The sequence below is a fragment of the Manduca sexta genome, chromosome 27 (assembly GCF_014839805.1).
Source record: "Manduca sexta isolate Smith_Timp_Sample1 chromosome 27, JHU_Msex_v1.0, whole genome shotgun sequence".
NCBI lineage: Eukaryota > Metazoa > Arthropoda > Insecta > Lepidoptera > Sphingidae > Manduca > Manduca sexta.
In genome coordinates, this window is record NC_051141.1 from 7,850,881 (window position 1) to 8,874,455 (window position 1,023,575).

At 33.9% G+C, this 1,023,575-nt stretch overlaps 32 protein-coding genes across 80 annotated transcripts in view; 21 read left to right on the top strand and 11 right to left on the bottom strand.

Annotated features, from left to right (window-relative positions):
- Positions 1-5,633: 5,633 nt before the first annotated feature.
- On the top strand, positions 5,634-92,272 carry LOC115441144 (potassium channel subfamily T member 2). Of its 5 annotated transcripts, XM_037443931.1 has the most exons (24): positions 5,634-6,619; positions 65,299-65,378; positions 69,546-69,645; positions 72,719-72,917; positions 73,002-73,076; positions 74,227-74,310; positions 74,409-74,503; positions 74,902-75,085; positions 75,383-75,610; positions 75,713-75,870; positions 76,429-76,626; positions 76,704-76,853; positions 76,940-77,346; positions 80,244-80,390; positions 80,930-81,083; positions 85,891-86,241; positions 86,336-86,470; positions 86,653-86,764; positions 86,855-87,040; positions 87,528-87,737; positions 89,112-89,204; positions 90,268-90,473; positions 90,964-91,097; positions 91,346-92,272. In XM_037443931.1, exons 1-24 carry the CDS (start codon positions 6,420-6,422, stop codon positions 91,612-91,614), a joined length of 4,155 nt encoding a protein of 1,384 aa, XP_037299828.1. In that variant the 5' UTR covers positions 5,634-6,419; the 3' UTR covers positions 91,615-92,272. The 5 variants fall into 5 exon arrangements, with proteins under 5 accessions (XP_037299828.1, XP_037299827.1, XP_030021637.1 ...); XM_037443930.1 differs by having other exon boundaries at positions 76,940-77,214; positions 90,964-92,272; XM_030165777.2 differs by having other exon boundaries at positions 5,635-6,619; positions 90,964-92,272.
- Positions 92,273-96,126: 3,854 nt separating this feature from the next.
- On the top strand, positions 96,127-103,722 carry LOC115441146. Its single transcript, XM_037444140.1, has 13 exons — positions 96,127-96,424; positions 96,682-96,708; positions 96,960-96,986; positions 97,205-97,231; positions 97,421-97,453; positions 98,883-98,909; positions 99,174-99,200; positions 99,843-99,869; positions 100,266-100,292; positions 100,362-100,388; positions 100,505-100,531; positions 102,478-102,504; positions 103,687-103,722. Exons 1-13 carry the CDS (start codon positions 96,410-96,412, stop codon positions 103,720-103,722), a joined length of 354 nt encoding a protein of 117 aa, XP_037300037.1. The 5' UTR covers positions 96,127-96,409.
- A 12,897-nt stretch (positions 103,723-116,619) lies between these two features.
- LOC115441143 (zinc finger protein 260) lies at positions 116,620-129,883 on the bottom strand. Its single transcript, XM_030165773.1, has 15 exons — positions 129,615-129,883; positions 126,548-126,715; positions 126,342-126,462; positions 126,094-126,213; positions 125,863-126,011; positions 125,208-125,340; positions 124,937-125,040; positions 124,746-124,844; positions 119,714-119,839; positions 118,578-118,810; positions 118,305-118,406; positions 117,918-118,078; positions 117,369-117,452; positions 117,037-117,215; positions 116,620-116,824 (listed from the first exon to the last, which is right to left on the bottom strand). Exons 1-15 carry the CDS (start codon positions 129,762-129,764, stop codon positions 116,702-116,704), a joined length of 2,052 nt encoding a protein of 683 aa, XP_030021633.1. The 5' UTR covers positions 129,765-129,883; the 3' UTR covers positions 116,620-116,701.
- A 452-nt stretch (positions 129,884-130,335) lies between these two features.
- Positions 130,336-161,551, top strand: LOC115441142 (tetratricopeptide repeat protein 39B). The gene is made up of 14 exons (XM_030165772.2): positions 130,336-130,610; positions 139,031-139,119; positions 139,234-139,268; positions 139,652-139,759; positions 145,611-145,794; positions 146,102-146,259; positions 146,783-146,948; positions 151,480-151,641; positions 152,038-152,201; positions 153,294-153,455; positions 153,689-153,875; positions 154,949-155,106; positions 156,096-156,215; positions 156,992-161,551. The coding sequence occupies exons 2-14, from the start codon at positions 139,036-139,038 to the stop codon at positions 157,245-157,247; spliced, it is 1,944 nt and encodes a 647-aa protein (XP_030021632.1). The 5' UTR covers positions 130,336-130,610; positions 139,031-139,035; the 3' UTR covers positions 157,248-161,551.
- A 5,066-nt stretch (positions 161,552-166,617) lies between these two features.
- Positions 166,618-258,963, top strand: LOC115441152 (insulin-like growth factor 2 mRNA-binding protein 1). 6 transcript variants are annotated; one of them, XM_030165794.2, is made up of 9 exons: positions 166,618-166,933; positions 170,141-170,198; positions 174,860-174,940; positions 244,569-244,955; positions 245,052-245,295; positions 247,907-248,062; positions 249,299-249,499; positions 249,614-249,874; positions 253,750-258,963. In XM_030165794.2, the coding sequence occupies exons 1-9, from the start codon at positions 166,729-166,731 to the stop codon at positions 253,837-253,839; spliced, it is 1,683 nt and encodes a 560-aa protein (XP_030021654.1). In that variant the 5' UTR covers positions 166,618-166,728; the 3' UTR covers positions 253,840-258,963. The 6 variants fall into 6 exon arrangements, with proteins under 6 accessions (XP_030021654.1, XP_030021656.1, XP_030021655.1 ...); XM_030165796.2 differs by lacking the exons at positions 166,618-166,933; positions 170,141-170,198; positions 174,860-174,940 and adding exons at positions 189,071-189,305; positions 244,046-244,216 and having other exon boundaries at positions 253,750-253,839; XM_030165795.2 differs by lacking the exons at positions 166,618-166,933; positions 170,141-170,198; positions 174,860-174,940 and adding exons at positions 226,787-227,470; positions 244,046-244,216 and having other exon boundaries at positions 253,750-253,839.
- A 1,724-nt stretch (positions 258,964-260,687) lies between these two features.
- On the bottom strand, positions 260,688-276,143 carry LOC115441174. Its single transcript, XM_037444165.1, has 7 exons — positions 275,984-276,143; positions 275,093-275,200; positions 273,126-273,272; positions 264,852-264,905; positions 264,014-264,076; positions 262,355-262,444; positions 260,688-261,267 (listed from the first exon to the last, which is right to left on the bottom strand). The coding sequence occupies exons 1-7, from the start codon at positions 276,126-276,128 to the stop codon at positions 261,209-261,211; spliced, it is 666 nt and encodes a 221-aa protein (XP_037300062.1). The 5' UTR covers positions 276,129-276,143; the 3' UTR covers positions 260,688-261,208.
- Positions 276,144-276,212: 69 nt separating this feature from the next.
- LOC115441175 lies at positions 276,213-279,342 on the bottom strand. 3 transcript variants are annotated; one of them, XM_037444166.1, is made up of 7 exons: positions 278,855-279,341; positions 278,049-278,325; positions 277,846-277,957; positions 277,517-277,647; positions 277,333-277,446; positions 277,147-277,236; positions 276,213-276,859 (listed from the first exon to the last, which is right to left on the bottom strand). In XM_037444166.1, the coding sequence occupies exons 3-7, from the start codon at positions 277,895-277,897 to the stop codon at positions 276,761-276,763; spliced, it is 486 nt and encodes a 161-aa protein (XP_037300063.1). In that variant the 5' UTR covers positions 277,898-277,957; positions 278,049-278,325; positions 278,855-279,341; the 3' UTR covers positions 276,213-276,760. The 3 variants fall into 3 exon arrangements, with proteins under 3 accessions (XP_037300063.1, XP_030021693.2, XP_030021691.1); XM_030165833.2 differs by lacking the exon at positions 278,049-278,325 and having other exon boundaries at positions 278,855-279,342; XM_030165831.2 differs by lacking the exons at positions 277,846-277,957; positions 278,049-278,325; positions 278,855-279,341 and adding an exon at positions 277,734-277,838.
- A 3,490-nt stretch (positions 279,343-282,832) lies between these two features.
- LOC115441148 (MAGUK p55 subfamily member 7) lies at positions 282,833-301,430 on the bottom strand. Of its 4 annotated transcripts, none has more exons than XM_030165788.2 (11): positions 301,088-301,430; positions 297,080-297,351; positions 295,527-295,658; positions 295,125-295,154; positions 294,080-294,247; positions 290,904-291,100; positions 290,620-290,735; positions 290,186-290,362; positions 289,942-290,112; positions 289,646-289,818; positions 282,833-289,451 (listed from the first exon to the last, which is right to left on the bottom strand). In XM_030165788.2, exons 1-11 carry the CDS (start codon positions 301,116-301,118, stop codon positions 289,275-289,277), a joined length of 1,644 nt encoding a protein of 547 aa, XP_030021648.1. In that variant the 5' UTR covers positions 301,119-301,430; the 3' UTR covers positions 282,833-289,274. The 4 variants fall into 4 exon arrangements, with proteins under 4 accessions (XP_030021648.1, XP_030021646.1, XP_030021647.1 ...); XM_030165786.2 differs by having other exon boundaries at positions 290,186-290,503; XM_030165787.2 differs by lacking the exon at positions 295,125-295,154 and having other exon boundaries at positions 290,186-290,503.
- A 1,378-nt stretch (positions 301,431-302,808) lies between these two features.
- LOC115441179 (microtubule-associated protein futsch) lies at positions 302,809-323,741 on the top strand. 7 transcript variants are annotated; one of them, XM_030165841.2, is made up of 10 exons: positions 302,809-303,201; positions 309,411-309,542; positions 311,234-311,407; positions 311,482-314,609; positions 314,687-314,855; positions 315,026-315,097; positions 315,233-315,410; positions 315,614-315,851; positions 316,200-317,345; positions 318,007-323,741. In XM_030165841.2, exons 2-10 carry the CDS (start codon positions 309,427-309,429, stop codon positions 318,453-318,455), a joined length of 5,670 nt encoding a protein of 1,889 aa, XP_030021701.2. In that variant the 5' UTR covers positions 302,809-303,201; positions 309,411-309,426; the 3' UTR covers positions 318,456-323,741. The 7 variants fall into 7 exon arrangements, with proteins under 7 accessions (XP_030021701.2, XP_030021706.2, XP_037299849.1 ...); XM_030165842.2 differs by lacking the exon at positions 302,809-303,201 and adding an exon at positions 303,261-303,454; XM_030165844.2 differs by lacking the exon at positions 302,809-303,201 and adding an exon at positions 303,435-303,554.
- Positions 323,742-327,166: 3,425 nt separating this feature from the next.
- Positions 327,167-344,565, bottom strand: LOC115441141 (vesicle-associated membrane protein-associated protein B). Of its 4 annotated transcripts, none has more exons than XM_030165768.2 (8): positions 344,347-344,565; positions 340,123-340,287; positions 339,933-340,036; positions 339,770-339,850; positions 335,091-335,171; positions 334,650-334,730; positions 333,540-333,656; positions 327,167-330,590 (listed from the first exon to the last, which is right to left on the bottom strand). In XM_030165768.2, the coding sequence occupies exons 1-8, from the start codon at positions 344,396-344,398 to the stop codon at positions 330,426-330,428; spliced, it is 846 nt and encodes a 281-aa protein (XP_030021628.1). In that variant the 5' UTR covers positions 344,399-344,565; the 3' UTR covers positions 327,167-330,425. The 4 variants fall into 4 exon arrangements, with proteins under 4 accessions (XP_030021628.1, XP_030021629.1, XP_030021630.1 ...); XM_030165769.2 differs by having other exon boundaries at positions 340,123-340,275; positions 344,347-344,516; XM_030165770.2 differs by lacking the exon at positions 334,650-334,730.
- A 2,166-nt stretch (positions 344,566-346,731) lies between these two features.
- On the top strand, positions 346,732-353,654 carry LOC115442893 (pyruvate dehydrogenase [acetyl-transferring]-phosphatase 1, mitochondrial). Its single transcript, XM_030168091.2, has 4 exons — positions 346,732-347,180; positions 350,632-350,770; positions 351,166-351,332; positions 352,054-353,654. Exons 1-4 carry the CDS (start codon positions 346,962-346,964, stop codon positions 353,038-353,040), a joined length of 1,512 nt encoding a protein of 503 aa, XP_030023951.1. The 5' UTR covers positions 346,732-346,961; the 3' UTR covers positions 353,041-353,654.
- Positions 353,655-363,423: 9,769 nt separating this feature from the next.
- On the bottom strand, positions 363,424-556,324 carry LOC115442884 (frequenin-1). Of its 4 annotated transcripts, XM_030168071.2 has the most exons (8): positions 556,095-556,324; positions 462,148-462,271; positions 460,531-460,704; positions 366,834-366,907; positions 366,521-366,610; positions 365,205-365,283; positions 364,633-364,721; positions 363,761-364,089 (listed from the first exon to the last, which is right to left on the bottom strand). In XM_030168071.2, the coding sequence occupies exons 3-8, from the start codon at positions 460,592-460,594 to the stop codon at positions 363,922-363,924; spliced, it is 564 nt and encodes a 187-aa protein (XP_030023931.1). In that variant the 5' UTR covers positions 460,595-460,704; positions 462,148-462,271; positions 556,095-556,324; the 3' UTR covers positions 363,761-363,921. The 4 variants fall into 4 exon arrangements, with proteins under 4 accessions (XP_030023930.1, XP_030023931.1, XP_030023934.1 ...); XM_030168074.2 differs by lacking the exons at positions 462,148-462,271; positions 556,095-556,324 and adding an exon at positions 514,509-514,686; XM_030168073.2 differs by lacking the exon at positions 556,095-556,324 and having other exon boundaries at positions 462,148-462,452.
- Positions 383,358-384,253, top strand: LOC115442883. The gene is made up of 2 exons (XM_030168069.2): positions 383,358-383,503; positions 383,574-384,253. The coding sequence occupies exons 1-2, from the start codon at positions 383,495-383,497 to the stop codon at positions 384,225-384,227; spliced, it is 663 nt and encodes a 220-aa protein (XP_030023929.2). The 5' UTR covers positions 383,358-383,494; the 3' UTR covers positions 384,228-384,253.
- LOC115442882 (keratin, type I cytoskeletal 10) lies at positions 416,349-419,543 on the top strand. Its single transcript, XM_030168068.1, has 2 exons — positions 416,349-416,512; positions 418,170-419,543. Exons 1-2 carry the CDS (start codon positions 416,498-416,500, stop codon positions 419,151-419,153), a joined length of 999 nt encoding a protein of 332 aa, XP_030023928.1. The 5' UTR covers positions 416,349-416,497; the 3' UTR covers positions 419,154-419,543.
- A 13,438-nt stretch (positions 556,325-569,762) lies between the features above and the next one.
- Positions 569,763-588,202, bottom strand: LOC115442879. Its single transcript, XM_030168064.2, has 11 exons — positions 588,010-588,202; positions 587,676-587,804; positions 579,642-579,840; positions 579,170-579,282; positions 578,926-579,088; positions 578,161-578,232; positions 577,967-578,079; positions 577,122-577,259; positions 576,052-576,159; positions 572,673-572,759; positions 569,763-571,983 (listed from the first exon to the last, which is right to left on the bottom strand). The coding sequence occupies exons 1-11, from the start codon at positions 588,076-588,078 to the stop codon at positions 571,825-571,827; spliced, it is 1,350 nt and encodes a 449-aa protein (XP_030023924.1). The 5' UTR covers positions 588,079-588,202; the 3' UTR covers positions 569,763-571,824.
- Positions 588,203-590,552: 2,350 nt separating this feature from the next.
- On the top strand, positions 590,553-596,302 carry LOC115442880. The gene is made up of 6 exons (XM_030168066.2): positions 590,553-590,752; positions 592,749-592,886; positions 593,153-593,301; positions 594,168-594,271; positions 595,166-595,326; positions 596,187-596,302. The coding sequence occupies exons 1-6, from the start codon at positions 590,682-590,684 to the stop codon at positions 596,281-596,283; spliced, it is 720 nt and encodes a 239-aa protein (XP_030023926.2). The 5' UTR covers positions 590,553-590,681; the 3' UTR covers positions 596,284-596,302.
- A 3,272-nt stretch (positions 596,303-599,574) lies between these two features.
- On the top strand, positions 599,575-605,192 carry LOC115442881. Its single transcript, XM_030168067.2, has 3 exons — positions 599,575-600,452; positions 600,534-600,665; positions 602,511-605,192. The coding sequence occupies exons 1-3, from the start codon at positions 599,726-599,728 to the stop codon at positions 604,376-604,378; spliced, it is 2,727 nt and encodes a 908-aa protein (XP_030023927.2). The 5' UTR covers positions 599,575-599,725; the 3' UTR covers positions 604,379-605,192.
- A 644-nt stretch (positions 605,193-605,836) lies between these two features.
- LOC115442908 lies at positions 605,837-606,999 on the top strand. The gene is made up of 2 exons (XM_030168112.2): positions 605,837-606,134; positions 606,696-606,999. The coding sequence occupies exons 1-2, from the start codon at positions 605,964-605,966 to the stop codon at positions 606,864-606,866; spliced, it is 342 nt and encodes a 113-aa protein (XP_030023972.2). The 5' UTR covers positions 605,837-605,963; the 3' UTR covers positions 606,867-606,999.
- Positions 607,000-607,093: 94 nt separating this feature from the next.
- Positions 607,094-609,236, top strand: LOC115442889. The gene is made up of 4 exons (XM_030168085.2): positions 607,094-607,312; positions 607,439-607,606; positions 608,205-608,432; positions 608,888-609,236. Exons 1-4 carry the CDS (start codon positions 607,238-607,240, stop codon positions 609,053-609,055), a joined length of 639 nt encoding a protein of 212 aa, XP_030023945.2. The 5' UTR covers positions 607,094-607,237; the 3' UTR covers positions 609,056-609,236.
- Positions 609,237-622,177: 12,941 nt separating this feature from the next.
- LOC115442878 (proton-coupled amino acid transporter-like protein pathetic) lies at positions 622,178-655,748 on the top strand. Of its 3 annotated transcripts, none has more exons than XM_030168062.2 (9): positions 622,178-622,652; positions 646,586-646,636; positions 648,612-648,697; positions 649,013-649,087; positions 650,135-650,285; positions 651,469-651,590; positions 652,276-652,360; positions 652,516-652,988; positions 653,463-655,748. In XM_030168062.2, exons 2-9 carry the CDS (start codon positions 646,628-646,630, stop codon positions 653,875-653,877), a joined length of 1,416 nt encoding a protein of 471 aa, XP_030023922.1. In that variant the 5' UTR covers positions 622,178-622,652; positions 646,586-646,627; the 3' UTR covers positions 653,878-655,748. The 3 variants fall into 3 exon arrangements, with proteins under 3 accessions (XP_030023922.1, XP_030023921.1, XP_030023923.1); XM_030168061.2 differs by lacking the exon at positions 622,178-622,652 and adding an exon at positions 641,084-641,188; XM_030168063.2 differs by lacking the exons at positions 622,178-622,652; positions 646,586-646,636; positions 648,612-648,697 and adding an exon at positions 648,824-648,878.
- A 1,223-nt stretch (positions 655,749-656,971) lies between these two features.
- On the bottom strand, positions 656,972-684,480 carry LOC115442887 (USP6 N-terminal-like protein). 5 transcript variants are annotated; one of them, XM_030168079.2, is made up of 6 exons: positions 684,338-684,480; positions 678,329-679,157; positions 678,009-678,244; positions 677,303-677,364; positions 673,321-673,504; positions 656,972-670,198 (listed from the first exon to the last, which is right to left on the bottom strand). In XM_030168079.2, the coding sequence occupies exons 1-6, from the start codon at positions 684,478-684,480 to the stop codon at positions 669,820-669,822; spliced, it is 1,833 nt and encodes a 610-aa protein (XP_030023939.2). In that variant the 3' UTR covers positions 656,972-669,819. The 5 variants fall into 5 exon arrangements, with proteins under 5 accessions (XP_030023939.2, XP_030023938.2, XP_030023940.2 ...); XM_030168078.2 differs by having other exon boundaries at positions 673,312-673,504; XM_030168080.2 differs by lacking the exon at positions 684,338-684,480 and adding an exon at positions 683,505-683,625 and having other exon boundaries at positions 673,312-673,504.
- A 2,052-nt stretch (positions 684,481-686,532) lies between these two features.
- LOC115442888 (probable medium-chain specific acyl-CoA dehydrogenase, mitochondrial) lies at positions 686,533-704,257 on the top strand. 3 transcript variants are annotated; one of them, XM_037443749.1, is made up of 10 exons: positions 686,533-686,810; positions 687,884-687,977; positions 688,882-689,049; positions 689,133-689,233; positions 700,489-700,569; positions 700,671-700,801; positions 700,999-701,107; positions 701,419-701,559; positions 702,214-702,403; positions 703,489-704,257. In XM_037443749.1, the coding sequence occupies exons 1-10, from the start codon at positions 686,793-686,795 to the stop codon at positions 703,719-703,721; spliced, it is 1,266 nt and encodes a 421-aa protein (XP_037299646.1). In that variant the 5' UTR covers positions 686,533-686,792; the 3' UTR covers positions 703,722-704,257. The 3 variants fall into 3 exon arrangements, with proteins under 3 accessions (XP_037299646.1, XP_030023944.1, XP_030023943.1); XM_030168084.2 differs by lacking the exon at positions 689,133-689,233 and adding an exon at positions 697,909-698,009; XM_030168083.2 differs by lacking the exon at positions 689,133-689,233 and adding an exon at positions 693,176-693,279 and having other exon boundaries at positions 686,534-686,810.
- A 6,600-nt stretch (positions 704,258-710,857) lies between these two features.
- On the top strand, positions 710,858-813,223 carry LOC115442904 (nuclear hormone receptor FTZ-F1). Of its 5 annotated transcripts, XM_030168105.2 has the most exons (9): positions 710,858-711,262; positions 773,319-773,612; positions 789,812-790,428; positions 793,989-794,247; positions 794,456-794,556; positions 794,816-794,958; positions 795,240-795,299; positions 801,084-801,133; positions 804,970-813,223. In XM_030168105.2, the coding sequence occupies exons 1-8, from the start codon at positions 711,082-711,084 to the stop codon at positions 801,130-801,132; spliced, it is 1,704 nt and encodes a 567-aa protein (XP_030023965.1). In that variant the 5' UTR covers positions 710,858-711,081; the 3' UTR covers position 801,133; positions 804,970-813,223. The 5 variants fall into 5 exon arrangements, with proteins under 5 accessions (XP_030023965.1, XP_030023964.1, XP_030023966.1 ...); XM_030168104.2 differs by lacking the exon at positions 710,858-711,262 and having other exon boundaries at positions 772,720-773,612; XM_030168106.2 differs by lacking the exons at positions 710,858-711,262; positions 801,084-801,133 and having other exon boundaries at positions 772,720-773,612.
- Positions 813,224-814,213: 990 nt separating this feature from the next.
- LOC115442905 (3-hydroxyacyl-CoA dehydrogenase type-2) lies at positions 814,214-819,132 on the bottom strand. Its single transcript, XM_030168109.2, has 6 exons — positions 818,950-819,132; positions 817,905-818,069; positions 817,083-817,247; positions 816,172-816,300; positions 815,438-815,546; positions 814,214-814,512 (listed from the first exon to the last, which is right to left on the bottom strand). Exons 1-6 carry the CDS (start codon positions 818,956-818,958, stop codon positions 814,322-814,324), a joined length of 768 nt encoding a protein of 255 aa, XP_030023969.1. The 5' UTR covers positions 818,959-819,132; the 3' UTR covers positions 814,214-814,321.
- A 1,957-nt stretch (positions 819,133-821,089) lies between these two features.
- Positions 821,090-824,179, top strand: LOC115442906 (Y-box factor homolog). The gene is made up of 4 exons (XM_030168110.2): positions 821,090-821,320; positions 822,461-822,524; positions 822,937-823,152; positions 823,233-824,179. The coding sequence occupies exons 1-4, from the start codon at positions 821,203-821,205 to the stop codon at positions 823,645-823,647; spliced, it is 813 nt and encodes a 270-aa protein (XP_030023970.1). The 5' UTR covers positions 821,090-821,202; the 3' UTR covers positions 823,648-824,179.
- A 5,697-nt stretch (positions 824,180-829,876) lies between these two features.
- LOC115442890 (facilitated trehalose transporter Tret1) lies at positions 829,877-857,765 on the top strand. Its single transcript, XM_030168086.2, has 14 exons — positions 829,877-830,000; positions 845,305-845,413; positions 846,289-846,393; positions 850,063-850,265; positions 850,638-850,793; positions 851,025-851,108; positions 851,729-851,816; positions 852,357-852,487; positions 852,963-853,172; positions 853,798-853,881; positions 855,725-855,823; positions 856,569-856,714; positions 857,144-857,264; positions 857,490-857,765. Exons 2-14 carry the CDS (start codon positions 845,305-845,307, stop codon positions 857,574-857,576), a joined length of 1,623 nt encoding a protein of 540 aa, XP_030023946.1. The 5' UTR covers positions 829,877-830,000; the 3' UTR covers positions 857,577-857,765.
- LOC115442892 lies at positions 833,518-848,717 on the bottom strand. Of its 7 annotated transcripts, none has more exons than XM_037444059.1 (7): positions 848,573-848,717; positions 842,441-842,556; positions 842,076-842,215; positions 841,417-841,574; positions 839,796-840,054; positions 836,057-836,161; positions 833,518-834,081 (listed from the first exon to the last, which is right to left on the bottom strand). In XM_037444059.1, the coding sequence occupies exons 2-7, from the start codon at positions 842,508-842,510 to the stop codon at positions 833,911-833,913; spliced, it is 903 nt and encodes a 300-aa protein (XP_037299956.1). In that variant the 5' UTR covers positions 842,511-842,556; positions 848,573-848,717; the 3' UTR covers positions 833,518-833,910. The 7 variants fall into 7 exon arrangements, with proteins under 7 accessions (XP_037299956.1, XP_037299953.1, XP_037299955.1 ...); XM_037444056.1 differs by having other exon boundaries at positions 842,076-842,357; positions 848,573-848,716; XM_037444058.1 differs by lacking the exon at positions 848,573-848,717 and adding an exon at positions 842,911-843,426.
- A 7,903-nt stretch (positions 857,766-865,668) lies between the features above and the next one.
- On the bottom strand, positions 865,669-869,331 carry LOC115451553. The gene is made up of 2 exons (XM_030179902.2): positions 868,876-869,331; positions 865,669-867,798 (listed from the first exon to the last, which is right to left on the bottom strand). Exons 1-2 carry the CDS (start codon positions 869,127-869,129, stop codon positions 866,091-866,093), a joined length of 1,962 nt encoding a protein of 653 aa, XP_030035762.2. The 5' UTR covers positions 869,130-869,331; the 3' UTR covers positions 865,669-866,090.
- Positions 869,332-869,347: 16 nt separating this feature from the next.
- On the top strand, positions 869,348-927,437 carry LOC115442894 (eukaryotic translation initiation factor 4 gamma 3). 4 transcript variants are annotated; one of them, XM_030168094.2, is made up of 31 exons: positions 869,348-869,905; positions 882,700-882,725; positions 882,821-882,984; positions 892,944-893,053; positions 895,871-895,990; positions 897,535-897,599; positions 897,714-897,746; positions 900,397-900,573; positions 901,284-901,346; positions 903,288-903,367; positions 903,459-904,170; positions 911,228-911,626; positions 912,371-912,673; positions 912,755-912,885; positions 912,961-913,114; positions 913,180-913,346; positions 913,423-913,626; positions 913,711-913,857; positions 914,702-914,786; positions 915,577-915,799; positions 915,874-916,000; positions 916,083-916,256; positions 919,110-919,275; positions 919,817-919,897; positions 921,672-921,969; positions 922,055-922,241; positions 922,790-922,966; positions 924,044-924,205; positions 924,657-924,888; positions 924,977-925,078; positions 925,160-927,437. In XM_030168094.2, exons 1-31 carry the CDS (start codon positions 869,850-869,852, stop codon positions 925,234-925,236), a joined length of 5,202 nt encoding a protein of 1,733 aa, XP_030023954.2. In that variant the 5' UTR covers positions 869,348-869,849; the 3' UTR covers positions 925,237-927,437. The 4 variants fall into 4 exon arrangements, with proteins under 4 accessions (XP_030023954.2, XP_030023955.2, XP_030023952.2 ...); XM_030168095.2 differs by lacking the exon at positions 897,714-897,746; XM_030168092.2 differs by lacking the exons at positions 869,348-869,905; positions 882,700-882,725 and adding an exon at positions 881,824-882,490.
- A 2,280-nt stretch (positions 927,438-929,717) lies between these two features.
- Positions 929,718-941,955, top strand: LOC115442899. 2 transcript variants are annotated; one of them, XR_005113258.1, is made up of 10 exons: positions 929,718-929,942; positions 930,500-930,680; positions 931,050-931,263; positions 931,520-931,641; positions 932,112-932,290; positions 938,790-938,962; positions 940,050-940,182; positions 940,710-940,874; positions 940,988-941,470; positions 941,767-941,855. XR_005113258.1 is itself a non-coding variant. In XM_030168100.2 (10 exons), exons 1-10 carry the CDS (start codon positions 929,927-929,929, stop codon positions 941,910-941,912), a joined length of 1,488 nt encoding a protein of 495 aa, XP_030023960.2. In that variant the 5' UTR covers positions 929,718-929,926; the 3' UTR covers positions 941,913-941,955. The 2 variants fall into 2 exon arrangements, 1 of the variants encoding a protein (XP_030023960.2); XM_030168100.2 differs by having other exon boundaries at positions 940,988-941,146; positions 941,767-941,955.
- Positions 934,858-938,204, top strand: LOC115442900. The gene is made up of 2 exons (XM_030168101.2): positions 934,858-935,415; positions 937,745-938,204. Exons 1-2 carry the CDS (start codon positions 935,174-935,176, stop codon positions 938,094-938,096), a joined length of 594 nt encoding a protein of 197 aa, XP_030023961.1. The 5' UTR covers positions 934,858-935,173; the 3' UTR covers positions 938,097-938,204.
- Positions 941,956-947,265: 5,310 nt separating the features above from the next.
- Positions 947,266-1,023,575, top strand: part of LOC115442895 (dual 3',5'-cyclic-AMP and -GMP phosphodiesterase 11) — a gene marked incomplete in the record, with an annotated part of 100,153 nt that continues 23,843 nt past the window's right edge. Inside the window, 7 exon segments of the mRNA XM_037443818.1 lie at positions 947,266-947,853; positions 965,456-965,501; positions 988,760-988,950; positions 990,817-990,880; positions 993,282-993,478; positions 1,006,835-1,006,966; positions 1,011,282-1,011,452. Coding sequence (XP_037299715.1) covers positions 947,734-947,853; positions 965,456-965,501; positions 988,760-988,950; positions 990,817-990,880; positions 993,282-993,478; positions 1,006,835-1,006,966; positions 1,011,282-1,011,452 — 921 coding nt within the window.

Sequence of the window (1,023,575 nt, forward strand, 5' to 3'; positions counted from 1 at the left end):
TCACACAAATAGAAGGTGTAGATTACCATGAAACCTTTTCACCGGTTATACGCAACTCATCACTGCGAACCCTACTAGCTTTAGCAGTGCAGGAAGGGTACAAAGTTCGGCATATGGATGTCGACACAGCCTTCTTAAATGGTGACTTGGAAGAGGAAGTATATATGACACAACCTGAAGGTTTTGTTCGTAGAGGTGATGAGAATAAAGTCTGTTTATTAAGAAAATCTTTGTATGGTCTGAAACAGGCACCAAGAGCCTGGAATACAAAGTTAAAACAAACTTTGTTAGCTATTGGATTTATTCAAACTCCTTCTGAACCTTGTGTTTTTACCAAAAAGATCTCGAATAAAAACTGTTTAATACTGGCAGTTTATGTAGATGACATTGTTGTTATTTATAAAGACAATGTGACGTTTGAGAAGTTCAAATGTGATTTTGGAAAATATTTTACAACAAAAGATTTAGGTATAATTAATTTCTTCAGGGGAATAAATATATGTTCGCAAGAAAATTCTATAAAATTATATCAAAGAACATATATAGAAAAGTTGTTGAAGAAATATGATATGCAAGATTGCAAAGGTATTTCAACACCACTTGCATTGAAGAAATTAGAACCTGGTACACCTGTACCTGTAGACTCACCTGAGTCTAATGATTCATATCAAGCTCTAATTGGATCTCTCATGTTTTTGGCTGTTAACACGAGACCAGATATAGCTTATACAGTAAGTTATTTGAGCCAATTTAATACAAACAACGATCAGAGTCACTGGCGTGCTGCTAAGCGGTGTCTTCGCTATTTGAGTGCCACTAAAGATGTTGGTATAACTTATAGGAAAGTGGAAGATTTTAAACTACAAGCTTATGCAGATGCAGATTGGGCAAATTGTCCATTTGATCGACGTTCATACACTGGATTTTATTTCGAGTTCGCATGTGGTCCAATATCTTGGGAATCACGGAAGCAGCCTACTATTGCTTTATCTTCGGCAGAAGCCGAATACATGGCTTTAACTTCAGCCACTAAAGAGGCATGTTTTATAAAACGTTTTGTCACTGAAGTAACTGGTAAATCACCAAATGTTGTTATTTTCTCTGATAGTCAAAGTGCGCAAAAACTTGCATTGAATCCAGTCCATCACAATAGGACTAAGCACATTGATGTAAAGTTTCATTTTGTTAGGGAAAAAGTTAATGACAAGGTTGTAGAATTAATGTATATGCCTACAGATGAGCTACCTGCAGATTTGTTGACAAAACCGTTAGGTCCAATAAAGCATATCAAATGCATGAAAGGCATGGGTATGAGTTAATACATAGTTATGTATTAGTTTTATAAGAAACTGTATTTACCTATGTTGTTATTTTATGTTTTTAATTTATTAAGGGAGGATATGTTGTAGAACCTCTTGTTCTAATATAATTTAAAAATTAAAAACATAGATGTCTTATGTCAACTCGTATAAAACAAGTGGTCAATGATAATAAAACATTCTCTGAATTTATCCGTATTTTTCATTTCACGTATAGTATTTCATTATGTCCTTGTTAATTTGCAGAAGTGCGAGTGTAATAGTTGCAGCACCTAGTCTGCCATCAGAATTGGATGCCAAATACCTCCCGTCAGTATTTTTCTGATGGACGGAAACTAACCCTAAGAGAAGTCACGACTAAAGTGGTCTCCACCCGCAGTGCCGCCACGGATTAGTGCCATACCAGGCTATCTCTAGCCTCTATTTTCAAGCCCAAATGCGATCTTAAGTACCGTAGCGTCAGTGCGAACTGTCTTTTTAAGCTGACTCGATAGGCGCCGCGGTGCGCCGACATTCCATCTAACATAGGTGCTGATGAATTTACATGAAGACTAGAGAAAAAATTGTTCACAATTTCAAATCAAATCAGAAAGTGACAAAGAATTGCAGGCATGGACATTCAAAGAGGTAAAAGACCACGAAACATGGATTTATTGTTACGAATCGGCAAAAAAGTCAGACCAGTGAATGTGATAGCGAAGTTGCGACAGACTAAGAGCTTGAAAAAACGACAACCGCGAGTATTTTTTATCTAAACCGGACCATATCTGCACTTTGCCGCTGCAAGAACTAAAACACTTAATGCATGGTGGCACATGACTGTTTGGACGACTTTGACTGTTGGGACGGAAAGTCGCGGCTTTTACAGCAATATTTTTTTTCAAATAAACGAATAAAGCACATGAGTTATGACCCTTTTGCTCAAATTATATTCTTTATGAAAGGGAATGTACGAGACTGCAGATCAAATAAGCAGAAAATAACATTGTGCTATTTTTAGAGAGGATATTTTTAAGAAGTAATGCGTATATGAAGTAAGTATACAATATTACTATTTGTTTTATTTAAATCATTTATTTAATCAATAACAGTGTCTTGGAACATTTAAATTTTGGTACTATTGTCGAATAAGTTTAACAAAAAAATACTTTGATGGTGAATTAAACTTGACAATAATATGAGGACTATTCCTTATACTGTTTGCCTGTGTTATCAGAATAGCATGACTATTAGAAAGCAAGGGACGACGACGAAACGAGTTTAGGATTGCGTTTCAGAAGCCGAAGAAGAAGCAATGTTTACTTTGCTTGTCGTGTTAAAACGCTTTTGGCGAAGATAAGTTAGAATTAATGCACAATTACAACAAACATTTAGAAGTAAAAGATTTGTCCAGATAATAAAAAAAGAGATATAATCATTTAAGCATGACGTTGCTCAAAAAAATGTTGCTATGACATGTAATGTGTTCATTAGACACAATGCCGAAAGAATTCTTTATTTTTCTATAATAAAAGATTAAATGTGTACTGGGTGCAGTTGTACACATTTCACATTTTTATAGATAATTATATATAATACAGTGTATGATGTATCTAAAGCTGGAATACTACCTATGGAATGTGTCTCCAGGAAGTTAATATTACGGCGAAGACGGCATGTGCATCTATACATTACTGAAAAATGATTGTACCAGAGAATACGTCCTATTGTCACTGACAATCGGTCCGCATAAAACAATAACGAATATAATAGGAACCACACCCAACCATAAAATTAGATGTTAAAATGTGAGAAATATAAAAATGCATCTTCGTAATAAGTTTCACGAGCAAAGAAAAATTATAATATAGGGGTTTGAAAAAAAAAGGTTCCTTTTTGCGTCTTCAATGTGCTTCCAGAAGTTTATTATGACTTATTTAAGTTTGGAGGCTGCTAACAACCACGTGGAACATGTAGAGCATAATGAAAACTACCTTAAATCTGCATATTATTATCTATATGTATAAAAATGTATCCCCTATTTCGCTTGGTCACGCCATCACGCGTGAACAGCTGGACCGATTTCACTATTATTTAATTTTTGTGTTTGTTATTGTCAGAAGAAGGTTCTTATGAAAGAAAAAATCCAAAAAATTGCTCGGAAAATCTGTAATAGGTATTACATAATTGCATATTTAATACATTACCTATCCTTTCAAAAGTACTAACATCTTTAAACTTTATTTGCTCAAAGCATCACATATAGAAATGTTCCAATAATGGATTAATAATTTTGACGGACGATATTTTCGTACCAAAAGATACATAATATCTTACTTTCATATTAACTGATTCTGGTGAACTTAATCAAATCCAATAATTCGGTCCAGCTGAACACAGCACTTTAAGGCAAAGAACGGGATAGGTTTATGATCATAATTCTTGAGTTCTTAGATTATTAATTCCTGAGACGCCTGCAACTACTTTAAAATAGGTGAAATGAAAATTAAACTTCCCAGTTTAACCAATGTATACATCCATATAACTTTCTTATCAAGAGAAATAAATAACAGCAGATCTTTTAGAAAAGGGGATCATAAGGCGATCCCAGTGAGGGTCGGATTATTAAAGCGGGATAAGACCGATAGGTTTTGTGTTGAGTTTCGAACTTTGAACAAAATAACTGTGTTGCAGTTATAATATTTAATATCAGTCTTTAGAAAAGAGCCTTACTGGCTGCGTTGTAATCTAACAAAAACTCCACCTAAAGAACGTTAGGCGGTTAAGACAATTCTTAGGTCTCGCTGGATATTTCCGTTGTTGCTACAAAGATTATACAACTATGTCAAGATCCCTCGTTGATTCGACCAAAAAGAATGTTTCTTTTTGCTGGGGAAAGAAAGAGGAGAACGTACGTAACAACCTCATTCGATTTTTACTAGCGAATCAATCTAGTTATTATTAAACCTTACCTATCTACTGACATGTACGGACGTATAAAACACCACTCTTGTAAATTCCACAATATTATGGCCTTAACTCTTAACGTGACAAATACTGTTTTAACGCCATCAAGTGATTTTTGTTCGTACTACCTGAAAAATTATAGTGAGACTGTTGGAGAAAATTAAACAATTACAAATGAATTGATCTAATCTCGTGTATGAAATAAAACTGTCTTCGTTAATTTCAAACACATTTTCTATCCTATTAAAATTATAAAATCATACTGATAACTATTTAAATTGGCTTAAATCGACTTTAATATCAAGTTCCATTCAATAAAGTTTTCAGAGATTCTAATATCGATACCTTACTCATGAAAATACTGTTTGTTTTACGAAAGACGAGGGTATGTCTTAATAATTCCTATGAAATGAATATACATTTTCTGACATTTTATCAGTATTTCAATTCAACCTTTAGATACATAAAATAAGTAAGAAGGTATTCAGGGTTATAAAATTATAAAAAATTGGTGTGAACCACTAACCTATTTGTATATAACTTTGTAAAACATTTCTTGACGGTTAGAGATTATCAACATTTTAATATTAATAATCAGCCTAAGTTCTAATTTCCGTGATGTTGATTATTAAGTATATAACATCGAATTAGTTCCCTAACAACTATGACTGATTACACAGTTCTACCTCACCGAAGAAGAATGTGCATTTTAAATAATCGAAAAACCTTATTGTGAAATCAGGTTAGTTTTTAAATTAATTCCAACCTATGTGCTATTATGGCGATTTTCTTCACTGGAGTTGTTTGTTTTGCACCTACAAACAATAAAATGAAGGTAAATAAAACAGTTATTACACATACAATATCGAATGCTCGTGCCAATATTTAATAATCTATTTAGCACCTGCATCAAGTGAAGAAGTACCTAATAAGTACGTGTGATAATTACATCTGTACCGATAGCCTAAAGAGGGCTTGTACAAAACCAATAATTTACTGGCTATCTGTGACATAGAAAGGAACTTCCATTATCAATGGAATTCCCTTTTGGATTACAGTATCCAAATTTACGATGTCTTGAGTTCAAATTAGTTCCATTCGCCTTCAGACCATGCAGAATATCACGACGAGTATTAATACAATTGTATAATAATTATTGACAACCTATACTATAAAACGTTACCTATTTTTGACGCCAACAGGCATGGTGATAATGGGTAATATATTATTTATGATTGAGGGAGACAAAAGCGCTACGGTGGCAGGGATTTGAACTACAAAAGACGCCGTAACAGTCGCATCGATCTGCCCCGCCCGACTACTACTTGGGCGCACTTCACTTCGCAGGTTTTATGCTTCGCTCACTTCACGCTTGCCACCTTATGTATGAAACATAGTATCTATACGTTCTCATTGTTTTCTATTCCCATTAACAAAACTTGGTACTGTTTCGCGGCATAAAGGGCAGCAGTTGGAGAACGAAGACACTTCTACAATCAGGCTGGCACCATCGAACCACCATTTGAAAATAGTTATTCTCATATTTGGATTATAAAAGCTTTGTGCCATAATAACAAGTGGATAGTAAACCACAAGCGCGTGTCAAAATATTATAAAACTGGTGAATTATAGTATCTGCATGGTTTGAAGTGGATGTTTGTTATTGTGGATTGTCAGATGCGTACAATTAAAGCGTCAGTTCACGTTAACGTAACAGTGATGAGGTTATAAAAGGTAGTCGTTATTTTGCAGTGCGGTGAAGTGTTATTGATAGTTCTAGTGGCAGAATACATTGAGAGCTAACGAAGTACGAGTGCCTTACTGTCTACGAGTACGTATCTAGCGATATTACATTTTTAGACGAAGACGGTCAGCACCACGTTCCGCCACAGCAAATTACGTTATTCGAATCATTTTCCTACGCGGAGTTCGCCATTGAACATCCGAGGTCAGTCGGTAAAAGCAGCGTCATTGAGTCGAATCGAGGCATCGCCGAGACTGGCTTCAGGAGCGGAGTGTGGCCGCGGCGGGGGAGGCGTGGCCGCCGGCGGCGGCGGTGGCGCCCGCCCTGGCTACGGATATGAAGCGCTCTCTGCGGCGAGCGACGGCAGCGAGGGCGAGCCCGACGACGCACCCGAGTACGCAGCCTTCGAGATGGAACTCTCCGGTGGAGGCGAATCCGCCGAAGGGCCCTCCTCTCGGGGTTCCACCAAAGTCAATTTCCCACCGGAAGTAGAGCTGGAGCGGCGGCCAACGGCCACCGCGGGAGCCGCCATGGCGTACCACCGCGGCCGCGGGAGATCCATGAGTGCTTGGAGTGATATCAGTCGATCTAGCATACGTTTTGAAGAAAGGTCAGTAGCATGCATAATTACGTAGTCGCTTAGTGTAGCTCAATTTTGGATATTTTTGTAGGTACACTGGTGCCTAGATAGTTTTCGAGGTTACATGCGAAATAAAAGGGGCGTTGAAGTGGTGCGTATAGATTTGTGTGCTGGATAGAGGAACATTAATTCATGCCATTAGAGGGCACTCATTGAGAGGAATACATTCAAAATAAGGGATTCTACCTCCACTCACCAATTTTCATGTTACAACAAAACCAACGCCATTCGTATCAGAAATCCTTGTCGCAATCCGTCGTGTTCGGCAGCATCTCGGCATGCGCATTTCGAACCACGTTATACTGCAAGTTTATAAGCAAAAGGTCTTTTAATAAAAGTAAGGAAAAATGAACTCTACATCTCTACTCGTGTGATACACATCAGCTAAATTAAGTATAGATAAAGATATCTGCTTACTGGTGTTTTATATTTATAACTTAGACCATAATAATATTCATTATTACATCTGACGACCATCTAATATGCTAACCCAATTTAATGTGCTAACCCAATTTAATATGCTAACCTAATTTCGAAATATAAACTCAGTAGATCATGCAAATAAAACATTAAAAACGTGTTTCCAAATGCGGTAAAACCTCCATACGTATATTAAATAATTGTTTATATTGATTTTTAACGGCAACATTCATTCATTAATTGACATTAATGTTTAATAAGGGACATAAAGGCCAATATGATTGCGTGGCCAGGCGATATACAATGTGACCTGACGTAGCTGAAGCTGGGCCCTTATTCTGTATGATAGTGTAAACGCGTAACGCGGCCGTGTCATGTTATCTTCGAGAAATGTGCGTGGAATAGTATTCTGTAAGCCAAATTTCTATAGTCCTAAACATGATGCGTTGTGTTACGTGCTTGTTACGCACTGTCAAAATAACGTGCGGGATAGAGAATAAGGCCCCTGGTGTTGACAAAATGACACGCGCTGTTGTGGAACGTAACGCTATAAGAAATGTATCATTAGTATGCTGCGCTTCAATTATTGCGTAATGTATAAATACATCGCATAATAATATTATAAACTCCTGACTATAGGGAAACTAAGGAAAATAGAAGAACTCAAATGGACTAAAGTCAGAAATTATAATATTATTAATACGTAGTAATAATAAGTATTGACGTTTTATCATATAAAATGCTTCATTGTACTTTCTACCGGTTTAATATTTTTTTGCAATTTCTTAGTTGTATATATAACGTTAAAATGTTGTTTGCTTTTTTCTCAGTTTCGTGCCATAAGTTACCAACTACAAAATAAATAAATAAAACTTATGTAAAAATCCGGCCATAGATTTTAATTTGATCGTTATGATGATAAAAATAAAAGTAAAAGGTAAAAATATAATGTCTGCTGTGTACCCTAATGTGAGTCGTGAGAGGATCAAAGTTATTAACTTTGTTTTACTTATGCAAATGTTTTCGAATGTACTGCGCTTCGACTTTGCTTCGAGTGATTTCATTTTATCATTAATACGTTGAGGAAATTTAGCCTGATCTTAATACTAGCCTTTACTCGGAACTTGGCTCGTGTAAAATTATATATTGTAATTGTGTATTCCAGCGGGATAAAAATGTCATTTTCCAGCGATAAACTATCTCTACAAACTATAACTAACTAACTCTACAAATATGTTTCCGATTTTTATTATCACTTCCCAAGAAGCAAATAATTATCAGTAAAGTATTAACAAGAATCCTGAATCGTACAGTTCGCGACTTAGTTGCAGCGCTTATAGAACTGCAAATAAAATATTCTCGTATGTCACTATGATACAACTTTTACACGCATAAAACTCGGTTAGTTATGAAAATGGCTATACATAGAAGAAAAATATTGTAGAGCGCATAAAAGCATTGCAACTTAAGCTTCCATTGGGTCGGAAATATCGGACAAGTATCGATAACGAATTCACTTCCGTACTCAACACAGCAAACGCTGTGATTCCAGTCTCATGCTTCAAGAAGTTACCGTCCTAGTTAGCGTAACAAGTCTTTTTCATGTTTCTTCGTTTACATAACACATCAACAGTTTTATATTTTTTTACAAACAATTGAGTTAATTATATTCTATTACTCTAATATTAAATTTACTATGATAAATGCTAATTAAGACAAAATATAGGTAGTACACACTAAAAGTTCATGATGATAAAAATATCGTTTATACAATGTTGAACACAAAATGAAAACGAGATTCGTAGCGGTGGATTTGAAATATGGGGAACTCAGTTAATCCCATTAAAATAATCATGCATATCTCAAACGGCTAGTGGTTTACAAAATAAAAAAAAAAATAAAGCTACATATTAATTCAATAGTATCAATGGCTGCTGTTTTTGGCTAAAATGGAGTGGAAAGGTCATAAAAGACTGCAATATATTGCTGACGAAAGACAATATAACAGCAAACTGTTGCATATTGAATAGGTTACGATGGCTTCCTTATTTATCGTCGCAAAATTAATGAACACATTAGGCAGCGGCGTGAATCACGACAATATTATGATAGATTGTGGCATCTTACATCAAAACAAAATACAATATAATAAGAGATTTTGAAATTAGAAAATAATGACTTCAGAAAAAAGTGCATCACAAATTGGAAATTCCACCTTTATTGTTACGGTATTGGTTTTGTACCTTTCATCAGTCCGGTATGTATTTCCTCAGTTTTCTGTTACTTAGAACATTCGCCTAGACAAATCATGCGTTGAAGTAGTTACGTATTAGATTACTCAATCAACGTTTCCTATAAACCTGTTGATTTCTGATTCCATCATATTCCAACCATCTGAACACCTAATTATTTTAAATAATTCCAGATGAACATATACAATTCACCAAATAATAATTGATAGATCAAGTATGATCAGGGCATTGCCCTGATCATATAAAGCATCGAGTATAATTAAACCACCATTTGAAACAATAAACGCCACTTTAAACTAAATGATGTTTTCGCCAAATACATTTTTTTGTTTCAGTCAAAATGTATAAACTAATTTCATTAAAAACGAGACAGCAACAACAATAATTCTTTAGTAGAGTGTGAGTTTACAGTGTCAAACCAAAAAATCACATCAGCGTTAACATAAATGAAAACATGCAACAATCATTAAAATAGATAAAGAAAAAAACTACACTAGTACAACGAAGTGCAATAGTAATTATTGTCAATATTAATAATTACATAAAATGTTTAAATACCTGGGTATTAGTGAGTTTTCACCACAACAATGACAAAACAATTACAGGGCGAACAATGCACTCACGCGCTCCAATAATACAGCGGCCTGCATAGCTTCCGGTATTACTTCACACTATGCTTGGCACAATAGACCCTCTTAAGTGAATATAATCCAATTAATATCTCCCGTAATAACTTACCAAAACAAATTTATATTATATTTACGGATATTAAACTGAAGTCTGCTACTTTGCGTTGTTTCTTAGATTCCTTTAGGTAAAATAAAGCAAAACATGATTAATTTATTATACTAAGGTACCTACCTCAAACTTCTTTATTCTTTTAAATACAATGTAGTGATAAAACCCTCTTTAAATAAAATTAAAGATTAAAAAAAAATACAATGTACATTTCAATATATTTTGAAATATCTTAATGCATTATAATCATCTATTAAAAGTAAATGCTGTCACGAACCATATTTTAAAATTAAAAAGAAGAATGTCAATATATAAACGGGAAGTTGGTTGTCACGCGGTAACAGAATCGGTTGGAAGAAAAAGGCTCTCGGGAGCAATTGGCGAGAAAGCATTACAATGATGCGGAAAAAAAGGGTTGCACAAAATATTCAGTTCCAATACAATGAATTATTTTTGGGGTGAGTCAATTTATTTAATTTTACGTATTTTTAAACGCAGACATGATCGAAATGTCCGCACAGCGGCTGAAATCTACAAAAATAAAACTATTAACATTACAGATTTCACCCATATATCTGTATGATTGAAATAATTTTATGACGTGGTACCTAATTAACTCATATTTTTATTATTAAAATATACGTCATCAAAAATCGAGTATAATACAGTAACGCAATATCAAAATAACCCTGTATAATGAATAATCAAAGATATATTATAGTTAATCTCTAAAACTTTATGGTATGTACGCATAAAATAATATAAAGATACGAAATACCTGAGACCGTAGCCAAGATGAATTTCAAAATATTTGACGCTAATAAAAGACATGTTTGGATGTGACATAATATCTTGCCGATAGGTCTAAACGCATAGATATGAAATGTCCTTAGAATATAAGCGCTACAACAAGGAATAAGGATCACTTTAAAGGAACATTTGCCCTTGTTTAACGTTTTCAAAATACTTTTTCCTATTTACAAAATCACACATTTGGTGCTCCGAAAACTTAAAGCCTTTTCTGATACTATGAGCGCATATACATCGAAATCATTACCTTCTACATATAATTATTTCACATACTATCATGTGTCTTCGGACTTCGGTTTTTTGTACTTATACCTTAATGATTTGTGAAATATTCAGCTTCATTTGGAACGGGGTTGAGACTATCGTTCCTGGTTCCCGAGATTGAAACGATTTGGTATTTTACTATGAAAGAAACACAAGTCTATTTAATCAGTGAGTGGCAAGATTTCATAATTTATATTTAAACCGAAGTCAATTTGTAGAAGACTCAACGCCATGCGATATTATTTGATTGTTAGGGAATAGGTCTGTTGTACATTTGGTTAATATAAAAACAATAAGTACATTTATTTATATTAATCATGTCGTGCGTGATGTCAAGGATGTTTTTATTTGAAATCGCAAGAACAATAATAGAAAATGATTGTAATTAAACGTAGGCTTAAAAATTCTAGTTCGATATCTATCGTACATTTTTCGAAAAAAAAGACAAATATTTGTCTTTGATATTTTGCTTTTAAATAATATGTTATTATTGTACCTATGTTTGGTAATTTTTTTAAAATGTTGCTCTGCACCATTATATTACATAACTTATTTTTTAGGCCAATATCTAAGTATAATTAATAATATTTTTTTAATATACCGTATATACATAATAATTACATCAACTCTATATTATACACTGCCCACCACTGAGTACGAGCCCCGTCTACTACCGAGAGGGATATCTTATATTTATAATGAATTTGTAAAATATTTTTTCATAATAACTTTTAACTTACGTGTCAAAAGCTATTGACGTACGCGGTAACATTCAACAGAGGTAATAAATCGTCGCGTTGAAATGAAAATTGTAGCCTTGAGGCTTTATTGACAGAAACACGAATTAAATTGTTTCGAACTTATTTAATAGATTGATTGTGCGGAGTGTAGCTACAGTTTGTTGTGTGAATAATTTAGGTATTACAGAAAATAATATATTACTCACGTACTTCAATACAACTTTGGAATACTTTTCTTAATTTACTTAACTATAACCAATTACCGAAAACATGTAAATATATACGAGGTAGAAAACAAACAAGGCTTTGAAGTTATTCAATAGACTTCCTTTATCATTTATGTTATATTGCCTTAATTCGCTTGTACCTAATTTCATTTTACCGTAAATATCAGAGGATTTCTAATAAACTGTACAACCCGAAACTATTGTACTCACAATATTTTTTTATTTTTCATGTAAATATAAATATACTAACAAGTAACTTTACTATTAAAGGGTCCAGACAATAGTTTCTATAAACCTTTCTAGTCTAAGGTATTGGCACGGTTGGAATACTCGACACAATTAAATCGTAGAAGACCAATGCAATTTGCGTATCCGTTGCAGATGCAAAGATATAAAGAAAGAATAGATACCACTTGTTTACTAAGTACTTTGTATGTAAATCAGACGTGTAATTTTTTACATACCTTCTATTATGCCACGGGAATCCAACTTTAATGTTGTGCACAACGTAAACAAAATCTTTTCTATATGAGAAACATTAGTGTCCAGTCATTTTGTAATCATTGTCCTTTTAAAAGCATTTTTTGATATTGGCATATCTTTTAAAGTGTCTGTCACAACATGTTTAGTTATTGCCAGCTGAGCTAACACGACGATCAATTTAAATTAAGCACCGACTCCTAACAAATATGAAAGATGTTTTTCTTTTGTTGAAAGTTTTTAAGTTCTCTACACGAGAGTATTAACTGTAAATGTCAAGTGAATGTTAAAGTTGTCATAATTTTCGTTAATTCACAGTATTCCCTGATCTAATAATAATAATAATTCTCCAGTATTAACTATTGTAGGGTTAATAAAACAGGTTGTAAGTGGTTCAGTTCATTATTAAATCATTGCCTTTTTAATGAGTAAAGAAAAACGCTCAGATTCTATCCTTATTAGTTTATCACTGAATTAAGTATAGAACCCTGTCACCCATATTGAAAAGATTACCTTATATGAGTCATTAACACTGATTTCAAACAACCCTTGAGTGCAGACTCTGCTTGCTACGATTTTTGATACGTTTGACTGTACTGCTTCTATCTGTTTTTAGGTAATACTTCTATATGAGCCACGACAACCCAAGTTCTATATTCACGCTGGACATCGATGTTCAGTTATGGAGAATCATCATCATTATCATCATGATCATCAAGGATGGCCCCTGTTCAACATGGCCTCCCTCTATAATTATGCATACACCGAACTGTTTGTTACAACGATTCTGCTCTTTTTAACTTTTAATTCTTTATATCGAAATGTGTTATCCATCGACTAGACTTCGTTTTATATCTTTTCGGCTGACGTTGACAGTTCAATATTTTATGTTTTATTCATTTATTTGTTTGTTATGGGTATTTTAATGTGATGTTTTTTCATTGTAACTGCAATTTCCGTAATTATTGGAGATATTAAAAATAAATAAATTAATTAATATTTAATGTATTTTTATCTATAATAGAACGAAATCTCAAAATTAACATATTATTATGAATCTTATGGAGAAAATTCTAGTCTTTACTTTCAGTTGCTTCTAACCACTTTACTTTAGAAATTGAACAGGCTAGAATACAAAAAAAATACGTTCAAGATTATTCCTAAATTTATTCCCATGTTTTTAATAATTAATATAGCTTAGTTCCATAAAATTGATCATATCGATATAAAAAGTACCAAATTATACGGATTAAAATGGTAGACCTATATTAGACACTTGCAGTCTTCATTTAAACCTTATTAAGAGGCAAGATGGCAGGTTTCGACCGAGTAAATTTGTGTTTTAACTAAACATAGCTTTGCTAATTTTTTATAAGTAAGACTGATATTGTGTATAGTCTTATCGTGCAGATTAGACCGGAATAAAATGATGCCTAGCAGATGTTAAATATTTCGGCTCTCAAGGAATACCCCCTTGACAACTGAGTTACGACATTTACGATCTAAAATCCGAGTACAATCAACAAAATCATAATAAAATTCTTTTTACCGCTTTAAATGTTTCCATTGTGGGCCATGGAACCTCTTTCTCCTTTGCTATAATAATAATAGTTTAAGGGCGCTTATTTTCACACCTACTGATAAAAATCCTAGTCATTTTGTGCACAACACAATGTGCAACACGATATAATATTAATGCTAAAAAAAGTAGGTAAAACTTGTGAAATTAATGAATATTTTTTTTTTCATTATGTAGTCTAAACATACCCAATCTTGTCAGACACATACATATAAAGCCCTTCAATCTTTCAAATGTATTTTGATTTGAGTTTATTAATAATTATAATCAATAGATCCATAATATTATTAAATAATATATTATCTCCGCACATCTGGTAGTCGCTATTATTACTGTCAACCGCAAGTTTACGGAGTTAACAAGATTTGGTACCAGCGTGATAGAAGACAGAATAAATTTCGACGCTTGAAAGGCGAATATCTAAGCAACAAATATAGCGAAAATAAATTATATATTGAAATTAAACTAATTTTCGGATTCTATCGCGGTATTGATGTTTTATTTTGAAACGTCGGGAGAAAATAAAACACCAATACCGCGATAGAATCCGAAAATTAGTTTAATTTCAATGTCTAACATTCGCGTAAACATAAGAAATCATTATAAATTATATAAATATTTTAAATCGCCATTTTTTTCTGCGCTATTTGATCTAAGTTTTGTAGGTCGAGGACAATTTTAATGTCTTTATAAAATAAACAGTTGAATTGTTATTGTTGGAGATTGTAACCTTCGTCGTGACTTATTATTTTTTATATGTTCTATTTTTAGAACTAATTGTATTTTGTTTGCCATAGTTACTTCTCTTTAGTCCGAAATAAACACTCATGTCAATAACATCTTTTTACTAACTTTATTTAATTACTAAGAACATATACCATATTTACAACACGTTATCAGCACGAACGCTTAGTTCTTAGATTTTTCACGTTTTTGGTAAAATAAAGTTGAATATATTTTTGTGTGACTAGGAAATAGTAATAGTCTGAAAATGTCACATGAATCTGGAGATGTTTCGAGTGTGAAAAATTCCCTGCGTCGATCACATCTTTTCCATTTCCTTGTTTGAGGATAAAAGATGGATATCCAACTTGGAAGTTCAAGATGCGAAATTACCTTATCCATGAGGATTTATGGGAAACAATCGGTGGATACCCAAATGGAGACACAACCCATGCCTCTACAAAGGTACGCAAAGACGCAAAGGCATTAGCAAAGATATGCTTATCAGTAGAAGGTGCAGCGATAACCCATATAAGATGTGCGAAAACTGCATCTGAGGCATGGACTTGTTTGCAAAAAGCCTTTGAAGATAAGGAATAGGACGAAGATTATTTTTGGAGCGTAGACTGTACAGGTTGAGTCTATCAGAGTTCAAAAATATTGAACTATATATTAACGCAGTTATGTCAACCGCACAGGATCTTGCGGATATTGATGTAGTCATAGAGGACAAGTCTATTGCTGCAATACTTTTGGGAGGTCTAACTCCAAGGTATGAACCTCTCATTATGGCTTTAGAAAATTGCAATGTAGACGTGACTACAGAGTTGGTGAAAACAAAACTGCTTAATGAAATGTCCAAAGATGTGGCTACGTCATTAGACTCTGTTTTTCATGCGAAGAAGAAGCCTAAGTCAATGAAGAAGAATATAGTTTGTTATGAGTGCAAGACACCTGGACATAAGAGACCAGACTGTCCACTGAGAAATAAGAAGGAGAAAGGCAATGCGGTAAATACCAATGATACGATATTTACAAGTCTTAATACTTCTGGAAACCCAAGAAAGGACATAATTTATGTAGATTCAGGTTGTACTAGACACATGACTTCTAGACGGGACTGGTTTCAGAATATCTCGATACAAAATCAAGGTACTGTTACTGTCGCAAATGGAGAACAGATTAAGTGCTGCGGAATTGGAAATATTTCAATAAACACGCCCGAGAACGTGGTCAACAATATTAGTGATGTTGCTTATATACCATAAAAGGTTAGGACATTTGTGTCGTATAGGCATGAACCAACTGAAAAATCACAAGGTAGGTATAAAGTATACAGGAGTAGATAAAACTAGTTGTATCGCTTGCGTGGAAGGTAAACAAGCAAGAAAACCTTTCAAAAGGTTAGCGTTTAATAGGGCTACTTCCCTTTGGAACTGATCCATATGGATTTGATGGGACCGGTGTCTACAACTTCTTTTCAAGGAAATAGATATATGTTGACAATAGTAGACGATTATACGCGAAAAGTGTTTGCTTATTTTATTTCTTCTAAAACAGAAGTCAAAGATATATTTTGTGTGTTTCAATGTTTTGTTGAAAATCAGTTAGATAAAACAATTAAAGCAATTAGGACTGATGGAGGTAAGGAGTTCGTGAATAAAGAGTTTGTTGATTATCTTGCTTCAAAAGGTATTGAACATCAAACAACGACGCCTTATAGTCCTCAGCAAGTTGGAGTAGCGGAACGCACCCATCGTTCGGTTACAGAAAAGGCAAGAACGTTGCTAGCTGAAAGTTCACTACCGAAAGCATTCTGGGAAGATGCATTCCAAGTTGCCATTTACCTTAAGAATAGGTCTCCTCATCGAGCCTTAGGTGGACAAATTCCTTATGACAAATGGTATGGACGAAAAGGTGATCTTAGCCATCTAAAAGTGTTTGGTTGTAGAGCTCTAGTCCATATACCTTCGTGTCACAGGAAGAAATTAGATGTCAAGGCACAGGAAGCAATTTTCGTCGGTTATTCTGAAAATCCAGGCACTTATATTTTTAGGGACCCTGCTAACCCACGAAAAGTTATTATATCCAGAGATGCAACCTTTTTTGAAAATTGCTTTACAGCGCTAAAGCAGAAGCAATCTGAGTCTGTCGCAGAGTCAGAATCTATATTGTTATTTGATGAGCAAAAAGAGATTGAGTCTGAGTTTGATCATGACTGTCAATTCTATGACTGTGATGAGAATATCAGCCCGGCGGCTGAAGCAACTTTACCAGTAAATCTAGAAAGTACAAAAGAGTCAGTGACTCTGGAACAGCGAGAGTCTCTCAGTGACTTAAGGCTGCCTAGTGTGGAAGAAGTGACAGCGAATTTGGAACAGGAATCGCACCCTGAGCGCAGATACCCTTCCAGAGACAGAAAAACAACAAATTTTTATAAAGCTTACAATACGTCAATGGTAGATTCTAATGAACCTACGACATATTACGAAGCTACTCATGCCGATGATGCTGATAAGTGGCAACATGCTATGGTTGATGAGTATAGTTCCTTAAGGAAACTCCATACATGGAATTTAGTAGATAGACCTAACAAAAGGTTATACCATGTAAATGGATTTACAAAATTAAAGGGATGCTTATGGTAATATTACCAAGTATAAAGCGAGACTCGTCGTCAAAGGTTTTCATCAAGTTGAAAGTGTAGACTACAAGGAGACGTTCGCACCAGTGATTCGTCATTCTTCCCTCCGCACGTTGTTTGCGATAGCTGCAGATATGAAGTTGAGAATGAAGCACTTAGATGTCGATACAGCTTTCCTTAACGGAGATTTAGAAGAAGAAGTTTTCATGGAGCAACCTCTTGGTTTTATTCAAAAGGGTAAAGAAAACAAAGTTTGTTTATTGAAGAAATCTCTTTACGGTCTTAAACAGGCACCGCGAGCTTGGAATAAAAAGTTAAAATGAAACGCTTTCTAAAATAGGTTTCATAGGAACTCCTTCCGAACCTTGTGTGTATACTAAACTTTTGGTAAAGAACTTGTAATATTAGGAATCTTTGTTGATGACATAATAGTCTTCTTTAATTCTGATTTGACATTTGACACTGTCAAGAATGATTTGTCGAAATATTTTTCATTAAAAGATCTCGGAATACTGAAATGTTATTTGGGACTACAAGTTGAAAGTGATTCCGAGAGTATAAGGTTGAACCAGCGAAATTATATTCTTTCTATATTAGAAAAATTGAATATGAAGGATTGTAAGGCCGTGGATACTCCATTAATTAAAAAGAATATGGAAAATAGAATGGATGGTCAAGTCGGTGAGTCTTATCCTTATCAAAACTTAATAGGATGCCTCATGTATCTAGCGGTAAACACACGACCAGACATCGCTTACGCCACGAGCTATTTAAGTCAATTTAATACGTGTTTTACTAAAGAACACTGGAATGCTGCTAAAAGGATTCTGCAATACCTAAAAGGTACCCTAAACTATTCATTGGTTTACAGGAAGAATAGAGAAACCTTTAAAAGGGTTTTTTTGTGACGCAGACTGGGCAAACTGTCCAATCGACAGAAGGTCATACACCGGTTATGTTTACAAGTTAAGTGGAGGTCCAGTATCATGGGAATCCAAGAAGCAACCTACTGTTGCGTTAAGTTCGGCCGAGTCAGAATATATGGCATTAGCGTCTGCCACGAAGGAAGCGTGTTACTTACGTCGGTTTATATACGAGATAACAGGTATACTTTGTTCAGTTAACTTAGCTTCTGACAGCCAAAGTGCCATTAATCTTGTTCGAAATCCTGTACACCACAGCAGGACGAAGCATATAGATACTAGGTTTCACTTTATTAGGGAAAAGGTATCTAATAATATTGTTAAGTTAGAATATATAAAAGTAACGATATGCCTGCTGATGTACTAACGAAGGCCCTCGGACCTCTAGCACACAAACGATGTGTAGTTAACTTAGGTTTAGAAACTTAATTATTTTATTTGTTTTGTTTCTGTCACAACTGCGATTAAGGGCGGCTGTTGGAGATTGTAACCTTCGTCGTGACTTATTATTTTTATATGTTCTATTTTTAGAACTAATTGTATTTTGTTTGCCATAGTTACTTCTCTTTAGTCCGAAATAAACACTCATGTCAATAACATCTTTTTACTAACTTTATTTAATTACTAAGAACATATACCATATTTACAACAGTTATGAATCATATTAAAATTGGCCGCTATTACGACCATGCTGGAATAAAAAAGCTTAGTCAATTTAGTCAAGTATATAGCCTACTCAACAGCCGTGAACAGGTGTAATTATAGAATTGTCAATACGGACTGTTAAATTTGTCTGGTAACTGGTAATATGTATCTACCTAAATTTCTTATCAAATTGATAGTGATCAGAGTTTAATGGTCATTTTATTACTATATTATCAAACTGAAGAGCTTTGTAACGGACTAATCTCTGAAATTTGTAGTCTCAATCTGAAAATTATTTTCGTAATAGGCAATTGCTGCCTGCCTTCCAATCTTTATATACTCTATTTATTAGGGCAGGAGCTTGACCCGGGCGAAGGCAAAATTAAAATAAAACGTTTCCCACTAGATGTAAGTATTAATTGATCATTTGCCAATAAAATCAATAATCTTATAATGTAAACGGTTTAGGGGCTCAGGATAGAAATCCTCAATTATGCAACAACTGGTCACCGTAAAATAGGTTTGTAAATAAAAGTGTATTAAGATCCAGTAATGTCATGGAATCACGGTCAAAACCATTCAAAAAAGATCACGGAAACTCATGAACATTTTAGTAAAATTCAGAGAAAACAAAAGGAGAAATATGTTTGAATATTTTTCAAGTTTCACGATGGTGTGAATTAAAAAGGTTAATTCAATGATTCCCGCACTTCACAAAATCCAAATAAAAAAAAAATGACAAAATTCTTAATATTGTAGAAGTAAAGAAATTACATAAAAATCTTTTCGCTTCTCACAGATAACATTTAAATTTAGGTTGAAGAACAGATTTTTCTCTAATATATTTTCTCAATCATAAAACTTTTCAGCTCTTCTGTTGGAAGATTATCTTTTTAATTTATCTACCAAGGTTATTTTCAAACATGCTCTAAGAGATTAAATTTAAGGATATATGCTGACCATGATTCTTCTTCTCCATACGCATTAAGTCCTTCTTCTTTTTGTTTTAGTGTTAATTGCCTCTTGTTGAACTTTATATAACTTAGTTTTTACCTCAGAAAATATCGCAATATGATTATTTTAGCTTTCTACTAGCAATAAGTATTGCCCTAAGCAATGTTTCTTTTTTGTAAAGTTACCCGTGCGTTTACTCCCTAGTTTGGTGGTATTTCTTACTACTGCGGTAAATATCAGGATTAAGAACCCGTCATGTTTGAGCCACAAATTGAAGAAAAATTAATACAAGTTCAACTACTGAGATTTAAATTACCCTGGGCTCTGCTATTATTACTTTAATTATCAATTCATGTTAACGTAACATAGGGGCAATAAATGTTTGATAGTAAAATTAAAAGCAGGACCGAAATATCCAAAAATTGGAAACCTTTCCTACGATATTTCGATTTCATTAAATTAGGACCTATTCGGAAAAACTCAAATGAAACTCCTTAATAAATTAACAGACAAAATCTTTGAGTTTTTCGACTTCCATACACCGGAATAGACAGCAAGTACCTCACATTAAAAAAAATATATTTCAGCTTTTTATTACACTAAAATTTACAATGGAATATATTTTACATAAATACATAAGAGCATTTTGTACAAAATGTAGGTGGACAAAAGGTTAGTTAATTCTCTAAAAGTGAAGAGTGTAAGCTACATATTTTGCAAAAAGGAACCCTCTGAAGTTATAATAAGACGACAATTTCTTTGCAGCTTTACCCCATGATAAATAACTTCCATTCAAAAAGGATTTTACAAGATTATTTTTTGCAAGACATGAATAGATCAAGTAATCTATAATGTAATGAGTTTCCCTTTAAATCTTTTAATACGAACATGCGTTAAGTTTTCTATTACAATAAAGTAGAATGCCTTATGGAAAAAATTAAACAAGATATTTGGAAACCCAACACCAACTACACGCATTGTAAAGTAATTTAACATTACCTGTATGTGAAATAATTGGGTAACAATTCATATTATGTTATTAAAAAATAAACGAGGCTTTTACATATTAGTACTATATTAATGTATGAACATTATAAATTCAAAAAGAAGTAATTTGTAACAACATCACAAATGGGTGATAGTGTAGTTGGGACTGAAAGAGACTTTCGAAACGAATGTCCAAAGGTTCGAAACCCAAGGCACACATCACGGACATTTCAAAATTATCTGTGTTTGCTATAACAGTAAAAGAAAATATCGTGAGGAAATCTACATGGCTACCGTAGAATTCACCCCAAAAATTAAAAAAGTATATGAAGTCTGCTAACCCGCACTAAGCCATCATAGAATACTAAGGCCGAAACCAGAGATACACAAACATTTTTTCCTCACTAACCGCTTTCAAAATTTTGCTGGTTCCGGTGGACTGTTATTTTTTTGGTTACGTAGGAAAAGTGCATTACAACTACCGCCCAGTCATCACGGGGGGCACCTGGCCAATTACATTCGGGTCACCGTGCCTCTTACAATCCCTATCATTATTATCTGCCTACATTGATAGGTAACATTTTAGTACTTTACTATCAAACCAGATATTTTTTTGTGGATCCCCGCTTACGAATTGTGGACCTCCATTTTTTTGTCACGCCCACGTAGGCATTTCAATGTATAATATTCGCGCTAAACATAAAAAAATATGATTATATTAAGTTTTTATTTTTAATCTTTGGATTTATTACTTACTTGATGAACATTTGGTATTAATTGCATTCCTGAGCTATAACACCATAATTTAAGATCTTATTACTGGACTTACAGCTAACTATTACTACTTTCCCGTTCAACCATCTAATATCAATCCAAAACTTAAATAATACTTTATTACTATAAACGTATATATAGCGCTTTATAGTAATATAATTATTACTACAAACCGCTTAAATTCCACGTAGGATATCTCTTTTACATTTCATCTCAGAATGTCCAGTTCGTAGAACACACTTGATTAGTTTGCCTCAAAGAAAACCACACGAGAAGCTTATTGCTCAATGACCACAATATGCCCAAATAATATAGAATTAGTGGAGGATTAAGCATGAATATAGTTTCCCTTTAGCGATGAAGATCTTTGAAACCACGTTTACATTGTTATTGCTTTGAAATTTACACATCACATGAATAATTAAAGAAGCGACGCTGAGGCGACGCTACTATTATTTCAAACAGAGCGCGGTTGTATTTATTGTGTTGGAAAACATTTAATAAAAATATTGACTGAAGGATAAAAAAATGTGAATCATTTATATTATGTATTTTTCTAGACGTTTATTTCGCGTTTCCGTTCGTTTGTACTGGAGTGTGAGAGTAGGTATGAATAAGCTTTTGTATACCTCGCCTTTCCAGTCTGTAATATAAAAATGAATCGCTGAATATCTTGCTAAGCGCAAGTCTCGAGAGCAGCTGAACCGATTTCGCTAATTTTTTATAATATTCCTTGAAGTACGAGGATGGTTCTTACGAAAGAAAAAATGTAAAAATTGCTTTAAAAAATCTAATAACAACACTTCTATATTCCCATACAAAAGATTCGTCATAATACTTAAAAGTCAATTTGATTTTTTAATATCATACCAAAAAGTTTAGGTGTTAGTGGAGGGGTTCCGGGAAGGCAAAAAAACAATTGAGTGACGTCAGTGTCGTATAAACATTAATTTCAATATTCCCCATTTAAGTGTTTTATAATTTTTATTTTTTGACAATGTAATTGTTGAGTTATCAACTTTCTTTTTTTTTTACTGTTACGTGGTTCGCCGGGTCAGCTAATTTTAAATATATATCAAAATTTGTCATATGTGTACATATATGCACTGCGCAGAGAAGATTACTATTAAAACGACGATGGGTATGCAAAATAGTTTTAACATCTTATATGACAGTATTGAATTGTAAGGGCCTTAGAAAACTTTAAGCTTTTGTGTAAGTAAGGGTCTACATTAAACTGAGGTGGATGACATCCTTTTCTCTTCGAATGATAATGCGACTGTGCGATAATAGGTACGCCATATATTTTACATAAACATATACACGTATGACCGATGGTATTCTTTATTCGATCCCCCGACAGATAGGTAAAGCTAATGGTCGAGTGTTCTTATCTATCTTAGTGTATAGAAACACAGATAACCACCAAAAGCAAGCATGTCAACTGGTTGCCACCTAACAGGAAGTGAAATTAGAAATTTTTAAGTTTTTTTATAGTTAAAAGTGCATAATATAAAACCGTTTATTAGTGTGCACATTTAATTAAAATCGGTAATCCTGGCTTTCTATTACGATAAGCTAATAGTAGAGTTCGCCATGGTAGTATATCCTCAGTAGGGCAGGCACACGACGTAGGTACAGGGATATGGGCACATGGGGCGCGGGAGGGCGGCGGCGTGGCGCGGCGAGGCACGGCGGCGGCGGGACGAGGCTGGTCGACTCGCGGAGGGCAGTATCTCGTGGGCGAAGCGAGCTCAAATCACATTTAGTGTTACAGACGGTGTGAAACACACGCCTAACGTCACGGTCGCGTGTTCGTGTCGCTCGTCCGCGCGTCTCCGCGTCCTCGCCGGCGCGTGTAAACACCGTCTAGTATTACGTTCGCGTCGACTAGTGAATTAGTGCAGCTAAACCTATTAGAATATGAATTTATATTTAACCTTAACATGAGAAATAAAAAGTAATCAGAAAATATAAAAACCTAACAAAATAAAAAAACTTGATTAAATAAATTTACTTTAAAATTTTATTTTAATAAGTTTTGTTATTCGCGGATATCCGATATGGAATTAGGAGACGATATATTTTTTATTTATGGACGACATCGGTTTGTATTCTTTAAAGTGAAATTATAAATCACAATATAATATGCACACCTACACGAGAAAAGAAATGTATGCGATCTTATGCTCGTTGCACTCATTATGTTTTGATATTTCTTGCCCTAGAGTCGATATGAACTTCGCTATTTATATATTATAAAAACTGCGGACATAATTGCATGAGTTTGTTATGATCATAAAAGCATTTGTTGCTAAAATTACAATCATCCATAAATCTACATTTGTGTAAAATGATAAGCATGTCTCTTTCATTGTTTATTTACGGTTATCAAAATACATCGCGCATGCGAATATCCTGAGGTCAACAATACCAAAACAATAGTCGGCTATAAAAATAGACTGTTGTAGAGCGACAGAGCACTCAAGGCGTCCGTTTTCTCCCTGCTTGTAGCTCACGACAACGCTGTAGCGCAGACACAGCCTTTGACTAATTTTATTCCATTACTTAAATAGCCCATTGCGTTTATCTAAGGTAATGTCTCAGTATATTGTTTTGTGGCGCTGGTTTACAAGATCTTACGAAGGGAGGGAATCTTAAGAAGTAAACAATTGTCACGTAGACATATTTTTGAAATATAAATATTATATATGCATGAAGAAATACTTATTTAATGGTTTTATATATATTATAGGGCCATGGTGAATTTTTGCTAGACATCTCTAAAAGCCTGTCTTAACAAATAATAATTTATTAGAATAAGAATATTGTAATTGACTTATATTAAATAACGAAAGTTTCTAAAACAACAATATTGTTAATTTTTTTTGGTTACCTTACTAAGAATACGTAACTTTCAGAGTCGCTATGTTTCAAATATTATAACATTACAGCACAGACGACCATGCGGCTAGGTGAGAGATAGTGTTTCGCTGTAGACGGGTTTCTTGACATGTGGATAGGTCGGCACGACCGAGTTAGTAACACCGTCTTACAGTAAATCAACTTTGATTTTGTGTCACATTATTGATAGTACAAAAAAAAGTACTATCGCTTATTTTTTTCCTTAATATTTGGTGCTACATTTATAAAGGAGTTTCTTTTTTACTTTAGAATATTTCACTAACATTTGTAGGGCACCATAGAACACCATTGTTATCGTTCAGTACATAGATGTTGATATATCATTCAAAAAAACAAAAAAAAACTGTATTTGTCACGGGCTTTTTATTCAAAAGTCACTCATGCCTGCCTATAAACGGTAAATCAGTGTATTGAAGAGTATGAACAAGCAGGCCACTGACATCATCACTCTGCGACATCAGATCTTAATTCCCACATCGCCGTGGAATCGATATGGATTCAATTTCCTTTAAACCGGAACACAACGTTACTTGCTCAGTCCTGTTTTGCGGCAAAGTTAAATAAATCTTATTATATTTCAGACCGATTGAGAGACGAAAGCCCCTAACCAGTTAGTAATCCATCTCCGTGATTAAACGACATGTCAAATTAAAAATTGAAACTAGTCTATAGAAATGTTTTGTAATAGAAGGGCATGAAATGCTTATTTAAATACAAGAACAACATTGTCATCCTATTTAAACTATAATCTGTATACTACCCCTTAAATATGAAGATTAAAAATCCAAACGAGAAAAAAACAAATGATATATTTGGGTATTTATAAATTGTAGACAGTAACCCAATTTCTGTGCGGCCAAGCCGCTGGATTAATTTTCTCTAAAATAATTGAAGATTAGAAAAACTAGTTAATTATGATATTTGTAGAGCCAATAAACTCATTGCGGATTATCCATAGGGTGACGGCGTCTAATGCTGCGTCCAGATATCATACTTTTCGGCGAAGTGTCTGAGAATGACTAATAACACCTTTGTGTGCATACGTGCGTGTGTGTGTGTGCGTGTGTGAGTGTGTGTGTGTGAGTGAGTGTGTGTTTGTGGGTGCACGCGCGCATGCGTGGGTGTGTGTGTGCGTGTGTGTGTGTATGTGTGCGTGTGTGTGTGTGTGTGTGTTTATTCGTGCGTGCGTCCATGTGTGTGTGTGAGTGTCTGTGTGTGTGTTAGTGTGTGAGGGTGTACATATGTATATCCAGTGTTGCTCCCGTCCACATTGAGCGTGTACGCAGTGATACTTGGGTCCGCTACGGTTTAGAAGTTCCATGTCTAAACTCAGCATAATCCAAGCATAAGAACACTGGACTAATGGACTCAACTCTTCAAAATGAAAGGAAGACAAATATATTTTACCATATTTTTAATTGGCAAGATAAATTCGCATAACTTATAAGCTTCAATATATGAAAATTACATAAACAGAATAGACACATAAATTAAATTCATTATTAACAATAAAATACCCGTCAGCGAAACTTTTATAGGTGTAAATATCGTCAGTTCATTTGTCAAAATAACTGCACTAAACGCGCTGCATGTTTATGACGCTGACGGACGAGTTTATACACGTCATAAATAAAGCTCACTATTTTCTTTATTATTCGAAAAATATGAAAACTTCGCGGCATAAATTTGATGAAGCAAAATTGCCAAATGAAAGTGATATAATATAATATTATGCTTCTCATCCTTACACTTGTGTTTAATTCCTTTTCATTGATTGATTATAAGAATAATGTACAAATTTCTTTTGTAATTCCTCTACACCGCTATGAAAATATACGTAAAATTCTACCAGTGATTCAAATGTAGGTACTGAGTCCACATGTATGAATAATAATTGATTTATTACTATAATTATAATTGTTAGTCGTTACGAGTTGACCTATATAAATGGTATGTTAGTGCAACGATTATTAGACTTTTGGTAAATGTATAATGGATCTAATGTAATTTTTACTCAGATAGTTAGTATTTAGTACTCTGGCGTCTACTCCGGAACATTCTGTAGCCTGGTATCATTCAAAGTGGTTTATTGGCTCATTCCATGTAATTGGTACTTCAAATGGGACCCTTTTTCGTCCCCTTTAGCTCTAATATCGAAGAGACTTTATCCAAGTTTTTCAAACTTTGTGCGTCGCTCAATACCTGTCTGGTTTATAAGTTTTAACCAAAAAACCGTTTATTCATGAGAAAAAAATATTTTCAAACGGTACCTGGTAAAAAATCTAAAAATGTTAACATGTTTGCCAAACACGCGATATAAATACAGGCAGTGATTCATGCACCTCCAACAATTCATACCTTGCCTGTACACATCTGGACTTTCACATAACTTTATTCTCTGGGACAGTTATTACACGTACAAATAAACAGTATAGACATTGCACCGACCCTTCACAACAGTCGACATTGCTCTTATCGCATTTAACTGTCAATTTGCGTTTGTATAGCTGACCTTGAAGTGTAGCATTTTGTACCTACTTTATAAAGTTAGGTGTGTATTTATTTTCTATATATTGTTCTTTATATAATGTTATTTATCGGATAATTATTTTTATCCCGAATAAATAAACTATTTAAAGGATTAAATTAAAATTCAATACTATAAAATAACTAACATGGTAAAGTGGGTGATAATTTTCTTTTATCTGCTACCAAATAAAATTGATATGTACAATATACATATAGAAAATAGATTTTTACTTCCTGGTCATAAAATAATAACCTAATAAGAATTATTTGCAATTTATTCTATAACTTCGTTTAGAATTCTTGTACGCAAATGGATTAATACGCTTGCGTAGCTGTGGCCAGATAACTATATTTATTAAATAAGTCAATAAATTAGCGATCGCAATGAAACGAATAGGTTTTATTTCACATTTAAGAAAGCTCATATGTCTAATAGACTGTCTGAGCAGTGACGGGTTTAATTAAATAGGGCAGTATCAATTTACTGAAACAGAATGAACATACTAAATTGACAACATACATAGTAACTATGTATAACGAAATAATGCAGCTTAGACTATCAAAAAATTAATTAAGCCATAAGATCTACGAGATTTGACTTCATGACAACATAAGTAAACATTTTCTTTCTCAATCCCTTTAATCAGAATATTAATACATGATACAAAGTTAGCAATGGTTGGGCCTGTTACATGCGGCGGACGCGTATCTTAGCACTCGTACTTACCTATCGATTTCCTTTGAGCTCACATATAGCTCGTATTATGCCGTGTTTGTGTAGCTACCCCTTAAAAGCTTTATCCACCGCCGCGTCGCCACCGTGTTTGGTTTTTACACAAACCAAATGACATGATCTATAAAGCACACATCCTTTTCTTATTCCAAATGTTATTAAAGTAAGTAGTTTTTCATCTTACACAGAGGCGTACATGAAAGAAATCTGTGTGTGGGGTGCGGTAACTCTGTTTTAATTTCCATTGTTATTTTTTTTTAATATATATCTTTCGATATGGTTTATATTTTATTGAGTTTAAACAAGGTATCCTATTTTCATGTTGAAGCAGCCTGTAACTGAAATTAAATTGATAGACACCGAAAAAATAAACATGTTTGTTGATAACGTCCTTTCATAGGATTCATATGGTCAAAATTAACTCCTATTCTACGTCCAGATATATAGAACGACATTGTCATAACATATAACAAAGGTCCTTAAATTGGGATAAAAAAAATATCATACTCTACTAAACTATTTTTCGCAATAATACTGTGCTGTTACATGTAACGTTTGTCACACGGACCCGCGTAAGTCAGTCTTAGCTCGTCTTACATTATAAGAAAACATAGTGTTTCCTATAAGCCTATTTATATATTATGTGTACAATGTTACAGAAGGCTTAGACTTTAGAAAACTCCTCCATTCCATTTGAGTTTTAACTTATAACTTATGCATGGAGTTAAGGAGTTCAACTCCCGATGAACGAGAATAACTAGGCCAGAATTTCGTTAAATTTAGTTTTACTTGGAGTACAAAAAGAAATTCAATATTGTAATCCCTAGTTCCAGCTCCGAGTCCCCGGATTCAGTCTAAAAATACTATTGTAGCGAATTTTGTAAAACGAAATCTTCAAAGGTTTACTGACCCGTAAATCATCAATAGAATAGAGTCATAGAGTGATAGTCTCGGAAACAATCCAATAAAGCGTAATAAAAGCCATTCCGTATAACTTTGATATTTTATTTCTAAGAGAGTAGCAACGCAGTCAATGTGCCGTTAGCTACAAATACTATACTCACTAATTATTATTAACTTGTTATATATTACAAATAGTTAGCGTAGGGGTGTTAGAAGTTGATCTAAAGAATTCCGCCAGTGTATCCCGTGCCTGTCGTAAGAGGCGACTAATTGGGGCTTAGAGAGAGTCGCGGGGCGAGCAGTGGGAGCCTTCTCGGTCGACTACAGCGACTCTAGAGGGGAAAGACAATGCGGGTAGTAGGTCTTCCGATGTTGTAGACTCCAAAAGAGTCATTTAGCATGTGGGGGCATCTTAGTCCCTTCAATTAGAGAGGTGTCGCAATGCGGTATCACGCAGGTACCACAGGAAATTTACTTACAGTTTTAAAATCAAATTAAACTAAATGATTATCACCTCGTTGGTTTCGTGACGGCGAATTAAAGTATAGACTGCGAGGTCTTGGGTTCCAAGCCCTGGTATGTCAAAACTTTATGTATCTACTGCCTAGACAAATAATATCCCTGGACAGGATTCCATGGACGATGGGAAACTCACACGTTTTAATAAAGTCACTCATTCGACTATTTCATTATTAAGACGCAGTTGACGTCCTTGTATAGAAATTAAATCATAGTAATGTTGATCAACAAAAGAAAATTGAAATATACAAGTAGCTTAATTTGCCGTCTTATCGCTCGATTCAATATCTTACAAACAACCATAACATAGCGATAAGAAAATAAAAACAAAGGGGCAGTAAATGGCGCTGAAATTATAGATTTAATCAAATAATTACACCTAAACAGAAACGTAACACTATGTGTTTGTATTCCGCATTTTCTATAAAAAACTTCCCTAAACAATAATCTGAAGGTAATCAAGTTCAATGCTTAACGTTATTATTTATCACCAAAACGAGACGAGAACGTTATGCAGTGATGCATACATTTTTAGCGCTCTTTTCCCCTTGGGTACAACATACAAACCGCACCAGCATCTTGAGCAAATTGAGCAAAGATCCTCACGGGCCAAAATGTCGACAACACAAAACGACTGTACTTTTCGACTACAACCGAGATATCCATCGACGGAATACAGATTATGAAGCAAACTGAATGACGAAAATATTGAGATCGGTCGTGATAAAGAAGCTGTCGCCCTCACGTCTTTCCAAACTTGGTCCGAATTGCGAAATAACTTCGTTTCACAGCGACCCCGGCGGTGGACAAACGCTCTAATACTAAATACGTACAGTTTGAGACATGAAATCTTCAGGAATAAGCTCTAGTTGAATGTAAACTTTATTTAATATCGACTAGGATTGCTAATTGCAGTAGGTACATATACAGTCTTACTTATAAACTTGTTTTAGCGTTAAGAGGTGTTTAAGAATTGCTTAAATTGCTGTTAAAAACATCACCGGTTCCTAGTTTAAACCTAATTAAAAGGCGGGTTTTGCAAGTCTTTCAACCTTTGTGTAACTAATTGTGGCTTTGCGAAATTTCTATAAGTAAGATTGATAATAGCTATGTATATTATTCTGAACCTATACTTAGGTGTATGATTGCTTTTTTTTGTTGGAATCCAAAATATATATGTTCTTCCGTTCTAGTAAATATACCTTTAATTAACTATTGGTTGGGATATAATATTTTTTTAAGTATTGATTACGATATGTAGTAGTGATACATTATAATAGGTATAGGATGCGAGATGGTAATTTCCTTATTTTAAAGAATGATGAATCTAAAAGTTTGGTTGTATGGAGATCACATTTTAACTTTATTTCTTACTTTGTGGTATATTTAGAGCATTCATTACTTTTTGATGATGGCCTATGTTCTTCTCAATTCATTGACAGAGTCACAAACTATAAGGTTTGGTCAAATTTGTCGAACATTTCTGCGTCGATTAGCAAACAATAACGCCATCCACGTCGGTTGTCTGTAAGACTACTCTGGTCGAGCCAGCCCTTCAATAGAAAAACTCATTACGGCGTAATGCAATCATACTATATTAATGATATATAATATTATATTTTATCATTTAATATTTGAATCCAAGCTACCGCAATCATTACGGCTGTAAATTTTAATACTCGCAGATGACCTATATTGGCAACTTTTACTCAACCGCATGACGGGTGCGGACTCGATCAGCGGAAATTATATATTAAATATGTAACTGTAGCTACAAAAAAATGATTTGCAAAATACTATGAAATTTATACGCTAATAGATGAAATAGCTACGTGAATTTATAGACAAATAATGGACCATTAAGTGGGAACAAGGAATTTAATTTCTCTAACGACATGATTCTATTGATTTATTGTCATATTCTCTTTTATTATATTCATGTAGCTTGATTATTGAAAAAACAAATAAACACAAGGGTTGGTGGCGATTAATATTTATCATCAGATGATTTATTTAACCGCCCCCTGAAATGTAAATATTTCATTGCTTCTGGGCTCCACCGAATGTTTTTTTACTTTAAATAGCACTTGAACTTCTTCATAATTAATCCTCAAATTGTTGAAAGTGCTTTATTAAAATAGGTAAATACGAAAATGTTTTCACAGTGTCAACTACATAAGAATATTACTTGACTTTAGAGGAAAACTATTATTAGGGTAACTGTGAAGCACAAGAACTCAAAAAAAATCCATTTTGCATATTTTGATTAAAATTGAGTTAAATAAAAAACGATGCGGTGCGGTAGTCAGCTTGAGAAACCCGTTTATGAGGTATACTTAATACGCGCGAAGTTTTATGTATCATGCGATGCCTCATATCAAAAGGATTTGGTCATAACCTACATAATATATATTCATATAATAAACAACATGTAGATAGGCTTGCTTGTTAGTCTTCAAATATGTAGTAGAAAATTTATTAATGTGTGCATTTACAAAAGAAAAATAAGATTTAATTTTTAATTAATTAGCCTCTAATTACACTAAATATATATGATTGTATAAGCAGTTACGTATTTTAAATATGTATTTCACAAATACTACCTACATTGAAGGCTACCATAAAATAGATACTACTAAGCAATTTAAAAAAGCAACTCAGTTACCAAAGGAATGTCGCATAAATATTCAACATATACCTACATACTTGAATTAATCGCATTAAAGTATACATAAAATACGCAATTTTCGGAAGTCGTCGGGAAACCTAAATTTGTTTTTATTTCCATTCTCGTTTTATATATTTTAAAATTAAATTTCAAGTTTAAAGTGGGGATATACTGATAATATAATATGTTTTTCATACAATACCCTTATTCTTTTCTCAACCCAGATTCCCTTCAATAACCAAATTAAGTAGGCAACAGTTTACATTTAAAAAAGCACATTGTGTTCTTATACCAAAATTAATTGCGAACCTCAGTTAACATCGAAAAAATAGAGAAAGAAAGCTATGAAAACAAGAAATGTACAAGAAAAAATCGCATTTGAGTATAACTGGAGAAAGGTGAAAGATACGTGATTTCTTGTGCTTAGTGATTTGTGATAAAATACGTTTCATTTAAACAAACTAATCCTTGGATAGAACAGCAATAGTTCTTTTTTAATTCATACATGAAGTCAATTCGAAAGTTCACATCTAGCTTCCCTCCAACGCAACTAATTTAAATTGAAAAAAGGTCATCTGAGAGAGGCTGTTCCAACGAGTATTCTTAGACCAAAACGAACTATGGACCTCAATTACAACTGGAGATATGTAAAAAAAAAACTACGAAAACGCAAAAAATTTAGAGGAGCGAATCGCGTTTAAGTGAAACCTGAGAAGGGAAAATGTTAGGCAATTTGTAATACTTGATAATAAACATCTATATCAAGGTGTATGTATTATTTAAAAAAAAAAACCAAATCGGTTGGATAGAATAGCCGTACGGACTCCTAGATATTTGGTTTTGTTAATAATATAGGTATTGAAGTAATTCCACGCTTCAAAAGGTTTCTTATTTTTAAATAATACAAAAAACGGCCTTATAAAAAAATCGGAACTGTTCTTGAGTACTAACGACTAATATGCTTCACTGACTGCACTTAATAGTCAAATGTCCACTGTACTCAATATATCCTTGAAGATCTTAATATAGGGCGATCTGTACCTGCTGCGTGGTCAAACAATGCGATGTAATTACCTAAAGCCGCAGTCAAGTGTAGTCTAGTATACGGATAACGCCAAACACATACACAGGTCGTTGAGTTAAACTCGCAACAGAGCACACTTGAAAAATAATGCGATGAATTGTGATGGCGACGACAGCAACAACCACTACCTTCACGTCACAGGTTATAACATGCGGGGTAGTCCCTCGTATGCCGGCGTGCTTGACCTCTTTTCCAGACTACAGAATAATAAATGTGGCTACTCACAAGCGACAAAATAAAAAAAAAACGGTTGGAGAACTTGGCGAAACTTGACGCTAATGAGAATTCGGATGGAGTACCGTGATTTATATTACACACAGAGATCTTTTGTCATAAGAGCAAGCAACGGCCTTAGGTGAATATAAAATCAATTTGGTTGGCAAACGGCAAGATTATATCAATATGGCTTTGGAGGTAATATGTGCCTATAACAATCAATAAACAAAAACATAAATCATCGAAAAAAATAACGGAGTTGTACTCACAATTCTATTATTATAATTAATAGTAATAATAAGAACATTACATCAAAAGTATGGTGTAAGTAGAAGCGTTAGCTAAAGAATGAAACGAATGACAAGGCGAGCAAGGAATGACCATTTCCCAATATTTAAGTCAACTATCACTTAACGTACTATTAACACAAATATTTACTTTATAGTTTCGATAGTGTACATTTTTGTATGGAAATTTAAATAGCGCCTCGCGACTGTATTTGGAACTAAAATACGTCAGCATGAACATTATTACGCTGTGCGCATGTGTAAACTTGGAATCTAAGAAATCATGTAGCCTGAGATCAGTTTGTGCAAAATGTGTGTGAATTGGCGGTACAAAGCCTTTTTTTGACTTACAGTATCAAGGGTTTAATACTGGAAAATCCCGGAGCCAAATTAAAATTCCAGAAATGAGTAAGTTGATTCACGCTCCTTTCTGTATTTTCGGGGTTCGATATCGCCATTAAGGAAATGTTTACAATGCGGTTGGATATCAATTTTACACTTAATTTCACGCATCTCGCAATCCCAGTGTGTCGTGTATAAAAAACAAATTATACGATACTAATAAGTTAACTTACTCCAGGTGTCGTTAACGCGATACTGTATTACTTATTTTAGGGTTACAGGTCATTATGGATAGCTAACGTATCATGGAAGTAAAACCAGAAAAAGGTACTCTCCTTTGAAGTCAGTTAATAAAATGATGTTAATTAATTTACCTCTGTTAATTAATTTACTGCTAAACAAGAGTCGCGGCTGAAACCTTTCATTTATGTGCCACTAAAAATATATTTTAGTACAAAGGTAGTCAGTCATACCCCTTATCCTATAGTGGCAGCTTATATTGGCTGTGGACCGAAGGTCCTGGGTTCAATTCGTGTGAGTTTTGCCAACACGACTAACCTGAGATTGGTCCTCTTTGAATTATAATCTGTCAAATTCACATGTTCCTCAGAAAATTGATTATATTAATTTGTAACATCAGCTCTCCCTTTACTCCAAGCAATTAAATCTTGGAATAGACAATTAAAAATAATATTATACAAATGGGAATTTAAAATAAATAATACAGTTTGTATATTACATCTATATAGATCCCAATTCCACTTGACGAACATATTTTCATGATTACGTTATCTTTTTATGAGATAATTCAGCGAGGAATCAATGCTAAAAGGCGGACCAGAACTATAACGCTTCTGAGTTAAACTGTTACCATTTATAACAATGGTCTATACTATAGACCATTGTTATAATATAGACTCTATAGCGAAACAAATATAAAACATATCTGCGGTTTCGTATAAAATGAAACTATTACATGTTAATTCAATTCAAACTTAATTTAAACAAAACATTTAAATATGAAATCCAAAAACAAAGAGTTAATAACATTCGTATGTTTTACATACATGCAGAAATGTCTATTGTGTTATGTATTTCATTGTTCGAGCGCGAGCTTACGTAGTGATGGCTTTACAACGGACACGTGTCTGCGTCTGGGAACGGATCAAAATCATAAAATATGTACTGCGAGTAGCCGTTCCCGAATGAAATGTAGGTCACGAACTTCGTGAAGTTGGAATAATCAATTTACTTTTAACGTTTTTCCTATTGGACTAGCATAATACTAGAATATATTATGCATATACATATACAAAACACATCCGTGTAAAACAATAGTACTTATTAAAACATTTTTAATCACAAATCAATCTTATTCTAGTAAATAATAAATTAAAAAAACCTATAGTCAGATCATACAAAATGTGCACGAGTGAATTTTATAGTGGCATAAAACCTAATTTAATAAATTCATAGGATCGGCAACAATATCGAGATACGGATAATTCTCGGCTCAAATGTTCCGTGCTACTAAACGTGAACTATAATGTCGATGTTCTTCTTCCGTTTCCACAATTTGCGACGTGCCGAGGAGAAGCGCATGAAGGAACACAGAAAGCCGAAGCCTAGAGGCAACATGAATTCAGACACGTTCACAGCACCGTCACGGCTGCTCGAGCGGCCGCTCAGCGAGCCTGTCGACAGCCTCGATGAAATCGCACTCCAGATACCCAGGTTCATTACATTTTTATTAACGGCATTTTGCTTTGCTTCATGTCATCCTTATTGTTTAGCTTGCATTGTTTATGCCAATGTCATTTTCCTGGTGCCTGTTGTGCTTATCTTTTCTTTTATGTCAGGTTATCCAAAAAACAAAATATTCATTAAACCCATTTTTAATGGGAAACGAATTTATTTTTTAATACCTGTATTAAATAGTTTAATGTACGAAATAGGAATGTGCCAATACAAACAACAAATCACTGTTAAGGTTTTTAAAAACAACTTAATTCTCATTAATACCTTATCGTTTTAGAATTTTCCCGCCATCGTAGTGCCGCTAAATATCAATACCGGTACAAGAATTCAGCACAGTTCGTTATAAAATCTAGCACACTGTTATTATTTCAAGAAGAAGACGATTTCCTTACATTAAACAAACTAATCGGTCACCATATTTAAAATGAAAGCAACCACCCACAAACATCCAAAATTACAGAAATCACGAGCTAACGCTTGACATAAAGATATTGGGATCGAGAGGATAGAGGAGTGGGTTTCAGGTTTCTGGCGTTTTCTCACTTAAATGCTTAAATAAATTATCGTGAGACATATCACATAGAAAGTTAAGATTGACACCTATTTGAAGAAAGGATGAGCCTAAAATCACATCAACGACGCACCTATTAAAAAAGGTCACAGATTTCGTTCTACATTTCATTAAAAATTAATTATTAATAAAATCACATTAAAGTAAAACGGATATGGAATTACGCTTGTGGTTGAGGGTAACGTATCTATCTGAACCAGATGTATCGCTCGGCCATTTATCTACAAAGGATGCAATACCACGTACCTACATCACATAAATTATGTGTTACGACCTGAATGAACCATGTAGGTACCCATGTGCTTTTAAAACTAAGTTTAGTTGTTCGACATACACAAATGTTGTTTAAATTATATATTTTTGGTAAATTATGCGATGTTCCAATAATTGTATGATAATAGTACTTATTGACAATTCGCTAGTTTATAATCTTATTTTTTGCTCTTACTAACATTATAAATGCAAAAATATGTGAAAATGTTGAGACGTTTGGATGTTTGGATGCTGGAATTTTGGTTCGAAGTAAACGCCGAATCAGCTGAACGGATTTGGATTAAATTTGGCGCGCAGATAAACTTGTTCTGTATCTACAAATTAATGAGCTGACAAATTTTGTCAATCAGTAATCACAAATGGCGCCGCATGATTACTTAGATATAATATTACAAACTTATAAATATAGGTGGTGCTACTAGATTCTTTTAATTAACATAGATGGCGCTACTCCATCCCCATACTTTGTCAGTATCAACAAAATAATATAATACGGTAATGACACATTTTTGTAAAGTTGCTACTTTTTTAATAAAACTTATCAACACATCACCTCTTTATCTCCGTAGAAGAAAGCAGAGGTGTGAGCGTATCCACTTTTCATCAAATGTGTTGCATCCTATGATGTTGGTGATAGAGGCCAGCCTATCGCCATAACGGGCGCAAATATAAACGCTGGGTTGATACTGAGCAGAAACACCCATTATCTGTTTACTCGACTCGGAATTTTATCCTGAGACCTCAGAGCCGTGTCGAACCGTGCATGCAATACAACTGATCCATCGATGCAGTCATTTTAATAAAATACTTTTATATGCCATATGTTTTAATTTTTATATGCCATACAACTGTGCAACCTTACACTCATCCTGCAGTACCTGCTCATACGTTTGCACGTGTACGTATACTCAGCGCAACATGGTTTTGCAAATGGGAATTTTTAATCGCAACATCATAAAGTTTTACCTTTCTTTGAAAATAGATTACTCAGCGGACGAATAAATAAATCACATGAGATACATTATTTTAATTAAGGTATAAATATCTAGAAAGAGAAAAAATACCCTTGTGTGGTATGGGATACGACTTTTACAAAACAGCTGTATAAAATAGTCCTGCCAAAAATTCACCAATTATAAAGAAAGAACAAAGAACAGCATATCTTAAAATAATCTCAAATAATCTTTAGCCTTGTCACTTATGATATAACTAGGTGATTTCAAATTTGTAACTTAACGAATTCCGAGGTAGATTTCTCCTTTCTCCAAAATACATTAAATGTCCAACTAAAAAACTTTATTAAAGAAACAAAATGATCAACACCTTACAGCATAGACATGTTTATTATAAAGCATATTGTTATATTAAAAATAAAAGATAGAAAATACACAACACTATATTATTAATTCTTTTGTGGGCAGATTTTTCAATCATCACATAAACGTTACCCAAGAAATAAATTATATTTTGACTAAATAGATTTTAAGAATCAATAACATGCAATTAAAAAAAATGAACTTAGTCTTAAAAATGTAATGTAATGATGTACACTATGTACATCAGACAAAAGACATCTCATTTTTAAGAAAATAATAAACTAAAAGTGATTATTTAAATATGTAGCATACAAAAAGGCTGAGATGAATTATTTTGGTAACATTCGCTTAAAATTAGTCCAAATAGAATGAGCATTCATTTAATGATTTTGCATTTTATCCAATACATTACTTTAATCTGATGACGATTGAGAAATGGTCTAAAAAATACATTTTCCTTGGCACCAATATTATTACAAGACCAAAACCTCGAGAAAAAAATAATTCGCAATCTTTAAAAGAGGCCTTTCATGCATTCAATAACTGCAAGCTAGTCCGGGCGCGGTCTTTCCTAGACTAGGCTAATCCGGCACGGCCCGGCTTGCTTGTGACTATATAGCCCGAATCAATTCAGCATGAATTATAATGTTAAGGCTAGTCGCACTGAGTACGTGTATTGTATGTGAAAGGTTATTTCTTGGTACTTAGATTAGTCACTAGTCACAGAATATATAAGGATGCATCTATCTATTGAAGAATAGGTGAATCATGCGCATCCTCACTTATGGTAGCTTTATCAAGCTGCGTTAGCCAAAAAAAGTAATAGTTTTAATTATACAATTTATGAAAACTTATGCGATAATGTCGAAGAATGTGGCAAAAACATTAAACCATCTACTCGCAGGATGTCCAATTCCACTGCAGAACATTGTTCTCCCCCAAATATTTTTAAATGAACTTTAGAATAGACACGTAACAGAAATGAATTCCAAAGCTCTGTGCAAATCAGGTTGATGGAAATTAAAGTTTATTTAATCCGACATTAAAACCCCTTTTATTTAGTTTCTTTATCCGATATTTAGTGTTTACCTACATTCTATAAGGGAAAAGATATTAATTTCATTCTTATTATAATTTCCCAGCAGCTAACATGTTTTTGTTTCCATTTAGGTTAGAAATATACGCATATTTTTAATACATAAGATGCGCGCTGAAGATTTGGTTAATAAAAACCCTACATTTTGAAGATATTATAATTAACAAACAACCGAAGATATTTTTTGATCACGTATAAAGCGAAGGGTATGTATGAAGCTAACTCAAGGCATGAAGAATATTTTTGAATACATTTTGCATTGACTCGCGCTACAACACTTACTTCACCGGGTTCCTTTAGAAGTCAGCATTTTAGTTTATGAATATTTTCTCACACCTACGCATTATTCGGCTAAAAATACAAGATATTTTATTGTAAATAAGCCTTTTTCTGCTTTCAACCAGGATAGTATTTGACTTTGCTTTGTTAGCTTTAGAACTACAGCTTCAAAGTTTAAGCACCGTTGTAATTGGCAGTTTAGGAAATCTATATATCAAAAACTTCTGTAAAATTCAAAACTCTTTATGCATATGCTAGGGCATCTTTAGCTTTAACTTCTAAAGCAGATGCTTTAGATGTTAAAGCTAAAGATGTGAAATCCTATGTTTAGATAAACATAGGATTCAAAACATCATCAATAGACAGCTCTAATAAATAGGGTAAAGACCTGTTGGATATGATGTCGTCTATAATTCTGTAATGCCATTAAGTATTTCGTTTGTACCGAGCGACGTGGCGACTGAACGTGTTTAACACATTCACAAATGTAACCAGTGCTACAGGCAAATTCCACGAGTTTCATTTTTATTATGTACATACTTTTATAAATAAAACATTATATTAATTTAAAATGAATTTCAATTGATTTACAAATACCGAAAACTGAGTCGCAGAGTTTTCAAACTGTTATATTTGTTTTCATGATACTCGTGAATCATAACTAGATTGAATCGATAACATTTCGTGCTACTTCGAAATTGTTCCCCGTATATGGGTCTGAATAGTTAATTAGTAATGAATGAATGAGTGAGATTTGCTATATATGGGTGTTACACTCTAACGAATGACACGACTAACCTAGAAATGTACCAAAGTTCCTATGCCGAGAGACTCACGCTTTCTTATTAATTCCACGACAGCACTTTGCATAATTAGCATCTATTCGGTGATGTCAAATGGGGACAGCTTTCAGTGACGCCAATTTGATTGCCGTAATGCGCTTCAATATGATGCTTGAATATTTGTACAATCACAAAGAGATTTGATAAAAAAAAAACATTTGTATAAATATCCCTAAGCTGTATGTACTCGATAATTATAATTATAATTAAAAAGAAATACAATTAAAGTGAAATAATGTTTAGAAAGTAACCTGTTAAATAAATATCTTTAAGATTTATTTAACAACTAACCCTCTATGATGACGTCATGAACACAGGAATTACACATGCAGCCTTGGACAACAGTTGGATTTTTATTTGAGCTACGTCATACGTACAATTGATTAAAACAGCAATCGATATGTAGGTCTAGGTCTATAGGTAACTAGCAGCACACTTTGTTTTCGCAAATAAATATTTTTTAAGTATGGATGTAACAAAGTTGCCACAAAATTTTATTAAATAAATCGAATCACTTCAAACTGACCTTGTTATAACGAATTAAATTAGAATAAATGATTGTTACCTGATATGAAGCGAATAAAATTACTTTTAATAATTCCTTAACATACATGGCGTTCACGGAAACAAAAATGAAAGTAAACATGGATATTTTATTATGCTACCGAAAGTCGAGATCACGCGTTATGCCGCGCTTAAGCGTCATTCATAGCTGGACATAAACAGCAGCAACACCACCTTAATTTTCAATTACAAAGCCGTCTTCTATTTTACGTCATTGGAGATGAATTTTAAAAATCCTTTCATAGCCCGATATTTAATAAAATCTATCGTCTGACTGAATGAGCGAACTCCGACAAGTATTGTACACAAGCGGTGCTTTTTAAGAGTTTTTAATATTATTCTTTAAGGTTCCACGACCACGGTTTATTTTAATAATTTTTTGCAAAACCCAATATACTTTACTTTAAAATAAATTATTATTATATGTTCTATTACCTCTCATGTTCGGTTAATTAGGCTGATAGTTTTAGACATATTATGTCTCACGAAACCAAATATATGATTCAGGACGAACGATTTAAGGATCATGGAAAATTTATATTTCCATATTATGTATAATTTTCTATCAACGGTAACAACATCCAAAAAAGGTTTTTAGATTTAGAAAGTCAGCTACGAAGCAACCAATGCTCCAAATTGTTTGTAATCAGCATCAAATACACACAATTTTGTGTGAAATGGAAAAATGGCCGTAATGTGTCATCAGAATAAAATATTATTAGACATAAACATAAAACACAAGGGGATATGAATTGGGTAGAGCCGTGCGAATTTATAAATAAGCTCTTGTATAAAAAATTAAACAACAAAAGTAATAGGTGTGTTTAACGTGGCAATCCATTTAGTTAGGCGTGAGGTATGCCAGATGCAACGGATTAGATCGTCCCACTATTTGTATCCACATTCACCTCACGGTGTCCGAGCATTTTCCGTCGCAGGAAGCGGGACACGTGTACAAAACCAACAGCACTTGCCACGGGAGTAGATGCCTTGTGCAATGAATTTTACCACTGTTGTCTCGATTTAATGTCTTAACAAACTCTCCGGATTTTCATCCAGAATCACGCCCGTCACCTTTACAGGTGGACAAAATATTGTTACGAACTGAGGTTAGAACGGGAATAAACTTAACCCGGACAAACTATCTATGTGTCCAAGCCTAAAGATTATGGTGCATGGCGCCTTCGATGTCATCTATTCAACACATATCGAAGCTTTTAGTAGCGTCGCGAAATAACTGGGGTGCTCTAGACGTCCTTTCCACTGGGCCTTTGGGATTTTATAAAGTGGGATCTATACGTTTCCATTTCCCGTGACGCCACTCACATGCCTCTACCTACCGCCGTCTTACATGGCTAAGGCGGCAACGTAAGGTCATTGGCTTCAAATAATGGTTTTGGATATTGGCATATTAATGAAGAATATAAGTTTTTGAACCTTTAAAATCGCGATATCTCGAGAACGGTGATTCGTACGAAAAAAAGAACAATTATTCTCGAGAATTGTATGACCTACAATTTCTGTCTGACCTATTTTTACGAAAATACCTCCGGTTCAGAGAAAAAGGGGAAACACCGGATTTTTTTACATTTGACCTTGAATAAATTTTTTTGCACATATAGGATCGATGGGGACTTTGACATTTTATTGGTAATGAGATATTTACGTTTATACCCATTTTCAGCTCTATGTGAATTTTTCCTAACTTAAATGTTAATTTGACTGGATTAAATGTTTTTTTGACTCCCAGTATTAAAGTAATATGTCTAAGCATATGTCGATATTATTTACATAAAGAAGAAACGCGCACTTAAAAATAGATTGAAATATTATAATAATTGGGTTTAGGAATATTTCATTGACGAAGCGTAGATGTTCTAAATGTCAAATACAGTGGTTGGTATTCACTACATACGGGTGCACAACATCCAATGTGCGCCTCGCTTGTCTGTGAAAGCTCCGATGTCATGACAATATCCAATTCATTAATCAACGTCCACTGATGGATCCTCAATTATCCTAGTCCGACGTGTACTATGTCGGAGTTGACGTCGGGTGTTACATTTCAGGTATATTCATAGCGACATCGCTATTGCATTATATTTCAATGTCACACCCGCTTGCATAAATCACATCAAAACTATTTTCCAATACAGGGGCGATGGATCGGCGTTCGGTCACATATAAATCAATGTTTACTATCATTACTACAGAGTACGGTTGTAAAGTAACCACAACGGTAATAAAACTTTTAAGACACAAGATATTAAAAAATGTTGTGAATTGTATAAATATACGTGGGAATAGTTTAGACCCAAAAGTTTCCATTCTGTAAGTTGCTATAATTGAATGATAAATTGAATTCGGACGTACGACCTTTGTAAGTTATGTGCTGATTAACAATAAAATTATGATAAAAAAATCAGCAATATTGAACAAACCGCATAATAATTATCATACGAACAGACATGTACCTAAAAACCAAAAGTTAGTTCAGAAAGACGAGAATGTTTAGGGCTCCAATTTCAAACAAACGTGGTGTTTTTAACATTAGCCATTCCGATTTACTGTAGTACGTATATATGTAGTTAATAATATGACCAGTGGCTGGAAAAAGTACATCATCATACGTAAAATCTTTAAGGTAACGAAACTGTTCAAGAATCTTTGTTTAATTTTAATTTTAAAATCAAAAGTACAATTAAGCTTTCTTCGCGGCGATGTGAATCGATATTTAACAGGAAGAATTACCATCAAATATTTTTATGATATCATTAAAATAATTATTCTCATAAAAATAGGCTACCTTAATAGAAATAAACTTGAAAAAATAAGAACGTGATATAGTTAAAAGACACAGGACTCTACATAAAATATAATATTTCTTTATATAATAGGTATGTAACTGCGGGCTGTGCCCACAATTTCGTTTACAACAACAATCTCAGCCTGTTATAAATTCTCCTGATACATCTCCCCATCATACAGAATACGCGCCAGGCGTGTGACCCGTCTAGATCCCCGCAAATCCATCTGTCCCCTACTTTTTAGCCATTAGTTTTACACTCCAATAATTGATTTTGGCAAGTTACGGAAACGGACATTTAAGCAAGTAGACAATCTAACGAACAGATAAACAGTAAATTTTGTTTTACGTTGTTTATCCAAAGCAGACCATTTTATCGTTTATTATTCATATTCAGAAAAAGTAAAAACTAAACGCTTACAGTGAATGTTTTTTTAAATAATACTTTTAAACAAAATAATAGGACCTGTCAATTACCTCTAATTGATAAAAGCAAATTAAAGGTGGTTAGACATTTCTTACTCTATTTTTCCTTGCCACGATGTGGTGAAATTAGTCAAAATTGTGAGAATAATAAAACATGCAATCAGACGACGTAACTTGGCGTAATTTTATGGCCTATAAATTTTTTCTTTACTTTACTTACTCACTAGAGCCGATATGAATTTTCACAGCGTGTGTTATTATTTATAATTTTTATATATTTAAAACAAAAAACGTTTAGTAATCGATATTAATTCAATTTTCCTCCTTAATTATTTTTTTGCTAATAAGCTGAAGTACACCTGTCGAATGTGATAGTTTATGGTTTTTATTAATTTTGTGATTTCAAGTATTTGGCTTTTAATTTGTATAAGGAAAATAATATCGCTCAAGCCAAACATTACAAGATATATCGATTGCATTAAAATCAAAACTTCGCTTACGCCCTACCAAAGAAAAAATACATGTACAAAGCATTAATTTGTCATGTGAGAGACCCCAAGTACATTCTATTATACGTCAACGTCCCCCTAAAATTCTTTACAAATAAGAGGCTCTACAGGATCAGTAGCTCTTACAACATAATCACCACTTCTTTGTAGACACCGAAGTATGCCGAATTTTGTTAGCGAAATTTTATTCAAAACGCATATTCTAACAATAAATAGTCCGAGAAAAGACCGACGTCGAAAGCTTTATCGACAAAAGCCTGCAACAATGTTGCCCTGATTAACTATTACCTATACTTTCTTGTACAATTTCTGCAGCCTGGATTATGTCTGAATTCATGGTTTGCTTATTTATTTATTTATTTGGGCAACAAAACAGATTACAATCAATATATTCTAAGATACATGTACATATATTAGGGCTTATTCTAGATTGCTGTCATATGTTGACACATCGTTGATACTTAGTTACTGAATAATTATAATATACTATCTAAGGTAAGGCCGGCGATGTCGCATTTCTATCTGACTTAAGTGTTGTGGATAATAATATTATGTATTTTACCGAGTGTCGGAAAGTACTATACCTTCAAGTGCGAATACAAGTGCCAAATGTTTTATAAATAGTTCATTATATAGGCGGCACATTCTGGTATTAGAGTATTATACTAAGATGTGTTATTTTTTCAAACCTGTAAGTAAAACTTTCCTCATATCATACGCAGAATATACTTGGTGTTTAAATTTACTAAGTCTAATAAGTATGATTAACCAAATTTGTTATGGAGTATTTTATATAACTGCAATAGATCTTGTAGCTTGCGACGTATTTCGAGTGGGGTTACCACGAATTTATTAACCTGTCATTGTAATTAAGGTGTTCCCGACCAAAACCACTTTTGTAGCTCAGAATTTTGACACTACTTTTCGATTCTTTCAATATTTTCAGAATGGACAATATAAGACGGTGACCAAATAACAACGGCATATTATAGCTTACTACTATACTAAATATAATGTAAGAAAGCTTTTCGGTGTTTTTAAACCCTTGACTCCTAATTATGAATCCAAATGATTAGTAGTATCCTTTGCTCATTACATGTACGTAATGATCACGAAATGTAAGTTTCTGGTCAAATAGAACTCCAAGATCCCTTACAAAATTTTTTATTGAAGTATAGCCTTGTAACATATAGATGTGTTTATACAATGGATTTAGATTTTAGATAATTGACTACTTATTAGTGAATGCTGATAACTATTTTATCTATTCTAAGTGAACCGTTACACGAGGAACCTGACATCGGTCTGAGCGGCCGCTTGTAGTTAGTAGTAGCATGCTATCGTAAGGGAGATAGAAATAGATTGTCAATTTGATAAAAAACAGAATTTAAATAACGAAAACGTGCCTTGCCAAAGAGAGAAAATAATAATAATGACGAGAGACACAGAGAGCAAAAACTTTTTCTTTCATACAGTAAGTACTCCATTTACTATTCCATAACTGTATATTATCGTAATTTTACAATTTGGGATGGTATTTTAAGATAGGCAATTATGGTAGCCAACGTAATATTTCAACTTCTGCGCAACTACTTAGTTGTAAGAATAGTGTTGAAAATATATAACGTGGCGTTATAGTTGTTTGCTCCACATAATGTGAAAGTAACGTAACGTTTGCGAACGTGTGGGTAACCCTTTTATTCATAGCATTGTATAATCAATACTGAAAACATCAATGAATTTGGAATTAGTTTCAGATTAGTTTTGCATTCTAAAGTAGTTATGCAATTTTCAAAGGATAGGATTTTATATTTCATGAAACTAGATGATATGTGGTCAAAACAATATTTATATATATAATAGTCAGTCATTCGGACGGCCCAAGATGATCGACGAGTTATTTTTTGTGGACACCTATTATATGGGTATCAGGTGAAAATATTTTCTGAGAAGAATACAAAAAATAAATAACTTTAATCTAAATCCAATATAACAAGCAGGCTGCTCAAGATGGCGTACTGGTTTTAAAGAATTTGCTGAGAAAAAATATGAGATAAAAAATATTTAAAAAGCATGTTTTGTATTTAAATACTCTAAAAAAATACTTTTAAATTTGATAAATTTATATGCTATACTATGTAGAGATAAAAGCTTTTCGCAAGATCTACTAGTGTGGATAACATAATAATAATAATTACTGTAGTTGTACTGTAGTTTTAATTTCATTAACAGTAAAATTACGTAGAAAAATATATTAACGACTACTGACATAATAAACACATGTAAAACTTTATGTAATAAAACATATTACGGTAATGTTCAATAAACTTATAACTCTGATATTTGATTTAAGAATTGTCACGAAAATTCGTCATTTGTCTCTTAAGTGTTTGCAATAATAATAATATTTAATGTTATATCGAGTTTATGATATCTATGAGTATACTATATGCACCGCGTACCCCAGCTTAGCAGCCGTCAGTCATTCAAACTGAAAACACATAGTGCTGCATTGCTCACGTAAATGTAATAAAGTGTTGTCCAAAAATTGTCACCAAAAACATCATTCGTATTTTAAGTAATATCTCTTTAATGTGGAATATTATTATTTTTCAGTTATGTCCCCTACATAGACCGGTAGATTTGTAGCAATATTAGTAAAAAAGTGGGCCTCTTATTTTTAAACTAAACGTATTTGACAAGCTTAGACTCGTATTCGTCATTATTAGTCACGTGATTCTTTACAACATTTTAAGATTTTTATTGTATATTCGAAGTAAAGGGTCCAACAACAATGAAATTTATATGGGACCACACGGAAATTACCAGCTTTTAAATAAAATAAGAATCATCGAAAAGTTCTCAGTTCTCAGAAAAATCAGTTAAAAGTTCTGAGGTAATAAATATAAAAAAAGAATACGAATTAAGAACTTTCTTCTTTTTTTAAATCGGTTAAAAAGGCACTTGTTTTGCTGGAAAAACATCAGGAACTTAACGCGAGCAACGTAGAAGATAGAAGTAGAAATCTAAAAGATTTCGGCAAAGAAGAAAACAGTGATTGGCAGAGAGAGCAAAAAGCGAGTTGGACATTGATCTCTTGACCAACCACAATCAAACAACATTGGCATTCGAGTCGTGTTTCATGTCACATTCTAGAAAGGCTGGTGACTTTCTGTCACTTGAGACCTGATTATTGATTCACGTCTACTTTGTACCAAAATACGATATTTATATTTTAAATTTCGAGATAATTATTAATTTTTTATTTCATTGAGCAATGTTGTTAATTCTTATAATAACTCTTGAATAAAAATTGTATTATTACATTAAAATTACTTTTATTTGAATATTACGCATGTTATGGTTGCCTTTAGTTTGAGTTACAATTGGTTTTATTTTTAGAATTTATTATTATATTAGTATTATAGTAAACTTTGTCGGCAATCCTCAAATAAATAAAATAAGAAAAAATCTAAATCGTCATTGTAATGACAGAACGTCATTACAAACTTGGAGATAATCATTCTGAGTAACTGCTATGATTATCCTCGATATAATTTATTTTCAATTGCTAATATTTTACAAATATCAGTTGAGAAAGCCAAAACCTTATTATTTGTTTTTTTTCTTAAAACTGTATAAAACTGATAAAAATTACATTTTTTGAAGAAGCACCCACGTACGATGGCATATAGTCTTAGGGATTCGGACTGTCGCCCGGCGTTTTCCACTTATCCGGTGGGCTCAACGCCGGATCGTAAAGTCCAAGAACCTACCATTACCACTCAGTCGCCCCCCTGAAGGCTGAACGCAAATACTACACTTCTTCCGCGAAACAAAAAAAATCGAATAAACGATAACATTTGTAGGTTATTCAGGAAAACTGCAGTGGAAACCTGTAACGTAAACAATGTTGCTTGAAGATCGCAATTTGATCAATATTTATTAGCCTTTCTTTTTCATATATCGTATTTACATTAAGGGCAATAATTTATAATATATATATACATATATTGCATACGTATACACCCTCGTTTTCAAAGAGCACAATTTGTTTTATGGATAAGGAATAACTTTAACTATAGTCCAATTGATAACAGATACCAAGATCTAATGGTGCATACGGCCACAATTCACCACCTGGTATTACGCAAATTAATATTACGAATCTAATTGATAAGGATGTAAAAAAAACTGCGTCGGCATAGCAAACAAGGATATAGAAATAAAAGAAAAACAAGGGTATCACTAGGGCCTTAATGTTATTAGGAAATAGGTTCGTTGGAAGCACAGTGGTCAGTAGCGAGGCGTGGGGCGGGCACACCACAGAGCTTCGATATACACCGCCGCATAGCCAGTCGAGAGCCGTGCCTCCGAGCGACGCCCGCTTCGTCGCTCCCTCGCGAATATATACACAAACTCTATACAATAATAGCGAACATAAAGCAACTTCGATGTTGTTATCATTTTACCATTTCGCATAAGAACGTGCTATTTTTTTAAACCTAGCTTTGGGTTAACGCCGTCTTTGTTTTGTGAAAACACCTGTTCAATGATATGATGCCCTTATGGCCAAGTTTACACCTCGATAATTTATTAATTAGTGTTAATAGTGTTGTTTGATGAGTAGACAAAGGGATCTCGTAACTTACCACTTGTGTTTATAGTTGTATCATCGCTTCTGTCGTCGTTTGGTATTGTAATATGATACTACAGAGACATAAACATACATACAATTTATAAAAAGTTGATACAATATCTACCCTTAAAATTATCTTCATGTAGTATAATGATGTTAATTGACGTATTTTTCACCGCCATAGCTAAGTTTGAATAGTTTAAACAGAGATGGGCGGTTTAAGACAAAGTGTTCTATTTCCATCAAACAACAAAAAAACTTATGATTTTATTTGATAATTAATAGCGTCATAAATCGCATTAATTTTCATAAAAGCTTTTAAGAAAATTAGTATATAATTGAATACGGGTAAATTAACTCGATGAACAAACATGCGATTATCTCATACGTCAACAAAAACCTATAGAGTTGATAATGAAAACAATTTACTAATAAACCATCCTAATTCAAGATTTAATAGCTGTAGTGAGAAATATTGTAGAGCGCGGAATGTCAACTTTATTGTAATGTTACTATGAAGAAATAATCTTTTTTTCACAATCGAACAGAATGTAACAAGTATTTATGTGTTTAAGTGACGTTATAGTTCTCTAAATCAAGCACGCGGTTATCGCACCTTTAACTATGAATGTATTCGCCAGAATTTGGCGTTTGTCACAACTTCCGCCCGTTGCCTAATTTAAATACCATAAATAAATAACCGCTATATGCATAATTAAGTGAAATGTAGGTCGGACGAGTACCGAGAATAAATTTAGCCTTTCTAGACTCCCTTTAAAATGGTCGACACATTATCAAACCATTACAAAAGTATAACAATGAGGGTATTTACAACACATAATTACGCAATATTTGTTTGATTAATTAGCTATGTTCCTTTTAGGATTATTAACTGTGTCTTCATTTTTATTATAATATTATTGTATCCAATTGTTGATGGTGGAAATTAATAAGTAAATATACTATTAAAGGCACGAAAAAGCGAGCGTACCATATCAAGACATATTCACCTAGATCTCAACCATATTTCCGGTGCACAGCGGCGGATGGTAAAATGAGTGTTTCGCTTGTCATTGCAACTAAAATGTAATCAACAACTGAAAACGAAGACAGTATGGCAGCCGTTAGTAGATACAGTTCTTACAATTGCCTAACCGGCTGGGATAGTTACGATAAGATACCCAGGTAAAGCCTACTTCGAAATTTTTAACACTATCATATTAAGAATCTACAATCTGCGACCTTAAAATCAACTGGTAAATTGACGTTACACATTCTATACTTACAAAGAAAATTGTTAACATTCATCAGTTGATTGCAAGGTTAAAGAACTAATGTTTTCATACACATTCCAAAGTCACAAATTTTAACAATTAAATTGTGTACAAAATTATTACTTTTACTGATATTATGAAACAGCTTTAGGACATATTTTTATAACCCCTTAAGTGATAACTTAATAAACTGATACAAAGAATTAACATTCTAAAGTACTTAAGTCTCTATTTTAATTAGTTTTTTAATACAGAGAAAATTTTCTTTTCAAACCAGGTATGAATAAAGTATGAGATAAATTTAAAATATCTTCTTTCAAAGTTCTTTTGAAGAATGCTTTAGTCAGATATATTGTACTTAGAACAAAAGTGGCATAATATTGTTTATTACGCGCTTAAAAGTGTAAAATACTTTCTTAAAACTTACGGAAATTAGTTGTAATTTTTAAAAAAAGAAACCTTAATGAAAGCAACTGATTTGGACAATTTTTATGTTTGCTAGAGATTTTCTCAGTATGTGTTGGACTACATCCTGTTGACTCAATCACTTCCTATTTGTGGCCTTTTTTGGTTCATTACCCGACTACTGCAGATATTTTTTTTTAGTATATTACTAACATATATAATATATATGTTTATAAATATATTTATAGAATAGCAGCCTTATATCTGAATATAGCGTGTACAAATTATAAATTCAAATTAACAACAATTAGTTCGTCATGACGATCGTGAACTCGTCATGGAACGCGTTCCCCGGGGACGGATTTACGGACGTAACAGCTAGGTATATATGTATATACCGAGGTAGGAGGCACGCAAGCCCTTTTAAAGCCACTTTAATGTCATCACTTATCCAACGCAATACCATAAAACAAATGTTTTACTCGTATAACGTATATTTTATTGTACGCAATAACTTATTTACAATAGTTTCGAAGCATTCATGATATCGATAATTAGGCATGTCGTGAAATCAGGAGCGTTACTATATGGTACATGACGGCAAAATGCTACAGGTCTCCACTTGATGGTTATATCAAACTGACACATCCCGAAACCAAAATAAGTACGTAACTGTTATTGTTGTAGTGAACATGTTCACAATGTTCTTTTAGATTCGCTTCATCATTATTATTTGGTTATCAATCGAGTAATGGGGGCTACTCACGTTTCCTTTACCCGAATGAGTTAAGATAATAAGAAAATGCAAAATGTGCAACGAAGAGATTCTCCACAACCTTTTTTATTTTGTTTAGGTTCCTGTTAGGGGATTAAAATAATAACTCTTGTTTAATTTTATTTATTATTTTGTGATGGCTCTCATTAAACATATGGAAGATTTTTGGCTCTCATTACCTGATGTGCGGTGTAATGGGAGCGTAAGTTACAATATCGTACAACGAGATTTTAACTAACTACATGTATAAATTTTGATTTTTGTTTGTAAGTATTGAAAGAAATAGAACTCAAGAACTGATAAGTTTCTAAAAAAGTAAATTATTGTAATCTAAAGTGGTATTTTTTAAACTTTATCTTACGTGGTACCAATTGCCCTACTCTTCCCTATCTCTAAAATGTCGGACAATTTTACTAATGAAATGTATACAAATAATAAATTTAATTGAACGCATCAAAACCCCTGGTTTCGTAATTCATACAAATTCCGAATTTAGCTAATAAGCTGTATATTTTTAAAAACTAACCCCCTTATTCATAGACGTTTTTTATCTAATGACCGAGTAAGGCTGTGATAACAAGTCTGTTTCTCAGTACTGACGGCATGGCAGTCTTCGCAGTGCGTAGACGTAGGGCCGTTGTGATTGGCTAATAATACAACAATAATAACCAAATAAATATGAAATACAACAATAATAACCAATCACAATGGCCCTATGTCTATTTCTCAGTACCGTTGGGCACTGAGAAACAGGCTTGTTATCACAGCTTTACTTCGTCCTTAGATAAAAAACGTTTATGAATAAGGGGGAAAGAATTTATTTATGCACGAGAATAAAATTTCAAATTTTACCATCTGCCTAATTTTATATTATACTTATGTATATATATTTATAAAAACACATCTACTAGCTTACGTATTCTCCAACTTCTTTCGAAAGGCAGGCCACTTGAGCAATGCTCGAAGAAACAATTAAGCAAGCCGGCAGGTATAATTATGATTACTGCCAAGAGGCATTGCTCATGCCTCTATTTTGTAGAAGGTATTTTTTAATGCATCGTACCATCTGTTGCAATAATATGACTTTCAAACATTGGCTTTTATATTTCCGAATTATGAAGGGAAATATTTTGGCTTTATGTAATATACAGGGTGTTCTAGAAACTAGTGACAAGCGGAGGTCCAGAGATAGAGCACTCCTTGAGGAATTCGAATCACCCCCATGTATGTTCCGCGATTATTCATAGTTTTCGAGTTATGAATATTTTTCTGATTTTTTGAGAATTTTCGAGTTGAACAATTAAATGTTTTCTTTTTAAACAAGTAGAAGACCTATTCGAGATTGTTTTTTTGCAACTATATTTTCATTAGTTGTACTTTTTTGCTAAAGACAATCAACTTTGTAGCTTTAATGAAAATTATGAAAATGTTGATGTAAAGTGAAAAACTTATGTTCTATGAATTATGACTTAAATTTTCTTCTTTAAATTAAAGATCTAAACAGGTGACCTCTTGGTTCTAAGGTAGATCAAAAACTTCTCCAGACTCTCAACTTATATATTCATTAAAAAAAAACACATAGTCCTTTTATAGGGCCTATTTTGGCTAAAATCAGCCTCAAAACACAGCGAGGTGGAAAATTCTTAAAATTTGCCATCAGATTACAATTATTTTTTGTGACGTCTCATTATTCCTAAGGTTAATTAGTTTGTTAACTAACCAAAGTTCAATTAATGTTGCAGGATTAGTTCTCGTGGTTTAAGGGTTGTAAAAGTGGGTTCAACTCTTTTACATGCAATTACAATGGGCCGAGGGGATTCTAGATCGAATTATTGCTTGACACTATTGTCTGAGGTATCCTGTATATATCATTGAAGGTCGAAATAAGTATATTATGACATTGATTTCCTATATTATTGTGTGATTATTTATTTACGCACGGTATCTTTATTTTTATAATTGAATGAATTAGTTAGATTCGTTTTTCAATGCAGGTAAGTACAAATAATAGTATATTTTTTTTATAACAGCTTGGCCACACTGGTTAGGTACTTTAAACCCCATTACCGTACCAACTACCTTAAAAATGCATTTATATTTAGAGCTCTTAATAAACATATTATTATTTATTCACAAAAAAATATACTTCATGCTAAACAATTTATTTGTTCACGTAACATTTACGCCTTCAAACAAGAGATAGATAAATAAAAACGTTCTATTCAAAAATTAAAATGACGCACGACAAACGGATAATAGAATACCACCACAGTTCTCGACTCGATAAGAGGCTGAATAGGTACGGATTGTGTCAGAATCCGTTTGTATCGTGCAAACTGTAACGAATGGGTACAAATAGCATTCTTTTCTGTTCCACCTTTCCAAACAATGCATCTACTGCTCTTGATCACACAGGGTTCGAGAAACTATTGTAAAAACGAGACTAACCCTCACATCGTTGCTTGTTAATCATTTCTATATTTTTTTTTGTATAAGCATACGATGGATTTCAATTTTCTTTCATACCATAAAGATATCACAATAGGTAACGTCATTTTATTGAAACAAGATCAAGTACTTTATTTGCTGAAGCGCTAATAGGAAAATGTAACGCCGAAACCACATAAATTAAGGCGGAAAGTCTACCAAATTAAGTGACATAATATTTGAGTCACTGTTTGTAGAATATTTTTCTAAATATGAATACATTTATTATTTGTAATGTATTACACTAAAACTTATAGTTTTGTCACTCTGTACGGACGTTTTTTAGAAGGATTCTATTAATTTTGACGACGGTTAGAATGCTTAATGGCCATTAATAATATGATATTTAACTTTTTGGTAAATCTTTTGTCTCACCCGGGTGGAGGATAAGGAAATCTTCAGTCTTTACACGGTGAGGAAAGAACTTTCGAATAAATGAATTGCGATAAAGACATATTATCAAAAAATCAATAAACCTGGTCCAATGTAGCATTAAATTTTTAAATAGGGCCTTAGCAATAGCAATATAGGTAACTACATGCAAAATCGCTTACACTTTACACTCACAATCCATTTATGAATCAATATGATAAAACTTACATTATAGAGTGAAAAGTAAGCTGTCCCTTCTATTACAATCTAATAAAACATTTACGATATTAACACCAATTTGGATCAGTTCAGGAAATCTTCAGTCTTTACACGGTGAGGAAAGAACTTTCGAATAAATGAATTGCGATAAAGACATATTATCAAAAAATCAATAAACCTGGTCCAATGTAGCATTAAATTTTTAAATAGGGCCTTAGCAATAGCAATATAGGTAACTACATGCAAAATCACTTACACTTTACACTCACAATCCATTTATGAATCAATATGATAAAACTTACATTATAGAGTGAAAAGTAAGCTGTCCCTTCTATTACAATCTAATAAAACATTTACGATATTAACACCAATTTGGATCAGTTGTGTAGTATATAAAACAATAAACAAAAGCTCAATAACCACTTAACAATTGTATGCTTTATTTACCAATATGAAACATCAAGAAATATATTTGCAAACGTGGTAAACAATTACTATAATAATATTATTAAGAGTACTTAATGCTCTTTCGCTACACTGTAAAAGTGTACGGTACATTAATTAATTATAATTAACTCGTCTTTTCCATCCATCATTATAGCATATAAACATATTCCAAAAGCAGAAAGCAAATTGGTCAGTGACCTAAAAAAAATAGTAATCGGCACATAGTCGTTGCAGGTTGCAGAGTGCAGTCAGGTCAACCATGTCAGGTCCACAACAAAGCCCCATTTAATCACCAATGCAATATTGCTATAAAACTGGTACACGTAACATGTACGTTTGTTGAGACCATGAAAAAGGAAACATAAATACGAAGCAACCTAAGAATCAACACTTACAATATTTGGTACGGAAATAGCGTTTATGAATGGAAAATTATTTTATTTCGAGGGATATAAAAGAGGTTGAACGAAGTCATAGCTGAACCACATGATCAGCAATGATTGAGTGGGTTTAGCGAAAACCCTAATTGTTTGAACCCAAAATGGACTCACGGATGATGTAACGATATGTAATCATTAAATGAAGATTAAAAGCGTTAGCCAATAGCAGAATAACGGATACGGTATCTTGATGTCTCACGGACCACCTCAAGAACAGAGTGGAATTAAGTGCCTCATCCGAATTCTTATAAATCTCTTTTGCTCAGAATTCTTAAGAAACACTGATCAAAAAAATCAAACCACCTCCAAAAACCACTAAGATGTTTTTTATTTTGTGAAACGTCATCGACTACGAGATATAAAATAATTTAACATTATATACGGGTTACTAAGCGGCGATAGCCTAGTTGGGTGTGGAACGGACTGCCGAGACGAATGTCCGCAGGTTCAAATCCCAAGGGCACACACCTCTGACTTTTCTTAAAAAATCATGTGTGTATTCTTTGTGAATTTATCGTTCGCTTTAACGGTGAAGAAAAACATCGTGAGGAAACCTGCACATCTGAAAAGTTCTCTATAGGAATTTCGAAGGTGTGTGAAGTCTACCAATCCGCACTAGGCCAGCGTGGTGGACTAAGGCCTAATCGCTCTCAGTAGTAGAGGAGGCCCGTGCTCAGCAGTCGACAAGTATATAATGCAGGGCTGATATTATTATACGGGTTACTAATTTTGGAATCACTATCTAATTGAACATTGTTCATACATGGGCAAAATTATATACGAGCTAAGCTAGCTTAGCTTAGCTTAAATTAGTAACCCGTATACAAATTAAAATATGTTTTCTTTATTTTTAGTAGTTTTGTAAGCGGATTAATTGTTAGCTTTCTGCGCTTTTGTAACACAATAAGAAATAAAGTATAAGCAAATGCGCAATTGCGTTTACATGGGCGACATATTTACTTATTCCATTTACTTTGATTTAAAAACAAATTCCTATACCGATTTGGATGAAAAGTCTGTGGAACCAATCTGAAAAAGCTTTGGAATAAAATATTTTAAAATCGGTTATTAAATTAGGAAGATCCGAGGTAACAAAAATTCCCAATGGATCGAGTACCTTTTCCTTTTTTTGAAATTACAGACGAATTAGATTTTACTCCGTTTTCTTAAATTCTGTTAAAAACCTATCACGAGCAGACCAAAGTTGCTACAGGGGTTACCTGGCTGTTCCTTCAAATGAAATAAATTATCGTGGAACAAACTTTTAGCGAACTGTAGTTTTACGTTGTTTTCGAACAGTTTATTTGTGTCTAAGTTTGAGTCTATCCGTAGTTTGATTGGCCATATCTTGTGAACTATTTAACTTTACTAAAGCACGTTATTTTTTAAAGTAATTTCAGTCTATGATATTATGTTATTTAACTTTTCCCAGCTCATATTAAAATGTTTATTTCGAATAGTAGTGACTTATTAGACTCAAACAGTGACGAATATATATATTTTAAACTATTTGGTCAAAATCTGAACTAAAATATCAACCAAAACGTCACTGTTACAATCTATTCATTCATTTGAACAACAAATAATTTTACTTATTTCACTAATATGTTTTGTTCAGATTCAAGTTTGCACTTAGACTAGCGTTTTTATATTATACTAGCTGACCCGGCAGACTTCATACTACCTCATGGATAAATAAAAGACTTAATCTTTTGTATAAAATGATTTTAAAACAAACAAATCGAATCCGTATTTAATAAAAAAAGCATTTATTGAATAAATAATTTAGCCTATCTCCTACATTGTCACTCACTAAAGAACGCAATTCTGACATAGCAATACGACTATTTTCTTGATTTGTCTGTCTCTGGTCATCAGTGCGGTTAGCACGTGAGGTAGCTCTTCGCACATTTGATTGACTACGACGACCTAAGTCAGGTCGTCTTCTCCTCGGCATCGTAAATTGTAATTAATCAAAGTGAGAAAATTTCCCGCTCATTTAGCAGTAAAGTGTCACTATCACAAAAAGGGCACATTACTTGGAATGTCACTATCACAAAGGATCACCAAAGTAAAGAAAGTTCTCGCGCACGTAACCACAAAGATAGATATAATATCGTAATAATACTTTTTCCGTGCTCTGAAATGCGACAGGATGGATTGACATATTAGTTGGTTGTCAAATCTAATGTCAAATATTATGATTGCGTTCAGAAATTTAACTTAAGATTCATAATTTAATTTGTGACAAAACTTAAGATTTATCTTTCGATTTCTATATAGTCTTATTAAAAAAAATAATCGGACAGATTAACAACTGAAGTTAGCTAAAATTGAGTTTCTCGAAGCGGACCACTATTTATGTACTATGTATTTTGAGACTATGCAATTTTGTCGCGTTCGCGATTCACTTTCACTTTTGTTGAGTTTCAGAACGCGATATTAGATCCTCCAACGCGCACGCGAATTTGAACTTTATGCAGCGGTAATAAATTACAAATTGACTCTACGTATTAGTTAGAAAACGTTTGTATGGGAAATAGAAAAATGCTGTTTTGAGGATTTTCCCGGCAATTATTCGAATTTTTCTCACCTTTTAAATCTTCCCTAGACCTCCACGAATAATTCAAGACCAAGATAAGATAAATTCGTTCAGCCGTTCTCGAGTTTTAGCGAGACTAACGAACAGCAATTGATTTTTATATATATAGATGAGCGCCACTCCGTACACAGCCACAAGAATCAATATTGACACCATACTAAAATCAGTTTAAATGGATAACAGTTCAATTCAGTTAAACGCAGTGATTGTTCGGAACGCCAAATGTAGTGCGTAGTACATACGTATACATATATCGATCGACTCAGTGCTATACCATGTATAATAGTTGACTTGAAATAGATTATTTGAAAAAACTCCGTCTATATGTTAAAATGGCTGACACAATTTCGTTATAGTTTGTAATTGCCACTTCAACTACACTTGAGTATGAAAATGTTATGCCGTACTGTAATTATAACGGTTTCAATTATTATAATTTATAAGTATGAAATGTACTAGTTGATCCGCGTATTTATTTAATAACTCGGTGTTTTGCAAGCTGCATTAAAGCTGTCGGTTCCACAATACTTATACCAGTGGCTTCACCCGCGTCAAAAAGTTTTTTAGGGTTAAATATATTCTCGGGGTAAAAAGTAACCTATAGATCTTAGGGGTAATGTAACTTCGCTATTAGTGAAAAAAAATCTTAATCGATTTAGTAGTTTCCGAGATGAGAGCGTCCAAGCAAGCAAACTATTAAGCTTTATAAATTATAATTATAGATTATAAATACTATTAACAATATATTATTTATGGTAAAGAAGTGGAAATAAAAAAAATCTCGCCAAAAGACGCTTGATATTAAACATAAATAAAATCATGAAAATAAATTAAACTTACGAGAGCAAACATAAAATGATCTGCTTATCCTTATCCTTAACAGAAAACGGGCGTGAAGTGGCAGCTTTGTAGGGTTTCGTACGGTCAAAGTGTAGCAGCTCCGACAAATCACCCTCTTCAATCCTCATACTTTCTCCTTAAGTTAACAATGCATTCGCAGTTTCTTTGGAATTTAGGATTGGTAGTGTTTTCCTAAACTACAATTATATATAGAAGAGTAACAACCATGTTTAAATTACAATATATATTATTTACTTATAAACTAAAATTTATTCTTCAATTAATTCTACAATAGTGGACGTCGAATTAAGAAAATACTGAATTTATGAAAGCGCTTAACAATAGACCAATTGAAGCTTTACTACGCTCTGCTCTATATCAACTAGGTACACAAAGCTTTCACGAATCGCAATGCCCAATGCACTTTGTAAATTAAATGTGAAACGAAGCTCTATTTGATGAAAACAGCATAGCAATTTGTGCTTGTAAATTTTCGTTCCAAAATGTTAAAACCTGGCTCAGGTTTTAGCACTTCAATTTTATTATGAAAACGCTCGTCCGGCTGTTTATCTTAAAGGAGATGGATACTCTTTTATACAGGGTTGGGCTTGAATGTAGAATGATGGAATTGGTGTCAATCAAAAGCCACAATTTTATGAAACCAATACTGAACGTTCTGCAAATTTTGCTAAACTGAGAGCCGAGATAATATAAAGTACAGTTATGTAATATATTATATTATATATAGCAGAGGAGTTTGTTTGCGATCTCTTTTGAAATCTCTAGAACTACTGGCTCTAATAGAAAAAATCTGTTAGTGGTAGGTAATGGATAGCCCATTTATTGAGAAAGGCTAAATACTGTATAACTGTATGATATAGCCAATAAAACCGGAGTATCAACGAAAAACGTTTCAAAAACGGGGAAAGAACATTCCTTTTGAGAGCTTAAGTCGCGTGAACAACGTAAAAGTTACGCAACAATAATTAATGACGTTTGCTCTTAAAATTATCTAAAAAATATAGTTTAGTAAGAAAGTTCCCCACTGCATTTGCCAATAACCGCAAAAGCACTATTTAATTATGAGAACTAATTATATTAATTGACTATTATTTAATAGATATTATATCAAATAATTTTAAGATTTTTCAAATTGTTAATTGTGTTTACATTTCACAATGTCACAGAAAATCACTTTTTTTTTAACTATACCTCATATTATTACATTCAGGCACAAAACTTCTCCTACTCCACTATAACTGTTATACGACATGAACGTACATACGTACGAACGCACACACCACGCATTTGTAAATATGAATGCTGTGCATTTTATAAACATGGTTTTTGTGGAGAGTGATTCACCAAAAATGGAAATAGGTTCACAAAGTCCAAACAAAACCTTTATATTGGATGAGCATTAGATATCACGCGACGGCACGCTGTGATTCGTATCTAGTACAATAAACAAAAAAAATTGGTAAAATGCACGATTTTGTGATAACATAGAGAATTTATGGCCGAGTTAAATTATTGCCGTCAAGAAATCCATTGGATCAAGTAGAGTTGGACTGGGAAACGCCTTTCATATTCCAGGGAATTATAATCTACTACACTACAAACAACTTGGTGATTAGGAACACAACTGCAATTTAAACATGAAAGCAGTTATGAAAATTGTTAAAAATGCTCGATAAAATACATTTTATTTTCTTTTCCATACTCTTTAGATTTAAAATTCAATTTTAATATATTATTCTCGTACATTTTCGCAAAGCGGATTGGCTTTGTTAATAAATTAACCAAATGTAAAGATTTACTCTTAATTTTTTTCATCGTTGTTTTTGTATAAATCTCCCATCTATACTATTATATAAAGCTGAAGAGTTTGTTTGTTTGTTTGTTTGAACGCGCTAATCTCAGGAACTACCGGTCCAAACCGAAAAATTCTTTTTGCGTTGGATAGCCCTTTGATCGTGGAGTGCTATAGCCTATATATCATCACGCTATACCCAATAGGAGCGGAGCAGTAATGGCTAATCTCAGGAACTACCAGTCCAAACTGAAAAATTCTTTTTGCGTTGGATAGCCCTTTGTTCGTGGTGTACTATAGGCTATATATCATCACGCTATACCCAATAGGAGCGGAGCAGTAATGGCTAATCTCAGGAACTACCGGTCCAAACTGAAAAATTCTTTTTGCGTTAGATAGCCCTTTGTTCGTGGAGTGCTATAGGCTATATATCATCACGCTATACCCAATAGGAGCGGAGCTACTGCTCCGGCTAATCTCAGGAACTACCGGTCCAAACTGAAAAAATCTTTTTGCGTTGGATAGCCCTTTGTTCGTGGAGTGCTTTAGGCTATATATCATCACGCTATATTCAATAGGAGCGGAGCAGTAATGGCTAATCTCAGGAACTACCGATTCAAACCGAAAAATTCTTTTTGTGTTGAATAGTCCTTTGTTTGTGGAGTTTTCAAAGTTATATATCAACACGCTATGACTAATAGGAGCGAAGCAGTAATGGCTAATCTCAGGAACTACCGGTTTGAACTGAAAAAATCTTTTTGTTTTGGATAGCCCTTTGTTCCTGGAGTGCTATAGGCTATATATCATCACGCTATGACCAATAGGAGCGGAGCAGTAATGAAACATGTTGCATAAACGGGGTAAATTATTAGTTTTGAGAGCTTCCGTTGCCTGCGCTGCGTAAACGGTTAAAGTTATGCAACAATGATGTATGACGGGATTGTTCCACTTAAAAAGTTCTAAAAAATATATTGTAAAACAAAGTCCCCCGCTGCATCTGTCTGTCTGAACGTGTTAAACTAAAAAATTACCCAATGTATTAAGATTAAATTTGGTATGGAGACAGTTTGAGACCCTGAGAAGAACATAGGCTCCCGGGAAACTACTACTTTTATAACGGAAAACTTTAGCCTGAAAAACTTTATAACGCGGGCGGAGCCGCGGGCAAAAGCTAGTACACGATAATCTGACCGCACAGTTACCACAGCAAAATTCTTACTTTTTAACATTTGATCCATATTAACAACATTATTATAAATACGTAAGTCCAACATATAACAATATATAACAGAGTTCAATTTACGCGTAGGAAACTAAATTTCCAAAAATGTTATCGATTTAACCTATGATACCAAATGATGAAATTTATACGCAAATACTCACCGCCGAAGACACTATCTGTACATATATCTATACTTATTATATAAAGCTGAAGAGTTTGTTTGTTTGAACGCGCTAATCTCAGGAACTACCGGTCCAAACTGAAAAATTCTTTTTGTGTTGGATAGCCCTTTGTTTCTGGAGTGCTATAGGCTATATATCATCACGCTATACCCAATAGGAGCGGAGCAGTAATGGCTAATCTCAAGAATTACCGGTTCAAACTGAAAAAATCTTTTTGTGTTGGATAGCCCTTTGTTCGTGGAGTGCTATAGGCTATATATCATCACGCTATACCCAATAGGAGCAGAGCAGTAATGGCTAATCTCAGGAACTACCGGTTCGAACTGAAAAATTCTTTTTGTATTGGATAGCTCTTTGTTCGTGGAGTGATATAGGCTATATATCACCACGCTATGACCAATAGGAGCAGAGCAGTAATGGCTAATCTTAGAAACTAGGAGTTTGAACTGAATAATTCTTTTTGTGTTGGATAGCCCTTTGTTCCTGGAGTGCTATAGGTTATATATCGTCACGCTATGACCAATAGGAGCGGAGCAGTAATGAAACATGTTGCAAAAACGGGGAAAATTTATTAGTTTTGAGAGCTTCTGTTGCGTGCGCTGCGTAAACGGTTAAACTTATGCAACAACAATGTATGATGGGATTGTTCCTCTTAAAAAGTTCTACAAAAATATATAAAACAAAGTCCCCCGCTGCATCGGTCTGCCCGAACATGTTAAACTCAAAAACTACCCTACGTATTAGAATAAAATTTGGTATGGAGACAGTTTGAGACCCTGGGAAGAACATAGGCTCCCAGGAAAATATATAGCGTGACTTTTATAACGGAAAACTTTAGCCCGAAAAACTTTATAACGCGGGCGGAGCCGCGGGCAAAAGCTAGTCGCATAGCATAGCTAGATATGTAATACATTTCTGTTTATTTATTAACTAGCTTTTGCCCGCGGCTCCGCCCGCGTTATAAAGTTTTTCAGGCTAAAGTTTTCCGTTATAAAAGTAGTAGTTTCCCGGGAGCCTCTCAAACTGTCTCCATACCAAATTTCATCTTAATACGTTGGGTAGTTTTTGAGTTTAACACGTTCAGGCAGACAGATGCAGCGGGGACTTTGTTTTATAATATATTTTTAGTACTTTTAAAGAGGAATAATCCCGTCATACATCATTGTTGCATAACTTTAATCGTTTACGCAGCGCACGCAACGGAAGCTCTCAAAACTAATAATTTTTCCCCGTTTTTGCAACATGTTTCATTACTGCTCCGCTCCGATTGGTCATAGCGTGATGATATATAGCCTATAGCACTCCAGGAACAAAGGGCTATCCAACACAAAAAGATATTTCAGTTCAAACACGGTAGTTCCTGAGATTAGCCATTACTGCTCCGCTCCTATTAGTCATAGCGTGATGATATATAGCCTATAGCACTCCAGGAACAAAGTGCTATCTAACACAAAAATATTTTTTTCAGTTTGATCTGATAGTTCCTGAGATTAGCCATTACTGCTCCGCTCCTATTGGTCATAGCGTGATGATATATACCCCATAGTACTCCACGAACAAAGAACTATCCAACACAAAAATATTTTTTCAGTTTGAACCGGTAGTTCCTGAGATTAGCCATTACTGCTTCGCTCCTATTAGTTATAGCGTGATGATATATAGCCTATAGCACTACACTAATAAAGAGCTATCCAACACAAAAAGAATTTTTCAGTTCGAACCGGTAGTTCCTGAGATTAGTCATTACTGCTCCGCTCCTATTGGTCATAGCGTGATGATATATAGCCTATAGCACTACACTAATAAAGAGCTATCCAACACAAAAAGAATTTTTCAGTTCGAACCGGTAGTTCCTGAGATTAGTCATTACTGTTCCGCTCCTATTGGTCATAGCGTGATGATATATAGCCTATAGCACTCCACGAACAAAGGGCTATCCAACACAAAAAGAATTTTTCAGTTTGGACCGGTAGTTCCTAAGATTAGCCATTACTGCCCCGCTCCTATTGGGTATAGCGTGATGATATATAGCCTATAGCACTCCACGAACAAAGGGCTATCCAACACAAAAATAATTTTTCAGTTTGGACCGGTAGTTCCTGAGATTAGCCATTACTGCCCCGCTCCTATTGGGTATAGCGTGATGATATATAGCCTATAGCACTCCACGAACAAAGGGCTATCCAACGCAAAAAGAATTTTTCAATTTGGACTGGTAGTTCCTGAGATTAGCGCGTTCAAACAAACAAACAAACAAACAAACAAACAAACAAACAAACAAACAAACAAACAAACAAACAAACAAACTCTTCAGCTTTATATAATAGTATAGATAACGATATAAAATCATATATAATTTTGTCTTACAACACACAATAACAAAAATATTATATTTTATAGCCTTACGTCTAATTTGTCAAAATTCTGAGAGCGCAGAGGATTATCAGATAACTAATCATTTTAACGTATTAAGACACTATACGCCAGTTTATTATTTCAATTTATTTGTACATGGTTTTCGAGATAAATCTCTAACAGCACTCTACTAATAAGAAAAACCAGGAGATAACGCGCGACCACACACCGTCATTATAAAATGAAAAAGCAATAAAGCTGCACACGAGACTTTATAAATGCAGTTAACAGGGACCAAATTTAAAACAGTTTGAACATGGATAATATAACTGTTTACACTGAATATAACTTATGTTTGTGTTTCAATTTCGCTACATACTATGTAGAGCATCATTGGCCAATCTGAGAAAATTAAGACAAATGGAAATTTGGAAAATCAAGACTAATCGAAATTTTGCTCAGGCATTACAAGCAGTTTTACCATTGTAATGTAAGATAGTGTGGTATTTGGCTCTGAGCCTCAGAGCAATGTAGATTATCGTATTAACGGGGAATGGAGTAGATACATTGTCGCATCTAAACGCATACATTTGTATTTTACGCCTTGTTTGGGCATAAATAATTTGATATCTACTCAACAGCCTGATCAATACCGTGGATGAATTCTTTCGTAAATAACAAGGAATGTGTCTTACGTTGTTAATAAGTAATTAGGTGACCATGTGATCAGTAACAACTCATATTTTAATATTAATTTGATTTTTGTTTCAGAGTTCGAGTGGAGTACTATGTAAATGAGAACACATTTAAAGAAAGACTGCAACTATATTTTATAAAGAATCAGCGTTCGAGTGAGTATACAGATACCAGTATTAAAATTATTTGTGTAGATATATCATTATAGGCATAGATACGTTTTGATTTAACTCTTGCTTTGAACGAGCGTCATTAAACTGCGTAAGGCCTACGCGATATAAAATCTACAAACGTGAATGCGAGTACTTAATTGTTTCGAATTACACATTGTAGGCATTTTTTGCAATAATAATTGGGCGGGTTTAAATCGCTGAGTAAATGCAATGGCCTACTCCAACCGTCTGATTATCTACCATTAGTTGAAAAACACCATTTTAATCGCAGCCTTTACTAAATTCATTTCGAACACGTATGACCACGCTATAATTATAATGTATTGTTGATTAGGACGCGATATACCTCACATTATTATGTAAAATAGTAGCCATTTTTATACTTTGTCTAATGTGTGTGTATGATATATAATTTGTGTGACATAGACATTAAACAAAGTACATGAAGATCATTAAAGCATAATTAATGATCATCAAACCACTGTTGTTAGTTTACACTAACTACGACCACGACCGAACTACGACCCTTTTACTTTTGCCTTATCGATACGTGTTTTTTTTATTAATATATTGAATTTCGACTACAAGAGAGACTTTATAGATCACTAAAGGTCAGGTTAATCTCCATTAAGCAGTAAAAAAATAATTAAACTACGTACGCGAAAGCAATCCGCGAATGGCGGAATATGTATGTTCTGATTATTATTTTTTTTCATTAAACAAATATAATAATATCGGTTTAATGAAAAGCATAAATATTTATATATCACTATTGGAAACAATCGTGCCGCCCATGACACACATGAATTACCGACTCAATCAAATGACTACTATTCCTGCAAACTTAACAAATTCAGATTTTGGCCATAGACGATGTTGGCTTAGATACAAACGGTCCAACATTTATAGTGTGGAATAGTCTCACTGTAGAATAACTGTCACGTAACACTGCAATTTATACCTAACATGATAAGTTAAATTAAATCAATTTAAATATCTATGACGTCCGTCTTAGTGCCGCCGCACATTGTTAGAAAATGATTTCTGTAACTCTATTGTTTTGCAAAAACTGATTTTAAAGGATTTGTATTGGAGACGTTTTCCACAATAAAAATGTTGTCTTTATCGGTTTACACACTATAGTGGAGTGCCTGGAGCATTCAAAACCGTAAAACCTCGGATTAGAGTTATAGTGAATGAATTAATACGATCGATGTGGGATATTGTTTTTTAAACTATAAATTGCAATGTTTACCCAAAATTTTTCTGTGCACTCCATTTTTAATTGTTAAAAAAAAAATATTATAAAAAATTAATGTTTGACCAAATATGTTCACTTTAAACAGTATTTTTTTTTATTTATATGTTAAATCTTACCTGAGTAGACATATAGGAACATTTTTCAAAGATACCTGTGTATAAAAATAGCAGTAGGGATCTCGAACAGGTAGAAAAACGTGGAAGGAGAGCGGAGCGAAAGCTGCTATGTACAATGGAATTTCTCGGCCAGTTTAATTATAAATGAAACGCACTCTAATGTGTACATTTAAAAAATAAGGTAATTAATTACGACTAATGAAAAGAAAAAAAAAATTAGTACAAAATCTGTTTATTTAAATATATTACATTGTTGTCTACATCAAATATTTTCTTCTACTTCATCTATCTGTATAATAGGTGAAGTATTGGAACAACTATTTCCGCTGCCCTGTAAACATGCTACACTGCAGTATAAACTTTTTTTGCATCCACACGCAGCTCCACATCCCTTTTTGCAATTACAAAATAACATTTGCAATAAATTATCCGGAGCAGGTAATTGATTCATTGTTATTGGGATGTACATGTTATTGGAATACTTCCATCCCCAATTTTCAATAACTACGTCATTTCCTAGCCATATCTGAATTTGTAGGTACACTCTTTTAAGGTGCTCAAACGCTGCATCAGTTGTTGTGATGACAAAAGAACACTCGTATTTTTGGATGTTGCTTTTATGAAAGAATTAAACCTTAATGTATTTAAATCATGAGTTTTAGACGGAGCGCCATATAAACTCAAAATACATGCTACACCTGCTTGCAATATATTATTGGGGTCTTCATTGATATTTTTAAATACTTTTACTGAGTAGTGACGCTTGACATACGCTTGACGTACTCATTTTAAAGAGCTTCAATACGGATTTGGCTTATGTTATAGCAGTCAACAACTTTTGTTTGGATGATTTTTTATTATTTTTCTAAAATATTCATTGCCGTGTCCAGGTTCTGTGTTAACTCTTGCCCGCAAATCACGTAGTCGAATAGAACTCTAAATCAATCGAACTCTGTTTCTAATATCCATCCGGACTCTTCCGATACATAGTTTACATAAGTGTGTACGACTAGAGACTAACTCTGAAGTTGGTTGCGTTTAAAACATACTTGAATAAATTCAACCATTTTGTTTTTTCGTTTATAAGCAATACGTAAGTTTAATGTACATAAGTAAAATGCATATCTATCTCTCTATCGTTCCATATTTTGTGCAACAATCAATTTAACAATGGTAGCGACCAACCGCAACTTTTATCAATAAATATTTGATATCTCAGAATAATTGGACTTCGAATATAAGTAAAGGTTTTTTTTTAAGATTTCGATATTACGTTCAACTAATGAATTATTTACATGTCCCAATTTCTAGAAATTTCAAAATAAAAATAACATTTCTGTGAATTGTAACAGCGCATATAATGACGTGAAACAATGTGAAAAAGAACACATGCTACGAACTATAACAGTTGCAAACGTCCTAACGCTTTAATGTTCTTTCAAATGATACAATTCTCTCTGTATTGAAGTTATTACTATTAAATATTAATTGCAAAGGAGTAACATAACAAGTAAACAATTACATTTTATTAAGAGCATAGACGATGTCTATAGTTTTTGTTGAAATTGGAACAAAAGAGATTGTTAATCGGTACATATAATACTTTTTTTGTTACATACGACGCTCAACTTCTTTATTTGAAATAATTTAGAACCATTTAAATTCAACTATAAATACAACCAGTTTCGAGTAACAAAAGAGCTCGCTAATATAATAGTACTCACTTGTTACAAATAAATCAGTTTAATTCGATGTTTATACGGACCGATAATGATAGCAAACCGATAAATGTATTTTTATATTGTATGGGTTATTTTAGTCAATAGTTCTTTCATATCATAAAGACCAAAAAAGAAAAACACACCATAAAGACCAGTGCGTTAATATAGCAAAGGCGATGCAACCAAAAACTCACGTAATCCTTGTTCTTTCAAAAATTACACAATTTTTTTAAATTTAAAAAATCCTTGTATATATTCCTGTTCTGTAGACAGAAAATATTTGTTAAACAATTATATTTGAAACAATTTCGCGAACCAAAAATAAAAAATGTAATTTAGCTCTCATAGTGAATACGACTTCGACTTTATGCACGCTTATAACATTGATGTTTTGATATTTATTTTCATACGTGAAGAAATAACTTTACACCCCTTTTTAAATACATTTTGCGCACAGAGAAGTATGAGATACTACATGAATAAACGTTATATAAAAGAGTGCAAAAAATAAATATGTGTTACAAATATAATAAATTGGACGGTCGCATTTCGACCACTGGACGACCACTAGTTATTATCATTGTCATTTGCAATGACGTCATCTAAATTTACTAGAATGATATTAATGAATTCATACAATTATACATATAATAACCGCTATAAAATTCCAAACTAAACAGATGCTCCTAAGAATCTAAGATCCCATGAAGACAAGACCCTCGCTTATCGAGTTTATTAATGAAAATAATTTGTTTTTGCACTATAATGAATAATTTTTTCAAATGTACTAGGTTTGTCACCCCAACTCTGTATATAGATTTTTATAAAAATATTATTTATTAATTTCGATAAATAAAATGTAAGTAACGTATGTAAGTAATGTAACCACATGTCAAAAACAAAGAAATGTTGTCCAAAGACTATAGATAGCGTGTATTGTGTGTTAAGGAGGCTCAATTCCCTCTCTTCGTTCACCATATTATAACCTGGTGATACCCATTATAATTAAATATTCACCAACGAGTAAATACGTATTATTCTATTGTTTCAGGTTTACGCATTAGAATAGCGAACTTATTTTTCAAACTTTTGACTTGCGTTTTGTATATATGCCGCGTTTGTGCTGATGGGGAACCCATTTCTGCGTCCTGGTAAGTCTGAATAAGATCCTATTATAAATATATCACTCATTTTAGAAGTAAATTTTTTACTAATGCATAAATTTAACAATAAACTCGGCCAGGCGACAAAAATGAAAAATTTCAACAAATACGTAAAAATAAAATAAAAAGCTTTACTCTTCCAATATGAAAATGAACCTTCCCAATTAAAAAAAAAGTGAACAATAAGGCTGTTTTAAAATAGTTACGGTATTTAAATTATAAAATAATGCATATTATGTGTGAGTTGAGAATCAGGCAATCGTGGTAAATGTTGTTGAATATTGTTGTTTTTCGAACATACAAGTTTTTCTTATTTAGTTATAATTTGGCATGATGTCAAACACAAATTACAATTAACACGTTATTAATAATTATTTATGACACATGTTATATCAGTTGCCTAGTGGCATATGCCGACTAAACGTAGAATAAATTTCATTATGTATGTACTGAGTCAACAATTTACTTTAAGAGTCAATAGGTACAGCTTAATTTCCTTTTACCATCTGATAATTTTATGAAACTGTATAGTTACTCATTCGCTTACATGATATTAAACATAATCTGACTACTTAATAATATATTTTTATATGCCTCGGATACATTAAATATGTTAGGATGATTTAATGTAAAATAACCCTCAATCTTGTAGGAAATTAAATTAGCCTTCACTCATCAGAGATACAACTGTGAGCTTGTGTATGTTGTTTATTCATCTTAAATTTCGTCATATTAAATTTTAAAGGCCGAAATATCCATGATTATTAATTATTTTTACGTTTTTCTTTCAACTGCGAGAACTAATCACTAACTAGACGTGTATTTAAATTCTTTACTTGCCAATACTTGTTTAGTTACCCAGATTAAAGGTGAAACAAAATGTATGAAAATGGACCTTGAGGTATCGCCTTAATATGAATTTATAATAAAAAAAAAAACATAAAGAATAGGAATATTGGGTATTTATTTATATTAGAAATATATCACTAACAAGTACTAAAAATATTAAAGTGCACTATTTTTTTATATAATATTATGTAATGGCCATTGTGAACGTCACAAACGGCTATAAAGCCATCATTACGATTGAGGCAAGGTGACAGTTGATTACCGTAAGATACAGCGACATGCAATGCTATTACGTAAGTGGGACACATAAAATATTTAACAGGCCTAGCTAAGTTTTGTCCTTGTGATATATGCAATCGAGAATCTAAACGAAAATCAATTTAATTGTATTTTAGTCGTCGTCATTATGAATGCTAACGTAAATATTTCATCTTAGAAATTTATATAATCAAACCAAATGCAGCTAGACTAGACATTATATTTATTCCTGAAGATAAAATAAATATAAATTAAATAAATGATTACAAGATAAATTCGGTCTTTAGAAAATAAGGTTACATTGCTGAACTTGCCAAAATAGAGCAAACAAGTAACACTAACAAAAAAGGCCGTTTACACGTTCTAATTATTATGAAATAAAATTTATTACTCCAAGTTATATAAGAGAAAAACTTTAATGCAAAACTCTTGGAGCAGATAAATGTTTTTAAGCTCTAAATATATAAAAAAATAATAATAATAATATGATCACCATATATATACATATCACAGAAAAAAAAATGGTAGACATACAATGGACCGTTTCGGAATTATTGTCAATTTGATTTCTTTATAGGTGAATTATTGCCATCCAACTTAAAATTTAGGGCACGTTTAGCCACAATACCTTACGTATCTGAGTTATAAATTAAAACATGCTCCAAATATACGCTTTGCATCGAACGCGGGCGAAATAGCGCACAAAATGGGTTCTATTTCACTTCATTGTATTATATCAGCTCAACTGTGATACAATTTTCGGGATAACCAAAAATACACAACATAAAATATTTCGTTCCTTTATTTAAATTCACACATTAATAAATTCGATCCGGCACGGAATGTATGAAAAAATATTTTTTTCGATTACTAACCACGTAGGTGCTCGAACCTCAGATCGTCGCATAGTCTTTTAATCACTACAAACAACAGAATCGATTGGAAACAAAAAAAGGGTTATAAGCAAGTTTAATTTACGTTTTATTGTTTAAAGTATTATGAATGCAATACAAAAATAAACATCCTCATCTTATTTCATTTAAAGAAATTCCCTGCTGTTTCTTCGCAGTTTAAGGTCAAACATTGATATTTGATTTTGAGGAATTCGACTCTGCATCTTCCAAGTTCAAGGTCATAAACCTATATATACATAATATATAATTAAATCAAAATAAAATAATTCCGAAGCTATACGAAATGGAACTGAAAAAGAATCGATTAAAAGGACCATGGGGCAAAAAATTATCGCTAAGCATAAAAAATAAATTACAACGAAAACTTAATAAACCTTGCCCTATTAGAGTTGTTTTAAAAACAACGCCCTTCACGCACGGTCACTTCTTTCCGGTATGGTATTATCAAGAAAAAATAGCATATATTATACTATATGTCAACATGTGAAAACAACATGAAAATACGTTCCGTAGTTTAGGAGATGTGTCATAACAAAAAATTCTAAACATCGCAAATTATGTTATATTATTCTTCTTTAGCCTCCTTCTTTTTTATTACAACTGTTTTAATGTTAAGATATAGGAGGATCTGCTGTTTTATTGTATTATGTGTAGAATATGGTACATAGATCAGTAAATGCAGATCATATCGATGTTTGAAAGGCTGATTGACTTAAACGACATTTTTTTTCAAAATTCAAAACATTTTAACTAGGTTAAGAAACATCGATGAAAGTGCTAATTTTAAATATGTATGAAACTTAGTGTCGCCAAATAATGTCGCTTGAGTCAATTAGCCTTTCACCCGTCGATATGTTATCAAACACAATAAAGACACTCCTGAGAACGTGCTCTAGAATCTACAGCGATCAATATCTCTACTACACAAAACGACGTATACCGCACGTTACTGCCTCAAAAATTTACCTATGTGTTAAACTAGGGCTACAAAAAATAGCAAACACTTTTACGAAAAAAGTATCAAATTTTTTCTTTTTCAGTTATGGCTGCAAGCCGGGAAATAAGACTGAATTTGAATATTCGGCTAACTTAACAGAAGAGGAATTTCAAGAACACCCGATAATCAATTGGGACGGGATAATATGGGTCAACAGACCTTTATATTTATGGATTGTACAAGTGATACTGGCCATGATATCTTTTACGGAAGCTATACTTCTAGCCTATCTAGGCTATAAGGTGTTAAATAACAGCATTTTTATTTAGTTTAGATTAACTTATTTAAAAAGTAGAAAATTCACATAAATGGTCTCTTTATTTCAGGGAAATATATGGCAGCAAGTTTTGTCTTTCCACTTTGTACTGGAAATGGTGAATACAATCCCATTTGCCTTGACTGTAAGTAAAAATAATTCTTAATTTATATTTTATCACGGTGGGTACGACGAGAGTAAAATAATTATTTTATTTAGAATTTTTTATGTAATTTATCAATCAAATGCCAGCCAAATAAGGTAAACAGACGTGGACAATATTAAAATTGATTTCGTCATATTTTTAAAATACAAAATAAATATTTTGTATATATTATATCGTACACTATTTATTAACGTAATAAATATACTACGAAACAATATAATACAAATTAATATATAAACTATTAGGCGTGTAATTTTATTGTGTAAGTTTGTTTATGAACAGATTTGACTTTATAATATTATATTTCGAAATGGGTTTACCTTTGTTCATCCTACCGGCATCCCGACGCTACGAGAGCTATCAATCAATTATTTATAATACGTTATAATTACAATTCCTGAGATGATGTTAAATAACAAACAAAACTGAAAAGATGTTATCCGTAATTTTCATCTCAATCTGTAGCACATGCTTTGTGTTTTCAATTCTCGTAGCAGGGCTACAATTTCATAACGAGTCATGTCACTAGCACAAACTCACAACAAGCAACCTCGTAGCGTATGGCTAATGAATCCGTCCATCAATTTAAACAAGTATGCTACTGAACTAGTAACATGTGATGGCATTATACAGATAAGCTGTAAGCACACAAATGTGTTCACGTAAAAATACAAACACACTTGTTACAAAAAAGTAAATATCATAACTAGACATAATATTAAACCATTCCAATTTATGTTGGAATTAAGATTACGGAGTTTATTGTTTGACATATGAAACACAAAACTAAATTTATATGTAAAAATAAAACCTAGATATTATACATTATTATTTCAGTTTTATTTTTACTTAGAAAATATAAATCAAAAAGAAAATAAACTGAATAAACTAAATAATGCAAAATGCTGAATATATAACGTCACACAATAAGTATATCGGTAATTATTTAAGATAATATTTACCTATAATAATAACTATTAGGGTAATTCAAAAATATTTTGGTTTACTTATTCATTAATTTGACGACTTTTCTTTATTAAAACTTTAGTAATCATATTAGGTACTTTCGATAATTCTAGTATTGATGTTTTGAAATAATGATAATAATAAATTTCTATTATATTTACAGTTGCCATTTCCACCTCTACGAAATCTATTTATACCGGTATTCCTGAATTGTTGGTTGGCCAAAAGATCCCTGGAGAACATGTTTGTAAGTAATATAATGCCAATATTAGACAGCCAACTGACTCGTGGACAAATATTTTAGTTTAAAGGTAATGGAATAATAAGTATCACGTTTATTTTCAGAATGACCTTCACCGCGCCATGCAGAAGTCTCAATCGGCTCTGTCACAGCAACTAATGATATTGTGCGTTACGTTACTTTGTCTCGTCTTCACCAGGTTAACATTTTATCCATTATAGTTTAATATAGTGCAACTAAATTATAAAGTGCAAATCGTATGTCAGCTTTTAGAATCTACATCAAACTCTGATATTACCTGCATTTCTTTTCCGCCGGTTTCATCATGGGCCTGTTTCTTTTATTTACTTCATCAGTAGTTCTATTCACTATTTTTTGTAAATTCTATTGTCATAAGGGATTCCTTATTAGTTCTCTCTAAGAATTAATCTATATTGTATTTTGTCATAGTATTTTCTAATGCGTTCATTGGTACTTACTTGTCACTATAACTACGCACCTTTAATGCTCCTGGCAATCCCAATACACCATATCCATATAAAAAATAAATATTTTGACCTAATGAACGAGAAAAATCTTAAATAATTTTTTTTTTAGTGTGTGCGGCATACAACACTTCCAACGAGCTGGCCACAGACACCTCAATCTTTTCCAAGCGACTTATTTCGTCGTGGTGACATTTTCAACAGTAGGTTACGGAGATTTCGTTCCGGACATATGGCCATCGCAACTTTTTATGGTGATAATGATAGGAGTTGCGCTTGTTGTGTTACCTACGCAGGTATTTACGTCACAACATGTGACATTTAAATCAATTAAGTTATTAAAACGCCACTCAGGGCCATAAATTGTAACGTACCCCCCATCACTTTTCTTTCTATGAAGTCTATTAATGTGATTTGATCCAACATAATATTTAAAGGATAATGAAAAATATCTATAGTATACCCGGTATTTTCAGTTTCCATCCAGTGAACGACAAGACAGGCAGTCCCTTGATGACACATCCATCACGCCCTAACATAAATATAATTTACTCAATACTGCGTGTTAAAATCGGGTGTTTTATTTTATTCAGTTTGAACAGCTGGCATTTACTTGGATGGAAAGGCAGAAACTGGGTGGTTCTTATTCCTCACATCGTGCACAATCCGAAAAGCATGTTGTAGTTTGTTCAACAACACTCCATGCCGACACGATTATGGATTTCCTGAATGAATTTTACGCTCACCCTTTGCTGCAAGATTATTACGTTGTACTTCTGTCGCCAATGGAACTTGATACAACAATGAGAATGATTTTACAGGTGGGGGAAATAATAATTAACAGCTTACATATTTTGTTAAAGTACCTATTCTTGAATCCAACACGTTTAGTTTAACCCAATAACGATGTTTTCCATTTAAAGGTACCAATATGGGCTCAGAGAGTTATCTATATCCAAGGGTCGTGCTTAAAAGACACTGATTTAATCAGGGCTCGAATGAATGAAGCAGAAGCATGTTTTATACTAGCTGCCAGGAACTATGCTGATAAAACCGCTGCCGACGAGCATACCATTTTAAGGTAACTATAAGAAGTCAAGAGCGTAACACAAGAACGAGGTAGCATAATAGATTACGCCTATAAATAAAATAACACAGCAGGAGGTATGAATGCCGTTACATTTTAAAAAAACACATAATAAAGGCCTGCAAAACGTTTGAAGTATACATTAATTGTATCAAATTCATATTTCAATCGAGCTTATGTGCTGAACCTGTAAATCATTTTTTTTTTATTATAACCGTGGTCAGTTACAAGTACATAACAATAGGTAAATTTTTTAGTAAAAAATAACTGTGACTATTAACAGTCTGAGTAGACATTTTAGAATACTTAGGAAATCAGAGTTAAGCAGAGTTTTAGTTTTCCATCGTAATATCGAAAAAGCTTAGACAAAGTTCAAACACCCAAACAGGTTTTAAATTTTAATTTATGGAAAAATACTACGTTTTAGGTATATATTGTATTTTTTCATTTGAAACTAAATCCATATTGGTACAAAATAATCAAATAAAAATGAAAAACAGAAGCAAGCTCCCCTTGTAACCAATAATCCACAAATAATAATTTTACAAACAGGTCATGGGCTGTGAAAGATTTTGCACCAGCTGTGCCACAATATGTCCAAATATTTAGACCCGAAAATAAGCTGCATGTGAAATTTGCTGAATTCGTGGTCTGTGAAGACGAATTTAAATATGCATTGTTAGCAAATAACTGCACCTGCCCCGGCGCATCGACACTGGTGACTTTACTTCTACATACCAGTCGCGGACAGTAAGTGAATTGTTGTCATTAAAAAATTAATAATATATACTTATGAATGTTTTTTTTGACATTTCTAATCACTTTAGGGAGGGACAACAATCACCCGAAGAATGGCACCGCCTATACGGAAAGTGCTCGGGAAACGAAATATATCACATCGTTCTAGGCGACAGTCGTTTCTTTGGGGAGTACGAAGGCAAAAGCTTTACTTATGCAAGTTTCCATTCCCACAGAAAGTAAGAATTCTCGAAAAATATTTTATTTCTTTCTACAATTATATATATAGAAATATTTCAATAGCTGTTTAACGTCATTTTAAAAGGTACGGAGTGGCATTAGTTGGTGTGCGTCCAGCCGAATTACCCGAATTTTACGAGGAAACAATCCTCCTGAATCCTGGGCCCAGGCATATCATGAAAAACAGCGACACATGTTATTATATGAGCATAACCAAAGAAGAAAACTCGGCTTTTGTCGTTTCCGAGAAACAAACTGAGCACAAGCCGACAATACCAAAGGATCAAACAGCATGTAGTCTTTTGTCGAATGAGAAGAAAACAGGTGACGCGGAGGAGGGGCAGCAAAAAAAAACAGACGGTAGTAGCGTCGCTCAATACGATCTTCCACAAGTGATTCTCCAAGCTCCCGCGAGTTCCACACCAAACGCATCGCCATTACGCATCAACCAAGCTAATACCGTTTCATCCGCTAATTTTACTGTCGCCTGCTGTGAGTGCCACAGTTGGATTTACACTAAAAGTAGACCGAATACATGCTGCTCCTTGTTATTTAGATAAATAACGTGAATTCAGTCTACTTTTTAATATTTAATCACTTAAATTCTCATTGTTTTATGAATATTCAAAGCTACCAGAATTACATAGCAAATAAATAATGGAATGTTCAAAAGACCTGCAATGAGATTTACTCATCTCAATGAAGACAAATACTCCGCCGTAACGATCATATTGTATACACGTGTGACCTTACATTCTTAATTTCGGGCGTTTTTGTCTTCCTTGTAGTTATACATAATATTTTTGGACATCGGTGTCCAAAAAACAGTTTGCCTTGAGTGTGCTTCTTACGAATTAAAATTTCACAAAGGTAATTTAATATTTGTTACGATATAAAAAAAGAAAATTAACAATAAATCCGTATTTTTGCATGTTTATTATGTCGAGCTCATGGTTTTGGTAGATTTTACATCTGAGTAGTCCGTGACATGATTCGTATAAGCCATAGAAAACCTATTAAGACTATAAGCGTGCAAGGGCGATAACGTATAAATAATTTAAATAACTATACAAGAAGAAAATATATGTAATATATTTTAATGTTTCTGGAATGTCATGCCGCGTGAGATGTAAATCTTAATAAATAAAACGGGACGGAAATTATTTGTATGCTTTCTGTTGCTCACGTGCGGAGGCTCTTTCTTTCAAAATCGAGAATGGCTTGTGGTATTATTTAGAAGTACTGTCGAGTAAATAATAGTAATGTAAAGAATAGATTTTGATTTCGTACTTTTTGTTATTCAGAGGAAAGTTTCCAGTACATTTGAATAATTAAAGTATCAAAATAAACACTATAAATAATGACACTAAAACGCGTGTACGAACAAACAAACTAAGCCCAAATAATAAAATATAGAATTAATATCCCGAATCGAAATCATAGCTTGAAATAAGTATCTATAATATAGTCTTTGGTATAGGTATACATATACGTGATCAATTGGAATTTGATAATACGCACACTTTTAAAGGCGGTCGCAAAACTGCCTTTTAAAGGTGTGCGTATGTGAAAACAAGAATAAAAGAACATCTTCGATTATCCTCAAAATGACCAATATAGACACCCGAATACAAAAACAAATCAATGAGCGAACGAACAAAGCGCAAGAACGCATAGTCGCGGCTATTATATACTTTTCTTTGGCTTTGTTTATCTCACAACCTACTGAAGTAAAGCTGTACATGTAAATTTTAACCGACAACAGCGCCCCTATGGGTAGTCACTGCGATGCCTGACATGTCGAAAGCACTGAGAAACAGACTAATAATTATCAGAGTATTGATCCGTACTTAGCCGATTTGTGCCTACGAGACTAATTCTATATCACCTCAAAAGGATATTTCAATAACGTAAAATAAAATCATTATGATATACGCACCCCAAAAATTTATTTGATATTCAAATTTCAATTAATAATATTATGAAATGATAAACTTTCTGAGTTTGTTTGAATAGGGTTATCGCTAGTCCTGAAACTACTGAACGGATTTTTATGATAGAATGTTAGGCGAGTTTGCATAGTGATAGTAATTCCATGGTTACACGACACAGGCACATGATGATGCTATTATAACAATAATATAGATACTTCATTTTGATTATATTTGTCAAACATAATTGTAGTTATATTTATATTATTATACCGAATGGTACGAACATAATAATATGTTCCACTGATCTAAAACCTTAATAGGCGAGTAGGGAATTCTTGTGGCCTTGAAAAAAACAATCTGCAAACCAATCGATACAAATCCTTTAGAGACAATAAAGTATATCGTGCGAATGTCTGTGAACAGCGAAATAGAGGTTTGTCCCTTAGATATATATAAAAATAAATTATATACTGTACGCACCGTATGGGAAACAAGTGATATATCGAATAACCATAATTATAATTAGTCATTTAGCTTAGTCACAATTAAAAACATAAATATTATTTTTCATTGTTCAATAATAAAAAAAAATTATTGAAATTAAACATTTACATTCTTAGTTGTAACTTGAGCTTTCTACTTACAATATGAGTAACATTCATGCAGAGGGGTAACGAAAACCTCTTTGTTAATTCCTGTTTCACTTAGGTTTCAGCAACATACTAATAAAACCTGTTAAAAACTTCGTTTCTGATGGGTTTCTGATGACAAAAGCAAAATCTAAACCAAAAATGCGTAACGAGATTTAAAAAGTTATCATAATACGCAAAAACAATAGACACCAGTGGATGACTTCCTCCTCTTACATACCTTGTCATCCTTGCATATTACATATAATCCACACAATCTTATTAATGAGTTGCAAAAATGTTAGCGTATCACGGACTACCTAATAATTTGACATTATTTAAATAGAAAAATATATAATATATAAATTACTACTTGGCGCATCGTACCATTTTTTTTTTTGTATTAACATAATTATTTGATTTTGTAAACGCCTATCCGTACTTAGTACTGCTATTCATTCACTATGAATTACCCAACGTTGCGCCACGTACCTACCCCAAACTCGTTATTGGTGTGTATTTGAAACATGTTTTTGAATGTTATAGATTGTGTGTGCCGGTAATGAGAAATTATATAGCATAATTATTTTCTGCAACCACGGTAGATATTGAGACATCATCAATAGTTTTATTACATTCACATAGGTAATGTAAAATGAACATGACATGCTATACGCATTAGTGATTATTCAACAACGAGCTTTAGAACATCGTAGTAAAGAGGCTTAGCAAAAGAGATAAATTTCATAAATAAAATATTAATAAAAATTTAATGATTATAATTAAGACTCTTAACTGTCCTTACAAGTTTTTTTTCTTTACACAGCAAAATACGGCGAAGGTACATCGTCAGATTCCAGGATTTGTCTAAAAGATTCACCGGGCACAGACAGTGCAACTGATAGCCATTTGTTGTTACCGAAACCTGACCACACCAATTTCCTCAGCCCGGATGCTTTAAACTATCGACGAGGTATTTAACAATGACAACAGTGAAAATAAATAAAACGTCGCACTAATCGATGAAATATAAAAATGATGTGGCTCTGTAATAACAAAACAAGACAACAACAACTTTCAAGACATTTCGCTCCTATGTCAAAATTTTCATTAATTGCATCCAAATTAAATAATATACCGCGTGTCCCATAACTTAACATCCAAATAGAACTAAGCTATAAAGTTCCACTAGAGGGACCGTAATCAGAACTCCCATGTTACGAGTTCCGCGATTTTTAGTACATAATATTTATTAATTATTACTTGTTTATATTAAACTCTTCCTCTATTAGAATTTCTTATTTTTTCGAAATATATTGAACTAATATTCAAGAACTCACGAGACGCAGAGATCAATATAAAAAGAAAAATACGGAACTTAATAAAAATCAAAGATCATACACATGGGTGATGGGTCCCTCTAGAACAGCTCTACAATTAATAGGTATCTACAAAAAAAAACACTTATGAAACACTTGTATAGATATAAAATAGTGGAATTTATGGCTTTAGGAAGCCGGCGACCTTCCATTCTTCCTGTTCCTGACATGGTAACTAGTAGCCTTAATATAACTCCTGAGAATCAAGACGAAGAGGGGGAACCCGATGAAAGCGAAGATGAATTAGAAGACGATGTGCCATGGAGGTCTCCTTCAGAAAAAATAGCGTAAGCATAGATTTATACACCACACCGATTATAATCAACTGCATCTACATGCACGCATATAATTTATTATTATTAATAAATCAGTTTTAATAAAATGAAAAGAATAATGTTGACAATTTCTGTTAAACATATTTTTTTTTTATTAAAACTTTTTTATTCTTCACTTTTAGTTTCTTTTTTATTAATTATACACATATTTGTTTTTTTAAATTCTTTTATATGCTGTTAAAAGGACGTTTACAGACTTATTCTCGTATATATTGACAGAATTGTCTGTGAACGACGACAGCGCGTTTTTTCTCATTGTTTTAGCGTGTGTATTCAGTCCTGTAGGTAGCAGACCCGGATCACGCAATCTGCATGAATACCGCACAATATGTACGTCATTGTTTCATGTAAGTGGCCTAACTCTTTACTTTTGCGTAGCTTTTTTTTACTTTTACCAAAAAATACAATTGTTAAATTGATTCGCATGATTTAACCCTATTAAAACCCAGCAATTAATGCGATCAATATTCAAAACCGTAACTTACAAACGACCATAACAAACATCGCCAACATGAATCGTAGCGAAGCTTGATCTAATCATCGTCTTAAAATCCATACGTCAGTCATCGAAGGCGTTAAGAGCTTAATCTTTAGATACAGTAATCCTGCAGTGCCGTACAGAATAAGACGTGAACGGGACTCGCACTTGAAGTGCTTTGAAACAACAACATTGTGTAGTTATAAAGCCGCCTCAATCGTTTTAAATACTCTTTTGATCAACATTAATACAGATTATAGCTTCACTCTATGAATTTATACACTCTGATATGAGGCGGTTGGGCAGTACGATCCGGAATAATAACTTAAAACATGATTACAAGCTTACCCGAAAAGAATACTAAAACGGATTTAAATTTATTATAGTCCTTATAAATTTTATTTTTGGCACAATCAGGTTCACCGTCATAATGTATTTTTTTTAAATATTCTTACATATATCTAAATATAATCGAGTTAACTCATAGTATATTTTAGAGTTGTAAGCCTGCTTATGAAAATATTCCAATTGTACTCTTCTACGTGATCACCGCCATCCTTAAACACACTCTATACCAAAGAACCAAAAAACTATGAAAGATAACATAGAGGTGATTTCGCTCTAGATATTTTGATATCGTAACAAAGACAGTCAACGTGTAAACAATACAGTCTCATTTAAAAACTGTTTTATGAATTAGATACGTACAATCCCATAAGATATACCATGTGATTCATTCGAAACACATCATGCACGTGGAACAGTGACTAAAAACAAACTTCGTATGCAGCATGAGTTTCATTGCCAAGTAGAGGTTAACAAAATTTTATTTATTTATATTTTCATGATTATCACTATTGTGACATTACTTTACCTAAAGCTTCGAACCTATTTTAACATAACATTTGATATTACATGATTATTCCTATGCAATTGTGTGCATTTTGTACCTATCTCTAAATACCCTGAACGTAAATCCCAATCGCACGGCCCGTCCCCTGCCCCCAGTGATGACGTCACCACCAGCAGCTTCTCGTCCCTGGCAGGCAGTGACATCGCCCACAGCGCCTGGCGAAATGATTTTACCAGGTGAGCCAATGATATTAAAATCGCCAACTCCACCACGAGTCACAAAAAAAAATTTATATACCGAGATACATTTGTTGATTAAATATGAAATCAACAGTGAAATGAAGTATGATAAGAATTTGACTTTTAACATGTTATCCTTATACAGGATGTCCCAGAAAATAATAACAAGGGATAGTCCATTGTGGCTATGTTGAAAACCAAAATGAAGTTTGAAAAAATATATGGACTCTAATGTGGACTAGCTAGCACAGTAAAATTGACTGTATAAAAATATACTAGTACTTAGATATGTCCCAAGGAAAGAAGTGTACCTACTCACAATTTTTTTTTAAAGTTCAGTTTTTTTAAGTTTCCAATATAAATAATAATTATAATAATCACCATGGTTCGGTATACAGTAATCAATGTTTATGCTTGTGCTACTAGATTATTAGCTATTCGTGTAAGTTAGAAGAAACATGCATTTACTCTGTTAATAACGTCGCTGTAGCCAAGAACAACAACACTAACACTATGGTTAAGTACAACAAGAGAACGAAAACGAAAAAAATCATTTAGGATTTTGACAGATACATTAAATGAAAATAGATGTGACAAAAAAGTTAGTACCACCAATTCGGGGAATCGCAGCATATAAGTACTGCGCTTTCCCGAATTGGTTCTACAAGGTGGCTTGCGCTCGGAGGAAAATGAAACTGTCCGTCTAAATTCACGATTTAAATTTATTTTGTCACAATTGTTTACGTTTATTGTCATTTAAAGTTATCACTAGCCATGCCAATGTGTCAACACGTTCGGATGATTAGTGCGTAGTTTTATGTCCTGCTATCTTAAAATATGGTATTTAATAAATTTAATATATTTTCAAAGGTATATTGAGGTGAAAGTAATAAATTTATCGTAATATAAAATATCACCATAGTTAAAAGTTGATGATATTTAAGTTTAGATAAACCATCATTATCTATTTATTATATTTTACCAAATGGACTACAATAAATGGGTCAACCTGTATATTACAGATTTCTTAATATTTAAATTGAAATATAACTTAGGTAGGTTCCCGTAGTATCTTTAATTCTAATGATATTTTTAAGAAACTATTGTATGTTTTCATTATACCCCTTTTAATCAAAGTATTAAAAATCAAAATGGTTACTATTAAAATACCGATTTCATATTTATAACGGGCGATAATTTAGGTTCTGGTAAAATTCATTGGGGATAATTAGTGGAGTGCTTACACAGTTTAACCTCGGCATCCAATTACGATGAATAAATTAATTGACGACCTTCAAGATGTACATGATGCCATATTTTTATTGATTTTCAAAGTTTTTTGTAATTTCATACCCGTATTTGTCTATAATGTAACGAGAACAGCGTGGTCACGGGAAAAGTACAACCAACCGCATGTTTTACTTGAAGGAATATGTAGGCGATATTTTATTCTAGTAGGATGTATCTACATAAATATATATATATATATATATATATATATATATATATATATATATACCCACTTTAGCTAAAATTTCTCTACTTCAATATTATCGTATTTCTACAATTTTTGAGCCGCTTGTTAAAATGAGTTAAATTCATGCAATAATAAAAATCTTGCTGTCTCCTTGATTGTTTTATCTCGATTTAAAAGTACCTTTGATGAAAATTAGTGATAGCTTAATCTACTTGGAACTTGCCTAACGTATCCTCTGTGAAAACATTTTACAACAGAAGTCACAAGTAACGCGTTAAATTAAAGAGAGTGGAACAGCTAAGTATAGCCAACTGTCTATTTGGTCAATTTATAAGACATGAAAAACATTGAAACTGCTACTAAGAAAACATAACTGTTTTATAACTTAATCAGTGGCGCAGTGTAGGTTCTCTAATTTTTGATACCTGTCACACATTATAATTTCTTATTGTGGAAATTTCACAACCAATGGAGTAAACTCAACCCAATTTATTATTATTAAGCAACCGCTTAAAATTTACTGTTTCTGACTACTGTATAGATAATAATTTTTAAAATTATTGCTGCAATATTTTCTACAGCTTTTTTAAGTATCTACTATTTTAAGAGTTCCGTAACCCACCAGGCCCTCTTACTTATGGGGTCACTTTGTTGGGCGTTTAAACGTTTGTTTGTCCGTCAAGGGTTAAGAACCTCCTTAGGAACGCGTAGATGTATCAAGTTGAAATTTACATCAAATAATCGGCTCTTCGGTCTCTAAGCCGTGACAAAGATTGTGTAGCAAACTTATAAATCAACGCGATCAATAGATATAGGGTTATGTCGCATATATTTTAGCGATTTCACATGGGCATCAGAAACTATATAGCACTTCCCGTCCATCTTGAATCTTGAAATTTTGCAAATAACACATCTAAAGGAAAAAATGTGATCGAATGAGGAATTGAGCCATTACGCTCCATCTGCTATTTCAGTAAATAATTTCATTATTATTTTATAGTTAAAAAAATCATATTAGGATAACTTGTACACGTATGTAAAAGATGGTAGATACCGTATTTATTTACAATTTAGGCCGCATTATTAATCCAATATATTTACGACATATCGGTCATTCTTTTGTATGCGGACATTTTTGTAGTAAATTTCAAGACTAATTAAAAAAATATTGGGCAGTGGCTAAATAATGGAAGTAATAAATATGCAGTGCGATGTAATGGTACTATGATCTTGTTCTAAATTCACAATGAAGCTGCTTGCTTTAAAAATACCTATAAAAATCTGATTTAATAAAAAAATATGTACTTATATTTAAAAATGTCCAGATTAACTCGATGTTATTATGTTGTAAAACTTCTATATGCTGAGGTATTGCTGGCTGACTTATATCCCCGTGCACATGCCCCCAACGTTTATAAAAGCATGTAAATTTACAATTGATGTTTTTTGAATGTTAGAATATTAAATAGCACAAATATAGAGATGATATAAACCTTTCATTACACTCGTATTGTTTCACTTTTTTTTAAATATGAATAATATTTAGAAAAGGTTTTATATTCATGTAAGTACGTATTTTCCAGAATTTATTTTGACTAAATCTCTCTTTTGTATCAATAGCTTTGCTTTTGCCTTTTTTTATCTTTTTTTGTTGTATATTAATACATTGTTTGTAAAGTAATGCCTTTAATAATTAAATGGAGAATTTTCAGAATTGTGAAGGGTTTTCCACCAGTGTCGCCCTTCATCGGAGTCAGTCCGACGTTATGCTACTTACTCAAGGAAAAGAAGCCATTATGCTGTCTACAACTAGCTCAGGTCTGCGAACATTGCGCCTACAGGAATGCCAAAGAATACCAATGGCAAAATAAAACCATAATTCTCGCTGCCGACTACGCATCTAATGGAATTTACAATTTCATCATACCCTTGAGAGCCCATTTTAGATCTAAGACCTCTCTCAATCCTATTATATTGCTACTGGAGCGGCGGCCGGATATTGCATTTTTAGATGCCATATCGTATTTCCCACTAGTATACTGGATGTTGGGAACTATTGACTGGTAAGTAACTTTACAGTGACGTTGATAATTGTACCGTTTTTGTTATAAGACAAATCTATTAACCTATGAATAAAATTTTAACTTATTTTTACAGCCTAGATGATCTATTGAGGGCTGGAATAACTTTAGCCGAAAACGTAGTTGTGGTAAATAAAGAACTCTCAAACTCTGCTGAAGAAGACAGCCTTGCTGATTGCAATACTATAGTCGCTGTACAAACTATGTTCAAGTAATTTATTTGAATTTTACTTTAATACTTTATGTCGATTTTCACATTAACAATAGTGCTCATGCAATGGCGAAATTTTAATAACGAATGCCAGCGAATTTTATATAGATGAAACTTTATGGATTCTTTTACGTGTGTAAAAATACGTTTTAAAATTACAAAGTTATCGAAATCTTTTACAGGTTCTTTCCATCAATCAAGTCCATAACTGAACTATCGCAATCATCCAACATGCGTTTTATGCAATTTCGGGCGCACGACAAATATGCGTTACATCTTTCAAAAATGGAAAAGGTAATTTAGATTCTTGAATAAATTGTGTATCTAATTATGATATATGCAACTGTGTCATGTCATGTTAAGTTTAAAATATTTGTTTCACAGCGTGAAAAGGAACGCGGGTCTCACATATCATACATGTTTCGGCTGCCGTTTGCAGCTGGCTCTGTGTTCTCGGCTTCAATGCTGGACACGTTGCTTTACCAGGCGTTTGTGAAAGATTACGTCATAACATTTGTGCGTTTGTTACTGGGAGTGGATCAAGCTCCTGGATCAGGATTTTTAACATCGGTGCGTATGAGTCGTCATTCTCACTGCAGCGACATTCAATCGACTATAATAACGTGCCCTGCAATAATACGAAGGAGAATGGCCTTTAATCATCAGTAATATAACTCATCTGTGTGCCCAAAGAATGCAATTTGAAAGCTGGTTTTTCATTAGCAGAAAGCGGTTATTATCTTTGGTTTTCGATGAGAATATACTTTGTTGTATAGAGAATATACTTTGTTGAATAAGAGTGGATACTTACAATTTTGAATATTATAACCACAGGATAAAGTTTATTACTGATTGATAAATGGTTATAGAGATTTAGATTTATATTACAATTATGCTTGCGAATATTGTGTTCTTCATATCATCATTGATCATTTTGATTTTATATTTTGCTGGATAATCAGAGCGAATGACATTTATACTTAATTATTGTAAGCGCAAAAGTGTACTAACAGCCAGAGTTTTAATTTATATGTTAACTAAAAATTGGAATTGACAGATGAAAATAACTAAAGAAGACATGTGGATCCGTACTTACGGTCGTCTGTATCAAAAATTATGTTCAACCACTTGCGAAATTCCGATCGGAATTTATCGCACTCAGGATACGACCCTTGCCGACGCATCTCACCACGTGAGTATGTCGCCAAGGAACCCGTCAAAATGGTTTTGGTCACGCCTCGCGAGAATGCGACCATCGCGTGCATCGGTGAGTCGGTCAACTCCTACAAACAACATTTATCTCCTTAAATACAGTCCTTTGATGCTATCTACGAATGAATGCCATTAAGCTATTGCACGTAATTGACTTTATTTTTATAAACAGATTATTGTTTATCGTTTAATTTTTGTAGGCCGTATATTTGGACTGTATTTCGGGTACTTGAAATTTTTTGACTATCTCGCGTTACCGCCACACTGTCTCTTGTCTATTATTACTTATTTGTATCTTACATCTTGAGCCTAACACTTGTGGCGTGTCTGTAATTAGTTAATAGCATACTTTATGACTCTATATCTCACGCGTAACTTTGTTTTGTCTTTATAATATTCACGTGCTTTAATTTCATGATCTATCGCAAAATGCTAGAGCCAAAGAGATAGGTGTACTTGCTTGTGCGCAGACACTTAATGTTACTGAAATACATTTTACAGAATACGTTAATATTAGTTGAACGGCGAAATAACATAATTCGTCTACCGGTACATGACTCGATGATCGCAGTCCCGCCTCTATGTTACCTATATTTGTAGTGTGTGTTTGCATGCCTTATATAATATGTATGAACTATGTATAGTGTTACAAAATACGATAATTTATGGATTTAATAGAGTATAGCGAGGATAATCGATGTCGCATTAATGCTAAAATAGAATAATAGCTATAAGTTGTCTCAAACCATAAACCGTTCATAAGCAACAATGCATGGATCCAGTAGAGAAATACCTACGAAATAACATGATACCAATATTTGTGACGAAAGGACAGTATCCAAATCCTTCACTTCAATAGCAGTCACGAGTAAAGAAACGAGAGTACAACTCCGCATTTGCTTTAGCTTTATGCATGTGATTACCGTAGTCAAGTGGCGTAGCGTAGTCTGGGGGGACGGGAGGAGGGAGGGGAGGTATTGGGGCAAAATGCGTCAAACATGAGTTTATTGTTTTTCTACTTTTCGCGTGTAATACTTGTGGGTATACATTTTCATTCCCTTTTTTGCACATGGCCGTTTTAGGCGGCAAGAAGCCACGCTACGCCACTGCCGTAGTCTTTATAGTAAACTTCACATTTACGTTTAGATAAACTACATCTGTTTATGTTTATTTTATTTCTATAAAAAAACTATGATTGTATCACTATAGTAAAATCTATTAAATAAACTAAAAGAAATCATCATTTTGGAATTCTGATAAATATTGTAATTTCATAAATCGTTAATAGAATCGATACAAATAAATAATTTCAAATATTACATACTACTCAGTAAAGCAATAAAATTAATTAGTAATAATATAAAGGCCTACACTGTCACTCAACAATTAGGAAAAATGTTGGAAAAAATCTGTAACATAATAGTTGCAGCAGGAGGAAGGCGAAGGCGGAGAATTTCCGGCGTGCGGGCGCCGGGAGGCTACCAGCTGCCTTGGTGGCTGCTACGGAGAACGCACGCCGGCGGTAAGGTCACCACCAGAGGCCTTTCACAAGGATTCTAACTGAATATGGCCCCAATAAAAAGCTTTTCAATTACTTCTTTACATTGTGTTTATGAAATTATCCTGGGACGTGAATATTATTTTGAACCGTACACCAAATTCGACTCTAAACTTTTATACATGATATAGAGTCATTCATATGTAATTAAGGCCAATAAACAAAATCTGTATTACTAACAATTAGTATTGCACAGAAAAAAACACGGCCCGAATCCTAAAGGCTCAAAATATTCCTATTGTCATATACTTTTCTTATGATAAAACTATGTATATTTTTATAGTTCCGAGATGGCCGTTCAAAACAGGCCTTATGATAAAAAAATATATACGCATAAATTTATATTATGTATGTATAATATCTATTGCTAATTTTATTAATCAACGTGAAATGGTATGAAACAGGCAGTCACCGAATATGAAACGAATTATTTCAAGAAACAAATCGGTATTTCATATTTGCATGAAAAAACAAATACAGATGTATTAAGAACTATAACCATCTATCCATTTATTGTACACATTATAATACTTATATGATAATTATTAATAAACTCTTTCCCTTACATAAATAAATGAGTAGGAGACATACACATGTATATCCAGTTAATAAGACTAACTTGCATATTGTGAGCTCTAGATATTAGTTTTAGTTGTAGTTTTAGGTAAAGCCCGTTTTACACTCACTGTCACGCTGCAAAACGGATTTTTTTTATAGTTGGTAGATACGACAAATATTAAGGACAAATAAAAAAATCATTTTTCGCGTAATAATCACTCATGCGCCCTGTAATGGACCTGCGAGAAAACATGCATGTAGTTTTTTTCAATCTAGTACAGCAACAATAAGCTGAACATAGAAGCGTGAACATTTAGCCTGCACATTGTTTTTACCTGTACATACTGTAGAATACTATAACTCCATCATATTTAACATTAAACAGATTATTGTTGCTGTCACAGCAATAATACGTCATACTGTTTACATCAATTTAAAAAATAATAAATCTGTAACATTCAATTCACAGTATTCCACAAGTCTCGCAGACGAAGCGCGGGATAACCACGCACAACAAATTGAGCGAGCAGAAATTGCTAATTTGGTTCGTTCACGGATGGAATCATTAAATCTCACCGGTGTTGATTATGACGACGTAAGCGAAAAGCGCAATAGCCTGTCTTATGTAATTATAAATCCCAGTTGCGATCTTAATTTGCAAGAAGGCGACATAATGTAAGTTTTCCAAGTTTATCAAATTCTAGTATTTTTATTTCCAATGGAATAATTCTAATCATCAATCAATTTATCACGTGGAAATGACCACACAGGCCGGATGCAGAATCTAGATCGACGAAGCTGCCATGTAAACAAGAGTAGGATTTTCTATAGGTTCAATAAATTATAAGAACAGATGGGAATACATTACTGATTAAAGTGTATAATCCTACGTGTAAGCTTTTTAGTACCAAATATGAATATTACCCACAATAAAGACTACTTTCAATTACATAGAAAAAACACTAAATAAATAAAGTACATGCAAAATATAGGGAGATATTCGTTAGACGAAAAAACTTCCAATAAATCTATATTTTCATTTTTATTTCATTTGTAATTGTAATTTATTATCAAATAATAAGTAGTTTTATGTAATATCAGCCGAAGCAGGGTAAAGTTGTTTTTATGATTTTATTTTAACTTTCGACAATTATTTAAATTTCAGATATCTCGTCCGACCATCACCATTCTCCGCACAAAAAACCTTCGAGCGTCATAACAGCCGGCGTAAATCAAATATTAGTTTCTGCTCTCAAGCTTTGATACAAGCTCAAAGTGTGGCCAGTAGGAGGGGATCAGGTATCGGACCGAGCTTTTCACAACCGCGTGCACCTCTCTCTACTACTAAAGCCAATTCGTTATCTTTACCCGACAGTCCAACCATCATTACAGACTTCAGAGGCCGATCAAATTCACTCCGCGTCGTCGATGACATTCTGTTACGACGTTCAAATTCTTTACGTCAGGGTCTCAGCGGCGTTGGTTCTCGACGACGAAAAAGCAGCCTCGAAGAGATAGGCATATCACATTTCAATTCTTTGCTGCAGCACCAACAACAACAGCAACAGCAAGATGCTATAAAGATAGCTCTCAATGGCAGCATCGGTTTGGAAGTGACACCGCCGGAGGAAATGACAGACCGTATGCTAGGTTCGAGCATGCAACTGGGCGGGTATCAAGACGTCGCAGCTGCTCTGCCTTCCACGTCGATGGGGTCTTCCCTGACTGCGCCGCCAACCCCGGACCCGCAGCAATTACAAGGAACCATCGTATGATACCATCTTATGTGGGGACGACGACTCAGTTCCGTTATTAGAAACAAGTGGACTTAGAATTTTAGACTGGAGAGTTTATTCCTTCATTAAAATATTTAATATTAGCTACGTCCACTTTATATCGGAACTCGTTACTATCTTGTAGCGTCTCTACTTGTTACGTAGTAGTATACGTGCAACTTTTATGAACTTAAAAACTGTATTAACTAAATGGTGGTGTGTAACTGTACGGAAAAAAGAGCTGTGTAATTTAAGCGGGATCAATTAGTTCATAGTTAAGGGGGGTATAATAATAAAGTCGGCGTAACTTAGGATGTAAATATCAAAATTTTAACTACACAACTATGTATATGGGTCTGTATATATCAACAATTGAATAAATAACGTTTACACATACCTATATAAAATGTATATAACTATACATATATTAGAAATTAATTCAAATAAAACATTATATATACATTAGTTAATATATAAAAAGTAAATATTATAGTAGGTATCTATCTTACAACTGATTACTCTAGATTTTATTGACCAAAATTACATATAATATGTATAGCGTTTTTAACTAAAGATTTGAGTCCGTATAAAAAACGAAATAGAAAATACTTATCTATTGTTAGACACGTTCATAATTTGTAAACTTTAACTCATATAGTATCAAAACCTCGATATTAAATCGTATAGTCAACAACAAAATCTTGCCTTTTATTTTTTGTTAAATCCTTTGCGTAAACTTACGACTAAAACAAGGTAAACCGAGTCTTGAGTGCTTCTAACCCAATACAAAAATAAATACAAATGAAAGATTTTCTTCGTTGCGAAAGCAGTTCTACGAACTGCAAAGTTCGCCAATAGGCCATTGTGTCTATGTTTGATTTTGTACATCATCCGATATGTAACAGCAAATAGTACAAAAAAGATTTCCACCTGTAAAAACTGCATTTAAATTTATTATAATTAAATGAGGTAGTCATTCATATTTCAAATATTGTAATGTGCAGAAGAGAAGTAAAAAAACAACGGAATGGGTAGACCCTGAGAACCACACGCATCACTGCTAAAATTAAATTTTCTTGATCGCGCTCGATACCTTGATCATGAGACATGTGTGGTACAATCTGATATGAACTGGTCATGCTATCGACATAAATTTTCAAAACCGTTCTCACACTCCTCGCGAACTCGCGAAGAGGAGTGAATTCGTGTTTAATCTTACCACTTTATTTAGGACGAGTAGTATTCTAACTACTACTGCCGCGCGGCGAAATCAAATGACTCGAAGTATCGCGATGTTCGACATCAACGTTTCACTGCGCTATTGGTCTAGGTACCCTAGTCATCTGATACTAGTTGTAGGTAGACATTGTTGAAAAACCGGAGCAAAATTAACATAACAAATATAAGTAGTTTATTTTACTTATACAAAAATCTATTGGGTTTCTGGCACTAATAAACATTAGCCGTTATAAGTATGTTCTCACAAAACTCTCGAAGGAGTCTAATTTTAGAAGTAAGATAAGACGGTCGTAAAATACGTTTGACACGATAGAGTCTTGAAAATTTAGTTCAGGTATTGCTATTCAGTCGCAGTTTGCAACGCAATGAATTTTCCTTTGAATCTAGTGATATTCATTTCGGAATTATTTATCATGGTAAATATAATTTTAAAATTTAAGAATCGCGGTGTGGTGATGTGTTCAAACAAAGACTTAATGAGTTTTCGTTAAAAAATCTGTTTATATATTGTTATAGGTAACGTCAAAAAATTGTTCGGCCAAGGTAAAGATTATTCTCTTGTTTTTACTCATCAAATTTAGGGAAACGCAATAAAAATTCAGAAAAATATTAAACATTTGGATGTGTTTTTCGCTTTCGATTGAGTCACTCAAACAGCGAGTTTCCAACTCTAACATTTTCTGCTTTCGGGCAACTTTTTTACTCTTTGCTTTGCGTTGCTTGGAATATGACCGTGAGTGCATTAAAAAAACCTTCTACAATGAATAATTATTTCAATCAAACAATGGTTACGTTACTACCGGAACGCTATGACTATTTTAGTAATACTATAGATGTGAAACATTATGAAATAAAATAAATAAAAATATTTCTTAGAAGAAGCTCATAAACTATTTGATAAACATGCACAGCCTTACCGTGATTGCCGTAAAAGAACACAGTGGCATTTATATACCAGAAGACAACATCATACATGAACACCTAGTATCCTATTATGAAACATCATTATTATTTTTTTCAGTGCAAAGGAAACGACTGCCATGCAAATGTAAGACATTATTTAATAAATAATAATGACTTATTATCACTGGTTGTTAACTTGATCGTTACACCGCATGCGAGGTGCCTCGAACACGGGATAATAACTAATGAAAATGGTTTCCGCATTCTCATGGATCGATTTAACAATTTACTAATGCTTTAACTGTTAGGAATGTATCAAGACTAGGGAATTCAATCTCGTTCTCGGCCATATTTTATGAGATTGAGTCTCGTACATTTTTTTTTTTACTACACCTCGCGAGATTGCGAGATTGAGCGGAGCAACATATTGTCAGCATATTGGCTGTCAGATGAAATACTAGGGGTAGGTCTCTCTCATGTGAGAGTTCGCCTGGTTAGATACCACCGCAATGTCTATTTCTGCCAAGCAGCAGTGTGTAGTCAGTTGTGTTCCGGTTAGAAGGACATTGTAGCCAGGGTAACAATACTTTGTAATTCAAGGTGTTGAATGGTGTTTCTGCTGTATATGGGTGGTCATATTGCTTACCATCAGGCAAACGGCAAGCTCGTCTCGTCATTCAAAGCAATAAAAAAAACCCTTGATATGGTGTGTTTTTTGAGAAGCCATTTTCAAAAATAACTTTTTCGATTTCAAACACGGCATGACAAAAGTTTCATCTGACTAAGGAATTTAAACCTTCTATTTATTTAATTAGGTACTAAAACAATGCTTATTATTTTTAATTATGTACTACATTTAAATGTTTTATATTTTTCAAGAAGTTGAGGATTTCAATTTTAAGTTTATTAATTGCTATTACTTATATACTAAACATTATTACTAATTCTTAAAACTAATTATCGCTGCGAAAGGCTGACTTAACTAGGTTACCTAAAGAACGTGGTTATAATTTAACAAGACTGAATTGATTAACTAATTATAAGAAAGAAAATTATAATGTGATAGTAAATTATATAGCTAAATGGTTTTTATTCCGAAATAAGACGGATAGTACAAATTACGTGCATGTTTTATTTTTATCTTATATGTTGATAATTAGTAAATGGATTTAATAGCTTTTTCATAGGTTTTCCGTAAAATATACTCAATCTCGTAAAGCACGAGATCTCGTGAGACTGGATTCATGGTCGGTCTCGCGAGATCAGGGTTAGGTGTAAAATTTCGCGAGATTGCATTCCCTAATAGATTAGGAGACTACCAATGTTCACGTGTCACAGGTAATTTATTTAAAAAATAAAATGCAAGAGAAATTCGTACACAGGAAATTTAGAAAAGCCAATTGATTATTCCGGGTCTCTAGATCAAAGATATACCAAAAAATCCTGCAAATCATGTATCATAACGCATGCGGGCTCTATAGCATACTCAAACAGAAATACTACCGCGCGGCGTCCCGAATGAGGATTCCAACGATCAATGAGAGCCCTAACCTTTTTATCACTTTAATAAAATCCATTAAACAAAACAATCTATAACTACGTCAGCTAACACAATGACCTAAAATATTTTCTCATTATGACAGGTTCTCAAAAACAAGTAAAATAGAAAATTGATTAAAAATCGTGCAGCATGGCAAATGTGAGTCAGAAATTAAACAAGAGTCTACCTCCAAAATAAGAACTCAAATCGGCGTAGAAATCTCTGAGCAACCGATGAGAATTAACCTTCTCCTTAGAAGTTTGATAAAATAGTGTCGCTTATTACGATTTTGAAATTCAGCGCTATGTGATTAAATTCGCATAGCTTTTTGTGCATATCGAATGGGTTTGTGTTTCTATATAATCACTGATTCCACGTTATTGTCAGCATTATACTCGTTGGAAACAGTTTTTTATCTATGACGACAGATAATTATTAATTGGCGTATAAAGATAGATTGATTTTTGAGATGAGGCAGTAACCGCAATGTCTATAAGAAAACTGTCTTAGGACACTGCATTAATTCCGAAGAAAATATTACGAAGATCTCCGTTTATATATTTTTAAAAAGTTACTATAGCCAACAAAGTAAGCAATTAACAAATCAAAAGGCAAGAATCAAGAGACTCTGTAGGTACATCCAAGTTTTGAGTACTTATAAAGGGCCGAAATCGTAAAAACTTTTTCCATACATTTTGTAGAAAACCAGTTTCCCACTTTGCTTTTAAACATAATTGGTGTATAAAATAAACATAATTTTAAATGTTGTAGTTTTAAATGCAAAAGCTTTGCCACGCCGCACCGCGGCAGATATACATATGGAAAGGTATAAAACATGGTAGGAAAACATGAATCACGTCTAAAAGTACAACTAATTAATGCTCCATGATATGATTGGATATTTTTCAGCCCCGTATGTCGAATGAATCAAGGGTGATTTGCAAAAATAATAACTAAAAAGGACTACATTCCAAAACCAAGCGTCGGCGTAAACGATATACATATTTAAAATGTATCCAGAAAACAAAGCTGATTCAAATGCTAAACTTTAATATATTGCTGACGACTCATAAAAAAATAACATTTTAGAAAGGAACTCGTATGAAACTTCATATGGCAATGCTCTTATTTATTGTTTTCAGTGTTCAGGATCCATGTCTTTTGCTTCGGTAGGTATAAAAATTTTACACATAATAAACAAAGGTTTTAGCATGGATAAACGTAGCTTAGGTTTTTATAGGAGAATTCCTTTAATGTCAAAAAATTGCAAAAAGGTTTTGAATGTGAAATTATTAAAAAAGAATTTCTAAAATCTTATGCAGGTTTTATAAGTCTTATAAGTCGTCTGCATAGGCCCTATCATACTTTGGACTTCTCCGCAAAAATAAGTTACAAACACTTATGCAATAATAAATTTTTATTACAGGCTATTGGATTCAATACGACGGCAATGGTTCGAAATGCACAAAATAAAATCTCCGTTAAACATGATCCAATAAATTTCATTTTTTCGACTCGACTATATGATGGAACAAATGTTTCACTCCCTCTTTTATTAAATCAATATTAAGAAGCATTCATTTTGACGCAATTGCTATATTGTAAATATTAATAAATATTTTTTACACTAAAATATTTTTAGTTAGTTGTTAAATTTATAAATTTGAGTGTAATGTGGGTCTTAACTAATTGTTTAATTCGCAGACGTACGGCGATTTGTCAACTGTTGAGGTAACGTTTTTAATCTGTTGATAACAACATTTAATTTTGACGTATGTATTCAATTGTTTTTGGGTTTTTTACTTGGATACTATTGAGGTATAGGGTACTAAGGAATAAAATAACCCTTTTATTCCTACTCCAGTTATTACGTGGGGTCGCTAAACATTTAAAACTTAGTCTTAATAAGTCGTTCTACGATGTTCATATATTTTGTTTATTTTATACAGTGCTTCGGACCATTTTGTAAAGCAATAGTAAGTATAGTAGATTTTATTATACCTATATTTAATATTTTAGATCCACTGCCCTAAATTTTAAGCATATAATCGATATAATAGTAGGAACTTATTATAGATAGTTATTATATAATAGAAAATGGTATTTTCATTATGATGTCTATGCTAATTTTTTTAAAGGTCAATAATATTATATTTTGTTCATAGTGCGATGGTGTTATGAACGTCTGCATGGCAAAAGTAAGTTGTTTTGTTAACTACTAGCGGACCCGGCGAACTTCGTAACAATCGACATATTGACATTAATATTTATTCGATGCTAACATCACTCAATTGTTTTACCTTTCCGTAACCCCTCCACTAACACGTAAACTTAATGGTATGATATTAAAGTCCAAATTGACTTTTAAACGTTTTAAGACGTTTCCAGGCATTTTTTTAAATTTTTCTCTGTAAGAACCATCCTCGTACTTCAAGGAATATTGTAAAAAAAGAATTAGCGAAATCGGTTCAGCTGCTCTGGAGGTTTGCGCTTAGCAACACATGCAGCGCTTAATTTTTATGTTATATATAATATTAATATTTTTCGCAAATCGCATACAATTATAAAAACAACCTTTGAATGGTAGTCAAACAGTTTGTTACAAACTTTTAAAATGTAAAATGCTTACGAGCAACCCTGCCTAAGGTAAATTAATTAAATGAAAAAAATAAGTTTGACCTTTACGTATATTATAAGTACTTAGATATACTGTAACCTAGACGTCGTCGCGTGGGAGGATAACTAAAGTAATTTAATCCCTCCGGTCCGGTACAGTTATTCTGCTGTAAGTTACCAAGTAGTTGGATATCCCACAGACTACACGACGCTGGAGCATCAAGCTAAGGTTATATCTAAGAAAAACAATACAACATACGAAATTTCACATCAATTGGACCTGAGAAAGTAGGAAAAGAGCTGATAATCTTCAAATGCATAAAAAACAGCATCGTAAATTATAATTAGAGACCTTCTAAATAGAACACATCAGTTTTCAGACAAAAAAATAAAGTATTCAAATGGGTTCATTCATTTAGGAACTACGATGTCACAGCGGCACAGATACCAGATACACACCTTAAACTTATAACAATCCTCTTTTTGGTCTAAAAAATAATGCAAAGGAAGACATCGACACGTCGACATCGTGTGCTTTACGTAAAAAATCCAGTGAAAATCTGAGACATGTTTTACAAACATCGAAACATCAAATGACATGAAAAATGCAACAGAATAACAAACTTCAAACTTAGAAATGTTCCCCAAACTTCTCAAACTATTTTGAAAAAAACCAAAATCTGCGTGTTCGAAATGTATAAACGTCGAGCTTTGTCATTAGACGATGATGAAACCAGAAGGAAGGATAGGCACTTCGTAATAAAATAAATAAGCTAGCTATGTTTGGGCTTCACTGGACTGTTATAAGCAATGCATTCTATGTCGTTTCATCCTATCTAATAAGAATAAGCAAAAAATAAAAACATTTAACAAAAAATTCAACTACCTTCAAACTGCATTCTTTAACTGTGCCCTAACTAGTTGGAAGTTAGATTGGAAAGGAAAACAGAACCTATTATATTACATATTATTCAAAAACGTCAATGCTATTTAGATGAAACTAATTTTCAGGCAGCAGGCCGTGGTTGTGAAGCTTTGGTAAGAAAATAATATTATACAGAAAGTCTGATAAATGGTAAAGCTTAAGACATATATGTAGCTTGAAGTATGCTCCACCAGACAAAAAAAAATACTTCTATAAAAGGGTCGCTATTTTCGGGATCGAGGTTTCATTGAGTAATGATCTGAACTATTTCGAAATACTTGTTATCATCCCTCCAAAATTCACATGAAAAATAAACGTACATAACATTATATTTATTAAATAATTTCCGTGCTTTAATATAATTAATATGATTACAGTGTCGTTCAGCATCCTGTTTAACCCATGTAAGAAACATTATAAATACAGATTTTATGGTAAAGTTTATTACTTTTCAAAACGGAACAACCACGAAAACATTGATTTAGCTACAACTTTTGAATAATTATAAATGATGAAATGTTTTATTGCCAGCATTTTCAAAATCTAACGACTTCCGAAATACGAACACTGCCTATCACACAGTAACTTGTTCCTCAGCGAGCTCAACACGGTGTCCTAAACTTCATTATTATAAGCAATAGACGAATTGGGTAAAATCTAGCTTTAAATAACAACCATCAGCAACCACTGCACTAAATAAAAGTAAACAAAACGCATTCGTCAAGTTATTAAAAAATATTAACGGCTTAGATAAGCATAACTAGGCTACTAAACCCATAACAATACTTTTAATAACCTTTATATCTCATAAAATCGTATCGATTAGGTTATGTAGTTACGATAAATGTCTAAGTATTGCGATGCTAACAAACCAATTTCAAGTGACACTCAAGACCGTTACAATATCGACATTCAATTGCCAGTTAACGCCTTTCAAAAATGTTTCTTTTGAAAAGCATGGGTTAGGACTTGGGCAATATTAAGTTGCTTAGTTTATAGCAATCAACATGACCTTCTCGGCAAATATTTTATTTCCATATACACAGGCCGATGGGACTTCATCTTCTTCTAGTGTGAGTATTATATTATTCGCTATGGTATGAAATACCAAATATAAAATACAAACACATTAATGAACACAAACCCAAGCTTAATATAGAGAAAAAAAACCTCGCTTAACTTTTTATATTTTTTGTAATAATTGTTAGTATTAGATTTAAAAAATATATATACACTAGTGTCAAGACCGAATAATAAAATTTGTGTTAATTATTAGTTTATTACCACTTTGTTGTCCGTCTACCCCCGTTTGTCTTATCTGTTGTGCTATTTTCCATAAAAACAAAAACAAATGTATTTGTACCTAAAAATAATCCAAAACACAATGGAACTTGTGAGGCGCACTGACGAAGTGATGAGTCACGAGACATCTTTAATTAACGATAGCCTGATTGTTAATTATTTTACAGTGTCTAGGCCACAAGTGTTTTTCAAATGTAAGTCTGCGTTAAAATAGGATTCTTATATTTCTAGTTGAACTATTAAACATAACAGTATTTTTTTAGTGTACCGGAGAACTTTGCAGATCATCGGTAAATGATATTTGTACTACTCGCTTATTTATTCTTTTATAATGCAAATAAAAAAGGGCTATTGTGTACTAATTTGCCATACTATAATCACATACTTCCACGATTTCCAATTTCAGTGTGAAGGGACCGGTTGCAGAGCAGAGGTAAACAAAAGTAGTTATGTAATATGGACCTCATACGAAAAATACATTTTGACTAGAGATACAAACTCCAACAATTTGACAGATACCTATTCTTACACTTAAAATGCAATGGTAAAATAAAAACTTTTCAACTTAAACTTATATCAGGTCCTTACCTACATATGAAATTAGCGTTTTGTCGTACTGGTCACTTTGATCTGAAATATCTCCTCTTTAGTTAACAATTCCAAATTCAAATTTATGAATGCAACTGGTATGTATAGTCGAGTGTCGAAAACAGTCATTTATTTGTTTTTTCCTTATTCGTTTTTTCTTTAGCGTCTTTCATATCGCACAATGGAAAACATAAAATTGTGCTATATTTACGAGTATGAGTTCCACCGTGTCACCAGTGCTGCAGAAACACCTCGAAAGATAAACGATGTGTATGTTGGTGCCGCAAAAGAAAACACATAACATACATTTTTAGCTCCAACGATTTCGTTCTGTAAATTCGACATTCAGAACAAGCCCCGTGGATTGGCGGAGACTAAGAGGTATTATAACTAATTAACGGCTATTGTGGAAGCGGATCCATCGCAAACCACATCAGAGTTAGCTGAAGGCTTCGGTGCGAGTGATAAAACTATTTTAATCCACATGAAGCAAAACAAATAAATAAAAAAGCTTGAGGAGTGGATAACTCATGAATTGTATGACTCAAACCAGAAAACACGCGTCGAATGCTACGTTACATTGCCTAACCGACACAATAATGAAAAGATTTCAAATGGAATTAATAAGATAATATAATATAGATAATCGGAAGAGCTCGTCGCAATGGCTGAATCTTGTTGAACCAGCCAAATCCTGTCACAAGCGAAAATTGACTCAAAAAAAAAGTTGTGTTTGGTGTAGTACTAGTGTAATAGCACTGTCGTTCACTACAGCTTTCTAAAATCTGGCTAAAAGATGACGGCAGATATCTATTGTCAGCAACTGCAAACCGTGTCGGAGGAACTAACTACTATACAACCCAGGCTGGTCCATCGCTTAAGGCCTATGGCTGCTGCTGCTTCAGAACAACACTAGACCACACTGCACTACAGACGGCCACTAAATTAGAGGACCTGCAAATGGAATGTCTGCGACATCCACCGTGCTCCCCATCTTGCTCCAACAGATTACCACTTTTTCCGTAATTTGGATAACTGTTTACAAGGAGAAAAAACGATTCCAATGTAGCAGTATAAACCGCTCTTTCGCCCACGTGCTTTCTTTTAGGAAAGGGATCAATGAATTCCCTATGAGATGGCAGAAGTGTATAGATAACGATAGTGCATACTTTGATTGGTTACTTAATTCAATTTTGCAAAACAAATCGACTGTATTCCTCACAAACAAAACGCCAATTTCTTATATGAGGACCTACTAATTAAAGAGTGCAATTTTCTCAATTGGGTGAGTCGTAGACAAATCTATACCATTATATAAAGCTGAAGAGTTTGTTTGTATGTTTATTTGAATCTCAAGAACTACTTACTCGATCGAATTATACACTTGTTTTAGTTTTGGTTTTGCCATTTATCGAGGAAGGCTATCGGCTATTTATTTTATTTATTTATATTATAAATAAGTCAGGGTTCAATATAGTTAGCTGTCACCTCTCCGAACGCATTGTTTTGCACACTGTGTAAAAAATCTAAATATATTTTTTTTTTATATTCGATTATTTCATATTAATTGTAGTTGTAATTTCGTATCTTTTATTTCGATTTAAAAGTATAAAGTAAATATATACATATGTACATTTATATTCAATATTACACATTCCGGCAATTCTATCCAATAATTTCACTAAATTGCAATCAAACCAATAAAAGAAAGCCAATGGGAAATAATATTTCGAATATTTTTTTCAGTGAAATCAATTTACCGTCACTTAACAATCCCTTTATTCATTACAGTGTCACAATAGGAAATGCCATTCACATGTAAGGTTTATAATAGATATTTATAAATGTTTTAATAAGGGCAATTTTTGCATTTTAATAGTTATTAATAATTAGTGAAACAGTGTAATGCAAAAGGATACACCCACACAATTCTGTTTCCATTTAAATCATCCACGCCCTTCCTTTGTATAATAAAAAATAGAAGTCCTTGTGTTTCGATTAAATTAAATTAAATCCTTCTGGAACAGTATGTAATATAGGGCTGATGATGAAATGCCGTAATAACTGTTATAATCATATTCATACGCCACAAGAACATTTCATCTCATATATTGATACATTGATTTAATGACAATAAATCTTCAATGATATTAACATTTACAACAGTGTTCCGGTGCAGGTTGCGAATCAATAGTAAGTAAAAAAATACAATATACGTCAACATCGATTTAAAAATATTTATCGAATTTTTAAAAGACTTCGAAAGGAATTGAAATGAAAATTGTAATATAAAAACCTGATATAAATGCGTATTATATGTTATGTCTAATATTTACGTAAACATAAAAAAAATCGTGATATACACAATCTGCAATCTGAAACTAATAGTTAAATTCCTGTTAATAAACAAAATGGTTTTAGCAAAGAAGCTAATCACTATCTCCTTTATAATGCTGTAACACCTTGAAAAAAACAAACCAATTAGGTATCAATCGCAATGAAAAGGAAAAGGTCAAGATACCAATAATACATACTTTCAAACCAAAAAGTGACAAACGCTCTTTTTTAAAAAACACCAACAACATGAGTTAACAAGTGCTTTGACTATTCTAGTCATATAACGTCGTTCACCCACGAATTTGCGACACAGCTTGATTAGTGAAATGATAAAGAATAATGAAGTGACAAATAATTGTGGTGGATAGAATCATTGCTCAAAACTCCAATTGAGAAATGTTTGTTAAGAGCTTATTTACAAAATTTCCACGTCTTGGGATAGCATTAATTGAATCAGGAGTCACAACTCACAGCTGTGAAAAGATCTTAGTATAGAATTAAAGATAAACATTTGTCTTATGCACTCCTTAAGACTGGTATATTCCCATAATTAATAATCACATAAAAATATTTTTTGTTCTTACAAAATGTTCCTTTCTTGGTTGCTAATTATTTTAAATGTTTCGGTGAAATATAGTCATGAATAAAATTAACAAAAACCAGATATGGATACCAGAGCAGAAAGCCAAAGAAAACTAAATAATTTCAAAATGTCTCGAGATCAACGATAAGTAATTGAAAGGAGCCCTATTTTACAGAATGCAACAAGCCCGGTCTGGCTAGAGACCAAAAAGTAACTTTTAACAGCGTCCTGGTTTGCCTCAAGTTGCAAACGGTCTGTACACGCCAATTAAGGTCCCCTGGTAAAACTAATCCTTTTTTAAAAACGTCATAAGTAATTTTCGTTCCATTAGACATCTCTGTGACAATTAGAAAAGTGTTTATTAATAGAATTACAATATAAATATTGAATGTAGCTTACATATTGATAAAGAATTTACGGTTTTGGGTGCTACTCCAGATAGAAAATGTAAATATGGAATCGTACTCGTAATCGTACATCGTACAGGCTGGTGTCTAAAGACCGTATTAAATAAAATTAGTTATAATAGACGCCCGGCATCTTTATAATCAACGAAACGACCGAGTGGTACTATCAAATTCAGGGGCAACTATATTTTCACAAAACGGCCGCCTCAAATACTGGCCTTGATCATCGTGCTTACTAGTAAAAAATAGCTTAGTTTGCTCCGGTGGAAGCTGTAACTGCTCAACCTTTCAAAGAAGTGAGGCACTTGGGAGGTATGTTGGCAATGCTCTTTAACGAACATATCAACAGCACATCAACTTTACACAGCATTGCTTTTCAAAGCCCGCGCCCTTAGGAAGGCGTGAAAACGTATCAAAGGAGACTTTAATATAAATTATGTACATCAATACCTTTTTTCTTGCATTCTTTACGCAAAAAAACAAAAATAATGTGGTAAATCATAATAACACTAACTGCACCTTTACATATGTCTTCAACAACATAATTGTTACTTCTTTCTTATCTATACTATTATATAAAGCTGAAGAGTTTGTTTGTTTGTTTGTTTGTTTGTTTGTTTGAACGCGCTAATCTCAGGAACTACCGGTCCAAACTGAAAAATTCTTTTTGCGTTGGATAGCCCTTTGTTCGTGAAGTGCTATAGGCTATATATCATCACGCTATACCCAATAGGAGCGGAGCAGTAATGGCTAATCTCAGAAACTACCGATTCGAACTGAAAAAATATTTTTGTGTTGAATAGTCCTTTGTTTGTGGAGTGCTCAAAGTTATATATCATCACGCTATGACCAATAGGAGCGGAGCAGTAATGGCTAATCTCAGGAACTACCGGTTTCAACTGAAAAAATCGTTTTGTTTTGGATAGCCCTTTATTTGTGTACCGCTATAAGCTATATATCATCACGCTATGACCAATAGGAGCGGAGCAGTAATGGCTAATCTCAGGAACTACCGGTTTGAACTGAAAAAATCTTTTTGTGTTGGATAGCCCTTTGCTCCTGGAGTGCTATAGGCTATATATCATCATGCTATAACCAATAGGAGCGGAGCAGTAATGAAACATGTTGCAAAAACGGGGAAAATTATGAGTTTTGAGAGCTTCCGTTGCCTGCGCTGCGTAAACGGTTAAAGTTATGCAACAATGATGTATGACGGGATTGTTTCACTTAAAAGTTCTAAATAATATAACAAAAGTCCCCCGCTGCATCTGTCTGCCTTAACGTGTTAAACTCAAAAACTACCTAACGTATTAAGATGAAATTTGGTATGGAGACAGTTTGAGACCCTGGGAAGAACATAGGCTCCCGGGAAACTACTATTTTTATAACGGAAAACTTTAGCCTGAAAAACTTTATAACGCGGGCGGAGCCGCGAGCAAAAGCTAGTTCATGAATAAAACAAATGCAAAGCCATTCAAGAGAAGTGTAAAACTGTAGAAACATTATTTCAAAAAAATATAAAATAATGGCTCAGTATACGAATAAGAGAGCTGTAAGTGCGTGTGCACCGTCAAATCTATACTATTGTATAAAGCTGAAGAGTTTGTTTGTTTGTTCAAACTGAAAAATTCTTTTTGTGTTGGATAGCCCTTCGTTCGTGGAGTGCTATAGGCTACATATCATCACGCTATGACTAATAGGAGCGGAGTAGTTATGAAACATGTTGCAAAAACGGGGAAAATTTATTAGTTTTGAGAGCTTCCGTTGCGTGCGCTGCGTAAACGGTTAGTTATGCAACAATTATGTATGACGGGATTGTTCCTCTTAAAAAGTTCTACAAAAATATATTATAAAATAAAGTCCCCCGCTGCATCTGTCTGCCTGAACGAAACTCAAACACTACCGAACATATTAAGATGAAATTTTGTATGGAGACACTTTGAGACTCTGGGAAGAACATAGACTCCCGGGAAAATATTATATAGCGTGACATTTATGACAGAAAACTTTAGCCCGAAAAACTTTATAACGCGGGCGGAACCGCAGGCAACAGCTAGTAAGGGATATTCTGAGAACATGAGTCGGCCATGCAGAAAACGAGATCTCTAGTCTTCGGTTAAGTGCCATAAGAACTTGTCTGTCAACTTTGATGTAGGATGTGATTGTATTTCTACTAAAACAAATACTTATTCTTTTTACACCGATCTTCTAGAATATATTGCACTCTAAATTCTACTGCGTGACTATTCGCTACACAAATGTGTCCAGATTTAGCCGCAGCCTTCCTTCTTATCAGAGGAAATAACTATTAAAAACAGGCTTTAGGAAAACAATTACAAAAAAATAGATTTAACAGTTTCACTACCATAGTATAAGTATAGATATTCAGGACAATAAATTTCTGAACCTATAACCTGTGTGCGAAGTCAAACAAAAATTTTCAAAAACCTGAGCTGAATATTTTTTTTCACAAAAGTCTTCCTTTTTCAGTGTACCGGGCGTTTCTGTGGACACTCCGTCGAATTGTAATAAACATCACAGTTTGTACTAATTGTTTATTATATAATCTAAGGATAATGAAATGATAGTGGGCATGTCAAATATACAAGATAAAAAGTTTGTATTTTTACTCATTTTCAAATGACCTTTAGAATTTGAACAGTTTCATTCACAATATGTCACTTCCTAATAGAAAACTTTTATAATGATTAAGCTATAGACCAAAAGGATAACGAAATACATATTTCAATTTAATTTTAATTTCAGTCAATCGATTGCGAAGATTGTTCAAGACCCTCGAGGGTCTCTTGGGTTTCAAATGATTTGAAATTATTAAAATATCTGTTGGGAAAACGGAAGTGCTTTCCGAAAGCGGATAAAGAATATTTTTTAAATCTTTTGTACTCTCTCTCCTCTTGTTCCCATTCCTCTTTCTTCACGTAAGGAAATAGGTATCGAAGCCACTTTGGTATGAATTGATCCATATAAAAGAACCGCCTTCGCCATACTTTAGTCGTATCGCAAAAATTATCATGATTACTTCCAACCCAAAATGGTACACTACGGATAAAAAATGCAATAGTCTATATTAGGGGCTCATTAAATAATAAGCATAATTTTAAATTTCAACTTATAAACTTACAGACTGAAATATCTTAGAAGCCATCTGAACGCGTCATTATAGAAATAAGCCGAGAAAGGGTTTAGGTGGTGATACATGCCGAAACCACCGGACAAGCCGGCTGCAAGACTTATTACGGCAATACCTCCTTGGTAACCATTCACTAAAACAACTACGCCCTCTCTAATATTTTGAATATTAGGCGTTTGGACCTTAGTTTCTTCATCCTCTGAAAAAACGAATTCCATTATCATCCTACAAACTGAAAGTCGAATAAGAATTAAAAACGAAAGGCAAACACAAATACAAAACGCTGGCTCAGTATCGCAAGTATCTATGTTAAATTTCTAACGGCTCATCTGGAATACTTAAAGAGAAGCCTATATTCAAGAGTAGACTTCCAGTGGCTGATAATGATGATGATAAAAACAATGCGTCACTTAACATTAACTCTATAAAGCAGAGTTGGTTATAAAATGCTAATTCGTAGGTAAATAATATTTCTTTTCAAAGCTCCTAATAGCTAAAAACAATAGGAAAAAGACAAAGAAGTGAACAATTGAGCGTGCAATATAAGGCAATATACTAGAAATAAGGGCTTACCCCTTATTCTTACTTCTCTTGCTGTAAAAAGTAAATTCCAGCTAAGAAAATTAAGAAGACCAAGGACAGTTTTTAAGAAATAAATATAATTATTAATGCAGCCAAATAAATAGATGATGTGTGAAAAAGGGATGTGTATACTTATAACACTAGTTGCTAGCCTGAACAGAGACGGGAAGGAAAACCTGATAAGAACTAAAACTAAAAAATTGAGTTATTTGTGATTTTCTGTCAACACGCATAAGACACAAGTTTGCAAAACTTTCTTTTGTGATACCTTAGCGATAAGTCAAAAACCTATAAATGTTAACAAAAATTAAAAGTAATGTCTCCAAAACTGCAGCACCAAGTAAACAAGGTAAACTAAAAAAACGAGCAATAGCTACTTAGTATTTTATTTTTTAATTTCGAAACCTTATTAGGTTTAAAGAATTCAAATGTGCCCTTTAGTAAAACGACTTAGGTCAAATTTTCAAAGTTATAAATTTTCTCAGACCACAAAAACATATTATAATACGGTCAATCTGAAACTCAAAAAACCAGACGAACCACTAATAATTTTTAAATACAGTAAAACTCATGGAAAATGCCTGTAATACCTACATACAAATAAAATAGATACTATAAGATCTATATATTGATGCATGCCTACGATAGACAGAAATACTCCGATAATAATTTTTAAAAAGTAAAAATCTATTATTTTTGTTAATAAAAAGTATACAAATATACTTACTTAGTGTAAGTTATGTTTAGCTAAAAACGACAGTTTTTTATGATAATACAGAGATTTGTAATTATTTATTATTCCTTATTTTATTTGCTTTAAATTGTGACATTATATGAATTACAAAAAAAGAAACAAGTAAAAGTAATATTAAAAAAAACAATGCATTGATTTATATAAAACAAATATAAAGATAATAAAGAAGATAAATAAAGAGTAAATGATGAATCATTCTCTTTTCTAGTTTTTACTTAACGTAAAAATTTTAATAATTTTAGAACTCTTTTTCCCAACAAGAATAACAATGAACCTTGTAATAATGAACCAGCGGAATGTTACGACGACGCGACGGTACGTTTGACATCATAATGGTCATATTTTGTTGTTCTTTCACCATTAGGTATCTTGTACAGGGAATTCATTCACAGCGAATTTAAATAAAATATTTATATTGTTCTAGAAACACAATACGTTCAGTGGTAAATTAAAATATTAACAAATATGTGATTGGCCTACTATGTAGAGTATACTAATTTATCAATGACACCTAACTTACCTTCTGTCGGAATAAGCAAATCAAGTCCTAATCTGGGTTTCCAAAAGAAGGTACCAGGACGTGACCCTCCCTGAAATATAAACTAAAGTTCATAGGACATAAAATCCAGCATCTAATGGCCGGCAGCGTATATAGGCATAATCGAGTCGTCAGTAAAAAACCTGATTGTAACTATTATCATATGCGACATTTTAAAGTAAACCGGGAAATACAGCAATAATAAAAAATAAAAACTAAAGAAAATTCATCAATGATTCATTAACCCGAAAAAATCCCAATTCTATGCCACTATCACATACATAATATTTAAATGTCACGTAGGTGAGGAACATTACACTTATGAATTATGACTCACATCTGCTATAGGCAATATTATTAATAATATTGGAAATACTATTCTCTCCATTGACATGATGGATTAATTATATTTACTACTTCACTAATAAAATTAACATTTAATACTGAATGTCTTTGAATATCAGTAAACGTTTATATATACATACTGCACAATATGTTTACAATGATATTTAATACCCGATACCGACTTTCAAAACATTCAACGTCCGTGTAATAAAATACAGTATGATCGAAATTAGAGACAGGAATTAAACAAAAAACAAAATATTTGAATCAGTACAATATAAGTGAATAGCAATAACCCACAATGCGACGCACGTTTTTTGGCAATTACGTACATTGCGCTCAACCACATTACGAACCATTTGAACGCAAAGAACGCCTCCGATCTTCTATTATCAAAACTGTATGTAGTACATAAAGTATTTTCAATAAGATGTGAACAAATATAACCTAACCTTGAGGTTATCGTTTAGCAACTTAGCCTTTATTTTAGCTTTGAAACGCGCTATGCGATAAGTCATCTTCTACTCAAATTAAATCGTAGTCCAACGTAAGTAGAGTTCCATTAGGGTCACCGTGATTTAAAGTTCATGTTACGCAGTACCCTTCCGGTGCTGAAGCAGTAATAAAAAAATCGCCGTATTTTCTTCCAGGGAAATGATAACAATCACCCAAAATAGACTAAAAACCAATTTGATAATATAACCTTATTAGAGTCTCGCGACCGATTTCAATACACAATCCCAATCTCTATCTCTAGATTATTGGTAAAATCTAAACCGACGAAAATAAGTTAAATATATAAAAACATGACCAACAAATTTTATTCTGGTTGGTTTTTGAACATCATTATTGTATGTTTGCTTGTTACTTAGCTTAGCTGGCAATATAGAGTAGGCACCGAGTCCAAAAAAATATTTAATGTGCATATAAATATAAAAACACAAGTTAAACGAGTCAATGGTGTTACTGAGCAGGGTGCAAAATACCGGGCGATATGGAAGGATCGCAGTAGGAAGGCGGACCCTAGCACCAGAAGATAAACATAAAAACACTAATTGGAATGAACATTATATTGCTAGTGCGTTAAGTTCAATCTTTTTAATTTAAAATACATATAATTGAACCCATATAAAAAGAATTAGTCTCATCCTACTTAATTTTCAGGAAATGTTTGCAAGTTAAAAGTCTAACATCAATCTTGTTATGTTGATGCTATACCGAATCTTCATAAAACAGTTAGGTATATTATGATAATCAGATATCCTGAATACCCTCCCCCCCCCCCCCATTCACCTAATCGAAAAGCACAGTCCCGGGATAATCGTTAAAGAAAATAATAATATACAGTTACTCGACCTTTGGTATGAATCCAAGACTTCACCCGTCCACGCCGTATCTATTATATACACTAGTAGTCCGGTCAATTTAGCCCAAAAATAGGGGTAACCTTGCATTAATTCCCAGAAAGCTGAAAATTTACATCGATGTTAGGGACACCTTTATTATGAAATTGTGAAAAGTCCCCATCGATCCCATGTCTGCAACTTTTTTTATTCAAGGTGAAAGGTTGCAAAAATGTGTTTTTCGAATTTTTCAGTGAAACGGTTAGTTTTATGAAAAAATATGTCAGACAAAAATTGTAGATCATGCAATTATCTAAAAAATTGTCCTTACACATTTTTTCATAACACTAACCATTTTTGAGAAAAAACAATTACAGAATTTTCTTACGCTGTATTCTCCATAATAATCATGTCTAAGCTGCCTATGATATCATTGGGCTTGTAATATAAGTAAAACTATAAGTCTGCGTGACTAATACATTCATATTGACCGATAATTCTGAAAATATGATGTTAAGAAAACGGAGTCCCTAATTTTAAGGGACTATGTGCCCTTGAACAACAATATCTGCCTGCCATCCCATTGTTCGCGTTGCCGTTCCGTCTACTTGTTTTTGTAAGGTCTCACCTAAATCACAGTTAGTCTTGGAAATTCCTTCGTAGTGAAAACACGTAGTTATTTAAAATATTCTCTGCCAACGTTTGAACAAATTTTGTCAAACATTCATAATAAGTCTCGGTTATTGGAACCAATCCACACGCTTCTTCCACCTGCACCAGAAAACCTTAATTCTATTTTTTGCAACTGCAAAACGGGGTGTAACTCAAGATGCGGCTGCAAAAAAATAGGCTTATTTTGTTCACTAGCGTGCACCACTTGTCAAGGCCAATCGTGTTCAAATGTTGAATCTCCAAGAAGAAGATTTTCACATCAACGACGAAACAACTGATGTATCGCTGTTAGTACAATTTACGTCAACTCAAGAAGATAAGAAAGAAAGAAGGAAGAAGAAGAAAATGGAGAGAGAGAAGAAGATGGAGGGGAAGAAGAAGAAAATGGAGAGAGAGAAGAAGATGGAGGGGAAGAAGAAGAAAATAGAGAGAGAGAAGAAGATGGAGGGGAAGAAGAAGAAATAATTAATGACGATGATGAATAAAATATGTCTATAACCAAGTATAACGGAACTTGTCGCTCGAGCTGTACCTGATCGACAACGAGCACTCTGACAAGAGTACAACGACTGAAAGGAAGAAGAATAACCAAACATTCATTAAATTTTACTGTAATAGACCGTGGAATAGACCTACCGGGGAAACCACGTTAAAAAAAACGCGCTAGGTACACTACCTCATAGGTGGTGTGGAAACGTGTACATATTATAGACAATAAGTACAGCGTAAAAAAAAATTGTAATTGTTTTTTCTCAAAAATGATTAGTGTTATGAAAAAATGTGTAAGGACAATTTTGTAGATAATTGCATGGTCTACAATTTTTTTCTGACATATTTTATCATAAAACTAACCGTTTCGCTGAAAAATTCAAAAAAAACATTTTTGCAACCTTTGACCTTGAATAAAAAAATTTGCAGATATGGGATCGATGGGGACTTTTCACAATTTCATAACAATGGTGTCCCTAACATCTATGTAAATTTTCAGCTTTCTGGGAATTTTTGCAAGGGTCAATGTCTAAATTGACCGGACTATAGACTTATTATAAATGTATGTAATGTACGCTACGCTGTGTACCTCAACCAAAAAAATTACGAACCGTATCGAAAACCGTAACACCCAAATCAATATAATTTAAGAAAGTACAAATACAATTATTTCACCTTTTATCACATCATGGTACGAAGCTGACATGATGGAAAGTGGATGGCCTGTTTGCACTTCTGCCTACCCATTCGAGAATAAAGCCATGATGTGTGCGTACCAATAATACTTATTATATGCGTTGATTTAAAACATCCTTGCCTTTTGACTTAAATTAAAATGTATAACTATAGGCGGGCGGAACCGCAATTATAAAAAGGTCGGTATTATTAATGTGAAAGTGTATTTTTTAACTTTAAATTATTTTTTTATATAATCTACACAAAATACATAGGATATACATATACTATCACCCATTCAACCATGGAAATGAACATGACTCATATTAAAACGAACCTTATCCATGCATTTTCGGGGTTAAATAGAAGAAACAATTAATAAGCGACCTCGAATTGCATTTCTTTAATATTTTGAAATATTTTATGTAGGTATATATTAACCGGCGTGAGCCAAAAAAAAAAGTCCAATTTAAAAGTCGAGTTTTAGCGCGTACCGAAAAAAAACTGAATTCAAAATTAGAAGTTCTGCGAATAATAAAAAATAAAACCGCCTTCAAAAACCAAAATAATTTAACATTACCTATTATACACTGGTTACCAATTTTGGTGTCGGTACCTAATAACAATCAAACATCGTTTTCATACATTTATTCATGCATTTATCTAGCTTAACTAGCAATTTTAATGACTAATTTTTAATTTTTATTAGGTACCGACTTCAAAATTGGTAACCAGTATATAGGTAATGTTAAATTTATTTTTTACGTGGTTTTTGAAGCCGGTTAGTTTTGATTCCTAAAACAAACTTTTCTTTCGAGGAATCACCATTAAATCTTAAGTAGTCTCATTCTTAAGCAAAGTACTTAATGCTCTTAAATCAAAATAATACTTATTTTTATCCGGAGTATTAAATGACTGTAAGCTTAACAAAATACAAAGCAAACACACATCAAGCCTTTATCCAAAGATACGATAAATAAGATAGATATCCAAAGAGCTACCTATATACTTAAAACAGCTCTTGCCTGCGGCTGGGTACGGATGAAACGCTTTACTCAGGAATAATGTAGCTTCCTATTAATGAAACAAATTCAAAATCGGTTCAATAGTTCCCGAGATTAAGGTGTTCAAACAAACAAACAAAGAAACTCTTCAGTCTTATAGATATGGAAGATAGGTGCGGGATTAGAAGCCTAATTGACACGCTGATAAATTATTGAATGCAGAAATATATTATGTTTTTAAAGGACACATATTTTTCAATTAAGAGTAAAAATTCAATTTATGATCAATTTAATAATATATTTTTCAGTGTAAAAATAAAACCAACCATATGAGGAAAAGGAAGTCAGTAAAATAGATTTATCATCGAAAAAAAAAGTCAAATTTAAAAAGTTAACAAGTTTAACCACTCATTCAAATGGCAGGAATTAATATTATTTTCAGATCTATTTCATTACTCTTATAGCCCAAGATCTCAGAACCCCTAACCGACGTAATTTTGACAAAGTTAACCTTTTAAGAATTGATAGTGAATGTGAGTGGAAATTCAATGCGGGAAAATAAAGAAAAGAAATTTTCTTAAAGAAAACGAGATCATACTAATTAGAAGTATATAGCCAGCAAGCATTTGTTAAATTCGAGAATCTATTTTTAATAAATAAATAAAAAAAAATATAGTATTATTCTGTGATTAAGACGCCAAACAAGGAATAGGTAATCGATTTATCATACAATACAAAAATATACCTACGATAAATAAAATGTTGAAGAATTATCAATGCCGATGCTGCTCGTCTTTAGCTTTACGTCAATAATAATTAGTGTAAATGAAGAATACAACCGTAATAGTGTAAGAAACTTTCACCCAAAGAACCAGCAACACAGTCTCTAGACATCAAATAACAGGCGACAAGTTGCCGGAAACGGATCTGTTAAAAGATCCCAGGTAGCTTATCGTTCACTATCTTCAACCACACCTGTAAAAAGTTCCTAGTTAGCGAATGAATAAATATTGTAATAACCCTTGTCCAAAATGATGGTGTGGTAAAAATAGACAATATTCCAGTTTACAGAAAAATGGGATTATATTTCACAATCATAAAACAATTCATAATCTTATATTTCACAAAAAATTAAATTTTATATTTCACAAAATTCATCTTATACCGGCTAATTTAAGTGTTCGGAATTTTAGCGTTAGGGCCCGTTACTGTCATTATATTTGCATATCTACATGGCAGAAGTACATTTTATATATATATCTCTTTCGATTTGTTGTGTAGAATTATGAATAAGGGATACACAAAAAGGATTTATCACCAATGTAAAATACATTCCTTCAATACAACGCACTTTTGAATACGTAGACTTTGATGGACAAGTACAAATCGATTGCGTTGCTCAATGTACTGAAGTTTTAGTGTAAGTACCTCATTTTTGTAGTAAGGAAAAGATTAAAGATTCAATAGGTGTATCGGATATTTAACTATCATCTGCATCAAAATCTGAACAAAAAAACTGGTACCTCAGGATATTGGCTAATGTCATAAACATAGTGTTGCAATTAAAGCCGTAACCTTTGATTGATGTCAGACAAATATTCTTATGGCAAAGTTAATGGAAAAAAATATATAAAATCTTTCTTCGTCATCCTATAACCATTTTTTTTATATTTCAGACCTAATGCATCTGTTAAGAGTAGCAAGAAATGCTTTCTAATATTATATTATATTCATAAATTCAGAATAGCAATGGCAGATCTACAAAACGGGACTAAAACTCTTCAACATTTACCTACAGAACAAGGAACAGTTACATTCAGCCAAGAAGTTAAAACTTCCTCATGTTGTATTCGGACAAATATTATGAAACTAGCGAGCCAGCTGTTTAGTCGCAGACTCGCAGAGTGGCAACGACTTATTTTGTAAATCACAATTGATATTGTTAGAATTTGAAGACGCAGATCAAACTACCACAATGTTGAAGATCAGTCAGATCAGATATTTTCGATATTTATGACACTCTTGAGTCCATGGTTACGCCTTAATAAAGATAATGCACCCTTTATTTCGAAAAACTTTATTTATTTAAACTTTTTATGGTATCCTTACTTACTTACATATAATAAAACAAAGTCCTCCGCCGCGTATATTTGAACGCGATAACTACTTTTTATCCCGGATAATTTCACACGTGGGCGAAGCCACGAGCAAACCTTAATAAAGATAATGCACTGTTTGATCTAAAAATCTTTATGAAATCAAAAATAATATTTAAAATTGTAACAGTACGTATATAATAAATAAAAAATAAATAAAATCACGAAACTTATTCATTTTCCGCATAACACATTTTGTGTCGCAATGCGGACGACAAACAAGATACTTTGCATTACTAAAAGTTATCGATATTTAAATTGTGCTCTCGAAAGAGTGAACTTACTTTTTCTTCCTGAAAAGACGAATACGTCGCAGGGCTGTTTGGGGAGTCAGTTGGATCTGGCTCACAGTGACTTACTTAAAGTGAAAATAATCCCCTAACAAAATTTAGACTTTCTAATAAAAGGTAGTTTGCCATACTTAAAAGGTTTTGGTGGAGTCTTTACAAGGTTCTGGTGGAGGTTAAGGCCCACAAAAATGTCTGGCATTCATAGATTTTAGTGTTTGACAATATTGTATAAAATGTGTCATGTAAACACGAACCTTTCTACTCTAACGCAGCTGAGAAGGTTTGTAGGCAAAGTAAATGCCTGCTACCAAGATATTAGCTCCATTTGCAAACTAGCTATATGCATACCATCTTAACTGCATACTAGATTACTTATCGTCACAATTTTAGCTTTGCTAAAATAACTCAACTGGAGTCTCTGAAATCTTACTCCATTAGTATTACTCTATTAGTATCTAGTAGTACGGAAAGTGAGAAATCTAATTATAATTTAAATAATATAATAGCCATTACATATAAATTTATGATAGTATACAATACACATTAAAATTTTACTATAATAAATTTCTGACGACACTGGATACGTCTTACAGTAAACAAATCAACATACTGTGTTTAATATACTTTATTACATTCTGATCTACTCATACAACTTTAAATTAATATTGATAATAATCTACTCATAATTGTTAATGACTATTCTGAGCTATATTTTGAACTGAGTACTGTAGACCTTGAGCCTGGGGGTCTACCTCGGCTGCAGCGGTTGGAAAATGACCGTGGGCACGTCGATGATTCTGTAGCGCAGTACCCTGTAAATAAATAAAAACAAGAGAGTATTCACCAATATCCTATAAGCTGATATTACGATTTAGGACCTTAACAATTTACTACGAATTTCAAATATTTTCTTAAATTTTCGTAAATTAAAGACCACATACGTTATCCGTTAGGAATAATTAATATGCCGTAAACATGAAAGTAATAAAACACCGGTAAAAAGTAATTAACTCTCAGATAGTACCTGAATGAATCTATCTCCGCACACTTCACATATGTAGGGCCGATCGCCGGTGTGTCGACGGATATGCAGCGTGAGATCATTGCTCTGTGAGAACGCCTTTTCGCAATACGTACACTTGTACGGGCGCACGCCTGTGTGCACGCGCATGTGCCGTGTCAGCTTATTGCTACGCGAGAAACCTGACCAAAACATACATCACTGCGATCAAGCCTCATTTATATGTTCCCAGGTTTTACTATTATTTTAAAATAAATGATTTATATTTGTACGGATACGCAATGTACCCTTATTTCCGTCTTTGAAATTATGAATTAAATACATATTGATAATACCTTTTCCGCAAACTCGACAAATGCATGGCTTCTCGCCAGTATGTGAGCGTCTGTGGCACTGAAGATCAGACGATCTTGGAAAACCTGCAATGTTCAATCAACATTTACCAAAGAAATACCTTTCATAAAAAATAAAATATGCTAGCTATGGTCTTACCGAAAATAGAATCGAAGTATTTCATCAAATATGTTTCAGTATGCACTGACCATACCTACACGTCATACTTAAGAAATTTAATAACAATTTTAGTAATCAGAATATTCTGTAACAGCTACCTACTTAGTAGTAAGATGTGGACTCGACAGTTAAGTGACATTGACTAGGCAATCAGCTCCACTGACCAGATAGCCTATCGTATAAATGAATTTTAATTAGCAAATACCACGGTATTGTTAATTAAGATTATGTGAACGATAAGCCCTAATATTGCCTTCTCTTAAAAAGCATCCATTAGTTATTTTTTTGAACTGTGCTGTCATTGAAGCCTTATTCTGACGTTCCACTTACCACAAATAATTATTAATATAACCGAATGAAAAAAAACTGACCTTTGCCACAAAAGTCGCACTTATATGGTTTTTCGCCAGTGTGACGACGCATATGGACAATAAGATTGGACGAATTCGAGAAACTACGACCGCAGTATAGACATAAACAAGTGTTCGTTGGACCTTTCTCTCTGTGTGGGTCATGGATGCGCTTGTGTGACCTGGTACAAACGATTTGTCATATTTACTAACTGAAAATAGACTAAAATTTACGTAAATTAGTTCACATTCATATTATGTATTAAGAAATTAAGCTGAATTTTTACAATTCTATTCTTTTCTTTTGTTCCCCGCCTGGGTTTGTAAGTTAATAACTCATATGTAGAAGGAAATTATTTTTATTTTTTGTAATAACTAATCAAGTTCTCTAAAATACTCAGAGCTTACCTTAAATTATCTTTTCTTGTAAATTTCTTTTCACATATATCGCACTGGAAATATTTTTGATTGGGCATATGAATTTTTGCATGTTTGGCGAGCAATTCTTTTCTGGAACATTAATCATTTTTGTTCATTATGATATAATTAAATGTAAATTAATCTCACAATATGTAAAACAATTTAATCATATCATATAATTAAAATATAATACATATAAAGGCTACTTATCAGTTTACAAATTTAGAATACATATAGATCCAATATTAAAATAACATTTACCTAAAGAAATATCTATTGCACGTATCGCACTGGTATTGTTTATCTTCCTCCTGCTTCGCTATGGAATCCGTAAATGTGATGGACACGCTCTGACCTTGGTGATATCTTAGAATGTGTTTGTTAAGAGATATCTCGTAAGCAAATTTGAGACCACAGGTGCTACATTTATGATTCCTTTCAACTTGTTTACAAATAGTCCTATGTCGTGCTGCTGACTTTACAGTTGCGAATACCTGGAACATCGTCAATTATGTATTTAGTAATCTTTTATCGCAGCGGATTCATTTTCATTTTACAGAGAAACTAAAATTAGCCAACTTGAAATTGGCATTATGTATACAATTGCCATTAAAAAAGAAAACTAAGACTAAGAACTTCCCATTTCTCAATACATTGTATACACGTAATATATTACTAGTCTGCCCACAAATTCCGTTACTATAACAATTTTTTTTTTAAACCAAATTGCTTTATAGATTTAAAACTAATTTTTTCAGATACGATATTGTACTTAGCCATCATACGATATTGGAGCCATCGCAATGTTTTAATCTCAAATTTATTTCTCTTTTTTTTGTTTACTAATGGGATATCATCGCATTCTGACTTGAATGGAAGCATTGATAGCCTTCGTTGTTCTAACAGACCAGAATATAAGACAAATTGATGAGTCTGTTGATATTAGGGTACACAAATGTACGACTGACATCTAGTTTCTGAAGTAGCTTGAAAAAAACTAACGCCTCCATGGCTACTTTGTGCATGGCAATCCCTGCAATTCCGTTTTTTAACTACCCCAAATCCATATTGAATCCCTACATCGAAGCAATATTATATGTGAATCGGCGGGAAATCGATCGAAGTCTTTGACATTATATTAAACGTGTCTGAATTTGCACACAGAAAAAATAATAATCATGAGTTCTTAAATTTTAATAATTTATTTTATGACGTGAGCAGATTGGTTGTTTTTATTTTGGCGCAATTTTGTATAATTTTTACTAAAGTTGCCTGACTATTTACCACACTTATTAAGTTGTAAATTAGTTAATATTATAACTAGATGATATAGTAGATGACTATATTTTTTAACATAGTTGCATGCGGCTACAATATCATGCCAAATACTAGCAAACCTTAGTACAGAGATTGCAACGAAGCGATAATTCGGGATGTTCCCCGTCGTGGTGGTTGATGAGATCCTCTTCTGACAAAAATACGGCGCTGCACGCGCTGCACACTTTTAGGAAATTGAAATTCTCCTAAAATAAAAGATATTATTATTGCTCTTATAACAATTATAGGCAACTAATATCACACATAAATTAATTAATAGGAAGTGTCATTTTTGTCAATTTTCCTTAATGAAATGAAATGATTTATTTGAATCTGTAAAATGTTATACATTATTTAGATTCCGTCAATGTTAACTCTACCACCAGTTCGGAAAGCAGTTTTCACCAGAGAAGAACGGGCAAGAAACTCTGGTGTTGCTCATTTCAATCAGTTTAGGGTAAAGACTACAGTACATGATAAAATGAAAAGAGAAAAAAAAAAGTTCAGAGCAGTTCATTTATAGATTCGTGAAATAAGGAAAAAAAATAATTTAAATTTTCTTATGACTGTACAACCCTCTCAGGAATCATGAAATTTCTCTATTATCCTTATAATTATTTCCTCCCAGCACCTTTAGCAATTAGAAATTGTAAGCGAAATGGGCAGAACAGTCCACACAAACAGCACCCGTTCACGAGTATGACGCATGTGCCAGCCATCGGCGTCCTCAACGATATTGTAGGGAAGTGGCCGACCCGTCACACGACGCGACGCCGCCGCAGGTATAGACAGAGAATATTTCATACCCAAGCCGCTTACAGTTACATTACAAATAAATAGAAAGAAAAAAAATATATATATATCTATATATATATAAAAATGAATTGCTGTTCGTTAGTCTCGCTAAAACTCGAGAACGGCTGAACGGATTTATCTTATCTTGGTCTTGAATTATTCGTGGAGGTCTAGGGAAGATTTAAAAGGTGAGAAAAATTCGAATAATTGCCGGGAAAATCCTCAAAACAGCATTTTTCTATTTCCCATACAAACGTTTTCTAAATAAAATGGAGAGTCAATTTGTAATTTATTACCGCTGCATAAAGTTCAAATTCGCGTGCGCGTTGGAGGATCTAATATCGCGTTCTGAAACTCAACAAAAGTGAAAGTGAATCGCGAACGCGACAAAATTGCATAGTCTCAAAATACATAGTACATAAATAGTGGTCGGCTTCGAGAAACTCAATTTTAGCTAACTTCAGTTGTTAATATAATATATAACTCAAAGGTGACTGACAGTGATATATCAAGGAACAGCCCAAACCATTGGACGGATCGGGCTAAGACTTTACATGCATAAAGCTACTATGACGTAGGCATCCCCTAAGAAAGGATTTTGATAAATTTTACCCTTAAGGGGATAAAATAGGGGATGAAAGTTTGTATAAATGTTCTTAGATTTTCGACTGATTGAACTGAAATTATAGATTGGGGATAAAATTAGTTTGAACCTATAAGTACCGGGAAAATATGTAGCAAGACTTTTATCAAACAGTGGAATTTTATCCTGGAAAACACCTTCACGCGGGCGAAGCCGCGAGCAAAAGCTAGTATATATATATATATCTCGAACAAGTGACATGATTCCAAAGAAAATCACACAAAAATGCCTAGTCGCAGGCATTTATATCCTCTAGGTATTCTGAGATCATGTAATAAGCTTTATTACACAACTTGCGCTTAATAGTGGCTTCGAATTTCGCAATATTTAAGGATTTGATCTCAGTGGGAACTTTGTTTTAAAAATGTATACAGTAACCCTTAAAAGACTTGCTGATCTTTTGGAGCCTTGTTTTGTGATTAAGTAATTTATTTTTGTTTCTAGTATTTAAACTATGGATATCGCAAACTTTTAGAAAATTTTCAATATTTTTATGGACATACACTAAGTTAGCGAAAATGAATTGTGATGCTACTGTCAATATATTTGCTTCTTTAAATATTTCTCGTAGAGAACATCTAGGGCTTTGCAAATATATAGATCTTATCGCTCTTTTTTGTAGAACAAATATAGTATTAATGTCAGCAGCACCACCCCATAGTAAAATTCCATAATTCATCAAACTATAAAAGTAAGCAAAATAGACCAATCTAGCTGTCTCAATATCAGTTAGTTGGCGTATCATGTCCACTGCAAAACCTCCGGCGCTCAGCTTTTTAGCTAGGACAGATATATGAGGTCCCCACTGAAGTTTACAGTCCAGTATGATACCCAAAAATTTGGTTGTATCCACAAGGCTCACCTCGTCACTATTTATAAAAATGTTAGCGTTAACTTTTTTAACATTAGGTGTGACGAATTTTATGCATTTAGTTTTTTCGCTATTTAATAATAAATTGTTAACGCTAAACCAATGCACTAATTCTGAGCGAGTGTTGTTTACATCGTCAAGAATTAATTCATGTCGTTTTATTTTAAATAATAAGGAAGTATCATCTGCAAACGACACTACCCCAAATTTGTCCCTCATGAAATAATGTAAGTCATTTATATAAATGAATAAAAGAAAAGGTCCAAGAATTGAGCCCTGTGGAACTCCCATTGTAACAATAGTACCAGGAGATTGTTTTCCATTGACATCAACAATTTTGTTCCCTATTGCTTAAATATGATTTAAATAATGCAAGGGAAATGCCATTAACCCCATAGTGGCTCAATTTCCTGATAAGAATATCGTGGTGAACACAATCAAAAGCTTTGGATAAATCACAGAAAACTCCTAAAGCATTCTGAGTATCCTTCCAAGCAGCAAATATATTATGTATGAGCTCCACACCAGCATCTGTAGTGGAGCGACCCCTGGTGAATCCAAATTGTTTATTATGATATAAATTATTGTATAAGCATGAGTTTTTCAAAAATTTTGCTTATTGAAGGTAGCACAGATATAGGTCTAAAGTTAGTGGGGTCATCTGTACTACCGGATTTAAAAAGCGGGATTATTTTACTTAATTTCATTTTATCAGGAAATATACCACTCTTTATACACAAGTTAAAAATTATAGCTAACTGGGGAGCTAGTACAAATATATCAGACTTTAAATTTTTTGTAGAAATACCCCAGAAGTCACATGTGTTTTTAATATTGATCATTTTAAATGTTTTTATTATATCTAAACTATTAACACAGTGGAATAAAAATGATCCTCCACATCTAGACACATTTTCTTGTAATAATTTGTTGGCAATTATGGGAGAACATTTTATTTTTTTTGTTATAGAAACCAGTATATCAATGAAAAAATTTGCAAAAGCCCTAGCTACGTCTAAGTCGGTATATATAATTTGGTTATTAATATTTAGGCTGAACTCCGTTTCGCGAGGTTTAGCCTTACCAGTTTCTTGGCTAATTACATTCCAAATCATTTTAATTTAATTTTTTGAGTTTTTTATCTTATTGTTTCTACCTATATCTAAGTTGAAAGATATACCTATTCTTAATTTGAATCTCTATTGCATTTATCACCATCATCATCAGCAATATAAAGTTGACTACTGAACATAGGCCTACCTTAGTAATTTCTAAAGGACCTGCCGAAAGCTATCAGCATCCCGCATTTTCTTACGACTTTAACAGTTAATTTGTGCACCTTCCAGGCGGTATTCCAACGCTGCGCTAAACGGTACGTAGTTTCCAATCAAGTACTTTTTTATCCCATTTGCCATCAGTTCTGCAAACCATGAGCCGACCCCAGTGCCACTTTCGCTTACTAATCTGCTAGACTATGCCAGAGACTAGCGTTCTTCTATATTCTCATTTCTGATTTCATCACGTGCAGAAACCCGGCCATGGCTCTCCCTATAGTTTGCTAAGTGACCATGAGCCGTCTTTGGCCGCCCTTAGACAGAGGTCACATTTCAGTGTGACCTCTGTCATAACTGGTAAAGCATATTGATCGAAGCCTTTTGTCTTCAGGCACTGAGGTATTTTGGACGAGAAGACCTTTTGCTTAGTTTTCCGGACGCTGCCTACCTAAGTTGGTTTAGACGATTAAGCTATCTCTCGAAGTTGGACTTTCCTAGTTGGACCACTTGTCCTAAATAGTCGTATTAGTCGACTATTTCTCTACGGCAATCGGGTTAGGCACAACACGAGCATTCGACAAGATTTTGGTCTTGCCCATGTTCACTTTTAGGCTCATCAGTTCAGAAATTTGGTTGTGGTTCCTGAGCATAGTATACTTGTCACTAGCCAATGGTCGATGTATTCATCATTGACTTTGATGCTGAGTCCTTTTGCATCTAAGAGTTTGAAGGTATCTTTCAAAGCGGCGGTAAGCAGTTTGAGAGAAATAACACCTCCGTATAGTAGAATAGCCTTCGTACTCTGATATTGCCCACTCAGACCTGTCGGCCTGACCATGTCTGGTAGCATTGTTATAAAAACCATCTTAACACTCCGTTCTACCGTTAAACAATGTAGCATCGCAGGAGACCACCGCAGAGCCCAGATCAATCGTATCAAAGGCTATCTTATAATCCATGAACGCTTAACAAAGTGGCAAGTTATACACCGAAGGTTTTTGTATAATTTGCCACTGCATATAGATGTGGTACATGGGACTATAACCTTTTCTTAATCCGGCTCGTTCGAGAGGCGGGAAGGCTCTCGGATGATTGTTCTATGGCAGAGCTGGTGGCAAGTTTGGTAAATGAATAGTAAGCTTTCCGTGGAACCCCTCGATCTCCCTCTATATCTCTCCCTTCATAATAGCAAATCAGTTTCCCCTTAAGACTCGCCGAGCTTCATATTGTCATAAAATACGTGCCACTGCTGATCCTGGCTTACAAGAGTTGTCGTGGTGCAAAGTCTCTATAAGTATCTCTGCCTTCGCCCATGCTATGGCGCTAATAAATCATACTATATTTTTATAAAGAATTTACTAGTTTGGAAATTGAATCCTAAATCATCAGTAGATCAACTATGTATTTTTTTCTACGAAAACAAAAATGATGGGACAAATTAAAGTGTATCCCATATTTAGTTAGCTTTGTGGTGCTTTATGGTTCCGTCAAATAAAATTAATATATATATTTGGATATTAAATACATACCACATCACAATTAGGTTCCAAAAGTTCTTGCAATGACATCTCAGTGAGATAATTTAATATTTTATTTTTAGCGGTTTGCAAATCGGACACATCTTCATGCTGTAAAAAAATGAACATTCATATTGGATTTGAGAAAAATCGAAATACAAGGAACCCATGTATTTCACATTTTTAATGCAATAGTTACATACATTTTGTTTGTTGTCAGTTTTATCTTCAGAGCAAACATGTTCTTCAAAGCTTTGCCGTTTTAAAAACATTTTCTTACATGTAATACAACACAATACTTTCATATCTAGAATATAGAGAAATTATATTATTTCATAATACCAACTATATAAGCACTACAAAACAAAAAGTATAATTGCCATACTCATAGATTAACTCGGAGATTACTTAACTTGTTATAATCAGGTCACCAGGTATTTATTACAACTATATATTTTAAAAAATCTACCTCACCTTTGTGTTTCAACACATGATTTTCTAATTCTTCTTTGGTGTAACATTGCTCTGTACAAAAAGAACAATCATATTTTTTCACAGGGACAGTAGTAATATAAAATCCGTTTTCTGATAGCTTGTCCAATATTGTCTGCAATTTTAAATGGGAAAATTTTATTACTCGAGTTAATTACATATTTTCAGAGTTTAAATACTACCTAGGGTTTTTTTTTTAATCATTATTTAAGGAGCTTAGTCATTATTTCACGACTATGTCGCTCCGTACGTCCACTTTCACCCGTGCCTACTAAATTTTGATGGAATCAAAATATTTTTTTAATAAAGCCTGAGCCTCTTTGGATATAGGAACCGACAAAAAGCTATTTATGCTGCCCACATTAAAGCTCAAAGTATGAGGCCCACTCTCTTACTCTACAGTCAAAGCAGTTTGGGGAGTTTGGCGCCCGCATAAGATGCTTAAACATATTTGTCGGAATATGCCCAGAGCGGAGCCTCATTACTGCCACTAGCTCTTGTCTGCTCAAAGCACAATCAGTAACAATCAATCAATATTGTGTAGACAGACAGAAAAACTCTCAGTGCATTGTTATAGATTATATTAAGAATATTCATGATAATTTGGATTATAATATGAACATAGTCTTGGACTTACACTTGTCAGCATTTTCTTAGGTCTCCCTCGCTTTTTTGGACCCATGACTTCAGCATGATACTCCCACAAATGTTTTGATAGGTTTTCGACTCCATCATAACAAGTTCCACAAAGTGGACAGTAGGTGCCATTGGTATCTTCAATTTCAACTAAAATCAAATATTTTTAGTAGACAAATCTATCAATAAAATCTTAATATATTAAAGAGCAATGACTTATTTACATAGTTACCTTTTATACACTTTTTCCTATTATGGTCCTGCAGTTTTTCTTGAGTTTCAAAAACTATTAAACAATTTTTACATTCAAAAAATGAAGAATTTTCTTGAGCTCTTTCATCTTTTACTGGTTCTGGAAAAGAATACGGAATATGTTTTATTTGGATGAAGAATCAGTCTAAAACTAATGGCATTACACAAACAATCCTTTGAACTATTAGCCTAACCAAATAAAATCTTATAGATATATAAAAAAATTACCTAAACTTAAATCTGTCAAGTCGTCTGGGCCATTTTCGATCGGTACGTGAAATTCACTATCAGAAAAATCATCTGCATCATTTGCTGTTAAATGTTCTATTTTTACACTGGTAGTAATAGGCTGTAATAAAAGGTGTCGAAAAACAATATGCATTAAAATATTAAAATTACTTATGTACAAAGACAATAACTAAAATAACATTTACCTTTAGAGACACTTTGCTGTGGATGACATGTTCAAATTTATCTTTCTTGAAGAATTCTTTTAACGATGTATCAGCCTCATGTGATTTTGTCCTAAAGTAATATGCTTTTTCAGCTTTATCCCTACATTCACAGCATATTGTTGAAGGCAGTCCATCGCCCTTTCGAATCTATATGGATACAAAGGATATTTTTTAGAGTGAGAGGTTAATAAATAATGACAGATTAACGATATTACATTTTGATCCGAGACTTGAAAATACAGAATAATACGTAATATTATTCTGTCATATATTATTCCACTGGGTGAGATAGTTTAATTATTACACCTTCATAGGGTAAGTTTAAGCCTAAAGGAGGATCGCCCGCGGCGACTTTTTGTATCAATTCTATCTCGCCTTAGTTGAGTTTGCAACGCGCTTCGAAAACTATACAAACGCGCTACAGCAATCCGTTAAAGCAGAAACAAAGACAACGCGATTAATGTTGTCACGACGGAGACCATCTTGCAACTGTGGCGTTCACATGGAAGCCTGTAACGAAGTAGCGTCACGTAATGTCAGCTTCGCTTTTGAATCGCGTTGGTATCGCTACTAAAACGCAACGGCGTGATTGTAGCGATACAAAATCGTGGACATGGGCAAATGTGAACTACCAACGACAGCATCGCGACTATATCAACGATACAGTTTTGCGACTGTATCGTTGCAAAATGTCCCCATTGGCGATCTCCTTAAACAAGGTGGTAATTTAACAACAAGGGAAGGGTAAGCAAATATAACTAGATTATGTTCCTATTAGAGTCTCATAATGCTGCTTCCAGATATCGTTACCTCCGAACGGAAGCGAACCCCGAAATTACCACAGATCCAATACGATTTTAAATACAACCGAAATTTCTTTGAATATTTCTATTTCAAATGGATCGGCTGATGACGAGTTGATGCTCGCTAGAATGATTTCTAGCGAGCATAATTTATATTAATCATAATTTTCTATGTGTGAAGTCAATGTAATCACTAAATTTATCAATTTATCTGAACGATCGCAAAATGTATATAAAATGATCACTAACAAATACAACTCCAGCTAACACACGTTGCAAAAAATACACAAAAAAAATAAACTATGACATTTGGTCAAGATTTTTACAACATTACATAAAACGCTTCCTAGGATCTATTATTAGCTACATAATTGAATGAAAAGATTGAAGTTCACAATATGTAAATGAAAAATATTTTGCAAAAATAGATACTAATGTAAATATTTTTAAACAGCTTCAGATATTAAAAAGTAATCATTTAGTTACAAAAAAACAGATTGCCCTACTAAAATATGCGAAAATTATTTCAAATAGAAATTCGCCAAAGAATTCGCCATTAGCAAAAATGATCATACCATACTGTTAAATACTTTATGGTGATTACTACAATACTATACTAAAAAAAATATATAAATATGATGTAAATAATTCGCATTGCATTAATTATATCATCAGCTCTTACACCCCGTCTAGGAGGGTCAAAACAATATTACTTACTCAATACAGTAATCACTTCACAAACACATCTGCTTAGAAAATAATTCATACATCGTACACATAGACTAGAACCAGTAGCATGTAGAAGTCAAAGTTTTTGGGACTAAGTTTTATAAAGTACCATCTAAAGGTACACTGCACATGTCTAGAAAATGTTAACATCATAGTTTCATTCATCAATAGTGAGGATTTCACTTTGATCGAGAGCTTAAGTATGCTGATGCTGAGTAATTATAATATACCGAAAATATGAGGCATGAAGAGAAGCATTTCATAAGCAGGGGTCCACAATTTTTTTTCTGATTTTGAAAGTAAAGAATTAAAATTTTGGCTTGACTTCACCTATCAATAAAGTGAGATAATATTGTTAAGAAGCTTAGCGACTGTTACATGTAAGAACTTTGATGTGTTAGGGAAAATGGTAGGAATTTTGCTGCGGGGGGGGGTCCAGTGGTCTATGAGTAAAAAACATTATTAAATATTTCATCTAACTTGGATTTTACTCTTTAATATTTTATTTTAACATATTGTTGCCTCACTATTACATGATCCTGTGTTAATTTTTACTAATGTAACAAAAATAAGATTAAAAAAAATGTATCGGTAAAAGTTTGAAAATACAATATTCCTGATTTATTTATCTTTTTGGATTTTTTTCATCAGATGTATTAAACAAGTTTTCACATCAAATATAACATAGGTGCTTGTAATAACAAGTCATCAATATGTTATTCTTTTTATTTATCTGCCTAGTATTATCTTCCTTTTCAATGATATTTTTTTTTTTATAATGAGTTGATGTTTCGTAAGGAAAACATTTCACTATACAACTTATTTAATTGTCCAAATTAGGTTTTATAATATGTTAGCACTTTTACATAAATTTAACTTGTCTATATTTGCCTAGCTTTTTTAAAACACATAGTTGCAAAGTGGCAACATGTCTGAATTTAAGAAATAATACAAGGTAAGCATCCATTATTCCAATTGTGAAATTATTACACCATTCCTGATCTCTAAGCCCGGATTTAGGGGATAGGATAATATATTTTATTCATTCCTAGGGCATGAGCAACTTTTAGTCACAGAATGGATTGGGATAGCAATAGATACTCTGATGTGACAGACCCAATGGACAATTATTACTACTGTAAAGTTTTTCTTCTATATTATTGTTTAATACACATTGATCGACACCTGGGTTCGAGCCTGATGTGCAGAGCCCCTTCATGCCGAGACAATTCTGTAGAAGTTTCTCTATTACAATAATATGATCAATGTTTTTTCAAACACCAAAATCAACATAAATTAAGGTACTTTAAAATAGCACTGCCAGACAGACGCGATGTTCGGATGTTTTTAGAACAGCCTGACGGCGTGCAATGAACACTAAATGCACACGCAATACACGCAAACAATCACTACAATGGCGTACTTCCTATCGGGATCTAGCACCATTTTTTTAAAGTACCAAAATAAAGATTCGCTATAACAAACACAAGGATATTAAAGGAACATTAAATTACCTTAATTCCAGTAACTGCGGTAACTATACAATCAAGAGTGACATTATCGACAAATACATCAAACAAAGAATGTAATTCGCTTTCTTTTGATAAACATGTTCGACACAGTTTTTCAATCTTTATTTCCTGTGTATATATGGCAGAGCACATAATGCTATTTAGTTCTTTGACGCCAGTAATAGAAGATTATTATTCTGACGCCCAAAAATCTGACGCCATACGGTATCTGTTATTTTTTTTTCTAACCACCTAATAGAGATGTGACTCGACTTCTGACTCGAATTCACTATATAGAATATAGAGATGCTACAAACACTTGATAAGAAATATGTAGTGAATAGATTATGAATAAATAAGAAAGTCGACTACAGGTAAATAAATAATATTTTTTTATTTTACAGCATTTGGAGACTGATAAGATACGTGTACAAAACTACGAGATAAACTACGAGTCGCCTTTCAGTAGTTCCATAGGTAAAGATCGATAGGATATTTTCCACTGATCTATAATCATGAAATTTCGCAAGAAGCAAATGTCTTCCAGCATATATAAAGTAAAAAAATTCAATACCGTAATGTACCTGGGGTTGCCTATCATACTTTATAATAACCTATCCTACTTTATTTTCTGAATTTCTGTATTTGATGATTATCGCAGAATTGTTACTTGTTGACGGATTGGAAAATTATTGTGGGTAACACTGCTTCGCTGTTCGATACGAGTGCGACACACTAGCCAACACTAGCAGACCACTTAGGAAAATTGACGTTGACACACTTGTGATTGCTTTCGATGCGATTGTATGTACATCTGATGTAGAACTATCGTAATCTCACAATTTATTATTAAATTTATAGCCTTTTTCATACAGTTTACTGTGCTGAGTGTTTAAGGAATTTTAAATTATTTCTAATATGTAAAATCGGCAATTTGCAAATTGTTCTTAATACAAATAAATATATTTTAATTTTAGTGCGAAAGTATCTTCATATCTGGTGAGTAATTGTATATTATAATTTATACTTAAAATTCCTAAAATTCTATATACCTAATTACAATTCGATATTAGGATATTGTGTATTTTTAGAGCCTAGCCGTAAAATAGGAATTCATATTTTTAAACATTACGCGTATGCATTATGCCATCCACGCAGCTTTAAACACATTTATTGAACCTCGGAACCACCAAGCATCCATATTAGTGTAAAATCATATATTGATTTGGTACCAATATAGGTGGGTGTACTGATGTATTCTTAATTAATATATGTATATTATTGTAGCTGTGCGAATTTTTTTTACTAACTGCCAGCCTTTTAATACGTTACCATTAGATTTACAGCCATTGTAGATATTACCTTTCCTATTTTAAACATTTTTAAAAATCCAACACTTACCAAGTATTTCACAATATTATATTGTACCTAAAATGAATATTTATGCAATACAGAATGTTGATCATTGGCACCAGATTGTCCTTTTAGATATACCTGCCTTGTTTAAAATTCAAGGCCTTTATCATAAAATAAATTAAAAATATATAAGACGAATTTATAAAAATTTGCATGCATTAGAAAGGTAGTAAACAAAACATGTTTGGTTAGTTGTAATACTCTTGTGATTTTTTTTTTATTAATATTTTTTATATAATATGCAGTTAAAAGTTAAAATTAATAAATTCTTAAAAAAAATACGACATTGACAAATGTTATCTTTGTGATTATGTTAAATTTGATTAATTGATACATTTGTGTTTTCACATAATGTCATATTTGAAATAGGTCTTATAATTACATAAATTTATTTATTTAATTTATATTAATTAAATATGACTGACTGCCTAGGTGGCATAGTTGTATAACAGTATGACCGCAATACTGAGGTCTCAGGTTCTATACACTGGTCAGGCAAAATTATATTGGTATTAGTGGTATCAACCCAGAGTCTGGAATTTGTGTGTGTATTCCATGGTGTAACTATTGCATCATGGAATACACATTGAGGAAAATGGGTGGATCAAATGTGCCTCTGTCTACCCCTTCAGAAACAATGAGAGTAGGTATATAAATTAACTGCAGTGTATAAGTATTAGATCTTTTGTTTTTTAAAATATCATCTAAAAAAATATTGCTTTAAAATATGTAATATATTTTATTTGGCTGAATTATTTAATTCCCAACAACTGTTTCATGGTACTGTTGTGTTGACATCAAAGTTACCTATTGTATACTGATGTATTTCTTCCTCATAAAATGTTATCAAACAAGCATCCCATTGTTGTTTTCCTTGTGCTAAATATTTGGTAGGCTAGGTAGGTAGGTTTGGTATTATAATATATATTACAATAAATTAAATACTTTTTTTCCATAGAATGTTTTTAAAGCAGTTGATATCTTATTTTAAGAATATATACTATTAATGTTGTGTCAATATTTAATACATAAAATTATCATGCCTAAGTATCAGTATAAAATAAGACATAGGTACTAACTTTGCAGAAGCTTTAGTTAATACTTTTAGAAGTTGACTAAGTAAATACCTAACTGCTCCATGTTAACACTTAGATTTTGAATAAACTGTCAAAAAAATTATCCACACACATCTGACAAATGATATTATGAAAAATATTGTCTTAGTAAAACTTAATGCATTGTAAAAGGACAAACATTCTGCCTCTCTGCAGAGATTCATTTGAAGATAAAGTAGGGTAAGGGCATCCTCATACCGTTGACGCCGAGAGCATCCTTCGGTTGCGCGGGAGTTTCTCACGGGAGCCCCCCGCCTACCCCCATAAGGAGACGGGCCGTACGGCCGACGAAGACTTAGACACTTCCATCAGAGGAAGTCCGTAGCTGTCCCTAATGCGCCGAAGAGGGCCACCGCGGAGTTTTAGTTGGCATGCCGTGCGTTATATAATGTTAGGGACTCGGCACGGCGGTCACCTGAAGGTCATCACCAAATCCGAGCGGCTCAACGCCGGGTCGTAAGGCACAGTGACCCCAACAGAACCGCCCGGTCGCCCCCCATGTAGGCTGGGCAGTAGTAATAAGGCACTTTCTCTGCGACAAAAAAAGGGGGGTAAGGACATGGGAAAGTAAACTACTTCCGATATGGAACACGAAAACTCCTATTTCTATTTTATTTTTATTCTATTCTATAAACTACTGTAAATATAAAATAATTATATATTTATTTTTAAAATGAAGGTAGCAATTTAATGTGACACTAACGGACGGCCAACAACTTACTTTGCTTTCTGACTTCGAGCTAAAAATAAATAAAACCGCGTAAAGTCCACAAAACTTTTAACTAGTTTATCTTTCATCCTTAGAAAAGTGTTTTCACCAATTTGGCGTTTAAGCTCGTAAAATCGTTAATGTTTGAGATATTTTCTCTTAATAATAAGTATATTATGGAGCGATTGGTACCTAGATTTTGTATAAAGTATTCAGTAATTATTTAGTTGTAGTTTTGTAGATAATAATTATAATTGTAGTGTAAATCCGTGGGCCAAGTGCTGTGTTTTAAAATCTAGATAGGTAGTTAATTATATTTGTAATGTTTATTTTTATCACAAATGGGTATATCTATTTAACAAAATAGGTATTACTAGCGAATTACGGCAAAGAGGTACAAACGTTTGATTATAATGTAACATTGTACAGTGCTGCCAGGTTTACAGATTTATCTGTATTTACAGATTTCTAACACATGATACATATTTAAATAGGATGCACATTTACCTACACAGATTTTTTAATTCGTTAAAAAATTATGGAATACCGATTTTTCGCAATCGAAATATATTTTCCAATTGCATGCTAGAAAATAGCTTTTGCAAACGAACATAATTAGATTTTATTGATGACAGATACTTAAACACAAGTTAATGTAAATTTCCATATTAAGTTTACTATGTTTATATAAAAGTAGATAAAAATTTTGTTCCGTGTTACTAAGTAGTTGTGTGTAATGATTAATTATCCTATCACTTAGTAGCCGAGCGGCTTGATCGTATCGTCATTACTTTTAAAATAAAGAAAATAAAAAAAATAATATTTTAATCCTCCTATCTACTACACTGGTATAGTTCGTTTCGAAGCCTGTGTGTTTTGTATTTGTATAAAATTGCCCCAGATAAGTAATCAATTATTTGATGTCTATTCACACAATTTGACTTGAACATTTTTTAAACAGTCCTCAATCGTTTCATGCCGTTATATCTTGTTAGTTACGACGGTAAAATTAACTTTGTTCATAATATTATGTAGCGGGGATCGAGTCACTAGATATGCATGTGTTGAGTGAAAGCGTTATAGTGACCACTATTAGCCGACAACTTTCTTTGAAAGTTCGCGGTATAGTGTATGTAGTATAGGTAAGTCCTATTTTTTCATAGCAAACGATCAAGTGGTCATCGGGTGGTAAGTGATCATTTAATTCTTAAAGTATCGGCAGAGCCAAATAAGTTGCGGGTGCAATGCCTATTGCCTACTTATATGTACAGGATATGTACAGGACTTATATGTAATAGAAGATTATTCGAGATTTTTTTGTTGCAACAAAATTTTTATTAGTTGCACTTTTTTGCTAAAAACAATCAGCTTCGTAACTTTAATGAAAATTATGAAAATGTTGGTGTGAAGTGAAAAACTTACGTTCTATGAATTACGACATAAGTTTTCTTTAAATTCTTTAAATTAAAAATCTAAACAAGTAACTTCGTGGTTGTAAGGTAGGTCAAAAACTTCTCAAGACTCTCAAATTACATAATCATTAAAAAAAACATAGTCCTTCATGGGGGCTATTTTGGCTAAAATCAGCCTTAAAACACAGCGAGGTGGATTATTCTTAAAATTTGCCATCAGATTACATTTATTTTTTGTGACGTCAAATCATTTCTAAGGTTAATTAGTTTATTAACTAAGCAAAAATGACTGCAAGAAAGCTAGGAGTTACGCATTTGGCATATTCTTATGCTTTTTTTTTTATTCTTCAGGTCCTCCTATCCAGGACAAGGGTCTTTTGATATGTTTTCATTTTTTTTTGTTTTTGTTTATTTTTTTTTTGTCTATAATATTCTTATGTTAGTACAACAATTCTTAATCTAAGTGTTCCTTATTCTATTTATCTTAGTCTACATTCAGCAATTCTTAATTCAATTTTTCCTTATAATCTATATATCTTATTCTATTACATTTCTAAGTTAATTACTAATAATATATAAAAACTAGTATATACTTAGCAACCTAAAATACACCTATTTTTTTACAGTTTTTATTATGTTACAGTATTCTAATAATTTATCTCTACTTAACTTATCTTCTATGATTTTGCTGATATTATCTATATTAACTTCTCTACCTATCTTAATTTCTACATTATATCTATCCACTGCGTGGATGGGACAGTCGAGCGGGAGATGTGGGACCGTCTCCTGAACGTCAGGGTCACATGAGCATGCCGAGCTCTCCTTGCACTTGAATCGATGCAAGTACTAGGAGAACCCGCCGTGCCCAGTGTACGACTGCGTCAGTACGGGGTCCAGGACGATCTGTCTTACGACCCTGTGCGCCTTGACGGCGTCCGGGAAGATCAGCTTCGTCACCGAAGCCGTCTATCTGCGTCCATCAGCAGAGGTCATTTAGTAATTTATTTATTTCAAACGCTAGGGGGTGGAAGGAATCACCCCTTGTGACTACACCAAGGGGTGACCTGGCATCGCTGAAAATGCCGCACGCAGGAAGCCCGCTACTCACCAACGTGCCGAGCCAATTACGCCCCGGCCACCAGGCATTGGAAGCTCCCGCTTCCCCGCTTCGCAGGGTGGTCCAGGTTGGCCGAAGGCTACAGGGGTCTCCCACCACTTCGTGAGAGTGCCCCCTCTTGACTTCATACAGGAGTGCGGTTTCCCTCACTCTGATGACAAGGGGGAGCACTCCAGCGAGCAGTAGGGCAGAGTTTAGGGAGACGGTCCTATACGCCTTCGTCATCTTCTAGGCTAAACTACGCTGGATGGCCCCGAGCTACTTCCTAACACCAAGCTTATGGCTCGCTGGAGCCCATGCCCTTGCGGCATACATGATCCCGGGCTCCACCGCCGCCGTATAGATCGTCCTGATCACCTCAGGTCCCAATCCCCACTGGACCTTGGTTGACCTCGCGAGCACTTTAAAAAGGCTGAAAGTGAAAGTGATTCTTCCTTATCAAATGATTCATTTAAAATAAGCAGTATGTACGTAATATTTCCATTCAGCTGGTCTAGTCGCGCTTTAGATGCCATGTGGATAGTCTATAAATCACGCCCCGATATCAAGACATAATATTATAGTGGCATAGCATGCTTTCGTGCCGCCCTGAGCCAACCTAAAATATACCACATACTATTTCATTATATCATCATGTACACATTCTCGCCCAAAAGTGGTAGGCGCATACTGAGGCGCAACCAGTGCACCCATATGTCACAATGTTTATTCTCTCCTGTGATGTATATTCGCAGAACATTTTACATATTTTTTGATTATGATAAAACTTTAGTACTTCATTTTATTATATTTCTTAACCGTTTAACTCGTGCGCTATGTGAGCACCGCAAAATCGTAGTTTTTTACTCGTCGGGCAAAAAAATTGAATTTTGGCGACTATTAAAAATCTTTGTTAAATTACACATAAATGCTGTCATTGTTAGTGAAAGCCGCATGAAAATCGATTCCGTAGTTTAAGAGACAGCGGATATTTAGACAGACACGGGAAGCGACTTCAATTTATATCTACTATTTATAAATTAATTATAAGCCAAGTGGTGTTTTATCGTGCAAATATCTATGGAGTAAATTAAAAACAATGTAGCTACATCTTTTTTGTCTATATCTCGACCATGTGAAACTAAAGCTATTGCTATCTTGTAGTTTATCAAAACTCGTATGTAACGATAAAAATCAATAAAACTGACCAATCCATAAATATACACGCAACAGATCATTCAAACGTGACCTAGATGTTTTTTCAAATTTATTTAATCTTTAAAAAAACTGTTTCGCCAAATTACTTATGTATGGATGATTCTCAAAATAAAATAAATGAGGTCTTAAACTTAAGACATTCAGCGCCGTAAAACTATGGCCCAAATAAATTATCACACTATATACCCTACGTATTACTATATTATTATGTTTTGTGTACACTTTATCAAGTCAATAAAAGAATACAGTCTCAGGAATCAGAAATATCGAATTTCACAATATTTGTTAAATGTTTCTAAAATAACCCCCCACCACTTGTGCTCAAGTTTTAACCATCATACATGTTCTTATAATTTGTAGACTGTAAAATGTTGACTTAAAATAAAGTGAAGGTTGACGTTGGTGTTAGTGTCTTCGTAAAATATCCAAGAGTGCGCAGGACTGATGACAATAAAAAATTAGGCTTACCTACTAAATAGATTAAAATTAATTATGTATAAAAATAAACCTCAGTTCTGTTGTGTAATCTGCAGTGAGAGTTTGTTATAGCTTAATAGAATTCTTATACATATTTGTGTACAAAAAAGTCTAAAAACAAAATTCATCAATTTTTTTTTTTTATTCTTTATTTAAGGAGCTTGGTCGTTATTTCACGACTATGTCGCTCCGTACGTCCACTTTTATCCATGCCTACTATTTTTTTATAAAATCAAAATATTTTTTTAATAAACCCTTAGCCTCTTCCGATACTGGAATGGACAAAAAGCTATTTATGCTGCCCACATTAAAGCTCAAAGTATGAGGCCCACTCCGCACACAAAATTCATCAATAGGTTATAATATTATTTGACAGTTGAAGTAAAGGCATAATAGTTATGAGACGATGTCAAGATATCGACATTTACAAATTGTAAATTTATGAATATTCAATATGAATCAATTAATTTGGTGGTTTTCACTAAACGTGATGCCGCGTATTATTATTATCGGTCAACAATATCACGCATTTGCATTCGTGATAATAAACTGACTTAACTGATTTAAAGAATGAAACAATGGTACATAACGATAGATTTAAACTTAATATACAGATAAAAATAAGAATTTTGAAGGTATTATTAATATTATTAATGTAATTCTGGACCGTCTTCCTTTCAACAATAACATGTAGAATCCAAACAAAATAACGTAAAACTGTTTCATTTTATCGATGAGATCTGCTTTTTTTTATCAACTGGAATAGCACTATAGGATAATTATGCATTTCCAGTTTTCAAACTACTTCGGCGAATTTAAAACTAGTATATGCATAGTAGTTTTTCGTCGTTCCTATTCTCCTATAATGGTGATTTATCGTCGGCAAACAAAACTATATTTTCCTTATCATTTGAAATAACTTTTGCTAATAGAGACACTTCAAAAAAGGCTTTTTGATTTTAACTTGCTAAATAATATAACGTCACTAGTTCAAGCGCCGCACCCTAAATAGGTGTAAAAATCAGCTTTAGAATTACGATTTGTGGGTGCCCCATTACACCATGGATTACACCGTGATAGAAAATAGCCGGTGTCCTTCCACCATTGACAGGACACAGGATATTATCTATCATGGGAAAATATAAAGCGGGACTTTTTAGCTCGGCAAACTTTACAACGCGGGAAGAGCCGCAAGCCAAAGCTAGTCGATTACATAATACAATGTGTTTAAAATTTTGTATAACGGCGTGACGTATTTTACATAGCAAATGAATTAATATTAGAATAATTTTGTCATAAGCAAAGCAGATTGTCAACATATTGATTGCCACAGTATTCAAATATTGTAGCTGGTTTTATACAACAGTAACTTGAGATTCTTATCTATTCTTATTTTCCGAAAAGGAATCGAACACAACATGTAGTTTCTACTTATATACATGTACTCGTATATATATGCGTTCTGCGAATCGGATCAATGAAAAGAAAATTTTACATAAATTACGATAGGGAAGTCGACAGTAATCAGGTTATATAGACCCTTCGCTACTGGACACTCTACACCACCCCATGGTTGACTGGGGAGAGAATGCCCATGGCATTAAGTCCGCCTGTATACGATGTGTACACAGTGTTAATAAATAAGTAAATAAATTTACTATTTACCAATAAAAATAACGCGCTTGGTCGGTGTAAGCACAGCGAACAAACGACTGAGATCGGTCCTTTTGCTATATATGCTTCGGTAGCTGTGAAGATCCTTTATAGAAATCGGTCTATGTTTGATTTGTATGTAGTATGTATGTATTTGTCCGTGCGTAGAACAATGTATATCATATATTATATTGTCTATACCTGTGGTTCAAGATATCCCTAATATCGGTTCATGGATGTTATTCTTTCACGGTCAAAAATTTAGTATAAATAATTAAGGCTGTTACTCTTGTATTTAATTCATATTTTTATTGTGTCAGGAATCATGGCCCTTAGCCAGAAGGCTCACCTTCACGACCCTTACCAAAGAAAAGATGGCTCTCCACACAAAACCGATCACACGGAAGATGTAAGTATTTCGTATACCAACAGCAATGTCTATAACGTGGTTTATTTTGATACTATCTATGTACATACTACATCGACCTGTTATGTCCAATATTTACTAGACCTTATTTTTCAGGACCAATTTGAAGATGCATCGGAAGAGCTAACTACGTGAGCATTTATTTTAAATACTTACGAATGAATAAAGTATAAAGTGAGAAAGTAGACCAATATTTTAAGGAATTTTGATTAAAATTTTTGCATTTAAAATTGAAATATTGTGTACCTATAAATCAATTAGCTCCTTTACTTTATGTTTTATAGCATAATATAATCATCGACTTTACCCTTTTCTTTTAAATCATCAGTTCGACATAGCACGTACAGCACTCACTCAAGAAATAAAATTAACAACCAATAAAGAAAAAATATTAACGTCGTTCTTGCGTTATTTTAGTAATAAAAATTTGTAATTGTTTAATTTAGCGTATCGTTTTAGTAATGTACTTGTTGAAACTATTTGAATGTGTCATAATAAAAAATTGCTTTCATAGTTTTAGGTGCACTATGGATTTGGAAACCGCTTTCGAAGATTGCGAAGTGGCTGTAAGGAAGTTTTTTAACAACGATTTGGTTGGAGCAATGGAAATAATGAAGCCATGGTAAGGCTTGTTTAACGTTACATTAATTGTTAGCAATAGGGTTTCTATTTCTCCTCTTTTTATTTCCGAAGCACGGAAATTCTCGAGTTTTCTCGAGACATGGATAATTTTTAAACGTTTTATAAAACCTAATGTAGTATGTCATTTATGGTTAATAAATTTAAACACTTAGTCGAGTCACTAGCATGTTAGACCATTAGGGTGCCTTCAAAATAGACGCGCGGCTGCAGCGCGGCAACAATATAGGCAATAGGATATATTACTATATTGCATTTTAATATTATTCTATATGTTGTAGAATATAATGAGAAACAGAAGCACTAATGTAAAGCCAACAATAAAGTTGATTTAAACATGAGGAAGCAATTTATATTCGTTAAAGATGATAACATTGTAAATAGTCAAATAAAAAATAAATAATTCCTACATATTTCAAACATTGCAATATGCAACAGTAGGCGCATAGATATGCGCATGATAATTCCTGATGACGTCACGATGGTATTGCGTCTCCTTTGCGTTTTTTGACGTCTAACCCTTCCACCTACTTTCAAATGTTTATATTATCTTATTGATTTTGATAGTGGTTTTTCTGTTAGATTTTAAATAACGAACATATTTGATAAACATAAAAACAAAAATATGAGTAATAAATGGCCTTTTGCATCCACATAATGTTACTCAACAATAGTAAGACTAGCTCGCTGATACCAATGCATATTAATAAAACAGTATTTCGGCGAAACAAAATGTAGTATATTCATTAAAATAAAATAAAGTAAATAAAATCTAAAGTAACATGGGTACAAGTAAGTAGTGACTTCTTACTATCTAATCAACTGAAAGGGGCCTACAAATGACGCCTTCCTTGATTTAATATGTATGCTTCCTTACTTCTAGCATCCTTTGAATAGATTTTAAAGACTCAAGCTCGGTGATTTTGATATTTTTCTCGTTTCGACTTAAAAGAGATTTTCGAGAATTCTCGAGCAGAATCGCTAGTTAGGTACCAGTCTTGATAATGAATAACCATTATTAGCCGGAAGTTACTAACTACTGTTGTTGTTGGTAAAATTGCCATAGCTTACAGTAATATTATGTGCACCTTAATCGCTAAGCCAAGAACGTAATGGACGGCTTGTCAACTAGTTACGCAATTAATCATATCGACAAATAAAAAAAATAAAGTATAAGTACGTTTAAGAAAGTTGTGCTCCAAAGGAGAGTGAAGAAGAGCTAGAAAGCTTCCAAACGTAGTATTGCATGCAATAGACGTGGCTTCTTGGATGTATTAGAAACATTTCGGGTCTTTCAAGACACATAACATATCGGTAATAAAAATAATAATAAAAATATGACCCACCACTAAGGAATGCTGTATTGCAAAAACTAAAAACCCGTCTATAGTTATCTTCAAATTGTAATTATGATCCGAAATTAGACTCTAAGTGTTTGTTAGCCGTATGAAAATTAATGCCTATGACCAGAGCGTAGAGATCATTTTATTTTACATATCAAATCGCTTTGCAAGCAATTTGCAATGAATTCAAGGTCATTTATGAAACAGTGCAACCGGTGTCCCCACATAATAACTAATAGCTTAATTATGATTATGTCGAATATCGATGTTACAATAATTAATACCATCATTAAGCGCCACTGGCATTCGGTTATAACTAATTATATGTAATAATTTTTAACATCAGAGTGCATATTTGCATGAATAGACTAGATCGTTAGTTTGAGGCAGAATTTGATCTTTCAGATTAAAGTGTTCCAGTTTTTATATCAGGCGGGTCAGTTTTCTCATGAAACACCATATAGGAAATACACTACTCAACAATGAACAGAGTGTAGTTAATAAGGGAAAGATAGTTTAATTTTATATTTAAATTGAATATTTTTTTGTCTTAGACGATATAAGCTTACTCGTACATCAATAGAATCGTAATTTAATATTCATTTTAAATTTGAAAATTTCCTATTACATACATTAATGAAAGGCTTGTTGTGAAAAAAGAAAATCCTATGGACATAGCGCTAAAACAAAAAAGAAAACTAAAGCATAAATAAAAATTATCAAAAAGAATATTCCTAACAACTTTTTAATAATCCATTGGACCTCCTGAGGCAATAGCGTCGGCTGCACATCGGCGTGGCATACTGAAAATGAGGTTATCAATTGTCACCGGTGGAATAAGGCTCCATACTCTGAAAAAGTGTGAAAAAAGTTCTCCCGTGTTAACATTTTGGGGAAAATGACTGAAAACTCTTCTCCCGAGCAAATCCCACGGATCCTCGGTGGGATTGAGATCAGCGGACTGTGCAGGCCACTATAATACTGTAATATTGTACTAGCGGAACAAATGCACACCAGCCTCGCGGAGTATGCACATGCATATCGTGCATGAACATGAAATTTGTGTCGAGTTGTTTTCGATAAAGGATGAACAAAAGGTGCACAATCTCGGCATAGCATTGCCCCGCATTTAAATTACCGCGTATCTAAATGAGATCTGTTCTTCCACCTGGGCAAATTTCAGCCCAAACCATTATCGTTTCGCCTTGGTAAGGATGAACTTCCTGAGGATTCTGGAGTCGACTCTAGCGACGAAGAATTCGCTAAACACGCACTGTTCTGGAATCGAGATGAAATCGGAATCGAGACTCATCCGAAATCAGAACATGTGTCCAACGGTTGTCGGTCCATCGTAATTGTGTGTTAACTCACATTAAACGGAATAAAATGGTCTTATCTCTAAGTAGAGACCCTATATATTCCTTGGTGACGTTTGGCTATATCTTCTATAGCCCTGTAGCGTGACCATAATTGGCAAGTTATGGTTGATTGCGTGTTGACAGCCTCCGCAATTTCGTGTTGACTGCGCCCAGCTTTAACGTACCCACAGCCCCAAGAATCTCTTTCCGCGTTAAATGATGACGTGACATAACGCTCAAGATTCACAAAAACTACGAGACGGTAGCAATATTTGTTTTTCACAAGAAAAAAAAAACTTACATAAATTTCTCAACTTTTTACGTAAAAAAAATCCGTACTCTGCGGCCACGTTAACTTTTCCCTCCATATTTCGAAATGATTTTGGTTTTTATTTGTAATGTTTTAATTTCAATTTTTTTTTAATACGTTATGAACAAGCTTTGATACCAAATTTTTACATTTGAGTGGCCAGTACGTTTTTTAAAGAGGGTTCATAAATAAGTTAATATATTTGGCTTGTTTCCTAAACTATGTTGAGTGGTGTATATGGATGCCCGTCTGACTATATTTTACTTTTTAGTCTATTTTTGCTGACAAGCAGCGGTGTGCGTGTTGCTATTGTTTTCCGGAAAAAGACACTAGCCAGTATAATAATGGAGCGTCATTAAAATTGTGCCTGGATAACGAACGTGCTTAATAGCCATGAACATATGGCAACAAAAACCCATGAACAAAAAACATTTAATAGCAATTGTTTCATAACATCAAAAGAATTATTACATCTACATCTACTATACAACTGTCAGTATCACTAGCACACTTGTCCAGTCCCCATTATCGCTCCAACACTGTGCTCTACAGAATGTTGCTTGATTATATTACCCAGTCACTTAGTCCACCTGTTGCGTCTACTGTAATAAGTGGGTATTTGGGACATACGATTACATTTAAAAAAAAACATAAAAGTGTAAACTAACGCAAAAATCGTTCGTACCATATGGTCACATATCAGACAGAAAAAAAAACAAAAAATGTTGCTAAACTAGTTATTCAAATGAAGTGCAAATGTAATATGAACAGTATTCAAAATCTTAAATTATCACTTAGAACCGCTTCGAAACTATAATTACTATGCCGAAGTAACTGCGCCATACACTAGCCACACGATGTGTTATAGAATTTGGAATGTATATTCAAAATAACTACTCTATATTAACATGACTTAAATTTTTACAATGTTAATCCAATCTAAGTTTTTCAGAGCTCAATACGAAGTTTTTTTAATTATTTACTTCGATTTGTCTATTAAAAAACTAATTGCGAAACATGTTATTATGTAATATAGAAGTCGTTTACTAAAGGAGCCACTTTAGTAAATGACTATAATCAGGTAGGTGATGTAGGGGGATGGAGACGAAGGATCATTCCAGGTATACAGTGGATTCATCAATAAAATAGTAGTTTAAACCGTATTTTATCGGAGAAATATTGGTTTTAGTGGCTGGTGTTTTTTTTTAGTGTATTAGTTTACAACAGGTCGTAGGAAAATCTACACCCACTAAAACGACGTTTTGCCACATAATATAGCTCTTGCTAGCTAAATAGTAGTGACAGGAGACTAGTAATGTTGAAAAGTTACTACTGCAAATTAAAAATAAGCACGTATGATTTTTTGCGTTTTAAGAATTGGTAACACATTTTTTATACACTGTGCGACGGCCGATACAGACAGCAGTGTAGCTGATTAGCTACATGCTGCCTTTCACGTCCAGAGTGTCCTTTGCTTCCCGTCAGTAGTATGATCGCCGTCACCAGTTATATTTGAGAAACTTACCTTACTAAAATAAAAAAATGTGTTTTATAAATATCACCTATCTTTTAACAGACTTTGTCGTGGAGTTGCATAATTTTTCTTATATGCATGATGTTTTTGACTTTATTAAGTTGATATAGAATCAAAGTTTTACAGTCTGTAATTTTTTGGCAGATCTTCGCTGACTCATCAACTCGTCTGTAAAGATATTGTCAATTCAGGGACAAGAACTAATTCATAATGCATATTTTTTTTGTATCAATTCGGTTCGGTTGTTGTAACGAACTTGAGACATTATAAGGGTTATAGTCTGAGCCCAGGTGTAATTTTAAGTCTAAGCATACGCGTTTTCTTTCCACATGTGCCTACAGTTTATCAGTCCTCGTCTTATTCTCGTTCATCCCTTTTTTTCTAATGTATCTTTCTCTCACATACTCTAGGTATCAATTCAATATATGGGGATGACATATCCTAGCCACAGATTTATCGACAGGATATGTCAATCCCATACATATTTTCATTTTACTCTTAGCGTTAGATTGTAAAAGGCGTCTTGGCAGGGCAGTAGCCCTGCTTTCCATTCATCAACATTAATGAAGCCTCGTACTTACTAATAAACAAAACAGAAGATTATTTTATTGTAATAAATATGTTATTATAAATTTATATTGGTCATTGTAATGTTCGGTAAGTTTTTGTAAAAATATGGACAAACCATAAACAACTTAGACGTTTATTTGTTTTTTATGTCGCGTATATAATATAATACGTAATAACATAATTTGACCAAGCCTTGACATACCGATTGGTACTTAACCTGGTTAGCTGCACTTCAGAAAGTAGGTTTTGAAAGCAGCGGATTTCGGACCTTTCTAATGTTTCTTATGTAGCGACTATGAAATGTTATGAAATTAACTGCATATGAAATTAAATCCGCTTCGTTAGGTTTTGGGTGTTACGTTGTCGAGCTATAGAAAGGTGCCCGCCGAGTTCAATATCCTGTTTAATGTTTGCTAGATACTTTCTTACACGTGTATTGTGCATAGCAGAAGCGATTAAGATTGTTCAAGCTTAATAGATTTCGTTATATATATTGCGTGATTTTTAGTGATCGAAAGTCCCATGCCATTCTTGAAGTTTGATTTTCAATGTGAAATTTAATTAAGTTATAATTGCTTTTGGGAAATTTATAGAGTGAGGAATTCTGTTTACATTTAGCCTAATTTCTTATTACGATATCAATGCCATCACAGTATGTCGTTATTGATAATGTGGTATCTTTACGTCTATTTGAGTTCAAGTAATCTTTATTAACTCAGGGATCGGACATCGCTGTACCACAGTCTGGGCACATCAATATTTGAATTCATACCAGCGATGTTAACATTCGACCACAATCAGATTAGTCGAACTCTGACGTCACTCAAAATGTGCATCTCCCTGTGCAACAAGTACAGGCGAAACTATACACTTGTTGAGAGTATTGGAACTATCATCAAAAAGGTAATATTGCGCTATTTTGCACTAAGATTAGATCTCATCATTTGCATTGAGCAATATGCGAAAGTGTTATCTGTGTGTGTTTTCGATGTGTGCGAGTGCAGCAAAGCGGACTGTGTTTCTCATTTCGATGTTACAGATAATTTATAGTAACTTTTATGTTTTCAACTAAAAAATGAATGTGCTGAAAGCACATTTGTGAATTTTCTTAGGACTACTCTTCTGATTTTATAGTATCAATGTATTTGTTAGTCTGTTTTCAATAAAATGCTAACAATACGACATGGGTATATTTGTATGGACTTTACAGCCAAATTATAGCACTTACACGGATTTGGAAGCGCACGCAGAGCTCTGCTACGCTGAGGCATTACTTCTTCAAGCTGCCATGACAATACTCGAGGGAGAGGATCTCACCGGCCTCATCAAAGGCACCATCAAAGTCAAGAACTGCTACAACAGTTACAAGTGAGCACAATTACCTATCACGCATAAGGTCACTTATTTAATCAGTGTATGCTATAAACAGCTTTATTTATGTTAAATTAAAAGCGGCTTTATTAAAAAATGATCTTAATGTTCGATTTGATCCTGAGCAGAAATCAATCAATAAAAGTCCTAGTAAGTATGGAAATATAACCTTTTTTCTGATTGGTCCATTTTCGCGATGGATTTAAAAGTAACTGAGATCAGATATTGAAAATGTTATGTTTCGTAATAAATAAATGGAAACAAAAAAAAATTGTAAATGCACTTATGTGTTGCAATGATAAAACATCTTAATAATTTTACTGATTGGGTGAAATGGTTGCAATATAGATTTCAAGTGTTATTTATCATTTCACTGCACTAACTGTAATTATGTAGAATCTGTTGTACACATCCACAACTGCGTACTACATCGTGAAAATAATTGGCAGTAATAGTAAAAGTAATAGGATATCTTATTGTAATTGTAAGAAATCGAGGAAAGTTGATGTTAATATTACAGGGACTGCGCTAAAATATTGGAGAAGAAGCAATGGGAAAACCATGTTTCTAAAATACAGTTCCAGAGTGGGGTGCGTCTTGGCATAGCCACCTTCAACCTTATGATCTCTCTTTTGCCACCTAAAATCATCAGTCTCTTGGAGTTCGTTGGATTTTCCGGAAATAAGGTAAGGACTTACTCTTTCTCCACATTCTCTGAAAGATAAAAAAAAACTACTATTTTCTTAATACATTTTCTACGTGTTTTATTATCCGTCTCCAACGGAAAGGGGCTATCTCTCCGGCGTAATTTGTTTTGATGTTCAACGATATATTTTTACGCCGTGGACCCATTGAAATAATTATTTTTGCGTTGGATTTCGTACAGCTTCGAAATTATCCCGTTTTAAATTTTATCAATATAGTCCCTGGATTTTGAAGATTCTCTCTATGTTTTATGTTGCATAACTTTAGCGGTTTACTCAGCAATATTGACACGCCCTCATAAGGATATGTATTTTAAAAAATCACTTCATTGAACCTATTTTCATAACATATTTAACTAGTGCTACTCTGTTACTGCGTCCAGTTTTGAAATTGAATAGTCATGGCTGTTTCAATTTCGGATCATAAAAAAAAATCAATCAGAATAGTCAATAAAGTAGGCCTAAGGAATCAATAAATTAAATGAAATTGATTCTGGAAATAACCGAATTTCGGCCACGGCAGACTATCTCAACGGAGATCAGCACAGTACGCAAGAGATATTATAGTGCACAAGTGTGTGCACAATATACAGATGCACTGCCTGTTCTTTCAATCTCATAAAAATAAATAAAATACTTTATTTATCACGTAGGCGAACAAAGTTGCACTTATGATACGTCAAAACAAAGAATAAGAATAATTATTATTTCTAAACAACTATTAAAATCACTTATATAACTATGGAGATTTTAAATTAGGGATAAAGTTTATACAAAAGACTAGGTACAAAAGTACGAAGCAACCAGCTCGGGCTGGCAAGTAGGGGGAAATAGAAGAGTAACGCGTCGCGATCCTCACCGGTGAGGACATGAGCCCTAGCCTAGCTAACCTACCAGCCTTTCACTAGCTACCTAAGTGATGACTACCCGAAGAAGAAAGGCAGAAAGAAACTCCGGGCTTTCTTTTTTGTCATCAATTGTTCAGTACTTCTTTTGTATTTTTCCAAGTCTTTCTTGTACATAGTCACAATAGTTATATAAGCTAATGCACGCACATCACCGTTAACATGGGATAAGATGAAATCCAATCGACTAAACCTGGAGCGGCATAAAATAAAATTAGCGATAGCAAATAAAAGAGAACATAGATTCATACTTAAATAACGGCGTACAGCGTGCATTCGCCTACATTTACAATCATAGTTTTCAATCATGAGAAAAGAAAAAATAGTGATATTGAACAGGCAAACACAACATGATCGGGTGGTCGTCTTTCAAAAATTACATTTCATTAAGATATGATATGATTATGTCAAATTAGAACTATAGAAATGTCATTATTATAAAAAAGCATGTGAGACATGTAACAAAGACATTTTAGGCAGTTAATTAATTACTAATGTGTGCTAACATGGTGGGTCATTGTGTGCAGGACAAACTTTCCAAACCGTCTTATCATTAAGGTAATCAGATACAGTATAGTATCCTTTACACATTAATTCACGCTTAACATAACACTTGAATTTTTGTTCGGTCAAATTGGTAACTTCGAAGGGAAGTTTATTATAGAACTTAATGCTATTAACTAAGAAAGATTTATTGGTTTTACAGAGCCTATGATTAGGGACAACCAATTTATTTTTATTTCTGGTATTTAGACTATGCAAGTCACTGTTTTAATAAAAGTACTAAGGTTTTTACGTACGTACATTATATTCTGAAAAATATATTCGGCCGGCAAAGTCAGTATATTCACCTCCTTAAACATTTGCCTAAGGGAATCATGAGAGCGAAGGTTGTAAATAGTCTGGTGAGATGGCTATTCGACATGACAGGAGAGAGATCGGGCGCAAAACCAACGGCTTTACGTGGTTTCCGAAGCACGGAGGTATCGGCCCGTAACTTCCTGACTCCAAGCTGCGACTGAGTATTTTTTTTTAAGATAGATTAACCCAATCATAAATATTTTGCCCAGACCCGGGATCCGACCCCAGGACATGAGCGCGGTAGCTGGAATTGTATCGTGTACAATTATGACTACGCCACTGAGGCAGTGATGCGAAATTGTGTCGTCTCAATTGATTACTTACGCACGAATAATTATTCTAACGAGATGTTCGTAATATAATTCAGCTAGAACTAAAACACTGGATATGATGTCGCACGAGTACACGCCAGAAATAGTCGTCTAGTCAGACGTAGTATTTGAGCGGTAAAAAATATAAACGTCAAAAAAAATTGTTTTACCCAATAGGTATATAATATATTTTAGTGATTTTCGATAAAAAACAAAGTCTATAACGTAGTACGTACATATAACGCACCCGATGGTTGCATTTAACATCTGCAACAAATAAACATACGACGCAGTACACTCTCGTATCCAAAGTGCGCTCGATCGAACATTTGCGACTCTGCAAAGGCATTTCATAACCCACGTTGTTAAATAACAGAATTAAATATCTATTGACAAAGCATGGTTCAAAAATTACCTATGTGGCTTAGGTTTTACGAGTACCTCTTATTGGAATGAATATAGCAACTCAAATTATTCTTGGCAATTCATTTTTGTATCCGTGGGGTCTTCATATGTTTGATTATGCTTTAAAGACAAATTAGTGTTCCGTGAAACTCGCCGATATACACCGTTCGGTGTCATAAACTAAAGTACGATGTACCATTGGTCGTTGCATACAAGAGTCGTCCTTAAGGAATTATGCAAGGCACAAATTCCAAACCCTTCCACTCGACTTAATTAGAATACTGAAATCTTAGTTCAAAATTAAAAATTTTCACCAGTCAGCGTGCTGGAATATGGCTCTTGATTTCAATAGAATGTAGCGCTGCTGTCAATGTCCACAGTATTCATTATGAGATGACTATGAAAAAAAAAACATCACGTTCAATTTTGTTTTGTATACTATACTCTGCATAGATATTCCTTGCTACTGAAATGAAAGGGATTGTCGATTCAGGGTTCCGAAATGTGTCAATCGATACTATCGTAGTTATTATTGAATTTTGCAGACAATTAAACAATCAAGTCCTGCGAAAAATCAATCGCGATAATTTCCATTGTTCTGATTGGTTGTTGACGACGCGACGCGCGCATGTTAGTTGATCGTTTGTTCTCTCTCCCTCGTTCGCTGCAGTACCATTTGTGGTTGCGACCTGATTTATGCCACTCTCGCTTCCACTTGTTAGCACTCAGTTATCTCCTATCACTAATTGAATGCTATTATTATCTTAGTTAAAGTAAGTACGCAATATATTGTTAAGGTTTCGTACCTCAAAAACCCACGTAGGATTATTATTATTTGTCCGTCTGCCTGTCAAGCTCTTGTTCTCAGGAATGCTTAGTGATATCAAGTTAAAATTTATTACATCAAACTTATAACGCGATTAAAAGATATGACCCTTTAAGTCGATTTTTTGCGATAGCACAAGTGGCTCAAAACCGCTGGGGTATTTATTATTGGCCTTTTATTATGAAATTTCGCAAGAAGTAATATCTTAAAGCATATATAAATAATATATAAAGACAATTCTGAATACTGTAAATATGTACATTTATAAAAAAAAAAACATACTCGTTATTTGCGGTTGGTGCGATAACCGTGTCTAGGGATCTGACGGAAAGTTCAGTTTGTCAAGTTTGAACTTATATACTTAGATACCTTCCGCACAAGTTTTTATGGAAACATCGGTGCGCGAGACCAACTCGAACATGTCCGACTTTTTAGAAGCTTTTGTTTAACTTGCAATGTTTGTATGTATATATGTTCGGGTTTAATCTTGCAAATGATTTAAGGCTTTGAGGCACTTATCTTCAACCTATTAAGATGAATTTTTGCACACACTTTTATTTTGGATGATAATGCATGGTTAGCTAAGTGAGATCATTCTAAATTCAATATTGGGAAGGAATAAGGTGTTGGACTACTTATTTTTTATACACTCATATAATATAGATATTATCAAATTAAAGGATTTTCCGAGAAAAAATAATACTTAGTAAAAAACATAAAAAATAACCTTCAAACTTAAGAAATGTTTGGTTTTTACTACGTAGAAATAAAAGATTGTTACAAGAAGAGTAGATAATACAATAATTATGTACCTAGCTTGATTCTTCTACGGCATATCCACCCACTTCTCAACACGTAAACTGAGTATCTATTACTAAGCGATTGGTATAAAATTTTGTAAATTTTTATGTAACTATTAATATTAAAAGTATAGTCTTTGTTTTTATTTTGTAAAGAAAGATTATTATCTTTAATCAAATAAATTATTCAGGCAAGTAGTCGTTTATGGAGGTGGCCGGTGGCCTAATGACCCTAGTAGCTGATAAATGAAGCTGCCGATCGATGCCAGGGACAGCCATGAACGATACTATAGCCAATTGCAAACAATAAATCACCAATTGTACTATGATGCATATAACGAAGTCTCACGTATAGACGTATGTACATTGTACAAGTAATAAAAAACCGTATTCTGGTGTGAATAGACCCTGGGCTTGCAAGAGTTGGAAGCAGGATCCCGCGCGCCGGGCATGCGCAGTGTGCTATGCGACCTGACGCTGCTGGGCTACCACCTCGTCATATGCCACTTCATTGGCGCATTCGGCAACATGAAAGTCTGTGAGGAAATCCTTAAAAAGGAACTTAAGGTATTGAACATTTTCACTCTATCACTGTGAAAGGTCACCACCTTTTACAGTATTACCATCATTAACTGGACCGACACATGCCAGAATGTATGAACTATCTTTAAACAACAATAAATTATTATATGGATTGTAATTTGTTACAGCGGGATTTTCCTATGTATAATAAAATGTGGGAATGGAACAATAAAGTATCACATTTGGATTAATTACGTATTCAATATTAATGAATTATTTTTGGATAATTTATGAATTATCCAAAACTATTTCATAATTTTGACATAATTGGGTCCGATTATTAATTACTTAGCCCTCTTTGGATAAGAAAATATTTTTAATTGATTTATTTAAAGATTAATTTATTTCTATTCAATCTTATAAGATAATATACCTTTGCAGATTTATCCGGACAGTGTGTGGTTCCTGGTGTTTAAGGGGCGGTTACAACTACACCAGGGCTTGTTCGATCAGGCGATAAAGACTTACAACCGCGCCATCATCAGCCAAGACACGTGGAAGCAGTTCCGCCACGTGTGCTATTGGGAGATTATGTGGATCAACGGGTGAGTCGCTAAGCCGGGCTAGCTCGTTACAGTCGCATTACGCAACAGGTCCCATTGTTTACCTCTGCTTATTTGTAACAGTATTTCCTCGTAATACATGTAAGGATGCAGATTACTCAGCTTATTATTTTCTGATTCATTTATAGCAGACATTCTCAACCTGCGACCCTCTGGGCTCTGATGTTGCATGCGGCCTGGTGAGGTTTTACACGTGGCCTTTCTGAATTTTAATATTTCACTAAAACTAAAGAAACTATCCATAAGATTATATGAGCGCTGTACTTACCTTATAATATGATTCAATTACTTGTAAATACTTAGGTAAGTAGGTCAATAAATTTATGTTCTGACCAACGCGTCTTTGTGGTCCGTACAAAAAGGTTGAGTATGGCTAATTTATACTGACATAAATGAATCACGCGTTATATCACACTGTATTATCGTGAAATCGCGCTACTATAATGACATTAGCACATACTGCATTTGGTTCTAAATTTGTTTTAAACATTTTATATCTTGCTAAATGATTCGAGGGCAAAGTCTAGCCCTCTTATTCATAGACGTTATTTATCTAAGGACGGCGCATCGCTGTGATAACAATTCTGTTTCTCAGCTTTGTTTATCTGAGGGCTTAATGTTTGTTCAGGGGCCTTATTCTCTATCCCGCACTTTATTTTAACCGTGCGTAACAAGCACATAACACAACGCACCATGTTTAGGACTATAGAAATTTGGCTTACAGAATACCATTCCACGTACATTTCTCAAAGATAACATGACACAGCCGCGTTACGCGTTTACACTATCATACAGAATAAGGGCCCAGCTTTGTTTAACTGACAACCAACTAGATTCAAGTTGTATCTCAATGTTAGGCAATCACAACGGCCCTATATCTACGCACTGGGAAGGCTGCCATGCCGTCAGCACTGAGAAACAGACTTGTTATCACAGCAATGCTTCGTCCTTAGATAAATAATGTCTATAAATAAGGGGCAGGGGTAGGGCTATAATTCTATGAGAACAGTAACACTTTTGTTTAAAAAAATGCAGAAATATTAACTACATTAATAAAATATATAATAAATTCAGTTTAAACATGGAATGGCGCGAAGCGGCTTCATATGCCAATAAGCTGATAGAGGAGAGCACATGGTCCAAGACGATATACTCGTACACCCGCGCGGCGATGCTGCTCCAGCTCGGCGGCAACCTCACCAGCGCCGAGAAACAACAATGCAACGAGCTGTTAAGGTACTATAGTATGATTATAATTTATAATTATGTATTATTGTATTGATATCAAGCCATGTCAACAATGATTAATTTTACGGTTTGCGCACCTGTCGAATGCTTGAACCGCGTAAATGCAATAATACTACGTAATAGCCAATTTGTTTATATATTTCGAAATGAGGCTATATTTTGATTATTAGCTAATATATTAAATGATATGATTATATAAATTCGTAAATATTATTCACCAGGAATGCGTCGTACTACAAGCAACGCATCGCTGGAAAGTCATTGCCGATGGAGAAGTTCGTGATTAAGCGATGCGCGCGGTACCATGCGCAGGGACGGCTGCTGTTACCCGCCATCGAGCTGCTCTGTCTGTGGAACATGTTCCAGATCTTAGCTAAGAACGAGAGGGGAGCGCAGAGCGTGCTAAAGGTACTTTCTAATATTTCATTATAATTGTTGAATAAAAATATATGTATGCTACCTTGTTATTGTCACTTCCGTCTCGTAGAAATTCATTTGCGTAGAAGATTTTGAAGCAGTTTTTAAATAAATTGGAAATGTCATAAAATTATTATATTTACGGATGTTAGTTTCAAGGAAATAAAGGTTATGTTTTGTTTAAAGTATATTCATACTTTGTCCATCTAAGAAAAATACATGAAAATCTGTTTAGTAATTTTGTAGATGTGCGTTAACAAATGAATTAGAAAATAGACAGAAAGAAAAGAATTATAAAAATTGCTTATTTTCATTGATTTTTTTTTTATTCGACTTTGAAAAAGGAGAAAGTTTGAAATCCGACAGATTTTTTTTGTTTGATTAATTAAAATTGCTAGAACTAAGCTAGATAAATACATGAACAAAACACGAAAACAATATTTATTTTTAAATTAGACTCCCACCTTGGTACCCAGGACATACGTAATGTAAATTATTTTTAAATGTTTTGCGTTTTTTGAAGCACGTAAATTTTTTGCGAAAAGGTTTTTTTTATTTAGTAACTATTCTTTTAAAGTACAGATACATCAAGTTCTGATTTCTTATTTTTACGCGAATGTTAGACATTAAAATGAAACTATTTTTAAGATTTTATCGCGGTTTTAGTGCGCAGATCGGACCACCAACAGCTGAAATTTAAAAAGTTGTATAATTTTAAAATTAAGGTAGATATTGTAACTTTGACATTATGGATGGCACAAAGGCTGCAAAGTTCTTGAAACGTTCGAAGGAAATTAAAACATTAAAACCGCAACAAAATCCGAAAAATAGTTTAATTTTAACCCCAAATTCTGTTGTTTTATCGTATTATGTATAAAGTACTTTTTTTCTCTCTAATGATTCGAAATAGAAGTTTGATAAAATCGAAAATGGTTAACTATAACGTTTCACATCGGGTGAGGGGGGGGGGGGTGCTCGTGGTTCCGCTATTTGATACGTAATTCGTCCCCACTGTATAAAGTAGTTGTTTAATAGATAGTAATGTAGTTGTGTACGTGTTGCAGCTGATCGAGTACACGCGCGAGCAGGTGGAGCGCGGCGCGCAGGGCTGGGCGGGGTACGAGGCGGACAACCGCGCGCTGGTGCGGTACCTGCACGGGTGCTGGCTCGCCGCCATGGGGCTGCCGCGCCTCGCGCTCGACTCCCTCGACTCCGTGTTCCAGTCAGTGCACGTCCACTATCCGCTACACTTGTCGTATTCATATAATTTTACAGCGATAATTAGCGCAACTGGAACTGTATCCTCTTTTTTAACTCGAGTCGTGATTTTTTTCTTGAAATGTCAAATTAATGGTACCTATTTATACCATTGATAGTATTAAAAAATCATCCTAGCAATGCTCTGAAGCGGCGATAGCCTAGTTGGGTGTGGAACGGACTGCCGAGACGAATGTCCGCAGGTTCAAATTCCAAGGGCACACACCTATGACTTTTCTAAAAAAATCATGTGTGTATTCTTTGTGAATCTATCGTTCGCTTTAACGGCTTCTGCCCCTCAGGCACGGTTAATTAAACATTTATGATACATAATAGATTATTATTATGTATTACACTCTTTTTTGAAAAGTGTCTCAAATTAATCTTAAGGTGATAAAATACCACTAGTAATTTTATAAAAATAATATTAAATCAATAAATGCCATTAACATACATTTAAATATTACATTTTAATTTTCCCGCGTTAATAAACGAAAAAGCTAGAAGTCACGTTGCTGACGACATCTCGACAGTAAACATCAAGTAACAACGCTTTGCATAGAGAAAGAGGATATAATTACAATTAAAATGAGCTACTAACCTTTTCATTGGTGTGTTGATCCAGAATGTAAGAAAACTAGTGTAAAAATGCGAAAAAAAAATATGGATTCAAGCGCCAACTGATATAATTATGAGGAAAAATTGGTTACAACTTGCGAGAAAAGATCCAAATTAATATTTGTCTATTTCGATAAATTTGAAATAGTGAACGCGTATTGACACTTCAAGTTGTTTACTGCCTTGATGACGTCATGTCATGGTGGCACTCGTTTCGCATACTTGTAAAACAGATTAAAAAAGTAAAAAAATTGAATTAAATTTATAAATTTATGAACTGAAACTACTATTTTCCGATTGGTTTTTGATTAAACTATCTTATTTATGTATTTTCAGATTGAAGAACGAAATAAAGGAAGATACATTCCTGTTGCCTTACTCCGTAGCTGAAATGGCGATGTGCCATTACCATCTCGGGGACAAGGAGCGGGCCATCCAGCTGCTGCACGATGCTAGGTAAACAACTCCAAGATTTCATTACTCCCTGATCACTTTATAAGCTTAATAAAGGCACACATGTATCCATAGGATCATTTTGACATTGCGTTGCTAAATGAAACCACAATCTTATCTCCTGGAATATAACACCGTATAATAAGTTACTCGAACCGTAGATGTAACACAAAGTAAGGCAAGTTTCTAACAAACTAATACCGTACAATAAAATGTAATTTTAATTTTACGCGTCCTAATGCCACTTCACTGCTATAAGTGAAATTATCGCAGCGGCAACAGCACACTTTTAGTTGGAAATACACCCACGATCACGTTGTATTCACACTAAGGTACAAAGTTATTAGAAAGTCAGAAAAGTTTAGTTAAGTTTATTAGTGAACATTTTCGCTATTAATGAATATTTGACACAACGAATTTTCTATCATTTCAAATCAGTGCCATACCTATATTTACATTCTAAATAAGTCGATTATAACTAATAATGTAGCACAATAATAGTACAATTTTATTTTACACTTTGAATGGCATTTTTTATTTGGAATCAGAGAAGGAATTTGTGATATAAACTGAAAAGTAGCCGTAGGGCTATAACCTGGACTTTTCGTGAGTAGTCATAAACAGTAGACTACTGTTTACGACTACTCATGACATAAAGAATTTTTGATAAGTCTATAGTTGACATCTACTGCTGCAATTAAAATATTATAGTGAAAATAATATGTTACCACTAAAGTTTGTGAATGTATTTATTTCAATGAATATGAATTGTTTTGTAGGAAAAGGTTCTCTGGATATTCACTAGAGTCACGGCTGCATTTCCGCATGCACTCGAAGATGCAGATCGTCAAGGGCTCCGACAACGTTGCCTCTGATCCAATGCCATCAAATTCAAAGCAAGCGGATACCAAGGAATCTCATAGCAAGCCATCAGATTCAAAGCAGCCAGGCACCAAGGAATCCCACAGCAACGCACCGGATACCAACCAGGCAAAAGCAAAAGTAACCGATTGCAAGCAAGTTACGGCGTTGTAATTTGTTAGATTATTTAAAGAGGAAAAATCATTTATTGAAGGAATCATGATGTTTACAATGTCATTTTCGACTTACATAACAGCCTCAGCGCATAACGGTGCCGTATTTAGACGTCACGCACTTTATGACGTCATTTAATATAAACATGGCGACACACATTGTAGGTGCGCTGGTCAACAGGTTTATGCGAGGCGTATGTAATGTTTTAGTTCCTGACAGTGTACCGTTCTTTCATGGCGAGAACACTGAACAGTATATATACATTGTCAGTAGTTCGATCTGAAAACATATTTTATTCCATAATGTTGGAACACAGGCACGGACGCAGTATAATTAGTAGTCTTTTTATTGTGCCGTTCGATATATAATATAATGCCGATATGTGGGTAATTAAAATGAGTATAAATGTAATTTACAAAATCCAGTTTGATAAGTATTATATAAATGTGATGTTATAGTTGAAAATAGTTAATTGTCTTCGGCGAGTGTGTTGCGGACTGGTATACCTATCGATAATGACCTCCTACATGTTGATCTATTTTAAAACACGATCCAAATATCGCATTATAATATGTGCGGCTTAACTTTGTGACTTATTAGTCATAAAAATGAAAATTCATCATTTAATTTTGTTTAAGTACTAAAGTGGTTAAAAAGCCTATTATAAGAAACGTATGCAGGTATAGTAGGAAATACATATAGTATATTATATATAAATATTTTTTTTTGTATATGTACGTACTTTTATAATAGTGGAGTGGTACGTTGGCTGTAATAAAGAAATCATGAACTAGAACATACATAAAGGGTTCATTAAATAAAATTAATGCTTGGAAGGGCTACAATAAGTCGTTGAGTAGCATTAATCATGAATCAAACCACTCACGCATTTATTTCCAAATTTCTATTTTTTTATACATAGTATTTGATATTCTTTTTTTAATACGCAAATAGGCTCTAATATTATTATAGCATCCCTGTTCCCTGTGTGTAGATCTTGTCGTTTTCTCTGGAGATTTACAATCACGTAATAGTTAACATGTGTTCTTTAATATTACAATTGTACCTATAATAGATCAGATACTCAACATTTTTATGCTGTATGCCTGTATTGAAGTAGTAATAAATGAAAGCGATAGTGTAAATGAATCTTAGGAAAAATGGAAATCTCATATTTAAATAACGTCTTTTATGTATTTTTAAAAAACATGTTACGATGCGTAGTTTTCTTACTCAAATAAAAATTTAATATCTGCTAAGTATAAATTATAATTCCACAGCCTCAGGCCTGTGTGGTGTAGAATCTGTTTCTAACCGAGCATGCGATTGTATGGATTTTATAATAAACAGTGTATTACATATTATTTAAGTTTTAAACAAATGAAAAACAACAGTATTGTAAGAGTATTTTTTACAAGAGGTATATATTTCCGACTTAATATTTGATATTATATCATAAACTAAGTTTTTACACATAAATACAATTACATTTGGAATAAGTGATACACTAATTATAATTTAAAATATATTTTTTATAAATATTTCCTATTTTAAACTAGCAGTTGTGTGTCGCCGTGCGCCACCGGTCATGGTGTGGACTGATGTTCATGACAACCCACAAAACATGATAGGGTGTTCAGTGACTAGTCACGCCACGATTTTAATCTGAACTAACTGTTATGGCGGATTTTTACACTTTCTACGGTGGCCACCATCTTCTCATATATAATGAATACTTGGTACCCTCCGAGCATCCTTACAAAACCGAGGAAATCACGACACGTATGTTTTAAATATTAGTGCTTAATTATTACTTAACGGCGTTAAAGATGAAAAAAAAAGTAATCAACATGAACCTTATTTTTGTTATAAAATTTAAAATAAGATTATTTCGTTTATTGTATCTAATCCACATTAAAAACGCGTGTCACTAAATTGTGAAGACGTCAACAACTACATAAAGACGTGCAACTAATATTTTTCTATCAACATGTAAATATTAGAATTTTTTAAAAATATTCCTATACTGCTAACGAAATACCACGAAAATATATCATAGTAAAACTATGTGCCAAGACGATTATTACTTTTCCCTACACAATAGCAGCCTACATGGTAGTTTAGAAAATAAGTCGACGTTTTAGTTTATGGAATATAATCTTGTTATTGAACATTTTGCGACATTTAATTAATATTATTACTATTATTGTGGGCTATATAATAATTTAAAATGTGAGATAAATAAACGACATAGTATACCTAAATATGTTAAGTGATCAAGAAGAAAATTCTGTGTATTTATTTTGAGTTGTGATGGTTTTTTAATTAAGTTATTTTTTACGCTTTGTCATATATTTTCCCAGAATGGTAAATAAATTCAGATAAAACATTAATTATCGATTTTCGTGCAAGTATTACTGTGTAGTGTCTATGATTGCGTCCGCTAATAGATATTTCTCTTCAATGTTTTATTTACCATTTCAGGGTAATAGTAAATTGTTTGCTTGGCAGGCGGGTAAATTTTATGGTGATTTGAAAAAAAAGTTATTCATAATATATCACTTATTTAAATAATAGGACATGTAGAAAAGTTTCCATTTTTGTATGGTATTTTTCTATAGAGGTGTAGGCACAATCGATTATTATTATTTCCGTTTATTAACTCTAAAGGTATTCGCAACATTTAAACGAATTCTATCTTTACGAATACAGCTTAATAGGTACATGTGTAATGTGTATATTATAGTAGCAGATCGTTCGTAAAAATATAGTAAAGTTTAATGTGCTTGTTTTTAACTCCATTAAGTACTTATTGATGGATTAAGATCGTTCAGTCATTTTCAGCTATTCATACGCATGTAATAACAATCCACATAAAAATAAATTCACCCGAGTTCTGCAATGTGAATTAGCAAAGTTTCATTTCTATTATGAGGACAAAGCAACAAAACTAAAAATTAATGCTTATACGATTTCATCTACGCTCGTAAACAATTTCAGGTGCCTAATTATATATTATGAATCAATGTGTTATTCATTTCATTTTTTTAAATTATTTTTATTGGAAATTTAATATATAAGTAATTAAAATATAGTTAAATTTACATAGATTTTGTACTTATCTATACTACTTTTATATTGATGTGTTATTGAGAGCTCAAAACATCTGAATTTTTAGACAAATTACCTGTTGCCGACATATTAACCCAATGGTCCACCTACATCTCCACTGCGCACGAAACGCAACAAAATTAGCATACCCAAGAGTTACTTATATTCTTGGAAGTAATTTTGTCGAACCGGACCTCTAATATGCACTTTAAATAATCGTTAATAATGTTTTTAATATTTTTTTATACGCTCGATCTCAACTTCAATGAAACTGCATATCCAATGCTTCCACATAGTAAAAACGGCTGTACTTTATTATTATTCAATTTGTCATGTGTACAGTGGTACAACTTCTGTCATTTCTGTAACAGTGAGATCTGAATATCATCAAGAGATAAGTTGCCAGCAAGTCCCAGGAGTATGTGCATTTATAGTGTTTTTATTGTTTTCTCGCTTTATAAAATACTCCTACTTATGTGAAATGATCTGGTAAATGTCCATTGTCTGCTACTTACATGTAAGGATGATAATTGTAAAAGTAAACTCTATGTAATACGTCGATGTAATAGTGTTGTGGTTAATGTTTTTTGTAAATCCAATTCTCTCAGTCTAGGTATATGAGTACTGGGTGCCATCATACATATCATCTCGATACCTGAATCCACAAATTTTGTTTATTAAATAGATCTTATTTGTTCAGTAAGTGTAATAATTATTAAGTGTTAACTGTTGTGATATATTAAGCTGAAAATATTTAATGGCAACTGATAATTTAAGTCTGTATGAGTTTTATTAGTTTTTATTTAATTTTATTTGTGTATCATAGTAATAGAACGCGAGTTTGTCTGCCTTTAAAATCATTGATAAAATCTTGAACAACTTTAAAGTACAGTACGTAGGGTGAGTGCCAAGTACTAAGATACCATTTGGATTGTCAAATTTAAGTACTAAAAAATTGTAGGTATTCATTATAAATTTATATGAAATTGTTTAAGAAAATCGTATATTTGTTTGCAGATATCCCCTCCCTGAATTGTGTTTGTGTATTGGAATATAAAAAAATCGAATATTCAAATTAAGTGCGTCTGAAAAGTAACAGGTTTAGGCCATTCCGAAGTGCGTGTTATTTACTTATTTATTACTTTCTATAGAGTATATTAATATATATTCATATATTAATATGAGTACCTAATAAATAATTAATTATTTATTAGGTACTCATATTTATTTTTTACTTTACAATTATTTTGTTATACTTATTCCGTTGTCAAACAACATTAAGTTTTATATTGTTTCTTTTTCTTATTGCTGTTATTGTTATATCTTTTTTCTTGTTATTTTTTAATAGTACTTATATGCTATTTTCTATGTAACTAAATGGCAATGTTTAATGTTTTGTAAAATAAACATAGAAACCATAATTAATAAAGATAACAACTGTACCAATAGTCCCATTAAAAACTCCTTAAAAACATTGATTGGGTCTTATTTACGACTATCCATCTCGTTACAAAATGAAACATAGAAAGTTTTAGTTGATTTTTCAAGTAATTTATATAAGTATTTTATCAGACGAAAACTTTAATCATTTCCACGATTAAATTATTTGACATAGATGGGCATTTTTTTTAATTCGTTTTAGAAAATCTATAGAAAGTACCTAAGTACTACTACACGAAAACTCATAAATGTAGATTCTGCATGTGTGCGTAGGATAGACGAGCTGCCAACTTTGCGTCGAGCCATGACCACCAGTGACGGTAGTAAGTGTAAGTTTGGTTTCAAACCGATTCAAATTGTATACTTACATCGTTTGAAAGCAATGAATAAAATGTTTATTTACCAACACAGAGTTTTTACTTATACTTAGTTTTTATAACTTAGGTAGGTAATACCTACGCTTGGTCGGACGGACCAAATAGAACTAAAGCTGTTAAGTACTATATTCAATTAATATGTTAGTGTATCACATGTTTAAAGATGTTTACACAGTTTATCGGTAGGTACCCCGTTATATCCCTGCTTCGGTAAAATCAAGAAAATATTTTAATTAAGAAAAAGATAATTATTAACACCAACGGTTTTCAACCAAAAAAAAATGGATAACCCATTTTTCGGATTTATACACTTTTTTTTTAATCAGGTTGTTATAATTACTTGCTTAATTGGTTTTAAACTGGCCTTACATCTATAGTCCCAGCTTCACTTGCGTGAAATGTACTCCGTCCTACAAAATCACTATAAGTAGGTACCAATCTCTAGAGCTACATTCAATCTAATTGAAAACTCCGATTTTTAAATTCAAATGTTTCCTACGCAGGCTATTACTAGAATGGAAATAATCTAGTTATGATAATCACGAACATGATCTACCCGCGTACCAAATTACATTCAAATCCGTACAGCGGTTTCTGACTAAAACTATTACATACTAAAAATTTCCAAACATTTTCACAAATATTCGCATATTTATAATAGTACTAGCTAACCCGACTGTCGCGGTTGTTCTGTTTTAGCTATAAATATTCAATTCGAACAGGAATAAATAATAAAAAGTAATGAGTGTTTATTATAATGGTATTTGACACACAACACAGGTAGTTATGTTTTCTGGTGCGTAAATAAGTAATGTCGATGGTTTTCCGCATGGGAACTTACGACATGCAATTTTGATGCCACAAACACTTATCAACTGCGCTTACGATTTATTTATCGACATATAAACGCAAGCCATACTGGAAATCCTAACCATTTAAAGTTGAATAGCATGACGTTCGGAATTACAGGGATTCGTGGAATCAAAACGTCTTCGCCTTTATACTTACTTCCCTTTCAAAATTGTGGCTTGAATGACGTTGTTCATTAATTTCTTCACCGCAAGCCAGGTGCCATTACTAAGGCATATTTTTATTTCTTTTTATATTAAATTTATACTTATTTATCCAAAAATACAACTGTTTGCAAAATTCACATTTATTAAATGCAGGAAGTTAAAATAGCCGTTAAGTTTTCCGAATTTTTCAAATTTTTTGAGCAATTTTCTTTCATGGCGTGACCAAGCGGACCAGGGTTTTGTTTTTATTATAATATAACTAATATATTTTGGAACAATTAGATTAAAATTTTCACTAGACTTCCACTTAATAAAGAAATTAATCTGATTACTATCAGGCGAATGGCAAGCTCGTCTCGTCATTCAAAGCAATAAAAAATAATAATGCATGCAATAAGTATTCTCCCTCAGCAAATTAGGAATGCATGTGTTCGGGTAGATAGGCAAGAGGCGCCTAGTTTGTGACAGGCGACCTGCTATTATAGCATTGCTAGGTATTGTATAGCCGTCAGTCTTCAAATGTGGGGAGGCTAAGAAATTCCAGTGCACCGACGGAGTCTCAACTGTAAGCTATCTGCTGGCAATTACCACTCATTTTATTTCTTTTCAACCTGAATTATGGCGTTAAAGTTCTACACTTTTATAGAAAACTAGCTTTTTCCCGCGACTCCGCCCGCGTTATAAAGTTTTTCGGGCTAAAGTTTTCCTTTATAAAAGTCATGCTATATATTTTCCCGGGAGCCTATGATCTTCCCAGGGTCTCAAACTGTCTCCATACCAAATTTCATCCTAATACGTTGGGTAGTTTTTGAGTTTAACACGTTCAGGCAGACAGATGCAACTTTGTTTTATAATATATTTTTGTAGAACTTTTTAACAGGAACAATCCCGTCATACATCATTGTTCCATAAGTTTAACTGTTTACCCAGCGCACGCAACGGAAGCTCTCAAAAGTAATAAATTTTCCCCGTCCGCAAAATGTTTCATTACTGCTCCGCTCCTATTGGTCAAAGCGTGATGATATATAACCTATAGCACTCCACGAACAAAGGGCTATTCAACACAAAAAGAATTTATCAGTTCGAACCAGTAGTTCCTTCAATCAGCCATTTCTGCTCCGCTCCTATTGGTCATAGCGTGATGATATATAGCCTATAGCACTCCAAGAACAAAGGGCTATCCAACGCAAAAAGATTTTTTCAGTTCGAACCGATAGTTCCTGAGATTAGTCATTACTGCTCCGCTCCAATTGGTCATAGCGTGATGATATATAGCTTATAGCACTCCACAAACAAAAGGCTATCCAACACAAAAATATTTTTTCAGTTCGAACCGGTAGTTCTTGAGATAAGACATTACTGCTCCGCTCCTATTGGGTATAGCGTGATGATATATAGCCTATAGCACTCCACGACCAAAGGGCTAGCCAACACAAAAAAAAAAATTCAGTTTGAACCGGTAGTTCCTGAGATTAGCGCGTTCAAACAAACAAACAAACAAACAAACTCTTCAGCTTTATACTTAGTCTGGCCATAAATACTGTTACACTTAATTATAAAAAAATATTACATTTGAATTTCGAATCTGTCATTTTTATACGATTGTTCATTGTGTTTTCTCATTTTGGCGCCAATACATTGTAAAATATTTTGCGATATTAAAATGGTGTGGGGTGATAAAGAGAACCGAATCGCTGTGATAGCATTACACAAAGTAGGTATGGAGCCAAATGCAATTTTTAAAACTCTCCATACACTTGGTATTAGTAAAATGTTTGTGTACCGGGCTATTAATAGGTACAATGAGACCTCCTCTGTTTGTGACAGAAAAGATCTGGCCGTCCACGTAGTGTTCGTACGAAAAAGGTGGTCAAAGCAGTAAGGGAAAGAATTCGAAGAAATCCTGTCCGAAAGCAAAAGATTTTATCTCGGGAAATGAAGATAGCACCTAGAACCATGTCGCGTATTTTAAAAGATGACTTAGGACTTGCAGCCTATAAGAGACGCACTGGCCATTTCTTAACTGATAATTTAAAGAAGAATAGGGTGGTAAAATCGAAACAACTACTGAAGCGGTACGCAAAGGGAGGTCACAGAAAAATTTTGTTTACGGATGAGAAAATTTTACAATTGAGCAACATTTTAACAAACAAAATGACCGTATTTATGCTCAAAGCTCTAAGGAAGCTTCCCAATTAGTCGACAGAGTGCAACGTGGACATTATCCGACTTCAGTGATGGTTTGGTGGGGTGTTAGCTATGAAGGAGTGACTGAGCCATATTTTTGTGAAAAGGTATCAAAACATCGGCACAAGTGTATCAAGATACCATTCTTGAGAAGGTAGTTAAGCCCCTTAACATCACCATGTTCAATAACCAAGTATGGTCCTTCCAGCAAGACTCGGCGCCGGGTCATAAAGCTCGGTCCACGCAGTCTTGGTTGGAATCGAACGTTTCGGACTTCATCAGAGCTGAAGACTGGCCGTCGTCTAGTCCCGATCTTAATCCGCTGGATTATGATTTGTGGTCAGTTTTAGAGAGTACAGCTTGCTCTAAACGCCATGATAATTTGAGTCCCTAAAACAATCTATACGATTGGCAGTGAAGAATTTTCCCATGGAAAGAGTGCGTGCTTCTATTGATAACTGGCCTCATCGTTTAAAGGACTGTATTGCAGCCAATGGAGACCACTTCGAATAAGCTTTTTATATTTTTTAATTGTTTTATATTTATGTATTAAACTGACACACTGTAAAAGTAATAAATGTTATTTGCAGTTAACAATTTTCTTTTTTCTTTATTACAATATTTATGGCAAGACTAGGTATAATAGTATAGATATCAGTCAGATTTATTTTTCTTATACTTAAGAGTTCAATTATTCGCAAAATAAAGAGAAATAGCCGGTAGCCAAAGCGATGTTATTTATTAAGATATCAAATGATAAAATATCTTTATATTTAATTGTAAGATAGACATGAAATAAAAGAACACGTCGAATTGAGACCGTACACCTTTTTTGAAGTTGGTTAAAAACTCTTTTTAGCCATGATCCTCTAAGGATACATCACCAGTTCTTTTATCGCCAGAAATAAAATAACTACCTACCAGCTGGGGCGGGGGCAGGTCACGACGGAACACAACTTGCAACGCAATATTCGGCTCCTAATAAATGAGTATTATTTTATGTTTTGTATATAAGTGCGTCATTAGAGATGCATCACAGCAGGGCGGATTGACGGAGCGAGCGTGTCGGCGCACGCCGCATCATTGCGACCCGCTCCACCCCGTCCCGTCACAATAGACGTTACGCTTAAAGCCGGTCACAGAAATCATACAGATCACATAAACCCTCTTTTCATGTGAATTAATAAAGCATGGCCTACGCAAGCAAAAAAAAATATCGTATTCGAAGTTTAAACAATCCTCAGTGACACCCTAGGACAAAAGATATTCGGAAGTCTGGTCTGATCTGATTAGTATTGTGCAAAAAAGGACATCGGTTTAGGTTAGATCTGGGATATTCAAGACGCCAGAATGAGTGAGCAACTGAAAACTGTTTCTGCAATGAATAAACTTTACATTGGAAATTTGCCGTTTGAAGCCGATGAAGCAACCGTCAGGCAGCTATTTGCAGAACAGAATTTAACGGTTGCGGATATTTCTGTGAAGCGAGGTGGTTACGCTTTTGTAGACTTTCCGGATCAGTCGGCAGCAGACCGTGCCATTGATAAACTACACGGTATTTATTACATAGAATTATTATGCACCTTATTAAATTTCTATATAAGAAAAATGATCATGCGTGTTCTAACATTTATTACCTTGATAAAGTGAATATGTTTTATAGTGGCGAAGGGTCCATATACCCCGATTCCTGCCGCTTCCCTTTATATAGAGTATATGTAAAATCTAATTATTACAACGAATTTCATTTACGCATATTAGTACCTATACTATGTTGTGTCGGGTTCCCTTTCGGAAATTTTCACCTTTCGCTACTGTTGCCTACTATGGTTCATGTTTAAACAATTTTAACTATGGTATGTGTTCATATGTTTTGTACAATATTGAATAAGGGAACCTATGCTCCACTGTGAACGTAGGTATGCCTTGGGTAAATATTACATTTAGGACACCTATGTAACCAGTTTCTAACTAAAATTTAAAACTTCTGTTCCGACATCGACGGTAAATTGAGTAAATGTTTTGCTTTAGTTTCGATAGGAACCAACCGGATATATGACAAACTACTTTCATGAGCTTTTATCGTCAGAGCTGAGAACCATTAGTTAATCTTGTTATAAATAGGTAATTTCTATATTTCTAACATAAGTGCTAGAGAATATAGGTATTATACAAAGGCTACAGTTAGGTTAAAGGTCTACTCAGACTAATTTAGAAATTTCGCACCACGTCGTGAGCTAGATATGACTAGAACTATACTATTATTTATCCTAGCGCCCCGCATTAGAAACATTTTGTCTGTACTCTAAGACCACGTATTGAACTATCACTCTATAGATTATTGTATAACTAACGTGAAATGACAACTTGCTTTTGTATTTCGTATATTGAATTAGTTTTCTGAAAGACCAAGTATCCCCATCCCTTCACTAATTCTTGCCTTTTTCTTTTCTTCAAGGCAAAACGCGCATACATTATTTTTCAGTTATTAAGTATGGCTATCATAAAGTTTTGGATTTTTAATTATAATCTGGTGACACCGACACACTTGCATATTTGGCCACCTGTATCTATGATAGATACAAAAAAAGTAATAATATGACAGTAAAACGATTTACGCCCCAATAAGACGATGTGCCAATTCAATGACCAGATCCTGAATTTGTGTTTACAACTCTATTATTATTGCAGATGGATTAGACCAATCAAAATTCTTTACATGGTTGTGATGACTTCGTTTTTATATCGATACACATAGAACGTATTTCATAATATTACGAGCGAACAAAGGCAGTCCAATAATAGATGATGTATTAAGACAAGTGATTGTATGTATACTAGTGGAACCTGGCGGATGTTCGCCTGCCATAGACCGCCTTCCACGTATCTACCTCATTTTAGACATCAAGACTAGACCTCTCATATTATTAGATCTTTGTTAACAACGCCATGTATCGGGTGATAATATCCTGTCTTTTAATATGGAACCAATCATTCATTCATAAAACTTAATTGATATCATCGTTCAGACTGGAGGTTTCAGTGTAGAAGTAAAACCATTGAGAGTTAAAAATACCATTGAGATTTTTTACTTCCAAAAACTCATGTTCTGACATTCAAATACAACAAAAATAAATCAGCAAAACGATCGAGCTGTTCGCAAGTGATGCTCCACAGCGCTGGCCCAAGGATAGAGCGAGTGTAAGGTTCGCTCTAGGCACTAGACAGAAAGGCGCGCCAAAATGTGAAATAGTAATACGTTGTCGAACGAAAAATAAATTAGATTTTTGAAAACGCGCATTCATGTGGACTGATGAGTGTTCGACTCAGTGTTTGCATTTTGAGGATGTTTCCCGCTTTCGTGGCGAAATGCCGTAATTTTGTTCATATTTTTGCTACGGACGGATATAGCGAATGAATCGTATTATAGGGTAAAATCGAGTTCGTTCAATTATTTATAACTAGTTATACTTTATTTCATGACGCTTATTACTGTTTCATAGAAGATTTCTTCGAATTTATAATAAATGTTAGCATTTTGATCAATTAAATTATAGTATTGCATCTCCGATCTGAGGAATTGGTTGGCGTTGATATAACCGGTACCACAAAATTTGTAAGAAACCTAATCCGTAACGGTCTCGAACGAAGGTGCCTATGGTTAATATTAATTAACTAGCTTTTACCCGCGGCTCCGCCCGCGTTATAAAGTTTTTCAAGCTAAAGTTTTCCGTTATAAAAGTAGTAGTTTCCCGGGAGCCTATGTTCTTCCCAGGGTCTCAAACTGTCTCCATACCAAATTTCATCTTAATACGTTGGGTAGTTTTTCAGTTTAACACGTTCAGGCAGGCAGATGCAGCGGGGACTTTGTTTTATAATATATTTTTTAGAACTTTTTAAGAGGAACAATCCCGTCATACATCATTGTTGCATAACTTTAACCGTTTACACAGAAACTAATAATTTTTCTCCGTTTTTGCAACATGTTTCATTACTGCTCCGCTCCTATTGGTCATAGCGTGATGATATATAGCCTATAGCACTCCGGGATCAAAGGGCTATCCAACACAAAAATATATTTTCAGTTCACACCGGTAGTTCCTGAGATTAGCCATTACTGCTCCGCTCCTATTGGGTATATCGTGATGATATATAGCCTATAGCACTCCACAAACAAAGGGCTATCCAACGCAAAAAGATTTTTTCAGTTTGGGCCAGTAGTTCCTGAGATTAGCGCGTTCAAACAAACAAACAAACTCTTCAGCTTTATATAATAGTATAGATTAAGTTAAATGTTATTATATTATATCGCGTCCAAAAATACGGATTTTTAAAATCCTTATGTTTAAAGAATATTTATTGGAAGTTTATGGTAAAACTAAAATCGTCACCGAAAACAGGGCTCCAGAATCGCTCGTTTAAAACTAACTAGCTCTACCTTTATCAATTTGGCTAAGGCCGTCGTTGGCTCCATTATATCTACATTTGGCCATTGATTTATATTTTATACATATATATACATGTACAGCTAATATAAGTACTTTTATATATGACGAATGATGATAAACTTCTTTAAAGAAACCCATTTAAGAGAATTCTACAATTGACTTTAAATGTGGTGCAACAAACCTTTGACCTTGCACCATGCTCAACAAAAGTTAAACTTTTACTATCTACTTTAAGCCCCGTTTGCAATCTGTCGTAGTAGCAGCTACACTAAAACTGTGGTAAATTATTAAATAATGAAATATTTTTGTTGCAGGTTACCCGTATTGCGGCCTCCCTCTGATCGTTGAACCGTCGTTTGCAAATAAGAAAATGTAAGCACACGTTCGTTTGTACCGTTGTTTTGTTTTCGTAACGCTACGTACAGATAGTCTCCCAGTCTTTCACCGTACTATGGTTGTCAGTAGATAGATATTCTAAATTGTGTGAAAAAATTAGTTTTGTAATGTTAAAAACCTATTTTTATTAGAGGTTATTTTTCAATCAACATAAAATTAGAGTAAAGTACAAACTAATTAAAAATGTTAGTCGTATGTAATATGTGACCAAATTGTGGTCAATAATAAAAAGCAATGGTTGTCAAGGCAGTCTCAGAAGGTATATTAGAGATTTCGTTGAGGGAGGGCATTAATTCTCTAACGTAACTTCCAAAGATTTACGTACTTAAGGCGATACCTCAAGGTCCATTTTCATACATTTTGTTTCACCTTTAATCTGGGTAACTAAACAAGTATTGGCAAGTAAAGAATTTAAATTCACGTCTAGTTAGTGATTAGTTCTCGCAGTTGAAAGAAAAACGTAAAAATAATTAATAATCATGGATATTTCGGCCTTTAAAATTTCGTCATATTAAATTTGAAAATGGACCTTGAGGTATCGCCTTAATTGAAAAAATCCCAAGATCACTAATATACGTATTAACCCTATTAGAATAAACATATTTAATTGTGAACACTTTTATTAAAATTTATAAAACTACATTTTTATTACTTTTTAGACACTGACGTAGATCATTAAAATAATATTGTGGCTCGAGGCACCATGACAGTGACGTGTTTGTGGTCCGCGTAAAAAATGGTTTAGCATATCTGGTCTAGATCAATCACATTTGAGCGGAGAAATAGTTCTCAAAAAACGGTCCTATATTATGGTAATCCTTACAAATCCTTTACCATGGCACAGGTGGTCTCGGAACAAAGCTTTTACGGGAAGAACGTGAACGTCTGTTATTTAAGTAATTACGGTCCAATTTTATTGTTGTAATATCATATTACGTCATTAAGAAATGCCATATTATTTTACAGTTGTACTATCGATATCTGTCTGCAATATGGCGTTAAAAATGTTATTTCTTAAGAGCAGCTTTATTTAACATATAAACAATATTCAAATTACATGATTCTCTAATTTACGATATTTCATAGTAGTGATCACTACTATGTGTAATTGTTATAGTTAACAATTACACATACGACATCACGGAAAATTGAAAATTATCTTGACACATTATTCGTAGTCGCAAGTACTGTGAAAAAAAATTGCCTTCGGTTAAATCTGTTAGTGAGTCTGAATGACAAATGGCTCGACGAGATGACCAATTGTGAATTTACTATTTTACATTGTTTGTGTTTTCGTCCCCTATCTAATGTATCCAACTTTAATTCGTCCAACCTGTATTGGAATTATGAATGGCAACAAAATACTCGCAAAAAAGTGACAGATAGTTTTAAATGAATGCGTCAGCCTCGCAGCAGGACACAAGTATATTTCAAACCCAAAAGTTTAAAGGGAGTTGGGCAGTCGTCATTTAACTGATACTTACCTACCGACTGACTGACTGACTGATACGACTTACTGTTCATTTAGAATATAAACTAAAAAATGTTTATTACATTCAGAATTCATTGAGTAAGTTACTATTAATTTAATATTGTAGTATGTAATCTTTTACAGTAATATTTACTTTATCTTTTTGCAATAAGCAATCTACTTGATCAACCTAAATTCAAACTGTGGTTTATGTTGTAACTTGAGAATTGTGATAAGTTAAAAACATATCACGAAGATGTTTGAGAATAAAAGTTTTAAATAAAATTAGGATTGTAAGTACAGGCAATATATGGTATTACAAGAGATGGCGCTAGTAATACGACTCTACGTACCCACTACCTCGTCTATTCATTCGCCGCGAATCCAATATTAAATATTTTCTAGCCTGTCACGGTAAATTTAATATAGGAAACTCAATGTAAGCGTATTATACCTAGCTGGTATAGGTATATTTACGGGGTAATATAATTCACCTCAGGGCATTTTATCAGTCAAGACAAAATTTACCTAAATATAAAATCTAGATACAAGTAGATACCCACCTACTTTATTCATAGCAATTGGTTATTAAGAGCACCGGTAGTGGGATAGCTGTCTTTAAAATATACAGGAGGTAAGGTCAGGTGGGGCAAGTGCGCCGACGGGGTAAGTGCACCTGCCCTAAAAAAATCGAAAACTATTGATGTTATACAATTACCGCAATCTTATATCAATGCTACTAACTGAAATACAGTTCCATTAAACAACACAAATGGCTCTGTTCATTTTAATACGATTTATTCGCCATTTTGTTTTAAGTGTCATTTAGACCTGTAAACAGAGATGACCCCGTGAAAGATAACATCAAATATTTCAAGATATGTAACATATTTCTGTAAACTAGTAAAGTGAGTACATAGTTTAAACCTTTTATTTTAACTTCCTACCTGAATTTTATTTATATATACTAAAATAAAGGATTTTTTAGCAATGCGAAAAAATGTACCTCAAAATTGTCGAGTAGGGCAAGTGCGCCACAGTTACTAGTCGTATGGCGCACTTGCCCCTGAACCATATATCACCAACCTTTTTTGAGAATATGTTTTACTAATATGAATTATTATTATTAAAATGTTATACTTAGCCTAATATAAGTACTCAAGGTATTTTGTTTTAAGCCGACTTAAATAAAAGGGCGTATTAGTTAATTCGTCGTATATTTGTTTGTTTTAGATCATTCGTTTTTACAAAAGAAAAACTGAAATATTTTGGTCTAGAGAAACTTTACGTGAAGGGGTTGCAACTGTTCGATCAGGCACGTTATCTGATTATAATGCAGCTAAAACATCAAATGTCATAAGGTCATATTCTAAGTAATTGAGTTATAACGCATTAAAATTGTTAATTCCTACATTTTTATATGTTTATTTTTTTAATTTTTAGAAATAAAATGGATTTCATATTATGGCTCCCGTTTTTTTTAATTTTTTTAAATATAGCAAAAAAATGTGTAAAATGTTTTCAAGCCCTGATGTACAAATATATGGCGCACTTGCCCCGAATTTGATTTAACTGCCATAGTTTGTTATAATATTGAGTGATTAAAATTTATCTAAGAGCAATGCGCGTAAAACTTATTTCTCTATGGACTAAAGTGACTGTTTTCTTTATAATGTTTCATATTGGCGTTTTTTTTTTACACAGGTGCACTTGCCCCATTTCCGGAGGCAAGTGCGCCTACTACCATTTTTTTTTATTTTGAGTAAAATAATATTAATTTATTGTCTGATTGCCTTGAATGACTATAGGTCGTTATCACAAAATACCAAATATTCTTAAATTAATAAAATTACATTCTTAAGTCAGCATAAAAAGAAATTATTTTGCATTGACTCCAGCTATAAAAATTTTATGGCGCACTTTCCCCTACTGACCTTATAATGTTATATAAGTATCTACCGTCAGTGTATATTAAAATCAATGATTAACACTGTTACAGTGACTGCCAACGACGGGTCAGGCATTTTTTTTTGTTATTAGCCTGGCAGAGCCGGCTTATACAAACACACCGGTCTCGCGGGTGAGTGCTTTAGGCACTGTGAGCTTTTAAGTGGCCATGCTGAGGGCGACCCTCTAAAGAGCCACGACCTCGGTTCAGGAAGGCCACTGAGAGAGGATGAGACATCAACGATTATGGGAATCGTGAGAGGTGCGCAAGCGACCTATCAGTCTACCTAGTTTACGTTGGCACGCGGACCGGAAATATCAAAAGGGTCGAGGGGACGGGGGACGCGGCGTGGTCCTCTGCGGCGAGGACGGAGCTGCGGGCGTGTAGAGTGTATTAGCTTTTTGAGCTACTCGTGCTTGAGGCAGATTACCAGAGTTATATCATCCTCTAGGTCTTTAAGAACGGAACGCGGCCATTTCGCGCGGTCGAAAGGAGTGTATTTCCAATTAAGCGTAATGAGCGTGTTCGGATGGTTGACCGCCTTATCGGAGTAGCGTCTGCTGGACCTGTGCATAAAATGCCTGACAGAGTAATTCCCTGTTTTATTGATTTTTTATACTATACTTAAGTTGCCTTTGTATGCCAGCTATTGAATTAAAACCTTTTTATAATAATAAAAATATTTTTAACAAAAATATAAACCGCCTTCAAAAACCACTCAAAACCAAAAAATAATTTCACATAACAGGTACTTATATACTGGATACCAATTTTGGACTCGGTGCCTAATTGCCAAAACACAATGAAAATTGACGCCTCTGCCTACCCCTGACACGGGGAAAACGTGTTATGCTATATGTATAAGTATGTTAGAAGTACACTCAACCAAATCCAATGCGAAAACATAACTAAAAATGACATAAGAAAGCAAAGTTCGCGATTTTGTTCATTTGGACGACATAATTATTCTAATTTTTTTAGTTTCAAAACCAAACTCCTGAAGCGATTTTGAAAAAAAAATATGAGACCAATCTGGAGGTATATTCTTTCGAATAAAAAAAGAATTTTCCAAACCGGTTCATAAATAAGCAAGTTCTGAGGTAACAAATATACAAAAAAAAAATCACGTCGAATTGATAACCTCCTCCTTTTTTTGAAGTCGGTTAAAAAATATAATGTCGCATCACATAAATATAAGCTTTGTTACTTTGTTTGCAGAGTAAGTGTTCCGAATCTTCAGAGCGCTAGCACTACGCAGCTAAAAGAGAGTAGCAACGAATCGCCTTCCAGTGGCTGGAGGTAAGTAATTATAATAATTAGTTATTAGCATATTATTTTTAATTCCTTTTATCGCAGAACTGTAAATGACAGTACTTTACGGAATTCGCTGTCACAATGCTGTACAATCCCTGTGAGCCATCAAAAAGATGATTTGCGAAGTAAATATAATATTAAACATGGGCGAATGTTCTACTACAGTTCACAAGATCATAATATGTCATTTAATGTGCATTTCAATCGTGTTTCATTATAATAAGATAAATACGAATATTGAATTATAAAATTACAACTTGACATACATGTATCATAATGCTGTAAACATACAATAATAGATATGTTATGTGACAATTAGCCGTTTCGTGTTTCGAACTAAATGGAACTCTATCGCAATTCTTATTGATTCATTGGAACGTAGACAAATTACGCAACATATACTCACCGTAGTACAGAAACTTATTGACCTGTTGCTGCCTGCTGGTAATTGGTATAAAGTTTTTCGAGATTTAATGGAGTTTTATCAGATAAACATGATTAACTCGCTGGCTTGTTTCTTTAAATTCCAGACGCAAAAGCACAAAAAATACAGCCCCCTAATTGATATTTTCCATGCAGGATTTTATTAATGTTGGATATTCGGTTGGTTTTAGAGCAACTTTAAATTAATCCTACTGCGGCCGCGGCAGCCGCGCAGCTCTTAGCGCAGGCAAATAAAGGCGCTCTTACGTCGTTTACTTTACAATCGTGTATGTTGTGGCAATTCGCATGGATTGATCTCCCTGCGCGCCCGCATCTCTGCTGCCGTCCGTGTTGATTGTTGTGTCAAATTGTTCCGCAAAATCCGTTGTAACTTCTCTCCGTCCTTTACTTCCCCATATCCCTCTACATTCCCGATCGGGTAACATTTTGTGTCAGTTTTGCTAATATTCACTCGAAATTGTCCAAATAGAGTTTATATGAAACAAATAGACGGTCGCCACTGATGCACCGCACCTATAGACTTACCTATCAGTCGTCACCTACTTAGGTACTACTCTAGAGTCTGAAATAGCACGTTGGAACGCCATATTGCAAGATTGCCATATTATAATATCTTTTTTAATATTGTACGAATATTATTTGCTTAAAACAAACTTTCACGAATCTTAATAAAGTTAAAGAATTAACTATGTAATGTATAAAAAATATATCGCAAAGCTTCGCTTTCACTCCGCTCTAATTGAAGTTGAACTAACCGTTTCGCTCTTCATAAAGCCAACCTGTGGCCCGCCCCATTATTTGGTCATAAACATGTTGCAATGCAAGTAAGCATGAAAAAGATCTGAATTGGGCTTTATCTTTAAAGCGACAATACTAGCGTGCATTATAATTATGTTAACGATTGACAAGGATTGCTTTGCTTTATGGTCCCTTTGTTTTGAGATCACGGCTTTACAATAAACAAGTAACATATTAGAGTCTGTAACATAAGTTACTCAGCCGATAGTTATGCATATTTGGACTTTACCTACATGAACTTAAGTCATAAGCGGCAACGCATGGTCGCGGCCTGTTCGAGTTCCAGTCTAAACCTCTTGTTATAGAAGTCCTAAAGGGTGAAGTGACTAAAAAATTTCGACTAGGCAACCTTTATGCTCCGGCTCATGATGACTGATGAATAATATATTGTTTATAATATGTCTATTTTCATTTACCACTAAACATTTCATGGACCATTTTAAGGTTCTCAAATGTGCTACCTTTTAACTACTTACTACTAACACCTAAGAAATTGTATTTTAAATAAATGTAGCAAACAAAGTTACAATTTCAGTCCTAAATGTACTTGTAAGTAAGTACTTACCTAATATAATACCAATATTATAAGTACTTATTATTATCATAAATAATTATTTTCGACGAATAAAATATACTTTGGCCGTACTCAAAGTATCTAATTGGTTACATTTCAAAAATATAAATCCATCAAAATATAGCTTACCGATACCTACTTAATTCGGAGATACATACATATTTAGTAGGACAAAAAACTGAGAATTCACTTCGCACTATTTTGATGTGTGGTGACGATAAAATATTAGGTAGGTAGGTATAAGTTACTTACCTATTTTAAATTAGGTATGTACAATACAATATGGATCCCTTGTCAAGGCCATCTTAACAAAATAGTTGGGATTGGTTATTAATATTCCTCATGTCGGCATTCGATAAGCAACAGAGGGGTTGACGAGTCTTGAAAAATCTTATCCAGTTGTGAGATCGCCGAAACAAGAATCAGTACTTAAACAATAATGTTCTTAACGAACTCAATAGACCGGCATGAGTTGAAACAATAAACCAACGATAATGTATGATAAAACTAAACTTAATATAGTGGGGACCAGTATTCATATCTGATGTTGCGATTGTTTCAGCCTAATGAACATTAAATTCTCAAGTTTGAGTCTCTGGCTACGTATAAGCTAAACGGGTGCTTAAATAATTTTGTTCCATTTAAGAACAGCAAAAATGGCGGGAGAAGAGAGTTTACACTTAACGTAACTAGCAAGGGTGGAGAGCGCGTGGCTGATATACCTACAAAATTATTTATAGATGTATTTAAGCTGAGCCTGGGGCACGTGGCGCCCGGGTTTAACCCTTCTCAGAGGCGCGCCCACGTGCCTCGATCGATTGAGGATTCGCGCAAGCGCTATTCTGTTATTCAATCGCGCCAACCCGGCCTTTACCTCACCAATAACCTCCCAAACTCAGTCTTATACAACCAGGATATTTTTTTAATTAAACAAAATAGTATCTATAGACATATATTTTCTGGCAATCGTCTTATTGAAAATACCTTAATAAACCTATTAGATATTTATAATGGTACCTAAGCTAATCAGAATGTAGTCAGTAGATTCTCACGCATTCCACCTACCTACAATTTTATTTTCCTAATTTTCCTATAGCACGTTTATGAACAATCTACTTTTTTTTAAGTTTTGTTAAAGTAGTGACAATCTTGTATAATAAAATCTGGCAGCAGTTGATGCGTAATTTCGAGTTTACTTAAGTACTACAAGTGCACCTAATTTTATTCTGACGGATAAGGAAAGAAACTACACATAGGTAGCTTTGTTTCGCTGTATATATTTATTTCTGTTTATATAATCATTACACTTGGATCCGTATTCCTTTGTAATACCTAGGTAGTCTTGAGTAGCTTGTGAAGTTACTTGCAGTCGCTGACAGTCGAACGTCTAGGCGGTTGCACTTAACTCGTATTAATTAGCCTAGATTCGCATTGGCGTATGCTGAAACGAAATGTAAAAGCGGCGCCAGGGATCGAACAAGTGGTTGCGTCTGACAATTACTTATTACGCAAAAATAAATTCGTCCATGTTATAATTTGATTCGCTGTCACCAGAGTATCTAGACAATTTAACAGTTAATAAAACTATTAAGTCGCGTATAGCTTTAATTATAAAAACATGCATTTTTAAATTAATACATTATTTAGATACACAGTTGTTCTCAAAAGTGAATGCATCGTGACCTTACGAAAAAAAATCAATGTGCTAGACTCCTCTTGGCCGTCTTGATTTAATTTTTAATACTTTAGGAAATAATAAAATATAAGGAGTGTCGTTTTAATGAATCTCTCTCTTCCTGACTAATCTTCCCACATGGTGGTGGGGTCATCCTTCTTCACATTTAGCCATTTTGATGAATATTTTAGTAAATAAAATTATTTAGTTCTGAACCACCAGTGGTTGCCCGGCAGTTGGCTTAGTCCCTTAATCTTAATATTGTCCTTGTTGAAGAAGCCACTAGTGCGTTGCGACGCATACTTCGATATGAATATTGATTTAGAGCTAATGACTGCACATGTATTTATTTTTTCGGTTTGCCTATTGTAAACGAGGTTAGTGCTCTGTAATTAAATCAAAAGTAGTCTGCAAGAATTGGTATGGTAAATTTTCCCGGACAAAACTTTTCTATTGAAATCATATCATGACCAAACATTTTACTCAAGCGTGGCAAATTATCATAAGGGGGTAGCTATAAAAGTTAATAATGTTTAGTGCGTGCAGCTCCAGTGAAACATGTAGGTACTCCCCACTGCGCGCCTCCCTTTCACTTTCATTCTTTCTCTATCATTCTCTACCTCCCACGCTATATTCGCGGCAAGTTGCCAAATCGGGGGTTTCTCCCAATGGAGATACATTCATTCAAATAATATACTTACTTAGTGTATTTCTGACCAAACAGGAAGAGATTTCATCATTTACTTCTAAGAGGACTTCATAGGAATCATTTACCTTTAGCTTACTATCGTCATGACAACATCCCACATTTGTTCCATCAGGCTTGTTAGTTTTTGTTTCCATATATTTATATTATGTGGATTTTTTTACATTTTTAGAATGCCGCCACGAGCCTGCGTCGCGTCCGAAACGTCAGACTTTTGAATTGAAGCTTCTTTCAGGTTTATGACCCTTATTTCAAAGTCTGGTGCGTTCCAATAAAGTTTCTTCTTAATTTTCTACCCTTCTGTTTGGCCACTCCCAGCATACAAGCGGTGAGACTAACATTCCTTCGGTATCAGACATATACACTGTCAATATCTGATGCGCTCGAGTATTTTTTCTTACTTGACTGTACATTTGGATGTACAGTCAAGTAAGAAAAAATTCTCCTGTGGATTCTCCCATCACAATTAAAGAGGCATATAGGTTTATAGGCGATAGGTACTTCAAAAATGTGTCATTTTTTCTTTCAAAATCGTATAAGTACCCGCCAACGAATCTCTAGTATATCACTATTTAGCATCGTCAGCTCTTCTTTTACATAATATTGATGAGTGCTCGTATTCTATTCTCACTTTAGGAATTTATTTAATATCAATCATTATTATTACTCGCAGTATAAGTACGTGGCACGCGCGTTTATCATTTTGTACACTCGAGGTACGGAGAGGAAAGTCAAATAAGTATCATAGTGTACTTATTCCCCAACGGAAAGAATACACCACCCCTACGATACCATATATATAATTGTAAACGCATCAGTTACAGATAACATTAAGAACTCATAAAAGAAGGAAAAAAAGGTTTGAGTATGGTCACATAATAGATAATAATAAATACCTACTTACACATTACATTGTTGCCTACCTGAATGATACCTCCAGCAAGGTATCCGACCACATGAAACGCAACAATGACGTTGGTTAGTTACTTCCCCTCGGTGTTTCCGAGTCATTGTGATAAGTACAATGCGCCGAAGCCCGTCGGGATAATCGGATAGTAAGAATTACGAAGAGAAATGAATAGCTACTAAGATGGCAACTCGATATACGGAAACGGAAATCATTTTAGCTCTTATGAATGACGTTTATAGCGTTGTTTGTGCTTTACAAGAAGAAAATGTAATTTTGAAATTTAATCACTTTTCTACTTGCATTTTAATGGCACCACGTTGCCAAAAAATCGTGATACTGATCGTAAAAGAATATTGTTCTTTTATTTATTGGTATCTAATTTTTTATGCGAAATTTCTTAACACGAATATTTTACAATAGCTATTACAATGAACCCTATTTTCATGGAAGTTACAACAGTTAAAGTTTGAGGAGAGCAGACCACGTGGCCGCAGACCAAATAAACAAGACACTAGCCAAGACTATCCCGGAGGCACTGCATCTGGCGGAGGGTCCTCCATCCATCCATCTTGGGATGGTCATCATGGTCGCCTGATCGCCAGGCATGATGGTCATCATGCCTGGCGATCAGCTGCCCAAGTCTCGAACTAATGACAGGAGTCACAATCCTCAGAATTGAGGGAACCATTACAGAGAAGAGAGAGAGACAACTGTTAAACAGATAAACTCCTCATAATGTGATAGCGTGCGAAGTTTGTCGAGACTTTGGATACTAAAATCGGAATGTTTACAATAAAGGAAATAAATATAACCACTGATTGGCAAAATATGGCGAGCTTACCCGCCAAACGTTTCTTGTTATGATTTAAAACCTCGGAGCCTTTATTGAAATTCGACATCATACACTAATGAAATATTATAGGTACTTACTTATATCTAATATATATGGTGTAAATAGACTGTAAATTCATATTTTATTTTCTCATTCTAAGCGATAGACTTATGCGAAATAGCAATCAGTCTAGTTGACAGGTTTTAGAAAATATGTGATTATTTAATATTATTTTATATTGGACGTAATCATTTTTGTGACTTTTTGACAGTTTTATTATTATTTTTTTATTTAATAGCTATTTAACTAAGTGTTTAATCACGTAAAATAATAAAACTTCTCACTAGCGGCGCGTCGTAAGAACAGGGGTCGATGAGGGCAGTCCGCCCCGGGTGCTAAGCACCAAGAGATGACAAATTTAATTCACTTGTACGGCTAAAGAAAATTGACAGGACACTGTAAGTAAGTACGGATTAAACAGTCTCCTGTTTTGGTAAACAATGATGGTTCATACACGTATGATTGTTGTGTCAGGATCGTCTTTGGTCAGGTGTGTATGGGATGCCAGCAGGTAATAATTTATAAAAAAATGAGAACAGATAATAATTTTATATTTAATTACAATCATAAAATATCATACAAAAAGGTAAATTTCGTATTAATTATAATCATATTTCTTTTGCTAGGTACAAAACCGAATACCAACCCGTGCTACACCGACATTGAAACTCCTATAAAACATTAAGTACAGAAATGTAATCTGTTTATATCTATGTTATATACCTAAGTACTTATAATATCTACGATTAAATTAGGTAAGGACCACAAAAGTATCGACGTGGGGTGAAGCAGTATTATCTCGCCTATTGCGGCTAAAATCATCAACAGTCCTGGTGAAACATAAGGGAGTTAAATAAAAAAGTGGGACGAAGACGCCACATCGCGCGGTGTCAGTATTGCCCGCGGCGAAAGACTCGCAAATTCAAACATATGCACCGATTCGTGTGGCCTAATTTAGTGCTAAAGTCAGAGTAGGGGTGCGAGGGCGTCGTGTTTCTAAGGACAAACATATGAAATTGATATCTGAAGTTATAAATTGATCGTGTAAATAGCCGCAATAAATTCAATTTAGTTACTTAATTAAAGTTCTGAAATGGTCTAATACATTATAAGTCCGGATATCAATCTATACGCCGAGCCACTAACAATATTTCTAATAGTATTTTTAAGGACTTACTTAAGATTTTTTCCCTGATAAGTTAGGATCATTCTAATTAATGAAAGTAGTACCCACACAATAAAATTCTTAATAACAATTAAGTAAAATTAAATATAAATGGTGACCCTGTCAATAAATTCCCTTTAATTAAATCTGCTAAAATACAATGCCCTTGATTTCAATATCTCCAAAATAAATAGTCTGTTTCACAACGTCTGAGTAAACGTTACTTGTCATATAAATGTATATAACTAATGTATGCTCCAAAATAAAAAGTATCAAAATGAGTAGCCACAAAAGTAGTTGAACAAATTCAGAATTTCTATTTTTGTTTCCTTATTAACAATCCTTATTTTCTCCAGCAAACAACCTTAAAAAATACTTTTATGTGTAGAAATTTCATAATTTTTAAATTTTCAGCTATTTTTGGGCTGACTGTATTATGTACACAGGTGTCCCAGAAAATATTGCCAAGCGGAAGTCCAGAGATAGAGCGCCCTTGGGGTATCCGAATCATCCCCATGTACGTACCGCGAGTTTTCATAGTTTTCAAGTTTGAGAATTTTCTATTTGAACATTTTTTTTTTAAAAGTATAAGGCTTCTGCCTGATTTTTTTGTTGCAACTAAATTTTCATTAGGTACTTGTCCTTTTTTGCTTAATATAATCAGCTTCGCTACATGAATGAAAATAATGAAAATGTTGGAACTTAAATTTTCTACTTTATAAATCTAAACAGGTGACTTCGTGGTTCTAAGGTAAGTCAAAAATTTCTCCAAACTCAACTTACATATTGATTAAAAAAACATAGCCCCTCATGGGGGCTATTTTGGCTAAAATCAGTCTTGAAAGACAGCAAGGTGGAAAATTCTTAAAATTTGCCATTAGATTATAATTTTTTTTACTGTTTTCTGGGGCATTCTGTATAACTTGTTACTGAACTTTTTAAATCGGCCCTTGATATTATCATCCCGAACTTGTTGCATTCAAGTACATATTTTTTTGTGTTATTGTCAGGAGAAAGTTCTTATGAAAGAAAAATTCAAAAAATTGCGCGGAAAATTAGAGGAATTTAAGAAAACTTAACGACAATATTAATTTTACATAACTGTCAGTGATTTGAAAAGCTGACAGCGATCAACAGAATGCGCGCGTGCATACATAGTTAAGATGAGACGTCTGTCGTGTCAACTAGTTCTTATATAAATAGTTCTCCGTTAAACTTATCCTACTAATATTATAAATACCAAAGGACATTGCCAGTTTCTGTATGGCGCTGTACCTAGTTTCTCAAACCTCTCTTGTCCATTCATGAATGTTGTTTTCTTGAAATTTAGATATGCACTACTTATAGCAAAATGATTTTAGTTAAATGTGTATAAGTGTCATTAGGTGCTTAAGGAGATAATGTACTCATGCCTGAGGCTGAGATGAAACATTTTATCAAGATTATTTATTGATGACAATACTAATCGCCTATGTGTTAATATAGGACTTATCCTATATTAACACATAGGCTACATTAATCTCGGTACTTACGTTGCTGGGTAATATTTGAATTTTAATCAGATTTAAGTAGATGCCGCTACGACGTACAGATAGAAGGATCGCTACTGTGATTTAGGGACTAATAGCGTGAATGGCTTTTCAAACGCCCAAAACCGCGAGCACTATCTAGTAAGTACAAAATATAATTGAAGTTCGTACCCGCTTTCTGGGTAGGTATCGCTTTGGCCAAGCTTTGATGCGAAAACAAGGCAATTAGGCACGTAGCCCTTGCTGTTACGTACGACGTCAAAGGCGTACGAAGGCTCTACAAAGAATGATTTTACTAAGTAAGTAATTACTCGTCCATTTCATATTGTCAACCACTTTAAGCATGGGATCTCAGCTATAATCCATGGCATAGTAAGTCTAATCATGTCTTTTCTCATGCGAAAACAATATCCAGGGTGTCCCAGAAAATAGTGTCATGCGGAGGTCCAGACATAGAACACCCGCTGGGGTATTCGAATCACCCCCATATATGTTCCACGATTTTTCATAGTTTTCAAGTTATGAGTATTTTTCTGAATTATTGCAAATTTTCGATTTACGATTAAATGTTTTCTTTTTAAAAAAGTAGAAGACTTATTGACGTCTCATCATTCCAAAGGTTTATTAGTTTGTAAACTAACCAAAAATGACTGCAAGAAAGCTATGAGTTAAGCATTTGGCACATTCTTATGTTTAAGTTCAATTAATTTAAGGCGATACCTCAAGGTCCATTTTCATACATTTTGTTTCGGCGCGTTAGAGTAATCCAACGCGCCTTATTTGCTGTTAGTGCAATAACCGTATCTAGGGATCGAATGGCAACATTAAGTTTGTCAATTTTAACATATGTACTTAGATACCTTACTTACAAGTTTTTACCGCACTCTTAGTGCGCGAGATCACCCTCGCATGTCCTGTTTTGGAACTTAATATTTTCATTTTCCATCGTCCAAAAACCAGATTAACAAAAGAACGTTAATCTGGAATCTGACATCAAATCTGAAAGGAGGGGAAATAGTGGGAGGTGCAATCAGAGCACCAACTTTTTACCTTGTCCTGTCCTATGCATGATAGGGGACGACCCTATCGACATATCCGGCATAATTTCCAGGCTCTGGGCTGATATGACGCAGAAAATCCGAATTCTGTTACTTGCAATTTTTTATATAAGTACTTATATTATATTAATAAATAGGTTCCAACAGTAACCGGACAGCGTATTTACAAATGAAGTATCGAACTATAATTAAAATAAATTTTTCTCGCTTTGATGATTGACGCATTTGCATTAAATAATTTGCTATCCGTACACAAAATAAAAACTCACAATAATATATTTATATTTTCCTATATCAGTTAATGAGATACCTTTATTTGATATTGCATAATACCTTCATAATCATTCATAGTGCACATATAAAAAACCTTTTGTTACTAAAACATCATGATCACAAAGCTTTTAGATTTCCAATAAAAAATTATGAATCAGGATTATAATATTATACTTACTTAATAATTATTCTAATATATTATTTAGAATAGTTAGTTATTTTATTTAAATCCAGAACGTGTAACCCTACATTATATGAACAGTAAGCACTGGCTTTTAGTGGGGAGCCCAGCAGTCGCCCAGGGCGCTAGGGGTAGAGAGCGTACGGACGAGCGAAATCTATTTAATTTGCTGTAAAGTCCATCACTCATCATCGGCAGGAGACAGCCCTTGCAACCGTGAAAAAGGACAAGCTTAAAAAGTATTTCGCCCTGGCCATTTGGGGATAGCTAAGACCGGCGCTAATCGTTTAAAACGAAAAGCCGAAGCGGTGCAGCCGCGCGCCATTTTTGAAGGTGCCGGTACCGAGTGAAACCTAAATGGGTTAATATTTGCTGTAAAAACGCAGTACTTACCCAATTTTTTGCTTACATTAAACTACCAGCGTACCAAAACTTGCTTTTTGTCCCTAAATTATATATAATAATATATTAAAAATATACTTATTAGTAGCGTTGTGTAAAGGTCATATTATAAAATTCCAAGATGATCCAAGTAATCTGTGTCCAGGCCCCGCCTAGTTCAGCCACCAGTCTCACACAATGGAGTATAATATTATGCATTTTCCTTCATGTAATTGATGAATAGCTATTTTAAAAAATCTAAACCTATATAAAAAAATCCTTTGTTGGCTTATACTGTTGGTTAACGAGTACGTTTTTCTGTGAGTTATTGCAGTCAGTAAGTTCTGAGAATTTTACGAAGTAACATATATGCAATATATTGCAATAATTTTAGTTAGTCATTGATCTTATTCGCCCGTGTATACGATCTTACCTACTACCCAGTAGGTACCGATCGTAACCACGAAAAGCTATGTCCCCATATGAGTACGGGTAATAAAACTTGAACTTTATATCGTTTTAACGGGGTCGAAAATGTAACGTAAGTAACCATTGCGCGACCATGCACCAACGTCTACAAAAATAATAATTCTTTTTCAGTTCTATATTTGAATTTCAATACGAATATTATTTTGAGTAAACTTTGATCATCTCATCAGTCTCTAGGCAGCGTTTGAACGTGAACCAGGGTATTGGAGAATTCTTAGGCCGGGCAATACTTGATGTTGATTTTTATACTAAAACAATTAATCTGGGGTGGGATTCCTCAAAAAGGATAGAAGTTAGGCATGTGGGTAGGTCGTAAACTATGTCAAATCGTTTGTGCCTGAAAAAGGTTAACAACGTCGACCCCACATAAGAATAGGATAAAGATGGATCTGAGATGGACGGCAATATGCGTGTTTAGGTCGAGCAAAACACCTTGGACGGTTGTGATAATAGCACTGTTTCCGCGACAGCAAAAGAAGACGAAACGGGATCTGGCCGAAGATTAGCGGCATCTATCTGTATGACTGACTGTAGTAATGCCAGAGGCAATGGCAATCCATTGCCTACTGAGTGGTAAGCAATTTTTAGCGGGCCGCGTTTAAAGATGGACACGTCATTGCGCTCGGCGAACACCGATTCCGGAAGTTCTTCTTAAAGTTTGCACATGCGCAGTGAAAAATACTGTTGAAGGCGTCCGTCCAAAGTAGCAAACTGTTACTATGGACGGATTTAATGCAGTACGGATGAACTTATTACAGTTCCTCCTTCTGGAGGATGAAGTTATAAAATATGCAGAGATCCGATGTCTCCACGTACCTCAGGCCACTATTCTGTCCTTGACACTAGGATCGTTTACGATACGAAGCGTACGCCTTTGTAAGGAGCCAAGTCAAATACATAATTTGGAAAGTGAATAAAAGCGATGACAATGTTTTTAACCCCTGAATAACAAATTATGGCAAACTTACCCGACAAATGCTTATTTTTGCAATTGAATGCCGCTCGGAGCCTCGTATTTAAATTTGACAGCATGCATTTAATTACTAATAAAAATATAAACGGACAGTTGTCTAAACAGTCTGTGTATAGATTTTTGTGCCTATTTGAGTAGCCTCTGATTGGCGCGATTTGGTCTTAGCGGAAGTAGTAATGAAAATCTGTCTAGTTGGTCGTTTTTTTGTATTATCCCTTCATTTTTACTTGTTTATAAAAGTTTCATTTTATAAACGGCTATCACATAAATACTACTTCTAAAATAAGTATTAAAATTTGTACAAAAATTCGTTATTTACATATCAAACGCCAGTCTCCATTGACCTTTAAAGTAGATGGCAAGATGTTTACTTGCCTTTGCTTAGGAATGTGATAGGCAGAGTCATTATGCGTTTTATTATCATCCGTAAACAGTGTTGCCAGACGTCCCGTATTTTAGGCACATTTTAAAATGTCCCCACGGAACAAACTATATCCCGTAAGTCGACCGATCTACGATTGACAAGTACTCAGGCACGCAACGTTCACATTTTCGCATACATATCAATACGTCTCGGGTTTTAATAAATTGAATAAAAAGCGTGTTATAATTGTATTAATTGTTATAAATGTGTTAAAACGAATAAGAATATAATGTTGAAACTGATTCGATTGTTGGAAAAAAATATATTTAAAAAACACAATAGAATTTTGTTTCTTATTTGTCCCGAGTATAAATCTGAAGTCCCGTATTTTTTGCCAATTTAAGCATTTGCCCCTTATAGACTGAAAAAAAATCTGGCAACCCTATCCGGAAGCGATGCTAACACTTTTTTACTACGGGAAGTTGTTGCAACAGATCCTATGTGGACTAGGTACCTACATGACTTACTACTATTGAAAGCCAAATCTCTCGTCTCGGCCGTCTAAGGACATTAGTGCAACACCATACGAACTTTGTATAACAAAGTAAGTAGGTACTTTGTGGCTTTCCACTGAGCTCGTCACCAATAGACATGGCCAGTAATGCTAAAACTGGCAACAATGTCCTTGAAAGCGGAATGTAACAATACTTACTGGCCCGATGCTGCTTATCGGCGGAAATTGACCGCATTAGAACCTGACTAGCCTCTCGTGTAGGTACGTGAGACCTACTGCCACCTAATCTTATGATAGCCCCCGCCCGAGGCAATTCTTATGCGTTCGGTCTCCATACCGTATGCACGCACGGGGGGACATTTGTCGCGGACCTAGGCACACAGTTAAGTGCGTATACCTTATGTTGTAATTTCACATTGAGGCCTTTGAGGAACTCGTGAACATTTCCTCTCCACATCACTCCACCCATCCTTATGCTTCCTCTTCCTTCTCCTTCTTTCCTCCCCTATTTCTCCTCTTCCTCTCTTCCTCCAGGGCCCCGCAGTCGCTAAGCCAGGGGGAACCAGTATACCGTTCGCAGGTTTCCCTCGGAGTTGACTGCGGGCTCTGTACTTAAAAAAAAATCTTATGATGGCTAGAGTAAGGATAATTTGGTACTTACTTATCTGATTGTCTTATTATCTTTTGCGGTCTTAATGGGTGACGTCATTTGGTATATGCAGTAGATATAATACAACTAGTTAAGTAAGTACTTACTCTTTTGTTACCTTATTGACGAATATGTTGCTTACATAAATAGGTACTAACTAATATAAATATGCGTTATATTAAGTGACTAATAAATCTCTGTGGTTTTACTTACGAAAAAGGTCTTCGACGATAACTCAATTTAAGTATCTTTAGCGACAAAATAAGTAGGTGAGTGCCTAGTTGACGATTCTTCTATTGAAAGCCACGTATCCACGCAGTTTATGCAAGAATTATTGACCAGCAAGCAAGCACCGCATACCACGTGCAATTTGGCGGCAGCGGCAGCACGGCCGGCGCGGCGTCTACATGTCGTTGCCTTGGAGACGCGCGGGTGGGGCACGTGCATTGGCTGCCCCGCAAGCGGCACGGTGGAGCCCCCCTCCCCCACGCTTTACTTGCTCGCCCTTCGCCCCGCGGCCCGCAGCCCGCGAAACGAGCCAGCCCATGACGTTCGTACGCGCTTAGCGGCTGGCGCGCACTCGGCACAGTACCGCTGTACGCGTGCACCGGTTGATTCCGTGTGCTCAATTTTCGATACCGCCAACGTCGCTCGAGATTTAACACTTCCTGTCCTCGTACCTATACCGAGCGCATCGTGTTACTCAGCTTAACATGGACAGTGATAATATGTCCCAGAATGCTTCCGGCGGCGCTTCTCCCGTCTACGAAGATAGGTGAGACAACTCCAAACATTTAACTGCGGCGCGCCGGTTTCTTTATTTACGACTAATATAACTCCGATTCCATTCTCAGATTAACTTTCGTTTTCTGAATCCATCTTTGCATTGATATAGTCTAGTGAGATAAGGCAACTGTAGATTTCTTGTTGGCTGCGAAATACAAAATAAGTACTTAATGCGAATTGCGAAGATACTGTAAACTAGTGTATTAAATGACGATTAATCGGTAGTGATAATTTAGGAATGCCGCTTGTTAGGATGCGGCAGCTTAAAATACGCAGGTAGTAGACACATACCTACACACCGAGGGTTAGGCCGAGATGCAACTGGTGCACCTACGGTTTGCCGAAGTTATTTTCGTCCCATGATGTTATTGGGGGCGAGCCTATCGCCATATCGGATACGTGACACATTTAATCCTGGACAAATGACAATAATAATGTTATTCAGACTGAAATCGTAATAAATATTATTTGCCAAAAGACCTAGCACTGATTTCATGTCAAATATAAAACTATTATTACTGCGTTCATTGGATAAGTACTTAAAATGCAATACTACTTACTTACTTAGTAAGTTCCTTAAACACATAAAGAAATTCAGGTACTTATATTTACACCAGAATTTTGTACTTATGAAATTTATAAACATAGAGAGAAAAGTACCAAAGCGAAAAGTAACCATGTGGCCAGTGGTTGCCTTTTTGTAGAAATCAATCTTAATACAATCTTTTTTTTTGTCTATGTTATAAGCTTGCAAGAGTTTATGGGTTCTAAACAGGAGCCTCAGATACTACCGACGTAAGTATAGGAAAGCGATGCACTGGGCGCAATCAATCATCATTTATGAATTTATTCAAAATGAATCAATAATGGAAGGACTTTGCACAGTCTATGAATAAAACTAATAATATTGGTCAGGCGTGTAACTAGTTCAACCAACAAACCAGGCCATACATTCAATAATATATACATACAATTCCATACAACAAGCACTACCTACTTTGATTCCTCCAAAATGAACACCAAAAATATTTTTTTCTAGATACAATAACTCATCAATACCCTGCTGCATGGAGCATAGGTTTCCATCCGTGATGTGCAACAGCTCGCAACTTACTAATCTTTGCCGCAACTTACTTAAATACACAGAAAAAAGACATGACACGTATTATAGTTACTTAGTATAGAAAATCCGAGTATGACTACCGCGCTGAGGTCCAACGTTAAAATCCCGGATACGGCCAAAAATAGTTGACTGTTCAGTAAGTTATTTTATAAAGATCTTATTTCTACTTTACTGATACGTACTCCTTTGACATATCTCTAAGTAAAATAAAAAATAGGCGAATTTTAATTCCACTACATCCATCCATTTTAATTCTACAGTAGTGTATATAATTAATAATCAATGTTTTCCATGGGCGTCGCTAGGGAGGAGGGCAAGGGTGGGCGGCACACACCCTAGAAACGACTTTGCGCTCTCTAGAAAAAGTCTTAGGTTTCCAGGGACTACGCGTAGTACCTTTAAATTCAACGAGCTTTTATTTTTTGCTCCCTGCTCAATCTAAAAAAAAATCTGTAGCTACGCTATTGATATTCTCTGAAAGATTAAACAAGTATATCAGCTATTGCTGTAAAAAAATATGTGTATTTTTGTCGTATCTCACATTTAGTTTATCAAACATTCAATCGTTTTGACTTCATAGCCGAAAGATACAACGCGTATTATAATTTATTGCAAAGTCGCAATAGCAATTCTATTACTTTCCATGTAAAAAGACAAAATATGTTCCAGGCTTAAGGGGCTCGTGTATTTTAATGACCTCGCACGTTTATCTCTTCCTTTTACCACTGGACTATTCAGCTTTCCTTGTAGTTTCAAATTTATAATTACCATCTATTTTGATCCAGTAAATAATGTACAACTTTAGCTACTACATATATGCCTTGAATATTATGCTGTGCAAGAAATCATAATAATTCGTTGTAAATGAAAATCGCTCTACCATGAGCAAATGTGCTGGCTAAGATGTTTTTATTACATAGATACGTTGTCCGAGCTCAATACTGGCAAGACGAAAGCAAGGTAATTGCCCGACATTCACTTAGTCAACCTCCAACCACTGTGACGGCTAGTTGGTCTTCCTGTGCTTTTAGACGATGTAAAAATTATGCTCCAACTGTGAATGAAAAAAACGTTTCATTTCGTACGTTAGTAATAAGTATACACTATTTAACTTATTTTTTAACTAATTAATGCATTTTATTCGACTGTCATGGCGACGGGGCGGTCGACGCTCGGGCCCATTCAGGCACACTCGGGCCGTATCAATGCGAGCTGCGAGGGCTATGACTATAGTAAATACTGCGCCGTTTTTATGTACAATTTTGTTAGTATATGACGTGTCTATTTGTAAAATGTCATTGTGTGCTGATATTTGTTTATTACGATGCTACGTTACGATGTAATCCAGCGCGAACTCCCTAAGAGACGATCGAATAATTAATGTTAAAGGTAACCGTTACGCTATATACCTATTCGGTTCATCAGAATGATGTCCACGTTATAAGCCGATTCATTCCAGTCGTCATTCACTTTTCGGAGTTCGGGAGACGTCCACATGTCTTGTAACTTTGTGCTAGACAGTTTACTGGAACGACATGGGTTTCATGGATCGTGAGGTAAAGACCTGTTTGGACATACATCCCATGCATATAAGTATGTCCCAGTTATACATAGGTAATAGAACTCTCCTTAATAAGTAATATGCCCATTGCATGTTTTAATTTTACATGATTTTTTTTAGTTGCTAACCGTCGCGTCGCAAAAAGTGAAATTATGATATGGTGGATGACATGTACATTATTTTATACGTAATCCTTAATATCAATAATAACAATGAAATTTGATCAAAATTGGTTGAAAAAGGATACATTAAATCAAGTTTAAAATATTGCAATGGATATAAGTGGGCGCCTTGTTGGGATATCCCTGTTTCTTCTTATACCCGCATCATTACGACTATTTACGGCCGGTGATGTCACGCCGCATCGCGTCGGTCCAAGCCCGTTTCTTTTTTTATCTAACAGTTACGACTCAACTAATTTCAAACCTCAGAACAATAATAAAAGCCATAGGAAACGTGTTAAAATAGCTACTAAATATACAGTCACTCTTTAAACAGCACCCATTTGAAGTTTTTATAAGGTACCTAAAAGAGATGCATACTATATACTATTAATGCATATCAAATTTACAAGATCATCACCAGTTTTCACACAGCCATTTTTATGTTGGTAATGTGTCAATGTAGACTTCAAAGGTAATAATAATTAATTGTAATTTATTAAATTACAATTTAGATTAAGTAATTGAATTTGACAAACAAAATTAGTGCTTTGCTTGACATAATAATCTGATGATTTGAAAAATAATCAATTAAACGCATTTACCAATATTTGAACTAATGTATCCAAAATTGACATTCCATCTGATGACTCTTACAAACAAATAAAAACCATAAAGCGTTGTTTCACTCACTCAATTCGAGATGCATAAAATTGATGTTTCCCAAATGTTGTCTTAGTTAGGCTTCTATGCCTTTATTAATTGTAATAAGTGGTTAGTTGCATACACTTGCAGTTTGAAATTTATTTTACTTTATATTTAAAAAGTGAGTGATCTTGACTTAAGGAAAATATAAATTCGGCACTGACCGGAACACAACCTGACCCTTCCACCGCGTGGTGGGGGAGCGGACGTAAATATAGTCACGTACAAAAATATTTATTGCTATTGTTAAATGGCTGTTAAAGTGACCAAACTTCTTTCCACTAGAAATAACAAGTTATGTGCGTGTAATCCAAAGTGGTAATAAAATAAGTACTAAGTATCTAGATTAGGTATTTAACACGATTGACTATCAAATTAAATTTACTTGAAACTTATGACAACAGGCCCTTAATATTGTAGAAGTACGTAATCATTTTGGCTTTTAACAAATAAGATTTTTTTCCTATATTTGTGCACGTTTCATTGTTAATAGCATAATCTCTTGCATTCGAAACTGTCTGCATTTGTATTGTATACTTCTTTTTGCTTATCGATGACCCCTTTTGACATGAAATTCCATTTCCTCAGCTAAAGCGCTTTTAAGGTACTTAAGTACTTAATATTAAGAAACAAAAAGTGCGAAAAAAATATTTAAGATATATGTTACATATCATCTTATTCATTACCATTCAGTGACCAATTTTTTTATCATATGTCGCTCCGTAGACGCTCCCAATAAATGTATCCTCAAACTAGCTTATCCCTTGATCATAGCTCTCTTTGAACAATATAACATTAAATGTATCTCACTCTGTGCCATCTTGATGCTTTGACCCTTTCACGACCTAATTTCAAACATTAGGATTTATCAGAGAAAACGACTTTTCGCCAAGAAATAAATCATTCCAAATTTTAAGTGAATATGCAAAATTTGACTGCGCTACCTGATAATCTACGGTTACATTCTTTGTAGGCCGATTATATAATATACAAATACGCCCGTCAACATTTGTTTTTTTAACAATTATATTGTACCCAACCTGCATAATAACCACCCCTAGTGGCCAAAGGAAAACACTTATTAGTCAGACAAATTCGCTGCTGCGCACAAGACAGTCTGTCCTGTTAGGCTCAGTGTGGGGCAAAACAACATGTGGACATGGAATTATACAAAACTAGCTTTTGCTCGTGGCACCGCCCGCGTGAAGTAGCGTTATATATTTTCCCGGGATAGAAAGTAGTCTATAACCTTCCCAGGCTTACGAGTAGCATTTACTTACATGTGAAGAAAATAAATAATAGTAAAAATTATTGTATAAAGAAAACGAAAATTATCAAAAAAATTAAATTGCATATAATCTTAATGCAAAATTAAGTCCTTAATCAATCAAATTCAATTACAATTTGAGCGAATGCAGTTTTTTTGTGACCAGGTATATCCTTGACATACTTACTTACTTACATGTAGCCACTGCACCGTTAGCTAACTATCGATTGTTTTTAAAACCATTTGTTTATACGACCATTACGCATCCAAATATTGGTCGTTAAAGCGTGTTAAAATCAAAGCACTGCTAACCGGAACTACATGCTGGCAGCACGAGAACCGTGCTATCTGCGACCAGTGACGTTTCGCAGTAAGTGATTACAGTTTACGGAAAGACTGTGTGGTTTCAATTCGACTTATTCCAGCAACGTGACAATAAACTCCATTTTCCAGTTCGATATGCTTACTTACTTTCTTAAATATAACTCTATACTTATTAAAATGTCATAGCCCGACAATTATGATGAAATAATAGCAGCTTATGGGATTATTATCGATGATTCCCTTGAAAGGCGAAACTTCGAGATGTTTTGTGAGTCGCAGTAAATACAGAGTACTTACTGTAGTAAATACCTATAGCAAAAAAAGATTACTTACTTACTTAAATAATTTAAAATCTGACCATTTCATTTTACAGAAGTGCTTTTTACTTTCAACATTGTCTTTGAATATTTAAGTAAGTAATTTACTAAATTTTGTTGATCTCCACGTCACTACTATAGGATGGATGTGAACTGAGCTAGCGTTACATGTGCTGCCGCGCCGGCATGCCCTGCCGGCTAGATTGCTGCCAAATAATGGCCCGACATGCCGGGTTAACCCGGCGAGCCCGGTGGTCTTAGTGTGTAGGTAGGTATCTTTAAAGTAGGGTCTTGAATGATCCGATTTTGCATACATGTAAAATATTATTATACTTAGTATTTTTTTAGGGTCTGATGAGTAACGGATTTTGGTGATTAATTACTTATAATTTATTTCCATGTGAACGTATTATTTTATTTATATATTTGGTTATTTTTCGTTGTTATCAGGTGCCTAGAATTATTTACAAAAAACTGAACAACTAGACTTACAACTACTAACATGCTTTGTAAATTATGTGTCTGAATAAAGGCTATTATTATTATTAATAATAATCACAAAATAGTAATTACAAACACTTTTACGAAACACCTGAACAAAATAGTTATTTTTATGTTTCTGACATAAATAATCGACTTGCAATATTTTTAATGTTTACCCATGATGTATTAAAATGTGTATAAGTATTTGTATTTGTGTGTGTATTTGAATTTCAAACTAGCTCTCCGTTATCGTTAATAAAGAAAGTAGATATAAAATTTCGATACCTGACGGTTAGTTTCCAAAAGACAGTTAGGTCCTTAAAAACCTAAATGGTCTTTTTGACCTCCATCTGACTTAAATGTTCCAAAAATCGCTTCTTAGCTATCGACATTTAAGTACCAAATTTGAACTCTGTGCGTCCAACGGTTTGGCCTGAGCTTGTTACCAATTGTTATTCTAAATTCTCCTAGTTTAGAGATTTGTCGGTACACACATCACAATCATCAGTGGCTTCATGCCATTTCTGCATAGCACTTGGGCTTACTGTGGGTAATGCGAGCAACAAAACAGAATGATGGGTGATGATTGTACTTAATTAAATTGTATACCCATTGTATAATTTAACTAAGTACAATCATCACGCTTCTACTTATATAGCTACTTAATACAATATCAGAATTGCGGTTTCAGGACTACAGCCCATGTTCTTCCACCATACAATTATTACAATATGCATTCCTCAATACAAGTAAGTAATTACTTTATTCCAATACTCTCGCTATTATTTTACAAAGGCATTCCATAATTAAAACTGCTATTAAAAGCAAGCACCACAATATACAGAGGTTGCAACTCAATACATGAACATTGAACACTCCTTGCACACCATAATATAAACCGCTTTCAATAGAGAGGTAAAACCATATCCCCGAGGGTTTCCACCAGGTGTTTAACATTATAGTGTGTAGAGCATTATTAAGGCCATAATTACCTCAATCTCGGAAAAACAAACTTATTGATGTAGATATTTATGTAGATTATTAATTTTTAGGGTTCCGTACCTCAAAAGGAAAAAACGAAACCCTTATAGGATCTCTTTGCTGTCCGGCCGTTCGTACGTCTGTCAAGACCCTTTTTCTCAGAAACGCGTGGAGGTATTAAGTTGAAATTTATATCAAATATTCAGGTCTACCCTTGAGCTCTGAAAAAATCAAACTTCTAAGCCAACGCATTTAAAATATACAGCCGTTTATGCCGCAAATATTCGAAACTCGCAAGGAAGTCATAACCTACAGAGTACTTCCCGTGAACTCAGAATCTTGAGATTTGGTACGAAGCCACGTCTTCTAAGTAGTACAGACAAAGGAAAAAATGCGGAAACCGTAAATTTTTAATTTACATCATAAATATATATCATCATAAACTTTATAAATATTTTTAATAATTTTAAAGTTACTACTTTCTTTCGGTCGATAATTGACATTCATATCAAATACTCAGGTCTATAATACCTTTAAGCTGTAACAAAATCAAACTTCTGTATTAACGCAATCAAAAGATACAGCAATTTAAACCGCATATTTTCAAACTCGTAACTACTCACAAGGGAATCAAAATCCAAAGGGTACTTCCAGTGGACCTAGAATCGCGAAATTTGGCATGAAGCAATGTTTACATATAAAGGAAAAATTCCGAAAACCTAAAATTTTTAGACCTTCGTCTTTAATTTATGCTCCTCCAGCTTATGTATTTCATTTTGCAATAAAATACCATAACTATAACTCGGTTGTCGTGATGGGTGAACTTTTACTTATATATATGTATACCTACAGGTTTGTACGTAACCCTCGGTGTGCGAGTCTGACCCGCACTCGGCCGGTTTTCATTAATTACTTGTGCCTAATAATTTCCCAATAAAGACGTAAACGTGGAAAAGGATTTTGCATCGTATACTCTGATATTAAATATCAGTTATTTTAGAACATGCAATATGTTATTCAAACGTTTTTAATCTTTGAAGTTGAGTAGCTAGTAAATGTATTAGTAAATTTAAACCTTCAAAATGCTTGGACACATTAACTTCAATCGAAATATTAAAATCAAATCTATTTTCTTTATCTAAATACAGCAAACCCCAAATCTTTGTTTGAAAAATTGAAAGAAACCTATTGCAACTTGAAAAGAATTCTTTGTTCAGCTACATTTGTAGCCGACTGTACATCGAATACAGTTCCTTATTTGCAATTTGCTATTAAAGTACTTACTTACCAATATTAACAAAGCCAATCAACCGTTTGCTTTTGTTTCACGAACTTTGGTAGACATAGGTACTGCCATGTATTTAGAAGTGGCTTAGCAGGCTCTCAACCTTACACATGCTACAAGGCGGAATGATTTAATTATACTTATATACTTATTTAAAACAAATTATATTCGTAGGAAATCATAAAAAAATCTGCAAAGCGTGAAATACGTCAATTTCCTGGTATTTTAGGGATCTTCGTAGTAGGTTTTTAATTGATTTTTAGGTTCAAAACTTGAGTAAATTATAGCTAATAATAATAAATATTCACCTCTATACAACATACATCGCTGTACAAAATCGTAAATTGGTTTGACATTGGGCGCTCTCCCCATTGCTGTATTTTGCCACTCGAGACACTTGTATGCATTTATAGGCGTTTGAACCAATTATCATACGCTGCATTACATATAATACTCGGTACAGACGTTATTATTATTAGACGTTAACAAGGCAAATATAGTATAATAATAATAACACAAGTGTAGTATGGTTAAATAAATATGTTATAATTTCGGCTGAAATATATGAATGGTAATTTAAATTTTTACAGAGAGAATAAGTAAAAACTTGTACGTACGTGCACTCACACGTATGTATAATGAGTACCTACACAAAACCTAAACCGATAACTATCGGATATTTGACTAAGTGTAAACATTATGATTCCTGGATAGTCAACCTTTTCTTAAGAAAGTGTTTATGTAGACTGTTGTGTCTATGGATGTACTGCGTATAGCTGGCGTTTCGTTCCAAGAAATGTTTGTTGTTTAGACCTAACGTAATATTGCGGGTGATGTGAGATATTATAGATTTATCTGACCTCTACATTCAAGTCAACATGCCTCATCCCATGTATATAGTTACGTAATATTATATGTATACTTTGTAACATTTCTCAAACGCTCATGAACGTCAACAATGCCAGACCGATTGGACACTATTCTAATTAGTCAGTGTTAAAAAAAGTTCTTTAAATTTACCTATGTATTTAGGTTGCCGCGCAAAAACATTTCCAAGAAAATTCTACATCGCGCGCAGTGCGGACTGTGGGGTAGGTATAACCAACTAGCGAGAGTTCAATAATATTAAGTATATTTTTGGATAAACGTGAAGTATGTAGAAAATTTATAAGTTGGCAGGGCAGTGCGGATTGTAAGGGTGGGTGTGAGGTGGAGTTAAACCCCCCTCATCGGCGCACAACTGTTGCGCTCGCCCGTTGTTCGTCGAAGGTCGTTGGTTCCATTTGCTGTGAACGCAAAATCTATGCCCTTTTTCCATGTATACGTACAATGTATACACATTATAAACATGTGGCTAAATTACGTGATGGTGGTCACCTGAAAGGTTTTAATAACGATGATGCAATTTAAATTTGTATAATATATTAATTTTCAGAATTAACTGTAGTTGTAGTGTACGATGGGATTGTATTGTCATTAAATTTTTTTTTTTTATTATTAGTAAATATTACGTTTCGTCATTTGGTAATATGTATTTACTTACATAGTAACGTACATGTACTTACATTGCACATGATACTTATTTCTTACGTAGGTAAGCATTCTAATTCAAACTAGGAAAGTGTATTTGCAACACACGGTTGTAAATGTGTAAGTGCATGGGTTGTAAAATGATGCGTAAATGTGAAAGCCCCAACTTTACCAAGACCGGTTTAAGCTTTGTTTGGCATTGTGACCGCTATTTTACGTAAAAAGCACGGGTGTGGACTCGGTGCTCGTTGCATCGCAATATGCAAATTGAACCTGTTTACGTATGGGTGGGTACTTAGTTAATAAATAACAATGCTGCCACTTTTAATTGTATATATTTTTTATTTTGTAAAAGTACACATAAGTACGGGTAATATGGATCTGTAAATGTTACGTTTAGATCCTTGCATTCCTTCATATATTCGAGTAGAACATATGAATAGATATTTAGCTTAAGATCTTCTAAAAGCCTATCTAATAGGCTCTATCGAATGGGCGATATTTTATCTGCTCATCAGTCATCTCCACAATTCTTTGTGTTTAAGGAAATTTTATATCCGTAATTTTATAGATTGTACATTATCTTAGTATACTTGTCCCAATTGGATATTAAAATAATATGAGTCACATACACTTTAGTACAAATTGTAAGTTACTAGGTACCTATAAAATAGATACTTAAGTACATAACCAATACACAGTCCGCACACATTTATGACGCACTGAAATCTTACACAAAAGCCCGGTAAACCGAACTAGTTTTAGGCAACGGAGCATCAGGGCGACTTAAGATCTCGACCTACCTGGCAGGCTAGCTTTAACCCGTGGGAGCCGCGTGCTGTAGCATTATAAATGCCGAAGACCTATTATGCAATTCTCATAATTCATAGGGAATAAAAGGCATGACGGGTTTGGGATGTGTACCGAGGAGAAAGTTTATTGCACTTTCAAAAAGTCAGAAGTAGGGTTATGCATAAGGTGGCGATCGGCGCGTGCCTGTCGCGTGGAGGGACGCGCGCAAGCACCTGCTGCTCGCCGCTCAATCATAACCTCTACACATGTCCATTGTCCATACACTTAATCCAGGTCATTTGATTTAATTTTTTATTTAATATATAGGCACATACTGTAGTAGATATTATAAAGTATTGCCCTAAAATTTTAGCGACCACATATAAGACCGAGTAGCTTGGACCTTATAAATCCTCTTCACAGAATAGCGTAATTTTTAATTTCCTTTTTGTAGCTATGTATCTACAATTAGGACGCCTGTTATTTCAATAATACAGATTCGTTCCTGTAGAGGGAATAGGACTACCTAACTATATTTTTTCCCGTACTAATAACTATAGTATTACACAAAATACCTAATTATGCTCTATCTTAGCCTATTATTTCAGAACGTACTTAATTTGGTGCTTAAATGTGATTGTAATTTGTGACGACGTTTTTGTCACGAGTCACGGCTAAGCATGGCGGTGCGCGATTCAGTATTAACTATTATGCGATTTCTAATCTATACTAATATTATAAAAGTAAAAAGTTTGATTGTTTATTTGAACGCGCTATAATTAATGATTGTTTAACAGCGGGCTCAAAAAAAGTTTTTTTTAGTAATATACACATTCAATAGTATTACACTTTAGTGCTATATGTTACTTTTTACCGGAAACATATTTATCCCGAATAAAAATAATTTTAACAAAGAATTAAACCGCCTTCAAAAAACACTCAGAACCAAAAAATAATTTCACATAACAAGTATATATTGGATACCAATTTTGGGGTCGGTGCCTATTAAAATTGCTAGTTAACCTAGATAAATACATAAACAAATGTACGGAAAAAATGTTTAATTTTAATTGCATAGTCCATCTATGAGCTAAATTTCTTTCAAATCCATTAAAAGGAGTAGGTTTACGTTTACTACTAACGAACATACACAGTGAAAGGTGTAATACCAAGCCCATGTAGATGTTTCACCTTTTTCTTTACTCTTTTTTCGGGGTAAGGAGTGTAATACACCCACATTTGACCAGCTATATGCTCACAAATTTAAATATTTCCTTAATAGCTTCCATTTGCTGTGCTGCGGTGGTTTGTTCATCTCCGGCGATGATCTTGACTTGGAGACTTTGTAACATTTTTTTTTGTTTCGCCGAGAAAGTTCCTTATCACCACCGCCCAGCCTTCATGGGGGGCGACTGATCGGTTATGCTGGGGTAACCGTGCCTTACGGCCCGGCGTTGAGCCGCCCGGATTTGATGACGACCTTCGGGCGACCGTCGGGCCGAGTCCCTAACCCTATGTACAGCTAACCTATGCACGACCTACCAGCTAAAACTCCGCGGTGGCCCTCTTCGCATTCGGGACGGCTGCGGGCTTCCTCTGACGTTGAAGTCTACGACCACAGCCGCCACTGCGCGGTGCCGCCTTGCGGCCCGTCTCTTATGGGGGGGAGGGGGGCTCAGAAGCCCCCGCGCACCGAAGGACGCCCTCGGCGTCTACGGCAGCATGAGGCCAACTACACACTGCCGTCCATCCTGGGGGTCAACCGACAAATGTGCAAAAGATGCACAGAAATGCACTAGAGCGGACAGCCCCCTGCTGCCCGCCGACGACCCCCTTCGTGGCCCCTACTAGTCGCCTCTTACGACAGGCAGGGGATACCGTAGTGGAATTCTCCAAACGCCCCCATTCCACAGGGCGGCTGACTTTGTAACCTGGCAGCACATTGTTTTCGTATATTTGTTAATGTATTTACCTAGGTTAACTAGCAATTTTAATTAGGCACCGACTCCAAAATTGGTATCAAATATATATACCTGTTATGTGAAATTATTTTTTGGTTTTAAGTTGGTTTTGAGGGCGGTTTAATTTTTTGTTAAAATTATTATTTTAGACTGTCTCGATGGCATAGTTGTGTTTCGCTCACAATACGACTATCGCGCTGAGGAGTTACACCTCTGAGTACCCCTGAAAAGGGGAAAAGGTGTGATGCTTTATATATGTATGTAAGAAGTAGATTCAAGCAAACCTAACGCAAAAACACAACTGATATATTTCGCTCGCAGTACAACTATCGCGCTGTGTTATGTTATAGGCAGAGGCCTAGCACTGAAAAAGGGAAAAGGTGTTATGCTGTATGTATAAGTATGTAAGAAGTACACTCAACCAAACTCCATGCAAAAACATAACTAAAAACGTCACAAGAAAGCTAAATTCGCGATTTCGTTTTCTTGGACGACATAATTATTCTATTTTTTTAGTTTTAAAACCAAATTACAGAAGCGATTTTGAAAAAAGTATATGGGACCAATCTGGAGGTATATTTTTTCGAATAAAAAAAGAATTTTCCAAATCGGTTCATAAATGAGCAAGTTCTGATGTAACAAACATAAAAAAAAATCACATAGAATTGATAACCTCCTCCTTTTTTTGAAGTCGGTTCTAAACTGGCTCACGCGGGTGGAGCTGCAGGTAAAAGTAAATTAGAAATGAAATGTCACTTAAATTAAAATAAATATTTATCAGCATGTAAGTAAGCATGTAATTTGATTTTAAGTTCAATAGCGTGATACACCTGCGTGTATCAAGCTAAAACCATACAATCATAAACTTGAAATAAGATAATGTTTTATGTTCTATTATTCATTGATTGCGTCTCCGGGTTAATAAAAAAAGAATGGTTATTAAAACAATAAATTTAAGTCATATAGTACAAAACAATCATGAATAAGCCGCTGGTCGAGCCACACATCAGCTGAGGGGTGGCGGATTGATCCACCGCGCCGGACCGAAAGACACGTATTATTTAGCCTTCCTAAAAAGGATGCCGAATTTACCCACGATTATGCGGAAGGGGGCAGCTTGTCTCGATATAATTACCCACGTTTTATTATTTCTTATTTATAACACGACTGATAAGCGTAATAGAGCCCTTGATTTTCTTATTACTTACTTAAACACAACTGATAAACGTTTATATGTATCTCTCCTTGGCCGGCGGAACAATACCATTCCATTCCGCAGTGAACCAACCCAATCCCACCCCAACCAGTAACCATATCATGTCGAGAATTTTTTGAACCTAGAAATTGAGTCACTAGTGTATAGCTTAAAAAATTACGCTACGAAAGCTCTGCAAGTATCTAAGCAATTTCTCGTTTTCTGTCTCTGTCGGTTATTATGAAACATTAAGGAGAGGGGAGACATTAAATAGTATTCCCGCTCTGCCTCTTCTTATTACTTAAATAAGTACCATAGTGTAGTATTCTACTTGGTTTCATATTAGCACAAAACCAAGGGGGGTGAGAATGAAAGTTTCAAATCATTCTCCTCTGCTTATCACACCCGAACCGCTGTAGGATACACTGGCGACGTTGTTTCTACGTTATAAGTATATGTTTATTACATTATTTCATTTTTTTTCCTCTTCCTTTGTGCAGACACAAAACCAACAAGTTCGTCTCACACATCGCACAGTACGCGGAGGTTAGTTTGCACACACGTGTAGGCGTAGGTGTTCCTATTGAAGTTTCTGCTTAGTGTCAACCGCCCAGCTTCGTTGCCCTACGTGGCCGGTCTGGATAGTGCTATTTACACACGGTTGTGTTTGACGACGTACCAACATGTTGCCATACTCATTACATAGGTAAACGTAAGTATCTAAAAATGACTACTAGTGATGAACATATTCTTATGTTTAAAGTCCATCACGCTGTTTCTGCTCGGAATAAAGATGAAATTATTTACTGCAATAGACATTATTGCACTAAAATTATGCTTCTTCTTGAACAGCTGGATAAAGATTTTACCTTACTCCGAATTACTAAATGATTCGATGTTAAATGTTTTAAGTAAGTTTGGATTACTTTTTATGAGAGTAGAATACTTTTAAGAGTTTATAAGTACCATACATATTTTAGGAACTTAATATTTCGTTCGTCGTTCATGGGACACATTAGGACATTATAAAGGGGCAATTTTATGTTCTAATTTACTTACACTTAATCAAGGTAAATGATATTAAATTGATTTTACTGTATTAGATTCTAAAGAAGATCTGTGGAGATCAATTTCAATTGGATTTAATGGAACTCTTTAATAATAAGGGCTGTGATTGCTGCGATCGTATATCTATCTTGTTTACAGTTTACACCATTCTTTAGCTTAACATCATATTCAAGTTCCTTATGACCGTATGAAATGGTTTTATGTAATCATAGGATCATATCGTATAGGCCACCGAAAATTGTGAAATTAAAAAAAATTAATATAGTTTCAATAGTGGAAAAAGCTTGGTGAAAGACCTCAACTGATTTATAATATTGAACCGACTTCATTTACCTCATATAGCCATAATGTCTCAATTTCAGTCTAAATATGTATTTCATGTGAAAGGTTTAAGTAATATCTTTTAAATAACAAAAAATAAAAGCTCTAACAAATAATACCCTTCTCAAAATGCACCACAAACCAAAAAAATACAACTTTATAGAAGTACATTAATTTCTATTTGGAGTCCACGCCTAACTTAAGCTTATTAACTAAATACACAAACAAATATACGAGAAAAATATTCAATTTAAATTAAGGACCGATTCCAAATCCAAAGATAAAATTAAACTAGTACAAACAAAAAATAATTTAAGTACTTACCTATATAAAATTATTTTTTCGTTTGTAGTTGTTGTTGATTACGGATTTCTTTTTTGTTAAAGAGGTTTTTCTTGACTAAGAATGCAGAGCATTCACAAAATCGCGAACTGGTTTGACATTGAGCATTTTCCCCAGCACTTTATTATACCACTTGGGACACTTGTATGCATTTATAGGCATTTAAACTAAACGCCGCATCATAGCACTACCCCGTTTTTAAAAGGGGTGCTCAAAACTCTAAATGTTATTTTAAATTAAAAATAAGGTACTAAATCGTTTGACTCAACATAATAGAATTGATATTAAATGCTAATTAAGTACTTAAGTTCTTACTGAAAATTTCAGGTTTTAAGCCTGCTGTACACGGGTAGTGAATGGAATAGTAGTAGAGGTAGAGTAGTAACTATACCAATGTGAACATATTTAACTGAATACCGACTTGGAACTGGTATAATAGTATGCTAGGTGACTCCACTGCTTAATCTAGCCGTATCTACTGTAATTTACTATTTGAAGTTAATTAGATACTTACTTAACAAGATACAAAAATATTATGTATATAAAAAGGACCAAAGTTTGTTACTTCCTTAAACTTTTCTCAGCAGTTTTCGATCATGGAACTCATTCTCGTTAAAAGTACCCAATGGATAATATGCTCTATTCCTTTTTTTACTTTCATTTAAATGAATTCTATGTATAAGTATAGATCATGTGTCTATTAAAAATAAAACTATAACTTATTGCCAAAAAATGCGGTTTCAAACCGTTTTCATTTTCATTTTTTGCGCGAATACGTATACGTACGTATTCTACATGCTCAGTGACGTCTGTGGCACGGAGTCTGTGTCACTGGCCTTATTTGTTAACCACTTGCATAAGATATAGATGCACAAGTTTTGACTTTCGAGATCTTTCAGGAGTCAACTTTTATGAAACTAACTTCCATTTTTATTAGAAAAAGGCAATACATTTTTGCAATTAAATATGTGATGTTTACCTTAACTTTAACCTTAAACAAATGTCATAACGGATGCAAAGTCACTTGAGGCTGATTTGTGAATAGAAAAACATTGTTTTATTCAATACTAGCTTTTGCTCGCGGCTTCGCCCGCGTGTATGACTTTTCCGGGATAAAAGTCCTACTATATAAGTATTTTACCGGGATAGTAGCCTATAACCTTCCCAGGGTCTTATACTATCTCCATACCAAATTTTGCTTTCTTATACTACATCTTATGTCACGCCTCGTTCCCGTGGGAACGGAATAAAAAGTATCCTATGTCCGTCTCCTGGTTCTAAGCTACCTCTCCACCAATTTTCAGCCAAATCGGTTCATCCGTTCTTGAGTTTATTTAGTACCTAACACCACTTTCTTTTATATATATATATATATATATATATATATATATATATATATAGATTAAGTAAAATAAAAACGTTGTTGTGGCCGGTCTTCTATATTTTAGTTGCAATATATTGTTACTTAATTATTATATCTGGATCTTCCCTATAAAGGTGCGCTGGTGTAATACCGTAGGAGTTATAACTTCGTATAAATCAAATAACTTTGTTTTCTTGTAACATTTTCTGCAACCCTATTTTGTTCATTACGTGCCACTAGTTCGCAAGATTCCGTAAATAAGTTATGATTATTATGCTACTAACAAACAGAAAACCTACCTATACTTATACTTCACTGTTTGTAATATTTAAAAAAAATATGGTAGCCTTTTCAAGCGTTATAAAACATTTACTGTTATTGTTAGAAAAGCTTTATTTGTGTAATTGCTAGTATGCCAACATTCTAGAATGCGCCGTTCTTCCGGCTATCAGGTGGGTTTTCCTAAATTGATACAGAGTCGAGTGAGAAGATTATAATACAGTAGTATCGCTTGTTGTGTTATCATTAATACGTCAGTGTTGATAGCCAAGCCGAGAACACAGATTACGCGTGTTATGTACGTACTACCTATATGAGGCGTTCATCGCGCAGTAGTCACAACCGGCTTCGTGTGCGGTCGTCTGCGTCTCTATCAACGTGCATATTATTGCAATTACATTCATTATCGCTGCTGTAATAAAAGTCGTACCTCGGGGCCGAAGGTGCACTCCATGTGCTAGATAGATAATAATATGTATAGATAGCAAATTAGGTCATGAAATGAATAATATACGAGGACTAAATTTTTGGGATGTATTTTCGAGATGGGACAGTAAGAGTAGCTTATCTTAACCGCTCTAACTAAAAAATATTTCTCACAAGATTGTCGTATCATTTTTTATAACACTGAGATCTGATTCTAGTATTTTGAAAAACATTGTAGTCAGCAAGTATGGGCAATTTATGCAAATTCTTTTATAACAAAATCGATCCATCGATACTCTACACCATGAGACCATCGACCATTAGAATTATTGTGCTTTTAAGGTCATAAAGCTTTTTCATACGTTACTTAGTATATGTCCTTCCAATACGTTTTTAAACAATAAAACTTGAATTCTAGGTAGATTAATCTATAAAAATCAATAGAAATGTATTAAGTGATTAAAAAAGAACAAAATACTTATGAGTACCTATGTTACAAATTTACAACCTAATTAACCCAGAAAACCTAGCAACCAGTAAACGGATTTACTTAGTGAAATTCATATGGGGCATTGGATCAGGAGAGACTTTTTACACAGATGAAGCCGCGAACATCGAGTTAAATTCTATGTGTCTCATAATGTAATATAATAACGATGTAAGTAGTTGTAATGGGTATAAATTGCCTAACTCACAACTGGATTAATTTTACATGCTAATTGCTCTGCAGCAGAAAATACGATTAAGGCTTTCAAGCGTTGGCACCACGGACTATGACACGTGTAATAAAAAAGTCTAAAGGGTTTAAATCTGAAGAACGTGCCGGCCAATTAAACGGACCCAAACGTTCATTCCATCTACTTGGGTACCTACGCAGTGTTTATTTACTCCCTCTCACTGGTCGTTGTAGCCACATCGACAAGCCGTTTATCGAAACGTACCATGCAAACATTCGGCTAAAAAGTTTAGATTTAATTATAATTGTTTTTGTAAACTAATAGTGGAGTGCCTGGAGCATTCAAAACCGTAAAAGCTCGGATTGGAGTTATAGTGAATGAATTAATATGATCGATGTGGGATATTGTTTTTTAAACTATAAATTGCAATGTTTACCCAAAATTTTTTTGTGCACTCCATTTTTTCATTGTTAAAAAAAAATATTATAAAAAATTAATGTTTGACCAAATGTTTTCACTTTAAACAGTATTTTCTTTATTTATATGTTAAATCTTACCTGAGTAGACATATAGGATCATTTTTCAAAGATACCTGTGTATAAAAATAGCAGTAGGGATCTCGAACAGTTAGAAAAACATGGAGGGGAGAGCGGAGCGAAAGCTGCTATGTACAATGGAATTTCTCGGCCAGTTTAATTATAAATGAAACATACTCTATTGTGTACATTTAAAAAAATAAGGTAATTAATTACGACTAATGAAAAGAAAAAAAAATAGTACAAAATCTGTTTATTTAAATATATTACATTGTTGTCTACATCAAATATTTTCTTCTACTTCATCTATCTGTATAATAGGTGAAGTATTGGAACAACTATTTCCGCTGCACTGTAAACATGCTACACTGCAGTATAAACCACTTTTTCTGCATCCACACGCAGCTCCACATCCCTTTTGTAATTACAAAATAACATTTGCAATAAATTATCCGGAGCAGGTAATTGATTCATTGTTATTGGGATGTACATGTTATTGGAATACTTCCATCCCCAATTTTCAAAAATATCAATGAAGACCCCAATTATATATTGCAAGCAGGTGTAGCATGTTTTTTGAGTTTATGGCGCTCCGTCTAAAACTCATGATTTAAATACATTAAGGTTTAATTCTTTCATAAAAGCAACATCCAAAAATAGGAGTGTTATTTTGTCATCACAACAACTGATGCAGCGTTTGAGCACCTTAAGAGAGTGTACCTACAAATTCAGATATGGCTATTAAATGACGTAGTTATTGAAAATTGGGGATGGAATTATTCCAATAACATGTACATCCCAATAACAATGAATCAATTACCTGCTCCGGATAATTTATTGCAAATGTTATTTTGTAATTACAAAAGGGATGTGGAGCTGCGTGTGGATGCAGAAAAAGTGGTTTATACTGCAGTGTAGCATGTTTACAGTGCAGCGGAAATAGTTGTTCCAATACTTCACCTATTATACAGATAGATGAAGTAGAAGAAAATATTTCATGTAGACAACAATGTAATATATTTAAATAAACAGATTTTGTACTATTTTTTTTTCTTTTCATTAGTCGTAATTAATTACCTTATTTTTTTAAATGTACACAATAGAGTACGTTTCATTTATAATTAAACTGGCCGAGAAATTCCATTGTACATAGCAGCTTTCGCTCCGCTCTCCCTCCACGTTTTTCTACCTGTTCGAGATCCCTACTGCTATTTTTATACACAGGTATCTTTGAAAAATGGTCCTATATGTCTACTCAGGTAAGATTTAACATATAAATAAAAAAAAATACTGTTTAAAGTGAAAATATTTGGTCAAACATTAATTTTTTATAATATTTTTTTTAACAATGAAAAAATGGAGTGCAAAAAAAATTTTTGGGTAAACATTGCAATTTATAGTTTAAAAAACAATATCCCACATCGATCATATTAATTCATTAACTATAACTCTAATCCGAGGTGAAAACCTCCAGGCGCTCCACTATAAGCAGAAGAGCACTGCGTCACAGTGCTTCGTCGACTGAGATTTTATCTGAGTAGCTGAATGGATCCAAGCATTCCAACATTTATGAAGTACTTTCCTCTAACTCCTTACGAACATCATTCGAAGTCGTCGTTAATTTACATACTTACTTATTTAATAGTTCCTCGCCTTATTCCCATGGCAACCAGGACGCCAAAATGGCAATGCGACGACGAAAATTGACGGTATGCTATTTCGATTCCAGCAGTTCGCTAATGAACTTAACCGTTCACTCCTTGAGATTAGAGCAGATGTAAAGCCTCGGTAGCAGGTCGTCGCCGGCGTCCGCCTTAATTAAGTTAGTAGGTAAGTGAATACTTACATAACCGCCATTTTCAATAAACGATCCCAAACGCTTTTTTCGATCTATCTCAAAAATGGAACAATCTATACAAAGCAGGGCCTTTATTCTGTATGATAGTGTAACTGCGTAACGCGGCCGTGTCATGTTATCTTCGAGAAATGTGTGTGGAATGGTATTCTGTAAGCCAAATTTCTATAGTCCTTAACATGATGCGTTGTGTTACGTGCTTGTTACACACTGTTAAAATAACATGCGGGATAGAGAATAAGGCCCCTGTTTTTGTACATGTTTACAAATAAGTACAATTCGGCTAAGTACGTTCGTACGGTTTTCAATGAGTTGAAAGGACTATCGAAATAGATTTTTCTCACAAAATATTTCAGTGGACCTGACATTTATACATATATCAAACTGGTTACAATCAAAGCTACTTTATGTGATAAGTAATTTTATATTATAACTCTCTCCGTGTAAACTTTATTGTAGGTGATGATACTACCGAGTACACTTCAAATAAAAATATAAGTACTTACACCATTTAGTAAGTATATTTAATAACATAGCCAAGTTAATGATTTATTATGATATTACCCAAATAATTCTAGTACTTATAATAAATATTCGAAAATTCTACCAACAACTAACCTAATTAAGTAACTACTTGCTACTTATTGGTCTATTCTATCAATATAGGTACTTACCTAGTACCTACTCATTTCAATAAACCATTGCCTAGATCATAGGTTTAACAATTCTCTCGGTATTACTGCTGAAACGGTGCCGTTGACAATCAGGCAGAGCAAAACAAAAATAATTGTACAATTTAGCAATTGATACAATTGTCCAACAATGTAAGTATCTACTTGTACAGAACAACTACGGGGATCGCTGCCAGCGAACATGCTTAGTTGACGGACATCAGCGCAGTGAGTTGACGCATTCATATGGTTTAAACCATAGTTTGTGGTAAGTACTTCTAAGTACTTGTACAGTCTTACCTCTTATCCGATCTTATATGAATGCGCCATAAGTACCTAATAACCATTTTTTTTATTAAAGATTGACTACCAAGTTTATGAAGCTGAATTTCTACTCGATATATTATGCTTGCGAACTAGTCAGTTAAGTAATACGTTAATTATAGTACAGGATCCCTGGTACACTTGTTTTATTTGGACGACAAATATATTAACCTATCATGTGTTACCTTTGTCCTACAGTTAATAATGAAAAAAATTCTTGCGATATTGACAACTTTTGAGCGTAGGACCAAGATGACATACCACGCAATTTGTAGGACAATGTGAGTGGTAAGCTATGCAAATGTTAGCTAACCAATAAAAAAAATAGCTGGTTAGTAATTATTTTTCATGACCTTGTTTATGATACATGTTGGAGAGGGAGGACTCCCCTAACAAAACCTTATATTTTGTAGGACAAACATTTTTCACGTTATTTAGATAATTATCTCGATAATTAACAAAGAAAAATTCGGTTAGTAATAAATTTTTATAATTCATCAAATCAACATATTTTATCCTTGCTACCCCTATTAAGCTACCATTTACCAACATTACTGTAAGGAAAAAACTTGTGCGTTTAGTCAAAAGGAAGCTACTCAAGAAAATTCTGCTTGATATAAATAAACGATGAAAAGTGTACCAGGGATCCTGTACTATTAGCTAATGTTTACTCGTAGTCGACATTTTTTTGGGGGTTTTATACCCAAATCGCTTCAGCAGCCTCATTATCTGGCCCCATATTTTGAACCAAGTTAACACATTAACTTTTTTTGGTGTCTTTTAGTCATTTTAGAGATAGCATGTACGTACGTATAAAAAAAACATAATGTAATGTTTTCCTTCACCGTTAAAGCGAACGATAAATTCACAAAGAATACACACTATGATTTTTTTTAGAAAAGTCAGAGGTGTGTGCCCTTGGGATTTGAACCTGCGGACATTCGTCTTGGCAGACCGTTCCACACCCAACTAGGCTATCGCCGCTTTTTTAAAATTATTTCTATACTTGGGCTATATTATCACCTCGCGAAAAGATCTAAAGATCTAGTTTCTATTGCTAAATAGGGACACGAGTAAAATATTTGCGAGTAATATATTTACGAGTTTTTTATATGAAAAAGAGCTTTTTTATATTTTAGCCGTTTGGGTATTATTATATAATTACTTAATATATATAATATTTAATTAAGAAACTACTTAGATAGCTAAACGCTTAGTCATCGGCAGTTAAAATTAAATAAGTATACTTACTTAATATTAATATTTAGTACAGTACCGATATTAACTTGCAAAAGTTCGTTAGCGCCAAGCGAGTTCACACCTTCCTAACGATTGCATATTTTATCTGTGGTCGTTACTTCGCCATACTCCTAGTGTCAACGAACCCACAGAGGAAATGAATGTCTAGACCAGCATTTTCAATTAATTTGAAGATCGGTCATAGTACGCGATCCGCCCGTTCCGGAAGAGACCACTATCGTATGAAGTGGTAAGTAACACGGGATTACCCGACGAAAAGAAGCCCTTTTAAATTATACTAGTTTTATGTGGGAATCTAACGATGAGTAATAATTGAACGATGATATTTTTATTTACACTGTTCTAGTAAGTAAGTACCTCTTCATGTAACTAAGATAATACATAAGTACTTATTTTACTCTTAATGTCAAAACTATACAGATATTGGTGACTAGTACTTAAATGAATAAATCTAAATGGTCGCAGTTAGATTAGTTCTAGTATATTATCTACAAACATACCTACTTTAAACAGGTAGAGTTCTTGGCATTGACAAACAAAAATCTTAATGCACAATAATTTCATATATTTACACCCGCGATGGATGCTCCTATACCTACATTAGGAGAAGTACTTAAATTAATACGTAAGATACCTAATAAGTGATCTTATATCTAAGTATATTAGTTCCCGATCCCCGAACCTTCATAGATAAAGAATGCCCAAAGCTGGCATACGTTTTAGAGACATTAAGTTAAGTATTTACCACTGACGTATATTCTACCGATAGACATGAATATGAATATGACATACGTCCATAGTAACCAATATGTTTAAAATCTGGAATTAAAATTAAAGTTCGCTGCAACGCTTAATCATGAATCGTCGTCTAACCAAACTTTAAAAGCATGCAGTGCTAAATCGCTTTAAATAGAGTATAGGTAAATTGGCGACTAATAGTTTTTATTCAGATCCAGAGTTACACTTAGACTCGAGCTCTAAAATTATGAGCACCGCTCCGTACACTTGTTGTGTACACGCTGTCTATGTTAAATCCATACTAAAGTCAGATGTACATTTCAGTCGAACACAGTGAGAGTTCGGAAAATCAAATCTAGTACCGAGTAAGTACATATTACATACTTTTATGAATGGTAATTACTATCATTTAAGTACATATTGGCTAAAATTGCGGTTTCAAATTGTCAATTTAAATTTTCAATCGAAAACGAATCACATGCTCAGTTAAGTGACGCCATACATATGCATTCGCCACTGGCATTCATAGATGCAAAAGCAATTTTTATTTATGGTACTTACCATGTATAGGTGTCTACGACGTGTTTCGATGATTTCAGAGGAGGCTCGAAACTTCGTTTTCAACTCGAGGCTTCGTTCTAATAATGCTTCTAAAATTGGTATGGTAAGGTTCGCAAAAGCAATTAGAAGTCCCGATCAATGAAGAGAAAAATCGATCTTGTTGGTTTGATTTCACACAGTAAAACCTGTTCTTGGTCGTAGCATCAGCTGCTCTATATAAGGCTGCGCATAAAAAGGCGTAGCTCCCTATGTAGCCTAAACTTAAAAAAACATATCTTCGTGGTATTTTTGCGTTATACGATCTTACCCTTTATCTGATCTCATCCGAATGCACCTTATTTAGGATGAGGCAAAAAGAAACGGCATCCCCGCCTATATTGCTTAAACTATCCGATCCATATACGATATTAGGCGAGGGCACTTTAGCTCATAAATCCATTAAAATCAGAAAAAAAGTAAGTCAATAGGGATAGTTCAGATTTAAAAAAGTATTTTGTTTCTTGGCACTGTAAACACTTATTACTTGTCGGATTCACTCATGCAAACTAATGGGTTGTAGGAAACAAGATGGCACACATTTTAGGAAGTCTCTACGGATAACAAAAGTTACAACACAATAGCAAATTATTAGATTTATACGTCGTTACACCGCCTACGATCTTACCCTTTGCTTTACCTTAATAATTCCGATAATGATTGTAACTAGAGGACGCATGCTGCTCCGCAGGATTGTTTGTAAGTACTTTGTTACTTAATTAAGTATTTCAAAAGAGTGAGTACGTATAAAGTTGAAGTTGAACTTATCTTGAAAGTAAAGTTAACGCATATTGCAAATCAAGTTGCATTTTTACGCCTAGTTTTCCTCCAACTCAATCAATTTAAGTGGACAAAGCTTAAAGAAAAGCTCGTTCCACAGTGAGTGTTCAAAACGTTCCGCGTATCACAATCAAATCTAAGATATTATAGAGAAAGAAAGCTATGAAAACGTACTAAGAAATATACATGAAGAAATCGCATTTGAGTATAACTTGAGAAGGGTGAAAGTTGGGAAATTACCATGTGTTTAGGAGTATAGATTACCGTGTGACTTTTGTATTTGATCGGTTAATATACATTAAATTAACACTCATGTGACGATTAGCAAATAATACTTATTCTAATATGAAACAGGTCCTGGAAATTCAAGTTATTTTATAAGAATACTTAGAATTTAAAATATAATCTTATCAATGAATACAACTGATACCGTGGCCTTGGGCAATTAAAAATTAACTTAAACAATAAAATTGATAAGTAAAAAAAGATGTTAGTGATTTAGATTTTCATAAAATTGAAAACTATTACGTAGCTATGAAATATTTAAAAATAAAAACTTTTTTTATTTGTGTGTGTGCACTATGCAAGCATACAGTTGCATGTAAGTAATTCTCCTTTATGCAATGTCAATATCTAATATTACTTCGTAGGAAGGCGCGGCGACGCAAACTAGATGCATGTGCAATATTATAGGGGCGAGGGGTGTGGCCGACGTGCCATTGGCCCGCGCGCCATTTCTCCACCGACAAGGGTTGCAACCGCTGTAGATAACCTGACGATCATCGGGTTCACGCTCTTAGTTCCACCTATGTATAATTAAGGTTGTCCAATCATCATTCTACCTATTACTCGCACGACGATACCACATACTTCCTGCTTCGTAAACATCAATAAAATAAACAAAAAACTAGGTACTTATCATTAATATGAGTGTGACAATTAAAATGCACCCCTCCTACTCCCCCCCCCCCCCTTCTTAAGTATAATATAGTTAGGCGTGTGTATAAAAAATGCTGATGAACCGTTGGCTTGACGAGGCTTCCCGCGCAACCCTCCATCAACAAAATACAATAATAGACCATTGTTAACATTTACCTGGCGAATGTATTACCTGCTTGCATACGCCGAAACAAGATTGTTTTGGGGACGGAAAGATTCTATTATTACTTAGAATACACGACTGGCATACAGTCGCGAATACACACAGCTGTCTATAATAGAAAATACGAATACATTCGGCGAAGTGTTTATTTTTATTGTAGGTACATAAGGGTAGCTCCAAAGGTTATTAAATTCAAAGGCAGAGAATTATTATCTATGAATACAATGCGCAGTATTCATGTAAGTATATTTCGCAGTGGAGTATTCATCGGGAAACAATGAAAATTAATTTGATTGTAACTTTGTCGGTTACTGTCGTTGCTGTGGATCGACAATTAATATATTTATCAACCATACATATTGAGGACAAGTAATTTTAACGAAGTCATAATTTTAGGATACATATCCTAATGATAGCTGCCTGCCTGATATATCCAAATATATCAGCTGCTTAGCTATTATTAGCAACAATCCAGCGCGCTCTCCCGCCCCTGCTCACTCCAAAGTAATGCCATGCCAGCCGTAATTACGCCATACTATCCAAAGGTTGGTAACCATACTTTCTTTACCGACCTTTTGTATTGAGAATATTTCTTATAGCAATCTCCCCTTTAAGCAACCCTGTTTATTATGAGGGAAAGGAAGGGAAGCGTCACAATTTTGTTCCCCTAGGTATCCTGTAAATTTATGAGATTCTTGTTTTTCGGTTTATTGGAAGTCACTCACTGGATTCATTAAGTACTTAATAACTAAATAATATGATTATTAAAAATATATATTAAGTAAGTATATAAAATTCATAAATATCGTTTCTGTGTTACGGGACGATATATCGAAAGGGAGAATTATTTTTTATTCGAGCGCCGCACCACGCGGAAGCTGTATTACTAATCTAATAAAACAATAATATAACCGTATGAATTATTAAATTGTCTTACTGTTAACAGTGGAAGACCCATATAATATTCTTTGTATAAAAAAAAGATGCATAACTCCGTAGCTAGCATAGTTCATTTGCCACGACGCGACAGCGCCCTATAGTGTGGTTTAGATGATGATACTGCAGCTGTCATGATGTTTTCAGCCTTCTATTGTTTATTCAATTTGGATACGTTGGAGGTCGAGGTTGGTGCGCAATTCAGGGTCGAGACAGCTGGTGTAGCCCGCTCCCCGATCGACACAATGGGTACTGTTGTAATGTATATTACGGACAAGAGGGGTTGTCTGCTTAAACTGACGGGTGCACAGCTGCCACCGCCTTATTAGAACAGCGTTAGATACATCAGTTTAGAGCGAACGCATTACTCTATCTTTGTAAAATGTAATGATCTATTTTCATTAAGTACACCGATAAAATTTAACTCTTGGGTCGGTTGGGTCGATGATGAGCTTGAACTAAACATACATTTTTCATCGTACTAATTGCATGCTTTATTAGTTGCAAACGTTTCTTAAGATTTCATAAGTAAATCGCTGAATGAGTTTAAGTAATGGCGCACACAGATTGACAAAATTCTGGATACAAGCACAAGTACTTTAAATCACGGTCAAGAATATATCAATGTACTTTTACTCCGGGAATGAATATTAAAGCAGATGAACATGCAAACATTAAAGTGAAAAATAAAGACTACCTATTCTAATCCAACTATTTTTATTACGAAGCTATTTGTAAGTAAGCCGAGCATGTGCTTTTGTTTCTATGTAAAATTATTCTAATGGTCGAATGTTTTTATAATAACCTTGAAAATCTCATAGAATAATATTATGTAGGTTTCAAAATTATTAGCTGAGAATCTACGATTCTGTCAATCAATCGTTTAGAATACTTAGTGTAAATTCAAGAGGCGCAACTTGTCCCCACGTCCAAAGCGTTCGTTGCACTAGTGTATGATTGTTAGATACGCACAGTGTACACTTATACCATTAGTTGTAAGTTAACAATCTAGCATAAATTCGATGCATTCAGTGAAGATTTGTTTCCTTTTAAATGTTTTAAAAAGTCACCCTTGTTTAGTACATACATAAGTGTATGAATGGATTCAACACACAATAAAGACAAGATTGGAGACCATAAAAAAACCTTATGCAAATTGCAAGTACCAGAACCATCGATGGAATATGGTACATAGCATCGATATATATGTACTACGTACTAGATTCGGCGTTCCGAACATTCACTGTGTTGAACTGATATCCATTCAAACTGACTTTAGTATGGTCAATATTTACAGCTTATGGTTGTGTTGTGTTGTGGTTGTGTTGACTCGAGTCTAAGTGTAAACTTCGATTTGAATAGAAAATATTAATCAAATAAGTAGAATTATTTGTTGTTCAAGTGAATAAATAGGTCATCCACAGTGACTTTTTTTTTGGAGATCTGTCGTGGTTTTCTCCAGGGGTACCCTGCTAACGGTATACAAGCGATCCCCGGCTTAGCAACCACGGCCGTCCCTGTGAGGATTTGGTGGGCCCTACCTTTATCGCCGAGGGTACCAGCGGACGGTACGCTTGCGACCCACGGCTATCCGGTCACAGGGTACGGGAGGAAGAAGGGAGGGAACCGAGGAAAGGAAAAGAAAAGGAAGGAGAAGGAGCTTTCTTAGGATGGTTGGAAGGGAGAAGGAGGGGAAATGTTCGCGAACCCTTATAGTCTTCAATGTGTATTTAGCAACCATGAGGTATACACACTGAACTGTGTGTCTAGGGTCGCGGCAAATGTACCCCCTGCATGTGCGTGCATTTGGTGTGGAGACCAAGTGCACAAGAATTGCCTCGGGGGCACGGTGTTAATATGGACGTTCGTGACTATAGAATATACATATGACCAGAATTAAAAAAAGTTTTTAATATCAAATGTTTGCCTCAAATTTTGCTCATTGAACCTCCGGAATGTATGTGATCCACTTTATTACGAAAACGCTTTTGATGTCACATCTTTGTTCCACAGAATAAAATCGAGTCCATGGCCATACAAAGTTGTCGTACCTGGGCAGACTCCCTGAATGCTCGATGCGCCGCTCTAATGCGCAAGCCGCAGCATTTTGTGGCACTGCCAATCATTAGGAACTACCGCACAGTCACTCACGAGGCGACGTGTGTCTTGGCCGGTAGTCTACCATTGTAACTGGATGCTAAATACCTTTCGTCAGTATTCTTCTGGCGTGAGGAGGCATCCAGTCTCGGACGGAGACTGTGCGCGAGAGAAGTCACGGCTCAATTGGCCTCGATCCGTAGCGCCGCCGTGGAGGAGTGGCATACCAGGCTGAAGAGTGCGGGCTTGAGGACCGTCGCAGCAGTGCGACCTGTCTTAACTGGCTTGACAGGCGTCACAGTGCGCCAACATTCCGTTTGACACAGGTGCTGACGGGCTACGGGTGTTTCGGTTCGTTTCTGTGTTGAATCGGATAAGAGGAGTCCGACGTGTACCACCATTGCGGCAACGGCAAAGAAGACACGGTTCAACACACCCCCGAGGAGGGCTCAGTCTGGGATCTACAACGCACCACTCCAAGACCAGTCGTCGAAGGAGACCTCTCGCTGCCGGTTGTGGTTTCCGCCATGGTCACCGGCTGGAGGTCGTGGCGAGCGATGGTCTCCTTTTACGGGTGCGTTATCTCGCGGAAGGAGAATGCCGAGCGGGATCGTGAGCAGAACGATCCCGCCCGCAGCCAGAGACGAAGGAGGCGCCTCATGCCTTGTGGCTCGGGGGTATCTGGAAAATTCCACCACGGCATCCCCTGCCTGTCGTAAAAGGCGAATAATTGAGGCTTAGCGAGTCGCAAGGATAGGAGCGGGCGGCCGCTCGCTCGACTGCAGAGGTGAACGACATTGCGGGTAGTGAGTCTCCCGATGTAGTAAATGCCAAAGGCGTCTTTTAGTGTTTGAGAGCATCTAAGTCCCCCTCAATTAGAGAGGTGCTGCAATGTATTATTGCGCAGGGACGTTTGCGGGGGTCGTCCCATATGCGCTGAAGAAGGCCACCGCGGGTTTTGTTTGGTATGCCGATATGGGGTATACTTACAGGGGTTAGTAACTCGCTCAAGTGCGCGTTCGGATGATACTAAACTCACGAGCGTCGACATTGGACCGTAAGACCGGTGAAACGAACATAGCCGTTCCATTCACCCCCTAAGTGATGTTATCGATAACGTGTTTTTTTTTTCGCGAAAAAGAAAGGTATCCCGATAGCGCAATGAATTACTTAGGGTGCGTTGAGTTAAAATCGGACACTTTTTAGTGTGTTAAACAGAGGGCGCGATTTTATATTTTCAAAAATTCTGTAGAGCATTCAATCTTACCCCTCACGAGTGTAGATATTTTAGCAATATTTGAAAAAAAGTATCAGTTATTCACCTGAATCAAAAATTGCATATTTACTGAATTTACATTGACACGTCTTCGTGTATTTTGACAAACAATTGCCATTAATTTCCTAATTTACAAGTACAAGATCGAATGATTTTAATCCGTTCTTGACTACGATGTATAATTGTATGCGTAAAGATCATATCGCAGCGTATAGACGTGTTTCAGCAAATTTAAATAAACAAATCTGAACATTTTTTGGCTAGAAAATTTACTGAAAACAGGAAATACTCACTTAAAACTAGGGATATTCTTTCACGGTATAAGTTTTAAGTTTAGTTTTTCAATCAATGAAATATTTTATGAGAAAATAAAATCTTTTCGAAGCTACCCTCAAATCATAAATAAACGGTCCGAATTTAGCCGAATGCATCTTATTTTTTCGTTTGTCATATCTACGTAAATACTGAAGTACTTAATTGTTTTCCTTATAAATCATAGACTTTAACTCTTGTCTTTTGAAGTAATAAAGATAAGCACTTGGCGTCACCGGATTGAACAACACATTCCATTGATATTTTACAGTTAAGTAACTCTAATAAATATTTACTTACTTAACCCATTTTCCCAGTTTTTTCAAGTCCTTAGAATATTATACTCATGTAAATCTGGTCTAAACTCGAGACGATGTAGTCCAGTCAAATTAACATTTAAGTTAGGAAAAATTCGCATAGAGCTGAAAATTGGTATAGACGTTAAATACTTATGTCCAATAAAATGTCAAGGTCAAAGGTAAAACCGGATTTTCACATTTTTCTCTGAACCAGAGGTATTATCGTAAAAATAGGTCAGACAAAAGTTATAGATCATACACTTCTCTACAACAAATTGACGGTCCCTGCATAAAATGCACTATAAGTACGTGCAATATACAATACATCGCATGTTTAGTGTTATATTACCATGGCGATAAGCACTTCGATCCTTATTGTCTTAAATAAATGCAGTTCATTCTAATAAGGACCGTTTAAATATCGACAGTCCCTATGCAAAGTATTGAATCTGCAAAATGCAATTTTGCAGATTCAATAAGGTGCGTTGGGGTTAAATCGGACGCTTTTTCGACGTGTTAAACAGTGTTCTCGATTTATTTTTTACAACGATTCTGTAGAGGTTATTATAATGAATCATTGACATGCCTACATGTTATTGAATATACTAAATGGTATATATTTTTTCAATTCATTATACATAACAGTTAATGTTTTATAAGGCTTTAAAAAGTACCATACTTTTAGAAATGTGTGAGAAAGATAGGACCTTCACAGGTATAGTTCGGACTACTATCTAAAACCGTGTATGTGTAACATAAAAAAAATTAATAAATATCTTCAGATATTTTTAGAAGCGAACTTTGTTTTTTTAATAGTTTTAGGCATACGATCTTACCTCATATGAGTGATACTGCAGATATTTTTAATAATATTCGAAGAAATAGTACATACACGTGTAAATAAATAACAAATACACAAAATCGACCATACACCTCAACTAAAAAAAAATACATAATTCATGAGTTCAGACGTCTTCGTGTATAAATTTTGACAAAAATTTGCAATATTTTACAAGTGCTAGATCCTTCTATTTTATCCGTTCTTTAATGACAAATAATTTTATGTGTAAAGATCGGATCTCAGGCAATATAAGGCGCGTTGGGGTAAGATCGTAGGAGGTATAACATCGTATAAATCAAATAACTCGTAATTTTGTTATAATTTTTGTTTTCGGACAACACTACCTGCGACCCCATCTTGTACCCTACGTTCCACTAGTTCACATGAGTGAATCCGTCAAGTAAATAATGTGTACGGTGCTAACAAACAGAATATCGGTGTTTTGTCGTTCCCTGGCAGATCCGGATTTACTATTTCTATTTATACGTGTATGTACTATTTCTTCGAATATTTTTAAAAATATCTACAGTGTCACTCATGTGGGGTATGATCGTATGCCTAGAACTATTAAAAAAACAAAGTTCGCTTCTAAAAATATCTTACGAAATTTTTAATTTTTTTTGAATGTTTATAAATAACTATCTAGATCAGAATATACTCTTTTTATGGATTTTCGAATCCCTTTAACATAGACGGTTTTAGAGAGTAGTCCGAACTATACCTGTGAAGATCCTATCTTTCTCACACATTTCTAAAAGTACTTACGGTACATTTTTAAAGCTTTATAAAACATAAAGTGTTATATTTAAGAAATTGAAAAAATATATACCATTTAGTATATTTAATAACATATAGCTAAGTTAATAATTCATTATGATAACTTCTACAAAATTCTTGTAAAAAAATTATTCGAGAACACTGTTTAACTAACACTTTGAAAAAGCGTCCGATTTAACCCCAACGCACCTTACATTGCCATGCGGATGATAAGTACTTACGGGACGAACGCGTTTTACTTGACAGCAGAATATTCTTATACTATCTCAACTAGTTTCTGAAGTTGAGTCTACTTAGGGGTGGGTCTCCGAATCGGGTAGTCAGATCCTGGTTAAGTTTAACCCTCTTAAGACACAAGTATGCGCGTGCACTGCGAAAAGAGAACCTTTTGTTATGGCTCCACAGATTTGAGAAGTTCCCCTTCAAATTTTCCGAGATTATTAAGATCGTAGGCGTCAGGAATATCGAGCGGCATCCAGTTTGAGAGTTACGGGGAAAGTAAGACAAAATTATCCTCAAAGAAGCTAGGTATCCTCGAAAGAGGTAAGCGGTAAGGTGCATTAGGGTTAAATCGGACGCTTTTTCGACGTGTTAAACAGTGTTCTCGAATTATTTTTTTACAAGAATTCTATAGAAGTTATCATAATAAATCATTAACATGGAAATATTTTATTAAATATACTAAACGGTATATATTTTTTCAATTCCTTATTAATTAATTTCGGACGGTTTTTCGGTGTGTTGCGAGGAGTCTCGAAAATATTTTTTCTCATAAAATATTTGAGCGGTACCGGCATTTTATACATGAAACTGGTTATTATTAATGCTACTTTATGTGATAATTTAATCATCTTCTAATTCTCTCTGTTAGCTTAAAAATAGATGATAATATCAGTACCTATAGAAATTTAAAACCCGTAGAAAAGATCGGACCTCCGCAGGGTAAGTTCGGACTTCGTTCTAATAACGCTTCTAATGCTAGTATGATAAGGTCCACAAAATCAAGTAGAAGTCTCAAAAATGTTAAGAAGAGCGAAAACCACCTTTTTTGTTTCAATGCACATAGCGCACCCGTTCTTGGTTAGGATCAACTGTGGTATATAGGGTGGGGCAAAAAGAGACAGCGTAGCCGCCAACATAGCTTAAACTAATAAATAACCATAGATTCGTGGTATTTTTTCGTTATACGATCTTACCCCGTATCCGATCTTACTCGAACCCACCTTAATAAATTTTTAGAAGCGAACTTTGTTTTTTTAACAGTTCTAGTTATACTATCTTACCTCATATGAGTGACACTGTAGATATTTTAAAAAATATTCGAAGAAATAGTACGTACACGTGTAAATAAATAACAAATAAACAAATCGACCATTCACCTGAACTAAAAAAATTACATAATAATAATTTCTTCGTGTATAAATTTTTAAAAAAACTTGCAATACTTATTTTACAAGGGCTAGATCGAACGATTTTAATCCGTACTTTAATGACAAATAATTGTATGTGTAAAGGTCGGATCTCAGGGAATATACGTGTTTCGTCAAATTTGAATAAAAAAGTCACATGATTTATTTGCTTTATGATACTATAACGCTACAAAATTAATTGAAAACAGTAAATACTCAATTAAAATTAGGCAAATTCTTGCATGGGGTTAATCCGGGTTTGCCAGGGAACGACGAAATACCGATATTCTGTTTGCTAGCACCGTAAACTTTATTTACTTGAAGAAATCACTTATGTGAACTAGTAGTGTTGTCCGAAAACAAAAATTATAACACAATTACGAGTTATTTGATTTACTTATAAGTAAGTACGATGTTATACGTCTAACGATCTTACCCCAACGCGCCTTATTTCATGCCAGAGCAAAGACTATAGCTTCACAAAGCACAAATCTAACCATGTCGTTTGCTACTGCTCGCACCTCTGAGCTAGGGCACCCAATTCTTCCACTCGACTACTCACAGAGACGCGTGCCTTGAATCGTAAACGATCGAGATGACAGTCATCTCCGTTTTACCACCGGACTACCCTTTCTCACAAGAAAGTTCATCGATTCCAGCTGGAAACGTCCATTGCCTGCAGTGTGCATTTCCTAAAATCTTTTAAGCACGTGCATACGTATTCAAATTGGAATGAACTTCCTCCAACGGTGTTTCAGCAACGCTACGAGTAGGCCTTCAAATAAAGATTTAAAACTTTTTTTTGCGGTAGGCAACATGTTTGTTGTACTCCTTGCATTACTGACGTCCAAAGCGACGATAACCAACTACTATCAGGTAGACCGTTAGCTCGTCGGCCTTCGACGGCAGTAAAAAAAAATAACAGATTATGCATGATTAACTGCTAAAATTCTTTCTATTTTATTTTCAGAACGATTTTATTCGGTTTTGTGTTATTAAAATACGAATGAAATTTATAGTTTTAAAAATGTTCGAATTTCTCAGATTTTAATAAAAAAATCATAGTTCTCGAATGGGCTTTACACTTCAATTTACTAGAAGCAATGACGTTTTACAAATAGACACGTCATACACTAACAAAATGGCACATAAAAACGGCGCACTATTTGCTATATTCACGTACTTACCTGTACATATAATTACAAATTGGGTCGAAGAAGGATTAAAAAGATGCAGCACACATTCGTTAGAATAGGATATATATATATCGACAGTTACGTAACGTTAGTGCCGCACGCTCATTGGCCGTTAAGTCGGGCAATTACCTTACTTTCGTCTTGCCAGTATTGAGCTCGGACAACGTATCTATGTAATAAAAACATCTTAGACTAGAAGGCTGTCATAAAACTACGTATGTTACCAACATTATCACAGTGATCTTAAGTTAGCTGATAAATACTTAATTTAAAATTTAAACTAGTTCTAATCGCCAAATATAAAAATGTGGAGGAGGTATCAATGACGTCTTACAAAAACATCTTAGGGAGATATTACTCATTTATCCATTTTAGACAAAAATCGAATGCGTGACAAAATTAGGGCATTTGACGGTAGGTAAGTATCTACGCATAATTCTAAGTTGTGAATGCCTTTGCGATATTACACACTAAAATGAATCACTCAATGACGTAAACGGCGTTGGGTTTTGTGCAAGAGTTGTATTTTGTAGCGGTTGTGTGGAGTTGTAGAGCCAGCTTTGTTTAGTGCGCTCGGTCTCGCCGCCCGAGCGCACGCATCTTTCTATATTATGCGAAGTCCCGCTTTAAAGTATTATTGCTGTACCTATAAATTATTATCCGGGTGTATTTAGTCATTTTTTTTTTCGAGTCAACTAACCGATTACTCATTTTTCCAACCTATTGAGAAGGTGTCTCTGACCCTAAGGCAGCGTTTTGCATTCATCGTTGTTATGATTTTAAGTACATTGTTCTTTCTTTCGGAATTTCTAGTGTTATAGGTGCCTAAAAGTCACTTTTATTTACCAGTCCGTAGACTCAAACTTAGGCGGTGTAAGCTGCCCTTCAACGTGAAGGGCGTTTTCTCTCGGTGAATTGACGTCTCGAATACTTGTAATTTTAAGGTGAAGCGGGACACGAGGCGGGCGACGCCTGTACCAGACGAAGTAGGCGGTGTCGGGCGACCGCCCTCTGCGGGCCCCGGGCGAGCGTTGTGGAAAACGCATGGGCGCGGGGCGCCGTCGCACGGACCCAGTAACAAATATACTTCACGAACTGTTATCGCGTTTTAGTGATTGACCGCAATCTGCTACCTATTATCGATAGAAACAAAGCGCGCTAGCTTTACCGTGTACCTACTCTCCTAAAAATCAAATCGTATAAAATTTTAATATTTTAGTATTTGCAAGATACAAAGTTTTATATACTTAATCTGAGTTTGTAAAATATTGAATAAATGTTTAACGAAATACTCATTACAATACAAACTACAATGCCTAATGAAAATACTAGAAATATCGAGCTTAAGAATAATCATATATCTACGTCATCGATAAGATTTATTTACTATTCGTGCAATACCTTAAGTGGGACAGATTCATCTAAGCATGTATAATACATACGCAAATACGAATAAAGCACAAGTTTTAAAGAAGTTACATTTATATGGGTTATATAAAAAAAACAATAAAAATTAGACCAAGAGTTTTAAAATTCGAAATCGATTGGCATCTTTATTCCGAAACTTTAGTAATATAATGCCAGGAAGATTTTTAAAATGTAAATTGATGCTTCGAATATCTGTGTTGTCATTTTTTTTTTGTTGCACAGATCTATGGTCCTTACTTAATTTAAATTTCTTATATATTGATATTAACATACATTCCAAGAGCAAGTCCTAGAATCACGAAATCGATAAAATGTGGTACCTATTCACAACGTACAAACGTTAATACGAGTGTTAAAATAATTTTATCCTGGTTTAAATTCTCTATTTGAAGGTACCTACTTAACATGTTATTAATTTTAATTAATAACATGTTAAGTAGGTACCTTCAAATTTTTTATTTTAATTATTAATTTTAATTAATAACATGTTGAGGAAGATAATATTACTTACAAGCAATATTCAGCCAAAGAAAGTAATAAATTTGTAATACTTATAGCTTAAAATTTCAGTATTTTTACATTGATTAATGAGTTCCATATAGTTAATTTTATACTTTTTGAAAAATTAAATTATTTTAATATTGGACGTAAGTGACTTTGTACACGACGGGCATTACCTAAATAAATTTGTCATAGCCCAAATACATAAGTATAACGTTATTTTGTATAAGGCATTTAAGCTCGCCAAGTTATGAAGGTGCGCGGTAAACGTTTATTTCGATAAAAGTTAAAGATCGATACTTGCGCTTCACTAAGGTGTGGCATGCTCTCCCCGCGGGCCCCGGCTCAGCCACGCCCAGCGCGCGCATTCTCAAACAGAATCCGCGCGAAATGGTTGCACGAAGAATCGACTAGAGTCGGCGTCGCTCGTTTCGTTTAGTTACGCACGTCACATCAGTTAGGCAGCTCAGTTGAGTAGTGATCTCGATAGCTGACGAACCGTACGCACTACGCACACGTGCCACTCGCGCCCATCCCTTCTCCCCGTCAAATTCGAAACGACCCCGCCGCGCCGCTCGCGTCTTGCGTCTCGCAGCTCGCAGCTCGTTCGGTGGTCGGTGACGCCGTTTGTCGACACGTTGTGCCGCCGACACTAGTCGCATTCGGTACCGTTCCGCCCGGTGCCTTGTCTACTTATATTATGTAATACGAAAATAAACACATTGAATACGAAACAAACACGTGTGCGAACAGAGCGGCATATTACCACAAATATATCGCTACACATTACCTACTAAATATTTCAAACTTCGGGCCCCTTGGCTTTTATTCTACCAAATCTACCGCGCTTAAAAATAGTGTTTTAAATTTTACATAAATAATAAGCAACGAACTGTTTATAATTTGTATAGTTGTATTTACGCCGTTTAATATAAACTTGAAACCAAATACTAAAGTGAAATGGCCAACTCAGTGGAACAACAATTTAGCGAGCTTAATTTATCACAAGAGGACCATGATCAAATATTTGAACACGACGATCACCCCCACGATCACAGGTGAGTACATTTTATTAATAAGTGATGATCTTATACCGAAATCCCAACCAAAGATAATATGAAAAATATAATATGTTAACGTGCCGCAGCTACATTAGCAATGCCATTTTGTAGATAGGTACCTACTTGCTAATTGTGAACACATACGTAACACTCTACATATTTAACATAACACAAAGATGCGCGTCGTTGCTATAATATGATGCACAGCATAATATCGTGTAGCATTGTTATTTTAACTATGAAAGTACACAGGCCACGCCTATTTACATAGTAAGTAACTATATTTAACAAATACGAAAAAATAAATTTGTGTGGAACACTTCAACAAGTTGCCCGCCTGTTAATACTAAATGAACACGAGGCTCTATTCGCCACACCAACATAACTAAAAGCTTTAATTCGTATAAGTATAAGCGATGCCTACCTACCTACAAAATTTATCGACATCAGCCACAGGGAGTACCCTGCTAATTACTGAATATATAGCTTCCCTAGATAATATATTATACTTAAGTATATACCTAACGGATTTGAAGAATTTACTTAGGCAGATAGCTAATCAATTGAGTCACTTTTATGTATAAGTAGTGTCTAAATTATAATAAGTACTAGGTATTTGTAGTTTCGCCCACGTTAAAAGGCTTTCTCGCTACCGATCCCTTAAATCCCTAGGTAGCGTTGCATAGCGCCATCTGTATGCCAGCGCCATCTATTTAGAAAAGATGAAGTAGGAAATATTTCTATGAGAGGAAATAGTGTACTTACCGGGAAGAAAAGTAGTCTTTATACATAATATATATTGATGTTAATTCACGGCATAGTCCGCCACTGTGTTCGTTCAGTTGATTCTATGTTTACTTTTACAAACTACTAAGTAACTTAACTTTAACGTGTCAATTTGGTGACACGCTTGAAAAACACGATGCATACCTTCTTTGTTTCTAATGCGGCGAAAAATAATGTAAAAATAACGCGTGCTTTAATTTTATTAAATATAAGTACTTATTCAGTTCACATCGTATAACTTTCGCCATTTAACGAATTATTGTTAGACCAAATACTCAATAGTGGCAAGAGGAGAGAACGAAATATTAACCTAACTTTGGGGACAATTTTATAATATGTATGACGCGGACTGTGTTAAATTGTCTCCAGGTTCCTACATACGTGGAACACTTTTCTCGGGGTAAAATTTTGACCATGTATTGCTGCCGGATAAAAGTATCTTCCCTAGTAAATTACTCTGCGCACTCTATAGTAGAAAACTCCGAAATTCGTTTGCAGTGTCAAATCGACGTCTAAGTTCATTAAAATATTTATAGATCATTGACAAAAAACATCCAGACTCGCAAACATCTTCATAAACTTTTCACCCGCCCCCTATCATCCTTTAGTCCCTGTCAGTAGCTGGGGTGGCGCTGCTTGTGTGGCTTACTTCAGAATTCAGATCAATAACGTTACCATAGTTATAGCAACCGCTACAGGCCGAACTAGCTAGTAGCTTACAGCTATATAAGTACATATTATAAATAATTATAATATATAATGTTATGTAGAGGCAGATTTAGGTGTAGGTATTTTATATATTTTTTTTTTCTAAAATACCTTACGTTTCAGACATAGAAAAATATATCTATTTATTATAATATATTATGTACATGTTTACATATATTAAACATACATAGATAGATTACACGTTTCTACTACTATCTCTAATCTACAGGAAACAAGTAGTAGAGTGCGTTCGGCTAATTTCGGACGGTTTTTCGGTGTGTTGCGAAGAGTCACGAAAATATTTTTTTTCTTATAAAATTTTTAAGCAATACCAACATTTTACACATGAAACTGGTCATTATTAATGCTACTTTATGTGATAATTATTCATCTTCCAATTCTCTCTGTAAGCTTAAAAATTGATGATAATATCTGTAAAGAAATTTAAAACCCTTAGAAAAGACCTCGTACCTTCGCGTGGTAAGTTAGAATAACGCTTCTAATGATAAGGTCCACAAAATCAAATAGAAGTCTCAAAAATGTTAAGAAGAGCGAAATCCACCTTTTTTGTTTCAATGCACATAGCGCAACCGTTAGTCGTAGCATCAACTGTAGTATATAGGATAGGGCAAAAAGAGACATCGTAATCGCCTGCATAGCTTAAACTAATAAATAACCATAGATTCGTGGTATTTTTAAAAGTACTTAGAAACTGAGTCTAGTGGTAGGGATTTTCATTTAAATGCGAGTTTTTCAATATTAAATATTTCCCTTGGAGAATAATTAAGGTGAACATGCCAATTTGCCGACTACCTCGGGTTGGCCACCATCTCATTTTAATACCGCGTTTACATTCAGCCTATTGCTGCCGCAACGACCAGAGGGGCATGGGGATAAAACTGGCCGACGTGAAAATGTAAACAGGTCATTTCCATTGTGTTTGAAGTTTCCGTTCGCATTGCCCGGCTAATCCCCCATTTGGCGGTTTTTCTAGCTGACATCAAAGCGCGACAATGCTGGCGGTGTTGCACATGGGTATTCTGAGCTGTTTTTTTTTTATCATAGGTTCTATTTTGGACCGCAAAAATTTGAAATGTGTTTGCGATATCCTGCAAGACTTAGAAAAGTCTCCAATTTCCTCGCAATACATATCTTTGAAGAATTTTGCCATGCTATTTCTGGAAAAAAAACATGAATATGCTAAATCTCCTAATTTAACTTTTTTTTATCTGAATCATCTGAATTAAGAGAAACAAATCTTGTTGTTATTTAATGTCACCTAGATTGTCAATATACTTAACAATGTGTATTAACAACTTATTATTATGCTGTTATGTCAGGCATATAAGGTCCAAAAGCTTTTTTTTTTATATATTGCCTCTGAATGCACGTAAGGCCGTTGATCCTGCGCACGATTTTTCTGCAGTCATGTCGGTTTGCCGTGTCACCGGACTACGAGAGTGAATCAACCGAGAGTGCACCTGTGCGGCGCACACACTTGTGCACTGTAATATCTCCTGCGTATTTTTTTTTCTTTTTTTTTGTGTCGCGGATAAAATACCTTATTACTACCGCCCAGCCTTCTCTGGGGGGCGACTGAGCGGTTATGTTGGGGTAAGCGTGCCGAGTCCCTAACACTGTACGCACCCTACGCACGGCTTACCAACTAAAACTCCGCGGCGGCCCTCTTCGGAACGTTTGGGACGGCTGTGGGCTTCGTCCGACGGAAGTGTCTTCAGTCTTCGTCCACAGCCGTCCCTGCGCGGTGCCGCCTAATGCGGCCGTCTCCTGAAAAATACTTAAATAATTGTGCTATTACGATTAATTGCTATCTTACACCATCTCGTCACGACTCTTTTGAATATATATTTTATTGACATCAAAATAGTTTTTTATTACTAAAATATATAAGTCGGGAGTCAGCGGATGGAGCGGGTGGGCGAAGCGACGCTGGCGGTACGTGAACTGTTTGTAATATACTAGTGAATATAGAATATGCTACAGTGTGTCGCGCCGCGTCGACGAGCGCATAGTGCGTCGGCTCTACGTGACGTATATTAACTTATATAATATTACAACTGTCCAGTGTCGTGTCGACTGTCGCCGTCCAGCCCCGTCCGCTGTTTCGCGAAACCATTAAACGGAACAGACGCGTGACGTGACGCGTGTGGCCTGTCGCCCCAATGTGGCCATCTGTCCTCCACTTACCCTATATAATGATACACAGTATAAAGGGTCGGGCCTGTTTCACAATTTATAAGTAGATGCTACTCGTTAGATGAATGTACAAGTCGAACAAATACAAAAGTCACACTCTAAAATTACGATCCCATACTTATCTATCTGTAATTTATATAAAAGCTGAAGTTAACAGCTAAAGCTGAGTTTATTTGAACGCGCTAATCTCAGGAACTATAAGTTCTCTAAGTCCTAACTAAGCTAAAAAGGTCGGATGAGTAATTCTATGCAGAGCTTACCCTCGACTATAGCTCACGTTGAGGAGACATCAAGCGGCTCAACCACACATTCAATATTTTTTGGCGTCAGTGCCTAAATAGTTTGATGACGATGAAAGCCAAAATAATATTCTTACGTCAATGCGACAGAAATCACAGCGATTTGAGAATTACCTCTTGACTTGGCCGCATTATTAATATCTAGTGCGCAGGGCATCATTCTTATATCCTTTTAGTTCGGCTACAGACAATACTTAACTGCATTGTACACAATGTACATTATGGTGGGTGATTAGGGTTTAAAACAAGATAACATTATTTTTTGAGCAATGCGCATGCCTACGCACTTACAATCCTTTTTTTAAGTGAATTATGACCGACTGACCAGGGTATTAGGCGCTATTATTAGCTTTTCAATGCCAGAGGGACACTTAGTACCCCACCTTGTAAACCATAATATTGTATAAAGTAATTGAACTATCTGAATAGTTTTTTATTTAATTTAAGGTGTAGTCAATGATAAAGCTCGACACTTGTTCCGTCTTCGCGCCGTATTCTATTGTCAATTTAACTTACATGAGCAAAGAGATTTCTTGCGAGTGATTTAGTTTGTTACTAAAGCAGAGTTGTATATAAGAGTTATATAATGTGGGGTACGATGCAGTTGTTGCGGTCCGCTGTACACCTGCCGGCAGGTGTGTGAGCTCTTGTGATGCGATACGCACGTGCCGCCACCCGCCAGTCGCTACCACCATCATGCCACTACAGATTTGATTATTTACAAACCTGTTTTTCATTGGATTTATTTAGGCATATCAGAAATCTGCAATATTAATTTCAACTGTTAGATAATTATTTCATAATTACTTTATTGTATTACGAACGCCGAGGGATGTGTGGTCAACATAACGGCTACCAAACGTACCTGTTAGGCGCTACCTACATCCAGTAAGTGCCTCAACTTTTATCGGGTCGCGCGCTGAACGCTGAACTTGGCGGTGCATCGACACCAATTGAGAATATTTTGCCCTAACCGTTCATAGTTCTGCGAGTTATGTTCTTCTGACCTGCTAATCACTTCGGCTATGTCGATGACTCTTTTTTTCTACTGATGCAGAAATTTTATAAACTTCTGGTTTATCCTGGTTGATCTCATAGAGGAACAATATAGCCCTCAATGGCCCTCTGAGCGACTAATTTGAAGGTTTCTCGAACTCCCAACCCAACTTATATTTTATGTACTATTGCAGCATATTAAGCTATCTAAATATTCACAGTGAATGAACTTGAGCAGATCAAAGGCGGAGTCCGCTGCCTGGAAACAATTTTAGTTAACTGACTTTACCATAATGGTTTCATGTAAATCAAAGGAAATGTTTCACCTTTGTGGGGGTCACAAATTATAGCATAAGTACTTTTCAGATAGACCTAGTACGTTTTGATATGATTTGGAATTAGAACAGAAAATAAATGTAGCAAGTCTTATTTGAGTTAATTAACAATACATCAAAAGGATGTATTGATGATGATTGATTCGTTATTATAGATATTATAATAACTAGTAGATTGTTATAAAACATATCATAACATATCTATCTATACTTGTCTTAAATCACCCGAAAACAGATTCTTTGAATAGATAGATAATAGAGCTCGAGGCTCCTTTTTCACCTCCTGGAATGTGCGTACGAGTATTGTAGGGAGCCGCGCAACACGGTACCTCACTGACTGGCATTTACAGTTCGGTTGTTCTCGGTAATGTTCGGTTCTCGTCGGGCCATGGGCGCAGAGCGGCCACCCGCTCCCGGCCTCGACACCCCGCACCGCGCCGCATAGCTCGCCCGTACTTTATTCGTACCCGTTAAAATGTACTTTCTTCATTCTTGTCTTATTATACATAGTAATTGTTTCGCGTCTTATAGCAGCGTGTTGTAAGTCATACTATGACCTTCCTTAATAAACAGACTAAAATGTAAAAATATTTTTTTTTTGTGCCTAGCAGTTCCAGACACAAGCGCGGGCATACATGCCAACAAAAAAAAACTATCGCAGAATCGTAATATTTTATTATAACTTCATTATTAAATACTTCTATGTTATTACTTAAATTGTTTGTCATTGTTAAAAGAACAGGGTTTGTATAAAAAAAAAAAAACAAAGCAATGTGAAGAGTTTACAATATGCGTGATATTTATGCCAGAAAACACGGCCAGTAGCGGTACTGTGTATGCCGGCCCCTCTAGTTTTTTTGTAATTTATGAATGGGGGTGGGTTTCCGATGGTTTATATTTTGTTTCACAACTAGTCCATATTTAAGACCAATTTTACATGCAAAATACATATATTTTAAGCTTAAGGCAACGCAAACGTAGACAAATTGATCTATATGGGTGCTATCGTGTAGGGAATGCGATCTTACACGATTTTAGTCCTAGCCGAGATTTCGCGATGAGTCGCTCCTAATTTCGCAAACTTAAAAGTAAACTGCGGCCGAATGCTCTTTCTACGAGTACACCTATCCTCGTAGCAGTGACTGATTAACACATTAACATTTGCTGCAAGTAGGCTGTTTAAATTTTGCCGCTCCTTCTGACCTCTGTATTTCGATGCCCTACACGGACTAAACATATTTTAGAATCAAAAGCCTAAAAAATGAATCATTGTTTTTAAAATTATCTATATTATTATTATCGTACATTCATTCTAAACCTGTCCAGTTAATGTTCTAAACTAATAAAATTTAAGTATTCTGTTTAGTAAATTTTCTAGGCTTCTAAATAATTTAATCCATGTAATCAAACATACAGCATCATACGAATTTCTAGTAAGCAAAATACTGGTATTAACAACATTGGAGTTATTTTTGTTAGGCACCGATTCCAAAATGTATAGTTAATGTTAAAATATTTTTTGGTTTTTAGTGGTTTTTAAGGCGGTATAATTTTGTAATTTCCAATGAATAAAGTTTGGTAACTTAAGAAATCTAATTGTTGCTAAAGCTTGATAATTTTTGCTAGATTTTATTCCTGATTCAATATAAACAATAAGGGATTAAATGGTGAAATCTAGTAACATTTAGGTATTTATGAATTTTTTATTCCTGTAAGACAAAAAAAAATTTTTGGGCTAAATTTGCCGCCCCCTAAAATCTGCCGCCCTAGGCTCCAGCCTACTCAGCCTGCTGGTAAATCCGCCACTGACTCGTAGGATGGCAGATATGTGCAAACTGGAACAGTTAACATTTAAGACCTCGGGCGTAATACAAATTTATTGATTTTTTAATGAGCTATTGGGCTATTTCATTGCCGTCAATGATTTTTGTAACTTCTCGTCAATATAAATATTTTTTCTAGTCGTAGAGAGGTCAGAAAGCGGCACATCAACGGCAGTTTTTTCACTTTCGCTTAGTACTTTCCCCGCTCAATCTCGCAAGATCTCATACAAATATGTATGAGACTTTGTCTAGTAAAATATGGACTAGATTGCTTTCCCTGGTTCTAGACGTTTGACATGTTTGTACAAAATCAATGCAAGCGGCTAGTTTTGTGAAGGTCTTTTGCGCTGATTTGCTTGATTACTTTTTATTATGTGTGAGACAAGTGATGGTGACCGACAACGACTACTGTGATAAGGCCTACGCCAAGAGTTCTACACACGTTAGTGTTTGCCTTGCATGCTTGGCTAATGCCAAATAATATCACTACTGGTATACCGTACACGCTACAGTTTGCGCAAAATTGTTCGTTTGGGGGCTTATTTGCAAATCTGGACGTAGGGCACAACGAGACCGAATGTAAACTGGATGCGTTTTATGTCCTTCCTCTGTCCAAGTGAAACGTAGCGACAAATTAAATACATAACATGTATTACGTAATAAGACATAATTTTTAATACTGTTCCGCACGAATCAGTATAATATAATAAATCACCAGCAAAACAATCCTCATGTCGAACGACGCGACTGTATGCGCATAAACGCACGATATTATGCCCAGTCTGTGGCTTCTTCCATGGAAGATTTATTTACTTATATTTATAATTCTTTCGCGAGTTCGGACGATTGAATTTCGTACTAAAACTTATCCAAACTGCGACTGGCTTTTTTGAATGATTAAGGTTATAGCTTAAGGTCCATTTTTCATACATTTTGTTTCACCTTTAATCTGGGTAACTAAACAAGTATTGACAAGTAAAGAATTTAAATTCACGTCTAGTTAGTGATTAGTTCTCGCAGTTGAAAGAAAAACGTAAAAATAATTCATATGCATGGATATTTCGGTCTTTAAAATTTCGTCGTATTAAATTAGACCTTAAGCTATAACCTTAAGCTTTACGACACTGGCTTAATTTATGAAGAACCTTCCTCTTGTGCACAAGCTTCAGCTCTATAACATTATGGTATCAATTAGATTTAATAACAATAATAATAAAAGTTACATAAGCTTTACACATTTTATAATTAAAGCATTTCTAAATAGATACGTTTATATCGGTGACGACATCAGACGAAACAACACTTTAAGTTCGGCCATAAAATTTAATCTATGACGACGGTCTAAAACAATGCAGTCTATCGTCGAAAGTGTATAGACGAGGACATGCTATTGTGTAGTGCCGTTCGGGGTGAGACGCTGGCGCCTAATTAGCCTACGTGTATCAGAGTAGTTGTGAAGCAACAATGTTATTCGGATAACTACTAAGCGCTTCGGTAGTCTTTGGTAAATATAAAACGCGATAATAAGTTCCAATAGTAATAATAACACATTACATAGGGTAAATTTTTCTCATTCTCTTCATCTTTCAGACTGGGTTAAAACAAAAGACAATAGAATATTTAATGTAAGAAAACGTATTTTTTGTATCTTGCTTCAAAACACCGTTCAAAACAAGAAAGAAAAATATATTATCTTTTTCTGTATATAATTTACATAAGGTAGGGTCTAGGGAATAATATTACTATACTAGTATATATACAACGCTGTTTGTATTGTAATTACGTTTGGGAGGTAGTAGGCCATTGACTTTCATTCTCTTTTACTTAATAAAAATAATTCCAAGACTGACTGACTTTTAGACATCAGTATAATGTTATTTTATTTGTCATAGTACTACGCGTACTACTACTAGTAATAAAAACAGCCATTATAATATCTTAAATTTATTTAGGTCAACTTAAGCTATAAAAATGTTGATTTCGAAAAAGCTCTGTTCTGCAAAGTAATGGCAAGATGGTAATTTTTTTTTATCATAAGCAACAATACTTTCTATTTTTCAAGTTGTTTTCATTCAGCATAAAAATAACATTCTGTTTGTAAGTTATAAAATATGCATTCTTACTCAAAATTATAATCTTGTTAACTTACAAGATTGCGATAAGTTGTTACCAGAATATTAAAAAATTAGACTATTTCTTTACGGTTTCATCTATTGAAAACAAATGTTTTTAATACCCTTACTACTATCGACGATTAACGTACAACTTAGTGTATGAATGGTTTACTGACGTTAGTTTGCAAAAAGGACGAGATTAATTGCGACTAGTGAATGGATTATAGGTTTTATCAGTAGGAGTATGTGTGCGACGGGCTGGTGGTGGGTGGTGGGTGGCGGGCAGCAGTCGCGCGGCAGAGGTCGTTTTGCATTGCAAGTCCGTACCGAACCCGCGTCGCAACTCGCGTCCGCCGCACACCCGGTACTACTCAGCTCGGTTCACTGTTCGCTCGAACTTCAGTCACACGGCAACACTCGTAGTTGCACTACTGCTCTTGTGCGAATGTGGCATTTTTTATATTAATTACCCAATAAGTACTGTCACTTTGACAAATCTCTGTAAGCAAGTCACCCTTGATGTTACTAATCTTGACGGGAATTGTTCTTTGGTGCAACTATTCTCTAACAAAGTGGTGCAATTGACTGCGTTGGTGAGCAACTTCAGCGGGCGCGTGCTGTGTTACATTTCACAACCGGCTTATGGCACACGTAATGGCGAAATACCGCAGGTATGGTGCTTAATCAGTACCTACAGGTAGGTCGTGTACGCCTAGTTTTACTATGTATTCATGGAGTTGTGACCTATGTGAGTTAGTATCGATTTTGTACACTTGTATCATTGTTCTAACTCTAATTCAGTTACCTGTATTCGAAAATATTGAACAATATTTATGATGGGTCAATAAATTGAATGCACATGAACACGTGGTGTGTAAAATAAAATGGCGGCGAGGCGCCGGGCAGTGACGCGCTGCGCGGCACAGTTCCATGAATCATTGGCATAGAACGCGCCGGTCGACTGCCTACAGAGGCAGTTTTGATAAAATGCTTATGTACTCGTCAGACTTGTATAAGCGATCGCGTTGAGCTGATTGTAATACTATTTTTTTTACTATATCGAGTGTTAAATCCGAGGCCGGATATAATTACAAACTGAGAATCTATTTAACAAATAAAACGAATATACTATATGATACATACCTAGGTCAATTAAAACTATGTAGAGACAACTTTATCACATTTTTATCAGTTTTATTTCTTCAATTATTTTATTAGGAACCTTAAATAATTAAATAATAAATTTAATTATTCTGTGCAATGAGATAGTACCATAAATAAAGACTTAAAATGCATAAAAAATTCATAGTAAATATGCATAATAAAAAATAATATGCATAGCAAAACATACAGTTTCGTAAAATAAATAACGCATTTTCAATATATTAAAACGTATTCGAAGGGTTTACTTACGTACCAAGAAAATACAATCAGATGTTTAAAAATAGATACTTTAAATAAGTCCTCTAGTCTATTGACTCCCAATCGATATGGACGATATTGATTGAGGGTGGAATGACCGCAACATTATGAACACGCTGCTCCAATGGCGTAAGCACCTCGATACTTATAACTCCAGTTTTCTTTAATAATTTGCATTTCAATATGTATACGTATTTCTCAAGTACATTAAATTTCATTGTAAACAGAACTCCAGACCTTGTACATATAATAACGACTAATTTATACTTAAAATTACTTTTAATTTAACAAAGGATAATAATTGTTATATAGAGTAATGTCATTGCCCGCGTTATCTAGATAATGCGTAAATTGGTGAAACGTCAGCGGCTAAAGCCCCGCCCACAGCACCACGGTATGGATTTCGGAACGGTTGCTAAAGGGCTATCTTCTGAAACATAGACCGCGTCTATGATAGTTTACACCCCTTTTCATTAAATAACAAATTTATATTATTGTTACTTACTTTAGTTAGCTTTATGTACATTTAAGAAATTGTAAACATTTAAGTACTACTTTGCGGAATTGATTTTAAATTAGGGTCATTACACCGGTTAGCGGCCAATTGTGACCACTATTTTAATCATTCGATATAATACTTTTTTTTTATTTACATTAAACATAATTCAATATCAAATAATATTTACTTAATCATCACTTGATTTTTTTATTATACGAATAAAATCAGAAAAATATATTAGGAATTTTGTGGTTGACTTCTCAACATAACTACTTAAACAACTCATTTTAATTTGTGGACATGACATTTTCTTAACTCGAGTCTTCGTGGTCGCAAATTGCCATCGAACATACTTGTGAACTATCTCAGTTAGCGACCACTTTTCATAAGTTGAATTGGACTGAGTTTTATGCATAAACATGAGGTCATTAATTATACATTTGCATCGTTAGGGGTTTTACGACTCAACCATACTTTTTACAACCATATACTAAATATTAAAAACAGAATAAGCAAAATAAAATAAGATTTTGCGAGTCAGACGACTACATAGGCGCTTTCTAACAAATATGCATTTCAGTATTCCCACCGCGTTTTAGTTAATACAAGGTAAAAAAAAATATTTAAAAACTATAAACAATTGAAATTAACACAAAAATAAAATGTATATTAATTAGGTAACAACATTTATCTTTGAATGCCCCGCGCCTAACGTTTTTAATATTTTACTTGCATTCCAATGTCTCAGTCCACACGTAAATTAAGCATACAATTTTTATTTTAGACTAAGCTTTTGGTCTCATGTTGTTAAATATTATGCAGCAACTATTCATATACTTAACGTAAAAATAATACTATTGATTTTTATTTCTAAAAGTAAAATTAGTGTATTTTATTATTAAAAATGCTATTCAGGCAAGTAGTCGTTTACTGGCTGGTCGCGAAACCGGCGCAATGTCCTCTATCATCTTAATTCATTGTATTTGCTGGTATTGTTACTGTTAATGGGCAATCTAGTGTCACTTAATGTTAGCAAGCGGTGTGCTAGTTTAGTTTTATCATTTATTTATACATTTCTACCCGTATTTATACAAAAAACACTAATTATAGATTTAGTAACTTCTCCCACTGAACTGTTGTCAGTCGCAGGTCGCAGCGTTTAACGTAAGCGTAGCTTCCCTCATCTGTTTATTCTGTGTATTGTGCACGTGCTATTTGATTGTTATGAAGTTTTACCCGCTAGTGAAATGTGACTATTGTGACTACAAATAAACGAAAGGACGTACATACAAAGATGGATACATTACAAGAAGGATCAAATTTGTATTCAAAAGTAGAATAAATAAAATATATTTCAATTATTTATTATTGTACATCAAAGGTGAAAATACAAACATAAAATAGGAATAATAATAAAATTAATGTTTTTTGCACTATACTTATGCTTCCATGCTCGACTGTTAACGTCCAACCTAGCTACCTAGTCTACTACCTAACAGCGGATGTAAGTCCTGTTGCATGGAATTTTGGATTTACATTTAAAAGCCCGTCATTATGAAACATAATCAACTTTCCTAGTTTTTGACTTTCAAGGTCGGTTAAAGGCAAAATTCTATTATTTAAAATATTTTACACAATACTTCGTAATATTTTCACAAAAGCCACCTGTTGGCGCTATTCATAGTTGTTGCATATTTAATCAGCACGCTTAGAAAAAATATTTTGGTCAATACACATTTACTTGCTCATTCAGACACGGCGGAAACCGTGCGGATGCCATTTGCGTTATTTCCGTGGGGCTGTTTATATCAGACCCTACATTGGCCGACAACGTCTCTGAGAAAACGTTCACCGGACGGAGCGTCCACAACCCTGCTCATAGGAAATTTTGCTATAGCACGGCCCCGTGCGGCAATTCACGGAGTAGGGTTGTCAACTTTTCGTTCAAATAATAATAAACAAAAATAAATCCCGTCTGCCATGTTCCTCGATATTATAATTTTTTTAAAGTTTTTAAGAAAATCGCTCGGTAAATTGGAAACATTCGAATAATTATTTAAATTTTGCGCTTTTGACAATTTGTGACTTTGACTTTGATTTTTTTTAGCGAATTCATTAATAATTAATAGAATATTATTCTGTTTAACGATTAATCTAGTTGTGACAAATTGAAAATGGCAGCGCCATATTTTTAGGCAATCTGATAGCCTATATGTTAATTCAGGACATATATGTTCAGCTGTTTTCTTCGTTTATTTCTAACAAACATCACATTTTCGTATTGACTAAGTAAGAAGTAAGATTTACACATACCCACATTCGCTAAAGTATTCAATATGACCCAAACTCTAGTATGTTCGATTTTAACAATTGATTATAATGGCAAATAATAAGAAATAGATTTTTTTGTGAAATCAGCAATAAAATTGATATTCAAATATTGCAAAGTGTATGAATAGGCACGTAGTGCAATAATGGATTCCTCTCTTTGTTTCTTCGCATCATAATTTTTTATGACGTCACAACAATATAAATGCGTCCCCTTTTCGTTACATTTTAAATTTGGTAATATATTCTAAAATGTCTGATATGAGTAAAATACACATAAAGATGGTAACCATAGTCCGCTAAATTCTGAAGCAAATGTTGCGTTTTGCGGGTGACAGGTATCTGGAATCTTATAGAGAATTATTATGATATCGTAACGTAATTATCTCATTTTAACGAGAGAATATCTAAGCAGATGCAACAACTATATTGTCACAATATCAAATAAGCTTCCTGTCTTCTCAAGCAAAAATAAGAAGAGGTTTTTAGGTACAGTAATTTGTGGAGACCGCAAATATTTGCCGTATGACCATTGCCGATGTGACTGTAAATTAAAGTAGCATGCGATACATTTTATTATATAAGTTAGGTTACTAATACATTTTGTTATATTTGTTTTTGTTTAAAATAAAACAAAATGTATTAGTAAAATATTTTTTACGAATTGGGATTTGGGAGATGTAGGTCTAAAGATTAGTTAGCGTATAAACAAATAAATCAAATCTATCCAGCTTTTTATAACACAGTAGATAAAGTGATACACCTAACAAAATCGTAATCTAGTAAAAATACTACATTCAGCAATTATTTAAATAGATCATGAATCTAATCTCATTAAATAATTAATTTGCATCTCTCAACTTATAATTAAACTACCTATGTCTACGCATTTAACATTTCATGTTCTGTGAAGTGTAAGCGCGGCGTGTATATAATTTACCGATGTTGGTATCTGGCGAGTGTGACATAGTAAGTAGATAGGTGGATTTACACTCGCTACGAGGGGTCATGCATCGAACGGGTGCAACGGAACGGCCGTTGTGAATGGCGCGCGAGCTAAGCGTTGGAGGGGGAGGGAGGCAGAGCGGAGCGTCTGGCAGGCCGCGGGCGTAGTGACGAGGACGCGATGATGTCATCTCCGGCCGCACCGCCATTTTGTAACCGATGATATGCACTGTGTACTGTGTGTCGATTTGTTGTGGACACATATATCAGTATCTCTACCGACTAACCCGCTCCTCTAATATTTATAATTATCTGCGTTTATGATGAAAAAAATATTTGCATACTGTCTAAATGTACTTACAAATAAACTGAACATTTCTTCTTACCATAATTTATACCAAACGAATTTGCAATAATTTATTGTTTGTAGGCGAATATATATTTTGACACACTTCTAAATTATAAAGCTATAAGCGTTTTACATAAACATATGAAAGGACATAGAAAAAAACATAATATGCAACAAGATTGACGTTATCGTGTGAGCTTACCTCAACGCATGATAATAATTAACAGTTGTTTCGCGTTATAGTGAAGATAAACCGCCAACCACAAGTTTGCACAATATTTATTGATATTCAAGAATTGATAACAATCATTGAATGATTTTTTTTGTGAAGTTACGTTTCTGTATACATAGCTAATGGAGTTAATAAATGGAAATGTAAAATCAAAGCGTACAATATAGCAATGCCTATCGGAATCAATTGCATGTTCGATATTGAATACAATGGCATTCATCTTTATTGCTGCGATTGTCTTAATGGCCATCACATAGTAAAAAGCTATAGTCGTGTGGCAGATGTAATTTACTACTACTCATCACAATACGGACTGTAATTATTCCGAATATCGCGTCCTGTTAAGGCACCTAACACTGATAATATTCAGAGTTGTAATATATTCTAGTTGCTATTCATAATTTGTAATCACCAATGTAATTCCTTAAGTATAATTCGTTCCTTATTTATTAATTTTATTACATTTTCTTTGAAATTGAAATATAGTGGAATATCAATGATTCCAATTCATGAAAACGATATAAATCTTTTTTTTATTATCATAAGAAGAGTGATCGATTGTCATCAATTATTTACAAAAAGTTTTCATGTCAATTGCCCATTCTCCTACTTTACGCAATAAGCTTCCGTGGGTTTTTTATGAGACAGGGGCACTACCGCAGTGGAGTCAACTTATTGATGGTGCAGAGTATAAGAACATGTCTATTTACCACGTTATTTCTACTTTAATATGTATTTATATAAATGAATACATCACACCTAGTGGTATGTAAAACATAGTACATAATACAAATTTGTCTTATAAATTAATTGCATTCTATGTATATTGTATTTCACACTAACTGGTATTCGGCGCGTTGCTTCCGCAGAAGAAATTTATCTTGATTTCGATAATTTTGTATTCATTTAATAGTTTCTAATAACAAGTAATAATATCTTACTAAAACTCTGTTCTTAACATCTCAGTACTTCAACGGTACTGGCAGACACATTTAATCAGTATTTGCTGGTACTACTACACGCGCACCACCTACTGTAACTCTCGTGCAAATGCAAGGAATAGGTTGACGATAGCTATATTACAACCAGTGATATGGAAGCGCATAAACACACGAACAAAATAAAACAGAAAAGCTTATGTAATACTGTTATTTTATTTCTATCAATTTTTTACACTTCAGAATAATTTTATTTATAAACCTGTTGTAAAATCTATTGTTATTTAATCGCGGGGCTCCCGTTATCTGTACACTATGATATGCTATCGAGAAGTTCAAATCTAATTTAAAAAAAATAAACAGTATATTGAGATTCATATTTTTCTTGGAAAAGTTGTAATATCTTGAATTAAAATTCGTTACGTTTACAGGAGATGGGTTCAGAAAATGTTCAGCAATGTTATTATATTATTGGTATTTCGTAAACTGGTTGTACTAAAATGGTGTATTGATACTTTCGTTAGGTAGTGTAAAACAAATATAATGAGTAAAATATCAAGTCCTAATGTCGCTTCTCGCAGCCGATCACCAAAGGTACTCATCAGTGGGCTGCCCATGCATGCCCGGTTCGAGAACATCGAGCCACTGCTCACACAATACGGGAATGTGCAGCAATGCGACAAAGCGAATTCCCGCGATGTTAACACCCAAGCGGTGTTCATCACGTTCGAGAACCCGGATCAGGCACAGCAGTGAGTATTGTTGACAGTTTGGCGTACATGATGCGTCAGAATTCGGAAAAATCTTCTTTGTTTCCATTTTCCGCTGGTATGCTTGGGATGGCTTCTTATCTTCTTCCTCTTACACTTTGTATGTCATCTGTGTGGTTCACGCTTAACTGTTAACTTAAGTGCCTATGCCGAAATCTCCTCTTCTTAAGTCTAAAGCATGTGAAAATAGTTCTGTCCTTCACAGTTTGAATTTGTTTTGTTTGTAAGGCGGTTACTTTGAATACGCCAGTGATTACTCGGATAACCAAAATTCATGTGGTGAAATAATATAATGAAAGAATCTTTTATTCAAAGATATATTTTATTGTTTCAGGGCCATTAATGGTCTAAACGGGATAGAACTTGAGGGTTGTCGCATTAAAGTGGAGGCTGCGGAGCAAAACACTCGAGGCGGGCGGCGGGGACGTCCCGGTGGCGGCCGGGGTGGCGGCGGCGCTCCGGGCGGCGGCTCGCGCCCCACGGACTTCCCACTGCGTCTGCTGGTACAGAGCGACATGGTCGGCGCCATCATCGGCCGCCAGGGCAGCACCATCCGTCTGATCACGCAGCAGAGCCGCGCTCGTGTAGATGTCCACCGCAAGGACAACGTCGGTTCGCTTGAGAAGGCTATCACTATTTATGGCAACCCGGAAAATTGTACCAATGCTTGCAAGAGAATACTCGAAGTGATGCAACAAGAGGCCAACAACACCAACAAAGGGTAAATAATACTTACCTCATACTCACAAGGAAAAATTATAACAATAATTTGATGATAAATATGGCCACTAACAATGTCATCTTTTGTCTATTTTAGTGAGATCTGCTTGAAGATTTTGGCGCACAATAACTTAATTGGCCGCATCATCGGCAAGGGCGGCAACACCATCAAAAGAATTATGCAAGAAACTGAAACAAAGATCACAGTATCTTCAATCAATGATATCAGCAGCTTCAACTTGGAACGGATCATAACCGTAAAGGGAACCATTGAAAACATGGCCAAAGCAGAGTCGCAAATTTCCTCTAAGTTGCGCCAGAGCTACGAAAGTGATCTGCAGGTGATTATAAGAATCAGATGACGATATATTTCCCTTTTGTGTTTTATCCTGGTCAAAATATTATCATTTACCTTTTTAATTAATCGCCATAATTTTCCACCTTTTGCCTATAATCAAGTGCATGATGCCTCAAGTAACCATATGCTTTATTAGGTCTATGAGGATTAATAGGTTTATGAGAGTGCTCATTTGTATATAAAATTCTCGCTATAGCTATTATTCATTATTTTCTATTAAATCCAGTTTGAGTATTGTCAGTTCACTGATATTTAAACAATCATTGTATATAATTATAGCAAAACATATTAAACTAAATAGTATTTCTTGAAACTTGGTTTCTTCATTAACAGGAAATATTACTTCTTGATTTCTGATTGAAACAACAAAATATGTACTTATTTCAAGCTGACAATAGTCTGCCATATTAAAATACGTTAACCGTCAAAACAAATTTGAGCCATTATGGTTGCAATCGCAGCGTTTATTTTATATATTGTAGGTATTTTACATTTTTGTTCCCGGCTAAGCGCAAGAACATTACTTTATAATCGGCCAATTCTATTTTAACCGCGTAACAGAAACACAATATTCGATCGATCGATGGGTCTGCTAATGTAATGGCTAACATAGCAAAGTTTTGTGTAGGTGTTAGTAATTAACAAAATATGATATAAATGACTATGGCCCCTTAGTGTTAGGATTCGTATAAAGATGGTCCTGTATTAGTTTCTTATGTCCAGGCTTATAATGTCTGGGTATTTCTCATATAATTTGTTCTGGAAAAAATCGTAAAATAAACGAGGAAGTTAAAACTTCCCAAGCCGTTTAAGACTGTCTTGTGCTGATTTTTTATGTAAATTGTAGGATTAACGCAACAATGAAAATGATTGTAGTCATTTATTACGTAAAACTCAAAAATACACATATTTTGAGTGTTTTAATGGTTCTGAGTGCTTTAAGGACAGTGACGCTATAATAGACATTCGTTTACAATACCTTGTCAAATAAATGTATTTCCAACCAAGGCTGGCCGACTATTAACCTAATGTTTACTCAGAAGTATAATTGTATTATAGTAATTACAACTTTGTAAAACTAAAACGCTGAATATAGTCACTTGTGTACTGTACAGTATATACATCAGTTAAAAATAACAGGGGTGGGTGGCGGTAATATCCATGAGGCAATGATTTTAAAAGTAGTTTAGAATACGGGGCCTCTTAAATTTTATATTTAGCATAACCAACGTGCTTTGGCTATTATATTCTAGACTGCTTTCCAAGAAGCTTTAAAAAATCCTAGCAGTTCGGACTATTTCCTGGTATCTGGCCACTGGTCACATGAAGTATATTTTTAAATTTTTATACGCGTAAATAGCACCTGTATCCTAAACACGAATATTTTCGTTATAGTTTCGTTTAAGTAATGTTTTAAAATAAAAATTGTACAGGCCTCGTAAGTTAACAAATTTGGTATTCAATTACGAAGGCATGAACATTGCGCGCGTATGAATTTCAAATAATTAATCGTGTAGTCATAAGAGTGTGTGTCAAAATGTATCGGCAGAACTAATCTATTTTGGCATATAGTATCCTCTACTGACTTGAAATACTTAGACGTTAATTTACCTCATACGAATACTTTTAAGAAAAGTAGTAATAATTAAAAAATCTTTATAATTCATGTTCGGGTATTGGTCATAAGTGAATATACATGATCACCATCGCCTGTAAAGTATCTAAAGCAGTTTAATTATTCTTTGCGTTACGTCCCTTTAAAAAAGGAATAATCTTATAAGCACCCTATACTTCAATTCTTTGGAAATAGATAAAGTAATCATTGGTTTCACAAGAGAGAAAAAAATGCTGAGAGGATGAAGTCAAATCACAGTGGGGGGATACATGGCCCATTTTGTAGTCACCGCTGTTATGCACGCGGACATGCGATTTAATGATAATAACTTAGTGGTCACCAAATATTCTTACAATTTTGATATTGATTTCGGAGAAGTCATTTTATTGTACACAAGGCATTGCTTACAGTATCGCCTGCGCCAAATGTCTATCTCACATCACTATAGCCGTTCATATTGGCGCGACCTGTATGAAACTATTTAAGAACTCACAATATAAAATTCGATTATTTCCCGCAGGAGTAAATTACTGAGAAAATATGGTATATATGGTAATCCAGCACATGGTTTATCCATGTGCTAAATTTTACCTGTATTCAGCTATTTCTTGAGTTTACAGAAGTAAATTGCTACACAGTGAGCAACCAAACATTTTTACAAACTTTTGTATTTATAATTTTTAAAGTGCAAATAAGACACTACACTAAATAATACATACTATGAAATTACTGTGCTAGTTATATGATATATTAATAATGTAGTTTGGTTCGTAGTTTCGCATTTTAGCGTGTGCCCGTTTTGAAGGTAATTAATCCCTAGTGATTCATCACTAATGAGTCTGCTAATCATAAAATAATAATTCCTTGTTTGCTTTTCTTTTCATAGTCAAATGGACTAAAAACATACAACAGCGTGTTAAAACATATTCGAAAATATAATGTTTGTATAGTACTGTACGTTTTAATTAATATCCCACAGGTGCTGGCGCCGCAAAGTATTATGTTCCCGGGACTACACCCGATGGCCATGCTGTCGACGGGGCGCGCCTTCTGCGGCGCCACTCCGCCTTTCCCACCGCCTATGTATGCACCAATGGCTGGCCAGGGTGCTCAGCAGGGTGCTGGTGACTCACAGGTAAATAAATATCTATGAATTATAGCTCGGTAAAATGTACAACGCTCAACTTGATAAAGTTATCAAGGTGTCAAAATCTTGACGCCAAAATTATTCCAGCCTGCCGTAATGGATGTACGTACGTTTCGTATTCGTTCGCCGAAATGGATTCTTTGAGAGTTCCTTTATTATTCATTCGGTTGCAAATATTATAGTGTATCTCATAATAATCTTTACAAAGTGAAATTCGTGTATATTTTAAAAAAATAAGATTAATTAATTAAGTAACGCCGTTAATTGAAAATCAATCGGAACAGACTACATTAAGTTAGATCATCTTAAAATCCAAGTTAAGGCGATACCTCAAGGTCCATTTTCATACATTTTGTTTCACCTTTAATCTGGGTAACTAAACAAGTATTGGCAAGTAAAGAATTTAAATTCACGTCTAGTTAGTGATTAGTTCTCGCAGTTGAAAGAAAAACGTAAAAATAATTAATAATCATGGATATTTCGGCCTTTAAAATTTCGTCATATTAAATTTGAAACAAAATGTATGAAAATGGACCTTGAGGTATCGCCTTAAGGTTTGTAGTTGAATAAGGTCACATACACAGTACATTCTCGGATATTCTACCCTATGCCTACTGGAGTCTCTAAATCACCAACTATTGCTCATAGCCAGAATACTAAATGACGAGCGTGATTTTATAATTTGATACTGGAGTCTTCGTATTTTTTTTTACTCTAGTAATAAAAAAATAAAACTTGCGTTTCGTGCGTTCAGTCAAGTTTGTATGAGTAGTTATGAATGAGTGAGTGTGCACAAGTTAGCTTCTTCGTGTATATTAGTCCCAGAATAAATCTGTTACAGCCTGTTATGTGCGTTAGGTGAATTAAAGACTGTAACTGTTTTCTGTTAACCGGTTTTAATCTGTTTTATTATGCTAATAACTTCAACGAGAATACAATTGAATACTAAAGCATGACGCGGTTTCGACAAAAATATTTCTATAATAGAAATATCATATAATAAATATATTCTTATAATAGAAATATTGTATATATAAATACGAGCTTCAGTCGTTTGTCAAAAGATGGTTCTGTAAATCAGACGAGATACACTTGCAGTGCCGCTTGGAATTTGTATGTTCATTTTATATACTTCTTCTTCGCCCTCATTCTCAGTAATAACTAATATATTATAAACCCACTATATGTTTTGATATAATAAATGAACAATTTATGTCCTTCCAGGAAACTACGTATTTGTACATCCCGAATAATGCAGTGGGGGCAATCATTGGTACAAAGGGTTCCCATATTCGCAACATCATCAGATTCAGCAATGCTTCGGTCAAAATCGCTCCTCTGGAGCAGGACAAGCAAGGCGAGAACCAGAACCCTCAGCAGGAACGCAAGGTCACCATCGTTGGAAGCCCTGAGGCTCAATGGAAGGTACATTTTCATTGACCTACACCATAGAATTCCCCGCGATGACTGCCGATTCAATGTGCTTAGTAAATTAGTTTGTAATTGACATATTTAACAAATTAATATTTATGTTTAAAGGCGCAGTATCTCATTTTCGAGAAGATGAGGGAAGAAGGTTTTATGTCTGGCTCTGATGATGTACGGCTAACCGTGGAGATCGTGGTGGCATCGTCTCAAGTGGGCCGCATTATCGGCAAGGGCGGGCAAAACGTGCGCGAACTGCAGCGCGTGACCGGCTCGTTGATCAAACTGCCCGAACAATCGCAACAGCAGCAGGGCTCGCAGCAACAGGACCACGACACTACAGTCCACATCGTCGGTCCCTTCTATAGTGTTCAGGTATGGATAGTGCGCTATGGTCATGATCTGTTTGATTGATTCACAGTAATTAAACGTCTCATCGTATGTTTTTAAACTCGATATGTATCCGTGGTTATTATATTTGTCTTATGGAAATGATGCAATTGCGAAATGTTATATGAGTATAATACAAGTGTGGTCTGTCGGTGGTTGTTTGCCAGAGCGTTTGAATGTGATGTGTACCAGGTGTGTCACATGTAGTTACAAGTCCACTTTGTCTTTTGATATCATTACTATTACTGCAAGAAACTTCTGTTGGTGTACACTATGAAGTACTTTTAAGATAAGTATATGCCGTATTATCCGATAATCTATGCACTGCGAACTTGTTTCGTTGTCTGTGATATAATTTTGCCGGCTCACTGTGACATAATGAGATGTTTACATTTTGTAGCGGTCGTCCGAAGCGGGGTGAAACATATCAAGAGACACCCGTGTAAGGGTTCCTCCTTCATTGTGTGACCCTAAGAAAAGGCACCACTAAGTGACTGACCCGTTGTTTTATGTCTTTGACGCGACACAATAGGTAAGTTTCAATTGATTACTAATGTATCAAGCTAAACACGGCGAATGTTTTGTAATATAAATATAATATTTTAACCAATAAAATTTTCTTAAATCATGTGCCTCAATGTTTCATTTATAATGGACTGTGTAACTACATGTACTCCTCGTCTTTTATGTGGATTATAGGCTGAAAGTGATGTATGAGAATGTTTGGGATTTAACTAGACCGTACGAAAACTGTGCTGTATTTTGGCGATTTGTTCCTTATGTCTAAATGATCATTTACCGATATTTTAACTCAAGAAACAGAAGTTAGTGCTAACATTATTAATCATATCATGCACCACCATGTACCTACTTACTTTTTTATTCTCAATGTCACGTAACTGCCAAATATTTTATTTTAGCCTTATAAACGTGTATGTAATGGCAAAGTATTTGGGGTTGTGTACAAAGGATGTCTTTGGTTTTTTTTGCGTATTGGACCCCCCAGTCAACACCGCGGGAGACCCGCGGATGGGATACTGGTATCCCCCGGCTCAGCGACTGCAGAGTCCTGGAGAAAAGTTGGGAGGGGATAGCTGGGAAGGAAGTGTGGGTGAAGCATAAATAAAATTCTAGATTGGTTTCGTCGGCTCTGTATAATAATGACACTATACTAAACTTAGGATAGTGCATGATTTCACGAAGTCTTACAACTTATACCTTGGGAGCAGGGATGTAATGGATATAATATTTCGGATCTGGATACGGATATAGATATAGGAATAAAATTATATCGGTTTCGGATACGGTTACGCATATGTAATTATTTCGGATTATCCGTTAGTTTCGGATACGGATAATAGATTAAAGTAAAATAAGAATAGTATGTAATACGGTATCTACCATCTATTACTAACTATCGTTCGTCGTCATTGTGAATTACTAATTAATAATTATCTATGAATTAATTGGGTGACATGGGTATTCGAAAAACCCTGTGCTTTGATTTGAGATGAACTTTCGGTAAAGTAGTGCCACCTCCTCTCCGTGAAAAGTTATCACATTTACATATTGCAAAATTTACATTAACTTAATCAAAACATATCTATATTGAACTCGACTTTGGACGCATTTTGTCCTTATAAATCAATTTAGGTACGTAACACAACACTTTTTCTTCACTTTATTAAATTAAGTAGGTCTACTCATAAATAAAAAATGACTATTCATGAATGAAAGTTATGTTATGATCAAAAAATAACAAACTATGCAAGATTCACGTGGCGCGTGAAACAAAAACCTGTCGTAACATATTATCCGTAACTTATCCGAAACTTTTGTAACGGTTACGGTTACGGATATATTTTTATTTCGGATATCCGATAGTTTCGGTTACGGTTACGGAGCTCCATAACATCCCTGCTTGGGAATGGTGAAGAACGATTTTACAATATTTTTTAAAATTTGTGATAAAAGTTAATCTGGCAATATCACTTACTGGCCATAATACAACAGCAAAGCTAACATTTCGCGCCAGTTGTCTCTCTGACAACAGTGTCGGTTGAAGTGATGGAATCACACTGTAAGACTTCGCTTATAGCGTTAATGGACAAGTCAAATCGGCTTGGTATTACTGGCTCGGATAACTCGGGTAAGAAGTAGATATTGGCGTTGGGTTCAGGCACATTATTTGGACTTTGGTGAGTGGAGATTGTTGTGTTTCAAGCCAGCTAATACGATAAAATTGTCGCAATGGCCGGACACTGAAATCGTATTTTTTTTATATTATGAATTTCTTTTATTCTTTTGTGACAGTGTTATTAATTTAGCAGTTGTTTTACAATATTTGTTATTGACCACGCGGATTGCACGACCATCGTGGCACTACGCTGACACGAAATTATTCACCAGCCATCATGAATTTAGTAGATTATGAACTGTAATACAGTGGCAGAGCTGATAACATGTCATGAAAAAAAAACACACTTTCTCTGTATATGCCTTACACCAGCATACAATCTAAAACCTACGGTGGCCTTCTTCGACTCATACGGGACGGCACTTCTCTAATTATGCGGGCTAAGATGCCCCCATACGCTAAAATACGCCTTTGCTAAAGGATGTCGTGGTGGAATTCTCTAGATGCCCCCGAGCAACAGAACACTCGTTTTAGATCCCTGACCATCAACTTTCACTTTTTGTTACCTACTCTGATACTTGAGGGCCAGTAAAACATTCGTGGTTTTTCTGGAATTGCCGGTTTTGGTGAAGATGTTTGTTTGGTCTACATATTATATTGTTCCAGAATTTAAATAATAAAGTTTATATTTTGATTGAAGAATAAAATGGTATGTCCAAATTTGGAAATAAAATGTTGATAGTCGTCACTAATAATTATCAATCGCCAGTGTGTGAGCTCCAGTGAATAAGAACGTTTCAAGCTACTAACAACAACTAACAACTTAAGAAGCACTTATAATTGGAATTAGGAAAATATAATATTACTACTACCCTAATACTCATTAAAGATACTTGTATTGTGTATTACCGAATGTTGTTTCGAAATAAAATAAATACATGATTTAAGTGTGGTAGTCGCGTGAAACGTGAAAACGTGAAATATCGATGTTCTTTTATTAGCTGTTACATATGTATGTACACCTTTGAATAAACTGGATCTCATAACATTTTAGATTATTCAAAAGTGATGTATGTATTACAGTAAAAAGTTTTTAGACGTTTGTCAAGTACCTCATGTTTCGTTCCTTTTGCTTTTCCATTTTAAATTTCTGATGTGGAATATACTGAAACCGGTTGAGTATTATCAAAAGTAGAACTGATAGTTCAGAACGGTTACATATCATACATTGTGGTCTCAGTTAAAGTATAGCCAAAGATAAAAATTTCGTGATATGAGTGAAAAATAAACAAAGGGAATGCTTTCTAATACAGCTCAAACTAAACTAATTAAAAATAATGCCTATACTGGTAGGATTGACAACTCACATATCAGTTTGTATTAATCTTTGAGTTCGGATCGTACTTTGTTATGGTATTAATCGTACTATGTAGTTACATATATCCTCCAAAGGTCGCCACTTAATTACTGAAACAAATAATTTAATTATTAAAAAAACAATATTTTTGATTCAATAACATCGCAATTGCATAAACATGCAACGAAATTGGTTAATGTGTCCTATACCATGAATTGCAATATATCTGTCGTAATTACATAGTTTTATAAATATAAGCATCGCGAAATGCTGTGTTTTCTTAGATTAATTGGCACACGCGTATCGCTTTGTAATGCGTGTTTGAAACAGGGATGTGGTAATTAAAACGAGTGTTTGTATCTGCAGTCAGCCCAACGCCGGATCCGTGCGATGGTGGCGCAGGCGAGCGCGCCGGGCCGCCGCCGCGCCGCGCAGCCGCCGCCAGCGCAGCAGTAAACACTTCAGTCACCTCTGCAATTCCCCCGCGCGCCCTCACTACCGTCTCACCCCTGACTCCAGCAGTTCCCGCCAGCATCGGCCGGCCACTGATCTTGTGATCCGTCATTACAACTGAAGATTGCTATTCGACTAACTCCTACAGCTGAGGCCACCCTAGACCACAACGGACACTTTGATCCTTAGGCAGTATCTCGAATAACTGTGCAGGCAGGCTGTTATGTTGGCAACACGTGTCCAGATATTGTTGTTGACATAAATATATTAATCTAGTGAATTTGTAATTAAATAATATTGATAAATCCATATTTTATCCCGGTAATTATCTATGTTGATGATTAATAATTGAATATATATTATTATATATAATATTATTCATATACACTATTTTTTAACGATAGTAATTGTTATATTGTTTTCATACAGTTTCTCGGCTGCATTATAAGAGTTGACATATAGATGCAATAGTTAATGATTATGTTCTCTATACATAATATACAATATACACAGGTTAATAGCGATATCTATAGTACCACACCTTCTTATACAACTGAGAGCATATTTTGTTTTGTTATTATGTAATAGATTAATCTGTTGAAGTCACTACACTATAATGTTAAATATTATTTGAAGGGTGTGTGGGATGTAAACCAACTTGGAAACGGAAATTGTACACAACATCGCTTTAATGAGGAGGCTCAATGGACTAACGTATGCTTTTCACATTATATTTTAGGAATGTTTCTTGTATCGGATTATTGGAATTTCTGCATGCTGCGTCGTAAATCAGTGAAATGAATCGACGTGTGCCTTGGGTGTTTAGTAACAAATCCGAAGTGAAAGCCGATCGCATGTCGAATCGGCGAGATTTTGTGACGAGCCTTGACTTGACTAGCGGCCGCCAGCTCTTGCGCCCCGCGGCCGCCTCCACATCGATATTGGAGATGAGATCCACCGACGATGGATATAAATATTTTTGATATGGTAGTAATTGTTGGAGACTAAGGTAACCTTATGAATTTTAATTTGTAAGTGGCATTTGTTGATCGTTTTCTTTGTAATTTTGTCTTTGTTAGCTTTATAGTGTTTTCTTGTATTGACAATCTAAATGAAGATTTTGAAAATTAGGATGATACCTTAGCGATTAATGGTGCGAGTGTAAGCGTCGTATTGTTTGGTTCTGTCGTGATGTTTTATTGATTATTATTATCAAATGTACGATTTGCGTTATAATTGTGCCAAGTGAGATATTTAAATGAGAGTTTTAAGATTAAGTGAATAATATCAAAATTAATGAAAGCTTAGATATTTATATTTATAATTGTGATAAATAATATATGGAAGTTTTGGCAAAAATGTTACTAAGAATGTTTGAACATTCTTATTTCCATTTCCTCAACTTTAGGTTAGATTGTAATAAAATTGTAAATGGTTCGCGTGTAGGCGAGCAGGCATGGCAGCAGGAACACGGTAGGGGGCCCGGGGCACGAAGCAGGACGCCCGCTGCCCACGCCACTGTCCGCTCCCCGCTCCCCACCCCAGCCGGGCGCCGCTCGCCGCTCGCCCGCACGACCCGGTACTTCGATATGATGTCACTACTTGTTACATCTATTCCGTGTCCCAAGTGCATCAAAATAATTCTCATTTCATTCAATAACAAGGCCTTCACTTTTGTTAGAGTGCTGAGCGTATAGAGGGGGTACATGGGTACACTTATTAAATTTTATTATAATATTGACTTAGGTTCGATTATTATTCACTGATTTCCTGTATAACGCGCAAGCAATGTTTTACATAAGTTACACAAATATCTGGGAATAAATAAAGCGAATAGTTTGCCATCGTTTCTATTGCTTCCACATATTATTGACAATAAATCTCACATTTGGCATTATTCCTAACAAATGAAATTATTAAAAATGTATTATTGTATATTGTAATTTATCGATAAATAATATTTTACATTGAAATAAAGTATTAAATGTTATATTGTAGCACATGTACTGTTACCGAACCAAGTGTCTCACTGTTAGTTCCTGGATTGTCAGATTTCTATCAAGCATTTATTGATATAGTTGCAATAGTTATAAATAATAATAATAATATTAGTCACTATTCACTAAAATAGCACAAGATCCCACTTGGTTTATATAAACAGTATGTGTGAAATATCTCTTACATGTACTACTAAGTTTGGTATTATATTTTGTAAAATATGCAAACCTACAATGTTTAGTTTTACAAAAACGCATCGTTAACCTAATATTACCACGACAGTGTAGCAGACCTATAAATATGCCAATGCAATAATTTTTTTTTCACTAGTTCAGTTGTGTTTAATGATTAATTACGAATTTAATATTGTCTTTGTGCATTTTTTCGATGTATTGGCATATTTTGCTTCTCACAGAAATGTTAGGATTATTGCAAGTTTATGCTATTTCACTGTTTTTCAACAAAATGTAACGAAAGTACATTATTTACATGTTTAGTGTCGCACTTCATACTAATGTATAACATCAAAACGAGAATATTTGGGTATCTCTCCAACGAATCGATTTCGCACTCCAAAAATACTACACTAGAGATTTGTTCGAACTTTGCCCACACGATATCCCGGTATACGTGTTGTAATATTTGGCGAGGTATATTTGATTGCGTATTTGTGTTGGAGAATCACTCGATATACGCTACGAAAGATTATATTAAAATAAACGGCCATCAGCTTACAAATTAATTAATTACATCGTTATGGGTAATATTGAGAACCTAACGTTAACCTATAACATATCAGGGAAAACAAACGTCCACGAAATGTTAAGCGCGGCGAAGTCATGCTCAATGACTGAATAATATACATCATACATCTTTGAATTCAGACTGAATTATAAGCCTGTGCGCTGATTTAATATATGAAGCATTTATTGTGTAGGTAAACTTACTCCGACATTTTACAGTCTTAAAAATTACAAAACTGACATCCAAGACTGATACTAAAATAACTCGGTTTTGCGACGACCCATCTTTTGTCGTCGGACTAGTGATGTGTGTCCATGATGTAACTGTCAGGAAGCCTAATACCGTACCTATTGCCTATACGAATAGAAACGGGTCGGGTAACCGCGAGCTGTTTGCTAACAAATTGAATTTGATTGCTCTTTGCTTGGGTCACTTAAAACTTAAAAGTTCTGAAACAGGGAGAATTCATTACCTTAAATTTTTAAGTACCCTCAAGAGCAAACATTATTAATTCCAATTATTTAGTTGTTTTTAAGATATTAGTTTCCAATTGCATGTTCGGCATATAAACATTCCAAACTTAATAACACCACATGCTGATTGATTGATTGTACTTTAAACCTTTACAGCAAATACGGGAATCTAATATCTTAAAATAGTTGCAATTATTACTGTACTTATCATATTATTATGGTAAAGTCTGGTATTACAATTTTATTGAATGCTATAGTTATTCAATGTTTTTCAGCGAATTTGTTACCTTTGGTAACTTATCCCTTTATTGGGATTCTTATATACTTTTGCTTATATTTTATTGTATTGGATTAATAATTAATTGTTCAGCATAAAAGTGTAATTCGTTTTTTTTTTTCCTGAAGTTAGATGAGTACCTGTCATTGGCCAGGTACAATAATAAAAATAATAAATTAACTAGTCCTGCAAACATAAAATTTGTTCAATTCGCTTATGTAATAAGTTGTATCCACAACAATTTTAAAGATATAAAACTTTAATTTTCATGTATAATGAGAATGTGGCGATGTTATTTTTAACTTTTAAAATCAGGTTTAAAAAAAACGAATTGTGTAATGTTGGTGTACTATTATAATAAATTACTAATAAAAAGAAATTGGCTTTGTGTTAAGATCGTTTGACGTAGAACATTGATCAGACGAGAGTATGTTGATCTGACACGAACAGCCAGATTCCGCTTGCATCGGCTATCAATGGAATAAATAATTGGTTACTTTCACTACAACAGAATGTACATATAGGCGCGTTGTTTATTCCTTCCAAACGTGAGCAGGAGAGGGTACATTATGATTTGTAATGTTAGGATGCAGATGATAGTTTTAGTTGATTAATTGTATCGTTGTGAAGTAGTTTAAGTTGAGAGTAGGCGCAGGCGGCGCGTGGCCACGAGACTGAATTACACCCCTGCCGTCGCGCCGTCGCGCCCATTACTTACATGTCATTCATAAGTTCATTCTTGTTTGAAGATGGTTCTACTGTTATTTACATTACATTTTTAATATTACTTTCTCATGTGTGTAACAACTATTTTGTGTATACGTGTGAACGGCTGATATATTATCTATTTTATTAAATGCATGATTGTATTTCGAAGAATTGCATCTTATAAATGAAATGAAATTTTTGAGGAATGATTATAATTGTATTCGTCTACAATTTTATGTTAATGAGAGTCGAGCACGCATCGCCTAGTAATTTTATTTGGTTTATTTCAATTACTTGTTAACTTTGTGTTTAGTGGGGAAACGTAGCACTCAACTCTGTTGTATTGAAGTTTCATCGAGTCTATAACTAAGTGTTTATGTATGTGTATGTATTTATGTATCTTACTGGAATATAACAGTGTGTCGGTGGAGTTGCGCGCGGACGGGCTTACCGAGCGGCTCGCCGGGTCGCGACCGCTTGTCAGAGGAGCCGCGTCCCGTCGCGTCACGTCCCATTGTGTACTAGTACGTTGTAGTATCACGCGGACCACTGATACCTGTTATTTTTTAGAATTTGAGAAGCTGTTATTGTTGCTTCTCATGGGTGTATTCAGGTTCCGATACACAGTATAATAGAGTATTGTTTTATTTTCCAATAACTGTTCATACTGGCATTAAGGCATATTCCAGCGAAATTTTCTTTGAATTTTTACTGTTACTTTTAGAACCATTTTATAATTGGTATAAGTTCTGAAACTAATAACTACCTCAATATTACTAAATGAATATGATAATTATCTTTGTGCATGTTTTTGGGAACTGAATTTTAAAACGCAAATTCAATATAGTATAAGAATGCTATTTTAAACATAGTAACAAAAATTTGTGAAAATTAGGTTTCTTAACGTAATAAAAGTAATGGAAATTATACGATTTTTCTTTCATGACACCGACCTAGGGTTGATGCCCATTAATCCAGACTAGCATAACCCCTGCTACTTGATTCTCACAATTCACGCACGAACAAAACAAAACATTTAAGCTTACGTGATCAATTTTGATTCATCTAGCTTGATATACCAGAACAATATTTAATAGTAATTACACACCGAAATATTACATCTACTATTTTTCAACAGATCTTTACCAAATTATTTATGTGCACACATCGGTTAGAATCATTCCTTGACCAAATTGGTCAAATATTTAGAAGTGATTGATTAGAAGTACGCACGCGAGCCGCATTCGCGACGCGACTTAACGCGATTAATAGAGTATTTGAATATGTTTGATTTTGTGCATTTTTTAATGTGTAACCTCAATTAGTACAACAAAAAAATCCTGTGACAATAGCATTAAAATTCGATAAGACATTGCCAATTTCAAATGGGGTAGTTATTTATATTACAAATATTTCTAAGTGCAGGAGTGGACGTGGAGTGGGGATATCGCTCTATCTCTTACACACGCATCGTAATTCCCGGTGACGTCACATGCAAATATTTCGTCCCTTTTCTGTTTTTTGATACCTATCCCTACTACCCAATTTTAATGGCTTATAACTTTTGAGTTTTTCACCAGATTTATATAATAATAATAATAATAAAAACCTTCGAAATAAAAAGAATTGACATAATAATAATAAATAAAAATAAGTTAAATACCATTATTACATTGGCTCATAAATAATAATAGTAAAATGTCCACCCGCAACAGGCTGATAATGACATAGGCGTCACCGCGTTGGTTCTACCGCCTGCTGGACTGCATCGTCTACAGGTCCTGTTAAAGACGGTCGGTTAAAGACGCGCTCTTGGTGCCCCGTGGTACGTCCGCAACCGCAACCTCCTCGTGGGTACCAATATGCCTACTACCAGGCACTTTCTGCAAATGACTGGTAAGTTCTATTTCGTTTGGGCTGTAAGTCACCCTAACACGTTGGTTAAGCAAAATCTGTTTACACTCTATTCGACTGCGCTAAATGGAGACGGCCGCGTTCAGTTCCCACAGACCCAGAGGGCGATGTCAATCTTCGTCGACGCTATTCGTCGTAAAAAGGAGTTCCTAAAACTCAATTACACTTTACAAGACCGCAATACCGTTCTCGCGGCCGAGGAGTTTGCCGCGTTCCCCGCCCCCTGACCTTTTTAGTAATTCCAGACCGCGTACTGACGAATACGGTAATGGATAGATTGTCTAGTACACTCATCCCTAATCGTTGATGTCTCATTCTCCTCCAGAGGCCATCCTGAGCCGAGGTTCGTAACCCGTTAGTTGGTTGCCCTCAGCATGGTCACTTAATATTCAATGGTTCCAAACGCTTAAAACGCTCAACCTGAAGTCCGATGTGGTTGTACAAGCCGACCTTTGTCTTGTCAAGCCAAAAACATGTTATGAATAATAAAAAAAAGATAGGTATTTATCAGACATCAGATTTGCGGTTTTTCAAAAGCCAATCTTGTATAAAAATCTATGATATTGCATGTTAATAAAGAAGTAGATACGCCATTAGAACGCGCAATCTCTTCAGATTGGGATTTGTCACCTATTCACTACGCGGAAATTAAGTATGTTGGCCTTGTTAGGCCTCGTTTAGGAAAGGCGGGGGGTCTAAATATTTATTGAAAACATACTTAATTTCTTAATTTTTATTTTGTGTCAAAAAATCGCATAAACATGAAGTAAATTTTATCAGGATGCAGTTAAAACTTTTATTATTACGTTGTTATTTGACAAGTTTCTTGAAGAGGGCCTACGCTGTCTCATAGCAAAGTGGGTCAACATACATTTTATCCATAGATCTACCGTTAAGTTATTTTATCAATGTGCGACAAAGGGCATTCTTTGGATTAGTGTAACAAAATGCATGGTTATCAGGATATGGGATAGGAAATTTTGTGCTGCGGCTTAAATGAATTCGAAGAGTTGTTTTCGGAGGATTAAGATGCCACCAACCGTCTTTCACTCCTGGTTTTGCAATTCTATTAGGTAATTTAATAATTTCCAAATGTTTTGGTCGAAAGCTAGAACGGCCAGAACCAAATTCATTAATAAGTTCTGACGCTACTTGAGATATTACAGGATCTGCTGTGGTAATGTCTTCATTAGGACTCGGCAACATCAATTTTAATTTCTGGTTTTCTTCTCCTGAACTTTGAGAAACTTTTTTGGGTTTACCTAGTGAAATTGATTTCGTCTGACTTGAAACTCCTTTGGATTTTTGGCTGGATCGCTGTAAAAATATTGGAGAATATTGCAAAGCAGGTAAGTACCTTCTTAATGCTGCGATAGCTATGTAGAATAGAATAATGGACTAGTGGTCTATCGTCTAGGCCAGGGATGACAAACTTTTAATGGTTACGTGTCATTATTTTGCCCAGTTTTACCTATCTGTGCCATTTTTAGAGACTTTTTATGAAGCAACTATATTTTTATTTCGCATATTATTCGCATACCCGCATTATTTTGTCTTGCCTCCACTGGCCTGCAAGCCAATGGTGCACTATCCCTGGTCTGGGCCTTTTTTATATCTTCAATATTTTTTTGGTTTGTATATAGTATTTTTTGTAGTTTTTTTTTTAATTTTTTGCTAATTTATTATTCATAAAACAAATATAATTCAACCCTTCAACAAAGAAACTCTTGCTCATCCTATTTTATTGAGGAATTGATGCTGCTTCCATGAAGTTTAAGGTCAAACAACAATAATAATAATAATAATATCAGCTCTGTATTATATACTTGCCCACTGCTGAGCACGGGCCTCCTCTACTACTGAAAGGGATTAGGCCTTAGTCCACCACGCTGGCTTAGTGCGGATTGGTAGACTTCACACACCTCGAAATTCCTATAGAGAACTTCTCAGATGCGCAGGTTTCCTCACGATGTTTTCCTTCACCGTTAAAGCGAACGATAAATTCACAAAGAATACACACATGATTTTAGAAAAGTCAGAGGTGTGTGCCCTTGCGATTTGAACCTGCCGACATTCGTCTTGGCAGTCCGTTCCACACCCAACTAGGCTATCGCCGCCAAAACAACAATATTCATCCAAAATACTAAATTTTATAGAGATCTTTTCATAGACAACTCTCCCAGGGCATAAGCCGAATTTTTACGAAGTATAGCAATTATTGAAAGCAATAATCGTATTTCGAATATCAGTTAAAAGACGCGTATACACCTAGGTCAACGACTCACCATTACGCGTGTATTAAACGGGGTTCAACATCGCTATATATGTAGAGCTACTATGTACGAATAGAATATACGTCAACGCACGTATGATTATTGCTAGCAATTGATTTTTCAAGACTCACATGTCGGCATAGTAATTTTTGCTTCCATTGTAGTAAATGTCGTCCCAATAGATGATGTAGTTTTCTTATGTGCCCCAACATCCTTAGTAGCTAAGTATAAAAAAAAATATTAGGTATCTACTTTTTAACTAATACGGATGGATACAGGTTTTTTTAGTAAGTATATAATTAGGTATATAAGTATTAAAATGTACACCTTATGACTTAAAAGCATAAATGGCACTTGTCTAGATTATTAGGTCTAGGTTTTCAGCAGTTACCGATTGGTTAATTGGGATGGATTTGTTAACCAAACGCAACTAAGTAACCTATTTAGATTTAACAACAATCATCGTTATTTTTTTACTTTTTGCTTTGTTATTGTACCTAGAGTTAAAGCTTTTTGGCCTGTACTTGCATTTCATGCGAATTTACTTACCTGAAAGCGCTGAATTCTCTTTTCATTTTTCCTCATAGTTTGCTTAAGTACTTAGTGATAATTTAAACATATAAAACACAAATCGGCTTGCCAGTTTTATGGTCTCTAACTATTTTTCCATTAAAAATATTGGAACAACGATTATTATTGAATGAGCTATTATAGTAACACACTCTCGGGTCGCGTTTGTTTACAAAGAAAACCAGTTCTACATAACTTCTGTGACTATAATATTATGTATGTACTAAGTAATGCATACAGTATTTTATAGCGCCGCCCACTTTTTCTCATCTCAACTAGGGGTGCGTTATTAAAGCACAAAAGAATAGGTATTTATATGGTGACTTTAGAACCTAGAAGCCCTCGACAAATAGGGTTCGATTTCTACATATATTAGCTCACACCTGGTATAATCCGTAAAGTTCCATTTAAGTACATTGCGCCCCTGTATGCGTTTCAGATTGGCCGCCCGGTCCCTTGATCTAACCGGTCGCCAGTAGTAGGTACACCGCCTGACACGTGATTCCGTCCCCTAGTGTTTGTGTTATATCACATCTAGGAATGGGTATTCATTGCATTGCTTATGTGTACATAATATTACCTATAGGTACCTAGTTGCCTACGTAAATATTTCGCGTTCCGGCGTTAACCTTGCATACAGATTCGAACAGATCAACATAATTGCGTCGACTACCGCGGAATGATCATCTCTCACCAGTCAGTACCTACTCTATCTGGATGCCATTGCTCCTCAGGTGCAGTGATGTTACTTTGCAGTGCTTGTGTATAAAAAAAAGGTTTTTAAATTGCCTTGTAAATCAGTAGAGGTGAATTATACAATAGAATTAGAACAATATTTCTATATATTTCTATATTTATATATGCCTACGCATAGACACAACACAGAAATATTGTTATTATATTGTTGTATAGGCGCCGACCACTGTAGACAATAGCGTCTATCCTCTTTGCCGTATTAACATCAACAGCGCACTTGAGAAAATACTGTACCTTGCGTAACATCGTCGATAACATTGATCGAAATAAAAAAGGCTTTTTTTTATACGCGCACCCCAGTGCACCTGATGGTAAGTAGAGTGTGGTCCAATAAAATATGAACTAATGACAGATGATTACCCCTCGGCGGTAGACACAATTATGACGGCCTGTTGGAACGGGATATACAGAGGCTGATTCCGTAACGATAATTATTAATTTCAAGTATTATTGTCTTAAAATACCTGTTTCATTTGGATGGGCTCCAAATGCGTCTTCATAGTTGAACCGTCGAAACTTGTCTAAATCTGTACATACACATTTCTCGGTATGATATTAAGTTTAATGGCAGCGGATCTGTTTAGATCCTGGGCTCATTCCCAGAATAAAAATAGAAACCTAATATAAGTAGGTAAGTATACAAAAAGATATAGTTAAAGGAAGAAGATTTTAAGAAGAAATATGGTATTACGAAAAAACATATTAGGTATGTTTAGGGAATTGGGTTAGTGTTATTACCTTTTTAGATATAATTAAGTGAGGTAGGTTTTGTATCGGACGCCATAGTCTACACCAGAGGAAACCTGCGAGTGGGATACCGGAATCACCCCGGCTCAGCTACTGCAGGGACCTGGAGGAAAGTTGTGAAGGGATATCTAGGGAAGGAAGTGTAGTGAAAGGGTAGGGACTGTCTTAGGAGGGGAGAAGGGTAGAAAATGTTTGCGAGCACTTATAGGCCGCAACAAGTGTCCCCCGTGCATGCTCATGCATTCGGCGTGGATACCGAGCGCACAAAAATTACCTTATGGTATTATTACATCGGTTGTGAATCGAAAATTACTATCTTCTTCGTATATATGTCTTTTCCGTATCGTAAGATTCTAGGATAATCTTGCTATATCTTGGTCAATTTTATCGTAATATATTTACGTAATATATACTTATACTGTACCAACGTATTTTATGAAGAATATTCATTTTAATACACTCGGGAACATTGTATAGTTCCAATAGATTATTTTGTAATTTTATTTTCGACATTTTGCCAAAAATGCCAGGTTTTATGGTATTGAGTAAACGAACCGTAGTAGTAATAATCCAATGGCCTGTTCATGTTTATGTAGCGTCTGTAGTACACTGAAACAGAGATAAAAGTTCATACAGGTGTCCCAGAAAATAGTGTTAAGCAGAAGTCCAGAGACAGAGCACCCTTGGGGTATCCGAAACACCCCCATTTATGTTCCGCGATTATTAGTAGTTTTCGAGTTATGAATATTTTTCTGAATTTTAAAGAATATTCGATTTGAACGATTAAATGTTTTCCTTTTTCAAAAAGTAGAAGACTGCAACTAAATTTTCATTAGTTGTACTTTTTTTGCTAAAAACAATTAGCTTCCTAACTTTAATGAAAATTATGTAAATGTTGGTGTAAAGTGAAAAACTTATGTTCAATGAATTATGACTTAAAGTTTCTTCTTTAAATTAAAAATCTAAACAGGTGACTTCGTGAATCCTTCATTGGGGCTATTTTGGCTAAAATCAGCCTTAAAACACAGCAAGGTGGAAAATTCTGAAAATTTGCCATCACATTACAATTATTTTTTGTGAAGTCTCAGCGTTCCTAAGGTTAATTAGTTTGTTAACTAACCAAAAATGACTGCAAGAAAGCTATGAGTTAAGCATTTGGCATATGTTCAATTAATTTTATGATGATGCATGATACGTTCTCGTAGTTGTTGGGTTATAAAAGTGGGTGCAACTCTTTTAGCAAAATGTACAACTGATGAAAATTTAGTTGCAACAAAAAATCTCGAATAAGTCTTCTACTTTTTGAAAAAGGAAAACATTTAATCGTTCAAATCAAAAATTCAGAAAAATATTCATAACTCATTAACTATGAAAAATCGCGGAACATACATGAGGGTGATTCGGATACCCCAAAGGTGTTCTATACCTGGACCACGGCTTGACACTATTTTCTGGGACACCCTGTATATTATAATATTAAAAAATATAGTTAAATCGCTTAGCAGGCAGGTAAGACATTATAAAATTCTGCAAGCGACTACGCCCCGTGAAAGACAACGCCTAAAGTCACGGTGAGTCTCGAGCAAAAAATGACAATATTTCAATTCAGACTTTGATCTCTCTGTGCGCCATATTTCACCAAATAGCTACCTAAGTATATAATATGATATTCTGAATGTCAAATCATAGGAAACTCCATAAGTAAGATCTTTCACATACATAATATAAATGAGTACTGTAATATGGTTTCACTCAAATACAATTGTATTTCTTTGACAACAGGTAAGCACGCAGTGTCGTTCATTAGGACGCGTCCAATGTTTGTTCTTCAAATAGACGTTAGTCTTATTTTCTCAATGCCCCAGATTAAAAACGAAAGTGAAATAAGTGTATGAAATAAAAACATTAATCTTTGTTAGGTATACAGGTTGTCGTCTAAGTAATGGTTTAAAGAAAATTCGGTGATAGGAAGAGTTATTAACTGACATACACAAAATTTTGTAATCCAGACTTATGGAGGATAGATAGGAGATTTTGTAATCCATATTTAGGAGTTGCAGCATGCTGGTAAGTACGGCCGCTCCCTACTCGACAAAACCTAAAGAAGTGTGGGATTACTTTATATGAGACATACTTAAACTGCTGAATTGCATGCGATGGTATCATTTCATGGTTACTCCAGCTCTAAATCCCTTAAACTAACCAATCTAGAAAATGTCTAGTAACAACGAAACAGATTTATTTACACTTAGGGAACGAATAGTTGAGCAGTACACACCCCTTATGGCAACACAATAAAAAAACCGTGAATTAGCTACCTACACATTTCATACTAAATGTATCTATATCTACTCATAAGAAGTTTTGTCATGAAATGTTTCGAGACTCCCTTAAAAGTTTTAACGCTACTTTTACCTCCAGGGAAAACGTGGAACATCTAAAAATTTAGTTTTAGGTATAAGTACTCTGAAGAAGTTTTGAGACGAAATTTGGGTCTGTCTTTTTTCCATACAATCTTTGAGCTCCCAATTTATTCGTTTAGGGCATTTGTTTTAAAATGTCCTTCCTTATTACTTGTAGGCATCACACAATAACTAAAATATTAGCATTAAGGTCGAATGGTTTTAATCGATGAGCTAACGGGTCAGGATTTTTCTTTTGATATACTTATCTACTTACTTGTATTTTCTTAAATCACTGATATTCAAAAAAAAATTGAAACAATAATATGTATATCGTCGTTGTAGGTGGAGAACTAAATAACTCGGATTTTGGCCATTTTGGACTTTCATCACTTTTGTGTTGCCCAAAACATGGCGCATATTTTGTCCTAACAAGCATTTCATTATCATCCCGTTTCGAAATTATAGCTTTTTTTATGTTAAAAGTGGAGAAATAAATATATTGAAATAATGTATATTTTGTTGTAGAAAAAATAAATAATTAAATAATAAAATCAATAAACTGCGACTTATAATCTATTCAATAGTAACGAAAATAAATAAAATGAATTGTTTAATTCTTCCTCGAGTCTATTGTTTAACAAAATTAATCAAGTGTGTAGAAGAACTAAACAACTTGATTTGTTTAATTTAGACACTGAAAATCCTAATGGACTTAACTTTAATAAACTCTATAATTGTAATTATTTAACCTTATAATTACTTTACCATATGGTTTCTAGTGTAGCAAAACTAAATAACTATACGAGTTATTTAGTTTATTTCAGCAAACTTACAAAACATTGTCGTGGAAGAATTAAATAAGATTTAATTTTTTTATATTTTTTTTCTTCGGGTCAGACTTTTTTTGTTAATACATAATATAATCTATACTATTATATAAAGCTGAAGAGTTTGTTTGTTTGTTTGAACGCGCTAATCTCAGGAACTACCGGTCCAAACCGAAAAATTCTTTTTGCGTTGGATAGCCCTTTGTTCGTGGAGTGCTATAGGCTATATATCATCACGCTATACCCAATAGGAGCGGAGCAGTAATGGCTAATCTTAGAAAATACCGGTCCAAAGTGAAAAAATCTTTTTGCGTTGGATAGCCCTTTGTTCGTGGAGTGCTATAGGCTATATATCATCACGCTATACCCAATAGGAGCGGAGCAGTAATGGCTAATCTCAGGAACTACCGGTCCAAACTGAAAAATTCTTTTTGCGTTGGATAGCTCTTTGTTCGTGGAGTGCTATAGGCTATATATCATCACGCTATACCCAATAGGAGCGGAGCAGTAATGGCTAATCTCAGGAACTACCGGTCCAAACTGAAAAATTATTTTTGGGTTGGATAGCCCTTTGTTCGTGGAGTGCTATAGGCTATATATCATCACGCTATATTCAATAGGAGCGGAGCAGTAATGGCTAATCTCAGGAACTACCGATTCGAACTGAAAAAATATTTTTGGGTTGAATAGTCCTTTGTTCGTGGAGTGCTATAGGCTATATATCATCACGCTATATTCAATAGGAGCGGAGCAGTAATGGCTAATCTCAGGAACTACCGATTCGAACTGAAAAAATATTTTTGGGTTGAATAGTCCTTTGTTTGTGGAGTGCTCAAAGTCATATATCATCACGCTATGACCAATAGGAGCGGAGCAGTAATGGCTAATCTCAGGAACTACCGGTTTCAACTGAAAAATTCGTTTTGTGTTGGATAGCCCTTTATTTGTGGACCGCTATAAGCTATATATCATCACGCTATGACCAATAGGAGCGGAGCAGTAATGAAGCATGTTGCAAAAACGGGAAAAATTATAAGTTTTGAGAGCTTCCGTTGCGTGCGCTGCGTAAACGGTTAAAGTTATGCAACAATGATGTATGACGGGATTGTTCCACTTTAAAAGTTCTAAAAAATATATTATAAAACAAAGTCCCCCGCTGCATCTGTCTGTCTGAACGTGTTAAACTCAAAACTACCCAACGTATTAAGATGAAATTTGGTATGGAGACAGTTTGAGACCCTGGTAAGAACATAGGCTCCCGGGAAACTACTACTTTTATAACGGAAAACTTTAGCCTGAAAAACTTTATAACGCGGGCGGAGCCGCGGGCAAAAGCTAGTAGATAATAAGACCCAAGATATACAGGGTCATTTCGACATTGCGTTACTAAATGAAACCACAGGTTCGTGGTGACCTCTGCTAACACCGTGCAAAAAATTATTCATAAGTAACGAATATTTACGTGAATAATCCCGATTTTAGATTTATGGTTTTTTGATCACGCTGTCTCTTAGCGCGCTTAACTGAAGTGAATGAACTACGTCACAGCTGATGATATTATAACCTATAGGGTTCAGAAGGTCAGCTCACAAATGAACTCCCAATACGTCCACTGACTTGGTTGCAGCAGTTCATTGAGTCAATAATTAATTACTACAAAAATATTTCGTTAATTATAAACGTTATTTTCGTTAATAAAATAGTTTTCTTACCAAAAAAGTTACCTACATAATTACTAAAGTTACAAGATTTAAATCTATTGGTATCGTATTTTTTAGATTCTACATGATATTCCGACATTTATTTTAATTCCAACATTAATATTTCGGTTTGTCATAATACCTAAAAGAAGACTACGTACACATCACCGAACGTCATATTATGCTTTCTGTACCATTTCTTTGCTAGATAGGTACACTATGGCAATGCGTCCGAGTCTTTGACCGAGTCCGAAGAGCGCGGGATTATTCAATACAATAGTCGTACTCTTTCTCGCCTAAACTCGCAGTGTTGTCAGTATAAACTTTTTACCAAAAAGCTTGCTAAAACGACACAGCATTTAAAAAATTCTGATATTAGATTTTTTTTTATTACATGATTTTCTAACAGATTTAACACACAATTGTATTACAAAATAAAATAAGTAATGATTTATGATGAAATGATTAATGAAAATTGTACCTAATTAAAATAATACACAGCAATAATTTAGTATTTTTGAAACATTATTTTAAGTAATAAAGTATAATAGAGATTTTGGATTCAGTGATTCATTTTCAATAGACATACAGGGTATAAAATAAACAAGATATTGCACAATAAGGTAATAAAAAGTTTGGTAACACTGCGAGGGCACGTGTTAGTTGTAAAACTCTGGCTCGTCAAATATCGTGTACCTCCAGACTAGTGTTGCCAGGATCAATTTGTTTAAAATCAAGAAGGTAAACTAAATCGAGATTTAGTGTTGTAGATCGGGACATAAAAAAAGCAAGTATTTTTTTTAAAGTTAAGTTTTATGTATTGCGTTTTACAAAAAATATCACTGCAAGTCATGCTAAAGTTGCGTTTTAATTTGGATTTCTGTTTTGACATCAAAGAACAGATCGCCGGGGAGTCGCATCTCTAAGCAAGAGAATAAAAAAAAAACTGTACCTTCAGCGCTAGTGAGATGATACGTGCTATTTTGGTTGCATTGTCGCACTCAACACAGTGATGAATGCGTAGTTTATTATTTCATAATACTTAATGGTTTTAATAATTTTATTGGTGCAAAACGGGTCACGTCCCAGAACTCTGAAAATCGGGACGTCCCGCGCAAATCGGGACATCAAGCAACATTACTCCAGACCTTGCCGCTACTTTGTGGAATTCACTAAACTCGTGTGTCGCGTCTTGGTCGGTCAGGCACAAAGAAATTTAAAGTGGTCCCCTAAATGCGACCTTAACTCGAATATAATAGAGTCTATGTTTAGAAATATTTTTTGTCATTTTTGAATATTTTACGATCGCGAAGTTGTATCATTGACGCGTACGCGAAACTGAACTAATCACAATCTATTGATTATGTTTCTATCGGAGGCTGTCATTACGATTTTAATGTGGATTTATGAATTTGCGATAGGTACTGAATGGAAAAATCCAATATCATTTTGTCCGGGATTCGATCCCGAGACCTTAGCAAAGCATCCGTACTATAATACAACTGCGGCACCGAGGTAGTCACCAATTAACTGTATTAAAAATACTTTGAAGTATGAAACAACCTTTAAAGGAACAAGCAATCTACAAATCATCATTAGGTATTGGTAAACGCATTTACTATTTTGAATAAATGTTTAGATACCTATTAGACGCCGCGCCGCGCCGTGACGCATCCCGTCGCTCGACATTTTTACCTCAAATTATTACATTACCTAATTATTCTCAAGATAGTAACTTCGTTATTAATTGTTCGTGTGAATTGCCAGACTTGCAGAATGATATTTTATTATTATGAGTGTTATAAATCTAACCGTTGAACGTATTTATTATACCTACTTATCTACTAAAATGGATGAACTACCTACATTAGAATGTGTGTGTTTTGATTTAAAAGAATGACACCACTTTAAAATTACGGAAATCATGTGTTATGTGTACCTAACTTATGCAATTGTGGTTGTTTGATTAGTGTCGTTTGCTTATGATGATAGTTTGAGCATAGAAAATATTGTTCTAATGAAATGTGATGATTAGTGCGTGATGTTTATGTTGGCGTTGGATATCCACCTGCAAGGTGGACAGACGACTTGATAGACGTCACAGGAACATATTGGATGCAGGCAGCTTTCGACAGGTCCATCTGGAAATCTTTAGGGGAGGCCTATGTTCAACAGTGGACTTTATGTAGCTGATGATGATAATGATGTTTAGGTATGTGTCTTTTTGTAACGTTGGCGTAGCGTCTTCACTGCTGGTCTAATTGTTGATTGAGTGATGTGGCACGACACAAAACCCTAGGTAGTTAAAGCGACGACATCAGCTGTTCGGTTGCGGCGCGGCGCGCGCGATTCTGCGAACTACCTTTGCGCTCCGAGTGTGCATCACTCGTTTGTTTGCGTGAACATAATATTATCAATGACTGTGTGCGATGTTGCCGCTCCGACGAATTCTAGTATAGTAGTAGTGACAAAAGGGTGTGTAAAAATAAAATGACTATTTGAATATTTATTTTGTTTGAAAATTTTACTTTTTTGTTTTTGACCTTAGGTTAGAGTAACTTATAGTAAACGGCTTCTTTCAAGATGACTTTCTCGCAGTTAAATTTAAGTCTAGGGTTACAAAATGACCCTGTATAATAATAATAATAATAAGCCCGCAGGGGCGGCTTTGTGGCGAGCCGACGGTGAGTGGCGACACCGCGTTCCCTGATTCCGTGGGGGCTAAATGAGACCCCCTGACCCTTGGCTTGCCTTAACTGGCCGGCTAGGGGTGGAAGTCGCAAGAGCTAAGAACCTCAGCTCCAGGGTGGAAGTGCTCAATCTGCGTAATAGCGAGGAAACCCGCTCCGGGACGCGATAGCGACCCGCGATGGTGAAATCGGTGCACACCTCTCGACACCCTTAAGCCACCCACACCGGTGTTGCGTCCTTGGCTTACGCCACTTATGGGATGCCCATCTAGTGGGTGCAAGTCACCGTCTGCCTTGAATACATAAGATTGAGACATTTTACTTGGCAGGCGTCCCGTTGTCTCAATCAATAGCCCAGCAACCAGTCCAGCTAGATCCCATCCATAGACCCAATATAATTCCCATCTTTTCTGCAATAGTTCCTGCACCTTGCAAGCGCTGTCTTTGGCTGTATTTCCTCCATAAGTACAGACAGAGAGAGTACTCGCAAGGTGTATAAACCCCAACTAGAGTAATGTATCTTAAAGGGGCCTCTACGTGTTGGATCCATGTCCCCACGCAAGCCTTCCAAAAGGACCGGCCTTTATGCCGTGATTTCCCGCAGGAAAGATACAACATAATAATAATAATAATAATATCAGCCCTGTATTATATACTTGCCCACTGCTGAGCACGGGCCTCCTCTACTACTGAGAGGGATTAGGCCTTAGTCCATCACGCTGGCCTAGTGCGGATTGGTAGACTTCACACACCTTCGAAATTCCTATAGAGAACTTCTCAGATGTGCAGGTTTCCTCACGATGTTTTTCCTTCACCGTTAAAGCGAACGATAAATTCACAAAGAATACACACATGATTTTTTAGAAAAGTCAGAGGTGTGTGCCCTTGGGATTTGAACCTGCGGACATTCGTGTCGGCAGACCGTTCCATACCCAACTAGGCTATCGTCGCTTATATAAAAATACCGACGATAAAATTCTTTATAGTTTTTTAGTAATGCTTCAAAATAACGAAAAAAAACAGTTAATCGCGTTTATCTCGAAACTAGAAATTTTGAGTTATTTAGTTCTCCACCTACAGCAACGATATAGGTTAGTATTTTTGTAGCTTGGTTACTCGGTACCACATTGAATAAAGTTACACGCAAACTGGTGATTGCCAAGTGCTTAAAAATAAGCTTGAAAATAATGTTCATAAAGTGTCTTACTCGGAGGATATCTTCTATAGTTCCTTGGATTCGAACGGTAGAAAGGTGGTGGCGACCAGTTGTATGAATTTTTGTCGCTAACGGCGTCCCATGTTGCTGGCGACGATATCGGTTGAGTGAGTGGAACACGGATTGTTGACACATTTCCTGTTACATATTTAAGAGAGTTTGATCTTACTTGCAGGCTAAAGAATTTATTCTCAAAAAAAAGACAACAAAGAAAGGTCACTTAGTACCTGATCTTACTTTAGTAGGGGAGACCGGGTACAAAAGTAACGGCGAGTCTAAAGTAATAATGCCCTTGGTCGAAAGTAACAATGGTTAGGTATCCAATAGCCAAACACCGCTTCGCTGCCATAAAGAGATAGCCGGTGGCGCCCCCCTCACTTGCATTCAGTTGCTGCACGTGCCACGCGCTAGTAGGTTGTATGAGAGGTCGTTAAAAGATTTCACAAATGTGAAATAAGTTTTTTGAGGTTTTCTTATTTAATGTTTTCGTAGTCTTAAAAGGATCATACCAATTTGAATATTCGCATATTAATTCTTAATTGAATGGATTACACCATGTTTTAATTCTTTTTTGTCCAGCACGTTCCGTTTTAAGGCTATATTTCATATTGTAACAAAAATGAGGTCGGGTACAAAAGTAACATAGTCCTATTATGGGTACACAAGTAACATGTTACTTTTGTTCGAGTATTGATTTATTTACTTTATATTTTTATGTGTGTATTGATTTATTTGAACATAATGCCGCAACAACGCATTATAACTACCACACGAGGAACTACTGACACGGAAGTGTACTGAAAAGCGGCAGAAGAGCATTACAAAGATGGCACAAAAATTAGATTCCTGGCAAAAAGATATAATGTTTGTTATGTAACATTATATACATACATCAAAAAAATTAAAGTAGGAAATACAAGCTCAGTTGTAGGCAGACTGTCCAGCGTACACTTAGCGAGGATTTGTCAAAGAAATCATACCGTCAAAGATCCAACTCGCCAGTACCTGGACCTAGCGGGCTACAGCAAGTAAATTCTTCTCAGCCGTTTGATTTTACCCCTAAAACTTTTAGACTACAAGCGGGTCCGAGGACTATAGTAAATAAAGGACGTAAAAAACGTAAATCAGCAATGTTGATAGACACGCACGAAAAAAACGCAATTGAAAAAGAATACCAACAAAGAAATAAAGCCAAGAAAACGGTTTTATAACCTGATAGTGGGAATAGTAAGAGGTAGTTGATATCTAAGAAAGTGAAGGGAAAAGGAAAAAAGACAGAAGGCAGTTAAGGCAAGGAAAATAAATCTGAGGAAGAAGATTGCTTATGTCTCATTTGTTTAGAAATGAGACATAACATAATGTAAAATGTGGTCACCCGTTGAATGCGTTTACGATGATCCAAATTGTGTGTGCCATAATTGTGTGTCTGAGTAAAAGACTAATACTGAATAGTCTGATTGGAAAAAAATATTATCATATAATAATTGATTCCATTACTGAACGGAAGAATAATTTGTTTTGTATTTAAAATATACAATTTTTGAGCATCTATAATGCAAATGTTTATCTGTTTTTTTAATACAAAGTCTTCTAATACATAATTTGCTGATTTAATATGTCACATTATATCCATTACAAACCCCTTTGTCCTGTTACTTTCGACCCACAACGTGTTACTTTCAACCTGCCTACGTGGTCGAAAGTAACAAGAGACGAATTTTTTTGAAGTCTCTGTAATTCATATGACATATACAGTAATAAGGTAAATTCAGATACTAATGTAAAGAATATAAACGAAATGTATAAATAGCTATATTCATTTCATTAAAATGATTACATCTAACCAGAAACCAAGGTAAAAGTACAAAATGTTACGTTTGTACCCGATCTCCCCTATACACTAATCCACTTTATATCTTATATCTATGGGCAGTATTAAGTTGGTATTACCTACTTACTTATCGGTGTAGTGTTTGTCGCTATAGTTGTAGGACACGTCGATAATTCTGCAGTAGTATCAGAGCCCGCACGAAGATCTCCATTTTCTTTTAAAACTTTGACGTATGCTATGAATCAGTTCGTAAACATTATTTTGAACAATAATATTACGCAGGTAAATACTTACGTTTAACGCAATCGATGTTTACTAATCTATGCCAATGAACAGTAAGCTATTGAAATAATTTCGATAATATTTAACACATGGTATGTCTCAGTGATTTAGCTGCATTAGATCCATGTCGAACAATGTGACATTGGAGCGCGCAAAGTGAGACTGAAGTATTAGTCCGGAGTCTGTAGCTGTACTCGGTAAATATAAATAACGTCGCCCACTATAACATGGTCCTAACATAATAATATAAGCCTTGTATTATATGCTGTCCCACTGTTGGGCACGGGCCTCCTCTACTACTAACATAGCTTATGAAATAGCGTTATACCTCTACATATTCATGAAAAGGGAAAAAATAAGTGACACTATGTCTATTATGTAGCAGGTAGAGGCGGTGTGGCTGAAGATAACTAGATCTCTAGCATAGTCTAACTTGCTAAAATCGTAATAACTCTCTACTAAGTAAACCTTGAATAATTTGAAATTTTCTTATTGCGTATTTCCATCGAAATAATGGTCAATAATTTTTTTACCAACACGCTGTCAATAAAACGTTACGATATAGTGTACCTACACTAGGATTTATTAGGCTAGTGAATAAGTATGTAGGTACCTAGTGAGTAAACTAATCAACGCGCGTTGTGATAAAAAATGCTTTTAGATTTTTACAAAAAAGAAAGTAGAAGCAGTTGCCATATGTAGCTCGAGCTGGACTAACAAATCAAATTAAATCAACCTGATTTCAGGATGTCCACCAATAGTAATGCGTCTTTCAGCGCACTGTCTTCATCGGAATCTATAGCGTCGGAGACATCACCATCCCCGTCTCGGACAAATGATAATAATGTCACAGAAATCATAACACTAATCCCATGTACCATGACTGAGGCATTGCTTCGATGTGTACTTACACAATAGCATTTTATGGTTTTACTCAAATATATTTACGAGAAAACACAAAACTATAAACTTTAATATTTATTATTACTTTACCAAGCTACCTTTTATACATTTGACTTAGGTAGGTAAGCATTTAAGTTTCTATATAGGTAGACACTTACCTACTTACTTATGTCTGGATATCACAAATCATTTTTAATAACGAAAATTGTTATAAATAAATCTTCATTAGTAAAGTTGCAAAAAAATGGACTATCAAAAGTGTGTAATAATAGTAATGACTTAAAATAGGTAAAATAATTAAATTTTTTGTTTGAAGATAATGCTATCTAAAAATAAATTAACAATTTTGTTTTCTTATTAATATGACCAAGCTAAAAATATAAAACATTTTTTTTCTGATGCTATTATACTTTATCGACTTCCCTATATCTACGTTATAGAGGTCTTATTTGATCATTATGAATCTGAATCGAAAAACGAAACTTCAATCGGGCACTAGAAACCATTAAGCCAAATAATGTAGAGTCATTGTTGTGAAATTTATAGGTATGTATTTACAAAATTATTGATTATTAAACTTATAGATATTGCGTGCCACAATTCTAGTGCATTATTTCTGTGACTCTCCAGGCTCGTCTTGCCAAAACTTGCTTACGTCGTTGTATGGTGATTGCAGTTCTGCTACATCAGTTGATATTTTTTCTTCAACCTGTATATTATAAGTATATGTAAATAATTATTTGCCTATATAGGTAGGTACCTAGTATGAATTTCCGTACCAATGATCCGCACATCCATTTAAAAATAATTTAAATTAAGTTTTAATATGCAGTTAAATATTTTTCTGTGACAAATAATTATGTCCAGAAATTTTATTTAATAATAGTTTAAATTTATAAATACGTTCAATCGTAATCCTACGTCTTACGCAGATTTTTTAAACTGAAACACTAGATAATAACATTATTACAGCAGAAGTTTAAACTTCAGACCCACCTTTATAGTGCGTCGCGGCACATGACCGTTTTTCCTCAAAGCAACAAGAGTAACAGGTCGCGGTCGCCACTCAAATGGTTCGAAATAACCCTAACAAAAATAAAAAAGTACATTAAATTTAAATAAAACGAGGCATAGCATAGGATTATTTATGAACTTATAACATATAAATAAATAAAAAAATACCTTATTGAAATAAGGGTTAAAATCCAAAGAAAGAGTTTTGGCAAGTTTGGTCAGAGAATGAGGAATTGTAATGAGCGCTCTACGCGTACCGAACTCATCCCGCAAATTAGAGTCCTGCAAAAATAGTTAATAGAGGTTCTGATATTATTGTTAAACAACATATATAAGTGATGATATTACATACATAGGAATTTGGTCGGTAAACCCATAAAGAATTCAGATTGGAATTTACATGGTACCGAGGAGTACTAGTGACAGAAGGATCATATACTATTTTGGGAGTTGTTTTCGATATGTTTTTTGGTTCCTTCGTAGCTGCAATGAAATAGATATTAATTACTTAGAAAATGCATATTCGTTTACAGATAACGATTATTTTCAAATATTCACTGTATGTTTACTTTCAGTTGAAACAAGATATAATAGGAGAGGGAACACCATGAACATAAAATTAACTTCCATTTTTGTTTTTACACTACAGACACCTCGTAGAACAGTAAAGTTGAAACTAACTAGTCTTGCGTATTTTATGCGAGTTTATACGCGTCTGGTCATGGATTTCCATGAAGAAACTGTTTGTTTTTCTACCGCAAGCATCGATTTCCACTTAAGCTTTCCAAGAATGCTGTAAACACAATCAACAATGTTTCAGATGACACAGTTATTACAGAGTTGCTGCTCTATACGTTCTATTAATGATAAAATAATGTGCCTACCTATGACCTGTTTATTTAGAGAGTTCTAGGCTGTTTACACAGACGGTAACCTAGATAGACTCGAAATCATGCAAATCGTCAGTGTTGTAGATAGCGCAGGGCGGTCGCGCGCATGGGCGGCGTTGTTCCTCTCGCTCATTGGGAGCGCAGCGCCCCGCTACACACGTCCTCCGCCTTACAGTACTACCCTCACCGCAGGTTACTGAACAATCACTCCATTTACTCCATCGACTCCACATCTTGCGCATTTTTAAGGATTCCACATCATCGACCTTGTCTTTAGAGTTAAAGGCAAATGTTCTAAAATTATGTTACAACATACTCATAGCTAAAACAGTTAGTCTAGCTGCTACCAGTTATTGATAGGTAAAACTAAGGTAATATGTATGTCGTACAAGTAGAAAAAGAAAGTACTGGACTCTGTGGCCTGTACGCTGTGTAACTATGTCTTCAACAGTTAAAGTAGAACTAATTAAATATCTACATAAGTAATAATAAATTTATGACAGCCTAGGTGGTGTAATTGTATTATCACTGTTATATGTTGTTTTATTTAGGTATAACGGCCGGGGCCGTGTCTCGGATTAGATCGGATAAGTGATATTAGATTTTCTGCTTTTTATCATGAAAAAATTATGAAAAATAAAAGGCTAAATAAATACGTAAATGTCATTTTTACCTCAAAATCCGATCATATTTGTATATCATAAATGAACAATAAGAAAATTAATTATTTATCAATACCAGTATACTTATATCAATAAAATAAATAAAACCTAGGTACTCAAAAAATGTTTTCTTATCACCTGCAGCTTTAAAGTATATTTTCTTATTTTTAGGCACTTTCGTATAAGAAAGGAACTGCTTTTTATGAATTCCGGCACTAGTTTTCTTATGTTCTTCAACAACAATATCAATAAGCTCCACAGGGTCTAATGTAAGTCTGTCATCATTTCTATTGCAATCATTTTTAATAACAGTTGCGCCGACCCCGACGATTAATGTGATTGTATATTTTAAAATAATATAGGAAACCATGTTTAAAAATCACCTTAAAGCAGTAAATACAAAGAGAATTATAATAAAATATTTGAGTTTAAGCCTCAAATAGCAAAAATAGATAGACCTATTCAAAGAGTATAAAGGAAAGTATAAAGCAGTATAAAGCAAAGAGAATTATAATAGTATAAAGTGGTATAAAGATAAAGACACCGAATTCTGTCTTTCATAGTACAGTGATTAAATAGGTTGAAACAATAGTGTTTACAAATGAAATTTAATTAAGAAAAATAATACATACAATTAACAGAAATAAAAGATCTATATATAAGTATCCTTACATACATAATATTATAAGACACAGACCTCGACCCCACCGCGTCTGCCTGACCGCTTGAACGTGCTGAACACAAAAACTACCGAACGGAGTTTGATTAAATTTGGTATAATGATGGTTTGAGAATCTGGGAAGGTCATAGGCTAATTTTATCTTGGAAAATAATATAGCGAGTCACATCCTGAAAAAATCTTTCACGCGGACGAAGCCACGAGCAAAACTAGTATACTAAAAATCAGTTAACCAGCATACCGCTTGCTTTCCCAAACGGTCTGATTTGTTTACCTATTAATAATAGCAAGATCTCTCGAAGTTTGAAATATAAGGCATGGCGTGGCATTACATTACGTCAGTCTGAGCTCACTGGTGGTAGGTGTCTCACATGTAAGAGTCCGCCTGGGTAGATACCACCGCAATGACTATTTCTGCCACCAAGCAGCAATGTGTAGTCACTCTTATGTTCCAGTATGAAGGACTTTGTAAAATGTAGCTAGTGTAAGACTTAACATCTTATGGCTCAAGATGGCGAGCGCAGTGGAATACCAAACAATACTTTATAATTCAAGGTAGGTATTAGATGGTGTCTCGGGGTAGACAGTGTATGCAATGATTAGGGAAATAAGATTTAAAAATCTGACCCACTCTGAATCACAATAACCTTGAAGCCTGTTTTCTGTAAAATAATGGTATCGTCCCAATTAAATCGGGCCATTTTAATTATAGACAAAGTCTATAACGTCATTGCCTTACCTTCCTACAGACCGAAATAATACAAGAAATTAAGAAATTAATTTTGTAAATATGATAACATAAAAACTGTAAAAATTTCAACAGTAGGTTTCTTCTTGTATCTACCTATAAAGCTTAAGTGGTGTAGAGAGACACCAGATAATTTTATCTACAGAACGGGTAGATTATCTGAACAAAGGTATTGTGGTAATTTTACTGTAGCTGATGGAAACCAAATTTGTTTGTTAGCCACACTAACAAAATGGCACATAAAAACGGCGCACTATTTGCTATAGTCCGCCGTTTTTATGTGCATATAATTACAAATTGGCTCGAAGAAGGAATAAAAAGATGCAGCATACATTCGTTAGAAAAGGATATATATACATCGACAGTTACGTAACAACGTTAGTGCCTCTCATTGGCTGTCAAGTCGGGCAATTACCTTACTTTCATCTTGCCAGTATTGACCTCGGACAACGTATCTATGTAATAAAAACATCTTAGATATTAAGAGATATTATAAACCAAGTTGAATTGATTTCTACATACTGCTATTGTCTTTATAACCTACGAAGATATTAAGTATCTCTAAATTTAATCAAATTTACGTGTGTCAGGTTGATAAGTAAAGGTTGGTAATTACTACCGTTTCTTCTCCATTTTTAATGCAGTTACATGAAAATCGTACACACACATGCCTGTCGTATGCGTAATGTGGTAGATCACGTTTGCGGTGGTGCTACGGCAGGTGCCACCGCAATGTCTATTTCTGACGTGACGCATCACTGTACAAGCCCTGTTGTGCTCCGGTTAAAGACACTGTAGCCTGTTTTTTTTGGACTGACATTTGGGTGGGAGTGGGTATTAGTGTTACTACTGTTTATGGGCGTTCTTGGCTCGTGACACAATCACGCGAACCACTCGTCATCTCACCACACAGTTCTTTCAAAAATGTAGGTACACTTATTAATATCTTTGACGATGGATAATATAACTGTTGGTTAAATATCTTTTTTTTTTAATTATCACGTTTCATTAAATCGGTATTAACAATATATTCATTTTTCCAATATAAATAAAATATGTAGTTACGACTTTAATTGCAACTCATTAATAATTAAGTCTGAATTAATAATATAACTAATTCATGAATTAAAAGAATAATACAAAATGACATACTTTTAATGCATTTATTTTTATAGGTACATACATAATATTCATTTAATTAAAGTATATAATATAATAGATACATACAAACATTTCAAACTTTAATGATGTTTAAAGGGTCGGTTTTACACATTTTTCTTCTAACGTATTGAAGACAAATTTTTTATTTAATATTTAATTAATTAACTAGCTACAAACTATTTTTCATTGGCATAAAGCGAACTGAGTATTTACATATAAAACGAAATTTAGTTAATAATTATATAAAACGCAATATATTCGATTAATAAATTACATCTCAGGTATAATTCATCAACAATAAATACCATTATAGTGTATTTATATTGAACAAACATATTTATTAAAAAAAAAACTTGCCTGCGGCGTCTTCATAATTTGTGACTAGAATAGTATGTTTATTCCATACTTATATTAAAAAAAACAAACATTGAATTACTTAGGATCTTAGGATAATAAAGACTCCCAGTTCCACTTCATCAAACTTTTAAGTTGATGCCTAAGGTCTAACAAATGAAAGCAAAATCTCACCGCCATACATGTTAGACATTATTACGACTTTAGACTAGATTGTTAGTGAAAAGGTACATCGCTCTCACAATCAATTAACCCAACTAATGTTCTATTATTCTAAATTATGAACACAATAAACTTGTCAACTAATTCTGCTCGCCAACACTAGTCAACGGGGCATCGACTGAGATCATTCCAAGTATACTACGGCGTAAACCTAACTATACAGATACATCAGCTAAAATGCTTCAGCGTTCAACAAAATCACTGGAGCACGGCCATTTTCTATAATAAATTAGACTAACTATAATAATAATACTATTGTCTATGAAGATTTAGAATATTTTTGCTGGCAGCAAAGTGAGAAATCTGATAATATTGACCATATTTAAAAGGCATAACAACGGAGAAACCAACGTGGAACATTCTATGTTATGAGAGTTTCATCTATTATAAATATGACAAACCGATGGCAAAGGGAATTCTTTGTATCTCAATAGGCTAATTGACAGTACGTAAAATAATTGCTTATTTAAAATTATAGTTTTTAAGCAATTTGCAATAACACACATGTAAAACATTTTATGTTTTTACCAAGACTCAATTTATTAATTATGTATTACCTGGAACCACTTGGCCGTAAATGGTCTCGTCTGGCGAAATTTACGATGACATCACACGTTTGTAAACATATTATACTGTCATCATTTCTAATATGTTTCACGTTTATACACGTGTGAAGTCATGTTACAGAATAAACGCCATATTGCCAGAGCAAGCCTTTTTACAGTTTACTATTCAGTGTATTTCGTAATGTTATTTTTATTATTTTTTACGTATAATAATTAAAAATAAACATTATTTTTAAGATCCATAAACATTGCTAAATAATGTGAGATGGTTTCCAGAATCCAGCCAAAAAGCAATCAATAGTTAATTTACCTATGTTGGTTTATTATATAGTATGGATTTTTTATTATGATACAGGGCAGTAGGGGCAGCTACTTTAACCGCTGTAATTACATGAACATGTTCATAGATGACTCTGTATCATTATTGTAAGACATTAAAATCTACATTCTCAAGTTGTGAAAAATAATTACATTCAGCAAAAAAAGGGCAATTTAAGTAGGTAATAATTTTCTTTATGCCAATAGTCACTGTTGCTTATAAGGCTCAAACGACTATGTGGGATCATTAGAGGTTTGAGTTCTTTTAAGGCCAAGGTTGCATAATCTATTCCCATGCATTTTGGAAGAAATTAGTTTGAAATTCGCATTTAAATTAGTTGACTCGTCTACAAACAATAACAGTAACATATTTAGAAACTGAAAAATGTACAAAAAATAATTATGTTAAAAATTTCACATACATAAATTCACTTACCGTTGCAATAGTACCAAAATTGATATTGGTAAATTTTTCAGTTCCTAAATGTTTCTGTTTGTTTTTGTAGACGAGTCGACTATAAATACAAAGTTGTATGTTTAAGATCGAATTAGAGTTGCATTTTTTACAAAACCTATATAAATTTTCTGGCTTTGAACTACTCAAACCTCTAATGGTCCAATAGTCTTTTGATTTTTATAAGCAACAGAATAGTTTGACACCAAATATTTTTGCATAAATTGCCCATATTATTGGTAACCGTATATTGTTTTCAAATTCTGTGAATGCAGATCTTAAAATCTTCAGGAATATTAGAAAGTCTCCTAAGAAATATTTCTTAAAGCTACAGCGGTTAAGTTAGCTAGCTGCCTTTGCTGTCCCATTTCGAAAATTCACTCTGTTAATTACAACGGTCAGTTATTTAATAAAGCAGATACCAATATAATTGGTACATTACATGTGCCGTTGGATTTATTTGTTTTATCAAATAAACCTTTCGTAAAGTACTTATGCTATACGCACACTTTAATTACATTGTTCTACTAAACACGAAAACCTTCGCTGCAGGCATCTAAACGCTAAGGGCCAATGTATAGGTTATTACCTATAACATTACAAGCAATCAACATTACTAAAAAATACGTTATTATTCTTCTTATATGTATTAGGAGGATTTCCGCATTAATAACAGCTCTGGATGGATATTATTATGATTCATAAAACTTATTTAACCAATCAAGAAATATAGAAGGCATAGTAAACAGCGTCCATATGTTTATACAATATCGCCTCCATTCTTAGCCGATAACTGATCATTTAAGTATTTTAATTGGTACGTATGTACTTGTGATAATCTAAGTAATTCATTAACGTAGAACGCACTGTGCAATTAATTGTGTAATAGAGATGGGCGATCATGAATGATGGACATAATCAAAACAGTTGTAATACCAATAAACATCCTTTTCTTGACCGGAGATCTCTAATTTGTATCCCTGACTTTAGAACACGCTTTGCTGACTGAATTAATTCGTCAGCTTAAGTTTGTAAACCACTGAACACAAATTGTCATTAACAGATATGGATGTGCAACCATTGCATCCGGATCGCGGACATTATTTTATTATATTATCCACTGGTGGAGAACACAATATCCCATAAATATATAAATATAAAAAAAAACAGATATCGATAATCGCCCACCTTATAAATATTTTGGTCTAAAATTGAATTCTCGCTTTGAAGCCAACAGGTTCTGGCTGGTAGACGCAAGGTTCTATCGCAAAGCGATCATGTAGAACATAGAAGCTTGTCACAAAACATAGAGCATGCATCTAGATGCAATATACACAATTTTAAATACCTACTTACTTGCTTGCTCAGATGCATCACGCAAAATAGCAATCCTTGTCTGATAAATGGCAAGATAAAAAAACGTATAATTTTGACAAGCAATAAAATGCCACTCCTCTTTTTCTTTAGGCCCATTATTTGTATATAAATAATAATTATAGTACCTAAAGGTGTTAAAAACTACGTTATAAAGAAATGCGATGGAAACATAACTTCACAGTAGGTAATTGTTGTATTACGTTATTCCTTTAAAATCGACCACAAAAACATATAACTTGTTTTTACTAGGATAAAATCATACCAGCGTAATATTTTTATAGTCCAGTCAAATTAAAATTTAAGTGAGGAAAAATTCGCATAGAGCTGAAAGTTGGTATAGACATTAAATATGTCATTACCAATAAAATGTTAAAAGACCCCATCGATCCTGTGTGCAAAAATTTTATTCAAGAAAAAATTCCGGTTTTTCCCATTTTCCTTTGAACCGGAGGTATTATCGTAAAATAGGTCTGACAAAAAGTTGTAGATATACAATTTTCTACAATAAGTAATTGTTCTAAAAAAAATTTTTGTACGTATTTTCTTACAAATTTACTTATCTCTAAAATGTAAATGCAAGGAAGAGTATGAATTTTACACTTCTTAAAGTGAGGTCTACAACTTTCAGTTTCTTTTATATTTACAATCATTCTAACTAACTTTTTTTGTAAAGTGAATGTATTTTTTGTCCCTTTACTATTGCCCCACAATATTATACCATAACTTAGCCATGCGTAGACAGACATACGTATAATATGTGGTTAAGGCAGTCTGCGTGTTAGTGGTTTTTTTTATTTCGCGTAAGGCGTATATATATGTAAATTTGAATAATTTTGTTTTTATTTTTGCTTGTTTGTGCTGTATCCAGTTTAAGTGGGTGCCTAATCCTAATAATGTAGCGTTTTTTACGACCTCAAGCTTCGTTCCGTTGTAACTAACGTTTATGTTTAAGGGAAGTTTTTGAGGTGAGTAGGATGTTATTAACTTTGTTTTGAGCAGTTGATTTCTAGGTTGTGTTTTGCTAACCAATTTTCAATTTTTGAGAGTATAGAGTAGATTCTTTCATTGAGATTAGTATTATTATTATTCTTGAAGGAGGTTAGGAGGAATATGTCATCTGCAAACAACACACAATGCCAGTCTAGGTGTTTCGGGAGGTCGTCAATATATATTAAAAATAGTAAGCATCCTAAAACACTACCTTGTGGAATAGAAGAGTTAGTAGTTTTGCTCAGAGAGTATATTTTTTGTATTGCTTAGTATTGAGATTGTAGTGTGGCACTTCCACTATTTGTTCTCTGTTTTGTAAATAAGATTTTTAACCAGTCATAGCTTTTACCGCGAATTCCATTATTGATTATTTTATTACATTTTAATGACTTATTTAACGTCTATACCAATTTTCAGCTCTGCGAATTTTTCGTAACTCGCAGGTTTATTGTGTCTATTTTGACTGGACTATTATTGTATTTTCCTACATTTTAAAAGTATGCAGCAATGAACTGCTATAAATTGTCATACTTTTAAAAAATAAATATATTTTGAACATATTACTATGAAGTAATAAGGCGGAGCGCGTACGCGCCGGTGTATGTACAGACTTTGGAGTAATGACTATATTTGGGATTTATTATCTAAACTATATTTTACACTAAAATTGGTAAACAACAACTTCATGTTATACAGTTTCATACACCTTTTATTAACGTAACAACTAAACTCGTAAACATTCAAATCCAGCAGCATCTTATTTTGTTAATTTTTTCGAATGTAGGTTTAAAAATTGCTGGTTCCTCCCATAAATATCGTATAAAGAAACAAAAAAATAAGAAAAATAGTTCTGTCTCCACATTTTTATCGGCCAGGAACAAGCCCTCGGTGCAGACCAATAAAACATATTGACGGTGAAGTGTCAATAAATAATGAATACAAAGTACGAATAGACTACTTTGCAGGAAGAGAAATCACCATCTGTAATTATTATAATAATTTTGATATTGTTTTATTATGTTTAAGTAGTAAATGTTATGGAATATTTACCTCACCTTCGATATTTGGCATGTACTAAAATTATGTGAGGGACTGTAACAAACCCAATAATGTTCATTAAATTATACCAATGCACACATGAATAGTTATAGAGCTTTGATTAAACAAAAAGTATCTTTATAAACTCGTACGTACCTATTTGTTAAAATGCTCATTCTGCTGGATTTTAAGGCTTGCAAGTACATATATTTAAAAAGATGTATCTAAGAGATTTAAAAAAATAATAAAAATTGGTATAAAAAAAATTTACTATGCTAAAATGCTAATATAAAATACATCAAATCGATGCTACGCTCAATTCAGGAGCACTCTAACTATAAAAAGTGATGTAGGTACGAATGTTATGATCAATACATACGTTTTTTAAACTTTGAATACATCTTTTACAATTACTTCATAATACAGACGATAAAGGTCTTTATTAAATTCAACACGTTCCTCGGGAAGCAGATAAACGTTATTGTCGATAAAGTAAACGACTGTCGCCTTTAAATATATACCTATAAAGCAGGCAGTAACCAATTTGATAAATCTCTTGTCACCACATTTTCGATATTGCTAACACGACAATCAAATATGCTCATCTATATACGTATTACAAAATAAAGTGGTTTGATCTCATAACTTCATTATACAAACAATATTATATTATACATATAATTCTCCTGTAACTTCACGCTCGACATAGCTGACATTTTATTTAGATGCAACAGTTGTTAAATGTTTTGTGGTTTAATATACAAAGACGGATTAGGATAGTTAACGGATTAATAGAATATAATGTTCATAGAGGTCAACCTACATAGTATGTCACCAATCAGGTATTATTAGTTTTTATTTAGTTATATATGTATCTTCGTCATGATATCATCAAATGCGAACCGTCAATAAACGTTTACGTAAATACATATTTATCTGTGCTTGTTTAATTAAATGATATTTTATAGATCGTTCTCTTTTGAGCATTTTAGAAAACTAAATGATTTAGTGAATATATTATAATATAATCCACGGACATATTACGTCCTTGGAATTTCTAGAGAAAAGACTATAGGAATGGGTTTTTTGTGACACTTTTGCTAAATGGAATAAGTACATGAAATTTTATCTAAACATAGATGTAAATAGATTTTAAGAATACAAAGTTTAAATACCGACATTAGTAGATTAACGAAGCTTACACATACTTCTACAGGTTCCGTTTACCACATTGACAAAAACGAACACCACACCACAATCGTATTATAGGCACTGTTCATAAATAACGTGATTCGAGGTAGTGATATTACAAATAAAAATAAATTTAGACATTACGGGCAAAACGTAGTCTGCAGGTACAATTAGCACAGCCACGATTTTATTAGCTATGATATTATTCAAAATATAACTTATGTTAGTGGTCCAGCCACTCGACACGTTCATGCAGCAAGTCAGCACCACGGCGGGGTCCGGCGGCCCGCCTCCCAGAACCTCTTCAGGAACAACTAACTCACTTATTCTGCCCGTAATAACAACAAATACTTGGGTACGATACGCAAATTACTATCTTAATCGTTTTAACAGGCACAACTTATCGTCATTATAACACATTTAGATATTCTCCAAATAACTATGCTATTTATATTTTTCTATAAGCACGACACAGATATATAAAGCTATAATGTAATTTGGTGCATTTGTTCTGCTATAAAACATTACATTCCCAGTGCGAGGGTGCCCACAGGCCAACAAACGACATTGTGCGGTACTGTAAACATAGTTTCAATCGGAAACACGCTCGTTTCGGTGGCAACACATTCCGTAACTTGACCACACACGCTATGTTATACCTGTTACAATTTGTTGACCTGCAAATGCAATGATCGGATCGAACCGACACTGAACTATGTCTAGTATTGTCTCTACGTAACATTTAGAATTTCTTTATTGAATTCATGTTGGTGTTTAAATAAATAATTTCTTTTATCACTTTAGCAACTATTGGTTACAGGCAGTTCACGAAACAAAACAATGTCATAAAGGACTCGATCACAAAATATTGAACTAATTATACTATAATATAGTAAATATAGTTATAATTGTTGACGGTATAATATGAAGGTACATGCATCTGTATTATATTTTGTAAAGTTTAGCTCGAGCCCTGTGATAGCTGTCAAAGGAACATCTCCAGAGTTGGGGGCACATTAAAAATAGATATCGTATTGATCATTGTTATCCATTAAAAATATTTGGGTTAATATTAATTGCATAGTCCCTAAGTAATATTTTCTTTATTTTGAAATTAACTATGTATGTTTTATTTATGTGTAGGTGTATCACGGTTGTACAATATAATTCCCCTCTCAGTATTAGAGGAGGCCCAGCAGAGGGACATAAAACGATACAGGGCTGGAATTACTATTAATATATAATTCTATTCGATTAATTTTGTTTGGTAAGTCGATAAATAACGATTGACAGGCAGTATGGAGAATTACTATTACTGGAATTGTCTAGAAAAGTACGCTAAAATTCAAATAAATTGTTCGCTAATTAATGAGAAAATATTGGAGTGATTTCAATGATAACTATTAAAGGTCCGAAGCTAAATTTTACAAAACAGATCAGTTTGATTGCAAGGTGTTGGTCTACTGTACCCAGGAGGCGGGCACCCACAGCGGCTCGGACTGAACGCGCCATGCCGCCTTCAGCAACTGCGTCAGTGCGCTCGCCAGCTCCTCGTTCACGATCTCCTCCTCGAACATATATCCGTACAGGAAGTTGATGCGATTTGACGAGCGCACTATGTCTGACAACTCCTCATCCTGGAATCAAACGGTACAGTGGCTACAATTGTTCAACTACACTGGTCAAACTGTGTTAATACATTTTCATAGTACATTTCAGGTTTTGGTACACTGTGTTAAATGAGGGAAAACCAGAGGTCATTGTGAAAGAAAATCTTATAAAAAAATCGTTATATAATAATGAACCATGGAAAATAATCATTTTTACTGACCGTAAAAGCCCGAGATGACTCTTTGTCGAAAGTTGAACGCGCGTTTGCTGCAGTTCTAGTTTCTATTAGTCTTTCCAAAGTGGGCGGTTTTATGAACACAATGTATGGCCGCAGCCGCGCCGTGCGGAGCATCTTGAGTGCTTGCCAGTGAGGGCTCAGTATGCACACGCGCCCTGAAAATTATTACAATACTTTTAATCATAAGACTATCAATGAAACAATATTAATTTAAAAAAATAATAAAATACCCTTTTTAATTATATGTCAATTGCTATAAACAGTATATTATACATTACCAGAGTTAATAATAGTCTCGACGCTCTCGGCCGATGTCCCGTAGAGATTTCCCTTGTATTCGCCATGCTCTATAAATTTGCCGTCAGCGATATCTTGCTCCATTTTTTCACGTGAGACGAACATGTAATCTTTGCCATTCTGTTCACTGGACTTTTGCGGTCGAGATGTGTCTGAAAATATAAATATAACATAGCGATGTGGGTGCGAGCCACCATGCGTTACCTTGTCAATAGTTTCACTCACATGGGATCGGAGTGATATATTTCTCTGGGTCTGTAGCGATCAGACGCCTCCGCAGCTCGTTGCGACCGACTCCCGGTGCGCCTACCAACACGATGGGTCGCACCAACCCCGGGCGAGGGTACAACCTGGCGACCTCTTCATACGTGGGTATCATTTCCCGATCAAAATCATCATTCTCTGTAATATCATATATAATTTTTTTCACTTTCGGTGTGGACTTGCAGGGAAGGAGTGCAGTGGCCGTCGGCGTCGGTGAGCATGGTGTTTTCGGGGCGCAGTCCGAGTTGTTGCCGGAGGGACTGCAAAGGGCCGGCTTACCTGCTCGGAGCACATGCAAAGTGGACATGATAATGAGGGGAGCACATGAAAAACCAACTAAGCATTAACGCCAACTACTGGCTGCGAATGATGTGAACCGTCGCGTCGGAACTCACCGTCCATAGTCTGCGGGTCAGTCTGCCGCTCGTGGATGATGCGGCCCTCCTGCAAAGCCCTTGATGGGATCAAGCCGGCCCTCATCACCTTATCACCTTCGCGACGTGCCTGCCACCTGAATTTGTTTTCATGTTACTAATATTCTTTATGATATATAAATAAAGCTTCTCTACGTAATTTTCAAATTTCAAAAAAATGTGTTTATCGATAATCCTAAAATGCGTTTACTTTTTTTTGCTAGAACCTAATTAAACATAAATAACTATGTAGTTGTTTATCTTACCAGTAAGCGTCGTCTTGAGACACGATGTGCAGGACATCGCCTTTTTTAAAGTCTAGTCCTGCCTCCTTGCACGGTATGTACGGATCTTCTGAGGAACTGTAGTTAAATAAAGCACGAACCCTGACTTTACTTTCACGGGAACCACCTTTACCAAACGAAGGCACGAGTTTAAAGGTGATAGTACCTTCTGAATTTTGCTGCAGAAATGGAAAAGTTATTAGTTGAAGTGTTGGTTACTTCATTCACATTGTACTATTATGTAAAGCCGGCTTTGTACTGAAGCAACTTCGTACTACACACAGAAGGTTTCCGAACTGGGTAAAGAAATCCTTTTTAAAGATCGTACAATAATTTCAGCTGTTAAAGTACTTCATAGGCACAATATTATGTATTTTAGAATATCGAATGAGATTCTATTTACTAGTGTAACAACTAATGACATTCTCCGTTACAAAGAATCTACACGTATGAGAAAGCATCATTCTACAAAAATATCCATTTATTGTGTAAAAACAATGAATATGGCGATACAGTTACGTACTGTAACATTTTACATGAATAGACGCAACACAATTGATTTTCACTCATTCAATATTCATGGATAGAGTTGTGTTTACTGTTCATCCATCCAACATGTTACCTTGTTTCTATCACTAGGGGCTTTCATATAGTGTAAACGTATGCCTATGTATACCTACAAAGGCATAGGTTTACTAGCGGGTGTTGCCACACCCGCTCGATCGTCAAATGACAGAGAATAGTGTTTCAGTTTTAAAGATATAGTTGCTGGCGTGACTGGAAACACAATTTGTAAAAAAAATATTTTATTCGAATGTCGGCTCTTATTGTAATTTGCTTCTAGCTATTCGATACTTTCTAGTGTTTCAGTTTTAAAGATATAGTTGCTGGCGCGACGGCGAATACAACTTATAAAATATATATTTCATTCGAATGTCGGCTATTATTGTAATTTGCTTCTAGCTATTTTATATTTTCATGACGTTAACTTAAAAATATCGACGCTTGTAGTCACGTCCGCTCAATAAACGTGCGCTTAGTAAGCTTATCGATTGGATTATAGGTATTTATGAATCGCTTCGTCACTCTAAAACTCGATAAAGTTCCATAGGGAGGACAATAAGAGTACTTCTCAAAATAAATGTACGCAACGAAATAGATATTATAAAATAATTTACGTACTTTTTATGTCATCGGTTTGTTTTTGTTTAAGTATAAAATATAATATTATGCATTAAAACAATAAAAAAGACAGATGACAATGAAAATTTGGCAAGCACTTTGTTAAGCTATTTCGTAGCGTACATTTATTTTGAAAATACTCATACGTTACTTATATGTATGAAACTCAACACGGCCAACGTTTTCGAAATTCGGCAAACTTGTTCGCGTCTAAAACCCGTGTCAGGCGCGCATGACGAGGAATTGTTTATAAAAATAGCTCATTGAGCCGAAAGCTCGAGAAAGGTCAACGATAAATACCCTTTCGCATGAAAAATCAATAAATTTATTTATGACGAGATAATATAAGTTTCTACAAAAAAAATATTATTAAACCAATCACGTACCTACGTAAATATAAAATCGTGTAGAAACTGTGAATAGACTTATGTCTAAAATAAGTGGGGGCAGTATTTCTGCACAATTTTATGGTGCAGCTATCGTGCATTATATCTAGTTACCATGGTGTTAATCCGTAGCAACAGTAACTATGTATTACACCACGTACTACACATATAAAAACATATGTATGCTCTTTAAATATGCCTGCGTTTGTTTGTAATGCGGAATTAATATATGGAGGTATTTGAAAGTAATATTTTTGTATCGTTATCAATTTCTTGTGATTGGCCGTTTAGTTTATTCAATAATAGGGGACCGGCCTATGCTTTTGTACGTTATTGTATATGTAATGGTTAATAATACGAAAAAAAAACTCTCCTGCGAAAACTGCATAAAAATTGCTTAAAAAATGAGTGAGTAATTCATATTTAAAATATTGTAATTTGCAGAAGTGGGCGCGACGTGGGGATATCGCTTCTTCTCTTTCTTTCGGACGCGTCGTAATTCCCGATGACGTCACATGTGGGAATTTCGTCTCTTTTCTGTTTCTTGCCCCTTCCACCGAAATTCAAAGGCTTAACTTGTTGATTTTTTACCGGATTTTAATAATTCCTTCTGTGTTATAATTTATAATATGTAAATATTTGATAATAGTTAAGAACAAAAATGTGTCCGGTACCCTATTCTGCCAATATCATGTTTGAAAAGCAGAAGACACACGTGCTATATGTATATAAAAGTCTTTGGCCAAGTCAAAAATAACGCATACAAATGGAATAAAAATGCAAACAGAAACCTTGAATAGGAATAATTTCAGGTTAATAACGTTTTTAAAGTATCAGTTTGAGGTTACTTGTCATGTGTCAATACCCTAATGTACGCGTGAAGACTATCTAACTTTGCTCTTATTTTCGCGACACATCGTTATAGAACAGGCTATTCAGCCTACACTGACACAAAAAACAATTTAGGTCGACATTGGATGCTGCCCCAGATATAGGCATACAGCTATCTGACATTATTCCAGATACGAATATAGTCCCGATTCTGTTAAGATATATTATTCGATCTTGTATAGTATGTATGGAAATCTACTAGAATTTCAATCGCATAATACCTTAAACGATGATTTGGTGATTACATGCATAATCTTTTAAATATGATTATTGAATGTAAGGTACTATGGGGTTGGCATATCCGAAATAAATAAAGATTAAAAAAAATGATTATTAGTAAGGCTCTTTTCTACATTCAGCCTATCGTTCTTTAGGCCATGGAAGACCATAGCCTCATTCTTTTAGACATGTCATTCTACCAGATATGTAAATTACTAATTTAGCGAAATGGCGGGTCTAGTGATAACCGTGACAGATTTAGTAATCTCGGGGTTAGTACCCCGGATACATCTGGTACACAAAATATCGTAAACATGAACACGAAATGGCGAGTCGGAGGAGCATCGTACGTCCCCTGGCCAGTACCCAGTGGCCTCATGCCGTACGTTAGTTTCTAAACGTGTGGTTTTACAACAACGTTCACTACTGCTACAAGCGGTGCCGTAGCACGAAGCTGCTTCGGTGTAAAGCCGGTTTTACCAGTATTGAGAGGACGTCAGCGGGCGTTTTGTTCTCGACGCTAATGCCGTTCACTTCGATGACCTCATCCCCGGCGTGTATGAGACCGGAGCGGTCCGCCGCGCCGCCGTGCATCACCCGCGCTATCACTATCTTGCCTGTTTCTTCGTCAGTCTTGATTGTCGCCCCCTAACAGACAAAAATGAAACACATTTCACAAGCCTCTCTCTTACACATCAGCCGACGCTTTGCTGGTGACATGTTTTAAAGGCTCGCGTATAGCTCATGTAACTGACAGTATTTAATTTAACATTTAATAAAAGAATAGAATCAAAGAAAAAATCATATTAGGACATGCCACATTTATAACAAGCCTTGAAAGTTTCACAGAGATAATATTAGAGAGGGCAATGATGAGCTGTCTCGCTGTTAGACTTTATTAAAGTTACGTCAGAACAAAGACTCGTCTTTGTAATATATAATATAGGAAGATAAGGGTCTTTCTGTATTATTTTGGTAAGGACCAATGAACATTTTAGTCAGTGTTTAACTTATAAGTATTACATCACTAAGGCTTCAATTATTTGGCGTGAGAGGAAAAGCCAAACATTTATTAGTTGAAACACTGCATAATAAAGTTTATTGGTAGTGTGGATTGTGATAAATCATGTGTTAATAGTAATCGTTTAGGTACATTCTGAGCTTACTGTGCGAAAATTAAATCAATACTGATTGAGTGGCTACTATGCAGTACACTAAAGGTACTAGGGTAATAATGAAAATAATTGATAAAGCAAAATGTATTGTGTGAAACGAGTGCAGCAACATTACTTGGACGTAGTGGCCAGGACACGCAGCACAATACAGATTGCATCGCATCTAGAGATAGCAGCTAATAATAATCTTGATATTGTAAAGACGAGGGACAAACAAGAGTGATAATAGAGAAACAAAGGCAAGATAACTAATAAGGTAGTGAGTACACATATTTACCAAATGCATAAACTTAAGCATCAAATAAGTAGCGGAACAAGTCAACATAATCGTGTTTGTACGTAGTACTTACCACAATAGGTTCTGCACTCTGTGCTCCACCCTTCCAATGAAAAAAGTTTATTCAAATATATCCTTCCTGATTATAATTACATTATCACGGGCAAAACCTATTTCTGGTTTAATAACTTGCACACTGTTAGTAAACACTTATCGTATAATACAGTCAACATTTAATAAATGCAATTTATTTTAGTACATACACATACTTAAACTAAAAGTATAGTTATAAAATACATAACACTAATTTAATAGTTGGCTTATAAACACTATACATAATTTTATCAGAGCATCAAAGTAATGCCCTAAAAGCCTTTTGTATAGTTCATTTTACAAACTGAACTTTAGCTGCTATTTCTAAATGATCGTTGTTTATGGTTCACGGGTAAAAAAAGTGAATATTATGAATGCTTACCAAGGGCTCGTCGCTCTTGACGAGTTGCACAATCTTGACGGTCTCCTCGTCCTCGTCCGCATCGGAGGGGATGTCGGGCAAATGAGGATAGTAGTCCTTTTGGGCCACAGCATCGTGTGTGCAAAGAATTGCCTGACCAATATACCGCATAATCAAATATGATATTAATTTATTTAAACAATTCATTACTTTTTATTCATTTCTGTTGAATACAAAAATATGATGTAGCATAATACTGCGAGAACCAGAAACTCCCGATTATTATTTCTGGCTTATATTCTAATGATGTATTTAGTAAAAAGAATATTAAATTTTTTCACAAAATTCATTTCCATATCATCTGTAAAACTACACGCTACTTTTGGGCTCAAACATCTATAAAAGAATTAACCCTCATAATTTCTTCACAAATTGTAAATATAGTCCAATAACAAACCCCACCACGTTTAATAAGTTGTGGCGCGCTTCAAGTCTCTATCGTCGGCCCTTTATTATTTCCCATTTATGTACGTACAATCAGCAATGAAGCGGAATCAATGTTTTCAAATCTAAATAAAAGTATTTATTAAAAAATCGAAGCATTGAATATACTGGTAGCAAGACTTGAATCTGTTAGTTAACTAGTGGGTATTTTAATTTTTCTAATGTTACCCGTATTTATTACTTTAATCTAAATATATATAACTCAAAGGTGACTGACTGACATAGTGATCTATCAACGCACAGCCCAAACCACTGGACGGATCGGGCTGAAATTTGGCATGCAGGTAGATGTTATGACGTAGGCATCCGCTAAGAAAGGATTTTGATAAATTCCACCCCTAAGGGGTTAAAATAAGGGGTTTAAAGTTTGTATAAATCTTCTTAGATTTTCGACTGATTGAACTGAAATTAAAGATTGGAGCTACTATGATGAAGACGTTCGCTTAAATAGGATATGAATAAATTCAACCCTCATGGGGAAAAAATTAGTTTGAACCTATCAGTACCGGGAAAATATGTAGTAAGACTTTTATCATACAGTGGACTTTTATCCCGGAAAACTTCTTCACGCGGACGAAGCCGCGAGCAAAAGCTAGCGTATTATATTTTTCTATTGTAATTTAGGTATTGGTATAAGTGTGAACTGTCTTACCCTCACCATTAAATTGTACACTAATTAGCTTCATTATTTCTAATATATGTAATATCTCATAAAATTAAATGTAATTCCATTTGAAATAATGTTTCTTTAAGCATTATTCATTTAATATCGTTATGCATCGCGTCATCATAAATTCTAAATACTCGTGCTAAATAACCATCGAAATAAAAACACGGTTAATGATTGTTTTACTTCGTTTCTTTAGATTTGTGTTTAGTCCAGAGCGCCCTTTGAACCCACAGACATTGATAACATTAGCTGCGTCATTTAGCTACCCTGGTTCTCGCAACTGGATGTGTAGTAACTCAATTATCTTACGTATCACATGAATCGATTGTACCAAAATGATAAAGTTGTATTATTTATTCAGGCAACAATATAAGCTTTTATTGATTTTTGTGTGACTTACTTGAAAATGTGGCTTCTGCAACAAACCGAGGAGTTCTTGATACTCCTTTGACACTGTCGTCACTTCGCCAAGGACTTCAAACACTTCCAGTGTAACTTGCATAGCATTTGATAAAAGGGGATAAAATTTGTCATCTTTCCCTTTCGCTACAATCTTGTTGTGCACTTGTACTAGGGCATGAAGCTGCTTGGATTGAAGAAGCTCGCTCAGAAACGCAACATCTTCACCGCCACATTGAACCTCCTTCAGTGAAGCCAAAAGTCGACTCAGAGCTAAAATAAAGCAACCTTTTGTTTTTATATAATAATAATAATATCAGCCTTGTATTATATACTATCCTACTGCTGGGCATGGGCCTCCTCTGCTACGGAGACGGATTAGGTAGGCGATCCTAGTGCGGACTGGCAGACTTCACATACTTTCCTAATTCCTATAGAAAACTTCTCAAGTACGCAGGTTTCCTAACGATGTTTTCCTTCACCAGTAGAGCAAGCGATAATTCACAAAGAATGCACACATAATTTCAGAAAGGCAGAATTGCGTGCACTTGGATTTTTAACCTGCGGACATTCGTCTCGGCAGTCCGTATCTCTCCCAACTAGGCTATCGTCGTTGTTTTTATATATTTACATGGATTTCATGACATTATTCACGAGCTAAATTTGTTTCTCTACTAAATGTATGGAAGTTAATCGCTTTTTTCTGTAGTTAGCAGAATGGCAATATGAGCTATGGATTTATAGGACCTGTGTCTAATGATAAGGATGTTCGTGCACAATTCAATTGTTTGTGTTCACAATAATATGTCTATGTTTGAATTTTTTAATGCCAAGGACTCAAGATGCGTACCTAATTGCCGCAACTTACAAACCAAAAAGTTGTCACCCGTAGGATAGGGTTAGACAAAAAACAGTCTGAATGTGCTCTTGACAAAAACTGATTGTGCATCTGCATGAATATGTTAAGCTTATTTATGTTCCGTAACAGTAGCGACGAGATAATAAAAAGTAAAAATCTAAGCGCAATAAGTGTTATAATAATAATGTTATATTCGATATTTCTCTTTATTGAAAATTATGACTATGGATGTCAAAATCAAGTGTGTTTATCAGAATCATGTTTTGTTTAAATAAACTACTGTGGCTTCGGAAAAGAAACGGGCATATTTAATATGTATATTGTAATTGGCAGATGAATAATTTTGGAAGCCTTAAAATGATCCCATCTGAACTGATTCTATTCTGATTTTATTCTCACAAGTCGCCTAGTATAAATGATCACTATTCACTACCATGTTAATCATAAACGTTACTCAAATAGAATTTTTCCTTTCCGGTTTTGAGAACCAATATGTTTTTGTGGCATAAAATACCTAAGTAAATTTTATCAATCACAGCTTTTGAAAAACGTATCTTTTTAGGATTGCAAAGGAAACAGGGCCGTAGCTAAACTTTAACCTAAGGTGGAGCAGCTGTGGTTACAGCTAGGGCGGAAGTAAAAATGTTACTAGATCTGATCTGGTCAATCGAATTTTAGTTTTCTTGGCTTGTGAACATAAACTGACGTAATTGTTAATACAGATGTAACAACATTCCCTTAAATCCCGAAAGGTGATTATTCCACCCATCAAGAGGAACGACACTTACTATCAGACCAACTTCCAAATCGTGAAATAAAAATCCTGCTGTTCCATATATTTTGATTGAGTAGGTATGTATATTATGAGAGCTGAATTTTTTTGCGATTTCGAAGTTGGTCCCATAGTAAAAATTTATCATGTCAGTGGGTGGTATAACCTCATTTGGAACTTAAGACAGTTTCGTTACACCCTGTACCCCATATTAGTTGATCATTAAGGTAGGGCATTGCCCTACAATGCCCCCACCCACTAGCTACGGCCCTGAAAGGAAAAAAGACATTTCCATGGAATAAACTAAATTTTATGTGTTCTCCAATCGTTGAAAATAAGTTTTGTATACGTAATTGATGTAGCTTTGAGTTATTTGCAGTATAATATATTGACGGGTGTTTTACTCATGTGAAAAGGCAAACATAGATTCAAATATTGTACAATTTATCCTAAGCTCTTGCTATCCGGAACAGGACTTGGAGAAGCTGATGGAGATAAGTAATGTAACAAATAAATATTTCTTTTCATTCTATAAATAAAAAAAAATATTTTTGCTGTTTAAAGTCATATAATGGATAAGTAAGTTTTGTTGGAACAAATGTTATCATTGAGGTAAAATAATACATAGAAGCAGATTGTTTGGTAAAATCACAGCTAATAAATAAATACATAGTTGAATATAATGCATTATACAAGGTAGTCATTCATAGTATCAGATAACACAAATAAAATAGACCCATTTGTTAAAGTATTATGAAATGGTACAGAATTAATAAAGTTAGTAGATTCAATCTGCATATACACTATATCTAAATTATAAATGACATCAGATTAAAGCATACGCATAGGTGTCTGTTGACAGTCAAACAGCAACTCCATTAACCCTGAATACCTCTCAAAGTCTTTATAAAGTGAAACAGTGAAAGCTTCTCTAGAAATATTTCAGATGCTGGTGATCACATTATTGGCTGGTATCAATGGGAGAGCAATTTAATTAGATAATACATTTATATATGGAAGCAACATTAATCAATAAAATGAAAGGTAACTAGATGTGTGGAGATTAAAAAGGCACCAAAAGTTATATTCCTGGGATACCATACCATAGTAGACAAGATTTGTATACCCCTTATTAAAGAGTTAATTTTCTTTTTATTGCTTTGAATGATGAGACAACCTTGTTGTTTGCCTGATGGTAAGTGATACAACCCATAAAAAATAGAAACTCCATCTAACACACAACACAACAATACAAAGTATTGTTTGATAATCCACTGAGCTCATCATTCTGAGACATGGGATGTTAAATCTTATTATGTCCAGTAGTTACACTGGCTATAATGTCCTTCAAACCAGAACACAACAATGATTACACACTGGTGCTTGGCAGTAGAAATGGACATTGCGGTGGTCCCTACCCTAGCGGCCTCTCACTATGTCTCAAAGTCAATGTTGAATTTTATTGTTAGTCATTTTTTAAATATTGTGAATTATAAAGTGCATTTAACATTTTTGCAGTTGCATCATTCTAATTTTAAAGGTGTGATACGTTGTGTTGGGCTCCCTTTGGCTAATTTCACTTTTCGTCACTGGTATCTAGGGGTACATTGAGAATTATGATGGACCAGAGTAACATTTGTTTGGCATATTTACTGGGATATTTTGCTTCAGTAACGGACTGCAAGTCACCCAAAATATATTGAATTTTTAAAACATTTGATGTATTCATTACACTAATATTTTTTGTATTTTATTTAAAATTATCCCAGAATGACATCATGATAATTGTTAAGGATGGGAGTAATTCAAACTATATTCTTGTAATATTTAGCTCTAAAGGGAGCAAATTTATATTTGAGTATAAAATTCAGAACCTGCCACTTCACAGCTTGTATACAATGCCAATAATCCAAAAAGGTGATTTCAATTTGCTTCATTCATTAGAATATAACATCTTTCTAAAATTCACTAAGTATAAAGTCTAAAATACTTGATTCCATATATACTAAATGAAGGAATTTTTAAATCTATATCTCTGGTTTCAATAAAATATGTCATTGGAGTGATAAGGGGTACAAAGATGATCAGAAATATTTTGATTTTTACTACTTATTATATGCATGAAGCATTCTAAAAACATAAAATGGTATGATATATTTTTATCATAATTATCATTTGTGACAAATGTCTTTTTATATAGGTATTGATCCACCTATATTATAAAGTAAGTAAAGGTAATTTACTTATGCAGACAATATGAGAACATATTCTTTGTAGAATCGGCATTACAAACGAGCCCAGTTGAAGTGCGGTTATGTAGATGTTATCAGGCTAAATCAATATCTAGCTATAGTGTATCAACATAGGGACTGACATACCTGGATCCCAATTGTCGGATAGAGTGTCCATGCTCGTCAATACGCAATATTAATCACAAAAATGCATAGATTTTGATATATATTATAATTAAAAACTAAAAGAATAGACTATTGAATCGATGAGAATAGTCAATAACCAACGGCTAGGTACTTCTAGCAGTGATCTTATATCATACGACAAAATTGACTGTCTACATAGCATAAAACGTTTACAATTATAAAAATATCGAATTCATTATTATATTGAATTTAAATTTCCCCCAACATATCACAAAAAAACGATGCACTGAAGTTGCATTTTCTAAGAGAGCTGTCAAACAAAGAGACTTATATAGCACGCTGCTGTCAAATCAAATCAATAAAAAAAATAACTGTAAAGCTGATAGTCTATACATTTTATGTTGGCATGTTTTAAAGCTCATCACTCACACGAGACACAGATTAGTCGACGATCGACCATTCCGCGTTTAAAAGTAGGGACATACTCGGCCCGTTTTTTTTGGCTTTTACGAGATGTATATATTTTAAATCAGGGTTTCTGAACATAAGTTTCGTCGTGCCCCTCGTAAAATTGAAAACCTTTTTCGTAATTTATTTCCATAGTGTTTTTACAGGGCTTGCAATTGAATTTATATTTTAAGATTGAATTAATTATAGATTGAATACCTTTAAGATATCAATATGATTTTCGACATAAACGAAGACGATTAGTAGCATGTTCTCTAAGGTACTAAGTAATTTATGCCCACCGTGGACGCCACCAAGAATAGTTTTAGGTTGGTGTATGTGCACATGAAAAGCAAAAGATTACATAATATTATTTTCTCTTAATATTCAAATCACGCTGATTTTTGAAAATGCTTTATCTCAAAAAAAAAAACCTATGTGGTCGATAATTTCCATTGTTGCAGATTCATTCAGTGACTTATGTTTTTTGTGATTTATTTTTGGGCATAGGGGTACACGTGCACCTATGTACATGTATGTACTACCCTCCCGGCGCCCAAGGTGCCCACTCACCATAAGTTTAACAAGAATTTCTATAAATCTATCTAACCGAAGCGCTGGTATGTTATATTATGTCTCAACGCACGTGTAGGGTAGGATTCGTTTGTCAGATTCTGAATACTTTTCTGAATTCAGATGCAATTCCGTGTGTAGAAGCTTGGCCTAAGGTCTTCTTGTCCGTTTTGTATAAACTTTTTCACTATAGTTGGGATTGAACAAATAGTTCTTTGGCGTCATGTTGGCAGCAATAGCAAACTGTTTAACTATATCATGCATGATTTGTTTTTTTGTAATTCAGGAATTTTAGTTTGTATGATCTGACACGTTGGAAAGAAAAAATGTATTGATAACTAATTAGTTTAAAGGTAGAATTAAAATATTTATTAGGATATATGAATTTTGATTATATTCTTATTCTTTTGGGCCTTATAAAAATTACATACATACATTGAAACAATGGTAGATATTTGTATATACGTATTAATAATTGTGTTTGTAATTTTTGTCTGTGGATCCTACCAGTGTTGCCAGTTTCGTCAACTTACCACGAAAACTGGTGGATCACACTCTCTTTTTAACTTAGATATTATAGTTTTAGCGTAAGGTGTTTTTTTATGAATTCGATTATAAAGTTAGTGGAGGGAAGAGGAAAATCCACAGAAAAATGTTACTCCTGTGTCATTATATAGCAAAGCTAGTAGTGTAAATTAAACGTTTCTTAGACATTACTACTATGAACTAAAAAAAATCCTAGAAAAAGCCAAGAAATTTATATATCTGCGCACAGAAATAGTTCCCTGGACAATCACCCTTTCAATGGATTTCTAGCGGATTCACGAGATATCGTACTTTAAAGATTTTGAGTCTTTGGACATACATTTTTTGCGGGTTCAACATGAAAGAGTTGGCAAAACTGTACACAACACTACACTGTATAGTTATGTAGTAGGATGTGTAGTAGGCTGTGTACAGAATCTGGTACTGGTACTAACGTCGGATTTCCGGTTTTCCTGTTTGGTGCGGCTATGAGTACTATTGTTTCGTGGTTTAGTGTGAAAAAATATCTGAATTGATTGTTTCAACGATTGTGATTTGTTAAAATACAAGTAAGTAGATGATCATACTTATTTCGACCTTATAAGACAAAAATAAATGGTGACACAAAACCCGTAAAAATCTTAAGACATAAAAATAATACTATAAAACACAATTGTCGATGTTTTGAGACATTAGGAATTGCAATTAAACAAAACTACCCACACAGTAGTTTAGAAGTTCTAACGACGTAGGTACGTCAGTAGATCGAGAACATACGAAGCTGGAATATCGATCGGCCGGTCGCAAACCACGATTGTTTACGTGAGAGCAATTTTTATAGCATATCTATATTATTATAGTATTCATCAGGTAGTTAACGCAATACGCCATCCCAGGCTGATCTCTTATCGGAATCTTGTTGGTATGTACCTTGAGTAGTCGTAAATCTTAATTTCTCTGGGATCACATTTAACATTGACCTTCTACTATGTGGTTTAAGATTCTTCTTAACATTTTCAACATAAGTATGTTTAACTAATATCAAGTAAATTGCATTAAAGGTGTTAAACACAGATACTATTAGAAATCTGTTAAATACAACAGCTTTTATAAATATGTGCAGGAAAGTATTTTGATTTTAATTTGGTAGAAAGAAGAGATTGTGCAAACTGTGTTGTTTATGTATTGAAAAATCAATTACTTAGTTTATAATTATAATAATTAAGAGAAAAAGGTAGTGTAATTGTATGCATCTGTCCTATCTAAATTTTGGCCACAGTGGCCAAACCCAATGGAGATCAGACAGGTATGTAGGAGACATTATAGTGCACAGGTGTACACACAAAACAAGTGCACTCTCTGTTTCTTCACTTTTATAGCCCAGTGAGACGGTAATCTGACATGACCGGAGAGAGATAAGGTGCAGGACCATGAAGTGCCTTATGTGCTTTGCCTGATGCAATTAGCTCTGAGGTAATCCTGGTGTAGATGCCTTATTTTCAAATGAAGCTGTTATTTCAATTCAGTTTATTTTGACAAAAAGAATTAAATGATTATAATTGCAAGACTCCTTGAACATCAAAGTGGTAAAAGTAAATAGAAATCCTTATCTACATGAAAATAAGCAGAAAATATATCCACTCCAATGAAGGGGATAGATGCCTATGGAAGAGTAGTTAGTTATGTGTGTTTTTGTGTGGGGGTAGATGCAGATAAAAATACAACAGTATTTTTTAATCACAAATGATCTCTACTTTTTAAATACTTTGCTCATTGTAGATATTAAAATAAATGTATTTTTAACACATTAGTAACAATAATAATGGTAATATTAGCTCTGCAATATTTGACATTCATTGAGCAAGACATCATCCCAAAAAACTAATTCGATTAGACCCTCAGTTCTCTGATATTTTGATAGCTGAATACTCATTTGAATATTTATTTATTTATTATTTGAACAATATCTTTAGAGGTACCTTAAACCTAATATTGACGCAATTAACTATAGTAACTTACTTAATACTACAATATTTAGATATTATTAATATTTAATTGTATAATCTTAACATTTCTAAATTGTGAAATATGTAACAATCTTACATGTTACACTGTTAGTCGAAATTGTTCATTGGCAATTGTATTATTAACAAGTGGTGGTTGCAGTTACCATAAAATGCATAAACACTTTAAAAATTAAAAATAAGATAATGGATAATTCCCAGTTCATTGTGAATATATATTATAGTTCCACATTAAAGTTGAGTTGAATTTTTTTTAGATATCCTTCCAAGGAATTGAAGAAGCAACACACAATTTGATTGTAAATTTTTTCATGTTAATAAAACAAAAAACATAGTTATTGATTTTACACACATAATACATAGGTTACAAAGCCGGTCCAGGTTTAATTGATTGGGTTTCATCTTATCCCATCATAATGGTGAAGTGCATGCATTAGCTTTTATAACTATTGTGACTATGTACAAGAATGATGTAGAAAAACAAATACAAAAGGTGTACTGAACAATTAATGACAAAAAAGTAAGCCTGGAGTATCTTATCTTTCTGCCTTCTTTCTTTGGGTAGTCATCACTTAGGTAGCTAGTGAAACATGCGTTGGCACTAATGTGCACAACATGGTTCGTTAGCTAGGTTAGGGCTCATGTCCTCGCCGGTGAGGATTGCGACATGTTATCCTTTTATTTCCCCTAACTGCCAGCTCTAGCTGGTTAGTTAGGTTTGTTTTCATTATAAATTTTATCCCTAACTTAAAATGTCCATAGTTATATAAATAATTTTAACTGTTGTTTAGAAATAATAATAATTGTTCTTATACATTGTTTGAGTTACCATAAATGCAACTTTGTTTGCATATGTGATAAATAAAGTATTTTTTTTTTATAATACACTTCCTCATACCTATCCTCCTGACAAATGCAAAAAATATAAATTATTGCTTAATATAAAGATACGACAATTACTTATTTCAGGATAGGGAACAGTGTTTTAAGTTGCATAAACTATTTAACATCCATGAACAAAAGCTTATTCATTGCAATATTGGGCTGTTTGGACCCAACTTGAGCCAGACCTCATTGTCTTTCAGGTGCTGGAAACAAAACATCTAGAAGATGCTTGAGGGCACTTTTTCCCATGGTTTCCACTTAAGGAACTGTTTGTACTACAATCTGTTGTTTTGATCAATTATGATCAGTCCACTTCCATTTTATGTGCGCCATTCATTTCGTCACATCTGTGACTGCTTTTGCAGACCCTCAATGTCACTTTTACTAAGTTTCTTCCCATTGCCTTCTAGGCCACTTCCATTATAGAGTTACTATTTTTAGTCAATCACATCACAAAATCACTGTTAGACTGGTACAATTTAGTGACCTGACTTTTGTTCTGCTGACATATTCATATTGATACTAGTCCAGATTTGAAAATTGACCCTGATTGACATAGGACTCAAGTGAGCACCAGCCCTCCTGGACATGAGCTGTACAAATTTATCCACTACCTGCTGCTTTTTCTGGTTGCTTATTTTGCATTGAATGAATTAATGTAAAGTAAAATAATTGTCATCCTGGAAAAGACTGCCTGAAAATTGGTAGTAGGTCTCTCATACGTTCATCCATCCATCTGCCTGAGTAGGTACCACTGCAATGTCTATTTCTGCTGCCAAGCACCAGTGTGTAGTCACTGTTGTGTTGTATATATATGCTTTTAAAGTGTGCACTGTTGTGTAATACCAAACAATACCTTATAATTCAGGCTTACCATCAGGCGAACGTAAAGCTCGTGTCGTCATTCAAAGCAAAAAAGAAAATGTCTTTAAATCCTCGGGCTATAAATATTTCAATTAAGAAACAACTTCAAATTATAATATATGCAAACAAAACTACGAAACAAAAATATATCCTTTCATTAAAAATATATAAGCATACAGTATACCATAAGAAAGAAAACACGTTTGTAATATATGTAGCCTGTTTATCCAACACAGAATGATGTCATGATTTGTTAGACAATAGGAATAGCTGTGATGTGCATTCTAAATAATGTAATTAATGTACACGCTATATGTTAACTTTACTAAAACTATTAAATTATATTAACTGTACATTCACAAAAAAAGTTTGAATATCATGCTCCCTTGGACATACATACAAGTGCAAGGAAAGTATTCGACAATGTCTTCATTATGGCGGCAATGAAATGTGACAACAAATTTTGTATGTAGTTTTAAGAGAATACTTATATCTTGGAGAGCAATTTAAAGGAAAGGAAATTCTTACATATCGCTATATCTATGTGTAGGTCTATAGATGGATTATAACTATAATAATATCTAAGGATACGTTTACCAATAGGAATTCTAAGTTTAGACTAGCAAGTCCTTGCAGCAACCTATTGATAGATAAGTTGAATCATGAAAGTTTCTCATGTATGTTTGTTTTTTTTCATTCCTCACTCTCTATTGACATCTCATTGAATCTTGATCTCTGCACTTATCTCATTCCATACATACTGGTAATGCAGACGGCAGCGCCGGCGCTTTCCCGTGCGATTGATATTTTTGCGCTGGCAACAGACAATGCCCCATCGTCCGGTATATTCCTGGAATAAAAAATACCACTGCGCATTATTCCGGGCTCAGAGAGTTTTATACTTAGTAAAGTAATCTAAGGCTTATGAATACAACATTGTGCCAAATATTGTAGTGATTCAGCCGTTTATACGTGATTGGTTAATAAAAGTCTAATATTTTCACATACTTTATTAAATAAAATGATTTTAATTTATAGACGATAGTATTTGATTCATTTTCACCTACTGCTAATAGGAATGTCTTCATCGAGCCGAATTACACAAGTTTCGTGATAAATTCTTAGAATTTGCACAATTCTGCCAGATTTGTCTCTTACGTGTCCATGTGATAAATAGCATAGATTTCACATTTAGAAACATGCTATTATTTAAAAAATGTACGTTCTTATCGATTCCATGTGATCCTAGTAATGATTAGAACTTTATGTTTATATCTTTTTTGGAACGTTGTTTTGATTACATAGTGACATTAATTATTAACAATGAATTAGTTGGTTTAGTGTCTTGTGTCCGAAACTCAGTATATTAAATATATTCAAATTATTTAAACACAGAACTTAAAAGAGAAGTGTTAAGGCATGATATTATACTCTCTGTCTGTAACTGCGGCGGCGTCGCGTAACGGGTCGGCCACTTCCCTGCAATATGGTTGAGAAGGCCGATGCGTCATACACGTAAACGGGTGCTGCTTGTGTGGACTGTTCTGCCTATTTCGGTTACTATTTCTAAGTACCAGGGGCATTATAAGTATTATATTTCATTATTCCCGAGAGGGTGGTGCACTCGTATGGAAATTTAAATTTGATTATTTATTTGCGAGCATATGAATGAACTGCTCTAAACAATATTAAAAAAAAATCAATTGTATTCTTTTTCTCGGTATCATGTACTGCAGTTTATACGTTAAACTGATTTTGAAAAAAGCAACACCAGGGTTTCTTGTTCATTGTTCTCTGGTGAGAACTGCTTTCCGAACTGGTGGTAGAGGTTATTTTGACGAAATTTAAATAATGTATAAAATTTTACAGCTTCAAATAAATTATTTCATTTCATCTCGTTTCAATTAATTGGAAAAAAATATTTTATTTTAATTGAAAAGTTCTTATGAATCAGGTGAGTAACCTGCCATAATGCTGGTCTTCCGCTGTAAGAAATTTTGGGCAAACTGTGTAATCCATCGTAACATAATATTTATCTTTACGACCTTTTATTTAACCAAAAACGTTTCGCAAATTGTTTTTTTCTGAACGCTTGTCTTAAGTGTTAAGATATTTTTTGAAACAAAGATATCTTGAATTCTTTTGCGGTGAAACCACTATTTTGTGGAGGAGGCAGTATGGATCGACTGGTGTAAATGAATCTAAGTAATTCGCCTTTTGCCGACCTTCTAATACAGATATGTTCCTCTCTAATCAATAGGTATAAAATATTTGTATAGCAGACGTTTGTCATCGGGTTATTGAATTGACTTCACTGCACAATGGTGCAGAGATTAGATTAGAACAGCGCTTGTATGAAGTATTGACACTGATAAAAGTTTTCTAGTACACTTTTATCACATATCATAAAATATTTTGTTTTTATTATTCTTAAAGTTGTATATTACAGATTTTTGTTGCATAAAGTGGTTTGTAATTTGTATAATACAATGTAAGCATACTCGAATTATATTACAATTAGTATAAAATTTTGTCTTTAAATTAATAATACTAGAGTATTTGTCTTATTTTTAAAGTGAAATATAAACATGAATACATAAAGTTAGTGTTGTGATATCATGTCTCATGTCACGGGTTAGGAGTTCAGTACAGTGCCGTAAAGTGTAATACAATGCTTTGAAGACCAGGGTCTTGAGGGCGATACTGTGTTGGTGCTATTTACATAATACACGTACACTTTTAATCTCGCATATTGATTTCTTAATGGATTTTGATGTAGGAATAGGTTTCCATTTTTATTTACTTACTTACAACTCCATCGAATTTTTAATTAATTTAGGCGAGGGTTGTTTTAAATAGAAAATTTAAATGCAGTGCGTACTTTAAAACTTTTGCCTAGGTAATATTTCTAAAGTGTGTGCCTACATCAATAAGTTGTTGTTGTTAAATGCAGTGTTTGCTTTCTCATTAGTTTTAATATACTACAGAGATTTTTTTGTGAACAGGTATAAGCGATGCTTAATGCCGGGCGCTCGCTCGACTATTAAGCCGGCGTCGGCGGGCGAATACTCTGCTTCCGATGAGGAATCACAACTAAAAATCCATCTGCAAAAACAGCTGGAAGACGATGTGGCTAGGTATTTGAAAATATATTACGATGTTGTTCATGCCATATATTAACTTATTGCTCACTCTATCATCTGTGCACATCATACTGCGTGTGGAATCATCTGGGACATATCTTAGTGTAAATATTTATCGTCACATTTGTCCGTTGGTGGCGTTATTTGTCTGCGTAAATCAACTGCGTTATTTTCTGTAACCATTTCTAAGGTTGGTCAATCGGCCTTTCTGTACGTTATTCGATTCCATACACCACGTGATTTGCTTGGGATATTTTTATTCGGTGACAAGTCGACAGGTGATTACGCACTGTCCCTGTGTCCAGGTCTTTGCTTTCATATACCACATCAATAAAATAATATTTAAACAATAGGTATAAACATTTTTAGAACTCTAATAGCGTACCACGATGATTCCGATTTTACCTATAACTTTTAAGTTTTAGTTAAAGAATTGAAGCTAGTTTTCTAGTGGCTTTTCAAATACTAAAAACGAGTAAGAGGAACTTCTTTTCCTTTTCTTTAATGATATTTAATGTAAGTATATAAAATTTATATTAGTAGTATTTGATCGATGGTAAGCGTCGTTTACTAATATTTAACTAACAGCTTCTATGTATGTACTTACCGTTCACTACATACTTAGATTTCGTAAATTAATGTTTCGGGAAAGGAATTTCTTTAAAAAAGTTTTTGTGTTTACTGAGCAGATCTTGTTAAATTTCCACAGCCACCGCATTGCTCGCTGTTGTTGTATCTCTTGGCGTATCGTTATATTACTAGGGACATCCCGACATATTATTTCATCGATAGGCAAATATTTTTAAACTAGCAGTTTCTCGGTTTTGTAATGGCTTTAAGTAATAGATTTTTAATATTGTCCTTTATTATATGTTTAGCATGGTTACTGTAATGATTGATGTTGTCGACTATGCATCTTAATAGTACAAGTAGTGCCACTTAATACGAGTAGTTGTTAGTACAGGATCATGGTGTGAAATTCTTAAGATTAACTGTGGGTGTTTTGGTCAATCAATTATTTTACCCTTTTTTTTTGTTACTTAATACATATACGCTTCATCATAATAGAATGAAAGAAAACTCGACGTTAAGATGGTTAAATTCGACCATCTTGTTCCCAATTTTTTTTTTCTCAGATATTGTGGAATTATAATTTAGTATATTAAATTGTAAAATTTTAATTTTAGTCATTATAATTGGTTCATTTTAGTTTACAGTCTCGTTATTTGCTTGCCACGTCAGTAGGTATTTTGTTAACATTGAATAGCAATCCACAAAAGTAAAAGTCATAAAAAAACTATAGAGTTGTGGGTCCCATCAAACTGCATCTTAATTTTCACATATAAATATCTGGAAGTAAGAAAATAAATACAACATACTTAATTGCTATATTTTCGCCGATACGTTTTATATTAAAAGTTAGGAACGCGTTGTCTGAATGTTAGCACTGCATACGCCATTGCTTAGACTATATTATCTGGAATCTTAATAATTATTATTATACTGTAAAAAGGCGAACGATTTATACTTGGAATAAGCTAGTAAAATATTTTTTCGTATGACTCGAAAGTTATGTAATTCATGGACGCAACAGCTTAAGTTATGTTGGCTTGATATGTTTCTAACAATATATTATGTTTGTCTGCAGCTTGTTGTGGTGTTCATCATGTGAATATTTGTTGCAGAATTTTTGATGAGTCCATATATTCTGATCTTGAAGTGGTGTGTGGGAAATTAAAAATACTAACTCATTCTTGTATACTAAAAACACGCTCCCATAAATTTTATCACAAGCTCAAAAGTATTTTGCATGTGAATAGTGGGCGCAATACTTATGATGAAATATATTCGTTCATAAGGTATGGCAGCAATTTTTAAAATAATGTTTTGTTGCCAATAATGCCCAAACTTAAGTAGGCTTATTGTGTTACAGCGATGTTTATACTGAATGCGACGTACGACATCAAGAGAGGGAAATAATAGCATATCTAAATGAAAATTTTAATATTGTACGTTCCGTCGCAAACGCGTCGTCGTGCAATCCGAAGGAAGATACAGACGAGACGGAAACATTTTACACTCCGAAGTGTCCTATAAGCCCACGCATTGAAAAAGGCAGCCAAAAAACAATAAACTCTAGTCCAAGCACCGAACTAACGAAAGAGTATTACGCATTGGTGCCCATTAACAACAATCTTTTAGACAAAGAACTAATCGAACAAGACGCGCTTTCTAATGCATTTTTATCAATTATAAAATCCCAAGTCGATGATAAAGTAGAAACAAAAGTTTCACAGCCCAATAAACCTACTTCCTTGTCACTTTCTAGTCATATATCCAAAACAGTCAAACATTCCAATACTTATGATATTATAAATTCAGATCGTGTAACAGATAACATTCCCAAATTCGAAAAGAGTATTGAAAAGCATTCTATTGTCGCCACTAGTCATGAGTCTAAATTGATTACTACGTACTTATGTAATGATCATACTGATCCTGCTTTTAAAGCCTGTCCGCCCGTCGGAGACAAGTTAATAGATCCAACATATTCACCAGATAGCTTAATCACAGACGAACCGAGTAGTTCATCAGATTACTTATCCGCTACTTACACTTGTTCGCCGGTGGCCGGCTCTTCTGGATGTTTTACTCAATTAAATGTTAGCGATAACAATACAAAAATGGAGAATATTTTCACAGTATCAGATTCCGGGTTGGAAACTGCCGGACTGTTGGAGAGCATTAATAGTCATAAAGACGTCACGTTAACAGACATATCGTTGACGGAAAGCACCCTTCACGATCTAACTGCAGATGAGGTAACTAATTCTAACTCTAATTCACAAGAAACAGTCCATACTCCATTAACAGATTTAAAAGAATTTCATAGGCTGAAATTATTTAATTTGCCACATTCAAAATCTCTTGGGGGTATGTCTACAGAAAAAGAAAGTAATAGCCAGATCACCGATAACAGGCCTGGAATTAAAGAAGAAATGAGTGGAAAATCGTCGAAAGAAGAAAAACAGAGGCAAAATGAAGAAATTGTTATATTGGAATCTTCTTCTTTATCATCTGAAACTGGTTCTTGGGAATCAGTATTCCCACCGAAGTTGTCAGAAAAAGATATATCAGAAAAGACTGCACATGATGGACAATGTTCGCATGAAAGTAATTTGGATACGAAACTAGAATCTACGAGTTCGAACGATTTATATTCAGAAAAATTCAATTGTGATGTAAGTCAAAAATATTTCAAATCTTCTTCTTGCTTTATTGATGCGGCAAGTCTAGTCGAAGAGGAAACTGAAGCTATTAACTTATCAGCTGGATTGAGTGAACCTAGTAAAGAGACTAAGATGGATACATTACCAGCACCGAGCCAACCCGTACCCTGTTCAACTATAAAAGTAGACATAAGCCCAAATGATTGGTCAGAATGCAATGAAAATGACGATTCATTAGAACAACAAGACCACAAAGATCCAGATTCAATACAAAAAGATTTATCTCCTACCATATTTGAAATGACTCCTATAACAGAAGATTCTTTATGTGCAAATGCTTTTGAAGACACAAGTCGCACTGAACAAAGAAACATTAATGATAAAGATGAAACTTCACTAACTAGTTCAGTATTTACGAGTAGCACACCACATAACTCTATAATGTCAGTAAAAGCTTCCGCCCTGAGACTGTATGGCTCTGACAATGAATCTAATGTTGCGTTAAAACAAGAAAATAGTAGCATTGGATTGAAATCGCAAAACTTTGTATCGCCGCCAATCGTATCAGGTGGTGCCTCTATAGAGGATCATTTGCTTCAACTAGGTGATAGTCATACGGGGAGTCCATTAGTAAAAAGGAAAATTGAAAATATTCCTATTGTGTCAGGAGCTTATATACAAGATATAGAAAATCAAAATAACGATCAAGGTAAAACTTCTAAAATTTCTAGTGCACCGGCGTGGGTCGTCGACATGTCTACTGGATCGAATACAGATAGAAACCTGGTTTATCAAAGCCAAATTTCAAAAAATAGTGGTGACTGTGTTAACGACAATGTGAAAATGAATCCCAAGTCTACGAATATCGCTGACCCTTGTAACAAAAGTAGAAGTTCTGTTGATTCAGACAGCAGTGAAAGATCCAGTCATAAATTTTATATCGATTTGTCAAGTTTGCCTGATCCGCTACCTCCAAAAACTCAAACAGAACCTGAAAGTATAGCAGAAAAGAAAAATATTTTTACTATGTACATAGATTTAGGGGACAAATCAGCGGTAAAAGAAATGCCAGCAAGGCTATCGTCACTAAACAAAAGAAGCAATTCCCAAACGGAAACTCCTATCAATGTTAATAAAAATACCAAGGTAGCCAAAACACCAGCTAGTGACTTTTCTGTGGGTAAAAATTGTTCCACCAGTTTATTAACATTTGAAAAATTAGAATCATTATGCAACGATCCTAATATCAGTATTTCGGAAATTATTAACATTCCAGAAAGTAACAAAACCGCAGGGCCTCCTAAGGATTCTGCGGAAGCTCGATCAGCTGTTACAGATTTAAGTTCGCACACCTTCAGTGATAAGGTACCCACTATAGAAGAGGAACCACCTATGGAAGATTTGGCAAAAGATTCAAATGATCTTTTTGTTAAATTGTCAGATTTGGACAAACCTGTTTCAAAATTGTCAGACTTAGAGGAATCTATTCCAAAAATAAACACAACTATAACCATTAGCAAAGAAGATACTTGGGAAACAAGGATGACACGGTCGATCCCCGATAACAGTTGGGGCGATTTAAATCTGGCCGGCAACTCCAGGTCTAGCGATATCATAAGTTCATTTCATTCAGAAAATGCACTGAGTTTAAATCGCTTGTTTCCTCACTTAAAGAATGAGTTCAGTAGAAGTGTTCCCGGATCTTTATCAAGCCGAACGCGATCTCCTTTGAGATTAGGAAATTCTGTCAGTACCGGCGAAATGGAGGAGCAAGCATCGGATATGTCAGAAATTAGCAGCGTCCAAAGCAGCATTTGTCGCTCCGTAGTCGGTAAGGCATAACTGCTACTAAACTAACACTCACACTCGCTTAAGACTACATTACATTTGCTATGGTGATGATTTCAGAAAATAGTACTACTGAAGAAATGAGCCAAACTGCGAGCCTCGTAGGCAGTTGTCAATCCCGTCTAGGGCAGGACCTTCTTCGCATGTTCCTGGAAGAGATAGCCCCTGATGTCATTGTAGAAGTATCTGGCAAGAGGATTAAAGCGCATAAATGTATATTGTCATCCAGGTAAACTAAGTTTTATCATTATTTGAGACTTACCTACGACACCTTATTATGTAGTATATAAGGTTATATTCCCGTGACACACGTAAATGTCATGTAGCTGTCATGTTTGCCGGCAAACATTCAGATGCTTCAAGGGTTAATTTCAGTATTTTAATTAAAATTTTGTGTAGGTGTCAATTTTTCGCTGGAATTCTAAGTGGAGGATGGGTGGAAAGCGCCGGCAACGTTATTGCTTTGCCTTCGTAAGTATTAAGTATTGTGTTTTTTATGGACCTTATGGTTATTATTTTGGTCAGAATAATGATTTTACTTCTCAATATTGTGATTTTAAGAATGAGAATAATAAATTCTGACATAAAAAATTTGCAATCTTTCAGATTTTCGTATAACGTAGTGCATTTCGCGATGTGTCATATATATTCTGGACTGTCCGCGATACCTGACTCAATTAGTATTCTGGAATTGGCTACGTTAGCGGACATGTTGGGCCTGGAGGGTCTGAAGGAAGCTATTATGTTTACGCTCAAAGCTAAATACTGCCACCATTTTCATAGGGTAAATATACATATTTTGATTAGCAATTTGGTTGCGAATGTACACAATTCTTCATTAACAAAACTTCTCACGTTGTTTACTTTTTATTGCAAAAATTTAATTGTATACATATTGACTTCAAGGTGTTTTTTGTTGTTGTGATTCGTCATAATTATTCATAAAGTGCGTACAATGTGTTTACATTTGGTTTTGTAATATTTTAGCCATGTGCGGTGTGTATAGCTGGCGTGTTGGAATGTTTTCCACTTTCTTCAGCGTATGGATTAGACGATTTGTATCGGAAATGCCTGCGGTGGATCACGAAGTATTTTACCAAAGTGTGGCCTACAAAAGCGTTTGCCACTCTCCCGTCCGAGCTCTTAGAGAAATGTTACCAACAACATATTGTGCATTTGACTACGGAAAATATAGTTGATACTGTATATGGATGCGGCATTACCGGTGAGTGGAACGTAGTAAAGCTTTCGATACACTGTCATGAAGCAGCTAAAAGCGTGATATGCGTACGCTATCATAATAAAAAAATATATAAAACTATGTTCCATTGCATATAATATTTAGCATGGATATAAGAAAACGGGTAATTCAGAACTAAACAAATCAATTTACTAAAATTTTCTCTAAATCTAAATCATGTTTATTACCTTCGTTTGAAGAATAAGTACCGACATCCCGCTTCTTTCATGGTTATGTTCATGTTTATAGGTGGTACTGAAAGTTTATCATTAGGTGATAGAATAACTCTTTGCCGGTCTTTTAAAAATAATATAAACTATCTGGGGTTTGCAGTGGCATCGCTACAGAATAGCAGGTGGGCGGAAACGGTCGCGCGAATGTGCCGCCGCTTGGTGAACGCGGCTGCGCACTTCGCCGCGCTGAGACTGGTCGCGACGCTGCGAGCGATCTCGTCAATGCCGGCGGATGCGCCGCCGCCCGCCCGACAAGCGCTCAACGACTGCCTCGCCGCCGCCATAGAGTGGGCACCACCCGACGAAGCATGCCGCGCTTATGCATACTTATCAGATGTCGTAAAGAATTTGAAGAGTCAGCAATACGCCAAACCCGATCTGATCACGAATGCCAATCAGGGGGCCAAGGTGGCTGGACCTAATAATCTGTTCTACAGCCACGCGGCTAGCTGGAGGCTACAATCTGAGGGCGCTCTAGTTCGAGCCGCGCCCCGCGTGGTCGGCATCCAGGCTTTTCAAGAACTACCCCCTGAACTACGTAAAAGGTTGCGCGAACTCGGTTGTATTATGTATGGAACGCAAGCCATGCCTGTGACTACCTCGCTGACTCAAGATAAAAAAAGTCGCAGCATTCACCACAGTCAGGCTAGTAAGACGCATAACACGACTGGAAGTTGTAGCTTAGATATTGATCAAGTTCGGGCGTCATTTGTTCCGTACGCTTCCAAACCTACCACTCATGTCAGCACAGTCGACATATTGAAAGGCAATAACGATATGAAAAAGTCGGGTCGCTCCAAGCCACCAAAAGTGAGGACGACGAAGGCGCAAGAAGAACGAGCCAAATTTAATCTGACTAAGAATCAAGTGCGCGTAAATGGCAAAGCAGGTGTGTCCGCAAAGCGGGTCTACGAAAATGCTAAACCGAGATATTTAGAACCACGATTGTGTAAAGAAAACGAAAAAAAAGTTGTTGCGAATAATAAATTAGTCCCCAAAGTGATGTCATCAAGTGAATCATCTCGCAATTCCAGTCCGATCCAGGTTCGTAATTTACGTACGGGTCGTACGAAGACGCAACAAATATTCGAAAAGCAACCGCAGGCGATCTCGCAAGACAGCCTTGCCACCTCGTCGCGGCCAAGAACTGCGGAGCCCTCCACCGACTCCCTTAGCGAATCGCAAAATAGCAACAAATATGCTACTTACACCAAAGCGAAACATCCCTCTAAAGGATCCGTCGAATGTAAGTTGGAAACAAAATTATCTAGGGCCTTACCAATAAACACTATATCTCGCCTGTCATACCTTTATACTAATTTCTGTCTTGCTTCGCTGGTAAATATACATTTACTGAATCTTTTAAAAACACTATGTAACTTTTTTTTACTTTACTATACGTTTGTTAGCCTGGGAAGGGCCGGCTTACACAAACATACCGGACTTTCGGGTGAGCACTTTAGCTGCTCGCAACCCGTATTACTGTGTCAATTTCAGACTTATACTTACTCCACTCAGTTTGCGCTGCCTTGCATGTCCCGGGTCCCGGTGCCTTTTTTGAGGTAGCAATAAAAAGTCGCAACTCGCAACTCTGGCGCCCCTACTTTAAAATTTACTTCTTTTTAGGCTAAGGCTGATACGCTGTGATATCAAAACATTCATTTCCATTATAACAATATTGAGTGTCTAATCTACAGTTACCGATTGCAATAATAATAATTAAAGATACTGACGTGTTCAAAAAGAGTAGAGAAGCAAAAAATCTTAATGAATTATAAAAAAATTAATGCTATGACTATACTTACAGATAAAAATGATAAACTAGTTATAGGCGATTTTTTGACATAGTCTTACTCTACTAGTTTAAAGATAGATTAAAAGTATAATGTGGCTTTTGTTTCTTGCAGCGATAAAATCGTCGAAGTATCCCTCGATCGGCCAAACGAGCCTCCTGCATGGAAAGATGAAAACGAAGATTCCCGTGCATATGCATCAGGATCAAAAAAGGGTAAATTCAGATAACAAGCCTACTCCGGAAGCCGCGAAGCGGGTCACGCCGTCCATAGCCACCGCAAAGGTGAACGCATCGCCGCGGGGTAAAGTCAACGAGAGGAAGGCCACTGGGTCCTTAATGAACGCCACTAAATCTAGTTCGGCCAAGATGGTCCCTAAACTGGTGAAGGACTCGGTATGCCATAAGGGTGGAATGAAAAAGAACGTACATACAAAACATTTTAACAATCACGACGAAAACCAGCCGCATAACGAATTCCCAGTGATGGAACGGTCAGGAACATTTTTGAAAGATGAGCCTACCTTTGGTGACAAAACCACGAACATGGACATAGGTCCTTAAATTATATATCGGTATTTCTCCGGCCTACATTTAAACAAATCAAATAATTTGATAAATATCGACACCATAGAAATTAAATTTGGAATATGCTCTGAGACCACAGGGCATATGGGTAACGAGGTATCTTGGCACTATGTTGTACTATGACAGCACTATGTCCCATTTTATCACGTAATGATTGTTAATATAATAAAATAGTTGTTTAGTTAAGTATATATTTTAATACTCGACACGAAATTATCTATGGTTTACGTTTGTTCCGACTTAATTTATTACGCAGTAGGTATGTAGTTGTCGCGGTTCCGCCCGCGTGATAATCCTCACCCGGGATGAAAGTTTCATTATGTAATTTTCTAAGATAAAAAATACCCAATACAGAGACAATTACTTTCGCATTCATAATAGTATCATATGGATATAAAAAAAAAAATTCAATATGTAACATATTTGCAAGATGTCATATTTTCCGAAATTAAGAATTTTAATCTAAATATCCCGAATATAAATGTAAGATTTAGATTGCTTATGAAATTGATTATACTAAAGTTTTCTGTATTAAAACGCACTTTAAAAACAAGAACTGATTGACATCATTGACATCCTCATCTGTCATCACTCACTATCGTGAGTGATATTATTGATAAATAATCATGCGGCCCATTTACTTAATCTCATATTCTTAATTCTTATTTGTTTTGTTGATCAGCTGTTCTCAGTCATTTTTCGAAATGTTACTTTATACAAAACGCTTTTCATTATCACTTCACTTTGTTAATAGTATGTCAAACGGTTCTTAATTTTAAATAACTTTATTACTATTATACATACCAAAGAGTGTATAACATACTTAGAACATATAAATAGAGAAGAAAAATTCAACAATACAGTCATCATTCTGCAAATAAGAATGTATTTGACACATACTATATATTTAATCTGCCGCTTAAATATTTGCTGTTTGTTATAATATTTACTATATAACACATGCATTTTAAGCAACTCTGTTACTAATAACCTTAAGGCTGTATTCGTGAGTTTGATTTTGGTAGTGATAATAGAGAGCTTATTAGATTACCTTTCCGTTCGCTTAATAAACAAGTTAAATTTATATAATACGGGCCTTGGGATTAACAATATTTGATAGTTTTTATTTTTTTTGTGTAATAATTATTATGAAAAAGTAAAATGTAGATTGTTGCCATTTATAGTGTTAGGCTTAGCACTTATTTATTGTAGACATAGCAATCTGTACGCCGCTAAGCTGTTTTATTGCAGTATAAAATATTGTATATTATGTAGTGACTATAAGTATAAATTTTGCTATTGCGCTGTTATAGTTAATGTAATGCATATTTAATAGCGTTTGAGTATTTTTAAATGATAAGTGACTTAGCAGCACACATTCAAATAATCTAGATAGTTATGAAATAATATTTTATATTTCGACATTCCGCGATATCTCTTCTATTCCTAGGTAATTTCATGCGTATCGAGTGCACAAGTTTGGCATCGTTGACGACAGTGCACGAATATGCGCAGAATGTAGAATGAAATACGTTCGTGTTGTAACAGTATCTAATCAAATATGGCACAGACTCAAATTTACTTTCACACATCTCGCTGCATGGTACTAAATTTTCATTTACATTTTCAGTTTCTCTGTTAGAGTTCGGTTGTACTGCCAATCGTATTGCGTAACTTTGAAGTAATATTTTTTATCCCGCTTTTGCAACATTTTTTATTGCTCTAAGATTTTTTCAAATCTAACTAGTAGTTCGCGTGTTTCACCTTTTTATAATACTATATATACTAGATTGATTTTTAGAGTTCCTTACCCGAAAAGGGACTCCTATAGGATAACTTTCTGTCTATCTGTCATAACCTTTTTCCCCAAGAACCCTCTACGTGTTCTTCACCAGTACTACCTTCTATCCAGTTTAAATTTATTATTTACTTTAATAAAAACTTAAATCGCACTTATCCCGTTAAATAATTTCTAAATTCAATGCGATGTTATAATTTTTATAATAATTAAATGTCATAAACGAAGTAATTACTTCCAGGTTGAACTTAAAAGATCTGTACATAACATGCGCTGTTGAGTAAAGTTGCCAAACATATGCTCTTCAAGGTGCGCATCCACTTTGCCTAGATAATGTTAGGCTTTATTAGCGTGCGGTAGATAGAGCAGGGGAGAATTGAGTGTTTGTATGTTACGCTATTCGTGTATTCAGTATATGAATATACTTATGTATACCGGGTGGGAATATTAAGTTTGACAAACGATTATTACTCTCGAGCGTAATATAATAAGCAGAATTAATGTTGAATACGCAGTAGGTCTCTATAATGCAAAGGTCTCTCGCTGAGCAGCAGTTTGTGATGTGCACGCACTGTTGCGTTCCGGTTTGAAGAGCATTGCACTATTATTGTCAAAATATAGCTTTGTGAATGACGCTTAACAATGAGCTATATGAAAAAATCATTAAAACAACTTTTGTTTAGTATCGTTTTTTATAATTGGATTGCCGAATAAAAAATATACGGTACCGTAAATTTACAAAAGCAGAATAGTTTTAATGTTATTAAGCATTATTTTTGTGTGTAGTGTATCAATAATCGGCTGTTGATGCTTAAAATATCCACTCGTGTATGTTTATGCAATATTTTTGTAATGGATTTGTCTATAAAAGGAATGGGTGTTGGGAGTTGCAGGACGTTTCATGATCTTCATCTCTAATCATTATTTATATGTATATTATTGCGATTATTTTGTATATTTATATAGGTGCTCTGTTGTTACATAAATGTTATAAAATACAACGGTTTGCTTAAAAAAGGCAAATTATTTAGATTTCATAGCCCAACATGTAGTAATCTAATAGGGCAGGCCCATGGATAGTGGATTTAGTGAAGTGTTGGTGTTATGTTTATTCTTAAACGTCAAATATACGTGTCAAAGTTATAGTACACATATTAATTCAGAACTAAATCGTCAGCGTCTAACAATAACTTCACCGTCCACCCAACGTTAGTACATAACTAGAGTTTACCAGTTACGTCTGGTGGAAGGTTTAGCTACCTGGTGGCATACTGCGGTATCTTTCGCGTACGAGTGTCTGTTTCTCGTCTATCGTGAAGCACCTGCGTGTAGGTTTGAGTCTTGTAGTCAGCGTAATTACTGGTCGTTATGAGACTTGTCATGTCTCATGCTAGTCGCTAGCACAATAGGAACCAGACGCCAGCAAGACAGTCCACACCGTATGCAGTGTGCGAACTTGCCCCGGCTCCCGACGCTGGTCAATGCCTTTATGGTGCTATTTATTATTTGTTATAGCAGGCATTTTCACAAACAATGCAGAACGATTAAATATGGCGTTGATTTCCAGGTCGATATGTTAACCTTTATTCGCTATATTTCCATTGTATTTTTATTGTCTGAGTGTGCATTTGATGTATCGGTAGGCAGCATGAGCGCTCGCGGAATAAAATACGCTATAACCGAGGCAGTACGTACTTATTTCAATAATTAGGCGTCGTGCTATGGAACGGGAAAGGTAATAAAATTGTGGTCGCGCTTCAATCTATACATAATTACATGCCCATTTTTAAAAGGCGAAATTATCCGCCCAATGATTATAATTATTGCACACACAATTATATTATTGTTAATATTTTTCAGGGAAGCTAATTACTAAATTAGCATTAAAGATTATAATTGAATGTATATTAAGCCTATTTTTTTATCAGTATTATAATTTCTTATGCGTTAACATAATATCGATTATTATCAAAAATATATTTTGTTTACATTTCAATAGCCTTCGGGGATAGTTTAGTCCCCCGGCCTTGTATTATACATTTTAAAATATAATTACGTTGTTGTTAAAAAAATACGAGTATTAAATTTTAATAAGTGTATCTTCTCTAGTCTAAGCTAGTCTCTAAGCCGGGCTAATATGTATACAATCGTTCGCCACTAGCCAAGAGAATAATCTGTGGAAAGCAAATTAGGATATCAGCATTTCCGCTTTCGCTCGCTGCCCGCTGCAAGTGCTTCGTAATATTTTGTTAAGACGATTATTTTTATTCAGTGTGATGTTACAATATCGAAAGTAAATATTAATAGGGCCCAATACTTAAAAACAGCATGTCATTGAACGTGATAGTGACTTATATTTCAATTTTAATATTATATGCTGGCATGGGAGGGCACGCTCATGAATAATATAATAGTGCTGAATAATATCGAATGTAATATTTAATGCTTCATGTCCTAATGTATTTTTATAATTAATTATTTGAGTCATTTGAGAAATAAAACAATGTATCCAAATTACTATTATGGTATTAAAAGTAAACGAAAATGTACAACATTTATTACGACTACGCTTTACTACAAACAGGCACCACCGAATATCTTATTTGTATCGGCGTGGCTGGTAGCGATAGGAGTGTGGTAACCACGCCTGCACACATGGACAGGCACATGTCACAGCTTTAGTCGCTTAGACGTTGGGTTTTTCGTTTACATCACAACCCTATACAAACAGCATGAATTTTTGTACTGTAAAACTACTTTGGAATCTCCTATAAGGCGCAGTGTTATACACCAGTGTTTAAAAACTAAAATATTTTTATTTAAATTTGACTCAAATCGATTATATGACGAGATGTCGCTGTCAAATAAACGAAATATTTTGTCGTTTAAGCGTTTCCTTACAGTAGATCTAACCTATCTAATTAAATGTCGCTTTGTTCGTTAGTGCAAACGGTCATTAGAATCTCTTCCTTATTTGTATATTCGTTCGTTAGGTTGTAATGAAATGTATTATTAAAACTTTGACATTCAATGTATATTTATTTATATTAGATTGTTAGTGTTGGTAGAAATTTAATGTCGTACGAACGTAATTTAATTTTTCAATTGATCTCAATGGTGCACAGTATTCAATTAAGTGGGTTTCAGGATTGCATCAGCCATCATATGAACGTTATAAGCCATGTTTTATCATTGTAACGTTTAATTTACAGCGTTTATTTTGATATTATGAGTTACGGAAAGGTTATAAGTATAAAATGAAATCGCAATTGAATAGTTAACCACTTCGTTTTAATTTATATTTTAGTTGAAATGCTTATTGTAACTATGTACGTAAAATGTGTTATTTTTATTATTACATTATGTGTGCATGATACGGTATTATTGTTAGTTAAATAAAATATTATTCTGTGTAATTTAGAAACGACGTGAATGCATTCAAATAAATCAAGTTACATGCAAAATGAGTTTTAATTATTGTCTAATTTATGTTTACCCTTTACTTGGTTGGTGTAAAATTTAAATTCTTTACTTGTCAATACTTGTTTAGTTATCCAGATTAAAGGTGAAACAAAATGTATGAAAATGGACCTTAAGCTATAACCTTAAGGTCATAAAATAAGCATGTATGACGGAATTGTTCCTCTTAAAAAGTTCTAAAAAATATATTATTATAAAACAAAGTACCCCGCCACATCTGTCTGCATGTCTAAACGCGTGAAACTCAGAAATTACCCAACAGATTTAGATGAAATTTGGTATGGATTAGTTTGGGACCTTGGGAAGAACATATGCTACTTTTTATCCCGGGAAAATATAAAGTGTGACTTTTCTAACGGAAAAGCTAGTTATAGTAGTTATTATATAACTACAGTCATGATTAATTTTAGAAGAACGCAAAGCCAAAAAGTAAAAAAAAATATCGAGCGATCGCTTGTAATAAATTGTTAATTGTAGTATAATATTGTACATGTAATGATAAAATGTTGGTTAAAATGTTTTTTTCTATTATATCTTTAGTGTAGGAGGTAGGATTTACTCTTGCTGTCAAAACTGGCTGCATTCGTTTGGCCGTTATTCTATATATTACACTAAAATTTTGAACGTAATTCCATTTTCTTTTTAACGCACTTCAAAAACTAAAAAGGAAAATGAATTCAACGTGATTATTTGGTGGTTGATTCCCTTTTAATCAAGATCAGATTAAGTTTCGGCAAACATGCTGATCATGCCAAAATGTTAACTACAATACATCCGTCTGCAGATTAGAATATCTCTGGGTTATTCTAAAACTATCTACATTGTAGGTTCCAAGCATTATAATGTGAAACCAAAAGTTTTATTTTTTAAGATATCTTATGTATCCCATCAGATAAATTTTTCACGATGTGTAGCTCCGTGGATGCTGCTAAAAAAATTATCACCAAACCAATTTATCCCTCGAACATAAAACTTTTCGAACACGTTCTTAACGGTGTCTGAATATTATGTACCTCTACCCAATATAAATGCGCTCCTTGCACAGCCCATGGCAAGAGTTTTTCTTGTCCATATGTATTGTCTTTCTCTGTTAATTTCAGCGCTAATTGATACTTGTCATACTTACTGAATTTCAGTTTTTACATAAAAAAATAGGTAATAATAGGTAAGTACAATTTATTTGCATTTCAATATTTTAGTGCTAACGATAAATCTACTAAATCTGGCTTTCCTAACCTGTGCTTCTTGTTGGTGAGGATTAGTGAGAACTCTTTTTGATAAAGTTTATGAACTGAATTTGAACATGAAAAATAAATACAAGTATTTTTCATATTGCTAACCAAGGAATACTTACGTGTCATAAATGATTCGGTGACACGTAGGTATTCAAAAAAATGTAAAGCACATTCAGAATTCCGCAATGTCAGCCGATGCACATTTAGTAAAACAGGCAGCATACTCCCAGAGACCGTCGAATCAGCAGCATAAAGATACCACCACGTCCACTTCAATGGATAGACTTGGATCAAAAGTATATAAAAATATTTATCAAAATAATTGGAACCATGCAACTTACACTACAACATTCCTAAATATCACAGAAGCTTAAGCGAAATCGATCTACATGTTCATCGCATATCTAATTAACATGTTACGCTGCGTCGACATCGAACCTCCGACACATAATACATACTACACACAATCATACAGAATACACCACGCACACATATTATATAGTATATACGTAAACTGATATGTCTAGTTGATCGATAACTAGTTAGACATTTTGAAACTATCAACTACAATTGGTTATTGTACATCCCGAGGGCAATTATTGTGTCGATCTTCACACTGAACGCACGCCCATGCACCGGACATTTGCCGGGAGCCTGGGTACACAGTCTACTGTGTATACATTGAGGCCTATAAGGGCTCGTTAACATTTCCTAGCTTTCTCCCCGGCACCCTCCCTAGAGGATTCCTTTTTCCTCCCCAGTTTCTTCCAGGCCCCTGCAGTTGCTATGTCGGGGGGTTCCATTATCCCTCGCAGGTTTCCCTTGGTGTAGACTGGGGGTCCGATGTACAAAAAATTTAGATAAAAATATATATTTTGGTTACTTTTATGGATTACCTTTATAAACTAGACAAAGAATTTTACTGCCTCATGTTAAGCATGTGATAGTACTGTATAATTATTTTGGGAGAGAATGCCCATGGCATTAAGTCCGCCTGTATACCATGTGTACAAAGTGTTAATAATAATATCATGTTGAAATTACAATGATTGAATTATTAATGACAATTGAGGATTTGTGAAATCGGAAAACAAAAATCTATGAGCTATAGGTGGTGGTTATTTATTTTTCGAACATCGCTGGGGATTAATTACTAAACATTTTCCGATTTTTATTTGGGAATTCAGTATTGCTCACCCCAACTGCCTATCTCCGTAGTACCAGTTTCATTAGACCGTATCCAACGATGACAACCTTACGATCGATGAAGACTTTATCGCTTTATAGATAAAGCAGAGCTTAATGGTACTGACTTCAAGCAAGTTTTATATGGTATGCAGTGTTTTTTAACACGGGTTGTCTTGAAAAATAGACATTATTATTTAAATAGAAAATTTTATCTAAAGCCATTTCCGAGAAACCAATTACATAATATAATATGTATATTGTACATAATTTATAACATATATGATTAGCTTATTTAAAGTATAGGATATAAGTACTTAAGAATGTATACACGATGAAGATAATCTAATCTATAATATCGTAATAAAGATTCATAATAATGTTGACGCTTTAGAGATGTTTAACAGTGTTTGGGCTATAAACACCTGTAATTCATTTACAATAATGATATCCATCTTCAGATCGATCTGGGAAATAAACTAATTCAAATTATATTGTGATCGTTAGCTCAATCTTTATTTTGATCCGATCCCTTTTCAAATTCGAAATTAATTTATTACAGGAACGTAGTTACCTTCGACTATAAAAATGTTGCAAACGGCGTGAGTTATTCATTGTTAAATGCTAGTTGCATTAATATTAACCGCATCGTAATCAAGTCGTCTATAATTCTTTTACTACCGGCCGCACAATCACGTGGCCGTATCTGCAGTTTACAGGGCTCGATACACGTACTAGAACATTATTTTATTATTATAGCACGGGCTGCACAAAATAAAGATCATCAAAAACTTTTGAAGTCATATAGTAAAATTATATAAGAGTGTTATAATTTAAGTTTATTATTATTATTTAGAAAAGATCACATAAACTTATTCCACTTATCATCACCTTGTTATAAAGCAATTTCATATACCATATAATTGAGTATAATATAAACTGACGTAGATATTATCCGGGGAGATATTCCTAGAATTACACAAAACCAATCATAAATTAAGTCTTTTATTTTAGAAACGATAAAATAGAGCATAATTGTTTAATATAACAACAATACCATAAGGAAAGTTTAAATGTTTACTATTGTTAATAAAAATAAACTAGTATCGATGCACAAATGACCTTATATGACATGACAAAGCAGAAATGGTTGGCAAATACTACAACATTTATTAAACAAATTTATGTCGAAACATATTTATACAGAACCCATATGGAGGTATCTGCAGAATAAGCCTTACACCATTTCACGTTATTACAATTAAGCGAAATTAATTCATACATTCTGATAGTATTATAACAGATCACCACAAATAAAAATTACAGTTAAAAATGCAATATTCAGAGTGATTAATTCTCTAAATATACGGACACAAAACTACGATCAAAATGTGCTATGAAAGATGACACGTTGACCTCTATCTATATTGAATATAATGTTACTCAACAGAGCCACGCTCGAGTTACAAACAATTTACTCCTATATCCGCACATCGCACCTTCATCTCAGTTCGACACTAGCTGAGCTTCACGACAGAAAGCTACACAGTGTTGCCGCCGTAATATACATTCACTTTACAATACTAAAGCTCAGCTAAGGCCAGACGGGCCGCATTTTATCTATAATAGTTAAATACAAGCGAGCGTCCTCACTGGCTGTCATTCCCGCTGAGCACGTGTCAATGGTCAAGTAGTTGCTTCAAATCTGATTTCCATTATAAATATAATTGCGCAACAAATACCAAAACAAAATATATTAATTCAATAAATGAGATGTATTTTTCTCTTCCATTTGAACAATATTAATGAATTGACATCGTCAAAATTATAAAATAAAAAATTCGTTGTAATAAATTAAACTATTGTGACCAAGTACCCCTAAATGAGTAAGATAATTGGAAACGTAGTAGACATCGGCAGCACAAGCTCAGCTTTTTCTTTTAAGGAAAAGCCGATAGTCAAAAGATAAGAGACAATAAGTTAATTAATATGAACTAAACTTCCTTTTACACCTCCAATAACCAAGTGTTGTAATATTAAATTTTTCGCTTTGAATGACTAAGTTAAAACTATAACTTAAAAACTTTCGCTCAAAGAGGCCCCGTAATTGTTTTTTTTTTGTTAAATTAATACGACCTACTTACAAGTACACACTTTTAAGACTGAGGGTATGGATAACATATACGAACCTTTATGGAAATAATTATTATACAATATTATAACATTAACAATTAAGGGCAATTATCAAAAATGAAGCATAAACTTGCATACCTGGCAAGCAGAAAATCACAATCGCGTGTAGGAATAAGATACAAAAAGTTTTCAATTAGGTAAAATGTTCTTATTGATATACATGTTATGGATTGTCAATATTCATATTTCATACACATTACTGTCTGTCAATAGCCTACATTAAATATTGATTATTACATAACACTAATTATTTGCAATATGTCTCGAAAGGCAAGGAGTATAATGTCAACATTCCGAGATAATTAAATCGTAAGTCAAACGTAAATAAGAGCACACAGATCAAATAATCCCATTGGGAATATGTCATTAAAGGTATTCGGGTTGTTTGAAAAGTTCCCGGTCTAACCCTTAGTTAGGGGTCGTCTTAAAAGGTACTTTATCAGTACAAGAATGCAAAATAAATTGATTAAAGTTTTATTGGTAATTGCCGGAATGCGGCTGCAACTAGCGGATAATTTCTGTATAACATAGTCACGTAGAGGTGCGTTTGTATGCCATCACGACTATTTTATAGTCCACAGCTTTCTATTGACTCGAGCTTCTATAGAAAGCGATAATTCCATTATTGAGAAAATGGAAACTTTATTGACAAACTATTAATATTTTACATAAATACTGATGAAACTAGCGCCACATGTCTCATACAATAGTAGAGAATGCTATTTCATCATTGTCACCAAGATCTGTGATTTATATTAGCAGCAATATGGTCGCATTTTGGGATTCAGAAGGGAAAAAATATTAAATATACCGCGATTTCTCGTACAAAATGAGACTGTCGCAAATGATCATACGTCATCCCGATAATAGCTTCAGGGCTCGTCTTTCAATGTTGTGATGGTAAATCTCCAACAATGTTGACTTGAAGTATTAAAGCACACATTTGAGTCTACCGATTAATTATCATTAGACTACATATTCAAGAACTGATGGGGTTAAGACCGAGAACCTTTCTATAGGCCCAGTACATTAAAACAACTCAGAAAAATTGTCGCTCGTCGATAGAAGAGATTAAATGATATTGAATGTTTGCAATGCTTTCCATGTCGTTAAATAATATAAGATTTAATGATTCAACCAGGTCGAACTAGAAAATGTAAAAAGAACTAACATTTTGTTTTAAACAGTATAAAACTGCTAAGTCCAAATACTTTGTACAATAATTCATGTGAATACTGTTTGTTACATGTGTTTGTTTGTGGTTGTAGTTCATACATAATACAACACTAATTTGATAATATGATTCCAAATATTCACATTAACAACTTCAATATTTCAAACTAATACTTATATTTTGAAAAGATTATTCACGTCGTTTCACCTAATACGTGTTTAGTCACTATCACACATGTGGCAAAGGACCTAAGATAGAAAGTGACACAAAATAAGTAACTAATAACTACTTTAATGGTATGGAGATAAATATATTATATAAGTGTTGTACAACGTACCCATTTTAAACGACAAAGATTGATAAATAGTTTTTTATCAAAGTCGATTTTACAATATAATTGTAAAAGATTTCTTAGCTGTTATTCTGAAGGATATATTTTAGGTATTTAGATGGAATACTGCTTTTGTAACACTATTATATTGGTGTCATTAAGAAACGCATTACCAAAAAGTATTTATACTTACATCATTATCTCATATTGTCATGACAATGAATGTTTTACAAGTTATTTGTATGCACATTTGGATAGCAGACGATATGATTGGTTCATTATTTGGAGAAAGCCATTTTAAATCAAACAATCAAATGATTTTATAAAAAGTCCTATTAGTATTAGAGACGCCTGGAAAGTCGCAGCTAATGGAATTGAATTTAGCACTAAGCCAGATGTGGAATTCCTAATAAAGAAAACAATGACGGTATGACATAAGCTCGGAGAAGTCGCTACAAAATTAAGCTGCCTTGTGCGAGAGGGATGCGTCGGGAGTGTTGTAACAGCGATGTCTGTGAGTGTTGCCAGGTCGCCGCGGTTCCGGAGGCGTTCACATGAGGAACTTGCCAATGATGATGCCGATTATGGCCATTCCCACCGCGGTGGCTATCCACGGCATCAACGCCACCTGCGCGCTCTTCTCCGGCCCGTACGAGTGAGCACGCGTCACACGCCCTTCCCCGCCCGCCGACTGGCGCAGGCGCAGTAGCTCCTCCTGCAATGCGACATTAAGAAACATCCATGTGTTAATGCAAAGCAATCCAACTCCATTACAAAATACACAAATGTATATTTAAAGAAAACAGTACATGAATGGTAATTCTTGGAATATAATGTTACTTCGCTAATGCAAACTGTATGTGTACATTTATATTATATTAATATGATAAAAGTTTTGCATTCAGTATCTTGAGTGTCGCTCTATCTATTTTCTGCTCTTCTTGTCACTCTACTTAGTCTCTGTTATATTTTTCGTAGCCGAATCAAATGCCACAAACGTTGTGTGTCAGATGTGTGGCCATCTTCTTGTATAGATCAAAAACATGGTCTCACACTTATCGTGTTAAAAACGATATTCATTCCTGCCTTGTAGGTTCTGGCTTTTTTAGAAAGACGGCAAACGAACTAGTGGGTCATTTGATGGTTTCACCACCGCCCATTATATTAATATTAGTGGAATATCGGGTAAGATATTTAACCTAAAATCTTAACTATCCCCATCTTTTCATGGATTTAAAGTCGAGTCCGATATCTGACTGCATCACAAAATTTATTGATCAAAAGCATCGGTACTTCGTGCATCAGGTTCTAATTACTAAGTATATCAAACAAATACCTGAACCTATCAATAAGAATAGATGTGGAACGCTGTCCACTAACGATATTTGCCCATTTTTTATATGGAATACTTCATGTCCCGATCGTAATTTTACCCCATTCTCAAATTTATCTGAGTAATCTTATTCCATAATTTGTTGTGGATTATTCATTGAAAGGTAAAATGAGTTCAATATTGAGTGCTCTCGTGACTGATAGTCTGGTGCACGACACAAAACGGCGTGTTTTAACATTATAACGCCAATGACAGTGTACTTTTAGATACAATATTTAATCAAAATATTTGTTACGTCACAATCGCTTACATGCTGCCAAATAGTACATAACACTCCACGATCGCACACAATAGATTTAGCGCATGGAATATACGTGCATTGTACTCAAATTATACACACCACAAATAACCGATTACTGACACTGATTGGTTTGTAATCAGTTTATTGTTCGATGTCAATGAATTCATTTTATATTTAACGTTAATCAAAGGAAAAAAACAAACTTGCAGAATTGATCCACTTTTATATTTAAGAAAAGAAATATCAATAAATAGCCATTGCTCGCGGTAACGTCCGCTTTAAAGTCCGTTCAAGGGTTAAAATTTTCAACGTATGGATTAGCTTTATTAGTTTCATATTAGTAAAAAGTTTAAAAATCGGAAAAGATTCTGACCAACAAAAACATACATTTCAGCTTTATATAATAGTGTAGATAATTCGCGTAGTAATGCAAAGCAAAATATAAAATAAAAGCACATCACGCAAGTATTTTTGTATTCTTTCGCCACGACGTTTTTACATAACAAAAAGTAATGTATATTATTAATATGAATCAATAAATTTCAAAATATTTTTTGCAAATGATGTAAAAACAAACATGTAAAATCATGTTGCTATAAAATTTAGATCTAATAACGAGGATTTGTAGTTGCCAAAGGGAAATACCACCACCCCTTATTTTGAGTTAATAATTATGATTCTCACAATATTAAATATTTAGATATTTATATCTTAATTAACAGTTCTAAAGGATTCCATATGTGCAAATAAAATTACAAAAGGTACACAAGGTCCTATTTTTATCATCTTTGAATTTATATTTTGTGTTTATCATTTAAAAATTTAATATATATTCTTTTACGTATTGGGGTAGAATATCTTTTGTTAAATACGAAGCAGCAACGCTCATATTTTATTTAAGCGATTGTAACATCAAACTTTAACATATAAAACAATTGATGATCCCATTTGATCTTATTAGTTACCCTTAGCACAATATTGTCGTTTTCATTATGTTTAATTAATAAGTTTTGTTGCGATTAGAAAAATGGTAGTTAACTCTTGTTTTGGTCTAATTAATACAGTTAAAAATATAATATTTTCATCCAATTAAGTACTTAGATAGCATTCTCAAATATATTTCATTCCAGAACACAAATCTTCATAATAAGCAATTCGGAGAACTGATAAATAATTTAAGTATTTAGTCCTGTGTTTAAATTAGAAATAGTACGAATCTCATCTCGACCTAATTAACTAGTTTAGCGTAAATCACAGATACTTTCGTATGTGATTCTAGAAGTATTGCAGAAAGGATATATTTGATTAAATTATACTTGCTTTTATATTAACTGGATTATCATGGACATTCTAAACAATTAAAGAAACAATAGTATTTAATGCGGTTCGATGTAAATAAATACTAAAGTCTTATAAAATCTATTGTTTATGTTCAATATTATTAATCATCTCACACGATTGCCAGATCTTAACTCCTCTAATGCAAATAAAAAAGCATGCTCAGCGTTAAAAAAAATATCCAACATTTTTTTATAATCGAATTTAAAATTATATATGTTATTGATAAACATTCATTATGAATACGATACACATAGATACAAATCAAAATTCAGGCAGTAGAGATCAGTGCAGTGCCACGCAGTGCTTTGTTATACTACATTCTAGGTAATATTTTCTTGTTTATAAGCAACTCGACGTTTACCATCAGGCGTAAACTCTTTCGTTAATAAGTTATGTACAAATTATATTTGTACTGTGTACTATGTTATCAACTTAAGCTTTTATTTACTCTTGTGACATACTATACAATAGGAAAATAGTCCATGTTTTTTGAACCCATTTTAAGGCATCATCACTCATTACTGTATAATAGAATAACTCGCTCTTGCAATAAACTTACAGCGTGTAAATTGTACATTCGCTTGACGATCAGTCTATTATCAATCGATTTGCGAATTCATCAGCGCGTTTTCGGCCAAGTCATAAAATTAATAAAAATAAACAAAACCAAATTGAGAAAATAAACTTACTTTTAATTGCAGATTTTCATGTCTTAATTTGCTTTCTTCCTCCCTCAAAAGAATTACTTCTAAAGCCGCCTTTTGTAGATCGGTTTCCACATTTTCAGACTTAGTCAGAGTTATAGCCTGTAATATTGCGAACGGTTTGAAACGTGTGAACAGTGGTTTAAACAATTTTATTATTAATCAACTATTATGTACAATCACATTTTGCAAATTAAAAAAAAAATGCAACACAATCATACTTTGCTTCAAAAGGAATTGCGATGACGCAAGCACACTAACTTATACATACATATTGTGTATTCATTAGGTAGTTTTAAGCAAACGGTGTTCATGTATTAAAATCCTCGAATATCTAATATTGTTTAATGGTATAACGTATTAAAAATATATAACAATCAATACTAAAGGACCTTACGAGTGATTACTATTAATGTTTTGATTGCTTAGCCTGCAAGTAAAAGATTTATAAAATGTTAAGAATATGATATTATATGCATTGTAAACGAGCGTAATATTATTGTCCTTTTTATACATTTAAATTTTATGAATATATTATATTTGGTTATAATTTTTATTGATGTTAAAATTAGTATTAGTACAAAAAATCTTGATTTTCGAAACTACACATTTCAATGTTTTTTTTTTTACATTTATTTTAAGAACTTCAACACATTACTGCAGAAATCGTCTGTTTAACTTAATGACAATTATTAATGTAATTGCTCATTAAGGCCTCTTTCTTATGTCAGTCAAAACAGGTAAGTTTTAGTTATATTTGCCCTTAAGACCGAATTTGTTCATGTAAAAAAGAGGAAAATATTTTTTACAATAGGCTACATAAAAATAAAGATTTTTTTATAAATGTTAATGCATTCGCTATTGATCATATCACATAATACGCATTTACAAAATTAAATAGATTTCTTAGTGGCGTCATCATTTTGTTATAAATTTATATAAGTAGGGCACTTTAATTCCAGGATAACCAATTAATTACTCACATTACCCAAAACACTTTCCTAATTACCATACTAAAATTACATATGCCAATATGTCTGACGAAATGATGATCAAAGTGTTTTTTTTTTCTTTTTTAATAATTAGATTTAATACCGTTTTCGCGCTTAAAGATCCTGTTGTGTGGTTATCATCCTTCCTCTTTGCTTCATTCTGGATGAGACTTTCTACGGCTTCCTGTAAGATAATGTAAATAACATGCCAAGCTTGGTACAAGTCTCTTGTGTTTGTACTGTTAGTAGTGAGATTATCACCTTTAGCACAAAATATGTTATGCCGCGATGGAAGTATTGAACGCGGGGAAAACGTGATAATGATATAATGTCTGATGCACTTTGTCGTTTAAATTCATAATTTCTGTAACTGCGTACAAATATGGGCAAATAAAGGAAAAAGAAGCCTGTATGTTACAATGAAAATATAAAGTTACATGCACTAAACGCTACATTAATCATTTATTGTCATGAGTTCCATTTTGAATCTGACAATATTCAAAACGCAAACATAAACCTTAGACGGTTGGTACCGCGCAATTACCTTAGTGGAAGACTTGGCTTCATCTGCAACGGCAACCCGTTTCTTAGTTACTTCATTCTGGGCGGCGGTATCGCCGGCGTCCTGTAACAATACCATGCAATGCATTGAGAAAGATATTAACAGTATTCTGATATAACGGCTTTACATTTAGTTATGTAAGTCCAGAATTGTATGTTTTTACATTTTCAACCAAGATCGTGGCTAATAAGGCTCCATAACTCACCAAAGACCTACATTGTGTCAATTTCAAGGTTATTATTAACCGAAACGAGATGTTAAAGCTTATTATATAATTATTAATGGTATATCGAACGGTTTGGAAGTGGAATTTGGTCTTAGTTTCCATGTTAACAAAATTTTTGTATTGTAATTACTTCATCGTTATTTTGGGAATTTTTGGCCAGCGACTCGCGTGACTTTTTTGCAGTCATTGTTATTCTATGTTAGGTAGTTAATTTATGCTTAGAAGTTTAGATAACTCATGTTTACCAAATTGTTGGCTTACTAATACAAGGTGCTATTATATATTTTTTACACAAATTGAGTTATACAGCATGATCCCAAGTCTTTTCAGGAGAAATCTCCAAAAATCCAGAATGATAAATAAAGGGGACCAAGGAATTAATGTCCCTTTTAATTTTTACCAGTATAAAATTTTAATCTAATTATTTTAACATAAATAAAAATTAACCTAGGATATTGTACTATTGAGCCAGCGAAATGTTGTTCAAGTTCGCTGGTAGATAACAAAGATTTTATTAATGCTAACAGCAAAACCCCGCTAAACTCACAATATACTAAAACACCATAATAGCCCAAGCCAGCAGTATAAGCATCTTTCGCTATATGAGTAACAGCAAACTCAGAGGCACTAAACTTTTCAGCAAAATGCAGTTCCTTAAGTGACAGTAGCAGCCATTGGTGTTATTTTTCTCCTCATTATTTATTTATCTGCAGTTTATATAAAGAATGTAAAGGCGGAATTAATACCAAATGCATTCTCTACCAGTCCACCTTGAGTTGTGACGTCATTGAGGGAATATGATTGCATTGTAGCAACTGTTTTGGATATTACTTTAGCTGATACTTTTTAATTGCATGAGGAAAATTGATGAAGTCAGTTAGTGCTATTTTCATAATTAATATTATTTCGTGATGTAAAATGAACTCATATTTTCTATTTAATTAATTAGGTGATTTTGAATCGCACATATTTGGTATTAAACGTGGTAAATTTAAAGTTCAGACTTAAAAAAAGTTTAATTTATACTACACTTGCGACTCACTTTCGACGTTATTCTCAAGAATGTGATGGATTATTGCCAGGTATACACCAGTATGCCAGGTATATACAGATACGAAAAATAGTTGAATCAATAATTGGCCTTTCGTACACGAGAAATAACTAGGTATTTAAATTTATTGAAAAGATAGAGGACGTAGACTGACCGTAGCCACGGTATGATGGTACTTCGTTGAAACGGCCCGTTAAGCCATCGCGTGTTTCCGACGCTTCTGTGCCCAATCGATTTCTAAGAAATCAACCACCCCCCTACGGGCCAGACAGGTGGCAGGTACTTGCCCTCAACAATTATCCCAAACTGAGCCGCTTGAATATTCGAACGCGCCAATCGTCAATAAATCGATGAACTTGTTTTTAAAATGTGCAGAAAGTTTAAAATGGCTAAATATAATCCATCTATCGAGCATTTTCTTTGTTTGTGATTCAACATATTTGGAAGTCACGATGTGTGGACAGCGGAAAGTTTTCACCTTATGTGTAATGATTTTATTATGTGTACACTATGGGGGTTATAAATAAAATAACACGTAGGGTGAATGCCTTTGAATTTTTTTTTTCTTTATTAGCATCGTCCTATTGTTTTGCTCTGGTGTGGTGGTATATAAATATTCAAGAACAGGAGCCGCTCGCATACCACCTAATTGTTCAGTTGATCAATTAATGTATTAATTTAAATACGTATCAGTTCTTTAGCTGAACACTTTATGCATACGATACACTCTAGATTGTTTCTCGAAAGCCTCAAATATCAAATACAGTTGCGTATTGATATTCCCAGATTCTCAGAAACACGCCCTCGTCCTGCTTCGATTAATTGTATTATGGGACGGCCAGAGTGTATAAAATCAATAGGTCATTCAGTCTTTGTAATTAAATTTTCACAGGTATGTTTTTGTTTCCAGAACTGCATAATACACTCGGCATAAAATTTATTTTTTTCATGAATTTGTATCACCGATATAGAATATAATGATAGATGGATTCACTAGACTTGAGTTAGAAATTTTAACAGATGTCCACATGTATATAGTATATATGTATATGATATATGTGTATATGTATTTATAGTATGGCATTACTAATTACCTAAAATTTATATAATTTCCTAAAAATAGTATAGTAGGCCATACTATATAGTTGTAGTTATTTTTAAGAGGTCTTAATTCTGTCCCTGAACATGAAAAACGAATTATTTGAAACGCGAGATATTAAATTACATTACATTAAGAAAGCTGATGAATACTTGTAAGTTGCAACAGGACCATTGGATCAACAGAATTAGGTTGATAGAGGAACTCTATAACTATAGATTTAATTCCCGTCTATGTTGGGTCAAGTATGGCGTGATTAAGTTGTTCCAATTTTAGTAATTTATTTATGAATTTAACGTTATTTTAGGCAAAATAGCACTAAGCCGTGTCACTAAAAGTAGCATTCATGGTGATTTAACCCTCTATATTTCACTAGCCTGGCACCATATTAAAAAATGTACTCGAATTGGTCAAGTGCCAAAATTGAGTTTATTCTTCGTGACATCAAAAACTTAAATCAATGAGGAAGCCGATTTTATTACAACTACAATATTAGGCTAGGGAAAATTACTGTTCATTAGATATTTGCGTATGAAAACTTTTGTTGCAGCGTACAATTTCTGAGTTGAACTAAAAGATATAATGATGTCTTATGTTTATGCGAATGTTAGACATTAAAATAAAACTATTTTACGGATTTTATTGCAGTTTTTATATTATCATTTTCTCCCGACGTTTCCGAAGACTTTGCAGCCTTCGTGGTCACGGGGCAGACTGATTTATTTAAAAGATATAAATCGCTAGCTGGCTTATCGGTCAGAAACAAATTATGTACATGTTAATTGAATTTTACTAAAAGAGATAACTCGCAATAATTATGTTATTTCTAATAAATATAGTTTTAATGAATTTAGTATTAAATAGTCAATCTATAATTAATAAATCGCTTTTAGAAATGACATAAATTTTAGTTTGCTTTTCAACGCCTTTACTGAGTAGGTGAAAGATTTTATAGCCGTAAAAGTGTACATAAAGCGACTACTGCACACGGGCAGCTAATAGGTGTGCGAGGCAACCCTAAAAATGCATTGTGCATTTTATCTTTTATTTATTTCCGTGCGTACGTATTTAGTAAGTACACATATTTAATTCCGGAAATTAGGGTAGAATAGGATCACCTAATTAAACTAATACGTTGATTTAACACACGAAAAACAATTCAGATTATCGGCTCCTAATGAACCGGGTATAAGTTGGCATATGATCGTGATAAACTTGTAAAAAATTATAAAGTTTGATCAACTTCGCTGTAAATACCTTGAAAATTGGAAAACGATGAAATACATTATAAGTTCATAATGCAACGAGTTATGGTTCAAAAGGCTAAGTTTTGGTCTTGTTTGATAAAAGTGTGATTACAATCTTAATGCATGTAGAATAAATTATACATAATATACAATAAAAAACCGGACAAGTGCGAGATGGATTCGTGCACCGATGGTTCCGTTGAAATTTGTAGGCAAGGTATCTTAAGTATATAACTTGACAAACTTAACTTTACCACTCAATTCCTAGACAGTTATTGCACCAACCGCAAAGATTAAGTTTGTAATAGAGAATTCGCTTATTAAAATACCTACATATATACACACAGTCTTCAGCTTCTTCCTTTACACGTGCTGTAAGTCATTGCTTGCCAGGATTCATATTTTAGGTCAACAGTAAGTACCCTATAGGCTCTGACTATGTTGTATAATCACAAAAATATGATAAGCGGTCATATATTTAGAACGCGTTGACTTACATATGGATTTTTTCACAGCTAAAAGAGATCATAGAGCTGAGTATTTGTTATAAATTTCAACCTGATACTTCTTCGCGTGCCTGAGAAAATGATCTTGACAGACAGACGATCAACAAAATGATCCTATAAAGGTTCTTTTGTAGGTATGGAACCCTATAAGTGTTAAGAAACTCTAAAACAGTGTTGTTTCTGAGAAGCCTATTATGAAATATTACTATTTTGTGAAAAGGATCGACAAATTAGAAATATTATTTGTACTAACTGATATAGATTGTATATTATGATAGCAAGATGTTATATTTTAATATAAAGTCAACAACAAATATAGTATTAGGGTTGTTCACACCTGGATATTTGGGAGCATCCCGCGATTTTTATTATACGTTCCGCATTGCGGCACAAGACTATTTTATGGCGATTTTGGGAAATGCTTGAAATGACATGTTAAATTTCACACGTATAAACTTCTCTATATTAACTATGAGAAGTTATGGCAACCGTATATTTGGATGAATAAAAATATTATGTAACTACAACTTACATTGAGATTGGTGCCACGTGGAGTCTCGAAGACGCATTTCAGTTTGTAGTCCATAAGCTGGTCAGGGCTTATTTCCTTCCACTGTAATAATTCACACGGATGATTTAAAAATAATAATACCGGATACAATATTTATAAATGTGCAATTCCAGACGTCACATACCACTTGATCAATATTAGTCTTTCCCTCAGGAGCAATAACACTTTGAACCATGAACTTGTGTTTGTGTTTCTCATTAGGATCAACATACACAGGCTGCGGCGTAACTGTAGACAAAAACGTTATGTATAATGTAATTAAACGATATGAGTCATGACAAATCATTAAAATAAGTTGTTTTATAGTAACTTACTTGCAATTTCCACTTTTGAATTCGGTTCAATTACTCCAGAATTGGGACGCACGCAGTATTTCTTTGGTGCAGTCGTCTTTATTTTGAAGAGCACTGTATCATTTGATGGGTTTGTAAGCCGCATGTAGGTTGTGCAGCCTTGCTCGAAGAGCCCTGAGAAATCGACTAAAATAATCAATAATAATGACTATATCCATCCAGAAAAGAGCAAATTGTACTACTAACAATTTTTTTGTTAGAGTAAAATGTATCGTAGGAACCAATTCAAAATAGAATCGCAAATATAGTTTCAAAATTTAATTATGTAGCCAAACATAGCTGAACAAATTTAAAATGGCCAAGAAGAATAATACTTCTATTGAGGTTAATGTATAAAAGCATTTTAAAGTTTGAAACATGTTCAGGTACTTTTGCCGCTTGCTGTACCAAACATTATAATAATAAAAATTTGCAACATAATATGGAGATTTCAAACTATCTTTATTATAATTATCTTACAATTCATTATTTAACTCTACTTGCAAGAATCTTCTATAAATAATTAAGAATTTAATTTCATGTTATAAAATAAATTTTGTAAATGTAAATTGATCTTAAAGCACTTGCATTGATTTACTTTAAACTTGCCAAACATCTGGATGGTAACACTTGTTTTGTATAAATTTCCCCAATTTGCCTTAGCTCGCCTTTGCGTAAGCTCGACCAACATATATATCCGGCATAATAAACGACAATATATTTCTATTTAATGGACAACACATTTTATTATATAATATCGTACCTAATATCACGCTACTAAAACAAACATATAATATACCTACTAAAAAAAAACTAGAGTCTATAATTACAGATTAGTACATAAAGGTATACTGTATATTGCTCTTGCCACCCTGACATCAAATGTATGTCCCATTCTTGTCTGTAATCACAATGGCTGCAATTTCCTTTAATTAGAAACAATAGTGCTGGTCCTTACTGCTCAATAACCATCAACATTTTATAGATAGTTACATTAAGTAGTTGATACCCTTGCATAAGTGTACTGTATTCGTTAATGATACACATTCATGCAATGAACTCTATTATAACTATTACTTAGTTTCTAACATATAAATTCAGTCCCTTAATAGATATGACTATGGAGCCCTCTCATACATACCCTTCTGGGTAATAAAATGAAATCAAAAAGAAATTCTAGTTAATATTCTCACAAATTATATAGATAAAAATAACATACAATTAAATGTTTCCTCAAATTATGAATTTAGAAGCTTTTTACATAATCTTTTAATAACTAAAAAAATGGTCACATTGCAATATTGCATGTCTATGTCTGATGTCTGTTATTTAATTATCATTTGTTTGTCCATACTCTGGATTAAAACTATCCTATAGCACACAGCAAGAATACATTATTCTTGTTATCAGTGAACATTTACAGTTTCCAATCAAAATTGGATAGGCAGTTAAAGAATTTAGCATATTCAGTAATGAATATTATTAGATTTATATATATTTATGAAATTGTCCAACAGTGTTTCTAAAATGATTATAATATTTAAAAGCTACAGTCAAGTGTTTTAAAGTATATTATTTACTGTATAGGTGTATACTCTTACCTAAATATTGGTATAATACAATAATATAAGAACTAAGCATACTTTTTTCATACAAATTAAATATATGTCAATCCACGAAGTATAACTAAACAGTAATTAAATTAAATAAGAGCATTAAAGTCTAAAAAATCTATAGGTCTAGTTTTCAAAATAAATATTATGTATTACGATTCCTCTTTATATCAAAATTATGGTAAAAACCAAAATGATATAGTTGTAATAACAAAATTTGACAAAACAATAAATTTGCAATATTTTTGTTACCAATAACATCACTGTGTAGTGAAACACTTTAAATATGTAGAGACATATTTTAAAGTGTTTCACTACACAGTTTATTAACTTGACACACCAAAGTAACTCCATTGCCTATATTGCTAGGCAGAGTAGTCAGGTTTCCCAACTTATGGGATTCCCGGGTCTCAAAATTTAGGGGGAGTATTAATGCCATGGGGTTTTTAGGGGTCTTTTATATTTATTTTTCATATCATTTTTAATTGCTAGTTAAGTGGCATCTGGCACTATTCCTGGTTACTAATCCTCCTGCAATTTGTTACCAAAACAGAACTGGATGGATTTATTGATATTTCACACAAATACTTTAAAATATAATACTTTGTCTAAATAGGATGGTGAAACTGAAAGCAAATCAATGGTTATTGATTGGTTATTATGTGTAATCAGAAGACTATTAGTAGTAAAACTATATTAATAATTATAAAAGCACTATTATGATTGTCACTTAAAAGTATATAGTATTCATGTAATTAAATATGTTTTCTGTTTTCCCGAGTACCTATCCTACCTTGCTTACTGCCTAAAATCAATGGCTCATGGGAGACGAAATTTTGTAACCAATGTAGGAAAGAACTACAGTATACTATGCTAGTTTACAGCATATAGAGCTTGTATAGGCTGTGAAATTTTCCTTTTCATCTATTACATGCCACACAACCATTGAGATGAAAAAGTAATTACATACTACATATTTCTCATAGAGTATTATCAGCGTCCATAACTCAAGTTAAATCTTTTTCTTGATACTGGATGTTCAACAACACTTATTGCGTTTTCATGATCTGTAATCTGTATTGTATTGCTTTAGTTGTGTTTGTTCAATTAATATTTTTGGTGAAATAAATATTTATTATTATTATTATTATAGTATAAATGTCTTTTCATGGCACATAACAATATTATGTAGTACATATACAAATCTCTAACATGATTAGTTAACTGGTGTTAAGTTTGATGTATTGCAAAGCAATGTTGTGGTGAGTCATAATAAAATGTGTCACAAAATGTGATTTAAGAGATACAGATCATTGTTTGTTGTGTCTTTTAATACCAAATGCCTTATTCTTAAAGTATTTTTAAAGTAGTAAAACTATGTATAATTTATTTTTTTTATAAATAACAATACCATTTTATCTCAGGATTATTTGTGTAATAACATTATGATAAAAGACCTATTTCCATATCAAATGATTTTGGAATTTTAACATGTCTGTGTATACTAAATTACAGGATATAAATATGTCACATGTTAAACAAAAATGCTATTATCAGCTTGAATAGCCTTATTTGACTCGTTAAAATATTTATATTACAGTCACAACAAAAATTGATGTGAACGCCAGCTTCAACGGTCTAACCAATCCACTCTCCCTTTACCTTCCCACTGCTCCCCCATATCTGGTAGTGAGGGAGCTCAGTTGGCATCAGCTGACCCAGCTTCATGCAAATGAATTAAAGTGTCAGAGTAAAATTGTGATTTTGCAAAGACAATTACAAGTTTCATTCAATAATAACACCTTTGTGAGGTCATATGAGTACTAATTTCTTTTGTTTAAGAAATGGACTTGATAATTATACACAATTATACTTTGGTAGATCAACAATATAGTAGAAACACAACATTGTGGTAATTGTATTAGCAACTTAGTTCAACATATTGTAATATTTATTTCAAAATTGTATTAATTTAAAGTATATAACTATATTGAAATAGTACGCGCAGCAATACAATCAATATTCGGCCCTCTCGATCTTTCATTATAGGTGTATTATACTAATTAATTCTGTGGAGGCTATCACTCTACTCAATAGTGCACATTGTAATTTGCACATTCATAACATACAATTGGATGTCTATTGATTATACGTATTCTATAGTGTATGTTACTCCATCAGTAATGGGTGCTTTCCAGAATGACAATGCAAACAATGCTTAGGTAGTTAAGTAATTTTATTAACACTTCCGTACTGATTTAAATAAACTAACGATGTTAATCATTAGATTTTTTGTACTTCTTTATAATTAGAAGAAATTACCTAGTTCATCTTACTTTTTACGAAAGAATGGAATTTAATAGATGTTTTATAACACTTATCTTTATCTACAAAGCTAAAGTTTGATGTTAGCATTACATATTTTACATTTTAAAATAAGGAAAATGCAAAAAACCGCACCCTTACAAAAAGCCGATATCTGGAAATAGAAACTCCATTTGTCAGTATCTAGCTCGCGACTTATGTAGATATGCCGTCCAAGTTGCAACGCGGCGGCTTATAACATACTCGTTATCAATTATAAGGCACTCACCTTTGAATTTAAGTTCATTTTGTGGTTCTATAGTTAACACTTGATTCGGCATTTTGTATTATTCTAAATGTATTTTCTCGTTGGCAAATTTAGCAGATTATGAAAATCGTCTGTACCAAGGTGTCGGCCAAAGCGAGCGATGAGTGACGAATTCGACATGCGTATTGCGCATGCGCTATCTCTTTCTTATACTGTGGGTGCTATTCTCAATTTTGTAAATTCTGTTGAGATTTTACTCTAAAAAATATACTTTATAGCTTAATCTGTGGGCACGGGTGTTTTAATAATAAAAAAAATATTTATGGAAAATATTGTATATATGTGTCATTATAATGCACATAACGCGTTTACGACATTTAAGTCGCAGAGATTTAGAATAGACTCTTTATACATAAATACAGATTGATACATTTTATGCTGAAGTGCGCGCGCAATTTTCGATTTTCTTTGCTTATGATATAGTATGTAGGTTTACGCCATAGGCGCCGACGATGGTGTTAACACCAAAAGTAAAATAATGTAAAAGAAATTATTAATGTAATTAAAAAGACGTTTCTCCTACGAAACTTGCATTCAATATTTGAAAATATCGAAGATAGATTATACTAGACATATCTTACTAATATCAAAAATGTTTGTGAAAATGTTTGGACGTTTGAATGTTTGTTAGAAGTAAACTCCAAAACACCTGAACGGATTTGAACGAAATTCTTGGCACACGGATAGACCATGTCCTGAATTAACACAGGCTATTTTTTATCCGTTTTATTTGTTCTTATACCACACAATGGTATTATTATTTTATTTTTTAAACAAATTATGATAATGACGCTATAGGGCGCTTCAGGGTTTTAGGAACTTTTGTAAGAAGAGATGCTTCACACAAAAGCTAAGCTGCGAGCAACACCTAGTTATAATAAAAACAACAAAATATGCCGGAATTATTAAGTATAAGCTTATAAAATTCCGTATCATATGAAATTTAAATCCTATTACAATAAAATGTCCATCCACTCCTAGCATCAGTAATATTTAAAACTAAGTGAAACGGAATGGATTATGGATGTCAATTCAGAAAGCTCGCCGACAGCATTTTTTAAATGAATGTGGATTATCATTATTTAATTTACGGAAGAATTCAGCAGCAATCTCAGAGCATAATGTATTGTAACGCTGGCATCCTGAGCGATCTAGTTCTAGATATGAAACTTGTAGCTTTCTATGATACTGCAAAAGAAAGAAAATCATATGTTTGTACATGACTTTTTTTACTATGCACCCATCGATTTTTGGGTTATCTTATTCCCATGTCTCGCAGACGGCCCTAATTGTTTAAATCGACTTTCAATTTAATTTAGACCTTTTTATTTAGATTAAATTTTCCAAAATAATTTAACTTTTTATAATGTCGACTTGGAAAGACATCTCAATTTACGCTAGGTGTGTGGCAAGCATACGTTTTTCAGATTCTGAATTCCGGTTATGGGTTCTGTATGTGATAATGAATGTATAGATCCGACCAAACGGCAAATTCAATTAATTACAAATATTCAGTCTAAGCGCCAGATTTGCTTCATATTTATCTTTCCACAAACATCGAAATATGGATGGGTGACTCGGTGGCATAGTTGTATTGTGTACTCAGTATGACACTACCCAAAGGTTTCGGGTTGGAATTCCGGGTCGGGCAAAGTAATATTGAGTTTTCTGCTCATTATCAACCCGGTGTTTGGAATTTGCTCCGATATGGTAATAGACTAGCCGCTTACAAATTGATTGACGTGACGAAGAGCCACATATCGATTGTTTTACATTAACTGTTGTGTGAAAAAACTGTGTCACGATCCGGCCACCATCGCATAGTGCCATTGAATTGACTAAGAAACTAAAAAGGGATAAAGGTAATGGGGAACCTATGGTGCAACTAATACCCATCCTTTTTGTAGGCTCCTAAGTCAAATGGCAGAAAGAAAACCTCAGAACAATACAAGAGAGAAAACAACACACATATTGCCAATACCACAGAACAATCAATAAAGTCATTTTAATTTGAAGCCAATATTTACTTTAATTTTTATAGTTTTAATTGGTCCACGTCATGATAATTTTGAGTCCTGTCAGTTTGTACTTGATGATTGAAAATAGAGAGGTATTGGCCGCAAAGTTACACTGTCTCTTTCCACAGAGTAATATCTAACATTAAATTCCAATCTAGTCAATAAATTTTGTATTCAAAGTTTCATACAATTCTGTCTGTGGTTTTACTATAATTCAATTTTCGAAAAGATTCAATATTTATGTGCATAGGACTGTATGATTTTGCCCTTTGCTCCAAAAAGAAAGAAAAATAAATGTAAAACTGGGAAATGTCATGGGTAGTAAAAAATCACTTGTCAAATTAAAAATGGAGGTTTAGTATGAAATTTGAGATAGGTATAGGTATTTGTCCAGGAAAAACAATTTGTATGCGTTATTTTGATATAAATAAAGATTCAGAATAGTAATGTAAATGTGTATATGAAGTATGTTTTAGTTTCTATAGTTTTTTGAACTATCAAATTATAATTAGCGCTTGCATAACATGCCAGTGCCCGGCTGAAGTCTATATAGTAAATATGAATTTTTCGAATATAAAAATTATCCTGAACACTTTAAATTCCCACATGAAACTCGATCTGGGCATCAAGTACAAACTGTTAAGTAAATGGTGTAAGGAACATAACATTGTGTATCAGGAGTTTTGTGTTACATCTACTCTTAACCGCCGTTTCCATTCGTCGCAAAGATCTGCCCAACCTCAAAAAGATACCACTCTATTACCTTCACCGCAAGAAGTAAGTACTCATGTTATTTACTTGCATTATCGAGTCCAGGCTCTAGAGTGTTAAATCTAGTTAAATACACCAGGGAATCCGATTTTTTTTTAATAATACTCAAATGACAATTGCAATGGTTTTCATTTATCTTGTGACTGTGTGAATATTCAAATTATATCAGAATAATACAAATGTAGTAGGATAGCTGACCGTTTTGCATGTTGAGATAAACCTACTTGAACGGGTATGATGGGTTTGTGGTCTTAGGGTTGCTATGAACTATCACAAGCACTATGAGATAATGGTGCACATAAAACAATCTAAATAACTCATTTGTAAGAGTGTTGTACGAACATTCTAAATGATCACTTGTTATGTTTAAGGTTGCAATACACATAATTATAGTAGCATATATTAGAGGTATTTACGGCCCATAACATCATAGGCATGAACCAGACAAAGTACTAATTAAAAACTTGAAAATACTAGTTGTGAAAGATGAACTAGATCAAAGAAGCTACAGATACTAAATTCCTAACAATCATGGGGAGTTCCCTAGTAGTAGTAGTATAGTATGTACCCAATAGGCTCAAATTTATCTTTTATTTTAAAAATAAGCGGCGATAGCCTATTTGGGTTTGGAACGGACTGACAAGACGAATGTCCGCAGGTTCAAATACCAAGAGCACACACCTCTGACTTTTCTAAAATCATGTGTGTATTCTTTGCGAATTTATTGTTCGCTTTAATGGTGAAGGAAAACATTGTGAGGAAACCTGCACACCTGAGAAGTTCTTTATAGGAATTTCGAAGGTGTGTGAAGTCTACCAATCCGCATTAGGACAGGGTGGTGGACTAAGGCCTAATCCCTCTCAGTAGTAGAGGAGGCCCATGTTCAGCAGTGGGCAAGTATATAATACAGGGCTGATATTATTATTTAAAATAAACTGTTTTCTATTTTATAAGAAAATTAGGCAGTTTATCAGCGCTAATATATTTGTGGTTTCTAAAATTCAATATGATCAGATAAACATTTGCATTGTGCACATATAATATTGATATTTATTATATTATTGTTTTAAGCAATTTTGTTACATTTTTCCAATGTTGGACAACTAATATGTCTTATCAGAAATCATAAATGTTGACTGCCCCATCCATTGAAGCCCAAAACCACTTTACACCAAGTGTATTCATTGTCGCTAGATGATAATGAAAATGTGGCATTATAGATATATATTTTCCTATTAAATTATACATGATCATAACTCATATCTATCTGACATACACTTTCCTCTGGACGCATAATAGTTTGTAACTTAAAATAGCAATAAATATTCATCTGGTAACTGAGGGTTATGGGGTCTTAATATAGAGAAGCAATACAATTGACTGGTTGTGTAGAATCCTAGACGTGTAGATACTGGCAGTCTGTTAGTTCTCTGTGTGTCATGGTTGTTAAACAAATAATTTTAATATAGCTTTATTTATTCCATACTTAGTTCAATAAATATGTAATAGGTTAAACAAATGGGTTAGTTAATTTCACTGAAATGTAGGATTTCACAAACAACTATACTATTGGTACTTAGTATGCAGTGATATAGTTGAATTTGAATATCATGAAATTGTGGGGTCTTTATTTGTATTTCTTTTTTATAGTGGGAGGATATCATGGATGATGGTGAAGTTAAATTGGTATACCACTACAGTAAAAAGTTAACAGTAGTGCAAGATGGTCACAAAGGTTATGTAATAAGTTAAAATAGTTCATGCTAGTGCCCCAATGATAATTATGTCACAGGATTGTCTTCAATTAATGGGGTAACTACCGAAAGTGGAGGTTTATTCACCCTTTTCCCTGAATTAGATTATCCCGCTCGGCTGAAGGTAATAAATAATAACCACATTTTGGGTTTCTGCTCCATGTATTAAGAAAAGAATATTATAATAAAACTTAAGCCTCTTATCTTTCAAGGAATGCATGATGTATGTACGTTATGTAAAGGACATAAGACTGATGAAGCAATATTGTAGGAATCTAAATTAAAATTAGATATCAAACAGCAGTAAAAATCTTGATAAGGCTATCAATCTCTTGGGCTCAAAGCAAAATGTTTTATTTAATTCTAAACCCACAGTAACTAATGAAAACATTATGTTTTGGGTGCAGGTAGAATAAGGAATTGAGGCTATAGTATTAGGGAAGTAGAGACTTGAGGTTTATTTATTTCACTAGCCAACAATTGTTTACACTAATACAATTTTCAATGGAAACAATCAATATGACTTATACCTAAGTGCAACAATTTCTTACTGGCTAGTTTCACATGCACAAAGTAGTTAATACATTAAAATAAAATTATATTATTAACAATACTAGAATAAATATCATATATAAGACCAACTAATTATAATAATAGATTTATATAAATAAAATAACTTAAAATTTTTAAAAATAAATTATAATTATAGAATAATGGATTCTAAATTTTATATTTGTTTAGAGAAATGTTCAATAATATTTTTATACAATTTGCCAACTGTAATGTAAGTCAACTATATCACTACAGCTGTTCAAGATTTTGCAGTCTTGGTATTGATGAGTTTGCACATCGGTTGGCAATCGATTTTATTTTTGACAACTTTATAAAGAAAGAGCGCATCAGTAATATTATATTGACAAGGTAGTTCGTGCATTCTGATATACTGCAGGCGGCTATTGTGTGTGGTGAGTTGCTTTCTTTGGCCATTAGAAAACGCATAATGCCATAACAATCGCTTCTGGACTCTTTCTAGTCTGAGCGCATGTGACGCAAAATGTGGCCTCCATACAACACTACAGTATTCCAGGGTACTGCGCACTGGGCCGTTGTATAACAATACTTTCGAACCACTATATTTAATTACTATTTTTTGAGGTTCGAATATTTATTCATTCTGTGCAACGAAGCGGGCAATAAAATTTGTTTTATCTTTTATTACCTAGAGAAGAGTGGGCAAAAGCTGATCATTAATACAAAATTTATTATTTAGTTATTATGCGATAAACAACCTTAACGCCTAATCTTCGCCGATTTAATTGCTGTCTCATAATTATGTAATAAGTATGTGTTTCTCAAATCGATAAATTTAAAATTAGGATTTTCGTCAACCTTGATAGATCAAACTTAGGACATCATTATTTTCAAAACTTATGTTGTATATTTGTAAGGCTATTTGTGTGTCGACTATAACTATATATAGGTAAAGGTCCGCATTTGGGGTATGGTAGATTTTTGTTTAAGCATGGCGTAGGGTCCACATGCCGGAGACTATTTTTCATTAATCGTTATCCTGTGTTACGGGACACTCCGTCTGTAACATAACGACTGAGTTATTGATCAGAAATAATCTATAATAGCAGCTTTGTATTAATAATTGTACCCTATAATGGTCTAAACATAACCCAATACTATAACTGTTCCAGGTGACATCTATTCTCCGACAAAATGAATTCAATAAAGAACTATCCTCGGGCTCAGTCAAGTCTTATGATTCAAATCAATTGGCTTCCAACGATCCTATTGAGGACACAAGGAGCGAAGCTTTGTGCAAGATGACGTCAGGTAATGTAACAATTCCAGTTCGTATTTTTAACAGATTCAACAAAACTTAAGTGTTGCGAATAAATTACTTGTCCATATTCATGTTTTAAATTAGGAAGAGAACTTATAAAGTAATTTTACTCCAAAAATAGGATTTTCTCACTGCAGTTTAGGATTTGAAACACATTTTTATGTCGCATTGCATAAAGATTTTAGATCAATTTTACAAGTGATTGCAGGTTTGGTTTCAAGCCTTTTGGAGATCTCCAATACCAGGCCAAATTTGTTAGAAAAATCCACACAAAATTGGGCTCAGTCTGGGACATGAACCTAGGACAGCCTTGTATAACATTCTCACATGTTATTGCGCCAAGTAAATACATTCTAGAAATAATAACAGTGATTTTTGTTAATAGGATTGTTGATGGGTGTATTCGACGGGCATGGCGGGCCGGCGTGTGCGCAAGTTGTTTCGAAGCGCTTGCTGAACTATATAGCCGCTGCACTGCTACCTTTGGATATATTACAAAAATATGTAAAGGACGGACTCCAGGAAAATTTGATAGAAACTTTTAATGACAAAGTAAGTATTCTTATAAGTTTACATGTTACTGGGTACGATTTTTATGACTTAATTTGAAACCTTACAGACTACTAACATAATATAAAATGTTATAATTACAAGTTGTGTTGGCGGACATATTTCGTTGCAAATCGCACACATACTTATATGTTTTGGAATCCCCTCATTCTATAGTGATGATTCGAAAGACGCTTATTTAAGATCGAGATAATAGTAACTGCAGTTGCAAATTTAACCACCATATTTGACTAACATTCAGCGCCGGAATTATATTTTCTCTGAGTGTAGGCCGCGTTATCGCCCTTATTTTTGCGGGAGCAAAAATAGGTTCCATATTATTTTGTTTTACAGGTGACTAAAAAAAGTCCTTACCATTAAATTTTCAGAAAGTTTGCCTTATTTGTGCCGCCCCTACTATTAAATATGCCACCGTGTCATCAGGCCGCGGTGTATTAGCTTTATTGACATATCCAACACTGCTCATATTACCATATCACAAAAGTTTAATAATCCATATAATATCTCATATCGGACAACGTAATTCGTTTTCTATTTTATTTTCGCTCTGATTTGCACCTTTTAAATTAGGTTATGGATTTATAATAAATAAAGATTATGTATAAGATAGGGTCACCTTGATTTCAATGAAAAGGGTGCCGCTAATTTATAATACTAGTATGTTTCTTGCGAGTTTGTAATATAGCATTTGTTTTTATTTCAGGTGCAAATTGTAGAAGATTTAAAACTGATGTATGATAATAGTTTCAAACAATATTTGGCTCAATTAGAAGATTTCTCTAAAAATGGCACTGACGTGGCTAAATGCCTCGAACACGGTATAATGAACTTAGATAGTCATTTATCAAAGGAGGTAGTGGATCCTTACAAGACTAAGGGCGTAATTAATCCAAAGACCTTATCAGTGGCATTGTCGGGCGCTGTGGCTTGCGTGGCTCACGTGGACGGGCCTAATCTGCATATTGCCAACGTAGGGGACTGTAATGCAGTGCTCGGCACACTCACCGATGAGAGCGAGTGGATTGCCAAAAAAATAACAAAGGAGCATAATTCGGAGAATTTCGATGAGCTCAAACGAATTTGGAGCGAGCACCCGGAGGCGGAGAGGAAGACCGTGATAAGGAGAGACAGGCTGCTAGGAGAGCTGGCGCCTCTCCGCAGTTTAGGAGATTACAGATACAAGTGGTCTACCCAAATATTAATGGACGTCGCGGTACCTCTAGTGGGCCATAAGGCTATACCACAAAACTATCACACGCCACCATACCTAACAGCTCAGCCGGATATATATTACCACAGGCTTACGTCCAAAGATAAATTCTTGATCATTGCTTCCGACGGTCTGTGGGACATGATGACTCCGCTGCAAGCGGTTAAATTAGTCGGGGAGCACATGAAGGGGAAAGTGTTCTTCAATCCTTTGAAGTTACCTAGAAAAAATATTCAATTGGGAGATATAAATGATTTGTTGATTCATAGGAAGGAGAGTTTGAAAAGTAAGCCTAAGGACAGGAATGCTGCGACGCATCTGATCCGGCACGCCATCGGCGGCACGGAGTACGGCGTGGACCACTCGCGGCTGGCGCACCTGCTCAGCCTCTCGCCCGACGTGAGCCGCATGTTCCGGGACGACATCACCGTCACCGTCGCTTACTTCGATTCTGAATTTCTAAGACAATGTCCGACATAAAACAATATTATGTACCTGTCTGAAACTTCTAACGGTGCCTTGAAAATGTCTATTTGAATAATGTTTTGCTAGTTTATAACAATGTTTGTGACTACATATTTGTTTCAATATTTGAAACATGTTGCGATTGTGATGCAAAAAGTCTTCTATACAATTGTGTTCGATTTAGTGGACTATTTTGCTTTTCTATTAACTTTCGCTATTAGTATTTAATATTATATTAATATTTTGTTGTGAATAATTTATTGATATTCGTTACATAATGAGTGCGCAAATATTTTAAAAAGAGATGGTAGCTTTTGTTACCTTATTTATTAAAGAGGGAGTAGGTATAACCAGGAGTAAAATATGGCAATATTTTCTTTAAAACAACAAAGTGCTGTGTGACTGCTTTATTATTGTTGTTTGTTATTAAATACGGTGATATATTATAAAGCAATGTTATTATAATTATTGGTATGTGCCATTAAACTGCCTTATAAAGTCTATTATTTTTCTAATAGAGACAGTATTACCTACAGCGAAACAGTCCAAATCTAGCATCATATAAAATGTTACGACAGTTATTAGTACCTATTTTAGATCTGGAAAATAGAATAAAATATTCGAATTAAGTGTTTTCTTTGCTTTACCTTTGGTGTTATTTTTATCCTCCGATGAAGAAAGAGGGGCGCTGTAAGTTTGGGGTGTGTATCTTTGTGCCTGTCAATGCCATTGCAGCTTCTAAACGAATAGATCGGTTTTGATAAGGTTTTGTTTTTTTGAAAGCTGGTGTGATCGAAATGGTCCTTAGATGTAATTCATGAAGATCTATCCAGGCATAAGAAGATCATCAGCTTATTTAATTATTTCCCAGATCAGATTGATTTGAAATTGATTGTAATGTTACTATTTATTTTAAGGCATGGTAACCTTGAGCTGATTTGCAGTATCATAGTCTGCGAGATACCCAATTTTTCACCATCCATATCCCACATAACGATGACTTCAATGAGTAGGTATAATATAGGTACGATAAAGTATGATCGAGGCCTACGGTGACGAAAATAGTAATAGAAGTTTGAAATAAATTAATAAGCTTTTCTTTTTTACTTATAAAGAGTTTTTTGTTTCGGCGGACATTTAGACTTTTATACCTCAAGGCTTCTTAAACACAGGAAGATTTTAGGTATCTAATAAAATGTATTTGAATGTTGTGCTTGTGCTCTGAATAGTGCAACAAAAGAAAAGTCAAGCCTTCACATCTTACCTCACTCCTGTGATATTAAATTATATAAAAGTTGTATCGGAGTCATATCTGTCTGATTCTGATTTTTATCTCGTTAGAACTCTTAAAGAACAACGAGAGCGATGTTCTATCTCTACCTTCTTTTTCGGAACGTGTACTAATTAAGTATAGGTGGCAGCACAAAACCGACACGAGTACTTGTCATTGTTCTGAGGACACGAGCAACAGTGTGTTTCCCGAGGTATAATTCGTTTATATTTTTTTTATAAAATATGAATTATAAAATATCGGTTTCGGCCGACTATTGTTGATAGCATCGTGGCCACAACATGATTTTAGATTAAAAAATCATCGAGGTTATGTTCGCTTAATTAATTTGTTTATGTTGAACATTAACTTCGAAACTTATTTATTACTACAAATTGCATTATAAGACATTTCTAATACGTTTGGATCGTATTTGGATGTATGTTTTTTATAACTTTTTGTCGTTTTTCACATAACTATGGAACATAGTAGATACTATTTCTGGGAACAACAGAGTTTTACAATATATATTAGATTTTTTTAGTTTTATGTGTTGAACACCTGACGACACTACATTATCAACATATAGTTTACAAAGCAGAGTATTTATAGGATAAAAGATTCAGTTGGTGTCGCTAGATGGCAGGGCTTCCGCCATGCTCGTTCCCCATAATAATATGGGGAAGAGTACTCACCACATTAGAGGCATGATCTCAGTAGATAGATAATGATAGGTGCGACTCAAAATTGCAATTAACTTTTGATTAAGTAATGAGGCAATTAGTTTAGTGATTTTTTTTATTTGTAACATTTACTTACGTATTTAAATTTATGATTAAAGTTATTCGTCGGTAACAGTTTGTTGTTTTTTATTTTCAAAAATGTGCTGGCATGGGTGTCATTGTTTCACTGGTTGCAGCTTAGGATCTAAGGGTAGGTAGGAAAACTATATAACATACCTACTTAGCATATAGGTCGGCGTTGTGGGTAGAAGTCTGTATCATGTTATGCTATACCATTTTTATCGTTTTGAGTCAGTATCAATGTTGTAATTTAAATTTTGGGATTTTATTTCTTTATTAGGGATTGTGGCTTCGATTGCGTGTGAAGTCTTTTCTGCTACAAAAGTTCTTAAAAGGGATTCATATTGCCAACTGTAAGAGGCCAGAGTCAACTATTTAAAACATTCGATAAACAAAATCATTATTTCTTATGGGAGAAAATTACCGGGATTGAAGTAGTCTATGTGTTCATCTAGGAAATATTTTATCCGTATGCTAAATTGCACACAACCCCGTTTAACTGTTTCTATGCTTAGTTCTAAGAAACATCAAAATTTCCAAACGTCTAAAAATCCAAACCATTTAGAAGTTTTCACACTTGTAATATTCTCAAATTATTGTCTGAGAGACACAATAAGTCACAACACGGAAACATTGTCTCCTATCCCTTTCGTAACAGCGCCAGTTTATATTTCCTTGGTTCAGGCCTATAAATAAACACTATTATATTATTGTGATGTTTTTATTAAATGTGAGTGTGTGTGGGTGTAAGTTTTGGAACGTTGAATATTTGCTCATGATATTTTGTTGCTTGAACAATTTATAGTCCATATATATTATACAACTATTATACAGCTTAATGCCGTATAATGTGGTTTTTTATTACACACTTAGGGGTGTTAAAGCGCTTTTAGCTATTTTTATGCAGCTTATACCTGTACTATAATGTGATTTGCCACCCTTATACCTAAAAACGAGCTTGCAATTTTCTTTATTTTGTTCATACCGATGACAAGGAGGTCTTAGTTATGTTGCCTCGATTTTTGTAGGGGTAATAACAGCTCAAATAATTGTAGGAAAAGTTTCTTTAGCGTTAGGGAACTTTTATAAGTCTGATAGGCCCGTTGCAAAATCTCATCAGGCCGCAGGTTGAGTAGGTAGGTATTATTTAGCTGCACTACTACGTGGTAGGGATAAATTAATGTAACCATATCAGCATAGGCAAGCAGGTACTTAAAAATAAAGTATAAGTATAAAATGAATACAACATGAATTTCAACATCGTTTATTTATTATTAATCATTATTATTAAAAGTGAATATTATTATAATATCTAGTAGAGTAGGCGAATAATAAATTAGTATATACATTTTATATAGAACGAGAGTTAGTATTAGAAACAAGAACAATAATTGTATAGTAGGTAAGTATCAATGAGCTAATGCTTTGTAGCGAACTGAGAGTTGAATAAGTTAGACTTGTTATTAGTTACCAGACAGCATTTAATAATAGCTATAATGTTTTAAGTGAAATAAGAAGTACATATATAGCAAGTATTTGAAAGATTTGGTATATTTAATGAACGTAACGTTTTTCGCATAATTTCTTGAAGGTTACTAACATGCAACTTGAAATTGCAGAGTGGAAACATTTTAGAGTTCGCAAAAAAACACAGATGTACGCTAGAATAGTTCGTATTTATAAACAGATTTCTTATTGATTACCAAAATTAAACAAACAAATATAACTAGGTTTACAATTTTATCAAAGAATGTTATAGATACATGTAAATATAACACATTTATGAAATTCACAAGTGTAGAAAGTCTTAACTGGGGTTGTAAGAGGAAAATATGTTATCTACATCAGATCTTACTTGAACTACTGAATAAATATAACACATACGAACATACATATCTTATGGTGACATAATGGTAAACTGGTTATGACAGTAATACAACAATTATTAAATTATCCATTAACACTTAGGATTATCAAATGTTATTACTTTACATTTTACATATCGTATGCTAAGGATAAAGTGGGTAAACTTTTTATTATATTCTTTTACGGGAATACTATATTCGAAGTAATTTTCATAGTCAAGCCTTCAATTATTGGAGAAGCTGTCGTAGGTAGCCAAGAAACTATAATTTTCTTGTATAAGTACCTCATAAGAAGTGTAGATGTCTGTAGACAAAATTTACTTAGGGCAGATTTGTTAAAATAAATTTAATAATATTATTATTACTCAGTGTACCTTTTTAGAAAAACTGAACATTGCGAAACTCGACCTAAATTATCAAATGCAAAATATTTTGAAATGTTCATATCTAGAGTAAATGGGATTTAACCTTTGCGCGTTAACAATGTTGCCATTCTATACATTATTATCCAATATAATAACTATACCTACCTACTATAAAACAGGCATTTTTCTTATATTTCCGCAGGTATATAAAATTACGAATTTCGTATATAAAAGATGATTGCATTAAAACGTAGACGATCCCCACAGAACTGTATAGGTGATAATATGTCTATTACAAGAAGAACATTGTTTATAACTCAGATTATGGTATTTAATATATACTTAAATAAAAAAAAAAAATCAGAGCGCTTACCTACTCTTGTTTATTTTAACTAACATACATACATGATAAGAACATATTTTAAAAGATCAACAGCTGTGACAATTATTTTTGGTAAAAATAAAATATAAACCGTTACTTCTTATGCTGATTGTCATATCATTAAGAATTTGATATTATATGTACTATGTATGTAGGTAGGTACCCCACAAAGGTTACGTAGGTACCCATGATAATACAGTTTACTGAAAGGTAGTGTACATGTACGTAGTTACAATTAAGTACCTATTACTGCAACATTTATTATATTTAGTTTGGGAAACAATATACTTATGTAGTAAAATAGAAGGTTCTGCGACTCTAGCAAGAAAAATTACAATGTTCTTCTTATATTGTCTCGAAATCATGTTATTAATTTGATTAATTGTTGCAGATAAATAGTTTTTGTTAAATAATTTTTCGACAAGACAAGATCAGTACTTAGTACCCTTAAAATATATTTATCATAAACACTTAGCAAACTATTTGAAGTTCTATGAACAATTAATATAAAATATAGAATGGCAAGGTCATACTCTTTACTGTTTTTTAACTAACACATCACAAGTATGTAAGCAAAACACCTGCCACTTAAATCTATTAGAAATGCACAGCCCGCGACAATTCTCCCTAAGCTACTAGTACATTTGGAAAATCGCACCATAACTCCTATCAAATTGACCCGTAAGTGGTAATCTACCGCAGCCTACCAATGACATGCCTTCATTTCCATCTTTATAATGATGTTTACAATCGCTTGCTGTAATACACATACCCGCTAAATAAAAAAATAAAAACAAGCACCGTACTATTTCATGGAGATATAGATCCTTTGCTAATCAATCGTAATACACGTAGACTATAAAATTCTAGATAAGTAATTTTGAATATAACGGTGTTCACTGACTATGATGAAGAATACAAAAAATGATGCTTTTGTGAAATAAGTTGATGATGATAGATTTTCTAAAACCTTCGCTTTATAAGATATTTATCAAATTTATTATGGTATCATATTTTTTATGGTTTGGTGTGTACACATGCGGCGTCGGCTATACCGGTCGCTTAAGAAGTTTTAAACGAGGTCTATTTTACGAGTTACACACCTTTGTTAATGAATAAGCAGGCAAAGACAGATGTAACAAAAAGGTTGCTCTTTTTATGTCGAAATATTGAATGCCTGCCGAATTTTTATTCCTCGTTAGTATGTAGACTCAATGAATGATAAAAGAAATTTTTGAAACTATTTGTAAGTTTCCAATTTTTGCAAGAATCGTATATCAGTGTTCTACTTAGTAATTATATGTTCTGTTATGAAAACCTCTGTAACACTCGCTTTTCTCAATAATAATAGTATAAACATGATAAGCTTTAAGCAAATGATAACAAGGCTACTTTCTTAACATGTATATTATACATTTATATACCTACTTACTTTGAGAGTCACTATCGGAAATATCCAAAAGTCTCGAAAATATATGTCATCAGAATTTAACTTGAAGAATAGAGAGAAATGTTACTCGGAGTCAATAGTAGATTGTTTTTGGCATTAAGGTAGTAGTTATTAAGGTTTGAAGTGAAATGCAAGCCGAGCGTCATTGCTTGTTCCAGACAGCTATTCGTGAGGTTCGTACTATTTTCAGTGTTAAAAGATACGAGTCTACGTCATCACACTACCGCCCTAATCATATATAGTTATGAACCAAGTAATTAATTAATATAAATACTTATTTGTCTCTGTGTCAAAATCGCCTAACGAACTGCGCTCAAAAACTTATTTTATAATTCGTTTTTCCTTGCCCTTACTTTATTAGCAAACATTAACTGCCTTTTCATATAAATAAATTAAAAATAAAAGTTATTTTCGTGTTAAATTATTTTATTTAAAATGTATTTTGTTATTATTACACTTTTTGATTTAAAATAATTTTCGTCTATAGGAGAGGCAAGAAAAAACTAATTTTATGCACATTCGTTATGGTTCAACAATTAACGTTATTCCACTACTTAACGCTAATAAGTACAATAGATGAAGATTATGACATGAAGTAATAATTATTCGAATATTGCTATATAATATATTATTCAAAATAATTATAGAATAATATAGGTACTATTTCCCTTGCTATGATTTGAGAACAACGAAACGATTCTCTGAAGTTCATAAAGCTTATGCAATAAGTATTTTATTATAAAAGATATATTATGCAATGCCCGTCATGATTCTTATAAAATAATATTTGTTTATGTTAAATTTATAGAATCAAGATTTTTTTATTAAACAATATTTATAATGTGAAAATATACTTAAGAGATATGACGTTGTCTTTTCACGAGATCTCGACAATATCTTATTAAAAACGGTATTAAAATCTCGTTTAAAAACAAACATACCTATCATCTAGTTTTTTAATTTGTGTTACCTTGATAATCATAATGCTAATTTTATGAAGGTTTTATGCTCAGGGATTATTTACGTGAATGTTAACATTCTCTCATGTCATAGCAAATGGAATATAGTGGAACGGTGTTTATTATTTTTCAACACAACGTCTAAAATATTCTAGGCGTGCTAAATGGGCATACATTAATAATAATAAGAGTCGATGTTACTGGCATTGTGGATATTGCCACATGTAATGAAGGATAACAGGGAAACTAAAATACATGTTTTTTTTTAAATGTGGTATTGTATGATATAATTTTAAAGTTAATGGGGCATATTTTTTTAAACGATACCGGAAAGATGCAAGAAACTTTCCTTAAGCTCTAAGGTATATGATCTATTTGTAAACTTGTTAATGTTCATATTTTATGGAAATATTTATTTACCTCAAGAAATTTTCCAAAATAAAAAAGTAACATCAACCTTATCTAAATTAAAAAAAAAAACGCTTTGAATTCATATACTCAATGATAATCAATCAATAGCAAAATATAGAAGTTAAAGTTTCTTGCAACTGACCAAGTGCCTTTTGACACGTTTCAAAAGTTAAAGTTTTCTCCTAACGGACGTGTGAAAAGGTATTGAATCGGTTAATCTTCTTTTATCCTTAATATATGTTGTAAATAGGTACTTGCTTAGATATGTTGCAAGTAACTACTTGAAAACTCTTGTAAAAACTTTGTATTAGTCACTACCAACACTATTAGGTAGAAATAAATACCAGCTAAGCATTAACGAACTGTAGTGCGAATAATGAAGGAAACGATATCTATTTTCTACAGTTGGTACTAAAGTATAGTTCTTAGTCATTCTCTCGCACGGACTTCTCCTGGAGATGGTTTAGCGCAGCGAACCAAATCTCCACAGATTGGGAAATTCACCCCGAGTTTAAAAGAATTAAAATAAGCTGTTCCAAAGACAGAAGTATCTTATGAAGTGTATAACAGATAGCAAAACATCTTCGTCTTATACTTTAAGACAGAACGACTTCGAAAACAACAAATTGATGTCGTAAGTATGTATTAGTTAATCATTTATGATTTTCAAACATTATATAATTAAGGTTAAAAATGATATTTACAGTAACGCTTGTGATCGTAAGATTCGTATTAATATTGTATGTAATTATTTACTATATCGTTGAACACCAATAAAACTTAATTTTATTTTTATTCATAATACATTGTAATTCATCTATGCAAGCGAAATATGACATCAACCGTTTAAATATGAATTGCTTATGTGTTTACTATAATATTACCAATCTAATACAATACATGGATATTAATTAGTATGTTATATAATACGCAGATGGCCGTCCATAAATTAAGTAATGCAAAATCCTTCATTTCAAATTTAACCTAAATCAAGATCGTTTGGACGTAGAGTGCAAATGATTAATAATATAATATGTTTAATTATTCCCTTTCGAGAAGTTATACTGTTTAAACAGTTTCTTAATTACTCACTACATCTAAAAGAAATCTTACAGTTCAGTTGGAAGTTTTTGATTTACCGCCGCATAATAAAAGAGAAATAGATAATGAATAAATATTAAAACACGATAGACCTCTGATGCATTTCATGGTTAGTTTTCACAAATTCTGAGTAATATTTTTTAGTTTGCAGATCTGAAGTAGAGATATCTATATATATAAAAATGAATTGCTGTTCGTTAGTCTCGCTAAAACTCGAGAACGGCTGAACGGATTTATCTTATCTTGGTCTTGAATTATTCGTGGAGGTCTAGGGAAGGTTTAAAAGGTGAGAAAAATTCGAATAATTGCCGGGAAAATCCTCAAAACAGCATTTTTCTATTTCCCATACAAACGTTTTCTAACTAATACGTAGAGTCAATTTGAGCTTTATTGCTATTATATAAAGTTCACTGTTGTCTAAGCAATGTAGGTGTGTTCCTAACATCAAAGCAGTGTGCGTTGGAGCACAGAATATAATAATGTAATGTCGCGTTCTGAAACTCAACAAAAGTGATATCGCGGACCCGACTAAATTGAACAGTCACAAAATTTAATATATCATTAGTTATTTGGTTGGCTTCACGATATTATTTCTTTTGTTTTACTTTAAAATGCATGTTTTCGTTATGGACAATTTTTGAGCTACTTTTGCATATCTATACTTATAATAAATCTGTAGAGAGGTCAATTCTGTACATGAAATATATTTCCAAAATAACTGGGGGTGATTAGGGATCGATACTGATTCCAAAAATGCAATTAGTAAAATTTTTGTCTGTCTGTCTGTATAACCGTTATAGAAACAAAAACTACTCGACGGATTTTAACTTAACTTGGTACAATTATTTTTCATACTCCTGAGCTGGTTATAGTATACTTTCATCACGCTACAATTAATAGGAGCATAGCAATGATGGAAAATGTTGGGAAAACGGGAGAAGTTACTCCATTTTTAAGCTTCCGTCATTTCGTGTGCAACCTTAATGGTTAAAAGTTCCTTCGATTTCACCAGGATCCCATCATCAGACCCTGACCGGACAATCGGACCACCTGCATACCACCATAAATTAAAAAAACATCCCGACAAATTGAGCACCTTCTCCATTTTTGAAACCCGAAATCCTCGCGGGCGAAGCTGCGGGCGGAAGCTAGTATATTATATATAACTTTATTTTCGCGTACCTACGTCCCTGATGTTTTGCATTACCTAGTTTGTAGGCAGCTATTAATGTTATACAGAGAGAAGATAATTATGATGTAAAGTTAATAGAAATGTACCTATTCATATATATTCAAGAAGTCCTTTTCAAAAGGTTTGTATATTTTAAAGACTTGGTACTTTGCCCAAATTAAGATGTCAAAATTCGTTTAGATATTGTGTCGATAGCAAATATTATGTTATTTTTGAGAAACTTAATTTGTATATTATCAGCGTCAGTTTTTAGTAATGCACTCTTCATATTAGCTTTGTTTTGAAACCTTACTCGGATTTTTCTAGTGCTTAAAATCAAAATATATTCATCCTATTTTGAATAGCAAGCAAAGGGTCGGTTTCTTATAAACCCTATCACCCGATTTACTTACAGATATTTTTTAGAATTAGTCTAACTGAAGAACTACAAGTGAGATTTTTACCTTTTGAAAAGTTGTTTCGCATAAACATTATTTTTGGAAATAAGTTACGTTAGTGAATAAATATTATAGTAGATAAACATTTAGGTGTGTGATAATAATATACACTCTAGTGTTAGGGAATAAGCTATTATGTAGATAGTTGTAAGAAAAATACAGGTAACAAAAAAAACATGTTTAATGACACAGCGAGAATACGACTGAGAAGCAATAGTGTGAATAGGTAATGTAAATTGTAATATTGTACTCTGTCCGGAATTCATGTCGACCTATAATAATTAGATAAAAATAAACATACATCTACCGTGTGCGGAATAGATATATATGGACGAGTTTATCTAGCTCATTTTATATTATCAGGTAAAGAAAAAAATATTAATCATAGTAAAATATATAAAAAGTAAAGTACATAGTCGTCAAATATAGTAAGTAAGTACTATTGTAGTTGAAAGAATGGCGCGAAGAATAGTCACAAGTACGTGCGACTTATGACTAAACCATAAGTGTACACATTAATTATTAGATGTAGGTAAGCTTATTAGCGGAAGTGGAGTATTTTACAAGAAAGTAAAACCTAGTAAGTACCTACACACGGCGTTGCAGATAACAGTAGTAGCTCTTAAGTGAGTGTGAAGTCCGGCGAGAGTATGACCGTGGATTAATCGCCCCCGAGTGACAAAGCTTGTACAATGCGAGGATCCGCTTTGCTGCCTTCGCGGAATTCCTCCAGTGTCAGACGGTCATCGTGGTTTTTGTCCATTTGGTCGAAGATCTTGTCGACGCGTTTTTGTGGTGTGTTTTCGTCCTCGGGCTGCGGCGTTTGGCCCTGGAAAAAATGTTTATGATACAAAGTGTCAAAAGTGGCACAAGATGATGATGAGTGGCAATGATGCCGTAATTTCAAAATTATGAACTGAGGTAACGGAACCCTCGTAGGACCAACTTAATTTTAAAATCTAAATACGTTTCAGGTACTTAAAAAGATAAATAATATCTTTTGATTTAATTCCATCATATAGATATATTATATATTTCAAAATTTAATAATAAATGATTTAACAGAAATTGTACTATGTTTTTGCACTACAAAACTACGTCGCACTACCTCAAAAGGCACACTACCAAGGTCGATATTAACAAATTTTAGCTTGAAAATATTTGAAATGAATCGGACATACTAATTATTCTAACACTCCGCATTATACATTATAAAATTTTAAAAATGATTGTATTTTACACTGTTCTTATATTTATCACGGGTATTAAATCTAATTTCTATAGATCAATGAGGGCAAAGAGTTCTAAGATTATACTGTTTTATGTCTTTACATGAGCTATGAGTGTAATTATATTTCGATAAGATACTTACCACCATTTGATAGATTGCATCGACTATATTATACATTTCATCTCGAGTAATGTATCCATCATTGTCCACGTCGTAAAGGCGGAAAGCCCCTGTAATTTACAATGTGCAATTAACTATCATATAAATTCATGTGTACTATATCTGTGGTGCGATCAGGGTGGGTAAACGTCAACTTGATAAACGTTCTACCATTTATTGGTGAATTGCTATGCTGTTTTCGCAACTGCACAGGACATTGTGGAATAAAAACATATACTACATGCATTCAATTGTTTTTCTCTATTTAGGTGATTACGTTTATTTATTAACTGCATGTTTTGTCTTATAGAAAAGAGGACAATTGAAATCTAAATAAAATAAAATAATATACTGAATATGTATGTTTGGCGCAAAGTTATAGGTTGAATTAAACAGTTATTTTATTACAAAAATTCATATTTTCCGCACTTCGATGCACTACGTGTTAAAACACAAAGGATTTTTATAATGTTAATGTTACAAGATTATTTAACTTCCTGTTTTCTAGTGTATAATATGTTTTCTTTGGATAAGTGGCTTAAGTGACAACTCACAATGTAGTTTTTCATCCAAATTGCCCCTTGACGTCACCGATAACGCTCGTATGAATTCTTCAAACTCGATGGATCCATCCTGCAAAAGTGTTAAGTGTTGTTAAATTACTTTTTGAAAGTGTGCGTGCGTATGGTTGTCTCTTATGGAGTTATAATTACTTTTATTTTTTTGTAACATGTACCCTGTTTTGAGTTATTGTTTAGAATTAATAATCTTGTTGGTGATCTGTAAATAATTATAACAATATTATGCATATTATGTTGTCCATAAAACATGCTACACTACTATGAACTATGATAAATGTGCCTTCAAATTATGTATTCATCTATTAAAAAATAGTTTTTATCCAAAAGTGACAAGTAGACGTTGTGTAGACACAAATGTCTTTTGATAAGCGAGGTCCCTTAATAGACTCTTCGTATTTATAACATGTGCTACATGGGACATCACTAGTCGTTGTAATTTTGTCGCTAGTTACGATGTAATAACAATATTGTATTATAGCAACGGAAGACCTTACGATATCAATTCAATCAGACTCCTCGACGGGCATTGATGTGATTCCGTGTTAATTACGTTATCATTAACGTGATTCAATTTGTGTACGGCCTTTGATTTGTAGTTTGGCTTCTGTATAGATTGGAATTTAAGGAAGAAAATCAATCTCCAATACGAATATGTACGCCTAGTACAATTAACAATTAAGAATTTTAATCGAAATTATTCAGCTATTTTCACAGCATTGTATTGCTATCTTAGAAACCCGGACATGATTTTAATTTAATTTTCATTTATGAAAACCAACCACCCTCGACGTCGTGGGCATATCCAAATTACAGAGTATGTATTTTTATAGCTTTAAATTAAATAGAACGAAAAAATTTAGGCAGTTATCAATATTGTTTGTTCAGTCACATTAACTTTAACACATGTACTAGTAGTTATTACCTTTGCTAATATCCATACAGCTTTAAATGAATTTCCGTGTACAAGGAATGCGTATTGACAGTGATTAAACATGTAACCCATTTGCATTTAAACATCCTTAAACGTGTAAAGCGATAAGGTCTATTTTAATGTTTAATTAAGAAAATGTGCTATGTCAACATTTTTCATTGTTTCGATACCACTTAGGGCTGATTAAATAGTTATACAAATAATTTATAACCTGACTGAATAAAAGTAACAATTGATTGAACATTTTAATTTTATTTGTTACAACTGTCATTTTTAATTTATTTATGTTGTTAAAGATCATGAATAAACTTTTTTCTGTTTGAAAAAGTGCTTTATTTAATAATAATGTTTTACTCACATTGTTTTCGTCGAATACCCGAAATACTAGGGATGCGAACTTGCTAGGATCACCTTGAGGGAAAAATTGTTTGTATATCTTTATGAAGCCCTGGAAAATGAAACATGTTATATTAATAAATTTCACTCACATAACTAATCCGTTGTAACTTGTAATATTACATAGTTCGCTATAGTTCATATTACGTAGGTAGGTATTGGGAACTCATTCTAACACAGTTGACGAAACATTTTAAAAGTGTAAAATTACTTTTTGTGTATTTTTTTCTTTTTCGAATGAACTCAACAATAGTAAGTTTATAAGTTATGCATACCTGTTCCGTGAGGAGACCGTTTGGACAGTCTTTCAGGAACCCTTTGTGCCAAAGACGGATTTCCTTTTCAGTGACTGAAACAATAGAAATTAAGCATTTTTATTTACATTCTTTTAAAAATGAATTAATTTAGTTGAGTTTTACTTCACTGTAGTTTATAATGTTGTTATCGTTATAATTTAATAAAATAAACGTAATAATATCTCTAATTGTGCATACAGAAAAACCAATAAATACGCCCTTACATTCTAAAATCTTGTTTGAAGTGTTTTTTTAACATTAAAAATTTCACTTGTGCACAATCCATATGGTTGTCGTCAAGGGCCTCGATCTGATGGACGCGCGCAAGGATCTGATGTATTCAAACAAACTGGGTGCGACAGATTGCGCAATAGGATTACTGTATAAATTGTATTTAAACGTTTTAAATGCCTCAATACTGTTAATAGCCTAGTAGAGTAAGATTTTCTAATTATTTCTTTACCCCGTATCACTTATAGTCAAACCTTTCTAAAAATACCTTTGTGTGTCATCAAACGAACCTACTGTTCAAATTTTACGTAATTACCTCAGTGGTTTCGGCTGCGCGTTCATGATTCAGCTAGTTAGTTAGGAGATGTAATTTTATATGACTAGATCAAATAAGTTGGTCTCGGTCCTCAATAAAATCTAGCTGTGTTACGTGTGTTATCATAGTCAAAAAAATAATAATTAGGTTTGAATTCATTTACAGAGATAGTTCTTTAAATTTATTGAAACCTATTTTTTTTCGTAATGGGCTATATTTATAAAACAGTTTTATGTTTTTAATGCCATAATCCTACATTGTTGCTTGCGCATGTCGATTTTGAAATGCATACATTAAAATCCATTACATTTGTATGTACCACCAGACGCAGACGATTGTTAACTTTTGAGGTCATCACGGAAAAAGAAAGAAAACAAACACAAGTCATAATATCATCCGGCACATTTTCCTAATTTGCAACACGACAGGAAGTTAATCTTGCGCATAATATAAATTCTTATGTTAATAGATTGTTTAACATCTTACGTGCCATGAATATTTATAATTCATTACAAAATTATACATTATTATTTGAGGTCACAAAAATTCATCTTTTATACAATATTCGATGCAAAATTATCGAAGACCACATCAAACTTTTATAGGATAGAAAGTCTTTATAAATATAAAACTGAGGCGATATCCGCATTTATACCGCGACAGTCAGATATACAAAATGATTTCTGTGTTGGTCAGTGACATATCGGAATGTATATTGTATACGCTGTGTTATAATAAACAGATTGTGAGATTTCGTACTTCTTTCAGGTTATGATATTAGTCGTTTCTGCGAGTGTTGAAGTGAAGTCGAAAACCTCGAGATTCGCGGTCCCTAGAGCGAACTCGTTGCCCGCAGCCATCAATTACTTCCTGGGCAACGTGGATAATAATCCGGACATTGATATTGACGAAGAAGAATCAGTAGTGGCGTTTTCTTCATCACTCGACGACTCTGTGAACCTAGAGCGTGCAATTGAAGGACGTGGGTCTCCTTACCGTCCTAATAAAGAATTGCAGCCTCCAAGAATTCGTAATAAGCCACATTCCACCAGCATTGATTGAGGTAAGGAGTTTTTAAACAAACAATAATATAAACTAAGCATTAGTTGATTAATATAAAATAAATAATATAAAATACTAGTTATTTTAAATTTTAAGATAATATATGCTTACTATCTCAAGCGAAGTTCTTTATTGTCATGAAACATCTGTATTGACGCGGTATATAGAACATCTATTTTCTTGGCGAGTTTCAGGTAATTGGCTTCATTAATATGTATTGATACTAAACTTCAGTTATTATGTGAATACATATGTTTCGCCGCTTTGAAAAAAATAAGAATTGTGAAATTATGAATGTATCTAACCAGTAATTTCAATAAAAGTTTTGTTATATTTGTTCTATTACATAATATATTATAAGTATTTGCCGTCAATGTCTGTTTTGCTAGCCTTAAGTTGTTAATTAGTTATAAGAAAATATCAGGTTTCTTAAACTTTAAGTTTCACCAACAAATATTAATTTATAAGAACTAAATTTCACCAAAACAAGTTTATTAAATAAATGAGATCAAAGAATACATTAACATGAACATAGCCATATACAAGCCAAATAAAATAACCTTAATATGTGTATTAACTATTAATAAACATTTAATTTTATTGTCGACGCTAAGTTAAGCTCAAAAATATTATTGTTATCGTCAAACGATTGTATTAGCGTGGCGCAATAAACAGCTATCATTTTTATAGTAAACACAGCGGTGCGTTAACCTGAATGAATGAATTTTTGTACGGTATTTACATATATTATAGAAACTAGCCACAAACACGCATGTAAATTAAGTATAGTTATACAACATGGGGTTACGTAATTTGTGAAATTCGATTACCGTAACCGATACACTCACAACACATGTAGATAGTGTGACTGACCTATTATTTTATAAACGCCATTAAATGATAAACTTTAGCCATTTTATATTGTGATACGTATGAATTAATATGGAATTAGAATCTAAAATCTTTATTTTGCGTATGAATATGCTTCATCCGAAACAAGTATTTTCCACACAACAGTTACTACAAAATAGAAAAAATATGTTTGTTTCGTACACGTTTTCATCGTTTTCAACAATATGCAAAGACCGACATGCGTATTGTTAACAGGCCTTTGTTTCTGTGCAGGACAATCACTATGTATTTATGGCGACGATTCACCTATCTTGATGGTTGGTTCGCTTGGTATGATGCCCGGAAGCGGCAGTTGTTTTGACTTAAGTTATAGCATACCTTGGTTCTAGAGTCTTTTCTGGATTACTCCTTTACTATCCAACGCTTATCTTATAGTGTCCACAAAAAGCAAAGTAAAGGTAGCGGCTAGCAGGCAAAACGAATCAATCAATAAAATCAATTTTATTACATTACCTGTTCTATATGGCTAATGTGATATTATTAATTTGTCTCCGCAATATTAATACTTTTGTGCCTTTGAGTTAACAGTTTTCAATTTAACAGCAATGCACTCATATTCTTGCTTATCGTAATGTACACAAAATTTTGTTGTTCGTTTTTGTGATCGTTAATATAAAATATTAAACAATAAACGACAGCATACTTACGAAATAACACAGCATATTTAAAATACAAAGCGTAGTTAATATGCGAAAATTATTCAACAATGCAGCTGATCGTCGTTGAATCGAAATGTATTGTTTCACGAACTATCGGTCGTCACGTGCGTAAAAAAACAACTGCGCTGACAAACGCTCGGGCTGCGGGTTAACTTCGAAATTGTCAAATAAATTTCATTATTGAGATGTATCCAAAAGGCTTGGATGCCTTTTTCTAGTGATAAGCGTATATATAAGTAATTCTAATAATTCTTATGTAACATTTTGTTTCATAGATCAATTACCGCTACGATTGTATAAATTTGTATAAAGAATAAAGAAAGATTTTTATTGTTATATTTTTATTGTATTAAAATATACGTTGAGATATTCTAAAGCTTTTTATTCATTCATAGACTGTCTCGGGAGTCGGGAGTAACAATGAAAAAACTGAATGGGGTATTATTAGAAGTAACTAGATAAGCTGGGGCTCCATTTCTCGGCTAAAATGAGCTCGAATGCTATGCAGTATTTTACAATATACGCATGTATAGTGCACTTGGTATATTGTAATGGTAGTGAATCAAGTGCTTCTAGGTTTTAGCTAACTTCGGCCTTGATTCATCAACAAGAAGTCTCCGAACTGATCTACATGTGTATACATAAACACTGTAAACAGACATGTAGGTGTAACATTGGCATATGGATTCGTAACCGGCAGTATCTACGGAAAAGACTAGTCCACCAAATTAAAAATTCTTTGTATACAGGTTCGGGTGGTTTTGTTATTGTTAATGGGTGATTACGTAATTTACCACCAGCGGCTCGGGTATTTTTCCATTTACCTTTACTTAGAGTCATTAAGATATTCCGTTAATAAATGAAATTCCATTCGCGTCTATGGCTTTGCTAACATCGTGCTAAAGATCATCCGTGTACTTATATCAAATAATTTATTTAAGAAATCCGATGTTACCAGATTTTTTATCATTTTTTAATTTAATGTCAATATGGTAGGATTGAGTTTATATATGATTGAAAGTATGATGTACCCGCTCCGACAAATCCTCTTCGTGTAGTAGAAGGTTGGTTTTAAGGCATATAATTGGTGAAGTCGTGTTCTTTTCAAAAAGATAAGTATATGGTTTAATTCATTAAAGGAATGTCAAAACGAGCCTGTATGAAAACAAAAAAAAGCAAAAGGAGTGATTGACGACGTGATTGAGACGTTGAGTTAGTAGGTTATTGAAATTTATTCCCCCGAAAATTACGACAATTTATAGAATAAATCTCGTCCAATATCTGAATATCTTGACAGGTCTAAAATCCCTAATCAGTTTTTTTCCCTACATGATAGAAGCTAGGTGAGCTTAGCCGATGAAGTTAAAAGCATAAAAAAATAAACCATTTAAATAACGGAAGAGTTGAAACTGGAACGACGTGTATTTGTTCTATCCGGAAAATATTGCATGAAAATCGCATAAAACTGAACAATAAACACACACAGGTACAATTTATCTTTGTGATATTGAAATACGATATATCAATTATACAATAAAAGGTTTTATTTACAGCTTTCATTTTAATTGAGTTGATGAAAGTAGATATTTTAGAAACAACATTCGATTCTTTCATGTAGATAAATAAAGAAATAAAATAATGAATCAGAAAACTAGAATAACCGATGTCGTTTGCGAAATTAGCACTAAAAGTGGAAGTGGACCGACCATGTCTGCAGACGGACGGATGGTCGATGGAGGAGGCAGGTGCTAGGGTGGAGACTACGATTAGGTAGCCCTCGAAATAGGCGGCGGTTACCGGATGGATGCGCCCAGTCAAGACTGACATTTTTGGCGCTCACTTGGGGAGGCTTACGTTCTGAAATGGATGGCAACAAGGTGATTAGATAGAAACTTATTAATTAAACATTTTAATAGTTTTCTTATGATAATTTATTACATGAAAGGGAGTTTAAATGTTATATATTATATGCGATATAATAATGTTATATGCGAACATTACATACTCTGCTTCTTCGCATCCAAATTCGTAGAGACGTAATATTATGATGTGTCGGTGTAGTATGGAATACGATTTCAAATAATATTTACTAATTATAAGAGTATGTCCTTTCCAGTGTGTTTACAAGAGACTGCAGCAAGTATTCATACGAAAGAAATTGGGTATGAAAGTAAACTACTAAAATTTATTTTGCATTTAACACAAACTAGTGTAACCAAACTTTGATTTTACCGTAAGTACTTTTGCATTAACTAACTTATGCTCGCGGCTTCGACCGTGTGAAAGTTTTTCCGGGATAAAAATGTGTTTATAGAATATAAACCCTATGTTCTTTCCGAATTCTCAAACTATTTCCATACCAAATTTCATCGAAATCCTTCTGGGAGTTTTTGAGTTTATCGCGTTCAGATAAACAAACGGACATAGCGGAGGACGTTTTTATTTAATTTAGTTTCGCAATTTTATCTATTAAGGATGCCAACTCAGCGAGGGACTTTTATAATATGTAAAGGCATCTAAAGATGGAGTTTAGGTTTTTATTTGTTAATGTTTATTTATAAGTAATTGTTTTTTAGTAGCTACGAAGGCTGTAAACTGATTTAAAATGTGAAGGTTCGTTCTTAAAGAATTAAGGATAGATTTTATTCCAGCTCACATTTGGTCTGTTTATAGCTGACATGCACTTGTATACAACATATACATATAAGTATGGATGCTCGCAGATGCTGCGCCATGATAAGTGCTCAGGTACAAAGCTACTTACTCTACAGAATGGAGATCGTTAGAATCTTTTCATAAAACTTTCCACACTATATGAAGAGATAAATCATTGCAGAACGAAATATGTAACATTAAAGACAGACAATATTTTCTTGCCTCGATAAAATTAAAATATATTAAGTGAGTGCAGGGTAGTATATACTATTATACCTATAAAATACATATGTGGTAATATATACCTGTAACTTTTACGTTATTTCATTTAGGACAGGATCGCAGGATCATTTATTCATGTCCCATACAAATCTCCTAAACCATACCTTCGGGATTGTGCGATAGCCCTAGAATGTGTGTAGGTAATAGATATCACAAAGTGGTTGGATCATAACCAAGACGGACAAACCGCACACAGGACGTGGTCATAAAGTCATGTCCCCGCCGAAAGAGCTCGGAGATCTCGCTCGATCCTTTATTATAGAGATTGCGGTTCTTGTTAGTTTCAACCTAATAACGTAAGCTCAAGATCTGTATCAAGGCCACTTTATATTCCCGGCAATGGCCTAGTTGGTTGTGGAACGGACTGCTTAGACGAATGTTCTCAGGATCAGAATACAAGATGCACACCACTGTCCAATCATGTTTGTATTCTTTATCAATTATCACTTTCTTTAACGGTGAAGGAAAACGTCGTGAAAAAATCTGCATACCTGAGAAATTCTCTATAGGAATTGTGAAACCTACCAATCTGCATTAGGGCAACGTGGTGGTCTAAGGCCTAGTCCCTCTGAGTAGTAGAGGAGGCCCGTGCCCACCAATGGGACACTATATAATACAGGGCTGATATTATTATTATTATTGATACTGTTATATTCCCAATAATTCCGTAAGCAGAATGTAATTGTAATTCCTACATTGATATATTGTTCGCAAGTTAAATGTGTTAGCTGAGGGATGAAGTTTGTCAAAATGGAAAAGTTTTACAACACAGTTAAGTGACTTCTATTACTATTTACTAACCACATGCCCCTGGGAAAGATAAATAGAGACCCGTGATAATATATTGCCTGAGCTGTTTGCGTAATTATCAGTGGTAAAGAGCGTAAATGTCTTAAAGCGAAGATCTTGCCTGTATTATTCATAATAGATATTAAATGAGTTTTAAGGTTAAAGCGGACACGTCATTGGTAATTAACATGGCGGTATAGACAATTATGATTAACGCAGTGTAAAATCATTCAATGAATCACATCATACAGGTGAACTCCAGTTATGTAGAAAAGATAGATGATCTAATGATATCAATTAATTAATGCCTGTCACGATTAAAAATGTATCCAACGACTATGCAGCCAACTAGAATTATTGGTGTCTTTGACAAAGAAACGTGACTACGGTCGAAACATCTCATAAATAAAGTTATCCATATTTCATCAATTATAATTCACACCTGTGACTGAATTTATAGATTTACTGTGTTCCTAAACAGTGCTAAAATATTTCCGCAGCATATGTGACAATTCAACGAAAATATATATATATATATATACTTTTCTATTGAATAATATGATTGAAATGATATGTGTAATCAGATAAGTATGTACAAAATGAAATATTTTCTTTGTATTGTTCTAAAATTGATAATATAAATATATATATAAGAATCACATTCAAACTTTTTGACATTCATTGAAAAACTCTAAATTTTTATGACATTTGAAAAGTTTAACCTTAATATTATTTTTCTCATGCCCGTCTAACGTTGTGACACAAGTTTCTTCATGAAATAATATTTTTTCGTTTACGCAGGTAGGTAACTTTTGTCACTGCCCGCATAGTATTTAAAACTAGACATTTTGTAATGCGTATCTCATGAAATTACTATGATTATGTATGCATTAGCGTTACCGCATCATGATAATCAAATTAGTACTCGAAATTAGTGTTATAGTCTCTGAGGCTTAACTAATTTCTATTAACTACATCATTACTATATAAATCGGCAAGTTCTTACACGTCCAGAGCATAATTTCCAGCTGCGTAAATCTATACTTATAATAAATCTGTAGAGAGGTCAATTCTGTACATGAAATATATTTCCAAAATAACTATCAGGGGGTGATTAGGGATCGATACTGATGCCAAAAATGCAATTAGTAAAATTTTTGTCTGTCTGTCTGTCTGTATAACCGTTATAGAAACAAAAACTACTCGACGGATTTTAACGAAACTTGGTACAATTATTTGTCATACTCCTGTGCTGGTTATAGTATACTTTTCATCACGCTACAATTAATAGGAGCAGAGCAGTGAAGGGAAATGTTGGGAAAACGGGAGAAGTTACTCAATTTTTTTAGCTTCCGTCGCGTGTGCAACCTTAATGGTTAAAGCTACACAGAAATCATGTATGACGGAAATGTTCTCCTTAAAATTATGTAAAAAATATCCCACGACAGCATATGTCTATCTTTTATGGTTGACTCACAATAACACGTGTAACTCCCGATAGCTTAGCAGTTCGAAGCTTTCTCATTATATTTGTCTACTCTTACGTTTATAACACTCTCAGTCATCCCTAATTAAAAAAAGTTAAAATTATTAAATATTCCATAAAAAGAATCATAGAAATCGGTATAGAAACACCAAAGTTATACATGAAATACGCTAATAATAAGCCATCACGCGTGAATACTGAATCATGCTATAAGCTTCCTTCGATTTCACCAGGATCCCATCATCAGACCCTGACAGGACAATCGAACCACCTGCATACCACCATACTTAAAAAAACATCCCGACAAATTGAGCACCTCCTCCATTTTTGAAGTCCGAAATCCACGCGGGCGAAGCTGCGAGCGGAAGCTAGTTTCTAAATATAAGTCGCTCTCGGAGGCGTATAGTGATTCGAAGTTTTTGATAATATTCAAACTCAGCAGTGTTAGCGAGTCACTCGGGACATCAGGTAATTTTCTAACATTGCCTTCTAGAAACATCAGCCACAGCCCAAACCGCTCCAAAACCAAGCTTCACTAAAAATCCTTTGAAGACAATAAATCATTGTCAATAATTATAATTCATATCTATGGATTATATAGTAGTTACGCGTGTTGGTTTCGTGTGTAGCCGGAAAATTCAATTGAATGCCTGCCCTGTTTTGCAGTTTAATTGAACAAAGTAAGCTGCTTGTTAAATAGTTTAAGATCAATTCTCAAATATAAAACGAGCAGCCTTCTTGTCCTTTCGGTGTAGTTAACGAGTATCAAATCTATATACCAAAGACTCACTACGGACACCTGCTGTCCATTGAATATCTGTCTTTTGTTTGATGCAGTTAATATTGTCATAATACGTTTAATTAAACACATTCATAAGTGAAATAACACCGATGATTTACGGCCATTAGGCTTAGACATCTAAATAGAAAAAACAATGTCAGCGATATTGAGTCTAGATATAAATCTTTCCAAACACATCGGGAAACGATTCCTTCATAACTAAAGGAAAGTTGATCGTACGCGACAGTTGTGGAGCATCGCAGCGTCAGCTTTTGATATATAAAGTTTGGAGAGCTCCTTCCAGCGTACCCTGCAGTCATACAGCCAAACGACACGTCAATACGATGCCACTGAATATTTAAACAAAGTACTGCATGTCCACTGAGATTAAACTGTGCTTGCGTCGCCACATCCAAACGGCGATATAGCGTTTATTTTAAATATAATTTAAATGAATTAAGCTTATGATGGAGGGATCTGAAAAGTCAATGAAGCGGTATAAATTGTCGCTTTTAACTTATCATGATTATTCTCATTTCCCAACGTATTAAAACATGCAGTTTAAAATCTGATTGGGGCTTAACTGAATGCCTTGAAATATTTTACATTATGTACATAAATTTGTCTTTATACCCTCCATGATTAATACCTTGTATACGGTACAACTTCTAGCTATGTTTAGCCTAAGACTACGAGAAGATAACTTGTTTTGCGCTACCCCTGAGGAGGTTCTTTGAATTTAAAACTCCGACAGTGTCAATATTCAATATGGAAATTGTGTACGAAGAAAATATTCTTCGGTCAAGTTATTTATAGTCAAGGGAAATATTTTTACAGATAAAACATGGCTAGCTGTTGTTTTATCTTATAAAGTATAAATCAGACATATTAATTGCTTAAAGATACAAATGCAGAGTATTTTATATATAATATTATATACTTAATATGGACTAAAGTTAAGGGGCCCTATTGCATCTACGGTGTCCGCCTTCACACAATTAGAACGTCCGTAATTACAAAAAGGCAAATACGTCTCCGTCAGACAGTATAGGTCCCTCTGCGTATTTTTAATATTCAGTCGTCCAAAAGAGTGAGTATAATTCAGATAAGGGTTTAAAGTCAAACTACAACTAACACATAGTGTATAGTTAATTAAAAGAATATATTTGTTCAACTTTCCCATAAAACAGCTTGGGCGCGGATATAAGGCGTACTACTACTATATATACATTATATATATACTATATATACTATTATGTATATGGAACTTTTGCAGTGCAATAAATGTCTCTAGCTATGAGTGTTGGAAAATAAATAAATATTTAAATAGGTAATGGGAGGAAAGAAATTAGATGTCAGAGATGACAAGTTTATTTAGTCTACCTGATACTTGAGATGATACTCTTTGAAGGCAAGCGGAGCTGTAAAGTGTTAAATCACAAACTTTATATTAAAGATGGGTAAAATAAATGTAAAGTTCTCCGTACAGAGAAGTTTCTTAAATTGCCTCTTGCCTTTATTCCACACACAGATTTGAGTAGTCGTATGTCATGATAATAAAAGATTAATTTATTATATTTAAAAAGGTTCCATACATTTTATAGAAAATTAAAAGTAGGTTAAGTGAATTGGGAACGGCTCCTATGATTCGCCGACTATTCAAGTTACTGTGGAAAATATTATTAATCATGAAATTATAAATAATGTAATTCAGGTAAATCGATTTTTAAAGACAATGTAAAGTTTACTTGTTTTTGAATGGAAACCTAAAATCTATGTTTTTGATAAACGTTCTCAAGAAAAAGGCATATGGTACCGCACGATTCAACCTGAGCCGTTACAATCTCCAAGGATTACTGATTGTGCTTTGAGCAGACAAGAGATAGTGGCAGTAATGAGGCTCCGCTCTGGGCATATTCCGACAAACATGTTTAAGCATCTTATGCGGGCGTCAAACTCCCCAAACTGCTCTGACTGTGGAGTAAGAGATGACGTACTTCATGTTTTGTCGGAGTGTGTGCGGAATGGGCTTCATACTTAGAGCTTTAATGTGGGCAGCGTAAATAGCTTTTTGTCGGTTCCTGTATCGGAAGAGGCTAAGGCTTTATTAAAAAAATATTTTGATTTCATCAAAATTTTATAGGCACGGGTAGAAGTGGACGTACGGAGCGACATAGTCGCGAAATATCGACCAAGCTCCTTAAATAGAGATTTAAAAAAAAATCTATGTGTAGTATAGCCATCTTAGACAATAATATGCTGCATAAAATTGGAATTTGTAAAACTAAATAGAGCCTATAACTATTTCACAATAAAGGCGGATCTATGGATATCAAATTTGTCAATATCAGTTGGAACCACTAGGAACGACGCTAGAGTGGAATATAAAATGGATAGATACATTTAAGTGGGTGTCAAAAACATTACCCTTCCTCGCCGTAGTAGCGTACTAAAAGGGCCGACTCCGGGTAGCACAATGGCCGTCAGCACGATGAGAGTTTTCCGGAGGGCCAACCATTTCCTGATCTTAATCCTTTTCTTCAAGGTTGTCAGTTAAACCATGATTCGCAGGAATTATTAGTGTTTAAAAGCGATGGTGCTCACAATGTTTTTATGTGATGTTGTATTATGACTCACTAGTTGAGAAGTTTGCTATAAAATATAGGCTTGTAAAATTTTCACCTTAAAAGGAAAAAGTAGTTAATTATTTGTATCATTATATCCGTCTTTCTTGTATTTTATTGAATCTATGTGTTAATCTATAATATATATTATTTAATCCATCCTTGTATATAGTTCACATTCTCATAAAACAAGCTGAGTAAATTCGTCGTTCAAATACTTATTTACTTAACAATATCATTTAAGGACACGTTACGACTCTAATATCCTGAGTCCTTTTATTCTTATTTTAGTCCGTTTAGTCCTATCGAGTTTTAAAATATTATCGTGATTTGTGTGACTTTAATCATATTTTTTAAGGAAACTATTTGAAAATAAGAGTTTAAAGTAAATATAAGCCGACCAAATACAATAGTCTCGCTCTAAACTAGTCACAAATAAATGACTAATAAAAAGACTGCGTACATTCGCTGTCTAATATGGTAATTCTCAAATAAAACGTACTTGAAACTTGTGAAAAGGGCCACAATTCATAATGTTATTAACAAGTATCACCGATAACAATATTTTATTATTGGATGCAATAAGTTGCATACAGGATGTGACAGCGGCACGCCGCGCCGTCAAGACACCCATATTTTCCGATATCCTTAAAAATTTCATATTAAAGTACGTACATTTTAGATATATTATTATTAACCGACTTCAAAAAAAAGGAGGAGATTACCAATTCGACGTGATTTTTTTTTATTTAGTTTAATGTTGTTAAAGAAAATCATTATTTTATCATAATACCTATGTTATTATTCCTTCGGCCAGTGCTATGAATTTTTAAATTAACTGATTACTTCCATAATTTTCACATGCTAATAATTTAAAGTATTGACTGCCTAGGTGGCGTAGTTGTATTGCGTACGAGATACCACTACCGCGCTGAAACCTTGGGTTCCAATTCTATTAATAGGCAAAAAGACTTTGGGTTGTCCATCTAGTATTTACTAAACCGAAGTCTGAAACTGTGTGATAAATAAAAATAGTCTCCTGTGTCAAAAACTCTAACATAGCCGGTGAAATGTGTGTGTTACACCGTTGCCTATCTCAGTAAAGGGAAAGGGCGTGATATTATGTGTAATATTTATAAATGAAATGTGTGAACGTTACATATCATAAAACTGTATATAAATATGCACATTAAAACTCAGGAAGTTTCGATGGGTAATCTCGTTATAACGACAGTTTATTAGCTCAACACCAGCTTTAAGTTTGCCTTTTAATTCCCTTTCAGTAATGAAAATAGTTGTTCAAGTCGAGTTCCTTAGCACTGCAAGTTGGTAATGTAAATAATAACTTATTCTATAGTCTAAGGGAGTGAAACGAAGCGGAAACATTTGAAAGAACAATGTAAAACCGTTTGAACGAAAACATAAACTAACTATAAGTTGTATTTATAGTGTAATTTGTTGTTCTCTAATTAAAAATCTAAATAAATTTGAACGTATGAATTATAAATTATCAGTTATTACAATTTATAATTGTAACTTTTCGTGTATACTCATAATAGCTGTACAAAAAAAAAAAAAAATGAAACACTAAGGGCCTGTTTCACAAGTTTTAAGTATTTTTTGAGTTATTGTATTTAACAGCTAATGAACATAGTACTCATTTTCTTACCATATATCTGGGAGCATATATTAGAGTTTATTTGTGTAGTTGTGTTTCGTTTTTGAACGGCTTATACATTTATGTGGCGAGCAGCTTTTTTTTACTCAGGGCCCTTATTCTGTATGATAGTGTAAACGCGTAACGCGGCCGTGTCATGTTATCTTCGAGAAATGTGCGTGGAATGGTATTCTGTAAGCCTAATTTCTATAGTCCTAAACATGATGCGTTGTGTTACGTTCTTGTTACGCACAGTTAAAATAACGTGCGGGATAGAGAATAAGGCTCCTGAAGTCGTGAAATTGACACTAAAAACAATTGTGTGGGTTTTTAATAATACTTCGGAAAATTCTCGAATTATGCGGAAGCTTGCTAAGGCGTTAACAGAGTTGCATTGGACTATTTATATATTAACCCTTCGCAGAGTTCAAGCGATAATTTTATAATATCACGATCCCGGCAAAATTTTTGCGCTGATAAAAAAATTGCGTTGAGACTTGGTATAAAGGTCCAATTGTGCTCATAAATAATTGGATCGTCTGGTTTTTCATATCGGTATTTATAATCTCATAAATATATTCGCATATTTTTCGCCTATTAAGGTTATTCTTGGAATTAGCTAAAATCGTTTGACATCTGTGTGTACGTGAAGATTTTTCTGTTTATATTATTAAATCTTATTATTCTAAGAGAAATAAACCACATCGATATTTGATGTGCGTCAAATTTTATTGTTATATATGATATCGTAATTTGATTTAAAGAACTTATAGCACATTATTTGGCTTTAACTCAGGTTAAATTTTTCTTTGGTTTAAGGCGACGAACTTATTCTAAATGTATTTTACAAGTCACGTAGTAAGTATTAGATAAGTACTTAAAATCATCAAAAACGCTGTCTATGGTAAATCGGCGTTCGTTTATCTTGGTAAGTATGATAATATATACATTATAATAAAAAAAAGTACAATGTCTTTACAACGAGTTGAAGTTTACGTAACAATGGGTATAGATCCCGAGACAGGGATCTACGTTTCACAGCGACTTTTGGAAGGGTCGCACACTGGGGCCACGTACGGTGGGTAATATATTATCGAAGGAGAGTGACAGTTTATATTATAAACTAAAACTACACGGGGTCGATGCGGAAAACCGTTCGAGACACGTTTTTAGATTTTCTCTCGCATATATGTCGAATTTGTCTGAGATTTAAAATCACGAAACGATTTTATCGATTACATAACAGTATTATGTTGTGTCGTTCGCCTCACCAGACACTTCACTGCGCGTTCAAGTGAGTACTGATTGTCGTCTGTCTGACTTTGTTTACGATAAAATAGAGTCAAATGATCCTTTGGAATTGCATTTTATTAAAACGCTTACGTGAAAAACTCGTTGGATCACCGTGAAGTCTTGTGAAGACTATTAACATACAGAAAGAAAGACTTTTAGGAAGGTCTAAGTGAATGTGAACATTAGACCAACCTGATAGCGGTGTAATAAAATTGTCTTCAATTGATATAAGGATATTTTACATATTAATTTAAGGTTGTCATCTGCTTTTCCGGGATTAAGAGTTCATACAAAAACACGTAAACCCTTTATTTACCTCCACTACGGCCGTGGGGTGGCAACGAAGAAATACTAACCCGCTCTTTTACCTCAAGGGGACTATAAGAGACGACCGAGAGTAGTCGAGCGCACATATTTTGCACGGATAACTGTGTTTACGCTTTTTAGTTTATCTAATTTTTTTTATATTTTTATTATACAATGTTTTATTAGCTGCAACTTTCTGATAGACGCACAAGGTTAGGAAGAACTAGAAATGCGGTGAAAATTCTATGAAACGGTCTTTACCGATAATTATGTATTTTCTTACTAATTTTACTATATTTTATACCGAATAATAATCAAGGCAAAATACTAGTAAATAATATTAACAAAAAAAATTTGTATGCTATTTATTTTATTATCTTGCTTGACCGTGGCAAAATTCGACACGGGATTTGGTTTCTAATACTGAATTTCTGGTAAAATTTCGATTCGCACGTCGTCGACGAAACCTACATTGTTAACAAGGTCTTTTGTAAGGTATCGACATGAGACCCCGCAATTTCTTAAATTTATATAAAATAAGTTAGTGCGTTTTTAACCACAATATACGCTGTTACATTAATCTCGTTTCCGTCATACAAAAAATGTATCTTTTAGATACAATTAAAATATTTCTCTACATATTATTGGTTTAGCATATAACACCTGTGATGTGAAATTTCGCAATTCCAATACTATTACGGTAAAGATATTATTAAAATCGCTAAACTTGAAATCTACATCCATACTTCTCGATGTCATGATGCTGAATGGCGTCGGTAACAATATGCATAATTGTAGAACTTTTACACTATATACTATTAACTACGCACAGATGAACAGATGAGGTTAGTACGGAATATAGTCTTAAGTTATTTCTTATGAGTAGAAATTTTGTTATTTATCTTTTTAAAAATAATAAAAAAGAACAACTCATCACCATACTTTACCTTTTTTTGATCTTGACCAATCGTATTCGTGGAATATCCTTTTCGGCTTGACACAAAATTTCATACTCTTGTCGTAACATAATACGGAACAGTAGCTACGCCAGCACACATCTTTACTACAGTTCATGTGTTATAAACTTTTTAAGCAATTGGTAACCCCAAAAGAAAGTACAAAACTCACTGTTCGAGATTCACAGAATTTCACTTAATGAAAACAAAGAATATGGGTGATTTAAAAGGACACACTTCAGCTGAGAACAATTAAATATTCATCCCAGTTGCAAAATAGTTGAAACTTATGAAACGATATTGGTATTTTTGAACGCAGTACATTATTTACAATTAATTTCATTATATTACGTCTTAAAAATATGGCTATCCTACTGTATAGCACAATTCTTTTTGCCACTCTTTGAAAGTTAAAGACAAAATTGACTTTAAACATCGACTCAATTTCAGGAAGTGATTCAGTTTGAATTGAACATTGGACCTTTGTTTATGTCCAGCGGCTCTTACATTCGTTAAACATCTTTACGTTATAGTCTGTTTTCAAAACAAACCGGACAGTAGCGACAAAACAATAGCGAACAAATCTCATCAGTTTGTGTCTAGCCCCGGACCATCGTAACACTGCCATTTTATGGATCTAGTAAGTTGAAAATAATATCTAAACGTGTTTCAGGACAACCGGGTATTTATGTCATAATTTCAATTTGCAGATCATCGCAATATTATATCTAAGCATTACGAGTTGTAACATTCAATGTCTTCCTATAAGCAATGGATTTACAGTAAAGTTCAATCCATTATCAGTGAAGGAAGATGTTAGACCCAAATCATTTGGTGCGTTGTTCGCGAAAATTCCTCAAGAGTCATCACCCGAAGCTACTATAAGAAGGGAAATGCTATCCAGTTCATATATCCCTCTGGATCCTGACTTAGGACCAGGATGCACGAATCAAATAGCGAGAATAATATATCCATATAGAACTGAATTTAACGGTTCCATGAATTGGGACAATGCGAACGTTATTAATTTGCCGATTATAAAGCAATCTATCGACGAATACAAGATTCTAGTGGCAGTAGCGCCGCCTAATGTTAAAATTGGAGGAGAAAATATGCCTACTATTGTGTACATAATATTTCCTGAAGACGATACAAATGGATCAAGTTCTATGAAAATACCTTCAGTATATTTCGTTAATAAAGGCGACAGTTCCATAAATATTGAAAGGAAACAGGATATTGATCCTATATTTATAGTGGATAGTAACCGCACTGTAACCGGTCTGAAGAGTAGAGAAATAGCAAAGTTTGTTAAATTTAGAAATAAGTTGATTAATAGGTACGGTTACAATGTGGATAATTGATGGAAGTAAACTATTATTTAAGTATATGTATTTTATTGTCATTATTTCCGTGATCCTCAGTTTTATTTTTGTTTCGGTAGATTTTATCTTGCGTAAAATCTTGTTTGTTCCCTTTTTTGCTACTATTTACTTTTTTGTTTTAATAAACAAACCCCGAACTAATAAGGAATTGGAATATATGGAGGAAGAAACTGATAAATTGCATATAATATATTATATTGTGAATATTATTATGTGTTATGAAAAATCATTTTGTCTAACTGTGCTTTAATCTTACTAGTCTTACTGTATATCAACAGTAATGTAGTGAAGTAAAATCTCAATTCATTATTGAAAAAAAAAATAATCGTATTGCCAGTGGTAGCTGATTAAAAAGATTTAATAAAACCAAAATAAAAACGCTTACTTAATATATTTAAATGAACCGACTATTGCTTTGAAAATTTGTTAATTACTACGCGATTTACTACTTACTATGATTTACTACGCGAGTTTGCCGAAGGTAGAAGTTGTTCTGGTCAACGATCCATTTCAATTTTTAATATTGTGAGTTTCGGAATACAAATGCTGAGTTGTGCAGTAAAATTATACACTGTCAGTAGTGACATGCAGTGAAATACTAGTTATATATACATTATTGTGGGTACACGGGCGACGCCACGAACAATACTTAGTAATAAATAATAAACAGCTTAGCGGCATATAGTGGGCACCGCTGTAGAGCACCGGATAATTACGTTCCTCTATGGAAGGGAAAGATTTCCAGTCAGGCAGATGTTGCGCCGCCACAAACAGAGTGATTTAAAACACAGCTTAGTTTTGTAAACAATCTTAAATCAGCTCAACGCTCGCTGTTCCGTTCTGTATTCCGTTTAATTCTGATGGTACAAAGAAATGCCTTTACATTATACATTAAAAAGACTTTCGTTGAAATGCAAACCTTTTTTAATTTATTTGACCATTGAATATGAAAGGAAGCATGTCGATAATGTTGACGTCATTACAATTCCTTCCTATTTTCCGACACTATAGCTGGAAAATTGAATTTTTTATCAAACTCCACCTTTGTAGTAATTTGAAATAACTTTTGCATTCTAGCTAAAGGAAAGTATTATGTTGGTAATAGCAAAATAAAATTTAGGAAAAACATTCATTAATGTTATTTCATGTAAGCATCTTTTAGTAGAGCTCAATGAAGGAGTGAAATATGTCGTTGACTTTACGACAGTAGGACTTTAAAACTCAAAACTTAAAAGGACACTTTTAATTTTTGAGTTTTAAAGTCAGGTAAATATAATATCAAACAAGCAAGCATAGATACGTATAAAAACTTACAGAGTGGACATCTGAGACGTTAAGAAACCTTGACTCTCAAGAGTTTGGTCTAGATTTCCTTTTATCCCCCATGGGGTAGGTAGAGGCTTAACTTGTTCACATACTTTTTATCAAGTGTATTCCGTCCCATGATTGTGATAGCGGGCAAGCCTATCGCCATATCGCGCTCAAAGGCCAGACTCCAGGTTGATACTGAGAAGAACAACTCATCACTCCCTGACCCGGACATCTAACCCAGCACTGTAGTCGTACCTTAATTCAAGCACCGAGGTAGTGTAACACATTTTTGTAAAATTGTACAATTACTTGCATGTAAATTAAGAAAAGCCATGACGAAATTGATTGTATGCACGATGATTTAATTTACTTTTCTAATCACGTCAAGTATCAAGTGTTTTGCAACGATACGATTTTGGTGCATTAAGTACTTTTTGTCTAAACTAAGTGTTTTGTGATCTTGACCACATTGGTAAATAAAACGACGTGACAAGTATATCTAAAAATCAACACTGCAATGAATTATAATTAAACAATGCATCAGTTGTCCCTGATGAAACAGTCAACTGAAAAGGTAGGCAAGGTGAGGTTGAAGTAGGGGAGAGATGTAGTGTCAATAATGTCAATCTTGAACAAATATATAATAATAATATCAGCCCTATATTATATACTTGCCCACTGCTGAGCACGGGCCTCCTCTACTACTGAGAGGGATAAGGTCTTAGTCCACCACGCTGGCCTAGCGCGGATTGGTAGACTTCACACACCTTCGAAATTTCTATAGAGAACTTCTCAGATGTGCAGGTTTCCTCACGATGTTTTCCTTCACCGTTAAAGCGAACGATAAATTCACAAAGAATACACACATGATTTTTTTGAAAAGTCAGAGGTGTGTGCCCTTGGTATTTGAACCTGCGGACATTCGTCTCGGCAGTCCGTTCCACACCCAACTAGGCTATCGCCGCTTAACACAAATAACGAACATTGAATTTATCATACTAAAAATTATAATTTTTCGTTCTTGATAAGTTTAACAACTATTAGTTAAAAAAATTGGTTATCAATTTAATTCGATGTCTATAACAGATTATAAAAAAATATATAAGTAATATTATGTACAAGGTTGAACAGGTGCTAGCTAAACGGTGCATTGCGTGTTGAACTATCGGCGTCAAAGCTTATTGACTGTTAGGAAATGGAACCAATAATGAATTGCGCTAGGTGTTTGCGCAAATTTAGTTTGTGACGTGTCTAGGCTAGTCGGAGTGGTGACGTACGGAACTATTGAAGGAAATAAATTGAAGTCCCCAGGCAACAATTAGGCCATTGTGGTGTTCGTTATTTAAAATAGCCGCTGAACAACTATAGCCGATTTTATTTCTAATATTACAGATTTTTTATTAATGGTTAAAAAGAATCGAATTGTGTTTAAAGTATTTGGGTATCAATTAGGAAGTATTTTCTTTAATAACAAAGTGAATATTTGATTTTACTTCCTTCAAACCCCAGCAAACAATATTACACCTTAAAATATTTTAGTCACGGAGGATAAATGGGCAACATTTTAGTAGGTAAATTGTTAATTAGATAAAAAGCCTATATTTGGGTATATAAGTAGTTAATGCCTTATGGGCTATAGATGCAACGATATTTTTTCGTGCGAAAGAAGACAATTCATTATTATAAATAAAGTAAAAACTGGTTATAATTATTAAAATTTTGCCGATATACACGAAATAAATACAATAATTGCCGCGAAATTAAAGTTTCTCAGAAAAGGTACCGGTCAATTTAAAATTAATATCTTCTATTAACACCGGTTATTATATTGCATAAAATATTAAGGTTTTGTCACGCAATAAAATTTTGTACTATTCATTGACCAACATAGCTCAGAATATTTTAATTAAATCGAACTTCAAAGTAATACATAAAAGTAATGTTTTACTAGACCTTCACATTTAGTGAAATCATTGGCTTAAAAAAACCCCTAACCCTTTAGTTAGCTGCAAGACAGTTACAGTAGCGTATATGCGCATATGTAATGCACAAACTCAAAGCGTAATGATTTGGATACCTGAGTTCAAATATTTGCATCTTGTTATAAACTACCATCAGCAGGACGCACGCATATGCGCCCAATTAGGCTGCTTGCGAGTTAACCTAACCCAACCAACTTACGGATCCATATTGTCTTTCGCTACGTGACCAAAATAGGTTGTTGCATTTTGACGACGACACTCTCACTCATTTTAGTCATTCAACGTACTCGTATCTCAGGTTGCGTTACGGTCTGTTAATACAGCGCAAACAACACAAATAATGCATTTCTATTGCATTTACCTCACTTTCATTCTTTATCTTCGCACGCATTGCTGTTTATCTAAGTATTTTTTCCATCAATGCAAATTTAAATAGTAAATAATTTACTTTAAAATATTTTTGTATCACCGGTGTTATAAATGTTATCTTGCGACCTTGATAACGGTTGTTTTTGACTGCTAATTGAAACATGAAAGGTTTTAGATGCCAGACTTTATACCTGAGTTGATGACTTTTGTTACATTAAACATTTTTCGTTAACAATACGTTTTTCCTTACTCACCCTCTACTGTGCTCAGTAGGTTGTGTTAAACAAAAACTTACAGTAACATATTGCTCGAGTTATTATTTTTAAATGTTACGATTTAAGGCTATAGCTTAAGGTCCATTTTTCATACATTTTGTTTCACCTTTAATCTGGGTAACTAAACAAGTATTGACAAGTAAAGAATTTAAATTCACGTCTAGTTAGTGATTAGTTCTCGCAGTTGAAAGAAAAACGTAAAAATAATTAATATGCATGGATATTTCGGCCTTTAAAATTTCGTCGTATTAAATTTTAAAGGCCGAAATATCCATGCATATTAATTATTTTTACGTTTTTCTTTCAACTAGGAGAACTAATCACTAACTAGACGTGAATTTAAATTCTTTACTTGTCAATACTTGTTTAGTTACCCAGATTAAAGGTGAAACAAAATGTATGAAAAATGGACCTTAAGCTTATAACCTTAAAGTAATCCTTCTCTGATTTGGTTATATAGGAAAGATTAAAGGAAATTATAATTTTAACAAGAGGTTACTTTGACTTACATCTTAGGCTAAAAATTAAAAAAAATGTTGATTATAAAGACGTCGCTTGCGCTGAAGACAAGATATGCACAGCGGAACGCAGCTTTACTACATTTTGTGCCCTAAGTAGACCACATGATATATCGAATTCGACAGGTAATGCGCAATTTACTTATAACGCGAAACTTTTTCATCATAATAATTAATATGTATTTTACCAGCTGACATTGGCACGATTGCACTATGTCAACTTGAACCACTTACACTTTTATAAAATACGTATTAAGGACAGATTGGAAAGCGTGATTCATAAATATAATAGGCGCATGTTAATATATATATATATATATATATATATATATATATATATATATATATATATATATATATATGATATATATGACACAGACTAGCTTATGGTCGCGGCTTCGCCCGCGTGAAAGATTTCCAATAATAAAATCCCGCTATATTTTTTCCCGGATTTAAAGTATGCTATGCCTCAAACTATCCCCATACCAAAATTCATCGAAATACATTGAGTAGTTTTTGAGTTTATGGCATTCAAACAGGCAGACAGATGCGGCGGTGGGGATTATTTTATAAAAGTATATTTTTTTGAACTGTTTTAACACAAACTCCATCATCCATGATTGTTGCGTAACTTTAACCGTTTATGCAGCGCACGTAACAGAAGCTCTTAAAAGGAATAAATTTTCCTTGTTCATGCAACATTTTTCATTGATGCTCCGCTCCTATTGTCATAGCGTGATATTATATAGCCTTACTCGATAAATGAATCCAGACATTAAAATAATTTTTCAATTCGAATCAGTAGTTATAGAAATTAGCGCGTTCAAACAAACAAACTCTTTAGCTTTATATGTATAACATAATAGTATAGATATTATCGGTCGTAAAACAAATGATGCTCGATTTAGGCACATACGTGTATTATAGTTTTTATGTATCTGTACAGCAATAACAATCAGGGCATTATAATTAGTTCATTCTAATACCAATAAGGATAGAAGTTAATTACACGATAGGGCAAATAGCCTAACCGCACCGTTCAAATAAGCAATCGTCCTTAATTGCTGTTTCAGATATAAGCTCCTAAGTGCTATTGTTAATGTCCTCTTAGGATGTCCTTGGCGTAGATATTACTTGTCATCTAAATCAGTATGTTGAAGAAATTGTGTTATACTTGTATACCATAAGAATCGGGTTCAATATATGTATAACGCCACACAGTGGCGGCTCTAAACGCTGTGATGATCCAGGCGAAAGAAACACAAAAAGATGCAGGGCCCAGGCGGTCATCAGTCAGATCCAAAAGAAAAGGTTCTCCAAAGAATCACGCGAGGCTCCTGCAAGCGCGAAGCCGCGAGCAGTTGCCCGGTTCACCTCCCCGTAAGGCCACCTCCGACGCCACAAATAAATGTGAAATATCTAATAATGTAACTACTTGTAAATAAAGTAACGAAATATTGAACTATACGGGTAATTATTACACTTGAAAACAAGTAAAAATAGGATTCTAAAAACATAGACATATTTCATAGTCCCTATCAACGGCCTGGATTTTTTTATTCCAAGACTATTAGAATAAAAATAAGGACGTGTAATGCGTTTTTATGCTTCTGTATCAAAACCGTTTATAATAGTATCAAGCATAACCATCGCATGTTTATTAAAGAACTGACGTTATTACATGTGCGCAGGCGCAAGACAGTCTGTATATGATGGCCCTGGACTGGCATCAAAACTTAATAGTCTTTCATGGTCTGTTAATGTTTTTTAGCATCCATCCAGACAACATGGCCATATATAATTATCACATTTATTATAATTATAATAATGAAATATAAAATTTAGCGAACCATTAGAATAAAGTTACATTGTTGCAGAGCAAAATAATAAAATTGTAGTAGAGTGTTTTAAAGTTTAACGCACAGATATTTGTTTATAATTCGGAGAGTAAGTGCAACGACAATTTTTTTTCGGGAATATCAGGAGGACTCTTTATTTATTTTCAAAACCCTGAAGGAATATAGCGCGTCATATATATATATATATGTAAGGTTATTTTTAACCGACTTCGAAAAAGGAGGAGGTTGTCAATTAGACATGTACTTTTTTACCAAAGAGAGTCGCTCGATAGTTATAAAAGCATATAGTTATTATATAAGGTATATTATTTGATGAAAATGCTCCACTGCATCCGCATACGAAACAATATTGTACGCAATACTAGGATCAAGTAAATAATTTTTATGATATTCGTGTATGAAATATGTAATAATTATGCAAATTTTATATATGCGGACGAAAAATTAATCAAATTATATGGAGTAAAATATTTTATGAAAAACCGAAACCATACAATTTTGAAACCAAAAATTTGACAACATGTATTGAATGTTATTAATTTGCATCATTACTTATAGAAGTTAATTCTTATTTTTAATAAACTAATAATACATAACTCATGAAACAATGTTTTATGTGATCGTGACTGTTGTTTTTATCAGGGATAGGTAAAAGTTTATCAAATAAGAAAAAATATACACTTTTTTACCATTACATTTAATATCAAAATACAGCACAACACGCGACAATTATAAACGAGTAGATATGAAATAAAATATTTTTTTATGTATAATGATTATAAAACATTATTCTTTTAATGGGACGATAGGTTTATCCACCATAAACTTCGAGAATTGTCACAGACGCAGTGATTACATTTGCTATTTTTTTTAAATAATAAACGTAACATAATATGTTCGATTCTAAAAATAAATAAGGAAGTTCTGAATATTTGGCTGACAAAGTTATAATATTTTAATTGACACTTTTATTACTGACGATTTTTTTATCTATCTTTGTTTACCTAACTTTATATTTTACAAAGTACAAAAGAAAGAGGGTTTTTAAAGTCAATTTTTCTACATTGTTGATGAAAATTTACCATTGAAGCCAAAAATTTTAATGTGTGCAAAATGGCGCCCCAATGGCCTAGTTGTATTCCATCTGTAGCACGACTACCGCACTGAGATTTCGGGTTGAAATATCTGACCAGACAAACTGATATTGGGTTCTTCTGCTCAGTATCGGTTGGAATGAAGATTCGTGCCCGGTAAAGGGAAATAAGCTAGCACCCTATAACAAGGAACCTAATACTAATATGTAGCTGGAAAATCTGGGTGTGTTACATCCCTACTTATTAAAAGTGAAACAGATGTTATATACTAAGTAGGTATGTAATACGTATGTGTATGTGTGTATTTATTGGTAAAATAAAAATAGGGTTTGATATCACATTATGTGAGTGTGCTTTTAAATTATAATTGTTAGCGATGCGATGGCCACACCGCTTTACGTACGACGCATTACATTACTTTCACCGGTTGCAATGCTTTAATTTCTATCATGCGGATATTATTAAAGCGCTCTAAATGTTCGGCATAGATATAAGAACAATCCTTTCATAGTTCCATGTCGGCTAATCGAGTGTTCGATTAGGTAATAAATAATTGGTAATGTCTGCATTTCAACGTACTATCAGATGTTATCAGTGGCAAATAGTATGGCATAAAGTCTGGTGGCTTATTTGATCCATTAAATTACTCGAAGGTAAAGATTAAACCCTGACTCATACAATGTAAGTTTCTCGAAACTCGTTTACTTACGAAATCACACCAAGAAGGACAATTGCGAAGAAAACATTCGAATATAAATCCAGATGTTGCAAAACCACGAGATTATAATGCGTACAAATCATGGTTCTAATGAACCACACGAACCGAAAGTTGTAGAATGCAAATAATTTTAATATTATGTACATATTCATGTTATATAAAAATATATGCGTGCGTTTGTTTCTGTCTAAAATTAATTTTGTTGATATCCTGGTCAGAATTACAAATGATTTTAATGCCGTATTAAAAGATACTCTATTACGGCAACAATATGTGAATATCGGGTTATGTAATTGTAAAAAATCATTTTATAAAGCGTAATTGCAAAAACACTTAACGATTTTTTACGTTTTTGCTGAGTGTTCTAAAGTTATTTGACGCTCGGAAACCTTTTGAGGTGCTATTACTGAAAAAGTGGCTGTTTGTAATTCTTTATGTGGAAAGTTTGCTTTTTGCTCTCCACGCCGCAGTTCAGATGTGTTAGCATAAAGTTAATAGACGCCGGAACTCATGCTAATGCAACTTACTTTCGAGTGGGTACCTGTTTTTTTGTTTAATTGTACTCTTGTTTAGTGCGCTGGTAGTTAATGTATGTTCAAAAGCATAGTATTTAATGAAAACGTTGTTAATCTCTGAATACCTTTCCAATGCTACTGACATCAAAATGAGAAAAAGATTTAATAAAATAAAATAAATTATTAGATCCATTACAAGTTTATTTTAATAGTGATATGGACGAGTTTAAACAGTACCTAAATAATTTTATTGTATTAAGATGACTTAGGGCCTGTTTCCCAAGTTTCAAGTAATTGTTATTTGACAGTTATCATGTTAAACAGCTAATGCGATAATTTTATTATTACTTATTGAGCATAGATTAAATGTAACTTGTATTTGGTCAGCTTATACACTAATTATGTGACAAGTATTTTATACCTAACTCTAGTAATAGATATTCAGGAAATTCAGGTGAAACAGTACATTGCATCTTTATCACTAAGATGATTTACATTCCACAAGTTTTCGCACCTTTTATTTGCAAATGCAGGACGCTGATGCAAGCCTTATGTAAAATCTGTTTCGATAAGATCAAAGGGGAAAGTTTTGCTACAGAAATGTCTTTGAGTAACAGATACTCCCGCATACCTGAAGCGTGGGGAAATAACATTGATGTTAGCTTTGAACTGTGAAATACTATATTTTTATTTAATCTCACCATTATAATATCTATATTGAGGTATTTTATTCATATCTTGCACATCTGTGTAAGATATGAACACCGATCTCGGTAATAGGATGTAATCCTTAAAGTCTGAGCAACAGGTGAAGCAGCAAGTGATTGACCTGTAAATTTAATTGTAATAAAAAAAATGAAATGCTTCCATATCTGTATATTTTGTTTCAAGAATAGATCGCATGACTCAGTCTTAGTTGAATTGCTTACGCGATACGTAATATTGATCCAATTTAGAAATCCATATAAGAAACCCGTACAACAAAAGCTGTTTCACAATTCTTTCGACCTGAAATAGTAATGTGGGTATAACACGTTGCCGTATCGAGATATATTATGCAATAACCTTACCACTACTCTAAATTATTGACATTAATGACGAATATGTTATATACACGTTTTAGAAGACAGCCATAATTATTTTTTAATATACTTCAATTTTCGACTTACGACAGTTATCTTTTATGTATTGTACTAGCTTTTGCTCGTGACTCGGTCCACGTGAAATGTTATTTTCGTAATAAACAGTAGTCCCTGCAACTCAGGAGTAATTTAGCTTCCTATTATTGATTTTTTTCTAAATCAATGAATACATTCTGAGCTTAGTGCGTTCAACCAACCATACTCTTCAGATTTATATATTAACTATCTCATATTCTATTATTTATTACAGATCAGATATACATAAAAGCTTAAAATCATACAAAAACAATAAGCTCGCAGCTTCGCCCGCGTGAAAGGGTTTTCCGGAATAAAAGCGCCACTATAATTTTTTCCATTATGTAGAATAACCTATGTCCTTTCCAGGGTCTCATATTACTTTCAAACAGAATTTCATCGAAATCCGTTTGGTAGTTTTTGGTTCAGCCAGGGAGAAAGATGCGGCGGGGCCCTATTTTATATTTTTTTTAGAACTTTTTAAGAGGTACAATTCTATTATATATGTTTGTGGCATAATTTTAGACGATTCGCACAGCACGTAATGTAAGCTTTCAATAGGAATAAAATTTCTCCATTTTTACAAAAAAAATCATTGATTCTATTGGTCATAGCGTGATGTTATATAACCTTTAGTTAGCCTTTTTCAATAAATGGCTTATAGAACAATAAAGTATTTTATTAATTCAAACCTGAGAGTTCAGATTCAACAAGTTCCTGAAATTAGCGCGTTTTAATAAACAAAAAAACACTTTTCAGCTCTATATAATACTATAGAAGTATAGTTATAGTAAATAAAAAGTGGGATTTCAACGCAAGTGTTCACATATATTAGTAAGGTAAGTATGCAAAACTATTTGTTTTTCAGTACTATAACGGCAATACGCACAGTATAAAACGGAGTACTTTGATTGGTTTACGATGTTAATTGTCAGGCGAGCGTATTACAATTAGCTGTCAGTTAAGCGTAACCAAGGAAAACTATGAACTGGGTGACCCTATGCGTTCGGCGCAGTATGAGTCGTCATAAAATTGTTCGTGATCTGGTTACACTTTAGGTTTGTTATTTATTTATTTAAGGACCTCCAACGAAGGATACACGGCATATAATGTCGTAGCATTTTTATAATTAGCACTGTGACGTGCCTCTACAATTATAGGAGACCACAGCATGCAATTTTGTATATTAGTTTGTTATTTAATTAAAAATAATTATCGTGAAATGTAACACTTGATGAATAAAATAGTATATACAATATTTAACATTGAACAATTGAAATTTTATTTTAAAGAGCTTACTATATAGTATTCGCATTTTTTGTTTACTATAAAGTTATGAGTTTACAAATGAAACTACAAAGTTCAGTTTAATTTCTAACCGAGCTTGTTCAAGAATATTGAAGTTTAGATAGTATTACATAACATTTAATTATAGAGAAAAAATAGATTATTTATCAAATACAGTTACAGGTGAATCTGGTGTTTTGGATCTCTGATTGATTTAGAGAGTCACCATTCCAGAAAATATGTTTGATGTCAACAAATATCTTTTTATATAATTTAAAGTTACTTAGCTCATGAGTTACAGTGATTTGACATTATAACAAGTGTTTTATATGTTTCAAATATTTAAATCCTACCTTGCTATTATAATAAATGCGAAAGTTCATGAAAATATTTATATTTTTGTTAGAAGAAAATGGATAAACTGGTTTGGATAATACGTGGATAGAATGTTTTTCTGGATTAACACATACTTCTTATTCCGGCAATTCGCACCCATGGGAAATATGTTTTTTTTAAATAGATGACGTTGTTCAGGCAGAGATATGCGGTGGGGTTTCGCCCAATCGCAACAGTGTTTTAGGGATTTTTGTAGTGGCAAAAGATATTCCCGCGGGCGAAGTCGCGACTAACACCTATTTGATGATGTAACACTAAACGCGTGACTCAGCTGCCTCGAAGTAAGATTCATTCAAAACCAAAGCTACTTTAATATACTTAACTTTAATTATTATTTATTTTAATGATGATATTTGTGTTATTGGAATAATAATTTGCTACACTAGCTAATGAAGCAATAGCAAAGAAACAATTCAAGAATCAATAATATAATGCGGGTATAAAATACTACAGTGTGTCATCACATGTTGGAAGTGAGCGGAGATTTAAATGGTATTATGCCATAGTAACACAATCTTGCCGCTCTGTTTGTAACAATACCTAACTAACAGAACGATGAAACTTGTGCAATATTATATCATCGATAATATGATTACTATATATTGATAATAAAAAGATATACAAAATTATGCCGTCAGTAGATAAGGATCAAGTGCAAGAGCGTCTTAAAGCATAAGCACCTCAATATGAAAGATAAATGACTACCTCATTAAATTATATTCGTTTTCTGTTCAGCTCGTATCAAGATTAAACGAAATGCTATTCCAGTGGCCAAATGGCGTAGGCCAATCACAGTTTCACTGAATGTTTCTTCAATTCACTACAGTCAGGTCTCGTTACTTTCTTTAGTTCTAATGAAATACATTTCGTAAACGTTAAGAGGCATTTGCTGCATTCTTTGTGAATTTTGGCAAATTGTGGCCATGATAATTATAATGAGTATACGTATATTTTTTTCTAAATTAGTGCTGAATGAATCACGAAGCGAGGTATTCGCCTATATGAAATAATTACACAATCTCCACTCGTTACGATCTTCACAATATTCTATATTTGTCAGCTATTTAGAAAACAATATTCGGCTAACCTTGTCTCTTTAAATAGTTAAGAACTAATACGTTTACCCGATATGGTCAGAGTTTGTAATCGTTACCATTCTTTTATTATTTCGTTTTCGAATAAGGTAATCTAATTATTTAATTGGCTAATTTGAAGTGTTATTAGCAGCATATATCTTGCTTATATATTAATAACTCTAAGGCCTCATGAAATTCAATGTAATCTTGAGAAAACAATACAGATATTTTATTTGATTTTATGTTGGTGCCTGGCCGTAGGCCCGCAGAGTGTAGAGTAATCAGCAAATTGGGTTTATACATGAATGTAGATGCATGTTGGATAACCAATAGTTATTGTAGATTACTGTCTATCTTCGGGTTCGTTTGTGAATAAATATTGAATTCACTATGGACGGGCTTTAGTTTACACTTTTGTTTTAGTATCCGCTGTTTTCTTTTGACTTCTTTCATACACATATATACAGTTATAGTAGAGATGTTGAGAACCAGACACATAGCAATAGCTTTTTATAACCTATATATAATGAAAAACATAATTACATATTTGTTTAGCTATGCGAATTTAGTCGTTGATTTCATCAACACTTGATAGTGATAGTGTATAATTGAAATTCAATTTTGTATATGTATATGAAAGCTATTTATTATGTTACAATAGAACATGTTACTAAGATAATATTTTACTACATAAAGTAGTCATAGATAGAATGAAACAAGTGTGATGCAAAGAATATTAGAAAGAGTTTATTTAAAAAAGATTTTTGAGAACAAATAAATAGCAGACACAAAAAAGTATAAGTTTCAACAAAATAATCCAGTGTAACATACTTTCATCTGGAATAATTTAAAATTTAATAAACGGGTGCCACCTCACGAGATATTTTCTTCTGAGTCTGACTCAAAATAACAAAATGTGGCTCTGCATTTAATTAAAATGTATTGATCCAACGTCTTTGTCTTATGGATTCCGAATTTGAAAATATTGTAGAAATGTTATTGCAAATATGAAGTATTCTTAGTTTAGTAACAAATATGCATTTCACATTAATATGTAGTATGTCATATAAGGCGTGCTTCTTAAAATATTGTGTGAAGTCGAGAGGGCATTATATACCCTAGTAGCACACAATCTAGCGCTTTGAAAGCTACTCGTAATTGGCAATCTGCTTAATCCATTGAATACAACGCACTAATGTTTAGGCAATATGGTACTGTCAGCAAATACGATACAATTAAAGCCAGCATTTTCCTAGGATTTTAGTTCTTTAAATTAACTACATATATATTGAACATAGCCGGCATATTGGGTAATTCTCCGATTGCCCATTCAAATAATGACGAGCGCCGGTACCGATGTCCATTCACCCACCAAAATTAATGTGAACAAAAATTCTTGTAAAAGTTAACTTGTACGTTACATAAGCATTTTGTATCGAGAGCACCACACCCGTGTACCTTATATTTTGTTATAAAGTTGCATAAACGGTAAGACAGTGTGAGAGGCGGCAATGATATTCTTACCTCGTTGAACACACACGTGGTGCCGAGATAAGTGAAATGGAGTCAAAATTCAGAGTAGGGTTGCAGTGAGCGCGCTTCATAAGAGAGCGAAAGTGGATTAACCACAAGTGTCAGTTTTGGTTCGCACCGGTCGAGTTCGTCAACTTTGAGCAATTTATTACAAGTTACCATGAATGCTTGTTACTATCACGCTTCTGATACCGAGATTACACTGAAATGTGCTCGTTTAGCTCGTTTGCCCGAGGAGACTCAGTTTGTGTAATGTTACTACATATTCTGTGTTTGCCTTATTTGGAGGCTTTGCTATTACTGCAAATAGTGGATTGAACCAGCGAATGATATATGGACAAGATTAGGAAATGTACCATATGCTATAATCCATCTAAATTGTATTATAATATAATGAAATGGTCACTTCCAATTGTCTAATTTTATAGAGGCTATATATGCCAAGAAGATTTTTCGATAAATTTGATACCTCCAGAAATTGGCGTTGCTGACATGAAGGAATTGAAGTACTAAAATCCTCAGAACACTAACAGCTAAAAAAATAATTCATGTCTGTTAATCATTCCCCACGTGGAATGACTTCTACTTGAATAAGGTTGCTTACAGTTGGAAGGGTACGTTAGAGCGCTTGAGGACTGTGTCCAACCTTATTGTAGGAATTTGTGCAGTCGAGTGATCCTACTCGAGATAGCTTGAATGCACTACAATGAACTTGAGTTATGTATGTAAGTAACAATAGTGATTTCGTGGCGTATCTAGACTAGTGGGCACCAAGTATTATTAGTTATGATGGTTGTCCCGTGGCTTACGTCATAGAGAATAATGGACCTAATAAATGGGTTCCTGCAGAATGGAATATATAAATAGTTGCCGTTCTTGAAATTTTGTGGGTTTTAAATAATTTATGAACACTAATCTTCATTTCTCACAAAATAGTTGTGAGTGTAAAGTATTTAAGCGGCGTGTGTTTGTATCACGTATGTCTTCAGGTTATTCTTATTCGTATTGTGATAAAACAAATATGTATATTAGATTTTTTTTTATTGAGGATTGAATCATGGAACGGGCTTGTCGTTCGCCTGATGGTAAGCGATACGACCGCCCGTAAACAGTAGAAACACCATCCAACACCTTGAATTACAAAGTATTATTTGGTATTCCACTGCGCTCGCCATCCTGAGACACTCATGTCTCAGGATGACGAGCGCAGAACAGCGAGAACATCTCAATGTTAAGTCTCATTATGTCCATTAGTTTGCTAGTCTGTCGATAACCCCATGATATACATCTTTCGATACATAGAAGCGTAACCGTATTACGTCATTTTAAAAAACAATAGACAATTCAGTTCGTAATTGACTACATTCTATAGAAATTTAGAATTACGTAAAATGTGAATCAAATATAAGAAATCTTTAGTAACATTTGGGTGAGGCTGATTGTTTGAGAGATAAATTACTCCATATAGTCAGTCGGTGAGTTGTCTTCGCTAATGAGAGTAACGAGGTTAGTTATACACATTTCTGATAGCTATGATGGATTGATGGTGTAGGCGACTGATTATACAACAAGTATGCATGGCTAATTATAATATTTAATTGCGAATAGTTATAAGCGCCTGATATTCTTTTTGATTAGCCTTTAGGTAGTTTTAATCATATTATAATCAATTTAAATTTCTCCAAATAGTTCGCGACTTTACACGCATAAATGTTGCGATATAAAATGTAGTCCAGATTGACTGAAAAGCCAATCAAAGTTCCGGCAAACTCGATTCAACCGCTTTAGAGATTAGCCCGGATAAACAAACAGAAATAAAATCGAATGTTTCGGTTTTGGGTGCGTTCGAATATCCGTATGACTTTAGGCCAAAAAAATATTAATTAAATAAAACTTTTATTTCATATATTCCTAGAACCTATATAACTACATTAACAGTACATACCCTATAAGGTATCCTAGATTTCGATTGTTGCTTAAATTATCCTTAAAAATAAAAAACAATAACGTTTCCTACTAAATACATAAAATAGCTCTTAAATCTCTACCTGCTCGCCATAATTCATGCAGTATGGAAACTGAACCCCGTTTTCAGATTGTTTTAAAAGCATTCATAATCATTGTCAGTATGATCTTACAATTAAGAGTTGATGGACATTAACTGGATAGAATATACGTCAATGACATTACTATTGTAAGATTGATTGTTATAAATTGGTATTGCTATTAATTAATTTTTATTTTCAATCTAGTCGACGATGATCCTTTGACTAATTTTACGAAGGCTGTTAGTGAGGTTATTGTACTCAAATAATGTCAAAATGTTAATGTCAAAATGACCCTGTATAATGATACTAACACGAATAGTTTTGACGCAAAAATACACATAAATATGAAAACGGTGCAATAACCGTATTTAATGCGCACTTTAAATGTATCGGAAGGGCCTTGATCGACGAAACCAATTCAATGATCGAAATACTATATTTCGATTATAATTTACCAAAAAGCTGGTGCGGACACTCAGTGTAAAGAGTTATCCGCCACTCTAGTTATTTAAATATTTCTAATACTTAATTTAATAGTAAGTTAGAAGACTACGTCCATTTTATTTTTTATTTAAATACAGCTACAAAATAAAAAAGCAAACCGCTCTCCTTTTTTATCCATTTATTGAATAGCTTAGAAGAAAAACACATAGTCACAGATACACGCATAAATAACACTTGATCTGTATCAGTAGTTGCTTAAAAATAACCATTTACTACACAAATATTTATTGTCCCCTAATATTCAATTATGTGAATAATTAAATGTGATAAACATTCAAAATACTTTATATATCTATCCCCCACCACTGTAATTTTAGCTCTTCATTAAATCACATAACCATTTGTAACGAACGTTAAATTTGCAACAAATAATGTTATTTACAAAATGGAACTTCATTTCATTAAAACCACTATTAAATACTTAATATTTTGTTGAATGTTTCATTCATAAAGCTGATAAAAGTATATTTCAGTGATGCTTATTATACTTAAATTTACATTTCATTGGTATATTATCTATTGAATATTTTAAGTTTTGTTGTTTCGAAAACTTCAGTGGATCGTATGCCGTATCTAACATCGGGGTAGCGGGTGGGGAGCGGGTACCATAATAAGCGAAGTCCGCTTCTTTAAGTATAGATTATTTAGTAATAATTGTGGAATTTGAAAGCATGGCCTTGAATAATCAGGCGGTCTGGTATAGTCAGACGAGATAGTAGAGGTTTTATTACGCCATTGACAGAAATAAGAGGAAAACCACATATAGATTCTATCTACCCAACAAATATTTTACGTAACACTATCTGAACAATACCATGTACCATATTACTATGAAGGCTGTAAAGTCTTCGAAACGTCAGGAGAAAATTTGAATATGAAAAACCGCGATAAAATCCGAAAAGTAGTTTTATTTCAATATAACTGTCTTTTACATAACCAGGAATGTATAGAAAGCCAAATGTAAGTCACATTTTTCATATCTATAGTTAATATTCTTGTACAAACGATTAGTTGGCTAACCCGACCTAAACTATTTATGAGCGTCCATATTATTTTACTATCAGAAATACATTTAGAGAACGGCAAATAATCTCTGAGTCACAATCAGAACTTCGAATTACATGTTCTCTGAGTTTGATATAAACGCATAGCGTTCACTATGTAGGTAATGGTTCAATGAATACATGTTCTATGATGGTGGTATACCTAATCTTGTGATTGCATTTAATATAGGTTTCAAAGAAAACATTAGCAATTTGAAATAGCTAAGTCCATTTATTTTGTTCATTACTATGTGTTATACGTAATTATTTGAGGATACTCCAATGTCTTTTGATAAATTTTCGTTTTTAAATTGGTATTGTATTTACAGGCATCAAGCGTGACAATCTATGCAAAGGATTCAATATGACGATTCAAAGGAAGAGACAAGATTTCTAAACCAAGTTGCCTAATCGACGAATTTTTATCTTAATTACAATGCGGTTCACGCATTCACCGCACGGCGATATTTTGAAAGGGGATTTAGTCGGTCGCTACTCACATCGTGTGAGATTATAATATGTAAATTCGTATGCAGAATTGGGGGGCCAAGGTGTGTGTCTGACTGAGATTGGCATTTTTTCACGGCACGCACATGTTTTATTGCTCATGATCATCAGCCGCAGGATGTCTACGTTTTTATGTTGGCTCCACGATTAATGTTCAAGTTCTACATATAAAAAGGAAAGTGATTTTTGAATAACTAAGTATGTAATGTTAAATTAGAAAATCTAAGAAAACTTAACGAAAATATTAATTTTATATAACTGTCAATTTGACAGTTATATAAATTGACAGAATGCGCGCAAAGTCATAGTTAACACGGGACAACGTCTGTCGGGTCAGCTAGTTATTAAATATTTTGCACGATGCATGTAATCGGAAAATATTTGAAATTTTGTTGCTGTAAATTATTAGAGGAACTCGCATTTTGATAACTGATAGTTTTAAAATATTATACCCTACACATAAATTATTACGCTGATCAGATTTTATATGCGAAAACAGAGTATTTTAAAATTATCAAATAATGTTTAGATGCATTATATTTCATTTTCTGTATTCGGAGTCTTAAGAACAATTTGAAACATTTTTACGTTTTTAATATTATAGTAATAAGCATTAGGACTCTTATGAAGCACTAATGAAAATGAATCTAAAATCCGAAGTAATTGAACAATCTCTTCTAAAGGTCTCGTATCTAAATTAGTAAATAGTTAAGACAAAAAACCTTCTGGACTATCTTGACCCGTGCTCGGATAACCTTATTCTAGTTTTGTTGAATCGCTCCTTGCATTAGTAAAAGAATTACGCATTCCAACATACTAATAAATAGTACCATTATCGGCCCTAATAAATATGTTTACGTAACGTCAACACTGACAAACATAATTTCTGTTTTATTTATTTAGATTTTATGGCCCAAGTGAAATTTCTTATAAAGTACCCCATCTGAATAAATGGCTGTTGGCAACCGATCAAGTATTAGGTTAAGCAGAAACCGATGGATGTTACTGCAATGCCTAAACTTATGCCGTGAGCGAACGAATTTATTCCAACGAGTAAGCTTATTTTGGCAAATGTTTTATGTATGCTTTTATGGTGAATGTACCGGATATTTAATTATGAAAAAATCGATAAGTGGAAGTAGAAGGAATTTTGAATATTTTAGGACGTCCAGTATTTATCACTCCACTCTAACAGAAATCTGGACAAAGGACAGCGCCGATTACCCTCGTTATAAATTTTATAAATTGGGCTGCTTCTCGAAGTGAGATTGCGTGTTTGGTAGACCGCTTCTGGACAGTCTGTATATTGTTGCACGTACTGTTGAGTTCCTATAATTTTGTGTGTAATACGTTTCTTGAATATCCCGGTTTTATTCGATGAATGATGATAAAAAGAGAATAAAATAATATAAATGGACAATTAAAATGTAATTTTAAAAATCAAATGTTATGTCAAGCAGAGTTTTATTATATAATATAATATATCTTAATAAGCGGTTTATGCCTGGTCGTCTGAGCCGCGGTATATACTACTAAGATGCGGGTGCCCTACGCTGGATAATATAAGAACCGGGAATTACTATATAATGTTACGATACATAATATGTATTGTTCGTATACATATTAAGAATTATTAGTCAATATGTTTAGGCCAGCGTGGTGGACGAAAGGCTAAATTTCAGTTAATTGTAGAGGAGGTTAGTGCTTAGAAGCTGATTGCATTAGTAGATATTTCACTGATTATAATATAAGTAGTTACGTCAAGAGTACACCTAAAAATCTTATAAATTGTAATGTCTTATTTGGAAAAAACAAAATGATTACCGATCGATACTAGACGTAGAGAATCTATGATAAAATAAATCACTACCTGGTATTTAGGAGTTAATAGCTACCTGTAAATTATTGTTCCACTTTTTCTTGTAGCTTCGAGAATCTCGTACACGTCGATAAAAAGGAATTGGCATTATTTGTGCTCTGTGCGTCGTGAGCACTCGCGAGCCATTATTTTCTTATTCAAGACAGTTGTTCAGTTCCATATAAATAAAATAAATAATATATTGTTCTACGGGCTTGCATTATCAATTGCCCTATATACAAATTTACGGCCCCTGAAAGACTATCGAGAAAGAAGGTCATCGGCGCGGCGTTAATCGAGGCAGATTACATTTTTATTTATTGTTTAGCAATTAATATTTGAAACATTGGTCAAATTAAATTTACGTACAAGCTTCATGGTCAAAAAAGAATAGTTGTTACAAAACTGCGAGCTGTTTCGAAATGCAGTAAAAATAAAATAGTTCTTTTGTTAGAATGCAAGAAACAGAGACAGTAAAATTCTTAGAGTCATAAAGGTACGGCAAAAGTTCTTTTGCTATTAATGTGCTCGGTGTTCGCGTATTATGTATTTTTACTAGAGCATGGCAGAGCCGAAAAAGGTCACGAGGTGGTTCTTTGAAATTGCTTATGTACATAGACTTATAGATGCCATATTTCTTTTTCAACGCTTTTACTTAATGAGTAGTTGTTCTTTGATACATGTCACGCAGTAAATTTAAATTATATCTATGTAAATTATTTTAAGCTGACCTGGTACGTAAATATAATACTATTTATTTCCATTTTATGTATATTTTAAACAACTAAGCTTAAAGGAAATCAAATTTATTAATCCGGATTTTAACCAATCACTGTTTTGTTAGTTTCTATCTTAGGTAGAATATTAAAGAGAAAGTATAGTGAAAGAAAGTGTATCGAAATCATGTGATGGAGCTTTATCTATTAATATATCGCTTCCAACGATAAGTAAGTGTTTGCCGACCAATCCTATATATGATATCAATACAACTAAATGTACTTTGATCCAAGTCACAGATGATTTAAGAGACAGAGGGCATCGCAAAGTATAAACAATGGATCTAAAAATTCGCAGTTAAAAATATCACATTTCAACCTTCATAAGTGCAAAGTAAGCAATGTTTTTTTCTATTAGCATTCCGCTAAAGAGTATAGAGGCTTTGCAATTTACGTACAGACGCAATAGGCCACTAGACTGTGAATAGCTTTGATACAGAATGCAGTGGAATATACAGCGTAAAATAAAAAATGTGTGTAGAAAACCGTCACAGAGATATTAGATCCGTCTACCATATTATGTACTATAGATGCATTGTCGTCGTTCAATGATTCTAGGAGTACCAACGTCGGTGAATGTTTGCAACTACGCGTGTTCAATGTCAGTAAAGGACGTATTACATATTAACACAAATTACTTAATCGTAACGAATTTCAAATGTTTCTATATACATAAATAATGATTTCATTGTTCATTAGTAGTAACATTTTTCAATTCACCTTGCGTAGTCAGTACGTAAGAATGTTAGTATTTATGAAATACATTTTGCAACAAAAGTGTTATTCGGATGTTTTATGAAAGTCTGCATTTTAGGTTGGCCTTACTATGCGAGTTTATTATCTTAATAGTTAAATTGTATTTTAGAAGTGTCCTGCCACAAACGAAGTAATTTATAATATCGATAAAAATTCGTAGAATATTTTTGACCCAACCTATTACTTGGATATAATATTTGATTAGTAGTTTTTCAACTAGTATATTTACTACAACAACTATATTTTGAATTATAAGAAATATGAATATTTCTAAGCGTTTCGAAACGACGACGAACCCGTGGCAATGTGTGGCAGTCGAGTAGTGTTTATATATCCGAAAGTCGATACAAAATCCTTTCTGTACTTGGCTCTTGTCCCAACAACTAATTCAGAACTGGAGATGTTGGTACGGGTTCTTTCGTAGAACTGAGATTGTAAGGTATTTTTTTTTTTATTTTAAGTGACGACAGCAATCATAAGGGATAACTGAATGTTACGAATTTAAGTATAAATAATATATTATTACATCACAAGAGGATAACTGGAAAAACAACAAAATAGGATAAGTACTTAAACATTACAGATAAAATACTTTAATAAATCCGCTCAGGTAAAATAATAGAAACTAAAAACAAAACATTTCTAAATATTAGAATGGGCATTTAATAATTGTCTCTGTGGCATGACTCAAGCGTTCACCGCTCAGCTAATCGATATGTTACCGCAATACCAGGCTTATTGAGAACTATAATCCTGTTTGCAATAACAGAGCGATCCCATTGTAGCTTTAGTGAATATTTTCAAGAATCATTTTGAGAGGTAAATATGTTGAACCTTTGGAGCTGCATACCTTATCGTACATACACTTATGATACTAGCGAAAAAGGAATAGACAGTGGCATAACTAAAACACTGATTTTTCGACGAGTCTATTTCATCACAGTATTTGAAATAATCTACGAGTTATTCAAAGAAAAGTTTACTGAATACAAAATAATTACTATTTTTGATAATTAGTACTGATTTGGATAGGTTGTATATACCTATATACCACGTTTCCAACTAATATTACACGTTATTTTCATTTCTGTATTGTCGCAATTGAGTTAACATTACTACTAGGGCGCTTTGAATTATTTTAGGCAATGAATTACAAAGAGCAGTCATTAATTTTGACAATCGCTTTAAAATTAAAATGTATTGCAACACAGAATTTGATAAATTACTATTTTATAAGTATTAATAGTTATTAGTTAAAATAAACGTTTATATTTGTTATAAGATCATAAAATATAATATATTAAAATTGAATTGCAAACATTAAAAGCTAACTTGTTGAAATATGTCCGATACTTTAGTACTTATCTTTATAATATATTTATTTTGATTGCAAGTTATAATACAGCTAGCATTCCTAAATTATTTGATTTCATACAAATTTTACTATAAGATACTAGTCGCATTTCTGTTTTTATTTATGTGGCTTCGTTATTGACTTTTTTGTACCGTTTTTCAATATTCGTGCCAAGATATACTTATCCGTGGGCGTATTCACGTTGCATCACTAACTACAAATTCAATAGGTTAGATTCAGACTAAATCTCTGCTCAATTTCAGTTACTCGGTTTAGCGGGTGAATGTATTAGAAAGGTCGAGTCAAGGTCCACACTCGAATCCAACACTTAGGCAATGGCGATCTCCGTGTAACGTATACAGGGTGTGTGTCTATGTATAAAAGCCTAATTAATATGCCAAATAAAAAAAACCCTTAATGGAAACGAAATAAGACTAAATATGAAAACCTTTTTAAATATATATAATTTAATCGATAAGAAAGATAAACAAAACCTCCCTGCAACATCAAAGGGCACATCAAGGACGTGCAATATCGCGGAAACATGTTATCCATCACTTTGATGGCGTACCGGAAGCATTCGACGACGTGATACACATTTGATAACGAATGATGCGTTTATACATTTGGATAATGGAAAAAGAATTAATTTATTTATGTTGTTTTGTTATGTATGCGATATATTATTCGTTTTTATTGTCAGTTATTGGTTTAGCCATTTTATGTACAGTCCGACACAAATTTTAAAGTTAATTTGTTCAGCTACTTTTGTGGCTGACTACACAAAATGTTATCTACATTTAATCTTTTAAAAACAAACGAAGTATAAATTCCGAAAATAAATCTACACATACATCATAATTGTCAGAATTAAAATAATTTAATTAAGCTGTTAGGTATTAATAAATAAATTATGAGTTAAGCCATGATCTCTTGTGCTCGATATTATCCGCCATTCCAGACGAAACATTATTACCCTCCCGGCCGCAAAGAAAAGAATAACAATTAGGATCGGTAGGGCGATGTTTGGGCTTCCGGATATCTTAATATATGAACAATAATAAGCTGGGACTTCAAGTCGATATTTTGCGAGATTCGGGTACTGTCATCTAGAAAAGACAAGTAACACAATTCGATCTGTAGCTAAACGACTACAGCATGGCCCTAAAATTTTAATGCTTTGCTCAAACAGCGGTCGGGGTGAGACGACGACGCGACGCTGGCGAGACGGGAACAATTATAAAATATCAGTACAGAATGTGAGAAATAGAGCCGTCGCACTCCGCGTTCTACTTCATATGAGTCGAGTACCAGTCTGCTGACCACAGCTTAAATGTCTTTGTGTATATTAAAACTAATGTTATCCAGGTATAACAATAAGAATCGGCCCATCGCAGAACTAGCAAGAGTACTTAAATTCGCTTCGCTTATAGTTTACAATTTACGCATAAGTCATACGCACTGTATAAGTGAGTCATTATCGCCGATTCTTGTCTAATCATAGTTCAAGGTACATGTCATATCACTAATTGGAAATCTCCATTCGACTAGTTTGTTTTCATTGTCGATGTCGAATATGAATGATGTCACAGCCATGAAGTAATCTCCCATTGAGCACCAGAACGTACCGTATTGATTGCTTTTCGTTATTGGATTATAAGTCGAGAGATTGCCCAATCGAAACCTTCACATTCATTTCTATTTAAGTACGGTAATTATTTATTTGCATTCCTTTACAGCTTGTTAAGAGCTACGGCTAGCGGGGAATGGATCGGTCAGCGGAGAAAGAAATCGCGGGTTCCATCCCTCCCCAAGACAAGCACCTCTTACTTTTTAAAGTTACGTACGAATTCATACTAAGAATACTTACCCATAAAGCAAGAGTGATTAATATTTAAATATTATCTAAGAAAGGTGTAGAAAAGAAATAGTATGATTTTATTTATGTAGGTTATCGAAAAAGTTATTTAACTAAATTCGTAAAGAAATCGCTAAACGTAATCGAAAATTCAGAGTAACATTACGATTTTAGTTATTAATTGCCCGAAAGGGGATAATATTATATGATATATACAATTAATAGTTAGATACATGACTTACATGTATACTATTTTCAATACCCAGGAAAGTAACATTTATTCCCAATCGCATGTATCTTGATAGGAATATCGTAGTTGAAGTAATGATGGTGCCGATAATCGAGGGAGAGAATCGGGCGTTTGAGCAAAGCGTCTATTAAAAACAAAGCAAGCACATATCACGTCTTTATCCCCGAAAGGGTTGACAGAGGTGCAACCCGAGCATCCACTTCTAGCGGTGTGTGTTTCGTCCTATGACGTGAAGGGACCGAGCCTATCACCATAGTAAAAAAATACCACGAATTTGCGTTTGTATTATTAAACCCAATATAAAAGTGTTTACATTAAATTGTATAGTATACGGGCTTTTGCTTGCGGCTCCGCCCGCGCCCGTTTTATTGGGATAAAATTCCTACTTTAATTTTTTTTGAGATAAAATGGAGCCTAAATTTTAAGTTACATCTATAGCAATACATCAGTGAAAACAGAATTCAATTTCATGTAGTCGTTTCTACGTGATGCATGTTCAAAAATACTAACACGTACAAAAATTCTATAAACTGTTGTTTTAGCTTCTGTTGCTCTATTAACATCCATGGCATTAGTTTATCTATAATATCTATAATGTACAGACATCGGCCTGCCACAATTTTATTATATGTAAATATAAGTTCGAAGTGGCGAAATACAGTTTCCGGGAAATACCAGCACGCGTAAAGTTTCTTATTACGATGCTATTAGAAAGTAGTCATAGAATACGCATGGTGTCAGATTATCTAAAGATTAAATTAATATACAATATTTCTATGCCATGCGGATGAAATAATTTATTCAAAAAGGTTGTGTTACCAGATCGGATGCCTTTGATACAACATTGATGATCAAAAACATGTATCAGCTATAGTGCCGTCGTAAAAAAATATGCAACCAATAATTGTTTTTACGTCAGCAATGAATACAGTTAAAAATCCTTTGAAATTAAAAGAACAAAAGGTTCAAGAAAATCATTATTCGAGTTCACTTGCGGCCCAACTTTTTCCATTAGCTCTGTTCGCTTTAATGTCGACAAATATAACCCCCGGATTTACTAACACAAGAAGAACCTCAGCATAGGTAATAAGAGATTCATAAGTTTTTGCGCTAATGTTTGATCTAACGTTCATACATATTCTATATTCTCAAACAAAAGGAACAAAATTTGTTTATTCCAAATTCATAAAAAATCATAGAATATAGTTCGCCATGCTGAATCCACAGAATATGTGGTTAATGGATCTAAAAAGTTAGACAGCAAAACACTTTTCGATAGACAATTTATTAAGGAGTATTTTCAAAGTTTTTTTTCTATGAGATTATTCGTTAATCTTTGCACATTCCCGCCCAACTCGTGCGCTGTTAAAAATGGAACGAATTGGTGAAGGGCGTTTGTTCGGGGAGGCACCTTAACTAGACAGTTTAGATATAATTTGAATAATAACACTATGAATTATTTCACTAACACTAGATTATTTTTTAAACATATCGGGATAATATACAAAGTGATCCGCTTACCATCAGGTCCAGTATGGCCACATTCCCCTGCCCGAAATAAAATTTGTAAGTCCGCTCGTAGTGGTTAATAAGGCGTTAAACCGCTAGGCCAAGGACTGAAATTTGGCGTATGTCGTGACAAAATGCATGCAAATATTTATTTCGGGTTCACATGTGGTTTTACTGAAAGATCTTGATACTTATGACGTTAGACTGATGTTAGTGTTGGAATTAAGTTTAAGATTCTAAGTATTTAAGTCAAGTTAAACTTTATTACCTTTAACTTTTGCTGTCTTTGTAGTGGAAATGAGAATTGATTCGACATATTAATCTTCGAAAACAAATTACTCATTGTTTTCAATTTTTATTTAAATTTTTACACAAGTAATTAAGCATTTTTAAAGTAACAATCACTACTCAGAATGTTCTTTTTTTCGAAAATATATTTGATATAATGATATGATAGTTATTGGAAGGAATAAACACCGCTTATGTTGTAAATAACCACCCCACTATCACCATTATGATACATTAAACCATTACCAACACAAATTTACAGAATCATTACGATATACGCTACAGCAAACGATTTTCATGTAGTTATTGTACGATACCTGCTCTGGCGCGTGGTCGCTAATTTTGCTTCGTATAAAGTTAGACTTAATGATGTTAAATGTGAATACAAAATGGAATATCGGTTACTGCAGCCTGAATCGCTACATGGGTCTGAATTATTTTATAGTAAATTCAAAAATGCATTTGGAAATGCAAAAAGGAAACATTTGGCGATTTTGTGGAGAATGGGGGGAGGACATGTAAAATTCAATAATAGTTCTCTCCTGGGCGGAACCCTGTATCTTCTCTAATTACTATTTATATATTTGTATATGTAAATAAATTTCAAATCGCAATAAATTTGGAAATCGGTTTTGAAATCATCGTGATTTTTATACACGTAGTTTTTAATACAATAGCTTTTTAAAAATCACTTTCTTCGGTGACGATGGCACGCATATAAATTTGGAAAATGTGGGCTCTGCATCACGTAGGTACATTTGCTGTATGTCTGTTTCATTGTGACTCATTGCATTGTGAGAATGCACTCTTATACAATGTGGATATAGCAGTTCTAATTTTTATGCAGGACTGTATGATAAAGTTGTTTTTTTATGTTCTTGTATAAATAACAAAAGGGCTTTGATTTTAAAAGAATGGAAAAACAATTAAGTATTTTTTAAGGAGTAATATTTCCGGGATAAAAAAAAAAAAACATTCATACATAAAAAAAAGGAATAAATAAAGGCTTTATTATTATTATTATTATTATTTCCGGGATAAACGTCCCGCTATATATTTCCCCGGGATTGAAAGTAGCCTATAGCCTATCCAGGATCAACTATCTTCGTACGAAACTTCATAAAATCCGTTCACGTAGATTTTGAGAAAAGCGATAACATACAGACAGACATAGCTTACTATTTTGGGCATAATGGCTTCCACATTAAAGGTGCTGTCAGATATATGCTGTCGCGGACTTTTATTTAGAACTATTTAAGACAAACAATCCTACGCTATATCGTCTTTGTCTAACTTCGACGGTTTAGGCAGTGTACAAGAGAGCGTTTTTTTCGATTGACTTGATATGTATCGTTATATTATGACCAGATTACACAAAATCATTGTAAATTGCAGCCTATGTGTCATTCATATTCATAAAATTTCGTATTTATATGTATTATAAAAAAATGGGTAAAATTCTCAACATTAACAGTATATAATGCGAATCTTTATTAAATTTTCCCTAAATATAAATTAAATTAGCATTCAAAATACCGGTGTCTCATAAATAAAATTATCACGTCTAAAGATATTGCTAAAGTGGGAAGATATCGTCTCGGAAATCTGCAATATCAAGAACTTAATCTATATCACTATTAATGAGGATTTTTCATTGTGGAATCCCAGGAGACTTCAGTCTTACTAACATTGGGTTTATTGCTCAGAATACTAGGTATATTGGAAAATTATAATAAGTAATAGATTTATATACAATTCTATAACATAATCGCTATACATTCATCGCGCTTTCATTTTCAATTTTTATTTATTTTTTACCCTTTCACGCCAATGCACCTGTTCGTTATGCTTTCGACAAAGCACAATGCCGTCAATGATCATGTGGGAGCGGAGTGTGTTAAGATTGTTAGCATCTAAAGTGGTCATGTAACCCTATCTATTAGATATTGAACTTAGAAGATACCTATAATTAACCGTCGCGTCGACGGCGCGCATTCGATGCCATTGGGTCGTATAACAATATCCTCTATACGAGAATTATGAGACGAGCAACTAGCTCGTAGGATGGTGAATTTAATTATACAGCAGCAACACCGCCCAGGGCCTTGAATTGCCCTGCAAGGCCAGTGTTTTACAAACGCGATTCAGAAATCACGCGGTTTGTCAGTCTAAGATATTGATCTAGCAGTGCTCGGTTATTATACACGCCCCAATATCCTTCATTTTACTAATTCTTGGAAGTCAAAATAGACATTATTTTAGTTGCAACACAGAAGTCTGGATAATTCAAACACATTGTGCACGTTTTTTCCTAATATGTCCATAATTAGCATGTCTCTTACAAAAGGAGTATTTAATAATCTCTGTACCTATTCAAAATAAGCATTTAAAGTAAAATCTTATAAGTGAACAACGCTTATTAGAGCATCGAAAATACAGCAAAGAGAGGATTTTTGCGACATTATCGGATTAAGACGTTTGCCGGGACGGGCCTCTGATCAGATAAGTAATCCGCTATATAATAAAGAAGGTAAAGTATATATATAGTTAGTTATAGTCCGGACATCAGGGCCAAATTTTTGCTCCAAAAGTTATTACCAATTGGTAGTAAATTTAATTACAATTTTAAATAAGTCGCTGTCTTATTCAAAATCCGTGTGACTAGTTGTCACAGCGTACTTAGAGATTAATACAAAAATAATATATTTACAGAATATATGTTAATATTTGTATTAAAAACTTAAGACTCATGATATGGAAAAAATATAAACTATTTTACATTGATGTTTTGCTATTTGACGGTAGATTGAGTAACCATCACATAAGCGCAAAATTTTTGTATGAAAATCATCCCAATGTACGCTTTATATAACTCTTTGCTACGTAATCATTACCGCCACAAAAACACAACTCTTTAAATTAAAAAATCATGCATAATCATCAGCCCAACAATAACAGGACAGACGGAAAAGAAAACGTATTTATAACACCCTTTTATACCATGGAAGTCAATAATGTCTCACATTGTTATTATACATATATTAGGTAAATATTGCTATAAATAAAGCGGCGATAGCCTAGTTGGGTGTGGAACGGTCTGCCAAGACGAATGTCCGCAGGTTCAAATCCCAAGGGCACACACCTCTGACTTTTCTAAAAAATCATGTGTGTATTCTTTGTGAATTTATCGTTCGCTTTAACGGTAAAGGAAAACATCGTGAAGAAACCTGCACATCTGAGAAGTTCTCTATAGGAATTTCGAAGGTGTATGAAGTCTACCAATCCGCACTAGGCCAGCGTGGTGGACTAAGGCCTAATCCCTCTCAGTAGTAGAGGAGGCCCGTGCTCAGCAGTGGGCAAGTATATAATACAGGGCTGATATTATATTATATTATATTATTATATTATTATTGCTATAATAGTCAATTTCAAGCTTTTCGTTGCATTATTTTTTCTTTGGCGAATGGTGAAATTAACATTTTATTTGGTAGGAATTATATTCAATTGGAAGGCAATAAAAGCACAAGGACGTACCTAAAGTAGGTACGTCCTTGTAATCTACCTAGGTATGTATCTATTGAAAAACCAATATGTCTACTTGTTGTTAATGCGCCAAGAAAAACTTTGTATATCTTTTTAAGCACGTTGAGCGCACGGAGATGATAGTAGTATTTAGATTCAATAATTAAATTTGATATAGAGAGGTGCAGAAAACCAATTTATGTGTAATATGTGTGTTACAAATATATTAAATTCGATGGACTAAACTTTTAACATTGGACGACCATTAGTACTTATTTTGAATTACCAGAGGTTCAATTTCTTAATTTAAGTTTATTTTAGTTTCGTTTGTTAAAGTTATTTATTCAGGTTAATTGCCATTGTGTTGCATGTTACACACTTATAAAATGTAAGCTCAACCTTTATGTCCAAAGAAGTAGGCAGACTCGTAACAAATTAGCTCATGATTAGCAGCGCTTAACTTCCCCTCACAATGTACCGGAAGCGTGGCTATAGAGCCATGTCGGGCAAAATTCGAATTCCAGGAAGCCAATGTGGTTTTAATCAAAACCAATAAAATTACCCAATTACCATACATTGAGGACACACGCTTTACAGTTTAAGTGTATTCTATACAATGCAACAATACACAGTAGTAGCAATGGCATGATATAAAATTTTACCAATTCTAAAGGTTTTTAAACTGGTACCAATAAGCCTAATTCTTCATTGCACAAAAACAAACAATGTATAAATGATTTAAGTCTATAAATTATTAATATAATCGTTTTACTTCGCATATACATAAACGCGTCAAGGTATTATGTCTAATCACTATCCAGTTCATAATATTATATCTTTGCATTATAAAGAATGTTTTCATCGAACAGAAAAATCTGTATTCAAAAGGGCGCCTGAAGTATCGTACTTCAAATAAATTTTGTTCATAGGGTTCAAACTAAAACGTATATTTAAACTTTTTCCAACAGTAAAACCTATTGCAGTAAAGTAATTTAAAATACGTGGATACATTCGCGAGCACAAAACTACATGCGGACATGCATGTGCGAACAATGTGCTTTAATACAATTAATTTGTTTTGTAGGGCAGGTAGTTAAAATGTTTCCTAAAGTTAATATCCTATCGTATCGTATGGCGAACGAGCCATCACATCGAGTTGAAAACTGAGCTTAGTTTGGTATTGCAATATAAACTTTGATGCACCATCCACTGTCACAAGCTTGCTAAATGTTTGCTTTAACTACGTAGGTAATTGGATGTCAGATGCAGCAATTACTTTTACCTTTACTCAAATGTATATATCGAGACTTGGAAGTGATAACAAAGCCGATTTTATGATTCCACTTTACTAGTTAGGTGAGGTGAAACTGTTATGAAATAATGGACTTTTCGATGATACTAAATTATAATATCGACATTTGTTAATGCACCTAATTATCTATGTAATGAGCTTCATCTGTTATTAATATTTTTCATAACAGATGTAGTTTATAGAAAATAAATGAGCACGTGTCTGCAGACGAAGTGCGAGCCGGGAGCGAGGCCCGTCACCGGCCGGCGCTTGCGCAGGCGAGCGCTGGTGGCTAAAGCAACGTGTCGAATGCGCCGCCTGCGCCGCGGACCTCGCCGAAAAGAAAGGACCGTATATTTGTTAAATAATGACGATAGTTGCATGCTACTGAGTGAAATGCTCGTAGGGATGGAGTGTTCGCTCGAGATGAGCACTTAGCTATTTAAGAGCGGGTCGGCATGGCGAATGTCATCAGTTAACTCGAGCTCACAGTCACAGGAACATCTCCAAAAGCGGAGTTGTTTCAATCGGTCTTATTGAGTATATCAGCAAGTAAGGTTTAAACCCAACCGGCACCGACTCTCCTACGCACAATATGCGCGCATTCGTGGTAAGCTCGCTTGCGAAAATTTAAATTTAATTTAATTTAAATGGAACTATTTGGCACATGCGATTTTCAATTAAATAAAATTTGTGAATATCCTTTACGTAGTGGAGTGATTACGCGGAATATTTTGTTGAAACTTTACTCACGGAATAATAATTTGCGCGGATTTAAAGTGGAGTGTTTTGTGAAGAACCAACATCGGATAAAACTCTTGGTGTGCCAAATAGTGAAATTACGTAGAATTATGTGATAACGAAGTGGTGCTTTGTGAGTTCGTGAATTATGTGTTTTAATGCCAATTTCCAATGTCAACCATTGATTTTTGAACTTAAATAGTTTTTAAATAATTCCAAAAATTACACCAACCTATATTACAAGTTATAAATTTTACATCGGCCAAAAGTGATTTAAAGTAACTTTTTTATTCATTTAGGCTTTTATTACATGCGGAAAATATTATATTATTGACAAATATAATCAAATTTATCTCACAAACATAAAATTCTTAATCAAAAAGATATAGGGTAGCTAAACAAATTCCATTTCGATTCCAAAAGTGAAGTTCGCTTTTAGAATCTCACAATTGTTAGCAACTGAACCTATTAAGGTTAGTGTACTTCGATCGAGATTTTCACAAAAGGGGGCACTCAATCATTATTCACTTTACGATCCCCATTTCACAGAGTGAGTTTCCACACATCGCGATTTTTACGCGAAGAGAATAATCTGTATGCGGCAAAGGCTTGCAGACCACGACCGAAATTCAAATTAAGTATTCGGTCAATTGCATAATACGGATTATTTCAAGTTGTTTACGTATGTGGATTGTGCCGTCTGTTACGTAATTGGTACAGTTATCTTACACTACTTTCTTACGTATTGTACAATGTATGTCATTATTTCGTAAATATCTTGTTGATTGAGATTTCGCCACAGTTAATACCTATGATAGTGAGTAAAAGTTGATATTCAAAATTATTCGCGATAAGTTAAATATATCAAATCGATTTATATTCTAAACACTATACGATGTTCTTTAGGAACCAAGCTAGGAACACCTCGACTCTATTGGCGGGACTGGAAAATATTAATTAATCTTTGATTGTTTACACTAACTAACATAACTAAAATGTGCTAAGCGAATGTATGTTGCTATGCTGTTTCATATGAACTTTAAACAAACTTCTGTGTTAATTAAGTGAGAAAACCTCGCATGATTTTCGGTTGTCTTCTTCGGTAATATGAAGTTCATTAACACTGTGTCATTTTTATCGAAATAAATGTCGGTTATCTAAATGTTTCGCGTAATGTGAAGTAATTTATTGCACTCCTGTAAAATATTTCGGCTGGCATAAAAGGAAATCTATGCATTAACATACAAGCTTCTATTACAGCGGGCCTTTTTTTCTGTATGTTTTATGTCGAGGAGGTTACTATACCAATAAATAATTCAGCGTAACGTTTTGTGCCTCCGCAAACTCGTTTCGTTTCGCAATGTTTATGTAAGGACGACATAACATTATGGTTAGGAAAAGGAGATAAAATTAAAATAAAAATATTTTTGCATTATCATAAAATGTCCTATAGAAAAAGCTTATCTATTTATTACCTCCTCAGTTTTCTTAAAAAAACATTCTCAATATAATTTTCTTCTTTAAAGGTACTCGCCTGTGTGGCGCTGGCCTATGGCCGCCCCGAGCCTCCAGTCGGCTACAGCTACTCCGCCCCTAGCTCCAAATTCTCAGGTGGGTCCATCAGCGGCGGCCACAGGGCCGTATCCATCGGAGGACATTCCAGTGGATCTATTGGAGGAATCTCCGGCGGTGGACTATCCCTGGGTGGTGGTCACTCATCTGGCGGACTCTCTCTCGGAGGTGGTCACTCCGCTGGTGGAATTTCTCTCGGATCCGGTAGCTTCGGCAGCAGCGGACTGAGCTTCGGAGGTGACGCTGGATCTGGATTCGGTGGTGGAATCGGAAGTGGAATCGGAGGTGGAATCGGCGGTGGTATCGGCGGTGGATTCTCTGGTGCTCCTCTTGTGCAGAAACATATCTACGTCCACGTTCCCCCTCCAGAGCCCGTCGAACAGAGAATCCCCAACATCCCTGCTGTAGCTCCTCCCCAGAAGCACTACAAGATTATCTTCATCAAGGCCCCGACTCCCCCTACCCCCACCGCGCCCATCATCCCCGTGCAGCCCCAGAACGAAGAGAAGACCCTTGTCTACGTGTTGGTCAAGAAACCCGAGGAACAACCCGACATCATTATTCCTACCCCAGCGCCCACCCAGCCCTCCAAACCCGAAGTATACTTCATCAAATACCAGACCCAGAAGGAAGGTGGCGCTATCGGAGGCGGACTTGGCGGTGCTGATCTTGGTGCTGGTGCCCTCAGCGGCGGTTCTCTCGGTGGCGGCGCAATCGGCGGTGGTGCTATTGGCGGCGGATCTATCAGCGGTGGTGACCTCGGTGCTATCGCTCTCGGCGGAGGCTCTGCGAGCGGCGCTGGCGGTCATGGCGGAGCTGAAATCATCGGCGACTTCGGTGCCAGCGGCGGAGACGAGAGCGGAGCGGAAGGTGGTCACGGTGGTGCCACCAGCACTCAGTACGGTCCTCCCGGACATGTGGCTGGTCCCCTTCACTAAACGAAATTTACCGATTAGCTCAGGTGGCAGGATATAACGTCGAGTTGCTGACAAGCGACCAAGTCATAATTAAATAATTATTAAGCGAGCTTGTGTCAAAGACCTAGGAATATTTAAACTTCAAAGTGATTCCTGCCACCGGCGGTCTGTAGCTTGCGGCCGAACGCCCTGTACATAGCTGCCTGTCCCGCGTTCGCCCGCGGGCTCTTGGCTCCTGTCGCGACATAACACGACTCATCGTCATATCTCATCATCGCCACTCATTTCTACTTGTTATTAGTGCACAGTGTTAATGTTGTTCTAAAGGAGATATTTTACTATGACTGTTATGTTATGTATTATAAAATAGCTTTTTTTTACTTTTGTAATAAAACCAAATGTGATGCTTAATATGTTTGTTTGATACCCTGGGAGTGGCCGGTTGCGTCACATCCGAAAGTAGTCGTGAAAGGTTGCCCCCATCGACGGCGGTGACGTAGTACAACGAGTCAAAGTGGGTCCTTTTCCGCGCCGTGTTACGATTAGTTTGATCGTAAAATTAAATGGTTGGGCGCTCGCAGCGAAATGGTTACGTAAAAGTAGCGAGTGCCGTGTGATTATAAATAGCGGAGAGTGGCGTGGATGGTCGGCAGGCGCGTGACCACCAGCCGCCTGTCGCCACCCGGTGCCACCTGCGCGGCCCATACGCTCTCTTCTCACCTTCGCTTTCGGTGCTCTCGTTAATGACCGCTTTAATGGATCACATGTGTAATTATACTTTCATATAATTTTGTGTGTGGCGTAAGAATTACGCAAAACTGGCCGCTATTTACTCCATCCACTAATTAAGAATTTTATGGATTACAGTATTACTAACGCGTCATTTTACTACCTATGCATGTGGGCATTATTAAATATAAACTTTCACTTCAGATACTTATAACGAGATATAGAGATAATTTGTGCGTCAAGCGGGAAGTATTAATTTAATAGGGATTTAATTTAATAATTTTGTAAAGCGATAATTTATCTTGTGGATATCGTCAGAATTAATCCGAACGAAACAATTCAAAACAATCATTTATTACCATTAAGCATCACACGAAACAAAGACAAAAAGAGCACCATGGTTGCGTTTCGTTATATTTTTTTTACTATTTTGACTCACTATAACAACGCCAATTTATTATTGGGTATCCCCGCAATCAACAGCGGGGGAAACCTGCGAACAGGGCATTGGAATCCCCAAGCTTAGCGACTACTGGGCCCTGGAGGAAAATTGGGAGGGGATAGCTGTGAAGCAAGTGTGGTGGAAGGACAAGGAACTATCTTAGCATAGGAGATGAGGAGAAGGCCAAGAAATGTTCGCGAGCCTTTATTGTTCTCAATGTGAATTAGCAACTATAAGATATACACTGTACCATTATAAATGTCCCCCTGAGGCTGTGCATACGGTGTGGAGACCGAGCGCACAAGAATTGTCTCAGGGTTACAACGCCAATTGCTTTATGTGAACTGACACACTTCTCCAATAGAAAATGTTTTCAGATCGATCAACAAAACGTGAACCTTCCCAATGGGTGGGTTAAGTATAAACGATTGTTTAAAGAACCCTGTTTCGCCGTCCTTTATTTCACAGGCAGTGAATACTGAATAGAAATCTGTTGAGTAAATAATTCATGTAATCTGGCCAGATTACCCACTTTCCGCTCCGAGCTAATTGGTACTATACGCGACAAATGGATAGTGTGTGTACTTAGCTGGATTATTTATAACGGCAATTGAATCACATGTGAAAAAAGTAGTTTTTTATAATAATTTTTGTATTAGTTTATGCTACATATACTTCGCCCGATATTACTTTACCGGAATGGGAGTGCTAGTACCTATGTATTTTTCAGGATAATAGCCCCTTAATCCGTGACTCGCACTATCAGTATATCAAATATTATATTAATGTATATTTGTATGGGATTTGGTACACAGGAAGATCATGTCTTGGATCTTTTAAATAGATGGCGCAGGCGTCGTACAGGTGTTGATATGAATCGCTTCAGTGTTTTAGGGATTTTTGTAGCGGGAAAGGCGGCTTTGCAGTCGAAGCCGCAAACAACACATAGTTTTATATAAATTATTTAAACACCTAAACATCTCCACGAATTGTGACATAGTAGGATAGTAGAATGACTAACATAACAAATGATTATTGGTATAGATATACATGTACAGGTTATATTAACTATGATCCTCACACTGCCCGACAAATACCGCCCCTTTATTTCTCACATAATTATCATAGTCGATAATGCTTTATGACAATTATAGAAACACGAAGACACGTGATCTTATACCTATCTAGAAGAAATAAGTAACCGCGATAAAGTGGGAAAGTTTGGAGAAGTTACAAAACTACTAAGAGGTAAATCAATAAATGGCGTAAAACTGTACACAGATAAATGTTTATCTGTTTTCTAGATATGTCTTCGTCACCCATATTATTCTGTTTTATGAACAAAAGCTAGGCGTCTACACTTGAAACACGATAAATCAAAATAGTAACCAAAGGATTTTAATCCTCTGTATGAGGACTGGCTGTACAAGAGTATTGCGGGACACACGAGAGTACACGTAACACAATACAAGTAACAATGACTTATACAATTAATAAATTGCTAAGGCCCTGTTATACAAGTTTCTGGTTAAAATTTTATAATTATCTTATTAAACAGATGACGTATGTATGTAGTACAGATTGTAATATCATTTATTTTGGAGTATAAAATATTAGAGTATGAGTTTTGTATTTGATCGGCTTATATATTTCTGTAACGAGTAGGATTTACTCAGGAGTTGTGAAGGCTCTTTATCTAGTATATGGAGCTACAATCATACCAGACACCAAATATAGTAAATATTTTACCTTAGTGTCAACATATTAAGGCAAAAAACGGGTACAGATAAACACTATGATATAATAACAACCTAAAACACATAATATTAACAGTAAACATAGTGAAGACATAAAACGTAAACAACATTCATAAAAATTTTAATGTTAGTGATAACAAAACAGGCGTATATCGTATATATGTAGAAAGGGTCATAACAACATTTCACTAGTAAGAAAATGTAATGACAGCAACAGATTAAAAACACAGAACAGGAGCGATGAAACCTATGCAATACGGATCTTTTGTGACCCTTATTATAGAAACGATATATTGACCCGGAAAAAATCTCACAGGAATCGTGTATTGTTCAAGAATAACTTATTAAAACTGCGTCGTAAGCTGCGGCGAAATTGCAGAAACTAACAATGAATATTGCACGAGCAATAATTATGACAGCTCATCATTTATAAACAGGCCTAGGTAATGCCAGTATATGTCGGGTAAAGTTTTCAGTTCGTTGCTGCAAGCATCATCATTACATGTTACTTTATAGCGTATTACCTAATTACTGGATGAGGGTTACGCAACTAATTGTAGTTATTAGCTGAGATACGAGGAACCGCATGATGTGCAATAACAAAATAGCTGCTTATAAGACCTACTTCACTTTCTAATTTACCCCAATTACGTTTTCTTTAATTCATATACATTGGACTACTATTTTTGTACCATCGTTTCGATATATTGCTCCGTAAAATATTTTTTAAGAAGAAAAAGTTCATAAAATTCCTTAACAAAAAATAATGAAATCAATCAATCAAAAAATTATTAATCAAAAAATCCTTTCACTGATTTTAGGCTAAGGAATGTATCTGGTTTCTTCAGACGATCAGAATTTATACTAGACGTATTCAAAATGTATCAAAATTGCAGGATCCGTTTATTAAATAAAAATATAGTAAATATTTTAGCATAGCGTAGGGACGTCCAATAAGAATTTACATTTTATTATACACATAAAAGGCTGGTATGAGATATTCGACGAAAAGACGATGTTTACGGGCTTCGGTGCGGAGCTCAGTTAGCTTCCACCGCAGGGTTGTCATCTGTCAGCATCTATACAACGAAATATAAGTACATAACAGAAAAATAAAATCAATTTAAAACGGAAAAGTATTTATATAACACTAGATTTACTGATTAGATCTTTTCATTTTGGTCGAATGATAGTATTCGAATTTAGAAAAACCTTAAGATTTCATTGATTTTGACTTATCTAGTATTTTGTAGCCATCACCGGCAACCTTGCGTACTAGCTGAAAGACATTTAATATTGGCATCGTGCCGAAAAACTTGTGTTCTAGTGTGTCATAGGCGGCGGTTAGCTAACTTACTCGATACTCGCCAAGGGCGTCGCCAGCGAATAGAATAGGGAGTGGCAAGATGGCAGAACGGTGAGGGAGTGCAATTACCCGTTAAGTCGAATAAAATAGAAGTAATTTATTGAAACAAAAGGTATAACATAAATCAGTAATTTTCTTCGATTTCTGAGCCCGTAAATCATGAAATATTGGTGAAATATTGATTAGTTATCTACATTCATTAAGTCACGATGATTATGAATCGGTCAATTAGTGAAAAGGTATTCAAGATTATTTTTTTATTTAGAGGCAAGGTAAGAAGTTGAAGAGTTATAAATATATTTATTTATTCATCATCATTAGCAATTGACATCTACGAGAGATGATTAAGTAGCATTCGTAGAAGATGCGAGGTACGATATTCACCTACGCTGGTGACTTATCAGACCGATTCTACCCCGAAACATACGACCACAGTTTTGGCAGAGGAGTTCTGTATTTGTGTATGGTGGGGGTAAAACGGCGTAGTCGCGCCGAATTTCGCGCTTGTGGGCTAGCTGTTTTAACCAGGCCTTATCGTGAGCGGAAACACCGTCAGCTTCGGATTTACGCCATCTGACCCATCATTTATTTATTAGAATAACTAATATTATTAACATTTTCTGAAGAATAAATAAGCAATAATTTTTAATTACCTTCTTTGTCTCAGACGTACGGCGAATGCATTATCTACCTTAAGACACATTATGGCTCAATACTTTTTAACCATCAACTTTACGCTATAATTCATATAAAAGTGAATGTACGAAACAACTATCACCACTGTGAATAAACAACTTTTACAAAACAAAAATGACGCTTATCTTTAATCTCGATCTTTTTAATGTGCATATAGTAACTATAATATTATATTAAAGTGAAATTCATTAGTTCTTCTAAAGTATTTATTACATTTTATTATACTTATATTCATTAAAGTAAGGAAGGTGTATGTTGCAGTAGCGTTAAATTAAAATGTTAATTATCATTGCATGTTATTAAACTAAAGAGATTTTAGATAAATCTCATGTTATTATCCTGGTCTTTGGAGACCATCAAAATTATTTCTTAACATAATATGTTAAAAAAACATGTTAATCGTCTCTATAGAACGATGTTTACCTTTGAATTTCGATTAAATAACCAAGATCTTTAAAGTTAAAAACATTTCTGTAAATACACCGAGCACTTGCTTGGCTTAGTCTTGAACCGACTTATTGAACTTTCTTAGTTACTTTACACATAATATTGTTTTAAGGAACGCTAGAGTGCGCCAGCGAAAGGCTTGCAATTACTTAACTGTCAAGGAAAAAGATGGCCAAACGCTCGAAGCCAAGGCTTCATTTATTTTGCACCGTTACATGCATTTTAAAATCGAGTTGTGTTTTTTATCACATTTGTTTCATCGACATTTGTATTATTTGTAAACTAATTGGGATAATAATCCGAGAGGATTATGTATTGGTTGCAAGACTACATATACAAAAATCTGAAATAATTTTGATTGAACTACTTTATCTAGATGATTTCATATTGAAAATTCAACAAATGTATGTTGATCTGATGATCCTTTTTTATTTGGAATATATAATAATATTAATTTCAGCCCTGTCTACAATATTGTCCCACTGCTGGGCCCGGGCCTTTTATGATATTGAGGTGGTTTAGCACTGAATCCACTACGCTGGCCTAGTAAGGGATTGCAGACTTCACATCAGGTAGCATGTTTCCGCACGATGTTTCCATTCACCTTTAAAGCAGGCGATAATTCAGAAAAAAAACACAATGACTATATTTTTTTATTGTATCAGTCTGTTTTACTTCCAACTAGACTATCGCTGTAATTATAATTACCAAAACCAAATACTCGAGCCTAGATGTAATTTAAATGGTATAGCATAATTGAAAACTTAGCAAAACCCTGCAATATAACAGGCAACATTATTATTCAAATATACAAGCCAAAGCACGTTAGGATTTTTGCAGTGTTCGAGTATACCTATATATATTAATACACAGTCAGGGGTCTATAAATATAAGTTTATATGTCAAAAAGAAATTTAAAGGCAATAAATAAATAAGGAGTTATTAAATGCATCTATTTTAAGATGTCTTAAGAGTTAGGCTCTTAACGCCTCTTTTGTTAATATATACAGAGATATAATAATCAATCTCAAGCGGTTTATAGATCAGTATTATAACCTCGAAATAGAAATTCATAATTCATTCAAGTTAATTATCGTGATACATTGAGTTTTTTAAACTTAAATCTTATTTATTGCAAGAGCCGGTAAATAGTCTAATCAGCTGGAAAGCGGGTATCAATTAAAAACAAGTAAATTGAATAGGGTGTTGGTGGAAAGATGGGGCGAATGTGTTTCATTACATAAAATCTGATGCAGTCCTCTAACGCTAAACATGCAAATTTAATTTTGTTAGGAGAATTCTTCTAATTTCAAACAGTTACGAGTATGAGATTATTAAATTGCACGAAGTTGCTAGTATTTTATTTCTTCAAGCCAGGATACTGTGAAGACGGGAATCTGTTATGTTTAATTTTGAGTTTAAACTGATGTAGTGAAAAAAATATCCTGTTTTGGAGTGGTAAAGATTGAAATGATCTCGACACAGTATGTAGATACTGAAATACAAAAATACAGTCTGCAAGTCATGCTAATGATAATCAGAATTTACATAAATTACGAAAGGACGCCGGCAAGAATCAGGATATATGGATTCGTCGCACTTGTCTTGATCCCGCCATCAATTCGTGAGGGCTAAGATATTTTGTATAATTTTTTAAATTATAATTTTTGCTTCATAGCCAATTTATAAATATGTGTCGTGACATATATTGCAATATAATGTAAACGACAATATTGGAATTATTTATATATCTATATATATAAAAATGAATCCCTATTTACCGTGGTCAAACCATCACGCGTGAACGGATGGACCTATTTCACTATTTTTTTTTGTTGTTTTGTTATTGTCAGGAGAAGGATCTTATGAAATAAAAAATTAAGGAAATTGAGCGGAACGTTAGAAAATTTAAGAAAAGTTAATTTCAGCGATTGACAGAATGCGCGCTGCAAATTCATAGTTGACAGGACAGCGTCTGTCGGGTCACTTAGTAATTATATAAAGACATATATATTATGGAGCTATGCACATTGACTTTTATCATGTTCTGTTAATTCGAGGTTCTCATTTTAAAACTCTCTCATATCGGCTTTTAAAATTTACTAGTACAGAAAGTGTTGGATCGGTTTCCCTCCTAACCGAATTTCGGCCATGGCGGCCGAGCTCAACGGAGATCAGGCAAGTACACAGGACGTATCATAGTGCCTAACTGTGTGCGCAATACACAATGTATTCTCTGTTCCGTCACTCTCATAGTCCGGTAAGACGACAATCCGACATGACCGGGGAGAGCTCAGGCGCAGGACCAACGGCTTCACGTGCTTTCGGAGGCACGAGGGTAATACACCGCCAACTTCCTGAGTACGAGCTGCGACTGAGTATTTTTGTAATAAGCAGAAATCCAGCCACAAGTAGTTTGACCTGACCCGGGATTTGAACCTAGGACTTCAGCGCGGTAGTACTCATACCGTGTACAATTATATTAATTATATTGTATAATTATGATATAACTTTCACACATCTGTGGTGTTATATTATATATGTACTAAATTACACTGCAAACTTTATTATTAATATTCTGATATTAAGATCTCATTACTACGAATATGTTATGTTTTGTAACTCGATTAAGCTGCAAAACATTTTACTATTAGTATTATATAATTCTTTTCATAAATTAGATTTTAGTATTATATAATTCTTTTCATAACTCTCTTTTAATTTGTATACCAAAAGAAATGATACATTTGATCTCATATTGTTACTTAACCTTAGACTATAATATAAGTTATATTTTACACACACATACACACACTCATACGCCATATATACAATTGAGTCTCACGGTTTCACTTTTCACACTTTTTGTCCTACTTATTTCCTCATTTTATAATATATTTTTCGTTCTCCTTAAGTACAGATTTACAAACGATATTTTTTCTACATTCTATATTTTTATTCCTTTTTAAAATTGTTACTAATTAATTATGGACCATATAAATTTTATTAATGAAATTGAACAGATAGAAGTTTCTAAAGCTTATTCCTGTTCTCCAGAAATGTGTCAGGTTTACGTAGATAAAGCTGTAAACCCACTTAAAATACTGCATATTAATATTAGGAGCATAAGTCATAATTTTGATGATCTATTAACTTTATTGGTGCGGATCCAGGTGCAAGTGGATGTTATCATTTTATCAGAATGTTGGTTAAGTAAATGCCCTCTTCTACCAGAACTTCCTGGCTATAATTCTTTTATGTCTAATTATACAAACCAAAATGATGGGGTAGTTGCTTACACAAGATATTCACTAAATTTTGCTGTTGAGATACCAAACTTTCTGGAAGCTAATTGCTTAGTTCTCAGATATAATAACTTTGCTCGTATTGCACTCTATCGTCCCCCTTCCTATAAAAACATTGACAATTTTGTGATCTCACTCGATTCGGTATTACAGTCCTTAAACAACTACCAAAATATTGCTGTTATTGGAGACATCAATATAAATATTGGACTTAATAGTAACGACCCAAATTCTGACCCTTATCTGAATGCTCTTACTTTTCATGCCCTAATTCCAGCACATACTTTACCGACTCGGAATACAAATTGTCTCGACCATATAATATTAAAAACAAAAAAAGAAGCTACTGCTTTAGTTCTAGATTCATCTATTACAGATCACGCCCCAGTAATGCTTATTGCAAATATTAATATAAAAACAAACCATAATTTGCAGCGTTTAACAAAACGTATAGACGAAACAGCCTGCATCAATAATCTTCGAAACTTTGACTACTCCGCTGTTTTAAGATGTGAAAATCCTGATGAAGCAACTACCTTGCTTGTAAAAATTATTTCAGACATTATCACATCACATACTTTAATTAAAATAATTCCTAGTAAAAACGTAATACGTAAGCCCTGGATTACGCCTGGCCTTTACGCTGTATGCGAAACCGCGACAAACTCTATCGTAAAACTGTGAAAAATCCTGACAATGAGATTATTAAAGTTACATATAACCGCTATAGAAACTTCTGTAACAATACAATTAAAAAAGTTAAACGGGTATATGAACGCACACAATTTGAAAAAACAAACAGAAACCCTAAAGCTATGTGGGATCTAATAAAAAAGGTAGGAAATTTTAATAAAACTTCTTCCAATGCACATGATCTTCTCACCAACGCCAATGATCCTATATGTTCTGTAAATTATGTAAATCATTATTTCGCCAACATTGGTAAAAACCTAGCATCTAAAATTACTGAGCCAATCCAAAATATTTATTCAAACTATTTTCAGAAAACACCCCCCCAAAATTCAATGTGTTTGATGAGTACAAGTGCTAATGAAGTAGAACAACTAATTCTTAGTCTTAAAAATACAACTGCAACTGGCTGGGACGGAATACCTACTTCCATAATAAAAGCAATCAGTCAAACAATTACTCCTGTACTTGTTCATATTTTTAATCTATGCCTTTCTTCTGGAGTTTTCCCGAAAGTATTTAAAAAGGCACTCGTACACCCTATTCATAAGAGCGGGCAAAAACAACGTTGATAATTATAGGCCTATTTCGGTATTGACAACACTATCAAAAATTCTTGAAAAGTTACTCAATAATAGATTATTAGATTACATAAATAAATATAACATTATTTCTGATAACCAATTTGGCTTTAAACAGGGTAAATCTACTGAAGATGCAGTATTAAATTTGACTAAAAGCGTTGTAAAATACTTAGATATGAAAGAAAAAACAATTGGTATATTTCTGGACCTATCAAAGGCTTTCGATACCGTCTCTATCGACATACTTATAACAAAGCTGGAACGCATAGGTGTTAGGGGTATTGCTCTAGATATTTTTAAAAGTTACCTTAGTGATCGGTCTCAATATGTTAAAATTGGAGATAAAATTAGCCAAGATGAATCCATTAATTTTGAGTCCCCCAAGGTAGCGTCCTTGGACCTACCTTGTTTACTATCTACATAAATGAACTCTGTCAATTATCGTTACCAAATTGCAAAATTATAATGTATGCTGATGACACAGTTCTACTCATACATGGTAAAAACTGGTCTCTAGCTAGGCTGCGTGCTGAACAATCACTATCTGTTGTTATGAACTGGTTAGCGTATAATCTGCTGACCCTCAATGTCAATAAAACCAAATATATGTGCTTTGCATTAAAATCCTCTTCTCTCCCTCCCTCATCTTTCACACTTATTGCACATGCCTCATGTAATACAATGAAAAACTGCACTTGCCCAGCAATTACTGCAACAACGAAAATAAAATATCTTGGAATAATAATTGACAATCGCTTAATTTGGAATGAACATATAAATTTAATAAAAAGTAGGATTCGTAAACTTATATACATTTTTAAAAAATCTCAGACCTGTAGTTGACCAAAAAACTTTAAAAATAATCTACTGCTCGCTAGCGCAGTCTGTCATAACCTACTGCATCACTGCTTGGGGAGGTTGTGGTGTATCCAAAATGCTAACCCTTGAAAGAGCTCAAAGGGCAGTGTTGAAGGTCATGTTTTATAAACCAATCTTATACTCAACTACTGAAATATATACTCTTGCAAAAGTACTTTCTGTAAGACAACTTTTATCCTTCAAATTTTTCTTCGTCAACATTCGGAGCTTCATTTTACTCCCCAGTATCAAAAAAACGAAGAAGAGATTTAGTATGTCAATCAGACACCTGTAGAACTGCTGCATCCAGTCAACATTTTTATTTTATTGGACCCCGATTATATAACAAAGCAAACAAGTTTCTTAACTTATATTCCCTTACTTTACGTGAATGTAAATCTGTAACAACAAAATGGCTGTTAACCCGAAAGGGTTAACAGCCATTTATATATGAAAATATGAGGATACAGAATCATTCATAAAAATAGGAAAATAATAGGACACATAAACATGCATACATACACACACACACGCACACACAGACAAACTCACACACACACACACACACTAACACACACACAACCACACACACACACATTTTTTGTTTGTTTTGATTTAAGTACCTTTTGAAAGTTTTCTTTACATTGTGGAATACAACTATCGACTTTACGGAGGTGGGCGTTAATATCTGCGACACAGTTACCCAACTAATGCAGATATTTTCGAACATTGTATTTTTAAAAAAACTGTATTATTTATTCCAAATAAAGATTTCTTATTATTATTCTTATTAATTACAACTACGCCACTGAGGCTTCAAAATATATAGGCATCAACGTAAGATCAACTCTGTTCAAATTATATGTATGATTGCGTTACTAGGCCTCTAATCTAGTCATTTACACATAAATATAGGCTCAAAGTGTTACCTATTAGAAATTTTGATACTATATTTTGACGACTTCTATAGATTGCGCACATTGCCCATTTATAAGCCTCTTTAGTATTTAAAAATATGGTCTTCAATTATAATTATGTGTATGTGAGGAAATTCAACAGCCCAGATTAGCGGGTCATGGTCCATTGTCGGAAATAAGTCGGACGAAGTACGGATGAATGTTCACTTTGTTTGAACCCCGGTGCGTGCGAAGGACATCAAATGAAAGGTTAATTTGATATATAGGGACTATTGTGTTACTTAGGTAAAGCAGGGTTGAATTACCTTTCACATTATATTTTTAGGTTCATTTATAAATAAATGTACTCTTTTTTCTCCAAAATTTATAAAATGTGAATTTTATGTTTACCTACTTAATTTAACAATATATATATATATTTTTCATAGTAAATAAATTTACTCCTAAAGGAATAAATAAAATCATTAATATAGTTTTGGACATTTAAATATAATTATTTATTTATTTATCATGTACAAACTTTTTATTTTTGTTTCGTAATTTAATTTAACTTCAACAATTTGTGCATGATATATCATCGCCAGTCAAAACTATTCTTATATATGCTTAGAGATAAAGTTGTTTAGCGATAGTTTAATTTAGTTTAGCCCGGGTGATTTGTGTAATCTAAGTAAGAAGGACCTAAAGCATAACTAATAAAATGAATAAAATTAACCCGCCCTTATTAAAGTGTCTTTTGATTCGCATTTACACGCTGTCCGGGACTACCAAACAATATCTTTATAATCTATACTTATAATAAATCTGTAGAGAGGTCAATTCTGTACATGAAATATATTTCCAAAATAACTATCAGGGGGTGATTAGGGATCGATACTGATGCCAAAAATGCAATTAGTAAAATTTTTGTCTGTCTGTCTGTCTGTATAACCGTTATAGAAACAAAAACTACTCGACGGATTTTAACGAAACTTGGTGCAAATATTTTTCATACTCCTGTGCTGGTTATAGTGTACTTTTCATCACGCTACAATTAATAGGAGCAGAGCAGTGAAGGGAAATGTTGGGAAAACGGGAGAAGTTACTCAATTTTTTTAGCTTCCGTCGCGTGTGCAACCTTAATGGTTAAAGCTACACAGAAATCATGTATGACGGAAATGTTCTCCTTAAAATTATGTAAAAAATATCCCACGACAGCATATGTCTATCTTTTATGGTTGACCTACAATAACACGTGTAACTCCCGATAGCTTAGTAGTTCGAAGCTTTCTCATTATATTTGTCTACTCTTACGTTTATAACACTCTCAGTCATCCCTAATTAAAAAAGTTAAAATTATTAAATATTCCATAAAAAAGAATCATAGAAATCGGTATAGAAACACCAATGTTATACATGAAATACGCTAATAATAAGCCATCACGCGTGAATACTGAATCATGCTATAAGGATTATTTTTGTATATATATATAAGGTCGCGAACGCACAGGCAGGCGGCTTGCTTGGCACCTAGAGGCTAGCGAATCACCTAGCGAGTAGCTTCCTAAAACGAACATTCTCGAACGTTCGCGACCGGCTCCATTTTTGAAGTCCGAAATCCACGCAGGCGAAGCTGCGGGCGGAAGCTAGTTTAAAATATGAAATTGGCATACAAATATATAGGTAGACAAATATCATAATTTATTCATGGATTAAGCCGGCGTGGTTATAAAATTATTATATTTATAGACAGGTACTAATGCTACGAACTGTACAAAGATAATACGTTATCAAAAATCTATTTATAAAAAAATCATATTTTACCGTTGTTATTAAAGCCTGCCTTAATCCAGGACATGGACTTGTGTGCCGAATTTCATCCAAATCCGACCAGTTGTTTGTGCATTTATTTCTAAAAACCTTCGTAACATTTTCATTCGCATTTATTATATTAGTAAAGTAAAATATGACGTTAATTAATGGCTATAACGCAGCGTTCGTTCTTGAGAATTGGAAATATTGAGTGCACATTTTGTGAAAATAGATTATTCGGCACATTTGTGAGAGACTTTCCTTCTATTGAGTGTAATTAAAACTTTTAGTCATCAATAATTAGTTGTAAGTATCGAAGTGCCTTGCTGCTGCCCGTTGCTACAGGTAGATTGGTTGTTTAGCTTTGATCATTTTAAACTAACCAGTTATTCGTTTTGGTAAATAAAACTACTGGCTTTTAATTTATTTGTTTGCTAGAAAATATTTTCTCGAAAATAAAATTCATTAAATTGAAATAAAGCGTAGCTTATAAGAATGAATATATTATTAGAGAGTAAAGTTTAGTATTAGTCATAGTATTTTTACAAAAATCACAACTTTAAATTGAATAAATAGTTGTAATATTTAATATTTCTCTTCGCCTTCTTATCTTATCTCCGAAGGAGTAAGCAGAAGTGTAAGTAGACCCCTGCTTGCTTAGCTAATTTCAGTCACGTACAAGAGAGTGAGCCTTAAAGGGCACAAATTCCAATCCCAAGCAACTTACGTGAGTTGTTTCTAAACGAAAACACATATTTTGGTCATTCGCCTGGGGATCGATCCTGGGAGATTCGGTTACAATTAGTACGCTGCTACTACACCAACGAAGCCATCTCATATTTAGATTTGTTTAAAACTTACATTATTAAACACGAAATGTGCATTTACAGTAAGATTACATAATCAGACAACTGTAAATCAGCACTTTTTTATTTATATATAATATAATAAAACAGTAAAACCCGGTATATTTGTACATTGGAAGAAAAGTAATAAAAAATGGGTTTTTAAAAAAGTTATTTATGTGGGTAATATAGAAGGAACTGTCTGGCTAATTGATCGATCAACGCACAGGCAAGACCGCTGCGTTTAGACGCCTAAATATTTGGCCAAAGGTTGCTTTAATAACATAAGTGGTCACTAAGAAGGGATCTTCGATCCCATAAGGCATTAAAATGAGAGATGAAAGCTGTAAGAACTGAAATACGACTATAATTTTTTTGTCACTAATGTGAAGCTACCTTATCCTTGAGCGCAATAGGTTTTTTATGGGTATAGCCGTTTACGCGGACGGACGCGTAACCAAAAGGTAGTACACACATGAAAAGAATAATAGTAAAACTACATCGATCGTGTGTTTTTTCACTAAAATAAACTTTACAGGGTTATCTTATTTCTAGATAATAAAAATATATTTCGGTTGAAGGTAATGTATAACAAGCGTTTTGAAGTTTTGCGGCTGATTGTATATATTTAGGACTTATTTATTGGATATCTTTCAAAAAAAGCTATAATAGTTTCACATAGTATATTAAATATGTTTTTATTAGAATTAGGATGGAGTAAAATTGATAGACGAAAATAATTAACAATTATGTACCTGTGTAAATTGTTTAAATATAAACAGACATTCAGATTAACGCTATACGACGGCTTTCACCATTCAGCCCAAACAATAAGAACTGTCTGATTCATAAAGTAATAAATATTAAATTTAACATAATTCAATAAACGTAAACCTTGTACTTTCACTGACCGTGACACGATCCTCATGAAAGTTCGAGATTGTTTCGATTTTATAGTTTTTGCACTCGATTTGTTCGCGTCGAAGTCGTCGTGGTGTAAGAAGTTTAAAATTAACTTTTTTTTAAGTTAAATCACGAAGTTTAAACTGGTGGGCAGGTAGGTATTGCTACAAACCTGGTGGTAGGTCTCTCATATGTGAAAGCCCGCCTGGATAGGTACCACCGCAATGTTTATTTCTGCCGCCAAGTAGCAGTGTTGTGTAGTCACAATTGGGTTCCAGTTAGAAAGAAATTGTAGCCGGTGTAATTACTGGATATAATAAGACATAATATCTCATGTCTCAGGATGGCAAGGGCTGTAGAATACAAAAAAACACTTTGTAATTCAAGAAGTTGGATGGTGTTTCTACTGAATATGGGCGGTCTTATCGCTTATCATCAGGCGAACGTCATTCAACGCACTAAAATTAAAAAGAAACAGGCAACTTGCCACTGCCATACTAGCGTCGACTTCAATTATACGTTACATATTCTGTATTGTGACATCATATATTTATATATTCGCCGGGATAGCGACCATCATCCACAAGATATTAAAACCCGCCATAGTGGCACGCGTAAATGTGTCGCGTTCTGGGATAAGTCTGTATATATCACGTTCTAACTGGCCGGCATAATTGTGTCGACTGCCGAGGGGATAATATGTCTCGTCTGTCGAAATTCTATGGGATCCCATTCCCCTTACCTTTGCTGAGCAAGTATTGAAAAAACCACATGTAAGATGGGTGTAATATTCGTTAATTATTCATACTTTCATTTCTAGTGGTAGATTTATATTCTTTTACTTTTTATACACATCATTTATTGTTATTAATTAAAATACCGCATTGCATATTATTTTACTTTACTAAATATTTATTTATACAAAGGCGAAATAAGCTTTTGCACATTGTTTTCTTATGTGTTCATTTAATATTTTATAAATTTTATAATGTTTTGTTACAGCATTCAAAACGCCAGTAAGTTTTTAACAAAGTATGTGTAGTACAAGCGTCCTCTTAGTATGCATCTTGTTATTTTTAGCTATAATATTTTAAGGTGGTAAATTCATCGTAGAATCTCAGTTTTGAATCCTTAAAGAACTTTCGGATTAATCTTGTTAGGTGCCAGTTATTTTTAACTAGCTCGTTCCAACAGCTGAGACGGCAGAAGTTTTAGTTGGACGTTCTGAATTCGATGTTCAAGCTGTTGTTTACTTTGTGAACACGTTTGTTTATTGTACTTTTGTCGTTTAAAGTTAATATATTACTTACTTTAATTTTCTATTTTATTACTTTTCATTATTTTGTAGGTTTGAGTGGAGTTTTTCCCGCTGATTTCATTCTACTGTGTTTTTGATCTCTATCAGGATAGTGGTAATGAGGAATCCTCGTTACTCTGATCTAGTCAAATCAACGGATGCAACCACATTTTTTTTATAAATTTTATTAATACAACTTGTTTGTCAAAATATTTGGTCTTACTATGAATGTAACTAAGATTTACTCGGTACTTTGAAATATAATTTAATGTAATGTAAATTAAATATAGTTGCTACTTTTATATCATAAAAACACAAGTTATAGGTTTATATATATGTAATATTAATGAAGAAGCTCGGCAGGGGTTTGCAAAGGGCTGATGATGATGATGGATATTAATTGGGTGTTACTTTTTGAATGCATGTGACACATTAGAATGATGTGGGATTAAGATTGTCATTATTGTTACATTTATAATTGGGGTATTATTAACAACTATTTAATGTCTTAATAGTTTAGACTAAAAGTTTTTGAGGTGAATCGAGCGTGAATTTCCAGAAGCATTTACACTAGTTAGCGGCAGTTTTTCAACAGTTTTATATACGTGCCACTTGCTGTTAATCCAGTTGTCTTCAAAATTTGCAGAAGTTAGCTGACCTTACCTGTTTACACGGTAAAAATTGCATCCATAATTCGACTTCTGCAAGTTACCTGCTAAACTAAACCTCGCTTAAGAGCTAATTTTGAGTACAAATTGAGCGATAATTTACATGAGTTCGTTATGCAATCATACACACAACATTCTGCACCAAAACATCTCTAATTTTCAATTTGGCACGTTATATAACTTCGAAGTGTATTTGAGGAAAACTTCCACCCTCAAAGGTTAGTGAGTCGATGCAATTACACTATCAGAGTGAATGATTGATTATCTGACACAAATCGGTTCGTGTAGTTTGCGTAACCTGTGTAATATTTATATATCGATAGTAACATTAGATTCATTTTGTCTTTTGCTCTTCTGCTTCCTTGGCTTGTTATTTATTAGGAGATGAGTGAGGATGATTTAAAAAAAAATATCGTTTATTCGATAGAAGGGCTTCACTTGGATTTCTGAGTTCACCCCATTTAACAATATCAAAATAGCATTTATATCCGTCCTCGTGATTTATTGTGTCATGGTACCGTGTTTCATTACAATATTTATATTCATTACAATATTTTAGTGCTGTATCTATTGTTATTTAATTTACATTATTAGTGAACCGTTTGAAGAATACACCTACATTCAAACTCATATTCCGCTTTGGTGAAAATACTTTTTCGGTATAAAAGACCTGTTGTGCATTTCCTGTGATAAAAAGTGTATTTTATGTTAATCCATGTTTCATCCGAATTCATATTGACGTTTATACTATAAGTTCCAACAACAACCATAACATACAAACATATTGAAAAACTTCAAAAGATTTAATATTAGTATGAAGTGATGATAAATAGGAAGCAGTATAAGAAATTCAGAATAAGTAATACTATTTTACTTAAAATGTCTGGGTTGTCGATATACATACATAAAAAAACGCGGCGAATGGACAACCACCTTAAAATATGTTAAAAATATTATTCTAAAATTGTAAATAGAGAAATATCATTTTATTTCACCCTGGTTGTGTCAAGGCTTTTGTACTCGGAGAAATATAGAAATGCTAATAAAGCCAGTGTTTACATTAAACGGGAAATAACGTTTTCCCTACCGAAAACATTACATTAAACGTATGTAAGATACATAGTGTTATTTTGGCCTTTAAAATCAGACAATTGTACGGGGTTCAATGGGAAAGCTAAATGTATGCTTTTATTTTGTATTTGTATTTTATACTTAATATAATTGGCTTTAAGGACCAATTTTTAAATTAGTAGAGCTAGTACTTACTTACTTACTCGGGCGATCCTCAGGCGGGGTAGTCAGTTGTAAAAAAATTACCAAATGTAATTGCAGTAAGATAAGAAAAAGTATATAAAATTCAATAACCTTTATTTTTATGATTTCCTATATTTACTTTATCTTATTTCTAATTATTATAAATGCGAAAGTTTGTGAAAATATTTGGATGAATTTTGATATATATAGTGATATAAATATATGTGAAATATTAATAATGTTCTAATATAAATATAAATTTGTGGCAGAATGTAATGTATTTAAGAGTTAAGAACAAGTTGTGTTTTAACATGTAAGCTTGTTGAAACTTTTAACATACTAATACCACATACAACGGGTCGTAGCCGCGCACAAAATACTGTACATAACCTTTTTTGTGAGTTATATTATTAAGTTTTGACGAAGATTGTAAGCAAAGGTTGATTGAATGCAATGCCTTAAATATTTTATATTATATATCTACGTATGTGAAATGGCCTTCATATACTTAATTATTTATAATTTCGTTATTTCAATTGCAACAGGTTTAAAACAACTGGTCTTGCATGTTGACTGAAGGTAATTCGAAAAGGTAAAAAATTTAAAAAGTTAATTGATTACTGTAATATCATTAAGCCTACGTATTTTTAAAATACATGTTTTTTAACATCAACATGTACTATCTAAATAACTATGAGTACTTTTGGTCATATAATCATTATTAGTTTGCACTAGATCAATCATAAATAATAGTTTCTCCTAAGATGTGTGTACACCAATAAACCTGTCAGTGGTATAATAAATGATTGCTGTCATTTAACTAAAAAGTGACTGTTGGTTTGACGCGTTCAGTGCTACGGACAACTGTTACTTTTCTAAGACACCTTCACCTGTCTCAGTACATTATTCTTAGTATGTTACCAAATTATAGCACTTAATAAATATTAATAGCTCACCAGCATTTAATTATAATTATCAATCCGCCGTAGAGAACTGGGTGAAGTGGCAGTTACTGGCAAGCTTCGCGTTAAGAGAGATATCCGAATGCCCTTCCTCTTCCTAATCCCGAGTTGTTTTTCTTTTACATTTGTACAAGAGTTATGATTGGCTATCTATTTTCTCCTTTGTCGATCGATACAACAAAATCAATTAAGAAAAACTTGGCGATCTTCACTTGTTTTATAAAATGAGATTATATCATTACGTGTTATTTAGACATCTCTTTATATTCATTAAAATGTTTTCATCAAAATTATCACAAATCGAAATATATTTCAGTTTCTATGTTTGAAAAAATAAAAGATAAATTGAAGATAAATCTACTAGCGATTAAAGAAGTTTTCGATATTGGCTTCACTTATTGCGGCGAAATCAACTTTAGAAAGAAATTTCCTTTTACATTTAACGAATGGAGAGCGGAGAAAATCATTTTAAGTCTGCAATTACTTACATTCTTTTCTGCCCACTTATTTTTCTATAAACCAATTTAAAATATTTAGATGTATTTGTTATATTTCTATACTGTAAAAATATATAGGTACATATCATATACATCTTATTTCGGTTTATAAGAACATCGAGGCGTTGTTACCACTAGATTTATTTTCTTTGATTAAATTAACTAATAGAAAAAAAACCTTGTAGTCCGAGTATGTAGCGCGTGCAGTGAAAGTAATTTATTAAACATCAGAGATTATGCGTGAGATACCATTCGAAATTATGAGGTTGCCCGTAATGTGTGTTTTTTGTTTGCCATAGCAAACAAACATATTTTTGTGTGTCTCAAAGGAATAATACGAAGGAGAAACAGCACCGTGACCTGTGACCCAAATCTCTGTCATGTAGGGGAGCTTTGTGTTACGTATCGGAGGACACGCAACAGAGGCCAGGACAACTCGTCCGCATTGGGCAATTAAATACCCAGCTCTTAGAGGCTGATGAAGCCGCTTAGAACGTTTACTCAATTTTATTATGTAGGGTAATTTATAAAAGGATGCAATGTTCCATAATAATTAAAATTCTTGATCTGTCTAGTTTAAACGATGAAAAACATTAAGAAAATCCATATCGCTATAATCATCCGTATAGCGAAAAGTAATGTTTAGTCATTAATACAAGAGCGTTGGTGGGACTGCTTACCGAATTACCAGGCTTTATAATATTTTTTTAGGGATTACTTGTTATCCCAATTTGGATTATTTATAATTTTTGGGGTCTCTAAGGTCACGAAGCGCCTTGGTATGATTATTATTATCGATCTTATAATGGACTCGATACAAAAAACTTTTGCTATGTAGGTACAAAATAAAAATACATTCTGTGTAATGAATATAAAATTGGGATAAAGGTGCGTGGTGTTTTTAAAATTATTTAATGGGCGCATAGCTGTGGTGTTACTAATATATCCATGTTTAAAACGCGAAGTTTTGATGCGTCCAGGCCCTACCATTCGTTTCGTTCTTTACAAAATTACCTTAATGGTGTTAAACTGGCTTCAAGAGAAGTTTATGAAAATCACTTGATTCGATTTTTTTCTTAAAACTTCCAAAAGGTTTGAATTTATGGTTTTTACAAAAAAATAAATACAAAAAGTTGTTAATTAAGACGGCACATACTATTTGATTTTACAATGTTCATTTAAAACTATAAAAAATATTTTTTTTTTCTGAAATACCGCTACGATCATTTTCCCAGCCAATATTATGTTAAAAAAATAAGAGTCCATAATCTTAAACTATCACAGTGATTAGAATTATACGAGACAAGAACATCGTTATGTTTGTTTACAATTTTCCATTGAAGGTATTGCTTCCATTAGAATCGAGCTCTTCAAAATAGGAATTTCCACGGCCTCATGCACTCTCATAGCTTGGGTAGAAGAATCTGTGTTAAAAGGCCATTGTTACTGGAAAGTACTTCACCTGTCGTTCTTTCATTACGCTGGCTTCATACAATCGGCGATGAATGCTTTGATCCCTCTATTATTGCATAAGTTATATATGCTTTGGATAACGAACGGTAGTGTATATTATTTTAGTTAGTAGTTTATACCTTACAATATTGTTATTTGTTAAGCGTCATCGGTATGTGTGAATTTCAAATAATCACGTTTATTCTATTGAATTACTTTTAAAAATCTTTACTTCTAAAGCTGAACAATTTATTTCTATGTTTTAATGGAACTACCGGTTTGTTTACGAAAACTGTATCAAACTTATGAAACTTTTTATCACTGTTAAGCAACAGCTTTAGAAAAAAATAAAAAATATAAATAACTTGTTAATATAGTTACTTCTTGATATATTTAAATATGTTTTGAGTAAACAGTATTATATTCAAATTATTCAAAGGAATTTTCCGAGTTCTCCATATTTACTTAGTTATTAAAGTTCCTCAAAGTTCCGTCCAGTGCAGCGTTTTGATATTTGTTACAATATTTCAAAAGTTTCTGCTTTAGCTTTCATTTCTCGGAACTAATGTAAACTGCTCTGGATGGACCTTTCTGTTTATTTTCTTGCCTGTTTAACTGCCGTTTCGTGGTATATTTTCTCACACCTTTAAAAGAATTTTCTTTAAAATTAAATGAATATGGATTTAAAAGTACTCTAATTTCCAATCTCGTGGTTGGATTGGTGTTTGTCGGATCGAATTTGTGATTAACGATTTAAGACATGTTGCTGGAAATCATATACATAATGATATTGAATTGCTCTCATTATATCTTTGTTACACTTGTATTTATGTACGACACACACATATTCTGTGATCTTACATCTTCATTTAGTTATTTATATGAAATAAAATCTCTTTTCCTTTTCCCAAAGTAACTTAGTTAGTAGTTACCTTTGTCCGATACTGTGTCTAGAGAGATTTAAACGACTGATTTATCTGAAACAATACAAAGTCAAGTGCGACAGACAATACGATGTTAAGAGGTTTGTATAGAATCAATTGTGAACTTGAAGAGGTGACACTAAAGAACCACTTGTTAAGATTAAAAGAATACAAAATAAAAGGGAATGTATTCAGAGATCAGTGCTTGAGAGTGGCGAATAAACTTCAAATGAAAGTAGAACTCGGAGGAGTGCGATTCACTCCGCATGACATTAACACGAGCACGGCAACAACTGATACGAATGTATCAAATACCATCGAGTTAGTTAATGAGGTACCTTTAAAAATGACACATTATATCGCTGTGGCACTTAACACCTTAGTTGTTAAGCAATGGGTGCATAATGGTAAATGAGATTTCTCCTAATTTTATGAGTACATTTAATGTGCAGATTATTTACATTTCGTCCAAGTGAACGTGACAGAAATGTAGAGTACCACCGTGACATGAACGCGAAAGCATTAGAAATCGAAAGGGGTCTGCGTCACTCAGCCTCATTGGGAGGTTTTACGGCGTCGGTGAGGTAGTAAAAGATTTTAAGTAACAGGGAAGATGCGATGGATTTCGAAATCGTGATAAAATTTCAGAGGCTATAAACTGCGATCGATTGTTAAACTCAATATGAAAACAGTTTACTGTAGCTATGGTGTTAGTAAAAACCGTATAGAATTTTGCGAAATTTGAAGTTTGAATTATGGTCTTTGGTGATTCGAATTAAAATTTTGATCTGCGACAGGAGCTATTTAGGGCAACTATTTGACAGAGATGACACAATATTATGCTCATTATAATATCCATCATATATAAGGTTTTATAAAAGCAAAATTATAAAGTTACAGTTATATAAAGTTACATATCATTATGTTCCAATGGTTAATAGACAATAACAATACATTGAACATACTGTTGCTTCATTGATCAGAAAGGCGACAAACTTCCACATTTTAAAACTGGAATTCGTGTCACTGAGTCAACGCTCATATTTACGTTGGATGCAATAGTTTCCACATGGACCTAATGTCATACATAAGTCCAATGCAAAAGGAGGTAGTCATCAGGGGTGGCGAAGATGTTAGCATCTAGGTCACCCCCTCTAGAAAAGAAGTCGCTGACCGAAAAATGGAACGTCAAATAATTCCACCGTATTTTAGTTTCGGGAGGACACAGAAACCGAATATGTTGTAAGCACATAGCTACGAACTTCTTAATGTGCTCGGGACCTTAAGTTTTTTTTTCGCATACCAATAGGGACAAGTCACGCCCTAGTATAAAATTTGTTGAGTCACTCTTATTCCATATTTATATTATTTATCCAAATTGTTAGATACAAAAATAATGCAAATTAAACGAATGCAAGCTCAGAGACTAGAGATAAGTCGATTTCTAACAGAGAAAAAGAGGAGGAAGGGATTACTTCTTACTGAACATAATTTTGATCTCGTGCGGCATACGGTGGAAAAATTAATGTCGGACATGAATATAATTCGGGACTTAATAACAGCGAGTTTGAGTGCGACTAACCATACAATAAATGTCATGCAATATATTTCTGTTAGACATAAATGTCTACTTCGCGAGAAGGTACCTCAAGTGACATAATTATGGATTTTGAGTACACCGCTTCTGAATCTCAACCGTGTAAACTTCTCCAGAGGCGATAAAGTAATTATGTTCTCGTTATATCGCAATGTGGAATAAATAAGCGTTTCAATTACAATAAAAGTGTAGTTTTTAAACTCATGTGATGCCATCAAGTCTACAAAGGATCTGAAGTAACCAAATTTTAAACATTTTTGATCATTTTTTGTTACGGTTAATTTATAGCGACATAATAACGAAATTATAATGAAACGAAACATGCGAGGGGAATCCCTCCGGAAACACCTCAACGAGGCAATATCTCGGAAAGCAGAATAGATTTCCATGTTTCTAGCTTACAATATTAAGATCTTCTATAACTAATATTAGTTATAGAAGATTAGGTTACAAATTAGCAATGAATATTTATTGCTTATTTGTAACTGGGGTGATAGAATTATTAAAAGACGCAGACAAATGTACTAAGCATTCTTTCTAATCATCCTATTTATCTAAAGATAGAACATCTCTATTTACGAAATCCAATTAACTTATAACCGACAAAGTGCATAGCAGTATTTAGCCGTAAAGAGCAAATGCCTTCTAGATGAGTACGCCATACTATATGACGCTAGATTTTTTAATTGAAATATATGTAATGAATATATTATACTACTACAGGAATTATAATACTTTTATTATAAAAGCAACAGACACATCCGTTCGATATCTTATCACTAAGTTGTAACTAGTAAATATTTAAAATAATAAAATATTTACGAAAGGTGTCTCTACTAACTCCTCCAGAACCCCATAGCGTATTGCAATATGGACACGCGAACGCATGGTTATCAATACGCCACAAGTACAAATTACCGTAGGTGTGCAATCAGAGTTGATATAGATATTAACCGCAAACTTGTAAATTAATTTGTGCATTTAGTCTAATACTATATAATCCCCCACTCAAAGGAAGGAGGTATCATAAAAGGCTTCTATCAGAGGTCTGTTGATGCCACTAGAAGTAGCTAAATACACTAAGCTTGTAGGACACTTTGAAACATTATAAATATATTTCAGTAAAGCTTGTAGAAAGTATACGATATCTTAAATAATATTTATGATCATTTGAAAAAAAAAAAAATTCATTATCGTACTTTTAATTTAGTTATTTCACGTCGTGACGGACTTTAAAGCATTTGATGACCTAAAATATTCCTTGGATTAGGTGTGTAATTTTTTTTATATTTATAGTGTTCCAAACTATGAAATATTCTTCTTGTCGTTATTATAATTAATTGTTTATCCTATTTATAAGTATATATTTTGAACATGCAATTATTTTATTTCTATTACTATAATCATGACATCGTATAAATACTCTAGCTAAACTAATTTAGGGGATGCCAGACAATGTACATTCAGGGCAAACGATGAAGCGGATAACAGCATTACTTTATGGTCCTTATCCAGGATTCAGGGAGCAAATGACTTTCACGATAACCGTTCCACTGCAAATAATCTTAATTATACCTCTATCGAAATATGAATCGTATTACGGAGACGTTAGGTATACATTAACTTAGTATCGTGTTTTACGTTTTACGATCAAAACGCTTAAGATTAGGCGACTAAAGGATAATACTCTTTATGTAATACTGTCATCAATGTGGTATAAAATCATGAAGTTAGTATTTATATCTTACTTACCGTGCATTTCCTCGGGACTTCCTCATGATTGCATATGGTCATTCCCTATCCCTAGTATATACTAGGGTGATGATAATTCATATTGAATCCGAAAATTGGCAGCCTGATGTATAGGCCATAATGTTTTCGATTGCGACGTTAATGGTTTGAAGTTTGACGTGACACAATAAAAAATGAATCAGCGTAATGCAGATCACATACGTGGTTGGACTATGGCTAGGGACGTTGAAAATATTATCGATGTTGATATTTGGTATTAATTTTTTTAATTACGACTTACATAGATTTTTTATTAATGTAATATAAAACAGTGTACGTCACACAAACGTTGCTTAAAGTTATATAATAATTAATGTAAATTTTTCGCAAAGGTGAAGAAGCAACAAAAGACGAGTCTAATATCACTTCTCTAAAGCCTAAAATATATTATTTCTTTTGTCAAAGAAATAGGAACTTTCGGGCCTGTTTGTAATAACATGAACTGTGATTTTAAAAGGAGTTATATTTTAACACAAATAACAGCACAATTTACATTCTGGCAAATAAGAAATACACAAATAATGTAGTGTAATATCGATGGAATAATCAACGATTCATGTGACAATGATTAATCAAAAAATGCTTCAAGTTATCACCAAATTGAATTATTAAATCTAAATCCACTTATCAGTTTAATTAACAATATGATCAAGAGGTTTAAACAATAAAGGGCAAAACAAGTAGATTTTAATAAAATAGATTTACGCCTGTGAATTGTGCTTAGTAACTGACAAAATTAGATTTATTTATAATATGTTTATTGCGATTTCAAACATTGCTGACTCACATTGATTGTCAACTCAGCCTAGTGATATTTATTCATATTGTATCGTAGTTCTTGCGGGTTCTTAACTCAGTTTTAAATTACTTTTTATCTCTAGTTGTAGATTTCGGAGCATGGTTAAGATTTTTGCTACGTTGCTAACATACTGAACACGGAAAATCTAGCTTATGCGTTGCAATAGGACTTTTTATTTTTCGATTTATGATCAGCTTCGCAAAAGAATATTGTAATGTCATATAACACCGTGATATGTGGTATAGCGAGGCCAGGCACTAAGATAAGATTATAGTACCATTTAAACCAGAGGTTTCCATATTTTTTTTTCTTATAGAGCCCATTCAAAATTTGGCTTTGTCTGGTGGACCTTTTATCTTTTTTTTGGTTTCGCAGAGAAATTGCATTACACCTGCCACCAAACCATTGCGGGGGCATCTTCGCACTTTGGGAATCAATGATCTAAACATTTCTTATAACTTATTATTTATAAATAATGATGATTAAATAAATGGTATCAAAAAGAAAATATTATTTTTACACATTACATTATGTACTTAGCATAACCTTTTGATTTATTCGAGAAACATTAGTTTTTGCAAACTATGCATAGTATATGTGTGCAAAAAATATCGATTGTATTTCCAAAATCTAGAGTTAAATACATGTTTAGGTACTGTAGATCGTTCCATTACCTCATATTTACTAAACATGTTATCTTTGCTTTCACATTGTCAAATCAGTAGAATTTTTGGTATCGTTTTCTTAAAATAGTGACTATTCATTGACACTAATTTTACCTTTTATATCTAGGCCCAAAATTATATAACATCATAACAAGTACCACCCTTCAGATACCTAGTTTATATCTGCTTACACGATTTATATATATTAATTCACATTTTACAAGGGCAGTGTTCGCAAACCGTACGTAATTGACCAGGTTCGCGATTAAGCGACGTGTTCAAGTGAAGGCTGCATCCATGTCGCATAACCCTGGCGCGTTTGAGCCCTACTTGTCACTTTAATTGTGTTTGACCATTACCACACAGAATTTACTTTTATACGAATCATGAATAATGAGGTAATTTTAGATCAATTTTGGGAGGAGGTAATAAATGATGTAACTGTATAATTCGGCGAGTAAAAATAAGTTAGATGGGTAATTGATTTTTATTACGGGGCATAAGTATCTCCGACATATTTCGGCTTCTCCTGAGGATAATGACAATTACGGCGACTTCAAGATCTATGAATAGATGGAATCATTATTAATGAAGGCTTTGGAACGTAAGAAAGTAATTTCATGTCCAATCTGGGTCGCAAATTACTTGTGCCCATTTAGAGTTTCTTACGATATTTTTTAATCTAACAAGTCACTTTCTTTATAAATTGAAAATTTAAAAGCAACGCATGTAGCATTATCCGGCTTTATTGTGGGAACATAGGAAATTTAACCATGTATGCACATCGACGCAGGCTTGCCTATTGAGGAAATCAGAGGAAATTGAAATACAGAATACATTCTGATGGTTAGCGACATCCATTATGCTGCGATGCTTGTTCATCGTTTGTTAAACCTGTACTGTAATTGTATCTTGCAATATCATTTCAATGAGAAAGACGCCCGAATTTTTCGAACGTGCTTGTTTTGCAACTAGTTGGCAAAAGATATTTCGATCCGTGCTTTTGTTACTTTTTAATCCCGCCCGCAAAGCCGTTGAAAAACGAAAAAGTGTGGGAGCGCCCTATTATTGAAATATGTGTACATTTCGCGTTATTCGGAATTGAAAGAACATTTCCATTATAAAAGCCATCGTTAAAGCGCTTACGACTGTTTTAACGACAATATTGTGGATCGTATAATTTACGTGTCAATTGTTTGTTTTATAATTAAAATGTTGAATTTTCATATACATACTAAGAGCAGATTATTAATAACAAAGTTTTAAACTGCTTAAACTGTAAGCTGCTTTAACGTTGCATAGTGTGCTGATATTTATTTTTATAATAAAGATATTACCGTAGTGGTGATACCTATCACGGTAATTCTCGGAGATAATTTTACATTTCATTGGTAATCTAGCTAAATGTATGCGAACGATGCGGTAACCACTGTTATTCGTATCCAAAGTTTAATAAAATAGAGAAAGTAGACAACTTCCTAAACAAACAACGTACAATATACTTTTTAAGGAAAAAAAAGTTTTCTATATATTTCAAATGGTATTATTTTGTAATGAAAACTTCAAATAATTATTCAATAACTAGCGCTTAAGCTGCGTTTACTTGAATCAAACTTTTTTGGTCACAATACACTTGCTGTACACAAACTACAGTAAAACCCGTTTAATAAGTTTATACGAATAGATCCACATACGGGGCGCGCGAGTTACTAATATGGGGAGTGTACGAATATATATTATTAATTTTGGGTCTTTATGAAATTAGCAAAACATTCCTTATCAAATTGGTTATGTAATAGTGTTAGTTGCAGACTAAATTACTATGTCCCTTAGGTGGAAATGTAGAGAATCAATAATTGTAATGGCATTCCAATAATAAAACTATTAAAACAATATCTGCATTATAAAAAAAATTAACAACCAAATTAATAATATGTTGTAGAATTATTGTAATTTTTCTTCTATGTGTATAATAAACTTCGAATGGTAGCTTCTTAAAGTAAGTATGATTTTCTGCTTAAGGCGCTATTTTCGTCAGTCTGTAACCTTAAGAATGTTTTCATACATATTATTAAGTTTATTACAATTCATTATCTCGTGTAATATGTTATTTGTAATTTTATACCAAAATTATGTACTGCAAAACATTTTCACGCATACGAATTGGTTTCTTTTAAAATTGGTTACAGATAAATATTCCGTTTTTAAGGGAGATATATGCCATAAAGCAAGATCAAGTAAAGGAAGTCTCTATTCAAATTCCCATGAATCGGCAAAGTTACGTTTAAGACGAATAAGCCAAGTTGCTTCAAAAACGTGAGATCGCTCCCTGTAACGTAATTTGTTGCACAATCTCGGGCTTAAATTATTGGTATATGTTTTATCGATTGGTTAAACCATAGATAATAAATAAACTTACCTATATATATGACAGGTTAAACTTTAATGATTACTGGCTTTAAGTAATGTATTTATAGAAAACGTAATCTAAAAATACATAACACTACCTTTCATTAGACGTTAAAACAGCTTTACAAATATTTCTTGAATTTTTAGGGGTATTTTAGAGCTAACATTTTATATAGCATCAGTCTGAACGAGTATTGAAAAAAAAATCAGCAGCCATTACGGAGATTACGTGCCGAGCAGTGCTCAGGAATTTTGATCCTCATTCAGGAGATTATAGCGAGCGAGCGCAGCATGATTTTTATGTACAAAAATGAAGCTTTTGTTTTATACAGACAAATTAAACTTTTTAATGAAAAAGTATAATTTGTTTCTTTACTTAGCAGTGGATATATTATACAACTACGTACATAGGTGTAAATAAAAACAAATGCACGGTAATATTTAATGATGGATTAAAATATTGATACACACCCAGATACCGTAAGACGCTAGCCGATCTTCTTCCCTTTGTGCGCCGTAGTAAACATTTGAAATTTCGACTGGGGTGGATTTGAATTAAGCTATTATTAGAAAGCTTTTATAAACAGTAATAAAATATCAAAGCAATTCCAAAATAATATTAGGTTTTATCTATAATGAACTAAGTTTATAAATTCACTTAGTCAAATTACACATGGTTTGAGTTTCTAAAATACATAATAATAAATGTTTACGTCGTTATGTACAAGAATATGTTGCTTATCGTGGAACTGTTCTGAATTTTCAACATAAATCGAGAATTGCGTGTGACTCCAAATGGTAGTTCGAATTAGCTTTGCTTGTAGGGCAGATTTTTTACGTGGCGCATTCAATATTAGGTTGAAAGCGAAAACATTCTAATTGATTGATTACGTACACCCAGCACGCAAACTAGTGCTACAATAAGTGACGACGGGTTAAATCGGAAAGGGTAGGTTGGATACAAACTATCGATTATCTGGACGACAATTGTTTGTGCATGTATAAGTAGGATGGCGGATATGGATTTCCCATTCATTTTTTATTTTAACATGGTGATGTAGTAAGTATATTATTGTAATTAAGAAAGTCCAAAATTAAGAACATTATGCGTTTTTCATGTCTTTTATTTAAAATTTAAGAGGAATAGCAACGTCCTCTGCACCTTATTGATGTAAAACGCTCACATACCAGCTTTAGCAATGGTATTATGTATGAGTTTCAAGCTAGAACAGCAACTTTGTAACTTATAGCGAACCGTTCAAAACTATAAAAACCTTATTGCTATAATTAACATTATCTTTTACCATAAGATTTAATTTATTATTTTGTTAAAGAAATAAAAAGATAATATTGGTATTTTTGTCTTTATTAAAAAGATATTTCTGTCTACAGTTGCTTATATTTCGCGATTCTTCGATCCACTTTTACCGCAACGAGCGGTAGTAAGCGATAAATCGCACTCTTGGGATATGCCTTAGAAGTGGCTTAGAGACCTATCACACTAGCGAATTTACAGCGGAGCCGTGGCGTAGCGAATTCGCGGTAAATACGTCATGGGTGTCACGCTTGCAACGTATTTTGGACAGTCAGTAACAAAATTATTCGTCTCCGTGTTTGCTTACTGCTGCTTACAATGTTTATTAATAGTAATACTTCGTAGTTCCTCGTCGGAATGAGGAACCATTCATGTTAATAAATAACATGATGGTGAAAACAGGCACAGCGACAAATTTGAAAGCATTTTTAATGAATTGACTGGGAAAGAGCGACTTCTATATGCAGCGGTAACCTTAAACGCCGCGAGGCACCGTGTGGTGCAAAAAAACATGCGAGACCCTACGAGAAGCAATAAAGAAGACGTCGCGAGTCCCCAGTGAAGCTAATAAGCTTCTTAATTTTAACAGTTTCCTAGGTAAGATGCTAAAAAAAAGTCGGAACTGCGCGAACCTCCAGACGGTTGGAAAGTTCGCTGTGCTGTGAATTTGCTCCGAATTTTCCAGTCTTATGGGGGCCTTAATTTGTCCGTGACGACGCGATGTCAGATCGCGTGCGCCGCGTTCGCAATATTCGTGCGAAAGCTCTAATGTATGTTTATCGACTGCGTTAAGTAACTCTGTTCGACTACGAGACAATGCGTGACTCAAGTTTCAAACCACATGTGAATTCCAGTTATGTCAACTTTTATGATATATTACCCAATATTGTTGGACAACTATATAAAACATTTTTGGATGATGGCAAATGTTACTTATATACGGTTTTATTTATCATAATGTAGTAATACATGTATGTATGTAAAGAAAAATATATTTTTCTTTTATTTCAATATTCCCGCGCATCAAATCTCCATCGTGATAATTCGACCATGGACCGATGTTACTATTGATTTTGTAATACTCTATGAATTATAATTTATGAAGCATTTAGCTGTCAAGAGAAAACAATTTATTTTGTTACATAGAAAAATAATTACTGTAATGGTTATTTTGGATTCGACATTGTGATCAATAACATTAAATGTTGTTTCTTTTTTTACAGGTAAAGTTTTAGTAGTAAATACTTTTGTTTAATTAAGTGTATTATATACATGAAATTAACACAATCTTTTCTTACAGAGAAACTCAATTGTGTTTTGATTGTGTCGACTAATTTAACAAAAACCATATCTTATATGTACATTGATCGGAATGTGCTTAGCTGTAGGTGCGTCACTCACGTAGCCATTGTTAAGACGTGAAAGAGTTTTATAAAAAAGTGAATGGTGTCGAGTGGTTTGGTTATTTTTTTATATAGCCCTGTGTTAGTCGACCCTCTACACTACACTGATTGAAAAGAGCAACACCAGAGTTTCTTGCCCGTTCTTCTCAGGTGAAAACTGCTTTCCGAACTGGTGGTAGAGTTAATATTGACGGAATCTAAATAATGTATAACATTTTACAGATTCAAATAAATCATTTCATTTCATTTCTAAAGCAAAAGTTGAATTTCGGCGCAGATCAGGCTAAACGTTGTCTTGCAAATTTTTGCAGTGTTTTTACTGCGTTACAATTTATACAAGGTTCATTCTATTTTTATATGATGTAAGCAAGGAGTATTAAACTTTTATTATAAATGTAGAAAAACATCGTAAATCTTCAAATGTGACAATACTATGGTTCAAGATACCTTATTTCCGATTTCAGTGACTTCACGTTTAATCTACCATGTTGACTCAGAATAAATTTTCATTTCGCGGGAGTCGCACAAAATTCCATTCTAAATACTTCAAACGATAGCCTCCGAAGTTTATAAGTCGATTTCAATTTTTACTGCGGTGTTTATTTTATGTTTCTCGTTAATTTTCACGAGTTCCTAAATCATCAACATCGGCTTATATTTGTGGTAACGGCTATAGGCATTTTTGTACCTTATATTTCGTTTAATAACATATGACTAATAAGACATAAACGATACTAATTTTAAAATTGATTATAAATTCTTAATTGTTTTTTTGTGGTTTAATAGGTATATATTTATGTTCTTAAAGTTTCGTGTCAATCTTGATCGTGACTTATAGCGTTTACTTTAAATTGTTGGTGGTAGCGGGTGTGATAATGACATACTACCGTAAACATTTATCGGGCGAATATTGTTGAATTAAATCGGTTAGCATCTTTTTATGCCAGCATGCTAAAACGACATAAATTGCAGGTTGTAGTCTATAAAAAGTATAATGTTTATGTACCATAATACTAACCTAAAATGTTTAGTACAAAATAACCTTATACATTTTTACCGTAAATAAACAAAAGAATATCACAAATATCTTTCTAGTAAGAAGGAAAAAACAAACTCCACGTCAATTGAATTTGACATAAGCCCAGTCCCTCCTTTGAGTATTTGATTCTCAGATGATATAATTTCCAATTTTTTTATATTGTTTTTGGTGGTTTAAATGGCATTGTCGAGATAGGTGCAAAGAAAGTAGTTTTAAGAAAATTAGATTCAGCTGGAAACATAAAGCTTTGGTCAAACAGCGGACGGAATGGAACGGCAAGATGACGCTGCCGAGACGTGGACAGTGGTAATGGACTAATTGGTATAGAATATATCACATAGAGACAAACGAATGTCAGCGTCGTATCGCCGCGCCGTCGTGCCCTGTCCACTATTAGATAAATAATAATATAATATCATGTATTATATGTATACAGTCCCACTGCTGGACATGGGTCTCCTCTACTATTGAGTGGGATTATGTCCTAGTCCACCACGCTGGCGTGATACGGATTGGCACACTTCACATACCCTCAAAATTATTACAGAGAATTTTTGAGGTATGGTTTCCTTACAATGTTTTCCTTCACCGTGAAAGCAAGCAATAATTCATAAAGAATATACATATCATTTTAGAAAAGTCCGAGTTGCGTCTCCTTAGGTTTTGAACCTGCGGACATTCGCCTCGTTAGTCCTTTTTACTCCCAACTAGGCTACCGCTGTTTAATACTTAGATTATAATTACAAAGCAGCATTAAAGGTTTCTCACTTCGCACCCTTTGATTATTATTCGTTGTCAGGATTTTTTAAATAAAACTATTTTGAAAAGCAATTTGTTGATAGATTAAGGTAAATTTAGTTTACTTCATAATAATATATTTGACACTTTATTCTACCAAAATTTCAGCTCGATAAACATTTAGTTTTAAAAGAAGGAATTCCTTATAATTCAGCCAAACATGAAGCGCAGGAACAGTGTTTAAGTGCAGATGGTTTGTTGTCTTACGTAGCAAAGGGTTTTCAATTTAGTCCAAAATCCTAACAATTAGAATATTGCAATATGTGCTTATGTGAAAAATATACCATTGGTATTTTTTTCTAGATTTAGTGGTTGTCTTTATGACTAAACAAGAATTGTTACATCATTGTGCAATTTAAAAAATATGTAAATACTCCCTAACATTTGTAAACAATAAATCTAACTCATTTAGTCATATTTGTTCCCGAGATTGTCATTGTTAAAGCGCTACGCATGCATCACCTCGTTAACACAGGAAGCTACACGTGTTGCACACAGCGTCATCAGCAGAACGTGACCACCATCGACGTAATCGGAGGGCACACGAAAGCGCCGCGCCATACGAGTCGCATTAGTCTAGCATCGATTAATTATTGACATAATATAATTAGTTGTAATTTCTATTATATTTTTCCATTTTAAATTAAATTTCTTATTAACATTTTCCTTTTTTTGCGACTTCCAGCTTTGGACTTCACAATTATATTCATAACAATGTAGCAAATACCACTCAAGGGATGAAAATATCTTAAGAAAAATAATGATATTAAACTTAGTAACATTTGATCCAGTCCCGCAAAACTCGATGCATACAAACCGACGTTACTTAATATTTACTTACCCAAGTTATAGTTGCGGAATTATGTAAACCGCAACAACTAATAAATGTACTTTCTCAAACAAGCTGTACCGGTTTATATCAATCCTGAGGAATATTAGAGCCCCTGTAGGCTACAGACTCGCTCTCAATCGATAGTTTAGCCAGATGCTTATATAAATGTGCGTAAGTTACATAATAACGATTTTGTTATCCGTATCTGCTTAGGTTGCCTGTAGTAAATCGATGGCAATACGTTTATTTTTGTTTGTTGTATTTTCCATACCTTAACAATTACAAAGTATGCGAAAATAATATTAAATTTAATAGATATCAAAGAATGTAAGTGACAAAATATACTTTGTAATGCATTTAAGAGCGCGTTTTGTACTTATTGTTTTAAAACAATTAATTTGCACATACATATGTATATAAATTAGATGGACAAAAAGATTGCATTCAAGTTGAATTGTCTGCCGCTTATCAGCCGACTGTTACTCAGTGAGCTCTCTGAAGCGTGTACCCTTGCAGATTGTTTAATCACCCGATGCGGCCAATGCAATGGTGTAAATTCATTTTGAGCCTTGGCGACGAGGGTTTTGTGATGACGTCAAAATTGTAAAAATAAACTAAATTGGCTCATCATGCCGATTGAGTATATTACAATTACTGATCAAATATTGTTATTTGATCAGTAATTGTAATATACTCAATTTTTACAAGTACAACGTAGCATTTCATGTTCATTTTGTTTCGGTAATCTAGTTTTTCATTATAATGTCATATCTTTAAAGTTAATGAAACAGTAAGGGCTTAATATTTTTCTTTTCCAATTTATTAGATCATTAATTGATTTGTATAAAATTTATTATTTTATCAGCTTGCACATTATTTGATAGAATTTTGCCTCATCTTTGCTTGCCATATGGGCTTTCCGTGGATACCTAATGCGACCAATAAATCAAAGTAAATGGATATTTTAAGTTGGTCGTGCTTACCACGTTTTAACACGTTAGTTCCAGCGCCGTCTTAGTCAAATAAACACAAAGAGGCACAATATTTCGGTACTGTTTAAGAAATTTGCTACTTTTCTTGTTGCGGCACAGTAATTTGTCTATTAAAGTTTACAACGGGTTGCTGGCGTTGAATAATATTGTAAGAGTGAATGCAGATTAATGGTATACGTGAAAATTACGTTGTTAAAAGTTGCCGAGCTAAACGTATTGCTCCGTCTAAACTCCTTTCTAACCCTTAGTAACTTAGTTGCCAATGAATTGTAGGAAAAACGTGAATAAGCGCGTAGTCCCTCCACGAATTTGAATATATAAATAGAAAAGATAGTAAGCCACAAATTAAATTAAAACAGGAGTATAGTATGGTAAGTTAAATGAAATAACGATGTAAATTTGCGGCAATAAACTGGTGAGTACACTCGGTTCAATCCAGCTCAGAGCGCTGCAGTTGAAGTCGAGAACTAATTTCATTTACAAAATGCGATAATATACAAGATTTGAATGCAACTGCGTTTGGTGCCAGTCACGGAAAAATACCATTCCCAGTGCCTTTCCTGGAGCATAGAAAAGGATATCAACGGTAAAATCTTTGCTTCTATCTGACCTTTAAGTGGCGATAGCCTAGTTAGGTGTGGAACGGACTGCCGAGACGAATGTCCGCAGGTTCAAATCCGAAGGGCACACACCTCTGACTTTCCTAAAATCATGTGTGTATTCTTTGTGAATTTATCGTTCGCTTTAACGGTGAAGGAAAACATCGTGAGGAAATCTGCACATCTGAGAAGTTCTCTGTAGGAATTTTGAAAGTGTGTGAAGTCTACCAATCCGCACTAGGCCAGCGTGGTGGACTAAGGCTTAATCCCTCTCAATAGTAGAGGAGGCCCGTGCTCAGTAGTGGGCAAGTATATAATACAGGGCTGATATTATTATTATATTATTATTATCTGACCTTTATGAAAAACTGAATAACGAATCGCGCAAGTTCGTCTACTGAGAAGCACCACGACTACTGCTAATTAGAAGCGACAATCACCAATAAAATTTCAAAGTTTTACAAACTGTATGATACTAAATTGCGTTCGGTGTCCTGAGACATTTATGTAAAATTTTATAACGTCCATTAATCTTCCCTTTTGGTGATCGAAACTTTTATTTAATTTCCTAAAGTCAACGAATGGCAATATTCATTTAGTGGTGACTCATTAGTAACGTTGCACCGCTAGTTTGCCGACTAACCATAACAAATATTAAGCTTTGGAACTGAGTTCCTTTCAATTCGCAGGACTTGGTGTTTGCGAACAAACAGACATTAAACTGTTGACACAGAAATATATTGCAACTACCTGTAGCCCGTGACTTCGTTCGAGTGAACTAGGACAGTTTAAAGAAATGTTTGCAAAATGTCACACCGAAGCACTCGTCGGCTTAGTGAGCTGAGGAATTACACATTTCGCCGTGTCGGGTTACAAGTACGTTCTGCGATCGGCTTTGTGACAGTTCCGATTGTAGACAACACAGTAAAGGCATTTGAGTTTATTTTGTATGCTCTTATTTCAATTTAGTAGAGGTTTTAGTGGTAGTAGTGAATCTAGATCTCGATATCTACCGAAATTAAATGTTTTACGCAAAAGTAATTATTAAAGATGATAAATTAAAGATCGTGCCATTAAACCGATTAATAGAAAATAGCGATTCGAAATTAAAATAATGGTGATAACGAAAAATAATTTTAATTTTAAAATTAAACCACAGATTGACTGATAGTTTGCTTCAATTCAAATGAAGCGAGTAGTCCATGCATCTGTCAACTAAGTAACTACTTTCTGCTTGGTTATTTAATTGATGCAACTGTGAACTAATCAAATATTAATTAGTTTAGCAAATGATTGAAAAACTTTCAATTACATACTAATAACATGAAAATGATATCGACAAGTTGTTGCAGTTATTTTGTACAGACACATATCTAGTGCAACAAGTTGATAGCATCATCGAGGTGCGGTGCCTTAGATACTTTTTAGTCTCTAAACTTCATTATTATATTCCGTGATCCTAGGGCCTACCATTTTCCCTAGTCTGCGAGACGATTAAATTAAGTTTTATACTCGTATATACGTAGTTGTTTCATAATCACTAGCAATTGAATCGTGAAAAAAAAAACATTCACCGCGTTCTTTAGACCTAGTTTGTATATAAGCACTTGCGTGTGTTTACAACTTCGCCCTAATAGGCTTGTTAGTTCATTTGTTCTTACAATATTATCAAGATGTATAAGCTACTGCTTTCGTGTCAAGGCGGCTAGCAGCCAGGCTGGCGCCGGCGAACTCCCCAACTTAACTTCCACATAAACCCAAGTTACCCACTTATTCGGGAAAACTTCGCAATCATCACGCAGCCAGGTTTCGAGGACTGTTGATTTAATGCTATTATTTATTGGCAAATAAATTTCAATTAGTATCTCGCGTGCCAATATGATGCCATTAGTGTAATTGCCGATTTGTCATATGAAGTTGTTCCGACGCGCCACGAAACAGCGGTTTGATAATTGCTTTATACGTAGTTTTCAGTTTGGCTGACGAACGTCAGCATAAATTCAATTAAAGCTGTTTCACACAAATGAGGTCTTACCTACGTTCCTTAGTCTCAGTTAGGAGAGCACGATTCATGTGATTAGCTAAATAGAAATTATGTAATTTCAAGGAATAATTGTGAAATTGTGACCACCTTGAAACAATAACGGTTTAACTAGCATAATTTATTCCTGTGAGGTGTTAAACTCAAGAATTTGTTTTTTTAAATTTCAAACGTAATGTCCTTGACCCGTAAGTCTAAATGGCAATTCGTAAAGTGCTTACGGTGAAGGCAGCGAGGTTAGAGTCGAAGGCGCGAGGCGAAGGAGTGGCGTTGTATTCATCGTCTGGTCGCACGCATATTCTCTCATGAATCATGAACTGGTCCATACCTTGCGGTATCCATTACCTATACGCTAATTTGAACGAAACAAAATAAACTAAAAGGAGTGTCGGAATATTGTAGATAAAAATATAGACGTATAAAGGCTGCCTGTTATTGAGTTGACCATAAATACCGAGTGCCACGTGCTAAAGCTTTGTAAAATGCAAAAATATGTTAAACTGAAATGTCGTAATCTAATTTTAGGATGAGTTGGGGATTATTCCAATTACGTTGCGCAGACAATACACTTACGGACACATCGATTTTCACTTGGGACTACTTGGCAAGGAAATTACACAGTACAAAGTAAATGCGCAGTTTGTCAATGTCTCTGGAATGGAATATATATTTTCAGACAAATCGTAGGTATTAACGCAAAACGAAATCTGTTTATGCACGACATTAACTAGGAATTTTGCGATGGACAATGTTAAGATTGTTAAAAAATTGCGATACTCGCCCCTTTTTTGTCATTCATAATAATATACCTAGTATCTATAGGTCTATCAATAAGTGAAGAATACACTTGGTACCCCTTTTTAAGCCGCACCCAGGAGTTTTAGATTTAGTATAGTTAAAGGTCATTTAGGAGGTGTAGAAAAATAAAGTTTATGTATAATAATATGTGTTCATTGAATTTTCCCAAACGTCATGAAAGGCACAAATTGTCAGTATATTTAAACGCATATATATATATATATATATATATATATATATATATATATATATATATATATATATATATATATATATATATATCGCTCGGCTGTGAGAGCGGCGCGGGCAGCGGCGAAGGGTTGCGGGAATCCAGACATATATAATAATTGCTAGCTAAATTAATTCATAATATTAAAATATTCAATTTAAATAAGGCGCTGCCTTCAAAAAATATTCAATGTGCACATAAAAAGAGAAACGCCAATTGGAAAGAAGATGACATTGATTGTATTTTAATAATTTATTACTAATCCGTACTTATATAAAGTTCAATTATATTTTATAATGCAGTGGTTTTGGAGTCGGGTTTTTTTGTTACTTTGAGTATATTGCGCACTTTATTCAAAGTGATGGACTCGTTTATCATCGGCGTTGAATTTTGTCAACCAGTATAATAATAATATAAGAATATGCGGTGTGGTCACGCGTAAAAGGAAAATTTGTTTTCTTGTACTTAACTTTTTCTAAACCCATATAATATCAAGAGAGAAAGATACTTTTGTAATAAGAAGCTCTATAACTGACACACGTAAAAGCGAGCAAAATTGACTTTTCTTTTAGGGATTTAAGACCGATAATAAGTTGTTGAATAATGTTGGATGTAAATGCGCACTGTCGCAATATCCAGGTGCCAGCCGGTGATTCCAAAATGTGATTCCATTCAATCGACGCGAACGCGCTGCTTCAGCGGCGACGAAAAAGAGCTTTAGCCGCTCACTCGCACAACTAAGATAATTTGAATTTCACTTTAAAGAAGCCCCAATGTCAATATTGGAAAATCAGCAAAGTGTGAGGAATGTCTTATCACTATGTACGGAGTGCTTTTATACTTCCTCACTCAAACTCAACTGTTTTTGCATTTTTGTCTCGTCCCAATACCTTTATTATTGCCGTTCATAGTTGTTACCATGTAGCGACCCCTCAGCGAAACATGACGGAGATGATGACCACCCAAAAGGGCAGTAATTGCTTGTGTTCCAATATGACTCCGACCCCACTGGCGAATCCCTAAATATTTGGCATCCGAAATTAATGTGTGGATGTGTGAAGGGGTTGGAACATCACACCGCTGTGTCAGCATTTTCACCATGATATTACCTACACTGTATTTATATTATTGTATTATATATAGTAGAGTGTGGACAAATTATGGTAAGGCTGTCTCCATATGAACACTTTTCATATAAATATGGAAACACGTGTGCTTAAATTTTCATTTTAAAATTTAAATTGTCTGTTGCAAGTGCACGCATTTTAACGAGCCTCGCTTTAATTGTTATAACTAACTACTGCACAGATATTAGAAATATAACATGTTATAAGTTCACTTAAAAATTCGAGGGAAGAAGAATGTTCCATAACTTCGAGCGCTAGGTGTTACTTTAGACAGGTGTTTAATACAGGTGTATTTGCCAACGGAGTTTATGTAAGCGCTAATCTCTCTCATTAACAGAGGAGGCTTGGGTCCTTTAATTGGATAATACATGTACTATATAGAGGATCTGATATTCTCATTTACTAAAACTTCAAACTATAAAATTTATCTTAGTGTTAACATATGTACGTTTTCCCTACCTGGTTGTTGTTTTACTGTTTAATGTTTATATAGTAATATTTAGTCTGTAGTTTTCGTATTCAGAGAGGGGGCCGTCAAGTTTTAAAACATTTTGTGAACATGTATAAAAGTGGGTACTCACAATAAGTAGCACTCGTCAACCTGTCGATCGTGTCCTGCTTTAGTTTTGAGTTCTTCTTGCCCATCTTTGGTGTTTGCTGCCGCGAGTCGCTTACACACACGCTAAGTCCAGTTCGCAATTGTCACACGACCGGTCGTATTACATATTATTCGACCGGCCGATTCACTTGTCCACCTGAAAGGAAAGCCATTGCATTAGCTATGAGTCGATATTCCTCATTACGCACAATGACACAAAGCGGTCATGTTGCGTCAGCATTTGTACAAAGCTTCCACGACAAAATCCCCTGCGTTTCAACCTATCTCTATCCAATGTCAATAAAACTCTATGTACGTCTCTTTCTGTATAAATTATAGCCGTTTTCCTTCTCTTGAATATTGTAGGGCGAGTAGCGAACGGTGGCGAGACGTAAACGAAATACTTATTTTGGCGTATCTACAGCGAAAACAAGCCATTTATAAGGCGGTGATAAATCAAGAGTTCCCGCGTTTCGAGATATATTTTTAATATAGTTTGCGATTGTAGACGTTCGATATTAGGCTTCATATTTGGTAAAGGCTTTCGAAAACGTATTGAAGCAGCGATATCAGTATTTCAGATTGGTGTACGCATAAATATAAATATTATTTTTAGATATATACGTAATAAACAAACATGTGAGGAGAAATCAGCTGTCAGTTATCATTTAAGCTACCATATAAAATGTCTGTTTACCTTTAACTAATGTTATTGTGGTAAAGGTAAAGAAACAAGGACTTTAGGGCGCCGCTCAGTCGCCCTCAGCTGTTCAATCAGACACACGACACAAAATGGTGGCGAGGGCTTATCAATATGTATTATATTACATTATAATAAGTTATATACATTATAATAAACTGCAGTATTTTGCAAAACAGCCTCGTAAAATTGATAGCAAGTAATTCGTCATGAAAAAGATTGGCTGCCGAATTATCGTCATGAGATTAACATTTTGCTGGAAAATTAACATTAACTTAAGGTGTTTTTATAAATGTTACCTAACAAATCAACCGTGTTTATACTGTTGATTCAGATAAAAATACAATATTACATCATAATTCCCGGATAAAATCGTATTCTCTCTCAGTAAATCAATGAGGACAATAACATGTACCTACCTATACAATATACATATTATATATACAGCTAAGTGTTTAATTGAGTTTCATATTCCAGAACAAAAAAAATATCGTAACGAGCGGAGTGATAATGAGATTGATGTTTGTGTGGGTTTGGGGGCGTGCACAGAACATTCAATATTGTTCTAAGGGGTCGCAGATGGCGAGGTTTAGTCCGCAAATTTTTCAAATTACGTTGCACACGCATCAATTATTACGTAACTAATTTTAAATGTAGACTATGGAATAGACAAACAAGCCGCTTAACTACAGTAGAAGCTATCTAAATTGATATCCACACCTACAACTGCTACAAATGATTACATCGCAATGTATTAATCCCTTCAAGATGTTGGAGAAGTCTTAAGCAAGTAATATCAGCAAAAAAGAAAATAATCGTTTTCAAATGTAATTGATAACGTTTATTAACCGATGTGTCCATAATAAAGAATTACTGATTAGGTTTGTAAAGTTAATTTACCTTTTAATTTAACTGTTTAAAGTACATTCTTGGGTGACACAGAAAGCACTGATACTCCATCACACTACTAAATCGATTCACTGTTACTCGGTGTATTTGGATTCTTTATAATTTCAGATGGTATCTGAAACGACGAAACACCACCATTAATGTAGCTGTTTATAGAGAATTCGCCGAGCTCAGATTTCGCAATTCACAATCGCATAGTGCACTATACATGCCGCATAAAATTTTGAGGTTAATTAAAAAATGACGTCACATAATTTGTCCTACGCTTTGAATTATTACAAATAACAAGGTGTTGTAGGTAAGACTTCGTCCATATGCACTTGTTTAACTAACTATGAGCAATTGTATTTCATTGTTTCCATCCTGTTATTTTTGCATTTCTGTTACGGCAGAAGGAATACCTGTATTGTCGTTTAAAACTCTTAAAGTTATATCTAACCTAGACAGTTTTCGAGGCGTCCATAACAGCGTGATACCTAAGTGGTATAAAGAAGAGGCGAAACCGACGGAGTGTAAGGATACCCAAATAGATCTTATTTCCCGTATCGCGCCTGCGATGTGTATTTAAAGAATACTATTATGATAAAATATGAAACGATGTTGCATGTAGGGATAATTACAAATTTTAAATAAATTTCGCATAGCAAATTCGCAGTGGCAAATCTACATCTACGTGTAAATGTAAATTTACGCGACATTATATTACGTTTAGGCAAAGTGGCACTTACGTTGTTGTACTAAGATTTAAATAACAATACTCGCAAGCTGATGTTTTGGCATTATACCCGCCTTTTATACTCATTTATTATGCAGGTTCAACCTTTGTTTCTGAATTACTTTCTCGTTGATCCTTTTCGAAAATGGTGCAGATCTTTGAGATTTGAAACATAATTACATTGACAATATTATTTTGTAACGAAATCTAGAAGCCGCCTTATCTGTCCCCAGAGCTTAACGTAGGTCGGGCACGCAAGTTGGCTCAAGCTAACGAGACGATTAGATCCCAACAAAGATCGTTCAAGTTTTATCTCAGAAATAGCATTCAATTCTCGTTCAAATCTCGTTTTATGCGATCTTGAAATTAGGCAAAATTAGTTAGCAAAATATCCAATCCTGCTCAAAAGATATTTTAGATTCCTAGGTAAGTTTTTATAGCATGTTTCAGCTTTCAATGACCTTAGTGTTCGTAATTTCCAACCAGCGTCGTGTTAGTTCAAAAGGGTACCAGTTTAATTACCGGATATTAATTTCCTTAAGATAATGAACTCAGTTCGCGCTCGGCAGCGATACGGTTTGTTTGTTTCCTCGTCGCTTTCGTACTGTTCAGCGCCCATCACATGACTTTTGTTCTTATGGTTTACTTGAAAAAGATAAATAATCTGCCTCTTATTGACCATTATGTTATAGCTTTTGTCTGCTAAGAGTACAAAATATAGGTATAACGTGTTTTTATCTTACTATATTATCATTAAAGCAAAACTTTGGGAAGATGTTTGGATGTAAACAGAGAAACGAATTTGGATGAAATTTGGTAGAGTGGTATAATTATTCTGTTTGATGATGCATACAAAGTTATTTTCTTTCTTAGGCTAATTTCTTTGCTCCGGACATGCAATGATCTGCGAATTAAATCGTAGTAAACAGCACTAAACTTTCTCTATGTTTAATTTACAGAAAATTACTAAATTACTGCATAGACGTTTCGAAACACTTGCTCATACGCACCATACAAAGTCAGTAATTTTAAATTAGGGTTACCTAGACTAGCTAGCTCATAAAGCCGTTGGTTCTGTCGCCTGAACTCACTTCGGTCATGTCGAATTGCAGTCTCAACGGACTATGAGATTGAAAGAATTGGGAGTGTACATATGTATAGCGCACACGCTTATGCTATAATATCTCCTGCGTAGCTGGTTGATCCACGTAGAGACTGGCCGCCATGACTGATGTTCGATTATGAGGGATTCATCTAGGCTAAAACTGAAGGTTTAAGGAAATTATTAAGATTGCGTAACTATGTCCACAATTCGCTGCCTTAAGTCTGTGTATAGTTATTCACCTTTAAAGCAGTTTTATTTTGGGCATAAGTCATGGTCTACCAGATGTGATATGGTAATATTATTTCTTTAATACTGGAATCCCACACACCCATAGTCTCAAAAGAAATATTAACGTCAAGTTAATTAATATAATACACGGAAATCATTCAATGACATATTAAGGTATAATGTCATATTTACTTTATAGTTTTCGATTGTCATCAGTATTCTTTACCATTCACTAATTTTCGTCCACGAAGTGAACCTGTCCCGATAGATAATTCATTTAGAAAGATGAAAAAAATATAGGTTATTTGGTCACCAGTTTGAATTGAAATGCGGTTGGGGGGATGCGATAGGGAGCAAGCCTATGGCCATATCGACACGAATTCCAGAGCTGAAACTGAGCAGAAAAAAATACATTATCACTTGGCCCGATATGGGATTCCAACCCAGGACTTCAGAGCGATTTCGAACCGCACACGGAATACAATTACGCTACCGATGCAGTCGGTAGCATCCATACGTGGAAATTAAAGCTCATTTACGAGCTTAATATTTTTTTACGTACAATATATTATGACACCATGTTTCATTTTATATTTTTTCATGCATATATAATAGTTATAAAGACGATAATCCACATTATGCATTGATTATAATCCAAGTATATTTATATTTTTGAATTTTCCTGATACATAAGTATTTGTTTTCAATGAGGAATTAACTATTTTAAACTCCACAATTTCTTGTCCATCTATTGAATTTCATTCAAGATATATTTTTTCTATTAATAAACTGATCTTATTTTAAGACGATTTATTATGCTTACAGGAATGTTTGACATAGAAGTAAAACTAATTTATGGATATTTTCGCAATAAAATTTATTTTCGACTGCGGAGCAAAAATTAAACAAATTTATCGCGAAAGAATCCGTAAAGTAGTTTTATTTCACTGTCTTATTTTTTATTTTACTGAGCGCCATAAAGGTTGGTAGTAAGGGCGTCGTATCTCAAGATATTACGGTGCGCGACTAGGTGAGGGGACATAAACAGGCAAATTGCTAGAATGTTTTATTGGCAGAAGTTTTAAAAAACACTGAAACAATAAAACACGGGCATTTTTGCTCGTGAAATTATTAATATCCACTTAAGTGTATGAAGCTCAATAATGCTAAACAATATTTCACGAGATGACAATATTGTTAAATTTCCTTTTGCTACCTTTTCATTGATACAGTACTTCCACGTAGGCTGTTCCATGCGTAAAAGCTAATTAGAAAGTAAGATGTAATTAAATCAATCTATTTAAGAACGAAAACATTTACCTCATGAAGAATGCTTTAAGTTGATCGCTGTCATAGTTGTAAATTAATACTGAATATACTTTCAAGTATTTATTATAAAATGGTTATAACTAGTACATAATAAAATCAATCTTAATCTTAATAATTTACTAAGTTATAGTCGACAACGACTTCAAAATACTTTTTTTTTATCATCATAGTGATTTGAGATAAGAAAAACTAAGTTAAAAGTTGGCACAGATTATCATTACACAAAATATCATCGAAATCTGTCGAGCCATTACGACGTTATGAAGTAACAAATCCAAACTTTTGCAGTCAAAATATTAGTAAGATCACTTGTAATCTACTTCTTAGTTAAGTTTATCTTCATACCGTTGCCAGATAGGTATCCTTTAAATAACTTTCTGAAGGATAAATAATGTCGTGAGTGCAAAGTTTGTGTTGCTTAATTTGGAAATTTATAGTTCGTTCGTACTGCTGTCATTGATAGTTTAAGAAATGTAACGTCGAAACATGTTGACATATGTAACTGAATCTAATTTATTTATGGGGTATTTTGCTTTGTTTACATCCCTTATTTAGTGATGAAAACGAAGTAATCATATGTTACAAGTGCTGCAGTTATTGGTGAATATTTTAGTAGACTACTAATTAAATTATACTTTTTAAAATGTTCAAGACACTGCAATCAAATAATCATTAAAATATAGAAAGTGTGTCGAGTACGGCTATAGTGAGTTACATCAAACTGCACCAAACTGGATAATACTCGTGGAATCTTAAAACCCTTCGTCCATTAGAATCTCGTTACATCGGCACGAAACTGCGAGATAACCTCATCTCCTGAATTAAGGTGATCTTGCTGCTTTGTGCGCTATAGCACTCTATGAGATTGACTCTATTAGATTTTAGTTTATTGTGAACAAATAGTGTAGCTCTTAAAGTGAAAGCAGCATAAAAAATTACTGTAGTAAGCGATTTCAAAATACTTTTTGTCATAATGGGAGTTCTGTGGGCAAAAGTATATGTGAAATACTTTTCCATCTTACGTATATGGTTTAAGTTTTGGCCTATCGGGTTCACATGCTTTATTACACAGTGTTGTAAAGTCCTCAGATCGAATCCTGAGTCGAGTAAACTGATATTGGGTTTTACTGCTTAATATCAACATGGAGTCTACAATTCGTGCCCGTTAAAGCGATAGGCTGGGGCCCTAGCACATGATATGCTAGGGCCCCAGCCTATCCCATGGGATGGAATACACAGGCGAATAGTGGGTGCCCTGGTTTATTAAGGCTTGACGTGTGTATATGGCAATATGCACGCATCGCGTTATTTTAATAACAATCTAGCTGTTGAAAAAACAATTTATGACTTTCCAATGCATTTACGTTAATTGTCAATTGCTAACGAGGATGAATTTATTCAGGAACTGTACGCTATCTTAAAAACAATTCTTAAAATACATTCTATACATAGTTTAATATCAGACATTGAAGCACCTATTTTTGATCATAAAACAAATTAATGACTTTTTAAATAGGTCCTAATTGTTACGTTTAACGGATTGAAAACAAAATAAAAAATATAGTATCGCAAACGTACGTCCCAAATAAATAGAGGCTTTTATAAAATATTCGAGTATTTGTGACGAATATAGAACATATCAGGGATTATGTTCTAGCCGGAATAACAAACAGTTGTTGGATAAAGTCGGCTCTTGGCGTGCGAAAATCGGTAATGGATAAAAGTGATGGCTTGCGTTTGGCGTAAAAATCTGCCCGTCGTGTTAGTCCGGTGTGAATTGTTATATTATTACAACCTTGAGAGTAGAATTGTGGGAAAAACCTGGGAATTTTCAATAAATCTTTTATACAACTAACGTTTGCTAGTTTTAGACCTATTGCGACTGTTCATATTTTAACTCAAGGTTATAAATTTAGTTTCGAGAATAAATGAAACTAATGTAACATTGACACTTTAATCACATTACATTGAAACAAGTTTTATGTTTATATGGCCTTTGGAAAATAGGTTTTATATTCTAAGAAAAACTGTCTTTAATGGGCTTTTTAATATAATTTATTAAAGAATACTGTAGTGTAAGACTTCAAAACCAAACCGTAAATTACACATCACTAAACTTATGTTTAGTTGTAATAATTATTGGAGCAGAAAATAATTTATCTAGAAAAGTCCATAAGGTTAGGCGTCGCGTTGTGCCGTCATATTGAGTCATTATCAGTTGGGTAAGTTGACCCTAAACCTTCAGAGAAAATCAGTATGAAGCCGACGGACAGCGCTATCAGTGTTGATAAAACTCAGCTACATGAACCTCATTACTTTTACTGAGCAGTAGACTCGGTACCTATATAAGATTAGATTTTTCCTTCGCGGTGTAAATTAATCAGTATGGAAAATTGTGTCTAAAGAATATCTAGTGAGATATATATAATGATTATTAAATTGAAAAATCTAAGACGATGCCGACCAAGCACGTTTGACCACATACAAAACAAACATTTCGACAGCAATAAATAGTCTTTACGTAACGATTACAACCAAACAAACACGTTGACAAAAAGTATAATTGCATGAAACAATTTGGAGCAAACAAAATAAACTCCTTTTATAATTACTGGCGTGGAAGTTCGGCGGAGGGGCGATCGATGCAGCGCGCCAAATTGTCTAGAAACATTGTCCTTCGCACTAAAACAATGGAAACGCGACCCTCGCCCGAAATACCCGTTCCACGTGACAAATGTAGGAAGTCATTGTGTCTGACTTTTCAATTATGATTATTTTATTAATTGAATTAAGTACATAAATGTTTGTTTGCAGTAATGGGAAACGCGTTTTCATATTCTTTATTACATTATTTTTTATAAACGAAATTCTTCCCTTTTTACGTCCGAAGTTACTCTATAGTTATCGTTGTATACCTACAGGTCCGAACAAAATAATTATTTTAAAACAAGATATTATTTACCCGATTGTTAGGAACATGTGATTAAGATATTATTATTTTAACCCACAAGAGACAAAAGAATAGAGTTACCATTAATTGTAAATTGAAATGGTTGAAGGTATCAAGACGTTTTATTTTAAGTCTCGCCTTATGAGTTAGCCTCATTTAAACGAATCACTGCAATCAATAATCGTACACATTTATTGCTTAAAAACGTTTCCCCGTCTGAATCTGCACAATGGCGAGTCAATTCTCACCCGCGTTGACGCATATACTAGTTTTGACAGATATTAAAAAAATAATATTCCTAGCAATCATTGCGTACAATTCTTTCTAGCAATAGTCGTCGCCATCTCTTTAATTATATACTTGCCCACTGCTGAGCACGGGCCTCCTCTACTACTGAAAGGGATTAGGCCTTAGTCCACCACGCTGGCCTAGTGCGGATTGGTAGACTTCACACACCTTCGAAATTCCTATAGGGAACTTCTCAGATGTGCAGTCTTCCTCACGATGTTTTCCTTCACCGTTAAAGCGAACGATAAATTCACAAAGAATACACATATGATTTTAGAAAAGTCAGAGGTGTGTGCCCTTGGGATTTGAATCTGCGGATATTCGTCTTGGCAGTCCGTTCCACAACCAACTAGACTATCGCCGCTGCTAACTAACTTTATCATTTATACATTATTTTTTATTCTTCTAGAAATACTAGAGTATAGTTGTATTTTCGGTAAAACGGCGGATTTACTAAGGTGGATAATTGCATGACGATTATTTATCAAAAAATTAAATATTAAATGCTTGAGAACTTTTTTTTCCAACAAGTTGATATGGTATAACATAGTTTAATAATCATATTTCTGCATTGATCCTACATACTTACTTATGCTTGTATACATACCTATTACTTTATCAATTTGACTAATACCTTTTAATGGTCGCCTATTTGTCACGAAATATTAATCCCTCTTAGAGACGGCATCACTTCCGCAAAACTTACATAAAGGGCGGCCTGACCTAGATATCATTGTCACTAGTCCAACAAGGTGATTTTTATACTTCCAAATAATGGTATTTATTATAGGGAACCTTAAGACGATTGGAATATGGTTGAAAATAAAAGTATTCTTTATAATCACACTCTAGAAAATATCATGTTTTTTTAATTTGTCTTAGGCATTAAACTAAAATATCACAATAAAAATTGGTAAGCTCGTGCGGCACTAATAATAATGCTAAATTTAAGACCATCGGAATAATAATTCATAATAAAATCTGTGCGATAAATAATATCCCATCTATTCAATAAATGTTTGCATCGATTGAAGGATTGAACCCAAGATCGCCTAACTGGATAAAGTAGGTCGCCCAACATCTGTAAATGTTGCCTTTATCTGTTGCACGACTAGCTAAATCTTCAGTATTGTATTATAAGAATATGCAACATGCTATTTCCATTATCATGATCAACATTATTATCGGCCGCATGATGTCCACTCTCGAACAAAGACTTCTCCCAAATAATCCAATAGCGAGCTATTGTAATGAGGTAGCATCCAGCGTCTTCCATCTGCCTTTATCGGGTGGAGACCCAGTGGACAGAGGTCCACCTTGTAGCAGTCAATAAATTGCAAAATAACGTACAACCTCAGTATCGAATTCAATATTCCAAAAACTAATCTACGGCTTGGAAAATGGCTTAAAATCTCGGATTCCTTTACAGCTATCGACAGCATTACCCACACTTTACTAGCAATGCTTTACAATGTGCATGAATTGTGAAAGCAATTATTCTTCGGCAAATAAATTATCGATTTATTCCGGACCGGGTTCACTTGTTTCTGTCAGATGTCTTCCGCACTGCACAACTTTAAATTAATTTTCAATATTTAAAAACTAATCTAATTTATTTTTTCTTGTAGTTCGATTTGCTTGTTATAATTTGTTTTTTTTCAATAAATACGATTTTTTAATAGACATTGTCATGTTATTTACTTTAAAAGTACGTTCTGACTAGAATTATAACTGTGTAAGTTAGCGTTGTTTAAGTGCAGTCCGCCTAGTTAGATCTTTGAACATATGCCAGTTCTTGATCGCAATTCCTTGAGTTTGAATTGTCATGAGTAAAATCGGTTTAACATTTTTGTTTCAAAATAAACACCAACGTAATGAATATTAAGTATCTAATTTATAGTAAGATGCTTGTAGTTAGGTAATTAAAATATTATTACCTGCGTTTGGATAGTTTTAATTTGTTAACTGATATAAATTTCAGCATAGAAAACTGGCTCCGTGACTAAAAATAAGACTGAACATTGTGAAGAAATAACACAATCAATTATTTAAACCTTACTCGATGTTAGCATTCTCGACTAAGAATCTTTATTTATGTGACAAGCAATAACAAAACAGCTTTGTTAACTATCCCTTCAATACAATCAGAATATTAATAACTTACTACATAATTTTTATTTTAAACAGAGTATAAAACAAAACAAATTACACGTCATAATCTTTGTCGAAAGTTTTAAAGAATTACGTACCATCTTCAGTTTCTTAAATCATAAGAAATCTCACGTTCAATTTACTAGAATATCTGTCAACGAATTTTTGAAACAAATGGAGTCTAAAAAATAATTTTGTAAATGTTTACGTCACATTACGGAAATTGCTCAAGGGATTTATCTCTGAACAAGTTCAACAGCTTCGATATTTATTTGATAGAATTCACCGGTTCTTCATAAACATGAAAATACTTCCGGACATATACTTAAGTGTATTATACTGTGGAAGGTTGATAATGTTGTGCAAATTGAGTCAAGCATAGTCACTTGCACAACAAAGTGCTGTTTCATTAAATTATTCTGCGACTTGCTCACTTTATAACAAAACTTAGTAAACATGTTTCAATATTGGAGGCATGTTGTTCTCTGCATCGCGCTCGTCCATAATTATAATTTCACTTTGAAACTCTCTCGAATAAATCACTATTTCTTACGGATCTACGTAATTTGTCACGTGTTATATATTGCATAATTAGATTTAACCCACAGCTAAGCCCGGTTGAGAGTTTGATGTGACAGAAAGCGGATGTTGGTCTCAGTAGAGCGACCGTTTTCAAACATTATTTTTTAGCTAATATTATTATCACGTATTTACTAGGCCCTTTGCAGTGAGTGGTCAGCAATAATAATCCACTGACAAGAGCCATCGAGATCAACCTTATTACTCAATTACAGACGAGTCCCAATTAAAAAAATCTGTATCAGAAACAACTAGTGAAAGTACCTATAAATTATATTTATTACTAGCGTTTGCCCGCGGCTCCGCCCGAGTTATAAAGTTTATCGAGTTAAAAGTTTCCGTTATAAAAGTCACGCTATATATTTTCCCGGGAGCCTATGTTCTTCCCAGGGTCTCAAACTGTCTCCATATCAAATTTCATCTTAATACGTTGGGTAGTTTTTGAGTGTAACACGTTCAGGCAGACAGATGCAGCGGGGTACTTTGTTTTATAATATATTTTTGTAGAACTTTTTAAGAGGAACAATCCCGTCATATATCATTGTTGCATAACTTTAACCGTTTACGCAGCGCACGCAACAGAAGCTTTCAAAACGAATAAATTTTCCGCTCCTATTGGGTATAGCGTGATGATATATAGCCTAAAGCACTCCACAAATAAAGGGCTATCCAACACAAAAAGAAGTTTTCAGTTCGAACCTCTAGTTCTTGGGATTAGCCATTACTGCTCCGCTCCTGTTGGGTATAGCGTGATGATATATAGCCTATACCCTCCACGAACAAAGGGCTATCCAACGCAAAAAGAATTTTTCAGTTTGGACTGGTAGTTCCTGAGATTAGCGCGTTCAAACAAACAAACAAACAACCTTTTCAGCTTTATATAATAGTATAGATATAGATGAACCAATACGCTATTTGCGTCGCATTTTTTATTCATTACATCACCATGATTTCTTATGTTTACGTTAATGTTAGATATTGAAATAAACCTATTTTCCGGACTTTATCACGGTTTTTTGTATCATTGTTATCTCCCGTTTTCGTTTCGAAGACTAATTAATAATTACGTTGATCAATATACCTACTCTCCCATGAAAATTGTATCCGAAAAGTGCTGTTGTATTTATTTAAAACCTTTTTAGTGATATTTATGCTTAAATATTTACGATTCAGTTAAATTAAAACACTGCATAATTGAGATAAAATTTACATATTAAAAATATACTCGTATATGGTTTTTAATATACTTCATTCTAGATAATGCGATTTAACATTAGAATGTTGAAGTCTGGTGCATTTACGTATTCCACGCTCTAATCAAATACCTCTGTGTTCTAAACAAATAAGGCAGAATATGCTCTGCCTCGAGAATTTTATCAATATATAAAAAAGTTGTTTCGCTAAATTTAGTACTATAACCTATATGCCTCTCCTAACAAATTAAGTACTAAACTATAATTTTATTTAGAAATAAATCCGAAAAGAACATTCTTCTACGACAAATGTTCAGGTTACTATTTATTTTTCTTATCTCAGAGCTGAATTAAAGAAAAATATACACATTCAAGTTATTGCAGATACATATTTCTAGTCGTTACACATAAAACTGTATGATTGGAATATAAATTGAAGTACCTACGTGAATATTTCAAATTATCTCCAAAAGTTGTTTTGAGGCAATCTCCGTTCCTTCGATTGTAAGAGGAAGCTGGCATGTTTTGACATATTTATTAGTGATGGAGCGGCTTTAGGGGAGAAGTACAACTGTTTCATGAAAGGCGTCATGAAGACAAAAGTAACCGTTTCTGAGGTTGTAACTGGGTTTCATAAGGTAAAAGAAATGTCCGGCCGTCCTAATGCTCTCCATTTTTCCGTTATCCTCAGTCTTTTGTTTGCCATCTTAGCTTTAAAAAATATCCTTACCAATCTCAATTGACTGAGCACCCTCAGTTTTGTAAAATAAAAAAAAATACTCACACACAAGCAAGGATCGGAATCTTCTAAACTTCGTATTTCAATAATCGTTATGGATTTCTATAAAGCCTTTTACACACCATTTCACTATCTTCAAGGAGGATTTTCCTTAAATCCCTTCTTAGCGTGACACCTGAACCCTACAATAAACCTACCTCTCAAGTTATAGGCTTTATATTCTGCGACTTCGTGATAAATAAGACAAGAAGTTTGATTGTTTTTCGAAGAGGTCAACTCGTCCGTAAATGCTTAATTATTTGTAAATAGGTTACCAAAAGCAGATTAAATTATGTAGATTTATTAAGTTTGAAAAAAATACTTTTTATTTTAAAATAGCCCTGTTTCAAACCTGGAGCGATGTATTAAAATACAATAGAAATATTGAGATCGTGCGTAAGGCCGGCGTTAAATCGATACGGGCTTCCGAAATTAATGATTGTTGTCCAAAACGATTACGGGCACGCAAAGCTTCCAATGTCGCACCTTTTTTACCCATTACCAGGGTAAAAGGGTTCAACTTGAAGTGGCCGAAAGTTGACTAATGCTGCCTGACTACGAAAACAATGGCCTAGGTATTTTTTATTGTATCTATAATTAACTTTAGGTATAAATAGTTCATTGCGTCATTTATGCTATGAAACTTATTTGGTTAAGCAATTGCGTACCATTAAAATCTGTGATTTTATTGAATTTGAATAATATGTATAAAATTATTATAATAATATTATAAGTAATTTATAACATTTCTTCTTGTATTATAATTGGATGGTGTCAAAGAAAACAATACAAGGTACCCACTAACGATGCATGTTATTTTATTTTATGTGGTGGAATTTTTAGCATTTTAATGTATAATTTCATTGGTGTTTTTCCATTTTCGGCACGTTTGGCTACATGTTGCGATACGTAGTAGATTTTGATTATGATAGCGACACGGTGACGTTGTAAGTTTTATAACCCTGGAATTCCCGACGCCAGCGAAATTTTATGTTACTCCACAAACGTTTCGATACACTACAGCGTACAAGCATTTTTACTGTAATATTTTATACATTATACTATATTATAATATTATATTGTCCCTATACAAAACATATTTTGATTTGCAAACTTTCTTGTTTAATGGAATTGATTGTTTTGTGTCGTATTCTATGGCAATTTCAGTATAGGTTCATGCTTAAAGGCATATTTGAATGCCTTAGGACCTAAATTATTATTTTTTGTTTGGCAATTTGAATCTTTCTACATAAAACTAGCGGACAATATCTATATGCGAGTTCGATTCGCGCACCGAGGGCTTCATATAATACTTAATATAAGTATTGTTATATACTAACACTATGGGTGTATCCTGAAATAAATATATTATTATTATAATCTTCTAGGTAAGGTACTCAAATGTACTTAGAAGTCCTAATTTGACAAAATCAAATATTCCGTTCGAAACCTAGAAACGATAATTGCATTATCGGATAATAATAATTTTGGAATAGCAAGTTCCCTTTTTTGTTATTAAAGCACAAAATAAGTGTTTTCGCGGAACCCTAAGTAGGCTATTTAAATCGCAGCTAATATCGTTATGATAATAATCTAACACGGAATTTCCTTGAAAGGAAAAATAAATCCTTAGCACCTTTAAAAAAAACTGTATTAAAATAAATAAATGATCACGGGCGAACGCCCAGCGCGAGCTGGCTTAATATTAAAATTTATATTGAGGCTATCGTATATTTTAATATTTCCAAATTGGATATTTTTATTCAATTTCATAGTTTCGCCGTCGTAATTAATTTTATAGCAGCTCAGAAAAATAGTAATTGAGTGAGTATTTGTATCTATTTGTTGCAGTTAACGATGTCTACAAAATGTATTGAAAGTATACTGTAATAGACAATTGATGCTGCCGTATGAGAGGTCGTGGCCAGAAATTAGAAAAGCTCAGTCACAATGATGGACAAGAGGGAGAGTGCGGCCCTTTAGCTTTTCCGCGCCTGTTTAAATTATACATTTGCATTTTCTCTTAAAATATATTTCAGGCAGTCCGTCTTTATTCATAACTCTTGTAACATATTTATAACTATTAGTAATCTCACTAATGTATCACTGATGGAGAACGTTCTTTCCGAATGCCTAACATTTGCCGAGCATATTTCTATCTTAGTACGACAGAAGGCGGGCCAATCACTATAACGAGTTTTGACCTCCCGGCTTATCGCAAGCGAAGTTTGTACTAAACTTAGACGTTTATCGGCAGCGCTATTTTACAAGACAAAAAAGCACAAACAAGTAAGTGTTTCTCTATGAGAAAAATATATTGAATCTAGCTATCTATTAACAAATAAAGAAGAATGATTACTTGATAACAACATTTTATAAATAGCTCAGTAAAGTATATCAATATACGAATATTGTTTAAATCGAAGAATTTGGAAAATCTTAAAATATATCTGACAAACATAAGGCTGAGTGTCCATATCTACAAAAATCAGTTAGTATTTAAAGTGACCTTTCTACAAACGCTGCATCGCCCTCCACATGATTTAGGTAACTACATCTACCAGCCGAGTAATCAACACAATCCAGACACGATAAATCGATACTCGGTGGTGGGCCTAGCTTAAACCTGTCGGATGTCTGATGCCCACGTCAAATTTCCCTTCTTGAAATGTTGTAAGTGACGCAAATGTTTATATTTTTTAGCCAACAGTCTTTGAACTTCCACCATATCATTATTACTATCAAAATATTAAATGTTCAGCTCAGGAAACAAGTAATTAATTCATCATTTTTTCGATCTGGTTCCGATTCTAATGCCCTGTTATTTTACAAAAGCATTCCATATTCAAACTGTTATTAAAAGCAAAACACCATAAAGTATAGAGGGTGCAACTCTTGTTCTGAGGTGCAACTCAATACATGAATACAGCTTGCACACCATAATACAAACTTCTCCCAGCGAAGACGCACAACCACATCTTTGATTGTTTCCACCAGATGTTCACTACGATGGTGCGTAGAATCTGCTCGAGGCGTAGACTCGGCTTTGTTACAAAATGATAACCAATGTCTCGTTTTATGAAGGCAATGATAAATTCGATCTTTGACATATAGACATAGATGTCAATCCTAAAATTATATTACTTTCTACTATTGTGGTTTCTCGTTTTATACGCAAATAAAAGATTATCCTATTCATCTAAAGAATAGGAAAATAGTCCTTATAACGATTTCCTGTTTGGGGTACCTTCATTTTGAAAATAAGAAATATTATTTGATTCTATAAAACTGAGGCAAACAAATAAAAAGTCAGTGTGCTCTGGTAATTGTATTCGAGAATAGCCTGCGCCTCGCAGCTGCTTACTTGTCATCATTTAAAAAGCGCCTTAATTATTCTAGCGTTTCAGAGTGCTGAGAAGGGCGCTATGACATGACAACCATTATTTATTATGAAGCGTTACATTTCATTGAACATGAAGACGTGGGCGGCAAGTATTATAAAGGCGTAGTTGGTGTTCTACTAATTAAACATGAAAGTATATGTTGACGTTGAGATATTTGTTACTGCGTTTGAACTATTAAATGTATCTATTTGCTAGTTATATACATTCTATTTTAGCAATACCACAAGGATTTCAAATATCTCACTCGAGGTTTAAATCCAACACTGACGACCGCAAGCAAAGCCCAGTGTTTTAATAAAATAAGTAACGATACTTCATTGCGGCACTTGTTGTGGATGGAGTTCCAGGGACATTCCGCTTTATATGTTAATGAATGTTTTATGTTTCCTTCACATCAACGCCCAGTGTTTAATGACCGCGGCCAATTCCCTATTTTTGTTCAAACAAAAGGAACTGAATGTATTTTATAATATATAGTAAATTTTTCCATACTACGTTTTTGAGGTACCTAATTAAAAATGATTGGCTAAAAATGTGTTATTACCGAAGATATTGCTGTTTCCATTTCAATATCTCGGCATGACGTTTTCCTTGTTTTTGACAACCCATTAAAGAAAATGTATTTTAGTTAGAAATGTTCACGTAATTTTTTTGCACAACTATCGACGTCATATTTTGTATACGCATGATTTCTTTAAAAACAAAAACACTCAGTTCGAGGTTGAGGTTAGGCGGGCGGCCGGTAGTTAAGTTAGATTTAATAACTAAACCAAGTAATTTCTACAACATACTTTATATAGCATAAAGCTTTAACTGCAAATTATAGGCGGAAGGGTAAAGAGCAGAAGAAAATTCAGATTTCAGTTTGAGAGAACACTACGGTTCATTTTATACTGAGCGACATAATGGACGTGAACGCAAAGTTTTTGCTACGCGCATAGCAATATCTCGTTACTTCTTATTCTGCTGAGCACATGTTACGAGACACACGGGGTATATGTACGATGTAAAAATAATTAATGCTCGCAACAAACTTAGCAATTTAGCGAATGGCTCATAAACCGTAAAGTTGTGAGCATCCACCAGAGTGGTATGGAACTTTCGACAATTCCGATGTTGCGCTGAAGCGTCAAATAACATCAGGAGTGCTCGGCCTAATGGAGCGTGCGACGCTTGCTCTATTTTATTAATATATTTTCACCTTTTAAAATAAGGTCACATTGTTTGGTTTTATAACAAATAGTAATTATTATGGATGTTTTGCTATTAATTATGACTTAATTATCATTGATAGATAACTATTGGGCTAGAATCGACGCGCAATATGAAACTCAGCTGGTTCGAGATTGATTGTTTTAGGCAATGAAGCGAACATTTTATTTATAAACTTTCTTTTACACGTTTAAAAATTACATGTCGTTTGTTAATCATATTTCAGATGAGCTTAATCATTGAAGTCCTCGCGCAATAACAATAATGCCAAATTAAACGTCAAGCGATTTCAAGCGAATATTTAGCTTAAGCATATTTCACTAACGTGAGATTAGACCTGATCATCAAATTGTTACCGCAGTACTAGCAACCGTTGAAATACACCCTGCTATAATACATTGCGTATTAAAGGTTTATTTTGCATTAATGTCGCCTACTGTCCTGTAATGAGTTTATTTTAGTGGCAACTTGACATAAACGCTTTGAATATGTTTAGCCTGCCAGGCGTTGTTGTATATCGCCTGCACTTTTGTGGTAGGCAATACCATTTTAATGAAAAAAATATAATGTTCATTGATATCTAAACAGAAATGTATTCTTTACTTTTCAATTCAATTTTTTGATTGTGGCTCCAATGTATTCTTTACTTAGTTTATTCTTTTTATAAATAGAGTCTTAAGCTTAAATTACCTTATTACCAAATAAATAAATTATCGACACAACAAACGATATATGATCATAAATTTTGCGGCGTTTGATGGCTTTGTTCGATTCATAAAAGGTAATTTAAAATTGATTAAGTGCGAACAAAGAAAATTAGAACGAAGCGTATGTAAATGCGCCACATATTCACCATTCGTGTAATTGTTATGAAGTTAGTAATAAATAATTCCGCTTTACAGTGTACATTTAACCTTAGTTTTATTGTTTAATTTGAAGATTGGATTAGTATTATCCAGGCTCTATTTTTCAAATTTATTTTACTTCGACGAGCTTAAATACGTCGTATGATGTGATAAGCAAAGCAATTTATAGGGCCCCCGGTAAACATCTATACGCATATTAAAATCTCAGCTTCGGAAGTTATACTGTATCTATATTAATTATAAAAAAATAGTATATGTCGTTAGGAATTTCGAAAACTTATGTTAATAAGTGTATGGCTGAGTAAACGGACAATAAGTTATTGCAACAGAAATGCCAAGATAGATGTGTCGAGTGACAGAAATAGACAAAGTTAGGAATGGCCCTGTTAGTGATAGTTTAAACTTGCACCTGCGGGAGACAAGTTGAAACTTGAAGGGGATTTGTTAGTCTTGAAATGAAGGTGTTATGGCAAGTGAGAAAATGTATGTGGGAAAAGTTATATACTAACATTTTTGTACATGAGAGGTTAGAGGCTTTTAAAAAATAATTGATGTAATGGCATAAAAGTTAATGTAGAAAAAAGATAAAAGTGAAAATATTTAGACTACAGCATATATTATAACTTAAAGCCGAATTGGAATGAGGCCCTGAAAATGAAAAATGGTGATATCATGGCAAGTTAAACAAGGAAATATAAGCCAAAATTTTCCATATTAGATAACACTGTGTGGGATTTCTAGCATGATTGGCTTGGGATTAGTTCTCTCGGGAGGTGATCATTACCATACAATTACCTGGTTATAAAAACTACGCCAACTCGAATAAAACATTCTGGATTAAGTGTCATCCGTACTTTGGAATTAGGTTAGGGCAAGTGAAAGGAAGAGGAAAAGCGTTTTAGAGAATTACAGAAAATAAATAATGATTCCACAGCATTTAATTTTATTCTGCGAAGTATTTTGATACTAGACAACTTTGAAGCAATTTCGTACCGTGGCAAAGATTTAATTTTTTATTTACATTCCTTTAACGCTTCCACAAAAACAATTTCAAGCATCTCTTTTTAATCCGTACCACTGGGTCGTACTTGAACGCAATTAATTCGTGGATTTTTACTTTTTTTTAAATAATAACTGAAAGGCTTGTGTTAGGTACTAAACTGATGTTATTTTGTAGTTAGTTTCTCGCAGCTCCACCCACGTGTAAAAGTTTTTCCAAGATAAAAGTTCGCTATATAATTTTCCAAGATAATAAGTAGCCATATTCTTCCCAGGTTCTCAAACTATCTCCATACCAAATGTCATAAAAATTACTTTAGTGGTTCAACCATTAAAGCGTAATAGTCAGGGAGACACTGTTACTTTCGCGTTTATAAGTAAGGATAAAATTAACATATCGCCTATTCGAGCTACAATCGAATACAACCGCCTTGTAATTCGTAACACACGTGTGGGCGTAGAAAATATATTGAGCAAAGGTAATAATGTTAAGCGGGTGTCAACATTGAAATTGTTCTCAGTAAGGATGATGGAAAGACAACTTTGTCGCATAGACATAATCTTCTTATCATGCAAAAGGCAGGCCTCCCAGTTCTGGCAGCTCATAATATATCGTCATTCCGTTTCAATCATCTTGAGGGTTACACGAATACCTCACTACAATGTAGGTACGTAGTTGTCTGCAACGGTAAGCATTTTGCAAAACAAAAGCGTTATATTAAATTTAAGAAAGATGATAAATGACGTGGTGACTGGTCGGTCTCTTAGGTGAGTGTCCAGCTGATCAAGTGCAATGTCTATCGCCACCGTGTGACATTGATGAGGGAGCACCTGTTTAATCCAAAAAAAAATTTGCTAGCGCAATTACTGAGTATTGTGACACTTTCTGAGGGGCTACTGCTGTAATTTTTTACCTGGGTTAAAGGTTGTTACTTTTTTTGGCACATGTGTTGCTGTTCCCTCACAAGCACGGCTAGCTCGTACTATCTTTGAGTTGTGTAATTAAATATGTAGCAATCATCTAAGCAATCAAGAGATACGTTATTAAGTATATGTATAATATATTTACAACAAAACAATATAAATCCCATCGCTTCAGAATACACTAGTACGTCAAAGAACATAACTTACACAATTACATAATTATCTATCTACTCCAAGGAGGTATACAAATATCTGAAAAGAGACAAATCTGTATACATCTTAATCATGTGTTACTGTACTTCCTATTGTAGTTCTGACGTTGAATCACAGCTGGTTGTCAATAGGAATCCTTAGCTAAATAAGGTCACGGCCTTTGTAGGTCTAACTTAATTAAACAAGCTTGAACAAGCAACTACATAACAACAATAAGATTTAATACATTATTGCCGACCTATTATGTATGTCATTTATTTATATTTCTTTAATCTGCATCGGAGGGATACCTGAAAGAGATTGTCTTAAGCGATAAGACGGCCAATCTTACTGTTTAATTTGCATTTACATACGATAAATGCTAATCTAACACTGATTTACAAAATAAGGAACTGCTATCATAAGAAATAATATAAGCCAGGATCAGCAGTGGCACGCATTTTATGACACCGAGCAGTGAAGCTCGGCGAGTCTCAGGGAAAACTATGTCATTATCCCGCAACGAAATTAATCAAATAGAAAGATAGGGAGGAGTTGGAAATATTAATTGTCCACTTCCCTCCAGAGCAATGTGGGTGACAAAATCATGATGTAAGGAGGCGATTTAACCTCAAGGATAGGGACGTCTACAACTAGATAAGCTAGTTATAAAGCACCACGGATAAAATTAAATGAAAGGGTCCTATCACATGAGCTGTTAGATTTGATTACAATAGGCATGGCAAAAACGCCGGAAAGCACGGAAATTCCGTCTAGTCTCAACAAGGTCCATGTAGTATACAACCCCAGATGTTATTTGCATACTGTTTAACATGATGTTGCGCTCTTCATGCCAGAGACCACACTCCCAAAGTACGTGATGAGCAGATTGTTCAACTTCGTAACCAGGTGTAGAGCATGGGCACGCAGGAGAATCAACCAGCCTAAATGAGAACAGTTTACCCTTAAAATTACCATGGCCGGTAAGGAATTGCGATACACAGTAATCTATTTCTAGCCAAGTTTTAATAAGGCGATCGCGAACGTACCGAAAGTATTTATATAAATGACGCCCTTTCGAAGACGAGTCCCACCTACATTGCCATTCATTTAATAACTCATTGTGTACATCAGTGTACGGTTTAAATAGTCTATCGATTATTAAGAGCTCGCGAGACGTAAGAAACTTTTTATCCATATCCTCTCTGGTTGAGTAATACGTAGCGGCGCGACGTTGTGCCTCCAAATCTACAGGGAGTACACCCGCTAGCGCAGGCAAAGCTTCTGTACTAACAGTTCTATACGCCTTGCACAAGAATATCAACGCCAATCGTTGACTTTGGAGCAGTTTCCTGCGCACAGCACCGATAGTTGCCCTATCGGCCCATACAGGTGATCGGTATGGAATGTGAGCTAAGTAAGTCGCTCCATAAATGATTTTGAGCGTAGTGAAGGACAGTCTCCACGTAGAGGTCGATATCCTTGTCAAGGCGTAAAAGTTACTAGTACTAAATAACAAACCGATTCTTTCCTTTTTACTACAATATTATTAAATTTTATTCGCGGCGGTGATTTTAATATACCTTTTAAAAGCAGTTGGAACGTTTTGTGAGGTGCGAATGTAAGGCGATTTCTTTTACCCCATTCAGATATTGAGTGTAAACACGTATTCGCCAAACTTTCAAGCCCCGATCTACTATTGGATTCTATTAGTAAGAGGCCGTCATCCGCATATCCGGTTAAAGTGCATCCTACAGGTAAGGGAATTGAAAGAAAATCATCGAATCTCAAATTCCAGAAATAAGGACCTACAACTGAGCCTTGTGGACATCCCATATCAGCGACTTCGACACGGCATGGTGGCCGAGTTTCAGTTTGGATGTTCCGTACGAGAAGTATGAGTAAATTAGGGAAAATATATTCCTATAGCAGCCTCGTATTTTTAACTTAAGAAGTATCATAGGCCACCAGGCATTGTCGAAGGCACCGGAGATGTCTAGGAAGATACCGAGTACATATTTATGTTCCGATGTACTTACTGTTCTTCTAACCGATATTGCCGCGTCTGTAGTCGACCTACCTATGGTAAATCCGAATTGATTTTTGTGAAATACTGGTCCGCCCGGTAGCAGACGAGGGACAATGAGGCGTTCTAGAAGTTTACCTAAAGATGGTAACAACGTAATAGGTTTATATGACTTGGGATCATAGGGAGCCTTGTCTCCACTTTTAGCTATTATTCGAATGAAACTGGAGCGCCATATTCGCGGAAATATACCTTCAGTTATCTAAAAATAAATGCAATAGTGGAACACTAAAATTTAACGTTATTAAAATGCTTAATACAGATTATCAAAATTTCCATAAAATATTTACCGATGGTTCTAAAACGGGTAATCGTGCTGGTGCGGCTTTTTACGATCCTAGTCGTAACGTGAAAGAGTTATTTAAAATTGTATCTCCTTGTAATAATATAATGTCGGTGGAACTTTTTGCGATCTCAGAAGCAATATCATATGCTACTACTTCAGATAATAAGGACGTCGTCATACTAACAGATAGTCGAAGTGCATTACAGCATATCGCTCGATGCACCTCTTTGGTGAGAGGAGCTTCGATAGCATATGCCATATTAAAAAAAATATTATCTTTACAGAAAAATGGTATTGACCTGAGGTTGCAGTGGATTCCATCGCACATTGGCATTCGAGGAAATGAAGTTGCTGATAGTCTAGCAAAAGATTCATTACTTAATGGCTCCCAAACGTACATATGGCCAGAAAACACGGAAATTCTAAATAAATATAAATACAAAATATTTGAGAAATGGAAAATATACAATGATAATAAGTTTTGTCACAAAGGAATTTGGTATAAAATATTGCAACCAGAACCTCCTCGAACACCTCTGTGCGCAATCAGTAGTATGAAGAGAGAATATGTAGTAATAGCACACAGACTTAGGTCTGGACACATGCCTCTTAATAAATTCAAACACCTAATGAGACACACGGACTCGCCCAACTGTTCAACTTGTGGAGTCCCAGAAGATGTTTATCACCTTCTTACTGAGTGCGTTCGAACTGAGCATATGAGAGCATATATGGCAGATGAATTCCTAATAAATCCTCTAGACACAGGAGTACTCCAATGTATACTGGCTGATCCAATGTGTAATGCTGCCAAATGCTTATATTCCAGGATTACTAATATTTTAGAATAATTATTTCAACAACAGTTGGATTGGTAGTAATACAATTTTGAACAATAGGACTGACATAGGCGCTAAGCGACTCAAAGTCCTTAAAAAAAAAAAGAATAAAAAAAAAAAAAAAAAATATACCTTCAGCAATACATCGGTTAAAGACAGATAGTAACGAATCACCGGCTGATTTATACGCTTCTTTAATCATCTTGTTAGACACTTTATCCTCGCCGGAGGCTTTGTTTAACGGAAGAGATGCAACAATGGTAATAAATTCTTCTAATGTTGCAAGGTTTGAGACTGGAGAGTTTGCCAATTCCGCGGCCCACATTCTAATTTGGTTGTGATAATTGTTGTCATTAATATCATCGGGTATGTGAATGCAACAGTGCTTCCGTAGTCTCCTCAATACCAGTCGTATAGCTATTATTAATTTTAATATTATCGATGTAAGAGAAACGAATTGGTCTATTTGCTTTAAACTCTTGGTATAAAGGAGACCACGGGCCCTCCTTATCTAACTGCGCGGCGATTTAGCGCAATAAATTACCTTTCGATTTTTGTACTGCTGCTCTATAATGCGACCTGGCAATTTTAAGTTCATTAAAAGCAGATGTAAAAGTGTCACCTGTGACACAACGCTTTTGAAGCGTATTAAACCTCCTGCGCGCCCTACGAAAAATTCGGCGTAGGTGGACTAGATATTCGTTCCACCAATCACGTCTACGAGTATTTATAATTGAACCTCGACCGATAGCAACATCTGCACAGTATATGAACGTGGCTGACATAAGTTCAGCACATGTTTCAGGTGAAAGATCTCTGGCATGTCTAGCAAATAAAAAGCTAAAAAAGTCCCAGTTTGCCCCTTTAGTTTTATATCTGAAATCATAGTTGTTACGAATAAAACCTTGTGTCAATCTAGGCAAGAATTCGTACACAATCAGGCGATGGTCACTACACGACGCATCCGGCAGGACACGCCACCTATCAAGCCGAACGTCTCCACTAGAAAGTGTGACGTCAATAGAAGACTCTCCCGTAAGGCTACAGTAAGTTGGTGAAGCATCGGGAATATTGTGAATACCAAGATTGATCTCTGCGATGAAATCTTCGACGGCGCAACGCCGATCGGTATCGGTGGATCGATATTTGCCATACCAAAGAGTAGATGACGCATTAACGTCAGCGCCTATAATTACTTTACGACCTTCAAGTGATCGTGAAACCTGGCGGAGATGGTGTATATGTGGTCCTACCGGGTCCGAGTATTGAAAGTAACAGCTCACTATGAAAACCTTACAGGTCGGATTTGAAACCTCCGCGACTACACAGTGTGACGTCATGAGATTACGCAGTGAAGTTACAGTGAAATTAGAGTTCGCTACATAAATGCCAGCTCATGAGCTGCTATCAAGCTGTACGACTCTGCTACGCAATCGACCGTGTTGATATTGTTCCTGTACAAGTACAACGTCGAGCTTATAATCCCGAACTAACGTATCTAATTCCGACGTCGCCACCCTATCGTTGTGAAGATTTGATTGTCCGATAATAAAGTTATTCATATTAAATTTATTTAATAATTAGTTGTTAAAATGAGGGTTTCTAATTTATGTTTGTATGACGGACATTCCTGAGACCCACAGCGATGGTCGTGGGGTTTCTTAAAACGTTTGCAAGTCGCGCATACGGGCTTAAAATCACGATTGTCCCTATGTGGACAAGCCTTGGTTTCATGTGCCTCGGCACAAACGGCACAAGTTGGTGTTTTAATGGTGCAGAACTTATGCACATGCCCGTATTGTTGGCAATTGAGGCAGCGGACTATCGCGGCATCATCAATGAACCTGCAAGTTGCCCAATCTATAAATGGTTTGTCTTTGGTCGCAACTAGATGTTTTCTCACTTCCGAATTAATTTCCACGCCTATCCATTTACGTCCGTGTTCCAAACTACGTCGCCGAACGATTTTTACGGATTTAATGAAATCGTCCTCCTTAATTGGCATTTCATCCTTAATATTTTGCCGATACAAAGCTGTTAAAAACGGTTTGTCTTCCATTGAGGATGGGACATCTTTAATTAAAATTCGCGGACGTCGACCTTTTGGTTTCTCTAAACGTAAACCCGCTGATTTTAACGCATCCACCGGCTGGAGTTTGTTAATCTGACGTTCGTTCGCAACGCGAAGTACAACGCCAGCTTTCGATTTTTTAACGCCTACGATTTGAAACCCGTCGTCGCTAGGTTTAATTGCATTAAACAGCGCCTGTTTCGTGGCAGACGATGACGTAAGATCAGCTGTCCGCTCGCTAGTCGGGTAAGCCACTACGCACGGGAGAGGCGCGCGAGGCTCCATTGCCGGGGCTTGTTTTGGCAGACGGAGCTTAACGGTACTCGCGTAGGTCATTTTGCTGTCCGCTTTGGGTGGAGTAGGACGGGGTCAATTTTTGATACCTTCTAGCTACCGTTGTGCATTGGCTAACTTGGTTCCGTTGCACGATGACTTTAGGGCCAACACCGAAACGATTGCCGTAATGCGCTGAGTAAAGTCCATTATCGCAGACTTATTCGCGACGTTTATACGTGAACCCTGATCATTCACGAGTTCATTTATTTTGGACAAATAATTTGCGGCCTCAGATACCAAGTCGCAATAATTATCCTCATTTTCAATGTTATCGTCGGACCTAGGCGAAACCGTATTTTGAGATGCGGATCGATTTATTTCCGGTGAAGCATTTAATGACGGCTAATTTTCGCTAAAAAGTCGCTTGGGTTTTGCGGAAGAAGGCGATCTCGATATTAATCCGCTTTTACGAAAAGGGTTTGGACCCCGATCAGGCGGGTCGTCGTTATTATTTGGCATGTTAAATTGAATTAAACGCTATTAAAAATACTAAGTTAAATGGCAAATACACGGAATAGAAATACTTATTACCTTTACGGCAACCGGCCAAGTACCCTCACAATAAAAATAAAAATAAAAGCACTTACCGATGAAACAATTAGATAATTATTTCAAAAATCCGAAATAAAACACTCAAAAACTTACGGACCGTAGCACACAGAACAACACCACACAACCAGAAACAGCCCACGAGCCGATAATCAAACCCTAAACGCAATTTGCACAATTTTAATAATCAGTGCGTAAGTGCGTCGCCTCACAGTGCGCGCGCGCGGACGGAAGTGCTTGTCTTTGGCTAGATATAAGTACTTAACTATAATACAAGTACAGTTTATTTTAAAGTAGTGTGATTATTTTGAATAAACGAACGAGTATTAACATCATCCACTTATTTCACAAGAGGTATCGTGTTCAGCTTAATTATATAATGGAAATAAACTAAGTTCGTGCTAACAGTATTTCATGAATGCTTGGTTTATTTGTATATTGTTAGCAAGCAAAAGCCTACTTCGTTAACTAATATTATATACTATATAGAGCGACTCAGGAATAATTCGCTTTTAAGTTCATTATTCTTAGCATTGAAAAGCTAAAACTCAGATATAATATTATTTAATTCATAAAACAGCGACTGTCTAAGCGAACAACGAAATAGTTTCAGATTATGAACGATTCAATTCCACTTAATTTTCAAAATACACAAAAGGCAATGCAACAAAATATTTTCGACTAAAGTTTTCACCGCTTGAATTGAAATTGGAAATGCAACATTTAATGAAATATTGAAGCAGAACTATGAAATTTTGAACTACCTTAATTGAAAAAGGCTGGATGAATAATGGCAACTGCAAGATATATATTGCAAGCACTATAAACAAACATGTTAGATTACCAACTAATTGAACCTACAATGTTTTTACGGCTTGGTATACCTGTAATTGTGCTACAATAAATTTATATAGTCCCCGTAATTCAGTGGATGTATAAAAACTTATTCTGTTGATACGAGCTTTTTATTGTAAGAACACTGACGTCTGTTAAACTCGTACTATTATAATGACGTAACTGCGTCTCTTTTGTATTTTCCATTTCTGCTTTTGAATATAATGATTATTTACTGTGCTATTGGAGACATATAATAAAAGCAAGTGGTATTAAGTTCATGAAAACAAATGACTCGCATTCGTGTTTTCTTGAAAAGAAAAGTAGTAAGAGGTGTACTAAGTTTCCAGTCAACAACCATACGTAATATCCAGAAGTTTATAGTATTATCTAACTAATATTATAAATGAAAAAGTTTGTGAAGACGTTTGTTTGAGTTTTATTCCGATAAAGTGTACCGTGTGACTGTTATTTTGCGAAGAGGTCTCCACGCAGACAGAACCGCGTGAAGAATCTTTACGTAGATAGTATAATATTCAGAATTCAACTTTTTATAGTTTTGAAACTGAATATAACAAGGACTATTGTTTCAGACGCGGTCAACTACTGTCAACGTCATTAGTAGATTTGTTTTCCGCTTCACCGTTGCGGTGTAGCCTATAGATTGTAGCCTGTAGCTATAACTCAGGTAACTTAGCCTTTAGTTCGTTAATGAAATGCTTATTGTGCGCTAATAAGTACTACAGTAATACTCTTGTTACTCTGAGAGCTTACTATTTCATTTAATCTTAGTACTAAACTCTAAGAGCCAAATAAATCTGGTTCTCAAGATTGCTGGAAATATTCATTGTTAAAGTATGTAATTCAGCGTTTTATTGCAAGAACAAATAATGAAATGTTGTTCTTATTAGCGTGTACTTTTGTGAAGTTATGTAATCGATTTAGTTGAAGCCATTGCTGAGAAGTATCTTTTGATACATTGATACACTTACAATTTCGCGCCGTTTGTTCCCAAAGAGGTGGATAGAGACATAACTACAGACATGTGAGTATTCTTGATTAGCTTAGGAATTCAGGTGAAACGTCAATCTATACTTCTATACTATTATATAAAGCTGAAGAGTTTGTTTGTTTGAACGCGCTAATCTCAGGAACTACCGGGTCAAAACGAAAAAATCTTTTTGTGTTGGATAGCCCTTTGTTCGTGGAGTGCTATAGGCTATATATCATCACGCTATACCCAAAAGGAGCGGAGCAGTAATGGATAATCTCAGGAACTACCAGTTCGAATTGAAGAATTTTTTTTGTGTTGGATAGCCCTTTGTTCTTGAAGTGCTATAGACTATATATCATCACGCTATGACTAATAGGAGCGGAGCAGTAATGGCTAATCTCAGGAACTACCAGTTCGAATTGAAAAATTATTTTTGTGTTGGATAGCCCTTTATTCCTGAAGTGCTATAGACTATATATCATCACGCTATGACTAATAGGAGCGGAGCAGTAATGGCTAATCTCAGGAACTACCGGTTCGAATTGAATAATTCTTTTTGTGTTGGATAGATCTTTGTTTCTGGAGTGCTATAGGTTATGTATCATCACGCTATTACCAATAGGAGCGGAGCAGTAATGGCTAATCTCAGGAACTACCGGTTTGAACTGAAAAAATATTTTTGTGTTGGATAGCCCTTTGTTCCTGAAGTGCTATAGACTATATATCATCACGCTATGACCAATAAGAGCGGAGCAGTAATGGCTAATCTCAGGAACTACCGGTTCGAATTGAAAAATTATTTTTGTGTTGGATAGCCCTTTGTTTCGTGGAGTGCTATAGGCTATATATCGTCACTCTATGACCAATAGGAGCGGAGCAGTAATGAAACATATTGCAAAAACGGGGAAAATTTATTAGTTTTGAGAGCTTCCGTTGCGTGCACTTCGTAAACGGTTAAAATTATGCAACAATGTTGTATGACGGGATCGTTCCTCTTAAAAAGTTCTACAAAAATATATTATAAAACAAAGTCCCCCGCTGCATCTGTCTGCCTGAACGTGTTAAACTCAAAAACTAACCAACCAAACTATTAAGATGAATTTTGGCATGGAGACAGTTTGAGACCATGGGAAGGACATAGGCTCCCGGGAAAATATATAGCGTTACTGTTATAACAGAAAACTTTAGCCCGAAAAACTTTATAATGCGGGCAGAGCCGCGGGCAAAAGCTAGTTATATAATAAGAGTGTTCTACAGTTTATGTATATTAAATATTAACAGCTTGTTGGGACCATCCCGCTCTGTGGATTAGGGGCGTTTGGAGAATTCTACAACGGTATCCCCTGCCTGTAAGAGGCGACTAATAGGGGCCATAGGGGGGTCGTCAGCGGGCAGCAGGGGGCTATCCGCCCTTAGCGTACATAGTGCGCTTTTGCACATTCGGGTGACCCCTGGGATGGACGGCAGCGTGGAAGGTAGGCCTCGTGCTGCCGTCGACGCCTACAGCATCCTTCGGTGCGCGGGGGCTTCTGAGCCAGTCAGGAGATGGGCCGCATTAGGCGGCACCGCGCAGGGACGGCCGTGGACGAAGACTTAGACACTTCCGTCGGAGGAAGCCCGCTGCCGTCCCAAAGGCGCTGAAGAGGGCCACCGCGGAATTGTAGTTGGTAGGCCGTGCGTAGGGTGCATACTGTGTTAGGGACTCGACCCGGCGGTCGCCCGATGGCCAGCATCAAATCCGGGTGGCTCAATGCCGGGCCGTAAGGCACGGTTACCCTAACATAACCGCTCAGTCGCCCCCCAATGTAGGCTGGGCGGTAGTAATAAAGTACTTTCTCCGCGACACAAAAAAAAGCTTGTTGGGACCATTTTATGTGGTGTGTGCCTGGTGTAACAAGGAGATAGCGTTTTACGGCGCTTTATCTTAAAAAAATGAGGGGAAATTATGAAATAACAAGCTCACATTAAATGTACAAAATACAGGGGCAAATCAAATTATGCAATTCTAAAATGTACTTGTGGTTTGTTCGAATATTCCAAATGAGCAGTAACTCGATGAATGCTACCGTCGACAGGCTTGATCAGTAAACCTTATAAAGGAAAACTAGTGAATTTATTTTGTAGTAGAAATTCTGAGTACGGTTCTAACAATTGCACGATCTATATTTAGTTTACTACATAAAATATATTATTTATTTTGGTCTTGTTAACATAACGACAAACAGCATAAATCTTTTGTATGTAATCCACTACAGTAGCGGAACAAATTAAAAAAATCAAATCGCCTTTAAACTTTTGTCTCCGTATTAATAGTAGATTTGCTTTTTACTAAAATAAACTTCAAAAAATTTACTTTATTTTAGAGGAAGGAAAACATATAATATTTCGATTGAAGTTAATGTGTAGAAGCGTTTTGTAGTTTTGAATATGTTCTGCTACTTTTGTGGCTGACTGTACATTGCAGTAACTTAGATACTGCTCTTCTATGTCTCATGATGTCAAGAGCCGAATGAATGAGTCTTTACTTAGTTTAAAAGTAGGTGTACCAATGAGTAGGTTTATTAACTTACTTTACAATAATTAATTTATTTTATGACTAGCGGTATTAATTCACATACTATAATAACTAATTGATTTTAAAGATTATCAGTATTAATTAACAATAAAGGTTATGATTACGCTATTTATCGTCCAACTAATAATACTCTAATAACACTTTTAACAACAATTTAAACCCGGTTGTTTTAAACGATATATTAGTACACTTTAAAGCGTCGTGAGAAGCGTTGGTCCATAAATGTCGAATTATTTGCCTGAAAACAAGCGAACCAGATTATGAACATTTACAAACCAATGGTTTTTGCAAATGTTATAATGTTCACAAATAATTTGAATACGCATACAGAGTTGAAACGTATTAATATGCAATATTAATGTTTATATAAAGTCAGGGAGGCCTGTGCTGTCTACAGATGCAAATCCGTCTTTTTGCAAATATGGACTTTCTATTCGAAGGACAAATTTGATAGCTGTGTAGATAAGAGAGACTTTCCCGCTTCTGCACCCACCACTGCAACTCCTGTAAGCCAGGATCAACAGTGGCACGCATTTTATGACACCGAGCAGTGAAGCTCGGCGAGTCTCAGGGAAAACCAATTTGTCATTATCCTACAACGAAATTAAACAAATAGAAATATAGGGAGGACTTGGAAATATTAATTGTCCACTTCCTTCCATAGCAAAGCAGGAGACAAAATTATGAACTAAGGAGGCGTTTTAAACTCAAGGATAGGGACGTTTACAACTAGATAAGCTAGTTATAAAGCACCACGGGTAAAGATCGTAGGTATAGGTAAGAGAGTTAAAAAATTCCTTGTTTACCTATCCTTACCATCAAAGCTGTCCTATGATTAGAATGACCGTGATTGCAAAAATACGAATATAAGTATACCCCTGTAGACGGAATCGGGCTGAGCTTAGATATATTGTTTATGTACAAATTCGCCTGTTAACAAGATAAATATTCAAAGGATGTAAGCATGATACGCCCGAATCTGTTGTGTTGTGGACCACCGGGCAGCCACAAAGCCCCATAATACCCGGAGCACAAAAGGAAACGCCGAGGATCGTATTCACAACAATAAAAACACGTGCATTCGAGAATTATCGCCATTTTTCATAATAAATATAGAAAAAATATTCCGGTATGTAAACGTCAATGTTTATATTTTTTTATTTTGAAGTTTATTTTTCGTGATTGAATAATAATAATAATATCAGCCCTGTATTATATACTTGCCCACTGCTGAGCACGGGCCTCCTCTACTACTGAGAGGGATTAGGCCTTAGTCCACCACGCTGGCCTAGTGCAGATTGGTAGACTTCACACACCTTCGAAATTCCTATAGAGAAGTTCTCAGATGTGCAGGTTTCCTCACGATGTTTTCCTTCACCGTTAAAGCGAACGATAAATTCACATAGAATACACACATAATTTTTTAGAAAAGTCAGAGGTGTGTGCCCTTGGGATTTGAACCTGCGGACATTCGTCTCGGCAGTCCGTTCCACACCCAACTAGACTAGTAAAAAAATGTCTTAACTTTGTACATGTATTTAGTGCGGTGGCACGTGGCCGTAAAAGGGGTAGATATGACACATTATAATTCACAGCTGCTGCTATTCGTATTACCTTTTATTTCTCTTTATTTTTAAAGTATTTTTTACCATTATAAAAAAGTACATAGTACTTTGTAATGTTAAGCGATATGTAAGGACCACTACAAAAAACTAAAATCATGTGATTAAACTGTCTTTGAGAGCTATACCGCACGTAGGGTTAAATTATAGGGACTTGATAGGTCGAGAACTTTAAAGGTTTAAGGAGTAACTTAACTCGTTATAAACTTCATTTTATAGCTTATGCTCGGAATAAATTCGATATTATATTATATAGATTATATAGATATAGGCTTAACTATCTCCCTTTGCTTTGTCGATATCCCTTCCTTACTAAGGAGTTTCTAAGCAGTGTAATAGATGTATTATTACATTTTATTAAATGGCTAATCTTTGTCCGTGGCTTCGTCTATATAAATATTTGCATTACACGGCAAACTTGGAATATAAATAAATCTCCAATGAATATTTGCTTTTACAAAATGCACAGTGCACCCCAGCAATACAGGGTTCACATAAATACATTGCTATTTATATTTCCTCTGGCATGTAAGAAGGACCACTTCAAAGCGAACCCTTATCCCACAAACGGCGGATTAAAGGAAAACTATTGATATCAACCGTTTAACCATTTTCTATTTCATTCCGCAAAGTTATACAGGCCGATTTGTTAGTGCAACTTAAGAAATACACACAAAAACGATTCACAATATTATTTAAATATAGATTTTATTGCAAGTTCAGGAGAGTTTAGTTAGGTATTTTCGAATCCACACCCACTGGACCCCTGAATTTTCTACTTGTGGCAATCAACATTATATGATGTGCAAATTCCATTATTGTATTGTGTTAAATGCATTACTAACGTACCACTTTGTAACCTGTACTGTATATGTATTTAAGGTTGTAGCACGTTTTAATACTAGTTGATTGATACTAATCCATTACCCGCTGCATTACACACGTACCATTTCAACTTTTTAGGTCCTTTTTACTTGTTGTATATGACGTTTTATTTCGGCCATTGTTTGACAACAATTCTATAGGTAGGAAGATATATAAATGGGCTCACTTTGCTACTATTTTATTTTATTCAAGAGGAACAGAAAATAGTAAGACATTAAATAAGTAAATAGTAATATTAAACAGGTACTGCATTGATAAATATGTAAACAACATCATTTTTCACAGCTTACCAGAAAAACTTAACTATGGCATACGATGACCAGTTATTCGTTTTCATAAAATTCGATACGTTGAAAAAAGGTTATTGTAACAAAAAATCGCGGTAAGTCGAGTAAGTATATTAAGTATTTTTATTGAATAAAATTTCTAGATACCCAATAAATAATGAGTTTTGTAAATTAAGATGCTTATATGTGGGCACTCTAGTGCCTCTAGCCTATTCTTCTAAATATTATTTTGTTGCAGAGAATTTACTAATAAATGACTTATATTTTTAGGATAAAGAAAAAGATTGGCCTGAACTTATTATTTTTAATAATAATTAATAAGTAAACAATGCACACGTAACTTAGAAAAGTGTACCATATTAGGATACTTTTACAAATTTCAATTTGTGTGACATATACGCATATGTTTAGATCTCATTTTATTACAAATTTATTTTTTTCACAACTAAAGGACACCATACACCCTCGAATACTTGATATAAATTTCAACCTCTAGACGTTCCTGAGAAAAACCGGCTGAAAAGACAAAAAGACGGACATCAAGTTAATCCTATAAGCCATAAGGATTTCTTTTAAGATACGGAATCCTAACAACATTACAAATTAACCATAATAATTACATACAAAAATATCGAAATAAGTTAGGATTGTGAAGACAATAGTATACAGTTTTCGCAGTTTGTTATTTTATAGCTACTTATCCATTCCATTATTTTAATGGATTATGGATCTTAGTAATTTTAGCAAACAACACACTTTCACATGCAATATTTTGTTCTATAATTGTGATATTGGCACCTATACGTGTTCTATTGACATTGTACACTCAATTTGTTCAAGATATTCAGTTTGTGACTGCCTCCTGTTCCCTTGTGATGCATAAATCGATTGTAAACGATACAGCTCAATTTATGTCACCAATTAAGTACTTTAATTATACTTTTTATTTAATAACACAACCACTTCGTCTAATTAGTTACTATTTAGTAAATATTACTTTGCGTGTTTTTATACTTGCACACACCCACGCCTTTTATCCTCAAAGGGGTAGACAGAGGCGCAACCATTTTCCGCCGTGTGTATTCCGTTCTATGATGTGGCAGGGGGCGGCTCTATCACCATATCGGGCACAAACTCACACTCGGTAGGATTAAATTGAAAATGCAGTATAAAAATGTTACACTACCATTTTATTTATATTATTATTTTAGTAAAAACGCGCATCCTCCTTTTCGGAGTAAGATTAAAATATGAATGAAAATTGAGGCGCTATACGCAAAACCGCCCAAAATAGTAAAGGTCAGCCCTTAAAATATTTCGGTTAAACATTTTACACTTACTGTCACATATTTCTACCTACCGTCGTTCATGCGACAATTTTGCCAAGGTAACACGTTCTTCCACATTATGATAATAAACTGCTTAAATAGTTTTACGTCGTACATTTTAGGTTTAAGGAGGACTTCACGGACTTCACATGTTTAGAGGAGCTCCTAGTTTTTCCCGTGAGTCTGTACACGTTTATATCTTAGTTATAACAAGCTTAAAGTAGCAAGATTTCTTTGTAGATGTGAATTATGAATTATGGACGGATTGCTTTGGAGTTAAGACTTGATTACTTTTGTGGCCAATACTTTGTTAAACCTACTTGAAAACATTTAAAAGAAAAATCAAAAATAAATTCATTTTATGTTGTATCTGAATCCTCGCAGTAGTAAGTTAATAGGATGGAAAATTTTAGCAATTGCTAATATCAAAAGTATGCACTAAAAGGTAAACTTACTACCTAGTTAGACAAAAATTATTGTTTACAAATCGAAATTCCAATTTCTTCTCTATCTACAACTCTTAGTAGATGACATTTATAAACCGTCGAAGCGGTAGTCCATAATCATATAATATTGTGCTGCCGACATAAATTATAAATTAATGCAAATATAGAGCCGCTCAAGCCGTAGCGGGGTGGTATTTATTTCGAAAGGTTTTAGGGGTTTAGTCCTAATCGTATTATGAACTCGGTTTTCTATATTGACGTTACATTATATTTGATTTGGAAAACTCGTCAATCATTATTGAATTAAGGCTTCTTATTAATTTTACAACAATCCTGATTTTTACAAATTGAAAGAAAAAGCATAGTTGTTTTTTTATATTTTTAAAATAGACCAAACTGGACATAATATATAGGTATAAGAAAACTGGTGTATAACATGTTATATAAATTTGGACCTACATCCACACTATTCATAAAAAAAAAACATTTTTTTGACCTGTTATTGGAAAAAAAACCTTAGTATAAAAATGTTATTGTACTTATCAGTGGCGAAAGATGAAAATTTACTAAAGGGAAGAAACTCGACACAACATACAAGGACTAATATACAAGAAAGCTTTCTGCAAATCTTTCTAACGATAATTGGATTCTGCATCAAATCTGGATAAAAGGAAGCCGTCGTGAATCGAGTTATATATACTCTTCGCCACTGGTACTTATCAATTTTGGCTGATATACATATTATAATAATATTTGGAAGAAGAATTAATAACACGTATATTAATAAATGTTACTTTAATGTAAGAACTCGTGATATTTGTATCCTTCCGGATAGGGACCACCATTCATAAAGGGTACAACCCGCCGCAGTGATACAATTAGTGCCTCGCGTTTTGGGATCAGCCTGTGTACTATATCCGATTTGGATCTAATACAGTTGTGTCGATTGACGAGAGATAGTCATCTCTCATTGGTCGACATTATATTTAGACACCATTTCACAGCACTGCACGGTACGGCTGCAGTGTTGAGGTTCGGCTAAGCAATATTGGATTTTTCTACTCAGTATCAGCCCGTAGTCTAGAATTTGTGCTCGATATGACGATAGGGTCGCACCCCATCACATCAGATGGTGGAAAACACTCTGCGGAAAGTGGGTGCATCAATTGCGCCTGTACCAACCACTTTGGGGATAAAAGCCTGAGTGTGTGTGTGCACGTACCATCGAGTAGAGTGGAGCCAATTGGTCTTGCCCGGTTAACAACACACTTAAATGAATTAAGTAAACGTTATCTTTATGTAATATTTTAAAATTCCTTTAAATCTAAAGTCGAGTAATTAAAGTTTTAAATAAATTAATTATAGCACTGTATCAAAATAGATTAAGTGATTAGTAAGGGTTAAAGGTTAAATTAAGGATTTGCTTTTTATTTGGTTTAAATAAATTAAAGTCATTTTAGTCCATTGGGAGATGAATTTAAAACAAGAAACGCGGTACAGATTTCAAAGTACTTGCAGACCAAACATCATAATTGCAACAAACAAACACACATTACGCCTTTATCGTCGAAGAGGTAGGCAGAGGTGCAATTAGCGCGTCCACTTTTCGTCATGTGTACTTCGTCCGATGATGTGAGGGCGAGCCTACCGCCATCTTCGTCTACTATAAAACTCTGTAAAACCATACTTAGGAGTTGTAAAAGAAAATATTGTGATAATTCAACAAACAAACCCACAAAAGATGTAGCACGTATGCGAAACTTTAATAAAGTCTAACAAGTCATTTAATAGCAAAATAAAGATATCTCAAATTTGATTGAAAATATATTTCATGCCTTACGATTTATGACGTGATACCGTAAAAACATTTTTGGAAACAGGCCTACCCACAAATGGTTATTAATAAACTTACCGTAAATTGAACACAAAATAAATGTGAGCAGTAATTTTGGTTTATTAACATTCCCTCTATGGCCACATCAGTGCAAAATGGTTAATTTATTCTTTCAGTAACCTTTGAATAGGGAATTATTTTGTAGCAACTGAAAGACTACAAAATGTATTTTTATGTGGGCTATTTGATGAAAATGTTACAGAAACACCTTTTGGCATCAACTTACATTATACTTAGTACACACTCGCTGATTGTTCAATAGTCACATATTAATACCTTACCTTGGGTCTTATACACTATTCTGTCAATATTCTGTTGCTTTCGGGTATTTTTTACAGAGACTATGTCATAATCTCTGTAGAAAATATATCAAAATTACATTAATTATTAACTAATTAAGACTTTCCCGCCCTCACACCCACCACTACAACTCCTGTAAGCCAGGATCAGCAGTGGCACGCATTTTATGACACCGAGCAGTGAAGCTCGGCGAGTCTCAGGGAAAACTAATATGTCATTATCCCGCAACGAAATTAATCAAATAGAAAGATAGGAAGGAGTTGGAAATATTAATTGTATTTCCAACTCCTCCCTATCTTTTATAGATATTATTAATTATTAACTAGATAAATGTTGACTATAAAATCAGCCTTCTAAATTTCTTCATCGCATCATAACCAGGGAAGTCAGGCAGTATATAATCCATCGGGCCGGACATTGAAATACGTACGTAACAATTTTCAAGAAATAAACTAATACCGATATTATGTGTTTCCTAGCCGAGCGAAAAATAAAATTATAAAGGCTTTGAAAAATAAAGTACATCTAGAAATCGATACAGTTGTGCCATCTTGACAATTTATAACAGCTTAGTTTGCAGTCTAGTTACGCGGAGCAATCACGCCAGTCCACATCTAAAGCGGTGGAATATTATCGGCAAGAAGTAAATGCCACGAATTTGCTCCGGAACCATGTCGGCGACTGCAAACTGCAATTACCGAAAGCAACAGGATATTCTCGTCAATAATTTCTCTAGTCAGAGCTGTGAATAGACAATACCGATGTTTCAATTTACACGACCCTGATGCGGGCCCGCATAACAGGTGTTTTAACAAGGTGAACGTAAACTGTGTTTTCCAGGAATTGATTTCGAAATGTAATATAGTAACTCTTTAACAGGTCATTGTCCGTTGTTAATAGATGTCAAAGTTATAGGATAAGATCTCTACGATTCTGATTGAACATTCCTATGAGCAAACATAAACTTCACCACAGACGTAATTGCTCTTTGTCATTAATTTCAGTAAGTATAGCATAACGTGTAAAACAGCAACTTTATATTATCAATGGCCAGGAACAACTTACGTGCATTGTCGATCGAAAAAATATTTTGTTTTTTTTTTTTCGCGCCGAAGTCAGATATCATCCTTACCTACATTATTATAAAACAAAGTCCCCTGCTGAACGCGATAAACTTAAAATTACCAAACCTTTTTTCATAAACAATTCAATAGACGGAGTAATACTATAGAAAAGGTAAGTATAATTCTTTAGTGTTTATGTTTCGACACAAAAATTTGGCTTAGGTAGCTAGTTAAAGCCACATCAATTCGTGTACGCATCATGAAAATTACGAACTCAGAAAAAATATGTTATTTATCATTTAAAACATTTTAATTTTATTTATTATAATTTACAAATATGAAAGTATAAAATACTTGTATATATGAATGAAATAGATAAACTGAGTTGATTAAACACCCGAGGGCGCAGACAGGTGGGTTTTCTGCTGTCACTATTATCGTTACCCTTCATTCCTCGCTCTTTACACTGCTATCAAGAGCAAGTTTACCAAGTATACACTGTTAAGTGCTTTCAGGTGTAGCTAAATGTTTTGTTAAGAGTTTATTCTGATTACAAATTATATATTCTAAGTGAGGTCGCAATATTAAATTTAATAGACTAAGTCTATTAAACATAAATTGCATGATCTCGTTTGAGATTAATTAATATTGCGGATTAAGTGAGTCATTCGCTTTTTCTTTGTTTTTCTTGGAGTTTTAATTTAACAAGACATTTCAAGTTAATAATTGTTTTGAGTTAAAAATTAAATGTTAGTTTATGAACAAAAGGAATAAGTATAAATTTAAAACAAGAAATTAATTAGAGAAATTATTTGTAGCTGTTAAATAGCTGCGTGAATCCTAAATATTATTTTTTTAAAACATGTTGTGTGACACTCTATGCAAACAGATGCATTAAATCCCGAACAAAATATATTATATTATGGTGTTTGTTATAAATTGATGAAGGGCTTCTTAATATCAACAAGGTATTAATTACTAGGATTTTTTAACGTGGTTCATCTATACATATAATAAATTTAAAAGTTGAAGTAGCAGAAAAATATGGTTCAGTTTGCATAATCTCATTTACTTCAATTTTAATTGTCATGACTAAACGACTTTGTAATGAAATAGCCAACGTGTGGAATTCGTGTAGACTCGGCAATGTACGGTGTTGTACCACTTAGTCCACGCTGTTGTTGCATACATATTACATGGAAACCTAATTTGGAGCTATTAGTCATCGCTTAAATTATATTTGATGGCCTTCAACCGAATTATTGTATCATAGGCGATTTTACGTAGAAAAAGGGAAGGTAATGATTAATTACTTTGGCTTTCGAGATTGTCCTTTGAGGAGACTAATTAGGTAGCAGGTTATCTGTGTATTTTTTACAGCGTATTCTTATGGTTGAGTATTTGATTTTGATTATGGTTGAGTATTCTGTAGTTAATGTGTTATAAATAAAAAAAAATGAAATAATTACGCTGCCATCTTTTATAACATATCGGAATAAAGAAGACTGAACATTTTCTTCCAATTTGCATTTCAAGATTTTTTTCTTAAAATACAGATTACAAGTGGCATCAGGTTTTCTCTTAAGTTTAGTTTTGTTATAAGAGAAAACATTTTTCGGAGGTAAATTCAAGGAACGCAGACTCCGTGCCGTTTCTATCGTAAAACCTCTGCACGTTACCCACCCAGCCGAACACCTAAACCGGAAATTTGTCGTCACCGCCCGAATTTTTCTCGAATTCTCGAAACGAATCACATTTCTTTTAGAATAGTCATGCTAGTCAACAATATTGCAAATACTGGAGTGACACTAACCCGTAAGAAACATGTAAAACTGTTACTAAGTAAAAGTTGCTCTATGGAAGCATTATCAGCCGGAGGTATGCCTCCGTGCATTCAAACCCTGTATTTATTAAAATCAGTGAAGCAATCCCTTTACTGTCAATACAGAGGAGCAATACGTTGCAATTTTTGGGTAAACTAATATATCCAAAACAGGAAACCTATTAGGTTCGTAGTCGAGCCTCAATGTATTTTCTTTCTGCGTAATAAAATATAAGAGTGTCGGTATTATACCTATACAAGACAGGGGTCACCGAATTGCACGCCGTCTAGAGGTGACTAGAATCAAATTTGTATTGTATAGACGACCCTTGCCCCTTCAGCCGGTGCTATAAAATTCCTATATATGGTCACTAACCATTTTTTAAAGCTATTGAATTTTTATAATTTTTTTGTTTTTATGATTCAATTGAATATTTTTTCAATGCATAATTCATGTGAATTGTTAATGTACTTTTGACTAATTAAACGGATAATAAATAATTAATAAATTTCATTAATCAATAAATTAATGTTTCAAACTGTTATTCTTAATATGTTTATTGTTTAAAAGATTCAAAATATGACGAATTTAGGTCGAAATAAAATAGGTTAATGTAAAGTCGTAGTCCTTCATAGTTAAAATGTGTCCAGTACTGCAAAATCTTGAGAGTAAAATAATGTTTTTTTTTTGTTTAATTCCATATCTAAATGTCTCGGTATAAGCCTAGATCGTTTATATGATATATAAAATAAATTTTATATTTAGAATAAATTATTGCCTGAAAATTTCAATAGCCATTAGCCAGTGACAAGCCAACATAAATAAATTCATCAAATTACATAAACAGCTATTTGCACTGATACAAATAAATAACGATTATGTCTTAGATATTTTGATATAAAAAGTTATAGTAAATAAGTGTATACCATAATATCTATATGTGTAAGAAATGCTTGTATTATGCAAAATATTTACGTCCGAATAGCTCCAGAACGAGTAAATGCTTTCACCACCTCTATTATGTTGCAAATATTTAAAACCCGCCATAATGGCTGAGCTATGTCGCATTCCGGGAATAGCCCATGTATATTTAGCTGTCCTGCATTGTAATAACTGTGTTAGCTGGCAAGAGATTACTCATGTCATCTTTCGTTAATAGATAGCTACTTATGCCCAATATCATATCATTTAAATTCAAACACTTGAACGAAAAATTGAGGGGTTGCGAAAAATAATTATAAGTAGTAATAATCAATTTGAAACTTATTGATCAATCGCAGCGTGATAAAATTAATAAACCATATCATGTAGCGAGAAATCGCTATCACGCTTAAACAGCTCTCAGGCACTTGATTGGAAACTAGCAGCCAGTAATAACCAGCGGCATAAGCAATGAAACATAGTTTATGAGACCATACATTTATAAATATGGCGGGGGCGGACCTTTGCGGAGAATGTCAATTATAATTATTTAACTAAAAAGTCGGGAATGCTAAAATTTATTGCACAGATATTTCATGAAGTAAATATTTAAATTTCAAATTAGAGACACGGAAAAGTTATCGCTACTTACTTTATATTTCACTGGTCTATCATTTCATTTCTATATATTTAGCTTCTAAACTTATACTAAATACTCACCTCGCGTTTTAGGTGTTTAAATGGGGTTTATTTGTTTTAATCTGATGAATAGTTATTATGCCACGAGTAGTTCTTATCAAATCATAAAATGCTCGTTAGGTTATACATTATGGCGGACCGGTCAACAGTAGTCATTATGGTACCTAATTCTAAAATCTTTTATCGGCGCGATCCAAAATCCGTAAGGTATTTAAACCGGTTTGCTTTGATAGCTTTTTATCACGTCCAACACCTGCTAGAAATTGAAGGGGGTCCAGAAAGAGTAACTGTTGATATAATGTAGTTGTAGATATTAATCATCACTCGTAACTCATCACAATATTATGTTGGCCTGTTTAAAACCGGACATACACAGGACTACATCGTGTGCACGGTGGACACTATACGAATGGATACAAGTATACGTAATCAAACTTTTATGACTAAGTTATTTTTATGCTATACAATCTTATAAGTATATCGATATGAGTTTCAATGCCGTGCCCCTAGTTCAAACGCTTTGATATTTTACTTTTACAAAGTTTGTATGTCAATAATGATAAGTATTAGAGCGAGGTGCACTAGATCAGTGGTTAATTTATTTGAAGTTTGGACATAAAATACGTACCTTCTTTAATACGATATAGAGAGTTACTGGTAATGGAAACAATGAAACAATTTAATTCTTCAATATCGATTATCGATTAAGTACAGCTGTTGTTGATGATCGTAAAAAAAATTACCGAGCCATTATTATTTTTGTGACAATATTAAATTATGCACAGTAGATATAGTATCATTCAACCACTCATACGTTAGTAAGCGGCGATAGCCTAGTTGCGTGTGGAACGGACTGCCGAGACTAATGTCCACAGGTTCAAAACCCAAGGGCACAAACCGCTGAGTTTTCTAAAAAAAAAAAAATATTTGTGTATTCTTTGTGAATTTCCGCTTGCTTTAACGGTGAAGGAAAACTTCGTGAGGAACCCTGCATACTTGAGAAGTTCTCTGTAGGAATTTTGAGGGTGTGTCAAGTCTACCAATCCGTACTAGGTCAGCGTGGTTGACTAAGGCCTAATCCCTCTAAGTAGTCGTGGAGGCCCGTGCCCAGCAGTGGGACAATATATAATACAGGGCTGACGATGACGACTCATACAAGCAAACGGCTGTCTCTCTTCTTCAAGTACCTGCTTAATCCTTCTATTTAAGGACCAAGCGGCATGGCGGATGATTACACAAAACATTTTTGGAATCTATTTTTGTCATTGTAAATTATTAATTGGTTGAAATTATATATTTTAAGTGCAGAAAGAATTTAGTCTCTCATTCAATTGTCTCTAACAAATGTGGATTGCATAAAAAAAAGTTACCCATGAATAGCTGACATCGACCGTATTGGACTATCGATCGTATTTTCCTTTTTTGACAGCAACCGGTATCGGAGGCTTTGGCGCGCTCATCCAAACGCGAAGGACACTCCGCATTGTTCACGACTGAAGTGAATATACAAATAAAAATTTCCGTGTCTCCGGTATAGACATCATTTCTATACATTTTTTAAAATCTCAGCACAGTAGTAAATACTGTTGAAGTTTACACAATATTTTTGAAGCCAACATTGAAATTTATACTGATTTTAGTAAGTATTCATTGCAGAAGGAATAAAATGAAACTTAAATTGATTTAATAAGCCGTGCCGTAAATGTTCCGAATGTAGATAATAAATATAATCTGTATCATATACAAAATAAATTGAAAAAGGAGTTAAATATTTTTCATAAAATGTTTATGACACTTGATTTAAATTCTTTAGCCGTATGCACTAAGGTCCCATTGATTCCACTGCTCATAAATGTAACGGAGTAAATTTGGACCTTATACCAGGACGCAATTCTGCGGGAAGGTGTTAGTTGTTGTAGTCCCCTGCTTTCCTCCTGCCTATTATTTTTAACTTACACTTTGGGATACTAAAGTCGAATGACCGGCAAAATATTCAGAACAAGCACTCGAAGATCTCGTGTTTATATGCGAACAATAATTAATGATAGAAAAATCATAAGCAGAACATTAATGATTTTATAGAAGTTAATTTAAAATATATTAGAAGACATAACTAAGAGACTATATATTCTTAATTAAAACCATTAAACGTTTAGCACGAAGCAATTTGTACTTGGAGAAGATCCCTCTTTTAATTAAAGTTAAAAAGGGGAAACGGCAAAAACAGAAAACATTCCGTGTTGACCGGTAAATATTGTGTTTATTACTGTAATTCTCATTTTATGTCGTTTAATACATACGTAGCCTTACTAAAATTAAATTTGAATAGTTGACAATGATTTTAATCAACACTAAGTTAGAGCTTCATTAAAATGGTGGGTCTCTCCATCACAACTATACTCGCATGCCATTTATGTGCTCGTAAACGACGGATGCAATAGTTCTTAATTACGCAATATTGTCTCAACTTACAACACTAATGAAGTGTCGTTATTAGTATTTTCATTCACTCATTGAAATCAAGAAGGGTCTTTGTCAGCGTACTGTAATTATGGTACTAATAGCGAATTTATCTTGTTCGCATCTGTAACTAGGCAGTTGAAATTGTATTTAAAATTAGTCCAAGACATTAACAACCAATCTTTGTAATACTGACCTACGCACTTGCTTTTCTGAGTCAACTTTTAGAGGCGTCAATAACTACGAACTGTCCCCCAGTGGCCAGTGGCAAGCGCTTTGTCTCTATACGGAATGCACGCTCCTCATGTACAGAGGAAGATTTGTCGCGACCCTAGGCACAGTTAAGTGTGTATACCTCATGGTTACCAAATTGACATTGAAGCCTATGAGGGCTCTTGAACATTTCTTGGCTTTCTCTAATCGTCCTATCCTCAGAGGGTTCTTTCTCCTTCCCCCATATTTCCTTCCCCAGATATCCTCTCCGAACTTTTCTCCAAGGCCCTGCAGTTGATTTCAGCATCCATCCCTGTTCCTCAGGTGTTGACTACGGGGTCCGATACACAAATAAGTAACTACAAACTGTCATCGGCATCGTTTATGAACCCTGAAGCAATTTTTCATAACACAAAATCATAAAAATAACCTAAAATAAAATCAATATAAAGTAATCTCGCTTTAACTAGAAAATAAATCATATTTTTAATTTTAGTATGCAATAGGCATGCCAAAAAAAATTACAGGCAAATATTTGATTTACTCTAACAGATGCAAGATTTTTTTAATAAAGATGTAGGTATTTTATTTTTTAGTCAAAAGTTACATTGATTTATAATTTTGGTTTTCTGCCGTCTATTAGTCAATACAAATTAATAGATTTTATATGTCTTATTGTCATTCATTAAATAATTGTCTTACGTAGTACATTCAGTATTCACTGATAAATATCAATCTGACATGTGATCTACATACTATTGGTTACTTACTAAAGTGTGTCCATAATTTTATGCAGGATGTATGAAAATTTTAACTTGTCATAGCTTTGTCATATTTATACAAAAATTTTACTGCACATTTGTAGACCTTCTTCCGCATAGATCACTTATTTGTTGGTAATTATAAGCTATTAAAGTTGGAACAAACTTTTAAACGGTTGTTCTGTTTAGAATAACTCAATTTATTTTCTATAATATTGGGTGCCGATCAAGATGCTATTAATAAAGCGATTCTTAATGAACATTATAATCCCCTTTAAAATAAATACGATGTTCGAGGACGTAGAATCGATTAGCTATTAACGTTATGAAATGTATAATGATATATTGCAGTAGGTAAGTGTAGATTTATTATTTTAAACCGCATGCCGCGCTCACGGGGCGTCACTACTCATTCGTTTGACCGACAGATATTTTGATCGTACATTAGATATGACGAGGGTCGATGCTCGGGGGGCTTAAATGGATCTCTCGCGTGCTGAAGTTGAATAGTTTTTCTGTAGTGGTTTGAAGGCCGAAAAATGTCCTCGCAGCCAATACTCGCAAATGGTCGTATATTTATTTAACCACAACCACGTCAGCTTTTACATTCGCTGCATTAAGAAAAATACGAAACGGGGAATAAAAAAACATCCCACTGTCATGATCGTATTAGATGCAGTAATTGAAAAATGTTAACTTCTTTGCTGTGTTCAGTAGAATATGTAAGGAAAATTTCGCCTTTGAATGCAATACTGGAATAGCGCCTAAGCGAAACTTTAGCCAATTAGTTCATCTTAATTACCGACGGCTCAATGAGGAGTAGGTTTTTGCTCCGCCGTCAGTGAAACAAAATTAGGATTTCAGTAGTTGTTCACCGCAACTTTACTCGTGGAACAATCTTGAGAGTAGACTGTTCATTTAATTCAATACCGAATATACATCGGTGTTACAATATGATACATAATATTTCTGTATTATATAATCCATGTATTGATATTATTCATTATATTACAATAATGAATAATATCAATAGGTCACTTACTCTTTCAAGGTCTTGTGTCAATTTTTACTTATGTTGCAAAAATGAGATTAATAATTTTCTTGTTGATATAAATTAGAAGAAACAATAATTTATGGTTCACTCTTTATTTAAATTTCGGGATTATTGGTAATCTTCGCTAAATAAATCTTAAAAATATGATATATTTAATTCAATTAATTTTTATTCATACATGTATAATAACAGTTACAATGCTAAACTGATCTTATACACATAAAGTTTGTATTAATTTTAATAATTGGTTTCAATATAACACGGAACCTTATAATAGTGGGGTAGCGATACATCTAGCCTAATTCTCCTACAGAACTAAAACATTTTTCATAAATCATGTTTAAAACTTAACTGTTCATTATCGGAGAAATTCTTAATATTCTTGTTAAGAGTGCCATTAATTTATTCAGTAGACTTTGTTCAGAAACCTGAGTGGTTAACATATTACCTTCTTACTATAATATTAACGAGCGCGCTACGTAAAAGTTTGCACTTTGTGTTTCAAATAGAGGTATTTGTAACATAAAGTAGAATTGAAATTTAAAACTCCAGACAAATAGAGATAGCACAAACAGCTTTAATAAATTTACCAACAAATGTCACGTTGCAAAAAAATGTGTTTATTTAATATCATCTGCTTTATGCTGCGATAAATGCATACTTTGAATGTCAGCGAGCAATGTACCGACTATTTTACAGTTGTTTTAAGATTTTTTCAGCATAAATTAGGAATAAAAGCAAGACATATAACCTAACAGAATTCAGTTGTAAGTGAACTCATTTTTACCAATTACAATATTATCTGTTAACGACTATCGTGTGAAGTTGTTTCGTATAAGAAGGAAATATAATTCGAGTCCGCAACAGCTTTTTCTTCTTCTTAAATATAATAAAATACTAAGGAAAGTATTAATTGATGCAACTTTATGGTCTGAAGTGCATTATCGCATTAGATATATATCGCCAGTATATAATAAACAGATATCAACACCACCCCACGTGGTATCTAAGTAGTGCGACTTATGTAGCGCATGGCGAATTTAGACAGGTAAGTTTTATTTACTAAACAGCGTTGACTTGACCTGGCAATAAGCGCTCCAGAGACAGCTCGAATTTTATTTATTATATGATTCAGTACTTTAAATGTCTACTTTAAGTCCAACTCAAAATTGAGATTAGTTTATTAATTCGGCCTTTAGAATGGTTACAGTTAATTGGTAGGTTTACGTTTGGTTACTGTCATAGTTCGTGAAAAAATGAATTCGTTTTATAAGTGGAAATATCTTATTTGTTCCATTTTCCTTGGCAAAATATTACTACTTAATAAAACAGTGTTGAAAAGTATGCAGTTAAGCAAAGTTATTGAATCTCTCTGAATAAGTTTTGTTTTTCAACTGTCCTTTGCAGTAAACATGTCATGCTCGCATTGAGGGCGATGGACGCGGAGGAAAAACGACGCAAAATATACGTCCTATACATTGGCAGGGGTGAGCAAGGGTTAAATATGTTTTTGCATTAACACTAGCGGGTAAGTGTAGCTCTGCTTTTAAATTCTTATACTTCAAAACGAGCTTAAAGGACATCAAAAGATCTGTTTGAATACACCTGCATTCAATTTCTGTATTTTATATGAAATCATAAATCTCTAAGTACCTTACTTAGAGATTTATGATTTCATAAATATGGTAGGAATTGGTAAACAATATAGCACAATAGATAAAAATAGATAGAGAGACACAATTTGTTGGGTACGAGACGGAACTGGCGACAATTATGTCCTGTTATATATGTAATATGAGTTACGTCCCTTTTTTGCATTATGAATAGAAAAAATAATGGGAAATTTACGTACTCACTAAAATCAAATATATATCTCACGATTACAATTTCGATAACGTTATAATTAATCGGTCTCATCGGATCAATTCGTTAGGCTCAGATTAGTTATTAGTTTTTATCTCATACATCGACCGTAGTCACCTTCAGTCATTGTTTTACCCAGTGTCCTTTGAGTGGAGACCTAGTCGCTGTCAGATCAGAATATAAAGATATAAGAACCTATTTAAGTTAAGGGTTAAGCTGCGCCCGTCAGACCATGATTGACGATAGCCTTGATCCTTTTAGAGGGACTAAACTTTTTATTAGTTTCACTTGTTTACGCTAAATGTCATGCCCTTGTGAAATATAGTCGGCTTCATAAACAGAAAATAATGGGCTATAATATAAGTATTCTTCAGTTGGAACTGAGAAATTACTTAGAATATTGTAGACTCGAACTATAAATCATATATAAATATTGATGAGATGAACAGAAAAATACATTCGCAAAGGTTTGATTATAAGAATGCTCATTAGACTCGATCGATGAATAATACATAGTGACTGTTTTTGTGTTGTCTGCACGTATCACGCATCTACTCAATAGTAGCCTTTTTAAAATGTATGATGCGTTGCAGACACCACGCGTCGTGTAATAAATTCTCAAGGGAGCAGCTCCATTAAAAATGCATGGAACTTAACAAGTTAACGATCTGCATCGCTCAACAGGTATAGACTTTAGACGTAGATAATTATAGATATACATATATTTTAACCACAAATATTTTATAGGGGACGGGCCTACCTACGGCCCTAAGGTATTAATGACACATAAATTGCATTATATTTCGTAGCCCGTTACTTTGACAATATAAATATATCGATTGTCTCGGTGGCATAGTTGTGTCGCGACTACAGTGCGATATGCTCGCCGCCTATCATATCATGGAATGGAATACACGCGGCGGATAGTGGTTCCACGTCGGTGATAAAAGGTGTTTATTTGTTAAATATATCGAATATAACCCTATTGCAACTAAGTCGATGCCGATTACAATATTTTTTATTAGGCAATAGGTGACCATTTGTCGTGCCCGCATCAGCATGTGGAGAGCAACGACTGCCATTTTCGTGGCTACAAGTGCGTTAGTTATATTTATTTTCTTTACCTAATATTTTGAATATACTATTATTTATGCTTGGAGTGTTTTGTATACTCGGGGGAAATATTCATATAGTTTTTTTTTTAACTACTTACACGCATATTAAAGATATCCTTCGATTAGAACGCCCGTAATTGCAAAAAGATATACAATACGACCTTTCCCCCGCGGCTCCGCCGGAGTATAATGATTTCCGATATCTATATTTTAGGAATAGAAAGCCTACAGCACTCAGGAGTAATGTACATTCCTATTGGTGAAAGAATTTTCAAAATCGTTTCAATAGCTCCAGAGATTAGGCCCTACGAACCTACAAATTCACAAACTTTTCCTATTTATACCTAATATTAGTATATATAAGAAGTATTGAGTTATTGTAAAGCTGCGTGCGTTGATTCAGCGTCGCATCGCTGCAGTGCGGTCCGCCCGGCGCCTACATACTGCGGATGCACCTTATAACTATGTGATTTATGGTATATTGTTTATTACCGCCTTCGTGGTTTAATGGTAGCACAGGTATATGAGTTGTGAGCGCAAGTTCTCAATTTCGTTAACCTCAGGTCCGGCAATAAATTTGTGTGCTTTTTTCTTATACAATTCGTACAGGACGGGTCAGGCAGACAGCTCGTAAAAATAGTACGAATCATTGTGCTTGAAAAAATATTACCCCGACCTAATATTAAAGGAAGGATGAATACTGTCTTATCGCGTCGACCTAATGTCTATATTTCTCTACTTCATTTGGGATCAGATGCAGATTTATTTTTAAAATAATAAGCTAAAAAGATACCATTAATCATTGATTAATTTTATTAAGATCAGGGGGCACTATTCCGTCTACGCGGGTATATCTGTCTTTGCAATTACGCGTGTTCTCCTCAAAGGACAGCTATGATAGCCATATAGGTAATAGGGAATTTTTGACTCTCCTACTTATACATATACAGCTACCGAACCTGTCCTTCGAATAGAACGTCCGTAATTGCAAAAAGACGAATTCGCAACTAAAAGGAATAGTGCCCCCTGACCCTACTTTGTTTATGTAACACTCAAAATAATTTGGTGTTAGGAAGAAAGTAACAAAACACAATTAATTATGCCAGGAATTAATGGTACGCTAACTGGTATAAACGTGGTTCAATATTATCCCATTTGTTTAATATAAATAAGACCGTGAAAGATTTTGTAGACACAGTAATAAAATGTCTAGATGAAGCAAATGCGCAAAATATGAATGCAATAAAAATAGATTAAAATATTACTAAAATATATATTCACATAGTTCAGGTATTTGTCTACTTGGCACTGATTCAGACTATTACTCTGCTCAATGGAGTTTATGATATCTTTGTATTTACGTAAATAGAGGCAATGTTTCTATTTTTGCCTAAATTTTAATGGAAAATGAACAGGTTGGTCCTAAATCGGGCTTAAGGTCGTAAGTTGCCTACCGCGGTCTATTAAGGGGATAATATCCTTTGATTTTCGCTCAAAGCGGGTCCTTAATGACAATAAAGTGTTCGCTCAGTACCGTCCTATAGATGTGACCCCGTTTCGGATAATTTAGGATCATTTAGAATGTATGTCACTAGCCGTAAAGTAATACAAGGCTTTTAAAAACATACCTTTAGCACTGTTATATCTATTTAATAGTATAATATCAAAGGGTAATAAATAGCTCGTGAACATGATAGTTTTGGGGAGGTCCCTGATATGTATAAATAAATAAAGTTACGAAGTTACAGTGAGCTATGAGGGATTTCCTTCTTTGTTAAAGTCATATATTCAGAGAATCATTTTTTTTATTGCAGAGATAGGTAGGATAATGCGTTTTACCCTGAAAAAAAGGTTTTTAATTGTCTGAAAGTCCCCATAGGCTTCAATTCAATATTTGAAGATAGGAGGCATAAATAAAAAAAAATTAAATATTGACAAAAAAAATGTTTAGCTACTTTGCAAAATGATAATACAACTTCAAATAAATACTATATTTCACAATAAAATACACTTAAATTTATCATTATGCAAAATGTACGTAATTGAACCGAATGGACAAGCAACGTGGTGGCTAGTTCCACTGTCAACAGTAATCACGCGCGCGTTCAATATTACATCGATCAACACCGGGTACTGGAAGAACGCTCGCTCCCAATTTGATTTAATGCAAATTATTCAATTACTTCGGTGTCAATCGATGAACACGAAATATTTATGGGTTTTGATAGCATCGATGGGGGAAATGACGGAGATCGTTTCACAAAATGGCCATAAAATATCGACGATTGTAACTATTAATTTTACACAACACGAATTGTTTTCGTCATAAAATTCTGTCAATATTAATAATTATATAAATCTGTATACTATGCGAGTTCAAAAATAGTAAGATCGTTCGGGATTGATGACCGCGGAATACTTTTTAAATATACCAAGTGCGAATAGGGCATAGTGCCGAAGCAGTAGAGCGGTAATATCACAATACTTTCTAACACTTCATTATTATCAAGCACAATTGCTGAGTACGTAACTTACTCGTCACAGATGCTCCCGTAGAGCTCTAAGAATTTATCGAACATTACATAGTTATACACATGGCGCATAGTCACGTACTGTTTGTGTCACGTCGGTACAGCTCCTGAATAAATCTACAAGCACGGAATCAAATCTGCTTAGAATATTCCACTTAAAGCAGATATATAAAATAGACGCTGAAATCTTGCATCAATGAATAATGAGAAAATAAAAATATTTTAGTTATTATTAATAAATAAAATTTAAATTGTAATGAAATAAAAATAGTTTGATTTTAAATATTTCGTTTACAGTTACTTATTTATGGAATAAATTACCTCCCTTCTTACTAATATTATAAATGCGTACGTTTGTGAATATTTGTTTATTTGTTAGAAGTAAACGCAGTAACAATTGAGCGGATTTATATGAAATTTGGCACACGCGAAGACTATGTCCTGGATAATCATATAGTCTCCTTTTTTCTCAGTAATATTCTACAAAGTAAAATAATTGAATTTTGGAATAGATGGCGCTGGCTTTGTGCAGTGTTTTATGTACTATTGTTTTTTAAAGACTTTTCACGCTTGCGAACCTGCTAGCAACACATAGTCAACTATACTATACTTAGGCACAATGGTATTCAATACTCTTTAAACTTGAGAATATTTAAAACTTGTCACTACGTCCTGACAAAGAATTCTCAAAATGGCCGCCATGCTATTATACCGGCGGTCTAGTACGCGTAGTTGTTTTGTTTAAAACAAGTAGCATTTAATGTTATACTGAACAGTGTATGGTGCTTTTTAACTTAACCAGCATGAAGTTAGTATTAGTAAAGTTATACAACAAAAATATGATTCAATTTATAAAGTTGACTTCTGGGCAGGATCAAGTACTTATAATAGCATGTTTAACAATAAACTTGATAGCTTCTTACAAATTCGCTTTAGTGAAGTTATACTCAAGTATCGACACGTTCACTTAAAAGGCTTCAGTTAAATACTTCGACAAAAAATATTTAATCAAAGTGTTATTAATGTTTGGAAATTTCATATTGTAGAACTGTAACTTAAAAACAAAATTCAGCAGCATAATTATTTATTTATATTATGTAATGTGTATATAATGTAACATAAAATGTCTCAAAATCCGACCATTAATAATATAAGATGAAAAAATCATGATCATCATCATCATTTCAGCCGGGAATCGTCCACTATTGGACATAAGCCTCCCCCATTGAGTGGTTCTGCTTTAGATGAAAAGATAGTGTAAAATTGACACGTAAGCGGGTGGAACATATCATGTGACCAAGCGTTATTGTAAGAAACGATAAAAAAATCTTGTCTTTAGAATATATTTCGATAACGTATTTGTTAACAGTTCCCGCATATAGACGATCCTTTATATTCTTATACACTCATATAAACTATCGAATACCCTACTGAATACTAGAAGCGTGAAGCAAATTGAAAACCAAACGACGTAATACTTATTTATTTTACAGATCTAAAGCAACGGCAAACAGATGGGATCGACTCCGCCTCCTCAGTGCAATCTATTTTAGCTTTGAAGGGTGGCTCGCACACAAGTCACACACTAGAAAACTATACTTACTGTGTTTTCCTCCGCCGTCGGGGCACGACTAGTATATACCTATAACACTCCCTCATTTTAAACAAGTCTATTTATAATCTCACCCGATGAGCTATACGAGTGTACCGAAAGAATATTTTAATAACAAGACGTACCATTTAGGGACATTTAGTCGTAAAAGTAAACGAGGGTTTCTCAATTTTGTTCCGAAATTACGGTTAAAAACTGTGGCCCGAACCCACCGAATCACTTTTCTTCCGTTGTATAATCTGACGTCGATAAGTACTCTTCTCGCAATAACGGGAAGGCGGCCTATTTCATAAGGTTACCATTTTTAAACGAACATTCAGAAGTATATGTACTTGTGATCCTTCGTTTTATTTTTCGTCTGAATCCAAAGCGCATTCATTTTTACGCCTTACTAAATTTGATTTCTGTTGTATGGTAGAACTCGGTGCCACTTGGCGTATTTCCAGTTAAAATTTTATTTGCGCACAGGTGCTATACATAAAAATCGTAGCTATAACAATCTCTTCACTGATGAAAGTTTTTGTTTTACAACACAAACGACACTATCCATAAAGTTTGATCAGCAGTTAATCATGACTGCCTGATAAGGGACCCACAGGACCGTTTAATTGCGGCAAGTCAAACTTAATTTGTGATATTTTCTTCAGCGCAAATTAAACGTTTTCATATCTGTGTATTATTAGTAGTATAAATCATTTCAGTTATAAAATTATAATTATACAGCCCCGGTGACGTAGTTGTATTGCAGGACGACTGTAGTGCTGGGATATCGGATACGATCCTGCTCAGTATCATCCCGGAGAGTGGATTTGTGTACGATATGATTATAGGCTCGTCCCCTATCACATTATGGGACGGAAAACACACGGCGAAAAGTGGATGCACCACTTGCGCCTTTGCCTACCTAGTCGGAGATGTGTGTGTGTTTAATATTATCATTTACAAGGCGTTGCTCGCGGTTTCGACAGTATTTAAAGCCTTTCCTGCTACAATAGTCCCTAAATAACTGTTCTGACCGCCGTTAGCACCGGCGCTACTTATTAAAAAAACAGAATTAAGAAATTAATTCTTAGCTACAGGGGCAAGTTACCGGGGTAAGCAGCCTATATGTTAATTCAACACATGGTGTATGTCTATTCCAAATTTCATTCATTGCAAATTGCTGTTTCGGGGTTTACTACTAGCAAACGCAAACATTTCCACAAACTTTCGCAATTATAATATTAATAATAGTTAGCTTACTTATCAGGCTTAGGATAGTATAATATGAACTTTTCCCACGGCTGCGCCTGAGTATAAATCTTACTAAAACAGAACGGGCTTAGGGCGTTAATTGGGTTTTGTAGACTACTAAGCTCCTTAGTCCGTAAATTTTACTGTTATTTTACTCGAAGTTCACTCATTCCTCACCAATCTTGCGGTGGTGCACATAAATTTGTAGTTGTACTGTCACATCACAATTCTGTTCGAGGTTCACTAAGTTTTCTTGTTATTATGTTATCTGGTTGCCAAGTGAGAAGGTCCGATAAGTTTATCGCTAGGATATGTAACATCCATATATTTTTTTTTGTTTTCTATTAGCGTTAACGATTGTACTAAGATGTCTTAGCTATGGCCCCTGCTGAGCCAAAGTTACGAATAGGTTCAGAAGATTATGAATGCTATAAAACGTTTTTCCCACTTTTCACTTAGGATACGTAAATAATAATTTATAGATATTAAAATTCTTTCTATATATAATTCATAAGTCTGGTATTATGTAGGTTAAAGTTAATGACTTTGAAATAAACAACTTTTATTTATCTCATATTTTAATGTTATTAATACTGCAACGAAAAATAACAGGACATCCATTAACATAAAACATCAGACAGTATGTAATTTCAGATACATCACATCTTCAAACAAGACAATTCAACGAGTAGAGTTGGATTTATGTTTTATAGAAAATTTACCAATATGGTGGTCATCAATCGATGGCGGATTGAAAAATGATTAGATTTTTAAATTTACCCAGCCTCAAAGGCAGTATGCTACAAACGGCGGGTTAAACACCAAGTAATCCAATTGGTACGCATATTTTTCTAGAAGCTGAATATGCATTGCAGACTTATTAAAAATAAGTTGCTTATTGTAAAGTTCACTCACAAAGACCAGAATTGGATTTTACTTTATTCGTATATATTTTATTTGCCCCTCTGCTAGGTAAATTAAATGTCAAGGAAAAGTTCGCCTTAAAATGAACAGTTTTAAAAGGGCAAAAAATAAAAAAAAACATTATTCTAGAGGCCAGGGGCTCTCATAGCACGGAAAAAAGATGATGTTGAAAAATGTTCCACTTAAATTATTTTAGCTTTCATAAAGTTCCGTATTTAAACAGAATATTTTTAATAAAGATTTGACATGAGGCAAAATCACAATTTAAGTAAATATATCTTATCTATATATATAAAAATGAATCCCTATTTCCCTTGATCACGCCATCACGCGTGAACGGCTGGACCTATTTTATTATTGTTTTTTTGTTGTGTTTGTTATTGTCAGGAGAAGGTTCTTATGAAAGAAAAATTTGAAAAAATTGCGCGGGCAATTAGAAAATTTAAGAAAACTTAACGAAAATATTAATTTTATATAACTGACAATTGTTTGAAATAACTGTCAGCGATTGACAGAATGCGCGCTGCAAATTCATAGTTAACGAAACAACATAACGGAACTACGTCTGTCGTGTCAGCTAGTATTATATAAAGGCACTTATTCACTATAACCCAAACTTCATTATATTGGACGAGGATTACATCAGTGGATATGAAGTCTTTAAATTTACAGTTTATAGCAAGCTCTTACGTAAGTCTACCGATCGTGTTACGATCAAAGTTGATAAATAATTTATTTTAACGCCATGTTTTATAATAATATGCTGGCAAACAATAACAATTTTATAGGTTACTAGCTTTTGCCCGCGGCTCCGCCCGCGTTATAAAGTTTTTCAGGCTAAAGTTTTCCGTTATAAAAGTAGTAGTTTCCCGGGAGCCTCTCAAACTGTCTCCATACCAAATTTCATCTTAATACGTTGAGTAGTTTTTGAGTTTAACACGTTCAGGCAGACAGATGCAGCGGGGGACTTTGTTTTATAATATATTTTTTAGAACTTTTTAAGAGGAATAATCCCGTCATACATCATTGTTGCATAACTTTAACCGTTTACGCAGCGCACGCAACGGAAGCTCTCAAAACTAATAATTTTTCCCCGTTTTTGCAACATGTTTCATTACTGCTCCGCTCCGATTGGTCATAGCGTGATGATATATAGCCTATAGCACTCCAGGAACAAAGGGCTATCCAACACAAAAAGATTTTTTCAGTTCAAACACGGTAGTTCCTGAGATTAGCCATTACTGCTCCGCTCCTATTAGTCATAGCGTGATGATATATAGCCTATAGCACTCCAGGAACAAAGTGCTATCCAACACAAAAATATTTTTTCAGTTCGATCTGATAGTTCCTGAGATTAGCCATTACTGCTCCGCTCCTATTGGTCATAGCGTGATGATATATACCCCATAGTACTCCACCAACAAAGAACTATCCAACACAAAAATAATTTTCAGTTTGAACCGGTAGTTCCTGAGATTAGCCATTACTGCTCCGCTCCTATTGGTCATAGCGTGATGATATATAGCCTATAGCACTCCACGAACAAAGGGCTATCCAACACAAAAAGAATTTTTCAGTTTGGACCGGTAGTTCCTGAGATTAGCCATTACTGCCCCGCTCCTATTGGGTATAGCGTGATGATATATAGCCTATAGCACTCCACGAACAAAGGGCTATCCAACGCAAAAAGAATTTTTCAATTTGGACTGGTAGTTCCTGAGATTAGCGCGTTCAAACAAACAAACAAACAAACAAACAAACTCTTCAGCTTTATATAATAGTATAGATAATATGAAACTTGCTTTATGGATATTAGGAGGGTAGATTGAGAAAATTACACATATTGGCGATTTGATACGGCCTCCGAGCGACTTATCCTGCGATTTCATCCTTATCTTATTTATTCTTCAACGATATTTGGAAAAAAGGATACGACACCACCATTTCCAATCCTGTGAAGGCGGATATTACGCGCTCAATTTTACTTCTTGGCAAATATCCCCAGGATATTGGGATCCTATACTTATATCCTAGAGATGTTTCCTATGATGAACTACAGATCGGTCTTAATCTGAATACCTATAATCGTAATATGCCTATAATCGATATATATATATAATGATCGATCCGTGTTCTACAATACGATTTGTAATCTGTTATTTGTCGGCTTAGCTTAGAATGTTCGACTTTATGCGTACCGCATTTTAAAAAAAGTTAGTTCTAAGATTAAAAAAAAATAATAAATTCAATGTGATTATTTATCGATAAACAATTAAGAACCTTCCAATATATTTATTTTATTGTTTTCATGTGAATTTTTGTTTGTATACAAACCAAAAGAGAATAAACCGGAAAACTAAAAAATCAAATCATCTAACTGTCGCGCGCATTGATTGCGAATAGTTTCTGTCCCGATTTAATTGCTTTTTTCATATATTTACAATAAAAAAGCATAGCATACATATTCTGGCCCGTTATATTTATTTTTAAGGTGTTGTCGCTAAATGTCGAAAAAGAAAAAGATACATTTCAGCCCTTTAAATTACCTGTCATAGGCCTTTTCCAGTATGTCTTTTCAGAATATTTTACTAAGTACACCTTATCAATTCTTCGATTTATATTATGTAACTGATATATTAAATATTTAGTTACACAATGGGTGAAGTTTACATGTAAAATGAGTTAAGAGGTGTAAATCAATAATAATATATAATACCACCAAATTACAATTTAGATACCTGTTGCATTTCAATATCGGTTATAACCCAGAGTACCCACTAACTTACCTAACTAATATAACAAAACAAATTCAAATATTTAACAGATTCTAGATCGAAGTGTATCGATAGAAAAAATACTGAGGTAAAAAAGACAATCGCTTTATTTATAAATTAAACCCACAAAAATACTACAGTGTAGGTACAATAAGATTAAAAAGAATAAATGCGCTATGCCTATATAGCGCTAATCAAAAAAATATTTCTAACGGTCCTCGTATATACAATAGGATCTGTGAAAATATATTATGATCTGTCTATTTGTGCTACATTTAATAGAATGTATTAACCTATATGCCATACATTAAAATGAAGGCAAAAATACACATAAAAACAGATTTTTTATACTCTTTTTGTTAAAAGCATAAGTCTTTTCGTGCGATGTGACGTTCGATTCGGGTTTTCAAAACACTTAGTGAGGGACTATGACATGTTCCCGTAATTATGCACTATGGCCACGAAATAATTGTGTAGCGTACAATCCTCCGTTACCTTCAGATATCTATCGGTGAAAATGACAAAGCTTTGAGCAGAATAGTTATTCTCAAAGGGAAATAGTGCTTTCAATGCACAGATTTTAATTTTTCATATCTATCGTAGACGGCTATTGTATAAGAATCGATTTTTAGGAGCCACCTGACATTTTGTTCGCTGTCATCGATATTGGAAATATGCTGTCATATTTCCAATATCAATGACATTGTTGGTTAATTAATTTATGAGCATTCCATTTTTTTTATTATCAGACATATCATGTAACTTTTATTCGTATGATCGAATATACAAGACCTATGTAAGTATTTTGTCTTTTAATACTATAAATAAAAATGTAGGGGAAAATGTTTCGACATATGTATGTTTGTTTGATATAAACATAGAAACTATTAAACGCATGTGCATAAAATTTGCACACGTGTAGACTATGTCCTAGCTTACTACGAAAACTTTTATTTTTGCCACGAAATGTGCTCAAACACTGGAGCACTTCTTACTTTGCCTGGAACATTCATGGCGCATTAACAGGATACAATACGTCTGCTTTTTGTACCGCGTAAAACTTGTGTACAATGTTAGCGAAAATATCAAGTTTGAAAGTCTTACTGAGATTGGATTGTACAAGTATTTTTATATCTAACAGCGAAATGGAACATGTCCTAATTTAACTTGAACAAACTCCGTTGGTATCATCGTCTTACAGAAAAGAGAATATTATTATAGGAATACTTATGGTTAGAGAATTTACACTGCGATATAATATGACTTAGAATTAATTTTGGCAATTTCGTTAAATCTATTCAGGGCATATTTCACAAGTTACAGGCTAATTTATTAAACAGATATTGTGGGTAATTTTTATTAGCATTTATTTGTGAGCATAGTTTGTGGCTTTTGTATGTGGTCGGCTTATATATTTATGTGAAGGGAAGCATTTAAGTACTCATAAGGTGTCAAAAGGCCCTTACTGTATGTACATTACCCTTATTTTTTATGCATCTTAGTATCTCCTGACTGTGTATAGCTTTATTAAACAAAACGCTCAACTAATAGATTAAAAATTTGTGTAATCAACAAAGACGATCCCATTTTTTTAGTTATTCCCCTGCCTGTCGTAAGAGGCGATTAAAAAGGGCTATTGGGAGTCATGGCCGCGTAGCGGGGAATGCGCGGCTTCAGTTCGACAAATGATGTCACAGGACCTCAGGTTCAAGTATGTCATGCATAAAATGCATTTTTATTGCGGGAAAAAATACTATAGCAAGTTCGGTTAAAAATAAAAAGTATAGAGAAATTAATAACAATTTGCTTATTTATTACTCTTCGTTTATTTATTATTGTTCTTAAGTATTGGAATACAACAATAATTTGTTACAAAACAACAGATTTTTAATATCGGATTGCTTCTCTACTCGCGCTGTCTGTGAAATAGTCTACTCAGACGTCTTTCCCACAACGAGAGCTCTCCTAAACACTACACAAGAACCGTGCAACAGCGTTAAACACTACCATTTGCTGCTTCGCATTAAGAAGTGGGGATTTTATCGTCTGTTACTTTATTAGAACTATTAAAAATACGATACTCCTACAAACTTCTTTTCATTGTGTAACTCCTGGTAAAGGAATTTTTTTACAGCATTAGCAATATAAAAGACTGATGAAGGCACCAGTGATTTACGATACTCCAACTTCCTTAATGTTATTGATGATAAATTTTAAATTTACGCCATCCGACGATGAAATTTTCGGTCGAATAAAATGAAGTGAAAGTTTAAAACTTGCAATTTTAAAATGAGTAAAATTAATTCAAGCCAGTCTTTGTAACACTCAAGATGCTATATCATCTCTCGAAATGTAAATTTGAAGTAATTATATCAATGTGAACGTTCTTGTCTTATTAATGTTGGAATGCCAATAAAAATTCTGCTATCTTGAGATTGGTACATTTTTTGTAAGGTAATTGCGCAACTTATTAACTTTTCAATTTTCAAATTTTGGATAATACTTTACAAAAACGCAAAAACGTATATGCACTGCTATAACATAATATTCAGTATAACATAATATTTAAGAACAATTGAACAAGAAACACTTACTTAGCTTCCACTTTCGGGAAGTAATCAATTATTTATATATATAGCGAGAGTTATTAAATACAATGTAAAAACATTTACTTACCGAAAAGCCGAATACACAGAACAACTCAAGTAAACGTACTGTCTATTACGTACAAACTCTTGACGATTGAAACGCTCACAGCCTCCTTTATGCCAAATATTACGAATTTTAAAGAAAATTTTGTATTGTCGTACCTTTCTTAAGCAATCCCTTTGAAGTTGAGAGTTATAAAAAATTCCTTAAAATATAATTTTGATTGTTATTAAGTGAAACTTAGAAGCTTAAACTTATTTCTTCGAAATTTATTGTTATCGGATATTGTAGCCAAATTATCAGTAAATTGTAATGTTTATCACATCGCTTAGCTTATAAACTTTAAAAGTAGAGATTATGTGCTAATAAGTAGGTACTTTTCGTAAGCCAATTTCCTGTAGAAAGAGATTAAGCACCGGCCCTCGTCGTTAATTTCATTAAATTTGTTTTAAAATAGGAAACTATCATTGTAACTAACAATAAAATGTCAAATATTTTTTTTATTTTAATTCCATGTTTCCATGTTTTCAATCTAAAATATAATTCTTGAAATGAAAACGTTGGAAACAATAAAATCGTGTTTGAATCCGGCCACGTGTGCCCAACCTATGAATATTAAATGGAGTGAATTAGTGATGACTTTGTCGTGGACCTAGACAAAAATAGAATTATTGTTCTAAAAAGGATGATCGAGATCTATTTTATTTATTTATAAAATGACGATTGTATTCCCGATGGAGAACAAATGCCACATACATGTACTGCTTCCACCCACATTTTATTTCTGTCGAAGAATGTACTGTACTCAAAGCCTTTACATAGACATATTAGAAGAAAATTAAAAATGATTTAATAACAATTCTAATTCGAATTTTTAATTTTGAATGCAGACGAAAAAACAAATATATTTCCCCTCTGTAAGGGACCGACTGTGTTCCCAAATATAAACAATAAAATCGAAATAGAGTTTGTAAACTATGACAAAGAGAAAAGAAAAAAATGTTGGAGGAAAGATGGAATCCACTTGTATGTTACGGAATGCGACACCGAGCCGGTTACCTCACAGTTTTAAAGACCGACATAGTAAAGGCGTTTGTTATTGCTTTAGTTAAAAATTAACGCAGCCTGATTCTACTACATAAAAAAAAAATATTGGAATACTATAAGTCGCACAAGCGAAAATTACTTAAACCAGAAAAATGAAAGTTTTATACTCCGTGCTCCACTTAGAGCAAGACGAATGTAAAATCTTTTCTTTTTAAGTCATATTTTTTAAATAATAACTACAGTTTATAGTGCGTAGAAAATAACCAATGATAATAATTTGTTATTACATTTGTACTATAAAATGACAATGCTATTTTCCACGCCTTAAATAAAATAAGAGCAAACCAAAAGTAATTTATATTTTGCGAGACAAAACGTTCCCCTAACATTGTTAGCTTGAATAATATAGAAAGCAAAGCAAAACCTTGTCGTTCTGATTACTAAACCTCATCTAGTGGGCTCTGGGGTGGAGAGACATTTCCCAACAACCACCCACTGCGTGGGTAGCAGGTCGAGTGGTTTCATTGCCTACGTAGACTATGGTCATACTATTTATTAGCCATTTTTATCTACTTCTAGTGAAAATCTGTATGAAACATTGGGAATCATTGCGTAATCTTTATTACCTTCAGTAGGGTACTAGGTATATACTTTACTACGTCACAAATTTGTCAACAAATTGAAGAGAATGTGGCCACCCTTGCGTCGGGCAATTAGGACATTGATTGCCTCAACTTACGTCACTTAACTTTAAAGCTTATTAGCCATTAGACATTTCATCTCAATAGGTTAGTCCCATTAAAAAGCAGTGAATGCTTTATGTTCCAGGTGCCACATGAAAATGCTAAAACCTAATGTAATTCTGGAACTGTCTGTCTTAACAGTTAAATGACGTTTCTGAGTGCGGCAGTTAGTACATTCATTCATCGTCCATTCACTATAATTTTACGTAGTACAAACTTTTATATCTACGATGCTGTATCTTTAAAGCAGCTTACAACATAACAAGTTATTCCAAAAAGAAAAGCTATAAAAGCGCCGTCTTTAGATTTTAAAACCAAAAATCCTGTTATTTTTGCTCAGTCCGTTTTCGTTTACATCTCTAACTTCGTTTCCTTTTGCGTGTATCGCAAATCCTTTGCTTTGTTTTCCGAAATAAGTATAATAATTTCAGAAAGAATTTAGCCGGAGATAACTTCATAAGCACAAAGACCACTGTTTTATTTATAAAGCCCTGCTCTTTAAAGCAAGGATGCCTCTATATTGAACAGCATTGTACTAATATTTGAATATATTCTAAAATGTATACTTCACCGACGTCACACTTCAATCGTATCGTGTGTTGTGATAATCAGTTTTAAAAATTATTTATTTATCGTTGCTCAGTATAGCCGAGATTTCAACTAGATTGTAACAATTCAATTTGTTCTTTTCAAAGATTCCCATACGCTACTTGTCACTGTTATCACAGTGGCTTTGCTCTCATGTATTTTTCCGGAACAAAAATCCAACAGCATATTCACTAGAATTCAAATTATTTTATATATTGTGTTGATTCTGAACCCAATCTACTTATATGACACAAAACCAAATTATGGTTAATGCACGATTGATTGACAAACATTTAACATTCATATACAACGCAAGCTTTCATGAATCGTAATTAAATTTTAACAGTAACATAATATACAATTAATGTGTATATTTTCAACCAAGTAATATTAATTTAGATGTAGCTAGTCTTCATGAAAGCAAAGATTAATGATTTTCCAGTTTTATGATTACAGGAAGTGTCATAGCCAGCGATCTACAGAAAGCGTTTCATAAAAGTAATTATAAATAGTAAAAGTAACATTACGTTGAAATCTATCACCGCTTATTTAATTACTTCTCAAGTTGTGTAAGGCGCTTTGCATCTTCAGACGGTTTAGCAAGCACCTCGTTGTTGACTTTTCATCTTGATAATTTATTTTTAAATGATGCCGCGGTTCATACATTTCCGGTGGGAGAAAGCCGGTTATTTAAAGTATTTTGTGCTGAACTGGTGAACTATAACAATACACGTCACCCACAAAATGATCAAAATCTATGTTAGAGGCTCGTTTTTGACGGCGGTTTTCAAAAACTATCCAATCTTAATTTTCAAACCGATCCCACGAATAATCCAATTCCTAATAAGTCATTTGCAAGCAAAGTTGACCAGAAATACTTTATTCTGATGATACGTTTTTGCGATGGATTGAAAATACTATTAGTATCAGCTGATATATAAAACACCCAGTGAGCCAGGCTGTCCTATCCAGACACTAATTGTCGACAAAAAATTTGCACAAAATTGAATTATCTAATCAGGGAGTTCAATTTAGATTACATCAGTAAATATTCTACGGTTCTCCCTATTAATTTTATTATTAAATGTATAATTTTGAAAGTAATTAGATAATGACACAGTAAACTCAAAGTTTTCAGTCTGTAAAATATAAGTTAAAAATAAAGTGTTATTTGGTCGGATTCTAACTACTCAAGAATACATGGAACTGATACTCCCTATTTCAACTAAATAAATCGTTTACTGAAGGAAAACTGAAATAATTAATTTGGTATATTAGATGCGCTTTAAAATCGAATACAATTAACAAAGAGACTTATCAATTATTCTGCTGAATGATGATCAGGGAGTCGCTTGGATTCGAGACAGAAGTGTTTAAATTGTATAAAAATGTGCGTGGAATAATGTACCTTTATCAATACTATAAGCGATCGTCGAGTGAAAAAATACCGAGTTCAATATTAAAGTGGTGTGGTAATTGTTTTTCAGATCAGTGCATTTATACTTACCTAAATCTCGTAGTCAATTTAAGTCCACGAATTTTCTCGATACTTTTCAGCCATTATTGATTAGACGGCTTGAATATTTATGAACTATTGAAGACATACTTTGTTGAGCGAGACGCTTTGTTCGTTATTGTTCTGAAGTGAAGATATTGAATCACCAACATTAAGTATCTAAGAATATTCTTTTAAGTTATGTTAATTCAGCTGTGATGGTTTTAATTGATTTTCTAAACATGCGACGCTATAAATGATTGAAAGCTGCTCTGTATAATGTATATGTAAACTCTAGTCCAGTGACCATATAATTTTCATATGAAAATTATATGGTCACTGGTAATAAGATGCCTAAATTTTCCTATGAAAATTGTATGATAATAATAATATAAATAATTAAATTGACAATAAAGATATAATGATAAAATAATGGACAATAGACTAACTAGCCAAGTAAACATAAATGTATTTTCCTACTCAAAACTTCTTCCGTTCTTGTTAACCGTTACCTATTTTGAGTAATTCATTTTAAAACAGCTTATTGTTTTAAAAATAATTGACAGGTGTGAAATAGTTTTTCTAGTTTGTCAGTAACTATAGAAATGATTAAGGCTAGCCGATTAATCTCTGCCGCAGCTCCCTCCGGGGTCCTAAGATGCCTAACTTTTGATGAATCTTCGCGACATCTGTGTCCTAACTAAGACTAATGCTTAAAACATATCTATCAACTTGGCACGGAGACTAAAACTAAAGTCTTTAGCGGAAGTAAGAGGGACCGGCATTTAGTATTCAGATTTTGAAAATATCAGCGTATTTTGATAATAAGGTTTTAAATTAAAGCAGCTGGGGGCTAATTCATATTTACCTGCAGAAAAAATGGTGAAATAAGAGATTTAAAGGTTATACTCGCGAATCGTCTACTATAAATTACCGGTACCGTTTCGGTTTACCGGTTAATCCAACGAAATGTCAGGCCATTATTGTAGGTAGCCCGAGAATGATCAGTAGGTTGGCTTCAATAAGTATTCCATCTGTCATATTTAATGACACTATCATACCTTGGTCGTCTACTGTTCGAGACCTAGGCTTACACATCGACTCCACCCTGAGCTGGAGGCCCCAGTTAACCTCTGTCTGTCAAAGAGTCACCGGTACTCTTCGCACTCTATATCGCCTTAAAATCTTCCTCACGCCAAAGACTAAGACTATGCTGGTGCAAACCTTAATCCTTCCCATAATCGATTATGGTGATGTGTGCTATTTTGACCTGAATGCAGATCTACTTAACAAACTGGACCGACTTCTTAATAACTGCATTCGACTCGTATTTAACCTTCGTAAATATGACCACATTTCCTCGCATCGTTTGCAATTAAAATGGCTACCTATTCGCCAGCGCCGCTCATTGCGTGCACTTACTACCCTATTCTCTCTTCTTATGTCCCCTACCCCTCCTACTTATTTATCTTCAAACTTTCAATATCTTTGTGACAGTCATAACAGAAACCTTCGCTCTTCTAATAATCTTCTTCTTCTTCTTCTTCTCAAATGTCCCCCTCATAGTTCTGACTTCACTCATTCTTCTTTCACTATTCAGTCTATTCTTATGTGGAATTCACTCCCCCTCGAAATCAGGGCGTCCACTACGCGACTAGCTTTCAAAATGAGGGTCCGGCAATTACTCTCGAGTAAAGCGGAAGAGTCACCACCTTAGTTCTTTATATATTACATGTATATATGTATATATATATATATTATTATACATATATATTATAATATTTATCTTATGTATTTATTTATTGATGTGTATATACGTACATTTATTAATTATTATTTGATTCCTGATTATTTTGTTTTTGTTCTTATTTTCCTCTTATGCACCTACCTTGATTATCTCTGCACCACCTTAAGGTTGACTGGTAGAGAATGCCTATGGCATTAAGTCCGCCTGTATACTTTTGTATATAAATAAATAAATAAATAAATATTTAAAAAGCCGGGATGTTTTTTTCTTTTTAAGTCATAGTAGTTTACAGCAACAGCTACAAACGAAGCTCTGAAAGTAACGGTTTTTAGAGTTACATAGACTTTGTTTTGAGTAATCCCTACAACAAAATTATAACTAATAATCATACATACAAATCAGACAATACTAAGTAAGTATAGAAACTCACAAATGTTAAGTAAATATAATATTATTACGATAAAGAAGAATATTAAATATCGAATTGCACTTATTGTTAACATTAGGTACTTGCAACAAAGAGCGAGACTCCGCCTCCCCTCCCGAATCAACACAAATAAATTATACGGATTACCTACATCGTTGCCTTGTCCTTGTTCCAAAACAAATTTTACCTCCTTTCCCCCAAAATACAAAGCTGGCTACGCCCTTGGTTGCAACTCTAGTATATTATATTGTCTTCTTCAATAAATATATATATTTGACGTTATATCTACAAATCCCTGTAGCTCATTTTGCGAATAAAGTTCCTTTATTCCAGATTTTAATCAGATTTATTGTATAGTATGTAAATTTATAATTTCTTTGTTACACACGATGAGCTATGCCATATCAACTTGTGTCGTAACTGGAAGACCTTTCAAAAAGAAACAGGTGCAGTCGAATTATCATATAATATTACTATATACCTAATTATTTACTTAAAACAGTGCTTGTCGTTGAGGCAGATAAAACAAACATAATTAGAGCCATGATTGTTTAGCACACAACATTGTAATCAAACCAATCAGTAATCGATAATGTTACGGCTTAGGTTTCTTAGCACATAAAAATGATCTAATTTAACCACAACATACAGGTAATATAAGTTTTTTTTTTTTATAGTTTTAGATAGCGTCTAGAGCAGTATTTTCTTCTTTGAAATATTTTTATACGAATCGATTCATAGCTCATAAAGGAGTTAGGGAGATAAAATTTATTTAAATTTTAAAAGAAAAACTAACAACAAATATCCTTAACTGATTAATTTAATTTTTATTTGATAGTCTAAATTAATTTAATTTTGGAATGCAATCCGTGTAATCATAATTTTACCCTAAATAAGTGCAGGAGGTGGTCATAATAACTACGTATTTAATTTGGTGAAAATATACAAATACTCAATAGTACAAGCATAAAATTATTATCTCAAGTAATATTCTCAATGTCCCAGTTTTTATCCGTTAAAATTTAACCATTCCCTCAATTCAAATAAACGAACGCAGTCTGGAACCAAAACTTGTGTACCGATAGATCACAATCGTCTTCCAAAGCTCCAACTAACAAAAGAAAATTATCATCAACTATTCACGATTCAATTCACGCTTATCACAATAAGAACTGTAATAAATATCAGAATTTTGAAAAACAGCTTAATTTCTTGAAACCCTTTTGTTTTGAGTCGTACGATGAGCATTCATCATAGACCGGATATCAAAACGACATTCTTATATTTTCGTAGTAAGCGGCGCACAATATAGCACTTTGAAATAAAAGAGATAGGTAATGGTTCAAATTTCCGCTCTTCGGTGACCCTAAATTGGGATTTCGATAGTGTCATACAACACAATTTTAAATTTTATCCGTTTTCTAGGCAGCTGTTGATTTTCCTCATCTGAATAAATGTTACTATACTCACTCAAATGTGTTACGTTTATAAATCCATCATATCCATTACTTTATAAGAACAGAGTCGCAAAAACATGTCTTATTCTTATAGGCTTGCTACAATAGCAAATATATATATAATTGTATATTTTTTAAACAATTATATAGCATTTCTAGAGTATATAAATATAAAAAATGGTTTTAAATTTATCAATCTAAGTTTCTTTTTTTGTAGGTAGGATTACCTACAAAACAAGAATACTGAAATACTCGGCCACCTTTACAAGAATTATTTAAATTATGCTTGTAATCAAGGATAGAATAATTAAGGAACAAAGAAGCCAGATCTTTTAATTTCAAGTCATTGAGACTGAGACAGCTTTGATTTTGAGACAAAAGAAGGTCGTTAGGAGAAACCTGTGCAAAGAATTGACATCTAGTAATAACATCAATGCTCCAAAGAAGACTTAGCAAATTTGTTTATTTGACAACTGTGTATGTTATAACCTAGTGTTACCTGTAGATAAAAAAAATATTTTACAATGTTTTAATTCTGAATGCTCAAAACCAATTACGTATAAAACTCATACGTGTATAATGTATATGTAATATACGTACTTATATAGGTATTTCCAAATTCTACTCTTATAGAAATCGATTCAATGAGCAGATGTTTATATAATATTAATATTTAGAGAACAGTTTTTTTTTTCATGAAAATAAAGGATGCTCTTTTTAATAACTCAACCGTTTTATCGTTATTTTGAAAACAACATACTTCGCCTAATCGCCCTCAATACAACTTCGATAAATAAGCCAACAGAAGTTGTAAAAGCACTTATCTAAATTAACACAGTGGAAATATGTCAAAGGTCCCGCCAAACCCGAGTCTGAATTCCTTTCAAATAACCGTGAGACATGCTAAGAATTTTAGTTTCTTTACTGTGCAAAACGTGACTACCCTACGAGTTTCGACCAATGTTACACAATTCTGAGATTATTAATTTTGGTACTATACTGTGTATAAACGTTAAGTAATGTAGATACTTTTTTCATATTATTTTACTGCTTTGATATTGAGTCCACAATAGAGCTAATAGAGATCACTCGACGAACAGAAAGACATCTACTGTAATATGGAAATAAACTAATTCGCGTTATAATTTTCGTTCCATTCCTAATAATAAACACAAATAATTATAAGAGATAAATACATGAAAGCTGTCTTCCTATCTTCCAATTGGTGCAGATTGCAATAAGGAAAACTAAACTGAAAGCTTTTTTAAAATGTCTAGATAGCGTCTAAATAAAACACAGACATTCACACCTTTTGATTATGAAGAGGTAGACAGGTGATCCTGATGCATCAACTTTTCGCTATGTGTATTTCGTCTCACAATGTAATAGGAAGCGAACTTATGACCATATCGGGCACAAATTCAAGATCCCGGGCTAATACTGAGCAATTAAAAACGGCAATCTAAGTAAAGTAAAATAAATTGTCCATCTCAATGTTAAAATAGAAATTCATTGAGAATACTTTGAAATGCAACGATATATGCATGTAGAAATACAATAAAAAAAAACATATTACAAATTCCTGGTCACGTTAGAAATACGTAGCGCATATAATTTTCTGTACAAAGTGAATTTGGCTATTATAATATGCAGAAACTAGCGCGAAACAGAGTTTGTGTTGAGGAATCTTCATTTACTGTCCTTCTGATTAACGCGGACTATAATTATACGAATATTTTGTCATACAAACCGCCCCCGCACATTACGCAGCAACATTTAGGGAATACGTTGCATGGTACTGTTAATTGTAGCCGTCTGTGCTTAGTTATATACACGAGAATTTGCTAAACTAATATCGTCGTACAAAATTTACTTAGCAAATTTTAAAATCCGTCAATATCGCTAGCTACGCTTTAAAGAGTAGCCTGATAACATTGTGCTTCTGCAAAATTGCATATTGTCAATGTTATTCAATTTGTGCTCGATGTTGCGATAGATTTATCTGCTAGTGTTGTGCGATGACAATAAGCCGAGAGTATCGTGATTGCAAGTTACATATTTGCCCACACTTCCAGAGCCATACATATGAACTTTTACCGAACTGGGTATATAACATATTACAAATCCATTTAAAAAAATACAGTCTTAACTTACTTATTACAAAATCTCGGTTTTTGTTAGAAATCTGATTTGATCTCATTGAAGTCAATAATTTGGTTCCATAGTTCTTCTACATCGTACATATTTTTCGTTGGTCCCTGGCAGGATATTATTAAAGTTGCAATTACTCAGAAACTATTGATTCGGAAAACAATTTTTGTTCGAAACCAAGCTACAAAAAATTCACTTACTAAAGCAATTGAAATTAACTGTACGCAGGCAGCAAAACCGGATTTCGACTCACTGCACCCAATTATGACGACACGTCGAAAATTAGCAAATCACCGACTCACGTAGCTGTTATGATTTCCACACAACGAATTTGTGGTCTATCAGCATTCTGATAGACCACAAATGCGATCCGAGATGCACGTCTAGGTGTCCAAAAAAAGCTATTGAAGCTTCCTGTCAGCAAAACATAGTGCTTCTAGATGAAAAAGACGGCCTAACGTCTTTTTCATTAAACAAAAAACATGAACCACGTCACGAACACGGGTGATCTTCCACTCCAAATCTAACAAACCCTTTTGAATTACCAAAACTTGATACCTGATAGACAACAGCTCGGTCACCGTCACAAATTTAAAGAATGGTCGTTCCCATCTAATATAAGTGCCTATGATAGATTTGTGAAATGTTTGAAAAATGGAACGTCGGAGGGAGATAAGGGAGCCGCGGACCGGACCTGTTAACTCAGGTCATTTCCGTTTAATCTCCGTCGCTACTCTTACACACCTCATCGCTAAAATTGATTTTAATTGAATAACACGTTTGTAGCTTTGTTTAGTTACTTTTTAATATTGAAATTGCATTGAATAATTATGAGTATAGTATATTAATACGTAATAAGTCAATGTCACCTTTGAGTAGCATCTCAAGTAGACATTTATTGTATAAGACTATTTGGTAAATAAAGCCTAAGTTGTATTTAAGAACGGCATCATTTAATAACCAAACTCAGATGTCAAAATCCATCATATACATTGACTTATTATTTTAGATGTTGTTGAAATCAGTTTATTAAATAGCAGCGACCTTAAGATGCTGACTTTAATTAGACGTCTTAGCTGATATCGCACTGAAAAACGAAAGTATATTTATGAAGTATATTAGTTGACCCGACAGACGTTGTCCCGTCTTAACCATGAATTTGCAGCGCGCATTATGTCAGTCACTGACACATATTTCAAACAATTGACAGTTATATAAAAGTAATATTTTCGTTAAGTTTTCTTAAATTTTCTAATTTTCCGCGCAAATTTTTGATTTTTTTCTTTCATAAGAACCTTCTCCTGACAATAACAAACACAAAAAAAAAACAATAATGAAATCGGTCCAGCCGTTCACGCGTGATGGCATGACCAAGGGAAATAGGAATTCATTTTTATATATATAGATCTGAACCATCTATTTATAGGGCCTTTAATATCTTATACGTTAACCTAACATAGCTTCCAAATTTGAATGTTATGAATGATGTGCTTTTGCCTATCTACAATAAAAAAATGTAGATAGTTGATTATAATTTTCATAAATAAAGTTTGATCTGTTTCAATATTTTATTGCAGAACTTATAAAATCAACCTGATCAATTTAAAACTATAATCATAAATTTCTCAGAGAATTTTGAAAACGTGATATTTTTAACACCATTTAAGTTCTAAGTGTCTTAGCATTCGATAAGATCTAGAAGATTTGAGAACCTTCATTTTTATTTAAACCTGTCATACTGTGACAGTTGCTAAGGTTCCTTCTAGTATCAGATAAGATTCATTATGAATTTTCGTAGCAGAACTTATTTTTCCTTAAATCGGGTTCTTCGCAAATTACGCCGGGCGTATTCTTTTAGCTAACCTTATGAGAATTATAATAAATACACACATTTATATATTTTGAGCGGTATAAAGGCTATTTACAAGAATTTAAAAAATGGCATTTGGAAATAATTATCATTAAATTAAAAGTAGCCCGGTCATAAAACGTTGCAATTACTCACACACACAATCATGGTTTTACCGCCAATGGGGTAGGTAGAGCTTCAACAACTGTGGAATCAAACAAATCGTTCCATGATGTGACAGGAAGCGAGCCTATCGTCATATCAGACACGAGTTTAGGACTCCCGCGTGATACTGAACAAAAACCGAAATATCAAAACATGCAAATGACAAACGCCTTAACCGTGATTAGAAAATTCGAACCCAGGAACCTCAAAACAGTCTTATACCGCGCATGCATTACGAATACGCCACCAAGGCAATCAACCGTTGAAATTGTTTACAAAAATAAGTTTGTTTGAAAATAAAATAAATTTTATTCAAAAGGGGGCCAAAATGAGAGATGTAAAAGCGTAAAGCAACTAGGTTGAGTGGAGCGAAGCGTTTGTTGTCTATGTGGGCTATCGTTTTATGCGTCTGCGTGTTGTTTGAGGCTTGGAGAGAATTTCATATACTATAGTGTCATTGTTTACCCGTTTGTGGTTCCTTAGTCCAAACATTCATACAACAAAATTTACCGCGGTGTTGAAATAAAATAATCTTGGCAAATTTAATACCGGCATAAAATGACAAATTATTTTGTAAATTGAATAAGTTTTTTTATATTACTTCTATTATTATATTTAAAATGGCAAATAAGTCAGATTATACTATTTCGTAATAATATGTAGGAATAACAGTTCTAGGAATATACATTAAAACTAAAAACTACAAATAAATTAATAACGACTTTACCCGTATGAAGTAATTATTCGATCGATCCAAGTGAATGTTTGGTAACTTCGAACAAAACGCGGCGTGATCTAGACTGATTTGCGGTTTAGACATTTATCGAAGGCACGTCATCGCCCCGGGCTCCGTAATTAGGCCGGTGACTGAGCCCGAACTTCCTTCCATATGCCCCATTATCCGGTTTTCGGATAATCTTGAAACATTTGCTCCGATATCTGGAAGTTTGCGTGTTGCGGTTTTAACAAATATTTCTACGTAGCTATTTACAGGCAACGCTAGGTAATTGAACAGTACGACGATTTAGTAAATTATTCAGTTATTACCTACCATCGGCAAAAGGTATATGACCTGAGTCAATTCTGCGTATAAACGATTTCTATATGGACAATAACTCTTTAAAAGGAGACGAGGGCCCTTATAGACACCATAGGTATTATATGTAGAGGAAATGAGGTGGGTATATCTGATCCATTAAGTTAACCAAACAGTAATATATACTGACATTCCATTACCACTTTTCATTATTCAGGAATAGACAGAGGTCTAGCACCCACACTTGGACAATTATGTTAGGTACCATGCAGTAGTGGGCGAGCTTAATGCTATTTACCTGGCACAATTCCAGACTCTGGGCTGACATTGAGCAAAAAAAACCAATATCAGTTTATCCTACCCAAGGATTGAAACCGAAACGTCAGCATAATAGATGTACCGCGAGGGACACAAAAAGATCGATGTACTAAAAATGCTATAAATAACTAACCAATAAAGTGTCAATTTGTTATTATACTAAATTCTACCCTGAGAATAAAATTTAAATGCTTTCCCATGAACTTTTAGCAGTCACCATAACCTCTAAACTCTTTACAACTGTTAAACCAATAATTAATCTTGCGATTGAATCAAGAACAAAATTTGAAAAAAAACCTATATACTTACATCGAAATCTACGATCTTAGTGACACATTTTTTATTTGCTAAAATGTACATTAAGAGTATAAAATTGTAACCCATTATATTTACACGAATAACTACTTACTCTAAATATTCATAAACATGAAAATATTTGTTGTAAAAATGTATCGATGCAACCGACGCCATTCGCCCGATACTACAGACACAATGACAAAGCAAGTCGTTAAAACTTGTATTCATTGTGGGCTTCATCTTATCCAAGTTTTACTTGTACTCTATAAAATATCGTTGCACATTATGAGGGCACGACATTGTTGAGTCTAGATTACATGCAGTGGTTGAATGTTCTCTATAATGCCAGATTTATTTTTGTAACGTGATCATTTGCATATACCAAGGGCCTGTAATACACTTTGGTATGTTCTCTCCCTAGTAGTTATATCTACGCTAGCAATATAGATTTAAGTGCCGTTATTTATTATTATCAAGTTTGTATATGACATATTATATTATTATTGCATAGTTTTGGTTAAATTTAACCAAAACTATGCAATAAAGAATGAGTATAATGGCTAATAACTTAATTAAAATTTGCAAGCTTTTAAATTAATGGAAATGCAAAGGGCCGTCGTCAATTCTACCTGCCCAGTCTCACACATGTCTGCAGTGTAACTCAAGATCTGTGTTTATTTAAGTATATTTCTATCGTTCCCTTCGTTGTTAATGCCTGTAGCATTACCAACGAAGCCCATTACGTTCTTTCAATTATCGTCTTTATGATACCAAGATATTGAGTTATAAAATTAAAGACGTGCAAAAACCTCTTTGTTTACATTAAATTTGAGTTTGTTAAACCAAAATTTTCATGTTGGAAGTTTTAACGTGACCTCTTTAAATGATTTTAATGCTTTTACTTCAAAAAGAGGATTTTCATGAAACATTTTGAAAGCTATGTTTCATCCCGAGGCGGGTTTTCGTAAAATCTTTACGTAATAGGTACTGTACAATAAAAATGTTCGTACCTATTAAGTACGAATTGGCCTGTAGTTTTTCTTATTAAACTATCAAATTACTTTATAAATTATGCTTAATTAGTTAAAGCTGTTATATTTAAATAAATAAATAATAATTTAGTGAATGGGGAAACGGTATGTTAAGTAAGTATATACCGTCTACGCGGATATATTCATAACATTATCACGTATTTCTGAATAAACAACTATAGCGATTAGATTGAAACTAATATTGACATTTTAATCGCTGAACCAGAACTGCAAACCATGTCTGTTGAATCAATTTAGTTAGGTACCTTTCCGGCAATCCTTGATTATGTAACCAATCTTGCCCGAATATTACTTGATATCTAATCAATCAATCAGCCTATCGCCGTCCACTGCAGAACATAAGCCGCCCCATGTGACCACCAACAATCCCGGTTTTGCGCAGCCCGCATCCATCCGCTACCCGCCGCCTATTTTAAGTTCTCGGACCATCGCACAGCAGAGCGTCCTACACTACGTCTACCTAAACGCGGTGTCCATTCTAACACCTGCTTGCTCTATCGACGGTCCATCTATCTGCGGACATGGCTGGCCCACTTCCACTTCAATGTGTTGATGTTGTGAGCAAATATTATCTGTCATCTATAACTAATTGTAAATTAGCATGATGGGTAAAAAATAAGAAAATAGAAAGAATTTAAGAATATTATCGCCACTAATGAGACTTAACTGACTGAATTGTGGTCGTATTAGCTACTCAATTTGTTAGAATAATAATTACCTCGTATAATAAGTGTTCAATAACATTTAAATTAAAAAAATACTTGTCAAAAATTTAATTAGTCAATGTACAAACAAACGTATTTAAAATTCAAAGCCTCACAGGAATTCCATCACAGCTATTACACAACCATATTACATCACCTAAAAGAACGTATTTAGACCTTGCGTTATTGGCATTGTGGTGAAATTTGGAAAAACAGTGCGAGGGAACAGGCGGTTGAATTCAGATTGGACGGGCGCAGCAAAATCGCTTAGGTAATGGGGTAATTTGAATGCAACTCTGTTCGGAGGGCCACTACGTTCTCATCCCTCTGAACACACACCCACGCCTTTATTACGTATCAGAAACAATCATTGTATCCAAATACGATGTGTCGTTTTAGGTAAACAATGGACTTGGTATTTTATATTTAAAGTTTCACTGTCATTTGTTTGTAAATTAAATTTTACTTTACATTTATTTGTTATTTACATAACTCTATAAACTATACATAGCAATACAAAGCAATCGTATTTATGTAGTTAAAATTCTGTGGTTAAAAGAGATAAATACAATGAATAAATTTACTAAAAAAAACCAATACCCTGATAGTAAGAAGGTTTTTTAATAGTTGTGAAAGACCATTATCGTCCTCTTAATTACTGTCGGAAATTCAGTAACGATCGGTTACAAATGAATCAAAGACAAATGAAATATCATCGATGTCGGTATGGGCTGCATTTCTTCTTTTTTTAACTAACTTCAAAAAAGGAGGAGGTTATCCATTCGAACGTGAGTGTTTTTTTTATAATAACATTTTTATAAGTTCAAGATTCACTGATTTTGACAAAAAGAAAACTTTTGAACAAAAATAAAACCGCCTTCAAAAACCACTAAAAACAAAAACAATAATTTAATATTGTCTATATACTGGTTACCACGTTTGAGTTGAAACTTTATCTAGGAAAGGCATTAACTAAATCAGTTAATGCCTTTCCTAGTAACTCCTTACTGCTAAGGAGGTATACCTACTATCATCAGCTCCGCTACATAAGATGATGATTACCATACACAAGTACTTAAGTTACTTCATAAAATTTGCGAAAAACGATGTGCGGACTTATAAAATTTGAGTGTTGCAATCATCTCTGACTTGGTGGTGACTATGGACCACTTCAGAAGTATCTCCTATCAAACAAAAAAGAAATTTTGAAAATCGGTCCACAAATCGCCGAGTAATCGCGTAATAAACCCACAAAAAATAACTAAATATAGTCGAAAAGACCATTTTACTATTTTGTTTCTTTTATCATAATATAACCTTTTTAATGTCATCAAATCCAGCCAGACACAAATAGTACACCTAAAGAGATTTTATTACAAGTTTATATATAGGTATACTGTTTGCGAAAGGACTAATTCCCCAACCTATTAGATGATTATAATTTATAAAACTTTTATCCTTTAAATCCATATTTGCGTTAATAATTAATAGCAACTAACTAGTAACATTTCAAAGAATTAACCAGCAGCGATATGTTATATTTTTTTATTCGTATAAAAGTGCTTTAAAAGTATACAAATTTATTTTAATTTCTTATAATTCAATTTATTTGATTTGTTTTGTTCGTTAAATCGATAACTTACAGTCGGTGATACGGAACTCTACTACTTACGGCACTTGCACCGTTAAAGTATTAATTTTTTTCGCGGCTATTGTGCTTTTCAAAAATTTTAAATTTGTAGATGGATTTTCAACACCTTACACAGGGCTCACTATATATTACTAATGATGTAAATATGTCGATATCCTGCAATCGCAGTGACTACATACGCGGTGAAAACGCTTTATCGTTACCGCCACCTGGTGAGCAAGTGGAACCATTGGACCGAGTACCTAACCACACATACCCCTACACCAGCATAACAAATAAAACCCGCGGTGACTTTCATCGGCATAGGAGGCGGCCCAGGGTATCTTGTAGCACTGAAATATCTGCGTAGAAAATATTATCTACCCACAAGCTTTCCTTCAATAGCATCAAATAAATTAAAAGCTATGTTATATTTCTTGCCACTTCCAAAGAAAACAATGTATATTTTTTTCCGTAACTTCTTACTCTTGGCCTGTAATTTTGATTGCAATTGTTGTAGTGGCTGTTAGTTCGTTATCCATTAATCATCTGCTGAACCTCGTCTCCCGAATACACAGAGTGACTTTTTATTACGGTCACGGGTCTCTACCTATGTGCGGAATAGGGAGTTCTTATTATATTAAGGAGTACGTATGTTCGTAGTCGTGGATTTTTGTGGATTGAAATTGTTATTTTCGCAAAGAAACTACATTTTTGCAATGAGATTCAATTATTTATCCATTATTATAAAGAACAAAAGTTTTTTTTATTAATAACATGAAATATAAGGGGTAAAAATAACATTGCGAATTGCGATATGAAAATTATATGTCGCAGATCCAATGAAAGCAACCTCTCGACTATCACGTTAGTTAACGTTACCCACGGCACGTTAGTTACGTTATTTCTTCACAATGTTTGTTTGCTCAAAAAGTACTCAAAATCTATAGCCTGGTGCCTCATGGCATTAACCAAACTCAAGTATCTAATCATACCGCAAATATCATATCTAATCTTAATCTAATTAATAAAGATTTCGAAATGAACCCAGAATTAATATAATACAAAACTAGGCAACGAAATAGGACTACCATAGTGACGGCATAACTACAACATCGCTCTCTTACTACTATAGTAAATGCTCAGCAATCAACTTCAGACTGCCAACCATCCAACAGAGAAGCACTGTTTATACAACAACTAACACACGCAACAGGTTTTATTAAACTAATATTTCAAAATACTCGACACTGTTTTCGTAGAGCTTAATAAAGAGCAATAAGATAGCCGGCATATTATATATAACTTTATCATTAGAAGAAGAAGCATAATTATTAATAATTATACGAAGATAAAGAATTCCTTGACAGGAAAATGTTAATGCATTTCAAACCGTAGAAGTTATTGAAGAGTTTTCTATTCAGTAACAATTGTTACCTACTATACAAAAAATAATAACTCGCCCTGTATCAACAAGCCACTCACTACATTTGTTCTAAGAATGAGATAATAAATCATGAAGGTAATCCACGGATGACGCAATATAAAAGGCTTTATTTGCTAAAACAACTTTTCTTTGGATTCTCTCTGATACGATATAAAAACATCCTTCGACGAAGTTCCGTAGGGTGTCCTCGACATTTACTTATTTTTTTACTGATTAACTTATTGTTGCAAGAATTCGGTTATCTGTACGTTGAAATAAAAATTATATTTAATTTATGTCTATTTAACAATCCTATTAAAGGTGCGTTAGAATACTCGTGTTACTTAAAATTTATAACTACGTTTTTTTGGATTTGTTCGTACTGCGTTTAATTAATCGGCACGCAATCACGCAAAGCCATACTTGAACCTCATCAATAACAAAAAACTACGCAACCCATAATAAAATCACATCAATAATTTAATTCTCTGATTTTTTTACAATACTACTAATGGGGTTTATGGCTGTTCTTACAGATCCCGTATTTGTAAAGATCAATTTAAAACTAAGGGTATACTCAACTAGGTTAGTTAACCAAATGGTTATTTCAATAAAATTTCTAGATTTTGTCAAAGTAGGAAAAGAAAATGTTGAAGATAGTTTATTATTTTCCTAGATTTAAGTATGAGGCATTTTTGTATTAATGAAATAAATGGCAAAGAAGAAAGATGAAAGGAGAGGCATTTGCCTAGTAAGAAAGTAAAAGAGTTGTAAGAAAACAGGGCCATATTATCACGCTGCGCCGTACGTATTGTGCGCGTCGAGTATCACGCGGCAAACATTAATCAACTATTATTCCTACAAAAATATTGTCGGAAATGTATTTGTCTCGCTTTTTCGCAAAATAATCATATCTTAGCGTGAACGCTTGTATGGCAAACAAGATGCGCCATATTGTGGGAAGGTAAGTGTTTCTAGTGGGTTTAATTAATAGTTTAGAGAAAAATAATATTTATATCAAAAGTAACGCGGGTAACTTTTATTTAAGTATTCCCAAGATATCCATTAATAAATTTATTTCGTATGCTTGTACGCACTAATATTATTGTAAGCCTTAAGATATTTTAAGTAAATACATAATAACAGCTGAATGTTTTTGAGTCAAATTTCGAATAGGCTAGGACGGATTGGATTGGATTAAACATTTTAAATTCAATCTAAACTTAGTTATTTTTTTCTATCTTTACTTAAAGAGCTTGATCCTAATTTCACGACCATTTCGCTCCGTACTTCCGCATTTAGCGGTGTTCACTCACTTTTCACAATTTCAAAATATTTGTTCAATAAAACTCTAGCCTCTGCCGACGCAAGAACCGACAAAAAACTATTTATAATGCTTACTTACATTGAAACTCTAAGAATGAGATCCACTCCACACACACTCCGACAAAACATGATGTGTGTGTTTTCTAACTCCACAGTCCACAGTCGGAGCAATTTGGAGAGTCTGAGTCTTTCGTATGGGATTGTATTATCTAAATTCGATCAAAACTTAGTTGAAGAGAGATAAAATACAACATCTATACAAGCTAATACTGATTACTAATGAGATTCTAAACCATTGTGTTAGTTTCTGCCCGGCGTTTGGTGAGACCAAGAAACATAATTTGAGACACTAAATTACCAAAACGCCAACTTAATTTCGTTCATAATTAGATGGCTCGATGAGTCGACGGACTACTTCGAACCTTAGTTGAAGAATCACCAAAATTACAGTGCTTGACAGATTATTTATTATCTTGTAGTACCTGTGCTCCAGAAAGCTCTTTAATTTTACAATGAGTTACACTAAATATTGGAAATTGGAATAACAAACGCCTATGTGACGAATATACATATAAAACAAATCAAAATGTTAAAGTTTGTATAATTTTTTATAAAGTTTGTATATTACTCTGAAATACTAAAGAAATAATATTGAATGCTCAAATCTGTCACATTAAGTAATTTGGATGAATAATGCTGTGGACCATGTGTGTTAGAACAATGTATCGAGCATTAATTAATTCCGCTTACCATGTGCAGCGCTGATCAAATTAGTTAAATGTTGACAACAAAATATAATATTCCCGAGGCCCTACAGGCTCGCATGCCGCTAATTGCTTACTGGGTGGAAACTGGTGAAACGTCGAATTCGTACGGGAGCGAGGACCTTATACGATGTCCTCGTTTTCGTTCGTAGTGATTTTCATGCTATGCAACTATTTCATAATGTTAATTTCTCTAGGTATTCACGTTGGCGCATTGAAAACTGTAGAGCTTTCCTTAATGTTTAAGCGAACGCTTGCGTGTTGTTCTACAGTCATATTTGTCTATTAACCAGCGCTATTATAGCTTTTATTCACAAACTACAGCACGACCCAATTAGTTTTTCCACGAGAGACAATTCAGAAACGACACCACACTGCGGCTTGTAGAAAAATTACACACCGTTATTGTTTTATACGTCCATCTAAAATTCATATATTCTGTTCCGTACAATGTAGAGGCTAATTGGTCATCAAAAACCGGGTTGTTCGGTATGAAAAACTAGAGTACCCGTCTGGATGGCGTGACATAGCGAGACAAAAAGTAGCAACCACGTAATACTACGATGACATTACCAACACTTCAGTCCCTCTTTTTATTTTAAAGTGCATTCATTGGTTGCTTTTGTCACTGGACATCGCCAGTGAGGCGTGAGAATGCTGCAACGAGTGTCCTGTCAATAAAACCATAGAAGCAAATTACTGTTAATGCGCATCTCTTGGGTATACATTGAACCTCGTCGCGTTTTTTATATAATCTAGTACGTATACAATTGTCATGTCTTTGAACTCTATCGTACAAATGGACGTGAAATTTTACCTGTATAACTAGGTTTTATATTAATTAAATAAAATAAAAAAGCTTTGGTTTCTTGCAATAAATTAGTTAAGGACAAAACCATGTAATAATTAATTATATTGGACACAGTATAAAACGCATACAAGCAAAATACTAATTCTAGTCGTAATTAATTACGGTCTCTTAATAAATTTATTTCTAAAATTTAATGAATCGTGTTATCATTCATATTTTTTGTCTTAATTAATATTCATTAGTAGAACATGATGTTGTTGAATTGCGTTCAGAGTAGAGCACCGCTTTGAAGTCCCGGATTCGATTCTCAGGCTGGACAAAGCGATACCGAACTTCTTCTACTTAGATTAGCCCGGAGTCAAGAATTAGTAGTATTAGACATGGCAGTAAGTCCTGACTCCGGAGACAAACTCGGCCTCTATCACATCATGAGAAGGAACACACTTGGCGCAAACGTGGATGATTGGGTTGCAAGTCTGCCCACTCTACTCCCTAGCGTGTTATGTGATTATTTGGTTTTCGTTTTATAAATAATTTGACACAAAAAAATTATTAATAAAATCTCAGCTTTGAATGATAAATAATTATGTACAATTTTATTTCCTTAATGAAGATAATTTTTTTCACTCATAATACTATACTTAATATCACGATGCGCAAAAAATAAAATCCTCTGTATATTTCAACAATATTTTCACAGTAATAATCTAACAAGTTATGTGTTGCAGGCCGACAACGACTCCTTTTAAGAAAACAGAATCGCTCAGTGACTAACTATGTAGTGGAAGTTTTCCCACGCGGGGTGATTTATAAAGGCGGATAAGTAAACCATGAAAACTTTACCTCTTGCCTACATTGCTTATGTATACCCTTTACGGACCGTCAATAAAATAGTCAATAAAGTTCGGTGTATTGAGCTATTTTTTGTCCTACCACATAGTAAATATTATACAAAAATAGTATCAAAGCCTTTGAGATAAATTGAGTTTTCCAATACTATGAGTCTGCAATTTGCATTAATTGGTGTTTGTGAAAATGAATGTTCTAGATTTGATTTTATTTCATGAACATTCAGTTAATTTTTCCTTATATTTGTATTTTTCCTACACCGACATCCGACTCAAACATTTATTTATCTTATTTGAATACTATTTCTTTGCACGTTTTTCAATTTATCACCGCAAATTAATTGCTTGTTTGATTTTATATTTTGAATGTTTGATTTACGTTTTTCTTTCCAATCCTACCATTCATAACAGGTAATTGCTTAGTTTATTCTTCTCATGGTTTGTCTTTGATAATAAATAAATTTATCTCAATTTATCATTAATTTCGAAAAATATTCAGACATAACATAAAATAAAATATTTGTATGACCTCAACTATAGCTTATTATAAGTGTTTTAAATGATACAACACAACAATTTATAATTTAATTATAATATACAGCTAAACGGAGAGAATAAATACAATGAAGTAATAAAGTAAGCATATAAAACAAGTGCCAAACTTGTATAATATTGTATTTACTCTTGTTCCAAAGTGGCTTCACATAAAACGCCACCTCGTGTCAGTGAGGAGTCAAACTATCAACTAGTTTATTTCCCTCATAAATAAGTTACGATCGTAGAACGTAACACAAAAATTTAGGGAACTTTCAGGCTTCAGTTCGGTACATTTCCTCTTTACACTGCGGTGGCTCGCTAATGGATGACAAAAGATCGAGATGTGACAAAATTACAGGGGCATGATTCTCTACGACAATGTCGAACTTGTAACACGGCGTGTTTCGTTAACTTCGTGTTATGACTGTGTAAGAGTATTCTGGATGCTAATTTGACATTTCATGAACACGATGAGGTGTGACACATCCGCCTTACGGGCATGTTACGAATTGTCAAAATAACGTGCGGCAATCCAGCGCGTCTACTTAGTCTGGCCATAAATACTGTTACACTTAATTATAAAAAAATATTACATTTGAATTTCGAATCTGTCATTTTTATACGATTGTTCATTGTGTTTTCTCATTTTGGCGCCAATACATTGTAAAATATTTTGCGATATTAAAATGGTGTGGGGTGATAAAGAGAACCGAATCGCTGTGATAGCATTACACAAAGTAGGTATGGAGCCAAATGCAATTTTTAAAACTCTCCATACACTTGGTATTAGTAAAATGTTTGTGTACCGGGCTATTAATAGGTACAATGAGACCTCCTCTGTTTGTGACAGAAAAGATCTGGCCGTCCACGTAGTGTTCGTACGAAAAAGGTGGTCAAAGCAGTAAGGGAAAGAATTCGAAGAAATCCTGTCCGAAAGCAAAAGATTTTATCTCGGGAAATGAAGATAGCACCTAGAACCATGTCGCGTATTTTAAAAGATGACTTAGGACTTGCAGCCTATAAGAGACGCACTGGCCATTTCTTAACTGATAATTTAAAGAAGAATAGGGTGGTAAAATCGAAACAACTACTGAAGCGGTACGCAAAGGGAGGTCACAGAAAAATTTTGTTTACGGATGAGAAAATTTTTACAATTGAGCAACATTTTAACAAACAAAATGACCGTATTTATGCTCAAAGCTCTAAGGAAGCTTCCCAATTAGTCGACAGAGTGCAACGTGGACATTATCCGACTTCAGTGATGGTTTGGTGGGGTGTTAGCTATGAAGGAGTGACTGAGCCATATTTTTGTGAAAAAGGTATCAAAACATCGGCACAAGTGTATCAAGATACCATTCTTGAGAAGGTAGTTAAGCCCCTTAACATCACCATGTTCAATAACCAAGTATGGTCCTTCCAGCAAGACTCGGCGCCGGGTCATAAAGCTCGGTCCACGCAGTCTTGGTTGGAATCGAACGTTTCGGACTTCATCAGAGCTGAAGACTGGCCGTCGTCTAGTCCCGATCTTAATCCGCTGGATTATGATTTGTGGTCAGTTTTAGAGAGTACAGCTTGCTCTAAACGCCATGATAATTTGGAGTCCCTAAAACAATCTATACGATTGGCAGTGAAGAATTTTCCCATGGAAAGAGTGCGTGCTTCTATTGATAACTGGCCTCATCGTTTAAAGGACTGTATTGCAGCCAATGGAGACCACTTCGAATAAGCTTTTTATATTTTTAATTGTTTTATATTTATGTATTAAACTGACACACTGTAAAAGTAATAAATGTTATTTGCAGTTAACAATTTTCTTTTTTTCTTTATTACAATATTTATGGCAAGACTAGGTATGCGCGTTTAGACAAATTAATTATTTAGATACAACGACTGTATAATTTCTATTGACGATAGTATCCTCTTTACATCGTGAAAACTCAAATATAATATTCTACCTTATCAGAAACAAAAACAAACATAAATCCTAAATGATCGAATTAATTTTCGATCGATTCAAACCTATGTTTTTGTATCTTTTTAGTCAAATTTGTGTTATGGGCTCAGCGGTGAAAAATAAGCTACTTTACTACTGGCAACCCGACTTTTGACAACAATTGAGGTCAATCAAGTTTATTTTTTATTACTTCGATGTAATATTTCTATTAGTAAATAGATAGGCCAAACAAATATAAAACACTAATGAAGGTATCTTTTTAAACAATGTTTTCTTAATTATGTACATTACAATTAATACTATGTAGTTTCTTTGTGGTGAAAGTTTTGTACCTATAAAGTTTGATAACAATAAAGATTATTGAAGAAATTTTTACTAGTTATACATTATTGTTGTTATAAGTAATTGGTAGAGGTCTTAATCAAGGGCTTAGCCAGCTTTAAATTAAATATCAAAATCTTCTAAATGTGAATATCGATCCAGGGAAACAAAGCAAAAATTTCATGTAGGTAATCCCAATAATTTTACACAATTACAAACAAAAGTATGTAATCATGTTAAATCTAAAATTGTTTGTACAAACACTTCCTTTTTATTTTAGGAGACCAAAGGCATCTTACATTGAATACTAATGTTAACAAAACTGATAATATCAAATGTAATAATAAAATAATTTCTTTTACAGGATAGTGAATGTAATGCAAGATATTCCAAATAAATAATAGTAAAATATACTCCAGTTTTAACAACACATTATTTTTGTTTTATTTTTTATTTGTTGTTCAGTCTTAGATAACATAATATACTTAAGTAAAATTTCTATACATGAGTTTGAATGTTTGTTAATTAATCAGTTTCACCTTAATAACTAAATGAATGTGTATGAAATATGGTACTCAGACAGTGAGCTGTGGATTGAATAGAGTACTTTTTATTCCAAAAAGATTAATGCCGGTTGAGCGGCAAATAGAAGTTACTAGGTAATAGAGCTATAAATTTTAAAAAATAACGTTTAATAGGCAATATACACTTATTTTAATTATTGTTGGTAAGTCTGTTATATGTGAGTGTCTGTCTTAATAGTTATAAGGTGTCTACGGCGATGTCTATTTCTAAAGCCAAGTTAAACTGTGTCCATGCACTGATGTGTACCAGTTTAGAGGAAATTGTAACTAGCGTAATTACTTTATAAGACCTAAAATCTTTGTCTCATTCTGAAAACCTACTGTGGAACGTCACATAGTGCTTTACAATTCAAAGTTCCGGATGGCATTGTAACTGTTTATGGGCGGTCGTATCGCTTATCATCAGGTAAACGGCATCCTCGTCACATTATTTAACTAAATAAAAAAAAAAGAATTTGAGTTAATGCCTTGTCGATTTTGCAACAAATTTTATAATGGAAGGTCCGTTGTTAGCGCTAATTTAACATAAACTGCATAAGCACAACAGCATTTACTATTATTCATATAACAGCATTCGTGTAAAATCTTCAGTAGCATTCAATATATCAATTCAATTCAATTTTTAAAATGTGGCTTTAGTAAACAAATCAAGTAAATAAGTCAATGACATTGACATTTGACAATAATTTTGAAGTTATATTTTTTCGTTTGAAAACAATCACAATCTACAGAAATTTCTTTAAATTATTTTTATATTCCTTTCACGTTTCTTACATTTAAGTATATACAAAAATGGGATTAAATAAAGTTTGGCAGTGATTTATTCGAGTTACATCATTTAATATCACGAATACAAACAAAAAAGCCTTTTCAAAAAAAACCGATACTTGCCGATTCGAGGGGATGAAAGATTTCTGAACGCATTAACACATCGTAATATAAAAATATTAAGCATAGACAACCTATCGTATGGCATACACAATACCTATTTTTCAATTACACATCGTGGCGCGTGTATGAAACGCGTTTGTGTTTAGAGCTTGTTTTGACAACACGCGTTTACGGTGTGTTATCGCGAGTAGCATAGGGAATCAACCTACTGGGGCCTTATTCTTTATCCCGCACGTTATTTTAACAGTGCGTAACAAGCACGTAACTCAACACATCGTGTTTAGGACTATAGAAATTTGGCTTACAGAATACCATTCCACGCACATTTCTCAAAGATAACATGACACGGCCGCGTTACGCGTTTACACTATCATACAGAATAAGGGCCCTGCAGTAGGTTTAGGTTATCTGTAATGCGGTCAAAGACTTTTTTGAAAACTGTGACATTATAAGTGTTGAATTAAAAAAATAATGCATGTATACAAGATGCATTTTTCAACTGGGGCAGTAAGAGCAGCTACCTTAACCGCTTTAGCTACATAAAAACTTTCTTAAGAAAATGTCCAGCATTTTTGAAGATGTTAAGATCTGCATGCAAAAAGTTAGAAAAAGCTTTAAATGGGCAATTTATATGAAAAAAAATATTTGGATTCAATTGCTTAAAACTCAAACGACTCAGTGGGACCACTAAGGATTAGAATAATTTTATAGTTAGAAATTCCTAGTCTTTCAGCATACATTTTGTATGGGATAATACTCGATACCGCATTTAAAAATAATAAAACTTTGTGTTCCAGGTGGATTAACCTACTAAAACGAAATGAAATTTTTTCAGGAACTAAACATTTCATGAATAACATTTAATGTGCTAGTCATAAGTTTAAGTTATTGTACCGATAGAAAGTAGCTTAGAATCTACGTGAAATGTAAGTCAATATTTTTTTTTTTTATTATTTTCTATTGCTTATAACGATTTAATTATTCTTTTATAAATTTGTCGCCTCTGAGTTTTGTTATATTCAAATTGGAGTAGAAATTTTTACAGAATGTGTGGTGGAAGCTTTTTACAAAATAAATACTGATCTTAAAAATGTACTCTTTTGTTGCTTCTGCCATTACTGCCACAAAAATCCATCCCACAGGGCCACATAGTATTATGATTAAAGAATTAGAACAATAAATTTATTTCCGTAGTCAAGTAATAAAACGTTAAAAACCGTAGTTAAATAACAAATCTAAAAATGCTTAGAAGGCAGTAGGTAATACTACTCAGACAAGAAAGAGCCTTCTGTTGGTAAAGATACAAACAGAATTATGTTTTAAAAAGAAAATCACTATTTTGTAAACAACTATATTTTCTTTGACCTCACTCGTGCAACAATAAAATCTAAACCGATAGTGGCAACGAGATATTTTTTCATTAATACTTTCACAGAAAAACAGTTGTGACTATTTTTATTTAGTTTCTCATAAATTAACACAATAAAAATAAATTGCTGCACTTTTTCATCGGGTGAAGATTTACTACCGTTTTCATTCGGAAGCATTTGATTTATGGAATCAAACCTATGTGGGAAATCGAAGCGAAGACCATTGACCGGACCTAAACTAATAGTGGGCCCGCATGAGTATTGTCCGCTGGTCGGCCGCCGCGCCGTCCGCACTGCGCACTCCGCGTCAATCCCATTTTTCCATTTGAATACATTTCCACCTCATTGTGTTATAGCATTACTGTGGTTTGTACTGCACTTATCAATAAATTATGTAATCTATAAGAAAAACAAATATTCTGTTCTCTCTTTTATTGTATTTTAATATTATACAACAAAAAAAGCGTTTTGGAATCAATAGATTGTATTGCATAGTAGTCAACTGTATGTTTAGTCAAATTCAAAGTCATTCCTTTTTTTATCTGCTAAGTAAATACAATTTCTATAAAATTAAAACTGAATGTTTCGAAGACATAAAGAACTGTAAACCAATACACAATCACGGCATGTTATTAAGCTATCACCTATCTCCGAGGTTTCGGATATTCGATACACACCACAAACCTTTTCGACGAAGACCCAAGTGTCTTACAATCTACATTCTAAACTATCTTGACGTCTGATATAGTCACTCAATAAACTCAAATGGCCATTAAGTACACACAAAAATAATTAAATTCAATCTAGTAACTTATAATACCTACGTAATAGTTACCTTCAATACAATATCGGAAATATGTATGTACCTTCGCGTTCACACTAACAACGAAATTTATTTGCTATATCATCATAATGAACCTACTTCTGAGTGATATGCGTATTATGTCATGTCTACATTTGAGTTAGAGATAAAAAAAACTGTATACTTAGGTAGTGACATTCATTTCTCAGTGGAATCGCTGAACGCCATTCTAAACAACTAAATAACCGTAATTAATTAAGCATCTTAAGCCGTTGGTACAGGTAAACAATGTACTCATGTTTACTTCGAAATTGTTTATATTAGGTCATGTGTGCTCGCGAATTGTGGGTTACACCAGCGGGATTGCGATTTAGTACTCTCTGTGGTAGCATCCCAAACTTCATACTATAAATATTCATTAAACTTGTAATATTTGTTGCAAGTTTAGCGTATGTTATTAAATTATTTTAAAGAATTATATGTCGCAAGATAGCGCAACAAAACCCCGAGTGATATTCGATCGTGGCAGTGATGGCGAAAGCGATATTAACATCTCATTGGCAGCAATTAAAAGCATTTCTATTAAAACGCAATTTGTCCGAGTGATATCAGTTTATTTTTTGAAAAACCTGTTGGGTATAAAATAACTGCAGAGCACAGACAGCACAGAAGATTAAAACTTGTTTATTTGTGAATTTATATTTTGAGTTACCTCTGATGCGTCTACCTTTTTAATCTCTACATCACCTTAAGATTGACTAGGAGATAATGCGTATGGCATCAAGTCTATTTATACACGTTTTTATATAAAGTGCATAAATAAATAAAACTTACCTACCTACTTTGACTAGATAGTTTGCAATTATAAGGAATATCATTATATAACAATTAGCTTGTCTTGGCTTCTGATAAAATTCCTGCAGTCTCAGTAAAATACCGGGAATGTTTACTATATCCTTAATTTATAAAATAAGTAATTATTTAATAATTAAATAATTTAATACTTTATTATTTAATTAATATTACTAAAATATTTAATTAAACATTGCTTTACACCACTTGAAGACTTAAGTCACGCCTTAATCAATCATTTTATACAATACACTTTTAAACATAATTTGTGTGAAATTAAGTCATCATTGCACCATTGAATAATTTATAATAAATTATATAGTTAGAAACGGTTAGAACATACGTACTGCACGTATTCACATGATGAATAAACAAATAAAGGAAATATTACAAGTTTAAAAAGCACAAATTAAATATGGTTTGGTTTTAAAGCACAATTTTAATAGTGTTTGGTTATAATTTTTTAGGTGTTCATCTCGCAAATAGCTAAAATGGACGAAAAGTCATTCATTCAGTCAGACAACACTTCGTACATTCCACAATTCAACGTCAAACAAATAAACGGGCCACGTCAGTGGTGCAAATCACGGAGCGAATGGGTCACATCAACTTTTCTTTTCAGTGCAATTTATACAAATTTTATTTTTCAAAACAGTTTACTATTGCTTGGATTAATTAAATCTGATACCTACACGAAATGAGATTATTGTATTAAACTTTTCCCGTACTTCAATTTCAAGATTTATAAGTTTGCCGGAGGAACCCATGTTTCTATCAAAAAGTACACAAGACACACGAGCGTTACGAAATCATGTAATTTTATCTTGAGATACTACTAGTAATCCGTCTTACTCTAAGTTCTGCAATACCTTTATATCAAAAAATTATAGATAGTGCTAATTCAAGCGCACAGTTTTATTCGGAATATTTTATAATACTTCAGTTACTATCATCACATTTATTTATACTAATAATTTTCATACACGTATCTATAAGAACAAGTAATGGAACGGCCCTTGGTCTATTCCAAGTCATTTAGTCCTAGCAGAGTTCACGAGACGGTCGAACTATTTCGACTAAAGCTGTATATTCTTCGGCCGATGATAGATTGACGAAGTGAGCGCGCGTGTATTGTACAGATCGCTATTGTGTGATTTAACTAATACATTATTTAGTAACATTGACAGTTTTATATCCTAATTGAACATACAAATTTAATGTAGATTGGCCATTTGTTTTCGTGCATACTTTATTACCTGCAACGGCCATTAACTCTGTAAATATTTATATTTAATTTGAATACTAAAATTAAAATATCAAATAGATGTAGAGTTTAGAATCGTGGACAGTCATATAATACGGCAATCATAGTTTTATTGCAATTCACATTTAACATCAACGTTTCGAATTAATTACCTGGAAATACTACATTTAAAGAACGATTTTTATAATACAGAAAGTTAATTTGTATATAGTAATATAAGTAATTGAAAAATATAAAATTTTATTATATATTAATAATGTACGCCTGTTATAGTGTTAAATGACGTAGTATGGATAAAAATAAACTACGGGCATCGTAAATATGCTAACAGAAAGGGGACTCGGTATTGTCTTAAATTTCGATATACAGGGTTGCGCCGACAATGCGACATAAATTTCCCACACGCACGGGACTAGTGATCCGTAATAAAAAAAATAACCCTACTCGTAGTTTGAAAAATAAGAAATAACTAATTGTAAAAAATGAACAATATTTACAAAATAACCTAAAACATTATTAATCATATTCTTCACAAATAATATTTAATTCGATGGAATTAAATCATAAGTAAAATAACCAATATTCCTGTTATCTATTGATTATTTTTAAAAATACTTAGTAAAATAAAAAAAAAAACTGTCATTTAACGTAATAATTATATTTATGGTTACTAATCACTGGTCCTACCCATGTGTAAAATTAATATCGCGTCGTCATCGCCGTCTTGCATAAGTACTTACTGATTTTTTATCCGTACAGCGTTAATAGATTAGTATGAATAGATTAACATCTTGCCGCATTATACCAGTAACATCTGACAATAAAAGGAAATGTCAATGCCAATTTCCTACGTTTGGAGTTGTTTTCCATGTTTAATGTCCGAAATTAACTGTCAAAATTTGGATCTAATTGACACTTCAATAGTATTAGGTAAATAGGTAGGGCTTGACGATTATTAATTTGTCCAAACTACCGAGCCCCGCAATGTCAAATTAAGTAAGAACATAAGTTTTCCATTAACGGTAAAATACTTTAGTTACACAAAGCCTATAAATAGATATGAGTAACGTAGAACTAAATCACAAATACATAAACAGCATATTCAACAAGAATTAAAATCAACCTGAGACCACTTCAATAATATATATGCGAATACCGCGCTATACTTTATGCCACTCCGGTCTATACCGTCCCTACTAAGTGCAACTATAATTATATTTTTTTTGTTATACTAAGTTCTAATTCCAAATCTAATTGAAAATTTAATAACGTAAATAATTTTCTTTGCTGAACCAACGAAAGCATCAGCATTCATTTATTAAAGGCTAAATTGCAGTTAACTCCACCGTTTTAGCCGAAAAGACAAAGAGTCTCCCATATTGAATCCATTAGCATCCCGTTTTATAGGCAAGGTTCAAGCTCAAAGCTGGGAGCTTTTTTTCAGTTTTCTATCGGATAAAAAACATACACTACTTTATTATTACAATGTAGCGAATAAAAAATTGTAAATTCATAATATAACACTAGTAAAAGTTAAAGTAGCACACGGTATATCAGATATCATATCTAAAAACATGTTTATCGCAAACAAAAACGTTTTGCGGGTAAAAACTCGACGTAATGTAAGCTTCCATTTGCCTAAATAAATTCCTGCGATATAAATTCCATGTATATCAATTGTTGATGGATTGGCACAATCACATAAAACTCAGTTAGATTGTGTTTACCTCGTATTAATCCATATATTCTGCTATTCTCATTTCTATTGCTCTATTGCGTGGGCAAAGGAATTTGGCGTTAAAATCTTGTGTAAATCTGGTTATTAAAAATAGGTTGAACAAAATTGTAAAAAAGGTTTTATTTATTTTTAGCATGTTTCGATTATAATTATTTCAAATTTTTTAAATCGAACTATTACGAGTCTATTCATTTATAATTTACCTATTTATAATATCTTAGAATTTATTGAATAATATGATTGACTATTCCTATCCTGTAAAGGCGGTAGCAAATGCCATTTAATCTACTTTTATTGCGTTTACTCAGTACTTTAACAATAAGACACTTTTAGTGTATTTTAAACGTGCTGCAAAGCTTTGGCTTCTCGGCGTCGCGCGAGAATGGCTTAATAGTTTCCTGCACTATCGTCACTTAAGAAAATATATTTTATTATTGAAGTTTAGTTCGAATGTAAGTGCAATTCCATTCAGAAGTAAAATTATTATGATTGGGTTCTCCGTGGTGATGGCTTCCAATAAAGATTTATTATTTCTTTACGGTAATATTTTTGCTTTCGTAGTCAATTTTGTGACAATGTTAAAATTAATAAAACAGAGAGCACTCGCATGCATTACAATAGGAAAGCGGCGAAGAGTTATATTTTCCCAAAGGGAACCCAACTCATCATATAGGTACTAATGCAAAAAATGCATAAATACGGTCCACAAATTCTAATCGTAATTTAAATATAAGTTACGAAAGGGAAGCCGGTAGGAATCAGGATATATAGGCCCTTCGTCACTTATCCACGTTAAATTTGCCAGATCTCAAGCAGTACTGCGGTATAATTATGCACAATAATAATTCGTAGCAACATTACGACATCATGTGCATTTCAATAATAAATAGTGACCTTTAGAGACTACTAGTATTATGTGGCTGCCATAATATAGCGGTGAACAGCCACGACCCCTTGAAGCATTAATCACATACCCAACGTTCATGGCTGGGTCGGGCAAAAATTATAGGTTCTTTATTAGACCTCTACGGATTCGCTACGGGCTACGAAGTTACGTACCACGCAATTTATACAACAGGAAAAGTTTTAGCTACGTTTTATTTATTATTGCTCTCTTGCTGTTATCGATTACTTGATATTTTATATTAAAACGTAATTCTTCCATATTTATTTAAAAAATAAGTTAAATTTTTACATTTTCTCCGGGTGAGATATTTTGTTGTATAAGTACAAAGGAAAACGGCGTCTTGATGTCGACACTTTGTCATATTTTCTTGTTTGTGTGTCATAAACATTTCGTGGAAGCTGCTTTTGCGAGAATTCTAAAAGCAATTATTACACTCATGGCTCTACTTTTAAAGGTTCGGCGTGATCACGATGTTTTTAATTTTGTTGTCGTTTCTTTACGAAGTTTTGCTTTCAATATGATTACAGTGGTGTTACTCACATTTATTGCTTGTTTACTCGACAGGAATATTTTTAATTGTGTATTAAATCCAGAGGTATATTAATATTACAATACTAGCAGTTTAAAATATATAGAACATTAAACAGAAATATGTACTAAGAAATACGCATCTAAATGTTTATTGCAATACTCCGTAATTTTAACAACATACAAATTTTAATAACTATTTAACATATTTCTGAAAGTAAATTAAACGCACAGCCGAAAAATATAAATGTATCGAATTATGATGATGGTTTGGGCAACAGAAAGGTATGATGTTTTATAACAAAAAAGTTAGCTGAAATGAGAAGACAAACAATAAACAAATTAATGCAAGTAAACAAATGGCTTACCGCCTTCGACGAGAAGTCAGAAGCCAACTCGCGGATTAAAGTTTGTATCGCAGACTCTTAGCAAGTCCGAGCAAAGATTGTTTCAAAAACGGCGCGGCGGAAGGCGATCGGTGGCGCGGTGGCGGAGACGCGGCGGCGATCCCTTCGGCACTCGGCACTCACAGTGTGAGGGAGTGAGGGTGCGGGCGCGCGCGGTGAACAGGTCCGCTCGCCAGGGCGGCTCGAGTAGGAGTCGCCGTCGCCCTCAACCACCGTTATGTAACAAGCTCCGTAGCGCAGCGCGGCTCCGACCCGCGCACCGCTTTTAGGGAAAAGATGAATGAGTAAAGTTTCCTAACGGACGTTAGTCCATGGATCGCGCTCGGTTTCGGATCGGCCCGCGGTTACATAAAGCCCTTCGGCACATGCGCCATACTACACCACCACCGCATCGCACCTACCCAAAACACACTCCCTACAACGCCCGCGCCGTTACTTTTAAGGATCGGGATCCCTAACATTTGTGCGTAACGCGTATTATGCCCCCGTAAACGAAGCGAACACAAAAACATTATTAAAATGAATCTGGTAAATATATTGTAGTTATTTTATTTCCTAGGTAAATTTTACTAACTCCCTAATGCATGCAAATGAAATATAATGTATTGTAGATCTTATTTCAACAAAATAAAATTTATAATATAACCAAATGCGTGTAGCGCTAAGTGGTGGCAAAAACTAATTTCACACATTAGGCGGCTAATCTGCGAGCATAATTCATAATTAAATTTACACGACAGACTCCGTGGCGCCGCGGGCAAAGCGTTGGTAATTCAATGTGTGCTGTCAGGTTCGAATTAAGCAAAATATATCTAAAATCCACAAAATGATCTACAAATATATTAGCCAGTATTGCATGGGAAAAAGTTCGTTTCGTTTACGATGCAGTCAAGCGTCAGGATTACAAGTATTTTGTATATTTATTTAGTTGTAAACAGCATTCTTAAATACCTAATTGTACGTAACTACACATTAAGTACTCAAATTTTTTTGGTAAAATGTATAGACAATAGACATGTACGTTTGCAAATACTAATTCCCATATTAACTTCTTGAATCACACATTGTTCCCTATTTACTGCTCTTTTACACTCTCACACCCGCACATAAAAGACTTTTTTTACGACAATGCCACTTTTACTTTTAAACACGGCCCTTACAAACAAAATATTGTAGTTTCCCAGACATTACGGGATTAGTTTTGCCAGAAACTTTATATTAAGGATTTTAGTGTAATTACGTAAATATCTTGTTTTGAAAAGAAATGTAAAGTACAAAGTTTACTGTAAAAAGCGTCTTCAGAAAACCCTTCGTATGCCCTTACCCTACTCCAATGTGACGGCGACGCAACACACTTTTCCAAGCATGATGCAGAAAGCATTCGGCTTATTTTTTACGACCGTCCGCCTGCTTGACGTTGACACCCTCTGGGAGAATCGTCAGGTGAAAATACGAACTAAAATTATTAACATATTCGCTTTTACTTACGGCTCCGTACACGAGAAATAGCATTCCCAGATTGAACTCGCACTGTCTACTAACTACTTTGTCAGCATAGAAATATCAAGTATGTATTCATAAAGTATCACCTCTTTTTCCAGCATATTTTTATTACTATAGGCCACAAAAATTACGAATATCCCTAGTAATTGTAATTATTTTAACTATAAAGTACGTATGTATAAACCCCGACAAAAAAGGAGGAATACGGTGGTTATCTGATAGTACTAATACTCATAGACTGATCATACCACGTCGTTGTAACTTCCCGTCCAAGTTAAAACAATGAATGTTCGAATAAAAATGCCACAGTTGGCTGACTCGATGTATACGAATCAGTTTATGGTGCCTATCGACTGCAGATAGGCCTCTCGTTCGAGAGTCGGTCGGGCAGGTAGCTATTTCAATTGGCAAGCTGTATATACAAGGCCGTAAATTAGTGGCTCTATAATGATCACAGTCTATCTAATCGCTTCTAAAATGTCACACACATAGCTCGGATAGGTCGCATCCATTACAAATCAAAATATTCAAATTAACTTAAAGACTCTTCGCGTATATTCATTCGGACTGACTCCACTGCATCTAATGGTGGAGTGAGTTTCGAATAAATAATTGTTTGATCAGAGATAATTATCGCTCGCCAGGCGACACATCTCTGCGCGACATATCTGCTTACGCAGGCCTAGTGGACACGGATGTTGTAGTACCTTGTATACGGCGGTACCTATCTAGTTTGATATTAATATCAATTTAGATATCTGTCATGGTGCCACAAATACAACACCAATCGATGGCTCCAAAGTAAACTATCATATCTGAAAAAAAGAGGTATTCATTTTTTTTACCGTTTCGTTATGTAAGTATTGTTTACTACCAAAACCCATAAAAAAGGTAGTTAGTGATTGGCAATGTAGTGTTTTTTCCTTTATGAACTTTTGAACTCAATAGCTTTTGTAGTAAACAGTAACTAGATAACGAAATACTAAAATGTGAATGTCGCAATTTTTCCAGATACGATAGTTAACTCAGGAGCCATCACAGTGTTCGACACCATTGCAAGATTACCAATATATTGATGTACATAACTGACAAACGTATAAATAATCAAATGCTAATTAGTTTAACAATTATTTTCATTATAATTAAGTATATGAGAATAACAATTAGTTTCATTATAATTATATGAGAACAATATTAACAGTTCGTGGTCGCCATTTTCTATTCTGTGTCTAGTGCAAGTACAAAGGATGTGCACGGCGACAGGTATTCCACATAGTTAAAAATGTCCTATAATGACGCTTAGATGTCAATTATTGTTATAAAGATTGCATTCCTGTTTTATTTCATCAGCCACATTTAAAGAACAAAGTCCGTATTACAACTACACGCATAACGCTTTCACAGCTATACCACCGAACCGATATTGATAAAATTTGGTATGGAATAATATTACCCCACAATAAAAAAAAAATTAGTTTCTTCTTTTCCCACAGCGGTAAAGTCGTGATCAAAAGCTAGTTCGTTATAATATCATTATTAGACATCCAATAGGTAGGGCAGAATATGAATATTAAATTAAATAATTAATTAAGCCGCAATAGCCTAGCTGGGTGTGGAACGGACTGCCAAGACGAGTGACCGCAAATTAAAAACATTTCTGAATTTTTTGCTTGAATGAAATTGATATGTTTGAATTAATTATCCCTTGCTTTCATGTTGAAGGAAACATCGTGAGGAAACTTGCATGCTGAGAAATTCTTTATAGGAATTTTGAGGGTATGTGAAGTCTGCCAATCCGCACTAGGCTAGCGTGGTGGACTAAGGCCTAATCTCTCTCAGTAGTAGAGGAGGCCCGTGCGCAGCAGTGTGATAGTATATAATATAGGGCAGATATTGTAATATTACAATTATTAAATAATTGTTATTACGTAATGCTGAAGATAAATTACATATCATTAGTACTTGCTTAATTTATTTTAAACGAAACTTAATTACACAAATGAATACCAATTGTACTAAAATATAAATTAATAAAATAAAAGACATTCGTGCAGTAATTTATAGTTTAATAGTAATTAATTATATACCTGTATATACCAAACAAAAAATATATATAGATTCTTACACTTCAAGTAAAACCTTGATAAGGTCTCTCATATGTGACACTCCGCATGGGTAGGTACCACCGCAATGTCTATGTCGGCCACCAAGCAGTAGTGTATAGGCACTGTTTGAACATTGTAGCCAGTGCAACAACTGAACATAATACGACTAACATCCCATGTCTCAGGTCGGCGAGCGCAGTGGAATACTAAACAAAACTGCAATTTAAGGAGTAATTTTAAAATTTAGGTGGATGGTGTTTCTACTATATATGGCCGGTCGTATCGCTTACTATCAGGTGAACGCCAAGCTCATCATTTAAAGGCATTAAAAAGGCAGTACTATGCCACCCATTCTGTTGGCATAGTAATTGTATGGCTATGTGGCTTATTTAATGTACTGTACGCGGGTGTAATAAGATAATGTTTATGAACCTTCATAAATGCTGCATCGTCTGGAAACTTTATGGCATTGGCATGGGCGGTAAATTGGTAGCCAGAAATAATGCCGGAACTACAATCGAAACCGAATCAACTTTCTTCCTAAGACTGAATTGTTGATTGTAACAATTATAATATATAATCACTAGCTTTTGCTTGCGAATCCGCATGCATGAAAAATTTTTTTTGGGATAAAAGTCCCACTACATATTTTCCCATGATAGAAAGCAGCATATGTCTTTTTTTAATTAATGATTTTACAATGGTTATCTCATAATACTTCACAAACTGTTACCAATTAAACATATCTTAAAACTAATAACATTAGGGTTGTTGTTCACATTTAGGTTCATCGAAATCCGTGAGGTATTTAAGTTTATCGCGTTCAGACAGGCAGAAAGATGCGGCAGGGGACTTTGTTTTCCAATATGTTTTTAGAACTTTTTAAGAGGAATAATTCCTACATGATAATTGAGTAATTTTAACCGTTTATGCAGCACACGCGACAGAAACTCTAAAAAAGAATCTATTTTCCCCATTTTTGCAACATTTTTCAATGATGCTCCGCTCCTATTGGTTATATAATTATAACCTTCGTAAATGCATGGGCCATTACCCAATACTAAATGATTTTTTTTAATTCGATCCAGTAGTTCCTTAGATTAGCGCGTTCAAACAAATAAACTAACTCTTGATCTTTATATTATAGTAGGTATAAATATAGAAGTGTTCCATGTCCATTTTCATTCGTACTATGCCAACTAGTTCTTTGACTCTTATCTCATTGTCGTAAGAATGTTTGCTACAACACGGCCACCGCCAAGATCATAAACCACATCGTAAGTACATTGAGGATCAAACATAATATCGTCTAACGAAATACGGGACCTCCCTCAAGCCCGCCGGAATTATGCCGGCCCCGTCATTTAGCTAAATAGACTGCCTCGGAGGCGTGGTTGTAATATTTACACGGTACGAGTACAACTACCGCACTAAGATTCTAGGTTCGCATCCCGGGTTGGGCCAAAAATAATCGTGACAGGGTTTGTCCATCTTAAAAAATTGTCTTGGAGCTTGGAGTACGGAAGCTGGCGCTGTAAAACTCCCGAGCCTCGGAGAGCATTTAAGTCCATTGGTCCAGCGCCTGGCTCTCAACAGTAATCTTAGATTGCGGTCTTACTGGACTATGAAATTAAAATACCAGAGAGTTTACCTGTATGTTGCACACACTTATGCACTATAATATCTTCTGCGTAACTGACTGATCTCTGTTGAGATTGGCTGTCGTGGCTGAAATTTGGCTAGGAGGGAATTATTAATTAAGTAACATTTACGATAGCTTAGTAGGCCTACGGGTAAGTAAAACATTTTTGTTTATTTATTATTTATTACACTTTATTGTACAACAAAGGCAAAAATAATTGAACGATAAAAGAGAAAAAGTACAAATGGCGCTCTTATAACATAAGGCAATCTCTTACAGACACCATTATTATACTTTGCCGGTTAACTCACAAGCTATTTCATATATTTGGTCATATTAGATATTTCGTAATCATTGATATACGTCAGTATGTCACTGTTTTGGCTAATATTAACGAGTAACACCAAGCAACAAAATACAATCATTGTTGTCCGGTTTAAATTACACCAAGATAAAATTAATGTTTGTATATATGTAAACAAAAACATACCTCCAAAAATATGCTACACCATTAGTAAGTAATTGAAAACACGTATCGGTACCTAAGTATTTAATAAAAATAAAAAATCATGGCAATAAAATTGTGTAATCACAATTATAGTTAAGGGTAAAGAAATACACTCATTAATACCTACGCATAATCACTTAGTACTAATAAAGAAGCTAAGAATAGCATTTGTTTTTCTTTCAATCTTTATTTAAGGTTTGTTCTGTTTTACGACATGTCATTCCACACGTCGTGTTTACTCCCTGGGCCCTTATTCTCTATGCCACACGTTATTTTGACAGAGCCTAACAAGCACGTAACGCACCGCGTCACGTTAAAGACAATAGAAATTGGCATACAGAATACCATTTCACGCAAATTTCACAAAGATAACGCGACATGGTCGCGTTACGCGTTTACAGTGACATACAGAATAAGGGGCCCTGGGGCCTTATTCTCTATCCCGCACGTTATTTTAACAGTGCGTAACAAGCACGTGACATAACGCGTCATGTTTAGGACTATAGAAATTTGGCTTACAGAATACCATTCCACGCAAATTTCTCGAAGATAACATGACACGGCCGCATAACGCGTTTACACTATCATACAGAATAAGGGCCCTGCTCGTACTTTTAAAATATGTTTTAATAGTTTTTTTATGACAATTTTTGTACATTATGCCAGTTTCAAGTTGGGTGTAATACTTAGTTATAAAATAATTAATAATAATGAATCAGTTATGCAATCAACTACGGTCGTAGGGCAAATGTGACACGAGTGGATTTAGATGCGCTTGTTTTATTTTAAAAAATACTTATTTTGTTGAGGGCCGTGTGTAGTATCTTTGAAGCCATTGCTGTATCCTTATTTTTTGCCATGAGGATATTACCACCGGCAAAGGTGTCTGTTAATAAGATTAGGTGTCTCTGGCAAGTCTGCAGTGTAAAATTTATATAGAACTGGACCAAGTAACGAGCTCTGTGGCACCCTACCTGTTATGATGTAGAAATGAGACGACTCCTTCACTTACTAGAAATATACTATCAGAAAGGTGTACTCCGGTAGTAGGTAGCAGTATTGTGGCGGGCATTGTTTATTAAAGAAACTAGTTTTTCTTGTTCCATACCTCAAAAGGAAACCTTATAGTATCGCTGTTATCCCCAAAGAGAATTATAATATATATATATATGGAGAGTTGTCCCCCTGTCCGTATCTAAATATATATGTTAAAAACAATTTTTTCAGGAATGCATAGAGGTATCAAGTTGAAATTCATATAAAACTGTAAAATGTTTGCCTCGAGCTGTCTAACTCATAATTGAACATGTAGCTCTGCAATCGATTCGCGCAGTAATAGGCCTGAATACGGGCGTAAACGCATTACTGTTGACAGAGAGGGCTATAGTATCCGAATTGTTAATATCTAAGCTCTCAGCGGCTATAGTTACGGATGGTTAAAAATTATTCATACTTAACAGATTATCCCAAATGACGGAGGGCGATGTTATTCATTGGCTTAAAATAAAGAACTAGGTTTTATTCCAATTGTTTTATTTCTTTCATAAACATCCTTAACAATTTTCAAAGGTATTAACAATAAAATTATTTTAGGACATTATTGTACCTAAATATTTCATAATTATGGCCAGTGTCGTTTATTATGCCACACCCAAGTACCCTTTTTAACCTTGCTGTTTGGCAGTTTTATAGACATTTTTTCACCAAAATAATTTAGATGTGCTGTTTGGTCAGGAGCCTTTTTTGGTCTATGGGAGCATATCAGTCTTTTTGAAATTGTCTATAAGGCTTCTCTTACCTGTATGGCTAACAAAGATGTCCTTGAATTAGGACGTCCGTAATTGCATAAAGACGGATACGCCCTCGTAGGCGGAATAGGGCTCCCTAACCTTACCTACGTAATTCATATCTTGGAAACCAAGCCAAAGACCACTAACCCATGCAACAAATCATAAAACAGCATTCAAGGAGGAAAGGAAGTCATTTCCCATACAAAAGGTAAGTACTAATAAACAGGATTTTCTATGTCAGTCTTCACGAAGTCTTGCTAGTGAATTAGCTTTTTGGCCAGCACAGAGCGGCCAGGTACTGTGTGGTTCAATTGTAATAATCAACGTGTCCAAAGACGAGCGTCACGTGCTCATTTACCCTCGTCCATTCTCGAAAAGCCATCTAGCGACAAGTAGCAAAAACCTTTGAACACGCAAGGCTTAAATAAAGCTTCTGTCTTTTCTCGCTAGATGTCACAAGTGTGACTGCAGAAAAGTATATATGCATATTACCTATTTTGTTATTGATATGGTTATTGGGCTTACGTACTTAATGGAAGTTGTTATTATATACCTACGATATGAAAGTAAACGTGATCTGAAATACAGGTAGTTTAAAAATAATAAGTTTTCTATTCTTTATATTATGTAAGTACTCCTTCGTTGACAAACATTGCATTCACAATATGAATGCAACTTAACTACGAGCAATATATTTTGTCCGTAAATTCCTCAAAACAATGACAAACAATTCAATACCCGTCGACAACTTTCAAAAAGATCAAACCTGTCTGCTTTACAATTATTCGTATTGGCTCTCGCGACTCGACGCTTCCGACCAGCAGATAAATCATAAATTATTGCCATTACTAATCTTTTTTTGTTGTGTAATATTTTTCAGCCCAACACATTATACTTACCAAATTGTTCAGAATATTTTTTAAACACGTTTCTTGGTCGAAATATGTTAAGTATTTATTCTATATCTCAGATAAAATAATATCGTGTGGACTACGTCTGATAATGAGACAATATCCAAATTATAAAATAATTTATACAACCAAAGTAAAAAAATAATATATATATGCGTGTGTGTGTATGTGTGTATAATATATGTTTTTGATAGCTTAAGATATACAGTCAGGGAGCAGTTTTACTACGTTAAACAAATAACACAGTTCTTAAAAAAGACCCAAAACAAAAATTAGTTTTCTATAAAGGCCTGATTGACAAGTGTCCAGTAATAAAATACTTTCTCTGTATAGATATACATTTTTATTGGAATTAACCATAACATAAAATATTATGCTTTTTACAACCTCTATAGCTCAGCAGCAGGCAGTGAAAAAGCATTAAAGTGAAGGACACAACTTCGATACCAACGCAGACAAATATTTGTGGTACTTGTGAATATTTGTAGTGGGGCCGTAAGCCAATCGTCATGCACAATAACATAACTCAAAACATTTACTTAGGCTTATTATTAATCATAACTTTAGTGCCATTTTGATAAGACTATTTGTGATTTTAGCCAGTAGTTGGACATGTATAGGCGTAATAGATTAATGTTTGATGTTACTTCATAGAATATTAATACGAATGAAACAAAAGCTCATGCCTTATGCAGTGTCTTACCTGGAAGTCATTCCCAAGAACTCATTGAAGCGCCCTGCCACGAAACCAATATAGAAAAAGTCGGAAGAAATCCAAATTGCATAAATAAGAGCCAAAATAACTGTACATTCTCGTAGGTTTAATATTAAAATAATTAAGTATATTTTTTAGGTTAAATACATTTTGATTTCTGTATACTGGCCCAACTCCCATGGCTCGGTAACAAGCCACATGCAACATAATTTACCTTGTTTCAATAACACACACAGTCACTCTCAGCAGGACTTGTAGCACAGGACTCGGCTCATATTATTGGCCTGACGTTACCGTAACGTTACAAAGCATACTCTATAACATAAACTTTAAGGTCTAAAATCCAATATTAAACAAACTACGGTATTAAACATTGAAATCCAAACCACTCAACGGAACTTTTGCAAAGATAAAATCCATCGAAGTTAAAATGTTTAAAAGTACAAATATTTTAAGAGAGCATTTCTGATATTACGAAATATTATGCATACCTGCTAGCCGTATTTCGGCCACGGTGGCCATACTCAATGAAGATCAGCAGTTCGGGGGCGAAATTTATTGCTCAAGTGTATTGTAAAAATATAACCATGGTAATACCTACTATTTATGTTAATAAAGAGTGCAACCGCAATAGCTATGTGACAAATGTACATTTATTTTGGCTCCCAAATGTATTTAAGGGCCTCTACATACGATCTTAAGTGGGCTCTCCGTGCGCTCTTAGTACGCACATTAGTACATAGTACATACGTAAAACTACACAATTGCCGTGCACGGTGTTTACTGCTCTTTTTAACTACAGACGAAACGTGTCATCATCAAAATACACGGAGTACATTGACCCTAGAATATTTTTCTAATAATGACACGCTTAAAACAAAAGAGCATAAATATTTTTGTTCAAGACACTATTTATTATCACAAAATCGATAACATTGATTGATAAGCGATTATTTTTAAGGCATTCCAAATAGGCACATAGTTATCTTCTAATTCTTAATTCTTGCTATACACGTAAAAACACCACATGCTAATGTAATCGCATTAGGCAGAATATAAATTAAGCATTTTATCTCGAACTGAAATTACCGACAACCTGAATCAAATAAAAATATCAATTAAAATAATTTTAACAACAAATTAAACCGCCTTCAAATAAGTACCACTCAAAATCAAAAAATAATTTCACATAACAGGATACCAATTTTGGAGTCGGTGTCTAATTAACCAATTAGTGGGTCCCGTCAATTAATTAACGGGACCAACTAACGGGGGTCACGAATCTCAGCTCATGACGGTCACTGGGAGAGGATGAGACATCAACGATTATGAATTCACGTGGACGAGTAGCAACCTACAATTTAAACATTACCATTTTCGTTGATACGCGAGCTGTAACTATGAGAAGGGTTTGGAGGACGAGGAACGTGTCGAGGTCCCTGGCACGATGCACGATGATGGAACTGCGGTCTTGTGGAATGTGGATCCACAGCGTGATACGAACCAATATTTCAAACAGGCGCCTCTTCCACCGCGTCCGGACGCCCGCTAGTTTGCGCATTAACTCTGGACAAAGCCTAAAGGCCAATTCATACATACTTACTACGTCCAAAATGTAGGTACGGAATTAAGTTTTATAACTGTGTTGAAAACCTAACTTTATTCATAACTAACGAAGGCAGAGTAACTGACGACCCACATGATGGTGTGTGGTCACATCGGCAATGCCGATAGTAGAACAACCAAGTCACTATCTATTTTTAAAATCTTATGAGGCATAGCAGTTATCTTGGGACGATCTAGTACTTGAGCATTATGCAATGTGCATGCATCATCCTTAGGTTTTAAATAGCGGCATAGTTCTTTCTCTGAAAAAACTTCCACAGAAACATTCAAATTACATTTAATAATGAAATATAATGATGCACACCAATAATATAATATTATTCTGATGGTTTATTCCATTTATTGTAATAAGTTTTTATTTAATTCTCCCTTATTTTTAATAGGAATAGATTATTTTAAAAATATTCTTATAACCCACAAACATGCGTACAATTTTAACATAGTATTACGTTTTACACAGGACAACTAAAAATAAAAATAAAACTATGTTCAATATTCTTGTGATTACCAAATTATAACCTAATAAAAAAAAATCTATGCTTAGAAAATTAGGGTAGTTTACACAACCGAGCATGTTGGTAAATTGAAAATGATAACTTCTTAGGCAAATACAAATTTTTGAGCTATATCGGAAATAAACTAAGAGTAATCAAACTATCTCCTCATACGGTTCTTATTTAATATTCTGTGCCCATTTATTAAAATTTTATTTCTCCTCTACAATGTAAACATCGCGCCATTTATTATAATTATAATACTTAAATATGTAACTACAATTAAACTAGGAGGTGCTTTGTTTTTCACATTATCCTTTTAATTATAATTACTATAGAAATTCGCGAAACTACGAAGTTATAAAAAAGGTGATTTTTCCAAGCATTTGTGATGAGAAGTAATTCAAATTATGCCGCCATTCATTTTACTGTGTCCTGGTCGCTTACATACATTACGACCGACCACGTCGTATTCAAAATGATTGTATATACGGTAAAAACAGAGGGTTCCGTACCCCGACGTTTTATTTATTTTAGGATATCCGCCATATTTTTAATATTCTTACCTACCTTTATAGTGTGATGTGAAGATGCGTCACGCCACAATAAAAGATAAATGTGAAATTTCAGCGCATTACCTATTACTTGTTAAAACATTGTGTTTCATAATTGGTTCCATAAATCTATTTCTACCCTTAGGGTACGGAATCCTGAAAAGAGTCTACTGTTAAAATCGCAACTTACTAATATATAGCAACACCCAACACTCCAGGGACCTAAATGACAATATAATATTGAAGTGCTCAGGTACACGCAGCACTAACAGTAAACTCTTACTGAAATTTAAATAATCATTTTATTGATCTGCGATATTCATACAATGTTTTCCTTGCTTCCTTGGACTTAAATGACCATCGATATTGCAAGACAAAATAGTGGATATGCGTAATTGAAGTACTACACTTATAAGTAAGGCAATTAATGTATACAAAAGTGAATATAAATACCAACTAAATAGACTAATGTTTACCAGATGATAAAAGTTTACAAAATAAATAAATGAAACGACATTCAAACACCGTGTGCGGATCTTACTATTGAATTTTAATTATCTAATAAAATTTACAACACATTTTGTATAAACCTCATTTATAGAAGTAAGCTATGTCCACACTCAAGCACTTTTGTATGCGTCTTTAGGGTGAAAAGTTTACTGGGGCCCTTGAGGTAGAGTCAAATATAGAAATTATCAAAACTGGGCGAAAGGAAGCACTAATCTATTTTAAAAAGAACTCTCCGGCCCATTTATTCATGTATAGATTTAATATAATGTATGCAGCTCATAAGCATCAAGCCTCATGAAGCGGCGATAGCCTAGTTGGTTGTGGAACGGAGTACCGAGACGAATGTCCGCAGGTTCAAATACGAAGCCTCGCACACGCCTCTGACTTTTCTAAAAATATATGTGTGTATTCTTAGTGAATTATCGCTTGCTTTAGCGGTGAAGGAAAACATCGTGAGGAAACCTGTATATCTGAAAAAATCTCTATAGAAATTTCGAGTGTGTGTGAAGTCTACCAATCCGCACTAGGCCCGAGTGGAGGACTAAGGCCTATTCCCTCTCAGTAGTAGAGGATGCCCGTGCCCAACAGTGGGACAGTATATAATACAGGGCTGATGACGCAGCTCATATACATTAAACGTATGTTTGTAATTTACCATACGCGAATGACATTCATGTAAATTGGCGATAAATGCCTACAACTTCTAGCTGAATTATACCAAAGTGTATAAAATTAGCTTTATACAAAAGTACGAATTAACCACAAATCTCTTCGCGCGTTCTCGTGTACACATTCATGTGTAAGTACACCAATACATCATTAGTTCGAGAACATCGCACGAGCACATAGGTGCGTACAATGCAGTCAGTATCGAAAGGTACATACAATACGTACGTCATACGTGTACGTCAGTACAAGATATATTTTTTATATATAAAAATAAGGAAAATTTTAATTACTGGGCAAAAAGTAGGTTTTTAGAGAGATTGGGCTAAATTTTTGAGGATATTTTCACCTGTACTCGCATAATGAAGAATGTACAGAGAGCGTAAGATTTTAGCGTATTCATCTCCACTACTGAACTAGTTTGTTGGTGCTAAGTACGATGCATGCGTCAAGTATATGAAGCTGACTGCGCTTGAGTCTAGACACAGCTGTATAAAGTGATATAGACGTAGAAAGTCATTCTGAAACCTCTAGTATATTAAGATATAATTATATGTGTACCACTATCGGTGAAAATGCGGATGCAAAATAAAATCGATATTAAATACTGTCAGAATTTGCCTTTTAATACACATTGCCACTTAACCACAAATTATAACTTAAGCATAGCAATATAGAAAACACTGTCACTTTATATACAGCCTCAATTTACATAAACGATTTCAATAATATAATTATTATGCTACAAGAAATAACTAGTTTTGTTAGCACAAATACAGTCAGGAGAAGATGTTCGTCGATTTTGCGGCCACAAACACTCAACAAACATACAAGTATTGTGCGTAAATTGAATACTGCTTGAATGTTATCACTGGTACTCCCGTACAAGAACAACATATTTCACGAAATCACTCCACTGCACTTGAATATCTATATTATTTATGTTTATTGTGTATTCAATACTGAATCACAAATTGCTATGTATGATGCATGCGACTTTACATACGACCTCATATTTTTCGACCTTCACTCGCAATATTCAGGGCACATCAAAACAACATGAATAATAAACGTTCGGGAATGTTATTTTAAGGTATTTTTCATTTTGGTCAGCTAAATTAAATCTGTACGTTATATAAGTAGATACATAAGTATGAGTATAATTATTATAAAATACTAGTTCTTCCCGCGGTTTCGTCCGAGTGGACACGTATCTTACTTAAGTATAATTGTAACCGTAATGCTATGGGTAAAAATTTGGTGCGTAGTAAACGCCATCCAGCGGCGAATTATATATAGCACAAATACCCTGTCCATGAAATATATTTTGGATGCGCCAACTTTCATGGAGATCGATATTAGTCTATGAATCTTTAATCATTTTTACATATAAATACACATACATAACTATATTATAAATATACAGTATGTAATACAATCCGCCAAACGAAACTAGGACTTTACAGGGCATAAATGATCTTATATGGTGCAAATTATTTCTAATTTTCTATTAATGGTAATAGGACGTAGATAGACAAAAAAGATCCAACCAACAGTATGGTCGAAAATGAGCCGAGTATGTCAAATTAGTTATAGTCTATAAAATCTACATTTTCCATTAGCAAAAACATCTTAATCAAAATGTGTTATTTTGAACCTCATTATTAACAAAATATAAAATAGAAAATCAATGATAATACGATTTCGACTTCAATATTCACTATTTCAAAACTGTCATTTTGTGGGCTGGATCCTTTATGCGTATCAACTTCCAATTTTATTCAAATAGTTTTAAGGCATAAGAGTCTCCTCAGCTCGTTTTAATTGGTCCACGATTACATGACACCCTGTATATACATACGATATTAATATAAAAGATTTTATAATCTGTCATGACAATTATCGACACACATATTCATGGTGTAAATAGTTTATGACCACTTTTCGAAAATAAAACAAATATAATTGTGCAGAAAACAATATAAAAAACAATATTCTATAAAATAAGATTACATAATAATAATACAATCAAAATACGTTTTCATTTTTTAAATGCCAGTCTTAGTTTACATTTGCAATCGTTCAAATATAAACTCACTTTAATACATCGTTTCTTAGTTTATGGACAGTCTTTTAGACGTAGTTGTCAAGTAATTGCTATTTAGTAATCGTTTCCAGGCTTTGTCATTTCGCCCAATGTATTTATAATAGAATATTTATTTCTGGGACAACTTTAATTACCTAATGTTTCATTTGCGGAACAGGCAGATCTATGGTTAAAAAATCGTTGTCGACGACGCAGATCTGCATTATCATGGCTACTCAAAAATACACTTATTATCTATAGGTGTATTTCTTATTATCGTAAGTCTCTTATAAATACGATTTTGTACAATATAACAGACTTGTGTGCGTGATAAATCTATAGAATTGAAAAAAGTGATCGTTTTTTTTTCACATTTTCGTTGTTTTAAAGCCAATCCAATATATTGAACCTATCGAGGTATGCTTACGTCCATACCCTCACAAATTATGATATTACATTCTTAAAGCAAATTGTATATTACTACTTACTAAATAAATTATAATCTGCATTATAGTAAACTATATATACAAAGAATATTTGTAAATGAAAATAACTTGTAAATATAAGTTAATTATAATCAATCAATGATGGTTACTCCGCGACGCCTCTGCGTCTTGCCGCGTTATATTGAAGGCTTCGGTCTTTAGGAAATCTACTGTTTTGTAAGCAGAGTCGGCGTCCACGGTCGAATATGACTTGCCGTGTGCGATGTCCATTTTCTTGCGAGGTACATCGTAAGACTGAAATAGACAATAATATTACAGTTATTCCTACAGAAGTCAAAAATATAGACGGGGGTATTTGGTCTACGGGTGCGAATACGTCCTTTTACAGTTTCGGTCGTTCTAATTAAAGTAGCGCTTTGATATCCGTTTATAATTGGATATAGTCTAGTAAGTTGTGGAACGGACTGCCAAGATAGATGTCCGTAGGTTCAAAAGCCATGGGCACGCACCTCTGACTTTTCTAAACTTATATGTGATTTTTTTATGAATTATCGTTTGCTTTAACGATTATTCCTAAAGAACAGTATGTCATAAATATACAGATGGTCATAAATATCTACTATATTTTATAATAACACAACATGCAATCGCTTCCTAATGGCGGTCGGAAATGCATCATATGAAGTCCTTTGAATATATAATAAGTTTACAAATTTATTTTTTGGTATAGACAATAATAAAAAATAACTATGGGACCAATCTGGAGATCTTCTTTCGAATAAAAAAAGAATTTTCCAAATCGGTTCACAAAAGAGCGAGTTCTGAGATACATATAAAAAAAATGTCGTATTGATAACCTCCTCCTTATTTTGAAGTCGGTTAAAAATTAAATAACGCCTTTACGTAAATGAGCGCAAAGTTAACTTGATCATCGTGTTAACGACATAATATATAAATTAGCATTTAAATTGTTGTTAATTTACCTTCGTTGGTGCGGTATGGAGATCTAAATCCAAATACTGCAAAACATCTGGTTTCACCTCGTCACTTCGGTACATTTGTAAATTGGTCTGCGGCAAAAAAAACATTTACATTCATTACATCAATCCGATTCCGAAAATGAACCAATAGTAATAAGTCATTTGGAACCATGTCAAAAAATGTTGTTCTGATTGGTCGATTTTTGAGATAGATAAAAAAACGATTTGGACCCTATTAATAATTGATTTAACATCTCATCTTTACGAGTTTCCTTTTTAACAAGAGTAAGTATATTATGCTACATCGATAAACGTGTCGATTGATAATGATCAATAACCATTTTGAGTTGATCCAATATTGCATTATTAATTTTATCATCGTACAAGTCAGGAAAAGGAGCACGTGACAATGTATCTAGTATATACATGCACTATCCCGGTATAAAGTTACATTTAGATCATAATTTGCAACCTAGTCGTCATGCGCTGTAAACATTCTGGAATTGAATTCGATGCTTTTTGAAAACACTTTCGCGCGGTTTATGCTCATTTTCAATAACTACGTCTTTCTTGCCATGAATATTTTAATAAAACTTTTCACAAGCCAACACCCTCCAACCAACCTTCTTTCACAATCTGAACATATTTACGTTGTGTGCGTGACGCGTACTCGACTGGTCGTCCTCGCTGCATCACACCACGAGCGACACTGCTCGGTTTTACCGAGAGCAACTCGTGACTTAACAACATACAGGCACAATACCGCAGCCTTGCAAATTATTTTTTAGGGTATCTAAAGCGTTTTTAAGTTCCCAACACCATTCGACATCTTTCTTCAGTAATCTAGTCAATATGACATGACATAGGTACGAAACCTCACGCACGTATAAACGACATTTTTCTTCATTGAATTATAAGTATTACAGTATTATAGTATTAATACTTCTTGCTCTCTTAAACAACTCATTCAACAGTTTATCGTGCTCCTGTTTTGTGGATCCCCAAAAAAATATATCGATGGGTAGAAGAAGGCTATTTGGTTTAAGCGACATTTTATGATTCATTTCTAAGCGCTGGTGTATTATCCGACGTAAAATTTTCTTTTTTTTTCAGTAGTGGATTTAAACTAGACTATAACATATTGGATCTAGGGATAAGTTATTTTACCTTTCCCAGTTATACGGGTGTAAATCGTTTAAAGCGTTTTGTATGTGGCATAATTATAGTACTAGGTAATTTACACTATTTTGACATAATTGAGTTACACTGTGTGATATTGCGTGATACATTTTTACATAAGTCAAATACTACGAGGCAAGGCGGCCAAACTCTTGCTAGCAACTGATTTTGATACAAGCGGTTTTGAAACTAATTTGTTTTTTTTTTTCACTCAAATACTTCGGATAGACATTAGAACGTTTCTTTCTATCATTATTTTTAAGGAGTGTAATATGATAAATAATCCATAAAATTTTAAGATTTCAATAACTATTTTACTATTTGATAAATTTACAATATTGCCATTTAAACGACAATAAATACTAAAATAAGTCTAAATAATAATATTATATGTTGATTGTTAAAATTAAGATTGAATAATATTAATAAAAAACAAATAAATATAATTGCTTTAAATTAATTCCACATAATACGCTTTTTTTGTTTCAACCACCAAACTAACATAAATAACAAAACATAATGTTATCAAACATTACATTTTCAATCAGTTATGGCATTTAAGTATTTTAACATACTTGTTATTTCCACTTGTTATTTCGCTTAAAACGAATAGCCTTTCACCAACCACCACCACCACTAATTGTTTAATTTTAGCACGAAAAACCTCCGAGGAACAATTCATCCTGACAGGTTCATAAGAAAAAAAGAATATGAATTGATATCTCCCAAAAGGTGTACTGCGTGCGCAAAGATCAGCACTTTCGTCATCTACTTTATTTGCCCAAAATCCTAAGCAGTCATTTGGATGCCTGCTTAGGATTAGAACCGAGAAGACCGAGAAGTAATTACCTCCATTCATTTTGGTTGTTCATGTATAGTTGGTAATTGGAAATGAGAACATCGTATTGCTTTGTTTAAGGGCCTTGAATCTAAGCAAACACGCAATTTTCCATTCTTTCTAGCAATAACAATTAACCCATGGTGTAGGATGAGTTATTTTTCTAATCACTCTTAATTAAACCATTTTATCTTACTCATTTTATAAGTTTCCAGGCAATCTTAAAGGAATTTTCTGTGAAGGACATTCTACTGGGGTCACACTTCTGTCCATTACGACATGATATTCTCCCGGTAAACATCCTAAGCCCTAGAACAAGTCTTCATTTCCCGAAAAATGCAAATGATGTATTCTTTTAATTAAACCTAAAGTTACACAAGGTTCAACACTTCAAGTTCAGGCTCTAAATTAACCTCCATATTTGGGACAAAAACTTGAGGTGGACGTACGAGTACTTGGTTTTGGTTGGCGCCTAACACCGGCGCGAGCAGGCTGTGGTCTGGTCCCGCGCCAACCTCGCCAGCCACGACCGCGTGCTGCCTAGTTGTTGCTACTTCGGTTGTTCATTGCATCCACTTGTGCCAAACTGCTTGTCTAACACACGACCATTACTACTCGATATTTCGTGAATTTTACAAATTCGTGTCGCTTTCTCCAGTGTCAAAACTTCTAACGGCTGTGTGACAAATCGCACAAACAATACGTTCGCGAATAAGTTCCTCTTCTAATATATTAAAAGCACACGTTCTACTTAACAATCTGAAAGCAGTTATATTTAAAGACTCAACACTCTCTTGGTTTTTCAAAAAGAAATTACATCTTTTCAGCACTATGTTTGGATTGATACCAAAATAATCGTAATTTTTTTTTTAAATAAAATCGATATGTTATATTTTTCAAATATAATGTCTCATAAATATCGAACCCCTTCGGGCCTGCCTGTCTTATTTAAAGAATCCCCTTTGGGTATAAATTAAATTGCGTCCTCCAACGCATCCATGAGTCAGACCGGCCGACTGAGATATTCTTCAAATTTAACTCCGGTAGTAACCTGGCGTGTTCTATTATATTATGCTCCGTTTAAACAATAACCAAGTAAAACATATATTTTTCTATATAAATTTTCACCGTTAATATGACAAGGTTCAGTTGACAACTGATTTACTTTTAATTTATTCTCATCTAAATAATACAACATCTTTCCCCTTTCAAATGTTAAATAAAACATAAATCATCTTAAATACTATCTACTCATCTAAATAATACAACAGACAGATCGCTAAGTCATAATACCGATACCAAAAACAACGTACTCTAATCAATATTTATGTTTTTATTTGTAATGTAAAGAATATTGCGTTTTACCTGTCCACTGAGATGGTTTATGTGTCCTATGCTGTGACTGGAATGCCGCGGCTTGGACGCGCGGTCCACCGCGGGCGGTAACGAAGGCAGATTACAATACTGCATTGACTGCAAGTAATCATTTAATTAAATGCCAAGAGTAGACACAGCCTGCGCCTCCAACCCAGTAATCCCTTACCGAGACAAAAGCAACTAACAGCTTAATAGGAAAGCAAGGGTAATATTAGTAAAAAAAAAAAATGTGTAACAGTTCCACAGATTAAGGGCCAAGCCACGGAAACTGGTTAAGCGGCGTGCTGCACGGGACGCAGTGCGGCGGCGCTACCCGCACCGCTCTATGTAAGGCATCCGTTCTATTCCCCCGTATATCTCTCTCCGTATGATTGCCTCGGAAGCGTAATTGCAATGCACGGTACAGCAGCGCTCTGAGGTCCTGGGTTCCAATCTGGAGTCGGGTAAAGTGATATTTGGGTTTTTCTACTCAGTATCAGCCTGAGTCCAGACTCAGGCTGATACTGAAATAAATTCCAGAATTTAGGCCCGATATGGCGATAGACTCGCCCCCTATTATATCATGGGACCGAATACACTTGCCGAAAAGTGGGTGCGCTTGTTAAAATCCGTGTAATCTTTGTGTAAATCCGTGATGTGTGTTTTTATATATCTATCTTGTTCATTCGTGGCTGCTAATTCAATCCGTTCGCGTTGCCTTCGCGGACTTCGTGGCCTGGCCCTCATACGTTCAAATAATGTATTTTTATAAACCAACTGCATTTGATGGTAAAAGAAGTAGGAACCAAGAGAATGTCGCCTGACGAGAAATGATTACCACCAGCAAAACACGTTGAACAGATTTGCATGAAATTTAGCCCATAAATTTACTACATCCTGAATTAATATATATTTTGTGTATATTACTTTTTATCTTGGTTACTTGCTCCTAGAGTAAATTATTTAATTTTGAATCTGATTTTACAAATAGATGACGCTGGCGACGTAGGGGAGGAGCTATGGATAACTAGAACGGCTTCCTACGCGATGGCGCGAACAAAACTAATACAATTCGTTACCCCTTGGCCCGGCGAGTAGTCGTCCTCGTCGTCGGTGAAGCGCACGGTGCTGGGCGCGCGGTGCGAGCGGCGCGGCGACGACGGCGCCCCGCTCTGCGACGTGCGCCGCGGTATCCGCAGCCACGGGTGACCCTGCGGCTGAAACCAAATACTACAATTAGTGCACGTTCAGTGCCATGGTCGCGTAGCTTTATTGCGACCGCGGTATCCAGGGTTTGAAACCTGGACCGGACAGTTATGTTGGTTTTTTCTGCTCAGTATCAGCCCGGGGTCTGGTAATTGTTCCCGACATGGCGAGAGACTCGCTCGCGACACAGGACGGAACGCACAGCGGGTACCCTAGTAGCACCTATCACCTCTTCGGAGATAAAAGAGTGATGTGTGTTCATTTGTTATTTTTAATATTTCTCTAATCTCTAATTTTATTTATTTTAAGATAACTTCAATATATTTTAAATATAATTAAAATCACGGGTAAAACGTTAGGTATAGTCTCCAAATGTAAATAATTATTTATAACGCAACGCAGTTGCTGTTTGCAGAAAATCAAATCTGTAAAGATCGAGAAAGGCACCATATGGGTTCAGAGCATGAACATTCAGGCAATATTAATTCTATTTGAACATGACCACAGACTATGACCTAGTGTCAGTGCCGTTACTTTAATCGTTTATATTACAAGAGCAAATAAGGAAATCCAAACATCAGTTGCGCAAGGGCGCTCTTTAATAAAATATATTAAGAAAAGTATAATAACGGCACTGTTTCGTCACACTACGTTTCAATAAAAATTTTGGGGTGTCCCTAAAAACCCTGTTCGTGGTATTGGTAGAAAAAATTCTTACAGAGGTATTTTCGACATGTACTTCGACTGGCTCCAATATTTTCGGCCCTTGAAAAGATTCTTTTGGAGCATTCATGGCGAACGTCTTAGGTGGCCTGGGCGGCACTGGCGGACCTGAAATTAAAAGAAAAATAATCACTTATTTAGTAAAAAAAAAAGCATAATATTTAATTCACACGTTCACATTATACATACCATCTTCAGAAACGCCATTCCGTTTTTGATTTATTGCTAATTTTGTAAAGGTCTTTGCGACTGACCAATCCCCTAAAATAAATATATAATTAATGGCAAACAAAATATGAATATTCGAATATAATTCGCAGGAACTCAACAACCATGTTCTACATATTAATGTCTATTATAAGTTATAGGTTTTACTCGCGGCTTCGCCAGCGTGAGATTTTTCCGGGATAAGACTCCCGCTCTATATTTTCCCGGGATAATAAATAGACTATGTTCTGCCAAGGGTGTCAAACTACCCTCACGCCGGATTACATCGAACTCCGTTGGATAGTTTTTAAGTTTATCGCATTCAGACAGATGCGACGGTGGAATTTGTTTTGTAAAATATTTTTACCACTTTTCAAGAGGAAACAATGTCGTCATGCGTGATTGTTGCGTAACTTTAACCGTTGACGCAGCGCACGCAACGTAAACTCTCAAAAGGAACACTTTTTAATAATGTTCCGATCCTTTGCGTTATATGCTTACATAGCATGACGTTAATATAGCATATAGCTCTTCTCATTAACAACAATAACAGTAACATTAGAACACAACAATTTTTCGATTTGCACCAGTGGTTCCGGAAATTAATGTTTTCAAACAAACTCTTCAGCTTTATATAATAGCATAGACAACATGATACATTTAAAGTTACGCGTCACACAATGCACTCATATCTCACTTAATACAGTGAAATTATTGTGCGTAGAAAAATATATAAATGATACATACTTATATTAGGCTGACTAGCATTCAATGACTTGCAATCGTCATCGCTTATGTTCGATTCATTTTCTGAAAATTCTGCATTTATTCTTATATGAGGCTGGCTCAAATATTGATGATTTTTATTGTCTCCACTCCTCTGATTAAAAGGGAACGGCCTTTGATCATCCTAAAACATTAAAGACGAACAATTTAACCTTCCATTAGTCCCGGAGAGCAAACATAGCATTTATATCCGTGTATAAGTTACCCTAACGCGCACTCCTGTGATACATTCTGAGATTGGTATGTAAGGCCCCGTAGAGTCCACACGTTCATAATGTTCGTTAGAAGCGGTCATAGTGCTGCTGTTTTGGTAGGTAACTGCAAATATTACAATACAACTTCAATATTATTTCTTTTTTACTTTAAAAATAAACATCTTTCCCTTTTTAACAAAAACTCGCAATATAAAGTCAAATAGCAAATTATATCATTAACATTAGCGGCAATATATGGATAGTTCTCATGAAAGGGAAATGTAACAACGCATACAAAGAACATACAATATGCACAATTCCAAACATGATAAAAAATCGCTTAGCAAAAATATCTATGAAACGTCTTAGATCTGAGATGGCTGGAATTAGTATAATTCACAACTAAGCAACTTCGCAATCTCTTGCGGACAGGAAAAAACGGTATAACATTTGCAATCGCACAACTTAATGATAAAAACTCACCGAGAACATTGGCAGAGTCTTCGGTCGCCCGCAGTCCACAAACTCTGCATATAGCGTCCACCCACTTCTCCATTTCCGTCTCGCAGTCAGCCTCGAGATGGTAAGTTCTAGACTGGGTTTGGATGGTAAACACGGACCCACGCAGTTTAGGATCTAGCGTTCCAGTACCAGATCGCTCCATATGAAGCCCGGCATCCACCTACGACAAACAGAAAATATTAAAATTTCCACTTAAAACAATGAACATCCACTTTAATAACCGTTGTATTACAATTATAATTTTATTCGCGTAAGACAATTTATAATTTCCAAAAAATATTATGCACTCCCAACTCAATGCTGTTTGACAGACGAGCCGATGAGAAATGAACCAGAGCATGTAGTAGGTTCCTTTTAAATTTGCTTTTCAAGATACGAACGAATATGTTAGTGAGGTAACTGTACCTATCAGGTACCCTGTATACATTTACAGATGCCTCGTTTACATTAAGTCTTTCATAACTTGTCGAATGAAGAAAATTCAGTTTTATGTGCCCTGAGAATTGTACATATTTTTTTGTGTCACGGTCGCGTGTACTGTCAACTAGTGTGCGATATATAAATCTGTTCGTTTTGCCCTTCAAATTTCGATTTTAAATAATACGTTTTTACGTTTTTCATAGGCATATTGATTGCAAATCCAGCCGACACCATGCGACAATGTCTCTTAGTAACCGTGAATGTTTGGTTGAACTAATTGGGCTTATTTTTAGTAGAGGACTTAATTTTGCTCCTTTTTTATTTGAAACTTTTGTTTTGTTCATTACTTAATCGTCTCTAAATATTGTAATAACATGGCTCAATATAAAAATGTATCAATACTTTTGTTTATATCGTGACTTTATAAATCTTATGTAACCTTTTGTATGCTCTTTTTTATATAGCAATTAAATAAAGTCATGGTTTATAATAATCTAAAATTATAGAAATTTTATTAAATAACTATAAATATGGAAAGACATTACTTAAAAGCAATAAATCCGATGCAAACTATTTGATTAAGTTGCGATGCGGAAATTAAAGTACAAACATACGAAAGAATCTAATTTCTTTGACTAGGCAAATGTATGTGCCATTAGTTCAACTACGTAAATACCTTATAGAAACAAAATGATTAATTTAATATAAATACACAATATTTTATATCAGTGTTCAAATTACAATAAATATAAGTAAGTATCGCAGTGGAAAACGCGAACATATTAGTTTTAGAAATAATATATCATCCTAAGCTCAAAGCAAAAATATTGGTTTATAATATACTACCAAATCAATGTTTGAGAAGGTCATCTCAAAAACAAAACGAAAATTGATCTCCGTCAGTAATGGTTACTGCAGTAGCATTCAGTAATCGTCAGTCGTTAGGTTTAATAAAGAACATGCACGCTAAATAGAACTCTCAGATCACAGCATATCGGCCAAGCTGGAAAATGCTTTTTGCACCAAACATTAATGCGGTCACAATAAAAGAGTGCAAAGAAAAACCAAAAAAATATTGATATATCGAAATCTTTTGTCAATAATTTTATTTTTATTTTTATTCGTCAATATATACCGTCATTTTAGGTAATTCGTTACAAATGCCATATCAATATAAACTTCAATAGACACATATATTTATTAACTCATACGACGAATAAAATAATAAGTAATGTCAGTACATAGCACATCTGCAGTCAGATCAACACCATAATAACTAAAACGAATAATAATACTTTTTTGCTACTGGCGAAAAATACCAACGCGAAAAATTACCTTTAGTAGATTATGAAAAAAAAAACTTAAAATAATTTTGTAATTACCTGGTCACCCAACGACGATGTTTTTGAAGATTGAAAACGCTAATATACCACTGGCAAAATTAAACCGTTTGCAATTCAGTGTTTAAGATAAAATATCCCCTACAAGCAAGTCACACAACAGTTGACGGGGACTGAACTACTCGTGGTCAAGCCTAAGACCTCGGCGTGATAATTGGTTCTCACTTCTCAACACTTGTTATTCAATTGCTAAAGTCAGTCATAACGCTCTGCTTGTTAAAGTGCAACATTCAAAGCATTTGCACTAACACTTTGGCATTGTAAAAAATGTCTTTAGACTTGATACAAATAAAAATCTGCTAAATATAACTCCCATTTTAATATATTACCATAATGATCTACAGCTGACACACAGACAACAAACAGCTTATGCAGGTGGCTAAAGCTAGTTCAAAATACGTTTTAAATTCTGTTAATAAATGTTTTAGAAGTTACAAATGTTATTTGGTATTGGAGACTTGAGCTTTGAATATTATATATTGGTTATATCTACTTTTGTAGGTATTCATGCCCTAAAAGGATAAAATATAATTACAGTTCGTGTAAAAGTCGGTATTGTTTTGAGTTAGTGTCTGTATACTGGATGGGAAACCCGTCAGACATATAATATACACTAATTATGTGATAAATACACAGTCCAAGGGCTCAGACACACTCAAAATGAATTACATTCAATCGATTACTACAAATAAACTTTTCCTATTAGGTAAATACGGTGTCACCGATGTGCATTTATTTATAACCACTTTTGCTCACAGTATCGCCCGCGTGAAGTTTCCCGAGGATTGCGGTTATGAACTTTTTCGCGATAAAAAATAGGCTACGTCCGTCCTTATAGTTTAAGTTTGTCGTACATTTAATTTCAATAAAATCGGTTCAGTGATTTGGCGACGAAAGCCTAACAGAGAGTCGGGTACTTTTACATTTATAGATATGCAAATATAGATTAACAAAGGGTTTAAAATAAAATAAAGTTAACTACAAACTTTCCTGGTATGCAACAAGAATTCGAATTGCGTATTAGGCCTGACCAGAGAAAAAATGCATTTTTCTTTTGTAACAACTGCGACTTAAACCACAGTTTAGGGTACACCGTCACAAGTACAACGGATGGAGCGAGTTCTTCAACAAGCCAATAACTGTAAAGTACTAACACGGTGATAGAATAATTAATATTTTGTTCAAAGACATTCTCGACAATACAGGTACGTTCAAGTTCATATCAATAAATTATAATTTTCTTTTTCTTAGCTTTTTTGTGATCTTTATTTAAATAGTTACGTCATATTTTTACAATAATGTCGCTCCAGACGTCCGCTTTCGTTGATGTATACTCACTACTCATGCTTTTAAAATAAATAAAATAAAAGCTTAGTAAAATAAAATCCGCTATCATCCTACCACGCCAGACGATAATATTACAATTATTTGATTGCCATAATATTTTTTTCGAACAGCATTATCAATTTGGTTTTATATTCTCGCCGATTTCCTTTGATCGAAACGTACTTCGCACTAATACAATATACTGAACGTTGCAGATTAATGACTTCCGCTCCAAGATCCTTCAAATTGGACGCGATGGTCGACGTGTCTCCACTTATTCCTTTTATAATGATGAAACAAAAATGATATTATTACTTCTTATTTAGTATAAAAATATTTGTAATTAGTACCGAATCACATACAGTGCCTATTAAAATAGGTTTGTATAAATACCAACAATAGCTAGCAAGCCGACTTCGACAGTTGTATTCATCACAGTCAGTCATAACTTCCGTTAGCAATTGGGGTATTGTCTCACATATACTTCGAACTGTCCCTAGGACACAATCGCTCTGCATAATATCAAATCATTAAACAGCAAGATGGCATTGCCTATTTTAAATAGACAAATTTCTATTTAATACTTTAATGGAACATTCAACTAAAATAGGAAACATAATTTTGCGTTATTTTTGATTTACATGTAAATGTAACAAAACATTTTTTTTCTCGGAATTTTTTATGTTTTCATATGTTCACACGAATGTTAGACATTGAGATAGAACAATGTTTCGGATTTTATGGCGGTTTGTTTATATTATAATTTTCTCCTGACATTTCGAAGACCGCAGCCGTCATGGTCGCGGAGGGAACTGAGGTGTTTGTCGTCCAAAAAGTCAATTACAATATCTGCAACATTTTACAATTACAAAATAAATATATAATGTAATGACAAAATATTTTATATATAAATCTGCGTTGAATTTTTGCTCAAGTTCTTAATATTCTTATGGATCTTTCGCATGAACATGTAACATTTGAATTTCTATAAGGGAAACATGCACCATGAGTCGTGCTTAAAATGCTAGCACTGGAATGGCCACGTGTTCGGTTCGAATTCCCGGAATCATTCTAAAATGCTGATGAAGACCACCTTGGTTTTAGACGGTAAAAATCCGACATACCCCGTCTAGCTTGCAAATGCACGACGGGAAATCTAAGAGAATTTCCCCATAAAAAAAATTAAAGAGGTGATGCCGCACTGCTCCGAAGTTACGCGACGCTACATACATACGCTATAACTTTTACTTACGACCACAAGAACAATGTGTCTAGTATGTAATTTTTTGTAACTGGCCCCGCAAAGTGACTAAACTGCACTCGGTCTCTATTGAAGTAACATCGACCAGCTAGAGATGGTGCATCCTGTGATGGTCAGCACGACTATGCCAGTCTGCTCAAGTACTTTTTCCTTCACCGTTAAATCTAATCATATAAACAATTTATACAGACTATTTTGTAAATCCTAAGTAGTTGAATTTGCAACTGGTATACAACCTGCGACCTTCTCAGGAAAATCAAAATAATTTTTTGATCGCAATTTGTATTTTACAACAAATTATACTACAATTTTTTTTTAATCAAATGCCTCATCCTCATCAGCCTACAACTGTCCACTGCCGAACATAGACCTCCCCTAGAGCGCGCCAGGTTGCTCGGTCCTCCGCTCTCCTCATCCAGCGTCCACCGGCGATCCTGCGAATGTCGTCGGACCACCGGGTCGGAGGTCGTCAAATACTCCCAAATATTCAAATGAAACGCCTTCCAAATATTGTCAGACATAAAATAATTGACTTTTAAGATAAATAAGGTAATAAATCCTATAATACTAATTGGTAAATTGAACACAATTTACCCGTTAAAAAAATCTTAATGAGCTCGAATGACAGGGATATGACGGTGATAATGATTTGCAACTCCAAAAACAACAGTTATACGGGTGTCTCGCTCAACAAGAGCTTTGCCTCACTTACTTACTACGACTCTATTTTACCAATTGAATGGTACATCCAGACTGAACCCTAAGTTAATGTCGGCAATGGTACTGAATCTGATAACTATGTATGAGACACAATATTCAGAATTGCGTCAATTGCAGAGCCAAACGCCATCCTGCATTGGTAAAAACGGGACGAATTTTAATAAATACATACGCAACGAACTCAAAAAAGGACCAACTTCTTGAGCTCTGATGATTTACTTTTGAAAAAATATTACTTCAAATGCAATAAGCGGGTGAGTTATCGCGATAAACATCATACTTCACAACACTTTAAAAGCCAAAACACGCACGCTACGTTTGATCGGATATCACAATTCAAAGTGTTGTAACGCTGTCATTACATACACCTTCCATAACGGTATATTAACATTAGTGAAACTATCTTCACAGGCATTAGAGCTCAATAGTTATTATGTAAAGCAAGTCACTGATCACTGACATTAGTTTATCATAGCGAAGTGGCCCTTATTCTGATGCATTTAAACGAGGCGACACGTGACTACCCAATCGGAGTCTGTGGTCGACAATTTTCTACAATCAAAACCCTAACGTTATGTATGGAAATGACACATCTCTGTGATATATTTTTTGTATTTATTAAAGTTTTGTAGGAAGATATCTTGGCTAAAGCCTCAGAACTAAGCCGATAGAAGACACGCAGCGAGGGACATACCTATTGGTGATACAAAAATGAGTAGTGGATGCATTCGAAATACTCTATCTGAATACGCCCTACCTAAATTGTAACATTAGGTACTGTAGTATTTTTAACACAACTGAACAAAAACAAAATATCTTAATATATTGGTATTTAAACAAATCAGGAGGGCGAAAAATCCTCATCCCTAACATCTATTAATTGTCTACAAAGCTCATAAAGCGCATAATTCTTGTAGTGTTTGGGTGTTTATAAACGATGGATATATATCGTTAACACCAAGTGACCCAAGTGGTTATAAAAAAATGTTATTCACAACTGCCAGTCACCGTTTTATCTCAGGACTACAAAGAGAGCTAACATTGCAGTGTGTGGTTTAGCGATATGAATGGAATGTATGTCAGATATAACATTGAACAGGGAAGGAAAATAATAATCACCGGTAAACAAAATATTTAGAGTGACCACTCAGCCACCAGCCAGCCAGTTAATATTACGGAAACTCAAACAAGATTAAAGATATATCTGAATCTACACATTGTTGATACCAGCAATCAAATTATTCTTCCCTGACATAACCAATTGTTAAATAAAATTATACAAGTAAATATTAATATTTAAAAATTTTGACACTAAATTATATTTCACTAAAGGTTTATGATTTCTAATATATCTTACTTACTAGAAGTAAAAGGGAACAGGGTATAAACAAGCTGTACATCTCAATATTAGAGTCCACACTAAATATGTAATCACCTATTAATAATCATCTATCATTTCAATATATATTTGACAGAAACTTAAAGTAGCTGCCTGAAATAAAGCAAATAATATTTATACCTAACTGCTACAAAACTGTTTGTAAAATAGTATAAAAAATTTTCAATACTTGATAGATGCCATACTAATAAATCTTGTGAAAAACATTATCAGATGAAATCTGGATAAATGGCGACAGAGGCCCAGGGGGTATTTCAATTATCAATACTATGAAAATCTGATGTGAAGTAATATTGTTTTTTTGACAGTATTCCTTATAGGACCGGCCATTGGATACTATAGTAGATACCTGTCTATAGACAAATATGTATGTGTAATGCTAAGCTCTACTACAATTATTTGTATACTGTGTCAACCTTAGCAACAGTTTAAATCTAATAGAAACCTCTACCACAGAAGTAGTTTCTCATCTATGGTAGTTATCCACATGTCTTATAGACTTAAGAACAAGTAATATAAAACACACATCTTATAGTTCTTGTTTACTATTCCCCGCCATATTATAGTCTTAAAACCGAGTTTTAAGGTTCAATTTGGTGTACTTGCATGATCTTGTCCACCATCTGGAGATACTTTCATCACTTGGTTTACTTTTTTTTAGGCTTCACTTTACTTAACACCAGGTGCAGTGAAATAACTATGCCATGCCAAATATATAGAAAAACATTTTACTGGTATAGCTTTATTTTTGCCAAGTCATATTTTCTTTATACCTATATCTACTAAACCAATGGCAAATCTACATTATTCATACTAGTGTGCTACAGTACTTATGTGCTTATAATACATGAAACATAAATATTGGAAATACAGGGTGTATTCAAAATACCTATCAATACCTTAACATTATAGTAATATATTTATGAACTATGAACTTTAAATCTGGAGAAATCCTAGGGGTAGTATTCCCAGTTGAAAAAAAACTTATATATTTTAAATATAAATTGTCTTTAGCTTATATAAGTGACTTTATCCACATAATAATTAAATATTCTTATGTACTTTGACTTATCATAAGTGCAACTATGTTCGCCTAAGTGATGAATAAAGCATTTTATTTTATTTATTTTATTTTATAGTCCTTTTGCACACATAACCATTTGGTTGTGTGTACAAAAGGACTCAGTACTACATAATATATGAAGCAAATGCCTCATATATTATATAGTACACATTTACTTTGTATCATGTAATTGATTGCTGCTTTATTGACAGGTATTGTAGCTGCCAAAAAACGTAAAAAAAACAATAGCAGACATTGTGACACTGGTGAGGTGAGTTGAGTGATTCCCTCTTTATGACTATTATGTTGGGGTTAAATTAATGTCATGATGTAGTTTCAAATTTGCACAATTCTTGAACAATTACACATTGTGTTAAGGTTTAGTTTCTATTGAATAAGTACATACCTGTTCACATAAATCCAAATTGATAGTGCCCTTGAGTCGCCTGCAATTCCGGTCGGCGTAGTAATCTAGAAAATATTGGCCCGGGAGTTCGCCTGACTGTCGCAAGGCAAACCACCTTCTCCGCCATTTCTGATAACCCAAAATACATTTTTAACACTATGAAATAACAGTATTTAAATCGTGTTACAATTCTTTATCGTTTAATTGCTTATAACTAATCAAAATCATACGATTCAACACTTAAGACAAACGACACATTCACAAATTCTGTCAACAAACAAAGGCACAATGCAAACTATTATTATCCAATAACCATAAAAAAAATGTTACTTACCGTTCGCCAAATTCGTTTTATAGGAGGTGATTTAGTCAACCAGCCCTCAAAGACTATGTTTTTGGACATATTTATGTAAAATTAAAGTAACTAAATAAAAATGAGTCACAAGCTGAAACTTATTTGTACTTCGCCCATATTTGACAGCCAATAGCAAGTACAGAGTATAAAATAGTTGGCTACGGTTAGTTTATAATTCCATAAATCGGACATGGATTCTTTCACGTTGGTTCTTTCTTATCTATGTCCGGATAATAAAAATAATTATTCCTATCTGAGAATAATCCATTTGAACCGAGATTTGTACCAAGATTTGAACATTATACATGTTTTTTTTTAAATATTTCTATACAGTATTTTATGAATACAGCACGTAATAATGCTATAATATTATAAATTTTGCTTTTTTGCCTCTTGCAGAGAGGTTTTGGCGTGTATTTCTATGATATTATTCACATAACCATACAAGACACATGGGACAATCACATCATTATCACATATGTACGTACCTAGATTATTGGTTATACGAAAGTAAACGAGTGTCCATAACCCAGTGCTACATTTGGTGTTCCCGTAATAATAATAATAGTCCCAGCTTGCATTATTACTTATATACCTACTGCCCTGTACTAATTTGCCTTATTGCTCGACATGGACCTTCTGTACTTATAAGATTTAGACCATGGAATTATTATGTACTACGCAAAATTTTTGGGCAACGCGTGAGTGTTTATAATTGGATCGCTTGTTTTTAATTATGAATAGTTTTACCACTATAGCTTATGTTCATACCCTGGTGCACTAAACATACTTTTATAGTTGAAAGTTCTGTGTTTATATAATATGTCTGTTGTATTTACTTTGAGGTAAGTAAGTAATTAATTCTAATATAATTTAGTATGTAAGAAATCATGGGTTACTTGTACTTTTTAATTTTAATGAGATTGATAAAAGAGATTGGTTGCTTCAGTAATTTTAAGCTTTTTCTAACAGTTTTAATAGTCCCGTCCATTTGAGGGCGCGATCTTTTGTTAACGGCATTTCTAAAGTAGAAATCTAAACATGTACTTATCATTTCCAATCAATGTCCATTACTGGACTTCTATAGAATACATGATAATGCACTCCTGCATCCATTACCGGTATACTTACATCAATTCTTTATCGTTTTCAACTAGTTATAGTTAAACAATAAGAGTAAATTTTGTAACCAAACTTAATACCAAATAATTAGAATTAGTTTCGACATGTGTCCATAACTAGACCTATTTAAGTGAAACATTTATAAACACTGACAAAATATCAAGAAACATAACTTCCTTGCAGTAGCGGCAGTATGTATTGTCGTCTTAATTTCATAGACCCTACGAGCAAAACACATTTTCGTTAAAATAAAACAATAAAAACTATCAATAGAATTTTTTACTTACCTCACTTAGAATTTTATAAACTGAGATAAAAACTGATTCATCGTAGAACATTTATTTTTGTTTTGTCCCCTATCGGTTCCCTGTCTATGACCGGTGCATTTACTTTACTGCTTGTATTTTTAATTTTCATAATTTTGAGATTGAGTTCCAATTGATGTTCATCAATATGTGTGCCAGCGTTTGCAGCCAATACATATAGCAAACATGCTGAAGGTGTATTTTAAGCGACAGCATAAATCCCTATAAACAATAAGACCACGTGGCGAATGTTGACCGACAATGGCACGAGTTTAGTATAGTGTCTTTCTTTCAATACACATCAAAGGGAATTGATAGAACTTTGACCCCGGCCGCTATAAGTTAACCACATTGTAGCCAACGTGTAGACGAGCTTAAGAATTAGGTATATAGGCAATCGTTGACAACCTTAGAAACTTTATGTATTGTTGACAACCTGTGCTGATAACAGCTGATTTATTAGTTCTGAGATTTATTACAAAGCTGACAACATACAAAAATTGATACGGCTGTATATCAATCTGACAAATGGATCTAAGATACCTATCACACTGGCGAATTGCGAGCAGTTTCATTTCGGAACTAAGACGCAGCGAATTATTAACAGCGGACGCGCGGAGAATACGCCGCGGATGCGCAGCCAACATGTTGGATGCTGCGCAACGCAACGCGCAACGCTTACACATTTTCCAAAACCTGTTGCAACCGCAGCATGCTGCGAGCTTGCAACAGGTTTTGGAAAATGTTTAACTGAATGAATATGTTCATTTAAAGTCGCAAAAAACGAAAGCGAAAACAGATACAGCGACAAATTTGGAAAAATAAAATTAACGGTTCGACTAGAACAGAGTACCACTTATTTATTATTTTGCGAAGTACTTAGTAAAAAAATTGTTCCTACATGCCACTGAGACTACATTCATTTTAGGAATTGTTCAAATAATAAAAAATCGCTTACGACCAAAACACTCATTTAAGACAATTAATGGAAATAAAAGGTTCCTGTACGAGAGTGTAAAAAATGTCGTCAATGAGCAAAGAAATTGCACACCTGTGGCACATCACAAAGGCATGTCCGCTGTCGCCTGCTGCGAAGCGCGGCGAATTCGCTGCATCGACGCTTCACTATGGATTTGCTCGCAATTCGCCAGTGTGATAAGAGCCTAATGTTAATCCATCATTATTAATTTTATTTAGCAATACATTAATATGTAAAATTTTAACATGGAAAAAATACTGCATCCGCTCGATCCACACAGCAATGTAAATAAATTTACTGGATATGATTCCGATAAGTAAGTTTGAAATTATAATAATTTGTTTAGACAGATCACAGAAATGTTACTGAGTTTTGGGACCCAAGCAGTGTCGAATTTATTCTTTCCTTAAGTAAAGGCACTAATTTTATGCCGACCAGCATGTCCTGCGAGCAATGTCGGTTACTCTGGTTTTCTGGATCACTTCATTTCTGATTTTATCTACCGGAGAGACTCCGAGCATCGCTCACCCCATTGCATGCTGAGTGACCAAATTAAAATGGTATACTTATCTGAAATCTCTTGAGAATTTCGTTACTAGACGGTGAACCCAGTTGGTTAATCTAAATATGTAAGGTCAGGTGGGGCAAGTGCGCCTACGGGGTAAGTGCACCTGCCCCAAAAAAATCGAAAACTATTGATGTTATACAATTACCGCAATCTTATATCAATGCTACTATCTGAAATACAGTTCCATTAAAAAACACAAATGGCTCTGTTCATTTTAATACGATTTATTCGCCATTTTATTTTAAGTGTCATTTAGACCTGTAAACAGAGGTGACCCCGTGAAAGATAACATCAAATATTTCAAGATATGTAACATATTTCCGTAAACCAGTAAAGTGAGTACATAGTTTAAACCTTTTATTTTAACTTCCTACCTGAATTTTATTTATATATACTAAAATAAAGGATTTTTTAGCAATGCGAAAAAATGTACCTCAAAATTGTCGAGTAGGGCAAGTGCGCCACAGTTACTAGTCGTATGGCGCATTTGCCCCTGAACCATATATCACAAACCTTTTTTAAGAATATGTTTTACTAATATGAATTATTATTATTAAAATGTTATACTTAGCATAATTTAAGTACTCAAGGTATTTTGTTTTAAGCCGACTTAATTAAAAGGGCGTATTAGTTAATTCGTCGTATATTTGTTTGTTTTAGATCATTCGTTTTTACAAAAGAAAAACTGTAATATTTTGGTCTAGAGTAACTTTACGTGAAGAGGTTGCAACTGTTCGATCAGGCACGTTATCTGATTCTAATGCAGCTAAAACATATCAAATGTCATAAGGCCATATTCTAAGTAATTGAGTTATAACGCATTAAAATTGTTAATTCCTACATTTTTATATGTTTATTTTTTAAATTTTTAGAAATAAAATAGATTTCATATTAAGGCTACCATTTTTTTTTATTTTTTTAAATATAGCAAAAAAATGTGTAAAATGTTTTGAAGCCCTGATGTACAAATATATGGCGCACTTGCCCCGAATTTGATTTAACAGCCATAGTTTGTTATAATATTGAGTAATTAAAATTTATCTAAGAGCAATGCGCGTAAAACTTATTTCTCTATGGACTAAAGTGAGTGTTTTCTTTATAATGTTTCATATTGGCGTTTTTTTTTTACACAGGTGCACTTGCCCCATTTCCGGAGGCAAATGCGCCTACTACCATTTTTTTTATTTTGAACAAAATAATATTAATTTATTGTCTGATTGCCTTGAATGACTATAGGTCGTTATCACAAAATACCAAATATTCTTAAATTAATAAAATTACATTCTTAAGTCAGCACAAAAAGAAATTATTTTGCATTGAATCCAGCTATGAAAATTTTATGGCGCACTTTCCCCTACTGACCTTACATACTGACAAACTTTTACTAAACTGTGACTTCCGATATAAATATTATTAGCAGAAATTATATAAAATCTAAGCAAATACCTATAATTCGTATCCCATCGCAATGTCGTCTCAGTCCAATGGTTACCTACATACCAACAAATTTTTTCAAGCATGCTGTGGAATGCTTTGACTCTTTGTATTAGTTTTTATGAGTAGCCGCGTGATACGTGATATCAACTCATTCTACAAGAATCTCAGTCACGGAAAAATAAAATTTTGCGTGTTAAAACTCAAATCCAGGACTCCGCTGACTAAACCCTCTATAATGTCACCACTAAACCAAAAATTTAATTATATAAAAGATATTTCATAGGTATATATATGTCTCCCATTCCAGGTACATATTAGACGACGTGACCATGACCATACTTACCGATGAAGCCCTCACGCCTGGACGACCGCCATGCTTGACGCAGAAAACCATTGGCAAATTTCTACAACCTTTAACTAGGGAACTAGTGGAAGTGCCGCCAAGGTACATCACATAATTATTTTAAATTAATATACTTTAACACAGTAGGTATAACAATCCATAGGACTTACACTGTGATTTTTATTACTACTTGTTCATCGTTTCGATGACCGACTTTAAAATGTAACTTTTCAAAAACCTAAAAACCGATTAACCTAGCTCATTTTTAAGTTAAAGTAATTTGGATAAACTAGGTAGGTAACTCTAAAAGTTTTAGTAGCATAGGAATCCTTCAATAAATATCATCCAATACCATTCGGAACCGGCAGGCCAACTATAGACGAATTACCCGACGCTGTTATAGAAAACATGGTGCAAAAGGATAAAGCATTTTGGGTGGACAAGCCCGGTAGTAATGCGTACACTCTGCACGATGCATATTACAATTACGGAATGACAACAGAGATGGTGAAACCTAGTAAGTTTATTCATGCTTAATTGCCTTTCTTGATGAGCATCAGGAAACAGTGGTAATCCCTTTACGAATAATAAATGTTACAACAGAGCCCTTAGAGAAATGCTATATTATTTTAGTAAATAGCACTGTGTATTTGACGACTGATAAAAAGAGGCAATATCGCGCTCAAATAGACGCAACGCGAACCCCAGTCAATATTATCCTGTCTCCCAACATAAAGGTCTCCATGTGTACTGCTGTTGTAGGTTTTTGCAGGCCGCACTCTTCGTCACCGTATGATAATAAAACTACCAACGCCGAGACCCAAAGGGACGCTAGACGGTTATTTTGTGGATCTGAAGATCCTACGTTATGCCACCCGGGAAAGGGAGAATAATAGGTGTACATAGAGCATCAGTATACCAACTAAAACCCCGCAGTAAATAATATAATCGTAATTTAGAAGTATAATATCCGAACCAATGAACCATTTAGAGATTTTTCATCAAAATTATCAGTACCACACTGGTTTTGATTTAGTGCTATTGTTGTCATTAGCAAAATTTAACGAATTATCTGTTTCTAAACCATTGACCTGCATAAGCTACTTATATATATATTATATGATTTTTTAAGATTACATGTCTACGTACTCTTAATCCGCATAGGCAAATGTATTTTGCAGAATTAAATAGGTACCTAGGTAAAACCATTTCAACTACAAAAATGAAGTTGGGTAAACAGTTAATCTATATTAGTATTACAAATGGCTCTTTTTATTTTTTGTAGGTATGAGTATAATAAGAAACATTATTTAGGGCATAGGTAGGTATAAATTTGGATTGTTACGATTTTCGAAACATTAAAATGGGAATTTTAACACACAGACCATCAAGACGTATTTCCTCGTTCGTATCAGTACGACCTTGATTGCATCCGCTATCGGCGGCAGCATGGCTGCGATGGCTTGAAAAACACTACGGGCGATGAGGTAATCGAGTATTGAAAAATATCATTATTAAGCACAGCTAGCAAAATGTGTAGAAATTCCTGGCGTGAATATTTCTATAGTAAATCAGCGTGCAAGGGAGATTGATCAGACAGGACACATACAGTCTACTGTACGTTACTAACGTAACTACTCTACGTTACTCATGGTTCGAAGATGGTGAAATGAATAGGCTTTAAGTGGCGAAGTTAATGAGATTTCGTTCTGGACATATTCCTTCAAATAATTTTTTATTCTTAATGAAGAAAACTGATTTACCGGCTTGTACTCAATATGAAACCATAGAGGATGTTATCCATGTTCTGACAAAATGTGTCCAAAATGAAACTCACCGCCGAGAATTATGGTCTTCCAAGAATTTAAACGTTGACTTATGTAACAGTTTTTGACCCTTCCAAAATCTGAAAATGTAAGTAAACTATGCAAAATATATCTCGCTTGTATGCCAGGTAGAAGTTGTTGTAACTTGTGTTTATGGTGGTAAGAATTTTGTAAACTGCTTTTACGGGGTGACATCGTTACTTCTGGCGAAACTCACAATAAATAAAGACAAAAAAAGCACAGCTAGCACAAAATGTAATTGCGTATTCGAATGCCTATTCCTTTTGAAGCATCGCAATTCGCAAGTGTGATTCACTTATATAGTAGGTACTCTGCATAACTTATAATTAATAAATAGCACTTATCCAAAGATAAGATTATCATTAACATTTAATCAGCTCTACTTACGACTCACGAGTATGCCTCTAGGGGTAAGTAGGTATATTTAATACACATCCATAAAATAGGCACGCTAATAACCCAAGAATTAGGTACTTGGTTATTGACAAAAACAAGTAAATTTTTGATTATTATAGTTTGTTTATTTTTCCACAGAAACCATTAGGCGCCCATTGTCGCGTTTGTCGAAAATTTACGAAAGGACTAACTCCGTTTCAACTTGCCTGGGCTGAAGACACCGGGCAAAAGCGATGGAAATATTATCCTGATCTAACTGCCACCATGTCTGCGACGGAAATTCGAAGATTGATGGACCAGTAATAATAATATTTTTGAAATACAATTATTTTGGAGTAGCGTTCTATTTTCATAATAATCACACATGTGACACGGTGAAAACCGATTTTAACCAAATTGGAAGAAGGGACCACGTAGCAGGGCCGTAGCTAAGGGGGGCATTGTGGGGCAATGCCCTACCTTAACATAATAATGCCCTACCTTAATTAATCAAATAAATTTTACATATAACTACTCAATTAAAACATATGGAGCAGCGGGTTTTTTGGACGTTGGTCCATATCGTGAAATAGAAAATAGAAAAAGTTATTGGTATTGTTGGGTGGAATAACCCCCTTTCGTGATTTAAAGGAATTTTGTTACACTCTGTATATTACCCTAACAATTACGTAAGTATTAACCTGAGTCATTTATGTTCACAAGTCAAGAAAGCCAAAAATCGATTGACCAGATCAGATCAAGTAACATTTTTGCTTCCGCCCTAGCTGTAACCACAGCTGCCCTACCTTAAATTCAAGTGCTACGGCCCTGCCACCTAGACTGGACACCATATCCGATACACAAAAATAATATACTTACATACATAAGTGTAACGGCTAGCGCATATTCCTTTTATACGTCTGTGATCCGATGCTCGTCTTGAACGATACGGTTTTTTTAAACATGTATATCGGAATCTTGCTCTTTTGTCGATAAGCAGTGTGTCATTATAACCGGTTTCTTCTGGATCATTCTGACGATATGTGCAAGGATCAAATGATATATTATATTTAATTAAAATAACTGTTACTGACTGAATGCTAATCGAGGCTCCACAAAACTGCAGTTCCTCCACACTTATTCTATATATTGTCAAATGCTTTATTATTTTTTATTCTAGGGTTGGTCGTCCTTTTCAAAACGAAGCCTGTAACTGGTACTACAAGAATTATCCTCCTGTGAAATATGATTGTATTTTGAGAAAATTTTCGAAATAAACCATTTTGTACACTAAAATTATCTTACTTTTTGTCATATTTCTTATCTTACTAATATTATAAACGCGAAAGATTATGAAAATGATACGATATTTATTAAGAACTAGCTTCCGCCCGCAGCTTCGCCCGCGTGGATTTCGGACTTTAAAAATGGAGCCGGTCGCGAACGTTCGAGAATGTTCGTTTTACGAAGCTACTCGCTAGGTGATTCGCTAGCCTCTAGGTGCCAAGCAAGCCGCCTGCCTGTGCGTTCGCGACCTTATATATATATATACAAAAATAATCCTTATAGCATGATTCAGTATTCACGCATGATGGCTTATTATTAGCGTATTTCATGTATAACTTTGGTGTTTCTATACCGATTTCTATGATTCTTTTTTATGGAATATTTAATAATGTTAACTTTTTTAATTAGGGATTACTGAGAGTGTTATAAACGTAAGAGTAGACAAATATAATGAGAAAGCTTCGAACTGCTAAGCTATCGGGAGTTACACGTGTTATTGTGAGTCCACCATCGTGGGATATTTTTTACATAATTTTAAGGAGAACATTTCCGTCATACATGATTTCTGTGTAGCTGTAACGCTTAAAAAATGGAGTAACTTCTCCCGTTTTCCCAACATTTCCCTTCACTGCTCTGCTCCTATTCACTGTAGCGTGATGAAAAGTACACTATAACCAGCATAGGAGTATGACAAATAATTGTACCAAGTTTCGTTAAAATCCGTCGAGTAGTTTTTGTTTCTATAACGGTTATACAGACAGACAGACAGACAAAAATTTTACTAATTGCATTTTTGGCATCAGTATCGATCCCTAATCACCCCCTGATAGTTATTTTGGAAATATATTTCATGTACAGAATTGACCTCTCTACAGATTTATTATAAGTATAGAGTATAGATAGAAGAAGATATAGATATAGAAGAAGAAGAAGAAGATAGATAAACGGCAGAAACATCGGAACGGATTTGAATGAAATTTAGCATACATAAAACGAAGAAGCCTTGTGTTAATTTATAATGCTACCTTTTATCTCGGTAATTTGCTCTCACTGGAAATGATGGAATTAATAATTCAAATTTTATAAATAGATGGTGCTGGCGTCGTAGTGATGGTGTTTTGAATCATTACAAGACGTGGTGCATATATATTCCGGTGGTTAACAGGGTTTTAAAGACTTTGAACGAGAAGGGGTTTTTCAAGTGGAACAAAGCCACGGGCAACGTCTAGCAATAAATAATAAAATTATGCATTTTATTAAGTTTTGCAATGCATGCATGTATTTTATTTAATTTTATCATTATAATTATTAAGTTTTGTGTGTCTGTTACGTTTCCAGGGTCAACAATGAATAAACCCTAATAAATAGTTATATTTATTTAAGGCACTTTATTTTTCTGCGAGGTTTAGATGAGAAAGAAAAACTTATAGAAATATTTTAAACACTTGCAATAAATACGGAATATAATTTTTAAAATCAATGCTTAAAGGTTAGAGAGAGAAATAAGGGATGAAAAATGAAAATCAATGCATGAAAGTGAACAGAATCGTAGATATACGTAAACTACAGAAATATTTTAAAGGATTACTGCAAAACGTATTTTCCAATTGCTTTTTCGTTTTCCTGTAACGCTGTAAACAATATTGTGTTGTAAGAGGGGTATCGAAACAGCATTTCATTGAAGTTATTTTTGATTATTTTATATCACCTTTAGCGTGTGATTGAATATAATATAATAATGTCCACAGTCAAATATTGAATGACAGATTGACTCCTGTTGGTAAATAAATAAAATATTTTGATCAAAATATAAATGTACCCATATTTTTATCAAAATAAACCGTATGAAGCGATAGACAGGTAAATATTAAACAGACTGGCAAATTTTGGTGACATTGGAAAAATACACAGTTTTCTTTGAATGTGCTCTTTCCATTTACCACAACCGCCGAAACTAAGCCGCCGCGCCGCTCGGAGTCATAGTGAACATTGACCGCCTACACTGCCCACACATCTATATCGGTTTCGCTTTTAAATGCCATTCTGATTTAGGATCAATATAATGCATTATAAATACAAATATATTTAAAATAGTATATAGTAAATACTCAGGTATATAGCAGAAACTTAGAACAGAAATGACTCGACATAGTTTTTACAAACGACCACCTGTCATAGATTTAACCCTTTTAAGGGGTGTCAGCCGGAGTAAATTGTCGTGGTATACAAATGAAAACACTAAATGGTGCATGAATTGAGATAAGAACTAACGAACATGTTTTGCATTTTGAGTCCCTTACACCATGTAAGTAAATGGGAGGGATTTTCAGAAATTCGTTTGTCAAGAGTTTACACCTGTGGATGTTGTTAGGAAAAGTTTGTTATTTTAGAAATTGCAGAACTTGAGTTTGATATTACGGCTTCCGCTTTAAACTAAATATCAGTAATTATAGATTGTGTCAGTGTTGTTAGATATAAATAGAATCTGCTAAATATGGTATACCAAAATATAGGGCCAATTAGACGCATTTTAAGAAAAGCGATGTAAATATTTTTTTCCTGAAATATATGGAATTGTCAAAAACGCTAAAATTATATTTTTTGTTTCGTCCCAAGATTTTAATTCCAAAATCGTGAGAAACTTACTTTTTATTTTCTAGACTTTATTTAAGAGCGAATACCTTCTTTTACTTAGCTATAATAATTATCTATTAAACCAAAGTATAAAACGGTAAACTATGGATTTTCGTATTTTCAATATTGGCGTTGTTTTTAAATAAGTAAATACTTACGTACCTTCTTATTTGTTGCAATTCCTTGGCCTCTAACTTACATAGTTTCATGTAAACATGCATTTCAGAAATACAATATATCTTCGGCCTTTCATAAATTATTAGTACGAAATCGGTTCCTTATTTCTGTTGCTAAAACAATATATTTTTTGAAAATACTCTACTTTATTTTACATCGTCAAGATCATAGATGGAAATTTTTAAATCTCTATCTAGGATTTCGCCGCCTGAACGCGAGAAGGAATAGTCGTTGTGGAAATAGTTTATCAAGTTCGTTTCTAAGCCAGATTGGCAATTTATGTTAAAATATATAAGTGCATTATAATTAAATACTTATTAATAGTGCTGGTGCAGTTTCATTATTTGGAACTGTTGGATTGTTTACTACTTTAAAAGCAAATGAATAAAAGTATCAAGTTATATCAAGATATATTGATATCCATTTAAAGTTTTCATAATACTTACAAAGAGGTTTAAATTTTCAATAAATAATTTCTAATCAGAAGAAAAAATCTTCTGTCAATATGTTTTTCATAGCTCGGATTTCTCATTTGTTTATACGTCAAAATTACAAGTATGATAGAGCACTTTTGATTAAAATTTAAGTTAAATCCTAAAAATCCCATCCCCATAACTAAACATGGCAAAACAAGATGATGGCCTTTTCTTACTCGAGGTGCTTATTGACAAAGTGGTGTTTTTGAAGAGTCCATGTTTTTCAGACAAGGATTTCAGAACTTGTGTCAATATTGAGTGTCCAGCCGTTGAACCAATGGAAATTTGTGATGATGATCCTGGGGCTTGCGTCGCTAAAAGCGGTGGTCCCTTTGTAAAAACGTTTAACAATGGCAAATCTTGCCTTTTCTCTCTTAAAGAGGCCGATATTAGCAAAGCTATGAGCAAATTTCCTATTAAAATATCTGTTTATAAATCACTTCCCTGCGGCTGCCTACCGACTAAAATTGTGATGGGAGAAGCAACTATTGACATGACCAAAGAATTTGTACAAGCACGAAAAAAGTTCTTAGAAGACCCAAATAATGTCAGTTATCAAGCATTAAAAGATGCCTTTCGGATTGTTGGTCCTGACGGAGCGGAAACCGGAGAAATCGTCATGTTTTTACGCATATCTTGTTTCGGAAAGCTGATAATTACCAAATTTCAAGGTGTAGGCCGCCCACCTAATCTTGGGGGTGGTGGAGGTGGCGCGATTGTTGATAGATCTTGCAATCCGCGCAAAGATTATCAGACAACACAGGACCCCTGCGCTTGTGGAGCGGCAAGGAGCGCAGGTGGCGGTGGCAGCGCTACTGCTGGTAGTGGTCAGCCTTGCAATATGGGTGTAGGAGGTGCTATATGCCCACCAGGTGCGTATACTCAACATGCATATAATTATATTAGTGTCTGCCATAGCATAATATATTATTTGTTTTATAAATTTGTTTTAGCCCGTGATCCATATAATAGTATGCCTTGCGAAGACCCCGATGATCCCTGCTATTGCTCTGGTCCAAAGGGAGCTACTAAACAGCAAATGGTGTGCATGAATACAGACCAATATTGTTTACATGTACCCAAAGGTAAGAAATTAATTATTTTTTATTATTAACAGAAGTTATATTATCCATGATATAAACTACAACTACACAATACAATAAAGATAACTAGTCTATGTAATATCCCCGACTTAAAATTTGTTTACGTAATCTATGTAGGTATCAGTTAATATTATTTCGGAACTGCATGAGAACATGTTAATTGTTAATGGCCAGGTCGCAGTAAACAATTTGAAGAGATAGGAACGACGGTGGGTGGCAACGAGCTTAAGATAAAAGTACCAGCCAGCGCATCTATCATTAAAAAAATTAGTCAGACTCATTGCTCAATGCAGTGCCCTTACCCAAAGGGAGCTGATGGGGGGCCTTGCGAACCACCTTGTGGCAAAAATCAAATAAGTTTAGCACTTCCTAGTGAAGATATATGTTGTCACGGAGCGCAAGCTGCGGGTACCCAGTTCACTTGCACTACGGAGGGTTGCACTCAGGCTAGTAAACATGGCCAACAAGCCATATCAGCACGAGGTGATACCAAACAACGAGAACTACCAAATAAAGAAGTATTTGTTTTGAAAGTGGCCAAAAGTGCCATGCAAGGCGACAGAAAATGCAAACTAGAACTAGAACTCGTTACGCCCAAGGGTCCAGATAAAAAGCCACCAGTCCAAAGGGTTAACATGAGAATCCAAAGTGACGCCGATTGCGACTGCTGCACAAAGAAGCTAAAAAAACCTAAACCCAGAAAAAAGCGATAGTCAATTTAAAAATAAATAAATAAGGCTCATTGTAATATTTAAAATAAATAAAAGTTCTTACTTACATTTTTTTACACATATAAATTATATTTTAGTAAAATTTCCTTACACGATAACAACTTGTACAGATTGCTGTCCGACCGGAAACAAGGTCATATTCCAAATACCTTCAGACTCCTGCGGAACGGGTCACAGACAAAGGGCCCACTTTAATTTCACATCGGATGGAGTGGGTGACGTCAGCCGGGACAACCCTGGGCAGTTGATGCCAACGACTGCTGAAGGGTACCCAGGTGTTGTGTACGACTTCCCAAAGCAAGTGATCAAGCTACGCATCGGCAAGACTGTCGAGATGCCCGGCCGGAAGTCTAAACTTGAATATCAATTCATCACGCCGGTTGTAACTCAAGGAAAAGTAGTACCTACTCGAGACACCCGCACTGCGCAGTGTGTGCCGACTTGTTCCACTTGTTGTTCTCCTAAAACAAAACGCAAAATGTAACTTCATCATTTTAAGTTTTATTTTGTTCAGTTTTAATTAAATTGTATATCTAATTATTTACTTTTGCTTTTCATTGGTATATGTACTAAATTCTTTAATTATTTTATCTGCTCAATCACTTAATAATTGCAATCCATAAAAACAGATATCGTCATCGAATTGTAGCAGTTAGGTACGGACCCCGAAACATAAAATTATTGCAGTTCGCACCAGCGACATATTGCCGAAAAGATTCTATCTTCCATGTCGTTGCTTCATTATACAGACACTTAAATTGCATGACGGAAAATATTGTTTATTGTATTGTAACGCCTTGTCCTAAATGATAACTTATAGATAGAAGATATCCTGAGTCGTCCTGTCAGGTCCGTGTGAAACTCTTTGATATTAAAAGATTAATCGGTCGAGCAAGCAACTAAATTATAATAATAACTTTAAATCACATAGGCAACCATAGTTATAATTTATGACATGGCGTTAGCTGTCCATTGATACAAATTCAGTCCCACTATGACACAACCAAAAATTACTTGTGAAGTTTTTTATGGTAAATATAAGTAAACGTTTATCTTAATGTCGAACCTTGATTTAAATGTCGTCAACTCGCCGTAGGTACACTGCCGAGATTGCCGCGTTATCAAGAACTTACTGAAGAACAAATAATAGAAATAAGAAGCATGTATCCAGATGTCACAAGTTCAATAAATTCCTCTTCACAAGATTATATTGTTCCCAAGGAACGCCTACAAAATTGTAAAGAAGTATCACGGGACATTGAGGAAATCAAGAAGATGGACAAAAAATCCGCTATGTCACTTTATTCCTTGAGTTCCAAAAAACGCAGCGTTTCTTTCTCAGATACTATCAGTTATGCTTCTAATTTATACCAAAAGCAATCGTATTATTCCATTGATAAATACAATAGTTCTATTAAAAGCCTAAATACATTCGGCAATCGAGAAACTGCAGTTTATATGACACTTTATAATGATTTTTCCCGGCGTCGCACTTCTGGGACCCAAGCCACAGCTTCAATAAACAAATGTTTACAGGTAAATACTGATGATAATATATTTATACCATATGAGGACAGCAGCATGTATTCCCATTCTAATTACTGTTCGAGCTGTACTGTTCCTGAAATGTTAAACCTTGGAAGACGGAGTTGCAATAGTGGACTTTATTCAGAAATTTATTTCTTTGGAAGAAAAAAGGACGAACCTAGTAAAATGGGGATGGGATTATCAGGATCTAAAACAAAACTTCACAGAACAGGTCAAGGAACTGCAGCATCTGTCAAGAGCGAAAAGGGCGGATATCATCCAAGAGGTACTGCATGTATACAAGCTCAATCCCAGAGTTATACAACTGGTGCACAAACAAGATGCAGAGGTGCTTCAATGGGTACAAGTACCGGCAAAGCTGTTTCAATAAGGGATGAGAAACCTGAAAGACCGTGTCCTGCAGTAATGGGAACTAAGGGAGATATGGTTGCAACAGTATCACATATAAGGATTGGCCCAAGAGAACCGTGTCCTGTACATGGTAAGGAACCATGCCAGGGACCAAAGTGTATTATTGCATCGTCTGGTGAAGATCAAGCACCAGTAAAGGTGACTACTGTTACTAATCCACGTCGCGGGGTATTTGAATTAGTTATTCGTCGAATGACAGGTGCGCCGCTCGCCAAAAATGAGTTAATGTTAGAGTGGACTCCACCGCCTTCGCGACCTCCTCCTTGTGGAATACCTTGCCCAGTAGTGTGCGCTTTTCCAGCCATTTGTCGCCCACAAAAATGTAAAATGATTGTATGTCGTCCGTCTTCATGTAAGCCAGTTTGCAAAAAAAATTGCAGGAAGCCATGCGGGCCACCAAACTGTAAACCACTTTGTAAGAAATGCTGCAAACCATCGTGTTGTAATATACCTTGCAGGTCCTGCAGGCCATGTGGCCGGCCACCGCGCAGCAAGGCTTGTGTCTCTCCGCCACGTTGCCGGCAGTGTCGTTCGCCGCCTCGCTGCAGACCTTGTCGAATACCGTCTCCTTGCAGACCATGCTCGCCGTCAAGTTGCGGGGCATGTCCGTCTCCCCCACGATGCAGACCATGTTCATCGCCACCACGCTGCAGGCCATGTGCTTCTCCTCCGCGATGCCAGCCTTGTTCACCATGTCCTCCATACCCACGTCGCTGCTGCCAACCACCTGGTCAAACGCCATGCAAAAGCTCCCCATGTCTGCGACCATGCCCTGTTGGCCGTAAGAAAACGCGAAAAGCTCGCAGTCAACCTCGAATTAAGTCTCATAAAAAGAGAATTTCACCATGCCTTAATCGTACAAAGGTGTGTGCTGTGGCGCGATGCCGCAGTGTGCCAGGTCCTTGCAGCGTTTGTTGTTATTACGCAACGTGTCTACCACGAAAGTGTTGCCACTTGGCTCCCTGCATTACACCGAAATGTTGTAGAAGCAGCTGCTCGACATGATACAACTTTAACTGCAAGACTGCTGTTTAACGCAATTAATATGTAATATTATAATTAATGCCGAATTGTACAATGTAACTATGTGCAGCACCATGTGCAAACAACTGGTAAAATGCTCTTTTATATAGAGTCCAGACTCTTTTTATGCGAGTATTTCTGTAAAGCCATTGTGCTGTGACGCCAAAAATAATATTGAATAAATAATGTATTCCTAAAATAAATAATTAGTAAGTTTATTTTAAGAGTAATTTATTAATGCTGATCAGTGATCGTATTGACTTCATACAACACTGATTTAATTAAATGTAGAGTCTACTGGATATAATACTAAAATCTATGCTACGTTACAAAATATACACACAATTTTCACATGTCAAACCTATCATTGCCAAATATGAAATTATTTTCTCCACTGACAACCTCCCCTAAATTCTGGACTCTAAAATGTGCTGGTATAAAACAAAACATTTTAAACATCTAGCCAAGAATGGCATTCGCACTGTCATTTCCGGTCCATTCCATTATGCCATTTAAAACTGATACCTCAAGGCGTTTATCACACAAATGGCCTTTACCATGAGACTATGAACAGGGCCCTTAAAGAGAAAACACATTGGGCCGCATTGCAATGCAGCTACGAAGCGCGGTGCAACATTGCATTAAGTGATATATATCGCATCATGTCACGCTGCTTCGCTATTTCTAATGCAGTTTCCCTTATTGTGAACTGCGGTTTCACTATAATAAGTGCACAGAACGACTAATTGACTATATTAAAATTCAATAAAGGCTTTTTTTGCAGTTCGGAATTCAACCTTATGTTTTATTATTCTCCTAGGTTCCAGACTGCAGCATCGTTATTTGTTATCTTGTGTAGTAAACTTTATGCTATATGTACACAAAAATATTTAATAAATCGTAATGGATCTCAATTACCTAAAATGTAGCCGATAATATTTATTCAGTGTATGAACTATCTGTGGGCGCCAAATTGCGCCGGACTGTATGGACGGGCAGCAACCGGGATGCTATAGCTCTCATTTATTTGTTTCGTCGGGTAGGTGAGATTTCGAGAGGGCCTGAAATTCCCTTCCTTCCCATAATTGGTATTCCTTTTTTCTTATAGCAATAAAGAGAAGAAATAGAAATAATATTCTGTTCATAAAGTTTGTGTGTGGTGAGGATCGTGTAATCATCAGGTAAACCACTTGCTCAATAATATAATGAATATAAATGCAATGTAATATATATATACGTACGTACGTACGGTACGTATTATATTGAACTTGATAGAGGAAAGTATAAAGATGTTCTAAAAAATGTTAATGTAAAGATAATCATGGTAACTTGAACAAGAAGCAGCTTTGTAGAAAAAAGGCCCTAGCAAAAAACGAAAATAACGCCCTCTACAGCCAGAAGTTAAAAACAATTTACACTCCAAAGAGAATAGATAACAATATTATTACCCTCGTCATCAGTGAAGAGTCATACAGAGTTATATCACGAAATGTCAAGTATTATTAAGGAAATTGACAAGTAAATCGTACACACCGTAAAATTTCAACTCCATTCCAATTCTAGTGAAATGTCTGATAAAGATAAACCTGCGAAAAGCACACAAGTTCAAGGGAAAGCAAAACCACCTTCTATATCAGGTCCATGCCCATGGTTATGCAACTTGGTCCCCACAAATGTGCCAGGACCGGGTGCCGCGCAGAACGTACTGCATCCACAAAAAGATGTATTTGTACTGAAGGTAACCATATCATTCCTTGATAGAATAGCTGCAAGGAACAAATGAGTATAAGCATATAAGTATAATATAGGTTAAGATAGGAAGCGTGCACGATAGCAACCATCAATAAGCATCTATAGAAAATTATATATATCTTGCATGTTGTTATTCACGAATGTGATAACAAAATATGCACATTATAATTTATATTGTCAACTAATATTGGCTATATTTTGAAACAGATGACATGAGAGTACAGACTCACACTAGAGTATGATCAATTAATACAGGGAACATTTATACCCGTTATCAACGGAATATAATGAAATTTGATATGGTAATACCAAAAGCACTTGGAACAATTACGCGATTCCGTTTAACCCAAGGAAGTGGAGTGTTTTTTACAATTGATAAAGTATTCCGCTATCCACATTTCTTTTGTACTGAAGTACATATTTAGTGATGTGAAGTGCGCATTTTATGACCTGCTATTAGGCGCTTTTATTATTATACATTTATACAGTGATTATATTGTTTTTTGCCTTATAATAAGTAAGTAAGTTATTCACATAACTTTTGTAGGTAGCCAAAGTGGGACCTAAAGGGGATCGACGTTGTAAAATGGAGTTAGAATTAGTGACACCGAAAGGCCCTGAGAAAAAGTCCATGGTACGCCTTGACACCAGAGAGACCCAATGCGAACCAGAGCCTCCACCGTGTTGCTGCATGAGAAGTAAAAAGAAAAAAAAATGAACACAATAAATTTTTTTGCAACAAATATAGCAACATTGTAATTATTTTGATAGTTTATTTTTATCACTAATTAAATTTTAATATTTAGAATGTATAGAATTCACCAGTAAAATGGCCTCGACATGAGATATTACAATCCTCTTTTTTTTGTCCCTATACAAAGAGTTACCTCAAAAAAATTGTCGTTGCAGACTTTTAGTCAAAGAGATTTATAATAGTATAGAATCATTTAGTCTATGAGCCTTTATTTGGTCTTTATCAATACTAAAATTGGGCAAAATTAAATACTTGGCCTCAAAATCGTAAGTAAGGTAACACATTTATTAAAACACAGATAATCCACGCCAATTTTTTTAAATTATTGATATAAAATGGGGAAGGCCGGTGAAGGTCCGAAAACAAGAAAACCCTACGAAGAAATTGGAGCAGTGTTCAACGGAAATGAGGTACGCAACCAATTATTTAATTAAATGTTATATTATAACGATCACACGTCATGATCTTGTTCTAGCAACTATCAAATGTAGTCGACTTATCACGGTTTTGTGATTGTTGATTTTTATTTTCCTAAGGTTAAGATTAGAGTTCCTAAAAGTACCAGTAAGCCACCGAAGCTGACACCGTCACAAATGAAGCTGCAACAGCAATGCACATGTGACGATGAAGAGTCGGTATGCTCCGAAACGTGCGGAATGGGAGCAGAAGGCGCGACAGGTCCATCTAACAGGCTAAATTTCCAGGTAATACGGCACTAGTAGAATAAAAGGATGGCTTGACTCATCTTATGTAAAGTAAAGTTAAAGCCAAAGAAAATATCGAGCAGCAAGGGGTATTGGTGAAGTTTATTTTCTGTCGTATGATGAATATCTATATCTAATGCTACGAGCTAGCGTTCTGGTATTTCACATCAATGTTGTATAGTAACTTATAGGTGCATCAAATACCAGTTACGAGGCGGTACCACACCACCTGCATTGGTTCATGTTTACAAGCCTAGATTTAATGAGATTTAGTATTTCATAAGTCTCTCCTATGTTTGCATTCATATTGTGTTAAATATTATGATGATCTCTGGTATAAGAAAAACTTTTGATTATTTTATGATAAAATCGCCTAGATCATTAGATAAATGATAGTCAAATCTCCACGAACAGAAGTTTCAAAGGTCCACCAAGATCACATAGATACTAAATCAGGTCGTAAATAATTATAGTCGAAATGTAATAATAACTTACTAATTGGCTTGGGAACATAATTAATCTATATCACGCGAATCTGATAAATTAGGTAATTATGTATAGGGACATTGACGATAAATTTATGCATAACAATCTACAGATACCTGACGATATATGCGAAGCTCTAACCCATCGAACTGCTCTGAACTCGGAACTAACATACAGCAAGAAGGAAGCCCATGACACAATGTGCAATATTTGTAACGTCACACCAAAGGATGCTCCTAAAGGCGTGCAGGCGCAAAAAGTATTACACCCAGATAAAGATGTGTTTATATTAAAAATAGGAAAACAAACCGATGAACCGAATCGTACGGGCAATATCGAGGTAACATCATAACATTATTGTTTAAGGTGACACTTTTACAAGAAAAAATGACGCACGAATCATGATATTTTAAAAACTGTACTCTTGTCTGGTCCATCATAGAACAAAAAGCACAACAGACGATCCGTGGCACGTCGCGCTCTTCAGTGACTTGCTCAAAATTGCAACAAATGCAAATAAAAGTCAATTTACTGAAGGTACCTTTTAATTCGGACAAACATCAAAATTCCTTCGAATATTATATGCCATGAAGCGTCTTTGTCTATTAACAATTATAAGTATTAAATGCAATTAAATTAAATTCCCATAGCCATCAGAGTCACATCATGGGTTTTTATTAGAACGATAAATACACATCCTGACCTACTTGGTATTACGCAGATAATTCTTCTATAATACAATATTAGCAGTTACCGACTTTCTAAAAAGAGTTAATGCCAGCGACTTTTTTCAAGGTCGAACTGATAACTCCCCGTGCTCCAGCAAAACCAACGCCGGCCACTCATTCCTGCAAACAAATTCAGTGCGAAGAAGAAGACATTCCCTGCTGCGTGCCCTGCAAAACCTGCCGCGCCGTCGTCCCCAAAAAAAGAAAAGGCAGACGACCTCGATGTTGTCCTTAGACAGACCATTAAAAAAAAACATTTTTGTTGTATCTACTTCATACGGCATAACGTTATTATGGTCAATTACCAAGCCTTTATTATCTAATACAAAGCATACCATTTTTATGACTATTTTTGTTTCTTGAACATTTAAGTAAGTATGTACTTTGATTTATTGATCAATATATCTTTTAATTACTGTGATTGTTTCGCATGCCTAGTCGTCTCTTTTATTACGTCAGTTTAGTTAGCAACTTTAACTACTGTTGCGATAAAAAATATTTTTGTGAAACCCTTCTTACCTACTTGCAACTTGAATTCGCACACCGAAGGTTCCGTACGTTGTACCCGGTATCCCCGATACTTTTGTCTTTATGCGTTAGAATAACTGCAGTAAAGAAATATGTTTTCTATAATAATTTCAGCCTCCTGCTTATTATGATTTAAAAGATAGAGTCAGTATGCAGCGACGCCATAATATTTGTTATTTACTTTTTATAAGTATCACAATTGTAGTGACCCGAAGACGTGACGTGGGTAGTCATATCCTGGAATACTAAAAACACATAATAATATTTTATACTTTGCTATTACCTACTTACTTATTTAACATTTCAAAGTTCCCGCGGTTGCATAACCACACATAAACGACGTATTATTCAGTGCAAACACGCATCAGACGTCGAGAGGGACAACTGCAATAATTGTACTTATAATCAAATATTTGTCGGCCGCGTATAAAACGCCCGGCACTGTATACCTGAAATCTGATTAAACCCTAACCAATACACATAATAGGTAACTGGAAACTTATACATAGGTTATTTTTTATTGCTGTGAATGACGAGACGAGCTTGCCGTTCGCCTGATAGTAAGCGATACGATCGCCCATAAAAAGTAGAAACACCATCCAACCCCTTGAATTACAACGTATCTCGCCACGGCGCTCGCCATCCTGAGACGTGAGATGTTAAGTCTCATTGTGTCCAGTAGTTACAATGTCCTTCAAACCGGAACACAACAGTGACTACACACTGCTGCTTGGCGGCAGATATAGATATTGCGGTGGTACCTAACCAGGCGGACTCTCACATATGAGAGACCTGCCAGCAGTAAAGGTATGTATGTTCCATGGTTAAAAATCCAAGAGACAATTATATTCACAATGACATCATCAATGAGTAAAACCTACGTAATAAATTATAAACCTGTGCCGCGGCTTGGTCACAATCGATCGTTGATTGAGTGTCCTCGGATATCTCCTAAAGTATCGATTAGGTCAAAGTTTAATGAACACTGTATTTACCACTAAGTGCAAGTAACAGTTTGTTCAACACGGGCACGTGTGGCATGCCCTAGATTAATTACATGAATAACTCTCATTACATCCACAATAGTAATCTAGGTCGGAGAATATTCTACATCGATTCGACTCCTTCTAAATGTTTGATTAATCCAATGCAGCTTATTGATCTCTTTCCTGTTCGACGTTATGCAGAACCGCCTTATAATATTATTATGTGCTAATTTATACCGACACGATAATTCGTCCATATTTATGTACAACTTGGTGGCATTAACATGTTTAACAAACATTATAACGAATCTACTATTACTCATATACATTCAGTCAATATTTTATTCTGTAACTAAGAAAACCAGTATGATCGATATACTCAGTATAGCTCGGGCCAGATGCCTATTTGTCCTATTGGGGCCATAACCCAACTAACAAAGAACTCCTTTACATCCAGGCTGGGAGGATCCATAATGCCGCAAACCCGCATTTGGTTTCGGTTACACTCATCGTCAAATTATTTAATTCTGTTTTAAACTTACACATCCAAACGCAAAAACATCACACCCCCATTATTGAAGGAGTAGGCAATGACGCAAACATGGCACCCATTTAACCATGTGCGTTTCGTACTATGATGACGATAGACGCGAGCGTATGTCAATCGGGCACAAATTTCAGAGTCTGAGCTGGTACTTAGCAGAAAAATCCAATATAATATAAAATTAAAATGTACATTTTTAATTGAAAATAAATCCACGAACAAATATAATGTATCTACCTGTTAAAGTATTTCGTTCCGTATTGTTTGTGAACTTGATTACATGTTGAAAAAGTGTGTTATTTCGTCAATGACTCACTATGTTGAAAGTGGAGCCGCTATGGTACCAAAATACATATTTAATAAATATAATTTAATAAGAAGAACTATACTTACTTACCTACATATACCCAATATCACACTCTTTAAAATCACAGCGCAGTTGTTTCAGTTCTGTGCAGCGCGTTAGCTATTTAAAAACATAATATCCAATATTATAAAATAATACGCATACTATCGGCAAATATTGATGGTGATCTGTAAAATATGATCTATATACCATTGGTTTAAGTTCTCCAATAGATATCAATTACAATTTTATTCACACAAAAATACCAAGTGTATAATGCCGAAATCTGGTGTATTGTCATACTGTATGTTTGTGTAAACCATTTTATTTCCTAATATATTGTATTTAAAAATATGGTTAACCCCGAGCTACCTGGAAAATGGGATTAAAAACTGTAATATAATGAGGACACGCTCCGAGGCACTGGATTCACATACTGGGAAGGACAAAATCATGTTGGCTGCGCAATATCAGTCTGGAGTTTAAAATTTGTGCCCAAAGTGACAATAGACTCACCCCTGTCATATCATAGGACGGTAACCAAGGACGTAACACACAGTCGAAAAGCAGATGCCCTAATTGCATTTCTGTCGAACCCTTCGGGGATAGGGGCCTGATCTTGTCGTCGTCCTATTGAGTAGAAAATAAAAAAGGACCTTTATATCATTACGGAATTACAATAACTCAACCTACTCATATTGTAAATGCAGAAATGTTTACGATTGCTCAGTGCACTTCCACTCGGAAAAGAACTTTCGGTATGAACAATGTCCCGGTACATGGATCATCATTTATCATCATATCATCTTAAATGCACCGTAATCTGCTATAATTTAATCTAATAAGACATTGCCTTGAATATTTACTGTATTGAAATGTAGCTACTAATTACAAATTGGCTTCTTTCCTACCACCTCCTCGTTAAGTTAGCTTTACAGATTCAAGGTAATTTTGTCTAAAAACACGATAATTCGCGATTAACAGTTTGCAGGAGGGGACCGCAGGGTTGCGAGCCATGACCGAAATACTGCGAAACTCCGATAAATTCGCAAATGGCAATACATTTCTACATTCGTTTTTAAACCCCATTAATTACTTATTTCGATTCTCCTGAATGGACACTCAGAATGTACTTAACTGTTTTGTTTTTCACTCACACATACGCCAAACTGTTATCGCAAAGGGTCGATTGTCACCACACCTTAACCATTGACCACAGTGCCACCACCGTTTCGTGGTTTATATGTTGCACAAGTGACTTATGAAGTAATTTTATCAATAACTAACTTTTGCCCGCGGCTCCGCCCGTGTGATAAAGTGTTTTCGAGCTAAAGTTTTCAGTTATAAAAGTCACGCTATATAATATTTTCCCGGGATGGAGAGTTGTAATTGTTCTTCCCAGGCTCTCAAACTATATCCATACTAAATATCATCTAAATCCATTCGGTTGTTTTTTGATTTTAACGCCTCAGACAGACAGATGCAGCAGCGGACGTTATTTCATAATAATTCTTTGAAACTTTTTAAAGGAACAAATCCGCCATGCGTATTTCTTACATAACTTTAACCGTTTACTCAGGCGCACGCAAAAAAAGGTCTCAAAAGTAATAATTTCCCCCGTTATTGCAACTTTTTTCATAACTATCCGCTCACATTGGTCATAGCGTGATGATGTGTAGCCTATAGCTTTCCTCGATGTGTTGGCTATCCAACACTAAAAGACTTCAATTCGAACTGGTAGTTCCTGAGATTAGCACATCCAAACAAACAAACTCTTCAGCTTTATATAATAGTATATAGATTATTCTTGTAGTATTAATATAATTAAGTTAGTATAGTTTGACTGCCTCGGTGGCGTTGTTGTAATTGTACACGATACAAGTACGATTACCGCGCTGAGGTCCTGGGTTCGAATCCCGGGTCGGGCCAAAATAATTGTGACTGGGTTTTTCCATCTTAAAAATTACTCAGTCGCAGCTCGGAGTCAGGAAGTTGGCGGTGTGGATACCCCCGTGCCTCGGAAAGTACGTAAAGCCGTTGGTCCTGCGCCTGATCTCTCTCCGGTCATGTCGGATTGCCGTCTCACCGTACTATGACAGTGAAGGAACAGAGAGTGCACCTGTGTATTGCGCACACACTTGGGAACTATAAAATATTATATCCTGCGTGGCTGATGATGATCTCCGTTGAGATTAGCCGCCGTGGCCGAAACTCGGCTAGGAGGGATTCATTCATAATTAAGTGTTGAAAATTTTTTAAAACAAAAAATGTGAACATACGTGTCGCACTGTGAACTTTGAAGGCGCTCCCCCGAGGTAAACGGTGGTTGTTAATTATTTTTTTGTAATATAGTTACTGTTTCATTATTTTGATAATGTAACTTAACTACCATTAGAACTGTTGATTCCTTGCAACATGTCCTCCTAAAATAATATACACATCAATATTATGTTTTATATAATATAAGTAAAGTACACATCGTTTTAATTTGCAACCAACATTATTGACTATTTAATAAGTAATACAATTTAGGTTGGTTAAAATTTTCAAAAAGACCTATAATATATTATAGGTCTTTTTGAACCTATACTTAATATATTATTTTTAGAAGTTATTCATAAGTCTTTGCATATTCCCGCCCGTGACTCGTGCGCTATAAATGTATGAAACGAATTCTCAAGGCCGTTTGCGTAGGGCTTTAAGGAAACCTGACATGATTTTCTTTGCTGTCCCGATGGACTAGGCATAGCCAAGTACTGACCAAAACGATTTTAGTTTTAATTATTATTACACAACACTCATGAAGTACAAAAAGTGATTGTAAACAAAATGTTGTGATATGATATTTTTATATCCTTAATTAAATATTTTGGCATTTTTATTAAGAAATTAATAAAACAATATCCACTACACAAAAATTTTAACAACCAAAGTATAGGCAACATAAAGTTGTAATGTTTTATTTTTTTATATGTATTATAAATTTGGAATAGATCTAAAATGTTGGTTAACGAACCGTATTGCTGAGAAAAGCGTTTTTATACAGCGGTATAATCCGGAATAGTCAGAACACCACAATGTAGAGTGTTAACCAAACAAGGTGACTCTGCGCTTAGATAACATTTTATCGTTACAAGAGGTTACAATAACGAATTGCGTTAAAAATCGAATCCAAAAGTTACCGTATCAATATTCAACCAATAAAGACAACTGAAAAAAGTGGCACTTGGTAATATAATTCAGATTAATTTATGTAAATTTTGAGTATTCGCTGCTATTAAAAAACAGCGATAGCCTAGTTGGTTGTGGAACAGACTGCCGAGACGAATGTCCGCAGTTTTAAAAGCCGAGGGTACACACCTCGGATTTTAAAACTGCTGACTTTGTACGCTAGCAGCACATTGTTTCCGTATATTCGTTAATGAATTTATCTAGCTTAACTAGCAATTTAAATTAGGCACCGACTCCAAAATTGGTATCCAATATACACCTGTTATGTGAAATTATTTTTTGGTTTGGAGTGGTTTGTGAAGGCGGTTTAATTTTTTGTTAAAATTATTTTTATTGCAATTATGAACGTTCTAATTGACAACATTTCATTTTTTCAACATACTCAAATGTTTATATTTTATGAAACAAGATCTAAAAGTATGAGTCCCATATTTTTGCTTTTTCAAATCGCAGATATTTTCATTCATGATTTCCACTTTGAATTTTATTTAATTTTAAAACGACGTAAGCACCAAAATGACGTCACATACGGCTCAAGACGCAATAACCTTTGCTTTGCAGTAAAAAAGAAGTGAATTGACAGTTTCCTTTTTTTGTTTCACTCTCTCTCTCTCTCTTTGAAAGTGACAGATGTGAAGTATCTATTGTAATCTCAGAACAATGACAAGCATAGAAGTAACACTATGACATTTGAGTGTACTGTGTCTTAGACAGCAAGAAATTTAATTGTGTTGCGATCCCTTCTGACATCTTATCGATATCGATAGATGCTTTGTCTATCGGCTATGGTAAATTCACAGACCTGCTAAAATAAACAATTTTCGGTCAGTCAACTACAAACCGTTACAAATTGCTATTTTAGTTAAAGGCTAAAAAAAGATATCAAAACCCTGATCTGGTATTCAAGTACCAAAAAAAGTCTGGGTATATAAAAGCACTCGGTAAAAAGCTGTTAAATTACAATAAACTATAGAACTACCGGCGTTCTTCGAGCTAAATTTTGTCCAATTTTCATTTGCTATTTACAGCAGTTTCCATGCCTTGCGAAACGTCATTTACTAAACACAAAAATGGTTTAGCATTTAGATTATTAAATTAAGAAACTGTTAGAAATTTCGGAAGGAATGGAAACCGCTGTAAGTAACAAACAAGAAATCGGCCGGAATTTCGTCTAGGAGAAAGCCAGTACGCCTTCTGTTCTTTTCTGACTTTCTTAGGCATTAAAAGATACCCAAGAGGTGGGATTTGACAGAAGCTACTAAAATGGGACAGTAAAATTAAAACACAGCGGTATCATTCATGTCACATATGTTTGATAACTTATTTCAATGTTAATAAAACTTTGTCGAAATGCTTAGAGCAAACACGGTGCTGTTTTTTCCAATGCCAATTGGGACGAGCTATGGCAACGATCCATTTTTGCCTCATAGCATCATTTGTAGGGAATCTGCAATGAACCACATTGTATGAAACACACTATGAAAATCAGATAGTTTCCTCGACCCCAGCCTTCGCGCACGGTTTCCAAGTGGTTTTTACCACTACACCACCGTATATTGAAAGTAAAAGGCAATTTATGCAAAATAGTAAACTACAATATACCAACATTTATGTTATCGTAAGAATATGCAAATTATAGATCCACGGGTGCTGGACTACAACCCAAAAAGCCCTTTGTATATCCGCAACGGGGTTGTAAGTTAGCCCCTTATTACACGGCAGGATAAAATAATAACCACAGTATGCTTCTAAAATTTGCAACGGAAAACACAACAGAAAAAGGCAATATATACTTAATTTTACACTTATGTATAAATTCGGTATAAATGATCTTTGAACAATGAAAGCAGATTGTAAAGTCACTCTGGGTTTTTTCTTGTTAGAAGTTGCTAAAACTCAACATCTATTTTATAAAATCTGGTGCTACACAGAGGATAACGATCTTTGTCTAGGTACCGAATTTTATAGTTAGAATACCAATCCCAACATTAACCGACTTCAAATGCGCAAGACACTCATGGTACATACTTATAACATGAATGCATATTTCATGCATATTATTTTCTTATCTCAATATTTGAGATAAATCAGTAGGCAATATGCTTTTTTTTACTTCTTTAATTTATTTTTCACGTCGTTTTAATACAGTAAAAAATATAAATATTGTTGGAAGTGTAATAATTAAATTTTAATCAATATATAAAATCAGCCATGTTCAAACGCCGCCATATTTCGCGCCCTTCGGTCGACGTCACGGAGCACGTTCCATGTTGTTTACTATTATATGTACATACATAAAGACTTATAAATTACGGTTTTTCATTTTAACTCGCTGTTTCGTCATGGAAGAAGCTAAAACTAATTTTATAGATATTCCCAGGTACTAACAGACCAAAACACTACTATAAGTGCACCAGATAAAGTGTTATTTAATAATTTTCTATCAAACACTACTAGAAAAGTATAACTATAAATCCCATAACGCGCCCTGTGACGTCACGTTTCAATTCGACCAATGGTGATGCGTTTCACAAATTTGAATTTTGCGCGCATAATATTAAACAGAAGTAAGAAAATAGTGGTGTAAGTGTAATGTCTGGACCATAAATAGTATCAGGGATAAAAAAATCATGTCAATTTAAATCACATACATACATATTTCATATTGTTTCATCACCAACTTGCAACAACTAACAAGAAATAATAAAACAGACGCAGACTTGGAAGTCAATACAATAAACACCTACACAAAAACAAAATGTACTTAATACTCGCTTATATTCGGGTTACAGTAAGGTGGTACCCATCCTGCATTTATGCACCACTGCCAAAAATAGCCACTTCGTTCCCCGAAGTCCCTCATTTCCAAAAGCATTCCTTTTGTTTGTTGTATACCGGAAACCGGTTTACATATTTCAGTACATGACTTGTTAATAATAATACAATTCTTAGAAGTCTATAAAAAGCGTTCTACATAAGCCGCAGCATGACTGTCAATTTTAGCCAAGATCAACATGAAGTGAGATAACTACTCGTTCATTCGGAGATACTGCTTTCCCGGTTGGTTCCTTGGAACAAACATAATATATGCATGTTAGTTCCAGGGTTGGTTCTTGGTGCAGGTACGGTTCCGCGCAGATATCCTAATGCTACAAGATACCCTATCGCTGTCCCGTATGTGCCGAAGAAGTCCACCGCTGGTTTTGGTTGGTATGCTGGTGTAGGGTATATAGAGTTAGGAACTCGGGCCAATGCTCGATTGGATGATGCTATAATAATCCGGAGTCTTCATCCCCTCCCAAGTAGACATGAGGCCGTAAAACCGGTGATACCAACATCATCACTCTACTTACCCTTCTAGCGGTGATAGCGGTAACGGATTTTTTCCCCGCAAAAAGAAAATGTTTGGCTCATGATATAAATAATTTTACTATCTTTAAAATGTGTTTTAATAGACTTGTAACGGATACTATTCAATCTTGTCTGCTCATTTTATTTCATTCCGTCGAATACAGCATACTTGTTGTGGACAGGTACCTAATTGAAAAATAAAAAGATTTGTTTATTTTATTAGAATATATTTTTCTTGTAGTCATCAAAGGTGTAGATCATAATCAATGCCCATATTCATCTAAGTCCTATGTCCCCTAGATGGAGCAGAGCCTCAGAGCGCATCCACAGTGACTCTTCATTCCGCATGATCTTGAGCTGCCTGCCAACCGCCCATATTATAAAAATATAAAAAGTATGAAATAAACGTCGGTGTATCGTAATTGGCGTAATAAAAATTGAGGAGTAGAAACTTAAATCAAAAAGAAATCTTTTTCTGCATTTTAGGCTACTGCGTAAAATGCAGAAATAATTGTCCTTTATTAAGTATTTAAACTTCTGTTTATACTTAGTTTACTCCTTTTAGGCACAAGTATAACGTATCGAGAAACAAATACATTAACAAAAGTTTATTACTTATGTCAATGTAAGCCGAATATAGCCACACGATAGCCTTATATTCGGCCATTCGGTCAGGAAGCCCGCTAAATATTCGACTATTCAGGTATTCGGCGTTTGGTCAAATATGCTATTTGTTGTTAGTCTAGTTTTAAATTATTTTAATATATCTATCAATAATCAAGATATATACTAATAATAACTAATATAAATACTAGTAAGTACTCTACAAGAAATCAGATACTTGCAAGATTTTTTTTCCCACAAAAGGTCTTTTACGTAGGTCACGTAGTGAACAAACGAATATTGTAAAGTATATAATGGGTATGATTGATTGAATTCACTATCAAGTGTAAGTTATAATTTATATTATGGATACATATTACCTGATGAATGAAATATCAGGCCTTACTTATTCTTGTCCAATATTAAATAATAATAATTAAAATAATAATACTTTCAAAAACTTTTTGTGATAAATCGTTGGTGCGCCTATTAATAAATAAATAAATGAACCGAGCTACTCAATTTGTCGCGAGACACATTTACCAAATTAACACGTGAGAGGATCTATATCCGACCGCTAATGCTTGTAAACATTGGCTGGTTATAGGATATATTTTATATCCGCCCAGATAACGACCACCGTACACAAGGTGTTTACCCGCCATAGTGGCCTACGTAAATGCGTCGCGTTCCAGAGACAACCTTTATATCCGGTTTCAAAAGACTGGCATAATTGTGTCGACTGGCGAGGGGTAATCATCTTTCTTCAGTCGACATTCTATTGAACCCCACCCCACGTACCATCATGTGCAGTGTCACTTTGCCGTGCTCTTTTAACAAAAAACTAAATAATAATATTCTATTTCGAAATATTGTATCCATTCACTGCATAAAATATGACGTTCCGTTTGGAACTAATTAACAAATAATGGCTGTATAACATCCTCGTGAGACACAGCCAATTCCTGTCTTATGTATTATCAATGCTACACTAATTCCTGCAATGTTGTAGATGTTTATGGGTTTAAGCACTTACCGTCAGGTGAACAAATAGCACGTTTGCTTTGCACCGAAAGAAAAACAACTCACTACTTGTAATGGTACGAAAACATGCAAGTATTCTTAGAAATATCGTCGATTCTTTCGATTATAACACGTTTCTTTGACTATAAAAAAGATTGTAAAATTATACCTACATTTTAACACAGTATTTGTCACAAATAGGTACGCTAGGTAATATTTATAGAATGATACAAGATGTATGCGTTTTGCAATGTCAATGAGGTAAAATACAAAGAATACGCTAAGAATAGCGTTACTGGAACGGCACTGCTAGACGACGCGGTATGATGCAACTCCCCTTATGATTTCATACAAGGTGTTCGTGGGGCGATACATACGGTAACCATTACTGTTTTTTTTAGTTTCAAAAACTAAAAAAACTCTCGACTAATATTTTGTCAACTATTTACATTTTATTTATTTTATTTTTTATAAAGCTGTATTTAAATTTAGAGGACACATCGCCTTTGCAAAATCTACATAACCTTATATCTCTTCATTGACGAATATTAAAATTTAAATTAGCACAACGGTGTTCACCGACTTTACAATATTGAACCTACTGTTCAAATAAAAAATGGTTGTGTAAATGACGGACAATAAACCGTTACTCCACTATACCGGTGTGGCATTCATTATTTCAAACCGTGCCGACCATGGGTATTGGCCACGTATAACCACATTTTTATTACAATACTTACTGCTTCATAAAATAGAGATACATACTGAACTAGTCAATGTAATTAATCACCAAAAAGTATTACTAACTTTTGCAAGAATACCAGATTATCGTGATTGATAAGTTATTTGAAAAGATTACAAAAAACATATACCTAATATCAAAACCGTCAATAAAACTGTCATGATTTTCGGAAATTTAATAATTTGAACAAAAATAATTTATATAAAAACGCACGTCTGATATTGATTTATTTCCTGCTTTAAAAGATACAACTACTAAATATAATAATATATAGGAACACATAAAAAATGAAATGCGCGTATATGTATGTGTGTTTTCACTTTTTGTATACAAAATAGAAAAGTTAGTTATGACCATGACAAAATTAATAATTAACTCTAGAACTAAAGATTTGCATAACATGCCAGTGTAACGTTGCAGAACGTCACTTAAAGCCTTGACTGAAATATGAAGCGTTTAATTTAAAATCATTAAATTCACATTATATTGAATGGTTAGATATATATTATGTATAAATGAAATTATAATACATACTATGATATGCCAGGGTATGTTTCCTTATATAGTGTTAATCTTTGCCAGGGCAATATAAATAATCTAGTTTCTGTATGATTTATAAACAAAAATCTTTCAATCATGATTGAACAATACGTATATTCGTCATTGGCTGTTATCTTCATTATCCAAAATGTTATCTTTTATATAATTGATTGATACGAAAGGAAATTCAAATGATGTGCCTTAAAATGAGTAGTTTGTCTGTTTATTGACCCAATATTTGAGGACTGTTTTAAGTATCATTTATTTTCAATGAAGAAAATTTATCCATAGTCAGAATAACACAGCCGCAAGTTATGAAATACCTAATTATCATGAATGGTGGGTGCTTATCATAAATAATTAATTACCTCGTTCCGCCCTGTACTTTTATTATATGCTATGTAGAATTCCCAAAACTTATCTTGAAATAGGTCAATCATTGTACAAAGATTAAGTAATATATTGTAAGTATAAATAAACCCATTTGTTAAATCTAATTTAATCAAGCTGTCATGTAGGTTTGTTGCACTTTTGTCGGTAGATGACGTCACAACTCACAGCTCTTAAGAAGGTACTTATAGGTGATGTGTTAAGTACTGCTTATCAAAATCCCTCTTACAGCAATATTATTAGCAGTCTTTAAATAAACTTAATTATTGGCCACATGCACCTCACGCTGTAGGTATTACTTTTTCCCCAAAAGGTCACTTGGCGATTGCATTATGTTATAGGAATACATGTGTTTAATATTATATTGAAACATCTTTATCCTCTAACGTTTTGAATAAATGGGCGTGACGATATCTATATTGCACTGTCTTAAGTACTAAGTAATTGTTAAAAAAAATCCAATTTTTAGATTCTCGTCCTTTGAAAAAGTATTAATTAGGTGGTAGGTGCACCTGTGATTATAAAATGTTCGAACTTTTGTAATTCATAATTTGAAATTGTATTTAACATTTTGATGTAAAGTATTTTTTTTGTGTTCTTATAGGTAGCAAAATTAGTTGAAAATATAATATACCTATCTATTTAGCTTAACATAGCTAGGTAAATATATATTAAGAATATTTAATTGTGTACCCATACATTTATACTCCGTAAACGTAGTAATCTTTTTTATTTACTATAATAGAGAAACAAGGAAAGCTTAGTAAATCCAATTGCAGTTAATCGTTTTCAATAAATATCTCAGTTAACTCATAAAAGTCTAATATAAATTTTTACTAATTATTAAAAATGTTGACGCAGTGTCATTCACCGTCCTTACGAAGGTATAGATAGATAGGTTAATGTGTAAGTAAAACTGTGCCATCTAAAATTAACTCACATGAATCATTGGAGACTGAAAATTATGCCGTTTCCATAACGACATTGCATCAACAAACTTTAGTACTCTAACACGATACGTCAATAGTAAGTAGATAAGTGTTTTACATTCACCTACGTCCCAATATTATTTAGTCGAAAATACTGGGACAGGCCTACCTGCACTTATAGCTATAAACACATAACATTATTTCGCACTTGTACTAGCACGCGATACGCTTTATCCGCAATCCGAAACTTTGCCAAATAAAAACGTAATCGAACACGTAGAGCTACCACTCCAACCTTTGAGTTTTACACTTGGTCGGCTAATAAAAATGCCGGCTGCCGCTCTGTCAGCGAGGCGACGCGACGCGACGTTACTAGCCGCTCTATGACGCAACAATTTCTCTTGGTTGCTTGTGGCATGCGTATTGTACCGTGTACGTCTGCTGGGGCGGCAGGCGGCAGGCGGCCCGACTCGGCATTCGCCGGCTTTAGTTCATTCCGTTTTTAACTTGCGAGTGGGTCGCTCGTTCGTTTTACGCTGAATTTAAAGCACGTGGCTAGGTGCTTCGGAACTATTATAACCTAAAACGCCAGCTTGTCAGTCCAAGCTGTTACAGAGAGGTGAGTGACCCATAATTACTATATTTTTACTCTTTCTTTCTAATATAATTTTATAAATCAATAATGTATCTTTGGTCCTCTTTAAAATATTTATAGAGAAGCTTTTGTAAGCATATCAACAAATTGCATAGTCTGACGAATTTATTTGCATTCTACATTCGTTTTTGCAATAGATATAAATAGAATAATTTAACATAAGTGGGTAACATACATACATAGTAGGTAACTTTATTCAATACTCTACCTTAATTAAACTGTACTACACATTATCTGATGCCATTAGACTGTTCAAAATTATTTAGGTCACTCTATGTATGAAATTTGGAAACAAACCCATATTATGGGCCTATTACCGCAACGCAAATTTCTAGATATGCCCAGGTGTGTACTTACTTAGGTATTTTCAAATATTATTACTTTGCTCTACTATATTTCATCTGCAAGTACACAATAATATTATATTATTAACACCGCTGGTTTATATTGAATTTACTTTCCAAAGTGTTATCTTCGAAATTGTAATATGGCACAGTCACGCCTTGACATCATAACGAGCGAAATGTATGATAATAATACGTATCAAGTTGTGTACTGAGTACTGCGTACCATAATATATTATGCAGCACATTCATTCATTATGGATATCCGACGAACTGAAATACTCTTGGTTTTCAAAACTACATGTAATATTTCTTTGAAAAACAATTGGCCTTTAAATTGTGCCGCCAACAACAAAAAAGGTTTTACTCCAAGTGACCTCATTCTTTTCTGATTATTACGCTGCAAAATTGTTTGCAAAGCCTAATATAATATATTCTGTTTTCATATCAACTAAGTATATTATGTACGTTGCGGTTACCCTTTATTTGTAAAGACTAAAATATGTAAGCAAAAGTTGGTAAAAAACTACTTTAATTCATAATGGTTGAAAAGAATTGGTTAAATAATAAAAAAAATGGATTGAGATCGTCCACGCGTCACATCCCGGTGCGTGCCATGATCGTTACTTTTAACCCATATATATATATATATATATATATATATATATATATATATATATATATATATCTTACGTAACTACGTAACTTGAAAATGACTAAACCATATAGATTTCATTCAAGTTTTCTAATAATTTATTTAAATTTCGAAAAACTTAACAGCTAGTTTAACTTTGCGCGTTAGACAATTCACGCGTGTGATGAATTTGAATTAAACATACAGCTGTTTTTCTTTTAATAAATATTTATACTATATATTTCTTCTGTACGCATTCCGATTATGATGAAATTCTTCATATGATTTCTGGGCCCCTGGATGATTTAGCTAACAATTAGCCCGGTAAGTGGCGCTCTACACGGGTTGTAAGGTTATTTCTTATCATATTATTATTCGATATCGAGTTATTTTAATATAAATAACACATAAGAATAATAGAAAAATTGCTTACTTACAACACAGTAATAATTTTAAAAAATATACCAGCCACCTGGACCGTTTAAACTATGGTCGTAAAAAGTATTTCCATAAAACCTGCTGTCGAGATATTACAATACTGAAATGTGTGGTTAATGCTTACAGTGCCTTTAATTTATATAACATTGGTACCTATATAACATGTGCACAATACAACATGTTATAAGACTGGAATATTCCAGTTAACACATAACAATGGGTGCATGGAGGCCATTGACTTCATGCGCGATACGTTATTACTTATTAACCATGATATTAGCCATGGAGCTAACCATTCATGATTTAAACACAAGCATTGAATCGATATGCAACTGGTCTAGAGATCGTGCCCTCATGTAGTACATACAGTATTGCTTATTTTACCCGAGTCAGTTTCTGAGCATGAATTCTACTTTGCCATATAAAACTTAAGTTATGCAGGTGACTTCAGGATGACATTTGGAAAGAACAAAAACAAAGTAAAAATATAGTAAAATATATATATTGATCGAATGTATTATAATGCACATGAATACCGACAAAAAATATACTGTAAATGTTACACAATATACTTGAGACTGTTTTTTCAGCCTTGTTTGTTTCGCTTACTAATTTGTGCCAGACTCAGTAGGTACCTACGCGCTAAAAGGGTCGCATTAATAAAATGACGGTCGGTTTATTGCGATGTTACAAAGTTTATAAATTTACACACGTTATAATAGATGTGGTTGATTAATGTTATTTGAATATTATTTAAAAAGTTATTTGTGATATAGTTTAACTTTGCACTACTTTTGTAAACAACTAAGTAATATTTCTACTAAGCACGTTGTGAAACTTCGCCCTCTAGTACGACTGTTCTTAATCTGCCCAACACTTTATGATAGAAGATTTCAAATTAGATTAAGTACGAAAAAAGTATATTATGATGCATTTAAATTGATACGTTTATTAACGAAATGTAGACATTTCGTTTAATACGAAAACAATATATTATGACAAACAGGTCTGCCATTTATCGCGCGACACGCGCGGTTATAGGTTTCTTATCCTCAGATTTTCATATCAAATGTAGTGTCTAAATGATATAATGTAAATATGTGAGATACGATGCGTGAGGAAAATCCATTCTCACCTCATAGCTGCATATTAGTTGTAGTAACAATTATTACTAAGATTATGACTAACAAACGGTTTTGTTATTTACAAACATTCAATCTAATTTTTAAAGCTAATCTATATAATATATTTAACTGCATTATAAGAGAAATGCATGAAAATAAAATTGATCCGTAATTGTAAAAATCACCACATCAGTAGTACCCAATTATAAATAAGAATATTCAAAACTCCACTTTGCGTGTAATAAATCTTTGAAAGGTAATAAATAACGGTTTTGTTCGGGACGATGCAACGGACGCACGGACGATGTGGCCTATATGAAACTAGAAAAGACAATGTGATATTATTGTTATCATGTGTATAGAATGAACGTAATTTCTCACTCTCCCACCTATCCCGACGATTCTATTTCGCTAATAAGGGTAAACGGAATTCTCATATCTACATGTGTGTAGTGGGTTATAAAGTTATGTTTGAGCTAAATCTGTGGGGGTTTAAATGATAAGTTCTAAGGGGGTATGAGAGAGTTCTGTCCCATTTACCACATTGTATGTATTTGTCCCTACTTTTTAATTTGCGCGCGACCAAATATATTACACGACATATTACCAGAGATTATTTTCTTATTTTGTCACTTGTTATTTCAAAAAGCAAGGAATCAAAAATACCCGACTGCTGTTCAATTTTACTCCTGTTAACTGATAAAGACCTCAAGAAAAGTACATGTGATAAAAAAAAAATCTATCGATTACAGTAAATCTGGCAACTAAATAGCACCAAATCATTGATAATATAAAGCTAGCTTAATAAATAATTTATTATCAAAAATCTGTGTAAACTCTACTGTTGGCATCACTGCCTTTCATGAAATTAAAATATAAAATTGCTAGTGAAATTAATTTGAAATGTTATAAAAGGGGTGTGGTGACACACCTCACAGAAGAGATAATAACAAATGTATTTTATGAGCTAATAATAACATACCAGGCTATTACATTTTTTAATTGTACCTTAATTGTATCTACTATCTAATTACTACCAAATAAAATGTTCCGTTTTAGTAAATGTATATTACACATTATAGATTGAAATAATTCATCAGTAAAATAATGTCATAGAATAAATTAGAAAGTACTGGTTAATTAAAAATAATATCTTAATGTCCCCCTCTCTACTATAACGTAATCTTTCAACAAAATTGTCACCGATCATATTCTTATGCCTTTCAAATACCTAGCGAGTGATGTACTAAAATGATAAAAACAAATAATGTAGTAGCTGGCAATTTAACTGCCTGTTATCATTCATCCAGGTCTTATGTTTGTCTCCTTGAATATAAGAAGATATCATCGTGGACTTATTGCATCCACGTGCTGTATACTCACAGCAAATCGTATAAGTACTCGCAATTAAGTAGAATAAATAAAGTCAACTTTTAGTTTCGATTTATAATAACACTGATAACATTATATTAAGAATATGTTGTTAATATAACGATAGTGACAACTCATTTTTCACCTTGTCAATATTTACATTACGGTATTTAATTTATAAAATTCTTATCCTACTACTTTTATTTTTATCATGATAAGGCATTTGGTAGCTGTGCCACTAAAGATTCACATCTCTTCCTGCTGTCTGATTTATGCCTAATTTTTATTTTAACTTGGCTACTCTAGTGACAATTGTAATTTTCAAAGACATTTTCCGGATTAATCTATACTATTATATAAAGCTGAAGAGTTTACTTGTTCGTTTGAATGCAATAATCTCAGGAACTACAGATTTGAAAGGAAAACATATTTTAGTGTTAGATAGCCCATTTATCGAGGAAGTTGCATAAACGAGAAAAAAATATTCCTTTTGAGAGCTTACGTTAAAAGTTAGTAACGCAACAATAATGTATGACGGAATTGTTTTTTAATAAGTTCAAAAAAAAACAAATTTAAACAAGTCTCCATCGCCTCTGTCTACCAGTTTGAAGGCGATAAACTCAAAAACTATCCAACGGATTTCGTTAAAATTTTATATGGAAATAGTTTATGACCCTGAGAAGGATAGGCCTTTTTCTATCCTGGGAAAATATATAGCCGGAATTTTGTCCGAAAGCTCTTTCATAAGGGCGAAGTTGCGGGCAAATTTAAAAATATTTTTTCTTGATTGTATTTGAATAAAACACCTGTTCATTAAACAAAACTGCTTCAGTAGAAAATTATTTTAGTTGCTTCTTTTGAAAAATTCCTCTTTTCAACGGAAAGATTAATCAGCCTTGTTATCGTAGATGCTGTTACATATACATAACAAGGAAATTGTGAAACAACTACTATCATTGGGTATGTACCTACGATCGTTCTATACGATTAGAAGATAATTTGAGGTCTTTACGAATCTATTATTATGTTCTATAATTTTGAAGCAATTTCTCTTCTATTGAGACTTTAAAGAGATGAGAAAAATTAATGATTTTTATAATCGTGTTAATTTTTGCATCAAATCATGCAGAACTATTTACACATAAATTAATTGTAATATTACAATTGATTTATAATGTATATATAAAGATATTACCTTGAAATTCATCAAATTTATATTTTAAGACCTTTTTCTTTGATGCTATGACATATTAGCGTAAAACTTAATAGATAAGGCAGTTTTGTAGAATTTTAGTCTATTAAGCTTTTCCCTATGATAACGTCGATAAAATAACATTTATTAGAAATAACTATGTACTCCCCCTACTACTAACTTTTACTACATAATATATAATTTACCAACCTGATGATAACCAAGTAAATAATCTGTTCGTTCAATCATGAAGATGTTTTAAAATGCCTTAAATATACATTTCATGCTACGTACAACAAACATTGGTCTTGGCGTAATGCCAGTTGCATCAATTTAATTATAAAAACATGTTCTTTTGTTCCGCCTTAATTTCAATTGTATTATCAGTACATTAATAAATAATATCGTTCTAGATTGATTTTATAAAATAACGGGCGTGTAGGGTTACTTATTTCTTGGATTTGTGAGCACTAGACACTATTATTTTCCATTGGCATTCAATAATATTAACATAGTATGACGATGTCGCTGTTAGATGCGTATGTAGCTATATAATTATTATGAAGTCTTAGTACGTATGTGATTGAACTGGTGTAGCAATAAAACAGCTGATATGACATACAATGTTAACATGGTTTAGGGTTATAATAATATTTTACTGACAAACAAGTATAAAGCGCAATTGCTGTTGATATGATTTTATACGTATTGTAAGCATTTATTTACGTGGCAAGTTGATTCACTTATTATTTCGAGTTCCGTTTAATTTTTGCCATAATTAATCTGTTCCAAGAAAATTAAAGCTGAGGCGTAACATTTCAAGTATATGGAGGCTTATTGATATACACGAATAAATCGTAACGTTTTTTTATCCGGCAACCATTAGATATTGGCTATATAAAGTTCAATAAACTTTGTGCTACAGTTGCCCACCTCTCACCTATTGCTTTATATTCACAGCGCGAATAGCACTTCGTACCTTTTGTATCGGTAACGGTATCATTATACACATACAATACCCGCTTTAGCATATCAGGGCTTCCCTTCTTGGATATAGGGCGTAATGCGATGCTCCGTCGCGTTTGCTTTCGCTGAGTCAATATCAGTCGGCAATCTTTGCAACATGACAGTTTTCTTTCAATACCTTATGGCAACTCGATTTACTATTATGAGAATATTTCAATTTGCATTTATCTTATCTTAGCTAAATAAAGCTGTTAACGGTTGCGTATACTACAATTTATACAAAACTATATTAATAAATACGATGTTCGTTCGACAGAATTAATGTTTGGTATCGATACGCTTAAATAAATAATGAATAGGTATACAACTAGCAACTAAACGTTTGCTATAACTATATCCTTACACAACAACACTCGTTCAATAACAATTATTTCAGCATTACGACAAAATATTTCAATTAGCAGTTAAAATACTGCGTGAGTTTATAATCGCTAATAAAATGCAACGATTTTTGAATATTAATTTGTTTAAGTATTGATTAATTTGACAAAATGGATCGGCAGTTATTACTTACATTTATAGTACTAACACAGTTTTACGAAATGACTAACAAATATAATAATAATATGATATTGGCAATTACAATAACAGTCTAATGTAAAAAATAATCAATTAATTAACCTAATTTACCTACATCACACGCATTTATTCAAAGATTTTAAACCGGTTTTACAAATCAATTTTATCAAGACTCATGGCGTCGTGACAATTACATCGACTTTTTTATTGTAATGTTTCCATGAATACTACCTTTCTGAATAAGTAGAATTATAATAAAAATACCATGCGCATTCTACGCGACTATATCCAAGGACTCTAGTACTTTCCACCTACCTGCTATCTTTAGGAACCCCGTGGCCCCTACGGATATTTTTCTGTGATTTCTACGTTAAAGATTGTTAATCGTAAAAGGAATAAATATGTTTATACATTATTTTGTTCTACGTATTAGCACAGGATTTTATTTTACATTACCACTTATTTTTGTTCCACATAACAAAATGTCAATAATGAAGATATACACGTGCGCAAAATTCAAACAGTATTATCCACTTTGTATTGTAATGCGGACCTTTTAAAAACAGCTCATTGAATTCATAAATGAATAGACATGTGATAACATCTCACACTCGGGCAGCTTTTGTGCATCACAGACGTTTTATTGTTTCTTGGATGCTATATCGAGATGAACACTTAGGTCGGGAGAGATAACCGCCGGGTCTTAGCCGATACTGTATGAGATTATATTATTTGTCAGTCTATTGTGAGAGTTATATTCTTAATATAGTACACTATTTCCTCATATAAATACCTATACTATTTACAACCGGCGACCCACAACTTCACGCTTGATGAAATTCTATATAGCAATTGGTGTTACCTGCATATAATATATTCTGCATATTTCAGTTAAAATTAATCGAACCAAATATGTATTTAGTTAATGACTAGTGGTAACTGGTTACTGGTAAGCGATTTTATGATTACATGCCCTTTTGAGGCTCTGGTCGACTCAACATCAGAAAGTCCGCCCCGTGGAAGAAGTGGAAACGTATCCTGCCGAAAAGTCTTTTATATGTATGCAACAACATACACAGGTCACCGGAACTATGACGCTTATCAGCGTGTTATCAGCCGATGTCTATATAAAGTGACCGTGTGCGGTGTGACTCGCAGCAGATCGTAACTCGTAAACACGCTTCACATCGACTGCTCGTGGGCGGCGCGGTCGAACTCTCCAGGAAGAATGTATGTGACTAAACTTTTTATAGTCACACATAGTAATATTTTATATAAAGTAGTAACTGTAATGTATTGCAATTACAAAGTTGATAAATTTTTATTCAAAATTGGAATGCATAAAATTGTTTGTCGTCCCTTTCGTAATTTATGTAAAACCTAATTATTAGAATGATTTGTGGACCGCAATTATCTACTTATTTATAAAAACTTAACTCTCCGCCACTGTTGTACAAGTAATATTTTTCTTTATCATCCTTGGTCGATTTGGCCTCCTTGGGTCTTGGATCTGAGATCCGAAGTCGTTTGTCCGATTATTGGATCGACTAATACTCTATGTGCGGTTTTCTAAAATAATATTCTTTTTCAAAACTCTTTATTGTACTATCATAAACCTAAATATTTAATATTACTAACTAATGACGTAGTGTTATTATCATAATCGATGTTAGCTAAATAAATCACTGTACCAAATACGAGGAAATTACAAATATTAAATTATTAATCCGGATTTTCTTGTACCTTAAGAATCAGTGTTCTTATTACGAAGATAAAAATATATGTTACATAAAACATGTCTTTAAAGAATACTTTTGACCACACTCGACTGTTTAGTAATTTATTAATATCACAAAATTGTACCAATATATTATTAGCGACTACACGAAAAGTTACAAGTAGGCTTTAATAACAGTGACGAATTGCGAGCGAATCCACAACAAATAGGTGACGTAGCGAACTTGCCGCGAATTTGCAGCAAATGTGCAGCAAACACACCGCGTATGTGCAACGTCTCGGCTTCACCGACGTAATTTTGTGCACTCTCGTACAATAGCTCGTATTATAAATGTGTATCTTGTGTGTCGTAAGTATTTTTGTATAATATGCCACAGCTCGTTAAATGTAAGTCTTGATTCGCAAACATTTTCTTCCAGTCGATTCCATTTAAAAAACAATATTTTTCTTATATACGTCGCTATATCTCCTTTCGCGTTTTCTACGTCTTTGAATTAACAAAGCTAACAACAATGTTTCCTCGTCAAAACCATTCTATTACTGAGTGTCCAAATCGCTCGCGGTCCGTCAGTGTATCAAGTCTCTAAGACTATTATCATTTGCACTCATGCACCAAGGCGTCACACATTTGGATAGTACATACTCGAATAAAAAATACATCATCTAAACATTTGATACACGTGTGACAATGCTTATCCTGCTGTCAAACAGAATTATATAAAAAGTGACAAATCAACGGACGTGTATATAAAGCTACACGCTATCGAAAGAAATATCATTTTAAGCACCTGGATGTTATGGAGCTCCGTAACCGTAACCGAAACTATCGGATATCCGAAATAAAAATATATCCGTAACCGTATCTGCTATAATAGCTTCGGATAAGTTACGGATAATATGTTTGACAGGTTTTTGTTTCACCGCTCACGCGCCACGTGAATGTTGTATAGTTTGTTTGTTATTTTTAGTCATAACATAACCTCATTCATAAATAGTATTTTTTTTTCTTTAGGAGTAGGTAGGTACTTAATTTAATAAACTGAAGGAAAAGTGTTGTGTTACATACCAAATTGATTTAAAAGGACAAAATGCGTCCTAAGTAATTTTTTTGGACATTTTTTATCAAGTTAAAGGTAATTTTGCAAAATGTAAACAGTGTGATAAAAACTTTTCACGGAAAGGAGGTGGCACTACTTCACTGAAACTTCATCTCAAATTAAAATACAGAGGTTTTCCGAACACCCATGTCCCCCAATTAGTTCATCTATAATTAAAAATCGACAAAGACGACGAACAATAGTTAGTAAGTGTCGCCCTACTGTATTACATAATATTTTTATTTTACTTTTATCTAATATCCGTAACCGAAACTATCTGAAACTAACTGATAAGCCGAAATAATTACATATCCGTAACCGTATCCGAAACCGATATACTTTTATTCCTATATCCATATCCAAAAACGAAATTGCATATCCATAACATCCCTTATTTTAAGCAGGCGATAATCGGTGATACATATCAGAAAAAATTCACCCGGCTTAATGAATCTTTACCTTCCTCGCCGATAATTAATGTTTCAAATATTATTACAATCAGTCTTTAACTTAAGCAATCATTACATATCGCATTCTTTCTTGTGTCTGATAACTTGAAAGTAGGAGGCAAAAATCAATGACGTTTATCAGTGATAATTAAATAATGATTATTAATTGGTAGATATAAATTTTGTTTTGCATTACAATAGATTCCGTTATCTACGTACTTACCGAAATTATTTAAATTTATGACGCCTTAAGTTGGTACTCCACTAAGCGGTACATACGCAAGTTGTACAATATTGTATATGTATGTACTTGTACATTCGTTTGTTAGATTCTGAATTCAGAAACAGAATATCCGGAGTAACTATTAAAAAAGCAGCTACACTTCACTAAAAGCGCCCTAACAGCAACTAGTAGCGCATTTGACCGTGCCGCTATCGCTAAGTGCAGTGTTACCTTACATCTCTCCTCTCTCCTCTCTCTTCTCACTCTCACTACTGCAAACAACCTGTAGGCAACGAACTTAATATCAGCGCTTTATATTTCTATCGCACTAACGCAAACATTATTCTACACAGCATAAAGAGACCTTCGCCATTACCTACATTATGAAGGGCGTGTTTTATTTTATTTACTTATTAAAAAACTATATCATAAAAAGTTGTAAAAAAAACAAAGGTTTTTTTAAACATCGTTAACATTAACATATAGGTAACATTGTGACAATCTTTGATAAAACGACTCGTATAAATTTTGTCACGAAAATTGCATCATTATAATAACTAAAATTGTTCTTAATTTTTTTGCCTTCGTATACGTCAGGTAATAATTTTGTTTGTCTACATACTCTTCTCAACGCTCTTGGGTAGAGCCACATGCTTTATGTTTAAACATGTTGGAATAGTTGAATTTCGCCCAAGATAGGTTTGAATTTAGGTCCTCAAAAATACGTGGTCTATCTTAAACACCATTATTATTTTCATATTTTTAACATATTTGGTTAATAATAAGTTTATATATTATGTTCCTCATTATAGTTATATACGAACCGGAACTTCTTATTTAAATACGTAAAGTATTGGTTACATGTTTCATCCAGTACATAACTTTTAGAAAGTTTGTTAGTATATCTTCAAAATTGCCCGTATCAATTGATGGCATAAAAGAATTGAGTATTATTTTTTTCGGATTTAAGCCAGTTCTGTTCTCAAGTGTGGCAATCGTATTATCAAAAATGTCAAAATCCTCCTTTTTAAAAATAAAAGAATGTTTCCTGTAAATAAAATTCGCTATCTCCAGTAATTAGAGTTCTTTCCCTGGAGGGAACTGGAACTGGAGTTGCGGTTCAAAAATTTCACTCTGTTATTTATTTCGAATGCGTCTCTTAACTTCATTGCTTTATACTGTGATAAAAACATTTAGTCCATTGAAATGTTACATTTTTTAGGCCTTACCTTGCGTTTTTTAGAGGACGCAATTTTATTTTTTTGAAGTGTAGGGGGGGTTAGTCTAAAGCTAAAACCAAGTTTGTGGGGTCGCCACCCTTGTCCCACGGCCGCCATCTTGAAAATAGGGGTTGAATTGGTTTTTACGATGGATCTCTTAAACTATTTATCTGACAAAAAAAAGTATGAACATTTTTTGTTGCAAATTAAATTCTCTACAACTTTGGTCTAGTAACTTTTGTCGTAGAACTATAAATAAAAAAGTTATAGGCGAAAATGTTAAGAAATTCAATGTCAAGCAATGTCCATTGCAACGTCATCAGAACGTGTGTTTATAAGGTTCATAATACTTTTTTGTACTCTCATTAATACCCAAATAGGAACAAAAGATCATCTGCCTGCTATTATTATTATTATTATTATTTCTAACCTCTCTTATTGTAAGAATAGCTGATAATATTGTGTTGAAGTTGTCGTTCAACTTATATCTTTTAGTTGTGCTACATATTTCTGTACGTGCGGATGTATTTTATTCTGTTTTTAATTGTGAAGACGATTTCGAATGATTTTAGACACGATTTTAACTTTAGTAAAACTACTTTTTTATAACCATTTTGACATTTAAAACACATTTAAAAGTCAAAATGCTAATAAATAACCTACTTACGACAACTTCAACACAATATTATCAGCTATTCTTACAATAAGAGAGGTTAGAAATAATAATAATAATAGCAGGCAGATGATCTTTTGTTCCCTAATGGTCCCTTGGGTATTTGGGTATTAATGAGAGTACAAAAAAAAGTATTATGAACCATATAAACACACGTTCTGATGACGTTGCAATGGACATTGCTTAACATTGAATTTCTTAACATTTTCGCTTATTTTTTATTTATAGTTCTACGACAAAAGTTACTAGACCAAAGTTGTAGAGAATTTAATTTGCAACAAAAAATGCTCATACATTTTTTTTGTCAGATAAATAGTTTAAGAGATACATCGTAAAAACCATTTCAACCCCTATTTTCAAGATGGCGGCCGTGGGACAAGGGTGGCGACCCCACAAACTTGGTTTTAGATTTACACTGACCCCCCCTACACTTCAAAAAAATAAAATTGCGTCCTCTAAAAAACGCAACCCCAAATGTAACTTTTCAATGGACTAATTACATTTAAATCATTTTTCTTATCAAATTGACATAAACCTAAAATACCTTATCACTATCTTAAAAAGGCGTTTAAAATAATCTTTAATATCTTCCAAAATAAAGGCATTGTCATAATGATTCTTGAAATAAATTAATGGGTATTAATCAAACAATGTTATTCTTCCTAAGTAAGTGTGGTGGCACGAGGTTTACTTAAAAAACATAATGTGTAAATATATTTCTTTCAAAGAAAATTCTTCTTACGTAGGTATTCGAATGTTTTAGAAAAACACTCCATATTTTACCCCGCTGCGACGTTACTGTATAAAAGGTAATTTCTAGAACAGTGAGCTAGAATCGATTATACCGAAGAGATGACAAGTTCCTTTCTAGAGTAGACAAACGGGTATTTAATAAAATTCTTTTTGTATTCATCCCGGTGTAGAGCTTGTAGCATTCCAAACAATCAAAATACATAAATAATTGAGTCATGATACACAATCTTGCAACTCTGTTACTCGTTAACTTAAATGAGCAAGAGAATGAATTTACTTATTTAAGACGGGTCCAATAAACATTATTATATATTAATTAATCTATAGAATTTTGTCTCTTTGATTCTCAATTCTCAAATGATTGGCGTAAGTAATTAAAATGACGCTAAGAAATTATAACATTTATGACTTAAAGCCGATTTCAATAATCGAACCGAATCTCAAACTTCAATCCGACTCCGAGAATGAACCAATCAAAATAACTCGATAGTAAGCATGTCAAAAAACTGTTCTGTTTGGTCCGTTTTTGAGATAGATCGAAAAAGCGATTGGGATCGTTTATTGAAAATAGAGGTTAGATGCATCACCGAATTCCGATACAATTCAACGTTTGTTGGTAAGGGAGTCACATTATGCGAAGACCTACATTACAAAGTATTAAGTTAATATGCTGTAGACCGATTAACATACTTATGCGCTGCAATCGATGACACTGACCCTTTGACTGAGGTTTGCAATACATCAATGGCGAAGGGTGAAATGTTTCTGAAGGTAATCCGAGACAAAAAGAAATTGCTTCATATAACATATCGCGGCCAATTTAATCGAAAACAAACGTTAATAAACCTAAAAGGGAAGCCGGTAGGAATCGGGAAGCTTCGCCACTGCAATACATGCATATATTATGATGACACTTCAACATCACTTTTATATTTTAAAGACCCAAGAAGAAAAACGTTAATGTAATAACTAGAGTTGTGTTGCTTACATCACAAATTTACTCGAGTCACGCTTTGCTACGTTTTCGAGAAAATCTAACCAAACAATTCTAATCTGAAAAAGTATGTACGAGTATAAGCGAACTAGTGAGCAAAGTAGTACGGATCCCTGGTACAGACTACAACTATTAATTAAAAGTTTGCTATTCGATTGGATACATTCCACGGATCGCTAGCTTGGCTGCCGTATTAGTTACCATGCTTCAACCACGGCTTTTTTTAGTTTCATTTATTTCTATCCGTCTATTTCTATATTGTACAATCAGTCACAAAAGTTGAACAAATTCAAAGTATTAAAACTCTTCACCACATTAACTACGATTACAATATTCTTTATTATTTATCTAAAATAAAGTAAACCTTTTAAAAAATATAGTAGTGCTGAAAAATAGATTATGATCAAAACCCATTTGAAATTTTGAATTTGTTCTTAGTTATAGTTATAAGTTCGTATTTCCTTTAGCCCTTTTGATAATAATTACCTGTTCAAAAAAATCACAATAACATCATAATAATTATTGTCAACGTCATTATGATTTCTTAAGTTTACGCGAATGTTAGACATTTAAATTTTATCTGCAAACCATTATCTGCGACTAGACAAGCCACAAATCCTTGCCAAAGAACACCGATTCCTCCCTAGGATGATCCGCGAGGCTATTGAAATTAAAAAACATCCTAATTTCAATAGGGAAGATGGTTGGAAGCTTGCACAAGCCTGGGATCCAGTTCTACATTTAATTAAATCGGAACCCAAAAAACCGGCTGCCAGACTTCAAGACACTGTGAGCTCATTCTGCGTAGATCGGACCACCAACTAAAAAAAAATAATTTAAAGTTGTATATTTATAAAATATAGGTAGATATTGTAACTCTGACTTTGCGGATGAACAACACCTCAGTCCCCCCCATGACCATGAAAGCTGCAAAGTCTTCGAAACGTCGGGAGAAAAGTAAAATATTAAAACCGCGATAAAATTCGTAAAATAGTTTAATTTAAATGTCAACGTCATTATTACACGTCATTTTCGGAATTGTAGAAATCCGTTTACACTTCGAGAATGCGGCGTCACCTATATTACAAACGGCACTTACCATTTGCAAGACGTCTTGATAGTGCCCATGATGTGGATAAGTAATAAAAAAACTACAATTACGTACTATATAATAATACGACGTATGTACGTGCATATTCCGTAACATAATGACTTTCCTGGTCGATATTTTTTATATCTACTATGCGTTCTTTCTCACATTATAAAAAGGGAGGCTAGCGTTAGGATATATAAAAAATAACAAAAAATGTGTTACACTGTCTCATTTTACTAACGATATAATGACATTGTACACGTGTATCAATCTGCATTGCCTAGTATCGGGTAGATGAGACGATTGGCAACGCATGTTAAGCATAAAAACTAAGGTGTTAATACATAATGCATTGACGTGATCTCATTATGGAAATGCGTTCCTATCAAACATTGAGATTACATCGATGGCACATTTTAATATTAAATTACAATATACTAACTTAGCACAACTGCAACTATGTTTTAAGTTTTATATATGCTTACGTCGGGCGTAGACAAGTTTTACCAGATTAAGATACTGACCATTGAAGCAATAATAATTTCACTGTGTTTGTATTTTTGTCTGTGTGAGTATGAATGTGTGTGTATGTTGTCTGAAGGGTCACCAATTGGAAATGCATGTTCGTTGTTTAAGACGATCCGGCGACTTGTTACAGTTGATTGTAATATTGACTTGCATACGCACAGCAGTAAGATAACCAAATATTAACAGCGAGTCCCCATATTGTTTTTTTTTTATGTTTACGCGAATATTAGACATTAAAATATATCGATATATATGTAAATGTTAAAATAAAACTGTTTTGCGGATTTTATCGCGGTTTGAATAGTATAATATTATGCAGCGTCATTCTGATAAAGGTGATACCATGTGTGCTCCGCCTTAGTATGTACTATTGTAATTTGTAATAAGTGAGTAATATGGGATATGCGGCGATTTTTGCATCTTACTCAATCCCAATAATTTTGATAATTTTCTAAACTTAACATAGTCTTGAGATAAATTAATGTATTTTGAAGATGTGTAACAGAAATGGAGATATTATAAATTGTGCACTTCTTGAAACAGGTTTGAATTTAATCACCTCCAAGGTTTGTTTCCAATTTCCTTGTTTTTCCTCCAAACGTACATATATTCCATTTTTCTGAATTTACATCTACATAACACATATATAAGCCCGGTAAAAAGTAACTTCATCTTGGTATAATTTATGTACTAGGCTATGCACTATTAGTATATGTACACTTACGTACAAAAAACGACTATGCAGCAGTGTGCTCAAGTTGTTCATCGCTTATTATACTAAGTAAATCAAATATGATCTCTACTAGCGGGAGATGTGTATATCTCGATGGCGTCGAAGGTCACCGTAACAATACATATTAGTTATTCGTGACTGATTTCAGCATATTGCGTAACTTGTGTAAGTATATTTTTAACTTATATATTATCGAAAAAATGCTGCTTATATATATATATATATATATATATATATATATATATATATATATATATATATATATATATATATATAAAAATAAATTTATGTGCGAGTAATAAAACTTTTACTTAATTTATCTATAATTTGGAACGTTAAACTCGATATAATAATTTCTATGATATATTTGCGAAGACGATATGCTTTAATACTTAAATCAGATAAATTAGATACTTAACTTATAAGGGTATTCATAATCCTGTATTAATCTACTTTAAATTAATCAATCATGTTGTAACGGTTGGCATGCTAAATTAGGATAATAATAATTATCAGTGTCCGAAAATGAATATGCTGTGTTTTATTAATGGCCTGACGTTGATAACAGATATAATGGTTTGGTCAAACAGAAATCGTCATAACGCCACTGACACACTGCCGTCTTGTCAAGTTTGCAGCCACTGCGACACATCTGTCATCACTAATTTTATAGCAGGAGTGCGGACTAAAAAACCTATACCGTCTTATTATAAAACGAGGTTTAACTAAAAACTCTGGTTTAAACTTATGCAAATTACGGTTTATATAAAAATGGTATTACAAAAAGTGGTTTAACGATAAACCATGGACTATTTGATGGTCTAATGCTAAACCTCGGCGACCCCTGGTTTGACGATGGTCTAAATCGTAAATGTCAAATCACATTTCAAATCATTTGTCAGACTATCTCTTAAATTGGCGTCTGTTTCATTGTCTTGTGTTATTTTTTATCGAGAATGGATATTAACGTGGTAGATTCAGTCGATATTGAGGATATTGAAGCCGTTGAGCTACTGGAAACGCCACGCCGACTCGATAGACTCGACTCAGTACTCCAATTTTCAGATCTTTTTTTTTCGTTAATTCATCACAATATTACAAAGAGTCAATTGTTCTATACAATAAGACACTGATAATAAATTTCAAAGCTATTTGCAATAGTCACCGCAATAGTTTTGTTTAAGGCGATACCTCAAGGTCCATTTTCATACATTTTGTTTCGGCTTTAATCTGGGTAACTAAACAAGTATTGGCAAGTAAAGAATTTAAATTCACGTCTAGTTAGTGATTAGTTCTCGCAGTTGAAAGAAAAATGTAAAAATTTCGTCATATTAAATTTTAAAGGCCGAAATATCCATGATTATTAATTATTTTTACATTTTTCTTTCAACTGCGAGAACTAATCACTAACTAGACGTGAATTTAAATTCTTTACTTGCCAATACTTGTTTAGTTACCCAGATTAAAGGCGAAACAAAATGTATGAAAATGGACCTTGAGGTATCGCCTTAATGTTATGGTTTCATATAACGCGCGGGAAGCTTACGTTTCGTAACATGCATTTTGATATATTACCAGATAATACAACATTAGTCAAAACTTGAAACCTAAACAAAACTGCAATCGAAGTTACAACTATTGTTGATCTTGGAGCAAAATAACCAAGGCTTAATATTTCTAATACTCCTAAACATTGTTTAATCATTAACATTATATGCAAACTTTTTCTTTTTTGGGTATATGGAACGTTGCGATTAAATGATGTATTGAACGAATGTTGTTTGTATTTGTCTGTGGTTTATATGTAGGCCATGGTTCAAATGGCGGTACTAAGAAGTCTACGGTTTTTATGAGTTTTGTAATACGGACAAATTTAAACCATGGTTTCCCAGATAAGCCTGGTTTTGTTAGTACAGGTTTAGGCTAAGGTTTATTTCGCTTTTTGTAATAAGACGGATAAAGTTTTAAGAGCTACAGCGTCTAGATGCTAATTTAGTATAATAGACTAATTCATTATTATGAAGAATTCAATGCCATAATACAGGATAATTTTACTTAGCTGCCTGCATACGATATCCACTGTAACACTGAAACGTCTCACCTTAGACCGGCCGCATTCTCCTAGCTTAGACTCTACAGCACGTGTTCCCCATAGTACACACCAAGTGGGCAATATCCCCACGGCACTATGTCGCTTTCTGTTTGACCAAACCATTATTAGGCCATGCCGGTCCGTGCACAAAACTAATGACCCGGTGACGGCGCAGCGGACCGATCTCGGCTGTTATCAGTTGTGACCGAGACGTCGACCGAGTTACATGTGTGTGAAACGTTTCAATAACACCTATTAATGTGAGTTTTAAATATATTTTTTTAAATTTTTGTACTAAATTAATTTATAATGGTACTGTAGCTTTATTCTTTGTTTTATTGTTTCTTAATATATTTTATCGTATGAATCTTATAAAATGTACTATCAAGGTTTTCTTTTAAGATATATTAAAGAATTTTTTGTCATAAAACTTTCAATACTTTGCGGTATTTGCTATGGATGTAACTAGGTAACTACCATTATGTTAAACATAAGAAAATATTTTAACAGATAGAGCGATGCGTGTTATGAAAAAAATTATGCTAAAACATGCAACTAAACTATAATATCTTAAAACATAATTATTATATGCTATCTGCTACTAAAATATGACTGTTTAAGGACAGTCGATAACGATAAAAAAACTTCATTTGTCGCATAAAAATATAGTCACTAATGTCCATTACGCTAAAGTACAACATTCGTAGCCCGTTTTTAAAGTTCCCGCGCTCGGGCTGGCGGTCATCCGGCGCCGATCACCCGACCACGTATCCGGCGACGTTACTTCTTACCATAGTGCGCATTTTCAATGCAGAACAGTCTTTCATGAGAACATCAAAGAACTCTACATACTTTGCATTTACATTTTAACAGACTCCAAATGACAACATTTTTAAAAACTTTTCAGGTTTCCAAGACTACTATAATATTTATTTTTAATGGCATAGCTATTGCTGGAATATATAATGTCTACCGCAGACATGCATATTATCAGATAGCTATGCTTTAATGGAACCTACAATGTATATATTTTTTTATTCTATTGGAATTATTGAATAGAATGTGAAATTATGTCGTGAAATTTTGTCCGCCTATTTTCAAATATAATCGAAATATATTAAAACACTATAATGGTTTTTCTTTGAATCGTAATATTATTACTCTATTATACGTTTTATTAAATGTAGGTTTAAAGGGAAAATTATATTAAAAAGTTAAAATTTCGTTGGAGAACTTAACTTATCCTAATACAATATGGATGAATGGAGGATGTTACAGTTATTCTATTCAACATACTTTACTCATCAGTAATGCGATGATTTACGAGACATAGATACAGGTATTATACACCTACCAAACCGCAATTTTCATGTTTAATTAATTTGAAAAGCTATAAAATGAAACGGACATGCGCCAGCACTATTGGAGACTCATCCTATATTCTTTAATAATAACGCTAATGAGACTCTAAGGTCAACTAAGTCTATTTACAGAATTCATTAAACATTTACTTAAATGTAAACCCTACCATCGGTATGAATCAGCAAATTTAGTACGTTTCTTTACCTTAATCAAATTAAAATCAAACTCATAAAGTTTCTTGTTTTAGCAACGCCATGTTACATTTTACAAAAAATATAATATGGTATCAATGCTACACGATAACCTCGTTATAAAAACTAGCCTACAAACATTATTTGTGTTATTTCATGTAATCATGAAGTTAGAAGGTTAATTGTTAAGAATATAATTAATTACAGGATTTAAGCATGGTAATCAAATGATGTACCTTCTTCAGCACTATCAATCTGTCATTATCGTCGCATATTTTTATCAATAAATAAAGTAAAGACATCACGAAAGGAATTCTGATATATAATCATTTTTATGATAAATTCCGATGTTGTATTTTGATGGAATAATTGTAATGCACCTAGGTGTACAGACAAGAGAATCTATCCATTGCAAGGATTAAACACGCGATTCCATAATAATTGCCGTAACGCTTGATGGGGCAGACTTTAACCGTCTATCAAGACGAATGCGTTTTTGTAAACTACAGATTTCCAAGCTATTAAATTTGCTATTCGGTGTTTACTCTTTGCTACCTACCTGAATGTTTTATTTATATAGAAAACAGGAATATCGTATATAATCGTGTAAGATTTCTGGGTCAAACAAATCGCTGCATGAGTTATTGTGTGAATAATAGATGATGTTGAACAAATCAATACTTTAGTGCAAATTTTTATATGTAAATGTAATAAGTAATAACTATGTCAGCAAAACTATTTACACACAATATTTGCGCAATCACGAACTTCGTTAACATTGGTCGCTCGAACATAAAAAATAATAACCTTTACCATGACCATCGACAAACAAAACCTTATAACCTGATTAAGGAAGCAAGGTACTTAACTAATTGGACATTATAGAAACGGCAAGTAGCAATTTTCCCTTCATATTAATTTAAGTTTTAAATTATTACAAAATATACTTTACATTTGTTTTTATAAGCAACGATAATAATAATGAAGTCAAATATTTTCTGCATCTGTAACGTAAAAAAACAATGGAAATTAAATATATTATGCTCGGCGAGCTGTAAATATAAAACTACGTAACCTTTATTTTTGTTTGCAATATATGTTTACCTATATAATATTTCTATACTCAACTTTGTAATTGATTACATAAATTTACATTTATAATGTAGGTGCGTAAGCAGACTTTTTAAGTTAATGATAAATTATAGAATGTGTAAAGATGACTAAGATCTAAAGTTAAACCTTTATAGATAAACAAATATTATGATCGATCACGGAACATTCAGTCTGTCACATCACGTTTCTGTAAATCTCCATTTTAAGATAATTCTTCAACAAATACCTTAAATGCGTCGTATGTCTTCTATATTTATTCGGCGACATAGTAGTTCATTTTTATTTCCTACGTGTTTTTACGGAATTAAGTTGTCTCATACATTATAATATAAATAATATCGGTACCGGTCAATATAAAAATCATAATTCACTGCAACCTTGACTTTAAATTATAGACCCCGTTACATCTGGTAACAAAATTATGTTTTATCAATAAATATTCATCATAATATCTATGTCGATTCTCACATCACTTAATAACCACTTTGACCTAATCGTGCTTTTTTATAAATAATATCAGCCCTGCAGTATATATTATCCCACGGTTGAGCACGGGCCTCCTCTACTACTGAGAGCGATTAGGCCTAAGCCTTAGTCCACCACACTGGCCTAGTGCGAATTGACAGACTTCATACACCCTCGAAATTCCTTTAGAGAACTTCTCAGGTATATAGGTTTCCTCACGATGTTTTCCTTCACATTTAAAGCATTAATTCACAAATAATACACACATAATTTTATAAAAGTCAGCGACGTGTGCCCTTGGGATTTAAACCTGCGGACATTGGTCTCGGCAGTCCGTTACCCAACTAGGCTATCATGCTTTTATGTGAAGATAATTGTGGATCAAAAACGTGCCCGGGCCAAAGCAAATCTAGTAAGAGAATATTTAACCGGATCCCGGGATCGAGATATATTGTATCTGACTGAATATTTTTTCCATGTCTTTGTGCACTTATGAATATATTACTTTTGATAAATAAATTGTAGCGAGCTACGTTATAATAGAGCTTATTATAAATTATAGTTCTGATAGGAACTGTACCCATATCTATCTACTTTTTTACGGGGTTAGAGAAATACGAAAATGCGCACAAAAGGCCCGTAATAATTTGTAGTTATATAATATTAAGATAAATCAAGATTAATCTTATCAAATTAATTTAAACTACTTCTTAACACAAAACAATATCAAATTCAAGTTAGTAATTACCATGTTATTGTAATTATTGACAATAATCTAAATATTGTCTTAAAAATTATTTGTTATTGGTTTTAGTTGGTTAAATTACAAATGTTATCTTAATTATTAATATATTTTAACAACATAATATATACATATTGTGATGCAGTACAAACAATATAATGGTAAGCATATAAGGTTATTTAGAGGATTGTAATTCATATTTTCTAGTAACCTGCCCATATTTTGACCCTATCAAACGACAATCAACATAAGTATACGTCAGGATAAATATTCTACCATAATGGTTTAATCGTGTTCCGGAGTTAGTCTGTAAAAGTAACGCAACAAGATCCTATTTTAAAATGTACTTACAACGTTGACCACAGAAAATGTTAACGCAGTTGCATGTAATTCAAAATCCAAAATGATATTCGCTACTGTCTGTGCTCACAGACAACACAACCGCTCGGTTGTGACGCTTACCATTAGACTAAAGATGTTCCGGCTATTCGCTTCTGCATACGCAAGTCGTAACGCAACCGTGGAACTTCTTTATAAATTTTGACTATAAAAGCAAATTTTTTGCAGATGCGTATTTTTAAATGTTTTTATTTATGCACTATGTATATTTGCGACACAGGCTAAACCCAGAAAAAGTAGCGAATTTGCTGTTTATTTAATGCATAATGCACTAGTTTTAAAATATATATTCCAAAAAACGTTATGACAAGAAAAAGGATTATGACAATTACAAAATTTAAAAAAACATTACTCAATTATCTAATTCATGTTTTTATTGAAGGACAGCTTTGATAGCCATACAAGTAAAAGAGTCAAAGTAGACTCTTTAATGAACTTAGCATGCTCTGATCTTTTATCTTTTAAAAAAGGACCTGTTTTTAACAATCCTGGACCTGTTGTAACATCCGCATATCATAGGATAGGAACCCAAAAAATCCTTTTTTGCATCCACGGATGTTTAAAATTCTACATCCCCAACAACCCTCCATCCGACTTTCATCATTAAAAAAGGCCACCTGGCATAATTCCTTTCACAGTTTATTGGCACATTTTAATGCTGTGAACTTTCAATTAGGTGCCGTTTATTTTCATTGCAGTACCGGCATGTAAATATAAAAAGCATTTTGTAGACAGAAAGGTGCTTGAGTCCGTTTTGTCGGTATATTTCCGTGTCAAATGTTCTTAAAAATAAGTGAATTTAAAAAAATATTACATTAAGACATGACTATTCTGTAGTTATGAAAGCTGAAGCTGCACCGACTTACTAATAATTATCAAACCAATAAGGCCCTTCCTGGTGACCTACAATCTTGACTGGTACGAAGCGAGATCCTTTGATGTAAATATAATTGGTCGGGCATTCTGCATACAACTTTGCCTGCAGCTTGAATAGGTCGGCTAAAGTAGATCGCTACTACTGTAAGCCGGTAACCTACCCACAATACCTCTGACTGATAAGTGTTCATGACTGATAAACATTTGCCATCAGAATTGTCGTCAAATTATTCCCTTTACTTCACTTACACTTACCTACTGTATTATATAAAACAAAAATGTAGATACTGTCCTTATTAAGACTTTTATTAGTAAATTATACTTTTAGATTTACTTTTTTCCTAATTTAAGACTTTTATTAGTAAATTATACTTTTAGATGCATTTGTACAAATATGTTATGCAAAGATGAGTTCTCAATAAAAGACTTACCACATGTCTGGTTATAATATAATAGGTACATTTTTATGAAATTTCATATTACTTTACTAATTTATTATTTGTTTACAGAACACATAACGCGTACAAGGAAGCAGTTATCAACGCAGCAAAATGGTAAACGTGAGTAATCTCATTAGTCATATTACATGATGGGCACAGAAAAACATCAATATAACTGTATATTGCCTACATAGCTACTGATGAAATCTATCCCTCACCGTAATCAAGAGAAGGTTATTTTTTATATACGACAACCATGAAAGTATATTGATACCCATTCATAGAAGAGTACCCAGAATTAATTAAATTTTTAACAACGCTATCTGAAAAGTACATCGCCAGAACCTTGAATATCCAACACGATAGTTATTATAAATTAAAATTACGCTATATTTCTGTGCAGGCAAAAAGGTTTGTCATTGGCGCCGTGACCAAAACCGTCAGTAGCTACTTCTTACAAATAAGTGCGATACCACGTAGATATATTTCTAAAGGCCGTATTACTTGACGCAACTTAGTTTCGCTCTTGAGTGAGATAATAGATGAGACGCTTCCAAATTAAAATCCGCATTTTAAAGTTGTCGCTATCTAATAGATATCAATAACGTCTCATATGATACCATAAACCACAGCATATTATGAAAGATTTTAACAGCTGAGTTTTTGTTTATTTAACAGCACCGAGTCAGTCAGTTAAGTTAATAATAAGGCTATTAGTAGCGCCCAATATGTACCTATAATACTAGGTAAATCTATTTTGGCTAGACTGTCAAAAACGAAGTCTATGCATTAGAACGTAAATACGCGCTTATAATAAATATTTTCAATTTTGTTTCATATCCTTACGTACTGGGACAATTATCAATCTTATAAATTTACGTTTGATTTTTGTTAACCCATGACTATTTATATCGCTGTACCAAATTACATCTACGCGTATTTATTAGTACTTCTAATAAACATATACTAACAGATAAAGCATTTCACAATATTCACTTAGTACCGACGGCGTATGAGAATAATAGTATGAAAATAATATATAAATAAAATTGCAACTTTGGAATTAATAAAATTAATCTCAGCTCCCAAAACAAGTTTTTAGTTGTGGCATATCGAGTTTTCTTACATGTTTATCATTCACCTTCATTGTCAAGAGCACGGACATTTCAATATAGTACTAAGTATTTAAAATAGCGTATTACCTGCCAGACAGGTATTGCGAACCGCTACATATATTTATTAGGTTTAAATTTTGTCTTCCTATCTGCCTATTATCGGTTTATTATAAGTATAAAACTTTTAATATTATCATTCATAGTACAATCGTTTATAATATGAATATTTTTATACTAATATTATTACAAAATCTGTCTTGATTATAACAGAAATTTTTATCAGATAGCAAACGGAAATATATAGAAATCGACACAGTGGTAACGTACCTTGCTCACACTTATGTCTAGTCTTTATAGAAGTCCATCAGAGTATACGACATATCACATTTTTACTAGAGAATATAATCTTGAATATTTAAAATTAGATATTACCAGTATTTTGTTACTAAAGTACCTAATCATTCTATAAAAATACTGGAAGAATAACATAAATATATTAGGATAGAGAAAAAAATCGTTTTAGCAAAAGATTCGAAATGTCGATTACAATGTAATCTTGAAAAGGCTCGATGTGATAATCGGCAAGTGGTCAACTTGAGCGTTCTGTTCTCTATTTTCGGGTCTTCGTGACCTTACGTCGCGTGAACGTTAAAATGTTTTGGGTACCAACAAATTCTTATTTTAATACATACAAAAATATATTATTATAACGTTTGAAAATCTTTTTCCTGACGTAATGATAATCTTGATTGTTGGTAAGGGTTTAAGGTAAAAAAATAATAAATGTAAAATTTAAACTTAATAAAACTTTATATTATAGATCTGTACTTTCTTATGTATAAGAATTCTAAACGTAAATATATTATTCTGCAAATACATAAAATTAGGTGTGAACAAAGACAAAAAACCAACGTAATAGTTGTGCCAGTATTGCAAAAGGAATTATGTAAATAAAATAATATTTCTTTATTTTAATCCAGGATTCCAATGGCACTGTCCCAGCGCCGCAGGAGCTGGAGACATTCCTGTCTCCAGAAGAGAAAAATAAAGAAAAGATAGTTAGCAAGTGAGTATTTATTAATATTTAATCCAATTCATACTTCTACTGTATATAATTATGTGTATATTCCGTTAACAAAGCTAATGTCAATTTGAGAATCTTAAAATGTAGGTAGATGCAAATTGCATATAACAGGTATTTACATTACAAAACGACAAAACATTTATATTACGTGAAAGTACAAAAGGTAATAATGTTCCAAAAGAGCATAATATACAATTTATAGTACAAAATTTCTAAATGTATAAATAACTATACCAAGTGTGAACAATGATGTACATCATCTAAAGATTTTTTTAATACTGATATTTGTACTAATAGGTACAACATGACAAAGGATGAAGAATTGGGTGAATATGATCCCTTCGCAGATAGGAAGTTGGAGAACCCTACATCGTAAGTACTTATTTCCCTGTTACAATAACTTATTTTATAAGAACTATCCAAAGCGCTAGGGCAGAACCATGTATCGATGTAAATATGATTCGTTAGAAGCATGCCGCTAAGTAATAAATATGCTCTTTTATATCAGTATCTGTCCGGCTAACACTGCAGCAAAGAGCTGAATGAGGTTCCCCGTTATTGGCACAATAATGTTGTATACGTATATTTGTTATATTTATTCCCCCTTATTCATAAACGTTATTTGATAACAAGTCTGTTTCTCAGCAGATAACAGCTTTGTTTATCTAACAGCTAACTAGATTCAAGTTGTAGCTCAATATTAGCCAATCACAACGGCCCTATGTTTACGCATTGTGAAGGCTGCCATGCCGTCAGCACTGAGAAACAGACTTATTATCACAGCAATGCTCGTTCCTTAGATAAATAATGTCTATGAATAAGGAGAGTTGTATTTTATAGTGCCACTAATAAATATTTCTTTCTACTGTAGCAATTTTACTTGTAAACTTTATGCATTTGCTTACGTATTGCTTAGCGAATTTTGTGAAAATAATTACATACCTAGTTATGAAAATCGTCACAAACATGAAAAATTTGTGTTTACGATGCGAAAATTTATTTTGGCATGTTACCTGTTTATTAAAGATTTATTTTATTTTTTATATAGGTACATTATGTTTATAATATTGTGGTAATGAGAGGATGCCTGATACATATTTTTACAGCCAGCCGGCATAATTCTTACTACCGTAACGTCATGAGACGCAACAATCTCTGCTCGACATAGCATGTTTATAATAGTCGTGTCTCGACACAGTACGTGGCTTTCCAATGAAAATGATAAAATTAACATTAAATATTTATTATATTATTGTACCTACTTTCTTGCTTTTTTTTATATGTTCGGCTATCTCCATTACCTCATATTTACTAGTAAAAATGCTTTTAAAATGGAAGTCACTTCATAGTACAAAATTTGTAAAATAAAGATTGTATAAAATAAGGAATTAAATATTAATTACTGTCTGAATATTTCAGGAATATGGATACACTTACCCATCTTTTAAAAGCTTCACTGGGTACCGGAATTCTCGCTATGCCGTATGCCTTTAAATGCGCCGGTCTCGTCCTGGGTATACTGTTTACTGTACTGGTTGCCGTAGTCTGCACTCACTGCTCTTACATTCTCGTAAGTATTTGATCAAGTATGCTATAAAGATTTTTCACTTTTGTAAGACGTATAACACGTTATAATACGCACACTTCGGAAACTTGGAAAATAATATTTAATCGGATTCAGACGTGTAAATACCGACTTAATTTTTCCTGAACTTTGAGCTACGAAATAAAAACTTTAAATTTAATGTTTAGCGATCATGATGGCATAAATAAAATACATAATTACTTATGAAAGTTATGAAAATATTCAATTATTTTTTTCCATGTTTATAAAGCGTACATAATGCAAAAGGAAACATGTCCTTTAACTGTTCCTAAAATAACACGTGTGAAACTTGTGATATATGAATATTATTATAATTTAAAAGAGCCTTTTCCTCAAAGCTCTTGTTCTAAAACCTTTTATGGCAATAGCGACTGACGAAACTGTTATTTTTTTTGCTCGTTCTGCTACTTAAGTTGTTACTTTAATATGTACTTATATATTTTAAGAAGCGAGTGACTATTGTATGTTTTTATCGCTTTTAAATATAATTTAAGCACTGAATTTAATTTTCGTTCTATACTGCGATGTGACGAATACTATATCTATTTGGTACTTGTTAATAATTGTTTGCAAAGCGAAACTTTTCACGAACTTTCTTTCTATATAATTTTTAAAAAGGTGTTATTTTATTGATACTAAACAAAAAATTACTGTCAAATTAAAAGTACTTGAATTCATTACATAGGCACTATTACACTTTAAGCCACTATTTGCGAAGGTGCCTAGACAGAGTAGTTACTGGTCTAAGTTGACCACAGTTCTAAGTACGTGCCTATTCGCCCGTGCAACTTCGTAACACTATGTAAAGTGGATGATATACGATCTCTACCCATAAAATGACAATGAAGTAGAGCGAGCTGTGTAGTGAAACGCTTCGTGTCGAATTCCGGAACACCTCGACTCCTTTAACTCGGACCACTTCGACACGCAGCGTAAATGGAAATTAGCGCGATACCAAACAAAATCTTACGATTAAACATAAATTGACTGTCCACACTGTCATCTTCGTTTAACTAAGGCGAATTTGCAAGTAGTTCAGTGGTGGTAGACATTTTTAAAATGTTATTTTCAAAATTACACTCTAATTTCAAGTCTTTAACGCGTTGCGTAAGCCGCAAGAAATAATTTAACAATGTTTTGTTCTCAGGTAAAATGCGCTCACGTATTATATAAAAAAACAAGACGGAACAACATGACCTTCGCAGAAGTTGGAGAAGCGTCATTAAAAAATGGACCCCAGGCATTACGAAAATGGGCAAAATCATTTAGGTAAGTAATTACGAAAATAATGAATCAAGTAGGTACACTATAGTTGCTGAACGAATTTAAAATTTTTAATTGCCTATATAATTTTCACTTAATAAAATTATGAACGGTTAATTTAGGTACTATATTTTAAGACAAAGAAAAAATATCTTTGAATTAAACTTATCATGTAGCTAGTATCTAGTACCTACATTAGTATAGGTGCATTGAAGTTTTGAATTTCAATTTCAACAACTTCTGTTAATAAGTGTCCTTTTTTTTGCATGAAAAATGTATCATTAATAGAGACGAATCGACCTAATTTTGTAACTTATTTAGTAGATTTGTAGTTGTAGATTATTTAAGTATTAAATTTCTTTTACAATGATTCAAGAGCACTAGCCATATAATTAAACTTAAATTGTATCAATAGCAGTGCGACTGAACGTGATGTTGAATAAAAAGATCTGCCTTAAATACTAATAAACTCTATGCTGCTGTTGTGCTGTTGCTGTTTTAGCATAAATATCCTACAACAGCTGGCACGCAACTTGTCATTCTGATGGACTATGTCGTTAAAGTCTAGGGGTATCTTTCAGCACGTTTTCTTCCACTCAATCATGTCCCAAGCACAGACTGATCACTATATTATATAAAAAAAAGAAAAAGTTAAAAAAAGTTTTTTTTTACCTAATAATACATTTTTCAGAATCTTCATCCTTGTAAGTTTATTTATGACTTACTTCGGCACCTGCTCCGTCTACACTGTAATTATAGCCAAGAACATTTTACAAGTACGTATTTAATATAGCAATAAGTAGTTTAAAATTAGCATTAATATTTCATATCTTATTGTAAAACTAATTTGAAGGTTGGCTCTACTTGATCCATATTTTTACTAAGCGTATTTGGTAGATATAATTAATAAATAATAATATAATTTTTTCAGGTGGTTGCTCATTACATGGGCGTTAAACCAGAAGATGTTGAGATAAGAATATTTATCATTGCCCTTCTACTACCTCTCATCTTAATGTCCTGGATTCGTAATCTCAAATACTTAGCCCCAGTATCCATGATCGCTAATCTTTTTATGGCTCTGGGTCTCGGAATCACTTTCTACTATTTAGTAGGAACTGGAAAAATGGAAACCGAAAATATATCCGGTATGCTCTTCAAGTCCTATCATACGTGGCCTGAATTTTTCTCCCTTACTATTTTCGCCATGGAAGCCATCGGAGTTGTAATGCCGCTTGAAAATTCTATGAAAACTCCTCGCTCTATGTTGGGTTTCTGTGGCGTGCTCAACAAGGGCATGTCTGGGGTCACCTTGGTTTATATTCTCCTTGGACTGCTCGGATATCTGCGTTTCGGAGAATTGGTCGCAGATTCCATCACACTGAGTTTGGATAACACTCAAAAGTAAGTATATGCGAGTCATTTGATATTTTGTATCTATATGTAAAATTATTAAATTCCCATAATAACACATATTTAAGTTGGATTGCATTTTTGTACATTTAAAACGCTTAAGTAAGTTACACGAAATCCATTAAACATTGACTTACACGCAATTTTTCCTACTTTATCTACACTCCACTTCTATCGAATGAACCGCCATACGGCGAGCGTTAGATATAAATATTTAAAAATAAAACTCCTTTGCATACATTAAAACGGCTGTAATATATGTATATAGGTACTATTAACTCACATACAAAACGAACATTTTCTAATCGTTATTTTGAAAACCTAGCATAAATCCAGCTATTAAGTATAGTGACTAAAAGTTACAAAAAATATCTCTTGTTTATAAAATTCTTTTTTCAGCTCGTAGCAACAAACAAGATTTGCCAATATGCGGTACTACTACATTAATTTTTTTTTTTTTTCTAGACTCGCCCAAACGGTTAAAATTTCCATCGCCATCGCAGTATTCTGCACCTACGGTCTCCAATTCTACGTGTGCGTCGAGATCATGTGGAACGGCATCAAAGACAAATTCACTAAAAGGCCGGACCTTGCTGATTACATCACCAGGACCATCCTTGTCACCGCGTGTGTGTTGTTGGCCGTCGCAGTGCCGACTATCGGCCCTTTCATGGGAGTCATCGGCGCTTTCTGCTTTTCCATCCTTGGTCTCATTGCTCCAGCTATTATTGAAATCGTCACCTATTGGGATATAGGTTTCGGAACAGGTAATTATCTTATCTGGAAGAACATCTTAGTCATGATTTTCGGTATGTTCTCGTTAGTGTTCGGTACCAAAGACGCAGTAACAAGCATAATAATGGAACTGTACAAAAAATAAAATATAGACTACGTTCCAAAATCGAGCTAAAGCTTAATCGGTATTAAAAACTAACGTGTGATAGTTAGTTGTAGCGTAGGGTTTAGCGATTTTTAATTACTTAAATATTTTTGCTGTGCGACATACAAACTAATGGTAATGGTTTCGATTCGAATATTTATTGAATAGTAAATAATTGACTCGATAGTGGTGCCTCACATAAATTAATATTTTTGTATTTCTTATACGATTGAACAAAATATTATATTATCTTAATTTCCATTTCAAAGACATCGTGAATGAAATGAAGTTTTGTACAACATATTTGGTCGCAAGCATAATATTATGATGGTGGATCAGTTTTGGCACAAACAAATTTTAGTAGCATTTTGAGTCAATTTTTGAAGTGACTGTGCCACTATTTTGTGGTAATATACACGTTTGCTCCTTAACTGATCTAACATAGTACCTACTAGGCAGTGTTTTACGTAAGTACACTGCGTGTATGGAATAAAAACGAACAATTCGATTACATTCCTGATGCAGATTAGGAGAGGTTGGTTAGTTTGAAATTTTTTGTATGATAAACAGTGAAATAAGCTTTTTTAAAGGATACTGTTAATAATCAAAAATAACTCCAATTTTATTATTGTTACAATTCTTGAATGGATTTTATATATGTGGCATAATTTACTAGAAAAATGTTATCAGTACTTATCTACCAACAAAAGTGTCTCGTTGTTCACGTGTAGATACCGGTCTTTACTAAACAACAAACATTTGCAATTATTCTTAGTTTGTGAATTTCATATCAAGAAATGTCTATTGTATTATTTAAATCCATACCTACGACATTTGTACAAACGAATTACTAAATATTTTTAAAGTATGACAATCAAATTATTGATGTAAATACCTACATAATTATATCTATTAAGAAAAATACAGTGTGTTTGAGAACTATAAAAGAATTTAAAGCATGACGACATGTATTCAGTTCTTAGACAATATACTTAATACAAAGGATGCGCCTTGTATGCTCTATCCTTTCTGTCAGAGTATAAGAGCAAATGCTTATACACACATTTATAACAACTGTTGTTAGTGTGCGTAAAGTAGAAAAATACTTAAGATTAATTTATGTGTCCGTTCGTAACGACACAAAACGATATTGTAATTTGTATTGCACTTTATATAATATAGTGGTTACATTTATAATTATTTTTCGTAACAATAATTATAAGGCGCATCCATTCTAGATTGTCTAAGATTTAATTCTATAAGAAAAAAGTTTATAACTACTGGTTTACGTTACACAATAATTAACATAACAATGAGTACAATAGTGATAGATGCGATACGCAACAACCCCAGCTACGCTTTTCTCTACGTTAAATGCGGAAAATCGACGTACGTGCTGCTAATAATGCTTCAGTTTTGAACCCACAATCTTGCCTGCTGTAGTCGTCGAAATGCTGTCAGTTGTGATAAAAGACAAATTAATATCAGAAAGGGGCCTTGTGATTTTATATTTTAGAATACCGACCAAAGTTTATATTAAACTAGAATTTAAAAGTTTCACTTTACTGCAATTTTTTGTACCTACTGTAACGGATTTTTATGTAAACGCGTAACTTATAATATTGCTATTAAACTTACGTCGTAATACGTAAGTATATTTTACCCACTATGTCTAAAATTTTATAAGTAATAATATTATAATTTTATTCAAACAAAATTAAAATTAACGAAGTTCCTATTTGTTTGTATTTATTGTTAGTCATATTTATTTGATTGATCATCCCGTACCGGACACTAATACATTTGTTTATATAATTTTCGGCGTAAAAAAAAATGTGTTATGAGAATTATAAAATGTACAAGCCTTATTATTAAATAGTTTTATTTAAACCAGTACTCAAAATAAACCACTCACTTGTGGTATATCCTTGAATAGTTCATTGGACATCCAAGCCAAAAATAGCCATGTAAAACCACATATATTGCTGGAATTTACCAGACCCATCAACACCTGGAAACCCCTGTTTACGGCTGCCAGATAGTTCGTGCAAGAAGACTGTGTAATGGTAAGTGTCGAACAGGCTCGCCGGGTCAAATGAATTGACTCATAATAATACACCTGGTTTATACCTACTATATTTAATATGAAAAGTTGCGTCCATAATCAGAAAGACGACGCCACGCACTGCAACAAACCACCACACTTTCGGTATAAATATGATTGTGCCCCTCTTACTTTATAATCTATATTATAAGCTGGCAACCCTGTTTCCCTTCCCGTATTTCATATCGTCTACAAAATCATAACAGATTGTCAACATTCCGTACAATATTTTTTTCCGTTTACCTCAGAAGTAATTAACGACCTATATATATCCTGTTTCTTTGTAAGCGTAGGGCAGCTTTGATAGGCGAATAGGTAATTAGGGGATTTTTGACCCTTTTACCTAAACGGCTCTCAAAGTTCTCTTGCAATTAGAGTACCCGTAATTGCAATAAGACGGATATGCCCCTGCAGATTGCGGACGGGACAGGGCCCCACGACCTAAATTGAAAAATTGCATGCTCACAACATGAACACTTTAGTTGCATAGATTATTAAAGTCACGTTAAATGGGTAGAATCATATGTATGGCCGCGGTTGTAAGCGTTAAGTAGTGTTCGGCCCGTGCCATAAGTAAAATCGTAAATGCATATTGCAAATATTATATGTATACTAAACTGACTATGAGTCTACACGTCCCCTGGCCCTCTCATCGAAGATCAGTGCTGAAGTACTACTAACGTGGTACAAGAGCATCCAGCTGAATGAGATGTGCCGTTTCTGGTATTTGTTAATTTTTTTGTTTTATTGTAAGTAATCTTAAAAACATAAATACTTATTTATATATAAATGTTCGTATTGTTTTGTTCTGTGTGTTAACGCCAGCAATAAATACGTCTTTCTTTCTTAAATGAAGTTATGAGGTTTTAGACTCTTACCTACTTTTGATGCCGAGTGTATGTACTTATGCAATGCATCTTTCATCGGTATTACGAATTATATTACTTATAGTCATCAGTGGGTAAGGTTAACAAATAACAAAACACAGTATAATTTAAATTATGATATTTATTATGAACAATGTGTAGTCTAGCTATTCCAAAGAGAGCTCGCCAAAAATTCACAAGTTTAATACATCTCTAAAGATAATCATTTACATAATATATATTTCCCAAACAATTATAAATTCCTTTACAAGGCCTACAATCCTAATGTAATTGCAAACAATAACTTATAATAGTTTTGGGGGCGGTAACCTTAGTATTAATTATGCATACAAAATATGACCAAGTCGGATCAAAATGAGCACATACACATAATCTGACTTGTGCGACCGATCCCCTTCGTGCTGACGCTTTCCGTTCATGTGTGTCTGACTAAGACAATATATTTTTTTTACGTTAAATTATAATTAACGCGGTCTTAAACATGTTCGAAAAGCACCAATGTGATGGAACGGACAGGCAATGACGCGTCAGTTTGCTGTTTAAGTATAGTTAAATGAAGTTACATGAAACAATATTAACAATTATTTTATATGACGGTGAAATATATTAGGAAGAATGAGTTTTAATTCGCATATTGTTCTCAAAGCACTTAAATGGTAAGCTGAAGTATGTTTTTATACATATTCCAATATCTTTTGCGAGTCGGTGCCTAATTTAAAATGGAAATTGTTTTTATATATATTTTTCTTTATTACTTAGCTTAGCTGGTTATTTAAATTAGCCACAGAGTCCAAAACAATTACTGTATTTGCATATAAACCTAAATACATGAATAATTGGAAAAAAGATTACATTGCTTGTATATTCATAATTTCTTATTAAACGGTTTATAAGTAATGTACAATTATTTTTTTGATAGTAAGTAGTGGTTTTTAGGAGTCTTTTTGAGGAGATTTTGAAGAAAAGTGTTAAATGCCAAACATTTTATTTAGATAAGGTCATATGATGAAGCTATACTAAACTCAATAACAAACGAACCGAATTTGTATTTCAAGTTGAAATAACAACTTTGAAATATGAAGTATCTTGAAGCTATATTGGCCCTAACTCAAAAAATAATTTTCTAAATCGTTCTTCATATTGGGTCGTCTCCCCTCTGCAGAAATAATCAGATGAAAGATGCTCGACTCTAAACCATCGCTCTTTACTCAGACAACACGAATCACAATTATTCGTTGCGACAATTTGAGGGAGGGAAGATAGCGAGCAAACGTTTACTAGAGCTTAGGTATCAAATAATGTTTCTAATGAAATATGGTTCACATCTACGAATCGAAAATAATTCATTTAATAAGAAATCATTTACTTTAATATTCAATTGCAAAGGAAAACTTTATAACAAAAGTTGAAGTAATAGTCCAAAACCAATTTTTAGATTTCGGGACAGGACCATTTCATGAATTTCTTATCACCAGTATTCTGGGTCCTTGACGTAAGTGACAGATCCAGGAGCGGGCTATAGGTGACATACACTTTTCCCAAAAGCATATTTATCCGTGAAAATCTCAAAAAATGCAAGGATGTCTTTATCGGGTTAAGACAATTCCAAACCAGAATTCTGGGTCCTCCAGTACTGGCGCTTGACTTGAGTCTCCTAGTGATTACCCAAATAAACCTATAATTTCCTAGCAGCCTAGCCTTGGCTAGTATTTATTAACCGACTTCAGAAAAAGGAGGAGACTATCAATTCGACGTGAATGTTTTTTTTACAACTTCTATTCCAAAACCTCTCCGTCACCGTAATCTCACCAGCGCGACAAGACATAAAAGTAGATGTCCTCTGACAAAAATATATTTCTTTCTTAAATTGGTAAGGGAATTTCGGAGATTCTAGCACCTCATATTACATAAATATTAATCTATAGGCCGTTTACATTGTTTATAATAAAAACAATATAATGATTAACACACAATGTTACAATCATAAAGTGCATTGAATTCATACAGGGGCAACTAACTGTACATTACCTTTAAAAAATAATTGCAGTAACATATTATAATATGCATAACGAGAAATGTAGGTATGATACATTTCAATCCGTGCTGTTTGCTGCATACCTTATAATAAAAGAAATAAATTACTCAACTATGTACTATTTATGAGTAAATTGAAAAACCGTATTTTAATTACTTTAAACTAAATTATGGTATAAGTTCTATCATTTATAAAAATAATAATATACAATTCATAAGGTAATACATAATTTAAACATAAGTTATTGGTTGAACACCTTTCAAAATTAGTAGTAGTTATTATATTATGTTATTCAGAGAGGTCCCACCGTAAATTATAATGCCAAAAACAAGAAGTTATATAACAGTAGGTGCCCTAGCACTTAAAATATTAACATCCAAAGAAGTAGTACGAAATCAAAATCCGCAAAACAAAGTCCGAAATTAAACATTCTTTATTCATCGATCGTTTTTAAACATCGTTTACCTTCATTTCAATAATGAGTGTAACCAAACGACGGAATTAATAGGAAATAGGCAATGCCGACCTTAGCTATTGAGGCGCTTTGGGCAAAATATCTTGGCACACTTATTTCTAACAATCTTTTTAGGTGCCACAGTCTCTGGCGAGCCACTGAGCCCTCGAAGGCTAAAGCCGGCACTGCCCATAGACAAAACTTCATAATGTAGATACTAATATCTAACTTCATTTCGCCTGCTATGGAATATAATTTATATTAAACTGTAGATAAAACAAGTTTAAATTGTTATCGGAATAAAATAATAATGTAAATAAATCTTCAATAATTTTGAGTCATCTTTCGTAAGTATTTAACGTTGAATTACAAAAATACGACACATTACGATTCACTACGATTTTGAATAAGTATAATTTTCTGGCGAAAGTTTAGTTCAGTCTTACGAAAAAAAGTAATATTGTTATACATATGTTATTACATTTATTGGACTATTTTAGAGTAGGCCTACAAATGAGCTAATGATTACCTGGTGCTAATTAATACCTACCGTCCATTAAATTTATATTTAATAACGCTGGCCTTAAAAAAAATAGAGATTTGAGAGTCAATGTAAAATCGAAATTTAAGATTAACCGCAAGCAAAACTTACAAAATATAATAAGATTACATTTACTACGAAACTGTTGACCACAGCGAACATGCCACAAAAACCCACGAAAATTGTCGATTCCGTGCATCTCCTAAAGTAGATGTAATTTAAATTTGCGAATAATATTATTAGACAATTTAATAATGGATATTTTGATAAATAAACATTTTCAAGAATACCTAAAATTTATTATATAAATTATTCGTAAGTCTGTATATTTCCACCTTCAACTCATGGGCCGTAAAAGTGTGAAACTAAAGAATCACTCAAGGCCGTTTTCTTGAGGGAGCGCCTCAATTGTAATATTGTATCGCTCAACTATATGAACGTAATGTTATAGGTAGGTAACTTGTAATGAAAATAAAATAACAAATAATTCGATATCATCATCATTATCAGCCACATAAAGTCCGCTGCTGAACATAGGCCTTCCCCAAAGATTTCCAGACGGCCCTGTCGAAAGCGGCCTGCATCCAACATGTTCCTGCGACCTTTATCAAGTCGCAGGTGGACGTCCAACGCTGCGCTTGCCGGTACGTGTTCTCCACTCGAAATCTTTTTTGCCCCATCTGCCATAAATTTTGCGAACTATGTGTCCTGCCCACTACCATTTTAGCTTGCTAATCCGCTGGGCTATGTTAGTGAATTGCGTTCATCTACAGATCTCTTCATTTCTGATTTGATCGCGTAAAGAAACACCGAGCATAGCCCCCTACATAGCTCGATGAGTGACTGTGAGCCGTCTCAGACGGCCCATAGTCAGAGACCACGTCTCAGTATCATATGCCATCACTGTTTACACTGACTTTTGTCTTCAGGCACTGAGGTATTCTAGACGCTTTGCTAAGTTTCCCGAACGCTGCATTTGGATATGAATAAATTTAAAACACCCACATATTATTAGCTATGTTATGGCTGGTATGAGCCATACATACGAAAAAATACTAAAAAAACGTAATACCTAGTGGTAATCGGAATTATTGCATTTTTCATTATGTCCCTACGCTAATTATGTATGTATAGTGTACGTATCTACACTAGTATAAGTGCAATCTCAACTTTGAAATTATTCGGGCGGACAAAATTATACAGTCTGACCTACATTTTTGTCTCGTTTGTTTACTATACGCGTTCCCACTCTGGCGACTGATTTAATACCTGCGAATCAAAGCACTATACGACAATAACAATTTCCGTACTGGTGTAAATATGAAAAATTCAATAATAATTATTTACACCATAATCTAATAATGAAGCATAATATTTTCGTGCAGGCACTATTCTCACTGTAATTTTAATATGAAACTATTGGAAGTATCAGCTCAGACGACGCCTAACATACTTTGCCAACATAGACGTAACTATACTTTGCTTGATATAATCTAGAAGTTAGAAACATTATTAAGCGAACTCCTCATAATAATTATGTTTTCGTAACTGGATTACTAATACATTTATATTTTAATAATATTTTTATTATTTTTCTGTGGCCATTATAAATCCCCATTTTGCTTTATGTCCATAAGAATAAGAAATATTACAACTCATCCCGAAACTTGCAGTTGCGTCAATTTAGTCGCATCTGAATCCACAGAGCTCCGAAGTAAAACAAATATGTCTGAGCAAATCTGTATCCGAATACTCCATTTTTTAGCGGAACTTGATTGGATTTTTTATATTAGCAAATTTTATAATTTGTACGGAATTCGCCATGTAGGTAGTAATTAAATAGTGTTCAACTATAATTTTAATTACTTTTAGTACTTTACGTCACATAATTGACAATTTATATTCCGCAAATGTAATATTGAAAAAAAAAACAATGTAGTGAGTTGGCAATTTATAACTTGTATGGTTGTAAGTTATTACAGCCATATATTATGTAGGTATAAGAGTAGAAAATCTTTGTTAAAGGACGTTTTTACTCCTTTACCTACACGACTATTAAAATTGTCCTTCGATTAGACGCAAGTAATTGCAAAAAGACGGATTCGACCCGTAGGCGAAATAGGGCCCCCTATTTTAACGAAGAGATTTTTACGAAATAAAATTTCCTTTCTTCTGTTTTTTTTTTGTTTGTTTATCTTAATACATTCTGTGTATAAATTTGAGTACGATTATTGCTAACAATAATAGATCCGTCTAAATTAGGCTTTATTTGCGGGTATGACTTTATGTTGAGGCTTCCACAATAAAGTAAGTATTTATTTTTTATCGCGCGGCGAATGCATGCCACAGAGAAAAAAATAGAGTAATAACAAAAAAAATGAAAATAAATATTAAAAATCTATTTCGCAATAGTGTTCCCAGCAGGACCACATCAAAACTTGTTTCTTTATATGTCTTAATGTAAATATTATTATACTTAGACTACCTCCATTCGGGCACTAACCTCTCCACTCAATTACATAATATAATATGTTACAGACAATGTGATGCAATAGCAATTAAGGATATACAGAGATAGTGTAATTACTGTATCTGAATATTATTCATAAGGTAGAGTTGCTTAAAAAATAAACGTGACTATTTAACGTTGAAAACTATAATAGTACGGAAAATAATAACTTTTACCAATTTTAAAAATCACTGAATTTTAAAAATCGCCTTGCTCCTTTAGAGGACCGGAACAAGCAGGTTGAGCTCACCAGTCTTACGAGCAGACATCAATGCCGCCTGGAAGCATTTCGACATCAGTTGGACAGACATTGCGATTTAGGCGAGCTATCACTTTAGTGTGTATAGTGTACACTCTGCACAGATATACAGACAAAAATTCGACAGTGACTTGATCACATATTTAAAATATGCTGTTCAGTTGGAAACATCTCATAAGAAAAGAATTCTTACATTCATTTTATATATCTATCTCTAAAATGTACCAAAAATAAACTAAAATTGTCTTTTTACTTTATCCAAGTCTTACTAAATATTGTATACAATAAATAGACAGAAACTGGATTTATTCCGCCCCTTCAATCGCTTTCACTATATTAGGTACATGTTCATATCTAAGTTAATTATTTTGTCTGTAACATATACTTAAATATTAAGATACATTAGTTGAAACGAGAAGCCGACACTTTTACTATTAATCTATAGATATTAGGTAGTGCCTGTTTGAGACCTTTGCAAAGGTAAGCCAGTAGCAATGGCATTATAGTATGGGTATTAATTCATCTCACACCACTAACCACTCACAGGTTTTCGTTAAATATTCAGTCTCTCACTTCTAAATGAACAAGTTGCAGATTCTAGGCAATTGAACCAATATCTAGATTTAGACCTAGGCTTATCTTCATCATATACATTACTTAAAAATAAAGTATAACTTAATAAACTAACTAAGATTCGTGCACATTTAATAATTTAAATACATTTAAATTATAATAATACAAATTTGTTATAAAAATAGGTAATTGAACACTAATAATAATTTATCTATAAGTTACATATCCTTAGATACAAAGATGGCACAGATTTTTGTTCAACGTAATCTGGACGATTCGTAATCCTTTTTATCCTATTAGAACCTTAGCAGCAAACGACATTGCTATATATATATGGCTAGGGTATAAAGCTTTAAACGTGAGTGCCCTCTATATACAGAACGGCAACCTTTCACAAACATTTGTTGCAATAGCTCCATGTGCGCAATTAATGAGCTATGGCTGGTTCTTTTAGCCACAAAAATTATAATAGATTTGCAATGAACTAGATAAAGTTAAACATAATTAAGTAATGAATTTAGCAGGAGGATAAAATAAAAATTGTTTTACGTGCCTTTGTTTGTACAGAGTAAAAAGTTTTAATTCTTAATGAAAATGTAATGTAGCCTAATTATTAATTATTATTATTATACTAACACTATTTTTCGCACTACTCTTAAAGCTTCTTTATAAATTTTTTTTGCAAGCTATCCTGAAATCAATGCATCTGTGGATGCTATACAGCAGTGCTATTCCAATGAGAAGATATTCGCACATGCAAAACTTCTAACTTGTACCAATTTTATTAGCATATTTATTTAACGTACCTATACTGTCCCATAAATGGTCGATAGACATAAAGGGAATATGGCTCTACTAGACATAAAGAAATGCGCTCATTAAAAGTGCCAACATATTCGAAATATTGAGGATATATACTTATTTTTTTCTAAAATCACCTTTTTTGACCTGTTACTTTTTTACTTTATGCACGACGGATTTTTTATATCCCGTCATAGACTCGGAAAAAGTGGATCTACCATAACCAATAATCATTTTATTGAATATTATTCGGAAACCTCGAAATTATTAAAATTTATTAATTGTTTTAATTAATTGTTTACTCATAATTTATTTTTGGAAAGTTATTTTACTTTATTTTATAACTCTTCACGAATATCTATCCATATTTTTATTATAAATGCGAAGGTAATTCTGTCTATCTGTTCGATTTCACGGCTGTCCCACAAAACCGATTCGATAAGGTTATATAGTGATAGTTTAAGATCCTGTGAAGGACATAGGCTATTTTTAATTCCGGAAAAATATATAGCAGGTCTTTTATTCCGAAAAACGTTGCACGTGGGTGGTGTCGCGAGCAAAAGCTAGCTATGGATAAAACTGTTATACGCATAACCAAAAAATCCCATAGATTTTTGACTTAAAAATTATGTACATATCATGATCATTTAAATGCCTGGAAATTGCTTCTAACTAGTGGTATATATTATTTATTACAACCACAGATCTGTATTGAAGAAAAAAGATGCATATATTAAGTAATTTACCCTTAAAACTAAAAAAGATTTTAATTGGGAAGCTCATTTGTCTGTTTTAGTAAACAGATATATGTATAGTGACTGTTGACTACTAAGTATTAACTATATCAAGATACTAAAATATTTTTATGGAATGGTAAAATTGGAATAGCTTAGATCCCACATTCAACATTACCTATGCACCACCACGACAAACTTGTAATTTTTAAGCAAAAGAGGCTCGGAAAGCTTTGTGTTACGTAAATTATATTTTTATCCCGCTTTTAAAGCCGTGGATACATATTAGCGATGTAATGAATTTTATATTTTCCACGTTCACGAATACGAGTATCGGATTTTTAATTTGATACCGAATGACTTTGATCCGTGATTGCTTGTTTATTGATTGAAGTTAGCTGATCATTGAATTTTGTCAATTAGTTTTGAGATTAAGTATATAAATACATTAGATTTGTTGAATTATGTTTAAATAAGTAAATTCCCACAGAAACTTTGGCTAGTTATAGTAAAGTGATGATATATTCAATATGAGTAAAATAGATTGTAAAATAATAATTTTCATTTAAGAAAAAATATAAGTAGTTGGAATAAAAATAATAAAACTATTGTTCATAAACGTTAACCAAATGGACTATAGAACTAAATTAAAACTTTATATTATATTTAAAGATTTGTTTATTTATTAAAGATAAATTAATGTTTTCGTTTATTTGGTCAAAATATGAGATAAAATATGATGATAATGTGCAGAGATATCTCATATACAGCGCGCATTATTTTTAAACAGGGATTCAAGTCTTCCCTTCAAGTCTTTTATGTAGGTATCGAAATATTATATAATAATACTAGTATATTTAGTTTAGTGACCTAAGTTTTATTAATTTGTTGGATCGCGTAAGTATAGTTCAGAAAAATCTTAAGCTAATATGAAGTGATATTATTCCAAGTGCTGGTTTAATCCCAGCAATGGACTGATAATTCCAAATAAAAACACTACTTTCAGAATAAACACATATTTCTATGATATTCACTTTAACAACTTGTATGACGTCTGTATCAATATAATTCAAAATAAATATTATTTTTTTATAATAATTTGACTCCAATGTTCGGCCTTATAGTGTAAACTAATAATTATTATTATTTTTATACAAAATATAAAAACCTTTACTGACGACTATTAAAATATAGGTACATACTAAACGATGACAGAGCATACAATGTTGTATTTTAAAAGTTTTTTTAATACAAATATCTACTGATCTACCGTAGTAAATTTCTAACCAATTGATTGTTACTTATGATCGCTGTACAATAAATTCTCTTTTTATTTGAATTTTACGTTGACACAACGACGTGGCAATATTTGTATATACTTCTTAGTTTTGGTGTTTAAAATAAAATCTAGAAGCGAATAAATATGTTGCCATTTCGGGCTCCCTTCATTAATTTAATATATTGCACCTAGGAAGTGGGTATATATTTTTACGTGAAAAGAAAATATTACACAAATGTATATAAGTATTGTGGCTGTATACACTGTCAGAGATGTTGCTTTTAAAGTTAAAGTGGGATAAATTATGTATACTCGACGAGCCTAATGTTGGCATGCATGATGCAACGTCCTATGCGATGGGATAAATACATTCAAACATTAATTACTCCGTAAATTCAGCAATTTTTAGTACAAACATACGCTGATTCTCTATCTAACACTACAAATATCAATCAAATGCAAATTTCTAAATCAACGAGGCAGCTGTTTTAATACTTTTCATGATTATTCTATACTTTTATGTCTAATAATTGTGTTAACGGCTTATAAATCTAGTTTCCGAAAACCAAGCATATCGCACGCAATGTAATGCCAAATATTGCTTATGAATACAGCCGTCGCACATGACGTCCTAAGCGACACTGCACGCCTTAAAAAAATTACAGATCATACATTTCATCATTCAATATACAGGCAAAAAATTCTTAATAATTATGATATATTCAGTCGCCGCATTAGAGTATAAAAATAGACTGTGAAATTGCGTTTATATTTTATAAACTTGTAACACCTAAGTATCGTTCAAAGGTAGTTGGTGCAAAACAATATTTTTTCTACGAATGCACTTTGTGTGCTGAAACATTAAACAGGAATACGTACTATATGAACTAACGTTTAAAACTTAATTCTTTGTCTCATAGGATCAATCCGCTGCTGTTCAAGTGGATTAAACATATTTACATTTACAAACTGAGCTAAATATATTCTAACTTTAAATATAGATTCGTTTAAACAGTTTCACTGATATTATTGCGTTTCTCACTGTAAGTTTTTAATAGAATTGAAACTCTTAAGATATATAACATTTAGGTCTAATTAAAATTTTATTCGAGTTCATTTCGTGATTTTGACTCTTCACTATCTTTAACGTTCTAATAAACAATTGTTAAAAACATCTAGCAAATCAGCTAACGTTATATTATTGAGAAGGTAAGTACTTTTTATATGGACTAACATTTATCTAAAATTACTTAGTCAAGTTATACAACAATTTAATTGATTATTACAGTATATCAACAAGAGTGTTCATATTTTGTAATATTTGGCAGTAACAAGGGGTAATCAAACTTCTAAACTAAATTACATTGAACGCGAATAAAAATACGTGCACATGGCGATGCAAACTTGTAAAACAGGCGATTATTTTTTTCCAATTCAAGAGATCTTATAAAAATGTGAGGTACTTCTTACGGTTATTAAAAAAAACAGGATATTATATTTTCTAAAATTAAATGGAAGATAATAATATTTATCAATAAATTTAAACAACAATTTTTCTTTATGGTATAAACAAACAAACCGGCAATAAATCATCTGATGTGACAAGATCTGCACCGGACATAAATACCAGAAGAATCATCGATGCACTACCAGCCTTGGAGATAAGGACTTGGAATTAGAACGTAGATCTAGGTACTTGGTCATTCACAAATCCTTTATATATATCGAAACGCAACAAGTTAGGTAATGTCATGGAAAATAGAAATGTGTTAATTGGTTTTATTTCAACCACGTCCGGCTGTATTGTATAATGATTTATTATGTTTACGCGAATATCAGACATTGAAATAAAACTATTCACGGTGCGCCGCGTGACCATGAAGGCTGTAGTCTTCGAAACGTCGACAGAAAATAATAATATAAATAACCGCAATAAAATCCGTAAATAGTTTTATTTCAATGTGTTGTTGAATTCAATTAAGCCCTTCAGTAAAAGTAAAAAAAAATACAATAATAGGATACCGATATAGTTCTAATAAGTTCCGATGTAATGTTACCAATTTTACGGAAATAATCGCCTGTTAATACTTTACATTTCACCCAGTATTATGTAAAAACTAAAATACAAAGTGGAGGCTTTATCAAATCTTATGTTTAAAAAAAATCATAAATATAGTAATCAGCAAAATAATATCTCATTGTACATATTTCGAATCAAATAAAATCTAATGTCTTTATGAATATACAAAGAGTCCATAAATTTCATCATACTAAATAGAAAAATACGAGTGCCACAATTATTTTCAATACGCACTATACAAAATACGTAAGTAAATCTCGTATAGAAGAGTACCACAAAACAACCTTATTTCTCTCAGCCCACGTGAATCTTCTCCGTCTCTTAATTTATCCAAAACAGAACTTATTCAACAGGTACATATTGGGTGAGGTTTGTTTTGATCAATGGCGACCTTGGAGGGGTGGGCTCACGAACCTAGAAACTCACGCTTTAGATTTTTTCCTCCGCGGATCGTTGCGCCAGCTAAGGTCGCCACTAGTTTTGATTGTGTCGGTTATAGAGCAAATATAAGGTTGCTGCAGTTATCAGCATAATACCAGATTAGCACGGACGCGTCAAGGTATTGCGCCCTGACCGAACATCTCTGGGGGGTAGCCTCGGCCACAGACGTTCCCTAAATCGGTCACTGTTTGCAACGTGATTTCATAGAATTTATATCAAAGACAAAAATTTCGCGTACTTTTCCAGGGACACTGCAAAACATTAAAGCAGCTGCGGCTTTCGTCTCGCCAGCAGCAAATTAATAATTATGAACTACTTGCTAGTCATTGGTTTCGAGATTTTATTACAACTTATTTGTAATGACTGCTTTGAGTATGCACTGAATAAAATGTACAATGAATGCAACATGCAGATAAAGTCCGATTTAAATATTTAGAAGTCGGCGCTAACGACAAACTGTTATTTAAATCTATAGAGGAACACACGTGCAAAAAATTATCAGCCATTCTATGCTTTCTATTTTCTTGTAAAAATTAATAGTAAATGAGCCGCGGTAACTACATGATGTATAGAATATTGATGGCAGATTTATGCCACAGCATTGAGTGCCCGTGGACGTCAAATCGTAGTTGTAACCCATTACAAAATATGCAACGAGAATAAAGTCTTTATTACGTGACGTATTGAATCTACTTTGACACGTCTTCTACCATAATATATAGTAATGACTAAGTGTATTTTTTCTTTACCTACCCTTAAGTTAACAATCGGGTGAAATCTTTAAGTCATGGAAATACATAAAATTAATTAAAACATAATACATAATATAACAAAATTCCAATACGAGAGCCGTCCAACTTAAATTAAAAAAATAATAATGAGTGCATTAAAATTTAATAATATGCATAAATACTTTTCCATAAATGCACTGTCGTGCCCTTTTGTAACCCTTATAATTGATTAATGTCACAGTGCTTTGCCATATACACTGCATAAAGCAATTGACTCCGACGGACGAAAAAGCATTCAATGTGCAATGTAATTCGGACATAAACGCACGTATATAACATTATATTACAACACAGAAAAAAAGAATACGTGACCTAAATATTGCTGTGATTATATTGAGATCCTTACATATACATTTTAGATCTACGGTATGACGGCTACACAATCTGAAAGTTATAGGTAGGTACTTACATGAGATTCAACTGGCCAATAAGATAAGCGATTAACTGATGTGTTTTACTTTAAATCATACATTTCCGAATGAGGTTCGATGAAACGTTGAGCTATTATTCGACCTGAATCTACAACGGGAGTGAGAAGATCCTCCGACGGGACTTGAATTCGAATTCTGTTATCGGAAGGCATATTAGTAGATCCATTGGTGTTGTAAAAGCCGAGGGAAGATGGTTTATGATGTTCCTCGCTGTACGTTTTATATTTGCCGGTATTGATAGGGTGGAGGTGCGAGGGGCTGGCGGCGAGGGGGTTGTACGTGACGTGTATGCGTACTATATCGTCAGAGAGCGGGGACGCGGACGGAGGGTGGGGCGTCGCTCGCGGCGTCGAGTGCGTGGTCGACGGAGCCCTTTGTATGCTCACACCGCATATGCCAGAACTGAAATCAATAATACTTCATTAATTATAATCATAAATGCACTAAATAAGTCTGACCGCGCGTACACTACTAATAAAAAATCTGCTCTGTCACTGAATACTGTATCGTGAAGTATTTGTTTCTACCTCTCTAAAAACTTGTCGCACTCACGATAAATGTTGTTTACTTTAGGTTAACACAGCTAGAACATGTGAAATTGCATCCAAATAAATCAAACGACTACCTGACTTTCCTTTTCATACCGAAAAATTGCTCATATCAACTTAGCAACTGATTTAGGTGAGCCTAAACTACGCTAGTAACTACGCCAGTATCAGGATCATATGAGTAGTATAATCTGTTCAATAAACAAACTTAATACCATAAAAATGACAAAAGAGGATCGATTTCGATAATGAGATAACCAAGCATTCACGAGGCACCAAGTCAGTGATGTCTAAGGCCCGGATAAATATGTATAAAAAAATACAAAATATGTACATATAATATGGACCAAAAAATCTAAAATATGGCAAAAATATGGAGTATAAAACAACAATACCTTTCATTTTAAACATTCCTTATTATGAAAAATCAGTTACTGTTACAGTATGTTATATTTAAAAAAAAAAACTTTAAAAAAGGTAGCGAAATGTTGAATTCAAATTCTATAAAAATTATCGTTTGATCAAAAATAAATCTTGTTTTTTTATTCTATCGCGGTTATTTATATTATATTTTTATCCCGACGTTTCGAAGACTTTGCAGCCCTTTCGGGCGACTAACACCTTAGTCCGCCCTGTGACCATGAAGCCTGAAGTCTTCGAAACGTCGAAAGAAAAATATAATATGTAGTAGCGCAAATGTAGGTATGGAAGTATGTAAAAATACAAAGACACGCCAGGAGCTCAAAACGTCAAGTGCGTATGATGTTTGAAAATATGGATGATGGTGATATTTTTTTTGTAAAATATGGACTTAACCTTAAAATATGGAAAAATATGGAAAATAAAAATTCGTTTTTCACAATCCAAATGCAATAATAGATGTAGAAAATAAGTTCTAGAACGAAAACCGCGTAAATTAAAAATATATATTTACATATTAATCCGGGCCCTAGTGATGTCTAACTGTCGCTTAGGCGCTACAGACGCGTCTATTGCACTTTATATTTATAAAATATAAAGTGTTTTACCTTGCTATTTATAAAATTTATAAAAACTATCATAAAACGGAAATAGTGTTACTCCACTTAAAACAAGCCAAGTTAGCAAGAGCAATGCTCATGGTTTTGGTTGTAAATTAAATCAGTTTTTTATTAGTTTGCCAGATGTATTTATTTAGGAAATCAAATCATCGTATGATCTAAAAATTGACGGAAACTCAAAGCAGATTAATCAACGGTTATAAGGAGTATGTGTATCAATTTTATGTAAGAGGACTTATTGAAGCCTTATCTTTGAGTAATATTTTATGTGTTACTAAAAGTATGTACAAAAACTGCAAACGATTATTAGCAATAATTGCATACCATCAGTAATAATAGAACTCTAATTTTGTATACAATAAAATCTATATTGCAGTCGCAAGAAGTATTTAACTAAAATTAAAAAGAGCTTCTGATTTACATTACGTTTTGTTGTTATAGCAAAATATCATAAATAGCCACACAGTGATGAGCATATTAGCGGTTTAATATATAAATAGGCAAATATAAAAGTACGAGTATACACCTCGTCGCAGTCGTACTATAGCTGCTCTATAGGTGTTGGGTGTTGCTATAACAACTTGGTCACTCGATCACTGTTTCCCAATAAAAACACTGAATATAAATACATACATAATATAGATATATTAAGCCTATATAGTAGCCCAGAAAGTTCGTACCGATTTTGAAAATACGATTAAGCATGATTTTGATAATTATAGCCGGAATATTACACAAGAGTTCCGACAGCTACGAAACAATCCATTCCTTGCAACTGTTTTATTTATAAAATATATATTTATTTTAACAAACTTACAAACTCTTTGTTAATTATAATACCATGCATTTCAAATTATAAGGATTATTTTGATTTCATAATTATCATCAACCAGACGAATTCCATTGATGAACATAGGCCTATCCAAGCGATCATGACAGAAGCGCCCTTTGATTAAGATTAATTTATGAAATAAAAATTATTCTGAATTAATTTATATTTTAATGTAGACAAATTAGATAATATTCTAAAATATGATTGCTATTAGACGGAATATTAGTGCTGGCTCATAATTAACCAAATATCTATAAATATAATTATATAAAAATGAGTCCCTATTTCCCTTGGTGACGCCATCACGCGTGAACGGCTGTACTGATTTCAGTATTTTTTTTTTTAGTTGTGTTTGATATTGAGAAGGTTCTTATGAAAGAAAAAATTCAAAAAATTGCGCGGTAAATTAGAAAATTTAAGAAAACTTAAGGTGGTAGCTCAAGGTCCATTTTCATACATTTTGTTTCGGCTTTAATCTGGGTAACTAAACAAGTATTGGCAAGTAAAGAATTTAAATTCACGTCTAGTTAGTGATTAGTTCTCGCAGTTGAAGAAAAACGTAAAAATAATTAATAATCATGGATATTTCGGCCTTTAAAATTTCGTTATGACGAAATTTTAAAGGCCGAAATATCCATGATTATTAATTATTTTTACGTTTTTCTTTCAACTGCGAGAACTAATCACTAACTAGACGTGAATTTAAATTCTTTACTTGCCAATACTTGTTTAGTTACCCAGATTAAAGCCGAAACAAAATGTATGAAAATGGACCTTGAGCTACCACCTTAACGAAAATATTAATTTTATATAACTGTCAATTGTTTGAAATAACTGTCAGCGATTGACAGAATGCGCGCTGCAAATTCATAGTTAAAGCTGGACAACGTCTGTCGGGTCAGCTAGTAGTCAATATTTACCTTAATAAAAAAAAAATAAAACCGAACCAAAAAAGAAACAACGCCCAACAAAATTTAATATATAGCAGTGATAACAGTATTCGCCCATCGAAAATCGGCATGGACTTTCCGGACGTTCCAACAATAGTAACCACTGGTTAAGCGAGCCTTATCTACATCTACTAAAATATCTCACCCATCTGACCCAGTGCCGTCGTCGCTGACATTGCTGTGAGTGTCGAGGGAGTTATCGGGCGCGTGGGAGCGGCCACTCGAGAACACACTCAGGTCCGCGGTGCTCGTGACGCTGGTGTCCGCGAGCGAGCGCCGCGACCCGAGCCCGGACACAGAGTCGTCACAACGCACGCCGCCCGTCAGCCCACTGTGCTCTGCCATCACAAATATATACTGTAATATCGTTCCTCTTTCCAATTTATGCACCAATTTAGTAACAATATAATTGTTTGTTAAAACACAACAATCCGTGATGGATCGAAAACGAAATGAAAATTATGAAGAGCTTAAAAAGCGAAATAAAAAATTGTGAAAGAAATCAAATTTCAAACTTACCCTGAGTCCGGTAAAAAATAGAGAGTTTCAAGCTAAGAAATTTAATGATCTTGTGACTTCTAAAAATGCACATGCAATTTGAAATAAAAAATCTCTGCTCAAATTAAAAACAAAATGAATACCAAGTTTTTGTTTATTGCATACATATTATGTACAAAGTAGAATCTTCATGGTTGCCGATTTTTAATCTTGCTAATAACCTTTTTGTTTAAAAGATAATTTACTGGTTGGGTATCTGTACGACATGTGAAAACGTAACTAAAAATTGGTGATTCCAAATGGATATCCAAGGTGGCTTGGGAAGTGTGGAGTGGAAGTCCGATAGAAGGATTTAAATCTGCGAGAAAAATAATTTAAAGTTGGTAGATACAAACTAAATACTTTACTTACGTTATTACTTAATTTGCCACTGAGAAGACAAAATTAAGTAAAACAAAATCTCGTTTGTTTAGGTTCATTTGAGCAATATTTATTTTTTGTGTATTAAAAAAACCTATTGTGTATCTAAATAATACTTTTGTAAGTGAAATTAAAACGAAGAGGTGTTTTAAAATCTTTTGAGGAACTAAAATGTAAATAATTTTGAAGTGATAGTTTGTTACTAGAAGCGGCACTGATAAGATAATGTGTGCTGCGGCTACGTCCACGCACATTACCAACGTTAATGTGATGCACAACAGTACAGATTACTGAAACATACCATTATATACTGTTTACATGTGTTTGTATGATTTTATTTATTCGTGTCCATCATACCACCACGGGCGGCAAAACTAAAAATAACACCAAATATTAATGATGTCAGGCAAAACTAAAAATAACACCAAATATTAATGATGTCAAATAAGGTACTCGACATTTTAAAGGTTTAAGAATGATTTTCCCAATGATTGCCAAATAGTTTATTATTATAATTTTTAAATTAATAGTATGTATGTATTGTACACTTAAAAACTAAATATATAAAAATAAAAACATTTAATGCTAAATTATAACAAAAAAAAGCAATAAAGGTTGATGAATGGGGTGGGTTTATGTGACTAACGACAAAATAAATTGAAATTATCAAAGGAGTCATTGAGCAGAGATTCGTCTAAAAATATTTATAATATAAATACAATTAACGAACCAAAATTTATATTTAATCAATCACGAATAACAGTAAAATGTGCATTTCCGTCACGATGACCCCAACTCATGTGCTACAGATGAATTACTTAAATGTTAATACATGAAAAGTAGGAATACATTGATAATTATAATTACTGTCGAGGTAGATGACATTATCTTGTAAGATATATCACAATGCGAAAAGCTGATCTTTGCCTTAAGCGAATTCGTCTTAAGATCCGAGGAGCGATAGTGAAACTAAAAACTTGTGTGCTACATGCGGATACCTTACGTGCGGCATGTTCCTCGCCTGACTTGGTTAAACCTCCTCAAAACTTAAGAAACAGCGTGTTATATGCGCAACTGTGTTAACAATGACATAAACCCACCGCCATGCCTCCAGTGAACATGCTAGTGCACAAACTATCAAACTTAGACCATACAGTGAAAACCTTTTATAGCGACATTGACGGGACCACCTAATTTGGAGGCTATAGCCGATAGTCGTTATAACCGGATTCTACTGTATTTATAAAACAAAAATTATAAATACATTTCCATAATTTTATATTGATTGGCAATATGAGTACAAACAAAAGAACAGGCATAATATAATACAGGAGTGAGCCAAATAACTTGCATCGTCATACAAAATATGTGAAACCCTACGATATTATTAAGCCTACTTAGTATCTACACCGCGAAAGCGACGTCAGTCTCCAGTAGTTTTAGTAGCTCTGTTAATACGAAAATAGTACGCGTCAGTACGTCCAGCTTTAGATCAACGAAACAAACACGAATCGTTATCACATTATTACTCCCAGTCATCGATCAAGTTGTTAATGCTATAAATTACCCAAAACCCACCCAATCAATTTGTTAAAGCCAGAACCAGTAATCAGCACTGTAGCACGGTGGCATTGGCACACTTAGTAAAATCTTACCGCAGATTTGACCGACTAGAGTGACTGACACACAACACGAAGCCTAAACCGATTCGTCTGGACCCCTAGAAGCATGAAATATTTTACCCCCTAAGGGAGTAGTAAATATAAGATGACATTTATGAAGAAACATTGTCATACTTTTTAGAATTTAGTTAAAAAGTTAGGTATATTAGATATAACAGAAATTCATCTCTTAACGACTAAAATTAATAAACGATCTGGAACGAATCGATTGCCAAAGTAAAACAATTAACATTAATATTGAGCGAATTTAAATCAAGAGATATGCTTGAGACCGTTTATTGAATTTAGATGTAAGAAGATAAAATAACAGTCTATGGTTAGAATGCGAACTACGTCACGTCATTAGAAATATGAAAATAAGTGTTTACATTTCATATGAGATTCAGATTCATAAATTAAAAGCAAATGTCAGCGTATTTATAATTTCAGCTCCTATAGAATGGACATCATGGCCTAAACGTAATGATATATATATACTATGGAAATTCGTAATCCTTTAACAAATTTGTAAATACTGGCATACGATTAGTATTATACAAAAGATATTGCTCGAGATTTCACCCGCGTGAAAAGCTTTTCCCGCTACAATAGTTCCTAAATCAATCTGTGCACCAATTCATCTAAAGATTTTCTTAAATTAATAGGTATTAGAAACAATAATTACTGTTAATACGTTTAATAAATTTGTCAAATAATATTAATTCACAGATAACTTTTAAATTAGATTAGAAAATTAGTAATAGAAAAGAAAAGAAAAAAGAAAAGGAAATAAATCATCTGATCTTATCAGATGTCATCGCACTTAAACCTCATGTAGACATTAATTATTCATAGCTATAATCTTTACGCAATTATTGTGTGGAAAGGAACAAGACATTTCTCGTTCGCGTTGACGTATACGAATCTTTTGACAGATGTTCATAAATGCTTATTGTTAGCAATAATTGCCCCGTCTAGATGAGGTTTTATAAAACTATTATGAGATGCCCCAAATTTATGGAAATAATGTTGTCTCTTAAATAAGATATTATTATATATAATTTCTAGATAAATTGGATCAAATAAAATTTGTATCTGCATTGTACTACGTTTCGTGATAATTTATTGAATATAAATGACAATGTACGTCGATGTTTACCGTTACGTTGATGAGATTCCAATAACGAATTTTACGTTGCAATCGATACACTTGTGTATATAAAACTTTATTATTTAGATAAATTCAAACCTATAATAGTAAAATGATCTGTTCAAATTTGTTTGTACTCATTCAACTGAATAACTAATTCATGATATTCCGCTAATTGCATCAAATATCTTGAACAGCATATCAGTTCAAAATATATCACTAAATTAGGAAGCGTAAATGCAAGGACATATGACACTTCTAAGAACATTGAGACGCCAATTTACACTCTCATTTGCACAAGCGTGTACGAACTCAAACTGTTGAAACTTATAGGTGTGTAAAGTGATTCGAGCCTATACTTTCATCTGAGGTAGAATGAGAGGTAGAAGGACTTGGGTCCAAATTACCTGATACAGTATCGCTCTGGGACACGCGCAGTTCTTGCAATTCCAATGCGGCTTTTTCACGTCTGTAGAAACAATGTATATTTAATAAATTACCCAATTTAGGTAGAAAGCTATTTACTTCGAAAATACAATGTCAACTTATTAGAATATTTTAAAGTATAGATTAAAGCAGATGGGCACTATTTATTTCTGTATTAAACGTAAATTTTTTTATAGGAAAATACATTATACTTATACGGGGTCATTGTGTCATTGCGTTAATCAATGAAAACAAAACTTTACCATAAGTTCTTTTAACAATAGATGTAAAATAAAAATGTAAGTTTGAATAAAATATATATTAATAAAATATAATTTGAATTTTACATACGTTAAAAGCCACTACTTCTACTTAAAAGAAGAGAATTTATTGGAGCGGCTACATCATACTTTTAGTTAAAAATACTATACACCCACGATATTCGCACGAAACTACAAAATTATTAAAAAAAATCAGAAAACTAGAACTGGGATTTTTTGCGAAAACATTTGTTATTTATAAATATGTTTTGGCACCATATTAGCACAGATAAAGATGAATATGTGGTTTCAATTAGTACCGCGATATAAAAATGGCCGTCCACTGAAAGTCACCCAAACGTTAAAGATATATCAAAGGCTGGAAACTCGGCTACACTAAAATTGCATTTAATATTTTATGCGTCACCTGAGTATCACATTCGCCCTTGTTTGTTTCTCTGTTTCAGAGAAATTTTCCGCTCTCTGTCCTATTTTAGATTTCTTATCAGGTTCTACGAAAACGCCCAGCATTCGTTGAGGTAACTCATTTGGAGGTGGAGGACCAGGATAATCGAGCTTGGCTCGTCTTAGCTCTTCCATTGACTTTTCCAAATGGTAAATTACAATGTCATCATCGTATCCGAAGTCTTTATGCAGTTTAACCTGAAATTATAAATATATATAAGTAACCGCACCCATCAATGTTTTTATATGCCTTAATTATAATTATATTATAAAATCACTTACTTGAATATAGTTGACAATAAGATCCATGTCATTCAGCTTCATTATAGCTTTCTTATGAAGCTTGAGTATTGTGTAAGCCATAGCAGTTATGACCCGCTCTCCATCAAGTAGGTATATATCCCATACCCTTAGACAAAGACTGAATGGCACTCTTTCAACAAAACAAACGAAGAACCATTTCAGGGAATACAATATCGCATCTAAACCAAATTTATCGAAGTGGTGCTTTAATTTAGGCATAAATTTCGTGAGTATTTTATCATGATGTTCTAGGAATCTCGTTAACTTGGGAAATCCTTCTATGAATAATCCGTGCATGGCGTACCTTTTATCAGACAAGAGTATTGCCAATGCCCAAAAAGCGTCTTCTTCGTCCATGTACATTAACAGAACGCCAGCGAGCCCTGACATGCCCTGGCAATACCCGACTTCGGAATTATAAATGCTGTATGCACATAAAACATTAAAGAGGGCACACTGCTTTTCCGAATACCTCTCCCGATAAAACTGATGTTCTCTGAACTGTCTGTTTACATCAGAGTCTATTTGCCTGACATCGGTAGACCATAACTTGCCCAATTTCAACATATCTTGATATTTCCCTGGATTTTCAAATTTTATACGGTTTACTTGCAGTAATTTGCACCACGTGTTTATTCTTAATGAGTTTGGAATGCCTTTGTATATACGTCTGTGCAATTTTTGCTTGGTTTCTGGCGTGTCCCAGTGCGCCAGCATTTTGACCCATTTCTTTTCTCTCTCAACTTCGATATTAACTTTTTGTGGGGCCGTTCTCTGCGGCAGACGCTCATCGTGAATGAAGCCATATCTGTAATCAAAATAAGTTTATTTAACCACTAAGTTCCAAAAATAAACATTATAATTATACGTGGAATTCCACTACTTGTGCCACGGTAACTACGAATACATTCAAATTACATTTAAAATATTTTTCTCATGGGGAATTGGGTTTTTGTTAATAATTGATAAACTTAAATTAATTCTTATGTAAACCTGTGCAAAGCAACAAATAACATAAAGTAAGACAAAAATTGCCTAAGCAATTTTTTGCAGTTTTCGCATCAAGTTTTGAAACTTGTATATTTTGATCGGGAAATATTAACATGCCAAAGCCACGAAACAGCATCTACGAGTATAACTTCCGAGCAGGGGCAGTACGGACAGAAATGGAAGCCGAGAGTTTCCCTCTGCAGCGCATACCCAACTTCTTCGAAGTTAACATGTCGACAAACAACTTGGCCCAGAAAACGGGGCCTGGGCGGAATACGAGAGGCGAAAGTAGCCTGATCTACCAATCGTTGATGGATACGCCGTGGCGCCGTGCGCACTTCCACGCGAATATCTACAAGCGGTGGGTCAGGTTGTGTAGAGCTATACGTAGGTATGTAGTATGTACTGATTGTTTATAAACGCTAGTTTTAATGATAAAGAAGTGTCATGAGGAAAACTGTAAACAAGGAGGTTCCACGAGAACAATTACATAATTAAATGGAATCTAATGACCCGCGTTTGCCAATATAATGAACAAAAAAATCAAATCACCTCAGGGAGAGCTAAGCAGCACTTAATATAATAGCGCAATGGTATAATATTTTACATAACCATATAGATTAAATAAAAAATAATTTTAGTTGCTATCTAATATCAATCATCAAAATCTTATAATTTTCACCATTTATTACATTTAGCGAATGTATAGTAGAATTATAATAAGGAATGATCGGTTTAAAGTATGTATGTTGCCCGATAGTGACAGTTTCAAGATATGTAGATGTCTCCATTGGTGGTGTGTATAAAATAGTGTCACAACTGTTTATGATTAATGTGTGTTATGTATACATATCAGTTTCACGAGCAAGCTATCCGTATAAATATCATGCCCATGTTTAACAAGAGACATAGATTTTGACAGCTACTACATAGTTTAATAAGTTTGTTTTATTTTTGTTTACGAAAAGGTTACGTCGTGTCAAGTCCTGTGGTTCCCTCGGAGTAGAAAACATAAAACAAGGTTTAATCATACTAGTATTAAAGTGAAGGATAATCATACTGATCGGCCAACGAAAAACATAAATAAAAAAATTAAATAATGTTTCTTAATACATACTATGTGACATCACTTTCTTCAGAAAGCTTCAAAACTTAAAGCTAAAACCCAATAACGCTTGGCTCCTATCAGACTTGACCATTCTTGACCATTGTGGCACTTGCTGGCCTTGTCTACATAAGGCCAGTAACTGAGGTTTTTGAAACTCATCTGGCTAATGTCATGGAGCTTTAAAAATCTGTAGGTTCTTATGACCTTCAAACTATGTGAAATCATTAAATCAACAGCTTTGTTGCCTCCAAATCAATTGATGACAAATATTTCAAACCAAAGAAATAATAAAGCCTCTAGCTTGAACCTGAGCACATTGTGACTACTGAATGGTTTATCAAAATAGTGCAGCATTAGGTACTACTTTACGATATGAACTTTAGAAAAATTACAAAATATATTAATATTCTACAAAAAACAAACACAAATCACACCTTTATTTCCTAACCTCGGTAGGCAATTAGGATACAACCATACCCAAGAACAATTATGTCATTCCATCATCAATTTCACAATGTTCTACCCCACAGTTAAACAAAAGCAAAAATAAGAAACTAAGAAGTAAAAACAAATAGTAGTTAACTTATTACAAATCTTCTATTACTACTCCAAAACAACTGATAGTACCCTTAAGCATCAAACTTAATGCCTATTTCTACCTACAAGCAGCAGTGTGCAAGCACTTTTATGATCAGGTTTGATGGATATTGTAGATAACATAATTATTGGCCATTATTAAACTTAACATCTTCTGGTGACTAGTGCAGTGAAATCCCATGCAGTAGATGGATCTATCATGATTTATCACATCCTATACTAGTATCCCCAACAGGGTAAACAGGTGCACCCAGGGTAACCATTTTTCATTAAGTGTGTTCTGTCTCATGATATTATAGGGTGATTTCGCCATTTCGGACACAAATTCCAGATCACAGGTGAAACTCGACAGAAAATTACATTATCATTTTGTCCAATCCAGGAAACCTCCAATAGGGAACCTCAAAGCGATAATAGGGTACCGGACTCACTTTTGTTCTTTACTATTATCAAATATTTACATAATATAAATTATAACACAGAAGGAATTATTAAAATCCGGTAAAAAATCAACAAGTTATAAGTCTTTGAATTTCGGTGGAAGGGGTAATTAACAAGAAACAGAAAAGAGACGAAATATCAACATGTGACGTCATCGGGAATTACGACGCGTGCGAAAAAAAGAGATGAAGCGATATCCCCACATCACGCCCACTTCTGCACGTTACAATATTTTAAATATGAATTACTCGCTTATCTTTTAATTAATTTTTATGCAGTTTTCGCAGAAGTGCTTCTTTTTCGTATTATTAACCATTACATATAGAATAATGTACGAATAATGTATGGCCGGTCCCCTATTGTACCGCACACGCAACACGACTACACCACTGAGACAGTCTAATTAATTAATATTCCACAATCCTTGCAACCTATTTACGAAGCGGCTTAAGACTACACATCACAAGACAAAAGTGTGGCTTCAAATAATAAGGATACAATTATGTTATCCCCATACCAAATCTATTAATCACCAATTTCATATTCTCTGTGTTCTGTTTGTTTATCTATTATTTCAAACAATCAATGAGTTAAGGGTTAATATTATAAATGCAAAGAAAGTTTTTCAGTATGGATGTATGGATGTATGATTGTTCCTCTTTCATGAAAAAACAACTGAAGGGATTTGGATGAACCTTCACAGTAATATTGGTTAGACATCAGAAAAAAATATAGGCTATAATTTATAATGATTTCGTGTAATTTGGTCATAATATAAAGATACATGTCAAATAAGTTGGAAAAAACATATATCCAGGAAAATTGCTTCATGTGAGCGAAACCGCAAGCAAAAACTAATATATTTATATAGAAACTAAGCACACTTTAATAAGAACGATGAAATAGAATTCATTACAACATATATGACTAGGTTTTTTATGATCTTCACAATTAATTCTGTTAAAACACTTTCTACCAAAATAATACCAGTATATAAATATTTTATAAAATGAAAATAGAGATGTGACTATGTTCTAATGAAGGCAACTATTTTTTTTCAGTTATGGCATTTTGCAAGTTGATGGGCGTTAGTTTCCATTTTTGTCACATTCATTAAAATGCTTATCAACCTGGTCTTATTTACCCAGAAACTGTCAGTAACAGGATCGAATTGGATGACAGTTATAGGTTATGATTGCCAACCAACTCAGTTTTAGATAAGGTAAAGTTATGGTTTTTTTTTTTTATAACCCAGAAAGTCTTTTCAATTCAGTGAATTTGAATGAAACATTTTATCTTATTGAACTGAATTAACGGATGATATAGCTCTTGGCCTAAAAGAACATGTTACCACTGCCAGTAAACAATACAAACCTCACCCAAATATTCAATAACAAAATAAATGGCACAGTATTGCACTAATCTCACAATGTCAGTAATTTCTTTATTAACAATGTTCTTTAGTTTGGAACCCACCAGTGGTTAAAAAAATTTACTTCGTGGCAGATTTAGGTACAACAGTGATACAAGACTCATAAAAAACATATTTGAGTTCTCATCAAAATTTGCTGGAAATATCATTTGTATCAATGAAAATGCAATTAATAATACTTTCATTGTTCATTTTCAGTTTCATTGTTTAAATATATTTATATTTCTATTATAATGTAATTTATAATATATTCAAACAAAATTCCTAAATATTCAAACTCGCTTTAGCAACAATGCTAATATCATAAAACAGCAACTAATGCAACCATTGCGTGTGATCATTTGAATAAATATACCAGCACAGCAAAAATATAAAGATATATGGCAATGCAGCATAAAATACATTTACGCTTTGCAGTTTTAATAGTCTTAAATTTATAAATTGCTTAGGGACAATTATTCTAACATGGTCCATTGCAGCCAACATTAGCATTCTGTGTTTCAAACATACAATCTTATGAATATGTTACACCTTTATGTTTTGTTGCCATTTAAATAATCAATTAAAAATATATATAAAGTACTTACATTCCAAGCAGCATATCCATAGTGATTAATAAGGATTTTTAATGTAGATCGACAATTGCACAGAATAATGCCCGGGCTAAAGATGGCAGACTAACAAAAAAGTCAAACTTAAAATAAGGTAGATTTCAAAAGTTGTCTATTAACAAGCAATGACACTTTAATTTTTTTAAATTGTCACATCATTTTATGCTACCTTCTGTTTAAGAATATCTGAATAATAATATCACATCATTGAAATCATGTCAGTTCTCACAATACATGACCAGAGTGCAAATTTATCCGCTGAATAAGATTTTGCTTAATTCTCTTGCAAGTGTTTGAATCATTAGTTATAATATTTTAATATATCGGCATGTGTATTAATTTTATATTACTCTTGGCTGAAATATGCCTTATGTTTATAACCATAAATTTGTATAATTTTTCATAAAATTAATAAAATATATAATGTTTCTTTTCCTACACATGATATTAGATAAAATGTGATGCATATTTGCATGTATCTTTCTTGCCATCTATTAACTAATATTTGTGTAATTTTAAAGGACTATTTGCTGAAAAAAATGAATATACATAGTCCCATAATAAAATACATACAAAAATCTTTTAGATTTACAAAATCATAACTCATACAGGAAATTAAAATTTTCCCTTTCAAGGGATAAAATTGTTATAAACAGAGCATTGCATTTTGCAAGGATCTATGTAAATGTAATACTTAAGTATCAAAGAGGATATCAGGAATATAACACAGTAAACATTTCGTATCGCAAATACTTTTCTATAGATTCACATGCATAATGTAAATGGGATCACAATTCGTATATACGTACCTATCGGTTTTATGGTACTCCTCGAACTCGGGATCTTCCCACGGATCTATCTGTCCAACGAGGTTGTCTCGACCTCTTTCGTATCGCTGGAAGATACGCTCCCGCTCCTCGGAAGCCCGTGCCAACAGAGCTTCCTCATTCATAACACTGCCTGGTTATACCACATACCTTCACTACTTAATAGTCCAACATTTATAACTTGCGTCCAAATCACACTTTGCGAGACACCTATACAAGACTACATAAATAATGGATATCAACACCACGACCTCATTATCTTCTTTAATTCGTGGACGCTATACTATAATACGAGCTGTCATTTCAATTGACCCAAGGACTAGGTATCGTCGTACTAAATAAAAAAGCACTAGAAATAAATCTTCCTAGCTAACAAGACTAACCATTACCCTAAAGAAAATACTTTTATTAATTACAATAATTATCATAACTTGTATTTTGACTACGAATCGGTAGTGACATTCCGAAATACGCCTCCTAACTTCTGTTTCATACCAATACTACAAGAATTGCGAAACGAAAGTCGTAACATTCTCATTAATCCTTGTGACAAAGTTCTTTTCACATGAGCAACTTTAAATAAAATCAATTGATTTCATTGCACAAACTAAACGTAACGATTCTCTTTTTAGTTGAAATATAATCATTTTGCATGCGCCATAGTAATAAACAGTGTTACCAACTCTGCCAAACACGTAAAATATTCATTCTTCGAAAAAGTACAACATTTTAAGTGTCAAGCGAAAAGTTCTGTAGATACTTCATTAGCTTTTTTTACACTTTCTACAAATATTTTATGTCTCATAAAATTGATAAAAAACGATACTAGAAAAATATTACAATTTTAGGACCGAAAAAAACAAATTGTCTAAATAAACTTGGCACACGAGGTTACTAACATATTGTGGACCGCCCCGAGGAAATTCTTGTGCGCTCAGTCTTTACACCGCATGCACGCCCATGCACGGAGGAACATTATGCTACGACTCTAGGCACATAGTTGATTGTGTATACCTCTCGGTTCCCAAGTACATATGGAGGACTATAAGGGTTCGCGAACATCTCCCCTCCCTCTCCCTTCCAACCATCTTAACCAAGCTCCACCTCTTTCCTCTTCTCTTCCTTCCCTCTATTCCCTCCGTTCTTCCTTCCTTCCTTCCTTCCTTCCAGGCCCCGTGACTGAATAACTGCGGGTTGCCAGCGTACCGTCCGCTAGCACCCTCAGTGATAGCGGTAGGGCCCATCGAATCACCATTAGGACTGCAGTGGTTGCTAAGCTAGGAGATCGCGAGTACACCGTTTGCAGGGTAGCCCCGGTGATAACAGCAGCAGTTAAAAAAAAAAAACATATTGTGGAATGTGGATTGTACAATTATTTCCCGATTGTCGTTTCTGTGCATGGTTTAAATACCGAAAAGCCTTGACCACCATCTTTAGAAACTCTCAATTGGCCGTTGGGTCAGAAAACAGTAAGTATTGATGGACACGGCACGCATTGTGAGAAGATTCCTACCTCGCCGATGGCTTTGGCGCAGGAGGTGATTCATTGAATTATAGATTAAAACATACAGATGTTCCATTATGAAACTGTTTGTAAATAAAGAATATACGACTGAACACAGATTTGACTTGGTCTCTTTATAAAGTTTTAATTTGTTTAATGAGTTTGATATTTTTAAGCAACGTTATCAATTCTTATTTTTTATTTTTATTTCTTTGAATGACGAGACGAGCTTGCCGTTCACTTGATGTCGGCGCCACACATAGCAAAAATATTTGAACACTTGTTTAAATTCATGTGTGGCACGGGTATTTGCGTATTTGTGCAAAGCGTATTTGCCATTCGGTATCAGTTTTTCGACAACACATCAAGGCATTCAAAGTTATCGATTTGCTTGAAGGGGAACCGATTGTATGGAAACCTAAAAGTAAAAGCCATAAAAATTTTAATTTGGTCAGTGTCTTTAACTGTGTTCAAATGTGTGTCAAAGTCTTTGTTCAAACATTTGTTTGAGTGTGGCGCCGGCATTATATTATCAACGACTTTTTTTGCTTGATATCCCTATTCCTACATCCATCCCTGTTCTTTTGTAACCATGATCTATGTATTATACATAATAATATAAAAAAAAATATTATTTAATTTTCTTTCCATGCAATAATTACTGATCCTTTCCTTTCCAAATTTCCGATAATTCCTATTCTATGACAAACCTGTTTCCCTAACTTGAAATTGGCATAATCTACGTACAATTGCCATTTAAAAAAATAAAGAACCTGCAAGAACATAAAACTTTTTGGTTGTAACTCATATTTTCTTCATTCTTATAACTACTGTACTTGCTTATTCACGTAACAATAAAGTTTAAGTAATAATTAATCACTCTACTTAAATAAATATTACATTTAATTCCTGATCGCTACGCGAACCTATAAGATGAATCCAATAAATCAGGTAAGACGCTATGAATTTTTTTGTTTTATATTACTATGATAATCGAAGCTTAAGAAGTTTTAAACTACTAATTACTATCATTTCGTTTTATTGTAAAGTGTAGAATTAGTTACCAGTCATTTAATTCGGCTAATTCCTTGCGAACGTATAATTTCTAATGTTTAGTATATGGCAAAGTCCAAAGTTCAGGTAAAAGTACATCTAGTGAAACATGGAGTTTTATGCTCATTTCTTAATATTACGACTACTTTAACTTGGAATTCTAGATTAACTCAAGCAAATAATGTGATGTGTATTTCTAGTTATAGTCATTTTAAAGGGTTTATACAATTTTGAAATTAGATTTAAAAAACTGAAATTAGATTTATAACTTTGAAATTATATTTGATAATCGAGATCCACATTCATTTATGCTCATAAGAAGCACAAACATCTAATAAATGTTTAATTAGTATTTATCTTTAGCTATAACTCATTATCTCTACCACATACAGCCCACTGAGAAAACAATCTAATTTGCATTGAACAACATCCATTGTTTTATATTATTATGGACTTAATGTAGAAAAACTGTTTGCTGCTGTATTATTCCATGAAGAATATTCACCAATTGTTACCAAAGATATTTTATCAGGACTAGTGCAATATCCTGTTACTAACATTGGTAAATATAATATAAGTGATGAAAAATAAAAAATTAATATTGATACATAAAATACAAAGTAAACATCAACACCCATAGTTTTAACTCTTCCTTGTAAAACTTTATTTTTCACACTTACATAAGTATTTATCAAAGGTAGTTGCATGGTATTGTAATATCCTTCATAACTTGTGTCATCGGTTGGTTCATTAATAACATGAATAACACACAGTTCATATCTTGCAGGAGTTCAAATAAAATATGCAAACCAACATATTAATGCTATAGACGACAAACATCTATGTTCTTACTTCACTCGCTATTAACAGTACACACAAATAACGCACAAAATATATTATTTACTGCCAACAATGAATTTCAAATCAAAATTAAATTATGTTAAAAGTTGTGATTTTTTTTATTATTGTAGATTTTTCGCGTAACACGCCCAATATACAGGAAGCTGTCTACAACAGCTCCTGTCGCCGCCGCTAAACCTATTCCACCAACAGGATTTTGTTTTGGTATGAATACTGTCTCTTATTAAGTTAAAATGTATGATAAAAAAAGAAAAACAATTATATCAAATAGGCACTTAATAACTACTGCCTTGGTGACGTAGTTGTATTACATACAACAAGTGCTGTGGTCTTGGAGTTCTATCCTTGGGGTGGGCAATGTGATATTGGATTCTTGTACTTGTTATTTGCCCAGAGTCTGAAATTTGTAGCCAACATGGCTATAGATCCGCCATTCTCACATCACAGGATGGAAACATGGTGGGAAGTGGTTGCATTAATTGCACCTCTGTCTACCCCATGAGTGACAACAGACATGAGTGTGTGCTTCTCTATTAAATATCAAATACACTGCTTCTACGTACATAACATTTATATTGTAGTCCTCTGTTACTTGCAGTTAAGCTAAGTATGCAATTTTCTTAGAGTCTTTTTCTCTTGAGTACATCTTTAATTGGAGCACATATTAGTTATTAAGCCTGTGTAAAGTGTATTAGACTGTTAAATATATGTTCTGTTGATGTTCCTTTTATAGTAAATAAATCATTGAGAATAGTACAATACTGCACAACTTGCATTAGTAAATACCTTCTGACCATAAAGTATTATAGAAAAGTGTTAAAACTGATTGTGTTTATGATTACTTTGAATTTTATGTATCAATCTCAATTTTGACTTTTTTTTACTTGTGCAGTACTGTATGTTTACCATGTACATTTATACAGTATTACACTATTCCCAACAATATGCTCATTGTACATGTTTTTTTTAAGAGTGCTTATAAAATCAATAAATATTTCACCTTGTTTTAAAAAAATATTCTAATACCAGTTATAAATAATGCAATTTTCATTTATCACCTGCATAAGCAATGGTAAACAAGTGTATTAATTTCTTTTTTTTTTTACAGAGTTAAATGATGAACAAAAGGCTTTGCAGGATCTTGCTCGCAAATTCACTAAGGAAGAAATAGTTCCTGCTGCAGCTCACTATGACAAAACTGGAGAATACCCATGGCCCATTGTAAAGAAAGCATGGGAGGTGGGCCTTATGAACGGACATGTTCCTGAGCATTGCGGTAATGTTATTGCTACTATTTCAATACAATGTAGAATGAGTAAAAAAATAATAGCATATACAGCACAAAATTAAACATTACAGGCGGAAATGAATTAACTGTTTTTGATAGTTGTCTTACAATGGAAGAAATTGCATATGGCTGTGCAGGTGTTAAAGCTGCTATTCTCACCTCTAATATAGGTGTAAGTCGTTAAGCGCTATATTGAACAGTATTATATATAAAACGTAAAAAAACAACTGTGAACTAATGTGGCGCCAGCGGAATTATAATAACGTGTTATTTCCAGACAAAAACTATTTGCGAATTTATTATCCGTCACAATTCACATGTTGTGATGGTTGTTATACGAAGTAGATAAACTGGCGAAATGCAACCCCTTGTGCAAATATTTCATATCTTCATTTGACATCTATTTTTAACTATATAGTTAGTTACCAGAGAGAGTTTAAAGGAGAATGCCCATTTTTTTATGAAAATTGGGCTACGCTTGCGTCTGTACAAAACCTTCACTAAACTATAAGGAATATGTCCTAATTTTTATACAAATTGAAAACAATTGTATATTCGATGGCAGTTTGGAGTAATCAGAATTTTTATAGCGCGGTTATTTTGAGGTTAAGTATGGACTGCAATAATGTACGGTAGATGGTACGCTACGTGCCTAATTAATTTCAATATTGCAGTGACGCCAACCCTCTTTGGAGGATTCTGATCCCAGGCAACTCATGTTAGAAACACCGAGATAAAATGTTGCTTAGCCTGGAAATCGAACCCAGGAACTCACTTTAAAACCTGATTAGGCTAATAGGTAATTATGATAGGGAAAGAAAAATAAAACGAGAAATATGAAATCCGATGCATATTTTTATATAGATATATATTTTTAATAGAGGTACCTATATATTCTGGGCATCCCAAAATAAAAACAAGAATTTAATATAGCTGCAGCATGTTTATATATACTGCTGAAGTGAGTGAATGACTTCTTGCAACGCTGGTCGGGTCATGTCATGTTGTTGTTGTCTGTGAACCTCTCTATAAGCTGATCTCCAGCAGGCAGCACAAACTCATTCCAGCCTTGAAACCTAAAATATAATGTAGAAGTTGAGTAAACATATTCAGATTATTATTATTGTTAAACTGTTTTCTTTATCTTTGGCAAGATTTTCACATTGTGGGTATGTATACATATAATAATCTACATACCCAACTTACAAACTGGACAGCTCGTTCAAGAAATATACTTGTTGTTTCTGTGGTACCGCAAAGGTGCAGTTAATACACCGCCAGGATATGCCGTCTCGATTAACTGTCCTGGGTCTAGGGCCCTAGGGTCTAGACGACATTGTGCTGCTAACTAAAAGCCTTCAGTCTCAAAGTTCGAAACACACACTATACACGTTGTTTTTTAACAGAGGATTTCAGTTGCCAGAGTAATACAAATCTGTACCCATATATTCATTAATTAACAAAAAGTCCAGACATGTTTTAGCTGACTTTAGTATTTCTGTCAATGCAAGTACAATTCGCCATTTGTTTGTTTTTTATTAAGTAAAATATATTGTTTTCTAACAATATATTTGAGATCAATAATATATTTAATACATACATTGTAGATTCAAGTACAAGCACATTTATTGTACATATTTACTTTTTTATTCCATTTAAAAAAAGGAATTTGTTATAAATTGGTATCAATTCGCCATATTGGCAGTAAATTATCCGGTATTTCATTTGCAACAATGAAACATTTTTTTTTTCATATCTTTTAAACCCCCATTTGCTTGTGACTGAAATAAATACAAATAGAATAATAATTAAAATGATGATTTTTTGTGGATATTTGGTTAAGACGCATTACTGACGCAAATATAACCTGGTTTTGGGCATTCTTCTTTGATAGTTTTATTTACACCTACCAATACTGACGTCAGGCTTTGTATCACTAATGATACTTTGGACCTGTGATAGTCCCAAAACTGATTGTTTATGAGATTATATTATGTATTTATTGCTCTTTGTACGTAAACGTGATAAGTGATAAATTTTATCATTGTATTTGAATGACAAACAAAAATTAGATTAGCCTGGGATTGGAATTTGTACTCGATATAACTCGCCCCTTGACATCAATGGGCCCATATATATGCACAGCGATATTATGTGGGTATCCAAATTGCGCCTCAGGCTAACGCCTTGTGCCACGAAACCATGGTTTGTTTGTGTTAATGTATAATCAAGAAAAACAGCGTCATTTAATATAGAGACAAAAATATTACTTTAAATTTTCTGTCAAGTATTTTACTGATATTAAGTTGCCATAGCAAGTTGAAATCTATTCTACTATCGTTAAATATACTACATTCTTAATACTTGCAGACTTATGTAGGAGTACTCATTTTATGTTTCACATATCTTATTTCTGGTTTGAAGTGATGTATGTCTTAAAATTTGTATGTAAACTATCTTTTGTCTGCAGCTCCGCCCGCGTGATAAAACTTTCCGGTATGAACATTTTCCCGGGTTAATATAGCCTATAGCACTCAGGAGTATTTTAGCTTCCTATTAGCGAAAAAACATCATAATCAGCTTAGTGTTTCCTGAGATTTGCGCGTTGAAACAAACTCTTAAGCTTTTTATATTAGTAAAGATAATTAATAATAAAATTCTTTAGAATTAAATTATTACATCACAACCAGTGATCTTGGTTAATTACCAATTAATTCATTCTAAGAATGCATATTTCTTTACACAGAGTTAAATGACTAATGCAACAACTTAATTATAAAATATATTTTTGTAAATAATTTATTTTAAATTTAATTTATATGTTGGATGAAATATTCATTTTTTTAAATTGTATGTTTGGAAGGGAAAATTACAATTTATTAGAACTAGATTTAGAGGTAACTTGTATAAATTACTATAGTTATCATAATTCAGTTGGCGTAGGTTGCAGCCTAAGCTGTGTTGTAAAATTACCTCCCATCGCTAATCCTTTCCGGAGTGTGTTATCGGCTTATCACATGGACGTTCTCATGTTTTATGGTATTGATAAAAAGATTATCACACATAATACTATGACTGTGCCAAAGTCCGTTTACCAAATAAATTCAAAATTTAGGTTTTTTTTAAACAAGTATAAAGCATGGAACATAAAACAGTTCGTCATATTTTACCTTTATGGTGTCTAAATAAATAATAGTCTTTTTAATGAGGTCATACAATTCTTCACAATAACAATAATTATAATAACAATGTCTAATAAATAAAAAAAAGTACTGACGTAGTCATATTCATCATACATACGTACATACATACATCATCCTCATATTATGAGATACTATCCATGAAATTATATTATATTATAAAATAAATAATTATTATTCTTTAGTTTTTGTCTGGAAATGTAAATAAGATATACGGCTGCAGCAAACACATGTGTTAACTTATAATAATGGTCTCCTAGAAACTTTTAATTAATAACGCTTTTATGCTTCCATTTCGTTACTTCAGCTCTTAAAAAATACACTTCGCAGGGGGATTAGGTCTAGGCGTGTTGGACACTAGTATCGTCTGCGAAGAGCTAGCGTACGGATGTTCTGGTATTATGGCGGCAATAACTATAACCGATGTCGGTGTGAGCATCATTTATCACAATTAGTGTGAACTATGAATTTATAGTGGTAAAATGCATTTAAGCATGGTAATCGCTTAAGATTAATAATTACATGCTTTTGATTTAGTTTTTTTCTTATTAAGTTTTCAACTCTTGGGTAAATGAATATTTTCTTTTGCTTTCTTTCTTTCCCTATTCATGTATTTTACTATCAACTGGGCATGAAACATATCCATCGAAAAAGTATACAATTGACCGATAGGAGGGTAATAACATTTCATATAAATTATCTGTTATATTTTTATATAATATAATAGTAATTTTAGTAGATGGTGATTATGTCATAGTCTATGTTTTGTACGTTTTTTATTTTTTTTATATCTTTATTTAAGGAGCTTGGTTGTTATTTCACGACTATGTTGCTCCGTACGTCCACTTATTTCATAAATACGTTAGGATAAATAAAATGAAAATACAATATGCTAAATTAAAAAGATATTTCAGGGGGACTAGGGAACTTTGGAGTTTTCGACGAATGTCTAATCGCAGAGGAATTTGCATTCGGGTGTACGGGTATAACGACGGCCGTTGGAGGCACGGCGCTAGGAGTGAGTCGATTGTATCAATTTTACGCAGTATATTTCAAAGCATTAGTTATAAATGTCGGCTATATTTTATTATTTTGCTTAATACACATATTACCTATATATGTATTTATGATTAGATTATTTACTGTAAATTAGCTACATGTAGCAACGTCACGCCGCACACTGGTACAGCAAATACATAATATGTAATAACTATAGACCGGATTATATGCAACTTGAAAAGCGCCCGATATGCATGAAAGACGTTAAAATATACAAACACTTCTTTACAAGGATATACTGTGCCACGCGTTTGTGTCACCTTCGAAATTTGACTGATGACTATACTCGTTTATAAAATCTGAATAATTTCAATACAAGCACTTAACATTAGAGTACATCGCAAGCGTGAGCGAGATATTTTGTTATTTATCATTCCCGGTTGTACAACTTACTACGCCAATAATAGTTTTATTAGAAAGATTCGTAGATTATAATAACAAACTTATTAACGTTGATGCTTTAAATGAAAATTTACGTAGGTTCGAGAAATGCTTTAAATTGTATTTCCGGTAGGATATAGGGTGACATCACACTAACCTTGTTATTATTTCCTGCAATTATATTGTTGTCCTAAAGTTGTAATCCATAGGTGTATTACTATTATAATAAAAGTGCGATATATACCTGTCTAATGTAGATATACTTTCTCTTATTTTCTAATTGCTTTGGATATTATCAACTATCATCCACATTTTTTTTTGTTTGTTTTGTAATACATAAAGAGAACATACTATTTCTCATTGATGTCATCATAATTTCATTTTATGTCTGTTTGTTCCTTTAAATAAATAAATTATACAATATTAATTAAAGAAGCGGATCTAATTACTAGGTTATTTTCATTAAAAATCAGCATACAATGTGTACGTAGTGTTCACACGAATATAATTTTCGTATTATATTAATGATAAAAAATATTAATTAAATTTCACAATGTGAAAAGATTGTCTTGGTGGCGTCGTTGTAGATATTATGTACACGCGTTACATATATATATATATATATGTTACCTATCAGAAACCTCGGATTCGATCTCCCGGAGGGCAAAGTGATATTGGACTTTTCTATTTTCATAAGCCAACGCTTAATGTATCTGTCAAAGTACATTTACCCTATTAATAGGATTATTTAGTTGTGCAAAATTTCCAAATGTAGGTTATTTTTCAGTTTAGGCAATTTAAATGCGGTGGGTTGGTACAAATTCAACGTAATATTTCACAGACTGATATTGTATTAACCTAACGAAAAGAAGTAATATTATATGGACTAATATAGCGAAAATATGAACAATTCCGTGTTTTATGGAATTCTATGCAAAATCGGTTAAAATTAGCCAAAACATGCAAAATTGCATATATTCCGATCTTTAGTACCCAAGAACACACATAGTTGTATCGTAAAAGTTTTCGACATTTTGTAATTAGCATCAAGTAGATATTAGAAACTTAATTTTACATATTCTCTCTAGATTTTTATGATTTTGAAATTTTTTAAAGCAATGAATATATTTTATTAGACGTGGCTGAGGTCAGTTACTCCAGTGCTATCTCCATTTCTATATCCTATCAAGTGTTTCTTAGCCACCGGAACGTTTGCGCAAAACGATGACGACTGCGGTGATCGCATTATTATTGTTTTTGGGCAAGCTTAAAATCATGCTCCGGCGTTAGGGTACCTCCCAGGCTAAATTGTCTTAAGTAATTCGTTCGATACTTTGCAGTGCGCGGGTTAAAGATGGAAATATGCAAAGATTTACGAAATTTTAACATAATGAAATTTAAACAATCAAACTAAAGATAGCATATTACACCAACATGATTAATTTTTTTTATGTTCTGTATGTATTATAAATTCCGTTTAGATAGCTTCTATAAATACGGCTTTGCGCGCCGTTTTATGCCGCCTTAATAAGTTTACTTTAAATTTCATGCCGTTATACCAAATTTTTAATTCGAATAAAATCGCGTTCCGGTCTTCAACTGCATACAATTTGGCGTTTCTAAAACTAGCCCACCGCATGTTATCACCTGCGAACACCAAGAACGATCACAAGTAATGAATGTATAAATTTTAAATAAATTTGATTGGAAAATTTATTTTTCCTAGATGTAGTACAATCCTTTACACTTAAATGTTTATCTTAACAAAGTATTATATTTTGAACCATTAGATCGGGCCCATTACAATATTCGTCCCAAAATCATAAATGTTTTCGACATGAGGGTCTTATCTTTTTCATTATGTAAGTACTTGTGCTTAATACCCAATAATTCATAAACATACTATCAACTCGTATACATGTTCATGAAAGCTAAAGTCCTGATGCATCCAACGACTTAGTGAATCGATCGGCCAAGTAGCGAACGAAAAATATGTTCGTAGAAATGCGAGGGTGTTAATTTCAACTCGTATGTATCAACGTGAAAATTGAACGGAAACGCTAGGTACTGAATGAATTAACAGTAAAATAAATTAACATTCACCAAACATTTAAAACTATATTTGGGTGGCATGTGTTTAACGCGCATTTTCCCATTGTATTCTGAACGGGACGTGCACATGCTAATGCGGGCTTATCGCTGTTCTAGCGCCCGATAGTTGTCAACTCACAGTGGCGCGTTGCCGATCGCTATGAGGTCAGTGGTTCAGAATTAATACTGCCCTACAGTTGTGTTAAAAAGTGTTTTTGGGTTCGCTAGGAAATTATATTTTATTCATGAATAGATACAGAAGCTAATTACTTATAGCCAAAGTTAAAAACATCCCGCTATATGAGTTACTAGTGTTTGTTCCCTATGTATATCATATCCGTCTAAGTAGCTTTCCAATGACTACATCAATCTGACCATTTCTATAAACATTTTCTCTGAATATTTCGTTATTAAGTAATCCGTAAATTTTATGGGCACTAATAGTTCCAAAGTTCCAAAAGGATGTACCCAAATGATAGGAACTCATGGAAGAGTGGAATAACGATGATTGCATGTAAATCTAAAGAACAACGAGGCGTGGGTGGCTTCACGGAAAATTATAGTTTAAAAGTACTCTTGACATCCAAAGTTAGCACATAAATAACGCTTTAAACATTTAAACAAGGGTTGATTCTAATATACTAATAGTGTAACCTATAACGATACGTTCCAAAACACCTGACAATTAATTTAACAATAATTAAAAAAATTAAAATAATGTTGCTACACAATTATAACTTTCGTAGTGAATTCCAACCGTAAAATATCTGCAAATATTAACCGTAATTTTAAGTATCATCATAACATACTACTCCCTAAAGCAATCCCTAATTTTTGCAGCGACGCCGCGCCGTCGCACGTTTCGTGAACGTGTTTTTGTATCACTGCTGGCGCGTGTCAGTCACGTTGACGCAACGCGCCTCGAAAACCATATAAACGCGTAACAACATTACGTATGTTGTTACGCGTACTACTGAAGCGTGACAGCAGCGCGCTTGTAGCAATACAGAATAGTAGACGTGGACAAACGAGGACTGCCAGGGAGACCGTCGCGACTGTTTTGCAATTGCATCGCTGCAAAAAGTCGCCGCGGGCGACCTCCCTAATGCTTTATAACTAGAATGATTACTTAATAATGAAACTAGACTTATGACTACCAATATAACCTTGTTATTAGTACCTTAATTATTTACTAGAGAAGATTAACATTATGTAATATAATATTATTTATAGATTCATAATTGAATAATAATACTGACTTCGTAATTCATTTAGGCAAGCGATATTAAAGATATTTGCATTGAAATAACAAACAAACAAATAAGCACTTATTTTAATTACTTATTTGTTTACAAAAAAAAATAAGTATCATAATTTTCCGAAAACATATATAGTTACGGTTGCTGGACATCACTACGTTATTTTATAATTACGTAACAACACCCGGGGCACACACTTAAGACTAACGCATATTAGAACTGCGAATGGCCGCAGCGCGTCGCATTGCAAAATTGCGTCAAAGCGCACAAAAAGCTGTATCAGGGCGCGTTTGGACGGCCAATGGTTGACTAATTCAACTATTGCATACCGACGCGCGTTATTATCGTCCTATCCGCAAATACACGCTATGCGTTCTACTGTGGTATTGCATGTAAAAAACTATAAATGTATTTTTGTTTTCTTTTTTATCAAAATCCAATCCAAACACCAATGTTAGACAATATTTACCCGAATTAAATAACATAGATCCGTTATCCGCAACTTTAGGGCTATTTACCACAACAGAATACGTTATTGATTTAGTTGTTAGAAATAATATAAAAATGACAAGTGTCTGCAAATTTCGGCCCAAAATCCTAATTTCTGTTTGGAAATTTCAAACATTTTAAATTGCCTGAGATTGCATTACGTACTAAAAAAAAGACATCAATATTGTTATTAATACATAACTAAGTAAACGAGTCAATTGTTGTTTAAGCATTATTGGACCTCATAAAACTTTTGTTATTCAAGGCTAATAAAATTGTAGGTAGATTTTAGTTTCGATGGTGAAGTTACATACGCACTTTTATCGTTTCATGCTTTCATTGTCTCATTTTTAGTGTCAATTTCACAGGTGGTTTGAACATGGGTGTCTTTGAGGGATGTCTTGTGGCTGAAGAGTTGGCCTATGGGTGCACTGGCATCATGACAGCAATGGAAGCCAGTGGTCTTGGAGTGAGTGGCTTTGCTTTGGTGGTTTTGTGAAACGCATGTTGTGACTTGTGATTGATTAATATGCACCTCACTGATATTTATTGTGTTAAATATATTATTATGAAGTGGATACTGTAACAACAGGATAGAGCCCTAAAGTTTGTTTTTCCTTGTTTGAATACTAAATAACCACTAAATATTATTACCTAACTGTTAGTGAACCATAATTATTAAAATACTAAAATTAGAAAAATATTAAAGTCAACCTAAATATTAAAGAATAATACGATACGCGGAATGTTATCGCCTATTATTGGGTAATTTTAGTACGTATTATCACAATCTTTTATCTCGTTAACGCTTGTGGATTTTAAGACAGAGCCCTGCTATATAGTTTTATCGTTATAATCTATGAATAAACTGCAACAAAATAGATATAGTAAGTATACATAGCATACATCAACATATTTATTATTACATTAATATTTATATATGTACAACGCGCGTGTTTATTTATATGTAATATGCAACAGAATAACTGACCTGGCAAAGCATATATTAATAGGTCCAGCGCAGAATTCTATTTTTTCTTTTTTGAATGGTTGTTTTTCTGATTATAACATAATCCGTAACGATTGTTAAAATTAATAGATTTATTCTCATATATAATTTTGTTTGTCTGATGTTCAGGTTATTTGGATATTTTTAAAATCACCGCGATCTTCATCAGGAGCAATGACAATAAGCCAGATTGAAGTGACAGCATGCTATTCTTTAAGCTATTTGATGTTTGAGATTTTGAGATAGCGGGAGAACTTGAATATTAAATATACCGCTTACCCCATTTCTAGTTAATAATATATTTACTAACCCTTAAAAAATATATTTATATTGTATTTGATTTGGTGAATAAAACATTCAAATCAATGAATAATTTAACATGGATTGAATCCGTAATGCGTCAAAAAGGGGCTAATATCAAGTTTACTAAATAAATATTGGAAACATTACTTAACTATCGATTCCATAATTAGCCAATCAGCTAACTACAAATCGATTTACTTGTTTTTAATTTTCATGTAGATTACTTATTATGTACAAATCTATTTTACCGATGGACGTTAGTAGCTATTATCATAAGCTGTTGGTATTGATTATAAATTATAATCCCATTAAGCTTGTCAGTACAATACAACAGCGTTTTTATATTCATTGTTTTTTAATGTACTTTAAAAAGGCGCCATTTATAAATTTTGGTACACCAATTTCATGATTTATGATCCCTGCCCCGACTTTGTCATAGGTAGGACCACCCCCTTTGAGGTGGCGTCACATTTTATTGTAATTTTACACGCAGAAATGAATACATGGACACATCAATTTTAAAATTAAGCCTTAGTTTTTAAAATAAACCACATTAAATTGCCACAAACGGAATTTATCGTAAATGCGACCGACGTGCAACCATGTAGTGTACAGCGAATCGCTCGCTCGCTGCAAGCAAGAATTCACAAGGAGTATAAAATAAATCCTATATAGTACATATATAAGTAAGGTTAGTCGAGGGACCTGTTTGAGGAAGGTATTCAGTGTTCAATTCTCGTTTCAAATATATATAATATTAAATATATATTATGATCATTTTACAAGAATTGTGGCACTATCCATCGAAGCCAGGTTTGAAGTATGAAGGAAAAAGGGAAAAGTACCTATTGAACTATAGAAGAAAGTAAATAGCACAAAGGTGTCCACGTGTAGGGAGACTACCGATTCTTTATTTTTTAGGTTTTCTCTATCGCTAAGTAGTTTAGTTAGTTACGTGAACTAACTTATGTTCAAATAGGCCCGTCGACTAAAAATACACACTAAAGACAAAGATAGAATATAAAAAAAACGAGTTTAATGTTTCGCGTTTTGTTTTAATACATTAGATTTTAACATGTGACGTCACGAGATTTACATGATACGATAACATTTCATATTATGATCTTAGATGATCCTACTCTCTCCTTCCACGCTCTTCTAACTTATGATGACGAAATTTATGCATGGCCCCAAATGTGATCACCATTTTGATAATTTATACGAAATACTTATTAACAACGTTCAATAAATCGATCAAAATCAAATACAGTGAAAAAAAAATTAAAATGTAGAAATCACGTTCCCAAGTAGTTTAGCTGCAATTTGCTAAGTGTAGTCAAGGGAAATATATCAATATATCAATGGGCGTTCCTTGAATAGGATCCTGGCTCCCTAAATACGAGCTACGGTATAATTTCTCTACACCACACTTTCATACAATATAGGTATATCTAATAAAACAATATTATAACAACGATGCTATGTAAAATTATAATACAAATTACAAAAATATCTTATTAATTTATATTTATTTATAAAGTCGATATTATAATTATATAAATCTTACACATCTTGCATTAATAATTTAACAATACGAAGATGGTTATTAAGGTACACAATTCACCACTGTTTTCAGCAAACTCCGGTCATTATCGCCGGTAATGAGCAACAGCAAAAGAAATACCTTGGACGTTTAATTGAAGAACCTCTTGTGGCTGTAAGTAACATTATTTTTTTTTGTTTTTTTTTATACTTTATTATGTACATTATGGTAGTTACGAATTAATGTTATTAAGTAGTGATACCTTTATGTTCTAGGCTTACTGTGTGACCGAACCGGGCGCTGGATCTGATGTAGCCGGTATAAAAACTAAAGCTGAGAAAAAGGGTGACGAATGGATTTTGAATGGTCAGAAAATGTGGATCACCAATGGTGGTGTCGCAAACTGGTAAAAATCTGTGCCAACCAGCCCAAATAATGTACAATAAGCCTCAAATGCATGTAAACGCAAAAATAGACCAAATGTATGACCTACAAAGTCATTGCATAACGTATTTCTGTCAACATGTACATTCATTTTGGGCCATTTGGAGACGACCGTAGGTGGTGATAAAATGTAAATTGAATGAAACTGTTGTATTTTAGGTACTTCGTGCTAGCTCGTACCAACCCTGACCCCAAATGCCCAGCAAGCAAGGCCTTCACAGGATTCATTGTGGAGAGGGAATGGGCTGGCGTCAATCCCGGTCGTAAGGTACAAACCCATTTTATGATCCTGCAGCAGGGATTGAGACTGAAATCATTTTATAGCATATTTAACAATTTATTCAGTGCCATTTTGTTTAAATTAATCTTGTAATCTCTATTTCTTTCGGCATCTTACAAAAAAATATACACTTATAGGACTAAGGTTTTTCTTATTTTTCTTACAAATGACAATTGAATATCTTATAGCCAATAACGGAAATTATCGCTTGTATTACTAATTGTTAGCAGTAGAAGGTAATAAAAGATTTGCCGTATATTACTCGTTTAGTAAATTTTACTGTATGATCTAAACAACAGGAGCAAAACATGGGGCAACGTGCTTCAGACACCCGCGGCATCACATTCGAGGATGTCAAGATTCCTAAAGAGAATGTGCTCATCGGCGAAGGGGCTGGCTTCAAGATCGCCATGGGAGCCTTCGACAAAACTCGCCCTCCGGTAATGCACCGAAAACAAATGTTTTAATAAGACTTACCACCATAGAACATGTGAATATGGACGGAGACGGGCGAACAAGAATACACTTATTATGGAGGTTGAAGGGCTCACTATAAAACTATTTTTAAAAATTACCATGTCATGTTCGTTTTTAGAGCTCAACATAGTATTTTTCCTCGCTTCCCATACAATCTGTCTTCTCCGTGTCTATATTGAAATCTTTATATATCATAGTATATTTATTAAAATTGATTTCGTTGAATGTGAAAACCTAGCCTCTGCTGCTCACGGCTCTGGTTAGAATGTCTCTTTGCTTCAATAACGTGTTAATATGAAAATTTTAATTTTAGCGGGGAGAAATTTTCGCCTTTAAAAAAATATTTTGTTGAAATGAATATTTTTGAATTCATATTTAATAGCGTAAGTAGCGTAATACATACCACATTTTTTGGAGAAATAAAATCGATTCCGGCGTTTTTCATTAAATTAAAAAACATCGGACTTAGCACATTATCAAAGGGGTGAGACATATACTAATAAAAAAAAAATATTTTGTAACTTCGTTACAGTTTTCGTAATGATTTTATGGCGGGCTAATATGCTTGACAGTTTTAGGTAAAACCTAAAAAAATCATGTGTTATTTGTAAATGCAGGTAGCTGCAGGTGCAACCGGCTTGGCGCAACGAGCTCTCCACGAAGCCACCAAGTACTCGCTGGAACGTAAAGCGTTCGGCGTGCCCATCGCCAGACACCAGGCCGTTGCGTTCATCCTCGCCGATATGGCGATAGGCGTGGAGACAGCGCGTCTCGCTTGGCAAAGGGCCGCATGGATGGTCGACCACGGTTAGTTTGTATCCGTTCTTCACCTAATTATGTGTAGAAATACATTCACTGGTGGTAGGTCTCTCATATGTGAGAGCCCGCCTGCGTAGGTACCATCGCAATGCCTATTTCTGCCGCCAAGCAGCAGTGTGTAGTCACTGTGGTATTCCTGTTTGAAAGACATTGTAGCCAGTTTAACTATTGGACATAATGAACGACGTCATGTCTCAGGATGGCGAGCGCGGTGGAATACCAAATAATACTTTGTTATTCAAGGTGTTGCATGGTGTTTCCGTTGTTAATGGGCGGTCGCTTCGCTTATCATCAGGTGAATGGTAATATCGTCTCGTCATTCAAAGAAATAAAACAAAATACATGTTGGTCGAGCTTAGGATAACGCAAGCGTAGGCAAAAGGCAAGTTCTCCAGTCTAATGTTAGGCACGTTTGAACAAATCTTTCTCAAGCGGCCAATATAGTGTTTTGTAGAGCTCCCCATTCATAGAAAATATGCATGTATTTCTAGTTTAGATTATTTACGTGTCTGTATAACCCTTTTGCCGCAGCGAGTTTGCCACAAAAAGTTTTCCGATATTACAATATATATTGCAATATAACAAAATTGGTAGACTCTACGTCAATCCTAAGTCAATATCAATTTAATCACAGAATCATAACGAGGTCACAAAATTTATCAAGGAAGGCTCTTAACTTCAGAACTTTCATTAGTGCTGAATCGGACTACAGAAAACAAAATAAAGAAAAAAAATCTAGAACATCTCTAAACAAGTACACATTTGTAGTTTGTCAGAAAGTACTTAATTACATGAACTCATTTACACATAGCGAGATCTGTGACACACTTAGTGTGGTATCAGTTGTTTACATTTATATATCTAAACAAGTATTATACGATCTAAGGTTTCCAGTGCGTCTATGAAATAGCAATAAATTTGATGAAAAAAACAAAACTGTTATAGCAGTATTGTTTTTTTTTTTACTTGCTTAGATATACTTGCATTGATATATTATATTATATAATTTGGCTTTTGCAGTTAATGGTAGTAACAGTGAAACATAAAGTTATAATGCCTTATTCCCTTGACAGGTCAAAAGAACACCGTAATGGCTTCAGTAGCGAAATGCCACGCTTCCGAGATCGCAAACAAAGCAGCTTCTGATGCCGTCCAGGTGTTCGGCGGTAACGGCTTCAACACGGAATATCCAGTCGAGAAGCTTATGAGAGATGCTAAGATCTACCAGATCTACGAAGGAACATCACAAATTCAAAGACTTATTATTTCTAGAGAAATTCTGACTGCTGCCACCCAAACCAATTGATTTTTTAAAGAATATTTCTTAGAGGCTTATGGGTAAAATATTAAAAATTTTGAGACAATTATATATACATTATCTTTGATATGTAGATATTTTGTGTTATTATCAAACGAAGTAGTTTAACTTGCAATCAAATACAAGGTTAACCGTCTCGTACATCCAGGGCGCTTAAATAAACTGAAGCCTGGCTCTGCCATTTTCACATCTAACTACTGTTCCAGGCCTACGCAAATATTTTTTATTAATTTACTATACTCTTTAATTTTATAATTTAGGCTCTGTTTCACAATGTTAACCTCATATGCCAATTAAACCAACTGTTTTCTTTACTATATGTTCGGAAGCTTGATTTTCTTGTATTTTGTCGTTCTATATTATATTAGACCATTGGCGTTTACTCAGATATCTTGAAACAGACCCTAGCTCGAAAAGTTGGATCTACATCGTTAATTTAACTGTTTTGGTCACAATTTTAAGACTTTTTGTTAATAATTTATTGTTTTCTTTATATATTATGAATATATAATTTCACTGGTTTATATTTTCGTTTTTCTTCTCTTTTTCCACCAATAATTATTTTGATCAACAGCTATTTCTTCATTTTACGTAATTATACATAAGCTATCTACGTCAGTAATCCGTTAATGTATAATAACTAATTACACATCATTGTTGTGATGGAAATTAATCCCACTGTAACCTAATTTTACTAAAATCGCAAGTGGACAATGGGAAAATAGTTACATTAGCGCTCACTGGTAAACACATAACACATATAAGGTGCGTTGGGGTTAAATCGGACGCTTTTTCAACGTGTTAAACAGTGTTCTCGAAATATTTCTTTACAAGAATTCTATAGAAGTTATCATAATGATTTATTAACTTAGCTATATATTATGAAATTTACTAAATGGTATATATTTTTTAAATTTCTTAAATATAACAGTTAATGTTTTATAATTCTTTGAAAAAGTACCATACTTTTAGAAATGAGTGAGAAAGATAGGACCTTCACTGGTTTAGTTCGGACTACTCTCTAAAATCGTCTATGTTAAAGGTATTCTAAAATCCATATAAAGAGTATATTCTGATCTAGATAGTGATTTATAAACATTCAAAAAATTTAATAAATTTCGTAAGATATTTTTAGAAGCGAAGTTTGTTTTTTTAATAGTTCTAGGCATACGATTTTACCCCTCATGATTGACACTGTAGATATTTTTAAAAATATTCGTATAAATAGTACATACACGTGTACATAAATAACAAATAAACAAAATTGATCATTCACCTGAGCTAATAAAAAATACGTAATTACTAAATTCAGACCTTTTCGTGTATAAATTTTGACACAAACTTGCAATATTTTATAAGTGCTAGATCGAACGATTTTTATCCGCTCTTTAACGACAAATAATTATATGCGTAAAGATCGGATCTCAGGGAATATAGGTGTTTCGACAAATTTGAATAACCAAGTCACAAGATTTATTTCGTTTACGACACGGTATAACTTCCAAATTAAATGCAAACAGTAAATACTACATTTAAATTAGGCAAATTCTTGCATGGGGTTAATCCGGATCTGCCATGGAACGACGAAATACCGATATTCTGTTTGTTAGCACCGTAAACATTATTTACTTGACAGAATCATTAATGTGAACTAGTAGACCGTAGGGAACAATATGGGGTCGCAGGTAGTGTTGTCTAGAAACAAAAATTATAACTCAATTGCAAGTTATTTGATTTATACGATGTTACACCTCCTACGATCTTACCCCAACGCGCTTAATAATTGTCTTGATAATAAAATAAGTATAATCTTTTTGTTGACCTAATTTAATGTGAGAGAGAGAGCAATCATAATCTATAATATAAAAATGAGTCGCTAAATGTCTTGCTTCGCGCAAATCTCGAGAGCAGCTGAAGCGATTACGCTAATTTTGTTTTTATAATATTTCTTGAAGTACGAGGATGATTCTTACGGAGGGAAAAATTTAAAAATATTTCTGAAAAAGTCTAAATCAACACTTTTCTATATATTTATACAAAAGATTCGTAACTTAAGTCAATTTGAACTTTAATACCATACCATAACGTTTAAGTGTTAGTGGAGAGGTTCAGGGAAGACTAAACAATTGAGTGACGTTAAATGGAACGATGGAAAATTTTTTAAGTGTTTTATAATTTTTATTTTTTGACATGTAATTGTTGACTTATCAACTTCATTTTTTTAACTTACTAGGTGACCCGGTGTCCCGAATAGCAGAATAAGCATTAAAAAAAATTAAAGAATCGACAGTAAGGCAGTATGAAGTTCGCCGGGTCTACTAGTATCTAATAAAAGAAAGTACCTATCTTTTTTGTAGACCCTATTTAATGTGAGCGAGAGCGAAGTAAAGCAATATTAAGACAATAATATGCACATGTTTAGTTTCAAATCTAAGTCGTAGAAAGGCAGTGCAGTAAATTGCATTTTATTCGCCAGTACGAGCATTTTTTAGGATCGCATTTAAAAATATATCAGTTGTATCCCCTTGTACGCGAAAAATGATAAACAATCTTATTTGTATGCTTTTTACCATGGGCTATGCATGACCTATAACGTGGTCTTGGTCTGATTATGTCAAAGCCCACCAGATTTTGCGTCATGTACTTCAATACCGCCACCACCGCCCTAGGTATGGCACTGCTAAATAGCAATAGAATTATAATTTGCATTGGCGTAGGCCACCACAACTTTTACCTTTTATTCACTAGCAGGTGACTCTGGAATAGACATCCAATTAATTGCCTATTAAGTACCTGGCACACATTATTTAATTTAACCAATTACTACTTAGCTTCAGTCTTTCTCATCTCCTAGTAAAGTAAATGCATCATGGTCATCTCATCATTTCTTTCAGATTGAAGACGTCTACAAACTTTGGTCTGTGTTTTAAATGCGACATGTTCAGCCGAATGTCCACATCGGGAATAGTTTTGTTGCCAACGTCAACAATTTGTGTACGGAAATGCAGCAGTCACTTACGAGTCTACATATTCGGCTGTATTAGGTAGGTGCAATAATGTTAAGTACCTATAATATGGTCTAATTCGAAAGTTATATTTCCATAGTTACTCATAGATATCGAAGGATTGCAAGCATATCATAGGTACCTATTATTGTAATACCCTAATATTCTAGAGTTACTAAGGTCAGTCGGGGGAAGTGCGCCATAAAATTTTCATAGCTGGATTCAATGTAAAATAATTTCTTTTTGTGCTGACTTAAGAATATAATTTTATTAATTTAAGAATATTTGGTATTTTGTGATTACAACCTATAGCCATTCAAGGAAATCGGACCATAAATTAATAATATTTTGCTCAAAGTAAAAAATGGTAGTAGGCGCACTTGCCTCTGGAAATGGGGTAAGTGCGCCTGTGTAAAAAAAACGCCAATATGGAACATTATAAAGAAAACACTCATTTTAGTCCAAAGAGAAATAAGTTTTACTCGCATTGCTCTTGGATATTTTTTAATCACTCAATATTATAACAAACTATGGCTGTCAAATCAAATTCGGGGTAAGTGCGCCATATGTTTGTAAATCAGGGCTTCAAAACATTTTAGATTTTTTTTTTGCTATATTTAGGTATTCATATTATAGTTTTGTGTGCGGATATGTTGGAATAAAAAAATGGTAGCCCTAATACAAAATCCATTTTATTTCTAAAAACTAAAAATAAACATACAAAAATGTAGGAATTAACAATTTTGAATGCCTTATAACTCAATTACTTAGAATTTGGCCTTATGACATTTAATATGTTTTAGCTGCATTATACCCAGATAACGTGCCTGATCGAATAGTTGCAACCTCGTCACGTCAAGTTGCTCTAGACCAAGGTATTTCATTTTTACTTTTGTAAAAACGAATTAACTAATACGCCCTTTTATTTAAGTCGGCTCAAAACAAATTACAATATAAAATTTTAATAATAATAATTCATATTAGTAAAACATATTTTCAAAAAAGGTTGGTAATATATGGTTCAGGGGCAAGTGCGCCATACGACTAGTAACTGTGGCGCACTTGCCCTACTCGACAATTTTGAGGTACATTTTTTCGCATTGCTAAAAAATTATTTATTTTAGTAAATATAAATAAAATTCAGGCAGGAAGTTAAAATAAAAGGTTTAAACTATGTACTCACCTTGCTGGTTTACAGAAATATGTTAAATATCTTAAAATATTTGATGTTATCTTTCACGGGGTTATCTCTGTTTACAGGTCTAAATGACACTTAAAATAAAATGGCGAATAAATCGTATTAAAATGAACAGAGCCATTGATGGTTTTTAGTGGAACTGTATTTCAGTTAGTAGCATAGATATAAGATTGCGGTAATTGTATAACATCAATAGTTTTCGATTTTTTTAGGGCAGGTGCACTTACCCCGTCGGCGCACTTGCCCCACCTGACCTTATGTCTATGCAATTTAAAATCAATAATATGCACGTAAGTATCCCTAGTGTAGTTCATCAAAGTGTATGGGTGTAGGCAGATATATGAAGGTCATACATTTTACGTCGATTTTTCTGTAGGCGGTGCAACTGCATTCACATTGGCTCATTCAGGTTGTTAGAACATTTCATCAGCGTGACTCTCCAATTATATAAAACTACCATTAAGCAGTTCTAAAAAACAGAAATTATACTTAATCGGAAGAAATTACAAGCGACAGCCCTTTAGGTATATAAACTTTTTATACCCAACGGAAACGAAATTAAATTCGTTGAGGAGCTTTACGTAGTTACATATCTTACATGAAAAATTATTTTTTTGTTGTTAAATTTCCTTTTAAATACCAATATTTTTCTATCAAAGATTTCAAGATTAATGAGATATTATAGAGTGCGTTCGGCTAATTTCGGACGATTTTTCGGTGTGTTGCTTGGAAGCTGGTTATTATTAATGCTACTTTATGTAATAATTTAATCATCTTCCAATTCTCTCTGTGTAAGCTTAAAAATAGATGATAATATCTGTATAGAAATTTAAAACCCTTAGAAAAGATCGGACCTTTGCGGGATAAGTTCGGACTGCGTTCTAATAAAGCTTCTAATGCTAGTATGAAAAAGTCCACAAAATCAAACAGAAGTCTCAAAAATGATAAGAAGAGCGAAGTCCACCTATTTTGTTTCAATGCACATAGCGCACCCGTTCTTGGTCGTAGCATCAACTGTGGTATATAGGGTGGAGCAAAAATAGACAGCGTAGCCGCCTACATAGCTTAAACTAAAAAATAACCATAGATTCGTGGTATTTTTTCGTTATACGACTTACCCGAACGCACCTTATAAGTTTCTTTAACAGTCTTGCTTTCCTTTGCTTTAATGATTTTCGGACAATCCTGGCGCGAAAATCATGCTAGTAATAAATAGCAGATAGTTTTTTCCATACAGTGTTCTTTGGCCTTAAAATGAGTTGAAATTGTCATTGTCTAGTGCTTGGCAACCAAGGCTTACCGTCTCCCTTCCACCGCTAGTTATAAAATTATCTATGTTGTTAGCACAGGCGATATACACTTACAAGGGGCATGAAGAATCGGGAAAAAGCCGTTATAAATAACAAGGATCAGCCGCCCGGCGCCTCGCATTAAGGCGGAGATATACATGCTTGTATCAGCTTCTCAGTTCCCGCATGTGGCACTCTCTGTCATGTATATATTTTATACTAAGTCGCATGCCTGTATCTGGCAAGCAAGTAAGTAAGAATTTATTATATTTAGTAGTTATTTTAAGAGTATAAATCTTTTTTAAGATAAAATAACTCTGTTTTGTTATATGCCATTCGTTTTAATGGGCATTACTACCTACTTGCAAAGAAATGAATAAAAGGACACAAATAAAGTAAGTAAATTTATCCACATTGTGTCAGTTAGTTCCACCTAGTGGTACTTACTGTTTTACAGGCATGTCTATCTCTGCTTTTAATTCATAGCCTTGAAATAAGGAGGTAAGTATAAAGATTTGTACCAGATTCATAATGGTAATGTTATAGGTAAGTATAATAATTTTATTATTCAAATAATTGTGAACAAGATATCCATCGCAAGATAAATAGCACCTAAGTTACAAAATATTGCAAAATGCAGATGCGCCGATCGTGTTGACAGCTGTGCACTGAAGGGGGCAATCCAAAGAGAATTTTAATATATATGGAAACAGCAATCATTGACCCTACCTGAATATAGTGGAAGATGACGAGGGACGAATGTGTCCACCATGACCTAGTATTTGTACCTAATGGTTTACGATAACTAGAGCCACCTACAATTCTTGCAAGAAAATTTCGTAAAAAGGCATTTTTTACGTTCACCAACTAGATGTCGTGGAAAGTCATTGGGATACCAGGGTTATTTATAAAGCGATCTTTTTTATTAAATTCAACGATATACATTAATACATTTAGTCATTTAATATATTATTTTAACAAATTTAATACAAATGGTTTTGATTAGATCGTTATTTTTTTGCCTATTTCGTTAATAGATGTATTTTTTAATAGCGCCATCTAACGACATATGAAGTATTTAAAAATAAGTACACAATTAAAGCCACAAAGTTATCATAGGTTGCGTTGCTATCAACCGGAAGTTTGACATTAATAGTTATTTTGGGCCATGGGATTGAATATATTTTGTATCGGTATTAGATATGCATAAACCAGATAATTATTATTAATTTAATTATTTAATAATTTATTTTAAATCTATAGAGTTTTATAGAATATACTTTTACATGTAATCATACTCATAAAGATTGACCTACATTTGGAGCCCTTGTGAAAGGATTGTGCAATTGAAACGGTCATTTATTACACAACACAGCGTATTCATAAGCAAACGTTGTTATTTTGCATTGCGAATATGATTTTTTAAGCTAGCAATCATCCTTAGAAATAAACATAAAAGTGTGATTTCTATTATATTATTTATTAATTATGTATGATAACCCATAGTTACTCATAATAAAAAAAAATGTTATTAATAATTACATGGCTTACAAATAGTAATCAGGCAATTTTTTTTAACCATGGATTAAATTTGAATTAGGTTAATTTCCCACTGCCCTTTACCGACTTATTTCAATGTCAGTCATGAGTACGGTAGCTTCATTGAACCCGAGTTATGTCGGTCGGAATATCAAAGTGTAAGTGAAGTGGCCTAGAGACCTACATTTTGTTGTTTAAACGCATAATCGCATTTAATGGGTGATTTTTGAAATAGTATATTACCCGAAGCGGCAACGGTGATATATTACATAATCTGTAGGCGGCATAATACGGGCGCCTCGTCTCAATATTCGTGTATGATGCACGAAGACGCTCCAAAAATGAGTGTAGCACAAAGTCTGGCGGCCTCCACGAGCCAGGCGAAGAGTGAACTTGAAACTGGGGTTCCTTTGGAATACGACTTGAGTTCTACGGAGCCAAAACCGACAGAAAATATAGATATGGAATTGAAAATTGCTTATGTGGACCCCACTGGCGGTAAGTATTATGCACGCTGAACATATTTATTTAGCTCTACATAAGTACCTATAATACGTAGGTGTAATTTATGTTGTCCCTTATAAAGATGGATGTAGTTATTCTTGCTGTTTTTAAATTAGAACATCAAAATCCGACTTATAGGAAGTTTAATATTGTCAAATTTTGTAATAAGAATTTTTCCTCAATGGTGTATTACCAATTAGTTGACATAAATATAATAAAATGTAGATGGAATTCGATTAGTTATTGTTAAATGATAAAATATTCGTTCTGTTTATATCTATTGGAATCCACTTAGACTTGTTGGGGACATGAGGAGTAAAGAAAAAAATATATACAATTTATAACTACCTAATTGACAGACAAGTGTTGTATAACAACACACATACACATTAATACATGATGTGTACATTGTGGAGGCTACCTGCTCGTACGCTCAGCTGCACGGTGCGGCAACGTCGCATTGGTTTTTTTCGCGCTATCCTGCGATAGAGTTGGCTGTGTGAAACAGCGTTTAAGTGTTGCTGAATAATAGTGGCTCACGGAACATGTTTCGAGAATAGTTCGTATAATTAGCTTCCACATTGCGGTGAATGAATGTACATAAGTATTGTCAGACAGTGATGTCGGTCGTTTTGTATTCAGCGGGTGGCGCAGCGTCGCATTTTCATTTCATTCGGTGTCAGTAGGGCACGTTTGCTTAGCTGTTTGCTGCGGTAATTTCGAGTACATAGTGGTGCCTATTACACCATATGTAATAATAGTGGTTCACCTGTAACATCGTATGTTGCTGCACACCATTTGATAAAATTTTATTTGGTGCTCTATGAGCAGTTTTTAAAACCTCGGTAATCAATACCTACAATATTTATAAACATTACAAACAGATGACTCAGTTTTAACTGACCTATAAACATTTAATAAACACTTGATTCCTTCAACAAATAGCTATTTATGTTCAAACTACAAGAAAAAATCATTAAGCAGTCTTCAAAGCTTCTTCCAAGGCTCTATTGTATTATTACCTCTCTTATTATAATACACAGCCCTACCCATCAAATATCAACCCGTCATTCCTGTGTGGGAAACCCCTTACGCTAGTTTTGTTTTCATTTACCTATTTGATACGTATATTATGTTAATATAATTATTTATTAAGTATGTTGTGATATCGTATACATGATATGTAGTTCATTACATATAATAAGATTTTAACAAGTCGATATCTCTTCATTAAGATATTGAAGAAAGACTATAGGGGCTTTTTATTTTAGCAACAAAAGCTAAAACAACAGTATTTTGAATTTTTGTTTCCGTCTGTCTGTGTCTATGTTTGATCACGTATCACGCAAAAACTACTGCATGTAATTTAATGCAGTTTCCACCGATGTCTTACTTAAAATTTAATATAGTCTCCATTTGATCCTAGAAAAATAGGTAGTTAATAATTTACAAAAGCACTATTCCGCCTTACTACAACCCTCGATAGTTCCTACCAATAGCATCTTACGGCAGGCAGAGGCAACTCGCCCTCAATTCACATGGCGTCAGACGCCAGCCAGTCGTCACGTCGGCGCCTCCTACGTCATCTCTGGCGGCGGAAGGGATAGGGTTGTTCCTGATTTCTTAATTCTTCTGGGAATTGTATATGTGGGATAGCTTCACATAAAAGTTACACTTCGGCTTGCAGCCAAAGGTCTCAGCCGATCGATACAAAAGCGAACTCTATACCGGGCATAACTGAATTAAAATTATGTATAATAATTATGATACTTCATTAACATGATGCGTAGTATGAAGTAGTAATACACATAAATATGGCAGTTGTCAAATAGCAATGTTTTACTACATGTAAGTTATATTGTTACATAATAGCAAATCGTATTACAAAAAAAAAAACAACGCTGAACACAACATTCAAATTGTTTGGAAAATGAGCCAGAAATGCTTACATGTCTACTGCGGATTGCTACGACCAACAGAGGACATGTAGTGTGTATTTGACCATCTCTTGCTCACATCCGCGCCGTTATACCCGTTGAAATTGCAGTCTTTCTGAACTTTTTCTGTATGTGTCTTTTTTATGATAAAAAGGAGCCTATATATGTGTGTCAAATATCCGAATCCATTCAGATATTTAGCTCACTGAATTGTGAATTCGGGAACCGGGATGATTTCTAACCACGATTTGAAACTGATAGTTGATGGCTGGCTTTCCCAATACTTAGAAACTTTTTATTTATTTACTATATGGTGCTCGGAACTTCGTCCGTGTGACAAGTTCTTTCCCGGAATAAAATCCCATAGATCTTCCAGGACAAATGTTATAAAAACAACTTATAATATGCTAGCTCAACTCAATTGCTGTAACGTTCCATTGCGTGGAAAATGACTCCTGTGCCTTTTGTTTAAAAACAACAACAAAATTAGTAATAACAATTTTAATAATTTTCTACCAGCTCAATTTACCGGAATAAAACACAATCCAAATCCAGTTTATCAGTTTGGCAAATTTCACCCACGTCCGCGATACTTATCAATAAACACCTAAACATCCAAACATTTTCACGAACTATCGCATTAAACAAAATAGGTAAGTAAATTAATGTCTTTTCATTTTCTTTTAAATGATGAATAATTTAAGATACAAGACACTAATTACGTTTATCACATATTAGAAATGTTTGTAAGTGCTAACTATGAAAATTATGAAAAACATAATTAGGAATGCAGAGTATGTATCTATATATCTACAGGTGTCCCGTAATGAGTGAATAGTAGTTATGGTCGGGAGAAAGGGGGTGGAGGGTCAATTTGTTTAGGAGAATAACATATTTAAAATTATAAGTACATACTTAATTGGTAAATTTATAAATCTGACTATTTTTGCCGGATTTAATAAAGTCGCTAATAACAAATCGTATTACAAAAAGTATAAGTAGTATCACTAATTTTTAAATTGTTCATTTCTTTTTCAAATAAATAAAATATCATTGAGTATAAAGAATTGTGTAACCTACAACTTTTTTTGAGTACTACCTTTTTCTAAGAAGGAACTACTAATCCAAGGAGGAAAACTAAAATTCCAAATGTTAAAATTAAAACCTAATATTTAGTATAAAAGTGGCTTCTAGCAATTTGAAGAAAATATTTAAATTGATCTATTAAGCGCCATAGCTTAGTAATTTCTAATCATTATTGATCTAAAAATTACCTACATAGTTTAACGTGTGTGTCGGATCTTTATTTTTTCAGAAAACATCCCAAGAAAAAACTAAAGTTAACGCTTAATGTGGAGCGACGGTGTATAAAGCGTGAATGAAAGGGCGATTTTTTTTTAAATATACAAATAACAATTATATTCGGTCTTAGTCCATTATCCACTCATTACGAAATACAGTGTATAATAACTATATTTTTGGAGTGAAAATTGTAACCCTAAATAATAATAGGAACTTTGACGAATTATACAAACAACCTTCCGCAATATACGAAAATAACAAACAATTTACTTTTCTCGTAAAAAACAAATTCATACAATACATTTGTTTTTATGAGATTTCACTTATAAATAATGCAAAGAAAAAAGATTCTTGCGCATAATATCTTTGAATATCTTTATAAAAACAGGTGGGGACTACGTCCTGAACACGATGTCTGTGCTTGTAAATCATAACCCCTTAATCATATACGATTATTAGCATTTTAACTGAACTGTGCACTGTATCGCCTGCCAATAAAATCATATTCAGAGTGGAATAGTAAATATGCCCAGCCATTTATTTATTTAAAATAATAGATATGAAACTATAAACATGTGTCAAATATGAATGATTCAATATTTTAAAGAAGGATACATGAATGTCTACTTGTGCACGTTACGCTACAACTTTACTACGATATTCTCAATGTTTTACGGTCAACACGTCATCTTCACTATCTGGTACATCATAGAGGTTGTAGAATTAGCTAAGATCTTAATTAATTCATTAATTAAAAAATGTATAATATTTTTATTTTATTGTATTTTTACCCGACTTCTTTGTCAAAAAAATTAAAGTAAAAATATGTAATGCCCAGTGACTTCCTGAAAACCTCTTTGTGAAACAGCGTCAAATTAGGTACGCAATCAGGCAGAAATTTATATCTCAAATAGATATTGCAGTGTGCAAAAGTGGTCACGTAGTACTCTCTAGTAGTAGCCATCTCTTTCTTATGCTCGCACTGTAGCACCGTAATTCCCGATAACGTCACTGCCTGTATTAACAACTCTTCTATTAACACCTACCCCTTCCTCCCAAAATAGAAGGCTTATAACTTATTGATTTTTACAGATTTGCGTAGGTTTTCTTTTTATATAATTTACCTATACACGCGTAATATTTTATAGCATTTAAAAATATTCAAACACGCTGTAATACTATAATGCCTTGCTGGAGAAATGAAAAAAAAATATTAAAACTTTTTGTACATATCCAACGCGAATAATCGAAATTACATATTAATCTGCGTCACTTATCGGTTGACGTAAATTTGATACAATAATATTGTAAATCTTAAAATAACTAGAACTAAGGATATAATTTACTGTTATACCAAACTTACCCTTTTCTGCATATAGAGTTACTATTCCCGTTATTCATTAACTCTTATGGTCAATGTTTTAGATTATATTGATTTAAAATAAAGGAGGTAAGCGTATACCATAATAGGGGGTATTTAATATGCATTAAACCTGCATGGTCGATAACCAAATAAAATTTTAGTATGTTTAATAGATCCATTATATATTTAAAGAAGTTAACTAAAGTGTTGTATACAATAAAGTGTGCGTGCCTCAAGTTATTTGTTCTATTTTAATGTTAATCGAACGCAGCAACCTTGCTCTACATTCAAGATTACAATTAAATAAGAGACCAGTTAAGTGCAAATCGAATTTCTTGCGAAATTATTTCAGGTAAATGCCTGTTATAGAATATGAAATTACACTCATGGTCAAATTTAGAGAAACGTAAAGGAAAAAGGAAAAACTATATAAATGCATATTTTTCGAATTTAATTAGGGATCGTGCGAAGTTCATCGTTAGTTCTATAATTTCTACACTTAATAAAATTTAGATAGAAAATTCTAAGAGTCTGCTTCACAACTTCTGTGTAAATGCTATCCAAATACAAAAGGACCTAGCCAAAAAATAAATAGTTTGATTTTTCACATTTGAAAGAGACCGCAGACCGGATTATTTGATATAACTTGGTCCCTCTACGCGTCCATGAGAAAAAAGGCCTTAGCAGTCAGATATGCGGATACCAAAGTGATTCTGTAAGGGTTTCTTTTGAGCGCTGAAATCCTATAAACAAACAATATCCTTACTTTTTCCACCTGCATTGATAAACAGCTGTACCTCGCGCTAAAATATTTAACATTCTGGGATAAAAGTCCCGCTATATGTATATTTACCGGGGATAAAAAATAGCCTATGTCATTTCTTAGGTCTTAAACTACCTCCCACCAGACAAATGCAGCGGAGGACTTTGTTTTAGATTTTTAGAACTTTTTTAGAGGAACAATTCTGTCATACATGTAACAGTGGAACTTTTAATCGTTTACGAAGCGTACGCAACGGAAGCTCTCAAAAGGAACAAAAATATAAGATAGATCAGGAGTTTCAGCAACGATAGACACTAAAGACACAGACACACACAGGACTGGGGAGATAAAAATAATTCTTCAGCTGTCATTATATATACAAAATAAAATTGATCCAGGGATGTATCTTATTTGGGTCTACGTAGGATCAAGTCAAATGACTTGTATTATATCTCCCTATTCCCTTAATGACCGTAAAACTTATAAACCGTCTTACCAAGAATGCTTTCTTTTGCCTTTACCATTTTACGTAAAATATCTCGAAAATGTTCTGCAACGAGAAGCGTTGCGTACATTATATAGTGTTTTTGTGCAAAGGCGAAGACTAGATAACAAACATTTATTTTTAAAATTTATTATGAACAAAATTTTGTAACTTGAATTGTGAATGAGTTTAAAATACCTATCCATGTATTATGGTATTAACGCGCTTTAGACAGAAACATATTGTATATACCTAATCTTCGAGAATATAGATAGTGTATAACAACGCTTGTGAATATAAAATACACAACTTTCAATATTTTAGTATGTCTCAATATGTAATAAGTATTTATTAAAATCGATCCGTTTTGCTTCTATCTAAATCATAACCTTGTCAACGACTTAAGATTAAAGCAATGAAATACGGGTATGTCCAATATTATTTTCTAATTGACGCGGAGAAGATTTTGTTTTATACGAGCACAGAAAAGTGACCCCACTGCACCTGGTGGTAAAGCGAGTGATGTCCAATAGAATGTCCATTGACGGGAGATGATTATCCCTCAACAATTGATACAGTTACCTGAATGTTCTAAGCTTTAATATGTAGGCATATAATTCCGGAACGCAAAACACTTACGAAGGCCACTATCCATAGTTTCTACACATAATAAACCCTCCAGGGTTTTAACACCTTATGTACCGTGGTCGCTATTCGGGCGGATATAAAATATATCCTACCAACATTATTGATTGTTAATGGTGTCTATTAAAATTAGCTAAGGACTTTATTATAAGTACATATTTTTCCGAAATACTAAACTATGTATGCGGCCTGTTAATATCAAAGGCCCTTTAAGAACAAATAAAATAAATTATCGACCCCCCAACGTACGATATAACGTGTTACTGGTTTATCTATAAAAATATATAATTGTTTGGGAAACAACAGCGTGCTATCAGCGGACCTCGTCTGTGACCTAGTGACCCAGTTACGCGCCAGAGTAGTAATCGCCCGTGTTGTCTACAGGCACAAGCGTAGTTAGTACATTGTGCGCATGCCGCAGCCGCCACACGTACAGTGTACACCGCATATAATATTACATATACGCCATAAAACATTAAACCAGCTGATACACCAAACACCACCAACGTTTTCGTAATATTGTCACTCTGGTTCGTGCTACTCGCTACAGGGAATGGAAGTTTTCTAATTGTGTTTTTAATTTGTAATAAATTTGATCAACGAAGCCACAGAGAAAAATTGCCATAATAACTACTATCTAGGCAAATAAATAATTATAATCGTTTATTCAAAACCGTAATTAGAAAGGTCTTCATTATTTGCCTTGAAATTTTTACACAACGTAAAATAGCGTTAGTATACTATACAGTATGCATGTGTGTCTTATAATATATAGAAATATATAGGTGTATTACGAATTACTTAACTAAATTTAGCTGAATTCAAATATAGTTACGACTGCGAACTTTTAATACGGATGAAACCCTTGTCCAAAAATAGTTATGGAACTTATTTTTATTCAAATAATTTACCTTATAGGTAATGCTTGAAAATCGCACTTACATAAACCCGTAGACATTAAAAAAATTGTCTGATGTCAGATTAATCTTTTATTTTTTTATATATTACCAAGAAAAGATTATAACAAATTCCGCATTGGGGATTGCAAAGTATCTTGTCCTATCTTAATAATTACAAAGACCAACCGTTAAATAAAAAAAAAATTAGAGCACAGAAGAGAGAACAAACTAGAACGGGCCATTGCGTATAAAATTGATAAAATCATTCATGTATATTGAAGGGTTTGTAGCGTAGCGAATTAGTTGCCAAGGAACCTTTTCCCATATCTTTTTATACATATAATAGAAAAATCTTTATATATTTATAAATAACAACTGGGGTCCAAATAATAGGATTATATTCATATGTAAATAGCGCAATAAAATGTCATTTAATTTAAATATTGAATAAATTGTTTCGTTTATAATTATCGGAGAGAATGAGGTGTCAATTCTGTTGTTGTCACATATGATTTTTTTTATATTACATGCCTTAATATTTCAATCAATGTCACGGCAATATGTTATTAGTGAAATATTATAAAAAAAAGTCTGTGTATAGTTTGGGATGAAGTCATATGAATTAATTATAACCATTTATAAGCACCAATCTTCAGCATTTGGGAATGACTATCTATTAGGATATTATTGGTAAAAAATACATTACGATAAAATACATAAATAATATACGTTTTCATAATTTATCCGAATATAAATTTGTATTAATCCAAATTTAAAGAGACAGTATTGCATAAAAATCACATAAAAAAAGGAAATTAATAATTTTATTTACATTAGACTCTTTATTTTTTAAAACCCTTATTTTTTAGATTATAGGTAAATAAATACCTATAGATATAAAATAGTAAAATTTTAATTATGAATTTATGATACATTTCCTACGTTTATTATGTGGTTTCACCCAAAGAAGGTAAGTAAATGACGTCTAATGCGCTGGACAGACAAAAAAGACGTAAGACTCGACCAGGACGCAGACATATATGTCTTCATACAAAATATATAGAATCGTCGCGACGCAAAACATACAGAAAGCACGAAGCACCGCGAGCGCCGATGGACGGGGTTCGGTCGGGATGGGGAAAAGCTTTTAGGATTGTACGAAGAGTAGATTTCTTGAATTTGTCTTTCCTTGTTTGTTGTAATTCGATAAAAAAGATATGTACCAATATAATGCTTACCTTTAAATTTTAATAATATATGCAATATTTGTAAACTCTTTATCGTGTGAAATATAAAAAGTCTTCAGATTCATAAAAGTGCGTGTTTAAATCTATATAAATTCGTTTTCCGGAAATAACTGTTTGAAAAAATGACTCAAAAATCAAAGAACTAAAAACGGGATGTTTGTATAAAATACCTTAGTATTCATGGATGATTTTTTGACAAAATGTTAGCATAGGTATAGAAGTATATAATGTGGCTTTATTTAATAACGTAATATAAAAAATACCCTGTATATTCTTATTATTCCTAATATCGAAACCACTTTTGATTAGGAATTTCAATGTGACATCATTATGCCTTCAGTCTTTTGTAGAGAGAACCTTCTACGATAAATAAATATTGGTGTTCTCTATCGACCAAATTCTGTCTTTTGATAGTGATCTAGTCTGCATTTAAAATTATATAATAAAATTAGTAGTAATCCTCTCCAATACTGAAGCAGTATAAAATAATAATTTTCCTACCTGATTTTGTGTAAACATGGATCGACCCGTGGCGCCCTAGGAAATGGATGCACATTGTGATTTTTGCTATCTAAAGCCCCGTCTTGGTGTAATTCAGCAGTGTGAATGAATTCCACGATTTCTAATTAAAAATATTGAATATACGAAGAAACCCTACAAACATGGTGAGGTGTTATTTAAAATTTTCATACATCCGACGCAAATATGTGTATTTTAGAACCTTTACATCGTGTACAAGTGCCTATTGTTCACGCAACAATTTGTATGGCTTCACACTTTAACTGGGAACCCATGCCCTTGACATTAATTTATAATCAGAGCCTCGTGTATCCCAAACAGAGGTATTAATTAAAACTATTACCCCTAGTTGACGAAAATCGACCAGTTATTTTTCCACGTAGAAACGGCAAAGGGATCTTAACTCATACAGCTATGAACGTGATCAAAAGTCTTTAATTTCATTAGTAAGCCTTATTAGACAAAGCGGTTTGTATAAAGCAATTATGAATTAAGTATACCGCCTCTGCTTCAATAACGTGTTTTCATTATTAGTTATTTATTAAATAAACAATAACAGGAGTTACATCCAATATATTAACACTGACATATAGCCAATTGACAAAATTTAATTTTTTCAACATACTCAAATGTTTAAATTTTTTGAAACTAGATATAAAATTATGTGACCCATATTTTTTATTTTTTCGAAACTCAGATATATTTTTTTTTCATGATTTTTACTTTGAATTTTGGTTTATTCTAAAACGATGTAAGCACCAAATGATGTCATATATACGGCTCTCTCTTTTTCAAAGTGACTGTTTTGACGTATCTATTATAATATTGACATTGGACATTGACAAATGATGACTCTCAGTTTTTTTTTTTTAAATAAATAGTAAGGTGGACCAAGGAACTACTTCATTCAACCGTATGTACGAAGTCATCAAGCATTTTTCGATTCTTAATTTTTTTCTTGGAAACTAAGTATTATAAAAATATTAATAATTCATAATAGAACTCAGAGTAGAAAAATTAAGAAACGGTACTTTTGTTTTAGACACGTTTACATTTTGATATCGATCGTCAATTAAGGTACAGTAAGTTATATTAAGGTAATTCAAATACTCAATAAATTATTGGCTAGAATTTCTATAGTTGCTTTTATATTAGTAGTTGTAGTTAGTTTTTTTTCCCCTAGCCAAAAATTATTGTGTCAAAGCGAATATAATATTTCACTTCAATTACAATGATTGTTATAATAATTCCATTATTGAGTCATATATTATAGCTAGTGGCCTTCTAGTATCCGAAATGGCACGTCGAATTTAATATTTTTATATCAAATATGATAGGTATATAAATTTTATTTTTCTGCGCTACTCTATAACCTTTAATCACGCCGAATCTCACATTTTTGCTTGCGAGAAATATCCATAAAAAGACATACGTTTTCTTTTCAAAAAAGTGTATAGGATTATGATTATGTTTAACATTCAATAAGATTATAGACATTAAAGACTAATTATATTAATCTCTTCTCAGTTTAAACAAAGTCATTAACCATAAAATGAGACTATACATGCGTGTCAAACGCATGTATACTCTCAGATGGTAGGGTGTGTAATTTCTAAAAAATATTTTAATGTATTTCTACAGCAGCACTTTGCACTCCTCTATATAAACTTTAACTGTGCCAAATTGATATACCTCCTTCCGCGTAATTTTCGTGAAAAGGGATATAAAGCTTTTACTTTACATATTAATATATATATTCTAATAGTATTACTCTTGCACAATCAATTTAATTGAAAAAGAAATGCGTTTAATTTTGTTATATGATTTTTTTTTTTATTTTATAAGATAGCACGTAAGCTCTCCAACTTATTTCATCTACTGCCCACTTTGAGAACGAATTATTTTCGCCCACGCCCACCGTAATTATTTTGTTTTAAAAATAAATAATGTAACATGAATTGATACATTATTTACTGAACAAGTCAGAGCAAGGATCTATATTTCCTTGCTACATATAGAAATAATTATATAATGAATAGTGTTGTTCACGCTTACAACAATTTGTGCGAACTTGATTACTCGGGGGCTACCTATGCCTGATGAATATTTTTGTCCATTTAGAGAAAGATTGGAACAGACCAGTAACAAGTGGGTTCACCTGACTATACATTAATAATAATAATAATAAGCATTGTGAGGCGATTCCTCACTTTGAATCCCTAACCGCCGGTGGCCTGGGTCTTGCGCTTCGCCATCGGAGGGTCATACATTTTTTATATTTTTATATGCATGTTTTTTTTTAATGTATATGTAAAAATGTAAAAAAATACCTTTAAAATAAAGAGAAATAATAATATCAAACCTGTATATACTTGCCCACTGCTGAGACGCTGTTGCTGCTGCTTACACACTCTACTACTGAGAGGGATTAGGCCTTAGTCCACCACGCTGGCCTAGTGCGGTTTCGTTGACTTTACACATCTTCGAAATTCCTATAGTGAACTTCTCAGATGTGCAGGTTTCCTCACGATGTTTTCCTTCACCGTTAAAGCGAACGATAAATTAACAAAGAATACACACATGATTTTTTAGAAAAGTCAGAGGTGTGTGCCCTTGGGATTTCAACCTGCGGACATTCGTCTATGACTAATAAGAACCAAAAAGGTCGTGAATGCTTTGCCGATCTTAAAGAAAATTATTATGAGTTAAGAGAGAGATGGTATGGTTTAGACCTCCGGAAATCACACTCCCCATAAGAAACGCCACAGCTAAGCTGTCTCATTTCGTTAGGTTTTTGAAGACAAATATAGATTGTATTGCGCCAGTCGGGCCGATCGTTTTATAATGTACCAAATGGTTATGAGATTAATTTATTTTGCAATACGGTGCGATGGGTTGATTAGATTATGATTAAGAGATGGGTTGTTATTGTACTCATTGTTACTAACGACGTAACTTCTCTCATATTAATTTATTAGTCAGTATATGGATTTGTAACTTATACTTTGCAACATTTCAAGACTCAAGAGCAGAGTGTAGGGTGGCAACCTTACCTCCAGACGTCCTCCTTACCCACTCCTTTTATTATTCAACAAGATAAACGCGTTGAAACAAAGTGATGCACGCAGAGAGGCGGTCAGTGTTTGCGCAATTTTGCGCACACGTGTTCTATATTTCTTTGTGTTTCCCAAGTAGGTTATTAGACACACTTGAGAGACTATGTTTTAACAAATCCACATATACAATTTTACAATTTATATGAGGTAATAAATAAATTAATTATAAATGTTATGTGCATAGCACGTTACCTTTTATATCATATTATAAACTACGAAATGCGAAGTAGATAGATGGAAGTGTGTCCAGTATTCATCTAGCATCTTAGGGGTTATATTGTGTACACATTTGCCGAAAGAGGCCGTTCGTGAAAGTCTCTTGATACTTCTGAGCAATTTTGTGGCAAAGTCGCGCCTGAACTATGCTTGTGTTATCGTGCATCTTCACCAGAAGGAATGTAACAAAAATAGAGCTAACTGATCTGCACATGAGAAAACTACAAGCGCGCGAAGTGCTCGCATTATGTGAGTCTTAACACCAGACGCCACAGAGACAGGCTTCAGTTTTTTTGATTTTTGGTGTTTGATTTGCCTGTGACTGCTCGGTGGCCAAGTAGTATTGCGTACGCGGTACGACACTGAATTCTGCATCGGGTAAAGTGATATTAGATTTTTCTGCTCAATATCCGACCGGTATCTAGAATTTTTATGTTATGTCAATTGGCTCGCACCCTATCATATTATAAAACAAGTGGGTGCTGTGCTTACACCTCTACCTACCCCTTTGGGGATACAGGCGTGATGTGTGTAGGTAGGTATATTTTTTAGGTCAACAACAATCGCTTTTGACAAATATGTAAAACATTAAATAGTTTATCATAATACATATTTAAAACAATAAATTTTTCCAGATGTAGATCAGATTTAAAGCGGCAAAATAGATCATTTCAAAGATCGTTATATATGTATATTAAAGATTATTAAATTTAAGGCATCAAATCCCAAAACATAGGTTCTGAAAAGCAACATATTTAATTGAATGTTTTATTTTTCAGATATCTTTAAGAAGTGTACGACAGAAGTGGATTTGTAAAATTAACGGTAGAGGCACGTAACGGTAGTAGCTATGTAGAGACAATAATTTTTGTATTGGAAAATATACACATTTTTTATATGTATAAATAAAAACTGTATGCTTTTTGAGTATAAATTATTACTTAAACTGCATATAGTTTTTTCGATTTCTTGACTTTCTTTTGTATCTTTAGTAATTTTCAATATAATACTTGTTAACATCACTTTTATCACGTTTATTATTTTTTATTAAAATACTGGAATAATTATATATCTATATACGCACTTTTACTAGTCTAAGAGCGGATCGACGATTGTTGGAAAGTTGTTTGAGGTATTGTAAAACATAGTTATAATCATTTTAGCTGTACCCGAATACAATAATGCAGAATTCGTTGTAAGGTTGCAGGTCTTAAGCGACACTTAAATTTGTTAATAAAAATAATTTTATTACAATGATTGTCTTGAGCCATTTCATTATTTTACAATTTAGTTCTTAAAGAGTTGAAAAATGAAAAAGCGAGACCATTTAACCAGGTTGCAACCGTTGTTGCCACTTTTATTTCAAAATAATCGAAAAAAAATTTGCTCTTTCCTTTAGTTTGCCGTATGTTATTACTTCCCATAATTTTATCCTTATTATTGATACTATTGAATGGTGTTATGATACAGTATTTTTTTTGTCAAGTCAGCGGATCCGCTACTTGTCTATGAATATTGTATTTTTTAATAACGGCATTTTTTTTTAATTTAATAGACGGTTAAGACCAGAAACCCTTCAGCAAGATTTGGATTATCATATGCGGATATCACTAGAAAAAGTTTTTAACATTGTTTTACATTGCCTCAAATGCCTTCTTAGATTGTCTATCAGCTGTCTATGCATAATATGTGTAGTTACAATAAAATTATAGTTCTCCGTGTCACCATATTTTTACGACAAATAAAATGCTATTGATTTCTTCACCTACCGAATTACCGAAATAATTGTTTTTTTAATTTATGAATTAATGTTTTCCAAAAACATGTGTCGGCATCCTTATACCATTGTCCATTACTGTTGCCTGTAAGAAAAATATATATTTATTAAACTGTTATTATAACGCATTATATTACATTAAGATCTTATTAAAACAACACATCAAACTTTAATAATTTTCTATATTCTATTTAAGAATTATAATATCTGATATATTTTTTATAAAATTGACTACTTATTAAATACTCTGATAAATATATTATGTTAGATTTAGAAACTTGAAAAGAATAATGATTTTTAATAAAACATTTGTGTGCACGTTTAATATGATTGTACATGAGTAACTTTTAAAATAGTCTAGGCAGCGTCCGGTTTTTGTGTATTCAAAACGACAGTTTGAGCGATATCTGTGTCAAGGTGCGGATCGGCTCTTGCGTAAACGGTTTTTTAATACTACGCCCGGTTGCGAGGTAATTAATTCGATTCGGAATGTCGCAACCTGCGATACTCGTGGTTTTCATGTATTTGAAGCATTATTTGTTAATTTTTGTGAATGTGGGTTGGTTTTAGTAATATATATATATATGTTACAATCGCAATCTATATTTGATAGTTGTTATTGTACTTATTAGCGGACTATTTAGTCAACGCAGTAAAAAATAAAAATATGATCTAGTTAGCAACATCAGAGCCGTCAAAATTAGACATACGAGTATTTATATCGATAAATAAATTTCGAAAATACTTAACACCCGTATAATTTGTTTCATTTCTGCTAATAGTAGGATTTATTTTATTTTAATAAAATTAACTAAATAAAATATAAAAGAATTTAAAATTCAAGTGCCCATTTACTTTTATTGAAATCTTGTCATTGTTAATAATGATTACTATAAAATGATCATTTTTTTTTGTGTTTGCTCTTTATCATCATTTTAGAAAATATAAACGGCCACCAACAATGTCTCCTTAAGAGCCCGATGGCCCTGCTCTCGATAGCTCTCCTTAGATGGCTCAGCAGCAGACTAGGTCGAGGAGAACCACTGCGATGTCAGTGTCATAACACGATTCGCTAAGCGAACTTAAATAAGATTTAAAGTACATTGCTGGTTTTCTAGTGCTTACCGCAATGCGTATAAAAAATAGAATCAGCATAGCATGATCATTTAACAGAAATAAATGTTTCTGTGAGCAAATGTCACACATAGATGGTGATGGGCACGTTGTGTGGTCAACCGTATATTGCATAAATGTATTTGTTCACAATCCGCTGTTTACGTCGATGGCCTTACCCCTCAAGGTGGTCGAAAATAACACACGACGAAAAAATAAATCAATTCGGACCATTTGAATTAATTTAAGTTTATATTTTTGTTTTTCAAAACATAATAATATAACATTCTATTTAACATTTACTTACTAGGTGTAACAAGATAATTTTATATTTAAACTCTCGTATACTTTTTCACGATCAGATTCAAAATAAATCATGTGACTACAAACTGTTGAAACTAAAGCATGATTGATTCTATCAAAGTTATTCTATGTGTAGGTGTTCCGTTTTCTGGTTGTTACGTTTAATATTATGTTAATTCCAGATTGCAATACTGATTTACGGCTCTTTTAGTTTAAAGCAAACTATGTGGTACCTTAACTGTACTTAACCTCGATCATATTACCTATTGTTTTTATTTATAAAATACATTATAGCTCTTTAAAATTACATTTTTGGATAATGTGATATTGCTGTAGTTTTGAAGAATGTTAATTAAATATTTCGTATTTCAAAAAGAACAAAAAAAGGTGACGTCTTTATTTTCTATGGGTAGGTAAATGTAAAAATAGGATATCTACTTTGCGCCATTTGTTCTTAGTCCCGTGATGTGACAGGGGCAATCCTTTGCCATCGCGGGCACAAATTCCAGCCTCCGGTTTTTACGGGGTAGAAAAACCGGATATCATAAATGAAATGATTTAATTGAATCTGTAAAATGTTTACACGATTTAAATTCAGCAAAATTTTGACACTACCACAAGTGCGGAAACCTGTTTTCACCAGTGAGAACGGGCAAGAAACTGTACTGTTGCTCTTTTCAAAAATATAAAGTAGGAGCAGTATATAATGCGAAAAAAAGTTATATTTACTTGTCTATTTAGTCTAGTTAGCTAGCTAGCTGTTCATTTATTAACTTATAAAATAATAACTTTAATTCCCATACGAGTGAGTAACCCACCTCAGAATTATAAAATAATTTGATAACAAAACTTTTCGAATATACTATTCAAATAATTAGTATTTAGCTAAATGGGCAGACCAGTCCATACAAACAACACCCGTTTACGTGTCTGACGCATGTGCCAGCCTTCGCGTTCTTCGACTACGTCGCAGGGAGATGACCGACCCGGCACACAACGCTGTCTTGTTGCTGACACAGACGGTGACAAGACATACCCAAGTCGCTAACATATTTACTCGACCTGGGATTCGGTCTCGGGACCTCAGAACAGAACGCAATGCAACTACGCCACCTTAGTCAATCCCCAAAAATAAATTATAACTTATATTTAGTATCGAAGCATTATTCAACTAATTAAGTAACACTTATATTTACGTAATCTTGCATTCCATGTGGTATACAAACTGTTTGTAATTTAACGTCTCAAATGGAGCAGTAAGTATATCGATTCTATCGTGTAGTCGGAAGCGCCGTGTCTACCGTAATATATGTAATTATTATTCTTTCTGTCCTTGGCGATATTCTTCCTATCATTTTTCATAATGTTACCCAGCAAATTTAGTTATTATTAGTTATTACTAAATCCTCTGTATGTTATCCCTGGAGATAATCTGCCTTATATTCTATTTATGATTGTAGTGTATTTACGAAACGACATACATATTTCAAAAATATGAATTTTAGCGAAAAAAAAATTTGATAGCGAAAGTGCTCAAAGAATACGATGTATTTGTTCCTTTTGCATGTTCCATGTATGATTTGGAATTATTATTTTTTGTATTGTATCTATATATTTACATTGGTCACATAGAAGTTTCATCAAAAAGAGTTCATTACTTTATTTTCTGTGACTTTTTCAGTGATGTTTTGCGTAAAAAAAATATAAACATTGCTATCCTATGTATGTTCATTTATTTACTTAAGGCGATACCTCAAGGTCCATTTTCATACATTTTGTTTCACCTTTAATCTGGGTAACTAAACAAGTATTGGCAAGTAAAGAATTTAAATTCACGTCTAGTTAGTGATTAGTTCTTAAAGGTGAAACAAAATGTATGAAAATGGACCTTGAGGTATCGCCTTAACTACTAATTTTTATTAGATACCGACTAGAAAATTTGAAACGTATAAGTATTGTAATATACAGGATTATTTTGACATCGCGTTACTAAATGAAACCACACACTTATCTACTTGGAAATAACACTTTACAATGAGTTACTTGAGTCGTAGATATAAAATAAAAAAGTTACAGTTTCGAACAAAATAAATATTAATAAAACGTAATTTTAGTTTTACGCGCCATACAGCCACTACTGCTACTCTAAGAGAAATCGTTGCAGTGGCAACATCATACTTTCAGTAAGAAATACACCCAGGAATATACCATACTCGCATTAAACTACAAAATACATATATGTGTGTGTGTTTAGTGGTTTTAGAAGGCAATTTTATATTTCGATAGAATTTTTTTTAACTGCATCATGGGATTTAAAAAAATCTTCCATTACACTTTTCAATAAGGCCGATAAGAAATTCAGTTTCTCAAATCAAATTCTAGACAGTAATTACATATGGCAATGTAAAGAAAAGGCTGAATTTCTTATTTTTTTTTTTGACATAAACGTATAATTTTGAAATCACTTGGAAAGGTTTCGACCCAGTGAAACTATGATCTGTATTGTTATTTTAAAAACTCATTAAAAACTAAGATATTGAAATTTCAAAATTCTCCAAAAATATAGTTTTAAAAAAATCCTTTAAAAATTTAAGGGTCGCTTAAGATCTGCAACTCTTAAGCCAGGTCTACATTATTGTATCCAAGTAACTATAACTAGGAGAAGTTTTTAACAATATTTTATATTGCCTCAAACATCATCCCAAAAAGGTCTTAACATCTCGTAGGCTATAATTTTTTTTTAAACCTTTTTCAAATAACTAAATGACACGATAAGTTTAGGTAAGCGGCTTACATGATAGAAATCGGCCGTAAACAAAACTATCAACTTAGCGGCAAAAATAGATAAAGTAGTGGTACCCACCAATTAATGCAGTTGGATATAAATGAAAGGTACTACCTAGTTAAGAACTACATAGACACTATTAATTATATTTTTTCTTCTGGAATTACTAGGCTGCTATGACCCAGGTTAATAGCAAACCACAAAAAAAACTACTATGTAAATTATTGTTTCACACAAAATAGTCGTTTTAGCAACTTTAAGCTCTGCTTGTTCCTTTTCGCATGGTCTGTAAGGTTATCGAAGGCTAAAATATATATATCGTCTAAACCACGTTATATGAAACTACATATATGCACTTTCTTTCTTTGTTCAATAAAATCAATATTATTAAAAGTTATCGTATTGGGTCGATTAGAAAATTTTAAGTGACCTATGAATTCGTTGATCCACCTCTGCTGGCAGTCTAAGCAATCGTAAACTAAATACTTCACATCATTTTTGCATTGCTTTAACTCTATAGTCGTTGTCGTCCACAAGCAGCATAATTATTATTACAGATACCGATACTGTTGTATCACCGTCATTGCCTATTCCCATTATTTATGTCTCGCTTATCACAATAATTGCTGGTTTTGAATATAAATAAATCAGCAAAGTATTTATTTTGTTAATTTACATTCCATGCCGCCGAAGAATTAATACGAAGTACCTAAAGCTAGCTAGCAAAGATTAAACTAAGAAATTAATTATGAATATTTGTTTCCATTCGAGTGTTGGAAAACCACAGCAATAGAGAATGAATAGTGCGTTTCTATGCAGTTGTGAAGTGAATACATAAAAAAGTATAGATACATAAAGCGAACGTGCGGCCTGGAGTGGCTTGTCCTAGAATTCTGATTGGTACACGTACGGGGCTGCAGGAGCGTATGGATTCTGCACACGCTTCGTCATTACGGACAAACAGAGAAGAGGCAATACGTATTGATAGCTTATTCCCCTCGTTCCTTTCTACGGAATAGTCATTTGTGGCGACATTTAATATAAAAGCTTGACTGTTGCGTTTTACATGAGATTTACAGAGGGTATGTTTGAGTTACTTTCTAATAAACCTAACAAGAGACAGGCAAATCCTCTTTGGCATTGCGGGTGTTGGTTAGGGGCTATAGTTTTCTTGAAACCAATGTTCTAATTTCATTGCTCTGCTGTAAAAAAAAGTTTTAATATTAATATAATATACTGTATCACCTTAATAATTCGATTTATTAATATTTTCAACCATACTCGTAAAACTGGTCTTGCGGACAAATAGCTTGTTTGTTAGAAAGCAAGGATCGACACGTGCAAGTGAGGTTGGCTTTGACCTGAAATTTTTATAAAAATAACAATAAGTGGATATCGTAAAATAATATAGTATCGGACACAGTATAACAATTTATTTGCTTTGAATAACAAAATGTTTGTATTTGCCAGTTTTTTGTCGCGGCTTTGCCTGCAGGACATGCTGTTCCCGTAGTAAAAGTTAACAATGTAATACAACCTGCTCTACTTTCTATTTGTATATTTTTTTAATTTTCAACTTTTTTCCGTCATATAAACACATTTTTGGTGAAAGATACTCCAAAATGATTAGGTACAAGTTCGAAAACCAATATTAAAGTCACTTTCGGAATTTTATACTGCTAAAATGTTTACAAAAATCTACAGGTACCTAAACACTGCACATGTTTACTAATTATAGCAATTAATCTAAGTGCTCTATTAATTAAGCATATTACCTTTTATTTATTTATTTTTATGGTATACCAACGGCATAACCAAGCCATCTACATTCCTTGTAATCATCAGTGGCCTGTATACAATAATAGCTTTTATGCCCTTTTCAGGTTATAAACTAAAAGTCCATTAAAGTCTCGTCACAGTAGCTTCGGATTTTCTTACTTATGCTATTTCTTAAAATCACCCGAATAAAGCATAGTTAAATGCAGTAAGTTTGAACTATTTGTATTGTCGAGGTACAAATAATTCGAGGTTTTTTGGATTAATCCTTTAATTTTATATATTGCGTATCTTTAATTTTTTACGTCATTACTAGTTCCGTATTATTAAGGAAATATTTGAGATAATTTTATAATTATCGTCATGGCTTTCTTTCATATTTTGACTCGATATCGTAACTTAGATGCTGGTTTAGAGTTATGAAATATTTCTTAATTTGAAAATCCTGACCACATGAACATTTATCTTTAAGTCACACGAACAATTAATAAAATCACACTCTTATCTTAACCCGAAGTGGTATTGATTGTTGCGCTTCCAACACATTCAAACTTTAATATATGCATGTAGTTTATAATAAATTAATAAAAGTTTAGGGGTAGGGGTTTATGGAATAAATATAGTTACCCAGTTTCATTCACGTTATTTATTGTTTAAGGTCTTTTGTATTTACTTACTTTCCCTTCAAAGAAAAGTAGCGTCGAATGCTAAGAAAATTTTATGATAGATTTTACCCATGGTAACCAATCAGCTAGATTTTAAATACATGGTTTAAAGTTTTAGCTTTCATATCCTACTTATTATGTTGTTTTATGTATTCAAGGAAAACAGAAAATCTCATTTATAATTTTCGGTATACATCATGCAATAGTTCACAACAAAAATTTTAAATGTTAATAACAAACACAAAAATTAGTTTGTTTGTAAAGATAACGCATCACATTCAGTAAATTTAAACTATGATTAAAGTACATTTCAGATTGTCTTTCGTGTAATCCATACTTTGGACAACTCGCTTGTGGTGGCAACTACACCGGCAGGAAAGTCCTGTAATATCAGCCCTGTATTACAGAGTTCTACTGCCGGACACGGGTTTCGTCTAATACTGAGAGGCCAGAAGTTTAGGTCGACCACGCTGGCTTAGTGCTGGTGGCAAACTTGACATTACTTCGAGATTCTTAAAGAGTACTTACTTCTCAGGTTTGCAGGATTCCTCACGATGTTTGCCTTCACGGTTAAATTAAACGTTAATTCACAAAGAATATACAAAAAACTTAGAAAAGTTAGAGGTGTGTTCCCTTTAGTTTGAAGTTGGTGACATTTGACTCGGCAGTCGGTTCTAATTTCAACTAGGCTATTACCGCTTCTGGATGGATAATTTTTTATACGTGAAGTAAAGTCGCACTGTGCACTTTTATGCACTTTTTTGCCGTTAAATAATACACTAAAACATATTAAAAAGGAGGGGTTTCATATCTTATTGCGGCTACAGCTATTCGTATAAAAAAGTACATATAAAACAATCAAACATAAGAATTCAATTAACATTCAATGGGAAGTATATTTTTATTTATCTGTATGTGATTTTATATGGCTGTCTTGTCATCACAAGCCTGTAAGGATCCATGTTCGGGGGACAGTTGGCGCTGTTTGCTGGCTTTGCGGAAGAAATCAAACAGACATAGCTAAACGTATAATAAAAATATGCTCTTATGTTATAATGGTTTGAATGATTCTACAATATTATGGTATCTAGGTTTCACTAGATCTGATGGTAAATACTTTTTACTCCAAACATGTCGCCGCCGAGTGAGAGACGCCATATATCAAGATATCTAGAATTGCGCCGACTTCTCGTATTGGATTGACACCGGGTAAAGCTAAATGCGACTTGCTGACAAAGTGGCAGATTTCCTCTGTGTACAGGAATATATTCTTGTTTTATATTTTTCAGGAGAAATACTAAGTAAAATAAGTTAAACCTTTTGAAAAACATTTAGAAATATGGATGTGTTTTGGGAGTGAGTTTTTGAATTGAGATTTGGGAATTTCTAGTCGTATGACACATAGATCCACATTAAATTGGCATAAATATTATTATTATGCCTGTGAGCTGTGCATCCGTCCTAAGTAGTGATTTGTCAATATTTAGTATCTGCTACCAGGTTAATATTTATTTATAATTTTCTTTATACATATTTGACCGGGGTTGGCTAATTGTGTCTATTTTAGATTTTGTTCAACATAAGTTTACGATAAAAAGATAACAATGAATATAGTAAGTAATTAAAATAATAACATTCATTTGACGAGTTAATCAAACAAGTACATACACAATACATCACAGGCGTGATTTGTGCGATCTCTACGCAGTAACAGCTTATCTTTAGTTTCTAGGTGTAACGTCATAGCTGCTCACGCCGACTACAATGGCGTCTGACCTTCGCCTACTTATTCGCTCATTCGGATCGGGCCACTCGGCGAATCTTTTCAAAACATATATTCCTGTCTCTTTCACGCACTTATAACTATTACATGGTGGATTACGAAATCCGCGATGCCACGTTAAGAGTGTAATACCTAACGCGCCGTACAACTTAACACTATAACAAAAAGTTTTATGCTTAACATTTGAAATATTCTTCATCGTAGCCTCGTGTCAAAATATTTGTTAAAAGAGCAAAAGATATTGTTAATAAACGGGACAACAAATTCAAATATAATAGGTATAGTAAAAACATGTTCACGTGTCTGCAAAACCCTTTTGTCAGCTGATTATAAATGGTCTTGATAGATAGAGATCTTTAAGCGCTTTACCTGATTTCTAAACGTAGCATGAATAAGATTTAAGAAGACAAATAGAAATCCTTTCTTAATTTCTAAGTACAGGCTAAGCATTATTAAATTGACTTGCATTTTAATATATTATTGTTCTCTTTACGACGACGCTTTAAATATGCCATTCCATTGTGACCTCAATGCTTCCAGATCGTCTAGCCATATTTTTCTGGGTTGACTGCATCGTAAGGTATCAATTGGGGTTAAGTTTTTTGCTCAACATTTTGAATGTAGTCGATTCACAACCCAGGTAATTATGTTAAAGACCTAATGAATGGTACTGATTTTGTTCTCCGTCTCTCATTTAATAACAAACGCAGATGTATCAAACTATTGTATAATTTCAGAAGTATGAAAATTACGAAGAACTTTTATTTTCATTATTTTATTATATTAATATTAGATAGAATTAGACCTCTAGCAATATATCAGTGAAAATTGCATTTAATTTTCACCACCCTCCACCGTCATTCTTTAGTCTCTGAAAATAATAGTTGTAAAGTTTCTCGTTACTATGTTCAGCCTGCGAGAAATATTGGGTATTGCGATTTATGATTTGACAATAGCGTGCCAGAATTAGTTTCTCTTGCCCTGTATTTCCTAACTTATATATGGACACGACGTATTTGCGGTCAACCTAAAGAATTGGTGTTGGGCAGACACCGAAATCTAAATTATCACTGATGGATAACCGCTAACAAAATCCATTTGATGTCAACGGCCAATTTGTGGCCTATCTATTGCATATTTTCGTCCGTGGTGTAGCATATGTTATCTGGTAACAGTTTCTTAAAACAATTATAATTAGTATAGGTACTCATTACAGAATATTGTCGGTTTTGAGTAGACACGCGCATCAAAGGCGAAATAATATAAGTAACTTGTCACTAAGTGACGATCGAACGAGTCGTTGGAAAGCTGACGCAACAATATATTATTAATTATTTTATAAATATACAAGTCTTCATTTCTATGTAATAAAAATAAAACAGAGCTGTAACGTGTGACCTACATTCGTGATGTCAACTGCATTTCTGTTATCCTCTGTCCTGGTTTTTATAAACTTGACCTAGTTGTTGCAATATATTGATGTGTAAATTATATAAACAACCTACACGAACATACTATTAAGTAGTGGAGGCACTAGTACGCGTATGCGTTACGAGTTCTAGTGCATGCGACTTATTCAGGGTTGCATCAAGGGTAATGCGACTGCATAACGTAATGCTGGCACTGTGCGTTGAATTAAAAATAGATAACTACTCAAACATAAACATATCAATTCACCTATCAAATGTAAACTAATAATATTACCCTCATTATAAACGTACAGATTTCGGTAAGTACTAGTGACTACAACAATTTTCTTATTGAGTACACTTATAATTATGGTGTTATTAATTAAAATTAAATATAAAAAATATTTATTCAAATCATTATATATAAAATCAAATATGAATGCTTTCTCAAACAGTTTGACATGAATTGAGAGCACAAGGGCGCGGCCTCAAACCCGCTGCTCTGGGGACCGAGGGGGGCGGCATGAATGCGATTCCCTCTGACCTACATCCAGATCTGATCTTGACCCGATTGCCGCGGTCGTCATACGTCATTGCAACTGAAATGTCGTATGTACCATAGTATTAGACAAACTTGCATACCTGCCATATAATTACATGTGCCTTTGACTAGAGTCTAGACATAGGAATGTTGATGCCTACTTGTATAATATCATTAACATGAAACATTTATATGGAACCTTAAATGTGTCCGCATGAATCGTAAAAAAATCTTCAAATAAATTTAAGAGATACTCTTAATATGTTTCATAATGTAAGAAAATCACTTGCAAAGAGGCTCTTATAGAGTTCACATTCCGTGGAAACTCCGAATATGAAATTATTCACGTAAAAAAATTAATTACAATAACCTACGCATCGTTAACGAAAACATGAATTTGAAAATTTAAATCATTTATTGATCACAACTAATGATAATGAGTAATCCCAAGCCATACATACCTCAACTTAGTTCTTGTTACATTAAGTGATATAAGGCGCAAGGTCCGTTTAAATAAAAATGGTCGAGTCTTCCTTCCAGAGTTGAATTAGTATATTCAGTTCATAGCGGATCCCTACGAACAGCATATTGTATATAGAAGTTTTTGATAAGATTTGCACATAGTTTAAACAAACTGATTTGGTATTCATATATTAAATAACCTTGGTTCAACATAAATTTTAGAATAAATCTGCAATGCACAATAATATTAGTAATACTATATGTCGAAGATGTGTGCACAAGAAATATATCTCTCGAGACCCAGTCACTTAACTCCCTCTTATTTAAATCCCCCTGACCCAGTTCCTTTTAAACTTGGCCCATATTCGTAGCGACCCCAGATCATGTCCGTATCGATATAATAAAACGTTTTGAATATTTAAAATACAATCCCGACCTCTGAAATACGACAGGGTAGTTTGAAATGTCTATTAATAATTTATTGCACAGCGAGATATTATTTCAAATATTTTTTCCCTAAATGTCAAATCACAATGAGATATTGATTCAACATTACATCGTAAATATCTTCGTTAAATATATAAGTATACAAATGTGAACAAATTGCTATAATTTTTTATCAAACTCCATCGATATAATATTCTTATAAAGTACTTATGATTGGTCGATATTAGTGAGTGTTACTTCCTCTGTTGTTGTTAGCTATTGCTTGGCAACGATGTATGACTTTCTTCTTGAATTAGGTCATGGAATAGAAATATAGACATTTCATTCAAAATTTACTTAGTATATCGGTATATTTGTTAGAAAAGGAAATTGTTGAATTTTCATTTTCTCAAGATTATTAGTTTAGTTTTCAAACCAGTACACAAATTTAAATATTGAAAAAAAAACGTAAGTATTTTTTTAACAGAATATTTACACTACGGTTTTAGTGGGTTTCTTAGCAGCAATATTTGCAAATAATAGTTTACTGCTTTGATAACGAAATCAATAAACATTATGTAAACAATGAGACAAACTGATTAGATGAGTATGATTTGAACTCGTAAAGATTAAAAAACTAACTTTCCTTTACGCAACATACAACAATTCTTATTGCAAACATCTAATACATTTCTAACAGAATGACAGAGTAAAGGCCAGATTAAGTGCTTGCTTTCTTATGCAAACAATGACAAAAACAATTCAGCCTTACTTCAAAAGGCCAAGTCTGAAACAATAGTAAAATTAAACAGTTAAGATTGAGTCTATTTAATTATTTCTTTCATGAGTACCTACTTAATAAGGCATGGAGCAGACCTTGACACAGTCTCGTAGTAGCTGAGTGCAAGGGAAGTGCTACAAGGATGTTTGTATTTTATAAAGAAAATGTATAAGCGCCTCAATTGTTTACTGTTTACGTACCTAATCATGGGGTCAGAATTTCTAGTTAAGAATTGTTTACATGCCCTGAAAAATTTATTTAGTACGTTTTCTTTGTTTATCAAATGAATAACATGAAGAGATGAGAGTGAGATAATGAGACGAAGGCTTGGTTTCCCATTTAATCGTGACGATCTTGTAGCTCACTTTTTATGTATAGAGGTTGATAAGGTAGGACAATATGTGGAAATTTTTACTGTACGACGTACGTGTCACAAATAAACACATTCCTAATGAATTAGACGAACTTTTTGACAATGATTTTGGGTAAAAAAAATGAAAAAATTATTATTGTATTTATATTCTTCATAAAATTCTCAATGTCTTAATAAAAAAATACTTTTGCTATTTTAATTATAAAATAACAAGCGTATAATTCTGATTTCCATTTAACTTAAATCTTTACTGTGGTAACCAAGTTATAGGATTTATATTATAATGTTTAATCGAGATCTCGCTACTTTATTTATAGTTTCAACGTAAAATGTAGTAAGTACTGCGTAAACTGGGGTAACTTTATGACAATTTTTTTTTGCAAATAATTATTTTATGGTTTTATTTTAAAGCTAAACACCTTTTACAATCTTGATGTGGACATATTGAGTTTACAATCTTTTATAGTAGAGCACTAAGCAACTCCGGATTTAGGGTAACTTTGTGACGCGTTACTCTATATTCATTCGTAACAATCTCAGGCATAAAGAATAAATTAGGTCCTGCATAAATTATTCTGCAACATCTTAAATATCGAACAGCAAGATACCCGTTGCCGGTTGTACTAGAAAAATAACTAAAATGAAACAATTACTCTCTTCAGTTCTGAGACACAAACTCTAGATACTAGTATTAGAGTATTCAATCTCAGGGGTTTTCTTTGTGACAAAGTGACAATTAGCATTGCAAGTTTTTCCGTCTTTTAGTCAAATAAAGTTCATGATTTAGCGAATCTTAACGTTGTGAATTGTTTGGGACTGACCCAAACCTTTTTCACGCAAAATTAAAAAAATCGATGTTTGCATTCGCGCATGTTACAAATCGAACTTTTGTGACATCGTCAGTACGCACTACACCTCAGTGAAGATCTATTACAATTAATGCTATGTTAAAAACACTGGTTTCGTGGAAACCGCTAATTACCCATATATTACCAATTAATGTGGCGTGTCTTTCGATGTAGATAGTGATCACGAGTGTTTTTCTATTTTCATTTTCCATGATTTATTGTACTCTGATTATTTTTAATATCTACATACACACTCGAGCTTTTTATCCCCGAAGGGATAGGCAGAGACGCAATAACTGAGTAGTAGTAACGCGAAAATTCTGGACGCCGGGGTGATACTGAGTAAAAAAATCCAAACCCAATATCACTTTCCCCTGGAGTGAACCCGAGACCTCAGCACTAGCATTTTAATATCTTACAAATGCAAACCATCTACACTTAGATATATTCAAAACACATACAGTTACAGATAGATTGCTTTGAAAATTATATTTATTTGTGTAAATTAATGCCATTTTCATAATAAAACATTTTATACTTAGTATATTTATTATTTATTTATATAGGTTATGGCCTGGAAAGTCCTGGATCGACTCTTAGATCAGCAAAACAAAAACACCAAGTCGTTCCTTATAACATCAAAACAGAAGGAAGACAACTGTATTGCTATAGTTATCTCTAGGGATTTTCGTAATCAATTTATTCGTCAAGGTCTGTCAATTAAGCGTATTACAAGTGGGAATATGGATTACGTACACTTAATAATGAACAGATTTATACAATTATTTCTTGTGAATATCTACATGATGAACGGATTATTCGTTGTGACTACAGTTAGTGCTTTCAGGCAATAACAAATCAATAACTAATTAATGCATGGGTGAACTGTGAATGATATGTTATTACAGACGCTGTTTTGGCAAGATGAAAGTAATGTTGTTTAAAAGTGACAAAATGCAATATTATGTATGATAGGTAATGAACATGACGTTGATAAGACGAGGTAATCGTTAGAATTGGGCATTCCGCATTACACGCCGTTGTTGAAGGTATCCAAAAGTTACGTTGATACTGTCTATAGAGAAGTTTTATTGCCGATATCACACTGTCGGATTTCACGCCAATTTGCAATGCGTTTTTTGAAGACAGTAAGAGAATAGAATCTGAGAATTTAGGAGAATCCATTTGAAACGATTCGACTAGAAGAGAGCGACTGCTACGTGTAATTATTTTCGAAACATATATAGTTTTGTTCCTACATGCGTATGTCAAGACCTATATTAACCTAGTTTTTGCATCTGATGTAAAAATACTTGCTACGACGTAATGAAACTTTATCTATGATAATCAATTTCAAATGTACAAAAAGGTTGTTGTATGTAAAATGACTACTATCTACATTAACTGTTTAATACGATAACTGTTAAATTAAATTTACTTAAAACTTGTGAAAAAGACTCTTATTGTTTTGTTACTTTTAAAAAACATTTAATTGGGCATTGTCTTAAACATAAAGGTACATGAAGCCCTTCTTAGAAAAATAAACCGGACCTGACTTTTGACAATGGTTACGGGATTGTACATACAGAAAAGCGTCGAGAAAACTTTTTCGTTTCAAACATTAAGTTACGAAATCATTTCTCTGCGTTGTTAATTTATAGCACCAAAATACATCACGTCGTAGCACGTGACCGCGCTAAACAAAATATGTATATTATGTTAGACTTATCGTGAAACGACTTGAACTAGCTTGTATGTATATATATAATTATGTACAACGTTAAGCTTATTGAGAACAAGACGAACACATAGCACTTGTGATTGCAATATCCTGCAGAATTTAGCAATCTCCTGGGTTCTTAGTGACTGCTCGTGCCTCTTAATTCAATAATGCATTGACTACTATTCAAAGCGCTACTCAGATGGAGAATAAAAAGCGTATTCAATTTAAGACATCCCGTCTTAGCACAGGATGAGACATTATGCCAGAATGATGCCGACGTTCCGCTCGGCGAGCTCGACAAATATGCAGTGACGAAATATTATAATCAGAGCGTCTTTGTTGCAGTGGCATTATTTGCAACCTAACTTATAAACGTTGATGATTTATTTATTCAAACTAATTACTAAATCACGCCCAGCAAGGTTAAAATAACTATGTAGATTTTACCTTTCAACTCTATGCAATACATGTAGCCTTGACACAGAAATGTTTCGTCAATTGATAGAAATTAAGATTTATTTTTATTGGCTAGTTAAATTAATGCATAAAACATGAAATAATATGAATGTTGTTTGGTATTAAAGGTTTCACTTGAAAACATGCGAAACTATCACTGCGTCTATTTAAGAACCTATCCTTGGCTTTATCACGTAGATATAATTACTGACGGATACTAAAACAATTATTGGGTATACAAATATTTTTTTTGACGGATTTGTTCATCGCGATGATTTAAACCTGTGTCACTGATTGATTGAATATGAACCATTGCTGAGTATTTTAGGCATTCTGCCTTGCATACTCAAAGTCCCAGACTAATCGACGAATTCATGACTTAACGCTAAGAAAGGAAATAAATATTCATATTTTTTCGGGTCTCTTGCAAACCGTAATTAGACTATGGTACTTTAGCTAATACTACGGTATTACATTATGATAGTTGTTACGCGTTGAACATTACAAATGTTACAATTCTATACCGTATAGATAAAAATTACTGAAGAGCATTATTCCTAAAATACAGTCAATTTACAGCTAATGTTCTGTATTGAGAAAACTAGGTTATTTTGTATTAAGATAAAACAGTTTTATTTTTATTCCTATGTAATGTCTACTTGTTTTAAACTTATAAAAATGTTTACTATAATATATTGATAAAATTAGACCGACAGCCATCCTCTTTGTAGGAGTTTTACTACGGGCATAGCTATGTTACGATATTTTCCCATATTCATACAATCTTACATGTAGGTAGGACGCATCGTGTCGACCTCGTCAAACCAAAAGCAGTACCACTGTCACTGGGTAAGTGTGTCAGTGTGCCAGTAGGTCGCGCGTCATCCGCGACCATGCCCCGGCTCCCTCCGACACCCACTGCGCCGCCCCCTCTCCAGTCGCACCAAGGTCCTGAGAGATTGCAGCTGATTTTATTTAACTAGTGTTTTCTAAACAAGGTAAAAAGTTAATTAAATCGGGCACGTGGGTACCATAATAGATTGGTTGTTTGATAATTATACATAAAGAATATATTTTTGTCTCCACGAAATACATATAAGAAATTTCTAGGACATAATTATATTTCAGAACAGTATTGCTTTTCTTGTGTTGGCCTTATTTTATCTTGCCTTGGCTTCAATTGTATATAATAAACTATATGATTGTGTATTCTATGTGGTTTCTTGACAAGGAATCGCTTATAAGTTGCTAAGAACTAGCTAGGTTCTTTAGCTCTACCGCAATAACATTTTTTTTTATTTGTGTACATCTGGCAATCATTATTTAACTAAACATCAACATAGTGGTATCGATTAAAAAAAAGTATATTAAATAAAGATTTAATAATAAACAACTATGGTCTCGGTTAGTAAAATCGACCAACATAATATTATGTATATATCTATGTGCTAGGCAGTGACCTTCACTTAGCTATATAATACTTACTTATATTATGAAATAGTTAATCGTACGTCATCAAAATTGTATCCATTTTGAGGCGACATACCTATTTGTCGCTATAATCACTTCGTATCTGATTGTAAATTAAAGTGAATATATTAAAATACATATATATTGTTTGAGCTTTGGCATTTCATTCTTATCTTTCATTTAATAAAGACTCTATTTTTAAATTTTATTTTTCAAAAATTTGCGTGTCCGTTATAACGTCTGCGTGGAGTTAGATCTACCCACAACACAAAACAAGCACGATGCCTGCAGCCCTTCTCCATCAGGTGTCCATCTGTTCCTTACTTACCCTAAAAATAACCCAAAATAAAGCTTAATATTTTTTTGTTATTGGATTTTATCTCCAATTTAGACAAACAACCAAAAATTTCACGTTATTTTTTACATTCCTAACCTACCTATTCTACTTATTCCTCGCTTCGTCTAGGTATTTTAGTTCAAAAACATTTAATGTAAAAACTCGGAATATCGTCAATTTTATTGGTATATGTATTAATTATGTATAGAATATAAATGTATAGGTTCGAAAACTCATACCTATGCCGCACCATCAGGCTGTGGAATGGTGTACCAGCATACGAGTACGTGTTCCCTCCTTCCTATAACTTGGGGTCCTTCAAGCGGAGCGTAAAGTTGCAATTACGCAGGCCGGAATGACTGTTCCGACCGTCTGAGGATGCGTGTATCTTTTGCCGGTCGGCACTTTCTTTGGGCATCATTTCGCTTCACGTCAGGGGCAGTGAAGTCACATTGCCGAGCTCCGATAAAAAAAGATTACAGATATAAAAACCTTTATTTATGTACGTCTAGTATCACAACGCGTTTAGATAGCTGATTTAAATGGTTCAATGTTAGGAAATTACTACGGCAGCTACGTTTATGTTCTGATATTCCGTTTCAATACTCTTACGATAACCTTGATCTTAACCTTTTATCAAATTTTTCCGAGAGTTCTACATATAGGGCTTCAAAAGTTAGTACAAAACACAACCTACATTTAAAATTAACTTGACTTAATCAGTCGAGGCAATTTATTTAAAAATAAAAAATATTGTTTTGGCATAAATATTAATACTCTCTTAAATCTTTTTAAAAGTTTACTTTTCGATTTGTTTATACATTTGCTGGTTACGCGACTCTTGTATAAGCTTGGGAAAAGTTTCTTCGCAATTTATATGAAAACTCTTGAGACTTCTTTTTTCAAAGTTTATTTATATTTATTTAACTACAGCGATGAATAACCGTATATATATATGCCTTTTTGTGCGATAACTTTCTGATACCGTTTAGGAAGTGCCATGATCCCGGTGCTGTAGAAATTTTGGGACTTCCGATAAAAAAATTAAACAAGTAGTTTTGGCAGTCCTCTCTTGATGTTAATCTGACACTGTCTAAAGAATTTTGCAGATACTGAAACAGATGAAAATCTAAAGGTGCAAGGTCAGGGCTATATGGTGGACGCATTATCACCTCCCAGTCAAACTTTCAAAATTTTTGCTGAGTGGCTAAAAATGTCTGTGGTCTAACATTACCATGATGAAAGACTACACCCTTTCTATTGATTAATTCCGGCCGCTTTCTCTCACTTCTTGCTTCAAATCCCATTAATTTTTGGTAGAAGAGATCCAAATCGATGGTTCTGTCCGGCGGTAAAAGTTCATAATGAACAATGCCCTTCCAATCCCATCATACACACAGCATCACCTTATAGCGATCTGACCCTGGTTTGGCTACAGTCTGTAAAGCCTGACCGTCCAGGACCTCTATCGTACGTTGTTCGTGTCGTACGTGATCCACTCTTCATTACCAGCTACCAATTTTTTCAAAAACATTTTGGTTCCATTACTTCTTAATTAAGAATCGCAAAAGAGTACACAGGTACACAGATTTCTTTCAGCGAGCTCGTGTGGCAGCCAAATATTGAGCTTTTTGTATCCAGCATTTTTAAAAAGCGTCAAAACTGTTTGACGGTCAATTGTTTGTTTTTCTACTATATAGTAATTACTAACATGTCGATCTTGCTCCACATTTTTAAAAATGGCGTTGACCTTACTCCTTAGACTCACTCATTAAAAAAAAATTAGCTGAAAACAACATTTTAATAATTTAAATGTACAGCCAAAGAGATTTTATTACAAGTTTATACATGCTATATATGCCAAAGAGATTTTATTACAAGTTTATACATGCTATACAAAAAGACTTTATCCCCGACATAATAAGAAAAATATCTTACATGTCACTTGAGATTACCAATGGTGGTGGCCGTTGAATATGACGACAGCTGTACCATTGGCTGAACCCACTTTACATGGTATCCAATAATTAACGTGTAGTTACTAGTAAAGACTAGCCCTGTAGTTGGAAACTATCATATACTATAAAGAACACTTGATTTTAATTAAGAATCGCAAAACCTAAAGTACGGTCAAAATTAATTAAAAAACTGGGAACATGAAAAAAATTGTGCATAAAATAATAGAGAGCAATTTAGGTGCGTCTATGGACATTAATAGACCGTCACGCATTTGGTGTGAGTAGTAAATTCAATCTCTAAGGAAAGTAACCCACGGTGACTTCAGCGATGCAGTAGTGACGCAATTATAAAACTGCGAAGATAAAGTCGCGATGCTGTCGCTGGCAGTCTATCATCGCCCACGTCTATAAGCGCGATGCTGATTTGCTTCCGTAGCGATACAGACGTGAAGCAAAGGCGCAGCTATGCCGACGCAATTTCATTATAGGAATCAATTAGATCACATTTGCAAGAAGAATTCCGACGAGACAACATTGGTCGTGTTGTTTTTGTTGTTGCTTTTACAGATTGCTTTACGCGTTTGTACATAAATACATTTGTACCGCTCCCGAAGCGCATTCCAGACGCAAGTGACGCGCGATGGTAGCGATACAGAAGCGCGTCTAGCATATTCTGCGTTTACATTCAGCCCTTTACCGCGGCAACGAGCTGGGACATGGAGAATAAACTGCGAAACGCGAGAATGTAAACAAGTCACTTCGATTGCCTCTGAGGTTGCCGTTCGCATTGCCCGACTATTTGGCGGTTTTACTTGTGGACATCAATGCGCGATAATTCAAGATGTGAAACAAATTTTATTGTTACTTAGGAACCTACATTGTTAATATTACGACACTATGTCAGTCATATAAAGTTCAAAAGCTCTTAATATCTTTTAAACCAATACTTACATGCTATAATATACGTATAATACAATGAATTGCAATCATCCACCATCTCTGACAGCTACATCTCATTTTATTCATTAAAAAGTGTAACTCCCTTATTAATAGACATTATATATCTAAGGACGGAGCATTGCTGTGATACTAGTCTGTTTCTCACCTCTGTTTATCTGACAGCTTGCTGTTTGTTCAGCTTATTTCATCTGACAGCCAACTAGATTCAAGTTGTACCACAATATTAGCCAATCACAACGTCCCTGTATCTACGCACTGCGAAGGCTGCCATGCCGTCGGCACTGAGAAACAGATTTGTTATCACAGGAAAGATAGACCTTAGATAAATAACTTCTATGAATAAAGGGGGTAAGTCTTTAACAAAATAAATACAATAAAGGTAATATTAATATAACGCATCCTAATGCTATGCACTACTCTCTAATAATCCATAGCTGTTGCAACATCACACTTTCCGAGTGAAATACAAAATGTAACAAAAAATAAGAATCTCTGTGTTTTTGGTGCCAATATTAATTTTTCATGGATATTTTTGGCACAAAGTTATCAGAGCTAAAGATATATTTGTGGTTTAATTTATTAACACAATGTCAAAATATTTTTACGTCACATTAATAGCAATCATGGGCGCGGTGCGTATATTAATACACGTGTACAATTTAAAATCCTACTGTTGTGGTATAACCGCACATTTAAAAAAAATAGTAATTTTAATTTTCTTCCATATGAATTAAAAAACCATGTCAGTTGCATCGATGGAACAACGAACGCCTACACTACTGTATTATTTATGAAAATGTGAAGTCTGACGACTGCACACGCGCCCGTTATTGATCCGAATTTTTATTAGATTGTAGTGCTGTATATGTACTATGGCTCATTTAGTACTTGAACACTGCTGAACATAATTATTAGTTGACCGATACATGTCATTTATCAACCTGGTACGAGAACGAACTGTTTTAGCCTACTCTCAACACATCTCTGCCACATTATTAGATTGTCTTGGTCTATACCAATGTACCATGTGTACTATTACAGTACGGCTCAGTAGTTTCTACCCAAGAGATTTTTTATTGTTACCGTTACCAAGCTGATTGGATGGCAAAATTGATTTATGAAATGATATAAAAAGAAGACAGGTTGTCAATTTATTATAGCACATAACATTATATGGAACTAAGGAACTGTATTATTGTAACGCATCACAAAAATAGGTGTTGGCGAATGCAGCCCCGGATCTATGGGGGGGCAAGCCGGGGCCCATGCCCCGGGCGGCGAATTCAGAGGGCGGTAAATCCAAACTTGGCAGACGACTACACAACTTATATTTAACGCAACTTTGACTACTAAGACATCCAGAACATTACACTCATAAATAATTATTTCCCGCGGGGCGCGAAATGATGATGATGATGACAAAGTTAAAAATATAGGTGGTCAGAGGCGGCATTATCCAGATTTTGCCCCGCCTCCAAAAAATTCAAGATCCGGGTCTGGGCGAATGCTTCCGGAAGTGCAAAATCTGGAATAAGATTGAGAAAGTGACAAATAATGTCACTTAGCCGATTTCAAAGGCCGATGTTCTATATTCGACTATGTGTTTTTTTCTTTAATAGTGAGATTTGGTGTAGATTAAAATTATACCATCTTTATTTCATTTTTAGGATATTTTTAATTTTTAATATGCTGGCGGAAAGTCCTCAAAATCAAATTGACTTTTGATGATCGTTTTTGTAATGAGCTCTGTGGGTCTATTTCTTACTGACAAAGCAAAATAAAAACTCAATAAAATATTTAACATTGCGTACTGGTTATAAACGAAACAATATATAATGGTTTGTTATTAATTGTAGGTATTATGCCTATATGCATATTAAATAAATTTTGTAATCTGTGCCTAACTTAAATCGCTAGCTCAGTAAATACACGAACAAATATACGAAAACAATGTTCAATTTAAATTAAGCACCGACGCCCATAATTATTTTATGGGCTTATAAATATATTAACATAAAGAGCAAAGTAGATTATATATTTCTCGTGTTATAATAATTTCTTAGTAACCCGCATATTTAACACTGAATTATTTTTTATTTTTAGTGGCGTTTCAGGGTGGCTTAATTGTTTTTTTTATAGTGTTTGTATTAACGCCACTCAGCAATTTAAATAATAGTGCACTGCGAGATGCGTGATACTGCATTTCGCAAGCACTATTAAACATTGCTTGATTGTTTGAACGAGCTAATTTTAAAAACTACAGGATCGAATTGAATAAATATTTTAGTATTGGATAGCCCATTTATCAAGAGAGGCTATAAGGCTATATACGAGTATAACAACACGCTATGACCAATGGGAGCAAAGCCTTACTGAAAAATGTTGCATTAATGGGGTAAATATATTCCTTTTGAGAGCTTCCCTTAGGTGCTCTGCGTAAACAATTGAAGTTACGCAACAATCAAGTATGACAGAATTGTTCCTCTTAAAAAGTCCTAAAAAAATATTAAAAAAAGTCCCCTGCCGCAATTGTCTGTCAGTCGCTATAAATTCAAAAAGTACCCATTGGATTTCAATGAAACTTTGTATGCAGATAGTTTGAGACCCTGGGAAGGACATATGCTACTTTCTATCCCGAAAAAATATATAGGTATAGGGGAAAAAGTCTTTCACGTGGACCAAGCCGCGAGCAAAAACTAGTGTGCTATAAATATGATGGATAGAATATCCTTCACACCGGAATACGACAGCCATGCATGCACCCTTTCTTTACGACAAGCCTAATAAGTGATATTTTGTTGATAAAAAATAATATGGCTGCGCACATCATAATTTGTAACTTTCTTTTCGTAATGATAAAGCGTACTATATAATCACAGCTTATTACACTATTATATCTTTAACTATATCAATAAATTTATCGATAAAACTTTTGCACTTGTTAAGACTCTGATAACAAAGCAAACAAAACACTGAATTGTAATCGTTTCGTGGTGAGGAGTGAGAGAAACTTTTATGCTCATTCAAAAACGTGTGACGACTAACTATTTAATATCAATCACTGATGTTGCTGATCCCAGGCAGACAGTGTCCTCGTCTCAATTGCTGTTTGTACTCTCAAGTGTAGTGAGCATTGACTGCAAACGAGTGAAATTGCCTTATTATTACCAGTAAGGCCTTTAGAATTCAACAGCATTAATCAAAAGTAACTGCCAACCAGGAGCAAAATATTTCTACAAGTCATAGAGCTGTTGCAATAGCGTCAAGAGGTTGCCATTCTCATTCTAGTTACAAATGGACGCAATAAAAAATATGTAAATTTATTAACCGACTTCTACCCGGTGTCCGTGATTTTCTAAAAAAGTACCAATTCTATTTGGTCTAAGTTTTCGTTATTTAGATGTATATTTGTCAGGGAAAGTTTAAGTATATAATGTACTAGCTTTTGCCCGCGGCTCCGCCCGCGTTATAAAGTTTTTCAGGCTAAAGTTTTCCGTTATAAAAGTAGTAGTTTCCCGGGAGCCTCTCAAACTGTCTCCATACCAAATTTCATCTTAATACGTTGGGTAGTTTTTGAGTTTAACACGTTCAGGCAGACAGATGCAGCGGGGGACTTTGTTTTATAATATATTTTTTAGAACTTTTTAAGAGGAATAATCCCGTCATACATTATTGTTGCATAACTTTAATCGTTTACGCAGCGCACGCAACGGAAGCTCTCAAAACTAATAATTTTTCCCCGTTTTTGCAACATGTTTCATTACTGCTCCGCTCCGATTGATCATAGCGTGATGATATATAGCCTATAGCACTCCAGGAACAAAGGGCTATCCAACACAAAAAGATTTTTCAGTTCAAACACGGTAGTTCCTGAGATTAGCCATTACTGCTCCGCTCCTATTAGTCATAGCGTGATGATATATAGCCTATAGCACTCCAGGAACAAAGTGCTATCCAACACAAAAATATTTTTTTCAGTTCGATCTGATAGTTCCTGAGATTAGCCATTACTGCTCCGCTCCTATTGGTCATAGCGTGATGATATATACCCCATAGTACTCCACGAACAAAGAACTATCCAACACAAAAATATTTTTTCAGTTTGAACCGGTAGTTCCTGAGATTAGCCATTACTGCTCCGCTCCTATTGGTCATAGCGTGATGATATATAGCCTATAGCACTACACTAATAAAGAGCTATCGAACACAATAAGAATTTTTCAGTTTGAACCGGTAGTTCCTGAGATTAGTCATTACTGCTCCGCTCCTATTAGTCATAGCGTGATGATATATAGCCTATAGCACTACACTAATAAAGAGCTATCCAACACAAAAGAATTTTTCAGTTCGAACCGGTAGTTCCTGAGATTAGTCATTACTGCTCCGCTCCTATTGGTCATAGCGTGATGATATATAGCCTATAGCACTCCACGAACAAAGGGCTATCCAACACAAAAATAATTTTTCTTCAGTTTGGACCGGTAGTTCCTGAGATTAGCCATTACTGCCCCGCTCCTATTGGGTATAGCGTGATGATATATAGCCTATAGCACTCCACGAACAAAGGGCTATCCAACGCAAAAAGAATTTTTCAATTTGGACTGGTAGTTCCTGAGATTAGCGCGTTCAAACAAACAAACAACCAAACAAACAAACAAACAAACTCTTCAGCTTTATATAATAGTATAGATTACGATCTGATGATATTCGGAGATAGACAATGGAATTCTTCAATAACTAACAACAAATGACTCCAGATTGCTGTGAGTGTGATCTATGTATTGTTTACGCCATTCTATAGTTATGAAAAAGTTGCACAGATGTCACATATAAAATTCCGATTATAACCCCCCTTATTCATAGACATTATTTATCTATGGACAGAGTAACGCTGTGATAACAAGTCTGTTTCTCAGTGCTGACGGATTGACAGCCGTCGCAGTGCGTAGACATAGGGCCGTTGTGACTACGCTAATATTGAGATACACCTTTAATCTATTTGGCTGTCAGATAAACAAAGCTGAATAAAAAGCAATCTGTCAGATAAACAAAACTGAGAAACAGACTTGTTATCACAGCAATACTCTGTCGTTAGATAAATAAAGTCTATGAATAAGGAGGTAAGTATTAAAAGTTAAATTATTTTTTGGTTTGTACCTAGTGCTTGTTGAAGTGGGTTTTATTTTCTGTTAAAAAGTGTTTTATAAACTTATATATTATATAACAGCTATTAGATCTATTACTTATTCATTATTGAAACAAATATTTGGCAAATGGTACGACGCTACGTTATATTTGCATTATAATAATACATTTTGTAATTGTAATTAGCAGTATGAGCAATAAAGGCTTATTTTATTTATTTATTTTATATTTTGTAAAATGATCATAGTATCGACATCGAACAATAAAAGATATCGTAACCACCACTTTTGCAAAATAATTTATTGTTATTTTATCATACACGATGCAGCTTAAATCAATTACAAGTTACAATACATATGAAAATAATGCACACTCTACAGCTTGAATATTCACCTCAGTCAATATCTACTCTCTCTTACTTCTTATTTAGAATAATTTTCCTAATATTACATAGTGAAAGTTTGTGAAAATGTTTGTTAAAAGTAAACTCAAAAACAGTTCAATGGATTTGGGTGAAATTTGGCATTTGGATACGCCTTATCTAGGATTAATACATAGGCTACTTTATTTGGCGGTAATTTTCTGCTGTGAGAAATAATTCAATATTTTTATGTGATTTCTTAAATAGATGGCGTATTTTCTTGATTTCATTGATTGCTATTCTAATTTAGGGACTGTTGTAGCGGGAAAGGCTTTTCACGCCGACAAAGCAGCCAACTATACCCGTAATGCCAATATGGAAGGAAAGAAATAGGTATTAGGAATGGGAGGGCTCTTTCCCTAAACTTGATGCATTTTCTTTAAGGCCAGCAGCGCATTTATTATAATTATTTTCTGTTATAATTGTTTGTTTTTGGGTGGTGGTAATCACATTTAATACCAAGTATCCCATTTGTTCGTTTGCTTGCTTAAAAAAAACAGCTAAAAAGTTTATTTAGAGTTTTAACATTCAATAAAATAATATATTGTGAACGTATATTTGACATCACTGATCTTTTCTAATCATATTGTTCGATTGTATCCTTGCTAGTTATAGGCTAGGGAGACTATTACTTCTCTGTAACGAGGACACAAACTACATATTATGTCCTAGATATTGAAATGCGCCACCCTTTTCAGGTAGCCTTCGGTTGATTCCACAGGTTTTATTTATTTATTTATTTATTTATTTATTTATTTATTGATTTATTTATTTATTTATTTATTTATTTAACACAAAACAGGTTACAACTAAAAATACACCAATTATTGATTACAAAATATGCTTACTTCTAATCGCAACCCAAAACTTGTGTATAAAGAAAAGTTAATTATAGCGGACGAGTTTACAATATTACAAAAGTAGATAGAAATGTTACGTTATTATTATGAATATTAAAGTTATTTTAACTGTAGAAACTAAATGTAAGTAGTAATAAATATTTTACCGACTAAAAATGAGTAAGATGACATTAACCACCATGACAAGTGTTAATGTGACAAAACACAAAAATAAAAACATATAAATCTTGAGTAATTGATTAATTGAAGATATTAAGGATCTCTCTTTTGTAAGTATTGATAGTATTTTGATATATATCTAAAGAAGGTTGCAGAGTAGTCAGTGATATTTGGCGTTCTACTGGGATCCTTAATACTTAATACTTAGTTTAATACATATTATGGATACTAGATTCTTTATTACACAAATATTAGTATTCTGGTACCAAAAACAATAATGTACAATTGAAGCATGTGCAAAAAAGGCTAAAATTGGGGTTTCCAATATGGCGGCTGAAATGAGTTTCGCGTGCGTTTCTTTAAAATTTCGAAGGTTGCCTCCATTGTGAAATAGTTGAGGCCAATGTACTGCTACTACAGTACAGTATAACGTAGCTTAAACATTTCAAATCTCACACTTTGTGCATAATATTCTAATACTTCTGTCGGTAATACATTTAATTTTAAACGTCAACTAAAAAAGCTATCTAAAGTTTTATTAAATCAATGACCTAAACAAAGAAGTTCCTACATTCTAATTACATACGCACAATTGCAAGAAAGACCAAAGATTTGCTGAATATTTAAAGTGATTGAAAGAACTTTCGAGAGCAGTTTTATTTTAAATGTTTAGTATTCTGTATCTGCGCATACGACGTTGCCCTTTGGCGAAATTGAATTTCAATTTATCTTGGTAAGTGGGACACGACGCTCGCGCGTGTTGCAATACGCGTACCAATGAGTGTTTCGCGGAGACATCACACTGCTCAACATGAAGAAAATCCTTTGTTATTTATTTGCATCACTGGTCGCTACGTACCTTTTGTGTTTATTTGTTGTTACTATGGATTTTGTGACCACAATATATTTTAATTTAATTATTTTCATCTATATTTAAATATTCATTTACACTAATTTATATGCCTTCAAATAAAATATTCTTAAATGATTATAATTTTCATTACTGAATAATGTAATATTTTTGCATAATCGACGTTCTGGTGAGGGTCAACTTTTAAAATAGCGATATCTTGCGAACGGTGATTCGTACGAAAAAAAAGAACAATTGTTATAGAGAATTGTATGATCTACAACTTTTGTCGGTTCTATTTTTACGATAATACCTCCGGTTAAGAGAAAAATGTGAAAAACCAGATTTTTTTACCTTTGACCTTGAATAAAAAAATTTGCACACATAGGATCGATGGGGACTTTTGATATTTCATTGATAATTATTGTTTAACGTCTATACCAATTTTCAGCTCTATGCGAATTTTTCCTAACTTAAATGTTAATTTAATTGGACCATTATAAGTTGTGTTAAAATAAAATAAAAAATCTAATTATTTTAAATAATTCGTAAAACCATGGTGACTATTTAAAACCTTGCCAATATACTTTTTTTAAATTGTGAAACGAATGATTGTATTAATTTATTCCTTATAATTATTAAATTATTAGACGTAAGAAAAATTAAAGATAAATATATTTTCTATTATAAATTACGACACTAATAGTAGCATAACAAAATAATGTTTATTGTAGTTCGATAAAAAAACAAAATAAAAAAATTAAAGAAAAAATATTTTACGCTGAGAATGATTTTAGTAAGCCTGTTTAAACAAGGGATAATTATACAATAAAGGATATGAATATATTTTGCCTTATCCGCATAATGTCATTAGGGATTTTAAATTATAGCTTCGGCTCTTTCGGTTCGAGGTTCCGGAGTCATTCTGAAGTGGTGATGGTGACACCATGCGGTTTTTAGTCAGTAAAAATACGACATACCCCGTCTAGTATTATCCCTATGAAAAAAAAAAGGATTTTAAATCAATGCAAATGAAAAAAATTTAAAGCTAATCAAAAACTAAGTATACCATTTAAGAATATCGTGTTTTATTGGTCTAAAATTGTTGGCTTTCGGGAAATCATCGATTTCCGTTGTTTCCTTACCAACTCGTGCCGCCGTTTCTAGTAACAACCTTGTGCCACTTCCACATGTGGTGGATATTTGTGTATCTGCTTGCACATTTCATATTCATAAGTATGTATTGATTCACCGTATCTGTCATGAGGATGCATGGAATTGATTTCAACATTAGCTCATACATACAAAAAAAAATCCATAAGCAATTCACTATTCATTTGCGAAGGTGGATGTACCTTTCCAAATGTAAGTCAGGGTATTGTATTACCATTTTTTTACTCGCTATGACTTCAAAATAACCATTAAAATATTCGTCACACAGTAATAAATATTATTATATAGATTATAGACTATCAGGCAATCTGACTAAGTTGTTTGCCATAAGTACATTTTTTTTATATAAGCCTTTATTGCTGTTTCCCTCTTTACCATAATATGTTTGCCATAAGTACTAATAACTGTTAAATTACAATTAGAAAGTAATGATTTGTAAACTGCAGACGTCATGTCACGCAGTTACATCATCGTTGGAAAAAAAACGTTTCTTTTTCAAACGTATCACGCTTTTCAAGAGTTGGTTATCATTTAAAACAAAAACGTCGGCGACAATTTTATTCTAGAGACCTTTATAGTTCGGACTCCACACTACAAACGCCAAACTTTGAAATAAAATATCTATGTATGTAATGGAAGTTATTTTACGCTTTTTTTTATCATAATTCCACATAAAAAAAATACTACGTAATATTGGGCAACATACACGGTTGTTCTATTAAAAGATTCTTTTCCATCCAACTTTTGACGTTACTAATCGACTTTGTTTAAACGTGTAGTACATTCTCATTAACAGTGCGTTTTTGTTTCCACTAATTAAAAACGCTGTGTAACACACATGCCTCTGCTTTTATTTCTATGAATTTCGATATATTTATTACTGCTTGTTCAGTGTTAAACGGTTCATGTAATACGAATCACTGGTGTTCCTATGTAGACTTGTAAAACAAGTACTATTATGTATTGCTATTATTCTTCTTATTCTGCTTATAGTAGAAATCCAAAACTTTGTACAATGTTTGGATGTTTGTTAGTACTAAACGCATTAAGAGCTGAACGTTTGGATAAAATTTGACACGCATTAGGCCATGTCCCGAATATTAACACAGACTATTTTTTGTCGCGATAATTTGCTCTCATGGAAAATAGTGGGAATTTTTATATAGGTGGCGATTTTTAAATAGGTGGTGCTGGCGTCATTATGATGACGTTATGAATCATTACAGTGTTTTAGGGACTTCTGTAGCGGGCAAGGATTTTCTCGTGGAGGAAGCCGCAAATATCACCTCGTATTACATATGAAATACGAAGTAAGGTTTAAGCTTCTCTTTTGAAAATTGTCATCCTTTTGCCATTGAACTCTTTATACTATTAATATTAAGCTGGATTTCAACTTCAATCCTTTCTCTCATGTACATAGGGCATTCTGTCGTTAGGCATACAATCGTTTCTTGTTTATCAAGGTCACAAAAACACGCCGATCTCCCCTTGTGCTTGAAATGATTCAAGTAATCGGTGAAACCGCTATGTCCCGTGAACACACGTGTCAAAATGCAGTTCAGATTTAATTTTTTAGGTCTTGATAGCTCCGATTGTTCTTTTATCCAGATGGATAAAAGAACTTCATTACCATTTATCTTGTTCGGTAGTTTGGTTTTTTCATCGAGCAAATGACTATTAATATACTTTGAGTAATATGTTTAAATGGAAATCCAAATATTATCAGGTGATACTGACCATTACAGTTAATTGCTTAGTTGATAAAATTACCATCGAGGATAGGAATAAAATTATGGATAGAATAATATTTGGAGAATGTATCTTTTAATATTTTTATTTAAAAAGGTGACAATAGCAGTTGGAATTGCTTGTTAGGCAGTGATATCATAATTGTGATGGTTTGTCGAACACACCCAAACTAATATATATATAAAAAAAATCAAGAAATGTATAGGATGCATGTGACTGACACTGAACGACCCGTTTTATCGGCAAGGATTACTCCCTGTGATGCCAAATGAGAGTAGTTTGCCGAAACTGGCTAACAAACTGGACAGATCGACTTATGATTCATTATAAAATTGGAAAAATGTTTACGGCTTAAATGTACCTATGAATATCAATTCTAATTTTAAATAATCATCGCATAATGGCGCATTATGTCGGCTAAAATACCAATACGCGAGTGAAGTACTGGAAATAAGATCCTACACTTAACAGTTTTTTTTTAAATATATATAAACTTAACGGTATACGTGTTTAGAAACATGTCAATGGGGTATAACAGGCTTATTTGTAGTCACACTAACGGAAGAGAGTTCATAGAAAACCTCCGTATTTATCGATTTTACCTCCATGTGTGTAGGTCGATACTGCATGGCTAGAAGGTTAATTGGATTTTTCGGAAAATTACATGAAAATTTTCTTTGTATCTAAACCACGTAACTGTACCAAAACTGTTAAGTGTATAGGTGTGATTTTATTTAAGGCTGATAAGTAGCCCGTTGATAAAATCAGTAATAATAGACAAAAGTTAAAATTATTTTCTACTAGTTGACCCGACAGACGTTGTCCAGCGTTAACTATGAATTTGTAGCGCGCATTCGGTCAATCGCTGACAGTTATTTCAAACAATTAACAGTTATATAAAATAAATATTTTCGTTAAGTTTTCTTAATTTTTTTTAATTTTCCGCGGAAATTTTAGATTTTTTTTCTTTCATAAGTACCTTCACGTGTCAATAACAAACACAACAAAAAAATCGTGAAATCGTTCCTGCCGTTCACGCGTGATGGCGTGACCAAGGGCAATAGTAATAATATAACGATACTATGCATTTTATTTAAGTCAAAAGTCACACCTCGTCATTTTTAACCGACTTTATTATTCCTGCAACTTCGGACAGAAATTACTGGCTACTTTTTTCCGGCGTCACTGCGTTCGGGTAGTCCTCCTTGCTGGGGCTAGAAGGCCAAATTAGCGTGCTCTGGCTCCGAGAGCTGGGCCTCAATTGATAAACGTGTCTGTGTAATTTCCTGCCCCATGTATCGAAAACGCGATAATGAATTGCCTACACCCGAACAGAGCCATATGACCAATACTTACGGGAATATGTAACGAGTACCTAATTCCCTTCAAAAAACTATAAACTGAAGCACTATCCCCAGATATTCAATTAACCCAAAACATAAGTTCAATTTCTTATACGACATCTCGTTATTTTAAACTTTTCAATCAAAGAAAATAAGGTACCTACTCTTTTCTGAATGTCCTTTACCGTGATTTTGATTGTTCGCGTAGCTTTACGCTATCGATCGGGCTAACACTTGCATTTGCCTTGCAATAGCTTGACGTCTTATCGAAGAAAGCTGGTCTCTTCAGTCATTTTGAACTGAAAAATATTGACAGCCTTTTTAAATCAATAATAATATACATTGGGAAACATTTTCAGACTCCAACAGCCGCCTTCTGAAAGCGAATACATTTCCATAACTTACTATCATGGCCGCAGTTGATTACGCCATTGTACCACCGATGAGTATGTTTTTTGACTCGGTTTTACGGGATTAGTTAAGTTACTGATCAGCTCATGAACTTCTACGACACTAAATGAAGACTAAGAAATGAATGATTTTAAATTTAAATCTGTGAATTTTCCTGCTTCAGCCATCCAAAGCTATTATTAACTTGGAAGCTGGGATATAAGTTTGTTTTTCAACCAAAACTGAAAACAATTTATTTAAATTATTGATATTCTATGTTACATTCTATTCGCCTTCACAAAATCAGTTTTTTTGTCTGTGCTAGTATTTACGCTTGCTCAATAAACTTCCGATGAATTAATTATGATCTACATGTTATTATTTAAAAAAATAATATTCCATCTGTTGTAATACAGTAATAAAAATATGTATACATATTTTCTATATATGCACATATAATATGTTATTTCGGCGGAATACTTTTCTATTGTGTTGTTAAAAAATAAATATTGCGTAACAAAGTAATTTTACTGTATATATTGCATTGTAATGTTATAAAATGACCTATAAGATATATTTTTACCAAACAAAGTTAATAACAAAATTAAACAAACATCAATTGTTGTTTTTCTAAAACTTTATTGGAGGAAATCATTTTGAATATTTTTACTGTATTATATTTAGTGTTCTTCTACTATACATACAGATGTGTAAAAAGCAATTAATAATGGTTCAAATGTTTGAAACTGATTCAGCAATTAATTAATTATACCTTAGGACATCGCAATGGTTTGAGAATCATATCATAGGAACATATTTTTATATCATTGTGAGTTTGCGTATTAGTCGACATAATCCCCACTCAAATGCGCGGACGCCGCATCACTCGAGTATTTTGTAATACCGCTAAAATCGTGGTAACCAGGCCAAGGCTCAGCTTATTTACATATACGTGAGAAATAGCGTTCTCACTATACATATAATAGGCTGGGTAATAAATGTACGATTTTTTGTCGACGAATAATTTTTTAAGCAATTATTTATACATAGCAAAATTAACTCTAATTGTGATGTCCCAGTTTTTGTAACTTCAATACAGATTATAATCACACAAAGCTGTCAATTGGAATGGTTCTTTTGTCACAATATAATACTTGCTTCTTTCCTACAGATCATGGCATCAATTTAAATCTCAGCGAAATTGACAACCACGCATATCCTTAATATTGGACTAGGTTTCCAAACTGAATAATAATTTTTACAAAAGTTTGCAATTGAACAAGTAGCCATGAGTAACGTGTTGGTAGGTAACCATGAGGTACTATCCCTAAACGTCTACAGAAGCTAGTTGAGACTCACTCATGCGTTGTCGACGATGTAAGATTTGGCATTATGTTGCCTACAACATAATGCCGAATCCTTTAATTATAATTCCTAACTGTTAAGTAATACTGCAAGAAAAAAATTGTAGTAAATAATACTCTGTTAAACACACGCCATCATCCAAATTTCATTTTTGATGAATTTCTTTCTCGCAGTAATAATTATATGTTAACATTAGAAATGTGTAAGTTGGTGGAGTTGTTTGAACGTATGTTAGCCAATCACGCATTTAAATTGCTGAATGAATTTGAATGAACTGGCACAAACATGACCATGTCCTGGATTTACACATAGACTACCATTTATTCCGGTAACGCGTTGCCGCAGGATATTTATTTGCCTACAGTATAGTTTAGTAGTTTTAATATTTTTTTTTTCCAATGTACAACTACAAATTTAAGTAGCATTAACTCCATATTATTATGTGTGTATTAATATTTCTTTTGTTCTTTCCCCAGCTTCTGACTTCTGGCATAAAAAATACATTTGAGAATTGTTATTTTTAGGTGACTATGATTTTAGGCAATATGATTTACAAATGGATAATCAAAGGAAAAATACTGTTTATCGTAGAATGTATCAATTCGTAAATGATCTGGATGAGAATAGACTAGACATTTATAAATCACTACTTGACCCAGTGACCTTCGTATAATTTTTTTTACTATTTCGTTATAAAGTTTTATCAGCAATTTACAATTTCGAACAGCCTATCATCTTTAACGCTTTCAATGATACTGGTTCAAACTTGAATATAATCGCAAAGTTTACCCAAATTCAGTTAAACTTTTTCTAAAATTCACAGTTTTTCGCGGCACTCATTAAACAGGTACTGATTCCAAAAAGAAAATGTAACATGTCTATTACATTATTATATATTTTTTTGTGGTTTTTGAAATTGATTTAATCTTCCAATCCCAAATTGTTATTACAATAATACGAATGTGCAAACATCTACTTTATCCCTTTTTATATTCTTATAATTCTGAAGAAGTTCTACAGATTTTTAGACTAACTAGAAAAATACTTTATATAAAATAAATACATCTTTTTATTTTATTAATTATCCGGTTTCAAATATTCCTCGGAATAGGATAAAAGTAGCCGAATAGGTGGAATACCGAATAGTGACCAAATATGAGTTGCATGTGCAGCTGTTTATAAACTTCTGGAAAATTGCTTATTGTTGTATCGTTTTTAGATTCAATAGAAACGGCAAATATTTTTAATATAAAGTTTTACAACGCTACAATATTTTTTATTTTATCGTCCTCAAAAAATGACAATGCAAGTTCTATTATTTGGAATTAACACCTGTTTTATTGGGTATTATTCATAGCGGTAGTCATTAGAATTATTTACCGTCTGTTAACCACTTCTATACATTTTTTTGCCTTAAAATTAAAAACCATTCTTATTTTAGAACCCCTAGATCTAGGGAAATAAAATTTTGTGTTGCTGATAGGTAATAAACTACAATACCACTGAATTTCTTTACTGGACCGTTACTTATGAGATAACCTCTACCTAAGTATATGGCCACATCCCAGTAAAGAATCTGGATTAATTTTAATATTATATAGCTCTATGCTTTTTATCTGCGGCCATGAAGGCTTGGGACATTTTAAAATTGTTTTTGTAATTATCTTAGGTATACAAAGATAGAATATTTTAAAGTAAACATTTGGATATCAAGATAGAAGTGTTTATTTGTGGCGTATACCGTGTACGTCGCGGTGTAAGCACAGGTGTGCAGTGTGCATGGCCCGGCGCGGAGGCTCGGCGCGTTGTCGAGGCGGGGGCGCTTTACCGCCGCGCACAATTAAAATGTTTGAGGTGTGAACTGTGAGCCACATGCGCCCGCGCAATGAATCGACCCGAGCTTCGATAAAAAAGTGGGTCATCGCCTAATTATGCTTAATGTTGTGCCAAGTTATGCGTATCGCTTCTGATGGATTTATGTTAATGCATACTTGTGTACAAATGTGTTTGAGCTCTTACAAACAATATTGTACGCAACGCTTCATGACAAATGGCGCAATTTAAAATACAAACATTAGCAAGAACACCTATTGCACAACTGTATTATGTGCGGGGGTATGAGCAGAGGAAGTTGTTTCAAATATTCACACCTATTTATTTTATACTCTACTAACTTCTCATTTTAAAAAGAAAATAATATTTTCTCCTGACTGTCTCTAATCCTGTATAAAAAGATATTAGGAAACTCTCATAAATTTACATACATCAAAAAATATGTAATTCTTTCGACGTGGGTTCCGTGACGTCACAGAGAGGCCTTTAAAGTCAATACGTGCATTCTCTTCAATAAGTAAACGCGTTCTTTAAAAACTGCTTTTGTATAGGGCTTCAGAACGAGAACAAAATAGGCGAGGAGACAGTTCCGTGTGCATAACCCGTTGACCTTGAAACCTTCCACGTAGGTACGTAGGTAATAAATGCTTCAAGTATACATTTTATATGAAATGCATTTCAACATGTTAACTGTTCATAAAATTGTAAGTCTATTACAGGAAAATGAAACGTTTTACCATTTTTGGGGTTCTTAGGCTTTCTTTACTATGAATATTGTTATTATTCGTAACTTCCCTCATTACGCTTAGTGGGATTCTCGGACATGATTACTTTGGGATCGGATCAGTCAGTCGGCGCTGAATATTGCGTTTTAAAGGCAATATTTTAATTCCAATAATCTGTGGTTTAAAATAATAAATATGGGTAAAAAAAACCTATACTTGGATATATATAAGGCAGGAGCTATAATATTTTAAATCCCCATACCTATTGTAGGCTGTGATTTCAGAAAGATTTTTTTTTTCTGCTTTTTGATTCTTCTTTACCGTCGCGATGTAATATTTTTTATGTTATGAGTTTTACTTTTGATTATTTTCATATTCGTAACCTTCAGTCGATACCAATCCAAAACTCAGAGGCAAGATCCGCTTGTCGAAAGCCAGTCATTTACTTGGTAATATACATTTTATTTAATTTAGTAACATCCCTACTATGTTTTATGTCTATTTTTTGCTTAAATGATTATATAGCTATCGAAGTCATAAAGTATTTTTTTTTTTATTTATCAATTTTGTTGTTAAAGTATCCATGACAACATACAATTAAGTTTACTTACAATATTCAAACTTTATTAAATTATGCACAGCCGATTATGTTTTATTTATTTTAATTTTTAATTGAAATTAGAAGTTTGTACCTATATAAAACTGATGTCACTGCGTAAAATGGATTGCATATTTTGCTCTACATTTTTTTATAGGTCTCTTCAGGTAAAGACCCGTAATTTTATGTGTGTAGTGTATTTAAATAGGTATTACATGTAGTGGAGCTGTAGTCAAATAAATACTATAAATAATATATAGTACACGAGGGCTGCGCTAGTAACACGACACTACATACTACTCTGTTCAGTCCCCTAGCGTCTGCTATATTATATTTCCTGTGACATTATGTACCGTAGAACATTCTGTACATCGAGAAAAATCTAACCATATATCTCAGTAATAATTGCCTACGTAAAATTGACTACCTCAAGTAAGTGAGCTACTTTACTAATTTTGTTTTTGAGAAATAGAATGTGGCATAACAAAAAAATTGTTTCTAACATATCAACGTCAAGCTAGACGACTTTTACCTAAGGGTTATAATGTGTAGTGAATTTGTAAAAATATTTTAATCAACGCGGTATCGCACGTCCTGGTTAAGGGGTCTTAAGGGTATCCCTGAGCACTTTGGGTCAATTCTCATCCTGAGAATGGTATATCCGAAAAACGGTCTTTAAATTGGGTAAAGGTAAATATAATGAAATAAAAATATATGTTCTTTTTACGAAAATTACGCGGAAAGAGGAGTATGAAATTTGGCACAGCTAAAGTCTATACAAAGAAGGAGTGCAGAAAACTTATATTTTAATATAATATGCATAATAAAAAAAAGACATTACACGTGTCTTATTGAATATCAAAAATAATCGTAATATTAAAACATCTACATGTCAATACGTGAAGAGAAGACCTACCCTTTCTTAAAACACATTGCGCGCGCGGAGTGCGAGATCAGGCGTGTTTATTTCATCTTGAAGGAATGCTAAAAAATAAAACTTATTTATAACTAGGTGTACCTCGCGGCGTCACCCGCGACTATAACCTTCCCTGTTACTAAAGTACATCGAATCAGTGTAGTGACGCCAACACCATCTTTTTAAAAATTAGATTAAGAATATCCATTATTCCACACGGTAGCAAATTACCAGGCATAAAGTACCCTACGTGTTGATCCAGAACATGCTCTATCTGTGTTTCAAATTCATTCCAATAGGTACAGCTGTGTCTGTCTTTACATCTTACAAAAATTCACACATTTTTACCAATTTTGGAATTTATAAATATTAGTACATAAGATAAGAAATGAAATATTTATCACGAATACCTACGAATTATGTTATATTCGAAGGTCGCATTTTGGAAACTGGGCGACCAGTTTGTAATATAAGATAAATATACACAATCTACACATACAAGATAAATATACACGATACCTGTCGTTGCTATGGCAATTTACAATTCTAATGAAATCTTTTTCGTACCAAATTAATCACTTCGTTTTCCATATGTCTCTTCGGGACTTAATCCCAATTTTCACTATAACTAGCAAGAAAAAAAAGAAAAATTTCCTATGTCAATTTATTAACCACTCCAATATATAAACATCAATATGTAAAATAATATAATCAATGTATTTTTTAAGTCTTATATTTCTGCGACTCAACAGCCGTCGCGCTTCTGAACATTAAACATTTCTACCTTGGATATAGATTTCGAAATGCTCGTGATGGAACGACACCGTCGCATCTTGAAATTAGGTCGCCTGTTTCTTTGTAAATATGAAGTTGGGTAACCTGATTTGTTATTCCGAACATATGAACAGTGGGGCAGACATTTACTTAGCACGGTGACGGCTTGGCAACAATACAATCGACACACATTCAAGTAGAGTGATATCGTACTGGAATCAACGACGTCATGCCATGCTCGTGGAACATTACCGGAAATGTTTAGGGCATACAAGAATAATGTTAAACCTAACTTCATTTTATGTCCATGACAAATTATTGTAGTCGCGGTCAGTAGGGCGACTCACCACAGAAGAGGTGTGTTATAGTGATATGGCGTCACGCGACTTTTTAAATTTCTTGTGGGTAGTTAGTAGTTACGCGTAGAGAGTACCCTCTACTCTCTGCTAAGGCGCATTTGTATAAGACTAACATTATAAAGAGCTAGGAAAAGTAATGAAATAATTAAATTGAATAATATAGTATTACTTATGAAATTTTATTTTACTTCTCGCTGATCAGGAAGTAAACCTACATCAGTGGTATTTATGTTTATATATTACAGTACTGATTTACCTCAGTATATTATGTTCTAGTTACGGGTTTGACTCAGTATATTATGTTGTAGTAATAATATACTCCATTTATACCTCTGTAGGGGACACACTGTTGCATATACCCTATTTATGAATATATTTTATATAGTCTATTTATATTTTATGGCGCCAAATTTAACGACAATCGGTGTCGGGATGTAAGTGCTCAACCAGACCAAATGATGGTTTTTGAAACAGCCTAAATGAGTCTCGGTATTCTCCCTATTTGTTTCCAAAGTCTGAGAATATTTGGATGTTTTAGTTTTTTTAAATAATATCATTTAAACATGAAACTGATGAATTCTGGGATATTAGTTTTCTTTAAAAACGAGGCATATAACATGTTACATTCATTATATATTCACTTCTTTTATTAATAACTATTTATATATAAGAAAAATTAAATATGTTTCTGGGCAACATGTTTGCACCAAAAATAGACATTTTATTTTATCTATAGTTTTTGCTTTCCCTTCCAAGCAAGGTGTTTAAGTCCTCGCACGAAATAAAAGTCCGTTCCCGGCATAAAAAGTAGCAAAATGTAGCAGTTAGCAGTAAGTTGTTGGTTGAAAAATATTAGAATCGGATTAAAGCTTTTAACAAATCACGCCCTACTAACAAGTTTACAAACTTAACTTTTTTACAATAAAACAAAATATTATACGGTATATGAATAGCGATTATAGTTTCTGATGGGTGTAAGTGTCGTATAGTGTGATTTAATATTGTTATTTATTTTTTACTAACACAATATTTGCTTTATTATAGTATAGAAGTGTGTATTAGGAATGTACTAGTATTAGTACGAGGATTTATGGAACTGAATATTTAATTTAGATGGATGTCCTATGCACATTAAATTGCTGGTACCCGGCACCTTGGCACAAATTTTAATTCGGAATCGTCGTGCTCAGTTATTGACAAATGTGTTAGTTTTTGCTTTGCCACAGCGTATCTTATCGCTATCACGTGTGGGTCTGAAAACATCTTACTTTTTCATAGTAGTATTGAGTGATTTGAAAAACAATTTTATTTTTGTTCGAATAGACGATTTTATATTAATATTAGTAATACCAATATAAAATTAAGTCATGACTTGTGTTACTGATATATGTAACATGTGGGTACGCCGCAGTTTATTAATGTATTGTTATTTCAGGTCACTGAATTGTCCTGTTGATGCGAAGCCGTCCCTATAAAAAACATATGACCTGTTTCTTTAGATTTCTCAGCAATTACTTTATTTATATTTACAAATAAATTAGTATTAAAAAAATCTAATTCAGTTTTGTATTATATGTTCTTCCCAGGGTCTCAAACTATTATCGTGCCAAATTTCATCTAAATCCGTTGGGTAGTTTTTGAGTTTATCGCGTTCAGACGGGCCGTCTGCCCGTACGGCGCGGCGCGGCGGGCCAATTTGTTTTGAAATATATTTATTTGAAGTTTTAAGTTTAATTTATTATTAAGTTTAAATGTTGCGTAACTTTAATCATTGATGTGGGGCGCGCAACAGAAGGTCTTAAAAGGAATAAATTTTCCGTTTTTGATTTTTTTTTCACTTATGGTCCGCTCCTATTAGTCCCAGCGTGATGATACACGTAACATTTAGTACCCATACTTACGTATTTAATATGATTTTTCTTTTATCGAAAGGATAGCTTATTTTGTTGATTTGGGTGATTGATTCATGAATCCAGTATAATATTTTACTTATTTCTATATTTTCCGTTGTAAACATTATGGAAATCTGTCTTTCAGAGTATAAAATGCACATGTAACATCTTATAGCTAACTCAGAGATACCACAATACAAAATTTGCGTCGTAGCTCACAAAAATGCCATGTGTATGCGTTGTTTATATCATGAGGATAGTTTTGACAATCAGCCTTTAATCAACTGAAAAAGGGAATAAAAGGCACGGAATAGACAGTGATAATCATAGTATTCAGATATTATGATGTATCACATCGAATGGCCCTATTGGCAGTTCCGGGCGGCGCGTTGGAATAAAATTACTCTGATTTCATACTGTGGGCTCTACATCATAGAAAGTGTCTGTGGCATATTTTCAAAGTTCGGAAGGCGCGTGTCATTTTTCATCCACTTTATAGTTACGTTTTTTCCTATGGACCCTTGTATCGTTTTTATTAATTCATGCCATTTTTTTATACATCCACGGCAAAGTAATCAATCTGCTACTGATACCCTTATCATCTCGTCATTTGGCATTCTATTGGACGAGAAATGATTTCCCCGCGGCAGTCGACACAATTATGGCGGCCTGTTGAAAGTGGATATACACAGGCTGATCCCGGAACGCAAAACTTAAGTGGGCCACTATGACGGGATTTTACAAGTAATTTACGGTGTTCACTATCCGGCCGGATATAATTGTAATAGACATAATTATAATACACTCGTCACCCATGGAACACCCGATAATAGAAAATAATAGTTTATCTGCAGGATGAACGGGCTGAACTGAGATAGCCTTTTATCACGTAACAACTACGTAAAGGGTCAGCTCCTACAACCCCTTCCTAATTACTATTGCCCTACTTTCATATTAGCAAAGCATCAATTATTTTTTTGAAACTGAGACTTTATGGATGGTAGAAATCACTTATTCAACATTGGAACCCAATCAGGTCACTTGATGTTAAATAAGTATATTAATCAATACTAATTTGTCGTCTCAGCTATAGAAACAAAAAATAGTACCTCGCATTTTAAAGTCGATCGATAATATTATATTGTGAATAATAACTAATGGTATTTATAATTTAAATGTGACGCAATATTATACATATGAAAACCAATGACAAATTTATCATTGACCCACTGACCTACTGCACATATGTACCTTCGAATAAATTTTCCCCTTCCTCGAAAAACACACAACTACGCTGAATGCTCGTATACCTTATAGCGTATTGTTGTCTTTTTTATTTCCTACCTACTTTCACAATTTGTGATTTTAATCAATGCATACATAGCAATAATTAGGATAAATGTCGACCAATTAATTTGTGTAAGTTTTAATGACTCAGTTTAATTTCTTGGAACTAGTATTCAAGCCATTCTTTAATACGTAAATTCTGATTTTCAAGGGCATATTACCAAAATTTAATTTACCTAAGCATAAGAGAGGTGGTAGGTTTAAATTTTTTCGTTTTTGTAAACCGGCCAGCGCCAATTTTTTTATGCAACATGTCATATACACTTCTGTCTCCGTAGGCAGTAGCGTAAGTATTTAGTGTACCCACTTTTTGCCAAGCTTATTTTCTAATCTTAGATCATTTATTTTATAATGCAAGTCGGTGCAAAATAATGGTGGGTAGTGGCATGACGAATCATTTTATATAAGAGACAAGTTGAAAAAGTGTCAAACAACAGCTTTAGCGTAGCAAGACAGTATGACATGAGTTTAGCAGTTGCAAAGGAAGACAAGTGTGCTGAGTTGTAAATATATATAATGTGGGGTCACACTAGCGTTGTTAATAAACCGGCAGTATAACGAACCTTAACAATTTATGTACTTAGTCCAAAATAATTTACTAAAAATAATGTATTAAACGTCTGTGATTTAACAGTTATTTAATTCATGTAAACTTATTAATTCTTATATGTATACGTAACTTTTTGAACTTACCGTAGAAAAACTTTGAAAAATGATGCGAATTGTTTGTGGAGTGAAAAGTTGTCCAAGTTGGGCGAAAATAAAAAAAAAAATTTGTTTGTTGTTTCAACGCGCTCTCAGGAACCACTAGTTTGAATTGAAAAAATATTTTTGTGTTGGATAGCATTTATCGAGGAAAGCTATAGGCTATACATACACACACACACACATATATATAGCATCACTATTATCAGCAGAGCCTTACTGAAAAATGTTGCATAAACGGGGAAAATTTATTCCTTTTGAGAGGTTCTCTTACATGTGCTGCCTAACCAATTAAAATTACGCAACAATTGTGTATGACGGAGTTGTTCCTCTGAAAAAGTTCTAAAAATATGACATAGCCTCCTTTCTACCCCGAAAAAAAAAACCGCACTTTTATCCCGGAAAAACGTTTTTTAGCTAGAGCTAGTAATAAATAGTATAAATTCAGAGACTTAAGGGCAAATAAGTTTAACATGGTAAATAATATGTATGCATATTAATGTTACATCGCAGGCATTAAGTTTGGCATGATGTTCGATGGTATGAATCCAATATAATATCCTTAATAAATCCATCTAAATGATTACCAAAGTATGACCTAAACGGGTGTTTGTAAGTAAAATTAATATATAAAATAGGCACAATAACCACGTGTGTACGCACCTCGGGCGCAAACCTTACAATTGCTATTTTATAACGCTGGATAGTTTTCACCTCTACACATAGGTACATCTTCTAAAAAAATATATTATCTTTAAGTGATCATTGCGACTTATTACTTTGTTTTATATTGTTTTATTTGAAAATTGATCAATATTGTATCAAACAAGACGTATCATTACTTTATCGTAGAGGTCGAATCAATATCGACTCCGTGATCAGTGAATGGATGGTTACTGATTTTATTTTTGGAATGCAAATTCTAGTTTAAAATACTCTAAATGGATGTAGGACAGAATTATAGAGAATGAGGTGCTGAAATGCTGCCATATACCACCTGCCTACTGACACACACACAAATACACATATACACTATTATCTTTAAAATGTATTTTATGGGTCCACGAGAGACGTGACGGGAGTCTACGTTGAAGTGACCTAAAAATGGAGGTCCTCAATTCGTAAGCGGGGTGCCACCAAAATTTATCTGGTTTGATAATAAAGTACTAAAATGTTGGCTTGATTTCACGTTTTAATGTAGGCAGAAAATATTTAACCATCAAACTTTAACTTGAAATTATAGTATACCATCAAACTTTTGAAAGCGGTCTATGAGAAAATAAAATTAGGAACCTCTGCTATACTTACTATATAGATATAAACACAGAGAAGCACTTAAAAATTAGTTTTGTGTTTTGAAACTGTGGACTTTAATTACCAGTTATTTAGTATTTCCTTGTGGTTTAAAATTAATTTATGAGAAATGAATCTAGTTCATCACTTACAAATTTTTTAATCCGAAAAAAAAAGCAATAAGGTTCATATTACTTTAAATATTTGAGTCATGTAACGTAAACTGACGATTGGAGCTTATATTGTTTTGCTAGCATAAAGTCAATCCTATATTTGTATTCGCACAAAGTAAGCCAGAAATGTCTGCATCTGTTTCATGCAGCTTTTAGTTTATATCACGTCGTATGCTGTATGCTGCGTGATTACAATGCGTGAACGAGAGCCCAGCCACTGACGCCGCGCCGCGCCGCGCCGCGCTAGTTACTCACAAGAGCACGGAAACGGCACGGCGCATCTCGGTAACATTTCACTTATGTTTTTAATAGGATTCCGATTCGCGCTTTACTTATGTTTGCAGCCGTATCCACTTTTATGTTTCATAGACACCAGAGCAGAAATAACTATAATTACAAATATATAAAACATTTTAAAACCTACAGCATATAATTAGTATTCTTCTTCATTATATTAATGATTAAAAAGAAAACTTAAGAAAATTTATAAATCACTAAAACGAATACTGGGTAGTGGCAAAAATTGCGCCCATCTGTTTCACTAATAGAAGATGTGACATCATTGCCTAATTTCTTCGGTATTAAGGATTTACCCATCAACTATAATGTTATTACATCATATTTTCTCACAAGAATTATTATTTATGTACATATCTTAGTAACAGTGAATTAATTACGAAGTTCTATAAAAACATAAAAAGATACATGATTTTTCCGAAATAATTCCGATATTATCAGTGTACGGAATTCATACAAAATCAATACATGTAAATATTCGTTCATTAACACAATGCAAACGTCGCATGAGCATTATTATTGTGCACTGTTACGATACGTTACATCAACTAGCGTCATCGGTCGTGAGTCGTGGTGAAAGTGTGACGTCAGATGAGCGCATGCGAAGAAAGCACAAATGCGTGTGCGACTCGCTCGGTAATACTCTTGCTTTCGTCAGAGGCCGCGGCGTCTGCGTGATAGCGAAAACGACATACTTCGGGTCTGCCTGCCTCACCGTCGCTTTTTCATCCGGTATTCAGGTCTTGGTTATGAAATCGAAACTATTGAGTCATCGCAATTTAATATTCGCAGTGTGTTTGTTTTACTTCACGTATTGTCTAATTGTACGACTCGTTTAAAAACTGTGCCCATGATTATAGGTCCGTTTTTATCAAGTACATTTTTAATGTTAGATAAGGTATTTTTTCCCTAAAAAGTAGAATGTTTCGTTAGTATACATAAATAGCCCAATTTGACTACGGGATAATTACCTAATTAGTGTACATAATAAAGTCGACGAGACTCTACAATTTGTCTTTTAACAACATGAAATGTTTTTTATTGGATATTGGATTGTATTAACCATATATATGTAATGGCTGTTCGTTAAACCAATATTTAAGCTTAAATATATTACGCTATTTTTTTTCACTACCAAAATGCCGTATATCCAAAAAGAATATCAATTTGTTAAGCAAATATTTCAGTGGATATACATGCTATTAAGGACTAATAAACAAATAAATTGTACAAATATAATTACAAATTGATTGAATTTGAAATCGATATAACTTATAGCTTTGTATCTCACTTGACATCTCGGGAACCCTTTCAACCAAAGAGTTCGCTCAAAGCTTGGATATAATCGAGCCAGATAAGTTGAGAATGATAAATTATGATAGGAATATACCATTTCTTCTAGTTTTCCAGTAAGGGTGTCATGATTCTCTGTGGCTGGGGACGGCTGGGTGGAGTATAGGTCCGTGGGGTAATTTCCGCGATGAGGCAGACAGTCATGACGTCATTTTAGGTATTTCATTTCGCACTGGCGTTCCACCTCGTGCTGTCATGTGTTTAGTGCAGAACACTTCGAATCATATTACATTGTTAATGCAAGGCTGTCACACAGTCACTCGTTCGTGACCCGTTGAATGATTTTAACAAAATCTGGGTCAAGATCTTTATTTCGCTTTTGATATTGAATGACTCGCACCTTAAAAAATCAGTTATTTATGTCTCAATTGCATTTAATTGTTAAGTTAGGAAGACCTTGAAGTCAACTATTTGATGAAAATTATACAAAATATAGTAGTATAAAACTAGTGAAGAAATGGTACTGATTAGCTCCTTCATATTAAGGTACAAACTCATTCAAAGCGTAGTTATCAATGCCTATAATAATATTTAAAACAATGCCAGTAGTTAGTACATACTAGAAAGAAGCAGTTATAAATAAAACTATTGAAGATAATGAAGGAAATAAAATTATTTATTTAAATTCGTTAGGATTTTTTTTATCTAAATATTATTTTTAATTTTTTGATTTACGGTTTTCAGGACATACTTACTTAATAATGTTTAATATTATTATATATGTTGAAATTTTATCAGTAACAATCGTTTTAGATGCTTTAAAAAATATTTCTTTTATTGTCGTATCAAGATTTTGAAAATATACGTAGTTATTTCGGAAAAAAATAAATTATAATTAGCATATGTATAACATTAACATCGTCTCTAAGGACATAATAGTTACATCCTGTTAATGTTATTATAATTTAGTTTCTGTTGCGGCATCATAATTAAGATTGCAGATTAGGGATGATTATATTCACGTCCAATGTTGTTTACACAAAGCGAGCCCTAGTCGCAAACGAATGCCGTGCGATCTGTGAGAATGTAAACATCAGCTCTGTGTTCGAGGCAACCCTGCCCTGCTGCGGCACTGCGCGCAACTGGGTCAGTGGGCCGCCCCCCCGCACCGCCCTCCACCCGTGCGGTGGCGCAACCGCGCGAACGCGCACTAACATAGACCTGGATCGCGGGAAAGTGGGTCACCGACTCACTTTCACTTATTACATGGGCTCCTAATCGTTTTCCATTGTGTGAGCGGGCCGGGGCTCGCGGGTGGCGGCGGGGCGCGCATGCGGGAGGCGCCGGCACGCGCGGTGTCGTTGCCGGCCGGCCGCCAGTCGATCGTGGTATGTCTACGGAGCGGTACGCGCGCTGCCGCCCCTCGTTGACACTCATTACTTGACGCGATCGTAACATACCGCGCGCACTCAACACTCGCAACGGACGGTTCTCTGTGGTTGGTGGTCGTAACTATCGACGGTGTCTGACATCGGCGCTTTATGCCCGTATGATTTTCACAACTTAATCATAGAACAAAATGTGCTGGATTTACGTGCCTCCTACAATAGTGCTTGAACAGGTGCAGCTCGCGAGCGGCAGCTAGTGTTGCGGTGAGACCGCTAGTGAACTCGGTGACTGTGTGAACGTTGGGGCGGTCAGTAACCGCTAGGGATTTATAATAAATTTGCCGCTCGGTGCGGCCGAGCATGACGATGGACCAGCAGACAAACCTCATGTCCCTCAACATGTCCCCGTTCGATCTGAGTCCCGGTCCCGAAGGATCGGGATCGGGCGGAGGTCCCTCTGGAGCCTCGCAACAATACGTGCCACAAGGCGCCGCGTATCAATGTCCACCCGAACAGCAATCCTTTGGCTATGCCAACCTGGACGCCTCATATTTATTTCCAACAGGCCCTGGTGGTGAGGCCGGAGCCTATCTGCCCGCAGCCGGTGCCGTGTGCGACCAGACTGACACCAAGGACGTGATCGAGGAACTGTGTCCTGTTTGCGGAGACAAAGTCAGCGGCTACCACTACGGCCTGCTCACATGCGAATCATGCAAAGGTTTCTTCAAGAGAACCGTTCAAAACAAGAAAGTTTACACGTGTGTAGCTGAGAGAGCCTGCCACATAGATAAAACACAAAGGAAGCGATGTCCCTTTTGCCGATTCCAAAAGTGCCTCGATGTCGGCATGAAGCTTGAAGGTAAGTCAATTAGTTAGTAGCATGATAGCATTAAGTATGGTATAAAATCAAATCTGCATAACCTGGTAGGGTGTACGGGGTTTGTATTATGTAGTAATGCCGATTAGATTGAAACTTAGTTGCGTTAGAATTATAATTTCTGATTGCAATAAATTAAAAATGAAAATCTTATTCCGTTGCTATGAGTAGCCGGTTGTGACGCGACTTGCAACTTACGAGATGTCAGGCCAAGAAGCAGCGACTCCTCGTCGACCTTCACCCAGTTCGCGTCGGCGTGTTCGCGGGCCGCGTGCCCATGATGCCATCATATCGCAATCTCTACTTTTACTGCGTTCATTACTGAATATTATTAAAATAACATTTTATCCACATAGAATGAAAAATAATCACTTTTATCCCGAGAGTAACCATTTAATCTTGTACATACCTAGGTACGATCCATTAAACACATTTGGATATGCAGGAATACCAAACAAACATCTGAATGTTGATTTTTAGGAAAACACTGTTTTACAAAGCAATATTATATTGTAATAATGAATTTTATGAATTAATAATTGTAAGTCCTGCCTATTAAGGAGATTGTAGTTTCGTACAAAATGCAATTTGAAATGAGTTTTAAAGTAGGTTATAACGTAGATTTCATCGTATTTAATATTAAGTACATACATAAATGATATGCTTTTAAAACCAGCTTTTAAAAGCGATAATATTAGCCATACCTCACACTTATATTATAGATGCGAAAGTAACTCTGTCTGTCTTTCTGTTACGCTATCACAGATGAACCACTAAACTTATTTCGATCAAATTTAGCATGAAGATAGTGCTGTCGCGTCGTGTCGATCATGCTGGAACTTTATCCCAGCAACACTTCCATGCGGGGAAGCCGCGTACAAAAACCAGTTATAAATATACTTGATATTTTCAATAGACTGACTATGCTTATTAGATCATCTAAATAAGACTGAGGTTACGTACCTTTGCAGCAATCGATCAGCTACAATTGTTGTAATATAGAAAATTAAAAAAGGCAAAGGCGGTTACGTATTGTGCATTGCAGTAATGTACCAATCAGTCTCAATCGAATGCTATTGTGCTTTGGGGTACTGTTTTTACACTCTAATTTGTTTATTTTCATATTGTCAGTTATATATCCAATGTATTTTTGAGCAAATTTGAATGTAATAAAAAAATCAGCGGGTTTTCATAATAAGTGTGTATTAAATCTATGAAGCACTACTTTTGTATACGCCAGTGCATTAATTTTGACGGCCAAATCAATTAAGTTTACGGTTATAAAATAAGTACAAGTGTATAACCGCAAACAGACAGAAATGTATAGAGATCACATTTGACCATGACTATATTTTTTATTAAAGGCAAGGCATGCACCAACTATGAATCTATCCTAAAAATAACGAGGTTATCCGCGAATGAACACTTCTTAATTTTATGGTCGAAATATAAAACATTATATAATAAGACTGAAAACAAGGACTCCATTTAATAATATTCTGTCAGCTTAAATGAATCTTCGTTCGTTTAGCAAGTCATGCATTCAATAAACACGTTGATATTGACTATTGATGTTGATCAACTGATGATATAATGCACCACCATTAAGTCAATTGTGAGTTGTTTGTCACTGAAATGAATACTGCCGAGCAAAATGATAAATCCTACTGGTAGAAACTGGCATCTTCTATTGTTTAATTTTGTTTTTCAGAAATATATAATTCTAGGTTTATATATTGCTTTGTAGAAAAACTCAAAATCATAATGTCATGTATCAGTTTTAAAGAATAAAACTGAGAATTAACATATGACCATGGCCCATAAACTTATATGACCAATAATATTAAAATATTTTTGTCTTTTGGTTAATGTCTTCAGACTGCCTTTTATTCACAAAAATTCAATTGGAATACTTTCAAGCGAGCTACTGATGAGAGGACATTTTATATGTTATTTTCTTGACGCTGATATTTACCTGCCGTGATTGTTTTTAGGACTTTCTTGTTAATACGATTTAATGTATCAAAATTTCTGTGATAATTTTGTGAAATCATAATTATAACCGCTTTTATACAGGCATTATTAATAAATAATTAGTTTTTGTAGGATTTCTTTATAATACGATGATCTAAGGTCACCGAGGGAGCTTTCTAAAAATTTAATTCACTTTATCTATATTTTAGAAAAATCGATTTTTTATAAGATATTTCCCAAATTGATCCAGGCTAATTTAGCGACGGCCGTCCATAGTGCGTGGCGCGGCTGTGGACATGGAAGTCAGACACGTGCGATACGCAGTGCACACGCGGCACAGGGCACACAACATGACCCGCTGCGTCGTTCATACCACACTAACAAATACAAGGGTGTGGTTACAGGTGGACGTTTTGAAGGTAACACATTAACGTGTAGTTAGATGATCGCGTGGGGCGGAGCTTGAAGTGCGGATCGTTCTAAATTTAAAACGCGCGCGGCCGCAAAGCGCCCTGACCTACTTGCGAGCGGGGCCGCGATGCGACGCGCGCGCTGCTCGTTGTGCGTGCGGTGCGTGCGCGGGCGCGGGCGCAGACGCGCGGGCCCGCCGGCGCTACGTGACGACTGCTAACGCTAGTGTGCGTGAGCCGTTCGCCATTCCGCGTTTTGCCAGATGCTGCGGTATTTGCAACATCAAAAACTACATGTACAATTTCATTTTAGTAAATGTATTTAGAATACTCTGCACATGTTACAAACACAGCATTTCAAATTATAGGCACGAACGTGTAAACACGTGTAATTCATAAAGACTGTCATCAAAAACGTCTAGACGAGGCAATCATGCGCCGCAGTGCAAAATAATACACGGGCGGTACGCACCCGAGTCACTTAATAGCAATAACATTGCCAGGGTATAACTTTGGTGAGCATCATCTGCTTCAATCAGCTACAATATATGTCGTGGGTTATATTTTTCAGTATCAAACGCGAGTATAATAGTTAGTTATTCGAACCAAGTATTTCATTAAATAAAACAAACATCAAATCAATGTCGAATAGTCTTATTTTATAGACTTAATTATTTAAAATTATCTTCCATCAGAATTCTTTCTCAAATATCTATATAAATATATAATAAAAGTAAAAAAGATCACACTCTTATTTGAAAGTATATAATAGTTCAAAAACGCATTGGTTACATACAAAAAACCCTAACGTTTTTAGCCTTTTTTAGTGTACTACTACTTATTATTGTAACTCCAGGATCCGTCGGTCCACCGGAAGTGCTTCCTCTGGTTATTGTAAGTGGGCCGCTGAACGATATACATATATTAGGGATAATTAAACAATGTATTAAAATTTCATTTCCTTCTAGCGAATATTTATGTGTATATATTACTTACAAAATATCACAATACGTAAATGCCTGTAAAATAATAATATGAAAATGATGAAATTTTAACTGTTTTTCCATCAATATAAAAATTGTTGATCAAAATTGGTACATTACGTTATCATTCGTACCAGCCGCCAGACAGCGTCGGTAATACAACATGAATTGTTAAATGTATATATATGATGTTTAATTAGGTTAATCGCTTTAGACCATATTGCATACGATTTGACCTAAGGTTACATCCCTAGTTCCTGGCTCCCTAAATGCGTAAATTTGTTTTTCGGTTTATCTTTCATGGCTAAACTGTTTCTGTATATTTTCCCATTAGTTGATCCAGATTGAGTCATCAATTAAATAAAATTATTCACAAAGTTTTTACTTTAAATAGTATTCCACTTGTACTTGGATAAAACAACATACACAAAGAATGAAAAAATAAAAGACTACGTTGTAACAATACAAAAACGTAAATAACGAGGTACATTTATCGCAAGCATATGTCAGATGACACAATTCACACAAATCGTTGGCTGACCCGAATAGCGGCGCGGCGGTTGCGAGAGCCTTGCACTGCCTGTACGACCTGCACCGAGGCTTGTGCAATGCCACCGTACCACCGTTCAGCGCAGTCAACGCCGAGCACTGCTCCGGCTCACTGCCGTCACCCTATCTGCGATAATTATTCTAAAATTATACACGCGCTACTATGCAACACTACATTAACATATTACAATATCGTCGCTCGTTACTATCGAACACGATAAATTAATGTAAAAGGAACTAAAAGTACGCCGCATAAATAAACAGTAAATAGTACTTAATCTTATTATGTTCATACGTTACCATTGGTAACTGGTATTGAGCCTAATTTAAAAATCTACATATATCGGAACGATTTATTTAAAATATGTCGTACAGAAATAATGTATAATAAAGGCTATTTAATGATCGCTATCTATGTGAAATAACCCTCGAGTTACGTCAGCGACTATCCGTACTAGGCGGCAGCGAGTGCCGCTGCTTCATGTTCGTTTAATATCCAAATGCTACGTATTATTTAGTACAGCAGTGACGCGACGCAAGCGTCACACTTAGTCGCATAAAGTAGAACGCCGTGCAGCTTACTTTGGTTACGATATCATCCACATCAAAAGTAAATTATTTAAATCATGAACAATATAAGTTGATAAAATTAAAATATTAGTGGGGGTTGTAAATCGGGTGTGCGCTCGCGGGCGGCGATTGTGCTGCGCGTTTCGACACAATCGGCCGGCGTCGTCGGTGGGGTGAGCTGCGCAAGCGCCGTTTCACAAGACGCTCGGTCGACCTGTCGCAACTGGCAACGGACTACCCAAATGTGACCTAAACACGTATCACATTACATGTCCATGAAGCAAGCCTAATTTTTACCCAACTTCGACTTGAATAAGCTCTAGGTTAACTTTACTATATTTTTTTATAAAAACGACTCTTGAACACTTGTAACCTTTATTATCGTATCCCCGAAAAGATATAATAATATTGTATTGTACGCTTTGGTGAAGCTTAAAAAAATAGTGTTTTAGTCCGAAAGCCCAAGACGCAAGAAGAAAGAAAACTCTTCGAATATAAAAAAAATGATTGATTTTCCAGAAATAAACATCATCTTAGGGATTATTGAAAGATTAAGATATTTTGAAGAATGCACTTATAAAAAATTATAAAGAAATGGCTGGCAGAGAAACACATCTGAAATAAAAAATGAATCTCTGCATTACTGATGAGTAATGTGTGTGTGTGTGTTTATTATTCGTATATTAAATATACGTTAATGAATGTGCTCAAACGTACATGACCACTGCGTTAAATTTATAAAATTATCTATATCATTTAATATATAGGCTGCGACTTCTGTTAGTCGTAAATAAACGCTATTGCCCTGCTTTGCCGTATTTACTATTGGGTTAGTGTCGCCATTAGATATTATATTTAATAAATAACATGTCAAAGATGCACATAGCCTTATTCTCTCTCTTATTTGGGACAGAAAAACATGTGGGGCATGCAGAACAACACGCTTTTTTATGAAAAATTCCATAGACGAACGTACATAACATGGTTTTATTCAGTAATGTACTCGTGGATGTAATTTGTTCCCTATGTGTGTTGGGCACGGCGCGGTGCGGCGGTGGATGGCGGTATACGAATAATGATGGTTGTTACACGGACCGCTGCCCGCGAAATGAACGCTGCCTTACGTAATCGAACGCCATGGCGATGCTTGTGCTCTTTCGGCTTTATGTTGCGGAATACGCTGTAACATTTTATATTTGCATAAATCGAAATACACACATTAGAATAGTAAAATACTATTATACTCTATTTTACTTGTTAGTACAGTGTACATTATGACTATAAAACACAAATATTTTTATAAAATAATAAGGTTTAGGTACTAGGTATAAAAATGTTCTATTTTCTCGTCCTGGCAATATAGGTCAGGATTCACTTTGGCACCACAATAAATGTATCATTGTGTTTGTTAGAGTACAAAATGTTTTTGTTTTCTAATATATAAGTATTTATCCTAAATAACCATTGAAGTTTAGTATGCACACGGGTCACATTTTAAGAAAATTATATTCTCCAAAAACCTAAGTTAAACCACTGCGTCATAATTGCCAGTATGTTACGAGTAATCATAAAATCATTTATTCGACTGTAAAAGTACAAAACAATAAAAAAAAATGATAAAGTTTTAAGTAACAGAAATTTCTGTAAATGTGATTCATTCTAGTTTGGACAATTTACTTTTCTCGGAGTAAATTTGTAGGTCATGCGTGTTGGTTTCTTTACTTGTTAATTTGTGCACTGATAACAAACTCGTCTTGATTATCATGAATACTTGTGTAATATTAGCTGTAAGTCACAAATATTAAAAAAAAAACAATAAACCTTGCAGTTCAATCAGTCAATTTCTATTTGTAATGTATATTGTTTTGAGTAATGGGCATAGATCCTACCTTATTATATTGCTTACCATAAGTACTCACCAAAGGCACGTGAACGTGCCGCGATAAACAAACCGATGCAATAGTCTCTATTGCTCCAGAAGTTTGTTTCTTAATAAATGACAGAGTACACGCATAAGAAAGATCAAGCCACAATTTTAGACATTTTATCGTAATAAAATTATTTGATGGTAAAAAATCCTTTTTTTCATCGGGTGTCGTTTTGCCGTCAGGTCAAAGTGGCTGAATTATTAAAAAGATAAGCAACATTAAGTACATATTTAAAACAGCGTCATTACGAGCAATATTATCATAATATTGTTTTGGGGCGAAGATATACCCAAATCAACATAGTTTTTGGTATTTTATAGCAATCATTTATGATGTAGGTTTATGTCCACTACATAATCTTTTCGTAATGTTAACCAGAATTGAAAAACTTTTAGAGTAGATGAACTAAATAAATAATCATATTCTTGATATAGCATGCAGTAGGTCTACTATTACGAGATTAGTAAAGTCGGGGTAGATCTCCAGATAGGGATTTAACTAGTTCATCTACAAATTACGGCTCTGAGTGTGATGGGACCGAAAACCTATCGCAGTTTCTAATAAGATATTAGTTTGAGATTGCAAAATTTTCTACGGTTTGGTTTATTTATTATTATTACATCAATATAGATTATATTAAGGAACGTTGTAGATTGCATTGAATCGTTGAAATGGAGGAACGGAACAAAAATAAAAAACTGCAATAAGTGACACTTGACTCATCAGTCATCTCGTCGCATTGAAATCCGTCCGGGAAGTTAGTCGTATATCTAGCTAGTGTCTGCAATATAACCAGTGATACCTCGCTTCCCTAACTAAAAATGCACTCTTTTTGACTTAAAAGGTTCTTCATCTACCACGAAGTTCAACTTCCATAAATAGCTAAAACATTTTACTGCTGCTAGACGGCTGCGATACAGCCGATTCGAAGTAACTTGGGATCAATTGGGTAAGAACTGGTCGTGGCAGTGTATAAATTTTTATTGTTTTTTAAAAATAAATATAGATCGCATAGCGATCGATCACCGTCGTTACGACGCCAGCGCCATCTATTTGAAAAATAATTAAAAATTAAAATTTCCCACGGCAGCTAATTACTGAGATAAAATGAGTAAACTTTATCCAGGGTACTTAGAAAGAGCCTGTTCTTGACTAACATGTATAATTCTAACCCGAAAAAACGCACACTGGGAGTTTTATCTATGGGAACTGCGGCTGGAACTGCGGGAAACCCTCGGAACTAAGCTCATCACAAGCTTACAAATACATACTTGTATGTAGCTCGGTTTGCAATAGCTTGTTAAATAATATTAAATTAAGTAAAAAACCTAAACGTTGTTTCAAATTATCCATTAAGTATAACGTGGTGTATATTCTCTTACTCCATTATGTGAGTTATAATTTAATGAATTCATTTTTCAGTAAAAAAATATTTAGGTACTTAGGTAATTAAATATTTTAATAACATACAACTATTTTTTTCAGTTGATTCAACCTTCCGTAACTGTATCAGACAAATATTGTATTATTCTTTTTATAGAATAATATAAAAACTATAGTAGGTAGATAGGTAGCCAGTGTAACTACTGGGCGTAATAAGACTTAACATCTTGGGTATCAGGATGGGGAGCGCAGTGGAATACTAATAATTTTAGTATTATTTTCGTTATAAAATTAATGAAGCAATATTATCCACATTTAAAAAAATTAACCAACCAAAGTAAAGATAACATACTGCAGAAAATAAATTACTTATGTTTAATTTTATTTTCTATTATGCATTATAAATTTGGATAAGGTAATTTTAAAAAAATAAATACAATTTAATTTTTTTGGATGAGGTGAGCTTGCCGTTCCTCTGATGGTAAGCAATACGACCACCCATAAACAAAAGAAACACCATTTAACACCTTGAATTACAAAGTATTGTTTGGTATTTCCACTGCGCTCGCCACCCTGAGACATGAGATGTTAAGTCTTATTATGTAAAGTAGTTGCACTGGCTACAATGCCCTTCAAACCGGAACACAACAGTTACTAAACACTGCTGCTTGGCGGTAAAAATAGACATTGCGATGGTACCTACCCAGGCGGACTCCCATATATGAGAGACTCACAACGAGAAATCGGTTAGTGCGCCGTTTTCTTGGAGGTAGGGCCTTAAATCGTAATGAATTAAAAAAAATAATTTAGTTTTTTTATGTTATTCTAATGATTAGTAATTTTAAAAGAAATCATGTAGATATACAATGTGGTGGGTAGTTCAGTGATGGCATATGATGACAGGGTCTATTGTGCACCATGTAAGTCCGTGTAACGCCTAGCCCACGTACACGAGTGTGGCCAACAAAGTTGTAGGGGTCAGGCGCTTGCGGCAACGACAGATGTTGTTAGATCACAATAAAAACGCGCGCGCCAGCCGACTATTTCGGCGCACTGCCTTGACCCAAATCGACTGTTTCGACAGAACGGCCTCGCACACCGGGCCTTTCTATTTTTTAGGCATTACCTGTCGTATTATTACGACATTTCTACGGACGCCGCCATCTTAGAAGGATTTCGTTGAACAGGCGCTTCAGGTCCGCCTTCGTATCGCGGAACCGGTTTTAGCGCGTAAATTCTGTAAGTCCAGGTTGTTTGCATTCATAAAAATTATATATGTACATAATTGTCGTTGTTACAACTGAAGTTATATGTTATTGCGTATGAAAAATCTAAAAGCAAATTATGCGATTGAAGAAAAAAAAAATAAGTTTGAAGCAGTTAGTATTAGGATGATTTTATCGGATGTTCTAGTAGGATTCTAACAAGTGTTAAAGACTGCAAGTGTGAGTTCTTGACACAGTTGAGCGGATCATCGCGGGCGATGATTTATCTTGGTTGTGTAATGATCGGGGGCTGCCGATATCTGGGCGCGCGATCGAGTGCGTGCGGTAGTTCGGCTACGATCGGGCATGTTCGGCAGCAGTCGTAACGGCGCGGGGAGCGCGGGCCGCGTTGGCATCAGCCTTGACCAAGTTTCACCGACTCGTCGGTACAAGGAGCGATCCCCACCTCTTCCCGTCCTTTCGGTACATACTATTTTTTATCTCGTTGACACGATTACTTGATGGCCCTGACGCGTATGCCAAGGTCGAGTTTCGGATTATCGAAGGTAATAGGAACTTTCAGGTGGGACTTCAATTAATGCTTTGAGTGTATGTAATTAATTTAAAAGAAAATTCTGTTGGAGAAGTGCTGCAAAGATATCGGCTTGGATTCCGTGACCTGATTGTCAAGGCCGACCTTGACCCATCTCCAACAAGTGGGCCACAGTCACAAATAACGCGAGAATGCGAGGTGAGCTCACACGTATGTATCTATTTCTGCTCTCCGGCTGTTTGTCACCGGGGCATATGTTTTTGATTTGTAAAAATGACCTTGACCTTGATCTAGTTAATCATGTAATAAACAACTGACCTCGTTTACCGCATTATCGACTACTATAACGTACTTATTATGTTTAAAGCTAAATGCTTAGATATATTATAAATAAAGCCAAATATGACATCGAATGGTTTTTAAAAGGTCCAATGTATTATTATACGACGATACGGGCAACAAAACGAAAGAAAATAGCTTTCGATATGTGGTGTTGGCAAAGAATACTCGGTACACCATGGACCGCTACAAGAACGACCAAATCTATCCTCGAGCAACTACGCATAAGAGCCAGATTATCAACGACCTTTTCCCAAAGGATTTTTGGTTATTTTGGACATATTGCCCGCCGTCAGACAGATAATCTTGACAAATTGTTTGTGGTGTTTAAAGTAGAAAGAAAAAGACCTCTCGGCCAAACACCTATTCGTTGGGTAGATGAAGTAACTGTCCTCACTGAAGTGTCTGTTGAAAATGGAAAGATACAATATATAAAACCACGAAGGCCTTACTGGGACACGACCTTTAATAATGAAGAACGCGATCAAGAAGATATATTAAAAAAGAAGATAATCATAACTGATAACAAACTACATAATATTAATTAAAACCTCAACGTAAGCTAATAAGCAAAAACGGCATCATAGAATCATTTTAGAGATCGATACCCTGTGTTTTGCTGGGTTGCGGCCTGCCTGGTGTCTGCCTTACCCACTGCTACTTTTTGGCTCTGTTCTAAATTCTATTCACTATGTGGCTTAATGGGCGACGCGAATTATGCACCGAAGAGTTTTTGCGTATTAGGCCCTTTTTATTTTTATTAGTATAGTAATAGTATTCGGTAGTGAGTGTGAATGCTGTGGGCCTACTGCCGTCGGACTTAGATGCATCGGCCGTCATCCGCTCTCGTCGTCCGGCAAGCCACGCCCATTGCATGACGGCCGACAAATCGGATAGTGAATGGCAACGTATAGAAATTATTTTAGCCTTTCCTTAATACTACAGGGCTCATCATCATTAATTAAAAAAACGTACATTATTTTAGGAAGTGGCTATGAATAAACTAAAACAAATCAGATACTGTTTTATCATAATCATTAGAATTAATTTTACACTTACGAGTAGCATTATAAAACGGCATAAGCGTCAAGAGATCATAAAACTACGGTAATCTGGTGATCAACGCTGATGTGATAGACGTAACGACTCTCATCCTCCCGTGGGGAACTCTCTGTCCCAGTTTAAATACATAGGATGTCATTATCTGCTATGTAACATGCAATCGAATGTAAACAATATTATGTGTTTTTTAGCATAATATGATTGATATATGCTGAAATAATCGGCTGCGTATATTTTACAAAAAGAAAAAAAAAAGATTATTCCTCAAAAGTAATAAATAAAATTTTCGTCCAACTAATCATATAAATCTGCAGCCTTCTAAGCTTTGGCCGCGAGAGGACTATCCGTTGAAGTATCCTGTTTTTATATTGGAAGAGCTGTGAACAATAGTGTCACGTAGCAATAATGTAGGTAATGTTTAATATTAATTACGAAATCATTACAAATAATAAAATTGTCCGCAAAATATATAAGCTTTTCTAGTAAATATGAAGTCCGAATATGAAATTCATCACTAGATTGATTATTTCTTCTAACCTTTCAGAATAAACACGTTATCATAATAGATATATATTTTTAAAGCTTTGCTAAATTTACTGTCTTCGCCTTCAATTTACTTCTAAGAAAATATAATTTTTATTCGACTACATTAAGTATGATAATATTATTTTTCGGTAACCGACCTTATGAATACACATTGCATCTGATTTCCGTAAATATCAACATTTAACTTTGGAATTCCTGCATTAAATCGATACATTACAAATAGATGATACATTGGAATTGTTCTATGCATAGTTATAATGTTTAGGTACTTCCTGCTGTTTAAACTATATTTAACAGATTTAAGGCTTAACACATTTATATAGATTAAGCAGGGTATTTCAAGTATACAATTTTCAAACTGAGCGGATTCATAAATTGACGGACCTTGGGTGGGAACTCCACGTTCTTATGAACCGTTAACGCTTTTGTTTCAACCTTTAAAAGACGGTATGACCTATAATAAGAATGTATCTTAAACATGTAGGGAACCGTGACAGTAAATTTAACTAGTTTATTAAGTAGGCATTATACAGACCACTACGGGTACTATTACACGTTATTTTTGAATTAAATATTTTTGAAATGCTCGAAACTATCTATGCTCAACTTTGACGTAGTTTATACGTTTAGGGCTTGACCAATAAACGCTGCACTCGTCTGTCATAATTAAATATGTTTTGTCTTGCTTGCTCTAACGGTGTCATTCAAGCAAGACAAAAGGTCCATAACTATACGTAGACGTTTATTAGCAAGGGGCTACTGTTTAATAATAAAAATTTAATAATAATTCCATATACGCATGATAAAATTGTGGATTGGTATGCTCATACCTATGTTGCTATTCCGCTTTTGGGCTCTACTAAATCATATTAGATTATAATTTAAAACAAAAGCTTACTACGTCCTCATCTAGCTAAAAGTCTGTATGTAATTTGTTTTAAACTGTTGAAAATGGTAGACAGGCCCTGTATTACCCACAGTACCATTAAAATGTACCGGTATGAATCTACCAATCGATATAAGATTTGTTTAGTCAGTGGTCATTCATTTTAGCGACATTTTCCACTAAGGCCTAACTTATCTATCAGGATTCAGTGAAAATGATTACCAAAGCCAGTGGAAAGTTTCATGCAGTGTGGTCTGGTGGAATTGCATACGGCAATGTTCAAATCCGTTACGCCGGTTGTCTCACTTGAACCCTTTCCCGAGCCCTGTGCTCCGTCCTTATCTCGCTGAGGCGCGATAGCTATAATAAAAACCGGTTGTTATTTTTAACTCGTGGGTTGAACGAGTCTGCAATTCACTAAAAGCCATCTTCCGATCCAGGTTCTGTCTTATTTATTCATCGCATGTGTATACTGCGAGGGGTATTACTAATACGAATAGAGATAATAATAAAAATGTTTAGACATCATTTATGTCCTTAATATTTAATATATTGTACACACATATAGTCAAGTATTTTATGTGATTTACTGAATATCCGACTTCGTTTTTGTGCCAAATACATCACAATTTACAGGAGTACATCCTAATTTATTTAGGCGTTTACGCGATAACTTTCTTACATGATATAAGGCCAGCGAACGATCTAGTCCGCTAAGTTATATTTAATGATCTCCACCGCGAAAAGTAAGTAAATATAAAAAAAAAACACATTTATAGTTATAGCGTATGGATTGAATAGCCCCAGGTGATGAATTTTCAAACCCTCTTATAGTTCATATTCTGACTACTATAGCTTGATTTGTTTCTATAATACTGGGCTAACAGTCTGTGTGATTATTTTAAAACGAATACAATTATTTATATTATTGTATTATTGCCTTAGACACCGACATATTATCTCGTATCATATATCGTGTATATACTTTTATATGGCAATAATATACTGAGATATACAAAACTGGAACACACACGGGTCCTCGTACTCACCGTTGTATATTTTTAGTGTTTCCTATTTAACAAGAGGATACTCAAAGGAACCAGGTCGGTGTCCGTTGTCTGTTACAAGTCTATACAAGATTTATCTTTTTAGGGTTGCGAAATAAATCAAGGGCACTCTATAATTTCGCCCTTTCCGTACATTCTTTCATATGCAAGAATTTTATTCAGACTTCGGACAATAACGTTTAACTCGTTTCGCGGATACGTCATGTCTGCGAAAGTGGCAGGTGAGAAGGGAGGGAGCGGACCATTAGATTCCCCTTCCGTCGTTGATGAGTCCGACGCCGGCGAGATGACCTTCGGCCTCCATAAACTGGCCTGCAAGTGACGGTTGCACATAGCGGCCTGTCGCTGTGCAATCTTAGCCTGAGATATGGCGTGCAGTGTTAACGCACGTCTCTTTTTGCTTGATTGCAGTTTTTTTTAAGTGCGATTCTTCTCATGATCTTAATATAACTTAATCATAGGAGTTAAATACTCGCATAATCATAGGCGGCACAACTTTTTAATTCCACTGAATCTTTGGCGTATAAGAATATTAAGCTAGTTGTCGTCGATAATTTCAATATTCTTAGGATTTAAATTAATGACGTACCTAAAGTCCTAGGGTTTTAAAGGAAATATACAATAAACCAGTGACGAAGGATCCTTATATCTCGATTCTTGCCAGCGTCCTTTTCGTAACTTACGTAAGATCTAATTTTCATTGAAACAATTTGCAGACATCATTTATGCGTATTAGTAAGTAGTACCCATGTGTTGTGTCAGGTTCCCTTACGGATAATGTCACCCTTCGCCAATACTGTTCCTCGGGCAAATAAAGTGCGGATTTTTTAAACCATGTGCCTGTATGATCAACGCGACTGCTCCACGTTTGGCTTCGCTGCCCAGATTCACCGGTGCGTGACGTTTTTAGTTGTAAGTTATCTTGTGATTCTTGCTAGAAATAGTGGAAAATATAACAATAATATAAATCAGAGAAATGGTCATAATTTTTAGTAGCTATAATTTGTTTGAAAAATGGTTATGTATATTTTTTATTCAGAGATTTTCTATATGTCTTGCGAACAGAAAAGCGAAGGGGTAATGAAGTCATTTTTACCATACATTTTAAGAGAATTAATTCAAAAAGTTGACCAAGAAAAGCTTGCTTTTTCGTCAATTACCTATAAAACAAATCTAAAATATTCGAAACTATCGCCGGGTTACAAAACTAAGTATCAATTATACTCGCCGCCGGCCCGCTATACTCTCTTCTACTAATTGACTTTAACAATAGAAAGACAGTTATAAGGATAGTATTCGTTGTGTTAATTGCAAATTGTAGGTTGTAAAAGCTAAACGTGTCACCCGATTATTTCGTCTATTTAAATTATATTCAATAATAAGAATTTATACTTTTGTGATTGATTTTAAATTGACAGCCATGAGGTTGACTTCATCAGTGGCGAAGGGTGAAATGTTTCAAAAGACAAACCGAGGTAAAAAAAAATGCCTTGGTTTACTAACCATTGCTCGCGATATACTTATCGCGAGCAATTTGACAGAAAACAAAAAGTAAGACAAACGTAAATAAACCTAAAAAGGAAGCCGGTAGGAATCGGGTTGTATGGAGGTTTCGCCATTGAATCACACTTAGCTAGTTAGTCTCCTTATATATTTTAAAATGCATCACAAACAAACATTTGATGACTAAGCAATTTGCCTGCAATGTCCAATAAACCAAGAAATAATTAAGTAACGAGTTTAATATCCTTCGCTATGGAATATGCTCAAATAGCTATTATTGTGCGCGCTACTCGAAACTTGGAATACAGCCAGAATCATAAAAAGTGTTAGGTAGGTACGCGATCGTTATGGGGCCGCTGTCCTAAATTTTTGGCCTAAGTTATTTAATGTACGAGTATGTTGAGGCATTGGGCAGATAACTGTAAAATGAGAACAGGGATAATATTGTGCTATCTCAATTATTATTAACCCTTTATTTTATGCTTTCTGGGTTTCCTCTACAAATACGTTTTACGTTAAATTATCGTAAAAATAAGTAAAATGCTTTCAATTTCTAAAATTTCCGTGTGAGTATGAGATTAGGTAGCTGCCTGCATAAGTCAGATTATCATAACCTTGTCTTAATGGCGGAATTTATATTTTTACTTAAATTTTACGATGGTTGAATTAATAAATCGTTTTCTTTTATTACTAATGATAAGAAAACTTATCTGTGCCTACGTCTTAATATGGTGTAAGCATTAAATCTCTTCGCAATAGACTATATAATCATGATAATAATTTCAACAGCCTATTATGAAGTTTAAACAAGTTTTTCCATACTCTAAGGTGATCTGGATCAGCCTCGTTTATCGAACTAGACCACAAGTCCGATAAACCAGCCTTTCTACTATGTTTTTTGGGTCGTGTAAAGTGTTTCATCAAACAATAATCTAATATGAATAATCCAATTTATATAGATTAATGTAGAAATCACAGCAGTTGATCATTATAATGACGTATTCTCACTTTTGTTCGTTATCAAAAACGGGTTAATTATAAATATGGAATTTAATACGTCATACGGTGTCTTATATAGGGTGATTACGGTCTTTAAACTTCCAAAAAGTTATGTCGAACTGTGGGGTTATTTAGTTCAAGGCTGATATTATAATATTATTTTTACTATATATTCACCAGATCTTGTACAATAGACTAATCAATGTTCGTGTCTTTTGTTACAGCCGTACGAGCCGACCGCATGCGTGGAGGCCGGAATAAGTTTGGTCCCATGTATAAACGCGACCGCGCTCGCAAACTTCAAATGATGCGACAAAGACAAATAGCAGTGCAAACGCTACGCGGCTCTCTCGGTGATGGTGGTCTCGTGCTCGGTTTCGGCTCACCTTACGCAGCCGTGCCCGTGAAGCAAGAAATCCAGATCCCGCAGGTGTCGTCGCTAACGTCGTCGCCGGAGTCATCACCGGGCCCGGCGCTGCTGGGCACGCAGCCGCAGCCGCCGCAGCCACCGCCGCCGCCTGCGCACGACAAGTGGGAGGCGCACTCGCCGCATTCGCCGGACGCGTTTGCGTTCGACGCGCCAACCAACGCAGCAGCTACGCCATCCAGCACCGCTGAACCCACAAGCACGGAAACCCTTCGAGTTTCACCTATGATCCGCGAATTTGTTCAAACTATCGACGATCGCGAGTGGCAAAATTCGCTGTTCGGACTCTTACAGAGCCAAACCTACAATCAATGTGAGGTGGATCTCTTCGAATTAATGTGCAAAGTGCTGGACCAAAACTTGTTCTCTCAAGTGGACTGGGCAAGAAATACAGTGTTCTTTAAGTATCTAAAGGTGAATTTCCAGATAAGTATGACTTCCTGTCCCAAATCCCAATATCCGATCCGGTGTACACCTACCATGCTCGCTAGCGAATGACACGTTATGCGCTGCTATGCGGTGTGTGTTGTTATAGGTTTGATAATAATAAGCTTAGCGAATGTTATAATTATTTGCGTTCTAACAGACAGTACTTAGTTATGATGTAAATGTGTGAGTAAGGGGGCGCGTATGACGCAGCGAGCGACGCGGTGCCTCTCGCAATCGATATGCCGCGCCGCGGGCCGCACCAACTGGGTCAAGTTCCCACGACAAGCGTGCCGTGGTGCCGCCTGCCGCCGCGTATCGTCGCCCGCTTGCCGTTCCTAGCGTACTGCTACTGCACGTTCGCTTACACTATCGACCAAGATGTAACGAGCTAATCCAGTTAAACGGCGGTATCCGTATCCGTACATTGTAACAAATAACAATTCTATCAATAACAACTCAATCAAACATTGCAAACAAAATGTGGATAGCTTCAAATAAAAACGTTCCTAAATTATGTTTCGCGGCTCCACTGCCAGCATATAGTGACTGTCGAATTGTAAATACCGAGTTCCTATATTGTGCATCAGTTTATTAAATGTATGTTGAGTGAGTTGAGACAATCAGCAAGAGTCAATCGACGATGAGCGGGAGCAACGTCGGCGGTGGCGGTGGCGGCGGCGGCGGCGGCGGCGGTAACCGCACCGTGGTCGTCGTACGCTTACGCAAGACCCGCGCTCGCTCACGTGGACGCGAGACGTTGCCGCTCTGTACATACCGTTTGTCTCTATCGCGCGGACAGACTCCACTTCACGGCTAGCAATTTCTGTTTGTGCTAAAATGACGCGACTTATTTACGATCCATTCTCGGAATTGGGACGGAGGCGAACCTAGATGAATCCGACACCCATTTACAAATGTTTACGGAAGTTGTCTTTCAGTTATTACTTATTTTACAGTAAATACACATTTTTCTCGATAAATAACGGGATCGATGCCCTTAGTGCTTTAAATTCAAAAACAAGTAAAATAAGTGTTGTAGTCTTTACTTGTGTATAGATATCGACGAAGACGGCACGACAGATATTCGTATAAAGGGCCGAGTTATCCCGAACGATGTTGATGACCTAAGCTTTCTCCAGACGGATGTGATGTAACGGTGTGCAGGTGCGGGCGCGGGGATAGTTCGGGTGTACAGGCCGGCAACGCTGCACTTTCGTCGGCGCACTTGACACAGTGGCCGTGGCCGAGTTGCCGCGAGAAAGCACTTTTTACCGCGCCGCGTAACTGCCGATAATGGAGACGTAACGAGTTGCGTGGCATTTCTTCGCTTTCTCTTACATAATGTCTTCCTAATAACGATTAGTCACAAACATGGCAAGTTGGACTTGATCGCTCGATTACTTGTTTTGAATACGAATTGCGCTGTATCGTGTCATACAGATGTGCCGACTAAAATGGTTATAGTATTTTTCAAGCATTTCACATAGATGTTACTGAGGTTTTTCAATAATGACCGTTAGACACTAAATCTGACATTAGGTCAAGACTTGGGCCAAGTCTTCACCAAACTAGACCATTATCAATCATCAATCGACAAAAAACGATAAATATGACATCAAGATCATGAATGGAATCGATGGCAAAATTAAAGGAGTAATCGTGATCTAAAATTTACATAATATTTCTTTTCCACATTAGTGTAATCATCTAAGTACTAAAATAATGCAGAATTAAAAATGAGCTGATACTTATATGCCATACACGTTCGTCGTAGAAAAAAACACAGAAATAAAAAAATATGAACCTAATAAATCAATTCAATCATTTTAAAAAATATGTTAAAATTTTCACTTCGATAAGGAAGTAAGTAATAATGTGTTATTTACAAGTACAATATTACGTTTTACTTTCATCATCACGTTCTGTGGTCTAGACATTAGCCAAGTTTCAATTGCGACACTACCAATAAAAGGAGCCAGTCATTAGAGTAACTGAATTTACGCTCTATATAATCTTTAATGCATATTTGACATTTACTTTTGGACAGCATTTCAGTTCAGCCTTTTATTATCTAACATTTTAAGCAATATTACGTAGAATCCTATAATTTAATTTTAATTGTTTTTTTGTTTGATCATTAAATCATCAAGAAATTTGAAAGTAAATAATAGCTTTTGAAAACTAGTCAGTACAATGGAACTGAAATAATTTAATATCAAATCTTTAAAGTGAGTTCAAATAGTCTTAAAATAAAGTTCTATATTAAAATAGATATTTAGTAGTACTCAAACGAATATAAAGTTTATCATGGGTGTAAGATAATAATATCCACTTACTTACAAAATAGCAACGAATCTTGCAACAAATTTAACTTACATTTATACTTACTTATAAAAAAATATATATTACTTATTTCTTGTTCTGCGTAAATATGTATGTTTTTGAAGCAAAGTTTTTGGGCACGCTGTAATACAGCGCGACTTTGACCTACTTCGTACACCGCCGAGAAACGACAAGTCCAACATGGCTGCCAGAAGGGAATGCTATTAGTTCTACACGCGAAATATCATACGGACTTAAGTCTCATTATTGCGTTATACAATTTTCTACCTTGCTCCGAAGAAAATAAAATCATTATTTGTATAGTTGACGGTTGTTTGAGCAAGACGATTATACTCACACTGGCACAATCTTATTAGTTTATTAGGGCTTACAGGTTTATACATTTGAACGAGGCACATTATTCCAAAGAATACTTTATAATTTCAAGATCATTTAAATCAAATTTTCCAAAGTAACTCATTGAATAATCCTGTTTAATGACATTCATAAACTGACTACGTATGTTTAATTAAGCAAAGAGAGATCGATTGAATAGATAGGATAGTCCGATTTCGTCGAACCAATCTCGATCTATTGCGTTGAGCAAGCGGCGTACGGTGTTGCAATAGCTTCGAGCTCTAAAATTCAGTTGTAACATTTCGTAAACAGCAAATTTAACGCGCTCAGGCCGCCCCGTGTTTTCTAATGCAACTCAATAAAATGTGGGTCACGGAACGACGACGGTTGCGAGTTGTCTGATAGCGGCGCCGTAATACGTCATTTTTGTTATATTTAGCGCGGTCGCTAGTACATATATCTATTAGTAGAAACTACGTTTCATATATTTTCCTATAAATAAATTATCATGGAATTGTTTAACTGATAGCAAAGTGTCGTGCCAAACCCACTGCACCATTACATCATAACAGCTATTGTCTACATGTGGTCCCAATTGATTGCCATCATTAAAGTATTGTGAAAAATGTATTCAAAGTAAATGCAAAATTCGAACATCGCGGCATTTTTAGGTTTATAGGTGAACTGATGATAATTTGCTAGCGTTTGTTTACTAACATAAAATTAAGCATTCTGCAATAAATGCATCGATGTTCATGTAACCAGATTAATGTTGGCAAAAACTGCGCATCTCTCAGTTAGGATTCCTATAATATGTATGAGTGAGTGCTCTGCACGTGTAGCAATGCGGCTATCAATTGTTTCAGGTTGACGATCAGATGAAACTCCTGCAGCACTCGTGGTCCGACATGTTGGTGTTAGATCATCTGCATCAGCGGATGCACAACGGTCTGCCGGATGAAACGACGCTCCATAACGGACAAAAGTTCGACCTGCTTTGTTTAGGCCTCTTGGGCGTACCGGCTCTGGCGGACCACTTCAACGAGCTTCAGAACAAACTGGCCGAGTTGAAGTTTGACGTTCCAGATTATATCTGTGTTAAATTTTTGCTTCTCCTAAATCCTGGTTAGTATTGTTTTTATTCTAATTCGTTCGTATCATCGCTTCTTCGTATAGTGTACCATATTATTTTGTGGCCATCATTGCGAATGTTTTATTATTGTTGTCTTTTGTTTTATATCAGAATTCACACTTTTAATTTTATTTTTTTTTCAACGTTGCGATACATGTTGTATTTTTATTATTGTCAAGATATAATATGTTGGCGTTTCAGAGGTGAGAGGCATCGTAAATGTGAAGTGCGTACGAGACGGTTACCAAACAGTGCAGGCTGCGCTTCTAGACTACACTCTAACCTGTTATCCTACAGTTCAGGTAATCGTTGCCTTGATCAATTTTACATATAATTAGAACAAATTGTAAATTGTCAAAATTAATATTGGAATACTGCAATAAATGTATTGGATAAAAAACACTACTCGAGGCACAGGCTTTTATAACGACAATACAGATCATAGATAGTTCGGTTTACTGAAATTATTATTATCATTATTATTAATTTTTAGTACTAGGACAGGGCAAAATCTTCTGATATTACGTAAATTTTATTACATGGTGTATTTAAATTTTCCAGGACAAATTCGGTAAACTGGTGATGGTGGTGCCAGAGATCCACGCGCTGGCGGCGCGGGGGGAGGAGCACCTGTACCAGCGGCACTGCGCCGGCCAGGCGCCCACGCAGACCCTCCTAATGGAGATGCTACACGCTAAACGCAAGTCAGTACCTGCTCTAATATGCTGTGCCTATGTGTATGCCTATGTGATACTTTGCTAGATAGATTGATGTATTACTGTAATAAACTGCCCAAATTATGACCAGTTCCCATTATTATATTTATTACAAGTAGAAATGTAAAACAGCGTAACTTATGCTGTCCTGATATTGATTACGAAATGACGCAGAAGCTTTATGAGCACATAGACATAGACTTTCACTGAAATAAGTTTTGTACTCGATACGGTTGGCAGATGACAATGTCACTTATGTCTCGTTCTAGGCCAAACGGAGGCGAAATGGTTAACCGGAGTGCCGAGCACACGTCAACTCTAGACAGATTGTATGTTATCCTATATTATAATTTATTTATTCTATTTGTTCTTTATTTATTTATGCAAGCATCTAACCGCCACATATCTTTTACACCATATATTAACTGTCAAGGTTAACAATGCTCAATTTTATTAGAAGACCCATTTTTTTCTGGATTTTCAATAATGTTAAATCATTAACTAGTTACAATTTTTTTTTAAATGTAACAACCGTATGTTATGCCTATGATTTTTTACTAAAATTAACAGGCCGATTTCATTAGCATGTCCCTATCTTACCGTTGCAGACGGAGAATCAATTATCACAGAAACAGTTCATCAATTAAAATGTAGAAAACCGTTAGAACATCGGCAACTAAACTCTTATTAATTCATATTTGTCTTCGTATTTGATGGTTGGTGTATGATAATTATGCGAGATTCCGTCCGGATAGATAACGTCGCATTGTCTCTTTTACCAAGCATCAGTATGCAAGTACTGTTGTATTATGGTTTGAAGGACATTGTTGGATGTACAAAAGAATTTCAGTAAAACATATTAGTGACAAACTAGAGCTATTCAAATAAATAGCCGACGAGAGCCGCCGTCGCCGACAAAAAAAAATGTTTTAAATTTTCTAGTAATATTGTTGAACGTGGTTCACTTGCTACAATTCTAAAAATCGTGTATATATTTTTTTCATTACATATAATATAATGTAGCAGGTATTAAACATTACTAAATATTTTCGCTCTTACATTATTTTTGACCACCTTCCATACTATTTTAATAAATATATTCATATAATTATATTCAAATAGGTATTATTATATTCAAATAAGGACTCTTTTTACCTGCAACGGTAACAAGTTCACTCGAGCTTGCATTAAACTCTGTCTCTTAAACTGTATTACACGATAAATTTGAATGGTAGAAGCTTTATCACATTATAATTTATTGCACTGTGCTTTTTATTATCATCTGGTGCTGTTATTATATATTCTGAAGATAGGACCTGCTTATAAGAATAAGCAGGTCCTATATTGAAACTAGTCTTCCAATTATCGTCAAGTTAAGTCTTTTAGGTCAGAAAAATACTCATTTGATCATATTGAAAACAAAAGTGCATGAAACAGAATGCTACGTTTTTTATTATTTATTTATTCTTATTCGTAGACCACATGTATATATTGAATAAACATAGATATATGGTGATTTAAGGTATAGATTTAATTTTCGACAAGCTATTTACTTAAGTCCATGTTAATAAATATCTTTTGATTTGTGAGAATAAAAGGTCATTGCGTACTTGTTTGTATATAATGCTGCTGTTTGTATTTGTAATGATTTTATCAAATATCAGCATCTAACACGATTTAAAACTTAGAAGCTGTTGGAACGGTTTTTAATATGCCGTGTTCAAAGTTCAAACTGTAATGTTTTTTTATAGTCTTACATTATGCAACGTGAAATGCAGATATGACGTCAATGCCATGCAGATTCTTGCTGTATATGGCAGGGTTTTGTTAGAAATAATTTTAAAGTAAAAAAAGATATATATAGGTAGGTATATTGCAAAAACTAATATTGCTGATAGCTTATTTTTAATTATGATCTATGTTTTATTTAAATATTAAAAACGTACACCATTTGTTGGCAAATATTTTATTATTTCATTGCACAATTGGAATTATATAATTATTGATGTCATTCATAAAAGGTTTGGAGTGCACCAGATCTCTTCTCATTTGATGCAGTAGATTTGAAAGTGGTGATACGTATAAAAATTTACCTGCAAAGAAAATTTACACATCCACAGTGAATTAATAAATTTACTTAAAAATCTGAATGCCGTACACAACAAACGCTAGTTTTAACTTATTATTTTAATGGACATAGCTGAAACTTGTATAAACAAAAACTAAGTATCTACAAAAAATATGCTTGTGGACACAAATGACGTGGGGAGGGTAGGTACGTACGTTCATTGATTTGGGAGTTTATTTTAATTACGCAATACGCATCTTACGGTAAATAATATTATGAAAGGCAACCTTTCTTTGAAAATTGTGGTTGGGGTGTGTAATATGTATACTGCCCATCTTATGTGTGTTTTTTCGTAGCTAGCTTAACCTGACATCCAGTGTTGGCAAAAACATTTAAGAGATGTAGCGAAAATGCGGTCAGTAGTAGTCGTCTTATTGTAGATTTCCGATTATAATGAGATACATAATGAGGGGATAAGTTCTGCACATGATTTACATTATGCAACGTGAAATGCAAATATGGCGTTAATGTCATGTAGTTACTTATTGTATTTAGCAGTTTTATATATAAAAAAAGAAATATTTATGAAGTAAAGAAAGAAAAATATATTGCAAAAAACTGTGTAATTTTGGATGTACTAAAAGACAAATCTTTAGCCTCATATTCTTGCCAAAATTTAGGAAGGGCCCTGTGACAACGTTTATTGAAATCACGCACTTATAATGTTTAGTAATCTTAGACGGTACACGGTACGCGAAAAAATATCATACTTTAGTAGTGGAACTGTAGCAATACTAACGCTCTATACCGCCAATTAGAAATTATCGTTTCTGCAAAGAAATTAATGTGATTTTGCATAAAAATGAATGAGTACCTACAGACTTAAAAAAAAAATAAACTAAAAAAAGACATCATATTACTGGTGGTTTGCTTCTTTCAATTATTATTAGTGAAAAACTATTATCAACCCAAACATATTTTACAACGATACATTTTTTTACAAGTATCGTTACGAAAACGTTTACTAATCATACATATTTGAAAATGCTCCCAACCTCAAACACGTTAATTTGACTGCAATCACAGGACTCGTCTTAAATTTTACAAATTATGTAGTTATTTCGTCTTTCGTGAAAGGTATTGTTCACACCATTTACTATGATTATACATATTTTCGTGCATCTCATATTAAAGGTTACCTTACAAACTAATTTATTATTGAGCGGATGTTTTTAATGAAAAATACACTATTTATCCTGCTATTTTGATATAGAGTAGGTACTTAATATAGTATTATTTTTTCGATATTCGACCTTATGCTCAGTTAGCTTCAGAGAAGTGTGCGATGCATATAAAAATATATATTATAATAAAATTATGATAAATATACATTGAAAGTAAACATTGAAATAATAAAACAGCGTAGATTCTTTGAAAAGACAAGTTTTGTAACGTGTAATAGTCAATCTTATCGACGATAAAAATCCGCGATTAATCTGAAGTGACCCATTTTCATTATCTTTTTGTATTGTATTATCTTCCTGATATTATTTTAGTATAGCTATGAGTAATTTTTTAAACAATAATATTATGTCATTGGTCGAGTGCCTAAAGTACATTAATTATAATTTTATTCCAATGTTTTGGCAGGTAATCAACATTATAAGTACTATTAGGATATCTATTTTCCTTATTTTAAAACCAAACATTATTTTATGTTTCTGTAAATTGCATGAATGAAATTATATGAAACATAATATATTATGTTTCGAAGTTTTAGTAACACTACGATGGGGTTAGTAATAATATATTCATATTTATAAGTTTATGAATTATTTATAGAAAATTATAATCCAATACCTACTAGGTGAATCATTTCACATTGCTATAATTTTCATTTACCTTTACAATCAATCAAGCACCGACATTATTACCTATTAAGGCATTAATTTAATTACTTATTTAAAAAAAGATATCTTAACCATAAAGTCTTGGAACATTAAAATTTTCTTAAAAAATTATGTCAGCAATATATACTTAACTGTTACCTTAGCATTAACGTACATTTAATTGATTCTGTACAATAATATGTCGTTCCACTTAAAGTGTAAAAATTTCCTCGTGACAATTTAAGCAAATCTAGACCAACTTCCATGCTTTACATATACATATATCATACAATATTATTTGATAACAAGACGTTATTTACATTCGAGATTCTACTAAGTTGGTTAGGAATTTGCCATTCACCTAATATTCAATTTACTGGTGTAACGAATATCAGATTTTTCATATTTACGAATACTAATATCCATTTCCAATATTCGTAAATTCGAATATTTGCTATTAATGAGGATTATATATACATATATATATTTGTTTTGATTTAAACGCTTGGAGATAGGTATCTCCAATCCCAGGCGCGGGTATCTATATCTTTTCGAAATAGAAATTATGTATAATGAAGAACAGGCAACTTATATATTAAAAAAAAAAAAAAAACAAAAAACTTTTTCTTCCGTTTCTAGAAAAACATTATAATATTATTGTATACTATTTATAAATAGCAGTTTTAAATTGCTGTAGAAGGAGAATAAAACTAAAGCATAGTGCAGACATTTTTGACGAGACGGTTTGGCTTGTCAACTCTTTGTTTATCTGTTGGCGCCTTTGAGGACGATTTCATTAGATTAGTTTAAAAATTACAGTTTCTTATATATAATACACACCATTTTTGCGAATACGAAAATCACAGTCTTGTGAATATTCGCGAATACCAATATTCGTTCGATACTAATACTATAACCGAGAGTTAAACACTAGGGTATTTACACAAATTTTAAAAATAAATAAAATGTTTTACGCAAAATTAAAATTTCAGTGACACATACACTAAGAGATTTATGTATTTTCGCCTATAATAATTTATTTGTGTCTATTGTACTTTCATAATATTATCATCCTTTTGCAAGACCTTGTTCCCATATAAACAGAAGTTAATACGTATTGCCGCTCAGAATGTAATTTAAAGTAGTCACTGTTCTAGTCCTGAATAAAGTGATTTGACTAAATCATCAAATCCTTGCCGAATGTTGGTGCTTTGGAGCGCAATTTTTAGTTACGTTATGACTGAAGTGAATTAGGTGGATAATATTGCTTTTGTAATTTTAAATTTTTCTTTGTTTTTACGATACTCTGACTTTACAATGTTACGTGTATAATTTGTTTATTATTACTAGCTTTAACAGAGAAGAAATACTTTGTGCGAAAATCCACGTACTCATGAGTTCTTATACAAAGGCCTTAATCCTCTTAGTAAGCCATACAATGTCAATGTATTTTTCTTTAAAATATCTATGTATTAAATTGCCATATATCAAAATTATATCAGTAAATGTCAATGTTTGTTCGAGACGTATACTTTCTACGACTGACTAAAAATTGTTAGAATTACTGTAGTAGATATAAATACGGTATCTTAGAATTTATTTTGAGCTTATTCTATTCGATAAAATGGTTAGTTTAACCAATGTTAAATATCATTAAATAATGAACACTTCATAAAAAAGTTAGAAGTCAGTATCAGTATTTAGCAAGACCAAGATAGACACAATAATTAAAATCCAAGAAAAAAAAACGATATGCCAATACAACACTGGTAATTTTTATGCTGTAAATACTATTTATATGTGAAAACAATAATAATTTTAAAACGGTTGCGCCGGAATCCTTTTAGCGTGTTTTTGGATAATATAGTACAAATCGTGATGATCACTTCACCAGCGCTGTCAAAAATTGAAAAATTTACAAGTTCTAAACCTTGCATACATAGATGTTACAAATAATTTAAAGACTACACTACAAAAACACGTCGCCACTTAAGAATCGACTTATTACGAACTGATACAATCAAAGCTTGTTACTGGACGAAGGAATTGTAAATAGCTACTATTTTGTGCCCTCTTAAAAAGAATAACATATGGAAATATCAATAGTTTAAAAAGGTATCGAGAGATACTATAAGAGATTGCTCTGTGTGTGTCAGGTGCGGTTTCCTGCCAAGTGACACGATTGAGCCGCATTCTCCAATATAGAGTAAGCATTGCTACTATATAATCTGAAAACATTATGCACGCCTTACTCGCACCGTTTTAATTATATACACCTGTGGCACTTTCACTTCTTAGTTATTTAACCTCATTTGGTCGTAGTAAGCTACGAAGAGGCACCATTTCTTTCTTTTGAAATAAAAGCTTAGCAATATTTTTTTGATTTGGCCGCTTAGTTGATAATAATATACGGCGTACTTCATAATGAAGAGCAAGCCTAAAAACAGGTCAATGGGTAGGTTAAGTATAATACAATCGTCCTCTCTTTGCCACTCCACATTTGCATAATCTATATTTCTCCTAGATTTCATAAATTCTCTCTTGGTTTATAGCCGGCTGGCTAACCTAATTAACATCTCTATATTAAGAAATAGACGATCTTTCAAATCGTTGGTTATTTCTTTCGTAAGTTTGTTTCATAATCCTCAGATATAATTTAAAATCGAGCAACCTTTGATTTTTATTGCAACTATGATGGTCAGTATATGATTGTAGCTCTAATTTCATATTTTAATACATAATGTAGATAATAAAAGTGTTTCTGTATGATGTTGTTGCTTTATAGGTAGAGAAAAAAAAACAAATTTATTACAATTAAATAATTGATTTTTTTTTTCATAGTTTGACACAAAATTAACCTTGGGCAAGTAGTATTTGTATCATGGCGTGTATGTCTCAACTCACCCAACTACTTACGTCCTACAATCATGTATTTGCCGTCCCATTGTTAATAAATAATACTGCACATGTCTGGTGCTCGAACCACTCTTCTCCAGTTTTATATTTATGTCTAACACATCGTCTGAGTTAATTGTTATAAAAAATACGTTAAGTATTCCAGTAGGGTTTGAAAATTTGTCACTTTATGTTACGAAAACATACATTATATTTTTCATGTTTTTTTTACATCTTTACTGATAGTGATTTACTGTTGATGTCGCGGGCTTTATTTCAGTATGGGGCGGCATATAAATTCGGCAAAATGTAGGTGCACTACATGTTCCGCCTCTATCATAATTTTACGGAGATAAAGGCTTATAAATATTATCGCTGATTGGTTTACTTGACTTCTATCAGTGATGAAAGTTTTTTTAGGATATTAAAGCATACCAGCTATTTTCTAAATCGAATCGAATGACTTCAAAAATGTTTTAATAAAAAATTATAAAATGAGCTATCAAATTTTGTAATTATTGGAGAATTCTATAACATAAGGTTGATTTTTGAAATGGAGCAATAAGGCCACCTACTCTAATTGCTGTTATTACAGGAAAGGTTAAATTTTGATGAATATATTTAAATATATTTTCACAGATTTCACAGAAATCCTATTTCTTGTAAGAAAAGAAAGACTCCGTAGTGCAAATTGAGGTTACAGTAATGAAATGTAAGAAATCGCATACAATTACCGGCGCGCTACGTAGAGTTACTTACCCAATGTTTGTTAATAAAAACAAATAAAATTTAAGCGATTTTTTACGTAATTAATAAACGAATCTTAGATCGTGCCATACATTACACTATTTTGATTCCTATGAGGAGACTCGATTGGCGCATATCTTGTTTTCTGTACCTATGTTACTAATATTCTGAATCCTTCAGCTTGTGAACACAGGCCTATAATATATAATTAGATTAAGTTTCCTATGAATATTTTTCGCAAGCTATAACAGTTATTGAGCTGTTCTTATTTCTCTCTTTTATGAAACCATTCTGTATATTGTTTTTATACTTCGCTTGACAGTCAGACTTTGGTTTGTAATCAATGAAGGAGTAAATATAATTTTATAATATTTTTTAATTGATTTCTCCGCCGTCGGTGTCATCTTGGGCGAACCATCCCAGCTACTTTCCCTTCGATGCGTACAAGCCTTTTAACCCTTGCCTTGTGAGACACCCTATATGTTATATTGTGTGATTAAGGGTGATATAATTTATGTAGGAGAAAATATATTTTGTACTTATATAAAATTCAATTTATAGCTTCAATTTAATGATTGGATTGTAAAAAAGACTTATATAGAAATGTTAGCATTATCATTATATTTCGAAGTGACTACTAATCTTCTGGAGCTCTCGCCTGCTGTCAGTAACTTAGTCTTATTTTTTCCGTTACTTCCCTAAGATGTTACTTCCACATTTGTAATATTGAATATTTATACATAAATGTCGTGTATAATTATGTATATGACAATTAACCAACGCACTTTACATAAAGGCTGGCTAGACCGGGGAGTCCTATCCAGGATAGTAAAATCAATAAGTCGTAATGTAATTCTCTATGGTATTGTATTTTTTATGGTATTTAATGGGACGGATGGCACAATAATTCCAGCTTGTTCGCTCCTCACTCTTTCCTGCTTTCGTTCTATATTGAGTGTCACGGCTGCCGAGTTGCCAACTTCATCACCGCATTCAATCCTACGCAGAATAATATCGGTGTAATAACTGTCGGGCTGTATGATAAGAAGCCGTTATAAATACTAGTACTAGCCCGCAGCACATGAGCTATCACTTTTCCACGTGCAGTAGGAGTAGTCGTAAAATGTAGACGCCTAGTTCACAGAATCGGCTATTCTTGATTATAATCATTGTAAACCGCGGAAGACTACTAAGCTCACGACTTTTTTTTATTTAAATAACGTTTCCAATAAATCTAATTAGTACCTAGTATCTACACCAAAACTTCAGATGGTTTATTAAAAATACTTTTCTCGAATGTCAACTGTTAGATTGACTGCTCTATAAGTTTATCAAAACTGTTTTCTATTTATCACAACTAACATGAGAAATATTCATGAATGGCCCATTTTCTCTTTTAGTATTATATAGTAGTATATTATAATGAATTAAAGGTGTTGATTTCTAATTTATTAACAAGCAACATTTATATCATTTGTATTATAATAAAACCAAACACTAAACAACTTTACTAACAAAAATTAAAAAGAACAATAAAAATTACTTTAACTATAGATCAGGCATTATTAGAAAGTGCTGAATTTCATATTTTAACTGTAAAACAGGAATGGGTGAACTAAAAAACAATTATTTTTATATTTGCTTACTTATAATGAGTACTTTAGACATTAAGGATTAGAGTTACTGAATCTCTTTTCATTATTATTTAGGTAAGTTCATTTTATGGGCATTTCTTTAAGCTATTTGACGCCAAAAAAATCAAGATTTAGATTTTTTTCTGATACCGCTGATGAGCTTAGTACGACAGTATAGAAATAAAAAATAACAAAATTAAACTTTTAATTAAATAATATCAGTAAATATGTATTCAGTTAGGATTGACAATAAAGTTTAGATTTCAATATCATTCTGGTCGGGTTAATATTTTTTTTCATAATATTTTATTTACTACGTCCTAGTTAACAGCACAGCGAGTAATGCATCTGATGCTTTAAGTTTGTTATAATCGATTTTTCTACTTATAACTAAATCAATAAGAAATCGTGCCAACGAGAAATATAATGTGTAATGTAATGGAACTGTGACGTGTCACATCGCATATTATATTTCGATATAATTTAGATTTCATTCTATTTGTCATTCTTTTGAGAGATACTTTGCATGTAACTGGCTAATCGTCTTTGTATGAGATGATAATTTAATCTGTTTATAAAATACATATTCTATCTGGATTTTGAAAACATTACTGTTTCGTCACATACTTTGGCACTAAACTCTTAATAAGTTCTTAAGTCACAATCGGGCCTAAATCACTATATTATTGACGGACCTGAATAATGTATTTCCATAATAACTGTAAATGCCCACATAATTCAATATTTTTGTGCTTTCTTTTTACAGATCTTGAAAACCCAGTGAAGAATAAAGAGAACACTGCATACGCGCCAAGCGCTCCCGACATCACGTCAGTTAGAATATTATATTTAAATAAAACTTATTAATTAGTTTTAGTTTATAACTTGGTGTGTGATTAAATATAATAAGTTATTGCGCCGAGTGCCGGCCGGCGGTGCCGCGCGTGCCTAGTCCGAATACAGATAAAACAAATATTTATCTATCTAATTTCTGTAAAGTAATGTTATACAAATATTGTACACCAGTCTTGAGTAGCTACGATTAACTTATTTAGCATTCTCATCACGTTATTCAAAATTGAGTGTGGTATCTACTTTTTAAACTAGGTTTTCTGTATCTCCGGTACGTGGGTGAAGAAGAATTACAATACATATTTTAAGAAAGCGTCTGTGATTATAATAAATGGAGAAATTCGATGAAAACCGTTAGATTCATTACGTATAGTATAAAATGATTGCTAGTTTTTGTTTTGTCTAGCAGCATGTTAAGTTCGACGTGTCACGTGGCAGGCCGCAGACTGGGCGCCTGCCCGCTCTTAATTTCGGCGTTACTTACTATACATACGATATACTGTTTATGTTGTTTTTAAGAGTTTGGAGCACCTACGCGGTACGTGTAATGTTTAACCAGTCTTCACAGATATACGAGTTGTGTTCTGTAAATTACATGTATTTGCAACGTAAAGTGTAAAAAGTATGCGTGTGTAATGCGTATCTAATGCAATAAGTTTGTTAACTAGTGTGTGCGGCAACTTGCAATTGGCGCAGTTTCTATATTTGGCTTGATTGAGATGTTTAAAATTTTTATCAAATGTTGTCATTTGAAAAATAAAATTGTTTAAATATATTATAATAGTAAGGACAAAATATAAATCATGTTTAAAAATCACAGTTATTCACTATAGATATTTAACTGAGTGTTGTTGTAAGAAAATATTCGATTATTATTATTGGCCATACCAGTACAAAATCAAATGATCCTTGTATATAACATAGCACATTTACAGTGATTTATTCTACTTAAATTGTAATTATGTAAAATATTTCTCAACATACGTGCAAGAAGCCTTAAAAATCATAGATTTTTAAAAAATATGGGTACTAGCGTCTACCGGCTAATGGCCGAGGGAGATGATGTATTTTTATATAAAACATATTGTTCTTTATTAACATATATAATATGTTAACTGAAAGTACATAATTTCGTATTTTTCTAACAATTAAATATAATAGTGTTCGTGAGCATGTGTAATAATCTACTTAAAAAGTGGAATTTATTATACATAATAAATATGAAATTAATCTAAAATTATCATTCGTGTGTAGAGTTCTATAAAATGACGTTACAAATTTGATTTGAAAACGTTTTATTTTTGTAATGTTTTGGCGTAAATTGTTTGTGGTCAACAAAGCCCATTTCATAAACGGTAGCCAAGCATGCGCCAGCACTCGCATTACGTACATTGAGACCGAAGTCAGAACATGGCCAGGCACCAGTGTTGTGGAATGGGCGCTCCAAGTACATTATTTGTGACGATTAATCTTAGTTGATTGAAAAATGTGATTGACAGTAGGTATGTGTTTTCAAGTGAATGTTATATTTTATTACTATATAAATATTTTTATCATGTCGTAGCACCAAGTGCGAATGTATCGATAGTAGGCTGCATCAACGAGTAGTAAGTATAGTAATGACGAGGTGATGAGTTATAAATTGTGTTTAGCTTAGTGATTCTCACATAAGGTCTACGTGTACAAAATTATGGCACCGCGTTTATTCTATAATACCGTCCAATCAACCGAGTAATTTTATTGTCATGACATAATGTTTTAGGGATTCGATTAATCTTTGTTGCAATTGTAAATTGATCGGACACGCCGTACGAGGTAATGCTAGCTTGATAGAGTGAGGTTAACTACTAAGTTATATCAAATTCACGAAATAGGCGACAATAGAACGGAATGTAATTACCTGGTCTAATGAAATAATAGTTACATATTATAGTAGCGATCAACTTAAACGAAGTTCCTTAAAATGTTGTTGTGGTACAATTTTTAAAATATACAAATGTATGCGGATTCGTTTAAATCATAGAAATTGAGCAATTTTATAAAATTTTACTTAAATAAGTATTGACGAGTTTACTGAATTACTTTGCAAATGTTTTGTATGTAATTATTATTTACATGTTATATAAAGGACGACGATTCAGCACAACTCTGCATATGTAGATACAGTTTTAACAGTTAGAAACCCCAATCGTGTATGTCTTGCTTGTCAATTTTATATTGTCGAAATAGTAATACCAATTATATCTGAATAAAGTGACGACTTAGTAAGATTTTTTGTAAATTAAGAATATGTCCATCGATATAATAGATATTTATTAAATTTTTATAAATCCGATTAATCGATTAGTGTAAAGGGACTTTGAAGTTTGGTTATTAATAACTTTCTTAATTCACAGGAATCTGTACTAACGTAACGATCGATCACGGCACATTTACTACTAAGTTGATGTTGCTGATTACACTACAAATTTAAACGCTTTATCTGGGCAAAGCTCATCTGTGATGGTATGACATAGTTAGGCTGTGTGGATCGTATATTTTCTCTATTTTAAGGCACATTTTTAGACTGTGAACACACCCTAATAAAATACCACTATCTTAATACTACGCTACTGTTACAAAGTTTTCTTCTACTTAATGTGCCGCGGGTATTTATATAAAATCAGTCTTTCCTAACGGAAGAAACAATTTAATATCACAATTACTATCGATATAATTTATTGACTTGACAAACACGAACTTATACTTGGCATCGCTAAGCAACAGTTTTATTTAATACAGTATTATTTATATGCTAATATCACATTTATCACACTATAATTCGTATATGAAAATAAATATTTGCATTGCATTAACTTATGTGATAGCAATACGGATGTTATGGTTTTACCCAAAATATCAGACCGATTGACAGTACTTGTTTATAACTGCAAGAAAACGCAAATAGATTTTCGATGATTTCATATTATGTACTACAAATTCACTTGACTCGCTCGACCAATCGACCGCTCTGCCCCTCTAAACCAATCGGCACAGAGTAACTAGCACGAATTTTTGTATTATAGTATATTACGTGAGTTATGGTTTCGTTTAAGTAATTTTTTGTACGGAAATGTATTTTGTACGGCACCCCGGTGAGCGTATTTGCAACTAAAATACGACAGCGTGAACATTGATCGCGTCTAAACTTGGAATAGTAAATCGTGTAACCAAGGTAGTAGTAAACTCATAACCTATGGGAACACTCAGTACGAATCTCTTTGCCAAAAGACTATAAAAATACTTAAACGTTAACTTACTCGATACTTGGAGCAATTCGTGCTCAGACGCTGTCACCACGCGGCACCAATTAGATTTTACTGCGACATCGATAATCTATAAGCGCAAGACTATTCGCTATTCTATCACGGTGTGAGATACATACAGTCTGTCTTCGTTGAAGTCTAGTTCGGTGCTCTGTGCTATGCAGTATGCTGTAGGCGATATGGGGGATCAAGACTTTCAATATAATGCTTTACAAATATGTTGATGGTTCTCAATGGTTTTGCTTCCAAAATTGAAGTCTCGGCTATAGAGGCCACACAGTATCTAGCAACTACCAGTACAATTTTATTTTTATACATTACTACGAAAGCGCCAGACAGGTTCAAATTAAAAAAAAAATGTTACTCAATGGAAAGTTCTATAATCAGTAGGTAGTTAGTAAACAATTATAAATTACATTTATAGGTTTTTATAAACCTTGTCACAAAGAATAATCCTTAATTTGATACTTTAAATACATTCATATTTTATATACTTACCTCATTTTTTATAATAAATAAATATTAACCTTTAAAAGTTATAGAATCTTATGAGTTTTCGTTATTTATGACGTAACCTAAGCAATTTTTTGATTACATATGTTAAAAATATATATTTGTTTCAAATCGTAAACTTCAAATATTTCTATCATTTTTTAAATGACCCTGAATCGCCTATGACTACTGTATGGTATAAAAATGATTGGTATTTACGCGAGTCTTTTAGTTTAGCGATACATTTACAAACTGCTGATAAAAAATAGTACGAACATGTCTAAGAATTAGTCAAGTAATTACTACCGCAACATATCTAAGAACTATTTTGAAAAAATAAGTCATAAATTTATTCATCACGTGGGTAACTCGCGCACTTCTGACATAATTATCAGCTGAAAATTCTTGTTGTTATAAGCAACACCAGAAATATTCACAGTATTTATTTTCCTATATTTTTGGTACTGGGAAATAACCTGAGTTCAACGTATACCTTATTTACGCATGTAACGTAATTTAAGAGCTCGGATGTGTACTGCACCATCAGCTTAAACGACATATATTGTGATATATGATATTTTATACCACGGTCGAGCAATATCACTGTTTAACAATCTGCGTAGGATTAAAATGACTCAGAATATTTATTATTAAATAGTTAGATTTTCATGTACGTCTAATTCGATTAAACTCAATGCGTATATATATATAATTATTCTTGCATTCATTTCAATTTAGTAATAGAATACTAAAAATAATGGCTTTTCAGCACCTGTTATTGTTTTCGTTAATTAAAGTTTTTTTACCTTTCAATATTTATAACAACCCCTTGATGTGAATACGTACACTGGTATCAGTATTTCCCGACTATAAAACACGTTGTTTACTATGTGATTGTTAAATTATGGTACCATTGCTCGTTTGCAAGATATATTTGGGTTACTTATGTTTTGGGTAAATCTGTACTTGAGTGTGAGAGAGAACGATATCTTTTACGCCTAATATGCTTATATATTTTAGATACATACAATGGTGAATAACTTGCAGGTGTGACTTTTGTATTTATTAGGTAACACAAGTAGAGCGTTATAATATTATCTACTTTACTTTCATAAACAAAACGCTTGTAGTCACAGTTCATTGTTCATAATAATTTATTTATATTTATGTAAGTATATAATTTACTTTGATGTCTATGTCAACTGAGGGATCATTTTCCAATCATCAGATAAAATATATTCATAGGTTAAGTACAACACAAAGGAATTAAAAAATGAAAGTTGTATTATAAAATTGTTAATTTGTCTCGCGTTGTATACAGTGCAGTTATATTTTATTCGATGGATAAGTTTTATATGACGATTGAAAAATTGGCCCTAAGTAAGGTAACGTTTAGCAAGTATATCTATATTTTCAATCATTATGACACATTAGAAAGTCAGTGAATATGAACAACCATTACTTATGCAATTTAAGTATCTTTATTATAGACCTTAATAATACGACGTACAATCGCAATGGCTTGTGATCGTAAAAGCAATAGATACAGCAATTAATTTGTCCCGTATTTTAAAATTTAATACCTGCTTAGCTTGCTAAGTTTACCAATTAGCTTAAATTCGTTATTTAGTGTCTTTTCATAAGTCTTTATATTATCTCGACTACTGTAATCACTGTTACTTTGTATTTAGCATTATAATTTGCAATCCTTCAGCAGGGGTTTTGCAAAATTCGCAACATGCATTTCATGAACTAATATAATATTTACCAGTTTTATAAATCCTTATTTGGTTAAATATGAACTCATTTAATTTGGAAAGGGCACAAAGTCCATCCCGTAACTGCTTACGATGTAGTTTCGTGTGGGTGTGGTATACATCATGTACATTTGTCGCGGTCGATATTACACCGTAATTTAGACAATTATTTAATTATATTATTCAATTTAAGGTGCCAGTGTTCATAATTATTAATTTCAGTTAGTCGAATAAATTGCTTTCATAATCTTAATCATTTGCTTCGTTTTCCATGAATCAACTATACCTTTCATTTTAATCTTTTATTCAATATATAAAATTTAAACCTACTATTTACTTTTAAGAGTAGATTGTAATGTACATGATAAAGTTGTATGTTAGGGCTTATGTAAGGAATTTCTATATTTATGAATTAAAACGATAAGTATTTTTAAATGTAAGACACATCATGAGTGTTCTATGTAAATGTACATTTTCAGTTCAATTAGGTTAAGTGTTAGGTAGTTTTACGAACTGCGCCGAGTCGAGCGATGCCTTCGTGTTGCCGTGTCGCACTTGCGACTCGGAGCATATTGTCCTGCCGTTCGGGCACTGTTACTTCGCTCAGATTCGCTCGCAGTGCAACGTAAATACATCGCCGTCGTAACATGTCATGGCAGTTACAGAGGGCCATATTTCAGACGCGGATAAGCACGTATTTCGACACTCTTATAATAGCGCTACGCTTGCATGGGTGAGGGGCGGGGTGCCTAGATGAGTCGATGCATTGTTCGCGTTTCGCGTTTAAATGTTACCCGTTGTCATAGGTAGGAAATTGAGGATTAAAATGATATTTTATAAAGCCAATTTTAAAAACTTTTAATAATTATCTGTTATGCAAATCTTTTATATACTCCACAGCAATCGTAATAAATGTATATACTTAAATCGAATATGATATGCGCCAAATTAGCCCATGCCTGTTTATAAAAATATCACAATATTTCTCATTGAGTATCTTTACATGTTTGTCGCTTATTTAAGACAAAGGGCTACAGTCGCTACATGCATGAATTTGCACAGTGTGTGTGATCATGGGGGCGTGCAAAAACGAGCTTGTCGTGTCACCATTAGTTCAGGTCTGTAAACGCTGCAAGGGACGTGAGCTCGCTTCTGGTAAACTATTCTTCTATCCCAGTATGGCTGGCTGCTGACAGTTGCCCGTGCCCGCGTGATCCATGCTCATAGCTCACCTGGTCGCACGGTCGCGGCCACCGGGGTGAAAGAGTACGTACGCGTCGCACACATTCCAAAATAACACTAAAAGTAACGCTATGTGACGCGCGTCGACGAAAGCGTTGCAATTTGTAAGTTTTAACCACTTTGTTGTTCATTAACGATAAGTTAGGTTTAATCTCTGTCGATGTTGTTAAATTTAGTCTGTGTATAGTATTCTTTTGGTTAAGTTTATGTGAGGCGTGAATTTGAGCGAATCGACAGGCCTAAGCCTGATGGGTTCACACTAGCTGGTAATCAATAAGTAACCGAGCGATAATTTCCGTTGCATCTAACTTTATTTCGCGAGCTGTGTTAATTTTCTTTTAATTGTCAATTGTACATATAGGTAAGAAGACGATAAACAGAGTTTTCATTCAGTCTTAAATGGTTGTTGTTGAATATTAAATGATGGGGCTGGCAAATACCAATGCAATTTAGCATTTGATGTTGATAATTTGAATAAAGCTTTTGTCTGATATGGTAAATGTATGGCTAATTAGTTCTTACTATTTCGTAAACAGTGATAAGGTGAAGACCCTGAACTCGGCTATTTTTGTAGCTGTTTTAAATTACTGTATCAACGTTCAGACACATAATTTATTTACAAGTAAAATTAAGGCAGTCCACACAAACCCATCTCCGATACGTGTCTAATTTGGGGTTCCATACTCCTTAATATACACACCGCGCGCGGAACACATCCCTCGCATCTCTCGGTTTAGTATATTTTTTGTAATATAATAAGAGTAAAATACACCTTAAGTTCAGCCACAAAGGCTTGTGAGGTTGCTACCGTTAAAACTGAACGCGATACATTTTAACATCATTATTTTTAAATAAATACGCTACATCACTGTTCACATCACTAATTTAATATGTGAAACAAACACATTTTTATGATTTTAATTATTATAAATTTTACAATATAATATTATCAATGAATAAAAAAAAATCGTTAGATTGATTATCTTTACACGATATATTTTAGACATCAGTTTAAACGGAGCAACTGACGTTATCAACCACAGCCACATTTGTACCATGTCATTACCTCACATTACGTCTTTTATACATAATAAATAATAGTTATTGTTCTAAATCTTTAAACTTATTATTATTGTATTGTTTAGAGGTGTCATTAAGTTTAAATTTGTAAACACGATGGTCTATTTTTAGATTACAAACACAGATACATGTATGACGGTGTAAGGTCGCAAGTACACCGTCGATGTATTTATTTTCTTGGTGATCAATGAATATTGTGAGACGCACGTACACGCCGGCGAGCGGCGGTGAGAGCGCATGCTCGCTCCGTCGCCCGTTATTGTAGAAATAAATGATATTTTCGTTTAAATAATTGTGTCTTTATTTTTCTATATCATCTCTTCTTGTTATATAACAAAATGGAAAATAGTTGTAAAGTAGAGGGGACTCTGAATCTCTTGGAGATTTTAATCCGAGTCAATCATAGAGACCTTTTTAATTATGAAGGAACCTAGTTTACTAGATAACATAAAAAATGCCTAGTAGCTAATACTACAAACAACTAAGTAACATTAAAGAATATAATATTTCGTTTCAGTCAACAATATTTTGACCGTAGGCTTTATTAAGTTCGGATTAGGACGCAAAAATACCACGAAACTTTAGTTAAATCTTTATTTAAGCTTCACAGGTAGTGCCTTATTAGATATCGAAGCGAATTATGAAATCTCCAAATACACTGAATTTTTTGTGTGTATACTTCAGAAAATACAGAGAAATTACACGAAAAGTGAACCATCTGGAGGTGGCAAGTTTTTAAGAAGTCTAGGCTAAAATTCTTTCTTGGTACTTAACAAACTTACAAACCTCATGGAATGGCGCTTGCAGCAATCCAATTTTATCAATTTCTCTTTCGATTCTGACTTACCAAAGTTGCAGTAACGTATGTGAGGAATTTAACTCTTCCAATAAAAAGTGCGAGCTAAGGTATGTATGTATGTATGGTTTCTAATAGTTATAAGTAAAAAAATCTGAAGTAGAATTTCGTAAAGTAATTATGTTCTTTTCTTTTAAAATTTATAATAGAATTAGGTGCCTACATAATATTATTATATTTATCTAATTTGTTCAAATAAAAGCTTATTTTGGTCACAGCATTTTGTGAACAGTGAGAAATTTCTAATTGAAATATAAATAATTTTCGTATGACAAAAGATTATAATCTATGAAATTTAATTTATAATGTATTACTTTAAAAACCCCCGTCGATATTATTACACAATTAATGCGCTATCGACTGTATTAGCATTTCTCCATCGTATTACAGGAACTATGATATTCAACGAAAATAATTAAAACCAAAATTAATAAAATCATTTATTTCTATACAATGGTAATTTTGTATTTTTTATACTACCTATAAGTACTACTTGTAGACAATCATTATATTATTTACAGGTCTAGAAATTACTTATGGCTGCATTCTCAATGAGCCGTCAAGACGTATAGTTTCTCCATTAAGCATAGGATTCTGTACGATACTTTGGACCAAGAGGGCAAATTCATGGGGATACCCAAGTCTGGAAGGGAAAGGAACTGTTGCTTCAAGACTTTTAATAGCAGGTTCTGGCAGTTGCTCCATCATTGGTGTTCGAAATAGACCTAAAATGTAAATTTTATTATAAGTAACTTAGATGTAGGTCGTTGTTAAGACCTCTTTATTAGACGGAGATAGGCATAAAGTACACTGCATCCCCTCAAACTTAGGGTTTTAAATCAGCAGTTATTGTAATATATGAGTAAACGTTTGACCAGCCCCATAGATGCCATCCAAACGACATACCCTTTAATCCAAAAAAAAATATTTTACTATGGTTATAAAAATACTTTTAACTTGTGTATTTATTATTGTATATTTGCTGTATTGAATTAGTTGATTTTATATGAATGGCCCCATTTTCAACTCGCAAGGATTAAAATATCGCTGAAATTAATTTCGTCTTATTAAGGCATACACACTTACGCTCTTCATCCCCGAATGGGAATGCAGAGGCGCAACTGACGCACTGCCATTTCGTTGTGTGTATTCCGTCTCATAATATCATAGAGGGCGAGTTTATCGTTATATCGGGCACAAATTCAAGACTCAGCTCCGGGCTGATATGAGCAAAAACCCAATATCGCATTGCCGACCAGAGGCCTCGGAGTGTTAGTCGTACTTTGCATTCAATACAAGTCCGCCACCGACGTGTTTATATTTAGAGTACATTAAAAAAAACTCCACTCTCATTTTCAGTACTTATACAAGATAACTCCAAACCAAATGCCATCAACATTGTTTCAGAGATGCGGTTACACTCAGTTTGTATTGTTGATAAATTCCCATACAATCGTTTATCCCCTACGAGCTGATAAAAATAATAAAGTTACTATCGGACATCCGTCCGCCTTGTTCAAGCTTTTTTGAAATCAAAATCGGTTTTGCCGTGATCACGCCTTGGACGTAGAGATAGATCCACTTTCGGATTTCCATTATATTTATATGGAACATTGAAACATTGTTATAAATAAATTACAATAACGGTACCTGGAGCTATAGTCACGACTCTGATCCCTTGTTTGGCAAGATCTCTTGCAACAGGTAATGTCATGCCAACCACGCCAGCCTTAGATGCAGAATAAGCAGCCTGGCCAATCTTAAAATAAAAGAATAAACTTAGGTTCTTGAAATGAACACGTTACAATAAGTTATTCGAACCATAGGTGTAAAATAAAAAACGGATAAGTGTGGAATAAAATAAATAGCAATTAAAACTAATTTAAATTTTACACACGTTAATGCCACTACTTCTACTCTAAGATAATTCGGCGCAACTGCAATACTAATAATCGCTACACTTTCAGTTAGAAATACAATCAAGCACAGCGGAACACGCCCTGTTCGCATTAAACTACAAAATTATCAAAAAATCAGAAACTGTAAAATCGGGCTTTTTAATAAATTCGTATAACTTATTGTAAAGTGTTAATTTCAAAAAGATAAGTATGTATATGGTTTAATTTATTAAGCCAATATCATAATGATTCTGTATAATATATTCGTCTTTTTGGTTTTCGTGGTATGTAAAATGAATGGAGTATAATTCAATTAGGTGTCGACTGACTGAGGTTATTTTTAAACACGAATAGAAAAGGAATAATTTTGTTTTTACCAAAATCTGGTTTCTTTTAGGATTTTGTTACTTGCCCATGATTTACAGCTGTAAATCATGGGGAATGCTACCTTGAAATATTCGTTTTTCTGTAAATTGCATTTCTTACCTGGCCATCAAATGCAGCTACACTAGCAGTGTTGATGATCACCCCCCTTTGGCCATCAGCATCAGGAGCATTCTTACCAATTATACCTGCAGCTAACCGAATGACGTTAAATGTTCCTATTAAATTAACCTGCAAAAAAAACATATGACGGTTAATACCTTTCTCCTTCTTTGTTGTTGAAACATCTTATTGGCATTTTCATCTCAATAACATTCCGGTGTTAAAATATGGGTATAACCTCGCCAACCAAAAGTGGGTGCAATGTTGCATATCTGCCCACCCCTTCGGAGATAAAGGCATGACGTGTGTTGTCTTTTTCCATTTTCGGCGGTAGGTCATTGCCTATCATTATAGCTTTAGTAGACCCACATATCAGTACGGCCATTTTAATATAAGTATAGCGTAACAAGAGGAGCGTGAATAAGCGTGCCTAATACCATTACTGGGTACAATTCCATACATCGGGTAAATATTTGGCAGAAAAACCCAATATAACATAACCCGAACCGGGGAATAAAATCTAAATGGCAGTCGTGCCACGTACGCTATAAATAATACGCAATCAAACCAGTCACTAAGAATGTTGAATACATAATTATTATTATCAGGTATAGAAATTATTATCATCATTAATTCTCTAATACTAGTCCCATAGTTGTTTGGTGTAAGTACATGAAAACATCAAAGTTTTTATGTCAATCGCTTATATTCTTGGAGATCTTATATTTATTAAAAATTGCATATGCATGCTCAAATATTTTTCAACATTAAACACCCATATAAGAATGCTTGCTTGTAGCCAGAGTGGTTATGTTTACTAGTTGTCCTTACTACCCTATTTAAATAATGCAGTTCAGCCTAGTCAATATTGAATGTTTTATGAATCTAATATTTTTGTCCATATATTTTACCTCAATAGTTTTCTGAAATAATTTTAAGTCAAATGGTTGATCTTTTTTGAAATTATATATTCTGGCAGCTGTTGCAATTCCAGCACAATTCACAGTCACATCAAGGCGGCCAAATTTATCAATGCTTGTCTGCAATGCATTGGCTACATCTTTTTCTGATGTTACCTGAAATTCGAAAAGTCATAATCCAAGAAATGCAAACGAAATTCGTAATGATGTCCTCCACTACTAGCTCAAAAATAGGAAGAATAATAAATTCTTATTTTAAGGGTTTTACTATAATCGAAAAATGAATCAATATTATTAAAAAAAAAATCTGTTCCAGTTCACAGCTGATTTAGATTGAATACATATTTAAAGAATAATTTATTATTATTAATGTAAAATTGAACAAACATTACATAAATTTAATTTGAATCAGAAATATTAGAACAGAATTGTAGCTTCTAAACACAGCAGGCTAAATGACACCCACAAAATATATGCATAGTACATGACACAGGAAAATGCAAATTCATTATTTAGTGTTCTAATTATCTACTGACCACATTCAATATATATATATAAATTGAAATCATCATTAGGGAGACATATAACGCATGTGTGTATAAGGCATTTCCAAAAATCATTAGGAAACAATAATTTTAATTATAATCATGTTGTCTTATCAACCTCTGATAAATTAGTTTGATAGTAACATTTATTGTTATAAAACTTGATAAGACAACAAAATTTTTTTACATTAACATGCTCAGCTTATCTTATTATTATTAAATACTTATAAATACATAAAATTTAAAGGTCAATATTGAATCGATTTACATCAATAGGAACAAATGTGGCATCTTTTCCAAGAGCTTTTGCAGTTTCTTGACCAGTGCTTGACGGCAAATCACAAATGACCACTCTTCCACCTTGTTTTAATAATTGCTCAGCTGTAGCTCTACCCAGCCCTGAGGCACCTCCTGTTACCAATGCTACCAGTCCCTGTAACCATTTAATTATTGATTTATATATCTATACAAATATATTATAAAGCTGAAGAGTTGTGTTTCTTTGAACATACTAATCTCAGGAACTATTAGTTACAAAAAAACATGTGTTGGATAGTCCATTCATCGAGGATGGCTATGACCAATAGGATTGGAGCAGCAATGAAAAATTTTGCAAAACAGGGAATTTATGTCTGGAGACTTTCTATTGCCTGTGCTGCATAAATGTGTAAAGCTATGAACTAAGGCTAATTATTGTATAACACCATAACAGTTGTTTAAAACTATAATGGAGTTATACATAGGATATAATATTATAAAAATTGGTATTCAATTTTTAAGAGTACAAAATCACATGACCATTTTTAATTAAATATAATATTTTAATAAAACAACTTCTCCATGTTCTACTGACAGCATATTGTAAATACTGTGTACAGTATATAAAATATTTTTAGCTGTGTAATAATGGGTTAAATACTGGGTGTTATTTTGTTTTTATATGGATTGTCCATGTCATGGTCTGATTCCCTCAATGAGGTTATTGATAATAATTATATTAGAAGCATGACCATACAACACAGATTACATATACCCAACATTTTTGTCGGTTACCCAAAACCTAATTTAATTCATAACAAGAAAAAGCAATATGTTGTTGAGCAAACTGCCATGCATATGTACGAGGGCGATTTAAAATTTATTACTGGCAGTTGACTCTTGACCCCCTTTCTTTAACTGCTCGCCTACATACTGGGGGATTGCTTGTATTCTGCGGTATTATGTATTATCCTATTTCAGCTTTATGAAATAAAAAAATTGCCTAGGTATTTGAACGTTTTTTTTATACAGCAATATATTAAGTAAGTACTTACTTTGAACATGTCTTCAATTAAAATAAACTCAGTATTTATACGAGGCTGGCTCAACCAATTAGTTTACTTTGTGTTTGAACTTCAAACTTCAAATGATTATGAGTGTGAATTAATTTCTCAAAGAAATAGGAAACTGTTATCAGTTTATCACAGTGTTGTCAACCTTATCTGCAAAGAGAATTATAAATAACATATAAAAACTTATGTGATTATTCCCAGAGCAAAACTACAATGTTGCAAAACTTTAGAAAACTGTAAATATACATGAATGATAATACCAATACTGTTACTGTTATTGTTCTGAGACAATTGCATATACAATGATGAAAGAATTTGATGTTTGTCAAAAATGACGAAGGTATTTAACTTCGAATTTGTCGAACAAAAGTTTACATTTTTATTACATTTCTGAATAAACTTATATAATGCTTTATAAACAAAAATACTTTATAAAATCTTGTAAAAAATTAATTGCCACGCTTTACGATCGCAGCGTGTCGTCAAAGATTACGGCACGCATCGGAAAGCGCAATAATTGGTAGTGCGGTTGTACCAAAGAGAATTATAATGGGTTGTACGCTGAATTACGCTTGAATATTATTATTAGTCTGAAAGGAAATTATAATATACAATATGCAAAATGATTGGCCTTAGACTGTCGACTATATTTTCTACAGATTGTATATATTGTAGCTAAATTGGCAACACAGTTAAATTAGTGATTGACAAATTTAGGACGACGTTATCGATTGTACAATTAATTCGAATAGTTACATTAATTAAAAAGCTAAGTAGATAATTATCTATTGCCGAAACTGTCAAAAATTTAGTTTACCATTATCGTTTATCGTATTATTCGTTTAAAGCAATTGTCTCAAAATTACGAAATTCGAGGACTGTTTTCCGTGAAACAGTATCATTTTTTTATCGCGTAAACTAGACGAGCTAAGCGGGGCCGCAACGCATAAATACAAACCAGTTTTATATAAAATGGAGAATATCAGTAGTTTATTGAAATTATTGATATTATATTTTATGTCTATTATATTATTGTTTCACTTAAGTATAGCAAATAATTAAAAGTTAGAAAGTTATGATAATTTTAGTTTTCGGTTTTCGTCACGTTGCTACGTGCCCCTGAGCAGCCCGCTCTTACCGTACGTATTGCTATCGGAGGTTTAACCAAACCAACTTTTCTTCCTAAAGTTGTATGTGACTCGGCGTTACAATAGTGCTATGAGCATAATAATTGGTAGAGATGATTTTTTAAACAGGACAATCTAATATGACATGCCTAAACTGATAGACAGCATGGTTGTCCACTATTTTTAAGTATTATATGGCGGATTTTACGTTCCACCGCGCCGGCCCAATATATGAACGCTAGCATTTGGTGCAAAAGTTTTGGTGCAGTGAACCAGAATGTAATTGGCATGATTGTTGGAAATCTAAAATTTCCACGGACAGGATATAAATAATAAAAAAAGAAATGTAAAAGCAAAAAACAAATAAAATGGAAATGCATTAAAATTGTATTAAACAGCGTGAAGGACTGAAGACATTAATAGAGGACCGGCCTATGCTTGATTTTGTACATTATTCTATATGTAATGGTAAATAATACGAAACAGAAGCACTCCTGCAAAAACTGCATAACAATTGGTTAAAAAATGAGCGAGTAATTCATATTTAAAATATTGTAATGTACAGAAGTGGGCGCGATGTGGGGATATCGCTTCATCTCTTTTTTCGCACGCGTCGTAATTCCTGATGACGTCACATGTGGATATTTCGTCTCTTCTCTGTTTCTTGTTAATTACCCATTCCACCGAAATTTAAAGACTTATAACTTGTTGATTTTTTTCCGGATTTTAATAATTCCTTCTGTGTTATAATTTATATTATGTAAATATTTGATAATAGTAAAGAACAAAAATGAGTCCGGTACCCTATTATTAGTAAAAAAAACAATTTTAATATTTTTGTCATAAATATCACAATTTATTCTATTAGATTTTAAAATTGAAATGAGCTTTTAATTATCATTATATACCAATATAATACTTATTTGAAATAATAAAATATACATATCGATAACAATCGATTGTACAGTTTGTTTGTTCAATGCCCAAAGTGGCAACTCTAGTACATCATAGTTTGTCATTTGAGTAACGACGAAGAGCAGTGAACATCGAGGAGAGGTCGTGGAGGATTTTACCACCTTAGCCACCATCGCCGTTCGCCAATTACACCATGGCTGATACCGAAAAGGCGCCGCAGCCGCAGCCCCCGCAGCAGCAGCAACAAGAACAACAACAACAAACAACTCAACCGCAGCAAGTAAAAACGGCTAAACAAAAGCAAGTCATTGGTGAGTGCCGCTACGCCATCTTAGATTTGTGTTCCGGCTTGAGTTCACAAAAGCACATGTTCATAAAATTGAGAATATGTTAATATTTTGGGTTTATTTAATATTTGTTTGATTAAATATTCAATATTTGGGGGATATCATATTTCTAGATAAAATTAGTTTGCATCACGGAGCTGGAACGTTATTGGAAGTTGAATTATTGATCGTTTGTTGACCCCGCCAGCGCGTACTGCGCAAGCCTCGGCCCTCTGCGTCCTCGGGCATACGAGCGCGAGGCGAAAAATCAATACAAGCAGTGACGCGTTGCGCATTTATAGATAATCGACTAACGCCCAATAAATATTGCTTTTTCTGCCATTTAGTGTGTTCTTTTAATGTTGATGGTGTATAAACATAAGTAATTGTTCATTGTGTGGAATATCTTCTATACGAATTAGTGACTAGTATATATTTCAACTTGAAAGTATAAAAAAATATCTGCTCAATGTTATTTGGTAAAATAAATAAACTTGATTATTATTTCATAAGTATTTTTGAGAATACTATGCTAATGCAATTTCTAATTCTAAAATTAACGCTGGCCATATTGATTTTTATATATAATGATTTCCATAATATTTTTATCATGTTCAGTTACAATATCACAGTGGAGGTCAATGACATCCGTCTAAACCAAATTCATTGTATAAAATCTATTTATCCATAATGCATATAAATATGAAATGAAGCATAGCGATCTGTTACGATAACTGAAGCTTGTGAGTTCATGGCTTTGCGAATATTTTGTATAGTTGTGAAAGATTTGGTCATAATATGACCAATAATGTTTCATATAGAATGTTATGATGGTGGAAATGGATTCTTGTAATTATCCTATGTAACATCATCACAATAATAGGGGTACTTGATTATAGGTATGAATATTTAATCAAACAATGAATACAATACATTAAATAATTAATGAGAAATATGGTTCAGTTTATTGTTTTTGACACAAGTACAACAGTGCCATACACAATAATAATATAAGTGTTGGGTTTGCTTTATCAACAATACTTAAGAAATGCTTTTAAATAATTTGCTTTTTTTATTATAATATATTATATAAAATGTTGACTGTCAATATAATTTCTCTTCCAGCTGAGAAGGTCTCTGGGACCGTCAAATGGTTTAATGTCAAGAGCGGATATGGTTTCATCAACAGGTATTAACTAGTAACTTACTATTTTCTATATTTCCTATTTCTAGAATTTTCAGTAAGACCAGAATACATTTATAATTTTGAGTTTATATTTTTACTTCACTTTTTCTATGTACTTCCCGATTTGTTAATTTATAGCAACCATTTATAGCTGCAAATTCCAACCACTAGTTGTATAAAACAGTAGCAGCTTGTCTATATTTATTTGTAAGGTCATAATAATACATTATGCTGTTAGTGATATAAATACCGTTCCATACTTACTATCATCATCATTTCTATAAAGCTTAGATATGAAATAAAAAATCTGACATGGTGTGTGTTCAAAGACACTAATTAAGCAGTGATTTTTATTTGCCTCAAGTAAAACTGATTTTAATATTTATTTAAATAATATATTGGTTGTATTTGGCAGGAATGATACAAAGGAGGATGTTTTCGTACATCAAACTGCAATTACCAAGAACAATCCACGCAAGGCTGTGCGCTCGGTTGGCGACGGAGAGGCGGTGGAATTTGCCGTGGTCGCCGGGGAGAAAGGCTATGAAGCGGCCGGAGTCACTGGTCCCGGCGGTGAGCCGGTAAAGGGCTCACCATACGCAGCTGACAAACGCCGCGGCTTCCATCGTCAGTGAGTGTTTGAATGAACTCTCTTTTATTATTTTGTGTATTTTTTGTTCTACAATTCTGATGTTTGCTGATTTGTTTTAGATACTACCCCCGTCCAAGTGGCGGACGTGGCGGTGAAGGCGCTCCACGCAGAGGTGGGTTGGGACGTCGTGGACCCTCAGCCAATCAAGGGGGTGCACAAGGAGACGAGGGTCAGGAGGGCGGTGCTGCACCACCACAACGCAGCTACATCCGTCGTAATTTCCGTGGGGGCCGTCGTGGGGGTGGTCCAGGCCCCATGAACCGTGGTGGCTACCGTCGCATGCGCCCGCGTTACCAGCAAGGGCAACCTCAGGGCGGCCAGCAGAACCCGCCGGTTCAGCGCCAGAATGGACAGGAAGGAGAGGCCCCAGCCCCTACATCCACTACTCCGCAACCGCAACCAGCTAAGCCGAAGAGCAACATCAAACCCGCTGGCACCACCATTGAGACCACCACCAATGAGAGCCAGGCCTAAATATCCAGCGGTTAATAGTGTGGCACATCCCTATATGTAGTGCATGTTATTTCTAGCCGTGCCACACATCTATCACATCTTTATGTCTTGTCTGTACACCTGATGAGTGTAATGTATTGCTGTTGCTCATGTCAACTGTAACATCTTTGCATTTCTTTTTTTTTATCTTGAATTGGCGGGGAAGTTGCAAATGGAACTGCATAAGTATCATGGATCAAAGATGTGATATTTTATATTTATTAATATATTGCATACTATGTATTTATTGATATTTTGGTTATATACCATTAGATTGTGTATTTTAAACTTTTTAACCAATGTGTCTATAGACACAAGCTAAAATTTTATCTCTTAAAAATTTAAATTGAGTAATTATGCAGGTTCCAATGCCCCAAGGAAAAAGTAAGAGTACTGTCGAATTATTTTATTACAAATTCTACAGAATATGTAATTATTTTATTGCATATGAAATTATACTACCATAACATAAAACACTCTCAGGAAAATAAACTTCTTATTACTTGTGTGTAAATTTTATTGCTTTTTATTTTCGCATTTTATGTGCCATTTAAATTGTGTTGGTATATTTTGATTCTGTAGCAAGAAAATTCCATGACAACCACTAAGTAACTCACTAAGAAAGTTTTGGCCCGTGTGTCGGCTAAGACTACGGGAGAAGTCTTCCCATAATCAAACCTAATCTCAAACTTTATTTGAGACCTTGTTGCAGAAGGTTTTCTTCAGTTTTATCGTAGATCTAAGTTGAAAATTTGCCCTCAATCTTCACATTATTATCGAAATAAATTTACTATAACCACCATGTGCTTAACCAATGCCTCTACTAAATTGTGAAAATTTTATTAAAACCGGTAAAACGTCCACAAGAAATGAAATTGAAAATTTCAAGATATTTGATTTCTATAGAAGAGGTAAGTGCCAAGAAACAATAAAAACGAGGCGTAATACGCGTAAGTGACGGCATCAGGCATTAGAATCCGTGCGAAAGAATTTAGTAGATGGAGTGATATTCCTACACAATGCAATAAGGTGCGTTCGGGTTCTTACCCGATTACGATCACGATCGATTACGATTACGATCTTTCGTATAACTAAAAAATACCACCTATCTTTGGTTATTTTTTATTTTTAAGGTACATAGGCACTAATAATAACCAATTTAATGTATAAAATGCCAGTAACGCTTAAATATTTTATGAGAAAAAAAATATTTTCGAGACTCCTCGCAACACACCGAAAAATCGTCGGAAATTAGCCGAACGCACCTAATTTAACCCTTAAATTCATAATGTAGGATGCAGGCTACAAAACATTCTGATAGCTGAATAACATGCGCCTTTGCCTTGAAAAAAGAAAATATATCACCGGTCGATCAAGAACAGACTTTTTTTTTTAATTCTTATGTTGGCAGTACTGGAAGTTTATTTCAAATTTAAATTTGGCTGCTAAAACTTTTGGCGGGCTGCGATTTGAAGAAGTTGTGATTGAACTGATTTTGTGAACAGATTTTTTTGGATTTTTCAAGGTAAGATGTGCTGATTTATTAGTATTTTGCTTTTATAAATAACAAATATTGAGTAGAGTTAGTAAAACTTACAATTGTAGTAGGCATGACCACAAATCTTTGAAATACTTTTATGTAGGCCATATCCTACACTATGCATTCAATACCAAAGTAGATGTTTTATGATATTGTATGAGATATTTATAACAAAGGTACAAAATTATACTTCAGATGGCTAATCGAAGATGGACTGGTTCTGATGATGAAATAAGCGCCTATTTAGTTGACTTAGATGGTAATGAATCAGAAGATGGGGCTGAAGAAGAAGAAATTGAGGAAAATGATGGAGGTGCAGTTTTATAGGGACCGAGACGAAATTCGTCGAGTTTTGGAATCTGAACCAGAAGAGGCTGATGATATTCCTTTCGAAGGCGAATCTCTTGGTCCTACGTACGTAGACCCCAGTGAAGAGGATCCTCCAATAATCCAAGATCTGATTTCTGTAACCATGTGGAAAGATAACAAAATAGTTACTTTATTATCGACTTATGTGGGAGTTGATCCAGTCCAAAAATAAATAAATACAACAAAACTAAAAAAGAAAAAATTCTAATTGATTGCCCACAGATTGTCAAAGACTACAACTCCCACATGGGTGGCGTGGATCTCCTTGACAGTTATATTGGAAGATACCATATATCCATAAAAAAACAGAAAGTGGTATATGCGATTGTTCCATCACGTTTTGGACCTTGCTATGATAAATTCATGGTTAGCTTATAAGAAAGTTATGTCACAAAAACCTGGATTTGGTGGGAAGTTATGTAACCTGGGCACCTTTCGCCTAGAAATAGCTGAAACCCTTTGCCTTTTGGGAAAAAAAAATGATGTAAAAGGGGTAGACCAAGTTCGTCATTAGCGCATGAAATACAGGCGAAAAGGAAGAAGGGTGTTTGCCAGGTTGCACCAGTAAAAGATGTTCGCCTCGACCAAGTAGCCCACTGGCCAGTTTTTTCTGACAAAAGTAATAGGTGTAAAATGCCTAAATGTACTGGATTTACACAAACAATAAGTGAGAAATGTAATATCTCACTTTGTTATAACAAAAGAAATAATTGTTTTAAAGATTACCACAATAAATAAACTAAAAATATAATCAATTGTTTTAATTTTGAGTAAAATCATTCTATGTATAAAGCTACTTACGAACGTACCTTTTTTTACTTGGAATGCATAATGTAGGCTGGATCCTACAGAGACAAAATGAAGAATTTAGTGGACTAAGACTTCTCAAATGTTTTTTTTAGTATTTTTCCAGTAATTCCCAGACCCTGAAACGTCATGTACATAATTTTTTAACTATAAATAAAAAATCATGCATTTAAGGGTTAAAATATGAAACACTTCCACATCTTTTTAACTAATTTTAATGCAGATTACAAAGAAAGGCTACATACTTTTTCAAAAGTAATGTGTCGTGGGTATCCGATTAAGAGTTGGTAGGTATTCTTAAAAAAATTATCTGCGATTCACAAAAGGATATAAAAATGATTGGCTTTGATTTCGATTAAAGAACCCGACACCGAGTGGAGCTCACGCGAGGCGTGGCAATGAACGTCAGGGCAAGACAATGACGCCATCCGAACTCTCATACTCGCGTCCTCGCCTGGCCTGGAGAATATGGATCCGGGGCGATGATTTTATGGAAAAGACTTATAAGTACTTACTTAATTATATTAAGTACTATGATAACCTATCATAGTAAGGTCAGGGGGCCCTATTTCATCTACGAGTCATATCCGTCTTTTTGCAACTACGGACGTTCTGACTTCTAATCAAAAAACAGCAACACTTTCAGTAAATCTGAATTCTAATTTAAGCACTTATAATAAATTTCACAATTACAAATACTTATTAATTTCTTATAAATTTTGGTAATAATATGCTAACATCGAATCTAGGCCCTGATTCTAGGCCCGAATTCAAAAACAATAGATTCGCATGTCACGTCCGATGAGTGTTACCATTTTGAAATTAAACTTATCCATAATAGCATGATAAGGCTTCTAAGAATTATTGAATCATAATTATCTTTATAAATACCTACTACTTATTAAAGTTTTTGAAAGGGATTTGGGAGTACCTATGTATTGTACCTTATTGAATGTTCTTTTGTTAAGACGTAGATAACCTCTAAAACTTCAAACTAGAATAAAATTTTTCCAGCATTGGAAAACTCTAAAACATTTTTTTTCAGGGATCCGAACTCTGTATTTTAGAATATTTAAATCATCTATAATGTAAAGCAAACACTCAAGAAATACCTATATACTTACTGAGGTACCATCAAAAAAATATATGGCAGATCGCCATTGTTCTTTAAAACACGTAATTGAGAAAACCAGCGGCATATAGCTATAAAAATTATATACTTAGTAGGTTTTTTTGTTTGGGTAGCTACAATTAACTATCTATTGTGATATTAAGTATAGTACTTTCTTTTAAGCCATTAAGTAGGTAAACATGCCCACGTTGTTTTATGCCTGTCACGACATTCGTTATAAATGATTATAATATTTTCTTGAATTGCTTTTTTTTGAAAATATTTTCTTATATTTAAGTTTGTTGAAAATTGCATTTTGCTCGCGGTTCTGTCCGCAAGAAAAATAAAGATTTTCTGGTACAAAAGTTCCGCTATATGTTTTCCTGGGATAAAGGTACCTTATATTCTTCCAGAGATATCAAACTATCTATAAGTACAATATTTTGTCGAAATCAGTTCAGTGATTCAGTCGTGAAAGCGTCACAGGCAGACAGATTCTTTCGTTTTTATGTAGTCTATATCCTCATGAGGCTCACATTGCAATGTTTGAAATATGAGTTCTACTTCGCTTTTAACCAATTTTAATGTTGAATTCGCAAATGGGCTTCCTTTTAGCATTAAGTATTTACCATAACATAACTACGCTGTTGTGAGTTATTTGGATTTTTTTACCGAAGGTAATTACTTAGGTATTTGTAAATTCATAAAAAAAACATCTTTGGGTCAGTCGCTACGATTGATATTGAAACGGCTTCAAAAAAGCAGGAAGTTCGCAATTCGACTATTTTATTCCGTATTATTTTAATAGTCTTTAGACCTTTTCTAAAGCACACATTTTTTTTTAATATAAATTGGAAAATGATTACATTAGTATTGACTAATACTTTTATTAAGAGCGGCGATAGCCTAGTTGGGTGTGGAACGGACTGCGAAGACGAATGTCCGCAGGTTCAAATCCCAAGGGCACACACCTCTGAGTTTTCTAAAATCATGTGTGTATTCTTTGTGAATTTATCGTTCGCTTTAACGGTGAAGGAAAACATCGTGAGGAAATCTGCACATCTGAGAAGTTCAGTATAGGAATTTCGAAGGTGTGTGAAGTCTACCAATCCGCACTAGGCCAACGTGGTGGACTAAGGCCTAATCCCTCTCAGTAGTAGAGGAGGTCCGTGCTCAGCAGTGGGCAAGTATATAATACAGGGCTGATATTATTATATTACTTATATAATACTTTTATACTTGCGCGAGCTTACGCCGGTAGATGAGTCAAGTTTTTTGCTGACAGTTTACCAAGATAGGTAAATATTTTTTGGTAGATTTTGATTGGTAAGCGCAAAAAAAGTAAATATCACTGCTCAGTACTTATTACTGCGAGGGAAACTTCTAGCGTTCTATGAGGACAGATATCAGTGACATCTAGTGGTATTTTCTGACTTTTCAACCAAATGTTCTTTCCAACTTGAGCAAAACTCCTAGGGATGGTGTCCGACGTAGAAATATATCATAAGAACACATTACCAATCTTTCTCCACTGGTTACGAAATAACAGGTTAAAACGTACTCACCAAGATAACTATGACCTGTAAATACTTATATCAACTTAAACTTGCCGCGCTATGGTGCCTGTCCAGGCGTAAACCTGGAACGCGTAAAAAACGTAGGTCTATCTATAACAGTGGGAAGGATCCATATAACCCGATTCCTGCCGGATTTCCTTTCGCGATTTATTTAAAATCTATTTATCATTAGAACAATTTCTATACTTAACTCATTTATGCATATTATTAGTTACTTACCTACAAGTTGCGTCGGGTTCCCTTTCAGAAAATTTCAACCTTCGCCACTGATCTATAAGAATGAATTTTAGTCCGAGAACTAACTTTAATACCGTAACAAACCTAGACTTTTTAGTCTTAGTTTAAACCCAGTATTAAGGTATCTTTTTGCAATAAGGCGGTTAAGGAATAAGCATTGTATGCATTATACCAATTTCATTTGCATGAAATTATTTCTTTTAATAAAGTATTATTTTATACAGTTTATGAACTTCTAATAGAATTTAAACCGGTTTGACAAGCTAACAGAGTGAAGTGTACCTAATATAAAACTTTTAGGCCCTCGATTTTTTCTTCAATATTATGTAGGAAGGTACTTTACCTACCAATATTTCTACACAAATCGAGCTTAGAGTGCTGTATTGCAATTATTAAGGCAAGAATCTATAGTTTTTAATTAAATAGGAACCATGCCAATTGTTTACATTAACTCTGTAATCATAAAAATGCCATAATATGTATGGCACTCACTTCCATTCTTCTATATGCAAGTCTGCATGATTACCTTGACACGCCGATAGTGGTGGTAACGGGTGTCGCGATCAACTGCGAATACTTTCAGTCTTGTGCCGAGTTAAGCCCGCGATAGTCGGTCGTAGAAGGCCCCAAAGTGTCTTTTTGGCATTGTCAGAATAACAGCATACGTGCCAGTGGCAAATTTTAATAAAGCAAAGTGAGTATTAGCTCAATATTTTCTGTGTCAAAATATTTTTTCGTAGGATAATAAAAGTTGTGTTGATTTTGTCAGGAAAGGATTTGAGGTAAGCTATTTCTAATTGATTAAGCATATGAAGCTCATCAGATTTCTGTTTATTTACAAGTATTTTACTTGAGTATAAATTATAAGTAGATATTTTATAATAAAAATAAACTTCTTATCTTGTTCCGATATCATAGAGGGAGCTAAATAATATTATGTAGCCTCCACATTGAAACTATCGTTGTTGAATTAATTACTTTATGTCGCTAATGCGATTTTATACTTCTACTCATAATAAAGGTTACTCAGTATTTTTATTATTAATTTATTATTTAATGTTCAAAGAGAATGTTCGACTGTGATTAGAGGCCGCGGGTTTGATTCCTTCAGAAACAATGGTTGTGTGATCCATTAGGAAGGTAGGCACCTAATATTTGTTTTGGGTCTGACTGTGGTGCGACCGAAAATCTCTCTTAATTCCTAATGCCTGATTCAGTAGTCCTTAAATATTAGATAGATAGGTACATAATGATATAAACGTGGGTGTGTTTTCAACCATTATCTTCCTATAACTTTTGTCTATTTAGTTTTTATTACCAAATATTAGTAACCCAATTTTGGATCTATAGTAAATGTTAAATTCGGAGTCTATCATAATGGATTAGCATTAGACTTCCGCTTGCTGTTACAGCAACTACTACTTCATACAGCATTTACAATTTGACTACCAAGTGTGGCACGGCGCCCATTCCTTGGCTTCTGCGAAGAAGTTTTAGAAAAGCTGATATGTCGCGGCGTAACTCCATAACACATGAAATGGAACGGTCCCTGCGCGTGTTACAAAATATGTACCTACTTACCAGCGAAATTGGACAACATTCTTTATTTATGCGGATGTCAATATGAAAAATATTATGTAGGATGATTTACCTACATAGTAGCTACAGTGAGTAGTATGTAGGTAAATAACTATTATTAATGTGTTTCACATAGGCGTTGCGGCTGGTCTGGCACTAAACGTAAGAAAATTTTAAATACTTACATCATTCACGGCGTAACTACTTATATGGTTATATATATAGCCCAATTTTGGATTTTATGGTACGGGCTTCAGTGGGCCTCAAAATGTTGTACTTACTGCCTTGTACTTATCTACTTAAATTTACTAAATAAGTAAGATTTTTATAATTATGGCTTGATGTTGAAGTTTGACGGATTGGAAAATGCCCGCACGGGCTGTTGAATTTTTAAGTGCTTTTTAATACTGAAATATTGCTACGATATTACTTTCATTAGTAATAATCCTGAAGGTTTAATTCCGAAACAAACATAACTCTTACATTCTTATTGATGGCTAGCGTGTTCTAAGTCGTCGTTCGCGGCAAGCACTGTGCGGTGCCGCCTGTTGCGGCCCGTATCGTATGAGAGAGGAGGAAGGGTTCTCAGAAGCCCCAGCGCAACCCAAGGACGCTCTCGACGTTAACGGTAGCACAAGGCCTACCTTCCACGCTGCCGTTCATCCCGGGGATCATCACAATGTGTGAGATGTGCACAACACTAAGGGCGAACGGCTCCCTGCCGCCCGCCGACGACCCTCTGATAGCCCCTATTAGTCGCCTTTTACGACAGGCGTGGTGTATTCTCCAAACGTCCCCAATCCACAGGGCGGATGATTTAGTACTTACCATTTATTCAATTAACAATGGTGAAATCAATGCAAATAAGAGCAAAAAGTTACTGATTTATTGAATAATGGAGTAAGTATCCGAATTGTCAAAATTATCTCAAATATGTATTAGGTACGTCGCAAAGATAAATTAAAGTTATATTTAACTATTTTGCGAGTATTCGTCTAACAAGTGACGACATTAAAATCTCCACATAAGGTGAAAAGGTGTTTATCGATATCAAATCGCACTAATATTGCCATCTATACCTCCTATTCCTTACTATGTTATGCTATTAGGAGTATTAGTAGGATCACCAGGATAGGATCAGGTTATAATGTGAGACCATTGAATAAGGTACTTACCTAAAATTTATTTTGTACAAATACATTATATAATTACATTATGTACAAAATATTATAATCAGAAAACAACACGAAGCAATTGTTCTGTGAAATTTAGTTTTTTTAATAAGTACTATTTGCATGGGATTTGATTTCTCAGGAAGAATTCACCACTGATGGTTAGATGGTTATTCCAAATAATAATGGAAAATTAATGAGAAAGATAACATTATTTACTTACTTAGGTAAGTTTCATATTTACGTCATGATACTTAAGGGGCATTATGGTTATGATGCGTGAACACGAATCAAAACTAAAGGTCCTACTTTCTACAAATAAAATTTTCAAGACACTCTATTTTTTTGACATTTTTATTATTTTAACCAGAACACATTTCAATTTCCAACCTCGATAATATAATGACTTAGGCAGTTCTCAAGTTATTTTATTTTCAAAATGCAATGCCTGACATATTGTATCCAACATAATGATTTTTTTAAAACAAACAAAACGTATATGGAATTTCGATTCTGGGGAAATGGTTAAAACTATTGGTGTACTCCATACCCCTACAGCTAGTATTTACTTAGCGGTTTATATTACACACTTGATCCCAAACATAGACGTGGTTAGAAGGGAGGAGAGGAGGGGCGGGAGAAGTGGGGGGGGGGGGGGTTGTTTTGTCACAAATCGTAATACAGTCGCGATACATAAACGCAATTCTGTCGTTGATACAGGCTTGCCAACTTAAGGCTTTTAGCCTTAAATTTAGGGCTAAAATAAGTGTAGTAGGCTTTTTTCAGGGCCCAAAAAATTTAGGGCTATTTTTAGAGACATCAAAATATTTTCTCCTATTACTGTTTGCCTGAACAAAAAATGATTAAAAACGCAAAACGTTTAAGTTTTTCTACTAAGCATAATGCAATAATTCCAAATACACCTCACTCACTATCCACGCGCATATCTATATTTACGTCTACACCATCCAAAATAACAATGACAGTACAGGGCTTTTCTTGGGGTATTTGCATTTAGGGCTATTTATTTTATCGTGTCTTTAGGGCTATTTTTTTTTAGGAGTTGGTAACTCTGCATTGATAGTCTACCCTCGCTCACGATTCTGTATTGCTACAATCAGCAACTATACAGACGCGATCATAACGCGCAACTATCACAACGCAACTGCGATTGATTGCTCGATTACTGAATAGTAATCTATGATTATTTATTTATTTAAGGTTCATTAATGAAGGATACACGAAATATAATAAAAACAATGGTGTAGCATTTTCCCAATTAACAGGAGTCCGCAGCATCCAAATTTAAATATTTGTACAGTGGCAAAAAATGCATATTTGTTATTAATGTTATTTACACTTGAAGTGTAAAGTATCGAATACAATTTTTGGAAGGAATATAAAAAAGGCAAAACAAAATAAGAATTAATATTACATAATAAAAAGTGACAAAACATAACATCTTATGGTATAACATAATATGGTGGTGAATGTGATTAATTATAATTTATTTTATGTTATTTTAAGTAAGTAATAATTGCAGGCCTAGTTTCCTATACTTAGGAATCTCCGTTATGTCAGTTACGCGCTTTTGTAAGAGCGTTAAACTACCTATAGACTACAGAGCCTTGGCAAGAAACGAGCGAAATGACCTCAGTTAGTTTTAGATGAGGGGATACTTAAAAATATATACGCTTTTTCGTGGGATTCGTGTTGGGTCGTTAATACTCAAACAGTTTCAGGCTAAGCCTTAAAATGATAAAAATACTCATGTGCGATGTTATACTTTGCCATGTTTATACTTATATATCCTTTTTCTTTCGTAGAACTCGTTTAGTAAATTTTAATTCTGCTTTAGTCTTTAGATTTTACGCAATCAGCCTCTTCAGTAACCTTTCTTGTCTCTGGATCTTCTTTTGATGCTCCTTTCTTTCGACCAGTCACGATCCTAATTTTTTGATGGATTTGTTCTGTGAATGTCCGTACTATAGTTTTTTTTCGTGGTGAAACTCTTCGGCCGCGCTGCTGAAATAATATTGATACTTAGTTTATTCTTAATACTAAAATCATAATATCATTCATCCCGTGACTGATACAAAAGCGCAGGCACAGACGGCCACAAAAAGTAGCTGAAAAATATATTTTTTTAAATCGATTAAACTTTTGTGTCGTTATAAACAATCGTTTTTTCTTTACCAATATAGGCTTAAAAGCTTTGTTGTTTTAGATAAAGAAAAAAAATATATTTAGATTGAAGTCCATGTGTATAACTGTTTTATATTTTTTAATTTGTTTAGCTACTTTTGTTTTTGACTGTACGTAATGCTCCACTCGGAACGCATGCGTTGCTTCTACTTTGTGCTAGCCGAAATTGGCGTAAACTTTTTTTGCTTTATTCAAACTTTATTTATCCAAATTATTAACAAAATATAGGTGCTGAAGCTTTATTTAGTAAGTAAGTTAATAACTTGTTTAATTATAATGCTTTAAAGCTACATTGGCTTATCATTGTTCGTTAAAAGGGTAAAATGTGATTTTAAAGTTTTTGTAGAGACGAAAAGGACTTTTAAGCGGGCCCGCCTGCATGTGTTATGTTCTTCAATGATGGTGTAAATTAAACCATATTTAATTATTTGAACGTAGTCTCTCTTTAATAACACATTATAGCAAGCACAATACAATGTTGACATATCTAATAATATATATCAGTGTTGCCAATATAACAGCATGTGTAAGCTAGTTTTATTTTAAACGAAGGTGAAATCAGCGGTTGTGGTTGATGATGATGATGATTATTATCTCTAAAAATATGTAGAACAATGTAGAAACAAATGGAATTGAAGTCCTCTAGACATCTTATATCACAATTAAAACTTTTAAAATTATTATTTGCTCACACTAGGACGTACCTAACCACTTATTAAGGTAATTAATTTGACAATTGAGATGTCTCCTTTGGCGGACATATACCTATATATTCCTATTCTAATCTCAAACGCACTTTTTGTTATAGTTTCTTAATTTAGATACGTTATTATTCTGGTCGCGCCTTCGTCTATGGGGAATTCGGTTTGGGAGAAATATAAAAAGCAGGCTGTGTCTAGGACTGCCATCACCTAAATTGCCGACGCCAAATAAAAACGGCAAAACTCCCGGACATTTGAGCGAAATATGGGTTTTACCCCGGACATCTCTGAAAAAATATTTTCTGTATTGCGCAGGGGCATAGCTGGGGGCGTTCCATTTTCGACTATTTTGCCGTGCCTTCTTGAATGCAGGTTATTATAAATGATTTTTTAACTAAGATTTTAATTTCAATTTAACACATATCTTTAAAACAAAATGGATTTCCCCTGACATTTTTAAAAACTCCTGCCGGACAGCCCCTGGACGCTCTTCAAACTAGGACAAATCTGAGGCATTCTTTCTTTCTCTTTAAGATTTTTCCATATCAAATTTAATCAAATCTTTTTAGAGGTTTAGTTGTTATTATGTTACAGTCATAAAGACAGACATAACTGCCCGCCAGCAAAGTAGCTATACCATCGTATTTATAATATTAGTATGGATATGTCATACCTAAGTTGCTGTTTGTTGACAAATTTATATCTCTGAAACAAATTGGTACGATCCGAAACCTTGGACCGAACCACTAACATTGCAGGGCAACGTTCCATTGACAAACAATACTATGTTTCGGTAGGGAAAATGATATAAACATAAGCAATGATTATTTCAGTTAGTTGCGTAGAAAATTACTATTTTCTACGCAAGGTAACTTAAATAAGTAGTCATTGCTAAAACCGCTTCTTACTGGACGCGGTTACCCTTTTAATTAAGGCTCAAATTTTAATGAAGTACTTAGAATATTTAATATAGCTGCCCCGGATCTTAATTTTTTTCGAGGCGGAGCAAAATCTGGAAAATGCCGCTTTTCCGGGGCACGGGCCCCGGCTTGCTCCTCCTAGATCCGGGGCTGTAATATAGTTATTTAATATACCTCATCTTGTTTGACGGTAGTTGGTTGCGTATAAGCAGATTGTGTGCATTGTGTTGTCGTCTCATTGTTATCCGACGTAGAAAACGAGGAGGAACTGGAAAATACCTGTGGAGATAACACACGATTAGACGGCGTCACGCTGTTAACGTTGTTATCACTCTAATCTAAGTATTCTCTAATAATTTATATTGTATCTATTTGCTTACTGGCGGACGATGCATGCTCGGATTTACGCACGTTTTACTGTGAAGGTTATAGCTTAAGGTCCATTTTTCATACATTTTGTTTCACCTTTAATACGACGAAATTTTAAAGGCCGAAATATCCATGCATATTAATTATTTTTACGTTTTTCTTTCAACTGCGAGAACTAATCACTAACTAGACGTGAATTTAAATTCTTTACTTGTCAATACTTGTTTAGTTACCCAGATTAAAGAAACAAAATGTATGAAAAATGGACCTTAAGCTATAACCTTAATGATACTTTAAATTTAGTTGTTGAAAGTGAAAGATTTTATGCGGATGTCATTTGTATAAGCAGAAATTGATTGTAAGTGTCCTGAGTGAGCTCATCACAGTGTTGTATTTATGCACTTCCATAATACATAAATATTATATAATTTTGATAGTAATAATGTGTAATGGACGCATAATATATCCACGTGTCCTCTCTACCTACCGTCGTAGGTACTACGTACCGTGTGCAAGGACTCTGCGGATTACATACGCTATGTCATCAATATATATTACGATCCGCTAGACCGCGCATCGATGAGCTTGGTGCTGGCGGCCACGTTATGCGTAGGTACTAGGTACAACCTATAACGGAGGGCCACTTCATGTTGTATTGCACCTATGGCCACGAACTTCCGTCACGTTACGCGGCGACGCGACGTCGCGGTTACGAGATTCCAAAAGGAACATTCTGTTCACAATTGTCTACAATTCCTTTCCATTGTGGTGACGTCTCGATTGTAAGGGTTTCTACACATAACAACCGAGTCCATGCCACTCACTGTCCGGCCGTCACAAATTTTAGCCATAATGTAATTGTGTTGACGGTTATTTACATGTGAGCGTGGTAATGCTACTGATATCTATAAGTACATAAGTATTATGAAACGTAGTCCCCATTTTATGTCTGTCTGTATGTCATAGTTTTCTCAAAATCTACCGAACAGACTTTATGAAGTTTGGTATGGAGATTATTTAAGACCCTGGGAAGGTACTTTTTTTTCCGGGAAAGTATATAGTGTTACTTTAATCCCAAAAAACTCCATCTCGCGGGCGAAGCCGCGAGCAAAAGCTAATTTAAACTAAAGAACAGAAACGAATAAGGCCACAGGATATTATTTATTATTAATTTGTATTACATACAGTGGTTTTGAAGCATGAAGTTTTACTCATGCATTAGTCAACGAATGTTTGCAAAAGTTAGTATTCGTCTCACTAATTTCTTTTGCAATAGTAGCTCTAGATTTAAGATAAGAAAGGAGGCGCTTTTTGATTTACCTGTAAAATATATATTATTTCTAAATTGTCCTCAGGGTGATCCAATATCAGTAATCAATTTTGCAGTTCTAATGAAACTCTGGTGATAAGTCGGTCTTTCATAGAATGAATATCCCTATGAAGGCACTTTCTTTTTCTTTTTTATCATATAAATCGGTGCACAAGCTGGTAGCTCATCTTTCATCTGATATGAAGTGATTTCCACTGCCTATCATCACCCACAATATTATCATGCATGTTTTAGCTACTTTAAAGGAAAGTAATACGAATTTGCAAAGGGAGGTATGAATTTGGGCTTACGGTAATCTTACTCACCGTTACCAAATAACAATTAAGTATTCATTTTATGTAGGTTTTTGTATGAGTCAATGATATTAAGCCGATTTAGCTGTGCGTATGATATCCCTACAATAGAGATTTTTTTTTTAAGTATAGGATTTTTAAAGTTTATTCTGTCATATTTTATCCATTCGCATTGAGAAAATAGGGATCCATCTGTCCAACTGAAGAGCTCTGAGCTGTGTACTTACATTGTAAGTAAAACTTGTAATACCGAAATAGATAACTATTTCGAAAGATTTGAATGTTATGTACATTTTTTTATGAATCATACTAGCTTTCGCTCGCGGTTTATCAGCCTTTCCCGAGATACAAAGCGACCTATAGTAATCAGTGGAGATTAGTATAGGTCGCTTTATATATATATAATACTAGCTTTTGCCCGTGGCACCGCTCGCGTTATAAAGTTTTTCGGGCTAAAGATTTCCGTTACAAAAGTCACGCTATATATTTTCTCGGGAGCCTATGTTCTTCCCAGGGTCTCAAACTGTCTCCATACCAAATTTCATCTTAATACGTTGGGTAGTTTTTGAGTTTAACACGTTCAGGCAAACAGATGCAGCAGGGGACTTTGTTTTATAATATATTTTTGTAGAACTTTTTAAGAGGAAAAATCCCGTAATACATCATTATTGTATAACTTTAACCGTTTACGCAGCGCACGCAACGGAAGCTCTCAAAACTAATAAATTTTCCCCGTTTTTGCAAAATGTTTCATTACTGCTCTGCTCCTATTGGTCATAGCGTGATGATATATAGCCTATAGTATTCCACGAACAAAGGGCTATCCAACACAAAAAGATTTTTTTCAGTTCAAACCGGTAGTTCCTGAGATTAGCCATTACTGATCCGCTCCTATTGGTCATAGCGTGATGATATACAACATCTAGCAATCCACAAACAAAGGGCTATTCAATACAAAAAGATTTTTTCAGTTCAAACCGGTAGTTCCTGAGATTAGCCATTACTGCTCCGCTCCTATTAGTCATAGCGTGATGATATAAAGCCTATAGCACTCCACAAACAAAGGGCTATTCAACACAAAAAGATTTTTTCAGTTCAAACCGGTAGTTCCTGAGATTAGCGCTTTCAAACAAACTCTTCAGTTTTATATAATAGTATAAATAACTTCCTATTAGTGAGAGTTTTAAAAACGGTAGAATAGTTTATCAGTTTCATACATAGTTTTTCCGTTAATTTAAGGGATGAACTCACAAATCCCTTTTTAGTGTATAATTACGTCATCAAAATTTCGTGTTAAACTTTACACCCCTAACTCCAACAGTCGGGATCGATCAGCCAGCCCGTTGTATCTTCTTTTATATTATACTCACATTTAGATAGATTTCAAACAGTCTGCTCTCCGTGGATTTAAATCACACAATTTATTTCTTAAAACATTTTAAATCAATGAATTTGAAAGTCATTCGGAAGAATAAAAGTGCATGAAATCCATCATGCACATTATTCTTATGAATAAGTGACGTAAGTAAATATTCATTTTGTAAATTAATTGTAATTAAATCTTAACCCTACCACGCTCAGCATCGTGGGGAGGGGGTCGGACTTAGCTAATGGGCGATGACGGTGCACTATTTTCCTAACGCGAATGGACTTTAATAGATATTTATATTGCAGGACAAGTTTAAAACTTGTAGATTTGTTACTTATGTAGATACAGTGGATGACCTCGAAATGCGTCTCATCACGGATAAAGCCAATATAGCGGTTTTTTTTAAACGAGTTTGGTAATAGCTATTCTGTTGAATATGGATGTACGCATCGAATAATATAATGCTTACCTAACCTCATATTCAGTACCCAGTACCCTGCCACTGTCACTTTTAAAGTAACTAATCACTAAGTATTATAATGTTAAGTTTACCGGTATTAGTGATATCTTTCTGGCTGTTTCTACATTGTAACTCGTCACATCTGGGGGCTTGAATACTGGATCTATACAAAGTCTATTGTCTTCGTTAGCATTGAATATAAAGAAGGAGTTGGCTAGAGGTGGTAGACATCTAAGCAGAGTATGGCAAGCCGCCATGACAGCACATAGAATGGCTGCTACTACAGCGATGACCGGAGCATATCCTAATTTTTCAATAGGCAGGCTGCATTCTGACTTGCGTTCATCGAACCTGTGAATCATTTATTAAGTAATAATCATTAAGTTGGTATAGTCCGAAGTCGGGAGTTGCAAGTTAAGTTTTTAGCGTACAATTCTACAGTATTTAGGGAAGGGCCTAATTGTGGAATGAGGGCCTAATGAATATTAAATTAAAAAAATATATAAAAACCTATCTAAATAACGACTTTATCAAGATTCAAAAGACATCTGATCTAATAATATTATGTAAGTACAAATTATTTGGTTGCAGCATTTCGAGACAATTGTTTAGACCTACTTAAGTACTAATTTATATTATACGTTTATAAAGAAATAAATAAGTAGTGCATTGAGGTCCTCTTTCAACCTAAGTATTGCAATTGAACAGTTACCTGATTGTGTTACATACTGTAAATTTACTTTAGGGCTAGATGTTTTTTTAACGATTCATGACTCAAATTTTGTTTTTTGTTTAAACCCAGAAACTTGCAAGATTTCTCCTCTTACAAGTGGTTTGGGGGAACGACTTTTAAGATCTTTACATTTTTTAGATTAAAATTATCATACATGCGCAATTTTTTATAAATCTCGTTTAGTTACTAGAAAGGTGAAATTTTAAGTACCTATAGTGTAAGAACCTAGATGCTTCCTCTTGAATTTTGAACAATTAGTTCATATTTTGCAAGATATTTAAAATTGTAACGACAACTCCAAACTACTTATTGGGATAAGCGTCGACGGAAGAAGATTCTCGCTATATTGAATATAACCGGTCTGTTATACTAGTTGTACAGTATTAGAAAACATAAAACTACAAATAACATAGGTGAAGTCACCTTGCCGAGGGAAAAAAAATAAGAACACATTTATACTGATGAAATCTCAATACCGATCAAAATCAATAAGTAGGTACGTAAGTAAAGGTAATATAGTAGTGAAAATAAGAGGTACTTACATAAAAATGACTCGTCATTGATACTTAGATATTTATTATGTTTTTGGGTTCAATTTGATTTTATGCTCCATTTTAAGTTCCCTTTGTTTTATTTTTTTTTCATTACGTTCAGAGGGCTTATTCCGGTATAGTTTTTTCAGACTCGTAGCTAACATTGGTTGCCCCTTATTACAACATGATTTTGTTTTTTTAGCCTTTGTTTTAAGGAAATATCATTCGTAACGATTAACAAGCCTTAAACCTTCCATAATGATATATGACAACAAATTGTCCACTATATTCATAGCGTGGCTTATATACTCTATTTCCGGCTAACCGTATGTCCGTACCGACGCTCGATTGGATGATTGTTCTACGACCTAAATTGCTATGATGATTACACTACATGTTACTATGGAACTATTTATAAGCTTATGGGGCCAAGAAAAATTACTTAACCAGTCGGAAACACCGCAGTTTTTAATACCGTCGCAAACAACGCCACTGCTAAAACAGAAATCACCTCCACTGACAGTGCATATTGTTTCATTACCACGAAAGCAACCCTCTTTAGGGCGTTGTCTAGCCGATGTTGCCGTTACTTGATAAAGATTAGCCTAAAACAAAACAAATCCCTGTATAATTGAATACTTAACTGTTTTTACTAGTTAAGTATTCAATTATAATCTTATATTATGTGAAATTTTATTATAAGTTAAGTGGAATAGGCACGCATACTTTATTTATTACATTATGTATATACTTATATCACGTTATAAATAAATTCTCTAAGCTCAGTTCCTTTTCGTGCTGTAGACTGATTCGTGCTCCTAAACCGTCCGCTTTAGATCGACTGCAGTCGGCTGCTCGAGCAATCAATGTAGAATCGTCCAGAAATAACAAGTTTCTGATATCCTTCAGAGTGCTCGCATAGTTCCATAACATTCTAAATAGCATACCTAGATGTCTCTCTATTTACCTTCCTCGTTTTTATATGCACGTATTTTATTCCATTATCCCTACCATGTTCAATCTAGGTAGTTAACTTGTGCCAAGCAGTTATTACAACATTTTATGTGTTATGTATGATGAAATTACCAAAAAATTTAAATACTTACATTAATATCTGAATTAATACTACTGTTGCTTAAAAAACGAAATCGTATTCGTCCTCTCACTGGGACAACGAAGTAAGGCGAGTGGACGTCTCGTTCACCCAGCGAATCGCAAAGACGGAGGCACATATTTTTTTTTATAACTGTAAAGGCGTTTTGGTTTACTGCGCAATTGGGACCAATGTTACCCGGGAACTTGATAACTACTAAAAGGAAAACTTGGTCGGACTGAGCTGCTATTTCTACAGAACATTCGTAGTCGATTTCGCTTAAAGTCCGAAAGACCTGTGGGAAATAATTCCGCTCTAAAAATATATTATAAATATAATATTTAGCTTAAAGATAGCCATAGCCATGTAGACACTTACCAATGTTATTGTGTCGGACATACCCATTCCAAAAGATAAATCGTATCTTAACCGGTGTGAAAAAGCGCATTCATTGCTGATGTCCCTGGGACGATAAAGAAGCAGGAGCCCGTGTCCTAAGACAGTAGAAAGCAAAGTCCAACTGAAGTATAACATAAAAGGCGGTGACCGACACATTGTCAGATTGTAATGTAATTTATAAGTCCACATATGTCCTCCTGACATTTGCAAATATAATGTTACAAAACAGCAAATTAGAATTTAGAATGTGCACTCTACAAGTCACATAATAATAAAATATTAGGTAGGGACGGTAGGAGAGAGTCAACACTTTTGTGTTTTCTCAGAAGAACGCTTTTCACGAAAATGTTTTTTTTTCGTTTTAAACATTTGTGTGTTATATTGTAAATACAAGAAAGATTCTAGAGTAATGTTTTGTGTTTAAGAAAACATTACATTAATTTATTTACCTTTGCATGAACTTAAAAGATAAATTACACGAAGGTGATTTATTAAATATTATCGGCATAATATTATAAGGGTGCGACAAAAACGTCAGTCTACAAATGAAGTAATAACATCATTCATTTTATAATTATTTTTACGTTTTACGCCATAAAAAAACTGATTTATATTTAAAATATTCAAGACCTCATGGTTTTTTAAATAAATGGCATTAATGAAGAAAATGGGACGGAGACGAGCCTATCGCCATATCGGGCCCGAATTCAAGAGGAGTGATCGAAAAAACAAGAATGTACGCACTGGATTTTATGGAAATCCTATATACTTAACCTAAAAATATGAAAGCTTATGAAGAATCGATGTTTGTATGAGTTTTAGAAAGAAACAAATAAATCAATAAATAAACGAAAAAGAAACATTGAATCCCAAAAATACTATAATTTCAACAAAAAATAAACTTTCCACACGCAAGCAATATAATCTTTTCAATTCGTATTTTTGTGTTTATATGCACATTAAATTTATTTTGGGAGTCAGTGCCTAATTACCCTTGCCAGCTAAGTCTAATAACAACCAAATATACAAAATCTATGTTCAGTTATACTCGTATTATGAAGTTATAACAGCATATCGCAACACTAGTCATAACTAGACATCAGATTATATTATCAAAATGCCAAAATAGGCATGTAAATACATTAAATACCATATTTTTAATAGATAAAAAGGGTAAAATATGCATGCGTTATACATACAATTAAAATACTAAATTTATTTTACAATTTAAGTAATTTATTTTTTAATGATTATCGTTATTCTTATGAAGATATATGATCAATTATTATTTTTCTAGGTTTTCCAGAGCAGATTTGTGAAGTTGTTTTATAATTTATTTCTAGACTGAAAATAATCTCTACGCCAACTGACTGCTCCGCACTAATTCTGCAGAAATCCATTCTTCAGTATTAATAAATGCGTTAAAATCTTTCATTTAAATTGCTATGTACTGTTTTCGACAGTGATTACGGCATGGCGTTACCTTGTTACGTTTTCTTTTTACTGGATATCCAATACACTTATTTACAGAAATATGTTTACACTAGAGTTGCCAGATTTTTTTTCAGCCTATAAGGGACAAAGGTTTAAATGGGAAAAAAATACAGGATTACAATTTTTTACCTAGAAAAAAATAAGAAACAAAATTATTTTGTGACATCTTTAATTTTTTTTTATATTTTTCCGAGGATCGAATCAGTATTAACATATTTTTATTCGCTTTAACATATTTGTGACAATCACTACAATTATGATCATAATTAAAAAGAGTATCAACACGCTTTTTATTTAATTTTATTAAAAACCGAGTCGTTATGTATGCAAAAATGCGAACAATGCGAATCTATAATAGATATAATCTGCGACAATCGTAGATCGATCGATTTACGGGACAGTCTATCCCGCCGGGACATGTTAAACTGTGCGTTTTAATCTGTAGTTTACACTATCAATAAAAATGACTAATATGCATTTGAATTATGCATAAAATCCGATGTCTAGTTATGAAATTTTGCTTCATAAATACTTATAGAGAAAATCTTTATTTTAAAATTACAAACAGATTTAGCGTTTGATTTTATATTTATGGACTATGCTCGTTCAATATTGGAATTATACAAACTTGTTAAGTATATAGGTACACCTACCTACCTAACTATATGTTAAGTAAGACGAGAAAAGAAAGTTAAAAATCTATAGGTATTAGTGGTTAAACAACTTTACTAGCAGTTATTTATATTAGGTATTGAGGGCCACTTTGACCACGCCGCGCCGTCATATGTGAATCATACAAAATAAAGATAAAATTAGACCTGGGAACTTTACTGTTGTGTGTAGGTAAAGTTATCGAAACATGGAAATTCATATCCTCCCAACTAGTTGGCAAAGGTCCCACGATTCCTCTGGCATTATGGCTGCATGTCCATGGTGTTAGTTAAGTAATATACTTACATATATATTATGTGTGTTTACTATCAACCTGAAGTTGCCTGTTTGGAGTTTGTTGGCATTTTGATTTGAGCAGAATTATTGATAACAACCGGAACTTTAGGGTAGAAACAAGCCTGCAATTAGGAACTCCATTCGTTAGAATCAACCTATCCAAAAATGATTAATTAAATTATTTTTTGTAGAAATTAATAGACGATCCCATTATCTGTGGTTATTAACACAATGTAAGTATCTACAATAATTGCTCTACAGTATTTAAACAAAAATTAAAATTAGGCAATGACTTAAAAATAGATAAATCTATTTTCCGAATATTTTGTTGCTTATCTACTTAAGCCACGAGTAACGACTAGCTGTTGGTTGAATTAATTAAATAGAATTCTTTGTTTCAGATGACAGCCGATGAAGAATATACTAGTGAAAATTATCCCTATAAAAAGAATTTGAGGACAGCACTGCCTCAGTTTCTCGCTGTGAGCGTAAAAAATTTGCTTCTATTGGGTAAGGCTCTTTAACTTTTACTTTTACTCAAATTTTGCAAAGCTTTTATAGATCGAAAAATATATCAAGTATAAGTCCCTCCAGCTACCACAATATACACGTTATCACATACCGCGTACGTTTTTAATTGATACATATGGGTGCTTGAATCATTTATACGCTTCCGAAATTTAACTATGTATCTTTATTTGTCTTACAAATCGATATTATGGAATTGCTTTTAGTAATAAAATTGTGTTCTTCCCGCTTGACATTATCTAAGTAAATAACCACCCAGGTTGCCCCTGTGATTTCTATTTACTTAATACCTACATTCGCCAAAACTGGCGACTGTATCCCTTTTTTCTTCACACGGTGTATTATTTATACTGCTGTAGTACTAAGCTCAAAAGCGGTATCTCAAAAATAAGCAATATTTTTATTTTTATTTCACCAGATAGCTTAAACTAATACCCATCCAATGAACTTACGAAAAAACGGTATCTTGTTTAGAACTTATTAAAAAGAAAACCTTAAAAGATTTTCTTCATCTCAGATTTACATAAGTACAAAACTATAAACCTATATGTACACAACTTCGATTATCTCGAAATAAGGTTTTCCTGATATACCGCTTTTGCACTTAGCACAGCAGTATAGTAAATACTAAGTAAATATGGTATGGAGAACTGATATCCCGAATTACAATAGGTAAGTATGTAGGTATAAATACCTAGGTATTGTCAAATGTTGTATTTGACAATATTTGGACAATTACTACCAGCCATAAATACGCCCTAGGCAAGAATTTGCGTCATCGTTTTATGGTCAGCTATTTGATACGAGCTTCGAGTAAGTAAGCATTAATTTAAGTAAATATTTTCACATTCTTTCAGGCTATGGAATGACACTAGGTTTCACCACAATTCTCATTCCTGCCGTAGAAAATCCAAAAGATGGCGAAGTATTGCATTTAGAAAAGTCGGAAATATCGTGGATAAGTGAGTACAAATTTTAACAGCTACAATTTTCATATAGTTTGTATAGCGCCTTGAACATGGAAGTAGCGTAGGAAACGGAAGTAATAATCCGTGCAAATATGCGGTATAATGTGAGGACACTCGCAGTGGCTTCCCTCTTGTTACGACGCATCACTATCAGCAACACGACTTATTGTGGATATAAGTATAGATAAATAAAATAAATAAATAGGTACAACGTAGCAGAAAGTAACATAAGTAATACTTACCTACTTAATATTATTATGTAAATACTTCTACACTAAATTATACGTAACTATGTTTCTATTGATTGGCATCGATCATAGAAACTGTTTAAGAAATACCAGAGTTGAAACATGTTTGTTGAACATACTAGCTTTTACTTGCGGCTTCGCCCGCGTGAAGGAGTTTTCCGGGATAAGAGTTCCGCTATATATTTTTCCCGGGATAGAAAGTAGGCTATAAACCTTCCCAGGGTCAACTATCTCCATATGAAACTTCATAAAAATGTTGAGAAAATCGATAACATACAGAAAGACAGAAGTCGCTCACTATTTTGGTCGTAGTGGCTTCTACATAAAAGGTATATGCTGTCGCGCACTTTTAATTAGAAATATTTAAGACAAACAATCCTACGGTACATCAAGTTTGTCTAACCAACGATTTAGGCAGCGCAAGCCAAGATAGCATTTCTTTCCGACTTCCTTGATATGTATCGTTATATTATGACCAAATTACACAAAATCATTTTAAATTATAACCTATTCAGATGTTTAACCAATATTATTGTAAAGTTTCATCCAAATCCGTTCAGTAGCTTTTCGTGAAAGAGGAACAATCATACATACATGGCATACATCCATCCTTACAAACTTTCGTATTTATAATATTAGTAGGATATACTTAGGTAATAGTTTAGTTAGAGCACAGTAAAAATAATATTATGAAGTAAATAAGATTGTTTTAATAATTTTTACTTAGTATAAAAAATATTGATATTATAATATTTATATATTTATAATGCTTTGAAGTGCTTATTCTTAATGTCCATTTTCATAAATATATCAGTGCAACATTTTTTTAAGGATAATAAATACAAATATTAGAGAAACAAGGTAGATAGGTATTTAAAAAATACATTATGACAAAACTACTTAATAGAAAGCATGTATGGATTTAGGGTAAGGCTCATATTTTTAGCGCTATCGCATACAGGAGATCACAACAGAAGTTGTCACAACTGAAATAATGTGTTACAACAGAATTTGTAAACCTTTTTACACAGTAACTCTGACAGAGCTTATTTTGCATTTTAAATAAGTGAGTGGTAAGTATATATTTTTCATTTTTTATGTATGTTTGTATTTAGTATGTATATTTAGTTTTCGAATTATTTTGTGTGTAATAAATTGATAAAATAAATAATAATATTAAATTAAAAACATGAGTTTTTGTATATATTTTTTATTATATATGACGTATTATTAAGGCGATACCTCAAGGTCCATTTTCATACATTTTGTTTCACCTTTAATCTGGGTAACTAAACAAGTATTAGCAAGTAAAGAATTTAAATTCACGTCTAGTTAGTGATTAGTTCTCGCAGTTGAAAAAAACGTAAAAATAATTAATAATCATGGATATTTCGGCCTTTAAAATTTAATATGACGAAATTTTAAAGGCAGAAATATCCATGATTATTAATTATTTTACGTTTTTCTTTCAACTGCGAGAACTAATCACTAACTAGACGTGAATTTAAATTCTTTACTTGCCAATACTTGTTTAGTTACCCAGATTAAAGGTGAAACAAAATGTATGAAAATGGACCTTGAGGTATCGCCTTAAGTTGTTTATTTTCAGATTCAGCTGACTTATTTTTAAATTATGTTTTATAAATGTTGTGGAAAAATAAATACAGTTTGTGTAGTGATCAAAAATTTAATTGTTCTTAAATATTACATTCCACACTTTCCTTTATAATTTCCGTTGTAATACGTCGCACAACGGATGTAATTTACAACAGGAACTAACCTAAAAAAATCATAACATGTAAAGTAATAAATATAGCCTTCAAAAACTGTCATAGTTCAACAAAGAAATGATTGTTGTGTATGATTTAAAACAAAAAATCAGGACAACTATTTAATTAATGATAATTCCAAGGAATAAATCTTACCTTTTCTTAACGACAAACAGTCTGCTACAACACGTTCTTCCAACTAACACGAAAAAAAGATGGCGGAATTGTTCAGGAATGTGTCAAGTACGATGAGCTAGTATTGTCACTTCAAATAAATTAATTCTTTATGGTAGATTATAAACAAGACCAGGAAATATCCATTGGAAATATCGCGTTACACAACTGACGTGTTACAAGAGAATAAAATTTGGGACACCTCTTAAGTTGTTAATATAAACAATACGGGGTGATTAATTGTAGTTGTTGTCGTTTTTTTTCGTAGTTAATATCCTATAGAACAAGATATATACGAAAAATAAAAAGTCATAATGATAAAAAATTATATGTATAATGATTTGTGTGGAGTGGGCGTATGCGGACACCAACAAAATGTATGGAATGAAAAAGTCGAACATTTTTTATTTTAATGTGGAAAAATAAATACTAGAAATATGTTTATGAAAAAATTTGACATAATAAAAAATTGTACGTACTATATTTCATTTTTATAAAAAGTAGATTTATTATATTTTTTTTATTTTTTTTTTGGAGTCTAACTCTTCGGACACAAACATTTTACAAAATGCGCTAAAAATATGAGCCTTACCCTTTAGTGTTATAAACAGTATTATAAGCAGTTGCATTTATAGGTAAAATTAGTAAATAATATTATCATCACTTTTTTATTTTATCATACAAATTACTTGAGTATATAACCATTTTGAACTAGGGTTGTCAAAAAATAATACATGACTGATTTTTAATTTAAACGAAAAAAACTTATAAAACTATAATTTTATTAGAAAATCAAACTATATGACGATTCATCCAGTTTAAAGTTTTCTTTTACGTAAGTACATAAGTACATGCCAAATAAAATCTCTGATATCTAACGGGCAAATGTCTCATTTTACATTTGTAAAGATTCTATCGTACTTTTAAGTAGATTCTTACTACTTATTACTTATTGAAACCAGATATACACAGGATGATCCGTGAATGCGACACACTTACGTGGGTCACTATGGCGGGTTTTAACACCTTGTGTACGGTGGTCGTATCCGGGCGAATAAAAGTAATATTCTACCTCCACCATTTACGTATGGTACCTTTACTAAGCGATTTTTGAAGAGATATAATGAAACTACAACGTTTTCAATGTATCATTAATGTTGCCGATCATTGACAACAAGTTCAATGTACACGCCTGCATTCACTATGACTATAAAAAATTGTGAAAGTTTTAGACCCTTTAAACATGAAGATACGTAAATGCCTAACACTGACGTAATAAGTAAACAAAACTGAGCAAAGCGTGGTCAAATAATTATTAAAATTTCTATTAATGTCAGTATCATGGCACTTTGTCTACGATAATCGTAATGTTGCAAAAGAACATTACCATTTGTAAAGATACTAACCATTGGTTAAGTTGCCAGGTGTTACGGTACCTACTACTTACCTATTTGACTATAATATGTTTGTAGGTTCAATCAATCTTATTGCGGTGCCATTAGGTTGTGCACTTTCGGGCATAGTAACGTCGCCAATCGGTCGCCGAAGAGCTATGCAGATGGTGAATGTGCCCTTCTTCATAGCTTGGTTAATCTTCCACTTTTCGAATAAAACGGGTTACCTCTACGGAGCACTTATTTTGAACGGGCTGGCTGGAGGACTGCTTGAAGCACCAGTAATGTATTTTTTTATTGTATCTAGATTTTTACGATTTTATTACATCACCTGCCTTGCCCAGGCCATTTCTCTTTCCCCTGAGTATGTTTCAGCAAGCGTTGCTTAGTGAATCATTTTTTGGTAAAGATCGCGGTTGAGCTTGGATGCGATTGGCACGAACAGGGAAGAAGTGTCATACTTTAAGAGAAACCTATACTCAGGAAAGGGACCTTACCCTACAAGCTGTGAATGACGATGATAATATCCCTCTAACAGTAGAAGCACCAAACCGGAGCAACCCGTAGTTAAACCATAGAGATCTTTTAAACGCAATGACTATTTTTTTCTCGCATGTTGCTGAAATTATTATTTTATATTTGGTATTCTACAGGTATTAACGTATGTAGCAGAAATAACACAGCCTCATTTGCGTGGAACGCTCACTGCCACTAGCTCGATGTGTATTATTCTAGGAGTATTTACGCAGTTCCTTTTCGGCTTATATCTGTACTGGCGGACGGTGGCATTAGTCAATATTATATTCACGGTACGTATAATATCAGTAACGTAAAAGAGTGTGAATAAAAGTAAAATGGTTAAAAAAAAACAAGACAAATTATACCTACATGCAATATAAAACTAGGTGCAAAAATTTGTTTCATCCCAAGTTATAATTGTCTAATCTTTTCATTTCTTTAGATAGGTTCGGTACTTACTGTTTTTATGTTTCGTAAACATTTATTTTTTATAAATTTTCAGTCGTCTTAATATTTTTCAGATATCAGCAGTTATCGCATTGTGTTTCGTTCCGGAATCCCCGCACTGGTTGGTATCTAGGAAGCGTCACGATGAGGCTAGAAAGGTCTGTTACCATTATTCTTAAAACATCTCGATATAATAAATCTAGCTATTGGTGGCGGCTTCGCCCGCGTGAAGGAGTTTTCCGGGATATATTATATTTTTCGACTTACTTGATTTATAACGAATATGAGTTAATTATAAGTTAAGTCTTAAGTTATGAATTATAACCAAATTATACAAAATCATTAATAATTGTGGCCTATGTACTTATTATTTTAATGTTAAACCAATGTTTCTGTAAAGTTTAACCCAAATCAGTTCAGTAGTTTTTTTGTGAAAGAGGAACGAACATACATCCATATATTCATCCTCACTAACTTTCGCATTTATAACATTAGTAGGATCATGTTTATTGAATGTAATTAAGGCTTATTATAATTCATTCGTCAGGCCGTGGTTTAGCCCGCGTTAATAAGGGTTTTCAGGATAAAAGGGCCTACCTAATTATGTCGTTTCTCGTGGTTAGAACTTATTCCACACAAAATTGCATCTAGATCGGTTTAGTGGTAAGCAGCATGATTGAACAGGCATAAACATACAGCCAAAACTTTACTTTTGAAATTTAAGAGTTGCAGTTACATTTTTATTCGTATTAATATGAAGATTAATCATTTATTCTAGAGCTTGCAGTGGTTGCGCGGCTGGACCACCCCTCAGGCAGTTGAACAAGAATTGAAAGATATCCAATCTGTGTATCAGAAGGAAAAAGGTGAATTTCGTAAATATTGCATTAGATTTAGATAGCAAAATATACGTATAGCTACAGTATTTTTACGTCATTATCTCCCAATAGAGGCGCAACTAATAGATACATAAGTACCTTGAGGGCTAATCAAGTTTATTTTCGTTTTATGACAGAAGTTTGTTTTAAAATCGAGAATAGAGATTTTTTTTTCACGTGGAATACTAAGCAAGCTTACCAGTAAGTAAGTAAGTAAGCAGGTAGGTAGGTACCTACCTGTTACGGTTAGGTAACCGTTATCAACAAATGATTAACATGCAAGCTTACCTCACAAATTTTACCTATGTTTCACTCGTTGGTGTTAGGTACTGTAGTAGGAACGATTTCCGAACCTAAAACATTCACAGAGCGACGCCGACTCAATCGAATCGAACCTCATAGTTTTCAAGTAGGTACGTTAGAAACGTTTAGATTTAACCATACTTCTGATGAGTATTATAAACCAAACATACCTTGGGATAATTTGTATCTGAATAAATATAAATTTTGAAATATTTTCACATGAAGGATCTGTCGACGTAGAGGAGCCGTTGAGGGAGAAAATATCGCATTATCTTAAAAGAAGTTTCCTGATACCGTTTTTCCTCATCTCCTACGGTTTCTTTGTGGGGCACTTCAGCGGAATGACTACTCTGCAAGTTCGTAGTAATTATTTTTGCTATTATAATTATTACGACGGAACTTCTATCTGTCGTTTTTCTAGTATAAACCGGCAAAGGAGCTAGTAAATTGCCGTTATAAGATATATCCACCGCCCATAAACATGTCAGATTAATCACGGATGCGCTGTCGTGCTTAACGAAAAGTAATAGAGATTAGAGAAGACAGAAGAAGAGACGTACGCAACGCCACATTAAATCAACGCTTCATGTTTCTGCAAGAATGTGGGGTTCCGTTAGTACATCCTCCCTAAATGCATGAAAAGTGAAGTGAAAATGGTTATTGTCATGGTTAATCGGACAAGAGGGGACCAGTGTTCGCAAAGTGCAATCAATTTATTTTTAAACTCAACTAATGACATCTGGATCTATACTAATAACAATAATTACTAGGAATCGTTATGCAACTTGCAATGTACCTGTAGTAAAACTAATTTCTTTTCTGACATTGCAGACATATGCAGTATCCATATTTCAGAAGCTAGAAGCACCTATAGACAAGTACTATGCAACCTTGGTCTTGGGCATACTACAGATACTAGGGACTGGAACATGTGTCCTGTTAGTACATTTTACAGGAAAAAGACCACTGACGTTTTTCTCGACAGCAGGGGCTGGTACATGTTGTATTCTCCTGGCTAGTTATGACTATTATATACGGAATGTGAGTATAAATCTATTATTTAACTAGTAGTAGTTTGAGAATATTAACCAAAATTACTGTGGTATATAAGCAGGAGTACGACCATATAAGATGCGTATAATTGAAATCTGAAACTAGTAATTAGTAAAATTAAACTGTAGTAATTACATAAATGAAAAGCATACTCATATATTATAATTTCTAAAAAATTCTGAAAAATCAACTTCTAAAAAATGAGGAGATGCTCGTCTTTTTTTTATGTTTGTTAGCTCGGAACTTTCGACTGGGTGAACCAATTTTGATGATTCTTTTTTTATTTGAAAGCTGGTGCTTCGCGTGTGGTCCCACATCAATTTCATTCTTGTTGGACCATTTACTTCGTAGATACATCAGAAGACTCTTAAAATGTCTACTATGATGTCCTCGACGTATACTTTTTTTACTAACACAAAAAGCGAAATATAAAACGTTTTAACAAAAAATTACTTATACCGCGTTCAAAAACCACGAAAAACTAATCACTTTTTCATCATTTTATCTATAAAACTGGTTATCAATTTTTGAGTCGGTGACTTATTAAGATTTCTAGTGATTTAAGTTACGTAATGTAAGGTAACATATTTTATAAAAAATGTTTCTTTGACAGAACGCTATTGCTCATGATTCAGGAATGCATTCTGATGTCTTCACGAACAGTGCAGCGGTAGAAAACTCAACAGAAAATATTGTGGTAAGAATTACTTACAGGTAAACATTGAATTACTTATAATAAGCATAATCAGAATGACAAATCCATATTTTAAAGGGCAAAATACACACAAAATATGCACAAACAAAATACCATTTATTAATACAATTTACGTTTCTTTTCACAGTTAAGTACCAATTTTTATTCAAGTATGACAATATGTATATATTTGAACAGTTTTCTAGAGTTTCTGAATAAAATTTATGTAGTTTGTCACTTATTTAGTCCATTGAAATGTTACATTTTTTAGGCCTTACCTTGCGTTTTTTAGAGGACGCAATTTTATTATTTTGAAGTGTAGGGGGGGGTCAGTGTAATGCTAAAACCAAGTTTGTGGGGTCGCCACCCTTGTCCCACGGCCGCCATCTTGAAAATAGGGGTTGAAATGGTTTTTACGATGTATCTCTTAAACTATTTATCTGACAAAAAAGTTATAAACATATTTTGTTGCAAATTAAATTCTCTACAACTTTGGTTCAGTAACTTTTTGGCGTAGAACTATAAATAAAAAAGTTATAAGCGAAAATGTTAAGAAATTCAATGTGAAGCAATGTCCATTGCAACGTCATCAGAACGTGTGTTTATAAGGTTCATAATACTTTTTTGTACTCTCATTACGTACAACACAAACCCGCGGTTGTCGGCTTGTACGCGAATTACTTGGATCCTGAATCGCTTTGGCACAGATGAAGCAATTGTTCACAAAATCAAAGTCTGGCTCTGGAGCTTCTGAAACTGACGATAAACTACTGGAGCTGCTGCTGCGACGACTGATTGTTCACAAAACACAAATTTTTACGAACTGTTTCGGAAGTTATTTACTGTACATATTGCGTGTTATTGTTATTACGTGGACAATCGAACCGATAATGTTGTTCGTCGTCGCAGCAACAGCTCCAGTAGTTTATCGTCAGTTTCAGAAGTTCCAGAGCCAGACTTTGATTTTGTGAACAATTGCTTCATCTGTGCCAAAGCGATTCAGGATCCAAGTAATTCGCGTACAAGCCGACAACCGTGGGTTTGTGTTGTACGTAATGAGAGTACAAAAAGTATTATGAACCTTATAAACACACGTTCTGATGATTGCAATGGACATTGCTTAACATTGAATTCTTAATTTCGCTTATAACTTTTTATTTATAGTTCTACGACAAAAGTTACTGAACCAAAGTTGTAGAGAATTTAATTTGCAACAAAAAATGTTTATAACTTTTTGTCAGATAAATAGTTTAAGAGATACATCGTAAAAACCATTTCACAACCCCTACAACTTGGTTTTAGCTTTACACTGACCCCCCCTACACTTTAAAAAAAAAAAATTGCGTCCTCTAAAAAACGCAACCCCAAATGTAACTTTTCAATGGACTAATTATTAATTTGGAGGCTTGAAATGATCTCTGACAGTACTTAAAATCAACACACTGTACAGTAAGTACTTATAAAGTAGCGCTATTTCTGCAGAAAGCCCTTCAGGCCGAGTATGCCGTTACATCCAGATTTTACATAAAACATTTTGCGACGTAGGTACTAGATTTTTCCATAGTGTACCTACTCCGAAGTGCCTAAGAATATTTTTTTTAAAACAGGTACTTATAACACATTAATTAAGTACCTACATACAGAAATATATACTATTCATAAAAAATATACTAAAATATGCAAAACACTATTAAAATAAAGACTTGTAGGTCTATACCCATAAATAGACATCAGATTATATAATGTATTTGCGTGTTCGGAAAAAGATATATTATTGCCTCTTCTAATATAGAGACATTCAAAGAGAGATTCATCATTTAAATTATTTTATTGGAATCGCTTTCAGAAAAATCCTTATTCTTGGATCCCAATGACATTGCTAATGCTCTTGGCTTTAATTTCACACACCGGTATACGTATGCTACCTTGGATTCTAATTGGAGAGGTAAGTAAATGCATAAATACAGATACTTATTTATTTTATTTAACTTTACTATTTACTTATATTGTTTTTCTCATACTATAATTTCTAATACTAGTTTTTTCGATCTACTTCTGAATGTTACTGCTTCTGATCGATTCCTTTATTAAGAGGGTCTGTGTACACGACGTTTTGAATGAGCAGTCGACGTGCTTAAATGCCTTTAAAACATGCAACCAACGCGATGCAATCCACATTTTTGTCTTAGAGTCGTCGTTTTAGTATAATATTACATATTACAATGTAATAATATTACAATTCGACGCTTTATCCCTACTATTACAAGATACTAGAGAAATAACGACAATAGCGGGTTCTTAAATATTACTCAGTAAGTTTTATAATAAAGTGTATTCTCTGCCTCTCTTCACTTTAAACATCTGCTATCTCGGTTATAAATAGTTCAGCTAAAAAATAGATAATATCAATTAAATTACCTTCGATATCTACATGTTTGAACTAGGCAGTTAAATTCGATTCAAGGAGTCAGAACCTATGAATAAGTTTTCATAATGCGGACAGCGATAACTATTTTTTTACATTTCATATTATAGGTGTCTTAGACATTCTATATACGAGTTAACCTGAGGTACCCACTACTGAGATAAAAGTGTAGTATGAAACATGTGTTAGATTCGAAATATGGCTAATGTGATTATGCTTCACCAAGTTCATATTTTATGGTAAATAAAACCATATTGCTTTTCAGATTTTTAACTCTAAAACAAGATCAGGCGGTGCTGGCTTGGCGAGTGCAGTTGGATACATTTTTGGATTTTTGACTAACAAAATATATATTAATATGGTCGATTCCCTATTTATTTGGGGAACTTATGGATTTTATGGTATTGTATGGTAAGAACTATAAAATGACCCTTCAAACTAAGATAAGCAGGACCTATAAATGGGGGTTCGCTCGGGGTGACACCTTTCACCCATAGGTATCCCACTAGAATGTCGGGTAGACTTCAGAAGGGTAGGCGCAATAAACCTTTTTCAATCATATTACAGAGAGGATTTGGCTTAGTTTTTATGATCAGCCTCCTGCCTTCACGAATTATGTAAACGAAGCCCGGTCTTCGAACAATGTCCGTTCCGAAGAAGGCGACCCAGTCACTCTCAGACTTATCTTACTTCTTACTTCTGCGTAAGTGTGTGAAAAATAAAGTTTGGATGCTTCTTAGAACTAAATGTTGTATTCCCGGAAAGTATTGAGATGAAATTCGGCGCGTAAATCGACCATGTTTTTTGTATTTCATTATATAATATTATATTTTCTTTCAGTTTTTCTGGCTGTATCGTCTTTTATATTATGCTGCCAGAAACGGAAGGGAAGAAATTAAATGACATTGAAAATCATTTTGCGGGTATTAGAAAATTGACCAATAATGTGTATCGTTCTAAGGTTTGTAAAAATACTTATTTTTTTAATTAGTGCTAGTGATTGCTTCACTCACAATAATTAAATAAAGCATTAAAGCACCCGTTATAATTATTGGCGTCCAAACTCGAAGCAGCCCTTGAAACCTGCCGTGCCTCTTCATTTCTGGTACTATTAGCAGAGCGTATAGACTAGTTTTTATAATTGTATTATGTAAGCTTATAAAATAAATAAGAATTTTGTTATCAGAAAAGACCACCGAACGACGCGACCAAAATGGAAAACATTCAAGGTACAACAAATCCAGCATTTGAAGATGATGCACTAAAGCCGTAGAATCTATTAAGACTTACGGCAACTATGAAGACTGTCTTGGATTAGACATCATTTAAGCAACCTATATGTGATACGAATAATTATGAATACCTCTATCGATATACGATACTTATTTTCACTAATCTTAATAAAAATAATTTTAACAAAAAATTAAACCGCCTCCAAAAACCACTCAAAACCAAAAAATAATTTTACATAACAGTTATATATTGGATACCAATTTTGGAGTCGGTGCCTAATTAAAATTGCTAATTAACTATATTTGTTGCTTAGTCCATCTATGAGCTACATTTCTTTCAAAACAATTAAAAGGAGTAGGTTCGCATATACTACTAACAAACATACACAGTGAAAGGTGTAATACCAAGCACATGTATGGTGTTTCATCGTTTTCTTTCCTCTTTTTTCGGGGCAGGGAGTGTAATGTACCCACATTTGACCAGCTATATGTAACAGGGTAAGAATTTGGGTAGTGTACAGTTAGCAAATTTAAATATTTCCTTAATAGCTTCCATTTGCTGTGCTGCGGCGGTGCGTTCATCTCCGGTGACGATCTGACTTGCTGACTTTGTACGCTGGCAGCACATTGTTTTCGTGTATTTATCTAGCTTAACTAGCAATTTTAATTAGGCACCGACTCCAAAATTGGTATCCAATATATAACTGTTATGTGAAATATTTTTTTGGTTTTGAGTGGTTTCTGAAGGCGGTTTAATTTTTTGTTAAAATTATTTTTATTTTTTGCTTTTTTGTGTTAGTAAAAAGTAGACCGTCTCAATGGCATAGTTGTGTTTCGCTCACGATACGACTATCGCGCTGAGGAGTTACACCTCTGAGTACCACTGAAAAGGGGAAAAGGTGTAATGCTATATATATGTATGTAAGAAGTAGATTCAAGCAAACCTAACGCAAAAACACAACTGATATATTTGGATCATACTTACTACAACTATCGCGCTGTGGTGTTACATCTCTGCCTGCCCTGGAAAAGGGAAAAGGTGTGATGCTATATATATGTATGTATGTAAGAAGTAGAGTCCACTAAACCCAACACAAAAACATAACTAATGTGTTTTGCACGCAGTACGACTATCGCGCTGAAATGTTACACCTCTGCCTACCCCTGAAAAGGGGAAAAGCTGTGATGCTATATATATGTATGTAAGAAGCAGATTCAAGCAAATCTAACGCAAAAACAACTGATATGTTTCACACACAGTACGACTATCGCGATGAAATGTTACGCCTCTGCCTACCCCTGAAAAGGGGAAAAGCTGTGATGCTATATATATGTATGTAAGAAGTAGATTCAAGCAAATCTAACGCAAAAACAACTGATATGTTTCACACACAGTACGACTGTCGCGATGAAATGTTACGCCTCTGCCTACCCATGACACGGGGAAAAGGTGTTATGCTATATGTATAAGTATGTGAGAAGTACACTCAACCAAACTCAATGCAAAAACATAACTAACTACGCCACAGGAAAGCTAAATTCGCGAATTCGTTTTCTTGGACGACATAATTATTCTAGTTTTTTAATTTTAAAACCAAACTACCCAAGCGATGTTGAAAAAAATGTTATGGGACCAATCTGGAGAGAAATTCTTTCGAATAAAAAAAGAATTTTCCAAATCGGTTCATAAATGAGCGAGATCTGAGGTAACAAACATACAAAAAAAAACACGTCAAATTGATAACCTCCTCCTTTTTTTGAAGTCGGTTAATAAAGAGTTTCGAGCATAAAACCTGCACTAAACTACTTGCGAAATAGCTTCGCCAAAATTGATCGTAGACTAATTACGTCGGTTCCTGTGTAACAAATCATGAGACTTCGCAACGAGTTCCGTCATATGTACACCATTTTGTACTCAAAAATAAATAGTCACCTAATTAGAACTTATAACAAAAGTTTAATAAGGTTTGTATTGAGTAGGTATAGTATATTTTGTAGCCTGAATTCCAAATCAAGTAAAAAAAAAATGTATTAGGATTACAAAGACAAAATAGGTGATAGCAACCAGACAGTGGCGTAGCTAGGCGTGGGTGAAGTGGGCACTTGCCCACGGCCTTGCACTTAAAGGGGCCTCGCAAGGCCTCTTTAGATACGATGCCAACAGATTTTAAATCCCCTTTTATATGTAAATTTAACAAAAAATATTTCGAACGAAGCAGATTTAGCTGCAATAATAAATTACAAATTAATACTAGAGGGCTTCTGTAAAGCATAAAGCCGAAGGACATTAAGTATTTTTGTAAATAAAAAATATTACTCTAATAAAACCTTTTTCAAATCTATATGCTTTTCAATAATCACCCATCGCACATTTATATTTTTCACTATGATAAATATGTATGTCGTGACAAAGCATGTTTGGTAAGATAAATTTATTGGATAGATCTTGGGAACGAAAGAAAAGGGGCCTCGCTGATGCCCACGTCTGTATTTGTCCACGCCACTGCTATCAGACAGCCATGTCTGAAATCTTTTCAGTCTGTAATTTAAATATTGTAGTTAGAAGATATTATTGCATTGTACGTCAGGACTAAGTAGTCTCAAGTGTTGAAGACAGGGTATATGGGCTGTGGATTATGAATACTGATTTTTTTGGTTTATGGTACTTAATACAGTGATATGGATCTCCAAATGGGGAAACCTAAAGGTCGGGCAGGCGACCGGCCGTAAATACATAATCAAATCCATTCTGGAAGATGCTTGAATACGTGTTAGATATGTCAAATCAGATTTGAATTTGAGCTATTTGATGAGGTAAAGTACACAATTATAAATGCGCGTCTTATATTATATATATTATATTTCATAAGAGATGAAAGCGGCGATAGCCTAGTTGGGTGTGGAACGGACTGCCAAGACGAATGTCCGCAGGTTCAAATCCCAAGGGCACACATACCTCTGACTTTTCTAAAAAAATCATATGTGTATTCTTTGTGAATTTATCGTTCGCTTTAACGGTGAAGAAAAACATCGTGAGGAAACCCGCACATCTGAGAAGTTCTCTATAGGAATTTCGAAGGTGTGTGAAGTCTACTAGGCCAGCGTGGTGGACTAAGGCCTTAATCTCTTCCAGTAGTAGAGAAGGCCCGTGCTCAGCAGTGGGCAAGTATAAAATACAGGGCTGATATTATTATTATTAATAATAAAAGATGATAAAGAAAGGAAAATTCTTTTATTCTAATAAGGAACATTTTTCATGATAATTTAATGAGGTAGAGTTGTCTATGCCCTATCCACGTTGAAGTACTAAACGAAAATTTTACATCAACTGATTTGTTTTTCGCCATTACGACGAGCCATTAGCCAAAGTTCTGCTGTTAGTTCGATTCAAGTTTATTTGCATTTGATTCGATTCAATGACTACCCACTTATTTATCTAGCTTTATAATGCACAACGTGTTAACGACCAACGGTGTGGATAGTGTGGCGCAATCAAATTATCATGGGCCATGGCCAGATCGAACAACAATCTTTGTAATAGTCGCATGGTGTATTACCTGTGTTATTTATGTAACTAAACGACCTACAATTTTTTTTACCAAAATACGTCTTAGGGATGTGCCCCGTTGGATCGTTTAAAATCTGTATTCGCGGATACGTATCGTATAATAAGTTTAGTTAACATTCCAAATTAAATCATAATTTATACCAAATTATTATAAATATTAAAATTAAATGATCTATAAGGCGCGTTGGGGTAAGATCGTAGGAGGTGTAACACCGTATAAATGAAATAACTTGCAATTGTGTTATAATTTTTGTTCTTAGACAACACTACCTGCGACCCCATCTTATTCCCTACGTTCCACTAGTTCGCATGAATGATTCCGACAAATAAATAATGTTTACGGTGCTAACAAACAGAATATCGGTATTTCGTCGTTCCCTGGCAGATCCGGATTAACCCCATGCAAGAATTTGTCTAATTTTAATTTAGTATTTACTGTTTTCAATTACTTTTGTAGTTATATAGTATCATAAAGGAAATAAATCTTGTGACTTGTTTATTAAAATTTTTCGAAACACCTATATTCCCTGAAATCCGATCTTCACGCATATTATTATTTGTCGTTAAAAACGGATAAAAATCTTTCGTTCGTTCGATGATTATTTTCGTTAAGTTTTCTTATATTTTCTAATTTTCCGCACAATTTTTGGATTTCTTTTTTTTTCTTAAGAACCTTCTCCTGACAAGAACAAACACAACAACAACAAAAAAAAAATGTGAAATCCAGCCGTTCACGTGTGATGGCGTGACCAACAGTGACCAAGGGAAACAGGGATTCATTTTTATATAGCACTAGCTTTTGCCCGCGGCTCCGCCCGCGTTATAATGTTTTTCAGGCTAAAGTTTTCCGTTATAAAAGTAGTAGTTTCCCGGGAGCCTATCTTCTTCCCAGGGTCTCAAACTGTCTCCATACCAAATTTCATCTTAATACGTTGGGTAGTTTTTGAGTTTAACACGTTCAGACAGACAGATGCTGCGGGGGACTTTGTTTTATAATATATTTTTAGAACTTTTAAAGTGGAACAATCCCGTCATACATCATTGTTGCATAACTTTAACCGTTTACGCAGCGCAGGCAACGGAAGCTCTCAAAACTTATAATTTTCCCCGTTTTTGCAACATGTTTCATTACTGCTCCGCTCCTATTGGTCATAGCGCGATGATATATGGCCTATAGCACTCCAGGAACAAAGGGCTATCCAACACAAAAAGATTTTTTCAGTTCAAACCGGTAGTTCCTGAGATTAGCCATTACTGCTCCGCTCCTATTGGTCATAGCGTGATGATATATAGCTTATAGCGGTCCACAAATAAAGGGCTATCCAACACAAAACGAATTTTTCAGTTGAAACCGGTAGTACCTGAGATTAGCCATTACTGCTCCGCTCCTATTAGTCATAGCGTGATGATATATGACTTTGAGCACTCCACAAACAAAGGACTATTCAACCCAAAAAGAATTTTTCAGTTTGAATCGGTAGTTCCTGAGATTAGCCATTACTGCTCCGCTCCTATTGAATATAGCGTGATGATATATAGCCTATAGCACTCCACGAACAAAGGGCTATCCAACGCAAAAAGAATTTTTCAGTTTGGACCGGTAGTTCCTGAGATTAGCCATTACTGCTCCGCTCCTATTGGGTATAGCGTGATGATATATAGCCTATAGCACTCCACGAACAAAGAGCTATCCAACGCAAAAATAATTTTTCGGTTTGGACCGGTAATTCCTGAGATTAGCGCGTTCAAACAAACAAACAAACAAACTCTTCATCAGCTTTATATAATAGTATAGAAGTATAGATTAAGAAGATGGCAAACATATTATGTATTTGCGATACATATGTTTGCCATCTTTTTTAAAGCTGTTGGGTCATGCTGCTCGTTTAGGATAATTTGAGAGATATAAGGATAAATTCCAATTTTCCTTAATCTATCTATTTATTTATATATTATTATTATTATCTAAGCTGTTCGAATAAAAATGTTAATTCATTATTTCATTTTTATGTGTATTTTGCAATGAGATTTCGTTTATTTCCTTTCAAACATTGGGTCCCCTTAATTGTTTTTCATAATAACGTCCTAAAACCTCTATAATTAGATAAATAATTAAAGGCTCAAAGAGCTGGTATTCAGAACCGTAAGATAATAAAAATGCTCAGGGGCCTAGACAAAAGCCAAGCGTGACGTTAACCGTACACCTCAGAACAATAACAAGCTCAGAACAATGACAAGCATAGAAGTAACACTACTCAGAACAATGACAAGCATAGAAGTAACACTATGACATTTGAGTGTACTCTGTCTTAGACAGCAAGAAATTTAATTGTGTTGCGATCCCTTCTGACATCTTATCGATATCGATAGATGCTTTGTCTATCGGCTATGGTAAATACACAGACCTGTTAAAATAAACACTTTTCGATCAGTCAACTACAAACCGTTGCAAATTGCTATGTTAGATAAAGGCTAAAAAAAAGATATCAAAACCCTGATTTGGTATTCAAGTACCAAAAGAAGTCTGGGTATATAAAAGCACTCGTTAAGAAGCTGTTAAGTTACAATAAACTATAGAACTATCGGCTTTCTTCGAGCTAAATTTTGTCCAATTTTCATTTGCTATTTACAGCAGTTTCCATGCCTTCCGGAACGTCACTCACACAAAAATGGTTTAGCATTTAGATTATTAAATTAGAAAATATTAGAAATTTCGGAAGGAATGGAAACCGCTGTAAGTAACAAACAAGAAATCGGCCGGAATTTCGTCTAGGAGAAAGCCAGTACGCCTTCTGTTCTTTTCTGACTTTCTTAGGGATTAAAAGATACCCAAGAGGTGTGATTTGACAGAAGCTACTAAAATGGGACAGTAAAATTAAAACACAGCGGTATCATTCATGTCACATATGTTTGATAACTTATTTCAATGTAAATAAAACTTTGTCAAAATGCTTAGAGCAAACACGGTGCTGTTTTTTCCAATGCCAATTGGGACGAGCTATGGCAATGATCCATTTTTGCCTCATAGCATCACCTGTGGGGTATCTGCAATGAAACACATTGTATGAAACACACTATGAAAATCAGATAGTTTCCTCGACCCCAGCCTTCGCGCACGGTTTCCAAGTGGCTTTTACCACTACACCACCGTATATTAAAAGTAAAAGGCAATTTATGCAAAATAGTAAACTACAATATTATACTAACATATATGTTATTGACAGAATATGCAGCACAACACTGTCGAACACGACTACGTAAATTGGTAAAAATGAAAAATACATAATAATGACTGGATCGAATGGCCAATAGCAGATTATAATATGACTACAGCATAATCACGTATAATTAATAACACTTTTTGCACTTATGTACAGGGTTTAAGCAAATATATTAGTTTTTATGTTTACTCACCGATGGATACTGATGATTTCAGTTTCATTTTCTTTACGAGAAGAATGAGATTTACACCCCACAATAATGCAGGCCATTGCTTGTTCCTAGCGCTATATTTTACTTAAACAGCACTGTGTAAAAAATTAACAACAAAAATATTACACAACATGTAGCCACTTTTGAAAAGCACGCGCTGAAGTATAACGTAACTAAATTGTGTGGGCGCGTTTGTGACATTGTTTTGAGATTGGCAAGTTGGAACATTTGACATTTTATTTGCTTTTTAATTCGGCATCATAAAGATGACCAAAGGTAACCATTTGATTATTTTAAAGTGTACGCAAGCCGACCTTAGCAACATAATATTTGTCTCGTTCTTTTCAACGGTTTTGGCCTATTTGAAAAAATAGGATAATTATATGAGGGTAATTTAGATTCCTTCTATGCTTGTTCTTGTTCTAAGGGTGTTACTTCCAGAGACCAATAAACTAGGTTACTTCTATGCAGACTTCTATGCTTGTCATTGTTCTGAGCAGAGACCAATAAACTGAGTCATAATCTTAGACTTCATTTTTTTTAAATTTATTTATTACGGCTCTGGAGATAAGTCCATTGAGCCCGTCTTCCTTCAAATACAATTTCTTAGAATCTCAGACATAATTCAATACTAGTGTTACCAGATTAACCGATTTTTCGATTCAAATGGCTTGCGTTATAATAGCAAAAAAATGTATCGTTACCACCTTTTACATGAATAAATGGAAGATTGGGGACCGTTTTTGGTTCCTTTTCTTTCTGCAGAATTAGGCACTCTAGCCTCGTCGAATTAATAGCGACTTGTACCACTATCCACTGCTTTTAATACGAATAATTTGGATAATTAAGGACCTTTCTTTATTGATTCACATTTTTACATATTTGGGAAACTGCTACTTCGTAAATTGGGCGCCCATTCGTCTGGCAACATTGTTTATAACTAGTAATTTAGTATCTTAGGCTAAATAATCATATAATTTAATGAAATCCATATAAGATGCCTCGCGAATAATTTAAAATTCTATTAACTTTTCTAGAAAGTAGATTTAATCAAAATTAATAACTCTATCATGAACTTCCTTAGTCTTTTACCGCGTAAAAAAATTAATGACATGCGGGCAGCGGGAACAGCATAAATGAGGCCTATAAAATCAAAGGCAGCTAAATCCAAGTCTATCAAATATTCAGGAAGCTACAAAAATCGATAACTTTGTTCAGGTAGTTACAATATTCTATATTTTAATCAAGATTTATAAAAAATGATAATATTACTAATAATCTGAATTTAAAATAATAAAACTCCCTTTATATTTGAGTATAGAGTGGAAATAAAATAGCATTTAGCTGTCTTTGATTCCAACTATCGGACATAGGTGTCTTTGATTCGGAGTAACTGGATATAACTGAGTTTGATAATAACAGCCGCCATTTTAAGTTCTTCGGATTAGTGATGTTCTTATACGTTCGATAAAGTAAAAACAACTATATTATTTTGTGACAAATTTTAATAAATTTTCCATTAAGTGAAATAATTGCTTGTATTGTTTTATTCTTATTATATTCTTAAGACTGGTGATTCTTCTGCTATTCCTTCACAAAAACTTTCTTCTAAATCTTGATTTCCTTCAACAAATGGCCCTCTAATAATACCTAAGTAAAATTGTAAATCTTCTCTTTCTTGCCATTCTAATCCAAAATGTTTTGCCAATAATTTCTCAACATCGGTTATTTTTGCCTGCGTCACAGGCACTCCCGTTGAAATGATGGTAGGTTGAAGCATGCTTGTATTTTTGCCAGTTTTGCAGACATTAAAGGCTTTATTTGTATCTGAATTATAAAACTGTTCACCGCGGATAAGTGTGTTTCCTGAGATCTTCGATCTTTTTATAATGAATCTTTTGCATTGGGTTATTTTGAATGGCCATTTCGCTGTCGGTTTAAAAACCTCTTGAGTGGCTCTTTTGAAGTCTAACATTATAATATCCCTTAGATTCGTGACCGTCGCATTACTTGAAATGATGTCGCAGTATTCTCCTGGTTGGATGATTACTTCTCGCTTCTTTAGAACCCTTTCTACATTGCCGAAGAATCTGTCCGGGGGCATAAAACTATGCCCTGTTACGGGAAATATTATTTCAATACGTTTGACAGAGACATTTTCTAATAACCATTTAGACAGCATACTTAGCATTATGCTATTTTTGTTTTGCCCACCACATCCGTCGGCAAATAAGCGTATGATGGTGATACCTGATAAATTAGTTTTATTTAATCGATCATACACGGCTGATGCTATTTGATTTGCTGTTTTACCAAATTCGTTTTCTGTCCAGGTGTATGCAAAGGTTGTGTTTTTATTAAGCTTGTCTTTAGAGGATCCTTGCACAATAGTAAAATTATATAAGTAAAATTGTCGACTGTAGTAAGCACTTTGGTCTGGAATTCGAGGTAGTGGACAATTTTTCTGGCAATCAAAGGAAAAGGTAATCATATCATCCTTTTGCTCCTGCAGCATTTTGAAGAACGCCTTTGCTCTTAATTTATGCACTCTCAGTGCAGTCATTAACTCATTTTTCTTGACTCGATCGTTTTCTGTTTTGATTCTCTCATTCAATTCAATACAAGTTGAGCAGACATCAGTCTTAGGGGTACCGAAACCTAAATTAAATTCACTATTAAAAATATGGCGGAAGTATGATTGTTTTACAACAGATTGAGGATTTTCGTCTTTAAACATTTTGTACAGCTTGTTTATATTCAAGTCACTAGATAGGTATTTGCGTTCTTGAGAGGATGATCGACAATAATGCGATTCGATACATTTTAGTTTCATAATATAATTTCGAATGGACTCCTTCTGATCTTTAAATTTATTTATCTTACGATTACCCCCTCGTCGTTCTCTGGCAATTTCCCCTGTATAAAATAAATTTTTTAAAGCGTACTCTACTCGGTATTTTGTTATACCAAGTATACTCAGAAACGCTTTTTGGCAAACAGGAATACAGTCATGGCGAGCTCTGAAAACGCTATATTTGATATTGAAGTCTCTACCCAATCTTATGCTTTTGGTAGGACGCCTTCTTTTTACCTTCTGCGTTTTACAGCACTTCAGTATCAAAGCATCTTGCTCACTACGTTTACTTGAGGAATAAAACGAACTGTGGAAATTCATAATATCAGTCATTGTCAAACTTGAACATTTTAGGTGTTCATTTTTATGTAAACAGATTATTCGTTCTGGTGCTTTCTTTGGCATGTACCTGTAAAATAGAAAAATTACTGTACTTTAATAGAGCATCGAGTATAATATCTTTGCAACGTTTCAATTTCTGTTGGCCAAACTCGGCGACGAGGGCAGTGATTTCAAATGTTGGGCGTACATCACCAAAGACAATAATATTTATTGTTAACTGAAAGAGTTTGCTTAGCCCAAGACCTATGAGAATGTTAAAAGCTTATAGAATTGTTCCAGATGAATAGAAATGTCCATGGAACAAGTTGGCATCAAGAGATGGTTTTGTATCAGAACCCGGTATCTACGCTCTACTAGCGCGCTCAAACAAATCGCAAGCAGAACAGTTTATGCGCCTCGTTTACGAGGAAGTGCTGCCCACCATCAGGAAAACGGGCGCGTACGTTTCTTCGCAAATCAGTCATAACCAAATTTCCAAAGTTGATTTCCCTGATGATAGAGAAAGATAAACAAATGGCTAAATTAATTGAAAAAATCATCGACGACCGGCCTAAGTTGGCGGTGATGATTGAACGCAACGAAACAAAGCACCATCTCCACGTTTACAAGAGGGGCGACTGCTATAAGTTTATACGCGTGCAAAGAGAAACCTCTCGCAAGCCCTCAAGCGGGTATCCCCTGGCTAAGAGCTGGTCGTCCAACAGAAAAACATTCCAAACGGAGTCAATGTGCTTAATCCCACCAAGGAATTGCTCCTCCGTGACTCGTACAACTCTTGATGTAACAATATTCGAACCAACATAGATGTGCCTAATAGATAGGTAGTCGATAACAGGTATTTCACAAGACTAGGCACATCTATGTTGGTTCGAATATTGTTAAAACAAGATTTGATAACGCTCTCTGCGCCCAGTCTGTTTATAAGATTTATTAAATGAATACGCGGGAAGTCACCACGGCTAAAAAACACTTGACTAAGACGCAGAATATTATTGGCAAAATAGATTATTAAAATGGTAATTTTCTTTCCTATGGGAAACAGGCGTAATTTGTATGTATGTATATGGTATTTGTTTATTGCAGTATTAAAATAATATTCTAATAGTTGGTATTTGGAACTAAAAACGTGTAATACATCACTAACCTTTTCTTCTTAGCAATATTAGCTTTCCAATTCTCGGGGTTTCTTGTTCTTTTACGAGCCTTGCCCGCACTTGCTCTTGTTACAAGGACCTCCATGGCTCTCCAAATTCGAATTTTAGCAAAAGAATTGTCACGTAATTCAATACAAACACAAGAATAACGCCAAAAACTGGACGACGCATTCGCATGAATTGTATAGCGGCGGCCATGCTGATTCTCCGAAATCTTGCTCTCTGATTGGCAGGCGTAACTCATAGCTGTATTTGATTCTTACTGGTTGGCATGTAGCTGTCTTTGATGCCAATATCGATTTTAGAACTGAATTTTCTAGGGACTTAGCTGCATTTGTTAGTAAAATGAATACACTAAAACGTGTCCAACTAATTAAACTAGATGACGCCATAGTTAACTCATTTTACGACATTATGGCGTTTAGCTGCCTTTGATTTTATAGGCCTCAAATTGCAATTTGCATAGGTACATGTACCTATATGACGTGAATAGATTCGGGGACTTAAACGATTGAATGACAGTTTTGAGATTTTAAAAAATACATACGGACATAATTTAATTAAAAATTTTATATTTTCTATTTAAATTAAATGATCAATAACGTTAAAGTTTAAATTTCATAATCTAAACCTCAAATTTCGGATTCTTTCAGTGACAGTCACGTTTGTTTATTGGTTTGGTTAACATCCGCCATTTTGTACTGTCGTTTGTTTAGTGACTGGATCTTTTTTCTAGTGATGCTATTGTCGTTTTCCTGGAAATAAATATTGTGATTTTTCAAGTGGTGTACAATGTTTTTGCAAGAAACGTTGTTTTCTAAGGGTACAAATTAAATACTGTGACTTGTCAATCTGACATCGGTATCGTCTACATAAGTGCCGGATGTGTCCTACAATCGGTTAGGGCGATTTTACGTGCCACCTTGAGTGGTGTACGTGTCCCGATACCTATGCTGCCAAGAATATGAGTGGCAACGGGAATCAGGTGCCGTTGGCGCCGAGTCAGCGCGGGCCCGTACCGTATCCTTTTCAAATGGTGTTTACTGTGCTATTATCATTATATTTACGTAATATACGCCACTTCAGCATCTGGTTATGCCGCAATTGCGAATAATTGTGTATTGTAATGTAAATTGTATTTGTGTACATTTTGTGTTGTTTTTCTCCACAGATTAATGTAAAATACGACAAAAAAATGTTACCAATAACGCTAGACGTCATCATAATACGCTCTGTGACATGTGCACATTTTTGTTGTTTACTAAGACATGCCTGAAAATAACAATAATATCATTCTTGTACATATGCAAGTATTGCAAGTGTATCATATTATGTTATCCCTTTTTAAGGATGACTGGATACCACTTGAAATTACGAGGGAAAGGTGTTCGATTTGATATCATTTAGTAAACACAGTCATCATATTTCACAAAAACAAGGAGGTTTCCAAACATCACTTTCTACTATCAGTATTACTGATTACCATAATATGTGTAGTGTCATGGCTAACAGTTTGCCAATCCAATACAGCATTGATATTTATATTACTAGATCATTTTTGACAGGTACTATATTTCATCATAGTACTATATAGAGAATGTGCTTATGTTGGTCATAGCACAAGTTTACCCTTAATTTTATTATTTAATGTAGAGCAAAGCGAGTTACTCTTTTTTACCAAGCATTCTTGCGAAATTCTTACATTAATAATAAAAAAATATCTGTATTTATTTTGAAATCTCTTTGCTCTACATGCAAGCCATAAAGATTAGGATCTTATTAAATTGATCTAATTTAAAAACTAACTCATTCTATTAAAAAACACTTGTTAATCCATGAATTTGTTATTTATGCAAAAGAAATCATGGTTAATAGGGAAGATGCTGATATATAATAGTTATCAATATAGACTAAAATGTAAAGAAAAATCATAAAAGTAGGGCCAGTGCAACTTTTTTTTAAGCAATATTAATTTTTAACAATAATAGTTATAAGTTGAAAGTAAAATCAACAAGAATGTTTGAATCCATTGAACAGCATCTAGGGACAATTATAGCTGTTATGACAGCTTTTTAAGATTATAGTTGTAAAGGTAAACATTCTTTAATGGTGGATATTAATTGTTTTTTTCATGAATGAAAATAGAAGTTGGGTTTATAAAAGTAGACTCCAGAAAACTCCTGAGAGTTAGTGGTGACAGGATTGTAAAATTTTGTCTCGCAATATAGGTGGCATAGTTATGACCACCTAATGTTGTTGGATTGTCCTTTTTTTATTAGTTTACAGTAATGTTAATGTATTTAATCAAAAAATATCTCAAAATTCAAAACCTGCATTTATGAATGCTTATGGAGAAAAAATATATTTTGATTTTTTAATATACTTGTGATATATTCTACATGAAATATATTCGAATACAATGAAAAAATATAAATATGGCATCTTCCCTATACAAAATTGGCAATGATTATTCAATATAGAGGGGCTAAAAACATGCCTTATGTGTGCAAGAATTTATTATGACACTGAGTACATACCTAATTAAATTTCGACAAAATCTATAGTCTTTAACCTGAATCCAGAATACAGATAGAGATTTTTGATGCACTTAACTTAGTCAGTTTCTATCATATAGTGAATTTGCAATTAAACAGACTTCTTGTCATAAAGCATTCAGATAGTTGAATTATGAACAGAAGCTCTTGTAAATATTTCATAATTTTGTCATTTGATGCATACAATTATTTTTTGTCTTCAATTTTGGTGTAGGTTTCGCAAATATGTTTCAATTGTAGTAAACTTTTGGTGTTCAGCATTTTTGTTTTTAGAACCACTAAGCTGTTTCTAGGGCCTAGATAAGATAGGACAATGTGTTGTCTGACAGTTGGCAATCTGGGTAATTGTGAATCCATATAACTGATCCGAGATAATTGAGTCTATACTATATCTAAAGTTATTTTACTCCAAATTTTGAAAACCAATGTATTAAATAAATATAAATGAACATCCTTAATGTTAATGAGAAGTTAATAGAATTAATGGATAAGGGCTATGTATATTAATTACATTTATATAAACACTGAAAACATGATAATAATACATATTTGTTGATGAAAGAGAGGTTTAATTGGCTGCCCTAGATAGGATGTAATGTTATAAGAGTATATGTGTGTCCATATTTCTTTGACAGTCAAGCATAAGGAATCTAACAAATATGAAAAGGTTAAATAATTATACTGAGCAATATTAATTGTAGCTGTGGTGTAGGTTATAATATGGTACATGTCAATAAAAAAAAAATATGTGATAATAATATGGGTATCAATAAAAGCCCTTCAAAAAGCTATTTATTATATATGACAGTCAAATGTGTTATTAGTTACAATGTGGTTTTCTAGTTGAACCTAGTTGCCTTTAATTATGTGGGTATCTAGAATTGAATTATTATGAGAACAATAATTTATTGTGTTACTTATTTGAGATTAAGATAAATGTTTTATTTGACAATATCTTAACTCACCTTATTCAATTAATAATTAGAAAATCACTATTACTCTTAATAATTAATGGTTTATTTCTTTAATGAAATTATTACATTAACAGAGAAAATTATTGTGATTTTGAGTGATTCTTTTTTGTGTGATGAGAATGTATGATTGCCACTGTCTGTGATAGGGATTATTTTGTTTTGTGTACTGCTAGGCTAAGTACCAAGACTATACACTTAAGAACCCAATTACTAAAATAACTAGACATACTAGTTAAGTTATTCTAACAAATTACTAGATTATAAAGCTTGTTGTTATTAGGTTTAGTTATTTTTAAATATTTTTTGTAATTGCTTATGTTACTTCTACTTCACCACAGCCACAATCACTTCTACTTTGACCAGTAATTGGATTCTTCTGAGGTAAGGCCATTGCCTTTCATTTATTAATTCATTATGTAAAGTCTAAATTCTTTAATTTTGTTTGCGCACATGATTAAAATAATATGCCTTCATTCTTGTGTGTACGGCACAGTGGGTCAATTTTTCTGAAAATTAACAGATTTTGACCTTGGCTAAGAATATTGTTTTTTACAAAACATTCATGCAGTACATAAAAAAATGATTAACTTTTTGAAATATATTTTGTAATACTTGGCAAAGGTTGGGGACCCAGATAAAAAAAATAGGGTTATTATTTTTTTACACTTTAAATAGTAAATTCTGAAATATTACGAAAAAAAATAGTTTTTTTTTTTAAATTAAGGTTAAGCCTGCAAATCTTTAGCCAAGTCTGCCTTATCGTATTCAGAAAAATACTAGAAAAAGATTTTGATAATGTTTAAATTGTTTCAAACCCCTTCCCAAAATGTTTTAATAGCTCTCGATCTACTACATTGTGACAACAAAAATAATATTTTGTATAAATATAACACTTTATTTAACCAGTTTATTACGAAATCCTGTGATTAATATGTATTAGTAAATAGGGAATCGTTAATGTACTGTTTGGGGGCAGACCCATAAATTTATGATTTATTTCATCCAAAAAGATATTTACAATCACTTTATAAAAAAAAAATCACAAATTAGCATTAATATTTTTTTTCTCAGTATTCAATATATCTCCAACTCAAATTTCACCATAACCGTTTCTGTTTCTCTCTTATATTATCCTTATGGGTTGATTTCAAATCATACCGGAATCCATATGAATTACGTAGCTCTGCAATACATCTGCTGCCTTAGTTTTGTATGATGGTCAATTATTTACATACATAGTAAATTTTATCAGTAGCTGCTGTTTATTTAGTTCAGTGTTTTGTTATTCTCAAAAAACTGTAGTCTTGTAGTTATAAATATCAATATGGATTATTGTGATTATTTAAAATATAAAAAGACTTCATAAAAATCTTAACTGTTTGCGAGATAACAGATAGTCTAATTATGTAAATTTGGGGAGCATCAAGAAAAAATTGTTTGAAAGTTCCATCCCGTGTGATGCTAAAATGGTGATGTAAATAAAAATAAAAATTTGGCATATTCAAAGTTACGATTACGAACATTGCTAAGGCTGCTATTAACAATTAATATAATTATTTTATATTCTATATTAACCCCTCTGATATCTTTATCTTATGATGAATGAGCAGGGTATATAATAACTTGATATTTTATTGACATAAATTACAAATACTTGAAATGTAACATATGATTATTACTAGCTAGATGCTAGCCAGCTAGGTAGAAGTAATATTAAAATAATATGCTGTAAACATCACCTTTTTTATGCAAAATATTCTATATTCAATTCAAATATCCAGGAAATCTAAAATAATAATTATTGTTCTTGACGTAATAATGTGGCAGTTGTAACTGTGTAGGGTCCAATATACTTTTGCATAGTTATATTTGTTATGAAGGAATATTGCGTAAATGATGTGTTGTGAATAGAATAATTTGAAAAATAGGTAATTTTTTTTCATTTATGGGACTGTTATTTTTGGGCTCTGTCCGCGTTATTCATTTTTCTGGGACAAATTTTCCGTTATGAAAGTCACGCTTTATATTTTCCCGGGATAGAAAGTAGCCTATGTTGTTTCCTGAGTCTCAAACTGTACCCATACCAAATTTCGTCTAAATCAGTTAGGTAGTTTTTTGTGTTTATTGCGTTGAGACAGGAACACGGTTCGACGGGGGAACTTTATTTTATAACTGTTTAGGAGGAACAAATTAAAATGCAATCCTTCTGAACTTTAAGGAACATACTTAGGTGGGGATGGATATGTGCGATTTTACTATAAATGGCAAAGGTAATTTATCGTATTAAAATATGATCATATTATGTAACTAAAAATACTTAGTTCATAAAGACGTTTATGAAACTGCCAAGTAGCCATTTGTCCTATAATACTTTTGTATAACGAAACATAACTCGCAATTTAGTAAAAAAATATGAATGTAGGATATCATGTTACATTTGAGAATTTTTATGCTAACTTAATGAAATTTTACCAATTCAGACATAATTTATTTGTTGGGTGTTTTACTTTGTACATTTTAAAAAAATCTATTTCTGTTGCATTCTTCAGACTTCATATAAGTGATTATATTTTTATGTTTTAGGTATAAAAGGATTCTAATAGTAGGAACATGCTGGCGTTCTCATATGAAGACCATAAATTACATGATATTAATAATATAACTCTGTCTATCGTTATATCGCAAAAAAATGGTATAGTTAGATGGGATCTTGGACAAAAATAAAATTTGAAGATAAAATACTTGATAAAATTTACCTCATAACAATGGATACAAAAAAATATATTTTATTTATGCAACAGTAGTAATGATAACTCTTACTACCGATTATAAGTTAGCGATTTAATATAATAATAATAAAGCTTTATTTAATTCCATACAACATACGATAAATTCTGATTATTAAATAAATAGCTAGCGATTTAGTATACAAATAAATCGAATAGAAATAGTTATTTTTAATGGAAATGTTATGTTTACAGCCTTAAAATACTTTTGAATGGATAGAAATATGTAAAATAATAAGTACTGCTGGTTACTTCGTCAAAATATTATTAAATGCGGTTCCATTAATACCCTAAACGTGTTTTTAATCGATAAAAAATATAATAATTATAATCGAGATTACTCATCTATTTTTAACATGTTCCAAGCCCAGACACGCTACTTTGATAGTGGTCACAAGATTCTTATAGAAAAAAATATATATATTTCTGAAATATGTTTAATCTTTACTTTGGTTGTTTAATTTTATTGAGAATATCGATATTGTTTAGTTAATTTAATAATAAAAATGCTACTAAAGTTGTTGATTCTGTTCATTTAAATATTTCAAACTAGTCAAGTAAGATAGTAAATAAATAAGTTTCTACACAATCTTTGTACTTCATGATAGAAGCAAATTAATTTACTATCTTTAGTTTCTGAAAAGAAAGACCCAATTTTAAAATTGTTTCGAAATAAAAAAAATGGAAATGGAATTGATATTATAAACAAAGGTTTTAATCCTAGTTTTTTAATGACCATAAAAAATGATATCCCGTCATCCATTACTTATGTGACACACCACATTATAATAGTAATATTTATTTGTCCGAATAAAAAGTACGTAGTTATCATTAACCACCGTTAATGATAACGTGACGCTCGCACAAGGCATCGTAGATATCAGTGTTAATTTCACATTAACACTGATAGTTATGGTTGGATATTTTTCTTCTCTAATACTTTTCTTAAAAAAACTTTATAGTTTTTTTTTAAGAAAATCTTAATCGATACAATAGTTGTTGCATTTATTTTTGCGTTTTGTATATTTAACAAAAATATCATCAAATATCTGAGGAAGTATAAAATTAGCTAGTACTAAGTAAGTAACTAATTATCCGTTTTAAAGTAGCCATAATTATCATTTTCTAATACCTACTTGTTCATTCATATGGGAGAAGATTCAAGAGTCATCATACTTCTACTTCTCTAGATTTTTATGTTATGTTTTACATCATATAAAACAAAATTCTTTTAGACTGAGACTCAGACAATAGTGAATTGTGCCCTTTACTAAATAATAACCTCAGATTTAAAAAAATGAAAAAAACATTGAAATCATTGTACCAAAATAGAGTTTCAGCTCCCAATGAAACTAGTTGCGGGAGGACACTAGCTTTACTTGTATTATTATGCAATAAAATTTCAGTACTTATTTGTAACATTCTTCACAAAGATAAACAATATTGATATTTGAATGGTTATTGTTAAAAGTAAACCCCTTATTCATAGACGTATTTTATTTAAGGACGGAGAAAAGCTCTGATAATAAGTGCCTTTGGGCACTGAGAAACAGACATAGGGCTGTTGTGATTGACTAATATTGAGATACAACAATATTAGCCAATCACAACGGTCCTATGTCTACGCACTGCGAAGGCTGCCATGCCGTCAGCACCGAGAAACTGATTTGTTATCAGAGCATTGCTCCGTCCTTAGACAAAAAAATCTTATGATATGAATACGGGCGTTAGAATATGTTTTTATCTATTAAATTTATTTTTGACTTCCTATTTAATTTCAATAGGAAAATAACTTGAATTACGTTGCTTTCCTTGGTCAATGAGTATGGTGTTGAAATTATTGAATTTTATGTAATTGTTCAATCCTAAGTGAGTGGGGGTTGTACCGGCTGGGGAGGGCAGCTGCAAATTGATTTTCTATGGCTTTTGTTGCACCAAATTTACAATTATTACGATTATTATTTATAAGTTTTTTGCGGCACACGACCTGGAGTACCTGATAATGCCAGCGCGTCTGGCCGGCGGCATTATACGCTAGGCGTGTTATAAAGATACTATAAGGTGAACGTATACGCGTGTTAAATCGTCACTATAGTAGTATAGCAACAAAACATATTGTGTTTTGTACCGTTTGGTAATTGGCCATATTCAAAAGTTGAAAAGGCTCGGCATTTATTGCTCATTGAAGCTTTGGCCTCAATCTGCCGTAGATGCCTAGCAAGACACATATTGCTGTCCATGATCCATCCCGGATTTGTCTTAATTTTCCACGCTGGCCCACGTAGATTGCACACTTTATCAATCATGTTGCACCAATGATTGGGCTTAGTGTAACATCCGGTCTTCTGGGTACCGTCAATCCCATTTGAGGATTTTTTATGCCTGGTTTATTGGAGTCTATATCCTACGTACATATCAAACCTTTTCCCGTTTTCAGGGTTAGGCGGAGGTGTAACACCTCAGCGAGATAGTCGTGACGCGTGCACAATGCAACTACACCATTGTTACGTACGCTACACCACATTTCTTGTTAAAACAACAAAACCATTCATAAAAAATGAAGCTGCTTTCAAAAACAACTAAATACCAAAAACATATTAAACATTATTGGTTGCCAATTTTGGTGCCATTGCCTCATTTAAATAGTTAGCTAACATGAGGATAATATATTATTTTGTATACGAAAAGAATGTATTTATTTCAATTTGGGACCGCCACCAAAATTGGTGACCACCACCACCACCAAACAACTAAACAGTTTCATATAAAATAAAAAAAATCTTTGGTTTTAGTAGTCTTTGAAGGCGTTTCAAGTTTTTGTTAGAAAGTTTGAAATATCGTTTTTTTCATAACGCTTATGCATTTCGTCTATAATTAAAAGGTAAAGTACGAATTTTCGAATCTTCAATACGAGGATGTCACGAGACGAATGTTTTTTACGACACTGTCTAATTTTAGCCACAGTATGTAATAGTTTAGAATTTACATATTGTTTATTGTTAATTATGTTAAAGGATGCTTCTTTTCAGCATATTTGCAATAAAAAAAATAAGTGTAATTTTTATACCAATATAAGGTAAACATAATAAGACGAAAAGTAAGTTCATCTGTGTCTTATTTGTTGCCTAATTCGAAATTTAGTCATGCAGCGACAACAGGGTAAACTATACCGTACGTACTATTTATTTTATAGTACGTACTTATGGCGGTACATCAATAGTATTTAGCCAACATTAAGCTAAAGGTCTGTTTCAAAGTTTCAAGTAAATTTTATTTGTCAGTTATTGTAACTGATAGTGTGGATTTTATTACCATTTAGTTGGAAGCAAACATTACAGGTGATTTGTATTTGATTGGCTCAAACATTTATGCGACAGTATACAGTGCTCTGAAATTGTATAAGAGGCCTTCACTATTGGAAATTTAGATATTTCTCTCATACATTATTTTATGTATTTTTTGTCCCTGATATGTCAATATCATCCATATTAATAATAGGTTGATTGCAACTCACTTAACTATAAGTAATGTTTTTAGACGCACTGCGCATGTGCGTCGGTATTCGCGGTTCACTAGGAGTGTGTTAATATTTTTCTACCCTGATGCAGATGCACGCGCTTCGCGTGTATTAACGGTGCAACATCAATACAGTGTTTAGCTGACTCAAGTTTTTATACCGCAGAGGTAGTTTTTTCTAACGTGTTATTTAAAAATGCCAAATAGCGTGCGATGAAAAACCCTCGACTTCAAATAGCCCCCGTGATTCCATCTCGACGCGGAATATTAATATTCTAAATCAGATGTTAAGCAACGAAGAACTTCATATTTTTTTCATTCTCACGAGTATAGGGCCCACAGATATAGACATTTAGACGAATCGATATCGCAAACCGTCCAGTCTAGCGTACCGCAAATAGCACCAACCTTGCCCTAATTCTAATTAATTTGTGTTCATCCACCAGCCCAAGATCAAGTCATTTCGATGGATCCAAAGCCCAAGGTAATTACACAGGTTATAGCAGCCACACACAGCCCAATTACACAGGTGTTTCTTGCAACTGAGTGGCCGACACTGCGCCCTTTGAGCACCTCACGTTACTGACATCACCGGATCGCCCGCGGTAGCAATCGTGTTTGCTTACGAGTAAGACGCGTTTCCACATCGCGAGGCAGCCCGCTGAGTCAATGACAATATCGACCTTAGAAATGCTAAATGCAGTAACGACCATTTATTGTAAAAAAATCAATGTACTAAGCTGAATCAACGTATTTTTTTATGACCCATAAATTAATTGTGTTGTTCGTTAGTCTTGCTAAAACTAAAAAAACTGCTTGACCGATTGAAATTTTGTTTTTGTTTTGTGCGCTATAATTCGGAAGGCGTTTATAAAATCCAAATGAACATCTAAAAACTCAAAAAAATCTAAACTACTGCGTTTACCCCTAAGAAACATTTTCACAAACAATAATTGCATTTGTATAATAAGATATTGGTAGGCTTAGGTATAACCAGAATTTTTGTCGTGGTTCGAGTAATTAATTTGAGGATTTCAAATTGATAGATTTTAATGTGAAGATAATTCCGTGAAGTTTTATTGAGTTCCCTACAATACCATGGAGAAAGCTAAAGTGTATCAACTTGCGATGAGCTACGGCATGTGCAAACCGCACTTGACGTATTCGTTCAAATATTTGCGTCTTTTGGGCAATGCCCTATCCACTTGTGTTCTTTATGTACACAGTTGATGTTGCATTGGGCAAACAACGCAAATATTCGATCAAATACGCCAAATATAGTGCTAGCATTAAGAACAAAATCGCTGTAACTAACAAAACCTAAAAAGATTAACTTATCGCAATTAATTACTACGAAATTTTAATAGTTTATTTTTTAAATCATACTCATCTTTAAAAACCTACTTTAGTGAATGAGTGATCATTTGATAATATTCTTTCATAATAATTTACCAAAAAGGCAAAAATCCGTATTTGCTGTCCACGTCTCCACGTGTATCTAATATTTAAATGAATTCAGACGCCAAAACACTACAATTTTTTTGTCATTGTGCGTATATTCCACTGTATAACATACTCGATTGAATCTAATGCCCTTCCATCCTTATTTACTTACTTTAAAATTTAAAAATCAACTTATATTGTAGCTAACTTCGTATTAAATTACATCAAATTATTGCAATAGTTATTTATTCGTGAAAGCGTAACAGACGGGCAGATCTTTTCAATATTTTAGGATAACAAGCGCATGGGCGTGCATTGTGCAATCATGGTGATCTTTATAAATAAAATAAATAGATTGCCGTTGCTATTTATTATTCGTAAAGAGATGTGTAGTATATACCAACTTCTCATATTATAGTCATTTGTTGTATAAAAAAAAAATAAAGCTACACAGCTTTATTTACAAACTATATAATTGAATTTATTGATCATTGCTCATGCTTTAATTTCTTGAATCTAACAAATATAAACGCATCCCTCATGACTATTTTATTGTAACTCACTTAATAATTACATATATGATCGGGTATATTTCGGTTCGAGTTCGGTTGAGAAGGGACTAAATTTCTTTGCAAATATTGGCTGTCGTTAAGATATAAAGACTTATACTAAGTTATGTTATGCGAAAATCAATTCAGTCGTGAATTAGTCTCAAAACGTTTGTTGCAGTATATGTAACGTTTTGTACTTTGAATTTTAATATATAATTTTTTTTTTTTTGATTAATGATAGTTTCTTCTGGTTATGTAAAAAATCTCATTTGACCATAATATTATTTAGACAAAACATAACATAGAATTTACGTAAATGTGCATTTCGACAATTGGCAACTTGAAGATTATAATGCGCGGGCACTTATATGGTTGTAAATGCAACCAAAACAGAAATTAAATAGTTCATTAATTAATACCCGAGTTTTCCGATACCCGCCAGATGAGCACTTTATAATATATCAGTTATTTAAAATGAACCAAGTCCGATTTAATCTCAACTTAAATAAGTTGTCCGCGGTGGACGATTTTTATGTAGGTAGTACATTACATTCTTGACAGTTAGTAGTACGCAGTCGCAGATTCGTCCGGTGCGCTGTTAACTTGGCAGAACTGAGAAAAATCAATGATGTATTAGGGATGCGTTCCTTTGTGTTATTTTTTAATCTAGCAACTCTGTTGTTTCAAAAGTGAGTGTTTGATATATTTTTATTTTAGAGTATAATTTGTACATTAAATTTGTTTTTCGATTGGTTTGTATAGTATTCAAATAATTATTTTCTTTTGCCGTAGTTATTTGGACCGAGGGTGAGTGCGGCTCTCTGGGAACGCCCCAAATTGAAACGCTAAACTAAAACATACATTTGTCTCTTTCTCGCATTCTATCCCCATACACGTATATATTGAAATATATTCACTGAAGCTATTTCTTGTCTGTCGATGTCCAGCAGTGATTACAGTTGCGTTTGTTATTAAAAATATTGTAATAAGTAAAAAGATATCTTACACGGCTAGGACCTGGCGATAACGCGGGCACCGGCGTGAAAGTGTCGAGGTGGCATTATTCGAGTGCGAATGTAGTGTGATATAGCATGTAGCGCGCCGTTTCCTTATCGATTTTCTCTATGCTGCATTAAATTACTATTTAAATTGTGAAGGTGGACTGCAAATATTTTCGGAACATGTGTGTTTTTTAATATCAGCAATATAACCTCGATTATTGTGGTATAGTGTTCAAATGTTAATAGTGCTCAAAGCTGACATATATTTACACATTATATTACATGTAACAAGGACTAAACCAGATTGCACGAGAGTCAAATAAATTTCATATATAACTAACTAACTACCTATATTATGGTATTATCATTTTAGAAGAGCTGCCCTATGTCGATGATATTGTCTCCATTATTTTGGGAATGGTTTAACATTTGGCTGATTCAATTTTTAAAAGACCTGTATCATGAAATTAAAATGGTGGCATTAAGAGGAAACAACAATTCAAATAATTTGTCGCATGCATGCATCAGTCATGGAAATCAATCGCAGCAAAGGGCAATGGATGTGGCGCAAAGTTTACAAACATCTTTAAATATGCCTCAATCGTCACCGCATATCAACGTAAATCAGATAAATTTACAGTCGTTAAATAATGTGTCGCTACAGTTCATACCACAGCAAACGAACGCTAGTTCTCTAAAACATGAACCTTCTTCTTCGCGGTATACTAACTCCAATTGCGTAGTGCCGGCGCATCATTACAGGCTGCTGACACAATCTAGTAAGTGCATTTCTATGTAAATAATAGCATTTGTACCTTTATTTATTATTATTTTTGTTTTATTGTTTTATACTTCCAATCCTAATACCTTATTTTGATATTGCGTCTTAAACCAGTTGCTGAAGCTTGGGTGTTTTTGCAAGTACCTACTCGCATAATTATGTTGCTATCCATTTATAATGTGCACACATTTCCTTAGCGCTTTGCAGTTATCCACGGGCATCAACACCACACCGTGAGTGTTCGTTATCATGGACGTCAATATGAAGAAAAGGAAGAATATCTCGTTTCCTATATACATATAATAATAATATTTATAAATAATTACAGGACCAGTGGAATGTTACCACCCCTCAGGCGCTTCGGGAACCACATACTTGCCGAGCACGTCCGGCGGCTCGCAGAGCTCGGCACAGACGTCGCTGAGAGTCCAACCAACGCCACAACCCTCGGCCCCACCGGCACCCCAGCAAGATATGTCGAAAAACACAATGGTTTGTGTGCTCTATATCATTTTATTACATAATGATTACCATAAAAGTGATGGGTCTGAAAACTTTCAAGGCAACTGCCTTAAGTGGGTCAAATCTCATCATTGTACTTACCTGAATTAAACTCTCATATAATTCAGGCTGCCGGAGCAGTAAGCATCACTGCCGTTGTGCACCGGTTTGAAGTACATTGTAGCTAGTCTAATTACTGCGTACTATGAGACTAAATATTTAATGCCTCAGCATGACAAGTGTCATGGAGTGCCACGCTGCATTAAGTAATTCAAAGATTTGAGTGATAAATTTATTTATTATCATCGAAAGACCATCCTTACGTCATTCCACTGTTTAGTATATAAATTTTTAATGCTGCACTACCAGTTAAAATTTTGAGATTTCCGTAATAAAAGCAGAGAAAACACATTATTAAAAAGAACTTAAATCATAACTTTATTGACCATCGAATTTTCAGTAAAGTAAATTTTCCATATATTTTTAACTATTTTCTTTTAATAATCTAAAAATACCCGATAAGTAACCCGGTAGCTTAATGGTAAGCGATATGACCGTCCATAAACAGTAGCTGCGCCATTCTGAACATTGAATAATAAAGCACTGCGTGGTATTTGTTCAACTGCACTCGAAATATCAAACTCGACAAATTTAAAAGTTTCCGGTTATCTACACGAGGCAACATTGCGCGGACGCGTCGTTTTCAAATTAAGAAATAGTAACACAATTATAATAGGAAAGGAATTTTGTATGTGCTTAGTATTATACATATTATAAATACTTTCCGTACGTTCGCGATCGCCTAATTAAAACTTGGCTAGAAATAGATTACTGTGTATCGCAATTTCTTACCGGCCATGGTAATTTTAAGGGTAAACTGTTCTCATTTAGGCTGGTTGATTCTCCTGCGTGCCCATGCTCTACACCTGGTTACGAGGTTGAACAATCTGCTCATCACGTACTTTGGGAGTGTGGTCTCTGGCATGAAGAGCGCAACATCATGTTAAACAGTATGCAAATAACATCTGGGGTTGTATACTACATGGACCTTGTTAAGACTAGACGGAATTTCCGTGCTTTCCGGCGTTTTTGCCATGCCTATTGTAATCAAATCTAACAGCTCATGTGATAGGACCCTTTCATTTAATTTTATCCGTGGTGCTTTATAACTAGCTTATCTAGTTGTAAACGTCCCTATCCTTGAGGTTAAATCGCCTCCTTACATCATGATTTTGTCACCCGCATTGCTCTGGAGGGAAGTGGACAATTAATATTTCCAACTCCTCCCTATCTTTCTATTTGATTAATTTCGTTGCGGGATAATGACATATTAGTTTTCCCTGAGACTCGCCGAGCTTCACTGCTCGTGTCATAAAATGCGTGCCACTGCTGATCCTGGCTTACAGGAGTTGTAGTGGGGGGTGTGAGGGCGGGAAAGTCTCATGTGCTTAGTATTGTACATATATGATATCCCAAAAATCCATTTCCTATCGTTTGAATCTTCCCTCGCTAGAAAGAGTCACTGTGTAGAATACAATAACATATTTCTCTATAATAGTATACTTTTATACAGCGTTTTTTTAAAGAGGGCTCCTAGCCATTGCGGTTGCTTGGGTGACAGATGACTATCGTTAGGGATTATATTGCGAGTCTTAGAAATAATCGTAAAGAACGAGGCACTGACGATTCATTGAGTCTTCAGCAATCTCACGAAGCGTACATAATGCAACAGCAAAATTGCGATTTCACGCCCAGTTTTCATCGTAGTGTAAAGAGAACTTAAAACAATTTTTCTCTAAATCTTTTACACATATTTCGCAACGTGACACATTTATACCTTCTTAAAGTCAAAATCTAAGCTTGTCTTCAGCTTATCCTCAAATATTATAATCTCCATATTATTTTGTTAGCAACATTCATAATATATGTATAGCGTCTATTTTCGGTAAGACTAAATACACTAGGTCAAAAGCAATCGATTTTGTCTTGTGGAGACTAATCCAAAACTCAATAGTTGTCAAGCAATTTAAGATTGATTGAATGTTAAAAAAATCACTTATCAGGCCAAATAACATTTAATAATACAAAAACTTATTTAGGACTTGTTTTTAAGCCTATAATGTTAAATACTAGGAAAACTCCTAGTATTTAACATTATAGGCTTCCATAATATAGTAAAGGGTTTAAAAGCAATAATGTTTGATGTTATAGCCGTAAATCTATCAATTTCCGTAATTTTGTCAACTCTTTTTCGACAAAACCTCTTATTTATTCTATAAAAAGTTTTTTTTTTTCACAAGCATAAAACGCGTTATCACTAACATCACTTAGCGGGTGAGTGGAACGATCATGTTGATTTTTCCGGTCTTCGGTCCAATGTCAACACTTTGGAGTATAGTATCAAATCAAGCGTGCATTGGTCCGAGTCCATAACCCCTTGCATACCCCACGCCGGCATACCAACGAAAACCCTTTGTGGCCTTTGGTGCATACAGGACGGCCCTGGAGAATCTTGTTGCACTAAGATAGCTGCTTAGAACTGTCCTTGCGCGATAACGCATTGCGGCACCTCACTTATTGAGAGGACTAAGATGCCTCCACACGCCGAAAGACACCGTTCAGTCCCGGATCTTGAATTTTTAGGAGGCGGAGCAAAATCTGGATAATGCCGCCCCCGACCACTTATATTTTTAACTTTGGCATCATCATCATCATCATTTCGCGCCCCGCGGGAAATAATTATTTATGTGTGTAATGTTCTGGATGTCTTAGTAGTCAAAGTTGCGTTAAATATAAGTTGTGTAATCGTCTGCCAAGTTTGGATTTGCCGCCCTATGAATTCGCCACCCGAGGCATGGGCCCCGGCTTGCCCCCCCATAGATCTGGGGCTGACACCGTTTACGTATACGACATCGCGTATACCGACTACCCGCATTGTTGTCCACCTCAGAGTCGCTGAAGTCTCGTAAGTTCCAATAAGTCGCCTTTTACGATAGGTAGGGGATGTCGTCAAAGAATTCTGTAGATGCCCCCGAACCACAGGCATCTGGCGCCTCCCACGTCTCTTCTGGCTGCGGAAGGGATCGTTCTGATCACGATCCCGCTCGGCACTCTTCTTCTGCGAAATGATACACTCGCAGAAAGAGGCCATCGCTCGCCTCGACCTCCACCTGCCGACCATGGCGGAAACCAGAGCCGGTAGCGAGAGGACTCCTCCGAATCGCAATTAACCTTCTGAAAATGAAAAAAATAATTATAATTGTTTGAGTACTGCCCTGGTACAATGTTTTGTAAGCATACATTTGTTCTTTAGTTGCATTATAATATTTTGAGATATAGTCATTATAAAATTTGGACTCGTCCTTACAAAAACTGTGTGCGAAACTTTTTTGATACAATTTGGTATATGGGTGGATATAGAGGATTGAAAGCTTTCGTTTACGGTACCTCCCGCTTACATGTAAGTACACAAAATAAACTGATATTATGTACAACTAACTGGCTTTTGCCCGCGGCAATCAAGTTTTCCGCTATAAAAGTCACGCTATATATTTTCCCAGTATAGAAAGTAGCTTGTGTTCTTCCCAAGATATGAAATATCTCCATACCAAATTTCATCTAAATCCGTTGGGTAGTTTTTCAGTTTCACGCGTTCAGACAGGCAGACAGATGCGGCGGGGAATTTGTTTTATAACATATATTTTTAGAATTTTTAAGAGTAATAATTCCGTTATACATATTTGTTTCGTAACTTTAACCATTTACGCAGCACACACAACGGAAACTGCCAAAAGTAATATTTTTTCCCATATTTGCAACATTTTCATTACTGCCCTGCTCTTATTGGTCATAGCATGATGATATATAACCTATAGCCTTTTCTCGACAAGTGGGATATCCAACACTAAAAAATATTCAAGTCGAACTGGTTGAACCTGAGATTAGCGCGTTCAAACAAACAAACAAACTCTTCAGCTTTATATACATTAATGCAGCTTACCAAATAACATGTTATCATTAAAGTATATCCTAGAATTGCTAAAAGTTCATCACACAAGAACACGGGCTCATAATTCGTACAAGGTTTATGATAAATACGGAAATTGTATTAGAAAATGAATTTTATACATCGAATAATGCCTAAATATGCCCTTAAGATTCTTACAAAACATCGAAATAGCAGAAAGTTAGGTATATAAAGAAGTTTTTGAAGTATTTTCAGTTTTAGTAACTAAGCGTTTTCTAAAATACAAGTTGTTTTAGTTTTTGGCCAACACTTGGATAAAATTGATACATTTGTAGTATCAAACTTTTCGTGGCTTTTAAACATGTTTTTATTTATTATGGAAGTCTAGAATGGTAAATACTAAAAAAACACCAAAAAAAAAAACAATCCCATTCAGCTATGTTGGATTTTTTTTTTTCTGCAAAGTACTTTATCTTGAAATTCAATAAACCTTAAATTGCTCAGAAACTATTGGGTTCCGGTAAAAGCTTCACTTGACGAAACCGATTCCTTTTCTCCTAATCTATCTGGGCGTCTATTCGCGAAATCGATATTCGATATATCGTGACATTTGTCGTGTCGAAGTCTACTCTCAGTAACAATACTCGTTTTTAGTATCGTAACGATCATTCACCGAACGATAGATATTCGACATTATCGAATTGAAATCTACTCTTAATGGTAACTATCAGTGACGAAGATTCGCATTTCACATCGTCGTATATGTCATATTTACGATAATCACGACGAGACCTCTTATGCCGTCGTCGGCATTATCGTAGCGTATTGTATTTAAGATTGTGAAATTAATAACTAAGGTAATTGGGAATACCCAATTACCAGTTATTAATTGTAAATATACAATCATGTGTAATGCAATGGCGGGGTTTTTATTCACCTTAGAAGGCCACGGGGACTAAAATTGGCCCGTCGCAGAAGGAAGCATCAAACACGAGAACATTTCAATTACATTATTTAAATATTAAATTTAAGTGGTTCTTTGCTATTGATGCAGTACCTTATCCCATTGTCATTTATGAAAATAAGAATAACGAACAAATAAAATAACAATAAGATGATATTTTTATTTATATTTTGATATTAAACTAAAAATAAACAAAAACAATTTATTCTTATTTTCTAACGTTGATTTTGAACAAATATGGACATAGGAATGGCTTCTATAAACCTATTCCACTTATCATTATAATAATTAAGACATATTAAAGCCTATAGTTACCTTTCAGTCATCGACATAGTAAACATATTATAATTTATTTTTATAGTAACTTCAAAGAAAAATAATTAAATGATTGACCAACATTCATTTGATATGATTGTAAGGAATAGAAGGAGCACAAATCCAGCTAGCTTGTTGGATTTGTTTTATAATAAATGTACTAATTCTAGTAATGTTTTCTTTATTCCCTACAACATTAACTCAATATTTGTCAATAAGTATTTTTTTCTTGTACTATCTGTACAACTCCACTGCATTGGCTGCATTCTCGACAGGCACGAGGAGGACCTAAACAAAGAAATCATAACTTTAATTTCTTTAAATTATAAACACACTCATACTATCGTGTTATCATCAAAATTCCACTTACTTCGGTTACTTAAGTGTATAGAATAATTTGTAGAAATGTAATGTTGTTAGCTGGTCCACACTGCACGGTGCATTTTTTGATACTTAATCTAAAAAAATTAAATACTTAAAACATAATTTTATACTCGAAGTACTAGATATAACTGGTAAATACTTATTATTTCTCGTTGTATAAACACATTTATCAAGCATCCTCAGAAAGTTTTCTTGTTTTAATTATGGCTTCCTCCGAATAAGTATTTATCGTCAGTGATTTTGCCTATGTTAAGTAATAATAGTATATATACAAACAATAATGAAAAAAATCTTATAAATAAAAGGTTTTAAAGTTTGAATTATCGAGCTGTCTACCAATTTATGAAACTTATGATGACTTGTCACAACGACTCCATAGAGAGTATTTGTTTGTTTATGAATTCAGCACTTATCATTCACTCCGAACCTCAGAACAATGACAAGCATAGAAGTAGCACTATAACATTTGAGTGTACTCTGTCTTAGACAGCAAGAAATTTAATTGTGTTGCGATCCCTTCTGACATCTTATCGATATCGATAGATGCTTTGTTTATCGGCTATGGTAAATTCACAGACCTGCTAAAATAAACACTTTTCGGTCTGTCAACTACAAATCGTTGCAGATTGCTATTTTAGATAAAGGCTAAAAAAAGATATCAAAACCCCGATTTGGTATTCAAGTACTAAATGAAGTCTGGGTATATAAAAGCACTCATTAAGAAGCTGTTAAATTACAATAAACTATAGAACTACCGGCTTTCTTCGAACTAAATTTTGTCCAATTTTCATTTGCTATTTACAGCAGTCATTCACACAAAAATGGTTTAGCATTTAGATTATTAAATTAAGAAAATGTTAGAAATTTCGGAAGGGATGGAAACCGCTGTAAGTAACAAAGAAGAAATCGGCCGGAATTTCGTCTAGGAGAAAGCCAGTACGCCTTCTGTTCTTTTCTGACTTTCTTAGGGATTAAAAGATTCCCAAGAAGTATGATTTGACAGAAGCTACTAAAATGGGACAGTAAAATTAAAACACAGTGGTATCATTCTTGTCACATATGTTTGATAACTTATTTCAATGTTAATAAAACTTGGGCAAGTTGGAACATTTGACATTTCATTTGCTTTTTAATTCGGCATCATAAAGAGGACCAAAGGTAACCATTTGATTAATGTAAAGTGTACGCAAGCCGACCTTAGCAACATAATATTTGTCTCGTTCTTTTCAACGGTTTTGGCCTATTTGAAAAAATAGGATAAGTATATGAGGGTAATTTAGATTCCTTCTATGCTTGTTCTTGTTCTGATCTCCGAACAACGAAATAAAAACATAAACTTAGTCTTTGGTTACGATAAACGATAAAGAATCCGAACATTTGTTAGAGTAGGGTGTTTGCGACACATTCGGATCAATATTGTATCGTTTCCTATATATCGTTGTCGATTTTGGGAGTAAATGTCCTGTTCTTAACGAGCATACGTCATAATATATCTTATCAAACTGTATAGTGCAGTTTCTTATATGTAACAATAATCATGTAAATTTTAATTCCAAAAAAGGAATATTTGATATACCTTTAATAATATTTGATTAGTTAAGATTAAGAATCTTGATCTTAATCAACCACTTGTATGGCCTTAATACTCTTGAGGACTAGGTGTGGATCAGGGCGTCCCTAATAATTCACAAATCCATTCCGCATTTACTTGTAATAAATATTATTACATTTTCTCTTTTATCTTATTGAATTTTAATGACGAGACGATCGTGCCACACCCCTGAGATAGCAACCGATACAACCACTCATAAACAAAGCTTTGGATTACATAGTACCTACTCCTTTGCCTTCGTGATAATGAGACATAAGATGTTAATCTCATAATGCCCCTGGAATTACGCTGGCTACAACCTTGTAACCAGAACTCAGTTGTGCATGCACAATGTTGCTTGATGGTGGAAATAGACATTGCGCTTGTATCACTTCACCCACTCAACACCATTTGAATAGATGTAAATATTATTTGTGCACATTACGACAAATGTATGTCGCGTAATTTACATAAATACTTTAAAATTAAAATATTTGAACATTCGTATCAAAATTATGCCGCTTGTGCTATTCACGAAATAATGCATAAAAATACCCTTTAAACAAATTTAGAGGAACTTAAAGCAGAAAAAATAAATTACCCTAAACAAAGATTTTTCACGTATAATAAGGAATTCGTGTGAAGTAAATCGATGATTCAAACATTTACGCAAATAACAATATGCAAATTTATATTTTATATGATTTTCAAGTTTATTTTAAACATGCTCTATCAGGTTAAGTTTCAGGGGACATTTTAGCTACTCCATAATTCCTAGTTTAATATCTTTAAGTTATTTTAAAACTATCACTGCGATGTAGGTGAGCATACGGAAAAAAAAATAACTCCTATATAACGGACAGAATGTACCTACCATAACCTGTTTTAAGATGTCCATTACTTATCACTTCGTACACCGAAACCTATTTTTCTGGCTCCGAAAATTCGTGGTCTCCTGAAAAATGTGACCCTAAACCATTTTAGCCTTCGAACATTAACCTCTTCGATTATTGTATATTTGTAACGTTAAATGTATTTTTCTATATGCCATTTTGATGCTTTATTCCTTCCACTACCTTAGGACCGCAGAACTTTTCGAAGCTTTTTTTTTACTTCAGAATATTTCGTGATATGTTTTTTTTTAGAATTCCTCTAATAATTAATCTTCCTATCCAAGCTAATGCTTCGTTTTGGGGGGCTGCCTGTTAAGATTCGTGTACTCCTCATATCCCGTGACGTTTTTCGCAGTGATTAACCATAACACTACCCCCCCAAGGCAATTCTTGTGCGCTTGGTCTCCACACCAAATGCACGCCCATGCATGGGGGCACATTTGCCGCGACCCTAGACGCACAGCTCGTGCGTATGCCTCTTGGTTGCTAAATTCACATTGAGGTCTGTCTAAGGGTTCGTGAACATTTCCCTTCCCTTCCTTACAACCATCCTAGTAACTCCTCTTCCTTCCCCTTCTCTTCCTTCCCTCCATCCCCTCCCTTCTTCCTCCCGGGCCCTAAAACCGCCTAGCTGGAGGCTACCAAACCTCCAGTGATAGCGGTAGGGCCCACCAACTCATCAGGGGCTGCCATGGTTGCTAAGCCGGGGGATCGCCTGTACACCATTAGCGGGGTACCCCCGGCGATAAAAGCGGCAGTTCCCCCAAAAAAAAAAAAAACCATAACACTAACAATAAACATCATGGCGCGCGTGAACCATCGAAAGATGGCGCACGCGCGCAAAATAATTAAACAAAGCGTAAAAGTAATTTATTGCGATGTAACCAAATTTCCCCTCCCCAAACTCCTTTCAAGAGACTCTGCGGTTGCTAAGCCGGGGTTTCGCCAGGACACCGTTAGCAGGGTGCTCCCGGTGATAACTGCAGTGTCTCTCAAAAACAAAAAAACCATAACATTAGGTCCCTCCGAGGCAATTTTTGTGCGCTCGGTCTCCACACCGAATACATGCCCATGCACGGGGAGATATTCGCCGCGACCCTGGGCATACAGTCCAATGTGTGTATCTTATGATTGTAACTAAACATTAAACATGAGAGCTCGCGAACATTTTTTGGGCTTCTCTTCTCCGTTCATCCTAGAAAGATTCCTTTTCATTCTCTCTTCCCTTCCTCAGATATCCCCTCCCAGCTTTCCTTCAGTGCCCTGCAGTCGTTAAGGTGGGGGATTCTACTATCCCATTCGCAGGTTCACATAACTCCAGACGTGTTTATGGAATGGTCTGAGGAAATGTCAGGATTGGAAACTCGCTATTTGTGAGCCACCTAATTAAAAGTAAAATAATTGCAATTAAAGTTCAACTACCGACATTAAAGCTACCCCGAGATCCGCCGTTATTACTTCAATTTATTAAGTCATATTCACATAACATGAGGGCAATGCCGCTGATCTAAATTTCCAAAAAAAGAATAACGAAGCAAAATTTTCTTACGATATGATTTCATTTTATTAGGACCAAAAAATGCGAATAAACTACAGTTGATTAAATTAAATTACAATTTAAATTACAGAATTTAAAACTGAAAAAATCCATACTTTTTCCAGCTCCTGTTATATTGAAATAGATAGCAAATACTTATATATTATAACGGATTGTAATATTATTTAGTATTTTTATTGCGTTCTTTTAATTTTGACCATGAGTGTTTAAATGAACAATATGAATTAAGTGAATTATGTTCTTTATGATTTTGAAACAATGGCGTTATTGGTTTTCAGTCTGGTCATAACTACGTCTCGCAGAATCAGTCACAACAACAACGGCCGCAGTATCAGAACTACCAATACCGAGCGCCGCAACATAATTCAAGACCATCGACACATCCAAGGTAACATTCTAATTTAACTTGTTGATTTAATCCAAAAATTCAGTATTTGCTATATTACCCATCATTTACCGTAATATCATATCACAAAAAAAAAATATTTTGTACTTTTCGTATCCGTACCATCTATTATGCTCATATAACTGCTCTTAACGTCATTTAAAACTACTTGTTTTACTAAACAAAAACGTTGTATATCGGACATGGTCGTTCCGGCATGTCGCGTTATGCTATCAGCCGGTGTAGTAGAATAAATCCATTAAGTGGGTCAGTATAATTCTGACGACGCGACCGTGCGAGATGCATTGGCTCTCGTTGGTCTCAATTATGTTTGGAGGGCACTGTACTTTCTATCATAACACGGTTAAAAAGCAAAAATTTAATGAATTGAAAAGGTTCCAAAAATGATGCTCTCACTCCAAGGAGCCAACCTCCAGCTGTGAAGCGATTTGCAAATTTCAGTCGAGGCAATCCAAACTAAGATTATGAATGCAAAAGTAACTGCTGCCTGTCACGCTTTCACGGCTGAATTACTGAACTTATTTTAATGACAGTACGATGTAAGATTAAACTCGTAAAAAAGGATTTTAAACGTTTTTACTTTTTAAATATCTGTCACAAACGGAAATCCACGCGGGCGGCGCTGTTGTGCTATTGCGTTGTGTTGCATACGGTGGATCGCGCATTATTTTCTTTCTATATCAGTATCATCCGCTTTGTCCCCGAAAGCTTGCTCATCGATGCATTAATTATTTTACTGGAAGAAAGGTAAAAGGCACCTATTTGAACAGGAAATAGTAAAAAGAACAAGTAGGTTGGTTATCTTTTAAGTTGTGATTTTTACGAATTAGACCATAACATAATAATTATGAGGATAAGATATGTATAATTTGCAGTCAAAACTCTTACCCGTCAAAAGTAATTTTACCTATAAAAAACAGGTAAAACTAATTTTGGCTGAACAGGCTGGTCAAAAGTATTTTTGTCTGAAAATAATAGATTATAATTGTGCCTTTGATTACAAATTTGCAGTTAAAAATTTTAATAACTGACGTTTTCAGTGGTCACGAATTTAAATCGCTAGATCAATGTTTTCTGTAGGTCGCGACCAATAAGGTGGGTTCAACAAGGTGGTGGTGGAGAGTCCAGATTTTGTTAGGTGGGTCGTGTTCCAGTCAAACTTTGGGGTCCACTGCGCTTGAGCATAAGTTGCTGAAGCCAAAATCATTTTATTTTTTTAGAATGTAAAGGAAGATATTTGTAGATGAAATGATGTTAAAGTAAATGGGATAGTTGCCTGTAATAATATAATTATTAATAATAAATACATGATTTAGTAAATATAATAAATGTTTAAAAATATTTCCATTCTATATTTCATCGAAATAGGCTCAGTAGTTCAGCCGTGAAAGCGTACTAGACCGACAGATAGTTACTTTCAGATTTGTAATGGAGATATGAATTAATAAAATTCCCTTCCGTCTTCGGTAAACTTGATTACAAACGGTAAAATTATGCTCTCTGATTGTAATAAATTCACCATTTTCAATATTTTTGTTTATTATTTCGGTAATAAACCAAAAAATCCTACAGTAAAAATGCATGATAAGGAGTTTTATGCTTGACATAATATTAAATACCGTGCAATCCAAATATATTACCGACTATTGAGAAAGACTGCATCCCTCGACGGTCGGCTGATCTACACTGCAGGATATTTATTGTGTACACTAGCTGCCCCCGGAAAGCGACTCGCCGGGACGAGCGGTAATATTTTCTTAATATTTTGTTAAGCAACATATAAATCGTAATGCATATTCGTTTTTATTATTTATAATCATGCTATACGAATTGCTGAAATATGTATTATTTTGTATAGCTTTTGATAAATTTTTTAGTCTCCTGTAAAGTCCTCAAAATGCACATTTCCGGTGTTGTTATATATGCGATCTTCTATATAAAATATATTTTACATATCTGCCGCTTTAAACTACTATAGAATTTTATGTTATTTATTACGTGGCGCATGAGCTGATGGTCTTTTCAATATTTCGGTGATGTCTAGAGTGTAGAATAGTAAAAATTGCTTAAAAAGAGTGCAAGGCCGATCGTACTTTGGGACGCTTTATACATATATTACAAGACTGAGTTATCCTAATTCCGAATTCATACATTTAGTAAGATACTTCCGACTCTCGATGTACTTACTATAAGTAGTTCGCACAGAGTACATACGTTGTCGTGTGTTCACGCACGACTAGCCATGTTCCCTAACATAGAACTAGTTTTATTGACATGATTATAATCATATGAAACAAACAAGGTAGTATCGACAAATTTAACCTTTTACATAATATTATCTATGTATTAATTTTTCGCTAGTTTCATCTCCATAATATAACGCAAAAAGTATTACATGAGTCATAAAAGGTAATTACTGTGAATCGTAGGATAAGAAATTGTGTCCAAAGTACGCTCGGCGTAAAGGTGAACCCGTACTAATTTTGTGACTACGTGATGCAGTGAAACGACACGATGAGACCAAAATAAATTGTGTGGATTTGGTATGTAACTGATTTCGCGAAAGCGGGGCGACGCGTAAACTAATTAAAGACAAAGTGTTGGTGCAGTTTCACCTTTACAATAAATAGTCCTGGATGCTTATGTATTCCTGAACCTGAAACCCATAATTTTCTTTGTTAATGAGTAAAATAAAATAAACCCATTGTAGCGGCGACTTGACCAAGCGGGAATTCAAATGGAATACATTTTGCGATCTATGTTACACTGGAGGATAATATTTTTATTTCATATATTCAGGCAACAGCAGCCTTTCATACCTGGGACGGCGGCACCAACCGGACCAGTAATGTATCCATTAATGTTCCAACCGACACATGTGAGCCTGCAGACTTACCAGCAGCCAAGATCTGGCACACAGTAAGTAACTTGTATTTATAAAAAATATGTTTTGTAGTAAATAAGTATTTAAATGTGTACAATTTGGGATAAGATAAATGTGATCTTCCTAGACATTTTACGTTGGGAATAAGATGATCAACAAAGTTCTAATCGAGAACTATTTGAAAATATTCGCTCTTATCACGCGACGTCGCGGATACTGAACCAAACGTTGAACAAAACGCAAAATATCCGCATATACGAATTATTAATCCGGTTGTTTTATCGTTTGATTCTGGCTCACACCGGCCGCAGCTGCGACACACTTCCTTCGCAACTTCGATTCACAAAATAATTCCTATAGGTCAGCCCACTGGCTAGAAAAGGTGAAGACTCCGCGTTTCCTACATCAAACTAAAGCACCGAGGGGTCTTGTCGCTTTCACAGATTTACTTGTCTCACGTTCGCACTTACATCTGAAACATGTCACTTTGCCACGAGCTATTTTTCTGTTTTCTTCTTTTTACATTGATGCTTTTCAGTGTACAAAATCCGTGGGCGTTAAAACGTTAATAAAAAAATCCGTTTTTCTAAATATTCCCACTTTTACATAAACGTGTCATAGAATTATTCAATCACGGTGAAAATGTTTACTTTCTTCATACTAATTATGATATATTATAGTATGTTGAAACTTGAATCTATTTAGCACAAAAGATGCTTGTGTTGTCAGAAAATTATTATTTTTCATTAGAAAGGTCTTGTGCCATGATTTTTTTGTGAATAAAATAATAATGATATTATTGTAATATTCCCAACTTCAGGATACTAACGATGGAAATAGTTACAGAACTTATTATTAAAACCTAATCTTATATAAATCAAGTAATGGAAAAGTTTTTAAACTCATCCATTATGGGGTATTCCGACTAATGCTTTACTTTTGATATTAGTAGCGCCAAGTCTCTATTTCTCTAGTTTTACGGGTTAATTATTGAGTTTTGGTGTGTAATTCTACATTTTTTTTTCTTACTACAAATGAAGAAAAAAAATAGAAGCGTCATGGGACTTTAAAATTATTTTAAAGCAGTAACGTCACTAGTGACTCCGTGTCGCTTTATTGTGACAGGTTGAGAAATTAACACACGACTACCGCATTGGTTTCTCGATCAATGACAAACATAAATTTAGGAATCGCGTTTTTTTGGGATTTTCTAAGGGGTCACCAAACAATTTGGCTTACACTCACGTATCCTCAAAGAATTTCGTCAAAACAATGACCATCGAGTCAGGCACCCCAGTCAATACAGATTATTCTTATACTCATATATAAAATACAATCCTTATTGGAACCTATACATAGATAACATAGAAATTACATTATTTTTTAATATGTTATGACTTTTATTTGTGTAGTGTAATAAAAGTGCATTTATAATAAATGCACTTTTATTATTTACAACATGTTTTTTCAAATTCCACTGTGCAATTTATTTGGAGCACAGTTCTATACGTATATAACTATGTACATAATATTAAAATATTTTGAGTTAAATAAAATCTATAATTTATTTTGTCACCAGATACCACTATCCTTACGTCAGTTACATTCAGAGTTACAATACTCCGCCCGGACCATCACCGCAATGTAAGTATTTTTTATCGATTAAATAATATCACCATTATGAATTTCGTTGAAATTTTAAAATGTTTATACATTTTAATTACAACCTAATGAAATATTTTCTGTTATAATATACAGGGTATAACACGATCGCCGGATCCACGGAAGCAGGTATTCGACAGGCTCAAATATAATTTGTAGTCCATTAAATGCGAATTGTGTGTGATTATTGGGTGGATGCATTTATTTTACATATTTCCAGTATTTTATTTAGCAAACATAATTATTATTCTCTAACGTAGTATAGACTGCCAAAATCAACTAGTTAATTTTTTTGAGTTAGTGTTATTATTCTGACTTCCGCAAAGGAGTATGTTCACTGTGATATCCCGCTGCTAGTCGTATGAAATTTTGAGGGTTGAGTCACAATGTGGTGGAATAAAAATCATTCGTGGAAATTTGTTTTAAAGTCCTTTGAATTTCGAGATAAATATGTAATGAAAATTGTAATTATTGACTTCCATTGAAACTTTATAAATTTATATAACATGAACCACACAATATCGGGTAAGAAATGTAGGGCATTATATCGATAGTATTTGAGGTCTTTTATCGGCACGCTTTGATTGGTCCGTTGATCGTGTTACACTCTGTATAAATAATAAATATTGTTTCATCTTCTTTTATAATTAAGCGCTCAGCCTATCAGTATAGATTTGCTGACATTAGGGCTAATAAATGTAATACGGCCACATATCATATTATCATTCTCAGTTCTGCTGAGTGGGCGTTGCAAATATGAGGGCATAATATGTTATAATTTAATTTGTTAAATATTTGTTGTATTTCTTGCGACTCACACGAACTAGTCGCTAAGACGTGTATTTTACCATGTGTGGGTTGTGTTTTTTTAGTTGGCATATCTGGTACAGATTTCATCATTGAAGTTGTCACAGTGCGTAATTCATCAATCAGTCATTTGTCAGGCAGGCGTTTTGGTCGTAAAACTGGATCAAATCATCTGCAGGATGCTTACTTGTTAGGAGCAGGGCCATTGGGGTGTGGGCAGGTTCAATATGAGGATATGTGATCTGCCTTTTTTAAAAAATATACATTAATTGCGATTGTACTGTTTCTTGTTTACGAAAAGTATTCTAGTAAATTTCAAATTAAAAAAAAATTAAGTTCTTTTGTGTGTCATCTACTATTGTAACTTGTAGTACTTGACTATCGCACTCTCCGAACTTCTGCGAATAATATTACGCATACTAATGCGTTATTATGAAAACATCGACGTTCTTCAGCGAGATTGTCGATATGTACCTATCTAGTATTGTGAATACGACATGAGGTTCTAACACCGTGCATATACATATTTGGCACACAGTAGGGCTATATTTATCATTTTGAAACAAAATTATACTTTTATTTGAAATAAAAACCACAGCCAATTACATAAAAACTAAATTTCCACGTAAAATTGTTTTTCGCTCGAATAAATTTTAGCGGCACATGTACCAACGGAGGCTTTCGAAATTTTGTGAAGGACCACGAAAAGGAAGGTTATAAAAAATCAGTTGTCATTTATCTGAAGCTTTATATCTTGTAGTCATTTATGGATCCTTGTATTTTATAATTTAAAAAGAGATTCGCATTGACTATACGTTCTTCTTTTTATTTTTCTGTATACATTTGCATAGAATGTCTATCTGAATGCTTTGCCGAGGCATCGCTTTTATAGACATTCAAACTGGAAATGCATGTAGTAAGCTCTTAGGGCGTTTGTCCACCGCACTTTCATATACGAGTGTGCTGGGCAATGCGGTAACATCGACTTCTGGAGATCGAAGCTCCTTCCAGATTCGTATTGATTTCGTCACTGGCTGAAATGCCACTAATACAAAGCTTGCCCCAACTTACCTACCGACAATAACAGCGTTCAGCTGTAGTGGATGTACGATCAAATTATCATGTCTTCGAACTCAATTAGAGAAAATCACAAAGCAGCGGTGGGCAAACGCTGACAATGATAACCGAATATTACTTAAACCCGTTCACACTTTATATAAATGAAGAGGCATTAATAATTGGCATGTGCATTATCATTTTATTTTCGATGTTATTATTATAATAATGCATGTTTTTGTGGCATGTTTATTTAATAAAAAAAATATATATTTGCTATAATTCGTTACGCAATTAATGAGCTGTATTTGGTTAGCCTAAAATCTGACTGAATTATTTTTGCGAAATATTCAAGAGTTGAAAATATTGTTTTGTAAACCGAGAGCAAAAAATAAAATATGTTCTTTTACGAATTGCCGCTTGTAGGATTATTAAATTTGATAGTAAAAATACTCTATTCTTTAGTCCTACAGTCTCTGTGACGATGTTTTCTTTTTATAAAATCTAAAGCATCCTATTTAAATCAAGGCTAATCAAAATATACCTCATTTATTAAAATCAGTTGTTTACGCTCCCTGATATAACAAAGTTATTTCACAGATACGTCATTTACAAACATATACATTACCATAGCAATACATAATATTTCTTTCCTCCTGCAGTATTCTTGTAATTTATATACTATTTATATAGTATATATTTTATTAATTTTAAACTAATGTAAGACATTAAATTTTTATATAAATGAGTGGATCAAACACAAAAATAATTGTTAGTGTATTCGTCTCATTTTAAGAAAAATAAAGGGAGGGAGAGGAATATTGGCTCCATAAACTCATTTAACGTACGATTTATCATGTTCTCACACCTACTGCGTTAACAAAATTTTACATGTAAAATTAATGTGAATGGACAGATTACTACCCATCTACTAGTCCCCAACTGCCAACGCAGAATCCTCAAGGTAATGCGCAAGGAAGAAGCAATCCCACCACACTAGTTGGACTCCAGGGTACTCCAGCTACGGCGACAGCGCCCTCCGCTACCATACCACATCCCCAGGCGCCAACACACATGCACCAACCGATGCCTGGTAATATTCAAACAATATGTCTTATATATCTTTATTTCAGTAACACGATGATGTTAGTTCTAGGCATGCTTGCGCCATTATAATGTGACAGTCGATATAGCTTTTGTAGAGCATTAACGACCAACACTATTTTAATTCTCGTCTTACAAATGGAACAGCGCCAATAATATGATAATTATAAGCGAGCTATATTTATTTGGATTACTAACATATTTATTGATATTGATACATATTTAAAAAAATATAATCAAAATAATGAAACGCTAAGGTAATCCCAGCATGCAATGAGACGTGTAATTCAGATTATTATTAACCTAACATAAACCATCAATCAGAGCATTTAAATTTATACATACTTGGTACCTATTATTTAATTATATTCTGGCAAAGATACAATAGTTTATTAACAAAATGTATGTTAATTGTCGCGTTATACGTGCCCGTTTTTCCTTTTTGAATAATACATTAAGATCTTGTATGAACGAGTTAACATAAAAATTTAAGTAATCAAATTATAGACATTTTCAGAGACACAATTATTTAGTACACACACCTGTGAATATTTGTATTCAAAATTAAACATATTGTATTATTTTCTAGAAATAATATTTTTTACTACATTAACATATCATGCATTTTTCGTTTCGTTGGTCCCGATTATAATGTGCATGGCGCATACAAGCTAAATAACGAAACTTTCTGATTTTTAGGTATGCAGCCCGCTGTCCAAAAACGTCCAAGTCACAGACTTGCAATTATACATCCAGATACAAGTAAGTTATAACATATAAAGGGATGTTGACAAGTTGACATGTTTTAAAGTCTTTATAATTTTTTAAGATATCGGAAAAAAATATTGTAGTAATAATATTTTGATGCAACGCTAAAAGTCGTTAATCAATTACGGTGACGACACGGGTCGTTAAGAAATAAGCAAGTAATTACATAAAATTACTTTCACATTTAACGAGTTTGGTGCAGTACTACGTTGAAATGATAATTTACTGCATTAGAATAATTACTAAATTTGTCGAGTAGTAGTAACACTAGACTGGATACAGTATTGTTCAAACTGGAATAATATAACAGGGCTTGTCACATGTTGCTAGGCGGCAGAAATAGACATTGCGGTGTCTAGAACCTCGTATATATATGTTACTGTAAAAGCTCGTATATCTGTAATTCTTAGGTTTAACTAGTAGAGTTAGTACATGTAAAGATTTAAAAAACTTGAAATAATTATTTTTCTGACTTTTATTATTAGAGTTTGGTTCATGCTAGGTTTTACTAATAAAAGTTGGCAAATATAAGTATTGAGAGTGAAACAATGCATTTATTTCATAATCGTTTAAGTATTTTAATTACCTATCAGTTAAGCCCTTACCGCGTGACTGCGTAGTTATCGAAAACAACTTTATAATTTTAGCTTCAAAATGTACCTGATGTAATGTACGAGTTTTGTGTTTAAATATTTATTTCTGGCAGAAATGTTCATAGCTCATACTTAATCTAACCGACCTCAGAATTACTATAACATAACTATAAAAATAACAACGACATAATAAATATTAATTTACTTAGTAAAAGATGATCTCAGATCGTTTCGATTTCGATTTTTACGAGCAGGCATTACTGGGAAATCTAAGAATTTACCGTAGCCGTGGTTTTACAGTATCATATAAGTGATTGCCAGAAGATCAATAAAGAGCCTGTAAGTATACTTTAGCTCTTGAATGAAACTGGATAAAGTGAAGTATCGACTATATCTACTATATTATAACCACTTGAAAATATTAAGTCCCTTTTCATCTCCTTTGGATTTGATAAATGGGGAATAGTTTATCTATTCCTTGTGTCACGCGATATCTGCGCAGCTTATTAACATTTGTTATTTAAAAAACGCGTCACATGATTGATTTACAATAATAGTAGTTTATTCTTTTTTGCATTTTGCATTGGTCGTTCACCTGCGGCCCCGAGAATTTAGGCATAGGATAAGATTCTAATAACACTGGCATATTGCCAGCGAATTCACGATGGAGCAGGGACACCTCACACTCGCCGCGAATTCGCAGTGAACACGCCGCTGGTGCGCGTCGTCTTCGCGTCATCGACGTCATTTTGTGCACTCTCGTACAACCCTTTTCTTTAATTGAATTTGATTATCATAAGTGCGTTTCTGTCGAGTGAAGTTGTAAGTATTTGTGGCTAAGATTCAATAACTCGTAAAATGCAGGTTTCGGCATCAGCATGTGGAAATAAAATTTTCATTCGTTTGCAAAATAACACATAAGTAGTATATATATGAATGTTTCATCTCTGCATTCTCTACGTTATCCTTGGGATGATCCAAAGAGAGAGAGAGAGATAACTTTAAGTTCGCCTATGTACATTGTAGTATAAAAAAATAAATAGCCAGTTTTTATAACACGAAATCACACAATAGACGCTCTCTAGTTGATTAATTAACGTTTTCTACGTATGTAAATTTACAAAGCTAACATTGTTTGCTCGTCAGAGTCTATTCTCTTACTGCCTGTCTAAAAAGCGCTTTGAGTTTGTGGCGTGATCGCTGCGCCATCGCTTGGCGACGAAACAGCTCGTAATCCGCCAATGTGATAGGTCTCTAAGACATCACAAATACGACAATATTATTTACACAATGCAATATTTGGCTATGATTTTTGAACTCTAATTAAATAATTCTTTCACAGATAAAGATATTTTGAGCGATATGTTATCCAACGATAATTATGTGACGAGCGATTCGAGTGACAGACACACTCCGCAACCCGTAAGTCACGTTTTTATAAAAGATATGTATATAAATTTAAATTTATGCATAGTCGTTGGACATATTTCATGACATGTTTCTTTTCATCCAGGAGTCAACACATAGTGTTGTTGAAGAGTTTAATAGAAGAGTTAGTGAAGTCGCGAATCAGCCTAGTGACAGTGTTACGAAATCAAATTATACATCAAAGAGCGTCGAATTGCCGATATCTTCCACAATGAGTTCAATGCAACCGCCACAGAACCCAACTTCAAATCATAATCATGCTCATAAGTCTGAGACGTTAAATATTAACGAAAGTAAAAGTTTAGGAGGTGATGTTATTGTGGAACATAACGAAACCCCGATAGTTTCAGCAATATCAGATAGTCCTGTTATAGTGCCTAAAATGCCAATAAGCATTAAGCAACTCCAAAAAAATAGTGATCAGACTATTCAGTCTTTAGTTCTAGATACAAATAAAAATATTCAACCAAATCATCAACATAAAGGCAAAAGTATGCCTCAAAATGATGATATAGAAAAGCCCCCTGATAGTATTAGTACTAATGTGGTGGATTCCTCGACGTCTCCGAGTGTAGTGTCAGCTGGGCCCGCACCTGTCCTTGCTCCCTCCCACACCAATGTTACTTCGAACACACAAGTGCCCTCTTTAGCTGCTGCTGCTCCGCAACCGCAGAGAATAAGGGAACCTAGGGAAAGAGTCAAGTCAGAAGAAAAGGATAAAAATAAAGATTCAGACACAATACATGAAAAGGAAACTCCGCCCACATTTAATAAACCCAATGGTTCGTCGTCACTAGGTAAGTACACTATTATTACCTAAATACTGCTTGATTAAATTACCTATTTACTTAAATTACAAACATAACATCTTGAAAAGTTTAGGTCATCGATCACGGTTCTTCTCACTAAGAATAAAAAAAATGCACTTAACCTGAATTATAAAGTATTTTCAATTTAATTTTTCTCTCAAATGTATAGGACTGGAATATTATTATAAAAAAGCGATGCTACCATTTTCGATATAATTTGTATATATCAGCTTTGATGGTCGTGTAAGTAAATACGAGATTTTTGACTCTTTTATCTATATTGAAACTGTCCTTCGTATAAAAATTCGTAATTGCAAAAAGACGGCTTTGCCCCTATAGACGGATTAAGGAAAAAAATAAGGAAAATTACATATAAAATACGAGGTATAACGTAGTTCTAAATAAAACCAGCGATCACCGCACGCAAGGTGTTAATATCCGCCACAGTGGCGCACGTAATATACGCAACAGGATGACCAGGCAATCGGGGTATGAATTTAGACGTTCCGCGTTTATCGATTTCGATCTCGCTTACATTGTTCTTTGTTGTTGTGTATTAAATTCCCTACGGTGGCTTCCTTATCACGCGTTAAAACAAAACAAAAACAATTCTTCATTCTCAAGCTCGGACACTAGCCATAGAACTATTAGAAAATTGTGGCATTGAACGGAAAAAGAATTAATTTAAATATTTTGTCAATGAGACATTGGATAGAGCTGCGTTTTACATCGGTTTATTGAAAAGAACGTTGTCCACAATCCGAAAATAACTGGTTTACTCTGTAAAAAGTTATGGTAGTGGTAGAACATAAAAAAAGACGTGTTGAATGGAGGACTTTCTCCGTTTTTTCGTCGGTTAACAAGAAAATCTTTTCTACATGTATCAAGCTACTTGTTGCATTACGCGAAAGAATATCTTTTCTTTAGGGTGTTCGTACATTACAAGGGCTGTTGAAAAAAATGGGTCACAGGTGGCGTCAGTATCAAACCAAACGATCTGTTTCAGTTGAAAAACCAGATAAAGTTTTCAAACTTTATTAATATTAAATGAAAATCAGAGAATACCGACAACACAACAGAAACATTTTCGTTTAAACGAAATGTGGGTGAATAATAATTTCAACTTTCTAAAAGTGTTGTTAAATGACTGGATCAAAAGGAATTCCCGCAAATACTAGTTCTGGAAATAGACTCATAATGGTCAGCGCAGGAGGAAAAAACGGATTTCTAATGGGGGCTTCTTTGATATTTAGGCCGGTACCACTAGCGGTGACCATCATGAATAATCGAAATGCTTTTGCCTTCCCTTCCTGCCCACAGTGTCGTGGTAATGGACAACGCACCTTACCGTAGTGTCCAGCTAAATAAGCCCCCAACAAAAAGTTCGCTAAAATCAGCAATCATTTATAATATAGTTAGAAGACAAGAACTTTTCTTGCAACAGTTGAAAGAGGAAAACAGATTTATTTGAAATTATACACCGTAATTTTGTAGTCGATTTGGAACCAAAATGTGATTGTCTTAGTGAAATTTCTAGAACCAAAAAAATTGTGAATGAATTGTACTGTTAATATTTAAAAAGAAGAGTTTTTGATAATATTATTTTTCACTCATTTAAGTTTGTTAATGATAGTAACGTTGCGATATTTATTCATAGTTATGAATGGCACCGTTCGTAGTGACGTGAGATTTAGTTCCATTACCACGAGTGCTCATTTATTATTCGTAAACATTATTTTGAATGTATATAAAGAAAAGAAAAATTATTACATTGGTATTATTTTTATTAAACTCTGTTTTGATAAAGAATTTAAAATTTCCGGTTCCAAAAAGAATATAAAATCACGATGGAGAACAATACAGGCCCGTTAATATCAATTTGAAAATATATAGACATGGACATGATATTATAGGAGTACCTCCATACATACGTGCGATTTAAACCCTAGTGAATTAGCCTGGGCCGCCATTAAACGCTTCGTATGGGAATACAACATAAAGAGCTAGTTGTATTTGATAAAACTGAAAAATTGACAAAGCATGCAATTTCGACAGTTACGACAGAAAACTGGGCAAATTTCGAAAAACGTTCATAAACTGGAGAATAATAATGGTAAAAGGATGTAGACGTTGTCATATTACGAACATCCATATAAATTATTTGTTCGAAATCTGAACTAAAATGGCAACTAAAACGTCACTTATAACTTATAACCTATTTATTAACTTGAACAACAAATCATTTTATTTATTTACTTAATTAATATTTATTATTTACATTCAGGTTTACAGTTAGACTCAAGTTCTTATATTATAAACTCCACTTTATACACTACAACAAGCTGTGAATGTTGACACCATACTAAAGCAGTTGTGCACTATAATATATCCTGCGTACCTGGCTGATCCCCATTGGGATTGGCCGCCGTGGTCGAAATTCGGCTAGGAGGAAATTAAAGCAGTTGTATGGATTGCATTTTAATTCAGTTGAACACTGAAGATTCGGTACATGATATTTTTAGGGGGGGAGTTTTTTTTTATAAAAGCACTTTTTCAGATTACACATTAATCAATAAATCCCTGAACAGTATAACTATACAACGGGTGTATTTAAATAAATTTTGTTTTATGTACTTAATAGTATTTATGCAGTGTTGATGCAAAAACAAGAACCGTAATCAAGACCCAGCTTTTCGGATGATTGACTTTTACTGTCATTCAAGAAATATGCGGTAAGATGGTTGAATGCAATTTTGAAAAGGAAAAAATTCCAGATTTTTAAAGAGACTGATTTTTAGTAAACTCATAGGTGTGCCCTTGAGATTTGAAGCTGCGGACATTCGTCTAGACAGTCCGTTCCACACCCAACTAGGCTATCGTAGCTTTCATTTTTCGTAATGTCATGCTTTGTAGAAACTATATCAGAATTGGTTGAAAAATGAGGCAAGTTCAAATATCTGATATTGCCTTTAGCTTTTATATTCTGAACTGCAAAGACATACTTTACTATATGTACCTTTTTTCTGTTGCCTACTAATATATTTTGATATATATATATATATATTAATATAATTTAATATATACTATATTTTGCATGCTGTGGTCTCCTGTAATTGAAGAGGCACGTCACATTGTTAATTATACCAATATTACATTGTATTTATTATAAGCCGTGTATCCTTTGTTGGAGGTCCTTAAATAAATAAATAAATAAATATCAAATGATAGTCCTACCAGTTAGTACAGATATATTTCGGTGCATTCGGGTTATTTCGAACGATTTTTAGATGAGTTGGGAAGACTCGAAAAAGAAATCTCATTAAATATTTCTGTAATCTGTGTAAGTTTAAAAATAGGTGATAACTTTATTGGAATTAGAAAAGACCCTTGAAAAATAACGGACGTTCGCAGCGTAAGTTTAGACGTTGTAATAAAGCTAGTATGCTGCCATGCTAAAATGAAAAGCGGTATCCCAAAAAATCTATCTCAGTTTTACGTACAAAACTATACAACTTTGATCATCTCGAAATAAGGTTTCCCTGACATACCGCTTTTGCGCTTAGCACGGCAGTATAAGGCCCACAAAGTCAAGTAGATAACGCTTCTAACATAGATTAAGTAACATACTAAGTGAGAAAAATCGGTACATAGTACATTGATTTTGTGCTTACGCACATATACATGAGCTCAGTTTAAGTAAGATTTTGTACCAACGTTACGTCTTAAAAATGACGCAAGGCTGCCAACTTACTATAAATCTGCTCTACTATAGGAACGTTCCTTATTCGATTGATAATATAATATCGATAATAATTTCTGACCATAAATCCTACACAGTATATGAAATTATAATTACAAAATAGTGTTACGTGATTTTCCTATGTAAAATATAAAGTGTTTAGGTCAAAACTCATTACAGGCCTTCGATATATATATATATATATATATACTACGTACTAGATCTGGCATTCCGTATACTCATTGCAATCTCTACTCAACTGCATTGTAATCCGTACACCTTACTTTATGATTTCAACATGGACAGCTTGTGGTTATATACGGAGTGACGCTCATAATATAAGAACTCAAGTCTAAGTGTAAACCTGGATGTGAACAAAAAATATTAGTCAAATAAGTAAAATTATTTGTTATTCAAGTGAATTAATAGGTTATAATAGTGATGTTTTGGTTGCCATTTCAGTTCATATTTTGAACAAATAGTTTATATGGACGTTTGTGTTTGTAGAATATACATTAAGATTACAGTCCAATTTTCCGTTATTTATTTCCAATTTTATATAGAAATGGTACGATACCTTAGAGATATTGATTATTTCTATTCTCCATTGTAGCACACAAAATAAATAAAATACATAAATGTAAACACAATTGGAGTTAATATCTCGGAATAATAAGAGTCACCATTTCGTGAACCCATACGACAAAAGTAGCTTAAAGAAAATTATACATGAAACGGAGGCCAGACTCAACTCAACGTATTCGGCAGAAAACTCAAATTATTATTGAACAAAATCACAATATAATGAATTAGCAAATAAAGTCCAACAATAACAAACAAGAGTCAATAATGGCGGCCTATTGTCAGCTATCATGATAGCCAACACACTTTCTAGTCTTTTAGGTCTATTATGTTGGTACCAGATGTAACATAAAGTTTTGTCAACCAAAACTAAACTATGTAACGGAATCTATCATTCTTAGAAAATCGTACTCCAGACATCATTACACAATATGTTCTAAATGTTCATCTCCTGGCTTGTAAACCTAGTATCATAAGACGCACAAAATACAGCAGGAGTCCTGATCAGGGTTTTTTTGAGTACAGACCCTGCAGTCAACACCGAGGAAAACCTGCGAACGGTATACTGGTTCCCTCCGGCTTAGCGACTGCAGGGCCCTGGTTGAAAATGGCAAGGGATAGATGGGAAGGAAGTGTGGGGGGGATTATGTTAACACTAAGAAGAAAAGCGAAATTCACTTGTTTCACTACACAGCATATCTGTTCTTGGTCGTAGCATGAACTGCGGTATATAGCGCGAAGCAAAAGAATATGCGTCGCCGCCCCTATGTAGTTTAAAAAAATAATTACTTATAATTTCGAGGTATTTTTGTTCGTTAAACGATCTTATCTCGTATCCGATCAGCCGCATACACCTTATTTATTTTTGCAATAATTAGGATAAATATTTTTTTTAATACATTTTAAGGGAGGTACATTTTTTATAGCAAATAATACAAATCATCTAGTACCTTAAAATATTATTTTATATTTTTTTTATTGTGAGTGCTATGGCATTACACTGCATTAATATACTTCTTTGACATTAGATAAACAATTATGTATTATAGCGTATATACCTAATGCTAACATCTGGATTTAAATTTTTATACCTACTTATACACTGCGAACGAATACAACGCAGCAACAACGTGACTCGATTCAAGAAAGTTAAATCGATCGATTTTGAACTTGCGCACAGTACTAGCTGCTTATTTCCTGCCGCATGGAAACGATCCAATATGGCGGCTTTTACTTCACAGTCACGTTGAGCATGGCTGCCTTTTAAATATTTAAGACTTTATTACTCAACTTTTTACGGCTGAATCGAGTTAATTTTAGCATTTTTAATCATATTTTTTTATTTAAGCTTTAAAACAAATAGTGTGGTACAAGTGTACGAGTGTTAAAGTCGGACATATTAGATCCTTGAGTGACCTTTTGGATAGACTTTCTTTTACCATATTGCTACGTTATCGTTTCACATTTTAGTTGAGTGAAGTTTTAGTAAAGATTTTAAAGGATTTTGTAACTGTGATATAATTTAGCTACCAGTGCCACAATAATATATGATATCCAGGTACTGTGCGAAACTCCCACGTGGAAATACCTCCCGTCTCTATTTATAGAAAACGTACTTGCTTAGCAAGAAGTGATAGCTCGGATTAAAAATCAAATGCATAATGTTAATACTTTGCCTGTGTGTTAATTTTTCTCGTTCCGACTCTATAAATGTCTACCATATTCGTTTCTGATGTGCGTATACATTTACATATCATTTTCTAAAGATCATTTTCTATGCAATATTTACAATATAGCAGATAGCAATTAAAATTACATTCTCTTGATTCTCAATATGCTCATTTTAAATATCGAGTAACTTTCGAATTTGTGACCTCCATTTATTTAACACATAGTACAATATACCGATAATAGTGACTAGCAACAAGACATTGTTCTAAATGGCTTTGATGTTTGCCATCTAGGTGTGGTACTTTATTTAATAGTTTTAATATCAACTATTATAAAAGTAATAAAAGAATGCAAAAATTCGAGGTACCTCATAAATTAAATGACGTTACGTTACGTGACGTAGTAATAACTGATTAAAAGTAATGTTTTAGAGCATATAGGCAATAACTATGAATGTGCAACACACAGGATACTGTAATGAATTTAGTACAAACAGAATATAACCTGATTTTATCTAGAATTAAATTCATTTACTTATTTCGCGATCATGACACATGTGTAGATCGTGTCCCATTTACCTTAGTACATGGATAAGATTTATTGCTATATCTAATTTAGTACCAAATTCAAACTTGGTACTACATTTATCACCTGTACATACTTCCAAATTTATTATATCAGCACTCTTAAAACATCAATCATTTTCAATCACCTTTTCCATATAGGTACTCTATTAGTTTTATCTTTGGTAATAATAATATAATATATAGTAGTACAATATACTATCAGTCTGCATACATCAGCAAAGGACTTCTCTTGCATATTAGGATGCCATTGAGATTCCAGATGGTAGATTTATTATAACAATGTTTTTCTTTATTTTACTATACACATACTGAATATGTAATTAGCAACATTTTAGATGTGCATTTAATTTATGGTATATATAACTTTATGTTAGTGTTAAAATGACAAGTAGAAATTTACAAATAATGATTGTGTTAAAGGTTAATAATAACATGGAAAGCTCACCTATTTTATTATATTTTACAGCGATTAGTTCAGTTGATAGTTTATTGGATACTATCAACCCACTAACTAGTCAAAGCAATCAAGCAATAAATACAGAATCTAAAAAGAATCTTGCACCAACAAAACAATTATCTCCTGCACCTGAATCCAAAAATATTGCACCAGCTGAATCCAAAGCTGTACCTACAAAGAGTGAACAGCCAGCGCGTGAGGTAACCCTCACTGCTACAGAGCTTTTATCTGCAAGCATTGAGAAGCTTGTCAAAGAGAAACCGCAACCTGAGAGTAAATTTGAAACAAAGGAAACCTCAAGTGCAATTGAAGCCCAAGTTAAGCTAACACAAAGCTTATCAAGCGTTCTTCGCAACAATCAAGCTGAGTCTAAAATGAAAGACACTAACCTTAATAATAAGACTATGGGTTAGTTATAATAAATTTCTTCATAAATATAAAATATTACCTACAAAGATGCACCTTAGCTAAGAATTATACTAATCTAATGAATCTTTAACCGTGTGTGTGTGTGAGTGAGGTGATTATCAAAAGGTTACACATTACCTTATATTATCCACAGTGGATTATTGAGATTTGTCAGCAAGAGCAACATTACTGTGTACCACAGGTATAGCTTTGTGTACCACAGGTATAGCTTTGTGTACCAATAGTAAATAATTTGGAATCCATGTGAAATTTTTAATAATAGCTCTTGCTTATAAAAACCTAATTGAAAATTGGCAATTTCAAATTGCTCACTGTAAATTTATTAATAATCTGTGAATGTTTTTAAAAATGCTGAGCAGTCTCCTACTAAGACAGTTTTCTTGTAGCTATGGTGGTTTAGATAACTCGCTACCCTTGTTGCCCCATCTTGTAAATCCGTGCAGTACATATAATAATATCTGGGTATTTTAAGCAAAATTTATTAAAATATGGCATGCTAAAATAGCATTCAGGTATAAGAATGACATTCAGGACAGTATTAAGCAGCAATGTCAGCAAAAGCATAAACACCTTTTGATATTCATCTGCTCACTGATTGAATGCAATATATATGTCATATTAAAATAAGATGTATTGCAATCAATTACTTTTTCTAGTTAGGGTAATTGTGTCTAGTTGACGTGAACTTTGTTGAAAAACTTTTCTGTTATTCATATCTGATAGATGCAGATACAGCTAATGGAAATGGTACTGAATTGAACAAAACTGAGACTGCCAAGGAAGATATCAATAAAAATGAGAAGGTCGTAAAGAATACAAAGAATTCAAATAAAAAATCTAACAAGATGGCCACAAGTGAAGTTCATCTCAAAGAGACAGAGTCATATGAAAATGGTAAAGATGAGACTGATAAAGTAGTTAATGTAGAAAAGAATGTCCAAGAGGAGACTAAACAAAATGTTGGAGAAAATAAAGAGGCGCCACCAGCACTACCTGTATTTGTACCTAAATACAAGTATAGTGAAGGTTTGTGTCTTCTATACATTACAGTTCTGAATAATATATTACTTATAAATTATAATGCATAATACCCTGTACTAATTCTAGATCAATGGTCACCTTTTAACAAGACTGGCAAGAAATGTTATGATATTGATTTTCTCATGCAAATTAAGGATGACCCATTGTCGAAAAATAAACCAGATGCACCTTTGTTGGAAGCTTGTAATGTTATAAGGGTAAGAAACTACCATAAATGCTGTAAAACTTTAATAGTGGTACATACCAGATATTTATTTGATCCATATTTACAGACTGCACCTATGCAAGAGCCCCTTCCATTCTCAAATATTTCAAGGCCCATGAATGATTCATTGTTCCCACCATTTTTGAAGGGTTCAGGTATGGGCTCGAGAAATAATACCCCTCGTGAAATGAAAAAAGAAGGCAGGAATATGACACCTAGTGGTAAGTTTAATATTGTATTTTAACTTATTACTTATATGTTTAGATGTCTAATCAAAATGTTAAAGGCAGGGGAAGCATGAAACTACCATCCACTCCCAGTGGTAGCAGTCCTCATAAGCCTCTGATCTCGATCATATTGCGGGATGATGTTAAACTGAATGAAGTTGATTCCGCTTGGAAGCCAAATCGTTTCCGTCAAGAGACCCTTACTGAGGAGGAGCAGAAGACGCAGGTTATTAATAATCCAAATAATAGAATTTATTTTCATAAAATACAACCAATTTATTAATCCGCGTTTTTTTATATAGGAACTGTACAAGAAGTTCAGGGGGATTCTGAATAAGTTGACACCTCAAAAATTCGATACATTGCTCGACAAGGTTAAGACACTTGAGATAAATAATCAAAAACGTTTAGAAGGTGTTATTGACTTGGTATTTGAGAAGGCTATTGATGAGCCTAATTTTTCGGAAGCATATGCAGCTATGTGTAATAAGTTATCAAAACTCAAGGTATGGACAATGATGTATTTAGGCTGAAGATATTTTTATACACTGCTTTTAACCAGCCCTGTATTAACACTTTACATATTTTAGGTGCCAGCTGATAACCCTACAACACCAGATCAGTGTGTAAATTTCAGAGCTCTTATAATTAATAAATGCCAAAATCAATTTGTTACTGATAAAGTTGATGCACAAGTTATGAAATTAGAGAAGGAAATTGCTGAATGCACAGATCCTGTAAGTACTGTTGTATCCAAATTACGATAAATATGACTAATAACATCAAATACAATACCCTATACAACTGACCACACTGGTGCTAGCACACAACCACAGTGTGTCAGAAATAAGAGTGTAGGAGCACCTACACACATAGGGATTCAAGATACTTACGTCATAGAATTATACTATGCGGTAGATGTCTCTTACACACCAAACATTGTTAAATTTTTTACCATCTTTATACCAATAGTTTTTACATTTTGCTGTTTCACATATCCAATCCAATTTATTACGTTTGGCTGTATTGTTTCTGTTCCACATAATTTCTTTTCAAGATATTCCTTCACATGGTTTATTTGACAATTCCTCTAATAATAAATTAGACTAACTTAGTTTAGCTTTCGATCTGCAACCAACTTCCAATTGAGTTTACATTTGCAGCAATATGTCAATACATAGTTCTATACACATGCGTGTTGCCGCAAGTCCTGCAAGCTTCAAAATTTGTAGATAGGCTTGCTGTGATGGTTTTCAGGCCAAATTTTTTTGCGGATGTCGAATTCTGTCGGCCTCCTTGATAATCTAAACACTGCTTAGTCTCAAATGTACGATGTGATGAATGAATGAATGTATATTATCCATAATATCACAATATTTTGTGGCATTATGAATTTTGACATTCATTTTCTGATTATTTTAATTTAATCTAGTGTATCAAATGATTCTAATATTTTACTTTGCGGTAGCCTGTTTTTGAGTTAATCAATTAATTTTGGGAAGTAATAAGGTTACGCATTCTATATTCATATTTATAAAAATAATGTCAGTTTCTCATAGAATTTTTCTACTTATACTTTAGGTGAAGAAGAAGGAGCTACAGCTTATGTTAGAAGACGAACATAGAAGGGTGAGGAGGAGGTCTGTTGGAAATGTCAGGTTTATAGGTAAGTACTCTTGCCTAAATTAATTCTATAATTTTTAAGTTATTTGTGTTTATTCAGCTGTGGTGATAATTGAACACATTTAATATATTATTATGAATGTACCTTACTTAATATTTTTTATGAATCCTAACATGTAAATACTATTTTTATCAACATATTTACTTTAAAATTTGGTTAGTTATGACAATTGAAAATGTCTTGCTGTTAGTGGGCTAGTCTATGTACATAATTCTTGCTGTGTTTTGTGTTATTTAAAGCATATTCAAAGGCTATGGCGAGTGTTACAAGTATCTCCAATTTAATCTTCAATAGAGAATTTGTGCTAGTTTACTATACAAATCAATATATATGCTTTGCTGTGCTCAAATTTACTTCATATTGTGAATACACTATTAATGTTGATTCGAAATGACTATAGCGAATATGTTTTTATTGATTTATCGTATTTTTAATAATCTGCTGCTACATGTTCAATCTATTTTACCAATTTAATGCATTTGGCGAAATTCTACCTATATATATATATATATATATATTTCTCTACCATATTCAAGGAAAAATTAAAATGTAAGCAAAAAATATCTTTTTTTCCCATTAAATCTTATATTTATATTTGTAAATTTCTCTGATTAAATTAGGGGTACTTGAAAAGCAGGTAGATATTTGTTGACATTTAATGTATTTGTTCCCTGAATATGATTTAGGCTGTTAAGCTATTTTATTGATATATTTTTCATATAAATCACCAACAAAATAAAGAAATAGGCAATAATGATGGGTTTCTTTATAGGTGAACTGTACAAACTAAAAATGCTGACATCCAAAATTATGGACTATTGCATGAAATATTTAATTGATAAGTTAGATGAAGAAAAGCTTGAGTGTCTTTGCAAGTTACTCACTACTATTGGTGAACAAATTGAAAATGAAGTACATGGACAACTGGATATCATTTTCAAAAAGATGCAAGAAATTGTTGATAGAAAATCACATCAAATAAGCAGCCGAGTGAAGTAAGTTATTATTTCATTTATAGTATATTATGTGATGTTAGTATGGATTTTCATATAATATTTTATGTTAAAAGGTTTATGATCCAAGATGTTATTCTGTTGCGAAGAAGAAAATGGGTTGTCAAGAGTGTTGTAGATTCACAACCTAAGATGATGGATCAAATCCAGAAAGAAGCAGAACAACAGCAACGTCAAATTGAAGTATGACTTATTTTAAAAAAGAGAATATTTCGGTCTTTTTAAACAATTATTTATTTTGCACATATTTGATTTTGCCCTTTAGCTTATTAATGCCAGTCCCATGGGCGGCGGGTTTCGCCGAGACGAAGGAGGCCGTGGCAAACGTGGTGATGGCCGGAGGCAAAATTCTAATAATTCTTACATGGATAATACATGGAAACCATCTAGAGCCAATTTCCCTGTGGACACATCAAAACTTAAAGCTGCGTCACAAAAGGTTTGTATCGGGAATATGTCACGCTAGATTTAATTACACTCTTGATAAAATAATAACCCATTCCAGAAATGTTTTGTGGTACTCGTTAAACAACCAATTTCTGTTTGCGGCCTTATAGTTTTTTCCCTTTTTTCATGGTATGTTTAATTTTTTACCTATCTTTAAGAAGCTCAATTTTATAGCAACTTCAAAAAAAAATAGCAATAAAAAATTAGCTTTCCTTAAAATAGGTCATTATTTTATTATGCTTTTTGTACATTAAACTTTGGTAGTTGGAGACCCAGCTTTATAGATAATTTTATCCTTAATGTGACGGGAAAGTTACTAATTGTTAAAAAATACTTAACATATGCTTTCCATCTGATATAGACTGTATCAGCTCTACATCATGTTTTTTGCGTCGATTCATGAGTTATTCAACTAATATGTATTTTAATGTTAGAACTTTAATACATGTTGGTCGAACTTAAACCATCGCCAGCATAAGCAAATTGATACACGGCGAGTACTGCCGTTTAGGTGTTTGGTAAGTTTGCAGAAACCCAAAGTAAGCAGTTCGTATGTACGAGGTTTCTGGAACACACATTCTGCAGATTTAGTTTTTATAAATGAGACAAGTGACTGCGCGCTACTACAAGTTATTCCAAATGAGTTCTACATAATATATGTTATCTATATGTTGTATTGGCCTTCAATGGACAAGACATGGCTAACATTTATCTATATATATAAAAGAAAGTGGTGTTAGTTACACTTTTTAACCGACTTCAAAAAAAGGAGGTTATCAATTCGACGTGAATTTTTTTTTGTATGTTTGTTACCTCAGAACTTGCTCATCTATGAACCGATTTGAAAAATTCTTTTTTTCTTCGAAAGAATTTCTCTCTAGATTGGCCCCATAATTTTTTTTTCAAGATCGCTTCGGTAGTTTGGTTTTAAAATTAAAAAAACTTGAATAATTATGTCGTCCAAGAAAACGATCCCGAATTTAGCTTTCCTGTGACGTATTTAGTTATGTTTTTTCAATGAGTTTGGTTGACTGTATTTCTCACATACTTATACATATAGCATAACATCTTTTCCCCGTGTCAGGGGTAGGCAGAGGCGTAACATTTCATCACGATAGTCGTACTGTGTGTGAAACATATCAGTTGTGTTTTTGGGTTGGGTTTAATTGACTCTACTGCTTACATACATACATATATGTATATAGGATCACACCTTTTCCCCTTTTTAGGGGTAGGCAGAGATGTAACACCACAGCGCAATAGTTATAGTATGATCGAAATATATCAGTTTCGTTTTGGCGTTATGTTTGCTTGAATCTACTCCTTACATACATATATATAGTATCACACTTTTTCCCCTTTTCAGGGGTAGGCAGAGGTGTAACATTTGAGCGCGATAGTCGTACTGCGTGCGAAACACATTAGTTGTGTTTTTGTGTTGGGTTTAGTGGACTCTACTTCTTACATACATATAGCATCACACCGTTTCCCCTTTTCAGGGGTAGGCAGAGGTGTAACACCACAGCGCGATAGTTGTACTGTGAGCCAAATAATATCAGTTGTTTTTTGCGTTAGGTTTGCTTGAATCTACTTCTTACATACATATATATAGCATCACACCTTTTCCCCTTTTCAGTGGTACTCAGAGGTGTAACTCCTCAGCGCGATAGTCGTATCGTGAGCGAAACACAACTATGCCATTGAGACGGTCTATTTTTTTACTAACACAAAAAAGCAAAAAATAAAAGTAATTTTAACAAAAAATTAAACCGTCTTCAAAAACCACTCAAAACCAAGAAATAATTTCACATAACAAGTATATATTGGATACCAATTTTGGAGTCGGTGCCTAATTAAAATTGCTAGTTAAGCTAGATAAATACATTAACGAATGATAAGTACAAAGTGAGCAAGTCAGATCGTCACCGGAGATAAACATATCGCCGCAGCACAGCAAATGGAAGCTATTAAGGAAATATTTAAATTTGTGAACTGTACACTACCCAAATTCTTCCCCTGTTACATATAGCTGGTCAAGTGTGTATTACACTCCCTGCCTCGAAAAAAGAGGAAAGAAAAAGATGAAACACCATACATGTGCTTGGTATTACACCTTTCACTGTGAATGTTGTAATACACGCAAACCTACTCCTTTTAATTGATTTGAAAGAAAGTTAGCTCATAGATGGACTATGCAACAAATATAGCTAACTAGCAATTTTAATTAGGCACCGACTCCAAAATTAGTATCCAATATATACTTGTTATGTGAAATTATTTTTTGGTTTTGAGTGGTTTTTGAAGGCGGTTTAATTTTTTGTTAAAATTATTTTTATAACTCAAGAACGGATGAACCGATTTGGCTGAAAATTGGAGAGGTAGCTTAGAACCAGGAGACGGACATAGGATACTTTTTATCCCATTCCCACGGGAACAGGATAAAAAGTGAAGGGACGTGACATAAGACATGGTATAATAAAGCAAAATTTGGTATGGAGACAGTATAAGACCCTGGGAAGGTTAGGCTATTATCCCGGGAAAATATATAGTGGGACTTTTATCCTGGAAAACTCTTTCACGCGGGCGAAGCCGCGAGCAAAAGCTAGTAACTGATATAACACTATTTCACGTCAAATGGAATTGGCAATATATTAATTATTAAACAATGTGATGTATTCTATGTCTGTTGAACATCTTACATAATTTTTATTATTTGAAATATCTTTCATTAAATAACCATTTAATATAATCTGCCATACATTTTCATAAGCAGCCAGTTAATTTGTATTAACCACAATAGTATTAGTATGTGATGGTTTATAAATAATGCTTTTTCTGTTTACAGAGTTTAAGCAATATTAAGTTAGCACCCCATAACTCGGGATGGAATCATGGCTCGGGTACAAAGAATACTGCTCAAACGGCTGGAAGCAACACCTCAATGATTAATCTCAGTAAAAATATGTATAGTGTATTGGAAAATGTACAGACAGATCCAACTTCACTTAGAGGTAATTCATATTTATTTTTCATTATTCATTCATCCTGCTGCAAAGATAATAATATTGAATGAGACAGATTAGCAAATGTTATACAGACACCATTCTCATGCCCCAAACTTTATGACAGCTTTCGCCTTGGAGGTTCCAGTCCCTAGTGAATAATCTTAGAGAAACCTGTATTACAAGAAGTAACTAATATAATGTAAAATATTGTTGCATCCTTGCTCTAGTGATAGGATAGTATATGGACTCTGAAGCTTACCAGAGCTTTAATGGGTCAGAGGGAGTCAACACCATTCAAGAGTGGGATAAGGTCACCTGCCCTTCCATCCACCTGGATGAAATCATAATACATAGTTTCAAAAGATAGTGCTACAATATGTTTCAGGACACATTTTGATGTGTGTTCCACAACTTTTAAGACTTATTTCAGTGTAATATGTTTCTACTAATATTATAAACTAGGTTTGACTCGCGGGTGCTCTCTGGGAAATAATGAATAGCCTTAGTTGCCATAATATTTTATATTGACTGTTATTGAATATTTAAGGTACACGTGATATGACACCAAGCTATCATTCAAAGGGAGCATCCATTGAAAGATCGACATTCAACTCAAGAGGTGATATAAGTAAGTATATGGATTTCAATATTTTTGTTTCAATACTTAAACTTTAAAATATGTGTATTTATGATTTTTACTATGTATTGGCATATGGGGCATATCACTTGAGGAAAAACACGAAATTATTAAACTTCTTTAAATTATTTCCAATTAGTAATAAATAACTTTTGAATATCTAATTTTTATTAACATATATAAAAAATGCTTAAATATATTTTGTTACTGTTTTACCTATGAAAATCTTTACCCACGAGCCAGATGTGACTGATGTGTTAAGAATACGAGAAGTGGAAAGTCAACGTGTTGTCAAGTATAACTTTGTTTACTGTACCAATTAACACTACTTTCTTCCAGCAAAATATTTACAATGGGACGTCGCTATTGTAGATTTCAAGACAATTAACATAAATAATACCCTGTATGTCTAAAGTTTTTATTGAATGAACCAATCAAATTATCTCATTTGTAGATTTCTTTTTAAATTTTCGTATATTGAATGTTTTTGAAAACGAATATAATAGTCTTTTATATATGCAATTTTGAGTGGTTTATAATTTAGTTCTATCGACAGTTAGTTATAACTCTCTCTCTCTCTCTCCAGTCTGTCCCTCATCATTGAGGATTGTGACTCTCAATTATCTTCACTGTGATATTGGAGAACCATCGGCTTCGGTCTTTTGCTTGATGAAATGGCGTATTAATGGAAACATTCAACACACTGGTTATCTGGTCCATCCATCTTTTGGGGTTTCATCCTTGTGGTCTCTTCCACTCCAACTTTCCAACCATGAGCAGCTTTTCCAATTTGTTCTGGTTCACGTCTGGGGATATGTCGAAAGTACTTTAAGGTTCTGTATAAACAGGTCGCAGAAAGCCTTTACCTTTGTTCGAAATCAAGTTGTTTCAGGATGGCCATGTTAGTTTGATGTGCTATCCACAGAATTCTTAACATCTTGCGCCAGTACTACATTTATAAGCAGTTATAACTGTAAATTTGAATAATTTTGGAAGCTAATTTTCCAAGTCACAATGGTATGCCCCACATATAAATCCTAAAACGTAATAATAAATACCTGCATTTGAAATGACTAATGTTCAACTTTTTTTTGTTTAGTCTTTGCGAAAAAATCCCTTTCCGAAATGCTATCATAAACTACTAATCACAAAGAGTATAAGGTATATTCACTGTACAGTCCGCGCAGAATAAGATTGGGATGAGACCTCGTTAAAGTAAATCGAAATTGACAATCCTCAAGTGAAGGAATTTTTGTTCAATTCATAATTCAATTTCATAAATTCATATTGTTCTGGTTCTTTTTAATTATTATTGATGTTTATAAAAAGAGGAGTTGATGATTTTAGTAGACTTTCTCCTTGATCATTGTGTGGTATGCTTGTATATAAGTATGCACATAATACGTATATTTATTTCACGTTAGTTACCTATGCAAAAAATCATTAAACTTTTTCATGTGTATTTCATTTGTATCTCTAAACATCGGCGTGATTTTGCCGATGTAACCAAGCCTTGTTAGTTTCGAAAGGTATTATCCCATTCTAACCGCGCGCGTCGATTATAATACAAATGTATCATAAAGAATTATCAACCAATGATTGTGCAAAAATATTGTTTTCTATTAAATGAATTTAGGTAAGCAATGGCATACACCGATATAATATACTATCTATTAATATATATGTAAAAAAGCCCAAATTTCTAGGGGATTGAACATTTAGTGAGTATGAAAACTTTATTTTGTTTGTATTTAAAATGTTACAGTGAGCGGCGGTGGCAATCGTTCAGGATCAGTGGGCGTCGCTCGTTCTAACTCGGGCACTCGCAGCACTAGTGCCGCGCTGCCGGTGCCAACGCCCCCGACCGATGCACAGGCTTCTAACCAGGCTGCTGTACTACAGGAGCCTCTTCCTGAAGCCAAGAAAAAATCTGTCAAGTGTATGATTGAATTACGCCTCATTAATCCCGATGATGATGAAATGGTTGCAGATGTTAAACAACTTTTCCAGCCGCAATACCATGCTGCTGTAGTAAGCGAAATCTTCAAATTAGTTCTTGAAAAGTAAGATATTCCACATTATTCTGTTGAGCATGCATTTACTCCAACTGTAGATGTATTTTTTAATAAAAATCCTTAATTTTTTCAGGTCAGCCAAGGACATTGGAAGTGTTGCAAAATCTTTATTCTATTTAGTATCTACAAATACAATTTCTCCAGATAACTTCCTTAATGGAATTAAGGAAACATTTGAGTTTGCACCAGACCTTTACATTGATATTCCAATGTTATATGATTATTTGGGCAAACTTATCACGCCACATATTGAAAAGAAGGTGTGTGTTTTTTTAATCATTAGCACATGAAGTTTAATGTTAATTGGAGTATCACAGGGAAATACTATTTAAAGCAGATAGGAAAGCATTAGCTATGTTTCTGTGTAATATTTTTGCCTCATTTGTTCAGTTTCTTGTTAAATGTGGTGTAGATTAGTAATAAAACTTAAAAAGGCTATCTTCCGCAAGCAATTTTTGTCGTATAAACAATCTTAGCAAGCAGACTTATTTTTAAGCTCGCAGGACTTTCGGCGGGTGACTTGTGTATATAATAAAACAAAAATGCACTGAAAATTTGCGTCTAAATTTAGCTTTAAGACATGTTGTCCGCAAAAAATAATAACTTTATTTTCCTGTTCAGATCAATTAAAATTAAGTTATTTTAACGTTACAACACATATTATTTTGTAATTACCTTAATTGTCACCTAATAACGCCTAACGCCTAATCCTGCACGCACAATATATCCTGCACAATATACAGGAATTTATAGGAATTATGAACTCAAAAATACTATACTTTTTACTACAAATATTTTATTTTTGCAGCATATCACGTTTGTACAAGTATTCAGGCTTTGCGATACTGTAATTTCATCAAACCAAGGACATTTATTCCTTAGAGCCCTAATTAGAGATTTGAAAGAAAGCATGGGACCTACATTTGTAAAGAGCAAATGGCAAGAGTCTGAGTTACAATTGAAGCAGTGGATGGAGGAAGATCAGGTATTAATTTGAACATCCAATATCTAATAAGAAATTAATTATTGGCTCAAGAACAGGCACAATAATTTTGAATAAGTAGATGGTACAATGCAATATTGGTTTGTTGGAGTATATATTAGAGATGAAACGGATATCTGGTATCCGTCGTATCCGGTGGCCTAAACATTATCTGGCCCGATACCGGATATCCAACGCCTATTCGGGTATCCGGCTGACCGAATAATGACTAAAAAAAACTAATTATCTTTAGGAATGAAATTGTTTGTAAGTTGTTAATAAGTATCATAGTAAGAGTGATTGAAGTGCGTCAGAAGTTATCTTCCAATAGCAATCATCGTTGTCATTTCAGTCTGGACTTTGAACGACTTGTAGCTCTTTGAAGCCTGTGTATAAAACATCTAGCAGAAACATACTCAGCCAAAAAAACACTAACCATGTTAGCGCCACACTATCATGAATGAGTAAAAGTATTTCAAGTGCTTAGATAATCCGGCGGCCGAATATTCGGCTATAAGGTTGGCCAGATATCCAGCATCCGGCTGAACTGCTATCGGTTGCATCTCTAGTACTTATATACAATCAGGGTAATTAACTAGACCAGCACAAGACCCACGACCAGTGTTCTCTAGTGAACAATTTAACTAAATTTTGTACCGATAAAATAAATGTTTTAACATAAAGTCGCAATTAATTTTAAGCATTACAATTTGTAAATATAAAAAATGACACATTGTAGACATTTGTGTACAGCAAGAATGGACCATGTTCTAACTAATGTCTTATAGAATATCAACATGGAGTGACAATAGATAACATCTAGAGTTATCAGCAGCTATTGTGTATTGATCTTTTTATTTGCCATTCAATGTTTTAGACAAGTATTTAAAAGTAACAATTCCAATCATCATTGATTTTGAAAACTTTGGCCACATGTGGCATGTTTGTATACTAAAGTCTATGTTAGGTAAAAAATATTAGAATAGAAAATTATTTTTTCATGTATTTGAGTAAATTTTCTATAATTATCAGTAGCCTAATAGGTATTGTGTAATAAAATGTTATTCTTTTGTCTTTTAGATTGCAAAATGGATAGAAGAAAATAAGTTTGAATTTCTTGAAGGAAATGTGAACTCTTCTGAAGAAACGAAAAAGATATTGACGCCCGCAGAAACAAAAGCTAAACTACTTCAACTCATGAATGCAGATGAGAGTAGTGATTGTATAAAAGGATGGGTACAAGTGAGTCAAAAGCACTACTTTGATTTTACCGCTTTTTATTTTAACACAGGTATAAGTGTGTCGACAACTTCGTCTTTGTAAATATAAATATATTATAATAAATTGTAAATACCTTGAAATAACGATATTTTTTCTGATGTTCGATTTGAATTAAAAATATCTAAAAACATGTTAACCCATTCAGTATCACAAACAGAAAAAAACTAATTGAAAAGAATTTAAAAATATTGGTTCATTTGTCTTATAAATAAATAAATAAGAGTAATATTTTATGTTTCTTTTCTGTACAGACACATTTGGTTTTATTGTACAGATTAAGATAGATATTTAAAAAAAAATCATCAGTGGTTACATAATTCATTGGTCTGATACATATATTATATTACTATATTTTGCATAGCCATATTTTTTTTAATATGTATTTTTATTATAATTGATTTTGTTTCAATAGGACAAAATTGGCAAAGCTTCCAACGATGATTGGTTCATGCGAGCATTGATTCAAGCCATTTGCGAGCATGCCTTTTTTGGCCCGGAAGGACGCGATGTACCACATTTTAATCAAGATCGAATGACTAAATATGCCAGTCTCATTCAAGATTTTGGTGAGACCAAACAATCTAGAGAAGCCAGCTGCTTATTTGGAATTCAGCAGTTAATACACAGGCTAGAACACCCACAAGGTATGGAAAGCTATAATGCAAGCTGGTTTACATAATATAATCAAGTTTGATACCTAAATCAGGATTCATAATATCATGTTTTTTACAGGATTAACTTTAGAAATATTCCAATACTTACATGAGCAATACATAATTTCATTAGAAGGATTTTTTGCATGGGAAGAGTCCGAAAAGGAGCCCGAGGGCAAAGGTTGGTGGTGTATTTGATATTTTTTTTGTACACTAATAATAAAAGATTTGTATTAAAGTGGTTTGATAATTATTATTCCAGGTGTGTTGATGAAGACTCTGACGTCATTTTTCACAAACATCAAGGAAGCGGATAATGAGGACTCTAGCGAGGACTGACGCGGGCGCAACGCTGCGGTTGCACCGCCGCTGCCGCACGCGACCGCGCAAGCCCCTCCCGCCCCCGGCCCTGGTCCTGTTCCTGCTCCAGCCCCAGCTCCTGCCCATGCCCTCGCTCTCGCACCGTTGCTCGCGGCAGAAGCACCCCCAAACGTCTTCTATATTTTTATATATTAGATTCATCCTATATGGAAATCATAGATATATTATTACAATGATAATGCTTAATCTAACAGATGCTAGACGAAAAGGTGTATAATATTTTTAAAGGCGATAGTTATTTATCAAGGTTCTAAATTTTTGCTTCGATGTTATGCGCAATTTGAAACAATATCTTAAGCAAATATTCCCCGGAAGGCATTACTTTAATTTGAATTCTATATAATGCTCTTTTTTATTTACCGTGACTACATTATTAGTGTTTTAGATCAATATGAAAAAGTAGTTTAAACACTTAAATATTTACCTCCTACCTCTGGTGTTGTGGGAACTTAAAACAATTCTGATTCCCGGATTATATTTCTTATTGTAATGTTACATTAATGTTTTTGTTATTGAATTTATAATGATAATGAATTCCCAATGACATTTTAGTACTGTTTGGTAGTTCAATTCAAACTTCTTGGCCGCTGTGAAATTAGCTACCAGCTCAGGTATGATCAAGTCGACAAAAAATGTAGGTTCAAATATAATTTCCACATCTGTAATGCTGTCTAAAATGATTCATAAAATTATTTTTTTTTTTTTCGTTTGCAAAATTTGAAATTAATTTTATAAGACAACACTGCGTTTTATCATGTTTTTCGATTCGTTTATATCTATATATCGTTTTTGTTCACATTTAATTGTTCGTATTTCGACTAATTGCCATAGAATTTGAATACGAACAATTATTGAACAATTGACCCCAGCTGTACCTAAAAACAAATGCGCGTATCTAACACTTAGTAATTTGTTCTGCGAATCGGAACGAAAAAAGTTCAGAGCCGCCAAGATAGTTGAAACGGACTAGCTAGTATATTTATTGCCTTTTATTACAGAATTGATAATATGCAAATGTATTAATAAATTAATTATGTGTTTCAATATTTTAAGATATTGTTTTACGTGTTGTGAATATCTTTTGTGTCTTATCTATTTTTGTAAACGATATTATAAATGCCTATATTATGTATAGATTAATTGAATTGAGCAATAATAGTTCCCATATTGCACCCAAATGTTCTTTCATTTTAATATCTTGTCTGTTCTTTCATTTAGGCTGTATTTTTATGTTAAATTTATGAATATTTCCATTCGTTTTATCTAACTTTTCGATTTCTATGTTACATATATATTTTTTCTTTTTCAATAAAATGGCGGTATATGCATTTTGTTCAAAATTAATATCTATGTTAAATGTGACCTATAACACCAACTGAAATATTTTTTATAGCAATAAACAATACCTTAATATACCTGCCTAGTAATAATTAATAGATAATATTGAACTACATATACTAAAAAAAGATGTTATGTATTATTATGGGAGAATGTAATAAGGGTAATGAAATTATAATTCGCGTTTTATCTGATGTCTATATACTAACGATATCAAGAGTAAGAAACGTGTTTTGTTTAGCAATAATTTTAACTGCTTAGACGCGAAATGGCGTTTATAATATACATGCTATAAAATGAAAATTTGATTTTGAATTTGATGTTACAAGATTTATTATAATATATACATTTATCACTTTGTTTTCTTTGGTATGTAGGCGTAGACAGCTACTATTAAATCAGTAAGTAATGTAATCGTAAAATCTACTTGAGATAACGGGAAACTTTGATGGGTTATTTCTGTCCAGCTTTTTCCTATATTTTTAAAATGCAATTTTAGTAAAGGTTAAATTTCTATTTAGACATTATATTGTTTAGATATTAGTTATTATAATATAACATCTCGGCAGTAATGATCGTCTCAAATGTTTTGTGAATCAAGTGCGCAAGATGAAACACTGGCGACGTGCGGCAGTCGGCACTCGCACATAGACTGTCAAGCGTAACTTGTCCGGCGCAATGCGGAAGCGCATTGCCGCATGCGCTCTGCCCGGCGCCCATACCTCGGGTTCACGTGCACTCGTCTTTATGCTGAGTTTATTTTATTATAACTACTCTTGTCGGTAATAATGTATGTTATGTAAATAAAATTTTGAAAAAAAGGTCTAATCTTTACTAAATATTCCTGTTAGTGTAACCATGATATAGAGTAGGATATTTCAAAATAAAATTATGTAGAGTTATATTGAACGATCGAAGATATTATTCCATTAAAATTATGTATTCAACAAGGGATTTAGTTACATACATGAGTTACTTAGACTTAAATATTGTATAAAAATAAATCTCTGGATGAGGTTGTGTACATAATTGTTGTTTTAATTTAATAAATCAAACTTAGTAATATGTAGTGTATAACAAACGTTACCGTTTACATCCTGTAATTTTTGCCATTGCTAATTTCGAAGATTCCAATCTATTTTCAACCTGCGTCACCTGTATATCGTGCACACTTAGGCTAAGAACTCGCGAAGCGGTTTTTACCCGCGGTTGTGGGCCCGCAATTCTCGAAAAATGCAAATTAGTATACAAATGTCAAAAATAAATCCACATTTCACAACGCGTTTTACGCCTGCGGCGTGTGCGGTTGTACGCGGTACCCGCTGTCCCGGCGGGCAAATAGAATCGCTCGCAGTGGGCACGCCGCACCCGCACCCGCAGTTTCGGCGATTTGCGACCGCGCGCTTTGCGACCGTTAGGTGTGAGACTGCAGTAGTAAGTTTGGAAATAAAACTGCTGTTTCTCGACCGCAGCAGGCGCGGGTAAAACCGCTTCGTGAGTTCCTAGCGTTATTGTCTGTCCAAGTTTGAAAGTAACTTCTGTACGGCAGAGTGCTTAATCCCTTATTTTCTATAAGAGACGTCGGATTTAGGATATAATCAATTCAGTCTCAGTTCCCTAAGTTTTCTTCTATACCGCGATTTTAAAAAATGGTAGAGAGATCCCCCCTGGAAAGGTGCTGGTACATTTTCTTCATCACAACAGCTGGACTGAATGGAATATTGCTTTTTGAAGTTTATAATAATCGGAATAACTTTTTTATTGAAAGAAGCTGCCAGCATGTACATATATTATGAACCCACAAGCATAACTAATTATTGTGTCTAGTTTGATTGGTTTCTATGTTCGGTTATCGTATGGCAGAATTCGTGCGGAATCCATAGAGTGCCTATTAATGACCGTAGCGGATTTGGATAGTATCGTATAAGCCACGGTCTTGGGGCGGCAAACTTTCTGAAATCATACTAGATGGTGCGTGAGATGCTTGGACCAACCTTTTTTTAGGGAATAGAATTGCCTGACTTTTGGAGGAGCTGATCGTCGTGCGACATTTGCGAAACCACACACCGAGCTTGTTGGCTGCGGCTTTTTCCTTTTTGGTTTCGCGGAGAAAGTGACTAAGCGATTATGTTTGGGGTAACCGTACCTTACGGCCTGGCGTTGAGCCGCCCGACTTTGATGTTGGCCTTCGGGTGATCGCTGGGCTGAGTCCCTAAAACTATATACAGCCTGCGGCGCATTTGGGACAGCTGCGGGCTTCCTCCGACGGAAGTGTCTAAGTCTCCGTCCCTGCGCGGGGCCGCCTAGGTCTCTTATCCCCTCGGCCCATTGTAATTGCAGGGAAAAGAGTTGCAATCACTTTTACAACCCTTAAAGCACGAGAACGAATCATGTAAAATTAAGTGAACTTAAACATAAGAATATGCCAAATGCTTAACTCATAGCTTTCATGCAGTCAGTCTTGGTAAGATAATAAATTAATTAACCTTCGGAATGATGAGACGTCACAAAAAATAATTGTAACCTTATGGCAAATTTTAAGAATTTTTCACATTGCTATTTTTAAGGCTGATTTTAGCCAAAATAGTCCCCATGGAGGCAGTCCTCCATTTTATAAAAACTCAGTAGTTTTTTTAATTTTAATATATAAGTTGAGAGCCTGGAGAAGTTTTTGACCGACCTTAGAACCACGAAGTCACCCGTTCAGTTTTTTAGTTGAAAGTGGAAAATTTAAGTCATAATTTAGAACGTAAGTTTTTCAGTTTACACCAAGATTTTCATAATTTTCATTAAAGTTACGAAGCCAATTGTTTTTAGCAAAAAAGTACAACTAATGAAAATTTTGTTGCAATAAAAAAAACTCCAATAAGTTTTTCTTTTTTAAAAAGAAAACATTTAATCGTTCAAATCGAAAATTCAGAAAAATATTCATAACTCGTAAACTATTAAAAATTGCGGAACATACATGGGGGTGATTCGGATACCCCAAGGGTGCTCTATCTCTGGACCTCCGCTTGACACTACTTTCTAGGACAACCTGTATATTATATATGAGATATCTGAACTGAGACAATATAATTCTCTTTGCTTTGACTCTTCAAATGTCTCCGGAGTAATCACATATAGAGAATATAATCACTACGTTTTGTAATCATTTTGACGTCCTTTGGTATATAACTTTTACATAACATATTTGATATTTATAATATCTATTTTACAAACATCTCAAGATATCAATATCTAATTTAGTGTAATTTAGGAAATGGGCAAAAATTGAGTTATATTATAAATTGTGTTTATTGTTTTAAGGATGGCTGAAGAAGAAGGTAATCATTATTGATATAATATAGTCAGAGGGCCTCATTGCAGTTTAACTAAGAGTAAAAAAACCGTACTTAGGAACTTATACGACTTATAAAACTATCCTTCGATTAGATCCACCGTAATTGCAAAAAGACATTCGTCCCGTAGTTAGAATAGGGCTCTGTAATTATTTTACACATTTATTTTCTGCATATTTAGAACACTAGGTTTTGGCTAAGTTTTATAGTTAAACTTGTAAGTATTTGTCACGCAAAGATACTTACTAACGTTATACGACAATTATAAAGTTTAATTAAAAATGGTAGGAAATACAAAAGAATAATAGGTGAAGGAAAAATTTGGCGATTACCTTTTCACGCCACGTTTTAAGCGTTCATTGAAATGGAACCGACGCGAGATCTCAATGTGTGACATGAATCTGTGTCGCGGATAACAGTGGTAGATACCGCAAACCAACAATCCTAATATGCTTAACGATGTAACAAATACATTCATTTTTATTTTCATTCGCGAACTACGCATATTTATTTAATGTTTTTGTTTACTGAAAAATTTGCAGTGGATTGCAAATGTATGAAGATCATCGGCCTTTTAGACGATGAAAAGTGGCTTTATTGGCATTATAAATATCATCCTAGCCCTGGATTCTTGGCCTTGGGAGATTGGACAACAGATCCTTACATTTGGCTGCATTACGTTGAAAGCGCAGATGGTTTGCTCGCAGATGATGACGTACTTAGGTAGGTACGACTTGTTTTAGATTGGAGTAGGTAGTACAAGGGAATAAAACTAATATCTATTCGTTTATTCCTGTCGTCCGCCACATTTTAAACTTAATCAGATTTTAATTAGTACTTACTACTTACTTATTAATAAACCAACTCGCCTGTTCCCGATATCCTACAGACGAAACAATGGAAAAAATACTGTACTTGTTCTCCCCTAATGAGCGAAATTTGAAACATTCTCGTCCGCCTCTGGTAAACAACAGCAATATAAATAATCCTATCTACCTACTAGTTTTACAGTGTTTTCAAAGTATAAGTAAACAAACTAAGTAATAAATACACAAAGTATGTCGATAATATAAGAAGTTCTCTATACTTCAGGAGTACTAACGCTCGTTATTGGTCTATACACGATGTGCAACGTTATTTCCTTGGTGATCTTCACTGTGAAAAGCTTCTTTTTACCTACCAATACCCGAACTTACGAATGCCTACTCGTCTTGGCAGTTATTTTTGGAGAGCAAACACTGCTATGAAATTGCCATCTCATTTGTATTTAAAAGAATTTCATAGATCTCTAGAGACAACTATGAAGGTAGGTACAAGTTATAATTGTCTTATTCATATTATAGCTACACACTTACTTATAAAATTAAGGATGTGCATTGTGACAGTTCTCAAAATAACATGTTGGGGTTGGGAGCATATTAATACTATCGATTATTACGTACTTACATAAACTTATGTTTCTCCTAGAACCTAGAATTATCTACGAATAAATACTAACCCAAGGACCAGCCCGGAATGTAGATTAGACTGTTAATTTGATATTATAAAAATTTCCATTTCAGAAAATAGAAGCTAAGCAGATACAAATACACCGTTTACTTCTTTCGGATAAGTTGATAAAATTAGATCGTCTAGACGATTTTAAAAGAAAAACGTTTCTTCGTATCCTAAATAATGTGTTAAGGTAGTTCCTTGCTCATTTCTGTATTCCTAAACTATTATAGGAACATAGATATAGATAGGCCGTAGGTAAGGTGCATTGGGGTAAGACCGTAATAGGTCCCACATCGTATAAAAATAACATGCTGTTCTGTTATAATTTTTTGTTTTCTGACACCATTTCCTGCGATTCATCATGTTCCCTACGTTCCTCTAGTTCGCATGAGTGATTTTGATCAGTTTAGATCAGTGAGGAATGGTTAAATTTTCCGAAAGAGAAACCGACACTATATATAAGTACTAATATGCATAAATGCCGTTTCAAATCGTTCTAATGATAATTAGATTCTACATAAATTTTACATATGTACAGGGAAGCCGGTGGGACTCGGGATAATGGATTTTTCGCCACTGATTGAGTATTATTTATAAAAAAGTTACTTTAAGCATAAATAAAAAAACACACACATATATAATTCATTATATGCTCTATAGTTTTCAGGATCAATTACAACTGGTGTCATTAGAGAACTTGCGCTGTAAGCGACTGGAAGGTGTTCGATTAATCCAACAGTTGGCATGTTTTAATGCTGAATCACTTAAATATTTATTTCTATGGAGATTTGTTTTACCTAACGAAAACCCTTTATTGGTTAACTATAGTTACATAACTGGTACGTATTCTTATATTTATACCGCATAAGACATTTTTAAAATTAAATTAAATTTTATTTTGTACAAATCAGTTAATCATTTCTTATCAGGCTATACCTAGGTAGGTATCTACTCTATTTGAAATCAGCGCCCAACGCCACTTCAGTTATAATAACTCAAAAATGTTTTACAGTGCCTCAAACATCTTCCCATAAACGTCTATGAGCTCTTGGATCTTTTAGTGGGTTTCCAAAATGTATGCAATCCTATTGGACGAAGTTTCAAAGTGAATTGTACCTATTAGGCAAATTGGATATTACCTGTAGCAGGCCAATTACCGCGACATTATTGTTTTATTAAGTACTGCCCATTCAGTAGCGTGCTCCATTAGGGGAGACCTAGGAAGGTTGTGACAATTTTTACTTAAATGAACATATCTCAAGAAAGAAATATACCACGATTATGAACTGTATGCCTCATCATAGCTCAGTCCTTACCGTTTTTAAAACAGTCGTTAAAGTAAATAAAAAGGTATATGATTTCTGAGAAAATCCATGAAAACTGAAACTACTCCCTTTGTCACAACTCTCCTAATACCGAGGTAAGTTGTGACAGGTACAAAGGTAAGTTGTGACAGCTGTGTTTCTGGATTATATTTGATAGACAAGGAGATTTACATACAGGGTCATTTTGACAACGCTTTACTAAATGAAACCACATACTCATCTACTTGGAAATAACACTTTACAGTAAGTTACTTGAGCCGTAGATGTAAAATAAAAAGTATAAGTTTCGAACAAAATAAATATTAATTAAAAGCAATTCCAATTTTACACGTCCTAAAGCTACTACTACTACTCTAAGAGAATTCGTCGCAGCGGCAACATCATACTTCCAGCCAGAAATACACCCCCATACACGCCATATTCGCATTAAAGTACAAAATGATCAAATAATCAGATAACTAAAACCAGGATTACTCGTAAAAATATTAGTTATTAATGTGTGATTTTTGGCACAATGTCAGCAAAGATGAAGACGAGTATGTGGTTTCATTCGCAATGGCAAAATGACCCTGTATGTTTTATAAACAAAATAAACATTTTTTTTTCATAAAAATACTTTACTTATTTATTGACAGAATTATAAGAACTACAATAACATGAAACATTAACATAACAAGCATTAAATCTTTTGTAAGTATTTATGACATATTTATGAGATCAGTCGTTTTAAATTCAGTCAAAAATATTAATCTAGTCTGATAAGCAAAAATAAATAAATGACAGACATCGCAGCTCGCCCCCAGTGCAATCTTCGTGAGACCAGCCTCTGCATTTCAGACACTGGACCCACTTTGCATTTGATCTGGCACTGAGCTACACTTCTACTGCCTTCTCATTTTGTGCCAACATAAAGGCAAAATACTCTAAATACTTCCCGTTTCTTTTAGCCCATTATTGGATGCTGCACATGTCAATAAATAATCGCATAATATATTTTCTCCGTCTTCTGTAAATAACGTATGACTGATATAACTCATAGACGGAGCCACATCAGTTGCATTATCTTGAAAAGCCTTTTTCTTCTTAATAAACCTATGTAAAGACATGTAGTTGAGATTGTAAGAGGATGCGGCATTTGGAAGACTTTGACCTCTTATTAGCAACTTCTTCAAAGGCCAATTCATAAATATTGACACTAGCGAGGCCCATATCAGTCTTTGCGTGTAAATATACGGCATTCTAAAACAAAAAAATAGATAATTCAGCATTCAACATTAAACCGCATACCCAAACAAGTTCCTAACAAAAAAATCATTTTAAAGACGAATTTTAAGTACCGCATATTTTATAGTCAAAGTAGGGTGTAAGAATTAATTAAAACAAACGAATTTATACATATAAATAAAAAAAACATTGCAAAAAGCATGTAAAACAAGGTAATCAGAAAATGAACTTAGCCTAGGAGAGTTGTGACACGCTGTCACAACTTTCCTAGGTGCCAGAAATCGTGACCTGGTCAAAATAATATTGCTTAATTTCGAAACAAGATCCAAACACAAAAATACAGTGCCATGCTTAGAAACTTCATAAACCGCAAAATATAAGAAAAAATGCAAATCCACCAGAACATAATATGTATCGATATAAATACAATCAAAATTTTGATATAAAACTTACTTTTCAGTTTTTTTTCCATGCAGACGTCGTACTTACGAAACCGCTGGCCGTGCGCCACTGGCGCTTACAGTATCGAGTAGCGTTTCTCTAAAGAAGCAATCGTGCGCTGTAGCCAGTTCCCTAACGGTCGGAGGTTCTGAGAAATCGTCTTTGTCACAACTCTCCTCTGTCACAACCCTCCTAGGTCTCCCCTACCTGTCAATCACGTTTAATGAAAACTTTGTCGAATTATATTTAAATTAAAAAGAAAATGTCATATTCAATGACAGTCATAGTCATTTTGGTTTAACGTAAAAATAAAAGACAAAAATATCTCAAATTTTTTACTAAAAATATAAACAAATACATTAAATAAGAAAACCATAATTACAAATAATCATAAAAATGATTAACTGTGTTCCGTTACTAATATTATGTCCGAGTTTTAAGCTTTTTTGCTTTCTGTTACCATGTGCGGCTTTGTTAAGCATGCTAGGCGTTTATATAGGTGGTCTATTTTCTCATTATAATCTGCTTGCTTACTCCAAGCTAAACGCTATAATAAACGAAAATCCTCTTTAACTAATTGTAAATGTAAACACATAGTAAAACATAAAAATATTTAAAGCAGTAATTAAAAAATATATACCTAAATAAGCCGCGCTCCTCAGCTGCGCTAATAGGTATGCCAAAGAAAAAAATAACCGCGTTCCTAAGCAACAGTTTTGTCATTATAACAAAATGTCTACTGATGAAGAGAAGCAAAGAATAGCAAAGCTTTTACAAAATATTGATATACAAGAAACTAAATTGTCAGAGCGGTGTTCGAACTTCATGAAGGAACTCCGCCAGAAATTTATTAAAGAAATCGAAGGAGAAACTAACGAGGAGGTGACGAGTGATTACGTTAACCCATATATTGTAGATGCTCAACTGCTGGAAGAAACAGAAAACAAACTACGGCAACTAAAATTGGGGAGAAAGTAAGAATTTTCACTTGCATCCTACTAAAATCTAGATGATATTATAATATACGCAGATACTTACCTACTCTATGTAGAATGTTTAACATTTATAATTAGGTACCAAAAGTTCGAAGATTATATAGACCGGACATTGGAAGAATGGTCATACAAAAATTTTGCGCCTAAGTGATGGTTACTCAATCTACTGTGAAGTAGCAAAACATCAATGTATAATAAATACGTCATATTTTTTCCATATCATGATTTGCATATTTTTAATGCGAATGTTAGCATATTTTCCGTAAATATTTTATTTTGTATTAATATCAAAGGACATGTTATGGACATTTCAAATAAGACAGCGACTTATTATCAATTGGTAATAACTTTGGAGCAAATATTTGGCTGATGTCCGGTCTATATAACTAACTATACAGGCTGTCCCAGAAAGTAGTGTCAAGCGATGGTTCAGAGATAGAGCACCCCTTGAGGTATCCGAATCACCCCCATGTATGTTCCGCGATTTTTCATAGGTTTCGAGTTATGAATATTTTTCAGAATTTTTGAGAAATTTCGATATGAACGATTAAATGTTTTTTTAAAAAAGGAGAAGACTTATTCAAGATTTTTGTATTGCAACAAAATTTTCATTAGTTGTACTTTTTTTCCTAAAAACAATTAGCTTCGTAATTTTAATGAAAATTATGAAAATGTTGGTGTAAAGTGAAAAACCTACGTTCTATGAACTAATATAACTTAAATTTTCTTCTTTAAATTAAAAAGCTAAACAGGTGACTTCGTGGTTCTAAAGTAGGTCAAAAACTTCTCCAGATTCTCAACTTCCATATTCATTAAAAAAAAAACATTGTCCTACATGGGGGCTATTTCGTCTAAAATCAGCCTTAAAAGACAGCAAGGTGGAAAATTCTTAAAATTTGGCATTAGATTACAATGACTTTTTTTGACTTCTCATCACTCCTAAGGTTAATTAGTTTGTAAACTAACCGAAAATAACTGCATGAAAGCTATAAGTTAAACATTTGGCATATTCTTGTGTTTAAGTTCAATCAATTTTATATGATTCGGTCTCGTGGTTTAAAGCTTGTAAACGTGGGTGTTACTCTTTTACCTGTGATTACAATGGGCCGAGGGGATAAGATACCGAATTATTGCTATCTTTTTTTTATAACAATGACATTTCTATAATTCTAATTTGTCATAATCATATATCTATATCTTAGTGAAATGTAATTTTTGACAGACGACCACGCGATCATGTTGTGTTTGCCTGTTTAATATCACTATTTTATGTTTTTTTCTTTTCTCATGACTGAATCATTGTAAATGTAGGCGAATGCACGCTGTACGCCGTTATTTATTGATTGGATTTCATCTTATCCCATGTTTACGGTGATGTGCGTGCATTAGCTTACATAACTATTTTCACTATGTACAAGAAAGTCGGAAATAAATACAAAAGAAGTACTGAACAATTGATGACAAAAAAGAAAGCCCGGAGTTTCTTTCTGCCTTTCTTCTTCGGGTATTCATCACTTAGGTAGCTAGTGAAAGGCTGGTAAGTTAGCTAGGTTAGGGCTCATGTCCTCGCCGGTGAGGATCGCGACGCGTTACCCTTCTATTTCCCCCTACTTGCCAGCCCGAGCTGGTTACTTCGATTTGTACCTTGTCGTTATTATTAATTTAAAATGTCTATAGTTATATAAGTAATAACTATAGACATTTTAAATTAGGGTTATAAGTAGTTGTTTAGAAATAATAATAATTATTCTTATGCTATGTTTTGACGTATCATAAGTGCAACTTTGTTCGCCTACGTGATAAATAAAGTATTATTTTTTAGATTTTAGCCAAAATAGCCCCCATGAGGGACTGTTTTTTTTTAATCAATATGTATATTGAGAGTCTGGAGAAGTTTTTGACCTACCTTAAAACCACGAAGTCACGTTGTTAATTTTTTTTATTTAATTAAAGAAGAAAATGTAAGTTATAATTCATAGAATATAAGTTTTTCACTTTACACCAACATTTTCATAATTTTCATTAAAGTTACGAAGTTGATTGTTTTTAGTAAAAAAGTACAACTAAGGAAAATTTTGTTGCAATAAAAAAATCTCGAATAAGTCTTCTACTTTTTTAAAAAGAAAACATTTAATCGTTCAATTCGAAAATTCTCAAAAATATTCATAACTCAAAAACTATGAAAATACGCGAAACATCCATGGGGGTGATTCGGATACCCCACGGGATGCTCTATCTCTGAACCTCCGCTTGACATTACTTTCTGAGACACCTATATAGTATGTCTTCGATAATTCAATATTTTTAGGGCTAAAAAACAGTTTAGTCGATGCACTGAAATAATATCACCAGATCCTAATAAACCTTGGAGAACACATTCCAATAAAGAAAAATTACTTTGCATCGATAATGAATTGAAAAGACACATTCAAAAAGCAGGTGATATGACAGAACCGCTCTCTAAAGAAGTTATGGAAAATTTGGTCAAAGAATGTCGGGAACAAAACAATGACCAACCAGTAATAACTACTCGTTTGAGGGAAACTGTTGATGAAGCCAAAAAGAATTTACCAAACTTCCAGTACAAAAAAATATGCAACACGACTGCTACAAAACTGCTGCACGATGCTCACTCTATTAATACTATTGATGATAGTTGAATCATTTTGATACCGGCAAAAGCAATTATAGATTTCGTTTTATAGGCACCAAAAACGTATTGGTAATTTTTTTTTTCATAAATAAATTATTACATGTGTTGTAATGACCTAAGTAGTTTAATTGATTTATTATTCCATTATATTTAAGTAAGTATGGACATCAATTATTAATGTAATCACTTACGTTGAAAATGACTATGATGTATATGATAAAGGAAATATGAATACGCAAATTTAATTGATATATTTATCTACGTTAAACAGTACATACAGCACCAGATCTTGAATTTTTTCGAGTTTGGGTAAATTTTGGAAAATGCTCCTCCTCCTCCCCTACCTAGTTTTACCTTGTCATCATCATATTATCATTTCACACCATGAGAGAAACAACTAATTAGTGTTTAATGTATTGGACATCTCAGGAGTTTAAAGTTGCGTTTATGACAAGTCGTGTATTCGTCTGCCAAGTTTTAATTTGTTGCCGTCTGAATTCACTGCCCGGGACATAGGCCCCAACTTCACGCTATTAGATCTGCTGTCTGATGGATTATAGTTGCTTGGCAAAAATCAAGCTAGAGATATAACAAGTCGTTCGATCCATCTGTGTACTCAATACATTATGAACCACAAGTTTTCTTAGCAGGATTATTTTCGGGAATAACGGATTTTTTTTTCGTACATGTATTGCTTCAGGGAGTGGTCAATATATACCTCGACCCGACACTAAACAGTGCTTTCTGCGTAGTCTGGCACAATTGAAAAACCTCCGAATTCTTGCTTTGGAATACTCACACATTGCGGATGGCTCGGGCAACGCTTTACTTTCATTGTTACCTATTTTAAAAAGAACTCATTTCCGTTTACAGGCAAGTATACGACATTATTACGTTAATGTAGATTAGGAAAACAATGTTAGTCGTAACAAATAACTCGTATTGGTTGATCCTGTCTGTCGGCGGATTTAAATAAACGATCTCAATCTTTATCTTCGTTTGGATCCTGAGAATAAACCAATAAAAATGTCATTTGTATGTCAAAAAATTCCGCTTCCAACAGGTCGACGTGGAGATCCTTGGGGGAGGCCTATGTTCAGCAGTGGACTTCCTGTGGCTGAGATGATGATGATGATGATGTCAAAAAATCCTTAAATTTGATTCATCCATTTGCGCGATCGATTGAATAAAACGATTGGGATCGTTTATTGAAAATTACGATATGTCAATAGAGAAAATATGGTACATTGGTTTTGTGTGACGACATAGATAATTATTTAGTCAGTCATTTCTAAGAGTAAGTAATCAGGACTCAACCTGTGTGATATTTCGATATTAAAAATACATTTGAAATTACTGTAATTGGAATATTGGCCAATGGTATGAAGATAGGCATAAATTAAAACTGTGAGCTTGCCACCTGTGACATTGCTTTGTTTGTCAACAGCCTTCGAGCAGTCATAACAAAAGCCATGGCTTATAATATGACTGCTCGAGGGATTGTTCAGTATAGTTACAATTGTTGCAAAATAATACCATGTATATTTTTTTGTGTCTGTTCGTGTCCTTTGTTTTCTTTTCCACTTGTTTCTTATAAGAAAAGGCACGCTGTCTCTACTTAAATTAATTTAAAAAAAATCATTAATCCTAAGTAAATAATTAACTGACAGTAAGTAAAGTATGAATAAATCGTTACATATTTAACTTAATTAATAACAATTTGTCACATAGATAGACCAAGATTTGGTTAGCCAAAAATTTATTTCGGAAAATTGCACATTGGGATTCTACTCTGGAAAAGCAGTTTCATGCGGCCCACCCTTGAGCAAAAGCTGAAATTATTCAGAAACTACCAAAAATATTGTTTACTTTCTGCAGGGATTAGTTAAAAATCAATTATTTGAACTTAGACGTGGCAATATAATAATACCTAAGTACATATGTGTATTAATTTTAACAGTTGATTTGCCGTGAAGACCATATTCCAGGTCATAATGATGCGGCGCTGGGTGGTGGCGGTTATAATATACCGGACACAGCTTGGAGAAGAGTGTCAATAGTTTGCCCGGATCTTTATCTTCTCATTGCTTTTTGTATGTCATTGTTTTATGTAGATTTCTATAGAAAAGTGCACTGCGCAGTAAACCATCACAATATCTATTTCTAACCATAACTAACATTGTGCAAACTTTGAATGACGTTGTTACCGGCAATCTGTATACCTAATCCTGTATTTTATACAAAACCTCAGCAATATATAGAATGCCTAAACCGTTCAGGTAAACCTAGACATAATATACAATATTGTATACGCGGCCGGTAATGTGTGAAAAAAAGATTAATGTTTAAATATGCATATCTAACTAAACATTTCCCATATCAGGGTTTATATGAAATATTTTTTTCAAATCCTAAAGGGCTACCCTAATTCGTCTTAAAATTCTATGATAATATCTAACGTGTTTTATTTTTCCGTCATTTTATAGGTAATTATTTTGGTTAACATTTCTGCTCGTTTGGGTCCTGCAGTATATAGGGACCTGTGTTAACAATTAGGTACATGCCTACCTACACGTTTTTACGCTAATCTACTGTACTAAATGTTTATTCGATAATTCAGATCTTATTAGAGACTACGATAACGCAAGACGATTTTTATCACCAAGTATACCTCTCAGAGAGATTCACCTACAATACGGCATAGATCTGACAATGAAACAAAGGCAAGACTCGGATACAAGCTGTTTCTTTCGTCACATTGGATTCTATTTCGCCAATAGCTTAGGTAACTAATTAATATGATATAAGTATGTTATTTTGATTAGTACCTACTTATATCCTGTTTCTTAACCTTCATGACATCATATTTACTGTCATTAATTCTGCTTCTAATAACAGTGACCGTCAGCATTCATCAATGGCGATTTGCAACATATCCGCTGCGGCGAGTATTTGAGCTTATGCCCCATTTGGTGCGCTTTTTCTACATTGGCCGAGTGCAAGATGAAGTAGATCTCATAAGCATGCTTAACTTAGTCTCTTGTGGTGTCTGCGATAGTTAGTATCCTCTACCATTTGAAAATCAACGTAGATACCCACTTTATTATTCTTCTCAGCTGACAACCAGTTCTGGCGCTGCCCCTGATTACGGTGCAGTGCTCATCGTAAAACACGCAAATGCATCCTACGACTGTAAAGATCGCAATCCTGCATTACTAAAAATATTGTTAACGAAACTTATATTCCTTTTACCCGCTACTTAAAAGTCGCGAGCAAAAGGAAATGCGGTCGAAGCAAAAAAAATCGTGCTTACGAAATATCCGAGTGGAAGCTGTAGAAATTTATGATCTTGCTAAGAATAAAAGAAGATATGTTGATAAGGTGAGCTGACTGCCGATTTTCACTAGTTGCTACAAGAAGAAAAAAAAGAAACTTGGATTAATCTGCTATTTTACTATTCCAATAAACGTATTGGTCAATTATATGCTTACCTTAAATGGCATGTTGAAAAACACTTTCTCTGCGCATTATAAAATCATGTATCTTGCGTTATTTCTTCCTTACATATTAAACAACATTATTATTTTAATATCAACCTACATATTTTTTTACAACTTATAGAAATTTTGTCATCAGTGTGTTTCAAAACTGTGATTACAGCTTAGTTTTATTTTCAGAATTAAAACACCTTAAAATTCAAATACAAGATGAAGACTCCAAACGAGAATACTGGAAGAACGTAGTGGAAAATATAGTTGAAAAATACAAAAATATTATGAATTTATTGGAAATAAATTATTGCATTAATGTATACAAAAATTAAAGTAGGAAGTACTTACCTAATAAACAACGATCTAAAGGAATAATCATGATTGTTTAATTAATCCTCTAAATTTAAATACTATGAAAAGGAAAATATTAAGTATACATTTACTTCATTTTTTAATATAAAACCAGTGAAACAGAATTCCCAAATCAATCGCATAAAGAGTAATCATTCATTTAATTTATTTGGAAAATATCTGCATATTGTGGTAGGTAGAGATAACGTCATTTTGTATCTGAAATCTAAATTAGAGTTTGAATCTCAGAACAATAACAAACAACAACGCTAGTTGGTATTCTATATATCGATTTTAAAATTCCAAGAATCAATTTTTTTCGTCTTGTGAGCATAGCAAACTGAAGCAAAATAATGTAGACCAGTATTGTAATAATATCAAAAAGAGAATCCAGTAAAATCTAGTTTGATAATCGCTAATTCATAACAGTCCTTTTAGAAAGTATTCGATTACTATTAATGTGATGATGGAAGGGACTGGTATCTGCTGTAAAAGTCATAATAATAACAAAATCGGCTTACAACAGAACAAGCTTACCGTTTTAGAAAAGATTAATCGAACGTACATACATATCTATATAATAAATACTCAATATACTTACTTGAAGTAATATTTGTTCAGAAAAATAAGTTGTACTCTTTTAAAAAATATAAAAATTTTGATCTTATCGTCTATTTTATTTCATAGAATTATTTTTAATAATAGATTTTATTAGCAAAAATGCCCGTTAAATTAGATATTTATTTATGATTATTTTGAGATAGTTTAGCCTATGAATTTAATTTTTTTTAGAATGTTCATATACCCTGAAGTCGTGCTGAAATATCAATATTTTTTTAATAACAATATGAATATCGATACTTTCACATTTTCGACGTCTATTTTTCTGAGGTAAGCTCGGGAAGTAACGCCCGCCATGTTAGTCCATTGAAATGTGAGAAAAAATTCTAAAAATTTTCTTTTTTGCTCTATAACTTTATTTTGATACAGTTTACAAAAAAATACCTCCGACCAATCTTGTAGATGATCTTTTGAGGAAAATTCTTCCCTTTTTTTTTTATTTCATTCATTTAAAATGCTGTAACAGCGCTCCAAAGTTGACCGGGTTCGTCAATGCTCATGAAAATCCGGTCGAAACGAAATGTTTAACTCATTTTTGATTTCTTTTTTTTATTGTAAATAAGTATATTCTTACAAAATTTTTGTTAAATTCGTACAACTTATTTTATTCATTCCTAACTCTTTTCTTTACCATAGAAATTCGAAAAACGGGGAAAATTGATTCCCTTTGACAACTTTCGTTGTGTGCGCTTAGTAAACGGTTAAAAATTGCTATCCCGGGAAGATTTCATTATAAAAGTCACGCTATTATAATGAAAACTTTTAATAGCACGACTTTAACTAATACTATAATGGAAACTTTTTCCCGGAAAAAACTAGTACAAGTATGAAAAGTGTAAATATCGAAAACTTCGTTGATCTACACTAAGACGTTTTTATTACATAGATAGGTTGTCCGAGCTCAATATTGGCAAGACGAAAGCAAGGTAATTGCCCGACATTCACTTAGTTAACCTCCAACCACTGTCGCGGCTAGTCGGCTTACTAATATTTTGTATTTTTGTAAATAAAATGCGTCCTGTGTTTTTAGACGATGTACAAATTATACTCCAACTGTGAATGAAAAAAATCATTTCATTTCATACGTTAGTATAAATGCATTTTATTCGACTGTCATGGCGACCAGAGACCGATTAACTACATGGCCACGGCGCGGCGCGGCGGTCGACAATCGGGCCGCATCAATGCGAGCTGCTAGGGTTGTACAGTGTACAAGTATGTGGCTATAGTAAATAGTGCGCTGTTTTTATGTGCAATTTAGTTAGTCTATGACGCGTCTATTTGTCAATCGTCATTGGATCTACAAACCAGTCATGGCGGCGACATATTTTTACTCAGAACAATGACAAGCATAGAAGTAACACTATGACATTTGAGTGTACTCTGTCTTAGACAGCAAGAGATTTAATTGTGTTGCGATCCCTTCTGACAACTTATCGATATCGATAGATGCTTTGTCTATCGGCTATGGTAAATTCACAGACCTGCTAAAATAAACACTTTTCGGTCAGTCAACTACAAACCGTTGCAAATTGCTATTATAGATAAAGACTAACAAAAAAAGATATCAAAACCCTGATTTGGTATTCAAGTACCAAAAAAAGTCTGGGTATATAAAAGCACTCGGTAAAAAGCTGTTAAATTACAATAAACTATAGAACTACCGGCCAGGGCCGGAGCTAGTGGGGGGCATTGAGGGGCAATGCCCTACCTTAAAATACTAATGCCCTACCTTAATAATGAACTAAATTGTACATTACGACTCAATGAATATATATGGAGCAGCGGTTTTATTTCACGATTTGGAAGTTGGTCCCATAGTAAGTTATTCGTATTGTGGGGTGGAATACTTCTTTCGAGATTTAGGGGAATTTTGTTACAATCTGTATATTAGCTTAAAAATTACGTAAGTTAATTTACCTATTTTTTTTTTGCTCACTTACACAAGTTAAGGAAACCAAAAATCAATTGAGCAGATCAGATCTAGTAACATTTTTATTTCCGCTCTGCTTGTAAAAACAGTTGCCCTACCTTAAATTCAAGTCTAGCTACGGCCCTGCTACCGGCGTTCTTCGAGCTAAATTTTGTCCAATTTTCATTTGCTATTTACAGCAGTTTCCATGCCTTCCGAAACGTCATTTACTAAACACAAAATTGGTTTAGCATTTAGTTTATCAATTAAGAAAATGTTAGAAATTTCGTAAAGAATGGAAACCGCTGTAAGTAACAAACAAGAAATCGGCCGGAATTTGGTCTAGGAGAAAGCCAGTACGCCTTCTGTTCTTTTCTGACTTTCTTAGATATTAAAAGATACCCAAGAGGTGGGATTTGACAGAAGGTACTAAAATGGGACAGTAAAATTAAAACAGCGGTATTATTCATGTCACATATATTTGATGACTTATTTCAATGTTAATAAAACTTTGCCGAAATGCTTAGAGCAAACACGGTGCTGTTTTTTCCAATGCCAATTGGGACGAGCTATGGCAACGATCCATTTTTGCCTCATAGCATCATCTGTGGGGAATCTGCAATGAAACACACTATGAAAATCAGATAGTTTCCTCGACCCCAGCCTTCGCGCACGATTTCCAAGTGGCTTTTACCACTACACCACCGTATATTGAAACTAAAAGACAATTTATGCAAAATAGTAAACTACAATATACTAACATCTATGTTATCGACAGAATATGCAGCACAACACTATTGAACTCGACTACGTAAATTGGTAAAAATGAAAAATACTTAATAATTACTGTATCGAATGGCCAACAGCAGATTATAATATGACTACAGCATAATAAAGTATAATTAATAACGCTTTTTGCACTTATGTAGAGGGTTTAAGCAAATATATTGGGTTTTTTGTTTACTCACCGATGGAAGCTGATGATTTCAGTTTCATTTTCTTTAGGAGAAGAATGAGATTTACATCCCACAATAACGCAGGCCATTGCTTGTTCGTAGGGCTATATTTTATTTAAACAGCACTGTGTATTTATTAAAATTAACAACAAAAATATTACAAAACATGTAGCCACTTTTGAAAAGCACGCGCTGAAGTATAACGTAACTAAATTGTGTGGGCGCGTTTGTGACATTGTTTTGACATTGACAAGTGGGAACATTTGACAGTTTATTTCCTTTTTAATTCGGCATCATAAAGATGACCAAAGGTAACCATTTGATTATTTTAAAGTGTACGCAAGCCGACCTTAGCAACATAATATTTGTCTCGTTCTTTTCAACGGTTTTGGCCTATTTGAAAAAATAGGATAAGTTCTGAGTATTTTTACCTCAGAGTTCTTGCACCTGAGTCTTGCAAGTACTATTGATAAGAGTGTTGCCAGCATCCCATTTCAAAAATTTACTGAAAAATGCCATGTACAAACGTGTTTATTTCGTAACCAATACCTCAATAGAACCATATCTTTCCGGGGGACATTAGGTGCTATACAGCAGTCTATATTTTATTCTGTGTAAAGTGTACACTCTACACCTGAGTGACAGTTAATGGAGGGCGCTGCTAAATGCCCAGTGTTACAACAATTATATTAAATCCAGTTTTTTATTAAAACTTATATCATTCAATAAAAAAATAGGTGATATTTAGCCAAGTTCCTGCAGTAACATTATTATTTTTCTGCATCGCTTCCCAAGTATAGCGCATTTAATCAAAGATAAGTTGATGCAATTATTCATGATTTTGGCTTGCGCAGCTTGAGATTGCATAGTGTTTATTGGTTTATCAGTAGTATTCTTTTAGTTTACAGTTCTTGCACAGGACAAAAGTAGGGAAACAGTATTTGAAAACAAATTTACTTAACTGATATTTTTTTTCTTACGCTCAAAATGTACTATATGGCCCGTAGGTATATATTTTTTATGTTGAATCAAAAATATAATTAAATTTATAGTTTTAACGGTCGTAAATTAAAACAAAACATTAAATTTGGATTCATTGTCCCATTTTTTAGGAAATGCTAATTTCATAAAGTGGCAACACAAAAGAAATGGCGATCTCAGATTAATTTAAAGAAATATTTTAACGGGCCTCTTTTGCTGAAATTGAAATTGAATATACATAATGTATGTTACGGGTGACAGGGAACACTATTTGTTTTTTAAAACGGCTTAGGTAGTTTTTGCACACTTTAAAGACACAAACCGTAATTTTTAAACAATTTTAAATTTGGGTAGCAACAGGTGTAAACGCAGTGACAGCTTGTTGTGCACTGAGCGCGGGAGTTTGATATAGAGGAGAACAGTTTACCTCTATTTTCTTCGACTCGTTTGAACTCAGATTGAAGCTTTCAGGTATTTACCGTAACTTTTCATCTCAGCACAAGAACAAGCCCAAAGAGAATTATAATATATATGGAAGAACAAGCCTTTTCCTACTTTCAACTTTGACATTGGCAAAATCATTGTCTGCCAACGATGGAGCCACAATTTAAAAATTGAATTGAATTGAAGTATTAATTACTAATATTTTAGGTAAGTGTATAATATCAATTTCTATAAAAATATATATCTTAAAAGGTCACTTTAAAGACCATTATTGAGGTTTAGATAAAAAAATAAAAATAAAAAAAATACTTTACATGACCTTACTAATTTTAAACATTAATATTTTATATTAATTTATAAATGATTGTTGGCAACCCTGTTTAGAACCTAGGTTATAGGTACCTACTGCTTCTGAGTAGTGAGTACTACTTATCTATGTATAGTGGTTATATTCTCTTTGCCTATCTACGTAGTGTGAAGCGCGAGCAGTTGCATGGCTCGGTTATACAATGAGTGAGGGAGTGCGACGCAGTTCGCTTTCGGCGTTTCACATTAATTCATAACTTGCTAGGTTACCAGCTGTATCGTGTACTGTGCACGGCCGCTGGCCGCGCGCCAGTCGCAAGTCGTGAACCGTAGTTGTTCGTTAGCCACCGCGATCTCCGCTTATCACGACTCGCTGCTCGCAACAAAATATCAAATTAAATTTATTTGCTGGCAAGTAAACATGATATAGGGCGACTCAAGACAGTTTTTTGCCTATGCCGAGTTTTTAAATCAAAATATGAGGGACCATTTGTTATATGTACGCGGGATAAATCTTGGCGGCACGCTGCTTGCCGTTTTTTGAGACACAAGTCCGTTTTATCCGTAACACTGTGTGTAACTATGCAACAATGTGGTTTCTGCTCGCTGCTTTCTGGTTTATTGCGGCGAGCAATGTGCGTTGGAAGCCGACGTGGTAGCACCGAGTCCTACTACCGAGAGCTGGGAGACCAAGACACCCTGGTAACCGACACTGTTCCCTTCACTCACCTTCCAATATCACTTTTTTGGCACTCCGCACAATCTTTTCATTCATACCCATGGATAATTTTGATATCTAATGCCGATTGTCGATGTATTTACTTATTCATTGGATGTTTACCATTTTTTATAGCGGCCCACCTAGATTGGGACTATGTTTTATATATATAATAAGATAGTACTGGTTTTAGAGTGAAAGTTTATTTTCTCTTTACAATAACATACATTATGATTTTTGTCCCATTTGTTGATCGTAGCTGCTTGTCGACATTAGGGATTTCATATGTAGCTACTGTCTGTTTTTAATTTTGAATATAGTATTACTGTTGGCTATCTCTCAAGTTAACGTTTTGTTAGAAGTCATGGATTTAATACTGTAATGTAAAATGGGGTTCTAATCCCATTATTTGGTTGGTAAACAATATGATAACACATCTGACGGTAAATATTAATAAATATATCCTTCTAATCATATATATACCTGACATAAGCTAAAATAAAAGTTTTTAATTTGATTGGTAAGTAACCTAACAGTGCACAACAGAAGTTGTCTTAGGTCAGATCAAGAAATACTAAATAATATTATTTCCTTATAGTTTTGTAATTAGTGGCACAATATTTATTTTATGGCTCTTTTGTTTTACTATATTTTTAAATACTAGTATACAGTAATATAGTATTTCAATATAAAAGACAAACTATTGTCACAGATAAAAAACAATTCATATATAATACAAAAACAAAATTTCTACAAGCTTCATGACATATTTGAGTACAATGTATGTACATAATAGCTATATAATATGCATGTAAATATTATTTAGTGTATTACAAATAATGGACAGACATACAATGGAATATTAAAACATTATCCATTATTGTCCATCATATTATGTTATATAGGCACTTATATAATTTGTAAAATAGCATAAACAGTATTGTACATTCACATTCTCTTTAAAAAATCCATAAATAAGAAATGTATTGTTAAAAATGTATTATATTGTGATACGGTACTAATATTATTGTACAATAAGACATGGCATGCACTATATTCAGCAAATGATGATACATCATTATGTTATGTTACAAGATAATTTCCTACATTTATTTTCTTTGATTTTTTTAATATACCAAACAAAATAAAAGCATAACAAGAAACATTAGTTTACTTATTATATCTATCAATAGATTTGTATTCCAGTTAATTCAAATAATTCAATTTTTCGAGTAAATGAGCACTTGACTTTATTAGTTATTTTATAGTAATTACAAATTTCTTTTGCTATATGCAACTAGTATGCATTAATTATAGCAATAAAATATATTTCTGTTTTCCTCCTATAATGCAACCTAAGTAAAAGAATCATAATATTTTGTAATGGGGTCTGATATTGGCTATTGTGGTTACTATCGAAAAAAGCAATCAAACATTTTCAATAATCTAAATTATTTGATTCAAACCTATAAGCTGTCTATTTGCATATAACTATGCCAATGTGTATTGTCATTCTTGTTTTAAATAATATATCTGGGCAGGATTTTGTAACATGATTGTATTCGCGGCTGTGGACTTAAATACATTTTAGTATGATTGCAAACAATTTTTTTTTTTAATATTTGGCGGACTATACTTAATATAATATTTATTTATACTACATACTATTAAAGGAATGCACAACATTCTAACCTACTACACATATTAGATCATTGATTTAGGTTTATATAATACTTCACAATCACAATTCATCCTCTAGTGATTTCATCCCTTATTTTAAAAATAGGTTGCATACATTTTTTAATCGAAAGCTCATGTTTTTTCTAAGTATTTCTATACAGAGCTTACACATATTTTAGGGGCTATATTTGTATGTTTGATGATGCTTCTTGTTTTTAAAAGGTATTATTATAAGTTCCCTTTTACACATTCTCTGAAAGAGTGCTATAAATAAAACAAACATTATTTATACGTAAATATTATTTCAAAATACTTACCAAATTATATTCAGTTTTTTTTAAGAGTTCGGACGTCAGGCATGTTGTTGTAGAAACTAAGTATAATTCTTCACTTTTTTAAATTATTGTTTTTTTTTGTGTCGACCCCACGTCGGCGTGCAATAACGTAAATAGTGCTATACAAACATTTATCTCCTATATTACACTTTCAAGTGTAGTCATAGAAACAGATGATGACAATATGTATGTGATAGACGCAGGACGTTTTATATAAATAACAGGTTTCGAAATCATTACAATAAGCCTAAATTCCGTAGAGGCATTTCTGTCCAACTTAGGCATAATGATTGTCAAATGAAAGAAGGTAGATTAATCAGTAGAAACATAGTGGATACCTCATAAATCATTGAGCAGTAAAGGCGATCACCCATTAATAGTACTCGAATACTCTAGCGATGCTCTGCTCACCGCCTATTCACTGTAATTTTGATAGACTTTATCAATTTCCCTAGAAATAGGCCGTGTTTTATTAGGGTTCAATTATACACTTGTTGTGTGTCTAGGCTCTAGACCCCAAATCTCAGAAACGCGTAGAGGTATCAAGTTGAAATGTTAAATTTATCACGTCCATGGTCTCCTTCAGCTATAACAAAATCAAACTTGTAAGTCAACGCAATTAAAAGATATGACATATGTGACATATGTGACATATTTTTTCATATTTTTCTATTGCCCAATAGAATTAAAACCTATAGGATGCCTCCCGTTAATCTGTAAATTTGTAGTTTATAAATTTAGATAGCTTATTGACAAGTTTGTACGGAAACCTTTGTGCGCGAATTCAACTCACACTTATCCGGCTTTTATTTTAAGTTTTAAAAACGTTAAAGTTCCCGCATGAATTTACAACATTTATAATTTTTAAACAATCTATAAGCTTCTCCATAATTTAAATCGTTTTAAAAATAATAGCAAATTTTTATTTCATTAATTTACCAGAAAGCATCAATGGCCTAGTTGTGAAAGGAATGAATGTACGCAGGTTCAAAATCTAAGGCACACACTTCTAAGTTATGGGTGTATTATTTATCGCTTATTTGAATAGTGATGGAAGACATTGATACTAGTGACGATGAAGAGAGTATGTATATATATGTCTTATTAAAGCTTATTAATTGTTTTTTACCACAGTTTTAGGGTGAAATCTTATTTAATGAATGATTACTTAAAAAAAAGGCATTTATAATATGAATTTTTCTATGAAATGTTTTAACAAGTAATTGACGTATTTCTTTTTATTATAAAATTAGATCTTGCTCGCGGTTCCGCGAACTTTTTACGGGGAACAATTCCGTCATACATATTTGTCGATTAATTTTAGCCATAAATGGCTAAAAAAAAAGTAAAATGAATAAATACAGTGCACCAGCGCAGCGCCCGGAATAATTTTTCCCTGTTTAACCACATTTGTCATTGATCCTCTCCTCCTATTGACCATGGCGTAGCGTTATTTAGCTTATAGCTTTCCTCAGTAAGTGACCTATCTAACTACAAAATATTTTTTCAATTGGACCCAGTTCCTGAGATGAGTGCGTTCAAATAAAGAAACAAACTCGTGAGCTTTATATAATAGTATAGGTATAGAAATATAGATTACTTCATTTATTAGATAAACAATAAAACACTTTTATGAAATTTGACATATCACAAACAGTTGCGAAATCTTGGAGGCGTATCTGTTATCCACATAGCTAATAGCTTTAAAAGTTAAATATTGATTGCCGCTGGGTTCTTTTATGAGTTCTAAAGATTGTCAGGAAGTTTACTATATCAAGCGCCGTTAGATATCTGTATTTAACGGGATAAGTTGCATAAGCTCGGTGCAAAATGGCAAAAGTATCTTATATTACGCCCTTAAAAAATATATCGCAATTATTGATTTATAGATTACTTTAATTTTTTAACGTTTGACCAACCATTTCTACAACTGTTAACTTAAAATTTCAACGCAAATCGTTCATATGATACCTATTGTCTTTAAAATTTTTAATATTAGGATTAAGGCAAGTCCTTGAAATACATACATGGCATCAGTCATTTTTGGTTAATAGTAAATTCTATAGATGGCACTGTGTCCTCTTTAATTACACTAGTTTACAAAAAATGAAATGAAACTTATTTATGTAGGCTTTGGACGGTAGTTGAAAAAAGATTTGTTTTACTTTTCGTAGCACATCTAAATTCTAAGATATGAAGGTATTAATATTATCTTGAGCATCATCTTCAGTTAAATCGTAATTGTCTGTAACAAAACCATTGCAAAAGCCTACTTACATTAGTTTGTATTTCCGGTGTCAATATAAAATTTAGGTTCCTCGGGTGATTTACAAGAACTGTAGATTAGTCCTCAGCTCCTGGTATTAACTTGAGTTTACAAGGTGGATACACTAAGTACTATTGTTTTATATTTCTTTTCGTACACATTTTAATGTGCAACTAACACAATAATGTAAACATTTTAATAATTTAGTATTTACAAAAGCTCTAACTAAAATGCCTTTATTAAATACATTGATTATTCGTAAATCTTTTCATCCTCCCGCACGTAACTAGTGCGCCAAGTATGTAATGCATAATATATTGATAATGTTGAAGCAATATCGGTCAATGAGCTATCAGCCTAATTACATATTAATATGTTTAAGTACGCAACATTGCTGACATTGTGAAATGCATAATCTTATTTTTAACTTATCTATAATTGGCCTTTAATGAGGATCATTTATCACGGATGCCGTATAAAACACCATGTTACGTTTCCGATTCCGAATATTTGTGGCTATTGTTACTGAGGTAGTCCCATTAATTCCTCTGTGGTATTTGGCCGTATTAACCTTTTTTTTTATTTATTTATTTGAATGACGAGACGAGCTTGCCGTTCGCCTGATGGTAAGCTAAACGACCGCCTATAATAAAAACACCATCCAACACCTTAAATTACAAAGTATTGTTTGGTATTCCAATGCGCTCGCCATCTCGAGACGTGAGATGTTGGTTTAGACCTAGTACGAAGATATCTTTTTGTAATAAGGCGGAATATGTCCAGTAGTTACACTGGCTACAATGTCCTTTAAACCTGAACACAACAGTGACTACACACTGCTGCTTGGCGGCAGAAATAGACATCGCGGTGTTACTTACCCAGGAGCCTCTCACATATAAGGAGACCTACCACCATTAGGAGAAATAAAAGAGCGTAATGTTATTATAATTTATAATAAGTTTTGATGTTCTAATTGTAATACTTATACATCAATAAAATGTGAGCTTCCAAGTATTTAGATATTATTACACAAGCTTACAAACATTAAAAAAATACTAGCTTTATTTCTGAAGGTATTTTAAAAACAAATCTTATTTTTAGCCCGCGACATAGTACTTCCTTTTTTAATATGACGATTCGCTGTATGCTTCATAAAATTAAGGGTTAATTTTGTAACGATGGAGAGGGATTTAAGTTGGGCAACAGCAATACAATCTTTCATTATTACAATAAGATTTTAGAGTCATTGAAACATCGAAAAATATAACACATATCTACATTAAATACTATTATTTTATAGAGATTATAGTTTACAAATAGTCGGACCCCGATTTTTTTAAGGAAAGTGGTTTAAGAATCCTATGATAGGGTATTTAACTAATGGGTGTTCTCTACGTTTATCAAATATTGACCCTATAATTTCAAAAAGATAAATAGTCAACAAGTTATAAACAAGTCTTTGAATTTTGATAGAAGAGATAAATATTAAGAACTAGAAAATAGGCGCAATGTGCGCACGTGACGTCATCGGGAAAAACGATGCGTGCGAAAGAATGAGACGGAGCGCTATCCCCACTACGCTCCAAGTCCTGCACATTTCAATATTTGAAATATGATTTACTGCCTAATTTATTAACTAATTTTAGTTCAGTTTTACAAAAGGGGTTCTTTTTGTACTATTTTCTGTTATGAATAGAATAATGTAAAATATTAAACATAGTAATACAAGCTATTGCATTGGTGCCCTTTTTTTAAAAAATATCGAATAACTGCAGTTCCAAAGTAAAGTAAATTTTATATATTTTTTTTTACCATTTTCATAATATTCAAACTGATATATTTCGTAATTGTAATAAAACATATCTGTTTCTATGCCCCCTTCGTTTCGTAGGTCATGTAATATTCTGTAGTAGGAGACAACTGCCGTGGTGCAGTAGGCGACGAGTCAGCAGTGAAACGAAACACCGCAGGTTCTATTCGATAGTACACTGAGTTGTTTGTGGGATCTGCAAATATTTGTGTCGGGAATTTCAATACTAAGCTCGCATGTAGTAAGTGCTATGTGTATAAGTGTCAGAAGAATCATTTGCAAATTAGTAAATTATGACGAGTTATATTTTGCAATACACTCATTTCGCTAGTCATATTATTTAGCCGCACATTTGTAATATTTATTTATTTATTTATTTATTTATTTATTTAGCACTTTATATACAAAAGTATACAGGCGGACTTATAACTTTATTGTTAATAAAGATATTTAAATGTTTGATAGAATATTAATTAAATAACTAGTATATTAGGTAATATACTTCCTAGACCTCATACTGCCCCATATTATTCCGTTTTCTCTTATATCCACCCTATGGTTGTCTGTAAGAGATTGCCTTGTGCGATGAGACTTGTACTTTTTTCCATGCAAAATTAATTGAACTTAAACATAAGAATATGCCAAATGCTTAACTCATAGCATTTTTGCAGTCATTTTTGGTTAGTTAACAAACTAATTAACCTTAGAAATGAAGAGACATCACAAAAAATAATTGTAATCTGATGGCAAATTTAAAGAATTTTCCACCTCGCTGTTTTAGAGAAGTTTTTGACTTAGAACCACAAAGTCACCTGTTTAGATCTATAATTTAAAGTAGAAAATTTAAGTCATAATTCATAGAAAATAAGTTTTCACTTTACAGCAGCATTTTCATAATTTTCGTTAAAGTTACGAAGCGGATTGTTTTTAGCAAATAAGAATAACTAATGAAAATTTGGTTGCAACAAAAAAATCATGAAGAGGCCATATACTTAAAAAATAATTTTAATTGTTCAAATCGAAAAGTCTCAAAAGTTCAGAAAAATATTGATAACTCGAAAACTATGAAAAATCGCGGAGCATACATGGGAGTGATTCGGAAACCCCATGGAGTGCTCTATCTTTAGACCTCCGCTTGACACTATTTTCTGGGACACCCTGTATATTAGTTATTCCAAAACAAAAAGGAAGACAAAATCCGTTAAAATTTCAACAACATGAACTCCTGGAACCCGATGGAAGAGTTATATGTAAAAAAAATAGAAAGATGCGCAACAATATTTAGCGATGCCATTCAGACATTTCGATGCGCGCGAAGAGTTAGCGCGTTATGCGCATTTCGTGTAAGGGCTCATTGCAATATTTGAAATTATTAAGCTGTCCTATTTCTTAAGCTATTTTATTACTAACTTGTTGCCAAACAGACGTTCCTAATTAACAGCCAATCCATCTGTGTTAAACGATATTTGCGGCGCGCATGCTGCCAATGTCTGACAGTCATGTCAAACATGAAACAATTGACAGCTATGTAAAATAAGTATTGTTGTTAAATCTTGTAAATTTTCTTACATTTTGTAATGTTCCGCTCAATTTCCTTGTTTTTTTTTTTCTTTAATACGAACATCCTAACAATAATTAACACAACGAAAAAAGATTTACCTAGTGGAATGTTCCATATGATCGAAATAAAATGATTTTTATATATTATATATAAAATAGATTTTATAAATAAGTTTCTTTTTGCTCTTATAGAATAATTGTCAAAATGAAACAATAAAACACCTTCGACTGCCTTGGTGGCGTAGTTGTACAGCATGCGCGCCACGGCAACGCTTTTAGGTCCTGGGTTCAAGTCCCGGGCCTGGTAAAGTGATATTTGGGTTTTCTCGTTAGTATCAGCCTGGAGTCTGGAGGATGTGCTGGATATGGCGATAGGCTCGCCCCTTATCACATCGGGGAACGAATCACATTTGGCGAAAAGTGGGTGCCCTAGTTGCGCCTCTGCATACCCCTTTGGGCATAAATGCGCACGCGCGTGTGTGTGTGTGTGTGTGTGTGTGTGTGTGTGTGTGTGTAAAATGCCCTATTGTGTCAGGTCTTGCAGAACACTGTTTTGCGTATCGATTGTTTTTAAAGCATGGTCAGATTATAGCACCAAATGGGCTATTGTAGTTCATCTGATGTTTAGTTAATTTCATCATCCAAAGTCATCATAATCATCATCAGCCACATAAACTCCACTGCTGAGAATAGGGCTCCTCTAAACCTGACTTGTGATAAGGGGCTGGGGGTCATTAGTTTCGCGACGTCACATGGTCAAATCTATAATATTAAAACACAAAACACGAAGTATAAACGAAAACCTTAAAAAACTATCTTATCTCTGGATATATAAGGGTTATAGGCGAATTGTCGCTTGAAGCAAGCGAGGGCTTGTTATACAATAGGGTCGCTCGTCGGCCGCATTTAACCCAAATTCCGTCCATTGCGATTTGATGTTGATTTCATAAAATATATATAACTAGTTGACCCGACAGACGTTGTCCCGTCTTAACTATGAATTCAGCGCGCATTCTGTCAATCGCTGACAGTTATTTCAAACAATTGACAGTTATATAAAAGTAATATTTCCGTCAAGTTTTCTTAAATTTTCAAATTTTTCGCGCAATTTTTTGAATTTTTTTTTTCATGAGGACTGACAATAACAAACAACAAAAAAAAATAGTGAAATCGGTCCAGCCTTTCACGCGTGATGGCGTGACCAAGGGAAATAGGGATTAATTTTTATATACATATATAATTTTGGAACTGCTGTTTTCTTTAATTCAGACCTGGGACGTCCATAAAATATAACATGTGATAAGTACGGGGGCAAGGGTCGAAAAATCATGAAATTGTGTGACGTAATTTATGGATGGCCTCTTGTAGAGTAATAATAAGGAGAGAAAGCAGTTTTTTACGCCTCCTGAAATTAAGAAGACTACTCGAGATCCAATAGAACCAAAAAGCAATCGAAGACTGTAACGTGCCTGTAATACTGTAGAGCCCAGTAGAGCCGGTCCATTCATCTATAAAAATATTATATTTCGACATGGCACTACCTATAATTTTTTAAATATCGGTCGTATAATTCTGTTCTTACTCTTGACATAATATGCTGATTTGCCAAAAGATTTTGACACTGCAAGTGTGTTTATTTGTTATGTATGGAAACATTGTGATAACACTTCATAATTATTGCTCTCGAATGCTGATGTCATAGCATTGGCCGACGAGGATAAAAAGAAGTGCATGATTGTATTACATGGTTTACATTTATTTGGACCAGTTGTAATCAGTTTTAGCGTTGTATTGTGGACTACATATAATACAAATTTTCTGACTATATTGTTTTTCCATTTGTTTCCGCTTCCTATTGTCTACAAGGCGTGTAATACATGTACATCTGAGTACATAATATTTATTGCTTATTGTGTATTGTTCTCATAGAAGTTTTTATTTGAAGATTCACAAAAGGATTTCAAAGCGCATGTTTGTTCTTGGCGGTAGCGTATTGACCGATACATTCCAAAGAAAAGAGATAACCAAAATCATATTGTATATAATTTATCCGGAGCTAAGTATAAATGATGTCGGAATTTTTGTAGTGAAATGTTAAAATAGTGATTCTGCTTAATATCTCACATTATCAAAATTGGGAAATATGTATATATTTTTCCCTAAATAAAGATAAAGGATAATTATTGAACCACTGTAATAATGCAACTGAAGTATAAGTTGAATTCTATTGTGTCAGCTAGGTTTACTTATAGTGAGCTGATGCCGAGGTAGAAATAATATAAGAAAGTGAGAAAGTTCCCTGTTGCCACACATACATAATAACCTTAGGCAGTCGAGCACCAAAGTGCTGTCAACAAAAGATATTATGTCAACATATATTCGACAAACTGATAAGTAAAATAGACTGATTTTGCTCAGATATTAACCTATATTTTCACCTGTATAATTAGTAGTTGTTTAAATGTATTTTCGTCCATAATTTAATTATTTAGCATTAGTTTAAAACTAATAAAACTGGTGACTGTCCGCCGGATCGTCCGCGTAAAACCTCGTTCCTATTATAAAAAGCTTAGACTGAGAATTGATGTAACTCTCTATTAGTGAGAGATTAGTGCGTGTATACAAATACAACCTCTTCAGTTTTATGTGCCAGTATTAATATGAATTATTTCACATTATTAAGGGCTCATCATTAACAACATTTATATTGGGAATGGTTATTTTTGCACATCAATTATGTCTAACCGCAAGCATCTATTGTTTGCATCTGCACACTAGTACAGTTTGTATCTAAATCAACGTTAACCTTTACCAATACAAACAAACGATCGCATTCCATAGCTAACATAGATATGTATTATTTAAATGTCTTTGCGCATCCTAGTCACAATAGGTTATTTTTCGCGTAAACAATGTGTAAGTAGTAATACAGTGTTATGTGGTGTAATTTATTCTTGTGCGACGTATTTTATGATCATGATCAGGTCAAATATCTTATTATAGAAACATTGTAGATTTTAATAAAATATTAATACAATCAATGCGTGTAGGTAAGTCTTAGGTTGTGACTGTTTAATTTCAGTGATAAATTTGGCTTATTGAAGGGATGTCTAAAATTTTTATTTTAGATAAATTTGTAATTTTTGAAATGAAAGCTTAAAAGTAAAAATACCTTTAGTATTAATGGTTCAACAAAAAAATCTTCATTATAATATTATCATTTTGCGATAAGGATGTGTCTTAGGCCCGTGGTATAGCTTGCCACAGAGAGGCCCTATATCAACATGTGTTGGGAGGGCCTTTTAGTCTGAACTTTTGGGTGCATGCTTAAGCTTGACGTAGGTACGAGTTAAGAAGGACCACTGAAGCTTAGAGGCCGGTTGATACGAAGGTAGCTACGTATGCCCTGCTTTTGGTCCTTCCACGAGTAAACGGTCTTGGGAAGACGTCCCATACATTTATGGCGCACGAGTTACGTGCGCAAATACGCAATGATATATGAAAATCTTTAAGAAATTAAATACAGTGTTTTTTTTTAATTTCGGATGCACGATATCAATTATATTTTAAGTGGCAATATAAACATTATAAAAATCTTAACAACTAATCTGGAAATAGGATATAAGAAATACAATTCATTTTCTTATTATATTATAAATTTAACTAGCTTTTGCCCGCCGCTCCGCCCGCGTTACTAAGTTTTTCGGGCTAAAGTATTCCATTATAAAAGTCACGCTATATATTTTCCCGGGAGCCTATATTCTTCCCAGGGTCTTAAACTGTCTCCATACCAAATTTCATCTTTATATGTTGGGTAGTTTTTGAGTTTAACACGTTCAGGCAGTCGGATGCAGCGGGGGACTTTGTTTTATAATATATTTTTGTAGAACTTTTTAAGAGGAACAATCCCGTCATACATCATTGTTGCATAACTTTAACTGTTTACGCAGCGCACGCAACGGAAGCTCTCAAAACTAATAAATTTTCCCCGTTTTTGCAACATGTTTCATTACTGCTGCGCTCCTATTGGTCATAGCTTGATGATATATAGCCTATATAGCATTTCAAAAATAAAGTGCTATCCAACACAAAAATATTTTTTCAGTTCGATCTGATAGTTCCTGAGATTAGCCATTACTGCTCCGCTCCTATTGGTAATAGCGTGACGATATATAGCCCATAGCACTCCACGAACAAAGAGCTATCCAGCACAAAAATAATTTTTCAGTTTGAACCGGTAGTTCCTGAGATTAGCCATTACTGCTCCGCTCCTATTGGTCATAGCGTGATGATATATAGCCTATAGCACTCCACGAACAAAAGGCTATCCAACGCAAAAAGAATTTTTCAGTTTGGACCGGTAGTTCCTGAGATTAGCCATTACTGCTCCGCTCCTATTAGGTATAGCGTGATGATATATAGCCTAGAGCACTCCACGAACAAAGGGCTATCCAACGCAAAAAGAATTTTTCAATTTGGACCGGTAGTTCCTGAGATTAGCCATTACTGCTCCGCTCCTATTGGGTATAGCGTGATGATATATAGCCTATAGCACTTCACGAATAAAGGGCTATCCAACGCAAAAAGAATTTTTCAGTTTGGACCGGTAGTTCCTGAGATTAGCGCGTTCAATCAAACAAACAAACAAACTCTTCAGCTTTATATAATAGTATATAGATTAGGAGTTCTAAAAAGACGGTAAGCTCGACGTGTTGCTGGGGATATCGCCCTACGTTACTAATATAGGCAGTTGGATTTGTGAATTATTATGTCACCTTTCTATGAAAACGTTACTTATAAGTGGTGCCATTTGTCTTTGAACATGTGTAGCATATAAAAGTACTTGCAAGAACTGATAGTGTTTTTTTTCGCTTAAGTTCATAATACGTTATTTTCTTGGACGTTATTTCCTCATAAAACACATTTTGGTAATCTTTGTAGGTACAAAAAAATATCAACGGCAAGAGTTTAAATTTCAATATTTTCAACTATAGTAAACTATGTACAAATTATATTATTTAGAACTTTGTTTTATTATGACTGATCCTTTCAACCTCACACATTTAGATATCTCGAACGAGAAAGTATCTACTATAAATAAATAATCTAGAGTAAACATTATTGATGACATTACCTCTTTACTGCTCGACCTGATAAGGTTTTGCAGCGATCTCATAAATAACATAAATATAATAGCGATATTGATTTATTTGAGGGAAATTGATTTATACGTCGATTAGGTATAAAGGTAGTCGGTTATGGAGACTAGCAATTCAATAGCGACTAGCAATACAGTCGCCGGCGCCGCTCTTTCATCTAGACGACTACAATTCTGCATTGTTATAATATCTCTAGCATCTCTACTTCGAGTTTGAATTTTGTTTTTTCGCGTTTCAAGTGTGATGTGTGATGTCTATGACTTGTTTTTTCTATAGTCTAGGGACTCTACGTTTTTATTTGTCCTTCTCATGCTCCATTAATGGGAAATACTTTTTATCCCATAATTTTTCTCTAAAACATATGTCATCTTACTCCTTTTTTAGCTGATTGCCTCAGGAGGGTAATTATAATTAATTAAGTGACTTGTAGCAATATTACTATGTATTAAATTTCATCGCAACTCATCTATTTGACCAGAGCATTCATGAAATGTCATATACCTATCAGTGGATGAGATTTTAAGGCTTTAGCAGACTTTCAGTGGCACTTTTTGATACACTTTACATTTAATGCAAATAATCACATGTACAAAAATCTGCAAATACAGAGAAGTGTAAATCTCCAATAATTATGTCTTAACTGACCGGAGACCGCGCATGGGGTTAGACACAACTCAACGTGGTATAACCACATGAGTAGAATAACTAAAAAAATATTTTGATTATCTCCTTTTTGTTCATCAGTGTTTTTAGTACAGACGGAAATATTTATTATTAGTTAGACCCTCCCTTGCTACAAATCCACTAATGAAGAGTATCATAAAACACATATTTCTTAGAGTAAGTACGACCTTATAAACATAGAAAATTATAATGATACCAATACCAGAAGTTGATAAAAAGGATACATACCCGCGTGAAATAGGAAGCGGAAACAAATAATGTACATAGAACCGGTGATTGTCTGTAAATAAATTTAATCCACGCCTTCATTTATTAACCGCCTTGTGAACAACGGCTACAGAATCCTAATTCCTAAGTGATTTTGTGGAGTGCGCAATGTAAATCAGGAATCAGTAAATCAAGTGTAACATCTCAATACGTATAGTGTCTTATATAGAAGAAAAATTTGTACCACGCTCGGAAATGGGCTTCTACTGCGTTAGAGCTTATTCTGCAATTGGCGCAGTGCAACAAGTATTAAATCTCATCCCAATGAATTGCGTCGCTTAAAGCACGGTGCTCGTATTGTAGCCTGTGTCTACGGCATGTTTATTATATTCCAGGCGACAAATAGTTTTTGATTTAATTAGGTACATTTATAATTTTGTGTCGATTTTTATGTCTATGTAGGCCTTGGGCTTACTATATTGATGCTTACACTTTACAAATGCACCAATTTGGTATGTTTTAAAACTTATACTATAGCGTAAATGAATTTATGGGCTGAGCTAGCTACAAAGGCCGGTTAATGCTGGGATACGGTGTAAACTGTCAGCTTGGCCGGTAGCGTTATATTACATTGTTAATTACAAACAACAAATACGGAGCGAAATCAATATTATTTACTTTTCTCAGTAAAGATATCGCTAAATCATCCAAATACTCTATACATTAGTAATCAAATCTTAAATACTGTTTAAATATTTATTCAAATTAATCTATACCTCTATACTATATTGTACGTACTATAAAGCTGAAAAGTTTGTTTATTTGTTTTAACGCACTAATCTCGACAAGTACTGGTTTGCAGTGCCGAAGGGTGAAATTTTACAAAAGGTAACCCGGTGTGAAAAAATTTGCGTCACTTAAGATATCGGGAGCAATTTATGGGAAAACAAAAACTAAGACAACGAATTAGTCTTGATTCGAAATCGACTAACGTTGACATACCTACTAAATTACCTATTATGCGTAAATAATTGAAACACTCATAAAATCGAATAATTAATGTAGATAATTCTCCTTCTATTGATCACAAATATAAGTACTTACCTATTAATTTGTTATAACAACAAAAGTAAGTATTAAAATTATAACCACACTACCTCTCTATAAGTATCTGTTTATTTTCAAAATAAAACTGTAAATGTAATTTCCCCTTATAGAAATAGGTATCACGGTTGCCAAACAGACCAACAGCGTGTACTTACATGATAAAATTATATAATTATACTCAATTTAATAATCAAGAAAGGTTATTCGTTAACTTTTGCTTGTATCGTGGTGCTATTTTATTTTCTTCTAACAAACATTTTGTGTCTGAAATCAAAAACTTTCAGATCTACTTCAAATATTTAACCAACTAAATACTAATATGTGAAATCACAGACTAATAATATACTTACGTAAAGGTAGACATTAAACTAATCACAAGCATTATAATACACATTTACTTGTAGTTTCTAAATAAACAAAGCGCCGGTAACTAAATATCACGGAACTATCAAAAAATAAAATGAATATGACAATTTACAAACACCGCAACTTGGTAGCATAATAAATTATGACGTTTCATGGACGTAAAAAGTGACAACTATACAAAGTCGGTTAACGTGAAGCCGAAAATTCTCGAGTTCCCTTTGCCCATATCTTGCGCACGATTCCGACAAACACTGGCATAGAAAGTCATAGAAAGTGCTGCCATCTATATTAAAAACATACTACGACACGCTTGACAGCGGTTTACCCTACGCCTGTGGCGTCACAATTTCACTTTGGTAACGGAATTTCTGGGGAACTAAATACAAGGGGCGCCATCTAATGTTATTTAAAATAAGTAATCGATATCGATTAAATTATCAAACAACGGACTACTGGCCGATAGATGTCATTATTAAGTGATCATTAATTATTGTCTATTGTCTGATATGTTTTAAATTTAAATTTTCCTATTAAATATATTGTTTAGTATCGCTAAAAACCTAAAAGGGAAGCCGGTGGGAATCGGCTTGTATGGACGCTTCGCCACTGCTGGTTTGAATTGAAAAACTATTTAAGTGTTGGAAAAATATTCCTTTTGAGAGATTTAGTTGCATGCGCTGTGTAAATGTTTAAAATTCCATACAAGCATGTATGGAATTATTCCGCTTTAAAAGTTCTCAAATATATTATAAAACATTAAAATAATAAAATGGATTTAAAATACAGTTATTTATTACTCGTAAAGTTAATGAGAAAACTAGTACCTATCGACGATTAAATATTTTTAAAATTTTAACGTTTTTAGCGGCCTCTAAATATTTTGAAATCAGATCGACTGCCTACCGACTGCTGCAGACTATCGTGCTAAGGTCCCAGGTTTGAATGCCGGGTCAATTAAAAAAAAATGTGACAGATTTTTTCTGTCTAATAATGACCCAGTCGCGCAGCTCGGAGTCAGGAAGTTGATTTTGTGATACCCTTGTACCTCGGAAAGCATGTAAAGCTGTTGATCTTGCACCTGACACTCCGGAGATTGCCTTTCACCGGACTAGAGAGTGAAGGAATAGACAGGACAGTACACCTTTGTAATGCGTACACACTTGTGCACTATAATATCTCCTGCATATCTGGCTGATATTCGTTGAGATTAGTTACCGTGGCTGAAATTCGCCTAGGATGAATTGTTTTATTTATAAAATAAAAAGAAAATCATTGCAACAGTCTTTTTGCAACACAATCGATCAAAGGTTGACCCTTTAAAAGTACTCGTATAAGAAGCATCCCAATAGCCATTTTCTTTAATTTCTAGATTGGTCAAACAAAATTAATCAGCATTTTAAAATACAATAAAAACGCCACACTTGTTTTATATTTGAGCCGAATGTAGAACGTAATTTAGATACAGACCTATACTTCAATCATTGATTTCATTGATTTGAAGTTTTATTATGTACTAGTTGACCCGACAGACGTAGTCCCGTCTTAACTATGAATTTGCAGCGCGCATTCTGCCAATCGCTGACAGTTATTTCAAACTATTGCCAGTTATATAAAATTAATATTTTCGTTAAGTTTTCTAATTTTCCGCGCAAAATTTTGAATTTTTTCTTTCAAAGGACCTTCTGACAATAACAAACACAACAAAAAAAATTGTGAAATCGGTCTAGCCGTTCACGCGTGATGTTGTGACGAAGGGGAATAGGGATTCTTTTTATATATGTATATATATATATATATATATATATATATATATATAGATATCGGTTTGTTCAAATTTACAGAAAATAAATTATAGGTACTCGTAACATTCGCATAGTTTTCACTTTTCTGTTAGGTTTTAATTAAATGAACCAAACGATAGATGTGGGACGTTAAGAGCAAATTTTAGTTACCTACGTTTGCGAACTTGATTTTTTATTTTGCAATATATAGCGAGTTGCGGAAAAATTTTTCAATATTTTATAAAATACGGGGCTAAACAAAGTCAAGCCATAAAAGTGCTTACACTTTCTTGAACTTTACTTAAAAAAGTTTCGCAGAGCTTTTACTCGCCATACAGACTTCCAATGACGTAAGTAATCAAATTATGTCCCACTGGGTCGCAGCCTATATTTTTTTAAATTCAAACAAACTCGTAATTCTGTTTCGCTATCTGTAGTCTACTTATTATAACTATGTGATGCGTATGCCCTTCCTACCATTATGTGAGTTCTCTGACAAAATCGCTATGACAGGGCGACCGATCCTTGTGTTCCTTTTTTTTAATTATTTACGGAACATTCATAATATATTATGTATTATATACATACGTACGGTGTTCACATACTGAATATATATTTTTTGTTCTTGCAGAAGATCGAGGATAAGCTGTCCAATGTATCCAATGATTCTGAGTATAGTAAGTATTTAGAACTTTTATAGTTTATAGTCTTAATGTTATGCTTAGTTTAAGGCTTAAAAGGATTGTGTGATAAAAAAGCGACGATAGCCTAGTTGGGTGTGGAACGGACTGCCGAGACGAATGTCCTCAGGTTCAATTCTCAAGGGCACACACCTCTGACTTTTCTGAAAAATCATGTGTGTATTCTTTGTGAATTTATCGTTCGCTTTAACGGTGAAGGAAAACATCGTGAGGAAACCTGCACATCTGAGAAGTTCTCTATAGGAATTTCGAAGGTGTGTGAAGTCTACCAATCCGCACTAGGCCAGCGTGGTGGACTAAGGCCCTAATCCCTCTCAGTAGTAGACGAAGCTCGTGCTCAGCAGTGGGCAAGTATATAATACAGGGTTGATATTATTATTATTATATTATGCTATACAGGGTGTCCCAGAAAATAGTGTCAAGCGGAGGTCCAGGGATAGAGCACCTTTTGGGGTATTCGAATCACTTCCATGTATGATCCGCGATTTTTCATAGATTTCGAGTTTTCAACATTATTTTAAATTTTTGAGAATTTTCAATTAAATTATTTTTTTAAACAAAAGTAGAAGGCTTCTTCGTGGTTTGTTTGTTGCAACTAAATTTTCATTAGTTGTACTTTTTTGGTAATAATGAAAATTATGAAAATGTTGGTGTAAAGTTAAAAACTTAGTTTCTATGAATTATGGCTTAAATTTCTACTTTTGTTTAAAAAAATTACATTTAATTGTTCAAATCGAAAATTATCAAAAATTCAGGAAAATATTCATAACTCGAAAACTATGAAAAATCGCGGAACATGCGGGCGATTCGGATACTGCAAGGGGTGCTCTATCTCTGGACCTGCGCTTGACACTATTTTCTGGGACGCCCTGTATATTTTAAGCTCTATTTATGCAACGATAACTCAGTTGATAGTTTTCGTGTATTTTACTCTAATATTACACCAAAACTATCTTACTCCGATTTAGCATTATGCAAATGGTAGTGCGCTGGATAAAATTTGAGTTAGAATATATGGGTGCAGCATTTAAAATTATGTTAACATTAGCGTGTATTAAACGGGAAGTGTTTGAAGTGAAATCTTCATCATTCTAATTACAGTAAAACCAGTTTCAAGACGATTTTAAAAGGGCCTTGTCAAAAACGCTTTTTAAGTGGGAAAGCGTTCTTTGAGGAATAGGGAACCTACACCGTATTATGTAGATATTTTTATGTAATTATACGTATATATTTATAAAGTTGTTAGAAAGTTATTTTAATGTATGTTACATACGAATATTTAAGTCACGATACATTATATTATTACAATTTATAAATACACTAGCTTTTGCCCGCGGCTCCGCACGCGTTATAAAGTTTTTCAGGCTAAAGTTTTCCGTTATAAAAGTAGTGGTTTCCCGGGAGCCTATGTTCTTCCCAGGGTCTCAAACTGACTCCATACCAAATTTCATCTGAATACGTTGGGTAGTTTTTGAGTTTAACACGTTCAGGCAGACAGATGCAGCGGGGGACTATGTTTTATAATATATTTTTTTACAACTTTTTAAGAGGAACAATCCCGTCATACATCATTGTTGCATAACTTTAACCGTTTAAGCAGCGCACGCAACGGAAGCTCTCAAAACTAATAAATTGTCCCCGTGTTTGCAACATGTTTCATTACTGCTCCGCTCCTATTGGTCATAGCGTGATGATATATAACTTAGAGCACTCCAAAAACAAAGGGCTATTCAACACAAAAATATTTTTTCAGTTCGAACCGGTAGTTCCTGAGATTAGCCATTACTGCTCCGCTCCTATTGGTCAAAGCGTGATGATATATAACTTAGAGCACTCCAAAAACAAAGGGCTATTCAACACAAAAATATTTTTTAGTTTGAACCGGTAGTTCCTAAGATTAGCCATTACTGCTCCGCTCCTTTTGGGTATAGCGTGATGATATATAGCCTATAGCACTCCACGAACAAAGGGCTATCCAACGCAAAAAGAATTTTTCAGTTTGGACCGGTAGTTCCTGAGATTAGCCATTACTGCTCCGCTCCTATTGGGTATAGCGTGATGATATATAGCCTATAGCACTCCACGAACAAAGGGCTATCCAACGCAAAAAGAATTTTTCAGTTTGGACTGGTAGTTCCTGAGATTAGCGCGTTCAAACAAACAAACAAACAAACAAACAAACTCTTCAGCTTTATATAATAGTACTAGCTTTTGCTCGCGGCTCCGCCCGCGTTATAAAGTTATTCAGGCTAAAGTTTTCCGTTATAAAAATAGTAGTTTCCCGGGAGCCTATGTTCTTCCCAGGGTCTCAAACTGTCTCCATACCAAATTTCATCTTAATACGTTAGGTAGTTTTTGAGTTTAACACGTTAAGGCAGACAGATGCAGCGGGGGACTTTGTTATATTATTTAGAACTTTTTAAGTGAAACAATCCCGTCATACATCATTCTTGCATAACTTTAACCGTTTACGCAGCGCAGGCAACGGAAGCTCTCAAAACTCATAATTTTCCCCGTTTTTCCAACATGTTTCATTACTGCTCCGCTCCTATTGGTCATAGCATGATGATATATAGCCTATAGCACTCCAGGAACAAAGGGCTATCCAACACAAAAAGATTTTTCAGTTCAAACCGGTAGTTCCTGAGATTAGCCATTACTGCTCCGCTCCTATTGGTCATAGCGTGATGATACATAGCTTATAGCGGTCCACAAATAAAGGGCTATCCAACACAAAACGAATTTTTCAGTTGAAACCGGTAGTTCCTGAGATTAGCCATTACTGCTCCGCTCCTATTGGGTATAGCGTGATGATATATAGCCTATAGCACTCCACGAATAAAGGGCTATCCAACGCAAAAAGAATTTTTCAGTTTGGACCGGTAGTTCCTGAGATTAGCCATTACTGCCCCGCTCCTATTGGGTATAGCGTGATGATATATAGCCTATAGCACTCCACGAATAAAGGGCTATCCAACGCAAAAAGAATTTTTCAGTTTGGACCGGTAGTTCCTGAGATTAGCCATTACTGCCCCGCTCCTATTGGGTATAGCGTGATGATATATAGCCTATAGCACTCCACGAACAAAGGGCTATCCAACGCAAAAGAATTTTTCAGTTTGGACCGGTAGTTCCTGAGATTAGCGCGTTCAAACAAACAAACAAACAAACAAACAAACAAACAAACAAACAAACAAACAAACAAACAAACTCTTCAGCTTTATATAATAGTATAGATTACTTAGAGGAAGTAATTATCTAATCTTTTTAACCAGTCAATAAAAAGTAGATCAGTCATTTAAGTTCGAGATTGTGCATAGTATGCTAAAAGAAAGCGATTTTACATTTTTGAAGCAACGTGAATTTTTCACTAGTAAAAGTATTTTTGTTGACCTGTTAGGATTGGCACGATGTAGAACGGTCGGTACGCCTTTACTTATTTTTCTACCGTGATAGTTTCTTCCTTGCAGAAAAAGTTTTATTTGGTATCGATTTAAGAAACACGAAGTCTGCTTTAAATATGATTCAAGACATGTCAGGGACTTAAAATGTCTGTTATTTGGGAAATTATATCAAGCGCGATCACAATAAGCAGGTTTTACTGTAAATCTCTCTCTTAGCCTGGGCGCCGAAGTATTATGATCGATCTAAATAGATTGGCCTAAAACGAAGTTTTGATGACAAGCATTTTCAGCGCTTTAACGACGACAGGTATAGGGACATCAAAGATAAGTCTCTATGAACCAGTGAAACCATGAATTCCTGATTCTTTCGTTGTTTTCCTGGGATATACGGTAAAGATGCGAAATATTTTTTGAAAAACAATGCCGGCGGGGACGCTAGAATGTGGTAATAGATAAAAAAAATCTGTCAAAGCTGTAATAAGGGAGTTGTTGAACCGCTATGGGGTCCTGAGCGCTTTTGACTTGATTAGAACAACGTCGGTACTTGACGACGGAGTATCTTGGGTATCACAACCTAATTATATAATGAATTGTACTGTGTGCACATAGCATACCAAAAGCCGTTTAATTAATATTTTAATAGGTGGTTTGGGCAATTGAAGATGACGGTCATAGGAGACTGACAAAGAGGATATTATACTATGCGAGTGTGAAAGGATGACCCGGTAGAGTCCACTGCACCGAACCTTCCAATGTCAGATATTTGACATTCTTGGTAAAAGCCTGGTCAAGAGTCCTAAATCGGCGGAAAAAATAGAATGGGGAATAAGTGAAAGAAGTGTGCCAGAATCGAGAAAATTAGCAATCCATAATGTATCTGGCTACTTTTATGAGATAAAGGCGTAGTTATATAATTAAATTTAAATTATCAATATCATTTAAAACTGATTATTGTTATATTTTATGATTCTTAGTTCAGATTGATTTAAATTTTACATTTATTTTGACCCCGATGCTTTAATCCTAGAGCATATTTTCTCCTGTGTCGCGACTCTCGTCAATTAGGTAAATGGAGATAACATGCATTATGCAGTGTTTTCATCGCCGCACTTTGTTGCCGATAATCTCATAAAGCGGTAGTTCTCACTACAGGACTTAATATTTAGTAATGGATTCTTAATAAATTTCACACATGCAAGCAAATGCTTTGTAAGATTAATAACAGACCGGTTGCAGGACTTACTCGAAATAAATTAATAAAGTAGTACACACCGGAGGCTTTCCTTAATAAGATTTTATATTAAGATCGCATTTAAAGCATAAAATATATGTGATGAACACGTTACACTTATATCATTAACACTGCACGTGTAGGTCGTACGGAGGCGTTAACTGTTAATTGAGATTGCAGGTTGAATGCGTATATTCAGACTTTGCAGGCTAATTAGTAGGTACTGACGTGATATTGATGTGACTATTTTTATGACAAAAATTATTAGCATAAAACCGTTTGTGCTATAACGGTCTTTATTTTAGTAGTATAATATTATCAAAAAGTACCTAATGGTAGCAAATAGGCCACAATAGTATCAGCGGTGCTATATTTTCCAAATGTAAATAATCCCGAGAAGTCCGGCTAGTGGCCACTTCGGAGCCTGTGGTTTGTCTGGCCGCGGATGAAACCGAATTGTTGCCGATTTCCCTGGGTTCTCCGTCTTTTGTGTTTTGACAGGTAGTTTTACCTGACTGAAAGGAGCTACCACGTGTCAGGACGTCCAGCCGACGATTACGGGTGTCTCCACAACTGGCAGCGAAAGATCTTCCCCGGCGGCTGTTCTGAGAGCGCTGCGCTTGTCTACAAAGAATGTTGGGATGGATCCTGCGGGCAGTTATTTACTGTGGTGTAATGCGGCTGAACTTTCCGCGCCGATTAAGCAAGATAGGTACTTAAACGACAAAGCCCTGTAAGCACCTGTGCCACGCACAACGTTGCCGCGGCATGACACGTACCTAGCCATTGGGGTGAAAACACTGCCGCGACGGTCTTTACGTGTTATTTATTACTTGCTTATAATGCAGCTCATGGTTCGGCTCGCATTAACACGCCTTGTTTAAGTGCACCATAAATTAGACCTTTCTTTGTCATAACATTTCAATTTCATCATATACAGATTGCTTATTTCATTATTATCGGCTTCTTTTATAACTGTAGTTCCCATCATATTCTGTGTAATTATTTTTTTCTCTTCCTACGAGGTGTCCACCTCCCCTGCGATTCCACATTTCACTGCATTTGAAGTGTTTGTAAAATATCCTTTTAAACACGTAAATCATGTCCACGATAAACGTTACATACGTAAGTACTAAAAACATTGCATATGAGTATAAAACTTATAATCATCCGATAACATAATCTGTATGATATTTATCTGTCGATAATGAGCCTCTAAAATTAATTGACACAAAATCGATCACTAACTGTGCTAGTAAAATCGTGTGTAACCACATTTTAAATATGTTCTTAAGATTTGTTGTTCATAAATAGGGTTGATAATATTTATCTATATCTGATCAGATTGAAATCACTCATGGATTATATTGGTTTACAGTTACATGTATATTTCATGCGACAGTTAATTTGGAGCCAGTCGAGATTGATACTAGATGACACGACGCATTATCGCGTATACAATCGATTTTCCACGTAGATTTCATGGAAATGTTTACGTTGAGATGGCGTGATTTCGGGAATGAGGACTTGAAGCATCTTGTTTCGCATTCTGATTGGTATCGTATTAATATAAGCCTACACTTAACTTGCCCTTAATAGGAGTCTTCTTGTGCACATCTGTATTACAGATAATGTACCTATTTTGTTGGATTACAGTTGGTATATTTACGCTATGCCTAATCGACATTAACTCATTGATATCGTCGGTAATAGAACAGAGTGCCGCGATTTATATTGTGCTTAGTTCATGTAGTCGTAAAATCGATTATTTGGTATTATCAGCTCGTATAATAATACAATTGACCAAAATATTGAGAAATGCATAATAATTTTTATTTAAAAAATAATTGTTATCTGATATTCGACAAGACGTTAACCTGGCAGGTCTGATTGGTGGTTCCAAAGATTGAACTTTGTGTTTTAACTTTTTAAGGCTGACTGACATATTCTTTCCTAAGAAGTTAAGAATCAATGTCATATTGGTTTGATTTCCTAAATGTACTGAAGTAGAAAATAATTTATTATTTATTACATATAGATTCTACTAGTTATACTGGATCGTTGGAAACTTGTAGTTACTAAATACCAAATTGGATAAGACAAGGTTATGCCGCAGTTCTCACCGCTACCATATTTTCAACAACACGTATTATGACACATATTGTCCGTCATTTAGGCCTCCGAAGGAACTTGCGCTGAAAGGTGCCAAAAAGATGTGCCCGTGCTTTCAAGGGGCTCATGGTTACTCTCCTTCGGCAAGCGGTTAAAAAGACCTCGCATGGATTGGCCGCCCGAAGTCACGCATTAGTTGAGGCTGCTTCTGCTTGAAAGTAAATCGTTGCAAGTATTTTGACGTTTTTTATACCTAGATCTTTAAAATTCCAAATCAGCAAATGAACATAATTTATTTTTCTTATAATTAAAGTCTTAGTGTGGACAAGACTGTTTTTTATAGAGGCTCGGCAAAGTGGCTTTATTGCATGTTTGCTTCGATTTCTTATTTTTTAAAATACTCTCAAGCTATTGATGTAATTGTAGACTTTAATTTCAAAGTTTACATAGATAGAGCGGTCTCCTTGGAAACAATATTACTGGGATTTCTTGAATTCCAGCTAAATGAAAGTAGTTTCATTACGGAAAGATTTTTCAATCGTCAGATAAAAGGTATAGGCTTTTAAAGGCTAAAACGCAAACAAATAAAAAATAGGTTAGTTGTTCGGCTTATTTTTTTGTCAAATTATTATTTATTTGCTGAGTAAGTTTTATTTTACGAATGAGTAAATTTTATTAGCGAACTATATATGTAAAACGAGTTACTTCTTAAGGATTTATATAGATTGTACCAAATGTACTGGTATGATGTACATTTTTCGTGAGCTTTATCAGTCGAATATTATATGACTTTTTTATACTTTTACAACAAAGTGACCCTTCTGTACCTGATGGTAAGTGGAGTGGGGTCCAATAGAATATCGACTGACGAGAGATGGTTACCCTCCGGCAGTCGACACAATTATGCCGGCCTGCTGCAATCGGATATATATGTACATGCTGATCCCATACTACGACACAATTACACTATGGCGAGTTTTAACACCTTGTGTACGGTTGTCGCTATCGAGGCGCATATAAAATATCGTCGTTGTAGGTGGAGAACTAAATAACTCAAAATTTCTAGTTTCGAGATAAACGCGATTAACTGTTTATTTTTCGTTATTTTTAAGCATTACTAAAAAACTATACATAATTTTAATGTCTGTATTTTTATATATCTTGGATCTTATTATCTATTATATTATGCATTAACAAAAAAAACTCTGACCTGAAGAATAAAAATATAAAAAAATAAAAACTTCTTATTTAATTCTGCCACAATAATGTTTTGTAAGTTTGCTGAAATTAACTAAATAACTCGTATAGTTATTTAGTTTTGCCACACTAGAAACCATATGGTAAAGTAATTATAAGGTTAAATAATTACAATTATAGAGTTTATTAAAGTGAATACCATTAGCATTTTCAATGTCTAAATTAAACAAATCAAGTTGGTTAGTTCTTCTACACACTTGATTAATTTTGTTTACAAACAATAGACTCGAGTAAGAATTAAACAACTAATTTTATTTAATTTCTTTACTATTGAACAGATTATAAGTCGCAGTTTATTGATTTTATTATTTAATTATTTACTTTTTCTACAACAAAATATATATTATTTGAATATATTTATTTCTCCACTTTTAACATAAAAAAGCTATAATTTCGAAACGGGATAAGATAATGAAATGCTTGTCAGGCCAAAATATGCGCCATGTTTTGGGCAACACAAAAGTGATGAAAGTCCAAAATGGCCAAAATCCGAGTTATTTAGTTCTCCACCTACAACGACGATATATCCTGCCACCAGCAAACATTTAGAGTTGTAATGCGTATACATCCAGTCAAAGCGACACAACTGCGCAGCGCTTGTGCTTACGCGTGAGTGTTAACCCTATTGTGCTTCTATACCTATGGAAACTTGTTTTTATTTTTGTAGGCCAATAAAAAAAATCCCCCATTGTAGTCTAAAACGAACTGGGCTTAGGGAGCGTGGATGCGGCGCGGCGAAATAATATCGGGTGAAGTTTCACGCAAATAGCGCACGACGTAAACAGGTATTCACTAAACGTCTTCGTACTCTTAAAGGAGCGTGGCCGCAGTACTGAATTATATTAGGTAGTAGCGTCCCGTCATAACTTACTAATCTCAATCCTTGAAAGTCAACCTTTTTATGACGTTATTGCTTAAGGCAAAGCATTGCAAATAAATTAATAAAAGTAATAACGATTGAGAACTATTGGTATTTCAGTAACATAGTTACAGATCACTCCATTCTTACTATTGTATCAACTATTCAGAGTTCTAGATCATGTAGAATTAGGCACTTAGAGACTAGTTGTTAAAGTATTTGGTCTAGTAAGACCGGACTGACTACATTGATAAGATAATTGAAACGAACGCAGAGAAGCAAAATTGGACGATGCATGTTTTCTAATTTGCTACCAGAAGAATATGTATGTAGCTTTGTAAAAATTGCATTAGAAATATGACTTAAAGTTTGTTATATACCATACACAAAGTTGTATTTTACAAGGCTCTTGGCAAATATTACAAAGCATTTGAAAACTGTATGCGTATAGATACCTCTATATGCCACAGGCTTGTGGTATAGCTTTAAAATCTAAGTCAATCGTAGTTTAAGCAGATATAATCTCTACACAGAGAGGCTTGTTATGAAACTGAGTATGCACACATTACAGGCGCACTTCGCAGCTTCGAACTTTAGGGATTTCCGACTCCCTCGAGTCCTTGCTTTGTGGGTTACTCTACTCGCCCCGTGTATGTCACATTTATTAGATCGAAGATATATATCAGCAGCACTACCGTGTAGATCTGATAGTATATTTTTTGATAATAGCAAAAACGTATCTATATATCTTTCCTATAAGAAGTATATCTTCTCATTCTTTTGATAAAAGAAACATTGTGCCAATTTCTGGAACAAGGACCTTGTTAAATTATATATGATAACAGGCAAAAAGTGATTCGATTATTGAACTGTGGAAATAACTTACCAATATATCCCTATTTATACCGCAAGCAGCTAATCCCGACTTTTCCAGGTCACTTCCGGTCACGCATACCTATCTATGTTTTATGTAACAACATAGGCAATCAATTACTTCGGCTCACGTTCCGGCCACATCCGGACACGCATCAAACACGCTATCTTTCACAATGTGCCGCGGCCATGTATGCGGCTACTGCGGTCCGCGCTCCATATCTTATCACCAGCCGTGCGACAACTCTCCGCGGCTAACTATTGCTTAAGGCCATACTAGTGGACTATTGATTTAAAATCTATAGAATATAACTCATAACGAAGATAAACTGACACTGGTTCTTACAGCATCTTCATATAATGAAGCGGGTCCAGCGCGCCATCGGTGTTGTTTTGTAAAGCCAAATTGAAAGAATTTATGAATCGAAGGCATAGTAAAGGCGCTCTTAAGTCTTTTACTTTAACATCGGTTATGTTGTGGTAATTCTTACAGATTTAAAGAATAGCGCGGCTAATTTGAAGACGCTCTGACGCTGACATCTTTGAAATATCATCTTTTAATTACTTTAAATGGTTGTTGAAAAGCATCTGTAATCGACATAATGTACTGCTAATTATATTAAGAAACCCCAATATTGCATTCTGCAAATCCTGATTTTCTAGAACCTATATTATAGTGGTAAAAGTATATAATATTATTAACAACAAAACAAAAGTATGTAAATGTTTCTTTTTTGGGTCGATATTTAAGGCAGAAAGATATAAAGTCCATAACATATGAGTAAACGAGTTCTTGCAGTAATCGTAGTGCATGGCCTAGCGTATGCGAGAAGCGGCATAAACTGGTCGCTCCGGGTTCAATGACGCCTCAAGAGAGCCTGCCAACCGAGATAGATTGTGCTACAATCGGTTTTGTGCCGTCCCTTTTTGACTTGCGAAGTTATTTATTAGAGGAACAGTAATGAAATTATATACATCAGAACGCAAGAAGCTTAGAAATCATGTGGTGCTAAGATATACATAAAAATTAGTGACTAGGTTGATAAAAATATAAAAGCTTATAACTTACTATTGCGTAATTAAAAACCTTGCCGGTCTTATTTTTTAAGTCTTTAATAATCCTACAAAAACCCAGCGTAAAGAAATACTAATACTAAAGTAAATGGCAACCAACGTGTTGCTTGTAAATCGAATTTGTCAAGGGAAAAGGTGCAACTCATAGGTCCATATTCATAAACACCGAAACTAATAAAAGTTTCGTTAACACCACCATGACCAGGTCTACAAACTAAAAACTCACTAACAATTTTCTCCAGACGCGCATTGTTTATCCACGGCTAGAATGTGCAAGCGTTGCAATATAAACCTTTCGAGTTGAGGACGACATTACTCTCGCTACAGCGTCGGATATTGCGTTAAGATGGATCTTGTTTCCGGTTTGTCATTGCGCCGCTATCGACTACAGGAGAGATGCATTGCCGGCTTGTACGGTAGCCTTATTGTTTACGTGAATAGATGCGGTAATTGCTCGTCTGTGTTAATCACAGGTGATATCTGTGGTTACCTCACTTTGCTTTATAAGTAGGATGTGATATCCTAACGTCTTTTTATTAACAGCTCTAATCACCATTATTCATTATTACAAGTCTAAGATAATATTATAGTCCACGACCCACGTATAGGTATGCATACTGCATAATATGTTTGTGCGTGCAGAAGGATTAACGTTACTTAAATAGAGCGAAAATAGAGGCTTAAGAATTTAAGTGTAGAAATTTTGTGATATGGGATGAACAATACACATATTAAATATAATATGAATAATTGGATTTGCCGCTTACGAATCGAACACGGATGCGGTATTCTTAGGTATATAAATAAATAAGTTCAAAAAATTCCTACTTGTTAATAATAGTGTGTTGACGGCTCCGGCATCAAAGAGGGCTATGGTTTGGGTAATAAAATATTTTAAAAGTATGGACGAAAATGTGTAGCCTCCAATTAGCCTCCAATCAATGTGGACATGTGAAGCGACATAGTCGTAATTTAGGAAGAAGCCCAGAAAATAATAATAAAAACAAAATAATGGGAGAATGTTTTTTTAGAGGATGAAATAAAGTTAACGTGACAGGGCCCGTTGAACATTGGCTTCCACTGGGGATATCAGTTTGGAATCTGGATCCCTCACATATGAAAAAAATTGTAATATAGGTATCTATAATAAAATGTCCTGATACAAAGCGTTAGGAGAATTAAAAAGACTATAATCTTTTCGTTGGCGGAAGATAAACAAGTGTTAATTTATTATAGCTTACTGTTTCAAGTTTTGTCTGGGAGGTGATGGCGGAGTGCTTTCACTTCACCTTAAGTAAAGTACTTCTTATTTCTATCGATAAAATATACTGACTGCGAAATATAATATAGTCCGCGCATGTGGAAGACTATAGGTATGTTTCGGTTCCTATCATCGGTCGAGGCTTATCGTCACTGATGCGAAAGTGATTCTTCACTTTCTTCTCATTTCTATCTATCATTATTAAATTGCCAATCGAAATCTCTAATGGTGGTATACATAATACGGATTCAAGCATGACCTCCATTGCATTACTGACATTCTTGGGCAACTATTTACGAGTTAACTTACGTATGGTTCCCTCAAAATTTATTTTTTACATATGTTAATCTAAGGTAGAATAGGGTATTTTAGTGTTTGTGAGAAAAAAATCAAAAATACATAAATAAGATAGTTTAATCAAAAAGCAATCGGAAAATAGTTTCAGTTCATAAAATTATAAAATACATTTTTAAATTCAATTCAAAGTTTTGGCTTTTTAATCAGTTTTACAAGTATGCGAAACGAATGCCGCCATCACCATGACATGACATCAAGACAATAAACTACTTGAAGTGTCAATACCGATGGCCGTGTTCTCACAACGGCCATCGGTGGCGGAGACCTCTCGCGTCGGGGCCTGGTAGAAGCCATGCTCCGGGGCGAGAGCGTGTGTACGGCGCGTAGTGTTCCACGCGCGCCTCGAAGAGCAGTGTCAGTATAATTTGCGGGGCCCTTTAGGGCCGGTGCCTGCCTAGGTCTCAATGCCACCGGATCTTGGACCTAGGCACATAGGCAAAGGATGGGAACACTGTAGGTTCTTAGTCAGTAAAAGTCTGACACGCCCTCCCGCCCATCCCAAGGCGGGAGATAGTCAACTGACGATTTACCTACGTAAAAAAAAAAAAAAAAAAAAGTGTCAATACGCTTTCACCATTTCTAATTTACCGTAATAGTCAAAATTTTCGGACTATAAATTTGGATCTTTTCTCGCAAGTTGTAACCAAGATTTCCTCATAGTTATATCAGTTGGTACATGGATCCACAATTTATTTTACGTTTTTGCACTAGTATTCTTACATTCAGGAAGAACACACAAATGATAAGGATAGTAGGTCATTTTAATTGTAATAATTTCCTTTTTCTCTACGCACAGCGTTGTTAGTGGTGTTTATTATCGAAATGACGTTAGCAACGTGGCCTCTAGCGTTTTCGTTTATTTACGCGGGAAAATTTAAAATGTAATACATATTTAAATGTATTTTAATGGCACTTATTGATTGAATATTTTTGTATAAAATTTCTAGTGGTATTTTATCACCTTAACATTAATTTGAGACACAAAAAGAGTGTAATACCCTATTATATTGCGCAGAATGTTGTTATTTGGAATTTTAGGCTGTGTTGTGTTGAGTATGTTTCACGTGTGGCGCGGATTTTTAATGTCATTTTCCTACGCATGAAATCATAATATAGCTTAGTTAGAATACTGATAACGAGTATAGGCGAGAGGTTGGTTTAAACGCGTATTTTATCTTGTTAATGAATTTGAAGATCTTGTGAATGAATCTAGAAGTTCTCGTAGTTTTTGATAAAAAATTGCTTATTTAGCTGATTTGAGCGACGTCTGTTATGGGCCAATTTTCGTTGAAACGTCTAATTTCACCCATTTTGTTAATTATGTAGAGGAACGCTACAATTTGCAAATATCGTGATAAAAAATTTATTGACAAATAGGTTTAGAATATATTATATTTATTACGTGCCTACTGTACTGCCAGTATGCATTAATGTTATTTATCACGCAATAGATGTACGTAATATAACAAATTTTATTGAAATGCATTAAATGACACTCTTTTAAATTATCTATTATTACTTAAGAATGCCTCAACTATATTGTGTGCGCGCTGTAAATATCACTCGGAATTCTCGAGTTCCAATACTGGGGCGTGTAAAGTGTTATTGGGTATTTCCACTCAGTATCAGCCCGGGTATGGAATTAGTGCCCAAGACTTATACCAATAAGCATGCATTCTTATACATTTGGAAAAATGTAGGTACCCTGGTAGCACTTCTGCCTATACCTTCTGGGATAAAAAGGTAATGTGTAAACAAAGGTTTAAATTATCGTCCTGAAACTTAGATTATCATATGAAGTATATAAAACATTTAATCCTCATGAACTTATGCCAAGCTACAAAATATTTATGTCGGAATTAATAACATTATTAGAATATATGGATGGAATAATTAGGACACATAATATTATGAATGTTGCTAACGAAAGATCGCACTTTGCCATGTCCTACAATGGAAACAGAATCAGTATGGCTCTTCTGATAGATGAGTATAAGGAGAAACAGTTTTTATACACCTGTAGATTTTATTTATATATTTATATTTATTGACATAAGACCCACTCTGCGTGAACTAACTTTTCCCTGTGTTTATAATATTCGGCGTCGCTTTAATCTTACCAGAACTTTCGTTCTTGTGTTTTTATAGACCTTTAAATTAAAGATCACGCGCCATTGATCGCTTGCTTTCAAGCTAAAGGAAAACATCGTGAGGAAACCTGCAAACTTGAGTTCGCACATAAGAATTTCGAAGATAAGGGAAGTCTTCCAATCCGCACTCGGCCCACGTGGTCGACTAAGGTCTAAAGCCTCTCATTAGTTGAGGCGCTTGGTGTGGGCAGTACATAATACAAGGTTGGTAATATTATTACTTAACTGATCTGACAAAGGCATAACTGCTGTTTCTATAGGACTTACCTTGTTCAGCCTTCTCCGGGCCTAACGGATTTGATTTAGCTGGATTAAATAACCATGCCAACAACCATAATTACAAGGGTCAGTGACGAAACCTCAACCAAAAGGAATGTCCTACAACTTGGTCCACACAGCATGTAAATGTGTCCGACATAATTTCAGCACATGTTTCTACAAAGAGGCCATTGCATGCATACCTGGTTCCATATTGAAGGAATGAATATCTACAGCAATTCAAATTACCCAGTCCAATTAGATCTATAATATGTAAAGCCGTTATGAAGAGGACCCCTAGTGTGTCAACCTAGGCGCAAAATCGTATGAGCTCAGGCGATGGTTATTACACGACGACTCTTGATAGACGTGGCTCTTATCGAAGTCAACGTCTTCAGTGGTAATTAAGACGTAAATAGCGAGATGGTACATCGAGATGTATATTATCAAGCGTGGCTGGCACTGCGGTAATATTTTCTACGGTGAAATGTCGCACGACACCATTGTAACAATATCTGCCACATCAAGCTTGAAGCGAGGATATGGTAACATCAACCAATTTTACGACTGAAAGGCGAATCTAATAAATATATAGCGAAGGTGGTAAATCTGGAGTCCTATGGGGTTTGATTTATACTAACAGGAAGGAGGTAAAACCTTGTCGACAGCATAGACGTCATAAAATATCGAAACGCATTTTCGTAATTCTGAACGTATTTTTTGCTGAGACGAATCATCACCATTCATCTCCCATCGCTTGTTTGTCGTGTTTATTAATGTCAATTGTTATTGCAGGATTTATGATACTTAGTCTGAAATTCATAGCTGTTGATATTTATCAACAGCTATGAATTTCAGACATGAAATTCGAAATTATAACACACATAAAAAAAAATAAACATCTAATGAATGAATGAAATGTTATCATTATTTTGATTTTATAAATGTTTAATAATGTAGATATTGTATCGATAACTTCATAATGAAAACGACAATTTAATAAGAAATATTTTGCTAGAATAAATTTCCCAAAATATCATTTTTTTTAAAAGGAGTATAAATCTTTGAATATTCCTGCCTCTATCTTGGTCAACGCCAAATATGAAACGAATTGCTTAAGACCGTTTGTTTTATAATTCACGACTTTATTTCGTGAAAATACTATGAACTGCCTGACTGTAAATACCTGATCGGTACTGCGGCTATCGACACCATATTCTATATAAATTAGAATTAGAAGCGATCGTGTTTAAACTGTATCGATAACTTGCGCCGTAGTTGAGGAGTTAGGTTCGAACTTAGTAGGTCGTATGGAAGTACGTAACGTATATTGAACCGATGAGTTATACAACATGACGGCAATTTTATAAATTTTTCTCAATTCTCGAACATTTTAAGTAATTATGAATGGCACTTATGAATAGAAAAAAGTATAATATTATTTTTACTTTCTATTTGTACTTTTCTTGGTAAGGCCTCACCCGCGAGGAGACACGCGAGGCGCCAATAATACTGTAAAGCTTGCGAGCTTTACAGCATTATGTGGTCTGTGGGCCTCAGCTCGTACAGAATATATCAGTCGGGTACGTCGATCGTTCGGTGAATTCGCTTCGGCCGTTCCGATGTTTTAGTATTCATATAAAGTTCTTCTTAGCAAATTTAGACTGTCTGACTAAATATTTTAAAATACTTTGGCTGGTTTTTGTTTTAAAGGACATTTATTAAAGCCTTAAAATTACGTTTTGTGGGGAAAGACACTTACATACCGCTGGAATTAAATAAAATTCCTCGACACTGCTTAGAATAGCGCAATAACAAATGAACTTAACCAATTTGAGATTATAATTTGTTTTAAATAAGTAATCAATTGCGGTATAAGGTCGCATTTTATACAAAAACGTCTTACTTTAATAATATTATAATATAGAAATTTACCCAGCACGGGTACGCCAGGACAGAAAGCCTGTGGCAAGTTGTGAAAAAATACACCTTATAATTCCATGTTTACTTATTAGTCCTTAGATATTGAATGCCAAGATGTTGTTAGTAATAAATCGTAAAAAACAAAACCGAGTAGATGAACCAGAAAAAATCAATGTGCTTTGTTCGAGCGAAGTCGGTATATGGATAACTTCAATGCACTTAATAAACAAATTAAAAGAATACGCTCAATATAAGCAAAGTTAAACATTTTTTTAGCCTGTATAAGTTAGTGTTTCAAATTCAAAATTAGTATACTAAAAACAAATGTAGAGCGTTGTATGATATCGTTAGTTTTAACTTAATAATATATTTTTTCAGTTATGACAATAAGAATATATTTATTGCGATTTTAAAAATATAATTTAAATGATGGTACATACTGACATACATAGCGGTTATAATTCAAGCCACTAACTGAACAGTAGCAGGGACGACTTATAAAAAATCCTTCGATTTAATATTGTGAAAACACATAGCCACAATGTGGATGTCTTAGTTAAACCGTCACCGCCAACCAATTAGCAGGTATATTTTCACTATCCAGTTATTTTGTACCATGAATATTACATTTCTGTTTCATTATAATTGGATTCGCAATACGTAACATTCATGTCAATTCTGAGTGGTACTGTTTTGCGTAATATAATTGTAAGGGCATCATAGAGTTTAATTCGATAACTTATTATTTAATATTTTGATTATTGCGAGTCACATTAAAGCTAATAAAGGACAATGCCCAAAACCAGGCTATCTTTGCGTGAGTCATGCGTCTTAACCAAATATCCACGAAAAATCATCATTTTAATTATTACTTCATTTGTATTTATTTCAGTCATAAGCGAATGGGGGTTTAAAAGATATGAAAAATAAAGTTGTTTAATTATTGCATATGAAACACCGGATAATGTACTGCCAATATGGCAAATTAATACCAATTCATAACAAATTCCCTTTTTAAATGGAATAAAAAAGTAATTATTATGTACAATAAATGTGCCCGTACTTGAAACTATAATATATGTATTAAATATATTATTCATCTCAAACATAGTTTTTATAAAATAATATATTTTACTTAATAATTATGACCAAACTCCAAATAGCTGGTAAAAAAAGAGAAAATATTAATTGTTCCAAAAATAAACAAATAGCGACTTGTACTACTTGCATTGTCAGAAATACAAATAGTCTGCTAAAACATGTCTGGACTTTATTTTTAATTAATCAATATATGGGTACAGATTTTTATTACACTGGCAACTGAAATTAATGACATTTTGACACTTCAGATTTGTTTGAATGTTAAATCATTAAAATATTATTTTATCTTACTCAAGATCGGAGTGTTTTCTTATGTATTTTAATGTTGAGTCGAAAAATCCTCTGTTAAAAAACAACTTGTTAGTGTGCGTTTCGAACTTTGAGACGGAAGGCTTTTAGTAAGCAACACAATGTCGTCTAGGACCTAGACCCAGGACAGTTAATCGAGATGGCATATCCCGGCGGTGTGTTGACTGCACCTTTGCGGCGCCACAGCAACGACAAGTATATTCCTTGGACGAGCTGTCCAGTTTGTAAGTTATGTAGATTATTATTAACATACCCACAATGTGGGAAACATTTTGCCAAAGTTAAAGAAAACAGTTTAACAATAATAATAATCTGAACATGTTTATTCAACTTCTACATTATATTTTAGGTTTCAAGGCTGGAATGAGTTTATGCTGCCTGTTGGAGATCAGCTAATAGAGAGGTTCAAAATAAATTAAATAATAGAGAGGTTGCTGGTCGGGTCATGTCATGTTGTTGTCTAACAACATGACATGACCCGACCAGCGCTGCAAGAAGTCATTCACTCACTTCAGGAGTATATATAAACGTGCTGCAGCTACATCAAATTCTTGTTTTTATTTTGGGATGCCAAGAATATATACCTCTATTAAAAATATACATCTATATAAAAATATGCATCGGATTTCGTATTTCTGGTTTTATTTTTTTTTCCCTATGATAATTAACTATTAGCCTAATAAGGCTGTGAAGTGGGTTCCTGGGTTCGATTTCCAGGCCAAGCAACATTTTATTTCGGTATTTTTAACATGAGTTGCCTGGGATCGGAATCCTCCAAATAGGGTTGGCGTCAGGCATACGGTCGGTCATAAAAACTAAGCTGAATCTATTCTACAATAAGTATGTGTTGACGCCATAATGGAGTGAGATAATGGTAGGTGGAAATAAAGATTAGGTAGGTAATCCATGTAATAGAATAAGTCGTAAGTCAGAAAAACATATACACAAAAGGTCAGGTAACATATGTATGCTCCGTGAAAAACTAATATTCCGCCATACTATGTTAGAAGTTTTATTGGAATTTCGTCTTATCAGATATATTAGTACCTATCAGTTCCTTATGAGGGCAATTGAAGCTAGGTGAAAAGACCGTCCACTAATCGCTTATAGCAATAACAAGTAGGTACTGCAATATTGAACTTAATCAGGCACGTAGGTACTTTCTACCTTACATTATTGCAGTCCATACTTAACCTCAAAATAAACGCGCTATGAGAATTCTGATTACTCCGAACTCCCATCGAATATCTAATTGTTTTTAATTTGTATAAAAATTAGAATATATTCCCTATAGTTTTGTGAAGGTTTTGTACAGACGCAAGCGTAGCCCAACTCTCATACAAAAATGGGCATTCTCCTTTACATGGTTAATAAGACTGTCGTATTTGACGTGGAATCAATTACACTCGAATTCGTTTATGTGAAGTTTTATTTATTTTTGCTGATATTGAGGCCCCGAGAGAGAAGAAAGTCATTGTCGGTGAAACAAACCGAATATAAAAGTAAAATCAGCTTTGCTAGTTTTTCATTTAGTTATTATAATTTTTTTTGTTAATCCTGAAGAATTTCCACACAGACATACGACCGGGATCTGAAAACATAGGATCAAAGCAAATCTTTCAATTGCAACTTATAATGACTGCCTTCAAGTTTTTGCAAGCGAAGAGGGCAGAGCCCGAGCAATAATAGGAACGAGTGTCATCAGGACATCCAGTTATACATCTACGACATAGCTCATCAATTACATGAACAGCCACGGACCTTAAATAACCAATAGACAAGATCGCTGACATCATTTTGTAATGATATTGGTGGGCCCTGACTGAATACGTTGCAGCCAATGGGACAGTGACTATAATGTTATATATAGGAAACAGAAGCGGCCACGAGCAAAAGCTAGTCATTGTTATTAGATGAGATTTTCAGAGCGGTTATCAAGCAAAATTATTTTCGAATTCCCCGCAATAAGTAAACGCCCGAGGTCATAACATGATTACATTTTGTCAAGTCTGTGTAATGTCGCACTTGGTGATAATATGAAGGGACGCTGTAGAGCGTTGACACGGTACTTAGAACATTTTGTGTTTGATCAAACTTTAAGTGATCGTAGGCGTCAAATGTGATTTTACCCACCTTGTCATCACAGCGACACCGGCTAAGTGCTCTATTTGAAATGTTATAAAATATGCAAGATTATAGTGGGATCAAGGATGAAAGCTACTCGTTTTAGGTGTCAAAGCAGAACCGAATAAATATTTATGTTTGTGGATTTTTGCGATTATTATTTCAAATGTTTGTTTTATTCTTATTCAAATTCAATATAGCTTCAATTAATTTATTTATGAAATTTTCAATTGAAATATCATCGTTATTGTCACAACTACTAGTTTCGACCTTGTTTGTAATAACTAAGGTTTCGACTATAACATATTTTTTTATATCCTTCTGTTTACATTTTTTTTGTATACAAAAATATTTACTTCGGAATTTTAGCTATAATTATTATAGTACCAATAAGTATATAAAAGGAGATGCAGTTTAAACACTGCAGAAACTAGAATAGTGTTCGCAATTTATTAAAATAAAATAGACAATTTTTCTTTTAAAATTGTCAGTTAGAGGTCTTCGTAAGTGCGGTTTTTGCTTTAATTCACTCCTCGTGTCCGTGATTTCTTGCGTGTGCTGTTCCAGTATAGGTTATGGGAACATTTACTGTCTACTCGAAAGCCTTTACTGAATTAGGTAAAATTTTTTTTTAATTTTTTTTTATTTAAGTACTGATACAAGAAGATGGTAAGTATGAAAACGGCTTACAAATTCACAAGGTTAGGCTTTTCGTATGCCAAAGTCTGTCTGGGTAAGTATGACCATAATGCTTATTTTTGCCGCCGAACACCTTTGTAGGAGAAGCAATAGCTTTGAAATATATTGTAGCCAATCTTAACATTGGGCATTGTGGGCACGTGTCTTGGAACGTGTAACTTAGTTTGGGGGTGTAGATTGTATAAAATGAATCTAACACGTCATATGATAGAACGTATTACTTTAATTATTAAACGTGGTGCTTAACAATTGGCTTTTCGAGTTGTAAACGTCCTTTACTTTACTTAAGGTTGTAAGCTTAGGTGGCGGAGATGTAATTGTACACGGTACGAGTACGACGACCGTGTACAGGTCCTGGGTTTGAATCCTGGTCGGGTCAAAATATATATGACTGGGTTCTTCAATTTTAAAAATTACCCAGTTGCACCTCGGTGTCAGGAATTTGGCGGTGTGATACCGTAAACCCGTTGGTCCTGCGACTGTTTCGGTCATGTCCTATTGCCGTCACATCGGACTATGAGAGTGAAGGAACAGAGAGAGCACAAACATAATACACGGGTATTGCGTAAATACATGTGCATTATAGTAATGTCTCCTACGTACCTGCCAGATTTCCGTTGAGATAGGCTGCCGTGGCCAAAATTCGGTCAGGAAGGAATCACTTGATGTGACAATACCTCCCTAGTTCATTATTTATTCTCGCTTTGCTAAGAAGGGAAGTAGACAAATAATATTTTTCAACTCCTGCCTATTTTTATATTTCATGAATTTTATTGCGGAATAAAGACTAGAAACTTGACGAACTTTGCCGCTCGGTGTAATGAAATGTGGCCTCTGCTGAACTGACTGCTGAACTGAGCTTACAGGTCGATCTGAGGATGGGAAAGTCTCTGAAAGTCTTTATTAAAATATTGTATTCCTAAATCTCGAAAAGGGCACGGTATGGTTTTTATTGCAACAAAATGCAATCATTCGAGCGGAGCCGCGTGGTGAAGTTAGTAGTTATAGACTTTAGATGGTACCGGGTTGTACGAGATCTAATAATCGACTGTCACCGCGCAACACGGTATTATGTACCGTACTTCACATAAGCTTTTACTTACCTTTATCGATGCTTTTGCAAACAATACGTTAGATAACAACACTGCGTTCTGATATGTAATTGTATTGGTATCAGATTTAGTACAGGATCCCTGGTATACTTTTCATTGTTTATTACTATCAAGCTGATATTTCGTGAGTAGCTTCCTTTTGACTAGACGCCCAAGTTTTTCCGTACAGTAATGTTGGTAAATGGTAGCTTAATAGGGGTAGCAAGGATAAAATATGTTGATTTGACGAATTGAAAAAAAATATTACTAACCGAATTTTTCTTAGTTAATTATCGAGATAATTATATAAATAACGTGAAATAATATTTGTCCTACAAAATATAAGGTTTGGTTAGGGAGTCCCCTCTCTCCAACATGTATCATAAACAAGGTCATGAAAAAAGTACTAACCAGCTGTTTTTTTTTTATTAATTATCTAACATTTGCATAGTTTACTACTCACATTGTCCTACAAATTGCATGGTATGTCATCTTGGTCCTATGCTCAAAAGTTGTCAATATCGCAGGACTTTTTTTTTATTAGTAACTGCAGGACAATGGTATCACATGATAGGTTAATATATTTGTCGTCCAAATAAAACAATGTCCTACCAAAAAAAGGTATGTTTTATTAGTCTTACAAGATTAGTAACTTTTGGGTATACAAAATGAAATGAAATAAAACGATTGAAAATTGAACTTACATTAAATTAATTCTTAGTAAAATATAGTTCAGTTTCAATTCGTCAAATCAACATATTTTATCCTTGCTACCCCTATTAAGCTACCATTTACCAACATTACTGTAAGGAAAAACTTGGGCGTCTAGTCAAAAGGAAGCTACTCACGAAAAATCAGCTTGATAGTAATAAACGATGAAAAATGTACTAGGGAACCTGTACTAATTGCCAAATAAACGTCAAAACTTTTATGAAAAGAAGAAGACTAATATTTTAAATTCGTGTTTTTACGGCACACTTGCGCAATATTGGTAATAATTTTTGTTATCTGCAATTTTAAATTATTGCGAAGTATTCATTCATTAGACCTGTTGCGTAAACAAAAGTCTAGCCGTTACTTCTGTACTTCTGGCGCGTAAGGTATAAGACTCAAGCTAATGCAAAACTATAATAAAAAAACATTGTTTACAGGTCAGGACGACATGCTGAACTCGCCCTGCCTCTCAATCTACCGCATAGTCGAGATAGAGTCCATCGTAGGACGAGGTGTGTTCACGGGACGGTTTCTGACAATGCATAAACGCCGTAAAAAGCCATTGGTCACAAGATCACTGAGTACAGAGCGCGCGCTGCTTGACGATCTGCAACACGGACAGGTGGAGGTAAGTATACTGAAAGCACCTCTCTTCCACGCCCTCATATACGCAGTTCTCAATGATTTATGACTGTGTTGACAGTGTCTACATAAATATATATACATTTTCGTTTTATCAGGTAGTTAAAGAGCATCATCCTGCTATTGTCTATCTATATTTGAAGAAATATGTTGTGGAAATTTTGATTATTATTGGATTTGCTGATTGACTTTGTGATGATCAATTACTTTAGACAAAATGGTGAACCAGCGATTATAAATAAATAATAAATATATGATAAATGGTTTATTTCTAACTAAACTTTCGTTTGACTGCTGCCAAAAATTAGTAAAAAATATGGACATACGAAAAACGTGTACAGAGGTATACTTTAGGTGTTATTATTAACGCACTGTAACTGTAATACATATACAACAGAATCCGGTTATAACGACTTCGGTTATTGCGACGTATCGGTTATAACGACTAAATAGTAAGGTCCCTTTAAATAAATGTATATAAAAACTATCGTTTATAACGGCTATCAGATATAGCAACAAGTTTGGTGGTCCCTTCAATGTCGCTATAACCGGTTTTCCCTGATTTGAAAATAAAATTAAATCACTTAACTAGAAATATGTAAATGGATCACTTTATTTCAAAATGACGGCAATATCTCAGAATCCATTAGGTATATTATTATATATTCGTTACTGCATGGATACATATAACCATATTAATAATTACAACGAATAGCTAAGTCCTTAACGGCCTATATACACCTCATGTTTCTTTTGTCTTTCGATGTTGTAATTTCAGCCAGTAAACGTGACTACCACAAATAATTTTAGAAATATGAACTAAAATAATAATTAGGCAAATGAAAGCCAGCTTAAGATTAAATAAAATATCACGCTTGGATAGTACTTACATAACATTATTTACGCGATTGCAGAACAATGCGTCGTGTCCTTACACACGATAGTACACCGATCATGGTCATTGCGGAGTCCTCAGCGGGCGCGTATTCTCAACATCACAAATTTTAATGCCATTTGTTTGTATTCATAAGGCGATTGCGCCCACTGTACGTACTTCTATACGTTCATGTGACATATAGCAGCGTGACGTTCTGCCTTCCAAGTAGTTTGTGCAAGACGGCTGGCGCTCTTGAATTTTGAGTTACATGCCTAAATCCCGTTAATGGTTTGAGGCATACAAAAATATGCATATTTTTAAATCTCGAATGGCATAGTCAACTTTGTTTACAGTGGAACTTTTTACACACAAATGAATTTAAATGAAACTTATTTGCGTAAACGCATTAAACAAAATGTGCATTTACGCGGCAAGACTGCAAATTCTTGTTCTATAAGAATTATTCTGAAAAGCGTACAATTGTACAGATTAAACATGAGCAAAGCGAATTGCGATATTTGTGTCTTCGATAATCTATCGTATGTATATTGTTTCATCCCTTCGTAATTAAAACTATAAAATCAACAAAAGCGTGTGGGTTGTTTTTAAAAGTTTGTGCTTCCGTCTGTTGTTAAGAAATTGTAAATTTATATAAATACAACGCAGTGTACATGAAGTGTTTGATGCGTATTAAAATTCCTTCCGGATGGAAGCACTCAATGAAAAATCACCAAGAGTTTTATAAACACGCTACGGCGCTGGGATCCTCGGCTTAGACTAACAAGTGTTTGTTTTACTCGTACATCACTATCCATGCGAATTCGAAGCTTTAGCGAATGATAAATACATGTTAATCATATGAACCTTAACTTGTGGTTCTGATCTGTTATATCCGATGTCACAAATTGCAATTTATGAAGCGATTTTGACCGTGGTTATTTAATAATAATAATATTTTGTTTAATATTGTTGCAGTGCATCCTGATCCAGGCCGCGATGTGGCAATTCAATGCATTTACATTAGAGACCGTCTCTGGGGGTAAAGTTTATTGAGGGTCGTGACATACGAGTGACTGAAGACGGTGATGATACCCCCTTTTGATTCATGATTTGAAATAATATAAACATTCAATAAGTATAGCTGACTTGTTACTCGATGTTTCGACCCTTGTGTTCTATTTACTATTGTGATTTCCAAGTAAAATGCTCACTCACTCAACCTGTTACCATTTTTAAAGTACATATTTCCATACAAGTGTAAAATTATGGCAGTATTAATTGTTATTATTTTTGAGATGTTCAGTTCCAGAAAACATTTTATTAGCTTTTGAGGGTAGTCAATGTTTAATGTAAGAATTTATATTTCAAAGCGAATTGGAGTCGTATTTCTTACAAAATCTGGGGGCAAAGTTTTCTTGCACTTTATAATCTTAAAAGTACACAAACTATTAAAGCTCCAATAGTGTTTTGACCCTTATAAACTGCAGGATTATTGGTATCAGAAAGAGTTTCTGTGAAACATCTAATATTGCCCATTTTCCTGCTCATTGCACAATGTACATATTTTCTAAATATGTGAATGCAGATCTCAATGTATTCAAAATGACGGTCAGTCTTCTAATAAAGTTTTCTTATAGCTACAACTATTAAGGTAGCTGCCCTGATTGCCCCACCTCACAAATCTACCCTCTATAAAGAGGTTAGCGAATATTGTTACTCTGAACGTCAGTAGGCATAGTGCTATAAATTCCTTTTTGTAGTTTTATAATTTTTACTTTAATATTTGTCATCGTATTTCTTTACCATGTAGTCTTTATATAGACTTGAAACCATTTATTTCGCCGTAATTTATAAGTCGTAAAGTGTTATGAGCGATGGTTACAAGTAAAATGTTAATAATTTTTCCCGGGATTGGAACAAGGTCTATAGTCTCTATGGCTTTTACCGTCCATTACTAGTATTTATATGTAGAAACTCAAGACATGATTTCCAGGTAATTTGTGCTGGTGGCCCACTGAATAACTTATTAGCTCTGTTTAATAGCACTTATGAAGGGTATTTTCAGTCAAATGGGAAGCCAATGTATAATATCCCAACTTAGGGACAAGACTCGGACCACGTAAGTCCGACAGCGTGTTGACAATTTTTAGGACTTCCAACATTTCAAAATAATGGGGCCTTATTAATACGGGGTGCAAAAGTCATCGCACGTGCTATTTTGTTTGTATGCTATAACGCTTTTCTTCGAGATGGAACAAGGCCAAATAACTGTCCATACGTTACAATCCCATTGCGCGTTGCGTGAGTGAGTGATTCGCTTGTACTATGTTTGGTATTATTTTTGGTATACTGCCACAAATTTTAAATCAGTATCAGTAACATTATTGGCGTATTATAAAAACGGAATATTACTTCAGATCAGATGTAATTATGAGACCACAAATTTGGACTATCACATTGACATATACGCCAGTGCAATTGATATTGACATGAATATTTGTAATACAGAAAAGAGACTAGGCACCGTTTTAGAACAGCGGGAAAATGTAACAGTCAATGACAAATTTTGTAAACAAAAGAAATCTCTTAGAAAGAAACAGTGAAATGTTATCATAATACAAAGATAAATAAATTTGGTAACGATGTTTTCTTGGCTACAACTACTGGTTTGCTGTGCTACGCCAATAACGCTAAATTATGCATCTGTTTGTTTAAACTGTATTTGCGAGTATTCATAAATACGTATGTAAATCTTAATTGATGTGCCAAAAAGGTAGTAACTTTAAACACCTAGATATAACACGTAGATATATTTTTTTTCGATGCATTCGTGGCTCATATAGTTTAAGTACAGTCCTTGTACAATTGTATAAAAGAATATTATAAGTTTGGATACGTCCGTGCGACAAGGCAACGTTACGTAACATGTAACATTGCTAGTGCACAGCACATAGCATACTATTAGTAATGTCTGCATAATATATGAAGTAGAACAGAGCTCATGGGGAATATTTTATCTTCTTTTTCTTAACTGACTTTTTCCCTGGCTTGAACAATATTCCGACCGTTGTGTTTGTTGATATCCTAAATTATCCAACAAATAAATAATGATAAAATCGTAAATGTGAAAGTTAGTTCGACTGCCTCTCTGTTATCTTTTCATTGTTAAATAGATACAACTAATTCAATGTCATTTAGTAATATATTTTGAACTGCGACATTAATTTTTGGGGTATTTTAGTTTGAAATCTAAAATCATGCTTTACATGTATAATGAACGGTACTAAGGTCAAACAAGTTAAATGGACACATAATATATGTTAAATTAATACAAATATTTTTACAGGCAATTTAAAATAAGCATTACGTCGACACTACGAAACCGCGACAAGCAAACTACAAGTACAAATATCCAACATAACAACTTACCCTTCCTGCAGGCCGCTGCCTCCCCGTGCTTTGCGTCCATCTCTTTCAAATCTACGGATTGATCACGCATTTCAAGCTGGACGCCGCCAAGACGTGGAAGCTCTTCAGCCTCATCGAGGAGGGCTATCACAGCACAAACCCTTACCATAACTCGGTGCACGCGGCGGACGTCACGCAGGCAATGCACTGCTTCCTGCAGCAGAAACAAGTAAGATTTTTTTTTGAATCATTTGCAGCAACTGTGTCTTTAATCTTTAGAAGATATCGGTTGTTAAATTGTTTTTGTGATATTTTGTAAAGTTGTCGTATTTTGATTATATAGGTATATTCTTACGTATTATACAAATGAGTTCTCGATGCGATTTGTGTGAACGCGACATACTCAAAAAGTACCTAACGAATATTCATATGGTTTTTACCAATGGACGGAGTTATTCAAAAGAAAGGTTTATGTGTTTATTGATGTCTGTGTTAATTGGTTCAAATATAAGGATAATTGTTGAAGAGGTTGGAATTAATCAAACCGACTTAGATATTTGAATGAAAACGCAGCCTTATCCGTATAAAATCTATATTAAAAATCTAACCCACATGCTTGACGCAATCAGCTGATGCGACAATACTAAAAAGTATTAAAAGTCATTGGAAACGTTCATGTTCTACTGATTCAAAGTTTCAAATAAAGCCCATATAAAGTAACAGTATGAAATATTGAAGTCTAAAAAAATTAAAACCACTCTCGGAAAACTATTCTGAGAAAATAGAATAATGCAGCAAGATAACTCGATTACGTTATGAACACGCTGAACGGGGTAATTATGTAAATATGAAATATATTGAATACTCAGCGATGCAGAAAACCCTTTGTGCTGGAAATATTAATTAATGAAAATAGGGAAAGAGATTATTAAATCTGCTTTATAAAATGGTTTTATCTCTCATAATTCATTGAATGGCCATAAGTTATAACGAATTAGCACTTTAAGCGTAATTTAGCGTCTGATATTTAATTAGCCAATAAACTTATTAGATTTGCATAACTCGTCACATATTTGTCTCTTCGTGCATTATTCGGAGCTCGGTAGGTATGTTTTACTTGAAGCTTATCGTTGAATCCAGCAGGTGGTGGGACCTGTTGCATTGGACGCAGTTGATTCAAGCTGAGAATAATATTTACTGAATGTCTTCATTTTTAACAAAATATTTTGACAGTTGATGACATCAAAGGTCCAGAATCGTTTATATTGAATAATATAGGTATTAAGTATGAACTCGAATAAAATTTACCAAAAGGTATACTTCAGTGGTATCTATCCTGTGCTAATAACTTATTGCACACCGTCACTGCTACTACGTATATATATATATATGTAGCCTATATATATTTCTACTACCTACATAATGTAGGTAGTAGAAATATTTTTTCTTTTTGACACCACAAAAGCATTTCCCAAAAAAGATTCATTTATTATTTATAATAATTATATTATTACTAGCTGACCCGACAGACTAGACGGAATTTCCGTGCTTTCCGGCGTTTTTGCCATGCCTATTGTAATCAAATCTAACAGCTCATGTGATAGGACCCTTTCATTTAATTTTATCCGTGGTGCTTTATAACTAGCTTATCTAGTTGTAAACGTCCCTATCCTTGAGGTTAAATCGCCTCCTTACATCATGATTTTGTCACCCGCATTGCTCTGGAGGGAAGTGGACAATTAATATTTCCAACTCCTCCCTATTTTTTCTTTTGATTAATTTCGTTGCGGGATAATGACATATTAGTTTTCCCTGAGACTCGCCGAGCTTCACTGCTCGGTGTCACAAAATGCGTGCCACTGCTGATCCTGGCTTACAGGAGTTGTAGTGGTGGGTGTGAGGGCGGGAAAGTCTCTAGCTGACCCGACAGACGTTGTCCCGTCTTAACTATGAATTTGCAATTTTTTTATTTTTTTCTTTCATGAGAACCTTTCTTCCTGACAATAAACACAAAAATATTGTGAAATCGATCCAGTCGTTCACGCGTAATCAAGGGAAATAGGGATTCATTTTGATATATATAGATAATAAATAAAATTATTAGCCGTTTCGTACCCTCCCCTTTTAACATTCCGTATATTTAAAAAAAAATTGGTTATAAATTTTTATGGTATTGTTTTAATCATGGTTGGTAAAATTTTCCATGACATAATTAGGTAAAATAAAACAAGAATTACGTTCGTATAATCGTGAATTACGGCGACTGTTGTAATCAGGTCCGTCAGGTTAATCTGTCACAGAATTTCAAGATGAATGAAAGTAGCCTTGTAATGTAAACTCAGCAAGCAGACTAGTTTTACTGGTATCGGCTTAAGTACCATGACAATAAACGTGCTCCACTTGATAGTGAGCGCTGCTTCTGCCCACATACAGTGGCGACCCCCCCTTAGAATTTGAATAAGAAAGCTCTGTATGGCGCAGAGCGATGTTTGTCATCCTTGGATCTCGGAACTGAAATGGTATCCTTAAAACCTGTATACAACCATGGGGAATACGCATGAAGCGAGCAGATGAATCAGTTGCTGAATGGTGTTGTGTTCGTAATGTGGTCTGGAACATTATGATATAGAAATCATACTAGATACAATATGCGTCTCTCGATTGTCGGCTTTCAATACATACGGGTTGTCATAAATTGTTGTAAAAGGATACCATCGTGGAATTTCCCAAATTCCCTCAATGTCAAAGTTTCACCTTATACTAGCTGTGTATATACATTTCCTTACGTAATCGTCCTTCTTTCCTTTAATGCCAATGTGGCCGTCAATGATTCTTTTGTTAATTTGGGGATATTTATGTTTAGTGGAGATCAGTTTACCAGCAGGCGACCTACTTGCTCGTTTGCCTATGATATCCATAGGCGTGGGGATGGCGGGGTGTCAATGGTGATCGTCCTAGAAACGTCTTTGCCGTCACTGGAATAAACCTCGCGCTTATACGAGGGACTCGCTAGGTGAGGACCTTTTTCATTACGTATGAAATCGAATAGCTTTTTTTGCTTCTGTATTTTTTGCTGCGGCTAGTTACGCCAATGAATTATGAATTCTTATATGGATTCTTATTATTATTATATCATAGGGAAAAAAGAGCAAGCATGAAAACTAAGTTATATTCAGTAATATGCAATATACCTACCGACTTTCTTTAATTTTATCAAGTAATTTATGTTCGGTATACGATTTCCGGCCGGTAATAGCGATATATAAAGCAAGATATGGGCATTTAATATGTTACGGTTATCGACTACTATTAGCCGAAACAGTGTGTTGACCGAAATGTTTTGACGTCTTTTGTACTATAACTCTGTGGCTGCACTTGGATACGGTTTTGTTGTTTCATTTGTCGCGTTGAGACATTATTTTACTTACAGATATGTTCGTGGCCTAGTTACACGTGCCGTTGAAAGGTGGGAGCATCTTTTGTTAAGGCTGCTCTCGACCGATTATTGTGTCTAGAGGGAAACTAAACAATCGTCGTTTAACTGATCTTTGCTCCATGATTGTCTACGTGATACAGAATAAAGAATACAACTACGGTGATACGAAGATAGGTGTAGGTGAGATTGATAACAATAGTTCACAACAGAACAATGTTTTTGTTCATGACATGATTATATTATTTATGTAAGCTATGGGTGGTAGTGAAAATTATTTTTTTATTTTTCGTTACAAGACGCAACTCCCATACATAAAGATCTTTATTTTTTTATTACCTGCAATTGTTTAACTGCGGTTATCCATCTGTTGTAAACAACAATGTTATTCAAAAGTCATATTTTTATATAAATATATCATCTACGGTTTGTAAACGTTCCCTCCTTCCTATAACCTGGGGTCCTTCAAACGGAACGTGAATGCAGGCCGGCATGACTGTGCCGAGTGTCCAGAGATGCTGGTATCTTTGGTCGGTCGGCACTTTCTATAGGCTTCACTTTCCTTAACATCAGGTGCAGTGAAGCCACTTTGCCGAGCTTCTATAAAAAAAGTACATCCAGACTAATATAATATAATGTCTGTGGCAAAATTGTGTCGTTATATCGTGGTTTTCGTATAACAAAAACATTGCAAGTCAATTTAGATAATTTTGAAATTCCGTGTCAAATTAAGTTTCAAATTGAGTTCCTCATGTGATTTGCATTAGTGTAGATTGATCCTCAGCTCCTTTTATTCAGGCAATTAGATCACAGAAATCTGGTAATCCGATGTTAATACGAAAGAAGCCATCTAACCACGTAAACAAAGTTACTTTTTTTTTAACAAAAATTTTTAATTTTACCTTCAAAAAATAAAGATAGTATGTTATATCCAGAAATTCTATCAGAAATCATGCCGGTTCAAGATTTGCCAGTTACCATAGTACCTGGCTGAGTGACTAAACTCACACAGATACATAAAATTATATCGAAGCTGTGGATGAGTTCAAGCCTTTCAATACCTCTGGTCTATGTTTAGAAACATTGTCCGGCTAAACTAAAGGAAGGAATATTCGTGGGTCCTCAAATCAGGAGAGTACCTATAGGATGGTATAAAATTTGAGGGAGTCTGGAACTCTTTGAACAGGGTCAATAGTTTTTTCTAAAAAAAAGGAATAATTATAAAGAGATTGTTGAGTCGCAGAATTACGAGCGTATGGGTGCAAAATTGTCTCTAAAAATTCATTTTTGCATTCCTTATTAGATTTTTAATCAAAAAGCTCGTGGTGGTTAGAGTGCTTAAAATGGTGAGAGATTGCACCAAAAATTAAATTCCTTTGAGCAACATTACCAACATTTTGGGACCAAACTATGTTAAGTGAAAATAGTTGGTCCTTTGTGGGAGACACAATAAAATTATGAAAGACAGCTAATATTATAATTTGTTAACTGTCCATTGTTTATTTAGATGTCCCATCTCATCTCATCAGCCTACAACTGCCCACTGCCGAACATAGGCCTCCCCTAGGGCGCGCCATGTTGCTACGTCCTCCACTCTCCTCATTCAGCGTCCATCGGCGATCCTCCGAATGTTTCATCGGACCAGCGGGTCGGAGGTCGTCCTATGCTACGATTACCGAGACGCGGTTTCCACTCTAGGACTCGTCTGCTCCAGCGGTCATCGGTCCTACGACAGATATGGCCAGCCCACTGCCACTTCAGCTGGCTTATTCACCGAGCTATGTCCGTTACTTTGGTTCTCTCACGGATAACCTCATTTCTGATTTTATATGCGGGAGAGACACCTAGCATAGCTCGTTCCATCGCCCGCTGCGCGACCTTAAATTTGTGGACTAGCCCCACCGTCAGTGTCCACGTCTCGACACCATACGTCATCACCGGTAGGACGCAATGCTCGAAGACTTTCGTCTTCAAGCCTTGTGGAATCGCCGACATAGAAGCCCAAAAAAAGTCTGACTTGCCCTAAAATTATTTACCTAAGTACACAAAACCGAATATGGAACCATAATCATAATTTTACAAAACAATTTTCCATAAGATATAAAACATTCCGCGCTATGTATCGCTGCACCGCGCCGCGCCGGTTCGCCTCGAGCGCACCTACAAACACACTACAGCACCTTAACACACACTATCACACCCACACCGTATCAGTATAGACACATTTTGTTCATAATATCGAACACGCACACAAAATATAAGTACTCATCACTCTCACACTCGTTGGGTTTTACGAGGCTTTTTGCCTCAATATTTCCTTCTCTCTCACACTCATGGAGAGAATATGGCTAAAATTCTACCACACATGTATAGCTATAGTAGGTTTCTATATCAGTCAGTACTTAAAAATAATCCAGGTTTTTGGCTCCATAGATATTGTATAAAATTCCAGGTTGCCAAGTTTTAAAACTTACTCCATTCTAGTAACATTTGTTCTGCGTAATATTCCTTATTAAAATTATATTTTTTTTTAATTATTCTAAATATCTGAGGATTCTAGTATAACCTTAATTATAATTGCATTATTATAATTATTGTAATATCTGCACTATAATTTTACATATCGAAAAGTTTTTGTCACATTTTAAGCAGTAATTTTGTAGAATTCGGAATTAGCAACATCAGTTATTTATTTGTTTTGATTGAGCCGGTGATACATTTTTAAATATTTGTGTTTATTAAGGTTTTTTTGAGTTATATTAAACATTTAAATACAAAGTAAATTAGTGAAATGATTTTTTGTGATGTGTGTAAAAAGTTTTTATCGGCTAGAATAGGTAAATTTGTGAGGTTATCGTGGACAACAACAACTTTATACTAGTTTGGCGAGTGGCGCGAAATGTACGCCTGACTTCAAGAAACTATAAGGTATTTATCACATCGCGCATTGACACCCTTGTAATAGTAGTTTTTATGAGATTAGTATATAGATCATTTATATAGTTTGTTTGTTATTACACCACAAGAATTGAAATTAAACTAATTTTTCGGATTCTATCGCGGTTTTTTGTTTTTTATTTTTCTCCCGACGTTTCGAAGACTTTGCAGCCTTCATGGTCACGGGGGGGACTGAGGTGTTGTTCATCCGCAAAGTCAAAGTTACAATATCTACCTACATTTTACAATTATACAACTTTTTAAATTTTTAGCTGTTGACGGTCCGATCTACGCAGAATGAGCTCACAGTGTCTTGAAGTCTGGCAGCCGGTCTTTTGGGTTCCGATTTAATTAAATGTAGAACTGGATCCCAGGCTTGTGCAAGCTTCCAACCATCTTCCCTATTGAAATTAGGATGTTTTTAATTTCAATAGCCTCGCGAATCATCCTGGGCAGGAATCGGTGTTCTTTGGCGAGGATTTGTGGCTTGTCTAGTCGCAGATAATGATTGGCGCCTCCTTCAGAGTGTTCAGCGACTGCAGACTTCGTCGAGCGTCGGTGTTTCACGTCAGCTATATGTTCTTTTACGCGGGTCCCTATATTTCTTTTTGTTTGCACGATATAAGAGAGGCCACAGTTGCAATCTATTTTGTATACTCCCGGTTCTTGTAGAGGTATATGACACTTGACAGGTGGTAAAAATTGACTAATCTTCTTAGGCGGCTTAAAATAAGTTTTTATGGAAGCACGCTTCAGGATGTAGCCAATCTTGTCGGTGACTCCTCTTACATATGGTAATACAACCGGAACACGTTCAACTGTGTGTCTGTTAAAACAGACCCATACTGATAAATATCTGAACGGTGAATCTCATCACCATCCAAAACAGTTAGCTACCGTGGGCAAATCTTTGTTTCAGAGAGCACAAGGAATCTGTGACGAGAAACACCTGGCCGCTGAGCTGCAACATGTCAAGCAAGTACTGCGAGACAACAAGCTCCAAATTCCACGCCGCCGTCACAGAAACCGAGTGAAACCAGCCACAGTTGAACGTGTTCCGGTTGTATTACCATATGTAAGAGGAGTCACCGACAAGATTGGCTACATCCTGAAGCGTGCTTCCATAAAACTTATTTTAAGCCGCCTAAGAAGATTAGTCAATTTTTACCACCTGTCAAGTGTCATATACCTCTACAAGAACCGGGAGTATACAAAATAGATTGCAACTGTGGCCTCTCTTATATCGGGCAAACAAAAAGAAATATAGGGACCCGCGTAAAAGAACATATAGCTGACGTGAAACACCGACGCTCGACGAAGTCTGCAGTCGCTGAACACTCTGAAGGAGGCGCCAATCATTATCTGCGACTAGACAAGCCACAAATCCTCGCCAAAGAACACCGATTCCTGCCCAGGATGATTCGCGAGGCTATTGAAATTAAAAACATCCTAATTTCAATAGGGAAGATGGTTGGAAGCTTGCACAAGCCTGGGATCCAGTTCTACATTTAATTAAATCGGAACCCAAAAGACCGGCTGCCAGACTTCAAGACACTGTGAGCTCATTCTGCGTAGATCGGACCACCAACAGCTAAAAAAATTTAAAAAGTTGTATAATTGTAAAATTTAGGCAGATATTGTAACTTTGACTTTGCGGATGAACAACACCTCAGTCCCCCCGTGACCATGAAGGCTGCAAAGTCTTCGAAACGTCGGGAGAAAAATAAAAAACAAAAAACCGCGATAGAATCCGAAAAATTAGTTTAATTTCAATGTCTAACATTCGCGTAAATATAAGAAATCATTATACCACAAGAATTATTTTTCACATGTCACAATGGGTCAAAACCGACTTTAGATAAAAGTGCCTATTATATAAGTTGTCTCTGTGGCATAGTTGTATTGCGTGCGCGGCACGACTACACCACTGTTTGAGACAGGCAAAGTGATATTTGATATCTTTTTTATTTTCTAACGCACATTTTATATGAACCGAAGACGCGATTTTTTTGTATTGCTTTGGCTTGCCCATACCTAAAGCAGTAGGCACGCCACTTCCACCTAGGTCGTTCAGCATTCCGCCAAGCTCTTCCAGCGTCTCTGCAAAGATTACTATATCGTCTGCGAAACGAAGATGTGAGATGCGCTCTTCATTGACGTTGATGCCACGTGCAGTCCAGTCCAGAGTCTTGAAGACGTCCTCCATCGCGTTGGTGAACAGTTTTGGAGATATTACATCTCCCTGTCTCAACCCGCGACGGAGTGGAATTGGTTTTGTTCTGATAGAATAGAAGGTATGACAAATACATGTTCTGTATCGCAGGTAACATAATATATGATAAAACAAGTACATTTATATATAAATAAAATAAAATGTTTGTAATTTCCTGTTTCAATGTCTTTATGTAATCATTGCACATAGGCAAGTCCTATTTAACTCAAAGCGTTTGTGTACGGCACAGAAATCTGAACAATTATCCGATGCGCCAATAGAAGACAATTAATGACTACAAAAACTGTTTAATAAGATTATTTATCGCGACATTTCGTTTTTCCAGGATATTTTGAAAATCAATGAATTATATATACAAACAGAACGTAATTTTAGACTTATGTTGTCATACATCCTGCTGATAACAAAATTATTGACATAATAATATTATTATTTCCTCTTTATTTACCCGACTACGGCGAAGCAAAATGGAGGTTATGCTTTTGACTGGTATGTATATACTATATACTATGTATGTATGTACTATAATTGTTCATCTGTTCCTCCATAACTTTTAAATCACATATAATTTAAAAAAATGTGGTATATGCCTCATTACGACATCAATCATCATCACCCGCTGGGTATAGGTGATGTGAAAGAAGTAAGGTTCTAACTCAGTTTGTTTAGAAAGGCATTCTACAAAAATTTTGTTTGAAGGAAATTATCAGAAAAGTAACATATTTTTTTCGTTACATTGACATATTTCTATGGTGATGGTAAAAGCTTTTGATTCAATCTCACGTTATAGAGAGCACGGCTTTTTCAAATTTTATGTTAACTATAACTCGGCAACGTTGATTCTTAGAAAAAAGGTGTTAGAACAATATTTACAGTTATTTGAATGGTCTTATCATGTCTCAACTTCAACTACAGCTTTATGAGATTTTTTGGGTTGCTTGAATGTCTATTTTCACCGGACGAAATACTTTATCACGAAATTATAACCTCATAATAATTTTAATAAAAAGTAAGTTTGAAAACACAAATCCCCGACCCCTGAATAATTACGCTCCAAAAAGTATGAATGACGAAAATATTCATATTTCCAATTTTTAAACTCTACATACGTACTGTACCTATGTAAAGATAGCTATTACTTATGTACATTCGATTCTGACATATGTACATACATTAAAGCAGACCGGATTGAGAGACTGCAGCATTGTCTATTTCTGCAGCCAAGCATTCATGTGTTCAGGTATGAAGAACATTGAAGCTAGAGTAATTACCGACGTCTTAACGCGCTATGTTACAATGTCAGTCGTATCTTGAACATGTTGAGGACTTTCAATCAATGAAAATATAGCCAAAGTCTTTGAAGGTTTTCGTTTCGCAGATCGCGTAAGACGTTAAAGTATAAACTGAATTGCTTACAACGTGTTATATTTAATATGTCCTGCCGAGGTATGTAATCTATTCACAATATGTACGATTGAATATTTGCTCTCAATAGTAACCAACTGTTTGATTTCATATTCGAAGTACGCGGGTCAACAGTGGCCTTAACCACTGAACGTGACCGGCCGACCGCGAATCTACAGCACTTTAATTGTACAAATCTATCATCAATATATACGAACTTATTTGCTGTGTTCACAACAAAACTTGTTGTTTAATGGTTTACTTTATGTAGAATAACCGCTTGTTTGTGTGTGTTGTGTAGGTATACATGTAACTTTTTGTTGACGTCGCCGCTGGGAGAATCGCGGTTTATAATCACGGTATTTAAATTCTACCAATCTATATCATGGAACAAGCGCTAACCTGGAACTTTCGATTTACTTTGTAGAAATATGAATATTATTTTGTTATCTTCCCCTCATAAATCCTCTGTTCATTATTAAACTAAATAACTGGTCGTACACTTGATAGTATGTGCCGACTGCTCTTAAACCGTGGTAGTGATAGTAAACATCCATCAAAAACTGCGAAGCACTGCCTAATACTACACTCCGGTCAGATAGTTTATCAGGCAGGCAGAAGATCAATATCTCCTAAACTGCTCTTTCTACCCGTGAACGGCCCTCTGTTTATTTTAATATTTTCGTTAATTAATTTTAATGAGTTTGAGAGGATTTAAAATTATAGCTTTCAAAGATCTCCGTTCCTATTTTCTATTGTCAGTTCAAACCTTTCTCTAGGTGAATGAGCCATGACGTGATTAAGTCCGTATAACTCGATTATGTTCCTACAGTAATAGTTACATTATCAAGTGTTCTACAACGATCTTATACTTCGATTACAAGTGCATTATTGGTAAGTAAGGCATTATCGCGGGACGAGAGTTATAGAGATTGCTTTGCGCTTTGACTCCACGGCCACTTGTATATAATATCCTCCCTTATTGGGCTTGGAAAGTAATAATGGACTTAAATTGGTTTATTATCCAAAAAATACCAGTCGAACTCTTTACAACGTTACAGGTTTGTCATGATGAATTAAAATCCTAAAGTAATAAATACAATGGTGAGCTATTATATTGTTTGTTTCACGTCGTCATCCTTTTACTATGTGTTAAATATGTGTTAAGAGTCTACGGTTTGCGGTTAGTTAACGATGCGATGAGCCTTGTACTTACGTGGCTTCGATTGTCGACTAATAAAACGCAGTACTATGCAACTACATGTATGAGACCGACATCAAATTGTAAACTGTAACTATATTTAAATGGTCCACTATACTCGCGTGGTAATAAACGCAACAAATATACAGAAAAACGCGATTTTTTTGCTGACGGTGATAGACTCGTATATACTATTATAGAATAACTTAGCGTCTCGATTCCATTAATTGATACTTGGATTCGTTGACTGTCACACTGTTTAGACAGTTTTGTGGTTACAAGATAATCAGAGAGAGAGAGAAGGAAACAACCAAATTTAACAATGTCTACCAGTTTATAATTATTTCAGTAGTGTTCAGTGTTAGAGAGATGAGAATAAAACTTTTGTTTAACATTAATGTGCAATCTGTTTTTATTCTAGTTGATTTTCATTATTGTGGGGTAGATGCATGAAGTGATGATAGCGATGTGCCCTTTAAAATGAAGGTATGATCGAGGAATCTGTTTGATAAATGTCACAATTCATAATGAATTTAAGGACGCATTATAATTAAATCGAATCCACGCGCGTGAATGTCCCCGTTAACTTTTTTCCAGAATATTTTAATAAACATCTTATATATCTTTGTAGCGAGTGTAACTACTAGACATAATCTGACTTAACACCTCATGTCTCAGGATGGCGAGCACAGTGGAATACCAAATAATATTTTTAATTCCTTATGTTGAATGGCATTTCTACTGTTTATGGGTGGTCGTATCGCTTACCATCAGGCGAACGGCATGCTCGTCACGTCATTCAAAGCAATAAACAACTAAAAAAAAACAAATCTGTACTATTATATAAAGCTGAAGTTTGTTTGTTTGAGCGCGCTAATCTCAGGAGCTACTTACTGGTTCAGATTAAGAGGTTCTTTAGGTGTTAGATAGCTCATTTATCGAGGAAGGACACTATATATAATATCACGATATGTTTCAATAGGGATGTTGCAAAAACGGGATGGAATTATCATTTTCAGAACTTCCGTTGCGTGGGCTGTGTAAACGGTTAAGTTTACGCAATTAACATGTATAACGGAATTGTCCCTCTAAAAAGGTTAAACAAAATATTATTAAAAAGTACCCCACCGAATCTTATCTGCGCGTTGAATGCGATAAACTTAATAACAATTCAACGGATTTCGATGAAATTTGGTATGGAGGTAGTTTGAGCCCCTGGAAAGGAAATGCGCTATTCTTTCTATCGCGGGAAAATATATAATGGTACTTTTATCTCGGAAAATACTTTCACGCCCATGTAGCTGCTAGTAAAAGCTAGCGTATAATAAAAATGCCACTTCACATTTATAATTTAATTTTTTCTGGGTATTAACCATGGGTAACGTAACATCTGTTGCCTTAACTGAAGTATTGATTTTTTCCAGAATAGTTAATGGGAAGGTCATTTTGCATCTTGCATTTCGCATGTAAGCGGCTAGCGCTACAATATGTTAGTTTCTCACGCATACTGTCATAGAGAATGACTTGAGTTAGAACAATTTTGATGTAATTTTTTTTTATTTAATGACACCAAAAAAGTTTTGTTTCTTTTTTATAACTTCGAATAACAAGACGAACTTGTCGTTCGCCTGATGTTAATCGATACGACCGCCTATAAACAGTAAGATCACCATCCAACATCTTGAATTACAAAGTATTGTTGGATATTCCACTGCACTCACCATCCTAAGAAATGAGATATTAAGTCTTATTATGTATGTCCCATAGTTACACTGGCTACAATGTCTTTCAAACCGGAACACAACAGTGTTAATACAGAAGATTTCTTTCGTACTTAGTACCTACTACTAAAAGCCCTGCCACTGTCGTCTTTAGAACATGTATGTGGATCCTATATCTATAGATTTGGGTTGGTGTCGGAGTCTTTCCTAACAATATCCACTATGTCCATCATAGTTTTATTGTCTGTTAAATATTTATAATGGGGTGTTATATCAACCAGATATTTGTGCAAATCTAAAAGCTCGTTATGAATTTAGAACTAGGCGTTTGATTATTGTCTCGTATTACATGCACAGTACGACTACCGCTTAGAAGTCTCGAGTTCGAAACCCAGGTGAAACAAAGCTATATTGGATTTTACTGGTTAGTATCGGCACGAAGTCTGGAATTTGCATTAGGTATGGCGTTAGGCTCTTTACACCATGGGACGGAATTTACACGACAAATGGTGGGTTCACTGTTTACGCCCCTGCTTACATTTTCGAGGATAAAAGGGCCTAGGTGTACTTATATAATTAGTATTAAATGCCATCGAAATAATTTATTAATAGACTCCGGTAAACAGGTGAGTATATTTACATATTTTGTTGTCCAGATCCGTGAGCACTTGGAGCCATTGGAGATTATGGCGTCCCTGCTGGCGGCTATTGCGCATGACATGGACCACCCGGGCGTCAACCAGCCATTCCTTATCGCCACGTCCAACCACCTAGCGGCACTGTACCATGTAAGTATATAATAAAAACAGTTACCACACGAGTATGTAATAAGCACTGGTTCAACGCATATTAACGGAATAAAGCTTGGTATAGTGACGGTATACGGGCCACCTAGTTCACAAACTGGGAGGACTTGGTTTAGAAACCTAGGTCTGTAATGGTTTCTCTTACGCAAATAGTGCATAGCTCGATTCCCCGGAGGAAGAAGATTATGCAACAGGCACCAATTATTTTTAAAATGAATGTCTTGATAAGGAGTAATATAGGAGGTAAGATTAAATTAAAATAGACTGATGTCGGAAATATTTAAGTGGAGATAAATCTGACAATTCAGAAAATTATTTATTTATTAGGAAATATAAATTCGTATGACAGTTGAAAATACTCACAATGTAACACGCTCTTATTTATAAAAAAATGTGTGATATAAAAACGCAAATATTTAATACATCGCGTTCAAATTATTTTTAATGTTTAGTTTTTTTTATTACCAAGTAATAAAAGGTTGTTTTTAAATGTTTTTTTTTCTTTTGATTTTATGTTTAACTTTTTAGTATTGTGTTTTTCGGTTATGAAGCCCGTAGTACCTACGCTCGCAATGCGTTGTTTTGAGCACTTAAAGCTGTATGTTGATTGCCATCTAGCATCAAACTACTCATTAAAACGAATCATACGAACCCAAACTCGATGAGTTTATATCGCTTAATTACCGAGTGCGTAGGGCAATTTCCAGCTCCATCATCAGACCCAGGTCATTTACAACATCGAGCACCAAAGTACTCGCTTAGACAAATCATACGAGGTCAAACTCGATGGGGTTGTGTCACTTAACTGTCCTATTAGAGTTCCTATGGTCATCTTGGAGCTACATCATCAGACCCTGATTTCTAGCAGCAACGTATTAGTTGGAATAAAATCCGTCTCCCTTTCATTTGATACCTATACGTATTGGGTTGGTTGAACAAAAATATATACCTGATCCGCCATTTTGTAGTGGCGGCCATGGTGCAAGATTTGATTACAAACACCGGGACGATAGGTGAAACTAATATAAATAAAATCTAGTAATGTCGCAATTATTTTCATGGAGATAAAACTATGACGATTCACTTTTATTAATTTATTTAGAAAATATAAAATTGTATGACAAAATTTTAATATGTGTAATTTTTTAGTTTTTCATTCTCTTTTGCTAAGTATTACTTTACCTAGAGATGATACCAATTTAAGTGCGTAGCCGATTATTTTTAAATAATAATCAATTCTTATTAGCCATAATGAAGCAATATTAATAAAATATTAAACTCGAAATAAAATACAGATAAATTCCAAGCTTCACGTATAAATAACCGTGACACTGTTTACGTATCTTATCTTGCACTACATTGATTAACTAGACAGCTTAGCGGCTAGATCTTGAGGGAGATCTGTTCTTAACATTGCTCCACCCCATTCGGACGAAGGCCGCGTGAGGCGAAGCTCGGCAATTATCGAAATGGACAATTTTCTTAGAAGCGTATGTCGTCACCGCTTCCATTTCCTCTGCCCTAATCTATTTCTGTTTTTGCAAAATAGCTTAGTATCAATTTAGAGATGTAAGGCGAGATAACTGACACTATAACAATAAAAATCATATACTATTTTCTTGTATAATTATGCTCTGGCGTCATTTTAAAATGGTCTGGCCGCTTTCGATAATTCTTTTTTTGTTGTATTCGTATTTCTTCTTGTGTTCGTAATTGTCAGGACAAGCTTGGTATGAAATATTGACGTATATTCTACCGAAGTACGTATACATATATCGATGGTATGAAAGAAAAAAATTGTGAAAATAAAAAGATAAGACACCTGAACAATTTTTCAATGAAGTTTTGTAAGTGTGTTTGCTTGGTTTCAGATTGAAATAACATGATAAAAAAGGAGTTCATATAAAATGCGATCTACGTACAAGGCAGTCTATCTAAAGATGGTCTAAAGTAAATGTTGTGAACATCAAACAATAAAGCATAAAATATATATTAAAAAAACCGTTTCTCTTACAATCCTGAACTCATAGGCGCCAATTGTGCGGTTACTAATATTTTATATAAAGGAATAAATTGCTCGCAAAATTAAAACTTTAACGTTCCTTAATCACAAAAGTAACAACAAATTGTTATTGAAATAATGATACGAACTATGAAAGCAGCAAATTCTTCAATGCGATGGGATATAAAATGAAAAAAGCTCGTCAAGTAGTTTTATTTCAATGTCGCACACTCGCATAGTCATAAGAAATCAATAATTAGGAAGACACATGTGCAACGTTTATACGTTGCACATGTGTCATAAATAAATTAATGTTATAAATTTATGTTCATAAATTTATATTTATGAACCGATCTTCGAAAGTCTAATAATATAAATATTTAATGACGTGTTTACATCCAGGACACTATGCAGAGACGATAACTTAACACTTACTGGGTGCTATTTTTCCGCATCTCAAATCCAATTAAGATGGTGGTGGTGGGTAGAGGAATATTGAAACAAACAAGTTGTACATAGTCTATTGTCTATAAAAGTTGTTCGAAGTTTTCTCTGTTTTGTTTTCTTTCTTTTGAAGTCATGTCTGATTTAAAGTCAACTCATTACAGTTTATGTAATGGTAGAAAAATCTATTGTTGTTACCAACAAAAGTTTAAAGTCGTTGAAATTCTGAATTTGTTCACCGACTTTTTCAGCTGACTTTATATGGTATTGTTACAATATTTAACTATTATTTAATAGTTTGTGTCTATTTTTTTTTAAACAACACTGGATTTAATCTCTAATATTCAGATATGGGGGAAGGGCTAGCCGGGTGTTCGCCTGGCGCTTTAGGCGTGGTACCTTGACTAAGCTTTTTTTCACAAGATCCCCTATCTGATAGACCACATCAAAAAAAGAAACAAATCGTAGGTGTTTACCTACGATTTGTTTTTTTTTGCTTTAAATAACGAGACGAGGTACGAGGACGAGGTGGTGGTAAGCGATACGACCGCCCATAAACAGTAGAAACACCATCCAATACCTTGAATCACAAAGTATTGTTTGGTATTCCACCGTGCTCGCTGTGATGTGAGATGTTAAGTCTCTTTATGTCCAGTACTTACACTGGCTACAACGTCCTTCAAACCGGAACACAACAGTGACTACACACTGCTGCTTGGCGGCAGAAATTGACATTGCGGTGGTACCTACCCAGGCGGACTTACTTATGAGAGACTTACCACCGGTAAGGTTAAATCGGGAAGTATTTTTCTTTGCTCTGGGCCAGGGCCTCGCTACGATTTTCTTTTTGTTAGTCCCGGGCCTCGCGTTGCTTAAGGCGGCGTCTCTGTGCTATATTGAATTTCAAATAGTCAGTTTTTTTATCTCTACAAGAAAAATAAAGTCCTTTGATGGAACGGTTATTAATAGGATGGATGTCAGATAAGCGTTTCACATATTTCACATTCCATTAAAATTAAATTAACGGATTATACGCTTCGGCGTTATAATTTTATTCTTGTTCAACAAAATAGTTTACTTACAAAAGCATTAATTTGCACAAGGAATTACAGGTATGTTATTACCACATTAATGCACATATTTTAATGCTATTTTAACAATAATGGTTTGGATATGATTTTAAACCATAACTGGACGTTAATTAATATTGAATTTATTTGTCATTTCTGCCACGAATATAATAAAATGAAGTCTCTATAAAACTATAACCATCTTTAATTAAGTTACGTTAAGTCAGTTCAGCCGATTCATACATTTGTACAGAAAATCAAACATACTTACAAGAAAATTTGCAAGACACAAGTTTAGTTTTCGCATTTGATAGAATGCAAACAACAAGTAACATCATGACTTTAAAAGCCTTTGTTGACATAGACTCTTGAATTTTATTTATTTTATAAGTACATTTTATTTGAGACTCAGCGCTGGGAAGGTACACAGCTGCGATACGGGTGGCCGTAGTTTCAATTTCACACTGAGATTTATGTTCGTTGATTCGCAACTTTTTGTTTCTATGTATTGTACAGAAATTTCATGAGTTTCCCACTACAGTGGTGTACTCTTTGGCTGTAAAGCCTGTCATATTGTTCCAAATAGTGTGCTATGCTCTGGGATCAGCCTGCACGTATAAGCAAGCATAATTGTGTCAACTGGCAAGATATCTATCATCCATCGATTAATAATATCGGAATCGACACAACATAGGTAAGGTGTAAGGTACTTTGCCGTCCACCTTCAAAAATAAATTCTAGTTATTAACTGTAATTACATAATAAATATATTATTGCACAGAACACTTCGGTACTGGAAAACCATCACTGGCGTTCAGCCATCAGCTGCCTGATCCAGAGCGGCATCCTGGACGAGATGCCCGAGGAGCGTTCCAAGCTAGAGCAGCAGATCAGCTCGCTTATCCTGGCCACTGACATCACGCGCCAGCAGGAATACCTGAGTCGATTTAAGGTACGAAAGTTTTTAGCGATAACTCGTGGGACACATAGCACATCGAGTGTTTCTAGTAGGGTCTGCAATTATCGGAATATTCCGAAAATGGATAAAAAAATATCGTTTTTATTTTCCGATAAAACCGATAAATATCGGATACCCTGAAGATTTGGGAAAGAAGCAAGCGGGAATCTTTTGCACGTGATTTTGATATGCAGAAGAAACAAGGTAGGCGGCAATATCTAACCCTGCGGAACTTGGGCATTTATGGTCATGAGCTTCAACGCGTGCTTATCAAAGGAAAATCCCCTTCTCCTTATTATTTTGAGCAGTATAAACTATACTGTATACTATATAACTATAAACTGAAAAAAATAATAATATAAATCTTTTAAATGAACGATAAGCAAATAAAATTACCCTATTGACTCTGTAAAGTAATACTGCATTACGATTAACGACCTATATCGAAGTTAAATATTGAGTGCAGACGAATAGTCCCGAATAAAAGTGTGTGAATACGGTTTATTCGAGTGTATTTATTTCTCATAATTCATAGTTATATTCAACCCTGGATTTGTAAATGGGCCGTATGGGCCCCGGCCTATGGGCGGCAGCCTCTTAGGGGCGGCAGATTTCAGAGGACACTCGCTTAATTTTATTAATCATTCGTTTATTTAACTTTAGTGCCTTCCATAATACGAACAAATTTAAAATTATTAAGTATTTTAGAAACGTACATACATACATACATGGGCGGCGCAAATAAAGTGGCCTACACTCATAAAAAATATAAATTCGGCACTGGGTATATTTATTGGCCAAGTTATTCGGCTCATTATTCGTAATTAGCTTAAATGAGGCTTTAGAGGATCTTTTATCAATAATCGAAACTATTACTTTTTATTTATACTTTTTCCCATATTTATAGTTTGTCTTAAATGGCCCGATAACCGATATTTTATAATCGATTATCATATTGCATGCCCTAGTTTCTAGTGTCCCGATTTTTTTGTTCTGACTATTTTTTAGCTGATGCAAGAATTATGCAACTGCCTTGATGGCGTAATTATATAAAGTGCAGTGGCAGTACTGAGGTTTTGGGTTCGATCCCCGGGTCGAAAAGTGATATCGGATTTTTCTACTCAGTATCAGTCCAGAGTCTGGAATTTGTGCCCAATATGGCGATAGGCTTGCCTCTGTCACATTATGGGGCGGAATGCATTCGGTGGAAAGTGGGTGCACAGGATGCGTTACTGCGTCCCCCTTCGGCGATGAAAAGGGGCATGAGTGTGTACGAGAATTACCGTCGTGGAATAAATAAGTATGTATACTGTATAGTCAGTGTGTCCAAAGAAGCGCGGTAGATGAGACTAAAGTTATTGCATGTGTAATGTTTATAGTAGTTTTAGAAGAAGTAAGTATTTATTATTTACATCCACTTACACAAAAAGCAATTATATATGTAGACCGCAGTAACAGGTAATAATACTGAACACACCATCCCCTGACTGCCGAATATTTTTTCCTGGCTTTAGCTCGCCAGTTCTATTTAAAAGAAAATATGATTTCCAACTTCCAGGAGGTTGAAGTTCTGCAGTGCAGAAGAGCATCGATAACAATTTCTGCGAAATACTAGGGAATAGCCGAGTCGAAGCGGCTCATTAATGTTGTAGACAAAAGTGTCAGCAGCGTAGTTCTATCATCCTATAAAGCCAGGTGACATCTTTTATTCTTCAAATACCCTCAGTAAAATGGACGTTGCGGTTGTTGGTATTTTTAGAACGCGTTAATTTATCTTAACCCAAAGCTTTTATTTATTTTGCTTATGTAATTGGAAAATGGCGCTGCGTGGTTTTTAAAATTGCACAAAACCACATATATGGGGTATGCAGCGGCGCAGGGGTGCGGCCCACCGCCCGTTGACTTGTACGTGATTTAATGAATACTGTCTCTTTAATGGTAAATTGTTATTGTCGAACTTTGCTTCGTAATTTTACGGCACTACTCTTAGGGATTTTTTCAAAACTTTTTCGAAGCTCTCAAAAGTAATAAATTCCCAGTTTTGCAATGTTTTTCAATACTGCTCGGCTCTTACTAATCATAGCGAGATGATGTATAGCCTATAGCCTTCGTCGATAAGTGAGTTATCCAACACTAAAATATTTTTTATGTTCGAACCTATAGTTCCTGAGATTAGCGCGTTCAAACAAACATACAAACTCTTCATCTTTATATGTATAATAGCACAGAGAGTATGAGTTATGAGTTGACCAGACGCCATGATTGCCTTCACAGCGGTTCCAAATAGAATTTTGGAATAAAGAGTACTGTGTGCACTGCGCTCGTGGCCCTAATGTTTGAGGTGACTAGTCTCGTAATGTTCAATAATTATTAATTACTAATTATGGTAGTCACTGTTCGTACCTATTTAAGAGCTGATTGAAACACAGTACATGCACAATGCACATGCTGCACGATCGACTGCGGCACTCAATGGACCTACCATACGGAATCGTGCACACGAGACTATAGTACTTAATATGTTATATAATTAAGTATCCGTAATACATATGAGTTATCGCTTGAGATAAAATCATAAAATATCCGTCCACTATGTTCTAGTTGCGTGGTCTAAAATAGTTCATTCTATTCTATATACGGAGTGTTATTAATATCCAGTCGTGATACAAATAGTTCTAGGTCGTGGACATATACAACATTGAGACGGCGGAAATTGAACTGGCGTCCTCTGGCGACGGTATGGCGTAGCGTTACCGATGTCAATGCTCAGTTGATTAATAGAAATTGAATTGGATATTATGCCTTGATGGATTGTTCAAGATTTTGGTCTGGTTCTGAACTGGTTTTGATTTGTTGTGGTTTAAGTTGCAATGGATCTTATCCAGGCGTAACCACATGCTAATTGTGGTGATTATAACAACAGCTTAGTTTGAAATTGTCGCATACCATTTAATTAAGAGTCTCGGGATGCTATTTTAATGTCTGCTAACGTGATGAATTTATCCTAGAGTCTACCAAATACATTTCGTACCCGAAAATTTTACATTCATTACAGCACATTAAAAAAAACATTAATGTATACGCGGCGTATATGACAAGACGGGCCGACGATGGAAATATTTTTCGTTTGTCCACATTGTATTTCGACTACACACCCACGACACAAAAAAAAATATCCGTGGACAAAAAATCTACGTTGACAAATATTTTTATTTTTTTTAAGTATAAATTAAGTAATTTGTCGCTAACGGAACTTGTACCAATTATTGTTTACCACTTTGAAAGTTTCCGCTGGTCCTGTTCACACCTATTTCTTGAGCGATTAATGTGACCATAACACTGAACGGGCACACATTTTTTAACGCTGATGTATTTAGGTTTACGAGGGTATAAAATTACATTTAGTTCATGTGAACAGTTAAGCGTGAAATGATTTCACAATCGCAGATGATTAGTCACATCGATTCACAAAATCATTTACATAATTACTGAAAATAGCAATCAGCGGTTTTCATTATAATTACAAATTACAATGATGTGGACAGTGCTGTCGCCGCGTCGCACATGTAATTTCTGCACATCAATCCGTGTACACCGGTTCGTTAGTATATTATGTGTGACGGACCATAACCGAAAGAGATAAACATAATGAACCTTCCAGGGCGTAAGTTGTCATCATGATGGTCGCACTTAGTACAATATGGGTAATTCAAATACAATAAATAAATAAATAAAAAACACATCTGTACTCAGTAGTCAGTTGTTACATTTTATAACATCTACAGAATTTCTTAATAATTTCGGCCTCTGAAAGATCCTAACTTATTTCTACACAATTGTATTGATAGTCTCAGAAGCGTAGCGGGTGATGACGGTTTAGAAACGAGATGCCTCTTGAATCTCACATCGAAATATAAGATTCTATAATCTGCAAATATGTGTTTCGTGTGTGCGTACGTGATAATCCATCTTAGTTCCAGATATATACGGTCTTAAGCTTATCATATCTTACTGCAGGATCAAAAGAAATCAAACGACTATTGTGTAGTATTAGACAAACACAAAATAACACAAGAAACTTATTTCAACAAACACCTATTGTATCCATAAATAATGTTAATCCTTACACGTGGCTACAAGAATCTTAAGAAACGTGCATTGCATGAAAGGGTAATGTAGACAGTTTTGTACAAAATGAAAATATATTTTCTTTGTAGAGTTACCTCTTTTACATCTTCTAACAACAATAAGACAGGCAGATATATAGCCATATATGAACAAAATCAAAATTATTTTAATCGATTGCCTAAAGCTTATTGTAATAGTATAATAATTATGCGAGTGAGCGTAAATTAATTGTCAAAACTACCGAACAGAAAAACACCGTATAGCAATTATAAATTATATACAACGAAAATGTTCAATTAACCTAATGCAAATGTATCGGAATAACATTCAAATACTTTTTGTTATTTTGTTTTAAAGATTATATAGGTAGAAAGGCACCTTGTGTAAGGCCCCAGTTCTGTATACGACAGTGGATTAAAATTATAATAGGTGGAACAGTGAACACGTCGCGCACCTCGCGAGATGTACGTACATCTTGGCGCGACCGATCTGCCCCAAAAACAGTTGTTTACACTATATGACCATGTTTTAGACAAATATTCAGACCAGCGATCAGCTTTCTTTCGGATTTAGCAATACTGGATGAATGAACGTCACACGAGTACACGCTATATCGAAACAAATCTAGGAGTTAACGCATTACGTATAGAATTTGTATCGAGTAAGTTAACGTTTATGTATTTTTCGATATGACGTTCATAATTCAATCGTTCCACAATAAAAGTCAAAAAGAGAGATTCGAGCTGTTGATTACAATTAATTCTGAGTTTACTTTTATCAGGGTTACACCATTTTGGCACTGTTCGATGTTTAAAAATATTAGTATTTTAAATATATTGTATTTTTTATGTTTGCAATTAATTCGGCACCACCATCAAAATATATTTAATATGCATATAAGCATAAAAATCTAAGTATAAGATAACATTCGTTTTGTTTTAATAACACTACTCTACAAAAAAATGGGTATGGAGCGCAACATAAAGCTGAGTACTAAATTCTGGTTAAACCGATATCGCTAAAGCCAAATCTGATGCCCAAATTTTTCCATCACGTCAGGATTTTCTGTTAATGTACATTCTTTTTTACTATTTTCAGGGCTATTTTGTGGTTTGGTAATGTAAAATTAAAAAAATAATTAATTACAAATATTTTTTAATTAATTACAATAAACCTGACCAAATCTATAGTAAAAGCCAAAACCAAAGAATCAGGTGGATTTTTTCTTTGCGTATGGCGATTTTCTTTTATAATCAAGGTCAGTTTCTCTCATGAGGAACCAACAATGATCTCCCAACATCCCTGGATCCCATCGACCTTGGTATCGTTGTTCCATAGTAATGATGTCCTGATGGAACCTTTCCCCTGTTCATCACTCACAGCTCCTAAGTTTTGCGGGAAAAATCCAAATGAGAATGCAGGAAATGGATTTTTAACGACATTCTGCAGCCCATTTTTGGTAATTTTTAATAAGTCTGTAACGATTTGTTCATAATTTTCTGATTTTATGTTTCCCAAAATTGCCTAATGATACATTTCAGTGAGTTCCAAGCATTTAATTCAATGTCGTTGAGTTTTTTTTCAAAATCTGTATCTTTCATAAGTTTGCGTATTTGTGGGCCCACAAAAATGCCTTCCTTTAATTTGGCGTCGCTTAGTTTTGGAAAAAATGTTTTTAAATATTGAAAAGCCGGGCCTTCCTTATTGAGAGCTTTTACAAAATTTTTAACGAGTCCAAGTTTAACGCGGACTAAGTCGTTTAGTTCAGGCTGTTCTATCAAATGGGGTTCTCTACTTCTATCATCATAAGATGGAACAAACGATGAAGCTGTATCTAAAGATGCCTCGGAAACGATTTCCATTGCCACTGGAGGAACTGGTATCGGTAACTCTTCGCTATGTGGAAGCGGTCTTGTAGCTGAAGAAGTGTCGGGATAAACAATGTTTGTTTTTCTCGAAAAGCCCACGACATTTGTTAAGCAGAAGTAACAGTCCACATCATGGCTAGTAGGCTCACGCCAGATCATTGGGACAGCAAATGGCATTGAAGAACGCTTTCCATTCATCCAGTTACTTAAATTTGCAATACACGTAACACAACATCGGTGAGGTGCCCATTCTTTGTCTTGGTGACCGATAGTAAAACCAAAATAACTCTCGTATAACATCTTAACATTTTCACTGATTACTCTTCTTTGTGTAGAAGTTGTAAACGAGCCACATATAAAACAAAATGAATCTGCAGAATTAACACAAGTACGTTTAGCGATTTTAGCCATTTTGAACTAAAAAAGTAAAAGCTACTCGAATTCACCGAGAACAGCTCACGGAAAAGAGTTAAATGACAAGTGACAATCGTAATAAACGATTATGGACATTTATTTTAGTATCTACCCTCAATAAGAAATTAAAATGGTTCGAATCGTACTTAATTTGGGCGTATACCATACGTTTACATTTATAAAAAAAAAAACCTGACGTGTAGGAGACTTTTGGTGATTATATTCGTTATCAGTAATGTTTAACTAGACAGAAAGTAAATGCAGTTACTCTGTTGCGAAATTTTGTAAAGTAGTGTAATTAATACATTCACAAGTAGCTATATAAAGTTAAATATTTTTTACTAGTCCTCTTTATCAATGTGCGCAGGGTCAACCATTTATGTAGGTGTTCTAAATTATTTCACTATAAAGAGATTAAATTATTCATTCTGTCATCTTAAATGAGTCTTATCGTTGATAAGGCCAGCTATTTATTAATAAACATTTTTAATCAGTGATTAACCTACTCAGTGTTTTATCTTTTGAATCCGTAACACTGATTAATAACATAATAATCATCGTCAATGTCCTTGGTTCAGACGATATTATAGTTTCCCTTTTTCGATCATTTTATAATTTGATACTTTTATTTGAATTTAATCCTTTTATTTACCGATAAACGTGATAACAAAGATTTGAAATAATGTGTATAAAATAATTTGCGTATTTCGACTGAATCATACGCGCTCGGCATGTAATCAAAAAGCGTTGACAGATAAAGTGATCCGTCCATAAACGACGCGTCGCCTGGTATGATTTTTTGTTCAACCCACCATTGCCTGGTAATCCTCTCTCACAAAATACACAGTTATTCTTAGTATAAATTTACCGAAGCGATTATTTTCTACAAATCCGACCTGTTTTAAACCGTAAAAGAAATTAAATGCTTTAAGTTTCATAATATGAAAATATCTTAGTATAACAGTGTTGCAAAATGTTTCTTGGAATGTTTATATTTGATTTTAATTTTATTTATGAGATAGTTTAGTCGGAGAAAATAGTTATACTAAGGCATAAATGATGGCTTTCATTACTTCCATCGTATTGCACACAGAAATTACCAAGAATGGACATTACGTGTCGAGAGTACGTATCTGAGTTTTCTATTTGAGATTATGCGTTCATCACACGAATTACTTGTATTTTTTAGTTGTAGTCTTTCTACGTGATGGGTTATTGAAAAATCATTAAATTTGTGACATAATTCCAACTTATATCGTTGGACAAATATCAATGAGTAAATAATTAGTTTATATTGAGGAAAATACACATATATTTCTATAGCTTTCACGGTATTAATCAAATATATTTGGTGCATATTCGTGTAGTCAAATTTGTTTATAAAGAACTAATTATTACGAAACATTCGCAAGCTTGTTGTAGGTATCAGGCCACCATTATTGTTGGAAAAGAAAAACAAACAGGACCACACCTAGTAACATCGTCAACTTTGTATTACTAATCTTGGCTCTACAAATTGTAAGAAGCTAATTGCAATGTGTAGTACAACTTCACGAGGGAGTGTCTACTGGCAATAATTTGTATTGAATTATCGTGTTAACCCGACACCTTGTCTTCACAGACAGCAATTCCTCTCTCATGTACTTATTCAATCTTCTCATATCCAATGGAATTTACGACTAGGTTTTCACTAGCTTCTTTCGGCTACTTTACCGAATAATTATTATATATTTTTTTCTTACCAATATTTTATTGCAGTTTCCCTCTCGAATAGATTTTTCTATTTGTGTTCGTGTGCATATCGCATCGACACATTTGTGGCTTTAAAACCTGCATTTTCGGTGTCTGAAATACAAATTAACTTCGTAGAATATGAATATAATATGAAAATAAAATCGTATCTAGATCGGCATGTGAAAAGCATCGTAGCCTGACTCCATTATTATGAATGCATGAGAGTTATTGCATTCTTGACTTATATGATCCTACGAAGAAATCGTTCTTACTTCAGCACCACATATATCTTCATGAACGAATTGTGAAAATAATGCAGTGTTTTATAAAATCAAAAATATTATCGTTATTATAAACTTGATGCATCACTGTACTTTATTTGAACAACTTGATGCAATAAATCTAGACAAGAAAACAGTTCAGATTTTAATAAAAGACAATCTATAAGGCGCTTGAAGCTCTTTGTTTAAACTTTCTTGTTTACAATATGAGTATTATGTGTATCAAAAGGAATTTCATATTTTAATAGAATACTTATTGAAAATTTAAATATATTCAACATAAAAGGCTCACAGTTTACATCATTCAGATAGTATTAAAACAATACAATAACAGATAAATTAGAGCCAAAATCACAAGTCAATACATCTTTTGGGCTCTGATAGACAGCGAAAGCGATTAACGTTCCGGGAGCACACAAACTGAATATTTTAATATATACTGCCCATAAAATAGGGTAAAAGCCGGATAGTTGCCACACTTTTAAAAAACGCTCTATTACTAAAAATCTGTTGTTTTTAATGTTGAATTCAAATTTATATTGAAACATTGATCATTCATCTTCTATATTAGCCCGTTTTTATTAATATAAATTATATAGTTTTTGAGTAAATCTTGTTTTATTTGACCTGTAAAAAGTGGGATACTTGCCTACTATGGCGGATAGTAGCCTTACGTCAAAAATACTTTAGGAGATTCTTGCCTCATGTGAGGATAGATGCCTCTCTAGGTTTTTAAGCTTGAATTATAAAATTCGAGAACATTTAAGTTATAAATAAAACATTAGTAATGGTTCTTATATTTACACGATTGTTAGATATTGAAATAAAACTATATTGCGGATTTTATATTCAAATTTTCTCCTGACGTTTTGAAGACTTTGCAACCTTCGTGGTCCCATGACCACGGACTAAAGTGTTAGTCATGCGAAAAGTCAAAGTTACAATAGATCTACCCCCATTTTACAATTATACCACAATTTTTTTAAATTTAGCGGTCCGATCATTGGCAAAATTATCGTATAAACGACACAGCCAAACAAAATAAATTGGATTGGATACGCAGAACGAGTTCACAGTGTCTTAATGACTGGCTGCTGGTCTTTTAGGTTCCGATTTGATTAAATGTAGAATAGGATCCCAGGCTTGTTCAAGCTTCCAACCATCTTTTCTATTGTAATTCGGATGTTTTTTAATTTCAATAGCTTCGCGAATATATATAAATGAATCCCTATTTCCCGTGGTCACGCCATCACGCGTGAACGGCTGGACCAATTTCACTAAATTTTTTTTGTTGTGTTTGTTATTGTCATGAGAAGGTTCTTATGAGAGAAAAAAATCAAAAAATTGCGCGGAAATTAGAAAATTTAAGAAATCTTAACGACAATATTAATTTTACATAACTGTCAGCGATTGACAGAATGCGCGCGTGCATACATACTTAAGACAGGACAACGTCTGTCGAGTCAGCTATAAATAATAAGATATTCAACAGAGATTACTTGCTAATATAAGTTGAAAGTTCGTCAAAGCTTAGCCGTGGAAGATATTTGTGAATACGGATGAAATACGTGGGCCTATTTCGACGGCTTATGTGGCACCAAGGCCTGCATGGGGGGCACTTTCGATTGTGATCAACCGCTAACAATATCAACAATCGTATCATACTGTATTCGAAACTGAGGCATGTATCCGTTCGAGGCAACTATCCGGCTTTTTACCCTACTCTGTGAGGACTTAGATATATCTATCTCATACCCTTTTCAATATACCTCCCATTATCACAGAACACAGGCTTCCCCGTTTGGTCATCTGTCTCAGACTTCGCCATAGTGTGTTAAATAGTAATACAGATTAATATTTTTCAGTAATTAGATCCAATGAGTGGTTTTGACGTGATACGCTAACGAACATTTTAGCAAATAAAAAATATTTTTGCTCTAATAGGCACTTATTCCTCGGGCCGCAGAGACTTTTTTAAACATATTTAACGTACTGACATGAAAAATCTACGATTTTAATATAATAAATGTAAATACACATTTCCACTTGGGACTCCGACGTCCGAAATCGTAAGTGGATGAGAGACGTACCTACTAGGGGTCGAAATACCGGACCATATTTCAAAACCATTATTTTCGGTATTGACCTAAAATAAATTCCGGTACTTCGGTATTTTCGGTATTTGAAGAAATGTTATTAGATAACTAGGAAATATACATTTAAGTTAGTAATTAAATGTCAAATTTTAATGGCAGCTTAGTGGTTAGTTAAAGGTTGAATGATAAGAGATTATATTCTAGATAAAATAAACGTTTAATCAACAAACATTTACAACACTTTACAAAGTATTTTTCATTTTAATATTAAATGAGACTGGAGCCCTTGAGATCAAAATTAATATAGTCATCAAATTAAATATAATTTATATCTATACTATTATATAAAGCCGAAGAGTTTGTTTGTTTGAACGCGCTAATCTTAGGAATTATAGTTTTGAATAGAAAAAATATTTTAGTGTTGGAAGGCTCATTTATTGGGGAAGGCTATATGGTATATATCATCAAGCTACGACCATTAGGAGCAAAGAAGTAATAAAAAATGTTGCAAAAAGGGGGAAAATTGATTCCTGTTAGGGGTTCCGTTGCATGCGCCGAGTAAACGGTTAAAGATATAAAATAAATATGTATGACGGAATTCAGAAGTTCTTAATTGGATCCGGTATTTTTGAAATCGGGATCTCTGTTTGCGACCCCTAGTACCTACGAGCTTTACACACGCGGTTTTAAAGAACGCGTATTTACACGACTCGTCGTCGGCAATACATGGCAGACTTGCCGGTATTGTTAGTTTATATTGTGTTATAAACACAAGAAACGGATATTCAATTAGAGTCTAGAGGTAAAGGAATGGTTAACCAAAAGATAATGTTTTTAACATTTGAATTGAATAAAGGAGATACGTTACGTTACGTTAGAAAAAAAATTGTAATTAATTATGTACATATGCTTGAGCCATTGATAAAAAACTCTTGAACCCTCTCTTACACCGATTATGGTTTTATAGATATAAGAGGATATATCTATATGTATCCTCTTCTCTATAGAAGTTATGTGATTACTTATTTACTGTAACAAAATTTCGGCTCGCGTCTCAGTGCTGCCATACGTACGAGCAAAATTTCAAATTGGTTGGATTGTCGACGAACTTTCTCGGCTATTTTATAATACGCGTACTTTTAGTGATATACCGGTGAAAACTGTCGTCGAGCCAAGTAAGCGTTACTCAAACGTATGTCACCCGGAATAAAAGTCAGTTTTTGAGATGAAAAGGTCTTAAATATATAACCCGTGTGATTTAACTGTGCAACTCGCCGTTTGCTAAATAAGTTAATTTATTAAATATTTTTTACGTAATATTGTTTTTTTTTTATTTGTAATTGCATGACGAGACTTTGCCGCTCGTCTGATGGTAAGCGGTTCGAAGGACTGTAGCGGGACTAGGGTCACATATCTCATTTCGGTGAAGTGCAGTTAAGTCGCTTGAGTTATATTTATTGAGCATTTATTTTGCTTAATTGTGAGTTTTGTTTCTATTCGGTACTTTCTGTTAAAAACATATATAGGTATATGTACATTTAAAACTTTCACAATATGGACTATAACTATTTTAACTTATACTTTATAATTATTTTG

Coding starts and splice junctions, on each gene's coding strand:
- LOC115442894 (XM_030168092.2), top strand. CDS start 882,097: ATGTCGATGATATTGTCTCCATTATTTTGGGAATGGTTTAACATTTGG. Junction 915,800..915,873: donor CAAATAAGCAGCCGAGTGAA/GTAAGTTATTAT, acceptor TTATGTTAAAAG/GTTTATGATCCAAGATGTTA. Junction 919,276..919,816: donor AGATCCAACTTCACTTAGAG/GTAATTCATATT, acceptor TGAATATTTAAG/GTACACGTGATATGACACCA.
- LOC115442908 (XM_030168112.2), top strand. CDS start 605,964: ATGTCTGATAAAGATAAACCTGCGAAAAGCACACAAGTTCAAGGGAAA. Junction 606,135..606,695: donor AAGATGTATTTGTACTGAAG/GTAACCATATCA, acceptor TAACTTTTGTAG/GTAGCCAAAGTGGGACCTAA.
- LOC115441143 (XM_030165773.1), bottom strand. CDS start 129,764: ATGTGCTCTGCCATATATACACAGGAAATAAAGATTGAAAAACTGTGT. Junction 119,840..124,745: donor TGGAACCTAATTGTGATGTG/GTATGTATTTAA, acceptor CTTTTATTTTAG/GAGAATTTCAATTTCCTAAA. Junction 117,453..117,917: donor GTGCGACTTTTGTGGCAAAG/GTCAGTTTTTTT, acceptor TGAACATTGCAG/GTTTTCCAAGATCGTCTGAT.
- LOC115442906 (XM_030168110.2), top strand. CDS start 821,203: ATGGCTGATACCGAAAAGGCGCCGCAGCCGCAGCCCCCGCAGCAGCAG. Junction 821,321..822,460: donor TAAACAAAAGCAAGTCATTG/GTGAGTGCCGCT, acceptor TTTCTCTTCCAG/CTGAGAAGGTCTCTGGGACC. Junction 822,525..822,936: donor GGATATGGTTTCATCAACAG/GTATTAACTAGT, acceptor TGTATTTGGCAG/GAATGATACAAAGGAGGATG.
- LOC115441174 (XM_037444165.1), bottom strand. CDS start 276,128: ATGGTACATGGGATTAGTGTTATGATTTCTGTGACATTATTATCATTT. Junction 273,273..275,092: donor GACAAACACTACACCGATAA/GTAAGTAGGTAA, acceptor AATATGTAACAG/GAAATGTGTCAACAATCCGT. Junction 264,906..273,125: donor CTATAGAAGATATCCTCCGA/GTAAGACACTTT, acceptor TCTCTGTTTCAG/TGTACTACAGACGCTACATA.
- LOC115442888 (XM_030168083.2), top strand. Junction 689,050..693,175: donor ACATGTTCCTGAGCATTGCG/GTAATGTTATTG, acceptor AAGATATTTCAG/GGGGACTAGGGAACTTTGGA. Junction 693,280..700,488: donor TTGGAGGCACGGCGCTAGGA/GTGAGTCGATTG, acceptor CACTGTTTTCAG/CAAACTCCGGTCATTATCGC.
- LOC115442900 (XM_030168101.2), top strand. CDS start 935,174: ATGTCTACTGATGAAGAGAAGCAAAGAATAGCAAAGCTTTTACAAAAT. Junction 935,416..937,744: donor CAACTAAAATTGGGGAGAAA/GTAAGAATTTTC, acceptor CAATATTTTTAG/GGCTAAAAAACAGTTTAGTC.
- LOC115442905 (XM_030168109.2), bottom strand. Junction 817,248..817,904: donor CCACATTTGTTCCTATTGAT/GTAAATCGATTC, acceptor TTCGAATTTCAG/GTAACATCAGAAAAAGATGT. Junction 814,513..815,437: donor AGTCGTGACTATAGCTCCAG/GTACCGTTATTG, acceptor TTTACATTTTAG/GTCTATTTCGAACACCAATG.
- LOC115442904 (XM_030168104.2), top strand. CDS start 773,114: ATGACGATGGACCAGCAGACAAACCTCATGTCCCTCAACATGTCCCCG. Junction 794,248..794,455: donor TTTGCTTCTCCTAAATCCTG/GTTAGTATTGTT, acceptor TTGGCGTTTCAG/AGGTGAGAGGCATCGTAAAT. Junction 794,959..795,239: donor ATGCTACACGCTAAACGCAA/GTCAGTACCTGC, acceptor GTCTCGTTCTAG/GCCAAACGGAGGCGAAATGG.
- LOC115442884 (XM_030168070.2), bottom strand. CDS start 382,981: ATGAACTGTAGTAAAGATGTGTGCTGGCGTAGCTACTGTTCCGTATTA. Junction 366,908..382,854: donor TTGGTCAAGATCAAAAAAAG/GTAAAGTATGGT, acceptor CTATTGTTTCAG/TCACTGAAAAGGAAATCCGT. Junction 366,611..366,833: donor ACGGTCTCCTCACGGAACAG/GTATGCATAACT, acceptor TTCATTTTCCAG/GGCTTCATAAAGATATACAA.
- LOC115442878 (XM_030168062.2), top strand. Junction 648,698..649,012: donor AAAGAAAAGATAGTTAGCAA/GTGAGTATTTAT, acceptor TTGTACTAATAG/GTACAACATGACAAAGGATG. Junction 650,286..651,468: donor CTCACTGCTCTTACATTCTC/GTAAGTATTTGA, acceptor TTTTGTTCTCAG/GTAAAATGCGCTCACGTATT.
- LOC115442881 (XM_030168067.2), top strand. CDS start 599,726: ATGGCAAAACAAGATGATGGCCTTTTCTTACTCGAGGTGCTTATTGAC. Junction 600,453..600,533: donor AGGTGCTATATGCCCACCAG/GTGCGTATACTC, acceptor AATTTGTTTTAG/CCCGTGATCCATATAATAGT. Junction 600,666..602,510: donor TTGTTTACATGTACCCAAAG/GTAAGAAATTAA, acceptor AACTCGCCGTAG/GTACACTGCCGAGATTGCCG.
- LOC115442890 (XM_030168086.2), top strand. CDS start 845,305: ATGACAGCCGATGAAGAATATACTAGTGAAAATTATCCCTATAAAAAG. Junction 853,173..853,797: donor ATGACTATTATATACGGAAT/GTGAGTATAAAT, acceptor TTTCTTTGACAG/AACGCTATTGCTCATGATTC. Junction 857,265..857,489: donor ATAATGTGTATCGTTCTAAG/GTTTGTAAAAAT, acceptor TTTTGTTATCAG/AAAAGACCACCGAACGACGC.
- LOC115442899 (XM_030168100.2), top strand. Junction 930,681..931,049: donor GCAGATGATGACGTACTTAG/GTAGGTACGACT, acceptor TCTATACTTCAG/GAGTACTAACGCTCGTTATT. Junction 931,642..932,111: donor ATCCTAAATAATGTGTTAAG/GTAGTTCCTTGC, acceptor TATGCTCTATAG/TTTTCAGGATCAATTACAAC.
- LOC115441179 (XM_030165841.2), top strand. CDS start 309,427: ATGCCGGGCGCTCGCTCGACTATTAAGCCGGCGTCGGCGGGCGAATAC. Junction 314,856..315,025: donor AAATGTATATTGTCATCCAG/GTAAACTAAGTT, acceptor AATTTTGTGTAG/GTGTCAATTTTTCGCTGGAA. Junction 315,411..315,613: donor ACTGCCACCATTTTCATAGG/GTAAATATACAT, acceptor GTAATATTTTAG/CCATGTGCGGTGTGTATAGC.
- LOC115442892 (XM_037444053.1), bottom strand. CDS start 842,665: ATGTCAGGAGGACATATGTGGACTTATAAATTACATTACAATCTGACA. Junction 841,575..842,075: donor GTATTAATTCAGATATTAAT/GTAAGTATTTAA, acceptor GTTTTGTTTTAG/GCTAATCTTTATCAAGTAAC. Junction 840,055..841,416: donor AACTGCGGTGTTTCCGACTG/GTTAAGTAATTT, acceptor AATGATTCACAG/GTTCGATGAACGCAAGTCAG.
- LOC115441141 (XM_030165768.2), bottom strand. CDS start 344,398: ATGCCGAATCAAGTGTTAACTATAGAACCACAAAATGAACTTAAATTC. Junction 340,288..344,346: donor AAATGAACTTAAATTCAAAG/GTGAGTGCCTTA, acceptor TGATTATTTTAG/TCGATTTCTCAGGGCTCTTC. Junction 330,591..333,539: donor ATGAAAATCTGCAATTAAAA/GTAAGTTTATTT, acceptor GTCGCATTGCAG/GAGGAGCTACTGCGCCTGCG.
- LOC115441175 (XM_030165831.2), bottom strand. CDS start 277,794: ATGGAAGTTAATTTTATGTTCATGGTGTTCCCTCTCCTATTATATCTT. Junction 277,648..277,733: donor ATATCTTGTTTCAACTGAAA/GTAAACATACAG, acceptor ATTTCATTGCAG/CTACGAAGGAACCAAAAAAC. Junction 277,447..277,516: donor TTTACCGACCAAATTCCTAT/GTATGTAATATC, acceptor CTATTTTTGCAG/GACTCTAATTTGCGGGATGA.
- LOC115441152 (XM_030165794.2), top strand. CDS start 166,729: ATGAGTGAGCAACTGAAAACTGTTTCTGCAATGAATAAACTTTACATT. Junction 248,063..249,298: donor AGGGTGCTGGTGACTCACAG/GTAAATAAATAT, acceptor ATGTCCTTCCAG/GAAACTACGTATTTGTACAT. Junction 249,875..253,749: donor GTCCCTTCTATAGTGTTCAG/GTATGGATAGTG, acceptor TTGTATCTGCAG/TCAGCCCAACGCCGGATCCG.
- LOC115442893 (XM_030168091.2), top strand. CDS start 346,962: ATGAATTTTTCGAATATAAAAATTATCCTGAACACTTTAAATTCCCAC. Junction 350,771..351,165: donor TTTGTGCAAGATGACGTCAG/GTAATGTAACAA, acceptor TTTTGTTAATAG/GATTGTTGATGGGTGTATTC. Junction 351,333..352,053: donor TAGAAACTTTTAATGACAAA/GTAAGTATTCTT, acceptor TTTTTATTTCAG/GTGCAAATTGTAGAAGATTT.
- LOC115451553 (XM_030179902.2), bottom strand. CDS start 869,129: ATGAGTTACGCCTGCCAATCAGAGAGCAAGATTTCGGAGAATCAGCAT. Junction 867,799..868,875: donor AATATTGCTAAGAAGAAAAG/GTTAGTGATGTA, acceptor TCTATTTTACAG/GTACATGCCAAAGAAAGCAC.
- LOC115442887 (XM_030168078.2), bottom strand. CDS start 684,480: ATGAATGAGGAAGCTCTGTTGGCACGGGCTTCCGAGGAGCGGGAGCGT. Junction 679,158..684,337: donor GAGTACCATAAAACCGATAG/GTACGTATATAC, acceptor TTTTGATTACAG/ATATGGCTTCATTCACGATG. Junction 670,199..673,311: donor GACGGCACTGGGTCAGATGG/GTGAGATATTTT, acceptor TATTGATTTCAG/TTCTGGCATATGCGGTGTGA.
- LOC115442879 (XM_030168064.2), bottom strand. CDS start 588,078: ATGTCCAAAAACATAGTCTTTGAGGGCTGGTTGACTAAATCACCTCCT. Junction 579,841..587,675: donor ATTTGGATTTATGTGAACAG/GTATGTACTTAT, acceptor TGTTTGTCGTAG/GTGGATGCCGGGCTTCATAT. Junction 576,160..577,121: donor ACTACTCGCCGGGCCAAGGG/GTAACGAATTGT, acceptor GATTACTTGCAG/TCAATGCAGTATTGTAATCT.
- LOC115442880 (XM_030168066.2), top strand. CDS start 590,682: ATGGAAAAAATACTGCATCCGCTCGATCCACACAGCAATGTAAATAAA. Junction 590,753..592,748: donor ACTGGATATGATTCCGATAA/GTAAGTTTGAAA, acceptor CTCCCATTCCAG/GTACATATTAGACGACGTGA. Junction 594,272..595,165: donor AAAACACTACGGGCGATGAG/GTAATCGAGTAT, acceptor ATTTTTCCACAG/AAACCATTAGGCGCCCATTG.
- LOC115441148 (XM_030165786.2), bottom strand. CDS start 301,118: ATGGACACTCTATCCGACAATTGGGATCCAG. Junction 294,248..295,124: donor AGAGTGCAGAACCTATTGTG/GTAAGTACTACG, acceptor TTTGTCTGTTAG/GGGGCGACAATCAAGACTGA. Junction 289,819..289,941: donor CGAGACTATTATTAACTCTG/GTAATGTATAAT, acceptor AATAATTTTCAG/GGCGCGTGTGCATACTGAGC.
- LOC115441142 (XM_030165772.2), top strand. CDS start 139,036: ATGGCCCTTAGCCAGAAGGCTCACCTTCACGACCCTTACCAAAGAAAA. Junction 139,269..139,651: donor GCATCGGAAGAGCTAACTAC/GTGAGCATTTAT, acceptor TTGCTTTCATAG/TTTTAGGTGCACTATGGATT. Junction 146,260..146,782: donor AACTGCTACAACAGTTACAA/GTGAGCACAATT, acceptor TTAATATTACAG/GGACTGCGCTAAAATATTGG.
- LOC115441144 (XM_030165777.2), top strand. CDS start 6,420: ATGGAACTCTCCGGTGGAGGCGAATCCGCCGAAGGGCCCTCCTCTCGG. Junction 73,077..74,226: donor CAATCCCATTTGCCTTGACT/GTAAGTAAAAAT, acceptor TTATATTTACAG/TTGCCATTTCCACCTCTACG. Junction 89,205..90,267: donor ACGGAGAACGCACGCCGGCG/GTAAGGTCACCA, acceptor TTCAATTCACAG/TATTCCACAAGTCTCGCAGA.
- LOC115441146 (XM_037444140.1), top strand. Junction 97,232..97,420: donor GACCATTTTGTAAAGCAATA/GTAAGTATAGTA, acceptor TTTTGTTCATAG/TGCGATGGTGTTATGAACGT. Junction 98,910..99,173: donor GCCGTGGTTGTGAAGCTTTG/GTAAGAAAATAA, acceptor ATATGATTACAG/TGTCGTTCAGCATCCTGTTT.
- LOC115442889 (XM_030168085.2), top strand. CDS start 607,238: ATGGGGAAGGCCGGTGAAGGTCCGAAAACAAGAAAACCCTACGAAGAA. Junction 607,313..607,438: donor CAGTGTTCAACGGAAATGAG/GTACGCAACCAA, acceptor TATTTTCCTAAG/GTTAAGATTAGAGTTCCTAA. Junction 607,607..608,204: donor CTAACAGGCTAAATTTCCAG/GTAATACGGCAC, acceptor AACAATCTACAG/ATACCTGACGATATATGCGA.